Source organism: Schistocerca nitens, chromosome 4, assembly GCF_023898315.1.
Source record: "Schistocerca nitens isolate TAMUIC-IGC-003100 chromosome 4, iqSchNite1.1, whole genome shotgun sequence".
NCBI lineage: Eukaryota > Metazoa > Arthropoda > Insecta > Orthoptera > Acrididae > Schistocerca > Schistocerca nitens.
In genome coordinates this window covers 728,434,416-729,455,201 of record NC_064617.1, presented here as the reverse complement: position 1 = coordinate 729,455,201, position 1,020,786 = coordinate 728,434,416, and the positions used below count along the sequence as shown (strand labels likewise).

The window sequence follows — 1,020,786 nt, the reverse complement described above, 5'->3', positions numbered from 1 at the left end:
CGCCGGATGCTTCGCTGACTGGAGGTTGTGCCATCGCTTCCGGTATAGACAAATCCCTGTGCGCATTCGGTACCGTAGCCTAGCTCGTCAGGTGTCACAGGCAGGCTATCCACTATTCACAACGTCACCTCTCTTTTCAAACTCCTATACGTTTCTCCTTCTCCTCCTCTGTCCCTTCAATATCATCACTACCTTGCAGCTTATCCTCCTCAGTCTCTCTCTTTCCACCTTCTCCTCCACTCGTATTCCCCTTCTCTTCTACCTATATTCACCACCCCTCTTACCCATGGTCACCTCTCCCTTCTTCTCCTAAACCTCTCTCCATCTTTTTCGTCGCCCAACTCGGCCTTCACGTTCTGCTCATTCCCTCTCTCTTTCACTTCATCCTCTATTCTCTTCCACTTTTTTCTTCTCCTCCTTCATTTCCATACTCCTTCACCTTTATTCTGTTTCTTCGCTCAACTATTTCCATTTTGCTCTACATATTGGTCTCTCATTTCTCATCTTTCACACCTCATTCCTCATCTTCCTAGATCTCATCGCTCAGCTTCCTCCATACTTCCTTTTCCCCTAATCTTTCTCATTTCTTTTCTTGAACCACTTGCATTTCACTGTCTACTAAATTACACTATTTACACCAAACTATAATTCTCATTCTGCCCTCATTCATTTCCCACTTATTTCTCCTAACTTGCTCATTGCCCCCCCCCCCACCCCTATAGTGTTAGGCTTTCAGTTTTGCTATCAGATCCTGCCACAATGGGTTTTTACTAACGAATTTTGGCTTATACAAATTTTCTTATTGATTGTAAACTTTAATTTTCGTGAAAAACAGGAAATATCAATGTATGTTTTGCGGTTTTCATTACCCACTCATCGTTACAAAATTAATTAACTCCTTATGTCAGTTTCTTCAGAGATATTAATAGTTTTACGACCTTTTTTTCATAAATTTTTGCAGTTTCCCACATATTTCTGATTTTACACAACAAAAAACAAAAAACAAAACTTAAAAATCAACTTTAGTGTGGGCCTCAGCATTTACAAACAATTTAGAACAAAACGGTCTGCTATAATAAAATGTACACTACTGGCCATTAAAACTGCTACACCATGAAGATGACGTGCTACAGACGCGAAATTTAACCGACAGGAAGACAGGAAGAAGATGCTGCTTTTCAGAGCATTCGCACAAGGTTGGCGCCGGTGGCGACACTTACAACTTGCTGACATGAGGAACGTTTCCAACCGATTTCTCATACACAAACAGCAGTTGACCGGCGTTTACTGGTGAAACGTCGTTGTTATGCCTCGTGTAAGGAGGAGAAATGCGTATCATCACGTTTCCGACTTTGATAAAGGTCGGATTGTAGCCTATCGCGATTGTCGTTTATCGTATCGCGACATTGCTGCTCGCGTTCGTCGAGATCCAATGACTGTTAGCAGAATATGGAATCGGTGGGTTCAGGAAGGTAATACGGAACGCCGTGCTGCATCCCAACGGCCTCGTATCACTAGCAGTCGAGATGACAGGCATTTTATCCGCATGGCTGTAACGGATCGTGCAGCCACGTCTCGATCCCTGAATCGACAGATGGGGACGTTTGCAAGACAACAACCATCTGCACGAACAGCTCGACGACGTTTTCATGGACTATCAGCTCGGAGACCATGGCTGCAGTTACCCTTAACGCTGCATCACAGACACGAGCGCCTGCGATGGTGTTTGGCGACATCGCAGTGAACGCACATTGGAAGCGTGTATTCGTCATCGCCATACTGGCGTATCACCCGGTGTGATGGTATGGGGTGCTATTGGTTACACGTCTCGGTCACCTCTTATTCGCATTGACGGCACTTTGAACAGTGGACGTTACATTTCAGATGTGTTACGACCCGTGGCTCTACCCTTCATTCGATCCCTGCGAAACCCTACATTTCAGCAGGATAATGCACGACCGCAAGTTGCAGGTCCTGTACGGGCCTTTCTGGACACAGAAAATGTTCGACTGCTGCCCTGGCCAGCACATTCTGCAGATCTCTCACCAATTGAAAACGTCTGGTCAATGGTGGCCGAGCAACTGGCTCGTCACAATACGCCATTCACTACTCTTGATGAACTGTGGTATCGTGTTGAAGCTGCATAGCCAGCTGTACCTTTTACACGCCATCCAAGCTCTGTTTGACTCAATGCCCAGGCGTCTCAAGGCAGTTATTACGGCCAGAGGTGGTTGTTCTGGGTACTGATTTCTCAGGATCTATGGACCCAAATTGGGTTAGAATGTAATCACATGTCAGTTCTAGTGTAATATATTTGTCCAATGAACACCCGTTTATCATCTGCATTTCTTCTTGGTGTAGCAATTTTAATGGCCAGTGGTGTATTACTTCCAGAGTTATGTATACCTTCCAGAAAAAAGTTTAAAATTCGGCTGACGGACATCGACTGACTCATTTAAATTTCACGACATTAATGGTTTTAAAATAACACATATCTTTTCCTTAACAATGTACAGTAATTAAATATCAGCGCCTCAGATAAGTCCTGCAGCGTCTTCTCCTGTAAGCCGGCCGTCAGCTCGTTAGTCTCCTGCGACCAGCGCCGATCAGTCCTGTTACAAAGGAAGCATGCGACTCTGCTCTTGTCTGCTCTCACCCGGTGACATGAAACAGATAAAATAAACTCAACTGTATAGTTTAATTTACTACTTTCAACCTAATACGTTAAAGGCATAGATCAATAATAATACAAACTCACTTAAAGTCACTCAGCCCTCTAGGAACATAGTGTGCCAGAACGTTTGACACACTACACGTTACACTGTGTTCTGTCAATCTGTAACTCCTGCATCCCAACTCAATAAGTCTGCTCTTTTTACACTTTGCTTCTCCATGTTCAGATCTTCAGAGCAACATTTCCTCTTCCTCTCCCTCCCCCCCCCCTCCCTGCTTCATATCTCCTCTCCTAGACCTCAATCCACCTTTATACCTACTGTAAGTTCCCAAGCATTTATAAGCAAGATTCAATAGAGCTTTTTCCTACACTGCTTTCAACACTCGTAGCGAAAGTCGGCGCGTGTTCTCTTCAAAGACTGAATTGTGTAGTGAATGCTACAGTGGAGAAAGTGCGCTGATGTCGCCATGGCAAACTGGATGGCTCAGCCGGTTATGTGGAGTTGTCTCAATCGTGCGACTGGGTTCGCGATTTCCTGACAGCCAGGTCACCGTTCGTAGTAATTAACGGAAAATCGCCGAATAAAACAAAAGTAATATGTGGCGTTCTGCAAGGAAGTGTTATAGGCCTTCTGCTGCTCCTGATCTATGAACTATTTAGGAGACAATCTTAGCAACCCTCTTAGATTGTTTGTAGATGATGCTGTCATTTACCGTCTTATCAGACGATCAAAACAAACTGCAAAACGTTTTAGACACGATATTTGTATGGTGAAAAAAGTGACATTTGACACTAAATAAAGAAAAGTATGACGTCATTCACATTTCGGTTGCAGAATAAAACTCACAAATCTAAACTCTGTAAATTCAACTAAATATTTAACTATTACAGTTATGTATAATTTGAATAGCAATGATGAAATAGTGTTGTAGGGAAAGCGAACTAAAAACCGCGATTCATTGGCAGGACACAGTAATCATGGAGATGCGTATGTAGATGTAGAAACCTCGTCAAACACTGCACGTGCCGCAAAAAATGACGATAGAGCAGAAATGAAGATAAAACGCGTGACGGCGAAGGCAAATCAGAACAAGAGAGTGTGTCCCCGACGCAAGCTCCTGCAAGGTCGCGATCGAATATCTCGATCAGCGGAAAAGCACCGTCGCTAGTCAGCTGCTTTGGCAGCAACATCGATTATCGACTATTGCAGCTTGTAATTGCGGATAGACAGACCCCATGCAGGCAATAACTCTGCAAGTCAACGCTGAGAAACAACGGGCAGTGATCAAACAGAATGAGAAACGTTGGGCTGAATAATTCAAACACGGTAGGAAAGAGAGAAAAACTTTGTGACTCGAGAGAAATCACAAAGGGTACAACTTTGGGCCCACTCGTACTCCTTATGTATGTGAATTACCTCCTACTTAACATTCATGAATCAGATTGGTACTTCTTGGTGAAGATGGTAACGCTATACTTAATCATATTAGGGAGAAGGTAGCTAAAGAACATCTTGTTATTCAAACAATTATTAAATGATTGTCGGAAAATTGGCTCTCTCTTAATTTTCAGGTAACATACTATTTTCAGTTCTGTACATGGAACAGAAGCATACCAACAATTGTTGTATTATATGAACTTGAGGTAGTAAACAGGGTAAAATGTACCTAATCTTTGGGGTGTATATGTTGATGAAAGCTTGAAATAGAAGAAGAATGTTATTGAGTGGCTCAATGAAATAAGTTGAGCTACTTTTGCTCCTCATATAACTGCTAGTCTTGGAAACAAACGAATTAATCTTTATGCTAAATCACTACTGGAAATTGCGCTGCACTGTTGCATGTGGGTTTGCTTCAGACCATACGTGCTCTTTATGTAAATTTTTTAAATCATCTCGAGTAAACTGTGCCTCATTAATAAATAAAATGCATTTGTGTAATTGCCGATTAGTGTTTAACCAGTTGCACAACTCCAAGCGAAGGACAGGATCTCCTGGGTGTAAATGATGCACTTTTTGTTTATGGTAATGATACAGATTATTGTACTTCAGTGTATGCCGTACCTAAGATTGCGAAATGCCTAATTGTTGAGAGGTACGTCGTGTACTGGTACCCGAGTGAGCGCTCGTACTGATTATGAACGGTCGGTAGAGAACCTGTCTTCCGGAACGATCGAAATACTCCAGTAATGGTTCGTGCATTCGGATAACGTAAGCGATATTCGTTAACTGCAGCCGTAGCATTACCATCACATTTGCCATAAATAAACACCATATCGGCATAATCCTCTGTCGTAAATTTGTAAAGCATCCCTATTTCATAAATAATATACAAACTACAACAGTGACTATGTGGTTTCACTTAAATACACTATTGTTATTATGTTCTTTCACTGAACAATACAGAAAACTAACTCGTTTCAAGGTTAGGAAACGGCTGAAACAACTCACTAATGGTTGCCAACAATGACGTAAACGGTTCTACATCATTAATGTAAAGTAAAGAAATTTACTTGTGTAATAATCTTTGCTTCCCTGGAATGTTGTGGAAAACTACTGCAGATACAAGTCTGGGACATGTTTTATTAGATTCACGAGACGAATAACAACAAAATAAATGGAAATCGTGTTTTACTTTAACCTCGTACCTTTTTGCGATGGCTTCGTACTAGCGAACTTGTTAAATTTCAGGTAAAATATTTTACTAGCGGAAATGCCGTAACTAAATATTTGCAGACGTATGTTTGTATGAACTTTTCTCTTTAGTTTTATTGTTTAACAAAATATTAAAATATTTGTATATCTTCGTGAATCACTCTGTATATATTCGCTAATGAAATTCATCATAAATAATCCATCACAATTTGAGAAGAATAGATTTGTCTATAACAACGCCACCAAAAGAAAAAAGAAACTACGTGTATATCGCATTATTCAAGTTATCAGTGTTTCAGGAAGACGTTCAGTAAGCACCAACAATTCCTTTTGACATTTGCTCAATAACAAAAAATGTCTGGCTGCTAACAAATAATTTTTAAACTTAACCTAAAATCAGTTCTTCCGAGCAACTCCTTATATTCCACAGACGAATTTTTATTTAAAACTAATAACTTGTAAAAAAAGAAAAAAAGGAAAGCAGTTCCATGAGCAAGACTCACAAATAATGGGTTCATTAATGTTCAAACTTATCATACATACATGTCCTAGAAACAGGCTAATTCCAAAACATTTAGATAAAAATACCATTCGTATGATGCGTAGACCATGCAGCAGCCATACGAACGAGAATCATTTCCTTGCTATGGGGAGCATAGGCATGTACATTTATCTGCTAACTGGACGTCACAAGGAACTGGAATTAGGGTGGCCGCAGGGACACCGCCAGTGGACATTACAGTCGTGGAGAAAGATCTGGACTAATGAGTCGTGGACATTACATGCTGCTACGCGTCGCTGTGCGTGGGCAGATGATACTTGTGCGTCGCAGATCTCACAATGCGGAGCCCGTCGCTTGTCAACACGTTCGGGAAAGTAGTGGAGACAGTCTTGTTTTTATTATCTTATACGAGTGCGGAGATTCCGAGGCAAGAATGATTTCTATGGTTCTGAACGGTCCAGTCACGTTAATGTGACCATTGCGTTTTTTCCACGTTAACATACAATACCCACTCGGCAGGTAGCAGGACTAGTAGTGGATGTTATATAAAAACAAATCGGGGTGGGGGACGCGGAAAGGGTGTAGACGTTGTCGTAATGCACAAACGGAGCGATTTATTTGACAACGAAAAGGACATGATCATAGGCTCTCGGACCAAGGGTGGAAATTTTTCTGACATAGTTTGCAAACCGTTCACCTGTCTGCCGCTGTGGTTAAAGTATAACATACATGGAAAAATGGTGCTATCCAAAGTCGGCGCAGAGGCAACTATGGTGCACCACGGGCCATAGGCGATAGGTGTGAAGGATGACTGCGGAGACGTGTACGGGCGAACAGACGTTTAACTGTTAAGCGACTGGCCGCCCAGACGAACCATGTTGCTACCAACAGTGTCTGTTCTACAATCGTTTAGCGAACGTTGCCGCGTATGCGCCTCTGCAGCAGGGATATGGCGCATACATCCCTGCTTACCGGCGTTCATCGGCAACGAAGGCTAGAATTTGCACACCACTACCGCAACTGGACATCCACTGAACACTGAGTATCGACAGGTGGCCTTTTCTGACGAATCACGTTTAAACACCCTGCAACTGTCGCCAGGGTGGTCCAGGGTGGAGGAGGAAGCGTACAGTCGGGGAAATATTTTCGTGGCTTCCCTGGGCATCTCGTCGTTCTGGGAGGCACAACGCTGGAATTTGCACACCGCTACCGCAACCGGACGTCCACTGAGCACTGAGTGTCGACAGGTGGCCTTTTATGACGAATCACGTTTAAACACCCTGCAGCTGTCGCCAGGGGAGTCCAGGATGGAGGAGGAAGCTTTACGGTCTGGGGAATATTTTCGTGGATTCCCTGGGCATCTCGTCATTGTGGGAGGCACAATGGATCAACACAAGTAGGCATCTATCCTTGGGGACCATGTCCATCCACAAATGCAGTTTGTTTTTCGTCGGCACTATGGCATCTACCAGCAGGACAATGCGACGTGTCACACAGCCCACAGTGTATAGCACTGTTCGAAGAGCACCAGTATGAGTTTACCGTACTCTTCTGGCCACCAGACTCCACGGATTGAAACCTAATCGAGAATCTGTGGAACCACCTTGATAGAGCTATTTGCGCCATGGAGCCTCAACCGACAAAACTAGGCAGCTGACCACTACAGCTGAGTCAGCATGGTTCCACATCCCAGTTGGTACTTCCAGAACCTCTCTGATTCTCTTCCTACACGTCCACGCTTCAATAGGTGGTCACATTACTGTGGTTTGACAGTGTAGTGTGTTACTGAGAAGAATGTCTAAACTTCAAAGTTTCTTTCAAAGAACATAAATGTAACTGGACAGCGTAGTGTGTTATTGAGAAGAATATCTAAACTTGAACGGTTATTCCAAAGCAAGAAACAAACTAAATGACGCGTGTCTTGTCGAAGACGTCACATCCGATTTTTTTCTGCATTCTTGGTTACCATAGCAAATGACGATGCTGTCGCTGGAGTACTGACCAACATATCTGTAGTACATACAGAAACTGGCATAGCTTCAGTCCTTTCTCTACTAACAAAATAAGCGAACTTTGATCAGATTACTTATGGGAATGTAGCTGAGTAACATGTTCGGCAACCTCCATCCCTGTGGCATTTTAAACAGTTTATAGCCGAACGTTGTGAAGGGAGCTGCACACAGTGGACATTTGGAGAGAGCTGCCATTTCACACAGCGACACATAAAGCGGCACGTCTTTAATGGCTCAAAGAACACGTATCCAGCACAGTAGCTAACTGGAGGCGCGTAGTGTGGTCCAACGAGTTGCGATTTTGTTATTTTTTAAATTATTTAAGGCGGCGTCGAGTACGCTGATTACGCCTCTCACGAGAATCAAGAAGCATGGACCACCTCTATGTATCTGCTAGTATATTCAACGAAATAGGTCCGATGACTTTCTCGACTGCAATTGGAACAAATCATGTCTTCTGAGTGTTTTGATGCGGCTCGCCGCGAATTCCTCTCGTGTGCCAACGTTTTCATCTCATAGTAGCAACTGCATCCTACGTCCTTGATTATTTGCTGGATGCATTCAAATCTCTGTCTTCTTCTATAGTTTTCACCCTCAAAATCTCTCTCTCTACTACCATGGAAGTTGTTCCCTGATGCAATAACGGATGTCCTATCGTTCTGACCCTTCTTTTGCTCATTGATTTCCTTATGTTCCTTTCCTCACCGATTTTGCGTAAACCTCCTCATTCCACACCTTATACGTCCACCCAATTTTCAACATTCTTCTATAGGAACTCATCTCAAAGGATTCGATTCTCTTCTCTTCTGGTTTTCCCACAGTCTACGTCTCACTGCCATGCAGTGCTGTGCTCCAAACGTACATTCTCAGAACTTTCTTCCTCACACGTTATTCTACTGCCAAGGTAGCAGAATTCCATAACTTCGTCTACTTTGTGATCACCAGTGGTAATGTTAAGTTCCTCGCTGTTCTTATTTCTGCTACTTCTCACTTTCGCCTTTCTTCGATTTACTCTCAATACATACTCTATACTCATTAGACTGTTAATTCCATCCAACACATAATGCAATTCTTCTTCACTTTCAGTGAGGACAGAAAAGTCATCAGCCCATCCTATCATTAATATCTTTTCACACAGAATTGTAATCCCACTTTTCAACCTTTCTATTTTTCCCTCATTGCTTCTTTGATATATAGATTGAACAGTCGGGCTGAAAGACTACATCCCTGTCTTACACCCTTTTTAAACGAGCACTTCGTTCTTAGTCTTGTAGACTTATTGTTTCCTCATGGTTCTTGTACATATTGAGTATTACCTGCCTTTCCCTATAGCTTACCACTATTTGCCTCAGAATTTCGGACATCTTACACCATTGTACGCTGTCGAACGCTTCCTCCAAGTCGGCAAATCCTATGAATGTTTCTTGATTTTTCTTTGGTCTTGCTTTCGTTACCAACCACAACATCAGAATTGCCTCTCTGGTGTCTTTACCTCTCCTAAAGCCAAACTGATCATCATATAATACATTCACAACTTTCTTTTCCATTCTTCTATCTGTTATTCTTGTCAGCAAGTTGGATGCAAGAACTGTTTAGCTGATTGTTCGGTAATTCTCGCACTTGTCGGCTCTTGCAATCTTGGAAATTGTGTGCATGATGCTTTATCGAAAGTCTAATGATATATCGCCAGTCTCATACATTCTACATACCAATTTGAATAGTCGTTTTGTTGTCGATTCCCCAAATTATTTTAGAAATTTCAATGGAACATTATCTATCCCTTGTGCCTTATTTGATCTTAAGTCTTTCGAAGCTCTTTTAAATTCTAATACTGGATCCCCTGTCTCTTCTATATCGTATATCGACTGCAGTTTCTTCTTCCATCACGTCGTGAGACAAGTCTTCCCCCTCACAGGGGCATTCAACGTACTCTTTCCATCTATCCGCTCTCTCCTCTGCATGTAACACTGAAATTCTGGATGAACTCTCCTCTGCATGAAACAGTGGAATTCTTGCTGACCGCTTAATGTTACCGCCCTTGCTTTTAATTTCACCGAAGGTTGTTTTGACTTTTCTATATACACAGTCAGTCCTTCCGGCAATCATTTCTTTTTCGAATTCTTCACATTTTTCATGCAGCCATTTCGTCTTAGCTTCCTTGCACTTCCTATTTATTTCGTTCCTAACTGACTTTTATTTCACTATTCCTGAATTTCCTTGAACATTTTTGTACTTCCTTCCCTCGTCGATCATCTAAAGTATTTCATTTGTTATCCATGGTTTCTTCGCAGTTGCCTTCCTTACACCTACGGTTTTCTTTGTGGCTTCAGTGACTGCCGTCTTTAGAGATGCTCATTCCTCTTCAACTGTACTGCCTTCTGAGCTACTCATTGTCGCAGTGTCTACAGCCTCAGAGAACTTCAAGCATGCCTCTTCATTCCGTAGTACTTGTGTAACCCACTTTTTTTCCACACTCTTCCTGACTAGTGTCTTATGCTTCAGCCTACTCTTCATCACTACTGAATTGTGATCTGAATCTATATCCGCTTCTGGGAAGGCCTTACAACCCAATATCTGATTTCGGAATCTGTGCCTGAGCATGATGTAATATAATTGAAATCTTCTCGTATCCTCCGCCCGTTTCCAAGTATACCCCTTCCTCTTGTGATACTTGAACAGAGTATTCCCTATTACTAACTAATACTTATTGCAGAACTCAATTAGTCTTTCTCTTCTCTAGTTTCTACTACCAAGCCCATAATCTCCCATACCATTTCCTCTACTTCCTGCACTACAACCGCATTCCAGTTCACCGTGGCTATTACATTTTCTAGTCCCTTTACGTACTGAATTACCCCTTCAATATCCTCATATACTTTCTCAATCTCTTCGTGTTCTGCTTGTGACGTCGGCATGTATACCTGAACTATTGTTGTCGGTGTTGGTCTGCTGTCGATTTTGATGAGAACAACCGTATCACTGAACTGTTCACAGTAACACACTCTCTGTCGTACCTTCCCACTCATAACGAATTCTACTTCAGTTATACAATTGTCTCCTGCTGTTGATACTACCCTACACTCATCTGACCAGAAATTCTTGCCTTCTTTCCATTTCACTTCACTGACTCCCACTATATCTAGATTGAGTCTTACCATATCCTTTTTCAGATTTCCCTACCACTTTCAAACTTCTGACATTCCACGCCCGATTCGTACAACGTTATCCTTTCGTTGTTTATTCAATCTTTTTCTTATGGTCACCTCGCTCTTGGCAGTCCCCTCCAGGAGATCCGATTGAGGAAATCTGTTGCCGACGGAGAGATCGTCATGATCCTTTTCAGTTACAGGCCGCATGTCCTATGGATACACATTATGTGTCTTTAATGAAGTGGTTTCCATTGCCTTCTGCATCCTCATGCCACGGATCATTGCTGATTTTCGGCATTTAGGGACAGTTTTCAACCCCAAGAGCAAGAGAGTGCCCAGAACCTCTATTTGCTCTTCCGCCCTCTTGGCAAGGCAGTTCGCTGGATGAGGGTGACCTCTTATACCTGAAGTCTTCGGCTCTCCACAGTTGATGATTTTTATTCTAAATTTATGTGGTGGTGGAGTGTGAACTCTGGACCAAGGACGTTTTGATTACTTCTCGAAGATGCTACTCCTACGCCACAGGAATATACGTGTTTGTATTGACGAGGTTGCCATTATAATCTGCAGTGATTGGAAGTACGAGGGGCGTTCAATAAGTAATGCTATTATGTTTTTTGCTCAGACAGTTTCGGCTTAAAAAAGTCGGACTCTATTGTGGTAGAACGTGGAATACCCCCCTTCAGCCCCTTTAGTTTCACGAAGTTCCTATAGGAGGTGACACTTGAAGTAGCCTTCAAAATGACAAACTTACGAGCTTTCCAAGCAGGGTGCCGTCATTGAGTTTCTTTTTGCGGAGAACCAGAGCATGGCGGATATTTATAGGCGTTTGTCTACCGAGACTTGGCAGTGAACAAAAGCACGGTGAGTCGTTGGGCGTGGCGTCTGTCATCACCTCAGCAAGATCGCATAAAGCTGTCACATATCTCGCCTGCCAGTTGGCCACAACAGCTGTGACTCCTGCAATGCTAGAACGTGCGGACACTTATTCGAAGTGATCAATGGGTCACAATCAGGCACTTCGCTGGCCGTCTCTGTTGGGAGTGCTGACGCACTCGTCCACCAGTTAGGGTACTCAAAAGTGTGAGCCAACTAGGTTCCTCGCCTAACAGAAGACCAGAAAGATTACCAAAGGACTATTTGTGCTGAATTGCTCGCGCGTTACGAGGCTGATCGTGACACTTTTTTGTCGCACATCTAAACAGACGATGAAACATGGGTTCATCACTTCGAAACGGAACAAAACGGCATTCCGAAGAAAAAGTTCAAAGCCGAACTCTCAGCCGGTAAAACCATGGTGACGGTGTTCTGGGACCCTGAAGCAGTTATTCTGTTTCACGTCCTCCCTTGTGGTGCAACGATCAACTTCGAAGTGTATTGTACTACCCTCAGGAAATAGAAGAAATGACTGCAATGTGTTCGTCGAAACAAAAATGCGAACGAACTTCTCCTTCTCCATGACAACGCAAGACCTCACGCCAGTCCGCGCCCCAGAGAGGCTCTCTCGAAACGTTTGACTGTGCTTCCTCATCCACCCTACAGCACAGATCTCGCGTCTTCCGATTTGAATAATTTTGGCATAATGAAAATGCTCTCCGTGAGAAGCTGTACTTAGATGATGGTGAGGTTATTGATGCAGCAAGACGTCGGTTCCGATGTCGACCAGTAGAGTGGTACCATGCAGGCATCAGGGGCCTCCCGTAGAGTGGCGCAAGGCCATCGCATTGAACGGAGATTATGTTGAAAAATAGAGTTTTGTAGCCTAAAGAGTAGATAATAATATGACGCATTGTAAACATGAATAAATTAAATCTGTTTTCAGACAAAAATATGTTGCATTATGTACTGAACGCCCTCTCGTACATCTAATCATCGACATCTCGTACTGTCTCGTTGTATAGACGAAATATTGGCAAGGATGAAAATGAGTCTGAACAGTAGTTTGAATGCTAGTACTTTACATGCAATCAGCTTAAGAGGAAGAAGTGCGGCTCAGAAGAAAAGCATATACCCAACAGGTGACCGGTTTCACTCATCTTTCGCATGACTGCAGTACTCTCTTCGATGTAGTAAGCACAGCTAGAGTATGATGCACTGCTGCAGCGATTCCGACAAACTGAAGTTAAAATTTTCCCGGGCCTTTTGAATATCGTACGCGATTAGATTTACTTTCATTCCAACTGATCCGTAGTGAGGAGGTCCCCCAGGATGTAGAACATTACAGGAAAACAGTAATACATGACAAATATTTACAACTGAAACAAATAAGCTAATGTACCTTCCACAGGTCCCAATTGGAATGATCGTCATTTTTTTTTAATGAACGCTATATGAAAGAATCATTTTACAAACACTAATGCACTGAATTTAAAATAAAAAAGTATTTTTTTATTTATGAGGTAATAAACATGTAATAGAACTACTACAATACTTATTTACAATGAATACATTACTCCAATGAAATGGTGCGAAAGTTAGATTGTAGTTACACACACACACACTTATTTACAATGAACACATTACTGCACTGAAATTGTTAAGAAGTTGGATTGTTAGATTGTTCTTTATATATATATAGCAGTTAGTCAGTTGGTTCTACTGAGAAATTCATCAATGGAGTAGAAGGAGTTGGCCAACAATAAACCCTTTAGGCTTCTCGTAAACTGAATGTCATTGGTTGTTAAGCTTTTTATGGCTGCTGGCAAGTTATTGAAAATGGGTGTTCCTGAAAAATGCACACCTTTTTGTACAAGAGTAAGTGACTTTAAATCCTTGTGAAGATTATTCTTATTTCTAGTACTGATTCCATGAATTGAGCTGTTGGTTTGAAAAAGTGATGTATTTTAATGACAAATTTCATTAAGGAATAAATATACTGGGAAGCAGTAGTTAGTATCCGTAGTTCCCTAAACAGACTTCTGCAGGATGTTCTTGAGTTCACACCACATATAACTCTTACTGCACGTTTTTGTGCTCGGAAAACTTTAGCTTGGCTTGATGAATTACTCCAAAAAATAATCCCATATGACATTATGGAATGAAAGTAAGCATAGTATGCCAGCTTTTTCATTTTTATTCCCCTACATCTGACACAATTCGCATTGCAAATAGAGATTTGTTAAGACACTTCAGCAGTTCTGTGGTGTGCTCCTCCCAGTTGAATTTATTGTCAAGCTGTAATCCCAAGAATTTAACACTGTCCACTTCTTCTATCTGCTTGTCATCGTATGTAAGGCATATACTCGTGGGACACCCCTTACAAGTTCTGAACTGCATGTAGTGTGTTTTTTCAAAGTTTTGTGACAAAGACAAATATTTTATTAGCCGATCTTTCTAAGACTACACTTGATTTGCTATTTATTGCAATGTTTGTATCATCGGCAAACAAAAGGAACTTGGCATCTGGTAATGTTACTGAAGAAAGGTCATTGCTATACACAAGAAAAATTAAGGGCCCTAAAATGGAACCTTGTGGCACCCCAAATGTAATTAGTTCCCAATTGGATGATGTCTGACAGCTTAATACATGTTTCTTTCCTAATAACACCCTTTGTTTCCTGCCAGAGATATATGATTTGAATCTTTTTGCAGCATTTCTTGCTACACCATAATATTCTAATTCACTTAAAAGGATATTGTGTTTTACAGAGTCAAACGCCTTTGACATATCACAAAATATACCAGTTGGCTGCAGTTTTTTGTCTATTGAATTAAGCCCATTTCACTGTAAATGTAAATAGCCTTCTCAATATCAGAACCCTTTAGAAATCCGAACTGTGACTTTGGCAGTATGTTATTTAAGATAAGATGGTTATAAAGACGATTATACATTACTTTTTATAAAATTTTTGAAAATGCCTTCTTAAACAGTGGCTTAACTTCAGCATATTTCAACCACTCAGGAAATATTCCACTCATAAACGACTGGTTACATAGATAGCTTAATATGTTACTTAACTCAGAATCACATTCCTTAATTAACTCTGTTGATATTTCATCATACCCGCTAGATGTTTCTGATTTTAAAGATTTTATGATGGAAATTATTTCTGCTGGGGTAGTGAGGGTCAAATTCATATTATGGAAGTTACTTGAAATGTCTGGTCTGAGGTATTACATAGCAGAATCTGCAGTACCTGACAACCCTTTCTTTTCAGTGATAGCTATAAAATGTTTGTTGAAAAGTTCTGCAACGCTATACACACCTGTCACCAATGTATCATTCACCCTTAATGCTATTTGTTCCTCTTCATGTCTGGTTCTACCAGTCTTCTCCTTCACTATACCCCATATTGTGTTGCTGGCTAACAGGACGTGCAAACACAATTGTACGTGAGCACAAATCGTTCGTATCCTTACTATCAAACGGCTAATTCAGGGCACAGTCAAGAGGTCTCAATTGCAGGATTCCTTTCTAAAGGCTTTTATTAGCTGCATTTCATATACTTATTTAAAAATTTAAAATACTGTCACAATCTAATTATTAAGAGATATAGCCTTTCGTTAAAGATTTAACACAGGCAGTGAAGTATGAAAGTTTAAAACTGCATCTATGTCTTGAAACAGCGTAAGCTTCAGCGCGCGAATGACCCACACTGTATTCATCAATTGTGAGTACTTATCTTCCAACAAACTTTACACATAATTTCAAACCGTCACGAAACTTTTTTTCTCACTGATGCTCCTCACAAATGATGAAAGGGAAAAAATTTCATATCTTACTGTATTTTCGCTGTACCTGGAGTAAAACTACAGCATCATGCATGACGTTTGAATTTATTACGTTTTTACTATTAACTCTATTTGGAAAACATTTTTCAGATATTTGCACTTATACCACGGAATGCACCTGCAAAATTGTATTTTATTTAGTTTTTTATCTTCGTTTATTTACACACATCAATAAAAGTTTGACATTACCCTGGTTCCAAGAACTCCTGAAGAGACACGTTGACTTTGGATATTGCATCACAGACACAGACCCTTTGACTGTCAGAGATGTCATTAAACCCGCCCAGAGATGTAAACAACCATGCATGAACAGCGCCTATTAGACGGAAGTGGTCTGACAGCCGATCAGTTCCAGTCATTCCACCAGGAAGTTGGTACACGGCTCGTGTTGCCTGTAGTTCAACCATGCCTAGATGGTCAATACCGCGGTTCGACCGCGTCCGCATTGTTACTTTGTGCCAGGGAGGTCTCTCAACAAGGGAGGGGTCCAGGCGTCTCGGAGTGAACCAAAGCGATGTTGTTCGGATATGGATGAGATACAGAGAGGCAGGAACTGTCGATGATATGCCTAACACAGGCCGCCCAAGGGCTACTACTGCAGTGGATGACCGCTACCTACGGGTTATGGCTCGGAGGAATGCAGACAGCAATGCCACCATGTTGAATAATGCTTTTCGTGCAGCCACAGAACGTCGTGTTAGGACTCAAACTGTGCGCAATAGGCTGCATGATGAGCAGCTTCACTCCCGACGTCCATAGCGGGGTCCATCTTAGCAACCACGACACCATACAACGCAATACAGATGGGCCCAACATCATGCCGAATGGACTGCTAACGATTGGCATCACGTTCCCTTCACCGCTGAGTGTCGCATATGCCTTCAACCAGACAATCTTCGGAGACGAGTTTGGAGGCAATCCAGTCAGGCTGAACGCCTTACATACACTGTCAAGCGAGTATAGCAAGGTGGAGGTTTCCTGCTGTTTTGGGGTGGCGTTATGTGGGGTCGACGTACGCCGGTGGTGGTCATGGAAGGCGTCGTAACGGCTGTACGATACATGAATGCCATCCTCCGGCCGATAGTGCAACCCCATTGGCAGCATTTGGCGAGACATTCGTCTCCATGGACGACAAGACGCACCCCCATCGTGCACATCTTGTGTATGACTTCCTTCAGGATAACGACATCGCTCGACTAGAGTGGCCAGCATATTCTCCAGACATGAACCCTATCGCACATGCGTGGGGTAGATTGAAAAGGCTGTTCCTGAACGAGGGATCTACGTCGAATCGCCGTTGCGGAGTGGGACAATCTAGACCAACAGTCCCATTATGAACTTGTGGATAGTATGCCACGACGAATACAGGCATACATCAATGCAAGAGGACGTGCTATTGGGTATTAGAGGTACCGGTGTGTACAGCAATCTGGATCACCACCTCTGAAGATCTCGCTGTATGGTGGTACAACACGCAATGTGTGGTTTTCATGAGTAATAAAAAGGGCGGAAATGATGTTTACGTTGATGTCTATTCCAATTTTCTGTACAGGTTCCGGAACTCTCGGAACCTAGGTGATGCAAAACTTTTTTTGTTCAATGTATTTATTTTTTGAGTCACTGCTTTGCCTGCCTCACCATGAATTACTCTTCTGTGCCAACCTTTTCGTCTCAGAGTTGCAACCGCAACCTACTTCCTCAGTTATTAGCTGGATGTATTCAAATCCCTGTCTTTCTCTGCAGTTTTTACCCTCTACAGCTCCCTCTCGTACCATGGAAGTTATTCCTACCATCCTGTCCCTTCTCCTTGTCAGTCTTTTGCGTATATTCCTTTCCTCGACGATTCTGCGGAGAACCTACTCATTCAGTCCACCTAATTTTCAACATTCTTCCGTGACACAACATCTGAAATGCTTCGATTTTCTTCTGCTCTGATTTGTTCTGGTTTTCCCATAGTGCGTAATCACTACCATACAATACTGCACACCAACCGTACATTCTTACAAATTTCTTCCTCAAATTAAGGCTTATGTTTATTACTAGAAGACTTATCTTGGCCAGGAATGCTTTTTTTCAGCGCTGCCTTTTTACGTGCTCCTTTCTCCATTCGTAATGGATTATTTTGCTACTTAGGTTGCAGAATTCCTTAACTACGTCAACTTCGTGATACACTATTCTCATGTTAAGTTTCTCGATGTTCTCATTTCTGCTACTTCTCATTACTATCGTATTTCTTCGATCTACCTCAAACCATATTCTCTACTCATTAGACTACTCATTCCATTCAACACATTTTGTAATTCTCCGTAACTTTCACTCAGGGTAATTATTGAAATCCTTTCACCATGAATTTTAACGCTAGTCTTGATGCATTCTTGCAGTTTCGTCATTGCTTCTCCGATGTATAGATTGAACAGTAGGGGCGAAAGACTACATTACCTTTCTTACACCCTTTCTAATACAAGCACTTCGTTCTTGGTCTTCCAATGTTATTGTTCTCTCACGGTTCGTGTACATACTGTATATTACCCCTCTTTGCCTATATCTTACTACTATTTTTCGCAGAATTTCGAACTTTTTGCGCCACTGTACAATGTCGAACGTTTTTTCCACGTCTACAAATCGTATGAACGTATCTCGATTTTTCTTCAGTTTTAGTTCTGTTATCACCTGCCTCTCTCGTGCCTTTAGCTCGCCTAAATCCAAACTGTCGTCATCTAACAGATCCACAATTTTCTTTACTATTCCTCTGTATATTATACTTGTCAGCAACTTGGATGCATGAGCTGTTAAGCTGATGGTACGATAATTCTTATTCTTTCACCTGTCATCCATTACTATCTTCAGAATTGTGTGGATAATGTTTTCCCGAAAATCAGATAGTATATCGCCAGTCTCATACATTCTTCGTATTAACGTGTATAGTCATTTTGTTGCCTTTTCCCTCAATGATTTTAGAAATTCTGATGCAATATTATCTATCCATTCTGCCTTATTTGACCTAAAGTGCAAACCTCTTTTAAATTCTCTTTCTAATATTGGATCCACTATCTCTTTCCTATCGACTCCTGTTTTACAAATCCCCCTCCCCTCACCCACATGGAGGCCGTCTATGTACTCTTTCCACGTATCCGCTCTCTCCTCTGAATTTAACAGTGGAATCCACAACGCGCTGTTAGTGTTACCTTCTTGCGTTTAATTTCACTGAAGATTCCTTCCACTATTCTGTATGCTGAGTCAGTCCTTCCGTCAAACAGTTCCTGTTCCATTTCTTTATGTTTTTCATGCAACCATTCCGCCTTAGTGTCCCACCACATCCTATTTATTATGTTTCTAAATGATCGGTATTTTTGCCTTCCCGAATTTCCCTGAATATTTTTGTACATCCTTCTTTCGTCGATCAACTGAAGTATTTCGTCCGTTACCCATTGTTTCTTCGCAGTTATCTTCCTTGCGCCTATTTTTTCTTTCCAATTACTTTCATTGCTCTTTTTAGAGATGTCTATCCTTTTTCAATTGAACTGCCACTGAGCTATTCATTATCTAAATATCTATAGCCTCAGAGAACTTTAAGCATATTTCTTCATTCCTTAGTACTTCTGTATCCCAATTTTTTGCGCATTGGTTGTTCCTTTCTTAAACTTCAGCGGGAATAGTGAGATAAATATAATCAGCTCACCAAATTCGTAGAACGTTACCCTTTCGTTATTTATCCAGTCTTTTTCTCATGGTCACCTCCAACTTGACAGTCCCCTCCCAGAGGTCCCCAGAATCTTTTTTCAATTGAGAAATCATCATGACACTTTTTTAACTATGTGCCAGATGTCCTATCGATACACGTTATGTGTCTATAACGTAAACGTTTAACGAAGGCGATGTTGGCCTGGTGTATTCGACGATGCCCTTTGGCTACACTGTTTAAAGGATCCTTTTAAGAAATACCAAATTAAGATCAACTTGAAGATGCCTAAATGAGTTGAAACGCGTAGTTCAAAACTAAAAAACTAAAATTGCAACCAAGACTGTTTTTAACCAATACTTAAATTTTGTTACTCGTGGTTGACTTGTTGTGTCAACGTTGATGGTCCCAACTTCTTTAAGATCTGATGTCATGTACCGAGTCTCTCCCCAACTTCTCGAAGATCTCATGTCATGTATTGAGTTTCCCTTTTTGTTGAGTCGCATGCCATCTCGCGGAGGTCGTTCGTTCCACACCTGTGTTTAGCGTCGGAGACCAAACGTGTTCTCCGCAGCAACGTGACATCATCAGCATAGAAAAGTGACCACAGTGGTGACATGTGCAGGTCTGATGTGACGGTGTCCATCACAAGAAATAACAGTAGTGGTGATAAAGCTGAGACTTGGTGGACTTCTTCTGTCATGCGAAAGCCATTGGATGTTCCTGCAGCCGCTTGGACGTAGCTCCTCTGTTCAACGTACAGAAGCCATATCCTTTTAATGACGTACTCCGGAATGCCATGTTCTCGAAGTGTTAGGTTAGGCCATGCAGTACCTGATCGAAAGCCTTTTCGAAGTCTAGAAAAGCGAGGTGCAGTGGTTTGCGCTGTTTTTCAACCAGCAGCCGTAATATTGATGAACAGTTTGTTAGGGGACTGACGAATAGTTTTCACGTGACACATGTGCCATGTTTTACATTTTCGGTATCGCAGTAAACGACGTTTCCTGCTACACTACACTTTTTAGGTCTTTCTTTTAAGAGATTTCATTTTTCCTGCACATTCTTTTCTGAACAGTAAGGGAACCTTACGACATAAGTTTGACAGAGGACACTGAAAAACTTGAAGAAGATGAGCTCGTTCTCTATTATCGTGAAAGTGTCACCGTTGTGGTAAGTCAGCTGGGATCGCAATTATTAAAACAAAGCCGTTTTTCTTAGTCGCAGACATCTTTTCACTAACTTACTCCTCCATATGCGAAGATGTTTTGTTCACCCACACCTACATAGAGAGAAATGACCAGCATGATAAAGTAAGAGAAATCAGATATTCAGATTCAAAAGTTGGTTTTTCGCCACATACTATTCGAGAAAAGGAAAGTCTAGAAACAATCTGAAAGTCGTTCTATGTTCGCTATACCGAGCACTTAAGTGTGAATTGCAGTGTAGTCACATAGACATAGACTGTAATGTATCCCCTTAAAAGAGAATGCATGAAAAAGAAATGCTTGTATTTAATTCTCCCTATGGCTAATTGTTCAGAAGTGGGATACATCGCAGCGACAGATAGTACAATAAAAGAATGTGATCATTAGATTATCAAGGTTCATTATTTCCGACGCACCATGCTGGGCCCAAATGGCTATTGTGCGCATCTTTCAGTGCAACTGTTTCGGTAATTAATGTGCCTTATTGTAATGACAAATTTGTCATGTCAGTCTTCGTAGCCTTTTGTTGTAATGTTAAAGTCGATCAAGTGGTTACTAAGCGTGTTATTTGAAAAGAAATTCCATTGTGGAATTCATTGTTTCAGTAGACTTTTCATTGTGGAATTAATCTAGTTTATTCGAGATCTCGCTACATATAGTTGACTTTTCATTATGCAGTGTTGTTGACGTTTTCTTTATCACATCTACTAAACTGCTAAGCATTGTATTATGTTACTGGTAGTTGGGCTAAACATAGGATTAATTATTTCGCTTTCAGCACGTCACCACCTATAGCAGCATCAGCGAATACGCTCCCACTGGCATCTCACGTAACATTTCTGATTCCATTTTGGACAATTTCCCGATTTTTAACATAAAATAACTGGAATGAAGTATGTGAAATTACGTAAACCAAATCAGTATCAGCATACTAATGATTAACGTTGCTGAACAAAAATGTTTTGGAAACTGACATTACTGAGATGAAACATCGCAGTATCAATATGCGTGCTCGCGATATGAAGTCAGCCATTTTGTAGAAACAAGATTCTGCTGTTAAAGTTAACTGCTAAGTCATGACACCTCGTGTTTTACTAACAGAATGTCACACAGTGTGTAATGATTATCTGTTTGAATATCTCTCATGGGAAAAAGATTGCATAGTCTGGATACAGTAATACCTTGACTTACGCTACCCCATTTTATGCGAATCCGGAGTTACGCCCATCGTCTGTTTGAGCGCCAAGTGTCTATATTCCTTCACTCTTCCCACACAGCGTTTGGATTTTGACAGGTTCGGATGTGTTTCGTGCCCCAATCGTTTTATCCACGGAGCTGGTGGCTTCATTGATAGATTCTATGTCATTCAGCGAAGCAGAACTCATTCACTTGCATCAAACAAGAAAAGAAGGTCATTTTCTATGGAATGTAAATTTCATACTGCGTTATTAAAGACGTCGATGCAAAAATTAAAATATATGAATTTACTAAGAAGTTTGATCTACAGGAATCAACGCTCAGGACAATTACAAAAGGTAGAAAATATTCTCGAAGATGTGAAAAATGCTCCGTCTTTGAATTCAGATATCATTCGTAAACGTTATGGTACTATCGTTGAGATGTGATAAACAAGTACGAGTGAAAAATTGTCCTGTTGATGAAAACACGGTGTGCTCTCAAGCTAACCTTATTTTTGAGAGTTGCAATAGTATCGATTGGTTTAGTCAGTTGAAAAGTCGTTGTAATTGGCATAGCATCTCAGCAAGTGGAAAGGCGGCAAGGGCTGACAAAGATACTGGGTCGCTCTGTACAGAGAAACTCAAGCCAGTCTTAGAAGAAGGTGTCAATACCAACCAAACCACATACAGCGTCGATGAAACTGATCTGTTCTGGAAGATGATGTCTAGAAGAACTTTTATCGCGCGTAAAGAGAAAACCTATCCAGATTTTAAAGCCGCGAAAGATCGACTGACAGCGATGGTTGGAGCGAATGCAGCTGGGGACTGAAACTTTAAACCTTTCTTAGTCCGTCGCTCAGAAAAGCTTTAAAAAGATGGGTTGCCAGTGGTTTTGAAGTCGAATGCTTAAGTTTAGGTAACAGCTCCCCTTTTCGATGACTGGTTTGGTCATTACTTAATACCTGAAGTCCAACGTTGTTCTCAATTAAAACAAATCCCATTTAAAGTGATGCTATTAATCAACAACCCATCAGGTCATCCTAGTGTTACTCTAATTAATTTGTACCCACGTGTGAAAGTTGTATTTTTGCCACCGAATATAACAAGTTTGCTTCAGGCGATGGACCAGGGTGTCATTAAAACATTTAAAGCTTACTACACGAGACGAACGTTTACGAGTGTACGTGACACTATGAGACAAAACAACGAGCTCTCTGTTAATTAAATTGCACAAAAAGCTTTAAATGGCGTCTGGAACCCAGGTAGAATCAGCATTAGATCCTGATCAAATTGCTTAAAAAAGTGGTCGATCTATCCAGACAATTAAATTTAGAGATGGGTGGTGGTGATATTCAAGAATTGTTGGACTCACACAGTTAGGAGCTGACAATTGATGAGCTTATGGAGATACGTGAGCAAGAGCAAAACGTTGAATAGCCTGATTATTTAGACCCAAACCAACCAGAATATCAAATGATGGTTGCAAACTTGACAGAAGGCATCAGTTCAATTGAAAAAAGGGCTAAAATTTTTGCAAAACATAGACTGCAACGAAGTTCACATTTTTTCTACAAAACAGGGAGTAAAACATTTATTAGCGTGCTAGGAGGGAAGTTTGCGTGAGAAGATAAAAATATTTGACGCGTCATAATAACTTCAGATACATTCATGCAACGCATAATACTGTATTGTAATATAATTTCCTGTATTGTTGAACATTTTAGTAAGCATTTTACTTCTAAATTGCTTTGTTTTCTTTAGTCTCTGCTCCCATCTTAAAGTAACTTGTATTTATTTATAAGCAAAATTGGACCCCAAATTTTGCGATTTCATCTTACATGGTTATCGCTTGGTCCACTTACCACTTTTGTCCAGCTTATTACTGTAATTGTGTAGCATTAGTCGCAAAACATCCCAAATACCTGTTGGTAAAGTAATTTCACATCTGAGTGAATATAACTACGTATTTATCCCTATGTACCAATAACGAGTCAAGAGAATCCTTTGAGTATGGTAATGGTAATTGAAAGTCTCCTCCAAACTCTGTTGTAGGCTTTGTCTTAGTCAATCAAGAGAGCATTGTAATAAATTGATGCAGATATTAAGGTCAGCGATATGATTATTATGGGGTTCTACGTAACTCACATTGTTGTATTGAAAGTATGAGTGGCTGATTTTGGATTATCGTCTGTTTTAAAACAAAGTAAGGAGTATACCTCCCTCTTGTGACTCTCTTCTCTCACATCTTGCAGAATGTAAGCACGCCATTTTCTTCTTCTCTGTAATATTGTCATTAATTATAGGAGTAATTAACCTGAGCTACATTTTTATTTATTTGAAAATGGACCACTGTCCTTTTCTAATGATATACAAACCCTCTTCATATTTCAGTTTTTAGTAACTTTCGAAAGCGACTGGTTTGGTGACGTGTCGATTAACTGCCATCTGCACGCCATTGCATGCCCATTTGCATTTTTCATAAGTGGAGCCTTTTAATGTAAATTTCTTATCACGAAGTCCGATTACTGTTTTTCTTCGTGTAATGTACATTATTCTGTTACATTATACAGCATATTATCATGGTCCGTCTACAGCAAGCTTTTCTGCTCCCCAACTCTGCATCTGCCTACAAAGGAAAAAATGATTCCAGCAGGTAACAGAGCCTTTTTAGTCCAGTATAATGCTTCAGAATACTGAACCTTGAATCTAATAATTTATATTTTTTATTATACTCCTGTTGTGGTCGCTGTGGTGTAATCCACTTCCGAACAACTAGCTTTTGGAAGAGTTAAGCACAAGTATTTCATTCCATCCATTTTTTTTTAAAGAGATACATGACAAGACGCAGGCTCTGAGTAACTATATTTGTTAAACTAGAGGTAGTACCAGTAAGTTAATATGATGGTTTACAGACGCGTTAGCTGTGGCTCGCAAGTGACGCGAGGTATGTGTTTGTGCGAATACTTCAGCTGTCGAACTGCACTGCCGCACGGTGGTCGTTCGCGACGGGGCTCCACCACTACTGCGCCGACGGTTTGGGTACGGACTATTTTGTGCGCGCTGTACTAGGGCAGCCCTTAGTACATATAAGTACGTACTACAGTCCTGCAAAAGATGAGCTAAATCTGTGCCCCATTGGGTGTACTTTTAGCTTGTCAGACACCACAACGTGGCACTCCGTCAGAATGCTGAATGAGCAGCGAGGCGGCTGTGAGTGGGTCATCGGTTTACAGAGAGCCTCACGCAAATGTTAGCGGCTTTGTGTCAAATAAGGCAGCGCAGTGGGATGGCGCCGCCCTTGTCCGCAGCTACTCGACATCCCACCAGCGTTCACCCCTCCCTCACACTTCAGCTGCACCCAGCGTCCACCGCTCGTTTAATCGCAAGCCTGCCGTTGGGGATCTACTCTTGCCCCCTCCCCCCACAGTTTGTGTCGGCCGTTACGCAACTTCCACACATCTGACGCTCGAATGAACTCGCCAGTTTTCCATCTCATTACCCAGATTGTAAAACGGACAGTGTGGTCCTCGAATAAATGGGAAACGAGTGCGTCGACCCCGCTTTCTAGTGTCCTCGTACAGGGAAGGACTGCGAGGGGTCGATGGTCCAGCTCTCGCCTCGAGAATGGATGCCAGTTGTACGTTTATCCATCAACGTATGCGTGTGTGTGTGTGTGTGTGTGTGTGTGTGTGTGTGTGTGTGTGTGTTCACTCAGGTAGCACTGTATTGCATGTGTCCCTAAACTGTTCTTTTTTGGCTGTCAATGTTCGTTTCGCACTGTAGGGCTAGATTCAGAAGCTAAATGAATTTTATCCTTATTCTGCAGCTGTGAACGTGATCGTATTCAGTACACAGAACGCTTGAATAAATGCGCCTTCAGTCACAATGTTTTTGTGTTTTATTCAATTCTTTTCACCAAAAATACAAAATTCACAGTAGAGATGAGGACAAGAAAAGCATTAATTTACTGGCTCTTGGAAGCACCATCCCCCAAGAAAAACATAAATTCAGCAGCATACGCAGAAAATACACGTACACAGACATAAAAATTGACAGCTCATCATGCCATCCACTGCACACAAACATGCTGCATTAGGTCTATGGTACACAGAGCACACGCCTTTGGACAGAATTGAACACAGTAAGAAGTATTGTCATGAACAATGGCTGCACAGCCAAAACACTTGATAATTTCGACACAGAAATACACAATATTAAGACAGCAAATTGACACACTAAGAAAGAAGAGAAAATATTTGCCAGCATCCCGTACTTGAGCCCCATATCACAAAACGTGGGTCGGCCAGAGTGGCCGAGCTGTTCTAGGCGCTACAGTCTGGAACCGCGCGACCGCTACGGTCGCAGATTCGAATCCTGCCTCGGGCATGGATGTGTGTGATGTCCTTAGGTTAGTTAGGTTTAAGTAGTTCTAAGTTCTAGGGGACTGATGACCTCAGAAGTTACGTCCCATAGTGCTCAGAGCCATTTGAACCATTTTTTTGAACAAAACTTGGTAACCTATTAAAAAAATTTGTAACAATCAGGCATAAATTTCCAGGAACACATAAATGCTTTCAGACTCAGTTACTGCACAGCATATGCCAGGATCTAAACACGTTATTTCCAGGATAGAAAAAAAATTGAGAGTACTACAAAATGAAGCTAATGGTAAGACCATAAATCTGTTAGAACTCAGGTTTTCATATGTTTTCTGCGACTGTAAATATTTCGGCTCTGCTGCACTGGGACAAAGACGCATGAGAGCGTTGCACAAGTACTGGATATGATCTTTGTGTCTGTTTTTAATGTAATCTGTGGTGCGCTTGGTCGTCAGTTAGTTATGCAGAGTTAGGGCATTATTATTAGAGGTCGAGCACAGAAATAACGTAACTCTAGGAACTATAGGTATAAGAGTTGTAAATTGTTGTAGCTGTATTGGGAAAGTCCAGAGCTCCAAGTGGTAATAGAAAGCACTCATGCTCAAATCATTATAGGCACGAAAAGCTGGTTAAAGTCAGAGATAAGTTCAACCGAAATTTTTGCGAAGGACCTTCCAGTGTTGAGAAAGGATACGCTAAATGCAGTTGGCGGTGGCGTCTTTCTTGTTGTAAGAAGTAGTATATCTTGTAGCAAAACTGAAGTACATAATTCCTGTGAGGCGCCCGCCTAGACAGTGCGACACGGAATTAAATTGATCCTACGCTTCAATGCATTTATTTGACGGGACTGTGAGACATCGTGAGTGACTTGCCCGACTGCCAGACATTTATGTCTCCACACTTATTTAGTGGCACCTGAAGACGAAGCTTTAGGCTTTTAAACTGGTCGTGCAGTAACGAATTACTGGCAACTGTAGCGAATTTTTTATTCTATCAATCTCTCTGCTTTGTTGCTGCCCGCCTCTGGGGCAAGCTAGCCTGCACTCTGCACACAACCCAGTACAATGTTCCACTTAAGATAAATAACAAGCAGTTTGGTTTTTCAGCGTCGCTATTTTTTCCTACTCAGTGAAGAAAACTCACATTTTCTCGTAGTTTTTCTGGTCTTTTCGCTTCTCGGCGAGTCACCACTTTCTATCCCATCCTGTAACGATCTATCGGCTTCCTCTTTCTATTACCCTTTTTGTCTTGTCACTATTACTACAGTTTAAACCTACCTGTTCGTAATTTTTCGTTATTATTGCATATTTCACAAATACAAACTTTTTCTTTCTTGCAAAAGGTCCTACATTTGTCACTACCGTTTCGAACTGTTGGTTTGCAGATCAGTTATAATACCTCTTATAATATATGTATTTTAATAAATGGAATGCAAAATGTATTAAGAATGTCTGGTTCCTTGTAAGAGGGGACCTTATTGCCATAAACTCGCCAGGCTAAATAAATATAAATAAAATCATATGCTGATATCGAAATAAGCCACTTCGGTGCTACGGTCTGAAAGTCTGCGTAAATTGAGATATCTTCGTCCGTAGTAATTTTTTCCGAATTCTTTGATAAGCAGAGATCTGCTGCATATATTTTGTCGACAAATAATAGCACCAGAGGGCAGCTCACAGGAATTAATTGAATGGTTCCACTAATTGTCCTCTTAGCTGTATTTGACAGCACAATAATCTGCCCAAAATCAAACTTTTCAAGTTACATTGGTGAACAGTGCTCTTCAGCTGAGAAAACAAAAGCAGTGTAAAAGAAAGTAAGTCTGGCGTATACGTTCAATAAAAATTTTACACAAGCTCCTCGAAGAGCTTAAATTGCAGGCTATACTAGTGGATGAGACATTCCATTGTTAATTCTCAAGTGATTCCCAAATGATTTGGGATTCATTGTTATTCATTGCCAGCTATCGAGGAAGAGCATTGGTTAACAGTCGGAAGGAGTTGGGGTCAAATTTTCCTCAGGTGAACCAGAACCCGCTTTAAAGCTTCCATAAACCCGTGGGATTTGTACAATTGTTGTTTAAAATGTCGATCAAACGACTCGTTTGTTGTTCTGATTTCATCTGTTGGTATACCGACCTGAAAAGTAGTGGTAAATATAGAATCTTCATTTACATAGTTTTCAAGCAGGCAGCCTGAAAAAAATTAACTTAATTTGATTGGGAGCAATATTAGATGCAACTCTATGAACGCATCCCCAACTATGCTTGGAGGTAGAAATCTTAATCCAAATATATATTTCAGAAACTTTCCGACTTATGACTGAGGATTGGTATACTTGTAACTAAGTCAAAATTCGATTATCTTTCGATACCGTGCCTAAACTGAGTGAAAACTGCAGACTTTAATCTAAACAATAAGAAACACATTCTGGCTCGCCACTGAACTGCAGCTTCAAAACCTAAGATAAATGTTTCAGGCGTATCGAAATAATCAGCAACCAGTTGCAATAAAGGAAATTTAATTTCTTAACCGGTTTCGGGCATTTAGTGCCCTTCTTCAGAAGGTTATCTGTCGCATTATAGCTCGCATCTCGTGGTCGTGCGGTAGCGTTCTCGCTTCCCATGCCCGGGTTCCCGGGTTCGATTCCCGGCGGGGTCAGGGATTTTCTCTGCCTCGTGATGGCTGGGTGTTGTCTGCTGTCCTTAGTTAGGTTTAAGTAGTTCTAAGTTCTAGGGGACTTCTGACCACAGCAGTTGAGTCCCATAGTGCTCAGAGCCATTTGAACCATTTTTTGTCGCATTATTTGCGAGTGTCAAAAATAAGATGGATACAAATAATGGCATAGTTATAATCTTCTAAGAACAGCACTAAGTTCCGGAAACCGGTTAAGAAATTAAATTTCGTTTATTGAAGCTGCTTACTGATTATTTCGATATGTACAACTACAGTTGCTAAAGATGGGTAACGTACTGAATCTTTCAGGGTTAAAATTTTTAGTGCACAAACTATGAATACCGTTCCACTTGCATTCGTACGCTGTTACAGCTTTTTGTTAACATTAAACAAGTAGCAAATTGGACCTACCCCAAGGTAGTTTGTGTAGTCATATGAAACATGTAAACCCGATGGAAATGTTATGGTTCAAATGGTTCTGAGCACTATGGGACTTAACTTCTGAGGTCATCAGTCCCCTAGAACTTAGAACTATTTAAACCTAACTAACCTAAGGATATTCCACACATCCATGCCCCAGGCAAGATTCGAACCTGCGACCATAGCGGTTGCGCGGTTCCAGACTGTAGCGCCTAGAACCGCTCGTCCACCTCGGCTGGCAAATGTTATGGTGAAACGTAGAATGTCCCATCAGATAAAAAAATACGCATATTACTACACATAATTGGTAGCTTTTTGTCCACAAGTGCAAAATATGTAGGCCTATGAGGCAGAATCTTTCGTCTCGATTTGATAAAATATCTAAACTGTTTGACATCTCTGATGCCTCCTTTGCGAATGGGCATCTGTTTCCTTCGGTCTCTGGGGACGATAAACGAAAATTACTTTACTGGTTGTGACATCAATTCTTTCTTTTGCACTTATTCTGCATGACATATTATTCAATCAATAACCCTAGTGCTTTTATTTTTATGATGAGAGGCGTCTCCCGAATATACTATTACACTCATTTCCACAACATTCTGCAGTTCCGACACAATTCTTCTCCGTGCACTCCACGAAACGCCACCGGTCCTCATTTTACGCTGCTTTCTGTATTTAAAATTGTCCTTAATAATACAATCCACGATTTCAAAGTTTTTATGATGTCCATTCTTAAAGCTTAAAGTGACAAGAGAAACATAGACACACATAGACGCACTTCGATATCACTGTCAAGACTTAGTTCCCATTAGCGACTACTGCATTAACTCCTGACCATATACACTGAGATACCCAACGCATCACCGAACACAGCATACAGCGTTCTACCCTGTGTAGCCACATCTACAATAACTTTCGGCCGTGGCCATAGAGTCAACACGCGCAGCAATAGTTACACGCAAGGTGGGGTAGAGTAAACGTGGATCGAATTTTCTCATTTTGAGAAGACCACAAGAGCGATCTGTTCTACTTGCTGAAAGGATTCAACAGCCAAGATCGCATAAATATTTCTTCATTGAAAACAACCGATTTTGACAGACTTCGCTCTCATCTTCAGGTCGTAAAAAAATCTTTTGTTAAGTACCAGTGTGTACAGTGCTTTAGTGGCGTAGAAGCATCTGTGAGCTATATACATATGGACATGGCGATTTGCACAAGGTACTTTATAATTTTAAATATTTTAGTTTTGACTAACCTTTCATATTATGTTGATTTTTATACACATGACAATTTGGCATGAGGTCCAACGTAAGTCGAATTGTAAAGACGTAGAGAATGTGTTGTGTGCAAAATGCTGCATAATTACCACATAAAAACGTATCGACACTGTTTTCCATTGACGGTCCAACGAATGAACAACCTTGGAGTCCCATCAAGTTATTTCTTGGAAATTTTCTTTTCAAAATCCCATATAATATTGAGCCCCGATCTTCGATACGACGCTGCACAGTAACTGAGGTACGTGAATGCACTTATCTACTTCCTTTTGTGGCCACCATATTTAATTTTGTTCTTAGGTCATGGTAAGCCGCGACCAGGAACCTGTAGTTATTTTCCTCTCACGAAGTCCGATCCAGTCTCTTTCTTTAAAGATAAAATGAATGTATTTTTCCCCCAACTTATCTTTACATAGGCCACAAGGGACAGGCCGCGCATGCCTCTGAAAGAAGTGTACGTTCGCGAGTTTCACATAGGGACACGGAATGTACGTTCTCTCTGATTCTTACAGCCAGTCCGGTGCCATATTTTAGTAACTTTTGTTCCATATCTTAATCACACCGCCGCTTTACGGCGGAATTTATTACGCGATTTGTCGGAAAACTTTCTGTTTCCAAATGGCCGCGCCGGCTGGCCGAAATGTACAACAATAAACATTAGCGGAAGCAAAGGGAGAACTTACAGGTCGATCTGCAACTACATTCTCTTCCAATCGGAACTAGGGCTCAGCCTCTAATGGCCTCAACGTCCATGTCACCTAAAAACGTACACTCGTTCTTTTCCAATTGTATTTCTCAACTCTGAGCGCACTAACATTTATGGCAAAAATTCACAGATCGTAGATTTATTAATACTGAGTTAAAGCAGTGCATATGATAACGGCAGGTCATGAAATACATGAAAGGTGTTCACATTCTGTATTCCCTCTTTTACCATTTTCTGTACGATTGTTCAACTCGTTTTACCAACATTTCTTTTTGCAAGAACGTAGATCAGGCCCTGAAATTTCGAAAACGTCCCTGTTGAAAAGCATTTCAGTTTAACTCAATCGACAATGTGAAACTCAGTGTAAAATGGTGACTGAAGAAAAAGCCTCATCACAATGTAGTATCGTTACGTATTGCACCATTTTCAAAGGTTCGAGAAAATAATTACCAACACGCGCACTGAGCTAGATGAGAAAATTATAGCAGGCTGAAGGTCGCACCAGTTGGGTTCTGAACACGTAACGATATTCGCTTTGACGTCGATGTAAATTACGAATTCTCTCAGTAGAGCTCCGTCCTTAATAACTTTTATATTTTGAGTTTTTTTAAGATTAAATACGACACGGAATTAACTACACACTTCCAGCACTAACGTTTGTCTCCGGTGAATCGTAATTTTTACTTGTAGTGTTTAAATGATCGAACATCCTTCATGATATATGTTTAACTGACTTCACATACACATTAATTTAATTCTCTCGAAGTAATACTTCTCGTTATGAAGAAGAAAATCTATGGACAACAACGGAAAGAAACACCGAACTAATTCGACTAACCTTCTTTACCGTCGATTTAATTTTATCGATATTTACCTTTTAATCCATTAAGCTCAAATGATCTTCAAAGTCATTTGCTGTGTATGACAGAATTACAGAATCGTCGGTGAATGTCAATTTTTGTTTTTCATCTCCGCGAACTCCTTTTATGATATTTTTCCTTGCTCTATGTACATATTGAATAACAACTTCGTCTAATTTCCTTATCAACTGCCGCCTTCCTTTCATGTTCTTCGGCTCTTATAACTGCAATCTGGTTTCTGTATAAGATGTAGGTAATATTCGCCTTCCTGCATTTTATCCCTCTTCAATTCACGGTTACAAAGAGGGCGTTCCAGAGGACACTGACAAAAGTTTTACCTGAATCCGAAAAAGCAGGTCTGCCACTTTTCACAATAAGTTAATTCTTAGTCTCAGCATTGCCTCATGTGCTCCTGAATTTCTCCGAAACCCAAGCTATTCTTCCCCCATGTCGGCCTAAACCAGTCATTCCATTCTCTCATAATAATTCGTATTTGTAATGCGTAACCATGGCTAATCAATGTGATGATTTGATAATATTCACACCTGTCAGCACTTGTCTTCTTTGGTATTGGGATTATTACATTCTCCTGGAAGTGTGCGAATATTTCACCTATCTCATATATTCTGCGTACTACGTGGAACAGTTTTTCCGTGATTGGCTCACCTGAGGTTCTTTATAATCCTGTGGGAATACGTTTATTCAAGGTGTCTTGTTTCGATGCTTTCTATCAAAGGTTTATCGCCATATTTCATCACCTATCTAATTTCCATCTCTCGTCTTTTCCGTAACATTATCATCAATCTTCTTTCCATTTAATGGCCCTCACATACATTCTTCCACCATTCAGGTTCCTCTTCTTTGTGTAGTACTAGCTTGCCTTTAGAGCTCTTGATGTCCACACTGCCACTTTGCTTGTCTGAAGGGTTGCTATAATTTTCCTATAAGCTAGATATATCTCTCTCACAACCATGAATCATTTGCATTTCTCCACTAGCCACTCCTCGCATGCCTTCTTGCACGTCTGTCATTCTCATTTGCTACTTATGTACGCACGGTCGACTCACATTAATGTGACCACTGCCTATGTTCGACGTCAGCGGACAATAAGCACTCACAGACGGTAGGTGGCAGCACCAGCAGTGGAGGGTATATAAAGAGTGTCGGGGGACGCAGAAAACATTGCAGTCGTCGTCGTAATGCGGAAACGGGGCGATTTATCGGACGTTCGAAAGGGCATGATCATTGGCTGTCGGACCAAGGGTGGAAGCATTTCAGAAATGGCTAAGTTTTTTAAATTGTTCACACGCCACCGTAGTTAGAGTACATCGTGATAGTAAAATGGCGCTATCCAAAACTGGCTCAGAGGGAATTGTCGTGCTACGCGCCATTGATTACAGGGGTGAACGACGGCTGCAGAGTTGGGCGTGGACGAATAGACGTGCAACTGTTGAGCAACTGACCGCCCAGAAGAACCAAGGGGCTACTAACAGTTCAGCGAAGGCGCCTGGTTCATGCACCCGTGCTGACTGCTGTTCATTGGCAACGAAAGCTGGAATTTGCGCACCAATGAATGGAGACAACTGGGCTTTTCAGATGAATTACATTTTACCCTCCGTCGGACAGACGTTTATGACCCTGCAACAATGGTTGAAAGGGTCCATGCCGGAGGAGGGAGCGTTACGGTCAGGGAAATGTTTTCGTTGCAGTCCCCGGGTGATCTTGTTATTCTGCAATGCACAATGGATCAAAACAAGTGTGCATTTATCCTTGTGGACCAAGTCCACCCCAACACGCAGTTTGTTTTTCCTCGGCACGGTAGCATCTAGCAGAAGGACAATGCAGTTTGTCAAACAGCTCGCAGTGTACGTTCGTGGCTCGAAGGTCACCACAATGTGTTTATCGCAATCCCCTGACCACCAAACTCACCGGATTAAAACCCAATTGAGAATTCGTGGAACCACCTCGATTGGGCTGTTCAACCGAGAAATGTAGCACAGCTTTCCACTTCACTGGAGTCGGCGTGGCATCACATCCCTGCCGCTACCCTCCAAAACCTCACTGACACTCTTCGTTCACGTCCGTGCTTTAAAAGGTAATTATTCAAGATTTTTGCAGGTGGTCACATTTCCTCCTGATCATGATCGCATGATGAAGACAACGAAGTTTGGCAGTTCATTTCTACACTTTTTGCATTAGCGGGCATATAGGTCATAGGATGATATTGCGCGAGACGTCAGCCAGTTTCCAAACTTTATTGCCGTACTTCCGCCGCAATGGCCTTCGATAAAACGGAAAGACCGATGCCGAACGCTGCTGCAAGGCCATTACTGACCAGTTGTCTGCTTTTATTGTAATAGGCTGCGGCCATCAGAGTCCGCGGGTCACCGCCTTGAGAGATTTCTCTGTCATTGTGATTTTCCGCTGTACTTATCACCCCACTAGACATTCCCTGTCCGAGGCACAGTTTGTTTCACAAGGTAAGTGCCCTCCTCATTCCCCGTTTGTGTTTATGATGAACAACTTACGGAATAAAGTCAATTTGATTACGTCTTTACTAAACCAAATATTTGCGCTTCCGCTATACAGAACTGCTGGAAATAGACTCATCGAGAGGGAAAAAATAAAATCTCGAAGGTTCAATCTGAATGTATCATCGACGATGAAGTCATTAAAGGTAATGTGCAAGCAAAAGAAAACTTCCATATTCCTAGACTTCCAGCAAGCTTTCAACACCATTCCTCAACAGCGGGTTCTAATCAAATTTCTTGCATATGGAGTACCGTTTCAACCACGCGACTGGGTTCGTGATTTCCTGACAGAAAGGTCTCAGTTCTTAGTAACCGACAGAAAATCAATGAGTAAAAACGAGGGGTTCGCCAAGAATGGGTTATAGGTATTCTGGATATCTTAATCTATATAAACTATTTAGAAGAGAATCTGAGTTTTCCTCAGAGTTGTACCATTATCATTACCATGACTGCACTTGCGCATACGTCATATCAGGGAAACCATTGGCTTCCGCACTTATGTTTACTAGGATTATTGGATAGTCCCATTTTCCTCTACTTACCCCTTTTGTTTATAGCTGTAATAGTAAAAAACGATATAAAAAAAAATAAATGGCTCCGAGCACTATGGGACCCAACTTCTGAGGTCATCAGTCCCCTAGAACTTAGAACTACCCAAACCCAACCAACCCGAGGACATCACCCACATCCATGCCCGAGGCAGGACTCGAACCTGCGACAGTAGCGGTCGAGCGGTTCCAGACCGCAGCACCTAGAACCGCTCGGCCGTTCCGGCCGGCAAAAACGATAGAGATTATTCGAAATTGTTGTTATTGATTTTACAGGCAGCCCATATAATCTTCCGTAACCCTCACCTTATCTTTCCCATAATACTGGAAATTCTGGTAGTGGTTGGTTTACGCTAGCCATAGTTCGTTGCGAAAACGCTTTCCTACCTGGACGAATCCTTCGCCTTCCGAGATGTTATCGCCTACAAGACCTGCCATTGTGGTATCGACCCGAAGACGCAAATTAGACCTAGTTATGTGTATAGTAATATGCCGTTTACTTTGTATACACGTTCATGTAGAAAAGTTAGTAATGATGAAAAAATACATGTATGGATGAAAGGACTTGGTGTACTTGCTGAAAATGTAACTGTAACTGGAGAAATCACTTTGTACTATAATTATTAATAAAGTTTGATCCCTGACCTCTGTAACCGGGGAGCGTACATCGCGAACCGGGGGCTCAAGGATGCAACAGTTTGAAAAAATTCGAAAGCATAGTGCCGCACTGCCCGCTGAGCGCCTAGCGAGTCGGTGACGCAACCCGCCCGACTTGGCTCAGCGCTACTCGATAAGGCCGACGCACCAGCTGACCTCTGTACATTCCACACATAGATAGGTAAATGTCTTTTCTCAGTGGGATAGGTGTACACAGACATTCTGTTGCATGAATTGTTATTGACTAATTGAGTTGATTTATATCAGGTCTGTGACCAATAGGATGGATTCTTAATGCACATAAGTAGTTACGGCTCTCACCTACCAGTGAAATTAGTATCTGTTTTCAAAGAGCAAAGCAAAATAATATTAGAATGAAGAACAAAATTTTCGAGTTGTAAAGCGCCTGCCCAGTATGCAATGATTACGTGACGAATATGAGCAGTCGAGGACGCCGGAATGAAAAGAAGCAAGGAGTACATTGAACAGACTGTGCGAAAGAGAGAGTCAGGAACTCCTGATTCAGCACAGAGGCGGCGTAACGACATTTCGTTAATCGAGCAGCAGGGAGTAACTACGTCTAAGGACTATGCAAAAACGCCTTTCAGACGGCAAACCTCGCATAAAAGAACGATTTGAAGCACTGAAACTAAATATTAGCCCCGCAGAGAACGCTGACAGTCTCGGAAAACAGGATCACACTCGACCACCCGCGCAGGGAGACCACGTCATCGACCACTACATAAATCTCCCCTTCCCTGCACTCAGTGTCAGAGTCTGTTCAGTCGGTCAGCATCATTGATACCGACGGAAGGTCAGTTCCATTAGTCCCTGGATGACCTGTTGACATAATGTTTACAGCTGCTGCCAGTTTGGAGTCTACTTCCAGAATACCAGAGCCGTCCGACTGCGGTATGGCATATACAGTCCTGCAAGCTGCCATTCCCACCAGTCACAGTGATGAGTGCCTAAAGATCGGGGGCTGAGCAGTTATACTGTGGATGAAAAAGTAAATTGTTCCACTGCAAGTTGTGTGAGTTGGGAGGAGGGTGCCTGGTGTGGCCATTCCTTCGCAGTGCATATACCGCCTTACCGCTTGCGCCTTGGGACTGCCCCTTGGGCTGTCCTCCTTGTCGTAGCTGGAAATCCCGCCTTATCGCCATCATGACAACTGTCACCATGGGTACGCAGATTTCAGGGGACAAGCCTAAGCGCAACTACGCTCAACGAGAATGCTGACGCTTCGGCGGATGTCCACAGTCATACTAGATTGCGGGGACCCGCCGGCCACTGCTCTGCCCAGCACAAGGCCGCCCAACTGACGGTGGCCAACACCAGGGGCTACAACCGTAAATTCCACGACGAGCTCTGATGGCCGCTCGGCCCACTCCTGCGACGTGTACATTGCACGCTTGCTACCAGGCCGCGCTGAGGAGGAGACAATCACTGTAAGGTTCTGAGCAGTAATGTTAATTCAATGGTGTCTTATTGACGCCTTTGGCACGACTCAGGCGCTCACCACCAACTCTTCGCTCGACCGTCGCGAACCCTCCTAGGGGTTCACATCCGGCGAACCCCTGCAGATGGATTCCTAATGGTCTGTAGGAAATAAACCGTCGACACGATTGCTTCAAAGCTATGATAATTTCCCACATTACCGGTATTTGAAGGGACAGGTAGAAAAAGGAAAGAATGTTTAGAGTGAGCTGTCAACAAAGAGGTCACTGTATACAGAGCTCAAGCTCCGACTAATAAAGGAAATGGACTGTGCCTCTTCAGAGGAACCTAATTTGCGTTTGTATAAAGCGATTTGGGGAAATTACGGGAAACAAAATCAACGTAGCTGAACTAAGATCTGAACAGCTGTTCTCCCGACTGCGACTCAAGTGTCTTACAACTGTGTCACGGCACATGTTGCGATATAAAGGCTGTTGTCCTAGATACCGAATCGCTGTGTTACGTGCTTGTGGAGAAGAGCCTGGGATCTCTCAACTGGTGGCTAGCAGTGGCAGAGTACGGAATGAAGAAATAAATTGGGCATTATCGCAGCAGCGGCAGTGGCAGCGCAGGGGGAGGGGGGAGGGGGGAGGGGGGGCAGAAATACGGGCGCTCCTCCTGCCGGTCGTTGATTTCCCCTGCGGCTGCGCCAGCCGTGTTAAGCTGGTGGCCTGCAAGCGCGCGTTTAGCGGAGCGCGCGGGCGCCGTCTGTCACGCCATCCAGGTAGTTTAATTTGTGTCAACGAGGACAAACCTCCCACCCACACCCACCCCCGCCATCAGCCATTCACTCCACATCTTTCTGCTTTAGATGTATACAGTGAAAAATATGCAGCCCTAATTCTGAACTGCTCTTGTTAGGAACGGTGACGTGGGGCATGTAATATTGGAAAATTGCTCATTGCGGTAAACGTGGAGGGTAGGAGGTGTGGAGTGACATTTGATCTTTTTGAAACGTAATATGCAGAGTGTAACAAAAAGCTGTGGCCAAAATTTAAGGAAATATTTCTGACACAGAGAGGAAGAAAAGATGTTAGAAGGACGTGGGTCCGGAAACGTTTTATTTCAATGTTACAGCTCATTTTCTACAATTATTTAACACATTAATCATCTACTTTGAAACTAAGCCTCACCCATGAACACATTTGCAATAAAGTGAAGGTTGCTTTATCTTTGAGCGAACATTCGCACAAACTCTATTGCTGGGATGCGAATGTTGCCAGTAGCCAAACACAAACGGGCCGAAATCGACGAATTTTGTATTCGTGCAGTAAACTCAGCTGCTGACAGTGCATGCCTATGCTGTACATGGTAGGGACGCAGCAGGTTCTCATGTAGCATTCTCAGACAGTTATCCGGACAGAATTACTTGTTGCAGCTAAATGTCTTACACTGGCATTAGGGTTGTCGTTACCAGGACAAGAAGTTCCTCCTCCAGTTGAAGTGTTCTCTTCCTACCTGACCGCACCCTGTCACGTTCCATGATCTCTACGGCGACGATCAACTGCTCCAAACGTCCTCCTGTAGGGGCTGTGTCGTTCTGGAATATCTCCCCATACAAATGTTGAGCGCTATGGCTATTACCATTTGCTAATCCGTACAGCGCGAACAGCTCGATCCAGGTGACCCCAGGGGAGTACGGTAAACTCATGCTGGTGCTCTTCGAACCACGCTACGAGCTACGTCAAACAGTGTGACACGTTACATCGTCGCCGGCCGCTGGTGGCCGAGCGGTTCTGGCGCTACAGTCTGGAACCGCGCGGCCGCTACGGTCGCAGGTTGGAATCCTGCCTCGGGCATGGATGTGTGTGTTGTCCTTAGGTTAGTTAGGTTTAAGTAGTTCTACGTTCTAGGGGACTTATGACCTCAGCAGTTGAGTCCCATAGTGCTCAGAGCCATTTTGAACGTTACATCGTCCTCCTGGTAGATGTCATCTTGACGAGGACAAAGAAACTGGATTTGGAGATGGACATGGTCCCCAAGGACAGGCGCGTACTTGTGTTAATTCGTTACGCATTCCAGAATGAAGAGATCACCCAGGGAATACCGCTAAAACGCTTGCCATACGATAACGCTCCACCCTGGTTGCAGGATGTTTCCTTTCAGACGTTTCACGCCTTGCACACCAACTTCCATCTGTCCGATGGAGCATAAAACGTGATTCATCGGAAAACGCCACACGTCCCCACTCAGTGAACGTCCAGTTGTGCGTGATGACTGGGTGTTCTGTGATGTCCTTAGGTTAGTTAGGTTTAAGTAGTTCTAAGTTCTAGGGGACTGATGACCATAGATGTTAAGTCCCATAGTGCTCAGAGCCATTTTTCGTCCAGTTGTGGTACTGGCGTGCAAATTTCAGCCTTCGATTAACAACAGTCAGCATGACTGCATGAACCGGGCACCTGCTATGGAGACTCATAGATAGAAACGTTCGCTGGAGTTTACGACAGTCGTTATGGAGACACTGTTAGTAGCCTTCGGTTTATCTGGGCGGTCAGTTGCCCAACAATTTCACTTCTATTCGCCCGTACACATTTCATCTATGCCCCCTGGTGTACCACCGTTGCTTCGGTGCCGGTTTCGGATAGCGCCATTTTGCCATGCAAAGCGGACTTTAACAACAGCGGCACCCGAAGAGTTTACGAACTTGTCTGTTTCGGAAATGCTTCCAGCCTTGGCTAGGAAGGCAAGGATCATTCCCTTCTCGACGTCAGATAAATCGCTCCGTTTTCGTCTTACAGCAGAGGCTGCACGGCTGTTATGCCCGCCCCTCCCCCCTCCCCCGCCATCCGGCACAGTTAAATGTGACTGGATCATGTAGTAGAGCAATGAAGTTATTTGCATGTCAACGCTAGCAATGAACGGAGTGACATGTCAGCATTCTCTTCGTTCAAATGGTTAAACAAACACTGTTGGCGAACCTAAGAATTACGACTTAATGCACAAGTTATTGTGCAGTAACAAAGAGAGTATTTTGAACACATCACGTAAGAAAACATTTCATGTAGTGTTGGTACATTCTGCTTCTGTGTGGTTCTTATGACTATAATGTTATCATAAATAGAAGTAGACAATGTTCTCCTATATGGAAATGAAGCGTTTCAGGATGCTGGATGTCCATATAGAACAGTATTAGCACACAAAATGATCGAAAAGGAAAGGAGACGCCGTTAATGTGGAAATAATTGTCACGATAAAACTGGAAATACTGTCCTTCGTAAAATGTAAAACTGTGGTGACAAAGAGTACGTAACATTTTCACGAGAAACTCATTCATAGTGAAAGACATTGATATACAGTTTTTTAATTCATGTTGTAGCTGGAAGTAACAGTATGGTAAAAAAATCCCGCCGTTTCATTTTCCAACGCGAGGGAGGATGGGACAGACAGGCTTATTCGAAAGTTCCCCTGGGGTTTCAGAAGATGACTGCACAAGAACTACAAGACACACAGAAAACAAGTGCAGAGAGCATCTATCCAAGTTTTTAACTCTCATTATAAGTGCTCAATGTTGCAGAAACTACAGCATCCGGTGTTTGATAAAGAGACTAACAGAAATGCCTTGGATGTCTTGGAGGCGACAATGAGACGAGCGAATACTCGGCGTTGACGTCCGCTTCATTTGGATAAAATGGCATCAAGACAATCTCTACAATCAACCTGTTGACCACCTCGCTAAGAGGAGCCTTAACGAAGGATAGTCCTGAATGAGATTTTCACTCTGCAGCGGGGTGTGCGCTGATATGAAACTTCCTGGCAGATTAAAACTGTGTGCCCGACCGAGACTCGAACTCGGGACCTTTGCCTTTCGCGGGCAAGTGCTCTACCAACTGAGCTACCGAAGCACGACTCACGCCCGGTCCTCACAGATTTACTTCTGCCAGTATCTCGTCTCCTACCTTCCAAACTTTACAGAGGCTCTCCTGCGAACCTTGCAGAACTAGCACTCCTGAAAGAAAGGATATTGCGGAGACATGGCTTAGCCACAGCCTGGGGGATGTTTCCAGAATGAGATTTTCACTCCGCTGCAGAGTGAAAATCTCATTCTGGAAACATCCCCCAGGCTGTGGCTAAGCCATGTCTCCGCAATATCCTTTCTTTCAGGAGTGCTAGTTCTGCAAGGTTCGCAGGAGAGCTTCTGTAAAGTTTGGAAGGTAGGAGACGAGATACTGGCAGAAGTAAAGCTGTGAGGACCGGGCGTGAGTCGTGCTTCGGTAGCTCAGTTGGTAGAGCACTTGCCCGCGAAAGGCAAAGGTCCCGAGTTCGAGTCTCGGTCGGGCACACAGTTTTAATCTGCCAGGAAGTTTCAAGGATAGTCCTGCCCAACATCAATCCCTTGTATGAATTCCAGCTCGACGGTCAAGAAAGATGCTTATCACGACTGGATTTGCAAATGGCACGTATCCCAGCGCTACAAGTGCGGCCACATGTAGGCCACGGAACCGAACGTCTAGTCTCGGCCATGGTTCACCTCGGCGGAGCTTAGCAGATGTCGAGCGACCTCTCTCATTCGTATGAGACTGGGACACGGGTGGTATCCCGTCCACCTACAGCCGTTGAAAACCACCGATTCTGAACACTGTGATCATGACACAGCGGAGGTGAAGGACCTGAGCACGTCGTATTGGTGTGTACGAAGTACTCGGCCGTAGAGATAGTCTTGTACAACAAATTGGTTGAGAGGGGCTACCCCCTCATTACGAGTGTAGCTGCTTTACCTCACCGATCCCATGTATACAGATATTATTTGCTTGTGAACTATTTAAAAGACGTCGGCATCCATTTTTGACCTGTAAGTTGTATGGCTCTTGTCCTCCCATGAAACCAACCTAGTTCGAAAACTGGAATGTCTGTTCCTGTTTTCACTCTGCATTAATAACTTATCTTCCTAAACGACGCCGTCGGACAGCTTTCAGTTATAAGAGGCTGTGGATTCCCTCTCTTCTGGAACCGGCCCGGTTTGAACTCTGCGTCGCAATTTTGTGTTTCTTAATTTGTACAGCCAGTTTATCTTTGTTACTGCATACTCTTATCATTGTTCTATCGTTAACATTTCAATAATATTAACCGGACAGTGTATTAACAACTGCCGCCCGCTGTTCTTCCTTTAGTACTGTTATTTTACATGAAGAACTTAAGTTCGCACTTCGAACTCTTTTTTATGGTTCTAATGCAAATTGCAATTACTGTTGGCTGTATGGCCTTTGCTGCCCAAAGCCAAAATGAAACAATAAAAACAAGTACTCAATGTGGGCAGGGTTTGTGACTTGGCAAACGTCAGTACGAGCGTGCAGTTCGTTGACACGAACTGTCCGGAAAGCCGCGACAACTGTCCGCTTTTCAAATCTTTTCACTGGGTTTCCTTCCTGCAGGTGCTAACCAATTCTAGGGAGCACAGAACTAACACTGAAACTACAAGCAAGCGCACCCTACAGCTACATCTGAAATTATAAGAATTCTGTAAACCGTTAGCAGGTTTCCTGCAATGTCAGTGCTCATAAAGTGTCTGTATCTTCACATTACAATGTCTTCCGGAAATGCATGTCACCATCTATGATACATCATGCGTTGACGGACTAAAATGAAAATGAAATATTTCTTTTTCCCTCTGCAGGAATCACGAAATTTGCGAACGAAAGGACTGCGGACTCAGTGACATGTGGATGTTTTGATCGATCCTGGAGGCGTGGTCGGACGGCCGAGGTGGTTAAGGCCACTGTTCGCGATAAACGGCAAATCTAGATTCGAATCCCAGACTGGTACACGAGTCACAAACAGCTGAAGTCAGTCCAGATTCGTGCAATGAGAATATTTACTAAAGCTGTAACCATCAGAACAGTGTCTTTTCCTCCACACATGCATGCATGTCTGAAGGACGTTGTAATGTGTAGGTACAGACACTGTGTAAGCGCAAACACTGTAGCCATCCATAAATGTAAAACATTATAAGGTGGCGTAATAGTCTTATTTTCGTCAATGGTTCTAATTTCACTAGCACTACTTTTTTACTTTTATTTGACTTCTGTATTTATTATTAAATAAATTAACTGAATCAAAGTTTTTAATAAAACGTCATAATTTTATTTTTTATTACTAACCACATGAAATGCGTGAGTTTACAAGAAATTAAAATTTGGTACAAAACTGACAACTATCAAATATAAAGTTAAATACTTTGTTAATTCATAACATTCAACGGTATTATTGATAAAAATAAACGTTTCATTCAATAATAACGCATTTATTTATGATATTTTAATTACTTTTATGCTATTGACAAATACAAATAAAGAACATTATTTTTAAAAATTATGATTCAAAATTTATTTACTAATTATCATTTTAATTTGATAATATACAGCATTCGAATAAAGTAAAAATCCAACAACTAAAGAGATTTTAACCAGAAAATTCAGAAAAAGAAGTTATACGCTTTGCACTCAGTTACGACATGCCTTGTTGCAGTACCTGAAATCTTTCGTACTTAACGCCATTCGGAAATGTTCATGTTTTCCAAGCACATGTTCTTGAATTTTTTTCTAAGTACGTTGTGGAGCTTTAGAAGACTCATGTATGGGTACACAGATTAAAATCTTTTATTTATGATTAAAATCCACGACGACCAGTCAGTAAGACTGTCTTGTGACAACTTACGTCTCTCACGACTCTCTGAACACACATTTTGATGCCTCATTTCTTTTCTATACTACATTGTAATAACCAATTTGTATGTAAAATACAGATATTACTTCGTTATCGAGTGAATTTACTGACATCCTTTTGATAAATCAAATAATCAACACAAGTTCAACTTGCTCCGCTCTTCCAGAAAGGACAGACAGTGGATGTTGAATTTATGCCGTTTTTCTTGATTTCCGGTAGCCATTCCTATAGTTTAACGTTACCTAGTAAACAAAATACGTGCCTGATCGTCTGCGAAGGCTAGACAGCCGACCTCCAGTTTGTCTTTGGGTCGTCCAAGTCGCGCAGGCTTCCAATGGCATTGTATTTGCAGCTCTTTCTCCATTCCTTGACGACCTTATCCGGCACCAGGTCGAAGAGGAGCGGTGAGAGTCCGTCACCTTGGCGAAAGCCTGTCTTGATCTCAAAGGGTTCGGAGATTTCCCCCTTGAACTTCACCTTAGATGTCTTGTCTGTCAGTGTCTGTTTGATCAGTCGCAGTGTCTTGCCGTCCAAACCTTATTCGTGTAGAATGCTGAACAGTGACTGGCGGTCGATGGAGTCATACGCCTTCTTGAAGTCAACGAAGGCGCGTATGACTGGACTGTTCCTGAGGGCTTTGAGTTTCAGGGTAGTGTCCGGATTGAAGATTTGTTCTGCACAGGAGCGACCAGGGCGGAAGCCCGCTTGGTATTCGCCGATCTTATGTTCCACTTGGTTCCGTGTCCTTTGGAGTAGGCACACTGAGAATACGTTGTATGTGACTTGTATTAGTGAGATTCCCCTGTAATTGTTGACATCTGTGGGGTCACGCTTTTTGTGCAGAGGGTGGATCAGCGCACATTTTCAGTTGTCTGGCAACTTTTCTGACGTCCATATGTCTGTGATGATCTGTGTGAGTACTCTGAGTGAGTTTTGTCCGAGGTTTTACAGTAGTTCGGCCACTATGCCATCTTCACCAGATGTCCTGTTGTTTTTGAGGCTGAGGATGTGCCTATGGACTTCCTCTTGTGTCAGGGATAGTGAGTCTGTTTGTCTGTCTGCAAATTCTTCATCTGGGAATCTCTCTGTGGGTTCTGGGCAGCTGAGTTCTGAGAAGTACTGTGCCAGCAGTTTACAGTTCTCCTTATCCGTCAGTGCCAATTTTCCGTAGCTGAGCTATAGCTGAGGTTCGGTGGTGTGTATCCTCGGATGTTCTCTGCAAACGTCCGGTAGAAATCCCTTGCGTTGTAGTTGCGAAAGTTGTCCTCATAGAGTCTAGCTGTGTATATATTTTATATTTATTTTCTAATTTTGGTATCTGATGGCATTACAGGAATACAGACAATTAACTGTGACAGTATGACATTATTTGAATTACGTATGCTTGATAATAAGCAAACAATAGACCCATATTATTAAACATTCAGAACTGGTGATATCCAACATTATACATGTTAATTTAAACAGTAATTTGTAACACTGAAGACTATAATTATCAGTAGCCGCTGATGTGAAAGAGCATAAAGTATGTGAACACCGTAACTTTTGGTACCTTGCGGATTTGTTGGTTATTTTTCTTTCAATGCTGTTAAACGTAACGTAGATGCTTAATGTAATATAAAGCACATAAATCTAACGCGCTGTGGCACACTGCTACTCCTCTACACTCCGTGAAATTTCGCACCATGGTCGCGAGCACACCTTTTTTTGTGCGTTTTGTTTGTTGCATTTGGTCGTAGCGGACGTCACAAGACATCCATTGAAGTTCGTTGTTGATCCCTTCACTCAGTTTTTTATTACAGAGGCCAGCCAGCTCTCTGAGCGAACACGCTGAGCTGCCGTACTGACATACCTTCAGTTGTGCCGTTTTAAGGAGCTTTTGCGCATGCGCAGCTGGTGTGACGTAATTGTCTTACGGGCCAAATACATATAGATTTGATGAATAACATGTACGGTTCATGGCATGCACAGCTAGCCTTTACCACTCAACTACAAGTTAACGTCAACGCCACCAGGTGCTAGCACCCTGCAGCAGACCTTTAACTGTTCACTTGGCATAAATCCTGCTGGACGATAGCACACTCCTCATATATGCCAATTCACTCACTATATAGTAAAATTAGACCGGATATCCGTATATGTTATAGCTATATTGACAGAAAACCCTATTTAGTAGGATTTTGGATGAGCTATTGTGTATTAAGTTTTGGATTTTATTTTGCGGTAATCCATTTGAGGCTCTGAGAACCATAAAGCACACCATCGTCGATTGTGAGATTGTAGCGTTTATCGATGTTTCTGACGTCTGTTGATCTTGTGGTATGTCAGGTTTTCTGTACTATAGGTCCTCATCGAGTGTATGAACATTCGTAGAAAGCTGTCTCAGGGGTTTGATAGTTACTCAAATGTGAGACTGAAGAGTTTTTTTTTTTTTTATCCTTAGGGTTATCTTCTCAGAGCCCCGTTTATATACACTCAAGTAACAATGTTGGTAGACAGTACTACTTGAAATTTTAAACATTGTTATAGGCTGAAATCCAGCAACCTTGCGTTAACTTAATAACATAATGTACGTATAGCCACCTCGGCTGCATATGCAGCACACGCAGCCGAGGTGGTTATACGTACATTCTGTTATCAAGTACTACTTGAATTTAATCATTTCCACCAACGGCAATTTGTATTTGGAGTTGACTGTTTACTGTGCAGGAATCGGCTTTCGTGTGCAACGTCGACATGGACTCTGTTGAATCTGTTTTAAGTGCTAGCAGAAAATACAATTACTAGAAACAGTTAGCCATAAACGAACTACGGCGTCCCAGACCAGAACTGTCGACTGAGAAAGAGACGAAATCAAATAAGGGTGGCTATAACCGTACAGTTAACAAAGAAGTGTAAATAAGCGTAAGTTGTGTGAGAGCAACGTAACAATGTCTGCTTTTCAGCCCGGAAGTTAATTAACAAATGCATGTGTCATAGATATTTCTTTTGTACGAAAAAATAAAAAAGGGATGAAAACTCCCACTTACGCAAAAATCCGAAAACAAAGAATAGCAAAAACTTAAACATTATTTCGTTCTTGCCGTAAACTGTACTTAATAATGTACAAAACAACAAAATTCCACAAAACAGTTCTCCTTTTTTTCATACAAGTTATGCGTATTAATTCATTCATTCATTTCTTATAGGTCAACTTTGGGCCACGTTATTTCAACTGTCTCGCTAAGACGTGTTCCGATGTTTGCCCACTGCTCCCGCATTCGTTCTCTGTGTTGCTCCTTCTTCTCCTGGGACCATACCTTTCCTGTTTTTAGTTTTGGCTTTTCTTGAGAACCCTGCCACGCCATAAATTTCTCCTTGAGTGGAACACGCTCTAAGATGTCATCATGGGCGATCCCCACTTCTTTAAGATCTTTCTCCACCTCTGGAACAAGGCCCATTTTGTTTTCTTCTCCTTTCCTTCTGAAAGTAGGTGATCATACGATTGGTGAGTCTTCCAGGCCGCAGTGGTCTAGCGGTTCTAGGCGCTCAGTCCGGAACCGCGCGACTGCTACGGTCGCAGGTTCGAATCCTACCTCGGGCATGGATGTGTGTGATGTCCTTAGGTTAGTTAGCTTTAAGTAATTCTAAGTTCTAGGGGACTGATGACCACAGATGTTAAGTCCCATAGTGCTCAGAGCAATTTGAACCATTTTGAACAAGTCTTCCAGGCTCATTCGGGTCATATGTCCATAAAACATAATCCTTCTACGTTAGCTCATTAATCTCTCTCTGAACTGTTTCCATGGAATCAAAAAAAGTTGAAAGATCATCTGCAAAAGCGAGACAATCGATTTCAAGATTTTATTTCTTGTAACCCAGCCTGACACCATTTTTAATTCCTTGGTATTCCAGTTGCGCCACTCACGAATCACCTTCTCGTGGGCACAGTTGAAGAGCAGAGGTGACAGGCCATCTCCTTGCCTCACTCCAGTCTTTATTTCAAAAGCTTCTGATGTTTCTCCTCTAAATTTCACTTTTAATGTTGTGTTGGTTAGTGTTTGCTGGATTACCGCTTTGGTCTTCTTGTCTAGGCCAAGTTCTTCTGGAATTCTGATCAGAGTTTTACGATCAACCGAGTCGTATGCCTTTTTGAAATCAACAAAGGTCACAACAAAATTTTTATTCCTGAGCTTCAGGTACTAAAAGATGGATTTGAGGTTCATTATCTGTTCGACGCATGATCGCCCCTTCCTGAAACCTCCTTGATACTCTCCCAGATGTGGGTCTAGCTGTTCTTCTGTCCTAGTTTGCAGAGCTTTCGACAGAATCTTATAGGTTGCTGATATGAGAGAGATACCACGATAGTTACTTACATATATTCTGTCGCCTTTCTTATGAAGAGGATGAATTAGAGCAGAATTCCAGCCATGTAGGAGTCTTTCAGTTTCCCAAATCTGGCTGATAATTTCTGTTAGTTTATCTACTGCCTTATCCCCTGCATACTTCCAAAGCTCAGCTATTATAGAATCTTCCCCTGGTGCTTTGTTGTTTTTAAGCGAGTGAATAATTAGCTTCATTCTCTCTTCCGTGGGTTGTGATGAATTTGGGCGTACATATACGTAGTCGGTAAAGGAAAATGTGAAGTTAGGACGTTCACAATTCAAAAGATCTGCAAAGTAATTCGCTAATATCTGGCAGTTGTCTTCATAATTGTGAGTTAGCTTCCTGTTTGGAGCTTTGAAGTGTAGGATTGGAGGATTGTACTTGGTGAAATTGGCCTTAAAAGTTCTATAGAAGTTTCGTGTATTTATCTTCTGGAAGTCTTGTTCAATTTCTGCCAACTGCATTTTCTCAAATGTACATTTCACTTCACGTATGGTCTTTGCAGCATGTTTTCTAGCACCCAGGAAGCTAGTCTTGTTAGCTTCATTTTTCTTGGGATTCCATCTCTGCCACGCATGCTGTCTTTGCTTCACTGCTGCCTCACAATCACTTTTCCACCAAGCATGCTTCTTTGATTTCAGAAGCGGGACAGTTTCCATTGCTTTGCTGACCAGGGTTTGTTGCAATTCTTCCCAGCACTTTGGATCTAAGGATCCAAGTTTACGAGTGATTCTTGATTGGACATCAGCTTTTCCGTGTCAAATCTATGTATCTTCTTTGCCTGTGTTTTTATGGAATTTCTTGGAATTAGCTTAACATTAATCTTTGAAAGATAGTGATCTGAATCCAGATTGTCATTCCTCAGAACTTTAACATTCTGGATCTCTCCTTGTGCTTTTCGGGTGACGGCAACGTTATCAGTTTGATATTCTCGGATTTGAGCATGACCAAGTTTTTTGTTTTCTTGGCAAGTGTTTGAATGCTGTTTATTTCATGACTAGGTCAAGAGTTTTACACAATTCCACGAGTCTCTCTCGATTGCAGTTGGTTCTTTTATGTGCTGGGTAGTTTCCAAGAATGTCTTGGAGTTTTCTCTCCTTGCCCAGTTGCTCATTGAAATCTCCGACCAGGATGCTGTGTTTGTCTGGGATCTTGGATAGGAGGTCTTCTAGTTCTTCCCAAAATTCATCTGTTCCTTTCGGATCTCTCTTGTTTGCCTGGTTGGTAGACGCATGAACATTCACAATGCTGTAAACTTTGTTTGTGCTTCGGAAAGAAATAGTAGATACTCGGCTATTTGGTGAGCTCAAGTGTATGATACAATCTAGAATTTTCTTGTTGACTATGAATCCCGTGTCAAGATGAGAAATAGTTTCTACAAAGAGTTTTCCAGTTTTACCTTTACATATTCTGTAGCCCTCGGACTCAAAGGTATGTTCATCTGTGACTCTTGTTTACTGAATCGCTGCAATTAGTATCTTATGTTGCTGCAGGGTATCTGTAAGTTGTTTTAGTTTACCAGTCTTCAGAAGTGAGTTGGTATTAAAGGTGGCAAAGCAATTTGGGCGTTTGTGCTTAATCTTTGCAGGAGTCTCCGATACCTCCAAGCATGTTGGCGCAGGCTCCCGGGACTCCGAAGGCCTGCATGCGTCGTCCAAGACGACGGTGGATCGGATACCATCTGGGGTAGTATCATTTGCTGAGCTTCCCTCCATGCCTTTGTCAGCCGAAAAACTGTTTTTTGGGGTCGACGATGTTTAGAAGCGACCAAGATCCGGTCAAGGTTGTAAGCCTTGAAGCCCCCAGTAATGATCGGCTCTCCGACCCAGTTTCCCGATGGGATTGGTTACCAACCTTCCACTGGGTTGCTCAGCTTAACAGGGGAACCTCTTGTAGGTTACGTGCTGGAGTTGGAGTGAAAGAGGCTATCTGGATTCTCTTGCGGAATCCAACATATTATGGTTGCATGTAACAGGCAACGACGCGTTTCACTTCCATTGACTCGGAGTCACAAGGACTCCTCCCAGGTTGATTCCTGGGGGCAATTATGCGTATTATTATTATTATTACTGTTATTATTATTATTATTGGCAGTGGCTGTAGTTGTATAAATATGTTGACAAGCATACTCTTATACAGCGGATGCTATTAAATTCACACTCTCAAATTTATCTGAATCTCAAAATTTGTGAACACCGAGAATCTATACTCATGAGCCGCCACTTACAGGGGGACAATTATTGAACTATGTGAGAAAAGGTAAATTAGTTACAAACTACGTCGTGCACATACTTTATTCAACATGTATACGACGCTACAGATTTACAGCTTTAGGCTATGACATGTTCGATATGCCTGCCATCCTTGGTGACGATGAGGCGCAGACGAATAGCGAAATTCTGCATGGCCCACTGAGGTGTCGGAACATCGATGCTGTCGATGACCTCCTGAACGACTGTTTTCAACTCAGCAGTGGTTTTGGGGTATTGCTGCGCTCCTTGTCTTTAATATAGCCCCACAAAAAGGAGTCGCATGTGTTCAAATCCGGAGTATATGGCGGCAATCGGGGCCCATGCCACTGGCCTCTGGATACCCCAGAGGCAGAATGCGGTCCCCAAAGTGCTCCTCCAGGATTTCAAACACTCTCCTGCTTCAGTGGGTTCGAGCTCCGCCTTCCATGAACCACATCTTGTCGAAATCAAGATCACTTTGGATAATGGGCATGAATTGATCTTCCAAAACCTTCACGTACCATTTGGTACTCAGCGTGCGATCAAGGAATATCTAACCGATTGTTCTGTAAATGGACGTTGCACACCACACAGTCACCCGCTGAGGATGAAGAGACTTCTCGATCGCGAAAGGTGGTTTCTCAGTCCCCCAAATACGTCAGTTTTGCTTATTGACGAACCCATTAGAATGAAAGTGGGCTTCGGTACTAAACAAAACCATATTCACATCAAAGTCCTGTTCGTCAGTTCTGTTTACAATACTGTTGGCGAAACACAACTACTGTTCCATGGCCCTGGGGTTTAATGGCTGATAGATTTCAATTTTGTATGGGACGAGATGCAGGTCTTCAACAACAATTTGTCGCAATGTCTCCCGATGGATTCCCGCCCATTGTGCAGCTCGTCTGAGCGATTTCCTGCGGCTGGTTTGAATAATAGCGCGTGTCTTCTCGATGTTTTCAGACGTTTGCAACCTTTTTGGATGCTCGACATTGCCAACATTGTCATCACGAACACGATCCGTCCTCTCAAACTTGCGAACAAAATTCTTTATGGTTAGCACACTTGGACCGGTTGTCTTCAGCTTGAGCTCGGTCGCAAACTTCCTTTGAGCCGCAGTTGGGCTGTTATTTCTCGCATAGGAGATCTTTACAAGCTCTATACGCTCAGGCACGCCGCTGTACCGTGACGTTTTCACGTCCAAATGGCCGGCGACAACGAGGCGCGTGTGCATACGCATACTAATTCCCATCATGGCCTGCGGCCACCGTGCAGTTTGAACGTCCTAACGCAAATCATTCAGAAGTTATGACGATTTTATTTCATATAGTTCAATAACTGTGATCCTGTAGCCGCTTGGTATTGCTAAGTCCAAATCATCTGTGCACTGCAGTGAGATTGACACCTTACCAAACTACTGCACTGAACAGAAGTTCGCCGGCCGGTGTGGCCGTGCGTTTCTAGGCGCTTCAGTCTGGAACCGCGTGACCGCTACGGTCGCAGGTTCGAATCCTGCCTCGGGCATGGATGTGTGTGTGATGTCCTTAGGTTAGTTAGGTTTAATTAGTTCTAAGTTCTAGGCGACTGATGACCTCAGAAGTTAAGTCGCATAGTGCTCAGAGCCATTTGAACCATTTGAACAGAAGTTCGCTGCTCGTCTCCTCAGTTCAGTCTCTGGCCCGTTGTTTATCGTTACTGTGAAACGCTCGACTTCTGATTCAACTTGCATAAATGAAAGTATGGCTTGCTTAAAACAGCTTCCTCCATTATTGTGAAGTTGCGATACTGTGCCGATGTCAGCTATGCAGCAACAGCATTTCCAGTAACGTTCTCAACTGTTTATATTTCATATTATGTCTTTTTTTCTTATATATGTCTATTCTGACGAGCCCGGAACAAGGCTTAGTTTGTTTTGTTGTGTTTTTTAATTCAGTCTAATAATACACTTTCATAGCGTAATAGTGCATGTTTTGAAATCTTAGATCAATGCAAATAATTTTTCTTTAATTAACATGGATTTTAATACTTTCATAAACTCAAGAAAAAGAGCCAGAAAAGCGCTAAATGATTGTGAGGAAAGCTATACTTCTGAACCCCAGCTAAGTCACTCATTTGTCAGCTAAATGATATTTAAAAGATGCCAGGGTTAGCTCTAAAGTGGTTGATTTGTCAACACTGGAGTGTTATGTGGTAATTCGTTTTCTGCTGTGTTGCTCTACTCGAGTGGTACGTTGCGGGCATACAGGCACTCCCAATAAGGTGAAGTAAAGGCATCGCATTGAACGGAGGTTATGTTGAAAAACAGGGCTTGTACCCAAAAGAGTGGGGAATAATATGATGTATTGGAACCCTGAATAAAATCAGCTTGCTTTCAGGACGAATATGTGTTGCATTACTTTATTGAACATTTTTGGTAGTCCGTTACCGTAATTGTCTGTTTCAAATGTAAATAAAACACGGCTTAACGAGTCAGTAAATTTTAAGCCTTTTTTTAAATTTTCAGGTGTTTCGGAAGCTTTGCTCCACCCTCAAACAGCAGTTCGGACGTTCAGCTCCGATGCACTGCCCGTTGGAAGTCATCTGTGTAGAAGTATCTAGAATGTCTTAAGGATTTGTATTTATTCCAGTTATGGACACAATATTTTATACCAGCTAATTGATTTCGGTATGTTTCAGTCTATAATGGCCATGCTCAAAACATGAGTGCAAAAAAATTTTCAATCACATCGAGCCAACATATTATGTAAATTTGTGTTGTGTTACATTTTAACATAAAACGACGAAGGTTTTTGGTTTATTACTTTCAGACTGTACCATAATTACGTATGTTGGCTCGATGTCAAAGAAATTTCTACGCACTGAGGTCTTGAAGCTAATCATAGGACGAAATTAATTACCTGGAATAAAATATTGTGATCTTTAACTGTTGTAAATATAAAATACGTAAAATATTCTAGGTAATTTCACACAGTCGCTGTCCCAGTATCAATGCGCTTGACCATAAACGCCCGAACTACCACCAAATGATACAAAAAAAGTCCTAAACTCCTCGTAAAAACAAAAAAAGAAAAAGAAAAAAGAAACTTAGAGACTTTTTAAGTTGTGCTTTTGTTTTGTGTAGCGATCATTGTGTCCACTGTATAACAACTATATCAGAGTCTTGGATTCCATACTGGATGCAAAACATATTATAGCATGTGTGTCTTAAATAATAAAATTTAAAATAATAACAATATCTAGCTGTATGTAAGAGCGGGTGTATGGCTCCTCTCTTTCAAGGATAAATAAATCAATAAATGAAAATAATAAATAAGATAAAATGCAATCTTCAAACCCTTGCAGAGGAGCAGCGACATGACAGTGTGCTGAATCTCTTACCAATCGTGTTTTATTAACCACAGGCTACAGCATGGTAGCTATGAAGTGTTTTACGCCCCTCACAAATAGCGTGCGAGGTCTGACACAAAGCCAAAGGAGACTGATGTTGCAACGCATGTACCTGCAGAGAAATGCTCAAGCTAGTGAGCAACTGTACTACTTACAGTGGCGGAGAGAGCGGTGTCATTTGGCTGGGTACCAGCGCACATGGGAGTTCGGTGAAATGAACTGGTAGGCAAAGCCATCAAGGAAGCCTGCAGGGAACATAACATTACACAGTGTGCCATTTCTCTGCAGGCTATCGTTTCGCTGTTGAGTCGCAGATTCATGCCATTGTGGGAGGAGAGTGGCTGGCAACGACGGACAATAAGCCGTGGTTGGTGAAGCCATCTATCCAACCACTAGCCATCGCGTTCCTCATGTCGGCAGCTGCCGCAGGATGAAGTGACGATGACATGCCCTCGGAACGGGCACTGTCCCCTAAGGCTTGGCTTTTACTCCGGCGTAAGGACCCCCAGTGATCTGCATGTGGCGTGCAAATGACTGTATATAATATTAAATGAGTGTATTTTATTTTGCGACAAGCGGACAGAAGCAAATTTAGGTGGGGATCTGTCCTGTATTTTAGCTGATGGCGAGGCGAGTTTGGTCAAGCTTTTAAATTTGTGTGACGTGTCTGGACTCTGGCCCAAGCTTTTTGGCTGTTGGTTTTAGCGTGTTGCAGAGTGGTTGGCTCACCCCATTTATTACAGCGACCAGCCATCTGCAGGTGAAATGAACTATCGTCTATTAATTATTTCCACTTGTTTTCTTCTTTCTACTGTGTTTCAGAACTGACGACTATATTTTCGTTGTTTCTGTGTGTGTGTGTGTGTGTGTGTGTGTGTGTGTGTGTGTGTGTGTGTGTGTGTGTGTGTGTGTGTTTGTGTGTGTTTTGTCTATTTTAGAAGAAGGCCTTCTGGCCAAAACCTTACATATTTAGCAGTCACGTTTTTTTGCATTTCCCATTTTAACAATCACATGCTGCAGAGGGAATACTAATAAACCCGGCAAACTGCAGGGACGGATGATTACTGACTGCAAATGGAGGAAAACTGTCGTATGGACACGTGTGATATTGAGATCAACACAAGTAAAAATTCCACGAAAGTGGCCCGCCAACATGGTGTAAGCCAGAGTACCATTATGTGTATCCCGCATGACAACCACTACTACCCCCATCCCATGGAGACCACTATGAACACCTGTCGTGACGCGGGCGCGATGCAGCTGTGTACTATATTCCGGGACGATTAGTTGTCGTTGCACCGGCCGCGGTGGCCGTGCGGTTCTGGCGCTGCAGTCCGGAACCACGGAACTGCTACGGTCGCAGGTTCGAATCCTGCCTCGGGCATGGGCGTGTGTGATGTCCTTAGGTTAGTTAGGTTTAAGTAGTTCTAAGTTCCAGGGGACTTATGACCTAAGATGTTGAGTCCCATAGTGCTCAGAGCCATTTGGACCATTTTGGAGTTGTCGTTGCACACACACCGTCCAATTCCGCAAACAAGTTCATAGGACCTGTTGTCCTCCACTTTCAGTCAGGAATCCAGTTTATGTCCAGTCTATGCTTCGGTACGTGGTGCATTACAGCAGGATAATGCAAGATTACACACAGCAGTTCTCACCACAAAGGGCTTGAGGAATGTACAAAACCTCAACTGACCTGTCCAGTTCCTTGATTCGCACCCATAGAGCTGTTTGCTTCCACTCAGCATCGAAAACAGGTGTGTTCATGCCTGTGAATGTCACACCTCATACTGATGATGATGGACTTCAGTTCCGACGGGGAAGTTACCTAAATTCCCCGTTATATGATGAACACCTCGACAGAGTTTCGTCATGGTGTAGCACTCCCCATTTCCGTCAGTGTGGTTGCTTAATAATGTGAAATATCTCAATACTTTCCCAGTGTTATATAGTAATTTCCATTTCGTCTTTCTACCCCCAGCTGAAAATCATCATACTTTAATCTTACAACGCATGTCAATTCAAAAGACAGGTGACGTCATAGTGTCTTCATCTGTTCGTTTGTGAAGCCAACGACTCTACTGCCACAGCAAGGAGCCAAACACTTGAGACATCCAGCAGGCATCGGAGACTTCAGGTGTCCGACATAAAAGAGTATGGCGGTCCATTTTTCGCTCCAAACTCGCGCCCATCGGCCATAACAGTAACCATCAGCCGCCTTATCCCCACACCTCACCCCTCAACCCCCGCACTTTTCTTGGCGTTTTCTCACAAGCCCTCCAGTTCTTGACCGCTCGTGAAAACGAGAGTCTACTACAGTCCTTTTGGTTTCTGTAGTGGCATAGGTCAGGGCATTCTCTTTTCCTTGGAGTGGGAAACAGCCCCTAAAGGCGGAAGAGTCATCAATGATCAACGGTATGAGGATGCAGAAGGCAATGGAAAAACACTAGATTAAAGACACGTAACATGTATCCATAGGACACGTGGCCTGTAGTTGAAAATCTGTCATGATGATCTCTCCATTGGCAAAAGATTCCGGAATAGTCCCCCGTTCGGATCTCCGGAAGGGGACTGTCAAAGTGGAGGTGACCATGAGAAAAAGATTGAATAAACAACGAAAGAATAGCGTTCTACGAGTCGGGGCGTGGAATGTCAAAATCTTGAACGTGGTAGGGGAGCTGGAAAATGTGGAAAGGGAAACGTAAGGGCTCAATCTAGGTATAGTAGGGGTCAGTGAAATGACATGGAAAGAAGACAAGGGTTTCTGGTCAGATCAGTGTAGAGTAATATCAACAACAGCAGAAAATAGTATAGCGGGAGAAGGATTCGTTATGAATAGGAAGGTCGGGCAGAGCGTGTGTTGCTGTGAACAGTTCAGTGATAGGGTTGTTCTTATCAGAATCGACAACAAACCAACACCGACAACAATAGTTCAGGTATACATGCCAACGTCGCAAGCTGCTGATGAAGAGATAGAGAAAGTATATGAAGATATTGAATGCGTAATTCAGTGCACAAAGGGAGATGGAAATCTAACAGCCAAAGGGGACTGGTGTGTGGTTGTAGGGGAGGAAGTAGAAGAAAGGGCTACGGAAGAATATGGGCTTGGTAGTGCAATCGAGACAAGCGAAAGACTATTTGAGTTCTGCAATAAGGATCAGTTAGGGAATACTCTGTTCAAGAATCACAAGTGGAGGGGGTATACTTGGAGAAGACCGGGAGATACGGGAAGATTTCATTTAGATTACATCATGGTCACACAGAGATTCCGAAAACAGATACTGGACTGTAAGGCCTACTACCCAGGAACAGAAATAGACTTAGACCATAATTTAGTAGTGATGAAACGTAGGCTGCAATTTAAGAGATTAGTCAGAAAGAATCAATACGCAAAGGAGTGGGATACTGGAGTATTAGGGAATGACGAGATACGATTGAAGTTCTCTAAGGCTGTAGGTACAGCAATAAGGAATATCTCAGTAGGCATTAGAGTTGAAGAGAAATGGAGATCGCTAAAAAGGGAAATCACAGAAGTTGGGAAGGAAAGGATAGGTACAAAGAAGGTAACAGCGAATTAATCATGGCTAACAGAAGAAATACTTCACCTGGTCGATGAGAGAAGGAAGTACAAAACTGTTAAGGGAAATACAGGAATACAAAAATTCAAGTCACTGAGGAGTGATATAAATAGGAAGTGCAGGGAAACTAAGACGAAATGGCTGCATGAAAAATTTGAAAATATCGAAAAAGAAATAATTGTTGGAAGGACTCAACATAAGTCAAAACATCCTTCCGTGAAATTAAAAGCAAGTGTAGTAACATTAAGGATGCTACGGGAATTCCACTGTTAAATGCAGAGGAGAGAGCGGGTAGGTGGAAAGAGCTCATTGAAGACCTATGAGGCGGAAGATTCGTCTGATGTGATAGAAGAAGAAGCAGGAGTCGGTTTAGAAGAGATAGGGGATCTACATCTACATCTACATCTACATTTATACTCCGCAAGCCACCCAACGGTGTGTGGCGGAGGGCACTTTACGTGCCACTGTCATTACCTCCCTTTCCTGTTCCAGTCGCGTATGGTTCGCGGGAAGAACGACTGTCTGAAAGCCTCCGTGCGCGCTCTAATCTCTCTAATTTTACATTCGTGATCTCCTCGGGAGGTATAAGTAGGGGGAAGCAATATATTCGATACCTCATGCAGAAATGCACCCTCTCGAAACCTGGCGAGCAAGCTACACCGCGATGCAGAGCGCCTCTCTTGCAGAGTCTGCCACTTGAGTTTAATAAACATGTCCGTAACGCTATCACGGTTACCAAATAACCCTGTGACGAAACGCGCCGCTCTTCTTTGGATCTTCTCTATCTCCTCCGTCAACCCGATCCGGTACGGATCCCACACTGATGAGCAATACTCAAGTATAGGTCGAACGAGTGTTTTGTAAGCCACCTCCTTTGTTGATGGACTACATTTTCTAAGGACTCTCCCAATGAATCTCAACCTGGTACCCGCCTTACCAACAATTAATTTTATATGATCCACTTCAAATCGTTCCGCACGCATACTCCCAGATATTTTACAGAAGTAACTGCCACCAGTGTTTGTTCCGCTATCATACAATAAAGGACCCTTCTTTCTATGTATTCGCAATACATTACATTTGTCTATGTTAAGGGACAGTTGCCACTCCCTGCACCAAGTGCCTATCCGCTGCAGATCTTCCTGCATTTCGCTACAATTTTCTAATGCTGCAACTTCTCTGTATACTACAGCATCATCCGCGAAAAGCCGCATGGAACTTCCGACACTATCTACTAGGTCATTTATATATATTGTGAAAAGCAATGGTCCCATAACACTCCCCTGTGGCACGCCAGAGGTTACTTTAACGTCTGTAGACGTCTCTCCATTGATAACAACATGCTGTGTTCTGTTTGCTAAAAACTCTTCAATCCAGCCACACAGCTGGTCTGATATTCCGTAGGCTCTTACTTTGTTTATCAGGCGACAGTGCGGAACTGTATCGAACGCCTTCCGGAAGTCAAGAAAAATAGCATCTACCTGGGAGCCTGTATCTAATATTTTCTGGGTCTCATGAACAAATAAAGCGAGTTGGGTCTCACACGATCGCTGTTTCCGGAATCCATGTTGATTCCTACATAGTAGATTCTGGGTTTCCAAAAACGACATGATACTCGAGCAAAAAACATGTTCTAAAATTCTACAACAGATCGACGTCAGAGATATAGGTCTATAGTTATGCGCATCTGCTCGACGACCCTTCTTGAAGACTGGGACTACCTGTGCTCTTTTCGATCCAGTACTATAATCAGAATTAAAGAGACCTTTGGAGGACTTAATATTAAATAAGGGAGACGGGTAGATAACAATCCATCGGAATTTCTAAAATCATTGGGGAAAGTGGCAACAGAACGACTGTTCACGCTGGTGTGTCGAATGTAGGAGCATGGAAAGATACCGTCTGACTTTCGGAAAAATATCATCCACACAGTTCCGAACGCTGCACGAGCTGACAAGTGTGATAATTATCGCAGAATCAGCTTAACAGCTCGTGCATCCATTTTGCTGACAAGAATAACATACAGAAGAATGGAAAAGGAAATTGAGGATATGTTAGACGACCATCAGTTTGGCTTTAAGTAAGGTAAAGGCACCAGAGAGGCAGTTCTGACGCTACAGATAATGGAAGCATGACTAAAGAAAAATTGAGACACGTTTCATAGGTGTTGTCGACCTAGAAATAGCGTTCGACAATGTAAAATGGTGCAAGATGTTCGAAATTCTGAACAAAATAGGTGTAAGCTATAGGGAGACGTTTAATATACAATATGTACAAGAGCCAAGAGGGAAAAATAAGAGTGCACGACCAAGAACAAAGCACTCGGATTAAAAAGGGTGTAAGATAGGGATGTAGTCTTTCGCCCCTCCCGTTCAGTATGTACATCGGGTAAGCAATGATGGAAATAAAAGGTTCAGAAGTGGAATTAAAATTCAAGGTGAAAGGATATCAATGATAGATACGCTGATGACATCCCTATCCAGAGTGAAAGTGAAAAAGAATAACATGATCTGCTGAATGAAATGAGCAGTCTAATGAGAAGATGTATTGAGAGTAAACCAAAGAAAGATGTACGTATTGAGAAGGAGCAGAAATGAGAACAGCGAGGAACTTGACGTCAGGATTGATGGTCACGAAGTAGATGAAGTTAAGTAATTCTACTAGCTAGGCAACAACACAACCAGTGACGGACGGAGAAGGGAGGACATCAAAAGCAGGCTAGCACTGGAAAGAAGGGCATTCCTAGCCAAGAAAAGTCTACTTAATTTGAGGAAGAAGTATATGAGAATGTACGTTGGAGCGCTGCATTGTACGGCCATGAAAAATGGACTGTGGGAAAGGGGAACAGAAGATGATCGAAGCATCTGAGATGTAGAGCTACAGGCGAATGTTGAAAATTAGGTTGACTGATATGGTAAAGAATATGGAGGTTCTGCGCAGAATCAGAGGGGAAAGGAATATATGGAAAACACTGAGAAGGAAAAAGGGACAGGATGGTAGGATACTTGTTAAGACATCAGGTAATGACTTCAATGATACTATAGGGAGCCCCCATGAACCATGGACCTTGCCGTTGGTGGGGAGGCTTGCGTGCCTCAGCGATACAGATGGCCGTACCGTAGGTGCAACCACAACGGAGGGGTATCTGTTGAGAGGCCAGACAAACGTGTGGTTCCTGAAGAGGGGCAGCAGCCTTTTCAGTAGTTGCAGGGGCAACAGTCTGGATGATTGACTGATCTGGCCTTGCAACACTAACCAAAATGGCCTTGCTGTGCTGGTACTGCGAACGGCTGAAAGCAAGGGGAAACTACAGCCGTAATTTTTCCCGAGGGCATGTAGCTTTACTGTATGGTTAAATGATGATGGCGTCCTCTTGGGTAAAATACTCCGGAGGTAAAATAGTCCCCCATTCGGATCTCCGAGCGGGGACTACTCAAAAGGACGTCGTTATCAGGAGAAAGAAAACTGGCGTTCTACGGATCGGAGCGTGGAATGTCAGATCCCTTAATCGGGCAGGTAGGTTAGAAAATTTAAAAAGGGAAATGGATAGGATGAAGTTAGATATAGTGGGAATTAGTGAAGTTCGGTGGCAGGAGGAACAAGACTTTTGGTCAGGTGAATACAGGGTTATAAATACAAAATCAAATAGGGGTAATGCAGGAGTAGGTTTAATAATAAATAAAAAAATAGGAGTGCGGGTAAGCTACTACCAACAGCATAGTGAACGCATTATTGTGGCCAAGATAGACACGAAGCCCATGCCTACTACAGTAGTACAAGTTCATATGCCAACTAGCTCTGCAGATGATGAGGAAATTGATGAAATGTATGATGAGATAAAAGAAATTACTCAGGTAGTGAAGGGAGGCGAAAATTTAATAGTCATGGGTGACTTGAATTCGAGAGTAGGAAAAGGGAGAGAAGGAAACATAGTGGGTGAATATGGATTGGCGGAGAGAAATGAAAGAGGAAGCCGTCTGGTAGAATTTTGCACAGAGCATAACTTAATCATAGCTAACACTTGGTTCAAGAATCATAAAAGAAGGCTGTATACATGGAAGAATCCTGGAGATACTAGAAGGTATCAAATAGATTATATAACGGTAAGGCAGAGATTTAGAAACCAGGTTTTAAATTGTAAGACATATCCAGGGGCAGATGTGGACTCTGAACACAATCTATTGGTTATGAACTGTAGATTAAAACTGAAGAAACTGCAAAAAGGTGGGAATTTAAGGAGATGCGACCTGGATAAACTGAAAGAACCAGAGGTTGTACTGAGTTTCAGGGAGAGCATAAGGGAACAATTGACAGGAAGGGGGGAAAGAAATACAGTAGAAGAGGAATGGGTAGCTCTGAGGGATGAAGTAGTGAAGGCAGCAGAGGATCAAGTAGGTAAAAAGACGAGCGCTAGTAGAAATCCTTGGGTAACAGAAGAAATATTGAATTTAATTGATGAAAGGAGAACATATAAAAACGCAGTAAATGAAGCAGGCTAAAAGGAATACAAACGTCTCAAAAATGAGATCGACAGGAAGTGCAAAATGGCTAAGCAGGGATGGTTAGAGGACAAATGTAAGGATGTAGAGGCTTATCTCACTAGGGGTAAGATAGATACTGCCTACAGGAAAATTAAAGAGACCTTTGGAAAAAAGAGAGCCACTTGTATGAATATCAAGAGCTCAGATGGAAACCCAGTTCTAAGCAAAGAAGGGAAAGCAGAAAGGTGGAAGGAGTACATAGAGGGTCTATACAAGGACGATGTGCTTGAGGACAGTATTATGGAAATGGAAGAGGATGTAGATGAAGATGAAATAGGAGATACGATACTGCGTGAAGAGGACCGAAAGACCTGAGTCCAAACAAGGCCCCAGGAGTAGACAACATTCCATTAGAACTACTGAGAGCCTTGGGAGAGCCAATACTGACAAAACTCTACCATCTGGTGAGCAAGATATATGAGACAGGCGAAATACCCTCAGATTTCAAGAAGAATATAATAATTCCAATCCCAAAGAAAGCAGGTGTTGACAGATGTGAAAATTACCGAACTATCAGTTTAATAAGTCACAGTTGCAAAATACTAACGCGAATTCTTTACAGACGAATGGAAAAACTGGTAGAAGCCGACCTCGGTGAATATTAGTTTGGATTCCGCAGAAATGTTGGAACACGTGAGGCAATACTGACCCTACGACTTATCTTAGAAAATAGATTAAGGAAAGGCAAACCTACATTCCTAGCATTTGTAGAGTTAGAGAAAGGTTTTGACAATGTTGACTGGAATACTCTCTTGCAAATTCTAAAGGTGGCAGGGGTAAAATACAGGGAGCGAAAGGCTATTTACAATTTGTACAGAAACCAGATGGCAGTTATAAGAGTCGAGGGACATGAACGGGAAGCAGTGGTTGGGAAGGGAGGAGACAGGGTTGTAGCCTGTCCCCGATGTTATTCTATCTATATTGAGCAAGCAGTAAAGGAAACAATAGAAAAATTCGGAGTAGGTAGTAGCCCATGGAGAAGAAATAAAAACGTTGAGGTTCGCCGATGACATTGTAATTCTGTCAGAGACAGCTGTTGAACGGAATGGATAATGGAATGTAGTCGAATTAAGTCGGGTGATGCTGAGGGAATTCGATTAGGAAATGAGACACTTAAAGTAGTAACGGAGTTTTGCTATTTGGGGAGCAAAATAACTGATGATGGTCGAAGTAGAAAGGATATAAAATGTAGACTGGCAATGGCAAGGAAAGCGTTTCTGAAGAAGAGAAATTTGTTAACATCGAGTATAGATTTAAGTGTCAGGAAGTCGTTTCTGAAAGTATTTGTATGGAGTGTAGCCATGTGTGGAAGTGAAACATGGACGATAAATAGTTTGGACAAGAAGAGAATAGAAGCTTTCGAAATGTGGTGCTACAGAAGAATGCTGAAGATTAGATGGGTAGATCACATAACTAATGAGGAGGTATTGAATAGAATTGGGGAGAAGAGGAGTTTGTGGCACAACTTGACAAGAAGAAGGGACCGGTTGGTAGGACATGTTCTGAGGCATCAAGGGATCACAAATTTAGCATTGGATGGCAGCGTGGAGGGTAAAAATCGTAGAGGGAGACCAAGAGATGAATACACTAAGCAGATTCAGAAGGATGTAGGTTGCAGTAAGTATTGGGAGATGAAGAAGCTTGCACAGGATAGAGTAGAATGGAGAGGTGCATCAAACTAGTCTCAGGACTGAAGACAACAACAACAACAACAACAATAGGGAGCTGTAGAGGGCAAAAACTGTAGAGGAAGATAGAGATTGTAATATATCTAGCAAATAATTGAGGACGTCGGTTGCAAATGCCACTCTGAGATGACGAGGTTGTTGGTACAGGAGAGGAATTCGTGGTGGGCCGCATGAAACCAGTCAGGAGACTGATGACTCAAAAAAAGTCGCATATGAATTTGATGGTAGTAAGTGTAATGTTTGTGGCGTATACAAATCTCTTCGTTCTCTCAGAGTGTGCCGGGCCCAATAACGGTGACCTCTGCAACGAGTAGGAGGTAAGTGCATAGTTATGGGTTCCCATCCGACGATGAGCGTTATAAAATATGTATCTCACATGGCACCGTAATTCAGCTACTCGTGACTGCAATTGTAGATGATTTAAAATTGAAGAAACTGCTTCTTCCCGCATGTCTCGTCATTCCAGTACGGACCCCAGGGGTATCATTTTCAGCATACAACAGCGTCTCAGAAGTACTATTGTTCGTCACACCCTAATTCCTCTTTTCACAAAATGCAGTACTCAACGTAACTTTAATAGCACGACTAAAGGCCACCTCTAAAATAACTGAACTTTGCTTAGAAAGGAATCAAATAGATTGACACATATGTTTTCAACAACTCGCCACAGCATAATAATTATCTTGTGGTTGGGAATAATAGTGGGTGCAAGAAAAAAACCAAAATTTCCGGTTAGTCATCTTCTTCTACTCCACATAAGATTATATGCTTTAAGTAATTACATTGTATTTTTCCGCTTTTCTGCATATATCAGAAATTACCTTTGGTAAAACGATATTGTCACATAGCAGATACAGTCGCTATGTAGCCGAAGGTGTTGGTTTTGTATGAAGGCGACCATTAATTCATCATTACTGTGACTTTTTTCCCCTGACGGTAATATTCAGCTTTTAAAGGTGCACATGGGATGAGAATCTTGTAGCGCTGCAGTTCACTTTTATTCAAGAAATATTTTATCTCATGATTATCAAATTAATTTTATAAAAGACTTAGTCTTTGTACTTTGTGTGTGTGTGTGTGTGTGTGTGTGTGCAGACGCTTATTTGATGCTTTTATCACGTTTCAGAGTGGCTGATTGCTTCCCGTGCTACATATAAATGACAGCCAATCATCTGTGTGCAGTTTTTAATGTTGTATTATTGATCATTTAATTAAGGAGTATTTTCCCCCTAATTATTACTCGTGTTAAAAGCAAGGGTCTAATAAAGTTTTAGGTCTCGCACTCAGCAAAGTACACTGTGGCACGTTAGATCATTAAAACCTCGAGCTGACTGGAGGTCCCAGCACATTAGTGCTCTAAACTGCAGAGATATGCCGCGACCTTGTTGGCCAAGGCAGGGTCTGGCAAGCACAAAGACAAGCAGTGGGAATTCTCGACGTGTGCGGTCGGGCATTATCTTGCTGAAACGTAAGCCCAGGATGATTCCCCATGAAGGGCAACGAAACGAGGCGTAAGATATAACTAGACGAAGGTAGAGAACCACCCAAAGCCATCCTGAACTTAACGAACTTCCAGCATGCTGGAATAACTGTAGGTCAGCAACTTCTGTTAATCAGTACAACGAAAAACCAGTCCAAATTGGCAAATTTAAGTTTCTTCTTCACTCCATGACTAGTTTCTGGCCGGGACCAATTGTCAATTCATTGTAAAACACAGTGAAAAATGGTTTTCCCAAAAAGTAGAAACCATATCAACAATGTGTTAACGAACAATTACAGTTATCTGCATGCATCGGCTGTAACTGTTCGTTTGAATATTTTGGACATCGTTTTTACATTTTCGCAAATACCATTTTTGACTGTGCTACGATGATTTGAAAATGCGTCCCGGCCGGAAAATAGTCATCAAGTGAATAAAAGAAGTGAAATTTGCAACTTTGGACTGGTTTTTCGATGTACATCCTCAACTTGGCCCGTAGAATCTGCTGTTACGAGACTACGATTGCATCAGAATAACCTTCGTCTCTCCAGTTTGTTAACATTATTATGCAGCATGCCAAATGGACCGCAGAATTTCTAACTCTATGGTTGTATGTGGGGCTATGTTTCATCCAGAAACTTCGAGAAGGTCCCAGTCCTGGGGGGACATTTCGCCAAACTCGAAATTTTTTCCAATCTTTTCTAGTGCGAACATGTTCTTGGCACAGTTTGGTACGTAAAAAAAGGGTACTAGTTTTTCGACTTATTTGGCAGCCTCAAAGACATTTAAACCACTACCTCTTGACATATTCGCGCTTTTTTACTTAGTAGTAGTAGTAGTAGCAGTACCCTTGTCATGTAGTGTAATGCAGTCTGTCATATAAAGTAACATGATACATGATCTCATGTCGAATAACAAGACACTTGCCACCACTTCATCCAACATGGCATTTGTCATGTCGTGCAACGTGACACAAAGTGTCATTAAACTCTAGGATGCATGCATACCCATTCTGGAAACTCTAGGCCGGCCTGAGTGACCGAGCGGTTCTAGGCGCTACAGTCTGGAACTGCGCGACGGCTACGGTCGCTGGTTCGAATCCTGCCTCGGGCATGGATGTGTGTGATATCCTTAGGTTAGTTAGGTTTAAGTAGTTCTAAGTTCTAGGGGACTGATGACCTCAGAAGTTAAGTCCCATAGTGCTCAGAGCCATTTGAACCATTTTTGGAAACTCTAGGATACATGCATCCCCATTCTGGCATACTTCCCATCATTTATGCAACCTGTTTCACCCTACTTCTTATTGTAGATACATTCGTCTCTCTAGAAGCACATACATTTGTATCTATTTGTTCTTACACCCCTCGCCATACATGTAACACCGTGTGCATCTAAGAAAGCTCACTGCGCTGGAGAAGTAGGGTTAACTCGGAAAAGAGCACTAATACGTCAAGACGTTGCATGGGGGCTTAATTAAATGCAATGTAAATAATTTTAATTTTTCGTAGCTGTTTGTCCGATTACGAAGTCTCGTACCGGTTGGCCCTGACTAGTATTATTACGCAGTCTGACTGCTTAGAACAATAACAAAGAATGAAATGGAAATTTTCATTAACACAATTAATTAATTAAGTCCCCAGCAACTATAAAACCTACGAAACCAAAGCACAAGTGTAACTGTTCTGTGTGTGGAAGTATGACTCAACGTACGCATCTGGCACGGTTCTTCTTCAATAACACAAGAATTTATAAATATCATTTATACTGAATTAATTAAAGAAAATAAGAATACCATAATTACTCAAGAAAACCAGAATTACACTCTAATACAAGAACACAAGCCAGATGCTTTGTTGACTGAACCTGTAATGACGCATTATTTAAAACATGGAAATAATGAAAAATAAATCAAGTTTCGTTACCTTCATATATTGACCAAAATCACTCTCATAATTACAATATATCTCCACACCGACTCGCTATTACCACATCTCAACAAGAACCTTTCAGTATCACATCTCAGCAAGCACTCTCTACTAGCACATCTGAACACGAACTGACTACCACGAGTCCTCGACAAGCACTGCCTTCTAGCACATCTCAATAATGACAGCCCGTGGAGGCGGCGGAACAATGCTCTCTAGCGATCTCTGGCGCTGTGGCTCAGTGTAGCCACCTTTCATATGCCCTTCCTCCACGGCTAGAATTTGATGGTATTTTTGCCAGCATTGGTGGTGAAAATACCACCAAATTCGTCAAAAAAATACAGACAAAAATAAGATAATATTAATACGTAAATATCATATAACTAGATAAAATTTTGGCTTTGCACTGACCTTTCAATAACCTAATATATAAAATACAGTAAGCAATACAAATTCTTTCATACATGTGACTTTACATAATAGTTTACACAAGTATTATGTGGTTAAACAGTTCAATCAATAGCGTCAGCAATGACGAATATGTGCAAGTAAGAGTCTCATAATTTTTCACTAACAGTAATACACAAAAAATCAGTTTATACAAATATTCACATAAACGCTTTCCATAGCTCAAGAATAAGCAGTTGACAGTTCCAGCAGTAGCACCCAGCAATGGTCAACAGGTGCAAATACCAACAAGTAACATTTTTTCAATAGAAACAGTCCATCAGTGGCACCCAGTACTGTTGAATAGGTGCAGACACCAACAAGTAACACCATTTCAGTAGAAGCAGTCCATTAGTGGCACCCAGCAATGTTGAGCAGGTGCAGACATCAACAGGTGACATCTTTTCAGTAGAAGCAGTCCATCAGTGGCACCCAGCAATGTTGAGCAGGTGCAGACACCAACAAGTAACACCATTTCAGTAGAAGCAGTCCATTAGTGGCACCCAGCAATGTTGATCAGGTGCACACATCAACAGGTGACATCTTTTCAGTAGAAGCAGTCCATCAGTGGCACCCAGCAATGTTGAGCAGGTGCAGACACCAACAAGTAACACCATTTCAGTAGAAGCAGTCCATTAGTGGCACCCAGCAATGTTGATCAGGTGCACACAGCAACAGGTGACTTCATTTCAGTAGAAGCAGTCCATCAGTGGCACCAGCAATGTTGATCAGGTGCACACAGCAACAGGTGACTCCATTTCAGTAGAAGCAATCCATCAGTGGCACCCAGCAATGTTGAGCAGGTGCAGACATCAACAAGTAACACCATTTCAGTAGAAGCAGTCCATTAGTGGCACCAGCAATGTTGATCAGGTGCACACAGCAACAGGTGACTTCATTTCAGTGGAAGCAATCCATCAGTGGCACCCAGCAATGTTGAGCAGCTGCAGACATCAACAAGTAACACCATTTCAGTAGAAGCAGTCCATTAGTGGCACCAGCAATGTTGATCAGGTGCACACAGCAACAGGTGACTTCATTTCAGTAGAAGCAATCCATCAGTGGCACCAGCAATGTTGATCAGGTGCACACAGCAACAGGTGACTTCATTTCAGTAGAAGCAATCCATCAGTGGCACCCAGCAATGTTGAGTAGGTGCAGACATCAACAGGTGACATCTTTTCAGTAGAAGCAGTCCATCAGTGGCACCCAGCAATGTTGAGCAGGTACACACAGCAACAGGTGACATCTTTTCAGTAGAAACAGTCCATCAGTGGTACCCAGCAATGTTGAGTAGGTACACACAGCAACAGGTGACATCTTTTCAGTAGAAACAGTCCATCAGTGGTACCCAGCAATGTTGAGTAGGTACACACAGCAACAAGTCACATTTCTCAGCAGAAGCAGTTCCATAAAATACACTGTCACTGATCACACTGTTCATCAGAGTTTATAAGCAGAAATTATACATGTCCTAGTGACACCAATATTGTAGAAAAGGTACAAGTAACAGTCCATAATTTTTTTACAATCACTGATCACACAGTTCATCAGCAGAAATTAAACATATCCTTGTAGCACCAATCATGTAGAAAAGGTACAAGTAACAGTCCATACTATTCACCATAACTACTGAGACAGTTCAGTCATGAACAATATTTTGAATGCACATACAATTTCTTTAACAAAATATAATCAATGCTCTTACACTAAACATACAAATCATAATAAACACACAAATGATATCAGTTAATTGTCACATTAACTATTACAGTACATAATAACAGTTAACCTATAATATTTGTGGGTGTCAGTGCAAGCCACAACAAACAAGTGAAATAATATTTAGGAGATAGGTTGGGATCGCTTCTCTGGGATTATAAAAGGAAAACACACAAAACACACTCACTCATCTTTCATCCACATTAGTGCTACTGTGTAATTGAATAGTGTTAACTGTGTAAATGCAATTCTGTCAAAATTTTATGTTCATCCTGTGTATCAAGTAGTAGTGGCAGCAATGTATAACAGTCAATAATAGTTAAGTCAACGTCATAGTCATCATGTCAAGACCAATGTTTGCCAAGCCAGATCAAAATGTACGGTTGCTGAACAACTGTCAGTGTACCAAGATATGCAAATGCTTCCTCTCTCAAAAAAAAAGTATATACTGCTTGGCGATTTGACAAAGTGTGTGTGTAGGCAATCTTCTTTCTACTTGAGTGTTCTAGTCTGCCATCTTCATCCTCCTTGTTCCATATGGACCAACAAAAAAAAAAATATGCTCCTCACTTACTTTACCTCTTATCCACCAAAACTCCAATAATCATCACTTAACTTCAATAATACCTCATTTACCTTACCTCTTGTCCACAAAACTCGAATAATCATCAACTTCACATAATCTCAATACCTCAATAATACGTCTATACATATAAACCTCAGCACCAATATCATTTCACTTCCATAACAACTCTTTCCTCTAGTCAGTCTCCTCGAACAAGTACAGACAAAATCCTAGTGCAACTTCAATTCAGCATCCCATGCAATCCGAAGACACAGTGTCCACACACAACCTCTGTGTAATCCATCTGACCCAAATTTTCTACTCATTATAAATTATAAGATACATTTTGGTTCCTTGTCCATCATTAAATAAAAGAAATGCATACATGACCTCTAACAGACTTAGTTCGAATAACTCTCAGTAATTAAGTACGATTACGGAGTGTGAATGATCATAATATTTCACAGTGTGTACACCACTTCAAGAATCATAGCAGAAGCAAACATGTGGAGTATTTTTTGTGTCAAGTGGCACTTCCTATTTCAATTGCTCACGGAAAACGCAGTGTAATAACTGTCAATGGTCTAAACCTAGTTTTGGTATGTCATGTCGTTAGCTTCCTTCCTATTAGCATACATTTATACAGCTTCCATAAAACCTCAGCTCATGTGACTTCTATGACTTTCTTGTACTAATGTCGTTTATGTCGAATTACTGCAGTTCATTTTCTTATCTTAAAAATATAAGGCACTGAGCGTAAGCAAAACATGCAATAGCGAGTAAATATACCAGTAGAGAACAGAATGTCAACAAGTGGATGCAGCACAATTCTTACAACGAGGCTCTGCCAAGCGAACAATCTATAATTAATACCACAGTGTAACCTAAACTCTATGTTCGTACACAGTATATCAGCATTTCTATATACTAAATTGAAGAGTAGTTATGACAACAAAACAGAAATGTGTAAATATGCAATCCATACGCACAGCAGCAAACATGCCTTACACAATAAACAGGTCATTAGCATCACATCGACATAAGCAAATAAATGTTCATATGTAATCTTAATAAGTACACATGAAGGCGCAAGCAGATAAATCACAAAGTATAACTTACATATCTAACCACATCAGCACAATTAATCAGGTGACAATTATAATTTAAATAAATAAGCACAGCAGGCACATAATAGAAAAATATGACATCAGTGAAAAAGCATAGCAGCCAAGCGATGCATAATATATACAAATAACAACCCTGTTCATTAGTCAATCATTGTCAAAATTAGTTAATGTGCGCAAGCACGTCGCTTCACAAGTAAATTCATAGAACATGAAATTAGCACAAAGTATGAATCACGTAATCGCAAGCAGCAAATTACGTCTAAAGTACGTACCTAAGTGGAATTATGTTACCTGAAAAATAAACTCAATTAACCGTTACCTTTTTTTGCTTATTACTTTCTTCTTCGAAATGACCTTCTTCCTGAAAATTTTCTCCAAAGCAAGTCGTCTTAACGTCGGACACGCACAGAATTTACCTGAAGGTCTTAAATACTTTATACAACCGTATCCTGAAAAATACTGAACGTTAATAACATAATTTATGAAGTCCTTATAGCTTTATACAGAATTTATTCGGAGAAATTAAACTGTGTATTTATTTACGTCTGTCAGTGCATTCGCACTGAGCGCTCGATCAGCTGTAGGCGCGTGACGTAGAAAGTGATTGTTTGCGGTTAACGACTGCCTTGTGCGGCGCGCAGACTGACTGTTGCTTTGAGTATGTGCCGCCGCCAAAACACAGCGCGGTATCCTTGTACTCTCTCCATGTTTACGTAAACTGTTGGTTTCTCACAAGTAGGTCATTCCACAAAAATTTTTACGTTTGATATATGATGTATTCCTTTAGAGCGTCGTGATTTAAGAGTTTCTACTTCAACAGTGTTATCATGAATAATTTTGCGAACTCTAAATGGACCGTTATAAAGCAGAAAAAATTTGCGACACAATCCCTTTCCTTTGTGAGACAAACGATGAGACTTAATTAATACCTTCTGACCAACTGACAAAGTTTTTAAACGACCAGGACGTTTAGCTGATTTCTCTCTTCTTGCAGCCGCAGACGCAATATTTCGTAGGGCCAGGTTCACAACTTCAGAATGCCGCAGTTTTCGTGAAGGCGGAAAAGGAACGATTTCAGAAATGCGATTTGTCGGTGCTTTATTTTTTAATATCAGTGTAGGCGGTAAAGAAGTTGAATCATTAGGGAGTTCATTCAGAATATTTTGAAAAATATGAAGATACTGATCCCACGTTCTGTGATTCTGATGACAATAAAGACGACACAATTTATTGATTTCCTTCATCCATCTCTCTGAAGCATTAGATTGAGGGTGAAAAAGTGAAATGAAAATTGGTTTAATCTTCCGACGCCGTAGAGTACGAAGCCAAATTTTGGAGCGAAACTGTGATCCATTATCTGATATAACCTTATCAACATGACCAACTTCTTTAAGAAAATGTTTGATGAAAGCATTAGATACTGAACGAGCTGTTGCTTTTCGTAAAGGTGTAAAACACACATATTTTGATGTTAATTCCACTGCTACGAAAATATACGCAAAACCATTAGTAGAACGAACCACTGGACCGAACAAATCGACTGCAGCCATCTCCTTTAATTTCGCTGGAATGATAGGAAACAACGGTGCTCTGTGAGAAACTGTTGGCGGCTTAGCCTTTTGACATAATTTGCATTTGGCAAGAACAGATCGAATACGTTTTTCCATATTACTGAAGTAGCAATTTTCTCGTAATTTATGAAAGCATTTTCTGGGACCAAAATGCGCATAACTGAAATGTGTGTACCAAATCAATTTATTGACCCACTCATCAGGAATACAAACTAACCAAACAGAGTTGTCGACCGATTTCCGTTTAAAAAGAATGTCATTGCGAACTAAATAATGCTCTCTAATCGCTACGCTTTCCTTTCTCCTCCACTTCTCCTTAATGTCCTTCCAGATTGGATCCTTATTTTGCTCCTTAGCGATGTCCTGGAGCGAAGACGAAATAAAGTTCTCAAACGCAACACCTTGAATGTACATCAAACAATAATGGTTTTCCTTGCAGTCCTCTTCAGCACTTTGTTTCAAACCCATAGGTGCACGTGATAAAGCATCAGCAACAACATTTGAAGATCCCTGTATGTAAACAATACTAAAATCAAATTCCTGTAGGTACAACGCCCATCGTGACAATCTGCCGTGAGTTAATTTTGTTGACATAAGAAATTCCAGAGCTCGATGATCGGTGTAAACCTTAGTATGTCTGCCAAACAAAAATGTGCGAAATTTTGTGAAGGCCCATACAACAGCCAAAGCTTCAAGTTCCGTAATCGAATAATTCTTCTCTGATTTAGAGAGAACACGGCTTCCAAAGGCAACAGTTTTCTGTACTACAACGCCGTCTTCTTCTATCTCTTGGAATAAATGTGCACCTAGGCCTTTGTATGATGAGTCCGTCGCCAAACAAAAATCTTTAGATATATCCGGATGTGAAAGAAGTGGAGCAGCAACTAAAGCATCACGAAGTTGTTCAAATTCTGATTGAGCTTCCTCATCCCAACACCAATTAGAATTTTTTCCAGATAATTCACATAAACGAGGTGTGGCCAAATTGTCCAATCTAACAAAGCGTCTAAGAAAATTACAGACACCAAGGAAACTACGAACATCACGTTTTGTGGTAGGAACAGCATAATTACGAATAGCGTCTAGTTTCTCTGGATCAGGGAGAATACCTTCTGTAGAAATAATGTGACCGAGAAATTTCACCTGAGAACGACCAAATTCTGATTTTTCCAAGTTCACTGTCATGCCAACTCGTGCAAAAATACGTAATAATGAATCCAAAATTTTGTTGTGCTCACTCCAAGAACGTTTAGCAATAAGAATGTCGTCAACATAAGAAGTAATATTGTCACGAAGATAAACAGGTAAAATTTCATTTAAACTACGAATGAATGCTGCTGAAGATACAGTAAGTCCAAACGGTAATTTCCGAAACTGGTAACAGTTACCAAAGGCTAAAAAAGCAGTATATTTTCTACAATCAGGGTGGAGTTCTATTTGCCAAAAACTTGCGCGCATATCAATCGTGGATAAAACTTTAATTCCACGGAAATGTTGAAGAAGTTCATCTAAATTTTGTGGACGGTCAGTTTCAGGAATAATAATATTATTTATCTGTCTGGAATCCAGAACCAAACGAATTGACCCATCCTTTTTAAGAACAACGTGTAATGGGCTGGTATAAGGGCTGACTGCTGGCTCAATAATGCCCTGATCTAACATGTATTGAAGTTCATTCTTAACCTTGTCTCTGTAAGCCAAAGGAATAGCGTACGTTTTCCCGCGAAATGGTGTGTGTTCTTTTACTTTAAATAAATATTGTAAGCCTTGTATAGTTCCTGTGTGATGACTAAACACTGTAGCATGTGAAGTCAAAATGTGGTGCAGCTCTTCTCTTGCAACGTCATCTGGCACTTCAGCTTTCTTAACCTTTTCATTAATTAATTCTTCGCTATTAATTATATCCTCCATCGCGTCTCTGTATCTATTGTCATTGTCATGAATAAACACACTGTCGTCATAACGCTCAACAAAAGCATCAGAAGTAAGAAACCTTAAACATTTTGTATCTGATTCAGATCTTGCTAAACACTCGAAAAATTTCAAACATTTCGGCATTCCGGCAACAGTCAAATTCACACTTCCTTCTTTAAAGTTCAAAATTGCCTTATGTGCGTTAAGAAACTCCATACCTAAAATAATCTGTGTACTGAGTAATGGAACAATAATAAAATTAGCAGAAAATTCGTATCCTTGACAAATGAAATTTAGGTTGGTCTGTTGTTTAACTTCCACACCTTTTCCAGAAATAGCGCCTCGAATTGTAGTTTTAGAAATAGGTAACACAGGACAGGCAATAGTTCTTTTACATATATGAAAAACTGATTCACTAATGACGTTCAATGGGCTCCCAGAATCTAAAACTGCAGTGAACTTATTCTTACCCACACATACTTCAATAACAGGATGTAAAAATGCGTCTACATTATTTTCCTTTTCATCTAGCAAAATGTCTCTCATGTCTTCCAGGCGTACGTAGTGTAAAGTCGTAGTGTCATTACTTTCTGAACCGTCTATATTGCTGCCAGAAGCCGAAGCTGCTAGTCATTGTCGATTGTTTGCGTCACGTCTTTGATTATTCCCGACATTTCGCGGATCAATTTCTACTATTTCCACTTGTCTCTCTGAATTTCTGTCACGCGGAGGATGCCAATTAGGTCCTTCCTGTCTGTTAGATGCAAATTCTTGGTTGTGTCTGTTATTAAAATTTCTGTTTTCCTGTCTGTCTGCATAACTACTTCTTGTATAATTTCGACTGTCACTTCTGAAATTATTGTTAGACCTACTACCCTGGTTATTTCTGTAGTAAGAGTTTCTATTATTGTATGAATAATTTCTGTCTTGATGATACCGATTACTGTTTCCGTATGATTGATCATTCCGGTAAGAATTACCGCTATTATAATTGTCTGTGTAATCTCTGTTAGAACGTCTGTTATTGTCATAAGGCTGGTATCTATTGTCCTGTCTGTTACGTCTGTCATTCTCAAAGTTACCCAAATAACGTCCGTTCCGATCACTATCCCTTTTCTCTGAAAATGTATTGTAATTACTGCTACTGAAAAAATTACAAGAAGTCCCGTCGTCGTTGTCATACTCAAGTTCTTGTAACAAAGTCTTAAAAGTCTCAATGTCGTCTTTACATCTTCCAGCTAAAGCAATTTGTCTTATGGATTGTGGCAGCTTAGTTAAACAAATGCGAATTAATTCAGTCGGGCTATAAGGGTTGGAAAGGAACTGATTCTTTCGAATCATGTCTTCAAAATATTCCGCTGGCGTGCGGAACTCAGACTGTTTGAAATTACGCTGCATAATAAGACTGTGTTTGACTCTGTCTTGCGTGTTTTCAGACCAATATGCCGATAGAAATGCATGATAAAAATCATTCAGATTATTACAATCTCTAATGAGTGCGCGCATCCGCGTCGCCGGTTCGTTTTCTAAATATCCACACATAAATTCCAGTTTGTGACTTAGTGGCCAATTTGGTGGGAGTGCATACATAAATTGATCTAACCATGCACATGGATGTATGTCATTCTTAGAATTGCGGAAGATCTTAAATTTCCGAACAGTCAAAAAGTGTTTATAGTCAAAGTTTTCGCCTCGTGGCGACAAAGACCTACCGCGTCTGTCCCAGTTTGAATGTCGATTATTGTCAAGTTCGCGCGCCTGGCGCTCTCTTGTTGCATCCCGTAAATGAAACAAATTATTTTCTTCAAACCCCTCTGGTATCTGTGATTCTAAATCTCTTTTGCCGTCTTTTCCTACGATTTCGCCTTCAATTTGTTTGACTTGCTTTTTTAATGCCTCAAATTCCCTTTTCACGCGTTCATTAAATTTTCCCTGATTTTCAACATGCTTATTTATGTCCTGATACTCTTCGGTTTCTGCAAATGGCAATGGTGCTGTATCATCTGAATCTCTGTCCCCATGTAAACTAAGATTTGTCAATTTATCTGAAATCTCCTCAACTCTTTCCGATAAGTCACCTATTTTTTCTCTCTGTTTACCTACGTCTTCCGTAAGTGTCGCGACTCGGGTTTCAGTGTTGACACATTTGGTAGTTAACTGTTCATATTGTTGTGTTAGGTTATTTAATCTGTCATTTGGTACGGATTCCTCGATTCTCTCAAATATTTCTTCCTTATCGTGTGCACGTTGTAAATTTAACTCTGAAAATTTCTGCACTATCACGCGATCTCTTTCCTCCTGTTCTCTATCCTGTTCCCTTTGTCTAATCTCTACTGCAATTAATCTATTATTGTGAGCATTCAAAATCGGTTGTACTTCTTCTCTAATTTCTTTCTTTAATTCATCTTTCATGTTTTTGAAACATGTCCCTAGTCGTGAATCTAACCGTGTTTCCATTGTTCCCATCTCAGTTGTAATTGTTCCTATCTCTGTTTTAATTGTTCCTATCTCTGTTTTAAATTCAGATCGAAACTGCTCCATTGTTCCCATACCAGTTGTAATTGTTCCTATTTGTGATCCCTGTGAGTCTAACCGTGTTGCCAAAGTTCCTATCTCTGTTTTAATTGTTCCCATATCAGTTGTAATTGTTCCTATTTGTGATCCCAAATTTAATATTGCACCCATCAACTGCTCCATATTAAATGGTTCAAAATTCTTTTCGCCCCTAACATTTCCCGCAAAACCAGTTTCCTTCGTCATGGCTGTAAAGCTATTTGTGTTCGATACTATTTCAGAATCTTCTGTCGTTAATCTCGAATTCTGAAAACTTTCTGATTGAGAAAAATTTTGAAATGGTTCTGGACTATTTTCCCTGCTTATTAAATTGTTTTCCACTTCATTATTCATCATACTGTTCCCCTGTGTTGGCGAGTTCGCCATGTCAACAATTTCGTCATTCTGACTATCCATCATTTTTGCCTTTTTCATCGATCGCGTAATCATTTACAAAACATACAAAACTCGTCACTGTACGAAAATTACAGAGAATATAACACGTTATCACCAACAATACCATTCACACAGAATGCTTCCCTCAAACGCGATTAACGAACAATTGAAATAATTGCACTAAATCGTCAAACGCGTATACAAGGCAACAAAAATAAATAAATTTTGAAAAATACCATTAGAAGAATGCCAATTACCAAATCTACACATGCAATATAGACTACAATTACTAGACTACAAATTACTACAACAATACTACTGTCTACTATTTTTACAATCAGAAGAATTCCAAGGGACGATCCGAAGCAGCGGTCGCCACGTGCATGGGGGCTTAATTAAATGCAATGTAAATAATTTTAATTTTTCGTAGCTGTTTGTCCGATTACGAAGTCTCGTACCGGTTGGCCCTGACTAGTATTATTACGCAGTCTGACTGCTTAGAACAATAACAAAGAATGAAATGGAAATTTTCATTAACACAATTAATTAATTAAGTCCCCAGCAACTATAAAACCTACGAAACCAAAGCACAAGTGTAACTGTTCTGTGTGTGGAAGTATGACTCAACGTACGCATCTGGCACGGTTCTTCTTCAATAACACAAGAATTTATAAATATCATTTATACTGAATTAATTAAAGAAAATAAGAATACCATAATTACTCAAGAAAACCAGAATTACACTCTAATACAAGAACACAAGCCAGATGCTTTGTTGACTGAACCTGTAATGACGCATTATTTAAAACATGGAAATAATGAAAAATAAATCAAGTTTCGTTACCTTCATATATTGACCAAAATCACTCTCATAATTACAATATATCTCCACACCGACTCGCTATTACCACATCTCAACAAGAACCTTTCAGTATCACATCTCAGCAAGCACTCTCTACTAGCACATCTGAACACGAACTGACTACCACGAGTCCTCGACAAGCACTGCCTTCTAGCACATCTCAATAATGACAGCCCGTGGAGGCGGCGGAACAATGCTCTCTAGCGATCTCTGGCGCTGTGGCTCAGTGTAGCCACCTTTCAACGTTTTGATTTAAATATCTTTGAAGCTGCCAGATAAGCCGAAAACCTAATTCTCTTCGTTCCTCGACAACGGATAAAGACTACTCGATAAAAATTTTCGTTTTCACTTTATCCATTTATCTGCATTAAACGCGAAGTTTGAACCGATTCGTACAAGTTTCAACTATAGAAGGTAGCGCGTTTCAAAACCTCCCAGAAAAACGTATTCTTTTGCAGGTAAAATCCAAACAAAGCAAGAGTTTTGAAACAGTTAAAACATATCATAGACCCAGGTCCGATGCACCAGCTGACCAAATTTGAACCATCAGTCTCGCTCTAGTCCGCATTTATTTAAGACTGGTTGTTTTTGCACGTAATATCCGAACGGTTCAAAATGGTTCAAATGGCTCTGAGCACTATGCGACTTAACTTCTGAGGTCATCAGTCGCCTATAACTTAGAAATACTTAAACCTAACTAACCTAAGGACTTCACACACAACCATGCCCGAGACAGGATTCGAACCTGCGACCGTAGCGGTCGGTCGGTTCCAGACAGTAGTGCCTACAATCGCACGGCCACTCCGGCCGGCAATCCGAACGGTGCGCATGCCATTAGCAGCGCATTAATTTCAGCCCAATTAAAATCTCTTGCAAAAGGAATTAATCGATTTTCACAAAAAAAACATAACTACATTAAGACAGATGTTCAAATGGCCATACAAATGGCCGCTGGTCCAGGCTAAACCAAAAGCTTTTTACGCCACGTTCCTATCTAAAACAAGAATCGAGTACCAGTACCTCCCAAACTGCGATTCTGTGCACGGCCTTTCCAGACATATTTGTTACAGCGATTCCGCGCTGTAACTGTAATGACTGCTAGAGCTGCAATATTTCTCTTCATGCTGGCAATGTTACATCTGAAGTTTAGTGTACGCACAGACAATGATTCCAAGAAATTCGAGAGCATTTTGTAATGCATAAAAAAACCAGGTTCCAGAAGGGGCCAAGTGTAACTCTCTCGCTGCCACCCACCCACCCCACAGCATCCCCCCGTCCCCCCTTGCGGGTGTCTGTGGAGCCAGCCACGAGAAAGTTTGTTATGTATATGTGATATGTGTTTTATTCATCTCATTACGTACGATTTTCAAATCATTTGATTTGATGTACAGGAGACATGTCAAGGTTTACAAAAGAAACTTTTCTCACTTTTTTTAAGAGAAATACAATAGTATACATTATATTTTACATTTCTAAGTTACAGCTACACATGTATATAAAATAATACATGTAATACAATCCCTGTGTTCAGATTGTGAAGCTGTCCTCAATGAATTCATCGACAGAAAAATAACACTTTTCCACCTGAAGAGTAAAGAGCAACCTTTTCAGTGAACCAATCTCCATTTTAAATATATTACTGCCTTTTATTTTATTGAAAATTTTTAACCCCATATACTCTGGCGTTTGGGCATAAAGTTTTAAACGATGTGTTGGAAGTTTCAAGTTACCTCTGTGGCGAGTGCTGTAGTTGTGGTCAAAACGGAAAGTGTCTAGTGTATGTTGATTTCTATATAGGAACACCACCATCTCATATATGTAAAGTGAGGGGATAGATAGTATTTTTAAATTTTTTAACAGTGGTCGACAGGATTCCCGTTTTTTTGCAACACACATGTTTCTAATTACTTTCTTTTGTAATACTGGGAGCCTAGTGACATTTGCTGAATTTCCCCAGAAGATTATGCCATAACGAATAACTGACTCAAAGTAGCAGTGATAAACTATCTTTCTGGTATCCATGTTTGTGGCACCTAACAAAATACACATTGCAAATGCTAAGTTGTTCAGTTTATTTGCTAAGTAATCTATGTGTACCTTCCAATTTAAATTTTTGTCAAGATTTAGGCCTAAGAACTTCACATGGTTTGCTTCTGTGATATCCTGATCATTGCAAGTTATCTTTATTTCACTCCTTTCTACGTATTTAGCTTCAAATTGCATCATTTTGGTTTTAGTTACATTTAGTTTTAGTCCATTTTGATAGAACCAAGATTCAAGTTTTTCTAAAGTATTTTTGGCTTTTTCTGGAATATTTTCAGATACCTCATTTTCAATTAGAACATGTATCATCAGCTAATAAGACTGAATGAACATCAGTAGCATGTGGTAGGTCATTTACGTAAAAAATAAACAGATAGGGACCCAATACCGAACCTTGTGGGACTCCTTGGGGAACTGTTTTCCAGTCTGATGAATAATTGGTTCCATTCGAAGTTAAAATTACTCTTTGTTTCCTACCATTGGTGTGGTAACCGAGCATGCCTTATTATAGATTGCAAGCCATTTCTCACGTCAGTTTAGATGAATGCTGCACCTATTCACCTCAGAACACGAATGGAGTACACAGCATTCGTCTTCTCAGATTAAAATCGAATTCGTGACCTGACGACTGGCGTGGTATGTACTGTCGGTGATTCCTCACAGTTGGCCAGCAAGCGTCGCCTCACGGAACTGAAATGCAGATTTAATGACGGTGGGTTTAAATCGTAAATTGATCACATACGTGGTAAGGATAACGTCATCAACGGTATTCGCTGGTTTTATTCATACGCAACAGGTCTCTATGTTACAGTACACCAACTTCAGTCCCCTCTGTGACATTTGTACACTTTTCTGTAGAGCATCCTGAACAGCGGCGTACGCTAAACTGAAGCCTCTTGTGTAAGTTGGCAGTACAGTTGGTTTATGTATTGCCACCGTACATACGTGCTGCTTCTCCATAAAATTTCATATTTACCGAAATAGAAAATAATGAAGATATTTAAGCAATCAAATCAAAGTCACAAGGACCTAAGTTACCTGCAACCAGCTTTGCGAAAGAAGCGGCGACACTTTCTGCACAACTCCAACCATCATTTTGCACGAGTATGCGCAGGCGCATACTGCGCAAGCAGTGGCTGCCATGTTCGGTCGATGGGACTGGGAAGTACTTAAATCTTTGTGACTTTGATTTGATTCCGAAGATGAAGGAACCACTGCGTGGCACTCGCTTCAGAACTGTTCCAGAGATTCGACAGGCAGTAGACCGCTCCATTCGCAACATCAACAGAACAGGCTCTGCTAACGGTATACTACGCCCTCCACATCGCTGGCAACGGGTTCTACACAACGCTGGTGACAATTTTGAAGGACAGTAACAGGTGCAAATATGTAATTCTTTTGTATTGTTGTGAATAAATAGTTGCCACTATTTAAGTTCCAACTCTGGTATTACACTTGCCTCAGCGCTGTACTCGAAAGAACAGTTTCTTTTTTTTTTAAGTTTTCTCACATTTTGTAGTGTGTGGGCGCCAAAGATTGTAGTTTCACTTCTCTCTTGTTCTAAAAACGCTTCCCTTTAAGGTTACTTTCCACCATCGGTGTCAGATCCATTGGACAGAGTGGATTTACCGAAGTAGAGCGACGGTTTACACTGCTCATTTACTTAACAGGAAACAGAGCCTGATGTCAGCACGTTATTTTCCCATGACAGTAAATGCTAATTCGGTGACCGCTCCAAACAGCGTTTAGAAAAAAAAGCACTCTAATTTACTTGAGCTTCCGTAGGCATCACAGCTATTCCACTGAATCAAAAAAAAAATGGTTCAAATGGCTCTGAACACTATGGGACTCAACTGCTGTGGTCATAAGTCCCCTAGAACTTAGAACTACTTAAACCTAACTAACCCAAGGACAGCACACAACACCCAGCCATCACGAGGCAGAGAAAATCCCTGACCCCGCCGGGAATCGAACCCGGGAACCCGGGCGTGGGAAGCGAGAACGCTACCGCACGACCACGAGATGCGGGCCCACTGAATCAAAACGGTGTGTGTGTGTGTGTAGACTCGTCTAGTGGCAGATCATGTCACTACTGCAGCTCCGCCCTTACGAAAGGAATTATCGTTGGCTTTGAGTCCCTGACGTATGAACAGTTTCGTTTCATGTGTGAATGGAGTGGAAATAGATAACATGTCTAGTACAGAAAATGTCATTTTGTCATTCACTTTATAGTCATTTGCATAATATAGGTATGCACATTAATGTGGCCACAACGTATGTTCGACGTCAAGTGCAATAACAATTCTCAGACGGTAGGTGGCAGCACTAACAGTGGAGGGGCATATAACACTTGGTGGGCGGACGCGGACAACAGCGTAGCCGTTATCGTACGGCGGAAACAGCGATTTATCTGACGTCTAAAAGGGCATGATCATTGGCTTTCGGGGCAAGAGTGCAAGCATTTCAGAAACGACTAAGTTTGTAAACTGTACTTGTACCGCCGTGGTTAAAGTATATCGTGCATGGCGAAAATCGGTGGCAAGAGAACAGTGGTGACAGGGCTGAACGACGGCTGCGGAGGTGTTTACGGGCAAATAGACGGGCAGCTGTCATTCTGGAAGGCACAATGCATCAACACAATTATTGATCTATCCTGGAGTATCATATCCGCCACTATTCGCAGTCTGTCTCTCTTCGCAACGAAGGAAAGTGGCAACAGGACAATGCAACATGTGACGCGGCTCGAAGTGTACGTGCGTGCTTCGAAGAGCACCAGGGTGAATTTATCGTCCTCCCCTGATTACGAGTTCTCCGAATTTAAACCCAAACGAGAACCTGTACAACCACCTAGGCCGGGCCGTTCGCGCCATGGATCCTCAACCGAAACCCTAGCGCAGCTGGTCGCGGCACTGGAGAAAAAAAAGGTTCAAATGGCTCTGAGCACTATGGGACTTAACTGCTGAAGTCATCAGTCCCCTAGACTTAGAACTACTTAAACCTAACTAACCTAAGGACATCACACACATCCATGTCCGAGGCAGGATTCGAACCTGTGACTGTAGCGGTCGCGCGGCTCCAGACTGTAGCGCCTAGAACCGGCACTGGAGAAGGCACGGCTCCACATCCCCATGGGTACCTTCCAGGATCTCATTGTCTCTGTTCCTGCACGTCCCGCAGCGGTCTGCGCTGCAAAAGGTGCTTTTTCAAGCTTTTCATAGGTGGTCACATTAATAAGACTGGACAGTGTACAAGCACAGCATTGAAGCCACTTATCTGAAGAACTAAATTTAAGGAATTTCAATAAACTTTGAGCACTGATACATCTCCTGTTGTCATTTTTGAGTCTCTCTTTTCTTTCTTGACAGTAATTCTTTCTTCAGACTTCATCGTTATTAAAGTTACTGTGACTTAAAACATTCTGAGAAAGCCTTATTACTGAATAGTGCCACATCGTGTACCCACTGCCTAAGTAATCGCATATGTAAATGTTGTGACAGTAGTAACTACACCCATGTCCAGAAAAAAAAAAAAAAAAAAAAAAAAACAGAACACTCTGTACTACTACAGATAGGACGTTGATATTCACGGGACATATACATTAGCATGAAACTTCCTGGCAGATTAAAACTGTCTGCCGGACCGAGACTCGAATTCGGAACCTTTGCCTTTCGCGGGCAAGTGCTCTACCATCTGATCTACCCAAGCACGACTCACGGCCCGTCCTCACAGCTTTACTTCTGCCAGTACCACGTCTCCTACCTTCCGAACTTTACAGAAGCTCTCCGGCACACAGTTTTAATATGCCAGGATGTTTCATATCAGCGCGCACTCCGCTGCAGAGTGAAAATCTCATTCTATATACATTACTATGTTCTGTAGAAATGATTAGCATTTGAACCATGTCAGCCCGCGGGTTCAGGGTTGACACGAACATCGCGGTGCAACACCACCTATACGTAAAATATGTCTGCAGCTCTCGTTGTCGTTACAAACCGAAGGTAATGAACCAGTATGACTTGATCAAACGTGCACGATGCCTCGCAGACGTATGCGCGAACTGTACCGTCAAATCAGTGAGTTTAAATGAGGGTGCTTTATTGGCACGAGAGAACGTGATGTATCCATCCAGGAAACGTCTGGGATGAAGTATTTCGGCAGTGCAACGGGCGTGTGCAGAATGATTCGTGGAAGGCCGCAGAACACAAGGACGTCGCACCACCCGGTCCACACCCCGAGATGATCGACACCTCATCCGAAATGGCATTGCAGGACAAATCTGCGTTCTCCTCGGTTGTGACACAACAATGTAACAGTGGAAAACATCGTACACAATGTCCGCCCCTGGTAGCTGAGTGGTCAGTGCTACAGAATGTCAATCCTAAGGGACCGGGTTCGATTCCGGGCTGGGTCGGAGATTTTCTCCGCTCAGGGACTGGGTGCTGTGTTGTCCTAATCATCATCATTTCATTCCTATCAACGCGCAAGTCACCGAAGCGGCGTCAGATCGAAAGACTTGCACCCGGCGAATAGTCTACCCAATGGGAGGCCTCAGCCACACGACCGGTTTCGGGATCGTACTCTATCAGAGGTGACAGTCCCTCGCCTTTTATTACGTCACGGTTGCGTGCGCATCGTCCACTTCTCCGCCAATCTTTGGCGAATGTGAAGAAACATGTTTGACGGTAATGGTGTATGGAACGATGTCACTGGGGTCAGGAATAGCATCAGATAGTGTTTTCGGACGAATAAAGGTTCTGTTTGTTTAAAAATGATAGCCGCATTTTGGTTCGCCGCAGACAGGGGGAGCGCCATCACAGAGACTGCATTCGCACCAGACGTACAGCGCCAACTCAAGGCCTTATGGAGTGGGGTGCTAGTGGATACAACCACAAATCAAAGTTGGTACGTGTCCAAGGCACTGTGATCAGTGTGACATACGTGAATGACATCCTGCGGTCCGCAGGTATACCCTTTATGCACATCCCAGACGCCATTTTTCAGGAAGACAATGCACCACCACAAGTTGTTGCACGAACATGTGACTTTTTGGTGTCACAGGATGTCAGCCTTTTGCCCTGACCTGCCAGATTACCATACTTGTCGCCAGTCGAAATGTGTGAGAAATGGTGAAACGACAGTAGCAGCGCTGTGGCCCAATGCCAGCCACCACAGAAGAATTTTGGAACCAGGCGAATGCAACATGGATGGCTATATAACAGGACACCATTCGCGCCTTATACGCGTCGATGCCATCACGCATGGAACAAGATATCAGAGCCCATGACATAATGACCTTGTGCCTACTAGGCAACATGCTGAACCGAGGTGACTGAAATGCTAAGCATTTCTGCAGAACATGCTAATATACGTGTCTTGTGAATATGATCGTCCTACTTCTAGTCAATCAAGATGTTCTGTTTTTTTTCTGAACATGAGTGTATTTATAACCATTCTTTTATTAATGATAATTAATTGAAATCCTCAGCTGCCGACAGGTGTTGTTGATATACCTCGGTGGGGACAGCTGAAAATGTGTGCCCCGACTGACACTGGAACCCGGATCTTCTGCTTACATGGCAGACGCTCTATCCATCTGAGCCACCGAGGACACAGATGAATAGCACGACTGCAGGGTATCAAAAATGGTTCAAAAATGGTTCAAATGGCTCTGAGCACTATGGGACTTAACTGCTGTGGTCATCAGTCCACTAGAACTTAGAACTACTTAAACCTAACTAACCTAAGGACATCACACACATCCTGCCCGAGGCAGGATTCGAATCTGCGACCGTAGCGGTCGCGCGGTTCCAAAGTGTAGCGCCTAGAACAGCTCGGCCACTCCGGCCGTCAGGGACTTATCCCCTGCACGCTTCCCGTAAGGCCCACATTCCCAACTGTCCTCAATCTACATACGTAATGTAACTAATAGATATTTGCCCATCCACTCATTAATCGCGCACACTAAGGTGACGATTTCCGTAAGAATTCGGGCAACCTGTGCGCATAGGCACAGACAAAGGTCAATGGCCTGGTAGCCTTTAGCTACATATAGCACGGTAACTCAGCGTGTTCGGTCAGAGGGCTGCTCGCCCTATGTAATAAAAAAAACTGAGCAGAGGAAGCAACGATCAACTTAAACGGATGTTTTGTGACGTCCGCTCAGACCAAACGCAACGAACTATACCGAATAAAATGAAAAAAGAAAAAAGGGATAGAGCGTCTGCTATGTAAGCAGGAGATCCCGGGTTCGAGTCCCAGTCGGGGCACACATTTTCAGCTGTCCCCATCGAGGTATATCAACAACACCTCTCCGCAACTGAGGGTTTCAATTAATTATCATTTATTCTAGCAAAGCTGCACGGTCATCAGTGGTATCTCTTCTTTCGAGAACAGTTACTGTCTTCATACACATTCTTTTATTGTTTAATGTCTTTCTGTTGTTTTACCCGATAGTGAAGAAAGTTTCTCCAATCTACTCTGCTTTCCTGATTTTGTTTTCAAACCCCTCTCCCGTCTCATCAGGATACATATTGCTGGCAAAGAACATAGAAAATATGCTTGGAACTGGCTTTCTTTATCTACACTTCACTTGAGCTGTTTCTTTCACTTGTGTGCATTTAGGTGGATAACCTGATACTCAGTAGGTGAAGCTATACTTGGACGGTATTTGCAGCAACACTGTGATGTCGACGCACATAGGAAGCCTACCGTTGTTAGATGTATTTTTGTCCTACAGTCTTGTCAGCCTTGCGAAAACGCTATTATATTTAACGACATCCCTCGTCACACCATTACCCGAAGCCAAAGGCAAAAATTTTGTTTGAAACTTAAACTTTACCATTGACGCGACAGAAGCATTTATACAAGAGGGATGGAGTTTTCTGAAGTGACAATAGACGAAACCCTTTTCTCTCCAGCTTTCAGTTAACTTTGTGATTTCCTGTGAAGTAGTTTACGGTTTCCCAAGGCGATATAACGACATAGGTGGCTTCAGCGTTCCATTGCAGCTCCAAGATTCTCTTACCTGTTAACTCGCTAATGAGATGTGGGCCGTATTTTACAATGAGTATTTATAAACTGGCACAGTAACATTAAATAAGTTGTAGCTGACCATGAGGAATATTTGCGTCTTAATGCCATCATTAATGCAATTAGAGCCGCATACTGCGGGTGCACCAGCTCAGTAATGTGCTATCAGAGGAACTCTAAAGTGTCAATGCGTTTAGACAGAATTGTCCATTGGTTTCTCTGCTCATTAAAATTTATCAGAAAGAAGTGTTAAAGACACGGAGAAGTAAACTGTCCTCGATGAAATGGTGATAATGACGTAACATGTTGAGGAAGCGTTTTGAATGATTTGAATGAATTAAAAGCGAACTGTTTATATGATAGTGTGCGGCGAAGACCAGCACGAATTAGATGCTGAAAAATTTAGTATTAAATTGTTCTTTAAACTATCCCTGTGTAGGGGAGAGTTGCCTAAATTTCACCATTGGCTCTGGTGCATCGTGCTGCACTTGCAATAGCAATATGAGCAGCAGCTGGCATCACAGTGACACAACGAACTGTTACAAACCGGTTAATTCGAGGGCAGCTCAGAGCCAGACGTCCTGCGGTGTGCATTCCACTGACCCTTTAGGGTCAGCTATAGTTTACCATAGCCATTTGCGACTTCAGTGGTGTCAACCGAGAGGCTCATTGGAGGGTGGAGGTGGTTGTGTTTTCTGATGATAGGTGGTTCTGCCTCGGTGCCAGTAATGTCCGTGTTACGGTTAGAAGGAGGCCAGTTGAGGGCACGCAACTGACCTATCTGCTTGCCAGTTACACTGGACCTACACCTGCAGTTATGGTCTGGGAGGCGATTTCGTAGGAGCACTCTAGTGGTTACCTGACGCACCTTCTCTGCAAATTTGAACGTCAGTCTGGTGATTCGACCCATTGTGCTGCCATTCATAAACAACATTCCAGGGGGATAACATTCGTCCACATTCCGCTGTTATAATCCAACATGCTCTACATACTGTAGACATGTTTCTTTTGCCTGCTCGATTACTAGATCTGTCTCCAATCGAGAACACAATGGGACATCAACGGACGACAACTCTAGTGTCAAATGGTTCAAATGACTCTGAGCACTAGAACTTAGAACTAATTAAACCTAACTAACCTAAGGACATCAAACACATCCATGCCCGAGGCAGGATTCGAACCTGCGGCCGATGCGGTCACGCGGTTCCAGACTGTAGCGCCTAGAACCGCTCGGCCACATCGCCCGGCCTCTAGTGTAATCCACAAACAGCATAAAACGTATTTGTGCTGGCATAAGCTGCCGCCATCACACCAGGTGGCAAAGAGGTTGCGAGAAGATCGATAGTAAGCACCAGAGCAAGCGAGCTTATCAGGAGAGAGGCCCAGGACAGCCTCGCAAATAACGCGCCACCAACGCCCTCTCGGCCCACCAGTATGTAGGTCGCCGCGGCGGACCGGAGGGCCCAGTGAGTACCAGTCAGTCATCCAGTGAGTCGACGAGTCGAGTCGTCAGTCGCAGCCCAGTGGAAGTCGCAGTCGCAGTTAGCTCGGCCTCTAGCTGAGTCAGTATCTAGCGATCAGAGAAGTGTACGTAGCAGGACTTTGTACTTCAGCAGCAGTGAGGCTAACGTGGACTATTACAGAAGAGCTTGTACCACAACAACTACCTTAAGCTAAGTAGCTTTCTTATTCTTATGAATAAAGAACCCAGTTAGTACATGCATGCAGTTTGTGTTATAGAAAGAAGATACCGGCCACCAGCAACAACATCCCCTCCTTACTTCCCATGGTACAATCCTACAGTGACAACGAGACGACACGAAAGTATTGACTGACCAAGTACTACCTCCTACAAACTGACATCCGGCACCTGCACAACACAATGCAAGCACGTTTGCAAGCTTGCATTCAATGTCTTGCACCGGTTATTAATGTATTAGCATTTCACATATGTTATGGCTTATCTCATGTATACATTAACCTGTTATCTTGCAATGGTAATTATTTAAATATGTTATTTAGACAAATGTATTTCCGAAATTTCATTAGCCTTCTTTAATTATTTTGTTGCTACTTTTTTCGGTCGGTGTACGATAAGCTATTTTTTGAACCTTTTTAGGTTCATCACAGCTGTCTCATATGAAAGTAGTACCTTTCTTTCTTTCTTTCTGTAACGTGATACGAAGTACTGGCTCTGTGAGAAGATATTAGATCAAAATCTTAAATGTATTTTGTCAGTGACAGTTATATGGCGAGTCGTTTGAAACGAATTATTTTACTTAACTGCGACAGTATGGGCGGCATTACGGTTAGCATGCATCTGGCAGCTTCCAAATTAATTGTCGATTCACCAACATATTCTCACTGCACAGTTCTGGAGTTTGTATCAGACTGAGTGTGTCTTACTTTGAATAAAAGTAAGTGCCCCGAAACGCACTTTTCCCTTCCTGCAGAAACAAATATCTAACAAAACGTAATGTGTTCCACTCTCCTGAGACCGCTAAGTGTAGGCTGGATATTAAGCTGCCGCGACTTTGGTGCATACACCTGTAACTAATTTACTAATTACGGAAAAATGCTCATTGCTAAGTGACATCAGCAAAATATATCATTCGTGTTGTACAGGGTGTCCATAAAGTCCTACTACCATTTCAAAAATCACACCTTGGAGACTTTAAGTCGTCGACAGGTACACGCAAAAGAAATAATACTTGTTAGCTTTCGGAGTAATCGTTTTGCAAGCTCGAGTACAAGCACACAGAGAGGAAAACACATGTATTTAGACAAATACTGTTAGAATTTCATTTCTCTGGGCTAAATAGTTTCATAGAAAAGTACTTAGGCTAGAAAAAAACAAAAGCTATGGGAAATCGAGTTTTAAGTTTTGTTGTACTTCCATTGTCTGCAGTATAGTTGAAAGCTCAGAGCAATAGAAATGTTCTTCGGCTTACCGAGTTTATAAATTTAAAGACGAGTAGTCACACAGCAACAAGTGGGCGTGTGTCACTCTGCAAGCTGCCATTTAAACTTTACATCAGCAGTCTAATGAGTACAGAATATGGCTTGAACGTTAATCGAAGAGAGATGAAAGTAACAAGAAGTAGCAGAAATGGGAACAGGGAGGGATTTAACAACAGGATTGGTGTTCACGAAGTAGATGATGTTAAGTGTTCTACTACCAAGGCATCAAAATAACACTTGACGGACAGAGCACGTAGGACAGCAAAATCAGACTAGCACTGGCAAAAAGGACATTCCTGGCTAAGAGAAGTCTACCAATATCAAACACAGACCTTAGTTTGAGGAAGAAATTTCTGAGAATGTTCGTTTGGAGCGGTCCGTTGAATGACAGTGAAACATGGACTATGGGAACTCCGGAACGAAAGAGAAAGAAAGTATTTGAGATGTGATACTATAGACGAATGTTGAAAATTAGGTGGACAGATAAGCTAAGGAACGACGAGGTTCCTCGCGGAATCGGAGAGGAAAGGAATACACGGAAAACACTGACAAGAAGATGGGACGGGATGACACTAGGGAATAACTTCCATGTTTCTAGAGGGAACTCTAGAGAGTAAAACCATTAGAGGAAGACAGAGATTGGAACATTTCCAGCAAATAATTAAGGGCGTAGGTTTGCAAGTGCTCCTCTGAGATGGAGAGGTTGGCACAAGAGAGCAATTCGAGGCGGGTCGCGTCGCGTCATACTAGTCAGAAGACTGGGATGACTAAAAAAAAAAAAGGCTAATAGTTACAGCGTTGCAGGGGATAGTAATATCGCAGATTTTTAAAAATCCGCTTTAATGGTATCAGTTAATATTTATTATTAAACGAAGTGTTTTAAGAGCAAACGTGAGATTTGTGCCACAGCTAAGTGCAGTAGAATGGTACTAAAAGCTGACGGCACCGCAGGGTGCAACAGGGTGGAGGGTAGAAGCAGGACGGAAAGTATGTTGCCAGATTATGGCCATGCTATTCTCTCTATCATAGGTCACAAATCTGAAGGGCGGTCACTGATGCCCACTCCATCTACCCCACTACGTCACAGGAAGCAACTACAATCTGTTTTACAATGTTATACGGTCCCCCCTTAGTGCACCTTATAAATCACTGGCGACACAGTGCGTAGACACACCCAGAGGGTGTTTATTTGTCACGAAGTGTGTTGACACCACATGGAATGAGATATGAGTTACTAATCATACTAACACAACAAATGCATGACGAAAGAATCTATGTGAATCTCTGCACTCTGTTGTACACAGCTAAAGAGGAAACTGATTTTTAGTCATCCTGCACAGCAACAATAGCATTCTTCTGTGAAAGGCAACCACCTGCACGAAGAGCGCCACTCTCTGTCTATTTTACAGACAGATTATACCTCTCCAACATTTCCTCTCCATTACTCTCATGTGAGTAACTTCACTAAGCCAGTGTTTAGAGATTGGATCTATTTTCAGTTTATTACTAGGGGTAAGATAGATACTGCCTACAGGAAAATTAAAGAGACATTTGGAGAAAAGAGAACCACTTGCAAGAATATCAAGAGCTCAGAGGGAAACCTAGTTCTAAGCAAAGAAGGAAAAGCAGAAAGTTGGAAGGAGTATATAGAGGGTCTACACAAAGGCGATGTTCTTGAGGACAATATAATGGAAATGAAAGAGGATGTAGATGAAGATGAAATGGGAGATATAATACTGCGTGAAGAGTTTGACAGAGCACTGAAAGACTTATGTCGAAACAAGGCGCCGGGAGTAGACAACATTCCATTAGAACTACTGATAGCCTTGGGAGACCCAGTCCTGACAAAACTCTACCATCTGGTGAGCATGATGTATGAGACAGGCGAAATACCCTCAGACTTCAAGAAGAATATAATAATTACAGGCCGGCCGAAGTGGCCGTGCGGTTAAAGGCGCTGCAGTCTGGAACCGCAAGACCGCTACGGTCGCAGGTTCGAATCCTGCCTCGGGCATGGATGTTTGTGATGTCCTTAGGTTAGTTAGGTTTAACTAGTTCTAAGTTCTAGGGGACTAATGACCTCAGCAGTTGAGTCCCATAGTGCTCAGAGCCAATAATTACAGTCTCAAAGAAAGAAGGTGTTGTCAGACGTGAAAATTACCGAACTATCAGTTTAATAAGCCACGGCTGCCAAATATTAACAAGAATTCTTTACAGACGCATGGAAAAACTGGTAGAAGCCGACCTCGGGGAAGATCAGTTTGGATTCCGTAGAAATGTTGGAACACGTGAGGCAATAGTGACCCTACGACTTATCTTAGAAAATAGATTAAGGAAAGGCAAACCTACGTTTCTAGCATTTGTAGACTTAGAGAAAGCTTTTGACAATGTTGACTGGAATACTCTCTTTCAAATTCTGAAGTTGGCAGGGGTAAAATACAGGGACCGTAAGGCTATTTACAATTTGTACAGAAACCAGATGGCAGTTATAAGAGTCGAAGGGGCATGAAAGGGAAGCAGTGGTTGGGAAGGGAGGGTTGTAACCTATCCCCGATGTTACTCAATCTGTATATAGAGCAAGCATAAAGGAAACAAAACAAAAATTCGGAGTAGGTATTAAAATTCACGGAAAAGAAATAAAAACTTTGAGGTTCGCCGATGACACTGTAATTCTATCAGAGACAACAAAGGACCTGGAAGAGCAATTGAACGGAATGAACAGTGTCTTGAAAGGAGTATATAAGATGAACATTAACAAACCCAAAACGAGGATAATTGAATGTAGTCGAATTAAGTCTGGTGATACTGAGGGAATTAGATTAGGAAATGAGACGCTTAAAGTAGTAAATGAGTTTTGCTAGTTGGGGAGCAAAATAACTGATGACGATCGAAGTAGAGAGGATATAAAATGTAGACTGGCAATGGCAAGGAAGGCGTTTCTGAAGAAGAGAAATTCGTTAACATCGAGTATAGATTTAAGTGTCAGGAAGTCGTTTCTGAAAGTATTTGTATGGAGTGTAGCCATGTATGGAAGTGAAAGGTGTACGATAAATAGTTTAGAGAAGAAGATAATAGAATCTTTCGAAATGTGGTGCTGCAGAAGAATGCTGAAGATTAGATGGGTAGATCACATAACAAATGAGGAGGTATTGAATATAATTGGGGAGAAGAGAAATTTGTGGCACAACTTGACTAAAAGAAGTGATCGCTTGGTAGGATATATTCTAAGGCATCAAGGCATCACCAATTTAGTACTGAAGGGCAGCTTGGAGGGAAAATATCGGAGACGAAGAGATGAATACACTAAGCAGATTCAGAAGGATATAGGTTGCAGTAGGTACTGGGAGATGAAGAATCTGGCACAGGATAGAGTAGCATGAAGAGCTGCATCAAACCAGTCTCAGGACTGAAGACCACAACAACAACAAGTGAGAACGTATTTGCAGGGGGCTATTGTGTAAAGACACTCAATAACCGGAGCTGTCAATTGTCTACCAAGCTGAAGAGCCTGTCCCAAGTGCTAAATGCTGTCAATACGTATTCGACAAAGTGGATTTCATGGTTTCAGCTACCACTGGCTGGAATTCTTTCCACAGTACGAGGGGTATCAAATACATCGCCCCAGCCGCAGCCCTCCCAACATCTGAAGAGGATAAAAGTTTAAACTGTCTCCCGCTAGATCGGAAATAGATCAACTAAGTCCTAAGTGTTATCAAGCAATGCAGTACAGCAGATTACTGTTCTAGTCTTGAACATGATCAGTACCGTTCCATCAGACATAGTGACACCCAGATTGCAAGATATGCTGTGGATGTGTGGTAAGTGGCTCCACTCAGTGTGCCAGCAATTCCTGTATGGAAGATATTTATTCAGTCAATCCTCGTGATGACTGGGTGTTGCGTGATGTCCTTAGGGGACTGATAGATGTTAAGTCCATAGATGTCCATAGATGTTAAGTCCCATAGTGCTCGGAGCCATTTGAAATCAATCAATCAGTAACGCAGTTATTGGCGAGAGAAGTGCAGTAACTTTCCGGTCATTCATTAATTCACCACCAAGTTACTACAACACATTTACATGACTTTAGAATACCCTGTCAACGATTTATACAAATTAAATACTTCTCAACCATTGTTTAGAGGAACTTATTGTACACAAAAGCTCTCTAACAAATTGCAATAATTACCCATAAATAAACTGAAAATAATTCCACCGTATAAAAACGAGGTCAATGAAGCTCTTTGGGGGTATTGTCTGCCTGTAAACCGAAAAGCGAGAAGTGGCCGTGTCGAGGGTAGTAACCCTTCCCGAAATAACGCTAGAACTGCTGCACAGGGTGACAGAATTAATTTCCCCTCTATGAGTTACAACAGTGTGCGTAAATTAATGTAGATTCTGTCTGCATGCCTTCTTTGCATTCCATGTAGTGTTAAGGTTCTGCGTCGCCGATGATGCATAACCATGATTGGTATAACACAGCCTGTAATCGCTTCTTTTGATGTAATAAGGTAGATAGAGTGGGGAATCGCCTGTTCGTTTTTCAGTTTGCAGACCTATGAAGGGGGGAAGTGCATGACCACAATCTGGCTCCCTACCTTTCCTTATGCTCTTAGCCTCGGCCCCCATCCAGCCTGGTACACCCCCAGAACACAATTTATCCTTTAATACAGCTCTACTGCACTTTGACGTCGCATGCAATTTAATATTTTACCCTAATATACTTCAATTAATAATAAACAGTAATTGTATACCGTTATTACACTATTTTTAATAACACAGAAACTATTAAACTCAGAGAAACAATGAATAGGACCTTTTGGTGGTAAACTTTATGTAGTTTAATTTTGTACTGGGAAACATTTTCGCTAGAAACCGTCGTTTTCGAGTTAATGAAGAGAGAAGAGTGCCCCCACCCCCACCCCAACGCTAACACCTCACAGAGCAGGATTCTGATTATGTTGTTTATGACACCCTCTCCAATCCTTACCACCCTACAAAAATTAGCAACTGCACGATTTTTCATCAAATTTTCCTTAGTTGACTGGACTCAGCAAGAAATGCGACGCGACCACACAGCGCAACGCGCGCTCTACCAGTTCGTCTCCCTATAGTTCGCCTCCCCCTTTAAAGGGCTTGACAGATGTCGACACCTCGCCTGTCCGCCAGGCAGGAGTGTGACGGCAGCTGTAGTTCCGGTCGTTGTCACGAGATGGCAGCACGCCACAGTTGCCTTTACCCTGGCGGAATCCAACAGGTTTCAGACGTACTTCATTGTGGCTCTGTTCCAGCAAAACCAAGCGTGCGTCCTGCTGTCAGAAGATTTTTGTGTGACCTCTACCAAGAAAATACCAGCGTAAATTATGTATTAACAATACATCCCTCGGACATATCTGTGTCATAAACAAGCACAAACAGGATATAGTAAGACATTCAGAGAGATCGTCTTGTAAAACGTTTTTATTTATTACAGCCTCAGGTCACATGAGTACTATCATTGCCGATTTCAGCTAAATCCGAAGTCATCATAAGGTGCCAATAATTTTTCCATTTTATTTGCTGTTAAGCTATGTGGCTGGGGATTATATTATTTTAAGACATACAACAACCAGCCACTTTTTGTGTATTTTTATTTATACCAGTATCGTTTACGGGTTTTCACCCATCTTCAGCTGGCGTAACACATATTTCAATCTTCAGTACGTCGTTAAAACACCGACTGCAGTTTGCTGAGCAAAATTACAATTTTGTTTAGCTACTACACTTCGCAAAACATGTAACTCGCGAAGTATAGTTGCTACACCAAATTTATTTTGCATAGACCAGCTGCGCCATCCAAATTACATTCGATGTTTTAACGATGCACTGTCTGAAGATTCAAATATGCATTACGCCAACTGAAGATGGATCAAAACTCGAACACGTATTGGCATAAATAAAAATACATAAAATATGTCTGGCTGCCGTACTTGTTGAAATAATATCATTAGACGACCTGTTTAACAGAATTAAGCACACCTGTTCAGGTGCTATCATTAATCAGAGGTTAATATGTCCCGCACAATGTAAGTGGACTTATTTCCGGTCTATCATACGTAGATTACACGTATAAATCAGGATGAGTATAGTCATGAACTTGATGCATGAAAACAAGTAGCTTCAACTAACAGCTATAAAGCAATGGACGCTATTAACTTGCATAAGAAATTAATTGAGAAGTGGCCGAGCAGTAAAAATAATAAACGCGAAACACAAAAAGGAGTTCCTTGTATTGACTTACAGAGGAAGAGCATCTGACCAGATTGCTCGGTCTTTTCCTAAGGATAAAATGAAAGTAGATAATTAGCTTCGACATAAAATACGGCGTAAGACTAGTTCATAATAATTACTTCAAGTCAGATGTGTACAGGATAAAATGTGCACCTGTCCGAAAGTTTATATGGGCCAAACAGGTAGATTTTTGATGTTGACTTTAGAGAATGTGGTCACGTAGACAGTAATAACAGTTTTGATTTTCGTTTTCATATGCAGACAGGAAATGCGACACATTGATCAATATCTTGAAATCTGTCGTTATATTCCCAGAGGAGGCCATATGGATACAATGGACGAGCTTTAAGTGTTTAATGATTTAAAAAAATACCCGTAACGGTTATTAAATGAACAAAGCTATTTCCCTAACAAAAGCTTTCTCGAAGCATCTTTGCTGACCTATTATGATGTCTATCCCCCCTTTTGTTTGCTTTTTGTGTCGGCTCGCATTTGTCTATTAAACTGAAACGATTGTATTGCATTATTGGCCAGAAGACCCCCACCGTTGTGGTTGTTCGCACACCTGGTGCAGATATTTCCATTTGATGTCTTTCGTGAATGGTGCGCCGATGAAGATGGGATGTAATGATTAGGACAACACAAGTACCCACTCCCCGAGCGACGAAAATATCCGACCGGACCGGAAATAAAAACCCCGAACAGAACCGTCGACCCCGCGATTTTGAGGCAGCGACGCTAATTTGTCTCATACTGGTTTGATTTACGTTGTTTCATCATGACTGTTCAGCGTATACTTGCGACCGCCAGCTATACTGGCTTACAAAACTTAAAGGCGAAAAGCCTCACTGACAAGTAAAATAGCTCGATGAAACTTGGACCATACATAGAAAGAACTGCTACGGTATACTGCAGAAGGTAACTGAAAGAAATGCGCAATGAGACCGACACAAATGACACTTTTACACTACTGGCCATTAAAATTGCTACACCAAGAAGAAATGGTTCAAATGGCTCTGAGCACTATGGGACTCAACTGCTGAGGTCATAAGTCCCCTAGAACTTAGAACTACTTAAACCTAACTAACCTAAGGACAACACACACATCCATGCCCGAGGCAGGATTCGAACCTGCGACCGTAGCGGTCGCGCGGTTCCAGACTGAAGCGCCTAGAACCGCTCGGCCAATCCGGCCTGCTGAGCGGGTTTAATCTCTGAACAGTCACAGGGACTGTGTCTGTGATACAATATCCACAGTCAAAATCTAACTTCAAGAGTTCTGGGAACCAGGGTGAGCAGCATGGACTATCAGCTCGGAGACCATGGCTGCGGTTACCCTTGACGCTGCATCACAGACAAATGGTTCAAATGGCTCTGAGCACTATGGGACTCAACTGCTGAGGTCATAAGTCCCCTAGAACTTAGAACTACTTAAACCTAACTAACCTAAGGACAACACACACATCCATGCCCGAGGCAGGATTCGAACCTGCGACCGTAGCGGTCGCGCGGTTCCAGACTGAAGCGCCTAGAACCGCTCGGCCAATCCGGCCTGCTGAGCGGGTTTAATCTCTGAACAGTCACAGGGACTGTGTCTGTGATACAATATCCACAGTCAAAATCTAACTTCAAGAGTTCTGGGAACCAGGGTGAGCAGCATGGACTATCAGCTCGGAGACCATGGCTGCGGTTACCCTTGACGCTGCATCACAGACAAATGGTTCAAATGGCTCTGAGCACTATGGGACTCAACTGCTGAGGTCATAAGTCCCCTAGAACTTAGAACTACTTAAACCTAACTAACCTAAGGACAACACACACATCCATGCCCGAGGCAGGATTCGAACCTGCGACCGTAGCGGTCGCGCGGTTCCAGACTGTAGCGCCAGAACCGCTCGGCCACCAGCGGCCGGCAAGAAGAAATGCAGATGATAAACGGGTATTCATTGGACAAATATATTATACTAGAACTGACAGGTGATTACATTTTCCACGCAATTTGGGTGCATGGATCCTGAGAAATCAGTACCCAGAACAACCACCTCTGGCCGTAATAACGTCCTTGATACGCCTGGGCAGTGAGTCAACAGAGTTTGGATTGCGTGTACAGGTACAGCTGCCCGTGCAGCTTCAACACGATACCACAGTTCATCAAGAGTAGTGACTGACGTATTGTGACGAGCCAGTTGCTCGGCCACCATTGACCAGACGTTTCCAATTGGTGAGAGATCTGGAGAATGTGCTGGCCAGGGCAGCAGTCGAACATTTTCTGTATCCAGAAAGGCCCATACAGGATCTGCAACATGCGGTCGTGAATTATCCTGCTGAAATGTAGGGTTTCGCAGGAATCGAATGAAGGGTAGAGCCACGGGTCGTAACACACCTGAAATGTAACGTCCACTGTTCAAAGTACCGTCAATGAGAACAAGAGGTGACCGAGACGTGTAACCAATGGCACCCCATACCATCACGCCGGGTGATACGCCAGTAAGGCGATGACGAGTACACGCTTCCAATGTGCGTTCACCGCGATGTCGCCAAACACGGATGCGACCATCATGATGCTGTAACAGAACCTGGATTCATTCGAAAAAATGACCTTTTGCCATTCGTGCACCCAGGTTCGTCGTTGATTACACCATCGCAGGCGCTCCTGTCTGTGATGCGCCGGCCGAAGTGGCCGTGCGGTTGAAGGCGCTGCCGTCTGGGACCGCAAGACCGCTACGGTCGCAGGTTCGAATCCTGCCTCGGGCATGGATGTTTGTGATGTCCTTAGGTTAGTTAGGTTTAACTAGTTCTAAGTTCTAGGGGACTAATGACCTCAGCAGTTGAGTCCCATAGTGCTCAGAGCCATTTGAACCATTTGTCTGTGATGCAGCGTCAAGGGTAACCGCAGCCATGGTCTCCGAGCTGATAGTCCATGCTGCTGTTCGTGCAGATTGTTGTTGTCTTGCAAAGGTCTCCATCTGTTGACTCAAGGATCGAGACGTGGCTGCACGAGCCCTTACAGCCATGCAGATAAGATGCCTGTCATCTCGACTGCTAGTGATACGAGGCCGTTGGGATCCAGCACGGCGTTCTGCATTACCCTCCTGAACCCACCGATTCCATATTCTGCTAACAGTCATTGGATCTCGACCAGCGCGAGCAACAATGTCGCGATACGATAAACCGCAATCGCCATAGGCTACAATCCGACCTTTATCAAAGTCGGAAACGTGATGGTACACATTTCTCCTCCTTACACGAGGCATCACAACAACGTTTCATCAGGCAACGCCGGTCAACTGCTGTTTGTGTGTGAGAAATCGGTTGGAAACTTTCCTCATGTCAGCACGTTGTAGGTGTCGCCACCGGCGCCAACCTTGTGTGAATGCTCTGAAAAGCTAATCATTTACATATCACAGCATCTTCTTCCTGTCGGTTAAATTTCGCGTCTGTAGCACGTCGTCTTCGTGGTTTAGCAATTTTAATGGCCAGTGGTGTATTCAAAGACAGTAATTACACTGAACTCATCGTGATTCATGGTGGTCCCCTGGACATTACAAAGCACGGGACTTGGTTGTTAACAGGATGTGTGGTCACCAAGGCTGGCAGTGCATGCTCTGCAACATTGTCACAGGCTGGCCACGAGGTTGTTAAGGAGTTCTTGTGGTACGACGTTCCATTCCTTCACCTAAACGATTAACAACGGCTGGATGGTCGCTGGTGCTGGTATACATATCCCCAACGCATCCCACACGTACTTGATGGCATTTAACTTGGGAAAACGGGCAGGCCAGTCCATACGCCAAATATCGTCTCGTTCCAAGAGCCTCGCCACCTGCACTACTCGACGCGGTCGCGCTTTGTCATCCATAATAATGGAGTGCAGATAGACTGCAGTCCTGAAAATAAGCACATGGGGAGGGAGTACAGTATCACAATAACGCTGACGGATGTGTGCACAGAGTTCAAAGATGCAACTTATGCCTCCTCAAACCATAACACCTGTACCACCAAAACGATCATGTCCGACAACGTTCCAGGGTAGCTAGCTTGTTCCTGTCTCTCCCCATAAGTTGTTACATCCAGCATTGTCGAAGATGAGCGTTTTGGCGGTCCAGGTGTTAATAGATGGGGAAATATTGGTATAATATTTCTTGGACACACTGAGCTCCAAATCCTTGAACAGCACACTTCTGGTCAACGTTATTGTGACGTTCTACTCTTTCCCCACGTGCGTCTTTTCAGGAGTGCATTCGGCTCTGACGTAATTCCTATGAATGACATTGCGTGATCGCATCGAACAGCGCAGGTGTTGGAGCTCTTGGAACTAGAGTGTATTCGGCGAATGGACTGGCTTACCCGTTTCCGACTTAAATTTCATCGAATATGTGTGGGATGCATTGGTGCATTGGAGAGACGTATTGCAGCACTTCTGCATGCATCAATGATCGTCCAGCTGTTGTCAACTGAGCTGGTTGCGGAATGGGACGCCCCACCATAAGAGCTCCTAACCAACATTGTGGCCAGCGCGGGAACACATTACACAGCATGCATTGACGTCTGTGGCGACCACACACTCTACTAACAACCATGTCTCGCCTTTTGTAATGTCCAGGGCACATTCATACAGCGCGGTGACTGCAGTGTATTTATTGTCCTTGAATAAAAGTATCATTTCTGTTGGTCGCATTGGATATTTATTTCAGTTATCTTTTGTAATGTACTGTAATAGTACCTTATACGTATGGTCCAAGTTTCATCGAGCTATCTAGTTTGACATCACTCGCAGGTTACTTTCGTCCTTAAGTTTTGCACACCACTGTTTTACACCAAGCTCTTGCTTAGATACTAATGTTAAATCTGTCTGTAACGCCTCCTTACAGTTCACGTGTTGTGTATTGACTATTTCTTGCCTACTTTCTTCAATATATTCTCATAATTGACTACTACAAGACGTTATATCTCCTCTTAATCGAGTAGTTTCCCATTCTAAATCACAATTTAATTTTCTGTCAATAAACTTTAATTTGTAATTTACTTTTCTGGAAATAGGATCTAACTTTGCGGTATTGGCTTAGTTCAAATGGTTCTGAGCACTATTCGACTTAACTTCTGAGGTTACTAGTCGCCTAGAACGTAGAACTAATTAAACCTAACTAACCTAAGGACATCACACACACATCCATGCCCGAGGCAGGATTCGAACCTGCGACCGTAGCGGTCGCTCGGCTCCAGACTGTAGCGCCTAGAACCTCACGGCCACTCCGGCCGGCCTTTGCCGTATTAGAGCCTAAAATGTCATTTAGTACCCCACGATTATCCCTCATTTCGAACCTCAGTTCTCTGCAACTAGACTTTTTCTCACTGAATAAATACCGTGTCTAACGTGAAGCTTTCCTCTCTTCCGAATCACCATCACTACTGAAGCCTTTATTTCGTCTTTATTTTTCCCTGACTCTTTTTCACATAAATAAGACTAGTTATAGTATGATTATGCGACTGGAGAACAGTTAGTAGAAGCAGGCTCATCCATTAAGTATTAAGCACAGGGAGTGATTTGAAGTGGAACAACATCATGAAATTAATAGCAAGTAAGTCAGATGCCAGACTGAGATTCATTGGAACAATCCTCAGGAAATGTGGTCGATCAACAACGGAAGTAGCTTATGTATCTTACGGAAACCGCATTTGACTAATACTTTCTCGCCAATCTGGAATCGCTACCAGACACAACTGACAGAGGAAATAGAGAAGATGCAGACAAGGACAGCGCATTGCTCTAAAGCTTGGTAAGCGCGAAAGCGTCACGGGAATGCTCAGACAGCTCCAGTTTCAGACGCTGGAAGAGACACGTTGCGCACCACGCTGTGATTCCGAGAGCAAACGTTCATGAGAAGGTAACCAGCAGATTCGACCTCACATGGAGGCTCACCTACAATCATTCGATTCTGGAGCCAGAAAGGGTGCAAATCACGACGGTACACAAAGTACCCTATGCCACAAAACATAGGGAGGCTAGCCGAGTACAGACATAGATATAGAAAGTTTGTGTGAGACGGCACAGCTTAATGATTGGCTTCAATATACAAACGAATTTCACTGTTTATGAGATGGTACGGGCGTGAGCGAAAAAACGTTTAACTTACTGCACAGACGAATAAGTTATTGCATCCAAATGTGAAGACAACTCGTGAAACTGTTACTATAAGAGTGTACACTAAATTGTAACGTGCAACATGCTGAAGTAGTATTGTATTGCTCGTTAAGGGCAAAATTTTAACTCAGCTGTAGGGCAGTTAACAGAGAGATTTAAAGCTCCTATCGTTCTCTGATCCACTTATTGTTTACGAACAAAGGCCTATTGTACTCTAATTCCCATAATATTATGTTAAGTGGTTTCTCATGTCCCCCCTCCTCTCTGTCTTGCTGGGACAAAAAGATTATCTCCCAAGGTCACACCTCCCCCTGGGTTTCCTAGTTCTGGAAGAAAGGGTACTTTCAACCCCTACCCACATCTTTCTGATATAGTTTAATTGCCCTGTGCGTTAAATGGGGGGGGGGGGGGGGATTACAAAACTGTGGTAGGAGAGCTGTTCTCCTAAGTACAAATTGGGGGGGGGGAGGTATAAGGTGGTGCATTGTCCTGCAAGAATACAAGATGGCTGACCTGAGATACTGGCACTGGTGACAGATTTCCTGGCTTTTCCCCTGACACCGTGCACCTGAGACAAAGGATGTTTGCTCACCCTGCAGGTCAAAATCTGCTTGTAAGACAAAAGGTGCTTTCCTCTTGCCAGTCTGAACGTGTGCTTCTGAAACCGTGGACATTGTCTCCCAAATTCACTCTCAAGCCCAACCTCCATACCATTTCTGGTACAAAGGGCATCGTCTGACATGAGGAAAAGAATGTTTCCCCCATGCAGGAACAAGCCTGTCTTTTAGACAATCTGAGCTTGTTCCCTGCATGAGCACGTTTTTCGCCCAACAGGCCTTAACTTGCCTGCCAACCTACTTTCAGTTCATTTCAATTCAAATTTAATTCAGTTGCAATAAAATTGAATTTCATTTTAATTAATAGACTATTCAGATTCAAGTTAAATTCAATTCAATTTCAGTTTAATTCTAATTCAATTCAATTCTGACTGAAGTCAATTCAAAATTGGAGCCCATCTAAAGTTAAATAGATTGGTAGCCTACATGTCAAAAATGAAAAAAATTTCCCCCTCTGATGTTAAGGATTAAACAATTCCCCTCCCCCCCCCCCGCCCATGACGTCACAGTTTAAACAATTGTCAGTCAAAAGTTTGGATCTGACTTGTCCTAAGTCGTAATGTGATAGGACAAACTAGGGAAGGTATGCACTTGAGTCTTTGTTTTCACAAATGCAGTGGAAAGGGTGTTCCTGGGCCGGGCCCCCGCGGTCCCCCCACCGCTGCTGCAGAGTTCCCTAAACACCGCTCTGCCAGCTGCCTCCCTCGCACAGAGCAAGACCGCGCCACACTGTGTTGTTCTCCACAGCTACCATCAAACTGCCAGCAGACGTAAGCTCCTGACCGCCGCACAGTGCACCACTGTCGACAGGCTGGTGCTACCTGCGGGTCTCGACTGCTCTGTGTCACATCGTCAGCTAACAATGTGGACAGATGACCCTGACGTAGTGTACACTACAGCTAGTGTACCCTTACCACAGCCATCTACAATATTTTGCGCTTAAGAACTGTAAGCTATCGTACTAGGCTGTGTTCTATACCTCCTCTGCTACCGCTGCGACTGTATTCCATTCACCGCGCACGTGTCTCTGCCCACATTCACTCAGAACAGTACCGTCATGATTTCTTTCTCTGTCGTTTTGGGGCATACAAGACTGTATGAACACACACCTTCACCCTTTATTCTGTTTACGAATACAGAAGTTTTTACGTAAAACATTAAGCCAAAAATGTACAGACTTCTCACTGTTCGAAAAAAATATTGCAATATCAAGAAGTAGTCGAACGAAGTAAACGAAAGCTTTTAGGCGTTTTTCTACATCTGAAAGATGATGTCTATTCAAATTCGTGCCAGTCGCTTTAGAGTGGTGCTAGTTGTTGTTGTTGTGGTCTTCAGTCCTGAGACTGGTTTGATGCAGCTCTCCATGCTACTCTATCCTGTGCCAGATTCTTCATCTCCCAGTACCTACTGCGACCTACATCCTTCTGAATCTGCTTAGTGCATTCATCTCTTGGTCTCCCTCTACGATTTTTACCCTCCATGCTGCCCTCCAATGCTAAATTTGTGATCCCTTGATGCCTCTGAACATGTCCTACTAACCGGTCCCTTCTTTTTGTCAATTTGTGCCACAAACTCCTCTTCTCCCCAATTCTATTCAATACTTCATCATTAGTTATGTGATCTACCCATCTAATCTTCAGCATTCTTCTGTAGCACCACACTTCGAAAGCTTCTATTCTCTTCTTGTCCAAACTAGTTAACGTCCATGTTTCACTTCCATACAAATACTTTCAGAAACGACTTCCTGACACTTAAATCTATACTCGATGTTAACAAATTTCTCTTCTTCAGAACGCTTTCCTTGCCATTGCCAGTCTACATTTTATATCTTCTCTACTTCGACCATCATCAGTTATTTTGCTCCCCAAATAGCAAAACTCCTTTACTACTTTAAGTGTCTCATTTCCTAATCTAATTCCCTCAGCATCACCCGACTTAATTCGACTAAATTCCATTATCCTCGTTTTGATTTTGTTGATGTTCATCTTATATTCTCGTTTCAAGACACTGTCCATTCCGTTCAACTGCTCTTCCAAGTCCTTTGCTGTCTCTGATAGAATTACAATGTCATCGGCGAACCTCAAAGTTTTTATTTCTTCTCCCTGGATTTTAATACCTACTCCGAATTTTTCTTTTGTTTCCTTTATGCTTGCTCAATATACAGATTGAATAACACCGTGGAGAGGCTACAACCTTGTCTCACTCCCTTCCCAACCACTGCTTCCCTTTCATGCCCCTCGACTCTTATAACTGCCATCTGCTTTCTGTACAAATTGTAAATAGCCTTTCGCTCCCTGTATTTTACCCCTGCCACCTTTAGAATTTGAAAGAGAGTATTCCAGTCAACATTGTCAAAAGCTTTGTCTACGTCTACAAATGCTAGAAACGTAGGTTTGCCTTTCCTTAATCTTTCATCTAAGATAAGTCGTAAGGTCAGTATTTCTACGGAATCCGAACTGATCTTCCCCCAGGGTCGGCTTCTACCAGTTTTTCCATTCGTCTGTAAAGAATTCGTGTTAATATTTTGCAGCTGTGACTTATTAAACTGATAGTTAGGTAACTTTCACATCTCTCAACACCTGCTTTCTTTAGGATTGGAATTATTATATTCTTCCTGAAGTCTGAGGGTATCTCGCCTGTCTCATACATCTTGCTCTCCAGCCCCACTAAAATAAATGTCATGTGACTAGTGCCTCCCGTCGGTTAGACCGTTCGCCGGGTGCAAGTCTTTCGATATGACGCCTTTGGTGACTTGCGCGCCGATTAGGATGAAATGATGATGGTTAGGACAGCACAACACCGAGTCCCTGAGCGGAGAAAATCTCCGACCCAGCCGGGAATCGAACCCGGGCCCTTAGGATTGACATTCTGTCGTGCTGAGCACTCAGCTACTGGGGGCGGACAATACCCCTCCTAGGAGGATGCAAATCAGGTTTGCTTTGAATACACTCTGCAACGATCACGAGCCATTATACACACATTAATGAATTTGAACAAGTTCGTGTGACAGGGCTGCGGGAAGCTGGATGTTACTTCTGTGATACTGCGGGAAGACTTAGCAGGAATGTAGCCACTGTACGTGATCACTGACAGCGGTGGTCACGAAAATGTACGGTCGCAGGAAGATCACACGGCACGCCACGCGGCATACCAAGTAGAAAGGCGACTGTGTCCAGCGTATGGCTCCTGTTCAAATGGTTCAAATCGCTCTAAGCAATATGGGACTTAACATCTGAGGTCATCAGTCCCCTAGACTTAGAACTACTTAAACCTAAATAATCTAAGGACATCACACACATCCATACCCGAGGCAGGATTCGAACCTGCGACCGTAGCAAAAAAATGGCTCTGAGCACTATGGGACTTAACAGCTATGGTCATCAGTCCCCTAGAACTTAGAACTACTTAAACCTAACTAGCCTAAGGACATCACACAACACCCAGTCATCACGAGGCAGAGAAAATCCCTGACCCCGCCGGGAATCGAACCCGGGAACCCGGGGCGACCGTAGCAGCAGCGCGGTTTGTAATATCATAGATTAAGGGTCGACCTGCGACAGCAATCGCACAACTTGCGTGCGGGCCGCTAGACGCCGCCTAAGAGTGCATTGTGATCGCAGGCGCGCGTGTTGCGTACGGGCCCGCGAGGTGCCGCCACGAGCGCAACCGTATATAAGTGCCGACGGAGTTCGGCCAGCTCTCATTTTGTTGGCATCTCATTCCTGCCTATTCTCTTATTTACTGAGTTGCTTAACTCTTATTCGTTTATGGCTCATGTTATTGTGCTCTCTTTCAGCCATTCTGATTGTTTTGATTTACTCCCAATTGAGAAGTGCTCATTTTGGCATTTCACTTTTGCGTATTTCTCATTTTGTTAATAATATGCTCCTTAGCTTTTTACAGTTAAATTCATTAACATAGTCTGATGTAATGTTCGTTCATTTCAGCCTGTTCATATTTTGATGTTCTTTAAATACTGTAATAATTATCGGAAGCGCCGGCCGCGGTGGTCTGGCGGTTCTGGCGCTGCAGTCCGGAACCGCGGGACTGCTACGGTCGCAGGTTCGAATCCTGCCTCGGGCATGGGTGTGTGTGATGTCCTTAGGTTAGTTAGGTTTAAGTAGTTCTAAGTTCTAGGGGACTTATGACCTAAGATGTTGAGTCCCATAGTGCTCAGAGCCATTTGAACCAATTATCGGAAGCATTTTTTCCCTTAGACTTGTGTAAAGTATTCTCGATGTAGGATTTGTTCTGTGACACAGGTGTAAGGTTTTGAATATAAATTATATACGAAACTGTGCTTTAAAAGGAATTTATTTTTTCAGTTTGTACTACATCAGACGACGATTTTGTGATATGAGGGAGAAATTTGAGGGGCAAACCCATGGAAGTAGTCTTAAGTGATCCCCTTTAAAAATAAAAATTTGTGTGACACTGAAAGACGTGACACTGTAGGCACCGAAAATTTATATATATAAAATTATACGTCACAGGTTCCAGACTGAAGATGGCTCCTGTGCATTGTACTGCTTCTGCTGCAACAATTTGAGCTGCAGTTGGCACCACAGTGACACAACGAGCTGTGACAAATCTATTACTTCAAGGACAGCTCTGAGCCCGACGCCCTGCAACGTGCATTCCACTGTGTGTGACTGGATTGAGGAGTTGCTAGATAACAGAACGCAGCATGTCATCCTCAATGGAGAGAAGTCTTCCGAAGTAAAAGTGATTTCAGGTGTGCCACAGGAGAGTGTCATGGGACCGTTGCTGTTCACAATATACATAAATGACCTGGTGGATGACATCGGAAGTTCACTGAGGCTTTTTGCAGATGATGCTGTGGTGTATCGAGAGGTTGTAACAATGGAAAATTGTACTGAAATGCAGGAGGATCTGCAGCGAATTGACGCATGGTGCAGGGAATGGCATTGAATCTCGATGTAGACAACTGTAATGTGCTGCGAATAGATAGAAAGATAGATCCCTTATCATTTAGCTACAAAATAGCAGGTCAGCAACTGAAAGCAGTTAATTCCATAAATTATCTGGGAGTACGCATTAGGAGTGATTTAAAATGGAATGATCACATAAAGTTGCCCGGGTTCCCGGGTTCGATTCCTGGCGGGGTCAGGGATTTTCTCTGTCTCGTGATGGCTGGGTGTTGTGTGATGTCCTTAGGTTAGTTAGGTTTAAGTAGTTCTGAGTTCTAGGGGACTGATGACCATAGCTGTTAAGTCCCATAGTGCTCAGAGCCATTTGAACCATTTTTGAACATAAAGTTGATCGTCGGTAAAGCAGATGCCAGACTGAGATTCATTGGAAGAATCCTACGGAAATGCAATCCGAAAACAAAGGAAGTAGGTTACAGAGCCCACACAGAAGCATACCGACAATCCTTCTTTCCACGAACGATACGAGACTGGAATAGAAGGGAGAACCGATAGCGGTACTCAGGGTACCCTCCGCCACACACCGTCAGGTGGCTTGCGGAGTATGGATGTAGATGTAGATTTAGATGTAGACCCCAAACCACCGCCATTTGCGACTTCAGTGGTGTCAGGCGCTAGCTCATTGGAGGACAGGATGGAGATCTGCTGTGTTTTCAGATGAAATCTGGATCTCCCTCGGTGCCAGTGATGTCCATGTGTTGGTTAGGAGGAGGCCAGTAAAGGCATGGAACCAACCTGTCTGAGGTAGACACGCTGGGCCTACACATGGGGTTATGGTCAGGAGAGATAACGTTCGCCCTTGTACCGCTGTTGTAACCCAACATGCTCTACAAAGCATCCACATGTTGTCTTGACCTGTTATATCACCACAAACAGCTTTAACCGTCCATGCATTGACCGACCAAGTGCAATGGGCATGGAACTCCCTCCACAAACTGACATCCGTCACATGTACAAAACAATGCACGCACGTTTGCATTACTCTACATCAATTATTTTTTGGTGTTGCGATTTTTTCCATCAGTGTATTTTCACGCTGATTTAACATAATTCTACAGTCCTTAGATCCAAATTTTAAAGCAAAATTAGACAAATAGTACTACATAGATGTGGTGAAGACACAAGACAGTGCTGTATATTACCACTGTACAGACCTCAGGCATTTTTCTCTGCTTAATAACGTATTGCCGTACCTTTTACATGGAATAAAGCGTTGGTTCTTCAAGACTGTTTAGCGAGAACACAAGATTCTAATGTCTTCTCCCTGCTCAGACATGATGATGCGACAATATCACACTTCGGTTCCGCTGATGATGACTATAGAAATGAATGCGTAGTGCTGACAGAATCTCAGCAGTTCCTCTCACTGACTCAGATTCACTATAGCAATGAAACCAAATGATTTATTAGATGTAACGGAGAAGATTCTTTAAGGGTTTAAGTAGCTTTTCACAGTATGGCGTTCTCCGTAATTCACAAAACACAGCTCATTACACAGGACCACTAATTTCTCAAATTCAGTTCAATGTACATAAGCGATATACAGGGTGATTATAATTAAAGTTAAACTTTCAAACCGCTCTAGAAATAACACCATGCTCAGAAAGAAGTAAGATTGCAACGGAATATTATATGAGAAGGGGGGCAAACGTATGGCAGAAGAAAAATAATTACAAAATGTAGCAATAGATGGCGCTGTATTCATCATAATTTAATAGTGGTCAACTACAAATGACAAATGAATCATACAACAATGCCTAAGTTGTACGTTTGACGTTAAACTGTGTGCGTGAGTGTACAGGTGTGATACTGTTAGTTACGTAAGTCCATCCACTACGGCAAAGTCATATCACATCGAACGGGAAAAATCGGTTTTTAATTGTCCTGAGGCCAAAAACCGTATAAAAAGCATCGGTCAAAATAACATCGGATTATTAACCCTGTGCCGTCCGGCGACACCACAGCGGTGTCGTCTGCATAGTGTCGCTCAGTGGCCGGCGACACCACAGTGGGGTCGTGAGCATAGTATTACGCAGTGGCAGGCTACAGCACTTTAGTATCTTTTGAATTCTGTTGGTATTTTTTTAGGTAACAATAAGTTACACACGTCAACAAGTTTTTTTGTTTTTATAAGTACTTGTGCCCATGCCGGACGAAAGAGACAATAGGATTATTTACGATGAATGCGCGGACGTCTTGTCTGACGTTCCGGACGACTTGGCCGATTGAGAAGAAGACATTTGACATCAAAAAAATGAAAATGAAGCAAAATCGTAGGAAGATAGTGAAATACATCCAAGAAAAATTCGCCGAACGCTACGGTTGCCAACTGATTTGGCTGACTCAGACGAAAAAGGCAGTGCACAGTGGTCAGACTTTGATTTACCGAGGACCAATAATAAATTTGAAGGATCCCCGGGTCAAAACATATTTCCCAAAGATACACAGAGCGTCGAGGATATCGTAGAATTATATATTGGTAACAATCTATTTGAATATATTAGCAACGAAACCAACAAGTACCGAGCGAGGTGGCGCAGTGGTAAGACACTGGACTCGCATTCGGGAGGACGACGGTTCAATCCCGCGTCCGGCCATCGTGATTTAGGTTTTCCGTGATTTCCCTAAATCACTCCAGGCAAATGCTGCGATGGTTCCTCTGAAAGGGCACGGCCGACTTCCTTCCCCATCCTTCCGTAATCCGATGAGACCGATGACCACGCTGTCTGGTCTCCTTCCCCAAAAACCAACCAACCAACCAAACCAACAAGTACTACAGTCAAAATTGCATTGGAAGGAAACTGGATTTTAAAAAGGCCAAATTTGTCGACGTTACGGGAACCGAACTTAGAAAATGGGCCGGACGATGTGGCCGAGCGGCTCTAGGCGCTTCAGTCTGGAACCGCGCGACCGCTACGGTCGCAGGTTCAAATCCTGCCTCGGGCATGGATGTGTGTGATGTCCTTAGGTTAGTTAGGTTTAAGTAGTTCTAAGTTCTAGGGGACTGATGATCTCAGATGTTAAGTCCCATAGTGCTCAGAGCCATTTGAAGCATTTTAGAAAATGTTTTGGGCTTGCTATCCTTATGGGAATTGTAAGAAAAGCAAGAATCGACGATTATTGGTCAACAATTCCGTTCATAGACACACCGATATTTCGCAAAACGATGTCCCGCAACCGATTCAGACAAATATTATCATTTTTACATTTTTCCGACAGCAACGATAAACCGGATAACGCCGACTGGCTTGTCAAAGCGCAATTCGTAATTGATTATTTTTCCAAAAAGTTTAAAGAAACGTTTAATCTAAATCAAAACATCTCAGTTGATGAAAGAATGATACTGTGGCGTGGACGAATAAATTTTAAAGTTTACAATCCGTCGAAAATTACGAAATATGTCATACTTATTCGGATGCTGTGTGGTTGAATTACGGGATACATTTCCTCGTTCAAGATATATTGCGATGCTGTACAGACTTTAGAAAAAACAGTGACGGAACTACCGACACCTTGTTATGGAAAGCGGCGTCACCTCTCCATGGATAATTACTATAACAGTGTAGAACTTGCAGAGAAGTTACTTGAAAAGAAAATTCGAGATTGTGCAACGATACGGAAAAATAGAGGATTTCCGTAAAGTTAAAGCGCCCAAAAGTCAATGTGTTTGAAGCTTGTCATCAACGGTGACAAGCGGCCAGCGACAAGACAAGTAATCCGAATTAGCGCTGCCGGCGCCAAGCGAATAAATTTGTACCAGACGTGCGGAAGGCAAAGTGTTAATTTCCGCGTGACTGGCACAAAACATGGTCAATATGCTGTCCACCGTTTTCTACAACAGGTTGAAATCGACAAAAAGCAAGTTCCACAACAGATCGATTGGTTTCCGGGGTCACGTTCAGAATGTGTTGCGCAGTGCGTGCCTTCAATGCAGCTAAGCTTGAAATCGGAACACTGAACACATCTTGAGATAGCCCCACAGCCAGAAGTCACACATATTAAGATAAGGTGATCGGGACTGCCAGGATGTAGGGAAACGGCGGCTGATAATTCAGCATTTCCGAAATGGTGCTTCAGCAGATGCTTAACTGAATCTGCAACGTGCAGAGGTGCGCCATCTTGCATAAAAATGGTCCCATCCACACATCCACGCTGTTGCAGAGCTGGAATGACGTGGTTGCGCAAAAGACACTCATAGCGCTTGCCAGTGACAGTACAGGTAACAGGACCAGAAGCAACTGTCTCTTCGAAAAAATATGGTCCTATGACAAATGATGCCGTAAACCCGCACCGTATAGTGACCTTTTCAGGATGAAGTGGTACTGGTTGATTTTCGTGTGGATTTTCCGTTGCGCATACCCGACAATTCTGTGTATTGACATATCCTGTCAGATGGAAGTGGGCTCCGTCTATCCACAGAATCTTCCAAGGCCAATCATTGTCCACTTCCAAGCGAGGAATAAATTCTAAAACAAAGATCTCTCTTGCTGGAGGACAACAGGGGTAATTTTCAATGGATAGCAAAGAAGGATGTTTCGCAGAATTTTACGCACGTGCTCACGGGTATGTCCAATGTTCGGCCAGTTCTCCGTGCACTACACGTTTGCACTCCACCACTCGTCTCCTCCTGCATTGCTGTGGCCACTGCTTCCACTGACGTTTAATCAATTCGTTTCCCCCCTCTACCAGATTGCACAAAAAAAAAAAAAAACCGTTTCGAATTACCGAATCATTTTCTCCAGACCCACGGCAGTCATAGGACCAATGCCTTTTTTCAAACGCTTCCGTGTCCGGAACTTCTGCAGAGCGACGTGTGGACAGTCATCATTCTTGTAATACAGCTTTACAAGCAGAGACAGTCACGGCGAACGTCGCAGACGCGGAAGAAGGAAAAGCTGTGTACCCGGCGTGTTTATGCTAACTTCAAACGATCGTGCGCATTTACGTATTCTGACACATACAGCGACATCCATTGATCAGGTTTCACGCTATTTTTTTTCTTCTGCCGTTTCTTCTGCCGTACGTTTTCCCCTATCTCCGACAATATTCCGTTGCAATTTGACATCATTCAGACCAGTGGTGTTATTTCTACAGCGTTTTGAAAGTTTGACTTTAATTATAATCTCCGTGTATATAGACATCAAACGTTTCTAAGAGATTTCTAAACGACTTATGACGAACACCGTCAATATCACAGTTTTGTAGCCTGACAGAAGTGGTACGAAGGTCTTGTACACACGCACAGGCGCTGCAAATAGCACTAGATTCATTGATGGTGAATTTTTCAAATCTCTGTAAGTCTCGATGATTGTACTTCATCTCAACCACATACTCTTTTCAAACATACTTTTGGTTTTAACCATTGCCTGCCGTAAACTACCGACTTTTGACAGTTCGTTGATAGTTATACTTACATTAAAAAACTACTGTTATCAATACATATCTCACTCGCCAACACGATGAAAGTGAGCTCCTTGGCTTAAACAGACAAATGTATGGTACTGTCTGACGTCCGAGCTTAAACGGTATGCTGCACTAAAATGGTGAACAAGAACAGAACACTATATCCCCATAGTCTCACAATAAATGTCAAACAGATGGCTAGTGAAACGTATGCGTAGAGCACCACTTATTGCCTGTGCACAAAATCGATATATATCCAAGATGTGACAGGAAATCGTGTCTCCATATCATCCGACAAGCGTCTTCGTTTGATGGACTCTAACGTCTGCAGCAATTTTGGGGCAGCGAGGAGGATGTTTACTTTTTAACTGGTCTTCCAGCGATTTGTATCTAACTTAAACCAACTGACGTCTATATAACCGCTTTTCTAAGGTTCTAGTTCGTATCTTAGCAGAAGTAGTGTGTAAGTCTTTTACTAACAAGTGTTACAAATAGTTCTAGACATGGCAGAGTAGCCCTTTTGATATGGACAGTGAATGTCCTACATTTCAACACACTTTAACAACTGACACATACGTCAAACGTTTCCAAAGGATTTCTAAGCAATTTCCGATGCACTCCAAGGGTGCTCGTACAGAAAAAAGTGCTACAATAGTTTATAGAGTTGGTAGCGTACTAGTGGTCGTATTAATAGAGATTCAATTGCTTCCGTGGCCAGTACAGTTGTTGTTGTAGATACGCATTGTTGTGATGCATAAACAGTAATTCACAGTTACAAACATGTAAGAGAGATAGTTGTGCACAAATGTGCAGCATAACAATCTTTCTTCGCGTTTATAAATGTGAATTATTTTTATTCCATGGCGACTCACCAGTAAACCAGTATATCATACGTTTTGACGAAATCGTGAAAGCCATCTGATGATGAATTCTATAAATGGAAACCGGTAAGAAAGCTTGTGAATAAATTAACCTAAAACAAATTTTTGGTTGGTTACTGTACACCATGAGCAATGTATTTCAGCTTCCTGCACAGTTGACCCCATTCCATATCGCTGAACTCCACCTTTGTACTGTGCTGGACATCTGCTGTTTCTACTGTAACTTCGAAGTCAATCCAGGTTGCTAAACCAACATTAACAGGTTTCGATCCATTGATGGTAGCGTTGAACGGTAACATTCTAAAATGATTTATCTGCTGCGCGATGAGTGGTGTAGGCACTGGGTATAGTGGGAATTCAATGTTTGGAAACAATTCCATGTCCCGCTCAGGTGTAATGGGCAATGCATCAGAAAGCTTGTCTGTGTGCTGACTTAGTGGTATGCGTCACGGATATATTGGAAACTCGAGATTTGGAAACAGTTTTACATGGTGACTTGATTGCCACTCTAATGTGTCAGGACCTTAAGACGGAATTTGTCCGTGTGCTGGATTCATTTCTGCTGCTGCTCAGATGTATCACGCATTGTGTCGTCTATGTTAGGGGACTGTTGCGCTGAAGGCTTAATAAAAGAAAACTATAAAAAAACGTACATACACGTAAACACATAACGAATAATAATAACAAACAGTGACCAGAGAGACATGTTCAACGCTTACAATCGAGTGTGTGAGCCAGTTTTTTGTATCTGAAGGTAGTAGATCTCTAATGATGCTTCATGATGATGATCAGTCTTTCACTATGATGTACAAAGCTCAAGTGGAGGGTCCTCTTGATGGCTTGTAAGCTTGAACAGCGGGAATAAGTGGTAGGGACGAACGACAGCAGCACCATGGAAATTGGAGATAAGTAAATTGGAAATCTGGGAACATTTATGTGTGTCTTGCTCCATTGTATAATGGAACTTCTGCTTCTGCTTCACAACCCCAGCGATAGACATCCCTGGGGTTGTGAAGCAGCTGAATGGGTTGAAAATAAATAAATCGCAAGGTCCGGATGGGATTCCAGTTCGGTTTTACAGAGAGTACTCTATTGCATTGGCTCCTTACTTAGCTTGCATTTATCGCGAATCTCTTGCCAAACGTAAAGTCCCGAGCGACTGGAAAAAAGCGCAGGTGCCTGTATATAAGAAGGGTAGAAGGAAGGATCCTCAAAATTACAGACCAATATCCTTAACATCGGTTTGTTGCAGGATTCTCGAACATATTCTCAGTTCGAATATAATGAATTTCCTTGAGACAGAGAAGATGTCCATGCATCAGCACGGCTTTTGAAAGCATCGCTCCTGCGAAACGCAACTCGCCCTTTTTTCACATGATATCTTGCGAACCATGGATGAAGGGTATCAGACGGATGCCATATTCCTTGACTTCCGGAAAGCGTTTGACTCCGGGCCCCACTGCAGACACATAACTAAGGTACGAGCATATGGGATTGGTTCCCAAATATGTGAGTGGCTTGAAGACTTCTTAAGTAATAGAACCCAGTACGTTGTCCTCGATGGTGAGTGTTCATCGGAGGCGAGGGTATTATCTTGAGTGCCCCAGGGAAGTGTGGTAGGTCCGCTGTTGTTTTCTGTCTACATAAATGAACATTTGGATAGGGTGGATAGCAATGTGCGGCTGTTTGCTGATGATGCTGTGGTGTACGGGAAGGTGTCGTCGTTGAGTGACTGTAGGAGGATACAAGATGACTTGGACAGGATTTGTGATTGGTGTAAAAAATGGCAGCTAACTCTAAATATAGATCAATGTAGATTAATGCAGATGAATAGGAAAAAGAATCCCGTAATGTTTGAATACTCCATTAGTAGTGTAGCGCTTGACACAGTCACGTCGATTAAATGTTTGGGCGTAACATTGCAGAACAATATGAAGTGGGACAAGCATGTAATGGCAGTTGTGGGGAAGGCGGATAGACGTCTTCGGTTCACTGGTAGAATTTTGGGAAGACGTGGTTCATCTGTAAAGGAGACCGCTTATAAAACACTAATACGACCTATTCTTCAGTACTGCTCGAGCGTTTGGGATCCCTGTCAGGTCGGGTTGAAGGAGGACATAGAAGCAATTCAGAGGCGGGCTGCTAGATTTGGCACTGGTAGGTTTGATCATCACGCGAATTTTACGTAAATGCTTCAGGAACTCTGGTGGGAGTCTCTAGAGGAAAGGAGGCGTTCTTTTCGTGAATCGCTACTGAGAAAATTTAGAGAACCAGCATTTGAGGCTAACTGCAGTACAATTTTACTGACACCAACTTACTTTTCGCGGAAAGACCACAAAGATAAGAGAGATTAGGGCTTGTACAGAGGCATATAGGCAGTCATTTTTCCCTTGTTCTGTTTGGGAGTGGAACAGGGGAGAAGATACTAGTTGTGGTACGAGGTACCCTCCACCACGCACCGTATGGTGGATTGCGGAGTATGTATGTAGATGTAGAACTTGTCTGGAAACAGTTCTGCATCCTGCTTCAATATATTCTATATATCTAGTAACCCTGTACTTTTGGGCTGATTGGTGGTTAAAAATATGCAAGAAATGTTAGATGTCTAACGTAGAATGTGTAACACTTATACAGTGAAGTGCCAAAGATACTGGTATAGGCATGCGTGTTCAAACACAGAGATATAGAAAACAGGCAGAACACGGCGCTGCAGTCGCCAACGCCTGTATAAGAGAACAAGAGTCTGGTGGAGTTGTTAGATCGGTTACTGCTGCTACAATGGCAGATTATGAAGTTTTACGTGAGTTTGAACGTGGTGTTATAGTCGGCGCACAAGCAATGGGACACATCATCTCCGAGGTAGCGATGAAGTGAGGATTTTCCTGCACGACCATTTCACGAGCGTACCGTGAATATCAGGAATCCGGCAAAACATCAAATCTCCGACGTCGTTGCAGCCTAAAAGAGATCCTTCAGGAACGGGACCAACGACGACTGAAGAGAATCTTTCAACGTGACCGAAGTGCAACCACTCCGCAAACTGCTGCAGATTTCAGTGTGAGCCATCAACAAGTGTCAGCGTGTGAACCACTCAACAAACATCATCGATATGGGCTTTCGGAGCCGAAGGCCCTCTCATGTACCCTTGATGACTGCACGACACAAAGCTTTACGCCCGCCTGGGCCGCGCGGAGTGGCCGCGTGGTTTGAGGCGTCATGTCACGGACTGCGTGGCCCTTCCCACCCTCCCCCGGGCGTGGGTGTGTGTGCTGTTCTTAGCATAAGTTAGTTTAAGTAGTGTGTAAGTCTAGGGACCGATGACCTAAAGCAGTTTGGTCCCTTAGGTATTCACACATATTTGAACATTTTGAACATTTGAGCCTCGCCTGGGCCCATCACATCGACGTTGGACTGTTGATGATTGGAAACAAGTTGCCTAGTCGGACGAGACACGTTTCAAATTGTTTCGAGCGGATGGACGTGTACTAGTATGGAGACAACCTCTTGAATCCGTGGACCATGCATGTCAGCAGGGCACTGTTCAAGCTGGTGGAGGCTGTGTAATGGTGTGGGGCGTGTGCAGTTGGAGTGATATGGGACCCCTGATACGTCTAGATACGACTCTGACAGGCGGCACGTACGTAAGCATCCTCTCTATCACCTGCATCCATTCATGTCCATTGTGCATTCCGAGGAACTTGAGCAATTCCAGCAGGACAATGCGACATCTCACACATCCATAATTGCTACAGAGTGGCTCCAGGAACACTCTTCTGAGTTTAAACACTTCGGATGGCCCCAAACTCTCCAGACATGAACATTATTGAGCATGTCTGGGATGCCTTGCAACATTTTGTTCAGAAGAGATCTCCATCCCCTCGTGCTCTTACGGATTTATAGACAACCCTGCAGGATTCATGGCGTCAGTTCCCTCCAGCACTACTTCAGACATTAGTTGAGTCCATGCCACATCATGTTGCGGCTCTTCTGCCTGCTCGCGGGGGCCATACACGACATCAGAAAGGTGTACCAGTTTCTTTGGCTCTTTAGTGTGGTTTTAGTAAGAAATCACTTAAAAACGCAGTGCTAGGCTGGAAATTTGATTTCGTTATGTCTATAAGAAGGATGATAGGAGTTTTAACATTTTGTCTACATCGATGTCAAGTTTCCGTCGCAACAGGGTGTACTTGAGCGAAAATCAGTGTTAGTTAAAAAATAATACTGCCACTATCAAAAGAGTGTGTGGACGCTGTGGTGCAGTGAGCAGAGATTCCTTGTTTATGAATCCACTATTATAGCTAGTTGGGAACCTATAGTAATCTGTAATATGAATCTGCTGCTAGCACTTTTTCTGAATTCGCCGTGGGACCTACTGTTTGAATCTATTCAAGCTACTACCACTACGACCGCTAGTACTCTACCAACTGAGGTACATCGATCACACATCCGTATAAACGATTATAGCACATTTTCCTGTACGAGCACCTTTGCAGTTCTTCAAAAATGATTTAGAAATCTTTTGGAAACGTTCTATGTGGATGTCATTTGTTTATGCGTACTGAGATATAGGACATTCGCTGTCCAAATCAGAAGACCTACTCTGTCATGTCTAGAACTATTTGCAACATTTTTAAGTACAAGAGTTTCACACTAATTCTGATAAACTACAAACTGGACCGTGATTACTTTAGGTTGGATACGATCCGCTAGAAAAACAATTTCAAAGTAAAAATTCCTTGCTTCTGACGCAAAACGGAAAAAACCAAATTTCACCCTATCTAGACGTTAGAGTCCATTGAATGAAGATGCATGTAGGATGATGTGGAGCACACCATTTCCTCCATCACATCATTAATATACACTCCTGGAAATGGAAAAAAGAACACATTGACACCGGTGTGTCAGACCCACCATACTTGCTCCGGACACTGCGAGAGGGCTCTACAAGCAATGATCACACGCACGGCACAGCGGACACACCAGGAACCGCGGTGTTGCCCGTCGAATGGCGCTAGCTGCGCAGCATTTGTGCACCGCCGCCGTCAGTGTCAGCCAGTTTGCCGTGGCATACGGAGCTCCATCGCAGTCTTTAACACTGGTAGCATGCCGCGACAGCGTGGACGTGAACCGTATGTGCAGTTGACGGACTTTGAGCGAGGGCGTATAGTGGGCATGCGGGAGGCCGGGTGGACGTACCGCCGAATTGCTCAACACGTGGGGCGTGAGGTCTCCACAGTACATCGATGTTGTCGCCAGTGGTCGGCGGAAGGTGCACGTGCCCGTCGACCTGGGACCGGACCGCAGCGACGCACGGATGCACGCCAAGACCGTAGGATCCTACGCAGTGCCGTAGGGGACCGCACCGCCACTTCCCAGCAAATTAGGGACACTGTTGCTCCTGGGGTATCGGCGAGGACCATTCGCAACCGTCTCCATGAAGCTGGGCTACGGTCCCGCACACCGTTAGGCCGTCTTCCGCTCACGCCCCAACATCGTGCAGCCCGCCTCCAGTGGTGTCGCGACAGGCGTGAATGGAGGGACGAATGGAGACGTGTCGTCTTCAGCGATGAGAGTCGCTTCTGCCTTGGTGCCAATGATGGTCGTATGCGTGTTTGGCGCCGTGCAGGTGAGCGCCACAATCAGGACTGCATACGACCGAGGCACACAGGGCCAACACCCGGCATCATGGTGTGGGGAGCGATCTCCTACACTGGCCGTACACCACTGGTGATCGTCGAGGGGACACTGAATAGTGCACGGTACATCCAAACCGTCATCGAACCCATCGTTCTACCATTCCTAGACCGGCAAGGGAACTTGCTGTTCCAACAGGACAATGCACGTCCGCATGTATCCCGTGCCACCCAACGTGCTCTAGAAGGTGTAAGTCAACTACCCTGGCCAGCAAGATCTCCGGATCTGTCCCCCATTGAGCATGTTTGGGACTGGATGAAGCGTCGTCTCACGCGGTCTGCACGTCCAGCACGAACGCTGGTCCAACTGAGGCGCCAGGTGGAAATGGCATGGCAAGCCGTTCCACAGGACTACATCCAGCATCTCTACGATCGTCTCCATGGGAGAATAGCAGCCTGCATTGCTGCGAAAGGTGGATATACACTGTACTAGTGCCGACATTGTGCATGCTCTGTTGCCTGTGTCCATGTGCCTGTGGTTCTGTCAGTGTGATCATGTGATGTATCTGACCCCAGGAATGTGTCAATAAAGTTTCCCCTTCCTGGGACAATGAATTCACGGTGTTCTTATTTCAATTTCCAGGAGTGTATATCAAGTCGTTTAATTTCATAGCCGTAGAAATTCTATGTCCGAGACAGGAGGTGGTGAGGTTCTGTCAGCTCTATGCATACGTTTCTCTAGCCGTTTGTTTGACCTTTATGAGTGAGACAGACTTTGTGGAGATCTATTGCTCTGTTCCTTTCCTGCTTACAGTGTGACTGCAGGTCACTGTTTAAGGTCGGTCATCAAACAATGCCTCGCAATAGTCAGTTTGCACCAAGGAGCTGGCTTTCATCATATTGGCTATTGAGGTGCGTGTTGGTAACAGTGTTTTAGTTTTTTTAAGTATAACCAGTAGTGAACTGTGAAAAAAACTGTTAAAAGCAAAAGCGTATTTGTAAAACCTACGTAATCAACAAAATATTTGATCAGGTAAACATCCGTAATTGTGGAACGGATTTATAGAATAAAAACTGCTTCGTTTGCCAGTACTGACAACTGAAGCGGTTTTTATTCTAAGATACGTAGTCGAGATGAAGAAGTGTCATTCTCTGGACTTGAGAGATTTAAAAGACACATCATCTGTGAATCTGTTACTATTTGCACCACTTGCGTGTGTACAGGGTCTTCACGCTAGTTTTGTCAGCTAACAAATCCCTCAGAAATTGAATTGAAATTGTATTTAAAATAACTGAATTTGAATGTAATTGAATTTGAATGCAAACTGAAACTGAATTCAATTGTATTTGAAACTGAATTCAATTCAAATTGAAACTGAACTGAATCAAAGTGAATTAAATGGAATCAGAACTGAATTGGAATCGAACTGAATTTAAACTGCATTGGATTTGAACAGAAATTGATTTTGAACTGAGCTGAAAATAGTTCAGCAGGCAAGGTAAGAATGGTTGCATCCTGTTGGGTGAAACACATGTGTATCTAGCCAACAGGCTCAGACTGGCGTCTTTTATCAGGCAGGCCTGGACTTGCCTATGGGAAAACATTCTTTGCCTCGGGTGAGATGACGCTCCTTGTCCTAGAATAGTTGCAGGGGTGGGGGCCTGAGGTAGTGTCGTTGGGAAACAGTGCCATTTTCCCAGAACTAAATGCTCAGACTGACAACAGAAAAACATATTTTGTCTTCCAGGACAGGCTTGGACATAAAGGGTGAACAGGCATCCTCTGTCTCAGGTGAGTGATTTCAGGGTAAAGCGCAGAAAATCTAGCTACAATTTAGACTGTACCAGTATCCCAGTTGAAACATGGTGAGCTCCAGCAGGACATGCACGATCTTGAATTCCCGCAGCCCCGCCCCCTCCAATTTATACTTAGGACAACAGCTCTACTACGACACTGACATCATAGGAGAGGGGGGGAAACCCTGTTGCAAAGTTGGGTTATTTTTTAATTTCCGACCAAATTTTGTATTTCCTGCCAATTCTTGAATTTCCAGTCATTTGATACAAAGGACAATTGGCCTATGTCAGAGGAGTTGTGGAGGGGATGACAACACTCTTTGTATCAACTGTGAATCCCAGTAGGTCGGAGTGACCTTGAGAGCTAATACTATTGTGCCAGAACAACATAGGGGCGACATGAAAGACTGGTTTACTGAACAAAAGGCAGAGAACAATAGTTCTTTGTTCCAGAACAATAGGTTACTTAGAGAACAATATGGGATTAGAGGACAACAGCCCTTCTTTGTTCAACATTAGAGGAGGGGGAGAGGGTTGGCAGCACCCTTTGTTGCGCCGTAAGTGGTACGGCCTATCTTCTCATTCTGAACTCAGTCGTGGTTCATAACCACACATTCTCAACTATCCTACTAAGAGTTCCTTTCTGGGATACGTGTGTACTGTAACTGTTTTGCTTCTGCTATCGTACAGTTTCGCCCATGTCAGTTTTTGCTGTTAATTTTACTGTATACAGACTCCACAGCACGCAGAATGTCAAACACTATAATAACTTAAAAAACTCGGCCTTGATAAACATCTCTTCAGTAAGACGTCACGAGATTTTGTAACTACCACCCCTAATATCCAAAAGGGCTACAACAGCAACACGGATTCCATATCCTTGTCACTTTCCGAACCTTATCCTCCCAAAAATTTAATTTATCAGTACACAATAAAGTTTCATCTCTGAAGAGTAGTTCGAGACGCCTTGTTTATCTTGCTACTGATGGCAGTGCATCAGGCAGACTTCACATAACTGCAGTTACGGCAGACCCATAAACGAACAGCGGAACTCGCCGCGCAATTAACGAGCGGATAAGCATTCAACTTTGCTCGGAAATTCCAGCTTCTGCGAGGATCTGAACGTTAGAGGAGGGAGATAACTCGTTGCTCAGAGGCAGTGTGGGGGCTTGGGTCGAATGGCGGCTCGGTCGGTCGAGCTGCACCACCTCCACTCGTCATGAACGGAAGCCGTATAAACTTAGCCTTATTATCAGAGTTGAACCTTCAAGGACGCTAACGATGCACTCTCTCCGTCTCCCTATTCGTTTCATATTTCTCTGAACAAATAAGTGTCTGTGAGTTTTATCCTGATAATGAGTGAAATTTCTCTTTATATCTGATACGTCAATAAAAGTATATTTGACTTATCATCGGCAGACATGTCGCATTAGCTTCTCCAGGTTGTTAATCCGAACTTAAAGTGCTCTTGCCCGTATCCAGACTAATTGTCCTCAATAAGTTTTATTCTTATCCAAGAGTACTGATCCTGTTTAATTCTCTCACCACTGCAGAAATGTGTCATGCAGATGTTAGAGTCAGTTTTTGTGCAAAATTTAAACATAATGTATTGTAATTCTTGAGTTTCTCCCGGCGTATTTGATAATCAAAATATCCACGGGTGTACTGCCGGTCTACAGTGTCCAACGGGCACAATATTTCTGCGATCATACATGTCGCCATCATCAGGTGAACGTGCCGGCACGGAGATCCGTACGCTACGGCTGCTCAGAGGGAACTGGGTTCGGTCGCGGGGGCGGCCGATTTAAATACCCTCCGCCTGCGGCGCGCTCCCTCCGCTGTCCGCGCCCCGCGCCACGGTCGCGCGGTGGAACAGATTGCGACGGTGTCTGAGATGACGTCGGTGTGATGGCTCTGTCCACCGTGGTCGTCACAACTATACGTTTGCTCGATTTACTCTTGATTAACCCAATCGCTGGTTCCCAAGCCTTGCTAAGATTATAGCCACAGTCACGGTTTATGAGGTCGTCATTGGTGCGAATTTCGATGGCCTCTCTAACAACGCTGTCCCAGTATCTCGACGTCTGTACCAGAATCCTCGTGCGTTCATACTCCATAGCGTGATTTTCCGACAAACAATGTTCAGCGACCGCCAACTTGCTCGGATACATCAGTCGAGTGCGCCTCTGGTGGTCACGGCATCGATCCTCGACGGTACGCATCGTCTGACCAATATACGACTTGCCACACTGACACGGAATCTGGTACACGCCGACCTTCCTGATGTATCCGGCGGTCGCTGAACATTGTTTGTCGGAAAATCACGCTATGGAGTATGAACGCACGAGGATTCTGGTACAGACGTCGAGATACTGGGACAGCGTTGTTAGAGAGGCCATCGAAATTCGCACCAATGACGACCTCATAAACCGTGACTGTGGCTATAATCTTAGCAAGGCTTGGGAACCAGCGATTGGGTTAATCAAGAGTAAATCGAGCAAACGTATAGTTGTGACGACCACGGTGGACAGAGCCATCACACCGACGTCATCTCAGACGCCGTCGCAATCTGTTCCACCGCGCGACCGTGGCGCGGGGCGCGGACAGCGGAGGGAGCGCTCCGCGGGCGGAGGGTATTTAAATCGGCCGCCCCCGCGACCGAACCCAGTTCCCTCTGAGCAGCCGTAGCGTATGGATCTCCGTGCCGGCACGTTCACAGGAGCTCAGTCCATCAGTTCACCTGATGATGGCGACATGTATGATCGCCGAAATATTGTGCCCGTTGGACACTGTAGACCGGCAGTACACCCGTGGATATTTTGATTATAATGTATTGTAGATTCCTCGAATAAAAAACCTCGCCCGTAAGGTGGAAGAATATACACAAGCGTCTACAAGAAAGGTAGGAGGATCAACTCACAAAACTACCGTCCAGTGTCACTGATATCCAACTGTAGTATCTCTGAATATATTGTGGGCTCAAATTTAACAGAATGACCTCCTTCTCCTCGTCCTCCTACTCCCAATCAGCACAGATTAAGAAAACCTCAGCTACATAGAACACAACTCACGTTTTTCTCACATTACCTCCTGCACGCTATGGATCAAGTCAGTCAGGTCGAAGACTTCCCAAAATCCTTTGAATCGATGTCATAACAACGTTTACTAACGAAAGTACGACCACATGTGGTATCGAAAGAAATTTGTCGTTAGATTCAGTATTCAGGATTGCTCGATTGACACCAGATAGGACTGGCAGGAGTTACTGAACGTGGCAGCACGAATAGTCACAGTTTTCTTTCATTCGCGGAGAGTAATACAGAAATAACTTAAATGACAGATGGTTGAAGATAGCCGCATACTATATCAAGTAAGCCTGCGCACAAAGCTTCAAGAACCGGAATTACACGAGGAATCTACAAACCTAATACAGCCTCCTACGTATCGCTCACGTAAAGATGAGACTAGCGTAATTACAGAACGCTCAGAGGCCTTTGAGCAAATCGTTATTCCAGAAGTACCCTCCGCCAAGTGTTTTACAATGGTGTATATAACACAGTATGTACACACACTGATGAACCGAAACTTCATGATAGGCTTGTAATACCATAATCGATAGTGAGTAGTTTGTTATGTGAAGTATAAAGTGTTTCCTCTTTTCTGCTTAATATCTTTGCATTACTGTAAGGAAGTAGAGTTTAGCGAAATATGTTTTGTGGAATTATAACTGTGTGTCTAAATAATGAAACTTTATTAAAGATGTTTCTTTATGTATGAGAAACTGTAATGTAAAAACTGCTTCACACTTACGGATTTTGTATTGTATAATATAAAAGACATAGTGATTCCCCTCCGCTACGAAAGTGGTTTGGCGCGCAAAGAAAATGTGGAAGTGGCGGTCAGGCTGAGCGTGAAGCGAGAGAGCACAATACGCAGTCAGTAACCAGCAGTCGTACAGTCAACAGCGCAGGTGCCGAGTGAAGCATCCAGTAATCAATTTGAAATGGAATGGCCTCGGGTGGGATAGTGCCTGTAAAATGGTGCTCTCGCATTGCAAATGCCTCTAAAAATAATATTCACGTCGCCAAGAAGAACTAAATAGAGCATATTACTGCCAAAGGAGATACCAGGTAGCCGCCATGTGCTCGCCACCACTATTGCGCCACCACTTCACCAGATTCAAGAGGTCAGAACTGTACAACAGTATGAACCAGAGTGTTTGTGTGAATTAATTTGCAATAATAATTAAAATATTGCAAAAGTTGTGTTTAAACTTTAAGTCTGTCCAGTGCGTATAACAAAGTAGGATCCTATCCTTAACTTGATAAAGTCTGAGTGTCCTCTGCATAAAGAACTGGGTATTGGCAGATTTATTTACATGTGCCTAAAATTCAATGATAAAGTACTAATATGTTGCTAATTAAATTAATTGTTGCAAAGACAAAGAGGGGCAGTTGATGTCAAATTTATAAAAGGTTCCAATTTACTTTGGTTTGCTTCTACTTTACAAGAGCCATTGCTTTAATGTTCAGTAGCATAAAATTTGTCTGTTAAAGCTATTTGTTTCACAAGCAGTAACTAGGACACATCATATAACTGATAAAAAGTATTGATTTGCTATGACTAGCTACAGTTGGAAAGTGCCAAAGTTACAGTATTGATGAACAAAATTGAGGTTAGTTTAAAACCACTTGCTTCACCAGTGGTATTATAAAGCACTGGGTTTTGATGCTAACTGCAGTTTGACTTTAACTTGAGGTCATTCCTGAAATTTGTGGAAAATATTGCCAGTGTAAATTGTTTTAAGTGATCTTAAGTGGGGAAGTAATTCAGCTGTTATTATAATGAAAATAGGTTCTGAAATGTATGTACAGTCTGCTCATAAAAGAAGGGTCAGTTTGTGCCCCCCTCCCCCCCCCACCCCCCATTTCAATCTTTCCTATCAGGAAAACGCCAAACTGGATAGAGTTTTTCTAGCTAAAGAAATCTGAAGTATTTATGGAAAAGAGTCTATATAAAAAGCATGTGTATGGTGTCAGCTTAATGCATTTGTGATATGTATATGCGTGTTAGTTAAACCTGAACTCTTGTCAGGTGCTACTTAGTTTTGTGTTGCCTTTGGGAATTTATTTATTTATTTATTTTTTTGTGCTGAGTTAGTTAACGTTTGAGGTAATGATTATAGTTAACATGGATAAAGTCTTTCTTTCATTTCTGTGATTGCTTAACTATGCTGTTGATAACTACTGCTAGCTGTAATAGGTGTTCATTGCACTTTACAAAGGTAGTATTTATGAAAGTCTCCTTTTGCAAGAGTAAAGACAAATTTATTGAGGATAATGTTTTCACATTATTATGCCTAATTAGGCTGGCGACCGTATTTTGTTTCATTTACAAGAATTCTGTTACTGTTATTTCTTACAAAATTTTAGTCTTTCTATTACCTACCAACTACTATCATTAAGAAATTCGTGTTCGACTCCCTCTGTTTATTAGGTAACACACGGTCAAATTCAAAATTCCTCCCAGAGGGTTACACTATACGGTGCGTTTTAAACCATAATTGGTATTTATTAGCTGGCAGACGGGTTACACCTGGCTTCATTGTGACAGGTCAGAAGTTCTGTTATTGGGAAACAGTGTAGCACACGTACGCGAACGCCCCTATTAGTGTTATAGGCTGTTTAGAAGCGTCTTGGTCCACCCTTGGAACGCATTAAAGCAATGAGTTTGTGTGGTATGGTTTCTACAAGCCCTTGGCAGGTTTCCCGAGGTATCTGGTACCTGGTACCTGGTACCAGATGTCCACGCATATGTCACGCAGTTCCCGAAAATTACGTGATGGTGGTTTGTGGGCAAGACGCTGGCATCCGATAGCGTCCCAGATGTGTTACGTGTGGTACACATCAGGCGAATTTGGTGGACAAGACACCAACGTTAATTTACTATCATGCTCACTAACTATTATAGCTCGACACTGGCCTTCGCTGACAGTTGCTGGACGGTGCCATTGCAGTCAAGGAAGACCTCAAGCATGGAAGGATTCAGGTGGCCCACAATAGTGTTCACGTAGTGCTCAACTGCCATGGAAATGCAGGTGAATGTCCCTGCCACCTCCCCCCCCCCACCCCCCACCCTCTGTTCTCCACCGCCCAGAGCATGATACTGCCCCCACCATTTTGCGTCCGTGGGGCCTTCGCCTGGATAACGACTTATCCGGACACGACCATTGGCCTTGTGTAACAATAACCGACCAGGCGACACGTTTCCATTGATCCATGGTCCAATCACGATGATCCGCTGCTCACTCCAATCGCAACTGACGAAGTCTTGGAGTCCATAAGCGAAGACGTAGGGGTCGCCTCTTGCGTAGCCCCCTTTCCAACAACGTACGCTGAACTGTGTGGTCCCAAAAACGTTCAGGGTTAACTGCCAGAGGCTGCACCGTTCACCAATCCTCAGCATGTCATTCTGCAGCTCGATACCGCCTTCTGGAGTTGCTACTTTGTTACAAATAACTGCATCTCCTACGAACAGTCTTAAAGAGCTTCCGATGCCTTCTACTAGATCATTTGTAGATATTGTAAACAGTAACGCTCTCATCACATTTCCTTGTGCTACTCCGGAAATTACCTTTTCATCTGTTGATTTTGTTCTATTAAGAACGACGAGTTGATTTCTGTCTGTAAGGAAGTCTTGATCCAATCGCAAGTCTGGTCCGATAGTCGCTAAGCTTGTAATTTTTTTTTAACGCAAACTAGCAGTGCGGGACAGCGTACAACGCCTTCTTGAAGTCAAGGAACCCGGCATCAACCTGAGCTCCGTTGTCTACAGACTGTTGATCTCATGGAGGACAGGGAGTACTGTTTCGTAAGATATCTGTTTCCGGAATCCATGTTGAATTTAAAGAGATTCTCGTTCTCCAAAAACGTCTTAATTCTTGACCGTAAGACATGTTCAATAATTCTACAACTAACTGACGTCAACGATATAGGCCTATAATTACATGCATCTGTCCTACAGCCCTTCTCCCAGTCGCTAGGTGGCCCTTGTCGATCCAGCGATCTACGATGAATAGCTGACAGAAGGGGAGCGAGGAGCAAATTCGTTCGCATAATTTGTTTAAAATCTTACAGGATCGCATCTGGTACTGATGCCTTTCCACTACCAAGCGATTGTAGTTGCTTTTCTGTTCCGCGATCGGTTATCTCAATGTTTGCTATTCCGATGTTCATACGATGGATGAAGGGAGTGTCCGTGTTATGATCTTCCGCGGTGAAACAATTTAGGTTGACCGAATTCAGTATTTCGGCCTTCTCTCTGTTATCTTCCGTTTCGGTGCTACTGACAATATTTTGCTTTCAAAGTTTGCAGGCTGGGACTTCGAAATGTCCAATAAATTGCTCCTTAGGCAAAAATAATGCATTATCCCAAACTTCAGCCGATGCTATACACGTCGATCTTTTTCTGAAAGCAGATTGGTTTTATTCGTGATTCCAGTACACTATATTATTCATCACTGTTTTGGCTACAAAACCCTATTTTTCAACATAATCTCCGTTCAAGCCTTCAGCCTTATGCCACCTTACAGGGAGGACCTTTACGCCCCCCATAGTAGTACTTTAGTGGTCGACGCTGGAGCCAATGCCTTGCTGCATCAATAACGTTTCCATCACCCACGTACTGCTTTCTGCTGAGAGTATCCTTCATTGAGCCAAAAAGATGGAAAAGTTCTGTTAGGAGGCGAAGAACCCACCGGACACACACATTTGAGTACTCCAACAGGTGGACTAGTGTGTCAGCACTACCAACACTAACCTTCAGTTGAGCAGCGGGGTACTTGATTGGATCCGTCGATCACCTCGAATGAGAGTGTCCGCACGTTCCAACATCGCAGGAGTCACAACTGTGTCAGGCCGGCAGGCATGCGGAGGATCGGACAGGTTTGCGTGACCTTGTAGCGATGATGACATACGCCTCACCCAACGATTCACCATGTTCACTCCCTGATCTATGTAGACATTCTGAAAACGCCTACAAATATCTGCGATGCTGTGGTTTTCCCGCAAAAGAAAGCCAATGACACCTTTTTGCTTGAAATGCATCTACGTTACAGATGCCATTTTCAAGGTTACATGTAGCCCCGCCACCTGTCGGAACTTCATAAAACTACTAAGGCTGGAACGAGAATATTCCACGAGATCCCACAACAAATTCCACATTTTTCGACCTAAACTGCCCGAGAAAAAAATTTGTTGCATTACTTATTGGACGCCGCTCGTACTTTTCTCCAGGGTTTATTGTACTAAAAACAAAAATGACCAACTCTTAGCTAGCATTATAAATAATAAATTCGAATTCCATTTCATTTTCATTTCTTTTAGGTATCGGTGTTGAAATTCACATGCATGACTCGGTGCATTGATTATCGTTCTCCACAGCTCACATTACTCCTGATTGCTCCTAAGTTCCCACTGAGAGCATTTATTATTAGAAATGTGTTACTGGCCGCATCACAACGAGCAAGCAGTAAAGGAAACGAATGAAAAATTAGGAGAAGGAATTAAAGTTTATGGAGAAGATACAAAAACTTTCAGGTTTGCCAATGACATTGTATTTCTGTTAGAGACATCTATATCTATACTGTGCAAACCACCGTGAGGTGCATGGCAGAGGGTACGTCCAGTTGTACCAGTTATTAGCGTTTCTTTCTGTTCCATTCACGTATGAGGAATGCGAAGAATGATTGTTTGAATGCCTCTGTGCATGCAGTAATTATTCCAATCTTATCCTCACGATTTCCGTGTCAGCGATACGTAGGGGGTTGTAGTATATTCCTAGAGTAATCATTTAAAGCTGGTCATTGAAACTTTGTTAACAGACTTTCTCGGAATAATTTACGTCCGTCTTTAAGAGTCTGCCATTTCAGTTCCTTATGTATCTCTGTGACACGCTCCCATGGATTAAACAAACCTGTAACCATTCGTGCTGCCCTCTGTATATGTTCAATATCCCCTGTTGGTCCTATCTGATAAGGGTCCCACATACTTGAGAAATATTCTAAGATGGGTCGCACGAGTGATCTGTAAGCAATCTCTTTTGTAGACTGATTGCACTTCTCCAGTATTCTACCAAGAAACCGAAGTCTAACACTCGCTTTACCCATGAGTGAACCAGCAAAGGACCTGGAAGAGTAATTGAACGGAATGGACAGTGTATTGAAAGGAGAATACAAGATGAACATAAACAGAAGCAAAACAGTGGTAATGGAATAAAGTCGAATTTTATCAGGTGATGCTGAGGAAACGTGACAGTAAAAGCAGTGGAAGAGTGTTGCTGTTTCGGCAGCAGAATAACTGATACTGGCTGAAGTAGAGAGGATATAAAATGTGAACTGGCGGTGGAAAGAAGAGCGTTTCTGAAATTTGTTAGCGTCGGATGTAAATTTAAGTGTTAATAAGACTTTTCTAAGTGAACTGTTTGGCTTAGTGTTAAAGAAGAATGCCGAGGATGGGTAGTCGCCCAAAGGGTCGGGGGATTTGAGTCTGCGATATAAGGCACACTCGTTCACAATTCAAAACTCTTTTCAACTGTTTTAACTCACGCTAATTTGCCTGAATACGTTAGCGCTTTGTTACCTTCTGATGTGGAACGGGCTGTTGTTCCACTGTCGTGAAAATAATTAAAAATTTCATTAAATGCAGTGTAAAACGTGGCCTACATTCACAGTACACACATCTTGTTAATGAGATAACCGAGCGTAAAACGCGCATTCACCGGGTTGAATGTGAGCGTCCATCCACTCGAATATAGTTACAGTTTGTATGTATGGCATAAAGGCAAAGCGTGTACGTAGCGCGTGTCAGAAAAGGCTGTAGAGGCGTGGTAGACTCGCAGCAACAAATCCTGCCGCTCGTACACGAAGGTGGCACTGCTTTTTCCGACAATATCTTCAATACTGTCGACGTGTTAATTACTGACGAGCTACATAACATAGAATTACCAGATGGATTTAGCGGCGGCTGTTTTCCCACAAACTGATCCGACATGCTCAATATCTGACAAGGGGAAGGCCTCAGACACGGCCAACCCATTCGGCTCAAATTTGGCAGGTCGCTTGTGTACAACCTAAAACGAAGGAATCTAAGATACTTTGGGTCAACACCCCCGCGTTTTTGAGAAAATCACCCCCAAAGGTTATGACGAGCAACCGACTCAAAATTGGCGGGATCGATAGATAATTGTAAATAGAGCATTTTTCATCATCAGATATGGTGTCCGAAAACGCATACTTTTCCAGAAATCGAGGAAAGAAAGTTTTACAACTGCCCTGTCTGTACCCAAATGGTAAACACCTTTCGCCGACAGCACCGATAGCGCAACGGCCAAGGAAACTGGCTGGGAATCGAAGAACCCTGGGTTCGAATTTCGTAGAAACCTTGCGGGTGTCCTTTTTTTCGTTTGTATTTTTCCATATCTCAATTGGTAGGGATAAGATGGTTAATAAGATAAGTAAATCAATAAGGAATGATAATAATAAGGTAGGCAAATAAATTTCTCAAACCTCTTGGGATAGTAAACAACTAAAATGTTTCTCCAGGTCATTTTACAATGGCTCTTCCAGTCACTGTTACGTGTCCTCACTTTTCTTCGAAAAACTAGATGGATGGTACTTGTCATATAAACATTTGAAACAAATATACTCACGGCACCAAGAACATCTAATGAATGCAATCTTTCGACAGCTAAACTTGGTCTACATTTAAAAATATGTCTTCTTCGGGAATTAATTTTGATGCGTACAACGCATACGATATCATTGCCTGAAAAATCGGTGCTGAAACTTGGTTATGAATTATGCTGTGAATATTTATTGCATCCGTGCGGTTGTGCAATTCCCGCTGGGTTTCCAGAAGCACACTGCAATTCTGAAGCCTGGAAGTAAAATTTTTAACCTGGCGATAGAAATAAACATCACACGGCTGGCACACGGGTGTGCAGTTCGCCGGTATTACTTTTACTGTGCACGTCGGCTGACCCTCACCATCTATAAACATTGTGTCATATATTGTAGTATTAATTTGTCCACTCCGGGAATCCAATATTAGACAAAACTTGTTATCAGAAACGTATGGTTTTAAAACATTCTTAAGAAATGTTCTGTAAATCGCATTCGTCAGCTTCCCGGATTTGGAGCAGGTAATGTAAACATTTTTCAACTATTCGGTTAAACGATTGACCTCTTATCTAACCCGAGGACCAAATTTAATATTCGTTTCTTGTAAACACAGGAAAGCCTTAGGCAACACTTTTCCAGAGGCTGTGATGACATATTGCACCGTGTACTGTGAATGTTAGTTTGTTTTTACTACCAACTGCGACTAGGGTGCGTTTTTCTCCTTATGCGATAACGTGCGTCGAATATTCACCCGATACTCGCATCTTGTTTGATCGGTGTTGATCACGTAATCACGATTAAAACCGGTCATAAGTGACACCGTTTGCGTGCTGAAAAGAGCCACCACTTTCTGTATATCTTGTATATTTTGTACCTCCTTATGAGAGACGTATTTAGTGACGTGCCGTTGACGAATTTTATACTCCGATTTGAAATTTCTTTCCCAAGATAATGTTGCAGCAAACGTAAAGTCCTTGTTGGACGTATATTGAAGCGCTGCACCTGCAGCCCACTCCTGAAGTATTCTCGTTGTTACATTCTCGTTACGACAACGAGATTCGACAAACCGGTCGTATATCCACTTATTTATCGCCTGGTATTTGTCGTATCTTGTCCTTCCTTTAATGATATCACTTTCCCACAATTTCAAGTCCTTCTTCCTTTTCAGGGTTGTTGTTGCCCCATTCTTTTGCAGTGTTTGTAAGTTCTAATTTGGATTATTCTTGGCTAGCGCTACCGCCTTTGCTTTTACTTCAAGGGGTATAGCTCCGTAGTTCAATCGTTTAGTAACCGGTTCGTAATACTCATCGGGAACAGATGAAGCATATATTCCCAGTGACGTTGAGATTTCCAAAGTGTTAAGACCATTTTGCGATTCACTAGTCGGGATATCTTTCACTGAATCACCTTCCGCTTCGTCTTCATGGTATAGTACTTCAGTATCAACAGAAGTCATTTCGTTCGTCAGCTCCAAAAATAGCTCGACGATAACTGCTCCTATCAATCTGGAACGCCGAGAAACAGAACTGCCTGCTTCCGGTAGTACATTGATAATGCATCTGTCTTGCAACACTTTTACAAACCAAAACACAGCGGGTACCTCCCTCTTGCCATCGTCTGTGACAGGCTCCCAACTATGTTACAGCGCTAGTCGAAGGGTGTACATCCTCCATTATTCAGATTATGCACCTGAAACATATGACACAACAAACAATAACTAGTTGCAACGGCATAAACAGACGATCTAAATACTACAAACTACATACAGTACTCGTCATATGTTACTTACGGAAGAATACTGTATTCATTCACAAAACCTATTTCATTCGGCACATTAACGATGGAAAATCACTACATGTATCCGCGAGGTTAGCGGCAGCCTAATGACGGAAAACAACTGTTTGCGATTGACTTCTATAAGGTTCGTGCTGGACACCTTGACTCTTCCAGATTCCCAAGTATGATATGACGGAGAGGCAACCGGAACAACATAACTCTCCCCGCGTGCATTCTGTCCCGTGCCTCGCTGTAAACAAGCGTCGCGCGGGTGGCTATCTGTGATCCCTCGTGAGGAATTCGCAGCACACTTACTCAGAGTTGTTTTCATGTGACAAGGCTTAAAAGTTTAATACTTTACTAACTCACGGCGTTTGGGAAAATAGTTTACCTACCTTATTATTATCATTCCCAATTGATTTACTTACCTTATTAACCCTCCTATCCCTATCAATTGAGATATGGAAAAATACAAACGAAAAGAATAACATTCGCTAGGTTTCTTCGAGCCTCGAACCCGGGTTTTACGATTCCCAGCCAGTTACCTTCTTTTTTTTATCGTTGGGTTTGGTCGTTGCTGATGTCACATGACATCCGTTAAAGTTCGTTTTGTTGATCCTTCCGCTCAGTTTTTTATTACAGAGGCCAACCAGCTCTCTGACAGAACACGCTGAGCTACCCTGCCGGCGATACCTTGGCCGTTGCGCTAGCGGCGCTGTCGGCGAAAAGCGTTTACCATGTGGGTACAGAAGCGGCAGTTGTTTGTAAAAGTTTCTTACTTCGATTTCTGGAAAAGTATGCGTTTTCGGACCCCATACCTGATGATAAAAAATGCTCTATTTACAATTATCCATCGATTCCTCCAATTTTGAGTCGATTGCTTGTCATAACCGTTAGGGGTGATTTTCTCAAAAACTTGGTGGTGTTGACCCAAAATATCTTAGAGTCCCTCGTTTTAGGTTGTACACAAGCGACCTGCCAAATTGGAGCCGAATCGGTTGGCCGTGTCTGAGGCCTTCCCCTTGTGAGACCCGAAATGAATAGCAAGAGAAAAGCACCTGGGTGCGGATTATCGCCGAATTTTATTTGATACTAAAATCGGCTATGTAAAATGTAAGAAGCCTTACATATAATGACATAAGAAGCAAAAACAACTGATTTCAAAATTTATTTGTTTTTAACAATTTTCTCTTAAACGTATTAATATCAGACGATAAAGAAGATAATAATACCGCTTGTTATATGGTAACCATATTAATTTATTATGGAGCCCAAAGGTACACCAAAGGTGTAGGTGTACACCATTTCGGTAACCTTGCCTAAATACCTGAAGACGAAGCCATAAAAGGATTCAAGGTCAGTTTCAAATAGAAACAGTACTGAGTGGTAAATTAGTATGAAAATACCGTGCATGTTCCAAAACAAAACATATTATTTAGTTTTGACCAGATTAGATCATTCAGGAACTACACACATCAAAAAAAGTTTTGCATCACCCCGGTTCCCAGAACTCCTGAAGATAGGCGTTGACTGTCGCAGAAACAGTCCCTTCAACTGTTCAAAGATGTCGCTAAACCCACCCAAAGATGTAAACAACCAAGCATGAGCAATGCCTATTAGACGGAGGGGGTCCGACAGCCGATAAGTTCCAGTCATTCCACCAGGAAGGAGGTACACGGCTCGTGTTGTCTGTAGTTCAACCATGCCTACACGGTCAATACCGCGGTTCGATCGCGTTCGCATAGTTACTTTTTGCCTGGAAGGGCTCTCAACAAGGGAAGTGTCCAGGCGTCTCGGAGTGAACCAAAGCGATGTTGTTCGGATATGGAGGAGATACAGAGAGACAGAAACTATCGATGACGTGCCTCGCTCAGGCAGCCCAAGTGTTACTGCTGCAGTGGATGACCGCTACCTACGGATTATGGCTCGGAGGAACCCTGACACCAACGCCAACAGATTGAATAATGCTTTTCGTGCTGCCACAGGACGTCGTGTTACGACTCAAACTGTGCGCAATAGACTGCATGATGCGCAACTTCACTCCCGACGTCCATGGCGAGGTCAATCTTTGCAACCACGACACCATGCAGCGCGGTACAGATGGGACCAAAAACTTGCTAAATGGACCGCTCAGGATTGGCATTACGTTTTTTTCACCGATGAGTGTCGCTTATGCTTTCAACCAGACAATCGTCGGAGCCGTGTTTTGAGGCAACCCGGTCAGGCTGAATGCCCGAGACACCCTGTCCAGCGAGTGCAGCAAAGGTGATGTTCCCTGCTGTTTTTGGGTGGCATTATGTATGGTCGACGTACGCCGCTGGTGGTAATGGAAGGCGCCGTAACGGCTGTACGATACATAAATGTCATCCTCCGACTGACAGTGCAACCGTATCGGCAGCATATTGGTGAGACATTCGTCTTCATGGACGAGAATTCGCGTCCCCATCGTGCACATCTTGTGAATGGCTTCCTTCAAGATAACGACATCGCTCGACTAGAGTGACCAGTATGTTCTCCAGACATGAATCCTATCGAACATGCCTGGGATAGACTGAAAAGGGCTGTTTATGGGCGACGTGACCCACCAACCACTCTGAAGAAACTACGCTGAATTGCCGTTGAGTAGTGGGACAATCTGGAACAACAATGCCTAGATGAAATTGTGGATAGTATGCCACGACGAATACAGGCGTGCATCAATGCACGAGGACTTGCTGCTGGATATTCGAGATACCGGTGTGAACAGCAATCTGGACCACCACATCTGAAGGTTTCGCTGTATGGTGGTACAACATGGAATGTGTGGTTTTCACGAGCAATAAAAAGGGCGGAAATGATATTCATGTTGGTCTCTATTCCAATTTTTTGTACAGGTTCCGCAACTCTCTGAACCGAGATGATGCAAAACTTTTTTTGATGTGTGTAAAATTCGTTTCCTGCAGGCGGAGGGCATTATGGATTTTCATCACTTCAGACACGGCTGTAGGCACAGATAAAAACACCACAATAGGTTAAGAGACCCCCATCCTCGAACAGTGCAAACTGTATGAAGTTTGGTATTGTAATAGTGAATAATCCTTGCAATGGTGACATCGTTTTTAGTTTGTAGCAATCACAATTCTATCAGTATTGCATTAACATTTTCTGTCTACAGCGAAATCATCATTCTCGTATCCTTACAGCGAGCTGGGTAGGGTGTTCATTAACAATTTACTCCATTTTTCTCTATCTTGATATACTCCTTGTCTTGTTACTTATTCCCAGTTTTCTCCTTTAGACTACAGATCTTCCTTAATCTGATCCAGCCATTTTTTTTTCTGGGTCGTGCTATAGCTCTTTCTCCCTGTACAATACTATCCAAGTATTTTTTTGGCAGGCAGTTTCCTTTATCCTCTTCACATGTGCAAAAACCTTGAGCCGTGCAGTACTGTCTCAGAGTCATTGACTGATCAACTTGAATCACTTCTTTAATGTCTTCATTCCTAATTTTATTCTTCTAGTCTTGTACAAGGCTGATCGCAGAAACACAGCATTTCAATTTGTATGTCATACTTGGCTGGAGATACGTTTTGAACATTATCTGTTTAGCTGTCACAGGAGCTGCCTGGTCTCATGCAAGGCGCAGCACTTGGGGAAAAAGAAATAGCCCCCTTCCTTACCCTGTTCTGTGCTTCTACTTTCGACGGTTCCATCCCTTGATATGGTATTTCCCAGCTATTTGAAAGCGTTGAAGTGTTGTTAGTATCTAGGTCAATAACGCATTGAATCTGGTCATATGTTAATAAAACGCTTTGTGATCGAGACAAGAAAATGTTATATTGCTAACTGAATATTCCATTGAAACTTCCTGGCAGATTAAAACTGTGTGCCGGACTGAGACTCGAACTCGGGACCTTTGCCTTTCGCGGGCAAGTGCTCTGCCAACTGAGCTACCCAAGCACGACTCACGCTCCGTCCTCACAGCTTTACTTCCGCCAGTACCTCGTCTCCTACCTTCCAAACTTTACAGAAGCTCTCCTGCAAACCATGCAGGACTAGCTGTGCAGGAAAGCTGTGAGGACGGGGCGTGCTTGGGTAGCTCAGTTGGTAGAGCACTTGCCCGCGAAAGGCAAAGATCCTGAGTTTGTAACACTACGCTATTGTGTACGATACTTATTAAAGCCTGTACTATGGTAAGTTGACGGGCTTCACCTTATAAGAAAGGATTTTGGGGTAGATATTGACCGCGTGTACCCGAATGGAGGCAAAATCAGACTTTCACCCACTCAGTAACAACAATGATGCGTCAAGCAAGTCTGAAGTGCAACTACACGTTAGGACGGACAAGAAACGACACAGCAGATGCTACCAAATTGTTAATAATACGGTCGCCAGCCTAATTAGGCATTAACTGAGTTTCTTCCCAGTACAAGTTGATGTATGTTCATACAAAACAACACGAAATAGCACTGCATAATGTGGTAAATTTTAGAACCAGAAAATCTACTGAACTAATGATTTCACTTTCTGTACTAATGTGAACAAGCCATAAATACACAACAATACACTATAATGTTTACTACAAACTTCGTACTGTCTATTGATCTGATTAAAATCGGGCATAGGTTACCCTAGAAATAGCACTTTCGAAACATACATACAATGTCAATTTTGAAAAAGGTAAAACACTAATAAATTTTGGTTTTATATTGACTTTAACTTTGCTAGTCAAATCAGTTCAGTACACTTCAGAAATTAAATGAATAGAAAAGAAAAAGGGGGGGGGGGTGCCCTGAAACTGTTATGATCACTGTACTGGGATTTTAGTTTATCGAAATCGTTAAGCACTCAAGATTTCCAATACATGAGTTACTACTCTTTTTGTCTTATTTCTTGCTTATTTAACTATCATTATTTTTGTCTCAAATTAATTAAACTTCATTACTAAACCAATTTCAACATTATCTTCCAACTTTGCCAGACCTATATATTCATTAACAACAAAGTTCTTTAAGCATCATTCTAACATAGATAGGTCTGCAGGTAAGTATTATTAACATAAACTTTAAATCTTCATTTCGGGACACATTCGGATTGCACAACATGTGGAAAGGACCCTGTCTAGGTTAGTGATGAGGATAATTAAATGATAGGACAGTTCTGGTAAAAGTTAAGTTGTTATTGAACAGTCAGGAACAAAAGTAACACTGGTCCACACGAATACAGTACTAAAAGTTTCAACCTATTCGTGTCGATGCGGCGGTTGGCGGACGGCGAGATGGCGAGGCGCAAAGCACACATACAATCACAGCTATGGCTCTTGATGTATCGGCACTTTGCTTCTTCTTAGCGTCGCAATACTTTTCCCTTTAGTGCCTATGGAATATAGCCATGCTGTATAGTCGTCGGAAACGGCACATCCGAGGCTCAATGAAATCACGTTTTCCAGGAGAGCCTCTTCGATCCAGAGCGTGTTTTTTAGACCGATGCCCAACTCCGACTACTACTGCTGAGCCCTCTATGCCGTGCCGCGCCCGTGTGCATTTTCCTGCGCTCGCCTGCCATCCACCTTTTACCGCTCCCCTACAGACAGGGTATTCACCAAAGGTTTTACATTCCACATATCCTAATACATTGCCTATGTATGGACCAGGCGCATAAATACAACTTTAACATCGTACAACAGTTTCAACATTCCTTACATTTCCATTTTGTTATAATATTGCTTGCAATTTGACATAAACATTAATATTCACATCGAAAATTGGTTACAGTTCCTTTAACATCATGGCATGAAAAGAAAAACAAATGAAATCAGAACATCGATTACACTAATTTAACGAAAATCAGAAGAAAAAAATTATTATATGTACAGTTGTTGTTACACATGCCCCTGTTTCCAGTAAATTTCACTAAGTGCAAATTTGATGGGAACACTAATTTATATATATATATATATATATATATATATATATATATATATATATATATATATATATATATAGTAGTTCTGAATCTTTGTGTGAATTTCCCATCCAAGAAAATTTATACCACAAGCTTCCTTTCACTCACATTATATAGGTCTACACTTTTTAACATATCAAGAACATTTACTTATCATTTACTTAAGTGCCTTTGGCACAGTCCACTCTCCTATCACAACATTATTTAAATAGCAAATTACTTATTTTTACTAAATTTCTCAAAGAAATAATTTCAAAATCTGGAACACAAACATTTAACTACAAAAGCAAATGCAAATATCTATATACACTATAAGACAATTTGTTGCTGCTGGCATTGAATGGCAGTTCATTTCCTTACTTACTAATAAACACACAATAATATTTAGAAAAATCACTACATATATTTGCTGCGTGTTATTCAGATTTGGGCAGTCCATTTCGCATCATTTTACCACATCACCTGTACCACACTTACAATTCTCCATTGACTATTTATCTGCCCACATTGGTGTTTGGCAGTCCATTATATTATGACTCATATACTGCCCACTTTGATTTTTGACAGTCACATCTTTTATTTTGCTTGCAGCATTTACCCTTTCTTTTCATCCCTTTTCTCCATACATCTTTACATTTACAGTACATTTGGTAATCTGAAACTCATATAAGTACATTAGCACACTGATATTGGTACACGTGTATTTACAAAGATTAGTTACATTTGGAATAAAATAGTTTCAGTATAAAATATAGCATATTTATTGCAAATTGCTTTCTGAGTGTACTTAGGTCACTCACTCCTAGGAACATACAGTTTCAGGTCCACAACATTTCTTACACCTAAAGGTTTTTTGGATTTTGGGTAGATCAGGTAGTAAGCATTATCGTGTGGAATGTTTTGTATTATATACGGCCCATTGTAAATATATTTAAATTTGGAAATTTCATGGTTCAGTTCACTAGACTTTTTGTGGGTTTTTAAAAGAACATAATCCCCAGTTTTAAATTTCGAAACTTTCAGATTTTTATCATATCTTTTAGATCTAGATTCAGCTTTTTGCTTTGCCCTTTTTCTGACAAATTCTTTCTTTTGACTCAACCCCAAACTTATACAAGGTGGAAACTCTAGTTTTTCCTCAATTAAACTTTTACTTCTGCTGCCTAACAAAATTTCTTCCGGTGGGAATCCAGTAGATTCATGATGTAAGGTGTTCATGACATTCTCAAAATCCGATATAAATCTGCCCCAAACTCTAAGTCATGCCCCTTCCTGTTTTTTCCACAACACACCTTGGTCGACTGTGACATCGTCCCAAGATACGTTCCTGACCTGTGAACCATTTATATCTGGCGGCTTTTTCGGTTTCTGGAGTTCAAAGTCTTTACTTACTTGAACTCGTTGCAAAATAAACACTGAGTCGTCCGGTGGCTCTTTCTTTCTTTGTTCAGTCTCGACATCTGGATTTTGTTTTGAAACTTCGTCATCAATAGGTACAATATCACAATTAGCTATATTCCCATTATTTTTGCCAGTACCGAAATATTCATCTGAACTATCGTCAGAATCCGACCATTCTGGATCGCTTTCAGGTTCTAACATAAAAGCTTTTCTGAGACAGGCATTAAGTTCTCCCTCTGCATTTTCGTCAGGCTTTGATTTTAATTTAATATCCTCTTTTGGCAAAACGACCTCATTATCAGCTTTACCCACATCCACTGTTACTTCATATTTAATGTAATCCTCGTGGACTTCAATTATTTTCATGTAATCACCTGCCTCTTCCCCACGGTGCCTTTCGGTAGCAGCTTGTACTGTTGGCGGATCATGAACGGAAGTTACTTCCTCGTCTATGCTGAGGATTTCATTCTCCAATTCCTTTCTATCTTTAACCTTCGACCTATCGGCAGCACGCGTACTTTGCGCACTCGGGCCACGTCACCTTATCGACGTCCCTACTATCTCCTTTTTCACTAATTAACTTCCTTGCTTCATACTCCTTCTTAAAATCCTCCCACTCACATTGCTTGAGGCCCTTGTACAGATCGTCGATCTGCACACGCCAATTACTTACTTCCGCTAATTCATTCTCGCCTTTTACTTTATTGCAAACACTGCTAACCGCACCTCTCTGTGTATCCACAGTTTCATCTATTATTTCCTTCGCCACGGAATTACCACTCGTAATGTATTCACCAGCTCTTACGGCAATGTTCGTATCTAATGCTGCCTCATCGCTAGCGGCTTCTCTCTGAACAGCTGTTCTGCTAGGCTGGGCCGTTGCCCTCTGATGCTCCACTCGCCTGTTAACAAGTATCGCTCTGCGCGGCAAAGATGACTCATTCGCGCTCGTACCTGACGCTTGTTTCGCAACAACACGTTGCGCCGTTCCACGCCTGTCTCTAACCTGTCTCATAACTTTACTGTCAGTCCGGTAACATTTCTTAAATCGGGGCCGGTATATACTGTCCGCTTCCGTTTGGCCCGCAACGTTCGCGGAAATCAATTTCCCGCGTCGTTATTATTTTGCGCGGTGTACCCTCTACCGCGACCTGGATAACTTCCTCTTCCTCTACCTCTACCTCTCTGTATCATATTGACGCGAAACCCATCGCCGTCATTTCTCTCGTCATTATTACGGTTATTCCTGTTACTAAAATTTTGATGATTGGCACGACTTTCGCGCCAATGGTCTTCGTCTTCGACCCTTTCGAGAAACGCTTGGAAGCTGCGATGATTGCTTCCCACGTATCTCTTCGAATCTTCTGGAAGCTTTTTATATAGCTCCCGTATGATTTCCGAATCGTATCTTCTCCCTCTTAAATGCGTCAACTTCCGGTACCAATATTCGCAGAAATCTTTCAAAGAATTCCTGCCCCTGTTATCATGAAGCTTGGCCATGATAAACTCGCGCCATAAATGATCCTGTTTTTGTTCGGACCAATATTCTTCCGTAAACTTTTGCTTAAATTCTTCGAACGTCATTCGTTCGGTATTCAAATTAATTCCCCAGCGCTTAGCATCACCTGCTAAGGCGCTAATTACTACGTTTATCTTTTCCTGATCAGACAAGTGTTCAGGAAATATCCTCTCGCAATTTTTGATGAAATCTAACGGATGCCATCCGTTATGTTTCTTGGCGGGATCGAAGCGTTCCTCACCTTCTAACAGCTTCGTAAGTGGTGTGCCACTACAGACAACACCAGGTCTATCTTTAATTTTACTCTCAAGATCGAAAATTTTGCCTTGAATTTTCGAAGTATTTTGTTCACATTTTTGTACACATCCGGCAACTTTCTCACCTAAATCACTTTCAGTGTCTGAAACTGCCTTTTTCAATTGTGAGATTCCTTGTTAACATTCGTTTACGATCTCAGTTTTAAGACCGAAAACTTTTTCGTCTACTTTTGTTTCAACCAGAGGCTCTACTTTCTCTTGGATGTTGAGGATTTCAACATCAAATCTACTGTTAATTTTGTCAATTTCCCCCTGCATAGTATCCATATTCTTGTTAATTGAGTCAATTTCAAATTTCATAGTATTTACTACAGAGCTTAAATTACCCACTTTTTGTTCTACCTGTTCTATTTGCTTACTAATTTTAATTCCTTGTTCTTCAACCTGTGCTTTAAGCTGCCCAACGTGTGTTTTAAGCTGCTCGTTCTGTGTTTTGAACTGATTACTTTGTGTTTTAAGCTGCTAGTCAACGTGTGTTTTAAGCTGCTCGTTCTGTGTTTTGAGCTGATTACTTTGTGTTTTAAGCTGCTCGTCAACGTGTGTTTTAAGCTGACTAACCTGATTACTGACTTGTTTCTGAAGCTGATCATTCTGCGTTTTGAGCTGCTCTGCAACGTGTGTTTTAAGCTGATTATTCTGTCCCGCAATTTGTTTGGTTAATTGTTCAAATAAATCGTTAATGCTTAAAATTTTCACACTGTTTTGTTCTACGGAATCTGTGTGTTCCGATCCTACTTCAAAAGTTTCTTTCGGTTCTTTCTTTATCTGTGGAGAATCAAATATGTCAGTGGATTCATTCACATACCCACTATCATCTACAAAGTCACCCTCTACTTCTTCTTTTATCCCTTGCTGTGTTCGAGGCACTCTCGACATTTCAATCTGTTCGTTAACGTGTTCGTGATATTGTATGTACGCCAATTGTCTTCCGCTAACGCCATCTGTTATCTGGCTGCGTCCACTCCTGTCGTTGCCACGCGCATCTTCCATTATGCTCGGCACATCTACCGTGTCTACGCTCCCGTCCATACTGAATGCAAATTACACCCCACTCCACCGTACTTGACGTTCACTGCTATTTACTTTACTGAATTTTATTGCAATTCGTGCCACTGAACATCCACTGTTCGGTGTTCACATTAATTTGTGACCGACAACAACTGGATGTCCTGCCACCAGGAAGCCACTTGTAACACTACGCTATTGCGTACGATACTTATTAAAGCCTGTACTATGGTAATTTGACGGGCTTCACCTTATAAGAAAGGATTTTGGGGTAGATATTGACCGCGTGTACCCGAATGGAGGCAAAATCAGACTTTCACCCACTCAGTAACAACAATGATGCGTCAAGCAAGTCTGAAGTGCAACTACACGTTAGGACGGACAAGAAACGACACAGCAGATGCTACCAAATTGTTAATAATACGGTCGCCAGCCTAATTAGGCATTAACTGAGTTTCTTCCCAGTACAAGTTGATGTATGTTCATACAAAACAACACGTAATAGCACTGCATAATGCGGTAAATTTTAGAACCAGAAAATCTACTGAACTAATGATTTCACTTTCTGTACTAATGTGAACAAGCCATAAATACACAACAATACACTATAATGTTTACTACAAACTTCGTACTGTCTATTGATCTGATTAAAATCGGGCATAGGTTACCCTAGAAATAGCACTTTCGAAACATACATACAATGTCAATTTTGAAAAAGGTAAAACACTAATAAATTTTGGTTTTATATTGACTTTAACTTTGCTACTCAAATCAGTTCAGTACACTTCAGAAATTAAATGAATAGAAAAGAAAAAAGGGGGGGGGGGTGCCCTGAAACTGTTATGATCACTGTACTGGGATTTTAGTTTATCGAAATCGTTAAGCACTCAAGATTTCCAATACATGAGTTACTACTCTTTTTGTCTTATTTCTTGCTTATTTAACTATCATTATTTTTGTCTCAAATTAATTAAACTTCATTACTAAACCAATTTCAACATTATCTTCCAACTTTGCCAGACCTATATATTCATTAACAACAAAGTTCTTTAAGCATCATTCTAACATAGATAGGTCTGCAGGTAAGTATTATTAACATAAACTTTAAATCTTCATTTCGGGACACATTCGGATTGCACAACATGTGGAAAGGACCCTGTCTAGGTTAGTGATGAGGATAATTAAATGATAGGACAGTTCTGGTAAAAGTTAAGTTGTTATTGAACAGTCAGGAACAAAAGTAACACTGGTCCACACGAATACAGTACTAAAAGTTTCAACCTATTCGTGTCGATGCGGCGGTTGGCGGGCGGCGAGATTGCGAGGCGCAAAGCACACATACAATCACAGCTATGGCTCTTGATGTATCGGCACTTTGCTTCTTCTTAGCGTCGCAATACTTTTCCCTTTAGTGCCTATGGAATATAGCCATGCTGTATAGTCGTCGGAAACGGCACATCCGAGGCTCAATGAAATCACGTTTTCCAGGAGAGCCTCTTCGATCCAGAGCGTGTTTTTCAGACCGATGCCCAACTCCGACTACTACTGCTGAGCCCTCTATGCCGTGCCGCGCCCGTGTGCATTTTCCCGCGCTCGCCTGCCATCCACCTTTTACCGCTCCCCTACAGACAGCGTATTCACCAAAGGTTTTGCATTCCACATATCCTAATACATTGCCTATGTATGGACCAGGCGCATAAATACAACTTTAACATCTTACAACAGTTTCAACATTCCTTACATTTCCATTTTGTTATAATATTGCTTGCAATTTGACATAAACATTAATATTCACATCGAAAATTGGTTACAGTTCCTTTAACATCATGGCATGAAAAGAAAAAGAAATGAAATCAGAACATCGATTACACTAATTTAACGAAAATCAGAAGAAAAAATTATTATACGTACAGTTGTTGTTACAAGTTCGAGTCTCGGTTCGGCACACACTTTTAATCTGCCAGGAAGTTTCATATCAGCGCACACTCCGCTGCAGAGTGAAAATCTCATTCTGAATATTCCATTGACAGATATTTGGTATGGATTTAAGAGCAGGTGATTTAGCGAGCCGGTAAAGCTGCAAAAAAGCGCCTGAGGAACGTTTGCTTGCAGCCTTGTGAAACTGGCTGTAGTCGTCTTGGAAGACAAGTTTACACAGCGAACTAATCATTAAGATGTAGAAGAGAGGTCAACAGTTGCTCTCCAAGAATGTTGAATAACATATCATTTTCGTGGTAACAAGAATGAATGCGCCCAAGTAACCTTACGAAGAGTAGTCACAAAACATCACATAACAAGTTTCGACCTGAACTGCCCTCCACACAATGAAGATTAAACGTCTCATTGAGCTAGTGCGCGCCTCCAGTCAGCTAACTAGCAGCTTTTTTTGCACTGTTAAGCAATGACCTTTGCAAGGTACCGGACTAGAGATGTCCACTGCAAGCAGTTTTCTTCAGTTTTTTCTCGGAAACTGATCGAAAATGTAGATTCAGACACAACAGCAATTCCTGTCGCTCTTAAAATTGATTGCCACTGACAAGCATGATACTCTTCTCCAGTACATGTTGGTTAGAACCTTTCTACGATCCCTATTTTTTTTTTGTCATGTTACATGGCTGCGTAAGGTACATAATTCCTAGCAGACTCGCTCGACAGTCCGCACTGAAATACCAACAAATCAGCCAGATTCAAAAATTGAAGCTTCTGTCTGGCATCGGTTTAAATGTCGATAGTGCTGCCGTTACTTAAACCTAGTCCACATGCATCTCAACCAGTTTCCGCTAGAACGTTGCTGTAGGAATTGTGTATAATAGACACATGTACCCTACAGAAGACCATTGTTCACAGCGGTATATAAAACTGCACTTCTTCATTGGGCCAATCCACATAGCAGCTTGCCGTTAGCTAACTGGAGGCATGTAGTATGCTCTGACGAGTCACCGTTTCGCCTCTTTTCAAATGATGCAAGACGTAGAGTGCACTGACGGCCTAGTGACGAATGTAACCCTCAGCATGTGAAGGGTGTAGGTCGAAGGTGCTGTACCGGGCATGTTTTTCATACGATGACTTGGCCTGGCTTACCGTTGAAAGGCCGCTACCCAGTTTTTAGCTATAATAATGAGAAGTCAGCGTGAGTTATTGCATTAAAAGCCGCCAGCTGGTAGCCGCAAGTGTCGTAATATGTGGACCAGTATAACATACGCATAAGGGAATTGCACTCAGCAGAAAACTGCACCGCGTAGCAGTGCTGACTGTAGTAGACACGTCGATGTTACCACCTCAGGGAAAGTATCTTATTATGGGTGACGTGACTATGAGCCAGTATCTAGCGAAACAAAAGCGCCTCAGAGGAATAGAAATACGAGGGTTGTTTGGAAACTAAGGAACGATCGGTCGTGAAATGGAAAATGCAGTGAAAATCTGACGAAGCTTTGCACAGATGCGTTGGGCACTGTGTCTAGTACGCCCGTCGATCGCATCATGTCACTCTTTTCAGTTCTGAGCTCACAATGAGAGCGTAAAGATGGCTAGACATTAGCGTCTCCCGCCAAGTATGAGAGCCTGGGGAAAGATCTCGGCTGAAGCTATGCAATCCACATAACATAACTGTCAGGCGGTTCTTTCTACACGACAATTCTCGGCTGCACTCTGCGGGGCAATGAAGATGCTCCTGCAGCGTTTTCGATGGAAAGTGTTCGATCACCCACAATACAGCCTGTAATTGCCTACCCCTGAGGTTCGTCTCTGCTAAAATGAACCGCTGGCTATGAAGACAATATTTTGACACATACAACGAGCTGCTGTCCAGAGTAAAAAATTGTCGAAAAGCACTGGCGGCTGTCTTCTATAACGAGGGAAGCGAAAAATTGGTACAACGCTACGACAGATGTCTAAGTCTGAGCGGCGACTGTGTAGAGAAGTAGCTGGAAGGTGTAGCTAACCGTTGCAAATAAAACGGTTTTGATTTTCACTGTGGTTTCCATTTCGCGACCTCCTTCCGAATAGCCCTCGTATGTCTCGATTTTGAGTCAAAAGGCATTCCTTCGTCCAGCAGGACTGCCAGAATGCAAAGGACCACAGCGGGCAGTGAGACGTCTGTGCATCAGCAGCAGCAGCCATGCAGTCGAGACCAGCAGTCAGTCCCCCGCGGGACTCGGTGCCACAGCCCCGCCGACCGTCCGCCCGTGGCTGCTGCTGCCAATTTCTGAGACCGTGCCTCAGCGCTAGCCGCCGTTCGACTCCTGGCAGAGGGCAGCCCGCGCACAGCCGTTTCCACGTGCCACTGCCGTAAATGCCGCCAGCCCTCCATGCTACCAAGCGAAGCAGGACGCGGCTGATGGCACGGCCGTGGCCTACAGGACCGGCCCTTCTGTCAGCATCAGAAGGCGCCTACGCTGCATCCAGGCTGGAACCTGCGGCTCGTATGTCAGCACCAGCCAGGGACAACAGAGTGAGGCGTGTTCACCTCGCTGAGCTGTGACACGAGATGTATTCAGATTGAAGAAAGGCGCTCTTGACTGTCAGTAGTGTTTACACTGGTCCTATTAGCCTGTCATCACGACTCACTCACCTCCCTTAGTGCAGCCCCAGTTTTCATCGCAACCATGTTTATTAAAACATTCTCGGTGACCAGTTGTTGCCTATTCTTCATGATGAGTATGCTATGGACAGCCTTATCTTCCATAATGACAACAGCCATTTTCACAGACCTACAATCAGGTGAATTTACTCGGGCACCCTATCGCATCTCTGCTGCTCCGCTAAATTTATTTATTTATTTGTATAACCCGATCGTATCTCATCTACTCCGCTACATTTATTTATTTAACATGACGTGATTAGGGCCATCTTCCTCTCTGTTACATCGGAACGGGGTTTCACGCAAACATTACCCTTTTTTTACATCATAGTTTCCTAAGGAATAACCATTTCAATACTGTATGACACATATTATTAAAATGATTTGATTGTCTGAAGTGTCACTGTGAGTACATAATACTGATTACGAACTAACAACGTTAGTGCTGGCAGTACGTGTACTACTGCAGATGCTGCCAATAATAATAATACTAATAATAATAATAATAATAATGACAAAAGTTATAATAACGATAGTGGCAGATATAAAAAGAATTTATAGGTGTACAAGACAGATTTTTATCTGATATAGCAAGTTCTCCAAAAAGGAAATTTAAGGAGATGAACTCGCTAAATCTTAGTCTCGTAGCAAACGTCTGGGACTGTTTGGAACATTGCGTAAAGCGTAGTAATTTGGCAACTCTAGCGGATCTAATCTTCATCGAAGGGACAGCGCGATGTGACATAGGCCTACCTGAAGAAACTTGTGGACTCTCATCCTCGGCGATCCAATACGTTATCAGGGCTAGGGCCGTTGTTACACGGTACTAGCATGATGTATACTAGAAGTGACTGGTCCTCTTAATCTTCGGAAAGAAATAGTAAACAAAAACAGCATTGACAACGTAAAATAAAAATCTAGAACAAATTGTGGGCCTAATTAAATAAGCATACGTCAACATTATCACTTACACACAAGAGTGTCATGCGCTGAACAGAAAGACTCCAGCTATAGTCAAAAGGGAAATGAAGCAATATGAACAGAAGAGGTTCATCTGCCGTGTTTGTGGAATTAAAAACCTCATGTGCATACGAAAGGATTAAATGCTACACAAACAAAACAGGCATGTTCTCTAAATTAAGCTAATTTTAGAAGTTAGTCGTTAATCTATTTGTATTTAAAAAGTTATGAGAGAGCAACGTAAAGAAAACGCTTGTAATCACAACAGCAAGTTATGTTTACACTTTTACCAAAGAAGAAAAACCAGAAGCAATTAAGGAAACAGGAAAGGGAAGAAGCTCGGAACAGACAACCTAAACCGAACTTGTTACATCCGCTTCAAGAGCTTTGCAAATGCCACACTAGCCTCTTATATACATGTCGGTGCTTATATACCGTCACCTGAGTCGCACTACATTGTATACAGTATACGCTGCAGTGACGCCCTCAAAACTTTTTTGGTTGCCCTTTATACTTCTGTATTATCAAAAGGCTATTGCACGATAACTAAAACACACGCGCACACACACACACACACACAGGAAAATGACACACACCTAACGGTTGAACGTCTCTCCAAATTTCTATTCGCAATACACGCCGTGACGTGCACTAGAACATAAGCGTATCATAACATGTACATAAATAATCCGCTCCACAGTGTTGCATCGAATAAGATCGCGCCTGCAGATAGGCAACCTAATGAACACATTTCCAAAGCGGGCTGATGTCACGCCTTCCCAGGCGATTCGTGTCAGCGATGTCAATGAATTGCATACACATATTGACCTTTTCCGTGTCATAAAGAATATCGTAATGTGAATTAAAAACTTAGGGGGTTGCTCTATGCACATACGTGTGTTTGTTTTCTTAGTGTCTTAGGTTTGCACTCAGTTGTCTCCCTCAGGCGGCCGACTAGTGTGTCCAACAGTGACGGGCCACAATTATTGCTACTTTTGGTGGAAATGTTAAACCCACAATGTGCATGGCATCGTCCATCTTTGAACAGAGCCTTGCCGATCTACCATCAACTCGGCTTCTCTGCCTTGTTTGCATTCCAGTTCTAACATTCTGCGTGGTGTCTGTTTGTTCTATATCGTGTCCTACCACTTTCGCGCAACGACGCTCTGAGCGTGTTTTTTAGGGAATTGACTAGTTTGAACCTGGGACCTGTTGCTGGTAAGGAGACGCCAGACCACACATGACATGTAGAGTTCAGAAGAGTTCAGTGAGACTAGCGATGATATAACCAAATACTTAATGATTTCAGCGTCAGCTCCACTGCACTCCCTGTAAAAGAATCTTAACACTAACTAAATTTAGTGGAAGGGGTTCAAGGTTTCCTATTTTTAGTTAGCTGGTAAAATAACGTCGAAAAAGCAGTTAAGTTTACCATTGGAAATTTTATTCTACTCACAAAACATTGTTTATAAATTGCACTGTTGATAAAAGGAAATGTTTTAATACAGGATGGTAAAAACCAACTGCGTTCAACAAAAATGTGAACGAATATTCCCTGAATGGGTTTCCAAGTTCTACAATGGATCGAAGGATGACCTATGCCATATCACATCTATAATCTAGGCTTAAATTAAGTTTCACAAAAGAGAAAACTATCAAAATGGTCTACAGTGACCCTCAATTATCTTTAATTACTTATCTAACTTGTCGTAAATTACAGTGGCTGATGTGGCTTCTCAATAACTATATAACAGAAAAATCATCGCGTTTCAGATTTTTACTTCAAGTGGCAAATGTGAACACCATGAGCTTTAATTGACGATCGACACTAGTATTACGCAAAAAGGGGGTGTAACAGATGAGACTTCTGCAGTTCTGAGTGAAGCTTTATGCGCTGTTATGCGGCATCGCGTGCGTTCATTACCTTGTCGGTGTTTGTCAGGGGGCGGCGGACAGCACAGCTCCGCTCACCTCGCCGTCTCGGAAGCAACTCTCTCCTAACTTCTCCTTACTACAATTTACCGAAGTTGGTTTAAAAAAACTATCTGGCTGTGTTTTCATCTGACCAATCAGGGTCTCAATGTTAACCTTAAGCTCCACCTACAAAAATTCTGTCTATCCAATGAGAAACGTTATACTTTTCGTGGTGGGGCAATGTTTTTAAAGTTTGCAACTTAACAGAGATGCGAAAAAGTCTCACGCTAAAACTTGCAGCTGGTGTGGCCCTTTTAGTGTTATTGTAAGATCTATACTGTTCTCCTGGAGGGCTCTATCTTTTAACATGGGCTGGGGGGTGGTCCTGACGTAACAGTGACGCGAAAAAGTCTCACCCTAAAACTTGCGGCTGGGGTTGCCCTTTTAGTGTTATCGTAAGATCTATACTGTTCTTCTGGAGGGCTCTAGCTTTTAACATGGGCTGGGGGGGTGGTCCTAGCGGTTAGCTGGCGACGTGGGTGTCCGTCCCTTATCGTAGGGCCTTTTAGCTTAACACGGCTCTGCTCTCGGCTACTGTTCTCGTTTCTCCCCTCGGAACTGCGTCTGTCTCATGGTGGGAAGGTATGACATGCATTTAGGCATTCTTGTGTTAGTCTGTGGTATTCCATTTGCTCACTCGTTGCTCGTATTACTTTGTTTAATTTAATGTCACGATTTATTCGGAGCTATGTGACATACTACTGGATTTGCTTATCATGTCAGGGTTTTCATGGAAGGTGTTGGATTTGCCTGACACCTCACACAGTCATAATTCTCTTTTCCACTCTCGTCTGTCCCGTGACGTATTTGTTTCTCTCCTATATCTGTGAAAGTTCCAGCAAGACAAAAAGAAACGACGCGCGACGAAGGAATTGTCCTAATGGGACGGAAATCGATATATGCACATGTACAGACTAATAATTGGTTACAATTTCAGAAAGAGTAAATGATTCACTCAGGAGAAAGAGTTTCATAAATTGAACAAGTCAATAACGCGTTGGTCCACCTCTGGCCCTTATGCTGTGCCTTATATCATTCGGCTTGCCTAGAGTTGTTTGATGTCCTCTTGACGGATATCGTGCCAAATTCTGTGCAAATGGAGCATTATATCGTCAAAATCCCGAGATGGATGGAGGATCCTCCCCTCAGTTCTCCAGACGTTCTCATTTAGGGAGCGATCGGACGGCCTTGCTGGAATGTCAGCCGAGGATGGCTTGCCAAGAAGGACAACAAAACTGGTCGTAGAATGGTACCACGAATGACGACCCAAGGGACATTGCTATGAAAAATAGCACCCGAGCCCATCACCCTCCTGGTTGTCTGGCGGTATGGCGGACGAGAGTCAGGTTGGTATCCCACCGCTCTCCAGGGCATCTCCAGACACGTCTTCGGCCTGGAATCTAAATAACTGGTGTAGAATTGTCTTCAGCGACGAGTCCCGCTTCGAACTCAGTCTCGATGGTCAGCGAAGACGTATCTAGAGGCGGCCTGGACAGCGGTGGGATACCAGCCTGACTGTCAGCCACCATATGGTCCGACATCCAGGAGTGATGGTATGGTGTGACATTTCTTTTCTTAGCAGGACCCCTTTGGTTGTCATCTGCGGCACCCTCACAGCACAGCTGTACGTCGACGATATTCTATGCCCAGTTCTGTTGCCATTCATGGTAAGCCATTCTGTGATTTCATTTCAACAAGATAATGACCGTATACACACGGCGAGAGTTCCTACTACTTTTCTTCGAGGTTGCCAGATCCTTTCTTTGTCAGTAAGATCGCCATATCTCCCTACAATTAAGAACGTTTGGAGCGTTATGGTCAGGGCCCTCCAACCTGCTCGGGACTTTGATGATCTGATGTGACAATTGGACAGAAATTGTCACGATATAAATCATCAATTTTTTCTGACATTATAATCATTTGTTTATTTGTACATGTACATCACATCTAGCGATTTCCATTTCATTCGGGTAATTCCTTCGTGGTGCGACTACTTTTGTCTTAGATTTAATACATTACAACGAAATTTATTCCACGGATTAGGAACATGACAACACACAAATGATTAGAATTACCATTGGCAGTTGACTCTAAATAACGAAAAGTGTGAGGTCATCCACGTGAGCGCTAAAAGGAATTCGTTAAACTTCGGTTACACGATAAATCAGTCAAATCTAAAGGCCGTAAATTCAACTAAATACGTAGGAATTACAATTGCGAATATCTTAAACTGGAAGGAACACATAGAAAATGTTGTGCAGACGACTAACAAAAGACTGCGTTTTATTGGCAGGACAGTTAGAAAATGTAACAGATCTACTAAGGAGACTGCCTACACTACGTTTGTCCGTCCTCTTTAGAACAATGGTGCGCGATGTGGGATCCTTATCAGACAGGACTGACGGAGTACATAGAAAAAGTTCAAAGAAGGGCTGCACGTTTTGTATTATCGCGAAATAGGAGAGAGAGATTTGGGCTGGACATCATTAAAAGAAAGGCGTTTTTCGTTGCGACGGAATCTTCACATGAAGTATCAATCACCAACTTTCTCCTCTGTTCAAATGTTCAAATGGTTGTGAAATCTTATGGGACTTAACTGCTAAGGTCATCAGTCCCTAAGCTTACACACGACTTAACCTAAATTACCCTAGGGACAAACACACACACACATGCCCGAGGTAGGACTCGAACCTCCGCCGGGACCAGCCGCACAGTCTATGACTGCAGTGCCTAGACCTCTCGGCTAATCCTGCGCGGCTTTCGCCTCTGAATGCGAAAATATTTTGCTGACACCGACCTACATAGGGAGAAACAATCACCACGATAAAATCAATTAAATCAGAGCTCGACAGAAAGATATAGGTGTTCGGACATTACGCGCGCTCTACGAGATTGGAATAATAGAGAATTGTGAAGGTGGTTCGATGAACCCTCTGCCACGCACTTAAATGTGATTTACAGAGTATCCATGTAGGTGTAGATGTAGACGTACAAAACTAAACACGAACTTTGACAGTGATTATTCAGTACGAAGCAAGGCCATCACGTGCTGCAGTGACAGCCTCTAGACGTTGTGCCAAGGAATCAAAGAGGGCCTGGAAAACCCGCTCGAGAACGCACTGCTTCGTGGTTTATAGGCGAGTCTACATAATCGTTGAAATGAGTTTGCCGAAGGGTCTGAACCAACAAGGTGCCGACCGGACGTATCCCAGACGTTCGATGGCCGACTCGTCAGGTGAACGTGCAACACAGGAGAGCAGTGGTGCCCGCCATTCTTCAAAGAAGCCTTACGGATACTTCACCACATGTGGCTGGGCATTATCCTCTGAAAGGAGGCGCCCAACATCATCACACTTGGTGTTTGTCCACTATGCCGCTCCTAAATTGAGTCCGATCAATTGTGCTCAGCACGGTAGCGTCTAACAAGTACATGACCCTTCACTATAGGGCAAACTAAAGCGGGACTCTCCCAAAAACAATACATTTTACCACTGAACACACGAGTGACGGCGTTGACGCGCCCATTGCGGCCTGAAGAGTTGGTGGTTTATGGTCAATGGATGTCGACGCAATGGGATGTGTGCCACTAGTCAGCCCTCAGTACTCGGCGTCGAACCGTCGACACAGAGATGTCCACACCCATTATAGTGCTCCAACATGGAGCTTATACTGTGGACGCAGATGTTTTGTAGATTACGACCATTCATCCAGGGCTGTCTTAACACTGACCAGTCACCACTCGTCGTTGTGTACGACCCTGATTGCACACACGCGTTACTGTCGTAGCTTCGTTCCCTGTACGAGCCTCAGTGTCACGATATAAAAATCCAGTTTCCCGGAGACCAACCATTCTACTAACTCACATGCTGATATTCCGCCCTCTGAGGTCAACGACGCATACCGGCAGTTCCTTGCACGTTTCCGCTTCGTTGGACGACTCTGCACCGTCTGACGTAACAGTGACCAGTCCCGTCACACAATAGAGGGATCTGCTGATCCTACGTCTATGCCATCTCTCTGCAGTATTAATCACCCATTATCGTTCCACTGTTCTAAACATCCTCTGGTTTAGGAGTTATACAAGCCACTCCTTTGGGTGCTGCAACATTTACGAACAGTAATCTATTAGAAGGTGGTAACCAATGCTGGGCTATACAAGAATGGATAGGAAAAGGGCAGATGACATCCGGTCTGTGACGAAGGTTAAGGACATCTTAGTAGGCTCCTTGAAATGGCCGTGGGCTGGACACGTCGCGAGAAGAAAAGGCGGCAGATGGCCGAAGCTAGTACTGGAGTGGAGTTCGAGAGAGCATCAGAGGCCTAGAGGAAGACCACCGGACAGATAGGACAAAGATATCAAGAAGATCGCTGGTAGCACCTGCCAGATAACTGCCAAAGACCGTTCCACTTGGAGAGGACTGCTGAAAGCCTACCTGAATCCACGACTCGAAGAGGCCACATCATTTAATGACTGAACTAGCTGATGATGATGATGATAAACCCGCTAGTGTATTATGACTATTGCCAACAACTAAATTATTTTCACATGAGCAGAATAACTTACGATAAACCACAAAGCTGTATACACGTTGCTAGGGAACAGAAAAATAAAATGTTTCTGGAAAAGCAGATACAATAGTATTTCATGGTAAAAATCCAGTGAGAACACAAATCATACTGGCAATAAAATCATTGAAAAAATTCGGAGGTTAAATATTTAGGCTTGTGACTAAGTTCAAAAAAGGAATCTTATTCCTTTGAGAAAAGTGACCTACAGTAATTGGTAGGAGCGATTCAACGACAGTTTGATAACTAACTGAGAATACTCACAATTTTAAATATAGTTGACAGCAGCAGCGATAAATACACTTTCAGTAAATGATGTATACAGCCAATCGGTTGCACAAAGTTTACTGTAATAAGCCTTGAACACGTTTCAGTACCATTAGCGGTATCCTCTTCAGAAGGAGTAAAGTCATATAACCTGCACGCGTTAAAATTATGAGCATGCACTATGAGCTAAAATGCTCATGTGAGACAGAAGAAATCGTAGATTAAGTCCTACTTGAAAAACAGGAAGAATTACTTCACAAGTACAACTTATTATAAGAACAGACATTGAACACAGCAAGAATTACTTCACAGGTACGAGCTTATTATAAGAACAGACATTGAGTTCGGTGCCTTTTCTTATAATAAGCTGTACCTGCGGACTAATTCTTACTTTTTTCCATGGAGGAATTAATCTGTGACATCTGCTATTTTACTTGAGTGTTTTAGCTCACAGTGTATACTTATAATTTTAACGTAATTTATGTTACGTGACTTTATCCCATCTGTAGAAGGTACCCCTAGCGGAATCGAAACCTGGTCAAGGGTTACTGCAATAAACTTTATGCAACCGATTGGCTGTATACATCATTCATTGGTAATTAGGAGTGAATGGTTTTTTAATCACAAGAATGCTTCATTAAGAAAAGTACTCTCACGGTTGTATAAACATCCAGTCTATGGAAAATTCTACGTCAAAATAGAAGAGACGATGAAAACTTTCAAACGCCATTCGTAGATGGAAGTAGCTTTGACGTTGTTTTTCGAACAACTGTTTCAAGATGGAGACATTGACGGAAACTGGGTCGGCGACCGCAGTGCGAAGTATGTTCCATAGGGTATATCTGAGCGAAGTCTGAATTATTAATATGCGTAATGAATGAGTAATGAAAAGTCAAAACATTCATTAATTAAACACAAACAATCTGTCAGTAAAATAGTTTGAAGAAGCAAATCTTATATACCTTGGAATAAGGCAAAACAATTTACATAAACATTCTGCCGATGAAACAAATGTTTTTACAACCATCGTGACTTTATTCAAACTTGATATGTACACTGGTACATATTTAGTAACTTTGTATACCTGGCCGGCCGCTGTGGCAGAACGGTTCTAGGCACTTCAGTCTGGAACCACGCGACCGCTACGGTCGCAGGTTCGAATCCTGCCTCGGGCATGGATGTGTGTGATGCCCTTAGGTTAGTTAGGTTTAAGTAGTTCTAAGTTATAGGGGACTGATGACCTCAGATGTTAAGTCCCACAGTGCTCAGAGCCATTTTGTATACCTGTTTCATTTCCTGAATGAACCTATCTCGCAGAGAACTTGTTGTTTTACTTAACGAAGCACCCCCGTCCGTAAAACTATTGCAGTACGATTACTATTGAATAGATGCTAATACCAGACCTCATTAAAACACCGAAACAGTGGAACTGGAATTACTAGATATTTGGCAGACTAAATCACCAGAAAAGGGAAGAATAAGTAAAATACACTTTAAGTCGGAAATTGGAAATTTATACAAAAAAAATACATCGATTAGAACGATGGGTTTGGTGATGATCGTGAAAGTGACGGTTATGGTGACGGTGAAGATAATAATAAGGCTCTACCCACCAAAAAGAAGAATCAATGTTTGTGTTCTTCCTGCAAATAGCTCTGAGAATATTGAACAGAGTGAATAAGACTTCGATGGATGCAATGCTGCAAATATAATAAAAGTTACTACGATGGAACAGACAGTAATAAAACTTCAGATCCTAATTCCTTACTGCTGGTAAGAATAGCTGTGCCTCTCCCAAAATCGTTGTTTATAGAAAGATGCACTTTTAGTTTTTTCTGTTGGTTATACACTCATGAAGACAAATACGTGAAAAAAGTAGTGCCTGCAAGTCTTTTTATTTCTAAATATTTCCAGGGTCACAACCACCCAACGTGCGTCAGCGGTCTGTCAAAGGGCCCCTCGCTAAGTGCGAGGTCGTTACGGAGTTTTCCATTATAGCCGTAGCGTAGGGGTGGCTCTATGGGGACAGCACACGTGTCAACTCAGCGTTCCATTGGAGAGAGTGCTGAAGGCCCGTTACCGTGGAGCAGCGCCGCGAACTTTTAATAATATGTGCCAACTTGTAGCAAGGTCTGCACTGCTCCGCAAGGAGAGGACACTACAAACTAGATGTGATGGAAGTGAACGGCGAGGAGCCTCGTAGTCCGTCGACAAAATGTGTGTCAGCCGATCCGGTTACTGATGACAGACAGCTGTAGTTCTATAGGTGCGCATGCCCACCCCACAGAAATTTATGCTATACACAGCACTGTTAAATGTTTTCGACTCAACTTTTTCCTTTCAAAGATCTGCCTAAAAAACGCCTTTGGAAACACTTCTGTACGCTTCCTTATATTCCAACTTTTACCATTATGGACTTAGGTAATAACCCAGCAGTCAGCAAAGCCTTTGAGACGGAAACCGTAAGTCCTAAGATTTCCGGAGTAATATGTGCCCAAACAGAAAAAGAGAGAGGAGAGGAGGATAATATTTGGCAGGTATGTCTTCTTCAGTTTACATTTCGCAGTTGCGAATACGAACAGTCATCAGTTGTACATTGTACAAGGGAATAACGACAACGAACATTTCTACCGGACAGGGACTTGGACCCAGATTTGCCGCTTTACTCGAGCGGTCGCCTTAGCCGCTTTGGATATCCGTGCGCAACTCACGGCCAGACCCAAACTTCCATATGTCGTCGTTCTCGAGTTGCAACCTGTTTAATATAACAACAAAGGCACTGCAATATCGTATTTATCCGCCGTTACAAGGCAGCGACTCGCAATTAAGATGTCCTGCTTCCGTACGAGAATTACATACTGTGCGTACGAGTACAGGTCGTGAATTAGAAACGACGACACATGGAAAATTGGGCTTGGCGGTGAGTCGTGCACGGATAGCCGAAGCGGTTGAGGCGAGCGCTCGCGTAAAGCGAGAAACCAGATTCGTGTCCCGATCCGGCACAAATTTTCACTGTGGTCATTCCTTTATACAGCTGATGGTTGTCTGTATTCCCAACTGGGAATACATTTCACGTATTTCATAACGGCTGTAGCCACCGCAGTGCCTTTTCTGTCGGACATGCATGCATGTCTGAAGGAATCTTATATCGTTCCTCTTAACAACGCAGGCACTCCAATATCGTGTTCTTGAGTTTATAAAAGTAGTTCATTAAATAGCGTACAACGGAGCCACGTGCTGCTGTCGTGCCGACCCAGTAGTGTTCACAGGTGTTAATTGCTACAGAATCAGGTCAGTCATGGATTTCAGCGTTCGATATATTTGTTGGTTGTTTCATTTGTTTGGTCACATTTGTTTCTCTAACGCTTTTCTTCCCAAATTTATGCCGGTGAACTTTTCGGTAAAAATGTTTTCATTTTCGCTTCGTTTGAAAGGGCGCCATCTCTCCTTTCATGGTTTGCTGGAAGAAAGTGATTCGACAGCCAAATAATGGTTTCATTGATAACCTGAATAAACTTCTTAAGTTTCTCTCTTCATTATTTCTTCGGGCTACGTACATCTTTCTTTACCTTCTGAGCAACATAAATTCTGTCATTTTTATGTAAAATAATTCGGTAAAACTTAACGTTAACTGAAGTTACTCAGCCCTAAGTACAGAGCTCAATTCAAAAAACGGAGAATGTTCTCCGCTTTTGAGAAATTTCGCTAGTTTCATGCATACGATACTGGGGAATTTCCTTGCGTGAAGAACTTCTCCCAGCCTTTCACTCAAGCAGAGAATATTCTTAGGTGACGTATATTCTTCGACTAGCTTTATCCATACGAAGCTGAGAACACTGTCCGCAATACCGAGAATAAAGTACATTATCCATTTTATTCATACGACCCAATATTGTCATTGTCGAATTCCGAAACAGTCTTGTAGACGTTTCTCCTTCTTACACGAGGCTCACAAACAACAGTCAAATTCTATCTTTGAATGAGAAACCCTCTGCGTAATCTTTCTTTACGTATACAATGTAGATCGTGTTACTTCTACTTACTTGTGCACATAATGTTTGGATGCTAATCATCTGCATATCCGAGAATATGGTACAACTCATCCCCACGAGACATGCGTAGCATGCCGCCTTCATGGTGTTTTAATTGTCAGCAGTAAAAAAGAAAATAGAAAAAGTTTTTGAGAGATATTTGGCCGGTTTTAAAACGGATTTTGTGTGGCGATTCTTCACTGTGGATGAGATACGACCCCCCCCCCCCCCCCTTTTGGCACCTCGAGTGAAAGAGCAGCCAAAACAGTGATTTGCAGCCGGTGGTTCTGCACCAAAATAAGAGAAGTCTGTTTTATCTGTTTGAAACATGATGACCAGTGTTTTTTCTGGGATGCAGCAGAAATTCTTCTACTCGCTAACTTCCAGAGGGCACAATAATATCTTCCTCTGGGTAATGCATCTGCAAATAAATGTGCTTTGTCAATGGTAAAACGGCGATTTGAGAAATGAGCTGTGGGAACATGCAGGCTATCACGCAAAAATGTTACTCTCAGATTTTCGCCTATTCAGACAGGGAAAAAGACTGGAACGTATTGTGAGTTGGTTGTCAGCCAGGGCGGGTACTTTCTTGAGCTTCCAGACTTTCATTGGAAAGACTCTGGACAAACTTCAAGGATCAAATGAGGATAAATTCGATAAATATTTTTTACGTAAAAAACCATTCTGTCAATGCCAGGCCAAGAAGTTTTCTCCTAGACTCGTAAAAATTTCTGTGACTCATACAAAAAAAATAAAGAAAAGCCGAATAAACTCTACCACAATGCCTTTTTGCTAACGCTTATAAACTGTTGCAAACTGTCGAAGAAGGTGTCTTTGTGCAATGAATGAAAATATTGGTGTCACTCATCATTTCATATCTTTTTAGATAAGATACAGATAACTCGCCACTGCAGCTGTGGTGATCGCTTAATCCAGCTCGAACTGGAAGAGCGCTGGTCTATTCAGTATCAGAAACGTTCTCGTCGTCACTTTACTGTCCTACTCGCCATTAGTAGTAAATATTCGATTTCATTAGCACGTAGTGATGAAGTGACTTTTGGAACAACTGGCAGTTGCGAATAATCGGTGACGACGAAACGCACGTAGTCAACAGCGCTCCAGAAACAGTCTAAAACACAGCAAAGTAGTCGTAAACGTACACAATCAGTCGAGGATGAACACCGAAAGAGAGAAACCGTTCAACAAGCAGACACTGTATTAAATGGCACGGTACTAATGCTACAAGGCTATAAAGGAGATTTACTTAATGCCTGTTGCTCCAAGTATTGCATAAAAATGTCGGCTGCGGCCGCGATGTGCGAGCGATACAAACTACGTCCTCTGCGGACAATAATATTTTTGTTAAACATCCCCCCTCTCTTTCTCCCCATTTCGCTTATATCCCATGACTGTGGCTCACGAAGCATTCTCCAGTATAAACGCGGGGTAAACCCTTTCTATCCAATTACGACGGTCCGCCAAAGGTAGTCGCAATAACCCCACTTCTTCAGCATTAGCGCGGAAAACTTCACTTACTATCCAATGACCTCTCAAGGCATCTCCTCTAAACTAGATTCGGAGAGGGGCTAATGTCACATGGGCACGAAACCAGTCTTAGTGGGCTAGGCAATAGTAAGACACAACGCTGTTTTGTACGAGTGTGGAGGCAACGAGGACAGAGTTTATATCACAACTGTATCGTAGACCGCTATTCTTGTCGAAATAGGTCACTTATGTTTTGGGTTGGAGCATACAAACGGTCAGGTGAAACGGCCCCCACATTCTCCAGATCGCAAGTGCACTGAAATTGCATCGTACATGCGGTTAGGAACCGTCTTGTCCCACCAGAGACCATACAGAGGCCGCTGTGGAGGAGTGGAGCAACATAGCATTGGCTTATCTGAACAATTTGGTAAGGAGTATGATTGCCGCAATCAAAAGTTTCACCCGGTATGAGGAGGGCCAATTGATTCATAAACAACGTGTTATGCAAGGCAACAGTAAAAAGAAACGTCAGTGTCAAAAGTGCAGTCTTTTGTAAGGTTTTCTTTTTTTGTGTTTATTTCTTTACTTTTATTTTCTTGTGACTGTATTTGACAGAACAAAACCAGTTTTATTTCCTATTATGTCCAGCACTGACAATAAAGCACTATGCAACATTTATTTCGCGAACTGTATTTAATGGCTACATCACTGAGGTAGGCCTGTATCGTATTATTATTATTACTGTTGTTGTTATTAGTGGCCGTGGTCAGACGCAAAACATTTTCCGCCTGTATTCTTCCAATTTCCGGCGTTTCAGAAGTAATGAATCCAGCAATCAAGTGATTTTCAAACAGTAAGTGCACACATTTTAACTTAGTTGATTTTAAAAAGGGTTGCAGGGAGTGGGTAAAGTCACTAGGGAGCTTGTGATTAGTGTCTCCCCTTAATATGCTTTCTTTTCAGAGGAGTGTCAAGTAGGTCTGGCGATGTACTGATAATTGCTTCCTTCATATACACTCCTGGAAATTGAAATAAGAACACCGTAAATTCATTGTCCCAGGAAGGGGAAACTTTATTGACACATTCCTGGGGTCAGATACATTACATGATCACACTGACAGAACCACAGGCACATAGACACAGGCAACAGAGCATGCACAATGTCGGCACTAGTACAGTGTATATCCACCTTTCGCAGCAATGCAGGCTGCTATTCTCCCATGGAGACGATCGTAGAGATGCTGGATGTAGTCCTGTGGAACGGCTTGCCATGCCATTTCCACCTGGCGCCTCAGTTGGACCAGCGTTCGTGCTGGACGTGCAGACCGCGTGAGACGACGCTTCATCCAGTCCCAAACATGCTCAATGGGGGACAGATCCGGAGATCTTGCTGGCCAGGGTAGTTGACTTACACCTTCTAGAGCACGTTGGGTGGCACGGGATACATGCGGACGTGCATTGTCCTGTTGGAACAGCAAGTTCCCTTGCCGGTCTAGGAATGGTAGAACGATGGGTTCGATGACGGTTTGGATGTACCGTGCACTATTCAGTGTCCCCTCGACGATCACCAGTGGTGTACGGCCAGTGTAGGAGATCGCTCCCCACACCATGATGCCGGGTGTTGGCCCTGTGTGCCTCGGTCGTATGCAGTCCTAATTGTGGCGCTCACCTGCACGGCGCCAAACACGCATACGACCATCATTGGCACCAAGGCAGAAGCGACTCTCATCGCTGAAGACGACACGTCTCCATTCGTCCCTCCATTCACGCCTGTCGCGACACCACTGGAGGCGGGCTGCACGATGTTGGGGCGTGAGCGGAAGACGGCCTAACGGTGTGCGGGACCGTAGCCCAGCTTCATGGAGACGGTTGCGAATGGTCCTCGTCGATACCCCAGGAGCAACAGTGTCCCTAATTTGCTGGGAAGTGGCGGTGCGGTCCCCTACGGCACTGCGTAGGATCCTACGGTCTTGGCGTGCATCCGTGCGTCGCTGCGGTCCGGTCCCAGGTCGACGGGCACGTGCACCTTCCGCCGACCACTGGCGACAACATCGATCTACTGTGGAGACCTCACGCCCCACGTGTTTGAGCAATTCGGCGGTACGTCCACCCGGCCTCCCGCATGCCCACTATACGCCCTCGCGCAAAGTCCGTCAACTGCACATACGGTTCAAGTCCACGCTGTCGCGGCATGCTACCAGTGTTAAAGACTGCGATGGAGCTCCGTATGCCACGGCAAACTGGCTGACACTGACGGCGGCGGTGCACAAATGCTGCGCAGCTAGCGCCATTCGACGGCCAACACCGCGGTTCCTGGTGTGTCCGCTGTGCCGTGCGTGTGATCATTGCTTGTACAGCCCTCTCGCAGTGTCCGGAGCAAGTATGGTGGGTCTGACACACCGGTGTCAATGTGTTCTTTTTTCCATTTCCAGGAGTGTACATTATAAAAATAGCTGTATTTATGTATGTGTGCATGTATGTTCCACATCTCCTAAACAACGGGACCGACTTGAGACAAACATGGTACACATAACCATTACTGTCAGACAACAATCGCTGTTAGGGTAAGAACCACCTACCTAACATAGATCAGAAGTTATGACGTCATAAACAATGAGATGCGTGAACTGCCCCATTATGCATTAAGTCTGTTACATTTATTCTTTTGCCATTTAGACATTCCTACAGTCGAGACAACTTAAGGAAATTCCTGACACCTGGCACCGTTTTTAGGAGCTTTCAACTGCGTAGCACAAACTGCCGTAGGCGAAAACAATAACCTTGTATAAAGCTATGAAGAGGCGTTGCCAGAGAGACGTTTAGAAGATCGCATTGTAGACACGCGAAGCAGCTCCTTCCAGCGTACAGCAGCTGTTCGGGATCAGCCAACACCGAATCTACTGCACGAGTACGTATAAGATTTCGTTTCTAATGGAAAATTCATAGAATGAATACCCAAAAGGTTGTCAGAAATAAGTAGCATCAACTGTCTCATTGACTCATTAGTTTGTTGTTTAATAAAATGCCTACAAACACGAAATATCATTTATCGTTCGTAATTTTAAGAATCAGTCTCCAGAGGAACTTCTTTTTCATACCAAAGTATAGTTAGGCGCTAATGTTGTTGATGGTCGCGGGACTGAGGGGGGTAACAAGCTAATATCTGATTGTACTCAGGGGTAATGTTCTCGTAAAGGTTGGGAACCATTGCTATAGAGGGTAAAAACTGTAGAGGAAGGCAGAGATTGGAATACATCCAGTAAGTAATTGAGGATGTAGGGTACAAGTGCTACTTCGAGACGAAAAAATTGGCACAGACTAAAAAGAAGGAGTACCCTACGTTATCTAACCATCAACAAATTTTTTGACTTTTATTGAATACTAAAATCGTAGTGTTAGTGCGTAAGCATGGTGTCCTACATTCACATGACATATAATCTGTTCTTCGCTATGTGTGCAAAATTCGATAAATTTGTCAACACGCAGCACAGTTTTCAACTTGGAAAGTTCACTAATAATCAGTTTCCTATGTACTGTTTTAAATTTTATGGCGTTAAATTACATTCATATTGCATATAATACAAAAGGAATCTCTTCCTTAGATAACTAAACATATGTAGTTACTTATTATAGTAAATTGCTGGCTCTTTCTGATAACTATCTTCAGTCAAAATGTGAAATCATGCAAGTTGTTACCTAATAGATGCTGTACACACGCTCTACCATGCGTAACACAGTGTACATATCGCACATCATGTGCCGCAACATTCACAAAGTATACACACATATATTCAGCACAGCTTTCTTCACCATAACGCATCATTTTACCCACCGCATTTTTTTTTTCAGGTGGTTGTAAATAGGTCATGCTGCTCTCTCCCCGTTACAGCAATCGACAACGCATCCTTAAAATAAGTAAAGTTATTTTAAGTACAGTACATCGATACTTATAAAAACAAAAACAAAAAAATTTCTCAGCGTGTCTTCAGTTCATGTAAATTCTTAGACTTCTAGCAAAGAGCTTGTTACCTTCTCTTCCTTAGTCATGTTTCCTCAGCTATGTGTGCACTGTCGCACAGTGTTCGTCCAAGGGCACCACCAATCCACTTTCATAAATTGAAAATTTCCTCTGGGACTGCTCGAAGTGTTTTGAGTGAGACAATCAAACGTTTCTAAAATTCACCGGGAACTGATTAGTTATTGAAAGGCACCAATTCTTTCTTTCCATGTTTTGCGTTTCATGATACTTGACCCAACCATTACGACTCTCCCCATGGGAAACATTTTGTAACTGGATAGTTCTCCAAGAACACGCTGACAGGTGGCAGTTCCGTATCATATTATTATCGCGAAGCTGTGGCTAGCAGGACATTGGCTCTGTGATCCGAAGCGACATAATGCAGCCAGATTCTTCAAACCTGTGTAAAAGGATGTAAAATACACCTTTTGGCTTCTCTACCGTCTACACCTGAATGCATCGGAAACAAGGTATCGATTACGAAACAAGGCGAATCGAAGGGAAGAACGTGTCAACTTACCGCTTAAACGACAGTACTCTCTTTCACGGCTTTCTACCGTCAAAACTATTATTGCAAATTGTCACAAATAATGACAAGTTTCGATCACTTTTTGATCTTCTTCACATCTGATTAATAATCACCAGGGGTTCGACCTTTTGAACTATCTCTCTTCAAAACTGTTCAAGTACTGTTTATTGTTTTAGAGATTCTTGCATCTGCCACACAGTTAAAGTGTTCTCTTTGTCATAACTGATATTGCATCACTGTGACAGTTATGTACTGCATATTCATTTCATCTCGAATGACACTATTTCTCCCCTTATCCGCCCGGCTTGTTGCTTTTTCCTTTTTTTTTTCTTTCTTTTCCTAGACATTCTAAGTACGAGTAATAATATAATTAAACTTCCTGGCAGATTAAAACTGTGTGCCGGACCGAGCCTCGAACTCGGGACCTTTGCCTTTCGCGGACCAGGGCTCTACCATCCTTTTTTTTCATATCTTTATTGAACAAACTAACAACTAACAGTACATATACAGGGTGGTCCATTGATAGTGACCGGACCAAATATCTCACGAAATGAGCGTCAAACGAAAAAACTACAAAGAACGAAACTTGTCCGACTTGAAGGGGGAAACCACATGGCGCTATGGTTAGCCCGCTAGATGGCGCTGTCATAGGTCAAACGGATATCAATAGCGTTTTTTTTTTTTAAATTGGAACCCACATTTTTATTACATATTAGTGTAGTACGTAAAGAAATATGAATGTTTTAGCTGTACCACTTTTTCGCTTTGTGATAGATGGCGCTGTAATAGTCACAAACGTATAAGTACGTGGTATCAGGTAACATTACGCCAGTGCGGACGGTATTTGCTTCGTGATACGTTACCCGTGTTAAAATGAACCGTTTACTAATTGCGGAAAAGGTCGATATCGTGTTCATGTATGGCCGTTGTGATCAAAATGCCCAACGGGCGTGTGCTATGTATGCTGCTCGGTATCCTGGACGACATCATCCAAGTGTCCGCACCGTTCGCCGGATAGTTACGTTATTTAACGAAACTGGAAGTGTTCAGCCACATGTGAAACGTCAACCACGACCTGCAACAAATGATGATGCCTAAGTAGGTGTTTTAGCTGCTGTCGCGGCTAATCCGCACATCAGTAGTAGAAAAATTGCGCGAGAATCGGGAATCTCAAAAACGTCGGTGTTGAGAATGCTACATCAACATCTATTGCACCCGTACCATATTTCTATGCAACAGGAATTGCATGGCGACGACTTTGAACCTCGTGTACAATTCTGCTACTGGGCACAAGAGAAATTACGGGACGGTGACAGATTTTTTGCACACGTTCTATTTAGCGACGAAGCGCCATTCACCAACAGCGGTAACGTAAACCGGCATAATATGCACTATTGGGCAACGGAAAATCCATGATGGCTGGACAAGTGGAACATCAGCGACCTTGGCGCGTTAATGTATGGTGCGGCTTTATGGGAGGAAGGATAATTGGCTCCCATTTTATCGATGGCAATCTAAATGGTGCAATGTATGCTGATTTCCTCCGTAATGTTCTATCGATGTTACTACAAGATGTTTCCCTGCATGACAGAATGGCGATGTACTTCCAAATGATGGATATCCGGCACATAGCTCGCGTGCGATTGTAGCAGTATTGAATAGCATATTTCATGACAGGTGGATTGGTCGTCGAAGCACCATACCATGGCCCGCACGTTCACCGGATCTGACGTCCCTGGATTTCTATCTGTGGGGAAAGATGAAGGATATTTGCCATCGTATCCACCGACAACGCCTGACAACATGCGTCAGCTCATTGTCAATGCATGTGCGAACATTACGGAAGGCGAACTACTCGCTGTTGAGAGGAATGTCGTTACACGTATTGCCAAATGCATTGAGGTAGACGGACATCATTTTGAGCATTTATTGCATTAATGTGGTATTTACAGGTAATCACGCTGTAACAGCACGCGTTCTCAGAAATGATAAGTTCACAAAGGTACATGTATCACATTGGAACAACCGAAATAAAATGTTCAAACGTACCTACGTTCTGTATTTTAATTTAAAAAACCTACTTGTTACCAACTGTTCGTCTAAAATTGTGAGCCATATGTTTGTGTCTGTTACAGCGCCATCTATCACAAAGCGAAAAAAGTGGTCCACCTAAACCTTCATATTTCTTTATGTACTACACAAATATGTAATAAAAATGGGGGTTCCCATTTAAAAAAACCGCAGTTGATATCAGTTTGACCTATGGCAGCGACATCTAGTGGGCCAACCATAGCGCCATCTGGTTTCCCCCTTGAAGCTAGACAAGTTTCGTTCTTTGTAGTTTTTTCGTTTGACGCTTATTTCGTGAGATATTTGGCCCTGTCACGATCAATGGACCACCCTGTATATTCACAATACAGCAGTTCTTCAAGGTACCATTTAAACAAAAAATATTAGAAAAACATTAAATACAACAAAATATAACATATATTTTTTTTTTTTTTTTCGATGCGTGAGAACGTGGATAAGGGTGTTGCATCATGTGACGGGTAGGCATGGAACATCCCAACTTTGAGAGGGGTCAAGGAAGACGCTGCGGAGATAACCGGCAAGAGTTTGTCGGTAAGATGAGTTTCGGGTGAGGGTGCTATGCGCGGTACCAGAAGTCAAGGACTGTATGCGGACCACTCTGAAAGAGGTACTTTAAAGCCTGTTCTCGAAACCAGATTAGGGTACGGTGCTTAGCAAGAGGGTAGTGAAATGTCTGGGGCAACAACAGGAAATCTGGGGTTACCGCCGTTGGCGGGGCACGGAGGTAAAAGCCCACGATTCGTTGGATGAGGAGCCTTACGTTTCGTTTGAGGGGGCACGTAAGACGGCCCGAACGTAGCTGAGTTCTATTAAACAATTGGCGACGTGGCACAATAATGGAGAATTAGGTGCCACATTGAGCGGTGGATCGAAAGAAGCTGGTCGGAGGGTATCTAAGAGACTGCCTGTTAAGGACGGGACCGGCCCCCGCCAGTGCCGCAACGTGGTATGGACAAAGAGTGCAGAAGATCGTGCTCGCACGTTGACGAGTCCGAGGCCACTTCTTGCAGGAGGCAGTGTTAGAGTGTTGTAGCGGACTGAAAAGTGCCCCTGGTGACACGAAATATCCAAAGGCTGATTGGATGCGGCGGCCAAGAGGTAATGGCATTGGGAGGATCTGGGCGACGTGTACTAGTTTACGGGCGACATACATGTTGACATAGGATACACGTTGGAGTTGGTTTAAGTTACAGTGCACTTTACTGCGGACATGGTGCTGAATCGACAGCAAAAGCCGCCGGTAAGCGAGGGCAACTGTGCGATGTGTGGAGCTCGTAATTTCGATACCCAAGTAACGAAGGGTGGTACTGACTGGGAGTGGGGTCGGCACCATAGCCGGGAGGCCGCGCCCAATGTGCTTCATAGTCGATTTACGGACATTAAGAATGCTACCAGGAAGACGTCCATACTGGTGGATCCATTGGATGGCGTCATTGAGTTCCTTGGAGGAGCAGGTGAGAAAGAGGAGGTCGTCCGCATAAGCCATGCAGTGAAAGGTGTAGTCACGTAAAGTGAGACCCTGAAGTCTAGCGATAAGACCAGTGATGAGGGGCTCAAGTGCAGTGGCATATACTAAAGTAGACATAGGGCATCCTTGACGCACAGAGCGGCGTATAGGAATCGGTCCTACAAGCCTCCCATTGATTTGTACCATCGAGACCGCGGGAAATAGTAACCGGCGAATGGCATCGACAAAAAGCAATGGGAACCCCATACGTGTCGACACCATGAGGAGGAATGGGTGTCGAATGCGATCAAAGGCACTCGTGAAATCGATGGATACCAGTGCCGCACGAAGGCGACAAACCGACGCCAGCGTGATGAGGTCACGGCATTCTCCTGGGGCTGTTTGTAGGGTGGCCCCCCAACCACGTGCAGTCTGCTCTGGTGAAAGGACCGTAGGTAAGACGGTGCGTATGCGCGCTGCTAAGAGGCGTGCATAGGTTTTATAGTCTGCATTCATCAATGTAAGGGGGCGATATGCAGAGACATGACACCCACCCTTCGGCTTAGGCACAGGTAGAAGAATGCCAGTGACGAATTCAGGTGGAATTGGGAAGGACGGAGTAAAGAGTTCCTAATCATTTCCGTCCAGCGAGGAAGCATTAACGTGGTGAACGCCCGGTAAAACTCCACGGGGAGACCATCTGGTCCTGGTGATTTGTTCTTGGACCCCTTGCTGATCGCATCTACCACCTGCGGTAATGGCAGATATCATGGACGTTGACTCCGCTACGGTGAGAGTCCGATCAGGGGAAGGACGGAGATCATCAGGAATTGGCGTTGCCATGGTTCATCGTCATAAAATTGGCGATAATGTTCAGCAAAGGCAGACACCACTGCGCCTGTGTTGTGTGGTGAACACCGTCGGAGGTCGTGATGTTGGGGATGAAAAGTCGACGTCGACGACGATGGTCGGATGCGGCATGGATTGTGGATGGTGTTTCGTCGTGGAGGAGGTCCTGTCGTCGGGAATGCGCCACAACACCATGCAGACGTGCACGTTGGAGAGAGAGGAGACGAACTTTAGTACGCTGTCGTTTCCTATGGGTTTCAGGCGATGGAGGGAGCGCGTCGAGCTCACGGAGGACGGCGTAGTGAAAACTTGTGGTGTCTCGATGCCATGCTGCTGCTTCCTTGCCACATTGCATGAAGACCTTTCTGATCGCAGGTTTGGCACATTTGCCACCAATGGAACGTGGGTGTGTATTGCGGGAGGCGTCTTTCGCAAAACGCTCATGTAGTGCAATACATTGTCGGCAGTGTGGATCATTAAGGAGGGAGGTATTAAGCTTCGAGTAACCTCTTTTGCGCCATACTGACTGAGGTAGCAAAGCCAGGGAGCAAATGACGGCGCAATGGTCCGAAAATGCTAGGGGCCATCGTTCAGCTTGGGTGACTTCGTTGCCAAGGTGGGCAGAGACATAAAATCGGTAAAGTCTGCTAGCAGAATATGCTGTATAATGAGTAAAACCGGGGGTATTGCCATGAATTTTCTCCCAAACGTCCACTAGATGAAAATCTTCCATTAAGGTGAGCAGCGCCGGGCATGGCGAATAACCAGGCACTTGGTCCTGCGGATGGAGGACACAGTTGAAATCGCCTCCCATGATAAGGCGATCATAGCGTCCAGAAAACAGGGGCGCCACGTCATGTCCGAAGAAAGTGGACCGCTGCCGACCGTTCATGGAGCCAGACGGAGCGTAGATATTGATGACGCGCGTGTCGAAGATGGTAACAGCCATGCCTCTTCCACAGGGAAGGATTGTCGTGTCCTTGAGTGGGATTCCTTCGCGTATGTAGAAAGCTACTCCACGCCCTGATTGATCATATGTGGACGTGTATGAGTCGTAGCCGTATTCCGGTGGTAGTGTGGAAACGCGTACTTCCTAAAGAAGGGCGACGTCACGTCAGAGGCCCGAAGCATGTCACATAGGAGCTGCAACTTGGGTGCAGTGCCGATCATGTTGATGTTCAGTGTGGCGAACCGGTACGCTTGTTTCAGTGGTGGTGGACGCGCATCTACCATCACCAAGGGAAGTATGAGGAGGGCATCGACAGGAAGTCCCGTCCCATCTGCTGCAGTGCCTCGCTTTTGATGTTAACAGGCAGCCTCGTCCGGCGGAGACAACTCATCTGGAGGAGGGGGCGTACCTTCCTCAACGTCGTCGGCCCATGCTCCTGTGCCGTGGGTCTGTCCAATGTCCATGGGAATTGCGTCGTGGTGAGAGAGATCTGGAGCTGTCGGCGGGGAGACAGGCGTCTCAACCTGCGCACCGATCGTTACATTGTGCGTGGCGACCACCATGGTGGTCCCGTCCTGCGAAACGTCTTGTTCATCGTGAAAGCTGTCCGCGGACCTCTGCGTGGAAATGTCGGCTGGTTGGGTGTCGTCTTCATCGTCGCAGGTGGCGACACTTTGAGAGCCCGTGGGTGAACGGCGGCGGCGTTTGCGCCTACTGGGCGAGCGTTGTTTGCGCACGTGTTCTTCAGTGTCGGACGACGGCAAGGAGGAGCGTCGACCTGGTTCGAAGGCGTGGTGGGTACAATGAAATTGTCAAACAGGTGTTGTGAAGAAGTACTGGTCTCCTCAGCGTCCGGTGCGGGAGTCTGTTCGGCGGCAAGATTGTCAGGTGGGACGTCTGCACCGTCCGTAGGTGACTGGGACGGTGGGACGTGCCGATCGGATGGACTGGGTGACGGACTGGACGAAACTGTAGACGTGGCAAGAGCTGCTGCGTAAGTGACCGGTAGGGCGGTCATCACGGGTGTGACGGACGCTTCCGACAACGGGAGCTGCGCGACACGTCGTTGAATGCATTCAGACCGTAGATGACCTTCTTTCCCGCAACCGGAACAGGTCCGAGGCTGGCCGTCGTACATTATAATGTCACGGCAGCCTCCGATACGTAGATAGAAAGGCACGTGTTTCTGCAACTCGATGCGGACCTGTCTAACACTGTTTCAAACGGGATAGGTTTGAAATTGTACCCATCGTTTGGCAACATATTCAGAACGTTGCCTTAGGAACGACATCTGCAGGTAGTCCGAATGGCAGTTGGAAGATCCTTATCGTTCTTGTGCCGAGACCTGCATGATCGACGGTAACGGATCCAACGTTGCCGTCGGAATGACAGAAGCGCTGTCCTCGTTTTGCCTCTTGAAGCATCTTGTCGCACGCCGCATCGTTGATCATTTTGACGTAGACGGTACTGCTGACTATGGACAAGTGGATACCAATTAGATCCGTCGGTGGTATTTTAACTTCATCGCGAATAAATCGTTCTACCTCCAGGGCCTTGGGTCGGGCGAAGTCGGAACAAAAGTCGAAACGTAATGTCTTCTTCCAATAGTTGTGCGCCATGGTGGTCTAGAAGAAAAACAGCACGTGCAGCGGCCGAAGTAAACACAAAAACACGGTGCGCGCCTCGCCCGCAGCGCTCTGGCGCGTGACCGCCTCGCAGCACTGCCGGCGGCAGACTGTCCTGCAGGAGAGCTTCTGTGAAGTTTGGAAAGTAGGAGACGATGTACTGGTGGAAGTAAAGCTGTGAGGAGGGGGCGTGAGTCGTGCTTGGATATCTCAGATGGTAGAGCACCTGCCCGCGAAAGGCAAAGGTCCCGAGTTCGAGTTTCGGTCCAGCACACAGTTTTAATCTGCCAGGAAGTTTCATATCAGCGCACACTCCGCTGCAGAGTGAAAATTTCATTCTAGAATCATTTATACAGCTTGGATTCTTTGTTTTTCTTTTATTCTACCTGAAATCACTGGGATAGCAGGACAGAGCGGATGTGGTAATATTTGTGGAAAGGGGCCAAAATAAGTTACTGTCAGTTGCACTCAACATATAAACTTTATTTGTTAAGACACACAATCACACAAGCAAGAATAAAAAACTCAAGGTTTTAAGACCTCCTTTGATTTATTTTAGATCGGCTGAAGGCCACATCGAAAATCCGAGCCACAAGGAATTGAGGTACAGGAGTTATTTTGGAGGTTTCACTTCTTTAGAAAAATTTTTTTTATCTTCAGTATAAATACTCTGAAAGCCTTAGCTTAAATTTTTCCCATAGAACTCGGTTGAAGGCCACACATTAATCAAGAACAGTGTTACGGCTTAAGGCCGGGACATAGATTTTCGATGTTCAGTCTAAATAGGATGAAAATTCGGCCGAAGGCCGCATATCAACAAAACAACTTAACGGCTTAAGGTCTAGGAAGAAGAGCTGTCAATTTTAAAAGGCTGAAGGCATTATCTTAAAATATTTCGAGTAAAACTCGGCTGAGGGCCTCGTACTGAAGGCTCTGAGCACTACGGGACTTAACATCTATGGTCATCAGTCCCCGAGAACTTAGAACTACTTAAACCTAACTAACCTAAGGACATCACACACATCCATGCCCGAGGCAGGATTCGAACCTGCGACCGTAGCAGTCGCGCGGCTCCGGACTGAGCGCCTAGAACCGCTAGACCACCGCGGCCGGCGGCCTCGTACTAAGGAATCTTATGACTTAATGGCAAATCGAGGATTTCGAATTTTTAATTTAAGAGAGATTAAAACTCGGCTGAAGGCCACACACCATACAGAAAACAATTTTACGGGTTAAGGCCTAAAGGGACATATGAAACCCAAACAATCTCACGTCTTAAACTCCAGACAAATAAATTTCCAATTCTTAATTTAAGCTGGAAAACTCGGCTAAAGGCCACATACAAAGAAGAAAATATTTCTTAAGGCCTAAACAAACTTTTTCAACTTTTTATTTGAAAAGGCGGACAACTAGGCTAAAGGCCACATACCAACTTGAAACAAATTTACGGATTATGGCCGACACAAGGAATTTTCAATTTTAATCTTGAAAGGCTGAAACTCGGCTGAAGGCCACATACCGAACAAGAAACAATTTTTTTACGGATTAAGGCCTAAGAAGAAGCCTTTCAGTTTTAATAAGCTAAAACTCGGCTGAAGGCCACACAGAGTACTTAAGACTAAAAAGGAAATCACTACGTAAAACACAATGAGTGGCGCTCAGAGGGTTCCAAGGATCGGCCTGGAAAGGTAACTCTAACGCACGTTTAGGTGAGACAGGCAGCCAGACCGACAACCTCTTAATCGAAAGGGACGGTCCACGACCGACCGACAATCTGACCGATTTCCAACGGTCAGATCCAACTGCACAGATAATGGAAAATATCGCCCGATGAAGAGTAAACCAAGATACCAATAACTTCAAACTCGGCCTCTCCAACATCAAGGCATCAAACACCACTCAAGACAAGTTTACAAGAATACCGAAAACACGACTCACAAGTGTCATGTCACCACGGGAGGCTGCAGATTCTAGGCAACAAAACGTACGACTTGTTATCACACGCGTCTGAGGAAACAACATTCCACAAATAACGAACAAATCGTAACAGTCGAGTTTTAAGAACAGGTAACTAATTACTCAACTTGAGGATCCTGCTTCGGAAGAAAGCGAAAAGTCGCTCACACAGCTAGCGCCTACAAATGCATGCAACAGCGCGTGCCTGCCGCCAAAAGCCCCGGCTTGGCTCCTCGCTGTGGAGACTGCGTCGCTTCTCAGTTGCAACGAACCAACAAGGTGCAACGACATCCCGACTCGGAAAGTGGTGTTCGTCCTGAGGATCCAAGACGTCGTCGACTGAGACGACCGGCCGTGCAAACGACCAACGGCAGCCCATTTTCGCCGACAGCGGTCCCGGCGAATACTAACACCATACGGACCCGACTGCTGCCGGCTGCCAACTCTTCCCCGACTGATACTGGTGTCAGTGCTCAGCAGACCACATGTCGCCATCCTTCGACCAGCCGACCGACCGACCGACCGACGACCTTCCGTCTGCGTCGAGCACGGTCCCGGCGCGTACTTGCACCGTACGGACCTGCCTGCTGCTGACTACCAACTCGTCCAACCGCCGAGTAACGACGAACCCGACTCAGTCCACAACCTAAAAGCGACTGAGACTCAGAGCCGACTGACTGACATGCGACTGTCAGCCTTCCGACTGACTCCGCCGACTCACTCCACCGACTCCGTCCACCGACTCACTCTCTCCTGTCAGAGCAGAACCCGGAAATACTCGCGGTCACTCCAGAGATAGTAACACGAACCTACTATCGATAACGCTAGTGCTGCCACTCACGGACAGTGAAGATGAGGAAGGATAGTGGCGCCGGAAGACATTAACACAAACAAAAAAAAAATATTCCCGCTGTTTGAGAATGGCAGGAAGGGCAGGTCACAATCGTAAGCCAAGCACCGCTCAGTACTCATTATTCACTAACATATAGGGAACTCGTAATAGCCGCTCTTATGTAACATTTCACATTGCGCCTTTCGTAGTTCATTTGCCCACTGCACCTCTAAGGGTAGTAGTGCAAATACTGTAGCTTACAATCTGTGTCTGCTTCTTAGATACACTGATCCTAATGATATAAAAACTTGTATCTAAGAACCTCTTCACTTTGTATTTACTCCGTGGATTAGCTTGCATCGTACAGGTGTGCATTCTACATTACTTTTCAGTGAATTGTGATGATTTTGAGGTATTTGCTTGTGCATTCTTCAGCAGTTCGCAATGTCTTCACCGTATAACCGTTTCGTGGCTCGGTATGATAATTTGATCATGTGAGACAAGAAAGTGGAAACGAAACCACTTACAGCAATTTCTGTCTAAAAATTGAGGAGTTTGGGGCCACTTCGCTGTTCTCTGATGGTCTTTGCAAGATATAAATTACAAAGAGTGTGCGATAAACAATGTCTATGCCACGTTAGATTTTGCTCTTAATAAGGTCCCATATTCTTCCTGTATCTCTGAATAGGATGTGCAGAGATTTGATAGTACGATCTTGTAACTAATCTTTTTTCTTTTGTTTTAGGTAAGCCATTACGGATGAACGGCCTGAAAGCCTACTACGTCAATGAGCTGATATTCTTCCAAAAATCCGAGTGCCTCAGCAGCATTGATGGTCAGTAAGCTTCTGCCAATAGATAAGGAGAACATGGTGAACCGAAATAGTTTCAGTGCCTTCATTAGTTTAGGTATGATGATATCTAGTTCTAGTAGACTGCTAGTTGTCACTAGCTATAGAAATATACCAGACGCAGATGAGTTATCTAAATTATCAAACGCATCATCACGAACTCGGATCACACACGTATGCCGGAAGGATCTGTGTAAACGCTATCCAATCGTTTCCAGAATGAACTGAATCTTTGCAGAGGAGTCTGTTAAGAAACTTCCTGGCAGATTCGAATCGATTTCCCGACTCAGCACGGTGTATTCCGTATTCTGGTAACGTGGCGTTCGGGTATTCACGAACGTTGGGGTGGAAGCGGGGAAAATGTGAGACTTGTTGATCGCTACGGTCCGCACCAACAACGTAAGCGCCAGGCCTTGTTGTCGCCACATCCGTAGGTCTCTTGGAGATCCCGTATTCGAAGGGCACAGCGTATACGCCAGTGATGAAATCAACCAACGTATAACTTTGTGCTCTCTTAAATATTAGTTTTTGGCTAATATACGTAATATAGATCAGTGAGATGTTTCACAAGCAGCCGTTTCGAGGTATGCTCTTTCTATGGTTATTGCCCAACAGTTCAGACAGCACACCGTTACAGGGATACAGCGATGCAAAGTCCCCGCTCTCGATGCTGTTGCAGACATACAGGGGTTGGGTAAAAAATGGAAATCCCGCGAGAAATGCGTGCTTGAAAATAAATTCAAATGCTGGCCAAGCCTGCAGGTTGCACACCACGAACGCCCCCTTTGCAATATCCGCAATACACTGCAAGTGTCAGTCATAGTCAGAATGTTGTGTTGTGTACTTATGAGTGCATTACGTCGGAGCTACATGAATTCCAACGTGGGCACATCGTTGGTGCTCGAATGGTGGGTGCTTCCACAACCAAGGTAGTTCAAGTGTTTGATAATTCAAGAGGCACCGTATACAGAGAAAGCGGAAAGAGATAATCCGCTAAGTCCCGATGCGGACGAACCTGTGTGTCGAGTGATCGTGAAAGACGGTCATTGAAGAAGGGTATGACGAAAAATAAGAGGACGACGACTGCAAAAGTTCTGAATGTCACACACGCGAACCATGGCAACACTAAAACAACATGAAGGGAGCTCCATAAGCAGGATATCTCAGGAGCAGCTGGAATTCCAAAACCACTCCTCAGTGATGCAGATGCCCGTAATAAAAAAGCCCGCTGCCGACGCCTTAATACCTTGACTGTGGAGCTATGGAAAAAAGTCATTTGCTCGGATGAGTCTTGTTTCACTCTTTTTCTAACTTCTGGTCGAGTTTACGCACTAAGAATGAAGCATGGTGGGCTTTCGGTGATGCTCCGGTCAGCCTTATCGTGGTCTTCCATGGGCCCACAGTGGTGATGCTGTGTTACAAGACGGCGGGACTCCTGTTCACATAATGCTCCAGAACTGGTTCTGTGAGTACTAGGTTGAATTGTAGCATTTCTCCTGGCCACCACAGTCGCCAATGTCTATATTACTGAGTCTTTGTGTTTTACTTCGGAGAGAAGAGTGTATGGTAGCTATCCACCCCCACCATCGTTACCCGAACCTGCCACTATTTTGCAGCAATAGTGGTGTAAGTTTCCCTCGATAACCATACAGAACCTCTATTTATCCGTTCAGAGACGACTGGAAGCTGATTTGTATGCCAATGGTTTTCTACAACGTATTATACATGGTAATGTGCTGTGTTTTTGGTGTTTCCATGTATTTTCACAATCCCTGCATGTGACAGGTGTTGCATGTGAGTGCCTTGAGCGACACATTAAGGCACTAATACATTCTGTTGCAGGCATATCTCATACTTTTGTGCAGTCGAAACTTTGTTACGAAAAGGCATTTAACTACCATCATTACAACGCGATTAGGTCAAGCATGTTACCCAGTTCGTCTACCTATAATCAAAGTTGTCGAGTCCTCTAAGTGTCACTTTCATCTGGACGAAGATGCAGACCTGAATCATATCACACTTGGATACTTGATACAGCCAATTCATACGTGAATCGCCGGCCGCGGTGGTCTCGCGGTTCTAGGCGCGCAGTCCGGAACCGTGCGACTGCTACGGTCGCAGGTTCGAATCCTGCCTCGGGCATGGATGTGTGTGTTGTCCTTAGGTTAGTTAGGTTTAAGTAGTTCTAAGTTCTAGGGGACTGCTGACCACAGCAGTTGAGTCCCATAGTGCTCAGAGCCATTTGAGCCATACGTGAATCGTGCAATAGTTGTATACTCAAAAGACGTAGGTTTTCATATGTGTCATTAAAAAAGCCATTACAATTCTACTTTGTGATAAGTAATCTAGATAGAATTTATTTTCGATGCTGTCTAACCTGTAAACATGCAAGGACGAAATAAAATAAATATATTAAAAATACAGGTATATCTTCGGCAGTACACTCGAACGCACGAGATATGTTGTTCCTGTAATCGACCAACGTTGTGGTAAGTGGAAACATACTGGACGACTTTTAAGTGTACCATAAAAATAAATCATCGGGTATTAGATCAAATAAAAACCATGTCATCCTCTGTGTCTCACAGTTCCCAGCAATGTGCACTCACTATTTTAGTACAGTGCTATTCAGGTATTCGCTAAGGTTCCGGTGGAAATTGGGAAAAAGCACCATACTGTTGAAAATTAAATTAAAATCTCCCTCTGGTTCTTTTAATATACCCAGTAGTGCGACAGTAGTGAAAAATGGAAATGAGCGTTTGGCGTCATTGGCCGGGAGGCCCCTTACGGGGCAGGTCCGGCCGCCTTGGTGCATGTCTTATTACATTCGACGCCACATTGGGCTACCTGCGCGCCCGATGGGGATGAAGTGATGATGAAGGCAGCACAACACCCAGTCCCTGAGCGGAGAAAATCCCCGACCCAGCCGGGAATCGAACCTTGGCCCGTAGGACGGCAATCCGTCACGCTGACCGCTTTTATTTATTTATTTATTTTTTATCTCATTTTGTTCTATAGTGTCCGTTGAATTTGTTCGTGGCGGACGTCTGATGACACTCGTTCAGGTTGTTCGTTGATATGTTCACTCAGTTTTTTTATTTTTTTTATTTATTTATTACAGAGGGTAACTAAACCCTCTGATCGAACACGCTGAGCCATCGCGCCGGCACCACTTAGCTACCGGGGCGGACTACACGACAGCAGTGACAGAAACCTGCGAAACGAAGGGATCCATATAGTTTTCTTCTGCTCGTTACGCGAAATAGTTTTGATGAGTCTCTCTCTCCCTCATCCTGCTCAGAGCAGTGAAGGTTTTCTGTGCCTCAGATCCCATTATAGACGTATTAACTTTCCCGCTCAGGTACAATGTTACGTCACATCAATGGATACCTACCTTTCAACGACTCCACCGTCTTGTAACACCGTCCGCATTTCCGTGCAGAACGCAACGCGTTTAGGCTTGGCTGCTAATTTGAACATCTGGACAAATTCCAGTTTTTTTTTTGTACTTTACATAAAAACGTTTTCCGAAAATCATCCGTACAGTAGATTGCACTATAAGTAAACCGCAGTTATCCTACGCCAGCTGTTTCTTGGGAAACCTTTGCGGTGTCTCCATCGACGACTGCGGCTGAACACGGCGTTTCGCTGGGAACAAGCAGTCACTGAATTAGAACTGTTGCACCCAATATGACATGCAGCTCGCAAGCACTGAGCTCTAATGAAATAGTGTTAGTGTCCACATTGATACAACAGCCCTGAACATTAAATTTTCTTACTGTGAGGTACACGTATATAAACAACATCAACAGCATTTCTCGAGTTGATTATGAGAACTACGCTGATTGGCATCAAGCGTATGGACACGAAATTTCTGAAAGACGTCTGTCATTTTATACCTTTGAGGATCGCCTACACTATTTCACTGGTGAATAAAAAGTTTTACTTCTGCGCTACGTGCAGGGTAGCCTACAAAATATAGGCGGTTTACAAGTGAAATGGGGTAGTAGCTTTTTTAAAAAATGCCCTTACTTATGCTAAATGAAAAATTAACGTATTCTGTTTCATTTATATGGTCTCTTATAAAGAACTTTCTCATCCAACTGACGACCATCTCTCGAATACAGTTTTCAACCCTCTGCCAGAAGTTACTTATAACTCAGCCGACAGGCATTGCTTAATCGACTCTCCCTCTCCCCAAACCCCCCACCCCCTCTCCCATCTCTCCCTGCCTTCTTTTCTTTAATGGTAGATTTCAACTCCATGAAACTTGAGGTTTGCTAACCTCGACAAGCTCTTTCAGATACCCCCCACAAGAAAAATTATTTCGCTTTTTTGTGCTGATGGCAGGTAACACACTCCGTAACAAAGCCTAGATTTATCCGCACTTGTACGAGTATTAACAGTTGAGCCTATTCCACTTTCTTAATGGTGTGTCCATTGCTGCATTGCGTTTCTTCATTAGTTTATCAGGCTATCGCTGATGATGGAAGCCTTTTCACTTATCTTCAACCAGCAATACTTTCCGCCAATGAAGGTTACTGGGCAACAACACAGTGCTGTATTGTCCACAAATTTCGTAAATAATTCCGCGTAACTCTCAACAAATAAAACGAAACATAAATTACTTTTACCTTGCGAACCTACGTAATGTTTTCAAACTCATAATAAGTTCTTTAAAAAGTTCCTTAGATAATTTATAAGCAACTCGGCTGCACGCGCCGCTTCTTACGAAACCCAAACAACGATTTCCTGCTCACATAACCTGAAAAGGGCATCGCATGAAATTTTGGGGGCACATGAAAGTGCAGTTCATTATTCAACAGTCACTTTAATAGTTCTAAAGTCCAAATTGTGCCTGGATGGAACTATCCCGAAAAGGGCGCTCAATGTACACTGCGCAACAGAATTAAAGGATGACATTTTCCAAACCCAGAAATTGGCAACCGTTGTAACTTATAAGCTTTGAATTTTGCTCGAAGGTGCGAACAACCTTCCATTGTAATGGTGCAAAAACGTGACGCCCTATGACATCACCCTCGAGCTGGACGACGCTTCAAGCAACAAAGTGTCGACACATGCGAAAAACAAAAAGAGCACGGCTCAGAAGTTCGTGTGAGGCATAAGGTTGGTTAATAATGTCACATTGGCACCAAACTTCACCACAGTTCCGCCCACAGCCACAACGAATAACATGTCGCACGATGGGAGGGTCGCACAGCCTCCCTTACCCACATTTCAAAAAAATGGTTCAAATGGCTCTGAGCACCATGGGACTTAACATCGATGGTCATCAGTCCCCTAGAACTTAGAACTACTTGAACCTAACTAACCTAAGGACATCACACAACACCCAGCCATCACGAGGCAGAGAAAATCCCTGACCCCGCCGGGAATCGAACCCGGGAACCCGAGCGCGGGAAGCGAGAACGCTACCACACGACCACGAGCTGTGGGCCCACATTTCACTCCTTCCTTTCACGTCTCTGCGATAGAGGCTAGAGCAGCGTTGAAATCACGTGGTTTTCTTTTGAGTGGCCGAGGGAAAAATCGCAGATACACGCCACTCAAAATCGGGAAAGGAGAGAGGGGGGAGGTGGCATAAAGGGCTTCAATGAAACCACCCCTTTCCCGGGGGTTGAGTCCTACATATTTGGCGGTCGAAAACGACGGTTCGCAGTGTGATGACATACGGGTGGACTTTCTTGACAACTTTGAACGGTACTGAAACCCTCAGACGCTTCAGCCTTTCTTTAAGAACAATATGGAGCTACTTCTCCTTTAAAAACGTGATCTGACCTCTATGGAGGGCAGCAATTTTTATTATCGTGTATAGGTTGGAGCCATTAGGGGCAGTTCAAAACCATTCGACGAAACTTGAACGTGGTTCGTGACAGGAAAGAATACTTACATATTTTCATTTCCCCTATTTCGCATCCTCCTGTGGCGTGATCACGGGTTGGGTGCAACATTAAGCCTCGTCGCTGTCCTAGCGCCTGAAAGTCAGGCAACCCCTTCGACACCCTTCAGGCGCTTAGAGCAACCGCAAGGCAGAAGTCTGTCCAAGTACATTTGTAACGTGCTCAACTAAGGTGCGCGGGTGGCACCCAAGTGTCGTCTAACTGGGGTAGGGGTCTTATAGAGATCCTTTGCGTTTGATTCAGGCACATCTTAATATTGCGCCCACATCGTTATCGCGCCATAGGAGGGTGCGAAGAAGGAGGGATGGAAATGCTTAAGTACCCTCCCCTGCCACGAGCCACGTTCAAATTTCGTCGAATGATTTTGAATGGTCCCTACTGGTTCCAACCTATACACGAGAATAAAAAGTGCTGTCGCGCTGCCCTCCAAAGTGATCAGATCACGTTTAAAGGGAATGCAGCCCCGTATTGAACCTAAAGATGGGTTGAAGCGTCCGAAGGTTTCAACACCGTCAAACATTGTCAAGAACGTCTTCCCGTAGCTCGTCGCACTGCGAACTGCCGTTTTCTACCGCCAAATGTGTGGGAATCAACGCGCCAGGGGAAGGGATGGATTCATTGAAGCCCTTTATGCCAACCCTGAGCACTATGGCTCTGAGCACTATGGGACTTAACATCTGAGGTCATCAGTCCATCAGTCCCCTAGAACTCAGAACTACTTAAACCTAACTAACCTAAGGACGTCACACACATCCATGCCCGAGGCAGGATTCGAACCTGCGACCGTAGCAGTCGCGCGGTTCCAGACTGAAGCACCTAGAACCGCTCGGCCACAACGGCCAGCTCCTGAGGCCTTTTCATACCGATTCTGAGTGGCGATGTGTCTGGAATGTTTTCCTCGGCCACTCAAAAGAAAACCGCGTGATTTCAACGCTGGTCTCCATCGAAGAGGCGTCAAAAGAAGGGGAGAAACATGGATAACGAAGGCTGCGACGAGCTTCCCAGAGCGCGGCGCACGCCCACGAGCGCAATACTGTAGTGCAGTTTTGCGCGTTTGAGCAAAATTTCAAAGTTATGTGTCGCAAGGGTGGTAATTACGGGGTTTCGAACCAGTGGTCCTTTAATTCTGTTGCGCAGTGTAATTATATGTGCTCGATCAGTAGCGCACTGGCAGTGTTGATATTAATAGCAAGACGATGCCCTCGCTAGAGAAAAGGCGCGCTCAGCCTCGAAAGTTTGATGCGTAAGGCGTACGATTTAGCGATCATAACACCAAAGATAGCAGCACTTCATATAGTCTTCAAAGATCTCTTGCATACGCACAGCGAAATCTCACTTCTACAGGTCCCTGTCCGCAACGACAGCGTTAGTGTTATTTAGGACAAAGGTATCGTATGCAAAAATGTAATGTTCTATCGGCTACTGTTATTTTGGTACTGAAATGGCGGGCAGTCCCGAAATAAGCGACGTATGCTTTCCCATAAGTCGTTCCATATTTTAAAGAATGAAAGACCTAAAAATTGCACAGCAAATATTGCTTTTGATGTGCTGTTCTTACAGAACGGAGCGGTAATCAGGAGATGATACTGTTAGCCAATAAACAGGTTGTAATAACACTTGGAAAGTGAATTATTGTGCAAAGATACATTTTTTCTTAAATTTAACAATGCATATTGACATTAACATACCAAAAGTAGTTTAAATTTGAATGTCAGTGGCGTTTGTTGCATGATTCTAGTGTGAGTCGTTTACGAGATAACGTATTTTGAAAATTTTTCACAGCGGCACCTGTTTGTACCAATCAACCTGCGTAGTTGCTATGTACGATGTTCTTATGTTTGCTTACAGTATGCTTGTGTGTTCCTTGAGTGCACTGCGACTTAGTTGTCAGATAGTGTGTGATAGTCCAAGCAGTAGGTCGTAAGTGGACGATCGGATTTGTCAATGCAGAAGAAGCCGACATGCTCATGGCGTACGGAGTGTGTAGGAAGAATACAGTTCGTTCTTGTACGATGTATGTGGTAAGATATATCAGTAGACATCAACCGCTTCGGCAATTATATATCAACCCTTCTGTAAAGACAATAGGGGCTGCATCAGCTTTAAACCTGACCGCTGTGGAGGGCAGCGTGATAGCACTTTTTATTCTCGTATGTAGGCTGGTTCAAATGGTTCAAATGGCTCTGAGCACTATGGGACTCAACTGCTGAGGTCATTAGTCCCCTAGAACTTAGAACTAGTTAAACCTAACTAACCTAAGGACATCACAAACATCCATGCCCGAGGCAGGATTCGAACCTGCGACCGTAGCGGTCTTGCGGTTCCAGACTGCAGCGCCTTTAACCGCACGGCCACTTCGGCCGGCTGTAGGCTGGAACGAGCAGCGGCCGTGCAAGCGGAAGTGTAACACCGAGTCTTAGAAAGAAACAAGTGAGGGGGAAACTGATGTTCTTGCTGTTGTGACAGTTGATCCGCACGTTAGCTCCCAAAGCAATCGTACGGGGAAGTAGCATCACTCAGGCAGCTATCCTACGCATTCCCCATCGACATAAGTTCCATCCCTATCACATCTCTGTCCGTCAAGAGCTGCATGAAAACGATTCGAGAACCGTGTCGACTTCCGTACATGGGCATTACGGCTTGATACTCCAGAAGTATCATGTGTCTCGTTTACTGATGAAGCCACATTTACAAATTATGGTCAGGAAAACCCCCGAAACATACGTTGTTGATCTGTTGACAATCCCCGTTTGCTTCGTCACGTGGAACGTCAGCGTCCATGGAGTGGAAACGTGTAGCGTGGAATAGTGAACCATCAGCTCATAGGCCCGTGTTTCATAAACGGAACACTGAACGCGCACAAGTTGACTAAATAGCTCTGAGCACTATGGGACTTAACATCTATGGTCATCAGTCCGCGCACAAGTATCGCAGCCTCCTAACAGACCATCTTCTACGGATGCTGAAAGACGTTCCTCCTCTGCAGACTGGGAGGAACCTGTGGCACCAACATGGTGGCAGTCCACCTCATAGTGCACGAAGTACTACGGCATGTCTTCAAGAATTGTCCAAATCGTTGGTTTGGACGCACAGGTCCTGTACGTTTGCCCGGCCTGTTCCCCGGATTTGACGCCTGTAGATTTTTTTGTTGGTAAAGCTGAAAGACACTGTCTACAAGGGCATACCAACTACACCCGATGATATGTAACTTCTTATTACTGCAGCCTGCTCGGACATCTCCGCTGAAATGCTGGCACGTGTGCAGCAGTCGTTCCACACCACACTGAAAGCGTGTGTTGCCGCTGCCGTTGGTTATTTTGAACACAACCTGTGGTGGTCAGTTGTCTCGTTACTGGTTGAATCCACATAACTAGGGTATGCAGTTGTGTTGTTTTTTAGTGCGTGCTGGTACAGGTATTGTCCAAGTGTCGGTATGGGAACTTTTCAAAAGACGATACCTCGTAAACGACTCGCACTAGAATCCTGAAACAAACATCACTAACATCCTAATACACCTTACTTTCAGTTTGTTAATCTCAAAAGGTATTGTTCTCTTCAAGTTTCTAAGTATTATTACAATCTGTTGATTGTCAAACAATACGAACCCCTGAGTTCTAATCCATTCCGTGAAAAGCGCACATGAATAGCACTTTCCATTTCTCCCTGTATAACTAACTTAGCGGCTGCTGCTTCGCTCGGGTAGACTGTATGGTCAGCACAGATTTTTTTATTTTTCTTTAATCGAATTTTTATGCTGTTCAGAAATTATAACATCTTCTGTATTTGCCCCGCCAGTTACGGCCATAGAAGCGCGGTCTTTTCCGAATGTACTTCTGACCAAAAAGAGTCTGTTACCTGGAGTCCATAGTCTTTGTTAATCCTGCCTTTTGAGTTCTTGTGGTGAAATTGCCATAAAATTTTTCGTACCCTAACACGTATTTCTTTAGAAGTAAAAACCAGTTTTCATAGATTTAGCTCTAAATACACTAAGCAGATTCAGAAGGATGTAGGTTGCAGTAGTTACTCAGAGATGAAGAAGCTTGCACAGGATAGAGTAGCATGGAGAGCTGCATCAAACCAGTCTCTGGACTGAAGGCCACAACAACAGCTTTAAATATGTTTTAACGTAACGAAATATTTTCATAAAAATTTTCATCCCCTATTTCACCTCCTTACATACAAATTTCCATCCCCTATTTCACCTCCTTAGGACTTGAATTCCCCAAAACTGACAAGCCAAACACAAATATTCAGGGATTTAGTTTCAAAGATATTTTCGTATCGGAATATTTCCTTAAAAACTTTCATCCGTTATTTCAACCCTTAGGGGTTGAATTTCCGGAAACGCGCTCTTTTATTTCTAACCGAAATCATAGATTTCTCTTTAAAATGCTTTCATAATGAACTATTTCCATAAAACCTTTCACCGCCTAAGAAACTGAATTTCCAAAAACAATGAAATACATATTTTGTTGTTTCTAACCGAGAATTCAAATACCAAATATTCGCAGATGTAACTTTAAAAGTGATTTAGTAATTCTTTAAGAAAGATCTCTTTCAAAAAATTATCACCCATTACTTCATCCCCAAAGGGGACAAATTTCTAAAAATACTGAAACAAGAAACTTTTTTTATTTCCGGCCGACAAACCAAATACCAATTTCCATAGTTCTACCTTCAAAATTACGTTAATAACGACATATTTTCAAAAAAAGTTTTCATCTCTTATTTCACCCACTTAGGAGTAGAATTTCGAATAATCCCTTCTTAAACAACACTTACAAGGGGAGGCCACGGCCTTTGGAATGCGGATGTACTGCAAACTTCGTACACTGGTAGTACTCCATGAGGACAACAAAATGTGTAAGCAGTAGCGCGTACTTCTCAAGCGGTATTGAGAAAATCGCAAGATAATTTCGGTCGTCAAGTATATACCTGTGCGTGGCCATTGTTGCCATGACCGGCGGCAGCCGAGTGGTTAGCGTTCAAGTCCCATAATCGCTGGGTCGCTGGATCGAGTCCGCTCGTCAATTTTTTTTTTATTTCTAACACAGTCATTTTCTTTACTATTTATATTACAATTGAAGTAATGGGAAAAATACGTGTAATCGGATGAACTTTTATTAAATTTACAATGTTATTTGGCAGTCTACAAATTTTTATTATCTCAAATAATATAATATTCATAACTACCGACTAGTAAACGACCAGACGCATAAAGTGATACTGAAAATGTATGCTTGTCCGTGTCTTCAAACTTGTTCGTATTTAATCGAAAGAGAACGAGAAATTGCTTCTCCTGAAGACGCTATTAAAATAAACTCGATACTGCATGACCAATTTTCAGCGCCGATATTTAAGGAAATGCTGCGTTATGCATGGTTTGCTTCCAAATTATTGGCTGAAAGAGAGGTTTTTCAAAATGTTAGAAACAAAAAAAAAAAAAAAAACTGACGAGCGGGACTCGATCCAACGACCCAGCGATTACGGGGCTTGAACGCTAACCAGTCGGCTACCGCCGCCGCATCATGATAACAACGGCCACGCACAGGTATATATTTGACGACCGAAATTATCTTGCGATTTTCTCAATAGCGCTTGAGAAGTACGCGCTACTGCTTACACATTCTGTTGTCCTCATGGATTACTTACTATGTATGTACGAAGTCTGCAGTAAATCCGCGTTCCAAACGTCGTGGCCTCCGCTTGTTAGAGTGTGAGATCACACCATCCCCAGTTTTCAAGTTTCTGTCCTTAGCGGTTTGGGCTGGGCGATGACGAGTCAGTCAGGTCATTTCCTTTCATACAGAGGGATTTTCCGATGTCCCCGTTTGTCGAGTGAAGTCATTAAACATTTGTTGAAAGCACTAAACACTGAAATGGTGTTTACTAGTCTGCCGGAATAATCGAGGTGACCCTCCAAACTTGAGTCAGCGACGTCCTAACAACGGTGCCCGAGCTTCGGAGGTAATACGAAGTGAAAGCAATTTGGTCCGCCCCACCCCCGCTAGGTGTTGGGCGCCGCTGTCAGTCGGGACGCACGCGTATTGGTGCTCACCGGCCGGGCCGCGGGGCACGCTCGATACCTCGTGACGTCATGCGGTGCGCGCCAGGTGCGCATGCGCGGAGGCCGCGGGCAGCGGCTCCAACAAGTAGGCAGGAGGCGCGCTGCGCAGTGCGCGGCATGGAGCCGGTCGCGACGGGCTGACGACTGTGTAGCGGGAGCAGGTGACGAGCTGTGATGCAGGCCGCGCGCGCCTTCCTGCTGCGACGCTGTCCGTGCCCCTGGAGGGCGCGCGTCTCCTCCCGTAAGTCCACGACGCTGTCTCCTTCCTCTCTCCCTGTCTTCTGGGCACTCACCTGCGTGGTAGTCATTGCAGCTTCTCTCAATTTTGCACGTCCACGATGTGTTTCAAAATATTATTTATCATTCGATAAATGTTAATCACATATTATAATGATATTGTGTTCGCTTTCCACTCCGGAGAATGTCACAGGCTGCTCACAAAACAGTTCACAACAACACTGTCTACAATACTGAATCCACCTAACAATGGTGGTAGATACTCATTAACTCGTAGTGGAAACTGAAAAAAAGAAAGAAATTGACTGGTTAAACATGCTAATACAGAACAAAATTTCTATATTCTAAGAAGAACCGTGCCTGAAACGCCTTAATACGAACGTTATGACTTACTTCTGAATGATTTCTCCCAACCCTTTTAACCGAGTAGCTACTCTCAGTGTTCTACTTGTACCATATGTTTCTCGTCCCTTCGTAATCGGACAGGTTCACAACGTCCAACTCACTTTGAAAGAACCTTGGAGGCATCTTATGAAAAGTGATGTTTTCTGGCATACTCCACTGTGATGTCGACAAGAAGGCGACCTTCTTTTGACGAAAGTTCATCATATGGGTTCAATTATAGTGTACTGTTGTAACTTTCCATTTTTAAACAATAAAATAATTTTGTCTTAGTTTTCCATTCTGGACAGTGTCCTCGATTGCTCACAGAAAAGCATTTACAACTGAAAGCACCCGACAGCGGTAGTGGAAGCTTCGTACATCGTAATGGAAATGAAAAAAAGTCTATTTAAACATATTCATACAATTCAGCTGATCTTAACATTTGCAGTTACATATAAATTAAAATCTTCATATTCTAAATATCTGTTGTTAAAATCTGTTTGTCAAATGGAAGGAACTGTCAGCCCAAACCCTTCTGAAACACCTTTCGCAACCGTTACTCTTACCTAATTACCTATATTTGAATGGTATCTTCCTATCCTCTTAACGAAGTAACTACTCTTAATGTTGTACGTGTACCATATGTTTCTCGTCCGTTCGTAACCGGACAGGCTTAAACCGTCGAGGTCAAAATGAGAGGTTTTTGGAGATATTTTATTGAAAAAGGTGTTCTTTGGGGTATTCCAGTGAGATGCCGGTAAGAAAGTGAACTTTGTTTACGAGAATTCATCACATGGGTTCAAATTTTCGACTTCACATAGTGTAACGATTGCTTTCCTCCTTGCATTCCCACATGCTGCCTATAAAACTGAGCGTATAAAGTCATTTACGCCTGTGTTCACCTGATGATGCAAGTAAAACACTCCAAATAGTGTCGTGAAACTGGAAAAGTTCTTTCAGATATCTGTGTTGCAACAGCAGCTGTTTCTTCTAATGTAAAAGACTTACATTCAAGGAATTTATGAGTGAGACATTTTTTTGACAAATGAACAAAACAATTTTGTGCGTAATCAAGTCTGAAAATCTGTTATCAGCCTTTCACGGGCATTGTACTAGCCCAATGACTCGTCTCTGCATAATTTCGACCGTCTTCACCGCCGAGTGGATCTTCGTGTTTTATGCGTTACATATGTTTACAAAATATTTTATACAACACTGTTAATAAGCTGGAAGGTTCATTCATACATATAAAGAAGAATATATCCTTTCTAGCGACCAGTATTGCACGTATAGCTGTCAATCGAATAACGGCTGTTGAACATATGGACAGTATCATTTACAAATCATACGACTCAAGATGACTCGATTAACATGGAACCGTTGCAGATTTTGACTGTATTTTAAATAAAATACCTCGTAACCGTTTCCAGATAAGTAAAAGTAATTTCATATGTTTCTTACTCTTTCTTAGCCCGGTTGCCTATATATGCTGTTGAGGCCACAACGAAAAGTGTTGGAGGCACATGACTAGAAGAGATAACCTCTGTCATGTTGCGAATAGTTCAGAGACAGGAGACAGCACCGTCTTTTGCGTACGAAAACTGTCGCGCATTTTCGCGACTTGTATACTACGGAGGATTTATCACAGCTGATTAAGGAAATCTAATTAAATATTACCGCAAAATACCAGTCTGGTTTCTTTCCTGCTTCGTGTCATTCTTTTGCCCATACGCAGACATTTTCTATAGGCGATAAGTCGTTCTGGCAACAGTTGTTAACAGCCACTAGAGCCAATGAGACTCACGTTGTCAGTAATAGTGAGGAAAATCACTTAAATGCTTTGTAGACGGTTTCCCAATTCTGGGCGTATCTCATAATGTTAAAAAATTTCTGTAGTTCGCCGACAACACTATCACAGCTGCCGGTCTTCGTTTTGGATATGTCATTTACCTGCCTTTATAAATTTGTTGTCAGTAATACAATAATGCGGAAAAAATCTAGTTTAAGAAGTCCTGGACACGAAAAACCTTTCCCTTAAGTCTTTTCTTTGGGGAAATGGCTGCAAAAAGCGGTGGCATATGATACATTAGCTAACTCATATATTTTAATAACCAGCAGAGAATCAACCAGAGTTGTTAGACTGCATTAGTTAATTGGTAACTACACAATGTATTCCCGAAATAACTACCTTCTGTTCAAAAGCAGATACAGCAGTATGAAATCCTAACGAGTTCTTGGATTATGACACGGGTTTCGTCACGTGTACGCATCTTTACATGGCAGGTCAAATTTTGTCCGAAACTTTCCACAATCTTTTGAGACACAGACACGAAAAACTAAATTACTGCTCTGCCATCGACAGGAACACGTTAGTTTCGCGCATGTACGGACAACGCTCTTGGAATAGTCAGAGATACGATCTGGGAGACAACTAGCACTTGACCTAGGCTCTCGTTGTCATTGCAGAGAAGCGCCGACTCTCGTTTCCTAACTCCGGGGGGCCCCTACTACGTATGAAACAGTGAGGCTTTTCCTTTATTGGTGTTCAGCCATTTCGGATGGGCTGATGAAAGAAGGCAGGTGGATGAGAAGGGAAGCTTTATTCTTGACAGCTAATTCAGCTACAGTTGACGATTGTGTACGAGAATGACGAATAAATGTGAGCGAGAGACAGCGCAAAGCAGTCGCCACTCGAAATCTAATAAAGTATTTCGAAATCAGCACTGTAAACAGCATTCTGAAAAACATTGGCCCCTGCCAGTTCTCTTTTGCGTCACACTTCATGTAATGAGAAAATGGACTGCAATATAGGCACACACATACTCTCCCTCAGTGATGGATTTTCGCTCGAGAGGCTACAAGCGGTCTGTTGGCATCAGCTAAATATAGAAGTATCTGCATCACGAACGTAGTTCACCGGCAGTTATTCAAAATGCGTTCATCAGCGCTACGAGCGACGCTGATGAAACACTACCCAGCCAGGAGGTGCCGGACGAATCCACAGTGCGCCCACCTGTTATCCACTTCGTCGCAATGAACTTCTTCTAATCCAAGAGCGCTCTCTTAGCGCGTAAAAGGAAAACTGGAACATACGGACATGGTCTCAAATATGCGATTCACTTAAATAATGTTTGACTCGTAGATCTCAGCTGAGCCATTGTGGTTGGCGAATGTTCAGAAGCAACAAAATAAACATTGATAATGTGAAATCGAATCTTGCTGTTTCCAAATTTATGAATAAATTGCTAGACTGGATCGGCAGCACTCTCAAATTGTTGGCTAACTATGGAGTTGTCCATAGGAAGGCGTGCTTTTTAGAAAATTATGAAGAAATTTGGAACGATTTACCAAGTATTCCCTCTTGATTTGCTGAGTTCAGCTACGGTAGCATTGGAGTGAATTTTTATAGTTACGGAACACCAATATGTAAGATGTTAATCGTGAACAAAACACGTCAAGAACTTCACGAATAATTGTGGAGAGAACACGTCAAGAATTTAATGATTAATCGTGGACAAAACACGTCAAGAACTGCATGATTTATAATTGTACAACTGAGCTTGAACTTTTAGTGACACAAGCGATTTCGGTCAGAAAGAAGGCCCACCTCCTGAACGTAACAGAAAGTATGCTGACTGGAGTCCTATGAATCCTGTATAATCACAAATTATTTAGTTCTCGAAGTACATCAAAGCTCGCCAACAGCGGGCACTGAAAATAGAACAGTTCGTACATCCATATTTAAATTGGATGATGGTGGGACATCAGCTCGTATAAGTATTTTTTTTTTTTTTTGAAAATGAAACTCTTCCAGCTGTATTTAAGATTTCATATTTATTTGGTTACTAGTTTCGACGTTGCGTCTACGTCATCTGCAGGCCCGTACAATTTGATGATATCAATTGTGTGTGGCTTCTTTAATCCACTGGTTTAAACTTCACACTAGTTAACTGCCCGCCATCCACGTGGAGCACGTATTGGTCTTACCGCGGACTTCTAGTACTCAGCCTCGCACAATTGATATCATCAAAGTGCACAGGCCTGAAGATGACGTTGACGCAACGTCGAAACTAGTAGCCAAATAAATATGAAATCTTAAATACAGCTGGAGGAATTTCATTTTAAATAATAATAAAAAGAAAATAGAACAATAGATCTGAAACCTACCTAACAGCGCCGCAACGATTAGTACGTACGGAACGAAGAAGTACGTATAAAATCCGTCTTTATCTTTTAACGAAGGTAAATGCAAAGTAATGTCGGTAAGCTCGGTAAGCTAGAGAGGGAACCCTATAGTTTCTGATTACATAATTAGTAATAACATTTTGTAGCCTGTCATCTAGTTTACAAATCTAGCGCTGATACTACAAACCGTTACGAAATATAATATATATCTGTAGTAGGGGAGGCAAGAGGACATCTCAAGATTCGTTGGGGATAGTAGTGATATTGAGAAGTGCACCTGTTAAGAATACTGCTTAATACACACTCGTATGGTCCTGGAGTGTTGCTGCAGTGTTTTCAGGCATTACGTCTAGAGAATTCAGAGACGTGCAGGACCGTGGCAGGTTGGGGTAGCCCATAGGAACGAGTATCGGAGATCCACAGCGAATATAACTCGGAATTACTGGAAGAGGGACGTTGTTCTGGTCAAACCCTGCTTGTGAAATTTATGGGGCTCATATTCAGGGACGTCTGTGCAACAGTTGTACTATCTTCATTGTATATCTCATGAACTGATCCGTACACAAATGGGATAGGCTAGGGAGTGACCAATGTTGTCCCAAAATAAGTTGTTCAAGCATCATCGGTGATTGACAGAGTATAATCAACTCGTAACGGAGCTACTGATCGTAATTATAATCTTGATAGGCTGAAACTTCGCAACTGTTGAGAATTACAACCAGAAACAAAGCAGTGCTCCAGGGAAAATTTCGTTGAATGGGCATTCCTTATCCGTAACTAGTTTCACATCTAAACCCACCTCCAGACTTTGGCATTCATTTCTTGTGCGACACGCCGTGATTGAATTTGTCTCACAAGTAGCCAGTGCACACGGAAACACATTCTGTATTATGTATCATTTCAAGGAAAGAATTATTTCCCTGTATACATTTCGGAAACTACGCGGAGAGCCTTTGTTTATATGATAGTATCCATTCACAGCGGCTGTACTACTATCGTCTATAAACCTTTGTTGGCTTACTAACCTGTACGTACGTTCTATTTGTTTTGAAATAGGCGATAGTGACGGTGTTACAAAGATTACGCATTTTTCCACCAAATGTTGCTTGCACTTTCCATGTGAATCCTTTTATGCTGGAAACCTTATGCGGATTTTCAGATTTGCGAAGAAGGAAATTTCACTCTGCGAAAGAGGAGAGGACGATTTCGTACCTAGTACATTTTCTCCCTTAAATCACTCCACATCAAATTCCAGTTTATTTCGGGTGGTCTGCATCATCCCGTAAAAAGGGAATTTAAGAATTTTGTTGACACGGACTGTCTCTATAAACATTTCTAGAAATAATAATGGGAACAAGTGTACATTGTGCTGCCGTTTTTGTGCCCGAAAATGGCATGAAAGCCCGAAACTGGTTGTAAAATAAGAGCACTTCACCTAGCAGCTGTCGGTGTGTCTGTAGATTATGATTTTCATTCATTACTTGTCAGCTGTGAAGCACTATTAAGAACGACTTTCGCATCAGCTGATAAACAATTACTGATACCTCTTTTAACACTTGTAGCCGTAGCATTGGTCCTCTTTATCTATATGCTGAGTATTTGCACTTCATCACTGTTTCTTTTTCTTTCCATTCTGCCAAGTAAAAGACAATAGTAATAGAATAATTCAAAATGCACGTTTTCTTCGGTATTAAAAGTAACTGCTAACATACCAGTAACTTTTTCACGTACAGTTGCCACTTTAATGTGCGAAGCTGCTGGTTTATGATTGTTCTGATGCGGCCCGCTACGAATTCCGCTTCTGGGCCAACCTCTTCATCTCAGAGTAGAACTTGCACCCTACATCCTCAGTTATGTGTTGGATGTATTCTGATATCAGTCTTCCTCTACAGGTTTTACACTCTGCAGCTCCCTCTAGTATCATCGAAGTTGATGTCTTAGCACAAGTGCTACGCTCCTGTAGCTTCTTCTTTTCAGTAGTTTCCATATGTTCCTCTTCATACGAGCCCTGGAGCTCTGCCTACTGCTCCGCCCTCTTTGGCAAGGTCGTTGGCAGTCTTCGGTCGTCATTGCTGATGATTTTTACTCAAAATTTAAGTAATAGCTAGGTTCGAACCCAGGACATTTGATAAGTAGTCAAAGACGCTACACAACACACGCATACACACTCTTTCTATTTCTCGTTGCCTGCCGCTGTGGCCGAGCGGTTCTAGGCGCTTCAGTCCGGAACTGCGCTGCTGCTACGGTCGCAGTTCCGAATCCTGCCTCGGACATGGGTGTTAGGTTTAAGTAGTTCTAAGTCTAGGAGACTGATGACCTCAGATGTTAAGGGCCATAGTGCTTAGAGTCATCTGAACCATTTTTTCCTCGCTGGCCTTTTTGTTTTTCGTCTTTCTTCCGCGGGGGAGTGGTGAGGGGGGGGGGGGTTAAAGAAGGGGGGAGCGCGAAGTGGTTCTGTGAGTATGTCACATTACGTCCCTCAACGTTCGTCGTTGAAACCCAGACTTAGTTATTATGGTTGCATACCTCAATCGATAAAACCGGTGCCCTTATAGCGTCACTCTTGTTCGTATGTCTGTATGTCCAACTGCTAAGAACTCCTTTTATCACTAACGGGTAAAAGTATCAATTTGAAATTTATGTCACGTTCTAAAGTCTACGTTCCTTTGGTGGTGTAAAAAATGTAAGCTCCTACAGCAAAGCAGTCAGAAGATACGACCATTAATGTCACATATTTTGATACCGATAGCAAAAATCGTCAAAATTCTCAACTTCTGGGGGGAAGGGGGTTTAACTAGCTATATGCATAATTAAATCTTTATGGCGCCCTCGGTGTGCGAGTGCTACTGGCACATACACTCCTGGAAATGGAAAAAAGAACACATTGACACCGGTGTGTCAGACCCACCATACTTGCTCCGGACACTGCGAGAGGGCTGTACAAGCAATGATCACACGCACGGCACAGCGGACACACCAGGAACCGCGGTGTTGGCCGTCGAATGGCGCTAGCTGCGCAGCATTTGTGCACCGCCGCCGTCAGTGTCAGCCAGTTTGCCGTGGCATACGGAGCTCCATCGCAGTCTTTAACACTGGTAGCATGCCGCGACAGCGTGGACGTGAACCGTATGTGCAGTTGACGGACTTTGAGCGAGGGCGTATAGTGGGCATGCGGGAGGCCGGGTGGACGTACCGCCGAATTGCTCAACACGTGGGGCGTGAGGTCTCCACAGTACATCGATGTTGTTGCCAGTGGTCGGCGGAAGGTGCACGTGCCCGTCGACCTGGGACCGGACCGCAGCGACGCACGGATGCACGCCAAGACCGTAGGATCCTACGCAGTGCCGTAGGGGACCGCACCGCCACTTCCCAGCAAACTAGGGACACTGTTGCTCCTGGGGTATCGGCGAGGACCATTCGCAACCGTCTCCATGAAGCTGGGCTACGGTCCCGCACACCGTTAGGCCGTCTTCCGCTCACGCCCCAACATCGTGCAGCCCGCCTCCAGTGGTGTCGCGACAGGCGTGAATGGAGGGACGAATGGAGACGTGTCGTCTTCAGCGATGAGAGTCGCTTCTGCCTTGGTGCCAATGATGGTCGTATGCGTGTTTGGCGCCGTGCAGGTGAGCGCCACAATCAGGACTGCATACGACCGAGGCACACAGGGCCAACACCCGGCATCATGGTGTGGGGAGCGATCTCCTACACGGCCGTACACCACTGGTGATCGTCGAGGGGACACTGAATAGTGCACGGTACATCCAAACCGTCATCGAACCCACCGTTCTACCATTCCTAGACCGGCAAGGGAACTTGCTGTTCCAACAGGACAATGCACGTCCGCATGTATCCCGTGCCACCCAACGTGCTCTATAAGGTGTAAGTCAACTACCCTGGCCAGCAAGATCTCCGGATCTGTCCACCATTGAGCATGTTTGGGACTGGATGAAGCGTCGTCTCACGCGGTCTGCACGTCCAGCACGAACGCTGGTCCAACTGAGGCGCCAGGTGGAAATGGCATGGCAAGCCGTTCCACAGGACTACATCCAGCATCTCTACGATCGTCTCCATGGGAGAATAGCAGCCTGCATTGCTGCGAAAGGTGGATATACACTGTACTAGTGCCGACATTGTGCATGCTCTGTTGCCTGTGTCTATGTGCCTGTGGTTCTGTCAGTGTGATCATGTGATGTATCTGACCCCAGGAATGTGTCAATAAAGTTTCCCCTTCCTGGGACAATGAATTCACGGTGTTCTTATTTCAATTTCCAGGAGTGTATTTGAAGATGGTGTCCCGCAGCTATAAAATTTTTAAAAAGACCTTATTGTTCACCACCAAGAGCTGATAATGAATACTTCTTTGTTAGGAGCAGCTTCAGCCCTCAGAGTATTATCATGTTTCATAAGATATTTAAAACTGCTTACATTGCGATAGAAAACCAATGGCGTCCATTAGTTGTCAAGCAGTGAAATGCAAGTATATTACATTGACAATAGGTTTTATATCGCCGAGTAAGCTGATTTAAAATTCTTATAACAGTTTTCAGTCTTACTGAGCGGCAGTCATACAATAACTTTTAAACGAACGCACTGCCATTTGACTGTATTGTTCTTTATTTAATTACGAACCAGGTTTCGGACTTTTATGCCACATTCAAGTGATTGAATTTATGGCATTAACATACAGTGCTTGTTGTTCTGCAATATATGTTAATGTCGAAACTTCCTGGCAGATTAAAACTGTGTGCCCGACCGAGACTCGAACTCGGGACCTTTGCCTTTCGCGGGCAAGTAGAGCACTTGCCCGCGAAAGGCAAAGGTCCCGAGTTCGAGTCTCGGTCGGGCACACAGTTTTAATCTGCCAGGAAGTTTCATATCAGCGCACACTCCGCTGCAGAGTGAAAATCTCATTCTATGTTAATGTCGTAAACTCAATCACCTGAAAATGGCATAAAAGGCCGAAACCTTGGTTGTTATTAAACAAACAACAATACAATCAAATGGCGGTGTATTCATTTAAAAATTAAAATTGTTATGATACCTGGTAGTCGTCTGAAGAAATGAAACCGGTCGTAATAAAGAAGTATTTACACAGTTCAGTCACATGAATGTCACCACCGCCTATGTTCGATGTCAACGAGTAATAACCACTCACAGACGGCAGGTGGCACGACTATCAGTGGAGGGGTGGGGGTGGGTTGGGGGCGGAAAAACAGTGTAGCCGCTGATGCAATGCGGAAACGGAGCAATTTGTCTGATGTCCAAAACAGCATTATCATTGACCTGATCATTTCCGGAAGGGCTGAGTTTGTAAACCGTTGGGTGCCGCCGTGGTTAAAGTATACCGTGCCCGTCTAAATGGCCCTACCCAGAGCCGGTACCGAGGAAGCTGTGGTGCATCATAGTCCATAGATGACAGGGGTGAACGACTGCTGCGGAGATGTACACCCCCCCCCCCCCCCCTTCCACCGAACTCAAATAAATCCAAAAGGCATAATAGCAAGCCTAATAAAAAATACAAAAGATTAAAAATCATCTCCGAAGGGGAGGAGTAGATGTGCAATTCTTGAGCTACTGACCATCCAGATGAACCAAGGGGCTACCAACAACCGTTCAGCGAACGTTGCTGCGTATGGGCTTCCGCAGCAGGCGTCATGTTCAAGTACCCATGCTGATTGTTGTTCACCGGCGACGAAGGCCGGAATTTGTACGATAATACCATACCTGGACGTCCACTTCGTGGCGAGAGGCGGCCTTCTCAGATGAGTCAGGTTTTATGCTCGTCTGACAGATGGCCTTTTGAGTGTACGACTTGAAACGTTTGAAAGCGAACACCCTTCAACAATCGTCGGAAGGATCCAGGTCGGAGGACAGAGCGCTATGGCCTGGGGAATGCTTTCATGGCGTTCCCTGTGAGATCCTGTCATTCTGGAAGGCACAGTCGATCAGAACAAGTATGCATCTATCCCTGGAAACCATGTCCGCCATGGTTTTTGGTTTTTTGTTTTCCCTCCGCCCGATGGCATCTACCAGTAGGAGAACGGAATGCCGGCCGCGGTGGCCGTGCGGTTCTAGGCGCTTCAGTCCGGAACCGCGCGACCACTACGGTCGCATGTTCGAATCCTGCCTCTGGCATGGATGTGTGTGATGTCTTTAGGTTAGTCAGGTTTAAGTAGTTCTAAGTTCTACGGGACTGATGACCTAAGATGTTAAGTCCCATAGTGCTCAGAGCCATTTGAACCATTTTGACAATGGAATGCGTCACGCAGCTCACTGTGTGCGTACGTTGTTCGAAGACCACCACGATGAATTTACCTTATTCCCCTGGTCACCAAACTCCACGGATTTACATTCAATCGAGAATCTGTAGGACTACCTCGATCGGGCTGTACGAGTCGTGCGAGAAGCCTAGCACAGTTGGCCGTGGCGCTGGAATGGGCATAGCTCCACAACCCTGACCATACCTTCCAGAACCTCACTGACACTCTTTCTACACGTCTCGCAGCGGTCCCTGCTGCAAAAGGTAGTTATTCAGGCTTTCAACAGGTGGACAAAAATGGTTCAAATGGCTCTGAGCACTGTGGGACTTAACATCTGAAGTCATCAGTCCCCTAAACTTAGAACTACTTAAACCTAACTAACCTAAGGACATCTCACACATCCATGCCCGAGCCACGATTCGAATCTGCGACCGTAGCGATCGCGCGGTTCCACACTGTAGCGCCTAGAACCGCTCGGCCACTCTGGCCGGCGACAGGTGGACACATTAATGTGACTGCACAGTGTGTTATCAGCACTTGGCGATGAATTAAGGCTTTTTTAAATAATATTTACCAGTATTACTTTGTGCATATCGGTGAATGAATCGCGCTGTTATCAGTGTCCCTCGAATTATTAATTTTTGCTGCCCTGTTAGCTTTGTAGCACCAGTGTTCAGGTAACTTTTTGTCTCTTACAGCTTCTGCGAAACAGTTAACGCTGGTAATGTTTATGTCACGCTGTACGATAAGGCCACACCTTCCGGTAACATACTGTCTGAAACTTTCATAACGCTTCCTTCACGTCTTATCTCTGACGCACCCAAACGCAAACATAACGGCGAGGTTTCGCGGCGCTTTTGTAGATATACTGATCCCAGTCCAAGTTATAGTACATTGTTCCGAAAATAGCTCGGCACACATATGGGAGTTGGCACCGTTCCCCAGCAAGCCGCCGGCCGAAGTGGCCGTGCGGTTAAAGGCGCTGCAGTCTGGAACCGCAAGACCGCTACGGTCGCAGGTTCGAATCCTGCCTCGGGCATGGGTGTTTGTGATGTCCTTAGGTTAGTTAGGTTTAACTAGTTCTAAGTTCTAGGGGACTAATGACCTCAGCAGTTGAGTCCCATAGTGCTCAGAGCCATTTTTTGAACCAGCAAGCCACCGAATGAGGTGCGCTTCACAAACATACTTCTCCTTGTCTTTGGACATTTTTCGCTTTTTTAATTTTTGTGGTGCCTTAGTCACGAGCTGTACGTATAAACTTAACAATCCGCAGTGTATTGTCTGTCGTCTGGCAGTCAGACTGAGGCTAGTGACTACCTGCTCCACACTGCGCCTCCGAAATTAGCTCCGGAAAATTGCCCCGTGAAGGGCTTAGAAACTCTGAAGGTGTCCAGCTTCCAACAATAAAAGCGCCATCTGGTAGTCACTGCGAGCCGTCGCCGCGTCGGTACACCGGTTGAGGACACAGGGTCCGAGCAGGCTAGATCTACCCAATGTACTCAACCGATACCCGTAGAACCAACATATTCGACCTAGAACCCAAGAGATTTTATACGTTTTCCCAGCGTACTGAATACTCGATAAGTCTTGGGATATCAGACGATCGATGTTACTTGTCATGCACAATGTTTCGTCTACGCACCATCCTGACATCGTCAGGTGAGCTCACGTCGCACAAATTACACAGGTCAACGAAAAAAAAATTTTTTTAACTTTTTTTACTTTGATAGCTGAACTTCGTAGATTTTTATGAGCTGAATCCAAATCTAGCCTTAGTTTTTTGTATCACCCATAGTTTTCGAGGAATATTCTTTTTATTATATAGCATAAAAATCCTCTTCTATACGGCAACCAGGGAAATTGAAACGCTTTGTTACAACATAAGCATGGTTTGTATTTACAGTAACCTATTTAAAACAATGACGTGTTAATAGAGGTTTCACTTGTCAGCTGGAATTGGTTTGTATTTTCTTTTTCTTTTTTCTGTGAAGCTTCTTGTGTAGCTTTTTCTACGATGCGTCGTTTGCTGAACTTCTCGGTGAAGTGATCAACAGTAGTCCCCCATCATGTTGGTGTTCCAGCGGCCTTGATAGCGTTCTTCCATAATTTTAAGGTCCTGGTGAAAACGCTCTCCTTGCTCTTCACTAACATCTCCCATATTGTCTGGGAAGTAATGAAGGTTACTGTTCGAAAAGTGAACTTCTTTAACATTGTAGCTGTAATAGAAATATATTCTGGGCCTTTTTCATGTCCTAAGAACTTTGTAACTACTTGCTTGAATGATACCCATGCTTCTTTCTCATTTAAGGTCATTGTGGATTCAAAGTTAACATCAAAAATCAATTTTCTAATGTCAGGTCCGACAAAGACGCCTTCTTTTAGTTTAGCTTCTGAAAAGTGTGGAAAATTTTGACAGAGATACTTAAAACATTGTCCATCTTTAGGCAAAGTCTTTGCAAACTGTTTCATTATGCCTAACTCTATAGGTAGAGGCGGTAGGAGCACATTTTTTGGATATACAAGCTTTTTGCGTAGAATGTTCTTCTCGCCAGGTTTTAAAGACTCCCTCACAGGCCAGTTCTTTCTGCACCAGTGTTGAACCCTAGCCCTACTGTCCCATTCACACAAGAAACATGGAAATTTGGTAAAACCACCTTACTGACTAAGGAGCATGCATGTTACTTTTAGATCGCCACATATCATCCAACCATCAGCAGAATAGCCTATTTCATTCAGCACCATTTCTAGGTTTTCATAGTTTTCTTTCTTATGTACAGAATTTCCAACAGGGATACATGCATACGTGTTACCATTGTGTAATAAAACAGCCTTTAAACTAGTTTTCGATGAATCAATAAATAGCCTCCAGTCTTCCTTTTTGTATACCAAAGGCAGTCATAAGACCGGGAATGTCTGAGCAGTACACTAAATCACCTTCATGTTGAAAAAACTTGGCAAATTGCTACTCTCTCCTTCTATACATGTATATTATGGTTCCAGCTGCCAATAAGTTCTTTTCTTCTAATCTAAAGCCAAACAATTCAGCTTTTTCTTTCGTTGAGCCAAGATCCCTAACCAAATCGCTAAGCTCGGTCTGAGTAAACAACTTGGGCTCTAGACTTTCTGTATTACAATGGAATTCGTCATCATCTTATTCATCTAAATCACATTGTACATCAGAAAGTACTTCTATTGGAATAGAATTTAAATCCTCTGGTGGTTCAGGAACCGGCAAATCTATACCATGCCTTACTGGTCGGATGGCGAACGGAAGGTTGGGGTAGCTTATTACCTTCTTGTTTTTCGAATTATGACCAGTAATATCAACACTGCAAAAGTAGCAATCATCGGAATGATTTTGGACCATTTTCTCATATCTTCAAGACACACATAACATACTTTATGTGGCGCCCATGATTTATCTTGATCACCAAGTTTAGATACAAAGTATGATAGATAAACCTTTTTCAGAAAGTCTATAATGTTTCTTTGGTGTTTTTTAATCACACATTCACCACAAATATAACAAAAACTGTCAGCAGAGTTTTTACAACTACGATTAGACATTATACTGAGCACATGTACAGGATACGGGAAAGTGAGGTTAAGTTGACAGTAAACAAAACACCATCTGTTAACACAAAAAGAGAATCGTCCTTTTTTAACCAGCAAATGTTTTTCAGCAGTGTACCAACGTCATCTATATTCATTACACCTCCTTTTTAAATTATTTTAATTATATAAAAGCTGCTAAATTCTTTAAAAAATCGCTTAATTTAATAAATTTAACTGTAAAAAGTGAAGAAATTGTGGGTGATACTGTTTTTTAAGTATCATGTTTGGATTTCCCACCCTAAAAAACATAAAAATAAAGTATTTTCAGCAAAAAAGTTTTTCCATCATTGGCCTGTGTTATTAGCACGCTGGATGCGTTTCACGCCTGGATCAAGACCAGTGATCTCTCTTTAAACTGGGTGTGGAACTGCAGCTGTGTGAACGTGCCTGCCAAAGATCGTCGTATTTCGTTTCTACTTTGATGGTTGCAATGTTTGTATCTGTACAGTGTCGGTATTTTTACATTTCAATGTCCTTCAGACATGCAATGTGCAAATGCAGACATCGTAACCATCAAAGATGTACCCATGCCCCGAGAGCCCAGAACGACGATAAAATCCTTGTCCATCCCTGTGCGGGAATCACTAAATGTGCGAATGTACGGGCTGTGGACTCCGTGACGTATGGAAGCTTGGGTCGGTACTGAAAGCGTGCTCGGATAGCCGAAGTCGTTAAGGCGCCCGCTCGTGATAAGAAGCAAATCCGGGATCGAATCCCGGTCCGGCACAGATTTTAGTTTCTCACAAACAGCTGACGTCAATCCAGATTCGCAGAATGCGAACACATTTCTTGATTTCGTTTCTTCCCTGGTTACACGTCACTAGAACACAAAAGAAGTTAGAACGGTGTGCAAAACGTAAGGACGTAACTACACTACTGGCCATTAAAATTGCTACACCACAAAGATGACGTGCTACAGACGCGAAATTTAACCCACAGGAAGAACATGCTGTGATATGCAAATGATTAGCATTTCAGAACATTCACACAAGGTTGGCGCCAGTGGCGACACCTACAACGTGCTGACATGAGGAAAGTTTCCAACCGATTTCTCATACACAAACAGCAGTTGACCGGCATTGCCTGGTGAAACGTTGATGTGATGCCTCGTGTAAGGTTCTAGGCGCTACAGTCTGGAACCGCGCGACCGCTACGGTAGCAGGTTCGAATCCTGCCTCGGGCATGGATGTGTGTGATGTCCTTAGGTTAGTTAGGTTTAACTAGTTCTAAGTTCTAGGGGACTGATGACCTCAGAAGTTAAGTCCCATAGTGCTCAGAGCCATTTGAACCATCAAGCCTCGTGTAAGGAGAAATGTATACCATCACGTTTCCGACTTTACTAAAGGTCGGATTGTAGCCTATCGCGATTGCGGTTTATCGTATCGCGACATTGCTGCTCGCGTTGGTCGAGATCCAATGACTGTTAGCAGAATATGGAATCGGTGGATTCAGGAGGGTAATACGGAACGCCGTGCTGGATTCCAACGGCCTCGTATCACTAGCAGTCGAGATCACAGGCATCTTATCCGCATGGCTGTAACGGATCGTGCAGCCACGTCTCGATCCCTGAGTCAACAGATGGGGACGTTTGCATGACAACAACCATCTGCACGAACAGTTCGACGACGTTTGTAGCACCATGGACTATCAGCTCGGAGACCACGGCTGCGGTTTCCCTTGACTCTGCATCACAGACAGGAGCGCCTGCGATGGTGTACTCAACGACGAACCTGGGTGCACCTATGGCAAAACGTCATATTTTCGAATGAATCCAGTTTCTGTTTACAGCATCATGACGGTCGCATCCGTGTTTGGCGACATCGCTTTGAACGCACATTGGAAGCGTGTATTCGTCATCGCCATACAGGCATATCACCCGGCGTGATGGTATGGGGTGCCAAGGGTTACACGTCTCGGTCACGTCTTGTTCGCATTGACGGCACTTTGAACAGTGGACGTTACATTTCAGATGTGTTACGACCCATGGTTCCACCCTTCATTCGATCCCTGCGAAACCCTACATTTCAGTAGGATAATGCCCGACCGCATGTTGCAGATCCTGTATGGGCCTTTCAGGATACAGAAAATGTGCGTCTGCTGCCCTGGCCAGCACATTCTCCAGATCTCTCACCAATTGAAAACGTCTGGTCAATGGTGGCCGAGCAACTGGCTCGTCACAATACGCCAGTCACTACTCTTGATGAACTGTGGTATCGTGTTGAAGCTGTACCTGTACACGCCATCCAAGCTCTGTTTGACTCAATGCCCAGGCGTATCAAGGCCGTTATTACGGCCAGAGGTGGTTGTTCTGGTTACTGATTTCTCAAGATCTATGCACCTACATTGCGTGAAAATGTAATCACATGTCAGTTCTAGTATAATATATTTGTCCAATGAATACCTGTTTATCATCTGCATTGCTTCTTGGTGTAGCAATTTTAATGGCCAGTAGTGTAATGTTGGCACGATGCGTCATCGACAAGTAACATAGCTCGATGAAACGTGGCTCATACATAGAAAGAACTACTCCAGTATAATACAGAAGGTAACTGAAAAAAATACGCAGTGATACCAACAGAAAATACATTTTTATTGAAAGGCAATAATGCACTGAAGTCTTTGCTATCCACGATGGTCCCCTCAACATCAGACAATGCGGGACATGTCCCTTAATATGGTGTGTGATCATGGCGGACGGCAGTGCGAGCTCTGCATCTTGCTCGTTTGCTAACCACAAGGTTGGAAAGGAGTTCCGGCGGTAGGGACTTTCGTTCCTCCACCAGTGCAGCTGGCAATCGCTGGATGGTGGTTGGTGCACGTGGACGTGGAGCAGTGCGTCTCCCCACACGTTTCACACGTGCCCGCTGAGATTTACGCCGGGGCAGTGGGCAGGCCAGTCCATTCGCCGAATATCTGTTCATTCCAAGAGCTCCTCCACTTCGCTGTTCCACGAATTCGCGCATTGTCATGCATAAGAATGAGGTCACGGCCAAATGCACACACGCAAAGGGGCACATGGGGAGGGAGCAGAGCGTCACAAGAATAGCATCGACCGGCGAGTGTATCTTGTTCTATATATTTGAGGCTGTACGACCAGGTAACATTATACCTCCCCACCACTGGGCCACCAAACCGATTCTATCCGACAAAGCTGGACATTTCATCGTAATGCGAGAGATGGGGCCACGTAATTTGCACAGAACCATGTCGGTGGTCCAGGTGTTTGGTGTGCGCAGGCGTAATGTCGCTGGGGCCTACTGAATTTCCCAAGTACGTCCTCTCAAGGGTGTATTCGGCCGTTACTTCAATTTTATGTGTGAAAATGCACGACAGCATCGAAAATGCGAGGCCATGAGCTCATGGAAGGAAAAAACAGTCGGCGAATGGACTGGCCTACCCGTTGCCGTCTGGGAATGAGTTGGTGCGACGCCTTTCAGCTCGTCTACAAATACCATAGACCATTCAGCAGCTGTCAGCAGCGCTGATGGAAGAATGGAACGCACTACCACAGAACTCCTTACCGACGTTGCGGCCAGCGCGGGAACTTGTTACATACTACTACTGGTGACAAAAATTATGTATTGCTAAGCAAGCAATCATTCATTGTAAATTGTAATTAAAATGTGCAAGAGCATCTACTCAATTTCAGACGAAATACGTATTTGGCATCTGAAGTGAAAATTTGCCTTTCATCATTTCTGTTGCCACTACGTGGCACTATGATACGCATTGCCAATGCGATAATGTACTTCCGTCAGATTGATATTAGATGATGAGGACGATTATGTGGTCTTCTGACTACTACACATAGCCTTTTGCAGCAACAGAGATACATGTATAAGATACCAAATTTGTAGACATTGTGGATCCATCTGCGAATGAGTCTGGTACACTAAAACGCACCTTCACACTTCTTGCAGCGTCACACTCTCCTTCACCCACTGCAGCGCATTTTCATATATTCTCTCTTTTTGATGAATAGCAGAGAATGTACAGAGATGCGCCCTAAACGGACATAACTTGAGCTTCAGGGAAATCACAGCAAAACCTCCTATAGACGTCACGAGAGGCGAACCCGCCAGTATGAAAGGAGACGGGCATTACTGTTTGTCAGTGTTGAAGTACACGGTGTCCATAAGTAAAGCAACAAATGGGTATTTTGCAAGGTTGCATTTATTTTGCCACAAAACCGTATAAACAGGTGATAGTAAAGCAGAAACAATGTAAAGACTACAGTACGTAAGAGTGTTGTGTGATGTCCTTAGATTAGTTAGGTTTAAGTAGTTCTAAGTTCTAGGGGACTGATGACCATAGATGTTAAGTCCCATAGTGCTCAGAGCCATTTGAACAGTACGTAAACTACGGCAATATGCATAACGGTAGACAAAAATGTTCCTCGTTTTTTCCAACTTAATGGATTTGCACACACATTCCGATCACTGTTTAATGTGCTCAGTGTGGGGTGTGACCACTTCTGGCAACAACACAGGCCTGGAAAACATGGGGCATGCTGTGAATCATGCCATCAATCTCATGTTGAGGCAATAACGCCCATTCTTCCAGCAGAGCTGCTCACAACTCTTGGAGAGTGGTTGGTGGTTGCTGACATGATGCAACCCGTCCTCCTAGTGCATCCCAGATATGCTCTATGGAATTCAAATCGGGAGAGCGAGCAGTCAACCACCTGTGCTCTATGAGGTCAAGCATTACCGTCCATCAGTACGAAACCTGGGCCCACAGCGCCTCGCAACAACCGACTTGACGTCCCAAGATTTCGCCCCGATGTATGGCAGCAGCTAAACGTTACCAGTTCACCTGTAGAATTTCATGAACAGGTTTTCGTGTGGCCAACATAATCCCTCCCACTCCTCCTCAATATCAGTCTCTTTCCACAATGTTTGGGCTCATTAATAGTGTTCCACGTTTCCTCCAGAGGCGAATATATCGCGAATCGCTCTCCAGACGAAAACGGGACTCCTCTGTGAAAAGAACATCGGCCCACTCTTCTACCGTCCATGTGCCATGCTGACGACTCCCCTTTAGACGTTCCCTTCTGTGAAAACGCGCCAGAGGTGCACATACAGCAGGTCTCCGACAGTAAAGGTCACCCTAGCGAAGCTCTCTGCACACCGTTTGCCTCGATACAACACGTCCAATGAATGCTGCGGGGTCAGATGCCAGTTGCCGTGCTGTACCAAGGCGGTACAGTCGAGCCCTTACAGCCAAATAACGGTGCTCTCTCTCTCTCTCTCTCTCTCTCTCTCTCTCTCTGTGTGTGTGTGTGTGTGTGTGTGTGTGTGTGTGTGGTATCTCTCTCTCTGATGTGATACGTGGTCGTTCCTGCCCTGGCGTTCGGTATACAGTTTCGGTCTCCATAAACTGTCGCCACATCCGTGAAACAACAGAACGATCTACGTTAAGCCATCGGGCCACATGAGTTTGCGACTGTCCTGCTTCCATTCTTTCAATGGCCCTTCACTGCAGAGAGTCTAGTTGGCGTCTTCTTTGTGCCATACTGCACCGTCTGTGACTGTGTACGCAGCGATTGAGGATGTGGGACTATTCAGCAAACACTACCTTGTTTGATAGGTGTCATGATGTCATCGTGACGTGGTTGTCCGTCGACCGAAATGCCACTTTCCGTGCAAAACACGATCGTAAGGACATATGTTGACAGTTTGTATGATTATATCGTGAATTAGAGACAGGAGGGGAAATAGTGGTTTGTTGCTTTAATTTTGGACACCAGTGTAGTAACATCAGAATGGATGGGTCAGTGACTTCGAACGTGGACTAGTCGGCGGACGTCACCTGAGTAACAAATTCACCAGAAGCATTAAAACCCTTCTAAAGTTGCCCAGGTCGACTGTTAATCATGTGACTGAAGGAAGAAACAGAGCTAAAACAAGGCCAACAGACATTATGTACCGTGCAGCATTGCAGAGAATGGTTGTAAGAAAATCGCATGAAAACAGTGAAGGAGTAACTCGTGATTTCAGTACAGTCTAGGGCGTCTTGCCACGGTTCGCGCGGCTCCCTCCGTCGGAGGTTCGAGTCCTCCCTTGGGCATGGGTGTGTATGTAGTCATTAGCGTAAGTTAGTTTAAGTTAGATTAAGTAGTGCGTAAGCCTAGGGACCGATGACCTCAGCAGTTTGCTCCCATAGAACTTACCACCAATTTCCAATATTCCAAAGTGATACCAGCAGTCTAGCAAGCACAGTGACTGTGAGTCGTGAGTTAGAAAGAACGGGGCACAATAGTCGAACAGCTACTCATAAGGCACGCAATGCTGTAGTCAGTTCTAAGCTGAGGCGGTGTAAAGAGCGATGCCACTCGTTGACTGGAAACGAGTGGTCTGGAATGATGGAACACACCGTATCCTGTAGCAATCCGATGTAAGACTTTGGGTTTGGCAAATGCTTGGAAAATGTTACCTGCCATGATGTGTAGTGACGATACTGAAGTAGAGAGGACATGGTGTTAAGGTATGGGTGTTTATCGTCGACAGGGTGTGGTCCCCTAAATGCGCTTAGGAAAACGTTAAATGCGAAAGAGTATGAATACAGTTTACAGCATTGCGTACAGTAAAGGAACTGTTTGCAGACGATGGTTGTATCAGCATGACAACGCACTTAGCCGTAGGGCAGTGAATGTGAGGCAATGGTTTGTGGATAATAACATTACTGAGATGGAACACCTTTGGGATGAGTTGCAACGTCAACTTCCTTCCAGACCCCAGCGTCCAATATTATTACCTTCTCTGGTTTCAGCTCTTAAGGAAGAATGGGCCGTCATTCCTCCACTAACATTCAGACACCTCGCTGAAAGTGTTGACAGGAGTTGTGAAGTCATAAAGCCGAAGGGAGGACAGGCCCTAATTAATAGGTGTAGGTATCAAGTCAACGGCCTTGCCGCAGTGGATACACCGGTTCGCGTCAGATGACCGATGTTAAGCGCTGTCGGGCGTGGCCGGCACTTGGATGGGTAACCATCTGGGCCGCCATGCTCTGTTTCCATTTTTCGGGATGCACTCAGCCTCGTGATGCCAATTGAGGAGCTACTCGACCGAACAGTAGCGGCTCCGGTCAAAGAAAACCATCATAACGACGGGGAGAACGGTGTGCTGACCACATGCCCCTCCTATCCACATCCTCAGCTGAGAATGACATGGCCGTCGGATGGTCCCGATGGGTCACTTGTGGCCTTAAGACGGAGTGTTTTAATAGGTGTCCAGATACTTTTTATCAGATTACATCTTTTATAATCATCAGCGAATCAATATTAACTAAGCACGAACTTGAGGCTTAACACTGGACAGTAGATTGTACCTGCCTGCACGAGAAACGGCGGCACGTAGTTCGCTATTCAGAACTAACTAGACAGTTTACGTACACTCCTGGCATTACTGCGGGCACGAATGGCTGAGGACGATGCCGTGGCAGTACGGGAACAGATCCCCCATTGTGCCTTTGTCCTTTGTGGCTACCTGGAGCGCTCAGTTTCGAGAGGCATCCAACAAAGAAGGCGCCACAAAAGCCGAGGATGGCGCCCACGAAGACAATGTCGGCACCTAGGCGCGTCAACACTACCACCACCACTATCTGGCTCTCTCTCTCTTTCTCTCTCTCCCCCTCACTCTCCGCTAATATTAGCTGTTTGTCAGTCGCAGTGGCTTACCTCCTTTCTCCTCCGACTTCCTTTAGATGCCCACACCTAGCAAGTCAGTGCGATCAGCGTTCGTTTCACTTATGAACATCTGACGTTCTACGCACCTATTTGTAGAATTAATGCTCAAGGTGAAAGCATATCCGCTAATAACATTGCTATCCTCTGCAAAAGTGAAGAAGCACTATAGCACCTTTCGAATGCAAATACTGAGCACTGAATGTGAACTGAGCGTAAAGAAGACGAAACTATTGAACAGCAGCCTAAATGAGATTAATGACAATTCTAACAAAAATTGTAGACCACATAGTACAACTCCAGCCTAAGCAACCACTCATAAACGGTATGTAGCACTGTGACGATGTGCTCGAAATCTGGTTATATGTCTGTGCTGTTATGACTGTCTCCGAACCACACAATAAACAGCTACAAATGAGCGGTTTGCCTGTCCTCACTTTTATTTATTACTGTGATCAGGGTTGGAAAAAATAATTATGGGTATCAACATTTTTATTTATTATTGCGATCATTACTGGCAAAGGTTACAAAAATCAAAATTAGCCATGTACACAAGAACCTCGTTTACCCAGACCAGGTGGAAACGAATGTAATCCGAATTACCGAACGTCCGGATAATCCAGAAATCTTCTACTAAATGCAAAAATTCTAATACGATAACTATACAGACAGTAAGGTCTGATCGGTGGCGAAATGGAAACTACAGCGACAATCAGAAATGTTTTATTTGCAACAGTTAGCTTCATTTTCCAGCTACTTTCCTACATAGTCGCCGTTCCGACTTAGACATTTTTCGTAGCGTTATACCAACTTCCCAATACCCTCGTCATTGAAGACAGCCACCAGAGCTTTTCACCAGTTCTGTACACTGGTCTACAGCTCGTTGTCTGTGCCAAAATGTTATTTATATAGGTAGTGGTTCATGTGGACAGAGATGAAACTAAGGGGCAGCCAGTAAGGGGTTGTATTGTGGATGATCAAACACTTCCCACTGAAATCGCTGTAGGAGGATCTTCATTGCCCCTGCAGAGAATCGTCATGACGAAGGAAACGCATGACAGCTGTGTTATGTGGGCTGCATGACATCAAGGAAATCTCCCCAACAAGCCCTCATACTTAGGGGAGGGGGGGGGGGGAGGCGTTATTTTCTAGGAATCTTTACGCGCTCATTGTGCGCTCAGAACTGACGCGATCGACAGGCCTACTAGAGACACTGCCCAACACATCTGTGCAAAGCTTAACTGGATTTTCAGTGTGCTTCCCATTTCGCGTCCGATCGGACCTTACTTTCCGAACAGCACTCGTATGTACTACAATATACATCCCTTCCATTTTGGCATTAACAAGAAACACTTTTTTGGCACTTGAACTCTATAGTTAGGGAAGTCCACTCGCGTTTATTTACTGAAATAGTGCGCAACCTCTCTTGTTTCAAAGTTGAGTGGTGTTTGAGAACTATACGATCGCGTAGACGTTTCACTAACAGTTCAGCAGGAATTGTTTCCGGCTAACGTTCTAGGTAAACCATTAGTTTTTCTACCTGTGCCCTTGCCTCCGCATGGGGCATTATTTCTTCCCCTGAAATACGGGAACAAAAGAACACTACAGGTAGAGCTGTTTAACTCTGTGTGGAACAAGTACACACTGGCTGTAGTAACGGTAGCTGCAAGTGAGGGACTGTCGATCTCTATACTACCTGCTGCGCCAACATAACAACTGTACATATATCGTATCATACCAACTGTATACCGCATATTTTCGCGTGAAAAAAAGAAAAGGATACAAAAAGTGCATCCAGGATAATGAGGGCTGGGTAGACGAGGTTCTTGTGTACCACACATACTTCGTGACCGTTCTCACTTGTGGTTTAGAGTCATGTATCCTGTTGAAAAAATACTACTGCAGAACTTCGAGAGAGAAATAAAATTCATAAGAACCAGTGGCTGCGTTCACACATGAAGATAGACGCAAACTATTCTGAGAGAAGATAGAAGCAAACTATTCTGAGACAGAGGAAGCAGACTAGCACATACAAAAATCTACCATATCAAATATACGGTTTAATTTAATAAATAACTATCTGAGAATGTTTGTCTGGAGGACCACATTGACCAGAATTGAATTATGGACTGTGGAACTGACAAGATAAGAAATGAGGGGGTTGTCCGCAGAATCGACGAGAAATGGCATACGTGGTAAACTTTTACTAGAGGGAAAGGCAGCTGACTGATTAGAGCCAAACTGATGGAAAAAGTATGAACTACAACCTATATGAAATGGGAATGCACACAGAAATTTAGATTTTCGGTACTTCATATATCGACACCCGAAGTAGATCCCACGTTCTCAGCAAAAAAATTCTCTTTATATCATTGTAGTGAATTATTATGGGTACAGCACAAGTGTCTCATACTAATGGTCCCAACTTCCAGAGTAGTAACTCGTACGTCTAAAGACAGGGTATTATTCGGAGGCATGTTAAAAACAGAAGCACGGCGTTAGAGATAGCTGAAAGGAGATATGCCACGAATGAATCATTATTTTTATTGTCAGTATCTGGTTTGTTACTGCTGCTACTGCTAAATTTTTCTCGTGAATATGTGCTTAGTTACTGGCGTCCCAGATGTGACGATCCTCCAATGAAGATAGCTTCCGATGCATATTGACGACTTTCTTATGATGTTGCAATAAATGACATTCCTGTTTTGTTGTTGTGATTCATATCAGCATGTAAGCCATTTGTATGCCTTTTCGAGTCTTGTACCTCTTCCTACGTTTTTGCAGCTGTCTATTCAAAGCTGTATGCTCTCTCCCAGGTATTTAAGTAAATTTTCCTATGTACTCATAAGTTTTCTATGAACTGCATCTTGTCGTACTATATTTGAGAATTTGTCTTGTTTCTTTTCTCTACGTCATATATAGTTTCTCCTTTCGTTATTAGTGATTGCTAGATCATCTTCGGAAGGTAAAAAATTTTTATCCATGATTTTATACCCATATTTTCCAATCTTTATATATTTAATATCATTTTCACATTTTCTTATAACGTTTTAAAGAACTTTTTTTATGGAACTACGCTAGAAGTAGGTTGCAGTTTAAGAGATTAGTCAGTAAGAATGTAAGTAATGACGAGATACATTTGAAGTTATTTAAGGATGTAGATAGAGCAATAAAGAATAGTCCAGTAGGCAGTGCAATTGAGGAATGGACATCTCTAAAAGGGCAATCACAGAAGCTGGAAAGAAAAACATAGGTACAAAGAAGGTAACTGCAAAGAAACCATGGGTGACGATTTACTGGCGCACTGAAATCATTACTACGAGTAGTAAAGAACCTCAAGAGTTATGTTACATCTGTGTAGAAGAAGGTAAACACAAGGAATTGCGTTACAGGTGTGTTGGGTGCACTACGTGGAAGCATGCTACACTACTGGAGGGGACACCCCAAGATTGTGTCCTTGATGTCTGCTCATCCGAGGAATGGCCACTCTGAATACTGTAGAAATTTGGAAGAGAAAGGACTATGTATACCGTGCAATTGTTAAATATAGGGTTGGACAGAAATATAGAAAACCGCGAGAAATGCACGCTTCAACAAAATGCAGATGTTGCGCTGTTTTATTTGACCACGAACGGCATCTGTGCAGCGGCCTCAATACGTTGCAAGTATTAGTGGTGGTCCGAACAGTGTTCTGTGTAGTTACGAGTCCATTATCTCGCAGCTAAGTGAACGCAAATGTGGGCGAATTGTTGGCGCTCGTATGGTGGGTGCTCCCGGTAACAAGGTAGCCGAAGTGTTGGCTGTTTCAAGATTTGTACCGCATACAGGGAAAGCGCAAAAACATCGCCACGTGGACGAAATTGTGTGTTGCTACAGTCTGTAATCGCGCGACAGCTACGGCCGCAGGCTCAAATCCTGCCTCGGGCATGGATGTGTGTCATGTCCTTAGGTTAGTTAGGTTTAAGTAGTTCTAAGTTCTAGGGGACTGATGACCTCAGATGTTAAGTCCCATAGTGCTCAGAGCCATTTGAACCTCATTACTGCCAAGGATTATGTGACAATTTTGGCTGTTCAGTTCCATCCCAAGGTACAATGTTTGTTACCTAATAATGATGCTATCTTCCAAGATGACAGGGCCCTTGTTCACACAGCTCGCATCGTCCAGAACTTGTTTTGAGAGCACGAGAATGAGATGTCACATCTCCTCTGGCCAACTGTCGTCTATTTTAGAGAGAAGAGTGCGTGATCTCTGTCTACCGTCCCATCATCGATGCCTGAATACGCAGCCGGCTTTCTGGGAGAATGGTATAAGATTCGCTTGAAAACCATAGAAGACCTGTATTTATCCACTCCGAAACGACTAGAATCTGTTTTGAATGCCAACGGTTTTCTTCCATGATAAAAGTGTCTTGTGTTTGTGGTTTTTCCATAGTTTTTGTCTACCCCCTGTACTTTTCAATATTCTAGTTTCTTCACAGATATTGGCATATAACGTAAGTGGCAGTTATTTTCACCCATGTGTGTTTAATATTAGCTTCGCTTCTCAAGAGCATAATTCCCTAACCACTGCGGATAACTACTCCAGGTGGGGAAACGTGTGTAATCGCGTCCTTGTAAAATTTGCATTTCAACGTGATTGTACGTTTTTCTGCATTTAAATTTATTTAGTATGGTAAACTTAGCGAGACTGCAGCAAACTTATGTATAGTCGGTTCTAGGTTAGTTATTGTGATTGTGTCAACATGATAATTTTTGTTTTAGTACGCGCTATTCCCGCTCTTTTATTACGAAATTATCCTAACTGTGAATGTTACGAGGTAACAAACCGAAATATAATTAATATTTTCTTCGCATTTAGGCTGTATTCATACCAGCAAACAGAATTATAATTTTTTTAAATAAATATCGCCTCACGCTGTGAGGTTCTAAAAAATTCTTAAAACAGCAAGATAGAGTTGCATAGCTCATAGATCAACAGTTAATTTTAAAAAAATAATAAATGGGAGATTGGAGAAGTTGTCTTATAGCGTAACTACAGTACGTCCTGTGAAATGCCGTGAGAGCTCAAAAAAGATCTTCGCTTATTATATTTACTAACAGCTGTTGGTTAATTTTTTACATCTTAGGGAAATGTGTAAATTGTATTTATGATGTATAACGGGTACTTTGTAATTGTAATTTATATTTAACGTGAACACTGACGTGCTGTTTAATATGCGGCACCACCACCACCAACAACAATTTGATAAACTTCAGGAGTAGCTGTTTCCGCAGTGCTGAGTAGAGCGTCGTGTACTGAGCAGACTGGGGATTTTGCGAGGTCGTTCTGCATGTCAGTACGAAACCAGGATTCAGTGCTGCGGGAATCGCGCCGAATCCCTTCTCTTGCACACACAACAGCTTGCTCGGTGCTAGAGCACGAATCTCACGTACTATCTCACAACTCCGGAGCTAACCTTCTGGATGAACGACGTAGCACAGTGGCTAGATCACGAATTCGAGAAGAGCAGGATTCATATCCCGATTAAGTTTTCTGTAGTTTTCCTCAGTCAACTAAAAGGAATGCAGGGGTTGTTCTTTAAACAAGGCTACGTATATATTCCCTACCCTCGTACAGTCCGAACATGTGCTCCGTCTCTAATACGATGGGCACCGAAGCAACACGTAACTAGTAATTCCCTTCATCTATTGGAAAGGAACTTTTTTGTACAAGGTAGATCAAGACCACAGTCGTCTTGGAAGCGAGTGACAGGAAGTGGTACCGATTGTGACAACGGAGGTACTCCCGAAGTTGATCTAAAATTATTTATATATTTATTTGTTTATCTTGGCCAGATTACGGCCATAAAGCCCTCTCTTACATCTGAACTGGCTTCCTCAGGGAGTAAATATTACCATTTGTATGGTAAATTAGCAATATAGAGGGTCAGTCACGTAAGACATAACACACCTTTTATTTCGTGAACGGTTTTACACATGGAAACGAGGATTTCGCCAGCTGACAGTGAAATGTCCCCTTAGAAACATTATGAGTTACTGTGCTGGTAAACCTCTTCGTTATTTGATTTACAAACAGCTGAGCAAAACTCAACGTTCTCAGACAGCTTTCTCTTTACTTATTCTCATCATTACTAAACTGACACACAATACTTTATCACAACGCAATCTGACTTTCAATAATCCCTGCTAAAGAATGGCCCGGACTAATAACAACCTTTACCTTTCATGAATCACTTACCTCACAAAAATCTTTGGTACTCGAACGACTGCAATACAGCGAGCGCCAATACTCCCAGCTAAATAAAAGATTCTAACTACTGAAGGCACTAACTACTAATAGGCATAGTTAGCAAATGAAAGATTTTGATAGATAACAAACAATGTATTCACCTTAATAGTGATCAGAAGTCGTAATATATATATATATATATATATATATATATATATATATATATATATATATATATATCAGTTCATGACATCCAGTCTTACAAATTTTCTATCTCTGATGGACACACGTCCAGATCATCCGCTTTCAAAACTCCGCCATCTCTCTCCCCACATACACCACTGCTGGCGGCTCACCTCCAACTGCGCAACGCTACGTGCTGTTAACAGCCAACTGCCCAACACTACAATAGCGAATATTCCAGCAATGCCAACCAGCCACAGACTGCACGCAGCACAGTCAGTGATTTTCATACAGACCGCAACGTAGCGTTACCAAAATAAAAACCTAAACAGCCTACATACAGTAGCACGCTAAGGGGCACGTACTTTGGTATATAATAAAAAATTCTAACTCTTACATCGATCGAGATGTTGAAGAAAGTATGATTTTTTAAAAGGAATGAGTTACTTTTTTAACGGCTTCCGAAAGCGCTAGAAAAGACGAATACAATTATGTAATTTTTGATATTAAAAAAAAATGGCTCTGAGCACTATGGGACTCAACATCTTAGGTCAGAAGTCCCCTAGAACTTAGAACTACTTAAACCTAACTAACCTAAGGACATCACACACACCCATGCCCGAGGCAGGATTCCAACCTGCGACCGTAGCAGTCCCGCGGTTCCGGACTGCAGCGCCAGAACCGCTAGACCACCGCGGCCGGCAATTTTTGATATTGAAAAGACGAATACAGTGATGTAATTTTTGAGATTCAAACTCTTCGCAAAAGAATCCGAAAAATATTCTAAAAGCAAAGCAAGTCGGCCGAAATCGGCTCAAGTGCCATATTACGTCGTTGTATCGAGCCTATCGACTGTTTACTTGTCTGCACTGCAGAACTACCAGGAGCTGTGTTGTTTATTCGCAAATCGTTTATGCTTCAACAATTCTTGCATGCATACATGTACCGTACACCAATGAGAAGTTAGACATGCTACTTTTATACGACGAATGTCAAACAAATGCTTCCGAAATGGTAATGGAAAACTACCTGATCAAGCTGTAGTTGTTTCCACAAAAGCCTGGAAACGTACGCACATTTGAAATCGTTTTCCTAAGCTCCATCTGATGTGGCAGAAGCTAGCATATACTTTACAAGTATCATAGCTGACCCTGTATCTGCGTCGTATGGGAAATGATGTTTTATCTCAGTAGCATAGGTGTGTCTTGCTGTATTAACAACATGAGAGATATACTTGGCGGTGTTTACACCTCAGTAACCGACTCTGCCTGTATTGCTTTCCAGTTCACTGCATTTCTCGGATTCTTGTGCAGACATACAAAGCGCAACGTGGCGTTACCAACATAAAAACCTAAACAGCCTAGATACTGAAGCGCCTAGAATCGCTCGGCCACACCGGCCGGCAGTGTCTCCAACAATATCTTCTTTACCGCAAGTGAAAGTTGTACTGAGTTTGCTGCGCAGTAGACACGAATGTTTTGCTTCGTACTTGATATCGTTTAAACATTCAATGTACAAAAAAAATCTGATATTTTCGTAAGCATGTAGCACGTCCGATCCAATGCACCACCAATAACATGAAAAATTTATCTTGTAACAAGCAGTCGTCTCTCGCATAATGTGAAAACGATAACTTTTTATTGTTTATTTATTGTTTTTTTTTGTTGGAAGAAGGTGAAACAAGTGAGCTGGTTATTTTTATGGTTTGTGTCTTACTCCTAGATCGCTTGGGTAAGTTTAAAGTGTATCCTCGCGTGGTTGATTTAATCGTTTTTTTATTTCATCTTGCTTTTAATTTAACAGTCAATCACATGGTTTACGGTGGTAAGTGAAAAGTGCTGTGAAAGATTTCTGCCTCACAGTTTATCTGATCTTTTATATTGTTGCTTTTATATATAGTTTTAACAACAAGTGAATTGGCTGCGTTTTCGGTTCTAGTGATGAAATTAATTTTTCTCGCCGTCTTTTGGTCAGGAAGGAAGGAGAGGTGATATCTTACAGCCCACGACAGCTGGACAGAACTCGAATGTCCTGGACTATGTTCCAAACATCTTCGTGGAGAAAAAGCATGTTACAGCGTTGGTAGTGATCCATCTGTCGGATAGTCACATTAAGCTTGGAAAGAAGGGTTGTGCGCCAGCACCAGTGCTCGCTCAGTTTCGTCATTGTGATAATCAGTACAGAGAGAACAGTGGGCTGAAGATCACTTATCGCAGTCAGTGACATGAGAATGTTACACACTTTTACATGTGAGAGGCGGCAGTGGCAATTCGACTCCACTAAGCCCTCACTCTTAAGCCGTTGGCAGACTTCCCACAGATAACGTTGACGTGCACACAGTCGGCTGCAATATGGTGCCTATATTCACTACGCTAGCCTGTAGTTAACTCATGAGTGACTTTGTATTTCATGTTCTAGTCTTCTGCAGGCTTTAAATAATGAGACGTTATTAGTTTACATTTAGTTATAACAAATTCTAACAAGAACTACGCGTTTTAATGAACCTTCAGTGTGACGTTGCCTTAAAACGGCTTACTCTCATAACAAACGAGTTATAACGCGATAACTAAATACGATAATTCTTTTACCACCAATATGACGCTTCCCTTAGTTTCATTACAAAAAATCGTACTAATAAGGATTCGTTCTTGTGACGGTCAATGTGCTGGTGCTTAGAAACAGCGTATATTCACGAGGTGTGAGGTACAACATAAAAGCCATCGAAGCTGGCCTTCCACCAAACACTAGAAATACACTCCTGGAAATGGAAAAAAGAACACATTGACACCGGTGTGTCAGACCCACCATACTTGCTCCGAACACTGCGAGAGGGCTGTACAAGCAATGATCACACGCACGGCACAGCGGACACACCAGGAACCGCGGTGTTGGCCGTCGAATGGCGCTAGCTGCGCAGCATTTGTGCACCGCCGCCGTCAGTGTCAGCCAGTTTGCCGTGGCATACGGAGCTCCATCGCCAAGGATAAATATAAACTTGAGCTGAATAAGACCAGGAAAGACCATTGGAACAGCCATGTAGCAGCACAAACACAACTAAACATTTGGGGGGAACCATACAAAATCGTGACAGAGAAAATTAAGAGCCCACTGGTTCTGGGAACGCTGCGACAGGAGGATGGTGAGATGACTAAGGGCTGGAGACGCACAGCGGAGTTCCTGCTGAGCAAACTCCTGCCCGACGACATCGCATACACAGACACACCACAACATGCAGCTCTGAGACGCGAAGTAGGCACAGTATACACCACACCAACCGTCACCTGTCCATTTGCGCAGGAAGAAGTGGCGACAGCGATCTCAGAACTCAAAAACAAAAAGGCGCCTGGACCGGATGGTATCCACTCTGAGGTACTGAAACAAATTGCACCGCAGATCACCCCGTTTCTCACAACGTTGTTAAACGATGCATTAAGGCTGGGCCGTGTGCCTGCAGTGTGGAAGACCTCGAAGGCGGTTATCATAAAAAAGGCTCCAGACAAAGACCCATCAGACCCCAAGTCATACAGACCAATTTGCCTTATCAATACACTCGGTAAAGTACAAGAAAAACTACTCTGCAAAAGACTACAAGCACACCGAACACTACGGGGACTGACACCACACCAATACGGCTTCAGGGAAGGGAAATCTATAGACGACGCAATTAACAGAGCACTTCAAATAGTACACGACACACCCTCCAAATACACACTTGCAATTATGATAGACATCTCAGGTGCCTTCGACAACCTCTGGTGGCCGGCCTTGTTCAAGAGGCTCAGACACCTGCAGGTACCGGAGTCTCTGTATAATAGTTTCATGGACTACTGCAGAGACAGAACGGTCGTTTGGCAAATGGACAACCAGAAAGTGATTAAACGAATTACAAAAGGCTGTCCACAAGGGTCGATCTGCGGCCCCATCTTCTGGGACATAGTTATAGAACCGCTCCTACAGTTACTAGAGGAGCACATCTTGACAGATGGAGCTGTCGCTTATGCTGATGATCTACTCGTCGTAGTTTCAGCAAATAACCGTGCCCAGCTAGAAGAAAGAGCCAATGGAACACTTAGGACAATAACCCAATGGTGCACAGATAATAAATTAAAGATAGCAGGAAACAAAACAACTTATACATTGCTAAAGGGTATCCTGCGCAGGAACCCAATAGTCAAAATCGGGGACACAAACATAAAAAGACTAGCAGTCACACGCTATCTAGGAGTATACATTGATGAACGATTGAACTTCCACGAACACATGCGAATATGCACAAACAAAGCAGAAAAGATACTACACAAACTGGCTAGGCTAAATTCGGAACAATTCAGACTACCCCTGTCAGTGACACGAACATACCATTGCGCTCTCTTCGAGTCAGTACTATGCTTTGCTGCCAGTACGTGGGCCCACAGGTTAAATCTCTCAACCAACAGAACCATTGTACGTCGAGGCCAAAGAAGTGTTCTACTTCGACTAACAGGGGCATTTAACACAACATCAAATGACGCACTATGTGTCGTCATGGGAATTTTCCCCATAGATATCACCATCAGGTACCGCGCAGCAATGTACTGGCTTAGGATGGGGAGAATAGACCAGGTTCGGCAGATCACTGGTGTACCGATTGAGACAACACGCCAACTCAGAGCATGGCGAGTGGATACCTGGCAGAGCGAGTGGGCCAACAGCGATAAGGGCCGCCGTGTCTACAACTTCTTCCCTGACATCCGGGAAAGACTAAAACTAAAACATATTGATCCCAGCCGCGGTATGGTACATTTCATCACAGGACATGGCCCTTATCCCACGCACCTGTACCGCGTGAGTCTGCAGCAGACTAATAGATGCACATGCGGGGAAGAAGGTTCCCCTGAACATACTGTCTTCTTCTGCGGACAACGCACGAACATAAGACACACAGTACACATAAATCGCCTGAACACACAGAACGAACTAGATGCCATAATACGCGACCCGGAAAGGTGGACTGAACTCAACAAACTAACGGACGAAATCTCGAAGATCCAACAAATAGAATACTTGCGCAACAGACCCTACCGAAGGCAAGTCGGTCCAAACAGACGTCACGATGCCCAGGGGGATACAGATATGATTAGCACCACGAGTGATGAAGAAGAAACAGATACAGACCAGGGCACCAACTCAGATATTGAAGCGTCCAGTGCGGATGATCCATAGTGTCAAATTCAAAGAACAGAGTGGAACAACCGACAAGAGGTGCACAAGTCACACACAATCCTAAAAACAGATTGCACCGTATATATAAATAGTTAACAGCATCTCCATGTCCAATAAGAGCTTAAAGCTAGGTACCTCTACAAGGGACCTACACCTTCCGTTAAGAGGCAGCGCACAGTCTGTATGGAAGGATCTTAATTGTGGTCCCTCTCTTTTGAGCCCAACCCGACGGATACCTATGGTAGATCGGGGAAAACCACCGCTCAGGCTGTGTTGCTGGCGGGGCCGGAAGGTGCTAACTGCCACACCATGTATCATTGTAAGTCTCATTGGCTCAGTGTGAACTGTTTGTACAACCAACCTACACAGCCTATACCTCAACCTCCACTATACTAAGAACTTCTCATCTGAAGCTTAAAGTTGGGCACCTCTTCAAGGGACCCACGCCCCCCTGGTAGGAGGCGGCGCACGTCCTGGATGGAAGGATCTTAATTGTGGTTCCTCTCTTTTGAGCCCAACCCGACGGATACCTATGGTAGATCGGGGAAAACCACCGTTCAGGTCGTGTTGTCGGCGGGGCCGGGAGGTGCTCGCGCCTGATGTACTCTACTAGGAGCCTTGCAGGCTCAACACAAACCGTTAGCGTCATTACCTTATTACTTTTACCACGAGTACCCTTTCATTAGCAACTTTGAGCCAAGCACAAAATCAGTTACCTCTCTATTGTATATCGTAAATAGTTTAGCCGGCTGGACATGGAGGTCTTAGTCTTAGTTTCTAGCTTTAACGTACCCTAATCTCTTCTAGTTAAGGTAGTTTTTAGGATGGTAGATGTTAAAAGCATGGTGAGCAACGGCCAGCGTCTTGAGGGTCATTCCAAGACCCGGGCCGCCGCCCACAACCAGGTGACGGGCCATATTATACCTATAACTTCTCTATTCAGTTCTCTTCCTTCCTTCTTTCTAAATATTTAATTTCGTTTTGTTTATTAATATCTTACTTGATTTTGTATTAGTTATAAGTTTTTCTAATGCTGCACAAAAAAAAAAAAAATCAAATGGATCTAAACAAAGCCCGCCTCCACGTGGCGGGACACGGGCAACGGTGTGAGTGGGGACGGGAGCCGGTGTGGTGTTACTTTCAGTCACTGCGGACCCCGGACCCAGTCACAGCGGCTAAGTGGCAATACACGACCCACCATAAGACATTAGACGGTGGGTCATAAAATATAAGCAGCTAGTGAAAAAAAAAAAAAAAAAAAAAAAAAAAAAAAAAAAAAAAAAAAAAAAAAAAAAAAAAGTCTTTAACACTGGTAGCATGCCGCGACAGCGTGGGCGTGAACCGTATGTGCAGTTGACGGACTTTGAGCGAGGGCGTATAGTGGGCATGCGGGAGGCCGGGTGGACGTACCGCCGAATTGCTCAACACGTGGGGCGTGAGGTCTCCACAGTACATCGATGTTGTCGCCAGTGGTCGGCGGAAGGTGCACGTGCCCGTCGACCTGGGACCGGACCGCAGCGACGCACGGATGCACGCCAAGACCGTAGGATCCTACGCAGTGCCGTAGGGGACCGCACCGCCACTTCCCAGCAAATTAGGGACACTGTTGCTCCTGGGGTATCGGCGAGGACCATTCGCAACCGTCTCCATGAAGCTGGGCTACGGTCCCGCACACCGTTAGGCCGTCTTCCGCTCACGCCCCAACATCGTGCAGCCCGCCTCCAGTGGTGTCGCGACAGGCGTGAATGGAGGGACGAATGGAGACGTGTCGTCTTCAGCGATGAGAGTCGCTTCTGCCTTGGTGCCAATGATGGTCGTATGCGTGTTTGGCGCCGTGCAGGTGAGCGCCACAATCAGGACTGCATACGACCGAGGCACACAGGGCCAACACCCGGCATCATGGTGTGGGGAGCGATCTCCTACACTGGCCGTACACCACTGGTGATCGTCGAGGGGACACTGAATAGTGCACGGTACATCCAAACCGTCATCGAACCCATCGTTCTACCATTCCTAGACCGGCAAGGGAACTTGCTGTTCCAACAGGACAGTGCACGTCCGCATGTATCCCGTGCCACCCAACGTGCTCTAGAAGGTGTAAGTCAACTACCCTGGCCAGCAAGATCTCCGGATCTGTCCCCCATTGAGCATGTTTGGGACTGGATGAAGCGTCGTCTCACGCGGTCTGCACGTCCGGCACGAACGCTGGTCCAACTGAGGCGCCAGGTGGAAATGGCATGGCAAGCCGTTCCACAGGACTACATCCAGCATCTCTACGATCGTCTCCATGGGAGAATAGCAGCCTGCATTGCTGCGAAAGGTGGATATACACTGTACTAGTGCCGACATTGTGCATGCTCTGTTGCCTGTGTCTATATGCCTGTGGTTCTGTCAGTGTGATCATGTGATGTATCTGACCCCAGGAATGTGTCAATAAAGTTTCCCCTTCCTGGGACAATGAATTCACGGTGTTCTTATTTCAATTTCCAGGAGTGTACAACAGGGTGTCTGGCTCTCTGCGGGCCTCAACTTTCTGCGTGTGGCACAAGGACCATGTTTGCTTCCCAGTGGTTCTACTTCAAGTGAGACCTCGTCGAAATGTCGCAGAATTTGTTTTATGTTTCACGTGAGGAAATGGTTCCTCAACGTGAAACAGCAGGAAGTGATGCTACAAAACCCGTAGAGCGCCACATAAACTTTAGCTAACTCGTCCCGTGTGACTAGGATTTACTCTACCACCTTGATCACTAGAAGGGCTCAGCCGGTTATCGTCGTACTGAGCGATCGGTTTCACAGTCAGCATCATTCAATATAGTAACAATACATACTGCAGCCAGATTAGAAATTTCGTATGACTTTTATAATGTAATATTTTTCACAATATAGTTCTCAGGGAAAAGCTCTTTCAACGCAGCTTCTTTCGGCTTTTATACTTTACATAACAAGTTCACCTCGCCTGCTGCTTAGACAGCAGCTTTACTTCAAATGACGCAGTCATATTTCATTTCAAAGTACCTTATTATTCAGTCTCTCTCTCTCTCTCTCTCTCTCTCTCTCTCTATCTCTCTCTCACTCTCTCACTTTCACCCTCACTCTCTTGCACATTAGTTAGTTCAACTTCGCACGTGCACTTTTGTGAGAGAGAGAGAGAGTGTGTGTGTGTGTGTGTGTGTGTGTGTGTGTGTGTGTGTGTGTGTGTGAATTGTTCTACACGGAGATCCATTGTACATATTATCTTCGTGCCGCTCTTATCTGGTAGCTGACTAACAGAAATTTACAACGATGAAACGTGGGCGCACAGTCAAGAGATGTGAATCTGGAATTATTATTAAAACTTGCAATCCGCAGATTGAAAAACCCGCAGGCCTAAAATAGCTGAAAAACACAAAAACTCGGGAGAGATTTTTCTAGGCATGCTATTTGAAAATTATCTTGCATAGTTAATTAGAGTGAGAAGTGTCTTAGATCTCTTGGTGGCAAAAAGAAGTGAAGACTTTCGCGAGCGATTCAACAACCATTACTGGAATATTACCTCTGTCTAAAAATGTATTAGAATATAAAGAAAGGTAGGAGTATATTTCTGTTTAACTAGTGCAAAAAGAGAAGCAAATGTAAATTACCTGAGCAGTCAACATTAGATATTCATCTTTGTGGCTGAAAACGTGAAACACAATGGAGTAAAATTCAAGAGTATTCTACAACACTCTATGAGACGTATACGTGCCGAACAAGGTTAATAGGAAGGAAACGACCTGCCGCGCTTCAACAACCTTGGAAATACGTTTCTAAAAAAAACCGAAGGGAGCTTCAGCACAGATTTAAACGAAGCCAAAGACTTGTTGACAAACAAAAGCTGAACCAAGCCAAAACGAAATGAGCATAAAATTCTACCATCTCATCAACGAAAACTTCTAAGAATTTTGGTTGTACGTGAAACATAAGGGTGGAAGTCTTTATCCAGTGGTTCTGTGATCGCGCTGGAATCGAAAAGGAGTGTGGTTGAAATACTGAATTCAGTGTTCTGGAATTGTATCACCGAGGGAGACCTACCGTTCCTCCTTTCAATTGCCATGCGAACGTCGAAATGACAGCTACTGGGATAGGTGATATTCATATGAAATATAAACTAAAATCAATCAACTAAGAAATACAAGTAGAATGTTCCACATCTCTATACAGACTTCCTTTGAGACAGTAAAGTTGGGGTCGAAAATTAATATTTAGTCTTTTATTAGTATAAACAACACTCTTTCTGACAAAAGTTTTCCGCGCGGAGTGGCCGCGCGGATAGAGGCGCCATCACATGGATTGCGCGACCCCTCCCTCAGCAGCTTGGTCCCTTAGGAATTCACATACATTTAGAACCTTTTTTTGACAACAGTTTAAGCTTATGGCAATTGTTCAATATGAGGACCACTAGTTTCTATGTATAAATGACAGCTGCACATAAACTTTTGTCGCGGTCTCTCAAATATGAAAAATGACATGATTTCACCAGGCTGCGTTTTAAATTGCTTTCTTTACACTACTTATTTCAAACACTGTACGTTCTCAAGTGCATCTATAGTAACATATGTAGACACATGGTGGTCATTTCGTTAAAAAACATCACGTGCCATGCATGTTTGTGCATAGCACGATCGTCAGTAGTCATCTTCTGAAACATAAGGTGCATGATATGTAAAGTGCTTTCGAGAACAAAAACAGCTCGAAAGCACTTTGCATGTGATGGGCCTTATATTTTACAAGACGATCGTTAACGACCGCGCTGTGCGCAGATATGCATGACATTTCTTAACGAATTTACCGTGATGTGTCCACATCTGTTGCTATACATACACTTGAAAACGGGCAGTATATGAAACTAGTAGTGCAAGTAAAGTAATTTTCAACATAAACTGGTGGATTCACATCATTTTTTAAATTTATTGGGGCTGTGGGGCCGACCCAGAAGAAAATAATCTCTCAAATATCTTTGCCCTCTGTTGTACGATGAGACATACAACGAGAACACTGCCAACAATGTCCTCTTGAGGTCCCAACAGCTTTTCATACCCTCCTGACTTCTTGCAACAATTCCAGAAAAAACTATACATCTTCATGAATATTCTGCAATTCGCACTTAAGTTCCTGTTAGAGGGTTCATCGAACCACTTTCAACTTAAACCTCTAATGTTCCTCTCTCGAACAGCACGAGGAAACAACGAGCCCTTAATTACTGTATACTGATAATTTTTACTTAGTGACCGTCTGATAGCAACTGAATAAAACACAATTTTAGTGCCATACGCGTTTCGCCTTTATTTTCTGTAAGGCATCATCAGTGGCAGGTTGTGTGGACGATTTCCTACATATTACGCTCCTGTTGCATGTAGGAAATCGTCCACGCAACCTTCCACTGATGATGCCTTGCAGAAAATATAGGCGATACGCGTATGGCACTAAAATTTTGTTTTATTCAGTTGCTGTCAGACAGTCCATAAGTAAAAATTATCAATATACCGTAATATTACACGCAATTGAGGAAGACAGGACTACAAAAGTTGAAGATGTCAACGAGCACTGAAACCTCTGCGAGTTCTAATTTCTTCTATTTCTTTTTTTTTTTTTTCCTCCCCATGTATGTGGACAACAGCAACATATTTTCCATTCGGATGAGGTGTATCATATCCGTGACACTTTCTCCCCTATTTCGCTGTAATACAAAAAGAGCCGCTCTTCTCTGAACTTTTTCGATATGCTCTATCAATCCTATCTGATGAGGATCCCACACCGCGCAGTAGTACTCTAGAGAAGGGCGGACATGCGACTAATAATGGTGGCTGTCGAGTTCTGCATGGGACCCGTTAATTGCTGCGACCGATAGCAGCCGAGACACATCCGTAAGGCACGCAAGGTGGGGTGACGACATGCCGGGACTCGAGCGACCCCCCTACACGTACAACGGCGAAGAGAGATGGGCGCCCTGCTTCGCTGCATCGCCTATATAAGGCATATGGATAACCAAGACGTTGTCTCGACGCTTACCAAAGTTAGATTCCGGCTTGGTCAAAGGGTTTACGGCTCGTTCTATTTTTAATGTGTTGATGGAAAACTAGATTCTGACAGTTACAACACATCTTTGTGCTGGACAGCGCCTGTGTTATCTTAGCTCCCGTACCGTTACAGACGATTTGAGCACAGCAAATGTGCGATGTATTTGGAAACGCCTCCATCTCACCGAGCTCTGTTGAAATGTGCACCGACTAAGGCTTGCAAATCACTCCAGAAAAACCACCGAAGAAGCTGTACTGAATGAAAAAGAAGTAGGGAATAGATAACACTAGATCTGCGACAGGATAGGTTATACATAATCTGTTGACCAGGGTCTACAGTACAAGAACTTAAATTGGTTTTACGTTAACTTGTAGTAATTAAGGGAGATTGAGGCTTTTTGTCGATGTCGAGGCCATTACAAAGGCAGTTTTAGCTCAGGTAAAGCAGGAAGCATCCACGGCCTCTTCAGAGGAACCATCTGGGCATTTGCTAGCGCACTCGTGATTTACAGAGACCACAACAAATCTAAATCATTATGGTTGTTTACGGGTTTAATCCCCCGCCCCCACGTTGTTATCTTTACATTGATTGCCTTTCATGTAGAAGTAATACTGCCTGAGGAGGACGTTGAAAATAGTTCGTAAAGCAAATTTGGTTTCCATTGTAGCTGAAGTTGTTATATTTGCTCTAAGTTAGTCCCTGACTGTGATAGTCCTAAGATTATTGTTACAGATGCAATCACACATTGCTTACATCATTACATACGTGGATTTAATATCAAATACGCAGAGTTCCTAACTCCTTATATCAAAAACGTGACTTGAGACACGAAAAAGCAGGTCAGAAAAATCTACTAAACACCATGTCGTTGTGGATGAAAAGAGAACCTTAATTCTCCCCACATCACCTAGCGTTCCAAAGAAATGTACTGTGCCAGTGTGAAACGTCCCCTTTTAAACAATTTTACACGACTGTGCTTAAACTGACACACAATATATATATATTTTTTTTAGCGCAACGCAATCTGACTAAATAATCTCTACAAGAGAATGGCCCTGACTAACATTAACCTGTACCTTTCACAAATCACTAAATCACTTACCTCACAAAAATCTTCGTTACTCCCACTACTGCAATACAGCAAGCGCCACTACTGCTAGCTAAATAAAAGATTCAAACTATGGAAGGCACTAACTACTGATAGGGATAGTTAGCAAATGAAAGATATTAATAGAGAACAAACAATGTATTTACCTTGATATCATCATATATAAATATAGCAGTTCATGACAAATTTCAAAACTCCGCCATCTCTCTCCCCACATCCACCACTGCTGGCGGCTCACCTCCAACTGCGCAACGCTACGCGCTGTTCACAGCCAGCTGCCTAACACTACAATGGTTGAGTATTACAACAATGCAAAGCAGCCACAGACTGCACACAGCACAGCCAGTGATTTTCATACAGAGGTGGCGTTACCAAAAAAAACCTAAACAGCCTACTTACATAGCCCCCATGCTCCCCACAAAAAATTTTACAAATTGGTTTGGGCAGTGGCCAATACAGATTTGAAAAAATTTTTCATAATTACAATAACAAAGAAATCAAATGCACACACTTATTGATACAATGTTGGTCAAAAGCTAAAATTTTCTCACAGTCCATAAAGACAGTCCTGATCATTCATCACAATAACATTTCAGTGTTTTTCTCAAAGTCTGAGCAGTAGAAGAAAATGCACACGAAAGTAGTGGATTTCCATGCAGTCTTGAAGAAGTAGTGTTGTCCTTCCAACGGAAAGACAGTGCGGACTCTTGACATGCTGACAGGTAATGGGCCACAACAGAGCAAACCCACAGCGGAGTCAGTCGAAGTTTTGAAGAGTATTGGTGGGTAGGTCATCACAGAGCAGGCCCACTGTAGTCCTGGTAGAAATAATGGTACTGGTGAGTCAGCAAAGACGCAGACCCACTGTAGTCCTTGTAGAGATAATGGTACTGGTGGGCCACCAGAGGTGCAGACCCACTGCAGTCCTTGTAGAGATGGCCAGCAGCCATCTGTTGTGACTGTGCAGGTGCACAATCACCATCGAAGATTCTTGCGGAGAATATAACAAGTCCATAAACCACCACTTGTGCACGCACAGAAAATTTTTTTTTTGAAATGTCCTTAGAACCAGCAATGCTGTTATCCAGTCCCTTGCTGAATTATTAACACACGTGCAAACACTAACAGTCCCTACTTCTCACATATTGTCCATATACTATGACCAACAGAAATGTGTACAGTGAAATGTAACTTACAAGTTACTTAATTTGATGACCTGGTAACAATTACAATTTGATAACATGAGAATACAATTACAAAGGTACAAAATACATCATTAAAAACATAATAATACAGATAACATTTGTAGTACAGGCTTTACAAAAGAATCAAAATAACATATACATCAGTGTCACAGGAATTATGACATAAGTACATACATGAAAGATCAGAATAACTTTTGGAATATCAACTTCACACATGAGCATTAAAACAAAACAGAATAAATAATGTCTAAGCATATTTACAAGGTAAATAACATATTATTAATGCCAATTATATTTAAGGATAACAGTATTCCTCATCATAGTGAATGTAGCTTAGTATTAGAAAAATTCTACAACATAAGTCTTATCAGATAAACATATAAATACAGGAAAAACATAAATACACAAGGGAACACAAACACATAGTGGGATAACACAAGGAAAGGACAGGGTTTCTTTTACTGTAGTATTTTGCAAACAAAACTTTCTTTACTTCTCGGAGATCTCCCTTCGTTCCTCACTATTTCCAAAATGTCCTATCTATACCTGTTTTCTGTATTCTAACCATATTTCTTTCAAAATAATTATGGCTCATTGTACAATACTCATTTTGGCCCAAATCTTTTTTTATATACCTTGTCAATGCGTTGCTTTCAATTCATCATAGTTAGTTTCTTATATAGTCTACCCCCTCTTAAACTAACTTAAATCTACTGAGCTCAGATGCTAAACTAAGGGACGAGGCAATGCAGTAGCACAAAACAATTAACACAAACAGCAATGATCAAAAATACAAATGGCGAAGCAAGCAACATAAATTACAACTAACATAAGGCAATGAGCAGCAAACAAGAAAAATAAATCTGGCTTAGCAGAGTAACACAAATTAAAATTCAGTAGCACTATGCCTGGCAAACAGCAGCAGCAAAAAAAAAAAAAAAAAAAAAAAAAAAGCTTATCTCTAAACATGACATAGCTCAAGCAGAAAAAATATTACACTAAAAATGGCCATGTCTAATACCTATGTCACATCTTAACACTAGAGTGATGCATCACGATAACTTACTCTACCAAAAAAATGACCAAGTAGTTGAAAAGAAAATTATGTATGCAGTTCCTGTTACTAGTCCCTTCTTATTGTTCTTTCCATTCCAAGAGCTCCTTTTTCTAAGAATGTGGATCATAAAGTAATTATTTAATAGATCTGTTGACAGAAAGTGTTCACATTAGCAAATGCATTTAATGTTATTTTATGAAACCAATGCTGCAAGACAGCTCGAAACTAGATATCAAATGAAATAAGCAACTATGAAAGGCGAAGCATAAAAATATCATTCAATAGTCATGTGACATTTCATAAGTTAGTAGACATTCTCTCAACTCTCGTAGAAAGACGCTTGTCATAATCAGGTGTGCAGATGTAAAAATATTTCTCGTCATTTCATTAGGCATTTCTGTAAATATCATAAATTAAGAACTCCACAGTGTCAACATATGTTTTCAAGTTCGACCTTGTCGTTTTTGCGATGTTCTCTACAAAGGAACGTCAATAGCGAGGATAATGGCCTCCCTTTTTTTTCTACCTGTGCCGCTGAAAAGGGCTCGCAATAATGGCTTTTTCTCCAGGCGTCTGACACACCTGGCCGCTCACAACGAATTACTTCACGGTCACTTACCTTTCTTAACGAAATATTTACGACAGCAGTTTTCGCTACAGCGACAGTCTCATATAAAAATTTAATAGGTCAAGAATTTGCGTTACAAATCTGTAGAAACAAAATCGTATGAATATAACAGTGTCCAAAAAATTTTCGCCGGCATTGTGATACATTCACGCATTTACACACATTTCATAACTCTTAAAGTACGATTCTCGGTTTACAACATCCTTTTTCACCAGTCAGAGTCCCTACCTTCTATTCATTATTCATATACATATAAACACGTAATCACATTCCTTATATAGCATCATCTTAGTGATCATAAACATACCGCAACAGCATAATACACATCGTCGTCGTAAAAATAACATCATAACACCTCAGTCAAATCTCAAAATCGTTGTAGCTTCCTCCAGTAATTTCAAAACCTAAAAAAATTCTCTGCTCATGTCAAAAGTGTCATCTGCCTCAAACGTACTTTAAAATCATGATCCCATACCAAATACATCATTCAAAGCTCTCATAGTATCACAATGGTTACGAAAAAATATGAACAGTTCACAAAGTACAGACAAAATACAATTTCGTAAGTGTGAAGTTATCCAACTGTGTAATTGCGTAAACATGTGTCACTGATGTATATAAAAAAAATGTTTATCTCTTAGTTAAATGATCAGATAGCTGTGTAATTTATGTGTTAGAGAAATATGGTACCGATGTGTAAAGTTGCATAAGCAAATACCATATTAGCTAGGGTTCCTTGTGGTTGCCACACACATGGTACACAAAGTAAGCGTGTACCCCCCTGAGGATTAATGTAATTATACCCTCAGGTGTTACAGATTACAGCAATGGAATGAAATGTATCACGGAAAACCTTTGTATCATTGTACTCCAAATATCTTTAAAAATAAATGTTTTAAGTACAAAATTAATCTCTCAAATGCGTGTCCTGTAGTGCTAAATGTGCGTCTTGCTGTAAGATAATTCTGTGGAAGTGTCGTAGTTATCGTCCTCTGAAAGCTAAGTTCTGCAGAAGTCAATGTACTTACCTCACGATACACAAAATGAAATACTTTGCGAATAGATATCTTAGTTATTACGCTTATTGCCGTGATGAAGAAAGTACTGTGCTGTAACGTATTGTTGTGCTACGGAAAAGGCTGTCTCATTGTAGCTATACCAAAAAAGTTGCTACTAAAACACGTTTTACTTTCCAGAATAATGCAGAAAAACTGTGCAGATATAAAACAGAAACACTGCAAAAGCAACATTGTAAAGTGTCGCTCATTAGTAGTGTCGTGATAAAATCGTGTAGCTGTCACATAAACTAACCACTATGTCATCTGGTATCTCACTGAAAGTACTTTAAATCCAGAATGTATTTTCAAGTAAACCAAAATGTTGCATTAGAATCTCATTAGCAGTACCGGTAAATGTTCTAAGTATGTGAGCCTTATAGTCGTTACGTAATCGTGCAACAAACAAGCAAGAATGCACACACACAATAACACTGTGTCGTCTGTTCCCAATAACAATACGTCATTTACAGTAATGTGAATCACAGGATATGCAATGTTGTTATGTTTTACGTCGTGTTCCTGGAGTAAGATGTCCCTAATGTCTTCCATTTTTACGTAATTACTAGCTACGGCAGTTGCGTCGTCAGTTTCATAAGTACGTTTTGTGGCAGCCAGCGGTGTGAGTCATTGCCTATTGTCTCTTTGTTGGCGCACGTCGTTATTGGGATTTGGAGACCTAACTTCTACAAATTCACCTCCTCGAGAGGGCCCCGCTCTGTTTGAATCCCGCCAGTTCTGATGCAATTCAGGTCTGTCGTTACGATCACATCGTCTGTCGTCATGTCGGTAGATGCCATAGTTTCTTTCTTGTCGGTCACGTGGTGGAGAATTTCTCCCTGAATCGTAACTGCGCGCTGGACCGTTGCGTCTAAAGTTATTCTGTCTCCCTTGATAATAATTATTTTGGTTCCCAAATTGTCTGTTTCTCTGATTGTCTCTGTGATAGTCACTACTGCGGAGAGGTGATCTTTCCCTGTAATTATTACTACTCTGCCAACGGTTGTCATACGGGTGGTGTCTGTTAGGGTCACGATATGTGTTGTGAGAATAGCCTTGTCGTGTCCAGTTATTATTTCTTTCATCGCGGAATTGTGACAGATGTGACCTGTAATTGTTGTGCTCCTGTTTCCGCGTTCCCCGATTGTCAGTGTCAATTTCCAGTTCTTGTAACAGTTCCTGAAAAGCCTCAATGTCTTCTTTGCAACGTCCTGCTAAAATAATATGTCGTAAATGTTCAGGTAATTTGATTAAGCAAATGCGGATGAGTTCTGAGGGGCTGTATGGGTTTGACAGGTACTGATTCTTGTGCAACATGTCTTCAAAATATTTCACAAGACTGGAGAATTCAGATTGTTCGAAATGTTTCATCATTATGATGCCACGTTTTACTCGGTCTTGTGTGGCTTGAGACCAATATGCTGAGAGGAAGGCATGATAAAATTCTCCTTCACTGTGGCAATCGTGAATGACCGATCGCATTCTTACAGCTGGTTCATTCTCTAAGTAGCCACACATAAATTCTAATCTGTGTTCTAACGACCAGTTGGGAGGAAAACAATGAGAGAATTGATGGAGCCATGCTTGTGGATGAATGTCGTTGCCAGAATTCTTAAATGTTTTGAATTTACGTGTAGTAATGAACAGCTTATAGTCAAAATCATCATGTCGGCGAGTCGCATATCGGTCATTGTTAGGTCGTGTCGGCCGTTCCATCTCAAAATTCGGTGCACATTGCCAATTTCTTTCATAACTTCCGAAATGCCCTGTGTTATTATTTTGCGGCTTTTCCGTATTTCTAAGTCCCTCTTCCCGTGTTGGAGCGCGAGTGTCCTCTGAAATACGTAATTCTTGTATTACCTGTGTCAGCTGATCTTGTACTTCCCGGATTTCTCTTTGGTGTTGCGTATTAATTTGATTCAGATTTTGTTTCAGTTTCCTAATTTGTTCGCTCTCTTCTGTGTCATTAAAGACTACCGGTTTTGTGTCATTCAGATTATCATCTACCTTCGTAGATAAATTGTTTAGCTGATCCGAAAGTTCAACTACTTTCTCTGATAATGAACTAATTTCCTCCATGTGTCTTTCTGAACCAATTTTCAGAGTATCTACTGTGTCCTTTAAGTTTTATTGAGTTTTTGCAAGTTGCATAACCGAATCGGTGGATGCAACTGAGTCAAATTTAGCTTGCAAGGTCTCATGATTTTCATGAACAATAGTTTGCAGTTCTTTTATGGCTGCTTCGTGATTCTGTAATGCATTTTCATGCCGCGAAAAAATGGGTTGAAAATGCTCACAAATTTGTGTTTTTACGTCATTACAGACTTTTTGACATTTCGATTCAATGTTATGTAACTCACTAGTTAAATCTTCACGTGTTTGTTCAAGTGTGGTGTCTAACTTTTGAAGATTTTGTCCCATTGCGTCTAACTGTTGCTGTGTTTGTCTCTGGTGTTGTTCCATTGTGTCTAACTTTTTAAGATTTTGTTCCACTGTGTCTAACGTTTGAAGCTTTTGCTGTGTTTGACTCTGATTTTGTTCCATTTGTTTCTGATTTTGTTCAAGCGTTGTGTCTAACTTTTGTAGCCTTTGTCCCATTTGTTGCATTAACTGTAATAACAATGCACTGGTGTCTGAAACATGTTCCTCAGTGCTTTTCGGCAGTGAATTTGCACCGGCAACATTCACATTTTGACAAGCGGAAAATGTGTCTTGACTCATTTGAGAAAACGGTGAGGACGCAAAACCTGAATCTGCAGTATTTGCAAAATTGTGTCCTGTCATTTCGGATTCCTGAGGCGAGCTGTTGCCGACCGATCGATCGATAATGCTTCCCTCTTCACTAATTGTTTCACTGTCCACGCCATTGTTTGCCGCCCGCTCCATTTCCCTATGCACAATTACCAAATTACTACTTTGAACATCAGTTAATTCATTACTCGGTGGCGCTAACACACTGCTTTCATTTTCACTGTCATTTCTCAGTTTACTTTGGAGCCTAATATTAAGTTTTTCACACGCCATTATTGTCACAGTATTTCACACGACAACACAGAAAAACACAATTTGAAGAGCAAAAATAAGAGAACACATTAATATAACACTGAAAATAATATCTAGTTAATTGCAAGCGCAGCTGCGAAATACTTGGTGCAAATCTACATGCATGCCACAAGTGTTTTACTGTACAACAATGAAAAACTACCACTACAAAGGAAATTCTCTCTATGATTACGCGCTAGCAATAAACAAAAGCTACACTAATTACACAAACTACAAGAAAAAGTCAGAAGATTCCAGTGAGGTATCCTCGGCTAAGGGTCGACATATGAAACGTCCCCTTTTAAACAATTTTACACGACTGTGCTTAAACTGACACACAATTTTTTTTTTTAGCGCAACGCAATCTGACTTTAAATAATCTCTACAAGAGAATGGCCCTGACTAACATTAACCTGTACCTTTCACAAATCACTAAATCACTTACCTCACAAAAATCTTCGTTACTCCCACTACTGCAATACAGCAAGCGCCACTACTGCTAGCTAAATAAAAGATTCAAACTATGGAAGGCACTAACTACTGATAGGGATAGTTAGCAAATGAAAGATATTAATAGAGAACAAACAATGTATTTACCTTGATATCATCATATATAAATATAGCAGTTCATGACAAATTTCAAAACTCCGCCATCTCTCTCCCCACATCCACCACTGCTGGCGGCTCACCTCCAACTGCGCAACGCTACGCGCTGTTCACAGCCAGCTGCCTAACACTACAATGGTTGAGTATTACAACAATGCAAAGCAGCCACAGACTGCACACAGCACAGCCAGTGATTTTCATACAGAGGTGGCGTTACCAAAAAAAAACTAAACAGCCTACTTACAAGTGGTTGAGAACTGTATCCCTGCTGACTTTGAAAGGATGTGGCTGCAAAGTCAGTGCCGAAGTTCAATTTTACGTAAACAGTAACTTCCCTAATTGTCTGATTGCAAGGGCTGGTCCCATGCTGTGGTTGGTCAGTTTGTCGATCCTGACTGTTCTCGTCCTGTGAGAAACAATACTCTTCGTGCTAAAATGCTATATACACAGCTATCCTACAATGAGACGACACGGTTTTTGTTTATATATCTTACTATACTTCCAGCGGTCAATATACATTAGCATAGTTCGCATACGCCTTATTAAAGTCGTAACAGTCCTTTTCTACATCATCAGATTTCAGTACAGAAGCTGCCAAGTACATTATTCCTGATTTACTATGCAAGAAACTGTTAAACACTTCTCTCTCGGTTAGATTTCTGTACATTATGCCATACGACCCATTCTCTTTCAAATGAAGCTCTGGAGATTTACGGATAAGACCATATTCTTAAAAGCTTCTGCAACATATCTACATCTATCTACATATACATTCATACTCCGCAAGCCACCTGACGGTGTGTGGCGGAGGGTAACCTGAGTACCTCTATCGGTTCTCCCTTCTATTCCAGTCTCGTATTGTTCGTGGAAAGAAGCATTGTCGGTATGCTTCTGTGTGGGCTCTAATCTCTCTGATTTTATCCTCATGGTCTCTTCGCGAGATATACGTAGGAGGGAGCAATATCCTGCTTGACTCTTCGGTGGAGGTATGTTCTCGAAACTTTAACAAAAGCCCGTACCGAGCTACTGAGCGTCTCTCCTGCAAAGTCTTCCACTGGAGTTCATCAATCATTTCCGTAACGCTTTCGCGATTACTAAATGATCCTGTAACGAAGCGCGCTGCTCTCCGTTGGATCTTCTTTATCTCTTCTATCAACCCTATCTGGTACGGATCCCACACTGCTGAGCACACTTCTCATTACAGATAAATATGTATTCATCAAGCCACTTTATGGTGTGTACCTCTGTCATTTTTTCCTGTTGTAATCCCAAATACTGCGCGGGCAGAACGATCGTTGGTAAATTTCCTTGTGGTCCCTAAACTCTTTGATTTTATATTCACGGTCCATTTGCGAGATATACGTCGGAGGAAATAATGTACAGTATTAGTTTTAAGAATTGAATTCAAGTGGAAGCACGTGACCTCATAAACTTATATACAGAGGTCAAAATAAATGTTACGTGCTGCCGAAACTTTAATACTGGAAGCTGTGATCCAGAAATACTTTATGACATCAATACATTGGTTTCTTTGTAATGTAATTATAGAGGAAACAGTTCATGTTTCTACGGTGAGCGAACGGTATGTGCAGTCTATGGCAGCCGTATCACCTGTAAACATTGCAGTACTTCGGCTGTGTGTCATTACGACAGCTGTGTTGCTTCAGGATAGTTCGGAAAACAATAATGTACGATTAGAGGCTTCTTATAACCTCTGTAACTGGGCAGGGAATAAGACAGGTAGACATCGCAGCGAATGTCGCTGTGAGTTGAAGTGATGTCTCTAGAATCCGGAATATGATTTGAGGATCATCACAGAAGCGGCAACAGAAGAAAAACAATAGGCGTGCAGGACTGATACCTGCGTAAAACAGCTATCAGAAACCCTCAACGCAATGCTACCCGCCTACGGCGGCAGTTCCAAATGTATACAGGAGTGCAGGTGTCAACACAGACGATATGAAACAGGCTCCGTGAGGTGAGAGTATATGCCGGAACACCTCTCAAGCGTCCTCCTCTAAATTGGGTTGGGAGAGCGGCTCGTGTCGCATGGGCACCAAACCACTTTTTGTGGCCTTAGCAGCAGCAGGACACAACGCTCTTTTCTAAGGAGACAAAATACTGATATTCTTATGTGGAGACAACGAGCACAATATATACATCCTAATTGCATCCTTATCAAGGCGGCTCAGTCATGTTTTTCGGGTGGAATAATGTATGGCTGCAAGACATCCCTTGTCCCAATGCAGGGGAGGATAACGGGTGTGAAGTATGGGGACGACATCCCTGCATGTATCGTGGCTCCTTTAGGTGAACATATTGGAGCCGGGTTCATGTTGATGGACGAAACTGCACGCCCCTATCGTTAAATCTTGTGAGTGGAGCATAGAATCAGTCGGCTGGTATGGCCCCCGTATTCTTCGATCTCAGCTGCGTTGAAAATGGGCCATGCTAAAACGGGAGGTTTGCAGTCGTCCTATCCCAATGCAGACGACAAGACACCACAGAGACTTCTCTGGAGCAATCCCACACGCTTATTTGGACAACTTGGTAAGCAGTATCCCTAACCGCATTCAGAAGTATCTCCAATTATGAGAAGGGCCCATTGGTTCACAAACAATATGTTATGCAAGATGACGGTGAGAAGAAACTGTAATGCGTGCAGTGGAATCTTTTGTGAGGTTTTGTTTTTGTTCTTCTGTTCGTATTTATCAAGGGAAATGTGTTAAACTTCTTTATTTTTGTTTCCTTATGACTCTACCCAGCAGAACAAAATCACTTTTGTTTCCTATTATATCCTATATTGACAATAAATCGGTATGCAACATTTATTTTGGCCACAGTATAATAATTTATTACGACAAGATAGCCTATTTGCTGCTATATTCACATTACCGGTTTTGGCAGTGTATTACCACCTTCAGATGTGATATTAATTCACTTCGTCATGATGTATAAAAATTCAACTTATGCATTCTCTACATCATTGAATAGTATAAAATATGTCAATGAATTATACATCACGTCGTCACATGCTGAAAGACTCTTTTTCGTCTGTGAATTTCGGTAGGACGCTACTGCGTCGGCTCGCCCACTACGAACATTGTGACAGCCAAAAACCGAAAGTCGGCATCATCTTCCCCGGTGATGGATCTTCAGCTTTTCTTGGGGTGAATCCACGTGTTTCCCCTGCCTGCTTTGCTCCTTTGCCTCCGTGTCGTTGAGATGCTTTCAGCACTCGTCCCTCGTACACGACCGATTTCCTTCCCCATTCTCTAGTCCGAGCCTGTGAGCCATTTCTAATGACCTCATTTCCGTAAAGACGTTAAACTTTAATTTTCCTTCCCTGTGCCACGGGCGTCAGACCCTTTTCGTAATAAAAGAGCAGAAACAGCGCTCTTGTTTGTACTGTTAGGAGTATGCCGGAGCACCCGTCTTTAACATATTATTAGTAACTTCACGGAAAAAAATGTCACCGCAACGCAGCGAGATTAGTGAGAAAATCTGTTCCCTAACCATAATATACGAATGTGTCCCAACCGACTCTGTCACCTCATATATTTCTGAAAAGAAACCAAATATGGAAAATGAAACTGGCCAGTGATGCACTTATGTCAGGGGCTCACACAATGCATAAGTCATAAAGGTCAACGAACACCACTTTTAACGAAAAGTTAGCTCTTTTTAATGGCACATATATGTTTCTTCTACAGAAATGAAAACCGGAAGAATAATTTAGTGATAAGACGTAGTTCTATCGTCTTAAACACAATTATTAGTGGCACATAAAGGCCACATAAACTTTAGATTGCTGCCTGTCATCCACCACGGAAAACGCACTCGCAAATAATCTGTATCGTCACGTCCGATGAATCTGCGTCACCTCAGTATAGATGTTCGAAATGCCCACAGTTTGCATCAGTACACTTGTTCAGACGGTGAACAAGCGATCGTTGCACAGTTTTCAATGTTTCCACAGATGATGTTGCACACACAGTGGTAGTATGTTGTTGTAAATATCCTCTGGTCTCTTGGCGGGGAGGTGGGGGGAGGGGGAGGAGTATACACACTCTTTCACTGCATCCCAATCCCAGAGAAAGAAGTTAAAGGCAACGTCGGGGGACCGGGCTGTCCAGCACACATGACTCCCCGTCCTATTCGCTTATCTGAAAACACTGCATCCACAACTTCCCTGGAAACACGTCTGTATGATTCAGAGCATCCGTCATGCTGGAATCACATTGATAGATGCGTTTCCAATCTCACGTCCTCCATAAGAAGTGTCTTAAAGAAATGATGTATATCACCAGCCAGTTAATAGTAACTGATAAAAGTGGGAATCTACAATACGGGTACCAATGATGCCGTACCAAACGCTGACATCCCGCGCGAAGCCAGTGGGGATTTTGCACGGAGCATTAGTGCATGTTCCGCATATTCACACGACCATGATTTGTGAACGAACATTCATCCGTAGACAACGTATCACGTAGGGAGTCAAGATAAAATTGCAATCGCTGAAGTACAAAACGACAGAATTTAATGCGGGATTCAAAATCATTCCCGTACAGTTCTCGGTGGAGTACGATATCACAGATAAAATATAAGCCTATGCAAAATTCTCCACATACTACAACAGTTTATTCCAGAAACGTGTGCAATCTGTCGTACACTCACCTCAGGATTGTACGCCACAGCAGCCAGAACAGCAATTTCGTTGGCATTGCTAGTTGCTGTGTCTGTATGCTGCCGCTTTCTGGGTGCCCAGCTGCCTGTTTCCATGAGACGTGCAGATGTTGAAATGGTACGACGTGAAGAACGCCTTCGTTCAGCGTACACTACTACAGCTGTTGTTTCATTTCTGTGACATTCGCCGTAAATTAACGTCATATCTAGTTTTTCTTCTTTAATGGCGACCGGCATATCGACGAGACGACCCAAATGTCACAAGCCACACCAAAACAGGGTAAGCACTGTCCGAAACATACGCGAAACGCGTCGCAGTATATTTTCTTGTTTGACACCAACAGCAGGAGATACAAGTACACTGGACAATGTGGGTAGGATATGCACACTAATAATGTTCTGTTTACAGCTGGCGGCAGGAGAGTGCAGGTAAAATTTGCCCTGAACATTACGGCAGAAACCGAGGCACAATTTTAAGTCCAATATTTCAGAATGTATGAGGTTCATGACAGTAAAACCAAGTCTTCCATCACTAATGGTACATCAAGATTTTATTTCTGTAGAAAAAACATACATGTGGCATTTAAGAAAACGTAACCACTGTGTGAGCTCCTGACATATGTGCATCTCTGACCAATTGCAGATTTCACACATCGTTTCATTTCGGAAATTATGATAAGGCAGAGTTAGGTAGGACACCCTGTATATACAGGCATATTCGTATATATTATGATACGCACATATAGCTTCGTTTCCGTTAACGTTTGAGAAGCCTCTCAGGATTGACACACAATGTCGGAACATACTTTACCCATACATGAAGTGGCTCTCGAATGCGAAAATTCCATTTTATGAAATTTTGTTTCTGTGTGGTTGCACAGACTCAAAATCCTTAATAAAAGAAAATATGGTCTTTAGTATGGTCTAATGTAATGTAAACGATCTAATCGCTCGATTTAAATAAAGGTCGTTTACATTGTAGTATACTGAGGACGATGGTTTATTTTATACTGACAGGTTTCAGATAGATTATATAATGGTAAGACAGAGATTTAGGAACCAGGTTTTAAATTGTAAGACATTCCCAGGAGCGGAAGTGGACTCTGACCACAATCTATTGATTATGAACTGTAGATTAAAACTGAAGAAACTGAAAAAAAAAATGGTTCTGAGCACTATGGGACTTAACATCTGTGGTCATCAGTCCCCTAGAACTTAGAACTACTTAAACCTAACTAACCTAAGGACATCACACACATCCATGCCCGAGGCAGGATTCGAACCTGCGTCCGTAGCGGTCACGCGGTTCCAGACTGAAGCGCCTAGAACCGCACGAAGAAACTGCAAAAAGGTGGCAATTTAAGGAGATGGGACCTGGATAAACTGACTAAACAAGAGGTTGTACAGAATTTCAGGGAGAGCATAAGGGAACAATTGATAAGAATGGGGGAAAGAAATACAGTAGAAGAAGAATGGATAGCTTTGAGGGATGAAATAGTGAAGGCAGCAGAGCATCAAATAGGTAAAAAGACGAGGGCTAGTAGAAATACTTGGGCAACACAAGAAATATTGCATTTAATTGATGAAAGGAGAATATATAAAAATGCAGTAAATGAAGCAGGCAAAAAGGATTACAAACGTCTCAAAAATGAGATCGACAGGAAGTGCAAAATGGCTAAGCAGGGATGGCTAGAGGACAAATGTGAGGATGTAGAGGGGTAAGATAGATACTGCCTACAGGAAAATTAAGGAGACCTTTGGAGAAAAGAGAGCCACTTGTATGAATATCAAGAGCTTAGATGGAAACCCAGTTCTAAGCAAAGAAGGGAAAGCAGAAAGGTGGAAGGAGTATGTAGAGGGTCTATACAAGGGCGATGTACTTGAGGACAATATTATGGAAATGAAAGAGGATGTAGATGAAGCTGAAATAGAAGATACAATACTGCGTGAAGAGTTTGACAGAGCACTGAAAGACCTGAGTCGAAATAAGGCCCCGGGAGTAGACAACATTCCATTGGAACTACTGACGGCCTTGGGAGAGCCAGTCCTAACAAAACTCTACCGTCTGGTGAGCAAGATGAATGAGACAGGCGAAATACCCTCAGACTTCAAGAAGAATATAATAATTCCAATCCCAAAGAAAGCAGGTGTTGACAGATGTGAAAATTACCGAGCTATCAGTTTAATAAGTCACGGCTGCAAAATACTAACGCGAATTCTTTACTTTACAGACGAATGGAAAAACTGGTAGAAGCCGACCTCGGGGAAAATCAGTTTAGATTCCGTAGAAATGTTGGAACACGTGATGCAATACTGACCCTACGGCTTATCTTAGAAGCTAGATTAAGAAAAGGCAAACTTACGTTTCTAGCATTTGTAGACTTAGAGAAAGCTTTTGACAATGTTGACTGGAATACTCTCTTTCAAATTCTGAAGGTGACAGGAGTAAAATACAGGGAGCGAAAGGCTATTTACAATTTGTACAGAAACCAGATGGCAATTATAAGAGTCGAGGCACATGAAAGAGTAGCAGTGGTTGGGAAGGGAGTGAGACAGGGTTCTAGGCTCTCCCCGATGTTATTCAGTCTGTATATTGAGCAAGAAGTAAAGTAAACAAAAGAAAAATTCGGAGTAGGTATTAAAATCCATGGAGGAGAAATAAAAACTTTGAGGTTCGCCGATGACATTGTAATTCTGTCAGAGACAGCAAAGGACTTGGAAGAGCAGTTGAACGAAATGGACAGTGTCTTGAAAGGAGGATATAAGATGAACATCAACAAAAGTAAAACGAGGATAATGGAATGTAGTCGAGTTAACTCGGGTGATGCTGAGGGAATTAGATTAGGAAATGAGACACTTAAAGTAGTAAACGAGTTCTACTATTTGGGTAGCAAAATAACTGATGATGGTCCAAGTAGAGAGGATATAAAATGTAGACTGGCAATGGCAAGGAAAGCATTTCTGAAGAAGAGAAATTTGTTAACATCGAGTATAGATTTAAGTGTCAGTAAGTCGTTTCTGAAAGTATTTGTATGGAGTGTAGCCATGTATGGAAGTGAAACATGGACGATAAACAGTTTGGACAAGAAGAGAATGTTGAAGATTAGATGGGTAGATCACATAACTAATGAGGAGGTATTGAAAAAAATGGGGGAGAAGAGGAGTTTGTGGCGCAACTTGACTAGAAAAAGGGATCGGTTGGTAGGACATGTTCTGAGGCATCAAGGGATCACCAATTTAGTATTGGAGGGCTGCGTAGAGGGTAAAAATCGTAGAGGGAGACCAAGAGATGAATACACTAAGCAGATTCAGAAGGATGTAGGCTGCAGTACGTACTGGGAGATGAAGCAGCTTGTTCACTGCATGGAGAACTGCATCAAACCAGTATCAGGTCTGAAGATCACAACAACAACATCCACTTTGTGTAATAGTAATGCAATCCTGAAACATCCGGTGAAGCTTTACATATGTAAAGAAAGACAATTTTAGTCGTGTATTTTCGTGTTCAGTTCACTGGAGAGGCCTATTTACTGGTCAGGGAAAAATTCATCTGATACGTGCCTAATGAGGCACTCTGACGCTGAAATCAACCGTCAGACGACATTTTAAGGTCGTTAGAACCCACTATGTCGAACAAAACAAATACAGTGGTATGTTCAGAGGCAACTTTTATCTCGATATTCGAATTATGTTTTTGTTCCTTGTCGCGCGGGATTAGCCGAGCGGTCTTAGGCGCTGCAGTCATGGACTGTGCGGCTGGTCCCGGCGGAGGTTCGAGTCCTCCCTCGGGCATGGGTGTGTGTGTTTGTCCTTAGGATAATTTAGGTTAAGTAGTATGTAAGCTTAGGGACTGATGACCTTAGCAGTTAAGTCCCATAAGATTTGACACACGTTTTTTTGTTCCTATTTTTAATACTTCTCATTCACATGTGTTTCACTTTGAACTAAGACTGGGATTTTATATATGGTCTTGCACCATCGCTGAAAAGGGTTCTAGGTGCTGCCACACCCACCGTATTCTCCTGGACTGGCCCCTTTAATTCCTGTAGGCCGTCATCGAAGCGTTTTCCTGCAGTCTGTCGCATCCACCTCCGGGTAGCTGCCCGCAGTTCCTGGAAGTTTGCGGAAAGGTGTTCGCGCCGAGGTTTTCTCATAGTCCCGAATAGGTTGTAATTGGAAGGGGTCAAGGCAGGAGAATACTGTGGGTGTGGCAGTACTTGGAACTCCATTTCAGCAATGACAGCGGTGGATTTCCGACTTTTATGGGAACGAGTATTTTTCGTGGCGATGAACATCCTCCACACACTGCCACCCACACACGGCATGCAGTACTTACACCCTCCTTCCACAGAATCCACGTCTTTATGCGCTGTCCTTGATGATCACGCTCCATGTTGTCACCTAATGTTGTCTGCTCACCTAATGACAGCAGTTTAGACATTGGGCTGTACTGTACAGCGGTTACACTTCTACTGATTGTTTTGTCACCTACGGTTAGACCAAAGGACTGTAATGATTGGTCAAATGACGCACCGTGAATGATGAGATAAAGTAAAGTGTAAATCAATAAAGTGTAAGTGTAGTTTTCCTAAGGATAAACAAAGGTCAAGCGTTAGCAAAAGTAAAAAATGACGAATTTTTTGTCTAAAACTATTTAGAAGTGCGATAGCTCACTAATTTTCTGTATAGTCATAGTTCCGAATTCAATATTTTTCGGAGTAGGTTCCCCTTAGCATGTTGTACATTTCGCGATATCAGCGCAGTGTAATTTATTAAAACAGAGACTCGGCAATATGACCAACTGCGGTACAAAATATAAAAATATCGGTGGCTGTCCCTGCTTTTTCTGTATAAAAAAATTACAAAAATAGTTGCACCGGAGCTGTGACGACGCAACGAAGCCAAATGCTCTTCGAAGCTTTAAGTCAGGATCACTCCGTACATAGTATTCAAAATTATTAACACGACAATGAAACACGTGTACAAAGTCCACGGTGCTTTGAAATGGGGGATGTACTGGCATTCATAATCTTCAGAGCGTTACTGGCAAACGTTATGTTGCACCATAAATCCCAAGACATTTGGACAGAGCTCGGCAATCGATACTCGCGTTCGAACGGACTCGAGATTCCCCGGTAAGCCGCAGCGCTCGATACAGTATCGGTCCTGTTTGAGCATTTACGTGGGCTTGGATTCGCGCGGCGCGAGTGCAAAGGGTCCGTGAGAAATCACGAACTACTCATCAAAAAGCATAAAGTCTGACCATTTCGTGAAACTCATAAGGAAATAGCATTAAAACCACCGCTCCACAGATTGCTGTTGTATTTGAACAAATTTTCAATAAGACTTCTCACAGAATAACGCTATGTATGGATATAGTATAAGCATTTATACTGGTTTTCAAGTAAATGTAACAGGCAAAAAAGAAAACGTTGTCCATGAAAGAAAAAATTATTTAACTTATCCCAGTACAATATCTTATTTCTTTATGAGAGATTAATAATTTAGTAAGTGGGTTGCAAAACAGCATTTCAATTCCTTTTACATATTGTAATAACAGGTAAAAACATTACAGATCAGTTGGAAAACAAGATGGCTACATTCATAAAAAACAAGGGAAAACATTGGCCAAGAACTAAATACCTAACGAAATATATACTGACGTGACAGAAGCCGTGGGTTAGTGATATGCACATATACAGTTGACGGCAGTTTCGCGTACATCCAGGCATAAAAGGGCAGTGCATTGGCGCAGCTGTCGTTTGTACTCAGGTGCTTCAAGTAAAAAGGTTTCCAACCTCATTCTGGGCGCACGACGGCAATTAACAGTCTTTGAATGCGAATTGTTAGTTGGAGCTAGACGCAAGGGACATTGTGTTTCGGAAATCGTTAGGGAAATCAATATTCAGAGATCCAGCAGCGTGCCGAGAGTACCATATTTCAGGTATTAGCTCTCAGCACGCCAACGCAGTGGCCGAGACCTTCAGTTAATGGCGGTGGACAGTTGCGTTAGCGTAGCGTTGTCAGTGCTAACAGACCAACAATACTGTGTGAAATAACAGCAGAAATCAATGTAGGATGGACAACGAACGTATCCGTTTTGACAGTGCGGCGAAATTTGACGTTAATGGGCTACGCCTTTCCTGGAGTCGTGACCGTATCGGCTGGATCCTAGACGACTGGTCTGGTCAAATGAGCCCCGATTTCAGTTCATAAGAGCTGATGGTAGGGTTCGAGTGTGACGCACAGCCCACGAATCCTACACGAAATGGACTGGCTCCAATCTGGTGCACCTGAACCGATCATTCACTGGGAACGGTTATACTTGGTTACTTCAGATGCAGCTATTCATGGACTCCATGTCCAGAGACAACGATGGAATTTTTATGGATGACAATATGCCATGTCACCAGGCTGTAGTTATTCGCGATTGGTTTGGAAAACACTCTGGACATTTCGAGCGAATGGTTTGACCATCCAGATCGGCCAACGTGACTCCCATCGAACTTTTATCGGACATAATCGAGAGGTCAGTTCGTGCAGAAAATCCTGCACCGGAGACTCTTTCGCAATTATGGACGGCTACGGAGGCAGCATGACTCAATATTTCTCAAGCGGACTACCAACGACTTGTTGAGCCCATGCCACGTCGAGATGCTGCGCTATGTCGTGCAGGAGAAGACTCGACACGATATTAGCACGTATCCCATGACTTTTAACATCTCAGTGTATTGTGGGAAACTGACTGTAATTGTCGTCACGAGAATAAATTGCAGCGGAAAGAGGCGTCTTGGAGATGCTACCATCACACGACACTAGATCGGGGGACGAGTGAAAGGTCGAGAGGTGGACAGAACCATGATTGCAATTCTTTATTTATTTATTTATTAGCTGCTGTTGTTAGATGTGACCTACACCCTAGAAGATATTGTAGTCCGTGCATCACAGCTATTTTTGGTATCAAAATCCATAATGCATTAAAACGCTAAGACAGGTCGTAGAGATAGTATCAACAATAGCCAAGATTGCGAGCCAACCGAAAGTTCGAACAGAACCCGTGATTTCCTGAATTGTGACGTATACTTTTCCAACAGTTCGAGTAAGCGTCGAACACAGCCATACTTTTGGAAAACAGTGCATTTTCGCTACAAAAATTCCATTCCGCGCATTTATATGCTCACTCCATAGATATTTTTATTCGATGCCTGGTTTCGCTCTTTCGTATTTTAATTTAATTTTTACTTCTGAAACCAGCCACGACAAGAGATCGTTATTAAAGAGATCGTTATTAAACGAAAATATTAAGGTAAAGCTATAGAAGCGTCATTAAAATAATGACCATCATTGTCAGTTCTCTTAAAAAGAAAACGTGCATAGTCTGTGGCCGCAGCAAGACGCCAAAAAGTAATTTCCGAGAGTTAATCAGGTCTGATAAAAATGTCTCACCTAAGATTAAAGCGCCTGGGTTCATTAGCAGAAGAAGAGTAATTTGCTGAAAAAGTGTGATCATGCCGTTGCAGAACAAAGACCTCGGTAACCGGCACGCTCTCTGAGGGGTTTTATTTACCTTGCATCGTTTATGTTTTCGACAGGGAAATTAATGGAACGTCTCATCAGAATATCGGATATCTCCTTTCTCTGATGTTGCTTAATAAGATACGTTTCGTCCACAGCGCCCAAAGGAATAACGCCTCTTTACTTTAGTCCTTTTATTCATGTGAGAAACGGGATATTGGCTGGAGATGGGGATTTCCTTTACTTGATCTTGTCTCTCCCAGATTTTTTTATCAAGCCAGAAGAACGAAAGTCTTCCGTTCATCTCTGCTGTTATTTTGTACATTTCTTATAACACGTCTGAACAAAAAAGAGACGATTTAAAATTAATTTAGTTTTACTAAACGGTACGAATGTCTCATTTTGTTTAGGAATTGTAGTTTATACGCAGTGGTGAATTTTCATGCGTATCCGTAAAAACGATACGTACGAAACAATTCTCATTTCCTTTTACTATATAGGATATATCACTGACGTTTATTTGCAGTATGATTTTGGAACATATACTGGGTTTGAACATACTACCTCCAAGAAAACAATCTATTGATCCACTGTCAACATGGATTCAGAAAGTATCGTTCTTGCGAAACAAAACTAGCTCGTTTTTCACACGAAGTAAAGAGTGTTATCGACAGGTGGTCTCAAATTGATTCCATATTTATGTATTTTCAGAACGCCTTTGAGACCCTTCCTCTCAAGAGGCCTCTAATAAAATTAGGTGTCCATCAAGTATCGTCTCAGTTCTGCGACTGGATATTTGATTTCACAGTTCGTGGTAACTGACGGAAAGTCATCGAGTAAAACAGAAGTGATATCTGGCGTTCCCCAACCAAGTGTTGTAGGCCCTTTGCTGTTTCAGTTATCAGAAGATCAATACCAATAAAGAAATAATTTAGACAAGGTATCTGTATGATGCGAAAAGTGAAAATTGACTCCAAATAACGAAAACTGTGTAGTCATCAACAGGAGTACTAAAAGGAATCCATTAAATTTTTGTTGCGCGATAAATCACACAAATCTAAAGGCCGAAAGTTCAACTAAATACCCAGGAATTCAACTTCAATTGGAACAATCACATAGACAGAGTTGTGGGGAAGGCGGTTTATTGGCAAACTTGATAAACTTGATAGTTGCTATCAAGTCTTCGAATGAAGCCCTTGTGAAACTGTTTGAATTCTTGAACCCCAGGGAAATATGGTACTCTATGGCATTATCTCTTATTTTGAGAGATGCGTATTGGGCCTGAAGATGGCATAGTGGTATGCCGAAACTGGTCGTCGAAATAAAATAAAATAATATCTTATCTACACGGATGTTGGACAATTTCGTTAATACTGACAATTACTTAACCAGCTGATGTGCCCGGTCCATGATGGACCAACAGACTTTGGCTTAAATGTCGGTTACGTCATAAAACCGTTAACCTTTGATGTGAATTTTTGTACTTTGTCATTCTGTGGTAGGTTCATATTGACAACACCAAGTCACTGTGATGATTTTTTTTTTTTTTTTCAGAAAGTAGCTGCCTGTGTTTTACGTTTCAAGTTGCGGCAGACGTCCATGCGCTCATGCGCTATTGTTTTAGTTCGAGATGTGTGGGAAAAACTTTGCGCACCACTTCCCTTCTTCGAAACATTTTGAAAAATGTCTTGAGCTCGACGCACAATACTGAATAGGGATGTTGTTCCATTTACATTTGTGACTCAACAGTGTTCGCACACTACGGTCATGCATCCATTACTTAACGCTACCTGCTCACAGATGGCTGTTCGAATGCGCATCTGTTATTTACAGTGTTAAGTCCAGCTGGCACCGTCGTTACCGCGCTGACGTCGCTTGTAAGGCAGGTTTAGAATCAGTCTCGAAACTCTTTGGATGCACGGCGTATAACTTCTGGAACACGATCTTTATTGAACATGGCATAAATCAGCAATATGAGCACTCATAAATGGTGCTGTCACGAAACAACGGCCCTCTTTTATATTATAGTTCTCGCAGTAGTGCCTGTATACTTTAATCTCGTTATCAGAGTCTCAAAAATTTTTATCACTTGACGTCACAGTCTGTGCTCCGTTCTTAGACTTCTTTCGCACCAATTATTAGCTCTCGGGTCCGTGAGAGTCATCTGTTATTACCTTCGTTGTTTATTCCTTACAATATGTCCTCTACGCCAATTCTTCTTCATTCCGTCTTTCAGCTGTAAAATTCCCAAGAGTTCCCTCTTCCATCTTCAATACATGTACATATTAATTTCTCTGTTCATAGCATGCCACAATAAATATTACATACAATAGTATGGAAATCATGTTCCCAAACATATTACCGGGTCACAACTTTTCACGATTGGTTTGCAGAACATTCTTGAATATTCGAAAGAATGGTTTGACCAGTCACGTCAACCGACACGAATCCTATCGAAAATTTGTAGGCTGTAATATAGAGGTCAGTTTGTGCACCAAATCGTGCACCGACAACACTTTCGCAGTTATGGACGGCTACAGGGGCAGAATGGCTCAATATTCCTGCAGGGGGCTTCCAGCGACTTTATACATATACCTGCTAATATCGTGTTAGACCTCCTTTTAACCGACGTTGTGCAGCAACTAGACGTGGCATTGACTCAAAAAGTCGATGGAAGCCCCCTGCGGGAATATTGAGCCACGCCACTTCTATAGCCGTCGATAACTGTGAAAGTGTTGTCGGTACAGGATTTTGTGCGTAAACTGACCTTTATATTACATCCTATAAATTTTCGCACAACTCGCATCGTCCAGGAATGATTTTGTCGGATCTTCCTGGCTACCACAGTCACCACATCTCTGTATTATTCAGTTTTTCTGGTCTGTTTTGGAGACAATGGTGCGTGATTGTTATATACCTCTATCACTGTTGCCTGAAGTTACCACTATTTTGCAGGGATCACGGTATAAGATTTCCTTGGAAACCGTACACGATCTGCATTATTCATTCTGAGACAACTGGAAGATGTTTTGAATGCCAACGGTTTTTTCATACCGTATCAGTCATGTTAATGTGTCGTGTTTTTGGTGTTTCCATATTTTTATCCACGTCTTGTAAATACCTGTGCCCTAGATTACGATCAGGACTTCTGTAGATCAACACATCTGTAGCGTGTTTCACAATTCGTGTTACACATGTCGAGAGGTTGTAGAGGGGCTTAGTAGATCAAGTTTTACATAGAAACCCATGTCCGGAAACGTCAGAGTCGCTGTACCCAGCGCGGTCTGGGGAGTAAAGCCACGGTTCGCGTGGCCTCCCCCCGTCGGAGGTTGGGCACGAGGTGTGTGTGTTGTCCGTAGCGTAAGTTAGTTTAAGTTAGATTAAGTAGTGTGTAAGGTTAGGGACCGATGACCCTTACTACAAATTTCCAATTTCCTGTACCGGAAATGAACGAGTCGAAAGTTATAAGCGAAAACCGTTCTGATACCTCTGACACTGGAATACATATAACGATGCAGTTGTTGCTAATATTGTATGGCAGGCAACTTTGAGAGGTCGTGTGATGTACCAAAACAAGGAAAAAATGTCCAGTACACACGGGCTCTGAAATGCATAACTGAGGAATTATGAGACCTCGTTCATCTTCGCTCCGTGAAACAGGTCTCCTCTATTGAACAAGTGTTCACAGCTCTTCAGGTATGCATTTTAGAGCCCTCGTTTACTAGACATATTTGTTGTTTTGGTCCATACCTAACCTATAGCCTCAGCAACAAAAATATGTGTACATACACTTCAGTGTCTGAGGTATGAGAACGGTTTTCACTTATAACTTTCGACTCGTTCGTTTCCAGCCAGGGACCCTTACCTCAAATTGATACATTTGCCCTTATCCGTCATCCTAGAAATTTTGTAACATCATCATACATTTACAGGCGCCTATAACTTTGACGCTCTGTTACGTCACTGGATGACGTTTCCGGACAAGGGTTCCTATGTAAAACTGCATCTACTAAGTACCCTCTATAACCTCTAGAAGTGTGTAACATGAAACTCCCTATATAAAAGGGGGCCGAACTCACTCTTGATGGGAAAGCTGACGAACGTTGATCAGTACATTAGAGTACAGAGTTTACAGAATTCCGACGACGACGAAAGCTCGCAGCGTTACTTCTTTCTTTCCTTCCATAATTATGTAGCTACATATTACTGTTATCCATCAGAAACAATCGTGCTGCATGCTGCGGTTGTTTTTAATTAAACTTGTTTGCGCTCAGATCACGGGAATTCAGTTACGTCTCCAAACACATTTGATGCTGCTTCGACGTGTGACAACGTGGGTGTTCCCCTGGAGTTTATCCTGCGGCGGTGATGCGTTGCACGATAAACCCGGCGGCAATCAATAACTCGCTAGTTACTTCCCGTCCCGTCCCTATGCCAGTTATCGCGCTGATGGTGGGGAGTGGGCGGTGCAATGCCGTAATAATTACCTCATATCGGGCGCAGATTTCATTAACCTGTATACGGGCAAGTGGCTATAAGTGAAAGACTTTTCGTTCGGAAATTAGTGCAGCAAGGGAGGAAAAGCTTGTCTGTGCGAGCAGGATATTTTTTGTGATGAATAGTGAATGTTTCGTCTGTAAAGATGAAGAAAACGAAGTGTAACTTAAAATAGAACTACGTCTGGTGTCTGGCAGGCATGGTTAAGGAACGGCCCCAGTAATTAATTCGAATAGGAAATATATGCGCAGGCTGAATATCTGGAAGCATAGGATGAAAGCTGGCTCTAAATATGCAAAAGCGATCGCAATCTCTCTATTAACTAGGGTAGATTGTTTAGGATGCATATGTTATTGGATTGTTTCCGGAACACGAAGATCCGCCCACATTTCATCTGTCACCTCTTAGGAATAAAAAATATGTATGCCTTTATTGGCTTTGAACGCTTGAGTATATTAGATTTCTCCCCATATGGGCGTCAATGTCACAAAAAATCTCGTACCATCGTCCGTATGGCTTTTGATGCTGCTAGTCAGTAACTCCCAGAACAAAGATACCAATAAGCATAATTCTCCCTAAAAGTTTTATTATTTAAGCAACTAGTTTCGAAGCTTCGTTAGCATGATCTTTGGCCCCTATGTGACAAACGAAGGGAGACATCGAAACATTGCCTCACAACTGTTGCTGTCGTGCATTTGGAGTGTACACGTGGAATAAATAGTAGGCCACGGCATCCTGTTCAATATACTGTGTATATTCTATGTGAGACGGTGTTTCAACGTCTCCATTCGTCTTTCGCATATCCGCAGCACGCTTATGACGCGCCGGCCGTTGTGGCCCAGCGGTTCTAGGCGCTTCAGCCCGGAACCGCGCGACTGCTACGGTCGCAGGTTCGAATCCTGCCTCGGGCATGGATGTGTGTGATGTCCTTAGGTTTAAGTAGTTCTAAGTTCTAGGGGACTGATGACCTCAGATGTTAAGTCCGATAGTGCTCAGAGCCATGTGAACCATTTTTTGAGCTAATGAAGCGTCGATACTGGTTGCTTAAATAATAACACTTTTAGGAAACATTCAGTTCTGCGGTGTGAATCACTTCTTCTACACAGTGACAATTCGTGTCTGTGCAGACGCAATTGATTGTTTCGCACTTACGATGGGATTTTATTTGCGTTTGATGCTGGTTTCCTCTTCTCGTCCCGTTTCTTTTGCCAATGGCACCATCTCTGAGCGTCTTCAATAGCCTAGAGTCGATTTTCCACGTCTTGAATCCCTCTTCCGCCACAGACTGAATTAAATCACATTATATCTGCTTTTAAATCCGATGTTCAACTTCAGTCACCAGAAAGGAAAAAAGTATGCTACACCACACGTATAGAGAAAGAACTTTTTAACAATATATGTGCATCGGTCCATATACGAGGGGTAGTAATTATAATTATCTTTTTACGTATATGATGTTCTTCCCAAAATTGTATACTACAACTTTTACGTTTACTTTCTACTATACTGTGTATGCTCAATTAAGAAATTATCATTACTTGCTGATTTTCGCGGTATTCAATTTTGATTGTTACCAACGTAGTATTTTGCGGCGACAATGTATCATTGTGAAAACGGCGAGGTGTCAGATGAGCGGTACTCGAGGTAACGTGAGAGCGTAAATACTGCGCAGCTGCACTCAAGCGCCTGAAACAGTACGGCCCTATCTTCAGTGCTTTCCGGAGGTATTTTTCGTTGCTCTTCACCATACCTTTCACACTGATGCTAAGACTGCATCATGCCTTACAAAAGCAAATAACTTGCAATTTTCCCTTTTCTCTTTGTGTGTTTGGTGCTAAAGTCCCGCTATCACTGTTTTCCTATCTTCTACCCGCAGGACCTCGCAGAGTCTGTAGCGCACCGTGCTCTAAGAGAACATAAATATGTAATGAAATGCAAAAGCAACCATCTCTACTTGGCTGCTAATACCTAAGTCTGCGATCTGTATAGAGGACTTCGTGTAAAAACAACTGCGGGTCCTCTCGAACATTACCTTTATACACCTTTATTAAGAGAGTGCTATCTTAACATATTTCGTACTGCGTCACAGTATGAGTACACGATGCTACATATCATACTTTACAGAACATTACGCAAGAATAAAAGATGAGTGTGTGCTTAAATAATTATCAAGGTTACTACGAATAAGAAAGGAGTATGCTGAAGCAGTAAATACTTAGTTTTGCCTTTTGAATATTATTTCTTCTCAAAATAACAATTTACATCCGTCAGTGCCACTTGTACTGATAATCTGTTATTGTATTCAATATGACAATAATATCAAGAGAGCCAGTCGAGCAGTGGCGTGTAATTGCATCCGGTTTGCCAGATAGGTGACGAGAGAAGAAGTGTAGAGGAACAGGAAAAAGAATGAAAGTCGCCCAAAACATATGACGGGTGAAATTACATTAGAATGTCCCTCTGTAAGCGTTTTCTGTCCCTGCTAATAACTAGAGTGTAAATATTAACTTATTTAATCGAAACATTACAGATGGAAAGTGTTGGATGCTTCGGATGATATTCTGGCTATGATATCTCGCCCCCACTAGTGGTTCAGTCATCTAGATCAACAAGGTTTTCTCGAGTATGATGTGACTGCAACAGTGCAGTTCACGTGTCTGCGATGAGTGCAAGCAGAGCGTTGTGTCGTGTTTATTTTGGTAGTTAACTGTGACATAAAGAAGTAATGGGCGAAAAAAAGTGTCGTTAACGTCTCCCTCCGTCGGACGGATCACCTCCATCAAAATCACATTAACTAGCGAGATGACTCGGTGGTAAGGCACTGGACTCTTATTCTGAAGGACGACGATTCAGATTCAGGTCTCACTGGGTTTTCTGTCATTTCCCTAAATCGCTTAAGGTGTATGCAAGGTTGGTTCCTCTGAAAAGACATGGGCGATTTCCTTACCCAAGACGAAGTTGTGAACCTTGTTGTCGACGAAACGTCAAACCCTAATCTTCCTTACTTTTTCGTCTAGCACTGAACTCGCCAGATGTGTATACAGTATCCTCTCCGTTCTGGCAATATACTGGTAAGCCAAATTTCTTCCACCAGGACTAGAAACGGCGATTATAGATCGACTTAAGGTCGATTCACCATTAAGGAAACGGAACGTCAAAACGTTCCACAATGCATTTCAAATTGTTGTTGTTGTTGTGGTCTTCAGTCCTGAGACTGGTTTGATGCAGCTCTCCATGCTACTCTATCCTGTGCAAGCTTCTTCATCTCCCAGTACCTACTGCAACCTACATCCTTCTGAATCTGCTTAGTGTATGCATCTCTTGGTCTCCCCCTACGATTTTTACCCTCCACGCTGCCCTCCAATACTAAATTGGTGATCCCTTGATGCCTCAGAACATGTCCTACCAACCGATCCCTTCTTCTGGTCAAGTTGTGCCACAAACTCCTCTTCTCCCCAATCCTATTCAGTACCTCCTCATTAGTTATGTGATCTACCCATCTAATCTTCAGCATTCTTCTGTAGCACCACATTTCGAAAGCTTCTATTCTCTTCTTGTCCAAACTATTTATCGTCCATGTTTCACTTCCATACATGGCTACACTCCATACAAATACTTTCAGAAAAGACTTCCTGACACTTAAATCTATACTCGATGTTAACAAATTTCTCTTCTTCAGAAACGCTTTCCTTGCCATTGCCAGTCTACATTTTATATCCTCTCTACTTCGACCATCATCAGTTATTTTGCTCCCCAAATAGCAAAACTCCTTTACTACTTTAAGTGTCTCATTTCCTAATCTAATACCCTCAACATCACCCGACTTAATTCGACTACATTCCATTATCCTCGTTTTGCTTTTGTTGATGTTCATCTTATATCCTCCCTTCAAGACACCATCCATTCCATTCAACTGCTCTTCCAAGTCCTTTGCTGTCTCTGACAGAATTACAATGTCATCGGCGAACCTCAAAGTTTTTATTTCTTCTCCATGGATTTTAATACCTACTCCGAATTTTTCTTTTGTTTCCTTTACTGCTTGCTCAATATACAGATTGAATAACATCGGGGAGAGGCTACAACCCTGTCTTACTCCCTTCCCAACCACTGCTTCCCTTTCATGTCCCTCGACTCTTATAACTGCCATCTGGTTTCTGTACAAATTGTAAATAGCCTTTCGCTCCCTGTATTTTACCCCTGCCACCTTTAGAATTTGAAAGAGAGTATTCCAGTCAACATTGTCAAAAGCTTTCTCTAAGTCTACAAATGCTAGAAACGTAGGTTTGCCTTTCCTTAATCTTTCTTCTAAGATAAGTCGTAAGGTCAGTATTGCCTCACGTGTCCCAGTATTTCTACGGAATCCAAACTGATCTTCCCCGAGGTCGGCTTCTACTAGTTTTTCCATTCGTCTGTAAAGAATTCGTGTTAGTATTTTGCAGCTGTGGCTTATTAAACTGATTGTTCGGTAATTTTCACATCTGTCAACACCTGCTTTCTTTGGGATTGGAATTATTATATTCTTCTTGAAGTCTGAGGGTATTTCGCCTGTTTCATACATCTTGCTCACCAGATGGTAGAGTTTTGTCAGGACTGGCTCTCCCAAGGCCGTCAGTAGTTCCAATGGAATGTTGTCTACTCCGGGGGCCTTGTTTCGACTCAGGTCTTTCAGTGCTCTGTCAAACTCTTCACGCAGTATCGTATCTCCCATTTCATCTTCATCTACATCCTCTTCCATTTCCATAATATTGTCCTCAAGTACATCGCCCTTGTATAGACCCTCTATATACTCCTTCCACCTTTCTGCTTTCCCTTCTTTGCTTAGAACTGGGTTTCCATCTGAGCTCTTGATGTTCATACAAGTGGTTCTCTTATCTCCAAAGGTCTCTTTAATTTTCCTGTAGGCAGTATCTATCTTACCCCTAGTAAGATAAGCCTCTACATCCTTACATTTGTCCTCTAGCCATCCCTGCTTAGCCATTTTGCACTTCCTGTCGATCTCATTTTTGAGACGTTTGTATTCCCTTTTGCCTGCTTCATTTACTGCATTTTTATATTTTCTCCTTTCATCAATTAAATTCAATATTTCTTCTGTTACCCAAGGATTTCTACTAGCCCTCGTCTTTTTACCTACTTGATACTCTGCTGCCTTCACTACTTCATCCCTCAAAGCTACCCATTCTTCTTCTACTGTATTTATTTCCCCCATTCCTGTCAATTGTTCCCTTATGCTCTCCCTGAAACTCTGTACAACCTCTGGTTCTTTCAGTTTATCCAGGTCCCATCTCCTTAAATTCCCACCTTTTTGCAGTTTCTTCAGTTTTAATCTACAGGTCATAACCAATAGATTGTGGTCAGAGTCCACATCTGCCCCTGGAAATGTCTTACAATTTAAAACCTGGTTCCTAAATCTCTGTCTTACCATTATATAATCAATCTGATACCTTTTAGTATCTCCAGGGTTCTTCCATGTATACAACCTTCTATCATGATTCTTAAACCAAGTGTTAGCTATGATTAAATTGTGCTCTGTGCAAAATTCTACCAGGCGGCTTCCTCTTTCATTTCTTAGCCCCAATCCATATTCACCTACTATGTTTCCTTCTCTCCCTTTTCCTACACTGGAATTCCAGTCACCCATAACTATTAAATTTTCATCTCCCTTCACAATCTGAATAATTTCTTTTATTTCATCATACATTTCTTCAATTTCTTCGTCATCTGCAGAGCTAGTTGGCATATAAACTTGTACTACTGTAGTAGGTGTGGGCTTCGTATCTATCTTGGCCACAATAATGCGTTCACTAAGCTGTTTGTAGTAGCTTACCCGCGTTCCTATTTTCCTATTCATTATTAAACCTACTCCTGCATTACCCCTATTTGACTTTGTGTTTATAACCCTGTAGTCACCTGACCAGAAGTCTTGTTCCTCCTGCCACCGAACTTCACTAATTCCCACTATATCTAACTTTAACCTATCCATTTCCCTTTTCAAATTTTCTAACCTACCTGCCCGATTAAGGGACCTGACATTCCACGCTCCGATCCGTAGAACGCCAGTTTTCTTTCTCCTGATAACGACATCCTCTTGAGTAGTCCCCGCCCGGAGATCCGAATGGGGGACTATTTTACCTCCGGAATATTTTACCCAAGAGGACGCCATCATCATTTAATCATACAGTAAAGCTGCATGCCCTCGGGAAAAATTACGGCCGTAGTTTCCCCTTGCTTTCAGCCGTTCGCAGTACCAGCACAGCAAGGCCGTTTTGGTTATTGTTACAAGGCCAGATCAGTCAATCATCCAGACTGTTGCCCTTGCAGCTACTGAAAAGGCTGCTGCCCCTCTTCAGGAACCACACGTTTGTCTGGCCTCTCAACAGATACCCCTCCGTTATGGTTGAACCTACGGTACGGCTATCTGTATCGATGAGGCACGCAAGCCTCCCCACCAACGGCAAGGTCCATGGTTCATGGGGGGGCATTTCAAATTGTGGCATTCAAATCATTGGCCGGAACGGAACGGGGCGAGGGGAGGGGGGAGGGGAGAAATGGTGGGGGGTCGTTGTTGTCGTGTGCTCGCCTCACTTATTCGTGGTTTGATAGTGGATTTCTTGCTTGTTTATCCTCTTAGTTTTTATTTAGTTGCCTGCTTTGTTTTCGTGATTCATTTGCAAAAGTTCCAGAACGATTTGCACATTTTTCCCACGTATCTTTCACAAGTCACCCTCAACATCATCCAGACATCGTTACCGTGGTCTACTTTTTCACCTCTGCCACTTGGATTTCCTGTGTTGACCTTCTTGACAGAAACTATCCTCTGAAATTCACCCTCCATGGCGCAACCATCTTAATCGGTTACTCTTGGATTCCGATACAAGTCAGCATAATCGTATGTTATTCCAGTTCCTTGTTTTACCATATTCTCCATTGCTCTGCCTCACTAAGTGCTCGAAAAATCTTTCTTAAAATTTGCCTTTCTCATCTTTTCAGAAACTCCCCCCCCCCCCCCCCGTTATTCATTTGACTATGTAAATCAAAAAACTTTAGTAGAAATACTAGGAGTATATGGTATAAGACGTAGTGCAAGAGACTGGATCTATCATACAAGACAAACAGGAGACAATTTACAGAACTCACAAAAACGACAGGAGAGAAAATAGAGCTGAAGCGAGAATACTTCACTGTACCACCGGAACCAATTCTTGGCAATTGCTTTTCATTTTATACACAAATCACACCCCAAAGATCATTAATTATGGCAACAAAGCTACTAACGTAGGCGACACTACTGTTCATGGATAAATACACAGGAAATCTAGAAGTAAAAGCCAACTTAGAAGTAAATAATACTATTCAAATCAAACAATAGAAAATCCGGGATGGAAGGTGACAACACCACACTTAAAGCTTTCGGCCAATGTCCTTTGTCAACAATAGACACACATACGCACACACACACACACACACACACACACACACACACACATACACACGACTGCAGTCTCAGGTTTCAGTTGCCTGAGACTGCAGTCGTGTGTATGAGTTGCGCGCGCGTGTGTGTGTGTGTGTGTGTGTGTGTGTGTGTGTGTGTGTGTGTGTGTCTATTGTTGACATTGGCCGAAAGCTTTAAGTGTGAAAATCTTTTTGTTGTGCCTATCTGCAACTCAGCATCTCCGCTATATCGTCAGTAGCAACTTTCCTTCTCATAATATTAATACTATTCAAAGATTCACTGAATTAACGACTTTGTTAAAACACTTTGTCTAAATTTGAAACTAAAAAAAAAAAAAACTTCACAGTGAAGGTATCAACATTTGCATAGAAGTGTGCTTAGCAGATAACGCCAAATACACAAGTTTCTTTGAATAATAATAGATTAAAATATGAATTGTGATAAACACATTGAACATATTAGTGGGAAAAATCAGCTCAAACCAGTATGTAATTCACAGACTGCGCTACCTAAAACGCACAAATATTACGATAATGATGTACTATGCAATAATCCATTCGACAATAAGTTATGGCATAGTCTCATGGAGAGGCACTTCCAAAACAAACATTAATTGTGTTCATATTACAAACAAGCGCTATAAGAACGATAGCCAATATTAAATGGACAGAATCAAGAAGGCTACTGTTTAAAGCTCTTAAGATCCTAACACCAACTAGCGTATACCAATACGAATTCTTGTGTTGGAGAAAATTCAAATATGCTCCCGGTACTCAAGATAACAACACATCAACACAAGCACGATACGAGGAAACGGAACCTCTTCCATGAGCCTGAACACAACGCTATGAAATACAAAACAGATCTTCCACCATGCGATTCCCATTTTTTCGGCAAGCTGTACGAACATCTGGGACGAAAGAGATTTTCCAACGATGAGGACGTTTACATAGTGGTTCTCGAAGGACTCCGTGACAAAGGAGCAGATTTCCATCGTCTAGAAATTTAAACGATTGGTAGAACGTTTCCATTACATACAGAGACTTTGTGACTGTTTTGAAAAATAGCGTCATGTATCTCTTTCACTATGAAATGTAGTGCAGCATTCAGGTTTCTTCACCTGCCATAATTATGTGTAATTACTTTTTGAATCCCCCTCGTGCGACATAACCTCACTTTCACCATTTGCTACTGCGCAAAACGAAGAGACATTTGTGTGACAACAGCACCACTTGATGATGACGTCATCTTTTCCGCTCCCTGCCGTTAACGTCTAATGTGAATCGAACTATGTCCATACGCACAGCGCCTCTTAAAAATAACATGATACAATTACTAACCAACACCCAGCAGTATTGTGCGTTTCTGGCGCCTGTGATGGGTTTGCTGTGCCGCCAAAGTTTTTGACGTTGACGCACAATGGAATTCGAAATAGAACGCTCAGGATACCTAAGGCTCCCCATCACTTATCTTTCACAGTAAAGGGCAGTTATAACGATATTAACTGGGAGCAAATTTTCGTTCCAGTAACGTGAATTTTAAGTATGTTGCCGAGCTTCCAGCTGAAAACGAGGTATGTGTGTCAGCAGAGAGACGAAGTAACACCGACTTGTAAAGAAGAGTAGGCGGCATTTTAGCAAGCGTCCGCAAATACCTTCCCCTCGTTGTCACTCTTTGGTGACGCTACCTGTGCTAGGTGCCAGCCAGTCTTATAGCGCGTGACGCACAGTTGGTGCTCTGTCTCAGCTTGGAATCTTTTCCCCCGCACTTAGCTTCTGTCTTGCCCCAAGCATACATAGCAGCTCTCGTTTAAGAGGAGCGCTTTATATACCCGAGTGTTCATCCAGATTTATATTTTCCTCGGTTTCCATCTAGAACCGTGGGATGGTCCTTGAGATACGGGCAGGGCATTCTTTTCTATCATTGTTTAATCTACATCTGACTACATACTCTGCAACTCACTGTGAAATGAGTGCCAGAGCATTCCTCCCACTATACCATTTATTAATATTTCGTCCGTTTCCCTCTCGTACGGACTGCGGTAAGAATGACAGCTTAAATGCTTCTCTACGCTCTGTAGTTAGTCTAATCTCATCTTCACGGTACCTACTGGAGAGATACGTGGTGTTCTAGATTCCTCATTTCGTACTGGTTCTTGATACTTTGTATGTATGTTTCTTGGGATAGCTGGCCTTTACCTTCAAGCGTCCGCCAGTTCAAGTTTTCCGGCATTTCCGTGACACCATGCGAAGGTCAAATTAGTCTGTGATATTTCGTGCTACCCTTTCTTATATGTGTTCAATATTGTATAGTCCGAGGCTATATTCCATCTGCGTGGCTTCGATGTTGACAAGACACTAAATTTCAAAGTCCTTTTCCTTTAGTTACTTTTTTTAGTCCTTAACTATTTTTCTGGGTGTATTCCAGTCTCTGCCTTCCATTTTCACCGTCTACAACTCGCTCTGACGCCATGTAGTTGTTCCCCGATGTCTTAACAGACATCCTAACATCCTGTCCCTTCTTCTTGTCAGTGTTTTCCATATATTCCTTTCGTCGCCGATTTTGCGGAGAAACTCATCCCCACGTTATCAGCCCACCTAATTTTCAACATTCTTCTGTAGTACCACACACAAATGCTTCGATTCTCTTGTGTTCCTGTTTTCCCACGGTCCACGTTTCACAACCGTACAATGCTACGATCCAATCTTACACTCTCAGAAATTTCTTCCTCAAATTGAAGCTTTTTTTTATACTAGTAGACTTCTCTTGGCCAGGAGTTCCCTTTTTGCCAGCGCTAGTTTGCTTTTGATGTCTGTCATTGATTGTTTTGCAAAGTAGGTAATAGAATTCCTTAACTTCATGTACTTCGTGACCATCAATCCAGATTTTAAGTTTGTCACTGTTCTCATTTCAGCTACTTCTACTCTCGTCGTTTTTCGATTTACTCTCATTCATATTCTGCATTCATCAGACTGTTCATTCCATCAACAGAGCCTCTAATTCTTCCGCAGTCTCACTGAGGGTCGCAATGTCATCAGCGAATCTTATCGTTAATATCCTTTCAACTTGAATTTTATTCGACTCTTGAACCTTTCTTTTGGTTCCATCATTGTGTCTTCGATTGAACTGTATGGGCGAAAGACTAATCCCCATCTTACAACCTTTTCAATCCCAGCTCTTCGTTCTTTGATCTTCCAGTCTTATTGTTCCCTCTTGGTTCTTGTACATATTGTATATTTCCCGTCTCTCTCTATGGCTTACCCCTATTTTTCTCAGAATTTCGAGAATTTCCTTGTGAACCGGCCTATCTACACTCCTGGAAATGGAAAAAAGAACACACTGACACCGGTGTGTCAGACCAACCATACTTGCTCCGGACACTGCGAGAGGGCTGTACAAGCAATGATCACACGCACGGCACAGCGGACACACCAGGAACCGCGGTGTTGGCCGTCGAATGGCGCTAGCTGCGCAGCATTTGTGCACCGCCGCCGTCAGTGTCAGCCAGTTTGCCGTGGCATACGGAGCTCCATCGCAGTCTTTAACACTGGTAGCATGCCGCGACAGCGTGGCCGTGAACCGTATGTGCAGTTGACGGACTTTGAGCGAGGGCGTATAGTGGGCATGCGGGAGGCCGGGTGGACGTACCGCCGAATTGCTCAACACGTGGGGCGTGAGGTCTCCACAGTACATCGATGTTGTTGCCAGTGGTCGGCGGAAGGTGCACGTGCCCGTCGACCTGGGACCGGACCGCAGCGACGCACGGATGCACGCCAAGACCGTAGGATCCTACGCAGTGCCGTAGGGGACCGCACCGCCACTTCCCAGCAAATTAGGGACACTGTTGCTCCTGGGGTATCGGCGAGGACCATTCGCAACCGTCTCCATGAAGCTGGGCTACGGTCCCGCACACCGTTAGGCCGTCTTCCGCTCACGCCCCAACATCGTGCAGCCCGCCTCCAGTGGTGTCGCGACAGGCGTGAATGGAGGGACGAATGGAGACGTGTCGTCTTCAGCGATGAGAGTCGCTTCTGCCTTGGTGCCAATGATGGTCGTATGCGTGTTTGGCGCCGTGCAGGTGAGCGCCACAATCAGGACTGCATACGACCGAGGCACACAGGGCCAACACCCGGCATCATGGTGTGGGGAGCGATCTCCTACACTGGCCGTACACCACTGGTGATCGTCGAGGGGACACTGAATAGTGCACGGTACATCCAAACCGTCATCGAACCCATCGTTCTACCATTCCTAGACCGGCAAGGGAACTTGCTGTTCCAACAGGACAATGCACGTCCGCATGTATCCCGTGCCACCCAACGTGCTCTAGAAGGTGTAAGTCAACTACCCTGGCCAGCAAGATCTCCGGATCTGTCCCCCACTGAGCATGTTTGGGACTGAATGAAGCGTCGTCTCACGCGGTGTGCACGTCCAGCACGAACGCTGGTCCAACTGAGGCGCCAGGTGGAAATGGCATGGAAGCCGTTCCACAGGACTACGTCCAGCATCTCTACGATCGTCTCCATGGGAGAATAGCAGCCTGCATTGCTGCGAAAGGTGGATATACACTGTACTAGTGCCGACATTGTGCATGCTCTGTTGCCTGTGTCTATGTGCCTGTGGTTCTGTCAGTGTGATCATGTGATGTATCTGACCCCAGGAATGTGTCAATAAAGTTTCCCCTTCCTGGGACAATGAATTCACGGTGTTCTTATTTCAATTTCCAGGAGTGTATTAGAGAAAACGGTATCGAAATCTCTACAGCAGGTACTGAGACTGGCCTTCGCATGCAGACAGAGAAACGCAGCGGGGTATGTAATGTATAATATATACAGATATAGGTACAGACATGTATACCCGCGTCCGTAGTAAAGATCGCTAATGCACGCTTGTGCGATTGTGCTCAACTCGGAAGCACAGAGTTCGAATCCCCGTGGTGGAAAATTTTCACTGCAGTATTTGGACGACAATGGAGGAGAGACGGAAGCGTGAAAATCCTGGTGACCAGTATTTGCGCCAATGTCCTGGATTAATTTCCAAAACTCTCTGCAGTGTCTCATGGTGATCCGCCCGTCGGATGAGGACGTTAAGCTCGGGGTCCAACCTTTGGTGCTACTCGAGATGAGCAGGCCGTGTGCTGACATTGGGTTTCATCAAGGCCCTGACACGCCGTATCGGAGAAGTGAGGAAACTGTTCCTGAACTGAAGGTCACCACTGACAGGGACGAATATGAACACTGACCTACGAGATAAACGATGTGAGAGACAACGAAAGGAAACCCAAAAACAAAATGAGAGGATGCTTACTTCACAATTCCTACTGAGTAATCAAATTTGTCATACATGATTGTAGTTTCCTAGTGCTCTGTATCAGATGTCCATCCAAAGACGGGAAGTTATAACTATCTATCCAAAAACATAAGATTCGTTTCTTGTAAATATAAGCGAAACTGCATCAAGTTATCGATTCAAGATAGTTGCATGAAACTTATGAGGTAGCAGGTATTGACATTAGTTTATCATTCACCAAGTTTTTCATTTTCGGTTCTCGTTAATATTTCGTGGCACATATTCTGCGTCTATCTTTTGCAATTGTTTTTCAGTCTTCAGTTTAGTTTTGTATGGCGCAATTTTATCTACCATACTTTCCACAGTTTTATCGTACTTCTTATTCGACCAGCTTGGCCTTGTATAACTGTAATCTCCAATAACTTCGACTAGCCACGTCGTTTTCACAGTTTTTTCTAACAACAGAGATACAGAGTCCTTATGAAAGTTATTTCTGTGTGTTAAGTCATTGCGTATGTCACGTTTTATCAGATATTTGATATCATTTACTAAGGGGCAAACACAAAGTCTCCATGCAAATGGAGGCTTCAGTGTAGGAGCGTTACACTAGCTCTAGTGAGCGGTATAGTCATTTTTAGTAGGTCTGTGGGATTCACCCTCTCCCTTCCCTTCATCCATAAGAAGACAATACGCATTGCACTGTACAAGAATTCATCAAAGTCATCCACCGACACAGAAACACGCTTGACACTCACAAGGGAACCTCCCCAACGCACCCCCCCTCAGATTTAGTTATAATTTGGCGCAGTGGATAGGCATTGAAAAACTGAACACAGATCAATCGAGAAAACAGGAAGAAGTTGTGTGGAACTATGAAAAAAATAAGCAAAATATACAAACTGAGTAGTCCATGCGCAGCATATGCAACATCAAGGAGAATGTGAGCGCAGTAGCGCCGTGGTCCCGTGGTTAGCGTGAGCAACTGCGAAACGAGAGGTTCTTGGTTCAAGGCTTCCCTCGAGTGAAAAGTTTACTTTCTTTATTTTCGCGAAGTTATGATCTGTCCGTTCGTTCATGACGTCTCTGTTCACTGTAATAAGTTTAGTGTCTGTTTTTTGCGACCGCGCCGCAAAACCGTGCGATTAGTAGACGAAAGGACGTGCCTCTCCAATGGGAACCGAAAACATTTGATCGCAAGGTCATAGGTCAACCGATTCCTCCACAGGAAAACACGTCTGATATATTCTATACGACACTGGTGACGGCATGTGCGTCACATGACAGGAATATGTTGTCGACCCACCTAACTTGTACACTTGGCGAATGGGTAAAAAGATTCTTCTACCTTGCCCGATTTAGGTTTTCTTGTGGATGTAATAATCACTCCCAAAGAAGTGATGAAAACATAAGAGTTTGTCAAATAAACTGCAACAAATGAATGCAACAGTTTCACAGTAGCACAGTTTTCCCTGTGCTCTGTCAAAACATATGTTTCTAACGTTTTCACATTTTTCCGTGTGTAGATCGTCAAATCCTGCATATGTCCAAGCAAATCTGAACATGTCCTGGAATTTTGGAGAGCGAAGTTGATTGTGTGTGATTGCCTGATCTTTGATAATTGTCTGAAAATAAAAAATTAAACTTTTTACTCGAGGGAAGACTTGAACCAAGGACCTCTCCTTCCGCAGGTGCTCACGCTAACCACGGGACCACGCCAATCTTGTGCTCACATTATCCTTGATGTTGCCTATCTTACGCATGGACTACTCAGTTTGTATATTTTGCTTATTTTTTTCATAGTTCCACACTACTTCTTCCTGTTTTCTCGATTGATCTGTGTTCAGTTTTTCAAGGTCTATCCACTGTGCCAACTTATTACTAAATCTGAGGGGGGTGCGATGGGGAGGTTCCCTTGTCAGTAACAGGTCTGAGGAACTCTGGACTTCGCTGCTCTCTGGAGTTTCAGCGGCTGTTTACCGCTTTCCCAGCCAAGCGCCACCTTCTCTGTAGCTGGCTAGCTCGTATTTCTACCACTGCCAAAGAACTCACTGCAAACGCCAATTAAATATGAAACAGATAACAATACATAGACTACACACTCGTCATTACTATAATTATAAATTATATACGCAAATTTCCCTCAGGAATCAGGCTACTTTTAAGTGAAAACCGTATGAAAAGCCATACAGTAGTATCGACGTACCGAAAGAAAAACGCGGCTTTAATTTATAATACGCTGTGTATAGATTTTGATGTTGAGCCAGTAATTTTAGAATTTACGATTTAATTTTATACGTTAACTTGCCCATATTCCTCAAGCGTTGCTTAGTCTGTCGCTAGGTATCATGGTGATTCAGTTACCCCTACCGATGTTGTTTTATACAATCCGCAATGTTATATCAGGCCTTCAGAAACCACGCATGAGATTTTCATATTCTCTCGCTCGTTACGCACAAACTGCTAGTCCTACAGAAAAAATAAGAAGACCTTTTCTGAAGGAAATTGAGTATATCTAAATTTTGTACTGGGATACATTTTCACTGGAGGTCATGATATTCGAGTTATTCAAGGAAAAGTACAAAAGTCATCTTCAGACGCACTTCCCTCCCCATACTCTTTCCTAACCAGTTAGGATTTCTAATTATCTTCTTCGTGGCACTCGCTCCTACCACTGCACAAAAATTTGTGACTACACGAACTATTCTCGATATTCCACCTTTTCTTGTCTCTACTGATTGGGATATTACGCCGCCAACATAGTCGGATATTTCGTTAACATTATTAATTTAAACGTGCCCTTGAGGATAACGAAAGAAAAACGAGTTCTGTAAACATGACTCTAAAACTAATTACGTCTACAATTCGATCCAAATTTAAACCTTACAAGGACAGTAGATCCGTAGCCAGAAGGCCTGACGAATACAGCGATGTAACTGGATATTTTATGCTGTTAAAATTCACAAAATTGTTAGATAAAATTTACACTAGCATCAATTTTACAATTCATAAGTACTGTACTAGGCTGGTGGCGTAATAAGGCCAGTAAACGACGACCAAAACAGGTCAAATGTGGCAAATAATTCGTGCAGTCGCAAATTTTTGTTCAGTGGTAGGAGGGAGTGCCACGAAGAAGATAATTAGAAATCCTGACTGGTGGGTGCTTGAGTGCGTTACTCTTCAATAACTCTAAAACTACGGCCTCTCGCGAAAACGTATCCCAGGTACAAAATATCCTACTAAAAGATACTGTTCATTTTCGCATGTTGGATTAATAGTTTGCGCGTAGCGAGTGAGAGGATATGAATATCTCGCGCGTGGTTTTTTAAGGCGATAAATCACATTTGAGATTGCGTGAAACGACATCGGTAGGGGCAGCTGAATCACCTTGTATGAGGTACAGCCTAGCCTCCTCTGTTAGCGCATGTGAGTACGTATATGTGAATCAGAATTAGAAAATTTCACATGCAGCCAGAGATATAAATAGGGTACATGGGTGCCGAGTCACGTGCTCTGGGCATCGTTTTCGTGGGGGCGCATTATTGTGATGGCCGAAAAGAAAAAATTAGAAAGAGCAAAAGAAAAGCGAAGAGGACGGGTGAGGTATGAGGGAGAAGAAGGGGAAATTTTGAAGAGCTCTAAAACAGAAAGAGCAAAAGAAAAAGCGAAGAGGGCGGGCGAAGTAGGAGGGAGAAGAAGGGGAAGGTTTGGAGAGCTCTAAAACAGCACGTGGGTGGGAATGTGTGAAAATATATCATGTGGAGATTCATACTGGACTGTGTCAGCAATAGTTCCGTAAGCTTTGCCTCTGCCTGGCAAGGGGACGCCTTTGTCTTGTTTCTGGCAGCTCTATGCAGCCATCATCGTCATGACTTGAGAGCCAAAGCTACACAAGTGTGAAAAGTATATTTTGCGTTTCTTAAGTTTGTTTGTTACGCCAAATTATCAGCCACGAAATCTTGCGTTATCGTTGCAAGCACTTTGGACCGTGTATTTTCTATGCCTTGAATTACTGTAAGATTGTCTTGATCCCAAGAAACGAATACATAGGTTATTCAGCGATGCGTATCAAACAAAAATTTGATCTGCATCGGGTGGGGGGGGGGGGTGTAAGGAGTCGCAAAATTCGTCCATTGCGTCAATTACCTTAGTTACGTCATTGTAAACAGCTTGTACGCTGCTTACTGTTTCAAACATGCAGAAAATCACTCGACTATTTGTATAGCAGGTGTTGTCTGACAACTTCCTTAACCGTTTGTGATATGGGGGTTTCGACTTTACAAGTAAAAACGTCCACAGTAGGCACTTTGCTGTCGTACGTTGAGTCATGTTGGGTGCGGTGTACATGCTTGGCACTTGTGATGCATGGAGTGTGTCTTTTGGAGTGTGTTAGTGCTACGCATGCTGTCGGGGAAGTAGCGTGTTGTATGCGGTCGATACGATGGTAATGCGTATGACGCCGTTATCAAGGGAGTTGTTGTCGTGGCACACCTCTTTTCAGGTCACGGGGCACACCAAGCAAACAGCAACGATTACATAGAACTAAATCCCCATACCCGCTCATAGCCTTCCCGCTCTCCTAGCCTCTAAAGCGCCCTTAGAAAGCAATTTACGTACACTCTAAGCCCGGCGCAAATCACCGCGAATAAAGACCCAGAACCTTTCTCAAGAGAATATATGAATACACAATAAACACTGAAAGTAATCAGTATAATGGAGCCTCTTGAGTGGAATAACTATTACGCCCCTGTACCGTCATCAGATTATTATACAAATGTGACTGGGAGAATTGAGTGAATGCATGCAGCTCATTGTTTCCAGAGAAATTTATGCTATTCATCACTCTGTGCTACGCTCATTACGTCAGTGATGGCAAGAAATTTTCGCTCTTTTAATAAATATAAAAGCGACGACGATTCGCATGTTAATTGATCACTTTTGAAAAAGGAACTAAGTAAACGTTTCACATTCTACATCTCTCTACGACATTCATCTAAATTAACACAATTACAACTCCATTAGAAGGCAGGTAAATGACGAAAATAGAAAGACGATGCAAAACACAATGTCACCAATCCCCATAAACACAGCACAAAATACCAAGGCGTGGAAGAACTTAACAGCTTAAGGAACAACGTAAACTGCACGTAAAGAAACATAACAATACGCTCATATCTCAGATAAGAAATATTTTAAAATGACAAGCGTTTGAAGTCGTCCTTAAATTCAGTAACGCGGAAACTAAAGCAGTTCGAAGCAATGACAGGAAAGAGAAACAAATACAACTGGAAAGTATACTTTGCAATTACAACATCAATGTACAGAGAGATAGGTAGGAATTTTAGAGCACTCTCGAAGGAGATTACTGAACGCTGAGTATGGCTATTCAACGAGAAGAGCCTCTGTGTTGCTACATAATTGTGTTATTATAAACGGCTAACCTAGTTCATGGTTCATTCCCAATAAACCCAGCCGAAAGTTGCCTGTCTAACAGTTTCCAGTGTCAATAAAAATATTATTTTCAATATGTCTCGTGATTGCTGACCCAATTTAAAAATTTAAAATGCTGTCTTCATCGACTCATTAAAAGATGTAATCTTATGTTAGAGGTTTAACACCATAACCATTACATTCAGTAACTGTGTGTGTATTTTGGGCAGCGTAAACCAGTCTGCACAATCCCCAGATTATGTGATTCCCGTATTTGAGAGTGAGAGCATTAGTGCCTTGCTACAAACTTAACGTATAATCTCAATCCTTTTCGAAATTTTGCTTACTGAGATCCTTCGCAAAATGAAGAAAGGAAAGAAGTTTACCGCTTACTGCTTCTCCTGTTCATGCAGCAAAACTACCGCATCAGGCATGACGATTCAATTTAATACTTCATTGCTACTAACTCTGTTCGCAACAAATTTTGTAGACAGTATCCACTGTTATCAATGAATGCTCCTACAGAATTGTATAGTCGTGCGACGACAGATAGTTCAGGAGACACGGCGTCACAAACATTGAGATTCGTGAAAAACTAACTTTTGCTTAAAAATTGAGCTCAAAGTACTCTGACTGCACTCATCCAGTGTTTGATAATGAGAGCACTTAGCGACTTCCAACGAATTCTAAACATAACTTCAAACATTTGCTAAATTACTTCTAGCTTACATGCTTGAAGTCAGATATTTAACACGTTAATTCATGTTTAAAGTAATCAGAAGTTTAAGCCATTTTATACAAGGAAGTTCGATTCTTCAAAGAATCGGGGGCTACTGCTACACACTATGATCAAAAGTATACAGACGATTATTAGTGAACAACAATACGGGGTATGTCCGCCTTTGTGATAGCCTGAACACTGCTGGGGACACTTTCAATGTGGTGTCTGAATGTCTCTGGAAGAATGGCTGCCCATTCTCCGTTAAGAGCCGAAAACAGAGAGGTTATTTTTGGACGCTGGAGTATCGAGAGAAGTCAGTATTCTTATCCCATTGGTGTTCCATTGGATTCCGGTTGGACTCTGGGCAGGCTAGTCCATTTTAGAAATGTTCTTGTCCACAAATCATTGTCTCACGGACTCTGCTTTATGACAGTGTGCATTGTAATGCTGACACAAACAGTCATCGTCTGCGAACTGTTCCTCTGCTGTTTGATGTACAAAAGGCAATAAAATGTGTTCACGTCCTTCCGTATTTAGCGTTTTCTTAAGCGCAATAAGGCGACCACAATCTAATGACGAAAATCATCTGTATACCGTAACGCCGCCTTCTCCGCACTTCACTGTTGGTGTTACACATGATGGCAGGCGACGTTCTCCAGGCATTGGCCGAGCCCAAACCCTTCCATCAGATGGCCAAAGGCTATAACAAGATTCATTACTCAAAAGCATACGTTTCCAGTCATCTACTGTCCAGTGTCGTCGCTCGATACACCACCTCAGGAGTCGCTTAATACTGACTACGGTGTTGTGTGGCCTGTGAGGAGCTGCTCGGCCACCGTGTCCCTCTCGTTTCTCCCACGCACAGTCACTGCGCTACCTTGACTACCGGCAGCACTTTGGTACTCACGAGTGATTCCTTCTGCTGATTTCATGCTATTTTTTATAACCATGCAGCACAGTGCTCAACTATCCCTGTCCGCCACGACTGTGAGGTCTGCTTGGGCTTGGTTTAGCTTCCACATCAAAATCATAGCGCCAATAATCGACTTCTAAAGCTTTAGGGGTGTTGAAATGTATTTGATTGTTTTGTTTCTGAGTTGACAGTCATATCGAAATCACTGAGCTCACCTGACCTTCCCATTCTATTGTTACGTCTCTCTACTGACAACATACAAGTCCCCACCTCCTTTTATACTGACAGGTCTGCCTCTCTTGACATCGAACGATCAATTCCGCGTTACATAGGGGTAGCTGGCTACTTTTGGTCAGAAAGTGTACTCTGCCTGTCAGAGCAGGGAGCATCTCAATACAAGAAACCAACGATAACTATAATCAACGCTAACAGAATTGTAATTAGTTTATATATAGTATTGTATTGTATGTTAACCGGGGGTCTAGAAACGGTGGAGAGGCTTCGTCGCCGCCGCAGCCGCAGTGGTCCACAACCCCACGACGACTACCGCAGTCCACTTCACCCCTCCGCCATCCCACACCGAATCACCCTTTCAGGGTTATTGTGCGGTTCGGCCCCCGGTGGACACCCCCCCCCCCCCACACCCCGCGCAGGGAACGTCTCAGACCAGACGAGTCTAACCCCTATGTGTGTGTGGTAGAGTAATGGTGGTGAACGCGTACGAAGAGAACTTGTTTGCGCAGCAACCGCTGACATAGTGTAGCTGAGGCGGAATAAGGGGAACCAGTCCGCATTCGCCGCGGCGGATGGAAAACCGCCTAAAAACCATCTAGAGACTGGCCGGCTCACCGGACCTGGACACAAGTTCGCCGGGCGGATTCGTGCCGGGGACCAGGCGCTTCTTCCCAATTATATATAGCAGTAGTAGGAATAATACTAATGCTAATACTACTAATAATAATAATCATATAAATGTATGATCAGAAATACCAGAACACCTTGAACAATTAGACACAGAACGATCATATTAACAGGACATGTACATTAGTATTTTCAGCAGAAATAATTAGCATTTGAACCATGTCATTGATACCGCGGCGCAACATCACTACTGTAAAATGTGCCTGCGGCTCTATTGCCGCTATGGATCGACGGTAGCGGATCATTATGACTTGAGCAGTCGTGCAGGATGCCACGCAGACGCATACGCGAACGTACCGTCAAATCAGTGAGTTTGCAGAGGGCGCGTTATGGCATGACAGGACGTGATTCATCCATCCGGGAAATTACAGCACATGTGGGACGAAGTGTTTCGGCGGTGAATCGGAAGGCCGTAAAATACGGAACAGATGGGTCAGGTTGTACCACCAGACCGTCCCCCGAAGAGATCGACATCTCATCCGAATGTCACTGCAGGCCAGATCTGCGTCCTCCTCGGCTCTGGTGCATCAGTGGAACAGTTTAACTCATCGTACGTTACCAGGGGCGACAGTCCGCCGCCGTTTATTACTACATGGGTTGCGTGCGCGTCGTCCATTTCTCCGCCTACCATTGGCGAATGTGCAGAAACGTAATATAAGGCAATGGTGTATGGAACGACGTCACTGGGGGGAGAAATAGCATCACATAGTGTTTTCAGATGACACCAAGCTCTATTTGTTTGAAAACGAATGCCGCATTTTGGTTCGCTGTAGACGGTGGGGGCGGAACCACAGTCATTGCATTCGCACAAGACATTCAGCGCCAACTCAAGGTTTTGTGGTGGAGTGCTATTGGGTGTAAACGCAAAGCGTAGGTCGTGCGTCTCCCGCTCACTGTGGTCAGTACGACCTACGTGAACGACATCCTGCAACCCGTAGCTGTACCCTTTCTGCACAACACCCAGACGCCATTTTTTCAACAAGACAATGCACGATGACATGCTTCTGCACGAACATGTGCCTTCTTGGTTTCACAGGCTTTCAGCGTTTTGCCCGCCAGATTACCAGACTTGTCGCCAGTCGAAAATTTGTAGGGTATGGTGAAATGACGGGTGCAGCGCTTTGACCCAATGCCAACCGCAGCAGATGAACTTTGGAACCAAGTGAATGCAGCATGGACGTCTATACCACAGAAAGCCATTCGAGCCTCGTTGCGTCTTTGCCATTACGCATGGATCAAGTTATCGAGGCCCAGTGCCGACTCGGTGACTACTACGTAACGGGAAACATGCTGAACCGACGTAACTGAAATGCTAATAACTTCTGAAGAACATATTAATGTACGTGTCCTGTGAGTGTGAACGTCTTGTCTCTAGTCGTTCAAGGTGTTCTGTTTTTTTCTGAACAAGAGTGTATGTACGCTGCCGAGAATTAATTCATACAAGATGAATCCAAATGAAAATATATGCCTGCCGCACCGCTAATTGTTAGATACCAAATTCAGTAGCCACAAAGCCGCCAGGATACCAGCTTCCTAGTTACGAACAAATTAAACTGCCTGTAACCCTTATTCACTCCTCGTCTCTCCACACTAGTTAATTAAATCTCATTCAAAGCATATACCAACGGCCCTAAAATCCACTTCTTAATATAAAATACGAAATGAAGACGTATTAGAATAGAATAGTGGTTCAAATGGCTCTGAGCACTATGGGACTCAACTGCTCAGGTCATTAGTCCCCTAGAACTTAGAACTAGTTAAACCTAACTAACCTAAGGACATCACAAACATCCATGCCCGAGGCAGGACTCGAACCTGCGACCGTAGCGGTCTTGCGGTTCCAGACTGCAGCGCCTTTAACCGCACGGCCACTTCGGCCGGCCAATAGAATAGTGATGAATAAAATCTGTGGAAGACTACTGCCATTGTTGGACATTTGCTGTGACATCCAGGAGCAGTTAACCTGGTGTTGGAAGGAGTACTAGAGGGGGAAAACCGTAGGGCGGAAAACCTAGGATAAGCAAACCAGATTATATAGGCTCTAGACTATAATAATTATGCAGAGGTGAGAATATCAGCGTAAGATAAGAAAAGTAGAGGAACAGCATCTAACTGGGTCTGGTCCTACTGCGTCTGATAAGCGCTTGTCTTTCTCCATCCTGTGTAATGATTTGCCAACGCAGTGACAGGAAGTCTAACAGTGCAACATTCAACCCGAATCACGTCTCCACATACACATTGTCAAATGTGAACATCATACTAACAATTCCTAGCACCAACCGGATATCGAATTCCGGGCTTTTGAATTCACAGTGTGGCACCCATGCAGCCACAAACCTGTGCACGATATGGCAGCAAAGACACCAATAATTTGCAGGCGTCTCATCACGTCAGTAAGCCCAACTCGATTGATGCTAGCGACAATAACCGCAGACGGAAATACACGACCGTACAGATATTCATCATTGTCTTCTTCTCTTACAAAAGATTTCCCACTACCATGGAATTTTTTTCTCGATTTTCAGCCTTTCTGATCACTGCGGCAACGCCATCAATGTAGAGTTAGTAGTGAAGATTTAGCGATGGTGAAATTCATCTCCGTCCACATCCATATATCTCTTCCACCTTTCCCTCTATGATCAATTATACTTCTCGCTTCCAAATATGTCTAAAATTTCGCTGTTTTTATTAGTGTTTATGTCTTCTTCTTCTGGGGCCCTATAACTCGTGATGAGTCTTGGCCTCTTCAACTATCTCCTTCAATTCATCCCGGTCCCTTGCTTGCGTTCTCCAGTTCCTGTAGCCCATCTTCCGAAGGTCTTCTATGACTCTGTCCTCCCATCTCGTCTTCGGTTGACCGCGCTCTCTCCCTGTACACCTGGCTTTCCTTGTAAAATTTTTTTTTTATTTCTATATCATTCATCCGTGCCATGCGTTCAGCTCACTTCACCCTAGATGACTTCACAATTCTTCTAAGAGGCTGGTCTTTGTAGATGGTGTACACCTCATGGTTGTGTCTCCTCCTCCATCTTTCCCTTTCGCAAACTGGGCCGATGATTCTCCTGAGTATATGGATGCATTCCTATCGTACACTGCTTTAAAATCAATAAAAATATGATACATTCCCACCCCATATTCCTTTGTTTTTTCCGGAATATGTCTTAGGGTAAATATCGGGTTGACGACTTACCAGGGATAAATCCAGACTAGTACGGCCCCATTACCCTCAATATTACTGGAAGGAGTCGGTGGTATAGTATGTTACAGAGGATTTTATATCCCAGATGAAGCAGTGAGATCCCTCTATAGTTACCACATTCCATCTGTCTCCTATCTTATATATAGGGCATGTAATTCCCACTTTCTACGTTTGAGGCAGTGCTTCTTCTTCCCATATTAGATTAACCAGTTTCAGGATGTTCATTTCCAATTTAGAGCCTCCTTGCTTAAAAAATTGCTCTGGAATGTCGCCTGTTCCTGCCGTCTTGTTGTTCTGTAATTTCCTCATTACAATTCTCACCTCTTCTAAGTTGTGTGGGTTCACACTGTTATCTGGGTCTTCTTCCTCCTGTATTTCTATTGGGCTCCTTGGTACAACTGGTGATGGATTAAGGAGTTAATCAGAGAAGCGACGTCACCTCTCACAGATCTCCTTCTCTTCGCTTATAATTTCGCCATTCTCACCTTTTACTAAACTTTTTCTGACACTGAGAAGTTTTTGCGCCTTATACACATCGCTATAAAATTTCCTTGCTTCGTTTGCACTTCTCAGACGCTCCGTTTCTTCAATATTTGCCTTTATCCACTCATTCTTTTTCCTTTGATGGGTCCTTTTTTCAATACTCCGTTTTTCTTTATATTCTTCCATTATCCTCCGGATACAATGTGGTTGTGCGGCCCTTCTGTTTGCTTCATTTTTTTCGTTTGTTACTATTTAACATTCGGTATCGAACAACGAGGTTCTTTATATACGAAGACAGTAACTTGTTCCCGAAAGAACAGTTACTGTTGATGACCGTGCAGCTTTTCCCTGGAATAAATGATGACTAACTGAAAACCTCAGCTACCTACAGGTGTTGTTGATATACCTCGATGTGGACAGCTGAAAATGGTGGCTCAGATGGATAGAGCGTCTGCCATGTAAGCAGGAGATCCCGGGTTCGAGTCCCGGTCGGGGCACACATTTTCAGCTGTCCACATTGAGGTACATAAACAACACCTGTCGGCAGCTGAGGTTTTCAATTCGTCATCATTTAAACGAGGTTCTTGTTTGCCTTATGCTGTTTCCAAGTACCTCACTTGCTGCTGTCTGAACCTTTTTATCTTTTCACATTGATCTTCTTCTCCAGCGTTTGCAAGGGCCTTAATTTTTCTCTCCTGGTATCGCTCCCATGCTTCCTCTGATTCTAAAACTGTGACGTCATATTTCTGTATCTTGGGCCAGGTTCCTTTCATTGCGTTAGATATTCTTGCACTTACCCGTGCCCAAATTAGGAAGTGATCTGTGTCTGTATTTGGACCTATTAGACTCCTTACATCCAGCAAGTCTAACTCGTGCCTTGCAGCAATTAGTAGATGGTCGATCTGATTTATTGTATTTCGTTCTGGTGCTGTACATGTCCCCTTGCGTATTTTCTTGTGAGGGAATTACCACCATGTTTCTGGTTTTACTGTAGATGCCACTTATTGGTCTGAAGATACGTTCTCTTGCCACTTGGACGTTTAGGTCTCCGGCCAGTATTTTTATATCATGCCCTGAGCATTCATCATATGCTCATTCGAGATTCGTAGAAAGCTTCTTTCTCCTTATCCTCTGATTCTTCAGTTGGTGCGCGGGCATTAATTATGGAGTAATTGAAGAATTTCCCCTTTATGTGTCGACAGTCTTAGATTTACGGGGTTGAAGCCTATTACTAAGTGATTTTCTTGTTGATACTCCACAAATCCTCTCCAGAACTCATGGTTCCCTTCGGTACAACTGTAAAATATGTTTGCGTCTTTCTTTTCTAGTATTTCACTCATAGTCCATCTTACGTCTTGTAATGCTATGGCCCTCTGATTCGGTTTCATTATTTGGTCTAGCATCACTTTCAGGGTTCCTGGGCGTTAGAGTGATCTGACATTCCACGTACCTATGAATAAATCCGATTTACGCTTTATATTACTTTTCTTTCTTTTCTTACTTTTCTTGTCTCCATCGTTTGGTTGCCCGTCCTCCTTAACCTTGTCCATGCCATGTCCGCCAACCTTCATCCACCCCGCTTTTCTTTGTTGAAGTTTCGTAACAGGTGCTTTTTTTACTGAGTGCGCTGTCAACCCTACGTCCAACGTCTATCGGAGGACGCGTAACTTTTATTCAGGTTTTTCTTCCCTTTGCCTTTGGAGACCCAACTCCCAGCTGCAAGGCAGCAGTTTGCTAATTTTGGTCTGCCCCGGGTATTTTATTTCCTCGGTATGCGCCATGTCTGGTGAATACTCCCCTGTCGGCCACCTGGAGAGGCGCCCGATGGGAGACTAGCAGTGTTTATGACTTCGAGATTTTTACCGGCACATTGCAGTAGTCAATTATTGGTCAGATGAACCATCCGTCGGATATTCAACTTACAACGTCATATTCAGATTTCAGATCCTACACGCCTTTAAGACCTAGGCACAGACTTCATGCAGCAGTAACTTCATTACACATTCCCACCTGTATTAAACTGAAAGTCACAATTACATGTTACACGTTTGAGTTTCCGAAATATTGGCAGTGCAGCGCCAAATACAGGTATGATTCTTGTCTCCTCATCAGAATTTTATTTTTCTGTTAGCTACCGTTCTAGGAACTTGATTTTCATTATTCTGTCCATGTACGTGCGCATGTAAGTTCATAACCACATTATCTATCATCTTTCTGATAAAAACCGTGGTTTTTTTACGACATCGATGCAAGTTTTGCTGTCACATCCTTCCTAAAAGCGGGCATTATCTCCGTTAGCCTCTTACGCTGTTTGACTCTTATGTTTAACATCAAGTTCAGGTGTATTCTTGTATTTTTTATTTATCCTGTCTGCAAGGTGTAGTAAGTAAATTCTGCAGCTAAACGTTCACGCTTCTTTCGCTGTATATTCAGTATCACATTCGGAACGTATGAGCTGGAACAGAAGCCGTTTCACGCATTTCGTTTTAAAACACTAGCAAGCTCTCGAATAAGGTAGTCCAAGATTGTGAAATTGCCTACGATATTCTGCACAAAGTTCGTGAACAGTCAACAAACATTCGTTATACCACACAGACAAACAGCTTCTAATACCAGTCTCTTAAGACACAAAGGAATTACAGACATTGACTGCGGGCCTGCACTGATTGAAATCAATGGGGAAAGTTGAAAATTTGTTCGCCGATTCCCAGGCTAGAACTCTTACTGGAATCGGCGAAATGCTGCGAGTAATGAGGATAATAGGCAAGCGACACTACGCTAGTCGTGTGTGGATAAGCTGAGAATTTGAGATTGACCGGAGGCGTACTAGGATAGTCCGTGCAGTTACTATGCCCACTGAGTCCGAACGGCATCTGCCTAGTAATGGTGGATCTGTAATCTTACTTCGTTTCCACATTAGCCAAATAAATCAGTCCCAGATGGGTGAGGTAACTCTCCAAAAATCTGTCTTCATACTTTTCGTTTCCAACATTACGGCAGCAACAAGACTGAAGTATTTGTGATTCACTTCCATGTTCTAAGTGCGCCAGGAATGCAAAGCACCCGTTTCAGAAAGTTCGCTACGGACTTTTTGTTCATTTTAATTAAAGTAGAAAAGTCTCCAGAATGAATCAACAAGCGGAGGAGTCTTCGTGAGTCTTGGAGAGGCAGCGCCGGAAAGATCGGTTCGGCAAAGGGCAAAGTGGCGAAGTTGGGGAAGTTGTTTGCCGACGGAGTTCTAAGGTGGAGAACTGCGTGCGTCCGCAGTATAAACTCCCTGGGCGAGGAAACCGGGTGCTCACTAAATCTCTTGAGGCTATTGCTGTTAGCGCTGAGCAGGAAACAGCAGGAACGACGCCCCTTCGTGAAAGTCAACTCATTTGTGACACCACATCCTGAAGTAATGAGACTAACTTACTGAAAGAAGAGGTGACAGGAAGCATCGTAACATCTGGAGTCCTTGGTGGACTCCAGTGGATATATGGTTGAAACCACTATAAATGTTAAAAGTTTAGTGTACAGATGAGGTATTGAATGAAGAGACACGAGAAAGTGTGATGAAGAGAGAAGTCTGTGAAAAACCTGCACCAGAGGAAGGAACAGGGATATGGGACAATTACTAAAACCGTTGTATGCCCATCCTTGTAGTATATGGTTACAGGGATTTCGGCTGTACAGTGTGAAACGGAAACTGAAACACCCGCTGCCGTCGCTTTTGCATTTAATTTATTTACGCAACCAGCTTCGGAATTCTGTTACACCATCTGCAGACCACCATGTAAAAACAATGGTAACATGGACAAGCTAATAACCATTCTAATAAAAGGATGGTATGAAAATTGAGAGATCATTAATATACAAGAGAATTTACTGTAAATACACTCCTGGAAATTGAAATAAGAACACCGTGAATTCATTGTCCCAGGAAGGGGAAACTTTATTGACACATTCCTGGGGTCAGATACATCACATGATCGCACTGACAGAACCACAGGCACATAGACACAGGCAACAGAGCATGCACAATGTCGGCACTAGTACAGTGTATATCCACCTTTCGCAGCAATGCAGGCTGCTATTCTCCCATGGAGACGATGTAGAGATGCTGGATGTAGTCCTGGGGAACGGCTTGCCATGCCATTTCCACCTGGCGCCTCAGTTGGACCAGCGTTCGTGCTGGACGTGCAGACCGCGTGAGACGACGCTTCATCCAGTCCCAAACATGCTCAATGGGGGACAGATCCGGAGATCTTGCTGGCCAGGGTAGTTGACTTACACCTTCTAGAGCACGTTGGGTAGCACGGGATACATGCGGACGTGCATTGTCCTGTTGGAACAGCAAGTTCCCTTGCCGGTCTAGGAATTGTAGAACGATGGGTTCGATGACGGTTTGGATGTACCGTGCACTATTCAGTGTCCCCTCGACGATCACCAGTGGTGTACGGCCAGTGTAGGAGATCGCTCCCCACACCATGATGCCGGGTGTTGGCCCTGTGTGCCTCGGTCGTATGCAGTCCTGATTGTGGCGCTCACCTGCAACGGCGCCAAACACGCATACAACCATCATTGGCACCAAGGCTGAAGCGACTCTCATCGCTGAAGACGACACGTCTCCATTCGTCCCTCCATTCACGCCTGTCGCGACACCACTGGAGGCGGGCTGCACGATGTTGGGGCGTGAGCGGAAGACGGCCTAACGGTGTGCGGGACCGTAGCCCAGCTTCATGGAGACGGTTGCGAATGGTCCTCGCCGATACCCCAGGAGCAACAGTGTCCCTAATTTGCTGGGAAGTGGCGGTGCGGTCCCCTACGGCACTGCGTAGGATCCTACGGTCTTGGCGTGCATCCGTGCGTCGCTGCGGTCCGGTCCCAGGTCGACGGGCACGTGCACCTTCCGCCGACCACTGGCGACAACATCGATGTACTGTGGAGACCTCACGCCCCACGTGTTGAGCAATTCGGCGGTACGTCCACCCGGCCTCCCGCACGCCCACTATACGCCCTCGCTCAAAGTCCGTCAACTGCACATACGGTTCACGTCCACGCTGTCGCGGCATGCTACCAGTGTTAAAGACTGCGATGGAGCTCCGTATTCCACGGCAAACTGGCTGACACTGACGGCGGCGGTGCACAAATGCTGCGCAGCTAGCGCCATTCGACGGCCAACACCGCGGTTCCTGGTGTGTCCGCTGTGCCGTGCGTGTGATCATTGCTTGTACAGCCCTCTCGCAGTGTCCGGAGCAAGTATGGTGGGTCTGACACACCGGTGTCAATGTGTTCTTTTTTCCATTTCCAGGAGTGTATTTCTCAACATCGAAACCACACAGGATAGGGGAGAGAACTGTAGCTGTCATGTCTCCTAACTATCATGCTCTCCTGTATTTTAAATCTGAAGAAGACTTAATTCGATCGCAACCGGTTTTGCAATAAATAAAAGTATGATCTAAACTGTCCTTTGTTCATAAAAATAGGAAAAGCATTAGGATGTGTACGGGGGTATTCCGATATTTTTCCTGCGCTCCACAGGCGAACGGCGTAGAACATGGTTTAGCAAGTACCCTCCACTATGTACTGTACAGCGGTTTGCAAAGTTCAAATGTAGATGCACTTGCCGCATACGTGATACCTAAGGATAAGCCTTCACCCACATGTAATCTTGCTGAGTGTCAACTGATATTAAGTTTTTCAGAAAGAGCAAACATTCTGGATGGCTCTGATACTTTGTCTACAACAGAACGCTTCTTTTTGTCCTTTGTACCTTATTTTTGTGCAGTTAATTTATCTCTTCGTCCTGTAGACAGGTATATAATACACATTTCGTACCATAGATCCAAAGTGCGGATATCCTCGAAGATTTGGATCATATAAACACAAAGAACTATAGTGCATGTTAACAAAAAAGAGACAAGTTAATATTCATTCGTACTTAGTGAGTGAAATGCTTGTAAAAGTTGTCCGATAAGAAAAAAACTGAAACAAATTTTCATTTAAAATTTGTTACCAAACTTGTTACACAGATGTAAAAGTATGTAGTCAGGTGCAACTAGGACGGTTGACTGTGCAGCTCCACGGACGCAGGGGTTCCCCTATTTTGACGGTAGCGTCCTTCGACGCAAAGAAGAACCTGACGACGAGTACCCGCAACATTGTCCATGCCACGTTCTCCTGTAGAGCATGCAGGTCATTGCTCACCGTCTCCACCCTTGCGCGTACCGTGAAGCAGGAGACTTGAAAGTGAACCGACCTACAAATTTATTTTATGTCCAAATGTTTTTCTACAGAGAACAACGTACAATCCCCATCAGCCTTTAATAGCATGTTTGCAACGCCCTGTATATATTAGTCGACCCTACTAATGAAAGAGATTCATCAAAGGAGTAAGAGTTGGCGACAAATACGTAGATCCTTTATGCTCTTAAATTGTAGTTAATTAGGAGCTCAACTTTTACGATGAGACCAAAGTGATTCTCAGTCTTAATGTAGATACAGGTGTTGAACGAAAGTACGGCAGTACCAAAAACCTTAGCACGTTACCGTGTCTAATTACGGGGTAGGAAAACCGGTGGCATTTAAAACAGCTTCCAGTTGTCTCGTAATGGATGAATACAGATCCCGTGTGGTTTTCAGGGGAATCTTGTATCGTTATTCCAGTAAAAGAGTGGCAAGTTCAGGTAATGACGACGGAGGTGGAAAGTTATTAGGCACCCTTCTCTCCAATGTGGACCGCAAAAGCTTAATAACAATGAGATGTGGTGACCGTGGTGCCCAGCGGAGATGCGACAGTTCATACTCGCGATCACAAAACCAGTCCTGGGCGATGCGAGCTTTGTGAACAGGAGCGCTGTCTTCTTGGATCACAGCATCACCATTGGGGACCAGACTTTCTACCATGATATGGACCCGATCAATAAAAATGGTTACATATTCCTTGGCAGAAATGAGACCTTGCAGAGTAAACATGGGGCCCATGGAATAGCACGATATGGCCGCCGAAATCATCACAGAGACTGCGCCGTGTTTCACTCCTGAGACGGAAACTCGGCCAGAAGTTGGGAACAGTGTGAAAAAACTCATCTGGGCAAATGATTTTCTTCCATTTGCTCGATAGTCCAGGTTTCATGGCTTCGGCACCATATTTCGCTGTGTCGGGGACTTGCATCACTGATGTACGGTTTTCGAATTTCAGCATATCCTGCAGTTCCCAGATTATGGAGCTCGCTTCGTCCTGTTTTGGTGCTGACAGGGTTCGCGAGTGCAGCCTTAAGTTCTGCAGTGACTTCTGCAGCTGCCGACCCTTTATTTTTCGTCACAATCGCCTTCAGTGATTGTCCGTCACGATAACTCAACACACACTTTTGTCCGCGTCGTGACTTAGTGGATGATATTTTCCCGCTTTCCCTATATGCAGCATAGATCTTCAATATGATGCCTCTTGAAACAGCAGAAGACTTTGGGTACCTTGGTTACGGAAGTGCCCGATCATACGAGCACCAAGAATTTGCCCACGTTCGAATTCACTTAGCTGTGAGACATGGCTTGAAAACTGCACGGAACACTGTCCTGAACATGACTGACACTTGCAACATATTGAGGTGATTGCACGGGTGCCGTTCATGGTCAAATAGAACAGCGCGGCATGCAGGCTTATCTGTCACTGAATTTGTTCCCGTTTCTCGTGGTGTTTCCACATTGTTGGACAACATATGTAGAATAGTATTGGTTAACAACTCTCTCTCTCTCTCTCTCTCCATTGCTAGGTTGTGTCAGAGTATGTGAAAGAGGAAAACATGTCGAACCGTACCACAGACGTCAAAATACCATGAACTTCAAAATTGACCTGCAAGTAGGCCAAACATCACGGTACGCACTCGGAAATGTATGCGAACGTAAACAGATGTAACAAGACTACAGAACCGAGCGGTATGGCGCAGTGGTTAGACACTGGACTCGCATTTGGGAGGACGACGGTTCAACCCCGCGTCCGGCCATCCTGATTTAGGTTTTCCGTGATTTCGCTAAATCACTCCAGGCAAATGCCGGGATGGTTCCTCTGAAAGGGCACGGCCGACTTCCTTCCCAATCCTTCCCTAATCTGATGAGACCGATGACCACGCTGTCTGGTCTCCTTCCCCAAACCAACCAACCAAGACTACAGTACGATCACACAATGTAAAGGAAACAACTCACTGCATATCACTGACCAAACTAATGTTTACATCGATGTTACAAGGAGGTATTTTGGAAATTTGTGGTAAGGTCTTATGGGACCAAGATGCTGAGGTCATTGGTCCCTAAGCTTACACACTTCTTAATCTAACTTAAACTAACTTACCATAAGGACGACACACACACCCATGCCCGAGAGAGGACTCGAGCCTCCGACGGGGGGAGCCCCACGGACCGCGACAAGATGCCTGGACCGCGCGGCTGCCCTGCGCGGCCACGGCGGTATTCCAGCACGCTGTAAACCCTAGTATGACACGGTGCACCAATGCAACAACGGGACTCAATCGGCAATCACATGTTCGTGGTGCCTTCCTACCAGGCCGTATTCCAGGCCAGGGGTTGTATTTAACTTTAATTATCGGATAGGCGTCTGTAGTAGACGTAATGCATTTCCATAGATGACACCACAAGAGCATCTCCTATAAACACGTGTTCATATACCATATGTCAGAACGTATGCTTTGTAGGACCCACAGTCATACGACATTTTTGTCTTATTTCGATGCGATCCATCATCCCCTGAAATAGTGGATGGTTTTTTAACATCCTGTATAAAAGGCAATGTTCTGACTGACTGACTCATCATCGCCTAACTCAAAGCCCTGAGAAATTTGAAATTTGGAGAGGGTGTTGATCTCATACTGTAGTCGTCGTTTAAGAAGAGATTTTTCGAATTCCACCCCTAAGGGGATGAAACAGGAGATTGAAATTTTTTTTGAAAATATGTCGCTGCTAAGGCAAAGTTAAAACTACGAAAATTGGGATTTGGTTTCTCAGTCATAAATTTAAAAAAATAAGAGTTTGTGAATTTTTGGAAATGGTTGTAACAGAGGACGCAGTAGAGCCTGGGAGCTTTTTTTTAAATAAAACGTTGTGAAAGAAATACTAAAGCATTTTTATGAAAATTGCTGCTTGACTTCCCGGTTAGAAATAACGAAAATACGTGTTTCGTTGTTTTGAAAATTCACTTCCTAAGAATGTGAAATAGGGGAAGATAATTTTTAAAAATATATTTCGTTACATTAAAACGTTTTTAAAGCTAAATGTACGAAAACTTGTATCACGCTTCTTTATTAGAAATAAAAAAAGTTCGGGACTAAACTTTCTGTGGGAATATCAGCACAAGAACTCAAAAGGCAGGATTAATAAAAACCTCCGACTTCAGCTACCAGAATCCCATTTTGCTCAGAAGTACATTCAGAAACGACAATGTTTCAATGGCCTTAACTAGCGTGAATAGCTTAGAAGGTGTTACAATTTAATTTGCGAATAACATAAAAATCTGTGCAGACCGAACAGTCTACGTGAGCTAAGCAGCGGGAGCCGTGCCGTATTACTAATGGGACATTTGTGGACGCAGCGGTGAGGCAAGGTGCAGCTGATGGCGCGAGAAGGCTGCGAGGCTCGCAGAAAGCCGTCGGTCCCGGCACAGACGTGCCGGCAGAATTGGGGATTGGGATGCAGGCCGACTGAGCCGCCATTGATCCGCGCGGCGGGCCGCGGCTCTAAAAGCCAAAGGTCAATCAAACACGGCGTCTCCCCAGCCTGTCCTGCCGCCGCCGCCGCCGCCGCCGGCGGCGTTCCGACGTCTGCCCGCCGCCACTCGCCGCCGCGGTCACCCTCTGACCGCGCCCAGCGGCACTCCGGGCCGCGCTTCAAATATTAACGCCGACTCGCCGTTCGCCGTAAAGTTCTCCAAGCATTGTGCCGCACAAAACTACGAGTTTATTTCGGAACATTTCGGGTCACTGTGGAACGAAATCCTCTTTCTATTTCGGGCTGCCAGCCTGTAGTGAAACGAACACTAGCGACCCAGCAAAGCTTCGCAATTGCTAAATTTGAACGGGAGCTGGATTTACATTCTAATCTCCTTCCCCCCACCCTCCCCCTCTCTTCCCACGTCCTCCACCCTCTTCTCTTCGTCCATCCCCTCCTCCTCCCCTTCCTTTCTCTGTGCGTTTGACACTGTGTGCCACAACACTCTGCTGCTGAAATTTAAAAACTGTACGTTTCTCAGTCTCTGCTGTTAAAATTATTGAGTCATGCTTATCTAATAGATCTCAAACTGCTTACTTCAATAACCAATATTCTAGTTTCTTACCCGTTAACCATGATGTTCCTCAAGGGTCAACCTTGAGCCCTCTCTTGTTCATATTATATATGAATGACCTACCTAGCAATCTAATAGATCATACTACAACCTGTTACTTGTATGCAGATGATATCAGTTTAAAAGTTACAGAGCCTACGAACAATAACGTAAGTAACTCTACCTCACGCAAGGTAGATATACTTTCTGACTGGTGCAATGCCAATAGCCTGTCTATGAACATAAATAAAACACAGGAATTAAACATATCTTATAACAATAGGATCACCTTAGAGATAGTTCCTGTAAAATTTCTTGGCATTGTTTTGCAAAATAATTTAGGCTGGCAGGCACATGTGAATTATTTAACACCAAAAATTTCTAAAGGAATATTTATGCTTAAAAAATTACAAGCAACAGCAGATGAGAAAATTTTGCTTTCTGTCTATTATAGTTATTTCACTCTCATTTGATGTATGGGACAATCTTGTAGGGAAATAATTGCTACTCAGAATGCTTATTTACAGCCCAAAAAAAAGCTGTCACACTGATATGTAAAGTACCACCTAGAACTCACTGTAGAGAATTATTTATTAAACTTAGTATTATGACCTTGCCATGTATATACATATTTCAATGTCTCTTGTACATTAAAAAGAACTTGTCGAGTTTTGATCTGAATTCTGATGTACATAGTTATAACACACGACACTGTAATGATGTAAGAAAAGACTACTGTTCATATACCAACACTCTTAAACAGCTTCAAACACACATCTGTAAAGCTATTTAATAAACTACCAGAGTCAGTTAAGATTCTGGAGCTGAAAAAATTTAAGATATTTGTAAGAACTTTATTAATTCAAAATTTTTTTTATACAATGGAAGATTTCTTTGAGCATAACTTCTAACATAGATTAATTATTTGTGTATTTATTGTCATTGTTGTTCGTACATTTATTGACATTGATTATACAAACTTCACATCCCTGTAAATGTTTTGTTTTTGGGCAATAAAAATCAATCAATCAATCAGTCAATCAGTCCCCCTTTCTCCCCATCTCTCCTTGCAGCCTCATTCACACTGAACCTTCTTTACCTTTATTGTGAACGAAACTTAATTGAGAATGCGAGTCACTTAAAATGTATAGGTAAATCAACTGCGAATCATTGATGTACGGGTACAAGATATATCCTGAACTGCTCGATCTGTGAGGACAGTACCTCCAACGACAGTATATCGCATAGTTTTAATCTGTGAATCGGTAGGATTCCAAAACTTTGAACGACCCACAGTCCGTTGTAGTATTCTAATCGTAAGCCGGTAAGCCATAAAAACAATTTTCTGTTTTCTGTAAAACCAACTAAGATAACGAAACAGTACATGGTTATGTATATGATTATTGTTTGAAATTATGTGTAATTCGAAAGAACATACGTGTGAGAAATAATTTGTTTGACGGTTTAGGTGCCTTCCTATTTTACTTGAAACTGACTGCGGGAAAGAAAACCAAACTTCACATTTCCACAGCACAGCGCATCATAGCACAGAATTTCCTTTCTGACAGTCAATTTCAACAGAAAACCTGTACATTCCCGTTTGAAAAAAATGTATAGCCCGTATCCATCTCAATATTTATTGGCGTATCGTGTAAATTTGCAGGAAATCGGTCAAGAACTTTTCGAGATTTTTGGTAACAACGCTAAACATCGACTTGTCCTTATAAAATTATATATATTTGTGTGTGTGTGTGTGTGTGTGTGTACCATACAAGTTAAAAAATATATATAGCCTGCGTCTGTCCGAATATTTATTAGAGTATTAGAGTATTGTGTAAAAATAGGGTAGGGTGAGTCAGGAGGAAAGATACATGCTTTGAGGGGTGATAGTATTAATGATTCTGAACAAAAACCTTCATATGGACGTATGCCCTGTTTCCAATGGTTTCCGGGATAGAACACATTTAATATCACTTTTGTATATTTTTCTTGAATAACTCGAATACCGCACCCTCCAGTGAAAACATGTCGCAGTACAAAATTAAACTGTATTGAATTTCCTACAAAAAAGGTCCCATTCATATTTTTCTCTAGAACTAATGGTTTGTGCGAAGAGAGCGCGAGAATGTTGAGTCACTCGACGCGCATGCGCTGTAGCTTACGTAGCTTTTGTAGGCCAATTTGAGGAAGCATATTCTTCAGGTAGCAAGTTGAGACGAACAATTTGATACGGGACACTTGTGGCCTGTCAAGTAGGTAAACTAACTCAAATTGATATACATTACCCTGTGTCCATTTGAACATTTACTGGAGTATCGTGTAAAAATTTTAAGTAAATTTGTCAACAACTTTTAGAGATTTTTGGTAAAAACGTTAGACAAATCCCGGTATTGTGTGTTTACAGACTTTTCTTTTAAATTACCGTCGCTGACGTGAACGAGGGAGATGGCAGACGAATAACACTGCGACTCACGGCACATGGTCACGTGATGGTGGTAATTTTCCACAATGACGCCTTCTTGGAACAGGAAACGAGAGCGAAGCTGTTAAATTCTCGTTAGAGAAGACAGTTATTATCCTAAAAATTGACCTTGCTAGGAAGCTAAATAAGGACAAACTGCTGTGTCGTTCCTGTGGAAGGAGCATGCTTACGGCACGAACTGGGTTGGCAACCTGCGAGGAGCCAGTGCAGGGTGTATTCTGGAATCAACTGCTGAAGAAAGACGAACCGTCTTTCGGAGTGCAGAGGCCTGGCGGGTCGTACTTAAGTTTCCGTGAAGGTTTCCCAAGGCGGATCTGCGTGCCACTGACGTCACTGTCACCGCCACAAACCACGTAAATTTATGGTACAGAAAACAGTGAGGTATAGCGTTATTCAAAATTATCAGTACACTTGCTAGTGGTTGTAAAAAATATATTGAGGTTAGGTACTATATAGGGTGTTTCAGAAGTGATGGTCAATATTCAAGGATACAACGCGAATTATCATTCGAAACGAAAAAGTTAAGTAAACATGGGCTCTGAAACGCATACCTTAAGAGCTATGAGCAATTCTTCATCTTCGATACTGTGAAACAAGTCTCTTCTACTGCAAGCTCTTTGCTTTCCATATTTTGGGAAATGGCAGTATGTACCAAAACAAGAAAAAAATGTCCAGTAGACATGTATTGTGAAATGCATGCCTTAAGAGCTATGAGCACTAGTTCATCTTCGCTACGTTGAAATACAACTCTTCTAATGAACGACTGCTCATAACTTTTAATGTATGCATTTTAGAGCACATGTTTACTGGACATTTTTTCTTGTTTTGGTCCATACTACCACTTTCCAAACCATGGAAAGGAAAGAGCTTGCAGTAGAAGAGATTTGTTTCACAGTATCAAAATCAAGAATTGCTCATAGCTCTTAAGGTATGCGTTTTAGAATCCATGTGTATTCGACTTTTTTGTTTCGAACCATCATTCCTGTCATATACTTGAAACACCCTGTTTTTGTGCCATGTTGACAAACGTCCAAAGTGTGATCCATTAGTCACACGACACACGTCTATTGTCCAGTTTAGCCCACACTCGTCGTAAAGTGTCCACATCGACGTATGTCACAGCTGCCCTGATATGGCTTCGTAAGTCAGTGAAGTTGTGTCCGCACTTAGCTGCCGGCACGGTAGCTCAGCGTGTTCGCTCAGAGGGTTGCCGGCCAGAGTGGTCGAGCGGTTCTAGGCGCTACAGTCTGGAACCGCGCGACCGCTACGGTCTCAGGTTCGAATCCCGCCTCGGGCATGGATGTGTGTGATGTCCTTAGGTTAGTTAGGTTTAAGTAGTTCTAAGTTCTATGGGACTGATGACCTCAGATGTTAAGTCCCATAGTGCTCAGAGCCATTTGAACCATTTTTTGTAAGAGGGTTAGCTGGCCTCTGTAATAAAAAAACTGAGTTAATGGATCAACAATGAACTTGAACAAGCGTCATGGGAGGTCCGGCCCGAACAAATAGAATGAACAATACCGAACAAAATGAGATTAAAAAAATGGTAATATGCTTGCCTCCAACGCAGCGGGCCCGATTTCGATTCCCGGCCGGGTTGGAGATATTCTCCGCTCGTGGACTGGGTGTTGTGTTGTCCTCATAATCATTTCATCCTCATCAGCGGCACGCGAGTTGGCCAATGCGCCGTCGATTGAAATAAGACTTTCACTTGGCGGCCGAACTTCCCCGGATGGGGCCTCCCGGCCAGGAATGCCATTTCATTTTTAGTGCAGTTGTGGGGAAGTGGACGTTTGAAAACAGTGTAACCCAAAGGCAAAAGCCGCATGGTGTCTGGTCCACGGGAAGGTGGGTAGCATGCCAGCAACAGGAGATTGTCGGACAATGTACACCGTCGCAGAACCTCAGTGTCCAGGAGCTCACGAACCTCACTGTCGGGGTGCAGTGGTGCACCGTCCAGTTGAAAAACGAAATTATCACTGTCCTCTTGCAACTGCGGCATTAACTATCCAAAATGCCATGTCTGGCGCCCTGGCAGCCACGTTGCTAGAGGTAACTCTAACAATTTTTTTTTAGTTGCTGCTTCCACAAATATAACAGTTTTATACCTTACCTTAATACAAACGCGTTTTGCAATTACTTAAGTGTGTCTAGATCATTTTTAATAAACCTTTATAAATATGGAGGCAGCGACGCAGCAGTGCTTAGTATCAGCACGAAAGGCGAGGACGTGCAAACAAGACTCCATTACAAACACGTTAGCATAGGAGAATCGTACACGTACTATATCAAATGTGATGTTACTATTGTTACCCGAATACATTAGGTCCTCACAATATCTGGATGAAAACTTCTCTCCTGGATAATTTTCGAGCTCAGCTCTTAAATCGTCATACATTCATCAGGTTGGTTTTGTTTTTTATAACATAATATTTGCTTTTGCCAGTCACAATTTTTTGTTATTTTCCGCAAGGAAAGGAATGGATGGTCTCATTGACGCCCATTATGCGACCCTCTGAGGCTTTTTCGTGTCGATTCTGAGAGTCTTTTGTGTCTAAAATGTGTTCCTCTGTCACCCATAAGAAAACCGTGTGAGTCAAAAGCTGGGTGTCGCGGTTCTGACCTCCATCACAGAGACATCAAAACCAAGGGGTGAAATGCGGGTAAGAGGCTGTGGCGACCGCCTCATCCTGCAACACGTCCACAATGGCGTTCGGCAGAACTGTGGTGAAATTTTGTGTCCGTGTGACATCATTAACTCACCTTACAGCTCGTATGAACTTGTGAGGTCTGGCCTATCTTTCGTCTGGGTCGACAGCTTGCCGATTGAAGCGACGCAGACCACGAGTGTGACGTAGTAGGGCGCCACGCTTCTGCGCCATGACAGAGGAAGGTTGCAGCGCTTTTGAGCCAACATTGAAACTTCTGCGTCGCAATGAGAGACAATTACGGAGAAGTAATTCTTTAATTCTGTTGCGTAGTGTATTCTCGACTTTTCGCGTATAGTCTGCCACTGCAGAGCGCGCCGTGTGGAGTGCGCTGAAACTGGTGGAAGAAGAGGCAGCTGTTAATCTCATTCAGCGCTTGCGTGCAGCTTTAACACCTCTGTCACGCGACTAAACGTCACGTTTCAAACGGCGTACAGCTTTCGCATTACTCATAAGTAAACATCACTATCTCAAGCTGTCCACGAAGCGATATCCCAGCATCTGCCATTTGAGAGTTTTCGCTGTAAAAATGTTTCACGGATGAAAAGCTGTAATGGACGGCAGACAGGCGATCCGATTAACGCAAGTCGTGCACTGTAGAGTGGCCGAATTCGTATTCCAGTACCGCCATTCCGCTTCAACTTCCAGTGGGTTCCCTAAATTCCCTCACATTACAGGAAAAGAGTCGCGTGGGCAACGAGGCCACTGAAAACAATCTTGAGGTTCGATATCGGCAATGGTCTTTTGAAGGAAGCATCGCGGTATTCACATGAAGCGATTACAGGAATAGTCGGAAAGCTTAAATCACGATGACTGGATGGAGCTTTGAACCAAGCTCCTACCCAGCCCACTTCGGGTCATTGCGAGGATATTGAAACGGAGGCTTTCCTGATCCTTTACCATTCCTTATCGTAAGTGAATACGTACCTGTACTCTAGCCTTTTCGTAGCGCCTACACCTTTCAAACGCAGCACGTAAATTGCATTCGCGTGTTAGCCTCTTCCAGAAGCTTTTTTTTTTTTTTGTTATGATTTTAGGGCGCAAAACTGCTATGGTCATTAGCACCCGGTCTGTGACTTAGGAAAAGGTAAAAAAACCAAACTGGAAACCAGCAGTAATGGGAGCGAAACTAAAAAAAAAGGGGGAAACTAAAAACAGACGAAAAACTTAAAAAAGCACTATAGAAGCTTGCGTGAACCTGTTTGGGAGGGAATGCAGCTCTTAAGATGTATTTCGCTTGTTCTTGGGTTCTCCGCTTTGAAGTACTTATAACTGATCAAACTGAGGAGCAGGCAAGTGCACTTTAGAGAATGGAACCATCTGATCAACTCCTTTCAATGTTACCAAAACTTTACCCGCCACCATACCACAGAAAAATTCTGTTTACTGATGAGGGAAAAGGTGTTCTAAGTACGGACAACAGAAAAGTTCCTCAGTTCGACACATCCTCGGGCCATACCCGTGAATCAATTTGCACACGGTCGTGCACCTAATGAGTGAATTGTGGTCCCAGTCTAATCGCTACCTCACTGGACATTCTGCAACTACGTGAGGCACGAATACGGCCTCCGATTTAACAACTTCTGTGACTGTGGCACTGCAATGTGCACCAATCACTTTGTGGAGGTCTGTACCAAAAGAAGACTGCCGGGTAGATTGCGAGCACCTCACGCAGATGATGAGCTAACCACCATCTAACAAAGAAGGATACTGGATAAGTCTGGCAAATGTTTATCGAATAATGTAAATTTTTGCTAAACGACATAACCTTTGGTAAACGTGATTCTTACAGCGGTTTAGTTCAAACTTTTGAACATCCAATGCGCTCTTGCTTGTCGGCCGCTATCTTATGTGACCAGAGTCGCACGTTACGTAGAAGCGGATAAAGACGAGCATCTTGGCGCCTCATAAGCAGGTAGCTTGTTGGACAGGTACATAAAACTGAACTGATACGAATTCGCGGGGATTGTTTATTACTGGATAATTAATTAAAATGTTCTCGTACAAGCAAAGGACATTTTTAAGAAAGTCACGTCCTTCGCGACAAGAGGTTTTTCAGCTGTGCATTTGACCCTGACTTCATTTTTATGGAGGACAATGAGCGACCGCATCGAACAGCGTAGGTGAAGTGGCTCTTGGAACCAGAGAATATTCGTGAAACGCTTGGCCTGCTCGTTCCCCATACACTATATACACAGTTTGGTGTCAATGACTTGTAAACGAAAGTAACTTTCGCGTCATGTGTTAATGCCAAGTAACATACCTTGATGAAAATTGGACCATACATAGAAAGAATTGCTGCCGCGCGGGATTAGCCGAGCGGTCTGATGGCGTTGCAGTCATGGACTGTGCGGCTGGTCCCGGCGGAGGTTCGAGTCCTCCCTCGGGCATGGGTGTGTGTGTTTGTTCAAAATGGTTCAAATGGCTCTGAGCACTACGGGACTTAACATCTATGGTCACCAGTCCCCTAGAACTTAGAACTACTTAAACCTAACTAACCTAAGGACATCACACAACACCCAGCCATCACGAGGCAGAGAAAATCCCCGACCCCGCCGGGAATCGAACCCGGGAACCCGGGCGCGGGAAGCGAGAACGCTACTACACGACCACGAGCTGCGGGCATGTGTTTGTCCTTAGGATAATTTAGGTTAAGTAGTGTGTAAGCTTAGGGACTGATGACCTTAGCAGTTAAGTCCTATAAGATTTCACACACATTTGAACATTTTTTTGGAAGAATTGCTGCACTATAATAAGCAAGTAAGTGAAGGAAAACACAGACGAACAGAAAGGACACTTTCATTGAACTACAGTAATTAAGCTGAAGCCACCGTGATTAATGATGGTCCCCTGTATGTTATAAACGGTTGTACGTCTTCCTTAATAGGGTGTGTGATGACCACAGGGGGCAATCCATGCCCTGCAACATGCTCCCATGCTCGCCGCAAGGTTACTAAGGAGTTATTATTGTAGGGCATTCCATTTCTCCACCAGCGCAGTCTCCCAAACGCATGTCACAAGTTCTCGATGGGACACGCCAGTCTATTCGTCGAATAACTTCCTCCTTCCACGAGACCCTCCACCTGCGCCGTCCGAGGCGGTTGCGCATTGTCGTCCGTAAAAATGAAGTCAGGACCGAGTGCACCCCTCAAAAGCCTCACATGATTACAATGTCACAAGAATGGTGACTGCTGAGTGCACTGTGTTCAAACATCTGTACATCAGTTCGCTCTGCAACATTTTGCCTCTTCACAACATAGCAACATATCACATTCGACTATGCTAGACATACCTACAGGGTGTTTCAAAAATGACCGGTATATTTGAAACGGCAATAAAAACTAAACGAGCAGCGATAGAAATACACCGTTTGTTGCAATATGCTTGGGACAAAAGTACATTTTCAGGCGGACAAACTTTCGAAATTACAGTAGTTACAATTTTAAACAACAGATGGCGCTGCAAGTGATGTGAAAGATATAGAAGACAACGCAGTCTGTGGGTGCGCCATTCTGTACGTCGTCTTTCTGCTGTAAGCGTGCGCTGTTCACAACGTGCAAGTGTGCTGTAGACAACATGGTTTATTCCTTAGAACAGAGGATTTTTCTGGTGTTGGAATTCCACCGCCTAGAACACAGTGTTGTTGCAACAAGACGAAGTTTTCAACGGAGGTTTAATGTAACCAAAGGACCGAAAAGCGATACAATAAAGGATCTGTTTGAAAAATTTCAACGGACTGGGAACGTGACGGATGAACGTGCTGGAAAGGTAGGGCGACCGCATACGGCAACCACAGAGGGCAACGCGCAGCTAGTGCAGCAGGTGATCCAACAGCGGCCTCGGGTTTCCGTTCGCCGTGTTGCAGCTGCGGTCCAAATGACGCCAACGTCCACGTATCGTCTCGTGCGCCAGAGTTTACACCTCTATCCATACAAAATTCAAACGCGGCAACCCCTCAGCGCCGCTACCATTGCTGCACGAGAGACATTCGCTAACGATATAGTGCACAGGATTTATGACGGCGATATGCATGTGGGCAGCATTTGGTTTACTGACGAAGCTTATTTTTACCTGGACGGCTTCGTCAATAAACAGAACTGGTGCATAGGGGGAACCGAAAAGCCCCATGTTGCAGTCCCATCGTCCCTGCATCCTCAAAAAGTACTGGTCTGGGCCGCCATTTCTTCCAAAGGAATCATTGGCCCATTTTTCAGATCCGAAACGATTACTGCATCACGCTATCTGGACATTCTTCGTGAATTTGTGGCGGTACAGACTGCCTTAGACGACACTGCGAACACCTCGTGGTTTATGCAAGATGGTGCCCGGCCACATCGCACGGCCGACGTCTTTAATTTCCTGAATGAATATTTCGATGATCGTGTGATTGCTTTGGGCTATCCGAAACATACAGGAGGCGGCGTGGATTGGCCTCCCTATTCGCCAGACATGAACCCCTGTGACTTCTTTCTGTGGGGACACTTGAAAGACCAGGTGTACCGCCAGAATCCAGAAACAATTGAACAGCTGAAGCAGTACATCTCATCTGCATGTGAAGCCATTCCGCCAGACACGTTGTCAAAGGTTTCGGGTAATTTCATTCAGAGACTACGCCATATTATTGCTACGCATGGTGGATGTGTGGAAAATATCGTACTATAGAGTTTCCCAGACCGCAGCGCCATCTGTTGTTGAAAATTGTAACTACTGTAATTTCGAAAGTTTGTCTGCCTGAAAATGTACTGTTGTCCCAAGCATATTGCAACAAACGGTGTATTTCTATCGCTGCTCGTTTAGTTTTTATTGCCGTTTCAAATATACCGGTCATTTTTGAAACACCCTGTATATATGGCGGGAGGTGGAAACACGTTATGCACGCAGGGACATATCGAACATGACTGTTTCGGTGGTCCAGGTGTTACGGTGCAGGGAGGTATAATGTTGCATGGACGTACTGACCTTCAGATTTTTGAACATGATGTACTTATCAGTCATCATTATTGTAACACTGTTCTCCTTCGCGACAAGAGGTTTTTCAGCTGTGCATTTGACCCTGACTTCATTTTTATGGGGGACAATGAGCGACCGCATCGAACAGCGTAGGTGAAGTAGCTCTTGGAACCAGAGAATATTCGTCAAACGCTTGGCCTGCTCGTTCCCCAGACTCAATCCCATCGAGGCGTGTGGAATGCGTTGGGGAGACGCGCTGCAGCACTTGCACATGCACCAACAACCATACAACAGTTGTCAAGCGCACTGGTGTGGAATGTAGGGCCCTAACTCAAGGACTCCTTATCAATGTTGTGAGCAACATGGGAGCACATTGGAGATCATGCACTGCCGTCCGTGGTGATCACAATCCCTGCTAAGAACCAAGTACCTCCTTCTTTCAATGTCCAGGGGACCATGATGATTCTCAGTTTAATTATTGTCTTTGAATAAAAGTGTCATTTCTGCATTACTTTATCTTCTGTACTATATGTAGCAGCTCTTTGCACGTATGATCCAAGTTCAATCGAGTTGTGTTACCTGCCAGTGACACATCATGCGCAAGTTACTTTCGCCCTTGTGATAACAGAACGCATCAAAAATTTTTAGTGATGACCATCTTTTGCAGCATCAAGTCTCTTGGTAATAAGCGCTTCCTTTAATCTGTCTTGTGGAATTAGATAAACTCGTTTACGTTCCAGGTCGTAGCACCTGTAGATGTACATTAAACTGTTGACAGTCTAGGACAAGGTGACATACTACTGGCCGAGGAGATTATGAAGAGACAATTTCCCTGCACTGTGCGCTGAGGCGGAGATTGCGGTCCACGCCGGTAATTCGGGTGCAAAAGCTGTGAAGCTTCTAAATTTAGATCCGTGTGGCGTTGCGTCGACCTCCTGGAAGGAGAGGCGTGTCGGCCAAGTTCTGGGCACACGGCCGCGCTGGTGTGCGCGACAGCCACCTGGGAAGACGCCAGCGCAGTTTTTTGCCCGCCTCGTTTGCAACATTCGCCACTACCCATTGCCACCGAGCTGCGGCCGTCGCGTTGGTGTAGTAAGCTGCCCGTCCGGCGGTGTCGGGAACTTTCATTCTTACGACATAGAATCGGAAGGTAACAACGGCTTCCGGTCACAGTCGCCGCTCTCTTCGCTCCTTGGCCACAGGAGACGTGGGAGTCATGGTTACTGTACTGAAAAACAGTACTGCCACTCACTACTCTCTTGGAATATTCCACCGTAACAAACTATCGGAATAACTCAACGCAAGGGTTGCGTAACAATTACTGACGATTTATTCGAATAGCACTCTCAGTTTCTCCATACAGCAATTTCACTCAGTTTATTTGGGTGTTCAGTTCAGAAATCACAAAGTGGATCCCACAGGTTTCACTTTTGGGTCTGCTCCTATTCCTTGTATCTGTATTACCTTCCACTTAACATTCACTAACCAAAATTCGTACTTTTTGCAGACGATACTAGTGTTATACTAAACCTCATCGGAGAGAAATCAACGGAAGAGATGATAAATAATAGTTTCCAAAGAATTATTAAGGGGGCCGGACACAAAGGAGTGGCTCAACGGTTTGAGGGCGAAGTACGTCGAGAAAGACAAGGTGCAAGCGCATGCTGTAAGTAGTAAAGATTTTGATTATGTAAGTCTGCAGGCTTTCGTGGCCAGTGCTATTGAAGGTAAAATCTCGTATATTGTTAGACCGGGTTATAGTTCTTATCTGCATAAGCACGGGTCAACTCCATTTTTTAAGGAATGCGACATTGGTCTTTGACAGTGTCCAGTCATTCGTATACTCCACGAAACCCTGAACAAGATCGCAGCAGAATGCTCGAATGTCGATCGTATAGAAGAAATATGACGCCCCCTATCAACCTAGGAGATTTTACTTCATTTTAATTACGCTTTATTTCAATCAAGTGTGGTTAATCTTCAAAGTGACTGTGAGTATGGGTGATGCATATTTCCCAAGAATAGTTCTCGTGGTAAAAGAATTATAAAGTTGACATCCCTGGGAAATGTTTATGTACTCATTATCAACAAGTTAGTGGCCCGTTAATCATTTGCAGCAATTCTCATTGCAGTCTGAGCGCTTATAGCCTCAGTAATTTGCACCCAAAAGCCAAAAAAAAAAAATCATTGCATCAAGGTAAATGGAAGTGAGCGTTTGGCGTCATTGGCCGGCAGGCCCCTTGCGGGGCAGGTCCGACCGACTTGGTGAAGATCTTATTGTAATCGACGCCACATTGGGCGACCTGCGCGCCGGATGGGGATGGAATGATGATGAAGACAGCACAACACCCAGTCCATGAGCGGAGAAAATCCCCGACCCAGCCGGGAATCGAACCCGGGCCCGTAGGACGGCAATCCGTCACGCGGACCACTCAACTATCGGGGCGAACATTGCATCAAGGTGAGAGCTGTCCACGGAATTTCGACTGTGCAATATCTTCTGCGTAAAGAACGCATTGTAGAAGACGGTTCGCTACGTGCACCTGAAGTGTAAGAGACTACCTGCAACAACTGTGTGAAACGTCTGTCTGTTACATCTAGCCCATATCATCGCATCTTGAAGGACGACGAGAGGAGATGTTGCAAATTCATAAGTGTGGAAATTATATTCTTTCAAAGAACACATGCCTTATACATGAAGAACGTAAGAGTTTCCTCTATTAACAGGAGGAAAACACGGCCTCCAAGAGCTTGTCGCCAACTCGCTGTGTGTCACTGAATGCCGTGCAGCCCACTAATGTGGTTCCATAAATGCCCTCCCTCTCTCTTAACACCGACCTGCTTTACTTCAGGGCCAATAAAATCTAAGAAATTTGAAGTCGTTGCTCTTAATACCCTAGTAATGTAGTCTACGGTTTGTGGAAGGTCACTGCAACAAGGAGGAACATCGGTTCAGTGTTTTAGCATTTCAAGTACCTTTTTAAATGATGTTCCAGTACACCCTGAAGAGATTGACACAGGCCTCGGAAACCTACATATTTATAGCACATTCATCTCGTCTCTGCGGTATATAAAATGGCTCTAAGCACTTTGGGTCTTAACATCTGAGGTCATCAGTCCCCTAGACTTAGAACTACTTAAACCTAACCAACCTAAGGACATCACACACATCCATGCCCGAGGCAGGATTCGAACCTGCGACCGTAGCAGCAGCGTGGTTCCGGACTGAAGCGCCTAGAACCGCTCGGTCACAGCGGCCGGCTCTGCGGTATCTGATCAAAAGTATGCGGACCTCGGTTAGTGGACAGCAATATGGGCTCTGTCCACCCTTCTCGTTTATGACGGCCTGAAGTTTCTGGCGGCACTTTCATTGAGGTTTTTGATTATCTGTGGAGAAATGGCAGCCATTCTTCCTGAAGAGCGAAACCAGAGACAGTAGTGATGTTGGGCTCTGGCGTCTGGAGCAAAGTCGTCGTTCTGACTCATCCCAAAGGTGTTGCATTGGGTTCAGGTCGGGACTCTGTGTAAGCCAGTCTATTTAAGAAATGTTATTCACAATCTTTTACTGCTTTATGACAGGGTGCATTGTCATGACGATATAAACAGTCATCGTCTTTGAACTGTTCCTCTGTTGTTCGCAGTACATAATGCTGTGAAATGTATTCATACATTTCGCATTTAGCGTTTTCTTAAGTGCAATAAGGGGACCACACCCCAAATACGAAAAACACTCCCTACAGTAACACCACCCGATCTGTACTTCACTTTTTGCACTACACGTGATGGTAGATAACGTTCTCCAGACATACGCCAAACCCTAACCCTTCCATGGGTTGTCAAGCGGTATAGAGTGATTCACCACTCTTTCCATTCATCCACTGACCAGTGGTATCGCTCTTTACACTCCCTCAAGCATCATTCAGAACTGAGTACAGAAATGTGTGATTATGACCAGATGATCGACCATCGTACACTGTTCTCTTTAAGTCCCTACGCACAGTAACTGATGGACGATGCTGTCTGGAGCCAAGTCGATGTTGTCTTAACTCATCCCAAAGGCATTCCATTGGGTTAAGGTAGGGACTGGGTAGGCCAGTCCATTTCAGGAGTGTTATTGTCCACAACTATTGCTGATTAATTACAGGGCGTTTCGTCAAGCTGATACAAAAATCATAGTCTTCTAACTGGTCCTCTACCGTACGCAGCAAGTCGGTGACTCCTTCCTCCGATATCATGCGATTTTTTACAGTCTCCACAATGCCTGATGGTCCCTGTCTATCTGTACATAAAAGGTCTCGGTTTACGGATGGTTATTCCTTAGCGTATACATTTCGCAGTCAAATCATGAGTCGTCGACTTGGGCAGCTTTGAAAGGACTGAAATGTCGCTGATGGTCTTGTTACTCAGTTGCATCCCATGATTGGTCCGCATCGAACTCACTGAGCTCTCCTGGCCATCCCGCTGTACTACATCTACATCTACATCCATACTCCGCAAGCCACCTGACGGTGTATGGCGGAGGGTACCTTGAGTACCTCTATCGGTTCTCCCTTCTATTCCAGTCTCGTATTGTTCGTGGAAAGAAAGATTGTCGGTATGCCTCTGTGTGGGCTCTAATCTCTCTATTTTATGCTCACGGTCTCTTCGCGAGATATGCGTAGGAGGGAGCAATATACTGCTTGACTCTTCGGTGAAGGTATGTTCTCGAAACTTCAACAAAAGCCCGTACCGAGCTACCGAGCGTCTCTCTTGCAGAGTCTTCCACTGGAGTTTATCTATTATCTCCGTAATGCTTTCGCAATTACTAAATGATCCAGTAACGAAGCGTGCTGGTCTCCGTTGGATCTTCTCTATCTCTTCTACCAACCCTATCTGGTACGGATACCACACCGGTGAGCAGTATTCAAGCAGTGGACTAACAAGTGTACTGTAACCTACTTCCTTTGTTTTCGGACTGCATTTCCTTAGTATTCTTCCAATCAGTCTCAGTCTGGCATCTGCTTTCAAAATGGTTCAAATGGCTCTGAGCACTGAGGTCATCAGTCGCCTATAACTTAGAACTACTTAAACCTAACTAACCTAAGGACATCACACATATCCATGCCCGAGGCAGGATTCGAACCTGCGACCGTAGCGGTCCCGCGGTTCCAGGCTGTAGCGCCTAGAAACGCTTGGCCAATTCCGGCCGGCGGCATCTGCTTTACCGACGATTAATTTTATATGGTCATTTCATTTTAAATCACTCTTAAAGCCTACTCCCAGATAATTTATGGAATTAACTGCTTCCAGTTGCTGACCTGCTATATTGTAGCTAAATTATAAAGGATCTTTCTTTTTATGTATTCGCAGCACATTACACTTGTCTACATTGAGATTCAGTTGCCATTCCCTGCACCATGCGTCAATTCGTTGCAGATCCTCCTGCATTGCAGTACAATTTTCCATTGTTTCAACCTCTCGGTGTACTACAGCATCATCCGCAAAAAGCCTCAGTGAACTTCGATGTTATCCACAAGGTCATTTATATATATTGTGAATAGCAACGGTTTCTTCGACACTCCCCTACGGCACACCTGAAATCACTCTTACTTCGGATGACTTCTCTCCATTGAGAATGACACAAATGTTAGGTGGAATTCATGTCGGGCTGTCTCAGAGGCCAAATCATTCGCTCGAATTGTCCAGAATGTTCTTCAAACCAATCGCGAACAACTGTGGGCCGGTGACACGGTATTTTGTCATCCATAAAAATTCCATCGTGCTGTTATCAAAGACACTTGTGGCAATCGTCTGCTGCCATAGCCCATTAACGCCAAATTCGCCGCAGTGCCCAAATGGATGCATTCGTCATACTCCCACGTTGATTTATGTGTTTATTTTACGCAGTGTTGCTTGTCTGCTAGCACTGACAACTCTACACAAACTTCTCTGCTCTCGGTCGTTAAGTGAAGGCCGTCTGCCACTGTACTCTCCGTGTGAGAGGTAATGCCTGAAATTTGGTGTTCTCCACACACTCTTGACACTAAGGATCTAGGAGTATTGAATTCCCTAACGATTTCCGGTATGGAATGTCCCATGTGTCTAGATCCAGCTGCAATTCCGCCTTAAAAGTATTAATTCCCGTCATCACATGAACCACCCGAGCACAAATGACAGCTCTGCCAACGCACTGCCCGTTTATACCTTTTGTACGCGATACTACCGCCATCTACACTACTGGCCAGTAAAATTGATACACGAAGAAGAAATGCATATGATAAACGGGTATTCATTGGACAAGTATGTTATACTAGAACTGACATGTGATTACATTTTTACTCAATTTGGGTGCATAGATCCTGATAAATCAGTACCCAGAACAACCACCTCTGGCCGTAATAACGGCCTTGATACGCCTGGGCATTGAGTCAAACAGAGCTTGGATGGCGTGTACAGGTACAGCTGCCCATGCAGCTTCAACGCGATACCACAGTTCATCAAGAGTAGTGACTGGCGCATTGTTACGAGCCAGTTGCTCGGCCACCATTGACCAGACGTTTTCAGTTGGTGAGAGATCTGGAGAATGTGCTGGTCAGGGCAGCAGTCGAACATTTTCTGTGTCCAGAAAGGCCCGTACAGGACCTGCATTATCCTGCTGAAATGTAGGGTTTCGCAGGTATCGAATGAAGGGTAGAACCACGGGTCGTAATACACCTGTAATGTAACGTCCACTGTTCAATGTCCGTCAATGCGAACAAGAGGTGACCGAGAGGTGTAACCAATGTCACCCTATACCATCACGCCGGGTGATACGCCAGTATGGCGATAACGAATACACGCTTCCAATGTGCGTTAACCGCGATGTCGCCAAACGCGGATGCGACCATCATGATGCTGTAAACAAAACCTGGATTCATCCGAAAAAAATGACGTTTTGCCAATCGTGCACCCAGGTTCGTCGTTGAGTACACCATCGCAGGCGCTCCTCTCTGTGATGCATCGTCAAGGGTAACCGCAGCCATGGTCTCCGAGCTGATAGTCCATGCTGCTACAAACGTCGTAAAAACTGTTCGTGCAGATGGTTGTTGTCTTGCAAACGTCCCCATATGTTGACTCAGGGATCGAGACGTGTCTGCACGATCCGTTACAGTCATGCGGATAAGGTGCCTGTCATCTCGACTGCTAGTGATACGAGGCCGTTGGGATCCAGCACGGCGTTCCGTATTGCCCTCCTGAACCCACCGATTCCATATTCTGCTAACAGTCATTGGATCTCGACCAACGCGAGAAGCAATGTCGCGATACGATAAACTGCAATCGCGATAGGCTACAATCCGACCTTTATCAAAGTCGGAAACGTGATGGTACGCATTTCTCCTCCTTACACGAGGCATTACAACAACGTTTTACCAGGCAACTGTGTATGAGAAATCGGTTGGAAGCTTTCCTCATGTCAGCACGTTGTAGGTGTCGCCACCGGCGCCAACCTTGTGTGAATGCTCTGAAAAGCTAATCATTTGCATGTCATAGCATCTTCTTCCTGTCGGTTAAATTTCGCGTCTGTAGCACGTCATCTTCGTGGTGTAGCAGTTTTAGTGGCCAGTAGTGTATATATGTGCATATAGCTGTCCAATGACTTTTGTCACCTCAGTATGAAAGCGCGATTTATTGCAATACTGTGATAAGAGAGCCTCATAGTCTCTAACTAACTTAAAGCAATTGAGTGACGAAAGCACTTTGTCTGCAGAGCTGGAAATAGTCGCAGTTGTGCGTGTTATAAGTGTCGATGGCATTAACCTTGCCACTTCTTTTTACGTCGCTCACCACAGGCGAGTCGTTCAGTCGGTGGTCCTCATGATTTCTTTAAGGCGGCGCAATGTGGGTCGACGAGGGAGCAGGCGTGCTGATTGGCCGCCCCGTCTCCTGCCGAACGTTCCGGAGGAGCACAAGCAGAGCGCAGCCTCCTCAAATATTGATGCCGCCGTCGACAATAGTAGTTCCCTGAAACCGTCCACCGGAGAAAAGCACTTCGTCCTCGCTCTTTCCCTCTCGCTCGCCAATGGCACACACTGGAAAATGCCTAACAGGCAACTTAGCTTCAGAAAAAGAACACGTAGTATCGTAAAGGCGTCGTTGGTACAAAATTAGTTTACGATCAGTTGACAAGTTTCCTATCTAAATGTATGTGTGTGCATTTACAGAGTGTTAAGGCTGTAAGTGCAGATATTGTGATCATTGGTACCTTAATAAGTACCCATTTCAATGTGTTAGTTGTTTTTCTCCGCGTGTAACAGTCTTCCCACAAACAAGTCACATAATTTACTCCCTGATGTTTTCTGCACGGTTCTAACTGCGCCACAAAGTGGACTACGACTGCCAGTATACAGTAACCCTTTTGCATCCACGTGTCCAAACTTCAACACCTAATCTGCTTCAAAAATGGTTCAAATGGCTCTGAGCACTATGGGACTTAACATCTGAGGTCATCAGTCCCCTAGACTTAGAACTACTGTAAACCTAACTAACCTAAGGACATCACACACATCCATGCCCGAGGCAGGATTCGAACCTGCGACCGTAGCAGCAGCGCGGTTCCGGACTGAAGCGCCTAGAACCGCTCGGGCACAGTGGCCGGTGAAGTGTGGACACACCCCATATTAATGTCCACTAATAGGTATCCGATTTGTTTGATCAGATAGGCGTAAATGCCCTATGGTGGAAACTGTGTCCCCAAACGTAATAAATCAAAGAGAACGATACTAACTGCATAGTTTTGCGTGGAAACGGCAGAGATTGTTTTTACCCATAGTTACTTGACCCTCGATTGTCTACGTCAGTAGTTTCCAACCCTGACAGCACAACACAATAGAAACAACGTAGTGGTTACCACGCTCTTCTGTAACCTACTCTGTACTATTATTTTTATTGACAATCGTGAGAGCACTGGCAACCAGAAATCTTCAAATTTTGGCCAGTTCAGAATTATGGAATCCAACAACCTATTGATTTACAAACAGAAGACCTAAGTATAGCGCACATGTTTTAATTTGATCGATTTTAAATGAGGGTGCCGCTAGGTAGAGGAGTTATGCAGGAGAAGCAGGTTTTCTAACAAGACTGTACCTCAATGTGGATAGTTACCCTACTTTTGTGAGGAGATGTAGTTAGCACTCGCGACGCACTGAAAATTGCTTTTCCATTCTGTAAAGAAAAATGTTAGAAAAAAGCAATACCAAATGTCATATTGACTGAATTGTCCGTGGCTTAATAATATACCTAAAAAACACATTCCGTCTACAGGCCACAAGTGGCCCATCGGGACCATCCGACCGCCGTGTCATCCGCAGAGGAGGATGCAGAGAGGAGGGGCGTGGGGTCAGGACACTGCTCTCCCGGCCGTTATGTTGGTATTCTTGACCGAAGCCGCTACTATTCGGTCGAGTAGCTCCTCAGTTGGCATCACGAGGCTGAGTGCACCCCGAAAAATGGCAACAGCGCATGACGGCCTGGATGGTCACCCATCCAAGTGCCGACCACGCCCGACAGCACTTAACATCGGTGATCTCACGGGAACCGGTGTACCCACTGCGGCAAAGCCGTTGCCTTTAATAATATACCTACAAACAACAAATATCATGTATCATTCGACATTTTAAAAGTGAAAGTGTTGAAAGAAAATTTTCTCATTTTGGAGTAGTTTTAGTTGTTAATGTTGATTATGGGAGCGGGCTAGTGACTACTATCTCGTTGCAGTCAGGGTAATCGTCTTAGAAAAGTTGGAAAGCACTGTTCAATCTACACTCAGGTGACAAAAGTCATGCGATGGTGATATGCACGGCTACAGATGGCAGTAGTATCGGGTGCACAAGGCACAGAGGGGCAGTTAGGGAATCCGAGATCCACGGTATCAAGAATGCTCCGAGAATGCGAAATGTCAAGCATTACCTCTCACCACGGACAACGCAGTGGCCAACGGCCTTCACTTAGCGACTGTGAGCAGCTGCGTTTGTGTAGAGTTGTCAGTCCTAACAGACGAGCAACATTGCGTGAAGTAACCGCAGAAATCAAGAGTGCGGCGCAGACCCCACGAAGCCATGGACCCAAGTTGTCAACAAGGCACTGTGCAAGCTGGTGGTGGCTCCATAATGGCGTGGGATGTGTTTACGTGCAATGGAATGGGTCCTCTCGTCCAACTGAGCCAACTGAGAATTATGTTCGGCTACTGGAGACCATTTGCAGTCATTCGTGGACTTCGTGATCTCAAACAACGATGAAATTGTTATGGACGGCAATGCGCCATGTCACCGGGCCACAACTGTTCTCGATTGGTTTGAAGAACTTTCTAGACAGTTCGAGCGAATGATTTGACCGCCCAGACCGACCGACATGAATACCATCGAACATTCATGGTACATAATCTAGGGGTCAGTTCGTGCACAAAATCCTGCACTGGCAACACCTTCGCAATGAAGGACTGCTGTCGAGGCTGCAAGGTTCAGTATTTCTGCAGGGGATTTCCAATGAATTGTTGAGTCCATGCCTCTGAGTTTCTGCACTAAGGCGGGCAAAAGGAGGTCCGACACGATATTGGGAGGTGTTTCATGATCTTTGTCGTCTCACAAGGGGAGGCCGCCAATTGTGAAATTCAGATTCGATTCATACTGCGCATAATAAAAGCTCATGGCCAGAGGTGTAATGTGGCAAAGCACCAAGATGCACTTCTCAGCCGTTGTCGAGAAAATCGACAGTCAATAGAAACCGTTGCGGTGAAATACTCTCTACGAGGTATAACTTCCTATAGCGTCGTGGCGCAGCGGTAAGTGCTTGGGTTCGTAAGTCAAAGGTCGCCGGATCGAATTTCGCGCCAGGCAATTTTTTTTAGTATTTGTGTTTTTTGTAATTCATATATATATATATATATATATATATATATATATATATATATATATATATATATATATATATATATATCATGGGGTCTCTAATTCGAACGTTTGACTTACACTATACGTATTCGTTTCGGAATATCGTTTCTACGTCTTCCGTTAACTGCACGTGTAAACATTATGAAGACAATTAGTAACATTTGTGAAATACAACTTTGTTTGCAGAAAACATAATCATGTTCGAAGTCGCCAGTTTTTCCACGACAAACGACTTTCACCAACTTATTATATGCATAATTGTTGCAACTGATTGCCGGGAATTTTATATATATATATATATATATATATATATATATATATATATATATATATATAAAAGTTGCATGGCGCGAGATTCGATCCGGCGACCTTCAGATTACGAACCCGAGCGCTTACCGCTGCGCCACGACGCTGTAGGAAGTTACAAATCGTAGAGAGTATTTCACCTCAACGGTTTCTTTTAACAGTAGATTTTCTCAAGAACGGTTGAGAAGTGCATCTTGGTGCTTTGCCACATTACACCTCTGGTTATGAGCTTTTATTATGCGCAATATGAATCGAATCTGAATTTTACAATTGGCGGCCTCCCCTTGTCAGTGCCGAATGTCTTTTGTGGACGTTCGAGCCGCCCTGCTCGGTCTCTCCTTTTCAGTTGGCGTTGGCTCTGTGCGCCTCAGATTTCGTCATAATTTCGGAAACGTGCCCCATAACGAGTCTCGTAACCTGTTATATTCGACCAGAGCTACCGTGAAAGGGCAATCACGATGAAAGCTCATCGGGCGCTCTTGGCGTTGAAGGTGGTAGTTAATTATCTGCGTCCGAACTGCGAGCATTTTCCCGATGAGTAGGCAGCGCCCGTGTGAAGCGAAGCGTGCGGCTGCGAGGCTCGTCGCTCGCTCTGACTGCGGCTGTCGACCAGGACAAACCAGAGCAGACGGCGTGGGAATTGATTTCAAAGGAGCAGCGCCCCGGCCGTGTCTGTGGTGGCTATTCGTGGAGGGCGGCCCATCAAAGTTGCAGGCAGTAATCGCTTCAGGGAAGCGCTCTTCATAAGGGTAGCGCACGAGGCCGCCAGTAACGTGACGGCGTGTCGCCCACGAAGCGCGAGCGACGTTATGCCCCGCGTGGCGTGGCGTGGGAAGTTAAAACTGCTCCCCAACCCCTCGAAGCGACTCGGTGCACTCTGGGCATCGTCTGCCACAAGCAGGTGCCGTTCAATCGCCCTGCGACGAATATTGTTGTCTGTAAGAATTGCACACACACACACACACACACATATAAATACATACACTTACAGACACACACAAAAAGACAATCCTTATGTATGCTCGCAACTAACTCCCTCAATATACAAACAATCGAGACTTCCTCACGCAAAACTATGCCGTCTGCATTCTTCTCCTTAATTTGCAAAGCTGGGGGATGCAGTTTCTACCATAGGGCATTTAATTCTGTGGTCAGCTTTGGGTGAATTACGTGTCTGACATCTATTTGGCAGCTTTTAGTGTATAATTATGTTTACTTTTACGGAATATTTCGTCTGTACATCAGGAAACATACACAAGATTGGAGGGGCTTGCCTGTAATGCTCCTAACTATCTCAACGGGGGAATGATCCGGTGACGTTGGTCGCCAAAGTAGGGTCTGGCAAGCACGAAGACAAGCGGTAAAAATTCTCACCGTGTATGGGCGGCCGTTATCTTGCTGAAAAGTAAATCCAGGATGGCTTGCCATGAAGGGCAACAAAACGGGGCGTAGAATATCGAAGAGGTTGGCACAGAAGAGGAATGCGCATCAAACCAGTCAGAAGACTGATGACTCAAAAAAAAAATTAAAAAAAAGAATATCGTCGATGTACCGCTGTGCTGGAAGGGTGTCGCGGATGACAACCAAAGGGATCCTTCTATGAAAAACTGGGACGCCAGAACATCACTCCTGTTTGTCTGTCAGGTTAGCATCCAACCACTGTGTGGGGCATCTCCAGACACGTCTTCCGCCTCAACTCTGATTCGAGTAAAATTGTCTTCAGTTTATAGTCCCGCTTGGAACTGAGCACCGACGACCAGCAAAGACGTGTTTGCTGACGTCTGGGACAGTGGTGGAATACCACCCTAACTGTCGATCAAATACGGTCCGACAACCAGGAATGATGCCATTTCTTTTCATAGCAGGACCACTTTCGTTGTTATCCGCGGTACCTTTACGATACGGTGGTACGTCGACGATATCCTACGCGCTGTTTATTTGCCCTTCATGGTAAGCCATCCTGGGCTTACATTTCAGCAAGATAATGTCCACCCCAGGCACGGCGAGAGTTTCTACTACTTGTCTTCGTACTTTCCAAACCCTGCCTTGGCCAGCAACGTCGCCGGACCTCTCCCCAATTCAGACCATTTGGAGCATCGTGGGCAGAGGGACCTCCATCCAGCTCGGGATTTTGACGGCCTAACGCGCCAATTGGACAGAATTTGGCACGATATCTCTCAGGAAGACATTCAGCAATTCTTTTCAACCAATGGCAAGCCGAATAAGAGACTGCATAAGGGCCAGAGGTGAACTAACGCGTTATTGACTTGCTCAATTTTTGAAGCTCTTTCTCTTGAATAAATCATTCAATTTTTCTAAAATTGTAATCATTTGTTGGTACATACGTGCACGTCACATCTACCAAGTTCAGTCCCATTCGGACAATTCCTTCGTGGTGATTCGTATTCTTTATCTTAGAGTCTGTTATAAGAATATATGTGTGTTTCACGTCTCCTCCTAACCCACTGGAACTTATAGTCTGGAAAGAATCACTGTGGGAGTGTGAGCACCTACCCATCAAAGGGGTGGGAGGTGGGGCGGAAAAACCATTGTAGCCAACCACGCGCAAATATCAACACTTTATTCATCCAGTATTTAGAACGAGAGCACTTAGTGACCTGCAACGAACTTTATAAATAATTTCAAGCCTTTAAGAAACTTTTTCTCGCTAACACTCCCACAAAATGGTGAAAGGAGAAAATTTTATCGTTTACTACATTTTAACTGTACAGCCAGTAAAACTGCCGCATCATGCCATGACATTTTAATTTATTACATCTTTATTACTAACTCTATTCACAACACATTTCAGAGACAGTATTTAAATATACCACTGAATGACCTGCAAAATCATATCATTGTACGACACATAGTTCATAGGAAATGACGTCATAAAAATCTAACTGCATGAAACGAAATTGTAGATCGAAATGAGTTACAAATACAGGTGAAATATATATACAATTATGTGTAACACATGTTAAATATTCGTGAAATTTATGTGACATGTGCGTACTCTAGCAAAGACTTTCCTAAAGTCCTGGATCGATTTCAACCAAACTCGGTACACATACTTCCAGCTGTCTGGAAAGAAATACTGTGGGAGTAAGCACCACCTGCCTACTATTGGGATAGGGATGATAACTTGGAGAGAAAATCGAATTTTCTCATTTGAGAAATGAGAAGGACGATCTGTTTTACTTCGCTGATAACCTCGCAGTTGAGCGATCTTGGCTATGGAAAGTCTTTTACTAAGTAAAATAGAAAGTTTTTTACCAAGTAAAACAGGAACTTACGGGCGCTCAACTGCGACGTTATCATAGAAGTAAAACAGATCGCTCCTTACATTTCTCTCTTTGTTTTCAGTAAGTGGTTTCGACAGACTTTACTGTCTTCTTCTGATCTTCAAAAATTTTCTTTGCAAAACGTGTGCATTATTATCTGGAACCTTATGCCAAGTTTTCATATTAGTGGATAAAATGAAGCACATTGTGCAAAGTTTTGGCAGAAATAAAACGTTTGCAACCAAAAAGCACCTTGTGCACATGGCCACGTCTGTACATGTAGCGAGAGAAAAGGTAAGGATGTGGAGATGGACAGATAGAGGTAAAGAGGAGATAGATAGGAGGGTGGAGAAGATGGGCAGAGAAATTAGAAGGACGAGATGGACAGAGAAAGGAAAAGGGTGAAATTTATGGAGTGACTGGCGAGGGCCAGACGGACAGAGAGGGACAGGGAAGAGGAAGTGGACAAAGAGATGTGGGATGAGGAGACTGGCAAAGAGAAGAGACTGGCAAGAGAGGGAGAAGGAGACAGAGAAGGGGAGGAGGAAGAGGAGATCGACTGACAAGTACTATTTACATTTGACCTGTCATAAAATTATTCATAAAATGCTCACTGTGGTTCCTGAGCGTAGCATCATTATACTGACACTCATTTTTTAAAAGAATATACTTTTAAATATACCATCTGACTCCAACTACACAATGCAAAAAATAAATTGCAAATATCTACCGAAGCAACAGAGAAAACGCGCCTGACGCCTCCTAGGAGAGACACACTGTATATGTGATCGTGGCCAACGCCGTGAATTACGTAACCATGACGACCTTCTTCTTTAGGTAAGATGATATCTTTATACCACCTACCAAATAGGCCCTATATTATAGTTCATCTATATATTCGTCACGATTTATTATATTTTTCAGTATGTTCGTGAAAGCTACAGCAAATCAGCTCCACAGCTTATGACGATGTGCAATGCCTGATGGCTGATACACACTGAATTAAGTGATAATTTTTATTGATATGTATTATATAATATAAGTTAAAATATTAAATGTATTTTGCTATTTTTCACTTCTTATACGCAATTCTCTCTATTTTAGATCTGAAGATGGCTCACCAATCAGCTGCAACTAGCTATCAATAACGGAATTTTTGCAATCTTGACTTAGGATTTTTATCCACATAGTTTAACATAACGGATCTCCTGTGTCCCAATGAACAATGTCAAATAACAACTAATGTATCCTCCAGTTTTAGTTTGTATGGCCGGATTTTGTGTCCATGAGTCTTACTATAGTGACGCGGTGAACAGATAAGAAAAGAATATTGGGGTTTTACATCACATCGATCACGAGATAAATAGCGACAGAGCAGAAAATCGAATTTGATACGGATCGGGATAAAACCGAGCGTGCCCTTTCCTAAGAAAAGCTGTAAGCAATTTAGGGAATTCATGGAAAACCTAAGTATAGACTGCGGATAGGGATTTTCATCCGACCCTCGGATGCGAGTCAATTATCTTACCTACTGTGCAAAAAAATGGTTCAAATGGCTCTGAGCACTATGGGACTCAACTGCTGAGGTCATAAGTCCCCTAGAACTTAGAACTACTTAAACCTAACGAACCTAAGGACATCACACACATCCATGCCCGAGGCAGGATTCGAACCTGCGACCGTAGCGGTCGCGCGGTTCCAGACTGTAGCGCCAGAACCGCTCGGCCACCAGCGGCCGGCAACTACTGTGCAACCTCACTTTAAGTTCTGGATGAACAGTGAAGTTTCCACGAGTCATATAGTTTTAATTATCACTTCGAAAATTCAAGCTACCTCCATGAAACGTAGGGTTAGTGTACATATTCACCGTTCAGTGAGACACGTTTTTCCTAAACCACAGTGGACCATTTCGCTCAAAAACAGACAGAACAGGAAAAGGTGAACGAATCGACTTCAGTTCCGCGAAATACTAAGTAGGTTGCACTGGCGCGTACTTGCCCAGCACTGTGGTATGGTTCTAGTGTCAATTCGGTATTATACGTGCTGTGACAGTTACGGTAAACAGCGAATCGGACAACGACACATTTTTCAGATACTGTTTATGTGGCCTGTTTAATACATGACAGCTATCGTGCCTTGTTGTCAGGGTGAAATAGATGGGTGGCACTCCAGGAGGTATGTTTATGACATTTTTAACCGGTATAAATACGTATATCGAATTAAAACTAAATTACTGCCGTCATTATCCGAAATCGTTTGCTACAAAATTTCCTCGCCGTGGCTCCACTTTTGTAAATGGCTCACCTACTACCTTAGTAGTACGGTTAACGACTTCAAATGTATTTGCATGCACGTATTTGCACTTTTTAGTGGACGGTCATTTTTCTACCGTGCGGCAGTGCCACACGGTAAAAATGGGTTTCTCATTATTGCATTAACTGCACAAAAAATGTCATTAAGGTTTCTGTAGAAATCTTGGGGAGCTGTTCGAAATTGTGATCATAATTTTTTTTCTAAATTGATAAATAGTTTTTTTACGAGATTAAGAGTTCCCCGAGTAATATTGTTTTTTTTTCGTGAAATGTCGCAGGAGTATTCAAATTTTGTACAGAGAACTCTAGAACTGAAACATATCTATCAAGAACTCTGAAAAAAATGTATATTTGTTTCAACTTCACCGGATCCACGACATTCTGTAATAATACCCGATGCCGACATCAGTCCACATAGCTCTGATGCTTGGATATGCCATAGTCAAACCAGCTCCGTTGCCGATTGGCCGGCTATCTGAAGACGTGCACGGACCAAGGATACCCGATGTTGCCGACATTTTACACGCAAATATTCCCCTGAGAAAACTATGAACGCCAAATTCCATCCGCTTATGGCTTCGGATCATTTCATCCCGAGAGTCCACAAAGTGACAATTGGAGAACATAGATGCCACTTGAAGTAAAATATTTGCTTTTCGACCATCTCCCTGTGGATAATGCGACACCGACTCTTCTGAAAGCATTATGACACAAGAGACAAATGTGACAATGATGTATATTGATAAATGTAAAATATCGAATGAAACATTTCAATGCGGCTATTTTGACTTCTAATTCGTTATCAGTAATCTCGCAATACTTTATACCCGAAGTTTTACTCCAGTAGCAAAATTTATAATTTTTGATCCACCAAGCTGGATCCGACACTTTGAATTTTCTAATTCCAACACTGGATTCCTAATCAGCGATCCACTTCAATCCAAACAGAACAGGGTGCTGTAGGATTTTGTATCCAATTTTCTACGTCCAGGTTTGCAAGCGGTAGTAATGCGGAGGTGCAGAAATGAAATCGTCGATAAAGTTAACATCAAAATTGGAGTTCCACGAAGCAGACAATGTGAAAAAAATTCTGCAAACTGGGGACTAAAATTATTTTTGGCAAAATATGTAAGAGGACATACGAAGCAGACTACCACAAACAAAGAGGGGATTCCTCGTTTAAAGAAGTTTTCTTGTATGAAGCGTAGACTGTGTCCCCTTACAAAATCACATCATCGACATTTTAGAAATTGATGTGTCGTGCGATAGCTTCTTCATCTGAGGGAAGGGAAAGAAGTCATTGGGTGGCATGTCAGGAGAATACGGAGGATGGACAATAGTTGATAGTCCAAACAAGCGGTCAGTATGTGGGCTGTGTCCCATGCAGAATGAGGTGGAGCGTTGTCGTGGAGCAAAAACAGTCTCTTATACGGTTTCCCATGACTCTTCGGCTTTAGAGCCTCCCATAACCTCGTCAGTGGTACAATACAGAGACGATTTACCATCTACGAGAATAATCTGTTAGCACCACACCATGGCCAATGGCAGACCGTGAATCCACATGTTTGCAGTGCTTGCTTTGATGCTTCATCGGTATCATGGTGATACATCCATCACTCGATGGTGATCAAGCGGCTAAAAGAGCCATCTACATTGTCCCATCACATTAACAGGACAACCTGTCAAAAACTTGAATAACCACCTTTAGCAGCAAAAACCTTGCAGGAAGAGAGGTTCCGAAAGGTAGAGACAGAAATGTGCAGCCACGCCGATTCCAGTGCCACGGTCATATGTGTTAGCACTCTCGGTTGAGAGTTCATGGAGCGAAAAGCACACAGGTTATCGATTGGATTTAAATCCGGGGAGTTTGGTGGCCAGGGGAGTATGCTAAACTCACCTTGGTGCTCTTCGGAATACGCTGTGAGCTGTGTGACACGTTCCATTGTGCTTGTGGTACATACCATTGTCCCGATGAAAAACAAACTGCATGTAATGATGGAAATGGTCCCCAAGGATAGATGCATACTTGTGTTGAACCACTATGTCTTCCAGAATAACGAGTTCACCTAGGGAGTGCTATGGATACATTCTCCCTCCAGGTTGAAGGGCTTTTGCTTTCAGACGTTTCACGCCATACACACCAACAGCCATCTGTCGTATGAAACACCCAACGTGGTTCATCTGAGAAGGTCACCTGTCGTCACTCAGTGGACATCCAGTTGCACCTGCAGCGGACGTCCATACACAACAACTTTCTCCAAACGGTCATTGAGGAGACATTGTTGGTAGCCTCTTGGTTCATCTGGGTGGTCAGTTGCTCAACAATTGCACATCGATCCCCCGTACACATCTCCGCAGCCATTATTCACCCGTCATATGTGGCCCGTGGTGCATAGCAGCTACCTCGACGTTAGTTTTGAATAGCGTTATACTTTAAACATGGTGGCACGCAAACGGTTTAAGAACTTAGCCGCCTCGGAAATGCTTCCATCCTTGGCCCGAAAGCCAATGATGACGCCCTTTTGAATGCCAGATAAATCGCTTCATTTCCGTATTACGACAACTGCTCTGTTCTCTGCTCTCCTCTCCCCCCCCCCCCCCCCCACACGCGCGCTCTTTATATACCCTCCATTGCTTGTGCTGCCACCTATCGCCTGTGAGTAGTTATTGCATGCTGATGTAGAACATAGGGGAGGGGGTGGAGGGTCACATTACTGTGACTGGGCAGCGTAGAGCGGCCTGACGCAAAATTTACGCTGCTGCCCGGTTCAGCGAGATTTTTGAATGCATGTGAGAAGTCTCAGAATCTGACCAGGAGGAGACCTTTGTCAGGTTCAAAATATAGTGCAAAATGTTGAAAACTTTTCCGTGAGTGATTTTTAGTTTTTTCCCTGCTATCACCTTTATTGTGACACGTCTGTCTTCGAGCACCGGTGCCTCCTTTTCCCTTGCGATTTCCCTATCTTCACAGAGACCATGTCCGCCACTCCGTTCTTCATCATCGTTTCACCACACTGGAACCGTGGGCGTCACCTTGTAACCAACCCATATGAAGCTGTATTGTTGTTGTGCACTTCCAACAGTGCAAAGTGCGACGTTGTTCCCTTCAAATGCAGAAAACGAATTACCGAACGATATTCTATTTTATCAGAGGGTTGCGTCAATCTTCATTTCACTAGCGGCGTCCTGTGACACTGTGGCATAAGAATTTCAGTGTGGACGAGGTCTACAGACATATACTTGCAAACAAACAAAAAACTAATTACTTCATTTTACTTTATAGAGGTGATAACTAACACTTCCTGTAATATAACCGAAGAACAAAGAGAGATACCAGTGAAAAAGTAAGAGAGAGTAAAAGCAACTGATGTTATTCTACATCTATACGTACGTCTGTACTCCGCTTGTCACCTTGCGGTGTGTGGCGGTGTATACTTTGTGTACCAGTGTGCTAGAGTAACTTCCCCGTTTTCCTGTTCCAGTAGCGAATGGTTCGCGGGAATAACGATTTCCAGTAAACCTCCGTGTAGGTTCGAATCCCTTTAATTTTGACTTTATGATATTTCGCTATATATTCATAGGAGAAAGCAATATATTTGTTGACTGTTCTATGAACATATGCTCCCGAAATTTTAATAGGAAAGCATACCATTATGCAGAACGCCTCTACGTCTACATTTGTATCCACATACATTCTCCGCAAACCACCGTACGGTGCGTGATTCAAATGGTTCAAATGGCTCTGAGCACTATGGGACTTAACTTCTGAGGTCATCAGTCCCCTAGAACTTAGAACTACTTAAACCTAACTAACCTAAGGACATCACACACATCCGTGCCCGAGGCAGAATTTTAACCTGCGACCGTAGCAGTCGCGCGGTTCCGGACGGAAGCGCCTAGAACCACTCGGCCACCGCGGCCGGCCTATTGAGTTCCGGAAGCATCTGCATAACACAGTCTGCCTCTGAATTGCTTCGATGTCTTCCTTTAATATCGACGTGGTACGGATCCCGAACACTCGAGCACCACACAAGAACAGGTCGCACTAGCTTCCTTTTTCCCAAAATTCTCCGAATAAACGGAAGTTGACCACTCGCCTTCCCAACGACAATCCTCACATGCTCATTCCATCTCTCCTGTCTTGAAGCGTCTGTCAGTTGAGTTGGTTGAACATCTCCGTGACGCTGTCGTGCTTACTAAATGAAAATCTAGCGAAACGCCCTGCCGGTACGGATCCCATATTGACGAGCAATATTCAGGTGTTGGTGAAGCCGAGGTTTTTTAAAACTGCAATTAGTTTTATGTGGTCGTCCCACTTTAAATCGCTCCGTTCGCACACTCTTGGATATTTTGTGGAAATATCTACTTCCAGTGATTGTTCTGCAATTGTGCAATCATACAAGAAAAGTTCTTTCTGTCTATTTATGCTCATTAGATCACATTTTATTATTCTGAGGGTCAGCTGCCACGCTTGGCAGCAAGCATGAATCCTCTGCAGGTCTGCCTCCGTTTCCCTACAGCTTTCTAGCGATGTGACTTCTCAGTATAAAACGGCATCATACATAAAAAGCGTCATCGAACTTCCTACGTTGTCTACTGTGTCATTTACCTATATTGTGAAAAGTAATGGAGCTGTAACACTCCCGTGTGGTACGCCCTAAATTACTTTCACGTCTGAAGAGCTCTCTCCGTTGAGAAAAACACGCTGCATTCTGTTTACTAGATGCCCTTCAGTTCAGTCACACATTTGGTCTGATGTAGCAAAAAATGTTCAAATGTGTGTGAAATCTTATGGGACTTAACTGCTAAGGTCATCAGTCCCTAAGCTTACACACTACTTAACCTAAATTATCCTAAGGACAAACACACACACCCACGCCCGAGGGAGGACTCGAACCTCCCCCGGGACCAGCCGCACAGTCCATGACTGCAGCGCCTTAGACCGTTCGGATAATCCCGCGCGGCAGACAGGGTGTGAAAGGCGAAATACGTCAGACGTAAATATAAATAGCAATAATCAGTTGCACGTGTAAGGTTTCGTTCATCCTGCAACGAGGACGAATTAAGGAACTATTATTGGCTATGGTTTGCTACTTCATAACAATTCTTAGATCACTCGTCATAGCTTTTTTTCTGTATCCCCCTGATTCACCCACATTCAGCTTGATGTCTGCAAAAAGCGCTGAGCTCCGTTACTGCCGTTAATTTTAAAATGTTTAGAAAACTATTTTATCTTTTTTCCCGTCCGTGTCGTCAGAGAGAGATTGAGGACGAGGTGGCGCGTGCCAAGTGATGACGTAGTACCTTAGGCGCTGCTGGGAACAGCAGATGGTCGCAGGCCGCGAATGAGGCGTCGTCAGAGGTAAACGTGCAAGCAAACACCGCGAGCGTAAAACTAGCCGCTGTCTCGTAACGGGGCGCCGCTCAGAGAAAACAAACTGTTGCGGCGGCGAAAGCAAGCGCGGGGCCAGCGCCAGCCGAGCGCGGCGGCCGGCTTCGGCAACTGACCTGCCGCGCCGTGGCGTGTCTCGCTTCCATTCTGCAGCTTACGAGATTTATCGCGGACTGCTGACTGCAGAGCGTCTCCGAGATATATATATTGTTGACCTACGGACGGATGTACTACCTACTCCCGGTGTAATTCACGCTGTAACCGGTCCCCCTTTTCTTCCAGACGCAGGTACCGTTCTGAAAGTAATCGACCGTCAACAGACCCGCTGTTAACCGAGAGCCTTGGCCCACGCACCTAAACTATCTTTTTAACTTGTGGACTCTGTCCTTCTTGTGGACGTAGTACAGCGGCTCATTATATCAATAATGACAACGGAACACCACAGTCGTATTGTCAAAGTACTTGTTACTCAGACGACTAGTTTTAACGCTACATTTGTGTCATCTCCTGGTCCTACTATTAGCAAAATAAGTATTTCCAGTCATTGGCTGATGTATGATACGACCCAAACAATAACTGTGTGCCGTGGACCGCTGTTTTTCAGGAGTATACATACACTGCTGAAAGGTATTTATCACGCTAGTAGTAGGACCAGAAGATGACTCAAATGTAGCGTTGAAACTAGTCGTCTGAGTAATAAGTACTTTGACAATACGACTGTGGTGTTCCATTTCCATTACATAAACTGTCTTTGTACAGGTTCTTAGTGGAAGTTAAGTTTCAGGTTTTAACGTCATGCCGACGATAACGTCTTGTGGACGGACCTTGCAAGGTTACTTTTCGCTTGAGATCATGGTATCGGTCTTTTCACATCGATTTGACTTGCGTGGTTGTTTTTGTGATGGTTCTGAAGTGATAATGTTTGAGTGCTGAATGATCGTCAGAAACTTATGGGGGACCGGGTAGTATCGGACATATAAGCTTTCTCGAAATTATAATATTTTGGAACATTGCATTGGTACATTCTTCACAGTAAGCCGTACTATGATACGTTACTTAATAGAAATATAAAACTCAGTGTCATAAGAATATATGTTTGGTGATTTTTTATACTTTTTCCACCTGTTTGCATTTTGTTCGTTGAAATATTTCGAAGGTTCTGTCGTACATGAAATTGTAACGTGTAAAAAGTCTTTTTGTTAAATGTTTTATTTAGACCATAAATGATGATAAACATTAAACTAAAGTAAGTACAAGTTACACATCTTATTAAGGGCGGTCAAAATGTCCCCGTTCGAAGGCCACACCAACCCCTTGCCTACAAGTCGGTGTTTATACAGAGTGTACATCTACATCTACATTTATATTCCGCAAGCCACCCAACGGTGTGTGGCGGAGGGCACTTTACGTGCCACTGTCATTACCTCCCTTTCCTGTTCCAGTCACGTATGGTTCGCGGGAAGAACGACTGCCGGAAAGCCTCCGTGCGCGCTCGAATCTCTCTAATTTTACATTCGTGATCTCCTCGGGAGGTATAAGTAGGGGGAAGCAATATATTCGATACCTCATCCAGAAACCTGGACAGCAAGCTACACCGCGATGCAGAGCGCCTCTCTTGCAGAGTCTGACACTTGAGTTTGCTAAACATCTCCGTAACGCTATCACGCTTACCAGATAACCCTGTGACGAAACGCGCCGCTCTTCTTTGGATGTTCTCTATCTCCTCTGTCAACGCGACCTGGTACGGATCCCACACTGACGAGCAATACTCAAGTATAGGTCGAACCAGTGTTTTGTAAGCCACCTCCTTTGTTGATGGACTACATTTTCTAAGGACTCTCCCAATGAATCTCAACCTGGCACCCGCCTTACCAACAATTAATTTTATATGATCATTCCACTTCCAATCGTTCCGTACGCATACTCCCAGATATTTTACAGAAGTAACTGCTACCATTGTTTGTTCCGCTATTATATAATCATACAATAAAGGATCCTTTTTTCTATGTATTCACAATACATTACATTTGTCTATGTTAAGGGTCAGTTGCCACTCCCTGCACCAAGTGCCTATCCGCTGCAGATCTTCCTGCATTTCGCTGCAATTTTCTAATGCTGCAGCTTCTCTGTATACTACAGCATCATCCGCGAAAAGCCGCATGGAACTTCCGACACTATCTACTAGGTCATTTACATATATTGTGAAAAGCTATGGTCCCATAACACTCCCCCGTGGAACGCCAGAGGTTACTTTAACGTCTGTAGACGTCTCTCCATTGAGAACAACATGCTGTGTTCTGTTTGCTAAAAACTCTTCAATCCAGCCACACAGCTGGTATGATATTCCGTAGGCTCTTACTTCGTTTATCAGGCGACAATGCGGAACTGTATCGAACACCTTCCGGAAGTCGAGGAAAATGGCATCTACCTGGGAGCCTGTATTTAATATTTTCTGGGTCTCATGATCAAATAATGCGAGTTGGGTCTCATAAGTGCAGATATTTCTACTGATGACTGAGGACGGTGTACTGAACAACATTACATCAATACTTACTTCGTTTTCAGACTAATAATTTCAGCTATTACAACAGTAAGCCATTAATGATTATTTTCCCCTGAGCAATAGATCAAGTGTTGAAGTGTAGACGCGTTGATCCAAAACAGATAGTCTATACCGACGGACATAGTCCACTAAGTGCTGCAACTACGACAATGCAGAAAACATAAGATCGTTAAGTCTGTGACATGTTTGTGGGAAGACTGCTTGACGCGGGTAAAAAAAAAAAAACAACAACTAACACATTGAAGTGCGTACATATTAAGGTTCCACATAGAAAAGTAGCTACAGCTATACGTGAAGAATGGAAAAACTGGTAGAAGTCGACCTCTGGGAAGATCAGTTTGGATTCCGGCAAAATGTACGTACGCTCCAGATAATACTGACCCTACGACTTCTCTCAGAAGATAGGTTAAGGAAAGGCAAACGTACGTTTATAGTATTTGTAGACTTAGAGAAAGCTTTCGAAAATATTGACTGAAATACTCTCTTAGAAATTTTGAAGGTAGCAGGAATAAAATACAGGAAGCGAAAGTCATAAATAACAGAAACCTGATGGCATTTAAAAGAGTAAAGGGGCATGAAATGGAAGCAGTGGTTGAGAAGGGAGTGAGACAGAGTTGTAGCCTATCCCCGATATTATTCAATCTGTACATCAAGCAGGCAATAAAGGAAACCAAAGAATAATTGTGAGTAGTGTAATCTTACCCAACCACACATCACTATCACAATTTTGAAAGTTTTGAGACGAGTAGGATGTACGAAAGAAGAACTTTTTACTTATCTTGATTTCTCTTATTGTCGTTGGCTCTAATTCTTGTGTGTCTAGGGTACATTCTTGCAGCTGAAATTTTGATTTAACGGGTTCCTGCATGTGAAATAACTGTTGAAGATTTGCCTGATGCCATGAATTTCTTTTATTTTTATCCCATTCTTTTAAATCACACCGACTGTACAATTTTAACATCTATCACACCAAAAATTACACTGTTGTTGACAAGTTTAGAAAAACGTCTACTTCTATCTGAGGCATGCCCATCACTACTTACATTCTGCGGTACTAACAATTTTCCAAAGGCTTTACAAAGCAAAAGAGTCCACAATACAAAAAATGAATCATCGCTAAAAAAATACCATTATTTTGTAAATCAATTTAGAAACAAATTTAATAATTAGCCTTAGATTGTGCTATTAATAAAATGAATTTTAAGGATGCCACAAATTTTTCAACTTCAATTATTTTTAAAAGAAGAGTAATTTTAACTGTACATACAAAGCACTAACAAATTAATTTCTTTTTACGTATTTTAACCCGAAACATAACACATCGCATACAAAAACATATGAAATTCTTTTATTTTAACAGCTGAGATAATTTTCATCTGTACAAGAATAAAAAAAATACAATTTTGCGAAATGAAAGCAGCTGTCAGAAGGACAATGAGAGATTCTTTTAACGAAGTTGAAAACAATATTTTATCTGCAGATTCTAAAAATAACCCCAAAAATTTTGGTCGTACGTAAAATCTATGAACGCTACAAATAATTCAATACCTTCTCTTGCTGACAGTACGGGTAACGTAACTGATGATGATAAACAGAAGGCCGAAATTCTAAACCTAGCTTTCAAAAACTCGTTTACGGTAGAGGACTGCAGCACCATTCCCCCTTTCGATTATCGAACAACATGGTGTTTAGTGTATCTGGGATTGTAAAACAGTTAAGATCCTGAGACGCCAGGAAGGCATCTGGCCCAGACGATATCCCCGTAAGATTTTATCTTGACTATGCTACAGATATAGCACCATTCTTATCTATCATCTATCAGAGATCATTGGAACAGCGGAAAGTTCCACGGGACTGGAAGAAGGCCCAAGTCATAGAAATCTATAAAAAAGGTAGAAAATCGGATGCGCATAATTACCGTCCAATTTCACTGACATCGATTTGTTCTAGAATCATGGAACATATTTTGTGTTCAGACATAATGACATTTCTAGACGCTGAGAAGCTCGTCTGCAGAAACCAGCACGGTTTTAGGAAACAGCGGTCATGCGAGACACAGCTGGCCTTTTTGTGCATGATATACAACAGGTTCTAGATACCGGCTCCCAGGTTGATGCCATATTTCTTGACTTTCGAAAGGCGTTCGACTCAGTTCCGCACTGTCGCTTGCTCCAAAAAGTGCTCGCTTACGGTCTATCCGGTGACATATGCGGTTGGATAGAAAGTTTTCTAACAGACAGGGAGCAGTATGTCGTCCTGAAGGGGGTAACTTCAACAGAAACAAGCGTAACTTCAGGTGTGCCCCAGGGCAGCGCAATAGATCCGCTGCTTTTTACGATTTACGTAAACGATCTGGTTGATGGTACTGACAGCGGCATTAGACTGTTTGCCGATGGTGCTGTAGTCTACAGGAAAGTAGTATCACCCGAAAGTTGTGAACAAATCAATGAGGATTTGCAGAAAATAAATGTGTGGTTTATTGACTGTCTGTTATCTCTCAATATTAGTAAGTGTAACCTACTGCGTATAACAAGGCGAAAATCCCCATTAATGTGCTAGTACAAAATAAATGCCCAGTCTTTGGAAGCGGTAACATCCGTCAAGTATCTGTGTGTGACTATTCGAAATGATCTCAAATGGAATGATCAGATTACACAAGTAACGGGTAAGGCGAACTCTAGATTGCGGTTTATTAGTAGAATCCTGAAACAATGCAGTCCTTCAACAAAGGAAATAGCTTAAAATACGTTAGTTCGTCCAGTCTTAGAGTATTGTTCGTCTGTATGGGACCCTTACCAGTTGGGTCTGATTCAAGAGACTGAGAAGGTCCAAAGAAGAGCAGCCAGATTCGTGACTGGTACATTTAGCCATCGCGAGAGCGTTACAAATATCATAGAATGTTTGAAGTGGGACATATTTGCAGATAGATGGCGTGCTAAACGGAAGGGGCTGCTCACTAAATTCCGAAATCCGATCTTCACCGAGGATGTAGAGCATATATTATTACCACCAACTTTCAAATCGCGCAATGATCACCATTCAAAGATAAGGGAAATTAGAGCTCGTACTGAGGCTTTCAGACAGTCGTTTTTCCCTCGCGCGATCCGCGAGTGGAACAGAGGGGGGGAAATATGACTTTGGCGCGAATTGTGCCCTCCGCCACACACCGCTTGGTGGCTAGCGGAGTATATATGTAGATGCAGATGTAGAAATATCCTTGACTGATCGATCATACGTCTGCTGTGCAAAAGTGATTCAAAGTGTGCTCTAGAAGTAATTAGAACAATTTCTGAAAATGTCTCTGTTTCAAGTGGAATAAGTGCTCACTTACGTTCACAGTTCCCAAATAACTCCGTCCCACGATTCATATTCTCTATATCTAATTACATTTTTATGTTTTATTAACACATGTTCTACGCTTTGGCCGTTTCTTAGTATTTATTTTTGAGTTAAAGAGTTTCCTGATATCTCTTTGATTTATGGAAACCGATATATATTTCTATTACGGTTGCCAACATTCTAGAAGATATTCTTTTAGTAGCATCCTGCTGTCATTGTTCCAAAAATATAGCCGGCCGGTGTGGCCGAGCGGTTCTAGGCGCTTCAATCTGGAACCGCGCGACCGCTACGGTCGCAGGTTCGAATCCTGCCTCGGGCATGGATGTGTGTGATGTCCTTAGGTTTAAGTAGTTCTAAGTCTAGGGGATTGATGAGATCAGATGTTAAGTCCCATAGTGCTCAGAGCCATTTTTTTTGTTCCAGAAATAACGTGGCATTAACCGAAACAAACGATTCACCGGACATTATGAGGCACTGGTCGTTCTCGGATTTATAAGATATTGCGTTTCTGACGCTGTGGGTGTTCTTATTTAAGTGCAGCATTTGTTAGATTATGTTTAATTATATTTGAATGTTTATGTTAGCTTATATATACGATTCGTTCCATACATCCATAAAGAGGAGACGCTCAAGGACATAGAACATGTCATAAAACAAGAATACATAGTACATATGTATAAAAAAAAGAGATATACTTACTCGCCTTCCACTGAAGATTTGCAGAAGTCCGATTTTACGGAACAGTTACGTTACTTGATATCTGCCTGATTTGTAAAAAAGGAAGTTCCGGTACTGTGACCTTGCGGGGGAGGGGTGCTTTTTAAAATTTAGACGCCTAAAGCGTTATTTTAAAGCTTTTTTGTCAGAGGTTCCGGTATGGTGTACCGTAGCGTACGGTCACAAATTAGGCACTGCTTGCTACAATTAATAATATACACGCAACAGTTCATTTTACTGTGAAATTCGTCAATCGAGAAGCCACTAACAAATTCCTTAGTCTCCTCTTAAATTGAACTTCATTAGTTATTAAACTTTCAATGGCTGCAGGCGAGTCACTGAAAATATGGTTCTGAATGATGAAAACATTCCTGGAACAAAATAAAGTACTTAGATCTTTATAAAGTTTTCTTTTAATATTTCTAGTATCTATTCCGGTAACTGAGCTGTTGGTTTGCTAAATAGATATATAATATAAGACTAATATCATTAAGGAATGGATTCATTGTACAGGCGTCTGCACGACGCTCTTCAGTTCACACCACAATCAGTTCATAGAACACATTTTTGGTTCAAAAATGGCTCTGAGCACTATGGGACTTAACTTCTGAGGTCATCAGTCCCCTAGAACTTAGAACTACTTAAACCTAACTAATCTAAGGACATCACATACATCCATGCCCGAGGCAGGATTCGAACCTGCGACCGTAGCGGTCGCGCGGTTCCAGACTGTAGCGCCTAGAACCGCTCGGCCACTTCGGCCGGCCACATTTTTGGACTTAAACAACTTAAGCTTGATGAGTTACCCCAAAAAACGATGCTATCCACTCTGTTACGAAATATAGGTTGGTGTGTTTACAGAAGCAAACAATTAATGCAAATCAAAAAAACACTGCTGCAGGATCTTAGCTTCTAGTGGTAAAATAGTATTTAAGGAAGTCCATACACTTCTTCTTCAATGCTCTCAAAAATATGAAATTCGTGAAGTTAATAGTTTTGAGCCCTTCTGTAAATCTGCATGAGGTGGGCAAGCGTTCCATCATTCAGGAAACGTTGACGCCCCTGTCACGTGCGGATTACTGCAGTGAAGTACGGCAGGAAACACTGCTTTATCACGGCAACCGACGCACGGCTGGCTCCAGATAAGGTGCCTGACGTCCGATAACGCGCCACGGCCGGTGAGATTGTTTTGATTGTCGAGACGAGCTCGCGAACTGGAAATCAGTCCATAGTCGAGTTACTGAAATCAGACATTCGACCAAGATAGCGTGTAACACACATACATGCTTTATTAAATCAAAACGACCGTGTGACCGTAAGCCTTTTAGTTCGTAAATAAGGACCGTGGTTCTGAAGCACGAGCGAAACAAGTTTGGGGAAATACACACCTCCGATCCGACTCAACTCTTGAGTTCTGCAAATCACTATCAGTCGGAAACGGTAGACAAGCTCACTATTCACCAAAAATTAAAAAAGGACAGAATAATGATTATGACATAATACGGTTCCCAATCCACTATGGACGTGTTCACGGCATAACTAACTAGTTATTCCAACAGAGGTTCTCCTAATTTTTAATTATGCACGTGTTTACTGTTACGTGAATACCTCGCGCGTGCAAAGCGAAAACTTCGTCGCCTGACTCAAAATTAAATTGTTTTGATTTAAAGAACAACATTGCCTCCATCTGGGAATTTTCGCAGAGGTTATCCATTTCCGGTGTTTGCTTTATATCCAAGTGAATTCTCCCGAAAACCATGGTCGGAGAGAGCGGATTGAGGCTATTTTGAATTTGTTTTTTGAGTAGCATATCCCAACCACAGACATTAAGCTCTGGCTTATGCTTGTGTGTATTTCCACATGTGTGTGTATTTTAGGAGACTACAGTCGATGACTTGCTGGAAATGTACTCAATTTTTTGACTTTGTGTTTCATTACCTGTTCATGGAGACAGAGCAGACTTTTGTAGAACTTCTTATTGGAAGCCAAATTCCAGCAAGCTGCGAGTGGCACAAAGGCGTTCCCACTGTGGAACATTTGGTATGGGCTCTCCTGTGCTGAGATTCGCCTCATAACGAAGGGAAACAATTGAAAAACCTTTATTGAAAATGGAGGATGGAAATTAATTTTTACGCTGCCTGCCAAAAAAAGGCAGGGACCAAAGAAGACATGTTCGGATGTCAATGAATCTTCGTACTCGTACGCACCGTCGGCGGGTATGTAAATGATTAAGAGGTCCAATTCTCTGGGACTGACAGAACGACAACCAGCGTGCATTCGTCTTGTCCGTGTCTGGTGTTGTCACTAGGCGTTGTAAGGTTTGTAGTGGGCGTGAAGAGCGTCTGGCGATGAGTGATCAGTGTAGAAGATGCGGAGATGCCGTCTGTTCGTGTGATAGAGTATGAAAGGGGCCTCATTGTGGTCTTCATTTGGCTGGCTTCTCACATCTTACAATATTCATACACTCCTGGAAATGGAAAAGAGAACACATTGACACCGGTGTGTCAGACCCACCATACTTGCTCCGGACACTGCGAGAGGGCTGTACAAGCAATGATCACACGCACGGCACAGCGGACACACCAGGAACCGCGGTGTTGGCCGTCGAATGGCGCTAGCTGCGCAGCATTTGTGCACCGCCGCCGTCAGTGTCAGCCAGTTTGCCGTGGCATACGGAGCTCCATCGCAGTCTTTAACACTGGTAGCATGCCGCGACAGCGTGGACGTGAACCGTATGTGCAGTTGACGGACTTTGAGCGAGGGCGTATAGTGCGCATGCGGGAGGCCGGGTGGACGTACCGCCGAATTGCTCAACACGTGGGGCGTGAGGTCTCCACAGTACATCGATGTTGTCGCCAGTGGTCGGCGGAAGGTGCACGTGCCCGTCGACCTGGGACCGGACCGCAGCGACGCACGGATGCACGCCAAGACCGTAGGATCCTACGCAGTGCCGTAGGGGACCGCACCGCCACTTCCCAGCAAATTAGGGACACTGTTGCTCCTGGGGTATCGGCGAGGACCATTCGCAACCGTCTCCATGAAGCTGGGCTACGGTCCCGCACACCGTTAGGCCGTCTTCCGCTCACGCCCCAACATTTTGCAGCCCGCCTCCAGTGGTGTCGCGACAGGCGTGAATGGAGGGACGAATGGAGACGTGTCGTCTTCAGCGATGAGAGTCGCTTCTGCCTTGGTGCCAATGATGGTCGTATGCGTGTTTGGCGCCGTGCAGGTGAGCGCCACAATCAGGACTGCATACGACCGAGGCACACAGGGCCAACACCCGGCATCATGGTGTGGGGAGCGATCTCCTACACTGGCCGTACACCACTGGTGATCGTCGAGGGGACACTGAATAGTGCACGGTACACCCAAACCGTCATCGAACCCATCGTTCTATCATTCCTAGACCGGCAAGGGAACTTGCTGTTCCAACAGGACAATGCACGTCCGCATGTATCCCGTGCCACCCAACGTGCTCTAGAAGGTGTAAGTCAACTACCCTGGCCAGCAAGATCTCCGGATCTGTCCCCCATTGAGCATGTTTGGGACTGGATGAAGCGTCGTCTCACGCGGTCTGCACGTCCAGCACGAACGCTGGTCCAACTGAGGCGCCAGGTGGAAATGGCATGGCAAGCCGTTCCACAGGACTACATCCAGCATCTCTACGATCGTCTCCATGGGAGAATAGCAGCCTGCATGGCTGCGAAAGGTGGATATACACTGTACTAGTGCCGACATTGTGCATGCTCTGTTGCCTGTGTCTATGTGCCTGTGGTTCTGTCAGTGTGATCATGTGATGTATCTGACCCCAGGAATGTGTCAATAAAGTTTCCCCTTCCTGGGGCAATGAATTCACGGTGTTCTTATTTAAATTTCCAGGAGTGTATTTGTGGGCCGATATTGGGCTGCAAGGGAATGCGAGTGAAAACACACTCGTCGTCAAAGTTCCTGTCGACCACATTTGACTACCACAAAGAGGGATCGGTAACCTATGCATCAGGCACATTGTAAACCCTTCGCATCTGCGCCTGCTATCCAAGAACAAGTTACGGTGTCACCCCCCCACCATTCGTGTAGGTTGGCGTACACAACACAGACGGCTGCATTTGGAGTGGTGCCGTGATCGGGAAGAGTGGATTGCTGATGAATGGCGTCGTACTGTCTCCAGAGATGGATCACATTTCTGGACTACCCCGGATGACCATTGTCGGCGTGTGTGGCGGCGACATGGGGAGAGGTCCTCGCGCGACAGAACGGGACAGTGTTCGTCCACACATGACTCGTGTAGCTATGAACGGTCTGCCCGAAGTTGGTGTACTCCTATGGTCACGAAAATGGTTCAAATGGCTCTGAGCACTATGCGACTGAACTTCTGAGGTCATCAGTCACCTAGAACTGAGAACTAATTAAACCTAACTAACCTAAGGACATCACACACATCCATGCCCGAGGCAGGATTCGAACCTGCGACCGTAGCGGTCGCTCGGCTCCAGACTGTAGCGCCTAGAACCGCACGGCCACTCCGACCGGCTCCTATGTCACGATCTGTCCGTATTAGCACGTGCGTGGGAGCAGCTCGAACTCCGCCCCAATGCCAATATCCAGTATATCAAGGACCAGTTACAACAGTTGTGGGCCAGCTCGCTTCAGGAGAGGATACAACAGTTTGATGACAGGCTTTTCCCAAACAAATCAATGGATGCATCGAGGTCAGACATGGGGCAGCATCATGTTGCTAAGTGAGCTCATACTGCCGACCTTTACGTAATGTTTACTAAAATAACATCACCTATCCTCTCAACCAGTGGCGTTTCATTCCCTTTCCTCCTTTCCTTCTAGCTGCTTCCTTTTTCTTTTCTCAGGCGGTCTTAGGGATAATATGATCAACTGAAATAGAAAAAAATAGAAATGTGTGTGTGTGTGTGTGTGTGTGTGTGTGTGTGTGTGTGTGTGTGTGTGTGTGTGTGTGTGTGCGTGCGTATGCTCGTTAGCTGCTACCGCAGCAACTGCAACCGAGAAACCTTTAGACGCCCATATATGCAAATAATGTGACGTGTTGCGAACAATAAGTAAACGTACTAGGGTTTACCTTATGGCATACAGAGAAAGAATACGTCGTTGCCTAGAAACGTTTATTGGAACACAAATAAATGTCACTAAGGTTCATCTATATCTACATCTACGTCAATACTCCCTAAAGCACGGCATGTCAGAGAGTATTTCCACATAGCGGGGATTCTTCACATCCCATCACGCGGGAAGAACGATTGCTTAAGCGCCTCTGTGCGGGTTGTATTTACTCCAGTCTTGTCTTCGCGGCCCCTATGGGAGCAATACGTGGGGCGTTATATATTCCTATATTTGTCACTTAAAGTTGGTTCTAGAAACTTTCCAAGAAGGTTTTAAAGGCTTAGTTTCCATCTATCTTCAAATGTGTGCCAGGTTCTGTCTTCAAATGTCTTTCAGCATCTCCGTGACTCTCTCTCATTGGTCAAACGAATCTGATACCATTCGTGCGGCCCCTTTTTAATACGTCCAATACACCCGTTAATCCTAACTGGTACGGGTCCCACACAACTGAGCATTACTCTAGGACGGGATGCACGAGTGGCTTGTCGACTGTATTTTTTAGACACATTCTATTTTCCTAGTATCCTACCAATGATCGGAAGTCTTCTAATTGCTTTACCTACGACTGAAATTATGTGATCACATCTCGACACATTCAGCACTGAAGTGATGCACTAATTAGGTCGCAAGATCAACTCTGGTATACTATGTGACATGGAATTCTGCCTCTCGGAATTGTATGACAGGCCTCAGAACCTTTTATCCACTGTGAAACAAAGAAGAAAGGGAAAGAAGGATTCACTGTCTCATTGACGAGGAGTACCGCTCGGGTAGGGGAAGTAAGGGTAAGGAAATCGTCCTTTTCAGAAGTACCAACCCGACATTCGTCATAAGGGATTTACGGAAACCACGGAAAACGTAAGTCTGGGTGGCCGGATGAAGATTCAAATCATCTTCCAGAATGAGAGTTCAGTTTCTGAGACATTGCACCACTTGGTTCTTTATTCTTTCCATGTGGAAATATTGATTACACTGGATTGTCTACAGAAGTAAGAGAAGGAAAGCGGTGGGAGCAAGATCAGTACTATATAATGATTACCCGAATACCTGCCAGGGTAAAACCTTTAGAAAATGTTTTATCAAAAATTGACTTGAGAAGCTTAGTTTCATCCATGTTTATGGAATTTTACGACGTCTGTAACTTAATTTTTTGTTATGAAATAACTTTGACAGTCTCCGTCATTTTTTACTAATGTTTATTAGCACGACGTGTTTCACCTACAGCCTACCATTACCAAGTGCATTGCAGTTGTATGTACATTACTTTATTATGAAGCATGACGAGTATTAATTGATGAACATGCTAACCCGGTACAGAAAGATACATTTATTTTAATGTGCTCCTTAAATGGGTTATATGTTTAAATAATTGTGTTAGTGTATTTAGTTACTTTTTTGCTGGAAATTTGTTTGTTTCATGCACAGAGCACGGAAATAAACACATCATCTTCCCTTAACACTTTCACGTTCAGATGTTTAAATCACTTCAGAGAAATGGTTCAAATGGCTCTGAGCACTATGGGACTTAACATCTGTGGTCATCAGTCCCATACAATTACTTAAACATAACTAACCTAAGGACATCGCACACATCCATGCCTGAGGCAAGATTCGAACCTGCGACCGTAGCAGCACCGCGGTTCCGGACTGAAGCGCCTAGAACCACTCGCCCACCGTGGCAGGCCACTTCAGAGACTGTTAACTACTAAGATAATTTGTAGTTGGTGCGATGAATGGCAGCCAGCTCTAAATGTAGGAAAATGTGTTAATGCAGATGAGTAGAAAAAACGAACCCATGGTGGTCAGCACAGCATATCAGTGTGCTGCTTGGCACAGTCATGCCGTTTAAGTATTTGGGCGTAACCTTGCAAAGCGGTTCGATCCTCTTCTCTTCCGCAGGTGCAATATGCTCGCTCAAAAAACTTCAGACTTAACCTTATAGTTTATAAGAGAAAGAGTCCCGTTAGGCATTTTCAGCCAGTACAGTAGCGGCACTGAGAGTGTTGACTTCTCCATTCAGTTATCTGACATATCCCACATATGTATACTCGCCTTTCTTAAAACACAGTAAGAAACTTACTTTCTGAATATTCCTACTCCAGCACTTGGGCCAGCGTTGTGTCCTGCTCGGTCACCTTCGTAGAAGCTCCGAACTCTGACCTTATTGTTCATCGCAAGCGGATACGTCAGATCGATTAATTACTTCCCAGGAACGATTCGAGGAAGCGACAAATGACTGCGTGGCTCTAATGAGCGTTAAGGCTAGTTCCAGTTATAACGTGAGAATATCCTTTTTTCCAGTTAGAATTCCCCATGGCGTTGATGTTATTGTAACTCTGTTTACTTCAATTTATACATATGTTATTGTATTAGTTCGTGACTGATCAGTAAACGTCATTATGTAAGACGTAATTTAGTTGTGAGTGTCGTGTGTGAGGAAGAGGAGGACAGCAAAGAAACCAAAAACAATTTGGAACTTTGTGCCACAATGTAATAACAAGGCCACATTATCTGAATCTGCATATTTTTAAGAGACTAATATGTAAGCACAGTTTACCTGTGTAAAAGGAGAGGAAGATCAGAATTTAACTTCCATCGACGACGTTGTCCTTAAAGACTGGAAAATCGCTCAGATCCAAGGATGGGAAAAGAGGTCGACCGTATCTTTTTCAAAGTAAACATTTCGACATTTGCTTTAAGTGATTAAGGAAAATTTAGTTCGATTTATTTAGTTCCTTTGTTAGCCTGCATTCGAGAGGCTAATACAGGTAGTATTTCACAAAAAAATTCTCTCAGTAACTTCTGGACAAGCAGTTCTTATTCCTGATGTTACTGCTACGCCGAAAATCAACAAATTTTTGAGAGATGAGTAAGGAAGAGAGTGGTAGAATAATGAATTAATCCAAATTATGTCTAGAGTATAATCTTTAACTACACCTGCATCTGTTCTACATTGTGGTGCTCATCTACATTTTCCATTTCGTGTCGTACGTTCGCTTTGGGATTTAAGCATTATTTTAAGTCAGTCAATGACTGTTTATCAGGGACCTTCTGTAAAACTGCACTTGGGATCCTATTTATAGGAACATTGTGTGTATTCACACACTTTGTTCCGTTACTAGCGTTATGTTATCACCACAACTTCTGTATTGTCTCCGTTTACACCTACGTGGGAAAGTTTTTACAAAAGAAAAGTCGCCAACAGCCACATCTTTTCAGAAGTTATTTTATTTAGACAATTCGTTTCGACACCCCATTAATGCCATCTTCAGGCCCCAACGCACTCTACGGTCGCAGGTTCGAATCCTGCCTCTGGCATGAATGTGTGTCACGTCCTTAGGTTAGTTAGGTTTAAGTAGTTCTAAGTTCTAGGGGACTGATGACCTCAGAAGTTAAGTCCTATAGTGCTCAGAGCCATTTGAACCATTTGAATCCCTACGCACTCCATGTATACAGAATAAGATAGATCGATACATACAGAACTGGACCAATCATTGCCTGCATTCCGTGAATTTTTTGTGAAACTTATGGGTCGTTGTCAAGTGATATGCATGTATCGATCTATCTTATTCTGTATACACGGAGAGCGCAGAGGACTGAAGATGGCATTAATGAGATGCCGAAACTAGCTGTCTAAATAAAAACAACTGAAAATATACGGCTATTTTGCGACTTATCTTTGGTAAATATCTGACCATCTGCTGTTCCGTATCCACGATGGATCAACAAAGATCTGTATGGAAAGACTGTGACCCATTTTGAAATAAATGTTTCCTCTTGTCGGTTTTAGTTGCTTCCGCTTAGATGCTTCATCTTCTATCATTTCTTGATATTTGGAAACAGCTGATATATTCCAGTAGCAGTTTCCACAATGGCTCAAATTTATTCCTATTCGTCGATCTAAAAAAGGTAATTTCTTATAGTGCCAGGGAACCCCTGATTCCTTAAAAGATCGAACTTTCATGTATAAAAAACTTTCAAACGTTTGATTACTTTACATGTAAGTTAATGTGTTAAATATTTGTCAGTAAGCATGTAGGTAAGAAAAAGTTTAAAAACGGTCGAAATTATCCTTAAAGTTTGTTGGCAGTCGCTAAGTGCTCTCGTTCTGAAACATTGGATGAATACAGTCTGGGTAATTTTAAGCAAAAGCAAGGTTTTGATGCCTCTCAATGTTTATGACATATCTCCTGAACTGTGTGTCGTACAGTAATATAATTTTGCAGGTACAGTGGTATATGTCGATACTATTTTGGGACTGTGTTGCTAATAGAGTCCGTTGTACATATGTAATACTCTAAAACTTCATGTCTTATGCTGAAGTTTTATTGCATAAACAGCGAACTTAGTAAGAGATAAACTTTTTTCGTTACATCATTTTGTGCCAGGTGTCAGAGAGAAAAAGTATCACCCAGAACTACTACAGTTCTGTGAAACACTTCGTGAATGCACGTATTCAAACAAGAGGTAACCCAGCTTTATTGAATGTATAGAGTGCGATGTTGGCAGTACTGTGTACCGAACTGGACACTTTGATACAAACGCTTGTAACGTTCTCTGCTCTCATAAAGGAAGATGCCCAGATATCTTTTGACCACTTCTCCGGCGATGAGCTTTCCATGTAGTCTTATGGTTGTGTTTCTTTAGCAACTGTATCATTCGCAGCTACTGAGTTTCTTGTGATTTCACCCCTTGAGTACCAAGGAGATGGCTACGTTGCATTTCTGGCCAGTTTTGCCCTAGACATTCCTGTGAAGATGTACGAACCAGACGGCGCCTTTCTCCTACTCACTGGTCTGTAATGCGCTGTAGAAAGTGCCACCGGAAGATCCTTGTGTTAAGGGTGGCAGTTATATAGACTTTTTTCCACACCAGTTTGACGCGACTGCTAAAACCGCTCCGAATAACCGGTTTCTGAAATAACCTATTTTTAGTTTGTTTATTCCTATTATTTTCTGTAATTAACGTAGAAAGCAAATAAAAGGAAACTTAGTGCGTCCACGGTTCGCTGCTTTTCTTTTAAAGTGAAAAGTAGTTCAATACTACCTACAAAATATTACCATTATTCTCCTACTCATTCATATTTTTTGAAACTTTGTTCAAAAACCATGTTGTAATTCGGGATCATACCACTGTTAGGACATTACGAATAGTCAGGGCTAAAGAGTGAAAACTGACGTAGAAGAACATCTTCCGTGTTAATCTGTCCGTTTTCAAGGACTACTGCTGTAAACACAGAGAGCATTTCAGCTACTTTTTATTTTTGTTGTATACTATGAATGAATTATTGTTAAATTTTTATTACTGTTGCCATAATTTCCTTCTCCTCCCATGAACCATGGACCTTGCCGTTGGTGGGGATTCTTGCATGCGTCAGCGATACAAATAGCCGTACCGTAGGTGCAACCACAACGGAGGGGTAACTGTTGAGAGGCCAGACAAACATGTGGTTCCTGAAGAGGGGCAGCAACCTTTTCAGCAATGGCAGGGGCATCAGTCTGCATGACTGACTGATCTGGCCTTGTGACATTAACCAAAACGACCTTGCTGTGCTGGTACTCCGGAGTCGAAATTTTTCCCGAAGGCATGCAGCTTTACTGTATGGTTAAATGATGATGTAATCCTCTTGGGTAAAATATTCCGGAGGTGAAATAGTCCCCCATTCGGATCTCCGGGCGGGGACTATTCAGGAGGACGTCGTTATCAGCAAAAAGAAAACTGGCGTCCTACGGGTCGGAGCGTGGAATGTCAGATCCCTTAATCGGGCAGGTAGGTTAGAAAATTTAAAAAGGGAAAGGGATAGGTTAAAGCTAGATATAGAGGGAATTAGTGAAGTTCGGTGGCCGGAGGAACAAGACTTCTGGTCAGGTAAATGCAGCGATATAAATACAAAATCAAATAGGGATAATGTAGGAGAAAGTATAATAATTAATAAAAAAATAAGAGCGCGGGTAATAGTGAACGCGTTACTGTAGCAAAGATAGAAACGAAGTTCATGCCCACCTCAGTAGTACAAGTTTATATGACAACTATCTCCGCAGATGACAAAGAGATTACAGAAATGTATGATGAGATAAAAGAAATTATTCAGATAGTGAAGGGTGACGAAAATTTAATAGTCTTGGGGAACTGGAATTCGATAGTAGGAAAAGGGAGAGAGGGAAAAGTAGTAAGTGATTATGGAATGGGGGTAAGAAACGAAAGAGGAAGCCGCCTGGTAGAATTTTGCACAGAGCATAAATTAATCATAGCTAACACTTGGTTTAAGAATCATGAAAGAAGTTTGTATACGTGGATGAGGCCTAGAGACACTGGGAGGTTCCAGCTAGATTATATAAAGGTAAGACAGAGATTTAGCAACCAGGTTTTAAATTGTAAGACTTTTCAGGGGCAGATGCGGACTCTGACCACAGTGTATTGCTTATGAACTGAAGATTAAAACTGAAGAAACTGTAAAAAAGTGGGAATCTAAGGAGATAAACTGAAAGAACCAGAGCTTGTAGAGAGTTTCAGAGAGAGCATTAGGGAATGATTGACAAGAGCTGGGGAAAGAAATACAGTAGAAGAAAAATGGGTAACTGTGAGGGATGAAGTAGTGAAGGCAGCAGAGGATCAAGTAGGTAAAAAGACGAGCGCTAGTAGAAATCCTTGGGTAACAGAAGAAATACTGAATTTAACTGATGAAAGGAGAAAATATAAAAACGCAGTAAATGAAGCAGGCAAAAAGGAATACAAACGTCTCAAAAATGAGATCGACAGGAAGTGCAAAATGGCTAAGCAGGGATGGCTAGAGGACAAATGTAAGGATGTAGAGGCTTATCTCACTAGGGGTAAGATAGATACTGCCTACAGGAAAATTAAAGAGACCTTTGGAGAAAAAAGAACCACATGTACGAATATCAAGAGCTCAGATGGAAAACCAGTTCTAAGCAAAGAAGGGAAGACAGAAAGGTGGAAGGAGTATACAAGGGCGATGTACTTCAGGGCAGTATTATGGAAATAGAAGAGGACGTAGATGAAGATGAAATGGGAGATATGATACTGCGTGAAAGACCCAAGTCGAAACAAGGCCCCGGGAGTGGACAATATTCCAGTAGAACTACTGACAGCCTTCGGAGAGTCAGACCAGACAAAACTCTACCATCTGGTGAGCAAGATGTATGAGACATGCGACATACCCTCACACTTCAAGAAGAATATAATAATTCCAATCCCAAGGAAAGCAGGTGTTGACAGGTGTCACTTTAATAAGTCTCGGCAGCAAAATACTAATAAGAATTCTGTACAGACGAATGTTAAAAATGGAAGAAGCCGACCTCGGGGAAGATCAGTTTGGATTCCGTAGAAATGTTGGAACACGTGAGGCAATACTGACCCTACGACTTATCTTAGAAGAAAGATTAAGAAAAGGCAAACCTACGTTTCTAGCATTTGTAGACTTAGAGAAAGCTTTTGACAATGTTGATTGGAATACTCTCTTTCAAATTCTGAAGGCAGCAGGGGTCCAATACAGGGAGCGAAAGGCTATTTACAATTTGTACAGAAACCAGATGGCAGTTATAAGAGTCGAGGGGCAAGAAATGGAAGCAGTCGTTGGGAAGGGAGTGAGACAGGGTTGTAGCCTGTCCCCGATGTTATTCAATCTGTGTATTGAGCGAGCAGTAAAGGAAACAAAAGAAAAATTTGGAGTAGAAATTAAAATCCATGTAGAAGAAATGAAAACCGTGAGGTTTGCCAATGACATTGTTATTCTGTCAGAGACAGACCTGGAAGAGCAGTTGAGCGGAATGGACAGTGTCTTGAAAGAAGGATATCAGTTGAACATCAACAAAAGCAAAACGAGGATCATGGAACGTAGTCGAATTAAATCAGGTGATGCTAAGGGAATTAGATTAGGAAATGAGCCACTTAAAGCGGTAGATGAGTTTTGCTATCTGGTGAGGAAAATAACTGATAATGGTCGAATTAGAGAGGATATAAAATGTATACTGGCGATGGCAAGGAAAGCATTTCTGAAGAAGAGAAATTTGTTGTCATCGAGTATAGATTTAAGTGTCAGGAAGTCGTTTCTGAAAGTATTTCTATGAAGTGTAGCCATGCATGGAAGTGAAACGTGGACGATAAATAGTTTAGATAAGCAGAGAATAGAAGCTTTCGAAATGTGTTGTTACAGAAGAATGCTGAAGATTAGATGGGTAGATCATGTAACTAACGAGGAGGCAATAAATAGAATTGGGAAGAAAAGAATTTGTGGCACAACTTGCCTATAAGAAGGGATCGGTTGGTAGGACACGTTCTGAGGCATCAAGGGATCATGAGTTTAGTATTGGAGGGAAGCGCGGAGAGTAAAAATCGTAGAGGTAGACCAAGGCATGAATATACTAAACAGTTCATAAGGATGTAGGTTGCAGTAAGTACTCGGAGATGAAGAAGCTTGGACAGGATAGAGTAGCATGGAGAGCTGCATCAAACCAGTCTCTGGAGTGAATACCACAACAACAATTTCCTTCTTATTCATTATTCCGTAGAAGTAACCTTTTAGAGCAAGTCAAGCATTGTATTTCATTGCTACGCCACTTCGTAAAAATATTTGTAGACTACGGTTGGTTCCATTCTGCAGCATGACTGATGTCCGGCGCCGGCCGGTGTGGCCGACCGGTTCTAGGCGCTTCAGTCTGGAACCGCGCCACCACTACGGTCGCAGGTTCGAATCCTGCCCCGGGCATGGATGTGTGTGATGTCCTTAGGTTGGTTAGGTTTAAGTAGTTCTGAGTTCTAAGGGACTGATGATTTCAGATGTTAAGTCCCATAGTGCTCAGAACCATTTGAACCATTTTGATGTCCGGCGACGACCGGGGAAACTACCATATAAGGCCAGGTGGTGGCCAAGTCCCGCACGCTGCACCTACACGCGAACCCTAAGCCACAACACATGTCAACAGGGACATTACTGTCTCAGCAGTGCTGTTCATTCTTTTGTTCTGTGATTTTTGCTCCTTTCTGTCGGCATTGTTGTTAAAATAGCACGATGGCCTTTCCCATCCATTTTCTATAACAACACAATATTTCAAACGAATGCAAATTTTACGAATTATTCCTTTTTCGAAAAAGGTTTAATTAAAAACGAAAAATTGTAGCACTGCTGCAACGGCTAACTGACATTTCCGTTTTTTACTCGGTTTCTAGTAAAAACTAAAAACATCTGTTGTGATAGAGACCAAACAAATATCGAAAATATCGATTATTCAGAACTAAAATACCGGTATCGGTTAACTGAAATGCAACCAATACTTTTTAATTAAAACGTTCAACATACGGTTACAGAACGCAGCATGTCATTCTCAATGGAGAGAAGTCTTCCGAAGTAAGAGTGATTTCAGGTGTGCCGCACGGGAGTGTCGTAGGACCGTTGCTATTCACAATATACATAAATGACCTTGTGGATACAATTGGAAGTTCACCGAGGCTTTTTGCGGATGATGCTTTGGTATATCGAAAGGTTTTAACAATGGAAAATTGTACTGAAATGCAGGAGTATCTGCAGCGAATCAACGCATGGTGCAGGGAATGGCAATTGAATCTCAATGTAGACAAGTGTAATGTGCTGCGAATACATAGAAAGAAAGATACCTTATCATTTAGCTACAATATAGCAGGTCAGCAACTGGAAGCAGTTAATTCCATAAATTATCTGGGAGTACGCATTAGGAGTGATTTAAAATGGAATGATCATATAAAGTTGATTGTCGGTAAAGCAGATGCCAGACTGAGATTCATTGGAAGAATCCTAAGGAAATGCAATCCGAAAACAAAGGAAGTAGGTTACAGTACGCTTGTTCGCCCACTGCTTGAATACTGCTCAACAGTGTGGGATCCGTACTAGATAGGGTTGATAGAAGAGATAGAGAAGATCCAACGGAGAGCAGCGCGCTTCGTTACAGGATCATTTAGTAATCGCGAAAGCGTTACGGAGATGATAGATAAACTCCAGTGGAAGACTCTGCAGGTGAGACGCTCAGTAGCTCGGTACGGGCTTTTGTTTAAGTTTCGAGATCATATCTTCGCCGAGGAGCCAAGCAGTATATTGCTCCCTCCTACGTATATCTCGCGAAGAGACCATGAGGGTAAAATCAGAGAGATTAGAGCCCACACAGAGGCATACCGACAATCCTTCTTTTCACGAACAATACGAGACTGGAATAGAAGGGAGAACCGATAGAGGTAATCAAGGTACCTTCCGCCACACACCTTGGGTTCGTTGGGTTATTTGGGGGAAGAGACCAAACAGCGATGTCATCAGTCTCATTGGATTAGGGAAGGAGGGGGAAGGAAGTCGGCCGTGCCCTTTCAAAGGAACCATCCCGGCATTTGCCTGGAGCGATTTAGGGAAATCACGGAAAACCTAAATCAGGATAGCCGGACGCGGGATTGAACCGTCGTCCTCCCGAATGCGAGTCCAGTGTGCTAGCCACTGCGCCACCTCGCTTGGTCCGCCACACATCGTCAGGTGGCTAGCGTAGTATGGATGTAGATGGATGTAGATGTAGATGTAGATGCTGCACCAAACGGCCTAATGGAGTGAAAGATATGCAGGTATACTCGTACAGGTATCGCCGGCCGGAGTGGCCGAGCGGTTCTAAGCGCTACAGTCTGGAACCGCGCGACCGCTGCGGTCGCAGGTTCGAATCCTGCCTCGGACATGGGTGTTTGTGATGTCCTTAGGTTAGTTAGGTTTAAATAGTTCTAAGTTCTAGGGGACTGATGACCACAGCAGTTAAGTCCCATAGTGCTCAGAGCCATTTGAACCATTTTATACAGGTATCGATTATAACCGGTCTGTTTTTACCATTTCTATTGTGGACGAATTCTGCTCTCTTGACTGTCCTTTTTCTGGTCGTCTATTTTGCTACTGTGCGCAGTACTCCTCTTCAGGCAAACCATGGAAAACCTCTACCTGAAGAGCACTATAGGGATCCGAGGGGGGAGTGCTAACCAATGCGTCACCCTGTTCATACTCGCTGGCGATACGAATGGCGTCCGGCCACCGTCTTACATTGACAGTGGCAGATCCGTTAATTAATTAACATGTCGACCACATGTAGATACGAGGTGAAGGCAAAAGAAAAAGAAGAGGATTAAAAAATTTATATTTCAATGGAAAATTCGAGATCAGTATTAGACTGGGTGACCGACGTACACACAGCTGCTTCTTTCCAAAAGCTGATTTAGTATTCTGATAGTCGACCCATGTCAAAAAGCTCAGATAAACGTCCTCATCCGTCGGACGGATCACCACCAACAGTAACTAGCACCGTCAGTTCATAATGAAGTGTGGAGGAATTTGGAACTGCACTCTGAAAGCCGGTGCTCGAGCTGGACGTCAGGAGATGGTTGCAACTATTCATCCTCTTATGGCCGGGCGTTTTCTGGCGGCGTAAATCTATTGTATAAAGATTGGAACCGGCATCGTGCAGTTGTCGCACTACCACACACTGTCATATTCGACCAACAATGGCAGGAACTCAATACGGACAACACACACAATACCTTTGCCATCCGAAACAGACGGAGAACGATCACCGAATTTCCACTAACACGAGAAAAAATAATTATTACTGCAGTTCAGAAATTTTCTTACGTCAGACTTCGTAGTGCATACCAAATAATTAAGAAGTGAAATCGATACCAGCGGTCTGGCACTTCATTCATGATTCAAACTGACGGGTATTATTAGTTCATAATTTGAAGACGTCAGAGGACCTTACGTCCTACTGGACACACTGCTGCACCCCTATCGAGCCATCCGGCTGGGAACTTGCCACGACTGCCGCGCTTTACCTCTGAAAAGCCTCCACCCTGGCAGCTGGGCCTTTCTCCTCTGGAAGTCTCTTCCCTCCAGCCGCCTTCTCAGACGGGGACTCGTATCGATCTCTCGTAGGGTAGCTCTGCAAGGGTCACGCTTGGCGAAGCGAGATGTGCTGTCTTATCGATGAAAGTGTTCTTCCGACACCAGAGTCTGTAGGTGAAAAATGGACGTAGTGGAGGAGTGAAAACTAATGCACCACAAACTGACTTCCCTTGATAAACATTTTGGCTGGAAAAAGCCAACAGTTGACGTATATAATCCATTGGCAGAACTGTATTTTTGTAAGATGAGCGAATGTATTGGAAACTACACTGCAACGAGTCGGCAATGTAATTAAAACAGGACCTGCAACTGTCCAGCAGAGTGTATATACTACTCATTGCAATAATTAACGCTGCGGGTATCTGCCGAAATAGTTACAAGTATGGTAGTGCAAGGTAGATATTAGTGTGGATGTTCGGATGTAAGAGGGCGTGCGCAAAATTAATTATTCTTTTCTCGGCATCGGTTATGGTGTTACATGTCATGTATATTATTCGGTCGACTTTCCAGCTTCGATGACGCAAGTTGCAGCCCCTTGCCGCGAGACGGCTGCGAATTGTAGCACTGTGTGACGTAACTATGTCCGTGCCGAGGCATTCGAGAAAGACAGGCCGTGGCGCGTACGTCACGGAGGTAGGCCGAGCTAGCTCGCTCGCTTGCACAACTCAGCAGAAAAACTGCGTTTCTATACCTGTTTACTCGTAACTTGGTGTATACGAACGAGAATTGCATCTTCTACTAGAATCCGTAATTATGGAACCTTACTGTTACTAGTCCTACAATCATAGAAAGTGCATTGGCCTACTAATAATTTGTTACGGCTGTACTGGGGTACAATAAAATTAAAATCACTTCAAAATGATTATCTGTTGCATAAGGCACCACATGAAATCAGGACTGTTACGCAGAAGAGACTAAACCTACAAACAAGCCGTTATACTATTTATGTCGAGAAGGGAGCTTAAAGTTTGTTGTACGACTAGTAATCAGTAAGACTTCATAATACCAGATTTCAGTACAAGATATAAGTCTCGTTAGTACGTACACACTCACTTGCGAGTTAACAGGTTTAGAAACACATTTTGCCTGCTGACTTAAGCGAGCGAGCGAGCTCAGGCGTACCATCGTGACGTACGCGCCGCGGCCTGTTCTTTCTCGGGGACCTCGGACGGTGCTTGAGAAACAGCGTGCTGTAATCGAGTTTCGAATGTGAAGAGTTCGTCCACACATGGAACACCCCCTCCTTCAGCGTGACAATGCCAGAGCACACACGAGCGCTGCGACATCTGCAACAACCCGACGCCCTCGAAGACTTCACCTCAATAATGACGAAGAGGTGCAAGCACAGGTGAGGTTGTGGCTTCGTCAACAAAGCGAAACATTCTACAGTGACGGTGTCAAAAAACTGGCCTCTCATTTGGAGAAATGTGTTCGTTGCTAGGGTGGCTCTAGAAATGGAGAATAAAGATGTAGGATGTTAACAACGTTTGATTTATTTAAAAATCCTCAAGAGTTTCCCGTTAAAAAATCGGAGGCATTACTTTCCAGCACGCCCTCGTAGTAACGTTGTACCTGGCAGAGTAAGTTTTAACGTAACCGATTTGTAGAAGTCTTCTCATGAGACCAAACGCAGTTGTTTCAAGCCAGTTTTTCTACACGTGTCCTTGTCATAGCATCCCATTGACGACGGAAATTTTTACATTCCAAAGGATTTTTTCGATGAATATGGTAACATAAAGAGTGTTAGCATCTACAGAGAAAATCTTCGAAAAATTCGTAGTGAAACTAAGTTTCTTGTGGGAAGCAGGGATGTTTCCGCTCGGTTTTATTCTGTTGCCACATAAAGATCAAATAAGCAGTACCGAAATCCTGCACGTATCCTGGTTATTCTTGCAACATGTTTCATTAAACACATTCGTCATCTTGCATCATCATCAATCATTTGAGATCCACTGCTACATCAGAACCTCATCTATACATTTGCATGTTTCTCCTGCCTGTTTCTCTGCGTCATCTGCACAGATATCATTAGGTCGTCATATCTGACTTTTCTTATGTCTTCTAATTCAGCAAAGACCTTCCTTCATCGATCTACCATACATTCGGCTGGCCAGATGACCCACGCATCCCTAATTCATATCACATACAGTCGTAATTCTGTCTTCCGCTTCAGTGTATTTACTGATCCAGTATTTCCCGACATTCTTCTCTCCCTCAATTTTTGAACGTTTTTCGCATTAAATGTCCACATCTTACTGTCGTAACTGTAAATCATTTTTTGTAATAAACATCGGAAGCTTTATTTTTGAAACCTCAGCTTACATTACCAAAAGCACTTCAGGTTATCTTTACTCTTATATTGATTTTCTTGCCCATCTAATCGATATATTCTCCAATCCAAAATGCGAAGCCTCATTAAATGGTTCTGCGACTTCATTGTCAATTTGTGCTAATTTCTTCTCGGTGCGTTCGTTCCAAATTATTTTAGTCTTATTGTAATTGATTTTCAGGCCTATCTTAAAACTTAGTCCGTTACGATCTTCCATTCATTATTAACTTAATCTGCACCACAAGCAAAACTTAAGATGTTGCAGATATGGCCATTTTTTCTGCCTGGAGGTTTGCAAATTTCTCCTGCGCCCAATGTGGATAGTTTTGGTGATATGTAATCTCCTTGCCTCATCCATTGTCTGTCCTGATGAAGTCTACACATTCGCAAGCCTCATATTACAATACTCTAGTTTTGAAGAGCTCTGGAAGGCGTTAAGAATAGGCATTGCTGCATTGAAAAAGTAGTTGCTTCGGTATCTTGCCTGGATGCATGCACTGATTCAATAGGGATGGATGTCATAAAGCCGTTGTATCCTGTCCTGAGGCAGGCTGATCCACAGCTGCTGTAACAGGTGGCAGGGTACTGGCAGTGGGACGGAGTTGCCGTCCAAGCTGGTACTACATATGTCCTATCAGGGACAAATCTGACATCTTGGCTGGCTGCGAGAGTACCTCATCGTCACACGTACAGTTCATTGATAGCGGAACAAACACTGGTAGCAGTTACTTCTGTAAAATATCTGGGAGTATGCGTGCGGAACGATTTGAAGTGGAACGATCATATAAAATTAATTATTGGTAAGGCGGGTGCCAGGTTGAGATTCATTGGGAGAGTCCTTAGAAAATGTAGTCCATCAACAAAGGAGGTGGCTTACAAAACACTCGTTCGACCTATACCTGAGTATTGCTCATCAGTGTGGGATACGTACCAGGTCGGGTTGACAGAGGAGATAAAGAAGATCCAAAGAAGAGCGGCGCGTTTCGACACAGGGTTATTTGGTAAGCGTGATAGCGTTACGGAGATGTTTAGCAAACTCAAGTGGCAGACTCTGGAAGAGAGGCGATCTGCATCGTGGTGTAGCTTGCTGCCAGGTTTCGAGATGGTGCGTTTCTGGATGAGGTATCGAATATATTGCTTCCCCCTACTTATACCTCCCGAGGAGATCACGAATGTAAAATTAGAGAGATTCGAGCGCGCACGGAGGCTTTCCGGCAGTCGTTCTTCCCGCGAACCATACGCGACTGGAACAGGAAAGGGAGGTAATGACTCCGCCACACACCGTTGGGTGGCTTGTGGAGTATAAATGTTGATGTAAATGTAGAAAGAGACACGTTCCATATGTGGATGAGCATGACCCTCTTGAAAAATGGCACCACTATACTGTCGCACGAGAGGTAACACCTGACGAGGCAGGATACCCACGACGAACCGTTATCCCTGTCAGACTTCCCATAATCACTATCAGGAGCGACCCTAAGTCATACCCTCTGGCTCCCCACACCATGACGACCGCACTTTACGTCGCTGTGTCTCTGCTAAACATTAGAAGAACCGACCTCTCCTCAGCTCGCCGCCGTACTCGCTGTCAATGGACATCCGGCGGAGTGCAGCACTGCGTTTCATAGTACGACGTCATTCACCAGAAGTCCACGCTTCCCGGTTACGGCACCACTCCAAATGCAGCCGTCTGTGTTGTGGTGTTAACGCCAGCCAACGCACAGGACAGTAATTCCCTAGTCAGGCTGCTACCAGACACCAATCAATACTGCAGGATGACATCGAATGCTTCAGGGCTTGCATTCCTTGCATTACTTGTTCCCAAATGGTAGACGCATATGAGAAGGGATGTGCTTGGTGCACAACCAAGCGACCCTCCCTTGTGGTGAACGGACGCTTTCGACCGGAATCTTGACGACGAATATGCCTGCTCCCACGTTCCCGCGCAGTCCAACATGAGGTCACTCACGTTCAAGTGCCTTACATATCTGGATACTGCACGATTCGACCAGTCGGCCACATGGCGACCCACAAAGAGGTCCCAAACTCAGTGCTGATAACGGTGTGTCATGCGAGTACACGGCATCTGCGTGTCTTTCACAGCGATCACTCAACATCTGGCGCTATTTAAAACCCTTATATTGCCTACCAGGCCTGGGAAAAACACTAAATACGAACAATATTAATTCATTCTCGGGGCCATCTTACCTGTCACAGAGAAATACAACTCTAAAAATTTACATAATCGCTGATGGTGTGTTTTGTGTTGTCATTGACACTGTTGAGTCCTGTACCAGGAGAAGAAAGGGAGAGGATGTTGTTTGGTGGTCAGTATCTTCTTTCTACAGCACACCTGCACACATGCATTAACAGTGTCCTTTATTTGTAAGAATAAGAAGCTACTTATCTTAAGCTAGTCCATGTGTTGTGGTACAAGCTCCTCCTTAATAGTCCACAATAGCTAGTCCACGTTAGCTTCACTGCTGGTGATGTACGAGTCCCGTAGTCTCGTAGCCCATAATGTGAGCTGATAGACGCCAACTAGAATAGTAACTGAGCTAGTAACTGAGCTGACTGCGACTGCGACTGAATTTGAGCTAGAGACTATGACTCATTGTCTGTGACTGCAAATCCAACTGCAACTGACTGTGTGATTGTTTCTGTCTTCGACTGGGCTGACTGAAAGACTGGACCCTCCGGTCCGTGGCAGCTATCTAAATACTGGCGGCCGAGATGGCGTTGGCGGAAGGTTTCTTGCGAGTCTATCTTTGTCCGCTCTTTGCTGACTAGTGTGCTGGCTACAGCACAGTGTTTATGTGGCTGATGTCCGACCAGGTCTTCAAGCTGCTTCAATTTTTTTTTTTTTTTGTCAGGCAATGCATTTGCCATATAAGGCTTAACTTTGGATGTTTCCCGGCACATTTTCACCGCACTGGAATCAGTTCTGACCCGCACTGCGACCGCACCAACTCTACGCAAGGCGTTGTTAACCACATTTCGTTTCCATACCGAAAATGGAAAAGCAATAGATAACCATTTTTACAACAGCTGTACTGCCACAAAGTGAAATTTTCTTTCTTTCACATTTAATATTTTCGACTCAGTCACAAGAGTATTTCACAATATGTTTATCGGTTTCATTGAGAAAATGGTATTGCTGAAAATTAAAAAGCAACCATTTGTGGGCATGTGTCCTTACTCTGAAGATGGCCTCTGACTGGTCGAAAGCGGTAACGGTATTGCGAAATGCTCGTGTGACTGAGTCGAAAAAAATATAAAAATTAAAGTACCTAAGTCAGTCACTTTACCTCCGAGATAGTAAGTCATTTTTCCAAAGCATAATTTCCCAAAAGTGCTACCATTCTCTTCTCTTTGAGCAACCCTAGTATTGATAATGCACCACTAGGGATCATTGTAGCTGCCATTGCAAAAGCATGTGCAAGCCTAATCTATCATCACTGTTTATCTGTAGTATGAAGCAAATTCTTTTACTATTAGTTATTATTGTTATTGCATCGCCACCCTACTTTTTTGTTTTAAAACCAAATATTTGTTTTTGATAAATCTGTACTTGTCATTCAACTACTGTATACATACTATTTCAATCGATATATGCTTCCTTAGGTTTCATTAATTTTATATCATGTATATCAGTTCACGTATTTCATGAAAATGTACAGAGTCAGTGCGTGTACATTTAGCTGGCTAAATTCCTGTAATTGTATGTACCCCAAAGAAGTAAATAAAAAGTGCATTCATTGCAAATGACACATTGTTTACATAGTCTGGGAATCGCATATGCAATCTCTCCCTCCTGTTCTCTTGTTCCCGGAGCATGCCATTATATGCAAATGAAAGCCATAAGTTCGATTTCAGAAGTACTAACGTGGCTTTTCCGACAGCAGACGCCTTTCGCTTTTCAGCGTTGCATGTTCGGGGATCGTGTAAGTGTGAAAAAGTGAGTGGCGCGCGCTATGTAGGTCTGTGTAAGGATGCCCCACTCTCATTCGAGCACCGAAGCCAGCCTATTGATAAATTTTCGGGCCAGATTGTCTCTTTTGTTGGTCGACTGATGGTCCAAAATATCTGCTCATTAAATCACCCTGCCAGCCTGTGACGCACATCGTATAAAAACACTCCTCACTATTGACTGCGACGAAAATAAATCTCCGAAAAAAGGAGTTATCGTGAATACCGCTGATTATTTTGCCTCGCATACACAGTTCAGGACTAAAGACCAATACAGCTCAATAAACGCCTTTGCTGAATGACAAATTCGGCATTACTGGTCTGCAGCTGTTTAGCAAGCACTCTCGTTCCGAAACTGCGTATTGATACTGTGTGAAAGATTGCAACTCGAACGAAGAGCATTGTGTACGATTGGTTAGGACAATTACGTCTACTTGTTGACGAATGTAGATCCTCTCCATCTCTCCTTTCTTCAGTTTGAAAAATGCGTTTGAATTCTTTTGTTGGTCTGTGGTGTTTAGTTTTCTTATGTCCTAAGAATACTTCACATATGCACTGCGTTGTTTCTTTCTTTCTTGTAAGTTTTCATTTCTTATATTTTTCCTTGAATCTTTTGTTACTATTCCATATCCACGGGAGTTCCACTTCTTTCAAATCTTCCTTAGTCTCTTCTAATCATTTAAGCTTAGTTTTCTGATTATCTTTAACAGGCCTCTGTTGAGTCTGTTGCCCATTCTGTAAATATTCCCATAGTATTTTGTCTCTTACGTATGGAATCTCCGAACTTATTTAACAGCAGTAGAGCTGTGTCGTTTTGCTCCTGAACCAAATTCTGTTTTCTCACGTGGGCTCACTTGATTCTATAAGAATTGTGGATTCTTACTTTTTGATGTGTTATTTCAGCATGATTTTCAATCTTTTTCAGCTGCATATAGAAAGAACAGTGTTTATCGTCTCGTCAGTGATGAGATCACTGGAGATGGGGCACAATCCCTGACTGAATAAGGATGAATAACAAAGTTGCCCTTGCGCTCTTCCAGGGAAACATCCTAGCATTTGCCTTAAGCGATTTAGGGAAACCACGGAAATTGCATGAAGAGACGGGAATTTGAACCACCACCATTCCGAACGAGAATCCAGTGTGTCAACCATTGCGTCATCTCTGATGATTTTCGGCAAACAGCTGTTGACATTTCCCATTTTTAGAGTTCCGTACCTCAGTCGGTACAAACGCGAACCTAATAGGATGACTTTGTTGTCCGACTGTCTGTCTGTCTCTTTGACTATTAAGCCCCTTTCTCTCTTAAACGGGTCTATGTCATATAAATACGATCCCTTGGCGGTGTGTAAAATGTAAGCTTGTATGCTTCTAAATCAAATTTCGATATTCGCAAACTCGCTTATTGCCTACCTATGGGCTACTTCCCGTTGATATAGGATTATGAAATTTGCAAGAAACAAGGTTTAGTAGTAGACGTGAGGGAAATAAATCATAAAACTGACAGTTAGTAATTATATCACACGAAAAAAATACTTTCTTCATTTGTTATCCGACTGCATGCAGTCTGTTAAGACACCCTTTTCTCAGAATCTGGTAGACACAACGAGTTAAAATTTGTGTCACGTACTATCCACTATAAGTCTATACAAATGCTGGGATAAGCAGATGACTTGGATTTAATGAGCAGAACACGTAGACATCTACAAAGTGCATTTTCGCCTCTAAAACTGAGTGCAGAGAAGATGTGCCTGTGAATTAATGAAGGAAAGACGAAGTATATTTATAATATCCCTAAGCAACCCTTACAGCTCACAATAACCCTTGATGGAATGACATTTGAGCGAGTGGAATATTTCACCTATCTGGGCTCAAAGATGGAAGCAAATGGCACCACCTTTACTGAAATTATGGCTCGCATAAGTGTTTCTAACCGATGCTACTTTGGAATGTTGCGACATTTTAAATCCAAGCTTATATCACGAGGGACTAAGTGACGACTCTACAAAAACGCTGATACGCCCAGTACTTACGTACGGCTCAGAAACATGGACAATTACGAATCAGGGTGAAAACAAACTGAGATCACATGGAAGAAGTATATTGAGGAGGATTTTCGGACCTGTATAAGAAAATGGTATCTGGAGAAGGCTAAGAAATGACGAACTTTATGACTGCTACAAGGAGGATGATGTGGTGAAGTTCATAAAGCTGTGCAGACTGAGATGGGCTGGACATGTAATGCGACTCGATGAGACAGATCCTCCAAGGGAAGCCTGCTGCATTGAACCTGGAGGAAGAAGAGCAAGAGGACGACCTAGGTTGAGATGGAGCGACGAGGTTGGAGAGGACGCTGTCCGAGTCGGTTGCCGTTACTGGAGGTCCAGGGCGAAGTCCAGAGAGGAATGGCAGAAAATTATTGAGGAGACCAAGTCCCATGCCGGGATGCAGTGCCAATGGAAGAAGAAGTCTTGGTCCATGGTCCCTTAACGATTAAAAAATTTAAGCCTCCAAGTCAATGCAATAAAGAGATACAGGTATTTGTGTCACATATTTTGATGCTCGCAAAGTCACTCTTCAAAACTAATAGGGTACAACCCGTTGTCCTGGAATCATGAAATTCGCGAATCAAGCTAGCTTTTACAGTACATGTAAAGGTAAATATCCGAAAATTGTTACTTTTTAATTATATCACACGAAAACAATTTTTTTCGTCATAGCAAATGCGAAATTACACAAAAATTAAAACTTAAACCACAAAATTAAAACATTCTCAAAAGTCGTGGAATTGGCAGGTCCGATATCTTGCCAATACCGATAACAGGCAAAAATCTTCGAGATTCTCAATTTCCAGGGTGGAGCTACTATCTATAAACCCAATGAAGTTGCACAGAACCCTCAGAATGTGAATCCTACTTTGGTATGTGTATGCCTTTGAAATTATAAGGCACTTCCTAAGTTGGCCCCACTGTTCAATATTCGTGGTAATAATATCTGCCCTCTGTTCAGGATAGAGAAATAAGCCCTGTTGTCCCGCATTTCCATCTCTACCTGGACATTTCCTGCTACATTTATTTATTTTTCTTTTCTTTCCTTTAGATGCAAACGTCAGTTTCACTACTGAATCAGACTCAGAGTTCATTCACGCGATTGGCAAAAGAGGTGCGAGAATGTACCAAACTGTCTGAAAATAACGACGGAATGAATACAAATCCGACCTGCTTCGCAACTTTTAACATTTTTTTCCGTTGAAAAAGTGAAACTCGAGACTGAGTGACCATGGAGTTTATTGCTGTGGAGATAGAGTGGCAGGGGACGGCGACAGGAAGTGACAAAATAAAGCACGTATTTACTATCGCTTTTATGCACCCAAGCTGTGTACTGGTAGTGGCAAATTGAGACAAGTGTACTTTTTTCTATTGTTCTGTATTACAAGTTAATACTTTTGTTATTAAATTCAGAATTAATATTTGACTGTATGTGCCAAAGATACGAAAGACAACACGACGTTCTGCCTCAGCTCTCAACACAAATGTCCACCTCAGCGTAAAACAAAAATGTATGCGGGAACACTAAATTGGTTTACGGCTTCTCCATGATGATAATTGAAAACGAAGACTAAAGGTCGAAAGGATTGAGAGCTGTGACGTGGTGGGTTACATTTTGGTATCTTTATTGGTCATATGCAGCGGTTTAAAAAATTATGGCTGGTGTCGTCGATTTTGATCCACACTCAGTCCACAATACCTATCACGGAGTTTGCATATGAAGCTTGTATGTCTTTAGTTTATTTGTGTTTCGAGCAAAAAAACGCAATGACATCAGGGTTATTGATTGGACTTGGAAAATGGTAGTGGTTTAACCAAAGAGATTTCACCTCCACTGAATATCGGCTTTTTCCTCCTTTCTCTGGAATATATTTCAAAAACATCTCTCACAAAGGGAAGTGATCTGGATGTCTTTTGTGCCAGAACGTGCATGGAAAAGTAAATTATGTACTATCGTTGACCAGAAATCACTTGAGTCTCGTACTTGAAGGGTTAAGATGGTAACATCCATTTTTTTTAATAAATCTCTGTGCGTAATCTTAATGTATCCTTAGTTTCGGCTCTGAACATCTGCTATGCTGGTATTAGCAGAATAGGATATCTGCTGATTCTTCATATGCGACTCTCTGCTGCCAGCCACTTGGATAACATAATAACCCTTATGTCGCTACGTACACGTTTCCAAGTGTTACACAAGACGGCTCCATATAACATTAGGACTGCACAGGGTGTTTACAATGAAACTTTCCCTATTGTAGACAGCACCCATGAAACACGATTGATCATAGGACACTGAAACTTGGTGGAAACGTTTGTAAGGACATGCGGAAGAGAAATAACGAATAAACCATTGAAAGAAACACATTTTAATTTCCACGTGAGAGGGTAACATTTGATAATCACGTACCATGTTTATGTTCCAACTTAACAAACGTTGCTCGATGTAACAACAACAGCCATCCACGACAGCCTGAAACCGTAGTAAAGATACCATTTCACGACTGTTCGCAGCTCTTTTCCAGTAGTGGACTATGGAACGTTCAGCTGCCCTGACATAGCTCCTGCATTCCTTGATGATCGCAGATTGCGTCCAGCATTTTCAGCTATGGTAACGGAAACTACTTCAACAATTTGTGGCGCAATTGCCCGTCGGCCACTCCCAGGAGCTGTTCCCAAATCCCCAGTTAATCCGAACTTCCGAATCATGTTCTAAAACCTCGATGCCGAAACAGGACCTCTCCGTATTCGTTTAATGCATCGATACTCGCAGAGAGCACTGTTGCTGTTGATTTGATAAAACGAGCAAATCCCTGCTCGCCTTGGCCAGACCATGTTGACTGTCTGCAACTACCATGCACACTGATGGTTGCGTTTCAACTCTACATTGCCGTACCAGTACCGGCAACTAACGTACGTTACAACACTAACACTACTAATAACGTAGTGGCTCTGAGCACTATGGGACTTAACATCTATGGTCATCAGTCCCCTAGAACTTAGAACTACTTAAACCTAACTAACCTAAGGACATCACACAACACCCAGTCATCACGAGGCACAGAGAAAATCCCTGACCCCGCCAGGAATCGAACCCGGGAACCCGGGCGTGGGAAGCGAGAACGCTACCGCACGACCACGAGCTGCGGACTAATAACGTAGTTCTGCAGCACACAGTCTGAACATCATTCCATAGTTGGGTACCCACACAATAAACAGTTTTCCGCCTGCACTAACTCAAGTGGCAAAAGTGTAACCATAACCGCCCTGTAGGCTCACTTCTTCCGCTTATGTTCCTGTCCCACATCGGTACAGTTATTTAAGGATTTATCTTGCTTAATTTAACGGATGGCCGGATGCTCTTTCTGTCGCCATCCCGGTACCCCTTGGGACGGAACGCGAGCACCCCATCTGCCTGCGTGTAATTTAGTAATTGGAAAGTGAGTGAGAGTTTTCGAGACGTTCACGAATCGTGCAGCCGAGGCGGAACTTAGGTACCAGTGCGATATTCACCTGCTGGGATGGGGGAAACCCCCTAAAAACCACATCCATGTTGCCGGCACACTGTCATTAATCCACCGGGCAGTTTCGATCACCGGCCGGCGCATCTTCCCGTCCCAGAAACGGCACTTTGCCCTGCACGGCTAAGTTTACAGCTGAAAATGGGTAGTTCATTTGCTTTTAAAATTGGTTATTGATCATTCAGTACCATACCGGAAGCCCGCTCGGTTATCCGTGCGGTCTAACGCACTGCTTTCCGGGCGGGAAGGCGTGCCGGTCCCTGGCACGAATCCGCCCGGCGGATAAGTGTCAAGGTCCGGTGTGCCAGCCAGTCTGTGGATAGTTTTTAAGGCGGTTTTCCATCTGCCTCGGCGAATGCGGGCTGGTTCCCCTTATTCCGCCTCAGTTACACTATGTCGGCGATTGCTGCGCAAACACTTTCTCCACGTACGCATACACCATAATTACTCTGCCACGCATACATTGGGGTTACACTCGTTTGGTGTGAGACGTTGCCAGGGGGGTCCACTGGGGGCCGAACCGCACAATAACCCTGGTTTCGTTATGGGGTAGCGGTGGGGTGAGTGGACTGCTGTAGCCTGTTGTGAGGTTGTGTACCGCTGCGGGCTACGGCGGGGACCAAGTCTCTCCGTCGTTTATAGATCCCCAGTTCAATACAATACAATACCATACCGGAATTCCTGCGTGCACTGTTCTTACATTCATACGTGCCACCGCGTCGCTTCAGGCTGCATTTTATATTCATAATACCGTTAAGTATTCGTCACGCCACCTGCCAACTATTAGTACGCTTTTCAAAATTTGCAATGAGTGACCAATAAATTATTTTATAAGCTGCTGAAGCTGCATTCTTAAAATTTTCATCTCTTCCACGGCAACTACAAGACTAGCATTCAATACGGAAGTAATCGAATAATTTCAGGCACTTTCACCGGAGAAGTCCCAAGATAAAAACCACCGCAGTCCCCAGAAATAAAGTACCAGTCGCTCGTATTCGATGATGCCAGCCACCACTTCTTTTCATAACCATCATTTTCATCTTCCGCACTTATCAGCCTTCGCCTGCCATTCTACTCATAGAAACTGGTACAAGACCTTCCAACTGTTTGTGGGTCTTCCTATATTTCTTCGTCCTGTTTGTTTGTATTTGTATAGTTTTTTTGGTAACCTCTCGTCCTCCATCCTACTGGTGGGCTCTTTCCATTTCCTTCTGCATTCTGTTCTTTTCCTATTGAGACACTAATCCTAATTTTTCCCTTATTTCTATATTCCGCTGTCGATATTTCCTTTTGTATCCTGCTAAATCTCTGAGAAATCTCATCTAAGAAACCTGTGTTCTTAGTTTTTCTTAACGTCTCCTTTTCGCATCCATACATTTGAACTTGAAGTGTCAGTGTTTAACAAAATTTCGGAAGTACTTTCTTATTTTCCTTTGTTAGATTCCTTCAATAGTACAGTTTATTAAGTTAAATGTATCTACTTTATGCTAAGAACAATTCCTCTTCATGTGATATATCCCACCTTGAGTGTTTAAAATTTGTTGACTGCTCAAACATTTTCATCGGACTTCTTCCATCAATTTGAGAATCAAAGCTAGACCGTTGGGCTCACCTCAGGAATGTATGATGGGTGGGGAAGTATTTCCCATCCATATTTATGAAACGTTTATCTCACTGGTTGCACGGTATGTGATTTGCATTATCGTGCAAAATGAGGACACCAGTTGCAAGCATTTCAGGCCTTCTTTGACGAATTTTCGGGCGCAAAACATTTTGCAGAAACAGACTGTAGTATATGTCTAGCTACGAACGTCCCCTGGAGCAATCTGTTTACAGCTATGACTCAGTTCATGTCATACGCGGAGATCATCATCAGTTTCACCTTTGATTGTTGGCGGAGGAACTTTTACGCGAGTGGAGAGTCGGAACATTTCCATTGTCACGACTGAGACTTCAGTTCTGGCTCAGAATCTCGTATCCGGGTTTCATCAACAGGCCTTTTCAGAAACTGTGCTCCTTCTGTTGAAGCAATTCCTCCGCTTTCTACCACTCACTCAGATCATGCGGAACTCGTCTGACAGCAACTTTTCTCATCTTTAACTTTTCAGTTGTGATTCTGTAAACTGAAGTGACACACATTCTGGCCTCACATGCAATTTTCTGGCCTCATATGCAATTTTCTCATGTGTTTTTCGTCGATCTTCTCTTAAAATGTCCTTAACAATAAGCTGAAAGGTTTAGTCTGCTGCAGTTGACCTTCCACTTTTTCGGTTGTCCTCAGTGCTTACCCGACCTTCATGGAAATGGGTAGACCACCGTGATATTGTGCCACGATCCACTGCACTACTCCCACATACTTCTCTTAAAGCGCTATAAATTTCCGTTGGGTTTTTTGCACGCGGGAATTCTATTTTGATCTAGGAACGCTGATCACTACGTGTAATCAGACATGACTCTGTATCAGCTTCCATTTTAAAACTGAATTATTCACGACTCAGCCAAGCGAACCACCAAACAAATATACGACCATCAAAGCTAAAGTCTGGCTCACAACCGACATGAATTTCAACTTGATCACGTGACATTAACGGTCACTCGTGCGCAGTATGCAACACTTTTGAAATGACCCTCATATGTGACTACGTCACTTTTTATACATACTTTTCATGATTTCTATTAGATGTTTAGGGAAATCCTTTTGTCAAGTATCTATGAGCGCTTGTCTCCTTTAATATGATCAAAAACTGTGCCGTTGGTTAATCTAAGCACCCTACCCAAATAACCGTGGTTGATTGGGTCGTTAGGACAGGAGTGTAACCAGAAGCTCGCTCATAGCATTCATTTTATTTAACATACATAGAAAATTATTCATTCTAAAAACAAATACCCTACAGATTAACGTACATCTATATATATTATTCAGAACAGAAGTTTTTACTCACAAAATATCAAGTTAAAATGTTTTAACAGCAATGTAACAGTGCAATTCATAGAGACTAGCCAATATCATCAATAACGCATATCTTTCCAAAACTCAGAAAAATTCTCACAATGTCTCAACAACATTAAAACAGTTTCCCCAAATGTAATTACAGTAGACTGCCAACACAAGTATTAAAACAAAAAGCATGAAAATATCACGTAAAAATGTAAAAACGTTAGGTAAAGACTGTTCAGTCATGTTAACAAGTAATACAAAACCATTCAGAAGAATAATAACAAGTTTACGAAAAGGTAGGTTGGCTGAAAGATACACACATCAAAAAAAGTTTTGCATCACGTCGATTCCGAGATTTCCAGAACCTGTGTTGAAAATTGGAATAGAGATCAACATAAACATCATTTACGCCCTTTTTATTTCTCATGAAAACCACACATTGCATGTTGTACCATCATACAGCGAGACTTTCAGAGGTGATGGTCCAGATTGCTGTACACACCGGTACCTATAATACCCAGTAGCACGTCCTCTTGCATTGATGCATGCCTGTATTCGTCGTGGTAAACTACCCACAAGTTCATCAAGGTACTGTTGGTCGGATTTTACCACTCCTCAATGGCGATTCGGCGTAGATCCCTCAGAGGGGTTGGTCGGTAACGTCGTTCATAAACAGCCCTTTACAATCTATCCCAGGCATGTCCGATAGGGTTCATGTCTGTAGAACATGCTGGCCATCTAATCGAGCGATGTCGTTATGCTGAAGGAAGTCATTCACAAGATGTGCACGATGGGGGCGCGAATTGTCGTCCATGAAGATGAATGCCTCGCCAATATGCTGCCGATATGGTTGCACTAACGGTCGGAGGACGGCATTCACGTATCGTACTGCCGTTAAGGCGCCTTTCATGACCACCAGCGGCGTACGTCGGCCCCACATAATCCCACCCCAAAACAACAGGGAACCTCCACCTTGCTGCATTTGCTGGACAGTGTGTCTAAGGCGTTCAGCCTGACCGGGTTGCCTCCAAACACGGCTCCGACAATTGTCTGGTTCAAGGCATATGCGACACTCATCGGTGAAGAGAACGTGATGCCAATCCTGAGCGGTCCATTCGGCATGTTGTTGGGCCCATCTATACCGCGCTGCATGGTGACATGGTTGCAAAGATGGACCTCGCCATGGACGTCGGGAGTGAAGTTGCGCATAATACAGCCTATTGCGCATAGTTTGAGTCTTAACTCGACGTCCTGTGGCTGCACGACAAGCATTATTCAACATGGTGGCGTTCCTGTCAGGGTTCCTCCGAGCCATAATACGTAGGTAGCGGTCATCCACTGCAGTAGTAGCCCTTGGGCGGCCTGAGCTAGGCATGTCTCTCTGTATCTCCATGTCCGAACAACATCGCTTTGGTTCACTCCAAGACGCCTGGACACTTCCCTTGTTGAAAGCCCTTCCTGTCACAAAGTAACAATGCAGACGCGATCGCACCGCGGTATTGACCGTCTAGGCATGGTTGAATTACAGACAACACGAGCCGTGTACCTCCTTCCTGGTGGAATGACTGGAACTGATCGGCTGTCGGACTCCTCCGTATAATGGGCGCTGCTCATACATGGTTGCTTGCATCTTTGGACGGATTTAATAACATCTCTGAACAATCAAACGGACTGTCTCTGTGATACAATATCTACAGTCAACGTCTATCTTCAGGTTCTGGAATCCGGGATGATTCCAATTTTTTTTTTTAATGTGGGTAATTTGATTTGTTGGAGCTACAGCTTCCTTACGTAAGACATTTCACATATGCTGCACATCGCTTAACAAGCGGTGGGGCTAGTGATGTCCGCTTTCATTACAACATAACCCAGCTTCACAATATACCATTGAACATAATGCCGTCTGTTTCCTGAAATGTGCCTATTTTAGACACTCGTTAACGGTAGATCGTACAAATCATAGACCACAATTTTACTTGGTGCCACAAATAGAACACAAAAAATTTAGTAATACCGAACAAGACAGGCGCCGTAATATTCGTACTCCCTATAGTACCATGCAAGTCACTCTAATGTCTTAACAGTTGTTCTACCATCCTGTCCTTCTTCTTGTCAGTGTTCTCCATAAATTTCTTTCCTCGCTGATTCTCTGGAGAACCTCCTTCTTCCATACCTTATCATTTCACCACATTTTCAACATTCTTCTGTAACTGCGCATCTCAAATACGTCGATTCTTTTCTTTTCTGGCTTTCCTCCAGCCCATGTTTCACTACCATACAGTGCTGTGCTCCAAACGTACATTCTCAGTGAGTTCTTCTTCAAATTAAGACCTACGTTTGATACTAGTAGACTTCCGTTGCCCAGGAATGCTCTTTTTGCCAGTGATAGTCCGCTTTTTATATCCTACTTGCTCCGACAGTGATGAGTTATTTTGCTGCCTTGGTAGCAGAATCCCTTAACTTCATCTACTTCATGTTCATCAGTCCTGAAGTTACTGCCTTTCTCACCTTTCTCATTTCTGTTACTTCGCAGTACTTTCGTTTTTCTTCGATTTACTCTCAATCCATATTCTGCTGTTCATTCCACTCTGGAGATAATGTAATTCTTCTTAACTTTCACTCACGATAGCAATGTGATCAGCGAATCTTATCATTGATATCCTTTCACCTTGAAATTCAATTCCACTCTTGAAATTTTCTTTTATTCCTGTAATTGCTTCTTCGATGTACAGATTGAACACAGAGGCAAAAGACTACATCCTAATGTCACACACTCTTTAATCCGAGCACTTCGTTCTTCGTCGTCCACTCTTATTGTTCCCTCTTGGTTCTTGTACATGTTATATGTTACCCGTCTTTCCCTACAACTTACTTCTATTTTTCTCAAAACTTCGACCATCTCGCACCATTTTACAATGTCGAACTTTTTTCCAGATCTTGTAAATTCTTTGGTGAACGACCCTCAGAAAGATCTTAAGGAGGTGACTCATGAGGCTGATGGTCCTGTGTTCACCACAAGTCTTAGCTCCGGGCTTTTTGGGCAATGCAATGAATTCGGATTTAAGCCACTCCTGTGAAATGTTACCAGAGTCGTAGATGTCATTAAATATTGCAGTCAACCATTTTAAATTATCCTCGCAGAGCAGCTTGCGAATCTCAGCATTCACATTGTCGGGACCAGGTGATTTACCATCTTTCATTCCATTTATCGCAGCTTGTACTTCTTCCAGCAGAATTCTAGGTCCTTTTTCGCAATATATTTGAGGACGTTCTGGCCGTTTGCCATAAGAGAGTTGTTTTATGTATGTTTTGCATGTTTCTTTAAGCTCACTATTATTTTTCCTTCATTATTCACCAACCTGTTTCCTGTCCTTTTTCTGTAATTTCTACATCTACATCTACATCTACATCTACATCTACATTCATACTCCGCAAGCCACCCAACGGTGTGTGGCGGAGGGCACTTTACGTGCCACTGTCATTACCTCCCTTTCCTGTTCCAGTCGCGTATGGTTCGCGGGAAGAACGACTGTCTGAAAGCCTCCGTGCGCGCTCTAATCTCTCTAATTTTACATTCGTGATCTCCTCGGGAGGTATAAGTAGGGGGAAGCAATATACTCGATACCTCATCCAGAAACGCACCCTCTCGAAACCTGGCGAGCAAGCTACACCGCGATGCAGAGCGCCTCTCTTCCAGAGTCTGCCACTTGAGTTTGCTAAACATCTCCGTAACGCTATCACGGTTACCAAATAACCCTGTGACGAAACGCGCCGCTCTTCTTTGGATCTTCTCTATCTCCTCCGTCAACCCGATCTGGTACGGATCCCACACTGATGAGCAATACTCAAGTATAGGTCGAACGAGTGTTTTGTAAGCCACCTCCTTTGTTGATGGACTACATTTTCTAAGCACTCTCCCAATGAATCTCAACCTGGCACCCGCCTTACCAACAATTAATTTTATATGATCATTCCACTTCAAATCGTTCCGCACGCATACTCCCAGATATTTTACAGAAGTAACTGCTACCAGTGTTTGTTCCGCTATCATATAATCATACAATAAAGGATCCTTCTTTCTATGTATTCGCAATACATTACATTTGTCTATGTTAAGGGACAGTTGCCACTCCCTGCACCAAGTGCCTATCCGCTGCAGATCTTCCTGCATTTCGCTACAATTTTCTAATGCTGCAACTTCTCTGTATACTACAGCATCATCCGCGAAAAGCCGCATGGAACTTCCGACACTATCTACTAGGTCATTTATATATATTGTGAAAAGCAATGGTCCCATAACACTCCCCTGTGGCACGCCAGAGGTTATTTTAACGTCTGTAGATGTCTCTCCATTGATAACAACATCCTGTGTTCTGTTTGCTAAAAACTCTTCAGTCCAGACACACAGCTGGTCTGATATTCCGTAGGCTCTTACTTTGTTTATCAGGCGACAGTGCGGAACTGTATCGAACGCCTTCCGGAAGTCAAGAAAAATAGCATCTACCTGGGATCCTGTATCTAATATTTTCTGGGTCTCATGAACAAATAACGCGAGTTGGGTCTCACACGATCGCTGTTTCCGGAATCCATGTTGATTCCTACATAGTAGATTCTGGGTTTCCAAAAACACCATGATACTCGAGCAAAAAACATGTTCTAAAATTCTACAACAGATCGACGTCAGAGATATAGGTCTATAGTTTTGCGCATGTGCTCGACGACCCTTCTTGAAGACTGGGACTACCTGTGCTCTTTTCCAATCATTTGGAACCCTCCGTTCCTCTACAGACTTGCGGTACACGGCTGTTAGAAGGGGGGCAAGTTCTTTCGCGTACTCTGTGTAGAATCGAATTGGTATCCCGTCAGGTCCAGTGGACTTTCCTCTGTTGAGCGATTTCAGTTGCTTTTCTATTCCTTGGACACTTATTTCGATGTCAGCCATTTTTTCGTTTGTGCGAGGATTTAGAGAAGGAACTGCAGTGCGGTCTTCCTCTGTGAAACAGCTTTGGAAAAATGTGTTTAGTATTTCAGCTATACGCGTGTCATCCTCTGTTTCAATGCCATCATCATCCCGGAGTGTCTGGATATGCTGTTTCGAGCCACTTACTGATTTAACGTAAGACCAGAACTTCCTAGGATTTTCTGTCAAGTCTGTACATAGAATTTTACTTTCGAATTCACTGAACGCTTCTCGCATAGCCCTCCTTACGCTAACTTTGACATCGCTTAGCTTCTGTTTGTCTGAGAGGTTTTGGCTGCGTTTAAACTTGGAGTGAAGCTCTCTTTGCTTTCGCAGTAGTTTCCTAACTTTGTTGTTGTACCACGGTGGGTTTTTCCCGTCCCTCACAGTTTTACTCGGCACGTACCTGTCTAAAACGCATTTTACGATTGCCTTGAACTTTTTCCAGAAACACTCAACATTGTCAGTGTCGGAACAGAAATTTTCGTTTTGATCTGTTAGGTAGTCTGAAACCTGCCTTCTATTACTCTTACTAAACAGATAAACCTTCCTCCCTTTTTTTATATTCCTATTAACTTCCATATTCAGGGATGCTACAACGGCCTTATGATCACTGATTCCCTGTTCTGCACTTACGGAGTCGAAAAGTTCGGGTCTATTTGTTATCAGTAGGTCCAAGATGTTATCTCCACGAGTCGGTTCTCTGTTTAATTGCTCGAGGTAATTTTCGGATAGTGCACTCAGTATAATGTCACTCGATGCTCTGTCCCTACCACCTGTCCTAAACATCTGAGTGTCCCAGTCTATATCTGGTAAATTGAAATCTCCACCTAAGACTATAACATGCTGAGGAAATTTATGTGAAATGTATTCCAAGTTTTCTCTCAGTTGTTCTGCCACTAACGCTGCTGAGTCGGGAGGTCGGTAAAAGGAGCCAATTATTAACCCAGCTCGGTTGTTGAGTGTAACCTCCACCCATAATAATTCACAGGAACTATCCACTTCTACTTCACTACAGGATAAACTACTACTAACAGCGACGAACACTCCACCACCGGTTGCATGCAATCTATCCTTCCTAAACACCGTCTGTACCTTTGTAAAAATTTCGGCAGAATTTATCTCTGGCTTAAGCCAGCTCTCTGTACCTATAACGATTTCAGCTTCGGTGCTTTCTATCAGCGCTTGAAGTTCCGGTACTTTACCAACGCAGCTTCGACAGTTTACAATTACAATACCGATTGCTGCTTGGTCCCCGCATGTCCTGACTTTGCTCCGCACCCTTTGAGGCTGTTGCCCTTTCTGTACTTGCCCGAGGCCATCTAACCTAAAAAACCGCCCAGTCCACGCCACACAACCCCTGCTACCCGTGTAGCCGCTTGCTGCGTGTAGTGGACTCCTGACCTATCCAGCGGAACCCGAAACCCCACCACCCTATGGCGCAAGTCGAGGAATCTGCAGCCCACATGGTCGCAGAACCGTCTCAGCCTCTGATTCAGACCCTCCACTCGGCTCTGTACCAAAGGTCCGCAGTCAGTCCTGTCGACGATGCTGCAGATGGTGAGCTCTGCTTTCATCCCGCTAGCGAGACTGGCAGTCTTCACCAAATCAGATAGCCGCCGGAAGCCAGAGAGGATTTCCTGTCACTTCCCTGACTTTTCTCGGAAGAAAGTATGGGGCCCCATTTTCTCTTACCTTCCGAAACCATAATTTTGCATTACGAGCTACGAAGAAAAAATTATGCAGGTAACTGGGCGATTTTTCTGGCATGATGGGTTTTTTACGATTATAAGGTTGGCGTGGAAACTTCAGATCACTGGAGCACGGCTGAAGACGTTACTAGTTGTTGCATGCCTCCAACCACCAATCCATTGGTAGAGACTTTACCAAAATGGAATCGGTGAAATTTATTGACCCGTACGTCGAACGAAGTGGTACAGTAGATGAAACATCGGACTTGCTTTAGGCAGAATCTCGATTCAGGTAACCGTTTGCCTATCCGTATTTAGGTTTAGCTCAGTCCCAGATATATTATGACGAATGCCATATTGGTTCCCTTAAAAAGACCAATTTCCGTGCCCATTCTTGACATATCTCTCCTGTGTTCAGTCTCTACTGAACTCGTTATTTCCTTAATTCCGCCGTTCCTTTATGAGCACGCAACTACTAGGGCGTGCTGAAAATTAATGCGTCCGAATTTTTATCTGAAAACTCTTAAAGCTTTTTAAATAAAAAAGCTTTATTAATATTTTACATAATTATTCTTCATGTCTACATTTTTATTTCTCAACATAGTCTACCTGGCGACGAACAAATTTCTCCCAGTGAGAGACCACTTTGTTGATACCAGCCGGCCGGTGTGGCCGAGCGGTTCTAGGCGCTTCAGTCTGGAACCGCGCGACCGCCACGGTCGCAGGTTCGAATCCTGCCTCGGGCATGGACGTGTGTGATGTCCTTAGGTTTAAGTAGTTCTAAGTTATAGGGGACTGATGACCTCAGATGTTAAGTCCCATAGTGCTCAGAGCCATTTGAATCATTTTTGTTGATACCGTCACTGTAGAATGTTTGGATTTTTTGACGGAGCCACAACCTCACCTTTGCTTGCACCGCCTCATCACTATCAAAACGAAGTCCTCTAAGGCGTCCAGTTGTGGTAGATGTCGCAGCGCTCGAGTGATCTGGCATTTCCATGCTGAAGGAGAGGGTACACCGTGTGCAGACGAACTCTTCGAATCCGAAACTCAATTACAGCACGTTGTTTCTCACGCACTGACACAGTTACTTTACACGCCACTATACTACAAGCTTCAATTCGGAGTCCTGTAGCGGTAGAGGGCTGAAAACAAATAGACATGTAGAATAAAAACGTGGAATATTAATGACGTTTGTTTTATTTGAAAAGCTTTAAGAGGTTATACATAAATTCGGAGGCATTACTTCTTAGCACGCCCTCATATATCACCTGCGTTTATGATTAACAAACTTCATGCACCGAAGAGTGAGGGTTATTTTACTTTGTAAATCAAATGTGCAGACATTTTCCTTAATCTGCTGTGTAGCACTTGGAGGAGGGTCACATCAATACTTGCTGCTCCTTGTTCTGTTTCAAATATATAGAGAGAGGAAAATGATTGTCAGTACACTTCGTAAGCGCTCTAACGTCTCTTATCGTGGTGTAATGGTCTGCTCGCAAGGTATAAGAATCAACTGGAGTTTTGCGCTGTCTGCCCGGAATACCGCTTCTGTAAAGTCACCCGAACGGTTTTACGAATACAGCCTTTCTTCTAGCTGTTCTCATATGAGTTATTTTGTAATATCTTTTATACTTTCACATGCGCTACATTGATGAACTTGATCCCATTGATTCTGTCGACTTCTCTCGCGCGTTGTTCAGGAAAATTTTCCACCCAAACAGCTTCCCCAATTAAGAGCGCTGTTGCCACCCAACACATTTAACCACAACATGGAAAAGCCGGCCTGGGTGGCCGAAAGGTTCTAAGCGCTACGGTCTGGAACCGCGAAACCGCTACGGTCGCAGATTCGAATCCTGCCTCGGGCATGGATGTGTGTGATGTCCTTAGGTTAGTTAGGTTTAAGTGGTTCTAAGTTATAGGGGACTGATGACCACAGCAGTTAAGTCCCATAGTGCTCAGAGACATTTGAACCATTTTTGAACAACGTGGAAAAGCCTAAACTCTGATAAAGATCTCAAATAATGGAGAAATACTCCAGGATACATTGTGCTAGTTTGTGGTTTAGGACTTCCTTAACAGATGCACTGCAGTTCTCAGAAACCTGGTACAAATCTTTTGAATGCTCTTCCCTGCTACTAATATTCTGTCCCATTTCGAGTCATTACATCGCTGCAGTACTTAGGGGAAACATTTAGCAAAGAAGTTTACCATTTATTTATAATCGAATACTATTATACTCTTTTCTTGATTATGGACGTTGTATTAAATTAGCATAGATTTAAGGAGATCTTCTTGATTATGGACGTTGTATTAAATTAACATAGATTTAAGGAGATCTGGCACCTATCTTATCAAGCGGAATTGCTCTATAAGTAGTTTTAAATTTCGTTATGATCAAAGAACGATTTGTTGCTACGGGTATCCGCACTGTCACAGATCTATCCCAGAGAGCTGCTGACAACATCTGATTAATATTTCATTTGTATATACATTGGCGGTGATCTTAAAGCTCCTTCGGATATAGTGTATGGTACAACGACATTTCTGTTGGACATTCGACATTCAGTTTTCTGCACTGGGATATGTTAATCAAATATTCTTCGGAAACTCTTCGCTACAGGGACAAATGACAGTCGTTGCGTATGCGTAGTGAATTTCCCGTGGCCCCTACCAAACACACTGGGTTCCCAAGCGTATATATTTCCAGTGTTTTGTTACTGTCATCATTGTAGACTGAATTAAGTAAGTTAGAAGGCATCTTGACAATTGTCTCCATTAGCAATTCAACATTAAATTAATACCTTCACTGGCGTTTCCGTATCTTACTTTGAGAATCGTACATTTGGCTGTCAGAAAGATAAATGAAGTACAGCCTTAATGTATCATTAGTCCTGTGACTAATGCTTCCAAAACATGCGAAACATCCATCGACAAATTTTAATCCGGAATAGTTGTCCTCCGTCTTCAGTGTCTGTGACTTAGTTACTCAATGTCACCATGAGCTGATCGGAAGTTCCATCATTTTAACGCAGTTCGTATATATTTCTCTTAAACTTGGCGCTTTCTGTAAGAAAAACCCGATGGCTGTAACTCCCATACCCCTACCAGCAGTGGCGTACCAGCTACTTTTTCATGTGTATGCATAGCATGTGGCGTATGTGTGTGGGTGGTGGCGGGTTCACTGATTGTTGGGGGAAGGTGGGGTCAAGCCGGCCTATTCACTGATTTCGTCTAATGTAAAACAGACATACACTTTCAGCGAAACCATTAGGCAAACATATGTATCGATAATTGATATTAAAATGGTGAATATGAACCCAATTCTACAGGTCCTGCTCCTTAGGAACTTTCCCTCCTCCAGTTTTGAGAAAGAGATTGTATAGCTGATACGACATTAGTCGTGCTTTTCTTCGAAGCCACTTACGGACAGGCCGGCCGGTGTGGCTGAGCGGTTCTAGGCGCTTCAGTCTGGAACCGCGCGACCGCTACGGTCGCAGGTTAGAATCCTGCCTCGGGCATGGATGTGTGTGATGTCCTTAGGTTAGTTAGGTTTAAGTAGCTCTAAGTTCTAGGGGACTGATGACGTCAAATGTTAAGTCCCATAGTGCTCAGAGCCATTTGAACCATTTTTGAACTTACGGACAGTACTTCAGATATGCTATAGAACGCATTATTACCCGGCCGTCGATGAACCTGTTATTATTATTATTATTATTATTATTATCTGACACCGGACATGGCATTTAATGAAAAAAGATCATAATTTCTTTGAAAAAGAAGAAGACATTTATTTGGTTTCCTTTTAGACTCCGTTTCCGATCACAGCTTTCCTTTACACAGTTCAGGAAACAATTTGTTTCGTGATATAAGATTGATCTTTCCTGCCATATCTTGATGGAGGAGGAGTAGCTCGATGACTCCCGATTGTGTCATTGTTGATCTGGGGCAAGTTTATGTTATCGCTGAATGGCTACTAAAAGGACGCTGACGTTAGTGAAGCGCAAGAAAATTTTAAAAAACCATCATCAAAGTTGCACAGCAGTTTGTCTTTATTAACTCATGACTATTTTCGAACTTATTCAGCCCTTTTCCAAATTATCCACATAAGTCATACAACAACACCCATTACGTGTGACCGCTGCTCACGTAGCACGCGCCTCTGTGTGTGTGTGTGTGTGTGTGTGTGTGTGTGTGTGTGTCTTTTACCGACGAAGATGCCATTAACAACACCTCACTGGATTGGAACGAGGCGGTGTAATACGACTGCGAGAAGCCGGGTATCCGGATGTTCCTTCTGCGATATTGCAGAAGATTTGGCAGGAATGTATCAACTGTACATGACTGTTGGCAGTGCTGGTCATGAGAATGTACACTCGCAAGAAGACAGGAGTGTGTGTGTGTGTGTGTGTGTGTGTGTATGTGTTTGTGTGTGTGAGTCTGAGTGCAACATATTATTTACAAAATGACCGTGCTGCGCTGCCTGCAGGCAGTGAGGAAAGTTATTCCCCGTGAAGTGATCTGTCACGCCTAGACATTTGCCGCAAAGACTGAAACACCCTGGGTACATTGTGAAAATTGGGTCCTATAACAGTCTTACGCATACACCCAGTTACTTTTACCTCTAAAGATTTCTCCCTGTTGAGAATCACGTACCTTTCCAAACTACACGCTAGATACCTTAATCATTCCGTGCCTGTGCTCCGTGAGTAATCAGCTTATCGTTGACGAGACTCTCATTGAAGCACCACTGATTGTATCCTGCACCTTCAAGCATTTCTACTATCTCAATATCGTACTCTATTTAATATAGGAATAAACTGCCACAGGAAGGATGTTATTTGCTTTTTATTACTAGTTTCGCTTTGTCAACGGGAGCATATTTGGATGTTTTTGCTCTTAGTGTGTGATGATGGTGCCGAGTGTTGCTATGAAATTTGCCAGTAGACTATGAACACCTCAAAATGCACTAGCTGGCAGAGCGAAAATGATAATAAAAATGATATAATGCTTGACCTTTGAGGATTTGTCTACATTAATTCTTAACGGTCGCTGTGCCCCAGGAGACGATACTGGTATGCACTAAGTGCGTTTGAGCAGTATAGCTTGGTTGCAAAGATCTATAGGCGATAAACCACAGCATTTACTTTAAAATTTTCAGTTACAACCATTTATTGAATGACAACATGTAAATATTTTCGTACATTGGCACTTGAACAACCTAACTCCAATAAACAGTAAAAACTGACACCAAAATCCCTTAAAGAGGCGTGGGCCTCCGGCCTCCCCCATTTAATCTTTGCAATAAAAAAAGGTAATTTAAAGAAACAAGTGAACTGACAAAGAATCCTTCAGATATAACTCACAATATTCAGCTGGTCTCAATTAGTGGTAAGTGGTAGTCAAAATTTTAAAGAAACCTCTAAATGCCAAAACATCGAGTAACCAGCCACTGCTGCAATTTGTAGTAACTCCTCCATTAAATAATGTTAGACAGTGCACCAAACTAAAGCTTATACCATTAGCAAATCCATGAGATATTAAAAAGGTTTAGTTACTTAAACTGACGACGAATGGAATTTATAAAGGCTTTAAACCAAACCTTAAGACACCAGCCACTCTCCAATTTATACAGAGTACAATATTTAGTAACTTGGCCTGACCTTACAATGACCAAAAACTCAGCCTTACGCAAACAGCATTACATCAAATAATCATTAACAGAAGGAAATATTACAAAAGATAACTGGCCTTTCACACAGCCGGGTAGACAAACATCGAAGGCGGCATTGGTTCTTTGGAACCAGGCAAAAGCCAACCTTCGTAATCAGCACTCAAGTAAAATACCGTGTACCAATACCTGTGCCGAGCCCCCTTACGACATACAGTATACAAGCAGTTCTCTATAACGTAGACTGTAATACGATAAACTTACACATCATAACGAGGCAATCATTTACACCAAAATTTTCGCTCATGTGCTCCACAAGGCACGAGCACCAATATAGCAATGAAGTGATTTAGCTTTAGCAAGCATAGAAAACAGTAGTGAAACAATTTAGCACTGAAGTACGTCTCGGCAGTAATGACTTACGGGCGTAAGCTAGGTTTTCTGGAGCATTTTAACTTGAATGACATTACATTCGACCGCACATCCCACCAAAATGCTGTAGGCACAGCCTACATTGACCGCTTGAACTTGTTCAGGCTAGCAGTCAAGCCAAACAGCAGACAATCTGACACCTTAGTAACATAGTTGCCTTTACAGCAAACAGATTCTCAGCAGTTATAGAGAACCGGAGTGGCCATTAGGTCCACAGCCCTGGGCACTCCTCGCACCGCGCCCTTTCCCGGCCAGGCGCGGGTCGCTGACCTTCGCGGTGTACGTCCCTGTCTCCGGCGATAACAGCACAGCTTCCTTCTTGCTCGAGCCATGCTGGCCCAGCGAACATCACGTGTCCCGCCACACTCCAGCACAGCACTCGCTCCGAACCTTCTGGCAGCGATCGCAAGACAGCCGGCATCCGCGCTTGGGCACAGATTAAGAACTTCCCGCAACAGCCGCCCGCGACCTCACGCCGTGGGCAACCTGTCGAACCTGAGCGTCATCGACGCTGATCATCGACACATCACAAAACGGACGTATCAATATCTGGTTCCCTAACATGCTCTTCTTTCCTGACGAGTGTTTTATACACTACTGGCCATTAAAATTGCTACACCAAGAAGAAATGCAGATGATAAACGGATATTCATTGGACAAATATATTATATTAGAACTGACATGTGATTACATTTTCACGCAATTTGGGTGCATAGATCCTGAGAAATCAGTACCCAGAACAACCACCTCTGGCAGTAATTACGGCCTTGATATGTCTGGGCATTGAGTCAAACAGAGCTTGGATGGCGTGTACAGGTACAGCTGCCCATGCAGCTTCAACACGATAGCACAGTTCATCAAGAGTAGTGACTGGCGTAATGTGACGAGGCAGATGCTCGGCCACCATTGACCAGACGTTTTCAATTGGTGAGAGATCTGGAGAATATGATGTCCAGGGCAGCAGTCGAACATTTTCTGTATCCAGAAAGGCTCCTACAGGACCTGCAATATGCGGTCGTGCATTATCCTGCTGAAATGTAGGGCTTCGCAGGGACCGAATGAAGGGTAGAGCCACGGGTCGTAACACATCTGAAATGTAAAGTCCACTGTTCAAACTGCCGTCAATGCGAACAAGAGGTGACCGAGACGTGTAACCCCATACCATCACGCCGGGTGATACGCCAGTATGCCGATGACGAATACCCGCTTCCAATGTGCGTTCACCTCGATGTCGCCAAACACGGGTGCGACCATCATGATGCTGTAAACAGAACCTGGATTCATCCGAAAAAATGACGTTTTGCCATTCGTGCACCCAGGTTCGTCGTTGAGTACATCATAGCAGCCGCTCCTGTCTGAGATGGAGCGTTAAGGAGAACCGCAGCCATGGTCTCCGAGCTGATAGTCCATGCTGCTACCAACGTCGTCGAACTGTTCGTGCAGATGGTTGTTGTCTTGCAAACGTCCCCATCTGTTGACTCAGGGATCGAGACGTAGCTGGACGATCCATTACAGCCATGCGGATAAGATGCCTGTCATCTCGACTCCTAGTGATACGAGGCCGTTGGGATCCAGCACGGCGTTCCGTATTTCCCTCCTGAACCCACCGATTCCATATTCTGCTAACAGCCATTGGATCTCTACCAACGCGAGAAGCAATGTCGCGATACGACAAACCGCAATCGCCATAGGCTACAATCCGACCTTTATCAAAGTCGGTTACGTGATGGTACGCATTTCTCCTCCTTACACGAGGCATCTCAACAACGTTTCAGCAGGCAACGCCGGCCAACTGCTGTTTGTGTACGAGAAATCGGTTGGATACGTTCCTCATGTCAGCACGTTGTAGGTGTCTCCACCGGCCCCAAACTTATGTGAATGCTCTGAAAAACTAATCATTTGCATGCCACCGCATCTTCTTCCTGTCGGTTAAATTTCGCGTCTGTAGCACGTCATCTTCGTGGTGTAGCAATTTTAATGGCCAGTAATGTATTTTACCGCATGATTACAACAAAGAGAAGATCTAAATACAATGAAGAGCCAAAACACTATGGACACCGGTGTCGTCCATCTTTGGAAGGCAATACAGCAGCAATTCCGCGTGGCGTGGATTCGACGAGTCACTGGTAGGTATCCAGAGGTGCATGGCGCCAGATGTCTACGTAGAGGTCACGCAATTCCCATAAGTTACACGCCAGTGGTTTTTGGACTTGGAGCTGACACCCGACAGCGTCCCAGATGTGTTCCATTCAGATCAGGCGAATTTGCTAACCAAGACATCAGCATGAGTTCATCACGTTCGCAACAATATTAACGTAGTCCACGGCAGTCATCTAGATGAATGTTCCCAAAAAGGTAATTACTGCCCTCACCGGTCTGTGTCCATGGAGCTGTGCCTGCCCGCACCTGACCATCGACATGATTAACAAGAAACGTGATTCATCCGACCTCGCGATATCTTTCCGTTGATCTACGGCCCATTCTCCATCATCTCGTGCCAACTAAAATCGTAATTGACGATGTCGTTTAGTTAACATGGGAACACTGAGAGTTTGTCGTCTGTTGTGGTGTCGCCTGCTGGGTGGCCCGCATGTGCACTGAAACACTTGTGCCTGCACCATTATTGTCGTCAGACGTGCCACACGGCCTCCACGTTATGTGATGAGGCTTGGACGAACAACACCTTGTCCCCCACTCGTGGTATTGCGGTCCTTCAGTTAAATTCCATAGGTACTCACGACGGTAACAAGCGAACAGTCCGATACTCTTCTTTCCAGGTACTAGGCCTTGACAATCTGCCCTTTGTCAAAGTCACTTATGTCTATGGATTTCCTCATTTGTTGCCCAGATCCGTGCGCATCCGGTTACATTGGTGATAGAAAGGGAGGTTCAAGTGTTTTGGAAAGCCCTTGGGCTTGGGACCATTTGTATGACCGACAGAAGGACCGTCTTACAGTAACTGTCCTATAGTACAGGGTCAAATGTCGAATATTACACACTTACTCAGGCAAATGGAGCAAATCGGCTGGTTCCTTTTGCATTATATATGGTCTATATGTGGGCGGCTCCAGAGAGAACCCGAAAAACGTGGGTTTTGGGTACCAAAACAGAGCGGCCGATTTCAAGACGGCTATGCACAGTAAACGGCTGAAAATTTTACGATATGCACCTAAAATGCTGATCCGAGGTACAGAGGTTCAAAAGTATCCTTCTTGTACACGTAAAATCCGATATGAGGCGAAATCTAAATAACACATAACCGTAGCAAATTGCTCAAATTTTAACGGTATACCCTTTCGACATTTATGTAGAACTGGCATCTTCAAGTTTCCAAAAATATTTGTCCGATATCGATAATCACTCCAAAAAACATAGTTTCTTGGTATCAAAATCGAGCCGCAGATTTCAAGACGGCTACGCGCAGCAAACTGCTAACAGCCGTAATTCTTACGACGTATTCGTAAGATCACGATTTCGAACAACCTTGAAAATTTTCTCGATATCTTTACCCATTTCCGAGCTAGAAAGGCTCAAAGCTGCCCTACTTGTGCAAGTAAAATACGCACCTAATATCCTGTGTGAATCGAAAACGTAGTGTATAAAGTGACGCAGCACGGAGAAATATACTACAAAGTGTCTTAATTAGCATCAGAATGGTTCTGGGAACCCTATGTCGTAGTACAGAAGCACATGCAAAATTTTTCTGCACATAAGATACGGCCGAGTTTTAAAATTCGCTTCGTGTTATTTCAATTTCACATCAGTAAACTATCAAACTTTTACTGACCCATAAAATTCTTTTCATATGAGTGACATGCTCTGCTGTAGCAAGGAAAAGAAGGGAACCAGCAGCAAAAAAGCTCCTATCGGAGCACAAAAAAGACAAATATGCTTATGTTATAGAAGACCTTGTCAGGAAAGTGGGACACTAGTTCATTCTACCTTCCTCAGCATTTTTAAAAATTTTCCCGAAAATTTTGGCTTGCGACCATATCCACGCTTTTTACGCCGAGATAGAAGGAGACGATGGCGGTGGGAAAGAGGCGGAAAACTAATAAATCGTGGACGATAGTAGACATCTGTTGTGGTATAGAAAGAGCGAAGGCGACAGTGGCACTGCGAGAGAAAGAGAGGGAAGTGGAAGTGGAACAAGGCTGAGAGAGGCAGAACAGTACAAGAAAACAAGTTCAAATGGTTCTGACCACTACGAGACTTAACATCTGAGATCATCAGTCCCCTAGACTTAGAACTACTTAAACCTAACTAACCTAAGGACATCACACACATCCACACCCGAAGCAGGATTCGAACCTGCGACCGTAGCAGCAGCGCGGTTCCGGACTGAAGCGCCTAGAACCGCCCGGCCACAGCGGACGGCTAAAAAAAAGTGAAGGAGACAGTGGCATCGGTGCAGGAATAAAGAGAAAGAGAAAGTGGAAGTGGGTGAGAGCCAGTGGTAATGAGAGATATAGCCAATAACAATGACAACGAGGAGGAGAGAGATCGTGTCAGTGAGAAGAGAGAGTAGCAATGGGAAGGAATGAACGAGATAATAGCAGTAACAGAGACCAAGAGGGGTACAGTCACGTGGAGAGGAGACACTAGTAGCATAACAGAACAGAGGAGGCTGTGGCTGTGAAACAGGAGACAGTGACGACGATACAAACGGAGATGAAGCTTGTGAGGGTTGAACGTTAAAGAGAGCGCGAATATATTCGGATACCAAAAATTTTTGCGAAATTTTTTGAAGGTGCTGAGGAACGTAGAATGTGGCTACTGGTACCCTACTTTTCAGTTAGGGTCTTTTAAAACAGGAGCATATTAGCCTTTATAGTGTTCCGATAGGAGCATTTTTCCGCTGTTCGTCACTAAAACGATGCGCTACTCGTCTCTGCTTTGCCTGTATACTCATACTTTCATCAGCGCGTCACGAGCACTCAGTATACTAGACGGCTTCGATCTCGCGGTGGACACTGCTCATAATGTTTCGGCTTATCAGTGCGGGCACAAACACACCAACTCAAATATAAGTTTTCGTACAGTAACAATCACAGAATCCGTGCGTAATTACCGTGGGAATGGTATGTGTAACAGCCGGCCGCGGTGGTCTCGCGGTTCTAGGCGCTCAGTCCGGAATCGTGCGACTGCTACGGTCGCAGGTTCGAATCCTGCCTCGGGCATGGATGTGTGTGATGTCCTTAGGTTAGTTAGGTTTAAGTAGTTCTAAGTTCTAGGGGACTGATGACCACAGCTGTTAAGTCCCATAGTGCTCAGAGCCATTTGAACCAATTTTTTTTTTTTTTTTTTTTGTATGGGTAACAATAACCCAAAGTCATTTGGCACTACGCATCGTTTTAAATTTAATGTTGAAATGTTTTGAAGAGAAAAATCCTACTTAGGCCGAATAGCGCAACTTCTTTATTCACGTCCATAGTGAAAATTACTACTACTCTTCCAGTCCGTCCTTATCGCAACAAAATTTTACGGTAGCATCCCACTTCTGTTACCAGTATCATTATCACATTAGGTCCGCTATCAAAACAATTACCTCTTTTGTACTGGCTTTCCAACACCACTCTAAGTAATAACTCCTATCTTAAAATGAGTGATTATTGAACTTGTCCGCTTTTTAACTTATAGTGATTCGTCGATGGTATTTTCTTAATGAAGTGGCTGTTACAGAATGTCACAAAATGTTTCGGTTCAAGTTCGGCATAAATTCATTACTGCATAGTAAATTTCCTCGTGGACAGTTAATCTGCCTTCATGGCTAGTGCGAAGAGCAGCTTTATCGCGACGCCTGCTGCTCAGGACCATGTCCCAGTGTACAATCTAGCCACACCACCGTCTCGCACCTATTTTTTATTTCAGTCTCTAAAAGTGCTCCACAACTATTTCAACGTAACAAAATTCTGCACTATTCGTTTTTTTCTTTATCTGAATTCTCTTCACCGGTGTTCCAACAGTTCGCATTTCGCTCCCATTGCAGATGTATTGACTTAATATCTTTTCCAATCCCCTTACGTATCTGCTTCCCTCAGTTATCTTCTGCAACCTTACAAATATAGATGTTACATCTTTTCCAATTTTAATGTGTATAAATCAGCTGTTTCCTTTTTTTAATAGTACAGTAATTGATTTTTTTTCATAGAACAAATTCATTAATAGGTAGGTTGCCGTTACCGTTTATCAGTTCTTTGACGATCCTAGCTTTCCGACAGCGTGTAACATGGTCTACGAATCTTGCCTTGCGGTTGCAGAGCTTGTCCATAGTACTCTATATTATGTCTGCTTAACTGTTTAATCTCATACTCATCCCACCTTGCGTTCCATTTCCAATACTGCTCCACCCTATCACTACCATATGTACAGTCCCACACTCACAATGCTCACATTACAGTTCTTAGCACCAGGACTTACCCCTTCACCAACGCAACATTTTCAGTTGCTATGCCGCGCGGGATTAGTTGAGCGCTCTTAGGCGCTGCAGTCATGGACTGTGCGGCTGGCCCCGGCGAAGGTTCGAGTCCTCCCTCGGGCATGGGTGTGTGTGTTTTTCCTTAGGATAATTTAGGTTAAGTAGTGTGTAAGCTTAGGGACTGATGACCTTAGCAGTTAAGTCCCATAAGATTTCACACACATCTGAACATCAGTTGCTATCTTCAGGGAGAATCTAATCCCGAAGAGAAGTTCCTTGACACTTCTCATTGTATAATGAATACCAGGTGTAACTTGCCTGATTTCTTCAACATCTACAAGAACTTCCTCATTATGTCTCTGTGAGGAACAATGTACTCGGTTCAGTCACACTAGTGTGACCACGGCCTGCGTTCGGTGTCAGCTAGCAGTACCAATTCACTGGCGGTAGTTGACAGCACTAGCACTGGAGGGAATAAAAAGCGTGTCGAGGGGACACGGGAACAGTGCAGTCGTCGTAATGGAGGTTCAAATGGTTCAAATGGCTCTGAGCACTATGGGACTTAACTTCTGAGGTCATTAGCCCCCAAAACTTAGAACTACTTAAACCTAACTAACCTAATGACATCACACATATCCATGCCCGAGGCAGGATTCGAACCTACGACCGTAGCGGTCGTGCGGTTCCAGACTGTAGCGCCTAGAACGGCTCGGCCACACCGGCCGGCCGTAATGGAGGAACGATACGATTTATGTTACGTCAGAAAGTGTATTAACATTGGCTTTCGTGCCAAAGGTGGAAGAACTTCTGAAACAGTTTGTAAAGTGTTCGGGTGGCGCGGTGGTTGAAGTACACCGAGAATGGCGAAACTGCGCCGAGGCCACGGTGGTGCACCACCGGCCATAGATGTCAGAGGTGAACGAAGGCTGCGGAGATGTGTACGGGCGAATAGACGTGTGAGTGTTGAGCAACTGACCGCCCGATGAACCAACAGGATACCAACAGTGCCTCTCAACGAGTGTTCAGCGAACGTTGCTGCTTATGGGCCTCCGCAGCAGGCACCTGATTCATGCTCCCACGCTGACGGCAGTTCATTGGCGAAGAAAGGCTGCAATTTGCGCGCCAAAACCGCCGTTGGACGTTAAATTTTCTCATTTTGAGAGAACCGAAGGCGATCTGTTTAACTGTTAAAAACCATTCAGCAGCCAAGACTGCATAAAATATACTTTTACTTTAAGACAACCAGTTTCAACAAACTATGCTTTCGTCTTCAGGTCTTAAAATAGCACATTATAAAAGATTTGTCATCGCTAAAATGTTTAAAAACATAAAGCACCTTGTGCAACAGGCTATATTCATATACATACTGCTCACGGTTGCTTGTTGCATCATACAAATATGGTACACAATAGCACAACTGTTTACATATGTTGGAACTGTGCTATTTTTATTCACTTGACATCTTGTGCGCGAAATCAGCGTAAAATGAACATGTTTTACAAAAAAAAAATTTAAGACCTGAAGTCTGTTGAAACCGATTGTCGTAAATAAAAAATATTTTATGCGATCTTGACTGTTGAATGGTTTTTAGCAGTTGGATGACCACTGAATGGAACATGTGGTCTTTTCAGATGCTTCACCTTTTTGCTCCATCGGTCAGATGGCCGTTGGCGTGTGCGGCTGGAAGTGTCTGAAAGCAAATATCCTGCAACAGTCGTCGGAAGTGTTCAGGCCGGAGGAGCGAGCGCTACAGTCCGGGGAATGTTTGCGTGGCATTCCCTGGGAGGCACAGAGAATCAACACACGTGTAGGTTAGAGTCATAGCTCACATGCTCCAAAATAATGAAAATTGAGATGCCGACGTATTCTCATACAGCTTTATACAAAGAACATAATTCGCGAAACAAAAAAATGGCTCTGAGCACTATGGGACTCAACTGCTGTGGTCATAAGTCCCCTAGAACTTAGAACTACTTAAACCTAACTAACCTAAGGACATCACACAACACCAAGTCATCACGAGGCAGAGAAAATCCCTGACCCCGCCGGGAATCGAACCCGGGAACCCGGGCGCGGGAAGCGAGAACGCTACCGCACGACCACGAGCTGCGGACATTCACGAAACAATTATTCACATTTGTCACAAGATCATTGAGAAAACCGCTGTTAAACTTCATGGTTAGTTTCAAAAGTCTAATGATCCGCGGGATCTTGTGAGTTTTCTCCCGTACCTCATCTTGGCCAATCAGCGATTAGCTCACTCGGCGCCATTTTCTTTTAGTAGTAACTATTGATGCCAGTGGAGTGTGTTTTCTGTTCTGTTCAGTTATTTTGGGGAATATAATTCAATATAGTGTTTGGAATAAAACTGATTTGAGACCCAAGACATGGAAGAAAACGTTTGACCCGTTGGAGAAAGAGGAAGGCCAAGGAAACGTTCACAGCACCAGAAATGTGGAAGCCAAACGACTGAGGTTAGAATATCCTGATTCTTGTTATTGACTTGATTTGTTCCTCCACGTAAGAATGTATAGGACTCTTTCTTTGGAACTTAACAGTGAGAAATCGCAAATTCAATATTTCAAGTCCATTTTTGAAAAATAAACAGAACCTCGCAGTGTAGTTTGTTCTACAATTATAGGTACTAACCTTCAGTGCTGCCCCAGTATCCGACATGTCAACACCGTGGAGGAGCATTTAATTGCTGTTCAGTTTCTATGAACGATATCAAAAACTTTCATGATCTGCATATCGAGTCGCAACCAACATCGTCCAAACAGCTGAGTACCAAAACTCACAAGATCCAAAATGGGGATTGTCAAAACTTACATGTCCATAGCTCATTAACAAAACTCACATGATCCATAATATAAACTTAAATAATTGTAATTTCTCAATAAGCAAACATAATCTGAAATATACATAATGATTTATAGCCATTGTTCTTGCACATACTGATGTCAATATATGGAACATGCGCACGACGCATGTAAAACACGTTTTTAGTCATTTGTGAAAATTTATGTTTTTGGAGCATGTGAGTTATGCTTCTAACCTATCGAATGTATTCATCTATCCGTGAGGACCATGTCCACTCCTAATTGCAGGATGAGTTTTATCATACTCCCCTGGCCACCCAAGAGCATCTGTGGAATCACCTCGATCGGGTTGTTGCCGTTAGGGATCCTCAGCCGAGAGACCTACCGCACTGGAGTCGGCATGGCTCTACACTCCTGTCTTCCTGCACCTCTCGCAGAGGTCCGCACTGCAAAACGTGGTTATTCACTCTTATTAATGTGATAGGACAGTGTATTTACCCAGAGCCGACTATTAACCCCTAGGTAGATCAAGTTACTCCATGTATCCTATGGAACACAATTATACTAATTCCATCATCATTTCAGTCATTCACCATCACATCAAGGTAACCTTTAATTAATGGAATCAAATTATTTTGCACGTCGTAATAGTTTTATTTTCAGCTTTGTTATATTTAAAATCAGCCCTCCCCAAACGAAAATAAAAAAGCTACACGCTGTTCCACTGCATACCTCGATTACGTTTTAAACAAATCTTCACCTAACGACACCACATTAAGAGTTGTGTCTGTGAAACAGCGAAGAGCCACCGAGTTAGCTTTGACTCCAGAGGCGTTACTTTCAGGCGTGGCTAGCCCGAGCTGTGATTACTCTCCGGCGCGCGGCCGGAGTGCCCTGCAGCCATCGTCCCTACCACACCCAGAACGACAGTCAATTATTGCGTTGCCCTGGGCTTCGCGCCACTCTAATGGACAGCCCAAAGGTCAGGGTTCAGACCGGGATCATCCCTGCGGTCGTAACGGCCAAGATGAAAACGTGGAAGCCGGGCCCCTACCTGTCGTATACCTTCATTTTGGAAGGCTTTCTCTACGTTACTCTCACCTCATTCTTCGTCACCCCAAGCCCCTGGCACTGGCTTTGCTCTCCTCAGCTACGAAGCTGGCGAATGTGTCACGACGAGCGAGGATTTACGCCAGACCGGGACTCGAACCCCGAATAACTGCTTTCCGTAGGAAGTCACTTTAATTTTTAGACTGTCTGAGCATACCTTCCGGCATAACTTAAACTCTCGTTCTCACCGATTTTCCTTTTATTTTTTTCGACGATCATATACTATTCTGGGGTGAGACCACCGGAGAAACAAACAGGATGTTGCTTTCCCTACTACAACACACAGGGTGTAACGGGTGTAAGTGCAGATATTTCTATTGATGACTGAGAACGTTGTACTGAACAACATAAGAGCAGTGCTTACGCCATTTGCAGACTAATAATTATAGGTATTACAAGTCGTATGTTTTTAGCTCGGTTACTGTCTCCAAGTACGAGGGTTGGAACTTACATAGTGGCAACTATTTATTCACAACCGATACAAAAGAGTTAGATATTTGCACCTGTTATTGTCCTTCAATGTAGTCGCCAGCGTTGTGGCTAGCCGCGAAAGTCGAAAGTGCGTCAGAGCCCCAGTATGGTGAAAGTTATGGTGATTCCCCTGTACGACTGTGATGGTGTTATACTGACGCTTTACCTTCGTCCACGGCAGACCGTCGATGCACAGAATTACTGTTCGTTTTCGGAGCATCACCTGTGACCAGCTTTGCGAAAGAAGCTGCGACGCTTACTGTGAAACCCACCTATCGTTTTGCACGACAATGCGCAGGCGCATCCAGCGCAAGCTGTGGCTGCTCTGTTCGGTCGATGGGACTGGGAAGTACTGTACCATCCACCATACTCCCCGGACTTAAGTCCTTGTGACTTTGACTTGATTCCGAAGATGAAGGAACCACTTGGTGACATTCGTTTCAGAACTGTTCCAGGTATTCGACTGGCAGTAGACCGCTCCATTCGCACCATCAACAAAACAGGCTCTGCTAACGGTATACTACGCCTTCCACATAGCTGGCAACGGGTTCTACACAACGCTGGTGACTACTCTGAAGGACAGTAACAGGTGCAGACATGTAACTCTTTTGTATCGGTTGTGAATAAATAGTTGCCACTATTTAAGTTCCAACTCTCGCATATGTGGCAAGGGCATGTAATGAATGCTTAACTTCCCCAGGCAGAGGGTCAGGTGTTGAAGTATGCCGCATGGACGCAAATTAGTTAATCTATACCGACAAGCATACTCCACTTACTGCTGCAATTAAGACTGTCCAGAAAACATCAGGCAGTAAATTATGTGACGTGTTTGACGGAACGACGGAAAGAAGAAATAGCCAACACACTGATGTGCTTACCAATTAAGGTACCACATGTGAAAATTTGTTACACCTTTTATATAAATCAACTGAATTAATGCCACTGACATCAAATAAATGTTGGCAATGGGGATGGTTCTCAACGATCCTATTGTGAAGTGGAGAAGCCTTCAGTGTGACGCATTTATCCCAACAATAGATGAGGCCTACAGTTTGGCTGTTTGAGACTACCATTCTTCGAATGTCTGCCACACAATCCGAGGAGAGACGGAGAAGTTACTTGGTGCTATGTCACGCGAATATGGTGGTGTGGGGGCAGGGGGGGGGGGAGGAAAGAAAAATTAATATCCAAAAGCAGCGTGCGTAGCTGTGTCCTCTGAGCTGGGATGTTATGGTGTTGCAAAATCGTCACCTTAGACAGCTTTCCAAATAAAAAGAATAATGAAAATTACAATGTGACCGTCGTGTTATTGCTACAAATTCCATAATGAAGCTTTACTTTTGCCTGTACTTTGGCAGGCACAGGTCTAAAACAAAATTCTTAGTTTCCGAATAAGTAGTTTCTTCAGTAGTGTGCTTTATAATACGAAGGAAAACTCCAGTAGTTATGCTAATACCGTATTTAAGTTCTGCTGCAGAGCCGTGCCAAGAACTCTGACAAAAATAGTCCACAGTGTGATAAAATCCGCTGCACAACGATTTCTGTATCGGCAGCGTAACCGGGTAACGCTTTGTTAAAGCCTCGCAAGAACGAAAGCTGCGCCATTATCCAAGAAATATGAGGTCTCTGTCAGTGATCGATTTATCGAAGCACAAAGAAAGGCGGTTCCATTATGCCGCCCCTAGCCACTTCCCTTTTAATCTGCCTGTACCGACTTTTAATCTTTCGTCATCTACTCCCAACAAACGTCATTTTCTCACCCAGCAGAGTGTAATTGTCGTAACATCGTCTCTCTTTAAAGCCTGTTTTGTGGCTGTACCTACATTTAACTCGTGACCAAGCGAATCTTCACAGTTTTCCACGAAGTACTCTACTTAAATTTTCACGGCGTCTATTATCTTACGCATCCTACTTATCTGAAGTATGATTAGAAATGTAGCGCACAAAAGTTTTGTTTAGAAAATGCGTCACACTCTCCCTGAAGTCGCTAGAACACAAGGTGTTTGAACCTTCTCTTTATGACACTTTTATTGCAAACACGCATACGTCTGATTATACCTCATAGCGTCTGTTCTCTATAGTGAGGACCTGCAAATATTCTCTGCATAAAACTGATCAGACAAAAAGGGAACAGAAGCATTTGAAATGTGGTGCTACAAAAGAACGCTGAGGGCTAGATGGGCAGATCATACAACAAATGAAAAAGTCCTGAACCGTACAGGGAAGAAGCTCGAGTAACTTGACTAAAAGATCCATCAATGAAGCACGTTCTGAGGCATCAATGAACCGTCGATTTGGTAATGGAGAGAAGTGAAGTGGACGCTAAAAATTTAGAGAGAGACCTAGGCTTGACTACAAATGCAGGTTCACATTGACACAGTTATACAGAGGTGGATAGGTAGTGTGCGGAGCTGCATAGCACCAGTCTTCGCATTGAAGACCACAACAAAACTCTAATTCCAGAACAAATACGTAAATATTCCAGTTTCATATTCAAGAAATTCGAAGTTTAAAAGCTTTTTGGACAACTCTAAACATAATGCTTAAATATACGGAGTCTCATACCTACCGGGTTACGCTGAAACAGGTGATAGTGGGTCCACAACCGATTATATACAGACAGAGAAAAAAATGGTCGGAAATGCATATTTATTGTGTTATGGACATACACAGCGTACACAGCATAACAACAACGTAGTTCGTAGTAACTGCTCAAGGCGACGTTCGCGAGTCTCAGTACATGCATAGTAACCGCATATTAAGTCCTGCCACACTCTCTGAAAGATCCCTGGTGTCTGTTGTACCAGGAGAAAGGCAGATTGGACCCTAGCAAGCAAGCATAGGGGGTTTCATACACGAACGTCCTGAAGTGCGAGATCCGGCGATCGCACTGGCCATTGGACAAGGATCAGAGTAAGTGTTTTTCAGGTTCCCGTGGACGTTGACATCGAAGTGAGCTCGTGCGCAGTCGTGTCGAGACCACAGCCTTTTGCGCGCAACAAGGGACACAATCACCAAGAACTGTGGCATCACTTCTCGGAGGAACAGCAGGTAACGTGGAGCAATCAAACGGGGAGGCGGAAAATAAGGTCACATTACGTGATCTTGGACAATGCCCGCCCATACGTTGACGGAGGATCGTTGCTGATGACCGCCGATGGGGGTGACGTGCCTTCATCCAGACAAGCCTGTTGCGGTTGTTGAAGACAATATCACTGTTGAATGAGACCACATTCGTGAACTGTACGAAGTTCAACGCTACAGGACCGCAGTGGATAATCCATTGACAGAAGTAAACACTGGTATCATAATCCGTTGGTCCAATTGCTTGCACCCGTTCTTTATGATACTGTTTCCTAGTACTTCCAACTCTGTATTCTTCTAGGTGTACGTTTGACGGGCAGTTGGACTGTTCTTATTGCCGGGTGGTCGGCCACACGACCCAACGCCATCTCTACGAAGTCTGGCGTTCGGATATGTCTTTGACGGAACCTCGACCGCCTCTGTGTGACGTGAAGGATCCTGTCTCTCGTATGTTGTTATCCACAGATATAGACTTCTTCCATTTAGGATGATGCCAGTTGGGACAACGTTCTATGTACATTCGTGAAGCTTTACGGGCACTACATCCTGCCACAGCGTACATTAAATGCATATCTGCCAACTCTCGTAACGTTCCATCTTTAACTACGTGTCAATCACTGTACATAGTAACACACCTCACTACGGACACTGTCTGATGTAATGGACAACTGGCACCAGGGTTAGTGGTGTGCGTGCGGCGCAGGTTCGACTCTTGCGGTCGTCACTTGTCACTCGTGCTAAGAGCTACGCTACTGGCTATTACAATTGCTACACCAAGAAGAAATGCAGATGATAAACGGGTATTCATTGGACAAATATATTATACTAGAACTGACATGTGATTACATTTTCACGCAGTTTGGGTGCATAGATCCTGAGAAATCAGTACCCAGAACAAAAACCTCTGGCCGTAATACGCCTGGGCATTGAGTCAAATAGAGCTTGGATGACGTGTACAGGTACAGCTGCCCATGCAGCTTCAACACGATACCCCAGTTCATCAAGAGTAGTGACTGGCATATTGACCAGACGTTTTCAGGTGGTGAGAGATCTGAAGAATGTGCTGTCCAGGACTGCAGTCGAACATTTTCTGTATCCAGAAAGGCCCCTACAGGAGCGGTCGTGCATTATCCTGCTGAAATATAGGGTTTCGCAGGGATCGAATGAATGGTAGAGCCACGGGTCGTAACACATCTGAAATATAAAGTCCACTGTTCAAACTGCCGTCAATGCGAACAAGAGGTAACCGAGACGTGTAACCCCATACCATCACGCCGGGTGATACGCCAGTATGCCGATGACGAATACACGCTTCCATTGTGCGTTCACCGCGATGTCGCCAAACACGGATGCAACCATCGTGATGCTGTAAACAGAACCTGGATTCATCCGAAAAAATGACGTTTTGCCATTCCCGCAACCATGTTTGTCGTTGAGTACACCATCGCAGGCGCTCCTGTCTGTGATACACGTCAAGGGTAACCGCAGCCATGGTCTCCGAGCTGATAGTCCATGCTGCTATCAACGTTGTCGAACTGTTCGTGCAGATGGTTGTTGTCTTGCAAACGTCCCCATCTGCTGACTGAGGGATCGAGACGTGGCTGCACCATCCGTTACAGCCATGCGGATAAGATGCCTGTCATCTCGACTGCTAGTGATACGAGGCCGTTGGGATCCAGCACGGCGTTCCGTATTACCCTCCCGAACCCACCGATTCCATATTCTGCTAACAGTCATTGGATCTCGACCATCGTGAGCAGCAATGTCGCGATACGTTAAACCGCAATCGCGATAGGCTACAATCCGACCTTTATCAAAGTCGGTTACGTGATGGTACGCATTTCTCGTCCTTACACGAGGCATCACAACAACGTTTCACCAGGCAGCGCCGGTCAACTGCTGTTTGTGTATGAGAAATCGGTTGGAAACTTTCCTCATGTCAGCACGTTGTAGGTGTCGCCACCGGTGCCAACCTGATGTGAATGCTCTAAAAAGCTTATCATCTGCATATCGCAGCATCTTCTTCCTGTCGGTTAAATTTCGCGTCAGTAGCACGTCATCTTCGTGGTGTAGCAATTTTAATGGCCAGTAGTGTAATTTACGTACAATATGACCGTTGGGTGGTCGCGGGTGTGCTCTGGTTATCACCTGCTGCCTATTCCAGTCTACAACAGAGATCCGGGATCTTCGCGGGAGTGCGGCAGAAATGGAAGCGCCGTTGCAGTACATGCATTGAGACTGGCGGTCGTCCCTTTGAACAATTACTATGAGGTACGTTGTTGTTATGCTGTGTATGTCCATAACACAAATGTATGCATCATCTCAATATAATCGGTTGTGGACCCTCTAGCATCTGTTTCAATTTGACCCAAAACATTTGAGACACCCTGTATATAAGAGACAGTCAAATGAAAACGAGACAAATGGAAAAAAAGTAAGTATTTATTTCAAAAGTAATCGCCGTATCTGTCAATAAATTTATCCCACTGTGAGACAATCTGGTCAACACATTCATGGAAAAATGTTTGCGATTGCCTACGGAACCGTGACTGTACCCAGATGCCTGTCACCTATTTTCCCGAAGCAAATCGACGCCCACTACTGTCTTTCCTCAGGGCTCCAAAAATATGGAAATCGCATGGGAGAGATCAGGACTGTGTGGAGGATGTGAGCAGGTCCACATGTTGCCACACCTGTTTCGACTACGATGCAGAAATGTCGTTGGGAAGCTCTTACACATCTTCCATACATTCTCGATCTCTCCCACGCGATTTCCATGTTTTTGGAGCCATGATGAAAGACATTCGTGGCTGTCGGTTTTCGTGGGACGAAGAGGTACACACCTGGGTACAGGCATGGTTCCGTAGGCAACCGCAAACATGTTTTTACCTGAAGGCATTGACCGTCTTGTCTCACAGCGGGGTAAAAGTATTCACAGTTTTGGCGATTAGTTTTGTAATAATAAAGAGTTAACTTTTTTTTCAGTATGTTTCGTTTTCATGACGGCCCTTTGTGTTTATTTTTAATTTATGTCTGAATTTACGAGGGTTGGAACTTTAATAGTGGCAACTATTTATTTACAGCTCGTGCAAAATAGATACGTGTTTCAAAGTTTTTCTGACCTTTTTTTTTTCAGCACGCCCTACGATAACGAGGGTTTAAGTCAGGGGAGTGCAGTAGGTGGTATAGCACTTAGCAGACCCATCAGTCAAACAAATCAGTGGTCGTAGGTTGTGTTCAAAAAATGAACAGCATAGAGACATAAGTGGTGACACTTTCTGCAGGACCTGAGCATCATTTTGCAGGACAATGCTCAAGCACGTACAGTGCAAGCTGTTGCTGATTTGTTTGACTGATGGGGCTACTAAGTGCTATCCACCTACTGCACTCCCCTGACCTAAGCTCTCGTGAGTTCAACTCGATTTCTAAACTGAAGGAAACACTTCACGGCATTCGCTTCAGAACTGCTACAAATTCGTCGGGCAATAGACCGCGCCGCTCGAACTGTCAACGCAACTGGCTCTGCTAAGAGTATCCTACGACTGTCCACATCACTGGCAACGGGTTATTCACAATGCTGGTAACTACTTTGAATGTCAGAAAAACTTTGGAACACGTATATATTTTGTAAGAGCTGTAAATAAATAATTGCCACTATGAAAGTTACAACCCTCGTATTTCACCTGGCAAGGTTAGAGGCCTCAGGTCCTTGCTTACATCTAACCAGACTTCTTTAGTGAGTCAACATTATCAGTTTTACAGAACATGAGCCATATACAATAATAACAATAATAGTAATAAGATATGCAGGAAGCTTAGCAAAATTTTACTTCGATGTCTTGTTTCTCCGTGAATACGTCGCCACTTTCTCAATTTTAGCTTCTTCAGCACGCCGCCGGCCGGAGTGGTCGAGCGGTTCTAGGCGCTTCAGTCTGGATCCGCGCGACCGCTACGGTCGCTGGTTCGAGTCCTGCCTAGGGAGTCCGCAGCTCGTGGTCGTGCGGTAGCGTTCTCGCTTCCCACGCCCGGGTTCCCGGGTTCGATTCCCGCCGGGGTCAGGGATTTTCTCTATCTCGTGATGACTGGGCGTTGTGTGATGTCCTTAGGTTAGTTAGGTTTAAGTAGTTCTGAGTTCTAGGGGACTGATGACCATAGATGTTAAGTCCCATAGTGCTCAGAGCCATTTGAACCATTTTTGAACCTGCCTAGGGCATGGATGTGTGTGATGTCCTTAGGTTAGTTAGGTCTAAATAGTTCTAAGTTCTAGGGGACTGATGACCTCAGATGTTAAGTACCATAGTGCTCAGAGCCATTTGAACCTTTTTTTTTCAGCACGCCCTACGATAACACCTTAGTGAAGCTGAATAACAAGACGCACTTCCCATTCGTAGGTTTTCGCATGCATTATTGTCTCAGTTCAAAAAATGGCTCTGAGCACTATGGGACTTAACATCTATGGTCATCAGTCCCCTAGAACTTAGAGCTACTTCAACCTAACTAACCTAAGGACAGCACACAACACCCAGCCATCACGAGGCAGAGAAAATCCCTGACCCCGCCGGGAATCGAACCCGGGAACCCGGGCGTGGGAAGCGAGAACGCTACCGCACGACCACGAGATGCGGGCTACTGTCTCAGTTGTTCGTACCCGTGTCGCTCCTTGACATCCTTTAATGTCACATTCCATTATATTGTCTAGGCCTGGTTACATACCGCACTCATCTCCGTCTGCTTCCCATTACAGTCATATTTACGTCTTTCTCTCCGTTGGAGTGGGCATTCTAATATTTAATTCATTGACTAATCATGATAGTGACAAAAAATTACTTCCACTGATGTTCCACTGTTCCCATAACCCTTGCAGTTGCTGAAATGTTTGTGACCTAGCGGGTGTTACTTAGAGTGAGTTAAACACTCAGTAACACTTATCAACGAGTAAACATGACAGCAGAAGCAGTAGCGGAGGTCTCATTCTGCCTAGAATAATTCAGGCAGGACGCAGATGCTAACGGCAACGGCTACTGACATTTCGTTAGCGTCAATAATACATTGGGTTTGCGGCTCAGAGCGGGTATTTGTGAAGCAGACATAGGAAATGGCCGTTGTGTTTGGAACACTGTTCGCAGTGTGTGAATAAACACAGAGCTACACGAAGGTCCATTAGTTCGATTTACAGCGAGACCTACTTTCGCACGTGATGGTCTTTTCCATAAACACACGCGACAATAGATTCGTCATGGCGTCTCTGGGAGCGATTTTGAAAATCTATTCACAGACGTCGACTGCAATGAAGTATTGTTGATAATGAAACCATTAGCAGGGTCGTACTCTACGCGCTCGTCACATGAGAGTGTGACCAGAAGTTAGTTTCTTCCAGTAGACCGATGCACTCGAGGCTTAGTGTCGATCCTGAGATACGAATAAATGAAAAATGAAAACATCAGCTTTTTTGTTTTTCATTATATTAATCTGCAATTTCAGCGATAAAAGTAGTATAAAACAAACTGAAATTCTACCACCTTCAATTAGAGCTGCCGTAAAGTTTTTCTTTTTCATATATATATATATATATATATATATATATATATATATATATTGCGAAAACTGCAGTTGGCCATAAATAACGAAAAGTGTGAAGTCATCCACATGAGTGCTAAAAGGAATTCGTTAAACTTCGGTTACACGATAAATCAGTCCAATCTAAAGGCCGTAAATTCAACTAAATACGTAGGAATTACAATTACGAACAACTTAAATTGGAAATAACACACAGAAAATGTTGTGGGGAAGACTAACCAAAGACTGCGTTTTATTGGCAGGACACTTAGAAAATGTAACAGATCTACTAAGGAGACTGCTTGACCGTCCTCTTTTAGAATACTGTTGCGCGGTGTGGGATCCTTATCAGACAGGACTGACGGAGTGCATCAAAAAAGTTCAATGAAGGGCAGCACAATTTCTATTATCGCGAAATATGGGAGAGTGTGTCACTGAAATGATACAGAATTTTGGCTGGACATCTTTAAAAGACAGGCGTTTTTCGTTGCGACGGAATCTTTTCACGAAATTCCAATCACCAGCTTTCTCCTCCGAATGTGAAAATAGTTTGTTGACACCGACCTACGTAGAGACAAGCGATCACGACGATAACATAAGGGAAATTAGAGCTCATACGGAAATATGTAGGTGTTCGTTCTTTCCGCGCGCTATACGAGATTGGAATAACAGAGAATTGTGAAGGTGGTTCGGTGAACCTTCTGCCAAGCACTTAAATGTGATTTGCAGAGTCTCGATGTAAAATGGACGTTATTCCCTGATGTCTTCACAAATGTCCTATCATCTTGTCACTTCCTCTTGTCAATGTTGTCCATATATTTCTTTCCTCATCGATTCTGCGGAGAACCTCGTCGTTCCTTACCTTATGAGTCCATCTAATCTTGAACGTCCTTCGGCAGCGTCACATCTTAAATGCTTCTATTCTCTTCTGTTCCGGTTTCTCCGCAGTCCATGTTTCGCTACCATACAATGCTGTGCTCAAAACGTAAATTCTCATAAAGTTCTTCCGCAAATTATGACCCATGTTTGGTACTAGTGGACTTCTGTTGGCTGCTTTTGTAATCCACCTTACTCCGACCGTCATAGGATATTTTGCTGACAAGATAACAGAATTTCTTAACTTCATCTAAATCGTAACCCTCAATGCTGATGTTAAGTTTCTCGATATTCTCATTTCCGCTACTTCTTATTACTTTCGTCTTTCTTCGATTTACTCTAAATCCATATTCTGTACTCAACAAACTGTTCATTCCACTCAGCAGTGTGTAATTCTTCTTCAATTTAACTGAGAAACACGAAAACATTGTTCCTCTGTAATATCTCGCGCCTAAAAGACTGCTTTACGCAGTAATTGTCTTTCGAAAGCGATGTTAGCGTAATGTTTTAGAAGTAGGGTCAGACAAGGAAAATGGAATGTGCATTCTGATGCTTAAAGACTCAAGCACTGGACCATAAGGATTCGTCCATTCAGTATAGCAAAATATTAATATATTAGAAAGTGACAACAAATACTGGAGTGGATGTTGGGAATCTGACTCAAGAGTCTGAAGACTAAGTTATAAACAGCTCCACGTACCTCCAGAAATCGAATTCTCTGTCCCAGCACTGTTTCTTCACTCTCTCCCAGACTGCCTGAATGTTCAATTGATTTCTCCCTGTTTCGCCGACTGAATCTTCAGCCAGAAAGGATCCCTTGGCTGCTCGCATTGCTAACAGACTGCTCGAATTTTCCGTCGTATCGGCACTTGTCGTTGGCGGGCCGAATTTGCATATATACCCAGGCGCGTCTTGACAACGCTTACCACTCTTCGTGCAGGCTGAAAATGTCCTATCTTGTGGTGTTCAGCGTGTGACTTGGGAATTCCAGTCCTGTTTTCAAGTGTTCTATGTTGTGGCAGTTCCCAACGCTGGCTTCATTCTCCCCAGCGACTTGTTCAAACGTTTGGCTGCATTCCTGAGTTGTTAAGAAAGCAGTTACACAACAGTAAACCTACTTGTTTGTGACGTGAAGGCCTGTGCTTCGTTCAAGAGTCTGCAGGTGTCCGTGACAGAGGCAACCCTCTTGTTGTCTGTTGAGCTGCCCTTTCACAGCCCGACTGTGACGTGAAGGCCTGTGCTTCGTTCAAGAGTCTGCAGGTGTCCGTGACAGAGGCAACCCTCTTGTTGTCTGTTGAGCTGCCCTTTCACAGCCCGACTGTGACGTGAAGGCCTGTGCTTCGTTCAAGAGTCTGCAGGTGTCCGTGACAGAGGCAACCCTCTTGTTGTCTGTTGAGCTGCCCGTTCGCAGCCTGACTGTGACGTGAAGGCCTGTGCTTCGTTCAAGAGTCTGCAGGTGTCCGTGACAGAGGCAACCCTCTTATTGTCTGTTGAGCTGCCCATTCACAGCCCTACTGGCCCACCGGCTCGCTCGCCGTCCCATCCAGCTGCTTGTGGACACTTGCGGCTGCTTCGCAGACCCCTACCTACCTACACTGACGGATTAGTTGGGCAAACACGAGTGGATTTCCGCCATGGGCCAGTTCCCTAAGTAACTGGCGGATCTGGCTCGCCGATCTGAGGACAATCGTTCCTCACTAACGTGCAGTCCCTGCACGTCGGCTTCTGCCCTCCGATCTGCCAGCAGGGCAGGTCCGTTAGTGTGTGGCGGCAGGTCAATGGATTTCCGCGATTTATCCGCAGACCCAAGAATACAGTGCTCAACAGGCTAGAGGCCACGAGAGACGGATCTCAGGAACTACCACTGTTAATTTTATCCATTGTGTTTCAGTGTTTCGTACGCGACTGTTTTACTTTCGTAAAACGAAGAACAAACCGCCTTCAGTCACAAGTTGCGTTTATTTACTGCACTATGCATTTCGAGCCCTGGAGGTTCAACTTCGGGTGCTTTTTAGTGATTTACATCAGGTTTTTCAGTTGTTTGCAGTTTAACATTGTATGATGTCTGCTTCTGTTGTGCAGTTGGTATACACAATACACATCTTTAATTTTGCAGTACATTCTGGGATATATACATAGTCATAGAGTGGTGGTGGTTAGTGTTTAACGTCCCGTCGACAACGAGGTCATTAGAGACGGAGCGCAAGCTCGGGTTAGGGAAGGATTGGGAAGGAAATCGGCTGTGCCCTTTCAAAGGAACCATCCCGGCATTTGCGTGAAACGATTTTCGGGAAATCACGGAAAACCTAAATCAGGATGGCCGGAGACGGGATTGAACCGTCGTCCTCCCGAATGCGAGTCCAGTGTGTCATAGAGTGTGACTCATTATAGCGTTGGCTTGTGAAACTCATCCCCCCCCCCCCCTCCCACCTTTCACGTTTCTTTCGAGAGACATACACCTTTCAGAGATTATTTCTAAAAATACTGAAAATGCATCGTGCAGTAAATAAACGCAACTTGTGACTGAAGGCGGTTTGTTCTTCGTTTTACGAAATTACCATTGTGTTTCGTCGCAAGTATGTTGTATAGTGCGGCACTTTTTATGTATTTTACTTATTGCAGTACGTTCTCGCAGTTTCAAAGTAGTTTATGTCTTAGAGAGAAAGTATAGCAATGCTAGGAAGGAAACTGTGGCAGTCACCAGCTGTTTGTAAAGTACAGCAATTCAAAATACATGTAAAATAATGGACTAACACAATTACGGGTAGTAACATGTAATAATGAACATCGTAAAAGCAACATTTTATTGGCACTCATTATAGTGTTGGCTTGTGAAACTCATCCCCCCCCCCTCCCCCCTCCTCCCACCTTTCACGTTTCTTTCGAGAGACATACACCTTTCAGAGATTATTTCTAAAAATACTGAAGCTATTTTAAATCCGTCCTTGCAGATAGAACAAAATACGTATTTTTGTCACCAAACGCGTTTCGTTTTATTGGGAAAAAAGGCATCGCCAGTGGCCTGTAATGAAACATGTTTACAATCTAGCTTGTTTTCTACTTCTAAAACCAATTCGTTACAAAATATATTGATGTTGCTGATAATATATTATGTCCGATTTTCGCTCACATCGGGAAAAACCGTCTGCTTGAATGTTTTTGAGGTATTCCCTTGTTTGAGACTGTTCTTAGGTTTTATAACACCGTGGTCCGTAGTCGGAATACTGTCTATAAATGTTTCAACAATATCTTTGTACGCCCTATTTTCATACATTCTTGTTTGTGTAATGTTTATGTGTCAATTTTCACAAACAAAGTACTTGACGGTACAGCTACAAGTTCCAGACTGAAAGTCCCGCCCCACTTCTTCAGCGACTGGTATGTACATATATGCGTGTGTTTTGTGAAAGACTACATTCCACCAGCTGAACAATTTCTTCTCCTTCATCCACACCCTGTCCATTAGCAAATTCAGACGAAATACAGCTGTGTACTGCACAAGTCTCACACAACGTAGTGAAAACATGAGAAGACCCTCTTGAAACTGGCACTTTGCAGTTAGAAAATCGTCTATTGTATTCCTTACAAGCAGCAGCGTTTCAATTATAAAACTATTACAGAAATACTACACTGGGATACTCAACATCTGCAAAGACTGAAACATCCCCTTAGAAAAATTAGTGAATTACTGTGCTGATAAACCTGTACGTTATTTGATTTTCAAACAGCTGAGCAAAACAGGACGTACTCAGACATTTCTCTCTTTACTTATTCTGATCATCACTAAACTGACACACAATACTTTTAGCGCAACGCAATCTGACTTTCAATAATCCCTACAAAAGAATGGCCCGGACAAACAATAACCTATACCTTTCATGAATTACTTACCTCACAAAAATCTTCGTTACTCGAACTACTGCAATACAGCGAGCGCCAATACTGCCAGCTAAATAAAGGATTCTAACTACTGAAGGCACTAACTACTGATAGGCACAGTTAGCAAATGAGAGATTTTGGTAGAGAACAAACAATGTATTTACCTTAATAGTGTTCAAAATTCATAATATATATATATCAGTTCATGACATCCAGTCTTACAAATTTACTGTCTCTGATGGACACACGTCCAGATCATCCGCTCTCAACTCCGCCATCTCTCTCCCCACATCCACCACTGCTGGCGGCTCACCTCCAACTGCGCAACGCTACGCGCTGTTAACAGCCAACTGCCCAACACTACAGTAGCAAATTCCAACAATGCAAACCAGCCATAGACTGCACACAGCACAGTCAGTGATTTTCATACAAAGCGTTACAGTGACGTTACCAACATAAAAACCTAAACAGCCTACTTACAAGACGTTCGGCGTGCATAAATAATGGAATAGAATTGGGTGATATATCACGCAGATGAAAAATTCAGTTACGTAAACTGAAGCAAAACTTCATAACTTGAACTTCAAAATAAAAATGAAAATCGGTAAACAAACTCATAGCATTCATAATTTGGATTTGGATTAGCAGCTCTTGTATTTTCGTGTTTGCACACCCACTGAAAACAGTCACAACCAACAATACAAAATCAGTAACAGAATCATTAATCTAACTGACAAAATCTTACCAAACAAGGAAAAAGGCTACTAGAAAAAGGACCAAAACACAACATTAACACAAACATATCACACAAAACCATAGAAAACCTCATAACAGAATCAGAACACATTATAAAGGAACGAGAAAGACTGAGCACACCAAATTTTAATGCAAACTTAACAAGAGAATTAGTAGCTGCAGAAATAACACATATAATCAGAACACACATATCCACCAATATCTCTAATAATAGAACATCAGAGGAAATCACAGCCAACAAGCTAAAACAAAAATTAAAACAGAGCAACACCTCATTAATAAGAGCAGGCAAAGGGTTTACTACTGTAACTGTGGATGAAAAGGAATACATAGATAAGACACTAGGTTTTCTGGAAGACAACAACATCACTAAACTGCGCAGTGACCCAAAAGCAAGGTACCAGAAAAACATTCAACAGACACAGAGAAAACTTCAAAAATACATTCTCAAAAGGCCAGATAAAAGGGATGACCGAGAGAAATCCAAAAGCAACCACCCTAAATTCCCTACCAAAGGTTCACAAGGATAATATCCCATTAAGACCCATCATCAACTGCTTATGTGTTCCACCCTACCACCTAGCCCAACAGACATACACATAACTAAAAAAATTGTACACTTTTGATAACAACAGGAAATTGGAAAACTCAAAGGAATTAATCGACTGAATCAAGAACAAACTCATAGCAGACGGAGCAACCCTTATATCATTTGATGCCACATCAAAGTACAAGTATATTCCAATAAATGAAACAATCAGACTCACCATACAAAAAACAAACACACACGACTTCACAATATTCAGGAAACTGACAACCACAAGCACCACCATTCACAACCTATCGACCCCCCCCCCCCTGACGCGTAAGCAAGCAAACTTCAAATTCATGCTCCATAGATAAAACAGAACACCCATGAGCAAAGAAAACTACACACAAGAACTAAACACAATAAAACAAATAGCAGTAGAAAATAGTTATGATACCCAAATGGTAGACAAATTAAAGCAAAAAAACATGTAAACAGTACAGAAATGTACATACCACACACACACACACACACACACACACACACACACACACACATACAAAGATAAAATGTAAACTAAATTCAAATTTGGCATCAAATTCACTGGTGAACAAATGAGTAGTGACTGGGCTAGAATACAGGATTACAGTGTGTTTGGGTGGAGTATAAAGCGTTTTTTACGGCCAAATTTCGGAAAATATGTTTTATATTTACGTGTGCTTCACAACACCTCATCCGGATGCTGAGAAAAAAGGGATTGCCACACAAAAACGTAAAATCGAAAATATGAGCGACAAACAAAATTACGTTTAAAGCAGAAAATGGTAGGTTAACTCACAACAAAATTTCTGATCGACATCGTTTGGTTGCAGATGATAAGCTACCAGTACGAAATTATACGCAAGTGGTCCTGCAAAACCATGCAAACGGAATGTAAAACTATTAACTAACAGAAACAAATAGTTGTTTGAACTAAATATTTCCGTAATTTTGGAGTCATTTAGTAAAAATGTTCACATTACAGATTAAATGAAACAGAAACCCACTGATGATGGCACAGAGGTGCTGAAACATCTTTGGGAACTTTGAAAAAACGGTGTTTTGCATAACTGGCGGACGTTACATCCAACAAACCCATAGCAACTGGAGTACCAACACGTGAAATGAAAACTTACCTCTGTAACCAGCTGCATACACTGAGTGGTTATAATTAAAGTGCAACTACTCACGAAAGTCCAGTGTGGACTCTAGATGTCATATGGCCTCGAAACTTGGTAGATATTGTAACGCGTTAATGCGGGACCAATTTTCAAAAAAAAAAAAAATTGGTTCAAATGGCTCTGAGCACTATGGGACTTAACATCTTAGGTCATCAGTCCCCTAGAACTTAGAACTACTTAAACCTAACTAACCTAAGGACATCACACACATCCATTCCCAAGGCAGGATTCGAACCTGCGACAGTAGCAGCCCCGCGGTTCCGGACTGCACCGCCTAGAACCGCACGGCCACCGCGGCCGGCGAACCAATTTTCGCTGGGATAAAATTAGTTCCAGTTTTGGCTGCCAGGTGCAAATCTGGCGCTGTACAGTATCTCTTAGACTACTACCGTGCAAACATCGAGCAAATTGTTTAAGCGATAGTTAATAATAAAATCAACATTATATCTTTCTCACTTGTCCCCTTTCCTAATGAATTACATATGAAGCATTTCTATGCTTCTCCAGATATGCTAGTGGTGGCCAAAATTGTAACTACTTTTTTCTGCGTAAATCTGTTTCACATTAACGCATTAGAATATCTACGAAATTTCACTGCCATACGATAATTGCAGTCCACATTGGACCTGTGAGAAGCTGCACTTTATTTATAACCACCCAGTAAGTAACCAATGAACATCAGATACATGTTACTGGGCTATATCATTCGAATTAATTTATCTACCACTTCCTAAATATTCAGTACCCCTACCGAAACACTCTGTATATATAATTTCTACCGCCATCATCATCATCATCATCTGTCATTTCATATATGCTGCTAGCTAAAGACCTCCTCTTCATATTCCACACTTTGTGGTTATGCTGCTCCTGTGATTCTAATGTCTTCTGTCCACGTTTCAGTAGGCTGTACAGTAGATTGTAGTTTCTCGGAATTCAGCAAATGACTTCCATAGTCCATCTACGACCCTTTTGCCTCGCTACGTTTTCCACCTGACCCCATTACACTTTCCACACAGTCGTAAGTATGTCCAGCATTACAGTGTCTTGTTTTCCTGTCTGTTCCAGTGAACCCTAAAAGGCATCACGCCAGAGATCGTGAGAAACCCCCAGCTTTTGAATGGTTATCGAATTACAATTTCATGATTCCCATAAGTAAGCACTAGGCGTACACTCTGAATGCATGTGGTGTCTTGCCCACTCGTTACTAATAGGGTACCTACGGGATGCAGCGTTCTCGGAATGCTATACGACAGTTCAATCAAATAACATTAGTAGTTTTATTTCCAGAAAGCAAATTGACAGTACTTGACTATGGCGAATGTCGCTAGCGGGAGGCGACATGAAAACTATACAGTCTGACAGAGAAGCATTAAACACGTTGCAGACTCTGGCCGATCTAAGCGACCGTGGCTAGCAGGAGCTGCGTATACATTCACTCGCTACAGGGGCGCGCCTGGTGCGGCGCGGTCTGATTCCGCGCACCATTGGCCGCCCTTTCTTGCCCGCCATCTCTGCTCTTGCGTGGCGCCTCTTCGTTCCGGCGTTTGTGGTTACGCCAGAACAATACAAACTTTCTCTCCCAGACCCAACGGAAACTTAATTACGGAAACGCTATTTTGCTAACCAAAGGCACTCTAGGACATTTTTAATCTTCTGTCTATTTAGTTTTCTCCCCACACAAAAGAAATAAACAGAAGGGCAAAAATGAACTGTTCACAGACGTAAACTTCCAATACGTCCGAAATAAAAGCTCACAAACAGCGAAAACTTTTGTGGTACTCTGTAAACGAATACCAGCTGTAATTTTCTTTATATGTTCCACATCTACGAGAACTTCCTCGTTTCTGTGAGGAGCAATGTATGTTCCTTGACCTAATTTCGAAACCCATCCTATCAGGCCCAGCTTCTCGATAAGATTACAGACATTTTCGTTCATTAACGGTTTTATAAGTCGATTAGTGAGTTTAATGTTCGCCAGTTTCTTCTTTATTTACCAAAACTGGTTTGATGCAGCTGTCCACGCTACTCTTATCCTCGGCAACACTCTTCTTCTCCAAAACACTACAACGACCTACATCCGTTTCAACCTGCTTACTGCATTCATGTTCAGGTCTACCTCCACAGCGCTCCTCTCCAACACTTCCCCGCATTACCAAACTGACTAGTTCCCTTATGCCTCAAGATGTGTTCTGTCAACCGTCCCCTTCTTTTAACCCTTTGAGTTTCTGCCTGAAACCACATTTTTTTAATTTTTTTAAAGACCAGCGCCTTTCTCGTGAAACCATCGACTCCATAGAGAGACATCTAATGGTACACAGAGGTACTTCTACCACTGTAGTGCATTGTAACAATCACTTACAGCGTTCAAAGCAACAATCGGTGCGGAGATTGTGCTGTGTGATTGTAGGAGATTGGGCCATGCAGTTTTTTACGGTGTGCATAATATACATTGTAAATTTGAGTTTGTGCTACTGCTTTTATGATTGGTTTTTAAATGAAACGACTGGAGCACAATGTACTTTTGATAAAAATTTATTAAATTTTAGGCCAATTTTCCTTGTTATTTAAATCCATAGTTTGTTTTAGATATTATGAGTTTATGGAAGTTTGGAGAGTGTCTAGGGAAAATGCGACATTGCTTTCAAGTATATCTCAAGAATTTACAGGTGGCTGAAACCTCTATGTCTCAGTAGTTCCAAAAACAACTTCCTTAAAACAATTCATTATTTACTTTTTGCCGATTTCTTGTTGTATTCGTTGCTTATTGTGATGATAAAGGTCAATTTGTGAAAAATTTTTCTCAATTTTTTTACGTTATTTTACTCAGAGTGTTAATCACGTTGTGCCATAATTTCCTTCTCTCACCAATTCCATTGAGAACCTCCTCATTAGTTACTCGGTCTACCCATCTAACCTTTAGCATTCTTCAGTAACATCGCATTTCAAAACCTTCTATTCCTTTGTTGTCTGAACCGCTTATAGTCCCAGTTTCATTTCCTTACAAGGATGCACTCCACATTAATACCTCCAGAAAGGACTACCTAACATTTACTTTGTATTAGATGCTAACAGATTACTCTTTTTTCAGAAATGTTTTCCATTACACAGTAAATTCTCTTCACTGCACCCATAATGTCATCTAGTGCCCGAATAGTAAGTCATCTACTACTATTAGTATCTCATTTCCTAATCTAATTCCCTCAGTATCACCTGATTTAATTCGACCACTGCGTTTTACTGTTGATATTCAGTTTATAATCTTTTTGCAAGACACTATCCGTTCCGTTATAAAGTAACTAATGAAGTAAACTGAAACTTGGTGAGGTTGAAAGAAATCGTCCAATCAATTGTAAATAAAGGTTTAGTGGAACCCTTGACAAAGTTTTCGACAATTTTAAAATTGTATTCTTTAGAAGGTGTAATGAACCCTAAAATTTATATCAGTGGTTACAAAAATATTTTAAACAAAATAAAGTAACGACTGTAGCCAAAAGATTGGATGGTAAGGGTACTCACAACATCACATACTGATTAAGTACGCTGAATAAATCCAAATGGCTCTTGTCATGTGAGACACCCACCTTAAGAACACAAATAATCACAAGCCATGACTTACGTTTGCAGAACTATAGTGTTACAGGCCTCTTGTCGTCATAACAAGAGTCAACTGCTCAAATGTGCAGGCTCTAGCGCTGAGGAACGCTAGCTGCAGCGGGCGATAAATGTGTCCGCCTTCGGACGTTGAGTTCCTGTAGAACTCTTATCTTTTCAGCTCCGGTTGCAGCGTAGATAAGAACCACTTTGTCTCATTCAAGAATTGAATTATCAGCTAGCAGCTCTCGGTAGTTAATCTCATTTGTAAAATTGTGCGTCACATAACTGTAGTTGATTGTTTTTCGTAGCGGGCTGTGTCTCCTCACAAATTATTGGTGAACATCAGCATACTTCATTATTACAGGAGAAAAAGTTACAATAACATTTAACTGGAAAATTGACAGGACTACCATAGTCTAAAGAAATTCTAAATGATTTTATACTACTTTTATCTTCTTGTCTCTCTTCCCTACTTAATGCTATATGCTGCTTTTTAAGAAGTTTTGTGTGGCGAGGCTATCTTCATTTGATGGAACTTTACTTACAACCAGTAATTGAAACTGAGAGAGTAAGTGACGTCACTGACAGCATCTCATGTCGACAATCGTTCACTATTCTCCCTGACATTTTGGCGTGTTGAATGGCCTCCTAGTACTTCTTGTTTTAAAAGGTTTTTATTTCATTATATTTATTACATGGAATAAAGCGCTGCGTTTCCAAAAGACTCATCCGATGTCACAATATTCTGTGTCATATATGATAAAACGGTGGAAACTTAGGGTGGGTTTTAACTTAACTATCGAAATTAAACTTTTACGTTGGTGCCCGTTCTAAGCTGACAGTTCAAGTGTCGCTCGGGGTCATCCTGATGGAGCTAGCTCGTTCGCACGTTCGTTGTCCAATGTGTGACGACACGAGACGATGATAACACAGAACAAAACGCGTTTTGCGTTCTTTGTTTCAACAGCTGCAATTCAGTTACAGCTGTGCAGCTTGATTTTCGTCCAGAGTACAGCACTACACTTCCTACAGCTCAGAGCACCAGCAATTACAAGACACAGTCATTGACCGTCAGCACCACAAGATCCTGCAGAAGATATCAGCCTAGAGGTTGAAACATCGATCGTATAAAAGAAATACTATACAGCCAAACAGTCCAAAAGATTTTACCTGCAACGTCAAAGATCTTGTTGCCCACTAGTTGCGACAATCAGATCATTCAGAATTTGATGGCAACTTGTAATTACGATCGCTTCCGGACCACTGACGGCTCTATGGGGCCGCAAAGGCAATCTGCCACGTTCTTCTGTCACCCGCCATCATTAGACATCTACTGTCTCTCTCGCCTTCAATTACGTGATTTATTTCTGTTTTGTTTAAGTATCATTCAAGTACTATAGCGCGCGAGTTTTCTTGATTGCTCTAGCGTTATCTCCCGGTCCTGCTTACGGAAATAACTTCTGTCCTGGTACTTTTGTCACCTATTTCAGTAACCTTTTACCTTGACCAATCGTGTCAGTTTATTAATGTATTAAAGTATACAGGCGGTAAACAAAAACATGGAAACACCAAAAAGACAATGAGTACTATGTCTAATATAGCGTACAAAACTCTTTGTCAGTCGAAACAGCTTCCAGTCGTCTCGGAATGGATAAATACGATGATGGAGCTGGATGGCGATCATGCATCCTTATCTCCAAAATAGACCACAAATGTCCAATAATACTGATACATGACTACTGTGCCGGCCAGGGGAAATGTGAGAAATTCACCCTCTTGCTCACAAAACCTGTCCTGGAAGATGCGAACTATGCGAAGACAGGCTCTGTCGTCTTGAGACACAGCATCGTCATTGGAAAACATACATTGTAGCATGGGATGGACCTGATCAGCCAAAATGGTCACGTGATCCCTGGCGGTAATGTGAGCTTGCAAGAGTACCCATGGGGCCCGTGGAATATCACGATATGGCTGCCTGAATCATTACCGAACCCCAGCCATTTTTCAGTCCAGAGGCGTGAACTCGGCCCAAACTTAGACACAGTGTACAAGATTCAACCGACCAAATGACTTTCTTCCAGTACTCCAAGCTGCCGTCCCCTTATTTTTCGTCGCAATCCTCTTCAGTGACCATCCGTCATGTTCCCCCAACCCACACTTTCGTCTGCGTAGAGAAGTTTCTCCGCTTTCCATGCATAAATCTTCGACATGGTCTCTGTTGAAGCGCCAAATAGTTTGAGGTATCCTAGCTACGGAAGAACCCACCCCAGGAGCACTAACAATTCGCCTATGTTCACATTCACCCGGCATACTGCACTCACGCCTATACGGAACACTGTTCTGGTCACGAATGACACTTGCGACGTACACTGCGCAGATGCCGTTCGTGGTCAAATGCAACAGCGCAACCTGCCGGCTTGGCTGTCATCTCTATTTTTGTTCAGACATGCATTTCTCTAAGGTGTTCTCAAATTTTTGTCCAACTCCTACGGTTTTTCAATTGAGTCGGTAGTCGACTCTTATTCAAGTAGAGAGGTGCCGTCACCTTCCGTCCTTGATCTGTCATCTGGCTTGATCTACCCCACTGTGCTTGTGAAGACAAGGTCGAATCACGCCTGTATTAGATTATGTGGATGCTTTAGGCGCTGTCAGGCCAAGGGGCAGGTTATTGGATGCTCGTTTGCAAGCGGAGCATCTGGGAAACCGGTCTCACCTTTTCGCAGTAACAGAGACATTCTCCGTCACACAGCGCAAGGTGGCTAGCGGAGTATAGAGAGAGTGAGAACGCGTGTGAAACACGGAACCGACGATACTGGGCTGCTGGTCAGCGCAGCCACTTGCGATCGCAACTGGGATCAGGCCGTGGAGTGGGGCGCCACAGATCTGAGAAAAGCGACACGCGCCTTATGAATGGAGCCGGGTCAGCCATTGAGCATGCGCACGGCCACCCGAGTGGCCCTTGACCTTTGCCGGGGGTGGCGGCGGCGGCGGCGGCTCGAACTGCTGCGGCGCTGATCATTACGTGGCGCCTACCTGTGCCCCTAGGCGCGCGGCTGTCAAAAGACACCTCGACGTAAATGTTTGGCAGGAATCTTTCTCCTGTGCACTCGCATACAGTTCGAATCTCTAAATTGTAACATATCACACTTACATGTTTCTTGTATTCACCAAATAAGTTTGGCGCCAAGCAGAAGGGTAGCGGGAAGCGAATACCCTAGCACAGAAATCATTGCTAATTGCACCCTGCATTTGTCTTGTCAGAGGGCAAATTTAAATAAAGCAAAAAATTATGTTAGCAACACGATGAATAACAAATAACAATAATTTATCAAAATAATACATAGGGAAACCGGGGGCTGCTTTGCCTAGATTTTGGTTTTCCATTTTTCTATTTTTTTGTGCGATACTTAGAGAGACTCTGGTGAAAGCGGCGGAGAGCTTTTTGACTACAAAATGATGTAGGACCCAGCAACTATGCCAACCAACCCCACACCTGGGGTTCACTGACATACCCCTAGGAGCGAGTTGGCATAACCTCTTATGGATAGAAATACTTTATCAGAACAGTTAAAGTCACCACATATCGCAACAGCATGATCGGGGAACTTACTTACGATATTATGCAAGTTCTCTTCGTAGCGCTCTACCACTACAGCTCCTTCCCAGGCGGTCTATAAAAGCATTCGACTGCCATTTTTGACCGATCTTTGATGCTTAACTTAACCCAGATTAATTCAAATTCGGGATCCATTACAACGTCGTTCGATAATATCGAATTCTTTACTGTAATAAACTTGACGCCACCGTTGGGGACTAACTTACCCTTATAATAAATATTCTAATCTAAACTTGGGATATCGTTGCTATTCACTTCCGGTTTCAGTCAACTATCTGTCCTAATACTAACCTTCACTTAACGATACTAACTCTGGAACCTTTACTTGGACGCTCCTGCAGCGTACTAATGTCATATTAACCTTTTCTATATCCGACGCCGGCCGGAGTGGCCGAGCGGTTCTAGGCTCTACAGTCTGAAACCGCGTGACCGTTACGGTTGCAGGTTCGAATCCTGCCTCGGACGTGGATGTGTGTGATGTCTTTAGGTTAGTAACGTTTAAGTAGTTCTAAGTTCTAGGGGACTGATGACCTCAGAAGTTAAGTTCCATAGTGCTCAGAGCCATTTGAACCATTTTTTCTATATCCGATCTGCGAGGTCGAGCCTTCTCTTCGAAGGTTGTGGCTAATGTAAGTGCGATTTTGACACGCAATTCCTCATTGATCCCGGGGGAGGGGGAGGGGGGCGGTCAGGTGCGTGTAGTGCACAGTTGACCTATTAAGGGGAACCCTACAGTTCTCCACCCGATAGCGGAGGTCTAGAAATTCGCATCCAACACCGTTGCGGAGTCGTCTGAACCTCTGGTTTAGACCTTCCAGTCTGTTCCAAAGTGGGGAACCACGATCGTCCCTGGAAACGACGCTACAAATTAGCCTGCACCCCAAGTGCGATGCTAGTTGCTTTCACCAAATCAATGACCCACCGAAAAGAGCCGAGGATGGCCTTAGAACCCAAGTGGCAGGCGTTATTAGTGCCCACGTGTGCCACTATTTGCAGCCAGTTGCACCCAGCGTGCTCGATAGGCGCCGGCAGGTCCTCCACCGCGTCATAGACAGATCCCCTGGCAAACATACTGAGTGCACACCGGCATTATCCCCCCTCCCCCTTCCCCAGCATGCTATTACCCTTTGGGGCATAACGTTGGAGCTCCCAGTGACTAGCATACCCGCGAGGAGAATCAGCCGCTGGCCCAGCAGTAGAGGCATCCCGTACTGGCTCAGAAGTATTATCAACAATCGTAGGGCGAAGAGTGTGTTACTGTGAACAGTTCAGTGATAGAGTTGCTCCCATCAGAATTGACAGCAAACCAACCCCGACAACGATAGTTCAGGTATACATGACGACGTCGCAAGCTGAATGTGAAGAGATAGAGAAAGTATACGCGGATATTGAACGGGCAACTCAGTACGAAAAGGGAGATACGAATCGGATAATCATGGGGGACTGGAATTCGGCTGTAGGGGAAGGAGAAAGGATTACGGGAGAAAGTGGGCTTGGTATAAACAATGAGAGAAGAGAAAGATTAATTGTGTTCTGCAATAAATTTCAGCCAGTAATAGTTAATACTTTGTTCAAGAATCACAAGAGGAGGAGATATACTTGTAAAAGGCTTGGAGATACAGGAGGATTTCAGTTAGATAACATCACGGTCAGGCATAGGTTCCGAAATCAGATACTGTATTGCGAAGCATACCCAGCAGCAAATACAGAATCAGATCACAATTTAATAGTGATGAAGAGTAGACTAAAGTTTAAGAGTCTAGTCAGGAAGAATCAATCCGCAAAGAAGTGAGGTACGGAAGTACTAAAGAATGAAGAATTACGTTTGAAGTTGGCTATAGATACTGCGATAGTGAATAGCTCACTAGGCGGTCACTTGAAGGTGAACGGACAGCTCTAAAAAGGCGATCACAGACATAAGTACGGAGACGGTAACTGCGAAGAAATCATGGGTAACGGAAGAAACATTTAGTTGACGATGAAATAAAGAAGTGCACAAATGTTCAGGGAAATTCAGGAACAAAAATTCAGGCCACTTAAAAATAAAATAAATAGAATCTGCAGGGAAGCTAAGGCGAAATGGCTGCATGAAAAATGTGAAAAAATCGAAAAAGAAATGAGTGTCGGAAGGACTGACTCAGCACAACAGTCAAAACAACGTTCAATGAAATTAAAAGCAATGGTCGTAACATTAATAGTACCATAGGAATTTCACTGTTAAATGCAGAGCAGAGAGCGGATAGGTGGAAACAGTACATGGAACGCCTTTGTGAGGGGGAAGACTTGTCTCATGACGCGACAGAAGAAGAAACAGGAATCGACAGGGAAGAGATAACGGATTCAGCATTAGAATCAGAATTTAAAACAACTTTGGAAAACTTGAGATTACATAAGACAGACGGGATAGATATGATACCATCAGAATTTCTAAAAACATTGAGGAAAGTGGCAACAAAATAACAATTCACTTTGGTGTGTAGAGTGTATGAGTCCGGCGACATACCATCTGACTTTCGGAAGAAATCTTCCACACAGTTCCGAAGACTGCAAGAGCTGACAAGTGCGAGGATTATCGCGCAGTCAGCTAGACAGCTCATCCACTCAAATTACTGATGAGAATAATATACAGAAGAATGAAAAAGAAAATTGATAATGTACTAATGACGATCAGTACGGCTTTAGGAAAGATAAAGGCACGAGAGAGGCAGTTCTGACGTTGCTGTTGATAATGGAAGCAAGACTAAATAAAAAATCAACACACTTTCATAGGATTTGTCGACCAGTAAACACTTCCAACAGTGTCAAATTGTACAAGATGTTCCAGATTCTAAGAAAAATAGACGTAAGCTATAGGGAAAGACGGGTAATATATATCACGTACAAGAGCCAAGAGGGAATAATAAGACTGGAAGACCAAGAACGAAGGGATGTTGTCTTTCGCCCCTACTGTTCGATCTATACAACGAAGAGGCAACGATGGAAACAAATGAAAGGTTCAAGACTAGAATAAAAATTCAAGGTGAAAGGATCTGAATGATAAGATTCGCTGATGATATTGCTATTCTGGGTGAAACTGAAGAAGAATTACACGACTGCTGAATGGAATGAACAGTCTCTTGAGTGCAGAATATGGATTGACAGTAAATCGAAAAAAGACGAAATAATAAGAAGAAGCAGAAATGAGAACAACGAGGAACTTAACATCCGGATTGCTGGTCACGAAGTATATGAAGTTAAGGAATTCTGCTACCTAGGCAGCAAAACAACCCACGGCAGACTGAGCAAGGAGGACATGAATGGTAGACTAGCACTGGCAAAAAGGGTTTCTTGGTCTGTTAGTATCAAACAATCAAACATAGGCCTTAATTTGAGGAAACAATTTCTAAGAATGTACGTTTGGAGAACAGCATCGTATGATGATAGTGAAAGATGGACTGTGGGAAAACCGGAACAGAAGAGAATCGAAGTATTTGAGATGCGGTGCTACAGACGAATGTTGAGAATTAGGTGGACTGTTAAGGGAAGGAATAAGGAGGTTCTCCGCAGAATCGGAGAGGAAAGGAATTTATGGAAAACAGTAACAAGAAGAAGGGACAGGATGACAGAACGTCTGTTAAGAAATCAAGAAATAACTTCCATGGTACTAGAGGGAGCTGCACAGGTTAAAAACCGTAGAGGACGACAGAGAGTGGAATAAATCCAGCAAATAACTGAGGACGTAGGTTGCAAGTACTATTCTGACATGAAGAGGTTGGCACAGGAGAGGAATTTGCGATGGGCCGCATCAAACTAGTCGGAAGACTGATGATTAAAAAGCAAAAAAAAGGGCTCGTATCAGTTGCTAAGGCTTGAGGACCCAGCTACGTTGCCATTTTCCTTTTTCGACTTCCGCCCAGTGACGCACAAATCCACCACTGTCCGCCACTCACTCACGAGTGAGGACGAACTGGTCAGGTGTTGTGCATCAGAAGACAAAGTGACAACCAGGTCACCACAGGATTCGAAAGGGATAAAAGATGTCACAAGTCTGTCCACCAGCGTCCCTATGTCGCCGCAGCTTTGAGTTGAAATGGTTCAAATGGCTCTGAGCACCATGGGACTTAACTTCTTAGGTCATCAGTCCCCTGGAACTTAGAACTACTTAAACCTAACTAACCTAAGGGCAACACACACATCCATGCCCGAGGCAGGATTCGAACCTGCGACCAGAGCGATCGCGCGGTTCCAGACTGAAGCGCCTAGAACCGCTAGGCCACTCCGGCCGGCCAGCTTTGAGTATGAGCCAGCAGTCTGTCGACCATAGCCAACGTAGCTACCATCTGTTTGCGGACAGCAACCATTTGCTTGTGTCCGCTCACAACAAGGACAATCCGTAGCCATAACTCACTGCATAAGAAATTAGGTTGGAATGTACGCAGAATGCAACGAGGAGAGTAGACAAACACTAAAATATGATCTGCAGCGTTCTCACTATAGCCTGAGACCGCAAAATCCGCCAACTCTTAAAACAGATAAATATTCTTCTATTGGAAATGGATGCATCAACATCTGCCTATTGCTAGAAAATCTTCCTCCCGAAGCTACCGCAGGAAATAAATAAGGAGCATCATTCCCAGTCATATTAAATGCACAATCCATAATTTTATAGGAAGCGTAAAAAACGTATTAACGACATAGGAGACATCTCAGTCGCCGTCTTAGATTGTTTGCAGATGATTCTTTCATTTACCGTCTTGTAAAGTCATCAGATTATCGAAACGAATTGCAAAATGATTTAGATAAGATATCTGTATGGTGCGAAAAGTGGCAATTGTCCCTGAATAAGGAAATTTGTGAGTACTAAAGGAAACCCGCTAAATTTCGATTACGCGATAAGTGACACGAATCTGAAGACTGTAAATTCAACTAAATACTTAGGGATTACAATTACAAATACCCTAAATTGGAACGATCACATAGATAATGTTGTGGGTAGAGTCAACCAAAGACTGCGATTCATTGGCAGGAAACTTAGAAGGTGCAACAAGTCTACTAAAGAGACTGCTTACTCCACGCTTGTCCGCCCTATTCTGGAGTATTGCTGTGCGGTGTAGGATCCGCATCAGATGGGACTGACGGATGACATCGAAAAAGAGCAAAGAAAGGCAGCTCGTTTTGTATTATCGCGACGTAGGGGAGATAGTGCCACAGACATGATACTTGACTTGGAGTGGCAATCATTAAAACAAAGGCGTTTTTCGTTGCGACGGAATCTTCTCATGAAATTTCATCCACCAATTTTCTCCTCCGATTGCGAAAACATTCTGTTGGCACCCACCTACATAGGGGGAAATGATCATCACGATAAAATAAGAGAAATTAGGCCTCGCACAGAAAAATTTAAGTGCTCGTTTTACCCAGGCGCCGTTCGAGAGTGGAACGGTAGATTGACAGCCTGAAGATGGTTCATTGAACCCTCTGCCAGGCACTTTATTGTGAATAGCAGAGTAATCACGTAGATGTAGATGTAGAATCAAATGAAATATGTCAAAATTCTTGACGTCAGGACCGAGGTATTTAGATTATGTTCCAGAATCAGCCATGATTAAATCATTTTCCACTGCATGAAAGCGCCGTTTTAATTTTTAAATTGCACTTAACACTTTTCAAGCCAATTCACTGTCCGCCCCCGGTAGCTGAGTGATCAGGGCGACAGACTGTCAATCCACAGGGCCCGGGTTCGATTGCCAGCTGGGTCGGAGATTTTCTTCGCTCAGGGACTGGGTGTTGTGTTGTCCTAATCATAATCATTTCATCCCCATCGACGCGCAAGTCGCCGCAGTGGCGTCAAATCGAAAGTCTTGCAACAGGCGAGCGGTCTACCCGACGGGAGGCCCTCTCACAGGACATTTCATTTCAAGTCAATTCACTTAACAAAATACTTTTCGATCCAATCATGTTTTCACATAATATGATTTGAAACATTCGTTCAAATATTTTACTAAACGTAGCCATTCACGTAAGAAAATAAAATTATTAACGTGTTGTTGTCTGTAGATCAATGAGTTACTGTCTTGCCCTTAGCCCTTCTTTCCCCTGCGAACAGTGACAGTCATCGTCCTCATGAGCCTGCCTACGAGTTTCAGTTGATATCTTATCGACGTTTAATGCCGAAACATAAAACTACAAACTATCAACCTCTTTCCAGTTGTCTCCAAACGTTGTTTTCAACAGTTTATCTACATCCAGTTTCTTAGCGTCGGTAATTCTCTCGGTTTTGTTACAGGAATTTCGACTACGAGTCCGTGCATAATGTTCCGACAGGTAGAATACTGGGATGCTTCCACTCATGAATCTACTTTCTTTGTGATTACGAGGCGGTTCAAAATTATTTAATTTTTGATCACGGGTGAAGTACCTAAAACGAAATGCATCTCGTCACGTCATAACTACAGATAGTAAAAACCAAAGTATAAAAACATGCATTTTTTACAATCTTTCCCGCACGAGTAACACATCGATGCACAGAGATTACAAATTTCACTGAAAACATCAGATGTTATTACTTACTGGGTTCCTTTTCACGCTGTCTTTCAGTTTTCGCAGCTTTAATTCTCATTCTACTTCCTTTAGATCGCTCTCTTACGGCCATATAGCCCTCCATGATGATCGAAAGTGCACAGTCATTAAATCAACACCACACTGTGGGCTGTAAGATGACAATAGCGGAAACAGCAAGAAAAAAAGAGTTTCCTGAACCGCGGTGTACATAATACGATTAATGTTTTTCAACACTAAATTAGTATGGGAAAGAATACGAAATGGCTCGAGCGGACACAACAGTGCTGAAGAGCCCACCACAATTGTTCTGAACACGCATCAAACTGAATTTTGACCTCGGCTGTGTTTAATACGTTTTGAAACAATGCTCCTCAAATATGCAGACACCAGTGCACTGATGTAAACTATATGCTGAGTACCGACACGAGATTTAAACATGGAGATGTGACGTGGCGCTTCTGACGGCGGAAAATTGCATTAGGAATCCGTCTCAAATAAGGATACAGAGCAATTCGCTAAACACAAGTCTCACAATAAAATAGACAAATACAGCTCACTTTTCGCAGAAGCACGTGAAAAAGGACTGAACTAAATTACCCTGTATAAGCCAACCGCTGCTGCTGTTGCTGGCGCAGCCGCTACAGGCGGGTCCACTCACCTCCGTCTCTGCTCGCAACGGTTGCCGTCCAGCCAGCCAACAGAGTGGAAAAGATTTTCAAATAGATTTAGCTCAGTGTTTTAAATCAGTCATGAATGTAGGAGTTGGGCGCTTGTTTATTTGAACACATGGGTTCAATTCCCTCACAATTTTACTTTAGTTTTACCAAGCTGAATCATTTTCGCCTTGCCATATCCAGTTTTTCCCCTGTTTGACCATTCTGAAAATGCGAATCTCGTTGCCATTATTTACGACAATCTTCACAGGGTACTGGCGGGCACGATGCTTCACCAGAACAAAGTCATGGTATTGAGCGTCATTGGGAGGCCTTTAGGATTGCGGGAGTTTCGTTGTTGGTCTTGTTCGATGTGACCTTTTAGCAACTTTTTGAGGTTTTCCAGGGTTCGTGGAAACTGTCGAATGAGAACCGTCACCATCGTCTTGGCAGGAGGTTGAGGGGGAAAGCTCTTCGCCATGGAGAGGTTCTTCAGCCTCTGAACTGTCATTAACAAAGGCCAAGCAGTCGTCAATTGTGGCGTGGGTAACGTATGACACGCCGTCAGCAGAAACCTTAGAAAAAAATTCAAATTGGCGTTTTCTGGAAAGTTTTTTGTTGTTAGACTTTTCAACCATGATTATGTTGTCCTTCTTGACTCTACATGGCTTTTTCCTTCTTACTGGTCCGTTCAGCCATAATTGTATCTTCGATGGGACTGTCAGTAAACCTTTCTTTTCGGCCACGGTTGGATTACTGTCGTGGCAAGGCTTAGCAGAAAGGGTGAATTCCTTCTGGGGTATTCATGTGTTACAGAAAATGTTTGTTTTTTAATGAATATAAATGGAGGAGTTAGTTGGCATAGGTATAGTACGAGTTTTCATAGTTATACCAACTGATCCCATACCCATGCCAACAAGCCCCGAGGGGATATCCAAAACGAAGTGGATACCACGTAACTCTAAATATCAGAAACAAAATATTATGACACACGCATGCAATAATAGTTAACCACTCTTTCGAAAAGCGCTGTCAGTAGCGCCTCAGTTCGATCTACAAGTTCACCAGAACAAAAATAAATAAATAAATAAATTACTCACCTGTCAGAAAAACGATGAATCAGACGTCCTGCCTTCGTGACGCTTCCAAGCAGAATGAGGTTACGGTGGGTGGGGTACCTTTACACACACTCCTCACTAGCACAAGGACACCGCCCTAGCTACATAGTGGCAGGAAATAGGAGCTGAGTGCTAAAAAGCCCCTTATGCCAATTAACTTTGGTCTTCCCTACACAAGTAAATACTGAACTTCATTTTGGTGAATAGGTGTGAAGCTAGTGTACAAATTCTGAACACTGGCCTAAATTTATCTCAGAGAGCTGTGGCTAATTGTAGCTCAGTCTTGACTGCTCTCAGTGACAGGCTCAGTTGATAGATAAACACTCCGACACTCGACGATAGTTGCGCAATTTAACGATGCTTGGTGGTAACAGCAACTGGAGCTGCCTGCGTGAAGCGGTGCAGCAGCTTAAATCTGCGGTCGACGGGAAGACGTTCATCTGCGAAGTATTTGATGGATGAAGGAAGTAGTCCCTGGTAACAGCGTCCTCTGTGGCGTCAGACACAACCGTCTGCGTATGGATCGGATGATCTGTAAGTTGTGTGACGGAGGCATAATGTGTTCGCTATCTATGTGGCGACTGACCATAACTCTGTGGCGCCATGCTGGAGTCCACATGGTACAGCTGCTGACGGTGGACTCAGTAATGTTACTGCTGCACGACTTTCAGCGTCCTGATCATTGACCTAGCTGACCAACCACATACTCCATTGTAACTTTGCCTGTCAAAGAGTCACTCATTTCAAATGAAACCAGAGGAATGTCTCCATCTTGTGCCCTATCTGCAGGAAAATATGATTTCGGGTCTCATTCTTCATCTCATTCTTACCCTTACTTGTGAGGGATTCTAAACTGTTTAAGAAACTGAGGAGATGGACAGAACTAACAATACACAATGAAAAACGTTATTCTAAACTGATTAATAAACTAAGGAGGTGGACAGAACTAATAATACACAATGAAAAAGGTTGTCATCAAACTATTCTCGTATTAAAACAAGAGACTTTCACATTGCCGAAAATAATCTTGACAAAAGCACAATTACATCTAAGGCTACACGATAGACAACGATAAGCAAAACTCTGACGCTTAAAGAAACTTCAGTTTTTAGTGAATTAATGAACAAGAAATGATTATGGAGCGGTGAACAGCACGCCGTTCCTCTAGCAGCTAAATTTAACCTCCACGCTACATATTCTGCTGGAGAAAAGCAGAGAACAGAGCAATTACAGAACTTTAAAATTTGTTCGAAACAACCATGAGGAATGGTTGCCCACGTATTTGCTGTAGCCTGGGGCACATAGGCTCCACGGCATACAAGTGTTAACTGGGTTGCCCGCTCGATAGGCGTTACGTGGCAAGATGACTTAACGGCTAAAGCCGTAGTTTCGGCAAGGGAAGGGCGGAAGCAAAGCATTGCTTTATGTCTTTCCGGTTGCCGAGTGTTTATGTGGGACGTCGACTGGAAAGTCAATCGGCGGGTTGACTGCAAAGAAGAAGTAACACGAGAATGGATCTGTCAGCAGAATTCGAACGCGATTCAGTGTCACCTGAGAAACAAATTTGTCAGTGACATTTCAACCCTTCTAAAGTTTATATTGCTACCGTGACTTTTATTTTTAATATGACTATGAAAACGGGTTACTGTATCAATCACCCAACGATGGAATGGAATGAATTATACCGTCTAAAGCTGCCCACGTTGACTGTTGGTAATGTGACTGAAGTGGAAACAAGAAGGAACAAACCAAGACCGTCACATACTGACGGGCAAGGTCCGTTGAACATTGCGGACAGAGCTTTTAAAAAAACGCACGAACTCAGTGGAACTGATCACTCATGAGTTCCAAAGTGCTGCCACAAGTCCAGCTAGCACAATGGCTGTACGTAAGGAGTTAGAAACAATGGGGTACAGCGGTCGAGGTGCTCCTCGTAAGCCGCACGTTTCTGCAGTCAGTGCTAAGCGACGCTTTAGGGAGTGTAAGGAGCGGCACCACTGCACAGTGGATGACTGAAACCGAGTGATTTGGCGTGATGAATCACGCTATTCTCTGTGGCAGTCCCACGGAAGGATCTGGGTTTGTCGAATGCCTGACATTACGTGTAGTGCCAGTAGTGAAGTTGTGTTACGATATGGGTGTTTTTCCGGTGGATAGGGATTGGTCCCCTTATTGTGCTTAAGAAAACACTAAATGCAGGCGAATATTTACAGTAGAGGAAAGGTCGAAGACCATGACAGTTCACCCTGTTATAAAGCAGCATCCCTGAGGCATTTATTGAATACAGTAACATTCCATAAATGGACTGGCCTGTACAGAGTCCCCGCTTAAAACCAACGGAACACCATTAGGAGGAGTTACAGCGTTTACTTAGCTCCAATCTTCTTTGATGGCGACTCTTGGGGAGGAACGAACTGCCGTTCTCCCACAGACATTCAGACGTCTCACAGAAAGTGACCTCAGCAGAGTTCACGCCATCATAAAGGCGAACGGTGGACACGGCCCACATTACTAACAACTAGTAGGTGTTCCGACACTTTTGATCTCAAAATGTATTTACTCATTACTGAGTAACGAATGTGCCACGAGAAAAGAAGTATCGTTACCATGTGAAATGTTCGTGTCCGGCTCGGACCACGTCCGTAGGTTTCGTATTCCTCTAGTTCGTTACCCTCAACGGACTCTGAGTGACAGAATCTCATATTGGAGATGTAAGATGGGGTCGCTAAGTTGAGCCTTTTTCTTGAATATATTTGAGCCGAGCGTATAAATAATTATAATATCACGGACGTTAAAACTGTAATGGTATCTAAGCGATGACTTACGAAACTGGTTGCAGTAATTTGACTTAGGTACGTGTTATGTTGTTGCAATACCTCCATCTGTATGGAGTTCCGAGAAAAAACTTCGTTGTTGTGGATGAATGTAGAACGTATCTGCCGTCAATGCTAAACACAGTCCCTCGAGATCGAATCTACTGTAGCTGAATATAACTTCCTTTTAAAAATTGGCTCACTGCTAGACATACTGCAGATTAACTGCATTCTATAAACAAATCCACGCTATTAGGTGAAAGGACGGCAATACTTGATAACCTGTTGCTGTACTGAGGAAATCCAGAAAACATAATTCTTCACTGATATGTTGAAAAGCTAAAACATGTAGAATGGAAAGAACAAGTTCAGAGTAGCTGATTTTCGAAAACGCAACATTTAGGTCCGTATCTTCTCCACTGACACAGTAGTAGCAAAGTACCAAGTTTATATTTCTTCCCCTTTATTCTCCATAATAAGTAATTTGCCCTGTAACTGTCAACAAACTACAATGAAAAAATGAATCTGTAAAAAAGAAAATACGTGCCCTCATTGAATGTATTATTACACATGTACAACAAGAAGTAAATCACCTTTTTTTTGCATGAACAAATCACTGACAGAGGTCAAGGAAGCAGTAATTCGCAAAAAAAAGTGGAATTGATTGTGGACTGAATGCGACGTTTTTGGGTTGCTAATCAGGCATTACACCACTTGCCTACTACGACAGGTACTAAAATGCTGCTTTAAATACTTATGAGTCCTAGTGTATTATGCATTAAATGAACAACTTTAATGATTCTTCTAAGCCAGGTACTAAAATAGTCCAACGGTTGTTTGGTACTAAAAACGTGGCTTTTCTATTCAATCTTGCGCTTGCAGAACAACAAGGATTCTGTACGCTGGAACTAATTGTAAATAACTCCATCGCCATTTCAGATGTATAATATTAGCGCCAATGACGATATCAAGTGCCTATTATACTTTTTGTAGTAAAATGAAATCAAAACAAACAACTAGCTGCATCCAGCTGGTACACATGTAACAAAATATCGCTGTTTACCACCTGAAGATGAGATTATAAACTCTCGAAACGCGCCGTGGGAGAAAATAAAAAGTGACTGACACAAACAAATTGTTTTATTTGAACTTTTATGGCAAATATTTAGAAAACGTTCGCACACTTTCACAGGGATATCGCTAAACACAGACAGTTGAGGTACACGTATTTCGTCCCGGGAGTAAAGGGATGGCAATAGGGAGGGCATCCCTTAAATTAACCATGCCGTATCCAATAATAATCATGATAACCCCGGGTAGATGCGGGACAAAGGCAGGAGAAGGAGAAGATGAAGAAGAATAATGGATAATGTAAGAGCTGAAACCGGTCTACGGCAGCACCGCACGTACTACTCTAGCCACAGTAGACACAGGTAAAAATACGACTTGAGACGTCGGGCCAATCAGCGTCGATATAATCATTGCTCCTTCCCCTCCCCCCACTCTCTCTCTCTCACTCTCTCTCTCTCTGCCTATGTAGACAGGAACTGAATGTCTCCGACATCTATTAGTTCGATCTACCAACTTTCAGTTAAATTTGTTACAATAAGTAAACACCGTCTGCATCACAACTTTTTATTTACCGACCGTCGGTTTCAATCTGCGCTGCAGATTATCTTCAGGCCTAGATTGGAACAAGAAGGCAATAACATTAATAATTTTACAGAAGTGTGATGTTGCGAACGCTTGTCTCATGGTTAGCTTAAATGTTACAAAATAGTATGAAAGCAAACATACCTGGCGCCACAAGCTCAGTTTGTCAGAATTTTGCCATAATTATTAATCTGTTAATGAAGTAAATATTGATGTAATGCTGTTCAATACACTGTCCTCTCTCATCCCTAGAAATATCCCATGAATTCTGTGCAAACACCGGAAAAATGTTATTTTGACGACTTGATCGAAACAACTACCCACGGGACAGCGTACTTGGACCAATGTTCCGTCTCGCGTGCCAGTTTCGAACGTCTAAAATGAGAAGGGCTACAGTCTGGTTGGATTCCGGTTGTAGCGTGAATTCTATTTGGAATCAGCGAGGCTAAGCGACCAAGTCCTCATCGAATATTTACAAAACGGCATACGTCTCTCGGGCTTCCACAGAGGAATAGTAGCACCTGTCATTAGTAGAACCTTTCGAGAGAACCGTAAGCACGTTAACAGCACCATTCAAGTGTGAACGATAGAACACTAGATCGATGAGTTGGTAGTTCTTCCATGCAGCTGACTTTTCACTCTCGCGGCGAGTATAATTTAGTAAACACAGTGTGAACTTTTTGTTCTTGTTTCAAGATCATAAATCTTCTGTCCTCTTTGATTCGTCAGCCACGTGTTATTTTGCTATGAAGGTAGCAAAATGGTTCAAATGGTTCTGAGCACTATGGGACTTAACATCTGTGGTCATCAGTCCCCTAGAACTTAGAACTACTTAAACCTAACTAACCTAAGGACATCACACACATACATGCCCGAGGCAGGATTCGAACCTGCGACCGTAGCAGTCGCGCGGTTCCGGACTGCGCGCCTAGAACCGCTCGACCACCGCGGCCGGCTATGAAGGTAGCAGAATTCCTTAATACCGTCTACTTCATGGTCACTAGTTTTGATATTAAGTTGATCGCTCTTTTCATTTACACAGGATATTCTGTTCCTCATTACTTTCATCTTTCGGTGGTTATTGTTAATGCATATCCTGTGTCTTCTGCTCCTCATTACTTTCGTCTTTCGTCAGTTTATTCTTAATCCATATTCTGTACTCGTTAGACTGTTTATTTCACTTAACAGGTGCATGGGGGCTTAATTAATATATAATGAAAATAATTTTAATTTTTTGTTTTTAGTAACTGTCTGTTCGGTTACGAAGTCTCGTAACGGTTGGCCCTGACTATTTTTGTACGCAATCTGACTGCATAGCAACAACAACAAAGAATGAAATGGAAATTTTCATTAACACAATTAGTTAATTAAGTCCCCAGCAACTATAAAACCTACGAAACCAAAGCACAAGTGTAACTGTTCTGTGTGTGGAAGTATGACTCAACGTACGCATCTGGCACGGTTCTTCTTCAATAACACAATAAATTTTAAATATCATTTATACTGAATTAATTAAAGAAAATAAAAATACCATAATTACTCAAGAAACTAGAATTACACTCTAATACAAGAACACAAGCCAGATGCTTTGTTGACTGAACGTGTAATGACGCATTATTTAAAACATGGAAATAATGAAAAATAAATCAAGTTTCGTTACCTTCATATATTGACCAAAATCACTCTAATCATTACCATATATCTCCACACCGACTCGCTATTACCACATCTCAACAAGAACTTTTCAGTATCACATCTCAGCAAGCACTCCCTACTAGCACATCTGAACACGAACTGACTACTACGAGTCCTCGACAAGCACTCCCACTACGACATCTCAATAATCACTGCCAGTGGAGGCGGCGGAACAATGCTCTCTAGCGATCTCTGGCGCTGTGGCTCAGTGTAGCCACCTTTCACAGGAACTGTGATATTCTTCACTTTCACCCAGAATAACAATGTCATCAGCGAAACTTGATATTCGTTCACCTTTAATTTTAATTCTACTCTTGATAACTTCTTTTATTTCCGTCATTGCTTCTTTCACGTGTAGATTAAACAGTAGGGGTCAAAGACTACATTCCTGTCTTAAACTCTTTGAAATCCAAGCACCTTCTTCCTGGACTTCCATTCTTACTGATCCGTGTTGGCTCTTATTATATGTTGTTGTAGGTTAGGTTAGGTTAGTGGTGTTTAACGTCCCGTCGACAACGAGGTCATTAGAGGCGGAGCGCAAGCTCGGGTTAGGGAAGGATGGGGAAGGAAATCGGCCGTGCCCTTTCAAAGGAACCATCCCGGCATTTGCCTGAAACGATTTAGGGAAATCACGGAAAACCTAAATCAGGATGGCCGGAGACGGGATTGAACCGTCGTCCTCTCGAATGCGAGTCCAGTGTGCTAACCACTGCACCACCTCGCTCGGTATATGTTGTTGTATATTGACGTACTTTTCCTAATGCTTGCTCATATTTTTCTCAGAATATCGAACATCTTGCACCATTTTACAGTGTCAAACTTATGTAGATCAACAAAAAACAAGGAACGTAGCTTCATCTTTTAAAGTCTTACTTTCATTACAAAAGAAAGGAAGGAAGATTGGGTTTAACGTCCCGTTGACATAGAGATTATTAGAAATGGTTCAATTGGCTCTGAGCACTATGGGACTTAACTTCTGAGGTCATCAGTCCCCTAGAACTTAGAACTTCTTAAACCTAACTAACCTAAGGACATCACACACATCCACGCCCGAGGCAAAATTCGAACCTGTGACCGTAGCGGTCACGCGGCTCGAGACTGTAGCGCCTAGAACCGCACGGCCACCCCGGACGGCAGGTTATTAGAGACGAAGCACAAACTCGGATTATGTCAAGTAAGGGGAAGGAAATCGGCCGTGCCCTTACAACGGAAACATCCCGGCAATGGCCTGGAGTGATTTAGGGAACTCACGGAAAACCTAAATCTGTCTGCCCGACGCGGGTTTGAACCGTCGCCCTCCCGAATGCGAGTCCAGTGTGCTATCCACGGGGCCACCAAACGACAATGGTGCATTTACCTTTCCGAAAGCCAAACTGATCGTCATTTAGCAGCTCTTCGATGTTCTTTTCCATTCTTCCGTGTATTATTCTTGTAAGAGGTTGACTGTACGATAATTTTCGCACTGACCTTAGGGATTATATGGGTGATATTTTTCCGAAAGTCTAGTGTTAAACAGTGACGGGACTTCCGGAAGATTAGTCACAAAAATAGAAAAAAGAGCACGGCGCCGTCCTTTTTTCACGTATTTTTTCGTTGTCAGACTTCAGAGTCGCATTAACTGCCAAGGAATAGTTCCGAGTCCCGACCAAGGATCGAAGCTCTCAACGTTATGAGTCTTTATATGTCAGTTATTCTGCCCAGCCATCAGGACACTGACAGTTATTTTTACTTTATTTAGAATGCACAAAAGAAACTTGCGATTCTCTACACCACAGCGACGGCTTTTGATGGAAGTGGCAGTCCTTCAGTAGTAACCAGCTTTCTGGTAATAGTTGTCACCCGTAGCGGAGGTGAGAGTTAATACCTTAATAACGTCCACGATCTGCTGCGAGCCGACAATTGTTTTCCTGCGCTCCTAATCGATCTCGGACTGGTTACGACTGGCGCGCGTCGAGTGTTATCGATCTCACGCTGTAGCGTCTGGCGAGAACGGATCGACACCGGATCGTAACCGTTTGCTTGTTTCAGACACAGCGCGTATGTGAGCTCCCTCTGTTCGCGCCACAGGTTAAGCAGCAATTGCGGTCCTCCGCTTGTTGTTCACGCAACTGCTAAGAGCTACTGGACACGCGATCGTTTTCTATCACCACCTTGCTCACGGAGCTTTTGAAAGAGAGCGACGTGTCCTTCCGTGATGAATCGCGGAAGATGTTACTGAAAGTAACATTGCTGCCCAGTACAGCTACATCAGCTACATTACGCAACACCCGAGGAATGACTTGCACCTAATATTCCCTGTTACTTGTTGTATACACTGAGGCGACGAAAGTCAAGGAACAGCGATATGCGGTAGTATCGCGTAAACAAGATATAAAAAATGGCTCTGGGCATTTTGGGACTTAACTGCCGAGGTCACCAGTCCCCTAGAACTTAGAACTACTTAAACCTAACTAACCTAAGGACAGCACACATATCCAAGCCCGAGGCAGGATTCGAACCTGCGACCGTAGCGGCCGCGCGGCTCCAGACTGTAGCACCTAGAACCGCTCCAGCACTCCGGCCGCCAAGATATAAAAGGGCACTGCATTGGCCCAGCTGTCATTCATGTTAAAAGGTTTCTGACGTCATTATGGCCATACGACGGAAATTAACAGTCTTTGAACGCGGAATGGTAGTTTGAACTAGAAGGTTGAGATATTTCATTTCGTAAATCGTTAAGGAATTCAGTACTCCGAGATCCACAGTGTCAAATGTGTGCCGAGAATACCACATTTCAGGCTTTATCTCTCCTCAGAGACAACGCAGTGGTTGACGGTCTTCACTTAACAACCGAGAGCAGCGGCGCTTGCGTAGCGTTGAAAGAGCTAACAGACAAGCAACACTGCGTGAAATAATAGCAGAAATCAATGTGGGACTTATCCGTAAGGACAATGCAGCTAAATCTCGTGATAATGGGCTAGAGCAGCAGACGACCAACACGATATCGCCTGCAGCGCCTCTCCTGGACTCGTGACCATATCGGTTGGATCCTAGGCAACTGGGAAATCACGACCTGGTCAGATGATTTCAGTTGGTAAGAGGTGATCATAATTTCGAGTGTGGCGCAGTCCCCACGAATCCACGGACCCAGGTATCAACAAGGTACTGTGCAAGCTGGTAGTGGCTCCACAATGGTCTAGGCTGTGTTTACAGGGAATGGACGGGGTCCTCTGGTCCAACTGAACCGATGATTGTCCATTTTCAATCATTCACGGATTTCATGTTCCCAAACAACGATGGAATTTTTATGGGTGGCAATCCGCCATGTCACCGGGCCACAATTGTTCACGATTGGTTTGAACAACGTTCTTAACACTTCCTGGCAGTTTAAAACTGTGTGCTGGACCGAGACTCGAACTCGGTATCTATGCCTTTCGCGGGCAAGTGCTCTACCAACTGAGCTACCCAAGCACGACTCACGCCCCGTCCTCACAGCTTTACTTCTGCCAGTATCTCGTCTCCTACCTTCCAAACTTTACAGAAGCTCTCCTGCGAACCATGCAGAACTAGCACTCCTGAAAGAAAGGATATAGCGGAGACGTGGCTTAGCCACAGCCTGGGGGATGTTTCCAGAATGAGATTTTCACACTGCAGCGGAGTGTGCGCTGATATGAAACATCCTGGCAGATTAAAACTGTGTGCCGGACCGAGACTCGAACTCGGGACCTGTCTTTCGCGGGCAAGTTCGTTGTTGATCTGTTAACCCAGGTTTTTTATTACATAGGGCACGTTAACCTCTGACCGAACACACTGAGCTACCGTGCCGGCAACAGAGCGTCGCTACCCAAGCACGACTCACGCCCCGTCCTCACAGCTTTACTTCTGCCAGTACCTCGTCTCCTACCTTCCAAACTTTACAGAAGCTCTCCTGCGAACCATGCAGAACCAGCACTCCGATCTGCTGCATTACACCGGTCAAAAGGAGGTCCGACACGATGTTATGAGGTACCGCCTGACCTTTGTCACCTCAGTGTATTTTGCAATGTCTGTCGCTTCCTACAGGTTTTAGCCTCTACATCCCCAAGTAGCAGGAAAAATATTCTTCATTTCTTAACACACGTTCAGTCATTCTGTTCCCTATTCTTGTCCGTGTTTTCCACGGAGTCCTTCCCTCGCCGATTCTGCGGAGAAACTCCTCATTCCTTAACTTATCAGCCACCTAACTTTAACATTCTTCTGTAGCAAGACATCTCAAACACTTTCATTCTTTTCTGTTCCGGTTTTCCCACAGTCCATGAGTCACTACCATATAATAATGTGCTTTAAACGTAATTTTTAGAAACTTCTTCCTCAAATTGAGGCCGATGTTCGATACTAGTAGACTTTATGCGGCCAGGAATGCCATCTTTGCCTGTGTTAGTCCGTTTTTTATGTCGTCCTTGCTTCGTCTGTCATATGTTATTTGGTCGGCCGCGGTGGTCTAGCGGTTCTAGGCGCTCAGTCCGGAACCGCGCGACTGCTACGGTCGCAGGTTCGAATCCTGCCTCGGGCATGGATGTGTGTGATGTCCTTAGGTTAGTTAGGTTTAAGTAGTTCTAAGTTCTAGGGGACTGATGATCACAGATGTTAAGTCCCATAGTGCTCAGAGCCATTTTGTTTTCATATGTTATTTATCTTTCTTTAGATCCACCACTTCGTGATCCTCTTTCCTGCTACTCCTCATTCTTCGGTTTACTCTCAGTCCATAACGTGTGATCATTAGACCGTTCATTCCATTCCACAGCGCGTGCAATTCTCCCTCACTTTCGCTGAGGGTAGAAATGTCATCAACGAGTCTTATGATTGGTATCCCTGCACCGTGAATTTTAATCCCACTGCTGAACCTTACTGTCACTGTTTCTGCGATGTATACAGGGTGTATCATAATTAATGAGGTAAATGCGTACAGTTGAAAGTATACACGATACTACAAGCAAAAAAGTCTCAGTAAACACAGGGTCGAAAATGCTTATCTTAAGAGCTACAAGCAATTTTTCATCTTCTATACTGTGAAACGAATCTCTTCTACTGCAAGTTCTTTGCTTTCCATATTTTGGGAAGTGGTAGTATGGACCAAAATAAGAAAAAAATGTCCAGCAAACATGTGCTCTAAAACACATACCTTAAAAGTTACGAGCATTTGATCATTAGAAGAGTTGTGTTTCAAAGTAGTAAAGATGAAGAAGTGCTCATAGCTCTTACGGAATGCATTTGAGAGCACATGGCTGGCTCTAAGCACTACGAGACTTAATATCTGAGGTCATCAGTCCCCTAGACTTAGAACTACTTAAACCTAACTAACCTAAGGACATCCATGCCCGAGGCAGGATTCGAACCTGCGACCGTAGCGGCAGCGTGGTTCCGGACTGAAGCGCCTAGAACCGCTCGGCCACAGCGGCTGGCTTAGAGCACATGTTTACTGGACTTTTTTTTCCTTGTTTTGGTCCATACTATCAGTTCCCAAAATATGTAAAGCAAAGATCTTGCAGTAGAAGAGATTTGTTTCACAGTATCGAAGATGAAAAATTGCTCGTAGCCCTTAATGTATGCATTTTCTACTCTATGTTTACTGAGACTTTTTTTCCTTCTAGTATCGTGCACATTCAAGTGTATGCGTTTACGTCATTAATTATGATACACCCTGAAGATAGAACAATAAGGACGAAAGATTACATACCTGCCTTGTGGCTTTTCAAATCTAAGTGCTTCTTTTCGTTCCGTTATTTTGTATACAGGCTGATTCAGAATTACTATTACACAGACATAGGCGTTGTGAGGGGGGAGTTCGGGTCAGTAATATTTGGTAATAAACCCACGTCCAGAAATGCGCCATATGGAAAATAAATGACTTTGAAAGAACGTCAAAAGATATACTCAGCCAACTCACATCTACTGCAGCTACAGCATGAGCTCGAAGTTGCGATCACCTGTTTCGTTACACAAAGTGTACCTGCGAACAGTGTTCATATACACATGGTTGAAAAGTCCTAAAATGCCCTGAATGATGTCCGCTCCAACCATTACCTGGGCAAGGAGATCGCGCTGTGGCTCCACAGGAGTCTCGTAAACCGTATTCTTCAAGTAGTCCCACACGAAAAAGTCCAGAGGTGTTAAATCGGACGATCGTGGTGACCAATTAATTGGTTCATCGCGACCTATCCACTTGTCTCCGAATGTTTGCTAAACGTGCTGAGGGACGTAGCGAGAAAAGCAGGCTATCTCGTCATCATGCTGAAATCACATCGTCCAACGGATATACGGCCACATGCTCCAAATGCTGCGCTAGTACGTCTTGCAGGAAGCCCAAATAGGAGTGAGCTGTTGGACGGGGTGATAGAACACACGAGCCAATCAGACAACAATATACACTCCTGGAAATGGAAAAAAGAACACATTGACACCGGTGTGTCAGACCCACCATACTTGCTCCGGACACTGCGAGAGGGCTGTACAAGCAATGATCACACGCACGGCACAGCGGACACACCAGGAACCGCGGTGTTGGCCGTCGAATGGCGCTAGCTGCGCAGCATTTGTGCACCGCCGCCGTCAGTGTCAGCCAGTTTGCCGTGGCATACGGAGCTCCATCGCAGTCTTTAACACTGGTAGCATGCCGCGACAGCGTGGACGTGAACCGTATGTGCAGTTGACGGACTGAGCGAGGGCGTATAGTGGGCATGCGGGAGGCCGGGTGGACGTACCGCCGAATTGCTCAACACGTGGGGCGTGAGGTCTCCACAGTACATCGATGTTGTCGCCAGTGGTCGGCGGAAGGTGCACGTGCCCGTCGACCTGGGACCGGACCGCAGCGGCGCACGGATGCACGCCAAGACCGTAGGATCCTACGCAGTGTCGTAGGGGACCGCACCGCCACTTCCCAGCAAATTAGGGACACTGTTGCTCCTGGGGTATCGGCGAGGACCATTCGCAACCGTCTCCATCAAGCTGGGCTACGGTCCCGCACACCGTTAGGCCGTCTTCCGCTCACGCCCCAACATCGTGCAGCCCGCCTCCAGTGGTGTCGCGACAGGCGTGAATGGAGGGACGAATGGAGACGTGTCGTCTTCAGCGATGAGAGTCGCTTCTGCCTTGGTGCCAGTGATGGTCGTATGCGTGTTTGGCGCCGTGCAGGTGAGCGCCACAATCAGGACTGCATACGACCGAGGCACACAGGGCCAACACCCGGCATCATGGTGTGGGGAGCGATCTCCTACACTGGCCGTACACCACTGGTGATCGTCGAGGGGTACATCCAAACCGTCATCGAACCCATCGTTCTACCATTCCTAGACCGGCAAGGGAACTTGCTGTTCCAACAGGACAATGCACGTCCGCATGTATCCCGTGCCACCCAACGTGCTCTAGAAGGTGTAAGTCAACTACCCTGGCCAGCAAGATCTCCGGATCTGTCCCCCATTGAGCATGTTTGGGACTGGATGAAGCGTCGTCTCACGCGGTCTGCACGTCCAGCACGAACGCTGGTCCAACTGAGGCGCCAGGTGGAAATGGCATGGCAAGCCGTTCCACAGGACTACATCCAGCATCTCTACGATCGTCTCCATGGGAGAATAGCAGCCTGCATTGCTGCGAAAGGTGGATATACACTGTACTAGTGCCGACATTGTGCATGCTCTGTTGCCTGTGTCTATGTGCCTGTGGTTCTGTCAGTGTGATCATGTGATGTATCTGACCCCAGGAATGTGTCAATAAAGTTTCCCCTTCCTGGGACAATGAATTCACGGTGTTCTTATTTCAATTTCCAGGAGTGTATAATACCAGTCCACAGAGTAATACCGAAACGAAAATTAAATCCTCGGGGATGTGTTCCATGAGGGTTTTCCTCATCACAAATGTGGCTGTTACTACGTTTGTGCAGATCTTCCTTTGTGAAATGCGTTTGATGTGTGAAAAGATTGATCCAAGCGAAGTCTGGAACGTCGAAACAACACTTTAGGAACCATGCGCAGTAATGGGCACTTGACGCAGCACTAGCTGGACCGCGTGCCTGTACCCTGTGGAGGCGGTAGGGTGAAGCTGCCGTGCACGGACAACTCGCCAGATCAGTGACCCACAATCATGTAAGTGGTCCACTGAGAACAGCGGGCAAATTGAGCAGTGGCCATTGTAGTGGTAAACTTATGCGAGAATTTTGAATGTTTTTTACGCTACCTTTGGCTATAACACATCTTCCTGTGAGTTATGTCACAAACACAGTATCTCAATTAAGTACATCACCTACAAGGTAGCTTCTTCATTTATTTTTTATTTTTTACGTGCAACACGAAATCAGCCACAGGTAATAGTTACGTAGAGGAACCCCTTCATTTTTTTTTTTTTTTGTTTCATGTACACAGCTGTTGTTGTTGTCGTCGTTGTGGCAGAGCAGTAATTTAGTTTTTCGAGTCTGTCTCTCACAAGAGTGTGGAAAGTTTCGGACAAAATTTGACCTTCCATGTAAAGATACCTATAGGTGACGAAATCCGTGTCATAATCCGAGAACTCGTCAGGATCTCATACTGCTGTATCTGCTTTTGAATAGAAGGTAGTTATCTCGGGAATACGTTGTTGTGTTGTTGTGGTCTTCAGTCGAGTGACTGGTTTGATGCAGCACCCCATGCTACTCTATCCTGTACAAGCTTCTTCATCTCCCAGTACCTACTGCAACCTACATCCTTCTGAATCTGCTTAGTGTATTCATCTCTTGGTCTCCCTCTACGATTTTTACCCTCCACACTGCCCTACAATACTAAATTGGCGATCCCTTGATGCCTCAGAACATGACCTACCAACCGATCCCTTCTTCTAGTCAAATTGTGCCACAAATTTCTCTTCTCCCCAATTCTATTCAATACCTCCTAATTAGTTATGCGATCTACCCATCTAATCTTCAGCATTCTTCGGTAGCACCACATTTCGAAAGCTTCTATTCTCTTCTTATTGCTTGCTCAGTATACAGATTGAAATACATTGAGGATATGCTACAAGCCTGTCTCACTCTCTTCCCAACCACTGCTTCCCTTTCATGCCCCTCGACTCTTATAACTGCCATCTGGTTTCTGTACAAATTGTAAATAGCCTTTTGCTCCCTGTGTTTTACCCCTGCCACCTTCAGAATTTGAAAAAGAGTATTCCAGTCAACATTGTCAAAAACTTTCCCCAAGTCTACAAATGCTAGAAACGTAGGTTTGCCTTTCCTTAATCTTGCTTCTAAGATAGGTCGTAGTCCGCAGCTCGTGGTCTCGCGGTAGCGTTCTCGCTTCCCGAGCACGGGGTCCCAGGTTCGATTCCCGGCGGGGTCAGGGATTTTTCCTGCCTCGAGATGACTGGGTGTTGTTGTGTCGTCATCATCATCATCATTCATCCCCATTACGGTCGGAGGAAGGCAATGGCAAACCACCTCCACTAAGACCTTGCCTAGTAAGGCGGCGCGTGTTTCCCGCGTCGCTCCCCTACGCTCTGTAAAGAAGTATGGGACTCATCATCATCATCAAGATAAGTCGTAGGGTTAGTATTGCCTCACGTGCTCCAATATCTCTACGGAATCTGAACTGATCTTCTCCGAGGTCGGCTTCTAGCAGTTTTTCCATTCGTCTGTAAAGAATTCGCGTTAGTATTTTGCAGCTGTGGCTTATTAAACTGATAGTTCGGTAATTTTCACACCTGTCAACACTTGCTTTCTTTGGGATTGGAATTATTATATTCTTCTTGAAGTCTGAGGGTATTTCGCCTGTCTCATACATCTTGCTCACCAGATGGTAGAGTTTTTTCAGGGCTGGCTCTCCCAAGGCTATCAGTAGTTCTAATGGAATGTTGTCTACTCCCGGGGCCTTGTTTCGACTTAGGTCTTTCAGTGCTCTGTCAAACTCATCACGAAGTATCATATCTCCCATTTCATCTTCATCTACATCTTCTTCCATTTCCATAATATTGTCATCAAGTGCATCGCCCTTGTATAGACCCTCTATATACTCCTTCCACCTCTCTGCTTTCCCTTCTGTACACAGTATGCATCAAAATATACAGAGTCTTGTCCATGATCTAATATACAGCCTCTTGACAGTATTTAACCACATTTTTGAAGACTGTGGATTTCAAACAGAAAACTTGCAAATAAATGCATGATCATTATGTTTATATCATGTTATAGAAACTTGGGTCAAGCAATATTGCATTAACGTCCTGTACACTGAAAATATCAATGTACCTGCGAAAGGTAACATTGATTCCTTACTCGAATTAATCTTCGCAATTAAACGCTGTGTACTTCGTCACCATTTTTCCTCACGTAGAATGGAATGTGTAGATAGTAGAATTACGAGTAACAAACAGTGTATGTATGCCCCAGTAAACATATAATGTTCAGTCTGTTTCCTTACAAGTCACAGTATAACCCTGCTTAAGAGACATCACAATGGCGTCCAGTCTAAGGCTCAAACGAAGGAAGTACCCTTGTGGAATCAAATTATTTTCACAATGTCTTTGCGCCAGACACTGGTCTGGGATACGTCCGCGGAACCTGCGACGTTGTTGGTACTCGTCGACGGGTTCCGGTCGATCAGTTGGAGGACTTCCACCTCCACGTCAACAATGTGGCGCGTCTGGCCCTGTTAGCCTTGTAGGTGCCCGTCTCCCGAAGCCGTTTCTCCAGTCACGCAAAAATGGCCTGCAATGGACAGGCACGACCCGGAAACTGTTCGTGATACAGGCGTTGTGCTAAGCGATCATTTCGTCCACTTTCACTGATGATGATCAACATGTCAGTGGTCTCGGAATCAGTGGCAGCTGACGGACATGCGCCTCAGTTCATCGGGTTGTTCCTTGATGACACGTGACATGACTCCACAAAAGAAATCACGTGACAAGAGATATCGACCGCTGTGAGTGTATTGCCTCCCGTCGTTCATAGTCGGTTAATTTATAAGCAGTGCATTTCCGGACATGGATTTATTACCAAATATTGCAGTCCTAGATCCCCTTTACGAGAACTATAACTGCGTAATAGGAATTTTGAATCACCCTGTATTTACTATTATCCGTTCATTTTCCGATCGTAAATTCTTTGTACCACTGTGCACGTCAGGATATTGGTCAGTTGTCCTGGACAGCGGACTAATAATCCGAAACCTAAGCCACAAAAAATAAATAATTAATGAAACACGCGGCAACAATATATATTTATATGCAAACGACAGCAAAATTAAAATGGTGAAGCATGTCCCCCAAGTCAATTTTCTGAATGAGTGACAAATTGTGCCCCAGGTAACCTCAACTGCCGTACATCTCTGCTTGTAACGACAGACATCAGATAAGCGCTGGTGATGAACACGGGCGGTGTCGCCGTGTTACAGGTGGCTGGCCGGGTAACCACCCTCTCTGTGTCCATCCCCCCGGCGACGCCTGTCTGGGCGGCGTCAATGGCCGGCGTTGATGACGTTTGGCGCCGCCCTATCGATCCTTCCCACTCGCCCCCGCCCTGTCGCTACACACGCCCTTTCCTAGGCACTCCCTTGTCAACAACGATGTTTGCGATACACGCATTAGCTGACAAATCCGAGTCTCGCACCCGCCATAGCGGGAATTAAAACTGGCAAGGTCTAGCCGAGTTCAGTTACGAAGTAGTTGACGCTGTTATTTCGTAGAGCAAGTGAAGCAAGCGCTAACAGAAAAGATGTTCAGTAGCGAATATTACCATTAGCTGTTGCAACAATAAGAAATGATATGGCAGATTGCATGGAGCTGCGAGTGGTGAGGTGCTGAACTTAACATACTCAGAAAACAGAAAAAAAATTACAACATATTTTATTTTTTTATTTTTAAGGTTGAATAACAAGTTCTCTATATTTGTTCTATTGATTTTCGTTTATTTCTAACTAGTTTACGGTGTATTGGGTCATCTTTAGGAAACAACCAACTAGCTTCTGAAAGAGACGCTACTAGTTAGGTAACCAACACTATAAGCAAAGATACAATCCACTTGCTCAGGGTGTTGTACATCAAACTTGATTCTTAACGTTGAAATTACACTTTACACAATGGACAGTGTTAACTGCAATAAATAATTAAACAACACAATATTACAGGTTAAACGGTTATAAAGCTAATGTTTGTGACGTCTTGATACTGGCTGAGAAACTTTAAAACTGACCACTCTTCATTTATGTTGAGTAACAAATATGTTTTTAACATGGTAAACTAAGCTTTAGGCAATGGGCAGTATTATTCAACATTTATTCGCCTCAATGGAATTCAGCAACGTTGGCAATAATGAAAAATTAAATCCCGAAAGAGATAATATTTCAGTTAACACAGAATTATTTCGCCTCCCTCCAAAATTAACATAATAAGAATCAAGATAAAGATATTAATAAATCACACAATCAGAACTACGCTTCTAGTTCTTCTTTTGAACATTTAAAGAAAATTTAAAAATTTCGCGCTTATGAGTTCTTAAACCCCAGAAACAACGAAAGAATCAATTTTAACAGAATTTATTGGTTTCGCAAGAGCTTTTGTTTATTCATTAGATGAATTAATAGGCAATAAAAGCATTAACAGTATTAAATGACAGATCAAGGAGCTGGAAACTAATATATCTGGTTAATTATCAGGCGTTGACATCGGGTGACCAGCTTGAGCTTAGCCTAGACACTCCTCTATTGCTTCATTAAGCCAGATTAGGCACTCTAAAATACACACAGGATGAAAATTAAAATCACATAGCCACAAGGTGACAACAGCTGAAATGAATTACATATCGCACGCTATAAAATATCAGCTGGCCGTTGTGGCCGAGCTGTTCTATGCGCTTCAGTCCGGAACCACGCTGCTGCTACGGTCGCAGGTTCGAATCCTACCTCGAGCATGGATGTACGTAATGTCCTTAGGTTAGTTAGGTTTAAGTAGTTCTAAGTCTAGGGGACTGACGACCTCAGATGTTAAGTCCCATAGTGCTTAGAGCCATTTGAACTATTTTTTATAAAATCTCAGAGGCGCTTTCAGGCTTTAACTCTGATCAACAAGGCTCTACGCTGATGACCAAAAAAATTATGACCGCCTGCTTAATAGCTTGTTTGTCCGCCTTTGGGACGAAATGCGCCACTGATTCTGTGAATCAGGGATCCGACAGTTTGTTGGTATGTTTGTGGAGGTATGTGGCATTAAATGTCTGCGAACAGAGCATGCAATTCACGTAAATAACGGGAAGCTGATTTGCGTACGTGGTGATGGCGCCCGATAGCGATCCAGATGGGTTCCATATGATTTACATCAGGCGAATTTGGTCACGGGGATATCAACATGAGTGCACTCTAATGCTACTCAAACCACCGTAGCACGGTTCTGGGTCCGAGACACGGGCAATTATACTGCTGAAGGATGATTTCACTGTCGGGGAAGCCATCAAGCATGCAGACACTTAAATCTATACTCGATGTTAACAAATTTCTCTTCTTCAGAAACGCTTTCCTTGCCATTGCCAGTCTACATTTTATATCCTCTCTACTTCGACTATCATCAGTTATTTAGCTCCCCAAGTACCAAAACTCATCTACTACTTTAACTGTCTCATTTCCTAACCTAATTCACCTGATTTAATTCGACTACATTCCATTATCCTCGTTTTGCTTTTGCTGATGTTCATCTTATGTTCTCCTTTCAAGACACTGTCCATTTTGTTCAACTGCTCTTCCATGTCCTATCCTGTCTCTGACAGAATTACAATGTCATCGGCAAACCTCAAGTTTTTTATTTCTGCTCCATGGATTCTAATTCCTACTCCAAATTTTTCATTCGTTTCCTTTACTGTTTGCTCAATACCTCGGGGATAGTCTACAATCCTGTCTCACTCCCTTCCCAACCACTGCTTCCCTTTCATGCCCCTCGACTCTTATAAATGCCATCTGGTTTCTGTACAAATTGTAAATAGCCTTTCGCTCCCTGTATTTGATCCCTGCCACCTTCAGAATTTGAAAGAGAGTATTCCAGCCCCCCCCCCCCCATGAGATCACAATGTATCCTACTTTACGGAGCAGACAAGCCTCTGACCCCACGTTCTGTGAAGAGTCGTGGACATCGAATCATTTAGCTCCTAGTGGCAGTTCCACTGTACTTCTACCTCTTTCCATAGGTGCTCACGACAGTAGCACGTGAACATTCGACCAACTTCGCCGTTTTCGAGAGACTCGTTCACAGGCTCTGCGTAATAGAAATCAGCCCATATATTCGCAAGGGTGATCTGACGTCCGTGTCTGCTCCCCGTACATACGTTAGTACGTCACGTGCCCACAAGGCTACCAGGCGGCATCCAACGTCGCGGCGGGCAGTGGTCATAATTTTTTGACTTATCAGTGTATATTTCGGCTCTGTAATCTTGAATTTAAAAAAAATTGTGACAATTTAAAACAAGAGCCTTTAAAAGGGAACAAACAATCCACAAAAATTAATCTTTCGTGGTTGTTTTAACACTTGGCCCTTTAAAAAGGAAACATAATTTCAAAATAGATAATTGCACCAAATATTAAGACTTTCAGTTAGCCAAAGTACTGTTTTTTGCAAGTGGTTTAAGGGTAACTCGGGCATGTTCTTGTAATTCGGTTTGCTGATCTATAACGAGGAGTAACACAAATATGACTGTCACTAGTGGAAGGTGTACAGCATTATACGCGAGAACCCAAATTAAATTTCTATAACAAAGCCTCGCGCAAAGAGTAGAGGCTATCGCGAATCACAGCCAGTACTTTAGTCACACGTAACGAAGCCAGTTCTTGGCTGTGTAGTAAATACTAGTATGCAGGAGGAGCCGCAATTCTTCGAACGTTGTAGTCATATATTTCACAGTTAAGGCTCACCAAACATAACGAACAGGACCTCAGTCCTTGGTGAGCAACCCTAGGTGCCATGCCAAACAGCAATCAAAAGTCACTAATAGTCATAGAATTGAGAACATCCCAAATGTGTACCAACGGCAATTTATCTTTTCTTATTGTGTTAGCAATATTGATTTGGCTATTCTCGTCAGATTCAACTGCTAGCCAACGGCGACGACGGTAGTTAATCCGACGCCGCAAGCAGAAGATGAATATATAGAGAAAGTATATGAGGACGTTGAACGGATAATTGAGTATGTTACGGGACGTGAAAATCTATAATTATGGGTGACTGGAACGCGGTTTTATGGGAAGGAAAAGAAGTAACCGAGTTCTGCAATAAATTTCAAATGTTAATAACGAATACCCTTTTCAAGAATCACAAGACGAGGAACTATGCTTGTAAAATATCCGACGACATGTGAAATTCCAGCTGTATTACTTATTAGTCAGACAGAGTTTTCGAAAACAGATATTGGATTGTACCCAGGAGCACATATAGGCTGAGATCACAATTTAGTAATGATGAAGAGTAGACTGAAGTTTAAGAGAATAATACGGAAGAATCAGTGTGGAAGGAAGTGGGATGCTGAATTACTGAGGGACGATTAAGCTCGCTAAGGATATGGATACTGCGGTAAAGAATACCAGAGTATGCAGTTCAGTTGAAGAGGAATGAAGAGTTATAAAAAGTGCAATCACAGATGTTGGACAGACAAACTTAGCTACAACGAAGGCAACTCCGAAGAAAACTTGGGTAATACTTCAACTGATCGACGATAGAATGAGGTACAGAAATTCTCAAGGAAAGACAAGAATATGGTAATTTAACCGTGGAAATGAAATAAATGGAAGTTCAGGGACGCTAAGGCTAAATAGCTGCAGGAAATCGAAAAAGAAATGATCGTCGGTAGGACTGACGCAGCATGTATAAAAGTCAAAACAACCCCCGGTGAAACTGAAAGCAATCATGCATGGTAACGTTAAGAGCGCAACGGGAATTTCGCTATTAAATGCATAGGATGGGTGAAAAGAGTACATTGAAAGTCTGTATGAGGTTAACGACTTATCTGACGATATGAAAGACGTAGGAGACCCAGTATTAGAGGCAGAATTTAAAAGGGCTTTGGAAGACTTGAGATCAAATTAGGTTCTGACATTGTGTTTGGTAATGGAAGGAAAACTGATGAAAAATCGAGACACTCTGAAAGGATTTGGCGACCTAGAAAAAGCGTTCGACAGTGTAAAATGGTGCAGTACATTTGAAGTTCTGAGAAAAACTGCAGTGAGCTATAGGGATAGACGGGTAATATACAGTATGTAGAAGAACCAAGAAAAAACAATAACATTGGATGACCAGGAACGAAGTGCTCAGATTAAAATGGGTGTAAGACAAGGACATAGCCTTCCGACCTCACTGACAAGATAACGAATGAGGGGGATCTCCGTAGAATGTGCGAGGAAATAATACATGGAAAACACTGACAAGAAGAAGGGACAGGATGATAAGACATGTGTTAATACTTCAGGAAACAACAAGCATTGTAGAGGAGGGAGCAGTTGTTGTTGTGGCCTTCAGTCCAGAGACTGGTTTGATGCAGCTCTCCATGCTACTCTATCGAGTGCAAGCTTCTTCATGTACAAGTACCTACTCCAACCTACATCCTCCTGAATCTGCTTAGCATATTCATCTCTTGGTCTTCTCCTACGATTTTTACCCCACATGCTGCCCTCGAATACTAAATGGGTGATCCCTTGATGCCTCAGAACATGTCCTACCAACCGGTCCCTGCTTCTAGTCAAGTTGTACCACAAATTCCTCTTCTCCCCAATTCTATTCAGTACCTCCTCATTAGTTACGTGATCTACCCATCTAATCTTCAGCATTCCTCTGTAGCACCACATTTCGAAAGCTTCTATTCTCTTCTTCTCCAGACTATTTATCGTTCATGTTTCACTTCCATACATGGTTACGCTCCATACAAATACTTTCACAAAAGACTTTCAGAAAATACTTCCTGATACTTAAATCTATACGCGATGTTAACAAACTTCTCTTCTTCAAAAACGCTTTCCTTGCCATTGCCAGTTTACATTTTATATCCTCTCTACTTCGACTATCATCAGTTATTTAGCTCCCCAGGTACCAAAACTCATCTACTACTTTAACTGTCTCATTTCCTAACCTAATTCACCTGATTTAATTCGACTACATTCCATTATCCTCGTTTTGCTTTTGCTGATGTTCATCTTATGTTCTCCTTTCAAGACACTGTCCATTTTGTTCAACTGCTCTTCCATGTCCTATCCTGTCTCTGACAGAATTACAATGTCATCGGCAAACCTCAAGTTTTTTATTTCTGCTCCATGGATTCTAATTCCTACTCCAAATTTTTCATTCGTTTCCTTTACTGTTTGCTCAATACCTCGGGGATAGTCTACAATCCTGTCTCATTCCCTTCCCAACCACTGCTTCCCTTTCATGCCCCTCGACTCTTATAAATGCCATCTGGTTTCTGTACAAATTGTAAATAGCCTTTCGCTCCCTGTATTTGATCCCTGCCACCTTCAGAATTTGAAAGAGAGTATTCCAGTCAATATTGTCAAAAGCTTTCTCTAAGCTTTTCCTTAACGTATTTTCTAAGATAAGTCGAAATGATCTTCCCCGAGGTCGGCTTCTACCAGTTTTTCCATTCGTCTGTAAAGAATTCGTGTCTGTATTTTGCAGCCGTGACTTATTAAGCTGATAGTTCGGTAAATTTCACACCTGTCAACACCTGCTTTCTTTGGGATTGGAATTATTATATTCTTCATGAAGTCTGAGGGTATTTCGCCTGTCTCATACATCTTGCTCACCAGATGTCATGTCATGGCTGGCTCTCCCAAGGCTCTCAGTAGTTATAATGGAATGTTGCCTGCTCCTGGGGCCTTTTTTCGACTTAGATCCTTCAGTGCTCTGTCAAACGCTTCACTCAGTATCATATCTCCTATTTCATCCTCATCTGAGTCACTTTTATCTCCATAATATTGCCCTCGAGTACATTCCCCTTGTATTGACCCTCTATATACTCTTTCCACCTTTCTGCTATAGAAGGCAAAAATGTAGGAGAAGACAGAGATTGGAATACATCCAACAAATAATTGAGGGCGTAGGGTGGAAGTGCTACTCTGAGATGAAGAGGTTGTCGTAGGTGGAGGGCTGCATCAAACTACTCCAAACACTGATTACTCAAACAAGCATATGCGACTTGGTAGGGATCCCAGATACTTAAGCAGTAGTCAAGAACGGGTCGCACTAGTATTCTTTATGCGATTTCCTTCACAGCTGGACCACACTTTCCTAAAACTTTCCAATAATCCGAAGTCGACCATTCACCTTCCCCATTACAATCCTTCTGCGCTCGTACCATTTCATATCGCTTTGCAACGTTACGTCTAGATGTTCAGTATACCTGATTGTGTCAAGTAGTACACTTTTTATGCTTCATTAGAACGTTAATGGGCTGTTTCTCCTACTCATTAGCATGTCCTTATGTTTCTCTACATTTAGAGCTATCTGTCATTCAACTAGAAATGTTTTCAAAGTCATCTTGTATCCTTCTACTGTCACTCAACGATGCCACCTCCCCATACGCCACAGCATCATCAGTAAATAGCCGTAGATTGCTGCTCGTCCTGTCCGTCAGATCATTCATGTGCATAGTTAATAATAGCGCTCCTGTCACATATTCTGGGGCACCTCTTGTCTCTGATGAACACTCGCCGTAGAGGACAACGTACTGGGTCCCATTACTCAAGCTACTCACATGCCTGGGAATCTATTCCGTATGATCGTACGTTCGTTAACAGTCTGCAGAAGGGCACCATGTAAAACGCTTTTCGGAAATCTGGAAATTTTGAATTTTCTAGTTGCTCAAGGAAATTCATTGTATTCGAACTGATAATATATTCAAGAATTATGTAGAAAACCGATGTTAAGGATATTAGTCCGTAACTTTGCGCGTCAGTTCTTTTGCTCTTCTTCAGGAGTCACCTGCGCTTTTTTCCAGTGACTTGCGACTATATGATCGATGACAGTGAACCCAAGACGTCGGATTGTTGCTCCTGTGTGGTCTGCCAATGTGACCCTCAAGGAGAGGGTGCGCCATGTGTTGAAGAACTCTTCGAATTCGCAACTCTGTTAAAGCACACACTATTTCTCAGGCGCCCGGCATAGTTACGTTACACATCACCATGTTACATGCTGCAATACAGAGTTCTCTAGCAGCAGAGCGCTGCCAATGTGTAAACGTGAAGAATAAAAATGTAGAATGTTAATAACATTTGTTTTATTTAGAAAGCTTTAAGAGTTTTCACATAAATTTGTAGACATAACTTTTCAGCCCGCCCTCGTAAATTGAAACCTTACAAATTGAGGGAAAATTGGAAATTTATGATAAGGACTATGGGACCAAACAGCTGAGGTCATCGGTCCCTAGGCTTACACACTAATTGAACTAACTTAAACTAACTTAAGCTAAGGACAACACACATACCCATGCCGCAAGACGCCTCAGACCGCACGGCTACCATGCGCGGCAAAATTGAGGGTAGTGCATCGACTGACCAATACTGTGGCTCAACGTCAATACTGTCAGAACACAGAACTACGCGAGGATAGTTCATATCATAAAAATTCTGTCATAGATAAAGTAGCGAACAGTAGCCGGGGATCGTGACCAAATAGAATAAGAACATCGAAATACGTTACAATTGCCCTCTTATGCGTTTTACGGAACGTGTGATAATTACCCCTAGTAGCTGATAGTCAAGTACCAAAACACTTGCCGGCCGGGGTGGCCGAGCGGTTCTAGGCGCTGCAGTTTGGAACCGCGCGACCGCTACGGTCGCAGGTTCGAATCCTGCCTCGGGCATGGACGTGTGTGATGTCCTTAGGTTAGTTAGGTTTAAGTAGTTCTAAGTTCTAGGGGACTGATGACCTCAGAAGTTAAGTCCCATAGTGCTCAGAGCCATTTGAACCAACCAAAACACTTCTTAACGAAGACGGGAGCATTCGACGTTGCTGTTTGTCTGTAACTCTGCATTTCTGTCCTTCGCCGCGGGTAGTTATAGAACACAAGGCAAGCTAATTGCACACTAGCTAGGTCTGGATTTTCTGTGTTTAAGTTGGTGGCGCACAATGATGGTCATCAAAGGTCTATACACAAATTTAATGGCAACTGTAGTAATGACGGTACAGTGTAATTACCCTTCGTATTCAAGTTTTCCCAGTTGGCCGCAACGAAGTGGAAGCACCGCCTCGCCACCATTCGTCAGGCAACTCGCACAGCACAACAACTGTGTATGTAGTGGAGTTGCTAGGCGGTCCTGTGGCTTATGGAGGCAGCGGAAAGCGCTCTCCGAGGATAAATTACATTGATGGCTGTCTTTTCTTAGACCTCTAAATTCGTCCTCTTGTATACCCACAATTCAACAAGATGAATCTACCTCCATCAGTTTGTTAAAGAATATGTAAAAACTGCTGCTCGTGGTCTCGCGGTAGCGTTCTCGCTTCCCGAGCACGGGGTCCCGGGTTCGATTCCCGGCGGGGTCAGGGATTTTTCCTGCCTCGAGATGACCGGGTGTTGTTGTGTCGTCTTCATCATCATCATTCATCCCCATTACGGTCGGAGGAAGGCAATGGCAAACCACCTCCACTAGGACCTTGCCTAGTAAGGCGGCGCGGGTCTCCCGCATCGTTCCCCTACGCTCCGTCACGGAGTATGGGACTTCATCATCACGTGTATAAAATTGTAGTGTTTAAAGGGGATAACAAGCAACAGTTCTTTATGTGACAAGGGTCACATTTGTACCGTTTCCTCGTTAACGGTCCATGAAGGTTTTGACGCTAGTGATGTTCAGGATACGGTGTTCAAACTGCCGTCTGATGAATACTGATTTAGAGATGTGGGTCAATAAGTCGTCCGTTTACATTAATAGACACTGGTATCTGCATGCTAATGATTATCTGACGCGCTCCAAACAAATAGTGACTGCAGCTTCAGGCAAAGAGCCAACCAGCTTTTGTGGAGTGTCTGTCGCGTTTCTATACACCAAACTCTTCCTCTCCCTCCACGAGAAAAAAGCCATAGGAGAGAGGTCGCGAGAAAGTGATGGCCCCGGTACTCCCTCCACCCTGCCCCTCTCCCCCAACCCTACATCGAACAACTGGAGGAAACATTGTCCAAACGTTCTCTGACACCAACAGCAAAGTGTGGTGGGGCACCGTTATGTTGGAACCATAACCGTTGCCTGACTGCCAGCGGGACATTCTGAGACATTTCCGGTAGTACTTCACAGAGAAAGATGCAGAAATTTCCGCCAACGAGCGTTTGAGGCAGAAGATCGGATGGTCGTGAATATTGCCAGGTTGTGCTACACAAACTTTGTCAGGCAAATACGAGTTTTTTATTACAGTATTATATTTTTTCGCCTGTCGCAGCTATTTAGCTGATTACATTGTTGTGAATTGTAAACAAGAAAATTAGCAGTATCTGTCGTAAGAAGTTTGAAATCATTTATTACAGCAAATAGGTTTCAGTCACTGTGTGACCGTCTTCAGTGAAAATATTAAACTCTTGAATACCCACATAATACAAGCACATATTACAGCTTCAATGTGGTGTCAATACAGAAGAATTACAGCTTCAATATGGCGTCATTACAGAAGATTATAGCAACATATGAACAAAGTTTGAGTTCAAAATTTGTTCGTTAGCTGCTGTTCTTCTGTATGACGCCATGTTAAATTTGTAATGTGTGTTTTCATTACATGAGTTTTGAAGACTTTAATATTCGCACTGAAGATGACCACAAAGTTATTGAAATCGATTTGCTGCAATAAACGATTTCAAATCTCTTACGACCGATAACGCCAATTTACTTGTTTACAATACTAATATCGCGGTGGGTTGAGCACTTGGTCCCAATGGAATCCAACTTCTTGTTGTGAATTAATATAAACGGAAGCATTTTCAGCAGCATCTCTGAAACAGTATTCATCACACAGCAGTCTGAACAGCGTCTCTCAACGTCACCGGCGCCCAGGTCTTCATTGACCCCTAACGGGGTATGGTTTCACCTGTGAAATTTTTATCTCGCCTAGACACAAAAACTGTGTGTAGTTTTTCTACATCCTTCTGCTACCATTCAGTTAGAACAAGACAATGAAAAGTGCAAAACTGCGAAAGGAATTTGGCATGGTGAATCCCTTTTCCAAAACTATTTTTTTTTCAACCTTGAAGGAAATTGCTAAATCATTAACCTGATATGAACGCAGGCCTAGCTTGTATCGAAAGCATCTTCTGTTTGCAGAGGAAGTTGTTGTGTTCGCTTCGGATGCAAAAGACCTACAGAATGGATGAAGGATCTGAACAGAGTAAGTATGACACACCTGAAAGTTACTTTCTGCGTGAACATTATAATGTAGGGGAGAATGTTGTTCTTGGTGGGGAGTGTACCTAGGGCACATGAAGTTTCCTGGTCGTTGTTTCAATCTAGTGTCCGACTTTAGAGTCACATAAAGAAACGCGCACTGGAGACCGCCAGGAGCAGTTCCCGCATCTTATGCTGCGTCTGCCGGCCGGTGTGGCCGAGCGGTTCTAGGCGCTACGGTCTGGAACCGCGCTACCGCTACGGTCGCAGGTTCGAATCCTGCCTCGGGCATGGATGTGTGTGATATCCTTAGGTAAGTTAGGTTTAAGTAGTTCTATGTTCTAGGGGACTGATGACCTCAGATGTTAAATCCCATAGTGCTCAGAGCCATTTTTATGCTGCGTCGTTTGAGGCGAGGCATGAGGTTGTGTTTTGTGGGGGGTTTGTAAATATTACGAGTCCTACATATTTAAGTGGTGTATAATAATATACTGAAGCTGCTTTGAGGATACTGTTAATTCTTCAGTTACAGAGTTTTACGCGAGTAAAATTCTGTATGTTTATAAAACTAATACATATAGTGTGGAAGGTTAAGCCTACTTCGTCCATCGCGCAACACCTTGTAACTTGAAACGGATGGTCATGTAACATGTGATATCTGCAAAAGAACTGATTTTTTTAATGTCCTAACAATTTTCTCTGTATATGAAGTTACAACATACTGACGGTGGATAGGATCAGCAACCTGGATTATTAAATCTTTATTTTCCTTCAATATCCGCCACAGTTGCGATAACAGTCATTTCTTTGTGGTGACTCGTTTCGGACCATCACGTCAGTTTTCAAACCATGGCCTGCTAAAGACTTAATGTGTTAACAAAGGCAAAAATTGTGGTGTCACCACCAGACACCACACTTGCTAGGTGGTAGCCTTTAAATCGGCCGCGGTCCATTAGTATACGTCGGACCCGCGTGTCGCCACTGTCAGTGATCGCAGACCGAGCGCCGCCACACGGCAGGTCTAGAGAGACGTCCTTGCTCTCGCCCCAGTTGTACAGCCGACGTTCATAGCAGTGGTTCACTGACAAATTACGCTCTCATTTGCCGAGACGATAGTTAGCATAGCCTTCAGCTACGTCATTTGCTACGACCTAGCAAGGCGCCATTACCAGTTTATATTGAGCTTCTTATTACTGTACCGTCAGACCGATGTTCTACAGTTATGGATTAAAGTTAAGTATTACATCAACTACGTACTTTATTTGCTACTAAAAATTCCCTTAACTGTTCCAGACCTCACGCCAGTCTGCGTGTAATTAAACGCGTGCATTTCGGCCTCCTCTAGCAACACGGTGTTGGCTCTTCTGTCAACACTACAAAAATTACAGTGTATTTCCTTAATTTTACATACAAGTTGAACGTTACATAAAGCATTAAAAAGTTTCATCTATGCAAGAGATGTTTTACACAGCATAGATGTAAATACAATCACCCAGTTCCCACCAATGTACACGTGGATAAGCAAATACTGATTACTCATCACCAGTAATAATCACATAGAAATAAACTGATAAACTTCGTATGAGCTTGTAGTGTTATTTCTTTCCAGTCAAACGCAGAAAAACTGAAATGCTGCTCCATCTTGATCGCCTCACAACTTCCGTAGAGGTCGCTAGGAGAGATATGAGATAGCCTCATATTAATTAAAACATTACTTTCACTTTTAATCATGGAAACCGGATAATTTTAACAGCATAGATCTTCATTACAACTGTTAAAATTAATTGCACTGATTTACTTTTTTTTACACATACAATTGTGACACGTCAGGCATTAAAATAAAACTAAAGAAGCGCCACTATACAGCATGCCCGAAACGAACGCCTGTCAGTCATGACCGACATAACAAGCTACAGTTATAGTTTTTCTTTTTAAATTTTATTGAAGTAATCATTAACCATAAATTGTTAAGGCTGACACACTTCAGTAATAACATTCCATACGTTCAATAGCCGGTTGGTCTTTGCGTTATATAGGGTAATTCAGAAGGTTACGCACAGATAAACGGAGTTGATAGAGGAGTCAAAATACGGCTCTAGAATAGCAGCTTTTGGCCTTATACGTTAACTTGAGCTAGTGAAAGCGAGTGAGCGATAGTGACATACAAACTCTTCCAAATGTGTACCACTTAACATGCACCGTCAGATATGATGCACTCTTTTCTATGCTAGTATGTAACGCAGACAATGCCACATGTTCCAGTAGTTAAACAGGAAGGAGAAATCCACCTGCGCTTTTTTTATTTGTAGGTGAATATGAAATGCCTCGTATACGTGACACCAGTTCCCAACGAAAAACCACTTCTCGCCAAGAGCCAAGGTACTCGCAGCGTCTGATGACGTTCGTCCGATGCCTGGTGTACTTAGTAGAGTGTGCCACAATTTTGGACAAAGATGGATTTGCACACTTTTATGTGCTAGTTCGTGGCGTACTCAATCACCCGATACTACAGAGTGTTACAAAAAGGTACGGCCAAACTTTCAGGAAACATTCCTCACACACAAATAAAGAAAAGATGTTATGTGGATATGTGTCCGGAAACGCTTAATTTCCATGTTAGAACTCATTTTAGTTTCGTCCACCTACGCTCAATGGAGCACGTTATCATGATTTCATACGGGATACTCTACCTGTGCTGCTAGAACATGTGCCTTTACAAGTACGACACAACATGTGGTTCATGCACGATGGAGCTCCTGCACATTTCAGTCGAAGTGTTCGTACGCTTCTCAACAACGGATTCGGTGACCGATGGATTGGTAGAGGCGGACCAATTGCTTGGCCTCCACGCTCTCCTGACCTCAACCCTCTTTCATTTATGGGGGCATTTGAAATCTCTTGTCTACGCAACCCCGGTACCAAATGTAGAGACTCTGCGTGCTCGTATTGTGGACGGCTGTGATACAACACGCCATTCTCCAGGGCTGCATCAGCGCATCAGGGATTCCATGCGACGGAGGGTGGATGCATGTATCCTCGCTAACGGAGGACCTTTTGAACATTTCCTGTAACAAAGTGTTTGGAGTCACGCTGGTACGTTCTGTTGCTGTGTGTTTCCATTCCATGATTAATGTGATTTGAAGAGAAGTAATAAAATGAGTTCTAACATGGAAAGTAAGCGTTTCCGGACACATATCCACATAACATATTTTCTTTCTTTGTGTGTGAGGAATGTTACCTGAAATTTTGGCCGTACCTTTTTGTAACACCCTGTATACAGGATGATTCAAAAGGTTGCGCACAAATTGATGGAGTTGATAACGGAGTCGAAATAAAACCTGTATTGAATGTGGCAGTTAACATTTTGAACACCATCTGCAGTGTACAGCTTTGTTCAGTAAGCAGTTTATTATCTACGCTGAAGGTAAGGTGCATGGGCATTGATGGTTCTTGTTGTTGCTGACTCCAAAGCTTTCACTGACCTAGGGTTACTTGTAAGACCATAAGTTCCTATTCCATAGTTGTTGGAATTATTCTCCCCTATCACCTCCTTCAATTTGTGTGAAACCTTTTGAGTCACACTGTAAATCTCATATATTTTTTAACTGCTCTTGAGAATCCTTGTTCTGTCAGCTGCAAAACCCGTAGTTATTGACAGAGATCACTTCACAGCATGCCAGAAAGAGATTTGACTTATTTCATCTACACGAGGTTCAAAGAGTCGACCTAAGAAACTGTGAGTAAATCTTCCTTGATTTGGCGTCTATAATAGGCATTCTCGGCCTCACGAAGACAACAGGGGAGTTATCTAAAGTAGCAGTGGCGGCTCGGGTTTCGCAGGCCCGCGTTAACGACCGGAAGGTGGGTATTCTGCCCAGTTGTCACTATAGCATTGGCATCAATCGGTGCCTTAGGCCAGGGTTGCCCACGGTGTGCAAAACTTCACGCCTACACAATGCTCTGCACACGTGTGGGCCGACGCTCGACATGTCTCCGCTCTGCTCAGGACGTCTCGGCTTTCCTCGTTGCTCCTCGGTATGGCGCAACATTTCATTTAGCGGTGCCCTGCGACACTTTCTGCCAGCATTTGGTGGGGCTTACCTTGGTCGGCACGGCCTTCTTCAGTCTGACAGAACTGTGAGGTAAAGCCTGTTTACTCTTCGCTGTTTTTCCTTGGAGTAAAAGAATATCGGAAGTCCAGTAGCTGTATGCGTAAAAAGAGGCACTCCAGCATCTATCGTCGCAATCGTTTCAAAATGAATAAGAAGCGGAGAGGAGAAGAATGAAAACTCTCAATATCTGCTCATACTACGTAGCTGAGAAATCAAAAGGTACAAGTTTCCTATAAAACGGCATTACTGCAGAGGTAATATAAAGCTTTAGTTGATGATGAAGGAGCTAAAACTCATAACGTTCAACAACGATTTGTACAGGCTACTCTGTAAATCATGAAGCATGGAACACGTGATGGAATTCATAGTGCGAACAGTAAATTTTTTGAAGTCGCACACGTTCCAACATCGTTATTAGCAAAAATTTGCAATGAAATTGAACGAAGAATATGCAGACGTTAAATATTATTACAAAGTACGTTGCTTAGGACAAAGGAAATGCCTGGTACATGTTTTCGATCTAAGACCCGCTACAGTTGAATTTATGAAGAAAAAAGTAAAGCAAGAACAAAAATTACAAAATCCGGAATGGGTTACAGACCTCGAATTTTAAATAGAGTTGACTGCAAATTGCCTCAGTAAGACAGTGCAAGGTTAGAAGCAAATTATTTCTGATTTCATGTCGAAAGTGGATGCACTTAAAGAGAAAGGCGCATAGTAAAAGGGATAACCACTGACAAGGAACGCAGTCCATTTCTCTAAGCCAAGAAAACGAGAATTTTGAACAATCCTTTGTGGCGTTGAAAGAATTACAGGAATAGCTTTCTATACGTTTGAAGACACTGCCAGTCTTACATCTGTTTATGAGCTGTTTTCGAGACCGTTTTCCATTTCAGATGAAAGCACCCTTGCGGATCTACAGATTGTAGTAGTTGATCTGCACTCTGATTCCAGTTTAAAAGACAAATTCTGTTAAGTTAAAATTGTCTAGGAGCTCTACATCGTTTTCCTCGGTAAGAGTTTCATGTCTCCATGATGCGGTTACATATCACTGTTTCGATGAAGGTGAGTGTGTTAAGGTTTTTTTCGATTATGAAACCAAAAGAGTCAGGACTATATTGCACCCTGAGTGACGAAAATCTGCGGAACTGTCTGCGTCTGTCTGTATGCCGACAGTTTGAGCCAGATATAAACTGTATTATATTTTCAGTGCGCTAAATTAAACCATATAATACTAAAAATTTATTTTATTTGTGGTCTATGTTACTGAGAAATATGAAACAAAGCCACATTCCGCATGTAGCATTTTCGTAGTTTCGCCACCTTTCCCTCTTCCTGCTCAGGCAGCGTGGCGTGGTAGAGGAACTGTGCGCAAGAGAAATTCCCACGCGTTCTCAAGTACCGCATCCGAATCCTTGGCCGTCCCTGCCTTTGGAAGAGGACGAGACACACTTGGCAGGCCAAGGTCATTCGTTGTCCGTAGTGTGAAGGAGCCTTTCCAGTTCATCTACAACTAATCTGGGGCATCTGATGCTCATACCTGGAGTTATCCGCGATCCTTATTTTTAGATAACAGATGTTCGTTTCCCTTTGTCGATCGCTGTGTTTATTGTTTCAACCCGACTGATTTAGTCTTCTTGAATCCATCATGGACTCGGGAGAAGGGCTGATCAAACAATATGTAGAGCAAAAACTAAACAACAGGCGTATTTCAATCACTTCTTATTTATTTTTCTTTAAGCTACCAGTTTCGGCACTTCATTGGTGCCATCCCCAGGTCCGGAATCCAGATTTATTTCGTGGGTCCTCTTGTATCGCACCAAGCTTCGTGGTACATCCGTTCACTGTGCATAGGGGCCTGAGGATGGCAACAGCACCGAAATAGGTAGCTTAAAAAAACTGATAGAAATACGGCTGTTGTTTAATTTTTGACCTGCATAATCACCGGTTTAGGGCAGTGTCCCCCATCCTCAGATCTGTTTATATAGCTTTCTGTACTATGGCTTAATGGAAAAGAAGACACGTCTTAAAAGATTTGTTTGTCAATCTAGGAAACCCCCTGAACGGAACCTTTTGAGTCACCTTGTATTACAGAGAGCGACGCGAACTGGTCGGGTCTGTGTCCATCCGCTGCGTTGTCGGTCACGGTTAGCAGGCCCATCTACGGCTGTTGGGCCGTGACGCGGCGGCGCGCACGCTGCATGCTAATTCGCAGAGCTTTAGACCAGCGGCCGGCGAGTCGCCGCTGCACCCAGCGGTACGTTCGCCGCTGCTATTCTCAGGCCGATGACTCCATTGCGTCGTCCCAGCCACGTCTGCACAGACACGGGAATACCTATGAGCCAAACTCTGTTTCCCCAGTCGCCACCTAGTTGCCAGGTTAAAATTATGTGTCGTACAACAGCGCTTACTGCTACAGAGTTCCCCCGCAAAGTACGTGATTACTCTGCTGTGCACAATAAAGTTCCTGGCAGAGGGTTCAATGAACCACCTTCAAGTACGAGCCCTGATATCTCTTATTTTTCGTGATGATCATTTCTCCCTGTGTAGGTGGGGGCCAACAGAATGTTTTCGCAATCGGAGGGAATATCCCGTCGCAACGAAAAACACCTTTGTTTTAATGATTGCCATTCCAATTCAGGTATCATGTCTGTGGCACTATCTCCCCTATTTCGCGATAATACAAAACGAGCTGCCCTTCTTTGTACTGCCGGCCGCGGTGGTCTCACGGTTCTAGGCGCGCAGTCCGGAACCGTGCGACTGCTACGGTCGCAGGTTCGAATCCTGCCTCGGGCATGGATGTGTGTGATGTCCTTAGGTTAGTTAGGTTTAAGTAGTTCTAAGTTCTAGGGGACTGATAACCACAGCAGTTGAGTCCCATAGTGCTCAGAGCCATTTAAACCATTTTTTTTTCTTCTTTGTACTTTTTCAATGTCATCCGTCAATCCCAACTGACGTGGATCTCACACCGCACAGAAATACTCCAGAATAGGGCGGACAAGCGTAGTAGACCTGTTACACCTTCTGAAGCCTTCTGCCAATGAATCGCACTTTGGCTTGCATACATATATTCCAAACAGGCGCTGAGCCAAATAGGCGGCAGGGCAAGGGGACGCGGGAACGGGGTCAGAACTCCCTAAAAGCGTTTACATTTTTTAGAAATTTTAAACATCTGATTGGCTGTGATACAGCAACCATACGCTATTTAATCCCAGGGCGTATATACAGCCACTTCAGTTGCACAAATTTTTTTGTCAATGGCCACCGTTTCGATTGCTCTAGGGCAATCTTCATCAGAATAGAAAGTTACATGGAATACGTGTAATCACACCACGGTCTAAAACATAATTTATTAATTTCCGAGTGTTCTAGATAAATTCAGAAATAGAAATAAGTTTAAGAGACTAGTCAGGAAGAATCAATGCGCAAATAAGTGGCACACGAGGTACTTAGGAATGACGAGACATTCTTGAGGTTCTCTGAAGCTATAGACACCGCGATTATGAATAGCTCAGTAGGTACTGCAGTTGAAGAGGATTGGACATCTATAAAAAGGGCAATCACAAAATCTGGAAAGAGGAAAATAGGTACAAAGAACGTAACTGCGAATAAACCGAACGAAATATCGATCGACGAAAGAAGAAAGTACAAATATTTTCAGAGAAATTTAGGCATACAGAATTACATGTCACTTAGGTATGAAATAAACAGGAATTGCAGGGGAGCTAAGACTAAATGGCTGCGTGAAAAATGCGAAGAAATCGAAAAAGAAATGGCTATCGGAGGGACTGACTCAGTATGCTGAAAAGTCAAAACAGCCATAAGTGAAATTAGAAGCAAAAGCGGTAACAGTATGAGTGCAAATGGCAATTCCACTGTTAGATGCGGAGGAGAGAGCGGATAGGTGGGAAGACTTCATTGAAGACGTCTATGAAGGGGTGGATTTTTCTGATGTGAATGAAGAATAAGCTGGTGTCAATTTAGAAGAGATAGGCGATCCAATTTTAGAATCAGAATTTACAAGAGCTTTAGAAGACTTAAGATCAAATAAGGCAGAAGGGATACATAAAATTCCATCGAAATTTCTAAAATCATTGGAGGAAGTTGCAACAAAACAGCTACCCACGTTGGTGCATCGAATGTATGAGTCTGAAGATGTACCATCAGACTTTCAGAAAAATATCATCCATCAATTCCGAAGATAGCATCAGCTGACAATTGCGAGAATTATCGTATGCACTGTAAATGTGTATCGACCGAAACTAGTCATCCAATGAAAAATAAAATATTTGCAACTTGGACTGCTTTTTCATTCTATTGATTAACAGAAGTTGCAGACCCAAGCTACTCCAGCATGCTGGAAGTTCGTGTTACGTGCAGGTACACTATGTGATCAAAGGTATCTGGACACCTGGCTGAAAATGACTTACATGTTCATGGTGCCTTCCATCGGTAATGCTGGAATTCAGTACGGTGTTGGCCCACCCTTAGCCTTTATGACAGCTTCCACTCTCGCTGGCATACGTTCAATCAGGTGCTGGAAGGTTTTTTGGGGAATGGCAGCCCATTCTTCACGGAGTGCTGCACTGAGGAGAGGTATCGATGTCGGTGGTGAGGCCTGGCACGAAGTCGGCGTTCCAAAACATCCCAAAGGTGTCCTATAGGATTTAGGTCAGGACTCTGTGCAGGACAGTCCATTACAGGGATGTTATTGTCGTGTAACCACTCCGCCACAGGTCGTGCATTATGAACAGGTGCTCGATCGTGTTGAAAGATGCAGACGCCATCCCCGAATTGCTCTTCGACAGTGGGAAGCAAGAAGGTGCTTAAAACATTAATGTAGGCTTGTGCTGTGATAGTACCACGCAAAACAACAAGGGGTGCTAGCCCCCTCCATGAAAAACACGACCATACCATAGTAACACAGCCTCCGAATTTTACTATTGGCACTACACACGCTGGCAGATGATGATCACTGCAGTTGCCATACCCACACCCTGCCTTCGGATCGCCACATTGTGTACCGTGATTAGTCACTCCACACAACGTTTTTCCACTGTTCAGTCGTCCATTGTTTACACTCCTTACACCAAGTGAGGCGTCGTTTGCCTGGCCTGGCGTGATGTGTGGCTTATGAGCTGCCGCTCGACCATGAAATCCAAGTTTTCTAACCTGCAGCCTAATTGTCATAGTATTTGCAGTAGATCCTGATGCAGTTTGGAATTCCAGTGTGATGGTCTGGATAGATGTCTGCCGATTACACATTACAAACCTCTTCAAATGTCGGCGGTCTCTATCAGTCAAGAGACGAGGTCGGCCTGTACGCTTTTGTGCTGTACGTGTCCCTTCACGTTTCGACTTCACTATCACATCGGAAACAGTGGACCTAGGAATGTTTAGCAGTGTGGAAATCTCGCGTACAGACGTATGACACAAGTGACACCCAATCACCTGACCACGTTCGAAGTCCGTGAGTCCCGCGGAGCGCCCCATTCTGCTCTCTCACGATGTGTAATGACTACTGAGGTCGCTGATATGGACTACCTAATATGAAAACGTATGTTTTTGGGTATGTCTGGGTACTTTTGATCACATAGTGTATATACATTTTAAAAACACATCGCAGAATGGTGAAATTATTCTAAGAAAAAAGCACTTTCACTTAAAATCTGAGGGATCTGCACTGGGAGAGAAGTATGTTGGGAGGAGAGAGTACGTTCCATAGGGTTGAGGGGTAAGGGTACAAAAGATAGGAGACTGTTTGGTAGGAAAACAATAGAAATGAAGGTAGATGTTGGGGTTGATTATGGGAAGACAAGGTGGGAAAGACAAAGATGTGGAAGATTTTGGTGTGTGGGTAGAGTGGCTGTAACCAGAAGAAAGGGTTGGGGATGGATGGAGTGGAAAAGAGAGAAGGAGCCCTGATGTGGAGTGGGACAGGTAGGGAAGATTTCGTGAGACGGATAAATATCGGAGAGGATCTCGTTGTCTGGGAGAGGGAGCTGGTTGAAGTTAAATTGGGATAGGATATGGAGCATGTTTAAGGGTAAAGATGGAGGGCCGTCTTTGTAAAGGCAGCATGCCAGGGATAGTGATCAGAGGGGAGACAATGGGATTATTGGTATCTAGTTTGCGGATAGCAGAGGAGACGCAAAGGTTTTCGATTTGGTAAGGGGGGGTGGGAATTTGATGAGATGATAGAGGATCTATGTAGGAGAAGATGAAGGGATGCGCAAGGCGAGACGGAGTACATGGCGTTGGAGGATTTGAGGGGACTTATAAACCAAAGGTTTATAGGTCCACCTAACATTTGCGTTGCAGAGGATGGTTCATTTCATTGTAGGTGTGGAGAATAGTGGAGGGGTGTAATCACGAAATTCTACCAGACAGTAATTCTAGTTAGACTGTTGCGTGATCCGGTTGTATTAGGGGCATTTTTTGGTATGCCGAGGGGATGAAAAATAGAAATATAGAAGTCTTCTCTTCACGTCTCCTTTGTTCGAGAAGGAGGAGCGGTATTTTCACGGAGTCGTCTGGAGGAGAGGACTCATAACTATTCTAGAAGAGTATGAGGATCTTAAAGGTTGATAACGCTATAAAAATGTAAATGGAGAAGTCCCAGTAGTGCAGAGGATCTGTACGGCTTTGCCACCACCTCGTCGTTCTCCGTACGCGCGCTAGATAGCGTACAGGCGCACACAGGAGCCCCCTGACGTTAGCGCCTCTGGCGGCGACTGGCTGCAACTCGCAGCGCAGCCGAAATACTAGTGCCATCTGTAGTCAGTTGTCACGTGCTGGCTCGGTGCCCGTCGCAACGCTACGCTACAAAAGCGTAAAGTCGCATGAGTTTTAGCGTGCGATCGGTGCGTGTGACGCCACCCGGTGCGTGCGAGCTGCAGCAATGTGCGATTGGCGACGGCTGCCGCCGACGCTGCTGCGAATCTGCAGCCGGGGCGGCCGCTGGTGGAGGCAGACGTTTCGGCCGACGCCGCTCACGGGTTCGTATTCACCCAGAGTCCAGTACGCCGCTGGAGGCGTTGTGTTGATTCGCCGTCATTGTGCCGTATATCGACGCCGGAACCGGTTTGACCTCTGCATGCGAAACAAAGCTTATTAGTGCGCGTTATGTAACGGCATCACTGTCAAAGGATGTGCATCGCAAGTCGCAAACAGTTTGCAGTTTTATCCTGCTCGTATTATTTACGAGATAAAATATATTAATTGTGGCGATTTGTTTCGAACTTGTCATTCAACGCGCCTTTCTTGTTCGGTGGAGGCCACTGTTGCATCCGTGCTTTCATTCCTCTTCAGGATGTCACTATGCTTCCACCGAACATTTTGTGGATTTTGCAGTGTTTAATACTTGGGTGACACCGGGTGTAATACACTACGGACATTTCACTTTGTCACCTGTTTATAGCCCGGCGGAGGACGCGCAAATCTGTTTCAGACACACATTTTCCTCCAGACAAGAACTGCAACTTAAAAACTGACCTGAGTAATATGTGATAAATCACAGAACAACCTACCTACCGTACCGTGAATCTATGTGGAATATGAGATATCGTTTACTCTCGTGATATGCTTAAATTCGCTTCCTCGCTGCACTTTTACGGTTTCAATTAGCAATGAAGGGACATACGAGAATACAAATGAAAATCGCAGTTTAAAAGGTCAGAGAGTATCTTAGCACAGTATTCGCTGCTGCTTCATTCCTTCTGAAATGTTAAAATTACTGAAAGAATGAGCAGTGTAATGTCCGTCAACATGACCTGGGTCAAAAGGTTTTCCCTTTGGTAGCACCTGAAGTATCGACGTAGCCCTCTATAGCGTCCTACTCTTGCACGAAAGAAAGGATCTTTTGAATAATGATGAAGGACTGTGCCGGCGCTTTTTAAGCGTTCCAGAGGTATTTACCTCAGTCGGTAAAAACGGAACCCTTATAGAATGACTCTGCTGTCCATCTCTCTGCCTGTCCGTCCGACTTTTAAACATCCTTTTCCTCAGGAACGGGTAGATGTATGAACTCCAAATTTATGTTACATACTATGGCCTATGCTCCTTTGGTGCTATAACAAACGTCAGATTCTGAGTCAACGCAGTCAAAAAATACGGCCATTTATATCACGTATTTTGATACTTGTCTAGAAATTCGGCAAAAAGCAAGGTTTCACTGTCCAAGTAAAGGAAAAAATCCAAAAATTGTAAATTATTTAATTACATTACACAAAAAATTGCCATTTGTTATGAGACTGTCTCTCTCTCTCTCTCTCCCTCTCCCTGTCAAGACCCCTTTCTCTCGGAAATAGGTTGACGTATCAATTCGAAATTTATGTCACATACTGAGGTCTATGGTCCTCTGGTGCTATAAGAAAGTTAAGCTTCTAAATCAATGTACTCGAAGGTTACGGCCATTTATGTTACATATTTTGATATTCGCAAATTCTCTCTTCAAAACCTATTGGGTACTTCCGGTTGGTATAGAATCATGGAATTCAGCAAGAAACAACGTTTCACAGTACAGGTAAAGGGGAAAAAGTCCGAAAATTGTTGATTTGTAATTGTATCACACGAAAAATAATTCTTTTGTCATTTGATCTCCAACTTGAAACTGAAACTTTCTCGGTAGCCCTGGAATCCTTGAGACCGATATATTGCCAGTATCAATGTTGATAACAGCCAAAAATCGTAGAGGTTCTGCATTACCGGAATGGATGGTCTGTCTACTTACGTAACTTGAGTCCGTACGGAACCCTCAGTGCGGGAGTCCAGCTCGCACCTGGCAAGTTTTTACGATGCGTGGTACTTGTAGCGTCCACAGCGAACTGTTTGCGGGCTGATCTTTCCTCGTAGGCATACTTTTTGCTGTAACGTGTAGGATCTGTATCGCTGTTGATGCGTGGCGATATTTTCTCACTGCAACTACAGTCACTGAAGAAAAAAAAATACAGTAAAACATTGCACGTTGTTATTATGCGACATGTAAACTTGTGTAACACTTGTAACCTTCACGTGTTTGCCTTAGTTGTACTATTCCTACATTCAGCGAACCGCAATGAATCTAGTTGAGTTGGCAAGATTCCAACATCCGCCCTTCTGGAATCAATATTAGAAGAAACAGACGCGCGAAGTAGCACGGGACAAACGGCAATGTTACTGGATTCGGTCACTTTGCCCATGCAGAGCTGCATTTATAACGAGCGTCTCGTAAAGGTAACCATTCAGTGCCTCAAAAACTAAGTAGCATCAGGACCTCGAGAGAGACAAATGTTGGTGCCGAGCTTTTATCGTAAACCATAAATTTTAATAATCCGCTGCACATCTTTCACGCTATTCACACGTGAATTATGCTTTAGAAAGCAGACTACCCGATGGATAAATGCGCTTGTTTGATTTGCTTAGCGCAAGTGAACATTGTTCAGAATCCCTTTCCAAAAACTTGATATTTTCATAGCTATTTCAAAATGTATTCATTATTATCCTTTCTCATTATCTATCTTTCCTCTTTCTCGAAATATAACGAAAAACATGAATACAGTACCACAAACAAATTCTACAGATACTGCGGAGGGTTAGTACAGAAATGAGTCATATTTGAGTACACGTGAATTCAAGAACCTGCCGCGTATATAAAGTGCTGATGTTTAAGACAATTAAAATAATTTTTTGTTGGACAACACCGTCTCTCCAATGAAGAGTATCTTCACAGGAAATCTTAAACATAACGTCTGAAATTATTTTATAGTTAGAATTAGCACTATAATTCTATAGTCTTTCATAACCTTAAGCCTTTTCGTTGTATTGCACTTAAAATAAATTTAGTGTACGTCTTTGATTTCTTTCCACATCCCAAAGACCACACTCCGCAGAATCCATGGACTACGACTAATATTAAGTAATGCGATGTTGTACAACGAGCATGTAAGGACTGTAGTGGGGAAGGCGAATGGTCGACTTAGGTTTTCTGGGAGAGTTTTAGGAAAATGTGGTAAAGGGGACAGCACGTAGAACACTAGTGTGACTCATTCTTGAGCACTGCTCTAGCGTTTGGGATCCCCACCAGGTCAGATTAAAGAAAGACATATAAGCAGTTCAGAAGCGGCCTGCTAGAAGTGCTACCGGTAAGTTTGAACAACACGCAGATTCCATGGAGATGCTTCGGGAATTCAAATGAGAATCACTGGAGGAATGTCGAATTTCCTTCCGAAGAGCATTATTGAGAAAATTTAGAGTACTGGCATTTGAGGCTGACTGCAGAACGATTCTACTGCCGCCAACGTACATTTCGTGTAAGGATAACGAAGGTAAGGTCAGAGAGATTAAGGCTTATACGGAAGCATATGGACAGTTGTTCTTTCCTCACCCTGTTTGAGAGTAGAACAAAAAAGGAAATGACTATTAATGATACAGTTCATCTTCCGCCATGCACCATACGGTAGCTTGCACAGTGTGCATGTAGTTGCAAAAGGTAAAAGTCCGCTAGGCAAGCCTTTCGGGTCCCACCGACCGCCGTGTCATCCTCTGCCAATGGTGTCATTGGGTGTGGTATGGAACGACACGCGGTCAGTGCGCCGCTCTCCCGATCGTTGTCGGGTTCTCGACCTTGATCTGCCAAATACATCCTCAGTTGGCCTCAAGAGGCTGAGTCCACCCCATACCAGTCCTCTCACCACAGAAAAATCCCTGGCAATACCGGGAATGGAACCCAGGTCCTTTGCTTGGCAGTCAACCACGCTGATCAGTCATGCGGATATAGTAGTAAAGACATAATAATTTATAATGCCATGTTTGTTGCTGACATTTTACTGTGGTGGCAGCGAAAACGGAGTAAGCGATAAACTGTTTTCCTTTCTTCATTTTGTGTGGGCTGTCAGTGAGAGAAAGTCTCGTAAAGTTTTGAAACAATACTGTAAGTAAAGTTTTCTTCTGCAAGTCACTACATACCCTCATTCTCAGATACTGGACGAAACTTTGTGAACTGCACGACATGAGCTACACTGTCTCAAGTGATTCAGCTGCCCCTACCGATATTGTTTTATGCAACCCGAAATTTTATATGTGGCCTCCAAAAGTCAACTGCGAAATTTTCATATTCTCTCGTTTGCTACTCGTAGACTATTAGTCCTACAGAACAAAATGAACAGAACCTTTTTGTAGAATTGTAATGTAATTCAATTTTTACTGGGATACATTTTCGCTGGTGACATAGTCTTCGATTTATTCATGAAAAACGTACTAAAATGACCTTCAAATCTACTCATCGCTGACGTGAGCATTTCTAGTATATTGGTAGTGGCACTTCCTCCTGACACTGTGCAAAAATTTCCGACTACACGAACTGTTCCGATATTCGACCTTTTTTGGTCTCTATTGAGTCGCCTATTTCATTAACATTATTAATTTAAACATTCCCGTGAAGGTAAAAAAGAAAAGCGACTTTAGTAAGCGTTACGCTAAAACTAATTATGTTGACAATTCGATCAAATCTTAACCCTTAGCGCAGTAGTTTCACAGTCAGAAGCCTTACGAGTACGACATTGTAATTATTTTATGCTGTTAAAATTCACAATAATTTACACCAACATCGGTTTTACACTTTGTAAGTGTTCCACTTAGTCGGTGGTGTAATGAGACCAGTCAATGAAGGCCGGAAATAACTCGCCCAGTCGTAAACTTTTGTGCGGTGGTAGGAGCGAGTACCATGAACCGCATACTAGAAATACTGACTGATGGGGGCTGAGTGTAGGAGTGGGAATGATTTTGAAGGTCACTTTTATACGTTTTTCTTGGATAGAAAAAAATCGAAAACTACGGCGTCTAGCGAAAACGTATCCTCCTTTCTGTATAGCCAATAGCTTGCGCCTGACGCGCAAGAGAATATAAAAATCTCGCGCGCGGTCTTTGGAGGCTACATATAACATTGCGTGTTGCATCAAACGACATCGGTAGGGGCAGCTGGTTCACTCTATATGCACAGATTCTAACTTATCTAACTGTGTTAAACTTTTAGCATAAAATTATTCCACTTAATGAGTGCATTCTGGTAGCATTTACACTTTAAGTTTGGCCGCTGTATGAAATATAGAAAATCAAATTTTTGTTGCCACTGGAAGCTTTTCGATAGGCAACCTGAAACTGGGACTGGGTACCATGAACTGAGTTAGCTATTCAGTAATATAGATCATGTAGTCTACGTTAGTTTTTTGTTCACATACATTTCATTCCCTGTCCCGAAAGGAGAAGAGGGCTGTTCCAGTAATGACTTTCCATCCAAGTACCAAAGGAGCTGTGAGTGGTACCCCAGCTAGAACTATTTGGGAGGCGATTACCAGTTCAAGAATTTGGCTTACAACCAAGGAAATCCTCCCGAAAAGCTAGGTCAGAACCAGGGGCAGAAATATCCACGTCATAGCTTGTTGACGGCTGTGCCCGTCATTCTAGCGCAATACTCAGGACTGCTGTTGCTGGTGTACCTATCATTGTTAAGTTAATGACAACGTAAAAGCAAAGAAGAACTGTTATTGCAATAACACCTTTTTTACATTTTTCTACATGACCTATTATTTTGGACTGACATAAAATACAAATAAAAGGAAAAAAGAATTTTAAAAAAATTCATTTTTTAATCTCATCAGTTCATTATATAACAGTCCATATAGTAAAATTTTATACAATTAAATCATATCTCAGATTAGAAACAGTCTGGGTTGCAAACTTATTTATTTCAATAACGCATTCCACGCTTTTGAGGCATCATCTGACTGTTTATAAATCAATACATTAAGAACAAAGTGGAGGGAAGGGCAAGGTCCTTCTACAACTACGCTGATAAGTGAACTGAAATATATACTAGAACTTACAAGATAGACGGATAACGCCTCAGAAGGGTGGAACGCGTTATTGAAATAAATAAGTTCGCAACCTAGACTGGTATTAAATCTGAAACAACACCAAACGGTTGTTGTACCAACCGGTAAGAATGGAATGAAATGAATCAAATAATAAGCCTGAAACGCTATATTACAGGCTTTTAATTCAAAAACTGCTCTTAAATGCAATTTTTTGTGTTGTTGTTGTTCTTGCTGTTGGTGTGATCTTCAGTCCAGCCCGAGGACTGGTTTGAAGCATCTCTCCACGCTGTGCTGCCCTGTGCAAGCCTCTTCATCTTCCAGTAACTACTGCAACCCACGTCCATTTGAACCTGGCTACTGTATTTATCTCTCCACCTCACTTTTAAATCCCACCCAATCACCCACCCACCCACCCACACACACACACACACACACACACACACAACTTCCCTCCAATACTAAACTGACCGATGTTCAAGTTCTGCCACAAATTTCTTTCCTCACCGTTTCTAATTAGAAGCTCATTATTTATGCGATCTACCCTTCTAATCTTCAGCATTCTTCTGTAGCATCACTTTTCGAATGCCTCTATTTTCTTCTTGTACGAACTGATTATTGTCCACGTTTCACTTCTGTACAATGCTACACTCCAGACGAATGCCTTCCGAAAAGATTTGCTAACATTTAAATTTACATTAGGTGTTAACAAATTTCTGTTCTTCAGAATCGTTATTGCCAATCTACATTTCATGCCCTCTCTACATCAGCCGTCCGCAGTTAATTTGCTGCCCAAATATCAAAATTCGTCTGCTACTTTTAGTACCTCATTTCCCAATCCAGTTCCCTCAATATCACCTGATTAAATTCGACTGCATTCCATTAACCTACTTTTGCTTTTGTTGATGTTCGTCTTAAATGCTCCTTTCAAGACTCTGTCCATTCCGTTCAAGTTCACTTCCACAATTGCAATGTCATCTGTACATCTCATAGCTTTTACTTCTTCTTCTTCTTGAACATTAATTCCTTTTCCAAATTTTTCTTTGTTTTCCTTTACTGGTTGCTCAATTTACCGATTGAATAACATCGGGGATAGGCTACAACCCTGCCTCGCTCCCTTCTCAACCAGTGCTCTCCTTTCGTGCCCCTCGATCCTTAATAACTGTCTTCTGGTTTCTGCACAAGTTTTATATGGCCTTTTACTCTCTGTGTTTTATCCCTGCTAGATTCAGAATATCAAAGAAAGCATTCCAGTCAAGCTTTCTCTAAGCCTAAAAAAACTATAAACGTAGGTTTTCCTTTCATTAACGTATCTTCTAAGATAAGTATGGGGTCAGTACCGCGTCACGCATTCCAACGTTTATTTGGCTTAACTATGACAAAATTTCCCCTATATTGACCGCACCACGACTTCTGCCTGGGGATGTACACAAGCTAAATAGGACCTTGTTGCTTTGTATACGTTCAATAGCCACTGTTAGACCTATTTGGCTTGGTCCTCTCACACTTCAGCAGTATTCTAGGATAGATGGCACGAGTTTATTCTAAGAAATCTGAAACTTCCCCTTTGCATGTAAAGAAAGACTGTGCTGGTAAACTTCTACTTTATTTGTTACTGAAACAGCCGAGTAAAACTGAACGTACTCAAGACAGTTTTCTCTGTACTTATTCTGCTCATTTCTAAACTGACACACAATATTTTAGCGCAACGCAATCTGACTTTTAATAATCCCTACAAAAGAATAGCCCTGACTAACAGTAACCTACACCCTTCATGAATCACTTACCTCACAAAAATCTTCGTTACTCGAACTAATGCAGTACAGCGAGCGCCAATACTGCCAGCTAAATAAAAGATTCTGACTAATAAAGGCACTAACTACTGATAGACATATAGTTAGCAAATGAAAGATTTTGATAGAGAACAAACAATGTATTTACCTTAATAGTATTCAAAAGTCATTATATATAAATTCGTGACATCCATTTCGACAAATTTCCTTTTTCTGATGGACACACGTCCAGATCGTCCGCTCAAATTAACATCTCAAAACTCTGGCATCTCTCTCCCGACATCCATCGCTGCTGGCGGCTAACCTCCAACAGCCCAACGCTATGCGCTGTTCACATCCAACTGCCCAACACGACACCATCGAATATTCCAACAGTGAGTCCAACCAGCCACAGACTGCACACAGCGCAGTCAGCGATTTCAATACAGAGCGCTACGTGGCGTCACCAACATAAAAACCTAAACAGCCTACTTGCAAATCTCCTTTGTACTATAGACTGCATGACACCTGTAACCTTATATTATCATTCCACAGAACTGACAGATTCCAATTGTGAGTCATTGGTATAAAAGTGATCGAACATTTATACACCAGGTGCAGAACCTAAAGGTGAAAATAACTTTCGCATGATGTGTCACAGCTCTGTAAGGTAGCTCGATGAAACTTGTATCGTACATAGAAAGAACTGCTACAGAGAAGTACCGCACGTAGCTAAAATAAATACGCAATGAGACAAACACAAATAACACTAATTCAAAGATAATAATTACACTAAAGTCATTACGATTTATGATTGTTCTCTGGACATTACAGTAGGCGGAACATGATTCTTAATAGGGTGTGCAGTCACCACGGAGGCAGCGCATGCTCTGCAACGTGAACCCATGCTGGCTATGAGATTGTTAAGGAGTTCTCGTGGTAGGGCGTTTCATTCCTCGACTAGCGGAGTTAACTCCTGGACGGTCGTTGGTGCACACTGACTTGCCGCAATACGTCCCCCCAAGCATCCCACACGTGCTCGGCGGTATTTGAGTCGGGGGAACGGACAGGCCAGTCCATTCGCCCAATATCCTCTCGTTCCAAGAGCTGCTCACCTGCGCTGTCCGATGCGGTCCCTCCACATCATCCACAAAAATAATGTCTGGGCGGAGTACACCTATGAGAAGATGCAGTTGGGGAGGGAATACAGTGTCAGAAAAATGTTGACCGGTGAGTGTGCCCTATTCAAAGATCTAGAGGACCTGTCGCCCATCTAACATTATGTCCTCCCCCCTCTCCACGCATAACACCTGGATCACCAAAACGATCATGTTCGACAATGTTCCTGAGTGCATTGCGTATCCCAACCTCTCCCATATAATGGTACGTCCAGATCACTAAGACTAAATCTGCTCTCATCCGAGAAGAGCATGCGACCCGACACCTCGTTGGTCCCGTTTCTATGCCCTTGGCACCACCACAGACGGTGCCGCAGACTTGCGAGTGTCAACGGAACACAACATACGGGTCGTCGGGCAAAGACACCAGCTGCAAGCAGTCACCGTGTCACTGTGGAGCGTGAGATTGCGTGCCTTCTATTCCAGTTAAACGCAGTCCCTTCTTCCCTGGTGCACAATGTAGTGGTCGTTTGCTGCTGTAGTTGAGCGTGCCTGTGGTTCTCAACGCTCTCGGTGCACGTAAAATAATGCTGTGAGCAAGACCCGACTTCCTGGACTACATTCGTCACACTGTCTTTTTTTCACGTTCCCAATCATTGTTTCCCGTGTGACATCATCCAGATGTGGTCTGCGGGACAGCTGTAATAAAAAAGCACCAGCACAGTGCACCGTAACTGCTCGCTGATTGACACACGCTGTCTTTTCCCATTCCTTCAGCTGCCTCGTGTTGCAGAAACAGCTCCATATGGCGCTATAGTCACGCTGACCTCAAGCTTTGTGATGTCTGTGGATGACTGGACCACCCGGAGACCTTTGGCAACATCCTTCCGACTAGAGACAGGACGTACATATTCTCTGTACATTAGTATGCTCTGCATTTGAACTATGTCAGCCCGCGGGTTCTAGGTCAACACTGATATCGCGGTGCAGCACCACCTACTGGTAAGATATGCCTGCGGCTTTCGTTGTTGCTATAAATGAATCAGTGTGACTCGAGCAAACGTGCAGGATGCCTCGCAGACGTATGCGTGAACCGTACCGTCAAATCAGTGAGTCTGGAAGAGGGCGCATCATTGGCATGAGACAATATGATGAATCCGTACGGGAACTTGCTGCTAGAGTCTGACGAATTATCTCGGCAGTGCAACGGCTGTGTCCAGCCCGTAGAACACGAGAACAGGGGTCATGTCGTACCATCCTGACCACCCCCAGAGAAGATCGACAACTCATCCGAGTGGCATTGCAGGACTGGCGTCCTCCTCGGCTCTGGCGCATCAGTGGAACAGTGCAATACTTCGTACACTATCAGTGGTGACATTCCGTCGCCCTTTATTACGGCACGGGTTATGTGCGCGTCGTCCACTCCTCCGCCTACCTTTGACGAACGTGCAGAAGCGTGCTAGACGTAAATGGTGTAAGGAACGACGTCACTGGGAACAGGAATGCTATCAGATAGTGTTTTCGGACGAATGCAGATTCTGCTTGTTTGAAAATGAAGGCCGCATATTGGTTCGCCGCAGGCAGGGGGAACAGCATCACCTGACATGTCCTGTGAATATGAACGTCCTATCTCTAGTCATTCTAGGTATTCTGTTTTTTTTCTGAACACGAGTCTTCTTGTCCTTCAGTTTTGAGGAGCAGTGTATACGAAGGACGTACAGTAAGTAATGCAACACTTTTTTTTCTGAAAGCACGCTCGTTTTATTCAAGATTCCAGAATACCATATTATTCCATACTCTTTTCGCTACAGAACTCTCTTTTTCAACAACATCTCTGTTCGATGGGACGACCTTGCGCCACCTTACTGGAAGGGCATGTAGACCCGCACGGTACCATTATATTGGTGGGAGCCAACGTCTTGCTGCATGAATAACTTCCCCGTCATCCACATACTACTTCTCGAGGAGTACATCCTTCATTGGGCCAAGCTCTTTATGATCTTCTGTTAGGCAGCGAGGAAAATGGCTCTGAGGTCATCAGTCCCCTAGAACTTAGAACTACTTAAACGAAACCAACCTAAGGACATCACTCACATCCATGCCCGAGGCAGGATTCGAACCTGCGACCGTAGCGGTCGCGCGGTTCCTGACCGAAGCGCCTAGAACCGCTCGGCCACAACGGCAGCGGCACCGAGGAACCCAGCAGGCACACACTTTTGAGCATCCCAGCTGGTGGACGAGTTTGTCAGCACTACCAGCATAGACGTCCAGTTGTGCAGCGAAGGGTTTAATTGTGACCCGTCGATCACCTCGAATGAGAGTGTCCGCACGTTCCAGCACTGCGCGTGTGACAGCTGCGTGCGGCCGGGCGGCACGCGGGAAACCGCGAAGGTTCGTGCGACCTTATTGTGATTATGACAGCGCCTTGCTCATCTACTCACCGTGCTTTTGTTCACTGCCAGGTCTCCGTAGACATTCTACAAGCGCCTATGAATATCTGCGATGCTCTGCTTTTCTGCCAAAAGAAACTGACAGCTGTCTTCTTGGAACGCACCTCCTTTACAGGCGCCACTTTGAAGGCTACAGCGCCGCCTCCCATCGCAACCTCGTGAAACTGTAGGGGCTAAAGCGGGAATATTCCACGCTCTCCCACAACAAATTCCGCATTTTTTTCAACCTACACTGCGCGAGAAGAAAGTGTTGCATTACTTATTGAACGTCCCTCGTATATCGCGAAACGTAGTGGTTTGTAAACCGACGCTCATAGATTTCTGCCGCCGCCGAATGTTAGGATAAAGTAACGCAGGAAATGGCGTTCCAAAAAGCAGCCGATAGCAGGTCCACCGCCGCACGTTATGACCCATGGCGTCCTGCCGGTGTTATCACAGCGCCAGCTGTTACTCGCACCCAGCTACAGCTTGCGCCGCGACGCCACAGCGAAATAGAGCGAGCGCATTCGTGTAACGGAGCTCCGCTGTTTCCCTAGCTGCTATCTATTTCAGGTCCGCGGCGATGCTGTCATCCTGTTGGCACGGCACGGTTCGTGGTGGCCGTTCCAAATCGCCCATTGCAATGCGCGTGGCGCGGGAGAAATTCCGCTATCTTGCCGTTTCCACTCGCAGCGGCCGATAGCTGCTTCCGTCTCTCGCAATGACGATTCCTCAAATCAGGTGTGCTTCGCTCGTCGCGGGAACTAAAGCTTGTCTGTTGACCGGATACACTGAGGGGACAAAAGTCATCGGATACCTCCTAAATATCGTGTCGGACCCCCTTTTGCCCTGCGTAATGCAACAACTGCATATTACGGGCTTTCGAATTAATAAAACTGAAATTATGTGTGATGTGGTGGCCCTCAACTACACACCCTAAATATTAAAAGTTTTGGCTAGTTTCGTTATCTAGGGGCTGGGATACGTAGTTGCCGCATGACAAGCCAAATACTGCAGAGTGTACAGTATACAATATGAATACACACATGAATCGAATGGTCGAAGATTCCTATCATTCGGCAATTGCGAATTAATATAGAAATTGATAAATGAAAGACTGCAATTAAATAAAATCTGCAGGTACTATTTTAACGACTTTAAATGATAAGTACGATAGCAGAAGAACTTTTGAGGATGCCGTATGTTTCTGCAAAACACTTATTGGTGTGGATGGTCCAGCAATTAAATAATATACAAGTTGAAAAACAGGGTAACAATAGATTCCTACTGCACGTAATTAGTTATGAACAACAACATAGCTAGCGAGATATTAACTTCTAAACGCACACTACGTCTTCACTGCAGAAGCCACGGAAATCACACAAGAGCACAAGTCGGCACTCCGAAACACTTCTATCTTCCGCGACCACGCGCAAATTGCTCCACTGTCCAAGTCTTTCCCGCGACTGTGCGTCCGTCGCGCCATTCTATCCAAGACTCCACGTGTCCTGTGCGACTCTCTCTCGCGTCGCCCTGATCAGAACTCCGTCGTGTCCTCTCTGGAAACGATTGTCCTCCCCAACCTCCATACGTCTCTCTTAGTAACGAGCGCTGTGATTGGCTAGAGCGCTCCCTCCATGTCTCCAAGCCAACGTGCACTCACAAACATATTGAAACACATGCGAAATACTGGATTTACATTTAAATAACTTGAACTTAAACAAATATTCGTACTGCTGGACCATAAACATGCTCTAACACACATTATTAAATACATAAACAAATTAAATAATTATCAAAGGAATAGCAACAAAAGGTAGGCCAGTAGCCTAATGTCTCTGTCATTTCTAAAACACAGTAAATATTTAACCAATTTCTTCATGAATAGTATATATCGGATATATCCAAAGACACAGATGAATAAATATACACTCCTGGAAATGGAAAAAAGAACACATTGACACCGGTGTGTCAGACCCACCATACTTGCTCCGGACACTGCGAGAGGGCTGTACAAGCAATGATCACACGCACGGCACAGCGGACACACCAGGAACCGCGGTGTTGGCCCTCGAATGGCGCTAGCTGCGCAGCATTTGTGCACCGCCGCCGTCAGTGTCAGCCAGTTTGCCGTGGCATACGGAGCTCCATCGCAGTCTTTAACACTGGTAGCATGCCGCGACAGCGTGGACGTGAACCGTATGTGCAGTTGACGGACTTTGAGCGAGGGCGTATAGTGGGCATGCGGGAGGCCGGGTGGACGTACCGCCGAATTGCTCAACACGTGGGGCGTGAGGTCTCCAGAGTACATCGATGTTGTCGCCAGTGGTCGGCGGAAGGTGTACGTGCCCGTCGACCTGGGACCGGACCGCAGCGACGCACGGATGCACGCCAAGACCGTAGGATCCTACGCAGTGCCGTAGGGGACCGCACCGCCACTTCCCAGCAAATTAGGGACACTGTTGCTCCTGGGGTATCGGCGAGGACCATTCGCAACCGTCTCCATGAAGCTGGGCTACGGTCCCGCACACCGTTAGGCCGTCTTCCGCTCACGCCCCAACATCGTGCAGCCCGCCTCCAGTGGTGTCGCGACAGGCGTGAATGGAGGGACGAATGGAGACGTGTCGTCTTCAGCGATGAGAGTCGCTTCTGCCTTGGTGCCAATGATGGTCGTATGCGTGTTTGGCGCCGTGCAGGTGAGCGCCACAATCAGGACTGCATACGACCGAGGCACACAGGGCCAACACCCGGCATCATGGTGTGGGGAGCGATCTCCTACACTGACCGTACACCACTGGTGATCGTCGAGAAGACACTGAATAGTGCACGGTACATCCAAACCGTCATCGAACCCATCGTTCTACCATTCCTAGACCGGCAAGGGAACTTGCTGTTCCAACAGGACAATGCACGTCCGCATGTATCCCGTGCCACCCAACGAGCTCTAGAAGGTGTAAGTCAACTACCCTGGCCAGCAAGATCTCCGGATCTGTCCCCCATTGAGCATGTTTGGGACTGGATGAAGCGTCGTCTCACGCGGTCTGCACGTCCAGCACGAACGCTGGTCCAACTGAGGCGCCAGGTGGAAATGGCATGGCAAGCCGTTCCACAGGACTACATCCAGCATCTCTACGATCGTCTCCATGGGAGAATAGCAGCCTGCATTGCTGCGAAAGGTGGATATACACTGTACTAGTGCCGACATTGTGCATGCTCTGTTGCCTGTGTCTATGTGCCTGTGGTTCTGTCAGTGTGATCATGTGATGTATCTGACCCCAGGAATGTGTCAATAAAGTTTCCCCTTCCTGGGACAATGAATTCACGGTGTTCTTATTTCAATTTCCAGGAGTGTATTTATAAGCGTGCTGCTACCGGTTTTTCGTGTAACTGTGGAGTACTTATGGCCTGACGCGATCGATAGTAATCTGCCACTAGGCCGCGTGGGATTAGCTGAGCGGTCTGAGGCGCTGCAGTCATGGATTGTGCGGCTGGTCCCGGCGGAGGTTCGAGTCCTCCCTCGGGCATGGGTGTGTGTGTTTGTCCTTAGGATAATTTAGGTTAATTAGTGTGTAAGCTTAGGGACTGATAACCTTAGCAGTTAAGTCTCATAGGATTTCACACACATTTGAACATTTTTTGAATCTGCCACTTTGACCTCCAATAACTCATGTACTATTAAAGTTACATGCCTGTAATTCATACCAATTTAGGTTTACACTGATAGCTTTCTAAATACATGTAGATCGTCGAAATCGGATGAACCGTTTAAATTTTTGAAATTCGTTGCTGTGTGTTACTTGTATAATTTATCGTCAGATACTAAACTTTGAACTAATAAAGATATTGAAAATCTGATTACACCATCAGAATCGTCGTGCAAATAATGGTAATGTACATGTTTCTTTTTGAGGTATCATGATTGATCTGGCTACTATTAATTTCTATACGAACTGTGAAATGTCTGCCATTAAGGTGTCACAAAGTCCGCCATCTTTGGCACTCCCAACGTGTCTCCGTCATCGACACAGCGTCACAGCGGAATTCGCAGCCACGCAGCTGGACCATGTGCTGGAGCTACCCCTCTTGTCAGGCACCACGTGTTTGCTGCCGGGCCCCGGCTTGCCGAGCGGCCCGTGCGGCCACACCAACTACGAACTTAGAATATTTCCAGGGCGCCTCAACTTGCACGTTACCTCAAAAGTCATTGGAAGCCCTCTGCATAAATAATGAGCCACGCTGCCTCTATAGCCGTCCACAGTTACGAAACTGTTGCCGGTGCAGGATTTTGTGCACGAACTGACCCCACGATTGTGTCCCATAAATATTCGATGGGCTTCATGTCGGGCGCTCTTGGTGACAAAACGATTTCCTCGAACTGTCCACAATTTTCTTCAAACCAATGGCGAACAGTTGTGTCCCAGTAACATGGCGTGTTATCATCCACAAAAAAATCCGTTGTTCTTTGGGAACAATACATCTGTGAATGGCTGCAAATGGTCTCCATGTAGCCGAATGTCCAGAGGAGACAATACATGGCATGTAAGAACAGCCCACACCATTGTGGAGCCACCAGCTCTTACCAATTGTAATGGGGACCCATCCGACCAGGCCACGGTTTTCCAGTCGTCTAGGGCCCAACCGATATGGTTACGAGTCCAGGAGAAGCGCTGCAGGCGATGTGCTGTTACCAAAGGCACTCGCGTCGGTCATCTGGTGCCATAGCCTATTAACGACAAATTTCGCCGCACTGTCATAGCGGATACGTTCGTTGTACATCCCATATTGATTTCTGCGGTTATTTCAAGCAGTGTTGCTTGTCGTTAGCACTGACAACTCTACGCAAAAGCCGCTGGTCCCGGTTGTTAAGTTTAGGCCGTCGGCAACTGCGTAGTCCATGCGGATCTCGGAAAATTAAATTTCCTAACGAATCTGAAATGGAATGTCCCATGCGTGTAGCTCCAACTTCCATTCCGCGTTCAAAGTCTGTTACTTCGCGTCTTACGGCCATAATCACGCCGGATACCTTTTCACATGAATCACCCGAATACAAGTGACAGCTTCGCCAATGCATTGCCCTCTTATATTGTGTACGCCATATTACCGCCAACTGTATATGTACACCTCGCTATCCAGTGACTCAAAAGTCACCTCGGCGTATATCTGAAGGACAGATGTTCAAATGGCTCTGAGCATTATGGGACTTAACATCTGGGGTCATCAGTCCCCTAGAACTTAGAACTACTTAAACCTAACTAACCTAAGGACATCAAACACATCCATGCCCGAGGCAGGATTCGAACCTGCGACCGTAGCAGTCGCACGGTTCCGGACAAAGTGCCTAGAACCGCTCAGCCACCGCGGCCGGCAGGAGACTAGCAATTAGCAATTGTTTTTGCGGGTGACGCTTTAGCGAACGGAAAACTGGCGTCGTTCAGTGAGTGTGTGTTGTGTTGAATGGAAATTTGCTCTAAGTGTGGAAGAATGTAAGTTAATGCAGGAACCGTGTAATGTTCGAATGTAGACTTTGTCGTGTGCAGTTTGACACGGTCACCTCTATTTAAATTTCACAGCGACATGAAATGGACCGAGCACATAAGGTCGATTGTAGGGTAGGCGGTGGTCTATTTCTGTTTATTGACAGAATTGTAGGAAGGTGTAGCTTATCTATAAAGGAGACAGTAAAACACTTTACGACCCGTTCTTGAGAGTACTGCTCGAGTGTTTGGCACCCGCAAAGGCATCTAAGGAATTCCGAGTCGTGTAGCTATGTTTCTCGTAGGTTTGATCAACATACGAATGCTGCGTGAACTCAAATGCGAATCCCTGGAGGAAAGATTTTCGAGAAATTGTATTGAGTAAGCAGAACGATCCTGTTTCCACCAACATACGAGGTGTGGCTACAAAATGAATGGTCTATTGCTGTGAAAATTTTATTTCAAAAACATAAGTATATAGTTATTATCAGGCTTAATATACCCCTCTAGGCCACGCGATTTTTCCATTGCTGAAAACGGCGCGGTAAGTCTTCCGCTGTGAGCTCCTTGATGAAGCGTGTCAATTTTTCTTTCGCAGCTTCAGCGAACTGAAGTCTTGTTCCATGTAATGCAGATTTGATCTTGAGGAATAGATAAAAGTCCATAGGTGCTAGATCAGGCGAATAGGAAATTGGTGGAAAGGTCTTATGGGACCAAACTGCAGAGGTCATCGGCCCCTAAGCCTACACACTACTTAATCTAGCTTAAACTAAGTTACGCTATGGACACCCACACCCGTGCCCGAGGGAGGACTCGAACGTTCGCCGGGGGCAGCCGCGCGGACCGTGACAAGATGCCTAGACCGCGCGGCTCCGGCCAATAAGGTGCGTCGCCAGTAACCTCTTCTTAGCAGACATTGCGGTATGAGCCGGTGAGTTGTCTTGATGCAGAAGCCATGACTTGTTCTTCCTCATTTCGGGTCGTTTTTTTTTCCTTATTTGCACACGTATTTGAGCAAGAACCTCAAGCGAGTAATGTTGATTAATAGTTAACCTTCTGGAACCTAATGAACGTACACAGTTCTGTGAATACCAAAAAAAAAATCACCGTCGCTTTCAATCTTGATTATCCCATTTGAGCTTTCTTTCGCTTTCGGTAAAGATGGACGATTCCAGTGCATGCATTGGCTTTTGGTTTCTGGATCATAAGCGAAAAACCTACATTCGTGACATGCTGTCACTCTTTCAAAAAATTTGTGATCATTCTCAGTGACAATGATCCAGTAGAAACATTTTTATGAGCTTCTTTTTCTTCACTCGTGAGAATTTTCGGTACCAGTTTGGGACACACATTTTTCACATTACGTAGGTTAAGTAAAATTTGCCTTGCGCATTCTTTGTCGATTCCTACAGTTTCAGCAATCGATCGAATATTCAATCGACGTTCGGATCGAATCACATTACCGATTTTTTTTATATTTGCATTCGTTTTTTTATGTTGAAGGGGTCCCTTTCGTGAGTCATCTTCAGTGTCTTCTCGGCCATCTTGGAACCGCCTAAACCACTCAAAACTTGGCGTACGTGATTCATTTCTATTAGTAAAAAATTTGAAAATTTGTGGTAAGTTCCTATGGGACCAAACTGCTGTCATCGGTCCCTAGGCTTACACAGTGCTTATTCTAACTTAAACTAACGTACGAGGGAGGACTCCAACCTCTCACGGGAGGAGCAGCGCGAACCGTGGCAAGTCGCCCAAGACCTCGTGGCTACTCCGCCAGCAGTTCTTTTAGTAAAAGATAGGTTTGAGCTGAAGTTTTTCCAAGTTTCATGTGAAACTTCTCGGCAGTTAATTGCTCTATTATTACGTTCATCATTTTTCCGGCAAATCGAAATAGCTGTTACACAAACAAAAGCCACGGCCACAGTGATTTGTCTACAGACATCAGAGGTGCCTCGTTCGACTGAGAAGACTTCACCCTTCACAGCTGTTGGTCGTTCGCCTTTGGCACATGTGTACTTACTCCCTGACAGAATCACTCCCGTGATTTTATAGCCCCAGCTCTTACACCCGGGTTCGATTCCCGACCGGATTGGGGATTTTCTCTGCCTGGGGACTGGGTGTTTGTGTTGTCCTCATCATTTCATCGTCATCATCATTAGTGACGGTGGCGAGATTGAACTGTGTAAAAATTGGAGTGTGTAAACATTGGGACTTTGTACGGGCGCTGATGACAGCGTTGTTGAGCGCCCCACAAACTAAACATGATCATCAAACACCCCTTACATCTCGCGTTAGTACCGTGAAGACAAGTTAAGAGAAATCAGGCTTCGTAAGGAGGCATACGGATAGTCGTATTTCCCTCGCTCCATTTTCAACTGTAACGGTAATTGTGGTACAAGGTACCCTCCGCCATGCATCTTACAGTGGCTTTCGGAGTAAACGCCTAGATGTGAATGCATACGTACATGGGAAGATTAACTGGCGAACGCAAGGCTTATAGGACTAAATATCCCGTAGGCGACACTATCATCAGAGATGGAGCGTACTGTTGCTGCTCCGTTTTGTTTACTATTCGTAATTTTTAATGTGGCAGCAGCACTGAACTCACAACACACATACCCTCAGACACTTGCATACGTAACATTGGCACATGTAAAATTTACACAATAGCGAACACAGAGTTAGTTCTATTATAAGATTATCAGAATATTTATGTTGTTTCTTGAGGTGCTGTTTATTATTTGGCTGCACGCTAATGAAGTTTGTTGAGTAAGTATTCACAAATAGTTCCTGCAAGTAAATGTTACCCCCCAGGGGCTCAGCATTCATTTGCTGGGTACGGGCTTGGCGACCCCGGGGTTCCTGAGCTGGGGACTGGTAAGCGCCGCCAGTCCCCTGTCACCGTAAGCTCTGGGCATACTTCAGCGACCACCGTGCGGCGCGGCGGTGGAACGTTGTGTGTCTCAGGGAATCTTGGCTTGACCGTCCGGATCGCGAGGATGGAATAAACCTCTATAAAAAAAAACCTCAATCTCAAGGTGTGCTGCGCGCCGATGAGATGCATGGCTGTTGAGGTGGAACAGTCGTTAGCGGGCAACCTCTGGGGAACCTGCCGCACCTCAGTTGTATAAGGCTTACCTAGGCACGCGGGGCTCTGTCTAGGTGGACTTCTAGTTCCCTAGCTGCTCGTGGGATCGAGATGGAACCCTCGAACTTTTCTTCTCCTCCTCCCAGCGGAAAGGGTGGGCCGCTGGTAGGTTCTAACACCCAATCTAACAAGAGGGCTCGTGTAGCCAGTCCTCCTGATTTCGGTACTAGTAACAGAACGCATGCTGCTTCCCAGAATGTGTTTCTCATAATTAAAAGAAAGGATGGGAGTTTTGAAAAAGTTTCGCCATTTTATATACAGAAGGGCTTAGAGGGTATTGCTGGCACGTTAAAGTCTGTAAAGCGCTTGCGCAATGGCACCTTGCTGGTTGAAACATCTAGCTTCCAGCAAGTTCAGAACCTTCAGAAGGCACAATTTCTTGGGGAGTTTGCGATAGAGACTGAATTTCACAACACCTTGAACTACAGCAAGGGTGTTGTGACTTGCAGAGATCTCGTTGACATTCCCCAAGACGAACTGAAGGCTGAATGGTCCCGGGAAGGAATTGTCGACGTGCAACACGTTATGAAACGGGTGGATGGTGCTCTCATGAAATCTGACTCGTTTATCCTTACGTTTAACAGCACCAAATTGCCCGAGCATGTGAAGGCAGGTTTCCTACGTCTCAGTGTACGGCCTTATTACCCCAACCCCATGCGGTGTTTTAAATGCCAACGCTTTGGACACACTACTCTCGGCTGTAAAGGGGAAGCCACTTGCGGGAACTGTGGTAAAGCCGCCCATGAGGGAGTTGGTTGCTCCTCTCCTCCCAAGTGTGTCAACTGCTCTGGGGATCACCCTGTGTGGAGTAGGGAATGTAGAGTTTTCCTTGAGGAACGGAAGATCCAGGAACTTAAAACCACCAAACGCATCCCATACGGTGAGGCAAAGAAAATTTACAAGTCCCTGCAGCCGCCCACGTTCGCTGCTTCCTTTTCTTCCGTTCTGAAACAGCCGGTCTTGAAAACTGAGGCCGCTACACAAACGGAGGTTGCTACTGTCAGCACTAGCACCTGCGTTTGTCAATGTACGTGTGCTGCTGCTGTTCCTGTGAAGCCTGCTGCTCCTCCCCGGCCTTCTGACCAGGCCGTGGTAGCTAACGTCATGGAACTTCCTGCCCCTTCCCAGGTCCAGTCTTGTGCAATGCCCAGCGCTGCTACACCCCCTACTGCTTCTGAGGTTTTGGCTCCACTGCCACCTCAGGCCAGAAAATCGAAGCCCAAACCAAAGGTGAAGACTCGACCGCTAAAGGAGACTGAAGTTCTACAGTCTGCTGATGTTGATGTCATTCTTTCTGACGTCTCTCTCGACTCCTCTTCAGAGGCGATGGAGGTTGATGTCAGACTGGGGCAATCATCTCGCCCCAAAACTGAGCCTCCACCTGTTGTGGGCTCTCCTCCCCGACAGAAAGTGAGACTGAAGGTCCTCCCACCCTGATCGATGGCTCCCATTATACAGTGGAACATGAATGGATTCCGGGCACATGTGGAGGAACTGCACCTCCTAGCACGGCAACGCCCCCTGTGCTTGTGTTTACAGGAAACACATCTAAAACCATCTGATGCTCCTGTACTCAGGGGCTATACGTTGTATCGCAAAGATGACCTCACTGGAGACAGAGCCAAAGGCGGAGTCGCCGTGTTTGTCAATAATGACCACCACTCCTCTGCTCTCCCCCTGGATACTGACCTGCAAGCAGTTGCAGTTGAAATTCATTCCCGTCGAAGGCTTACCGTTCGCTCCCTTTATTTACCCCCTCTGGATGCAATGACCGTAGACGCTCTCACAGATCTTATCGACCAACTCTCCCGCCCCTTTCTCCTCCTGGGAGACTTCAATGCCCATCATGTGCTGTGGGGCTCCACTTCTCTTTGCACTCGAGGTCGAATTTTGGAGAGCCTCCTAACATCTCAAGTGTTGTGCATCCTCAACACAGGTACTCCAACTCATTTCTCTGCCGCTACTGGGTCATTCTCAGCCATTGACCTATCTTTCTGCTCTCCCGCCCTCACCGACTCTGTTCACTGGGAGGTCATTGACGACCTTCATTCCAGCGATCACTTCCCCATCCGCATTCATCTCCTGGATGGTGTATTGCTGGAGCAGGGGCCGCCATCGTGGATGATTGGCAGGGCTAACTGGCCTCTGTTCACTCGATTGGCTGTCTTTGAACGCCACAACAGCGTACAGGAATGGGTGGATCACATCACACTTGTGATCCATCATGCTGCTGACCTGTCCATACCACAGTCTTCTGGCCCTCCTAAGCGGCGCATTGTGCCTTGGTGGACGGATGAGTGCCGTTCAGCCATCCGGGACAGGCGTGCGGCTCTTCGCCGATTTAAATGCCGCCCAACAGCAGTCAATCTTACCGCCTTTCGCATCGCGAGAGCCAGGGCACGCCGTGTCATTAAAGAGAGCAAGAAAAGGTCATGGCAGGAGTTCCTGGACTCTATCAACCGTTCCACTTGTTCCACAAAAGTATGGGAAGCCATCCGGAGGATTTCCGGTAAACGCAGCCGTCTACCAATAGCTGCAGTCCTGAACCAGGGATGCCTCCAAACAACACCCAGAGCCATTGCTCAGACGCTGGCAGAGCATTTTGCACAAAGTACTGCCACTGCAAACCAGGATCCAGCATTTCGTCGCTACCGTGCGACTGTCGAACGAGCGAAGTTGGACTTTCGGTCGAACAGTTCTGAGGCCTACAACTCCCCTTTCTCCATGTGGGAACTTGAATCGGCACTTACTGCGACTTCTGACACTGCACCAGGTTACGACCGCATCCGGTACTCCATGCTTCGCCATCTGCCAGCGGCGTCAAAGGAAATCCTCCTCGAATGTTTTAATCTCATATGGCAGACAGGAGTGCTCCCCACCTCGTGGAGGGAGGCAATCCTCATCCCTCTCCTCAAACCAGGAAAGGAGCGCACATGTCCCAGTAGTTATCGTAGTATCGCCTTGACAAGCTGTGTCGGAAAGACCCTGGAACGGATGGTTAACCGTCGTCTGGTCTGGCTGCTAGAGACCAGACAGCTCCTTAGCCCCTTTCAGTGTGGATTCCGAAAATTTCGTTCCACAGTCGACAACCCGAACCTCCTCGAGGCGGCTATTCAGCAGGCTTCCCTCCGTCGGCATCACTGTATCGGTATCTTCTTTGATATCAGTAAGGCATATGATACTACTTGGAGACACTGTATTCTTGCACAACTGCATCAATGGGGCTTTCGTGGCCGCCTCCCCATTTTCATTCGGTCTTTCCTGTCTCAGCGGTTTTTTCGGACCCGCGTTGGTAACACACTGTCTGATCGCTTTGAGCAAGAGAACGGTGTCCCCCAGGGCAGTGTTTTAAGCGTTACTCTCTTTGCCATAGCAATCAACAGTATAACGTCTACAGTGAGGAGTCCAGTACAGTGCTCCTTGTTTGTGGACGACTTTGCTGTTTTCTGTTCCTCCTCTAGTGTTGCATCCGCGAGCCGTCAATTGCAACTAACAGTGCGGCGGTTTGAGGAGTGGGCTGCAAAGACGGGTTTTAGGTTTTCTGCCGATAAGTGTGTTTGTGTTCATTTTAATCGTTCTCGTCGTCTTTTTACGTTGCCTGCCTTGCATATGGGGGATACTGTCCTACATTTTGGAGGCACAGTGCGGTTTCTGGGCCTAATTTTTGACTCCAAGTTGTCATGGTTGCCACACCTACGCGACTTGAAAGCCAGAACGCTGAAGGCACTGAACATCCTCAAGTGCCTCAGCCACAGGTCTTGGGGAGCGGACAGGGCGCGTCTCCTTCAGTTTTATCGAGCTTTCGTGCGCTCACGGCTGGACTATGGGTGCACAGTATATGGGTCAGCGAGGCCGTCTTATTTGCGGATCCTTGACGCTGTTCACCATGCTGGGATTCGACTGGCCACGGGTGCTTATCGGACCAGTCCCGTACCTAGCCTCTGTGCTGAGGCTGGTGAACCGCCACTTACCATCCGGCGGCAGCTCCTGCTGGTGCGCCAAGCTTGTAAGTTTCTTGCAGCTCCCAGCTCGCCTTCTCACCGTCTTGTTGCCCATCCACCTCTGGACCGCCTTTTTTCCCGCCGTCCCCGGGCTACGTTGCCGTTTGGGATACGAGTGCAACGTGTGCTTGAGTCCCTCGGTGTGGAGTCTGTACAACCCCAAATCCTGGGTTTTAACCGCCTGCCACCCTGGTTACTGAAGAGGCCACGTGTGATTTTCGATTTATTGCAGTACAAGAGAGATTGCACTCCCGCCACCGTTTTTAATGCAGCATTTTCTGCTATTTTATCTGAGCACCACGACTATGTAGCTGTTTTTACGGATGGGTCGAAACAAGGGGATTCCGTTGGTTGCTCAGTTGTTTTTCCGGATCGTGTCCTCAAGGTCCGACTGCCTCAGACTTTTACTGTCTTTGATGCAGAATTGTCTGCGATCTTGCGGGCGCTGGAGCAGATGAGACGTTCTTCCTCTCCTAAATTTCTTGTCTGTTCCGATTCACTCAGTGCCCTTCAATCATTGCACCATTTGTATCCGGCAGATAAAGTAGTCCAGACCATCCAGGATGCCCTCCTCCGACTACAGCGACTGGGGAAGGTTGTAGCTTTCTGCTGGGTCCCGGGGCATGTCGGCATTGCTGGGAATGAAAGGGCAGATCTCGCAGCCAAGGAGGCGTGTCTTGATCCACACGTATCTCAGTGTGCTATCCCCTTGCACGCACTCACCTCGCTGATGAGCTCCCGAGTCAAGTGTCGGTGGGAGGATGAGTGGCTGGAAGTGACTGACAATAAGCTCCGTATAGTCAAGCCCACAACGCGTGTGTGGTGTACTTCCTTTCAGCCCCATCGACGGGACGAGGTTCTCCTCACTCGGCTTCGAATAGGCCACAGCCCTATGACGCATGGCTTCCTGCTCCGGCGAGAAGACCCTCCATTGTGTGGTGCTTGCGGCGTCCAGGTCACTGTGCGCCACGTTTTATTGGATTGCGTTTTATTTTCTGACCAGCGGGCCGCGGCTGACTTGCCAGCGGACCTGCCAACTCTTTTAGGCAACACTCGGACGAATGTGGTTAAAGTTTTAAAGTTCTGTGCCATGTCAAATGTTTTTACAAAGATTTTAGGGAGAGGATTTTAATTTGCTCACTGTGTGACAAGCTCGCCCATATTTTATGTAAGTGGCCAGCCAATGACAATTTCCTGTGTCATTCTTGTTGCTATGTTTTCCCTTTCCTTAGGTTTTACATTCTTATGTAGTATTTTCCCTCTTTTTCTGCTTTCTTTGAGTGTTTTTTCAGTTTTCTTAGGTCTCTCCACATTCGTTTCTTTTCATGTGGGTCAGGGCGCTGATGACCTCGATGTTGAGCGCCCATAAACCCCAACACACACACACACACGCAAGTAAATTTTATAATGTTAAATGTTGTTAATATGCTTACTGCTGGTTAATAATGTATATCATTAACTTTATTTTTTTTTTTCATTCTTTGCATTTTTCATTCTCTTTATATTATTGGCTGAGAAATGACTGCACCATAATTCTCCTCTGCCGTCAGATCTGCCACAAGTCAGCTACTCGTGATTGTATCATTCAGTCACTTCCATATACGCACTCGATATAGCAAGCGAACAGCCAACCAGCTTCGCCGCTTTCCAGATACTCCTTTTCACGCGCCGGGCCATAACAGTCCGCCCCTGTAAATGTCTCTTACCCTTATCCAGTGGATTTCCCCATTTTCACCCCGTATCGTCTAAAAAATGATTCCCCATTCCTCTTCGCTCCTTTATATATATCTTCCTTACCGCGTCACGTGACCACAACGCAACCAGGCGACATTCAGTCTCGCGGTGAGCAGTGGTCACAATGTTTTCGCTCATTCATCCAAGCATTGTGAAGAAATAATGGCAAAAATTACTACCTGAAAACAAAAAATATTAATGCATAGGAAATTAAATTTTAAATAGAGTTTCTTTTTCATGGAACTCTATCCAACATGGCGAACATGGCTAAAAAAACCGCGAAGTTGCGCAAAACGATTGTCTTAAACAAATAAAACAACCCATAGCGCCGATCAAAAATATTAAATGCGAGAGTTGCATGGCTTAAAAAGATCTATCTGTTAAAAGTTGGGTTCTCTGTAACCGTTAACTTTCACGTTCCCATACTATCTATGTACCTTAATTATAGCCCACGGCATGTCAAAGAAATACTTGTTTGAAAAATTGAGAAATATTAATTATTTGTTGAAATAAATTAATTTAAAAAAAAGGCACTCTCGATAATTGGCTGGATCTTCTCAGCGGATGGCCCTTCAATAACGCTTTTAGGCTTAATTGCTTCGCAAAGAGTTTTGCTACCATATTATTCGATAATTTTTACAGTTTTATTAATTGTAATTGTAAGTATCAAAAACTGACGTTAAAAAACTTGCACTTTCCTTGGCCGTGTTTATTTTATGATAATACCTTTTAAATGAAGAAATTGCTGACGTTTTTCACGAAAAAAAAAGAATTCCACGACTTTCCAGAGCCGAGATAACTTTAAAAATGTCTAGTGGACGCAATTAACATTTTACTTCGATGCGCTTGATGGAGGTTAGTGTTTCATTGACTTTTAGTACTATAATTATTACCAAGTGAGGCCAAAGTGTAGAGTGCGTCAGATGGCGCGAGCGACGGCTGTGGGAGGGAGTGGGGGGAGGGGCCGGGGGGGGGGGGGGGGGGGGGGTAGCAGAGACCGGCGTATGCTCGTTCTCTGAAAACTGATTCTAAACGGCCCACGCTTGCATACTCTTCGATATCTCGGGATGACGCACAAAAATCATTTTTTACTTACTGTGGGGTATGTCGGCTTCGGGACCACATACAAAAATCCTACTCTGGGGCAGCTTGAGGAGATAAACAAGAATGTTACTGTAATTTTCACCTTTAATTTACATTTACAGTCTTTAGATGTATAAAATATATGTAAAATATTTAAAATTTGATTTCCCACAAGCTCATAGGTTTTGTTTTCAGGTAATAATTTTTGCAAATTTAAAATCAGGCCGTCACAGAATGCCTGGACTACATCATTAATGCTTTTTAGCTCCTGCAACGAGTATTTCTGTATCTTCGTGAAATCTAAGTAATGGTAAACTCTACCGTGGACACGTCACAAATGTCTGTGTATTGTGTTTCAAGGTAGCGCTGCTGACGTCAATGCTACAAGCATTTGTTTATTATGAAACACAGGCATTTTCCAAAATTCGTGATCTGGTACAGCTGTGAGGGAACAATTAATACCACTTCACGAAGCGTTGGAGTCGTTGCGCATCTGCTGATTTCGCGTTTGTTGAAAAATGTAACGTTTGAATGACGCTCACAGATGCAACTGTAAGTTTCAGTACTAATGCAGAGATGAAGATAAGTATGCAGTAAAGACTAATGTGAAGAACTGCATCAAACGCACCTTCGGACAGAAGACAACAACTTGATAGAACAAAAGTGCACGCCCTCAGTGCTGTAGAACGGTGCTATGGCATTGATCGCCACTTCTTTCCGTTGCGCGTGACGTGAAAGACAACGCTGACCTGCACTGTGAGTTGGTCGTTGCGCAGACATTGCTGGCGGACCGAGACCCACAGACTCTCTAGTTCAGGTCAGGGACGGTCAACAGTCAACCGCGCGTGCTCTCGCTGCAGATTTCTGCACATCCGCCGCCTCACAGCGATGAAGAGAAACAGAGGTTGGACGAGAACATGAAAACACCGCGTGTTTTGAACCTGCGTGTTTCGAACATAAATCCAAATGGTAGCCAAGCTTGTGGGTTGCGCTGTCGTATTTGACCACCAACGGCACCTGTGCAATGTTCTCAATGCTTTGTGTAAGTCGTGATCAGAGGAGTGTTCTATGTAGTTGTGATCGCATTATGTCGTAGCTGAGTGAATTCGAAAGTGAGCAAATTGTTGGTGTTCGTATGATGGGTGCTTCCTTAATCAAGGCAGCCGAAACGTTTGGTGTTTAAGAGGGGCCGTATCGAAGATTTATGCTGCATACAGGAAAACCGGAAAAACATGATTCGCTAAGTCACAGCGCGGACGAATGTGTGTGTTGAGTGACAGTGACAGACGGTCGTTAAAGAGGACTGTGACAAAAAGTAAGAGGAAGACAGTTGCAGAAGTCACTGCAAAACTGAATGTCGCACTCGCGAACCACCCTGTCAGCTCCACAACACGAAGGAACCTCCACAAGCAGTGAATTGCGGGGCGATATAGAATTCCAAAAACCACTCATCAGTAATGCAAATGCCCGTGACAGGAAAACGTAGTTCCGAAGAAGCCGTGTAACGTGAACTATGGAGCAATGGAAGAAAGTTTTGTTTTACACTGTTTCCAACTTCTGGTCTAGTTTACATCCTCAGAGTGAAACATGACGGAGCTTCGGTGATGATTCGGGCAGCCATGTCGTGCGGGGTATTGCAGTTGGCCCTCCACGGAAACGTATTGTACATAAACTGGCGAAAGGACCAATGTAGCCTGACTATACTCTTCTGTCCTAGTCTTTATCCCGTCGTAAAAGGTCCGTTATTTTTTCAAGACTTGGCAAATTTTATTTTAACTTTGTGGCCGATACTCTACTTGTCGCACCAGTAAGCGATACACCATTTTTTTTTTTATTTCGTTAGTTTGAGGGGGAATGTCAGCGAGAAAAAGGTTGGTAAAGGTTTGAAATTATATGTTAAATCTGTTGCACGTTACTAAGTGCACTACTCTCAAATACTGTAAGAATATAACTGGCTATTTGCGTGACGCAGCCTCAAAAGATATACAGGGTGACTCGCGTAAGACGTAACACCCCCTTTATTCAGGGGGCGATTGCACGTATCGACATGCGGTTTTCGGCGAATCATAGCTGACTATGGGGCACATACGTTGGTACATACACAATAATCACAACGTTTATATTGACCTAGATAATGAGGCAAGTACGCGTTTTTTAAATGGGGCGCTATACATTTTTTACCATCATTCGAACGCTCTGGAAAAGACGCGTATAGTGATGTAACGCATGTTGCTATTGTGATTCAAACTTTGCTTAAAAGAGGGCGAATGAGCATTTACCTACGTAGCGTAGGCCGTGCATGCTGCATAGAGCACGGCAACTCGGCCTGTGGTTCGCGCGAGGCGTGTTTACGGTCTGCAGCCGCTTCCGACCGCCTCGACCTTCAATCGTACAATATTTCCCAGCCTCTTTTAAGCGAAGTTTGAATCACAATAGCAACATGCGTTACATCACTATACGCGTCTTTTCCATGGCGTTCAATGATGGTAAAATAAGTACGGCGTCCAATTTAAAAATCATGTACTTGCCTCATTATCTCGGTCAATATAAACGTTGTAATTATTGTGCATATACCAAAGTATGTGCCCCATAGTCGGCTATGATTCGCCGAACACCGCTTGTCGATACGTGCAATCGCCAACGGAATAATGGTGGTGTTACGTCTTACGCGACTCACCCTGTATATACATATAATACTTGTTCAAAATGGTTCAAATGGCTCTGAGCACTATGGGACTCAACTCCTGAGGTCATTAGTCCCCTAGAACTTAGAACTAGTTAAACCTAACTAACCTAAGGACATCACACACATCCATGCCCGAGGCAGGATTCGAACCTGCGACCGTAGCGGTCTCGCGGTTCCAGACTGCAGCGCCAGAACCGCGCGGCCACTTCGGCCGGCTATAATACTTGTCACATTGTGTTAAGCGTTCAACATAAGGTTATACATTTTAATGAGTAGATTATAAGAGAGATTTAAATTTTTAAATTCGGTCAAGAATGAGGCGAAATATCGAAAATCAAATTTTTATTGTCCCTGAAGCTGTTAGATAGGCAACCTGCAACTCTAATTATGAACCATGGATCAGGATACACGTTTATTAATGTAGATTGTTCACAGGACGAGAGACGAATTTATCTCTTGTTTCACATTACTGTCTCTAGATTTCGTCTGTCATCCGTCCTACTGGAATGAGGTCTAATGGCCTTGGCGACCAATGCGCGTCACCGGTGCGGTCGATCCATCGATCAGGACTGTTGGATTTACATTATGTGTTACCTGCCGGTTATAGCGTGTAGGGACTCCGTGTTTCTAAAGGAATTGCCTCCGTGTTGTCGTTTCAGGAACCTTTTCCAATAACACTGTCAACTCATTTTTTAGTAAGTCTCCTTATGTAAACGTCGTAACAAGTTTCGGCTAGCCAATTGCCCACGACGTGGCATTACACGTTTTCTGAGAAGCTATGTTCATATGTGTTCCGCAGACTGCGAGTTCCAAGAGATGTTTCATCATCGTGCACGATTAAAAAGGAAAAAGGAACATCATTTCTGTTGGCTACCACACATTTTCCGCAATGTTTAGTAAGCTGCTGGAAATGTCAGTGAATATCTTATTTTGAATTAATGGAACACTGATGTCAAATGTCGTTGGATATATGCAGCTGGGCAGCTGTGTACTACTACCATTATAACTATCCTCCCCCCCACCCCCGCCCCCTACCCCGACCTTTCTACCGACTGCATCACCCCATATCCATGTCCTTTTTGTCCAGAAACCATATGGGATGGCGCAGAGGTTAGCGCAAAGGTTCAACATTTGTTCAAGTTATCATAATTCTGTTCTGCCGATGTGCAAAGAGGCGAATTTGGATGGAAGGCCTAAGTAATTTTGGAGAAATTACAAACGTGAGATTTTTTTAATACCAAATCTGCTGCTATCTTACACCGAATTTCATTATGACTCATCCAAATAGCGAAATATAGTAGAGAAGGATAGAACACAGTGTTGCAAAGCCATGACGCTCGTAAAATAACGTCACAGAGAAAATTTAGCTTTCTACTCTTCCTTTGTACTTCACTTGCATCTAACGATCGTTACTTTGAAGGAAAAAAGGGAGAAACATGTTTTACAAACCAAGAAAAACTAAATCTACTTCTTTACGAGAAAAACAGGGGGAACATGAAGCCAACTGTAGAGGCGTACGTACGTAGGGATCCTGACGTATGGTGTCAAACAAAAATGGTGATTCAGTGACTTTAAAGCAGCCCGTAGACGATCAGACTTATTTCTCAAAATTCGCTCTTTGGTCATAGTTTAGCTGATAAACACAGGGGTCGTAGTGTGTGTCGAAATATGTGTCTAAATACAACATAAATAAAGCTAATCAATATCATGTGAGAGTGTGGGAAATCATTTGGTCATGACAAAAAATATCTTGAGACGCTGAACTGGACCCGGACCATTAAAACCCCAAGCGCCCGGCCACCGTCCCACATAATAACGTCCTTCCTCGTGTACGAGGATATCTACAATGGACTAATTTTTCAATTCAAGGGAACTATAAGATGGGGGCCTGAAACGGTAAATGATTTTTTTTGTCAAGTTTTCTGAGGATTCCGTCTAGCCCAGAATGGATCCTGCGCCATGACTTTTTTCTTTTTTTTTCGAAAACATGATCTTAGCGACACGACCCCTTTTACAGAACTTACTGCCGAATGGCCTTCGCCTAGCACGTCAAAGCTCGTAGGAACTGGTGGGCCACAGCGACTGCCCTCTCGTTAGCTGATCGTATCGTTAGTTGGACGAGACACTTCCTTGTCATAGCACCAGCTTCTGGTCATTTTCACTTCTATTTCTTGTCCAAGCAGAACTTGTGCTGCAATTATCTGATCGCTGATCGGAATTTAAACCACAATTTCTCTTTCCCTCGTGAAGTAATGAATGGCCAAAATTGCTTTATCGTAGTTTTAGTTCGGTTAACAATACGAACAATGCGGGGTATCCAGATGAAACCTCTCTTATTTCCAAATGCAATTGAAAAACAACTATTAGGCGCAGATACTTACCGTTTGCAGGATCATTTGAAGGAATTCAAAACAGTTTTTTTCTAACCGTTTCTTTCTGTTTCGTTTCAGTTGCTTAACAGTCACCAGAAATCACTACACCTCAAGAAAAAGCCCAATGCACGGTGTGGTATGTGTAAATGAAATCACCCGTTGCTGACCAATGAAATTTCCTACGTGAAATTGTTCAAGCATGACCAGATAAACGATTGCTGTTACTGTTTGCTCGATGAAGGAAAAGAGATCCACCTATGCTGTCTTTCCTCAGTGCATACCACACACTCTCCTTATCTCTGTCTGACATGTTCCCGAAAACTGTGGGGGCTTTCCGAAACCCAAATGCGAAAGTTATGCCAACTAACCTATCGACATGTGTGGAAGGTTGCTTATTCAGAGAAAAAACGACATTTCCTGGGTAGTTGGATTTATGCCCGGTCCGGTCCAACATCTCAACAGCAAATTCGTGACGAAGGTACTGGTCGTTTCTCTTTAATGATCGCACTATTTGAACTTTGTACGCGTTCAGGTGATCGCGTTTATTCAGCACCTAGTGAATTGTTGAGGGAGCGATGTTTATATCTTATGGTGTTCAGCGAAATGACTTAGATGTGCTTCTTTGGAAGGTCTCTCTAATCTCCTCTAACGTTTCATCACCTCTACCATTTCTGTCAGAACATATTGTTTACGCTTCCAGTGAGTAGAAACTTGTCGTATCAAGCCTTAATCGTCTTAACGTTTAAAGCCTCATTTACCATTTCACGCCGGAAATTTCTTTGGAAAGCAGTGGGTAACAGCGCTCCCTCTAGAGGTGTAGTTATTACTGATAATTATTTGTCACCTCAAGAAACGAAAGGAATCGAGTAGAAAAAAATCTACATAAAAGATTTTGAGTTGCTTTACATGTCGCTGCAAACCATCAATTATCTGTGTCTACGTCTACATCTACATCTACATAGATACTCCGCAAGCCACAGTACGGTGCGTGGAGGAGGGTACCCTATACCACTACTAAGCATTTGCTTTCTTGTTCCACTCGCAAATAGAGCGAGAGAAAAACGACTGTCTATATGCCTCCGTATACTCTAATTTCTCGTATCTTATCTTCGTAATCCTTAGTCGCTATGTGTGTTGGTGGCAGTAGAATTGTTCGGCACTCAGCCTCAAAACGCGGTTCTCTAAATTTTATCAATAGTGTTTCTCGAGAAGAAAGTCGCCTTACCTCTAGGGATTCCCATTTGAGTTCCGGAAGCATTTCCATAACACATACGTGTCGTTCGAACTTACTGGTAACAAATCTAACAGCCCGTCTCTGAATTGCTTCGATGTCTTCCTTCAATATGACCTGGTACGGATCCCAAACACTCGAGCAGTACACAAAAGTACGTCGCACCAGCATCCTATATGTGGTCTCCTTTACCGGTGAACGACTCTTTCCTAAACTTCTCCGAATAAACGGAAGCTGACCATTCACCTTCCTTACCACAGTTCTCACTTTGCAACGTTACGCCCAGATATTTAAACGACTTGACTGTGTCACGCAGGACACTAGTAATACTGTATCCAAACATCACAGATTTGATCTTCCTACTCATCCGCATTAACTTACATTTTTTTCACATTTAGAGCTAGCTGCCATTCATCACACCAACTAGAAATTTTGTCTAAGTTGTCTTGAATCTTCCTACAGTCACTCAACTTCGTTACCTTACTGTATACCACGGCAACGTTAGCAAACAACCGCAGATTGCTGCCCACCCATTTCTCCAAATCATTTATGTATACAGAGAACAACACCGGTCCTATCACACTTCCCTGGGGCACTGCTGACGATACCCTTGTCTCTGATGAACACTCGCCGTCAATGACAACATAAGTATTCGAGCCACTCACACATCTGTGAACTTATTCCATATGCTCGCATCTTCGTTAACAGCCTGCAATGGGGCACCGTGTCAAATTCTTTCCGGAAGACTTTCATAGTTTTATTTAACTGCATTTGTAAACCAAAGAGCTTTCATGTGCACACACTCTATATCTCTCATAGAGTACGTACCAAACAGCGACGTTTTGCCTCACAAAAGTTTAACGCTTTCTGAGACTGCATGGATCTATTCAAGAAAAGCGTCTACGCCTGTCTCTTTTGATAAACCACTATTTGCCGTGTGGGGCGGCGGATAGAATTTTATCAATTTTATGTTGTTTATATAAAAGTTAGGTTTGTAGAATGTTAAACCAGTTCCTATTATTTAGAATGTTATTTATGCTGTCTTTCGCCGTTCTCAACACTGGCTCTCTAACTACAATATTGGCAACCAGAAAGTGATTAGCAAAACGTGAAGCCTGTAATTAGAATTCCTAGTGCCCACTTCATCTGAGAATACACTTATAGTTACAGCTTATTGCTCTGATGAACGAGGAGATTGTCTGGGATTTATAATCAAAAAACGGTCGTGAAAAAAAAACGTTCTGTATTCTGAAAGTCACAGATGAAAACAAAAGAATCCACACAATCTAACTAACAGAGCAGTTCAGAGTCTAATGCGCTGATGCAACTATAAATGTCCAAATTAAATGTTTAAATGAATGCTCGCCATAATTTGATGATTAGGTTCATCAAACGCCACGCTAAATAATGGTAGAATGTTTGTCCCGCGGCGGCACGTGAAAATACGACATACGCAAACTGAAGATCGATAGTTAAAGTCATCCCAGAATTAACACTTATTTCGAGTAACTTAATACGGCATCCGAGGCTGTTTGTAGCAATGATACCGACGCGATGCGACTCCCGACACAGATGACGTGCTATTCAGCGTCTGGAGAGAACTGGGGCCTTGCCTTCTCGCGCAGCGTTCTTATATACACTCCTGGAAATTGAAATAAGAACACCGTGAATTCATTGTCCCAGGAAGGGGAAACTTTATTGACACATTCCTGGGGTCAGATACATCACATGATCACACTGACAGAACCACAGGCACATAGACATAGGCAACAGAGCATGCACAATGTCGGCACTAGTACAGTGTATATCCACCTTTCGCAGCAATGCAGGCTGCTATTCTCCCATGGAGACGATCGTAGAGATGCTGGATGTAGTCCTGTGGAACGGCTTGCCATGCCATTTCCACCTGGCGCCTCAGTTGGACCAGCGTTCGTGCTGGACGTGCAGACCGCGTGAGACGACGCTTCATCCAGTCCCAAACATGCTCAATGGGGGGCAGATCCGGAGATCTTGCTGGCCAGGGTAGTTGACTTACACCTTCTAGAGCACGTTGGGTGGCACGGGATACATGCGGACGTGCATTGTCCTGTTGGAACAGCAAGTTCCCTTGCCGGTCTAGGAATGGTAGAACTATGGGTTCGATGACGGTTTGGATGTACCGTGCACTATTCAGTGTCCCCTCGACGATCACCAGTGATGTACGGCCAGTGTAGGAGATCGCTCCCCACACCATGATGCCGGGTGTTGGCCCTGTGTGCCTCGGTCGTATGCAGTCCTGATTGTGGCGCTCACCTGCACGGCGCCAAACACGCATACGACCATCATTGGCACCAAGGCAGAAGCGACTCTCATCGCTGAAGACGACACGTCTCCATTCGTCCCTCCATTCACGCCTGTCGCGACACCACTGGAGGCGGGCTGCACGATGTTGGGGCGTGAGCGGAAGACGGCCTAACGGTGTGCGGGACCGTAGCCCAGCTTCATGGAGACGGTTGCGAATGGTCCTCGCCGATACCCCAGGAGCAACAGTGTCCCTAATTTGCTGGGAAGTGGCGGTGCGGTCCCCTACGGCACTGCGTAGGATCCTACGGTCTTGGCGTGCATCCGTGCGTCGCTGCGGTCCGGTCCCAGGTCGACGGGCACATGCACCTTCCGCCGACCACTGGCGACAACATCGATGTACTGTGGAGACCTCACGCCCCACGTGTTGAGCAATTCGGCGGTACGTCCACCCGGCCTCCCGCATGCCCACTATACGCCCTCGCTCAAAGTCCGTCAACTGCACATACGGTTCACGTCCACGCTGTCGCGGCATGCTACCAGTGTTAAAGACTGCGATGGAGCTCCGTATGCCACGGCAAACTGGCTGACACTGACGGCGGCGGTGCACAAATGCTGCGCAGCTAGCGCCATTCGACGGCCAACACCGCGGTTCCTGGTGTGTCCGCTGTGCCGTGCGTGTGATCATTGCTTGTACAGCCCTCTCGCAGTGTCCGGAGCAAGTATGGTGGGTCTGACACACCGGTGTCAATGTGTTCCTTTTTCCATTTCCAGGAGTGTATAAAGCCGCGGTGCGGACGGCTAAGGGAACGCCTGATCAAATCGGCTCTCCCGACTAGCCGCTGGGCTAGTAATGCAACACATTAGGTTACCGAATAAATCATAGCTTCTTTTGCTGATGGCCAATGAAGCTCTCAATTTAAATGTGCATTCAGCACACAGGTAAGTAATCATAATAAAATTTTGATGTGGCTAAGTTAAATATTTTGGGCGAGAGAATTAATTTAATTACACTGCACGTAGTAGACGAGCTCTGAACTGGCCCTTTGGAGATACGCTATCGCTATAGTTTTATAGGTATTCAAATGAAACTTCTCACATCTTCATAGTTATAGCGGATCTCCAACCTGCTTAAATATAAACATCTTAGCCTTATTTATTAGCCTACTTAATCTATCTTGCTTCCTTTAGTTTTAAGACGAAAACCAGAAAATCATGAATTTCCACTAAAATTTTAATTTGTGAAATCCAAAGTACTGTTTTTATTAAATTATTATGAAAGATGAATCTAAATATAAATTTTTAACTTTCTAGCTCTTTTTTGTTGCGCCAATGATTTTTACAGAAAAACGTCCAAATTTCGAAAATGGCTAAAGTTATCGAACTGATATTCAACACACATTAATTTAGTATTACCCCTGACATGCTAGAAATGTTTTAGGTTATTTGCTTGATTTTTAAAGTATTGCGCAACATTTATGACGTCAGAGCTAGTTACAGCGGACTGGCTGGCACACAATGGAAAGACTGCTGTGAATTTACTACGGCGTGAGTAGGCTGCTTCCCTACAGCCGCTTCTCGTCATATGTGTAAATTGAGTCTTCATAATACGTGTAAAATTTGGTGTTCATAAATTTTCTAATGTGGAAGATTATCTGGTGTATTGTAGGAAGTCAAGACTACTTCAGGAGGAGGTCCAGAAGATACTGCAACACAAACACAGATTAATAGTAATTTATAAAAGCTTGAATGTGGAAGATACTCTGGAAACAATTATTGCCCTCACAGACGACATGTGTCTGATGCTGTCGCTGATACTTACAACATTTAGCACTTCGTTTACTGCAGAATGAAAGTTTCAAATGGCTTGGTTCAAATGGCTCTGAGCACTATGGGACTTAACTTCTAAGGTCATCAGCCCCTGGAACTTAGAACTACTTACACCTAACTAACCTAAGGACATCACACACATCCATGCCCGAGGCAGGATTCGAACCTGCGACCGTAGCGGTGTCGCGGTTCCAGACTGTAGCGCCTATAACCGCGCGGCCACCTCGGCCGGCTTTCACATCAGAGTACAGTTGTCTATAACGTGATGTAGAGTTCTGAATAACTGTTCTATTATCACGCAGCCGGATCTGTGCTAAGACGATTATCACAAGTGGTCGCTGATTACATAAAGACTGGGGGCTGAGCGGCATTGCGCTCAGACGTAAATAACTCTCCGGTTGCGGCGGCGTAAGGAAACACTTGGGGGCGTGTGTACACCCACGTAGATGCGTGGTGCCGTCGTGAGGTACCAGCTTTTGCACGAAACCTCGTTCTGCGGGCGACACCATAGATTATACAAGTTCATAATAAATTTTACTGCTGTCAACGAGTGGCGTTCATTATCGTATTTTGATTGATTATATCCCTTTAACTTTTGACTGCTTTCTGTCGCAACTTGTGGCTACTGCTCGTGCGCAGTTACGTCACATAGCGCGCTCGTTTATGTTCAAGATCAAACGCAATGGATCTGATAAGCTGTGCAGGATATATCGTAATTAATACGCAGAACTGTCACGGGAGAAAGTATGCGAGTACAGGAGGAAACGCGTTCCGGTTAACTCGTTTGGGAGATAATTCAGCGTGAAATATTGCCCTAGTCCGTATATACATATTTGAAATGTAACCTTTTCTATTAATTCTCCTTCAAACTGAGCTCGAATTGCATCTGCGGCCTACTTTGGCAAGAAATACGGTACTGCTTCAGCACGTTACATGTTACAATTTACGAGGGACGTTCAGTAAGTAATGTTACACATGTTCAAATAACTTACGGGTTTGCTGCGGGGTGACGTCGTCGACCACGGCCGATATTTCGACAGGAGCACACCCTGCCATTCTCGAGGCACAACTGCAAGGAGGAAGCAATGTGCAAGGGAATTTAAAACCTCGGTTCACAGAGGAAGATACCACACACAGAACAAGTAACCGCAGAGTCAACACTCAACCAAAGAAACCAACATCGGAAATATCGATAGTGACCATTAATCAACAGGTGAGGTAGCACTAATTCTGTCCCTCTGTTTTTTGATGAGAGAGAGCCGGATTCCAAGCAGCATTTAAACAAAATCCACCATCTCTGTTTACAAGGTTGCTTGATAGTTTGATTTCAATAGCTTCCTTAATAACACTATCCCAATAGCTGGACGTGCAAACCAGAATCTCCGTGTTGTTGTATTTCATAGGATGACCGGTGTCAAGGCAATGTTCAGCAATAGCGGATTTGCTCGGCTGTTGTAAGCGTATGTGACGCTTATGTTCAATACACCGGTCTTCCACAGTCCTGATTTTCTGACCAATATATGACATGCCACAACTGCAAGGAATACCATAGACACCTTCCCTTGCACATTGCTTCCTCCTTGCAGTTGTGGCTTCAGAATGGCAGGGTGTGCTCCTGTCGAAATATCGGTGGTGGTCGACGACGTCACCCGGCAGCAAACCCGTAAGTTATTTGAACATTCAATTCGCAGGGAAAAGTTAAGGTCTCACAATGTTACACATGTTTTTCTGAAAGCACATTGTTTTTATTCAGGATTCCAGTATACTATGTTATTTCCTTCTCTTTTGGCTACAAAACCCTATTTTTCAACATATTTCCGGTCATTGCGACGGTCATCAGTGGGAGTGCCTGTGGAGCTATCGTCGTACCGCATCAGTAATCTTCCCGCGGAGTGCATCTTCCGTTGGACCAAACAGATGGAAGTCGGAAGGTGTAAGATTCGGGGTGAAGGGTAGATGAGGAATAACAGTCCAAAGGCTTTTTTGTGACTTCCTCTCTGGTGCACAGACTTGGGTGAGGCCTTGCGTTGTCATAAAGAAGGAAAAGTTTGTTTGCATTTTTATGGCGACGAACTCGTAGAAGTCGTTTTGCCAGTTTCCTGAGAGTTGCACAGTACATTTCGGAGTTGATCGCTGCACCGTGAGAGAGTACATAAAACAGAATAACCCCTTCAGTGTTCCAGAAGACCATCCCCGTGACTTTGCCGGTTGAGGATGCGGCTTTGAACTTTTTCTTCGGAGGAGAGGTTGCGTGGCGCCACTCCATGGTCTGCTAATTTGTTTCCCGGTCGAACTGATGAACCAATGCTTCATCGCCTGTGACGATATTCGACAAAAAATTGTCACGATCAGCCTCGTAACGCGCAAGCAATTCTGCACGGATGGTCCTCCGATGCTCTTTATGGCGAGGAACGCAGCGGGCTCGCATACGCCTTTGAGTATCCCTGCTGGCGAACGAGTGGGTCAGCACTAGCGACGGAGACGTCTAGTTGAGCAGCGAAATGCCTGACTGTGATCCGTCGATCTCCTCGAATGAGTGTCTGCACGTTCCGACATTGCAGCAGTCGTAGCTGCGAGGGGCCGGCCGGCACGCCAGGGATCGGACAGGTTTGCGCGACCTTGTTGCGATGATGTCAGACGCTTCGCCCAACGAAATTACCGTGATTGTTCACTACCATGTCTCCGTACACATTCTGCAAGCGCCTATTAGTATCTGCGATGCTCTGGTTTTCCAGATCCTCCGAATCGTTATGGCGTTGGATGCAGTCCTCAATTAGAAGCTAAAAAGTGCTGGTGTCTCACTTTGCACGTACCACATTCCCCGATAACGGGTCGTGTGTGAAATTTGAGCCCAGTGATTCACAAAGTTTACATTTCAAACATGTTCCCACTAAACAGGATAACATTTCATTCAGGAGCCTAAGACGACTCGTAGCCACGCATTCACGGTTCTTTCGCTAAAGATTCGATTGCTGACAGGCATTTACTGGAAATACTTTTTATTTCTAAGCTCACACCCAGAGAAATCATTACATGGATTTGGTTAGGAACTGAGTCCACGTGGTTGTGCAGGTACGTTACATCCAGGTTACGCCACTCGCTTGGGATTTGATGGCGCAGTTTCGACAAATTGCCAGGATACTGATATCGGTGTTTTACCCACTGTTCCAATTTGTAGCGCAGATTTTCTATGGGATCCAACTCGCTGATTTTTCAGGCCAGTCAAAATATGTCAGGGTGGGGGAGAATTCTGGAAACCAGTCACATTTTCTTAAATCCCGAGGAACTTTGCTGCTGACATCTTTACATATCCGTGTGGGTAATGGCTCACCTCCCACGACGTGACTAACTCCAACTGCTCATTGTATGCCGTTCCCGTCGCACTGTTCTCTCGATTACAAGTTGGACCGCCCCTTCTTTCACTGCATGCAGTAATTACTGTCCTCTTGGGAAGCAATTTTGATTAACGAGCCATGAAACGTGTCTCCGCTCCCTCTCAGACAGGATCTATTTCCGACCACACAATGTCGTCCGCGTTGTGACTTAGCGGATGACGTTCTTCCACTTTCGCTGTATGCGCTATAAATTTTCTATAAGTTCCCTTTTGAAACTCCAAATACTTCAGCTCTCTTGGTTACGGAAGCACTCATCATACGAATAGCAACAATTTGCCCACGTTCAAGTTCAGTTAGCTCTGACATAATGCAGTACAAGTACACAGAGCTCCGTTCCGACCACGGCTGACAGTTGGTTGGTTGGTCTGGTGAGAAAGGGACTAAACCACAGGGTCATCAGTCCGACCGACAGCTGCAACGTGTGAAGGACATTGCACAAGTGCCGTTCATGGTCAAGTTTCAAGTAAAACAGCGCAACCTGCAGACTCGGCTAGCATCTGCCTTTAAGTTCAGGCATGCGTTTGTCGCGGTTTTTCCATGTTTCTGTCCAGCCCCTACGAATTTGACGTATAGGATTAACTGCGATTCCTATTATGTATACTGATTGCTGAGGGGCCGAAAGTAGTAAATATGGTACAAAAACTACGCAACCAACACAATTAGATTTTATCACTGCAGCCATATATCCCACAGAAGAATAAATTAGTTAAGTTAACAGCGCACGGCAGTTAGATAATAGGCGTCCATAGAAAACTTTTATGAAATAAGTGGGGCTACAACACACAAAACGATCACTAGTAACACAAGCAGTGAGAAAAAAGTTCGATGAGCGGGCCGATGTCTCAGCGGGAAAGAATGTTAAAAATGCTGGGGAGCCGCAGGAAGCTATTAACATACTAATGTGAAACGAATTCGTTTCCGACGACCGTAGTGTGTACAAACATCCGCATCACAGTGCAACTTCCGCAACTCATTGAGGTCTACAACATCATTTCGGCCGTTCTGCGTTAGGTGGCAGAAGCGGCAAGTGGTTGTGCAGGTGGTAGCTCGTATTAGTCGACCACGATATTATTGCACCTGACAGTGAGCCTGCTTCGGTGGGCATATCGTCAGTTTTTATCGTGATATGTGACGAGGACACGGTGTACCACTCGATAATATATGTGCAACTATGTCCTGAAAGTATTCCTAGGGTGTTGTGTTTTCCCTTGTCATCACTGTACTTCTTTACGGTAACGTCCCCTCATGTTTCTGTTAACGGACACGGGAGGCCAAGTGCGATAATATCGTGCTCGGGCAGTTTCATACAATGAGCTTAGGCATTTGTAAACATGACGCCATCAGAATATTAGTCGATTTATGATTACATCCTGACACTGGCTCTCGCTTTCTGGCTCTTGCCAAAGGAAATTCTATCGAGCGTATCCAAACAGGGAATTGGCAGACCCCGAATTGTGTGTTATTGTAATGCACTCATAGGCGCGTCCACGAAGAGGATCTATTCTCGATTGAATATAACGACTTACGAACACAATTCTCGTCACCTGCGGCAAGTTTTCACTATCTACTTTAACATCAAAAAATCTGCGGCTGAGGCTCATAAAGAGCTTGGTAAGACCTTTGGCGAGGCACCTATCGGTGAAAGAACGTGCAGAGAATGGTTTCAACGCTTCAAGAACGATGATTTTGACGTCGAAGAATTTTGGAAATTTGCGGTAAGGTGTTAAGGGTCCAAACTGCTGAGGTCATCGGTCCATAAGCTTATACACTACTTAATCTAACTTAAACTAACTTACTCTAATGACGACAAACACCCCCGTGCCTGAGGCAGGACTCGAAACTCCGGCGGGAGGAGCCTCGCGGACCGTGACAAGACGCCTGAGACATCGCGGCTACCCCGCGCAGCTGACGTCTAAGACCGGTATGGTGGTGGAAGAGAGATGGTTTTCGAATCTGATGAAAGAAGCGGAAACAGTCACAGGAGGTCGCTATAGAAAACAGCTGATGAGTTTGAGCCGAGTACTGAAAGACAAACGGCCACATTGCAGTGACAGACATGAGAAGGTCATTTTGCAGCATGACATTGCTCGACCCCGTGTCACAAAACCCGTCGAAACGTACTAGGAAATGTTGAAGCAGAAACCCCTACCACAGTCACCGTATTCTCTAGACATTGCTCCCTCTGACTAGCACCTTCTTCGACCAATGGCACACGGCCTTGTTGACCACCACTTCCGGTCATATCAACAAGCGCAAAATTGGATCGATTCCGCCACGGGATTCGTGTGCTACACGAAAGACAGGAAAAAAGTAGTGGCCAGCGATGGCCATCACTTTGAATTGTAACCTTTTTGTAAGTTTTTCACAATAAAGCCTCGGACTTCGAGGAAAAAATGATGGAAGCAATGTTGAAGACCTAACAATTTGCGAGAAATTATGACGGACACACATTCTGTCTTGCTGAAATTTTACGGAAAAGATGCTAGGAACGAAAATATGTTTACGACTGTTTCAAATTACTTTTGTAGAGAAAAAATAAGGAAGCTTAGAGGTAGACGACGAGCATTAGACAGGTAACACATGCTCAAGTTGGTGGAGAATGGAGAAAGAAATCGGCCTTGTCCTTCTGAATGAAGTTTCCCGACTTTTGGCGTAAATATTTTCGGGAAACATAGCAAAAACTAAAATTTGGAGGAGCCAGACAGGGGTTTCAACCGTCGTCCTCACAAATGCAAGTCTTGAGTACGACGTCAATTGCTAGTTGCTAGGTTGCCGTGTTATTGCGCAGGCGCAAGAGCGATTTAAATTATCTAGCCAGATTCTCCTTTTGGCATTTAAAACTTTGTGGAAATAACATTGACAAACACACCGCTAGCTTCAATTACAAAAGTGAGGGTTATCAGAGTAGGGAGCACCTGAAGCGAAACGTGTCGCTTGAGGCTTCCGGTTAACTGTAGCTTGACGAGCGGAAGCAGCCGTAACGTTACACGCTGAATCTTAAAGGGGATATGGTCCTCTGTGAGAGACAGTGTGTGACACTAGCTCTCGCTTTCTGGCTCTTGCCAAAGGAAATTCTATTCAGAGTATCCAAATAGGGAATCAGCAGTGACCCCGAATTGTGTGTTATTGTAGTGCACTCATAGACGTGTACATGAAGAGGATCTATTGAGCATAAGAATTTAGCCACCACAAAATGAGCCGACAGATGGAAATGGAAGGAAGATCATGGCTTAGTTCAACTGATATGAATTGAATGGTTGTGATGGAGATGAAATCAATGAAGGCGCTATAACGTGAAATGGTATATCGACATAATGCTCAGAAATGCTGAACTCAAATATAATGAATTTGTTATAGCTAATGAAAGTGTATGCCATATTGGGATCGAACGCGGATATTGTGCTTTTGTCGGCAGACTTCTTGATGATTAGCCTATATGAGCACGCTTCAAGGCATGTTTCAAAACTCAATTCCACTGATGTACCTACAAATGTCTCCCGAACACTGTTACTAGCGGTTATCTCATGAGGTAAGTGAGAAATTGGAGAACCTACAACAACTGCGAAATTCTGCGATCGCTGGATAAAAGGCAACAAGAATACATGCTACAGCAACTATAGGATATTAAAGGGTGAATGAAGATTAAGAATTAACGTTCCGTCAATGGCGAAGATGCGGAGACAAAGCACAAAGACGTACATTACAGTATGGCAATGGAAACAGGCCGGATGCCTTTCGACAAAATCATCATGTCATTTGCCTTTTATTGATTTAAGAAGACAACGATGTGACTCCCCTGTGGGGAATATTGTGCCTGGGACATCTGGGGGTACAAACACTGGATAGAACTATACGAAGATGATAAAAGATCACAACTAGACGCATGCCTCATGAGTGTAGCTCGAATTTGATATCAGTGAAGGGAACGCAATAAATTAGCAACGTGATTTATCAGAATATGCCCTTGAGCCAAAATATGATGACCACCGCACACCGCGAATCTGAATGCCTGCTGGCGTGACGCGCAAGGAAAGTGCATAAGGGGTGAAGTGACGAATGAGTAATCATTCTAGCGACAGTACGGGCTACAAATGGAGAAATCCACGGACGTAAGTGACTTTCAGAAAGGGCCGACGTCTGGGAACGAGCATCCCGGTAACGGCGGAAGGTGGTCACAGTTCGTGTGCTACAGTCCAGGGCGTTCATTGGAAGGTTTTTGAAACCACGAATACGTGACGAGGTGCTGGACCTCCACACATCGCAGAACGTGAGAGTCGGAGGCTAGACTGCTCTTTAAAGAACGATAGGTGACCATCTGCTACAGTCTTGAGCTCAGAGTTACAGTGCCGGTGCAGACACCTTTTGGAGCACGCCGTTCAGTGCTCTTCGTCGTATATGATGCTCCGCAGCAGACAATCCATGCATGTTACCATGTTGACCCAACGACATCGTCACTTACGGTTTCAATGAGCACGGGATCCTCGAGGCTAGACCGTGGGTCAATGAAAACGTGTCGCCTGGTCGGATGAGTCACGTTTCGTGTTAAGACCGGGTCAATGGTCGAGCGTCGAGCGAACGTCTGCGCGAAACATGCACCGCGTCAGCGGTGGGGCAGTATTGTGCTATGGGGGACAGTGTTGTGCTATGGATCAAAAATGGCTCTGAGCACTATGGGATTTAACTTCTGAGGTCATCAGTCCCCTAGAACTTAGAACTACTTAAACCTAACCAACCTAAGGACGTCACACACATCCATGCCCGAGGCAGGATTCGAACCTGCGACCGCAGCGGTCGCGCGGTTCCAAACTGTAGCGCCTAGAATCGCTCGGCCACCCCGGCTGGTGACGTCGGATCCCATAGGACCAGTGGCAGTAATCGAAGGCACCTAGACAGATGTGGACTACGTGAACATTACTGCGGACCACCTACATCCCTTCATGCTCGATATCTTCCCCGACGGCTATGGCATCTTCCATCAGGATAACTCTCCGTGTCACAAGGGCATAGTTGTGCTACAGTGATTCGAAGGGCTTGATAGTCAAGTTGATGTCTTGCCCATCTGATCTGAACCCTATGGAACACACCTGAGACACCATCGGGCACAGACTGCCCGCCACAAAACGCCGGCCCGTAATTTGTGGGAATTGCGTGAACTACACGTACGGATGAGTTGCCACCTTCCTCTCGAAACCTACCAACGACTTCGAATCTGTGCCACGCAGAATTGCTGTTGTATTGCAGACAGTAGGTGGACCAGTACGCTATTAGGCAAGTACTTACGAAACTCTCTATTTCGAAATCTCTGTAGCTTTAATAGTCTTATCATTGCATAAAAATATATCTTCGCCGTGCAAGCAAACTCCATCCTTGGCACATGAGCATATTTTCAGTCATTTGTATTTCTCCGCATTTACGCTGGTCATCTGCAGAGTAGACGCAAATAACAATGTCTACTTTACATTTTGTGACTCCACTATTTAATTTTTCAGTGCTCTCCATGTACTTCACTGTAATTGCTGCTCTTGTTGATTTCCTGTTTGAGGTGTAAGTTTGTATTTTGCACAGAGCCCAACCAGAAAAATATTTGGTGGGTCTCAGGTCTGCCTTCTATCGGTACTGTCCATTGGATAAAGCTTTTCCTTACGACTGTTTGGTGGTTACACAATAAGACCCGTGCTCTGTTTGCTTTATTCCTCTCTATTTCGCGAGCTACTCTGCGTCTGATATCTGGTGGTTGGAAACTTTTTGGATAGGTGTTGCACTCAGACATCAATTAACAATCCTGATAGCCACATTTAAAAGCGATGTCTATTTGTTTTGAGTGACAACACGCCTCCCATACTGGTGCCGCATATTCTCCAGTTGCAAAACAGGGTCCCACTGTAAATCGAATAATTTCTGGGCGCCCATCACGTGCTGATACAGTCAATTTATGTACACTCCGCTGTAGAGTGAAAATTTCACTCTATAAACATCCCCCAGGCTGTGGCTAAGCCATGTCTCCACAATATCCTTTCTTCCATGAGTGCTACTTCTGCAAGGTTCGCAGGATAGCTTCTGTGAAGTTTGGAAGGTAGGAGACCAGGTACTGGCGGAATTAAAGCTGTGAGGACGGGGCGTGGGTCGTGCTTGGGTAGCTCAGTCGGTAGAGCACTTGCCCGCAAAAGGCAAAGGTCCCGAGTTCGAGTCTCGGTCCGGCACACAGTTTTAATCTGCCAGGAAGTTTCAATTTATGTACAGTGTTGTTTCTTGAACATATTTTTCCTTTAAGATACAGTGTTTATTAAATGACAGCGCACGGTATCGGCTCACTTCCGATTATTTTAGACTGGTGCTATGGTCTAGTCTAACACCTTTCAATTCTATTTCCGTCTTGTGGCTTGTCTGTTATGTATGTCGGACACACATGTGTGTATCCTGCAATATATAGCAGATGCTTTTCCTCATAGCAGTTCCTAAGGATTTCCAAAGCCATTTTCAGTTTTCTTCCATTCTCTCCAAATGTTTTTTTGTGAGCAGTAATGACGGTGTAGTCTGCGTATATGAATCTTTTAATTTCTGGCTGCTGTGGCTGGTCATTTCTGTACATTTGTACAGAACAGAGGAAAGAACGCTCCTTTGTGCAAAACCACTTTTTGGTTTCTCATATACTTCTCTTCCCCCTTGGAGGAATACGCAGAACCTTGAATTCTGCAGTAGGACACTAGCTGCTTAGTTATAGTGTGGAATAACGAATGATACTGAAATGTAATTTTATAGCTACCGACTAAATTTCACTCTAGGAGAGCGTATTCAGGAAAGGTTACTGCGAAGCCATGCAAGTGCAATTGCTCTCCGAGACAGAGTTATTATCGGTCACTCCGGAACGCTCGTCAGTCGACATTTGTAACTGAAATATCTCAACAACCTTAACCTACATAAATGCCTCGGAAAAAGCTCCGAGGGAAGCTTTTTAAAAACGTGCAGTGTTTACTGATGACACAACGGTACTAATAAAGGACCCAAGTAACAACTGAACAGGCCCAGCCCTCTTTCACGGTAACTCGTAATGTTATAAATACAACTTCGAACAAATAGACACGACCCGCTGATATCAGCTGTGGACACTAAAGACGACACATTAAATGAAACAGTGTGTAAAATCCCTTGTGGTTCAGTTGAATATCAAGATAAAATGAGAGGAACTTATCACGAACATCTCTTGGAAGAACCTGTGTAGTAACTTGAAGACCAGGAATTCCAAAGTGCTGCCCGATTTATATTGCTACTGTTTATTCAGCACGAGAGCGACGGCGTCATGGTGAACTCAGCAAACATTACAGCAAAGGCATCGTACTCCATGAAAAGTTAATTCAGGTTCCGGGAACTTGTCACCAGAGACGCCAGAAGAACTTATTAGTGCCTTCTGAATAGGACGAACGTGTAAAAGTTCTACCCGTTATTTGCGTGCGAACGGTTACGCATTGTAATCTTACCCTCCCACACATCACCATTAAAATTCTCTTAGTCTCTTCATTATTTTCAAAACCTTCGAGAGGTGTAAGATATACAAAAGAAAAACTTTTTAATTATCTTCATTTTCTCTTCTTGTTGGCTCCAAGTCTTGCGTCTAGGGGTACATTCTTTGCTGCTGAAATTTTGATTTAACTTTGTGGGTTCCTGAGGACTAAATAACTGATGAATATTTCCCTGTATATTTCTTGAATTTTATTCTTTGTCACATTATTAAATATCACACCGTTTTCACAATTTCCACTTAATATTCCAAATCACATTGTTAGTGTCGATCATATAAATACGTCTGTCTCCATCAGAGGCATGCCCACTACTACTACATTCTGCGGTACTCACAATATTCCAAAGAGTTTACAGAGCAACGGAGTCTACATACTTTCTTGACAAAAGATGAATCTTCGCTAAAATATATCATCATTTTGTAAATGATTCCAGAAATAAATTTTGTAATTATCGTCAGATTATGCAATTAATAATATGAATTTTAAGTATAGCTGAAATCTGGTATTTTCAAATATTTTTTAAAAGAAGAAATGAACATTCGAGCACCGCAATGGAATCTTATGAACGAGACATGTTCATTAAAAATGGACCATATCAAAAGAAGAATCTGTTACGGATGGAGAGAAGCGATCTCAAATATAATTATTATATCTAAAAGTGTTTGAAATATTTTTAAAATGATAATTGTCTGGAATGCAATAAAGATAACAATAATTAGATAATTACTTTCGACTGAAAATATCAACCCTCTTCAGGTGCGTTTTGGCGAAAAATTAGTGTTAACCAAATGTGAAACGGATAAAAAACAGTATCCAAACAGTAGGAAGGATTGCCATCAAAATATATAAAATGAACATTCGAGCACCACAATGTAATCTTATGAACGAAGTATGTTCATTAAAAATGGACCACATCAAAAGAAGAGCAATAACGTGCTTTGCTGTGTTCCTTCGAATAGATCGCTATCAGCATTGAGCTGCTTGCACATCCGTACATTGTACCGGTGTTGATTCACAAGTTACTACACGTAACGATGCAGTACATGGATTTTTATCTTATACTTGTGTGCATTTACCTCCAGCATGTTTTAGAAGCACTTCGTTGCTCTTCTGTTGGCATGGTCTGTTTCTAATGAACTTATCTCGTTCATGAGATTCCACTGTGGTACACAACTGTTTTATATCTTTTCGATGGGAATGCTTCCTACTATTCAGATCCTGTTTTTATTCAAAAAATGGTTCAAATGGCTCTGAGCACTATGGGACTTAACATCTATGGTCATCAGTCCCCTAGAACTTAGGGCTACTTAAACCTAACTAACCTAAGGACATCACACAACACCCAATCATCACGAGGCAGAGAAGTGTTTTATTCCTTACCAAACTGGATCTTAGGATGGTTTATTTTTTTCAGCGGAAGCTAGTTATCTAATTATTGCAATCTCACTGTGATCTACACAATTTTTCTAATTTTTTATGAATAAAAAACATTATATTCACTAACAATTTCGATCACACAGATCATCATTAGGTCCAAAAAACGTAAGTCAATGTGCATATTGTAGGTTATACTATTTGAGTGAATCTTTTTATAATTATATCCAATACAAAATCATATGACATCGTAACTGTAACGATGTAAGGGTGTCCGCCACAAATGTGAAACGAAATGGTTCGTATAAAGATGCCGCTCTCTGAACACACACATACAAATCAAGCAATATAGCTGCATAGTGCAAATTACTGGTATGGCTTAATACAAAACTTTTTATTCAGGCAGTAGCTTATCTTGATGCTCATAACGTTCTCCGTGTGTTTTAAATCAAGTCGTCAATGGAAACCGCTCTCTTTATTTTTTTAAGCAGCGTATGCGCCATGTCTGTCTCCTATTTTAAAAGCCTAACTATATTAACGTCTTGCGATATTGCAAAACAATTATTTTTATATGTTGTATGTGCAATGGTTGAAGAACGCGTGTAAATATTATTGCTGTGACGATGGTACCCCAACCATTGTGGAACGGCGAAAATCAAGTTACACTGAAATAGAGGGGGGGGGATACTGATGCAGTCGTAGGTTTTCTACGTTCTCTGCGCTAGGCATTCAGTTCAGATGACCTGCGGCGTCTGTCCATTAGCTCAGAATCTTGAGTAGTTGTAATTGTAGCTTACCAAGCTTGTCTCCGTCTTTTAGAGAATCCTGTCCGCCTCATGCAAATAATGTGTACTTTGTGTTCCTCAACATGTTTCACCATCGCTACGCCTTCTTCAGTAGCTTGCTTTTCTATTTATTTTCATAATACGTGGTAAAAAATAAGGACAGAAACCGTGTCGATAAAGAAACTTCTTTTGATGAGTATAAATTAAACTCTATTTGCATAAGGTGTTCTCAGTTTCCATAAATATTTTACTCTGCCGTTTTATGCGTTTTTAAGAGTAAATGGGAAGAACGGAGGAAGATAATGGTTTAATATCTCGTCGACGACGAAGTCATTAGAGAAGGATCACACATTCGAATTGGAGTCGGATATGAATGTGAAATTGGCTGTGTCCTTTTCAGGGATACCGTCCCGACATTTCTATTCAGAGAATCACAAAAACCACTGAAAAACTAGTTATAGATGCATGGACGATAATCTGAACCGCCTTCGTCCCAAATGCCAGCGGTGAGTGAATCGGCCAGTTTTATTAAATTGCTCCAGCACTCCTCAGCAGCGATGCAGGGAGAAATTTGCAGATTAACTCCTAGTTAGCCGTTTACAGTTTCTTTAAAGCAAGATTGCTCCAGACGATATGACTGTATGACGTGGAGAAATTCCAGTTCCCGCTCGGATCTTCAGGTAACAAGACATACCATATGAGTTTCCTCTCAGCAGCACCTGTCTTCATCACTTAGGTTGTTTATTACGAAACTCGCTGTTGACTAACCGGAATCGCTCTTACTTGTCGCACGTGAGTCATTTCACAACAGGCTACTAATTATTGCTAACAGTCTCCCCGTTCGAGTTCCTTAGCGTCAAGAGTAGGAACACTAAGTCAGAACTCACTTCGTTGTTGTCACTGCGTTAAAGACTTGCGTCAACAACCTTTTGCCCCACTCTCAGACATCACTAAGGAGTAAAGGACGAGGGAAAGCGAATGATATAGAACCAGCTCAAGGATTACATCGTCTCTGCTGTACCCGCTTCCGGCTTGAAAGTACTGTGATGATGATGATGATTATACGGTGATGCTGATAACGATGCTGATTTTGGGGCACTCTACGGCTTGGTTATCAGCACCTGTGCTGAACATGTATGTGTGTATTTTATATAAAGACCAAAAAGGTCTTTTTTTAAAGTCAGTGTTGTAAGTGGTTTGACGCAGCCCGCTGCAATCTCTCAGAGCAGCACGTAACACACAACGTTCTCAATTATTATTTTATACATTCCAATCTTTATCTTCTCCTCTACGATTCCCTCTAGGGCAACGGAAATTATTCTCTGATGAAAGAAATCCTGTTATACTATCCCTAGTCCTATAGTGTTTTCCATATATTCCTGTCTTCGTCGTTCTGCAGAGAGCCTCATCGTTTCGCAGCATGTCACCTAGTTTTCAGTATCCTTCTGAAACGCCACACCGCAGACGCTTCGATTCTCTTATTTCCCCGTCTACGCAACCCGTAATTCGCTTCCAAAGAATTCTGCGCACCTCCCGAACACTCAGAGCAATGCCTCTCTCTAGCTAAAGCATGTCCTTGATACTAGTAGACTTAATCTAGCGAGTAACGCTCTCTTTAGCAGTACTAGTTTGCTTCCCAGGTCCTCCTGTCTTTGCCCGTCAAGCGTCGGCTTTAATGCCGTGCATAATAAGGTTTCCAGCAGCGCTGTGCGCGCCTTCCATTCGAAGAAGCTTCAAGTGTTTTACTGAAAGCCCGCTAATTAAAAGTTCTGTGCTATGACTAAACCTAATGTTTTAGGTTATGCAAGTAGCTACATTCAAGCAAAGACGTCTCTATTCAGAAAAAAGGGACCGCGAATCTTGTATGCACAAAATGGAGGTTGCTACGTAAGGGACCGTCGCAACATAGAACATGCTGAAAATGAGACCTGCTAACTAATTTTCAGAGGTTTTATTCTTCAGCGATTCTCTGAGTATTCTTTTACAGTTCTACTAGATGAGTGTAGGGCATTGTATTAGTCCATCTCCTCCTTCCCACGCTCTCTATCCATCTCCTCCTGACCTGTCTATTTGCTACCTCCCCTCTTTCTGTCCATCAGTTCCTCCCTCCACTCCCTGACCATCTGCTCCTTCCCCCTCTCTCACCCCCTCAAAGTCCGTAGCCTCCTCCTCCTCATTGTCCTCCTCCTACACCCCTCTCTGTCGATCTCATCTTCCCTCTCCATCCAACTCCTCCTACTCTACCTCTCTCCGTCCCACCTCTCTGTTAGTATCCTTCCCAATCCCCCCACCCACCCACCCTCTCTGTCCATCTCATCCTGTTTCTCTGCTACGTACTCCTACTCCCCATTTCTGTCTTCTTCTCCTCCCCTCTCTTACATTGCATCTCCTCCTCCCACCTTTATCTCAGTCTCCTTCTCATTCCTTTCTCTCTCTATCTCCTCCTCCACTCACTCTCTGTCGATCTCCATTTCTCCTTCCATTTCCTCCTTGCTCTCTCTGTTCATCTTCTCCTCCCCCATATCTATGTCCATTTCCTCCTTCCCCAACTGTCCATCTTTTGCTACCCCCTTCTCTAAGATATCACCTCCATTTCGATAGCATGTTTCTGGTTTTTACTCTCACAGTATTTCTGTCCAGACACTACGTTAGTTTGAAATCGATCCAGGGATTAAAGAAGGGTTTTTTATCAGCAACTTTGCCTGCATACGCTCGTGTCACATGTATTTCACATACATTTAACACTGTTTTCATCTGCATATGTAGCGAATTTCGCCCTGCGGTTTCGTTTTCACGAAGCTCGATCTCCAGAACAATGGGTAGTAAAATACCACTTTCTGTGGTATATTTGAATACTGTCTGCGAAGTGAGTTGTGAAAAGAGTAGTAAAGAATAATAAATTAAAACGTCAGCATGATGCGGCAGTATTTCTTCCATGTCATTGTTTATGACGTCATATCTCTTGAACTCTTTGTCGTACAGTTATATATTTTTGCAGGTGCATACAGTGGTATATATAAATACTGTCTGCAAAATGAGTTGCTAATAGAGTTGTAGTAAAGAATAATAAATTAAAAGGTCGTGCCTGATGTGAGGTAAGACCCTCCTAAACCCTGTATGAACAGTGAAAATGTAGTAAGCGGCTGTTCCCATACAGTAGATGATATGTGCACCATACTCGGTTGAAATCGATCCAGCGCTTTAGGACAAGATGTGGAACATACATACTTAAATACATACATCCACTTTTATAATATGTATGGATTTAGCAGCCACGGTCTTCGTGACTAAGTAATAGCAAGATCTTTGTACATCTCAGTCTAGTATGCCGGAAGCAGTAAAAAGTTTCTTGAGCCCTCCCGGAAGGTCTGTTCCCAGAACTGTTTCCTTAATCGTACTGGTGACGCACAACGCATTTGTTTTGGCTCTCCCGAAGAAATTAGTTAAGCGCGTCTATGACACATCTGCTCTGACTAACCAAGCCACCACAAATTCTCTTCTGTGTACTTAACGTCCCTACGACTTCCCGCGTAAGGGAAAAACTGTTGTTTACTTCCGTAGGGTCCGTTTCCTCCTTAAATTCTATTTGAAACAATATGAATTAATACAAGACAATTCCTGATAATGCAACCAGCAGCGGGTTTTTTTAAATTTTCTTAAACTTAATGACATTTAGTTTACTGGCAGACATAAACGTTGCCTACTGAAGGAACTGGTGACACTCTAAGGCGCTGCAGTCATGGACTGTGCGGCTGGTCCCGGGGGAGGCTCGAGTCCTGCCTCTGGCATGGGTGTGTGTGTTTGTCCTTAGGATAATTTAGGTTAAGTCGTGTGCCAGCTTAGGGACTGATGAGCTTAGCAGTTAAGTCCCATCAGATTTCACACACATTTGAACACATTTGAAATGGTGACAGTAATTTACAACGACTCTGATAATTGATACCTTTGTACGTATCCAGCTACTCCTCGTCACCGCTTACGCCAAACTTTATAGTATATGCAATGATTGGCCAGAAGTAAAAGCGACAGAAGTAAGAGCTCCAGATGGCCAAGCATTTCCAAAGAAAAGGTAGCATTTTTGTGGCGGTTCGAGCGAAAGACTTCACAAAGGAAATCAGAGGCTCACGGGGTCTAGTCCGTATGCGGGAAGCTTTCTTTTCTTATTTCTTCTTTTTTCACTTTTTACGTTACTTATACTGCAAATAAACCGAAAGATGTTGAATATATCGTACTTATTAATATTATCATTAAAGGCACGAAAGGCAAAATTAAAGGAAAATTTGGGACTGCATATAAATTTTCAGGAAGGAACTGTAAGTGATACATTAGAACATCGTATTACAAAAGTGGATCCTTTTTGTTATCTTACAGTTCATGATTTTGACGTGCAGGAGTGATATTCATCGTAAAATGCGGGGAACCTACTGTTCGCGTGCAGCTGCGGTGGATTTCCTGGACGCTTTAATTACAATCCCTTCTTGGAAAGTTATTTGCAGAGTCGTCGATCACTCTAAAAAATGGCTCTGAGCAGTATGGAACTTAACATCTGAGGTTATCAGTCCCCTAGAACTTAGAACTACTTAAACCTAATTAACCTAAGGACATCACACACATTCATGCCCGAGGCAGGATTCGAACCTGCGACCGTAGCAGTCGCGCGGTTCCGGACTGAAGCGCCTAGAACCGCTCGGCCACAGCGGCCGGCTCGTCGTTCACTCTGTAAGCACAATCATTTCTGGGAATTTATTCCCAAACAAAATTTTCTTTTGTCTTTCCTTTTCATGCTTTTTATGAAGATATTAATAAACACAATATATTGAGTATTATTTTGGTTTATTTGCTGTGTAACTAAAGTAAACATTGAAAATTAAAAAGAGAAAAAAGTTTCCGCATATGGACTCGACCCAAAGACCCTCGGATTATTGTTCCGAATTCATTCGGTTGCCGCAAGCACTGCCTGGGAACGAAGCCAACGTAAGTGGATGATGCCTGCTCCGACCCGTGCCGGAAATTCCATTCTTTTCTAAACGATTAGCCACCTGGAACGCCCACGTCTATCACTTTCGTTCCCGGCAGACCCCTGCATTTTCCATAAATCTGAACAATCTCTTTACAAGTAATGTGATAAGAACGTCCATTACTAACCGCTGTTACAGTTAATGAAAGAAATGCTGACCATCACTGGAACATGAGACACGGATCGTTCAGTGCAACGCATATCTCACTTGTCCCATAGCTGATAAAATAGTGGCAATGTTTTTCATAGTCATATTAGCCATAGAGTTTTAAAGACATCAGCACTGTTTCTGTTTCTTTCTTTTCCAAGAAGAACTGCGCTACTTTGTGATTCCAGCATATCGGTTCTCTATGGGACTTAACATCTGTGGTCATCAGTCCCCTAGAACTTAGAACTACTTAAACCTAACTAACCTAAGGACATCACACACATCCATGCCCGAGGCAGGATTCGAATCTGCGACTGTAGCGGTCACGCGGTTCCGGACTGAGCGCCTATATCGATTCTCAATTAGACAAATACAGCTATTTAATGAACGGCGGAAAAATGGTTCAAATGGTTCAAATGGCTCTGAGCACTATGGGACTCAACTGCTGTGGTCATAAGTCCCCTAGAACTTAGAACTACTTAAACCTAACTAACCTAAGGACAGCACACAACACCCAGCCATCACGAGGCAGAGAAAATCCCTGACCCCGCCGGGAATCGAACCCGGGAACCCGGGCGTGGGAAGCGAGAACGCTACCGCACGACCACGAGATGCGGGCTAGGAAAAATGCTCCTATCGGAGCACAAGAAAGGTGAATATGCTCTTGTTTAAAACTCTCTGACAAAAGTGCGGTACCAGCAGCCTCGTTCTACTTCTCTCAGCACCTTTAAAATTTTTCCCAAAAATTTTGGCATGCGAACATATTTGCGCTCTTTTTGACATGCACCTCACCTCTCGCTTCCTCAAGCTCCCCTAACTGTAACTCACTCTCACTCACTAGCCCGCCGCCCATACCCGTCACTTGCGAATTCTCATTCACTCATTCAGCCCAACTCATTATCATTATCTCTTTTGGCCGCTCTAACTGTCACTGTCCCCTGTCACACAGCCACAGTTTCCTTCGTTCTGTCCGACTTCTACTGTCTTTCCTCACTGTCACTGTCTTCATCTTGCTCTCTCCTACTGCTACTGTCTCATTCATTCCTTCCCACTGCTGTTGTCTCTTCTCACTGTCACTATCTCTCTCTTCCTCGTTGTCATTACCATAGACTCTGTCTCTTGTTATCACTGGCTCGCACCCACTTCCCGTTTTTTCTGCTCTGTATTTCTCTCCTTCTGACACTGTCTCCTTCACTCTTTTCCTAGCACTGTTCTGTCACTGCCAAGTATGTTCCACTGCCACTATGTCCCTCTCTACCTCTCACACTGCCATTTTCTCCTTCACTCTTTCTATACCACAACCATTGTACCATCTTTCAGCATTTATTACGTTTCCGTCTCTTTGTAATTGCCACTGTCATCTCTTAGCATGAAAAAGCGCGAATATGTTCGCATTTCAAAATTTTTGGGAAAATTTTTAAAAATGCTGAGGAAGGTAGAATGAGGCAGCTGGAACGCCACTTTTCAGTCGGAACCTTATAAAGAGGATCTTATTTGCCTTTTTTGTGCTCCGATAGGAGCCTTTTTTGTTGGTTCACTTATTTTTCCTGCCACAGCAGGGCATGTCACTTATTGATCAGTAAAATTTTAACAGTTTACTTCTGTGAAACTGGAGTAACGCAAAACTAATTTTACACCCCAGACAGGATTTTTCACGCGCTTCAGTACTACAAAATTGGGTCACAGAACACTTCTGATGTTAACGGAGACACTTTACAGCGTATTTCTCCGAGCTTTCTCACTTTATAAACTACGTTTTCGTCTCACACCGGATTTTACGTGCGTATTTTACGTGTACAAGTAGGGTAACTTTGAGCCTCCGTATCTCGGAAACGCATAAAGATACCAGGAAAATTTTGAAGACTGTTCGAGATCGGAATCAGGAATATATCGCAAAAATTACAGCCATTTACTGTGCAAATCGGTCTTGGAATTGGCAGCTCGGATTTGGTACCCAAAATACCAAGTTTTTGGAGTTTATCTGGGCAATGGATAAAGATTTTAGATTTTTGATAACAGGAAGATGGCGCTTCTTGATATATACCTATTACCATTGTAATTTTGGCGATATGCTGCGGTTAGTTATTTAGATATCCCCTGCTGACGGCAAAAAATATTGCAAAAAACGCTTTATTCGGGTTTTCTCAGGAACCGCCCACGAACTAAATGGTGCCTCCATAAGCCCATTAAGGCACACTATAGACCACATAGAATGCAAAAAGAAAAACAACCGATTTGCTCTATTTTCCTTAGCGGCAGGATGTGCGTAACATTCAAAGTTTCATTTGTACTATAGCATGGTTACAGTAAGACGACCCTTCTATTGGGTACCGATTTAATTGACCTGAGAAGAAATTACGGAGAAAAAGTGCATTTAAATTTGATCATTTTTCTCAGGTTTCTGTGGCGATTTGAATCAAATACTCTCAGAAGATTATTTCGACTGAAATAAGATACGAATTCATGCCGGAGTTCCAGAGTCTGCTAAGCTTCAAACACATTTTACATCTATGAAATCAAGAGACTTCTCAAATGCATCAGTGTCAGCATTAACTGCGTCCACTCCTTCCTCTCACGTCCAGGCAGTTGCAAAATCTATTCTACATTCATTCCGGATGTCGAGCCAGGAAGTTCTGGGCGCTACGTCAGTCAGCCGTCACACATGAACTGCACATCAATCCTGATTCAGAATCCGCTTTTGCTCCCTAAATTATCCTCATGGCTGTTATAACATCCTACGTGTCTTACCGAGAACTGTTACTCTAGCGCAGAACACATACTTGCATAGTTCCCCCTTTTTAAAGAAAGTATGTTTAGCTTGATGTGTTAAGATTTAAATTGGACGCCTTATAAAATTGGGAGCTTATTTCAAGCAGAAAGATGTAAGTTTTCGATATAACGTTTAAGCACAGATAAGCAGTCTACCCTACCTGCTGGTTCTGTACTAGACGTTTCAGCCACTGGTACGCTTGATAACGTGTTACCCAGACTACCGTCAGTTATTGCAGAAGTGTTTGAAACTGTAGAAATAGTACCTACATCATCTGCATCAAATTCGTCTCAAAATCCTTCTTACTATAAAAAACCAACCAAACATGAGTAAATAAAACGCCTATGATATTCAAATGTGTGCATAAACTGATTTCATCACGTTGCAAATTTTCAGTAGTAATCCTGCATGTCCACTGTCAGCGGAAATAGTTTGTATTATTACAGCGGTCAACATTTTTGAGGAAATTTATGTAACAATATTATCTGCAGTGTCCATTCTTAATCAGAAGCATTCCATAGCATGTAATTAGTGTGAATCCACGACGATCTATTCACCTGCATCTACGGCACGGAAAATACTAACTGTAGGCCCTAACTATCCTTACAAATGATTATGTTAGCAATTTGATACTTTATAATGTAGAAAATGTTACTGTGAATTGAACTCATCGTGGTTTATATCACAAGATATCAGACGAGTAAATCCACAGATGACAGATGCTACCTGAACATAAAACCGGCTCTGAAGACGATTGCCTCAAACGCCATCGCAAAATATTCATAGCATTACTCATTCTTCGCTAATTCTCAAGCCTAATGACTTGGGAACATAAAATTGGTATTCGTCAGACATTATTGTGAATCTATTAATACCAATACAATATACTCTTTGTACTAAACAAATATGTAAATATCATTTAAAACAAGTGTTACATATATTACCAGTTTGATGTGAACGCTGGGATGGTTTCACGGAAAGAACATTGGCGATTTCGTTCTCCATCCTTCCTGAATAAGAGCTTGTGCTCCATCTCTAATGACATTTCGGTTGATGGGACTTGTAACCGTAATCTTCCTTCCTTCGGACAGAACAAGGATAGGGAAGAGAGTTGTCAGTGTCCTATTCAAAGAGCCAGCCCTTAATTCAAAGGTAAGCCGCGTAAAACCAAAATCTGGACAGCCAGATTCAGATGTGAACTCTGCGTCTCCCGAATGCGAGTCCATGGCCTTAAGCTGGTGGTTCCAGAACACACCCCCAAATACCAAGTGGCTTGCGGAGTGTTAATGTAGATGTATTGATGTAGAAGCTATGCGCCATCTCGCTTGGTAGGCTCCAGTTGATCTTACCTTGTTCCTGGTTATCAGTGTTTTCGCAGCTCCTAAAATCAAACGTAGTTAGTCACCATATCCGACAACGCACTGCTTTAGAGTTTTTTTCGTTATCGTGACGATCGACAGACAACAAACATTGAAAAAAAAAAACATCAGCAGATGTTGAATTGTACGGAGAGGACAGAAACAGTCTGGGATGCTTGTAAGAATGTTTCAGGGTAGTTTATGCTGAGAAATAAAAGAAAATCGATGCGCTGCGCCCTTTCAAAGCTAATTAGCATTGAAAGCCAATCAGGCTGTTGCCCGCACAATTTCAAGCGGCCCGCCAAGCCGGTGTCGCGAAATGTGTTCCTCGTTTGGTTTCCTAAAAGCGGATAGAAGAGCGATACAAAAACTGCACGTGGGACGATAGTAAGGATCGAACCCGAGGCAAAGACTGAGCAATCTCTTGCGCTGTCATCTACGCTATGAGAACAACTGACACTAACAGAATCTGTCGCGTCAGTTGGATTTGCGCTCGCATGGGCCTGATTGGCTAAATTCGATGCCAGTTAACTCAGAAACGGCGCAACGTATCGAATTTTTTTCTTAAAAAGTTATTTCTCAACACAACCTACCCTGCAACACCCTTACAAGCTTTTCACACTATTTTTGACCACCGACAAGCAGGTCGTTAGGAAATGTTCTCTGGAGTATTTCGTTACTCGTATAAAATTTTTGACGCGAAGTGCGACCGTTTGTACGTCCTAAGGAGACCAGTGACTTTTTGTATCGGAGAAGATTATAAAAGTCAGTGAGTCGGTCACATATAATTTATTAAAAGTGAATAATGGTTTCGGCTTTGCAGCCATCATCAGACATAAAAATTTACCCGCTTCACGTAGGCGCGTAGTTTAAAAATTTATGCTTTAACAAAAACAGTTTTCTAGAGCGTTATAAATTATTTATTTTTTATTCCTGTAACCGGTTTCACTTGGGCAGTTGATGACAGGTTCTCACAGTGGCTCCGTCAACAGGCTCCTCACGTCTTCTAAGCCTCTGGTCTGAAGATGGCCACGTAGACGGAAACCAGTTACCGTAAACAAAAGTAAATAATTTATTACCATCTTGACTAAATGTTTTTATAATGTAAATTTGGATATTTGTCTAACTGTACTAGTACACTATCCCCAAATGACTATCTTTTCGATGTGAACTTGAAACTCATCCTCGTCGACATCGAAGTCTCTGCGTCACGGTATCGGAGATCAGTCAACATCCGCGAAGTGCCACCGGAAGTTTGCAGAGGTCGATTCGTTTCTGTATTATGTGCTTTTCACAGGCAACTTAAGAATATATTGAGACACATCTCACTTTGAAATGAGTGACTTCAGTTCCGTATAGTGATTCGTCAAAGCTAGCTGTATCTGGCGCAGTAGCTTAAGTCACCGGTAGTTGAAACGGAGAAAGAGTTCTCGTGAACCGCTCGAGTGGAAGAAATTTGCCACACCAAAGCTTGAAAGTGAAAGAGAGTAATGACGTAACACTCTTGATTGCCAGACCGTCTCCCATTCTCTTGGGCTACGTCCCAAATCCGTGCGCACAATCTTTTGGAAGGAGACACGTTCTCTCTCTCTCTCTGTCTCTCTCTCTCTCTCTCTCTCTCTCTCTCTCTCTCTTTGTCATCAAATCATAGATCTGCCACACTGTCTATCCGCTTTACAGAGCGGGCAAGCTTCCTAACTCCACATTGAGGCATGGACGTCCAACAGCTTGTCACCTACCCGTTGTTTCAACGATACAACTCTCACCTAACCGCAAAGAAATGAGTATTGAGCACGGAGGAAGAACAACATTTCCGACAGGCGGCTGAGTCCTCTCCATGGGATATCGCAACCAACTTTGCTAAACGACATTTACAGTTCATCACTATCATTTAACTACACTCTGCACGCACACATCACACGGAACAGTTTCATTTAAGACAAAACACTCTGTATTATATGGTGCCCAAAGGGTGTGAATATACCTAGAATACGTAACTATCTACAATGCCGTATATCTTTTCCTTTTTCAGTAACTTTTTTTTAAGTCGCAAGAAACATCCTTAGGTGTACATCAGTTGCTACTGAGAGCTTTTATTAATTCTCACTGTTGACGAAGAGATGGCAGTAGTTACACTAGAGCATCTTAGCGGACAGCGACACAAGACCCATTTAACAGTAAAAATATTAGGCTTTCAGATCCGCGTGTCGCTTCGGAGTGGAGTGAAGAAAACCTCGAAGGGACTTCGATGGGATGGCTAGCCCCACCCAACACATTCACAGCACATCGCTCCTTCCGATAACCATTTGTTTCAGTCCAAGCAAGCACGTCCACTCTGAACAACACTTGACATGTCTTAATGATCTAGAAATCTGACCCAATGAGGCATCACCTCAAAAGACTGTTTTTGTCTTCTTTTTTTAAAAAAATTACGGAATCCATTTGCTACCCGCACTGTACGAAACGATTGTAGCTGCCGAAGGAGGCCACTTTTAGTAAATTATCTTATACCATTCTATTAAACATCGTTTATACTGTCCAACAAACAGCGAGAATTAAGTCAAATACAGAATATACTCTCCAACAACAGTACTGGCGGAAGCAAGCAGGAAGCTTAAGGAAAACAGTAGCAGAGCACGGCACCGGCCACCTCAGAACGTGGAACCGCGACTATTAACCGCTCGCCGGGTTGACGCAACCAAACCGGCGATAAGCCTGCTCGACCAGCCAGCCTACCCGTTGTGGGCGGGGGAGGGTGGGGGGAGTCACCGCTGCACCGAACTCGAGGCTCTCGCAAGGTGACGCAGCACTAACACATGGAATCGTTCACTACTTACCGTGACGTAGCCTAGCCAAATAGAACCGTACATTTGCTGTTTCAGCTAACAGAGATACTTTCCGGGTTCACACATTCTTGGCCAATACGTACAGTGAAACCAAGGCCTAAATGTTCTGTTTTTCAATTATATTCTACTCTACTGCAGTGTCAACTCTACATTCCCTGTTGGCACAACGGATTCGCTCTTCCTCCGCCTCCTCGCTTTTCCTCTTGTTGTTGTTGTTGTTGTTGTTGTGGTCTTCAGTCCGAAGACTGGTTCCGTACAGCTCTCCATGCTACTCTATCCTGTCAAAGCGACTTCATCTCCGATAACTAATGCAACTTACATCCTTCTCAATCTGCTTACTGACTTCGTCTCTTGCTCTCCTTAACGATTTTTACCCTCCAACTTCCCTAAATACTTAACTGGTGGTCCGTTAATGTCTCACAATATGTTCCATCAACAGGTTGTCCCACAAATTCCTTTTTTCGCCAATTCTATTCAGTAACTCCTCATTTGTTGCATGATCTATCCATCTAACTTTCAGCATTCCTCTGTAGCACCACATTTCAAACGCTTCCATTCTCCTCTTGTCTAAACTGTTTATCGTGCATGTTTCACTTCCATAGATGGCTACACTCCACAGAAATATTTTCAGATGAGACTTCCTAACACTTAAATTTGTATTCTATGTTAACAAATATCTCTTCTTCAGAAACGCTTTTCTTACCATAGGCAGTCTACATTTTACATCCTCTCTACTTTAGCCATCATCAGTTATTTTGCTACCCAAATACCAAAACTCATCTACTATTTTAAATCTCTCGTTTCCTAATTTAATTCCCTCAGCATTGCCCGATTTAATTGATTACATTCCATTATCTTTGTTTTGCTTTTGTTGTTGTTCATCTTATATCCTCATTTCAAGACACTGCCCATTTCGTTCAATTGCTCTTTCATGTCCTTTGCTGTCTCTGACAGAATTACAGTGTCTCTTTGAACTGTAATTCCTACTCCAAATTTTTCTTTGATTTCCTTTACAGTTTGCTCAAAGTACAGAATGAATAATATCAGAGATAGGTTACAACGCTGTCTCACACCCTTCTCAACCACTGCTCCCCTTTCATGCCTCTCGACTCTTATAACTGCCATCTGGTTTCTGTACAAATTGTAAACAGCCTTTCGGTCCCTGTATTTTATTCCTACCACCTCCAGAATTTCAAAGAATGTATTTCAGTCAACATTGTCAAAAGCCTTCTCCAAGCCTATAGATGCTATAAACATAGGATTAGCTTTCCTTAGCCTGTCTTCTAAGAGAAATTGTAGGTTCAGTATTGTCTCGTGTGTTCCTACACTGAATCCAAACTGATCTTCCCCGAGATGGGCTTCTACCAGTTTTCCACTCTTCTGTAAAGAATTCGTATTAGAATTTTGCAACCATAACTAATATTCACACCTGTCAGCACCTGCTTCCTTTGGAGCTGGAATTATTAAGTTCTTCGTGGAGAACAGCAGATGGAATAGTTTTGCCATAGCTGACTCTCGTCAGGCTATCAGTACTTCTGATGGGATGTCGTATACTCCCTGGAGACTTAGATCTTTCAGTGCTCCGTCAAATTCCTCTCGCTGCATCATATCCCCCACTTCATCTTCATCTACGTCCTCTTCCATTTCTATAAGACTGCCTTCAGGTTCATCTCCCTTGTTTAGACTCTCCATATACTCACTCCACTTTTAAGCTTTCCCTTTTTTGCTTAGTATTGGTTTTCTATCTGAGCTCTTGATATTCATTACTGTTATTTTTCATTATTGCCTTTCCAACCACGTCTTAAATTTGTATCACTTTCGGCTCCATAGTGGTCCGTGAAACCTGTTCGCCGCACACTAGAATTATGAAGCAACTTTTAAAGAACAGCTGGCTAGCAATTCAGTAACACCGCTAGTCAACTTTTCAGTCACTACCTACTAGAAACGGAAAGTTGTGCTGATCACAAATGGTTCAAATGGCTCTGAGCACTATGCGACTCAACTTCTGAGGTCATCAGTCGCCTAGAACTTAGAACTAATTAAACCTAACTAACCTAAGAACATCACACACATCCATGCCCGAGGCAGGATTCGAACCTGCGACCGTAGCGGTCGCTCGGTTCCAGACTGCAGCGCCTAGAACCGCACGGCTACTCCGGCCGGCTGCTGATCACATGTGGCTACGAATATCACAACTAGCATACGCGTGGTTTGGTGGTCTATGTTACGACGTTTTGTGCACGTGTGGATGAACAAACCAGCAAACCATACTTGAAGTTACAGGAGGCGTTATTTTGTATGTGTATTTTGACTCTTGGTCATTGACAAGATCACTGTGGATTTATTCGCAGCTACCAAGTAGCGCAGTATAAAGCATTTATTCTAATGAAACAGCCCAAGCAGAAATGGTTCATTGAATTTATCTAGCTTGATTTCTTCAGATGAACTACAGTTTATTTCTTAAAACCTTGAGAATGAAAAAAGAATTAAAAAACTAAAACACGACTGATGCCATTATCTTTCTGTTACACGACAATTTCGCTGGATTTAGGCTATAATGCTAACTCATGTTTTCCATATCAATACTCAGAAGTCCACTGTTCACCTCTCCAAATCACCCCGAAAAAAAATCTTGATAAACTTATAATACCAAACGGCTAATGCAAAATGCATGACAGAATTGCTTCTTGTTTGTGAGATATAATTTTCTGTCGACATTTTGCACCACTTTACTCCCTGTTAATATCTCATATAATGGCTCCGAGTAGGGGATTTGAGTGGTGTAAATAATTTCCCGTCCAGCCGAGTGAAAGGCCCGGATTTTTAAAAAGCAATAGCTTTACATAGACATCAAGGAAATACAATTAAAACGCCCTCCCGATGCCTTCAAACTTCGATTAATTTGACTGGTAGAGACTCAAAATTTGTCGATTACATTTTACCTTGTCGAATAAGTGTGTAAACTATCGAATGATCACCTCTTTGTACGCATTTCCGGCGTTACCGCTTCACTTCCAAATCGTTCCGGATGGTTACTCCCAGATGCCTGACAACTGCGAGACTGATTCCAGTGACAGGGTAAGCGTTGGCGTAAGCAAACAGTACCAGTGATGTTGGGTCTCATCGCCTGTTTACGCACAATACATTATACCAGTTTATGGCATGTTGGTCAGATGCACCTTTTCCTGCGCTGAGCAACGATTTTCTCATGACGCGACAGGCGTGGTAAAACTTCGTCGTCCTTCCCTGAATAGTAGCGAACGTAATCACATTTCTCTGAGGCCTGCCGACTGCCTTTCGCTTCTCACACAGAAGGACTGAGCTCTGTTTGAAGCAGAAAATTTTGCTAACGGAAATCATTCCAGCTACTAAAATATTTCTTTATTACGCTTTAAAAACACTACGAATGAGTTTTAGCCTGAAGGCTCATACTGAATTATCCTCGCCACAGTGATTTACAAGTAACACGCTAATCACATTTAATAGCGCGTAAGCCATTCATATATTTTGTGATGGAAACACTTGAAGATGTCTCTGTGGTCTGAAAATGTCAGATAGTGTATGTAAAAAGTAACTAAGATATGCCATATGCACGTCTTTCGTTTACTAGGAGGCAGTATGAAACTGTATTGTAGGCCCTTTGGCCAGAAGAAACGTCGCATCATCTACGCATTCACTGCTTACAGTTGTAGAGACTACTCGAGTGAAGCGACATTTCGAGCGTGTATCCGTTCGCCGTTGGTGTTTGCAAACAGCCAACGAGTCTAAGGAAAGGAGACGAGAATTTAGCGCCCCGTCGGCGATGAGGTCATTTGAGACGAATTACAAGATATGATAGCAGAACGTTGAGATTTTGCCTTAAGTGTTTTAGGATAACCACTGAAATCGTAAATCGAATGCGAGTCCAATATTCCTAATTCGGTGGCTTACGAGTAAGCGAATCGTCCATAATCTGTCAACACGATGGCTGCCTCAATAGACACCCTCACGCACATCTGCCGGGAACCTGTCAAAATGTCTTAATCGCAAGAATTGTGTCCCTAGGCACCGCTCATACCCATCATCAAAATCTGGCTCGTGATTTGTTTACTGCTGGCATCTAGCGACTACTTTCGCAACAAGTCTAGACTTCCTGATAAGCGTCGCGCGGTGTTACCGCAGCGTGTTATCGCTTCCTAAGCTAACCGCAACACTGCCCTTTCAGTAATCACCCCATGCTATCCCACATAGAAAACAACTATATGATCGATTCAGCACACGGATGTCCAAGACGTTTTTTAATTGATAATTTCATTCCCCTCCACGTCGAATTTGGGGCGAGCTGGCAGCAACCATTTTACTGACACAGTGTACCCCTAAGATTTGTCGATGTATGCTAGAGTCAGCGAAAATAAATACTGTTCGTCACGTCAATCATGCGAGGCCCTTTGTCGAAGGAAAGCTTCGAATTGTTTCCCGTTACGAACGAAAATATTTTAAAGCGAAATTCTGCGTGACCATTCGACAGAGCGGTCCCAAATTAGTCTAGCGCGATATCCGTTTTAATGATATGTTTTAACATGGAGTATTAAACCATGAGGAATAACCAGTACTTCAGCAGCGTGTGAGCAGCGCTGCTGCATGGCGAAAGCAGTCAGCGAGAGTTAAGGCGCTAACCAGTCGCTACTACACTACTGGCCATTAAAATTGCTGCACCGCGAAGATGACGTGCTACAGACGCGAAATTAAACCTACAGGAAGAAGATACTGTGATATACAAATGATTAGCTTTCCAGAGCATTCACACAAGGTTGGCGCCGGTGGCGACACCTACAATGTGCTGACATAAGGAACGTTTCCAACCGATTTCTCATACACAAACAGCAGTTGACCGGCGTTGCCTGGTGAAACGTTGTTGTGATGCCTCGTGTAAGGAGGAGAAATGCGTACCATCACGTTTCCGACTTTGATAAAGGTCGGATTGTAGCCTATCGCGATTGCGGTTTATCGTATCGCGACATTGTTGCTCGCGTTGGTCGAGATCCAATGACTGTTAGCAGAATATGGAATCGGTGGGTTCAGGAGGGTAATACGGATTGCCGTGCTGGATCCCAACGGCCTCGTATCACTAGCAGTCGAGATGATAGGCATCTTATCCGCATGGCTGTAACGGATCGTGCAGCCACGTATCGATCCCTGAGTCAACAGATGGGGACGTTTGCAAGACAACAACCATCTGGACGAACAGTTCGACAACGTTTGCAGCAGCATGGACTATCAGCTCGGAGACCATGGCTGCGGTTACCCTTGACGCTGCATCACAGACAGGAGCGCCTGCGATGGTGTACTCAACGACGCACCTGGGTGCACGAATGGCAAAACGTCATTTTTTCGGATGAATCCAGGTTCTGTTTACAACATCATGATGGTCGCATCCGTGTTTGGCGACATCGCGGTGAACGCACATTGGTAGCGTGTATTCGTCATCGCCATACTGGCGTATCACCCGGCGTGATGCTACGGGTTGCCATTGGTTACACGTCTCGGTCACCTCTTGTTCGCATTGACTGCACTTTGAACAGTGGACGTTACATTTCAGGTGTGTTACGACCCGTGGCTCTACCCTTCATTCGATCCCTACGAAACCCTACATTTCAGCAGGATAATGCACGACCGCATGTTGCAGGTCCTGTACGGCCCTTTCTGGATACAGAAAATGTTCGACTGCTGCCCTGGCCATCACATTCTCCAGATCTCTCACCAACTGAAAACGTCTGGTCAATGGTGGCCGAGCAACTGGCTCGTCACAATACGCCAGTCACTACTCTTGATGAACTGTGGTATCGTGTTGAAGCTGCATGGGCCGCTGTACCTGTACACGCCATCCAAGCTAAGTTTGACTCAATGCCCAGGCGTATCAAGGCCATTATTACGGCAATTGGTGGTTGTTCTGTGTAGTGATTTCTCAGGATCTATGCACCCAAATTGCATGAAAATGTAATCACATGTCAGTTCTAGTGTAATATATTTGTCCAATGAATACCTGTTTATCATCTGCATCATAGCAATTTTAGTGGCCAGTAGTGTAGTTGTTCTTCGTGGTTTAATGTCCCTGTTAATACACATCGATAAAACCGATACCGCACTAGTCTAATTTGGGAGAAAATATACGATTGTCTCTCTTAAGAATAGCCATTTGTATACCACGTAGCCCGCGCAAGCCTTCCTCTGTAGTTTTATGTTTCCCGCATATATTAATATGCGTATATGTCACTCCTTGCCTTTGACAGTTCCTGCTATGTTGGGGTGCTGGTATAGTTCCTCAAGCTCTTGGTTGTATCTGATCCTCCATTCCCCTGTATCTACATCCAGAGATCTTCCGAAGCACTCCTCTCAAAAACGAGGAACTTATGGAAGTCCTGTTTCCAGATTATGTCTCACAGCCATATAGAACACAGATGGCCTCGAAAAGTCCTGGATTTCACACTTACAGGAAGGTGACACCCAGGGAGACCCAAGAAGCGTTGGAGGGATGGCCTCCATGAAGATTTAAACCAAGTGTCAATAGATGTGAACGGATGGCGGATAGCAGCAATGGACAGAATACAGTGGAGGAGGAAACTTGTAGATGCGTGCGGTCCACTGGGCCTGATCACATAGTAGTAGTAGTAGTAGCAATATGTCACTGCTATCCAAGGGAGAATTCCACGTACGAGGGTCGTTCAATAAGTAATGACCCTCATATTTTTTTAAAAAGCTATTAATATGCATAGACAAACGTCGTTGACGGTGCTTCACATTTGATGTTTGTTCTGTGCGCCGATGAAGTTTCGAACCGTTCTGACAGATGGCAGAGCCGTAGTACAGCACCAAAGTGGCGTCTACACACGACTCACGTTACAAGCAGCGTGCTGTTATTTAATTCGCGTGTGCATGAAAAGAAACCGTGGTGAACATCCATAAACGTTTCTGTGCAGTGTATGGCGATGCTGCGGTTGGTAGTAGTACAGTGGGGCGATGGTTAAAGAAAGTTACAGCCTCAGGGAATGCAGAAACAGATCAACCGCGCTCGGGACGTCCTGTCCCACTGCTCCAGACATGCTGAATCGTGCGATGCCATTATTTGTGTCGACCGGCGCATCAAAACTCGACATGGCTCTACGGTTGTCGGTCGGCAGTGGAAGTGCGTGTGGAGTGATCGAGACTCTCGGATATTCAAAAAGGTGCTCACGATGGGTTCCACGAATGCTCACAGCGGACCACAAGATTCAGAGAAAGGCCATTTCATGTGAATTGTTGCGAGCGTTTTGAGACCGACGGAGAGCCCTTCTGTCACGGATTGTTACGGTGAACGGAAGCTGGGTGCACCACTTTGCGCCGGAAACATAAAGGCAGTGCATGGAGTGACATCATCCTCATTCACCACAGAAGAAGAAATTCAAGACAACCCCTTCTGCTGGAAATGTGATGGTGACAGTCTTCTGGGATTCTGATGGCGTCATTCTCGTGGATGTGATTCCAAGAAGGTCAACCATCAGTTCAGAGGTATACGTGAAGACTCAGAATAAACTCAATAACCGTTTCCGGCGTGTTCGATCAGACAAGAATCCAGCAAAAATCTTGCTCCAACACGATAATGCACTCCCACACACAAGTCTGAGAACCCGTGAACTCGTCGCCAAATTGGGTTGGCCATCATTGCCTCATCCGGCCTACAGTCCAGACCTGGCACCCTCTGACTATCATCTCTTTGGGCCGCTTAAAGATTCGCTGTGGGGAACACACTTTGAAGATGACGAGAGTGTCAGCCATGCCGTGAAAACATAGCTACGCCTAAGACAAGAGCTTTTACCAGCAGGGAATGCATGCTCTTCCACAACGTTGGCGCCCGGCCATAGAACGTAATGGAGTCTACGTACAAAAATAGGACATGGACGAGGCATGTTGATGTATATTGTCACCAAATTCTGACTCCTAACAATAAATATGTTCTGATAAAAAAAAATGTGGGGCATTACCTATTGGACGACCGTCGTACAATCAAACCTCGACCGAGCTGTGCCGCCATCTGCGTCCGTGTTCCTCCTGGTTCCGCTCCGATAACGTCGCATGGCTGTCTGTAGTCAGAGTCAGGTGTTACAGTCAAACAGGTAACAAGCGCAATGCGCCTCTAGCAAAGACTACACCTATATGATATTGATCTATGAGGAGATGGACCGCAGTGCTGCTGAGGTCCGAAGGCTCTATTCACAACGTTTTCCAACGCGACTTCTACCTTCTGCGCATGTTTTTAGACGTACAGAGATGTGTTTAAGAACCAAAGGAGCTTTCCAGGTACAACATGTCGTGGAAAGACCAAACAGCGACGCACCCGATGTTGCTCGGCATGTTGTTGAGTATTCTGGAGCATATCCCGTGCACGGTAAGCATAAAGGAGGAGATTAGTGTTTAACGTCCCGTAGACAACGACGTCATTAGAGACGGAATACAAGCTCGGACTAGGGAAGGATGGGGAAGTAAGTCGGCCGTGCCCTTTCAAAGGAACCATCTTGACATTTGCCTGAAGAGATTTAGGGAAATCACGGAAAACCTAAATCAGGAAGACCGGACTCGGGTTTGAATCATCGTCCTCCCGAATGCGAGTCCACTGAGCTAACCACTGCACCACCTCGCTCGGTGGTAAGCGTAGCTGAAATAAAAAGAAAGCGTGCGTACGATATAGTATAAACGGAGGTGTTATCGTGCTATTGCTTTGAGGTTGCAGTATTATTTGTACCTACAATAATAGTAATACTACTGTCATTATTATTAATATTATGAAAGTCACTAGATCTCGCCCAATAATATCTATTTCTCATCGTAATTAGGACAAAGGAAAGAGCTGCAGATGGACCTGGGGGTACCGAGGTCTTAGATAAAAAGGATTTTGGAGGAACGAAAATGGCATCCTTTTAAGTTGCACCTACCAACAGCTATGCGGATACGATTTCCAAAATGGGCTATCGTTTTCCAGATGTCTCGTACATAAAGTAGCGGTAAATTTGGATATCATCAGACAGATCTTCGCGAATGACGCCACTGTTAATAGACACAACCTACATTACTTTGGGATGGTAAACTATGGTACGGCATTCTAGGAGACCACATCACCGGACCAGTTTACTTGGCTCCCAGACTAATTGGTCGGCTGTATTTGCAAGTCCTACAGAATGATCTGAATCTTGGGCAAATCCTAGAAGACATTCCGCTTCAGTTAGCTGTGAGGTACTGGTCTCAGCACGATGGTGCATCACCACATTATTGTAGAGGGAATGTCTCAACATTGTGTACCGCAAACGGTGGATAAGTCGTGGTCGTTGCATTCGATGGTCAGCGAGACCGCATGATATAACGCCCTTTGATTTTTTCTTATGTGATTATATCAAAGCCAGGGTTTACGAAACAGAACCGGAAAATCCAAATGAATGTTAACAGAACAAATACGTCGTGCTTGCGCTCCAGTATTTGCAGAAATGTTAGGAGGTATCCATGCTAATATCGAGAGGCGCATCATCAAGGCTGACATTCATTTGAACAATGAATAATGCAATTATAAAGATCTGTCAGTCTGCAAGATAGATTTAAAGGAACATCATTTATGATATTATATTCATTGTTCTTCATTGCAATCAAAGATATGATAGCATTTATGTAATACTGCCGAATTTGAAGCACGAATTGCTGCATTATGTGTTGTTAATAAATTACCTGTTGTACGTTGATATGCCTTGAAACAGATAATTAATATGCTTTGGCTCTTGTGCATATCGTTTTGATCAGGGACCACCATTCTTCTACACAGACACGTTCCTCGAGCCCAGGAATCGATCCTGGCACCCCACCTACAGCAAGAAATTTTTCTTGCAACGAGCTATAGGACCAGTTATAACTGTAAAGTGTTTGTTTTCAAGCGCTGGTCTTACGCTTGGCAGGGTCTCCTCTCTGTTGGTGTGGAGTCCCCTTTACTGTTCTGCTTAGGCAAACCTTTCGGAGTCTGTGGTATCCCGCATTAACTAACGTCAACGGAGGACGGCGTGCGTGGGCCTCCTGGTGTATACATACACATAGGGTGTTCAGAAAAGTATTCCATGTGTTGAGAGGTGATAGTATGGACCAAAACAAGGAAAAAAAAACCGTGTGCGCATGGGCTCTCTTCTCCCAAATCCTCTTCTCCCAATGCAGGTCCTTATGCTGTTTCTTACAAGAATGTCACCTTTTCTACGACGTGTTTTTAAATCTATATATACAGTATTTTTGTTGTTTTTTATCTTTTAGTCCTCTGATTTTAATTTTAAAAAATTGGTCAGGTGCGAGTACGACTCGGGCTCTGAGGGTTCCTTATAAACTTAATTACGCACACGGACAGTTCATCCATACCGGGAATCGAGAATGTCGGCCATTTTTGATTGTTATCGACACTGGTATTGGCAACATATCGCTCCCAGGAACGCCAAGACCTTCGAGAATGTTCTGATTTTAAGTCTGCAGTCGAATAACAAGTGATAAAACAAACATTTTTTCATGTGTAATAATTATCAATTTTCTAATTTTTTTCCTTTACTTATACCACGAAACCTTGCTTCTCGACAGACATCATGATTCTATGTCAACAATTTTAATCAGTGAGTTTGTATCAAAATATGAGACATAAATGGCTCTGTCTTTGGATTGCATTGACTTAGAAGCTTACATTTAGTACAGCGCCAAGGAACTAAAGACCTTAGTATGTGACGTAACTTTCCACTTGATGCGTCTACACGTTCCTGAGAAAAAGTAGTCTTAACAGACAGACAAAGTCGAATAACAAATGACAAAAAATGTTTTTCCTCTGATGCAATTACAAATTTGAAATTTTCGGATTGTTTCTCTTTTCTTGTAATGTGAAACCTTGATTCTTGCCAAATTTTATGAATCTAGACCAACAGGAAGTACCGTATAGGTTTTGATGAGTGAGTCTGTGAGTGTCAAAATATGTAACATAAATTATTTGTTGTGCTATAGAACCCTAAAAACAGAAAAGTAAGAGTCTTAATGTTTCTGCATAAACGCCAAAAAAAACCATCCCTTTTATAGTTTTTAAAACTATCTGTAAACCTTTCACCGTTTCATAGTATTTGTTTTCGCCTTTGATATATATAATTTTTAATGCTCGTGGCTGAAGAGCGGAATTGTGTATCGCTGAAGACCCCTTGCCCCCCCCCCCTTTTTTTCTCGCTAAAAAGCTAGAAACAGGTAACGCATTAATGGTGTACATCTCAGAAATAGCTAGTGTTATACAAATATCTACAGTATAACCTCCCTATCTCCGACCAAACCAAGTAGCGTGGTAGTTATGACAATGGACTTCTGTTTGGAAGGACTGGAGCTATACCCCTTGTTCCGTCATCCTAATTTAAGTTCTGTCGAATACCGAGGCGCCTTCTTACATAGACCAGGGCTGCTTCCTTCTTCCATTCATTTCCGTCTGAGCTAATGTTCCGTTTTTAATGACAACGAAGGCATCGAGGCGGTAACCACTAATCTTCTTTCCTTCTCTTGTGCTATATTAATGAACATTGCACGCATTGTATAAAAAGTGCAACTGCAAACAATATTACAATACCTACAACATCGCAGTTCACTAAAAAGAACTAAAGAAAAGAAAAAGTTATATTTCTTCCCTAAAAATGAATCACGTGTTTTGTGCACTTGTTTCTGTGAATGAAAAAGTCGCAATAAACTGCGGAAACATAAAGCATCTGAACCGAGGCGTATGTAGTCACTGAAGCAGTGCTGCACAATACTGTCACTCACAAACTAGCGGAGCTACAACTGGCCTACATCATCTATACATAGCGAACATGGAGCGTGGGTGCACAGATGATGCTGTTAGCGCTCGGTTACCCGAAAAGTGTTCCGCAAAACACTAGTGTTCACACTCAGTTTTACGTCTTCAGGAGATTTTTGTTTCACGTTTTCTATATCGCCATATGTCAAGGACGCCCACACTACAGTTTGCAGAGGGCGGAAGGGCGGGTGCTTTGCCCGGGGGTATGAGGTACTTGTAATATTTTGGAAGACAAATGGCGACTTCTAAACAGCTATAAAAAAAGTTACAGTTCCGAACATACTGAAAACTTGCATTATACCAGCTTTTAAATCGTTATCTTGAAAGAAATACAGCCTATTATATTTTTCCTCTCCCTGTGAGATAGGTGATCCCCCCCTCCACTTGTCCGCGTGTATCGACGCCCTTGTCTCGTGCCCCTTTTCATTCCAGGCTACAGGAAAAAGTCACAGGATGCCAGACCTGGTGAGTTGGATTAGTGCGTAACTACTGCATCGTGCACGCTACAAATTACACTCAGTCCGATGGTTACTGCTGCTGCCACGGTAATGATATGTTGATGCGTTTCTACATTAGTGCTTAGAGGCCGTAGAATACGCACCGAAACTATTCTTTGTAACAGCAAAAAAAAAAAAAAAAAAAACGGAAAAAAAGGGAGAGAGAATGAGAAACACTTTTGGTCATCCGGTAATACTGCTAAAGCAACTGTTTCTTCCCAAGTGATAGGGGCTACGCAAGCGCTCAACACCAGAGAAAGTTTAGAAAACTCGGAATTTATGTAGGAGTATGTTCAAGCTACTGAGTACATCACAAAAGAGAATCCAAACAGATGCTTTTAGCTCAACATTCCGTAAAATTCATACAGGAGTGGCCCACAAAGCTCGGCTTAAACTCATTGTTAAATGTGTGAGGAGATCAATTTCTGCATCCACATTTACATCTACATCTACATTCTGCAAACCGCCGTGAGGTGCATGGCAAAGCGTTCGTCCCATTGCACCAGTTATTAGGGTTTCTTCCTGTTCCATACGCGTATGGAGCGTGCGAAGAATGACTGAATGCCTCTGTTCGTGCAGTAATTATTCTAATCTTATCCCCACAATCCCTATGTGGACGATATGTAGGGGCTGTAGTATATCCCTAGAGTAATCATTTAAACCCGGTTCTTGAAACTTTGTTAATAGACTTTCTCGGGATTGTTTACGTCTGTATTCCATCAAAAGTCTGCCATTTCAGGTCCTTCAGTATCTATGTGACACTCTCCAACGGATTAAACAAACCTGTCACCATTCGTGTTGCCCTTCACTGTATACTTTCATTATCCCCTGTTTGTCCTATCTTGTATGGGTCCTACACATTTGAGCATATTCTAGGATGGGTCGCACGACTCATTTGTAAGTCTACCACCTGCTTTACCCACGACTGAATCTACACTACTGGCCATTAAAATTGCTACACCAAGAAGAAATGCAAATGATAAACGGGTATTCATTGGACAAATATGTTATACTAGAACTGACATGTGATTACATTTTCACGCAATTTGGGTGTATAGATCCTGAGAAATCACTACCCAGAACAACCACCTCTGGCCGTAATAACGGCCTTGATACGCTTGGGCATTGCGTCAAACAGAGCTTGGATGGCATGCACAGGTACAGCTGCCCATGCAGCTTCAACACGATACCACAGTGCCTGGCGTATTGTGACGAGCCAGTTGCTCGGCCACCATTGACCAGACGTTTTCAATTGGAGAGAGATCTGGAGAATGTGTTGGCCAGGGCAGCAGTCGAACATTTTCTGTATCCAGAAACACCCGTACAGGACCTGCAACATGCGGTCGTGCATTATCCTGCTGAAATGTAGGGTTTCGCAGGGATCGAATGAAGGGTAGAGCCACGGGTCGTAACACATCTGAAATGTAACGTCCACTGTTCAAAGTGCCGTCAATGCGAACAAGAGCTGACCGAGACGTGTAACCAATGGCACCCCGTAGCATCACGCCGGGTGATACGCCAGTATGGCGATGACGAATACACGCTTAACCTAACCTAACCTATCTCGACTAACGCGAGCAACAATGTCGCGATACGATAAACCGCAATCGCGATAGGCTACAATCCGACCTTTATCGAAGTCGGAAACGTGATGGTACACATTTCTCCTCCTTACACGAGGCATCACAACAACGTTTCACCAGGCAACGCCGGTCAACTGCTGTTTGTGTATGAGAAATCGGTTGGAAACGTTGCTCATGTCAGCACGTTGTAGGTGTCGCCACCGGCGCCAGCCTTTTGTGAATGCTCTGAAAAGCTAATCATTCGCATATCACAGCATCGTCTTCCTGTTGGTTACATTTCGCGTATGTAGCACGTTATCTTCGTGGTGTAGCAATTTTAATGGACAGTAGTGTATGTGATCATTCCATTTCATATCCCTACACATATTTCACCCCCAGATATTTGTATGAGTTGGCCAGCTCCAACAGTGACTCATTGATGTTATAGTCATAGGATACTACATTTTTTCGTTTTTTGAAGTGCAAAATTTTACATTTATGAACATTTAGAGCAAGTTGTCACTCTCTGTACCATGTTGAAATCTTATCAAGATCTGACTGAATATTTATGCAGCTTCTCTCAGATAGTACTTCATGACAGATAACTGCATCATGTGCAAGAAGCCTGATTTTACTATTGATATTGTCTGCAAGGTCATCAATACACAACATGAACAACAAGGGTCCCAACACACTTCCCTGGGGCACACCCGAAGTTAATTCAACATCTGATGATGACTCTCCATCCAAGGTAACACGCTGTGTCCTCCCTACCATAAAGTCCTCAATGCAGTCACAAATTTCATTTGATATCCCATATGATCATACTTTTAAGAGTAAACGTAGGTGCGGTACTGAGTCAAATGCTTTTCGGAAATGAAGAAACACTGCATGTATCTGGTTGCCAGCTGTTGCTCAACGCCACTGACACTAATCTTATTTCACTCATCTCTTCAGTGGTGCGAGTATTAAACTTGGAGCAGTTCTCCTGGGTTTTCCTTTGTCAAGGAAGATTTGAAAACGGAATTAAGTATTTCAGCTTTTGTTCTGGTACCCTCAATTTCAGTTCTTGTCTCATTCGCCAGGGACTGGCCACCAACTTTGGTGCCACAAACGGCCTTTACATACGACCAGATGTCCTGCCAAATTTCCCAGCGGCTTCCTGTGATTCTATTGTCAGAATATTATGTTGCTTTTTGCAGATGCCACACGAAATCAGTTACCTTCATTCCAACTTCAATTCCTTTTCTTCTACACTGTTCCTAAATTTCCAATATTTTTTATTCTTTTCCTGGGATATGCTGTTGTTGTATCTTCCTTGTGACTGTATTTCTCTAGACACGATTTTTTTCTCCACAGTTATCCTAAATTTCCTACTTTATTCCTAAACGAGCTACTTTCCGTATTTTGTGTGTTAGATATTGTTTCTATTCGTAACCTAAAGAAAGAATGGAACACTCATAACCTATCATAATTCCAAAAAGATCATCCTCCGCTTACCGATTATCTCCGATATTATCCACATAATTTCGTAGATTTCCCCTTTACTTCACATTTTCAATTCGCGTTTTATCGATATTGCAGTCGACATTTTCGTTCGGTTCAAATTTCTAGTATAGTTCATCTACTAACAATTCTTGACAATATCTCTCGTGCATCTTATCATTCTGTGTGATATTTCGCATCTTCTCCTGCCTGTCAACAATTTTGGCCCGCGAATTTGTGTTGAAATAATGGCTGTACGTAGTGCCAGCATCGTCGATGTATGGCGTAGAGCTCAGTCCTCGTCGGTCTAATTAGAAAGCTGCTGGTCGATTAGTACGACTGCTGTGGCGACTAGGTTCTGACTCACCGCAGTCGTAACACGGGTGCTAAGCTGTGCGTCCTGGACTTCTCCACACACCAGCGCTGCTGTGCTCAATCGACGCCACCTATGTGGCGGTGGCTCAGTGTAACCCGAGGGTCTTGTAGGGGCGGCCGTCATGTGACCTTGAGCACTGATTCTCAACGGACGTCGGTGGAAGCTGCCCCGGCCGAAAGCACATCCAGTCTGCCCGCATTCGCCCCCTCCCCCTCAACCCCACCACGCCGATCTCAGGGAAGCGCGTTTCCTCGTAAGACGTAAGACTCTGGCCCGCAAGAGCTTATCAGTCAGGGACAGGTGACGTCAGCTACACCAGCCTACAAAGAAGAAAATTATTGTCTCAAACGGAATTTGTACCCTGTCTCATTAAACAGGCAGACTTACAAATTCAGAGCCATTTTGAAAAAATATGAAACTTTTTATCTGTCTAAATCGCAAATCATGATACGACCGATTTCGATTGCTGTACCAACCATATTCAGGTCATAAAATTATCGTTATCGGGTGTAACTCGTCACATATTGTACAATTAAGCACGGAGTCCTTAATGAATCCGTATCTAAGAACTGGAAAGTTGCATAGGGCACACCAATACACAAGAAAGGAAACAAGTAATCCACTGAAATATTGACTGACAAGGTTTTGGTACTTATACTGCGTTCGAACTTTATGAAGTACTTCCAAGAAAACGACCTATTGACACATAGTCAGCGCTTATTCAGGAATCATGGTTCTTGTGAAACACAACTGACCCTTTATTCACGCAACGTACTGAGCACCATCGACAAGGGATATCAAGTTGATTCCATATTACTAGATTTCCAGGAGGCTTTTGACGCCGTTCCTCAGAAGCCGAATCTAATCAAATTGCGGCTTATGCATATTCTTTCAGTCGTGTGACTGCGATCGTGATTTCCTATTAGCAAGGACACAGTTCGTAGTAGCTGACGGGAAACCATCAAGTGAAACAGAAGTGATAAAGTTTTGTATTTCTTGACGCAATAACTTTTTGTGAGACAATCATATAGGTGTCGGAGACAAGTTTGATAACGGACGACATGTGTTCACGAAATGCCGCTTTTAGCATCTGAAGATAGACATTGTGGCCAAAACCAGTTGTGATTGTAAAGTGAATCATCGTCTCCTTAAACGGTATGTAGTTTTTCCAAAAACAGAAGCCGTATCTGACGTTCCAGAAGGAAGTGTTATAGGCCTTCTGCTATTTGTAATCTATATAAACGATTTGGGAGACAATGTGGGTGAGGGGTGGGGTTAATTATTACACACTTTTGCATGTGAGGTGTGTTCTAAAAAGTTATGGCCAATTTTCATTTTTGGAAACAATTTTATTAATGCGTCTACGTCAGAGCTATCCTCTTCAAAATAGTCCCCATTGTGTATTAAACTCGTGCGCTACTACTTTTTCCAATCCTCAAAACATCAGTAGAGCTCGGTCATTGGAATAGCTTTCGGCTCTCTCAGTAGTGCGTTTTTAATCTCGTCTGCGCTTGTAAAGCGATGGCCGTTAAAGATTTTCATTATTTTTGGTAACCGAAAAAGATCACATCTTTCGGGTACTATTTTTGACCAAACATTCACCAACGCGGAACGAAGTATAATTAGGTGCGTTATCGTGATGCAAAAGCCATGATTTGTTTCACCACAAGACTGACATTTTCTTTCGGATTGCTTATAATTATTATTCTTTATTGGTCGCAAGAAATCATAGTGAACTATGCTGTTAAAACTGAGGAACACAATGAGCACAATCTTGACCTCTAACCACACTTGTAGAGCTTTTTTCGGTCTTGTCCTATCAACTGGAAAAGCTATAGTTACTTATGACAGAGATCAGTTTACAGTACGTAAAAAAAAAAAAAAAAAAAAAAAAAAGGAGGCTTGATCCAACTGTATAGGGGACAAAGAATCGACCAGCGATACTGTCTGTGATTTTCATGTCGTTTGAGGACTAGGACAGGCGTACATGAGGTAGATTGCGAAGTTACGTCAAGCGGTAGGTAGCGGCTAGGGTTTCGTAAGCCGGCGTTAAAGACCGGAAGTTGGACGTTCTGTACAGGTACCACACCTGTACGACGCCCCAGGCAGAGGACAAGCCACTGGTCGCTCGGCAGGCCAAGGTTAGTCGCCTTCCGTAATGTGAAAGAGTCTTTCCAAGGCATCCCCAAGTAATTCGGTGCATTTCATACTGAAATAATGCTTTTTGTAATCAAAACTGAGCGTACTTATCAGCGATTCTTATTTCTAGAAAGCAGGCTTTGTTTTCCGTACCCGCACGGATAGCTGTCCGTGTTAAGGCCCATCTGCCAGGATGGGGAGATGCGCCCACCACAGATCGAATCCTGCCGGCGGATTAATGACGAGGGCCGGTGTGCCGCTCTGCGTGGCGTAGTTTTTAGGCAGCTTCTCGGACCAAACTGCTGCCCGAATCAGATTGGTTCTCAGCCAAATCCGTAAACTTCAACTATCGTTAACAGCTTCTTAATGGTGTAATTTTCCTGCTTAGTAACAAAAAATATTTCGACAGACAGTAATAATATGTGCTTAATTTAATTGAAGCTGGTGAAATCGGCCTTGAGCTAATAAGGGGACGTACCTACTTGCCATTACTGAGTTCCTCCATATTTATGGTTTATACAGGGGCATGGCCAGAAATAAAAGTGACAGAAGTGGCAGATTCAGGTGGCCAGGCGCTAAGGGGAAAAAAAAGAAAAAAAAAAAAAACAGCATTTTGCCGAGGGTTTACAAGAGATATCTGAATGTGCGAACATTGGCAGTGAACCCTAAATAACGAAAAGTGTGAGGTCATCCACAGGAGTGCTAAAAGGAATTCGTTAAACTTCGGTTACACGATAAATCAGAATAATCCAAAAGCCGTAAATTCAACTAAATATCATGGTATTACAATTACGAACAACTTAAGTTGGAAGGAACACACAGAAAACATCGTGGGGAAGGCTAACCAAAGACTGCAGTTTATTGGCAGGACACTTAGAAAATGTAACAGATCTACTAAGGAGTCTGCCTACACTACGCTTGTCCGTCCTCTTCTAGAATACCGCTGCGCGGTGTGGGATCCTTGCCAGATAGGACTGACGGAGTACATCGAAAAAGATCAAAGTATTATCGCGAAATATGGGAGAGAGTGTCACAGAAATGATACAGGATTTGGGCAGGACATCATTAAAAGAAAGGCGTTTTTCGTTGCGACGGAATCTTCTCACGAAATTCCAATCACCAATTTTCTTCTCTGAATGCGAAAATATTTTGTTGACACCGACCTACTTAGGGAGAAACGATCACCACGATAGAATAAGAGAAATAAGAGCTCGTATGGAAAGGTTGTATACATGGAAGAATCCTGGAGATACTAGAAGGTATCAGATAGATTATATAATGGTTAGACAGAGATTTAGGAACCAGGTTCTACATTGTAAGTCATTTCCAGGGGCAGATGTGGACCCTGACCACAATCTATTGGTTATGAAAAGTAAATTAAAATTGAAGAAACTGCAAAAAGGTGGGAATTTAAGGAGATGGGACCTGGATAAACTGACAAAACCAGAGATTGTACAGAGTTTCAGGGAGAGCATAAGGGAACAATTGACAGGAATGGGGGAAAGAAATACAGTAGAAGAAGAATGGGTAGCTCTGAGGGATGAAGTAGTGAAGGCAGCAGAGGATCAAGTAGGTAAAAAGACGAGGGCTAGTAGAAATCCTTGGGTAACAGAAGAAATATTGAATTTAATTGATGAAAGGAGAAAATATAAAAACGCAGTTAATGAAGCAGGCAAAAAGGAATACAAACGTCTCAAAAATGAGATCGACAGAAAGTGCAAAATGGCTAAGCAGGGATGGCTAGAGGACAAATGTAAGGATGTAGAGGCTTATCTCACTAGGGCTAAGATAGATAATGCCTACAGCAAAATTACAGAGACCTTTGGAGAAAAGAGAGCCACTTGTATGAATATCAAGAGCCCAGTTCTAAGCAAAGAAGGGAAAGCAGAAAGGTGGAAGGAGTATATAGAGGGTCTATACAAGGGCGATGTACTTGAGGACAATATTATGGAAATGGAAGAGGATGTAGATGAAGATGAAATGTGAGGTACGATACTGCGTGAAGACTTTGACAGAGCACTGAAGGACATGAGTCGAAACAAGGCCCCGGGAGTAGACAACATTCCATTGGAACTATTGACAGCCTTGGGAGAGCCAGTCCTGACAAAACTCTACCATCTGGTGAGCAAGATGTATGAGACAGGTGAAATACCCTCAGACTTCAAGAAGAATATAATAATTCCAATCCCAAAGAAAGCAGGTGTTGACAGATGTGAAAATTGCCGAACTATCAGTTTAATAAGTCACAGCTGCAAAATACTAACGCGAATTCTTTACATACGAATGGAAAAACTGACAGAAGCCGACCTCGGGGAAGATCAGTTTGGATTCAGTAGAAATGTTGGGACACGTGAGGCAATACTGACCCTACGACTTATCTTAGAAGATAGTTTAAGAAGAGGCAAACCTACGTTTCTAGCATTTGTAGACTTAGAGAAAGCTTTTGGCAATGTTGACTGGAATACTCTCTTTCAAATTCTAAAGGTGGCAGGGGTAAAATACAGGGAGCTAAAGGCTATTTACCATTTGTACAGAAACCAGATGGCAGTTATAAGAGTCGAAGGACATGAAAGGGAAGCAGTGGTTGGGAAGGTTTGTAGCCTCCCCCAGATGTTATTCAATCTGTATCTTGAGCAAGCAGTAAAGGAAACAAAAGAAAAATTCGGAGTAGGTATTAAAATCCATGGAGAAGATATAAAAACTTTAAGTTTCGCCGATGACATTGTAATTCTGTCAGAGACAGCAAAGGACTTGGAAGAGCAGTTGAACGGAATGGACAGTGTCTTGAAAGGAGGATATAAGATGAACATCAACAAAAGTAAAACGATGATAATGCAATGTAGTCGAATTAAATCGGGTGATGCTGAGGGAATTAGATTAGGAAATGAGGCACTTAAAGTAGTAAATGAGTTTTGCTATTTGGGGAGCAAAATAACTGGTGATGGTCGAAGTAGGGAGGATATCAAATGTAGACTGGCAATGGCAAGGAAAGCGTTTCTGAAGAAGAGAAATTTGTTAACATCGAGTATAGATTAAAGTGTCAGGAAGTCGTTTCTGAAAGTATTTGTATGGAGTGTAGCCATGTATGAAAGTGAAACGTGGACGATAAATAGTTTGGACAAGAAGAGAATAGAAACTTTCGAAATGTGGTGCTACAGAAGAATTATGAAGATTAGATCACATAACTAATGAGGAGGTATTGAATAGAATTCGGGAGAGGAGGAGTTTGTGGCAAAACTTGACAAGAAGAAGGGTCCGGTTGGTAGGACATGTTCTGAGGCATCAAGGGATCACAAATTTAGCATTGGAGGGCAGCGTGGAGGGTAAAAATCTTAGAGGGAGACCAAGAGATGAATACACTAAGCAGATTCAGAAGGATGTAGGTTGCAGTAGGTACTGGGAGATGAAGAAGCTTGCACAGGATAGAGTAGCATGGAGAGCTGCATCAAACCAGTCTCAGGACTGAAGACGACAACAACAACAACAACAACACTGAAAGATATAGGTGTTCGTTCTTTCCGCGCGCTATACGAGATTGGAATAATAGAGAATTGTGAAGGTGGTTCGATGAACCCTCTGCCAGGCACTTAAATGTGATTTGCAGAGTATCGATGTATATGTAGATGTAGATGTAGGGTAGGGTGAGGTGTTAGCTTTTTATGTTAACATAGTTTAAGGCAACGGATATCGCAGCGGGAAGAATGCAGGACGGTAATCTGAGGGGCGTGAGGTCGAGTTCCTATTGAAAACTTCTTTTTATTTTCAATTTTTACGTTACTTACAATGCAAAGAAACTGAAATAATGCTCAATATATTGTACGCCCTGCAAACGCTTCCTGAAAATTTATTTGCAGTCCCAAGTTTTCGTTCACCTTTCCTTTTCATGTCTTTTATGAAAATATTAATAAACACAATATGTGAAGCACTGTTCGGTTTATTTACACTATACGTAACGTAAAAATTGAAAATAGAAAGAAGTTTCCTCATAGACACTCGACCTCACGACCCTCAGATTACCATTCCGTGATCTTTCCGCTGCGCCAACCACTGCCTGGAAACTACCTAACATAAATGGCTTATGTCTTGCCTGACCCGCGGCAAGACTGCTGAAACTCCCGCTTCTGTGACTTTCATTCTTGGCAATACCGTTAATTTGGACGAAAAAGGTGACGGCGAGTAGGCGCGGTCTCCTTATAAGTACAGATGGCCGCCAACATCGGGGCCAGAGGAGTAAGTAGTGCAGCCACCGCGGGCTTAGCCGGTGTGAGAGGAGAAGTGTTTTATTATTTTTCTTCCACTACTGACAACCTATGGACATGCCCGTCTCGTACCAGTCGGCTGCCATGGAATAAAGTTTGAAACAGAACTAACATGTATTCACGAATACACATTACAGAGATGGTCATCTTCAAATGTGGTACTTACTTGTAGCAAAGAACATTATCGTAATGGAACACAATAAGTAAAAGAAACATGATATTCAAAACATTTACGGCCATGTCTCATCTTGCATAATGCATTTTAATATATGTACAAATCTATTAAGCATAAATCTATTAATCATCTGCTCACAGAGACAACATTACAACACTTTATCAGGTAATTACAGTGTCACAACTTTGATGTCGCCGCATCCTGAAACAGAGTCGACACGAAGCGTTCCGAATGGTGCCGACTTTTAAAAATCGGTAGTAGGGGGCCGACGGCCAACTTACCACGCCCTTACTATACATAGGCTGTTGGGCGCTCATAACATACTGTGTTAAGTAGGTTACCAATTAATAATAAGATCAGTACCCATGCGACACAAGGTATCGCTCCACAATGTCAAAATTGGCTCTTGTGCAGAAAGATTTGAAGATCGCTGTGCTAGGCGTATACCGACCTGGTACCCAAATTGGGCCTCAGTTACACGACTCGCAAACATTTAGAAAACTTTCGCACACTTTCACATGAATCGCACTACACGAAGACAGTTAAGGTACGCGCATTCACACAAAGAAAAACTGATGTAGAAAAATTAACAAACCAGCAAGAGCAATTGACATAAATAGAAACTTTCATAGAGGAAGGAGACCTTGAAAAAGCAACAGACCAAATAGAAGACCACCTAAAAAATTCATTGATACAAATAATCCCCAAAACAAGGACGGCAAAAAGATGGTTCGATGCTGAATGCTACAGCAAAAGAAACACTGTTCTAAGAACGCTCCACAGACTAAGAAACCAGCGTGACGAGGAAACATACAAACTGTGCGCAAAAGAGAGGAGAATCTACAAAAAACTAATAGAAGAGAAGAAAAAAGAATACATAGAAAGAGAGGCAAAAAGAGAAGCGGATGAAGCAGAGAAAGACCCATACATAGCAGCAAGAGCAAGAAAAACGGCTCATACACCACATATAGACCTGAAGGAATGGGAAGACCACTTCAGTAAGATACTGAACAAACGATGAATCAAAACACCCCCAAAGAAAGAGAAACAACATCAAACTAAGGAAAAAGACAATATATGGGAACCTATAAATGAAGAAGACGTGAAAGAAGTAATAAAAGCACTGAAGAACAAGAAAGCAGCAGGACCCGAAATATATATAATGAACATATAAAAGACGCAAAAGAGGCCCTCCAACACATATGGACCAAACTATTTAACAAATGCCTGGAACTTGGAAGAATTCCGACACAATGGAGACACTCGACAATAAAAGTTCTCTACAAAGGTAGAGGAGACCCAATGGACCCAAACAAGTACAGAGGCATAGCCCTGGAAAATACTCAGTTCAAGATGTTTTCAAAGATAATAACACAAAAAATCCAAGCCTCTGTGGACAGTCATCTCCCAGAACGACAAATGGGTTTCAGATCTGGAAGATCAACACTTACGGCAGTCAGGCTTCTTCTAAACAACATCGACGAAGCGCTACAAAAGAAACAAATGTTTCACACAGTGTTCATAGACTTTACCAAAGCCTTTGACCTATTGGAAAGAGATCTCATAGTCCGAAAACTGGAAAACACAATGGGAGAAGATAGCGTATGGGCAAGAATAATCAAGTCAATCCTCGAATACAACTTAATCACAATATCAGACAACCTCTCTTTTTCGAACCCCATTCTGCAATCGAACGGAGTCTTACAGGGTGACCAAATGAGCCCTTTGCTGTACATTCTTGCTACTGAAAAGTACTCCGAATTGGAGAAAATGAAGAAGATGTGCATGTATATGCATACGCTGACGACATAGCCGTAGGTTCAACAGATATACAGAAGCTGCAGAGAATCACTGAGAAAATAGACAGATGGTGCAGTGAACACAAACTACACATAAACATAACAAAGACAGAAATGATAATTTTCAGAAAAGGAGGCAAAACACCCAAGAATGCGGAAATCAGCATCAGAGGACAAAAAATAAAAATCTCATCAGACTTGAAATACCTAGGAGTGACATTGCAACCAACAGCCAAATGCTTCACAAAACATACAACAGAACGTGCAGCCCAAGCAATAATAGCAATACAGGACATCAAAAACATCCGCCTACTCAGTCTAGAAACAGCCATGAAATTATTCAACACAAAAATCTTGCCAATCCTGGCCTATGGGATGGAGGTTATATGGGACCACCTGACAGAAAAAAATCTAGAAACACTAGAAAAGGTAAAATCGACCTATCTAAAAAGAGCACTAGGTTTCTCAAAGACAACAAGATCTAGACTAGTGTACCTGCTAGCGAGAGAGACATTCCTAATTGAAGACATCAGACTTCGATATATGATGCCACACACCAGGGCTTCCAGAAAGCAACTGAATATCATGGAGGACAAACGAGAAAAAATATGGTCGGAATTCTATGGCACCGAAGCAATGACGAACCGCTCACGGACAGCACCAAACTTCGAACAGCGACATGTCGTAATTAGACTTTCTATTTACGGCTTTCATCATCTAATTTGCAAAAACAAAACTTATCATGACCCAACCACAACGTGTGTATGTGAACTGTGTAACGAAGCCTGTGAACGATATCACATAGAACTGTGCTGTAAAAGAGTGAAATCGATAAATGAATATGCAAAAATGTAAAATGTAAATATAAAATCTTAAGCAAAGTAACTGTATATGGCTATTTGGCTGCAATTTTATTAAATAAAATAATGGGGTGTCCACAGGAAGGGCGACGGGCAACCCGTTAAATTAACTTACCAAATCCGCTCATAACCCTGCCGACCCTGCGCAGATGCCGGGCGTGACACAAGAGGAAGAAGAAGACTGTATTTTCCGTCTGTCTATCGCTGTTTTTTTCTTTATAATTTCAAACTTACAGATTTCACGCAGTGTCGCCCATTTTTGGATCTGTTCGCACAGCTTCCTTCTGCGATGGCGTAATGGAAACGAAGAAAGGATACATTCTTAAAAAGTTTTCTTTAACTGTTTCCCTTTCATAAATTATGTTTCTCAGTTTAGGAAATCCTCTGTAACGTTTTATGTTTATTCCTCTGGAACGTTTTATGTTTACTCCTCTGGAACGTTTTAGTATAAATTATTTCAAGATTGTATTTTTAAATCCATTTGAACATGTAGAGGATACTCATTAATACTATGGGCTTTTTGCACCATTCAGATTTCTTTTAAAAATTTTGATACGAAGCGGTAGCATACAAGTTTGAATTTAATATATGACAGTGAAATTCATAGTGACTGTGTAACTATGAGAAGGGGTATGTTATAAAGCGTCTGTATTGTTTTTTGATAGAACCCAGTTGTCATTTATTTTTTTATTGTTTAACTGATATGAAGATGGGAGGTACTTCCAAAAAACCGATCAGTATGAAACAACAACAAAGAAACAATTACCGGCAATTACTGATGTACTAAAATAAGGCATATCACGCAGCTAGCCTGAGTTAACGTTTACAAGGATAAGCACCACTCTCAGTCGCAAAAATACACTCCGGGAAATGGAAAAAAGAACACATTGACACCGGTGTGTCAGACCCACCATACTTGCTCCGGACACTGCGAGAGGGCTGTACAAGCAATGATCACACGCACGGCACAGCGGACACACCAGGAACCGCGGTGTTGGCCGTCGAATGGCGCTAGCTGCGCAGCATTTGTGCACCACCGCCGTCAGTGTTAGCCAGTTTGCCGTGGCATACGGAGTTCCATCGCAGTCTTTAACACTGGTAGCATGCCGCGACAGCGTGGACGTGAACCGTATGTGCAGTTGACGGACTTTGAGCGAGGGCGTATAGTGGGCATGCGGGAGGCCGGGTGGACGTACCGCCGAATTGCTCAACACGTGGGGCGTGAGGTCTCCACAGTACATCGATGTTGTCGCCAGTGGTCGGCGGAAGGTGCACGTGCCCGTCGACCTGGGACCGGACCGCAGCGACGCACGGATGCACGCCAAGACCGTAGGATCCGACGCAGTGCCGTAGGGGACCGCACCGCCACTTCCCAGCAAATTAGGGACACTGTTGCTTCTGGGGTATCGGCGAGGACCATTCGCAACCGTCTCCATGAAGCTGGGCTACGGTCCCGCACACCGTTAGGCCGTCTTCCGCTCACGCCCCAACATCGTGCAGCCCGCCTCCAGTGGTGTCGCGATAGGCGTGAATGGAGGGACGAATGGAGACGTGTCGTCTTCAGCGATGAGAGTCGCTTCTGCCTTGGTGCCAATGATGGTCGTATGCGTGTTTGGCGCCGTGCAGGTGAGCGCCACAATCAGGACTGCATACGACCGAGGCACACAGGGCCAACACCCGGCATCATGGTGTGGGGAGCGGTCTCCTACACTGGCCGTACACCACTGGTGATCGTCGAGGGGACACTGAATAGTGCACGGTACATCCAAACCGTCATCGAACCCATAGTTCTACCATTCCTAGACCGGCAAGGGAACTTGCTGTTCCAACAGGACAATGCACGTCCGCATGTATCCCGTGCCACCCAACGTGCTCTACAAGGTGTAAGTCAACTACCCTGGCCAGCATGATCTCCGGATCTGCCCCCCATTGAGCATGTTTGGGACTGGATGAAGCGTCGTCTCACGCGGTCTGCACGTCCAGCACGAACGCTGGTCCAACTGAGGCGCCAGGTGGAAATGGCATGGCAAGCCGTTCCACAGGACTACATCCAGCATCTCTACGATCGTCTCCATGGGAGAATAGCAGCCTGCATTGCTGCGAAAGGTGGATATACACTGTACTAGTGCCGACATTGTGCATGCTCTGTTGCCTGTGTCTATGTGCCTGTGGTTCTGTCAGTGTGATCATGTGATGTATCTGACCCCAGAAATGTGTCAATAAAGTTTCCCCTTCCTGGGACAATGAATTCACGGTGTTCTTATTTCAATTTCCAGGAGTGTACTCTCTTCTTGTGTATTGTCATGGACGATCCTGTGGTCACATCTTCAAGCACAGCAAATTTTCAACTGCATTTTATTGTTGCAATCACGGCACTGCGAGAATTAAATAACTTATTTAATAAAACAGAAATTAAATCTTCCGTAGATTAAAACTGTATATCGCACTATAGTTTAGGTGTCTGCAAATATAAAGGAAAACACATTGGTTGTTTTTAGGATTCCGTACCTCAGTACATAAAAACGGAACCATTACACAATCACTTTGTTGTCCGTCTGTCTGACTGTTAAAAAACTTTTTCTCAGGGGCAGATAGACCTATTAAGTTGGAATTGATGTCACATACTAAGGTCTACGGTCCCATGGCTGTGTAATAAATGTAAGCTTCTAAGTCATTGAAGTTAAAATATAGAACCATTTATGTCTTATTTTGATACTCGCAAACAAACTTATTAAAACCTGTAGGGTACTTACTGCTGGGCTAGAGTCATGAAATTTGGCAAGAAATGATATTTAACAACACAAGTAAAAGAAAAAAACCTGGAAGACGTTAACTTGTAATTATGTAACACAACAAAAATATTTTTTAAAAACATTCTCGAAAGTTTGGAATCCCCAGGACCGATATCTTGCCAGTATCCATGTCGATAACTGGCAAAAATCGTCGGGATTCTCGATTCCTGAGATGCACAAACTGTCTGTGTACCAAATTATAGAGGATGTAAGGAACTCCCAGAGCGGGAGTCCTTCCCACATCTGACCAATTTTTATTTAGCGGGCCACAAAAAAGCTACAAATGACATTAACACATGTCTGATTGTACTATCGCACGTTGTAATTTGTATCTTTCAGGCATACCAAGAAAGCTTGTTCGCGGTGTAGCTATCTTCAAAAAGGTGGTATCCTGCATAATACGATGTGGCAATGCGTTCTGATGTTCAGGTTTACTTAAGGATGTAATTACTGGACAGCTCGAAGAGACCAAAACTTTTTTGCGCCAGATCTCGGCTAGGCATTGAAGACTACAATGTGTACTATGCTCTTTCCTGTCAGTCCTTCAGTGAATCTGTCATCAACTAGGTTTCAGAGCTACTGTGCTTTACTAGGCATGGTCCCGCTGGACGTAGTATGCCGTTGCCTTCCTCCGACTTTTGAACTGACTTACCCAGCTTATCGTAGGGTGACCAACAGTTAAACGTGGGCTACGAATCTCGGTTCAGTTCGGCATTTTTCATACAAACAAACATTGGCAGAGGTCAAAGAAGTGATAAGTGGCAGTTAAAAATCGTAGTAATGAACCAGGATCGTACCAGAGGCCTTTTGGATCAATAATCTTGCACTTTACCTTTTTTTTATTGTTCGTTGCATTTGTTCGGAGCGGGTGCCCATGGTACTCTCTCAAATTCATCTTCTTTTTTTTTTTTTTTTACAAAGGGGGACTAACTCTCTGACCGAATGCGCTGAGCTACCGTGCCGGCTACCACTGAGCTACCGATCCACTGTATGTGAAAAAAACACCATGAAAAAAATCTACTTCGGCATAGCCACAATACCTCTTCCTGGTTAGCGGCTGTGCGTAATTTTGATAAATATTTATAGTTTTTTTTTTCAAAGTAGCATTTTATTAGTCTAGTATAATACCCCAGCGCCCAGTGAAACGCAGTTACACCCGGCAGTGAGGGGGTGTACCCCCCTCCCCCTCCCCTCCCCCTCACACACTAAAACGTCGGATCAAAACGACATGTTGCCAGGTCGCACGACTTGTCAGTAGATCCCATCGATGAATGGCTGATCGCCCACATTTCCAAAGCGATCCGGTAAATTGTTGGCGACGATTTGTCGACGAGTATGAATATGACTGACTGGAAGCGCCCCGATTGTCTACAGTATTAGATTTCGCATCGATCAGCGTTTTGAAGCTATTTCTACAGAAGCAGAATTTCATAAAAACGTAACAATGGTCGCAATGTTCACAATTCCTGCTGATGATTTTGGAATCAGTAATATCAAGAAAAAAAATTTTTAAGTAAAAAGGGGTTTTAAACACCAGGTAATTTGCGTCTCCAGTTTTTATAAGTATCACTCGACATTTACAGATGAAATATCACGGCTGCTAAACGTACCCCCCCCCCCCCCTTTTCTTTTAACCACAGCAGGCTCAATGGGGTGTGAAATACTGGTTGAAATTGCTTGGTAAATCGCCCTTGTACGACGGGGTAGACGAGAAATATTGTTTGCAGAAGATATTGCTGCCGAATTGCCAGCAATATATTGTTGTGTATAAGGTCGTTTGGTGTATGCATGATAAAGCAAAAATTAGACAGCTGCTTTGTTCTCCAGTTCCGAGAAGCAACATAAGGAACAAAGGCATGTTGGGCGTACTCCATTTCCTGTATGAAGATGGTATGTATTCTTCCGGTCACGTCCGAAAGAACAGATACCACTAGTGATCTTGCAGCTCTCGCAGAATGAAATTACAATGAAATCCAGACCAGTAGCTGCTTACAGGCGTTGATAAATATCAGCTTTCATTGTAATTTCATCCAGGTCATTTGTTCCAAAAGGACATGTCCGCCCAGCGATACCCGTCGCTTGATCTGGTTTACAGGAGCGCTTCAAACCCTCAGCCACTTACACGGTGCACTAGTTAAGACAGTAGGTTCGTATTCGTGAGAATGGTATTTTTATACGAGTGGTTTCATTTTGTCATGGTTATCGTAAATCACTTCATAGGAATACCAAGACGCCTTCCGACTCCTTTCCCTGTTATTGACCACTATTGTTCTCCACCTGTAATGATCTCTGTTGATTAATTTTTGCTCTCTTTCTCATCCTTACTGATATCGTAATACGGTCACCGGTATCATTAACGATGAAGAAACACGATATTTTCGCGTGTATTGTAAAAATGACTTTCTATTAAAAGTAACACTTTGAAATATGAGGGAATCGTTTGTAACAGGTTTCAGGAATTCCGGAACATCAAAACGACATTAGCATTTGTGAAGAAAAATAAAAGAAAAAACGTTTTAATGCTACTGTAGCAGAATCAAAGCTTTATCCCTTTAATATTGGCAACTGAAGCTTTGCAATGCAATTCTTGGGTTTAAGAACAAAGAATTATGGAATTCCAAGCTCAGTCTTTGCGCTGATACAGAAATATTGGGATAAAAGTTGTGTGCTTTGAAAGACCTGGAGAAGGAAGGTATGTTGGTTTCTAACATCTGAAATAGTGTTCCTGACTGATAGAATTAACTGAAGAAACTAGCGTCTGCTGTTCTTTTCTCATTCGGGTCTGCATTTTCACGCGAGCATTCATTTTCATGCATAAACCCTATCGAGTGTAAATTGAGAATTCATCTTACTGATGAGGACGTGGAATCGTGCTTAAATTAAAAACAACCACATACAGAACTGACTTAAGCAAACTATTCACGGAAAGCAACACCATTGTCCACATTTGTGTTTACATTGTCATGATACATTTTATGGATGCCTTAAAATTTAATTTTATCAATAAGTAATGTCGCTATTAAGTTTGATTTCAAGTTTTATCCAATGTATCTTTAGTTTAACTAACTATTAAGTTAGTTTTAGGGAGCTTTGTAGAGTGAAGGGAGGTGTAGTTCGAGTACTGAGAAAGGTATGTTGAGACGTTTTCCACGTACAGGGAGCAATGAACGAAAGGAGGTAGACGAACAAGTATACAAGCTGGAAGGAGCCGACATCAGATTGACGTTTTTAGAAAAACACAGCTTAGGAGAGCCAAAATTAAGTTAATGACAATACATCTGTCTGTACAATTAAAATTTAAGAAAACCTGGCTCCAAAAGAAATTTCAATAGTTGTGCTATTGATATGTGGCTCTGTTGCCTAACGAGTTTGCCGATCGCTGCAGTAGGTTATTCTTAAAACCATTACACATTTATAACGACTTATTCCAACTGTAATATTCGTATTTAAAACAATGTCACAAAGTTTAGAATAATGAAAAGATTTGTCTGTTTCTCTTATTCCATTTTTGGAATCCAACTGTCTCACGAAAACGGAAACTAAAAGCTGACGTAACGTGCGCAATTTCAGCGATTTCATAGATTCTGCTTTTGTTCTGTACTACCTGAATCACCTTCTAAAACTAGAATTTGCTGCGTTTCCCTCATCACTACCTGCTTACTTCACACGTGCAGATACATCTACTTTCGACTCAAAAACGTTTGTGCGACATTCGCTTCGTATTTCGGACTAGCGATAACCCCGATAGTGATCAACACGACTCAATTATTTCTTCTGTAGCAGGCCTTCACACATTCAAACATCGGAATGTCCTCTTTAATTTTCCACTAACCGAAAAGCAGCTGCTGTTCCAGAAAGTTGCATGCGGGTATATAAACGGTGACTTGCTGCACGTTCATGGATTGCCTGCATGTGCGAATTTTTCAGTCATTATTCTCTCTAGATTCCCCCTATTCTACGAAATCTCTTCATTGCTCTATATTCGTATTTCCAGTCTTTGTTTCGCTATGGAACTTCCCCGCTCGCTGTTAGTCCCGTGGTCGGATAACCTAGTTCTGTATACATATATATTCCCTCAACCTGAATCCTCTTCTTGAAACGGTTTGCTAAGGATGTCTTAAGACACTTAATCTGTCTATCTATCATTCCTTCAGTTCGTACTTTACTGTTCACTAAACTTAACATTAAATTAATTTATGCCTTCCTTGCTTTTTCCTTCTCATGTGACGTTAAAACATTCGTTCGCTTTCCTGTATAATGTTGCATAGCAGTAATTCAAAACAATTTTACAACGGACACAAATTATATTACTGACCGTCCGCATACATAATATTGCCACATACTCAATGCCTGGGAAAAAAAAGAGGATGAAATGAAATGAAACTTCACAGGTTGAGAGGGTAAGTGATGTTATTTCGGTGATTACAAATATGGTCAAATTTGCTATGGACTTGGCAGTATGAGTCCACGTATCAGTATGATGTTGTGCTCCCTCTGACCTGAATGCGAGCACTTACTCGGTTGTGAAGGGTATCATAAGTCGTCGCGTTCTCTTGTGCGGCAAGCTGCCTCACAAATGTCGTTAATTAGTCCCCGATACACTGGGGCTGGCACTGGGACGAAATTGACGTCCGAGCTGGTCCCACGCACGTCCCACTGGAAACAGATCTGGGTAGCTTTTTGTCTGCGGGAGTACCTCAATAATACGCAGACAGTTCATAGAGACACGCGCCATGTGTGGAGTAGCCTTGTCCTATTGAAAAATGACATCACGGTACTGTCGCCTGAGAGATGACACGTGAGGAGTCACGATGCCCGTGACGCACCATTGCGTCCTCGGAGTTACCTCAATTAGTACCAGCTGTGAACTGAAATCGTACCTGATGGCTTCCCACCCCATGACGCCAGACAAGACGCTACCGTGCTAACCAAAGTATTGAATGAATGGCACCTCTCCCCGGGTCGCCGCCATACTGATGATGATCATCCTGGGTAGTGCAGAACCGCTGATCGTCGCTGAACACGACGTGACGCCATTAATCAGCAATCCATACTTCCCAGTCGCGGCAAAAATCCAAATGCAGCCGTTTCCTAGTCCGGCTGTTTCTAGTCTCCGAGCAGTGGTGCGAGATGACACAGAATGTTTCAGGGAGTCCATTACTTGTTGTCAGATGGCAGGCGCAGATGTGAAGGATCCAAGATGTGCTCGGTGCGCAATACGGTGATCCTCCCATGTGGTGACTAGACGTTGTCGACCGGAACCTTGTCAGCGAGAATGTATCCCCTTACGTTCCCATACAGTCTCACATCGGGACACTGCCACGTCTGAATGCCTCACGAATCTGAATATTGCTCGATTCGACCAGCTGGCCAAATGGAGAAGACTGAAGGGCCAAAGAAACTGGTACACCTATCTAATATCGTGTAGGGCCCCCGTGAGCACGGATAACTGCCGCAACACGACGTGGCATGGACTTGACTAATGTCTGAAGTAGTGCTGGAGGGAACTCACACCATGAGTCCTGCAGGGCTGTCCATAAATCCGTAAGAGTACGAGGGAGTGGAGATCTCTTCTGAACAGCACGTTGCAAGGCATCTCAAATATGCTCGATAATGTTCATGTCTGGGGAGTTTGGTGGGCAGCAGAAACGTTTAAACTCAGAGCGTTCCTGGAGCCACACTGTAGCAATTCTGGACGAGTTGGGTGTGGCATTGTCCTGTTGGAGTTTCCCAAGTCCGTCGGAATGTACAATGGACGTGAATGGATGCAAGTGATCAGATAGGATGCTTACGTACGTGTCACCTGTCAGTCGTATCTAGACGTATCAAGGGTCCCAGTATCACTCCAACTGCACACGCCCCACAGCATTACAGAGCCTCCACCAGCTTTACCAATCCCCTGCTAACATGCAGAGTCAACGGATTCATGAGGTTGTCTCTCCATACCCGTACACGTCCATCCGCTCGCTACAATTTCAAACGAGACTCGTCCGAACAAGTCAAATGTCGGTGTTGACGGGCGCAGGCAAGGCGTTGAGCTTTGTGTCGTGCAGTCATCAAGGTAGACGAGTGGGCCTTCGGCTCCGAAACCCCTATCGATGATGTTTCGTTGAATGGTTCACACGCTGACACTTGTTGGTGGCCCAGCATTGAAATCTGCAGTAATTTGCGGAAGGGTTGCATTTCTGTCACGTTGAACGATTCTCTTCAGTTGTCATTGGTCCCGTTCTTGCAGGATCTTTTTCTGAGCGCAGCGATGTCGGAGGTTTGATGTTTTACCGGATTCATGATATTCGCGGTACGCTCGTGAAACGGTTGTACGGGAAAATTCCCACTTCAACGCTACCTCGGAGATGCCGTGTCCCAATGCCCGTAGGCCGACTATAATACCACGTTCAAACTCACTTAAACCTTGATAACCTGCCATTGTAGCACCAGTAACCGAGCTAACAACTGCGCCGTAGTGTCCCTGTTTACGTATGTCTGTATTTCAATACGCATATCTTTACCCGTAGTCGGCCCTGTGGCCGAGCGGCTCTAGGCGCTTCAGTACGGAATCGCGCTTCTGCTACGGTCGCAGGTTCGAATCCTGCCTCGGGCATGGATGTGTGTGATGTCTTTAGGTCAGTTAGGTTTAAATAGTTCTAAGTCTAGGGGACTGATGACCTCAGGTGTCAAGTCCCATAGTGCTTAGAGCCATTTGAACTATTTGAAGAAATAGACAAGATCCACCGAAGACGGGGCGGTTTCGTCTCAGGATCGTGTTAGTCGGCGCGAGAGCTTTACAGAAGTGCTCGACAAACTCAAGCGGCAGACGTTACAAGCGAGGCATTGTGCATCACAGAGACCTTTGCTAGTGGAATTCCGGGAGAATGCGTTCCGGTAAGAGTCGGACAACGTACTACCTCCTCCCACGCAGTGGCGTAAATAACCGCCCCGCAGACCCCACAATGCGGGGTGGGGAGAGTTAGGGGGTTATAGGGAATCTCTTCTTATAGTCAGTTTATACATGGAAACTCATTAAGGAGAAGCGTGCCAGAAAACATTTCGCACCCTTCTTGTTTAACGTTTACGAGAATGCTACAGCATGTAGCGGCCGGCACAATGCACAGTCTGCAGATTCCACCGGCATAGTTTTCCACTCAAGCCATGGGCGGTACGGCAGGTAGCGTTCTGGAATGCACTACCCACACCAGGTATTTCCTTTCGTTGGCGTTGACAACAATGGACTCCCCTACTAACATTCCCTGAAGTTCTTTGTACGTTTGTGATAGACGCCGTGTAATAGTGCAAGTACGCTGAGCTGACAAAAGTAGTGGGATAGCGATATGCACGTATAGAGAAGGCGGTAAAAAGGGCAGTGCGTTGACGGAGCTGCCATTTGTACTCGGGGATTCATGTGAAAAGGTGATTATGGCCGCACGACGGGAACTAACAGACTTTGAACGCGGAATCGTAGTTGGAACTTCCGCAATTATGGACGGATATACAGGCAGAATGGATCAATATTTCTGCAGTGGGCTTCCAACGACTTGTTGAGTCCGTGCCACGTCAAGTTGCTGCACTAAGGCGGGCAAAAGGATGTCCGACACGATATTAGGAGGTATCCCATGACTTTCGTCACCTCGATGTGAACTGTTATTAGAAAGTGACTCAGACATCACAATTGTATACTTCAGTAATCTGTGTAATGAAGCTTATTTCCTCTTCATCTAAGCTACGCTTACGGTCATATAAAACGTATTGCTATTTTTTTTCTTATTTGAGTTTCTTTTAAATTTTGCATTAAGTTAAAACGACAATGTCTAGGAAAAAGATCTTATTTAAGTGGTGCTCAAAAGCGAAATTGAAAAGACTGCCGAGAAGAAGAAGTTGAAAATAAAATGAAGACTCCAGCGATCAGCTTCATGCCCAGGGCAGATATGTACTAAAATTAATAATTAAAGTGGAGCCGGCCGGTGTGGCCGAGCGGTTCTAGGCGCTTCAGTCTGGAACCGCGCGACCGCTACGGTCGCAGGTTAGAATCCTGCCTCGGGCATGGATGTGTGTGATGTCCTTAGGTTAGTTAGGTTTAAGTAGTTCTAAGTTCTAGGGGACTGATGACCTCACATGTTAAGTCCCATAGTGCTCAGAGCCATTTTTTTAAGTGGAACTGGAGAAAAAAATGACGATGTAAAAGTTGAAACTATGAACCAACACAGTTGCAAAAACGAGACGCGGGAAGTTTCTGACAGTTTGCAAGTTCATAGAGGACACGCTACCATCTTCTAAAAGGAACCAAGAGTAAATTTTGGTGACGCACAATTTGAAAACGGACCACTAGCAATAGACGCAAGACGCAGACTCTCCAGCAACAGATTGTTCTTCTCAACTTGAAAGTTAATGAGCAAAATGCATCTTTTAGCACTGATAGAGGATTATTCCAAGGTAAACTGAAGAGACTAAACTAAAAATTATAAATAGCAGATCACGCAAGCCTCACGGGCCTTTCCTTAGAGAAAGTAGGATCAAAAGATAGTTTAGCTGCAATTATCCTTATGATAATACAACAGGCCAGAAAATTCATATATTTTACTTTTAATCTGAATTGTGATGTGTGAGTGCCTAATGTTATCATATTTGTTCTTTAGTTAACAAAACCCCCAAAACTTATTTGCAGCGGGGCTCCCAAAACCTTAGTTACGCCAATGCGGTACCACATATCTCGCGAAATGACCACAACGAGAAAGTCCGAGATATTAGAGCTAATTGGGAAGTTTACCCACATTCTTCTCTCGCGCCATTCGCGAATGGTCCCAGAAGTACCCTCCGCCACAAACCGTAAGATGGTTGGTTGGTTGGTTGGTTTGGGGAAGGAGACCAGACAGCGTGGTCATCGGTCTCATCGGATTAGGGAAGGATTGGGAAGGAAGTCGGCCGTGCCCTTTCAGAGGAACCATCCCGGCATTTGCCTGGAGTGATTTAGGGAAATCACGGAAAACCTAAATCAGGATGGCCGGACGCGGGATTGAACCGTCGTCCTCCCGAATGCGGGTCCAGTGTCTAACCACTGCGCCACCCCGCTCACCGTAAGATGACTTGCGGAGTATATAGATGTAGATGCACTTTTGAAAATGTAAATAATGTTTTCTTCAAAATTAGTTACTGGTTCTCTGCAAATGGACTGTCAATGAATTTAGGTAAAATTCAGCACCACGTAAGACCTGACCACACAGTTGAAATAATGGGCTGGTCCCGGCGGAGGTTCGAGTCCTCCCTCGGGCATGGGTGTGTGTGTTTGTCCTTAGGATAATTTAGGTTAAGTAGTGTGTAAGCTTAGGGACTGATGACCTTAGCAGTTAAGTCCCATAAGATTTCACACACATTTGAACATTTGAAGAAATAATGCACAAGTGAAAATTAGGAAAGGAAACTGAATATTGCGTTCCTGTGTGTTCACTTTCTAAGGATGATGTTGTCAGTGACCTATGTAATGCAGGTTGGAATGGCATTGGGTTGGTGAAAGTGGTACCTTCTGCTGTTTGTCGTTGACAGCATATTGTAAAGCCCTTTAATTGAGTTTTAGTCACTTGGTGGTCAATTAATGAATGACCAAAAAATTACTGCACTTATCTCATCATTAATTGTGTTGCTGGTAGAATGCATAAATATTTTCCATTCAGGATTGTTTGTCACTTGCAGTGTGGGCTGCACTGGGTGGAGCTACTTACCACACATCCGCAGTATATCTTCCAAGATGGGTGTGAATATGTCCGATGGAACGGGACCGATCACGTTCAGAAGTTGAACAACAGACTACTGTAATGCATTGCTTGTCTTATGTTGAAATGTCTGATGTTCTGTAACACTTAGGTAAACTACTTCTGTTCCAGAGGGGGAAAATTTAAGCGTCTGAGGCTCTTCAGATTTCGGGAGAGCTGAGGCTGGAGTGATGCATTTGATACCCCCATTGCGAGCTAACATCCCAAAGATTTTCGGACTCACATGCGGTTCCTCTTCGTCGAAAGGTCTTGGCTCAAACTCGTCTAGGGGTTGAACTGCTCGTGTCGCATTACACGCCCTAAATTAGACACTTGTGACCCTTTGGTTAAATTTTCTGGCTGATGGCAAGTTTGCGAAATGCAAAGTTAATATAACATATAATAACAGTAATAATAATATCGGGAACTCAATTAACGGCCCATAAATGATGTAGGCCCCACAGTTGCGATTTGGTTATAATAATGTTTATTCAGAAAGCAAACTAGTAGCGAAAGTGGTCGTATTTAGGGTTGCTGTTACACTCGAGCGCATATCTACTTGACACAGTTCTATCATTCACAGTATCATCACGAAACGCAAGTCCGAGACTCCACCTCGATATTTTAGACGAAAAGTTAAATGTTCACACCAGACACGCGGGTGATCACCGCTCAGAGACTAAATCCCGCGATACCACACAACGTGAAATTTTCTAAGCCGTTTCACCTCCTAGCTGTCTAAAGACCGATTGTCCGCTTTCGCGTCTCAATCTGAACTGTACCCTTCGGTGTCTCCAGACGAACTGTCCGCTTTCGCGTCTGCACCAGCACTGTCCCTCTGCCCGTCCCCCCCGGCCGCGCTACCCGCGCGCCGAACATACTCGCTCAACTGACTAGTGCAGTTCCCTTTCCTGAAGCTGTCCGTCTGATCGGCTACAGCTTATTCTACATTGTTTTACTTTTTAACATATTTAAATAATCCAAGCTTGACCACTTTCACGTACTAAATAAAGTAACAATAATAATCATTACATAATAAACGTTAAATTCTTTTACATAAAACCAATACAATTTCCTTCTTAGCTTTGAATGTCATGGCCAGTAGCCTTGCACCAATGTGCATTCTGATAAATAAATAAAGAACAAATGTAACTATTATGCACTAAACTTTACAACAAATATCTATTACCTAATGATTCAGTAAGGTGTCATACTGTCATCGTTCAATGTGTTTTGTGTGGAGGAAATGACGATCTGTTGCTTAACTGAAACAGTGATAATTTAAATTTACTAATCTTTTAAACAAATAAAGTTTCAGAGTTGATATTTACAACATCTGTCATTTTAATGATGCGCTTATATATGAAATGTCGATCATTAAGATCGACCAAAACGTTCAGATTTTAGCATTCAGGTCTTTGTTACAAAACTCGCTAATTTCACTTTAACAGTAAATCCTAAAGTATTATAGATATGATCAATATTATAGATATGATATTAAAGTTTTATTGGAATCACAGTGAAATTTTATGAAGTATGGTAGGTTAAAATTACTGTGACTTCATTCCCTGCACTACTACAGAATTAAATAGTTTTCATAAATGCTTCACTTTATGGCCGATCTTAGGTCCCCCATAATTAAAACTGCTACGTCTCCCTGGCCACGCCTTCTACTGGGTTTCCCTATGACGTAAGTTCTCATCCGTCTCACTCGCACACTACGGCACTTGGGCCTCAATAGACAAGACGGCTGTGAGTTTCCCCATCGCGTGGTGAATCTGTGCCCTTTGTGGCACACGGTCCTGCACGACAGGGTTCGTTTCACAATTCCTGTAGGCTGACTCTTTCGGCCATATATTTAAATCAGAGCGCAATGTTCGTTAACTTGCATCGAGTTGTGAAAAGTATCGCAGTCATTAATAGTGGAGACAATAAAATCGAAATTGTCTAATACATATTGGCAGCATGTTACGCTCTTCAGTGTACTAGACATTTTGCCAGCTCCAGCTATTCAACTTTTTTACATAGTAGGTCATGCAAAAACTGCAAATAAATACTCAATAAACCGAAAACATCTCTGCTATATGAAACTTCCTGACAGATTAAAACTGTGTGCCGCACCGAGACTTGAACTCGGGAGCTTCGCCTTTCGCGGGCAAGTGCTCTACCAGGACGGGTCGTGAGTCGTGCTTGGGTAGCTCAGTTGGTAGAGCACTTGCCCGCGAAAGGCAAAGCTCCCGAGTTCGAGTCTCGGTCCGGCACACAGTTTTAATCTGTCAGGAAGTTTCATATCAGCGCACACTCCGCTGCAGAGTGAAATTCTCATTCTGGAAATCTCTGCTATATGACCACAAGATAAGTGAAGTTATTTTATCTTCCCACATAAGAGAACTGGAAGGAATCTGCTGGAGAGGCACAGTCTGTCTGTAAACTGACAAGTGAACAGCGCTCGAGGTGGGGCAAGTTGCCTTTCCCGGAAGAACACTACACTTGCCGTACTGGACGACTAATGAACGACTTACCTTCTGGCATTGCAGAACTGTGCTGAGATTTACGTAGATTCTGTCCTTATTCGTTTCTTACTTTAGTGTTATCAGTGACTTATATTCGCTTTCCGTGTAATATTAAGATATTTTGTGCAAAATAAACACTCTTCAGGCATGTCTGCGCACTCTGTCGCCAGTGATTCTGAAACGTCCCCTTAGAAGAATTATACATGACTGTGCTTAAACTGACACACAATATTTTTAGCGCAACGCAATCTGACTTTCAAAAATCCCTACAAAAAAATGGCCCTGACTAACATTAACCTATACATTTCACAAATCGCTTACCTCACAAAAATCTTGGTTACTCGAACTACCGCCACTACTGCCAACTAAATAAGAGATTCAAACTACGGAAGGCACTAACTACTGATAGGGATAGTTAGCAAATGAAAGATTTTAATAGAGAACAAACAATGTATTTACCTTAATATCATCAAAAGTCATAATATATATAGCAGTTCATGACATCCAGTCTTACAAATTTCAAAATTCCGCCATTTCTCTCCCCACATCCACCACTGCTGGCGGCTCACCTCCAACTGCCCAACGCTACGCGCTGTTAACATCCAGCTGCCCAACACTACAATGGCAGACAACAATGCAAACTAGCCACAGACTGCACACAGCACAGCCAGTGATTTTCATACAGAGCGCTACGTGGCGTTACCAATAAGAAAACCTAAACAGCCTATTTACATAGCCCCCATGCTCCCCACAAAAAATTTTACAAATTGTTTTGGGCAGTGGCCAACACAGATTTGAAAAAATTTTTCATAATTACAATAACAAAGAAATCAAATGCACACACTTATCGATACAATGTTGGTCAATCGCTAAAATTTTCTCACAGTCCATAAAGATAGTCCTGATCGTTCATCACAGTAAAATAGCAGTGTTTTTCTCAAAATCTGAGCAGTAAAAGAAAATGCACATGGAAGTAGTGGATTTCCATGCAGTCTTGAAGAAGTAGCGGTGTCCTTCCAACGGAAAGACAGTGCTGACTCTCGACATGCAGACAGGTAATGGGTCACAACAGAACAAACCCACAGCAGAATCATTCGAAGTTTTGAAGAATATTGGTAGGCAGGTCATCACAAAGTAGACCCACTGTAGTCCTGGTAGAGATTACGGTATTGGTGGGCCACCAGCGGTGCAGACCCACTGTAGTCCTGGTGGAGATTGTGGTATTGGTGGGCCACCAGAGGTGCAGACCCACTGCAGTCCTTGTAGAAATAATGGTATTGGTGGATCATCAAAGGTGCAGACCCACTGTAGTCCTTGTAGAGATGGCCAGCAGCCATCTGTTGTGACTGTGCAGATGCACAATCACCATTGAAGAGTCTTGCTGATAATATAGCAAGTCCATAACCACCACTTGTGCACTCACAAAGTTTTTGGAATTGTCCTTAAAACCAGCAATGCTGTTAACGAGTCCCTTGCTGAATTATTAACACACGTGGAAGCACTAACAGTCCCAACTTCTCACATATTGTGCATATACTATGACCAACAGAAATGTGTGCAGTGAAATGTAACTTACAAGTTACTTAATTTGATGAACTGGTGTCAATTACAATTATAAATTTACAACATAAGAATACAATTACAAAGGTGCAAAATACATTCAAGAACATAACAATACAGATAACATTTGTAGTAAAACAGGCTTTACAAAAGAATAGAAATAAACAGATACATCAGTGTTACAGGAATTATGACATAAGTGAATATATAAAATAAAGGGAATAGTTTTCGAAATATTAATTTCACACATGAGCATTAAAACAAAACAGAATAAATAATGTCTAAACATCTTTACAAAGTAAATAACATGGTATTAGAAAAATTCTACAACATAACTCTCAACAGCTAAACACATAAAGACAGGAAAAACACAAATACACAAGAGTACACAAACACAAAGCAGAATAACACAAGAGGAAAGGGCAGGGTTTGTTTTCAGTGTAACATTTGGTACTGCAGTCCAACCCGACACTTCATTCAATAGATTTTTTGTCTTATTTCAACATTTGTTTCCACCAAAAAATTCTATCCAATCATGCTTTCTGTATTTATATGTTCACATATTTCTTACGTCATTATTTATTTTCCATTATCTTACCTCATCATTTATTTCCAAGAAAATCCTACCTAAACCTGTTGTCCCTAAACCCTACTTTTTTGTTCATATCCACTTTCAAAATACTTTTTTGGCCAAACCATTTTCTTATAGCTTCTCAATGCATTTCTTCCAATTCATCATAGTTAGTTCCTTATATAGTCTACTCCCTCTTAAACTAACTTAAATCTACTGAGCTCAGATGCATAAACTAAGGGACGAGGCAATGCAGCAGCACAAAACAATTAATACAAACAGCAATGACAAAAAAATGCAAATTGGCAAAGCTAGCAGCAGTAAATCTAAATTTGAAGATCAAATGCAACATTATCACTAATATGAGCCAATGTGCAGCAATACGAAAAATAAATCATTAGTTAAACTGGCTTCACAGAGTAATACAAAGTGAAATTTAGTAGCACTATGCCTCGAAGGAGCAGCAGCAGCAAATGCAATAACTTATACCTAAACATGACAAAGCTCAAGCAGAAAAAATAGTACACTAAAGACAACAACGCAGATAAGGGAAATGTCTGTTCACATCTTAATATCTATGTCATTAAAGTGGTGCACCACAAGAAGTTATTCTACCAAAAATATTACCAAGTAATTGAAGTAATTACTTACCAAGTAATTGAAGTAATTACCAAGTAGTTGAAAAGAAAATTATGTATGCAGTAACTGTTATTAATCCCTTTCCGAAAATTATGTATGCAGTAACTGTTATTAATCCCTTTCCAAGTGCTCCTTTTTCGAAGAATGTGGATCATAAAATAATTATTTAATAGATCTGTTGACAGAAAGTTTTCACATTAGCAAATGCATTTAATTTTATTTTATAAAACCAATGTTGTAACACAGCTGGAAAACAGATATCAAATGAGATAAGCAACTATGTACAAAGCGTAAAAATATCGTTCAATAGTCATGTGACATTTCATAAGTTAGTAGAAATTCTCTCAACTCTCGTAGAAAGACGCTTGTCATAATCAGGTGTGCAGATGTAAGTATGTTTCCAAGTAATGAGCGTGTCGTATTTGCGATGCTTTCTACAAAGGAATGTCAATAGCGAGGATAATGGCCTCCTTTTTTCTTTTTTTCTTTTTGTTTCACCTAATGGCTTTCTTTTCTCAGATGACTACCTCTCAGCTGGGCGCCCAAAACGCATTACGTCAAGGTCACTTACCTTTCTCACTGAAATATTTACGACAGCAGTTTCCGCTACAGTGGCAGTCTCATATAAAAAAATTCCACAGGTTGAGAATTTGTGTTACGAATGTGTAGAAAATAAAATCCTATAAATATAACAGTGTCCAAAAAATTTTCGCCAGCATAGTGATACCTTCACGCATTTACATACATTTCATAACTCTTAAAGTACGATTCTTGGTTTCCAACAACCTTTTTCTCAAACCAGAGTCCCTAACCACTACTCATTATTCCTTACCTTATTACACATATATATAGACGTCAACACTTCTTCAATATTTCATCATAATAAACATTCCTCAACAACATAATACACATCGTCGTTGTAATAATAACATCATAACACCTCAGTCAAATCTCAAAAACGTCGTAGCTTTCTGCAATAATTTCAAACCCTAAAAAATATTCTCTGCTCACCGGTTGTCATACGGATGGTGTCTGTTTTGGTCACGATTTGTGTTGTGAGAATAGCCTTGTCGTGTCCAGTTATTATTTCTTTCGTCGCGGAATTGTGACGGATGTGACCTGTAATTGTTGTGCTCCTGTTTTCGCGTTCCACGATTGTCAGTGTCAATTTCCAGTTCTTGTAACAGTCCCTGAAAAGCTTCAATGTCATCTTTGCAACGTCCTGCTAAAATAACATGTCGTAAATGTTCAGGCAATTTGATTAAGCAAATGCGGATGAGTTCTGAAGGGCTGTATGGGTTTGAAAGATATTGATTCTTATGCAACATGTCTTCAAAATATGTGACAAGACTGGAAAATTCAGATTGTTCAAAGTGTTTCATCATCATGATGCTATGTTTTACTCGGTCTTGTGTAGCTTGAGACCAATATGCTGAGAGGAAGGCATGATAAAATTCTCCTTCACTGTGACAATCGTGAATGACCGATCGCATTCTTACAGCTGGTTCATTCTCTAAATAGCCGCACATTTTAAATTCTAATCTGTGCTCTAATGACCAGTTGGGAGGAAAACAATGAGAGTATTGATGGAGCCACGCTTGTGGATGAATGTCGTTGTCGGAATTCTTAAATGTTTTGAATTTACGTGTAGTGATAAACAGCTTATAGCCAAAATCATCATGTCGGCGAGTCGCATGTCGGTCATTGTTACGTCGTTTCGGCGGTTCCTTTTCAAAATTCGGTGCACCTTGCCAATTTTTTTCATAATTTCCGAAATGCGCTGTGTTATTATTTTGTGGCTGTTCCGTATTTCTATGTCCCTCTTTCTGTATTGGGGCGCGAGTGTCCTCTGAAATACGTAATTCTTGTATTACCTGTGTCAGCTGATCTTGTACTTCCCGGATTTCTCTTTGGTGTTGCGTCTTAATTTGATTCTGATTTTGCTTGAATTTCCTAATTTGTTCGCACTCTTCTGTGTCATTAAAGACTACTGGTTTTGTGTCATTCAGATTATCATCTACCTTCGTAGATAAATTATTTAGCTGATCCGAAAGTTCAACTACTTTCTCTGATAATGAACTAATTTCCTCCATGTGTCTTTCTGAACCAATTTTCAGAGTATCTACTGTGTCCTTTAAGTTTTCCTGAGTTTTTGCAAGTTGCGTAACCAAATCAGTAGATGCAACTGAGTCAGTTTTAGCTTGCAAGGTCTCATGATTTTCGTGAACAATAGTTTGCAGTTCTTTTATGGCTGCTTCGTGATTCTGTGATGCATTTTCATGCCGCGAAAAAATAGGTTGAAAATGCTCACAAATCTGTGTTGTTACGTCATTACAGACTTTTTGACATTTCGATTCAATGTTATGTAACTCAGTAGTTAAATCTTCACGTGTTTGTTCAAGCATGGTGTCTCCATTGTGTCTAACTTTTGAAGCTTTTGCTGTGTTTGTCTCTGATTTTGTTCCATTGTGTCTAACTTTTGAAGATTTTGTTCCATTGTGTCTAACTGTTGCTGTGTTTGTCTCTGGTGTTGCTCCATTGTGTCTAACTCCTGAAGATTTTGTTCCATTGTGTCTAACTTTTGAAGCTTTTGTCCCATTTGTTGCATTAATTGTAATAACAATGCACTGGTGTCTGAAACATGATCCTCAGTGCTATTCGACAATGAATTTGCACTGGCAACATTCACATTTTGAAAAGCAGACAATGTGTCTTGACTTATTTGAGAAAACGGTGAGGACCCAAAACCTGTATCTACAGTATTTGCGAGATTGTGTCCTGTCATTTCGGATTCCTGAGGCGAGCTATTGCCGACCGATCGATCGATAATGCTTCCCTGTTCACTAATTGTTTCACTGTCTACGCCATTATTTGCCGCCCGCTCCATTTGCCTATGCACAATTACCAAATTATTAGTTTGAACATTAGTTAATTCATTACACGGTGGCGCTAACACACTGCTTTCGTCTTCACTGTCATTTCTCAGTTTACTTTGGAGCCTAGTATTACGTTTTTCACACGCCATTATTGTCACAGTATTTCACACGACAACACAGAAAAGCACAATTTGAAGAGCAAAATAATAAAACACATTAACGTAGCACTGAGAATAATATCTCGTTAATTGCAAGCGCAGCTGCGAAATACTTGCTGCAAATCTACATACATGCCACAACTGTTTTACTGTACAACAATGAGAAACTACAACTACAAAGGAAATTCTCATTAATTACACAAACTACAAGAAAAAAATCAGAAGATTCCAGTGAGGTATCGTCGGCTAAGGGTCGACATATGAAACGTCCCCTTAGAAGAATTATACATGACTGTGCTTAAACTGACACACAATATTTTTAGCGCAACGCAATCTGACTTTCAAAAATCCCTACAAAAAAATGGCCCTGACTAACATTAACCTATACGTTTCACAAATCTCTTACCTCACAAAAATCTTGGTTACTCGAACTACTGCAATACAGCAAGCGCCACTACTGCCAGCTAAATAAACGATTCAAACTACGGAAGGCACTAACTACTGATAGGGATAGTTAGCAAATGAAAGATTTTAATAGAGAACAAACAATGTATTTACCTTAATATCATCAAAAGTCATAATATATATAGCAGTTCATGACATCCAATCTTACAAATTTCAAAATTCCGCCATTTCTCTCCCCACATCCACCACTGCTGGCGGCTCACCTCCAACTGCCCAACGCTATGCGCTGTTAACATCCAGCTGCCCAACACTACAATGGCAGACAAGAATGCAAACTAGCCACAGACTGCACACAGCACAGCCAGTGATTTTCATACAGAGCGCTACGTGGCGTTACCAGTAAGAAAACCTAAACAGCCTACTTACAATTCATAAGGCATGCTGTGCAGGGTCCGTGGAACGCCTCGTAGTTGCTTCTTGTGATGTAGCAGGGTAGACGAAGTGGGAAATCAGCTGTTTGCAGACCTTCGTAAAGGGACGCAGTCCAGCTACCTAACTTCCCTCGCGCTACTGGCCGACCCATCTCCCCTCTTCCCCCTGCTACACCCCAGAATACAACTTGTCGACTAATACGGCTCTGCTACACGTACATGTAGTACACACATTTAATACTTGTTTCTAACTCACTTCATTTTAAAATAAAACATTAATTTTATACCGTTAAAAAGTGTTTTTAATAATCTGGGATTTTTACCATCCCCTGCAACGCGGAAACTGTTAATCCTAGAGGAAAAATGAATAGTATCTTTTTCGTAGGAAATAATGTAGTTAAGTTTTGTACTGCGAAACATTTACGATAGGAGCCGCGGTTTCCGTTATTTGAGAAAAACATGAAAAAGCGACCATTTAAACGCCCCGCACCTTCCCCATCCTGTCCCCCCCCCCCCCTCCCCCCTCGGCCAATGCCCACTCCCATTAGCACGGTACAGAAATTTATTTGCGCCTGCACGATTTTAAGTTTCGTTCGTTGACTGGAGTGAAGAACCTAGGAATGTGCTACAACGCCGCGTTTCGCTCGCGTAGGGACCACAAAGACAACATTAGAATAATTACAGCGCGCCCAGAGGCTACTAACAAGGGAACCTCCCCATCGCACCCCCCTCAGATTTAGTTATACGTTGGCACAGTGGATAGGCCTTGAAAAACTGAGCACAGATCAATCGAGAAAACAGGAAGAAGTTGTGTGGAACTATGGAAAAAATAAGCAAAATATACAAACTGAGTAGTCCATGCGTAACATAGGCAACATCAAGATTGGTGTGAGCTCAGGAGCGCCGTTATCCCGTGGTTAGCGTGAGCAGCTGCGGAGCAAGAGGTCCTTGGTTCAAGTCATCCCTCGAGTGAAAAGTTTACATTCTTTATTTTCGCAAAGTTATGATCTGTCCGTTCGTTCGTTGACGTCTCTGTTCACTGTAGTAAGTTTAGTGTCTGTGTTTTGCGACTGCACCGCAAAACGGTGCGATTAGTAGACGAAAGGACGTGCCTCTGCAATGGGAACCGAAAACATTTGATCGCAAGGTCATAGGTCAACCGATTCCTCCACAGGAAAACACGTCTGATATATTCTATACGGCACTGGTGACGGCATGTGCGTCACATGACAGAAATATGTTGTCGACACACCTAACTTGTACACTTGGCGAATGGGTAAAAAGATTCTTCTACTTTGCCCGATTTAGGTTTTCTTGTGGATATGATAATCACTCCCAAAAAAGTGATGAAAACATAAGAGTTTGTCACAAACTGCAACAAATGAATGCAACAGTTTCACAGTCGCGCAGTTTTCCCTGTGCTCTGTCAACACATGTTTTTAACGTTTTCAAATTTTTCCGTGTGTAGACCGTCAATTCCAACTTTTCACTCGAGGGAAGACTTGAATCAAGGACCTCTTGTAATCACCAACCCTACAAGTTATTATTGTCAGTTGTGTTGCCGACCGGGGTGGCCGAGCGGTTCTAGGAGCTACAGTCTGGAACCGCGCGACCGCTACGGTCGCAGGTTCGATTCCTACCTCGGGCATGGGTGTGTGTGATGTCCTTAGGTTAGTTAGGTTTAAGTAAGTCTAAGTTCTAGGGGACTGATGACCTCAGAAGTTAAGTCCCATAGTGCTCAGAGCCATTTGAACCATCACTTGAGTTATCGCGTTTTTGACTGTTGTTGACATGTGACGGGGTCTGCTAGACCGCGCCTCGTGACCTACGAACCTTCTTTCGTCAGTTCAGTACAAAATGTGTTAGCAAGAATGTGACAATTTTACACACCCTAAGTTCGATGAAATTTTTAGTCAGTGGATGGAAAATGATGTCAATGATACAGAACAAGAAGTAGACAAAGAAGACAACGATTTTTCAGTAGCCAGTGATCAAATTTCTGCTAGCGAACAAGAGAAACGTTCAGAGGAAGAACTTCAGGGCAATGATGATGAGGACCTTTCTGTTTCTCCAACAAAATACTTGATGTTAGTTAACATTAAATGTGTTTTGGGTGGTGGCAAGGAAAGATGTAGATCTCAGTACTGAATATTAATTTTGCAGCCTTTCTTTTTCTAGCTATCGAGTTCAGTTTTTATATGCAAGTTTAAACCCCGGAAATTAGTTTTATGCGAAAATTTGCTTTCTACAGAGATACTATAATTTTTCAGAACGTAAAATTTAGTTATCTAACAATTCGTTTTGTGTACTACTGAAAAAGCTTAACAGAAGAATGTGATTTTTGCTTGATACAAAAATAAAATACTGTTGACTTTATTTAGTGCAATAAAATCAACAAGGAGTATTTAAACATCACTTATATAATTGTAACCATAAATGTTATATAACATAAATTAAATTTTTAAAGTGATTTACTTACAGCTTAAATCTTGATTTAAAGATAGGACTCTCAGAGTCCACACCTCGTAGTACACGTTACAGAAAAGTCACCTCGTGAGTTATGGGTTAATACTTGGCACCGTAGTAAGTGCACTTGCCATGTACGTAACAGTGATTTGCTGAGTATACTTGTAGAAGCAGACCCACTCCAACGAGGACATAGCTAGACGAAACATAACTACACAACCATCCTTAATAAACAGACTCATTCAGACAGCCACATTGCCACACAGTGGCGATTCGTCACATGTCATTCATCGATGTTTGAGCGATCAGCAATCCATAACTAACTACGAATTTCACAAACACACTGACACATCGCGCGAACGGACAACGAGTTACTGCGATCCGTTATTCGTTTGGGAGGGGGGGGGGTCTTCATATGTCATAATCATATCTGACATATTATTTAATAAATATGGAAACCAGTCCTAATTCATAATTGAAGGTTACAGATATAAAAAGTGTCGGATCATTGACGAACTATGGTGAATACGCAATTCCTCAAGCAGGGGACTTTACGGATGATTTTCACGTTTTGTAGTTGGATATTGCTGAAGTGCACGGTACCGTTGGGTGATGATTCCTGCCTAACGAGTTCACTGCGGAGCAGACTAATATTTAGAAAGGGAAGTTCTTGGTAGAAACGGGATGGGAGTGGCGCAAGTTCATTGAGTATAAAGGAGTGATGGTGATTACGAGTCCGCCATTATTTTCTGTTCTCAACATGGCAACAAGACACACTGTGGTCTTAAAATATGTATAATACGCAGTATTGCAATAGCGCAGTGATGCTGTCAAAGTACAGTGTAATTGTAACAAGTCCAGCTTCAGCGAAATTCCAGAACTGTCAAGTAGGACAACATACCACTGCACTTTGCTCGACGATATTAAAAAGCAAAGATGATACCGGAAACTTGACTTTATTTACTGTCAGCATTTCCGTTGTAGTTTCTGATTTCTGAATAGCGAATACAGTTTAATTCTGATAATGTTACATGCTTCATAGCCTGCTTGTAACAACTATGAGAGTTGGGACGCACAATTAACACCTCTGATTGTCCGCGTTTAGTTTTATGTTGAGATCGGAAGTGTTATGAATGTTAAACTCAAACGGAAGAGCGCAGTTATCGGGTATTTCTTGTTTTAAGGGAAATGCAGAGGACAAACTGGCTGATACAGCTTCCTGATGGACCAATCCCAGAGTTTACATTCGGCTGGAAGAAGTTACGCAGATGAAGTGACAATTGAACTACGGATATTCAGTTAGTTTACGTTAGTTCACACACTAGAAACACAAAAGGAATGCAACTCGTAGAAGTTTTTGAATGTCACTGTCATTACATAGTCACGGATTAAGAAAGAGACCTTTGTCTTTTACGTAGGCCCTAAATATACGTTAAATGTGGATTCATAATGATAAACACACCTCATTAATTCCATTCTACTGTTCGATGTCGCACAGAAAATAAAATACCGGTAGTTCCTTCACTTTGCTCTTCCATGTTCACACATAAAAACTACCGTACGAACAGATAAAATGGATAACTAGAAAGAAACCGTAGGTGTGACCTGTGCTTTCTCCCTATTAAATAGAGGTGTATGCTGCTACAGTGCAATTTAGTTACATTTGATTCTTAAAAGCCAAATTTTTGTTGGAATCTCATGGGGGTGTTTACATTAGTGACCAATGCAATTGCAATTAGCCACAAATAAAAAGAAAAAGGGGGGGGGGCAACTGAGATTTATAAATTATAGAGTGCAGCAATCAGGCGTTCTTTTTAGATGTTATTATGCGAATCCGGATTTCGGCTAGTAGCTAGCCGTTCTCAATGCGCTGTTTTTTTAATCTCAATGCATGTAAGTCCCTGTTGTTCGGGCATCAGTCTCAGTCCTTCGAATACTGAGATATACTGAGACGAATATTGAAGCTGTCATTAAGTCTTGGTGCATTTGAGTTATTATGAAGACTTATTAAATGATACTAGTGAGAGAAATACTTAAGCATCAGATAACCACTACAAGAAGGCTACAGGTAAAGTAAGAGAATACCCCTCATACCATGAAATCTTTGTGTTGGTGGCAGACTGATCTGAAGTGTAGCTCGCGGTCTAGTTTAGAGTGGAATGTAGACAGAGTAAGACTACAGTATGACAGGGCTCCTTGTCCTATGAAATCTTTGTTGTGGTGGCAAACTGGCCTGATGTGTACACTGAAGTCTAGTGTAGACTGTCAATTTGTTTACGTGTTCACATATGTAATCAGTGTGAATGTGCCGTCAAGATGGTGGTATCGAATTTATCCATAGTGTGGTTATCAAACACACACATTTTTGTTATAAAAACTAAAACCGCAAAGTAAATTTAAAAAAGAACTGAAGTTAAAGACAAATCTCTTAAGAGTATTTTGGTTCACATCACATGCTACACACAAGCAATACATCATCTATGTAAGATGAAACTGTTATTCAGTTTAGGATGCCTGCAGCAGACAAAATCATCGGAAATCAACCTCAGATATTCCAATGTAAATGTTTTTGTGTTCAGGTCATGTATGCCTTTAGTTTTTATTGTTTTTTACTAATCATTTGTAATTATTACAGAATGAATAAATCAGTAGACAACAAAGAATACCTGTTACAGAAAATGGATACCGGTAATGTCATTGACAGTCATATTTGGATTTTTCTCTTTTTCTAGATGAAGATGTGGAGACGACTTCGGGCATCACGGAGGAAGTGGAAGGAGGTCTAGTGGAGCACCGAATTATATTTGTGAACCGTCCACAACCAAGCAAATACTGCAGTAATCACATCTCCACCGCCAAATACAACATGCTCTCTTTTGTACCAAGCTTCCTTTTTGAGCAGTTTCGCCGTTATTCCAACATCTTCTTTCTCTTCATCGCACTGTTGCAGGTTTGTTAAAAAATGTATGCAAGTTATTATTTTTCCACTCACTCTTGAGCTGATTTTTTTAGTATAAGCAGCTGATTACACCAGTAGGCCTACGTCAGTTGCTCAAAATACTTTGTTTATAACTTAATGATTTTCTACCATTTATATTGAATTGTGTCTGATTTGTGTATTTATCCCATTTTCTGGTAAAAATAACAGAAAACATAAATATTAAAGCTGCTTTTATGATGAAATTATTTGTGGTGTGTAGGCTGATGTGCAACAGAAGAGACAGTAGTTCTTCATAATGAAGTAGTGTCAATATTGGGAGTGCATATGCTATGCTTTCATAGGCACACCAGAATTTTATGATGATGAAATGAAGTGACATTGTGTATTAGGAAGATGAGGGACATAATCATCATGCAGGATAAGAGGCAGAAAAATTAATATTACTTACTTCCACTAAAGGGTGGGATTGGAGGCAGGGCAATGTTATGGGTAGAATTGTTAAAAAGGAAACAGTTAGAAAAGAAATAACAACAAGTGATCAAGAGAGAGGAAGGAAAAGCACTGCAGAGAAAAGTAAGAGAATGAATGTAGAAAGTGAAAGCAAAAAGAGACAGAGACAGAAGTAAATGAAGAAAATTAGAGAAGGGAAGACTGAGATAGAATGTAAACTGATTGAGGATGCAGTATGAGTAGGTACTGAAGCTCTAGTTTTGATGAGACACAGTCTGTGCCATTCATATTTGCATTCTAGAAGAGTTAGTGCTGTGGGGCAAATAAAGAAGACCAACTCATCAGATTGATCAGCATGTATGTTGCTGATGCAGTTAGTGCAAAACTGCACAAGAGCAGTTGCTGCAGGAAAAAAAATTAGTGTAGCTGATGTGTTTATTAATCCAGTAGGTGAACACTCCCAATACTAGCTCTTTTCTGAATTTCCTAGATTAGTATTGCCCTTAAAACATATCTTTCAATCCCGCAATCCTGGCCTCAACCTCCTTTATTCCCTGTCCCCATGTCTTTATTTATTTATTTGTTTTATGTCCATACAACAAAAAGTTTTCAGACATTGTCAGGAAAATTTAGATTACATTACACATATACAGTAAAATATTTACAGTCTTTCATAACAACATATGAATCAGACACACGTCTGTACACATTATTTTTCAAAAGAGCACTACAAGTAGATTCCTCTATAGTGTAACACAATTTAGCTTATATTTACAATAGTACAGTACCCATAATACAGTGTATAATTACATTCTTTCATACCACTGATAGATCGGAGACATTGTCTATATAGGCCTACACTGTTTTCCAAGCTGGCACTACAACTTAAAGTCCTCTATAGACTAACAGCACTTCTCTATTAATAATTGCTTCAGTCTACTCTTTAGCATATTTAGATTTACTTTCTTGAATTCACAGGGTAGTGCATTGTAGAAAATTGCTCCCATTCTGTGTCAGCTGTGGTCCATTGCCTTTTTGTTGGTCACAATTCTATGAAAATTTTCCCTTCCCCGTGTATCATAGTTGTGTACATTACTGTTTCTCATATTAAATTCAGGATTTTGTTTCACAAACATGACTGTCTGCAGTATAAACATGGAGTACACCGTAAGAATTTTATATCTTCTAAAGATGTCTCTGCAAGGCTCTCTCTTCTTTACCTTGGCTGCTATTCTTACTGCCTTTTTTTTGTAATCTAAAAAGTCTATCTATATGAACTGCTGATGCCCCAGCCCATATCTCAATACCATACTGAAGGTGCGGATGAATTAATCCAAAATATATTTGCCTTAAAGTATCATGGTCCGAGAAGGCTGATATCCATTTCAGTAGATACACATTTCTACTGATTTTCTTGCAAATATTATCTACATGTTCTTTCCATGATAAGTGTTCATCAACAACGATGCCCAAAAATTTATGTGAATTTGCATATGCAAGACCCAATGGGGATGTAAATATAGTATCATTTATGGCAGCATTATAACTGTGGATGAACTTCATTATTACCGTTTTGTCTTTATTTACAAGAAGCTTGTTTGCTGTAAAGTATGTGGACAGAGTATTGAAACTGATCTCGGTACTGTTAGCTGCAGACTGCATATCAGTGCCACAGCTGATAAAGGATATGTCATCAGCATAGCTTATGACCATCCAATTTTGGGGTTCAAATAAGTTATTTACATATACAAGGAACAGAAAATGCCCTAGTATGCTTCCTTGAGGCACACCACATTGAAGTGTCCTGAAGTTTGATTTTGTTGTTAGGAGCTGCTCATTATTTTGATAAGTTACCTTTACACACTGTTTCCTGTCTTTCAAATAGGAGGTAAGTAGATTCAAGGCTAGTCCTCTCAACCCATACTCTTCTAGCTTACACAGAAGAATTGTATGATTCACAATATCAAAGGCTTTACTCATATCTAAGAAAGTGCCTATTACCTTGTCACTTTTGTCCAGTTTATTTAATATTTCATGTATAAAAGATGCTACTGCTGTTGTAGTATATCTCCCTTTTCTAAATCCATGTTGTAGGTTGTTTAACAGATTGTGTTTGGTGAAATATGATTCAACTTGATTTAGTATTACTCTCTCTAACAATTTGCCTAGTTCTGAGGTTAATGATATTGTCCTGTAGTTTTTAATCCCTTTTTATGCACTGGTATAATTTCAGTAATTTTCAAAAGGTCAGGAAACTCCATTTCTGAGGGAAGTATTTATCAAGTGAGTCAGGGGTTTCACTAATTCATCCCTGCATTCCTTTAGCAGTTTAGGTGAAATGTCATCCCAGCCACAAGACATTTTTGATCAAAGTGCTGATATGATTGCTAGGACGTCCCTCTCAGTAATGTCGTGGATATAAGAGGACTGGCTAGATTTTCCAAGACTAAAATGTTTGGCTTGACATCAACTTCATTTGTACCAACTGTACTGAACTTTTATACTAATTTCTCACTCACTTCTTTTGGGTCATTTATTTCTTCGCCATTTTCTTTTAATGTTATGTTGCTGTGTTCATAGGAATTCTGTTTCCCACTTTCTTTATGCATTATTTTCCAGGCAGTTTTACTGATACAGCTAGAGTTCCTTATTTCAGAGGTATATTTCTGTGCTTTTAGGTTAGTCAAGGACTATCTGTATGTTTTTCTGAGCAGTTTATATTTTGTTGAGAAATATTGTAGTTTAGTATCTCTAAAAAGTATATAGCAATCTTTCATTTTGTCCCTCATTTCAATAATTTGAGAAGGGAGATTCTCGGCTTTATGGTTTACAGCTTTATTTACTTTTTTAACTAAAGGACAGGTTTCATTTAAAGTGTTACTGAATAACTTATAGAAATATTCCCATTTTTCATTCACTTCAGTTGCATTGTACACTGGTTCCCATTTCTCATTCCCTAGTGCCATCTTAAGTTTAGAATAATTAAATTTTCTTTTATATACAACTGTATCACTTTCAGTTACATCTATGTTCCCTACATCAATTTCCATAGTAAGGACTCTGTGATCACAAATGTAGTTTTCTAACATTCTTACATTTGTGAGAACATGGTCAATACATGTCTTCGTATTTGCAGTGACTCTTCATTCCACTAATCTTGGTAAAAGTGCACTTATGTATCGGTGGGTAAAAGTTCACTTATGTATCGGTGGCTTTTCCATTGTGAGCCGGCCGAAGTGGTCGAGTGGTTCTAGGCACTTCAGTCTGGAACCGTGTGACCGCTACGGTCGCAGGTTCGAATCCTGCCTCGGGCATGGATGTTCGTGATGTCCTTAGGTTTAAGCAGTTCTAAGTTCTAGGGGACTGATGACCTCAGATGTTAAGTCCCATAGTGCTCAGAGCCATTTTTTTTCCATTGTGTGTTGCTGTTTGTAGCAGTTTGCATGATGATTCTGGGGAAGTTGAATAACAGTTCATGATTGAGGTGTAGGTAGCCAATGATATTCTCATCGGTAATTTCCTAGGGTTCGTTAATCAAGTTCCCCCCTGCGGGTCCGGGGATTAGAATAGGCCCGAGGTATTCCTGCCTGTCGTAAGAGGCGACTAAAAGGAGTCCCTCCCCCTCAAGGGGGTAGTTAGCGCCTGCGTCCGGAGACGGACGGTTCCACGACCTCTATTTGCGGTCATTTTGCTTTTTCACTTCTCGTTTCTTCCTTCCTTTGGTTGGTTCCTTTCTTTGCTCTTCTCCACCTCACTGTCTTCCTTACACTTTCCCCTGCAAAATCTCCTTGCCCTCTCATTGCCTTCTTCTCATTGCCTTCTTCTCCTTGCCTTCTCATTGCCTTCTTCTCATTGCCTTCTTCTCCTTGCCTTCTCATTGCCTTCTTCTCCTTGCCTTCTCTGGTCTCCGCCTCGGCGTTTGAGACAGTCTGTCCTCTCTCTCTCCCTCTCTCCCTCTCTCTCTCCTTTTTCCTCTTCTTCCTTCCTCCCTGTGCGTGCCTGAAGGCCGACCCACGCGTTCGCACACGTAGCCGGTGACGGGGTAACGCGTAATTCCCCGCCCTGGGTAGACATGTAAGGCACGCGCGTACCCCCTGGTAAAGGCCAGGCCCGGGGAGGGGTGATTGCCTGAGCTGATACCTTCTGACCATGCCGATTGGTCCCTCCGTCTGTTTCTCGGGAGGTGTGACCTGAGGTGTAAACATTCACCTAAGGCGGGAGTGCCCTCTGAGAGGGTCCCCACAAGGAAGGAGCGCGCCATCGGAGACGCTGGCAATCATGGGGGATTCCTCCGCAATGGATTCCACTCCATCTCTCTCGACTTCTGCCCAAAAACGGAAACGTGACCAGCTACCAGTGACAAAAGTACTACCGCCTGCCCCACAGTTCCTCGTCGTTTCTCGATCTGAGGACGGAAAGGATTTTTCCTCTGTCAACCCTTTCGTTATCCAGAAGGGCGTAGATGCCATAGCCGGATCTGTCAAATCTTGTACCAGGTTGCGTAACGGTACCTTATTACTCGAAACTGAGAGCGCCTTTCAGGCACAAAAACTGCTTCGGGCCACACTCCTGTACACGTTCCCGGTCCGGGTGGAGGCTCGTCTCGGGGTGTGGTCTATACTAGATCCCTCGACGGCTTGACTGACGAGGAGATTCAATCTTTCCTCACTGAGCAGGGCGTGATGGCTGTCCATAGGGTCATGAAAAAGGTCAACAATGCCCTTGTACCGGCCCGGACACTTTTCTTGACCTTTGATAGTGTTAAGCTGCCATCGCGCATCAAGGCGGGCTACGAGGTTATTTCTGTTCGCCCCTATGTCCCGACACCTACGTGCTGCTACCAGTGTCAGCGTTTCAATCACACTCGACAGTCTTGTTCCAATGCGGCTAAATGTGTCACTTGTGGCAGGGATGCCCATGAGGGTGACTGTCCACCTCCGTCTTCTCGTTGTGTGAACTGTCAGGGTGACCATGTCGCATCCTGCCGCGACTGTCCTGTCTATAAGGAAGAACGCTGTATCCAAGAAATTCGGGTCAAAGAGAAAGTGTCTACCTCGACTGCTCGCAAGCTTTTGGCTAGTAGGAAGCCCACGCTGCTCCCAGCGGGGAAATACAGTACTGTCCTCGCCTCTCCTCGGACTACCAGGGAGGTGGCAACCCAGACATGCGATCTGACCTTCAGCACCACGGTCGTCCGTTCGGCCAGTGCTAAGATCGCGCGGTCGACGTCTCCTCTTCCTCCCATCACCCCACAGGCACCAGCCCCTTCATCAGCTTCTGCTAAGACGAAGACCCAGAAGTCAGATGCACGGGCCTTCAAGAAGGAACCGTCCCGTGCAGACTTCCTACGTACCTCGACCTCCCAGCCTTCGACCGGTACTTCCACCAAACGACCTTCCAAGAAGGCAAATAGGAAGCACAGTTCTCCTTCTCCGCCACGGCGCATTTCTTCTCCTGCGCCACCCAGCGGTTGCCGCCCCAGGCCGTCATCCGTTTCGCCTGGCCGCACCGCTGGTAGCCGAACATCTGGCCGTTCACCGGCGGAGGAAGCTCCCCCTCCCGGCCATCTTTCCAAGATGGCCGATGAACCTATAGACCCAATGGACGATGACTGTCCGCCTACTGATAGCGGCGGCAGTGCTCGCTCGAAGCCAGGCCCTCAGCGGCCTTCGAGGTGACCCCTTCTTTCATCTTCCTTTTTCTTTTCTTACAATGGCACTTATTCACTGGAATATTCGCAGCATTCGCTCCAACCGAGAGGACTTGAAGTTGCTGCTCCGCTTGCACCGTCCGCTCGTCGTCGCCCTCCAGGAAACGAAGCTACGCCCTTGCGATCAAATTGCCTTGGCACACTACACCTCTGTGCGTTTTGACCTACCCCCTGTGGTAGGTATCCCAGCTCATGGAGGGGTTATGTTGCTGGTCCGGGATGATATTTACTACGATCCCATCACGTTGCACACCGGCCTGCAGGCAGTTGCCATCCGCATTACTCTCCCCACTTTTACATTTTCCATTTGTACCGTTTACACTCCATCGTCGTCTGCCGTTACCAGGGCAAACATGATGCAACTTATTGCTCAGCTACCTGCACCAATTTTGTTAACTGGAGACTTCAATGCCCACCATCCCCTTTGGGGCTCTCCAGCATCCTGCCCAAGGGGCTCCCTGTTAGCAGACCTTTTCAACCAGCTCAATCTTGTCTGCCTCAATACTGGCGCCCCTACTTTTCTTTTGGACACATCTCACACCTATTCCCATTTAGACCTCTCTATATGTACTCCCCAACTTGCACGCCGGTTCGAGTGGTATGCACTTTCTGATACATATTCGAGCGACCACTTCCCGTGTGTTATCCATCTCCTGCAGCATACCCCCTCTCCGTGCTCATCTAGTTGGAACATCTCCAAAGCAGACTGGGGGCTCTTCTCTTCCAGGGCGACCTTTCAGGATCAAACATTCACAAGCTGCGATAGTCAGGTCGCACACCTCACGGACGTCATTCTCACTGCTGCTGAATATTCCATCCCTCACCCTACTTCTTCTCCACGTCGCGTACCGGTCCCCTGGTGGACCGCGGCATGTAGAGACGCTTTACGTGCTCGTCGACGTGCTTTACGCACCTTTAAACACCAGCCTACAGTGGCGAATTGTATCAATTATAAGCGATTACGTGCACAGTGTCGTCGTATTATTAAAGAAAGCAAGAAAGCCAGCTGGGCTGCTTTCACAAGCACCTTCAACAGTTTTACTCCTTCTTCTGTTGTCTGGGGTAGCCTGCGCCGGCTATCTGGCACTAAGGTCCACTCACCAGTTTCTGGCTTGACGGTCGCGAATGACGTCCTTGTGGCCCCTGAGGCTGTCTCCAATGCCTTCGGCCGCTTTTTTGCAGAGGTTTCGAGCTCCGCTCATTACCACCCTGCCTTCCTCCCCCGCAAACAGGCAGAGGAGGCTAGGCCACCTAACTTCCGCTCCTCGCATCGTGAAAGTTATAATGCCCCATTCACCATGCGGGAACTCGAAAACGCACTTGGCCGATCACGGTCCTCCGCTCCAGGGCCTGATTCTATTCATATTCAGATGCTGAAGAACCTTTCTCCTGCGGGTAAAGATTTTCTTCTTCGTACTTACAATCACATCTGGATTGAGGGACATGTTCCCGCATGCTGGCGTGAGTCTATTGTTGTCCCGATTCCTAAGCCAGGGAAGGACAAGCACTTGCCTTCCAGTTATCGACCCATCTCGCTTACCAGCTGTGTCTGTAAAGTGATGGAGCGAATGGTTAACTCTCGATTGGTTTGGCTGCTCGAGTCTCGACGCCTACTTACCAATGTACAATGTGGATTTCGTAGGCGCCGCTCTGCTGTTGACCGTCTGGTTACCTTGTCGACCTTCGTTATGAATAACTTCTTGCGGAAGCGCCCGACCGCGGCTGTGTTCTTTGATTTGGAGAAGGCTTACGACACCTGTTGGAGGGCGGGCATTCTCCGCACCATGCATACATGGGGCCTTCGCGCTCGCCTCCCTCTTTTTATTCGTTCCTTTTTTAATGGATCGACAGTTCAGGGTACGTGTGGGTTCTGTCCTGTCAGACACCTTTCGCCAGGAGAATGGGGTGCCACAGGGCTCAGTTTTGAGCGTCGCTCTCTTCGCCATAGCGATCAATCCAATAATGGATTGCCTCCCAGCTGATGTATCAGGCTCCCTTTTCGTGGACGATTTTACCATCTATTGCAGCGCGCAGTGTACGTGTCTCCTGGAGCGCTGTCTTCAGCGTTCTCTTGTCCGTCTTTACTCCTGGAGTGTCGCCAATGGCTTCCGTTTTTCTGCCGAGAAGACGGTCTGTATTAACTTCTGGTGCTACAAAGAGTTTCTCCCACCGTCCTTAAGACTCAGTCCCGTTGCTCTCCCATTCGTGGAGACAACAAAATTTTTAGGTCTTACATTTGACAGGAAACTTAGTTGGTCTCCACATGTGTCATATTTGGCTGCCCGTTGTACCCGTTCTCTAAATGTCCTCTGTGTTCTCAGTGGTATGTCGTGGGGAGCGGATCGAACCGTCCTACTTCGCCTATATCGGTCGATCGTCCGCTCCAAGCTGGATTATGGGAGCTTCGTATACTCCTCTGCACGGCCATCCATCTTACGCCGCCTCAACTCCATACAACATCGGGGTTTACGACTTGCGATCGGAGCGTTTTATACTAGTCCCGTCGAGAGTCTTCATGCTGACGCTGGTGAGTTGCCACTCACCTACCGGCGCGATATACTGCTTTGTCGGTATGCCTGTCGGCTACTGGCAATGCCCGACCACCCGTCTTATCGTTCCTTTTTTGATGACTCTCTCGACAGTCAATACGGGTTGTATGTCTCTGCCCTGCTACCCCCTGGAGTTCGCTTTCGTCGTCTCCTTCAACACCTTAATTTTTCACTCCCTGCAACCTTTCGAGTGGGCGAGAGCCACACGCCACCTTGGCTCCAGGCTCAGGTTCGCGTCCACCTTGACCTCTGCTCGCTCCCGAAGGAGGTTACCCCCGGTTCGGTCTACCACTCCCGTTTTGTCGAACTTCGTTCGAAGTTCATTAATATGACCTTCATTTATACAGATGGCTCTAAGACCAATGACGGGGTCGGGTGTTCTTTTATTGTCGGGGCACAAAGTTTCAAATACCGGCTCCATGGCCATTGTTCGGTCTTCACAGCTGAGCTCTTTGCCCTCTACCAGGCTGTTCTTTACATCTGCCGCCACCGACATTCTGGATATATCATCTGCTCCGATTCCCTGAGCACTATCCAGAGCCTCAGTGATCCGTACCCGGTTCACCCTTTCATGCACCGGATCCAACGCTCTCTTCAGCAGCTGGTGGACGTCGGTTCTCCGGTTAGCTTTATGTGGGTTCCTGGCCATGTCGGTATCCCCGGGAACGAAGCTGCAGATGCCGCGGCCAAGGCTGCGGTCCTCCAGCCTCGGACAGCTTCTTGTTGTGTCCCTTCGTCAGATTGTAGCAGGGTAATTTGTCGGCGCATTTTATCGTTGTGGCATGCCGATTGGGCTGCACTTACAGACAAGAAGTTTCGGGCCTTAAAACCTCTTCCCGTGGCTTGGACGTCCTCCTCACGCCCTTCTCGGCGGGAGGAGGTAGTTTTGGCCCGGTTACGAATTGGACACTGCCGGTTCAGCCATCGCCATCTGCTGACGGCTGCGCCGGCGTCGTTCTGCCCATGTGGGCAATTGCTGACGGTCCGCCACATTTTAACGTCGTGTCTGGATTTTAACACCCTGCGTCTTGATCTTGGCCTGCCCTGTACTGTAGAAGCCTTTTTAGCGGATGACCCACGAGCAGCTGCTCGCGTTCTTCATTTTATCAATTTGACAACCCTCTCAAAGGACATTTGATTATGCTGTTTTCTTTTTTAATCCTATGCCTGTCAGTCTGTCTTTTATCGTGTTTTCCGTTTCGTTGCTGTTTTAAACTTGTGACTCGCGGTGCATTCCTAACGTAGTCTGGGCGCTAATGACCGTTGAAGTTGTGCGCCCCCCAAAAAAAAAAAAAAAAAAAAAAAAAAAAAAAATTAATCAAGTTAGCTGGTATTCTGTTGTATAAGGTTAGAATGTAACCACATCATTGGAATTTTTGGCAAAATCAGAAATAAGATGTGCAAGTAGGTTATTATAGTGACGAATGTGTATGTCGGGCTACACTGAACACCAATCTATTACAGTAATCTCATTTTCGTTGTAAGATCCTTTGGGTTTGCCAATTCAAAAGCAAATGATCACATTCCAGTCAGATCAGTCTGTCACCACAACCATGTTTTTTGCTTTCACATTTATTGGCTTCACCATTCACAACCAAATTATCACATTACAACCTAACCTACACTCTGGCTTCCCTAGGTCAGTCTGTCACCTCACCTTGTTTTTTCCAGTCATCAAAGAATTATGAAAATCAGTACACAAACTTAAAATTCATAATAACCAGATCAGTAAATGCTGTTCCGGCTCTCTCCTAATCGATAACAGTTGTAATCAATCCATAGCTTCTGCCAAAAGAAATCATTAAATTCAGCAATTCTCATTGGCTATCATACGATTGTCTATGACCAATCTCAGTGAATTACCAACATATGCACATGACGCAAGAGCTGCCATTGTTGTAAATAAACTTTACCCCATTAACCTATGTCCTCTCTGCAGCAGTCTCCGGTCTCCGTCCTCCTCTGTGGTACCCTTCCCTCTTTCGGTGTGTTATTCTACCCACAATCCTGTGTGTGTGTGTGTGTGTGTGTGTGTGTGTGTGTGTGTGTGTGTGTGTGTGTGTGTGTGTGTGTGTAAAATTTGGTTTTGTATGTATCATTACAGCTGCTTGACATCACAAGACTGGAATCTTTAATATGGAATGCAGACTGCCAAGAGTACAGAGTCTTCCATAAGAGACTCCAGTGAGTACTAAACAGAATAGTGCTTTTGCACAAGACAGAATGCTGGTTTTGTAGCTTATTCGAAACATTTTACAATAAAGAGATAGTAAATACAGGGAAAGTATATGACTTTATTGTAGGTTCAGACATGGACTTTAAGTAAGAAGAGTACTGGGCGGAGCTGGATATCAGGAAAACAGTGCGCAAAAGAAACAAAAGCCAAATTAAGTTATACAAAATCAAATAATTATTGAACACATTAGGGTCAATTTGTGAAGGAGACTGTGAAGATACCAGGCAGATGAAAAATAAATGAGAAACATAATGAAAATGTCTCAAAACGAAAATTCACTGGAGAAAACTATAAAATTTGTAGAGAGGCAGAATGGCTGGCCAGTATTTACCTCCAGGGGATCAAATTCCAGTACTATCAATACACACATTTGAAAGTGAATAAACTGTTTCTAGCATATGGAATTACTAAATCCTTCCTCATGGAGGAAAGAAAGAGAGGCTAGGAAAGTTTAGAAAGGAAGAATAGATCCCTCAGATCGGAGATGTGTTTCTCCTCGTCCTCACATGTTGGTCCCTTTTATCCTATTCTTTATTTGCCGTTGACCACAAGCTGTAGAATAGGCTCTCTCAGTGACAGCATGTTACAGTTACAATCAAAATATTAATATTAATGTTCTCATTACATGTACAAATTAAATTAATGATAATAAAAAGTTGTGCAGCTTTTAAATCAGAATCTTCAGTATCAATTTCAGCACTGGATGTATCAAAGAATTCTCTCATACTGTAGAATGGATTGTCAACTAACAAACTGAAATTGTTTAAAGGTGTGATAAAATCAGAATATGACAGTTCATTAAAAAAACTTCAGACAGTTCACTTTGCAAGATTTTCCTGTGTTTATCAGTCTGTGACTGGGAATGTCGATATTCAGTCTGTCTATGGCGCCCTGTTGCCATTTATTATCGTCCACTTCTCCGCTTATCTTTGACAGATGTGCAGAAACATTCTAGGCAGCAATGGTGTATGGAATGATGTCATTGGGGACAGGAATGTCATCAGATAGCAGATAGCATCCAGGTTCTGTTTGTTTGAAAATGATGGTCGCATTTTGGTTCGCCGCAGACATCACAGTGACTGCATTTGAACAAGACATATAGTGCCAGCTCAAAATATTATGATGTGGGCTGCTATTGGGTACAACCAAAACTCACAGTTGGTACACATCCAGGGCACTGTGACCAGTGTGACCTACGTAAATGACATCCTGTGGCCCATAGCCATATCCTTTCTGCACAACACCAGACACTGTTTTTCAGTAAGACAATGCACAACTCCATATGAACACATGCCTTCTTGGCATCTGAGGCTATCAGCCTTTTGCCCTGGCCAGCTAGCTCACCAGACTTGCCGCCAATCAAAAATGTGTGGAATATGGTGAAATGACTGGTGCAGTGCTGTGACCCAGTGCCAACCACCACAGATGAACTTTTGAAAAAGGTGAATGCAGTATGGATGCCTATACCACAGGACACCATTCATGCCTTATATGCATCAATGTCATCACACATAGAACAATTTATTAGGGCTCACGGTATACCCTATGCCTTCTAGGCTACACAACACATGATGAACTGAGATGACTGAAATGCTAATCATTTCTGCAGAACATACTAATGTACATATCCTGTGAATATGAACATCCTATCTCTAGTCATTCAAGGTGTTCTGTTTGTTCTGAAATTAGTGTGTTTGTTGCATCTCGTATGTAACTTTCACGTGGTACTTTTTTCAACTTGTATGAGCTCCGCTTTGTAACACATTTTATTTCTATGGTAATCATTGTAAACCAGACCCCCTGCTCACCCCTCAGTTATCCTCACATTTATATATTCGATACAGGATGAGCGTGCTTTTTCTAATTTCTGTTAATTCTTTTGTATACAAAGTTAAGTTTTGTATTTTTATGTTTACCTGAAGAACTAACCTTTATTAATGGGGAACAAGAGTACCATAAGTCATTATAGTTATTTTAAAAAAATCATCAAAATCATTTTCATCTTTTCAGATTTTCCTGTTTGACATTCGTATACAGAGTCCTAATTTGTGTTCTTTAACTTGTCAATAAATAACATAATGTGCACCTCTTTCTGCCCTCGTGCCCATGTCACATTAAATTCATTGGAATAAATTATTTGGTTATGATAAAATGTAAAAGTAATGGATCATGATCTACGAAAGCTACTTAGGCGAGGCTAGCAACATATTCATCTCTAAGTAAATTAACTGTAATATTATCTAGGCATCCATCATTACGAGTAGGATATCTGGCATCCAGTGCTGTGGAGGTCGAATGCCCATCAGAGGAGGTGGACGTAGATGTCTGTTAGGGGGCACAACATCTATGCAGCTCTGTGCTAGCTTGGTGGATGTGCCACTCTCTCACTCCTCATAAATATGATGGCCAATAGTGTTCCACATAGCAAGTATATAGGCGGCCGCCCAATTCACAGCTCGTCAATTCAGTGCTTGTGCGTGATATCATTGGATCTATCACCAAGCGATGTGGTGCAGTGGTTAACACACTGGACTCGCATTCAGGAGGACGACAGTTCAATCCCATGTCCGGCCATCCTGATTTAGGTTTTCCGTGATTTCCCTAAATCGCTTCAGGCAAATGCCAGGATCGTTCCTTTTGAAAGGGCACAGCCGATTTCCATCCCCATCCTACCCAAATCCAATGAGACCGATGACCTTGCTGTTTGGTCTCTTCCCCCAAATCAACCCAACCCATTGGATCTATCATTGCCATACAAAGACTGCTTGATAACTACCTTGCTTGTCACCCAGTTACTCTCTTTTGTCAAGTCTCGAATTTATGTCTCCGCTGCTTCGGGCCTTGTCGTCGTCATTGTGGTGAAGGCTTAGCTTATTGCCTCATTGTCATCTGTGTTGTATGTTCTTGTTGTCATCTGTTGTTTGTCTGCACTCTATCTATCACGTTTTGCTTGCCTACCATTGGTTTGTGTTCCTCTTCCACCTGTTTCTCCATTTGTTAAGGAGCTCTAATGTGCGTACCAATATCCAGCTGTGTGCAAATGTAGCAGGATGTTTGTTGCTGCATTGCAAGTTTAAAGATCTTAAATATTGTGTTTGAGTGACCTTTCCTTCCTTTCTAATTGTCTATGACCTATCCTTCTTTCCTCCCTGAGGAAGGAACTAATAATTTCAAAAGTGTGAACTACTGACAGTATTTACACAAAGGAAAATGCTATATGTGTTACATGTAGGAAAATGGTATCATGAAGATGGGAATAACCAGAAAGTGGGATGAAGCCATAACAGAAACAAGAAAATCAAAATCAAAGAGAAAGTAATTATATGAACCTGATATATTCTTTCTGTGTATGCATACTGTGATGTGTACCGTAGCAGAATATGAGCAATAGTCTGAGTAGAAAAATGTCAGCAAATTAACATAATTTGTCTATTATCATTGAAAGACATAGTTAAACATATTTATTTTAATGAGAATGGAAACTGAAGAGACTGTTCAGCTGATTAAATTCCTTCTGTGTGTAAAAAATAATGTGTTTGATGCTTTATCAGTTCCTGACAAAAAGTAGAATTAACATTCAGTAAATCTTTTAATGCAGAGTAGTTGTAACTCATGATTTATAAATATTTTACGGGAACTAACATGATATTTTTCAACAGCAAATTCCTGATGTGTCTCCTACTGGACGGTATACCACATTGGTGCCTCTAGTGTTCATCCTTAGTGTATCAGCTATAAAGGAGATTATTGAAGATGTTGTAAGTATGAGAGCTGTCATATTTTGGAGGTTTTTGTGCATCACCGACAACTGATTATCTTCCTTTAACAAAGCATCTACAGTAAGAATATAGAAAAACACATAAGTGAATACTTAAATTTTAATAGTTTTAAGCATCATGAAAAAGAAACATTTATTTCTGATAACCAGTTTTGGTCTGAAGATTGTTTAACTGAAACTGGCCACCAGGAGTATCAAGATTATTATTACTTAAATTTTACATTTCTGAATCACAAGTTTCCTGAAGAACTAATGAAAAGGGATCTAAGGACAAAAGATGTATTATGTGGAACCCATGATTGGTAGATCTAGTGGGTTGAAGGAGGAAATGTAAACAGAAAAACAGAGGTGACAAGTCAGATTTCTAATAATGGGCTGAACATTAATAGTGGCCGCATGAAAGAGATTCAGTTAACAGAAGGCATCAGATTTAGTACACATTCATACATAAAAGAGAGCTGACCATAATGGTTACACATTACAGTAATTTTTGTTGTTATGCTAATTAATTAATTAATTTATTCATTCATCGTATTCCATAGATTATATCAAGAACAGACAAGCAACACATATAAACTTATTTTGTAGAAGAACCATAAGGGTCCAAAGCACAGACACAAAATGTCAATTGTGCTCTGTACTGTAGGCCTGCATGGAAATGAACATCAGAGACATATGTGCAGATCAACATTCTTTCACTTTTTTGTGTGAAATGTTGCTGTATTTCAGTCTGCCATTCTCAGTCAATTCATCTCATTAGTACAGTTATTTTGTCCGTCTGTGATATGAGATGAAATTTCTTTCATAACACCACACTGCTGACATAACTCTCTTATGAGACAATGAAAGAGAAATTGTAGCTCTCAAATAGCGTTTAACTGAAGCCCTCACAGAACCTGATTGACAGTTAAATATTTACAAAATAAGCTATTTTCAAGAATGACATCTTGAAAGACCAAACTGAAACATGTGAACATGTAAATCAGTTTATATATCTATGCAACAGATAATGTTAAAGAAGAAATTACAATTAGAATTCAGAAAGCAAACAAAAGGTATTTATTACACATGTCAAATGTCTTAAAGAGCAGAAAATCTCTAGGGAAGGAAAACAGTAACAAAATAGGCATCTATATGTCTAATTCTGGGTGGGGCAGAGCGACTTCCATGTTTGAATTTGGCACCCTGAACTGACGTTTGCTCTGGGAAGAATGGGGGCAGGCAAATTCTAAAAGGCATGGTGAAAGTTATAACTCCACCTGGATTAGTTAGCATCGTGGAGTGGATGAAGACGGATGCATAATTTTTGGAGTGGTGAAGATAACTGTGAATCTGAAGAAAGTACATAGATCTGATATGTTTAAAGAAGTTGTCTTTACGGTAAAGATAAAAGTTAGAAGAATTAAGTGGACTGGTCATGTAATGAAGTTGCAAGTGACACCTCCACTCCCTAACTTGTAACTGCTGTTTAAGAGAATTAAAAAAATGATATCATCAGCATGTGAGTAGGGAATACTTTGTCCATTGACAGGTGAAGTGCAGATAGAGAAGGTTGTTTCTCTTTAGCATCTGTGTTGAAAAAGATATGATGAGATGCAAAACAGGAATATAAACTACCACAGAATTTATTAGCAGAAATGTGATTTGAAGGATATGGTAATTCTTTGATTGAAAGTATCACTCATATGTTAAGGATCCTCTGATATTGTTAATGATGGCTCAATAGACTTTCCAGATTGGGCCACCTAAGTATGACATTTGGAGTGTGTGAAAGCTGCATATTAAAATTTCTTCCCTTCTACTTCTCAGAGGCTCCCCATCATGGTTGCATGTTTAGTATCTTGAAGACCTTTGAAGGAAGCAGATCTTTCAGAGACTAAGATTGATTTCTGGATTGAAACTTTCATTCGAAAGATTATATACCATCATAATACACAGGGTGTTTTGAAAAGATTCATCGGATTTCAGTAGACTATGTTTTCTACATGAATGAAGATAGAAAGAGGGGGTGGATTTTAACTAACACATACAACTACAAAGTTTTTATCTTCAAAAGAATTGCTTGCTTTTACAAAGGTATATGTTTTACATGCATGCACATATGATTTGGGTATTTCTGACAGTTGTGTTTAGAATAAAAGTTGTTATTTACCTTACACAGGTGTTCAATGTGCCATCCACTAGATGCACAATAAACATCCAAATGTGTTCCGGCTCATTCCATATTTTTATGAGCATGTGTGGAGTTCCTATGCAGCAACACAGTTCACCTAATCTTATTGAAAAAGGGGAGGAGCACCAAGACCGGGCCTTTCATAAATGCCCACAAATGATGTCATATAATATAATCAGCTGACCTTAGAGGCCAATGGGGGATTTTGGGATCCATACACCCATTACGACAAACCCATTATCAAGGCATCTCATTTGTTCTCATGTAATTGTGTGGTGAAAGAGCAATTAATGTAGCTGCACTGGGAAGATCATTTCTGGCAACCATATGAACTGGCAATTGACAGTTGGTGCTGAGGTAAACTTTTAATTTTTCTGTGTAAGTTCATATTCTCCCCAACTGTCAACCTCTGTTTAAGTAGAAGATATAGTCTTTAGATGTCAGCTGGATCTCTATGAAGCACCCTCTATTAAAAAGATGTATTAACAACCTTCTATGCTGTCTATATACTTGCATTACATTTTATACTTTATTCGTGTTCCAGACTAGTAGATTTTAGAGTTATAGTTGGCTCCAGAAGTGATTTAATTTGGTTTTTGAAGTTTACTGGTGTTTAACTGCAGTTGTTTACTAGAGTCAATGTGCAGGTGTATGATCACAAATCCAGAAGTCTCAGGTTCAGTCTTCAATTGTTGGATTGGGGTTTACTTTGGCAGTTAGTGCAAATTACACTTCTGTCATTGCTTTGAGAATGTGATAAAATCAAGTTGCATCTTGGTTTGCATTTGACTTTCAACTGTAGATTCCAGTGTAAGCACATGTTGAGCCTGTCTGCAAGTAAGATTAAGGGAAAGTCATATAATTGGGTCCAGTTGGACCTTGTGTAGTAAAACACTGTATTGTTAGCTCTATGTTTCTTGTTATTTTTTATTGCTGAAGAAGTTGAGCACAATTTACATTTTAGATAGTACTTTTAATTACTTATTAAAAAAATAACATCATTTGTTGAGCACCTGTCTAATACAGCTTATACAGTTTGCCATTAAGTAATCTTTCTTCAGAGAACATAAATATAATGCAGATCAATATCATTACTTATGCTATAGCAATATATTTACAAAAGAAATGGACAAGAAGTTGCATGAAGCAGCTGACTATATTATCAAGAAAATGTAACTTATGAATTACTAAATTAATAGTATTTATGTGTTAGGATAATTTATTTTTGTTGATTGTCATTAGAATCTCAGCAAGGACTACACTTACTAACATCCATGATATTCTGTACCCATGTTGCTACCTCCCACCAGAATAGAAATAATCCTTCTGTTTTTCTCAAATTATCTATTTTATCCTGCTTGCCTAGTTCTGTTTCCTATGCTTTCAATATATCCATCCTCTGACAGCAATCCTCCATGTTTTCCTTTTGTATCTTCCAGTCATAGTTGTCACACATTAAAGGGCAGATCCAACTAACATAAGAGGTAATTGCAGACGCAAATGTCTCAAAGAATGGAATAGTTGGTATGGTATGTGGCTTTGATGTTATGGGGCCTTACTAAATCTGTTGTGTCAAATGACTACTTTAAGTGTCTCAGTTTAATGAAACCACAATCTCAGTGCCAACTGCTGTGCTCAATATGTCGGTGACAAGGATGACAGTCAACTAGTATGTGTTAATTTTTATCAGTTACCATGACTGGATACATTGCACAACAATAGTGTAGTGACCATAACATTCAGAACCAGCCCCATCGTGGAGTACAGAGACCAGCATCCCACCTCTGCTACTAGCAAGTCATAAGGTTGATACTATTGTGAGTGCAGTAATCTTACCACTGGATACTTGAAGCAAGGAAAATATTAATCTGAGATAATCATTCACAGAACTCTGGTAATATGGTTGTATCAAAATGCAGATATCTTTATGCAGTCATGAAAATTCTGTTAAGGCTGCTGATGACATCCTCGTATGTACAATGGGATGAAATTCAACCTTGATAAGTGTGGCAACAAACTCATATTTGTGAGAAGTATAGTCCAATTTGTCTCATGCAGGAAGATTATTTGACATCATGGTTGGTCAACCATATGGAGTGTCCCAGGAGGAATGCTCAGTATCTAAGGATATGAGAGGTACAATCATTTGAAGAAAAAAAAAAAAACTGCATATGGACATATGCCTTTTTCTGAATTGTTTTGGAGATAGAACACATTTCATTGACGTCATTATTAGTTGTAGCTGTGTTATTCAGGACATTGTCTGGTTTACACTTGTATAAAGTCAATAAATATTACATTTTACAAAGTATCAATTAAAAAATACAAATTTTTAAAATGTTCATATCTAAGCATTATCATACACATCACATTAGAGCTGTTGTACAGTTCACAATACATGTTCAAATATCCCACTGTCAACTGCACTCGTGGGAGAACATGTTGTATTGCTTGTGGGAGTGTCTCTGCATGTTCTCTAATGAGGGCAGCAGCATTCATGATTGACCAAGCAGTTCATCTGTCATATCCCCTTTTGTTTGTACACCTCAGACTTTATCCAATCCCATAGATAAATATCTAGTGGTATAAGGTCTGGCTATCTTGGTGGCCAGTTAATTGTAATATTACAACCAATCCAGCAATTAGGATGAGACACATTCATGCACACCACAAGCCCAAAAACAAATGTCCATAAAATGTGTTCCATCTCTTAAACTATTCGGAATATAGCTTACTTCCATATGAAGTTTTTTTCTTCAAATGATTTTTCATGTCATATCCTTGAATACTGGTCGTTCCTCCTGCAGCACCCTGTACATCAGACAGGAATGTTAAACTAGGTGACCCCATTAATGCTATCTGCATTGAATGGACAACATCCCAGCACTCAAGTTACCCCCTCATTTACTCATCAACTACAGCACAACACTACACGTTTGACTTACTCTTCAGTGATCAACACAATCTACACTGAACAGAAATAAAAGACATGACACTCAGACTTCTCAAATGCTAGTGTGCACAAAGAAAGAAATTCATTCCAATTACTGTTTATGAATCAGTTTAGATTTTATCAGTGAGCTTCTTGTTTTCATTTTCCATGTTAGAAAGTGTTTTCAGTTTTCTCATGTCCATAATGTTAAAGATGTAATATTGTTTACAGATAATGTCAACAAAACATATTTAGCAGTTCCAATAAAATTGTGTATATTATTCATGGTTTCACAATTACTTTCATTAACACACAACTAGTCGTACTGAACTAATATTCAAACAATGGAAACAGTAAGATAAGCACCCCCTGTATGCTTGAAATGTTGGGTGGTAAACAGGCACACAAACAATGTTGATTTTCTTGCTAAGTTTTTGAATAATGTCCTTTTCATCCAACACACACACACACACACACACACACACACACACACAGCTTTATTGTCCAGGTGCTGTGGATTGATTTGAGTGAGTAGTGGAATTGGCATGAGTGAGTAAGAGGAAGGAACGGTTAATTACAAGTTCAGTTACCAACTGCAGAGGCAGGGCGACGACTCCAGCGAGCGACCAAATGGTGTAAATTGACCTGAAGATGACCCCATCGCGGGTTGAAACCGGTTGGCAGCAAAATAAATAATGTGATTGTGACTGTCATTTTGAATAATTGATTATAAGTAAATTAATTGCTGTTTTTCTCTATACAACTATGTTGTTTAAAAATTTATACAAGTTCAGTCTTTTTCTATATGCATGTGTACTGACCAGTGCTTCATCTGTAGGGCAAGTGACTGTCTATTTTTTCCATTGTCTGTATTCCATTTAGGGCTTTCCAATAACATATTAATGAACTTGTACTCAGTTACACTTTATCTGCCTTCTTATGTTACGCTTTATCTGTCTTCTTATCAGAAGTTATTCTTCAATCAATCTTTATTCAGATGTCCTCTGTACAGTTGTATGTTATCAGTTATCTGGCACTTTTCTCTGATGTTTCTTTTATTTTCTTATTTCTTTTTAAGTTTGCTTTTATCTTTCTGTCTTTTGTTTTTCTTTTCCCCTGTACCTCTTATATGGGTATAATCTTTTTGTTCTGTCTCTCTTGTTCACCATACTAATTTGAGTATAGCAGTTAGCAAATTCGTCATTCAATTAGAGAAAAAGTTAATATTCTCCATAATATTGCATTATTTATCACTACAGTTTTGAAATGCATGTCTACAAGGCCACATATTACTTCTGTAAAAATTTAGTCTGTAATTAGTTCTATGACTGTTACATCAAATAAACATTTCTTCCTTGAGATGTTACATTTACTTCCTTCATTGTTAAGAGAAATCAATGTGTAATACAAAATCCTCTATCCAAACAAAAGAAATTGCATTAGGCAGCTTCATACAAAAGCTTTTTTTGTACCTATCTTCATAACATTTCTTAAATTAAGAAACATGGTGTTATCATAAAGACACTTGTCCTAACTGATTATTCCTCTTTCCACCATCCAGAAAAGGCATCATGCAGACAATGAAATCAATCATCGTGATGTTGAAGTGTTAAGAGATGGTCACTGGCTTTGGATACAGTGGCGAAATGTAGTGGTGGGAGATATTGTTAAAGTACACAACAATCAGTTTTTTCCAGCAGACCTCATTATCCTATCATCAAGGTAAAAAGCTTTAGTGTGTAGTATAATTTCTTAGCTTTATGACTTCATTATTTTCTTTCTGTAAAGCTGGTTTATCTGGTGATATAGCTGTTGTAAAATTTATCAAAATGTGATTGAAAAACAAACAAAAAAAAAAACAAAAAAATGAAGTGTGTGTATGAGGATCACAAGGCAATATTTATTGCCCAGTGATGGATGTCAAACAGCTAATTATGATTTACATTACTATAGAGATTGTAAAAGAAGAGGAACAGTGTCAGTTGTTATTTATTTGTATTTTCTACTAGCAATCACTTTTTTTTTTTTTGAGTGAACATATTTCAGTGAGTTTGGAACACGTTCTGCCCAAGGCACTTATGCATACACAAAATTGTTACTTATAAATAAATTGTGGTAATCTAAATTAACATAGCACTCTGTTTTTTATTCGCTGCTGGAGTACCTGTTGGGATACTTGCAGGGAAGACAGGAAAGGAGGGGGGGGGGGGCAGTGATTGGCCAGAAATTGATGTCTAATGATGTCTGCTGCTGGTGTGGTTATTATATCTGACACCACAGCCTTTGTGGGATATAGAGTTCTGCATCAGTTATTATGTTGCAAAAATACACTTTTTCACGTGAAACTTCGTCATTTACAATTTTGGCATCTTAAAATGTCCTTTTTCATCCTTGGTACACTGGCGGAGCTGTTGTGTAACATTACACTATTGTACTATTTATTTTGTTACTATTTTCTGATGCAATTCACTGCAAAAAATTTTCTATGTACGTACAAACACTGGTCTGTTCATTGTCTTGTTCTTCAATAGGTTTTCTCTTCTCATTTCAACTCTTTCATCTACTGACATAGTGCTGTTGCTGTGCAGTGCAATTGGGAACTATTTTGATTTTCAGTCATACAGCGAAAAAGGGGCACACACTATCAATAATCAACAAGGCCATTGATAGATTCAAACTATCGATATGCCAGTAGCACTAACAGCTATCGCCAATTCCTACTTTAGTGAAGACCAACTATTGCACATTGTTGGACTTATTTGAACTCGGCTGTTGTTCTGTTGATCAGTTCAGTTGTTACTTCCAGTTGAATCTAATTTAAGTACTGGCGTTTATTGCCTTTGTGCTGTGTGTTGTTGTGACAGTTTCTAATTATGGATAAGCTAGCAGCAAGACAGAAAAGGTAAATCTGTTTTGAATCACCCACTAGTATTATGGTAAGTTAAAAATACGTATGCACTACTATAGTAGCCTAATTACTTATCCATAGCAGGTTAATATTAGCACTTGAATCATTATTTGAGACTGGTAGAACTGTAGGGTTGCAATATTTTAGTATTTCGCAGGGCAGTGGAACGGTAAACACCATTACAAACAACATTAAATTAAAATTGGTGCATAAAAACATACTTGGACTTACCTATGTTGCCCAAATGGTGATGGTTGCAGTCCATTAAAAAATTTGCTCAAAATTCTATCATTAATATTCCAAATTGCAAAATATTGCCCAATCTGGTCACCCATGCAGTGCTCAGTTATGAAAACCAATTCTGATATGGGACAGTGAGGAGGGGTTTGTGGAGAGTGAAAGGGGTATATGATGACAGCATTCATGTGTAAAAGATTTTTTTCAGCGGACTGCTTCTATTCATCTGAGCCAACTGTGGCTCCAAAATCTATATAAGCTCTTTTAATATTATTATAACTGAAACCAAGAATTCCATGTGTAATTAAATATTAAATTATGCACTATCAAATGTTTCTCCAAATTCTCCCCTGACCAGGCTAGCTTTGCGCATTGAGGTGTTGAGCGAGCAATCCCTGTACTCAGGAGATGAGATGGTTTGAATCCATCTGCCAGCACCCTTGAAAATGGTGTTCTGTGGTTTCTCATTTCTGATATAGGCAGATGCCATGGTTGGTTCCTTACTATAGGTCACAGCCAATTCCTTCTGAATTCCTTTCTTTCCTGACAGCCTGAAATTCCCTCAGAGATGCAGTCTCTCTGCTTAAGTGAAAAGAGCTGGGTCAAAGGTGAGCTGAACATCTCTTCAGATACTACTGGCACTAAAAGCCATATTTACATTGGAAGGTAGTTAGCAATCGTCATTGTGTACTATGTATCTGTGCATGAATATGGCTCACTTGTGGAATGGCGATATATCATGTCTTCAAGTTTTACTACAAGAACAATGTTCTACTGTGAAATATCTTATTTGGAATATCCTTGGATAGTGAGTCCAACCATCACAACTCGTAAGATATCTGTAAACAACTATCATATAAATGACAATGTATTTTGTACATCATAGAGGAGTTTATTAGCATCACAGATCTTATAACAAGATTCTCGTGCATAAATACAGACTCATTTATGAGGTCCCATACATTAGCAGTCTAACTGAAATCAATGTTATGATCCCAAAACTGTAATTCAGAAATTGAAGAATGTTAATCATGTGTAGGATACTTAATAAAATTTGAGAATGAGTTGAGGAACATAGGATGCTTTGATGTGCTGAAGTACTTTTGACTTGCTTTCAGATAAGTCATAAATTTAAGTATAAGACTGTAGTAGGAGAAAGAAAACTACTGTCAACCTGATTAACTTTATTCAAGGCAGCTTTAAAATTCTTCTGCTCTGTGATAGCAAATCTTGTAATAGAAGACACAGCTGTGTTCATGACCAAAGAGGCAATATATTATAAATTTAATTCATTCAGCACCAGAGTGAAGTTAATAGAAATTACGCATTTCATATTTATATATATGGTATATCACCTAAAACTTGCACCACAAATAAGGAAAGTACTATTGATATATGGTTTTCACAGAATGGATTGTTAGTCAGAGGCTCATATTGTTAGCCAATAAACAGACTGTGGTAATATTTAGAAAGTGCCTTTTTTTTTTTGCAAACATACACTTTTTAAAAGGAACAATGCCTATTGATATTAACAGACTGTAAGTAGGGTAAATTAGAATGTCAGTAGTGTTTGTTGTGGGATTCTAGTGAGAGTCATTTACAAGGTGGTATATTTTGAAACGTTCCCACACTGACACTTGTACAATACTTGTGGTAGCACACTCCAAAGAACAACACAAGTGCATGCACTAATTATGGGGATTCTGACCAGTAATGAGACAATTGGCAATCACAGGCTGTGTTCAAAACGACCACCGGCAGTGGCAATACACGCTTACACTCTGGTACTGAACGACTGCTGCACAAATGCTAGCATTTCAGCGGAGTTTCCAAGCAGGCAGCAGTAATATGTTGTTGCATATCATTGGGTGTAGTTGGTATATCATTGTAGACTGCATCTTTCGTCCTCCTCCACTGAAAATGTCTACAGGTGTGAAATGTGGTGACCAGGTCCTCCAAGGTACATGTCCTTTGTGTCCAATCCAGTGATTTGGAAACAATTTGTGAAGACATGCTGTAGTACTTTATGCATTGTGGGCTGGATAGCCACATGTTGATACCACAGGTTCCTCCTAGTCTGTAGAGGAATGTCTTCTAGCATCTGTGGAAGATGGTCTGTTAGGAGGCTGCGATACTTGTGTGTGTTCAGTGTTCTGTCTGTGAAAAACAGACCTGTGAGCTGATGGTTCACTATTCACATCCCATGTTTAAACGCCATCGATGCTGGCATTCCACCTGACAAAACCAATCGGGATTGTCAACAGACCAATAGTGCATGTTTTGGCAGTTTACCATAGTTACCCGAGTCTAAGACACCTCCATTTTTTAAGAGGTTCCGTGATAAAAATTTATTTTTTAACATTTTCTGGCTGATCAATATTACAAACTTTTATGGATGTAAGGTTCTGCTGAAAAAGCTAACAATGCATCAGTTCCAAACTTATCTCATTTATTCATTTTGATAATACAAGGATAAATAAAATAATTAAAAAGAAACATCAAAAAGAAATGGTTTACATTAATTTTTATCTTCACTGCCAATCTGTTTACCTTTGTCTTCATATCACTATCTTTAATCATCATCGTCTTCAACTAATAGAACAACTATGAAGCTTACATCTTCATTGCCATAAATGTTTGACGATTTCTTCTGAATATGTTGTGATTTCTGAGGTTGTGGTGACAGTGGGACCTGAGAACACAGCTCTTTTTTTTCCTGAACACACAGTGGATTTTACTTCTCTATTGCAGTGAGAATGTTGCATGCTTCCAAAATATTGTCTGCCCACTGCCCTCTCAAAATTGTCTGTGTAGATCCAGCAGCTGACACACTCCATGTTGTGAGCATCGATGACATTGCTACACAAAAGTCGTAAGTTCACCACTGGCCCCAGTCTAGTCTTTTGCTGCCTGTTCATCATGCCCCTTGTAGTTCCCAGCCAAGATGATGTCACTGTTCCCCCTCCAACCCTTCCCATCCCCACAACTGTGCTTGAGCAGTAGAAAAACACACATGGAAATATCTTCTAGAGTGCAGGTCATATGCATCATCCCCCCTGCGGGTTCGGGGGTTAGAATAGGCCCGCGGTATTCCTGCCTGTCGTAAGAGGCGACTAAAAGGAGTCTCACATGTTTCGGCCTTATGTGATGGTCCCCTCTCGGGTTTGACCTCCATCTTTCTAAATTATTCCGAAGAGCGAGCCAATTGGGGAAGGGCGCCTTACATGGTGCACTGTATCCGTCGTGCAATTAGACCTTTAGCCGGCTTTCTCGTCGTTGCAATGATGTCCCGCTCGTTTTCGATCTCTTGGGCGATTACCACGCTGCACTCTGCAGTGTTTCTTTTAACTGCGACGACGACGTTGGACATTTTGCACCTAAGATCCAGCACGGTAGCCAGTCCGTTGTGGTGGGGCCGCCATGTACCCTCTTGGTTGTAGCCCCCTGACAACACAGGGATCGCTCTACTGATGCCTGCGCCGTTAACTCCCCACGTATGCCAAGGAGTAGATGCCCATCTCCCTGGGGCATCGGGACTCCCGGCAATGGCCATCCTGCCAGGTGGCTATTGCTGCGGCTGGGTGGCGCCCGTGGGGAGGGCCCTTGGTCGGAGTAGGTGGCATCAGGGCGGATGACCCGCAATGAAGCGTGGTACATCATCTCTCGCTGGCGGCCAGCCGCCAGCAGTCTCTAAGCGTTCTCGGGCTCAATTTAATGCTGAAAAGTACAATCCAAAAACGTTCCCCTCTCTGGCCACGCCGTGGGAGGAACTTAAATCTCAGGATGGCAGTAGCAAATATTCGCCCCGATTCTTAGTTTGTACGAGAGCTGATGGGGAGTCTTTTCTCTCCACAAAGCCTCAGTTCTTCGTCGAGCATTTAGAGGACAAGTTTGGGGAGGTGGAGGGTTTGTCAAAAATGCGCTCTGGATCGGTCCTGATACAAACGGCATCCTCTGCCCAGTCACGGCGGTTACTTGCTTGTGACAAGTTGGGGGATGTTGCTGTTACGATCACACCGCATAAGAGTTTAAATATGGTCCAGGGTGTTATTTTCCATAGGGACCTCCTTTTGCAGTCTGATGACGAGCTGCGCGCCAACCTCGAACGACGAGGTGTTCATTTCGTCCGGCGCGTTCATCGGGGTCCGAGGGACAATCAGGTTGCTACCGGTGCCTTCATCTTGGCCTTCGAGGGTGATACGTTACCGGAAAAGGTCAAGGTGATGGTCTACCGATGTGACGTCAAGCCCTATATCCCTCCCCCGATGCGGTGCTTCAAGTGCTGGAAGTTCGGCCATATGTCTTCCCGCTGCACTTCCAGCCTCACATGTCGAGATTGCGGACGCCCATCTCATCCCGATACTCCATGTGCTCCGCCTCCTATCTGTGTTAACTGCGGAGAACACCATTCCCCCTGCTCGCCGGACTGTCGGATCTTCCAGAAGGAAAGGAAGATAATGGAATATAAGACCCTGGACCGCCTGACCTACACCGAGGCACGGCGGAAGTTTGAAAGGCTACATCCTGTGCCCATGCCGTCCACCTATGCTGCTGCTGCAACACCTGTTCGAACTTCTTCAGTGTCGTCCCCAACAGTTCGAACTCAGCTCTGTCAGCCATCACCGGCCCCCTCGGTTGTGGGGGGCACTTCACTCCCTGTTGCTCCTGCTCCATCTACTTCAGGAGCAACACCACCCCAACCACCGGGGACATCTGTTCCCCCTTCACAGCCGGAGAAGCGTGGGCCTTCTTCGGCTCCTCTCGCCCGGAAGGGGTCCCTTGGGGCCCTCCCATCCCAGGCTTTGCCCAGTGCCAAAGCGGACACTCGCCAGTCTGCCAAAAAACCACCGGTCGCTGGTCGTAGGGCATCGCGGTCGTCTTCAGTCCCTGAGACTGACCCAGTGACGCCCTCCCAGCCAGAACCACCAAAGGCACAGCGAGCAAAGCAGTCAAAGAAAAAGGCTCCCAAGAATCCTGAAATTGCGGTGGCACCTGTCCCACCGCAACCTTCTCCCTCTGCGTCCGAAGATGACGTGGAGATTCTGGCGTCCGCTGAGGACCTCGATCTCGGCGGTCCCTCAGACGCCATGAATGGCACTAGCGCGGGTGCTCAGTCGGAGGCAGCAGGTGATCCGGCGGCGTAATCTGCCTTCCCAGTCCCGTCACGCCTTTCCCAGCCATGGACAACACCATCCTCCAGTGGAACTGCAGCGGTTTCTTCCACCATCTAGCTGAGCTCCGCCAACTTATCAGCCTTCACCCTTTCTTCTGCATTGCTCTCCAGGAAACTTGGTTTCCAGCAATGCGAACCCCCGCCCTCCGTGGCTATCGGGGTTACTATAAGAACCGAGCAGCTTATGAAAGGGTGTCTGGTGGCGTCTGCATATATGTCCTTCACACTCTGCACAGCGAGTCTGTCCCTCTCCAGACGCCTTTAGAGGCTGTCGCTGTACGCGTGTGGACGCCACAGGCTGTTACCGTCTGCAGCCTTTACATTCCACCGGATGGTGATGTCTCGCAGCATGCCCTGGCTGCACTAGTCGCCCAATTGCCGCCACCTTTCTTGCTCTTGGGCGACTTCAACGCCCATAACCCTCTGTGGGGTGGGTCAGTGGCAACAGGTCGAGGCACCATCGTTGAGCGTTTATTGTCGCAGCTCGATCTCTCGCTGTTAAATGATGGTGCCTTCACACACTTCAGTGTGGCGCATGGCACCTACTCCGCCATTGACCTTTCACTCTGTAGCCATAGCCTCTTACCGTCTGTCCAATGGAGTGTGCATGACGACCTGTGTGGTAGTGACCACTTTCCGATCTTTTTGTCACTACCACAGCGCCACTCTTCTGGGCGCCCTAGCAGATGGGCTATGAATAAGGCTGACTGGGACTTGTTCTCCTCCACTGCCGCTTTTGAGCCTCTCCCTACTGATGACATTGATGCGGTGGTTCAATCGGTCACCACTGGCATCGTTACTGCCGCCGAATCTGCCATTCCCCGTTCTTCTGGGTCCCCTCGGCGGAAGGCTGTGCCTTGGTGGTCGCCTGCGATCGCTGAAGCGATTAAAGATCGCCGGCGGGCGCTCCAGCGTCACAAGCGACATCCCTCCATAGACCACCTTATCGCCTTCAAACGGCTGCGTGCGCGGGCCCGCCTCCTTATCCGCCAAAGCAAGAAGGAGTGCTGGGAGCGGTATGTGTCCACCATTGGCCTCCATGTCACTACATCGCAGGTCTGGGCCAAGATTCGACGCGTCTACGGCTATCGGCCACCTGTCAAGGTCCCTGCGCTCTCACTGAATGGAGCAGTTTGTACTGACTCCGACGTCATTGCAAATCGATTAGCAGAGCATTTTGCTATGAGTTCCGCTTCTGCGAATTACCCACAGGCCTTCCGCTCCATTAAAGAACGGATGGAACGTCAGAGCCTTTCGTTTCGCACCAACCACCTAGAATCTTACAATGCTCCATTTAGTGAGTGGGAATTTCGCAGTGCCCTAGCTGCTTGCCCTGATACCGCTCCTGGGCCAGATGGCATCCACTGTCAGATGCTGAAACACCTTTCAGTGGACTGCCAGCGGCGCCTTCTCGATCTTTACAACCGTCTTTGGGTCGAGGGGGAGTTTCCGTCGCAATGGCGGGAAGGCATTGTCCTCCCCGTTTTGAAGCCTGGAAAGAACCCTCTGGAGGTGGACAGCTACCGTCCCATTAGCCTCACCAACGTTCTTTGCAAGTTGCTTGAACGGATGGTGAGCCGGCGCTTGAATTGGGTACTGGAGTCTCGGGGTCTTCTGGCTCCGTCTCAGGGTGGGTTCCGTAAAGGCCGCTCCGCCACCGACAATCTGGTGAGCCTGGAGTCGGCCATCCGTACTGCCTTTGCCCGCCGTCAGCACCTGGTCGCTGTCTTTTTCGACATGCGGAAGGCGTACGATACGACATGGCGTCATCACATCCTTTCTACGCTTCATGGATGGGGTCTTCGTGGTCCTCTGCCGATTTTTATCCGCAATTTCCTGTCGTGTCGTACCTTCCGCGTGCAAGTCGCTGCCTCGTATAGTTCCACCCACGTCCTGGAGAACGGTGTGCCACAGGGTTCTGTTTTAAGTGTCTGTCTGTTTTTAATAGCCATTAACGGGCTTGCTGCGGCTGTGGGAACTTCTGTCTCCGCTTCCCTGTATGCTGACGACTTCTGCCTTTACTACAGCTCTACTGGCATTGCAGCTGTTGAACGTCGGCTACAGGGCGCAATCCGTAAGGCGCAGTCTTGGGCTGTAGCGCATGGGTTTCAGTTTTCGGCAGCCAAGACCTGCGTTATGCATTTCTGCCGGCGCCGAACAGTCCATCCTGAGCCGCGGCTTTATCTAGCCGACGAACTGCTTGCTGTGGTGGAGACCCACAGGTTTTTGGGGGTGGTTTTCGATGCCCGGTTGACTTGGCTGCCTCATATCCGGCAGCTCAAACAGGCGTGTTGGCGGCATCTCAATGCTCTGCGCTGTTTGAGCCACACCCGCTGGGGCGCCGACCGCTCTACCCTGTTACGGCTCTACCAGGCGTTAATCCAGTCCCGCCTGGATTATGGGTGCCTGGCTTATGGCTCAGCATCCCCATCTGCGTTACGGGTGTTGGACCCAATTCTCCACAGCGGGATACGCCTTGCCACTGGTGCTTTCCGCACCAGCCCTGTGGACAGCGTACTAGTTGAGGCAGGTGTACCTCCACTGCGGTTCCGACGCCAACGTTTGCTGGCCGCTTATGCTGCCCATGTTCTAAGCTCGCCCGGGCATCCTAACTATCGTCTCCTGTTCCCACGATCGGTCGTCCGTCTGCCAGAACGTCGGCCCCGCTCTGGTTGTACAATGGCGGTCCGCGTCAAAGAGCTTCTCTCTGGGCTTCAGGTTTTCACTGTTCCACCTCCTTTCCGGGCTACTTTGCATACACCCCCATGGTGTGTTCGTCGCCCTTGCCTTCGGCTCGACTTGGCACAGTGCCCGAAGGATTCAGTCCCTCCAGAGGCCTTCCGCCGCCGCTTTCATTCCATCCTGGCCACGTATCAGGGATCTGGCATTGTTTACACCGACGGCTCGATGGTTGCTGGTCGAGTCGGTTATGCGCTCACTCTAGGGGACCATTCCGAACAACATTCCTTGCCGGCTGGCTGCAGCGTTTACACTGCGGAGCTGGTCGCCATCTTTCGAGCCCTAGAGTATATCCGTTCCTGCTCAGGTGAGTCCTTCGTTATCTGTAGCGATTCCCTGAGCAGTTTACGAGCTCTCGACCAGTGTTTTCCTCGTTCCCGTCTGGTGATGGCTATCCATGAGTCCCTGCATACTCTTGCGCGTTGCGGCCGCTCTGCAGTCTTCGTGTGGACCCCAGGCCATGTTGGGATCCCCGGGAATGAGAATGTTGACCGTCTGGCGAAAGAGGCCACGAGGACGTCATCTCTTGATGTTGGCCTCCCAGAGACTGATTTGCGGGCAGTCTTCCGCCGCAAAATTTTGGCGCTATGGGCCGATGAATGGCGCGAACTGACGACGCACAATAAACTACGTGCTGTGAAGGAGACGACGGCTGTGTGGCGGTCATCCCTGCGAGCCACTCGCAGGGACTCAGTAGTTCTTTGCCGGCTCCGCATTGGCCACTCCCGGCTGACACACGGTTACTTACTGCGCCGGGAAGACCCTCCTCTATGTCGCTGTGGGGCGGCTTTGACGGTGGCCCACATTTTGATGGCCTGCCCCCTTTTAGCTGTGGTCAGGCAGACATTTCGGCTGCCTGATGCGCTCCCTGCCCTTTTAACAGACGACTCCGCAATGGCTGACTTAGTTTTACGTTTTATTCGGGCAGGGGGCTTTTATCATTTAATCTGAGTGTTTCTATTTTCTGTTATTGTTTTGTGTTGATTCTGGCCTTTGGCCTATGCTTTTAAACTGATTTTTTAACGTGTTTCTCAGTGGTTGGCTTTTCCTTTTTTTTTATTTCTATGGTCGGCCAACCACCGTCACACTCTGTGTGATTTTAGTTCGTTTTGTCTTGTCTTTGTCTCAGTTTCTCTTGTTTTGTATCGTCTGTGTTCTATTCTGTTCCTCGTTTTTCTTCTCTGTGGGTGTTCTTTGTCTTTGGAAAAAGGGACCGATGACCGTAGCAGTCTGGTCCCTTTGATCCCCCAACCCAACCAACCATATGCATCAACATCAACTAATGCATAAATAGAATGTTGGCACTATCTCCACAATGGGTCTTTCCATTGTAATTTATTCTTGCAATAAAAATTGCAGTTGGTTTAATGGAGTTTACTTCATTTATTAGACATTTAACTATGTATCAGTTTTCTTTTTCATTTCCCCTGATTCTTACCATTTTGTTCTAAAGCAGTTTAACAAACTAGTGACATTTTCCCCCAATATTCTTATAGATGAACAGCCACTGAATTTCTCATTTGCAACCCACTTGGGAAATCTTTACAGTTTCTTGTAACCAAATAAAATATTGACTTGGTTTCAGAATCAAGTAATGGTTTTTGAAGGACAAGATTTTCAGCTCTGAATGTTAGTGTTACTTAAAAGGCAGCATAAATGTATGTGTATGTTTCCCATACATTTGTGAGAATTTTTATTGCAAATCTGTTCAAATACAACAGAAGTTTGTAAGTTGATTGAATTTAATGCTATTCCCTCCTCCGTTTCACAAAACTGTCAATTTTTAAGCAGAGCATTAGAATGTTGTAATGACTATTGGCTAGTTCATAGTTTCTTGCATATCCCTTGCACTAGAGCCTTCAACAAAGTGAGTCAGTTGCTACGTGATTCTATGAGCAAGGTCAATACTGTATCAAGCACTTGGGCAAGGCAGGCAATCTCAAGCCTGTGCAAATGAAAGCATTTGCTGTGCCGTGCCCTTCTGAATTCTTCAAAATAAATTTGCTGCATCAAACCAGTCTCTGGACTGAAGACCACAACAACATAAAACCACAATAGCCAAAACATAATTTTTAAGTGTAAGATGAGCTCTGTATTAATCTATTAAACAATGTAAAAACATTGACTTCATTAGTTTAATCTGTGAATATAAGGCGACCTTGTATTTTTCATATGACGAATTTGGGAAGAACCCTTGTCTTATACTCGGCTATGGTACCTGGTAATGATTGGTAAATGTAGCTTCATAACTAAACAAGCTACATGATACATGTGGAGTATCCTGTTATAATACTTATGTACAGCAGTTGACACAATTCACATAATCGTTTCCAAGCAGCTTTTGATGGAGAGAGATGGGATATGAATGGAACCTATGTTGAAGGAGAATGCATAGTACTCTTGCCTGACTCATGCCACTTCTTCATGTGACTGCATCGGAGCTAAAGTGTGGGTCAGTTGCAACAGCAGTAAGAACATTAATTTCCCCATCCTCTATCATCAGTTGTTTCATTTTTTTACATTTTCTAGGTGCTTCACTACCAGTTTCACACAAATGGTTGATGAGGTTGATAAATGATTGCCCAGATGGTAGATGTCTATTAGGATATCTTGCTGCATACACTGCACAAGAACTGGACTGTCACACACTGACTGACTAGCAAATCACAGTGCACTCAAGGAACACACAAGCACACTGTAATCAAACATAACAACATTGTACGTAGCAATTGTAGAAGGTTGAATGAAACAAACAAGTGTCAATGTGGAAACTTTTCAAAATACGATGCGTCGTAAATGACTCGCCCTAGAATCCTGCAACAAACACTACTGACATTTTAATTTACCATACTTTTAGTCTGTTAACGTCAATAGGCAATGTTCCATTAAAAAAAAAGTGTGTCTGTACAAAAATACGCTTTCTAAGTATTATCACAATCTATTTATTGGCTGACAATATGAGCCGCTGACTATCAATGCATTCTGTGGAAACCACACAGCAATAGCACTTCCCATTTTCACAATATTTTGGTGCAAGTTTTAGGTGATTCACCCTGTGTGTGTGTGTGAGTGGGGTGGGGAGGGGGGGGGAGGGGGTGTTATATGTGGTCACATGCAAGTGTCCAAACGAACACAGAGTTTACAATTTTATTTTTACACCTTTTTAAGAAAAGCTTTTCTTGCTTAATTTTATAGACCAAATACTGTTTCTATGAAGGCCTCCCAAAAGAAAATTATGTACATAAAATTTAAAAAAAAAATTGTTGTCAGAATAAAAAGAAAAATATGAGCCTTTTTAAGATCCTCTTTAACGAGTGCCTCCCCCCCCCCCTCCTTCCCTTTCTATGACTAAATCCTGGCTATGTCCTTGCTTAGTACATTGGAAAATATACATACTAGCTTTTTTGTAACAGAACAGTCCAGGAACAGAAATTTTTCTGCACTCTAAGTCTTTGCCAGAAGAGTCATATACACTCCTGGAAATTGAAATAAGAACACCGTGAATTCATTGTCCCAGGAAGGGGAAACTTTATTGACACATTCCTGGGGTCAGATACATCACATGATCACACTGACAGAACCACAGGCACATACACTCCTGGAAATGGAAAAAAGAACACATTGACACCGGTGTGTCAGACCCACCATACTTGCTCCGGACACTGCGAGAGGGCTGTACAAGCAATGATCACACGCACGGCACAGCGGACACACCAGGAACCGCGGTGTTGGCCGTCGAATGGCGCTAGCTGCGCAGCATTTGTGCACCGCCGCCGTCAGTGTCAGCCAGTTTGCCGTGGCATACGGAGCTCCATCGCAGTCTTTAACACTGGTAGCATGCCGCGACAGCGTGGACGTGAACCGTATGTGCAGTTGACGGACTATGAGCGAGGGCGTATAGTGGGCATGCGGGAGGCCGGGTGGACGTACCGCCGAATTGCTCAACACGTGGGGCGTGAGGTCTGCACAGTACATCGATGTTGTCGCCAGTGGTCGGCGGAAGGTGCACGTGCCCGTCGACCTGGGACCGGACCGCAGCGACGCACGGATGCACGCCAAGACCGTAGGATCCTACGCAGTGCCGTAGGGGACCGCACCGCCACTTCCCAGCAAATTAGGGACACTGTTGCTCCTGGGGTATCGGCGAGGACCATTCGCAACCGTCTCCATGAAGCTGGGCTACGGTCCCGCACACCGTTAGGCCGTCTTCCGCTCACGCCCCAACATCGTGCAGCCCGCCTCCAGTGGTGTCGCGACAGGCGTGAATGGAGGGACGAATGGAGACGTGTCATCTTCAGCGATGAGAGTCGCTTCTGCCTTGGTGCCAATGATGGTCGTATGCGTGTTTGGCGCCGTGCAGGTGAGCGCCACAATCAGGACTGCATACGACCGAGGCACACAGGGCCAACACCTGGCATCATGGTGTGGGGAGCGATCTCTTACACTGGCCGTACACCACTGGTGATCGTCGAGGGGACACTGAATAGTGCACGGTACATCCAAACTGTCATTGAACCCATCGTTCTACCATTCCTAGACCGGCAAGGGAACTTGCTGTTCCAACAGGACAATGCACGTCCGCATGTATCCCGTGCCACCCAACGTGCTCTAGAAGGTGTATGTCAACTACCCTGGCCAGCAAGATCTCCGGATCTGTCCCCCATTGAGCATGTTTGGGACTGGATGAAGCGTCGTCTCACGCGGTCTGCACGTCCAGCACGAACGCTGGTCCAACTGAGGCGCCAGGTGGAAATGGCATGGCAAGCCGTTCCACAGGACTACATCCAGCATCTCTACGATCGTCTCCATGGGAGAATAGCAGCCTGCATTGCTGCGAAAGGTGGATATACACTGTACTAGTGCCGACATTGTGCATGCTCTGTTGCCTGTGTCTATGTGCCTGTGGTTCTGTCAGTGTGATCATGTGATGTATCTGACCCCAGGAATGTGTCAATAAAGTTTCCCCTTCCTGGGACAATGAATTCACGGTGTTCTTATTTCAATTTCCAGGAGTGTAGACACAGGCAACAGAGCATCCACAATGTCGGCACTAGTACAGTGTATATCCACCTTTCGCAGCAATGCAGGCTGCTATTCTCCCATGGAGACGATCGTAGAGATGCTGGATGTAGTCCTGTGGAATGGCTTGCCATGCCATTTCCACCTGGCGCCTCAGTTGGACCAGCGTTCGTGCTGGACGTGCAGACCGCGTGAGACGACGCTTCATCCAGTCCCAAACATGCTCAATGGGGGACAGATCCGGAGATCTTGCTGGCCAGGGTAGTTGACATACACCTTCTAGAGCACGTTGGGTGGCACGGGATACATGCGGACGTGCATTGTCCTGTTGGAACAGCAAGTTCCCTTGCCGGTCTAGGAATGGTAGAACGATGGGTTCAATGACAGTTTGGATGTACCGTGCACTATTCAGTGTCCCCTCGACGATCACCAGTGGTGTACGGCCAGTGTAGGAGATCGCTCCCCACACCATGATGCCGGGTGTTGGCCCTGTGTGCCTCGGTCGTATGCAGTCCTGATTGTGGCGCTCACCTGCACGGCGCCAAACATGCATACGACCATCATTGGCACCAAGGCAGAAGCGACTCTCATCGCTGAAGACGACACGTCTCCATTCGTCCCTCCATTCACACCTGTCGCGACACCACTGGAGGCGGGCTGCACGATGTTGGGGCCTGAGCGGAAGATGGCCTAACGGTGTGCGGGACCGTAGCCCAGCTTCATGGAGACGGTTGCGAATGGTCCTCGCCGATACCCCAGGAGCAACAGTGTCCCTAATTTGCTGGGAAGTGGCGGTGCGGTCCCCTACGGCACTGTGTAGGATCCTACGGTCTTGGCGTGCATCCGTGCGTCGCTGCGGTCCGGTCCCAGGTCGACGGGCACGTGCACCTTCCGCCGACCACTGGCGACAACATCGATGTACTGTGGAGACCTCACGCCCCACGTGTTGAGCAATTCGGCGGTACGTCCACCCGGCCTCCCGCATGCCCACTATACGCCCTCGCTCAAAGTCCGTCAACTGCACATACGGTTCACGTCCACGATGTCGCGGCATGCTACCAGTGTTAAAGACTGCGATGGAGCTCCGTATGCCACGGCAAACTGGCTGACACTGACGGCGGCGGTGCACAAATGCTGCGCAGCTAGTGCCATTCGACGGCCAACACCGCGGTTCCTGGTGTGTCCGCTGTGCCGTGCGTGTGATCATTGCTTGTACAGCCCTCTCGCAGTGTCCGGAGCAAGTATGGTGGGTCTGACACACCGGTGTCAATGTGTTCTTTTTTCCATTTCCAGGAGTGTATTTTATTGAAATGAAAAGCAGATCATTGTGTTACATGTTTACCGCATGACAAAGAGTATTAACGGAGTTGTTAGTTTGCTCCCAGCATAATCACCATTGACAAATTGTTGCCAGCTGTCATTTAGGTTTCAGGAAGAAAAGTGGATTTACAGCAGTGACAACAGCAAAAACTTTACATAGGAAAGAATATAGATGAAAAATAGATCTGTCTTAAATGTGCAGTGCTTGACGTTAAAACTTCATCACCAAGAAGGTGGCATGAACAAAATGCTTGAATGTATATGCAAACAATTAGCATTTCAGTGCCATCAGGTATAATGCCATCAAAATTTTGTAGATGTTGAAAGATTACTCATTGACTTGCTCATTCAGAAATGCATTTAAACATCGGTTGTTTGTGAGAGGATAATGTTATGCCTTATGTAATGTCTATCAGCCTGCATCAGAATTCAGTAACATTTAAATGAACACAAAATCCCCAATATTGGCAATATTTTACAAAAAAACCTTATCTGGAAACCTGGCAGAAAATCCAAAGAGATTCTGGTCGTATGTAAAGTATGTTTTTGGCAAGACACGGTCAGTGCCTTCTCTGCGCAGTACCAATGGAAGTACTATCGATGACAGTGCTGCTAAAGCAGATCTACTAAACACAGCCTTCTGAAATCCTTCACTGAAGAAGACAAAGCAAATATTCCAGAATTCGAATCAAGAACAGCTGCCAACATGATAACATAGAAGTAGATATCCTCGGAGTAGTGAAGCAACTTAAATCAGTTAATAGAAGCAAGTCTTCCAGTCAAAACTGTATACCAGTTAGGTTCCTTTCAGGGTATGCTGATGCAATATTTCTGTACCTAGCAATCATATACAACCTCTTGATCAGCGAAAGATCTACACCCAAAGACTGGAAAGTTGCACACGTCAAACCAATATTCAAGAAAGGCAATATGAGGAATCCACTAAATTACAGGCCCATATCATTATTGTCAATATGAAGCAGGTTTTTCTAACATACATTGTGTTTGAAAATTATGAATTACCTGAAAATAATGGTCTATTGACACACAGCCAACACGGATTTAGAAAACATTGTTCTTCTGAATCACTGTTTACTCACACAAAGTGCTGAGTGCTGTTGATGAGGGATTTCAAGTTGATTCCACATTTCTGTACTTTGAGCAGGCATTTGACACTACATCTCACAAGTGGCTTATAATCAAATTGCATGTTTGTGGAATATCATCTCAGTTATGCAACTAGATACATGATTTCTTGTCAGAAAGGTCACAGTTCATAGTAATTGACGGAAAGTCATCGAGTAAAACAGAAGTGATTTCTGGGAATCCCCAAGATAGTGTTATAGGGCTGCTGCTGTTCCTTATCTATATAAGTGATTTAGGAGACAATATGAGCAGCCATCTTAGGTTGTTTGCAGATGAAGCTGTCGTTAATCATCTAGCAAAGTCATGAGAGGATCAAAACAAATTGCAAGATGATTTAGAAAAGATGTCTGTACAGTGCAAAAATTGGCATTTGACCCTAAATAATGAAAACTGTGATGTCATCGTCAAGAGTGCTAAATGGAATCTGTTAAACTTAAGTTACATGATAAGTCAATCAAATCTAAAGGCTGTAAATTCAGCTCAATAGAAAATGTTGTGGAGAAGGCAAACCAGACTGTGTTTTATTGGCAGAACATTTAGTAGATGCAACAGATCTACTAAAGAGACTGCCTAGTACTATGCTTGTCCATTCTCTCTTGGAGTACTGCTGCGCGATGTGAAATCCTTACCAGATAGGATTAAAGGAGTACATCGAGACAGTGCAAAGAAGAATGGTACATTTTGTTTTATCAAGAACTGGGGGAGAGAGAGTCTCAGACATGAGACAGGATTTGGGATGAACATCATTGAAACAAAGGTGTTTCTCATTGCGGCAGGATCTTCTCACAAAATTTCAATCACCAACTTTCTCCTCCGAACGCGAAAACATTGTGTCAATGCCAGCCTACACAGGGAGAAACAAACATCACAATAAAATAAGGGAAATCATAGCTTGCACAGAAAAATATAGGTGTTCATTATTTCCATGCACTGTTCAAATGTGGAATGAAAGAGAATTATTGCGAAGGTGGTTCGATGAACCTTCTGCCAGGCACTTAAGTGTGATTTGCAGGGTAGCTATGTGGATGTATATGTAGCTAGTGAAATGAGGGTCATACTTAATGCTGTGAAGGATCACGACGGCCCCATGTGACCAGATCCAAGGGTCTGATATATTGTTGATTCAGCTGTGTAGGATCATACAGCCATATCGCATAACTTGAGTCAGGTATTGGCTTGCTTGCAGCTAGACAACTACCACGCAGATGGTGCTATAGGATCAGCACCGCAACTGTTGTTGCAGCTTCCTTGACATAGCAGCAAATAGAAGCATGCCAGTGGTGGTGTGCCCAACGATAACACTGGATGCAGGCATGGCACTGTGTTATCTTCTCAGACAAGTTCTGGTTGTGCATACAGCATCACGTTGGGCATGTCTTTATGTGGAGGCTCTGGGGAAAACAAACATTGCCACATTACTTTCATCACTATTGTACTGGATAACCACATCTGGTTCACATAACTAGTAATTTGGAAATCAGCCATTACATTTCTGATATATTAAGGCTGGTGGCTTTGCTCTATCTTCTAGGTCTGTGTGACATTATGACCACCTGTTAAATAGCCTGTTGGTTTCACTTTTCAAACACAGTACAACAGAGATTCTGCTTGGCATGGATTCTAAGGTGGTTTACAGAAATGCAGCTGGCACCTTAAGTATGTACCAATGGGTGCAAGTCAGGCACATTTGCTGGCCAAGACACTGATGTGAGTTCACTAGAACACCCTTCAAACCACTGTAGCATGATTCTGACTTTGCAGTACGGACAGTTATCCTGTTGGAAGATGCCATCACCGTAGGGGAGACTTCAAGCATGAAGCGATGCAAATGGTCCGCAATAATGTTCACATGATTCACTGCTGTCACCAACAGCCTTGGTGCAGTGGTACCACCAGTTCCTGTCAGATCACCGAAGCGCTGTCGGGCTGGGCTAGCACTTGGATGGGTGACCATCTGGTGTGTGCTCGACCCTTGTGAGACAAACTGAGGAGTTACTTGATCAAGAAGTAGCGGCTCCAGTTTCGTAAACTGTCATATGGCCAGGAGAGCAGTGTGCTGACCACAAGCCCCTCCAGATCTGCACCCAGTGATGCCTGTGGACTGAGGATGACACAGTGGCCAGTTGGTGCCATTGGCCCTTCATGGCCTGTTAGAGTTCACTGCTGTCATGGTGCCTTTGAGTACTACAATAGGTTCCATAGAAGCCCAACTCAGTGTACCTCATAGCATAATTATTCTGTCAGTGGCCTGCACCTGTGGCATGATGCGTGTTTCAAGCAGCCATTTGCCTGGATGACAGTGTGTAAGGACCCAACCATCGACCTGATGTAACAATAGATGTGATTCATTCAACAGGCAACACATTTCTATTGATCCACGGTGAAAACTCAGTGATATTGTGCCCACTACAATCATAAATGATGATGTCGTCATGTTGACCCAGGAACACATAGTAGTTGTGTGATGTGGAGCTCCATGTTCAACAATGGCCTTTGAACAGGGTGCTCTAAAACATATGTGCCTGTACCAGTATTGCTCTCTCTCATCAGATCTACTCATAAGGCCTACTCTTTATTTCACCATCCTTCAACCACTTTCCATAGGTGCTTATGACCATAGTACTTCACCAGGTGACCAACTTCACCATTTCAGAAATTCTTGTTTCCAGCCATAGTGCCACAACAATGTGCCCTTTTGTCAAAACCACTTATGTCAGTGGATGTTTCCCATTTGCAGCCTGTATCTTCGCCATAACAGCTACCCAATCATATCTGTTCCACTCACATTCTTTCCTTTCCGCATCACATGCCCACACCAGCACCAGGAGGCATTCAGTCTTACAGTGGACAGTGGTCATAATGTTTTGGCTCATCAGTATCTTGCAAAACGACATGTCGCCCATGCTGTCCTCACTTTCTTCAGTACTGAGGATATTGAATTGTTGCCTTGACCAGCACATTGTACAGATCTCTTGTCTACCGGAAACATTTGGTCATGGGTTTGTTAACAGTCTGGCTCTCCGCCACTCACCAGCCACTACAGTTTATGAATTCTGGCATAGCTGTGAAGCAGCATGGAATAATGCATGTATTTGTCATCTAAGCTCAGTTCAATTGAATGACAGGCTGGGTTAGAACTGCTGTTATTGCCAGAGTTGGCAGCTCTGTATGCTTTCAAAGAGTCAAAAAATTTAATGATTTAATCTTCCAATACTGGTAAATGCAAAATAAGTAAAATTTCATCACTTGCTATCTTTCCTTTTCAATATTACATACATATTTCTTGCTAACAACTTCTTCATTTTCTTTCATGTTTTCAGGTTTACAAATTAAATAAATGGAATTTTGAGACTTGGTAGCATGTTTCAGAATTTCGAGCAATGCATTATTTTCTAACACTGAAGTTAATATTCGCTGCATCACAGTTCTAATTGAAACATTTGCATGTTTGAAAATGTTGACATTGTATTGGCATTAAATATTGGTTTGTTGATCGTTGAATTGAGTTTTACATCCTACTGGGTTATGTAATTGGACACTTCATGTGCAGAAGCATTTGGGAAAAAAAACACAGAGATGCTAATATATTTTGTAGAGATTCAGTTAGATTTCCAAAGTTAAGTGTCAGATTTTACTATTTTGAACTGAAAGTAGAATTCAGCTGTGTAAGGCTGAGTTGTTGTTGTTGTTGTTGTTAACTTACACATGTAGCCTTTTAGGGTCTTTAAATTTACATTGTATAAATTTCTGACTCTTTAAAGTATCAAATTTCCATATGTAAAAGAGTTTCAAATGTCTGATTACTTCGCAGATGATTTAGTGTGTTAAATATTTGACATCAAGCACGTAATGATAAAAGTTTGGAAAAGGTTTGAAATTATGTTTAGAGTTTATTGGAAGTCACTAAATGTTCTCATTATGAAACACTTGATGAATATAGTCTGGGTAATTTGTGTTCAGTTCTAAGCAAAAGACAGTTTCTCACACATTTCAGTTTTTATGACGCCATATCTCCTGAAGTAACTGTCAAACAATGATTTAATTTTGCAGACATGTTCAGTGGTATATGTGGATACTGTCTGTAAGGTGTGTTGTTCGTAGAGTCAGTAGTAAATAAGTATTAAACTGTAATTTGATGCTGAATTTTTATTGCATGAATAGCGAAAATGTATTAAACGATAAAATTATTCCTTTTATCATTTTATGGGGAGTGTCAGCAAGAAAAAGTTTCATAAAGGGTTGAAAATTTGTATCAAGTTTGTTGAATTCACCCTGAGTGCTCTCTTTCTCAAATACTGGGTGAATAAAGTACAGGTATTCACGTGCCGTCTGTTATGCTGTCTCAAGATAAACGGAGAGTTTCTAACTGTATTACTTGTCTTATTGTGTTAAACTTTCAACATAAAATTAAATGAGTAGATTATGACAACATTTCAGGTCTTTAAATCTGTCAATAATTGTGCAAAATACTAAAAATCAAATTTTTGTTGACCACAGAAGCCTTTAGATAGGTAACCTGCAACAGCTTCTGGGCTCCAGAATAGTCACTTAATAATACACTGAGGTGACAAAAGTCATAGGATATCTCTTAACATTGTGATGGACCTCCTTTTGCTTGGATTAGTGCAGCAACACTGTTTGGTAAGGACTCAGCAACTTGGAAATCCCCTTCGAAACATTGAGCCATGCTACCTTTATAATTGTCTGTAATTGTGAAAGTGTTGCTGGTGCTCAATTTTACGCACAAACTGACCTCTCAATTATGTGGTGTAAATATTAGGTGGGATTAATGTCAGGGGATCTGGGTGGCCAAATAGTTCACTTGATTTGCCCACGATGTTCTTAAAACCAGTCACAAACTGTTGTGGCGCTGGTGACATGGCACATTGTCTTTCATAAAAATTCTACATCTACATCTACACCCATACTCCGCAAGCCAGCTGACGGTATGTGGTGGAGGGTACCTTGAGTACCTCTATCGGTTCTCCCTTATATTCCAGTCTCGTATTGTTCGTGGAAAGAAGGATTGTCGGTATGCCTCTGTGTGGGCTCTAATCTCTCCGATTTTATACGTAGGAGGGAGCAATATACTGCTTGACTCCTCGGTGAAGGTATGTTCTCAAAACTTCAACAAAAGCCCGTACCAAGCTACTGAGCGTCTCTCCTGCAGAGTCTTCCACTGTAGTTTATCTATCACCTCCGTAACGCTTTTGCAATTACTAATTGATCCTGTAATGAAGCGCGCTGCTCTCCATTGGATCTTCTCTATCTCCTCTATCAACCCCATCTGGTATGGATCCCACTGCCGAGCAGTATTCAAGCAGTGGGCGAACAAGCGTACTGTAACCTACTTCCTTTGTTTTCGGATTGCATTTCCTTAGGATTCTTCCAATGAATCTCAGTCTGGCATCTGCTTTACCGACGATCAACTTTATATGATCATTCCATTTTAAATTACTCCTAATGCGTACTCCCAGATAATTTATGGAATTAACTGCTTTCAGTTGTTGACCTGCTATATTGTAGCTAAATGATAAGGGATCTTTCTTTCTATGTATTCGCAGCACATTACACTTGTGTACATTGAGATTCAATTGCCATTCCCTGCACCATGTGTCAATTCGCTGCAGATCCTCCTGCATTTCAGTACAATTTTCCATTGTTACAACCTCTCGATATACCACAGCATCATCTGCAAAAAGCCTCAGTGAACTCCCGATGTCATCCACAAGGTCATTTATGTATATTGTGAATAGCAACGGTCCTATGACACTCCCCTGCGGCACACCTGAAATTACTCTTACTTCGGAAGACTTTTCTCCATTGAGAATGACATGCTGCGTTCTGTTATCTAGGAACTCTTCAATCCAATCACACAATTGGTCTGATAGTCCATATGCTCTTACTTTGTTCATCAAACGACTGTGGGGAACTGTATCGAACGCCTTGCAGAAGTCAAGAAACACGGCATCTACCTGGGAGCCCGTGTCTATGGCCCTCTGAGTCTCGTCGACTCCATGATTGTTTTGGAATATGAAGTCCATGAATGGCTGCAAATGTTCTCCAAGTAGCTGAACATAACCATTTCCAGGCAGTGGTTGGTTCACACCACACCGTACCACTATGAATCCACAACCAGCTTGCACAGTGCCTTGTTGACAATTTGGGTCAATGGCTTCATGGGTCTGCACCGCACTCGAACCCTACCATCAGTTCTTACCAACTCTTCAGTTATGCCAATGGTAATGGCAAGGAAATCGTTTCTGAAGAAGAGAAATTTGTTAACATCTAGTATAGATTTAAGTGTCAGGAAGTCGTTTCTGAAAGTATTTGTATGGAGTGTAGCCATGTATGGAAGTGAAACATGGACGATAACCAGTTTGGACAAGAAGAGAATAGAAGCTTTCAAAATGTGGTGCTACAGAAGAATGCTGAAGATAAGGTGGGTAGATCACGTAACTAATGAGGAGGTATTGAATAGGATTGGGGAGAAGAGAAGTTTGTGGCACAACTTGACTAGAAGAAGGGATCGGTTGGTAGGACATGTTTTGAGGCATCAAGGGATCACAAATTTAGCATTGGAGGGCAGCGTGGAGGGTAAAAATCGTAGAGGGAGACCAAGAGATCAATACACTAAGCAGATTCAGAAGGATGTAGGTTGCAGTAGGTACTGGGAGATGAAGAAGCTTGCACAGGATAGAGTAGCATGGAGAGCTGCATCAAACCAGTCTCAGGACTGAAGACCACAACAACAACAACAACAACAACAACAACAACAGTTATGCCAAAGTATCCCAGCTGTCTAGGGCCCAACCGATATGGTCACAAGTCCAGGAGAGACGCTGCAGGTGATGATGTGCCGTTAGAAAAGCCTCTCGCGTCAGTCTTCTGCTGTTGTAGCCCATTAACATCCAACTGTGCTTCACTGTACTAATGGATACATTCGTCATTCATCCCACATTGATTTCTGCAATTATGTAACGCAGTGTTGCTTTTCTATTAGCACTGACAACTCTGCACAAACACCGCTGCTTTCAGTCGTAAAGTGAAGGCTGTCGGTCACGGTATTGTCCGTGTTGAGAGGTAATGCCTGAAATTTGGTATCCTCAGCACCCTGTTGACGCTGTAGATCTCAGAATATTCAATTACCTAACAATTTCCATAATTGGATGTTCCACGCATCTAGCCCAACTAGCATTTTGCGTTCAAAGTCTATTAATTCCCATCATGTGGCTATTATCACGTCAGAAACCTTTTCACATGAGTCATCTGACTATAAATGACAGCTCTGCCAGTGCACTGCCCTTTTGTATCTTATGTACACAATACTAGTGCAATATGTATTTGTAAATGTCGCTATCCCATGACTTTTGTCACCTCATTGTATACTTATGAAGAAAGTAATGTTGCAGTAGGTGGATGTATTGCAGTAGGTGGATGTATTACTGACCATGATCTATTACGTCTGTCAGTCTGTTATGAACTGTAGGTGTAGATATGCCAATCAATATTGACCATAATGTTGTTTAGATGAGAAGTGTTGAAGTTCTTCTAATCTTTTTTTGCTAACACTCATTAATTTATTTTACTCTTACTCACCACTTAAGAAGACCCATCCCCAACATCCATTTTTAAAGAAGAAACTAAAATGGTCTATGGTTACATGGCTAATGTTAGGGAAGAGAAGCTCAAACTAGAAAGAAATTTTCACTCGGCAATGGAGTGTGTGCTGATGAAACTTCCTGGCAGATTAAAACTATGTGCTGGACTGAGAATCAACTCGGGACCTTTGCCTTTCGCAGCCAAGTGCTCTACCAACTGAGCTACCCAAGCATGACTCACTGAGAATTAGGAGATTAGGTACTGGCGGAAGTAAAGTTGTGAGGACGGGTTGTGAATCATGCTCAGGTAGCTCAGTTTGTAGAGAACTTGCCGGCAAAAGGCAAAGACCCTAAGATCGAGGCTTGGTACAGCACACAGTTTTAATCTGCCAGGAAGGTTCAGATGCTCACAGTGTTTGGAATTAATGAAAGCTGTTATGAGGGTCAGGCAGTGCCATATGACACACTGTATCTGAATGCAAGAAACTTTGAAAAGACAAACTTATTCTGGCTAAAAGAGTAGCCTGTGGAAAATATGTTGAAAGTTGAAGGAAGCATTGCATATTGTAAAATAAGAGCAATCTCATACTCAGACACAAGATATAATTCTTGACCAACATAGTTTAAAATTTATGATCCCAGTAAATAAACTGAGATCCAAATTCCATTCAAAAGAGAACATACAATACATCTGCATGGTTTAGGGCTCTCTGGTTTCCACTGGGATATTACCACACCCACAGATGTGATAAAAGTTGTTTCTAACTTCTCCAATTTTAGAAATGTGGATTGTTATTTGATATCTATTCACATAGCTGAAAAAACAATACACCTTATTTGTAGACCATTCATCAGGACTTGATAAGTGATCAGAATACTGAGTGTTTTTCTAGTCATGGAAAATTTCTAAAGTAACCCAGTGTTAATTAACAAGATGGGTAACTCCCAATCCTCTCTCTAATATTTCTGTGTGTTCTTTCCATCAACTGTGCTATTATTTTGAAAACCATAATCTTCCCTCAAATTGTTATTGAACACTGGACTGCATTTGAAAACAAGAACAAAGTATAAGGGGTGACCAAAACATTTCCATTAGATGGCTATGTAAGGGGTGACCAAAAGGTTTCCGTTATATGGCTGTACAGTCCAGAATCAGTACGCCAATCAGGCAAAATCACTGTTAGCATTGAGGCCATCATCCCACTGACACACTAGGTTGAACATTGCCTTTAGTAAAACACTGTATCCTGCAGAGTGAAGAAATCCATAACTGGCTGCTGCATACCCATGTCCTACAGCAATCGTCGACCTTTCAAGGTCTTTTTTTTTTATGGGACTAAAGCTGTGATGAGAGATCAGGACTTTAGGGCAGGTGCTGGAGTGTCTCCCACTTGAGTTGATGTAACTTCTGTGTTTATGACATTTGCAATATGAGGACATGTCATACAATATCATGAAGCAGCGTCACCCCTTGTTGCACCCTTCCACTATGGTGGTTTTTGACAGACGTGATTCCCCATACACATTCTTCATTCTTGATGGATGTCTGCCAGTGTTTGTCCTTTGACAGCCAAGGAAAGAATAATAGCATGCAGATCCTTTCTGGACACTTTTGGTGATAATGTTGCCACATTTCCGGATTTACTGCACACTCTTTGGAAAGACATGAATTCCACACAAATTCCTTGGCTTCATGTCAGGGCTCATGTACTCACATCAGAGTCATGCTATGTTGCATATATGCTACAGCAATGCCCTCAAACAGAAACGTTTAGAGTGTCCCGTATATCTCTAGTGTTTTGTGATTGAAGTAAAGCCTTTCAACCGAGCGAGGTGGCGCAGTGGTTAGCACACTGGACTCGCATTCGGGAGGACGACGGTTCAATCCCGTCTCCATGATTTCCCTAAATCGTTTCAGGCAAAATGCCGGGATGGTTCCTTTGAAAGGGCACGGCCGATTTCCTTCCAAATCCTTCCCTAACCCGAGCTTGCGCTCCGTCTCTAATGATCTCGTTGTCGACGGGACGTTAAACACTAACCACCACCAAAGCCTTTCACTGTATCCCTTGCAATATACTGTTTGAAATTCTTGAATAGTATGAGATAATTAACGCATCCTTAGCTGTGATTTGATAATATTCAAGCAACATGAGACAATTTGCCTCAGATGAAAACAGGCACTGTTCTGTAAGGGAAGTGAAGACAGGTTTGGTACTGGGTTCAGTCCTGGGACTATTATTCTTCATAGTAGCTATCACTAAATTGGTCAGTCATGTTAGGCTTCAGTCAGTTATCTGTTATGCAGATGATACAAAACTGTTTAATGCATGTGGCAATGCTATAGAGCTGCACTGTGCTATGCAGGAATTTCTGGACTATCTATTAAATTGGTTTGCATCTAATAAACCACTTTGCAGACCTGTAAATCACAGCACCTTGTGTTTTGATTAACTGTGGACATAGGAGGCTAATAATTAAAAATTTTAGGAACTGGAGTGGGAGGAGAACATCAAGAGTGTCCTATATAATGTGAAAACTGGTAGATTTAGTCAGTGATATGTATTTAAGGATGGCTTAATTCAGTTTCTTACAGTTTGTTATTGTATGACACTTTGGTCATGTCACAGACATTCTAGAAATACAGAAGAAGGTAGGGTAAGATGATCTAAATAAAATTTGTTTGTATCTTTTAAAGAAAAGTAATAGCTGATAGAAAAAAATTGTGTATGGAAATTGTTTCAAAATGACATTAATTTTTTGACTAAAAATCTTATATGATATGGCTGCTCCAAAATATGATACACATGTGATATGCTTATGTACACTGTAAAACAAGATTGACGTCTTAAAAATGATGTAGAGAACCAAAAAGTAATACACGTGTATAACTGCGATTTTTCTGTTGGAGATAGTTCCGGGATATTTAAGGCACGAAATGCGTGTCAGTGTGTACTACAAAATGTTCTTTATTTTTTTTTTCTATTTTTAACAATAAAATGTCAACCAGCAATAGATATGAGCTGTTTACAGTCACTTAATACATTGACATTAATACAAAAATAGGATACACACAAAAGAGAATCTCTCTCTCTCTCTCTCTCTTTTCTTTCCTTTCCTCCCCCCCCCCCCCCCCCAAATGTCAACAAGATCTTTAAAGCATCGCTCCTGCAAAATGCAACTCGCCCTTTATTCAGATGATATCCTGCGAACCATGGATGAAGGGTATCAGACGGATGCCATATTCCTTGACTTCTGGAAAGCGTTTGACTCGGTGCCCCACTGCAGACTCCTAACTAAGGTACGAGCATATGGGATTGGTTCCCAAGTATGTGAGTGACTCAAAGACTTCTTAAGTAATAGAACCCAGTACATTTTCCTCGATGGTGGATAGCAATGTGCTGCTGTTTGCTGATGATGCTGTGGTGTACGAGAAGGTGTCATCGTTGAGTGAGTGACTGTAGGAGGATACAGGATGACTTGGACAGGATTTGTGATTGGTGTAAAGAATGACAGCTAACTCTAAATATAGATAATGTAAATTAATGCAGATGAATAAGAAAAAGAATCATGTAATGTTTGAATACTCCATTAGTAGTGTAGCGCTTGACACAGTCACGTCGATTAAATATTTGGACGTAACATTGCAGAGCGATATGAAGTGGGACAATCATGTAATGGCAGTTGTGGGGAAGGCGGATGGTCGTCTTCGGTTCATTGGTAGAATTTTGGGAAGATGTGGTTCATCTGTAAAGGAGACCACTTATAAAACACTAATATGACCTATTCTTGAGTACTGCTCGAGCGTTTGGGATCCCTATCAGGTCGGATTGAGGGAGGACATAGAAGCAATTCATAGGCGGGCTGCTAGATTTGTTACTGGTAGGTTTGATCATCACGCGAGTGTTACGGAAATGCTTCAGGAACTTGGGTGGGAGTCTCTAGAAAAAAGGAGGTGTTCTTTTCGTGAATCGCTACTGAGGAAATTTAGAGAACCAGCATTTGAGGCTGACTGCAGTACATTTTTACTGCCGCCAACTTACATTTCGCGGAAAGACCACAAAGATAAGATAAGAGAGATTAGGGCTCGTACAGAGGCATATAGACAGTCATTTTTCCCTCATTCTGTTTCGGAGTGGAACAGGGAGAGAAGATGCTAGTTGTGGTAGGATGTACCCTTCGCCATGCACTGTATGGTGGATTGCGGAGTATGTATGTAGATGTAGATGGAGAAATACATAGGAGATTCCTCGTCTGATATTTCCCACCCCAATAACAATATGAGGAACTGTCAATTTCCCAATTTCAGCACTCGTGTTAATAAGAGAAATGTCTTTTTTATTTAATTTAAAAATTATTTTTCCTTTTCCGCATACTCTAGTGCCAGAACTCCTAGGTCATTTTCCAATACTTTTGTTTAGTGCAGAGGTATCTGTAGCTGTGTGAATTCCTCTTTAATCTTTGAAATTTAGCCGAGGTATATCATCCTTCAACTGCATGTGCTGGATCAGTCATTACAATGGGATGTGGTGTGGATTCTTCAAAGGGATCAAAATCATGCAGGCTGTTGTCACTTCTCCAAGAGATGTCAGAATCTGACCGGTCCCCTCAGTTTCCTTTCTCTTTCGTGTAATTGCCACAGCTTTGGTCACAGGCATAGCTTTCTAACTCTTCTGCTCTTGACCTACTCCATTTTTGTTTGCAGGATGTTCTTTTTCAGCATGAGTTTGCTGTGTTCTCCAGAGGTTATTACCTACGACAACTAGTCCTGGTCACAGGTTTGCCTTTATTATTATTATTCTATGAATTGGTAAATTCTCAAAGCTGTCTGAAGATTCACTTATGTGAACAGAGATTAATTGCTTCCAGAGCCATTAGCTTCAGTTCACCTCCATCACTGTAAGACAACATGGCATCATTTTCAGAAATGTTGTGACCCAGGTCAGTGACATTTATGGATCATTCAATGTTGTTTTGTCTTTTATATTATATCTCTGAACTTCTTCGGAATCCAGTTGATGAACAGAATACTGTGACCTATCGTAGGGTCAGATTCCTGTGTTGTTGATGTGCAAAATTATGTCTTTAGGCTTCAAAGTGTCTGGCCATACTTTTCAGACAGAATTCACAAATTCTACTTTAGACAGTGTTCTCTAATTTTTTTCTTTGCCACTGTACTCATTCTTTGCTTTTTCATTTACTATGGGCTCTAAATGACTAGTGTGACCATCCTTTCTTTTACAGTATCACAGAAATGACTAAACTAGCTTGAAAAAATGGCTGATACCATGAAAATGTGCCAGGTAAATCATTTCCAGGAGCTCCATAGGGGTTTCCCCTCAAATACAATTTGAAAACGTAGTACAGTCTATATTCTCTGATAGACTGATGTCAACAGTAACAAGAGATATTGCAGTGTGAGCTGCTCCAAGCAAAAGACATGGTGTCTGTGTTGGTACTGCACAATTTTCACTGAGATAAACTGATGCTGCAGTGTTCCTCTTCAACACTTCAGTGTAGAAATTGTCACAGAATCAACTAAGAAAAAAGTCTGTGTGATTCACATGTTTATTTACACAAAGGCTGACTTTCAAAATTTCCTTTGTGTGAGACTGTGTGTGCCAGATACGTTTGCCAATTCAAAATTCTAGATTCTAATATTTGCTGTTTATGTCCATTCTGCATAACCTTCCATTGATTGAGTTGGTACTCATGTGTACCAGAATATATTGTTATATTTTGAACATTTGCAAGTCCTACAATAAACTCGTACTGTTTTTGTCAACTGTAGACCTGAACTGAAATTTTGCTTTCTAGTAGACCTCATACAGATACTATCATTCCTAATTTTGTTGTTTAATTACATGAGAAATAAGTATTTTTGAGAATTTGCATAAGTTACCATTGTCATGCGCTTAAGCTATTTCATAGTAAATTGGTGTTTGTGAATTACTTACTATATACTATAGCACATATATCCCCCCCCCACATGAACCATGGACGTTGCAATTGGTGGAGAGGCTTGCATGCCTCAGCAATACAGATAGCTGTAGCGTAGGTGCAACCACAACAGAGAGGTATATGTTGAGAGGCCAGACAGACCTGTGGTTCCTGAAGAGGGGCAGCAGCCTTTTCAGTACTTGCAGAGGCAGCAGTCTGGATGATTGACTGGTCTGGCCTTGTAACACTAACCAAAACGGCCTTGCTATGCTGGTACTGCAAACTGCTGAAAGCAAGGGGAAACAACAGCCATAATTTTTCCCGAGGGCATGCAGCTTTACTGTATGGTTAAATGATGATGGCGTCCTCTTGGGTAAAATATTCCATATGTAAAATAGTCCCCCATTCGGATCTCCGGGCGAGGACTACTCAGGAGGATGTTATCAGGAGAAAGAAAACTGGCGTTCTATGGATCGGAGCATGGAATGTCATATCCCTTAATCGGGCAGGTAGGTTAGAAAATTTAAAAAGGGAAATGGATAGGTTAATGTTAGATATAGTGGTACTTAGTGAAGTTCAGTGGCAGGAGGAAGAAGACTTCTGGTCAGGTGAATATAGGTTTATAAATACAAAATCAAATAGGGGTAATGCAGGAGTAGGTTTAATAATGAATAAAAAAATAGGAGCATGGGTAAGCTAACTACAAACAGCATAGTGAACGCATTGTTGTAGCAGAGATAGACATGAAGCCCACCCCCACCACAGTAGTACAAATTTATATGCCACCTAGCTCCGCAGATGACGAAGAGATTGATGAAATGTATGATGAGATAAAAGAAATTATTCAGATAGTGAAGGGAGATGAAAATTTAATAGTCATGGGTGACTGGAGTTCGATAGTAGGAAAAGGAAGAGAAGGAAAAGTAGTAGATGAATATGGAATGGGGGTAAGGAATGGAAGAGGAAGCCGCCTGGTAGAATTTTGCACAGAGCATAACTTAATCATAGCTAACACTTGGTTCAAGAATCATGAAAAAGGTTTGTATACATGGAAGAGGCCTGGAGATACTGGAAGGTTTCAGATAGATTATATAATGGTAAGACAGAGATTTAGGAACCAGGTTTTAAATTGTAAGACATTTCCAGGGGCAGATGTGGACTCTGACCACAATCTATTGGTTATGAACTGTAGATTAAAACTGAAGAAGCTGCAAAAAAGTGGGAATTTAAGGAGATGGGACCTAGATCAACTGACAGAACCAGGGGTTGTAGAGAGTTTCAGGGAGAGCATTAGGGAATGCTTGACAAGAAGGGTGGGGGTGGGGGAAGAAATACAGTAGAAGAAGAATGGGTAGCTTTGAGAGATGATATAGTGAAGGCAGCAGAGGATCAAGTAGGTGAAATGATGAGGGCTAGTAGAAATCCTTGGGTAACAGAAGAGATATTGAATTTAATTGCTGAAAGGAGAAAATTTAACAATGCAGTAAATTAAGCAGGCAAAAAGGAATACAAACACCTCAGAAACGAGATTGGCAGCAAGTGGAAAATGGCTATGCAGGGATGGCTAGAGGACAAATGTAAGGATGTAGAGGCATATATCACTAGGAGTAAGATAGATACTGCCTACAGGAAAATTAAAGAGACTTTTGGAGAAAAGAGAACCACTTGTATTAATATCAAGAGCTCAGATGGAATCCAAGTTCTAAGCAAAGAAGGGAAAGCAGAAATGTGGAAGGAGTATATAGATGGTTTATACAAGGGCAATGTACTTGAGAGCAATATTATGGGAAAGGAAGAAGACGTAGATGAAGATGAAATGGGAGGTATGATATTCCTTGAAGAGTGACAGAGCACTGAAAGACCTAAGTCGAAACAAGGCCCTGGGAGTGACAACATTCCATTAGAACTACTGATAGCCTTGGGAGAGCCAGCCCTGACAAAACTCTACCATCTGGAGAGCAAGATGTATGAGACAGGCAAAATACCCTCAGACTTCAAGAAGAATATAATAATTCCAACCCCAAAGAAAGCAGGTATTGACAGATGTGAAAAATACTAAACTATCAGTTTAATAAGTCACAGCTGCAAAATACTAACGCAAATTCTTTATAGACTATTGGAAAACTGGTAGAAGCCGACCTCGGGGAAGATCAGTTTGGATTCCGTAGAAATGTTGTGACACGTGAGGCAATACTGACCCTACGACTTATCTTAGAAGATAGACTAAGGAAAGGAAAACCTACATTTATAGCATTTGTAGACTTAAAGAAAGCTTTTGACAATGTTGACTGGAATACTCTCTTTCAAATTCTGAAGGTGGCAGGTGTAAAATACAGGGTGCAAAAGGCTATTTACAATTTGTATAGAAACCAGATGGCAGTTATAAGAGTCGAGGGACATGAAAGGGAAGCAGTGGTTGGGAAGGGAGTGAGACTGGGTTGTAGCCTATCCCCGATGTTATTCAATCTGTATATTGAGCAAGCAGTAAAGGAAACAAAAGAAAAGTTCGGAGTAGGAAATAAATTCCATGGAGAAGAAAAAAAAACTTTGAGGTTAACCGATGACATTGTAATTCTGTCGGAGACAGCAAAGGACCAGGAAGAGCAGTTGAACGGAGTGGACAGTGTCTTGAGAGGAGTATATAAGATGAACATCAACAAAAGCAAAATGAGGATCAGGGAATGTAGTTGAATTAAATCGGGTGATGCCGAGGGAATTAGATTAGTAAATGAGACACTTAAAGTTGTAAATGAGTTTTGCTATTTGGGGAGCAAAATAACTGGTGATGGTCGAAGAGGAGAGAGGATATGAAATGTAGACTGGTATTAGCAAGGAAAGTGTTTCCGAAGAAGAGAAATTTGTTAACGTCGAGTATAGATTTAAGTGTCCAGAAGTCATTTCTGAAAATATTGGTATGGATTGTAGCCATGTATGGAGTGAAACATGGACGATAAATAGTTTAGACAAGAAGAGAATAGAAGCTTTCAAAATGTGGTGCTACAGAAGAATGCTGAAGATTAGATGGGTAGATCACATAACTAATGAGGAGGCATTGAACAGAATTGGGGAGAAGATAAATTTGTGGCACAACTTGACTAGAAGAACGGATCGATTGGCAGGACATGTTCTGAGGCATCAAGGGATCACCAATTTAGTATTGGAGGGCAGCGTGGAGGGTAAAAATCATAGAGGGAGACCAAGAGATGAATACACTAAGCAGATTCAGAAGGATGTAGGTTGCAGTAGTTACACGGAGATGAAGAAGATTGCACAGGATGGAGTAGCATGGAGAGCTGCATCAGACCAGTCTCTGGACTGAAGACCACAACAACAATATATTGTTTTACAGCTAGTTTTCACTTTAAAGGGGAATGTATATTATGTACAGTTATTGTAAATTAATTCTATTATCGAGTTTGAGAGTGACTACAACCTCAAAAAGTTTTAGGAAACCATTACGTTTTACCACAAGTATTTCTGTTGCCTTAATAGAAATCTTGTTTTGTGCACTAACTGCTTCAGTTCCTAAAGTGAATTAGTAATATTTTTAGCTCAGCTGATTAAGAGATAATTAATAGGTTTAGTTTAAAGTTATTTGTTCACTGCCCTGTAAAATGTTGCACCAGCCACAGTACAGCCCCTCTGTGAATGTTGTTCTCAAATACAGGGCTGACGTTTGTAAGTATCGGAAACTGCCCTGACTAATGTCAAACAATGGGCAGCTGCTGGGAATCGGTGTATTGCAAGAGCTACCAAGTTTGCTCGCATGGTGTAATGATAACCCGGGCAGTAGTGACCGACTCCATGCTTTACTCCATACGATTAAAACCATCAGCTGCATGTGAAAATTGTAATTTGGGGGACACAATCGAACATCAGTTTGAGTGCCCAAAATTTGTCAAGATATGGCCCACAGCAAGGGACATGATTTGACTGATCAATAGAACGGAGATATGCAATGCACAGGTTTGTAACGCAATGATACCTGAATGAAAACCGTTTCCCAGAGCAAAGTGACATGCAAAAATGTGGATCATGCCACACACAATTCATATAATTTTTGGATCACAGCTTACAGTACTTGGCAAACTCATGGGATGAATATGAGAAAGTAACTCATCATCCTAAATACAGGTTTACATATGTGAATTTTTGCAAGATTCCAGTTATAAAGGGAAGGAAAAAAAAGACTGAAATGTGAAAGTGTTGTTTTCTGTTATTACATGAAATTGTCAAATGCTAAGTAAATATCTTCAAGAAAATAGAGGATAATAGCTTCACATGCAAGATGTTGTGGATTTGAATCTCACCAGGTGCAGTAGAAATTTTTATTTTTAGATCTTTACCGAAATGACTTTGATCATTATTTTTATTCAGTTAATTGGTTTAAATGTAATTTTTATTTCCATCCTTTTGCCACACAATTTTAATCAACTTATGAACTTTTTCCATGTCTCATTTTTTCTTTATATCACTCTTTTTCCAATCAGAAATTTTGTGAACATCAATTTAATTATATTTATCTATTATAATATTCAGTTATTTGAAAATTGCGATCTGTCAGTTAAAAGACAAAAGACAAAATAATCTATTAATATTGACTGTGGAATGGTGTGAAAAATGTGTTTTTTGTTACAAGATGTACAGTTTTTTATTATCTTGGTTGGGGAGTCAATGTCAGATGTAGAAGTAATTTCTGGTGTGCAACAGAGAAATGTATTGGGACCCTTGCTGTTCGTATTATATGTTAATGACCTTAGATAATATTGGTAGTAACCTCAGACTTTTTGCAGATGATGCAATTATCTAGCATTAAGTACTGTCTGGAAGAAACTGTACAATTATTCTCAGATCTCGATAAGTTTCCAAAATGATGCAAAGAATGTAAACTTGTTTTAGTTGTTAAGGAATGTAAATTGTGCACATCACAAAACAAAAAAACATAGTATCCTGTGACTAAAGTATCAGTGAGTCAAAGTTGGAAACAGTCACCCGATACAAATACCTAGGTGTAGCTCTTTTTAGGGGTATGAAATGGAATGATCACATTTTGGAAGCTTGTGGTAAGTTCCTATGGGAGCAAACTGCTAAGGTCATTGGTCCCTAGTCTTACACACTACTTAATCTAACATAAACTAACTTACACTAAGGACAACACGCACACCCATCCCCAAGGCAGGACTCGAACCTCCGACAGGGGGAGAAAATGATCAAAATGATCACTTAGGCTGAGTCATGGGCAAAGCAGTGGTAGACTCTGGTTTATTGGCAGAATACTGGAAACATGCAATCAGTCTACAAAGGAGATTGCTTACCAACCACTTGTGTGACCTGTCCTAAAATTTTACTCAAGTGTGTGGGACCCATACCAGATAGGACTAAAAGGGACATTGAATGTACACAGAGAAAGGCAGCACAAATGGTCACTGGTTTGTTTGATCCATGGGAGTGAGTCACAGAGATTTCAAAGAAACTGAATTGACTGACTCTTGAAGATAGGTGTGAACTATCCTGAGAAAGCTACTTACAAAATTTCAGGAACGAGCTTTAAATGATGATCCTAGAAAAATATGCTGCAACCCTCTATGCATCCATAGAGATTGGGACAACATGATTAATTTCATTGCAGCATGCACGGAGGCATTTAAACAATAATTCTCCTCACACTCCATATGTGAATGAAACAGGAAAAATCCCTAGTAACTGGTACATGTGGCGAACACTATGCCATGCACTTCACAGTGATTTCTACAGTATAGATGTAGATGTAGAGCTACAGCACAAAAACTGCTGAATTATTGGCAACAGTGGCAATAAACAAATATTTCAGTGCGTAGAACTTATGATCAAACAAAATTTGGTGTATCACTTTTATGAATCACCAGTGTCACTTATGGAACGAAGCAACCATGTGCTATTGGCATTAGTTTTTAAGAATGTGTGTATAAAAGTAGTCTTTTTCTTGTAAGAATCCTTTTGAAAAAAAGGCATAGTTTTCTTTAATGAAGATGCTTATTTCACAGTATATGGTCAATGGCAGAAAGGAAATTACTCAAATTTGTGTCACTTTAATTACAGTGAACCACAAGCAATTTGCTACATTGAAACTTCAAACCTGGATGGAGAAACTAACTTGAAAATCAGACAGGCACTGCCTGACACAGCGCACCTTTTGGAAACAAAAGATTTGACACAATTCACTGGAACACTGGAATGTGAGCTCCCAAATCGTCATTTATACGAGTTCACAGGAATCTTGAAAGAAACAAACAAACAGTATGTGGTGTTTCCTTTTCCTATCTATGTAACAGTGCTGTATGAAATAATATTAGAAGGACCTAGAATATTGACAGAAATTACCTATCAATATTTAATGCAATAGTTATTTTGTTTCGTAAGATATTTGAAGGAGCCATTCTCAGTTATGTTACAGCTCATTTATTAATCACAAAATTTTAGTAGCATTATTATTGTCTGATAGCTGCACCTAGTGGTTAAAGTTGTATTACATTATTATTTCAGTTGCATGTAGTTTTTACAGCTAATTCTGTCACTTTATGTGTACCTGAAAGACAATAATTCGAGAGAAGGAAAGTTGCTACTCAGCATATAGCAGAGATGCAGAGCTGCGATAGGCACAATAAAAAGATTCACACAATTATAGCTTTTGGCCATTAAGGCCTTTGTAAGCAATAGACACACACACACACACACACACACACACACACACACACACACACACAAGCGCAACTTGCACACACATCTACAGTCTCAGAGAGCTGAAACTACACTGCGAGCAGCAGCACAAGTGCATGATGGGATTGATGACTGGGTGGGAGTAAGGAGGAGGCTGACAAAGGACTTAATGGCCGAAAGCTATGATTGTGTGAATCTTTTTATTGTGCCTATCATGGCTCAGCATCTCTGCTATATGGTGAATAGCAACTTTCCTTCTCTCGTATTGTTGCATTCCATCCTGGATTTTCCATTGTTTGGAAGACAAGAATTGTTATATTTTGTGTGTTACACTTTTCTTAACATCTGCTGCTTCAATAAACTCCCTTACAGATATTAACAGCAATATATCTGATAATTACATTCTCTCTCTCTCTCTCTCTCTCTCTCTCTCTCTCTCTCTCACACACACACACACACACACACACACACACACACACACACACACTAATCCTTTTATGCCTTCTGTGTTTAGTTTTCATAGGGAGATTTGCAAGTTCACTTGGCTAAGAAAAAAATATATTTATATCACAGCTCAGTATGAAAAATGTGGATATACTGATAGTATAATTTTGCAGGACATTACCACTGGGACCTGACCAGCTTTTACTTAGAGGTGCAATGCTGCGCAATACCAGCTGGATATTTGGCCTTGTGGTATATACTGGTCATGAGACCAAACTCATGAAGAATTCTACCTCAGCTCCACTGAAACGTTCTACTGTTGATAAGCTCACAAACACACAGATACTGATGTTGTTCTTCATACTTATTGTTCTGTGTCTGCTATCTGCTATATTTAATGAAATATGGACTAAGGAACATGCAAGAACAGACTGGTATATTGGTATTGATGGTAATATTTAACATCAACTTACAATATGTTCTTTTTAACATATAATTAAATTAAATTAGAAAAACAACAGCATGAAATGGATAGACTTTACTCACTGTATTGAGTGGCAGACAAGCACATTGTAAAGAATACTGTTAAATATTATAAGCTATTGAACAAATTTCGGCTTTTGTTCATGGATTACAAGTTTTGTATATATATATATATATATATATATATATATATATATATATATATATATATATATATATAACAGAGGGAAACATTCCACGTGGAAAAAATGATACTTTTACAAATGTCTGCTTGTGTCTGTGTATATGCGGATGGATATGTGTGTGTGTGTGTGTGTGCGAGTGTATACCCGTCCTTTTTTCCCCCTAAGGTAAGTCTTTCCGCTCCCGGGATTGGAATGACTCCTTACCCTCTCCCTTAAAACCCACTTCCTTTCATCTTTCCCTCTCCTTCCCTCTTTCCTGACGAAGCAACCGTTTGTTGCGAAAGCTAGAATTTTGTGTGCATGTTTGTGTTTGTTTGTGTGTCTATCGACCTGCCAGCGCTTTTGTTTGGTAAGTCTCATCACTTTCTTGTGTGTGTGTGTGTGTGTGTGTGTGTGTGTGTGTGTGTGTGTGTGTTATATCTGAAGGAGGACTTTCTCTAATGCCTTAAAACATAATTATTAGGGTAATTAGGATATTGAGAAGGTACAAGCACAGATGCTGCAGAGCTGGATCGTTACACACAAGTGTTAACCCCAGAAAATTTCGAGCTACCGTTTCTATTCAGTTTCACTGGTGGAGACTAAGTACGATGTGGTCACACTAGGAGAAGACAGTAATGTGTGTAAATGGAAGATTTCATGCCAGGTGCTTTTCCACAGCTGATTAGTTCCAGTAGAATTGTGTGCTTGGTTACAGTGTCCAGCATCAGGTCTATAATGTGTGAGGTGCATTAGAACTTGCTTTTAAGGTTCTCCTTTTTGTATGTCTCTTCAGTTATTGAGCTAGATATAACAGTGGCCTTTACAGTCTCGTATACCACATCTCCCAGCAGTCTTAACCCTTTCGTGGTTGATGGGTCATATATGTCCCACTAACTTTGAGTGCCAGTTCGAGTGTCGGGCTATATGTTACCCAGCTCTGCACAGTGCTGCCATCTAGGGACGACTGTACTGAACCTGAGAAAATCGGGACTGCACTGCAAAGGCAGGAGTGCTAGTTCTGCAAGGTTCGCAGAAGAGCTTCTGTAAAGTTTGGAAGGTAGGAGACGAGATACTGGCAGAAGTAACGCTGTGGGGATGGGGCGCGAGTCGTGCTTGGGTAGCTTAGTTGGTAGAGCACTTGCCCGCAAAAGGCAACGGTCCCGAGTTCGAGTCTCGGTCTGGCACACAGTTTTAATCTGCCAGGAAGTTTCATATCAGCGCAGACTCCGCTGCAGAGTGAAAATCTCATTCTGAGAACAAAAGTTGTTTGCACTGCTTGTGGTGTACCACTTTGTGCCACACCATGTTTTTCAAAGTTTCATGGAATGTAAAGTTTTGTAAGTATTGGTCATGTATCATGAAAACTGAAATGTAATGAATATTTTTTACACTGGCTCTACACAAATAAAAAGATTACATGCATGTATAATTTGTAGTTACTTTATTCTCCACAAAATCCAGTTTATGGCTAAAAAAAATAAAATTACAAAATCAGTCAGCAGAAAAGGTATCTCGTGTTGGTTCATGGGACATATGTGCCCCACTTCCTGTTGTGAAAAAATGGAGAACTTAAAAAATATTTTGGTGGTGAAAATATAATAATGGGACTGAAAAGAAAATGTTATCACCTTAATATTTTAAAAAATCTGTAAAAAATGAATTTTATCCATGAAAGGGGTAATCCGACATTACTGGTAGACTGTTCTACATATCCTCTGAATTTGGATTCATTCGTGCCGTTCTTTCTAGATGCTGTTATTGTCCCAAACATCAGTGTCTGCCTCTATTCTGAGATAGTGAGTTTCTAATACATTTGATACTCGAAAAGGTAATCAGCTTTTTATTGTGTTGTAAATTTTACTCTAAAGTAGGACAAGAAGCAACCTTGATGAATAGTGTGTGTAGGCACTCAAAGGCAAAGTTGTTTGCTAAACAAATTGCTGCTAGTAACATGATATGGCTTCAAGGAAGAATGCAGATTAACAATGGCAGTTACCGAGTTTCTCCATCAAGTATTCAGCGTCCACACCTTGATGCATGGATTAGTACACAGTCTGTCATGAATCATTTGTAATATATCAATATCTAACAGTACATTCCTTTTATTTGTATAAATAACATTTTTTGTAAAATCAAAAGGGGATAGGCAAGTGCAGATATGTTCATGACCACAACAGTACAACTAAGGGCAATTACTTCAGATGTAGAACTAAATAAGAATAACAGATATGCTTTAATATTTTCACACTTTTACCTTCATGAAAATTACAGTCATTAGTCAGAATGTAAAATGTCAAATATTAAGCTATGTAAACATTTTTCTAGCATTCTGTATGAACAGACCAAAGTGGCACATTACAATGGTTATAAAATATCTGATTCATTATCATGTGATTAATGAAATAATTTTGTAGTGTAGCATTTATTTTTAACTGCTCTCAACAGTTCACATTTGAACATTCTGAATCCTTGATGCTACTAACTACTATACACTGACTCGTCTGTTAAAAAGATGTTTTAAGAGTATTTGATAGGCATAATCTGTGCAGAATATGATGTCTGTGAATTGAAGCTCTGTGTGTGATGCTTCAGGACTTTACTGCTTGCCAGGATTAGATACGAGCTGTACATGTGCTGTTCACCAGAGTTAATATTGAGTAAATTATTACTGTTGCTGTTTTTCCCTCCTTCCATTTATGTGCCCTTAGCCTCACACTGTTAGAAGTGCATATCCATCTTCTTGCATTATGGTTTTTGTTCTGTCATCCTTATCATCTCACTTTATTGGTATTCCTTTTGGTTTTAGTTTCTTGTAGATGTTCCTATATTTTGAAATAAGTAAGCAACAAATTTATTTAGTTGGGTTATTGTGACGTTTAATATTAAGTTGTACTAGAGAATGCTCGTGACATTAAACAAAGTTTGTATTGTATTTATCATTTTGTTTTCTTACTTTGTAACACAATATGTTTTCATTTTCAGAAATGATTAATCTCAACTTCGGGTATAATCTTCTGACATTCATAATATTGTACAACAACCTGATACCAATATCCTTACAAGTTTCTCTTGAGGTTGTTCGTTTTGTACAGGTCAGTACTTTAATGTGCATGGTGTAAATACAGTGTCATTTTTGTAATTTACGTGAGTTCACTTTTTCATCAAAAGGGAGGTGACACTTCATATTTTCTGTATAGCAGCCTTCAGAAATTGGTAACTGTTTTGCTCTAATAATTCACTGAAGGTCTAAATTTCTCATTGATTTTGTAATATTTCGAATAACGTAGGATCTTGTAACAGCAAAAATAAATTTTTTTGAAAATATAATGTAATTGGATAGATAAAAAGTCTACTCCCCAAGCAGTGGTAGGAGAACAAAACATAAAAGGTATTACAGTTTGCAAGCTTTTGGGGCCAGTGGCACCTCCTTCTGACGGAAGGTTTAAAGGGTAAGGGAGAGGGGTGAAGGAAAAGGACTGGTGAGGCTTATGGAAAGGGGTAGAGTTCAAAAAAGTCACCCAGAACTTAGGATATGGGGAGACTTACCAGACTGGATGAGAAGGAAAGATGATTCTTATGGACTGCACTGAACGAGATTTGGAAACCTGAGAGCTTAAAAGTGGAAGATAGATAATACGCAAGACAGAGATTACTGCTAAAACATTATGCATGACTTAATAAGAGCAAAAATCTAAATGCGTTGTATGTGATAGAGGTGAGAGGGTGCCAACAAAAAATAATAGACAAGTTTAGAAAATGAAAGATGTAGAAAACTAAAAGGGAGTGAAGAAAGGAATAGTTACTTTGAAGAACTGCAGAGACAGAAGAAATTAACATAAATTAAGGCCAGTTGGTTGGTGAGAACTGAGGATGTGCTGAAGCACCAGTTCCCATCTGTGGAGTTTTGAGAAACTGGTGTCCAGGAGAAGAATCCAGATGGCACATGTAGTGAAATAGGCTCTGAGGTCATGACTGTCATGTTGTAGAGCATGCTGTGCAACGGGTTATTGTTTGTTGCCGGTATACACTCTCTCCCTATGCACATTTATCCTAACTGATAACTTAGTGGTAGTCATGCCGATGTAAGAGACCGAACAATGTTTACATAACAGCTGATTTGTGGCGTGTCATATCACAGGTGGCTCTCCTTTTGATAGTGTATGTTTCGCCAGTTACAGGTCTTGTATAGGTGGTGGTAGGAGGGTTCATAGGGCAAATTTTGCAATAGGGATGATCACAAATGGGGTAAGAAGCGTATTTTTCTTCTCGTGCCTGTAGCACGAATCCTAGGCCTAATTTCACGCGTGCAAGTCGTAAGCAAGCAGTAAGTTAAACTTATACGTATACGTGCCCAGTTGGTATAAATATAATATAAGTGTTGTTACATTAGTGGAAGTGTTAAAGAAGATTAAACAGGGCAAGAAGTTTATTTTCCTTCTCGCGCCTATAGCATGGCTTTTAGGCTTAATTTCATGCGCGCTTATCGTAAGTAAACAGTGACTTAAACTTATATGTAATCATCAGCTTTTTATTCAGTACTCTTTCAATTTATTTATATCTGCCTGAATAGTTTCTAGGATCCTCTGTTTACGTTTTAGTCTGTACTTAAATCAGTTTATACGATTTCGTTTTTACCATGAGTGAGAAGTGTGTGACATGCTGTAGGATTGTTAGTTCCAGGGTGTGGTGTGATGGGTGCTGTGGTTTCTTTCATTGGGGCGAATGTAGTGGTGTGGGAAATGGGGAAACTGGTATTGTACGATCTGCATTAGAGATAGGAAAATACTGGAACAGGAAGGGAAAATTGCAGCTCTTCAAGCTGACTTAGACAAAGCAAGGGAGGATCTGGACAGGTTAAAGAGGGAGAAGGGTGAACAGAGGTGTGAAGTGGCAACAGATAATAGGGGGAGCAGCAAAGGAGAGCATCAGACAGCTTTGTCATAAATCTTGAAAATATATTTGACCTGTTGCCTCAGTCAGAATCGGATGAGCCTTGTGTAGCTGAAGCTATAGAAAGGGCACAAGAAGCTCTCAAGGACTTGGAAAAGGTAGGGAAATTTGTAAAGAGAAAGAAAGTTCTGTTGTTAGGTAGCTCCCATGGTAGAGGTGTTGGCCAACTACTGCAGGAAAATCTAGGTCCAGATTACCAGGTCACAAACTTTTTCAAGCCTAGTGCAGATCTGGGTCAGGTAACAGAGGATGTAGGTTCTTTATGCAAGGATTTCACAAAGTAGGATGCTGTGGTTATAGTAGGTGGTCCGGGAAATAGCGTTGACAAAGACTCTGAATATTCCATAGAGTGACCTCGTGAAGATAGCATAAGCAATGACGCATACGAGTGTGGGATTTGTGTCTATGTTGAGACGCCATGATCGGCCTCATTTCAACTCTTCCGTCGGGAGGGTGAACTTGGAGTGGGAGTGGCTGCGTAGGACATAGGGTCCCATATTGGTTTGATTCCTGTGTATGCTATCGATAGGTGGGACTACACTAGGCATGGCCTGCACCTCAATAGGAAAGGGAAGGGAAAACTGTCTGGGTTGATTGCAGAAAACTTAAGGGGGGACACTGTCACAAGTGGTAAAATACCAGTGGTCACAGGTGTCAGAGGGATGCCTTTTTTAGGACAGGGAAGGGGGAAAGAAAACGAGTTTTAAGAGAGATTGGCAGATACACTCTGTTTGAGAAAACAGATAAACAGGAGTCAGATTTTAGCATACAGCCTCCATTTAAACAATGTTTAACAGAAAGTAGTCAGAACTGCCAGTTCATCTTCGCCAAAGCAGTTATAATACCATTAGCATACAGTATCAGGTACCTTTATTATATCAGAACATTCCGGGACTCAGAAATAAAGTTGATGAGCTACTCATTTGTATTAATGAAGTGAACTCATCTAACCAAATTGACATAATCTGCCTCTCTGAACATCAAGTGATCACTGGTATAGATATGTTAGACATTTCAGGATTTAAGCTAGCTTCCTACTTCTGCAGAGTAGATATGGATTTATTAAAAACTGCCATAAATTCAAGAACATTGACATTAATAAATTCTGTTTAGAGCAGCATCTAGAAGCATGTGCAACAGAATTTGAGTTCCATAACAGATCCAATATAATAGTAACTATTTACCGAGCACCTGCAGGAAATTATAATCTATTCATAAATCATCTAGAAGCTCTTTTGGGTTTTTTAAGAGGGAAAAACAAAGAAAGTTTGATTGCTGATGACTTTTAATACAGATTTTCTAATGCAATCTTCCAGTAAACATTTACAGCAGTTAGTAATGTTGTCTTTCAATCTAACTCACACTGTAAACTTTCCAACTAGGATCACTAAATCCTCAAGGGCAGCCATTGATAACATTTTATAGACAAAACAAAGGAACAAAATCAATCATAAAACCTGTAATAAATGGACTATCAGATCATGACATGCAGCTCCTTGTTTTAGATGTAAATTCTAAGCAGATTATCAAGACTGCTAAATCTGAGTACAGGAGAGTAGTCAATCAACCAAAAATTGAGTGCTTTGGAAAACTGCTCAAAGATATGAACTGGAAAGATGTTTATAGTGCTCATGACATGAATGAAAAATATAACACATTCATGAACAATGTCAGTACCATGTTTGAAAACTGTTTTCCTCTAAAAGTTACTCAAATTAAACGGAAGTCTGTAATAAAACCATGGATTACACAAGGAATAAAGATTTCCTGTAAGACAAAAAGGAAAATGTATCTTTCGACCAAGAATAGCTCCAATGCTGATGATTTAGCTAAATACAAGGAATACTGTAAAATATTAAAAAAAGTAATTCAGACATCTAAACAGATGCTCTACGAGAAGAAGATAGCAATGTAAGAGAACAAAATAAAAACAGTATGGGATATAGTGAAAGAGGAGACTGGTAGAACCAGAAAGGAACAGGAGCAAATAGCATTAAGGGTAGATGATACGTTAGTAACTGATGGGCATAGTGTGGCAAATCTATTTAACAAGTACTTTATATCCATTACTGATAGAATGGGATTGTCAGGATCACTAAATAATGCCCTTGAATATCTGAAACTAGCCTTTACAAATAGCTTCAGGTACATGAATATGTCACGCACTTCACCAAAAGAAATAACTTCCATAATAAAATCTTTAAAAACAAAGCATTCTAGTGGTTACGATGAAATATCAACAAAGTTAATTAAGGCATGTGCTTGTGAGTTTAGTACAATTCTAAGTTACTTGTGTAACTAGTCAATTTTAACTGGGACATTTCCTGACTGGCTAAAATATGCAGATGTTAAGCCTTTATTCAAGAAAGGGGATAAAGAGATACCATCAAACTACAGACCTATTTCACTTTTGCCAGCATTCTCAAAAATTTTAGAAAAAGTAATGTACAGGCAGCTTCTCAACCATCTGACCACAAATAACATATTATCAAGAACACAGTTTGGATTTCTGAAGGGTTCTGATATCAAGAAGGCTTTTTACACCTACAGTGAAAATGTACTTAATTCAGTAAATAACAAATTACAAGCAGCAGGTAATTTCTGTGATTTGTCAAAGGCATTTGATTGTGTGAACCACAACATCCTTTTAAATAAATTAGAATTCTATGGTGTCACGGGCAGTGCTGCAAAATGGTTCAAGTCATACCTTGTTAACAGGAAACAAAGGGTGTTAGTGCAAGGGACTAGTGAATTAAGTCATCATCAGAACGGGAAGAAATTACATGTGGTGTCCCACAAGGACCCATCTTAGGGCCATTGCTTTTTCTTGTGTACATTAATGATCTCTCATCAGTTACACTGCCAGAAGCAGAGTTCATTTTGTTTGCAGATGACACAAGTATTGCAATAAATATTATGTCGAGTGTAGTTCTAGAAAGATCTGCTAATGATATTTTCATGGATATTAATAAATGGTTTAAACCCAACTCACTGACATTAAACTTCGAAAAGACTCACTATATGCAATTCAGAACCTGTAAGAGGTTTCCACTCACCATATGCATAAAGTATGAAGAAGAGCAAAGAGGTTGACAGTCTTAAATTCCTGGGATTATAACTTGATAATAAATTCAGTTGGGAGGAGCACACCACAGAACTGCAGAAACGCCTTAACAAATCTGTATTTGCAATTCGAGTGTTAGCTGACATAGGTGACATAAAAATGAAAAAGCTTGCATACTTTGCCTACTTTCATTCCATAATGTCATATGGTATAATATTTTGGGGTAACTCTTCAAGTCAAACAAAAGTTTTTAGAGTCCAAAAGCGTGTAATACATATTATTTGTGGAGTAAATTCACGGACGTCCTGTAGAAACCTCTTCAAAGAACTGGGTGTACTAACTACTGCCTCTCAGTATATTTACTCCTTAATGAAATTTGTCCTAAATAATATATCTCTTTTTTCCAACAAACAGCTCAGTTCATACATACAATACCAGGAACAAAAATGATCTGCACATGGGCTTAAAAGCACTTACTTCAGTTAAAAAAGGGATCCACTACTCAGGAACACTCATCTTCAATAATTTGCCAGCAAATATAAAAAATTTAGCTACAAATAAAGATCAGTTTAAAAGGAGCCTGAAAGACTTACTAGTGACCAACTCCTTCTACTCCATTGACGAATTTTTTAATAGAAACAAATGATGTATTGTATATATTCATACTATTAATATTGTTATGTCGGCTTAAAAAAAAAAAAAAAAAAATATTGACATGTTCCACATCCCAAGGATCTCCTCAGCGCAGATCTATGGAACAAATAACTAATCTACTAATCTAATCTAATCTCTAATCACAAGGATAGAAGCCATAGGGTGCAGAAGGAGCATAGGGTCTGACAAGGATATTGTAGAGATTGGGAGGATAGTGAATAGCTATTCTAGGTGTGATGGACAAAATCTTGGCCAGAATAGATTGTAGGAAGTCATAGAAATGTCAAAGTAGCTGATCAATTTTTTCAAGATCAGGATAAAAATAATGTATTAATCAGCTACTTCAACAAGGCAACGACTTCCTAAAATCATGTCCCTGAAAAGAGATCCATTGTGTCAGAGATTTTACTCACCACACCTAGAATAGCTTTTCGTTCTCCCACCAGTCTTCACAGTAACCATATCAGACCCTACGCTCCTTCTGCACCCATCTCCCTACCCTATGGCTCCTACCCCTGTAACCATTCCTGCTGCAAGATTTGCCCTTTGCACCCTCCCATCACCACATATACCAGCCCTGTAACTAGTAAAACATATGCTATCAAAGGGAGAGCCACCTGTGACATGTCATATCATGTACCAGCTGTTATGTAAACACTGTTCAGCCTTTTATATAGGCATGACTACCACCAAGTTATCGGTTAGGATGATGGACATAGGGAGAGGGTGTATACTGGCAACATACAATATCCTGTTGCAGAATGTGCTCTACAACATGACAGTCATGATCTCAGTGCCTGTTTCACCATATGTGCTATCTGAATTCTTTCCCAAACACCTGTTTCTCAGAACTCCGCAGTGGGAACTTGCTCTACAGCATGTACTTGAATGTCTCCGACCGCCTGGCCTTAATTTACATCAATTTCTTTGGTCTCAGCATTTATTCACAGTAACTGTTCCTTTCTTCACTCCCTTTTAGTTTTCTATATCTTTCATTTTCTGATCTGTCTGTTTTTTCCATTCCACCTCCAATCTCTATCACAAAGAATGCATTTAGCTTTTCACTCTTATTAACTCATGCACAATGTTTTAGCAGTAATCTCTCCCTTGCATTTTGCTTGTCTTTCACCTTTAAGCTCTCCGGTTTTCAAAACTCGTACAGTACAGTACCCAGCAAACAGTCTTTCATTCTCATTCCATCTGGTAAGTGTACCCTGATCCAGGGTTCTGGGTGCCTTTTCTGAACTCTGCTGCCGTTCTTAAACCTTACCAGTCCTTTTCCTTCATCTCTTTTCCTTACCCTCCAACTCTTCTGCCAGAAGAAGGAGCCACTGACTCTGAAAGATTATAAACTGTAATACCTTTTATACGTGTTTTCTCTTGTTGCCACCTGGTTAGTAGATTTTTTTTGTCTATCCAGGTACATTATACATCGGCTGGAACTTAAATAGTGGCAACACTGCTGTGGAGACACTATGCAGTGTAATCTACTATTGTCGCTGATAGCACACGTTGTTGACATACCTACCTTACTTACGAGCAAATGGACTCGTCCGTCCCACGTCACTGGCATGTGCACAATTGAGGGAAACACAGTCACTTGTGAGCGAGCAGTCTAACGTAACGGTGTCACTGTGTTTTTGAAACAGGGACAACAGAGTTGGATCAAGATTGAATGTGCCAGAGGTTGTACAGCATGACAGTGTCATCAAGGTCTTCAAGAGGCATGCGGGGAATCGGCATTGCTGTACACAACAGTGGCACATTGGGTAAAAGCCTTCAACGAAGGTCAGAAAACTGTGGCAGACATGTGTTGGGCAGGTTGTCCTAACGTCTTTGAAGAAGTGCATGCTGTTGCCGCATTATTGTACAGTGATCGACGCCATATGATTTGTGAGCTCACCCATAAAACAGGGTTAGCGCATATGACTGTGCTTCACATCCTGAAGGACACCTCATGATGGGTTCATCACAAATTGATGGAAATGCAAAAATGGATGCATTACGACGCTGCTCAGACGCACTTGGAGTGCTATGAGTGCAAAGTAGAGGCTTTCTTATGCCATATCGTAACACTGGATGAGACATGGTCCACATTGTACAAGTCAAAACTGAAACGCCAGTCCAACAAATGGCGTCATTACGAGTCACCGTGAGAGTCGTAAGTGTGTCAGAGCCCCAGTATGGTGAAAGTTATGGTGATTTTCGTGTACGATTGTGATGGTGTTATCCTGACACGTTACATTCTTCCACGGCAGACTATCAGCGCACAGTATTATTGTTCATTTTTGGAGCATCACCTGTGACCAGCTTTGCGAAAGAAGCGGCGACACTTTCTGCGCAACCCACCCATCATTTTGCATGACAATGCATGGGCGCATACAGTGCAAGCTGTGGCTGCTCTTTTTGGTCAATGGGACTGTGAAGTACTGTACCATCCACCATACTCCCCGGACTTAAGTCCTTGTGACTTTGATTTGATTCTGAAGATGAGGGAACCACTTTGTGGCATTCGCTTCAGAACTGTTCCAGAGATTCAACCGGCAGTAGACCACTCCATTTGCACTATCAACAGAACAGGCTCTGCTAACGGTATACTATGCCTTCCACATCACTGGCAACAGTTACTACACAATGCTGATGACTACTTTGAAGGACAGTAATAGGTGCAAACATGTAACTCTTTTGTATCGGTTGTGAATAAATAGTTACCACTATTTAAGTTCCAACCATCGTATTTAGGATTTTGTAGATACGTTATTATCCCTTTGAAGCTATATTAATGTAAAGGAAGAAACATGTACAAGTAACGAAACAAAGACAAGGCTACCAGCAATATGAGACAGTATTGGCCAAACCTTGTGGTTTTAAAAATGTGAATGCTGTTATTGGAATCTGGGGAGAACTGAAGAGCTAAGGGAAGAAAGTTGTGGAAAGTAGGCAATGTAGAAATAAATGTGAATGTCTCTTTGGATAACAATGGAACATTATACAATTTTGCCTCCTCTGTAAGATGTTACAGAGCATATAGGCCCCTTCATGGTTTCATTTCATTTTTGACAAGAACAAGTGCATTAGCATCCACACAGTCATACATATTAATTATTTAATAAACAAACGTTGATGCTTTTAGACTCACTTACTCACTCAGTACAATTTGTAATGGATTTGAGTTAAATTGCTGTTATTTGCACTAACCAGACAACCAAATAACTACCTGGTAACATGTTGAATCTTCAAGTTTTGTGCTTTGTATAAAAACAAAAAGTAACAGTCTAAATCACAGTTTATTTTCAATATACTAGAGGTAACTGTTTTTGATTGTAATAACCATCAGATCAGGATTCTGAAATACAGTGATATAAAAGTGGGTCATCGTAGCAGATGTGGCCTACTATTAGCAACATTTAGTTATAAGCACCTTAGGGGAAAAAAAGAAGAATAATTATTAAAACCACAAATAATAAAAGTATGTGGTAGTATATAAGAAGCAGCATATTATAAATGAAGATCTAAAAGCATCAATGAACAAGCTGTCAAGGTACCCAGAGAAGTCTGAAAAGGGAATTAAGATGCATTGAGAAGAAATAAGATTTGCTGATGACATTTTAATTTTGTCTGAGACAGCAACAAATTTGGAGGGTAGGTTGAGCAGAACAGATTGTTACATTAGTTTTTTGCAGGTATGCCTCACAGTGGCAGTGGAACAAAATTTCTGAAATGACAACATTTTCTACCTTTGGCAATAATTACAGTCAAAGGTGAAAACATATTTTCATTTCAACAGTAAACTTGAAAGAGAGGTCATAAGATGAATATCAACAGAAGTAAAACAAAAGTGATGAAATGTAGTTGGATGAAAGAGATGATGCTAATGAAATTGGGTTAGGAAATGAGACATTGAAAGTAGAAGATGTGCTCTGCTATTTTTGGAGCAAAATAACTGATGATTGCAGAAGTAAACAGGATTAAAAATGCAGTCTTGCAATGGCAAGAAAATTTTTGTGAGAAAGACAGATATTTTAACTAATGTAAATTTAAGTGTTAGTAAATCTTTTCTGGAAGTATGTCTTCATTTTAACTTTGTATGGAAGTGAAAAGTAGACAGTAAGCTGTACAGACAAGAAGAAAATAGAAGCAATTGAAATGTGATGTGACAAGAGAATGCTGAACATTAATTGGGTAGATTAGATGACTAATGAAATTTTAATGAATTAAACAGAGGAGAAAATAAATTTGTGGCACAACTTGACTAAATGTAGAAATCTGTTTACATGTACATACTGAGACATCAAGAAAAAGATAATTCGATGATGGAGGAAAGTGTGGGAGGCTAAAATTGAAGTGGGAAACCAAGACTTGATTCTTGTAAGCCAGTTCAAATGGATATTCGTTAAAAAAGTTCTGGAGGGATGAAGAGGCTCGCACAGTATAGTGTAGTGTAGATAGCTGCATCAAACTGGTCATTTTCTTGAATGTCAGCACAACAAATTAATTGTTATGGAACATATCTTACAGTAGATGTGTCTGTGCCCCATTGCATTAAATGTCTCTGGAGGTATTACATGTCATTTTGCTTTAATTTTCATCTTTTGTACTAGCTAGAAAATAACGTGTTCACCACACCATACTAAACCATGCAAATGCCCAAACACAATCACTAAAAGAAATTACATACTTTCTTCATCAACAGTTGTTGAACAATAGAGTGCTACTAACACTCTTTCTTGCAGTGATGAAAACTTACCCAAAAGGAACATAAAATTGAAAAGCCTCTTAAAAATAACTATTTACATCCTTCAGATAAACAGGAATTAATACATTAATGTTCTTAAGTACTGCAATATTCTTCCCTATGTTTGCTCTTCTTCAACAGCTCACTCAGTTGGAAGAAACTATAAAGATCCTCACAGAACCAACAACATTCTTCATAATCCACTTTCATACAACCCTTAATTTAATAGCTTAGTATAAATGATGTGCAGTTGTATCCGAACTTGCCATGTAGCCATGAGGTTTCATTACTACAATCTTTAGTGTCACAGAACTACAAATAAATAAACCTATCCTTGATGTGTTAGTTAGGTTCGATTATTTCCATTGTGTTGCTTTTTGTGACAGATTTTTCCATGGGCAGGATATAAAAGTGTGTGTTAATCATCTTACAGTGCAGAAAGCTAGTACCATGAAATATCTCATTTATATTGTAAGAATTTATATTGTAAAAGAACATGAAGGGATGAGGCCATTCCTGCCCCACTGGCAGAAAGCATATTGATTGTATATTTTTCTATTGTGGGCAAAGGATAGAAGTAATGAACAGTTCCTAATAATTTGTGTTATGTATGATGTTACGGACAAAATCAATATCAACTCTGAGCATAAGGCGTAGTTGGTTATGATTGTTCACATGATGGAAACACTGGACTGCTGATTGCCTCAGTTCTCTTTTTTGGTGATAAAGTGTAACATATATAACAGTTCTCATCCTCCTTCCATTTGCATCAATGGCAGCAGTACAGATAATTATGATCTGTATAAGAATAAGTAACTTTATCTCCATAATTCATTTGAGAATAATCCTCAACAAATGACATTGCAGGAGACTTCCAACTGTACTAACTGAGCATCATTCTTGAAGAATATTGCTATATTTTTTGTTATTGTATCTTATAGAGTTGTATTAATTCCATCTTAAAGTATATCAAGTAACTCTTAACGAGCAATGCCAAGTTAGGTGGCTATTATAGCAAGTAGCTTGGTTTTTCATCTTGATGTTTAACCATAGTAGTCACTAATAATAGGAAAATAATCAATTTACTAAAAAAATATCATGTGGCATTTGTCTTCCAGTCTCCTTAAGAAAAAAAAAACAAAAAATATTTAAAAAATAAAAAATTTAAAAAATAAATAAATAAAAAACACAAAAAATAAAAAAGTTGTTATTTTAACTTAAGTATGTTGTTAAATTAACTTAATTATGTCATGTATTGGAAAATTTGACTCGTTCCACATCATTACAAAATATTGCATTCATGATCCATGGAACTAGTATTAATCTAATCTAATCTAATCTAATCTGATGTGCTGTGAGATTGATTGAATGTTAATGAATGTCCAGCATTTACCTTAGATTACCACACTCCCACTTCGCAAGAACAACCCATGTTCAACTGTCAGATCTGATCTTATGAAATGCCTGAGTTAGTAAAATATGTTGCAAATAATAATAATTAATTTAAAAATAAAGAGTAGTGTGATCTTTGGTTTATCTGGCATATGATGGTCTTGAATATCTGTTGTGTATTCATCCAGCTGAAGATCAAAGAGCAGTTGAAGATCATTATCTTCTAGGAAAGCCAAAGATCACACATCCGCGTTGGGGATAAGATGCTGATTAAGTCGTTCTATCGCACACCAGACTCGCCTCCTGATATGACCAAAAACTTTAGAGAAAACCTCAGTTTGCTTGTTAATAAGTTCCCTAATTGTACTGTAATCATTTGTGGAGACTTCAGTCATCCAACAGTTAATTGGGAAAATTACAGTTGGTGAGCATACAAAACATCCTGTGAAACATTTCTAAATACCTTCTCTGAAAACTACCTAGAACAGGTAGTTTAGAACATCACTAATGATAGAAATATATTAGATACAATGGCAACAAATAGACCTGACCTTTTTGAGGACACCCACATTGAAACTGTTATCAGTGACCATGACACAGTTGTGTCAACAATGATTACCAAAGTACAAAGGACAACTAAAACCAGTAAAGATGTATGTTTATTCAGTAAACAAGAATAAGTAACAGAGTCTATCGGAATGAGGAGCTTGAAACTTTCAGCACATGACAGGAGCATGTAGAGGAACTATGGCTCAAGTTTAAAAGAATAGTTGATCTTGCACTGGATTTATATTACTCATTAGAACTCTTCATAATGGAAGATGCTGCCAAGTGGTGTATAGTTACTGTAAAGAAACTTCTAAAGAAAGAGAGACTACTGCTTAATAGGTCTCAAACAAAGCATAGGTCTGTAGATAAAGAGATGCTAAATGGAACGCATTTAACCATCAAGCAAGCACTGCACGAAACCTTGAATGACTGCAATAGAAGAATACTGTCAAATGATCTTTTACAAAATCCAAAGAAATTCTGGTTGCATGTAAAGGCAAGGCAGTTAGTGTCCAGTCACTCAAGAATGAGACAGGGACTGAAACTGATGGTAGCAAAGCAAAATCTGAAATGCGTAAGTCCGCTTTCAAATGTACCTTTACAAAGGAAAATCCAGGAGAATTGCCCCAGTTTAATTTTCGTACCACTGAAAATATGAGTAAAATAAATGTTAGTGTCAGTGGCATTGGGAAACACCTGAAATCATTAAAATTGAACAAAGCTCCAGGGCCCAATGGAATTCCTATCAGATTCTATACTGAATTTGTGACTAAGTTAACCTTGCTGTTAACTATAATCTGTCGTGGATCCCTCAAACAAAAAACCATGCCCGGTAATTGGAAGAAAGTACAGGTCACACCTGTTCACAAGAAGGGTGATAGAAGTAATGCACAAAGCTACCGTCCAATATCCTTGACATCCATTTGTTGTAGGCTCTCAGAACATATTCTGAGCTCAAACATAATGACATATCTCAAACAGATTGGCTTCCTCCATGACAACCAGAATGGATTCTGAGAGCCTCAATCATGCGAAACTGAACCCGCACTTTTTTCACTGATATACTGAAAGCTTTGGTTCAAGACAGCCAAGTAGATACAATATTTCTTGATTTCAGAGAAACATTCAACTCAGTACCACAGCTATGTTTATTCTCAAAAGTGTGATCAGATGGGCTATCGAATGAAATTTGTGACTGGATTGATTTTTTGGCAGGGAGGATGCAGAACTTATCTTGGATAGAGAGTCAATATCAGATGAAGAAGTAAGTTTCGGTGTGCCGCACGGAAGTGTGTTGGGACCCTTACTGTCCATGTTTTATATTAATGACCTTGCGGACAATATTAATAGTAACCTCAGATTTTCTGCAGGTGGTGCAGTTATTTTCATAAAGTACTGTTTGAAAGAAGCTGTGCAAATATTCAGTCAGATCTCGAGAAGTTTTGAAATTGGAGAAAAGATTGGCGACTTACTTTAATTGTTCAGAAATGTAAAATTGTGCACATCACAGAATGGAATAACATAGCATCCTTTGACTATAATGTCAGTGAGTCACAGCTGGAATTGGCCAACTCCTACTTTGTAGGGATATGAAAAGGAATGCTCACATAGGCTCAGTCATTGGTAAAGCAAGTGGTAGACTTTGGTTTATTGGTAGAATACTGAGAAAATGCAATCATTCTACAAAGGAGATTGCTCACAAATCACTCGCGTGACCCATTCTGGAATATTAATCAAGTTTGGGGATTCATACCAAGTAGGGCTAACAGGGGATAGTGAACTATACAGAGAAGGGCAGAATGAATTGTCACAGGTTTGTTTGGCCCATGGGGGAGTGTCACTGAGATGCTGAAGAAACTGAACTGGCAGCCTCTTAAAGATGGATGTAAACTGTCTCAAGAAAGCCTACTTAAAAAGTTTCAAGAACCATCTTTAAATGATGACTCTAGAGATGTACTACAACTCCTGTTTATCACTCACATACAGATTGTGGAGACAAGATTAATTACAGCACACATAGGTGCATTTCATGCTGTTATTCTTCCTGCACTCCATAGGTGAATGGAATGGGAAGAAACGCGAATGACTGGTGTAACAGAACGTACTCTCATCAATGCATTTCACAGTGATTTGCAGAGTATACATGTAGATGTAGGTGTAGTTCTTCTACAAGGAGGAGACGCAGCACCAAGTAAATAATCTGGACAAATTACGTAGCAGGAAAGAGCATCTTCTGGCCTCCCTTGTCTCTCTGTACTGTATCTGTGAGTTGCCACTTGCCAGTGCACATGTCAGAGAAAAGGCAAGAAATAATGATGATGCAGGGCGGGAACCCCGTTTGCGGTTGGGTCTCAAACCCACACCAGAGTTGAACAATAGGGCAGTTGAACAGTGGACCGGCACAACAGGAGCAAGGCAAGAGCAATCTAGGCTACAGCAAAGTATGACAAACTTTTGATTCAGTCCTGTCGACAGATCAAGTATGAGCCAAATGCAGATTGAGACCAGAGAGGAAAACCAATATCAAAAGCAAAATCGTTGGCAAGTAGTACAGTGGAAATAGTAATGAACACTATCAGACGAAGTGCACAACTGACTGAGCGGTCGATGTGTGGTGGTATTTATGCCAGCTGCGAGGGACACTATTGGCCAGTATATTCACGGAGCGAGATGGTGGCACACTCCAGGCAAGTCCAGCACTGCAGTGACATTGCCCTCTATAGGCCATTGAGATCCATTTTTTCTGGCAGGCATTCAACTTCTGCACATCCCAATACCAGACTGCAGAGATGCCAAGACAACCATGTATCCATTCTTTCATGAAGGTCATCCCATCACATCAAAATTTCAGCTGCCAACTAGATCATGCCACTCACCTGAATGCCTAAAGACAATTCAAAAAAAGTAGTACAGTTACCAACATGGCAATAATCTCCTCCTCAATTTACCTAGCAACAGTATTGCAAGTGACAATACCAAGACATTAATAATTGCACTGTATTTTTGCACTTATGTATTACAGACTTGAAAACTCAAGAAAAAGTTTGTAATTTTTTCTCTGAGAGGAAAGAATCACATTTAAAATGAATGACATTTAGAAATCAGCATTTCTTTAAGTGGTCCATCTGATCAGGAAACATAAGCAGATACATATTGTTTTGAAACCTAACAAATATTGTGTCTTATGCATTTGTTCTCTACTGTTTTGGTGTACTGTTGGTTAAGATGGCGGCGTGTGTAGATATCCGCGATTTTACTCCAAAAATAAGTTACAGTGGAGCCGTTAAAAATTCGTGTGTAAGGTGCAAAAGTGAATTATTAAAGTATAATGAGCGTATTGCTAGTTTACAATGTGTAATCAGCAGTCTAAGAATAGAAATCGACAGCCTGAAGTCCGAAAATATGGAACTGAAGTCCAAGCGAAACATGGATCCATTGCTTCAAGACAGACAGAAGGACAAAAACTTTCGCCAGAACATGGCTACATTGGTGCAAAATGACGCTGATAAATCATCAGAATGGAAGGTAGTACACAACAAGCGTCAAACAATTGGCACTAAAACTTCGTCTACGGCAAATGTTTCGAGGTTCGAGAATGTAAACAATTTTGATGTACTTTGTTCTAGTAATAGTCTCACTGAAAGTGAAAACAATCGTAAGAAGAGTGTACCGATAAACTATCGGAAAAAGGTTAGGTTTGATCTTCCAAAGCCACAACGTTCAGTTAACAGCAATGAAAGAGGCAGTGGTGTGATCCAGTCTGCTGTGAGTGAAACATCAACAAATCGTTTTCACATTTTCGCTGATAGTCATGGTAGAGGCATGGCTGATATAGTGAAAAGCAGTTTTAATGCTGCCGATGTTTGTGGAATTGTGAAGCCAGGTGCTAAACTTCAAGAAGTTGTAGCGGGGTGTGATCCTGAAAAAGTAAAAAACGAGTGTGTGATCTTAATAGGTGGCTCAAACAACGTTGCCTGCAATGAAGGGAATGATGCCATAAACCTGAGTTGGTTGCAGAAATATTTAATAACCACTTTTTGAGAGTAGCTGAGAAGACAGGCTGTAATGGTTCTATGGAAGAATCATTGTCCCTCCTACAGGAAGAAAATATCGGCGCTTCATCAGTCTAAGGTATTTGTTGTGAACATTCCACAGAGACATGACTTAATTCCACAGTCCTGTGTAAATGAGGCTATCTCACAAACGAACTCTAAGTTAGCAAAGTTGTGTAAGCATTTTAAAAATACTTGTGTTGTAGATGTAAGCAGTTTTGGACGAGAATTATTTACAAGACACGGTATGCACCTGAACAGATCAGGAGAAAAAGCATTAGGTACCCTCTTAAAAACAAAAATATTGGAAGAAGTCCACAAATGTACCCCAAAGTTGGAACCAATCGCACTTGAATGGCTCCAACCATCAAGTCAGACTCGGTTTCAAACTCAAATGTTTCAGGAAATTGTTAGTAATGAACGTACTGTGTCTGTAGCTACAGATAATTTTTTAGGCAAAAGTTTAGATCTATCTCTAATTCCAAAGAAATGACGATTTTTCACCAAAATGTGGGAGGACTTGGTAATAAAGTAGATGACATTACTGTTCTGTTAGAGGAACCACAAGGAATAAAAGATACTGATGCGTTATGTTTTAGTGAACATCATGTGAAAGATATTGAAAGGTTACAGCTAAGTGGTTACTGTCAGGCAGCGCATTACTCTAGAACCATCATGGAAATAGGTGGAGTTGTAATTTATGTAAAAAACAACATATCTTACAATGCATTAGATTTAAAGAGCCATTGTATAGAGCAACAAATTGAAGTATGTGGTGTTGAGATTACTGTAAATGACTTCACGGCTGTAGTGTTAGCAGTGTATAGATCTCCCTCGGGGAATTTGAATGTGTTTCTTAAGCACTTAGATTCTTTATTATCCATACTGTACTCAAAGTCCAAGTACTTGATAATTACTGGTGACTTTAATGTTGATTTCCTAAATGAGAGCAATAGTAAAGCTGATTTAGTACATTTAATGGAGTCTTATAATCTGATGGCAATAGTAGATTTCCCAACTAGGGTTACTGTTAACAGTAAAAGTCTGATAGATAATATATTTATAGATAAGTCTAAATGCAATGAGATCAATGTACATCCAATCCTTGGCCTTTCTGATCATGGTGGTCAATTGCTTAGGCTCAATTACATCAGTGTGTGCAACAGTTCCAAGCATTCTTGGAAATCTTTTAGGATAATAAATGAACAGGGCCTTAAAAAATTCAATGATAGCCTAAAAGAGATAGACTGGAGCCGAGTTTATAGGGAAACAGATGTAAACAAAAAGTACAATTCATTTTTAAAGGAATTCATGTCTGTATTTCAGTCCATCTTTCCCAAAAAAGTAGTTAGAAATAGTCATATAGGCAATGCCAAGAAGTCTTGGATCACTACAGGGATAATAACATCTTGTAGAACAAAGAGGATGTTATACAGTTCTCTCAGGACTTGTAATGATCCAAAGAAACGACAACACTACAAACTTTACTGTAGCATTCTCAAGAAGGTTATAAATAAATCTAAAAGTATGTGCATAAAATCAGAAATTGAAAGCTCAGAAAATAAAATTAAAACTATATGGAATGTAATAAAGAGGGAAACTGGCAGGACAACAAGGAACATGTCTCAGGTAGAGATTAAAACAGGGGACAGTATCATAAAGAAACCTGAGTTGGTTGCAGAAATATTTAATAACCACTTTTTGAGAGCAGCTGAGAAGACAGGCTGTAATGGTTCTATGGAAGAATCATTGTCCCTCCTACAGAAAGCTATTAGCAACAGAATCCCACAGTTATCCTTATCTCCAGTTACTGTAAGCGAAGTCATAAGAGTAATTAGATCATTAAAAAATAAAAATTCTGCTGGTGTGGACAATATTTCTAGTAAAATACTGAAACACTGTTATAAATTTGTTAGTCCCATCTTATGCAACATATACAATGCATCCCTACAAGATGGGATTGTCCCTGACAGACTTAAGTTGGCTGTAGTGATTCCTCTCTTTAAAAAAGGGGATAAAAGCATTGTTACAAACTATCGCCCAATATCCCTATTAACTACCTTCTCGAAAATTCTAGAAAAACTCATGCACAGGAGGATTGTCGACCATCTCAACCTCCACAGTATCTTAAGCAAAATCAGTTTGGTTTTCGTGCCGGTCTTTGTACTGAACAGGCAATATTCTCTTTCAGCAACCAAGTTTTGGAAGCCATTAACAAAAAAATGTCTCCAGTGGGTATTTTTTGTGATCTTACGAAAGCCTTTGACTGTGTAAACCACAAAATTCTTTGGAAAAAGGCAGAACACTATGGTTTAGGTGGTACTGTTGGCTTGTGGCTACAATCATATCTACAGGATCGGAAGCAGACTGTAATGCTAAATGGCTCTTCTGGAGAACCTGTGTCGTCTGAATGGGGCACGATAACGTGTGGTGTGCCTCAAGGCTCCGTTTTGGGCCCACTGCTTTTCCTCATCTTTATTAATGATCTTCCTCTTTGTTCTGAGACAAACAGCAAATTTACCCTGTTTGCCGATGATACCACAATTCTAATTGACGATTTGATTGATCATGATCTTGAAAAACTACAAATACTGTTTTTAATGACATCTTAAATTGGTTCTCCTCAAATGGTCTCTCACTCAACGCAGATAAAACTCATTATATGAGGTTCCACACATCACAAAGTAATCCCGATGAAATTGACATAAAATGTAGAGATCAACCAATACAGAAAGTTGAAGACACAAAATTCCTGGGTGCTCACATAGACAGTAAATGTAATTGGTCAGTTCACATTCTTCATCTATGTAAAAAACTTAGCTCGGCAACATTTGCATTACGGGTAATTTCTTCAGTGGCTGAAGTTGACACTATTAAGGTTGCCTACTTTGGCTACTTCCACTCATTGATGTCATATGCTATCATATTCTGGGGGAACCAACCACTTGCAAAAAAAGTTTTCACCATCCAAAAAAAAGCAATCAGAATAATGTGTGGGGTCCATCAAAGACACTCTTGCAGGCACTTGTTTCGGAAGATAGGTATCCTAACAACTGCCTCACAGTATATTTTTTCCTTGCTGACCTTTGTGTGCAAAAATTATTCCATCTACCAAGACAACAGTAAATTACATGTTTATAACACCAGAAACAAAAACAATCTACATTTAGAAATGAAACGTCTCACTCTGGTACAAAAAGGAGTTTACTACTCCAGCATTAAGCTGTTCAATGCTCTACCACTACATATCAAATGTGTTCATACAGAACTGCCAAAATTTAAACAAGTTCTCAAAGATTACCTGACAGAGAAATCTTATTATACTGTGGATGAATACCTGAAAGAAAATGTATACCATCACTAAACTTATTGTGTCTAGAAGTAGTTCAATTGATTTTATTGTGCATTTGGGCATTAGCACACTTTCTGTAACAACAGATTGGCTGTACATGTATTTACTCTTGTAGGCCTAATATCTGATTTAACTTTGTGCTCTTATCTTTAACCTTTATTTTAAACTCCTTTTTCTGTCAAATGGTTGTTATGTTATTTAGCTGACATTGTATCTGTTACTGTATTTATAGTATGTCTTACTTAAACTATGTACAATTTGCCATTGAATTGCCCTTGTATTTATTGTAAGTTTAAATTGAAACCTGTACAATTTGACACGTTCCATATCCTTGTGATTGACTCACTAACTGGTTCTACGGAACAAGAAATAAATAAATGTTATAATTCCCCCCCCCCCCCCCCCCCCAGAATAGTTTATCATTCTTAAAATTGTGTGCTCAGTAAATGCAGTCGATCACCTTTTGATACAAACTATTAATTTTTCAGGCTATTTTTATTAATATGGATATTGATATGTACCACGAAGAAAGTGATACACCAGCTATGGCAAGGACATCAAATCTGAATGAAGAGCTAGGACAGGTAAAGATTTTTTTGTGCATTACTGATTTAAGATGCAGTATGATTAAAGGTTGTGAACAATTTTCTGGTATATCTTGTCACATTGTAATGTCTATTAACACATGTCTAAAATAATACCAACTCACTGATGAGGTCAGCTCTTTGGCTGCTTGATAGCCAAAATCCTGAAAATTCTTATAGGAGAAAGTCTATCTTTTTATTCTCTGTTCTATATACAAATCTTGTTTGAATGCTGTAGTTGTGAATAAATGTCACACATTCTTGAGATGATGATATTATGTTTGCAATTTAGGTGAAGTATATATTCTCAGATAAGACTGGCACACTTACAAGAAATATAATGGATTTCAAGAAGTGCTCCATAGCTGAACAAATTTATACTTTAGCAGATAATCCAAATGACACACAGTTAGTGAAGGTAAGTGAAACTGGCTATTTTTTTAAATAAAGATTGTTTTCTCACTTACACACACACACACACACACACACACACACACACTGGAATTGTGTTTGTCATTTTAGCAAAATGCTGGAAAATGTGGGTAAACATTGGAGCTCCAGTGATACATTGTGTTTATAACTTCTTTTTTTCATTATTTTAAACACATACTATTGATCATCTTCATTCAGTTCATTCATTCCTACCAAAAGGTGGCATTGTGATGAGCATTTTTATGGGTAACATGTGATTTGCTAGCAGTTTTGCCCCTCAACATTGGAATATCTCACTTTGACTCATGCAGAGACATTTAGTAGTAATTAGAGGTCTAGGATGTTGCAATAATTCATCAATTAGGACTAATTTCTGGAAGAAAAATTAGCTCTTTGTTTATATGAATGTTGGCAGAGCTATGTTGAACCAGGGTCATTATGGCACTGCAGAAGCTTCCCATAACCCAGTCTTGTATTGCTGTTCATACTCCTGTTCTGTCCAGGTCATTTTTAGGGTTTTGTATCTGAAGTGGTAAAAATGAAACCCTTTGTCTGTCTGTCTGTAAAAAAACCGTTCTTATCAGGAACAGGTAGACATATCAAGTTGAGATTTATGCCATATACTGAGGTCCACGGTGCCTTGTCAGTGTATAAAATTGAAGCTTTAATGTCAGTGCAATCAAAGTTTTCCAGTACAACTAAAGGAAGAAATCCAAAAATTGTTAATTTGTAACTATATCATGCAAAAAAAAAATTGTTTGTCATTTGCTATCCGATTGTCTGTGTGTCTTTTGAGACCCCTTTTTCACATGAATGGGTAGAAGTATCAAGTTGAAATTCATGTCACATACTTAGGTCTGAGGTCCCTTGGTGGTGTAATAAATGTAAGCTTCAAAGTAAATCCAGTCAAAAGATACAGCCATTTATGTCAATATTCTGAAAGGATAGTTGCTACTCACCATATAGCAGAGATACTGAGTCACATACAGGCACAACAGAAAGACTGTCAAACAAGTAAGCTTTTGCCTTAAACGGCCTTCATCCTCTGCTACAGAGTGAAAATTCATCCTGGATAATCTAAGTTGTTAACCAAGCCATTCTTGCTTCTTCCATTATGGGCACTTTCCCTTTGTCAGCAAAATCATGGCACATGCTCCTTATGTTCTCTGTAACCTAAGTCTAATACTTGGTTTCACATTATTTGTGAGCTGGTCTTCTGCATTTAGTTTTCTCCATAGCACCCGGCCCACAGCTTTCCCTTTATTGCTATCTGTCAGCAAGTCTCTCTTTCTTTCATTTGATTTTGCTTCCAACCTAGTATTAACATAAATCCTATGAGTTTCCTGCAACCTACTTTGCTTTGCAGGTGACAAAAGGTTTATGCTGTATTCCACATTACACATCAAACTGTTTGACAACTGAAATGTCACTTGTGTTGTCAGAATTTTCTTCTCAGCTTTTTTACTTACTACCATTTACGAATTCCCATCATCTCTCTCCTTGTCAACCTATCTAATTCAAAATACGTATTTCTAATTGTGCCTGAAGGCTTCTTCCTTTGTTTTATGATTCCATTATATATATTTTTACAGCTCCATGGAAGAACCTAATCAAATACTTTCCTAACTTCCCAACTATAGTCATCCCAGTGAAACACCAAACTATACCCTAACATGTTATACCCAGACTGCATAACTTACACCAACATCCACAATTACTACACATGTTGCTGATGTTTTGATGACGGGAAAGCAGTAATGTGCACTTTAATTAGAATAAGGAACTACTGAACACTTAATAAGAAACAATGAGTATCTTGAGATGAGGAGTACGACGAAATATTAATGCGCAATGGTCAGAAGGTGGAAGTAAGAAGTATTCAGGTATTCACTTAAAACAAATTTCATTTTACAGAAAACATGGAATAAAAAAACTGACTTCTTTAATGTTCTTAACACTTATATTAAATGTACACAATTAGAAAAATTATGGAAACATATATTAGTGACAAACTTTTGATTGTAGCAGTAAACAACTAAGTCATAATTTTTTTATTTGCATGAGTATGTAGTGATACTTCCATTCTGTCAAATTACTATCAGTTTTGATACCAAGTACCTCCATCAGGCCATACCCCTGGTGTGCAGTCATCTCTCTCTCTTACTCAAGTAGGTATGTCAAACAATGGAAAATCCAGAATGGAATGTAACAGTATTCTGAAAAGGGTAGTTGCTACTCACCATATAGTGGAGATGCTGAGTCACAGACAGGCACAACAAAAAGACTGTCACAAAATAAGCTTTCGGCCAACAAGGCCTTCGTCAAAAATAGAAGACACACACACACACACACACACACACAGTCTGAGCTGCCAGAGACTGTGTCGTGTGTGTGTGTGTGTGTGTGTGTGTGTGTGTGTGTGTGTGTGTGTGTGTGTGTGTGTGTGTGTGTGTGTTGTCTATTTTTGATAAAGGTTTTGTTGGCCAAAATCTAATTTTGTGACAGTCTTTTTGTGGTGCCTATCTACAACTCAGCATCTGTGCTGTATGGTGAATAGCAATTATTCTATTGTTACGAGGGTGGTTTGAAAAGTTCTCGGAATCACCAGAGGGGTCAGCGCTAGCGCAATGAATTGTTCATGTTATATTCATTGGACTGTTGCCTGTAAACATGTGCCATGTCAGTGCTCTTGGAAGAGAACTGTGCCAGGCACATGGCTCTGTTGTTGTTCCCACACAGTGATTTGTGCAGATAGAAAAAATGGAGATTCAAGCAGTGATTAAGTACTTCATAAAGAAAGGTATGAAAGCATTCATGCCAATTTCCAGAATATACTGGAGGACTCTGCTTCTTCATATTCAGCTGTTGCCAAGTGAACAAATGAATTTAAATTTGGTCGGGAGAGCTTAGATGATGATCCACACAGTGGTCGGCCATGATGTGTCACTACTCCAGGAATCATTTCAAAAGTGCGCAAAACGGTCATGGAGGATCGTCGATTGAAAGTTTGTGAAATTGCTCACGCTTGCCAGATGTCATCTGAAAGGGTGTATCACAATTTAACTGAAGAATTAGAAATGAGAAAATTCTCTGCAAGATGGGTGCTGCGACTCTTGATGTTGGATCAAAAACGCATAAGAATGGACATACCCGAACAACGTTGGCCCATTTTAGAAGAAACTAACAAGACTTTTTTGCGCCGGTTTGTAACCACAGATGAAACTTGGGTGCACTACTATACCGCAGAGACAAAACAACAGTCAAAGCAGTGCAAACATGCTTATTCTCCATCACCAATGAAAGCAAAGACAATTCCTTTGGTGCGAAAGGTCATGGCATCAGTGTTCTGGGATGCGAAGGGGATTCTGTTTGTGGATTATCTCCCCACTGACCAAACAATACTATGCTAACCTCCTGGACAAATTGCAACAAAAGATACGTGAAAAAAGGTCAGGTTCAGCAAGGAAGAAAGTCATCTTCCGTCAAGACAATGCACACCCACAGACATGTGCCATCACCATGGCAAAATTACACAAACTAAGGTATGAATTGTTGCCACACCCGCCTTATTCGCTTGATATGGCTCCGTCAGACTTCCATCTCTTACCAAAACTGAAAATTTTTCTTGGTGGACAAAGATTCACTTCAGATGAAGAATTGATAGCCGGAGTTGACAACTATTTTGCAGGCCTGGAGGAAACTCATTTTTGAGATGGGATCAAGGCACTGGAACATCTTTGGACCAAGTGCATTAATTTACAAGGAGAATACATTGAAAAATAAAAGAGTTTCAGTGAAGTAAGTACTTTCTTTCTATTTCGTTCCGAGAACTTTTCAAACCATCCTCCCCCCCCCCTGCGGGTTCGGGGGTTAGAATAGGCCCGCGGTATTCCTGCCTGTCGTAAGAGGCGACTAAAAGGAGTCTCAAATGTTTCGGCCTAATGTGATGGTCCCCTCTCGGGTTTGACCTCCATTTTTCTAAATTATTCCGAAGAGCGAGCCAATTGGGGAAGGGCGCCTTACATGGTGCACTGTATCCGTCGTGCATTGAGACCTTTTTAGCCAGCTTTTTCGTCGTTGCAATGGTGTCCCACTCGTTTTCCATCTCTTGGGCGAGGATACATCCCTGGGTGTGATTACCACGCTGCACTCTGCAGTGTTGCTTTTAACTGTGACGACGACCTTGGACATTTTTACACCTAAGATCCAGCACGGTAGCCAGTCCATTGTGGTGGGGCCGCCATGTACCCTGTTGGTTGTAGCCCCCTGACAACACAGGGATCGCTCTACTGATACCTGCACCGTTAACTCCCCATGTATGCCAAGGAGTAGATGCCCATCTCCCTGGGGCATCAGGACTCCCGGCAATGGCCATCCTGCCAGGTGGCTATTGCTGCGGCTGGGTGGCGCCCGTGGGGAGGGCCCTTGGTCAGAGTAGGTGGCATCAGGGCGGATGACCCGCAATGAAGCGTGGTACATCATCTCTCGCTGGCGGCCAGCCACCAGCAGTCTCTAGGCATTCGAGGACTCATTTTAAAGCTAACGTTTATGACCCCAAATCGTTCCCCTCCCTGGCCACACCATGGGAGGGACGAAAGGCAATGAATGACAGTGACGTGTATTCGCCCAGGTATCTCGTCTGTACCAGAGCTGATGGTGACTTGTTTTTATCCGTGAAGCCTCAGTTCTTTGTAGAGCATTTAGAGGACAAGTTTGGGGAGGTGGAGGGCTTGTCCAAAATGCGCTCTGGGTCAGTTTTGATAAAAACGGCATCCTCTGCCCAGTCACGCAGGTTACTTGCTTGTGACAAGTTGGGGGATGTTAATGTTACCACCACCCCACATAAGAGTTTAAATATGGTCCAGGGTATTATTTTCCATCGGGACCTACTTTTGCAGTCTGATGACGAGCTGCACGCCAATTTAGAGCACCGAGGTGTACATTTCATCCGGCGCGTTCATCGGGGTCCGAGGGACAATCAGGTAGCTACCGGTGCCTTCATCCTGGCCTTCGAAGGTGATACATTACCAGAGAAGGTCAAGGTGATGGTCTACCGATGTGACGTCAAACCCTATATCCCTCCCCCGATGCGGTGCTTTAAGTGCTAGAAGTTCGGTCACATGTCCTCTCGCTGTACTTCTAGCCTCACATGTCGAGATTGTGGACGCCCATCTCATCCCGATACTCCATGTGCTCCGCCTCCCGTCTGTGTCAACTGTGGAGAGCCTCATTCCCCTTGCTCGCCGGACTGCAGTATCTTACAGAAAGAACGCAAAATCATGGAATATAAGACCCTGGACCGACTGACCTACACTGAGGCTAAGCGGAAATTTGAACGGCTATATCCCGTGCGCATGATGTCATCTTATGCCTCCACTGTCACTCCTGCTCCAGCTCCTTCAACTGCAAGACATACAGTCAGCTCTCAGAGTCAGAGGACCTCACCTGCCCCCTTGACGATGGGGGCCCCTTCTCTCGCTGTTGCTCCCACACCATATACCTCAGGAGCAGCACCCACTAAACCACTGGGGACACCAGTCCCCACTTCTAAGCCGGAGAAGCGTAAATCTTTTTCGGCTTCTCTCGCTCGGAAGGGATCTCTTGGGTCACTCCCTTCCCAGGTTCCTGCCAGCGGCACAGCAGACACCAACCAGTGGCTGAAGAAGCCACAGGTCGCTGGTCGACAGGCTTCGCGATCCTCTTCGGTCCTGGAGACTGACTCCAATAAGCCCTCTCAACAACGGCAACCAAAGGAACAGCGAGAGAAAACGACTTTGAAGACCCGTAAGACCAAGACACCTGTGGTGGCACCTACTCCACCGCTACCTAAAAGCTCTGCGTCTGAGGATGAGGTGGAGATCTTTGCATCCGCTGAGGACCTCGATCTCGCCGGTCCCTCAGACGCAATGGATAGCACTTGCACGGGTGCTCCATCGGAGGCAGCAGGTGACCCAGCGGCGTAATCTGCCTTCCCAGTCCTGTCACACCTTTCTCCGCCAAGGACAATACCATCCTCCAGTGGAACTGCAGCGGTTTCTTCCACCATCTAGCTGAGCTCCGCCAACTTATCAGCCTTCACCCTTTCTTCTGCATTGCTCTTCAGGAAACTTGGTTTCCAGCAATGCGAACCCCCGCCCTCCGTGGCTATCGGGGTTATTATAAGAACCGGGCAGCATATGAAAGGGTGTCTGGTGGCGTCTGCCTCTATGTCCTTCACACTCTGCACAGCGAGTCTGTCCCTCTCCAAACACCTTTAGCGGCTGTCGCTGTTCGGGTGTGGACGCCACAGGCTGTTACCGTCTGCAGTCTTTACCTTCCACCGGATGGTGATGTCTCGCAGCATGTCCTGGCTGCACTGATAGCCCAATTGCCGCCACCTTTCTTGCTATTGGGCGACTTCAACGCCCATAACCCTCTGTGGGGTGGGTCAGTGGCAACAGGTCGAGGCGCCACCGTTGAGCATTTATTGGCGCAGCTCGATCTCTCGATTTTAAATGATGGTGCCTTCACACACTTCAGTGTGGCGCATGGCACATACTCCGCCATTGACCTTCCAATCTGTCGCCCTAGCCTCTTACCGTCTGTCCAATGGAGTGTGCATGACGACCTGTGTGGTAGTGACCACTTTCCGATCTTTCTGTCACTACCACAGTGTCACTCTTCTGGGCGCCCTAGCAGATGGGCTATGAATAAGGCTGACTGGGACTTGTTCTCCTCCACTGCCGCTATTGAGCCTCTCTCTAATGATGACATTGATGCGGTGGTTCAATCGGTCACCACAGGCATCGTTACTGCCGCCGAATCTGCCATTCCCCGTTCCTCTGGGTCCCCTCGGTGGCGGACTGTGCCTTGGTGGTCGCCTGAGATCGCTGCAGCGATTAAAGATCGCCGGCGGGCGCTACAGCGTCACAAGCGACATCCCTGCATTGAACACATCATCACCTTCAAACGGCTGTGTGCGCAGACCTGCCGCCTTATCCGCCAAAGCAAGCAGGAGTGCTGGGAGCGGTATGTGTCCACCATTGGACTCCATGTCTCTCCATCGCAGGTCTGGGCCAAGATCCGATGCCTCTATGGCTATCGGACCCCTGTCAGCGTCCCTGCGCTCTCACTGAATGGAGCAGTTTGTACAGACTCCAACGAAATTGCCAACAGCTTGGCAGAGCATTTTGCTCTTAGTTCCGCTTCTTCCAATTACCCACTGGCCTTCCGCTCCATTAAAGAGCGGATGGAACGTCGGAGCCTTTTGTTTCGCTCCCACCACCCAGAATCTTACAATGCTCCATTCAGTGAGTGGGAATTTCGCAGTGCCCTAGCCGCTTGCCCTGATACCGCTCCTGGGCCAGATCGCATCCACTGTCAGATGCTGAAACACCTTTCAGTGGACTGCCAGCGGCGCCTCCTCGATCTTTACAACCGTCTTTGGGTCGAGGGGGAGTTTCCGTCGCAATGGTGGGAAAGCATTGTCATCCCCGTTTTGAAACCTGGAAAGAGCCCTCTGGAGGTGGACAGATACCGTCCCATTAGCCTCACCAACGTTCTTTGCAAGTTGCTTGAACGGATGGTGAGCCGGCGCTTGAATTGGGTACTGGAGTCTCGGGGCCTTTTGGCTCCGTCTCAGGGTGGGTTCCGTAAAGGCCGCTCCGCCACCGACAATCTGGTGAGCCTGTAGTCGGGCATCCGTACTGCCTTTGCCCGCCGTCAGCACCTGGTCGCTGTCTTTTTCGACATGCGGAAGGCGTATGATACGACATGGCGTCATCACATCCTTTCTACGCTTCATGGATGGGGTCTTCGGGGACCTCTGCCGCTTTTTATCCGCAATTTTCTGTCGTATCATACCTTCCGCGTGCAAGTCGCGGCCTCATATAGTTCCTCCCACGTCCAGGAGAACGGTGTGCCACAGGGTTCTGTTTTAAGTGTCTGCCTGTTTTTAATAGCCATTAACGGGCTCGCTGCGGCCGTGGGCAATTCTGTCTCCGCTTCCCTGTATGCTGACGACTTCTGCCTTTACTATAGCTCTATTGGCATTGCAGCTGCTGAACGTCAGCTACAGGGCGCAATCCGCAAGGCGCAGGCTTGGGCTGTAGCGCGTGGTTTTCAGTTTTCGGCTGCCAAGACCCGCGTTATGCATTTCTGCCGGTGCCGAACGGTCCATCCTGCGCCGTGGCTTTATCTTGACGGCGAACTTCTTGCTGTGGTGGAGACCCACAGGTTTTTGGGTGTACTTTTTGATGCCCAGTTGACTTGGGTGCCTCATATTCGGCAGCTTAAACAGGCGTGTTGGCGGCATCTCAATGCTCTGCGATGCTTGAGCCACACCAGCTGGGGCGCCGACCGATCTACCTTGTTATGGCTCTACCAGTCCCGTCTGGATTATGGGAGCCTGGCTTATGGCTCTGCTTCCCCACCTGCGTTGCGGGTACTGGACCCAATACTACACAGCGGGATACGACTTGCCACTGGTGCCTTCTGCACCAGCCCTGTGGACAGCGTACTAGTGGAGGCAGGTGTCCCTCCCCTGCGATTACAGCGCGAACATTTGCTGGCCGCTTATGCTGCCCATGTTTTTAGCTTTCCCGGGCATCCAAACTATCGTCTCTTGTTCCCGCAATCGGTCGTCCATCTGCCAGAACGTCGGCCCTGGTCTGGTTGTACGATCGCGGTCCACGTCAAAGAGCTCCTCTCTGGGCTTAGGGTTTTCACTGTTCCACCTCCTTTCCGGGCCACTTTGCGTACTCCCCCATGGTGTGTTCCTCGCCCTTGCCTTCAGCTCGACTTGGCACTGGGCCCAAAGGACTCCGTCTCTCCAGAGGCCTTCCGCCGCCGCTTTTATTCCATCCTGGCCATGTATCAGGGCTCTGGCATTGTTTACACTGACGGTTCGATGGTTGCTGGTCGTGTCGGGTATGCGCTAACTCTAGGGGACCATTCCGAACAACGTTCCTTGCAGGATGGCTGCAGCATTTACACTGCTGAGCTGGTTGCCATCTTTCGTGGCCTAGAGTATATCCGCTCCTTCTCAGGTGAGTCCTTCGTTATCTGTAGCGATTCCCTGAGCGGTTTACGAGCTCTCGACCAGTGTTTCCCTCATTCTCGTTTGGTGCTGGCTATCCATGAGTCCCTGCATACTCTTGCCCGTTGCGGCCGCTCTGTGGTCTTTGTGTGGACCCCCGGTCATGTCGGTATCCCGGGCAATGAACGTGTTGACCACCTGGCCAAACAGGCCACCAGTGAACCCACTCTAGACATTGGCCTTCCGGAGACTGATTTGAGGGCGGTCTTACGCCGCAAAGTTATCTCGCTCTGGGACGCTGAATGGCGCGGTAACAAACTCCGTGCCGTCAAGGAGACGACGACTGTGTCACACTCCTCCTTGCGCGTCTCTCGCAAGGAGTCTGTCGTCCTATGCCGACTGCGCATTGGGCACACACGGATGACCCACGGCTACTTATTGCGCCATGAGGACCCACCTCTATGTCGCTGCGGCTCCATTTTATCTGTGGTCCACATTTTCTTGGAGTGTCCGCTTTTAGCTGTGCTCAGGCAGACGTTCGCACTGCCTGACATGCTCCCTGCCCTTTTAACTGATGACCCTGCTATGGCTGGCTTAGTTTTACGTTTTATTCGGGCAGGGGGTTTTTATCATTTAATCTGAGTGTTTCTGTTTTTTAGTGTTGATTCTGGCTTTTGGCCTCCGATTTTAAACTGAGTTTTTAATGTGTTCTCGGTGGTTGGCTTTTCCTTTTTTTTTTTATCTCTATGCTCGGCCAACCACCGTCACACTCTGCGTGATTTTAATTTGTTTTGTCTGATCTCTGTCGGCGTATTTCTTGTCCTGTGTCGTCTGACGTCTTTCCTGCTGTTCGTTTTTATTCTCTTTGGGTGGTTTTAATTTTTTGGACAAAGGGACTGATGACCGTTGCAGTCTGGTCCCTTTAATCCCACAAACCAACCAAACAAACAAACCATCCTCATATATTCCAGGTAGGTATGTCATATACTTCATGTCAGGGGATGACCTGATAATGGCACTTGCTTCTGAAATCAGTAGTCATTTCACAGAATAGAAGTATGACTACAGACTAAAGCAGATAAACCCTAGATGTAGCCAGAGACTCAAATACAGACAAAAACTAAACAAAGCCAAAATTAGCATCTGGAGGGCCACACTTGAAGTGTTCAGTGAATTCGAAAGTAAAATTTTATCTACTGACTTGACAGAAAATCGTAAGTTTTTGTCTTATGTTAAATCGGTAAATGGATCGAAGCCATCTATCCAGGCACTCTGTGACGATAATGGCACTGAAACAGAGAATGACACAGAAAAGCCAAAATACTAATTGCCTTTCTACAAGACTGTTTCACAGAGGAAGAGGGCACTGTAATTTCCTTTTCCAAATTGTCTCACAAATGACTAAATAACAGATATCAAAATAAGTGATCAAGGGATGGAAAAGCAATTGAAATCACTCAACAAACTGAAGGCCACTGGATCTGATGGTATAACAGACCAATTCTGTGAAACAACTTGCCTGTCTTGTACCAGCTGAGATCATAGGTATCTGGAGGAACAGAGCTTTCTTGATGATTGGTAAAAAGCACGTGCCATTCCCATTTTCAAGAAGAGTCATTGAACTGATGCACAAAATTATAGGCCCATTCTCTGAAGTCAGTCTGTGGTAGAACTTTGAAACATGTTTGAAGCTCGTGTCTTATGACATTTCTGGAGACTGAAAATCTCATCTGTAGGAATCAACATGGGTTCTGAAAATGCTCATGGAAAACTCGGCTCATTCTGTTCACCTACAAAGCCAAGAAAGCAGTAGATACAGGTACCCAGGTAGATGCCATTTTCATTGACATCTGTGAGGCATTCAGTACACTTCTACACTGCTACCTCAAAAAAAAAAAAAAAAAACAAGTGTACAGAATGTCAGAGCAACTGCGTGACTGGGATGAAGAGTTTCTAGCAAACATAACAAAGTGTGTCATTCCGAATGAAGAGGTGTCTTCAGATGAAAAGTAACTTCAGTCATGCCCCAAGGGAATGTTATAGAACCATTATTTTCTAAATGTACATAAATGACCTAATAGATAACGTTGGAAGTCCCATGAGATTTTTCATGGATATTGTTGTATGCAGAGACATCGCAACACTAGAAAATTGTAGCAAGATGCAGGAAGACCTGCAGAGGATCCAGGCTTGGTGCAGGGAATGGTAGCTGATCCTCAACATAAACAGATGTAACATATATGTGTACACATGGGCAGAAATACTCTTTATTGTACAATAACATGATTGCAGAACAGTCACTCAAAGCAGCTACTCCCATAAAATATCTCAGAATTTGGTGGCTATGGGTTGATTTGAAATGCAACAATCACAAAAATTAGTCAAATTCCAGTCTGAAATGTATTGGAAAAATCCCCAGGAAATGTAGTCCATTAATAAAGCAACTAGCTTACAAAACAGTTATTTGACCAGTACTTGAATATTGCTCATCAGTCTTGTATCTGTACCAGATAGGACTGATAGAGGAAATGGAGAATATCCAAAAAATAGCAGCATATATATATTTTTTTCTACAGGTTCATTTAATAAGTGCAAAATCATCACAAAGATGCTCATCCAACTCCTGTGGCAGACACTGCAGGAGAGGTGTTCTGCATCACAGTGTGATTTGCTGTTAAAGTTACGGGTGTGTATGTTCCATGAAGAGTCAGTCAGTATATTGCTTCGTCCTATGTATATCTCGTGAAAAGACCATTAAGATAAAATTAGAGAGATTTGAATCCACATGGTGGCTTACTAGCAGTTGTTCTTCCAACAAACCATTCGTGACTGGAACGGGAAAAGGAGGAAGCGGCACTTGGGTGCAAAATACCCTCTGCCACAAACCGTTAGATGGCTTGCAGAATGTATATGTAGATAAGGATACATAATTTTTATGAAAGCTATTTTTACTTTTACTTTTGTGATTGAATTCTGATTAATCAAAAATAATACTGAATGTTCCAAATTTACAATGAGCCACTTGATATAACACCAAAAAGTGAGGCAAATACTGGTCTGGCACCTTGTTTATACCATAGTTACAAATTTCACTGTCAAACCACTAGGGGGAATAAAATGAAACGGGACGATTTTCACTAAATGTCATTAAACATTTACTGTCTCAAATGTAAACTCCATGACATCTAAGGTTTGTAAACCAAAAGAGGCCAAATAGTTGTGCCTTATCTCATATACGTATTTAGGCAAGCGATGGAATTATTGTTACGGCTTGTCAAATGAAATATCATCCATTCCAAAATTATATATAGATGTATTTCTTCAGTTCACCAGAAAGTATAAGTCCCATAGTAAAAGATATAGGCTTCAGGTGAGAAGAGTGAGGTGTCCTCTGGCCAAATCTCTTGATGCATATCTTCCTGTAGTACTCAAATGTGGAATTAGGCATTGTCTTGGAGAAGTATGCTTCCATCACACAGTAGCCCCATCCCAACTGTTGGATTGTGCTTCCTTTAAGTGTGCACATTCATTTATTCACACATCAGGTTCTGTAAATCCCATTTGCATGCAGAAGCTGAAGGTAAAGCACCTTTTGTAAAGTATACTAGCAGCTACATTGAAAAAAAAATACTGCTTATTGCTTATTTATTCTGTTGTGGCTTTCAACTATTACTTCATACTAAACAATTATGTAACTTCACCTATTTCGTAGACCACTACAGCTGCCTATGTACTGGAAAAGCTAATGAAGCATATTAAATATGAGGGTGTGCTGAAAAATAATGCCTCCAAATTTTTTATGTGAAAACTCTTAAAACTTTTTAAATAAAACAAATGTTATTGACATTCTAAAAACTTATTCTTCATTTCTATATATTTGCAGCCCTCTTGTGCTAGAGGGTTCTAAGTTTTGGTGTCAAACATGATGGTGTATAATGTAACTATGTCAGTGTGTGAGAAACAGCGTTCTGTTATGAAGTTTCAAACACAAAGAGTTCATTCACACATTTAGCAGTGTCTCCATCAGCATGAAAATGCCAGTCCACACACAAGTGCTTCAACTCCTGCAACAATCCTACACTTTGGGTTCATTTTCATCAATCATGCTCCATACAGTCCCGACTTGACCCTATCCAGTTTTCTTGTTACGAAAACTTAAAGGACACCTTCAGCATGCCCTCATTTTTTGTTAACAAGAAACTATATCCCTGAGTCCAGATATCCTGCTAAATTGTTGTATCGGAGGAGTGGCTAATATGGCACTGTTCCACTTATTTATGAACTTCAGTGAGTTTTTAATTTATTGTCTTATGTTTATTGATGACCTGTTGCTTTTGCATTGGAATATTAAATTCCATTCAGAAGCTGAGATGGGGTGCCTATTCTATGTGGAAGTTACTTTTTAATTCTAGTATTGTGGTATGATGTGGATAGTTCATCCTAAATACACTTGATATGAGGGCATGCTGGAAAGTAATGTCTCTGAAAGTTTTATGTGAAAACTTGTAAAGCTTTGTAAATAAAACAAATTTATTAACATTCGGCACCATATTCTTCATATCTACATATTAATTTTTCATGTCATGGAAAAGCCAGCATGAATTAATGACAAAATTATAAAAAGGATAGATTTATAACAATACAAACAATACAAAATTATTTAATTGGATAGATTTTAAAAAATCTACTCACACATATAAAAGATGGTTGAAGTTGGCAAGCTTTTGGAGCTAGGGGCTCCTTCTTAAGGCAGAAGGACTGAAGGGGACAGAAGAGGTGTGAGGGAAAAGGACTGGAGAGGTCCAGGAAAAGGGGTGGATTTCAGGAAGTCACCCAGAACCACAGATCAGGGGAGACTTACCAAATGGGATAAGAAGGAAAGACTGATTGTTGGGGACTACATCAGGCAAGATTTGGAAATGTGAGAGCTTAAAGGTGGAAGACAGGGTAATATGCAGATGGAGGTTACTGCTGAAACATCATGCATGAATTAATAAGAATGAAAAGCTAAGTGCCTTGTACATAACAGAGCTGGGAGGGGGTGAAAAATAGACGGGTAAGACAATAAAACATGTAGAAAACTAAAACGGAGTGAAGCGAAGAATAGTTCCAGTGAAGAAATGTTGAGACAGAAGAAATTAACGTAAATTAAGGCCAGGTGGGTACAAAGACTCCCCTCATACATAAAAAATACCAACCAATTCCTAGATCGTCTGAGATCCATGCCCGTCCCACTCCCGCCACACACCTTGCTTGTCGCCATTGATGCCGCCTCTCTCTATACCAACATCCTGCATGTACATGGTCTGTCTGTTGCTGAACATTTCCTCAGTCAGTGCCCACCTGATTCGAAACCTATGACATCCTTCCTACTCACCTTAAACAACTGTACATTCACAAACAACTACTTCATCTTTGAGGGGCAAACATACAAACAGATAAGGGTTACAACCATGGGAACCAGGATGGCTCCTTCCTTTGCCAACCTTTTCATACGTCACTTGGAGGGGGCTTTCCTGGGATCCATAAGTCTTCAGCCCCTGGTTTGGGTTAGATACATTGATTATATCTTTACCATATGGACTGATGGTGAAGCTGACCTGCTAAAATTCCTGGAATATTTGAATACCTTCTCCCAATTAAATTTCACATGGTCCTATTCCAAATCCCTTGCCACCAAATCCCTTGCCACTTTCCTCAGTCTTGATCTAGTCCTCAGTGAAGGCCAACTACACACTTCTGTCCACATTAAACCTATCAACAAACAACAGTACTTACATTTTGACAGTTGCCATCCTTTCCATGTCAAATGTTCCTTCCCACACAGCCTTGGCATTTCAGGCAAACGTATTTTTTGGGATGCAGACTCTTTACAGCAGTACACCACCATTCTCATCTCAGCCTTCACTGCACATAATTACCTCACCAGCCTAATTAAAAAGCAGGTATCCAGGGCCATCACATCCAATCCTGGTACCTCTGATCCCTCCAAAAAACAACTTCAGAGCACACCATTGGTGACTCAGTATTATCCTGGTCTGGAATGTGTTAATCAGCTACGTCAACAGGGCCATGACTTCCTAAAATCATGCCCTGAAATGAGATCCATTCTGTCTGAATTTTTGCCCACCACACCTAGAATAACTTTCTGTTGCCCTCCCAATCTCTGCAATAGGCTTCTCAGACCCTATGCTCCTTCTGCACCCAGTTCCCTACCCTGTGACCATCCCCCTGCAAGACTTGCCCTATGTGCCCTCCTACCACCACCACCTATAAAAGCCCTGTTACTGGTAAAACATAATATCAAAGGCATAGCCAACGGCGAAATGACATATCATATACCAGTTGTTACGTAAACACTATTCGGCCTTCTACATTGGCATGACTACCACCAAATTATCAATGGGCATAAGCAGAGGGTGTATATTGGCAACTCGCAATATCCTGTTAAGAGCAGTCTTTACTACATGACATTCATGACCTCAGCACCTGTTTCACCACATGTGCCATCCTTTTCCTTTACCCCTCTTCCTTCTCCTTCTGCCTGAAGAAGGAGCCACTGGCTCCGAAAGCTTGCCAATTACAACTGTCTTTTATGTGTGTGTTCTGTCGCCAATTGAAAAGGATAGATTTCTACTCACTGTATAGTGGAGATGTTGAGTCCTCTCTCTCTCTCTCTCTCTCTCTGTGTGTGTGTGTGTGTGTGTGTGTGTGTGTGTGTGTGTCAGAAGACCTTCTGGCTGGAAGCTTACATGTTTAGTAGCATTGGTTTTGCATGTCTGCGACTCCATATTTCCACTATTTGGTGCTACCAATATATGCTTTTCATAATTTTGTATTTATTTCTCATTATAGTCACTCTGACGACAAACATATTCCTCCCAATGAGAGAGGAGTTTGTTGATACTGTCACTGTAGAAGTTCTGCTTTGTTGATGGAGCCACAACTGCAGCTTTGTTTGCACCACTTTAGCATTATCAAAGTGAAGTCCTTGAAAGTGTTCTTTATGTTTTGGAAACATGAAAATCGAATAGAGCCAAGTCAGGACTTTATGGAGGGTTATTGACGACAGTGAACGCAATGCATCAGATTGTTGCACTGTTCATGTGTCGTATAGCATAGTAATGCTGAAGGAGAAAATGTTCCATGTGTGGATGAACTCTTCAAGTTTGAAACTCGATTGTAGCATGCTTTTTGTCACACACTGACTAATTATGTTACACATCAACATGTACATGCTGCAATTTCAAGTGTTCTAACAGCAGTGAACTTCAGTTATGCAGAAATAAGATGTAGAGTGTTAGTAATGTCTATGTATTTAAAAAGCTGCAAGAGTTTTCACATAAAAAATTTGGAGGTATTACTTTTCAGCTCACCTTTGTATTTAGCCACAAATATCTTTAGGAAGTAAATGTGTTGGCATATGTTGTGTATCAGCCCCTAGATTCTTGAGGAGGCTTCTTAAACTTGTGCAGTTATCAACTTGTAATATTCTTATTACATGCTTCTGTAGAATAAATACTTTTTGATCTTTGGTGCTTTACCCCAGATGATTATGCCATAGGACCAGTACGGAGTGAAAAATAAGCCTGCAACCCCATGTTCAGGTCAACATACTGAGGGAGATTTTTGATTGCAGTCAAGATGACCTGAGCTTAACTTATGCACAAGCTGTTGCAACCTCAGTTTGTTACCCATCTGAAAGTCTAGGAACATTGCACATAGCTCTTGTATAGTGTATACCCACAGATCTCTAGTTCCGATATCTACAAGTCATTCTTTTTTGATTGGAATTAGTTAACATAATTCTTTGTAAATTTAAGGATGAAGCTATTTGCTAGAAACCAGTTGTAAGTATTTTCTATTATTTTCATGGCCATTGGACCCTTTGCTTGTTTCTTGTGTAATCAATAAACATCTGGATTTTTTTGAAGAGTCCTCAAATATCCCTGGTAAATATTTCATGTAGGTCAAGAACAGGGCTGGGCCACCATATTTAATGATTTCCCAATCCATATATAATGTTATCATTAATTAATGTGACACACTATTTCTTTATTGATATGACATGACTCCATCCAAGCAGTGAGAATGTCTTTAATGGCATAACATTCTGCCTCCCCAAGTAGAATTTTGTTACCTGCACAGTCAGCACCCTTGGTAAGGTCACAGAAAAAACCAATACACTAATATTTCTTCAAATTGAAAATTTGTGCTGGACCGCGGTTCGGACCCGGTTCTCCTGCATACGAGGCAGATGTGCTGATAGCTATGCCGTCTGGACACTGGTCACCACAACTGCACAGATTACCCTCGCACACCTTCCATCAGTGCCAAATTCTCAACTTACACCCCACACTACTGATGTAATACCCCTGCTCATTAGCCTCATTACTCATGGCATCTTGCCAGTTACTATAAGAGTTCGAGCTTGGAGTGCATCTACACAGAAGGAATCATTGGCCGTTATCAACTTTATTGTACCTGTATGTATGTAATACTTCTTGTTTGGTTCTAATGGAATGGATTTTGCAAGATCATATACTAATTTTTCTGTATACACACTTTTGTGGAAGCCAAACTGAGCTGCTGGTAAAGGATTTTTGTCAGAAAGGTTGTTCAGTTCCCTGCTATGAGCTACCTTCTCAAAAAATTTTGCAAATACAGGAAGGAGGGATAATCAGTCTATAATTGGGAGTTTGCCTGCTTATTACCATATTTATAAATGGGTATTACTACTGTATGTTTAATCATTTTAGGAAATAAATCTCAGTGTGGCATTAGTAGGGATACTGGAGTTACCTGATGTTAGGATTAAAAATGAATGCACCCATTGCTAATCTTATTTAAGCTCCAAAGTGGTGATTTCATTTAATGGAAACTTTGGACCAAATATTGAACTTTTTTGTTAATTTGAATAAACTGCATTCTTCTATTTTACATAGTAAGTCTTGATTATGCTACTTCCCCACTCTGTATTGCAACTTTCAAGCAATGTGTACATATTCATACTAATTACTGTAGTTCTTTAATTATGTTCATATATGTGATACTAGCTTTCATTTTTGTTGTTACGTAGTTTTTGTTGTGTAGTAAGGACAATTATGAATGTTTATGCTCCTGTGGCACATGTCATTGTTCCTTAATGTGTTTTCTGCTTTATATTCTTTTCAGAATTTGCAGTCTGGTCATCCTTCAGCTCTCTACCTTAGAGAATTCCTTATTCTTATGTCTGTTTGTCATACAGTCATTCCGGAGAGGAGTAAGGATACAATTATATATAATGCTGCCTCACCAGGTTTGTTTTTTATTTTATTGGAATTTATAGATACAATTAAATAAACACTCTTTAATGACAGCATGAAACAAAATCTTGCTCTCTGAATTGTGCTGTACTGGTAGTTAAACTGTTCCTAGAAATGCTGATGAAGGCAACACACAACCTGAGACTCATAGTTGGACTCAACAGTGTTAAAGGTGTTGCAATACTAATACCCATACTTGAAATTGAGAATTTATCTTCTATATCTGACCATCATAACTCTGTTTCTTTTTTTTAAAAAAAAAGAAAAAAAAGAAAAGGGAAAAAAAAGCTTGCTTGTTAACTTTTACTTACAAAACCAGAAATCATGACCATCATACACTTAATTCATTACAAAAATGTCACATTGAATAAAATTACATATATAAAAATATTTAAACGTGCACAGTGGATGCAACATCACCAGAAGTGCAGAAACATGTGTCCACAATCATAATAGTGAACACCAGATTTGATACATGTTGTTGTGGTCTTCAGTCCGAAGACTGGTTTAATGCAGCCATCCATGCTAATCTATCCTGTGCAAGCCTCATCATCTTCAAATAACTACTACAACCTTCATCCATTTGAAACCGACAACTGTTGGTCTCTGTTTACAAATCTTATCCCCCACATTTCTCTCCATTACCAAATTGACAATTCCTTGATGCTTTCAGATGTGTTCTAACAATCAATCCCTTCTTTTCATCAAATTGTGCCATAAATTTCTTTTTCCACAGTTTGATTTGATACCATCATTAGTTACTCAGTGTACCCGTGTATCTTCGGTATTCTTCTATTGCATCACATTTCAAAAGCTTCTATTTTCTTCTTGTCTGTTTCACTTCCGTACAAGACACCATAACATAAATGTTAACTCCACCCACAGGCCCTCACAGGCACATTGGTATTGACTGACTGCCATGTCATCCTTAACAAACAGTGTTGTTGGATGAGGTACGGAGGGTACAAAAATAACTTCAGAAAAGACTTCATAACACATTTATAGCCATTGTTAACAAATTCCTCTTTTTAAGATTTTTTTTTTTTTTTTTTTTTTCATGCTATAGCCAGTCTACATTTTATACCCTCTCTACTTTGGATATCGACAGTCATTTTACTGCCCAAATAGCAAAACTCATCTACTATTATAGTGTCTTGTTTCCTAATCTGAGTCTCTCAGTGTCACCTGATTTAATTTCCCTTGCCCTCTTAGCATTTATTTGCTGGGTACACACTTGGCAACCCAGAGGTTCCAGTGCCGCTGGTCCTCTGTCACAGTAAGCTCTGGGCATGCTTCAGCGACCTCCATGCAATGCGACAGTGGAATGTTGTGTGTCAGAAGGAATGGGGATCTTGGCTTGACCAGCCGGATTGCGAGGATGGTAAAATCTTCTGTAAATACCCCTTCGGTCTCAAAGTGTGCTGTTCACTGAAGAGATTCATGGCTGTTAAGGTGCAACAGTTGTTAGTGGGCAACCTCTGGGGTACCTGTCACACCTCCATTCTATAGGGCATACTCAGGCACATGGGGCTCTGTCTGAGTGTCTCATGGGGTGAGATGGGACCCTTACAATCTTCTTCTTCTCTTCCCAGTGTGATGGATGTACTGTCTGGGAGTACTCATACCCATTCATCCAAATGAATGAGGGAGGCTAGCTCTCCTAATAATCAGTTGGTCTTCAGTAATAGTGTTTGAGGAGTCATAAATCAAAATGTGTTTTTGGTGATCAAGAGGAAGGAAGGGTATTTGAAAAAGTGACCCCCTCTTATTTCCCTAAAGGTTTAGAAGAGTTGGTAGCACCTTAGTCTATTAAATGGTTGCATAAGGGTTCCTTGTTGGTCAAAATTAATCAGTCAAAGCAGATGGAACTGCTCAGGAAGTCACAAAAATTGGGTAATTGTAACATCATTTTTGGGATGTATGTCAGAGGAATGCACTGAGCCTGTGCAGTCCGCCTGGGACCGCAGCCATGGCTGCCGGATGAGCCTTGACTCACGCTGCCAGTCAGCCGTTGGAGTCACACCAAGGCCCTCCAGGCCAAGCAGTGTGCAACCAGGACCCAAATCCAGCAAAGTGCCCTTATGGCTCGGCTTCTCGTTGACTCGCACACCCGCCAGGCATCATACTGTTCCTGGGTGCCGAACAAAGTCTCTGTCGCCCATTTGCAAGCAGTTTTTTACTTCACACAGTATTTACTGACACTGTACTTCACCTCTGGTGCTATATTTAAATATCTGATGGCTGTAGCATCAGAAACAAAACAGTTACTTAAATATCCTCCATTGCTTGTAATTGTTAATTCGACTTACTGTCACGTGCATGTGAAATAACTCTGTATTTCATGATGCAATGAAACAGTTAGTTTTATTAAAGGTTGCCATACTAATTATCAAGTTTTTGTAATACTTTATGGAGAAATGGCAAGTACTTAAAGTTTGTATTGACACACATGTATGTTAGGTGGTTATATGATGGCAGAGCTGTTCTCACGTCGTATGAACTTTATCTTTTTCTCACCAGGTACACCTTTCCCAAGGCAAAGTCTGGCTTCAGAGTGGCTTATTTGGTAGACATTTTGTTACAGATCAGTATCTACAACCTGTGTAAAATTTTGTCATGCAATGCTATCCCTCAGTTTCTTCAGACAAGCGTCAGTTCCCTCCTCCAGCTTCTGGGAAACTTCTTTTTTGTCTTCTACATCTTTCCTAGTCCTTGCCATTGGAAGCACCTTTGCTGTTCAATAAATAATAAACAACAACAACAACACATGATTAAGGGGCTAGTCGCTATGCCAAACTGTCTGCCTGGGTGTGCATTAGTTGGCCACAAAGGAGTGGATGTTAGGGACACTTTGTGGCTGTCACCTGCAGTTCTCGGAACAACCGATGCAGGCTCATTAACTCGGCACACACGTTTTGAGTTTTCCTACAGTTTTTATGTGACAGCAAGTTCTAATTAGTTACAGTATGGCGAAGGAGTGAACCAACGGCCAGATCAAATCGAAAAACTTATAAAACTGTAACGCAAAGGACCTTGTTTGTGAAAAATGACCCATGAACATTACACAAAGAAGAATATAAAAAACACAGAGATTACAACAGAGAGATTGCTGAAACATTTCTAGACAATATTCCAACTGTGGACAAAAGTTAAATAAAAAAATTTGAGATCAGGTTTCATAAAAGAACTCATAAACATGTAGGCTATAGAAAGAAGCAGAAAAAGGAAATAATGAAGTGTGTAAACCAATAAAAAGTTGTTTGTACCACACTCATGATAGTATTATGCATCATTTTGGATTACGAGTCATTTTTCTTTACAAAGGATCAAGAATGCCCTGTTCCCAGTGCATAAAACCTTCACAATTCTCAAAGGTGTGCAGATGATTCAGAATGCAAATCTGCTTGTGTGCAACCATTTATTCCTCCCTTCCCAGCACTGTCTGTTTCCCTGTTGCACCGAGCATTGTTAATGCCTGGGCTAGGCCAGTTACCCGAACGAGCCATGGGCCTCAATAGCACATCACAACTCATGCACACAGTTCTCATGACAGTTGAGCTTGACTACCCTCAGTGTGGGCAACGGAACGGAACGGTCGGCCACAGGTGAGTTCAGGCAGGTAAATGGGGTGCGATGCAAGGCTCTAGTGTACACTTACCTTAACTCAAGCACAGGTGTTCTCATGTGCTGTGATATCGAGGACACAGATGTAGCTGAGCTGAAACAAGAATGGGCATCAGAGGAGATAGTGGATGCGGTGCAAATGACACATAGGAATAATGGAGAAATTGAGAAGACCACCACCTTCATTGTCATCTTTAATTGTCCAATGCTGCCCGAACGTATTATAGCAGCTTTCCTGTGACTTAACAGTTAGGCATTACAAACTTAACCCTATGCAGTGTTATAAATGCCAGAATTTTGGTCATACAATGATGAGTTGCGGAGGTGAAGCGATCTGTGGGAAGTGTGGAAAGGCAGCTCATCTGGGAGCCACCCAGTTTGGAGCCGAGACTGCCCTGTGTTTACTGAGGAACACAAAAGTCATAAAATAAAATAACCAAGCAGATTCCCTATGCTGAAGCCAAAAAAAAGAATGTAAGGTGACTAAAACTGTCTTAGCCACTTCATATGCTTCCATAGAGCAGAAATCTAGTCCCAAGGTGGACACTTCGAAGCAGACAAGGACCATCATATCACGATCCACCACAAACATCTGTACTTACAACAGTACATGCCAAAGCAAAGTGAGTAAAGACATAGCAATCCAGGTGTCTATGACAGAAGAGACCATCAACATTTTCACAGTGAGCATTGAGAAGGCACACTAAAAGCAAAGTACCTATCAACGACCCCCTTTCCTGACCATTATCAAAGGACAGGGAGCAGGGAAAGGGTCATAAAATTCGGGTCAAAAGCTATCTGATGGTCCAACAGATGTCATTCTGGCACATCTGATTGAGGAGGAGGTTAGATGCCTTGCCACCAAATGCACCTCATGGAGTTGGATGCCTCATCAATAGACCCAGGCATCCCCTCCCAGGCACAGAGACAGGGGTAAGTTAAAACCACACCACTGAAATGGCTCCCATACTACAGTGGAACATGAATGAGTTCAGGACTCATGTGGACGAACTGAGACTCCTAGCACAGGCACGCCCCCTATCCTTGTGTCTACAAGAAACACATTTTCAAGATACCAACAGCCCTGTGCTACAGGTCCTCTGCTCCCCTACTGGCTACTGATCTGCAAGCAGTTGCAGTTGAAATTCATTTGTGTTGGAAGATCACTGTTTGCTCGCTGTATTTACCTCTGCAAGATGCAATAGACTCTGGGGCTCTCGCAGATCTTATGGAATACTCCCTCAACCATTTCCCCTTCTGTCTTGTGGAGCTTGACCTCTTCTTGCCCTCATGGTCGGGTTGTGGAGAGCCTCATGACATCTCACGAGCTGTACATCCTCAACACAAGTACTTCCACTCATTTCTGAACTGCTACTGGCTCATTTCTCTGCTCATACTACTCTGCCATTGACCTCTCTTTCTGCTTCCCAGCCCTCACAAACTCTATTCGGTGGAAATCATTGACAACCTTCATTCCTGTGACCATTTCCCACTGTGGATCTTCCTACTGGATGGAGCTTTCATGAACAGAAGCCATCAAAATGGATGGTCAGCATGGCTACCTGGATTCTGTTCAGTCAGCTGGCTGTGTTTGGACACTGTGACAGTGTCCAGTAATGTGTGGACCACATTATATGAGTGATCCAGATGCCACTGACTTATCCAGTTGAAAGTTCTCTGTCATCGTAGGAAGCAACCTGGACTGGTGAATGCTGCTCAGCAATCTGGACAGGTGTGTGTCTCTCTGGCAGTTTAAGTACCAGCCAACAGCAAACAAGCTCACAGCATTTCGGGCTGCAAGAGCCATGGCTCGACACGTAATTAAAGAGAGCAAGAAAAGGTCATGGCAAGTGTTCCTGGACTCCATTACCATTTCACCGAGCGAGGTGGCGCAGTGGTTAGACACTGGACTCGCATTCGGGAGGACGACGGTTCAATCCCGCATCCGGCCATCCTGATTTAGGTTTTCCGTGATTTCCCTAAATCACTCCAGGCAAATGCCGGGATGGTTCCTCTGAAAGGGCACGGCCGACTTCCTTCCCCATCCTTCCCTAATTCGATGAGACCGATGACCACGCTGTCTGGTCTCCTTCCCCAAACAACCAACCAACCATTACCATTTCACTTGTTCCACTAAAGTATGAGAAGCTGTCAGGAGGATTTCCATAAAACTCAGTTGTTTACCAATAGTAGTAGTGATGAAACAGGAAACACCTGGAGACATCACTCAGATGAAGGCAGAGCATTTTCCAAAGACTGCAGCGAGTACCGGCCAGGATCCAGCATTTCGCTAGTACTGTGCGACTGTAGAGAGGGGTAAGTTGAACTTCAGATCCAACAGTTCTGAGTTCTAAAATTACCTTTCCTTCATGTGGGAGCTGGAATCGACACTGTCTGAGGCTTGTGGTACTGAACCTGATCATGAGCCAATCTGGTACTGCATTCTTCGACGTTTGCCTAAAGCATCAAAGGAAGTCCCCAAATGTTTAATTTGTTATGGCAGAAAGGAAGAGGAAATTTTGATCCATTTCCTCAAATCAGGAAAGGACTGCAGGGGTCCCAGTAGGTACCAGAGTATTGCCTTAATGAACTGTGTCAGAAAGACCCTAAAGTGAATGTTTAGTTGCCATCTAGTCTGGTTGTTAGAGACCAGGCAATTTCTTAGCTGCTCTCTGTGTGAATTCCAGAGACATCTGTCCACTGTCAATGAACTGATCCTGCTAGAGATGGGTATTCAGAAGCCTTTCCTACATAAATGTCACTGTCTCAGTATCTTCTATGAGATGAGTAATGCATAGACACTACTAGAGCAATTTCATCAGTGGGGCTTTCAGTGCCACCTCCCAATCTTCATATGGTCCTTTCTGTCTAAGCAATTTCTTAGGCCCCGTGTTGATGACATGCTGTTGGATCATTTTGAGCAGGAGAATGGCAGTCCTCCGGGCAATGTTTTAAGTGGTAGTCTCTTTGCTACAGCCATAAACAATATCGTGTCTTCATTGAGGAGTTTTGTACTGTGCTCCATATTTGTGGACAATTTTGGACAATTTGTGGACAAATTTTGTTCCTCCTCCAGTGTTGCCACAGTGACTCGCCAATTGCAACATATGGTGCAGAGATTAGAGGAATGGACTGTAAAGACAGGTTTTCATTTATCTGTGGATAAATGTGTCCTTGTCATATGTTTAATTTATTTCACTTGCATATGAGGGGCACCCTTCTAAGTTTTAAAGACTCAGTGAGGTTTGTGGGCCTCATTCTTTACTCCAAATTGACATGATTGGCATGCCTGAGAGATCTGAAAGCCAGGTTCTTAAAGGCACTGAATATCATAAAGTGCCTTAGCCACAGGCTTGGGGAGTGGGCAGGGTGCATCTGATCTATTGTAGTTGTGGAGGAATTTCATGCATTCGCGGCTGTACTATGGATGCATAGTATATGGATCAATGAGGCCTTCTTATCTGAAGATCATTTAACTGTCTACCATGAAGGGATTAGGCTGGCCACGGGTGGTTATAGAACCACCCCCCTATCCAGTCTCTGTGCTGAGGCTGCTGAATTGCCACTTACAGTCTGATGGCAACTTCTCATGGTGTGTCAGGCATGTAAGTTCCTTGCAGCTCCGAATTTGCTGGTATACAATAATGTTGCTTGTCCACCTCTGAAATGCCATTTCTCCAGTCGTTCATGAGCAACAAGGCCATTGGGGATCTGCGTGCAGCATGTGCTAGAGTCAGGCAGTGTGGAGCAAGTACAATCTCAAATCCAAGTTTTGAACCATGTACCACCATGGTTACTGCAAGGCCCAGGGTAATTTTAGATTTAGTGCAGTACAGAAGAGGTTGCATTCCTCCATATGTTTTTCATACATTATTCAAGAACATTTTAACTGAGCACCACAGCTCTACAGTTGTCTTTATGGATGAGTCAAAACAGGGGTACTCCGTTGCTTGCTCTCTTGTTTTTCTTGATTGTGTCATTGGATCTGACTGCCTCAGGACTTTACTTTCTTCACTGTGGAATTATATGTGATCTTATTGAGCGAGGTTTCACAGTGGTTAGCACACTGCACTTGCATTCGACAGGCTGGCAGTTCAGACTCTCGTCTGACCGTAGGTTTTGCGCAAAGTCCGTAAACCAGCTCAGGCAAATGCCAGGATTGTTCTGTGAAAGGTTACAGCTGATTTCCTTCCCTATCCTTTCCTCAGCCGAGCTTGTGCTTTGTCTCTAATGACCATGTTGCCAACAGGACATTAAACACTAATCCCCTCCTCCTATATGCAATCTTGTGGACACTGGAGCAGATGAAACATGATTCCAATACTAAATTCATTGTCTATTCTGATTCTATGAGTGCCCTTTGCTCTCTGCAAAACTCTTACCCAGCAGATAAAGTAATCCAGAACGTCCAGGGCACCCTTCTCCATCTGCAACAACTGGAGATGGAGGTGTCTTTCTGCTGGGTGCCAGGGCACATGGGTATTGTGGAGAACAAAAGGATAGATGTAGCAGCCAAGGAGGCGAGTCGCAATCCTCAGTTAGTTCAATGTGCCATCCCTCTGCATGCTATCATCTCACTGTTGAGATATGGAGTCTTGCATCGATAGGAAGATGAGTGACTTGAAGTGGCAGACAATAAGCTCCATATAATAAAGCACACAACGTGTTCTTGACATACGTCTTTCCAGCCACGCTGACAGGACAAGAGCATCCTTACTCATCTTTGCATAGGCACAACCTTGTGTACATAGCTTCTTTCTACAGCAAGGAGGAACCTTTTGCTTGTTTATTAGACTGTGTCTTATTTTCAAATTGGGGGTAATGGCAGATTTGCCAACAGACCTGGGTGACTTTCCAGTGAATGTGGTTAGAGTTTTGTGAGTGTCCAGCATTTTTACCCAAGATTTTGGCGAGATGCTCATAACGTGTTAACAGTGCGACTGGCTCACCCATGTTTTTCATAAGTGGTCAGCTGGTCACATTTGCATATGCCGTTGTTTAAGCCCCTCTGTAGTTTAATGTTATCTTCTAACTTCTTTCCAAGACACAGTCCATTCTGTTCAACTGCATTTCCAATTCCTGCTTCCCTTTCATGTTCTTCCACTTGTATAACTGCAGTCTTGTTTCTGTACAACTTTTTGTTTGCATTATTTTATCATTGCTACCTTCATAATTTTGAAGAGTGTATTGCAGTCAACACTGTCAAAAGCTCTCTCTAAATCCACAAAAACTGTAAATGTAGGTTTGCCTTTCTTTAACCTAACTTGTAAGTTAAGTTGTAGGGTCAGTATTGCTTTGTATATTCCTAAATTTCTCCAGAAGCCTTTTTGGCTCATTAACATTTGTGGTCCCAAAAAGGTAGTCAAATTAAAATATCTTGTAATAATAATTGTTTAAAAATGTCAGCTCCCAAACTGAAAAATGAAATTTTTAAGAAATGGTTTATTTTTACAACTGTCCAGTTTCAGTCAGTTACTTGTTTTAAAAAACAGTTAGTTTAGATTTATTTCAACATGAATTTCTTGTTACATTTAAGGTTAACTATTAGCGACAAGAGTTCAAGTCACACTGGCTCCAAGCAGCCACTGGTGCTTACTTTCAGCTGTCTTGATTCTCCTCTCTCTCTCTCTCTCTCTCTCTCTCTCTCTCTCTCTCTCTCTCTCTTTTTACACCTTGAATGTATGATCAAAGAGGACAGTACATGGCATTATGGTTTTCAGGGATCTAAAAGAACAGGGGCAACAAGTCCCTCTGTTTTGCAGCAGCAATCTTTCTGCTGCTTCACATATAGTAAACCTGAAATAGTTTCATTGGGCTGAAATGTGTTGATGTTGTGTGTTTCTGAGGTCATCCAATATTTCTGTTCAAAACCTCAACTTCCTCCCAAAAATCCAGTGGAGAGTAGTTTTCTTTAAATTGGAAAATCCCTGGTTTGCCGATGTCAATCATCATGGCACAAATTTTGTGAAATTTAATCTTTTGCCCAAATGTTTATGTCTGTTTCTTAGCTAGATTGGAAGTTGCTGCTTTCAGATATTGAAAATCTTCCTTGGGCATCCTCAGTAAATGGAAAAGTTTCTTCACTTAGGCCTTTTCTGCCAGCCTCCACTAGTCCGCTGGAGTAATCTCCCACTATTACAAGGCAATAGGATATCAGGTACAATGTATTATTCTTGTTCTGTGCTGAGCAGATATCATAAAACAAAAGCAAAGTCTCCTTTTTAATGTGTTTTCTGGAATGCTTAGAAGTCTAACAAACAAGACAAGATTCCTGAAACACTTTGTGAACTCATGTACAGGTGTCATACACCTAACACCACTATCATTGTTACATATATGGATACTGAAGTTGAACACCCAAACTTGCTACAAATAGAACACAACTTTAGTAGATCTTTGGTGTTGGAAGAACATTCTGCAAATCATTAATTGTTAAACAAAAGTCTTATTCGTCTTTGAGCAGCTGAGACTCAAGTTCAGCGTAAGCGAACATACAGAGGCATTATATCATGTTGTTTGGATATCCATACATCACATATTACAAGTCTCAATGTGAGGCATTTTGAAATAGACATTAAATTTTCTTGCGTATATACTTCTGTATGTATTATCTCTACAACTCTGCAAATCATTCCTTTCATTTTCATTTTTGTAAAGTTGGTGCACTTTAGCTATAGATTTCAGATTTCCTTATCAGTCTCTTCCTATCACAATGAATGTTACACAGAGGAAATCACTTTGTATTATCATAGTATTAACCAATAAACTTTGTCTTTCCTGTGCCATGTTTTTGTCTTTGGTTAATACATGGAGAAGATTTACAGGCTTCATTTTCTAACATTTCTGTTTCGTGAGATTTGTCACTATAATAATGAACATCATCAGATGTTTCATGATGAATGTCAAATGTTTGTGTAATTGGGTCTCCTATGGCAGCAGATAAACATTTCCTTTACATTTCAAATACATCACAAAATGCTTTAGTACAAACCTTTACTGGAACACCATTCACATCCTTTATGCAATATGTATATGATTACTTTTTTTTAGTTTTCACTGTCAAAACCTGCACAGTTTCTATAAACTTTGTTGCATGTTTTGCCATACACAAGACCACAAAATGTTTTTGTAAATTATAGTTTTCTTGTTTATAAAACTCAGTAAAGATATTGTATATCTAAAAACAAAGATGATGTGACTTACCGAACGAAAGCGCTGGCAGGTCGATAGACTCACAAACAAACACAAACACACACACAAAATTCAAGCTTTCGCAACAAACTGTTGCCTCATCAGGAAAGAGGGACGGAGAGGAAAAGACGAAAGGATGTGGGTTTTAAGGGAGAGGGTAAGGAGTCATTCCAATCCCGGGAGCGGAAAGACTTACCTTAGGGGGAAAAAAGGATGGGTATACACTCGCGCGCGCACACACACACACATATCCATCCACACATATCCATCCACACATATCCATCCACACATATACAGACACAAGCAGACATCTCACAAGCAGACATATTTAAAGATGTCCTCTAGCCATTTTTGCTATAAACGAATAAAATAAATACAGGAACTACATTACAAGTGGCACATACACACAAAAAAATGTTATGTGACTTTGATATGTTTCTTCCATGTTAATGAGATGCCTGAGTTTGTTTTCTGGACACCAGCTCATCTATTCATGACTGAATCTTCTTTAGCGTATCAATGGTGATTCTGGATTCCAGCAATTACTTTGTTTGGTTTTGATTGCTGTCAATGCAGAGAAATCCTGCCCACACAAATAAGTAGAAGGTAATGGAAGAAAGCGTGTAATGGTAGTGTCACTTAGGTCAGTGTACTCTTTGCATGCATCGGAAACCACAAATTGACATGTTTACAATTTTGATTTTCAGTGAACTGTCAATGGACATTTCCAAAAGACTTTCCTTCAGTTTTACAGGAACATCAGAGAAATTGATGATGGCGGTACAGAACGAATTTGTAATCCATTCTTATGTATTTACATCTATCTTAATTTCTGAAAAGTATTTTAAAGACTGTTACCTGAGTTTTTGTGGGTGGAATTAGATTATTTCCAAAAGTCCATCAGCAATACTAATTTCATTTAGTTCACCATGTTTGGACAAAGTATTCCCTTTTTTTTAGTTCAAAATAAAACTTTCTTATAAAACCAGTTTACTTTCTCATGTGTATTAAGAATATTTGTGTCAAAACCTTGGAGCTCAAGATTGAGCTTGTTATATTTGTTGACTATATCTGTCAAATAAGCTAATTGGCAAATCCACTCTTCATCCTTGAAATGCTTCTCCAAATCAGATTCCAATTATGTAAGGAAACAATTTTACCTCATTTTTTAGTAAAAAGATGAGTCAGTCCACATCTTTATGATAGCCAATGCTCATCGGTATGCAAAAACAATTGAGCATGTAGCTCTCATTTCCTCGCCCACTTTTTTGAAAAGGTGAAGCACAGTACATATGAATTTATCAGGTTGATTACTTTTTTGGAGGGTTTTTTTCCGCTACCAAATTTTCTGCATATAATTCAAAATTTTCATATTACTTTGGGGTTAATTTTGTGAATACGAACAATAAGATCACTTTTTTACCTGTCAATCAAGCAGCACCATCTGTGGACAAACTAACACACCAGTCCTATGACAAATTTAATTTTAATCTTGTACAGTTATCAAGGATTTTACAAATGTCCTCTCTCATTGTATAACTGGTTATTGTTTACAGCCTAGAATTTCATCAGCAATAGCACCTTTTTAAAGTAAAAATGTGTCTATATACAGGGTGTTCAACACTTTTAGAAGTTTTAGAGTGGACTTAGTAGGTCAAGTTTAACCCATGTCTGGAAACATCATCCAATGACACTACTGAGGGTCAAAGTTACATGTGCCGGCACCTGTGAATGTATGTAATTCAATGATGATGTTACAGAGTTTCATGGATGATCGAGAAGGATAAGTGTATCAATTTGAGGTAAGGAGCCCTGTACCAGAAATGAACCAGTCAAAAGTTATAAGCAAAAACCGTTCTGATACCTCTGACAGTGGAACATACGTACCAGTACTGATGTTGCTAAGATTGTAGGGTAGGCAACATTCAGAGGGGCTAAAACAAGAAAAAATGTCTTGTAAACATGGGTTCCAAAATACATACTTAAGAGCTATGAGCTCTTGTTCAATAGATGACTTGTGTTTCACACTGGTGAATAAGAACAATTGCTCATAGCTCCTCAGGTATGCATTTTAGAGCTGATGTTTACTAGACATTTTTTATTGTCGTGGTCCATACTACCACCTCTGAAAGTTGCATACCCTACATTCTTAGCAAAAACAGTACCGGTACATGTATTCCATTGTCAGAGGTATCAGAATGATTTCACTTGTAACTTTTGACTCGTTTATTTCCAAACCGGGGTCCCTTACCTTAAATTGCTACATTTGTCCATCTCCATCATCATAAAAGTTTGTAACATCATCATGGAATCATCCTGAGTGTACATACATTTACAGGCGCCGGCACCTATAACTTTGATATTTTGTAGTGTCATTGGCCACTGTTTCCGGATGTGAGTCCCTATGTAAAACTTGATCTACTAAATACCCTCTACTATCTCTACAAGTGTGTAACATGAATTATGAAACACTATGTCTATGTAGCTCAGCATCGTCTGACATCCCCACCATTTCTTTTGTCCACTTTAATATTTTCTTCTATTTGGCCAACAGTATCTTGTGCCATGTCATGAACTCTATGCACTACACTTCTGTCAGAATTCGAAATTATTTTGATTACTCTATTAGCAACCTTTTCAGTAGTTGCAGGGGGCAGCAGTCTGGATGATTGACTGATCGGGCCTTGTAACATTAAACAAAACGGCCTTGCTGTGCTGGTACTGGAGCGGCTGAAAACAAGGGGAAACTACAGCTGTAATTTTTTCTGAGGGCATGTAGCTTTACTATATGGTTAAATGATGATGGCGTCAACTTGGATAAAATATTCTGGAGGTAAAATAGTCCTCCATTCAGAGCTTCAGGCGGGGACTATTCAGGAGGACATTGTTATCAGGAGAAACAAAACAGGCATTACACAGATAGAAGTGTGGAATGTCAGGTACCTTAATCGAGCAGGCAGGTTAGAAAATTTAAAAAGGGAAATGGATAGGTTAAAGTTAGATACAGTGGGAATTAGTGAAGTTCAGTGCCAAGAGGAACAAGACTTCTGGTCAGGTCAATGCAGGGTTATAAATACAAACACAAATAGAGGTAATGCAGGAGTAGGTTTAATAATGAATAAAAAAATAGGAGCACGGGTAAGTTACTATGAACAGCATTGTTACACATTATTGTAGCCAAGATAGACATGAAGCCCATGCCTACCACAGTCGTACAAGTTTATATGTCAGCTTGCTCTGCAGATGATAAAGAGATTGAAGAAATGTATGATGAGATAAAAGACATTATTCAGATAGTGAAGGGAGACAAAAATTTAATAGTCATGGGGGACTGGAATTCAATAGTAGGAAAAGGAAGAAAAGGAAAAGTAGTAGGTGAATATGGAATGGGGGTAAGGAATGAAAGAGGAAGCCACCTGGTAGAATTTTGCACAGAGCATAACTTAATGATAGCTAACAATTGGTTTAAGAATCATGAAAGAAGGTTGTACATGTGGAAGAGGGCTGGAGACACTGGAAGGCTAGTAGGAATCCTTAGGTAACAGAAGAGATATTGAATTTATTGATTAAAGGAGAAAATATAAAAATGCAGTAAATGAAGCGGGCAAAAAGGAATACAAATGTCTCAAAAATGAGATCGACAGGAAGTGCAACATGTCTAAGCAGGGATGATTAGTGGGCAAATGCAAGGGTGTAGAAGCATGTATCACTAGCGGTAAGAGAGAAACTGCCTACAGGAAAATCAGAGAGACCTTTGGAGAAAGGAGAACAATCTATATGAATATCAAGAGCTCAGATGGAAAACCAGTTCTAAGCAAAGAAGGGAAAGCAGAAAGGTGGAAGGAGTATACAGAGGGTCTATACAAAGGCGACGTACTTGAGGGCATTATTATGGAAATGGAAGATGAATATGAAATGGGAGATATGATACTGCGCAAAGAATTTGACAGAGCACTGAAAGACCAAAATCAAAACAAGGCCTCAGGAGTAGACAACATTCCATTAGAACTATTGGTAGCCTTGGGAGAGCCAGCCCTGACAAATCTACCATCTGGTAAGCAAGATGTATGAGACTGGCAAAATAATGTCAGACTTCAAGAAGAATATAATAATTCCAATCCCAAAGAAAGAAGGTGTTGACAGGTGTGAAAGTTATTGAACTATCAGTTTAACAAGTCACGACTGCAAAATACTAACAAGAATTCTTTACAGATGAATGGAAGAACTGGTAGAAGCTGACCTCGGGGAAGATGAGTTTGGATTCCGTAGAAATGTTGGACCACACGAGATAATACTGACCCTACGACTTATCTTAGAAAATATATTAAGGAAAGGCAAACCTATGTTTCTAGCATTTGTAGACTTAGAGAGAGCTTTTGACAATGTTGACTGGAATACTTTCTCACAAAGTCTGAATGTGGCAGGGGTCAAATACAGGGAGGGAAAGGCTATTTACAATTTGTATGGAAACCAGATGGCAGTTATAAGAATCAAGTAGCATGAAAGGGAAGTAGGGTTGAGAAGGGAGTGAGATACGGCTGTAGCCTCTCTGTGATGTTATTCAATCTGTATACTGAGCAAGCAGTAAAGGAAACAAAAGAAAAATATTGAGTAGGAACTAAAATCCATGGAGAAGAAATAAAAACGTTGAGGTTTGCCGACGACATTGTAATTCTGTCAGAGACAGCAGAGGACCTGGAAGAGCAGTTGAAGGAATGGACAATGTAAAAGGACGTGGAAGAGCAGTTGACCGGAATGGACAGTGTCTTGAAAGGAGGATATAAGATGAACATCAACAAAAGCAAAACAAGGATAATGGAATGTTCTCGAATTAAACCAGGTGATGCTGAGGGAATTAGATTAGGAAATGAGACACTTAAAGTGGTAGATGAGTTTTGCTATTTGGGGAGCAAAATAACTCATGATGGCCAAAGTAGAGAGGATATAAAATGTAGACTGCAGTGGCAAGAAAAGCGTTTCTGAAGAAGAGAAATTTGCTAACATTGAGTGTAAATTTAAGTGTCAGGAAGTCCTTTCTGAAAGTATTTGTATGGAGTGTACCCTTGCATGGAAGTGAAATGTGGACGATAAATAGTTTAGACAAGAGGAGAATAGAAGCTTTCAAAATGTGGTACTACTGAAGAATGCTGAAGATTAGATGGGTAGATCATGTAACTAATGAGGAGGTATTGAACAGAATTGGGGAGAAGAGGAATTTGTGGCAGAACTTGGCTAGAAGAAGGGATAGGTTGGTAGGACATGTTCTGAGGCATCAAGGGATCACCAATTTAGTATTGGAGGGCAGCATGGAGGGTAAAACTCGTAGAGGGCGGCCAGGAGATGAATACACTAAGCAGATTCAGAAGGTTGTAGGTTGCAGTAGTTACATGGAGATGAAGAAGCTTGCACAGGATAGAGTAGCATGAAGAGTTGTATCAGACCATTCTCTGGAATGAAGACCACAACAACAACAACTCTAGCAGAATTTTTGTGTAACATTTTATCTGATACATCAAAGAACCAGGAATGATAAGACATTCAACTGCCATATAAAGTGATATACTTTTTGAAATAGCAACGCTAACTGATATAATGTCTCCAGTGCCACCATTGTTGATTTTGTAAAATTGTGTATTTTGTTTCCAGTTTTATCTACATTTTCTACTTTGCATCTGAAAAGTTTGAATGACTTGTCTTTATAATTGCCATGATCGGTTACCAAGTGTCTGTGAAGTATGGATGGTTTCATAGAATTATTCAACAGAGTTTGGTTCAAAATAATTCTGAGGGGAAGAGGTGGATCACAGATATAAGATACAAATCCATATTTAATGTAAGATTCACTGTAATATTAGATTTTATGTTTCTTGGGTTATTTGTCTTACTTGTAGATGGCTCAACTTCAACAGTATTTTCACCTATGTCCCCTGCTGGAAAATGCCTTATCACACTTTTCACTGGCAGTGGTTCAATACTACTACTACTACTACTACTACTACTACTACTACTACTATCACTTATTTCATTGGTTTTATGTTTTGCTCTTACAAAGAATTTATCCATCTGCCAACAAATATTAAAATATGTAGTCTACTACCACAATAATAAAAAGAAATTTAACAGTGTTAATCTGAAAATCAGTTTACACATATAAAGAATGAGATGTGTGGCTCTGAGTAAAGAAAACATAAACTATGTGATCAAAAGTATGCGGACACTCCCAAAAACATATGTTTTTTATGTTAGGGCGCATTTTTGTGCCACCTACTGCCAGGTACCAGGTACTGCCAGCGACCTCAGTACCCATTAGACATCATGAAAGACCAGAATGGGGCGCTCCATGGAACTCATGGACTCCGAATGTGGTCAGGTGATTGGGTGTCACTTGTGTCATACGTCTATACGCAAGATTTCTACACTCCTAAACACCCCTAGGTCCACTGTTTCTGGTGTGATAGTGAAGTGGAAATATGAAGGGACACGTACAGTACAAAAGCGTACAGGCTGACCTCGTCTCTCGACTTACAGAGACCACCGACAGTTGCAGAGGGTCATAATGTGTAATAGGCAGACATTTATCCAGACCATCACACAGGAATTCCAAACTGCATCAGGATCCACTGCAAGTACTATGACAGGTAGGCAGGAGGTGAGAAAACATGGATTTCATGTTCAAGCAGCTGCTCATAACCCACACGTTACACCAGTAAATGCCAAACAACCCTCACTTGGTGTAAGGAGCATAAACATTGGATGACTGAACATTGGAAAAACATTGTTTGGAGTGACGAATCACGGTACACAATGTGGCTATCCGATGGCAATGTTTGGGTATGGCAAATACCCATTGATCGTCATTTGCCAGCGTGTGTAGTGCTAGTAGTAAAATTCGGAGGCAGTGGTGTTATGGTGTGGTCATGTTTTTCATGGAAGGGGCCTGCACCCCTTTTTGTTTCGCGTGGCATTATCACAGCACAGGCCTACATTGATGTTTTAAGCACCTTCTTGCTTCCCACTGTTGAAGAGCAATTCGGGGATGGCTATTGCATCTTTAAACATGATCGAGCACCTGTTCATAATACTCAGCCTGTGGCAGAGTGGTTACATGACAATAACATCCCTGTAATAGGCTGGCCTACACAGAGTCCTGACCTAAATCCTATAGAACACCTTTGGGATGTTTTGGAACGCCGACTTCATGACAGGCCTCAACGACCGACATCGACACCTCTCCTCAGTGCAGCACAGCATGAAGAATTGGCTGCCATTGCCCAAGAAACCTTCCAGCACCTGATTGAATGTATGCCTGCTAGGGTGGAAGCTGTCATCAAGGCTAAGGGTGGGCCAACACCATATTGAATTCCAGCATTACCAATGGAGGGCACCACGCACATGTAAGTCATTTTCAGCAAGGTGTCCACATACCTTTGATCACACAGTGTACCTGCACATAACACGAACTTCCAGCATGCTGGAGTAGCTTGAGTCTGTAACTTCTGTTAATTAATAGAATGAAAAAGCAGTCCCAGTTGCAAATATTTTATTTTTCATTGGATGACTAGTTTCGAGTCGAGACCCATTTTCAAATTAACATAACAAAATCGAAAGTGGAATTTCGGAATATCTCAAAAAATGCATAATGTACATTTACAGTGCACACAGATGACTGTAAATGTACATATACATTTTTTGATATCTTCGGAAACGCCATTTCAACTTTGTTATGTTGATTTGAAAATGGGTCTTGGCCTGAAACTAGTCATCAAATAAAAAATAAAATATTTACAACTTGGAATGTATTTTCATTATATTTTCTGCACATAAGTCACAAAACTGTTCTGAGTACTGAAAGTTAATAAATCAGTCAGTAACATATGTTAGCAGACACTGTTATTGTTATTTGTGTTTGGAACAAACAATACAATGATTACTGAGATCGGCTGTAAGATAACATTGTTGGATAGACCAGTAGAATAAGCAAAGTGGATTCTTGGATAGAGGGCAATTAAAATTTCCCCGTCTAAAATATTTTTTGTTATTTGTGATTATTCAGGAAACATAATATACTGACTCTATGCATATTTCAAATTTTGTATATTCCCTAAAAAGCCTTTGTGTACCCATGAGGATATGCTTGCCCATGTTTAATATCACTGCTCTAGACAATTGATTTGTGAAGAGAGGGCATTAAAAATGTTACAGTCACTGAAATGAATCCGTTTCTGTGCAATACTCAGGGCTGCACCCTCACAGTGGACATCTTGTATAATGACTGTGACACTCTATACAGCTGAAAAAGGAGCCTTTTTCTCCATTATATAACACATCATGGAAAATACATGAAGGGGAGTCAAATGAAAATCTTAAATATTTTTTAATTTTTTATGGAATAAAATTGGAACACAAGTGTATAATTTTATGACATTGTCTCCCTGTCATTCAAAACAAGTTCTCCAGTGTGTACAAAGTACACGGATTCCGCTGAAAAAAAATTCTGTTGGTTGTGTGTTCAATCACTTATGCACCGTCTGCTGCACCTCTCCATCGGAATGAAATTTCTTTCCTCACATTGCCTCTCTGAAACATCCAAACATGGAAATCACTCAGTGTGAGATCTTGTGAGTATGGCATTTGTGACACAGTATCAAAGTTCAGATCATCAATGGCTGCAAGTGTTGCACAAGTAGTATGAGGCTGAGCAATATCAAGTTGCAAAATGACACCTGTAGTCAGAAGTGTACATTGCTTTGATCTTATTATAGATTTTTAACACATTGAAATATGATACCTTTGTGATGGTGTTTCCCCTAGTTGTGTAGTGTTCAAAGACAATGCTTTGTGCATCCCAAAAGAATGTCAGCAAACTCCTCTCTCCAGATGACTGTTTCCAGAACTCCTTATGTTTTGGTGATGAGGACTGGCACCATTCCTTGCTTGCTCTCTTTGTTTAGGATTGGTGGTACTGTTGGTTGGGTGGGGGAGGGGGGGGGGGGGGGATCAGACAATGATGTCATCGGTCCCATCAGATTAGGAAGGCAAGTTGGCCATGCCCTTTCAAGGGAACCATCCCAGCATTTGCATGAAACAATTTAGGGAAATGATGAAAAAACCAAACCAGGATGGCCAGACGTGGGTTTGAACCTTCATCCTCCCAAATGCAAGTCCAGTGTGCTAACCACTGCCCCACCTTGCTCGGTGGTGGTAGTGTACCCAGGTTTCATTTCCTGTAATGATTCCCATTAAGAAACCATCACCTTCCGGTTCAGTTTCTTCGCAGGTGTCAATGCGTCGCATTTTCGGTTCTGAAGTGAGCAATCGTGGCAGACACTTTGCAAAACTTAAGCACTCCATGAATGATATAATGTGCTGAGCCTTGACTAGTATTCAGATTTGTGGCTATTTCATCTGCTGTCACATGGCAATTTTCCATCACAATGGCTTCAACTGCTGCAGTAGTTTGGTGTCGCAACGTAGTATGTCTGACTTGGTGCTAAATGTCTGTCACAGAAGTCACGCCATTTCCAAACTTACTACTCCACTCATACATTTGCTGCAGAAATGGACATGCATCACCATATGAGACCTTCATTTGCCCATGGATTTCAATAGGTTTCATATCTTCATTGCTTAGAAAACTTAACAGAACACTGTTCCTCTTTGGCGTGTGTCACAAGCAGGGTAGTCATTTTTGAACTGGTATTGTCGCCTCATTTTGTTTTCTTTTTTTGTAGTATGCTGCTGCCTGTAGGGCATTCCTTACATCACTAGTAATGGTACTGTAAACTTACGGACCAGTGGCATGAAATTTTAATTTTTAATTACATTTTTAAAGTTTTTCATTTGTGTCCCCTACTGTATTCTGCAGTAAATGCGAGAATTATAAGTTTCTTAAAAATTTGCTACACGTGGTTCTATGGAAAGCTATACTCATGATTCTCATCACTCATTTCTATGCATGTAGCACTTTCCTAGCCAGTGGAGCAATGAACAATAGCTGTCAAGTTTAGGCTCATTCTGTGCACCTGAGGTGTCATCCATTTTCTGACCACCATTGAGCATTCAGTAGTGTTCTGAGCAGTCTGCTGTGAATTTCATAGCCTGTGTGAGCATTAAACATGATCATAGCAAATTATTTAGTGAAGTTTTGTTCCATTTGCTGCAAGTTGTCATGGCTGATGATGGTGGTAAATGACAAATTCTGCATAAACAAGCAAAAGACTCAATTTTGCAGGATTGACACATTCTTCAAGCACAAATGATCTGTATGTACATACTGAAAGTGTCGCTTGCAACTGGCACCACTGCTGTCCTCTCTGTGCCTTGACCTGTGCAGGCTGCCATCGTTCATAAATTGGACTTTAGTTGGTATTTCTGCACCTAGTGGCTACCTTTGTTCTGCTCAAATGACTGAACTTTCAGTTTGCTCCAGCCAACCTCAGACTTGCTTGTCACCTCCTGTAGTAGTACCAGGGATAACCAGAGGAAGCACACTACTTGGAAATTCAAACTTATCGCTAATTAATCAGAAATTCTGACCAGCTCAAACTTCACAGATTAACCACAGAGGTATTTGTCACACAACTTCTGGAAGTACAGTGAGCAGTCACATATTTGATATCTTTAATTGGTGAAAGGTAAAGAAATGATCAGAATGAAGACCAAGCATTTCTGTAGTGAGCACTGAAAATGGCAAGATGCAGTAAATACTATGATGGCAAATCCTCAGATGGAATGGAAATGTCTGTGTGAGGTGGTGATAAGGAGCAACAGACACACAACAAGCTGTTAGCAGCTAAGCCATAGAATAAAACATCTTCCCCTTATAGTGTTCTTAACCACAGGTAACATATATTTCTCTTATTTTTTGTGTTACTTCTTTTTTTCTTCCAGATGAGAGGGCTCTTGTTCGTGGTGCCTGCCTTTTTGGCTATGTTTTTGACACCAGGACACCACATCATGTAGAAATAATTGCTTTGGGAACAAGAGAGCGATATGAAATTCTGAATGTCTTGGAATTTACAAGCAGTAGGAAAAGAATGTCAGTCATTACAAGGAATTCAGCTGGTGAAATAAAGTTATATTGTAAAGGTGCAGACACTGTGATATATGAAAGGTAAATATTTATAAATGTAGCATCTCATCTTCCATTCTATATATTTCTATAAGACTGTTAACTAACTGATCTGAGTTTGTTTAAGGTTATCTCCAGATGGGCAACAGTTCCGTGAGGCAACTCTCAGACACCTGGAAGAATTTGCTACTGAAGGGCTTAGAACATTGTGTTGCGCAGTTGCCAACATATCAGAAGAGGCCTATGAGGTAAAAGTTATAATGACAGTGAGATAATAGTGGTATTAAATGAAGTTTTTATTACTTTTGTAATTGGTCAGAAGCAGATAAAATTATTAAACTTACTATGGCCTTTCAGGAAAGTTTTCCAAAATTTTTAGACTAATATGTGAAATTTCAATTTGCTAAATTTTTTTCTGGCACACCACCCAGAATTTACAGAAGCTGGTGAGTTACTGTAGTTATTACCTTTCTCTAGGATAGTGGTGACAGTGTTGGCATGTATAGTAATTCCATCGTCATTACTCAACTAACCATATTGTAGTTGCAGGAACTAAACTTTGTGACACTGCAAGGTACAGCTGCATTCAAGTCCAGTGTGGCTTATATTGTTATTTAAACTTGAACACACGAAATATCTTCTTGGTCAGGAGCCATGACTTGCTGTTAATGTTCTTACAATCAGTGTAGGAGAAGAGTGTGTGTAATATGAAAGATAATGGAGCCTACTTTCAAGATAGGGCAAAGATGGAGGATGTGACATGGAGTTGAGGGTCATTCAAATCTTTGCTCATTACCAGAAGAAGAAATGTTGAACTATGTGTTAATGAGCTTCATTGATATGCTACAAAGCAGCTGGTTTTTGTTACCAGGAGCAGTATATAGTCCTGCCACTTTCTTTGGAAACTTGACAAATGTTGTCTCAAAATTGTGGAAAACTACCAGAAAAAATTATTTTTTGTGTAATATTTCATTGTAAAAGCTGCCAGAATAGCCAGATATAAACAACAGTGTACTATATTTTTACATCCAGTTTTGTTACCAAGTATCGGTCTGAATGTCCATTGGTGTATGTACGAGGGGTAGTCATAATGTTTTAATTGTCACATCAAAAAAATAAATTACATTACTAATTTTTGGTTTGCTTTCTGGTACACTCAACAGCAAAAAAACTGGGCCACTGTAGACAAAAGACAGCAAAATCAGACCATTTGGCAACAGCAGCACAAAAACCAGGCCAGGGCATGACATCAGACAGAGAAAGTGGGTCATTGATTGAGGAATTGTGACATTTCCAACACTCACTTTGTCTTTACCCTTGCCTTGTGTGCTAAGGATTGCCTACCTTACAACACAGATTATAGACCAGACTGAATCATGGTGACAGCATCTGGATAACAACAAATATGGGGCACAGAGGCTATAAAAGTTTTAAGAATGTGCTTATGATGGCTCACTATCTTCCGTTCAAGGTTAACTAAAAATGAAAGATCAATTTTACCATCTAGGTCTTCTTCTTCTTCTTCTTCTTCTTCTTCTTCTTCTTCTAAAATTGCTCATATTTGTCTTTTGAAAGATGAAATGCTAAGATTGTACTTTTTTACAATGACGGTAAAAGCCTCAAAATTACTTTCAATGATCATATGGATCCAAGTGTACAAGCAAACTTCTGACATCGGTCTCTTGTGGCATAATGGTTAGAGGAGTGGAATCGTAATCTGAAGGTGCAAAATTCAGAGCTATATGTTCCCATTATTTTTATTTCTTTTTTATTCACTAGAAAGAAAAAGACAGCAGAATTTCAGACGAAGTTTAACGAAATTATGAAATCAAATGTGAGAATGAAGAAATATTGTGTATCAACTTCGCTAAAATTCATATATTTTTCTTCAGGCAGCTACAGTTGGGAGATTTATGGTGTCTTATGTCAGACAAAATACTCAACCACAAAAGCAATTTTTGGAGAGCTATTCTCAAAAGATAGGTCCTAACATGAAATCATTACTAGTTCAGTGTAAGAAATGTTACAAATTTGTACTGCTACACATAATAGTTATTATCCCTAAGCATTTAGAGACAGTGGTTACATTTTCCCAATAAATGAATGGTAGAATATTTCAATCAACAGTAAATGAGTAAGGCTGTTACAGGTACTTGTGCACCTAGAAACAGCTGTTCAAGCTCTCACGAAGGGACAGTTTTAGAAAATTAGTAAAATAACATTACTGGATACCTACTTGTCAGAAAATATTAACTGTAATATATGAAGTTTGTTGTGGACTTCTAGAACTAAATTATGCACACAATTCAAAGCTCTACAGAGGAGTTTGAACTCAGATGTTCACATCTCAGCTAATGAGGTAAATGCAAGTAATGAGGTTTTAGTTCAGTATTGTTCATCAAATACAAACCAAACATCATGAGAGAGAATGAAAACAGTAAAAATTGTGATTCACTTTATCTTCCTGTTGCTGGTCTAGTTAAGCAAAACCTTGCATCACAAACCACTGTAATACACCTACGATTTTCATCCATCATATGTGCCAAACTATTATTTCTCTTTCCATTCCCAAAGCTAAAATGCCTGCATAGGGTCCAGTGCAATGTTGATGCTGTGAAATGCAGTTCCAGAAACCCTTCTTGGCAAAAAGGTCATAAATTTCATCAAGGAGTTTGTAATATTACGCAGATTTTCGTTGTATCTGATTGATATCTTGGATGTGAATTCTGGGACAATACATATTATGTGGATTCCCCTGTGATTATTGGAAACGAAATAAAATAATCTTATGGCAGACTAACTGCCCCTAAAAGAAAAAACCAGAAGGGAAAACAAGGAAGAAGATCGCGAAATGACTGCCAACCATTTGATGAACTCCTCATGGCAACACTAGCACAGGCCACAGAGCACTGGAAAAAGTTGGGAGAGGCCTTTGAGCAATCATGGGACACTAATTACTAGTAACAAACAAAAAAAAATAAATATGTACAAACCAACAAACATACCACTGGATGTCATTACTCATGTCCTAGGTTAAACTCAAATCGTTCACCACCAGTTAACTGTATTATGCTCAAGATGCTGATTATGGGTGGATAACAACCAAGGTGTTGTCAAAGAGGTTTATGGCTTTTTAACAGATGTAGAATACTGACCTGATGTTTATTTATCGCTTTTGTCATGCTGATGATGTTGAAGGTGTTTAAATCAGTTTTCTTGGACCACATGGCCTATTCTCCAATGTGAACCTAGCTGCAGCCACATAGGATTAAACATTCACCTGCAGTACATCTACAACTACACGGATACTCTGCATGGTTTATTGAACTGCCTTCACAATAATTCTCTATTATTTCAATCTCAAACTACGCACGGAAAAAACGAACACCTATATCTTTCCGTGTTAGCTCTGATTTCCCAATATATGTGCATTTGGAGGAGAAAGTTGCTGATTGAAATTTTGTGAGAAGATTGCGCCGCAGCGAAAAATGCCATTGTTTTAATGGTGTCCACCCCAAATCCTGTATCATGCCAGTGACACTGCCTCCCCTATTTTGCAATAATACAAAATGTGCTGCTCTTATTTGAACTTTCTCCATGTACTCCATTAATCCTATCTGGTAAGGATCCCAGACTGTACAGCTGTACTCCAAAACGAGATGGACAAGTGTAGTGTAGTAGATCTGTTACATTTTCTAACTGTTCTGCCAATAAAATGCAGTCTTTCGTTTGACTTCTACACAACATTTTCTATGTTTTCTTTCCAATTCAAGTTGTTCATAATTGTAATTCCTAGGTCTTTAGTTGAATTTACAGCCTTTAGATTTGACTGATTTATTGTGTAACCAAAGTTTAACATATTCCGCTAACACATATGGATGACCTCAAACTTTTCTTTATTTAGGGTCAATTGCCAATTTTCACACCATACAGATATCTTTTCTGAATCGTTTTGCAATTTGTTTTGGTCATCTGATGACTACTAGATGATAAATGACAGCATCATTTGCAAGCAACCTAAGATGGCTGCTCAGATTATCTCCTAAATCATTAATATAGATGAGGAACAGCAGAGGGTCTATAACACTACCTTCGGGAATGCCACAGATCCCTCATGTTTTACTTGATGACTTTCCATCAGTTACTATGAACTGTGACCTCTCTGACAGGAAATGATGAATCGAGTCACATAACTAAGACGATATTCCATAAGCAAGCAATTTCGTCACAAGGTGCTTGTGTAGTACAATGTCAAAAGCCTTCTGGAAATCTAGAGATATGGAATCAATTTGAAATCTCTTGTCAATAGCACTCAACACTTCATGCGAATAAAGAGCTAGTTGTGTTTCACAAGAACGATGTTTTCTAAATCCTTGTTGACTGTGTGTCAATAAACTGTTCTGTTCAAGGTAATTCATTATGTTCAAACACAATATATGTTCCAAAAACCTACTTCATGTCGACATTAATGATACAGGCCTGTAATTTAGTGGCTTATGCCTACTACTACCTTTCTTGAATATTTATGTGATCTGTGCAACTTTCCAATCTTTGGGTACAGATCTTTTGTCAAGCGAGCAGTTGTATACAATTGTTAAGTATGGAACTATTGCATCAGCATACTCTGAAAGGAACCTAACTGGTATACAGTCTGGACCGGAAGACTTGCTTTTATTGAGTGATTTAAGTTGCTGCGCTACTCTGAGGATATCAACTTCTAAGTTACTCATGTTGGCAGCTGTTCTTGATTTGAATTCCGGGATATTTACTTTGTCTTCTTTGGTGAAGGAATTTTGGAAGGCTGTGTTTAGTAACAGTATGCAGAGGCTTGTCTCACTAGGGGTAAGATAGATACTGCCTACAGGAAAATTAAAGAGACCTTTGGAGAGAAGAGAACCACTTGTATGAATATCAAGAGCTCAGATGGCAACCCAGTTCTAAGCAAAGAAGGGAAGGCAGAAAGGTAGAAGGAGTATATAGAGGGTTTATACAAGGGCGATGTACTTGAGGACAGTATTATGGAAATGGAAGAGGATGTAGATGAAGATGAAATGGGAGATAAGATACTGCGTGAAGAGTTTGACAGAGCACTGAAAGACCTGAGTCGAAACAAGGCCCCGGGAGTAGACAACATTCCATTAGAACTACTGATGGCCTTGGGAGAGCCAGTCATCACAAAACTCTACCATCTGGTGAGCAAGATGTATGAGACAGGCGAAATACCCACAGACTTCAAGAAGAATATAATAATTCCAATCCCAAAGAAAGCAGGTGTTGACAGATGTGAAAGTTACTGAACTATCAGTTTAATAAGTCACAGCTGCAAAATACTAACGCGAATTCTTTACAGACGAATGGAAAAACTGGTAGAAGCGGACCTTGGGGAAGATCAGTTTGGATTCCGTAGAAATGTTGGAACACGTGAGGCAATACTAACCTTACGACTTATCTTAGAAGAAAGATTAAGAAAAGGCAAACCTACATTTCTAGCATTTGTAGACTTAGACAAAGCTTTTGACAACATTAACTGGAATACTCTCTTCCAAATTCTGAAGGTGGCAGGGGTAAAATACAGGGAGCGAAAGGCTATTTACAATTTGTACAGAAACCAGATGGCAGTTATAAGAGTCGAGGGGCATGAAATGGAAGCAGTGGTTGGGAAAGGAGTGAGACAGGGTTGTAGCCTCTCCCCGATGTTATTCAATCTGTATATTGAGCAAGCAGTAAAGGAAACAAAAGAAAAATTCGGAGTAGGTATTAAAATTCATGGAGAAGAAGTAAAAACTTTGAGGTTCGCCGATGACATTGTAATTCTGTCAAAGACAGCAAAGGACTTGGAAGAGCAGTTGAACGGAATGGACAGTGTCTTGAAAGGAGGATATAAGATGAACATCAACAAAAGCAAAACGAGGATAATTGAATGTAGTCAAATTAAATCGGGTGATGCTGAGGGGATTAGATTAGGAAATGAGACACTTAAAGTAGTAAAGGAGTTTTGCTATTTGGGGAGCAAAATAACTGATGATGGTCGAAGTAGAGAGGATATAAAATGTAGACTGGCAATGGCAAGGAAATCGTTTCTGAAGAAGAGAAATTTGTTAACATTGAGTATAGATTTAAGTGTCAGGAAGTCGTTTTTGAAAGTATTTGTATGGAGTGTAGCCATGTATGGAAGTGAAACATGGACGGTAACCAGTTTGGACAAGAAGAGAATAGAAGCTTTCGAAATGTGGTGCTACAGAAAAATGCTGAAGATAAGGTGGGTAGATCACGTAACTAATGAGGAGGTATTGAATAGGATTGGGGAGAAGAGAAGTTTGTGGCACAACTTGACTAGAAGAAGGGATCGGTTGGTAGGGCATGTTTTAAGGCATCAAGGGATCACAAATTTAGCATTGGAGGGCAGCGTGGAGGGTAAAAATCGTAGAGGGAGACCAAGAGATCAATACACTAAGCAGATTCAGAAGGATGTAGGTTGCAGTAGGTACTGGGAGATGAAGAAGCTTGCACAGGATAGAGTAGCATGGAGAGCTGCATCAAACCAGTCTCAGAACTGAAGACCACAACAACAACAACAATGCAGGTAAATTGACTTGTTCATTCACATGTGTCATATATCTAGCACATTTATGAGTTTTAGGTATCCTGGATCCACACAACAGTGATTAAGTGGCAGTAACATTTATTTTCAAAAGCTAAATAAATTCACCTTAAAGATGACTATGAGAATGGAAGTTGCCTATGTATTGGGAACTATGGATTAAATATCCACCCCTGCGATGGTTCAAATTTCAGACTATCAAGGGTGCAACCGTAGACCCGCACTGTGGACCCAATAAATGCATGGTCTTCAGGAGAAACCAACAACAGCATGGCATGCATTACATATATGTTTGATGTAGATATTTCCAGTACATGATTCTTTTTTTGTTGTTTCAGAATCAATATTCAGTACAGTGGTTCATATCCTTGAAATTGCCATTCGACCATTAGGCAAAATAATCATTCACTGTGTTTTGTAGTCATCATTATTACTCTCTAAGTATGCAGAAAAACAACACAAACATTGAACGAAAATCGCCAAGACTTGGAATATGTGCAAACCAGTAATCTCTGTCTTACTTTCTTAGTTCCATCTGCAACAGGAGCCTTGCCGAACAGACTTTTTCTCTTTATTTAGACATATACATCTTAAAGAAACTGGCCTCAGATATGTGCCTGCTATAAATGCCAACTAATTGCATATAAGAACTTTACAGTGCAGCTATCAATTATTTTTTTAAAATTCAAGCAAGTCTCTTAAGAACTAGTTCACACTTTAGGGACACACACACAGATGATGTGGATGAACACAAATTCAAGACAAAATTGTCAATTTCATGTGCAGGATTCAAATCCATGATCTCTGAAAAAGTGTCGTGGTGTTTTTGCCCACTCACCTTCACAAGCCAGAGCCACATTGACCTAAAGTACCAAGAATTTTTGAATAGGTCTTCCTCAGTATGACACATCTGTGACTCATTTTGACGGAAATATGTTTACTTCCACTCCAGGCATCAGTATACAAATGGCAAGCAGAAATCATATTTGCAGGTTTTGTAATTGCTCACTAAGAGCATTCAGTTAAAGAAAGAATCATCACTGTGATTGCAGATGGCACGTTTTCAGCTAGAGATGCTAGCAGGAGGTATGGTGTGCCAGACTAGAGGCACTACCAACAGGGTTCCTGTCTCAGACAGGGAGAGACTGAGAAGGCACCAGGAGGACAGAGAGCTTGTGCATAAGAGCTGACAGTTTCCCTTCCTAAACATGAAGCAGTTGCAGCAAGAGACCAACTTCCTTCGCTACAGTGTCAAAAGTTCGCCAGAGGCTGAGAACAACTGATCTGCGTGCACAAAGATATACTGTGAAACAGGAACTCAGAGAGAAAAATGTCTTATACCAGCTGGCATCTTTGTAGCTCCCTCTGAACATGGCAAGAGAAAAATGTAATTTTTACTGATGAGAAGGCGTTTTTGGTGAGCAATGTTGGTCCAAGAATGACTGCTTGTGTCTGTATATGTGTGGATGGATATGTGTGGATGGATATGTGTGTGTGTGAGTGTATACCCGTCCTTTTTTCCCCCTAAGGTAAGTCTTTCCGCTCCCGGGATTGGAATGACTCCTTACCCTCTCCCTTAAAACCCACATCCTTTCGTCTTTCCCTCTCCTTCCCTCTTTCCTGATGAGGCAACAGTTTGTTGCGAAAGCTTGAATTTTGTGTGTATGTTTGTGTTTGTTTGTGTGTCTATCGACCTGCCAGCACTTTCGTTCGGTAAGTCACATCATCTGTGTTTTTAGATATATTTTTCCCACGTAAAAATCTCTGCTACCTGTTGATATCAATCCAATGGAGAACAACTGAGCTGAAGTAGTATGAAAACTGAGTCCTTGAATCCTGGGAGGAAGTTGTCTCTCCTGGCAGTTACGTCTGTCTCCTCATAGTTTCCATGCCAAGACACATGATTAAAGTTAAAAATAATGGGCGATTCTGGAGATGATAGAGAACTGAAAACATTTTAATTTTCTTTACTTGTTCTTTTGCCCAATTTTGTGGCATTGAGAGCATGTGGAAAATCAGTTGACAATGGGAAAGTATCGAAAATTAGATAATAAAGTGTGAGTTAGTTTTCCTTTAAGTTATCCTTCCCAATCGAAATAAATTCTTTTTAAATATATTTTTTGTGTATTACATATCTATTTCAATTGCTCTCTGCCTACATACTTAAAATAATAAATTGTGAGTGAGTTTTTAAGGCTATTTTCTGGTATTTCAAACCCATCCCTGTTGCCATCTATTCTACGTCCTGCATCCTGCCAAAAATATGTAAAAGATTTCTTGTAATATTTATTTACCTTTAATTTTTCCTTCCACTTGTTTCTGTCATTCTAACGAGCTACTGGTTGAGGTTGACAGGCAAGTTAGATGCTTTCATTTATATACAGCCATCAGTGATGGGAGTCCACTTTCAGCAGTTGTCCTGAACTTGATGTGATGGTTTCCTATGACATCATCTGATGTTTTCAGTGAGTGAATTACTTGAGCTTCAATGTAGAGAACTATTTTTGGGGGCATGGGAGTCTGGACAAGCGTACAGGCCCATCAATGTGATAAGTAGGCAAATAAACTGTAACTACAGCATCAAAAAGCGAAAATGCATGGATCTTAAAAAATTCAGAGACTACTGAGAACTCATAAAATCGATGAGTCATTGTTCTCACTCATAAAGAGTGGTCTTAGCGGCCAAATAGATGCAGATTTATTTCGGTAGTATACGAATTTATCGAAACAGACATTTGGGACCCACAGGGATTTGTCAAGTTCATTTTAGATATAGAAAGACTACAAGAATAAGTTCTGTTTCTGTGTGTAGGCATTGAATTTCATAGCCAAAATGCAACATCTGAAGGCGAGTGTTGAGATTTAGTGCAGAAATGCTTGACTTGATGGAGGGAACTTTGGGTGATCAGCAGTTTTGTTCTTCAACTTATAGCATGTGGAGACAAAAGATGATGATGTGACTAAGCAAAGGCAGCTCTGGAGAGCAAATAACTAGCTGTGAGAGTTAATGGCTGTTATAAACTATGTTATTTTGTTTGACTTGCTTTTTTTGTTGTGCTGATATTTTTGATGACATTACAGGATGGAGGTTGAGGGTTAAGCAATGTATATTTCTATTTCATTTTATGATTTTCCAATGACTTTTTCATGTTTGCCCATGCTGATGTCACTTGTCTGTTCTAACAGTTACTCCTTGATGATTCCCATGGGCTAGAAAAGTTAATATCATATCATCAGGCAATAATGTAAGAAAAAACAGCACTGGCTGTGAAGCATTACTTTGCAAATGTCCCCCATGCTCTAGATAAACTTCTTATTGTTATTTCTGTCTCTTTCTGTCATAAGTGTACTACAAACTGAACTGTTTGTTCATAAGAACATTTTCACTTTTATGAACATAGTATCAGCAATGATTTGTAATCATTATGAGTAGATGTACTTTGCGTTATTCCGATTATTACAGACTGAATGACAATTTTACTTTAGAATGACTCATTAAAGACTATACTGTCAGTGTACTGTGTTCATTTTTACACTCCCTACTTTAATGTCTTATATGCCTTTGTAGCACGCTTTCCCAGTAATTACACAGATTGTGCTTTGTTTCTTTGCACAATTCACTTGAAATATTTAAGGCTGTAAACAACTCATAGCTAAAAGAATTACTCTGTGGATGTTTGTGTTTTGCAATCAATGCTTTGTTATTTTCTTCTCATTGGCATTCCTCCATTTTGAGGGTAGTGCCAATGACAGTGTTCTCAAGAAATGGTTGTTAAGTCTATAAAGGTCAAAGGATGCATAGGGTACACGTAATGCTTATGGTAAAACCATTGTAGATGTTTAAAAAAAGTGAATCACTTATAAAGGAGCTTTCCAGCTTGCAGTATACTTAATAAAGACAGCTATTAATTTTTGACTCTCAGCTTGTAGTCAGTGCATCTGAGTGTTAATTGTCTCTACTCTCTAGGCCCTAATTGTAGTTACAGAAATGAGATAAAAGTCATTAGTTAATACTGTTGATATTTCGGCCTTGGGTCATCTCACCAGCACATCTTTGAGATGCGAGCTACATTCTGTACTCCAAGCCCACTCAGGGAAAACATTGGTCATGCAAATGTTTTACACTGAAGAGCCTAACAGGATGTAGGGGCCCCATGAGCATGCAGAAATGCTGCAATATGACGTGCCATGGACACGACTATGCCCGAAGTAGTGTTGGAGGAAACTGACACCAGGAATCCTGCAGGGCTATCCATAAATCCTTAAGAGTACTAGGGGGTGGAGATCTTGTCTGAAAGGCACGTAACAAGGCATCCCAGATATTCTCAATAACGTTCTTGTCCGGAGAGAGTGGCGGCCAGCGGAAGTTTTTAAACTCTGTTACTGGAACCACTCTATAGCAATTCTGGAGATGTGGGGTGTCACATTGTCCTGCTGGAATTGCCCAAGTCTCTCAGAATGCACAGTGGACATGAATTGATGAAGGTGATCAGACAAGATGCTTACATACTTGTCACTTGTCAAAGTCATATCCAAACGTATCAGGGGTTCCATAATACTCCAACTGCACCAGCCCCACACCATTACAGAGCCTCCACTAGCGTGAACAGCCCCTGCTGACATGCAGGGTCCATGGACTGATGAGGTTGTCTCTATACCTGTACACGTCCATCCACTTGATACAATTTGAAATGAGACTCATCCACCCAGGCACCACGTTTCCAGTCATCAACAGTCCAATGTCGGCATTGACGGGCTCCTGCCAGGGGTAAAACTTTGGGTTATGCAGTCGTCAAGGGTACATGAGCGGGCCTTCATCTCAAGAAGCCCATATCGATGATGTTTTGTTGAATGGTTCACACGCTGACACTTGCTGATGCCCCAACATTGAAAAGTGCAGCAATTTGCAGAAGGTATGCACTTCTGTCATGCTGAATGATTCTCTTCAGTCATCATTGGTCCCGTTCTTGCAGGATCTTTTTCCGTCTTCAGCAGTGTTGGAGATTTGATGTTTTACCAGATAGAATGATATTCACGGTACACTCGTGAAATGGTCGTACAGGAAAATCCCTACTTCATCGCTACCTCACAGATGTTGTGTCCCTTTGCATGTGCGCCGACATAACACCATGTTCAAACTCGCATAAATCTGAACAAACTGCCGTTGTAGCAGCAGTAACCGATCTAACAATTGCGCCAGACACTTGTTGTCTTATATAGGTATTGCCGACCACAGTGCCGTATTCTGCCTGTTTACATACCTCTGTATTTGAATATACATGCTTGTACTAGTTTCTTTGGCACTTCCTGTGTTTCTGTGGCTACTAAAATTGGCAATGTTGTATATCACACTTGACAACTCTGTGATTGTCAGGTTCTTCCTGGAGGGCACAGAATTATCCTGCTAAATTCATTGGATATTTTCTTGCCAGGTGTAATGTGTGACATCTGGTTATCATATGTATGGTTTTGAACACAAGGAGGTAGTTCCACAGAAAAATAAAATGCTCTCATATTTTACACTACAGGTTATCTTTGCTAGCTATCACTATAGCAGTGACAAAGTATGGAACACAGCACTGGCTTGCTAGTATAGTGGTAATGTGAATGTTGTCTGAAGCAGTGGCAGTATAAGCTGTAGGTTCAAAGCTTGCAGGAAGATTATTATTTGGCATCCACATTCTTTAAAATGTCAGACTAAAAAAAGGTAAGGATATCTTAAGAAAACCTCTGCAATGTAAGTCTTGTAACCTGTATTCAGTATGTTTTAGATCTGGAGGTGAAAATCTTATGAAATTCCTGAATTACACACTTGTTAATACCAGCTTTTTTTCTGCTTCAGCTGACAATCTTTAAATTTTTTTGTGTGTGCATTATATGATTAGATGCTGAGTAGCACTGAACAATTTGTTAAGTAGGTATAAAACTTAATCTGGTCTTTAGCAGACTGAGACCTTGCCGTGGTAGTGATAAACAACAGTTTCAGACCAGACCAGGTGGAATGTAAATTACGTTCTGGGACATAATCTAATGTTGTATTATGTAAACAGTGTTCTTTGTTTCATCTAAATCCTCTGACAGAGTGATCTAGCTGAAAAGCTTAATGGTAGATAAACAAAATCATTCCCTATGAACATGCATAATGTTTGGCATGTCTTGAACCACTCAAAACACATGGAGGCTATTGTAAAGATAGAATACTGCCTTCGAGGTAGGTGCTGGGAACATCAGCATGTCTCCTCAACTCATCAACTCTTGTGTAACTGGAAAATTGTGGGTCTCATAAATATAACATAAGGGAATGACAAATTGATATTGAGACTAGCAACCCCACAGTTGGAATCACCATGGAAGAACTTGACAGTCATTAAGAAGGTGAAAGATGCTAAAACAACAGTTTTAGATAATATGAGAATGAAACAGATTAAACATTTAGGCACCAAATGAAGTTTATTGCAGCAGATGTTTTTTATGTTGTTTATTCGTCCCTAAATGATGAAAGAACTCCTAATATGCGTCATAGATGGTTTCTTACTTTTACAACTTCTGGTCATTGTCACAAGCTTCAATGCAGTCCCGGTGCAGTAAGATATGCAGACTCACTACACGAGACATTTATGCCATTACGGGAAAAATATATCAGCAGACCTGAATCAACTCCCAAAACCTGAGCATTACTGAAATAATTTAGTCAAAGATCACCACCTTCACCTTGACCTACAAGACAAGGATAAAAATGGTATCATGCAATACTACTATCGGCTCTTTGCCTGCTCCCTTCTTTCGGGAGGACGACGGTTCCATCCCGCGTCCGGCCATTCTGATTTAGGTTTTCCGTGATTTCCCTAAATCGCTCCAGGCAAATGCCGGGATGGTTCCTTTGAAAGGGCACGGCCGACTTCCTCCCCCGTCCTTCCCTAATCCGATGAGACCGATGACCTCGCTGTCTGGTCTCCTTCCCCAAACAACCCGACCCCAACCAGCTTCCTTACATTAGGATAAGTTCCAATGATTTCATGTTCAGTTCTGACTTTTGTAAATAGCTCTCCAAAACTTGCTTTTGTGGTTGGGTATTTTCTCTGTCACGAGGCACCATAACTTTCGTGACTTTAGCTACTTGGAAAATATTTGACTTTTAGTGAAACCAACAATCAGTATTTCATTACTCACACACTCAGTTTCATAATTTGGATAATTATTGTCCAAAATTTCACAATCTTTCTCTTTCTAGTGAATTCATACACTCGTTGAAAAAACAAATGGAAAATATATTTACTCTGCACCATCAGATTATGACTCCACTCCACTGTCCATTATGCCACAAAAGAGACAGACATGAGAAGTTTGCTTGAACTCTTGAGTCTATATGCTCATTATAGGTAATTTTATGAGTTTTTTCTTCAGTCTAAAACATGCAAAATTATCATTTCAAAAGACAAATATGAGTGATCTGAGAAGAAAACTTGTTGGTAAAATTTGTCTTACATTCTTAGTTAATCCTGAGCGGTAGATAGTGAGCCTTTATAAATGCATTTGTAAAACTTTTATAGCCTTTGTGCCTCATATTTGTTGATATACAGATGCTGTCACTGGAATTCAAACATTGTCAGGGCCATGGGCTGTTTCGTAAAGTAAGCATTCCTTAGCATGTGGGGCATGGGTGAATACAGAGTGAGCATTAGATATCTCACAGTTCTTCAATCAATGACCCACTTCCTTTGTCTGATGTCACACCCCAGCCTGGTTTTTGTACTGCTGCTGTCAAATGGTGTGATTTTTCTGCCTTTTGTCTACAATGGGTTAGTTTTTTTGCTGTTAAGTGTACCAGCAAACAAACAGCCCTTCTTCCCAACTGTCCAAAATCCATCCCACTTTCCTTCTTGACAAAGCTAGGAAGAGATTTTTCTTCTTTTAATGTGTCTGTCGTCTATACTGTAATTCACCTCCTGTCCCAAGCTGCCTGAGTTGGCGGTCATGTGAGCGTGAGTTGTGCTTGCTTGTATGAATGAATGGTGTGTGTTTATCTTTTTCTGATGAAGGATGTGGCTGAAAGGTTATACATTGTAAGTGTCTTTTAATTGTGCCTGTCTGCAACTTAGTTTCTTATCTTTATAGTAAGTAGCAATCTGTATTTTCCTACATTATTTATATTCATACCTAGAGTTTCCATTGTTTGATTCCTTTTATAAATTGTATATTTAATTTCAGGAATGGAAAAACACTTATCATAAAGCAAGCACTTCAATGCAGTATCGGGAGAGGAAATTAGAAGATGCAGCAAATTTAATAGAAAATAACCTAACACTTCTGGGAGCAACTGCTATAGAAGACAAATTACAAGATCAGGTAAAATCTGTAAATAGTGGTGTCTTGAATCAAAAAAACTGTTCTGGGCTCAACAGTACCAACTTAAAACTTACTCAAAAGTTTTTTCTTAGGTGCCTGAAACAATAGCAGCCCTCATTAAAGCTGATATACGTGTTTGGGTATTGACAGGGGATAAACAAGAAACTGCTATTAATATTGGCTATTCATGTAAGCTAATAGTTCATGGAACACCACTACTGATACTGAATGAAGATAGCCTTGATGTAAGTTTATATGATTTTTAAAGTTTTTAGTACTACTGTTACTTATTGGAATTTAAGCAAATTTGTGAATTTCTATAATACTTTATTTTTTGTTGAAAGCTATTTATCATTTCTTTTAGAGTACACGAGAAACAATAGCACGCCATAGTTCAGAATTTGGTGACCAGTTGGGCAAATCAAATGATGTTGCTCTTGTTATTGATGGGAAAACTCTAAAATATGCCCTCAGTTGTGATGTCAGAAGGGATTTTCTTGACCTCTGTATCAGTTGCAATGTGGTTATCTGCTGCCGTGTCTCCCCAATGCAGAAGGCTGAGGTTCGTAATGATAATAGCAGGAAAGATTAAGTTGTTGTAAAAGATTAATTCCAAGAAACTGATTTTTGACAAAGGATATTGTAGTACTCTAATTTATTAACAATTGTTTTAGCTCTTTCACCTGTACTTTACAAATTCGAACATTGTCATTTTAACCCAGTATAATTTAATTAAAAATCAATCTTTATTTCTGTCAGGTTGTGGAACTTGTTACATCACATACGAAAAGTATTACACTGGCTATAGGAGATGGTGCAAATGATGTTGCTATGATCCAAAAAGCTCATGTTGGAGTTGGAATCTCAGGAGTTGAAGGTCTTCAAGCAGCATGCGCATCTGATTATTCGATAGCACAGGTTAGTTTCATTACCTTTTTAAAATTTGGATCACTTTCTTACACTACTTTGCCTTTTACCTATTCCTATTTTTCAGCTTGTAACCATCTCTCCACTCTCCCCCTGTTGTCACCCACCCACACACTCTACCTCACGGCAACACCCATGCATGCGTGCACGCGCGCGCGCGCGCGCGCGCGCACACACACACACACACACACACACACACACACACACACACACACACACATTCTTCATTGAAGCTGTGACATACCCAGTTACAATGAAAATGTGTGTCTAATCAATCATTCATTCACTTTTGAAGAAAATAATGTGTAAAGTTTGTAACAATAAAAGTTGTCAAGTGTGAAATGTCAAAATAGCATTTAGTAAGAAATACACAATATGTTTAATGATTTTACATTGCTCACTGATAAAAGTAAGAAAAGAGGTTCGTAAATGTTACCTCTTTTGTTATGAGATTCCAAAAATGTCTGTGTTCGTAAAACCAGTAATTGGCACTGGTGTGTGTTTTTATAAATATAATGATAGTGAGATAAGAAAGAAGCATAACATTTGTGCATATGGGATGGTTGTGGCAGAAGGGAGACTTAGAATACATTAATAAAATGGAATGTTATGGAATAAAGATAAAAAACCTTATTAATTTAAGAAGTATACGAGTGTGCTGAAAATCAATGCCTCTGAATTTTGTATTTGAAAACTCCTAAAGCTTATTAAATAAAACAAACATGATTATTCTTCACCTCTCCATATTTATTTCTCAACATAGTCACCCTGGGAACAAACACATTTTTCATAGCAGGAAGCTAATTTGTTGATACCTTCACTACAGAATTTGACTTCATTGACAGAGCCACACACTCAGATTTGCTAACACCACTTACAATTTCAGTACTATCAGAGTGAAGTCCCCAAAGGTGTTCTTTACTTTTTGGAAACAGATGAAAATCAGATGGGGCCAAGTTGGAAATGTATGAAGAATGATCAATGACAGTGATGTCAGATGTCACAGCATTCGTGTGGTCTTGCATTGCCATGCTGAAGGAGAGGGTGCCCCACATGTGGACGAGCTCTTTGAATTCAATTACAGAACACTGTTACCCATACACCGAAATAGTTACATTACACACCGCCGAGTTACATGTTACAATGAGGAGGCTTCTAGCGACAGAGGGCTGCAAATATGTATAAATGAAGAATAAAGGTGCAGAATGTTAATAACATGTGTTGTATTTGAAGCTTTAAGAGTTTTCACATTAAAAATTTGGATGTATTATTTTTCAGCAAGCCCTTGTAAGGAATCAGAAATCTTGAAATCACAAATAGTGAAGTTATGAATGCCAGATCAGTAGATAACAATAATAGAATCTGGAAATGTATGAGGGATAGTCATAACATTTTAATTACTGTATAAAAAGTAAAGTTAGATAATTAATTTTTTATTTGTTTGTTTGCAGGCATATGTCTGCAGTCCTGGTACACAATGAAATTCCTGTGTCACAGTTCTGTTGCTTGTTGCTAGAGGACTCCGTACAAAATGGCATGACCCACTGATAAAGTGGAAATGGTCTGTACTGTTTTGTATTGACTCCTCTAGAACAAGCAGCAGTACTGTGGCACAGGAATTACAATATATACTGGGATAGCAGACATGTACTTGCAAACAAACAATAAATTAATTATGTAACTTTATTTTTTTCAAGCTCATAATTATCAGTGGCCCCATATAGGTACTTGCTAAGAAACTATGGCTCAGGGATTTCAGTGTGTTCTAGTACTGCAGGCACGAAGTTGTAAACAAACATATTCCAGAAAGAATTTTCCACTCTGTATTGGAGACCCCAATGGTATGAAAACTGTGTGCATAAACTGCATTTGTAAACAACACAACTAATAAAAGTGCAGTACAATACAGCACAGGTACCCAGATATCTGTTGTGCATTTTCAATAAGTTAAGGCACACAACCCGTGTAAATCTACCAAAAATCACACTATGGTGATATCTGTTTGACCCGTAGTAGATATTTGAGTCATGTAGGAAGTTTCTAAAACAGCTTCACTTCAGTCAAAGATGCTGGGGTGAGTACGCTAGCCACATCAGGTTGCGCCAAGAGAAAACATCTCAGCAGTAAAAGACATTGTTACATAGAATTATCATATAGCTGTGAAAGAGTTAGTCATGACATGTATCACCAAATAGCTGCTTATTATTTTTATTTACGTTTACAGCAGATTGTTTCAGCTTAATTTCTATTTCAAGTACGTCTAGATTGATGTGACGTCCATATTACATCATTAGTGGACTGTTTTGTAACTGTCACTGCTTTAATAAGATTGTAAATTTTGTCAAGATGTTGAAATTAAATGTTAATTATGATAGTGCCACTTTGTAAACCTATAGCATCATAAGAGTGGAACTGTCATACTGCTGTCATGTCATAATTAACATTTAATTTCAACATCTTGACAACATTTACATCGTATTAATGCAGGGACAGTTACAAAGCAGTCCACTAACAATGCAATATGGATGTCAGATCAGTCTAGACCTACTTGAATATGGTAATTAAGCCAAAAATAGTCTGTTGTAAATGTAAATAAAGATTACTTATTATAAGCGGCTATTTGGTGTATCTACCCTAACAATCATGTCGTTAAGAGACATATATTACGCCGCTGGCCCTAAAGATGAAAAATTTGTTTTCATCATTCAGATGATACTTCACTTTATTTTACAACTATTAGTAATAAACAGTGAACTATTTCATTATTACAAGAACATACACATTCAAAAATTATCTTATGAAATGTGCTATAGTAACTGTTATAAAATTATGCACATGTAAGAAATATTTCAATAAACTGATGTTATGATTGATGAAAGTCATCTATAATCTAACATCAAACATTGCCTTGATTTCTTTTCCTCTGCTAGTCACGTTTGTAAGAATTACATATGCAAAAGTTTAGGTGTGAATACAATCTGCTCCTTAGTCAAACCATTTTCGTGTGGTTTAGGTGCTTTAAATATGCTTGTGCTACTCCCTATATTAGCACTATGAAGCACTATGCTCTCTTGTCATGGCCAATCTCATACTAGGCACGAAGGGCTGTACAAACTGCTTTCATAAGTGATTCTTCATGTGTGAAAAAAACAAGTAACTTCAACATTTTTTTAAAATGCTTGTAGTGTATCTTAGCAGCTAAAATTTTTACAGTGAATGCTTTCATTGTATTCTTCCTGTATAAAATATTTCAGGATGGGTTTTGATGTGTCAGTTTAGACCACTCCCTTGTTAGCTGAGCACCAAGTGAACTGGAAATTCAGTCAACGTCTTTCATCTATGATATCTTTCCTCATATAATTCGGAGACTTCTGTCCGCATGTATGCCTGCATAGACATGTTTTGTAGTCATCGCTGTATGTTTATTTGAGGGGGAAAAGCCACAAAATATTCCCTTTGTTTGGTACAGGCAGCTTGTTTGCAGGTAGTAAAACATTAATTTTAGTGTATTTATAGTTTCATAATACACATAATTACTTTGAAAAACTCCCATCACATTATTTTTAATTCTTTTATTTCTGAACTGTAGGCGTAGATGTGAAGGTTTTGCTGTATAGGGTCACTAGTTTTTGATTGGTTAATTGACTGATCAGTAAGGAAGTCACCTATTGCATTGAGTACTTGCAAGAGTAATTGACATTGTGGATTGTTCTTCAAAACTTGAGTTTAGTTTAACTGCCTGGTAATGGCTTTACCAATTTTTTATACAAAAATTAAGAGCTGGCTGCAGGAATGTTTGTATTTGTACAAATATTTTCTTGCACTGCTGACTTCTGATACTTGTATTTGTCAACTGCTAGGGAAGTTTGTAAAGTAGAATGTTAATTACACTAACTTTAGAACTGTCAATAACTTTTTCAAAAGTTTTACTGTTTCCGTGTTTGACATGTACATTTTTGTGTTTGATCAGTGGTACTGTGTTAAAGGCTGCAAGATTTTATTTTGTCAGTTACTGGCTGCTTTATTTTTAAAAATCTTGGTGAAAGTTATAAGCATGGTGTTCTATTGGTTGTTAGGCTGGTGATACAAAAGATGAAGCATTTAGGACTTCTTTATGTACTTGCAGAGCTGAGATCAGCAAAAAAAAATTTGTTTGATTTTTATGTACTATATGACACTGTGAGGAATTGTGTATAAATTAGCATGTTACATAGAGCGATCACTGTTATGGTGTGCAGATTTAGTAATGATTACAAAATTTATTGTTGTTCATCTAGTTAATTGTAAAAGTAATGTAACATTAACAGAATGCTGAAACATACAAGCAGTCTTTTCATGGTAATTAACACAAATTATTGTTTGCAGTTTCGATTTCTTCTGAAGCTGCTTTTTGTTCATGGAGCATGGAACTACAATCGAATGTGCAAATTAATATTGTACAGCTTTTACAAAAACATATGCCTTTACGTAATTGAACTGTGGTTTGCAATATATTCAGGGTGGTCAGGACAAATCCTGTTTGAGCGTTGGTCTATTGGATTATACAATGTGGTAAGTGTACTTGTTTGATATTTAGTTCTGTTCTGAAATTTCTAACAAGAACTGTTGATATTTTTGAAACTTAGTATCTATTTTCATCATGTACAGGTCAGCTATGTTGTTTATTTACTTTGCCATCAAGAAATGATGTTCAAGATATGAATACAAAGCACAAATTTCAAAGCAGTTTCGTGCATGTCAGGAAGGGCCACTTCATGTGATAGTACAGTTTTTATTTATTCATTTATTAGAATTTTATTTATATATCATCCTATCATTCCAAAAATTTTGTGCAAGCAGATGCACAGCATTCAGCATTTTATAGCAAATCACAACAATACATAATGATCAAGAGGGAAAAGGTGAATCCATTACAAATACAGTAATTTTAAGTGATATTGTGTGTTACGGGCCAGAATAGTTGACAGAACAGTGGTTATGAAGAATCAGTTCCTTGGCCATCATGGAATCATAAGTGAATGGTAACAGCAAGATATTTGTTCAGCTGAGTTCATACAGCTGAAGCAGACAGTGTCCCTGTGTCAGACAATGATCACAAGTGGCAGTTCTTGCTCAGCCCAGCTCACAGCAGGGCCTCAGCAGTCTTGCAGCTACATCAGGCCTGTGGACATCAGACACACAGCAGTAGCAGTCTCGTGGGCATACTGTTAGGCAGGAATGCAGGGTCAGCCTACAGCTCACAATGGATTAGATGCAGGAGGCACCCCACAGTGGTCTGCAAACTGAAGACCCCTTGGAAGCTCCAGGGAGTTGGTTACTGTCAGCTAAAAGCAGGCTACATCTGGAAGACACCAGTGCAGGCCCTGGCAGCATCAGTTTTTGGCACAGCTCATAGACCAGCAGTTAGCGGAGGCAGTGGGTAGTTTCAGATGAGGTGGTGACACACATTGGGGTGACAGCTGGAATGGAGGCATTCAGTTGATGACAGATACTGCACGGTTGGAGCAGCGATTACATACATGGGCTTATCCAGTGCTGTTATGAAAAGATGCCACTTCTCATCATGTACAGAGCCTAGACAGCAAGTGTCAGGGCCCAGTGTGTGGTAATCGTGCTCACCAGGGCAGAAGCTTTCACCATGCTGGCACAGCAGTTTTCAGCACCACACATCAGAATTACGCAATCAGGAAGCTGGTCCACCTACCCAAGGGTTCTGAAGTCCACTGGGTGTTGTTATAATGCTCCTCTTCCCTTCAGAAGAACTGCTCCATCAGATCACAGACTGCTATTAACTTCGCAGATTGCTTAAACATTACATTTTAACTTTTCCATGTCTACCCATTTATGTACACTTTTTGTCCCAATGCATCTTATACCGATCTAGTCCAGTTCACAAGGTCCAATTACCAGTGTGCTTAATGACTATTTATTTTCTAAGGATGGTGTGGAGTTCAGAAGAATGGGCAGTTCTCTGTCATTGATAGATGTTTGCTACACAAACCAGAATTTGTGCAAGATGGTACTTGAAGTGGAGATGTCAGTCACCACAATTTTGTGCTGGAACCTACTGTGGTACAGCTTTATGTATAGAAATATTATCTGTGCGCTATTACATCCCTCCTACACTATTGTAAACTTGTCCACGGGACTGAGTAGCTCAAGATCCATAGTATTGTTCAGGAAAGTCAAGTTTTTATTTATTTTGGTTTATTTACATGTCAAGTTCTGTAGGACCAAATTGAGGAGTAAATCTCCAAGGTCATGAAACGTGTCAGTACATGAAATTACAACATAAAAGTAATAACAGATAAAAATAAAATGTTTATGAACCTGAAAAAAGTCAATCCATAATTTTAAGTAAAAACAATCAACAATACAACGAGAATGAGCTTACTTTCTCAAGGAACTCCTCAACAGAATAGGAGTGACCTATGAGGAAACTCCTCAGTTTCGACTTGACAGTGCATAGATTACTGCTAAGATTTCTGAATTTGCATGGTAGCTTATTGAAAATGGATGCAGCAGTATATGGCACACCTTTCTGCAGAAGAGTTACGAAAGTCCAATCCAAATGCATGTTTGATTTCTGCTGAGTATTAACTGAGTGAAAGCTGCTTATTCTTGGGAATAAGCTAATACTGTTAACAAGAAATGACAGTAAGGAATATATATATTGAGAGGCCAATGTCAAAATACCCAGACTTGTGAACAGGGGTCGACAAAAGGTTCATGGACTTACAACACTTATTGCCCAAACAGCCTGTTTCTGAGCCAAAAATATCCTTGTGGAATGGGAAGAGTTACCCCAGAATATAATACCATATGACATAAGCGAATGAAAATTGACAAAGCAGACTAATTTTTGTGTCGAACAATCACTCACGTCAGATACTGTTCGAATAGTAAAAATGACAGCATTATGTCTTTGAACAAGATCATGAACATGGGCTTTCCACGACAGTTTACTATCTATCTGAACACCTAGAAATTTGAACTGTTTAGTTTCACTTATCATATGTCCAGTCTGTGAAATTAAAATGTCAGGTTTTGTTGACTTGTGTGTTAGAAACTGTAAAAACCGAGTCTTACTGTGATTTAGCATTAGTAAACAGAAATATTTTAGAGTTACCCGTAATACTAGAGGGCATATTATTTATATAAATAAGGGACAGGAGTGGCCCCTGCACTGATTCCTGGGGCACTCCCCACTTGACCATACCCCACTCAGACCCCACATCACAGTTATTCTCAACATAGTGTATAATGACATTTTGCTGTCTGTTACTAAAGTAAGAGGTGAACCAGTTGTGAGCTACTCCCCGTATTCCGCAATGGTCCAACTTCTGGAGCAATATTTTGTAATCAACACAATCAAACACCTTAGTTAAATAAAAAAATATGCTTAGCATTTGAAACCTTTTGTTTAACCCATCCAGTACCTCACAGAGAAAAGAGAATATGGCATTCTCAGTCGTTAAGTGACTTCTAAAGCCGAGCTGTACATTTGATAGCAAATCGTGATATAAAATGATCAATTATCCATACATACACAGCCTTCTCCATTACTTTAGCAAACACTGATGGCATAGAAATAGGTCTAAAATTGTCTACATTGTCACTTTCTCCCTTTTTATAAAGTGGCTTTACAACTGAGTACTTTAATCAATCAGGAAACTGAACATTCCTAAAGGAAAAATTACAAATATGGCTAAGTATTGGGCTAACATGTGCAGTACAGTATTTTAATATTCTGCTAGGCACTCCATCGGAACCATGACAGTCCTTAGTCTTCACTGATTTAATTATTGACTCAATGTCCCCCTTATCTGTATCACAGAGGAATATTTCAGACATTGATCTCGGAAAGGCTTTTGCCAAGGGAGTTATATGATTCCCTGTAGAAGCTAAATTTCTATTTAATTCACCAGCAATGCTCAGAAAGTGATTGTTAAATACTGTACATATATCTGATTTATCAGTAACAGAAATATTTTTACTGTTAACTGACTTTATATCGTCGACCTTGTGCTGCTGACCAGACACTTCCTTCACAACTGACCATATGATTTTAATTTTGTCCTGTGAATTAGCTTTTCTATTTGCATACCACATACTCTTTGCTTTCCTAATAACATTTTTAAGCACCTTACAATACTGTTTGTAATGGGCTACTGCAACTTGATTGCGACTACTTCTAACATTTTGATATAAATCCCGCTTTGTTCTACATGATATCCTTATCCCACTAGTCATCCACCCAGGCTACCTATTACTGCTAGTACCCCATTTAGAACATTCTAATGGAAAGCAACTCTCAAAGAGCATGAGAAATGTGTTAAGGAAAGCATTATATTTGTCATCTATGTTATCAGTACTATAAACATCCTGCCACTCTTGTTCCTTGACAAGATTTAAAAATCTCTCTATTGCTGTTGAATTAACTTTCCTACATAGTTTATAATTACATGTGACATTTGTTTGAGTACAAAAGCCTTTTAGTCTTAAAATTTATGCATCATGGTTTGAAAGGCCATTCATGCTTTTACTAACAGAATGCCCATCTAGTAATGAAGAATGAATAAAAATATTGTCTATGGCTGTGCTACTGTTTCCCTGCACCCTAGTTGGAAAAAACACAGTCTGCATCAGATCATATGAATTTAGGAGATCTACCAACATCCTTTTTCTTGCACCATCGTACACAAAATTTATACTGCAGTCACCCCATGTAACTAATTTCTGGTACTTCCTACAAAGCGAATCAAGAGCCCTCTCTTGCTTGAGCAGAAATGCTCTGAAGTCAGAATTAGGGGACCTATAAACAACAACAATTAGAAGTTTAGTTTCACTAAATTCACTGCCCCTGTACGACATTCAAATATCTGTTCAGTGCAGTGCTGCGATAGGTCTATCAACTCGAATTGAATACTGTTTTTTACGTACATAGCTACTCCCCCACCCTACAAGGAACTCCTTGAAAAACAGCAAGCTAATCTGTATCCTGGAAAGGAAGCCTCTGAATTGTCAAATTATTTAAGTGGTGCTTCAACATACCAATAATTTCAGAGTCAACATTTGTAAGCAGTTCGCTAACTTTATCTCTAATACATCTTATATTTTGATTAAATGTGCTAATTCCTTCTCTACTTGGAAACATGACATCCTCTGAAGGTGAGCCCTTATTTAGAGGGACTTCCTTTAAGCAGATATACCTATCAGCTGACTTCAGTCTAAATAAGGTGAACCTCTAACGCCAACTACTACAGGAATTTTTCCATGAGTGATCCCACCATCCTCTACACTGTCACCTATCAGCTTTGCCAGCCTCCCCTTCCCGTACCTATTGAGGTGCAGGCCATGCCTAGTGAAGCCTGATCTGCTGATAGACCCAACTGGCATCATTGAAATGTGACCCATGCCCTGTGCCATCAGCACCCTCTCCAGCCCCATGTTAACATGCCTAACAGCCGCATTAAGATGATCTGATCATGACACTGAAACTGCTGCACGAAATGCACTTTAGTGCCACCAGTTTGAGTAGCTGTCTTTACCAGGTCACCACCTACATCATATTCCCCGTCCCTATCAAGACTGTTCCCTTCTCCACCCACTATCACTAACTGATCCTCCTTTGTAAAATTTAGCCAGTAGTATCTCCAAAGGTTTGTCAGTGGAGTACTTCCGCAGGATGTCAAGTTAGAATTGTACCCCCTTGTGATGGTTTCCAGTACCCAAAAAGTTGACCCCAAATGTTACACATTGTGCCATTTATTAATTAGATTAGTGATTCTCCTGGAAAACCTGGAATTCTCAGGGAGCTACATTTTACTTAGAAAAATCAGGGAAATCTCAAGAAATTTCAGTAATTTCATAAAATCTCAGGGAATTCTGTGTTTTTAGCCTAAGCGTTATTGAGCTTTAAAAACCACAAATTTTAAAATACTTACTATTTCAAAGTTTGTTAATTACATGAATATTATTGCACACAAATTATTGATATTTAAAAACTGTGATTAAATTGCTGCTTGTGGCTGGTATATACACTCCTGGAAATGGAAAAAAGAACACATTGACACCGGTGTGTCAGACCCACCATACTTGCTCCGGACACTGCGAGAGGGCTGTACAAGCAATGATCACAGGCACGGCACAGCGGACACACCAGGAACCGCGGTGTTGGCCGTCGAATGGCGCTAGCTGCGCAACATTTGTGCACCGCCGCCGTCAGTGTCAGACAGTTTGCCGTGGCATACGGAGCTCCATCGCAGTCTTTAACACTGGTAGCATGCCGCGACAACGTGGACGTGAACCGTATGTGCAGTTGACAGACTTTGAGCGAGGGCGTATAGTGGGCATGCGGGAGGCCGGGTGGACGTACCGCCGAATTGCTCAACACGTGGGGCGTGAGGTCTCCACAGTACATCGATGTTGTCGCCAGTGGTCGGCGGAAGGTGCACGTGCCCGTCGACCTGGGACCGTACCGCAGCGACGCACGGATGCACGCCAAGACCGTAGGATCCTACGCAGTGCCGTAGGGGACCGCACCGCCACTTCCCAGCAAATTAGGGACACTGTTGCTCCTGGGGTATCGGCGAGGACCATTCGCAACCGTCTCCATGAAGCTGGGCTACGGTCCCGCACACCGTTAGGCCGTCTTCCGCTCACGCCCCTACATCGTGCAGCCCGCCTCCAGTGGTGTCGCGACAGGCGTGAATGGAGGGACGAATGGAGACGTGTCGTCTTCAGCGATGAGAGTCGCTTCTGCCTTGGTGCCAATGATGGTCGTATGCGTGTTTGGCGCCGTGCAGGTGAGCGCCACAATCAGGACTGCATACGACCGAGGCACACAGGGCCAACACCCGGCATCATGGTGTGGGGAGCGATCTCCTACACTGGCCGTACACCACTGGTGATCATCGAGGGGACACTGAATAGTGCACGGTACATCCAAACCGTCATCAAACCCATCGTTCTACCATTCCTAGACCGGCAAGGGAACTTGCTGTTCCAACAGGACAGTGCACGTCCGCATGTATCCCGTGCCACCCAACGTGCTCTAGAAGGTGTAAGTCAACTACCCTGGCCAGCAAGATCTCCGGATCTGTCCCCCATTGAGCAAGTTTGGGACTGGATGAAGCGTCGTCTCACGCGGTCTGCACGTCCAGCACGAACGCTGGTCCACCTGAGGCGCCAGGTGGAAATGGCATGGCAAGCCGTTCCACAGGACTACATCCAGCATCTCTACGATCGTCTCCATGGGAGAATAGCAGCCTGCATTGCTGCGAAAGGTGGATATACACTGTACTAGTTCCGACATTGTGCATGCTCAGTTGCCTGTGTCTATGTGCCTGTGGTTCTGTCAGTGTGATCATGTGATGTATCTGACCCCAGGAATGTGTCAATAAAGTTTCCCCTTCCTGGGACAATGAATTCACGGTGTTCTTATTTCAATTTCCAGGAGTGTAGCTCAGCAGAGAGGAAAGAAAAGTTGTTATTGTTGTATGCTGCCCCACCCCCTCTTACTCCCCTCCACACGTCCCTACTCCCCTTCACAATTAATTTGTCAGGAGCTTCTTGATGCCATCTTCATCCTTACACCTGAGATTCTTGGGAATTTTCTTTTTTCCGAGTTTGAGTAGCCACCTTGCTAATATACCCTATCTTGCAACATAACTGTTCTGCGCCCGCAAGTCGCCCCTGCTTGTAACAGAGTGCAGTAACCACTATTGTATTGTATGCAGTGTATATCCAGTGTGGACCTGTCTTCTGGAAATTTAGTTGAGATGCGAGGATGTTCCACAGGAATCCTTCTACTCGTGTCCCTCCTAAAAATAATTGCATTTTACATGTGCCTTTGGCAGTGTATATTACCCAGGACGAGCAATCATGACTTGTTCTCAGCAGCACTGTCACAATTTGTCATCTGACTTCAGTACATGGTTTTCCCCTCATTGCATAACTAGTTATATTTTCTAGGTCTTGACTTGCACAAACTTTCCCACGGCCCTCCTGCTTTACACAGTATCAGTGAATAATATAGCACTTGCAGTAGGTGTCTGTACCTATCACTGGGAAATGAGCTATCACATGTGGGCACACTGACACCAACTGACATGAGGTGTTATAACAGAGATAGTGTTTTTCTTCTCCAGCACTACAATGAACTCTAACATAGCTGGCAGCTCCACCCATGCCTGACGTAAATCAGCCAGAAATTATCTTGGTGGCAACAAGCTGTCATAATGCAGACATCCCCTATGCTATCGGCAAGTGTTGCAACAGCCTTTTCATAGCCAACTGTTGGTACCCAAAGAGTCTAACCAGTGCTGTATTATAGTTAAATCCTATTTTAGAGAACTGGTGGTCATTCTCACATAATCCATCATCTCTTCTGTTAACCCCCACAGTATTCTGATATTATTCAATACTCCTTGTTCCAGGTTCACTTATTGAGTTCATCTACACACTTACATTTACATACATACTCCGTGAGCCACCACATGGCGCGTGGCGGAAGGTAGTCTGTACTAATCATTTCATTTTATGTTCCACTCACAAATAGAGTGAGGGAAAAATGTCTTACTGCCTCTGTACGAGTCCTAATCTAATTTTTGTCATCCTTTTGTGAAATGTTCATTGGCAGTGGTAGAATCATTCTGCAGTCAGCCTCAAATGCCAGTTCTCTCAATTTTCTCAGAAGTGCTTCTCGAAAAGAACATCACCTTCACTTTAGTGATTGCCATTTGCGTTCCCTAGACATCTCCATAATACTTGTATGCCGTTCAAACCTACCAGTAACAAATCCAACAGTCCACCCCTGAATTGCTTTGATATATACCTTTAATCAGATCTGTTGTGGGTATCAAACAATCAAACAGTACTCAGCAGTGAGTCATTTACAGATGAGCCACTCTTTCCTGAATTTGTCCCAATAACCCAAGGTTGACTATTTGCCTTCCCTACTACAATCCTAACATGCTAATAATATTTCATATCGCTTTGCAATGTTGTGCCTAGATATTTAATTGACATGACTGTGCCAAGCAGCACACAGCTAATACTATACTCAAACATTATAGATTTATTTTTCCTACTTATCTGCATTAACTTACATTTTTCTACATTTAAAGCTAGCTGCCATTCATGACATTCATGAAATTTTGTCTAAGCCATCTTGTGTCCTCATACAGTCATTCAATGACAACACTCTTGCATACACCACAGCGTCATCAGCAAACAGCTGCAGACTGCTACTTACCCTGTTCCCAAGGTTGTTTACTTTTGTAGAAAATAACAGTGGTCCTATCACACTTACTTAGGGCACTCCTGACGATACCCTTGTCCCTGATGAACACTTGCCCTCAAGGTCAACATACTGGGTTCTGTTACTTAAGAACTCTTCAAGCCACTCAGATACTTGGATACCTGTTCCATAAGCTTGTACCTTTGTTAACAGTCCGCTGTGTGGCATGGTGTCAAATGCCTTACAGAAATGTAGGAATATGGACTTGCTTGTTGACCTTCATCCATGGTTCACAGGATCTCATGTGAGAAAAGGGTAAGGTTAGTTTCGCACGAGTGATGCTTCCTAAACCATGCTGATATATAGACAGAAGCTTTCCCTCTCAAGGAGATGTATTATATTTGAGCTGAGATAATGTTCAAGGATTCTGCAGCAAATTGATTTTAAAGACATTGGTCTGTAATTTTGCGGGTCCATTCTTTTACTCTTATTGTACATAAGTCACCTGCACTTTTTTCCAGTCACTTGGAACTTTTTGCTGGGTGAGAGATTCACAATAAATTTAAGCTAAGCATGGAGCCAAATGCTGTAGAATAGTCTTTGTAAAACCATGTTGGGATTTCATGAGGACCTGGCAACATATTTGCTTTCAAATTGTTCAAAGGTTTCTCTACACCAGTGATGCTTATTACCATGTCATCCATACAGGAGGCTTTGTGATGGTCAAATGATGGTATGTTTATTTGATTCTCCTGTGTGAACGATTTCTTAAATGAAAATTTAGAACTTCAGCATTACTTTTGCTACATAGTACTGCCACACCAGACTGGTTAACAAGTGACTGGATAGAAACCTTAGCCCCACCTAGCAATTTTACATAGGAGCAGGATTTTCTATGGTCCTCAGCAAGATCTGTTTGCCAAGGTATGACGGTGGTAGTTGTTGTAAGCTTCGTGCATCAATTTTTTAACAGATGTATGCATGCTGATTGAACCTACCGGTAACAAATCCAGCAGCATTCCTCTGAATTGCTTCGATGTCTTCCTTCAGTCCAACCTGGTGGGGACCCCAAACACTGGAAAAGAACTCAAGAAAGGGTTGCACAAGCATTCTATATGCCGTTCCTTTTGTGGATGAGCTACACTTTCCAAAAATTCTCCCAATAAAATGAAGCCATGCATTCGCATTTCCTATTACCAGCGTGACATGCTCATTTCATTTCATATCACACTGAAATGTTACGCCTAGATATTTACCTAACCCTACTAATGCTGTATTCGAACATTACAGGTTTGTTTTTCCTGCTCATCTGCATTAACTTCCATTTTTCTACATTTAGAGCTAGCTGCCATTCATGACACCAACTGGAAATTCTGTCTAAGTCATCTTGTATACTCCTGTGGTCACTCAGTGACGACACCTTCCCATACACAACATCGTCATCAGCAAACAACCTCAAACTGCTGCCCACCCTGTCCATTAGATCGTATATGTAAATAGAGAATAACAGCTGTCCTTTCACATATTCCTTGCGGCTCTCCTGACTATACCATTGTCTCTGATGAACACTCACCATTGATGACAACATACTAGTTTCTGTTACTTGAAAAGTCTTCGAACCACTCACATATCTGGAAACCTAAACCGTATGGTCAGACCATCATGATCAGACTGCAGTGGGGCAGCATGTTGAATGCTTTCCAGAAATCTATAAATATGGAATGTGGCTGTTGCCCTCCATCCATGGTTTGTAAGACATCATGTGAGAAAAGGGCAAGCTGAGTTTCACACGAGTGATGCTTTCTAAATTAATGCCGATTTGTGGACTAAAGCTTTTCTGTCTCAAGGAAATGTATCATATTCGAACTCAGAATGTGTCCAAGAATTCTGAAGCAACCATGTGTTAAGGACACTGGTCTGTAATAATGCAGGTCTGTACTTTTATGTTTCCTACATACAGGAGTCACCTTCATTTTTTTCCAGTCGCTCGAGACTTTGCTCTGGGCAAGAGATTTGTGACAAATTCAGGCTAACTAAGGAGCCTATGCCACAGAGTACACTCTGCAAAATCAAACTGGGATTCCATTTGTGTGCCATTCTGTCAGGGTTCTGGTACCTTCCACCTCTCTCTCTCTCTCTCTCTCTCTCTCTCTCTCTCTCTCTCTCTCTCTGCACCTTACGCCATAGAGCCCCTAGATGTCATCAGCTTCTGCTGTTCCAAATATTTGTTACGGGATGGCAGGAGCAGGTGTCGAGTAGGCATCTGAATCGGCGTGGTCAAGTAAATGAGAAGTTGGTTAATTTTCAAAAAAGAACCCAAAGGATTTGTTAAAAGGTATACATTTGAGTCACCTAAGGAAGAAATCACTGTCTGAAGACATGGCCACTAAGACCAAAATGTATAGGACAGCTTGGGAGAGAGGGAAAGGAATCTCTTAGCTGGTCAGGCACCAGCGAGCAAGAGTGTTTAGTGTCTCTGTTCCATTCCTTATATGCCCCCGTACGAGGCACCACATGACCCTTTCGTGCTTCCCCATTGGCCTAGGAGGATGGACAAAGTCCACTGAAGGCATCCCCTGTTCAGCAATCTGTGCTGTGAGAAAAATTAAAGGGTCAGCACTATGTGCTGAAGGTGTGGGAGGCTGTGGGCGGCTTGCCCAGCATCCAAGCTTGCAACAAATAACTAAAAAACCTCAATAAATTTTTTTTGAAAAAATCTGCTGCGTCCTCCCTCTTCATGTGGGTGGTCCCTGCACAGATGTTTTTCAACATTGTACATCATGCATGCATCCATCCCCACCTCCATTGCTTTAATGTGCTTGGCACCAAGTCCATGGCTTGCTGCAATTGATCCCTAAGTGCTCGCACAAGAGATGCATCACCAGGTACTTTCCTTCTATCCCTCTTAACACACCCTTCTTCCTGCTTTCAGGGTGTGAGAAAGCTTCATGCAGCCTTCACACCTTGTTTCTTACTCGCGTTGCATTACAAGTTAATCTCTGTGTCTACTGGTGACTGATCGAGACAATGTCATCCTGCCTGGTGAAAAACACCTCTCCCTTCAGTGGTTATTCCTGCAAGGTGATCATCACCTTCACAGCTGTGGATGTGCAGCACCACTAGTTGTGTGATGCACCTTGCAGTCATCCTCACTGGTTGTGTCAGATGGAGGAAGGAAGCTGTAATCACTTTTCCCTTCTTGACATCAGTCTGTCATATAAAAATGCCCATATCTAACACGCTGTGTACATTCAAAAAAATGAATAACCTCAGTTTCCATCATGTGACTTTTTTTGCAAACACTACATGACCATGGCAGTCAGTTCAGATAAACTGCTCAAATCACCTTCAAAATAATGATTAACTTATGACAAAATGAAATCTACACCCACATTGCCAACTTGAAAACCAATATCTCAAAAGTACCACAACACAGTCCTTCATTTGTGTAACGTTCACATATCTTCATTACCATGTTTCATGAAACAACAGACACCCAGTAAAACACCAAAAATCTTAATATTTTATCACTTCCATGGCCTTAACGCATATAGCAATGTATGTGTAACTTGTGAGGTTGTGGCCAATCTTTTCTTCTTAATGTCCGCTAACCCCTTTCAGGGAATGGCGCTGGTGCTGGCAGTAACGAATCTGGCACGCCCCAGGAAGGACATTTACATCTGACATGTATGACGGTTGTATACGTCAGAAGCTGCAGTTTAACCATCACTCACAATGTCATCTCAGTAACCTGATTTGGACCCTGAATTACTTCTTTTTCCCCTTTGGTGTTTTGCAGCCATATGCAATATTGTTCAGTGATAGGCATGTACTTTCATGATCATTTTTATTTTATTTTAAGCTGCAACATGTTATGGAAATAAAGCATAGTGCCTAAGCACTTTCCCTATCATTTGAGGTACGTGCTCCATTCTTCCATTCGCTTGTGGCTAAAATAGGCTTCTCCTCAGCTTATGAACATGTAGGAAATGGCACAACTGCTTCATCTATTCCAGTATAAAATTGGTGCTCTAATTTGTGATTAACATTTGGGAACACTGAATTTTAGTAATTAATTATTCATACTGGCCTGTGCTTCTGTGTCATCTTGCTGATTCATGATAGTTATCATTCCCATGTAATGTGAGAAATAAACTATTGTAGTCAGAACATAGTAGTTCCCTGCTGGTGTCTGGAAAAAGTTCCTAAAATGTTCATTCCATTAATTTAAAAAGGTTTACTGGCTTCAGGCAACTTATCCATTGGAATACGTTGATGGCTCAACTCCACCCTCTGCGTGTGTGGCACACTGTACGTAACATATTGCCCTACATCTTGTTTGTGCATATGTCACCCGTGGTTCTGTGCCCCGTTGACCATATTGTATGTGACCATGTGCTTGTTTCAAGACTTCTTCTCTCAGTGTGACTGGCACCACAACATGCAGACCAAGCCTTACTGTCTTGCACAACACACCATTTTGTACAACAAACTGTGACTGCACTGCAAATTGTTTTCACATCTTGTCAGCAGCTTGTACTTTCTGCCACTTCACAACGGTATTACCTAATGTCTGTAATACACCAATCGTCCTACTGACACCATCTGTATTACCGTGATATCTCCCATGTTTATGGACTACTTTTAAGTTGAACTCGCTCAGTTCCAGTGCCCAGTACCAATAACTATTTCAGTGCTGCGTGTTCTGTTATTACCTTAAACTTTTTCCCATACAAATAGCAGTGTAAGTATGTCATGCCAAGTTGAGGTTCAGAATTTCCTTTTCTGTGATAGAATAGCTCCCCTATACTTTGTTTGATTGTTGTTTGTTTGATTGTTGTGACACATATGTGACCAGATATTCCTTCCCCTCTGACAGTTGACTCAAAACACAACCCATTGCGTGATTGCTAGCATCATCTGATAATGTGGAGTCCTCTTCATTGATCAGGAAGACCAACACTGGATTAGTTGTCAGTAATTCCTTCAGTTTCCAAAATACAGTTTCATATTCCAATTTCCAATGGAACTTTGCGCATTTTTTCAACAAGTGTGTGAGACAACATACTATCCCCACAAATCCTGGGAAAAATTTCCTATAATAATTCACTAATACTAAAATTGTCTTTCATGTCTGAGGCTTTGGAAAACTTCATACTCTTTTCACCAATCTAGGGTCCATATTCCCTTGTGACTAATTTTATGTCCAAAATAATATACTTCCTGCAGTGTAAAGTGATATTTTTCCGTGCTGTACTGTGTGTAACCTCTTAAATACCTCCCTCAGTTCTCACACATGTTCTTCCATATCTTTCGCAAACACAGTAATATCATCTAGATACATCATACACTGTTCTGGTTTTAATCACCTCAACAGGTTGAAACGTGGCTGGTGCAGTCTTTAACTGATACTTGTAGTGTCCCTGAGGAACCTAAATGCTGTTTTCAGTTGGTCCTTTGGTGCTACTGCTAGCTGATAATACCCACTCTGTAAATCTCTCGTGGAAAAATACCCTTGTAGCTCCATGTTGTCTAGGTTGCTGTTGTATTCGGGATTGGATATGCATGTGTAACCATACGACTGTTAAGGTACCAGTAGTTGCAGCAAAACTGATGCTTCTTTGTTCTGTCTGAGCTCTTTTATGGCACTATTACCGTTGGCACAGCCCACGAGTGGGTGCTTTCTTCAAGGATACTGTAGTGTACTTGCTTGTTATTGAATCCCTCCACCACCAGTTATAGGCAATGGGCACTTTATATGGCTTACAACACACAGGTGGCTCATTCCCAGTAGGGATTCTGTCTTGCATTACTGGTTGTGAGTAAAGATCTATGAGAATTAAACAAGCCCTCTGATTCTAACAACTACTACTTGTTACATTTATCTTCTCGTGTAATAGAGTTACACTGGCTGTTTGATTATGGCAAGGGTTCGTTCATCCTGTCAAAATCATATTCATTTAAAACATCTAAATTGGCAACTAGCAACCCGTTAGACAAATCCACACCATCAGTCTGAAAATTATCAATACCATTTCGCACTACTCACTCATTGTCTATATGTTACATATGTGCTCAATACTCCTGTGTGCAAAACATCATGATTTATCTAACTCATCATTTTTCCCCGTGGCTTAACTGCACTTAACGAATGTTTATTCAGCACTTGCACATAAAAGAGGGCGGAGAGAACTGCCTCTGGCCAGAACACATACGGTATATATACAGCTACAGAACATTCCAGTACAGTGATTCTTGCCATTTGTGGATACTTCTAGAATGTACTCAAACCGAATATAGAAATCAAAATGTTTCAGTTCAGGTGAGTATCATAGCCACTATACTACGGCAACTGCGCTACTCAGCATCTTCTACGACATTGCTCCCTCCTTAAGAGACCAGCATCTAGGTGTTATGTCCTCCAAGTCCAGGAACGAGTCATCGGTCCTGCATACTCCAACTCCCAATGACTGATGTTCGCCCTAGCCGTGATCTTCTTAGAACTTCCCTTGCCACTACGTTCTTCAGTACCTTTCTGCTTGTTGCCTGTCACTGGAGCTTCGAATTTACTCTGGGTTGCAGGGTCCCTATAGGAATTCGTTCGAAGGACGTGGACCGTATCTCTGATCTTTCATTGTCTTGTGTTGGGGTCGAAATTTTCAACTTCATAAGCAACATCAGTAACTGTCTTACAACCTTATAAGGTCCAAAGTAGCGCCTGAGGAGCTTCTCAGAGAGACCAACCTTGTGAACAGGAGTGAAGATCCACACAAGGTCACCAGGCTGGTAGACAACAGGGCGGTGGCTCGTGTCATACCTTCGGCGATCGTTTTCTTGAGCCTGCAGCATGCGGAGTCAAGCTAACTGCCGAGCTTCCTCAGTTCTGGTTAACACCTGGCCAATGTAGTCGTCGTCCACGTCATCAGGATGTAATGGAAACACAGTGTCCATCATCGTCGTCGCCTCATGCCCATGCACCAGGAAAAGTGGCATAAAACCTGTGGTGTCTTGTTTGCCAGTGTTGTAGGCAAATGTTATGAAAGGTAGCACCTCATTCCAGTTGCTCTGCCCAACACTGATGAACATTGATAGCATATTGGCCAAGGTCTTATTAAGGTGTTCAGTAAGCCCGTTAGTGTGCGGATGGTAGGCAGTTGTCAAGGTGATGAGTAATGTTGCACCGACAGTTTATCTCTGTCACAAGATTTGATTGAAAAACTTTCCCTCGATCCGTAATTAACAACCTTGGGGCACCGTGGTTTAATACAATGTCTTCTATGATGAATTTGGCTACCTCGAATGCTTCGGCTGTTTTCACACTTTTGCAATGGCATAGCGCGTCAGGTAATCAGTGCAAACAATAATCCATCTATTGCCACTAGCAGACATTGGAAATCATCCGAGGAGTTCAATCCCAACACGCTGGAAAGGCGTTTCGGCTGGTGGAATTGGTACGAGTCGGCCAGATGGTTTCTGAGGAATTGCCTTTCTCCTCTGGCAGTCTCGACAGTGCGACACATAGTGACAAAAACTTCTAAATAAATCCGGCCAGAAAAATCTCTTGCGGATCCTATCATATGTCTTAATAAATCCTAAATGTCCGGCCTCAGGTGTGTCATGGAATTTCTGTAGAATATCTAAGCGCTTGTGTTAGGAATCACTGGCAACCACCTCTTTCCAAACAGATCAAAGTTTTGCTTGCAAAGTAATCCATTAACTATCTTAAATTGTCCTTTCACATCCTCTGACCGATTTAAGGCAAGCATAATTTGAGATACCTTGGTGTCCTCCTTCTGCTCAGCTGAGAGATCCTGGAGTGCAGTGAGACAGTCACTATCTTATTCAAAGTCTTGATGGTCTTGCACAAGGTTTCTTGAGAGACAGTCGGCATCTTGGTGTTTTCTTCCACTTTTGTACACTATGGTAATGTCATACTCTGAAGATGTAGTGCCCACCTGGCGAGTTGTCCTGTTGGATTCTTAAGAACTATAAACCAACAAAGTGATTGATGGTCTGTAACAACAGTGAATAGCCTTCCATAGAGATACTGTCGAAATCTGCACATGGCTCAGATCACAGCAAGACATTCTCTTTCTGTAGTTGAGTAGATTCTCTCGGCTTTTGTAAGTGTCCTAGAAGCATAGGCTATAACCTTCTCTTTTCCATCCGAATGAGTAGATTCTCTCAGCTTTTGTAAATGTCCTAGAAGCATAGGCTATAACCTTCTCTTTTCCATCCGAAATCTGCACCAGAACAGCACTGATCCCATACCCACTGGCATCTGTGTGCAGTTCTGTAGGTGCTCTCTCATCATACAGACCAAGTTCAGGGTCAGTCGTCAGAGTTTTTCGCAGCACATCGAAAGAATCCTGTTGAGCACCACCCCAGATAAATTAACATCAACTTTTAACAACTCTTAGAGTGGCCTGGCTTTAATACAAAAGTCATTGATAAAACGACGGTAATAAGAACACAATCTGAGGAAGCTTCTCACATATCTATACTTTTAGGAATAGGAAATTTCGTTATAGCCCTCACCTTTTCTGGGTCTGGCCGCACACCTTCCTTTGACACAAGGTGCCTAAGTATTTTGATTTCCATTGCTCCAAAGAGACACTTTCTTGGATTAAGTTTCAGTCCGACTTGTTGGAGACACTTAAGAATGGCCCTTAGTCTTTTTATGTGTTCATCAAATGTCTCTGAGAACACTATAATGTCATCTAAATAACAAAGACACATTGTCCACTGCAGGTGCCTTAGAAGATTATCCATTGTTCAAAAGTTACTGGTACATTACACAAACCAAATGGCATTACCTTAAACTCATACAGGTCCTCAGGGGTGATGAATGCAGTTTTCTCACGATCAGCCTGATGTACTTCAATCTGCCAATATCCCGAGTACATGCCCATGGTTGAGAAAAAATTAGCCCCCTTCAGAAAATCTAGCGTATTGTGAATTCGTGGAAGAGGGTAAACGTCCTTTTTAGTTATCTTGTTAAGCTTCCTGTAATCAACACAAAAGCACCATCTGCCATCCTTCTTCCTGACGAGAACCACTGGTGATAACCATGGGCTCTGCGAAGGCTGAATGATGTCATTCTTCATCATTTTCTCTACCTCGTCACGAATTATTCGATGTTCCATTGCTGACACACGGTATGCTCTCTGGCTTATTGGTTGATGGTCTCCAGTTCTAATCCGGTGCTTCACCATCGATTTGTCTAATTTGCTCTTCACCTGTGTATTGAAGCATTCAGAGAACTCTTGAAGAATGACAAGTAGCTTCTTCTGTTGTTCCTTAGTGAGATCTGGTGATAGTCGAGTTAGAAGATCTTGTCTTGTACTGGTAGTGTTAATTTCGCCCACAGACTCGGCATGGGAGCTTTCTATGATGCTCAGCTGTTCTGCAATTAATGGCTTAGCATTTGGTATGCACATGCGTCTTGGAAGGATTGCGGTTCCTGGCAACAGTTAACTATCCACAGTTCACCGAATCCGTTCTGAAACGAGATGACAGAGGCTGGGTTGACCAAGTTATTCTTCAGTGGTATGCTTCTCCTACATTTCACTACAAGATCCATGGGTTGATGCATGGCATGACACGTGACAGTTACCCTTCTACCACTGACTGCAGGAATGATCATTCATCCAGCACACATAGCCTCCACACACTCGGATGCGCATCTTCCTCTCCACAGTATCTCATCTCGTCTAGCATAATCTTTGAGCGACCACAATCTATAACTGCTTGAGAAGCTTTCAAAAAGTCCCATCTGAGAAAGATGTCATGACTACACTCTTGTAAGACGATGAATTCTAAGGGCTGTGTATGGCCACTTATACCCACACGAATGACACATCTTCCTGTAGGTTTTACATATTTCCCATTAACCACCTTCAGCAGAGATGTTTTGTTGTCGACAAATACGGTTTTCTGAAACTGGTGATGGTACTTCTCTGAAATGACTCAATATGATGCTCCAGAGTCCACAAGAGCTTGGGCTTGTTGGCCATCCATGAGGATATCGACATAGTTTCCTATCATTTTTGTAGTGATTGACGGCGGAGGATTTTTCTCTTCGGCGGCCTCACCTCCAAGGAAGGTTGCACCCTTTAGTTTTCCAGGTTGTGGCGGCTAGATGATCATCTGGAGCTTCTAAACGGCGATGGAGGCTTTGATCGGTGTGTTGGGGAGCGTCCTCTCCAGCGGCTAGGTTGCGGCAATGGTGACCTACATCATCCTGCACCCACATCATCTTGTTCATCTTCGTTGTCCCGGAGTTGGCGTCGGCTAAGATTGGTCTGCTGTCTTCTGGCATGGATGTCATCAAATATCCGCTGCCTTTCTCGACAATAGCACACCACATGTCTCAGTCATCCGCAGTGGACTGGTTGATTATCCTGGGCCCTCCAGACATCAGTCTTCCTTGGTGCCCAAACAGGTTCCTCATGCGGCATTAAAGGAACATAACTTCGCCTGGGTCTCAACTTTTTTACCGTTTTAAAGGGAAATGAAGGACGAGAGATTGGGTTCAATGTCTGTTTCAGTTCCTCCCTTGACTTCTTGAAGCATCTCGTTGTTTTGCTCGCTGTGCAATCCAAGTGCCTTCTGAACTTCCTTTCTCACTATCTGATGAAGAACACTTGTGAAATCACTTTCTTCCTCCATCACAGACATCGATACGATGTTTGGAAGACGTTCAAACTTCTTGCATGTAATTCTTTTTTGATTCATTGTCTCAATATACTGGTACCATTTTATGAAGTCGTCTGCTGTCGAAACCTCTTTCAGGAGTAGGACTTGATATATGTCCTCAGCAACACCCTTCTTGAGATGTGCAACCTTATCTTCGTCCTTCATTCGTGGATCCACTATTTTACACAGCTCCAAGAAGTCTTGAATGTAGGATGCTGTCTTTTCTCCTGGATGCTGTGCCCTGCACTTTAATTTATCTTCAGCCTTGCACTTCTGTCATTGTGTGTCGCCGAAATACTTATGCAGTTCTGCCTGGAAAACTTCCCAGCTTGTGAACTTCTCCTTGTTTTTCTCATACCATTGCTTGGCAGTGCCCTCCAAGTACAAAAATCCATTAGCCAAACACACAGTGTCATCCCATTTGTTAAATTTGGCTATATGCTCATATTCCTTCAGCCACTTGTTTGGATCTTGGCCATCGTCACCAGAAAACCCGGAAGGATGTCTCATGTGGTGGCACACAGTTGCTGTCATCGTGACATCTTCTTCTTCTTCTTCTGTCTCCAGTTGATTGCGATTTGTTGAATATGGCTCGAACTCGGGTTTCTCACCACATAAACGGTGGCTCTGTCATAGCCTGATGGAAGCCACTGTGTTGTCGATAATGTGCGGTACCACAAGTTCCAATACCCAGCGCCTCCACCAGAATAATGTCATGTAGAGGAAGGTGTAAGTAGATGAATGACCCACTAACTTAGCTTAACAAAGGTTTATTCAGCACTTGCACATACAAGAGTGCGGAGCGAACTGCCTCCGGCCAGAACACATACGGTATATACAGGATGTTTCAAAAAGGTACGGCCAAACTTTCAGGAAACATTCCTCACACACAAAGAAAGAAAATATGTTATGTGGACATGTGTCCGGAAACGCTTACTTTCCATGTTAGAGCTCATTTTATTATTTCTCTTCAAATCACATTAATCATGGAATGGAAACACACAGCAACAGAATGTACCAGTGTGACTTCAAACACTTTGTTACAGGAAATGTTCAAAATGTCCTCCGTTAGCGAGGATACATGCATCCATCCTCCGTCGCATGGAATCCCTGATGTGCTGATGCAGCCCTGGAAAATGGCGTATTGTATCACAGCCGTCCACAATACGAGCACGAAGAGTCTCTACATTTGGTACCGGGGTTGCGTAGACAAGAACTTTCAAATGCCCCCATAAATGAAAGTCAAGAGGGTTGAGGTCAGGAGAGCGTGGAGGCCATGGAATTGGTCCGCCTCTACCAATCCATCGGTCACCGAATCTGTTGTTGAGAAGGGTACGAACACTTTGACTGAAATGTGCAGGAGCTCCATCGTGCATGAACCACATGTTTTGTCGTACTTTTAAAGGCACATGTTCTAGCAGCACAGGTAGAGTATCCCGTATGAAATCGTGATAACGTGCTCCATTGAGCGTAGGTGGAAGAACATACTGACGGAACTAAAATGAGCTCTAACATGGAAATTAAGCGTTTCCGGACACATGTCCACATAACATCTTTTCTTTATTTGTGTGTGAGAAATGTTTCCTGAAAGTTTGGCCATACCTTTTTGTAACACCCTGTATACAGCTACAGAACATTCCAGTACAATGATTCTTGCCATTTGTGGATACTTCTAGAATGTACTCGAAGTGAATATAGAAATTAATATGTTTCAGTTCAGGTGAGGTTTAAACTCCCTCCATGCAACAACCAAGTATCATAGCCACTATACTACGGCAACTGCACTACTCGGCTTCTTCCGCGAAGGTCAGTTTTAATGTGATGCTTGTAAAGGGTATCTAACACCAAGATCGTGCAGTAACCTCCATGTATACGAAGCATACATTCCCAGAATTATTTTGCTCACACTTGAAAACTTAATATTGCTGAAACCAGTGAAAGCATGTCATTACCCCTAACTCTGCATGGAGGGTTTAACTGTACATCTGTGTCTAATAAAATCTAGTTTTAGCTACTGCCCGTTACGCCAATTAAGCAAAATTCTGCCTTATGTTTCTATAGCATTAAAATTTTCTAGGAACACCAGGGGCTCCCACTGCCATTTAACAGTTGGCTGTTTCCCTTATGACACTTGAAGTCCCTTGGAAATTCCACCCACCCTTTCGTTGACACATCATGTGGTATTTCCCATAAAAATACAGCTAATGCACATTGCGCTGTATCTTGCAGGATCTTGTTTGTGTTGTCACTGACAGCTAACTCACAGATATTGACAGTGAGTTTTCTTAGCCTGCCCACAAAATTTACAATGGATTCACCCTGCTTCCATGATACACCATTTAATTGCCTATGATAGTACCTACAACTGTTCTGTCTTTTATATAATTGTATCAAATCTCTCTCCAGCATCTCATATATTTATGCATTTCCCAGATCCTTGTGGTACATAATTTAAGTTTTTGTGTCTCCTGCTAAACATTATTAGGCCATTTGTAACAATTGTTCATCCGTCCAATCACCAAGCTTTGCAGGTGTCAGCAGATTATCCACAAACACTAAAATATCCTCCCCCACCTTACCCATAAAAGAATCAACTAGGCTAACAGTAGTAGTATCTAGAGCAAGTACTCAAAAACTGAATGGGCTCTGTCCTCCTTCATAGCACCTAACTACCTGTACAATTCTGTATTATCTGCTCTCATTTGTGCTACCTGATCTAGAAAAACTGAAATCCTTCCTGAGTGGTAACCATATGTCCCTGTGATTCACTCATTTTGAAGCTGCAGTCTAACATACTAGGACAAACAGAATAGAATAATCATGAAAACACTTTATCTTTAACAACTCTTGATAAAACTCAATTTCTCCACCTGAGTGCTAACCACGCACAGTCATTGCACTTGTGGTGTAATGCCCATATGTTCTGTATGTGAAGCACAGCACGGATGATGATTACCTTACAAGACACATACCAGCATAAATTTTTCTTGTATTACCCCTGAACGTTCAAATGAGTCCATCAATCTAATTGGCCTGACATTCTGCGATACTTGAAGGCAGCACAGCCAAAAAGTATAGTTTATTTTCTCTCACCCCTCTACGCTGGTGTTGATGTATACTGACCCATGACTTTGATTGATGTCACTGGTCATTCTTCACACCAGGTTATTAGGCTAATGTCGGTTGACTGGACTGCAGGTATTAAGAACCAGTTCTTCGGCTGTGTTGAATCATAAATGCAGTGGCAACAGCAACATATTTGTTCAGCAAAACTCATATATCTGTAGCAGACAGTGGCCCAGTGGTGTGCAATAACCCTAGGTGGTACTGCTTGCCCAGCTCAGCACCTAACGAATGCAAGGACACTGGGCTGAAAAGACGGCCACAGCAAAGGAGTGGTGTCAGCATCTCAGCAGATGCACGGTTACGTCAGGCCTACAGATATCAAGAACTTAGCGGCAGCAATCTTGCGGGTATACCAGCTATGCCATTAGGTGTGACTACTGCAGCCAGTCACAAGCTTAGAGTGGGTTAGGAGCGGAGGCCACCCCATTTTGCCATCTGTGAATCGAAGTACACCTCAGAAGTTCCCAGAACTTAGTTCATGTCAGCCATCAGAGGCCCCAGGTGGAAGGTGCTATTTCAGTCCCCAGCAGCATCAGTTCTAGGTGCAACCTATAGACCAGAGGCTACTGAAGGAGGAGGCTAGTTTTAAAAGAGACTGGATGACCCACATTGGATAAAAGACTGGTGACAACAGATAATGCAAGGCTGGGCCTGAATTTATATGGTCTTGCCAGTATTGTTATGAAAAGGTGCCATCTTATATGGACCTCAAGCAGCAAGAGCCAGAGCCCAGAGTTTGATAACTTCACTGGCTATTGTGCTAGAGTGGAAGCTTTCACTATGGCAGACCAGCACTTTTCTGTATTATGCAGGCAGCAAGCTGGCCCATCTGCCCATGGATTGTGAAGTTCACTTGGAAGTTTTTGGCATAACATGACATTATCTTATTGTTGTTAGGTGCTTCGATAAGGAAAAGATTAAGCAGTACATAGATGCAGCACTATCGCCTGATATGAAGTCCATGGTATCATATAAAATCTCACCTTGGGAACACAAACTCAGTTACATTTACAGGTCAAAATTTCTTATAAAGTCCATGATAATTATATAAAATGCATTTTGTGATTTGAGGACAGTAATAATGCCAGCGGGAAATTGTACTGGTGGCCTCCTTGCCATTATTTGCCATTATGTTTCTTCCCATTGTCCTTTCCGTATGTTATAAGCCTTCACTTTACCGTTAGAGATGAGGTCAAATGCACTGATGTGGTGGATAAGCAATTGTCCACCATTGGGTATTGGACCCTTTGTGAGGAAGTCGACATACTCGTTTTGTTGGAGTCATTGACGCAATGGTATACGAAGAAAACTTCCAGACCTTCCATGCCATTGTAACTCAATCACTGTTTTGACCTAGCATCGTTATTTTAGCTAAATAAGTTTTTTGTGACTAGTGAGCAGTAAAATGAATAAAATGATTGCTCATTGAAAACTGGTAGCCACCCTTCAACTCCGCCAGCTTCAACACTTTAGAAAAACTTCTGCAGACATGGCACCTTAACTACAAGTCCATGTAGTCCAGTAGCTGACAATACTAACCACAGAAATGCGAACTGACCACAGAAATGCATGTTGTTTCTTAGAGACTAGTTGTGAAGGAAATGTGACTTTTCTTCTTGGATCCCTGAGAAAATGGTTGACTGACCAAAGTGGCACTACTTTTTGTGACCAACCTAACTGTATATTTGTAGCAAGTTCTGGAAGAACCACTCTGTGATGTTAAGTTTCCACACTCTGGGGACTTTTTATTGTCAACTTCACCTTGCAAGGGTGTTCCTGCACTTGAAGGCAGTTTTTATAAAACATGGTTTGAAAATAAATTACTATCTTGACAGTAGTCTGTAACTTATTGGTGCTGTTAAGTATCAACTAACAAAATGGAGAAAAAATACTTGTATTCATGGGAAATTATTTTATCATCTTCTCTCAGTAACTCTTGAAACACACACAAAATTAATATTCAGATTTTGGCACTCACTAATTTAATAAAGATTTCTTTTTTTAAACCTCATCGTCCGCTCTTACTTAATTCTATGCAATTGTGGAATACAACTTTCATATCACCAGTCACTTGAGCGTGTAACACCACAATGCATCTCCTGTATAACAAATCAGAACACTTGAAAATTGTGTACCATGAGACAAGTCACACATATAACAGGATGCTTTAAATGAATTAAGGATGGAATAATGACAATATGGAAAGGATAAATTGCTGCTCACCGTATAAAGGAAGCATTGGATTTAAGCCTATTCTATATGGTGAGCGACAATGTGTCGTTTCCAAATTGTTATTATGCTGTAAATGAAATTTTTCCATTCCCTATAATTATGATTTTTCCTTGTACTTTATTTAAAAAAGTATTTCATATTCTTATTATTGTTATTGTGCCATTGTTAACTATTAAAATAACTTCTGAAGTATAAACATTGAATTAGTTGTTCACAGCAGCTCCACCACTTGCACTGGGTCTGTTTGACAAAGTCTGTTCTGCTGAGACAATGCTGAAGTATCCTGCTCTGTACAAACCATCTCAAAATGCTGATCTGTTCAATGTTAGAGTTTTCTGGGTATGGATCCTCAATGCTCTCGTACACTCAGTACTGCTGTACTGGCTACCATTATTTGCTCTGCAGAAAGATGTTATATGGGCCAATGGACGAGAAGGTGGTTATCTGCTTCTAGGAAATATTGTGTATACGGTATGGAAAAAAAACTAATTTATTTGTTTAATTTATAGTTGTAGTTTATAGTAGAACAACTACTTTCTTGTTGCCCTGTCAATTTTCGTAGATTTACTGATAATTTTAAGTATTGATGTTTGTGTGTCTAATAAATTAAGTAATTAACATTTTTATGGTTACCTGTCATGATCATTCAGCACAGGAGGTGCTGGTCTTCTTTTAGAAACCAATTTATTTGCCAAGCCTGCTATGTTAACAAAATTGATTACTAGTTCCGGCAATATGCATTGCCATCCTCAGATCTTAAAAGGAAAAGATATCAAGGTTACAAGCTTACAATAGAAAAATTAAAAAGCAAATTTAGTAGGGCATACCCAAAGAGCATGTTGACTCAATGACAAAAATTACATAACCATAAAACCAGTCAGTAGCAGTTAACATCATACAATGCTTACACTAGTCTGTCACTTACGGATTATGCAGTATGCTGTAAAATAACAACTCTCATAAAATTCTGCTCATATGATTGGATAAAACCCAAAGTCAACATACAAGAAGGAATGCCTCTAATAAGTAATTTTTAAAAAAATAAAAGCGTGCCATAGGAAAGATGTGGCATTACAATGACATGCCAGGAGTTCTCTCATAATGTATGTACAACTTCGAGTAAGCGTAGCACGAAAAAGATCGAAACAAGCTAGATCCAGGTGCTTCAAGGTATAATGCCATGCTGGCCGCGACAGAGTAACTGATGCATGGCTTTATACCATGAAGCAGCAGGATGTGGCACATTTCTATCTTTTTCATGCCACACTTACTTGAAGTTGTACATACTTAATGATAGAACACCAGGCATGTCATCAAAATGCCTCATCTCTTTTTAGTTATTAGAAGTATTCATTATTAAGTTCAGTGTCACTTTTTTAACTATTAAATTTGCCTATTATTTTATTTCACCTAGAAAATATGGAATTTCTGTCATCATCTTAGGTGTTATTTTGGTAGCTGAACTGTGTATAGGGTTTTTGTTTCAAGCTTGTATCATTAACTGATACTGTTGTATAAACACGCTCCTGTTATGGGGTCAAGTAAAAGGCTAGAGTAGTTAAGGTACTGGACTTTAAGAGAAACAGGGTTCAATTGTGTGTCTGGCCCCCAAGTCATTTAGAATAATTTGATTCTTCATCCTAATCCAATTTAAACCAGTGCTGGTTCTCTAATGACCTTTATAGCAATCATTCAGCCTTATTTCCTGTTTCACTCAGAAAAATGATAAACCTTTAAATATCATAAAAACTGTTAAACTTATTTGTTCAAAAGTTGCTTTTGGATGAATGTAGGAAACTGAGGAACATAGTTTTCTATCTGATCTTCAAATAAACCTTGTCTTTCAGTGTTTGAAAATTAAATTAATTGATGATATTGCATTTAATTGTTACTTCTAACTCTTCATGTACTTAGAATATTTTATGTTGTATAAATGTGTATTTAAACTATGGGAAGTCCAGAATGTAATAACAACAATATGAAAAGGACAGATTGCTATTACACACACACACACACACACACACACACACACACACACACACTGACCACTGTGTCTGACTGCAACAAGACCTCTTTTCATCCAAAAGTTTAGATATGCAGCAGTAATTTGTGGTGAATGGCAATCTCTCCTTTACATATGAGTGTGCATTTGCAATATAGGCTCCAAATCAAATTTCTTTAAAGACTAAGAATGCCTTTAATTTGACCCCAGAGAGTTCCTTGCTTAAGAATATATATTAAGAATGAGTCAAAAATGCTTCTATTTGTTGTAGCAGTGCTTCTAGAAACTTACGCAACCAAGACCAGATACATAATGTTATCGACTGTTACAAGCTGTCAGATTATATATAGTCAAGAATAAAAAACCCTTGTAGGATCACTGAACACCATAAAAACAAAAGCAGAATGTATACTGGTTTATTGCACACTTACCAATCATGTGGAAGGAACAAAGAGAACTGAACAAATGTGAACTGAGTCAGACATATCACACTTTTCTCTCTCAGTGTTTGTCTTTAGTTATCTAATTGCATCACCACTTAGACACCCCTCTCCCTGCCCCCCTCTCACCCTGTAGGGTGGAGCTTCAGGGTAAAGGGGAATTTGTAATGCAGCACTTGTCCAGCCTTGGGACAAATCGGCAATGGATCCTGTGAAACCTGCGCTCCCGGGATTGGAATGACTCCTTACCCTCTCCCTTAAAACCCACATCCTTTCGTCTTTCCCTCTCCTTCCCTCTTTCCTGATGAAGCAACAGTTTGTTGCGAAAGCTTGAATTTTGTGTGTATGTTTGTTTGTGTTTGTTTGTGTGTCTGTCGACCTGCCAGCACTTTCATTTGGTAAGTCACATCATCTTTGTATATATATATATATATATATATATATATATATATATATATATATATATATATATATACACTCCTGGAAATTGAAATAAGAACACCGTGAATTCATTGTCCCAGGAAGGGGAAACTTTATTGACACATTTCTGGGGTCAGATACATCACATGATCACACTGACAGAACCACAGGCACATAGACACAGGCAACAGAGCATGCACAATGTCGGCACTAGTACAGTGTATATCCACCTTTCGCAGCAATGCAGGCTGCTATTCTCCCATGGAGACGATCGTAGAGATGCTGGATGTAGTCCTGTGGAACGGCTTGCCATGCCATTTCCACCTGGCGCCTCAGTTGGACCAGCGTTCGTGCTGGACATGCAGACCGCGTGAGACGACGCTTCATCCAGTCCCAAACATGCTCAATGGGGGACAGATCCGGAGATCTTGCTGGCCAGGGTAGTTGACATACACCTTCTAGAGCACGTTGGGTGGCATGGGATACATGCGGACGTGCATTGTCCTGTTGGAACAGCAAGTTCCCTTGCCAGTCTAGGAATGGTAGAACGATGGGTTCGATGACGGTTTGGATGTACCGTGCACTATTCAGTGTCCCCTCGACGATCACCAGTGGTGTACGGCCAGTGTAGGAGATCGCTCCCCACACCATGATGCCGGGTGTTGGCCCTGTGTGCCTCGGTCGTATGCAGTCCTGATTGTGGCGCTCACCTGCACGGCGCCAAACACGCATACGACCATCATTGGCACCAAGGCAGAAGCGACTCTCATCGCTGAAGACGACACGTCTCCATTCGTCCCTCCATTCACGCCTGTCGCGACACCACTGGAGGCGGGCTGCACGATGTTGGGGCGTGAGCAGAAGACGGCCTAACGGTGTGCGGGACCGTAGCCCAGCTTCATGGAGACGGTTGCGAATGGTCCTCGCCGATACCCCAGGAGCAACAGTGTCCCTAATTTGCTGGGAAGTGGCGGTGCGGTCCCCTACGGCACTGCGTAGGATCCTACGGTCTTGGCGTGCATCCGTGCGTCGCTGCGGTCCGGTCCCAGGTCGACGGGCACGTGCACCTTCCGCCGACCACTGGCGACAACATCGATGTACTGTGGAGACCTCACGCCCCACGTGTTGAGCAATTCGGCGGTACGTCCACCCGGCCTCCCGCATGCCCACTATACGCCCTCGCTCAAAGTCCGTCAACTGCACATACGGTTCACGTCCACGCTGTCGCGGCATGCTACCAGTGTTAAAGACTGCGATGGAGCTCCGTATGCCACGGCAAACTGGCTGACACTGACGGCGGTGGTGCACAAATGCTGCGCAGCTAGCGCCATTCGACGGCCAACACCGCGGTTCCTGGTGTGTCCGCTGTGCCGTGCGTGTGATCATTGCTTGTACAGCCCTCTCGCAGTGTCCGGAGCAAGTATGGTGGGTCTGACACACCGGTGTCAATGTGTTCTTTTTTCCATTTCCAGGAGTGTGTGTGTGTGTGTGTGTGTGTGTGTGTGTGTGTGTATGAGCTGCATTTCGTGCTTGGGGGTGGGGGTTCTAGTTTTAATGAAGACCTGTTTTGCTGAAAGCTTTGTTTGGCAGTCTTTTTGTTGTGCATATCTGCGACTCAGCATCTCTGCTATACGATGAGTAGCTACTATCATTTTCATAATAAAATCAAAGAATTTTGTTTACAAGTCAGTTCTGAGTAAAACTACTTAATATAACAATTTGACTCAGCCTTTTTTAAATTAGGAACCCTCCTCTTAATTTTGTTTTGCTAATTTTACCTTCAGTGAACATTAATAATGTATAATATCAAAAAGATAATTTACTCAAGAAAACTGTAAAATTACAAAGAGGCTAAATAGCTGACCAGTACTTGTCTCCAGGAGACGAAATTCAAGTGCTATTAGTTGATACATTTAAAAGTAGAGAAAACTATTCATAGACTTGTGAACTGTGTTTCCTGCTTAGTGAGGAAAGTTAAGTGGCTTTTGGAAGTTTGAGAGTTAGGGGTTGTTCACTCAGCTTGCATGTTGAGATGGGTGTGCCAGAAGGGGAAATCAGACTGACTTGTAATGTGACTGCTTCTGATGAAATTATTACATGATATATTTGTATTTTATTATGGCATCACCTGATATAAAATACGTTCTTTGTTTCAGTATGTCGTAGTGACAGTATGTTTGAAGGCTGGCTTGGTCACAAATGCATGGACGTGGCTCACTCATCTTGCAATCTGGGGCTCAATTGCCATGTGGTTTATCTTTGTTGCTGTGTACAGGTTTGTATATCTGGTGGAATATATACACTAGTTTTAATAAAAGGCATAATGGAAGTAATTACATGTACACTAGTTTTAATAAAAGGCATAATGGAAGTAATTGTATGGGACAATCCTAGATTTGTCCCTCACTGAGATTGTAACCTGGAGCAGCTACCAAGGAATATTTAGCTGTGTGGAACAAGGAATATTTAGCTGTGTGGAAGTAGACAGCAAACCATTAAGGCCTTTTAGTGCACCCGGAAAGACAGACATATTAACAAAAAGTATGTTGGAAAAATTTGATTTACATGAACGTCTCTCATAACAGTCCCAATCATGCCATGTATATTTATGTGATCCCTGCAGTAAGGTAATTATCAACCCTTGAAACAAAGAAAGGAAGAGAAGCTGCATAGCTGTTTCATTATGTGTGACATTAGAGTAATAAGAAGACATCATATGACCATGATCCAAACATCTGGACTGAACACAGATATATATCTCTCTCTCTCTCTCTCTCTCTCTCTCTCGTTCTCTCTCTCTCCTCCCCCCTCTACCCCCCTCTATCTCTCTCCATCTCCTTCCGCTGTTGTATAGATGTGAAAGCTGCTGAAAGATTATACTGTGAAGATAATTGTGAAAATAGAAAATTTAGAACATAGAAGCGTAAAGCTTGATGTCAGAAAGCCAGAGATAAGAAACGACCACAGAAAGGTGGCATCACAAACACCTGGAACAAATTTATCAGTTATGGAACACGATATGGGTACTACAGGGATGAGGATATAAAATCTCCACTTACCAAAAAATAGCTATATGTTCTCCAGTTTCATTTGTGATGATGATATTTCATACATTAGTGTACATTCTTTCCTCGTAGCCTCTTAAACTCTGTTGAGATCCATGAATGTTTCAGATATCATTCTTACATGATTAAAATAACTTTTGGAGTAGTGGGCCAAAATTATGTCATTGAGTGCCCAAGATGACATCTTCTCTTTAACCCATCAGGAATTCAAGCATTTTTGTCCTTTTCTTTTGTACGTATTTCAGTCAGACAAGCCTGAACTCCTTTACTACAAATGTAACTGCCGCAATTTCATTTCAGAGTTAAAAACAGTGCTTTGGTACTCACTAAATGTCAAAACTGAAGTATTCACTGATGCCACTGTATAGAAAGCCATTTATGAAAACTGTTTTGCAACACTGGTTTCAAGAAATAAACTTCACATCTCAGTTTATTCATGTAACCTAGGCTTTAAGGGGAGAATTTCCATCCACAGAACACATATCCAATAAGCCAACATTTGGAAAGAAGTACGATATCTAATGAATGGAGTGGCTAACAAAATCTTAATTCTGAATGCTGTTGACCTTTCAATTGGTGCCTGTTTGGTCATATCCTGTGTTGTGCAATAAAATGTCCCAGGTATAGTTGTCGTGTTGTATATTAAATAGTTAGCACTTCTTTCCCCAATCACCTAGCAGTTTCTCCACAATTATTAGTCCTCAATGTGTGAAGCTTATAAGGTTAGAGTTATTTGTGGAATATTTACAGGAAGACATGTTACTTACAGAAATGCTCATTTCTCAACTTACGTAGCAGATTTCTATTTAGAATTTCAATTTCATCAGTTGTCAAGAAATATGCAACAATATATTAATGATAATGACAAAAGGAATTTCCAACATTTTGCTGCATTGGGGCATTGAAATAACACATTGGTGATAGGTGAAACTTTGGGGATTCAAATGCAGATTTCCCATTTTATGCAAGCAGTCACTTTAAACACTTCAACTATTTAAGTACATCTCCTGTTCGACCCTTATCGCCATATGTCGCACATTACTGAGTAGTGTCCCCTGCCCATGTCCAAAAGAACAGATACCATACCTATATAACACATGTACCTGATGGCACATTGATCTTTCAGTGCAGATGCACAATGATGTGACCTCTAATGGGAATACAATAGGGCTTCGAGCAGAGAGGAATAATAAAAGGGACACTTCTCAGTAGTGTGTGACATATGGAGATTTGGGTTGAATGGGAGACTGCTCAGACAGCCAAAGAGCATAAGGTGACCGCTCACATGGAGTGGGAAATCCGGGGTCAAATCCCAGTCCATCACAAATTTTCATCTACTGCCATTAAGCTGTTTCTCATAAAGAGTGTGTGTGTGTGTGTGTGTGTGTGTGTGTGTGTGTGTGTGTGTGTGTGTGTGTGTGTGTGTTCGAATCCCAGTCCATCACAAATTTTATTGTATCGACATTAAGCAAGCTGTTTCTCATCGAGGATCAACACGATGGTGTCTGTTCTTAAAGATGTGCATGTTGTCTGAAAGAACAGACACAGTACCTGTATTAATAACCAGTCATTGTCATATCTAATGTGGTTGTACTTGTGGAAAAGCTTCTCATTGGACATACGGAATTTTCAAAAAGTCTCTCCGCAGTGCTGTACAGTTGTTAGCCGCACATGCCATAGGATTGTTCGCCTGCGTGGTTTACTTCCCTTCAAGTGGACTCTCCCAACACTCCACTGTTTCGTTTATCTCAGCCAGCGACAGTAGTATCGTTGGTGTGTGTCATTATGTGTTGACGTGAACGTTAAAGTTTAGCTCCTTTGTTCGTTTGTTTCGTTTTTGTCACTGTCAAAATGCTAACCATTCAAAAATGTCTTTAGTTGAACAAGTGCTCAAAGCTGGCAGTAAATACACAGTTTCAGTTCATCAAACATTTAATTCAGTTTTCCCAGAGACAACACTTCCACATTGCAATACTGGGCGAGATTTGATTAACAAATTTCGAAGTACGGGTTCAGTGACAGATGCGCCGAGAAGCGGTCATCCTAGCGTTTTGTCTGAGGATAAACTACTCGATATTTCTGATATAATGTCCATGAGTCTGACCAAGTCAGTAAGAAAACTTGCCCAGGAAATTGATGTTAGTGTCGTAATGGCCTACACAGCTGTAAGGAAAAAATTAGAACTTATCCCATACAAAGTGACAGTCGTGCAAGAACTGAAAAATACTGATCATGGCAAGAGACTGCATTATTGTCAATGGTTCAAAAATTTTGTTCAACAAAATGGAAGGGATATTCTTAATGAAACATTTTTCACTGATGAGGCGTGGTTTCATTTATCCGGGTACATGAACTCGCAAAATTCTTGTATGTGGTGTACTGCAAATTCATTGTGTATTCATGAGGAACCACTTCATTCTGTGAAAATAGGAGTTGGGATTGCAATTTCTAGACGTTGGATTGTGGGTCCCATATTTTTCAACAAAACAATAAACGTACAACAATACTGCAGTGATATTCTGTACCCATTCATAGGAGAACTTGTGTTAAATGAAATACTGAACGGTTATTTTCAACAAGATGGTGCAACTGCGCATACAGCTCATGTTTCAATGTCACTGCTTGCTGATGTTTTTGGTGATTGCATAATTTCACAGGGACTTTGACGTCCACGATCGCCTGACCTAACACCACCTGACTTTTTCTTCTGGGGTGCAGCGAAAGCAACTGTCTATAAAAACCTTCCAAAATCCATCGATGTATTGAAAACTGCAATATCCACTTTCACTGCTTATGTTACAGAAGAAATGTTACAGCTTGTGTTTGGAAACATGATTAGACAGAATTGAATTCTGTATTCAACAACAGGGGGGACACTTTCAACATTTAACATGAAAATTTGTAAGTAAAAATGAATATTCAATAAATTAATAACTTGTATTTCACTGAGTTTCATTTTGGTATATTCACTGCGGCATATGGCACGTGTGGCTTACAATTATATGGGAATGCGGAGAGACTTTTTGAACGCCCCATATTTAGGTTTGCATTTTGTGCAGTTACAGCATCATACTGAATATACAGGTGCTAATATTGTCATTCATTCCACAGTAATTTTTGGCCTGTCATCCCTGTTGGAGCTGTTATGCTGGGAATGGATCGAATGATGTGTACTTCACCTGTTTTTTGGCTTGGACTCATTCTCATCCCATTTAGTACGCTGATAGCAGATGTGTCCTACAAGGTGTAAGTGTTAGCTACAGTGTATATTAAAGATTGTGTGTTGTCCTTAATTACTGATAGTTTTGTAAAGATCATGTGAAATAATTCTCAAAGTATGAGGCAGAATTGCTGATCAGTACTTTCATACTTCGGGAGGAGAAATGGATTTTTATTTTTCATCTCCTTTTCCTCCTAGTTCTTATTTGTGCTGTTCATTCCGCATCCTCTAATCCATCTTTACATCTCACTCTGTTCTCATTACCTCTCACTAATTTACTTTCTTTGACATCTTACTCTCTCTGGTACCTCCCTCTTCATCTTTGTAGCCCATCAATCATCATACTCACAAAACATGAGACCCTCTCATCCTGCAATCTGAGTGACCTGCCCTTTATTTTTGACCTTCCTAAACATATCCATCTCTCTTTTCCAAGGAAGTAACTTATCATTGTGAAAGCAGCAATATCCTAGTGTTTTATATTATTATATGTGTCTATCAGCAGTGTTAAAAATTTCACCCCCCTGAAGGTAAGTACTGGCCAGCAATGCTGTTTTATAATTTTATAGTTTTCTTTTGTGAATTTTACATTTGGTATGTAAAATAATTCCCATCTTGAAGGAATTCGCAGTGTGAGTTGGTAAGTACAAATCATAATTGGTTGTTAGCATACTTTATAGAAATAGCCTTCAGTGGCTGATCCTGTCAATTAATATATAATTTGACTCACTCCTGATCCTTGAAAGTTCTCCTTCGTGGTAGAATATGAGGGGTGTGTGTGTGTGTGTGTGTGTGTGTGTGTGTGTGTGTGTAAATAAGTAAATGAGTATGAGAGGTGTTGATGTTGTTGTTGTTTTTGTCATAGTACTCAGGCTAAAGACTGGTTTGAGGCAAGGTTTCCACATTAGTATATCCTGTGTAAGCATCTTCATCTCTGCATAAGTGAGGTGGCACAGTGGTTAGCACTCTAGACTCACATTCGGGAGGATGAAGGTTTAAATACCCATCTGGCCATCCAGATTTAAGTTTTCCATCATTTCCCTAAATCACTCCAGGCAAATGCAGTTGGTTCCTGTGAAAAGAGCGCAGTCAATTTCCTTCCCCATACTTTCATAATCTGAGCTTGTGCTCCCCCTCTAAAGATCTCACAGTCAATGAGATGTTAAACTACAATCTTCTTTCCTAATTTCCTTCCTTCTCTACATAACTATGGTAACCTGCATCCACGTGAAACTGTGTAATGTCCTCAATCTTGGTCTCCCTCTACAATTTTTACATCCCACACCTCTTTCCATTATCAACTTGACAATTCCTTGATGCCTTAGGAAAGGTCTTATCTATCATTCCTTCTTTTAGTCAAGTTGTGCCATAAATTTCTTTTCTCCCCCATTCAATTCAGTAGCTGTTTATTAGTTATCTGATCCACACATCTAATCTCCAGCTTTCTTCAGTGGCTCCAAATTTCAAAAGCTTCTGTTCTCTTCTTGTCTGAAATGTATATTGTCCAGATTTCACTTCTTTATGAGGTTACATTCCAGGTAAATACTCAGTTTTACAGGACTGCTTTTCATACTATTGCTTGTCTGTATTTTACATCCTCTTTTTAATCTGGCCATCACCCATTACTTCGCCACCCAAGTGACAGAATACATGTACAATCTTTAGTGTCTCATTTCGTAATGTAATTCCTCAACATCATCTGACTTAATTTTACTACAATCCATTACCTTTGTTTTACTTCTGTTGTTACTCATCATATAACTTTTCAAGACACTATCCGTTCTGTTCAACCGATCTTCCAACTGCTGGCAGAATTATAATGTCTTCTGCAAACCGTAATGTTTTCATTTTTTCTTTCTGAACTTTAATTCTCTTTACAAATTTCCCCTTGATGTTCTTTACTGTTTATTCAGTGTACTTATTGAATAACGTGGAGGGAAGACAACAATCATGTGTTACTCTCTTCTCAATTATTACCTCTTTTGTGTCCTTTGACTCTTTTAAATTCCAGTCTGGTTCCCATACAGGTTGTCTATAACCTTTTGTTCTCTGTATTTTATCCTTACTGCCTTCGGAGTTTCAGAAGGTAGCTCAATGAACATTGTCAAAAACTTTCTCTAAATCTACAAATTCTATTATTTTAGGTTTGGTTTTCCCCAATTTGTCTTGTGAGATATGTCATAGTGTCTGTATTGTCCTGCATGTTCTTATATTTCCCTGTAACCCAAACCGAACTCCCTAAGAGGTGGTGTATGATGCAAAAAAGTGTGGTAGCATATATTTTTGTATTGAATATGTAAAGAGCCTCCAACTTCAAATTTGGTATTGTTAAATTCACTCCACTCTGTCCACTAATCGTAGAATGATTTGCTATTTACGTAATGGCTTTTAAACAAACATTCTAAATCGTAATCACAAAGAAAGTCCAAAATGGTATATAATCAACACAAATGTAAACAAAAAAAAAAAAAAAACCTACGTATGAGATACTGAGTCGATAGCAATTAGGGCAGGATGAATACATATCATGTAAAATTTCTGCAGATTGTAAATTATGACCATCAACAACCTTTCGGAGCCTGAGGTTATTTATAATCACTTAAAGCCACTCTGTGACAAAATAGTCTACCAAAAGAGAGGAACAATCACTGACAGGCTTAATGAAATACATGAGTATATGAACCCATGGCAGTTCCCATTACAATATTTGTCACTTGCAAAGCTGTCTTGTGTCATGAGTGAGTATTGATTCAAGTTTGGAAAGTGGGAGAGAGGTCCTGGGGGAGGAAAAGTTGTGCGGTCAGGTCACGAGTTGTAATTGGGCAGTTCAATAAGTAGAGTATTTGTGCGCAAAAGGCATAAATGATATGGTGGGCAGCAATCTGTGGTTGTTTGTTGATGATGTTGTGGTGTATGGTAAGGTGTCAAAGTAGAGTGAATGTAGGAAGATACAAGGTGACGTAGACAAAATTTCCAACTTTTTCCAAAGCTGTTTCACAGAGGAAGACCGCACTGCAGTTCCTTCTCTAAATCCTCACACAAACGAAAAAATGGCTGACATCGAAATAAGTGTCCAAGGAATAGAAAAGCAACTGGAATCAGTCAACAGAGGAAAGTCCACTGGACCTGACGGGATACCAATTCGATTCTACACAGAGTACGTGAAAGAACTTGCCCCCCTTCTAACAGCCATGTACCACAAGTCTCTAGAGTAGCGGAAGGTTCCAAATGATTGGAAAAGAGCACAGGTAGTCCCAGTCTTCAAGAAGGGTCGTCGAGCAGATGCGCAAAACTATAGACCTATATCTCTGACATCGATCTGTTGTAGAATTTTAGAACATGTTTTTTGCTCGAGTATCATGTCGTTTTTGGAAACCCAGAATCTACTCTGTAGGAATCAACATGGATTCTGGAAACAGCGATCGTGTGAGACCCAACTCGCTTTATTTGTTCATGAGACCCAGAAAATATTAGATACAGGCTCCCAGGTAGATGCTATTTTACTTGACTTCTGGAAGGCGTTCGTTACAGTTCCGCACTGTCGCCTGACAAACAAAGTAAGAGCCTATGGAATATCAGACCAGCTGTGTGGCTGGATTGAAGAATTTTTAGCAAACAGAACACAGCATGTTATCAATGGAGAGACGTTAAAGTAACCTCTGGCGTACCACAGGGGAGTGTTATGGGACCATTACTTTTCACAATATATATTAATGACCTAGCAGATAGTGTCGGAAGTTCCATGCGGCTTTTTGCGGATTATGCTTTAGTATACAGAGAAGTTGCAGCATTAGAAAATTGTAGCGAAATGCAGGAAGATCTGCAGCGGATAGGCACTTGGTGCAGGGAGTGGCAACTGACCCTTAATATAGACAAATGTAATGTATTGCGAATAGATAGAAAGAAGGATCCTTTATTGTATGATTACAAGATAGCAGAACAAACACTGGTAGCAGTTACTTCTGTAAAATATCTGGGAGTATGCGTGCGGAACGATTTGAAGTGGAATGATCATATAAAATTAATTGTTGGTAAGGCGGGTACCAGGTTGAGATTCATTGGGAGAATTCTTAGAAAATGTTGTCCATCAACAAAGGAGGTGGCTTACAAAACACTCGTTCGACCTATACTTGAGTATTGCTCATCAGTGTGGGATCCGTACCAGATCGGGTTGACGGAAGAGATAGAGAAGATCCAAAGAAGAGCGGCGTGTTTCGTCACAGGGTTATTTGGTAACCGTTATAGTGTTACGGAGATGTTTAGCAAACTCAAGTGGCAGACTCTGCAGGAGAGGCGCTCTGCATAGCGGTGTAGCTTGCTAGCCAGGTTTCGAGAGTGTGCGTTTCTGGATGAGGTATCGAAAATATTGCTTCCCCCTACTTATACCTCCCGAGGAGATCACGAACGTAAAATTAGAGAGATTCGAGCGCGCACGGAGGCTTTCCGGCAGTCGTTCTTCCCGCGAACCATACGCGACTGGAACAGAAAAGGGAGGTAATGACAGTGGTACGTAAAGTGCCCTCCGCCACACACTGTTGGGTGGCTTGCGGAGTATAAATGTAGATGTAGATGTAGATGTGATTAATGGCAGCTAGCTCTAGACAAATGTGTAAAAATGTAAGTTAATGTCGGCGAGTGGGAAGATCAAACCTGTAATGTTCAGATACTGTATTACTAGAGTCCTGCTTGACACAGTGAAGTTGTTAAAATATCTGGGCATAACATTGCAAAGTGATAACGAGCAGGTGAGAACTGTGTTAGGGAAGGCAAATGGTCGATTTTGGTTTATTGGGAGAATTTTAGGAAACAGTGGTTCACCTGTTAAGGAGACTGTGTACAGGATGCTGGTGCAACCTATTCTTGAATTCTGCTTGAGTGTCTAGGATCCTTACCAGGTCAGATTGAAGGAAGACATCGAAGCAGTTCAGAGGCAGGTAGCTATCTTTGTTACTATTAGGTTCGAACAACACTTAAGTGTTATGGAGATGCTTCAGGAACTCGAGTGTGAAACCCTGGAGGGAAAGTGATGCTCTTTTTTAGAAACACTATTGAGAAAATTTAGAGAACCAGCATTTGAAGCTGACTGCCTAACTGCTCTGCTGCTGCCAACATACATTGCACATACGGACCATGAAGATAGGATACAAAAAATTAGGGCTCATGTGGAGGGATGTATACAGTTGTATTTCCCTTGCCATATTTGTGAGTGACTGGAACAGGAAAGGAAATGACTAGTAGTGGTACAGGGTACCGCATGGAACTTCCGACACTATCTGCTAGGTCATTAATATATATTGTGAAAAGTAATGGTCCCATAACACTCCCCTGTGGCACGCCAGAGGTTACTTTAACGTCTCTCCATTGATAACAACATGCTGTGTTCTGTTTGCTAAAAATTCTTCAATCCAGCCACACAGCTGGTCTGCCAGTGTATGGTGGCCTGCGAAGTATCTATGTAGACGTAGATGTAGAAAGGTCCTTGAGTCCTTGTCCAGCACTTAGTTTTAATCTTCCAGGGAGTTTCAGTTCCAGTGTTATTTTTTATTAACGTTACGTCTGTTTCATATTAGTCTTGCAGTGGAATTCTGATTGGCATTGAGACAGATTACTTATAAGTTTGTTTTGTTGCATATCCTTTGTTGTTGTATAGCTGATCTACTATGGCGATGAATCTGGAGAGGTGTTAAAATCATATTTGTCTTCATGTTATTGCATCTGTTTTGTTAGCACATGGTTGTTGTTGTTGTTGTTGTTGTTGTTGTTGTTTTGGTCTTCAGTCCTGAGACTGGTTTGATGCAGCTCTCCATGCTACTCTATCCTGTACAAGCTGCTTCATCTCCCAGTACCTACTGCAACCTACATCCTTCTGAATCTGCTTAGTGTATTCATCTCTTGGTCTCCCTCTACGATTTTTACCCTCCACGCTGCCCTCCAATACTAATTTGTGATCCCTTGATGCCTCAAAACATGTCCTACCAACCGATCCCTTCTTCTAGTCAAGTTGTGCCACAAACTTCTCTTCTCCCCAATCCTATTCAATACCTCCTCATTAGTTACGTGATCTACCCACCTTATCTTCAGCATTCTTCTGTAGCACCACATTTTGAAAGCTTCTATTCTCTTCTTGTCCAAACTGGTTATCGTCCATGTTTCACTTCCATACATGGCTACACTCCATACAAATACTTTCAGAAACGACTTCCTGACACTTAAATCTATACTCGATGTTAACAGATTTCTCTTCTTCAGAAACGATTTCCTTGCCATTGCCAATCTACATTTTATATCCTCTCTACTTCGACCATCATCAGTTATTTTACTCCCTAAATAGCAAAACTCCTTTACTACTTTAAGTGTCTCATTTCCTAATCTAATCCCCTCAGCATCACCCGATTTAATTTGACTACATTCCATTATCCTCTTTTTGCTTCTGTTGATGTTCATCTTATATCCTCCTTTCAAAACACTATCCATTCCATTAAACTGCTCTTCCCAGTCCTTTGCTGTCTCTGACAGAATTACAATGTCATCGGCGAACCTCACAGTTTTTACTTCTTCTCCATGAATTTTAATACCTACTCCGAATTTTTCTTTTGTTTCCTTTACTGCTTGCTCAATATACAGATTGAATAACATCGGGGAGAGGTTACAACCCTGTCTCACTCCTTTCCCAACCACTGCTTCCCTTTCATGCCCCTCGACTCTTATAACTGCCATCTGGTTTCTGTACAAATTGTAAATAGCCTTTTGCTCCCTGTATTTTACCCCTGCCACCTTCAGAATTTGAAAGAGAGTATTCCAAATAACGTTGTCAAAAGCTTTCTCTAAGTCTACAAATACTAGAAATGTAGGTTTGCCTTTTCTTAATCTTTCTTCTAAGATAAGTCGTAAGGTTAGTATTGCCTCACGTGTTCCAACATTTCTACGGAATCCAAACTGATCTTCCCCGAGGTCCGCTTCTACCAGTTTTTCCATTCGTCTGTAAAGAATTCACGTTAGTATTTTGCAGCTGTGGCTTATTAAACTGATAGTTTGGTAATTTTCACATCTGTCAACACCTGCTTTCTTTGGGATTGGAATTATTATATTCTTCTTGAAGTCTGTGGGTATTTCGCCTGTCTCATACATCTTGCTCACCAGATGGTAGAGTTTTGTCATGACTGGTTCTCCCAAGGCCATCAGTAGTTCTAATGGAATGTTGTCTACTCCCAGGGCCTTGTTTCGACTCAGGTCTTTCAGTGCTCTGTCAAACTCTTCACGCAGTATCTTATCTCCCATTTCATCTTCATCTACATCCTCTTCCATTTCCATAATATTGTCCTCAAGTACATTGCCCTTGTATAAACCCTCTATATACTCCTTCCACCTTTCTGCCTTCCCTTCTTTGCTTAGAACTGGGTTTCCATCTGAGCTCTTGATGTTCATACAAGTGGTTCTCTTCTCTCCAAAGGTCTCTTTAATTTTCCTGTAGGCAGTATCTATCTTACCCCTAGTGAGACAAGCCTCTACATCCTTACATTTGTCCTCTAGCCATCCCTGCTTAGCTATTTTGCACTTCCTGTCGATCTCATTTTTGAGACGTTTGTATTCCTTTTTGCCTGCTTCATTTACTGCATTTTTATATTTTCTCCTTTCGTCAATTAAATTCAATATTTCTTCTGTTACCCAAGGATTTCTATTAGCCCTCATCTTTTTACCTACTTTATCCTCTGCTGCCTTCACTACTTCATCCCTCAGAGCTACCCATTCTTCATCTACTGTATTTCTTTCCCCCATTCCTGTCAATTGTTCCCTCATGCTCTTCCTGAAACTATCTACAACCTCTGGTTTTTTCAGTTTATCCAGGTCCCATCTCCTTAAATTCCCACCTTTTTGCAGTTTCTTCAGTTTCAATCTGCAGTTCATGGTATCTGCAGCACATGGTATCCACTGATTTTTCTCATAAAATGAATTAAGTTGTTCTTTTATGTGTATGAATGGGCACTACAATACTGTGGTCTAGATCAAAGGTGACCATGTAATTGCTGAACATGTTACTGAATATGTGACCAAGCTCAGTGGCTGCTTCACAGCCCATACTGTCTGGATTCTCACATCCCACCTTCACACTAACACACTCCCCTTCCCATCAAACTCTACTTCTATGCCACAATCCTGGAATCCACCCTCCCAACCTCTCAAAAAATCAGTTATTTGTTTTATTATTTCTTTCTTTTCCCCTTACTTTAGTTTTTGTAGCCATACCATTCTCTCAGTGGTCTCATGTCCATTCTATTCTATCTTATCATCAAATCCCCACTCCCTATATCACCATATGCAACACATTATTACAGCATATGCTTTCTTCTGGAGTGGCCAGTTCCAAAATATAATGGATGAATTCTTTGAAATTGGGAGTGAACCTAGTGAAAAATTTATGTTTTGAGTGAATTCAAAATTCATTCTCAAATAACAACAGTTATTGAATCAGTCCTCAAAATGACGGTGTCGATGTTAGTCTTGGTTTAGCACACAGTTTCAGCACTTCACATGCGTCTAATTAATTTTGCTTGTTTATTATTTATATGTTACATATTAATATAGTTTTATGCTTCACTTCACTTAAACTTAAAAGAAACCATGTAATGAATTTCTATGACACTTATTAAACAGAAAGATAAATTATCTATTATTCTCACTTTCTTACAAATTCGGAAACTTCTTTACAGCATCCATTCGACAGCATTTAAATCACTTACAGAAGCTGCAAGGGAAAGTGAAATCAGGAAAACAGACCCAGGAAATGTTATAATGAGGGAAACAAGGCACTCGTGAGTAGTAGAAAATATCCATTTCTTAGTTTACATGTGCAGAACATCACTTTGCATACTGTGTTCTGAAGTTGCCTTTTGAGAATAAAAAAATTAAAAATTAACAAAATTTGTAGCTTTGTCTTTGGAAGTTGTCTTCAAAAATAATGATGTTAAACATTATTTGATACCTTTTTTTTTGTTTACAACCATGTGTTTTTAATGCAGTGCACCAGTGATGTTCTGTTATTGACAGTTATTACTGCAGTAATACAGAGAGAGATATTTATTTGTTTTCAGCTACTGGTATAGTAAACCAAATAGTAAACGCAATTGATGTGATTGCCTTTTACGCTACAGTGGGCTCTTCAGATATGCATGACTGAATGAAGTGCTACAAAATGCTTTTTGGCTGTAGTTTACAAATAACTTATTCATTGACTATAAAGCTTAGTGTATTTTTAAAAAATAAAAATATATATGAAAAATATTGATATTTGATTATTATTCAGATGTATATTAATACTTTGCATCTTTGTCCATGATGGCATTTAATAACTTATTATATCCTAATTAAAATATTTAGGATTTTTAGTCAAACATCAGCTTACAATTTTTATAACAGTTGTTTCTTGTAACTATCAGTCAGGATCTTAATAGTTGATGGTAGATCACAACATGCACCTGAGTAGATAATTACAGGAAAAGTGGATCACTTTTTCACTTAATCGTGAAACAGTGAGAAATGAAGAGAATACAAGTAAATCTAAAAAGGTGCAGTCTATCAGTGTGTTCTATACACTGCTCATAATGTCATTTATATTGTGATAACTGGTGATTTACCTTCCTGTGATATTTATTGAAGCATGTTCTTCAGTATATTACCATGTTCCTTACCAAAAGTTTTTTATTTGTTATATGTGGGCTGCATGCATTTTTCAATAGAAGTAATTATATTTTACAATATAAGTGTGCAGTGTAATGTGTGTAAATAATATTTATAACACTGTATATATGTAGTACTTAAAGAGTGGTATAAAAGCAAACTTATTTTTTCTGCTCATGTTGACAACTTGCAATGGTTGCATTGTCAACTATGCATTAATTATTTATGAGTTTGTTTTTCTTATATTCTTAAGCATGACTGTATCACATTGATTAATTTTATTCCAAAATGCTTCATAAACAGCAAGGCAAGAAACACTTCCTAACAGTAGTATAGTGATTATATACTCAGAAATAGAAAATGTAATGGGTAGATAAGAAACATCCTCTTCAGTAGAACAGCATTGTGACTAATGCTACTAACCTTTCACAGCAACAGAACTTCAGTAATCCATTATATATTGAGCTTACAGCTGCACTTGAGTGATTAATAGATCATTTTATTGCTCATTTATTTGTCACCAGTCTTTTCTGTGCATTTACAGTGATGAAACTCCCTCTTTGAATATAAGGTACCGATGCTAATGTAAGAAGGTCAGGTCATTTTCAAGCATAATTCCACAGAATTTACCATAAACCACATTTTTATAAATGTTTGAAAATATAATGTAATTGGATAGATAAAAAATCTCCTCTCCAAGCTGTGGCAGGAGAATGCACATATAAGGGTACTGAAATCTGCAAACTTTTGGAGCCAATAGCTTTTTTCTCCTTACAGATGAGTTGAAGGGGAAGGAAGAGGGGTAAAGGTAAAGAACTGGTGAAGTTTAGGACATGCGGATTTCAGAAAAAGTCAACCAGAACTGCAGGTCAGGCGAGATTTACCAGACAGGATGAGAAGGAAATATTTCTTTTCCCTTCCCATCCGCTCCAGTAAATCTCCCCTTACCCAGAGACTTTCCTTCTCATCCTCTCCAGTAAGTCTCTTGAAGTTCTTGGCAATTTTTCCAAACTCTCCCAATTTCCTGGATCTCACCAGTCCTTTTCCTTTGTCCCTCTTCCTTCCCGTTCAACCCTTCTGCCAGAAGAAGAAGCCACTGGCTCCAAAAGCTTGCAAATATCAATACCTTTATGTATGTGTTCTCCTGCTACTGCTTGGTGAGTAGATTTTTTTTTAATCTTTCCGATTACATTATACTTCCACAAATTGATTATTTTTTGTTTAATATTTTCTTATAAATGTGTGTACAAATATCTATTTAGGGAAGTGTAGTCCAAAAGATAACTTCAGATGAATAATGGCAGATGAAACATCTGTGTAATTGAGGGGAGGGGAGTCATTCAACTATACACCATGTTCTGTAATTCCTCCAGATTCCAAGTCACTACATAAAAACTAAGGTATACTTCACCCATAAAAAGAAATAAAAATGTGCTTGAAGAATCTATTTTAGACTTCCTGCAGGAGCAAAGGTAAAACTCACTATATTGTTCAGCTGCAAAGTGAGCCTAGTTAGGATAGTGAAGGTTTGGTCATCTTTATGGTCGTTAAATCATAAAATGTAGATTTTTTAGGAACCTAAGGGAAGTTGATTTTTTGTGTAGGTTACAGTCATGCATGCCCTGGTCAGGTTGCAGGGGCACCAGACTCTCTTGGTGGGGCCCAAAGATGAAACATTAGAGATGGAAGTATGTGATTCAGGACTTTGATCCCCAAAGCAGTCAGGAAAGAAACATGCTGCAACTAGCTGGATGCCAGTGTCTGTGACTTGGAATCTACAGTCTTCAGTGGCAGCCAGTGGACAACATTTGAATCTTCTCCCATGGCTCCTATAGGCTACATGCAGCTATTGCATAAGGGCAGATTATTAACAGCTCACACTTCACAGGAACGAACAGCCTCCACTGAAGCTACGATCTTACTTGGCACGTAGGGCACAATGAGCTCTGTTTGAACCACATAATAGTTAAGGAAATTATTAAATTGGCAAGGCAGCCTGTACAGTATAGTTGAGGTGATGAGTCATCAGTAAGCAAATAAACAAGATTCTGAATGCTGCTAAGCTCTTGAACACGTCCTCCTTCAGATTTAACAGAACACATATACACACTGAGTACAGATGCACAGCTACATAGACCCCTTAGCTGCAGTTTAATTGCACAATATTATCAACCTTGTTTATGTGCCTGTCAACAACTCAGTGCATAAATTATATCATCAATTGGTACCAAGACTCCTTTCAGTGTTTGTATTTCATCAAAAATTTTCCATTATCTAACTCATTAAAGGATTATATAATGTACACTCCTGGAAATGGAAAAAAGAACACATTGACACCGGTGTGTCAGACCCACCATACTTGCTCCGGACACTGCGAGAGGGCTGTACAAGCAATGATCACACGCACGGCACAGCGGACACACCAGGAACCGCGGTGTTGGCCGTCGAATGGCGCTAGCTGCGCAGCATTTGTGCACCGCCGCCGTCAGTGTCAGACAGTTTGCCGTGGCATACGGAGCTCCATCGCAGTCTTTAACACTGGTAGCATGCCGCGACAGCGTGGACGTGAACCGTATGTGCAGTTGACGGACTTTGAGCGAGGGCGTATAGTGGGCATGCGGGAGGCCGGGTGGACGTACCGCCGAATTGCTCAACACGTGGGGCGTGAGGTCTCCACAGTACATCGATGTTGTCGCCAGTGGTCGGCGGAAGGTGCACGTGCCCGTCGACCTGGGACCGGACCGCAGCGACGCACGGATGCACGCCAAGACCGTAGGATCCTACGCAGTGCCGTAGGGGACCGCACCGCCACTTCCCAGCAAATTAGGGACACTGTTGCTCCTGGGGTATCGGCGAGGACCATTCGCAACCGTCTCCATGAAGCTGGGCTACGGTCCCGCACACCGTTAGGCCGTCTTCCGCTCACGCCCCTACATCGTGCAGCCCGCCTCCAGTGGTGTCGCGACAGGCGTGAATGGAGGGACGAATGGAGACGTGTCGTCTTCAGCGATGAGAGTCGCTTCTGCCTTGGTGCCAATGATGGTCGTATGCGTGTTTGGCGCCGTGCAGGTGAGCGCCACAATCAGGACTGCATACGACCGAGGCACACAGGGCCAACACCCGGCATCATGGTGTGGGGAGCGATCTCCTACACTGGCCGTACACCACTGGTGATCGTCGAGGGGACACTGAATAGTGCACGGTACATCCAAACCGTCATCGAACCCATCGTTCTACCATTCCTAGACCGGCAAGGGAACTTGCTGTTCCAACAGGACAATGCACGTCCGCATGTATCCCGTGCCACCCAACGTGCTCTAGAAGGTGTAAGTCAACTACCCTGGCCAGCAAGATCTCCGGATCTGTCCCCCATTGAGCATGTTTGGGACTGGATGAAGCGTCGTGTCACGCGGTCTGCACGTCCAGCACGAACGCTGGTCCAACTGAGGCGCCAGGTGGAAATGGCATGGCAAGCCGTTCCACAGGACTACATCCAGCATCTCTACGATCGTCTCCATGGGAGAATAGCAGCCTGCATTGCTGCGAAAGGTGGATATACACTGTACTAGTGCCGACATTGTGCATGCTCTGTTGCCTGTGTCTATGTGCCTGTGGTTCTGTCAGTGTGATCATGTGATGTATCTGACCCCAGGAATGTGTCAATAAAGTTTCCCCTTCCTGGGACAATGAATTCACGGTGTTCTTATTTCAATTTCCAGGAGTGTAAAAAATCTACTCACCAAGCAGTGGCAGGGGAACACACACATAAAAGGGTTTAACTTTTATAAGCCAATTTAATAAGCTTTCAGAGCCAATGGCTCCTTCTTCTGACAGAAGAGTTGAAGGGGAAGGAAGAGAAGTGAAGGAAAAGGACTGGAGAGGTTTAGGGAAAGGGGTACAGGTCAGAGAAATTAATCAATTATTGAAAATATAATTTGTATTATTATTAATAATAATTGATTGTATTTCATATATTCAGGAAATATCTCTCTCTCTCTCTCTCTCTCTCTCTCTCTCTCTCTCTCTGTGTGTGTGTGTGTGTGTGTGTGTGTGTGTGTGTGTGTGGTTATATTGCAAGATTTCCAGTCTTAATACTTAAAGAAGTAATAATGCATCTTCCTCATATATGTTTTACAAATAATAAACTAATATTCATTTCTGGTTTATATAGATCCCAAGATAAAATAAGGGTAAGGCAACCACTCACATATAGTGGATCGATGCCTGGGGTACAATAACACATAACAGGAAACAGCATTTTACCTAGCTTTTGAGCACAAACACTTTCTTTCAGCAATAGTACACACACACACACAAATGCACACACCTGTGCCCATGGGAAAAAGAGCTAGTGCTTGCTGTTTTCTGATATGTGTTACTGTGCTACAAGCATAACTACAGGATGAGTTGTTGCCTTTTCCTTATTTTATGTACTGCTCCATCCAGAAATTTCCATTATTGTTATGTAGATGTGTGTTTACAATGGAACATGCTTTCTATCATAGTCTTCCTTTTTCCAAAAAATAACATAGAATAAAATAATAACAACAACAATAATAATAACAATAACAATAATAATGGGCACACACCTTATAAGTCAGGAACAGATTGTTGTAATTAACAAAATTATAAAATCTTAATTCAGTTTGCACTATTTATATAAGTTGGTTGTGGAAGAATTGGCAATCTCAGTTTGTACAGTTTGTCAAGTTTTATTTTCTCTGCCTGATGTAAACAGACCTAAACATGCAATGACAGCATTAATGTAAATTTCATACAGAAAGTGGCATTAGTACAAATTTCATACAGAAAGTGGGGAAAAAAGCTACTACTGCAGTTGAGAATGTCGTCACTGTTAGACATTGTAGACATTCTGTTAAAGAGTCACATAAGCTCTCCTAAGTAAAATGTAAACATAAAATACTGTGATGTTTTAAAAGCCACAGATTTTCTGTAAATTAGGAGCTTCATCAGGTAACACGAATGAGGAAGATAATATCACTGCAGGGTGCACACAAATGTTGAAGTGGCAAAAATGAAAAGAATTTGAGTAATATTTTCATATCCATCCTTTCTCACATCCTGAAGAAAGAAGATTTCCTTTTTTTCTTCCTATGATGGGATATATATATATATATATATATATATATATATATATATATATATATATAGACACACACACACACACAAATGTGTGGATGGATATGTGTGTGTGTGCAAGTGTATACCTGTCCTTTTTTCCCCCTAAGGTAAGTCTTTCCGCTCCCGGGATTGGAATGACTCCTTACCCTCTCCCTTAAAACCCACATCCTTTCGTCTTTCCCTCTCCTTCCCATATATATATATATATATATATATATATATATATATATATATATATATATATATAAACTGAACAATCCATTGCCCTCACCCACCTAATCCTTCACCTACACATCAACTCAGCCAATGAACACACCCGTCAACTCCTATCCTTAATAAAAGTCCTCAACTTTCCTCTCCCACATCCACACCAGCTATTCAGAGCATCCTCCTACAGGCCAACCGCAAATTAGAACAGCATGCCACCCTTCACCTCAAAAAACTATCCAATCTCCTGGTTTCCCACCTCCGGAAAGGCAACTCACTCACCCTTCACAACCTTTCCAGCAAACCTCAACCACCTCTCATTGCACACAAACCCAGTCTCTCCCATCTACTCAGTCTCCCACTTCCAGCTCCACTCCCTCCAAAACCTCAAAATTCCAATCAACACAATCTGGCACCACAACACCCTAATTCAGTAGTTAATCTTTCCTCCAAACCTCTCTCCCAATCTGAAACCTCTGTCCTATCCAAAGGCCTCACCTTCAGCCCCACTCCCAGATTCAACCAAACAGCCCTCGTCAAAGATTTACTGTCCTACACTCGTACTCTCTGCTGGAAGTATCACTTTGCCACGAAGAAAAATGATCCTAATCCTACCCCTAATGATCCAACTCCCCAAGACACTATCCAAATTGAACCCTGCCTGGAACAGTTCCGTCCTCCGTCACAGCGGTACCCACCTCCTCTTCCTCAAAATCACCCTCTCCAAACCTTCCAGGAATTTCTGACTTCCAGCCTTGCCTCTCAATCCTTCTTAAAAAACCTTAATCCTACTCCCAACATCACCACTGCTGAAGCCCAGGCTATCCATGATCTGAAGGCTGACCGGTCCATCGTCATTCTTCCGGCAGACAAGGGTTCCACGACCGTGGTACTTGATCGTCGGGAGTATGTGGCTGAGGGACTGCGTCAGCTTTCAGACAACACCACATACAAAGTTTGCCAAGGTAATCCCATTCCTGATGTCCAGGCGGAGCTTCAAGGAATCCTCAGAACCTTAGGCCCCCTACAAAACCTTTCACCTGACTCCATCAACCTCCTGACCCCACTGACACCCCGCACCCCTACCTTCTACCTTCTTCCTAAAATTCACAAACCCAATCATCCCGGCCGCCCCATTGTAGCTGGTTACCAAGCCCCCACAGAACGTATCTCTGCCTACGTAGATCAACAACTTCAACCCATTACGTGCAGTCTCCCATCCTTCATCAAAGACACCAACCACTTTCTCGAACGCCTGGAATCCTTACCCAATCCGTTACCCCCAGAAACCATCCTTGTAACCATTGGTGCCACTTCCTTACACACAAATATCCCGCACGTCCAGGGCCTCGCTGCGATGGAGCACTTCCTTTCACGCCGATCACCTGCCACCCTACCTAAATCCTCTTTCCTCATTACCTCATTCATCCTGACCCACAACTTCTTCACTTTTGAAGGCCAGACATACCAACAATCAAAGGGAACAGCCATGGGTACCAGGATGGCCCCTTCGTACGCCAACCTATTCATGGGTCGCTTAGAGGAGGCCTTCTTGGTTACCCAGGCCTGCCAACCCAAAGTTTGGTACAGATTTATTGATGACATCTTCATGATCTGGACTCACAGTGAAGAAGAACTCCAGAATTTCCTCTCCATCCTCAACTCCTTTGGTTCCATCAGATTCACCTGGTCCTACTCCAAATCCCATGCCACTTTCCTTGATGTTGACCTCCACCTGTCCAATGGCCAGCTTCACATGTCCGTCCACATCAAACCCACCAACAAGCAACAGTACCTCCATTACGACAGCTGCCACCCATTCCACATCAAACGGTCCCTTCCCTACAGCCTAGGTCTTCGTGGCAAACGAATCTGCTCCAGTCCGGAATCCCTGAAGCATTACACCAACAACCTGACAACAGCTTTCGCATCCCGCAACTACCCTCCCGACCTGGTAGAGAAACAAATAACCAGAGCCACTTCCTCATCCTCTCAAACCCAGAACCTCCCACAGAAGAACCACAGAAGTGCCCCACTTGTGACAGGATACTTTTCGGGACTGGATCAGATTCTGAATGTGGCTCTCCAGCAGGGATACGACTTCCTCAAATCCTGCCCTGAAATGAGATCCATCCTTCATGAAATCCTCCCCACTCCACCAAGAGTGTCTTTCCGCCATCCACCTAACCTTCGTAACCTCTTAGTTCATCCCTATGAAATCCCCAAACCACCTTCCCTACCCTCTGGCTCCTACCCTTGTAACCGCCCCCGGTGTAAAACCTGTCCCATGCACCCTCCCACCACCACCTACTCCAGTCCTGTAACCTGGAAGGTGTACACGATCAAAGGCAGAGCCACGTGTGAAAGCACCCACGTGATCTACCAACTGACCTGCCTACACTGTGACGCATTCTATGTGGGAATGACCAGCAACAAACTGTCCATTTGCATGAATGGACACAGGCAGACAGTGTTTGTTGGTAATGAGGATCACCCTGTGGCTAAACATGCCTTGGTGCACGGCCAGCACATCTTGGCACAGTGTTACACTGTCCGGGTTATCTGGATACTTCCCAGTAACACCAAACTATCCGAACTCCGGAGATGGGAACTTGCTCTTCAATATATCCTCTCTTCCCGTTATCCACCAGGCCTCAATCTCTGCTAATTTCAAGTTGCCGCCACTCACACCTCACCTGTCATTCAACATCATCTTTGCCTCTGCACTTCTGCCTCGACTGACATCTCTGCCAAAACTCTTTGTCTTTAAATATGTCTGCTTGTGTCTGTATATGTGTGGATGGATATGTGTGTGTGTGCGAGTGTATACCCGTCCTTTTTTCCCCCTAAGGTAAGTCTTTCCGCTCGCGGGATTGGAATGACTCCTTACCCTCTCCCTTAAAACCCACATCCTTTCGTCTTTCCCTCTCCTTCCCTCTTTCCTGATGAGGCAACAGTTTGTTGCGAAAGCTTGAATTTTGTGTGTATGTTTGTGTTTGTTTGTGTGTCTGTCGACCTGCCAGCACTTTCATTTGGTAAGTCACATCATCTGAAACATTCCACGTGGAAAAAATATATATCTAAAAAGAAAGATGATGAGACTTACCAAACAAAAGCGCTGGCAGGTCGATAGACACACAAACAAACAAACACAAATATACACACAAAATTCAAGCTTTCGCAACAAACTGTTGCCTCATCAGGAAAGAGGGAAGGAGAGGGAAAGACGAAAGGATGTGGGTTTTAAGGGAGAGGGTAAGGAGTCATTCCAATCCCGGGAGCGGAAAGACTTACCTTAGGGGGAAAAAAGGACAGGTATACACTCGCACACACACACATATCCATCCACACATACAGATGTGTGGACTGTATGTGTGGATGGATGTGTGTGTGTGTGCGAGTGTATACCTGTCCTTTTTTCCCCCTAAGGTAAGTCTTTCCGCTCCCGGGATTGGAATGACTCCTTACCCTCTCCCTTAAAACCCACATCCTTTCGTCTTTCCCTCTCCTTCCCTCTTTCCTGATGAGGCAACAGTTTGTTGCGAAAGCTTGAATTTTGTGTGTATATTTGTGTTTGTTTGTTTGTGTGTGTATCGACCTGCCAGCGCTTTTGTTTGGTAAGTCTCATCATCTTTCTTTTTATATATATATATATATATATATATATATATATATGATTATAATAGAGGGAAACTTTCCACATAGGAAAAATATATCCAAAAACAAAGATGATGTGACTTACCAAATGAAAGTGCTGGCAGGTCGACAGACACACAAACATACACACAAAATTCAAGCTTTCGCAACAAACTGTTGCCTCATCAGGAAAGAGGGAAGGAGAGGGAAAGACGAAAGGATGTGGGTTTTAAGGGAGAGGGTAAGGAGTCATTCCAATCCTGGGAGCGGAAAGACTTCCCTTAGGGGGAAAAAAGGACGTGTATACACTCGCACACACACACACATATCCATCCACACATATACAGACACAAGCAGACATATTTAAAGACCAACCTGTGGGGAGCGGCTAAAAATGATCAGTGATGTGCGAAAAACTGAAGTGGAAATAAAGTGAAAGTTATTAGAACTAGCCGAAATGGTTGTTTAATACGTGAAAGCAGCTGTAATTGAAGTAGAAACGGTGGATTTTATAGCAGCGGTGGTGTTGAAAGCAGAAAATAAGATTTTTTTGGTTATGGTTTGGAAGTGGGTTACGTGTTATTGAGTATATATAGGCGGGATAAAATTGTATAGTAGATTACGGTAAAAAGGGGAAGGTGAATACAAAGTGAGACTACTGGTAAAAACAGAAAGAGAAAATAAGACGACAGGAAAGATTTCGAAATGCAACAGCGACAATAACAAACGTAATTGTTGGGTTCAGATTAATGATATGATTATAATAGAGGGAAACATTCCACGTAGGAAAAATATATCCAAAAACAAAGATCATGTGACTTACCAAATGAAAGTGCTGGCAGGTCGACAGACACACAAACAAACACAAACACACACACAAAATTCAAGCTTTCGCAACAAACTGTTGCCTCATCAGGAAAGAGGGAAGGAGAGGGAAAGACGAAAGGATGTGGGTTTTAAGGGAGAGGGTAAGGAGTCATTCCAATCCCGGGAGCGGAAAGACTTACCTTAGGGGGAAAAAAGGACGGGTATACACTCGCGCACACACACACATATCCATCCACACATATACAGACACAAGCAGACATATATTTGGTAAGTCACATCATCTTTGTTTTTGGATATATATAAAAACAAAGATGATGTGACTTACCAAATGAAAGTGCTGGCGGGTCGACAGACACACAAACAAACACAAACATACACACAAAATTCAAGCTTTCGCAACAAACTGTTGCCTCTTCAGGAAAGAGGGAAGGAGAGGGAAAGATGAAAGGATGTGGGTTTTAAGGGAGAAGGTAAGGAGTCATTCCAATCCCGGGAGCGGAAAGACTTACCTTAGGGGGAAAAACGGACGGGTATACACTCGCGCGCGCGCGCGCACACACACACACACACACACACACACACACACACACACATATCCATCCACACATATACAGACACAAGCAGACATATTTAAAGATATTTAAAGTATTGATTCCATGAATTGCGCTGTTGGTTTGAAAAAGTGATATATTTTTAATGACAAATTTCATTAAGGAATAAATATATTGGGAAGCAGTAGTTAGTATCCCTAGTTCCCTAAACAGGCTTCTGCAGGATGTTCTTGAGTTCACACCACATATAACTCTTACTGCACGTTTTTGTGCCCAGAAAACTTTAGCTTGGCTTGATGAATTACCCCAAAAAATAATCCCATATGACATTATGGAATGAAAGTAAGCATGGTATGCCAGCTTTTTCATTTTTATATCCCCTATGTCTGACAAAATTCAAATTGCAAACAGAGATTTGTTAAGACGCTTCAGCAGTTCTGTAGTGTGCTCCTCCCAGTTGCATTTATTATCAAGCTGTAATCCCAAGAATTTAACACTGTCCACTTCTTCTATCTTCTTGTCATCGTATGTTAGACATATACTCTTGGGACACCCCTTACAAGTTCTGAACTGCATGTAGTGTGTTTTTTCAAAGTTTAGTGACAAAGAATTGGCTAGGAACCAGTGATTAATGTTCACAAATATTTTATTGGTTGATCTTTCTAAGACTACACTTGATTTGCTATTTATTGCAATGTTTGTATCATTAGCAAACAAAACAAACTTGTCATTTGGTAATGTTACTGATGAAAGGTCATTGATATACACAATGGAACCTTGTGGGACCCCCACATGTAATTAGTTCCCAGTTGGATGATGCCTGGTAGCTTGATACATGTCTCTTTTCTAATAACACCCTTTGTTTCCTGCTAGAGATATAAGATTTGAACCATTTTGCAGCATTTCCTCTTACACTATAATATTCTAGTTTACTTAAAAGGATATTGTGATTTACACAGTCAAATGCCTTTGACAGATCACAAAATATACCAATTGCCTGCAATTTTTTGTCTAATGAATTAAGCACATTTTCACTGTAAGTGTAGATAGCCTTCTCAATATCAGAACCTTTTAGAAATCCAAACTGTGACTTTGACAGTATGTTATTTGAGATAAGATGGTTATAAAGACGACTGTACATTACTTTTTCGAAAATTTTTGAGAATGCTGGCAACAGTGAAATTGGACGGAAATTTGATGCTATTTCTGTATCTCCCTTCTTAAACAGTGGCTTAACTTCAGCATATTTCAGCCATTCAGGAAATATTCCACTGATAAACAACTGGTTACACAGATAGCTTAATATGTTACTTAGTTCAGAATCACATTCTTTAATTAACTTTGTTGATATTTCGTCATACCCACTAGATGTTTTTGATTTTAAAGATTTTATGATGGACATTATTTCTGTTGGGGTAGTGATGGTCAAATTCATATTATGGAAGTTACTTGAAATGTCTGGTCTAAGGTAATCCATAGCAGCATCTACCTTTCTTTACGAAGTACTTAATCACTGCTCGAATCTTGATTTTTTTCCATCTTCGCAAATCACTATGCGGGAACAACAACAGAGCCACATCTCTCTTCCAAGAGCATTGACATGGCATGTGTTTACAGCCAAGAATCCAATGAATATCACATGAACAACTCATCGTGCTAGTGCTGACCTCTCATGGTGATTCTTAGAATTTTTCAAACAACCCTCATAGCACAGTGATATGAGAGTTGTGCACAGGACTTTACCAGATGACAATACCTGGTTTTGTTTTTACAGTGAGAGGTTCCAGCTGAGATCTACAGCCATCTTCAGATTGGCGTTGTACCTTGAGAAACATTGTAACACAGATATAATAAAAGATGACAACTACTCTCTTTTTACAGCCTGACAATTGTGGCATATTTCACAACTTAACATTGAAACAACACAGTCAAAGAACTTGTGCATGGAAAGTGTAATCAGTCATTCCATTCACTTAAGGCAATCAGACGTATTCCTGAAATCAATAGGACTTTGCTAGGAGAAAACCTTCAACTTAGATTTGAAAAACAGCAGTATTTCACAAAATGGCTTCAAACCTTGTTGTGCAATCCCATTGAAAATATCTATTGCAGCGTACTGCATACTCTCATGTATCAGTAGATGCAGTGAAATGATGCTGTAAGAATTTCTAGTTCATGTGAATTATACAATATTATGAAAAGAATAGTTGCTATTCACCATATAGCGGAGATGCTGTATCGCAGATAGGCACAACAAAAAGAATGTCACAAAATAAGCTTTCAGCCAACAAGGCCTTTGTCAAATATAGATCACACACACACACAACTGGCATATCTGGCAGCTGAAGCCACACTGTAGCAGCAGCACATGATGGGAGAGGCAACCGTGTGTGGGTAAGGAGGTGGCTCATGCACGTTAGAGGGAGGGATAGCAGTGTAGGGGTGGGTTTGGTGAAGAGCTTATGGGGAGTGTGCAGGGACTAGGTGTAGAGAGGGTAGGGCAATTAGGTGCAGTCGGGAGGTTAGATGGAGAGCAGGGGAGAGGTGGCGGTGGAGTGGGGGGGGGGGGGGGGTGGAGATAGTGGAAAGGATAACAGGGAAGGGGCTAGATGGCTAAGGACAAAGGCTAATGAAGGTTGAGGCCAGGAGGGTAACGGGAATGTTGGTTATATTGCAAGGAGAGTTCGCACCTGTGCAATTCAGAAACTGGTGTTGGGGGTAAGGATCCATATGGCACAGGCTGTGAAGCAGTCATTGAAATGAAGAATGTCATGTTGGGCGGTGTGCTGAGTAACAGAATGGTCCTCTTGTTTCTTGGCCACAGTTTGTTGGTCGTTGCAGTTTAGCTTATAGATCACATGACTGGTTTCACAGGTAGCCCTGCCTTTGATGGGGTAGGAGATGCTCATGACCGGACTGGAGCAGCTGGTGGTAGGAGGGATGTGAGCCACGAGGAGGGGTTGGGAGCCGGGGTTGTGCAGGGATGGACGAGAATATTGTGTAGGTTCGGTGGATGACTGAATACCACTGTTGGAGGAGCGAGAAGGATAGTGGGCAGGACATTTCTCATTTCAGAACACAACAAGAGGTAGTTGAAACCCTGGCAGAGAATGCAATTCAATTGCTCCAGCCCTGGGTGGTACAGAGTTACGAGGGGAATGCTCTTCTATGGCCAGACGGTGAGACTTTGGGAGGTGGTGGGAGACTGGAAAGAAAAGACACAGGAGATTTGTTTTCATACGAGGTTTGGAGGATAATTACGGTCTTTGAAGGCCCCAGTGAGACCCTCGTTATGTGACAACCACAGGTGACTAGGCTGTATGGATTGGGTGACAGCTGTCGAAGTGGAGGTATTGCTGGTGATGAGTAGGTTTTTGTTGTGCCTATCTGCGACTCACTCTATGGTGAGTAACAGTTATCCTTTTCATAATTTTGTTACATTCTGTCCTGGATTTTCCATTGTTTGAGTATTGTCAATTAATGTGATGTGTGACTGGTGGCCTCCTTTTGAAAAATATTCTTCCTTTGTGAAGTGAATTTCCCAAAATATTACTACCTATGTCACCAAAAGAAAGGGTGTGAAATAACGGAACGTTTAGTTCATTTCTTACTCATTGACCCAGACTTTTTCCTCTACATGATCATACCGCGATTGTAAGTGGGTTGCATATTTTGGAACAGCATTGTGTGCCAAAAACTAGTTGTGCTATGTTACATTACAACTAGCTGACATACCCAGTGTCATTTATGTTGCCAGTTCTCTTTTAGGAAAAAAAAATGAACTGTGTTTGTAGTGAAGTAACGAAAAAATTCCATTTCCATGTATTTGTAAAAACACCTTTGAAATTATGAAGCAGCTGTACAAATAAATATGAATAATGTACAAATGTATGAGTACAGTATTCAAATTAAGAGAAGTGATACCAGCCAGTTTCTGTATGCTGGACGCAGCTGTGTCTCACATCTACAATGTGGTTTTGTAAACATCTCTGTGCCAATGCCTCTTCATGGCTCTACAGAAAGCCATCATTTTTGTCTACAACCAATTGCGCTTCACAATTAACATGTACAAGGAGTTTCATGTAGTTGACTTGATGTTCTTAGTACTAAAAAATAAATGTATTAAAACTTCATAAATAATGTGGCATCTTTTTCACGTATCTCATTGTTTATGACATCATATCTTTTGAACTAATGTCATACAATGATATATTTGTGTAGGTACTCAGTGGTACACATGAATACTGTCATCAAAATGTGTTGCAAATAAAATTAGTAACAAAAAAGTAATAAATTTAAATGTCATGCATGATGCTGCAGGTCCCCCCCCCCCCCCCCCCCCCCCTCAGCATTTGATGTCATATCTCCTGATCTATGCATCATAAAATGATATGATTTTATAGGTACATTCAGTGGCATTTGTGGATACTGTCTGCAAAATGTGTTATCAATGGATTTAGTAGAGAAGAAGTAATAAATTTAAGTCATGCACAGTGTGACAGTTTTTCACGCACGCATCTCATTGTTGATGACATCATATCTCCTGAACTATATGTGGTACCATGATATACTTTTGAAACTTTATTTAGCGGCACATGAAAATACTGCCTGTGAAATTTATTGCAAATACAGTCATTAAAACAGAAGTAATACATTTAAACTTCTTGCATGATGTGGCAGTTTTTCACGCATCTTGTTGTTTATGATATTATATCTCCTGAGCTATGATAGGTAGGTGATTCTTACCTGTGCAGCGATTGTTGCCCGACATTAAGGGATGTGTGTACCAAGTTTGGTTGAAATCGGTCCAGTGGTTTAGGAGGAGATGCAGAACACAAACAATGTATAAGTTTTACTTCATTCGAGAATATTGTTTGTTGTACTACTAGATTCCTAGAAAGAATCGACAATAATTATACTTTTATTAGCCAAAAACCAAGCAGCTTTTAAGTCACCTGCTACAACTGAAGGCAGATCATTAATGCATCATGAGGAAAAGAAGTAATCCTAGTATGGAATTCTGAGGAGCATCAAATGTAACAGTGACTCAGTTGGAAGCTGGAATGCTTGCTATGTGACACTGCCTAAAACAATTTTCTGCTTCCTGCTGCTTGTAAAGCAACTAAACCTTCAATTAGACCCATCATTCCATAATGTTATAACTTATTTAGAATATACTAACAACTTGCCCTGGCTTCACATGGGTAGCACTAAGTACCTTCTACCACCTGAACAATAGTAAGTTAGACTGCATGACAAAAAACAAAAGAAAAAAAAAAAAGAAAAGAAAATGAAGCACTCAAAACGGGAGGAGGAAATGAAATGAAACTTCACAGACTGAGAGGGTATGTGATGTTATTACAAAATTGAGTAAAATTTATGAAGAACTTCACAGTATATGCTCACTCACCGATGTGACATTAGACGCCATCTAGTCTGGATGCATGCACTGATTCAGTTGGGAAGGTTGTCATAATGCTGTTGTATGTTCTTCTGAGGCAAGCAGGCCCTCAACTTTTGTAACTGGTCCTTAGTATGTTGGGTATAGCCACTGGGACAGAGTTCACATCCAATTTGGTCCCACCTGAGCTATGATAGGTAGGTGATTCTTACCTGTGCAGCGATTGTTGCCCGTCATTAAGGGATGTGTGTACCAAGTTTGGTTGAAATCGGTCCAGTGGTTTAGGAGGAGATGCAGAACACAAACAATGTATAAGTTTTACTTCATTCGAGAATATTGTTTGTTGTACTACTAGATTCCTAGAAAGAATCGACAATAATTATACTTTTACTAGCCCAAAACCAAGCAACTTTTAAGTCACCTGCTACAACTGAAGGCAGATCATTAATGCATCATGAGGAAAAGAAGTAATCCTAGTATGGAATTCTGAGGAGCATCAAATGTAACAGTGACTCAGTTGGAAGCTGGAATGCTTGCTATGTGACACTGCCTAAAACAATTTTCTGCTTCCTGCTGCTTGTAAAGCAACTAAACCTTCAATTAGACCCATCATTCCATAATGTTATAACTTATTTAGAATATACTAACAACTTGCCCTGGCTTCACATGGGTAGCACTAAGTACCTTCTACCACCTGAACAATAGTAAGTTAGACTGCATGACAAAAAACAAAAGAAAAAAAAAAAAAGAAAAGAAAATGAAGCACTCAAAACGGGAGGAGGAAATGAAATGAAACTTCACAGACTGAGAGGGTATGTGATGTTATTACAAAATTGAGTAAAATTTATGAAGAACTTCACAGTATATGCTCACTCACTGATGTGACATTAGACGCCATCTAGTCTGGATGCATGCACTGATTCAGTTGGGAAGGTTGTCATAATGCTGTTGTATGCTCTTCTGAGGCAAGCAGACCCTCAACTTTTGTAACTGGTCCTTAGTATGTTGGATATAGGCACTGGGACAGAGTTCACATCCAATTTGGTCCCACTTATGTTCTGTCAGGGACAGATCTGGGGACCTTCTTGGCCATGAGAGTACCTCAAAATTCTGATGACAGTTGAAAGAGAGACATGCTATGCTATGCATATATGTTGAGAAATGGCTCTAATGTACCACCACATGAGAGGTAACATATGAAAATACAAAATATCCATAACATGCTGTTGTGGCATTAGAGTCCCCTCAGTTACTATTAGCTGTGACCTGAAGTCATACCTGATGGCTCCCCACACCGTGATGCCAGGAGTAGCACCACTGTGCCTCTCCTGGCACCAGGTTGCCAACATGCGACAATGGTCAGCTGGGGTAGTGCAGAACTGCCATTCATCTCTCAGTACAATGTTATGTCTTTAGTCAGTAGTCCATACTTCCCAGTCACTGCACCACTCCAAACACAGCTATTTGTGTAGTGGTATTAATGGCAGCCTGCACGTGGGATAGTAATTCCCTAGTCTGGTTGCTCCTAGTCTCTGACTAACCAGTAAACCCCCAGTTCTTTAAAGAATCAAACTCCCTTGTATAGAATAGCTTCATGTGTCTGGTTACATTACAAGTGATTTAAGGTGTTCAACGTTTGACATTAAGCATGTAAGTGAAAAGAAGATTGTTGGCAGTCGGTAAGTGCTCCCATTCTCAAATACTGGATGAATAATTCTTGGTGTTTGTGTGCCATCAGTTATGCTGCCCCACGACAAATACACAGTTTCTAACTGTAATACTTATCTTATTGCATCAAACTTTTAACACAGTGAGTAGATTATATTAGCATTTTAAATTGTTTAATTCGGTCAATAATTACACAAAATATTGAAAATCAGATTTTTATTCCCTCTGGGTGCCATTAAATAAGTGACTTTCTAGTATAGTCACATAGTAATATATATGGCATATGACACAGAATGTTTGGGGGAGTCCATTACTTGTTCACAGATGGCAGGTGCAGTGAAGGAAGATCAATGTGCATGATGCACAACACAGTGATGCTCTCTTGTGGTGGTCAGGTGTGGTTGATCAGAACCTTTATGATAAGTATGCCTGACCTCACATTCCCATACAGTCCAGTGTCAGGGCACTGTCACATCCAAATGCTGTACAAATGTGGATATTGCATCATTTGACCAGCTGGCCAATTGGTGACCCACAGTGAGGTCCCTTTCACACCCTGTCAAGGGCTAATAACATAGGCACATACGTGTATGTGACGTCTCTGTGTCCTTCACTGATAACTCGGCATCTGACACTGTTCACACCACTTATATACCCTATCAGGCCTAATAACGACACTAAACATGAACAACACTAATGCATTCTGGTGGCTGTTCTACCTGCCAGAGAGAAGTACAACTCTTAATCATTTATATACTATCCAAAGCTGTGTACATGTACAGAGTTACATTGATATGTGATGCAGTCCTCTGAGTGCTTCACTGTTTTTGTTGGGCAGTGTATAGACACAAACCTTCCTCACGAATCGATCTGTCCAGTAGTGAAATTCATATCAAAACCTCTATTGGAGTTCCTGAGATTAGCCTTCAGATAAAGAGAGAAAAATAGGGCAAGTGACTTTAATTTAGCATTATGTCTATGGTCTACATAGTCAAAACCTTTGATTAAAAAGATACCCAATTTCACTGGATTTTTGCCTGATCAGTAGAAGAGTCATTGCTAAAGCCAAACTATGAAGTTATCAATGATCCATGTGTGAAGGTAAATGGGACTAAACTTTTGGAACAGTTTTAGCCTGTAGCTATCGCCTCCTGTTTTCCTCTTTCTATTGTAGAGGTCACTTGACTGAATATTTAAGACTGTCCGCAGAAAGGCCTGCTGACAATGCACTGTCAATGCAAAAAATTGCATCGTTGTGCTTGAATAATTACTGTTGCCTGATCTCTTGTCATGTATCTACCTAAAATACTTTTTTTCGTATAAACAGTACTACTACCATTGTCATTGTCCGTGGGGTGTTATGTATTCAAAGGCATGTTCATATCAGAATTTTTTCATCAATCATCCTTCCTGATTCAGTTTGTGTATTTTCAGTGATTAAACTTATTCTATAAAAATTTGTATCTGTTCTGTTAAAATATTTAATTTCTATCCATCTAATTCAGTGCACTTATGGCAACCTGTATCTCCAGACTAAAAACCATGTACTGTTCTTATAGTTTAGAAAGTATACTGTATATCATATTTTAGGAATTCTGTAGTATTAATTTTGTTAGCTGTGTTTTATGATATATCTAACATGATTAATATTGAGAGGAATAACATAAGAGAGGGCTTCATTACAATGTAATGAAAGTTACTGAGATAGAATACAAATAATTTTCCCAAGAGACTTTGGAGTTACTGAGACACTTTATTTTAAAAATTTTGTCTTTTTTATTGAAATTTCTGTCTGTTGTTAACAGCATGTACAGTTTTTAAACTATCTGAAATTTGCATATGAGTGCTTTTTAGTGGAATGGTGTGCATGAGCATTAGAGTATTATAGATAGTCATTGCTTTTTGGAACACTACAGGAGGACAGGTGAGATTCTTGTGTACATAATTCACTTCATGCCCACCATTTACTAAAACTCTTTGTTGTATAACAAGTCAGATTTTTTGTTGTACAATATTGCAATGACAAGATACACTACTGTTTCTTTTTTGTCTTTTTATTTTGTATTTGTATGTGAGTCATCTCCTTACTTTTGGTTAACCAATTCCTACCCTACTTTTATTTTTCAGTTAAGATGTGTCTAAACAAACATGGATAATTGATCTATTACAGAAAGATAAAACAAACTGTATATATTTCTTTTTTAATCTGTTTGACAGAGAACGCTATTCACTACTTATATCTTTAGTTCAATTTTGAAAGAATTTTTTTAACACATTAAACATTTTAATGTAAATAATCTTCTGTGAAATGAAAACCTATAAGACTCATACATTATGCATTAGCCTTTCACAATTAAATTTGATAACCTAATGTTCATCCTCAATCATTTTTACCATTAATCTTTTGCATGTTATCTTCCTTGCAGATCATGGAGTTATGATTCTGCCATGATGTGCAATGACAGCAAGGCTGTTGTAATCACTACACATTATAGACACAAAATTGATACCAACAGAAACTTTTTGAAAGGATATTTTCTTTACATTTGTTGAACTGATACCTGATCCCAAAGGCATCACACATCACAGGAAAAAATAAGTAAGGGTGTTGGGGGGCTGGGAAGGGGGTAGGGTAGGGGGTGGGGTTGACAGATACATCAGTTACAATCAAATCATAAAAATCAGTTGGGAAAGAAAGAATGGAAATGCAAAGAGAATGGTAACATGACCAACCTTATGCCCGTATGACATTCGTTCTGATATGGTTTGTGAGCAATTACCCTCTTCTGTCTTTACTTGACAACTCCTCATTCCTGTATTTCTCATAAAGAAGGAAGCTGAATTCTAAAAGGTCAATAATATTCATTACTTCCTATAAAGTTCTTATTGCTTTTAATAAATACGTCCATTACTGACTTGTTACAAGAAATGAACAAATATTGTTAAATTAAATTGTGGTACTACTGTGGTTTACATATGTGGGCATGAAAATCAGTTTCAATGTCAGTTCTCAAGAAATTAAAGTGCTTTCATTTCGTCTACATCTACATACATACTCCACCAGCCGGCACATAGCGGAGGGTACATTTTACCACAACTAACCATCCCTTTCCCTGTTCCACTCACAAATAGAGCAAGGGAAAATGACTGCTTATGTTCCTCTGCATGAGCCCTAATTTCCCTTATCTTCCCTTCTCAATTCTTAAGTGATATGTAACTCAGTGGCAGTAGAATCATTCTACAGTTAGCCAAGAATGCCAGTTCTCTAAACTTTCTCAATAGTGTTTCACAAAAAATAACATCATTTTCCCTCCAGGGATTCCCATTTGAATTCACGAAGCATATCCATAATACTTGTGTCATGACTGAACTTACCGGTAACAAATCTAGCAACATACCTCTGAATTACTTTGATGTGACCTGCTGAGGATCCGAAACATTCGAGCATTAGTCAGGGATGGGTCCCACTAGTGTTATATGTGCTCTCCATTGTAGATGAGCTGCACTGCCCTAAAATTCTCCCAAGAAATCAACGGTGACCATTTGCTTTTCCTATTAGTGACCTTACAAACTAGTTTCATTTCATATTATTTTGCAACATTACATCTAGATATTTAATTGATGTGAGTGTGTCAGGTAGCACACCACTAATACATTTGAACATTACAGGATTGTTTTTCCTACTGATCTGTATTAATTTAAATTTTTCTACATTTAGAGCAAGCTGCCATTCACCATACCAAATAGAAAATCTGGCTAAGTCATCCTGTGTCCTCCCACAGTTGCTAAAGGACTACACTTTCTCATTTGCTTCAGCTTCATCAGCAAACAGTGACAGATTACTGTTCGCCAAATCTGTCAGGTCATTTATGTATACAGAGACCAAGAGCAGCCCCTTCCCTGGGCACTCCTGATGATACCCTTGCCTCTGATGAAAACTTGTCATCCATCATAATGACATGGATTCTATTACTTAAGAAGTCTTAAAACCACCTACATATCTAGGAACCTTTTCCATGTGCTCAAGACTTAATTAACAATCTGCAGCAGGACATATGTAAACATCTCATATGCAAGTTTAATAGTAGTTGTCATAGACCTGTGTGACTTATTGCCTAGGCTTAGCTTCTGATTAAGAAATGTGAAGATAACACATTAGAAAAATTTAATACTTAAAATTATAACGATGCTGAGGGAAGAAACAGTTGGAATGCATGTCACATGTGATGAAGGCTGATAAAAAAAAACTGTTAAAGCAAGGTAGCAATCACTTATTATTCTTCTTCAAATTACCAAGCAACATGACTGAGTGATAGAGACACTAGACTCATATTCAGTAGAAGGACGGTCAAATGCTTATCAAATTTTCTGTGATTTTCTAAATACTTTCAACTTGATGCTGGGACAATTCCTCTGAATAGTCCACTGTCTGTTTTCTTTCCCCTTCTTGTCCAATCTCAGCTTGTGCTCCATCTCATTAATTACCTCAGCAGTATATTAAAGTGTAATTTTCGTCTATTCTTTGCTGTGAAATGAAATTTCAAACCACACACAAAATGATATTCAGTGGAGAGTTTTAGAATTATTGCTGAGACATTGCTGTATGCTGTGTTCTTCCAGGTCAACAAGTCACTGACTTAACTCCTAGAGACTTTGTTTAGTTTATTGTGTTCTGTTCGTGTTCATTTGATGACCCATCTGATGAACAGTCAGGCTGGGAAAGAAATGGTATTTGTTATGCTGTGAATAAGACTTAGACAATGTCACATGTGAGGTCTCCTGGCATGTACAATTTTCAGCTAACTTACAAGAATGTCTTTGCCTTGAAAATGGCAAGATGTTCTCCTGTCAGAGTGTTGGTGGTTGTTGATGACATCACCTGGCTGCATTCTCATAAGTTATTTGAACAAGACTTGGACATTTTGGAAAAACTGACCAAGTGTTTTGTTGTGTAATCAAATACCAAGTTTATGCTGAAGGGTGTCTAATTTAAGATTACACAGCATTGTTAAGGTGCTGTTTAATGCCGGTGGCAGCAGAAGCTCTATTTTGCTAGTCACACCTACTAGCTCTTTTTCATTTGGTCCAACAGTCACAAAATTCACTTTATAACATTCTGCTGAACCCAGTCTAAGAATATACTGCCATTACCTTAAGCTTGTGAAGACACAATATGTGAGCTGTCCACTTACTGATGTAATATGTGAGCTTTCTGCATTCTTACGTCTGTATTGATACACAGATTGTATCCCAAAATGATAACGTTCTAACACACACCTTGAAATGTCATAGTTCACAAATGACAGAGTTGTTGTGCAGTGTCAGCTGGATATCTGTGGCAATTTTAACTGTTATAAATTGCAAATACTCCCCACACAAGCTGCTATCTCACTATAATTTTGTTAGTTGAAGTAGTACTATTCCCTGCTTTATTTTTGTATGTCCAGTTCGTATGTTGCCAGAAGTGTGAAAGCCTTCTGTGGATATGAACCATTTATAGCAAATTATAATGATTTAATATTGTGCAGAATATAATATGCCTCATGAATCTGTGTCAATGCTGAGCATCATTCATCTCTTACAGTTAAACTGAAGGCCACTGACATGTAATGTCCAGGAGTTCATAGAGTCACTCCCCACATTTTTAGCATACCTGGATTCATATGTGAATTGTGATGCTCAGGTTTAAATTTTCAAAATTTCACTTTCTTTACAAAACTGATGAGTGTGAAAATGGCTAATTTATCTTGGAGTGCACTGTTATAGACTCATTATACATTGTCATAGCCTGTGTGTAATCATCACTTCTCACTTGCCACTTATCCACTGAGTGATTTTTTTTACTTGTTTCATATTTTCCAGTTTTTACTAAGGTGATCTATCATTACTTTTTCCATAGCACCTGCTTCCCTGTTTTTTATCGAAACATGACATTCCACTAGTTTCTGCCATTTTCCACACAATATCTTGACTTTTAAGTCTTCACCAGGTACTATTGTACTTCAACAGTATGTAGTATGTAATTATATCCTGAAGCTTCTACTACCACAGGAAATATTAATTTTAGGATAGTAATCATGCTGTGGTTTTCACAATTAAAGTTTCTGATCTGTCTGATACTGAAAGTTTACAGTCAGTATGTATTACCAGTTTTGACTCATGGCAGTGACATGAAAATTTAATGTGAAATCGATTCAAAAATTGTGTGTTTCATAGTAAAGATTGGGGAGAGGTATGTTTGGAGTTACTTGAGTATACAGGAAAATAAACAAACGGATCAAGCAACAGATTGGATTGGAAGATGTAATTAAAAATGCACTACAAATGAAACTGAGTTGGGCAGGACATGTAGCCACACGAATGGATTGTCAATAGACTGCAGTAGAACTTTGCTGGTTCTGATATAAAGAGGATAGACAATATTGGAAAGTGTGCCAGAGTGACATCAATGTACATTGCTGACGACCATAATGCTTCGAGGAGTCTGGAGGAAGTCTTTATCCAGCAGTAGGTGTCAAATGGCAGATGATGATGATGATGATGATGAATGGTGCTGAACCTGGAAAGTTTTAGTATGTGCCACAGCTGGTATAAATCTGATGGTACTTGATTTAATGGGGCACAGCATTTTAGACAGCTTGAGTGATCAGTTACCTAAAGCATTTAGTATGACTCAAATTTATAATCTTTTATAAATAACTTTTTAATAACAATATATAAATCATAGATTGCTACACACCATGTAGAGGAGGTGTTGAGCCTTCAGTCGGGGCCCCAGTGCTCAGAGACAAGTGCGCACACGCACGTGTATGTCCACACCTGGAGACACCGGCGTTTGTGTGTGTGTGTGTGTGTGTGTGTGTGTGTGTGTGTGTGTGTATGTTCTATTTTGGAAGGAAGACTTTTCAGCCCAAAAACCTGCAGTCAACATTGTGGCTGTCTGTGACTCAAAGCCTCATCTACATGGTGCAGCAGTTCTCCCTTTCAATCCCTTTCATATTGTTGTTATTCCATCTTGGACTTTCTGTTGTTTAACTTCTTCATAATTCTGCCAGATTTGCAATTTTCATTACATTTATTTTTCTGTCACCAGTTTCTGTTCTGTTGTCAGTTTTAAGAGTGATTCACTTTCAACCAATACTTTTATAAAATCAGACTATCAGCTTGACAATTAACAACATATCAAAATGACAGTGGAAAAGTAAATATAAAAAACTTGCAACTTTGATGTAATTATTGAAATATCATTCATACAATTATTGAAACTGCTGAGCACAAAATACAAAAATCTATCAAATTTTGTATGTCATTAAGTTCATCTCATAATGGTAATCAGGAATGCTCTACTGTGACAACAAGACAGAGTTTAGTTTGGTTTCAGGTCTCATTACCTTCTCATGCGTTATAACTTAACTCTCTTGTGCCTTATCTACAATAATGTTATTCCCCTTCCTAAATATATTCAACGAAGCTGTTTCCTATAAGAATGCCTAACATTTGACTCCACTGCAAGATCCGTTCCATACTCTTTGTCAAAACATGGAGTTTCCTCACAATACTACTTTTGCAGCAGTATTACAGATACATCTGTATGTCTTATCACTCGATTTTTGCCTAAGAGCTTATATGTTATAGCATACTACATTCGAAAAATAACCATGAGGGAACATTTTATATATTTGTGCTTTTCTCCCACAACAGATTTTTGTAAAATAATTCAGCAGAATTTAATTGCAACACAGTCAGACCATGGACCTTCCTTTAATAATTTGTATTCAGTGTTGTTTAAATTTCTTGCATATGCTTTTCCACTTTGCTTCTGTGTATTGCCTGTTGTCATTTCTAAAAACTTACTACACCGACTTCCAGTTTGTTTTTTTGTATTTTCTACTTTCATTGTAGTACATTTATAGTTTTGCAAAATTTTCAACTATTTTCTTACTCATTCTTAAATTTTGTTTTCTTTATTTTCTTTTGTTCGTAATACATTAAAGAATGATTTTTGATTTTACATAATTGTAACCTCCTCATTATTTTTATCTTAATTTTGTCATTTCATAGAATTAGTCTCATTTGCTTTATTTTTATGAATTTCTGGCTGTTCCTCTTCATCAGTTGGTTATAATCTTGATTGAAACATGTGGAATGGTATTTAGTTCTTAAATCTTTGTTGAACCAGATGTGAGGCACTGACAGCTTTCCATGTTTCCTAGTACTTGTCAAGCATAACTTCTCTTGGGAACCCAGTCATGGGTCTGTTATGGTCATATGTTGACAGGATGCTATGATCACATCCATCAGTGATCACTTTAATGTGACACAGTTCAGATGACCATATCATTTAATTACAGCATACTATAAAAATGTTTTATGGAATACTTGGCTGTGATGCAGGCTATGGAGAGCTCATTGTAAACATAGATACAGAATGTGTCACACATCTATGATTCACCAGAGGATTGCTGTCCACTGAAGAGAGGAATTTGAATTAAAATTAGTGTCACAAAACTTTAATTTTCCACCAATGTTCACACCTGTGATTGTGGAAAGCTCATGTCATTCAAGAATTAGTTGAGATTTCTTATTCATAAAAGTTGTCATTTTGACAAACTTTTGCTATGCATGTTGAGACAATTCAAGAAAGTCATGTTAACTGCTATTTCTTCTAATCATAAAAAATGGAAAATGGCTGTAAATTGCAGTAGTTTATATAGCTGCTGTGAAAATAGCCACAACAAGAGACTTGAAAAAGACTTCACAGGTATTTGTCTGATGTAAAATTTTGATAGCATTTCTGTACCAATTAATCAAACAGAATATCAGAGTAGCCTACCTGCATCGATTGTAACTTTGCTGTAGTAAATACAAAGCAAGAAGAATAAATAGGCAGTAAAAGGTACACAAAGTGTGCATTATATGTATTTGGAAAGAAATAAAGAAAGCAGTTTTGTATTGGATATTAATAGTCTGCTCTTAGGCTGGATTTTCAGAAAAATAAAAATAAAATACTGTTTAATGATTTATTGTTGATGAGCTGAAGTGTCAATGGGATAGAGTGGGACAGCATATGAGACACTACAAATTGGAAATTAGAATATGAACTAGAGTTCAGTAGAGACGTATAACAAATTGAGTGATTGTCTGCCGTGTACTTAGTGACAAGCAATCAACACTTAAAATGAGTGAACCCTTATAGAACATTGCTTCAGAATGGCATTCATGCCAGTATGAAGGAACTCATGTAATCCTTGAGAACATGAATTGTGGTAGCATTTTTGTATACATAATAGTGCATAATTTTTAAATATGTTTGAACATCTTGCATAGTAAATATCCAAACTTCGGAGCAACTGAGAATCATAATTTTCAACACAAACATTACACTTTAAGGCAATTACAGATATACTGTAATCAAAGAATAGGAAACTGAACAGCATATACTTTGTAAGTTAAATTTTACTGTCTTCAGAGGCTTAGAAAAATGTAGGGACACCGGTAGAATCATATGTCACTCAAACAGTACTAAACATATCAGACCTGAAACAAAACACTCTGTGACCAAAACCCTCCGTAGCTGTTTATTCCAAAGATGTCATCCATGTAATTAATAATGTGTGGGCTTCCTTCTGCTGTTGTTATAACTTTCAACAACCAAAGAAGGCCTTTCATTATATTCTGGTACACTGAAGGTGGCATTTACTTCCATTCTACATTACGGGCAGTGTATGGTTGTTGCCAAGATTTTGTACAGATACATGCAACACAAACCAGCATCCTAGCTAAGCTCAACAATGCCCAGTTGCAGTCTGATCAGCACTTTGAATAGACCAGTCCAGCAAATCCACATACAAACGATAATGCATTGACCTTCGCTATTTGGACAGTACCATTATTTTCATGGCACAGGAAAGTATTTTGTTTCAAATTGTTACTATGGTTGAGATGAATGCTCCTCTCCAAATTGTTCCCATTAACACCTGCATTCATTTGGCCATTGACCAAAACTGGTGGCCTGAGCCCCAGACCATTGCAATGAATTTTTCTGTCAGGACCACACACTAATGTACTAAATACCTCCCCTCCCTCTCTGTTCCCCCCACCCCCAAAACGCACACACACAAAAGAGCTATGTCACATCACTCCGTACTATTACTACAATTGTCAGTGTTGACATATGATTATTAGGTGATTTTCCACATCCACCTAGGCAAATACTTGGCTGTTTCGCAAGTCCTGACTCGGATACATGATCTGCAAACTCTTTGAAAAATGATGTCACATTTGACCGTGCAAATACACTAAATACGTAGTAATAATAATAATAATAATAATAATATCCTGTATATGGGCATAGTTGGTTCTCAGTGAAATTTGTATCAGTCCCAAACTGGCACTGGCTGGATAATGGGCACTGGAAAGGAAAGATTCATTCTTTAGATCAGTGGCTTTTAGGTAACAGAATTAGGAGGAAAACATAGTACTTTCACATTTCAGTTAATCATTCTGTTATTGATGTCTGAATGTGAGCTAGAATGGAAGTTCTCTGTTGCGGATGACAAGAACAACATAAAACTGATTTGGATAGTTTGCTGCAGAGTGAATTGGCCTTTGTCAGTTAATTTTCTGGACCGACCAGAATCATTATTATGCTTCTGTGGCATTTTCTCTTTAAATATCATTGCTAATAATGAACCTTGACACGTAGGATTCATGTGAAATATCTGTCACAGACTGACGAATTTGGGTTTTCTACAGTTGTGTATAATTTCAGCTTAATCAAGTTTACCTGAAATATACTTGGGGACATAATCTTATTGTATTCAGAGGGTATCTGAGTAATTTTTAACATTGTAATCCACAATTTCTCACTCTTGTTTTGGTAGTTGAATAATAGGCACTCCTTTCGTAGCTCCTATAGGCTCAAAAAGAAAAACAGTCTAAAGGAATTATTTAAAATGAGAATGTAAAGAAAAACTGTTGCAAATTACTTGATGTCAAAGTGAAAAGTACTAAAAATAGTACCTTCTGACATGAGATGTTCTTAGGCAGGTTCAAGAGCAGATGTATGGAATATTACATTAATTTTTGATGTTATGTGTTTCACAAACTTATTTCACAATAGTGAAAGTAATTCTCAAATTAGTGTGTTACGTAAATTTACTTTTAGAAACGGAAAGGACGTGTGTAATTAGTTGAAGTTAATGTGTATGCACCAAGTATTTATTTTAGATTTTCTTTATTACATGTCTCCAGTACAACTTGCTTCCAGTTTTAATATCATACTGAAGACACCCATTTCCTTTTCTCATCATTGTTAAATATGAAAGGTGCAAATTTTCTTTTGTTGCAATTTTAGAATCATTCTAAGGACAGACTTTTCCTCTTTTCATCATTGTTCAGTACAAAAGTTACAAATTTCCTTTCTTTGCTTTACAAAGAAAAATATGAGAAATACACTACTGGCCATTAAAATTGCTACACCATGAAGATGACGTGCTACAGATGCGAAATTTAACCGACAGGAAGAAGATGCTGTGATATACAAATAATTAGCTTTTCAGAGCATTCACACAAAGTTGGCGCCGGTGGTGACACCTACAACCTGCTGACATGAGGAAAGTTTCCAGCTGATTTCTCATACACAAACAGCAGTTGACCGGCGTTGCCTGATGAAATGTTGTTGTGATGCCTCGTGTAAGGAGGAGAAATGTGTACCATCACGTTTCCGACTTTGATAAAGGTCAGATTGTAGCCTATCGCGATTGCGGTTTATCGTATCGCGACACTGCTGCTTGCATTGGTTGAGATCCAATTACTGCTAGCAGAATATAGTATCAGTGGGTTCAGGAGGGTAATACGGAATGCCTTGCTGGATCCCGACGGCCTCGTATCACTAGCAGTCGAGATGACAGGCATCTTATCCGCATGGCTGTAACAGATCGTGCAGCCACGTCTCGATCCTTGAGTCAACAGATGGGGACATTTGCAAGACAACAACCATCTGCACGAACAGTTCGACGACATTTGCAGCAGCATGGACTATCAGCTCGGAGACCATGGCTGCAGTTACCCTTGACGCTGCATCACAGACAGGAACGCCTGCGATGGTGCACTCAACGACGAACCTGGGTGCACGAACAGCAAAACGTCATTTTTTCGGATGAATCCAGGTTCTTTTTACAGCATCATGATGGTCGCATCCGTGTTTGGCGACATCGCAGTGAACACACATTGGAAGCGTGTATTCGTCATCGTCATACTGGCATATCACCTGACATGATGGTATGGGGTGCCATTGGTTACACATCTCGGTCACCTCTTGTTCGCATTGACGGCACTTTGGACAGTGGATGTTACATTTTAGATGTGTTACGACCCGTGGCCCTACTCTTCATTTGATCCGTGCAAAACCCTACATTTCAGCAGGATAATGCACGACCGCATGTTGCAGGTCTTGTACGGGCCTTTCTGGATACAGAAAATGTGCGTCTGCTGCCCTGGCCAGCACATTCTCCAGACCTCTCACCAGTTGAAAACGTCTGTTCAATGGTGGCCGAGCAACTGGCTCGTCACAATACGGCAGTCACTACTCTTGATGAACTGTGGTATCATGTTGAAGCTGCATGGGCAGCTGTACCTGTGCACGCCATCCAAGCTCTCTTTGACTCAATGCCCAGGCGTATCAAGGCCGTTATTACGGCCATAGGTGGTTGTTCTGGGTACTGATTTCTCAGATTCTATGCACCAAAATTGCGTGAAAATTTAATCACAAGTCAGTTCTAGTATAATATATTTGTCCAATGAATACCCGTGTATCATCTGCATTTCTTCTTGGTGTAGCAATTTTAATGGCCAGTAGTGTATGTATTTGCAGTAAGCATATAACACAGAAAAGTGATAAAAGGGAGAGATACATTCATTACTGCTGTAGGTGTGCACATCAACGTTAAATCATTCTACAAATTCCAGAAATCTTGTGTATAGTATCACTTTTCTTCTGTGTAATTCTGTGTACAATACACTGTTTACACTTGCACATCAGAGATCACCAAAAGTATTTTATCCTGAAGTTGTTAACAAAGACTCTACCTTTTTCTGTACAAATACATTTATTTCATAGACTGTACACTGAAAACAGACATTATTAAATGATAGATTTGAATGTGTGCATATTATAGCAGTTGTAGACACATTTGTATATTCCTTATGCACATATTCCAAGTTAGTAAATAAATTCAAATAAGTACCATTACCCTTTAAATTATGACTTAATTTTGTCATTGCTTTGTACAAAGCTTTTATTCTGTCCACATTTATGTATTAGTTTCTGTACTTAGTGGCTCTTATAAAAATATTATTGTGTAGTTATTTTAAAAGTTGTAAGTTACTCTTAAAACATTTGAGTTTAATTTTAAAATACAGTTACTTTCCTGGTTAATTCCTTTACATTTGTTTGCTCATCAAATTCAAGTGAGTGCTCATCATACAATACAGCTCTCTCCTTACCCACAAACTCTTTAGAATGGACGTGGCTGCTCCAGCATGCACACTATCAAAGAGACCTGCATTCAGTCTAATATTACAATTTGAGTCCACGGTGATGACATAACTATTATTTCTAACAAAAATTCCATATGCATTAAAAAGAATCATGATTTTTAACATCCTTTATTTAGTTGTCACTGGTTATTTGACTTTACGTATGTATTGTAGTTACTAATAATTCTATGTTTTCCTGACACCCAAACCTTGTCTTTGTTATTCTATTGATGGTGTTCTTTCTCTTTGTTTCTTTCCCTTCTCATCAATTTCTTCAGACCGTTGCATGCAATTGGACAGCTGTCGAGATGTAAGTACTACTAAATGACACCTTAAAAATAATATGACTTGTACTGCATGCTGCCCTTCTGCTAAAATATTTTGTAGTCATTAATTCATGCTGTTTCACATAATTTTTGTTGGACAGTTTGTAGGTACAATAGTTTATTTCATTGTGTAATGCATCATGTAGTGTAATAAAGTTGTTACCATAATATTTTGATTTGCAAGTTACGTGGCATGGCACAGATGAAGATCGCATCACATCACCACTCTGTTGCTCTCATCACAGGAACCAATGCAGATTCTACACACGGTTTGTACGAAAACTATAAAATAGATTAAATCATAGGGGAACAAAAGTTATATCTTAGAACATCATATTATGCAAATATAATTTGGTAATAAAACATTTTTTTAATGATAAGACAATTGACTGTGTCCTTGTGCATAATATTCAGTTAGATAGGTAAATACACTTTTTCTCAGTAGATCCATAGTGAGAAGATCATGAAGGATGTAGAAATATGTAATACACATTGCCTTACAAAAGAAAACAAGAAGCACTCAGAAGCGAAGGAAGAAATAAAATAAAACTTCATAGGCTGCGAGAGTATGTGATGTTATTTCAGTGATTGTTGTATCGAATCAGATTACAATGACTTTGGTGGTATGAGCTCACTTACCAGTATGACTCTGCACCAGCTCTGGCCTGGATGCATGCCCTGATTTGGGTAGGAAGGCTGTCACAGTACTGTTGTATTCCTTCCAGAGGCAAGCTGGCCCACAACTTTCATTACTGGCCCTTGAAATTCTGGATACTGATACAGGACAGAGTTAAAGTCCAAAGTGGCCTCACACATGTTCTATCGATGACAGATCTAAGGATATATTTGGCCATGGGAGTATGTCAACATCAGGCAGACAGTTCATAGAAACACCTGCCACATGCATTGTTCTGTTGAAAACTGGCATCACCATACCTTTCCATGAGAGGTCCACAAGAGGACATATAAGGGGTATTCAGATGAAAACTGAACACCCACCATGAAATGGTTTCATTCAAAATTATTCACCACACACATTAAGACATTTATTCCACTGGAAGACGAGACAATTAATTCGTGTTTAATAGAATGTGGTTGGCCACAACCACATCCAGTCTTGCACTTCCTTGTCCAACTGAAATAAATGTCCATGCATGTCTTCCTTCAAGTAACCAAGTATGTGAAAGTCACAATGTGACAGATGTGGGCTGTTCAAAGGATGTTGCTATGTTTCCCAACCAAATCACTGAAGCATAGCCTTCATCTGATTGGTTGTGTGGGGGCAGGCATTATCATGTAACAGGATGATTCTGTCTGACAGCATTCCAGGACATTTTGACTTTAAGGTGCATCACAGTTTCTGCAAATGTCTTCATAGTGCTGTGCATTGATTGTGGTTCCACACTTGAGGAACTTAACAGACAGAGGGCCCCTTCAGTTGACGGAGTAGGTCATCATGACCTTACTGGAACTTGCATGAATAGCTCTGGAGTTCTTTGATGGGGGAGATGTGGGATGTTTCCACTGTTGGCTTTGCCATTTGCCCTCAGGTTGTCACACTGCTGTTGGACAGGATCATCCTGTTGCACAGTAACACCTGCCCCCACACTGCCAATTGGATGAAGGTTAGGAAACATTACAATATCCTTTGTACAGCCTGAATTTTTCACTGCATGATTGTCACATCTTCGATGACCTGGAGAAAGACATGCATGGACATCGCTTTGAGATGGATAAGGAAATGAAAGAGTGGGTGTGGTTGTGGAATTATCAGCAGCTGACCTCGTTCTGTGCATCTAGTCTCCCAGTGGGATAAATGTCTTAACACATGTGGTGATGACTTTTGCATGGAACCATTCCTCGCTCGTGTTGTGGAAGGTGTTCAGTTTTCATTTGACTGCCCCTCTTAGAATGTCCGTTATATACTGCTGTGACATCAGAGTTTCCTCAATCACTACCAGCTGTGACCTGAAGACATACTCAATGGATCTTCACATCATGACACCAAAATAACTACTACTGTGCCTCCACAAAACATTGGAGGAATGGAACCTCTGCCCAGGTTGCTGCCATACTTACCAGCAACATTCATCTGGTGTAGTGCAGAACTGTGATTCATCAGTGAACACAATGGGATGTCATTCATCAGCAGTCCATGCATTTTGGTCATGGTGCCAGTCCAAATGCAGCTGTTTCTGTTGTGGAGTTATTAGCAGCCTATGCAAGAGACATTAATTCCCTAGACTGTCTGCTGTTACTCTCCAACAAATGGTGTGGGATGACACAGAATGTTGGAGGGAATCCCTTTCTTGTTCTTGGATAGCAGGCACAGATGAAAAAGGGTTATGATGTGCTTAGTGCACAATGCAACAATCACCCCGTGTAGTGGTCAAGCATGGTTGACCGCAACATTGATGACCAAGTATATCTGCCCTCACATTCCGCCGGCTGGAGTGGCCGTGCGGTTCTAGGCGTTACAGTCTGGAGCCGAGCGACCGCTACGGTCGCAGGTTCGAATCCTGCCTCAGGCATGGATGTGTGTGATGTCCTTAGGTTAGTTAGGTTTAATTAGTTCTAAGTTCTAGGTGACTGATGACCTCAGAAGTTAAGTCGCATAGTGCTCAGAGCCATTTGAACCAACCCTCACATTCCCATGCAGTATAGCATTGGGCCACTGTCACATCCAAATGCAGTACAGATCTGAATTTTGCACTATTCGACCAGATGGCCAAATGGAAACCCATAATGACGTCTCTTTTAAACTCTGTCACATTAGCTGTATCACATTAGTATGCAGCATCTCCATGTCCTTCACAGTAATCCCACAACATTTGATGCTGTTCACACACCTTATACACCCTACCAGACCTGGTAATAACACTAATACACTCTGGTGCCCATTCCACCTGTCACAGAGAATTTCATTTCTAATCACTTTTATTCCCATCTTGATGTGTAAATGTACAAAGTTACATTGACATCTTGCTATGTTCTCTGGGTGCTTTACTTTTTCTGTCAGGCAGTGATACTTACAGAAAAAGAGATGTACTGATGTTCCTTCCACATATTATAAGCGAAATGGTCCTCAGTGGTGTGAAAGAAGTCAAAACTCCAAAACATATTTTGATGAAACTTTAATACCAAACTTGACACACACATAAAAACGTATACATAGTGAACCAGAACTCCATCAACAAACTTTTAGAGGCTGTTTAGGGATACCTTTGAGTATTTTTGTGTTAGTGGCCCTTGATCTCCAGCAGCTAGTTGCAGAGTTATTGCATACTGATTGGTTTCTTGCCCCAGTTAGCTTTGATCTGTACTGCACAGAAAATAGTACACAACAGTACACATGTCAACAGTATGCACTGTGTGTGTGTACCTTATTTTCATTTGCTCACAGTACCTGCTGTTGACAATAGTAATGCCCTCTTTAACTTTTTGCCTTACCACAGCAACTACAGCCTTATCACAGTACTGCCTCCGGGTTGTTGCAATACTCTGTGTTGTGTGTTGGTCATTTTGGTTATTGCATATTACATGCTTTGTCACCATTGTAAAGGTTTTCACAGAAAACAAGGGTGATTGTGGTAATAAAACTGAATAAATCTTACTTGTATTATTACCATGTAATGAGCCACTGGAGGCCATGGGTTTCTTATACCAAAATACTCAGGAGGTATCCCAGAACTACCTTTGAAAATTTGTCAGCGGAGTCTGTTTCAACCTGTATACATAAAAGTGCATATTGTAGTCACCCATCATCAAACAGAAAGCAATTTACAGCACACACTCACACAGACTGCATTATTAAATTACAGACATGCAAACGTGTGTTTGATAGGTGACACTGATTATCAAGCACATGTTTAATGGAACATTCCATGAACATTTTTTAAAAAGATTAACTTAACATAGAGAAATTATCATGGAAAATCATAAAAAGTTATCTGAGGGGGGATGTGGAAATTATTCCAGAGTTATCAAAAATAGAAGAACACAGCAAAGATCATCTGCAACTTGTTTTTTATTGGATGTTCCAGTACTTACTTCACTAATATCTTCTGTGATGCAGTAGTTGTCAACACCATATTCAATTGTGAAAAAAGAGAAACTAATCTTAAACCTTTATGCTGAACCATTGATGTCTCAGCAGATGACCAGCAATTCCTCTGTTTTCTTACTGTGACAGATCCAGTATGACCTGGAAATGTAGTTGAGATTAGGGACACTAACCATAAAGCTATGATCTCTGTACTTTAAATGTGGAAATTTCTCTCTCTTTCTCTAAAAACTTGCAGACTTAGGTGTTGATGTATTTTGCACAGTTTCACTCCTCATAGTCCCAAAGGACAACTTTCTGGATGATGTAGGAGACATCAATTAAGTATGTATTCCACTAAAGCAAACAGTAAGAACATTTTGTTAAGTAGATAATCCAACATCTCACTTATGCTTGTTCTGTGGCCTCTGAAGTCCTTACTCTTGTTTTGAGAAATGTTTCATCTGTAATGAGTTAAAATGAAAGTAACTTTCAGTGAAACTGATATGCACAGCTATGGCACGTACATTATAAAAGTAAATGCTGTAGGAAAGTTCTTGTAGAATGTAAATACTTTTGGATTAAATGCCCCTACATTGTGCTGATTGGACTAACAGTACCAATGCTGCCAAAAAATAGCATTCACACAGTGTAGTTGGCACCATGTAGGGGCATAGGTAGGTGTGTGTGTGTGTGTGTGTGTGTGTGTGTGTGTGTGTGTGTGTGTGTGTGTGTGTGTGTGTGTACACTTAAGCTCGCCAAAGGATAGTTCTATAAGTTAGAAAGTTTTCTTTCTTTAGTGTATGCCTGTCGTCAACTCAATGCTTCTGCTTTTCGGTGAATCATCTTCAATCCAAAAGTATTTACATTATAAAAGTAATCTTCATACAGACTGGCTCTCATTGCCTCAGATTCAGAATGAAGTCTGTATTTTGAAGATGAAGCTTTTCTTTATAGTCTGAAGGAAGGAAACTTACTGTTTAACATCCCATCAACATCCAGGTCATTAGAGACAAAGCATAAGCTAAGAACGTCTCAAGGATGAAGGAGGAAATTGGCCATGCCCTTTCAAAGGAACCAACGTGGAGTGACAGGAAAATCATGGAAAACCTAAATGTGTATGGCCACAGATGTAAATTTGAACCATCATCCTGAATGCGAGTCCATTTTACTAACAACTACACCACCTCACTTGGTCTCAACTGTACGCTCATATACATAAGGCCAAAAATTACAACTCCACACAAATTAAAAATATCATTAAAAGACTCCCTCATTGATCAGCCCTATAATTCTAGCGTTCTGTGACTGTTCATTCTGTAGAAGTTAATTTAACTATCTAATAGAACTCCTCTCTTCAAACAATGGAAAAACAATATTTGATAAGGAAACCTGCTACTCGCCATATAGCGGAGATGCTGAGTCGCGATAGGCTCAACAAAAAGATTCACACAATTATAGCTTTTGGCCATTAAGGCCTTTGTCAGTAATAGACACACACACACACACACACACACACACAAACGCAACTTCCACATACGTCTGCAGGGGTAAGTAGTGGAAAGGAGAGAAAGAAAAAGAAATTAAAAGACTGGGTGTGGTGGAGAAATGATGGCTGTGTAGTGCTGGAATGGGAACAGGGAGGGGGCTGGATGGGTGAGGACGTGACTAACGAAGGTTGAGGCCAGGAGGGTTCCGGGAACTTAGGATGTATTGCAGGGAAAGTTCCCACCTGTGCAATTCAGAAAAGCTGGTGTTGGAGGGAAAGATCCATATGGCACAGGCTGTGAAGCAGTCATTGAGATGAGGGATATCATGTTTGGCAGCATGTTCAGCAACAGGGTGGTCCACTTGTTTTCTGGCCACAATTAGTCAGTGGCCATTCATGCGGACAGACAGCTTGTTTGTTGTCATGCCTACATAGAATGCAGCACAGTGGTTGCAGCTTAGCTTGTAAATCACATGACTGGTTTCACAGGTAGCCATGCCTTTGACGGGATAGGTGATGTTAGTGACCGGACTGGAGAATATGGTGGTAGGAGGATGTATGGGACAGGTCCTGTATCAAGGTCTATTTACAGGGGTATGAGCCATGAGGTAAGGGATTGGGAGCAGGGGTTGTGTAAGGATGGACGAGTATATTGTGGGCTGTAACCAAGTAAATGAAACGTTGGCAGTGAAAGATAATATTATGCAAAGAGAAACAGGTACTGGTGATGGCCTAATAAGCTAATACTAGTTACCATCGAGCAAATAGCACAAAAATACAACATAATTTGTTTTCTTCTCACTTTTAAACATATGATTTCTCTACTAAGGGGTGAAGGAAGAATCAATAACCCGTACTTACCATCAGGTACCAGAAACACTGGTTTCAGAACCAGTGCATGAAAAAAGAGGAATAGAAGAGGAAAAAGGATTATTGAAGAACTGAGTAGAAAAGTCATCCAGGTACCCAGGACAATAGATACTTATATTTATTTCTAGCGACTTCTGCATGTGCTGATGAGATACCTGCATCACATTCAAAAATTACTTTCTAAAATGTCAGATTTATTTATTTTTTACAATGGCTGTGAATTCCCTGACATCAAGTGTATTAGATAAAGATTTACTACCTATGTGAAAATTTATGACAGGACTCAAATTCGAAAATCCCGCTTACTGTGAGCGGTCATTTTAAACGCTTCAGCTGTCCTCCATGCACATTCCCTGACCAACCCAAACCTCCACATGTCACACTGTCTACATCCTTACATTGTAATCTACTAACTTCATCACCTAATGCTCAACCTCCCTCTTGGAGGAATCCAAGGAATGTTGCATGCAGTATGTGATGAACTTAGTGGTGTGCAGTATAATGATGACAGCATGACATATAAAGATCTGGGTAGGTCCAGGGAGCATGGGTAGATAGCCAAAGTAGTTGAAGGGAACCGCTCTCGATAAGCAGGACATCCAGGCACAAATTTTTATACATTTCTGCTCTGTAGTAAATCTTTACCAGGTCAAGCAAAGTCAATTAATTAATTTCAGAGTACTTCTGTTGTCTGTCTTTAATTAATAGTGAGAGAGAAAAAGTATTTCTGCTGAAAAATTAATATATTTTCATCTACTTTTATCAAGCACTAGATGTGCCAGTCTAAGAGCAAGTGCATCTAAAATTGATGGCGTTCTGAGTATTCAGCAGTAGCTAAAAGATGTGAGTATGGATACCATACAAAAAAAAGAAAGGAAAACAACAGGGAAGTCAACCTTTGTGGTAAATTGAAGCTTAAGGCAGGATTAGAATATATATATAGGGTGTTTCTGTAAGAGAATGCAAAAATGTAACGGGACATAGAAAATGCTCCACTGAACAATTTGAGGTATGGAGGTAGAGAAGCCAGCTTAAGGAGATACAGAAGTAAATGTGTCTACTGCTCTGTGTAGCATTAGTGTTTTCCAGCTCATTTACAACTAACATGCATACAAATTTACATGTACTGTACTGTTTATTTACATTACATTCCTTATTTCCTGTGAGGAAACAAGGAGGCGAACCTGATTACTAGGAAGTCATGATGCAGGTTTTGTTTATTTGTCTATCAGATTGCTCTGTTGTATCATATTTACATTGTCACATGACAGAACATGCTATGGATCAACAACAGGCCCATTTGATTACTCAGGGGTATTCAGAGATATACCATACAATGTGATGGAGCAGTACTGTTACAGTTTCACAGAACTCACAGACATGGACCTTGTGTATGTGGGAGTACATTGCAATGCTCTCGCTACTGAAAGGCTGTACAGAGAACGATGTCCTAACAGGCATCATCTATCGTGATGAGTGTTTATTATTCTTGATTGACAAATGTGGAAGTTTAGTTCATTGGAAAGAAGAAATGAGTGATCTGGCAACATGAGGATTATTTGCACACTCGATTTTGAAGAGTATGTGCTGGAATGTGTTTCAGTGTACCCCACTATAAGTACTCATCGTATTGCATATGAAATGGGTGCTGCACATACTAGCATGTTGTGAGTATTCCATGAACAGCAATTACATACATATCACACACAATGTTTCCATGCCATGCTTATAACTGACTCTACACCAAGGGTCACATTGTGTCAGTGGTTGCTCCAACAATGGATTGATCAGCCAGATTTCCTCCAAATCATGCTGTTTATTCACAAGCCCTCATTTGATCATGATGGTATTTTGAACAGCAGGAATAGCCATGCGTGGGATGAGGAAACCCTCAAGCTGTAGTAGAGTCACACCATCAAGTACATTTTGTTGTCAATATCTGGGCCAGCATTGTAGGCAACAATCTCATTGTTCCATATCTTCTACCTGGTCATTTGAATGGCCACCAGTACTTGAGATTCATGCAAAGAGTTCTACCTGAGTTGTTGGAGAATGTACCCGTGACTGTTTGTGAGAGGATGTGGATACAATATGATGGTGCACTGCCTCACTTCATTGGTGGATGTCCACAACCATCTCAGTGCTGTATTTCCTGGTCACTGGATTGGAAGGAGAGATCCTATTCCATGGCCAGCAAGGTCACCTGACCTGAATCCCCATGATTATTTCCTATGGGGATATCTAAAATCACTTGTGTATGAGACTGCAGTGGATATGGAGATGGAATTAGTTGCCAGAATTGTAGCTGCCTGTGATGTGATTTGAAACACAGCAAGGATATTTGTCAGGGTGCGTCAGAATATTGTTTACTGATTTCATGCTTGCATTGAGGTTGATGGCCATCAGTTTCAGCACATTTTGTATGATTACAGTACAAATGGTCCGTTCACTGTGTCAGCAATAGTATTCGCAGTTACCTGTAATTAATTGGGACTAGGGAACCATGATGATGAGATGCATATTACGGCAGTTTTGAGCATGTGGTGAAACATTCTAGTGTTCTATTGCTGGCTCGACGGTAGCTTGTAGTGCGGAGGTGGTTGCAGCTATATGGTAGTAAAAATTCATTGAAACGTTGACTTTCAAATTGCCGTCTGCTATCTGTAGTCATCTCTCATGGAATGCCAATCCTGGAAAACCAAGTGTGCATTAGCACCCTCACAACTGATTCAGCAGATATTGTCCTGTATTGTGACAACTTCTGGCCACCTATTAAAATGATTGATGATCATTAACAAGTAACATTGTCCTGCAGAGCATGGTAGCAGCCCTATGATGTCCATACGTATGTGCAAAAATCTTACCAATGATGCCAGAAAGTGAGCAGTAGGTGCAAAGACATGCCTGCCAATCTTATTAATGCTGGCATGTCAGGCATGCACATGCCCATGTGTGATGATCTTTTTGCACTCCAGTTCACATGATTTTGGTGGAGACTAATGTAGCTGTGGCTTGGACCCCAGGATGTAGTGTAACATTAGATTTTCGGGCTTAACACATTCCACTATTATCTTCTTTGACTGAAGAAAGATGTTTGTGGGAGTTAACAACATATTTCAGTAGTTATTAAGTAGTGGACTGCATACTGTGCACACATTTTTTTGACTTCTGTGCATATGTGAAGGGAAAAATGTGAGCACAGTGCATTAACAGGATGCAATGACAAGTGACTGGTTTTACTTGCAATGGAGAAGTTGTTTACACTTTGCCATTGTGGCTTGAGGGTGCTGTGGACCTCAGATGAGAAGAGGTCTGGATGACAATGGTTTCACACCAGAGAAAAAGAAGCTTGTTAAAATAATCACGGACTTAGTTAATGACTCACCAACTGTATATCATACGATGGAGTATCATATAAAGACTAGCTAAAAGCACATTGTAATAAGTGATCTATTCACTCAGTGCTGTAATGAGTTATGAGAATAGTTGAATACAGAAGATTTCCTTAAATTGTGGTTACGTGACTTCATAATGAGTTCCTAGAGAGTAGTAGCTCTCTTACAGCCCTTGATCCTCTTGATAAAGTTTAGTGGTCAAATTAGTGGCACTGCTTATCAGGACCACAGAAACAAGAAAATACATGAAGGCAACCATCGAGATTGAATAGGGTAACTTTTATTGCAAACAGCATCAGGGTGGTAGGTCCATGCATGAAGTTGTTTGCAGCAGTTCTACCATGGGAATCCTCTATTTAAACACCTCAGAGATGTGCTGGTTAAGCAGTGCTAAGTTAAGCAGTGCATTGCTTCATGACAATATTGTTCTGGTATGTAGGGTTGCTGCTTCCTTTCCACTATGTCACACCAAATTCCATCTGGTACATTTGGGACTGACACACATCTGAACTGCAACACTGTTTATTGTTCTTGTATTACACAGTGCAAGAGAGGATCTTCTTGTTTCAAAGCTAGCCCTGCCCAATTATTGGAGTTTAAACTGGTGCAGTTCTGTGACAAGCAACCTGCAACCACATTGTCCCTCCTGCTATGTGATGCCCATCAGTTGTGAACTATGTGATATACTCAACCTGCCTGCACTGATGTGGTGAACTGAGATCCTGAAAAATGGCTGCTAGCAGCACATGGTCCATAAAAATTGCAAAATGCCTCTCTTCATTGGATAAGTGGAAATACTTGATCACTAAGTAAATAGCAAGCAACTCATAGTCAATAACACTCCATTTTTGCTACTGTTGAGTCAGGTTCCTAAAGAAAAAAGACTGCAGCTGCCATTTACCATCTAATTTTTGTTTGCAAAGCTGCTCCTACTTTCGTATGGCTTACATCTATCATAACAAAGAGGCGTTCAATCTTGATTGTCACTGCAGCATTGCCTGTGACAGATATTTCTTTAGGTCATGGAAAGCTGCTTCAGCCCCTGGAGTCCACAGTACTTTATGATTTCCTGTAGCATTTCTGCTGGTGAGTAACGCTGTGAGTTGGTCTTGGATGGCAGCTAGTTTAAGCAAGTGATGTTACTAACAGTTCAGTATACCTAGGATCTGCTTAGACCCTCTTGGGCAGCAGTGACAGGTCTGCCATGGAGACCAAGTATCCCAGGAATTTAACCTAACATTCTCCCACAGCAGTCTTTGCTTCATTAATAATTTTGCCATATTCTTGTAGGTGGCAGAAAATCTGTCATAGGTGTGTAACATGCTGTTCTGTTGAAGTAGAGAATACAATAATGTCATCTATATAGCAAAAATACAAATGGTAATTTTCCAAGAGATTTGTAATTGTAAAGCAATAAAAAACATTGTGGACATGGTCCGCAGCTCGTGGTCTTGCGATAGTGTTCTCGCATCCCGTGCACGGGGTCCTGGGTTCGATTCCCGGCGTGGTCAGGGATTTTTCCTGCCTCAAGATGACTGGGTGTTGTGTCGTCTTCAGGGGATGCTTAACATTTCCATGCTGCATGTATCTTGTGTATTTTCATCTATCATTCTGTTTTGTGGTGAATTAATAGTTGTGAATGGTGATCGTGTGTCAAGCTGTAAGTGCTGTTCCATCGTGATCCCAGCTTCTGGTGCTTGCATCAAAAAATCCCTTATTCGTGATGATACATTCACGCTGTTTTCCTTGCTTTTGTTTTTTCAGGATATCACTGTGGGAACTTGTCCTTTATATCTCATCACATAAAATAATAACTTTTATTGTGCTAGCATAGGATAGAACAAAAATGAGAGTAGACAACTATCAACAACTTTCACTATACTGACTGCAGCAAAGATATTTTTGTAACCAGCAATGAGTTTGTTCACTTATTGCAGCAAAGTGGATTAATAATGGTACTGCACCCATTTGATTAAGTTGAAAAATTATCTTGTTGTCAATATCAAAACTATCTTTGTAGGATCTAATTCAGTGGCATTTGCCTATTTGTAAAACAATATTGGTTATGAAAAATATTGACTGATTTTACACAATTTTCGAAACTTGTCACTACACTTGTATTATTACTTTCAACACAATTATACTTGTCAAAAATGGACATTGGAGACATGATATGAATTAGTGAACATTGGAGATAATTACCAAATTATAATAAAAGTTCCAAATATCTATTCAATTTTTGCTTCTAACTAATGACTTTAATCAAATGTATATCCAGTTTGCTGGAGATTGGATCCAATAACAGATCTTATAAATATTAAGCATATTTGTGAAGCTCTCTAAAAATAACGCCTCCCATGGGTTTCTGTTAATTTGCTTGGGATCGTTACCAATTTTAAATGATTGGACAGGTGATAAATTGTTCAGTGGAAATGAACAGATCGTAGATATGTTTTACAGTGTAAGAATTTTGCAGACAGTCTGAATGAGGTACAGAGAGAAAACTGCCAAAAAGGTTACACAGACTGAACAGTGAAATGTAACAACCTGTAACTATTCCGACTGCTGTTGTCTACTCCTGCTGAATAACTATTTTTCCCCTTTATATTTCAGTTGTATCTGTCTGTCTGTTTGTATACACCATACATTCGAAATTGACAAGTTACTGTACGTACACAATATCTCATTATTATTTTATTCAGGTGATGGTTTTCAATCCACTGGCTACAGTTTGTTGAAAACCGTGTTCATTAAGAGTAACTGATAATTGAAATTATTACTGCATCGTGTATTGTTCAAAATAAGAAAGAGCTACTAAGAAGATTTGAGATTATTGATACTGCTCATTAGAAAGCCTTTATTTTATTTCTTCTGAAGACCAATTTCAGTTTTCCGAAAACTAATTCACTTAAAAGCTATCTTCAATTGAAGATTGGTTACATTCAAATTTACTTTTGCCAATTGAACCACTGTACTTGCTACATTCCAAGATTAAATATTAACACTTTCATTGCACTAATTTTTCTGGAATGAAGACATTCTTCATAGTTCACTTAAGCTACTAATGGAGAATATGTATAAATGAACGTAATTTCAAATATGGCAGTTGCTTTTAAATCAGTAATTCACAGCAGAGGAATACTAAATAACTCTGTAACATTTTTTATTTTCACCAACCATATTTCAGTTAAAGCAAGTGCTTGTTGAAACTGCTCAAATAAATTTTCATGCTGCAGTTTTATGAATAAATATGTAATTTTCAAAACCCTAAAATATCCACATGCCAATATTTATATACTTTGGTCCACCAAAAAAATCTGCTGTCTACTACTGGAAAGCTTATGGTTAACATCTCTGCAGGAGTCATTCGTTTCGGTAACATTATTTAGTCTCATATGTTGTATATGTGTGAACTTTGGAAAAAGTCTAGTTTGCACCTATTCATCCACTGTACAACACTTCATGGTTACGGTCAGCTTACACTGTGGTGTTAATTTATCTCTGTCTATCACTACAATTCTTTTCAGCAGTATCTGTTAGCATGAAACCATTGAGTATGATTGTGCACCAACTACAGGAAAGACTGCAAAAGGGTGTATGTTAGTGTATAGAGAATCTCTGCAAGTTTTAAGTGCACCATTCAAATGTTAAATGTTGCTTTCATTTATGCTATAACAAATGTTAATACTTAATTCTAACTCTTTGCACGTGTGTCCAAACGTATTATGGTTGATATCAATGACAACATTCGTGACTGTTCCTAGTACTTGTGAGAACTATATGGCATTGGGTGTGCAGTCACATAATCTTTTATTTAATCCTAAAATAAAAAAGGAGCACATCAATTTAGGGCCTGTGATAAATCTTTTTTCCATGGTATCCACCTTCCTAGTTGGTAGGCCTGGACATTACCTATTTTGCCATAGTGTAGAGGAAGACAATCTCACTGAATTTCTTGTAAACCCATCAATAGTATCATCAATTGAAGCTTCTGCCTACCATCTGGTATAAATCATCACGATTTAATCACATTTAGTGAGTTCAAATACGAAAAATACATTAATGCCCTGATTCATGCCATGATATGACTGCTAGCATCACATTTTGCAACTACAATACTGGAGGAGCTATGAGTGGAAACTTGGGAATATTATATATTGAGTGTTGTATTCTTGCTGTTATCTCTCTTGTGGCTGTCATATTCTGAAACCCTGGAGATGCTTATTAATTACTTTGTTCAAAGAGCTTGTACTTAAAAATATCATTCTTTTATGCTTATATCAAAGACATGGCAAACAAAATCACAGTGTAGAGCCAGTCTTTTTTATGCACACCATTGTGGATTGCATAGAAAATGAGTCAGTATGTACTGATAGCATCTACCCCATACTGGTCATTGCAGAATGATGTATAATGTACTGCAAAACTGTATATGGTGATTTGTCCACATCCTGCACTCATAACTGAATCAAGGCACATGAGAATAACTTTAGTGACTCATATCTCTACCATGAGAGCAAAATAGGGAGTTCAGGATGTAAAAAATTGCTGATGTGTTAACCCGAATGGAGGTTTGTAGACATGGTACAAAGACTAGCAAATTTTCATTGAGGACCGTAAAGCTTATCAAAGTTTGTGTCCAGTTTAGAGAATGAATGATGTATGGGGAGGAGAAGACAATAGTTTTGCAACATAACTGTTGTTGAATTAAAATATAAGTGAAATATCTCATCGTTTCTGGACATATAGAAAAAGGTAAATATATATTTTGCATATGTTGCAGTGTATTTTAATATATATCAGGGCGCTTGCATGGCTTATGTGAAACTGCATGTTACAATAATTTCATTTTATTAAAAAAAAATTGAAATGGGTTAAGATTAGACCTTCGTAATGCGTAGAAAACATTGCAACCCACATTTTCAGACTGACGGAAACAGCAAGGCTCCTGAAGAATGTGAGAAGTGTATTTTCATTCAACCGACGCTCTGCCACCAGGGTAAATATGGAAGTGGAACTCTCTCGTAAGTATCGGAGCTACTGATTACTGGAATTCTTGATTGTACATTATTGTTGTGATATAATTCAGTTTTTCTTCTGATTAACTAAGAGACATTGTAACAGTTGATAAAAAAGTTCCAAATAGCAGGGGAATGAAATGTCGATGCTTAACATTTTGTGTGTGTGTGTGTGTGTGTGTGTGTGTGTGTGTGTGTTTTATTCGTTAACTGTTTGCTGACATTCAAGTTGCTATATACAGCCATTTTAATCTGTTAATTGTGCCCAATCAGATCATTTTAATAGTTTGGTTTTTCTCATCAATGTGCTGCTAATTAGATGAAGTAAAAATACGGAGGGGCTTCTGTCCATTCATATATTCTCAATACTAAAAAACATAAGATGTAACACTGTAATGTACATACCTTAACTTTATTAAGATCTGCTATTGTAGTCATAATAAGAACACTGACAAAGGCTATTTACAATAGACATGCACTGCTTTTCAGTATCAGTACAGTAATTTTTTGTTCTTTGCTTAATGTATTCTTATGCAGCTGTTCACTAGTTGATGTTTTATTCACACTTCAGCACCAATTGTATTTTTATGTATTGTTAACAAAAATATTCAAGTAACTTATTTCAGCTAAGATGTAGAAATGTCACTGATAACATAGAAGCAAGTTGCTGTTGTGCAGCAAAGTTCTTGAATTCAGTCTTCACAAACCTAATATCACAGCTGAAAGCAAGGGGAAACTACGGCCGTAATTTTTCCCGAGGGCATGCAGCTTTACTGTATGATTAAATGATGATGGCGTCCTCTTGGGTAAAATATTCCGGAGGTAAAATAGTCCCCCATTCGGATCTCCGGGCGGGGACTACTCAAGAGGATGTCGTTATCAGGAGAAAGAAAGCAGGCGTTCTACGGATCGGAGCGTGGAATGTCAGACCCCTTAATCGGGCAGGTAGGTTAGAAAATTTGAAAAGGGAAATGGATAGGTTAAAGTTAGATATAGTGGGAATTAGTGAAGTTCGGTGGCAGGAGGAACAAGACTTCTGGTCAGGTGACTACAGGGTTATAAACACAAAGTCAAATAGGGGTAATGCAGGAGTAGGTTTAATAATGAATAGGAAAATAGGAACGCGGGTAAGCTACTACAAACAGCTTAGTGAACGCATTATTGTGGCCCAGATAGATACGAAGCCCACACCTACTACAGTAGTACAAGTTTATATGCCAACTAGCTCTGCAGATGACGAAGAACTTGTAGAAATGTATGATGAAATAAAAGAAATTATTCAGAAAGTGAAGGGAGACGAAAATTTAATAGTCATGGGTGACTGGAATTCGTCAGTAGGAAAAGGGAGAGAAGGAAACATAGTAGGTGAATATGGATTGGGGCTAAGAAATGAAAGAGGAAGCCGCCTAGTAGAATTTTGCACAGAGCACAACTTAATCATAGCTAACACTTGGTTTAAGAATCATGATAGAAGGTTGTATACATGGAAGAACCCTGGAGATACTAAAAGGTATCAGATAGATTATATAATGGTAAGACAGAGATTTAGGAACCAGGTTTTAAATTGTAAGGCATTTCCAGGGGCAGATGTGGACTCTGACCACAATCTATTGGTTATGACCTGTAGATTAAAACTGAAGAAACTGCAAAAAGGTGGGAATTTAAGGAGATGGGACCTGGATAAACTGAAAGAACCAGAGGTTGTAGAGAGTTTCAGGGAGAGCATAAGGGAACAATTGACAGGAATGGGGGAAAGAAATACAGTAGAAGAAGAATGGGTCGCTTTGAGGGATGAAGTAGTGAAGGCAGCAGAGGATCAAGTAGGTAAAAAGACGAGGGCTAGTAGAAATCCTTGGGTAACAGAAGAAATATTGAATTTAATTGATGAAAGGAGAAAATATAAAAATGCAGTAAATGAAGCAGGCAAAAAGGAATACAAACGTCTCAAAAATGAGATCGTCAGGAAGTGAAAAATGGCTAAGCAGGGATGGCTAGAGGACAAATGTAAGGATGTAGAGGCTTATCTCACTGGGGGTAAGATAGATACTGCCTACAGGAAAATTAAAGAGACCTTTGGAGATAAGAGAACCACTTGTATGAACATCAAGAGCTCAGATGGAAACCCAGTTCTAAGCAAAGAAGGGAAAGCAGAGAGGTGGAAGGAGTATATAGAGGGTCTATACAAGGGCAATGTACTTGAGGACAATATTATGGAAATGGAAGAGGATGTAGATGAAGATGAAATGGGAGATACGATACTGCGTGAAGACTTTGACAGAGCACTGAAAGACCTGAGTCGAAACAAGGCCCCCGGAGTAGACAACATTCCATTGGAACTACTGACGGCCTTGGGAGAGCCAGTCCTGACAAAACTCTACCATCTGGTGAGCAAGATATATGAAACAGGCGAAATACCCTCAGACTTCAAGAAGAATATAATAATTCCAATCCCAAAGAAAGCAGGTGTTGACAGATGTGAGAATTGCCGAACAATCAGTTTAATAAGCCACAGCTGCAAAATACTGACACGAATTCTGTACAGACGAATGGAAAAAACTAGTAGAAGCCGACCTCGGGGAAGATCAGTTTGGATTCCGTAGAAATACTGGAACACATGAGGCAATACTGACCTTACGACTTATCTTAGAAGAAAGATTAAGGGAAGGCAAACCTACGTTTCTAGCATTTGTAGACTTAGAGAAAGCTTTTGACAATGTTGACTGGAATACTCTCTTTCTTATTCTAAAGGTGGCAGGGGTAAAATACAGGGAGCGAAAGGCTATTTACAATTTGTACAGAAACCAGATGGCAGTTATAAGAGTCGAGGGACATGAAAGGGAAGCAGTGGTTGCGAAGGGAGTAAGACAGGGTTGTAGCCTCTCCCCGATGTTCTTCAATCTGTATATTGAGCAAGCAGTAAAGGAAACAAAAGAAAAATTCGGAGTAGGTATTAAAATCCATGGAGAAGAAATAAAAACTTTAAGGTTCGCCGATGACATTGTAATTCTGTCAGAGACAGCAAAGGACTTGGAAGAGCAGTTGAACGGAATGGATGGTGTCTTGAAGGGAGGATATAAGATGAACATCAACAAAAGCAAAACGAGGATAATGGAATGTAGTCGAATTAAGTCGGGTGATGTTGAGGGTATTAGATTAGGAAATGAGACACTTAAAGTAGTAAAGGAGTTTTGCTATTTGGGGAGCAAAATAACTGATGATGGTTGAAGTAGAGAGGATATAAAATGTAGACTGGCAATGGCAAGGAAAGCGTTTCTGAAGAAGAGAAATTTGTTAACATCGAGTATAGATTTAAGTGTCAGGAAGTCTTTTCTGAAAGTATTTGTATGGAGTGTAGCCATGTATGGAAGTGAAACATGGACGATAAATAGTTTGGACAGGATGAGAATAGAAGCTTTCGAAATGTGGTGCTACAGAAGAATGCTGAAGATGATCACATAACTAATGAGGAGGTACTGAATAGGATTGGGGAGAAGAGGAGTTTGTGGCACAACTTGACCAGAAGAAGGGATCGGTTGGTAGGACATGTTCTGAGGCATCAAGGGATCACCAATTTAGTATTGTAGGGCAGCGTGGAGGGTAAAAATCGTAGGGGGAGACCAAGAGATGCATACACTAAGCAGATTCAGAAGGATGTAGGTTGCAGTAGGTACTGGGAGATGAAGAAGCTTGCACAGGATAGAGTAGCATGGAGGGCTGCATCAAACCAGTCTCAGGACTGAAGACCACAACAACAACAACAAACCTAATATCACAACATTTTTGTGGTTACCCTCCTGTTTTAAACACACCGTAAGCCATAATTAATGCTGCTATCAAAAGTTTAAATATGATACGTATTTCCTGCAAGGCAGATAGTTATCACAACACAAATAATCTGATTTGTTTTCTGTTCTGTGTAGAGCATTTGTTTTGCTGGGAGATGATACTTTTCATAGGATTCCTTCCTAGGCTTGTTATTAAATTACTTAGTGTGATGTAGAAAATTAATTTAAAATGTTACTCCAGAACTCTGCTGTTCCTCCATTGGTAACAAATTGTGATTTAAATGTTCACATAGGCATACAGAAATTTGATGGTAACCTGTGACATGTCTGTTTGTCACAATTGTTTCCTTAGATCCTGTACACTCTCTTGCTGAGAGAGAGAAGGGGAAGGGTTTTTTACTCATTCATGTGCATCGTACCTCACTACAGACAATCTGATTCTAGGTAGTCACAGTTCAGCATGCCCTTTCACAACTCTGCTTCAAGAAAAAGAAATTGTGAGCATGTTTACTGTAAACAGGGCTTGTATAGATTTAATACTGGTTGGTCAGAACCTATATTCTACACCATAAGTTGATTGAAACACAGTTTGACCCAGATATGAAGCAGCAGCAATTAATCTGGATCTTACACTCATTCAACAAAAATGAAACAGGCAACAGGTCTGGCACAAAGATTAGTGTGCAGTTTCTTCCGTGTTAGCAAATTATCTTACTCACATTTCAAGTTAGGACACTAACTGGAGATTATTGTGTTGAAGTGCAATTTTCAGGGTCCTTCAAAAATGACCAGGAAAAGGGGCCAAAGGTTGCACTGCAAAGCGTTTTGTTCACAACATTACCAAACTTAGGTCAATCACCACACTCATTTTGTGAGCTAGAATGTCCCAAATTCACACACTTCCACATCCAGTTTACAGGCCAAATCTCTCTCCTGTAAATTATTTCTGTTCGAAAAGCACACAATATCATTTATGGGCATTGTTTCACTTCCCAGAGTGACTGTTTCTGCCTATGAAATACTCCTGGTAAAACCTTTCTGAGGAGACATGCATTGGAGTGGTTAAAAAAGAAAAAAACGAAAGAAAGTGACTTGAGGTGACGTAGCAATGCATACAACTTGAAGCAAGATACTTTGAGGAGATCCACGGGTTATTTTTCAAGAAAGGAAGGATTCACTTTAGTTTACCCAACCTTTCAAAGTGACATAATTTTCAAATGACTCCAATAATTTCTTTGGGAATACATTTCTTTCTCAATTTCCATCTCCAAACCCCCCCCCCCCCCTTTGCAGTGAAAGTTATTTTATTTTTATGCTAGTTAATCGCTTCTTACCTCACAGACTTCAAGCTTAAACGTTATTGACTGCTGACAGATTGCTGATGAAAATGTTTATAGGTGTTATGCTGCAGTTTCCATTCATTGAATCTCTGTTGATTTGACAAACATGTAGCATTCAAGTATATAACTTTTTTAGATGATTGTGAGGAAGAGAAGGTATTGATTGGCAACTTCTAATTTCTTTTTTCAGTTGCAAGCTATTAACATAAGACAGTGCTAGTGCATTACAGCGCAAGGAAGTATGTATTACATTTTCATTCTTAGTGTTGCACAGTGTGTGCTATGTTAATTAGCAGTCTAGCAGAAAAAGTATCGCTCAAAACATTCAACTTTATAATTTTTTTTACCTACAGGAAAAGCTGTTGTTGTGGTGGTCTTCAGTCCTGAGACTGGTTTGATGCAGCTCTCCATGCTACTCTATCCTGTGCAAGCTTCTTCATCTCCCAGTACCTACTGCAGCCTACGTCCTTCTGAATCTGCTTAGTGTATTCATCTCTTGATCTCCCTCTACGATTTTTTACCCTCCACGCTGCCTTCCAATACTAAATTGGTGATCCCTCGATGTCTCGGAACATGTCCTACCAACCATTCCCTTCTTCTAGTCAAGTTGTGCCACAAGCTCCTCTTCTCCCCAATTCTATTCAATATCTCCTCATTAGTTATGTGATCTACCCATCTAATCTTCAGCATTCTTCTGTAGCACCACATTTCGAAAGCTTCTATTCTCTTTTTGTCTAAACTATTTATCGTCCACGTTTCACTTCCATACATGGCTACACTCCATACAAATACTTTCAGAAACGACTTCCGGACATTTAAATCTATACTCGATGTTAACAAATTTCTCTTCTTCAGAAACGATTTCCTTGCCATTGCCAGTCTACATTTTATATCCTCTCTACTTCGACCATCATCATTTATTTTGCTCCCCAAATAGCAAAACTCCTTTACTACTTTAAGTGTCTCATTTCCTAATCTAATTCCCTCAGCATCACCCGACTTAATTCGACTACATTCCATTATCCTCGTTTTGCTTTTGTTGATGTTCATCTTATACCCTCCTTTCAAAACACTGTCCATTCCGTTCAACTGCTCTTCCAAGTCCTTTGCTGTCTCTGACAGAATTACAATGTTATTGGCGAACCTCAAAGCTTTTATTTCTTCTCCATGGATTTTAATACCTACTCCAAACTTTTCTTTTGTTTCCTTCACTGCTTGTTCAATATACAGATTGAATAACATTGGGGATAGGCTACAACCCTGTCTCACTCCCTTCCCAACCACTGCTTCCCTTTCATACCCCTCGACTCTAATAACTGCCATCTGCTATCTGTACAAATTGTAAATAGCCTTTCGCTCACTGTATTTTACCCCTGCCACCTTCAGAATTTGAAAGAGAATATTCCAATCAAAATTATCAAAAGCTTTCTCTAAGTCTACAAATGCTAGAAACGTAGGTTTGCCTTTCCTTAATCTTTCTTCTAAGACAAGTCGTAGGGTCAGTATTGCCTCACGTGTTCCAACATTTCTACGGAATCCAAACTGATCTTCCGCAAGGTCAGCTTCTACCAGTTTTTCCATTCGTATGTAAAGAATTCACGTTAGTATTTTGCAGCTGTGACTTATTAAACTGATAGTTCGGTAATTTTCACATCTGTCAACACCTACTTTCTTTGGGATTGAAAAAGTTATTCTGCGGTATTTTGCAGCAATTGGTGCAGTCTGAAGAAAATTTTCAATGTGAAAAAAAGATCAGTATCTGAGTAAACTTTAAACTGTAGATTGGTTGGGGGCCATATTTAAAGAGAATTCATGGAATCTGACTTTCAAACATAAATTTTAATGGCCTAAAAGTATACTAATGTTTTTCCATGTTCACATGTTCAAAGCACTTGCAGCTGCATATGATTACAGAATTTCACTACTTGATGCTTGTTGAATGAAAGCTAAGAACAGTGTTTATTTGGGCATCAAGCAATCATGCAGACTGCTTGTTATTTTTTACAGTATATTTCCAAAAACATAAAATGATTACTCCACATGAAGCACATAATCTAAAAGGTCAGAAAATTAATTTTGCAAAGAAGTTATTACTTTCTGTAAAAATAAATGCTGCTGGCATCTAAGTAAATACAGTGTTCATTTGTCCTTGCTGGTTGAGGACAATTTACACTGTACAATTTGTACAATTTATTTTTCTAGTGGATTTGATGCAATAATTCTTCTGCGTATACAAATCCTGAACAAATGATCAGCCATCTCAAGTTGCACATCACTACAAAATGACTGAAATATTCTGCATTGCCTTCTCATATTTTTATTAAAATTAGGGAAAAACTAGCATAACAAATATTTCTTATTATTGCAAGTAATAACTTTTATTGAGTTGCTCTATGGAAAGCAAGTGAACCACTTTTTGGAATGAAACAGGGAACCAATAATTAGCTAGACATTATGTGGCATCCATCATAAATTTTGTTTGCCTAAAAATAATGACACGCTCATGATGCTAAAATCATAAATAACAACTGGCTTTTCCTGCATACTTTTGCATAAAATAGAGCAGACAAGAAAATTTTTGATCATGGAAGTACACAACATCTGCATAAAAATGTAGAAGCAGTCTTCAAACAAAAAGGAACTGTAGTTGTTATTGCAGAATGAAGTCATAATGTGATGGTAATAAACATATAACTTTGCGTGTGAAATTCATTGTTGAACTATGAACTCAGATATTATGATTTGCAAGTTTACATTTGAAAGATTTAAAGAAGCAAAAACAAGAAAGAAAAATTGGTATTTGAGTTTCAAAAAGTGTTGTAGATTTAAAAGATAATACTTGATAGATAATATGTAACAGAAAATGCACATGTGGTGGGAAAAGTTATCATCCGGAGTACATATTATCATTACATTTCTCCACAAACATTAAGACAAATGACAATAACAAGTCATTGTGACAGCAGATGAAAAGACTAGAATGAAAACGCTGTCTCGGAAGTGATGAATTACATAACATAAAACAAATAAAATGAATGAGCTGTGAATGTATAGTTCCTGTCACACATGCAACACCCAAAAAATTTCCGTGCTGTGTCAAATAATACTGCATAGCTCTTTTTCATGAGGCTTTTGTATAATCTTTGTTGTAGCCTTGTTACTCCTCAAGGAAGAAGCAAAACAGCACAGATAATTTACACCAAGAGTGTTCATGGGCAGATTCTGAATCACTTGCAACATTTCTATGCATTATGAAAAGAAAATCACTTGATGACAGTGAAGCAAAAATTAAAGAATCAAAATGTAAATGTTGTAGAAAAATTCTTGTAGAATGTAAATACTTTTGGATTAAGGGAGACCACTCACCAACTCACTAAGTTGTCAATAAGCTCACACAAGAAGAAAGAAAACTTGCTTGCTTTTGGAGTAATCCTTTTTACATATAGAATGGTTAAATGGTGTAAAGTCTAGGATGGAATAACAACACTGTGAAAAGGATAGACTGTTACTTACCACATAGAAAATACATTGAGTCAGTGAAAGGCACAATGAGAAAGATTGCTAAACATTTAAGCTTTCAGACAAAAAAGTCCTCCTTCCAAAATATAAAAGAAAAGCACAACTCACCCACATACTTGGTCATGGTCTTAAGGCACTCAGAGACAATGGCCATGTGTGCATGAGTGTCATGTTTGTTTGAATGTGTTTTCAGTTTCTGAAGGAGGATGTTTTTGTCTGAAAGTTTAAATGTTTAGTAGTCTTTTTCATTGTGCCTGTCTGCCTCACATCATCTCCTATGTGTTGAGTAGCAGTCTATCCTTACCAATTGTTGAATATAATAGAGGGAAACATTCCACGTGGGAAAAATATATCTAAAAACAAAGATGATGTGACTTACCGAACGAAAGTGCTGGCAGGTCGATAGACACACAAACAAACACAAACATACACACGAAATTCAAGCTTTCGCAACAAACGGTTGCTTCATCAGGAAAGAGGGAAGGAGAGGGAAAGACGAAAGGATGTGGGTTTTAAGGGAGAGGGTAAGGAGTCATTCCAATCCCGGGAGTGGAAAGAAAGACTTACCTTAGGGGGAAAAAAGGACAGGTATACACTCGCGCGCGCACACACACACATATCCGTCCACACATACACAGACACAAGCTGACATTTTTGGCCTTTACAAATGTCTGCTTGTGTCTGTGTAGGTGCGGATGGATATGTGTGTGTGTGTGCGAGTGTATACCTGTCCTTTTTTCCCCCTAAGGTAAGTCTTTCCCCTCCCGGGATTGGAATGACTCCTTACCCTCTCCCTTAAAACCCACATCCTTTCGTCTTTCCCTCTCCTTCCCTCTTTCCTGATGAAGCAACCGTTTGTTGCAAAAGCTTGAATTTCGTGTATATGTTTGTGTTTGTTTGTGTGTCTATCCTCCTGCCAGCACTTTCATTCGGTAAGTCTTACCATTTGTTGTTTTTTCGAGTGATTGTATTCACATAGAAATATGGGGTAAATCAGAACAAAAATAGTTTAGAAATACGAAATTTCTTCTGACTGTGTGATGTATCAGTAAGGAATAGTTTCTCTATGTTTAATATTTTAGTATTTTTTATTCTTTATGCAACATACTTTAAAAATCAATGTTACATTGAAAATTTATAAGAAGATATTGTCACATAGTTCACTGGTAATAAATTCAGTTCTTTTGTTGGCAGATGGCTTTGCATTTTCTCAAGAAGAAGGTGGTGCTGTCACACAATCAGAAGTTATTCGTGCTTACAACACCAACTTACCAAAACCGGGTGGCATGTAAAATATAAGACATTTTTATTACAATCCTGCATGTGCAAATGTGATGACATTTGGACTAGTTACTGCAGGATTTAATTTGCAAACTATTGCAGCTATTGTATTCTATGAATGCTGGTATTAGTATGCATCAGAGATTTCACAAATGGTGTTTGTGGTGTATGTCTGTGCGTTTGCTGTACAGTCAATTTCATATTATGTAAAGTACATTTTTAGTTTTTATTTTCAAACCAGTTCAGTGTTTCATACTGAATGGATCTCAGTTGAAGAAAGGAAACAGGGTACATTATGCTTTACGTAACTGATCTGGAAACATTATATTTCTTTATTATGAGTATATTCAACAAAATTAATTAAGTCTTAAGTGAGTACTTACTGTAGATACCAACAGTATTCAGCTTTCAAATAACAAAATCATCAGTGGTAAGTGCATCACTGTTCAGATAAAGTATAAATCTGACAATGAGGTCACTATTTCTAACTGTGACACTATTTTCACATTGAGTGTTCTTCCTTCAGTCATCAGTACCTCCAGTTCTACTGTTCCTTCTGAAAAAGGTATTTTGATAGAAAATGGTGTTGCTAAAGTCAATATCTGCTTGTCAGATACATTACTAATGTTGTAAGTTGTCACTATTTCATTTTCTATTAATAATTTAATCCAGAGAGTCTTAGCATGTGTGGGGATTTTTTTTTTTTTTAAATAGTCATTTTTAATAGTCACCTTCTTTTTTATAATACATGGACATACATTTTTGTTACTACATTTTGACATCAAAAACCATCAGTTCAGTGTGATTTAGAATAAGTTGTAGACTTTGCCTCATTCAGTTATGTTAAATTATGTGTAACCAGTATAAACCTTTAAACAGAGACTGAGTTGAAGTTATAAATATTAAATCACTGGTGAATAACAGTGAAAGTACCATATACTCATTTTCCAGCAGTAGTCAGTCAGAAACAGTGTTATCAACCTGTTTCACTCACAACATTATAGAATTTCAAAATATAATGAGAGTAAATTTTAAAACAAACTAAGGTTATCCAAACATTCTTTTTTACTAGTACTCGGAATCAGGAGTTTGTTTCTATTGGTTTCATCCAGTATTGTAAGAGTAAGAATTTATGCTGTTTATAATACATATTAATTGTGCATACAGAGGTGTAATGGTTCTTATGTGCTTGTATCAGCCTTTGTATTTTATATATTCAGGTGTTTTTAAAGTGTTGTGCCAGATACAAAGTTACTGACAGCAAAAATTGAAAGAAAGACATTTCCCCTCCACCCTCTCTGCTACAAATGCAGTTTTATTGTTATTTGAAACCGTGTTACTAATCAAGAATCAGTAACTTGTGAGTGAATGTGGCAGCACGTCCATCGTGAATGTGGTAAATAGATTCAAAGAAAAATTTTGTTAACTATACTATATATGAATGCATTCTGAATGTTCATATTTTCACTTTCGTAAATTATATTTAAAATAAAAAGTAAATTTTGCTATTTTAAGTGTTTGTGTTGCAGAGTATATGCAATAATATCCAAGAAACTAATAAGCCTGTCATGACATATTGCCCATAGCAAGTATGTTGTTCACTTCTTGTTTTTTATCTGTGAAAGTCATCATTATAAATCTATGAGTGTAACACTGCACTGTGCAAACACAATATACATTTCAATGGAGCTACACAATTTTATTGGTAACATCATTTTGCAATTGAAACGAAGAATCATCCCAGATATACCTGTAATGGTAAGTTATACACAAGGACAATTCACTGTTTCAAATTTTATCATACTTTCCTTAGCGGAACAGAGTGCTGTTATACCACGTCAAAGGCAATAACAAATTTATAGCTCATCTTACTACCCAGCACCCCACTTTGAAAAAAAAATCTTCCATGTTGAAAACTTTGCTTCATTACAGAGACATCAAAATAACATCTGCTTCCACATAATGTGTCATTAAGTATTATAGTGTTTTCAAAATTTTATAACCATGTCTGTCTTGCAGTAACAGTGAGTGATGTAGCAATGAAATTTTATGATGCAGCCAACTGTTGTTAACTTCCTCCATTGATACTGTCACAGAGATCTGTCAACATCCGTCATAAGAGATATTTGCACATACCATGGATAAAACCCCAAGGTGAACACAAAAATGGCAAGCTCTATTTACATTGAAGATGGCTTTATAGCTCTAGGCCAAAATATTATTTTTTGTTGTTGCTGTTGTCTTTATGAAGCTCTCCCCACTAGTCTATCTTGTTCAAGTCTCTTCATTGCTGGATAACAACTCCACCTTACATCCATCTGACTTGTTTAGTGTACTAAAGCTTTGGCCTACTTCTACTATTTTTACCCCTTAACACTTCGCTCTATTACCAAATTAACTCTTCCATGATGCCTCAGAATGTGTCAACTGGACCCTTTTTTTAGTCAAATTTTGCCATAATGTTTTGTTTTCTCCTCAGTTTGATTCAGTACCTCTTCATTAGATGTCCAATCTACCCATCTAATCTTCAGCATCCTTCTGTAACATCACTTTTCAAACACTTCTGTTCTCTGCTTGTTTGTATTGAATATCATTCACTACTCTATAAGACTACATCATAGACAAATAATTTCGGAAAAGATTTCGTAACACTTAAATGTATATTAGAATAGCAGCCCGCTTTGGCATCACACAGATATAGTAAACAACACACAACTTGCCTTGCGTAGTGTTAATAAATTTTGTACATAAACCTTCATCGTAAATCAGTCTATTATTGATGAAAACAGTGTCAGTATCCTGAGATACATATAGGCAGAAAAAACATGGTGGAGAACTATAATTCATCATAGTTCAGCCAATATTCAGTGGAGCATTTATAAATTGTGTGCACAAATCTTTCTCATGAATCAGTTATCAATTAGTGAAAACCATATCAAAATCCCTAAGGTAGTTCCTGAAACTAGCTGTCACATACAGACAGAAAAACACAGTGGGGTACTTTAAATTGTATATATGTACCATTGTTACAAATTTCTATTTTTCAGAAAAACTTTACTTGCTCTTTCAAGTCTGCATTTTATGTCCTCATCTACTACTTTCAGTGCCTGAACTTCTAATCCCATCTCTCACTATCACCTGATTTAATTTGACTACATTTTATTATCTGTTTTTTACTTTTGTTGACGTTCATTTTGTAACCTATTTTCATGACACCATCAGTTCCTTGTAACTGATCTTTCAAGTCCTTTGTTAAGTCTGACAGAATTACACTGTCAACAGCAAAACATCAAGTTCTTATTTCCTCCCTGTGAACTTTAACTTCCCTTTCCAAATCTCTCCTTGGTTTCCTTACTTAATGCTGGATAAACAAGTTGAATAACATCAGGAATAGGCTATGGATCCCTCTAAATCCCTTCTCAACTAGTGCTTCCCTTTCATATCCTTTGACTTATAACTGCAGTGTGATTTCTGTACAAGTTCTAGATAATCTTTTGCTCCTTGTGCTGCATTCGTGCTACATTCTGACTTTCAAAGAGTGTATTCTAGTCAACAATATTGATAGCTTTCTCTAAATCGCGTATACTATAAATGTATGTTTGTTTTTCTTTGTTGTATCTTTTAAGATATGTAGTATGGTCGATACTGCCTTGTGTGACCCTACATTTCTCCAGAATCCAAATTGATCTCCCACAAGTTTGCTTCTAGAACTTTTTACATTATTTTGTAAATAATCTGTGTTATTATTTTGTAACTGTAACAAATGAAAGTGATGGTGACATAATATTCACATCTGACAGCACATGCCTTGTTTTAGACTGGGATTGTTTCTGTAGTTCTTGACGTCTGAATATTTTTCAACTATATATCAAGCACTTGTAATTGACCTAAATAATACTACTGTATTAACCCCCTACTCATCAATGTTAGTAGTGCTGGTGAGTTGGATCTAGGAATTTTGCATTTAGATGCTGTAAGTTATGTTTTGTGTTTCTACAAATAGCCAAATCATACCTTCCTCTTTACCATATAATGGCTGTCCTAAATTGCGTAAGATTTATATATCATCAAAAGCAATTGTGATGCATTGCTTTTTTGTATACATCCTTTTTGAAGGCTACATGGCCAGAACAGAAATTTTCTTTCAGTTATGAGTTTGTCCTGAAAGATGACAGTTATGGGAATTCATTGCTTGTGGCTGTTCATTCTTAAGTACTCCTGTATTCTTAGTATAAATGTCAATTTAGTATACCCAGTATTGTTATTGCTGACTGAAATGCAATGGTTTCTAATGGATCAGTTCGTGCCATGATCATGTTAAAAGGTAACATGAAGCTCTTTTGGAGCATGCTGCTCTCTACATAACTTTCTGAAGTGTCTTCATGCATAACAGAAGGGAGTAAGTTACGATTTGTATGGTATAGAGGACCTTGTAATAGGCATTGGCATGAAATATGATTTTGCTTTTGGATTATTATAGTCATCTTTTCTAGGAACCGAACTGTCAGAAAGGTAACTGTTAAACAACTTCATTATTTCAGAAAATGCCGCTATAAGATTTGATGTGCTACAAGTGTTTTATCAATTAATTTTGGTGCTAACAGTAACCTGTAAAATACCCTGGTCTTGCAGGTGAGGTATGAACCAATAAACACAAAAGCATTTGCAAGCAATTAATATGTAAATTATGTTTCCTGTTTTTGACAACTAATCTCAGAATGAGGTATCTCCTTGAATCTGTCATCATCATCCCCACCTCCACCTTTTTCCCCTTTTTTTGTAATGATGGTCTTTTTTAGCTACCATTCATTTTATAATATTTTGATACCTTGCAGTATTTGTTAAGAGTTATACTACTGGAAGTTAACTGGGAGAAATATGAAGTCAAATACTATAGTTTTGAGGGGAGCAATGGCAATGCTTCCCCCATGTGGAAATCAGTCAGGCAGATGATGACTTGAACCTCAAACCAGAATTAACAGATTCTACTTTTAAGAGTAGTTTGGGACAAAAGATTTTATCATATCTTACATGTGAATCAGCATAATATGAACTGAATGAACTATTCAAAACTGCTTTCTTTCTCCAAGATTTTAACATTTTCATTCATTAGAACCCAATTAAGACTTGCATACTCATGCAGTTGTCATAAAACAGCTGATACAAGGAAACTAATCGGTGAAGAGGAATAACACACTCCACACTCTTAGAGTTCAGCTGTTGACTAAACCAAATACTTTTCTTTAAGAAGAGTATCAAAAACATTTGACTCTCCACAAACTCAACAAGAGAACAATTAATATGCCAGTAGTTGAAAGATTAATTAAATGTGATTCATTTTTTAATTGCCACAAGGAAATTTGTCTCACTTCACCTGCTAATATGATTGTTTTAATTCAGTGGCCTATGTATTTATTGTTCTTTGATGTTATATTAAGACTGTGCAGCAAAATAATATTGTTGTAATTTTAAGTGTTGTAGATGGGTATGCTTAATTCTTCCTACATGTGGCACGAGAAGTGTATGTCTCAGAATTGTCAATTACATTAAAACGCAATGTTTCCTTACAGTATGTAGCTTATGTACAAATTTACATCTATGTATATGTTAATACTTTTGAGTGTTGCTCGTGAACTTTAACTCGCCTTACAATTGTACATAAGTGTATATTTGTGGAAATAAGTTTTGTCATGTGTGTGATTGCACTGTAATTTTGTGCATCATCAGAAATATACATTGGAGCCCTGTGTCAATAGTTTTGTGTTCTATAATGTACTATTTACAAACTGTCATCAGTCACCAAGCTATATTATCTCTCTTATGTACCTGCTGCAGGTTACATTTGTCCTTTAATATGCCTCTACAATCTTGTTTTGGAGGAACTTGTAGATCCTAAATTATCTCCTAGAGTTGGCATATTGTCCTTGCATAGTATGGTTACTGCTGCCGTCTGAACTGTCAGATGTATACACACATTCCACAGTCCTGAAATTTAGTGTACTTTCGATGCAAGATGATTAAATTACAACTTAGTACAAATGTCCTTCTTACAACTTCCATGTATTTGAATATTACAAGTATATTTAAATAATACAGTTTCTAATTTCTCATTGTTAAATGCTTATGTGTGTTGTGGTTCTTCAAAATAAATTAAAGTAGCTAAAGATTTATCTGAACATTGCTATGAAGGCAAATATCACGCTTTAACAAGAATCTCTGTAACATCCAAAAAAAGATATATCAGTGCTCACCTGAACAGAAATTCCAATTCAGGTCCTTTTTGCGAATGTCAATTCTCCTCCTCCTCTGCTTCCCCCTCTCCTTTTGCTCCATTTTAATTCATTTATCTGTACTTAGTTATCATTTATCTGCTCTTTAGTTATTGGTTTATCTCAATTTTTCTCTGTTTACAGGCTTTCCATATCTGTAGCTTCTAACTGGCTTATATAAACTTCTTTTTATCTGTGATTAGTTATTTTTCCAGTGTATTGCATTCCTCGCATCTCTGTTCAGTAAAAGACATAGAAGTTTTAGTATGTCTGATATTACAAGTTGCCAGATTCTCATTTTCATTTAGAACTTCAAGAATTCCTTTTACTTTTTGGATCATAGCGTTGCACTTCAGAGAACACAAGGTTGAAACTTATGAAATTGTGTAAATATATGGGTAACTCTAATATATGGGCTACAATACTGGAAAAAGTGCTAAATATATACTTTCAAGTTCTCATAGACCATAGAATTCCATAATGAGGACAGACTGAAAATTCATAATATTGTCCCTCAGAATTAAATGAAGCAAGTTCCCATTCAGTGTTTTGTTTATCAACATCACATCAGTTACAGATGTTCTTGAAGTGTTACAAAAGTAATACAAAAAATACTGACATCATGATGTTTCCCTGTTAGGTAACACTGAATATAACCAAGCTTTTCATACAAAGATGTTCTACTTTTCCTCTTAACAAGAATGAATATTGTTAGTGGGTGCCTGTTGACATACCTCTCGCATACTGTTCGATGTATTTTGTCACAGTTCTGCACTACCTGGAATGTGAACATGAACATGATTTTTGCAACCTGTTAATTGAAAGTGTCATACTTTTGTTACTATTTCAATGTGCTTAGTAACACCTGACATTTTAAAAGTAATTTTGTATTAAAAGCAAGTCCAACCACTACAAATAAAATAGAGGGATATCAGGAATGTTGTACATCATGCTCTGTTAATCATATCTGATTTGCCTTTCTTAATCATATTTTTATTTAACATACACTTCACTCAGTAGACCTCATCCCCTCCTCCTGTACTGTATCTTACATACTCTCCCACAGAAAAGAAACAGGCGATGAGAGATCAGTAGGAAACATACTTTTAAATATATGACATGGATACAGTATTGTTACTATTTTTTCGTGCAGTATTGATGAACACATATTTGAAACCTTTTTGCTATATATTTTTAATGCCTCATTTTGTGGATACAGTTACATTTAGTAAATTATAGTTGTGTTTGATATTGTTCTTAAGAGTTTGTATGTGTGTGCATGTTGGCGGGTGGGCGTGCACTTGTGTGAGCATGCTTGTGTGAGCACACACGTGCATTTCCTCCAAGGAAAAATGAGCAATTGCCTACTTTCATACTTATTTAATTTTATGTTAGGCCAGAACTGACTTCTTAAGTACTGGCGCAGTGATTGTATAATAAATGATATATTTTACTGTTCATTTAAAATGTAAGTAATTTTAGTAAGTTAAATATTACTGAAAAATGTAAAATTGGAATGGGTATATCCCTGACTGAAATGTCTTCTACTCCATGTAAGAACCACATTACATTTAGCATTTATATATAATCACCAGACAGTTGTGCTCTACTGTTTCGCACATTTTACTCTGCACTAACCTATTTTATCGGAGGTCGCGTGCATGTCAGAAACTACTGTACTAGAACCTGTGAGGATAATGACTCTGATAAAACAACTGTAATGATTTATATTTTCTGTGTATAGTGATAACATAATAGAATGTTACAAAGTTGTTAAATAGTAAGCTCTAAGAACATTATTTTGTAAATAAAAGGGAGCATGCAAGGCATATTTTATTGTCCTATGTATACATAACAATATTTTTATGGGGACATAACTTTTAATGTTTTCCATTTGTAAATTTCAACATACTGATATACAGATAAAAATTACTTATAAATGTTTGTAAATTTATTTATTCTTTGGAAAAAATGTGTAAGCAAATATGAGTGAAGCAAATTAAATTTCATGATAAACCAAAAAGTGATTATTGTTGCATAATGTATCACACTTTAGATTTGTTAAGATAATCATTTGTAGTGGCTCTGCAAAAGTAATGCACTTGCGGTAAGTGAATTATCTCATACTTAACAGTAATTAGCATTGAAAAAAGGTAGTATCTGAATTATAGCCTTTTATTAAACAAATAGAAAATCCATCTTTTGACTGGAAAGACGTACAGTAAATTGTTTTTGTTATTATGTGACCACTATTGCTTCTCGCACAGATATGCTTGACCAGCTTGAACATCAGATCTTTCATACTGTCACACAGTAACCACAACCAAGTCCATGAATGAATACAACATTAAACACTGAAAACATGTTTATTATGGACACCATTGTGCAGATGGAACAAAACTGTCTTATGCAAGGAGAGTTCTGCTGTTTTTCAAGCATCATGTATTCCAGAAAATGCAAACATTACATACAAAATTTAGAGAATCTTCTAGAAATGATAAATAGTTATAAGGGAAACTCCCCATCATACACCCTTCTGGTTTAATGGTAAAATGGCCCAGTGTATAGCGTGTCAAAAACTGAACACATCAAGAATGAAAACAGGAAGGTGTTCTGAACTGTAAAAAAAAAAAGCAAAATAGAAACATTGAACGGTCCAAGCTCAAGATGTGCAACCTCGAGCGAGTTGCAAGAACCCTGGCATCATGGTTTTGTGATCACAGTTTGGACGGTGAAGCAGAAGGTCCATGTTCAAATCTTCCTCATGTCCATTTTTTTCCACAAAAAATGAACTTTCTATCACTGACATGTATATTCTCCTTCCGTAATCTTGGCAATTGTCATACTGTACATTGGTTATAGAAGATGAGTCATGTGGGAAGAGTATAGTAAAGTCACAAGTAAATATGATGAATAGTGAGAGCAGATGAGAGGCTAATAGAGCTCTCACAGAAACGAAATCAACAAATAAACGGGTGTGAACATTGTTACAACAAAGGAATTCAAGAGCCAAAACTTCCAAAATGAAACACAAGAGTCATAACATGTGGCAGTTGCGTAGAACTAATAGGAGTTACGTACATGTGGAGGTCCCTTCCTTGTTGTAAATGGGCATTACACCACAACACACACAAATTTGAATATAGTGAACATACACGACAGTGTCCCGATGGTGATCTGATTTGAACCAGTGACCAAGAGCACAGAAGCCAGCGAAGCTAATCTCAACACCACATTGCATGTGGCACAATTTGCAGCATTACTCCTTGTCCTGGAGAAACAGTGTCCCAGTGCTTCAGAAGTTCTCTTTGGAGTTGACAACAGCACCCTATACATGGATTTTGTCAGTTGTCCTTTGTATGGCAGTGCTGTAGGATCTTTGCATTCAGGTCATGTTTTCACATTCTCTTCACTATGATGAGCATTGGAGGTAGCCCCTCCCATTGAAACTTTGTGATCATGTAGCGACCTTCAAGCCCCACCTTCCGTTTATGCCTTAGGACTATTGTAAGGATATGGACAACATCGATGATTGTCTCTGTGCTTTTGTCTTCTTGATGAAAGGACATAATCGTCAACTTTGTATGTGATGTCCAACAAGCAACAAAGAATACAATGGGGCCACAAGTAGTGTTTTAGTAACTTTTCTGATAGTCCTACTTTACATGCTAGGCTGTATCTCCCTGGCCAGTGTTTGGCATTATAGTGTTCTGAGTCCTCCTACTGATAGTCCAGAGAGTGTAATGCAAGCCAGCTGTCTTGCTTCTTCGGTCTTGTTGATGAAGTGTTTCACATAGGAATCCTGAGTATTGTATGCTTGAAACACGAAGAGTGTATCCATTGTTGTTTTAGCCTCGTGACCTTGGAGCAAAAAGAACACTGTGAAACCTGTAGTGTCTTTCTTCTGTGTTATACGCGAATGTCATTGTATCCAAAGCACTCTGTTCAACATAAATGTACATCATTATTTAATTGGATAGCAAAAAAATCTATTCACCAAGCAGCAGCAGAATACACACATAAAAGACTTTTGTGATTTGCAAGCTTTCAGAGCCAGTGGCTCCTTCTTCAGGCAGAAGGGTTGAGGGGGAAGGAAGAAAGGTGAAGGAAAAGGACTGGAGAGGGCTAAGAAAAGGGGTAGATTTCGGGAAAGTCACCCAGAACCATGGGTCAGGGGAGATTTATCGTATGGGATGAGAAGGAAAGTAAAAAAATGTTAACAAAGAGGACAACGCCCAAAGTTATATCAAACCATATGCTCACATTGACGAAGTACTATCAACAGTAATAGACACTTCTCAGAGGATAACCAAGAAAGATTACATTGTGATCTGTGGTGGTTCAAATTATGTTGCACACAACAAAGGTTTACGTGCTGCCACTGTGTTAAGAACAGCTCTAAACCACCCGAAGTGTAGTAATGTAATTGTAATTGATATTCCACACAGGCATGACTTAATACCATCCTTGTATGTAAACAAGACAGTAATAACTACAAATAGACATTATGCAGAAATCTGCAGCAATTTTGCAAATGAAACTTCCTGGCAGATTAAAACTGTGTGCCCGACCGAGACTCGAACTCGGGACCTTTGCCTTTCGCGGGCAAGTGCTCTACCATCTGAGCCACCGAAGCACGACTCTCGCCCAGTACTCACAGCTTTACTTCTTCCAGTATCTCGTCTCCTACCTTCCAAACTTTACAGAAGCACTCCTACGAACCTTGCAGAACTAGCACTCCTGAAAGAAAGGGTGCTGTTGAGACATGGCTTAGCCACAGCCTGGGGGATGTTTCCAGAATGATATTTTCACTCTGCAGCGGAGTGTGCGCCATTATGAAACTTCCTGGCAGATTAAACCTGTGTGCCCGACCGAGACTCGAACTCGGGACCTTTCCATTTCGCGGGCAAGTGCTCTACCATCTGAGCCACCGAAGCACGACTCAAGCCCGGTACTCACAGCTTTACTTCTGCCAGTATCTCGTCTCCTACCTTCCAAACTTTACAGAAGCTCTCCTGCGAACCTTGCAGAACTAGTACTTCTGAAAGAAAGGGTACTGTTGATACGTGGCTTAGCCACAGCCTGGGGGATGTTTCCAGAATGAGATTTTCACTCTGCAGCGAAGTGTGCACCATTATGAAACTTCCTGGCAGATTAAAACTGTGAGCCAGACCGAGACTCGAACTCGGGACCTTTGTGCAAGTGCTCTACCATCTGAGCCACCGAAGCACGACTCACGCCCGGTACTCACAGCTTTACTTCTGCCAGTAGTCCCGAGTTCGAGTCTCGGTCGGGCGCACAGTTTTAATCTGCCAGGAAGTTTCATAATGGCGCACACTCCGCTGCAGAGTGAAAATCTCATTCTGCAAACATCCCCCAGGCTGTGGCTAAGCCACGTCTCAACAGTACCCTTTCTTTCAGGAGTTCTAGTTCTGCAAGGTTTGCAGGAGAGCTTCTGTAAAGTTTGGAAGGTAGGAGACGAGATACTGGCAGAAGTAAAGCTGTGAGTACCGGGCGTGAGTCGTGCTTCGGTGGCTCAGATGGTAGAGCACTTGCCCGCGAAAGGCAAAGGTCCCGAGTTCGAGTCTCGGTCAGGCACACAGTTTTAATCTGCCAGGAAGTTTCATAATGGCGCACACTCCGCTGCAGAGTGAAAATCTCATTCTGGAATTTTGCAAATATTCATAGGATTGAAGTTCACATTTTTGGTAGAGAACTTTACACCACTCATTGCCCTCAACTCAACTGGCATTGGGAAAATCATGTAGTGACTATAATTTGACATAATGGCAAATGCAGAGAACAACATGAACCCAGGACAATCAGATTTGAATGAAGAGTGTACCACTACACAAGATAATTGTAGGACTGACTACAAGCATACTACTGATTGGTGGAAAAAAAGGGAAAAGAGCTGCTTCCCAATGTATCAGTGTGGAAACAGACCAAATTGGAGAAATGGGCAGTTAAAAATATCTTGCCCAGACTTTCAATTGAAACTTTTTTTTGTTTTGAGAAAACAATGTAACTGCCTTCCTAAACCAAAACTGGCAATTTATTATCAAAACATTCAAGGCCTCTGCACTAAGGTCAATGAACTTATCATTAATATCCATGAGTCACGATGTATAGATTATGCCCATGTTCTGTGCTTTAGTGGGCACCACATTAATACTGGTATAGAAAAACTTGTGGTAAATAACTATTAATTAGCAACATCATTTTTTAGGAAGTGTAAAGAAAGAGGTGGTGTTGCAATGTATGTTAAAAATAGTGTCACCTGTAGAGCAGTTGATGTGCAGAATTATTGTTTAGAACAACATTTGGAAGGGTGTGCCACAGACTAACTCCCATATATCAGAAGTTACAGTGTACAGAGCATCTTCAGGGAACTTAAGTCTCTTTTTGAAGAAGTTACATGCCCTCCTAAGATACTTATTCAGGCATGAAAGAGATGTGACAGTGCTTGGGTAGTTCAAGGTAAACTTTCTAACAAATACTAGAGACAGGTCAGACCTAGAAAATCTGATGTCCACATATCTTGCTTTTGTAGTTAGCTTCCCTACCAGAATAACTTCATGTACAAGTACACTGATCAATAATATATTTATAGACCAGACAAAAATGGGGAATATAACTACCAGGCAAGTCCTGAATGGTCTCTCTGACAGTGATGGAGAAAGACTTAGTATAAATACTGCACATATGAATGATAGTGGCCTCAATTGGAAAATAGCTAGGACAAGTAATGATGAAATTATCCAGACTTTTAAATCACATCTCCAAGCCATTGACTGGAGTCCTGCGTATAACTTAGAAAATGCCAGTTCCAAGTACAATCTTTCCAGTAATGAAGTGGCACTGATATTTGAAAGTAACTTCCCTAAAAAAATATGTACAAGACCAAAACCACAAAACATACCAAAAGCCCAGGATAACGACTGGTATTAAGGTTTCATGCAAAAGGAAACGAGAGCTGTATATCATCACAAAAAATTCAAACAGCAACAACCAGCTAAATCACTATAAAAAATACTGTAAAATGCTAAGTAAAGTTATTCAAGAGACAAAAAGTTTGTATCTGTGCTCCAAAGTTAATAAATCTAGTAATAGAATCAAAAAAATATGGGAAGTGTTAAGGATTGAGACTGGTGCAGATTGCCCCAGTAGGTCCTAAATATTGTTCTCAGTAATGAAGGTAGACAAGCACAAAATCAAGAGATTGTATCAAAAAATTTTAATGAGTACTTTCTAAGTGTCGCTGAGAAAACAAGACACAATGGCTCCTTAGAAGTGACCTTAAAAATACTAAAAGGTCATTTCCCAAATTCCATAGAGCAGATAGTATAGCCTGTAACAGTGCAAGAAGTATTAAAAAAAATATTTCTTCAAAAAGCAAAAATTCAACAGATGTTGATAATATCTCCAGTAAATTGATAAAAGCCTGCTGCAATCAGTTCAGTGATGTCCTAGCTCATATATTCAAAGCCTCAATGAAATAGGGTATCTTCCGTGGCATGATGAAGTATGCTATTGTAAAGCCCCTCTATAAAAAAAATGGCGATGCCTCAGATGTTACAAACTATTGTTCTATCTTGCTTTTGACTACATTTTCTACTGTCCTCAGAAAATTAATATACACATCAAAAAAGTTTTGCATCATCCCGGTTCCCAGAACTCCTTAAGATAAATGTTGACTGTTGGTATTGTATCAAAGAAACAGCACTTTGACTGTTCAGAGATGTCACTAAACCCGCCCAAAGATGTAAACAACCATGAATGAGCGAGCAGCACCTATTAGACAGAGGGGATCCAACAGCTGATCAGTTCCAGTCATCCCACCAGGAAGGAGGTACATGGCTCGGATTGTCTGTAGTTCAACCTTACCTAGACAGCCAGTACTGCAGTTCGATTGCATCTGCATTGTTACTTTGTGCCAGGAAGGGCTCTCAACAAGGGAAGTGTCCAGGCATCTTGGAGTGAACCAAAGCGATGTTGTTTGGACATGGAGGAGGTACAGAGAGACAGGAACTGTCGACAACGTGCCTCGCTCAGGCCACCCAAGGGCTACTACTGCAGTGGATGACCACTACCTACGGATTATGACTCAGAGGAACCCTGACAGCAATGCCACCATGTTGAATAATGCTTTTCGTGCAGCCACAGGATGTCATGTTACGACTCAAACTATGCACAATAGGCTTCACTCCCTACGTCCATGGTGAGGGCCACCTTTGCAACCACAACAGCATGCAGCGCAGTACAGAAGGGCCCAACAACATGCTGAATGGACCGCTCAGGATTGGGATCGTGTTCTCTGCAACGATGAGTGTCGCATATGCCTTCAACCAGACAGTCATCTGATACGTGTTTGGAGGCAATCTGGTCAGGCTGAACGCCTTAGACACACTGTCCAGTGAGTGCAGCAAGGTGGAGGTTCCCTGCTGTTTTGGGGTGGCATTATGTGGGGCCGACATACACCAATGGTGGTCATGGAAGGCATCGTAATGGCTGTACGATTCATGAATGCCATCCTCCGACCGATAGTGCAACCATATTGGCAGCATATTGGTGAGACATTCATCTTCGTGGACAACAATTTGCACCCCCATCATGCACATCTTGTGAATGACTTCCTTCAGGAAAACATTGCTCGACCAGAGTGGCCATCATTTTTCTCCAGACATGAACACTATCGAACATGCCTGGGAGAGATTGAAATGAGCTGTTTATGGAAAATGCGACCCACCAACCACTCTGAAGGATCTACACCAAATTGCCGTTGAGAGTGGGACAATCTGGACCAACAATGCCTTGATGAACTTATGGATAGTATGCCACGACAAATGCAGGCAAGCGTCAATGCAAGAGGACGTGCTTCTGGGTATTAGAGGTACTGGTGTGCAGCAATCTGGACCACCACCTCTGAAGGTCTCACTGTATGATGGTACAACATGTAATGTGTGGTTTTCATGAGCAATAAAAAGGGCGGAAATGATGTTTATGTTGATCTCTGTTCCAATTTTCTGCACAGGTTCCAGAACTCATGGAACCAGGTTGATGTGTGTATCTGCCAGTATAGTCAGTTGCCTAGAAAACTTTGCAGTGATTAGTAAAAACCAGTTTGGATTCAGAGAAGATATCTCCAGGACCAAACCTACAATTTCATTTACCAATAACTTTTTCTAATGCCTTGACAAGAAGATATTAACTGTGGGCATATTTTGTGATCTGTCTAAGGCCTTCAACTGTGTCAGTCATAGAATACTTACAGAGGAAGCATACAACTATAGACTCTGAGGACAAATGGACAACTGGCTTAAATCCTATCTACAGGGCAGACAACAGAAAATAGTGTTGGGTGGTAACAATACACAGGTAGGAGGGGTACAGTCCAACTGGTGAACAGTAAATTATGGAGTTCCATAAGGTTCTGTCCTTGGGCCCCTGCTATTTCTCATATATATCAATGATTACCTTTGTCCTTGAACAAAGCAAGCAACTTTACAATATATGCAAATGACACAGGTATTGCGATAGACAATAAGACATCTCTTGACCTAGAATTAAATGCCAACCAGTTACTTGAGGACGTTCTGAATTTGTTCACAGTACATTTCTCTATCAATAAACCCCAGCAAAATCAATTACATTCATTTCCATCCTGGTCACAAAAGCTCACAGGAGATAAATATTGAACAAGAGAGCCAGCAAATACAGATGTTTGAAATTCTTGGGCATACATACAGATAACAGGCTTAACTGTGAAAAGGCTTATTTCAGCAACATTAGCCATCCTGATAATCGCCAAAATTGGAGACATCAATGCCTCAAAATCTGCTTACTTTGGCTACTTCCATTCACTTATGTGTTATGGTATAATCTTCTGGGGCAATTCACCACGTCAAAAAAAGTCTTTACAAGTCAGAGAATGTTGTTGTTGTTGTGGTCTTCAGTCCTGAGACTGGTTTGATGCAGCTCTCCATGCTACTCTATCCTGTGCAAGCTTCTTCATCTCCCAGTACCTACTGCAACCTACATCCTTCTGAATCTGCTTAGTGTATTCATCTCTTGGTCTCCCCCTACGATTTTTACCCTCCACGCTGCCCTCCAATACTAAATTGGTGATCCCTTGATGCCTCAGAACATGTCCTACCAACCGATCCCTTCTTCTGGTCAAGTTGTGCCACAAACTCCTCTTCTCCCCAATCCTATTCAGTACCTCCTCATTAGTTATGTGATCTACCCATCTAATCTTCAGCATTCTTCTGTAGCACCACATTTCGAAAGCTTCTATTCTCTTCTTGTCCAAACTATTTATCGTCCATGTTTCACTTCCATACATGGCTACACTCCATACAAATACTTTCAGAAATGCCTTCCTGACACTTAAATCTATACTCGATGTTAACAAATTTCTCTTCTTCAGAAACGCTTTCCTTGCCATTGCCAGTCTACATTTTATATCCTCTCTACTTCGACCATCATCAGTTATTTTGCTCCCCAAATAGCAAAACTCCTTTACTACTTTAAGTGTCTCATTTCCTAATCTAATACCCTCAACATCACCCGACTTAATTCGACTACATTCCATTATCCTCGTTTTGCTTTTGTTGATGTTCATCTTATATCCTCCCTTCAAGACACCATCCATTCCGTTCAACTGCTCTTCCAAGTCCTTTGCTGTCTCTGACAGACTTAGAATGTCATTGGCGAACCTCAAAGTTTTTATTTCTTCTCCATGGATTTTAATACCTACTCCGAATTTTTCTTTTGTTTCCTTTACTGCTTGCTCAATATACAGATTGAATAACATCGGGGAGAGGCTACAACCCTGTCTTACTTCCTTCCCAACCACTGCTTCCCTTTCATGCCCCTCGACTCTTATAACTGCCATCTGGTTTCTGTACAAATTGTAAATAGCCTTTCGCTCCCTGTATTTTACCCCTGCCACCTTTAGAATTTGAAAGAGAGTATTCCAGTCAACATTGTCAAAAGCTTTCTCTATGTCCACAAATGCTAGAAACGTAGGTTTGCCTTTCTTTAATCTTTCTTTGCCTGAATTTTGCGTGAAGTGCCTCCAAGAACCTCATGTTGCAACCTTTTTAAGTAAATAGGAATACTAACCACTACTTCATATCATCTTATTTGCATCAAGACATTCATGCTTCACAATCTATCTCAATATGAAACAAAGGAAAGCCGGGTGGAATGGCCGAGCGGTTCTAGGAGCTTCAGTCTGGAACCGTGCAACCACTACGGTCGCAAGTTCAAATCCTGCCTCTGGCATGGATGTGTGTGATGTCCTTAGGTTAGTTAGGTTTAAGTAGTTCTAAGTTCTAGGGGACTGATGACCTCAGAAGTTAAGTCCCATAGTGCTAAGAGCAATTTGAACCATTTTTGAAGCAAAGGAAACATTCCATCATCATAACACAAGAATGAAATGTGACATACACTATAACCTGAAAAATTTGTCTCTGGTGCAATAAGATGTAAAATACGCAAGCACAAAAATCTTCAAGTAATATTAAGTGTCCATTGGGTAATAATTTTTGTTTTATTATGATTTGAGATGGTAGGAAAAGGATAGGGTAAGGACAGGCTTGGGATAGGTGAAAAGGATCAGTGGGCTGTTGTGGGACACACTACGTCTGACTCCTCCCCCTCGGCCAATCCGGCATGGGTGACCCTGCTGGTTGCTAAGCTACTGCCACCATAGCTCTCAGGATCCAGAGCACACAAACCTCCTCACCCGCATGGACAGTGCTACTGTAAGGCGGTGTCCCCTGAGGAAAACACATCTCAAGTCACAATGAAGGGTAGGAGGGGACTCTTAGGCATAGGGAAGCCAGCTGCCCTAGGGGAGTAAACCCTTAAAAGAAATTTGGTCAAGTCTGGAGGCTCTTAGGTGGTAGCCCCACCACCAGACTAGGGAGCTGTGGGCCAATCACCGGCACTCCCAAAAACAAATGATTAAAGAAACAGCAGAAAAGAACAGCCAGACGAACTCAAATATGACGACCTTTGGCTTGAAAAGGACACTGAAAATAGGTTTCTGGAATATTAGAATACTAAGACAAACCAGCAGACTGAAACAGGTTACAAAGGAGATGACGAGTTACAGGTTGGACATTCTCGGATTTTGTGAGGTGAGATAGCTAGATTTTGGAGAAATCCAAACACAAGATGGATACACCTTTTTATACTCTGGACCTGCTGGAGAGGATGCAGAGCACAGAAATGGAGTTGGACTTTTGTTAACCAAAGGAGCAAAAAAGAGCCTCATGGAATGGAAACCGGTTTCAGAAAGATTAGTGACAGCAAGTTTTAAGACAAACATTCGAAATGTCACAATCATCCAATGCTATTCTCCTATAGAAACCTCAGATACTGAACAGAAAAAAAGAGTTTTACCTCTCCTTAAGTGACACCATTAAAAGTACCAGTAAGAGAGACATCATTATTGTGGAACACCTAAATACAAAAGTCGGAAAGGACAATGAAGGCCTAAAGCATGTAAACGGAGTTCATGGTATTGGAGAAATGAATGAAAATGGGGATATGTTTTCAAATTTCTGTGCCAGTCATGATTTGGTGATTGGAAGTACATTATTCCCACACAAGAATTGCCATAAGTTTATGTGGGTATCCCCTGATCACAGAATGGAAAACCAAATTGATCATATAGCGCTAAGCAAAACATTTAGAAGGTTGCTGATGAGTGTGAGAAATAAATGTGGGGCTGATGTTGGCAGTGATCACCACCTTGTTGTTGCAAATTTTAGACTAAAAGTCATGGCTACAAATAGAAAGTTCGAACAATGGAACAAAAAATATGATGTGGGAAAACTTAGAATAACAGCAAAACAAGAAACTTTCTGTACTGAGCTAAGGAACTGCTATGAGGCACTCCTAGAAGCACAGGAAAATGATGAAAATTGTGTTGATGATACATGTACTCAGATTAAGGATGTCTATTGCAATGTAAGCAAACAGGTCCTTGGCTTTAAAAACCATTTGAAGAAAGATTGGATGTCTGAGTGTGCATGGAATTTGATCAGCTGTAGGAAGGAGATTAAGGCAAAATTAAATATGAGTACAACAAGACAGCAGAAGACTCGAATGCAAGCTGAGTATGCAGCTACTGACTCTCAAATAAAGAGAAGTGTGAGGAATGATAAGAGAAAGTGGATAGATGAGCAAACTCTGAGAGCAGAGACAGCCGCAGCAAGGGGTGATGCAAAAGAACTGTACGGCATCACTAGAATATTCTCCAAATAAGGTTTCAACAAGAACAGACCTGTGAAAAGCAAGGAGGGTTGACTGTTGATGACAGAAGAAGACCAACTTAGAAGGTGGAGAGAACATTTTTCTGAAGTCTTAAACAGACAGAAACTTGAAGAGAGGGAGAGGCAATGGAATTTTCCAGATGCCAGTGACAGATTCAATGTAAACACTGAAAGACTGAAATTAAAATAGCTCTCAAACAGATAAAGAATGGGAAGGCTCCAGGAATGGATAATATTGCACCTGAGGTGCTAAAAGCAGACATTGACACCACATTCATTGTTTGAGAAGATATGGTCAGAAGAGAAAATACAAAAGGATTGGGAAGAAGGGCTGATTATTAAGTTGCCAAAGAAAGGGGATACTACCAAATGTAATAACTGGCGAGGCTTCACCCTCCTATCTCTACCAAGTAAAGTACTCTGTAGATTGATGCTAAATCGTATCAAGGAGTCATCGAGGCACGACTGAGGAACGAGCAAGGTGCATTTAGAGAGCACAGAAATTGTGTTGATCTCATCAACACACTGTGTATAATACTTGAGCAGAGTGCAGAATGGCAGAACACACTCTACCTTACATTTATTGATTTTGAAAAGACATTTGACTCTCTTCATAAGAGAGTTATGTGGCATACCTTGGAAGAATATGGAATACCATCAAAGATAATAAATATTATTAAAGCCATGTATGATGGAAAAGAATGTACGGTGCTACCCAATGGGAAACTTACTGAACCCATCCAAACAAATGCTGGAGTGAGGCAGGGATGTATTCTGTCACCTACCTTGTTCTTGTTGGTACTGAACAGCATAATGAAAAGAACTGTTGATGATAGGAGAAGAGGTATTCAGTGGGGAATGCAAGATAGGCTTGAAGACCTTGACTTTGCTGTCTGCTCTCACAAAGATTGCATGAGATGGAAGAAAAGTTGGAAAGAGGAAGCAGAAACTTCAGAAAACTAAGGAAATGAGAATGCGATCTGAAAAACAAGCGGAGCTAATAGTGTATGGAAAGGAATTGGAACAAATAGACTCTTTGTATATCTAGGAAGTACCGTCTGTAAATATGGAAGGGCTAGGAGGGTGTAAAGAGTCGGATACTGAAGGCAAATGGAGCCTTTGTACAACTGTACCTGTCTGGCATAATAAGAACATCTCAAGACGAACCAAGCTGTACTTGTTCAATAGCAACATAAAGTCAGTCCTCCGATATAGTTGTGAAACATGGAAGGTAACAAACATGACTGTAAACCAGCTGTAAGTCTTCTTAAACCGGTGTCTTCGGCAAATTATAAATGTGATGTGGCCACATGTAATATCAAGAATTGAGGGAGATGACAAACCAGCGACCAATTCGTGAACAAATAAAGGAAAGAAAATGGAGGTGGATTGGTCACACAATACACAAACAACAAGGAGCTGTTGAAAAGGCAGCACTGGATTGGAACCCACAAGGAGACACGTAGACGTGGGCACCCGAAAAAGACATGGAAAAGACTGGTGGAAGAAGAAGCTCTGAAAGCTGGTAAAACATGGAGTGAAGTGAAATGTTTGGCTGTCAACAGAACCAGATGGAAGGTCTTTACTGCTGCCCTATGATCCAAAAGGAAATAAGTCAAGTAAGTCATGGGGTAATAATTTACTATTTAAAAGTAAGCTAAAGGAGTTCTTGATTGAAAAAAAGTTTTCTATGCCCTAGAAGAATTCTGTAGCAGAGGTGGCTAAAATTGTTTAGCATGTATTATTGTGTATTCCTTATTCAATATATCTCATTGCTTTAATTTGATTAACTGGTGAGCTGTAAGTCAAGAAGATGGTCACTTTTAGTCTGTGAAAAATTGTTTAGATAAGAACTGAAAATTATATCTTAACCTCTGCTTGTGAGTGTAATTAGAACTTACAGATTATGTTACATTATTATTATTTTCAGTTGTGTTCTTAATCTTTGTTTATTGTCCTGATGGAAACAAATGTAGTAATGAATTAAATGTTTTGACTCATTCCACATCCATGCATTACCATGCAAAAAAGGATCAATGGAATACATATTGCAATAGATAAATCGCATCTTTCCGAGAGGCCTGCAAAGATGTGTGCAACACATTAGTGGACACTTTAAATGCTCTCAACTTGTTCTGGGTCATAGTAGCCTGCAATTCCAATTTACAGAGCTTCAAAATATTGTGTTGAAGTTGTAATCGTAAGTCTGTGTCTGGTATCCAAATGTCAAGTTGATCTCCTGTAGTTGTATCTTTAGCTAGACAGTTGGCAAATTCATTTCCTGGAATGCCTATGTGCTCAGTGTCCACATGAAGGTCATTGTCTTTCCAGAGCTGTAGAGGTCAACCAGTAGGTCCTGGACATTGTCAACCAAAAGATTTTTGGGATAGTACAGGGTTATGCCTTTTAAGGAACTTATGGAATTGCTACAGATCAGAAAGTTCATCATGGTCTGGGATTTAATGTACTGCAAAGCCTGAAATATGGCAACCAACTATGCTGTGAATACACTACAGGCACTCGGCAGCGAGTGCTTCTCATATCCCATTGCATGTTCAAAAGGATAACTGACCTAGTCATTGACTTTTCATCCATCCGTATTGATGCATTCCAAATTAGAATAATCATAGAGGATCAAAAGAAACAGGTGTCAGAGAAGGGTAGGATCAGCATCCCACTTGGGGCCACAAAAGAGTTCCATCCATATCACAGGACAGGTTACAGATCACGGTGGGTGTCAAGAGGGAGCTCTAGGAACATGGACTAAAAGAGGCTGTTGGAAATCCTTCAACAGAATATCGAGTCAGAACCCAGCTGGTCTACCCAGTTTTGGGCAGTGCGCAAACAGTCTGAACTGTTGGTCTTGGAACAGAGTTGAGTGACATGGATGTGTAAGTATCTGATAGATAGTGTCTGCATAACTTTCCAGAAGCTGCTGTCATCTCACCTGCAGTGGTGGGACACCAGCTTCCACCAGGAGCCTGTCAACAGGGCTCATACAGAAGGCCCCCCATTGTCAACTGCTTGCTAGTGTGGTTAACAGGGTCCAGCAAGCTTCATACAGATGGTGCTGCCAACTCGTAGGCAACACATCCAATGTCCACGCAGGACTAAATCAGCGCTTTGTAATGTCCCAAAAAAACAGTGTGGTCTGTGCCCCATGGGGAGTGACTAAGAATGCAGAGAGCATTCAGCTTCTTCATGGAAGTTTTCTTGAGCTGGTGGACATGTGACAGCAAAGTTAGCTTGTTGTCAAATAAAATACCTAAGAATTGAAAAGTTTCAATGACTTCAAGTAACAGGTCGCCAAGATAAATTTCTGGGTGCGGGTGCACAGTCTGGAGTCAGCAAAAATGCATAACTCATGATTTTGCAGGAGAAAATTGATAGCCGTGTTCATGGCCCAGTCGTGGATGCTCCAGACAGCCTCCCGAAGTTGTCAAATGTTGGCAATGTGCAAAAGTATTGCACACTGTGGATTCCAAATGAACCAGTCGATCTGTGGTGGACCAGAAAGCCTGAAAGCCACTTTGGAATCATGATATATGCTCTCCAGCTTGAAGGCACTAACAAAAATGGTGGTTGATCATTCGCTCGAACAGCTTACACAGCCCATTAGTTGACCTGTAGTTAGTTAATAAATGTGGGTCCTTTCCCGGTTTCAGGGCAGGAATAATAAAGGAATAATAAAGGAAATACTTCCTCCTGCCAAAAGCAATTAAAAAGCTCGAGATATGTTTCATGCTGTCAGCATGAAGATGTTTGAACATTTGGTTGTGGATTTTGTTGGGTCCAGGGGCTTTATGTCAACACACTGCCAAAGTGCTGTGAAGCTCCCATTCACTAAAAGGGACAATATGGTAGAGAGCCACGTCTATGGAAAAATAGCAGGTGGCACTCAAAAAGGTGTTTCTGGGTCAGGAAATGAGAATGGTAATTTGTACAAGCAGATACTCCAGCAAAGTGTGCTGCTAAACATTTGGGAAGTACCACAGAATCAGTGCAGATGTTACCATTGACAAAGATGCCAGGAACTACCAGGGGTGGTGGATGGCTGCAAATGTGGTGGAGTTTAGTCCTGGCTTGGAATGATGGGGTGTGGGATCACATAGTTGAGATGTATTGCTCCCAACACTCTTGCTTCCTTTTCTTTATTAAAAACTGTGCTTTCACCCAGAGTCTGTCGAATGCTATTAAATTATGCATAGAGGGATGGCACTTTTGCCACTGAAGCACCCTGTGGCATTCCCTGATACCTGTGGCTATATCTATATCCATGGCACCAGCTGTCACATGGATGAGCCGGAGGAGTAGGCTATTGTTGCTGCTGCAGCACCAGTGATAGTATCAACAGTATCCTGTACGAATTTTTCAATATCCATTACACGACTGGCTGCAATCAGCTTTTTGAAGTGATCAATGTGGAGAGTGTTCCAAATGTCTGTGAGTGGAGAGGAAGAGAACAATAGGAAAATGGTCACTGTTACAAAGACTGCCATGGTTGCGCCACTGGGTCAGGGTTAAGATACAGATACTCGGGCTGCAAACTGCAAAATCAATAGCAGAAAATGTTCTGTGGACCACACTGAAATGGGTTGCAACTCAAGTGCTGAGTAGGCGGACATCCCTCTCTGAAAGCAGGAATTCTAGTTCTTAGTCTCCATGAGACATAGTGTCACCGTCTCACAGAGGATTATAGGCATTAAAGTCAATCAACAAGAGGAAGGGGTAAAATAGCTGTCCAGTAACTTGAACAGCTCATGATAATGGAAAGGTCCATCTGGAGGTAGATAAACATTACATATTGTCATCTGAACTGACATGGCCACGACCTCTAGTGCAGTGAGAGGGACATCTGGTCGCTGAACATATCAGGGCGTATGAGAGTACAGACCCCACAGGACATTCTCTCAACATTAATGCAATTGGTACAGTAGGGTTTGTAGTTTTCCAGAGCAGGGAGATAAATAGCCATTAAATGACAGAGTTCAGTCAAATGGCGATAGTGGCCATTACAGTTCTATTGAAAGAGCATTGATGTCAGGCCTGAGAAAGTGGCAAATTGAAAATATGGATGTGATTACTTTCCTACCAAGTCGTGATCCACCTGACTGCGTGATCCATCGTCCATATGCATAGGCTCAACTTCTGCAGGGCTGGGGAGTGGAATATCTGAAGCTTCAGAAAGTAGTTTACCTTTCTGCTTATCCTTCTGAGACTTCAATTTCTGTGAAGTTTTCCCCATTTTATCTTCTGGGAATGAAGAGGACCATACTTTTCTTCATCCCACAGCCTGAGGGGTTGAATCTTGACAGGTGTCGTCATCCCTGACACCAGAGAGTGACTGGGCATCTCTGGCCACAAATGGCGTGCAAACCACCAATGGTATAGGTGTAGGGGATGAGAGAGCTGACATTCCCTCCCCCCAAATGTAGGGCAGGCCACAGAATATAACTATGGCCTGTAGGTGTCATGCGAGACATTGTCATCTCCTTTCTCTGCAGAAGCATACAATTTATCCAGCATGGCTACAGTGGAAACATACTAGCATGTTGTCCTCCAACTGGATATTCTTCTGCAGAGCATTATATCTGGCAGAGCATCATTTTATGGCTGTGACTTAAATCCTAGTCTCCCATAAACTGCTGTATCTCTTCTTTTACAGTATGGTATATGAGAGAGCTGAGTTCATGATGGTGTTCCACAACTGTCATAGAGACCAAATGTGGGAGTTGCTCAAACCTCTTTCATCTGACTCTTTTCTGTTGTATTTCCACTATGCTCTGGCACAACTTGATAAATTCCTCAGTTGTTGTGACATCATTTACCAGAAGAGCTTGGTACATATCTTTAGTGATTCTATTCATCAAGAGTGAGATTTTGTTGGCTTCTGCCATATTCAGATACACAATGTGGAAAAGAGCCAAAACATCCTGTCATTTCTGTATGATCCGTGGTGCTATATTTCAGTTGAACATCTGCTAAGCGGACTTACTGCTGATTATCATCAAACATTTTCTTCAGTGCAACTTGGATTTTGTACCAGCTATCTAGCTTCTCTTTGTTGTTCTCAAACTACTCTTGAGCTGTGGCATCCAAGTAAAAGTACACATATGCCAAACACATCATGTCATCCCACCTGACAATTCAGCTATTTTGTCAGGTACTGACCTGCATCACCAGAAAATACTGTGAATCCTAGATGTGCAGCTGGCTTACTGCTGTTTCAGAATCCACTGGTCTCCATAATATATGGACATTTGGGAACAATGCCCTGCTTGTATTCCAGTTTCTGCCTGTATAAGTGATGGCTTTTACATTGCCTAATTGGAGCTTTGATTATGTAGATGTTTTTGGCATCTCCCTCAAACAGTGTCACATCATACCCACAATCAAGTCCAAATCTGAAAATATGGTCATCAGTAAAGTACAACACTTAGCACTGAAAACATGTTTATTACAGTCTCCAATGTATTCATAAATGCTTGTATTTATATAGACTTCCATTATCCCTGGATGTGTAAACATTACAAACGTAAGAAATTTCAATAATGTTCTAGAAATGTTCGATACTAAGTAACAAGCATTTGCTGGTCGTCAGATTTGAAATGGCAATCTGCAGCATATCAGTCAGCAATGCTAACCACTACTTCACCTTGCAGCATCACAGCTACACAGGTACTAGTTGCTATTCCATTGTGTAATGTAAAATGATACATTATCACATTAACCTGAAGAGCTCTCAGTAGTCTAATAACACAGATACTGCAACATTGTTTAACAATAGCATTTCAAGTGCAAGGAATTTTACATTGAAGTATCAATAACAAAAAAATCCCATAAGCAAACAGTGTATGCTGTAAAGACACTTCTCCAAGGATTGTTAGTTGGCAAAACGTATAGAGAGTTTTTGTGGAATTTGGAATAATCCTCGAGCTGGCGTACAAAGTGCGCCAGTCACAAATGACACTGTCTTGTACTGTTCCACTGTTGTTTTCCATTTGAGGGCCCATACTTATTCCTGCATTATTGCATCAACTAACACAGCGATAAGTTGTGTTGTTATACATCCAAGTGAGCAGCAGTAACATAAAGTAAACAGCAAGCTGCACGAGAAAAAATTTACAATTTGTGCAAGGAAAGACCTAGATTACAAGCTAGCAGCACAATCCCATAATGAGGCAGCTGTCTATGAAATAATTAGTAATCAAATGAGCAGTTGGTTGGGCCCTGAAGCATCTGTGCTGTTAAGTGCTTGGAGATGCTCATTAGTGTGGGGTAACACTTGTATGTAGCAAAAGAGTGATATAATGAAAGTTTATTTTATTATTCTTTAATTAAACAGTGTTTTAGCTCATATAATGTAAATTTATTTTACCATTGTTGAATTAAACTAAGATTAAACTGTGATTTTGCTCGTTCATCTTTACCTGGGTGACATAAAGACAGTTATTCTTTTACGAAGTGCACCACACGCCCACTCGTGTTATGAAAAACAGCATGTCTGCTCAAGGTTTAAGACAGGGATACTGCTAGATTGTGGGTATAAGATGAGCTGTGAGGCTTGATCAAGTGAGTCAGTTGCTAAGAGCAATTTTCCTGAAGGAAAAATTGTCCACTTAAAGTCTAGGTCCACCACAAATTTTAAACTGACATCAAGTATCACTTTAGGACACTTCTCCTTCACAGTGAAACATTCACTCACAAAACATTGATTGTATTTTTCACTAACTATTATCAGAAACCAGAGTGAAATGGGATTGCTAAGCTTCCCACAAAATCTGAATTAATTTTCACAGATAAGGTTCACCTCCCCCTTGGCAGTTTCATAGCTGACAGCCTTAATGTAAGTGAAAGTAAATTATTGACAATTCATTGTGTCAAAACCACAATGGTAGGTGTAGCATCTAATGTAGAAGCAGCGGTCATATAGTAATGTCATTTTGAGGTTTTCACAGTGCAACAGATGGATAGTAAAGGTTCTTTCATCTGAGTTGATGATTCAGTTTTTTTGTACAATATCACAATTATGAAATCTGTCATAAAGAAGCCATCAGAAAAAAGGAATGGAGGTTTTAATTTAACCAAGGCTTGGGTTCTGGTAAGTTATTTATTAAGATTTTGCTTACCATCTCACTTGCCAGAAACAAAAGTTGATGAGGGCATGTGCATCGAAGGAAATAATGGTGTAAGCCCTGGAAAACAAGTGTACATTAAAGGGTGATGATGTCTCTGGGAGTCATACATGCTTAGAAATATGGCTGTGACACCGATAGTTCCTCGCAGTTTAGTTGTAGTCCACATAGCATTTAGAGATGATGACTAGGTCAGTCACCAAATACTGTATTTATTATGTATAATTCTTGACTCCAGATTGCAAACAATTAGCTCTAATTACTCATTACTGCAAGAGTATTCTACAGATTGCCACAACTAAAGCTGCTGCAATATGTTTAGGTATCTGGCTGTGAAAATATTTGCATGTAATGGCAAAGAACAAATAGTTGTCACTGTCTTTCTAGCATAAACTGTTCTCTTGAAAGCACAGGTATTCATCGCAAATGTGTCTCTTTCAAAGCTGACTCAGTACACATATGCACTGAAAATCTCCGCAATGTCACCATCCACAACTGACCAAAATTGTGGTCCGCATATGCATTTCCTGTATCATGGAGGCTACGATTGTCTGCAGCTATGAGGGTCATTTGATGAGCCTTTAGAAAAAGCTAGGAAAACAAATTATTTTGGAATCTTTTTGTTTTTCGACACAATTCCATTTTTAGTCTATAGATTTTTCCAGTCACTGACAGCCAAAAGGAAGGATTATTTATTCTGTTTATTTATTTTATGTTCCTTAGCTCCAGGTACTGAGTGAATTTCAAGGATAGGGGGTATGTCAAATTGTACATAGTTTAGATGTAACTTATATCAATACAGTAAGAGATCCAACTAACAGGAAGTTGTGTTACACTGAGGAAGGATCAATAATGAACACTGGTAGCAAAGTTAAGCTAAGTATTACAATCAATAAATAAATACATGAATACCAAAACTCAAATTTTTGGATGTCAATGATAGTTCTCAAAATAAAATCAATTAAAAGTATTTGTAAAACGGTTATAAATTAGTGGTGACATTCACTTTTCTCTCAAAGATTCATCTACCATATAAAAAGATTTCTCCATTAGGTACTCTTTCAGAATTCGTTTGAATTTTATCAGTTGTTTATGAAGACATTTGATATGCAGTGTGAGTGCATTAAACAACTTAATGCTGGAGAAATAAACTCCTTTTAGAACCAGATTTAGGCTTTTCAATTCAAGTAAAAACTGTTTTTGGTTCTTGTGTTGTAGTCATGATATTCGCTGTTGTCTTTGCACAGAGAAAAGTTATTACAGACAAAAGTAAAAAATCAAAACATATACTATGATCCCCATCTTTTGAAAGAAGTACACATAAGAGTGTCTATTATGGACACCGCTCATTATTCTGATAGCTTTCTTACGCACAGTGAAATTTCTTTTGCGAGAGGTTGGTTCCCTCAGAGTATAATAGCAATGACATTAATGAATGAACGTAGCCACAGAAGCAGTAATTTGTAGTGTAAATATTGCTGAGCTAAGTCTTTTAAAAAGATGGAGAATATGGATTGGCCAATTACATTTGCTGTCTATATATCCAGCCAAGAATTTTGTATCCTCAACTTTTTGTATTGGTTGATCTCTACATTTTATATTAATTTCTTCAAGGTTTCTTCCTGGTGTATGGAACCTTATGTAACAGTTTTTATCTGCACTGCGTGAGACACCATTCAATGAAAATCAATTTGAAATTACAGAAAAAAGTTGTTCGTAGTTTGTTCAAGATCATTGTCGGACAATTCATCAATGAGAAGTTTAGTATTAACTGCAAAAAGATTAAATTTACTCTTTGTACTGGAACAAAGAGGGAGTTTATTCATGAAAATAAGAAATAGCTGCGGACCTAAAATGGAGTCTTGTCCCACACTCAGATGAGGTAGGTTCTCTGAATAAGCCATTCAGCTTATAGTTTGCTTTTAGTCCTTTATGTATGACTGAAGGCATGAACTAGTGTTACCACTAAACCTTTATATTCTGCCTTTTGTTATTATTATTATTATACAAATTTGGCCGTTAAAGACCGTGAAAACAGTTATTTCTTGCGCTTCTGGGAAGTCTTCTTTCTCTCAGTCCACACTTCTTTCATTCTTGCGCTGAAGGCGGCTTTTCTCTCTTCAGACCATTTAGTTCCACAAGTCTTCTTAATTTTCACACCGAAACCCGTGAATGAACTCAGTTTTTTTCTAAAAAGGTTTCTGTTAAATATTGTTTCATGATCTATGTCCATTTCTTTTAGATCTCTTTCTGTGTTGATAAACCAGAAATTTTTATTTTCTAGATTTGCGATGTACGAAAATATTTGTTTTGTAAGCCTATTCGGGTTCATCCTCATGATGTGAGCATAAAAGGAGCATCTTCTTTTTCTAATTTCGTCTGTAATTTTGCTGCACTTCGTATACACTTCTTTGTTGCTTTTTAGTCTGTATACAGGCTTGCCTTGATCATCTGTTATTTTCCTGTGTCCAAGAATTGTCCTCACAATTCTTCTTTCACAATTTTCTATCTGTTCTGCGTATGTAAAATTTGCCAGTGTTTCTGATGCATATAGTATCTGCGGTCTAATGACAGTCTGGTAGTGTCTGAGTTTAATGTTTTTGGATATACATTTTTTTGAATACATTTGTCTGCAGTAGTGAGTTGCTGTCTCTAGTTTTTGTATTCTAGCCCTGCAGGCTGGATGACCTTTTGCCACAGGCTGAATTAGTTCACCAAGATATTTAAAACGTTTAGATACCTGTATTTTCCCGTATTTCGTAGTTATTTTCTTTGGTGGATTTTTGATATTTGTAATGATTTCTGTCTTTTCAAATGAAATTTGCAAGCCTGCTTTTCCAGCAGTTTCTTTAAGTAATTCTATTTGTTTTATTGTGTCTCTTTGTGTGTAAGCTAAACAGGCGAGATCGTCAGCGAAGGCAAAACAGTTGGTTTCAATGGCTTTGTAGCACTTCCCTCCAGTTTGGACTTTCTCAACTCCATGTTTTTGTGTGAGTTTTCTCCATTCTGCTATGAATTTATCCAGAACACAGTTGAAGAGTACCGGGGACAGCGCATCTCCTTGTCTGACGCCGGTTTTGACCTCGAAATGCCGTGAAATTTCTCCTTGGAATTTTACTTTTGATGTTGTATTTGTTAATGTTTCTTTGATTATGGTGATTGTTGTTTCATCTATTTCATATTCTCGAAGTGTTTTGATGAGTGTGTCCCTATCGATTGAGTCATAAGCTTTTTTGAAATCAATGAATGTTATGAAATATTTCTTGCTCCTTGTAGATAAATAGTTCATTGTTGTTTTGAGGTTAAAAATTTGTTCGGCGCAGGATCTTCCTGGTCTGAAGCCAGCTTGATATTCTCCAAGTGATACACGATTGAGCAGGGCTTTTGATAGAATTTTGTATGGGACTGGGAGAAGTGATATTCCACGATAGTTGTTAACATCCCTTTTGTCACCTTTTTTAAACAAAGGGTGAATTAGGGCAGTTTTCCAGTGACTTGGGATTTTCTTGGTTTCCCATACTTGTTCAAGTTCTTTGTGTAGCGCTTCTACTGATGTTTCTCCCCCAAGCTTGAGCATTTCTGGTGTAATTGTGTCTTCTCCACATGCTTTCCTGTTTTTGAGATTTTTGATTATGTTTGTGATTTCCTCTCATGTCGGAGGTGTTGAATGCGTTGGTAATGTTTCTGGTTGCGTAAAACTGAGAGTCTGGATGGGTGTTTGGCAGTTTAGGAGTGTCTCAAAATATTCAGCCAGGATTTCACAGTTTTCAGTATTGTTGGTGGCGAGAGTCTTATTATTTCTCATAAGGTTTAGGCAAGGAGACTGGTATCCTCGTAGTTTCTGGTTGAATGTTTTGTACCAAGCTGCCGTGTTGCATTTCTTGAAATTCTCTTTGATTGAGTCCAGTTGTTGTTTTTCATATTGTCTCTTGGTGTTGCAAATAGTTTTCGAGGCATTCTTTCTGGCTTGCTTAAATTCATCAAAGTTGTTTTCAGTTTTATGTGAGTTCCACTTTTTCCAGGCTTTAAGTTTTTCATGCAGAACTTCATTACAGTTGCTGTCCCACCACGGGTGTCTCGGTTTGCTCTTTTTTGGAAAGGTTGTTTCTGTTGCCTCAATCAAGTTGTTCTGAAATTCTTGGAGGTTTTGTGAAGGGGAGAATGTCTTTAGTTTTTTTCTGAAAATCCTTGAGGTTAGAGTTGGACTTAAGATTGTAATTTCTCAGGGTTGTAAGATCAAAATTTATTTTATTTCTGTTTTTATATTCACCATTTCTGCTTTTCTGTTTGTTTTTTGGGATCAGTTTAGTTTTTATTTTTGTGAGATAGTGATCGGAGTCGAGGTTTAGAGATTTTCAGACACGTGTGTTCAATATTTCTTTTTCACATTTGGAGGAGATGGCAACGTGATCTATTTGAAATTCTCCGATACTCTTTATCGGAGATACCCAGGTTTTTTGTTTTCTGGGAAGATGTTTAAAATGTGTTGACATTAGCTTGAGTTTAAACTGCTTACAGAGCATAATTAACCTTTCTCCATTTTTGTTGGTTCGTTTGTGTGCGGGAAAGTTGCCGACAATATCGCGGAATTTCTTTTCTTTTCCAATCTGAGTGTTAAAATCTCCTAGAAGTATTTTTGCATTGTTTTCTGGGATTTCTGATATATGATCCTTAAGGTTTTCCCAGAATTCATCTGTTTCTTCCCTATTTTTAGCATTATTTTTGTCATTTGTGGGAGCGTGAACATTGATTAATGCGTATTTTTTATTTGCACATCGAAAAGTGAGGAAAGATGTTCTCGATGATGTTGACCAAAAATGTTCGACAGAGTTCAGAATTTTTGTGTTTACAGCAAAAGCTGTGCCAAGCTGAGGGCATTTCTTCATTACAATTTTTCCAGGTTTTCCTTTAAATATTCTGAATTTGTTTGATTCAAATGTGTTTTCATCAGTGAAGCGAGTTTCTTGTAGCGCCACAATTTGTCTGTCTTCCGTGTGTAACTGGTCTGTAAGGTGCTTAAGTTTTCCCACTTTGAGAAGGGAGTTTATGTTGAGAGTTGCTATGTTGAAGATTTTTCTGGGTTTAATCTTGTTGGATTTGCATGGTGTTGCAGACTCCCCAGAATCCATGGGTCTGCTTGCGTCGTTGCCGACGGTGGGTTGGCCACCTGGGGTAGTTTCGTTATTGAAAGACATTTCCATCATGCGTTAAGATTGTAACTGTTGAAATTCTTCAAAGTTGGGGAGATTACTTGCGTAACCTACCAGTAATATGACTAACGTTGTTAGCGTTAGAAGGTTTTCTTGAAACAGCCGCCTCTAACATGAGGAACAGACGCTGCCCACAAGCCGCCCAATCTGGGTACAGACGCTTGCAGTTATAGATTTTTGGTTCCTCCGCTCTCTCAGCCATTGGGAGTTAAAAATTCCTCATCCGCTTATGAGACCGTTGACCGGTTTTCACCCGTAACCCTAGGCAGGGGCCCTCACAGGGTGCTACCATCCGGAGCCAGATGGACCCAGGTTTTTTTACGAGGTTGTTACTCCTCCCCCTCCTCCTCCCTCATCACTTGTAAGATGAGGATCCGGGCTTGGGACCAGCAATGGCGGAGTTATTCTGCCTTTTTCAAAATAATTTGATGGTTTACAGAATCGAAAGCTTTCAACAGACCACAAAAAAATACCTATTGGAAACTTTTTTTTTTAATGGCTTACAAAACTTGATTGTTAAAAGAGAATGTTGGTTGTTCAGTATAAAAACCAGCATAAAATCCAAACTGACTATTGCTGAGAATATTCTGGCAGGTGAAATGATCGGCAATCAATCTGCGTGAGTTTTTCAAGAACTTTTGAAAAGTTAGTTACAAGGAAGAGAGTTTGTGACATTATTTGTATCACCTTTTTTTAAATGAGAGGTATCACAACAGCCAATTTTAGCCTATCAGGGACAATTCTTTCTTGGAGAGATGTACTGAATATGTTGCAGAAGACTGGACTTAAATATTTATAACTATGTTTCAGTATTTTACTAGAAATCTTGTCCATACCAATGAACTCTTTTATTTTTTAATGACTTAATAATTGTTTCAGTCTTGTTTAATATAACAGAAGGTAAAGATGTCTGTGGGGTTTTATTGCTAGTAGCTTTCTGTAGAAGACCCATTGCTTCGACCACAGATCCTGCCTTCTCTGCTCTGTCAAAAAATGTTTGTTTAATATTTCTGCAATAATTCTGGGTTTCTTTATAAAATCATCACCTTGTTTAATTTCTGTCTGTGTCATGTTTTCAGTTTTTCTGCCAGTCTCCCCTCTTCATTATATTCCAAATTGTGTTTATTTTGTTTGCTGGTTTATCAATTTCAGTTTTTATGCACATGTTCTTAGATTTATGTATTACCTTCTTTAGAGTAGTACAGTAAAGTTTGTAGCGCTGCTGTTTCTTTGGGTCATGACAAGTTTTGAGAGAACTATACAGCACCCTATTTGTTCTGCAGGATGTTTTTATTCGTGCAGTGAGGCATGTCTTCTTGTCAGTGGTTACATGGCTGTTTCTACTTAGGCTTTTTGGGAAAAGTAGCTTCAAAGAGAGTTATGAATGCATTTAAAAATGTATTATACTTCGTATTTACATCTGTTTCACTGTAAACTGGACTCCGGTCTACCTCTTGCTGTCTGCAGTTGAAATTTTTAAGGGTCTCATCATTCAACACCTTAAAAGATTTCCAAGAATGCTCAGAGCTGTTGCACAGATTGGTGTCAGTAAGTGTAAGTAATTGACCATCATGATCAGAAAGGTCATTTACAGTTGAACATTCACTGATACTGTTGACTCTTGACTTATTTATAAATATACTGTCAATCAGAGTTTGACAATTATTAGTAACCCAAGTCAGAAAATCTACCCCTGGCATCAGGTCAAAAGACTCAACTAAATGTTCTAAATCTACTTTATTATTGCTCCCATTTAGAAAATTTACATTAAAATCACCTGTAATTATTAAACTCTTGGACTTTGAACACAGTTGGGATAAAAGAGAATCTAGTTGCCTCAGGCACACATTCATGTTACCTGTTGAAGCTCTGTTAAGTACGAACACTTTAACTGGCGAGTAATTTATAGTAATCTCTATTCCAGATATTTGAATGTGTTGTTCCATACACTGGTTCTACAGGTCTGGTTCTCTGTAAGATATGTTATTCTTAACAATACATTACCACACCACCTTTCTCCAAGATAGTTCTAAAGTAATGTGTTGCGAGACATTAACACCTCAACTGCAACATTTTAACCTCTCTCATATGGTGTTCACTAAAACATAATATATCAGCATCTTTTATCCCTTGTGGATCCTCAAAGAGAACAGAAATTTCATTTACATTACTTGCAAGTTCCTTTATAGTTTGGTGAAAACTGTCATAGCTTTGTTATTTGCTGAAAATGTATTCTTTCACCTAAAAAAGTATATGGGGGTTTTTAAGCAATAGGCTCATGGTTAACAGTTCCACAGATATTTTGAGCTTGAAAATTGGTCTTATGAGATTGTTGGAGCCATTTGAGGGGGAAAGGTCCCAAGTCTGGAGCTATTTTGGTGTCTACTTCCATAACTGCTTCATTTAAAAGAGTACCCAATGCTTTTTTTCTGATACATTAAGGTACATCCCATCATTGGTAAACAACTCCCTACTAAAATTACTTTTGATGATTTAAAGTTTGTTTTGGAGATAGCCTCCTCATTCACACTGGACCTCAGGATCAAGTTGTCTCTCTCTGCAATGTTCACAACAAATATCATGGCATGATGCAGAGTTGAAATTATCTCTTTGAATGTTTGTATAACATTTCAGAAGCTCTTCAAAATAGGCATCTTAAAATGATGACCTCCCTGTTTGATGTGAATTATTGTCCACTGAGCAATTTTTTCGAGTTTAGAAATAAAGAAAAACACTGGGGCCAAAACCAGTGATACCATGAATGCTGCAATAATTAAAACTTTAATTCCATAATTTTGGCTATTGAAACTGTGCAAATGTCCACCTGTGCATTGTCATGATGTAAAAGGATCTTTTTATTATCACATGAGAACTTTTTACTTGAATTATTCGCTCAGCCGATACAATAATGAGGCATAATACTCTCCAGTTATTTTTCATCCATTTTTCAAGTAATCAATGTAGATGATTCTGTGTGCATCCCAGAAAACCATGAACTTGCTGATCAATTTCACTGTCTTCGCCTTCTTCGTAGCCCATTTGCCTTCAAAAACCCAATATTTTGATCGTTCCTTAGTCTCTAGAGTGTAATAGTGTATCCATGTTGCGACCAAATTTATGTATCAACACAGAAACCCAACAGGATTTCAGCCTCAGTGCTAATCACATGGTTGCGTTTATTCTACACTCAGAGCCAACTTGCCAAGATTCTTTTCACCCAAAATTTCTTGTGAAAAATTGAAAACTATTTACCTTGCAATGGGCCTGAGGCCTTAACTATTTCATGCAGCTTGACTTGTCAATCACTCAAAACCATTTCTGGGGTGGACACTTCCACCAATTATCTCTAATGCTGTTCATTTTTTGTGACCATGTTTAAACTCATTTTCCCAACTGTAATCACATGGCCCATTCACATTTACGTGACCACCACCTATGCTATTGTCAATGTGTAATAACCACTCACAGATGGTAGGTGGCAGCACTAGCAGTGGATGGTACATAAAGGTTGTTGGGTGGGGGGTGGGGGGGGGGGGGGCTACGAAAACAATGTAGTCATTCTTGTACTGCATAAACAGAGCTATTTACCTGATGTTCAAGAGCGCATGATCATTGGCTTTCAGGCCTAAGGTGGGAGAATTTCTGAAATGGCTAAGTTTATAAACTATTTGTGTGCCACCACAGTTGAAGTATACTGTGCCTGGCAAAATGGCGCTATCCAAAACTGGCACCAAGGCAATTCTGGTCCATCATAGGCCATAGATGACAGGACTGAATGATGGCTGCGGAGACATGTACAGGCAAATATATGTGTAACTGTTGAGCAAGTGATTTCCCAATGAACCAAGGGACCACGAACAGTATCTCGTCAATGACCATTCAGCGAACATTGCTGCATATGGGCCTCTGCAGCAGGCACCTGGTTCATACACCCATGCTATCTGCTGTTCATCAGTGACAAAGGCTGCAATTTTCATACCAGTGCCACAACTGGATGTCCACTGAGTGGCGACAGGTGACCTTTTTTGATGAATTAAGATTTATGCACCATTGGACGGATGGCTGTTGGCGTGTACAGCATGAAACGGTGAAAGAAGAGGGGTACACACCAGAAGAGGGAGTGTCTGGGGAATGTTTTTGTGGCATCCCCTGGCTGATCTTGCCATTCTGGATGGCACACTGGATCAACACAATTATGCATACGAGGGGGGACCCAAAAATAACCAGAATTTCTTTCTTGAAAGCATATACTTTATTGTTTTCAAATACAACCTTAATCTCCTTCGAAGTACTCTCCATTAGCATTAATACACTTGTCCAAACGTTCATTCCAGTGTTCAAAGCACCTTTTAAATTTATCCTCTTTGATACCTGCCAGCACTTTCATGACATTGCATTTTACATCTTCCACATCCGCAAAACGTTTCCCTCTTAACTCTATTTTCATCCTCGGGAATAGCAAGAAGTCCGAGGATGCTAAATCCGGCGAATAGGGCGCATGGGTCAAGGTAGTCTTCTTCGTTGGGGCCAAAAACTGGCAAACGCTGAGAGCCGTGTGCGCAGGAGCATTGTAGTGATGCAGGAACCACACGCCAGAATCCCACAAAGCCGGGCGTTTTTGGGACAAACTTCTACGAAGCCATTTCAAAACCTCCATATAGAATTGTTGGTATACTGTCTGGTTTTTAGGGACAAATTCAGAGTGTACAATCCCTTTGATGTCAAAAAAAAAAAACAGATCAATATTGTTTTCACATTCGATTTCACTTATCGAGCTTTTTATGGTCGAGGTGACTTCCATTGTGATGACTGTTCTTTACTTTCTGGATCGTACCCATAGCACCATGACTCATCACCTGTAATAATTTTGTTGAAAAAATGTGGATCATCTTTGAACATATCCTTCATTTCGAGACAGGCTTGAACGCGACGATTCCTTTGATCTCCAGTAAGAAGCTTTGGCACGAATTTTGCTGCCACTCTTTGCATCCCCAAATTGATGGATGGTCAAGCTGCGCTGAATTGAGCTTCGCTTCACTTCGCTTCAAGCAGTTGAAGGTCGACCGGAATGGGACTGATCTTCAACCACCATTTCTCCCTTTTTAAATCAAGAAAACCATTCGTACACTTGCGTTTTACTAAGAGTATGGTCTTTGTAGGCTGTCTGAATCATCGCAATAGTTTCTGCTGCGTTCTTGCTGAGCAAGAAACAAAACTTCACTGCTGAACATTGTTCGTAAGAACTGGCCATTTCCTCATGTCATGTCTGCACTGTACGCACACTCAAAGAACTGCCAAAGAAACCACACTTCTCACTGTTGGGTGATGCCGCTTGGCAGAATGACTCAGCAGAGCTCCTACTACAACCCTCTGGTGGCGCAACCTGCTACTACAAGTACACGATGTGCAGCATTACGATTCCAGCTACTTTTGGGTCCCCGTGTTTACCATACTCTCCTGGCCTCCAAACTCCCCAAGTTTATACCCAGTCAAGAATCTACTGGACCATTTCTGCCAGGCTGTACACACTGTGGATCCTCAGCTAAGAAACCTAGCACAGCTGGCCACGGCACTGGAATTGGTATAGCTCCATGTCCTTGTCAGTATCTTCCAGAACCAGCCAATGGCCTCGCCGCAGTGGTAACACTGGTTGCTGTCAGATCACCAAAGTTGAACACTGCCAGGCTGAGCCAGCTCTTGGATGGGTGACCACCCAGTCTGCCGAGTGCTGTTGGCAAGCAGGGTGCACTCAGCCCTTGTGAGGTAAACTGAGGAGCTACTTGATTAAGAAGTAGTGGCTCTGGTCTTGTAAACTGATATACAGCCGAGAGAGCGGTGATCTGACCACATGCTCCTCCATATCCACATCCAGTGACATCTGTGGGCTGAGGATGACATGGTGGCAAATCAGTACTGTTGGGCCTTCGTGGCCTGTACGGGCGAAGTTTAGTTCGTATCTTCCAGAACCTCACTGACTGTCTTCCTGCACATCTCGCAGCAGTCTGCACTGTAAAAGGTGGTTATTCAGGCTTTTGACAAGTGGTTACAGTAATGTGTCTGGGCTGTGTAGTTCCAAATACAGAACCAGATGTGTTGTGAACATCCAGCTTGTCATTGATCTCTTTTGGTGTTATTCCTTTTAAATAGAAATGCTTAATCACTGCTCAAAGCTCAATTTTTCCCCTGCTGTGAAATAAATGTGAGCTCATTGCTTTACTCGACTAGGACAATGAAATTGCTTGATGAATATGGCTGTAACTTTATGTACACTCTAGGGACAGATGATGCTTACTACCAGTAAACCATTTTGATATGACAAGCACCATCTCTTGGATATTCTAAGGGCTTACTGAATGACCCTCATATGAACAAAATTGCGGTTTACCCTACCAACTATTTTTCTCACAACATCCAGAGAATCGTTTTGTTACCATTTGAATGTCTAAAACTTCCTGGTTACATTTACTGATATGTAGTTGATATCTTTAAATATTAATTTAAAATCAGAGTTGTCAGTTCTTCTGGAAAAATATAATTAAGTCTGGAAAAAAATGTGCTTGTGATACTGATCATTACCACCATCCAGCTGGAAGTAAATGCAAAACTGTTTCATCTCCCAATCCCACATTTCTACCTCAGCAGTAACAGTCCCAGCATTCTAAAGCTTTAGATGGCAAGAAGCGATGTGGAGCTGGTTTGCAAACTTCCCACCTCTCTCCCATAGGTTGGCTTACTTGGTAAGCACAGCCGATCTTCTCCTCTGGATAGCCAGCCATGTCAATCTCTAAAAACTTCTTCTCCAAAGAATAATGCTGGTTAAGGGAATTTATCAGACTCTCTCTCTACTCCTGAAATAATTTGGTACTTGAAGAATACTTTTAGTTCAGTCGTGGTATATTTCAACTTTCACAAAAAACAAATTTACCACTTCTCTTATTAATATTCGAACTCGTGCGAGTCAACCAAGACATCTAACATTAGACTTTATTAGGATAAATTTACAGCAGGGATGGTTTAATAACAACCAGAAAATATGAACATGTCTGGCTTCTAGCAAGTCCAATACATGAATTACTTAAAAGTCTAATCTCATTTCTTCATTTGTCCTTAAGAATCATCACAGTCACTAAACCAGCAAAGACTAGCACAGGCTTTTCTCTACACATACACTGAACCTCTATAGATCATATAGCAGGTACTTGTCGGCCGCCATTCGGCCGCTGCATCCACATTTTGTGCGGGACTGTTTTTAGACCTGCACACACAAACATGCAATGCGCAGTAGGTCGGATTCATCTGTCTCACACTTCTATTTAAAATATCATGAGTTTGAGATGGAGGAAGGCCAAGTGGTTCTAGAATTTACACAGAAATTCTCGAAGCACTACAGCATCAGCATTCACAACAGCAATATTAGTCAAGAAACTACTGATAGCACTTCATCTGTAACTTAAATGATATATGAACCAACATTTTCTCAATTGATTGATAATTATTGATAAATAAAGTTTTTTAACTACACATTGTAGCTGTATTGTTATTGTTGTAGAGATTCAGTGAACTTGCACACATTTTCAGAAACAATGGCTACTACAATCACATGTTGAGATTGCCAGTATTTCACATCTCCATAAATAATTCCCACATTATTTTTAGCCAGCTACATTCCAAATCAACTGAAGTAATTCTAAGAAACAGTTTAATGCAAAGTTTTTTCTACTCAACTGTCACAACTGCTTCTTCCGTAGGACTTCAGTTGTATCTTTCTTGGTTACATCACTATATTCTGTAATTAACTCTCACCAAGAAATTAAATTTAAAAAAAAATAATAATAAATTTGTAGTTCTATAAATGTCATTGGTTTGCCCATACTGGTTATCCAGAATATTATGATCACCTTTCTCCATTGGATGGGTATGCCTGTCATATCCTTGACCTACAAGGCAGTATTTGAGGTATATAATAACAGGTGCCAAAGATACAAAGAAATAATTTAGATGACTGTTCAATGGGAAATGCTAGCGATTTTGAAACAGAGCGGTGTGTGTGAGATGAATGACCTAATAGCTGCAAACAAGTAAAATCAAAACAGGAAGTCCTGTCAGATGCTCAGATGTTGCCATCATTAGCATATATGGAAAGTTGACATATGGTAGTGCAATCACTAATCGAAAACAAGATATTGGAAATCTGCAGCTCATCAAGTTATATGAACATGGAAGATTTACCTGCTCCATAAACAAAAATAAACAGCAATCAGTTGTAGCAGTGACCTACAATGCTGTGAAGCACACAAGAGTTTTGAAACACATCAGTCACTGCATATTATTAGAATTTGGGAGTGGAGACCAGATATTCATGTGAGGATTCATTGTTCTTTACAAGAACCCATTGCTTGACATATGCACTTACGGAATTAAGAAACAGTTCTTACACTATGAAAAGTATTCAACAGGAACTCCTAAGACCAGCAGTTACAGAACGTAGAAAAGAAAAATAAAACTTAATGATTATCTGAGTAGTATTACAAATAACTAACTTCCCTAAATGTCTAATATCTTCTTCACAGTCAATGACCTTTAATAATTATTATTTTTATTTGGCAGTATTCTGTTCTGGAGACATCTTTCTAAGTTCCAGATAAAATGCAGCTTTTCTTAAATAGACTAATGTATCTTGAAACAATACTTTAAAATTCTTGGTGGAATACAAGTAGTGAATGAATAAAGACAAACACTACTCTATGGTGGATACACTGAATTATGAATGTACACACAAACAACAATGGTGAAATAGGGGCTTGGCTTATATATAAACTTGCATTCTCTTTCAGAGCACACAGATACACACTAAACAACAATATGTGAGGACAGTCTCATGTATGTATGCACTGAAGTGATTTTTATGCTGAGTTATATCTGTTTGCTAGTTAACTGTTCCATAGACCAAATTCACAACAAACATTATGACGGGAACATGTCAACAAAACAGACATAGAACACTTAAATGCAACTAACAAAAATAATATTTATGTAGCTACAATTTGGTCATTTGCAGCCTAATTACCTCTACTCAAGAATTTATCTATCATATATAATGAATTGTTAAAGACAGATATCTTTAATCTATATTTGAAAACACCTCTGCTGTCACTCTGACATATTATTTCCATGGGCAGATTGTCAAAGAATTTTAAAGCTGCATATTTCACTCCTTCCCATGCCAAAGTATAACACATTTCATACTTTGAGGCTGTGGTTAACATTCCCAGCTTTCTTTCTTTTGTGCTATGTATACTTTTTGTCTAAGTGAGGACTTACCCCAGAGTAATATCCCATAAAACATCTATTTAGGAAAATATATTAATTCACTGATTTCTGTATCCCCAAATTACAGAATTTTTCATATGGCAGAAGTACCCAAGCCTGGATTTTTTTTAGCAGGCCTGCTATATGTTTTTTCATCAATTTGCACATGCAAGAGGTTTCTGCCCTGTTTAGTACTTCTTGTTGGTATACTTTGTTAATAGGAGGTGGGATATTTTTGATAGTAGAAAACTGGATAAACTGCAGTTTTTTTCCCTCCTTTCAAAGCATAACACTAGCCCATTTGTGTAAAACCATTCAGTAACTTTCACGAAAACATCATTTACTATTTTCTCTGTTGATGCTTCTTTGCTCAGCTTCATAACAATGTTTGTAACATCTGCAAAAGGACTAATTCTACCTCCTAATTCAAATAAAATGGAAGATCATTAACATAAAGCAAGACCCCTGTGGGGTTCCCATTGTAATTTCTCTCCATGCACATGATGTGACATCCCTCTTTGTATTACTCAAACAACCTAGGGTCAATTTCTGCAGATTATTTTTTATACAAACTAAACCAGACATTTGCTGTGCTGCATATTCCACAAAAACTTAACTTCTCTAATAGAATATTGTGACTGACACAATGAAATGCCTTCTCTAAGTTGCAGAAGACCACAGTAGTGTGTATTTTTATGTTTAAATATTTTATTATATGCTTGATAAATGTATAACTAGCTGACTCAATTGAATGGCTCTTTTGAAATCCAAACTGTGATTGGCTACGTATCCCACTACTACACATCTGGGTGATAATATTGAAGACATTACCTTCTCAAAAACATTGGAAAATGACGTAAGGAGTGACTATGGGAGGTAGTTATTGACACCTGTGGAGTCACCCTTTTTATAGAGAGACCTAACAATGGTATATTTCAATCTTTCTGGGTAAACACCCTAAGTTAATGATGCATTACGTGAATAACTAAGAACGTCGTATGTTATAGGGCAACACATTTCTAGTGTCTTATCAGAGATATGATCCACCCCATATGATCTTTGGCTTTATAGAGTCATGATGATCTTCCTTCTTTCATAATTGAGATATATTTTTATTTTACTAAATGTTAGAGAACATTTAGTGAAATAAAAATCTTTTGCTTCTTCAGCATACTGTTTCCCTCTCTCTTCTGAGCTGCTGCACCAAATTTCTCACCTATTTTTAAAAAGTTGCTGCACATGAACTTCCTTTTACAATGCTCATTCCTTTTAACAGAAATTATTTGATCTTCTACAACTTCATTCCCTATCTCTCTTTTAACAATATTCTAGTAGGCAAGTTCTGGTAGAAAGTAGGTGCATTAAGAAAAAAGGAGAACACTCACCAAAAAGCAGAAACATTGGGGCATCAGAGACTCGTCAGCACGCCCCCCACCACCACCACCACACAGAAGTGTACATATGTGTGTGTTTGGGAGGGAGGGGGGGGGGGGGAGGCGGCGGCCCTCTAGCACAAAAAAGGATTCATTCTGAAAGCCAAAAAGTTTTTGTTCTCTTTGTGTATGCCTGTAGATGACAATGTTTCTGCTTTTCAGTGAGTGGTCGCCTTTTTTACGAAAGTATTAACAATATTCCACATTTATTTCTTATGTGATTTGCCAATTTCAGATAAAATGTGCATACTCCTGGATGTTTTACAATTTTTATTAACATGTTACAGTACAGTTTACAATACGAAAGCAATGCTGGATTGTTACTTGTTATGTCTACTTTTTGCGACTCCTTTCTTTGTTGTGAAGAGATTTTTATTTATACCTATAATGATCTAAGGTTTCTTTAGTGATCTGCCACTATTACATTTAATTATTGTGTTTGGCAAACTGGTTGCAAAAATGGATACAATCTCATTAAGAAGTGCATGGAATTCTGAGTTAGCATTAGGCTCATTGTAAACTCATGCCAGTCAACATTTTTTAAGCTTTCTTTTCAGTTCTTATGGAGTATTGCCCTAAATCAGTCTCACTGTTTTCTTAGAGCATCTCCAAACTGTAATTTATATAATGTGACTAACTGTGCATCATGATCCAATAGTCCCTTTACCACCAGATAGGCTCGTCTCTCTCTAACTTCTGCTTGTTGAATGAATAAGTCTATAGATATTATGTATTGGTTTAGGAAGATATGTGGAACATACACACATGTGGTGTGTGTGTGTGTGTGTGTGTGTGTGTGTGTGTGTGTGTGTGTGTGTGTGTGTGTGTGTAAGCATGCGCATGCAATTCACATCTCTTCCTAAACCATTGAACCGATTTCAACCAAACGTGGTACGTGTATCCCTTACTGTTTGGCAACAATCACTGTCTGGGTAAGAACCACCTACCTATCATAGTTTAGGACATAAACAAAGAGATATGTGAAAAACTGCTGCATCATGTATGATATTTAAATTTATTACTTCTGTGCTACAAACACTATTCACAACAAATTTCACAGAAAGTATCCATACATGCAGCTAAATGTGCCTACAAAATTATATCATGGAACCATACATAGTTCCGGAGATATGATGTCATAAACACTGATATACATAATAAATTGCCACATTTTACATGATGTTAAATTTATTACTTCTTTGCTGCTAACTCTATTCACAATATATTTTGCATACGCTATCCATATATGCCACTGAATGTAATTATAAAAATATATCATTGTATGACACATAGTTCAAGAGATATGACATCATAAACACTGAGATGCATGAAAAAGTGCCACATCATGCAATAAGTTTTAATACACTTATTCTTTACCATTAAGATGCTCCTCCAGTCAAGTCAACTTAAGGAAGTCCTTGACTCACAGTTCATTTTTTGTCTCCATTTCTAATAAAAACTGGCAAAATGAACAAAAAGGCAATGACGGGTTTGTCAGCTAGTTATCTATAAGGGTACTACCATCTTAGCAACTTGGGTAGGGTAATTTATGACTAATACCAAATTATAAGTGGGTAAAAGCACCTTTCTATCATTTTTCCTGTCAGATTCATTCAATCCTCACAAATTAATAATCTCTTCCTTCTGTCCAACCCATAGCACAAAAATTCCTCAATTTTTTTTCATGGAAATTTCCTAACTACTCATTGGAAACCTGTATACTGCAACAATCACAAATAAGACATTTCCCAATACTAACTCACTAGTATATCCTTCTATATACTGATTATACAGAATTTACTTATATTTAAATTTTTGTACTGATATCCATTTTTTTTCTGAATGTTATAAGTCTTCCTCTATCCATGTTGGATCTACATCTACATCTATACTTTGCAAACCACCATGACATTCATGGCAGAGTGTATGTCTCATTGTACCAGTTATTAGGGTTTTTTCCTGTTCCATTCATATATGGAGCGTTTGAAGAATGATTGTTTGAATGCCTCTGTACATGCAGTAATTATTCTAATCTTATCCTCAAGATCCCTATGTGAGCAATATGTAGGAGGTTGTAGTGTACACCTAGAGTAATCATTTAAAGCCATTTCTTGAAACTTTGTTAATAGACTTTCTTGGGATAGATTATGTCTGTCTTCAAGAGTCTGACAGCTCAGTTCTTCAGTATTTCTGTGACACTCTCCCACAGACTAAACCAACTTGTGATCATTCATGCTGTCTTTTTCTCTATGTATTCAATATCCCCTTAAGTCCTATTTGGTATAGATCTCTCATACTTTAGCAATATTGTAGAACCAGTCACACACATTATTTGTAAGCAATCTCCTTTGTAGACTGATTGCACGTCCCCAGTATTCTACCAATAAACTGAAGTCTACTAACTGCTTTACCCATGTCTGAACCTACATGTTCATTCCATTTCATATCCTACAAAGAGTCACACCCAGATATTTGTAAGAGTTGGCCAATTCCAACAGTGACTGATATCATAGTCAGAGGATACTACATTTTTTTCATTTTGTGAAGTGCAAAATTTTACATTTCTGAACATTTACAGCAAGTTTCCAATCTCTGCATGGATATGCAGCTAATTTATAACCATTTATTTATTTATTCTTGTCACAGCATGAAATTTTGGTGTAGTAGATACATACATACACAAACATAATAATGTTTATAAACTAACTGCTAATTTAGAAAAATATTAAGACCAGACCTGTGTCTACTTAGGCATGCATTAAAAGAATGTTTAAAACCGAAATAAAGACAAAGGTGGTAATCTAAGTAACTTTATCCCAGTATTTGGCAATTACAGCGGCTTCAGAGCTTGCAAACATCAAGTAATTAATGCCACATGTTGTAGGACACATTGTACAGTGGTATAAATCTTTTCTTCTCATCCCATCCAGTAAGTCTCCCCTGAACAGCAGTTCTGCATGATTTTTCTGAATTCTACCTTTTTCCTAAATCTGGCCAGTCTTCTTCCTTTCCCTTCGTCCCTCCCCTTCAACCCTTCTGCCAAAAGAAGGAGCCACTGTCTCCGAAAGCTTCCAGACTTAAATGCGTGTTTTCCTGCCACTGCTTGGTGAGTAGATTTTTTATCTATCCAATTATAAAATATGAATATAATAGAGGGAAACATTCCATGTGGGAAAAATATATCTAAAAACAAAGATGATGTGACTTACCGAACGAAAGTGCTGGCAGGTCGATAGACACACAAACAAACACAAACATACACACGAAATTCAAGCTTTCGCAACAAATGGTTGCTTCATCAGGAAAGAGGGAAGGAGAGGGAAAGACGAAAGGACGTGGGTTTTAAGGGAGAGGGTAAGGAGTCATTCCAATCCCGGGAGCAGAAAGACTGCCCTTAGCGGGAAAAAAGGACAGGTATACACTCGCACACACACACATATCCATCCGCACATACACAGACACAAGCAGACATTTGTAAAGGCAAAGAGTTTGATTAAATAGCTGGGCTATGTTGATCCTGTGGTGAACTTGGGTTGGTAGACAATGATGTGCACAAAGTTTATGTGGTTGTGTCGCCGCCAAAACACGTTAAAGGGTGGAGCAATTCGACAAAATTTCGAAAAAACTGCGTGTAAATGTATTAAAAGGAGTGTTTTTGTGGTGGCAGATTGTGAAAATGAGGCTAACAATTGTCTGACTAAGAAATAATGACTTTAAAACCTGTGGGAAGCGGCTGAAAAAGATCAGTGATGTGGGAAAAAAGGAAATGGAAAAATAGCAAAAAAAAGCTAAAGTTATTAGAACTAGCCGAAATGGCTGTTTAATAGCTGAAAGGAACTGTTTGTGAACTGGAAATGGTGGATTTTGTAGCAGCGATAGTGTTGAAAGCAGAGAAAAATTCTTTGGTTATGGTTTGGAAGTGGGTTACGTATTATTGAGTATATATAGGCGGGATAAAATTGTATGGTAGATTCGGTAAACAGGAGGATGTGAATACAAAGTGAAACTACTTGCAAAAACAGAAAGAGAAAATAAGATGTCAGGAAAGATTTCGAAATGCAACAGTGACAATAACAAACGTAATTGTTGGGTTCAAATTGATGATATGAATATAATAGAGGGAAACATTCCACGAGGGAAAAATATATCTAAAAACAAAGATGATGTGACTTACCGAACGAAAGTGCTGGCAGGTCGATAGACACACAAACAAACACAAACATACATACGAAATTCAAGCTTTCGCAACAAACGGTTGCTTCATCAGGAAAGAGGGAAGGAGAGGGAAAGACGAAAGGATGTGGGTTTTAAGGGAGAGGGTAAGGAGTCATTCCAATCCCGGGAGCGGAAAGACTTCCCTTAGGGGGAAAAAAGGACAGGTATACACTCGCGCACACACACATATCCATCCGCACATACACAGACACAAGCAGACATTTGTAAAGGCAAAGAGTTTTTAGATACAATTATAACATATTTTAAAAAAAAAAACAATTATTTTCATTGGTATAAGTACTCCATAGTTTGTTGAACTAAAGGGCTGATGATGCATGTGTGTGAATGTAAAACTCTCATTCCACATCATTAAGATTTATCACACAAATGATCCATGGATCATGAAACTAACCCTGTTTCTACAAATTGTCTTTTTTCCATTGCAACCCCAGTTCTGGGCCTATTTAGAATGTCCCATATTGGCCATTCTTCAGTGAAACTAGCAGCAAGATTTTCCGATGGTGTCATCCAGTAGTATTCAGATCTCATAGTCCACATAGATAATCGAGAACTTGCTGCCAGACAGTGTTGTCTGTTGCCCTCATGAAACATTTCCTGGATGTTAGTCAGGAAGGAGAAGGATGACCATGAGGGGAAATTCCAGCTAATTGGTGTAGGCTTCATATATCCAACAATTAGTCTACACAACTCATTAAGAGCAATATTCACGTGTGTAGCCTGGGCAGAATTATATCAGACAGGGCTAGCAAATTCACTTGTAGTCTTACACAAAAGTAAAGCCGCATTTTTAATTGTTTTAGCCGCGACACTCCAGGATGTTTCCATAATTTTGTGCAAGATGTTGCTTCTTCCAGATACTTTTTGTTTTATGTTCAGACAATGCTGCTTAAAAGTCAACATATGCTCAAGAGTGACTCCAAGATATTTGGGCTGGAAACTGTGTTCAGTTGCGCTCCTCACAAAGTCACTTGAAGCTTCCTGAGGACATATATTTCCTCAGATGGGTTGCATACACTTGTGTTAGCAATGCATTTGGATTTGGTTTTAACTGGTTCTTACATTAGTATTTATGTAATTTCCCCCAAAGCAGTGTTAAGATTCAGCTGCATCTATTCAATGGTCCCACTCTGGGAACAGAGGGCAAGATCATCATCATAGATGAAACTTCATAAGTAAGTTATTAGACAGGGGATGACTTTTGATATGAATATTAAATAAAAGAGGAGCCATAATATTTCCCTGTAGTAACACATTATTCTGCACCTTTCAGCAACTGCGCTGATCTTGAAATTATATGAAAACCCTTCTGCTTTGAAGGAGATCTTGAATTATTCAATGTAAGATGGTAATCTTTAGTTATTCCATACATTTTGTGCAGGAGCATTTGATGGTTGATTACAGTGTATGCTGTTGTTAGATCAATAAATGTTACCCCAATGATGTTTCTTGTCTCAAACACATCTCCAATGGGCCAGGTTAGATTTAATACTGTGCTGTATATTCCTTATCTGGTTTAAATCCAGCTTGCTTTGGAGTTAAGAGGGGTCTGACTCCTTCTAAGTGTCTATTATGGAACATTCATTGAAAGGTCTTGTAGATGTGACTCCGGTCATCAACTTAATTGTAACCATTGTGTACGTGTGACTATCCAAAACTTCAGTGATGTCATTTAAATACCTGGGCATAACACTGCAAGGCAAGATGAAATGGAACAAACATGTGAGAACTGTGATAGGCAAGGAATGATCGACTTCAGTTTATTGGGAGAATTTTTGAAAAGTGTGGTTCACATGTAAAGGAGACTGAATTTAGGACACTGGTGCAACATCTTTTTAAGTACTGCTCAAGTGTTTGGGATCCATACCAGGTGAGGCTGAAGAAAGATATCGAAGCAATTCAGAGGCGGGCTGCTAGATTAGTTACCGGTAGGTTCAAACAACATGTAAGTGTTATGGATGCTTCAGGAACTCAAATAGGAATCCCTGGAGGGAAGGCAATATTCTTTTCAAGGAACACTATTGAGAAAATTTACAGAACTGGCATTTGAAGCTGACTGTCAAAAGATTGTACTGCTGCCAACATATATTGCACATAAGGACTGCGAGGATAAGATATGAGAAACTAGGGCTCATACGGAAGTGTGTAGACAGTCATTTTTCCCTCACTCTATTTGCGAGTGGAACAGGGGAGGGACTAGTAGTGGTACATGGTACCCTCTGCCATGCACTGTACGGTGGCTTGCGGAGTATGTGTAGGTGTAGGTGTAGATGCAGATGTAATACTGTACTTCACCATACAGTGAATGGATATCTTTATACATTCCCTTACCTGACTCTAAAAGTTATTTTTTGTGTTTATTTTCCACATACTTCAGGAAGTGGATGTGGATGTTGATGTAGGTTTCAAGTAATTTGGGTCTAGAATATAAAAAAAAAAATGTTTTTAATCATATTTACAGAATAGTATGACTGGTACACAATAAACACCACAACCAGTTAACACAAAACATCAACAATATTCTCAAGAAAACAAAAGATAAAAATAATGACCAGTCCCCACTTGCATAGTACAGGAGAGCTGATGATCAGATGATAAATGCAGTACATAACATTATTATGATAAATGTAGTACACAATTTTATTATACTGTCCAGTAGTGTTAATGTTACCTCATGTAAAAAACCTGAATAATCACCTTTGTAGTGTTGGCTGTTGTGAGATGTGCAGGATGAGAGTCAGTAGGTTCCGGAAGCTAGCAACAGGAGTGTGGGGCCATGCCAACTCTAGCACTGTGGCAATGTGGCCAGCTACACTAGGTTTCTTGGTAGAGGATCCACGGCACAAACAGCCTGATTGAGTTAGTCCCACATATTATCGATTTGGTTCAAATCTGGGAAGTTTGGTGGCTATGGTAGTATGGTAAACTGAACCTGGTGCTCTTCAAGCCATGTACGTACACTGCTATTTGTGTGACATGTTGCATTGTCCTGCTGATAGATGCCATCATGGGAAGGAAAAACAAACTGCATGTAGGGGTGGACATGGACCCCTCCAGCTGCGGTGGTCGAGCGGTTCTAGGCGCTACAGTCTGGAACTGGGCGACCGCTACGGTCACAGGTTCGAATCCTGCCTCGGGCATGGATGTGTGTGATGTCCTTAGGCTAGTTAGGTTTAAGTACTTCTAAGTTCTAGGGGACTCATGACCTCAGAAGTTAAGTCCCATAGTGCTCAAAGCCATTTGACATGGACCCCAAGGATATAAGCATACTTGTGTTGATCCTTTATGCCATCCATAATGACAAGATCACCCAGGGGATGCCACACAAACATTTCTCAGACCATAATGCTCCCTCCTCCAGTGGTAAAATGAAATTTTCTGAGGTGTAAAAACAAACACGGTTCAGTTGTGTCTTGGTCACAAAACTAAGTTATTTTTAAATGATCACTATTTTTGTCACTTTTTGTATGAGTGTAGTATTGATTACATAAGTTATCAACAATTATATTTTCCTCAAACACAAACACTAATGTAACTACATAAGGTTCTATGGCTGATGTCATGATGATTCAAATTCTTCTGGGCATTGTACCACATCAGTGGCTCCTATTAAACTGTTCCAGAAGCTGTTATGGCAAGCCATGACAAAGGTGTCATCATATTTGATGCAGTGGCCATTTCTGGGAGCAGTCTCAACTAAAGCATCAAATTTGATGTCACCTGTGTTATGGCCCACACTAACAGCTTCAGTGACAGTAAAATTAAACAAGCAATTGAAATGAAAAATCACGTTCTTAATAGAGATGGCATCCTACAGCTCAGTGCAGTGTGAAATCCACTGCTCTCAAGGTCAAAGCGGGCACGGTCTCAATGTATGCCCATATAAGGTGATAGCATGAACACCAGTGATGTCAGCCAACAGCTGGAGTATATAAAGGTGTACAAACAACCCATCAGCACTCACTCTACTCGATAAGCCAAGGAGCACTTGGCCAGAAGTTCATGAAATTTTAACCACTTGCTAGCTTCATTAGCATCCTGCTTCCTTGCTTGCTGGTGGGCTTATTTGGTGGGTGCATGATTGCTACTTCCCCTGGCATTCATATGTGGCATCATGGGAAACCTATGCAAAATCACAGTGACGGAATGGCTGGTCAAGCATTTGCCATTTCAATATTTGCAGGCTGAGGCTGGTCTGAGGTGGGAGTTGCGATGTCCACTTCCAGCGCTTCATTGCAAGCTGGGGACCACAGCTGGTGCCACTAGAGAGGGGGGAGGGGGGGGGGGCATGCCAACAGCTGCATTGAAGGTCCCTCGGGCAGCTGGTTGTGTAAAGGTCTTCTGATTCTATAAAAGGAAACAGCCTACAAGCACTGACTATATGCATGTGAGAGCAGTGCAGTCTGATTTGATTTTTATTGCATGTTGTTTTTCCATGTGAACATTTCATCTTAAACAAAAGATTGCCGAGCTGCTCTGTGACTATGCCTGGCACCCATGATTGTTTCCCAGATTTGTACACCGAAATGAGCACCAGATCAATATGTTCAAAAGATTTTTGTCGCACTGTTGTCGAAGGTTGGCTCATAGATGCAGTGGCTTTAAAATTGACATTAATGTTTGGTGCAGCTTCCATGTAGTTTCTCCTCTGGAGACTGTGCATCACATGGAGGGGCTCTGTACTGAGAAAGAAAGAGCAATGAAGCATTGCCTTTATTGTACTGTTGAATGCTTTTCATGTGTGACTTAAAAGTATGTATGATTCTTTCAGCGAATCTGTTAGTCTCAGGATGAAACTGTGTGGTCCTGAAGTGTGAAACGTCTTTAATTTTACAAAATAGTTTAAATTCTTGAGAAGAAAGTTGAGTGCTGTTGCCACTGATAATAGATTTCAGCAATGCTTCAATAGAGATGCGTACAGACAAAGCAAGAATAGTCTTTGTTGAAGATATCAGTGATATTTGTATCACAAATGGAAATCTGGAGAAAGCATCAATGAGGATGGGCCAGTAGCTTCAAAGAAATGGTCTGGCAAAATCAGTATGCAGACATGACTAGTGTTCTGATGCCTGTGTCCAAGGAAAATATTGTTGAGACAGTGCTGACTGGTATTTTTTGACATAAGCGACGTCTGGCCAACATCATTTCATTGTTTGCATCAATATTCTCCAGCAGCAAAGCTCACTGGCAATGTGTTTGTTACGAATATGTCCCAATGGCATTGCTGTATCATCTGTAGTACTCTAAATTTAAGCACCTAGAGAATAGCTGCTTGTGTCTTGCCTGATCCTGAATGTGCCAGAATGATACCTTTGTGCACAGTAAGTGCATGCCTCATATTCCATTAAGATTTAATCTCCAGTTGATTAAGTAATGTCTTATCAATAAGCCACTTCATTTTAATATACTGTTTGATCTATGACAAAACAGGATCTTTAGGCACAAGTTCAGATATCTATTGAAAAAGAAACATCAGTTTAGGAGTGAAACTTTTTGTCTTGCCCTATTGGCAAATGGGAAAGCAAATCTGCATTCACACATTGTGCTGTGGACCTGAATATCATTTCATAGCCATAATTCAATAGAAGTAGCATCCAGCATTCCAAACACTGAGGTGCCCCTGTAGGAACAATATTGTTTGGTCAAAATACAGCCACTAAAGGTTTGTGATCGGTGAGAAGAATGAATTTATGTCCTTAGATATAATCATGAAATATCTTGACAAATAAATGCAAGAACCACCTCCTTGATCTGACTGTAATTTCTTTGTGACACTGTCAAGGTCTTTGAAGTGAATGCAATTACTGGTATTTCGAGACCATGATGTCGAATGTGACAGAATGGTGCCTATGCCATAGTCTGAAGCATCCACAGCAGTTGTGAACATTTTGCTGAGATCATAAGCCATAAGATATTTAACATCAAGCACACTTTTTTTTAATTTGTTAAATGTGCATTGATATTCAGTGTTCGAGTTCCAAGTAGTAACTTTACATAACAACCCATGCAGTGATTCACTGATGGAAATTGCTTGAGGGTGAAAATTTTGATAATAATTTATTTGTCCTAATGCAGAACGCAACTGTTTGATGTCCTTGGAAGCCAGGAGGTTTTTAATGACATCCTTATGTCGCAGCATCGACTTGATGCTGTATGCAGACAGTATGTGGCCCAAGTATTTTGATTCCCATTGAAGTCCAGGAAGCTCATATCTTTGTTACATTTCAGATTTTCTGCTTGTAGAATTTTGAAAACAGAATCCAAATTCTGTAAGAATTCCTGTGGGTTTGTGCCTGAGACAGTTATCTCAACAAGGTAGTTATGTCAACAATCAAAGCTTTTGAATTGATTCTTTGAAATAATGCTGAGACAAACTCGGTGCTCTGGCTATTCCAATGGGCAACCTTTTATAATGGTAGACCAAATGGAGTATTTATCAACATAAACTTCTGTGTGTCTTCACCCAAAGGAATTTATAGATATGCTTCTTGAAGATCCAGCCTGGCAAAGTGAACACCACCAGCTGATTTCAACATCAGTTCTTCTATCTTGGGAATAGAATATGAATCAATAATAGATTGAGCATTAATCACTAGTTCAAAATACCCACAGATCCAAAGTGAGCCATTCAGTTTCCGTACAACTATGATCATCATTGGCCATTGGCTACAGCTATGGCTTCGATAACTTTATTCTGTTGAAGACAGTCAAGCTCCTGCTCTACTTCATCTGTCAACACAAAAGGAATGTAGTGTGCTTTGCAAAATTTTGGCACCACTTTCAGCTTCAGTGTAATGTGTGCTTTGTAACCTTTGATACTGCTTGTTGCTTCAGAAAATATATTTTTGCAACAGCTAATTTAATTTTCCATTCGGAATGTCAGTTTGAATTTGAATCATGATTTCATCAATGCCAAAGCCCAAATAAGTAAAAAGAATTAGTCCTAATAAATTCATTGTATTACTTGAATTTACAACTATGAATGTAGCCAGTTTCATAAATTGTTTATACATAACATATGTTGAAAATTGTCCCTTCACTGGAATCTTCTGAACACTGTGACTGGGCAGCGAACTTTGAAACTCCTAACTTTTGATATGCCTGCAGATTAATGACTGAAACTGACAACCCTGTGTCAATTGGAAAATTGATTGGCACTTTGTTAACTCGAAGAGTTAGTGACAATGACTTGTTATTGCCAGAAAAAGATAGCATTCATATTATGTTTCAGCCATGTAAGTTTTTGAATTTGCACATCTTCATTATGAACAGTAACTGACTTTTTTATTTTTAACCATGGCATTACATTTGAGTGTCTAGTGTTTTTGCTCAACACAACCTTATGCCGTCTTTTTTCAGTAATTACAGCATGCATTGTGACAGAAAAATCATCTCCTTTTTGTAGTTTATGCCACAGCGTGAACAAGTTTGTAACTGAGAATTTTTAAACTTCTTTTCCAATTATTTCAGCAGAGCAACATGCAAACCCTGTGTTTTTTGGATCTGGTCTTGCAGGTGCTTGGCCATGTCAGCTGGTTACGTGTAATGAATACATAGGCATTGCACATTATTGCTTCAGCAGACGTGTTTGTTTGTATGCCCAAATCAATCGCAAGCAATCTTGTAAAGATGTGTTTGTAAGACTAAGCAGGTTCTTTAATTTACTGTTAGGTTAGTGCATAATAAACATATGATGAATTAGTGAGTCTCCATAAGATTCTTACATTGATCATTTTCACAATGAAGTTTACTGTCTAGCAGCAGTAGCATGAACTTGTGAATCAATTTATTTCACAAGCATTTCTTTAAAGCCAGAATATGAGAGAGTCACTGGTTCACAAGTAGTTTACAATTTCTGAAGAAGCTGAAATATTGTAATCTGCTTATGATAATAAAAATGGTTTTCATTCCCTATTAGCTGATATCTGATGCATGAAGTAACACTGCTCCAGGTGCTGGAAACAATTGTTCCAGGACTCAACGTTTTGATTTAATGGTAGAAAGTGTGGTAGCAGCATCTTTAATTGCAGTGGATGGTGTTTGTTGGCTGTCATTCTTGCTTTCTCAAGACGGGCCAAGCATGCCACCATGAGCTCCTGGGTCTGACAGTTGTTCAAGTAAATTTAGTGTGGGCTGAAGGAGGAATTCCAGTTGGGTCATGTCTGAAAAAATATTCTCAAAACAGTTTATGTAATTCAAAAAAATCTTCCTGGAAATGGAATGGATTAGCAGTACTGTAACATAATAATCACAGAGTAAAGCCATCCAGCATTGCCACAAAAATCAATGAAAATATTTATTCATTCTAAGGAACAAGAAAAAGAAAAATTTGGCCCACTTAGTTTTTCTTTCTGTTTTTCTCCAATTATGTTTCTTTCACTCCCTGCCTACTGTTGATGAGAAAGCTGTGGGCCTTCACTGATGAAATTCCTTATCAACAATATCAAATTTTTCCATGGTACCAAAAATGTTAACTGGTGAAAATTGTTATCAGTTTTTAAAGCTTTTTCTCATTGCCAGAATCTCCTATACTTCTTTAAAGGTGGCTGGTTGCCCATTTGCTAATTAAAATTTGTTTGACAGGGTGGCACTAAAACAGAAATGCAGTAACACAATAAGACATAAGAAATAACATTTCTTAAGAGTAGCTGTGTTACAAAATGGTACTTTTCTTTGGCTCAATTTGATGCATGACACTCAATGTCCTAAACCTAATACAATGAAATCTAGATAATTTTTGCTTACTCTGGCAGTCTGTGATGATATCACTACAGCTGAAAGTAGTGATTGAAAACATTCTTGATAGTCCAATTATTCCATGAGTAGTGACTGTTAAGTCTGAAGATATTCTTCGGAGTACTGTACCGAGCTGGCCGCTGGCATTGAACTAGAGCTGCCTAACTGTTGGTTCGGAACTGTCTGAATGTCCATGGTGCATCATTTTTTGGTGGTTGTTGGCAAAGGATTTCAGTGGAAGGAGTCCACCAGTGCAAAGTGTTTGACAGTGCTCCCTATAGCTTCTGTCCACACTATCAGTGGATGTATATGAGATGCTGAAGGAAGTGGTGAGGAAGCAGGAAGAGATCCAGGTTTCTGAGTGCCATCTGGAGGCTAATGCACGCAACTGAGAAACACCAGGCGACTGGTTATGCCTGTTTGGTGGTGGCCTCTTGCAGTATTTGTCGTGTACCCTTAAGCCTGGCACACAGCAAATGTGTATTTGACAATGTAAATTTCATCAATGCACTGTCGATGGCTAGAACAGTTTTCACAGCATGATGAGTATCAAATGCATCACCCCAGCCTCAACTCTCCCAACATTTGAAGAGGCCTAGAGGTTTAAATTGACTCCCTCTGTAACAAAAGTAAGCCACCTAACTTTTATGGAACTTCAGATATTTCAACTATGTCTAACAATGCATTACAGCAGATCATTGTGCTAGATATAAACATGATCAGTTCCATTCCATCAGACATATTTACACTAACCTTGCAAGATAAACTTTATAAGTGTGATAATTGGCTCCACTTAGTGCAGCTCATTCTACAAGTGCCAGCAATTCCTGAGTGGAAGTTATTTATGCAGTCTGCAGTTAATTGTGAGAGAAGTGCAGGAACTATCTGGTGATTCATTATTTCATTACCAAGTGACTACAACACAGTTTACATGGCCTTACAATGCACTATCAAAGGCTGAAAGCAGCAAATGTCACATTTACCAATATAATCTCTTTTCCATCAACACTACATAGTTCACTGACAACATCACACTTACAAATTAACTTCTTCTCAGCAATTGTTTATAGGAACATATTTTATATAGAAGCTCCTTTAATAACTGCAAATAAGTTCTCAATTTATAAACTGAAAATAGCTTCATCATATAAACATAAGCCCAGTGAAACTATTTTGTCTACTCCCATAAGAGAATTGGACATGAAATGCTAGGGAAGCATAGTCTGTCTTTAAAATGAAGAGAGAGCAGCACTCATGACAGGAGTAGTCAGCTTTCCTGGAAAATATTACAACTGCCTTAGAGGATGATTAAGAACCAATTATCAACTAGCAGTGGAGAACAGTGTGGAGAGTAGAATCTGTCCATTTGCTTTTCTGTATTAGTGTTAGTATTATTAGTAATTCATATATGTACTCCATGTAGTGTTAACACATTTTGTCTCAAATAACCCCCCTCTCTTTGGGAAACACCTTTAAGTTTCCTCTTGTGACATAGTGGGGTAAAGAGGATGGGGAATCACCTGCTCACTCTTCAGTTTGCAGACTTTTGAAGGCAGGAAGTGCATGACCACAATCTGGCAACCTGACTTTCCTCAAAGCATCTACCCTTCAGCACCTCCAGAAAACAATTTATCCCTTAAAATGGTTCTGCTGCACTTAGATGTGGTACACACATTTCATATTTCTTCTTAATCCACTTTATTTAATAATAAACATTCATTTTATAACAGTACAACTCTGTTTTTAATAACTGCAATTTTTCTGTCTCCTGCGACATGGGAAATGTTAGTCCTAGAGAAAAATGAATCAGTCATTTAATGTAGTTGAATTTTGCACTGAGAATCACTTTGACTTGAAGCCATGATTTTTGAATTATTCCAGAAGCACAAAAGAAGTTACATTAAATTCCCCCACCCACTCAGATGCTCACATCCGCAGTAAGGATTTTTAGAATGTTGTTCATGGCACTCCCTTCTATGAATTTCTTCCCTTATTTCACACTGTTTGGCTTCACTCACTGTGCTAATGACCATCTGCTTAATAACATGTTGATCCACCTTTTGAATGGAATACAGCAGCAATTCCATGTAGCATGAATTTAATAAATCCTTGGTAGGTTTTTGGAGGTATACAGCATCAAATGTCTATCTCAGGTGACATAATTCCCATACATTATGGACCAGTTGTTTGTGGATGTGGAGCTGGCTCCCAATAGCATCCCACTTGTCTTTCAATGGGTTCAGATCAGACAAATTTGGTGGCCAAGACATCAACATGAGTTCCTCAAAACTACTGTAGCATGATTCTGGCACTGTGGCATGAAGAGTTATTCTGCTGAAAGATGCCATCAATGTTGGGGAAGAAATCCAGCATGAAGGGATGCAGTTGGTCCACAATAATGTTCACAGCTTTCATGATGCCTTTGACTATGTCCCATGGAAGCCCAGGTGCATGTCTTTCATAGCATAATACTGCCCCCATCAAGCTGCATCCACTGCGCATTGCAGGTTTTGAGAAGCCATTTCCTGGATGACAGCATATTCCGAGATAACCAACACCCTAACATAACAAGAAACATGATTCATATGACCATGTGACATATTTCCATTGATTCACAGTCCAGTCTCAATGATCCCTTGGCCTGCAATCGTAATTTATGGTGTCATTTGGTCAACATGTTAACTCACATACCACAGTGGTCATCTGCAGCAAAGCAGCATGTTCAATAATGTGCACTGAATGGTGTTCTCTGAAACACTTCTACCAGCAGCAGCACTGTACTCTGTTATTATATTTGCCACAGATCACCGCCTATCCTACTTTACAGAGCAGGCAAGTGTCCAACATCTATGTTCTGTGATGAGGTGTGGACATCTGGCATCTTGTCGCCTACTTCTGATTTTATCATCCTTCAGCTTTCCATAGATTCTCACAAGAGTAGTATAGAAACAGTCAATCAGCTTTGTCAGTTCTGAAGCAATTGTTTGCATGTTCCAGGCCATAACAATCTGCCCTTTGTTGAAGTTATTTATGTCAGTGGTTCCTACCCATATTGTCACTAGAATGATTCACCATTTGCCTCCTTCACAACAATTCTTTATTATTCCACTCTCAAACAGAGAGCTGACAATACAAACACCTTCATCTTCCCACCTGATTTCCCTTATTTTATTATGATGATCATTCCTCACTATGTAGATCAGTATCGACAAAGTAATTTCACATCCAGAGGAGAAAATTAGTGTTTGAAATTTCATGAAAACATCCCCCACAACAAGAAAAACCTGTGTTTTAATTATGTCCACCCCAAATCCTGTATCACGTCCATGCCACTCTCTCCCCCATTTCTCGATAAAACACAGTGAACTTTGTTGATGTACTCTGTTAATCCTATCTGGTAAGGATCCCACACCGAGCAGCAGTATTCCAGAGGAGGATGGACAAGTGTAATGTGTGGGCAGTTTCTTTAGTAGATCTCTTGCATCTTTTAAGTGTTCTGCCAATAAAATGCATCCTTTGGTTCACCTTCACCACATCTTCTATGTGTTCTTTCCAATTTAAGTTATTTGTAACTGTAATTCCTAAGTTGTTGTTGTTGTTGTGATCTTCAGTCCGGAGACTGGTTTGATGCAGCTCTCCATGCTACTCTATCCTGTGCAAGCTTCTTCATCTCCCAGTACCTACTGCAACCTACATCCTTCTGAATCTGCTTAATGTATTCATCTCTTGGTCTCCCTCTACAATTTTTACCCTCTATGCTGTCCACCGATGCTAAATTGGTGATCCCTTGATGCCTCAGAACATGTCCTACCACCCGATCCCTTCTTCTAGTCAAGTTGTGCCACAAATTTCTCTTCTCCCCAGTTCTGTTCAATACCCTCTCATTAGTTTAATGTTCTACCCATCTAATCTTCAGCATTCTTCTGTAGCACCACATTTTGAAAGTTTCTATTCTTTTCTTGTCAAAACTGTTTGTCTTGTCTATGTTTCACTTCCATACATGGCTGCACTCCACACAATTATTTTCAGAAATGACTTCCTGACATTTAAATCTATACTCTATGTTAACAAATTTCTCTTCTTCAGAAATGCTTTCCTTGCCATTGCCAGTCTACATTTTATATCCTCCCTACTTCGACCATCATCAGTTATTTTGCTCCCCAAATAGCAAAACTCATTTACAACTTTAAGTGTCTCATTTACTAATCTAATTCCCTCAGATCACCTGATTTATTTCGACTACATTCCATTATCCTCGTTTTGCTTTTGTTGATGTTCATCTTATATCCTCCTTTCAAGACACCGTCCACTCCATTCAACTGCTCTTCCAGGTCCTTTGCTGTCTCTGACAGAATTATAATGTCATCAGTGAACCTCAAAGATTTTATTTCTTCTCCATGGATTTTAATTCCTACTCCAAATTTTTCTTTTGTTTCCTTTACTGTTTGCTCAATATACAGATTGAACAACATCGGGGATAGGCTACAACCCTGTCTCACTCCATTCCCAACCACTGCTTTCCTTTCATGCCCCTCGACTCTTATAACTGCCATCTGGTTTCTGTACAAATTGTAAATTGCCTTTCGCTCCCTGTATTTTACACCTGCCACCTTCAGGATTTGAAAGAGAATATTCAGTCAACATTGTCAAAAGCTTTCTCTAAGTCTACAAATGCTAGAAACTTAGGTTTGCCTTTCCTTAATCTATCTTCTAAGATAAGTCGTAGGGTCAGTATTGCCTCACGTGTCCCAACATTTCTACGGAATCCAAACTGATCTTCCCCGAGGTCGGATTCTATCAGTTTTTCCATTCGCCTGTAAAGAATTCGTGTTAGTATTTTGCAGCCATGACTTATTAAACTGATAGTTTGGTAAATTTCATATCTGTCAACACCTGCTTTCTTTGGGATTGAAATTATTGTATTCTTCTTGAAGTCTGAGGGTATTTCGCCTGTCTCATACATGTTGCTCACCACATGGTAGATTTTTGTCAGGGCTGGCTCTCTCAAGGCTATCAGTAGTTTTAATGGAATGTTGTCTACTCTCGGGGCCTTGTTTCCACTTAGGTCTTTCAGTGCTCTGTCAAACTCTTCACGCAGTATCATATCTCCCATTTCATCTTCATCTACATGCTCTTCCATTTCCATAATATTGTCCTCAAGTACATCGCCTTGTATAGACCCACTATATACTCCTTCCACCTTTCTGCTAAGTATTTTGTTGAATTTATGGCATTTGGATTTGATTGGTTTATCATGTCACCGAAGTTTGACAGACTCCTTTTAGCACTCATGTGGATGAGGGTCAGTTGCCAATTTTTGCACCATACAGATATCTCAAGTAAATCATTTTGCAATTAGTTCTGATCTTCCAATGACTTTACTAGACTATAAATGACAGCATCATCTGCAAAAAAACCTAATACAGCTGCTCAGGCTGTTGCTAAACCATTCATACAGATAAGGAACAACAGAGGGCCTATAACGCTGCCTTGGGGAATGCCAGAAATCACTTCTGTTTCACTTGATGACTTTCTGTCAATTACTGTGAACTGTGACCTCCCTGACATAAAATCAAAAATCCAGTCACATAACTGAGATGATATTCCATAAGCACGCAATTTGATTATGAACCACTTGTGAGAAATGGTCTCAAAAGCCTTGTGGAAATCTAGAAATGCAGAATCAATTTGAAATAGCTTGTCAATAGCACTCAGTACTTCATGTGAGTAAAGAGATAGTTATGTTTCACAAGAAAGATATTTTCTAAATCCATGTTGACTATGTGTCACTAGACCATTCTCTTTCAGGTAATTCATTGTGTTCGAACACAACACATGTTCCAAAATCCTGCTGCACATCAACGTTAATGACATGGGCCTGCAATTTAGTAGATTGCTCCTATTGCCTTTTTTGGAAATTGGTGTGATCTGTGCAATTTTCCAGTCTTTGGGTACAGATCTTTCATCGAGTGAGTGGTTGAATATGATTCACCCACATTCTCAACGTATTGTCCCACACTACATTCGTAGTGTCCCTGCCCATTATACTCATTACTCTCGGCGCGTTGCCAATTCCCGTAAGAGTTCGGGCACTGTTTGTGCATTCGCACAGAAGAAGAAGATGGTCAAGTGGCCGGTGAGCCTTAACTACATATTTACATTAAGAATGTGGGTTTCGCAGGAGGCGTGCCAGAGATAAATCCCTGCCGTCGCGCTATCCTCTGTGTCCTCGGTGGCTCAGATGGATAGAGCGTCTGCCATGTAAGCAGGAGATCCCGGGTTCGAGTCACAGTCAAGGCACACATTTTCATCTGTCCCCGTTGACATATGTCAATGCCTGTAAGCAGCTAAAGGTGTTCATTTCATTGTAATTTCATTCTAACGAGCTGCTTGGTCACCAATGGTATCTGTTCTTTCGGACATGTCCGAAGAACAGATACCATCTTCGTATAAATATAGTTAAGGCTCACCAGCCACTTGACCATCTTCTTCTTCTGTGCGAATGCACAAACAGTGCCCGAACTCTTACGGGAATCGGCAACGTGCCGTGAGTAATGAGTATAATGGGCGGGGGCACTACGAATGTAGTGCGGGACAATACATTGAGAATGTGGGTTTCACGGGAGGCGTGCCAGAGATAAATCCCTGCCGTCGCGCTATCCTCTGTGTCCTCGGTGGCTCAGATGGATAGAGCATCTGCCATGTAAGCAGGAGATCCTGGGTTCGAGTCCCGGTTGAGGCACACATTTTCATCTGTCCCCATTGACATATGTCAATGTCTGTAAGCAGCTAAGGGTGTTCATTTCATTGTAATTTCGTTCTAACGAGCTGCTTGGTTACCGATGGTATCTGTTCTTTCAGACATGTCCGAAAGAACAGATACCATCTTAGTAAATATATACTAAAGGCTCATCGGCCACTTGACCATCTTCTTCTTCTGTGTGAATGCACAAACAGTGCCCTAACTACATTTACATCTACATCTACATCCATACTCCGCAAGCCACCTGACGGTGGGTGGCGGAGAGTACCCTGAGTAACTCTATCGGTTCTCCCTTCTATTCCAGTCTCATATTGTTCGTGGAAAGAAGGATTGTCGGTATGCTTCTGTGTGGGCTCTAATCTCTCTGATTTTATCCTCATGGTCTCTTCGTGAGATATATGTAGGAGGGAGCAATATACTGCTTGACTCTTCGGTATGTTCTCGAAACTTTAACAAAAGCCCGTACCGAGCTACTGAGCGTCTCTCCTGCAGAGTCTTCCACTGGAGTTTATCTATCATCTCCGTAATGCTTTCACAATTACTAAATGATCCTGTAACGAAGCACGCTGCTCTCCGTTGGATCTTCTCTATCTCTTCTATCTACCCTATCTGGTACGGATCCCACACTGCTGAGCAGTATTCAAGCAGTGGGCAAACAAGCGTACTGTAACCTACTTCCTTTGTTTTCAGATTGCATTTCCTTAGGATTCTTCCAATGAATCTCAGTCTGGCATCTACTTTACCGACGATCAACTTTATATGATCATTCCATTTTAAATCACTCCTAATGCGTACTCCCAGATAATTTATGGAATTAACTGCTTCCAGTTGCTGACCTGCTATTTTGTAGCTAAATGATAAGGGATCTATCTTTCTATGTATTCGCAGCACATTACACTTGTCTACATTGAGATTCAATTGCCATTCCCTGCACCATGCATCAATTTGCTGCAGATCCTCCTGCATTTCAGTACAATTTTCCATTGTTACAACCTCTCGATACACCACAGCATCATCTGCAAAAAGCCTCAGTGAACTTCCGATGTCATCCACCAGGTCATTTATGTATATTGTGAATAGCAACGGTCCTGTGACACTCCCCTGCGGCACACCTGAAATCACTCTTACTTCGGAAGACTTCTCTCCATTGAGAATGACATACTGCGTTCTGTTATCTAGGAACTCCTAAATCCAATCACACAATTGGTCTGATAGTCCATATGCTCTTACTTTGTTCATTAAACGACTGTGGGGAACTGTATCAAACGCCTTGCGGAAGTCAAGAAACACGGCATCTACCTGTGAACCCGTGTCTATGGCCCTCTGAGTCTCGTGGACGAATAACGCGAGCCGGGTTTCACATGACTGTCTTTTTTGAAACCCATGCTGATTCCTACAGTGTAGATTTCTAGTCTCCAGAAAAGTCATTATACTCGAACATAATACGTGTTCCAAAATTCTACAACTGATCGACATTAGAGATATAGGTATATAGTTTTGCACATCTGTTCGAAGTCCCTTCTTGAAAACGGGGATGACCTGTGCCCTTTTCCAATCCTTTGGAACGCTACACTCTTCTAGAGACCTATGGTACACCGCTGCAAGAAGGGGGGCAAGTTCCTTCGCGTACTCTGTGTAAAATTGAACTGGTATCCCATCAGGTCCAGCGGCCTTTCCTCTTTAGAGCGATTTTAATTGTTTCTCTATCCCTCTGTCATCTATTTCGATATCTACCATTTTGCTATCTGTGCGACAATCTAGAGAAGGAACTACAGTGCAGTCTTCCTCTGTGAAACAGCTTTGGAAAAAGACATTTAGTATTTTGGCCTCTAGTCTGTCATCCTCTGTTTCAGTACCATTTTGGTCACAGAGTGTCTGGACATTTTGTTTTGATCCACCTACCATTTTGACATAAGACCAAAATTTCTTAGGATTTTCTGCCAAGTCAGTACATAGAACTTTACTTTCGAATTCATTGAACGCCTCTCGCATAGCCCTCCTCACACTACATTTTGCTTCGCGTAATTTTTGTTTGTCTGCAAGGCTTTGACTATGTTTATGTTTGCTGTGAAGTTCCCTTTGCTTCCGCAGCAGTTTTCTAACTCAGTTGTCATACCACGGTGGCTCTTTTCCATCTCTTACGATCTTGCTTGGCACATACTCATCTAACGCATATTGTACGATGGTTTTGAACCTTGTCCACTGATCCTCAACACTATCTGTACTTGAGACAAAACTTTTGTGTTGAGCCATCAGGTACTCTGTAATCTGCTTTTTGTCAGTTTTGCTAAACAGAAAAATCTTCCTACCTTTTTTAATATTTCTATTTACGGCTGAAGTCATCGATGCCGTGACTGCTTTATGATCACTGATTCCCTGTTCTGCATTAACTGTTTCAAATAGTTCAGGTCTGTTTGTCACCAGAAGGTCTAATATGTTATTGCCACAAGTTGGTTCTCTGTTGAACTGCTCAAGGTAGTTTTCAGATAAAGCACTTTAAAAAAATTTCACTGGATTCTTTGTCCCTGCCACCCGTTATGAACGTTTGAGCCTCCCAGTCTATATCCGACAAATTAAAATCTCCACCCAGAACTATAACATGGTGGGGAAATCTACTCGAAATATTTTCCAAATTATCCTTCAGGTGCTCAGCCACAACAGCTGCTGAGCCAGGGGACCTATAGAGACATCCAATTACCATGTCTGAGCCTGCTTTAACCGTGACCTTCACCCAAGTCATTTCACATTTCGGATCTCCGTCTATTTCCTTCGATACTATTGCACTTCTTATCACTATAAACATGCCTCCCCCTTCACTGTCCAGCCTGTCTCTGCGGTATAACTCTTACGGGAATCAGCAACGCACCGCGAGTAATGAGTATAATGGGCGGGGGCACTACGAATGTAGTGCGGGACAAAACGTTGAGAATGTGGGTTTCGCAGGAGGCATGCCAGAGATAAATCCCTGCAGTCGCACTATCCTCTGTGTCCTCAGTGGCTCAGATGGATAGAGTGTCTGCCATGTAAGCAGGAGATCCTGAGTTCGAGTCCCGGTCGGGGCACACATTTTCATCTGTCCCCGTTGACGTATGTCAACGCTTGTAAGTAGCTAAGGGTGTTCATTTCATTGTAATTTCATTCTAACGAGCTGCTTGGTCACCGATGGTATCTGTTCTTTTGGACATGTCCGAACGAACAGATACCGTCTTAGTAAATATCTAAAATAATCAATTTTTGACTTACAGACTACCCTCTTGAATTCAGATTTGATAAATACTATATCCTGTTCATTATTAACATTTGACAAAATGAACTTCATGTCATGGACTGAGAGGCCATTGACTACTGATTTTGCAATATAATTTTGTTTATTTGATCTTTGAACAAATATATTATCAATCCTGTGAGCAATTAGCTACCCTAGTCGGTAAGTTTAAAGTAGAAATTAAGCTGAATAATAGTGTTGCTGAGTGTAATAAATTCTTACTGGGAGAGTTCTTAAGAAAATCTCCACTAAAGCAACCACTATTAAAAAAACAGGCCAGTAGAGATTCAAGGTGATTTATGAATAGATTAAAGTTACCTGCAGATGCTTGGTATACACTTTCTATTAAGAAGGATTTGTTATGAAATTCTGCTTCTGTCACACACGCTTCCGTATGTGTATTAGGCAAAATTTATAAATGTCTGTCTATGTTCTTAAATGTTTGACAATTTCTTATAATTGTGGCAATTCCTCCTTTTTCCATTTCTGCTCTTCAAAGTGAGATGCTAACTTAAAAATCTTGTAACATTTATCACATCTAAACCAGTGCTCAAACAATGTTCAGAGAGGCAGATTATGTCAACTGGGTTTGATGACTCTAATTTGTCAACACAGATAAGTAGCACATTAATTTTAAATCTTAGTCCTTGAATATTTTGATGTAGTAAATACAGCTGGATTTCACCTTGACTGAGTTAAAACTGGGTGGAAATAAAATTTCTGCTGATTGCTGAGAATTTTTAACCAGCAGCTGTTAGTGCTGATGCAATATGCCAGAATTATGTTGTTTACTTTTTTTCTCAAAGAGAAGGTTTGTTCAAACTAAAACCTCTCAAAACTTGATTTTTTTCTGTCCACCCAACCCTAAAAAAGACACTGTTGTGAACCTCTTAAATACTGGTACTTTATCACTCATGCAAGTGTCCCCTCTCCCCCCTTAAATAATTAACTACTTAAAACAGTTTCATAATAGACAACTGTTATTCAAACAGCATGTAGATCTGGTTATTTTCATTTAGTCATTGTATTATTTGAATATGTATTTCTGAACTGTCTCCCAAGTAAAAAGACTGTTTCTGTGATACTGTTTCGGAACATATAACCCTTTAAGTCTGAAAATGGTGTAGTGCAGGCAATATATCACGGCAGTTGCAGCAAGCGTAAACAAACGAACAAACGAGAACTTTGACAACCTGAGGGGAGAGAAGCAGAGTGGAAGAACTGGAATGTCCTCCCTGTCGCAGTGCTGGCAATCTACATCCGTCTTTTGTGCTCCTGCTGAAGAAGAATTGACATAATGATCATAGGAATCACCAGTTGTTTCTGATGTGATGAGGATTGTACTTGAACCCTGTCAAGGACCAGGATTAGTCATGTCATACCTTTGAAAATAAGAAAAGAAAACAATAAGCAATATACAACACTTAGCAAAGTGGAGTACACAAAATATTGGTTAACAATGACAAAGTGATTGTTCACTTCAGGTGGTAGTGTTGTAAATATGATATTTCATCTTACACAACCATAGCTCAAAACACCTCCCACCTAAAACTATCACATTAAAGTGTCTGAATAATAATCATTTGTTGTTTGGATTTTATAATCCTTTAGCCTCTTTATTATAAATTTGTTTTCATTTTAACTATAATGTAAATGTTACTGAATATAATCAGAATATTTGGCATCAGCTAGAACACAAGTAAATCTCCTGGAAGAAATAGCCAGCAGAATTAACCTAAGAATTTCTGCAGAAAAAACAAAATTTTTAATAAACATTAAGGATGCTCCAAAATTCCTGAAAACATATATCAACCAAATAGAGAGGGTAAAAAAATTCAAATATCTAGGGGAGATAACCCAAGAACATGCTTTGGAAAAATCTGCAATAGCGGAAAGATTGCATAAACTGGGGAGAGCATATGGTATCACCAAAGGCCTCCACAATAAAAGATGGAAAAATAATGCATTATAACAAAGTAGTGAAGCCAGAATGCCTATATGCAGTCAAATGCCTGGCATTTCAGTACAATTTAGATAAATTAGAAGTACTAGAAAGGTGAATATAAGGAAAATATTAGGACCACAAAACACAGCAGAAGATTGGAAATTACACAGTAATGCTGAAATATCCCAAAATATATGAAGTGTTTCAAACGTAATGAGAAAAAGAAGAGTCATGTTTTCTGGACATTTATTTCGAATGCAAGACAGTAGATTAACTAATAAGATTTTCAAATATTTGTGGGATAAGAAGCTCACAACAAGCTGGGTCAATGAAGTAAAAAAGAATTTAGAAATAAACAATAAAAAACAGAAGACATAAACAACAGAGAAGCCTTTGGGAAAAAGTATTCGAAAAGGAAGGTTTCCAAGGGAGGGTGGCAAAAAAGACTGGTTCAAAATGGTCTGAAGACAGAAAGAAGAAACATAGTGAACAGAAGAAAGCATACTGGAAGAAAAGAAAAAAATAAATAATGAAGAACTGGGACTGGAGCGTGGCCTACTCGCAGCAGAAAAATCAGGATATTGATATTTCCACGTCTAGCAGGAGCTCATAGCAGTATGCATTTACAAAATACACATTCTATAAATAAAATATAGTGGGGCAGGCTTACAGCTGGTTCACAAAAAGAAACTTAATCTTGGTCTTAAAAACTCATATTAATAATTAGACAGAATTTCTGGCTAGTGCTTACCTTCAGGGAGCAAATGTTTAGTGCTGACAATAGATACACACAAAAGTAAAGGTGACAACACTCTAGTAGCTTCTAAAAAGGGAGGGTAGGTTACTCAGACTCCATGAAGAGATTGAGCTGTACTGACGTGGATGACTGCAGATGGGTTTCTCTCGTTACCACAGATGGGACTTTTAAATCTTAGAGAGCAATTGCCGATGCATTTGTAGCAAAGTGCCACAATGTTCTGAACTCTTAGAAAGCAGTAATACTAGGTACAAAAGGCTGTTTAAAATCCAAAAATGACAACAGCAAGATTTTTGGGGTAAATCTAAGTGTATATCAAAAGAATAGGCTAATGGGAAATGAAGGTGGTGTATCTGTTGTAGTAGACAAGAAACTCAAATCCACCAAGATAGAAACAACTGTAGGCATGGTTTTTTGGCAGTATCAGTACTGAGGGTGGGCATAAATTAATAAAAGGATCTTTTTATTGACAACATGAATGGACACAGGTTTTATTGACCCTTGAGAGAGAGTCTTGGGACTGCTGTAAAACCTCAACTTGCAGACACTGACATAAACTACCATACAATAGCTTACTTATGAAGTTTCAAAAACCAGTGTTATGTGGGAAATCTATGACTGTCTTGCACTCCCTATGTTTATTACTCCTGTGGTGACCACATGGACAAGATTTCACTCATTACAGCATGCACATAGACAATTATGCTAGCATTCTTTCTGCACTGCATATATGAAAGGAATGTGAAGAAATACTAGCATTTGGCACAACAGAAAGTCCCCTCTGTTATGCACTTAACAGTGGTTTTCAGAGTATAAAAGATCTATGAAAAAAGTAATGTGACTGACAACACTGCAAGCAACCTGGAAACACTGTGTTGTTCTACTTGCGTAGACTGATGTGTTCATCCCTTCCAGATGTTCAGTCTGAGTTTCAGATTCATACAGCCATCATGTGATTTTTGAGAGCACCATCAGTGAAGTTGTATTTTTGTTGGGTGTAACGGAAACGGAACAGTTGAATTTAGAGCAACGTTATGCACTCAAGTTTTGTGTTAAACTTGGGGGACCCATGAGTGTGACCTTTGAAAAGTAGAAACAGTACTATGGGGAACATTCCTCATCAAGAGTGCAGGTTTTGCATTGGCACAAATCATTTTTGGAAGGCCGAGATCACGTTAAAGATGAATCTCGCTCAGCGAGATCTTCAGCTTCAAAAACCAATGAAAATGTCAAATGTGTTTGGTCTTATGACATCAGATTGATGTTTAACAACAAGGATGATGGGTGACCTGTTAAACTTAAAGACTCACTGCACATCAAATTTTGACTGAAGATGCTGCATCATGATAATGCCTTGTGTCACAAATCCACTTCCATCACAGAATTTTTGACCTCAAAAGGCATTTTTGTTGTTCCACAGCTTCCCTATTCACATGATCTGGGACGTTGTGATTTTTTTTCTTTTCCTGAAATTGAAAAATGTCTTAAAAGGACATTCTGGGCCTATGGAGAACATTCAAAAGAATGCAACTGACATGTTAAAGGGCCTACCAATTGAAGCCTTTTAGCAGTGCTACCAAGAGGGTAAAAATGGTTGCCCCAAAAGGAACTACTCTGAAGGGGATAATATTGTTGTTTTAAAAAATAAAAACTTTGCTAAAAGGTATACAACTTTGCTTCCACCATTTTTCCCCAACATTTGAGGCTTTAATGAAACAAATTGGTTACACATGTATCATTCAAAGTATTTTCCATTACTGGCCACTACTTTCTCCCATCTTTCGGGCAGTGTATGAATACCGCGTTGAAAAAATTGTTCATCTTTTGAAGCGATCCATGAATCGATCCAATTCGTGACTTCTTCATGTGATCGGAAGTGTTGGTCAGCCAGGCCATGCACCATTGACCTAAACAGGTGACAGTCAGAGGGAGCAATGCCTGGATAATACAGTGAGTGGGGTAGGACTTCCCATTTTAACGTTTCCAAGTATGTTTTGACCTCTTTTGCAACATGGGGTCGAGCACTGTCATGCCTCTCACTGTATTGCAACCATTTGTCTTTTAATGCTCTGCTAGATGCATTAATTGCATTTGATAATGAGCACCTGTGGTTTGTTTCACTTGGTTTTAACACCTCATAGTACACGACGCCGAGCTGGTCCCACCAAATGCAGAGCATGATCTTGGAGGCTTGAATATTCGGTTTGGCTGTCGACATGGAAGCATGGCCAGGATGTCCCCATGATTTTTTGCATTTAGGGCTATCATAATGCACCCATTTTCCATTCCCGGTCACAATTTTGCCTCTGAAGCAGCTGTTCACAAACACACAAACACCGTTCAACGTCTCTTGGTTTCAGCTCACACGGAACCCAAGTTCCTTCTTTCTGAATCATTCCCATAGCCTTGACACATTTTGAAATGGCTTGCTGTGTCACTCCCACTAATTGTGCCAATTATTACTGAGTTTGACGTGAGTCTTCACTCGGCAATGTCTCCAATTCTGCATCTTCAAAAACTCTCTCTCTTCCACCACTATGCCAGTCTATGATATTAAAATCACTGTTCTTGAAGCATTGAAACCACTCACAACATGTTCTTTCACTAATAGCGTCCTTACCATACATACCTGAGAGCATTTGATGAGTCTCAGCCGCTGTTTTCTTCATATTGAAACAAAACAGTAACACCTCCCACATGTGATGAGAATGACACTCGTCGGCTGACATTTTTGATCGAGAACAACTTTATGATGCAGACACAAATCAACTAACATTTGAATGAGGTTATGTTGACCGAGGTCCAAGCTAGCTGCCTGACGTCTGCGATCTGTTTCTTTCCACCACTACTTACCGTTGTCACCACCTATCAGCAAACGGCGGAAGCAAAGTTGTACACCTTGTAAATAAAAAATCAGTATCATTACTTTTCTCACAGATTTAGATATACAAATTTCAGTTAACACTAATGTTCATATTTAATACCTTTTTATCTCTACCAGTATGTAGGTATCTGACAGTATTTTGGGCAAAGTTACATCACTTTTGATTTGAAGTACTGCATAAAAACAGCTGCTCACGTCAGTAGTATAAGGGGAAGAGCAATACCATTTCTGAAAGTACTTCCTTGTGTTGGTCAAACGTGATTGTTAGTTTACATGAGAGATTTTGCCTATAATGGCTGCTTCTGCTGATTCATATTCTACGTCCACCCTCCACCCCATTGCCTGCCTCATCCCTCCAACTCTTACAACTTCTTCACTTCAAATTACGTTACTCAGGCCTCCTTACTTTGGTACAAAGTCCCAATTCACACTGTTCTCTCAACAGTCTTCCACTTTTCCATCCTGCTTCACCACCACCCCCTACACTCTTCAGTTCTCCCTTCACTCCCTGCATTATCACATGCAACTCCTTACTGCCCAGCTTGCATCATGATTTACCTTTGTCCGGTACCATACACCTCTCTTATTCCCCTGCTGTTTCTCCTGTTCCCAGCCCCTGGATTCACATTTTGGAGGACAGAAATTCAGATCCCTGCCTGGATGTCCAGATTTAGGGTTTCTATGTATGATGTAACACATCTTATATAGGTATGTGTAATACATCACAGTCACGTTGGATTCGTTACTGCCTCAATGAATGTTACTTTTAATAAATCTTACAAATTATGGTCTTTCTAAATTGTTCTTGTGGGATGGCTAATCTGTCGCACAGCCATGTATGAACTTCTTCTTATGAACTTTGTTCCTTGGCATGGTGGTGGTGTAAGAAAGTATTAACTATTCCAAGCTAGTAAGGAATTCAACTCTTCCATAAAAACTCTTCTATATTTTAACTCTTCAATTCAGTAATGGACAGTAATAGACTGATCCCAGTCAAGTAGCTCCAAAAAGCTTTACAAATAAATGTCAACATAACACATACATTGTCCGACTGTCAACTCACAAATCAATGTTAGAAGCTCATGATTCTGTCCTTCATTTGTTCCAGCCCCCGTTGGCATTGTCCTATTACTCCTAGGAGCTCAGGACACCATCGAGCCTTCACCCCAAAGCATAAATGGGCCTGTACAGCAAGTGACTGCTTCTACTTTACACCATGGCTTGTCACTGCCCTTTGCTGTTACTGCTCATACGCCATCTACACAAAACCACAGGTTGGAGAGTGCACAATGAATGCTTCCCACTTACATACTACTTAATAAGTTATTAAATGTCACAATCATCCTTTCTGTCCTGAAAGCTCATAATGGAAAAGCGTATTCCTAAGAACACCATGTTACACTACACACGATTTCCCTACTTTATAAAATCGAATGCTACAATGATTCCTTTTGTAAAAGATCATGGCTACTTTGCTTAACCAATGGGAGACTATCCTCCATCTGCAGTGACATAGTCATCCACAGAATATTCAGCCCTAATATTTTTTACTATTTTCCTTTTTCCTAGCCTAGTCTAACTGTTCCATTTACCCCACCTTTCTCTGACCACTGCCTTGACCATTCAAGAGTATGTCTCACCCCAGTCAATCCAGAGTCCAGGGCAATGTAGGTACCTGTGTGTTCTGAATAAAAATGTAAGTTCATACGCCAATCTGCTTTGTTCCAGTTCTCATTAAACTGTCTGTAGACAGTCCAAATGTTTCAATATAGGGGGCAGCATAAGAAGCACTTTTTTGGGTATATTTCTTTCTGATCTTAGATGAGAAGCTAAAGAATGTACAGTCTTGTGCTAAGGAAGCAAGAGATAGGATGTTGAAACTTCCTGGCAGATTAAAACTGTGTGCCCGACCGAGACTCGAACTCGGGACCTTTGCCTTTCGCGGGCAAGTGCTCTACCAACTGAGCTACCGAAGCACGACTCACGCCCGGTACTCACAGCTTTACTTCTGCCAGTACCTCGTCTCCTACCTTCCAAACTTTACAGAAGCTCTCCTGCGAACCAAGCAGAACTAGCACTCCTGAAAGAAAGGATATAGCGGAGACATGGCTTAGCCACAGCCTGGGGGATGTTTCCAGAATGAGGTTTTCACTCTGCAGCGGAGTGTGCGCTGATATGAAACTTCCTGGCAGATTAAAACTGTGTGCCCGACCGAGACTCGAACTCGGGACCTTTGCCTTTCGCGGGCAAGTGCTCTACCAACTGAGCTACCGAAGCACGACTCACGCCCGGTACTCACAGCTTTACTTCTGCCAGTACCTCGTCTCCTACCTTCCAAACTTTACAGAAGCTCTCCTGCGAACCAAGCAGAACTAGCACTCCTGAAAGAAAGGATATAGCGGAGACATGGCTTAGCCACAGCCTGGGGGATGTTTCCAGAATGAGGTTTTCACTCTGCAGCGGAGTGTGCGCTGATATGAAACTTCCTGGCAGATTAAAACTGTGTGCCCGACCGAGACTCGAACTCGGGACCTTTGCCTTTCGCGGGCAAGTGCTCTACCAACTGAGCTACCGAAGCACGACTCACGCCCGGTACTCACAGCTTTACTTCTGCCAGTACCTCGTCTCCTACCTTCCAAGTTTCATATCAGCGCACACTCCGCTGCAGAGTGAAAACCTCATTCTGGAGATAGGATGTTGTTATGGGTGGCTGGTATCCTCTTTCTACAACACAAATGCACCTGTATATTAATACAGTTCTTTATTTACATGAACTGTAAGTTTTACTTAACTGGAATAGAATCCACGTGTTGCGGTACAAGCTCTTCAGTAATAGTCCTCCTGTAGACAATAATGATAATGTTGCTATTACAAACTTTAGTCTCACTGTTAGTCTCAATCTGGTCGCAATGCACTGTCATAGCCAGAGGGAGCCAGTGAGTCAGTGACAGTGAGTTAGTGACTGAGGCCCTCCGGTCAGCAGCAGCGATCTAAATACTTGCTGGCAAGAGGACGTTGGTGACGTGTTACTTGTTGGTGTATCTTTGACCTCTCTCCTGACAGGCATGCTTGATCCAGCACCTACTATCGACCTTTGCTGACAGGTGTGGTGGCAACACCTTATGCCAGCATATTCCTTCCCCTCGAAATGCTGCACCATTGTCTTGTAGGGAGGATGCAAACAACAATGTGGCAATGCAGGACCCTAGATGCAGACATGAGCCAAGACTGTGGAGGACGGCATACTCCTGACTGTAGCTGTTTGGCTCGCAAGGCAATAGGAACATCCTCCTGAAAACTGCTGCCAGGGCACACGTTCAGCCCTGAGGGCGTGTCCTGGGGCGATGATGGTGATGGCGGGTCCATGTCCATTGGGTCAGCAAGCAGGGACAGTGGGGGCATGGATGCATCATCCATCCGCTCCTCCTGGGGCTCCCTGGTGGCACCAGTGGGCAACTGCGAAGGCCACGCAGTCTCGTGAGGCCATGAATCTGGGGGAAGAAAAGCTGCAGAATCATGGGGAAAATTATACACACTAATTTAGTTCTGGTGGCAGCACTGCAAACCATCAGGACCTGCAATCAATTACATAAAACAGCCAATGCATTCCTGGATCACACCTCTTTCCCAGAGGCCACAGTTGCCATAAACCCTGAAAAGAACCAGATCGCGTGGCGCAAAGTGATACTTGTGGATCATTGGCAGTGTCGGATGCTGTGGTGAGTGTAGCAAGTGCAGCAGCACCTGATGGTGGCGACCATGCAGAAATTCTGCTGGTGAAGGCCCATCTTGTGGGTGGGAGCAATAGGAGGTGATAAAGGATTGCAGCGCCTGTTCCCACGTGTGAGTGAGATGAAGCTTGGCCATCTGTTGTTTGATAGTGTATACGAAGTGTTCTGCTTCTCGGTTGGACCTAGGGGTGAAATGGAACAGTTGTAAGGTGACGAATACCATTTCATCCACAAAACTGTTCAAAACCACATGAAGTGAAATGTGGTCCATTGCCTGACACAAGTACTTCTAGCAAATCTTCTATGCAAAATACTAAAAGAGTCTACCACAATGAACCAACGAGTGTTCCAAAATGGTCCTGCAAAGTCAACGTGCACTCGTTGCCATCGTGATTGAGTCTTAGGTGAAGCTGAGAATGTCTGTGGCAGAGTAGATTGGTTTTCTACACATGCGCGACACTGTGCCATCAGCTGTTCAGTGTGAGCATCCACGCTCTGCCAAGTACAGTGCTGGTGCGCTAACTTTTTACTATGAACAATTCCCCAATGTCCTTGGTGGAGCGATCATAACACGATCTTTTCCAACACTCTGGGAATTAGCACACACAATTGTCCACTGTCATTTTGAACTAGATTCACACCCTGTTGAACTGAAAGGTTATGCTGATGTACAAAATATTGGTGCACAACTGCATTCTGGATACTGTTCAGTGAGCGAGGCCACAAAGTGCGAATGTAATGCAACAGAATCATCAGATCGGGGTCTACTTCCATGGCCTGTGCAATTTTTCTGTAGTGCAAGGGAAAAGATTCCAGCAATTCAGAGTCCTGCACATCAATCTGGCAACAAGATGTGACAGATGCATCAGAATCAGAGTCTGGGCCAATCGGAAAGTGAGATAGGGCATATGCATTGCCATACTTTGCCAGAGGTCTGTACACAATTTCATACTGATCTTGTGAAAGCACTGAAGCCCAACATCGTAATTTTTTAGCAGTGCATGTAGGAACTGGCTCTGACGGATGAAATAAGGACTGCAAAGGCTTGCGATCTGTCACTAAAAAGAACTTGCAACCATAAAAATACTGATGGAATTTGGTCACATTGTACACAATACTGAGAGCCTCTTTTTTAATTTGTGAATAACTGCATGAGTTTGAGTTAACAACTTTGAGGCAAAAGCAATGGGTCTGTGTTGTGCACCAGTTCCATGCGAAAGCACAGCACCGATTCAGTAGGAAGAAGCGTCAACTTGCAAAACTACTTGCTTGGCAGGGTCAAAATACACTAAACATCTGTCAGTAAGCAAAGCATTTTTGAGTTTCTGAAATGCATCATGACAGTCTCTGGTCCACACGAAAGGTACATTTTTGCAACGCAATGGAGCCACGATATGAGCGGCATTCAGTAAGAACCGAATGTAGTACGTAATCTTGCCTAGTACTGACTGCAGTTCAGACACATTGTGAGGAACAGGTAGGTCATGGATTGCAAGCAAATTAGATTGGAGTGATGCACACCCTGACTGTTTATCACATGACCTAAGTACTGTTATTCAGTTTGAAAAAAGTCACACTTTTCTAGGTGACACTTGAGTCCTGCTTCTGACAACACTCGAAAAAGAGTACGCAAATTGGCAATGTGTTCCTCTGGTGTATGACCTGAGATGACAATATCATCAAGGTAGTTTGAACAAAATGGCACTTTTGCAGTCAGCTGTTCCAAGCAGTGTTGAAAAATGGTGGGTGCAGAAGCACTGCCAAAGGGCAAACGCAAATACTAGAACAGTCCCAAGTGTGTATTTACCACAAATACTTTCTGTGAGTCTTCATCCAATGGAATTTGCAAGTAGGCATCATGCAAATCTATCTTTGAAAAGTAACGTCCTGCACCAAGCCTGTCCATGAGTTCCTCAGGGTGAGATAACAGATAAGTGTCAACTACTGTCTGTGGGTTGATTGTAAACTTGAAGTCAACACAAATGCGAATATGACCAGAAGGCTTAGGCAGCAAAATAAGAGGACTGCCCATCAACTAGCTTGGATGGGAGCTATTACACCATTCTCTTGCAATTCTTTCACTTCACTGGCTACTTCATCTATTAAAGCAATTGGAAAAGGATGGGCCCGGAAAAACTTAGGCTGTGCATTGTCTTTCAATGTGACATGCACTATAAAGTTATTAGCTTTTCCCATTCCTTCTGAAAATAGTTCAGGAAATTCTTTAAGCAAGCTAGCTAGCTAGCTACACTGTGTTTTGGGTCAAAAGCCGAGACTGAAAGTACATTGTCTTAGATGCTAAGTCCAAACAAATTGAAGGCATCTAGACCGAATATGTTGCCACTGTCTTTTGATTTCAACACAGTAAAATTCACTGTCCTAGTGAGAGATTTGTAAGTGGCAGGCCAACTACACTGTCCAAGTTCTGTAATTTCTAGTCCATTATAAGCAGTGAAGTGCTTGATAGATTTTGAAAGGGGTGGTGAGCCTAACTGTTCATATATGGCACGATTAAGCAAAGTTACTGAGGCACCTGTGTCTAACTAAAAGTTCATACAGCAGCCAGCAATTCATGAGACAAGTAGTTTGTTAGGATGTCATTCCATGGCACTAGGACAAGAAGAAGGCACAACTTTAATCTTATTTTTGCCACAGCCTGTTGTAGATTTTGAAAATACAGCAGTCACTGAATGTGCATGAGCCTGTTTTTCCTGGGAGTGGGCAAAATTGGTGGTTTTGTGCTGTTGCAAGCAAACTGCTTGGGCATGGCCTTTTTTTCCACACATGTAACATGTTGCATTATGTGATGGGCAGTCCTGTCTTTTATGGCGAGCAAAATGTCTAGGGCACGCATGGCTGTGTATGCACTTATTATTGTGGCTGCTGGGGGCGGTCACGAGCAAGGGGCAGCTCATCTCGACAAATCGGGACCTGGTCAAACCTGTCAGCTACTATGGCACCCGAATCACATTGCTCTATGATTTGCAATACTTAGGGAAGTGATGGATCAGAGTACTTTAAGATCTGTTCCCATATTCTACTATTTGGGACATTGTGAATTGTTGTGAATTGTGGTTTATTAGTCTCATAACGTACATAATCTAAATCATTTGATTTAGGTACAGGAGACACGTCAAAATTTTGTTAAAGTTTTACCATACACATACAACACCCGATTTTAACAAATGGTACCATAACAATAATACGATATAAAAAATACACATACAGTAAAAAACTAACAATTAATTACAACAACTGATTTTAACAAATTGTATCATAATAATAATACAATTTCGTTACACATACAATAAAAGACTAACAATTAATTACCCCTTGCTCAAATTATCATGTCATCCTCTATGAATTCTTCTACTGAATAGTAGCATTTATCCCACAGAATCTGCTGTAGCCTTATTTTTAGACTCTCTGGCTTCATATTAAATATATTTTTGCCCATTAGCTTGTTATATATTGTCATCCCCATATACTGTGGAGTTCATGCATATAATTTCAAATGGTGTGTGGGTAACATAAATTTTTTTTTATTTCTTGTGTTGTACATGTGGTTAAAATGATTTTCCTCAAATAATTTTTGTCTGCTGTGTACAAAGATTATAATTTCATAAATGTATATGGAGGGAAATGTTAGGATTTGCAGGTTCCGAAATAATGGGCGACAAGATTCTGTTTGTTGTGCACTACACATGTATCTTATATTTTCTTTTGCAGTTTCAGTATTCGAGATACACTACTTGAATTTCCCTAAAAAATGATACCATACCTAATGACAGATTCAAAATAACTATGATATGCTATTTTTTGTGTACTCATGTCTGTAGAGTTTGCTAGTATTTGCATTGCAAATGTAAAGCTGGTTAGTTTATTTGATAGGAACTCAATATGTGTACACCAGTTTAAGTTGTTGTCCACATTTAGTCCTAGGAATTTGACTGTGTTAACTTCTTCCATAGGATGATTGTGATGATGTATTTCAAATGTTTGGTTTTGAAATGAACCGTACTGGTTTTTGCAATGTTCAGTTTCAAGCCATTTAACTGGAACCAGTTTTCTAGAGTACCCATTGTGCTCACAATGGAGCTCTGAATTTTTTCTGCATCATCTTCAATTAAAACAGAAGGGTCATCTGCAAATAGAACTGATGGGGAATTTATATTTATGGGCAAGTCATTTACATAGAATAGGAACAGGATTGGCCCCAAAATGGAGCCTTGAGGCACACCTTGTGATACTGTACTCCATTTAGAATAATAATTCACTGCATTTGATGTGACACTTACCCTTTGCATTCTGCTGTGCAAGTATGATGTGAGCCATTTCAGAGCTTTGTCCTTAATCCCATATTTGTTTAATTTGTAGATAAGCAAGTCATGGTTCACCGAGTCAAATGCTTTTGAAAGATAGCAGAAGATACCTGCGACTTTACTCCTCTGATCCAATGCATATCTTCTCAATAAAGTTATTTACTGCATCCAGTGTGTTTTTTTCCTTGGAATCCAAATTGGTTACTTACAATAATATCATTTTTTATGATACAATTTTTGATCCGATTTGCAGCTACTTTCTCTAACACGTTTGACAGGATTTGGAGAATAGAAATAGGGCGATAGTTTCCCATATCTTCCCTCGACCCTTTCTTGAACAGAGGTCTCACTTCGGCATATTTTAACACATCAGGAAAGCACCCCTGTTCAAAAGATTGGTTGATTATTTTAGCTAGCGGGGGTGCTAATATGTCAGATACTGCTTTAATCACTTTACTTGGTGCCCCATCCCATCCAGCAGAATTTTTATTTTTTGATGACAATATAACATTTTTCACATCCTTTATTGTGACTTTTTTAAAATCTGTGAGATACTCAGCTTCTTGGTAGAGTCCAAAGGGATTTACTTTACTCTGATATCCTGCTACATCAACTTCTGACTTTGCTACATTTATGAAGAATTCATTTAAACACTCTGATATTTGAGCTGGGTTTACAACAACATTATCATCTACTTTAATCTTAGTTATTTCATTACTACTGACTTTAACATTGAATGTTATCGCATCGCCTATCATTAAATCGTTGTAAAAGTTGCCAGAACTGCACTTAAATTTACACTTCCTAGGCATGCCCATTAATTCTGTGTACCACTGGCAGTACATCTGTTCTGGCTCTTTCTGCAAGCAAAAGAACTGATAACTAGCTGCAGTTGTTTGACTTGCTAGTCACAGTGTTTAGTTAATACAGTGATTATTAGGTCATAGTTGAGTTCGTCGGGATTGTTGGGCTGGTTGTTTGGTTGAATGGTTGTCAGCCACAACCTGTCGTAGATTTTGAAAATACAGCAGTCACTGAATGTGCTTGAGCCTGTTTTTCCCTGGAAGTGGGCAAAATTGTTGGTTTTGTGCTGTTGCAAGCAAACCAAGCAAACTGCTTGGGCATGGCCTTTTTTTCCATACATGTAACACATTGCATTATGTGACGGGCAGTCCTGTCTCTTATGGCGAGCAAAATGTCTAGGGCAAGCACAGCTGTGTATGCACTTATTGTTGTGGCTGCTGGGGGCGGTCGCGAGCAAGGGGCACCTCGTCTCAACAAATCAGGACCTGGTCAAACCTATCGGCTACTATGGCACCCGAATCGCATTGCTCTATGATTTGCAATACTTAGGGAACTGATGGATCAGAGTACTTTAAGATCTGTTCCCATATTCTACTATTTGGGACATTGAATGTTATCGCATTGCCTATCATTGAATCGTTGTACAAGTTGCCAGAACTGCACTTAAATTTACACTTCCTAGGCATGCCCATTAATTCTGTGTACCACTGGCAGTACATCTGTTCTGGCTCTTTCTGCAAGCAAAAGAACTGGTATCTAGCTGCAGCTATTTGACTTGCTCGTCACAGTGTTTAGTTAATACAGTGATTATTAGGTCATAGTTGAGTTCGTCGGGATTGTTGGGCTGGTTGGTTGGTTGAATGGTTCTGAGTTGTGTGGCCAATGCAGCTTGTGCAGCCAGTAGTTGTACCGTTGTCAGTAAGGTATCAATTTGTCAGCTCTGAAACTGAAAAGCTTATGCTATATCCATCACACTGGCTGTCTGTGGCTGAGGTGCAGGGGCAGGGGGTGGAGGAGGCAGGGAATTCATGGTTTACAGAAATACATTATATCAAAAAGCAAGTAAAGCCTCTAAAAAGAGAAATTTGATTAGTTAAGTGGCTCCCCACTGGGAATACATGCAAGAACACAACAACAAATTAGCAAACACTTGAACACGATCACCCCTGCAAGCTAAAACACAAGAGAAGCAAGCAAAATATTTGCCCAAATTAATCAACTTCAATTGCCACTGAATTATCCTTGTCGCCATTGTAGTGTCCTCGTCACCACTGTAGAGGCTTGTGCTAAGAAGCAAGGGAGAGGATGTTGTTATGGGTGGCCGGCATCATCTTTCTACAACACAAATGCACACATGTATTAATATGGTTCTTTATTTACATGAACTGTAAGTTTTACTTAACTGGAATAGAGTCCACATGTTGTGGTACAAGCTCTTCAGTAATAGCCCTCTTGCAGTCAATATCGATAATGTTGCTATTACAAACTTTAGTCTCGCTGCTAGTCTTGATCTGGTCACTATGCACTGTCGTAGCCTGAGAGAGCCAGTGGGTCAGTGACAGTGAGATAGTGACTGAGGCCCTTCAGTCAGCCACGGCAACCTAAATACTTGCTGTTGAGAGGGCATTGGCGGCGTGTTGCTTGTGTATGTCTTTGGCCTCTCTCCTAATACGCATGCATGATCCAGCACCTACTATCGATCTTTGCGCTGTATCTTTGAGGACGGTGTACTGGTGATGGCTTACGCCAGCACAAAGAAAGGCTAATCTACATTTGTATACGTCAAAAGAGCTTTTACAACGTTGACTGGAATACACTCTTTGAAATTTTGAAGGTAGGAATGGTGAAATACAGGGAGTGAAAGATTATATACAACTTTTATGGAAACCAGACATCAGCAGGGGCATAAATGGGAAACAGTGATTGAGAAGGGAGTCAGATAGTGTTGTAGCTTATCTCTGATGTTACTTAACCTATACACTGAGCAAGCAGTATAGAAAGCAAAAGAAAAACTTGGACAAGGAATTAAAGTTCAGGGAGAAGAAAGAAAAACTTTGAGGTTTTCCAGAAACATTGTAATTCTGGCAGAGAATCAAAGGACTTGGAACTGCATCTGAATTAAATCAGGCAATCCTGAGAGAATTATATTAGGAAATGAGATGTCTTTAAGTAATAGATGAGTTTTGCTATTTGGACAGCAAAATAACTGATGATGAATGAAGCAGAGAGGATATAAAATGTAGACTGCCAATAACAAGAAAAGCTTTTCTGATGAAATTTGTTAACATCCAATATAGATTTAAGAGCTGGGAACTCTTTTTTGAAGATATTTGTCTGGAGTGTAGCCTTGCATGGTAGAGAAATTTGGGCAACTTGCAGTTCTGACAAGAAGAGAATAGTAGCCTTTCACATGTGGTGCTATAGAACACTGATGACTGGGTGGGTAGATCATGTAACTAACAAGCAAGTACTGTACGGAAATGGAGAGAAAAGAAATTGTGGTAAACCTTGACTAAAAGAAGTGATTTATTGATAGCACACATTCTGGGACATCAAAGAATTGTCAATGTAGTACTAGAGAGAAGTGTGGAGGGGGTTAGGGGAGGTAAAATTTGTAGAGTGATACCAAGAGACAAATATAGTAAGGAGTTTCAAATGTATATAGGTTGCGGTAGTTGTAGAGCCTTGCACAGGATACAATAGCATGGAGAGTTGCATCAAACCAGTCTTTGGAATGAAGACCACAACAACATGCACAAATATAATTAAGCAGTGTAGTAATAGTTAACACACTGTACAGATTAAGCTTCTATGGTATGATTGTCCATGTCAATGTATTTCTTGACTCACACCACACTGCTGGAAGTTCTCCTTTTTGATGGAAACTACAGAACATGATGAATGAATAAAAAATAATAAAATTTATCTTATTCTTTCACATAATTTTGAGTTTGTGTCTGTTGGAGTTTGACAGCTAAGCAGTCACAGAAATATGTGCTTTTTTGAAGTCATGAGATATGATTTCTATTGCTTTGTTATGCAACTGTGAGGAATCATTTTGGGCTTTATCTTTTTTTGCATATTCCCTCCTTTTCTGAAATTATGATTTAAGCTTACTTTTTAACCAATCCGTTAAGTAAGTTAGGTCTTCAAGTGACTACATACCTTTGTTGTTTCTATCCCTAAAAAACAGGTGAATTAATGTACACATACTTTCGTAGTACGGCAGGCACGAAGAGGCGATTAGGTGGTGGTAACAGGCATGGTAGAGTGGAAGGAAGGATAGTCTTTCTGGGACATGTTGTTATGCATTAATGTAAATTGAAATAGCTGTGCTATTGATCTTGCAATTAATGGGATGAATGTAGAAGGAGAGCAGTTTATATGTTTTTATATGTTTTATAAATATCTTTATTTATTAGTCACTCAGCATGTTTACCATGCAGTTGGCTTCATCAAAATACATTTTACATATTCACGAAAGTATAGTTGTTACAAATTTTTACCTTATACATTAAATATTATGCATATATATACATACATCTTTTTAGTAGTTAGTAATTTTTACATTTTACACGCATCATCATTTTAAATATACACATAAATACACAAACTTCTAACTAATCAGAAGATCTCAGTAATAATCATTATATACTTTACATTCAAGAATTAATTATACAGTTTTACATATTTAGTTAATGATAAGTTACCTTATTTCATTGTTTATACATTCCTTCCAAATTACTTCCAAGATATTCTTCGGTTGAGTATATGCTTTATTTTTAAACCATGTATCTAATACCTCATTTAATTTAAATAGGGTGAGGGTTTTGACTGACTGTGGCAGTTTATTGTATAACTTTATACATAGGTGTATATCAAGCATGCAATTGATTCTGATGCTGAGCAAATGTAAATTCATTCTCTGTTTAAATTGTTGTATATTTTCTTTTACGTATATTAAGCAGTTATACATATAGAGACTAGGGAGGGTCATTGTGTTTAATAGGATGAAGTGCTCCTTACGGGCTTCTCTTGGACCCAATCCTTGTATACATCAAATTGCTTTTTTTGCCAATTGAATACACAGTTTGTACCTGTTGACTTACCCTATGTTGACTAACCCAATAACAGATTTAGTGAGATGACCAGCTGTTCTAGAAATTTACAATTATTGTGCCAGACAGGCAGATTAAAGATTGGTGCTCCAAGGATAAGCCTTTTTTAATTATTTCTTGAATGGATTTGTTAGATGTGAACCATTCATTCCTCCAATTGGCAATACTCTATTAATTTGTGTATTTATGCTATATCACTTTAAAGAGAAAGTGACAACTGCAGTCTCACACCCATTTTGCAAACAAACTGTTACAAATGCATCCTATAAGACTCTGACTGAACAGCCTCAAAATCCAACCATTTAACTTCCCCAACACGCTCATGCTACCATTGATTCTTATCATGAAGTAGCTGTTCCTGGGCACATGTTGCTGTGGCTCAGTCTGGTTAAATGGAAAAGAAAGAAAAGAGAAAGTAGATGTTTCTAACATGAATGAGAACTGGATATATGTCCTAATCTCCTCCTCCCCTCTGTCTCAGTCCAGCTCCTCCTGCCGGTCTTGTCCATCAGCTCCTCCCCCTTTTCTGTCGATCTCCTTCTTTTCATTTTTTATGTCTATTTGCTCACATTCCTCTGTCCATCTCCTATTTCCCCCTTTCCTTCACCTTGAGCCTTGTTTATTGTTATTGCAAATTCAGATTCTGTACTAGTTATAATCATAAGCCGATAAGCCATAGATACAACATTCCTGTTTGCTAACACTATGTTATATACGTTAAAAATATATCACTTATAAGTGTCCATAAGTTTATTATGGTAACGTTATTTTAAAGCAAATTGGTTGAGTACTTTTTGAGATTTTTGGTAACAATGTTTCCCCTTTATATGTTACATGTATATCTGCACATTACATATATTGAAAATATTGGTTACGAATGTCTCAATATTTTTGGCAAAACATTTCCACCTTACATATTACATATTTATTTATACATTATATAATAAAACAATAGGTATATAAAATGTGCATATTTGAATACAACATCATGCCAAAATTTCAAAGCAGTCAGTAAAGAACTTATAGAGATTTAAGATCTTGAACAAACAAACATTTACATTCTTAAATAGATTTTCCCTATAATTATTACTTATATCTTATATGTGGCACTCCATTAGGTATATAAAAACATGTGCAGATTCAAATGCAATGTTGTTTCAAAATTTAAAAGCAGTCAGTGACAAACTTTCAGAGGTTTAAGATTTTGAACAAACGAACATGAGGTTTCATTAACTTATCCCCTTTATTATATTTATATATTTAGATACCATACGGTGCTGCTGCAGTAGGTATATAAAAACATGTTCATATTTGAATGCAACACTGTGTCAAAATTTCAAAGAAATCTGTGAAGAACTTCCAAAGATGTACAATTTTGAACAAACAAACATTTACATTTTTATTTATATAGATATGAACAAACAAATAAACCAACCAATAATGAACACAATAAAGTATATGTCACCAAAAGTGCACGCCATAAACCGACAACAGAATTGTCCATACAACACTAATATTTGTCACAGTACATTACATCAAACAACAATACAAACAATATAATTATGCATTCTGGTAGCCATTCATTAAAAACTATTTAACTGATTTTTAATAAACAATCCCCTTGGTCTAAGGGTAGTATCTTTAATTAGAAATCAAAACATCCTTGGTCCCACGTTCGAACCATGCCACCACTTAAATTTTGATAATAATCAGCAATGGTGGCTGAAGACTTCTAACATAAGAAGTCACCCTCATTTTGCCAATGGCCTTGTAAACAAGGGCAGATAAGCGGATAGAGGTTCAGGGCACTCTCTTGGCCTTGGGGTGGGAAACTGCCCCTAAAGGCGGAAGAATCAGCAATAATCAATGGCATGAGGATGCCGAAGGCAATGGAAATCACCACATAAAAGACACACAATCTGCATCCACAGGACATGTGGCCTGTAATTGAAAGGGTGTCATGATGATCTCTCCATTTGAAAAAGAGTCTCGAATAGTCCCCCAGTTGGATCTCTGGGAGGAGCCTGCCAAGAGGAGCTGACCATGAGAAAAGATTGAATAACCAACAAAAGGATAACATTATATGAGTCGGGCCATGGAATGCTAGAAACTTGAATGTGGTAGGGAAGCTAGAAAATCTGAAAAGGGAAATGCAAAGGCTCAATTTAAATATAGTGGAATGGAAAGATGACAAGGATTTCTGGTCAGATGAGTATAGGGCAATATCAACAGCAGCAGGAAATGGTATAATGGAACAGAATTCATTATGAATAGAAAGGCATGACAGAGAGTGTGTTACTGTAAATATTTTAGTGGTAGGGTTGTTCTCATCAGAATCGACATCAAACTAACACTGACAACAATAGTTCAGGTATACATGCCCATGTCGCAAGCTGAAGTTGAAGAGACGCACAAAGTATATGAGAATACTGAACAGGTAATGCAGTACATAAAGGGAGATGAAAATCTTGTAGTCGTGGGGGACTAGTTGTGGTTGTACGGGAAGAAATAGAAGAAAGAGTTACAGGAGAATATGGACTTGGTATTAGGAATGAGAGAGGAGAAAGACTAATTGAGTTCTGTAATAAATTTCAGCTAGTAACAGTGAATACTCTGTTCAAGAATCACAAGAGGAGGAGGTAAACTTGGAAAAGGCCGGGAGATATGGGAAGATTTCAGTTAGATTACCTCATTATCAGAAAGATATTCCAAAATCAGATACTGTATTGTAACGTGTACCCAGGAACAGATATAGACTCATATCACAATGTAGTAATAATGAAGAGTAGGCTGAAGTTTAAGAGATTAGCCATGAAGAATCAATTTGCGAAGAAGTGGGATATGGAATTACTAAGGAATGAAGAGATGCACTTGAAGTTCTCTGAGGCCGTAGATACTGCAATGAATAGCTCAGTAGGCAGTATAGTTGAAGAGGAATGGACATTTCTAAAAAGGGCAATCACAGAAGTTGGAAAGAAAAACATAGATACAAAGAAGGTAACTGCAAAGAAACCATGTGTAACAGGAAAAATACTTCAGTTGATCGATGAAAGAAGACAGTACAAAAATGTTCAGTGAAATTCTGGGAAACAGACATACAAGTTGCTTAGGAATGAAATAAATAGGAATTTCAGGGAAACTAAGATGAAATGGATGCATGAAAAATGTGAAGTTATCAAAAAAGAAATGATTGTCGGAAGGACCAACTCAGCTTCTAGGAAAGTCAAAACAACCTTCAGTGAAATTAAAAGCAAGGGTGGCAACATTAAGAGTGCAATGAGAATTCCACTGTTAAATGCAGAGGAGAGAGCAGATAGATGGAAACAGTAAATTGAAGGCCTCTACGAGGGGGAAGATTTGTTTGATGTGTTAGAATAAGAAACAGGAGTCAATTTAGAAGAGATAGGGGATCTAGTATTAGAATCCGAATTTAAAAGAGCTTTGGAAGAGTTAAGATCAAGTAAGACAGAAGACATAGATAACATTCTGTCAGAATTTCTAAAATTATTGGGGGAAGTGACAACCAAATGACTATTCATGTTGGTGTGTAGAATGTATGGGTCTGGCGATATACCGTCTGACTTTCAGAAAAATATCATCCACACAATTCAAAAACTGCACGATCTGACAAGTGAGAGAATTATCGCACAATGAGCTGAACAGCTAATGCCTCCAAGTTGCTGACAAGAATAATATACAGAACAGAAAAGAAAATTGAGGATGTGTTAGATGAATTATCAGTTTGGCTTTAGGAAAGGTAAAGGCACCAGACAGGCAATTCTGACGTTGTGGTTGATAATGGAAGCAAGACTAGAGAAAAATAGAGCAGTATTCATACATTTTTCTGGCCTGAAACAAGCATTTGACAATGTCACATTGTGCATGATGTTTGAAATTCTGAGGAAAATAGGGGTAAGCTTTGGGGAGAGACATGTAATATACTACATATACAAGAGCCAAGAGGAATAATAAGAGTGGAAGAGCAAGGGCAAAGTGCACAGATTAGATTAGATTAGATTAGATTAATACTAGTTCCATGGATCATGAATACGATATTTCGTAATGATGTGGAACGAGTCGAATTTTCCAATACATGACATAATTAGGTTAATTTAACAACATACTTAAGTTAATATAACAACTTTATTTTTTTTGTGTTTTTTGTTTTTCTTTATTTTTTATTTTTATTTTTTTAATATTTTTTTCTTTTTTTCTTAATTTATATCTAAAAATTCCTCTATGGAGTAGAAGGAGTTGTCATTCAGAAATTCTTTTAATTTCTTCTTAAATACTTGTTGGTTATCTGTCAGACTTTTGATACTATTTGGTAAGTGACCAAAGACTTTAGTGCCAGTATAATTCACCCCTTTCTGTGCCAAAGTTAGATTTAATCTTGAATAGTGAAGATCATCCTTTCTCCTAGTATTGTAGTTATGCACATTGCTATTACTTTTGAATTGGGTTTGGTTGTTAATAACAAATTTCATAAGAGAGTATATATACTGAGAAGCTACTGTGAATATCCCTAGATCCTTAAATAAATGTCTGCAGGATGATCTTGGGTGGACTCCAGCTATTATTCTGATTACACGCTTTTGTGCAATAAATACTTTATTCCTCAGTGATGAATTACCCCAAAATATGATGCCATATGAAAGCAATGAGTGAAAATAGGCGTAGTAAGCTAATTTACTAAGATGTTTATCACCAAAATTTGCAATGACCCTTATTGCATAAGTAGCTGAACTCAAACGTTTCAGCAGATCATCAATGTGTTTCTTCCAATTTAATCTCTCATCAATGGACACACCTAAAAATTTGGAATATTCTACCTTAGCTATATGCTTCTGATTAAGGTCTATATTTATTAATGGCGTCATACCATTCACTGTACGGAACTGTATGTACTGTGTCTTATCAAAATTCAGTGAGAGTCCGTTTACAAGGAACCACTTAGTAATTTTCTGAAAGACAGTATTGACAATTTCATCAGTTAATTCTTGTTTGTCAGGTGTGATTACTATACTTGTATCATCAGCAAAGAGAACTAACTTTGCCTCTTCATGAATATAGAATGGCAAGTCATTAATATATAATAAGAACAACAAAGGACCCAAGACTGACCCTTGTGGAACCCCATTCTTGATAGTTCCCCAGTTTGAGGAATGTGCTGATCTTTGCATGTTACGAGAACTACTTATTTCAACTTTCTGCACTCTTCCAGTTAGGTACGAATTAAACCATTTGTGCACTGTCCCACTCATGCCACAATACTTGAGCTTGTCTAGCACAATTTCATGATTTACACAATCAAAAGCCTTTGAGAGATCACAAAAAATCCCAATGGGTGGTATTCGGTTATTCAGATCATTCAAAATTTTACTGGTGAAAGCATATATGGCATTTTCTGTTGAAAAACCTTTCTGAAAACCAAACTGACATTTTGTTAGTACTTCATTTTTACAGATATGTGAAGCTACTCTTGAATACATTACTTTCTCAAAAATTTTGGATAAAGCTGTTAGAAGGGAGATTGGACGGTAATTGTTGACATCAGATCTATCCCCCTTTTTATGCAAAGGTATAACAATAGCATATTTCAGTCTATCAGGGAAAATGCCCTGTTCCAGAGAGCTATTACACAGGTGGCTGAGAATCTTACTTATCTGTTGAGAACAAGCTTTTAGTATTTTGCTGGAAATGCCATCAATTCCATGTGAGTTTTTGCTTTTAAGCAAGTTTATTATTTTCCTAATTTCAAAGGGAGAAGTGGGTGAGATTTCAATTGTATCAAATTGCATAGGTATGGCCTCTTCCATTAACAGCCTAGCATCTTCTAATGAACACCTGGATCCTACTATATCCACAACATTTAGAAAATGATTATTAAAAATATTTTCAACTTCTGACTTTTTGTTCGTAAAGTTTTCATTCAATTTGATGGTAATACTGTCTTCCTCTGCTCTTGGTTGACCTGTTTCTCTTTTAATAATATTCCAAATTGTTTTAATTTTATTATCAGAGTTGCTGATTTCAGACATGATACACATACTCCTGGATTTTTTAATAACTTTTCTTAATATAACACAGTAGTTTTTATAATTTTTGATAGTTTCTGGGTCACTACTCTTTCTTGCTGTCAGATACATTTCCCTTTTGCGGTTACAAGATATTTTTATACCCTTAGTAAGCCATGGTTTCTTACAAGGTTTCTTACGAGTATATTTAACTATTTTCTTGGGGAAGCAGTTTTCAAATGCATTTACAAAAATGTCATGAAATAAATTATATTTTAAATTGGCATCAGGTTCACGGTACACCTCATCCCAGTCTAACTGCTGTAGGCTTTCCCTGAAATTTGCAATTGTTAAATCGTTGACTGAACGTACCACTTTGGAGGACTGTTTAGTATTGCTGAATGGAGCTATGTCATATATTGTAACTAGCTGTGCACCATGATCAGAAAGACCATTCTCAACAGGCTGAGCATTTATCTGGTTAAACTTATCTTGGTCTATAAAGAAGTTATCTATCAGTGAGCTGCTATCCTTTACCACCCGAGTAGGAAAATCAATAACGGGTGTCAAATTGAAAGAACCAAGTAATACTTCAAGGTCATTTTTCCTATTACCCTCTTTCAGAGAATCTACATTGAAGTCCCCACAAATAATAATTTGCTTCCCCCTGTCTGACAGATAGCACAACAAGGAGTCCAAATTTTTCAGAAATAGATGAAAATTTCCTGATGGGGACCTATATACAGTTACAATTATAAATGTGCCTTTATTTAATTTAAGCTCACAGGCACATGCTTCTATATGTTTCTCTACACAAAACTTTTTTGTTTCTATACTTTTTGCACAATGATAACTTTTGACATATATGGCAACTCCTCCTTTCTCCATATTTTCTCTCATTACATGTGCAGAGAGCTTATATCCACTTACATTTACCTTATCCATATCAGTAACAATGTGATGCTCAGACAGGCATAGTATATCTATTTCATTCTCAGCTTCTAAATCTTCTAAACAAACCAGAAGCTCATCTACTTTATTCTTTAAACTCCCAATATTTTGATGAAATATACTTACATTATTTTTAATTATACCTTTATGAGAACCTTTCCTTATTCTAACATTTGCAGTACTCTCCTGTCTGAGTTTCTCATTGTGCTTAGGCCTAGTTCCTATACCAGTGGTCACACGGTGTTCAGAGAGGCAGATTATGTCAACTGGGTTGGGTGACTTTAATTCATCAATGCAATTACCTAGGACTGAGCTACAACTTGGTGGAAATACAATTTCTGGTGATTGGTGAAAATTTATAATTGATAGCTGTGATTGGTGATCCAATGTGCCAGAATTGTGCTGTTTAATTTCTTTCCTAAACTGAAGATTTGTTTCAATCCTGACCTCTCGTAGAACTTGACATCTTTCTGTCTTACCTATCCTAAAAAAGGTGCTGCTCCAACACCTGTAACCACTGGTATTTTACCATTCATGGCAGTGCCTCCCCCCCTTAAATTTCCTGCTATTACCCCAGCCAGTTTCCCCTTCCCTTTCCTGTTGAGATGTAGGCCGTGCCTGGTATAGTCCCACCTACTGAGATAATCAACAGGAACCACACCAATATGAGCCCCCGCACCCGACCCAAGCAGCCGTTCCAACTCCAAATTAACTCTCCCAACAGAAGAGTCCAAATGAGGCCGGTCATGACGTCTCAGGACAGATACAAATTCAACATTGGTGTGTCTCGATGCCGACGCAATCTTTACCAGGTCACACTCTATACTGTACCCAGGATCTCTGTCAATGCTGTTCCCTGGCCCTCCCACAATAACCACGGTGTCTTCCCTGGTAAATCCTTTACAGAGTGAACCTAAATCCTCTGTCACCTGATCCAGACTAGCACTTGGTTTGAAAAAATTTGTGACCTGGTATTCTGGTCCTAATTCCTCCTGCAGAAGTTGGCCTACACCTCTGGCATGAGAACTGCCTAACAACAAAACTTTCTTCCTTTTCGATAACTTTCCTACATTCTTTTTCAATTTCCTATTGAAAGTTTGTTGTGTCCTGTCTACACCTACCTCTGCTTGAGGCTCATCAGTTTCTAACTGAAGCAACAGGTCAAACTTATTTTTGACATTCACCACAAAACTGTCAGACTTAGTTCTAGGCCTGTTCCTTCTGCTACCTGTTGCCACTTCCCACCTCTCTTTGCCCTTCTCCCTCCTTAACCTGTCCAGATCCAGATTAAAAAGGGTATAAGACAAGGTCATAGTCTTTTTCCCCTCTTGTTCAATTTATACATCAAAGATGCAATGATGGAAATAAAAGAAAGGTTCAAGAGTGGAATTAAAATTCAAGGTGAAAGGATATCAATGATATGATTTGCTGATGACATTGCTAACCTCAGTGAAAGTGAAGAAGAATTACATGACCTGCTGAATGTAATCAACAGTATAATGAGTACAGAATATGGATTGAGAGTAAGTCAAAGTAAGATGGAAGTAATGAAAAGAAGCAGAAAAGAGAGCAGTGAGAAACTTCACATCAGGATTGATAGTTGTGAAGTAGATGAAATTAAGGAACTCTGCTTCTTAGGAAGGAAAATAACCAATGACGGGTGGAGCAATAAGGCCTCTTCTTGGGATTATCAAATTTCTGTAGGCGTTTCATAACCTGTTATGCAAATATAGCACATCCAATGACACAGCTACTGAAAACAATTGGTCAACAAAGGGCACAAAGGCAATGGAAGACCTTAAAACTGCCCCACCCACAGCTCCAGTGTTAGCCTATCCAGATTTCAGCAAGCCCTTCATTCCTTCAACAGATGCTTAAAATTTTGCTGTTGGTAGGATTTTGTGTCAAAAAATTGAAGGCCATGAACACACAATATCATCTGCTATCAGATTAAACAAAGCAGAATGCAATTATAATACAACAGAGAAGGAGCTTTGTGCTTTGGTTTTTGGTATAAGACATTAGACATGTTTTTTGACAGGAAGAGAATTCTCTGTGATTAAAGACCATGCCATGCTTAAATGGCTGTTGAGCTAGAAGTACCCAAGTTCCAGACTAACAAGGTGGGACTTGAGACTGAGTGAGTTTCAGTTTAAAGTTACTCATCGATCTGGCAAACTACATGTAAATGCTGACACAATGAGCTGGAAGGAGTGTGTTTGTGTTACAATAAGTTGCAATGCAGAGTTAAAAAGGAGGATCCACAATGCAAAATATGGAAAAATGATCAACGTTTAGTTGAAATAGATGGACTGCTGTACAAAATTACTAGTGAAGGAAACAGCCTAATCATTCTGGAAAGCATGAGAGAGCAAATCATGACAGGACAACACGATTCTTTATTATCTGGACACTGTGGTAAAAAAGCAACAAACATTAAAATAGATGAGGTATATTGGTGGCCAAGATGTAAAGTTGCCTTTTTTGAGTTTGTTTCACAATGTGATATCGTGCAGCAGACATAATAATTTGGGAAAACTAAGGCACCATTACAAGAACTGCCAGAGACTAGTGAACCATTCAAAAGAGTAGGACTTGATGTCATTGGACCTTTGCCTAAGACCAAAGATGGGAATAAATACATATTGACCATGTTAGATCATTTCTCCAGATGTATTCCCATGATACCAGTACCTGATCAGAGTGCTGAGACTGTGGTTAAGGTTTTCATAAAGAAGCAGATTCTCAAGTTTGGATCACTGACCAAGGATCAAATTTCATGAGTGAATTGCTTAAATGCAAAAATGTACAATATGTGGTAGAAGAATGCATTCACCCTTGGACTTTGCACAATCGACCACTGGAATCAGCAATGAATACCTACAGGAATTAGTGCGCAAGCCAAAGGAGGCATGGAAGGGAGTGATATTGTGGAATCATCCGTCTTTTCTGCAGCAAGTGAAGCAACACGATTGCCAAGCAGTTGCACCACAGTATCGAGTTGGAGATCTTGTCTGCCTGAGCAATGTATTTCTGAAAAGGAATCAGAACAAAAAGTTCAAGAAGTTTTGGAAAGAACTGTATCCAATCTTGGAGTAGTAGTTGCCAGTCACTCTTAAGCTCCAACTGCCTCATCGTTCAATTGTCATTCAGGTCAATTGTGTAAAGCCCTTTCTGGGGAGACTTCTGTTAGCATCGCAAGATGATGATGAGGACCAACCAAGAAGCTGACCAGCTGTTCCTAAACCCAGGACGCGAGCAGCATGAAGTTGCAGTCCAAACTTCGAGCCGAGGCATTGCCATGACCCACACATGCCTACAATCTTCATAGACATGTGTAGTGGGGGTGAGTGTAAAGCTTGTTTTTATTTTTCAGCCAAGTGCATACGTGAATGTGTTGTACAAATGCAGAATTACATTAAGTGCGCAAGTGCAACTAAATCTTATTCCACAGGTTACCACAAGAGATGCATTTGTATTATATCCACTGTTTAACTCTAGTGTTTAGAACTAATTTACCATGTTTACTGTAATTCTAATTTTTACTATGACAATGTGTTCCATTAATGCTATAGTAGTAGTACCACAGAGAACAAGTGTTTTCTTTGAACCATGATCAGACATGGTTGTTTCTACAAATAATGCTAAGCTTCTACTTAAATACAATCTGAGTTAGATTCAACAACAATTCACTTCTGCTAAGAAGCAAATTTATTTGATATATTCAATCAAAGATAATGGCATTGTTTTGGAAATGGCAATGTCTTGGTATAACAACTGGATTACTGCCAAAAGTAAGGTAGGATCCACATTTGTTAACTATGAAACAGAGATTAACTGTTTCTTAGACGTTCTGCCACACAAAAAATTGATTAGGCGCAAATGTGCCTGGTTTGATTTTGACAGAACTATCCTTCATACTATATTTGGTACTTTAACAAGCAGAGATCTATTGAAAGTCAAAGACAAAATTTTAGCCCTTGAACAACCAGTCCCTAGACATAATTGTATTAAGGAATATATAAGGAACCATTACTAATCACACAGTTTTTATTTAACAAATTGTAAAGCGATTTGTTACACATTTCAACATGATTCCTGGTGTGATGAATGCAACCATCCACAAACTATTTGAAGACTCCTGTAAGTACTCACATTTAAACACTGTCCTTTTAAGAATAACTGACAGTCTATTCAATGTTACAATTGATGCTCTTAATTTAAGAACAGCTCTAGAAATGATTGTGTTGTGACTCACCGATCTTTCAAAGTGTTGCCGCGCAGTTACATGCGTCCTCTACATGCAGCGCTGTCTGCCAGCCATGTGCCATGCAGCAGCAGCGACACCTAAGCGGCCAGCCAGCCAGCGGCCGCTAGACTTGGACTCAGTTATGATTTGACTGATAAAGTGTGCACACATCTTACTCTGTTTACTTGATCTGTGACTTACATGTATTGCATCTTCCTTGAAATATATTTGTTCAACTTAAAGTTATTACAATTGGTGACAAGGTAGTGATTTTTCTTTTCCATTGTTAACCCACATGTTCCCATGGCTACTTTAGAGCAACTATTGCAAGGTCTCATAGAACAGTAAACGCTTCTCACAAATGCGATTCGTGATTTCGTCACGGCATCAAATGTGGTGCGTCTCTCATCGTTGTCTCTACCAACTTTACCTCCTTACGACGAGACGGCGGAAGACTGGTCTGATTACGAAAAATGTCTTCGACAGCACTTCTTGGCATTTCATGTCGCAGACGAACAAACATGTAAGTCTCTGTTCCTTTCATGGATTTCACCTCAAATGTATCGGTTGTTGTCGCAATTGGCTCCTTTGAAAGATCCTACATCTTTGTCCTTTGCTGAAATGTGCTCACTTCTGTCCATCTATTTTCAAAAGCAAACACATGTGGTAGCCTCTCGTGTTGCCTTTTATCATTGTCAAAAACAACCGAATCAATCATATCGCGCTTGGGCTGCTGAGCTTCATGGCCTCAGTAGAAAGTGTCAATTTGTTACTGAAGTTCACAAAGAATCCTACGCCGATTCCATGGTACGGGATGCTATTATCCGATAGGCGCCCAACAAAGAAGTTAGGCAACGTGCCCTTCAGTTGGCAAATCCGACTCTAGATGAAGTCCTATCCATCGCTCATTCTTTTGAAATTTCTCACGCCACTGGAGCGCAAATAGAGGCATGGAGCGACGACGGGGAAATACAACCTCTGTGCGATGTTGACAAAGCATGTGGCGTGTCCCCGCCAGCCGACGTGGCCACAGTATGCTCCCAAGCACAGCCTCGGCCTAACCGTAAACAAACCTCTAAGAAACTGCAGCAAAGCCCACAGCAACTTCCTTCATGCCCGCGGTGTTTTACGAAACATTCACGAGAAGATTGTCCACAACATTGGGCCGTGTGTCACAAATGCAAAAAAAAAGGTCATGTGTCATCCGTTTGCAAATCTGACCGCGTTCATGATGCTTATGAACATGACGCTGATTCTGTGTTGTCTGTCAATTGTACTACTTCCCTTTCAGGGAAGTTATTCCTCACTGTCCAAATACTTGGTCAAGATGTTTGTATGCAGGTGGATACTGGTTCTGCTGCCACTATCATCAGTTCTCAGACGTATCTTTGCTTGGGTTCTCCAATCCTGTCACCTGTCACTAGGCAATTACGGACTTACAATAAACAGAAGATTTCTCTCTTGGGACAATTTGATGCTGAGGTATCTTACAAATCTGTCGTTCGCACTGTTCCTACATTTGTGGTCGACCATAGTAATGCGGAGAATCTTTTTGGTTTTGATGCCTTTAGCGTTTTTGGGTTCTCCATAGATGACTCTGTCAATATCGTCTCTGATGCCATTCCTTATGCTCAATTGGATTCCTTGTCGACGACATTTTTGTCCCTTTTTTCTCCTGGGTTAGGCCGTGCAAACGACTTTGAAGCTCATATCATGCTCAAACCCACTGCTCGGCCTAAGTTTTTCGGGCTCGGCCCATTCCTATGGACTTGATGATCAGGTCAAACGGGAGCTGGATCACTTCCAGTGAGTGGTCCTCTCCTGTCATTGTCATTGCTAAGCCAAATGGTGATATTCGTCTCTGTGGCGATTTCAAAGCCACTGTAAATGCTCAATGCCTTATCAACAGCCGGCCGGAGTGGCCAAGCGGTTCTAGGCGCTTCAGTCTGGAACCGCGCGACCACTACGGTCGCAGGTTCAAATCCTGCCTCAGGCATGGATGTGTGTGATGTCCTTAGGTTAGTTAGGTTTAAGTAGTTCTAAGTTCTACGGGACTGGTGACCTCAGATGTTAAGTCCCACAGTGCTCAGAGCCATTTGAACCATTTTGAACCTTATCGACACTTACCCTATGCCTCAACCTGAAGAATTGTTCACTAAACTTGCTGGAGGCCAGTATTTTTCTAAACTTGACCTGTCAGAAGCTTATGATCAACTTCCTCTCAATGCTGCTTCCCGGCAGTTTCTGGTCCTTAACACGCCTTTCAGCCTCTATCAATACCAACTATTGCCATTCGGGGTTGCCAGCGCCCCTGCTTTCTTTCAATGATTCTTGGAACAATTATTGCTCACTGTCCCTGGGTGTATAAATTACCAGGACGACATTGTTGTCACTGGCTCCACCACTGATGAACATCTTCAAAATCTCTGCATACATTTTCATGTGTTACAGACTGCCGGTCTTAAGTGTAATCTTCAGAAATCAAAATTTTTTCAGGCATCTACCATGTACTTGGGGTTTCAACTCTCTCGGGATGGTATTCGTCCGCTTCATCAAACTGTCGCTGCGATCGATGCCCTTCCTCGCCCTACATCTGTTAAGGAACTGCAGGCCTTCTTGGGGAAAATAGCTTACTATCACAAGTTTTTACCGTCTGCTGCTTTGGTGGCTCAGCCGTTGCATCACCTGTTGCATAAAAACATGCCTTTTCACTGGTCCACATCATGCGATGTGGCTTTCCAGAAATTGAAGACTATGCTGAAACAGGCCCCGTGCCTAGCTACTTATCGACCTGGCCAACATCTTGTTCTTGCCATGGACGCCTCTCAATACAGGGTCGGTGCAGTCCTTGCACACCATTTTTCTGACAGTTCTGAACAACCCAATGCTTATGCCTCCAAAACACTCACGGATGCCCAACAAAAGTATTCTCAAATTGAAAAAGAAGCTTTGGCCATTATTTATGCTCTTCATAAGTTAGGTGTTTTTCTCTATGGATCCAAATTTCATCTTGTTACGGATTACAAACCACTTGTTTCCTTGTTTCATCCATCAATGTCACTTCCCGACAAGGCTGCACACTGCCTCCAGCGTTGGGATCTTTACTTGTCTCATTTAAATTATGAGATTCATTTCCGGCCGATGGCTCAACATGCGAATGCTGATGCACTGTCTCGCCTTCCCATGGGTCCTGATCTGGCATTCGATAGGGACGAACTTTTGTTTTTCCACTTGGATGTTGCCAAGCAGTGGGTTGTGGACGGGTTCCCCATCACCGGAGACCAGCTGGCGGCTGCTATGGGTTCTGACCCTATCCTCTCCCGGGTTTTATGCTGTATTTAGAAGGGTTGGCCAGATTGTCCGTCCACTAAGACTTCTGATCCGTTGCGAAACTACTACGCTTTGCGTTACCGCATCACGGCTAGGGATAGTGTTATCCTTCTTTCCACCGAAAATGCTTCACCGCGTGTTGTGGTACCTGCGTCTTTGCGTGCTTCAGTCTGGCGCCTCCTTCACCAAGGGCACTGGGGTGTCTCTCGCACAAAATCTCTGCCGCGCTGTCATCGACTCTGAAATCGCACACATGGTCGCTGCCTGCGGCCCTTGTGCGTCACAGGCCGCCGCCCCGAAGTCATCTTTGTCACCGTGGCCTTCGCCTGAGAAGCCCTGGGAGTGTATTCATGCTGACTTCACAGGACGTTTTTTAGGTACTTATTGGCTTCTCATTATTGACACCTACTCTAACTTTCCTTTCATTGTCCGTTGCACGTCGCCTACCACTGCGGCAACCACCAATGCTCTAGCTCGCATTTTCTCTTTGGAAGGCCTTCCCTCTACTCTTGTTACTGATAATGGTCCACAATTTGCCTCTTCTGATTTTGCGGATTTTTGTGCCCGTCACGGCGTCATGCATGTCACAGCCACTCCGTTCCATCCACAGTCAAACGGTGAGGCTGAACGACTGGTCCGCACATTTAAGGCTCAGATGAGGAAACTCCTGACTTCTTCTGCTGATGATGCGCTTCTCCAATTTCTGGCTTCTTACCGTTTCACCCCCATGGGCGACCACAGCCCGGCTGAGCTTTTACATGGCCGACAGCCCCGCACGCTACTTCATCTTCTGCGGCCTCCTACCTCACAGCCGCGGGTGCCTTCCCTTGGCCGGTTCACCGCCGATGACCTCGTATGGGTACGGGGATATGGCAGGCGGCCAAAATGGAGTCCTGGCCGCATCTTACGACACCTTGGCCAATGCCTGTATGAAATCCAGACGGACACGGGAGTTGCAGTGCGTCATTCGGACCAGCTTCGGCCTCGTGTGCCAGCAATGCCTGTTCCGGATGCCACTACACCACCTTCGGCTCTACCTGACGCTCGGGATACTGGAATCTCTCATTACTCACAACGCAGTCCTCTCACCATCATATCAGTGCCAGCACAAGAACTGACTCCACCAGGAGACATGCCCATGCAGGAATCAGATGACCATCATCTCTCGGAGCAACTCTACTCACCTCCTTCTCCTACAGACGCAGACACATCACCCATGTCTCCTGTTATAACAACCGAACTTGGCCGCAACGGGCAGATTGGTGCATGGGGCCTCAGCAGATTCGACCCCCACGTCTCCTGTCATCTCGACCCATTATCATCGGGGACACTTCCGTCTGTACGGGAAGCCTCCTCCTCGAGACTTTACGGCCAGTCAAACTACACCTATGGACGTTAGCAATCTACAGGCCACCTCCATCAAGACCTGTGCAAAAAATTCAAAGGGGGAAAAGTGTTGTGACTCACCGATCTTTCAAAGTGCCACCGCGCAGTTACGCGCGTCCTCTACATGCGGCGCTGTCTGCCAGCCATGCAGCAGCAGCGACACCTAAGCGGCCAGACAGCCAGCAGCCACTAGACTTGGACTCAGTTTTGATTTGACTGATAAAGTGTACACACATCTTACTCTGTTTACTTGATCTGTGACTTTCATGTATTGCGTCTTCCTTGAAATATATTTGTTCAACTTGAAGTTATTACAGATTGCTTAAGCAGTGTATTATTGCAGCCACACCAATTCTTACAGTTATTACCATCGATTTAATGTTAGATGCAACATCTACTATGATTTACTCTGTTAATTCTTACAATTTATATTTTTACTGCAAGTTAACTATGTCATTTTCTCTGATGATTGAAGATGAATTAAATATTACTGAAACTATACCCATTTCTACTCCAAAGCGTAATTTTGAAATGTATAAAATTTTTACTTATCTTGCCATGTGGCAACAACCAGGCCTTCACGTCAAGTGTCAGCTAAAGGATTATTTACTAACCACTAATGATTGAAGGAATTTTTCTTTTCTAAATGAATATGATCTGTATATATGTGAACGTAGTCATAAGTTAATTTGCCCAGAATCGGCAGTATTTTTAGATAGTAGAATGTATAGCTGTGAGAAAGCATTGTCTATGAGTAATCCTCCAAGAGATGACTGACCTAGGAAGTTAATGCAACTGTCTCAGCCATTTCCTAAATAATGTTCTGAAGGTACAATTTACTCTTTCAATTCGACTTTTGATGTCACATTTAGATGTAAAATTTCTGATACACCCGCTCAACCTTTCACACCCAAATTAAATGGTAGTGGATTAATTTTAAATGCCACCCACTATGATTTACCATGTGATCTGTTCGATATGCCTTACACATGCAAAACATTCCCTGTCCAGTTTTCCCAAAGATAATGGTTTAATTACGGATATCCAAGAAAATACAATGACTACCAACAATGATTTAAATATGTTTCAAGCAGCAAAGAGGATTAAGTCTTTTGGATCTTCAAGTAATGTTGATCCATGCTTAATTATGAGTATTGTAGTCTAACTTTTATTAATTTGTCTTGTGTCTACAGCATATGTCATATACCAAGTTCTGATTTTAAAAGCCCACTTGTCACTATCAAACCAAGCTGTGTCTGCAATGAGATAAACTTTGCAGTGCCTTCTGTTGCCACAACTGGCAAAAAAGATTCATGGTGCCCGGGAGGGAGGGGGGGGGGGGCAGGCTGTTGTTATGTAACTGTCAGAGGCTTGGACGCAGCCGCCATATGCAAGTACGAGTGTGAGCTGGCATTATCATGGAATGCTGACGAACTGTGATATCAACATATGCCAGCTGCAAGCACCTCCACAAACACAGTAGTTGCATTGTATTGCTGGCGTTGTTTCAACACAGAATTTTCAATAGTTGTGATCTTTCATTGTTCCCATACATTAACTGTTGCCTGTTATTTAGGTATGATTTAATCAAATCAAGTGCTTTGTCTGCAATACCATAATATTCTATTTTTTTTTAACAATTATCTCATGTGATACTGATCAAATGCATTGCTTAAGTCTATGAGTGTTGCACAGGTTTCCTTTCAAAAGCAATGTGGATTTCAGTTATTAGGCTTTCAATAGCTTTTATACTTGATTGATTAGTTCTAAATCCAAACTGGCTGTCATTAAGTACTTTATTGTCCTCAAAATACATGTAAATCTGTGTGTGGGAGCAGCTCTCTATGATTTTGGCCAGTATAAGGACAATTGATACTGGTCTATTGTTATCTGGTATTTCTCTGTCACCCTTTCTGTATATTGGGAGTGTAACCGTAATTTTAAGTCAATCAGGGGAAGTTCCATCATCAAGGATTTTATTTGCACGGTAGAGTAGAGAGGAGTTCTAATTTCCTTAATTATAGCCTTTATTACAAAGTTACTGAATCCATTGTAGTCTTCTGTTCTGGAGTTGTTCAGCCTTTTTACGGAATTATTTATTTCTGTAGCAGTTCTTCTACTCCGATTAAATCTTTTATTTTTTTTATTCTGTGATTGCAAAAGACAAGCTTCCGCATCAGCTAAATCTTCACTTTTTGGTACATGGGTATTTACTGAATTTATCTCACCTGACCGTTTTGACGCCATTTGTTTTCGTGTTTGTTTTAGATTCCGGAAAACCTTTTAGCAGTTAAGTTCGTCACTGATTACTTGGACTCAACTTACTGAGACAATACGGACAGAAAAAATGATTTGTGACCCTTGTGTACTTGAGGAACTGTCTTATTTGCAACGCTGAGAGTATTCTATGACATGGCATCATATAATTTTATAATATGCTGTGGTGTTCCGTATAAAATAATGATCCTCGACCCCATTCTAGGGTATCTGCATCCACGACTAATACTGCTATCATGATTATGTATATTTAACGCCGGGAACAATATTGACCTCATTTAATTTCCCGCCATTCGTATGCATGAAATAAAGACATTGCTGAGATGTAATGTTCAGAGATATGGATCCACGGCAGTGATCTCCATACTGAGATCACTGATCCAAGGCAATTATCTTGGCGACTGAAAACTCAGCCATTGTAGTGTTATTGCCGAGTAGGTTACGGTAGTGTTGTCAAGCATGTATTCCAGCTGATTCCAGTTCCCACCAGAACTGCAATGTCTGAAGTTTGAAGAAACATTTGTCGCGAAAGATATATCATAATTCATGAATCACGGTGATGTATCGATATTAAATACAATGTATATCACTATAATACAGACTGCTATTAAAGTCTATTAATTAATTCGCAGCGGAATAGCAGAAAAGCATTGTGTGGTTTGAGTATTTCCAAATAAGAGAAACATAAAAGTTCTTCAGTAGTTAGGATACAGACACTGGATGCGAATTTGCAAAGTAAAATCCTAATTCAGATTTTTTTAAGTGGCGCTGAACAACCCAGTTGATTTAATCAAATGCTCTACCTCTGTCGTAAACTGTTCCAGAAAGAGTTCAAAAATTAATTGCATAGCAACCATGTATTTCTGCTATCAATTTTTTTAACGGAGTTAAGTGCATATCGAAGTAAATTTTCTCTATTTCATACCTTCTTATCGATCATGCTATTTTCCTTTAGTAACTGCTGAGGTGGAAGTAATTTATGACGTCACTGTTGATAAGACAAATTTATCAGCTTTATTCGATGTTTTTCCCCGACTGTTGATCTCCGCTGACTACATCACTAATTCACTAGATATATTTTCGGTACTGTGCTATGCGTATATAATTTGATGAAGGCTTGAGTTTAGAATTTAACAGTGTCTTACTCGCTCAAAAACTTTCACGTGTTAATATTTTCAATTTGGCGCTCCAATGTGCATATCCGCAATGTGATTTTCACCTGTTTCCCCAACAGGTCCTCTATCGATAGAATGCTGTAACTATCTCTTCCACTGAGCAAAAAGTACCAGCAGAGTTGTTGCCAGTGAAGGATGCCTTCTGCCGCTACAGCGAAGTTAGAAAAACAAGCCTCTACGGAGGCTGTTGATCCTATTAAACAAGTGATTATAGTAGTTGAACATAAAATAAGAAACCTAGAAAAACGGAAGGTATGTGGATTTCAGATATTATTGGTATAGTTTATGTAATAAATTAAATCATTTAAAAATGACATTTCAAGGGGCGCAACGGCAGCCATGTCTAGTTTTACCATGTGCTCTAAACTGAGTAGCCGAAGTTAAAGCAACGTATACTCAGCGTTAGAATTGGCATATATGTACAGACGTATTGTTGTTGCATTTGACAGTCGTAGTATAACTTACTGTTTGTTATATCGCTACGTAAACGGGCTGTTAGGAGTGAAGCAATGTGGAAGAGCTCAGATCTGTAAACGATGTTTGAATAAATAGCTCGTGTCCAGTAAGGAAAAGGATAGTATTTTAAATACTTTATTTTGCAGTAATGCTAGCCAAGTTTGAAGGCTGATTTGTTGCTTGCTTATACCTTCCTAACTTTTAACAAAGCACATTAACTAACCTCTCGTCTTTTCGATAAAGTAGGGTTAAGGGATCAATCTTCAGGGGGAAAAATTAAGTTTTGTTTTGTACGACTAGCTTTATATTGACGCATTTGACAGCGTAAATTCACTACGCGCACGCTAGAAATCTTGTAAGATCTCTAAATACAAGTAGTATACATCTCAACAGAAATGTTGGTTACCCTAAGAAGAGAGGGTGTCTACTTGAAACTGGAATACGCAAGGGTGACTAAACCAAAAGTATCACCATTTTGAGATAACAAGGACTAAAATAAATAGAATGCAGTCATAAAGCTGTTTGTGGCACAGTTTGTGTTGTGATTCTGTTAAAGGTAGCTGGCCTTGCCTTCTCTCAATGTGAAATTTTTCACTCAGCCAAAACAGGCGAATTTCCGTTTTAACGTAGCGTTAAAATGATAAAACAGCGAGTTGTCAGACGTTTACAAAAGAAAGTAAATATTGTCTGAAAAAGATCCTCTGCAGCTACCATCACTAATCACACTTCAGCATGGTTTTCCCTTTCTCTCAGGTACCTCATTCACATTTTTTGGCAAAGTTTGGATGGAAAATATTAGTTCTGTTGTTGATCATCGGAGTTGCATGTGTTCTGGTGGTGGTCCTTTTATCTGCAGAGATATTCTAATAGCAAAGGATATTTTGTGCATGTAGATTATTAGTGTAATGGGTGTATTATGTATGTTCCCTCATCCTGTCTGTGAGAAATCAAAATTGAGATACTTACTTTCCCCATGGCTTATCCATACAGTAGTTAGTAAAACACTTTTAATATACTGTTTAAGCCACTATTCAACTCAATATCATAAAGGAATGGGACTGTTAAGTAGAAATGAAAATGTACTCTTTTTATTTTAAAGTAATATACTGTTCAAGTATGAGAATTGCTCATTTTCTCTATGGTGCCAAACTTTTTTCAGAAACAAAATATTGGATTTTGTGTGTCATGTCTCATTACTTCAGGTTACATCTGTTGGTTGTATTTTCTTTCTATTTAACTGAAAATTCTCTTTGCTTTCCTGCGGGAGTTAAGTTTCAGTGACAAGAAATAGAGACTTAGATTTACAGATATTGTAGTTCTGTTAGAGATGGCAAAAATTGTGGTGTCACCGCTAGACACCACACTTGCTAGGTGGTAACTTAAATCGGCCGCGGTCCTGTAGTACATGTCGGACCCGCGTGTCGCCACTGTGTAATCGCAATCCTAGCGCCACCACATGGCAGGTCACAAGACACGGACTAGACCTCGCCCAGTTGTACGGACGACATAGCTTGCGACAAGACGTACGAAGCTTTCCTCTCATTTGCCGAGAGACAGATAGAATAGCCTTCAGCTTAGTCCATAGCTACTACCTAGCAAGGCGCCATTTGTATCAGTGCTTATAGCTTACTAAAATTCAAGAGAGATGTATTCCAACAAGAGAATAAAAGTTAAGTAACATCTACGTACTTTTCTTCTTATTCATTGATAAGTCTCATGTTCCAGAACTTCAAGCCCGTCTGCGTTAGTTTAGCGTGCACCTAGCTACCTCATTGTGTCTATGCTGTAGGAGCTAGACACAACAAAAATCTTCGAAGAGCAGTTGAAAAGAATGGATAACATACTCTAAAAGAGATGATGATGATGATGATGATGATGATGATGATGATGAACATCAGCAAAAGTAAAACAACGATAATGGAATGTTCTTGAATTAAATCAGGTGTCCTGAGTTAAGTAAGTTAAGACAGCTAAAAGTAGTGGCAATTTTGATACTTCGGCAGCAAACTTAATGGAGGCTGGAGTAGGGAGAATATAAAAGGCATCCTGGCAGTAGTAAGAAAAAGTATCTAACCAAGGTGTTGATTATTTTGCAGATGGTTATAGTGTGCTACTATTGCTTAATACTAAAATTAGTATTTCATCAATATACGTGCAGAAGAACTCAATTCGTCTGTTTTCATGCATTTTGTTATCTGAAGCAGATGTTACAACCCAATCCACATAAATTCAACCAGATATATGGACGCCACAAAATCTAATGTACTTATGTATACATGTAAGATCTCAAAAATATTCCATTTTTTCTGAAAAGTAATTTTCATTTGTGTATTTAAGAACAGTGGTTGATATTTCAATTTGGAGAAAGAATAAGTGTTTGAGATACAAAATTAAGGACATTTATACTACGTAAAAGAACTTATGTGAGAAGTGCAGAGTTGCACTATGGTTTGGACTCCATGTTGAACTGCCCTAGTCAGGTGACTTCAGTATACCACCTGTAATAGGACCATGAATGTGTGTTCAAACCACCCTTCAAATTGATGGAAGCTTAACAAAAGCTGTGGTATTGCAGTAACAAACCATGAAATCTGGACTTTTCTTCAAATACCACCTGTGTAGCTTACAATAAATCAAATTAATGTCAAATTTTATAGCTTAAAACTAACAAGGTATTTAAGTTATAAGGTACCTGAAATGTAAACTGCATGTATTACTTGAGTTAACACAATCTGTATTTTTGTTAGCTTTATAACCATTCTTTTTGACACAGGATATGAATAAATAAAATAAAAAGGCTGTCCAAACAATCAAGTAAGTTGTGGGAAAGCAGAGTTCTATGATAGCTTTCATTCATAGTTTTCCTCTGAAGATGTGATAATTCTAATCTTAGGTCATTGTATACTCCTCCAGAAGACATCCAGGTCTCGTCCTTTCTTAGCATACAATCAACTAGCATGTCTAACATTTTGAGGTTTAGGTAAAGATTTTTAAAAATATTGTGGATCATTTTTTATCACGAATGCTAACTTTGAACTTCTTAAATTGGCGGTCCTTCACAAGAATTGAAACAAGCTGATGACTTTGAGAACTGGGGTTATCAGTTGCAGCAATTGAACCAATTCGACTTCAATGATGCTCCATTCTTATGAGAAGATGTGTGTTTAGAAATTGTTTCTATACTTGGATTGCCACTCAAGGAGTGTGGCTTAGGTCCATATTACACTGTAAAAGTCAGATATTTTTATAAAATCTTTGACAGTGCACTGCGATACTTTTCACACCTTTTATAAGTGTTAGTGTGGGCCCTAGCTTGTATAAAAATTATCAAAGAATCTTGACAGTATAATATAGACGTTATTTGCAGACATAGGATGATTTCTTAATTACTAATTTTTCTTCCTAAACATGGGCAGTCCAACATTCAGGTGGTTATTCAGTTTGACAGTCTTTTACTTGTGGATTAAATGCATCAGTAGTGCCGTTATATTTCCTTGAAAATCTGCAGAGCAGAGGTGGGAACTGTATAAATACTAAATTGTCACATGCAACATTACTGATGCTTACATAGATTAAAATTTAGTTAGACAAGTACTTAACAAATATAGAGGCCATGAGCAAAGATTGTGCTGAGTATTACAGGTGAATATCCGTTAATAGAATAATATGCCTTGCCTTTGGTTTTAAAAATCCCATCTTTTTTATAGAACTTTAATGTGAAGAAAAATTTCTGAAAATCGAAAACCACGCATTGGGATTTCTTTGGAATGTCCAGTGTAGATGTATCTGAATTATTCTCCCACTGTATTAATGTGTTTTTTTGTTTTTTACAGAGAAAAATAGAATCCTATCGTGAAGAAGAGAAAAATGGTAAAGTCTTAAACAGTGACCAGCTGAATGCTGTGTCAAAATTTAATGAAGTACAGCAGACTCTAGAATTTGCACGTGAATTAAACAAACAGTTCCAAGGTATTGCTGCAGATGCTGCTAAGCAGCAAAAGAAATTGGCTCGGAAGGAAGCATTAGAGAGGGCACAGCAGGAACATGCAAAAGTTAAAGAAATTCTTCTGGTCCAGGTAAGAAAACAAATGGTCACATTATTGTTCATAAAACTGAGGTGATAATTCTGTGTTCAACTTGTGTATTCTATAGGACATGGTGTGATTCACTACAAAATATTTCTTTGCTTGGCGTGCTTATATATATATATATATATATATATATATATATATATATATATATATATATATATATATATGACTTACCAAACAAAAGCGCTGGCAGGTCGATAGACACACAAACAAACACAAATATACACACAAAATTCAAGCTTTCGCAACAAACTGTTGCCTCATCAGGAAAGAGGGAAGGAGAGGGAAAGACGAAAGGATGTGGGTTTTAAGGGAGAGGGTAAGGAGTCATTCCAATCCCGGGAGCGGAAAGACTTACCTTAGGGGGAAAAAAGGACAGGTATACACTCGCGCACACACACACATATCCATCCACACATACAGACACAAGCAGACATATATGATATGTCTGCTTGTGTCTGTATGTGTGGATGGATTGGAATGACTCCTTAGCATCTCCCTTAAAACCCACATCCTTTCGTCTTTCCATCTCCTTCCCTCTTTCCTGATGAGGCAACAGTTTGTTGCGAAAGCTAGAATTTTGTGTGTATGTTTGTGTTTGTGTGTCTGTCGACCTGCCAGCACTTTCATTTGGTAAGTCACATCATCTTTGTTTTTAGATATATTTTTCCTACGTGGAATGTTTCCCTCCATTATAATCATAAAACTATCAAGAAATGTGCTCAGAAATAAGATTTAGGGCAGATTGTATAGAGAAGTTTAATCTACACAGAAATTGATTGCAGATGAAGATGAACCTGGAAATTTGTGTTGTATAAACATAATCTCAGATCATTAATTGCCAAGACGTAAGGTCATCTGTCACTGCAACAGTTCTTGAAGGCAACTTGTAATTAATACTACATTCAGATTTTTATAGGCAATAAAGCAGGGATGGCCACGATTTCGACTCGTGGGTTGTGCTTGGGCAGGAGGGCCAAAGCACTCTGCCTCGGCCGTACATTTCCCCCACTGCCACACTACACTGTCTTGAACAGGAAGGGGGGAATACTGTGAACGTGCCGCATTTAAATGGCAATAAGTTGGTTCTGCAAGTGGCTTTTTTTATATTTCACATTTCTCAACAATAAAGATCACAAACAAAACAAATTTTCAGCATTATTTAGTTATTTTTGGTGTGCTGTAGATACAGTTATCTGGTACAAACTGTTGGCATACATACGCAGATAACTCAGTTTTGCTCTCAAATTGCCATATATTTGCACTTTTGCAACCTTATTATGGATACCTGAAAACTATATCATAGGAAAGCAATGTAAAAGTTCTGAGCAGTTTAAACATAAAAAGATTTTTGTCATTAAAACTGAAATTGTCCTGCAGGTCAGTCAGTTACATCTGCATATGCACAGGGGCACTTTAAATTGAAACTGCATTTTTAATGCATCATCCTCATTGAATAGTGTTTTTTACACCACCAAATGTTAAATCAACAAATCATTCCTGCTATGTGCCTTACCGTGAACATACTTTGCAGTAATATATGAAGTCTCCATGCTCTTTGTTCAGTTCCATTTAAAACTGTTGCAATTGACTGTGGAATAATTGTGTGTGTGTGTGTGTGTGTGTGTGTGTGTGTGTGTGTGTGTGTGTGTGTGTGTCAGAAATTTTACTATTTGTACCACTAATTTCTTCACATGCTCTCTGTCTGCAAGTTTAGCACAAAGTGCTTCGTAATGGACACGATGAATCCTGTCTTTTGATCATTAAGTTTTTGCTCTTTTACTGTCAACTAAATCTTTAAATTCTTCTTGCATGCTATCCTAATGTTTCATAGCAATTATGCAGTACCTGTCACTTAAGTGAATTGAGAATGCTCATCCCTCTCTTCTGTCATTCCCACTTGTTTCAAATAATTGTGACGATAGATCACCAGACTACCTCCTTTAGTGCAATCAGCTTGCCAACATCCTTCATACCAGGAACAAATGGCAGAGGGTAAACAGCACTGACACCATGACTGCTGAATGGTGTGCTGACTGAAAAATGCCGCAGCTCAGTGCTGAATGAAATATCCTGCTGCCATTCTGGGTAGTTCTGAGAAAAGCAGAGTGACAGACTGGGCCTTGGGATGCCTGTGCCCCCCCCCTCCCACGCACGCGCACGCACACACACACACACACACACACACACACGACATGCCTGGCCAAGCCAGCACTAAAGTAAGGAAGGGAAATTAGAAATATGTGAAGTGAAAAGTTAAGTACAGGGAGTTCAAAAGCAGCCAAACATGATTGAAAAAGTCTTAAAATAATATTCTCTATGCTCAAATAACAATAAGTGCACAATTCGTGATCAGTTTTAACTACAAAAATGTGCTTAAGCTGCTGTGACAATTGTGTGTATATTGATGAATAAAACTATTAGTAGGCATAAGTCAGTTCCTAATTATGAGGTGGTTGTGTTTTGCAGTACTGTCCAGGATTCTTGGTGTTCAATCTCAAGTCATTTCTCGGAAAGGCTGAATTGTTTCAGTTTAGGATTAAACTAAACATACACAAATAATCGAAACATACTCAAAATTAGATATTTTCAAACCTGTTATTTTGTTTGTAAATTTATCTGTGTTCTGTGCATATTTACTGTAGGCCTGTTTATTTCTTAAGTAGTCTGTTATGTTGGTCTGCTTCTGAGAGGAGTTTAAATTTTTCGTGCGACATTTTGAATTCTTCCTACAGCAATAATGTCATTGTATTCTGGCTCGTATACTCTGAGAGTATACATTACAATGTATTGCAGTGACTGACAGGGTCACTATCATCATCTTTGTTTTGTTGCGAAGCTGTGGTCGCAAGTTCAATGTCACTTGTACTGGAAGCCATGTTCCCGTGCATCAATCTTCATCCACTAATTCAAGTTTTCTTAATTGACATCTTCAAACCAATTTTAACCCATTGCCAGGTTTATTGTTTGTGCAGTTGCTTCATCATCACTAACACCTTGAAAATCACTTTTTTCTGTATCGCAGAAGAATTTTCCTGCATGTTCGAACTAGTTGGTGTGGCTTGACTTCCTGTGTATGGAATCTAGAATTGTCATTCTTCCAGAATGTCACCAAATCTTCAACTAGCACTCCCAGTAGACCAGCCTGGTTGCACCATTTTACTGATGGATTTATGCCTTGGTCCAATGGCTGTAAAAAGGCAGTCACATTAGGAGGTAAAAACTTGGTTAAGATGAGACCATCATGGGATAAGAGAATCCTGGTGCTGGGATGTGAAGGGGTGTTATCAAGCAATGGAACAGCCTTCTTTGCCAATATGTTCTCTTCTACAAAACACCAAACTTGTGGTACAAAATCTATGTGGAATCAGTCTTTGAAAATTACACTGTCTATCCTTGCTCCATTTTCACTGTAAGAATGCACAGGGAGAGCCTTAGCTGCAATAGCCTTCAATGCTCGGGGATTTTTTTTCTTTACCAATCACTAGAAGTTTCACTTTGTCCTTCTCGGAAGCATTAGCAGTGCTCAAAATTTCAATTCCCTCTTTAGATGATTTACATCTAGGAATGCTAACCATGCTCTTAAAAGCAATGGTTCTGGTTGGTAGACATTTCCAATACAGACCACTTTCATCTTCATTCTCTTCTTCCAAAAATTTTGGAAACTCTTCCCCCCTGTGGGTCCGGGGGTTAGAATAGGCCCAAGGTATTCCTGCCTGTCATACAAGGCAACTGAAAGGAGTTTTACACGTTTCAGCCTTTGTGTTGATCCTCTGCAGGGTTTGACCTCCATTCTTCAAAATTTTCCCGAAGAGCGAGCCAATTGGGGAAGGGCACCTTACAATGTGCATGGTGTCCATTGTGCATTGAGATCTTTAGCCCACTTTCTTGTTGTCGGATCGCAGTCATGCCCATTCTCTATCTCTTGGGCGCGGACACCTTCCTGGGTGTGTTTTCCACCATGCACTATAGATTTCTGCATCGACGAGGACCCTTGACTTCTTTGCACCTGATATCCAGCACGGTAGCCAGTCCGTAGTGGTGGGGCCACCATGTACCCCGTTGGTTGTAGCCCCCTGACCAAACAGGGATTGCTCTGCTGATGCCTGTGCCGTTAACTCCCCATGTATGCCAAAAGTGGTAGGTACCCATCCCCCTGGGGCATCGGGACTTCCGGCAATGGCCATCCTGCCAGGTGGCCTTTGCTGTGGCTGGGTGGCACCTGGGGAGGCCCTTGGTCGGAGTGGGTGGCATCAGGGCAGATCACACGCGATGAAGTGTAGTCCATCTCTTGCTGGTGGTGAAACACAAGCAGTCTCTAAGTGATCAGAAGCTCAATTCAACGCACAGAAGTACAACCCCAAATCGTTCTCCTCCCTGGCCACACCGTGGGAGGAACGTCAGGCTAAGGATGGCAGCGGATCTTACTTGCCCTGGTACCTTGTATGTTAGAGAGCTGATGGGGAATCTTTCATGATGATGAAGCATCAGTTTTTTGTTGAGCATTTAGAGGACAAGTTTGGGGAGGTGGAGGGTTGTCCAAAATGAGATCTGGGTCAGTCTTTATCAAAACAGCATCCTCTGCCCAGTCATGGGAGTTACTCACTCGTGACAATGTGGGGGATGTTTCTGTAACCATTATGCTCCATAAATATGGTTCAGGGTATCATATTTCACAGAGACATTGTTTTGCAGTCCGACAACGAGCTGCGTGCCAATTTAGAGCAGTGAGGTGTAAATTTCGTCCGGCGTGTCCGCCAGGGTCCGAAGGGTAATCAGGTTGCCACCAGTGCCTTCATCTTGGCCTTAGAGGGTGCAACATTACCCAAGAAGGTCAAGGTGATGGTCTACCGCTGTGATGTAAAGCCCTTTATCCCTCCCCTGATGTGGTGCTTGAAATGCTGGAAGTTCGGCTATATGTCTTCCCGCTGTACTTCCAGCATCACAGGCCGAGATTGTGGACGCTCATCACATCCCAATACTCCATGTGCCCTGCCTCCCATCTGTGCCAACTGTGGAGAGCACCATTTTCCTTGCTCGCCCCACTGCAGGATTCTCCACAAAGAAAGGAAAATCATGGAGTAAAAGACCTTGGACTGACTGACCTACACTGAGGCTAAGAGAAAATTTGAATGCCTGCATCCTGTGCGTATGACATCGTCTTATGCCGCCGCTCCAACAGTTCTGACACCATCAGCTCCGCCAACCCAGGTCACCTCTGAGCCGGAAGACTACACCTGCCCACTTGATGGTTGGGGGGGGGGGGGCGGCATTTCCCTCCCTGTTGTTCCTGCACCACCTACTTCGTGAGCAGCAACCTCCCTCCCCCCCCTCCCCCCCATCAGGGAGGGACGTCCGTCCCCACTTCTAAGCTGTCGAAGCGTAAGTCTTCTTCGGCTTCTCTTGCTGGGAAGGGGTCTCTTGGGTCACACCCTTCCCAGGTTTTTTCTAGTGGGAAAGATGACACTTGCCAGTGGCTGAAGAGCCCAAAAGCAGCTGGTCGTAAGGCTTCACGCTCATCCTCAATCCAGGAGACTGAATCAGTGAAATCCTCCCAGCCAGGGAAACCCAAGGAGCAGCAAGATAAATCCAAAAAAAACCTAAGACCAAGGAAATTGCGATGGCACCCACACCATTACCGCTACCTACAAGCTCTGCAGCTGAGGATGGGGTGGAGATTTTGGCGTCCGCTGAGGACCTAGATCTCGCCAAACCCTCAGACACAATGGATATAGACGGCTCGGGCAATAAATTGGTGGCAGCAGGTGACTGAGGTGTAAACTGCCTCAGTGTTCCATACCTTCCCAGTCTCACGATGTTATCCTCCCGTGGAACTGCGGCGGTTTTCTCCACCGTGTGGCTGAGCTATGGCAACTGTTAAACTTTACACCTGCTATCTGCATTGCCTCCAGGAAACCTGGTTCCCAGCAATGCAGACGCCTGCCCTCCACGGCTATAAAGGATATTACAGGAACCATAGCAACTATAAGAAATTATAATAGTGTGTCAGGTGGAGTTTGCGTTTGTCCTGAACTTGGTCTGTAGTGAACATGTCCCTTCAAACCCCTCTTGATGCTGCGGCCGTCAGAATAAGGATAAGGATGACACAGGCAATAACTGTCTGCAATGTATATCTTCCTCCTGATGGTGCAGTACCCCTGAATATATTAGCTGCACTGATTGATCAACTCCCTAAACGTTTCCTACTTCTGGCAGATTTTAATGCCTATAACCCCTTGTGGGGTGGTACCATGCTTACTGGCAGAGGCAGAGATGTCGCAATTCGACCTCTGCCTCTTAAATACAGGGGCCGCCACACATTTCAGTGTGGCTCATGGTAGTTAATCGGTCATCGATTAATCAATTTACAGCCCAGGACTTCTCCCATCTATCCACTGGAGAGCACATGACGACCTGTGTGGTAGAGACCACTGCCCCAGCGTCAGGCACACAGACGCCTACCCAGATGGGCTTTGAACAAGGCAGACAAGGGAACTTTTACCTCTGCTGAGTCTGCTGAATCTCCCCGACACAGTAACATCGATGTGATGGTTGAGCAGGTGACCAGCTAAATTGTTTCTGCAGCAGAAAATGCAATCCCTCGCTCTTTAGGATGCCCCCGATGAAAGGCAGTCCCATGGTGGCCACCGGAAGTCGCTGAAGCAATTGAGGAGCGTCAGAGTTCTACAGTGGCATAAGCGGCACCCTTCCCTGGAGCACCTCTTAGCCTTTAAACGGCTCCATGCCTGTGTTCGCTACCTTATCACACAACGGAAGGAGGAGTGTTGGGAGAGACACGTCTCCACTATTGGGTGCCACACGTCATCTTCCCAAGTCTGGGCAAAGATCAAACGTCTTTTCGGGTACCAGGCCCCAACAGCTGTCCCTGGTGTTACCATAAATGGCGAGTTATGTACCGACGCAAACGCTATTGCTTAGCACTTTGCTCAAGCCTCTGCGTCGGAGAATTACACCCCCCCCCCTCCCCCCCAGCCTTTCGCACACTCAAACGGCGCCTGTAAGGGAATGTCCTCTCATTCACTACACGCTGCAGTGAATCCTGTAACGCCCCATTTACAGAGTGGGAGCTCCTCAGTGCCCTTGCACATTGCCCCGACACAGCTCCTGGGACTAAAAGCGAGATCTTCTCCAACTGGCTCTGGTGTGATGGCAGGAGAGCACCATCTTTCCAGTGCTCAAACCCAGTCGAAACCTGCTTGATGTGGACAGCTATCAGTGCATTAGCCTCACAAATGTTCTTTGTAAGCTGCTGGAACATATGGTATGTCGGCAGTTGGGTTGGGTCGGGTCCTGGAGTCACGTGGCTTGCTGGCTCCATGTCAGGGCGGCTTCCGCCAGGGTCGTTCTACCACAGATAATCTTGTGTCCATTGAGTCTGCCACATGAACAGCCCTTTCCAGACAGCAACATCTGGTTGCCATCTTTTTTGATTCACAAAAAGCATATGACACGACCTGGTGACATCATATCCTTGCCAAATTGTATGAGTGGGGTCTCTGGGGCATGCTCCCGATTTTTGTCCAAAACTTTGTGTCACTCCATACTTTCTGTGTCCAAGTTGGTGACTCTCATAATTCCATCCATATCCAGGAGAACTGAGTCCCGCAGGGCTCTGTATTGAGTCTCTCTCTATTTTTAGTGGCCATTAACGGTCTAGCAGCAGCTGTCGAGCCCTCCGTCTCACCTTCTTTGTGTGCAGACAACTTCTGCATTTCATACTGCTGTTCCAGTACTGTTGTTGCTGAGAGGCACCTCCAAGGAGCCACCCACAAGGTGCAGTCATGGGCTCTAGCCCACAGCTTCCAGTTTTCAGCCACAGTCATGTGTCATGCAACTTCTGTTCGCATCGTACCGTTCATCCGGAACCCGCACTTCACCTTAATGACGATCCACTCACTGTAGTGGAGACATATCAATTCCTAGGACTGGTTTTCGACGCTCGATTGACTTGGCTCCCTCATCTTCGTCAGCTTAAGCAGAAGTGCTGGCATCACCTCAATGCCCTCCATTGCCTGAGCAACAACAATTGGGGTGCAGATTGCTGTACGCTGCTGCAGCTCTACAGAGCCCTTGCCCAACCCCAAATTGACTGTGGAAGTGTGGTTTATGGTTTCGCAGTGCCTTCAGCATTGCATTTACTCAACCCTGTTCACCACTGTTGGGTCCGATTAGCGACAGGAGCTCTTAGGACGAGTCCGGTGACCAGCGTACTGGTGGAGGCTGGTGTCCCTCCCCTGCAGATCAGACATGTGCAACTACTCGCCAGTTACGCAGCACACATTCATAGTTCCCCTGCGCATCCGAATTAGTTTCCTTTTCTCGCCCGCAGCAGTCCACCTACTGCATCGGCGACCCAGATCGGGGCTGACAATTGCGGTTCGCGTGCAGTCCCTTCTCTCTGAACTGGAGTCCTTCCCTTTACCACCTCTTATTGCAGTCTGTTCACGTACTCCTCCAGGGTGTACGCCCTGACTGCAGCATCGTCTGGACATTTTTCATGGCTCTAAGGACTGTTAACCCCACCTCTGTCGCTTCCTCTAGATTCTTGATGTGTTCCAGGGCTCTGAAGTGGTTTATACCAATGGCTCAATGGCTGATGGTCACTTAGGCTTCGCATATGTTCATGGAGGACGTATTGACGAGTTGGCTGCAGTGTTTTCCCTGCAGAGCTGGTGGCCGTATCTCGTGCTCTTGAGTACATCCGCTCATGCCCTGGCAAGTCATTTCTCCTGTGTACTGACTCATTGAGCAGCCTACAAGCTATCAGTGCTACCTTCACCACCCTTTGGTAGCGTCCATACAGGAGTCCATCTATGCCCTGGAACAGTATCGTCGTTTCATGGTATTTGTGTGGACCCCAGGACACATCGGAATCCCCGGCAACGAACTTCCCGACAGGCTGGCCAAACAGGCGACACGGAAACCTTTTCTGGAGATAGGCATCTCTGAAGCTGACCTGCGTTCTGTCTTACACCGCAGGGTTTTCCGGCTTTGGGAGATGGAATGGCATAACAGGACGCACAACAAACTGCATGTCATTAAGGAGACTACTAATGTGTGGAAGTCTTCCATGCAGGCCTCTCGCAGGGAATCAGCTGTCCTCTGCTGGCTCCGCATTGGCCATACGTGGCTAACGCATGGTTACCTACTCCGTCGTGAGGACCCACCTCAGTGTCGCTGTGGCTCCCAAATGACAGTCGTCCACCTCTTGATGAACTGCCCACTTTTGGCTGCTCTGTTTCAGACTGTTAACTTTCCCAGCTCCCTGCCTTCGGTGTTGGGTGGCAATGCCTCCACAGCGGCTTAAGTTGTACGTTATATCCTTGAGATTGGGTTTTATACTCCTGTGTAGGTTTTAGCGCTTGTCCTTTGTCCCTCTGTGTTGTCCACCCTAGTGCTTTTAGGATGGAGGTTTTAATGTGTTGCAGAGTGGCTGGCTTTCCCTTTTTATTTCAGTGGTTGGCCAGCCACTGCAATCTGCATTCATGTTTTACTGTCTTCCGTTTCTAGCATCTCTCTGTTTTCTTGTCCTCTTTTGTTCCTTTTAGTGTTCGTTGCCTTCCCTTCGTTCTTGTGGCTGTTCCTTTCTTTCCATTTTGTGTTGTGTGTTTTGTCCATTTTATTCTCACACTTGTGGCATTGTTTTATTAGGAACAAGGGACTGATGACCTCGTAGTTTGGTCCCTTCTCCCGCCTTTAAACCAACCAACCAATTGGAAACCCTTCCCAGAAGAAATTAGCTACCACAAAATTTGAACTAAGCTGCTTTCCTTGCACAGTAAGTTCCTGAATCCCATGATGATGTTTGAATCTGATTAGCCATCCAGATGAGGCCCCATAGAACCATAGAGCTTCATGGGGGAAAAAAATTTAGCTCTTTTTGCCACACATCGTGTCTGAAATAGTGATACCTTCTGCTTGTTTTTGGCAGCATCTAGGCCGTCAAATTTAGATCTCCTCATGCTGTTGCGTGCAGGTGGTCCAGAATTAGAATTGCATTTCCTGACAACATGCTTATTCTTTTTAATGTCCCGGACAGTCTTCATTCCAGTGCCAATATTAGCACTTGGTTTTGCAGTTGTTAGGGGACCGATGACCATAGATGTTAAGTCCCATAGTGCTCAGAGCCATTTGCAGTTGTTTTCCCCTTCTCAAATCTTCCAATTAATTCTAAATTTTGTTTTAATGTTAACGAGTTTCTTTCGTTTTGCCATCATATCTCTTAGAAATTTCTTTTGACTTGCTTCAGTGACACATGCCGATTACCATCAGAAAATTAGTTTTGTTAGAGATTGGTGTTAAGACATCCTATGAAACGTTGTTAAATCCCTTCTCAGAAAACTACCTAGAACAGATAGTTAGAAAACATCAGTCATGATGGAAATATGTTGGATCTAATGGCAACAAATAGGCCTGACCTCTTTGATGATGTCCACATCAAACCTGGTATCAGTGACCATTATGCAGTTGTGGCAATGATGACTTCCAGAGTACAGCAAAAACAAGCAGAAAGATGTGTGTTCAGTAAACCAGATAAAAAAAAAAATCAATAGTGTCTTAACTTTCAGCATAGGGCTCTAACATGTACACACACTATTGCTAAAGTTTAAAAGAACTGTTGACTGTGTAGTGGATATATATGCACCCAGCAGAACAGTTCATAATGGAAGGGAACATCCGTGGTATAGTCACTAGACATTGAGATTGCTGTGTAATAGGTATAAAACAAAGCATAGGGCTAAAAAGAGGGGGGGGGGGGGGATGTGGTAAATGAAATGTGTGGGGCTGTCAAGAGAGCAACGCATGATTCCTTCAATGACTATTGTAGCAGAGTATTGTCAAATGATATTTCAGAAAAACCAGATAAATTCTGGTCATGTGTAAAGGCTGTTAGAGGCACCAAAGTTAGTGTCCAGTCCATAGTGAATGACACTGGAACTGAAATTGAGGGTAGCAAAGCAAAAGCTGAAATACATAACTCAGTTTTCAGATGTTTCTTTACAAAGGAACAGGAGAATTGCTCTAATTTAATCCTCTTACCATTGAAAAGATGAATGAAATAAGTGTTGGTGTCAATGGTGTTGAGAAACAGCTGAAATTGTTAAAATTGAAGAAATCTCCAGGGCCTGCTGAAATGCCTATCAGGTTAACCTGCCATCCAATATCCTTCACTTTGATTTGTTTTAGAACCTTGGAACATATTCTGAGCTCAAACATAATGAGGTATCTTGAACAGAATGACCTCCTCAGTGCCAATTGGCATACTGAAAGCTTAGGATCAAGACAAGTCAGGAAGATGCAGTAGTTCTTGCTTTCTGAAAATCATGCGACTCAATGTCCAGTGTATCTTGGATGGAGTAATCGTCAGATGTAGAAGTAACTTTTGGTTTGCCCCACAGAAGTGTATTGTGACCCTTATTGTTCCTGCTGTAATTTAATGACATAATGGACAACATTAATAGTAACATGAGGCTTTTTGCAGATGATGCAGTTGCCTAGAATAAAGTACTATCTGAAAGCAGCTGTATAAATATTAAGTCAGATCTTGATTAGATTTCGAAGTTGGCAACTTGCTTTAAATGTTCAGAAATGTAAAATTGTGCATTTCACAGCAAAAACATAGCATCCTATGACTATAATATCAGTGAGTCATTGTTGGAATCAGCAAACGTGTACAGACAGCTGGGATATGACAAGGAATGATCACATAAGCTCAGTCTTGGGTAAAGCAGGTGGGGGAGTGAAATCACTCTACAAAGTAGAGTGCTTACAATTACTTGTGTGTCCGCAGCTCGTGGTCGTGCGGTAGCGTTCTCGCTTCCCACGCCCGGGTTCCCGCGTTCGATTCCTGGCGGGGTCAGGGATTTTCTCTGCCTTGTGATGACTGGGTGTTGTGCTGTCCTTAGGTTAGTTAGGTTTAAGTAGTTCTAAGTTCTAGGGGACTGATGACCATAGATGTTAACTCCCATAGTGCTCAGAGCCATTTGAACCATTTGAATTACTTGTGTGACCAGTTCTAGAATATTGCTAAAGTATGAGACCTGTACCAAATAAGACTAACAAGGGGTTTTGAAAGTGGATAGAAAAGGGCAACATGAATAGTGACAGGTTTCTTTGATCCATGGGAGTGTATACAGAGATAGTGAAGGAACTGATCTGGAAGACTCTTAAAAAGATAGACATAAACTATCCCGAGAAATTCTGTTAATGATGTTTCAAGATTTGGCTTTAAATGATGACTCTAAACATGTACTACAATCCCCTACATATTGCTCACATAGCAATCAAGAGGATAAGATTAGAATTATGGCACACAGAGAGGCATTCAAACAATTGTTCTTCCTGCACTCCATAACTGAATGGAACGATGGTATGCAGAGTGTAGATGTAGATGAGTAGGCTGGACTATAACAAGGGAAACAGTACTCTGTTGTCATGTGGGGCAGTTCTTTAGACGGTGGAAATGGCACTTCTTGTCTGATGGTGGGTTATTACTGTTTGCTAGAGAAAAATATTGCATCTCTCTCTCTCTCTCTCTCTCTCTCTCTCTCTCTCACTCACTCATTAAGCACAAATTCTCACTTTCTCTCCTTAAGCACAAATAGTCCTCAAACTGGATAATCTGTGCACGAATAATTGGGAGAACACGGTGGTTACAGCCTTTTAATTGTGCGAGCATCCACTGTACTTACGTTCATGCATGAGGCACTCTAATCTTTTGTAAAATTTGTATTTCACATCAAGAACGTCTTTGGTCTTGGGAAGTGAGTCTGACACTGCAGGTTTAACAGAATCCTGGCTTGGGTGTTGCTTATCAGCTTGTAGAGGTTATTGTTTGTTCAAAATATGCAATGTATTGGTGTCACAGTTTTCTTGCACTACATTCTCATCATCTTCATTTCCATTGTCCTCTAGGAGAACAATATTTTTTATTGAAGTTAGTAATCTCCTTTTTTACTATGTGAATAAAATGCATACTTCAATAATACCCCTTAACTCATGAGGTGACATTTTGTAACTTATACTAAGACTTGTTTAAACAGAGATTCAAGGTGCAAATTATTTGAAATTTTTAATTAAAATTATATAACATTTATTTTTACAATTATTTAAGTGTTGTTTAAATACGTCGTGTTGATTTTACTGCACTGAATAAAACCTGCATATTGTACTTTTTGTCTCACAAAATCACTTTTTTCCATATAAAACAAAATTCCAGGATTAAACTTGCACTTCCTCATTAGATTCAAAAGGAAACTGCAAATTTGATATTCAATGCTGGATAGACATTTTTTTGTTACTGCCATCCAGAATATATTGGATTTTCACTTGCTTATTTTATTGGAGGAAAAGAAGGGTCCCCACTACAATTGTTCTGAAGTTCTTCTGAATGATCCTCTGCTGGCAGAACTGTGATCACTGGCTATTGTATTGGTATATTTCTTGATCTGTGTTACCTACATCTTCCTCCATCCACTAACAGTTTCATTAAACTAAGGATCATTAAAACTGACACCTTCCTGAGATTTGATTGTGCACTATTCTGAAGAAAACATGTATGTAGATCATGAGGTGGGTCTATTACAGCGAGAAAAGATACACTGAACCTTGTTCAGTTGTTGCAAGTTTAGTGTTTACAACACAGTGGATACCAGAACTGGCTCAGTTTTTATACCAAGGTTAAATTGCCCTGCAATCAGCAGTGTTTGTACTGTTGGCCCTTAGTAATTCTAAATTTTACTTCTAGGTTAAGAGTGGGTGTTAACACTGCGAAAGTATTATACATACAAAAATTTAGGTTAAACACTGTTTTAAGATTAAGTAACAACTATTTGTGAATGAGACGAGATGTACTGGTCTCTTATGCAGCACTCCATAGGAATTACACAGAATACTTCATGAGATCTACAATATGGCACAGTGGTTAGCACACTGGACTCTCATTCGGGAGGATGATGGTTCAAACCCACCTCCGGCGCGTTTTCCCTAAATCCCTACAGCCAAATGCTGGGATGGTTCCTTTGAAAGGGCATGGCCAACTTCCTTCCCTAATGTGATGGGACTGATGGCCTCGCTGTTTAGTCCCCTGCCCCAAATCAACCAACCAACCAACCAATCTCTAGTATGAGTAATATTTGGAGCTTTCAGTGCCAATTTAGACTCCAGACAAAATGTTTTATGAAGTGAAACATGACAGTTGTATGGTGACATCAGGATTGTTACTGATTTTATGTCCTAGAACACCCACCTTATATTATGTAGATAAAAATGTGGTTGTGTTAGGAAATAAAGGCATGAAAATTCATTTTTGGAAGTGCAATATTATGAAAAGGACCGACTGCCAAACATGTAAGCCTTTGGACAGAAGGACTTCTTCCAGAATGGCTGTGTACCTGTCTACAACTCAGCAACTGTGATATATAGTGAGTAACAATCTATCGTTTTCATAATATGGTCATTATTTTGTCCTGGATTTTTCCATTGTTTCATTTTTAGAAGGAAATATTTTGTATTGTAATTTCTGTACATTGAATATGACAAGAATGAAATTGCTGGTGGTGAATTCTGTGCACCATTGTTTGTGATACAATATTTGCTGCTGCTTTTCTGGCACTGTCCATTTGCTGTAGTCATTTTTTAAATATCGTCTAACTGTGGAAGTTGTTTCTAAACAACCTTGTTCCAATAAGTAGAATCGTTGTGAAGTTTTCTTCTTTGTAAGATGCACAGGTCTTGCTGTGAGGAAGTAGCGTGTCGGATTGAGATTCATTGAAATAGTTCTGACAATGCATCTGTGAAAGAGAGAACTTCAAAAAGTCCTTGTCTGACAGGCCATTGAGCAATATTCAGTTTGGGTTTCTTAACACCTTAGCTTTCCACATAAAATACAGAAGTTTGTTCAGCACGAATCTGTGAAGCAAAAGCATATGCTTCTTGTTGAGAGATAAGTCACTCATAGAAAGGCGATATGCCAACAATTAAGCAGAAATGTCTATATTTTGTAGAAGGAACAATAATACTAAAAGGCTAGACCCCTGCCAACACAGAGAAGGTGTTGGGTGACACAGGCACTTTAAGAAGGTAGATATAATTAGCTATCACACAAAGTTCATAAGATGTAAGCAAAAAAAATGCACATGTCCACGCATACATAACTCTCACACGTGGCCAGTCATCTCGTTGCTTGATTATCTAGGAATAATAGTGATGATGTTATGTTGTCAGTATAGTTCATACACATACATTTTCTCAATATATCAAGCTTTCATAATTATTTTTCTTGCGTGCCTTAATTTGGTGTTAGCACATCCTGTCAAACTTAAAGAATATTTGTTATCTGTATGGTAAGTACTTGTCATTGTAATCAGTTCATTGAATTCTTTGCAGTATAGATGTATCACACACATTATTCTTTTGTGCTCAGTACAAAAGTTGAAAAAACTCTGTTAAATTGTATTTGAAACTGCCTATACTTAAGGCAGATATATGTAATGCATCAGAAAGAGACGTGCTGTAGTTATTTTATATAATGTTCATCACATAACACCCAAAACTTTTGCCCTAGGATGTACTGCAGAGTATGGGGCAAGATACTGTTCGGGAAGATTTTTTGGCTGGTAGAAATGGTGCAGCACAGCTGACTGAAGAAGATTTAAAGTATCTGGATGACTTATATGTTGAGGTTTCTCCAAAGCATGGAGGGGAAGAAGGCACACCATCATTCCAGGTATGAATCAGGCTCATCTTTTGTCTTTCCATTTTTCTCTCTCTTTGTAAATTTGATAATTCTCTTCTGCATCCACAGGACCAAGTGAATCTTTCTGCCGAACACCTACTAGCTATTGTTGAAGGGAAACCAAAAGAGCTTGTTGGGACGACATGTGCAAAACTGAAAGAAATTGTAACAACCATAGTCAGTTGTGGATATTTTGACCAGTCTGTGGAAGAAGCTGTAGAAGAGACTGCAGGAGAGGTGAGTATATCTACCTTTACAGACTCATCCCTCCCCTGTCATTCTCTCCATCTAAAGCTGTAAAACATCTTCCTTGTTGATACCACAGCAGTATTATCTTTGATGTGCATTTATAAGCTTTCCTATGCATGTGCAATAATTGTATTTTACTGAACGTAGTGCTCTTGTCACTTTCATTGCAGGATTGTTGAGGTTGTGTGTGTATTCTATACCATAAATGTTCATAACACATTGCTGTCAATCTGGTCCACTCATTTAGTATATTCAGAACACTAGCATGCCAGTTACCCTCCAAAGGTCACAGAAGTTAGGGCATTGTTTGGTTTAGTTTGAATATGAAATGTTCCCTTCTCACAATACAGTTAGCTTAATCTATACCTCATTGGAGTGAAGTGGCACTGTGCTTAAACAAGAATGGTTAATGGTTTGTTAAATCTGGAGATTGGAAAGAGTCTAACTTTTTTTTAAATTATAATTCTATTGTAACTCGGACAACATATTTGTGACACAGGTGCAGATGCACTGCTGATCTCTGAGTAGTTCTTAAAACAGTAAGCAAAAATCCAGTGCATCAACCATTTTTGGCAGACTATCCTATACCCGGGCCGCTGAAACATTGCACTTAACGTTTGCGTATGAAGTTGGCAGCATAACAGAGTAACAAGTGAAGAACGCTAGGCGTTCAGCGTAGGGCGCCAGCCAATCACAGCGCAGTGAGCACTGCTGTTACTCACGTGCTGTGACGTCAAAGTTCCCGTGTTGCCGGCTTTGTTTGGTGAATGTGTATACAACGTGAATTGTATGTTGTTTACCGCGTGTTTTCGTTGTACTGTGTGCTATATCGTTGTGACTTTTGTTACGTTGTGAGTGTACATACTTGGAAAATGCCACCGAAAAGACTTCGTTCACCTAGTGACAATCCTTTGCGTCGAGGGGTGCCGCTAAACAGCCAGGCACTGGAGTTGCTACGCAGAACTCGTGAGTTTTACGAGCAGGAGAAAAACTACGTAAGCATTCATGGACAGCCATCAATTCCTGCCGACAAAGTGGTGGAACGTACGTCGAAAATTCTTGGTATTAGTGCAAGAACCGTAGTAAGGGAGTATTACTACAAAACTTGGAAGATAGTGAAGTGAGCCGTAACGATTCCGAGCTGTCTGGATCAAATAATACATTTTTATCAACCCCAGGAAAGAAGAAAAAGCGGCCTAGTCCTATCACAGATTCAGATTCTTTCCAGACTGATGCAATTCGTAGGCATGTTTATGCTTACTACAGCAGAAAAGAGTATCCGACTGTAGCTAAGTTATTAATCTCTTTAAAAGAAAGTGAACTCTTCAGGGGTGGTAAAACATTACTAAAAATTGTGCTAAAAATATGGGTTTCCGTTACAAAACGCTAGACGGACGCAAAGTACTGTTAGAGAGGGCACATATTGTTACCGTTCGTAGCATTTTCTTGCACAAAATTGTGGACAGACATTCATTCCATAATTTAGCTAGACAAAATGTGGGTTAATACCGGGGAAGCTGTCAGTAAATGTTGGACGGATAACACACCCAGCAGTAGCGGCCATCAGCCGACGGGAAGAGGAGCTAGATTAATTGTGGTCCATGCAGGCTCCTCCAGTGGTTTTGTTCCTGACGCACTTTTAGTTTTTAGATCAAAAAAGACTGGTGATTACCATGAAGATATGGATCACACACGATTTGTTGAGTGGTTCAGGAACCTTTTAAAACAATTTCCTGTCCCTACAACAATTGTAATGGACAATGCTCCATATCATTCGGTGATACAGAACAAAGCCCCAACCACAAATGATCGGAAAGAAGTTATGGTGCAGTGGTTACAGGCTCGAAATATTGCAGCGGATATGAGTATGACAAAGGTTCTGTTATATTCTCTTGTTAAAGAAAATAAGCCTACGACACCTACATAAGTAGTAGACGAAATTGCCAAGGAGCAGGGTCATACTGTAATAAGGCTGCCACCATATCACTGCCATTTCAGCCCTATTGAGTTAATATGGAGTGATGTAAAAATGTATGTAAGGAACAACAAGAAGTCCTTTACAATAACAGAGGTGGAAAAGCTGTTGCGTGAAGCTCTTGTGACTGTGGATGCAGCCTCATGGAGAAAAAAAGTAGAGCACGTCGAGAAGCTTATACGAGCAGCACAGACAATAGAAGGCATTATCAGTGGCCATGAACAATTAATGATTTGTCTTGCTGATGACGACGATGAAGACTGTTTTGGCGATGAATCGGACAACAGTGACGATGGCGAGCTGGATGGAATTGCGCCATTATTGCTGTAAATTGATGAGTGAAAAATTACTAATATTGGTTATTTATTGCAGTCTCGGTTATTATTTATTTTGTAAACTACGTACATTATTGATTTTAAAGTACCAGTCATCAGATGCTTGTTTATTGTATTTCTTTGCTCCGTTATCGAAAGGGTGCGCATTGTTGTGCTTTTACATGCATTATTATACGGTTGTTTACTTCCTGTCATTGTAGTACAACTAAAAACGAGTTTTTAATATACACTGTAATTGCTCAATCGCTTGCATTTACGAGACGGGACGGGAAACTGTATCGTCTGCTGTGTGTATAGAGGCTGCTGTTGCAACATCACTATTACAGTATAGCCAACCTAACTAGACAAAAAGCGAACTGTCAAGTGCAATGTTTCGCCGGCGGGGGTATAGAGTCATTTTTATGGAAATGTGAACAGAGTTAATAAGGCTGCCACATGAGGGTCTGATAGTGATAACTTTCTTATTTCTACACAGGCTTATTGCAGATAATGGTATTTGAAATCCATGTGGTTCTAGGGGATGATGCAATAATTGCTGCATCAGTGATTTGTAAGTGATGAGGAATGTTTAGTTAGTGATTTCGTAGTGAACTGCAAAACAAGCAACTGTAAAAACTGAACAAACTGCTGGAAAGGGTTAGAATATTGAGAAGGTATTACTAAGTGTCACTATGATCACACCTTCATTCAGGCTTTGATAAAATACACCTACTACTTGCAATCACAGATAATACTCATTCAGTAAGATGTACAAACAAAGTTTTGCTTGTATTAAGTGTCCAAACAATGTAGATAATGCTTAGAAATGGTAGGCGTTATATTATTTTGATGTACAATAACACCTCTATACTTTTTCGTTTCTTCATTTCTCTTGTACCACAACTTGTATCCCAGTATAATTCTTGCAGATGTGAAAGAAATGTTAAAAACCCTTTAAGATAAAATTAAGCGATGGTATACTTTCATTCGTGCAGTATATACATAGACAAGAAATAAAAATTATGGGACCTCTCCAATGTTTTTCCCATCACCTACCTGCTGCCAATCACCTCACCTGTATGACCTCTGTTGCCTCTCAGATGTGTGTATGGGTACTGCCGTGAAGTGTATAATTTAATATTAATTTCTTACCCGCATTTCACTGATGGAAATGTAGGAAAGTAGTTGCAAGTATATTTGTGATGCAGCACTGTTCACAATTATAAAAAGATTCTTTCAATTGTAGAATGTTGCACCTGAAGGAGAGGTCCCTACGAATGCAGTTGCTGAAGAAACGGCAGCAGCAGTGGCTGTTGAAGAGCCTGCTGTATACCCAGTACCTGAACAGCCAGCAGTTTGTCCTGATGAAACCGCGCCAACATTCCCAGCAGGTACTTTATTTATAAAGATTTGTTTTATTCTTTTACTGTATTTTTCAGCACTGGCTCCTGTAAATGGTATCATAATAGGTTTCAACGTCTTAGCAAGTCGTAATCAGAAGATTTGAACACGATATGTAGTAATTCATCAGTTGTACTATGAGTTACATATTAACTTAAATGGTCTGACACCTTTCTAAATGATGAAACTGGTCATGATGCCATTTGTGTGACCTCAGGCTGAAAGTGCAATAAAAGAATTTTGCTAATGGGTTGTCAATGTGTTTCACTAACACCATATTCTTAGTCTGTATAAGCTTGTTATATTACTATTTTGTTCAGAAGTCAAAACATACTATGTGCGTAGTGAACAATACATCAGAACAAAGTGTTCTGATGGTCAGTTGTAATAATAATACAGACTGAATGAAATTTCTGAATCACGTGTTTAAAGGTCACATCATCTGCTACATGAAATTTTAATACTAAACATGACAGCACTATGAAACTCGTACTTCTGTCTGTATCGTTGTATTACATAGTAGAATTTTTAAACCAGTAGAAGAAATACTCATTACTGCCATGACTGAAGATACTCGTAACTTTTATGCTGGTTAGCTTTTCTGTGATATTCTGGAACCAGCGCTCTGGAGAAGGCTGGAATAGATAAGATCAATGAAGCTGACTAAACTAACTTCAAGGTAAAACCTCTTCGCAGCACATGAAATGATGGAAAACTGTTATCCAAAATGATTTGTTTGGAGGTGTAAAAAGATCATTGAGTTTTAAAAACCTAAAAAAAAGTTTCTGCTATTAATGAATGGACCAAATGTGTATTTAAAACTTTTGAATGACTTTAACAAGGAACTAAAAGAATCCTTAGGTTGTTAGCAATTGCTACAAACTGGGATCTGCAGTTTGCATTACAACATGACACTTTCAGAACAGGCATTTCCAAAACTAATTGGAGAATTGTCATTTTTTAGGGTGCTATTAATTATTTTGTGATTCGCCTGTACATAGGTCACAATACCAAGTGTACCGGTATAAAATGAGCATTTTTTTGTGAAAATGAAACACTAATGTTGAATTGAAAAGTAAAAACATTTTATTCAAAGTACTGACCATTGCTTTCTATACATTTTGACCACCTTTCTGGCAATTTGTGGACACCACACAAATAAAAATGGTCTTTTTAAGCAAACCAATCAGACACCCAATTTTCGACTTCTTCATAGGAATCGAAGTGTTCCTCAGCCAATGCGTGTCCCATTGATGAAAGCAAATGGTAGTTGGAAGGGGCCAAGTCTGGTGAATACAGTGGGTGGGGTAGCAGCTCCCAGCCAAGTGTTTTGATTGTATCCTCAACCAGTTTTGCTTTGTGTGCAGGTGCATTGTCATGTAAAAAAAAAAAAATACTTTGCCATGTCTTCTGGCCCATTCTGGTCTTTTTTCGATCAATACATAGTTCAAATTGATCATTTGTTGTCTGTAGCGATTAGTACTCAGTGTCACCGGGTTTTAGAAGCTCATAATACACCACACCTTTCTGATCCCACCAAACACAGAGCATTGTCTTCTTACCAAATCGATCTGGTTTTGCAGTCGGTGTTGATGGTTGTCCAGGATTAACCCATGATTTTTCCCGTTTAGGATTTTTAAAATAAATCCATTTTTCATCGCCAGTAACAATTCGATGCAAAATTGATTTTCTTTCATGTCTTTGAAGCAAAATTTGACAAATGGTTTTTCGGTTTTCCAGCTGTCTTTCATTCAGTTCATGTGGCACCCATTTTCGACACTTCCGGATCTTTCCCATAGCTTTCAAACAGTCAGAGATTGTTTTTTATGCAACATTTAGCATTGCTGTCATTTGCTTCTGACTCAAAGTATCATCTTCATCCAATATTGCTTGCAGTTCGGCGTATTCGAACTTTTTTTGTGGTCTTCCACGTTCTTCATTTCTTACATCAGTCATTATTTCTGAAACCATCTTTTGCTTCTGATAGAGCATGATCACCATATGCCTTGACAAGCATTCATGCGACTCTGCAGCACTTTTTTTCAAATGACAACAAGAAATTAATGCTTTCCCCAAATCATCACTTTCTGGCACAAAATTCAACATTAACACGATGAAAACATATGATGTTTGTTCCATGACTTGACGTATACTAAATATATTTGACAGATGTCATACCAACCAAACAAAAAAAAAATTAAGGCTCTTTAACAACAAATGTTCCCTATCGACACATTTGTATCTTAATGCTCATTTCATACCGGTACACCTGGTACAATGAGATAACTGGATCTTCTTATTCGTCTTTTTGTGGAACAAGATGGGTCAAAAAAGCCAATGTGCAGTTGAAAAAGCTTTGGTAATTCTTGTTCATACCTGAACTTATGTTACTGAGATAAATAGAAAACAATTCCTCAGTCACCAAGTTTGAGAGTTGTTTCTGAAGCTGTAAGTGACAAATTGCTATCACCAAAACTGACATTGTGCAGTTAAACAGCACGTTTGTTGGAACCATTTTTACTTGATATTCAGAATGATGTCCCGATGGCTCCATTTCTGTGTGATGTACATAACCTTATTAACATTTTGACGCAGTGAATTGTGAAACTAGATGCCTAAAAGCAAAAAATAATCTTTAGTGAAAATCGACTTAAAGTATGTAAAAGTGTACTTACAGCAATATAATTCAATCTGTATTTTGCTGCAAGAAGCCCACTGGAAAAATTAAGAATTTATCTGAAGAGGAAATATTGTTGCTAAAAGAAAACATGTGAATATGCATTTGTAGCATAGTAGAGAAGTTGCAAGAAAGAGCACTGCCCAAATACAACTTAATACATAAGATTTCCTGTTTGAATCCAGAAGTTAAATTAAATCAGGAAGTAGCTCAAAGAAGATTGACAGTGTCTTGAAATTTTGATATCAAACGGAAGAATGTATGGTTCAAAGGCAGACAGTGTTAATTGTGAATTTGTGGAGAGGAAAATGAAGACGAAATATTACTAAAGAAATGAAAATTGTCTTCATAAATTCTGTATTAATATAATCAAATTATCTTCAAAGCTATGCCTATATCACATGCAGCCAAAGTCTTGCTGAGGACACTCAACAGAAGGCTATATGGAAATAAGAATTGCATAATAGATGAACAATTTGGTTTCAGTCGAGGAGTGGGAACTAGATGCCATTGGGCTACTGAGAGTGATAGGGGAGAGGTACATGGAGAAGAAAAGGAAGGCGTATGTTGTGTTCATTGATCTTCAGAAAGCTTTTGATTGTGTCAGATGGGACAAACTTATGGAAATCCTAAGGAAACATGGAGTTGACTGGAGGTATAGGCAGCTAATTAGAAATTTATATTGGAACCAGAGAGCAAGAGTAAGAATAGGTCGTGTGATTATTGAAGAAATTGAACTGGGAAGAGGTGTAAGACAAGGTTGTTGTTTATCACCAACACTGTTTAGTATATATCTGGAGGAAATTATTAGTGAAAGTTTTGATGGAAGGAGAGGCGTTTGTACAGGGGGTTGGAGAGTGGAGTGTGTAAGATTTGCAGATGACATGGTTGTGATGGCAGAGAGTGCAAGAGAGATGGAACAAATGTTAGATGATCCAAACACAAAATTAGAATAATATGGAATGAAGATTAGCAAGAAGAAAACGAAAAGCATGGTAACTGGAGGAAAGGGGAGAGAATGTCGCATGAAAATAGGGGAAGAGGAAATAGAGCAAGTGAATAACTTAAATTACTTGAAGTGTGATAATGGATATGTATTGCTCAACAGAAATTAGGAAAAGGCAAAAGGATTAAAGAGGAAACAGAAATTACTTTGTGGACCACTACACACAGATCTGAGTAAAAGACTTGCCAAATGTTACATCAGGAACTTTGCACTATATGGTGCAGAGACCTGGACATTGAGGAAGGAAGATGAAAGAAGATTGGAGGCACTAGAGATGTGGATATGGAGAAGAATGGAAAAAGTGAAATGGGAAGACCAAGTAAGGAATGAAGTAGTATTAAAAAGAGTTGGAGAAGAAAGAAACATGCTGAGTCATCAGCAAGAGGTAAAGATACTGGATTGGACATTGTCCGAGGAGGGACTGTTTATTGAAGGAAGGAATAGAAGGAATGGTGGAGGGAAAAAGGGGAAGAGGAAAAAGAAGATATCAAATGCTGGACAATATCAAAGGAGGCAAATATTCAGAAATCAAAAGAATGGCTATGGCCAGACAAAAGTGGAAGACACTTAACCCATGACAAGATCTGCCGTAAGGCAGAATACCATACATACATACATGCCCAAATTTCCAAGGTTTTATTCAATTTTAATAATCTCGCATAGAAATGCTTATGTTGAGCTAGGCTCTTCTGTAAACTCTGAAATTATAGTTGAAAATCAAACAGAAAACTCTTCATTGCTCTAAGATACGTATGATACCCTCCAGGACACAAATGGGCTTGACAGTTTGAGCATCGACAAAAGTCACACTGTTTTTGCAACACACATTCATTTTACAAAGGCAGACAATATGAAACATAAGGCGAAGAAAGATGAACGAGAAAAGGAGACAAAATTGTTGAACAAATTAAAGCAAGGTGAAATCAAAGAATTAAAAACATAAAGAGCATGTATGTTCAGTGAAGTCTCTAAGATTTTGGCAGAAATAGAAAATTTAAAGAAAAGATTTATTCATTTTTATCATGACAAATTTCCACAGTCTGTTCCTGTAATCAATAAGTTGCAATGTATATGTATCTGTAAAAACAGAATTTGCAATTTTTTATTTTTTATTGCCTGTTAATTAAAATACAGTATTTAACAACTTTTTAAAAAGTAAGTTATGTATGTGATTTATACTACTAAAGAAATAACTTGTAATTAATTATGCATATTCTAATAATTGTCAATACAGTGAAACCTCTTTATAATGTTCCTCCATATAATGTTTTCCTCTGTTACATCTGTTTTTTCGGTCCCGACTAAAAGCCCATATAAACAATGTTAAATTTTCCACTTTACTGTGTTTCCTCCATGTGATGCTCATATTTTTGGAACCCTGGTCAGTTATTTACCTCTTTATAACGTTTAAGTGACTGGATGTAGACGCATCGTTTTCCGTTCTGTGGATCCGCAGTTTGCACTGGCTCGGAAAGCCTGCGCTCAGCGTGTTTCATATGTCAGCGGCAGAACCTGGTCGCGTTACATGTGACACACGTTCTGCTTGCAATCTTTTTGGTGCCATTTACTTTCACCCATCCACCTACTGGGCCTCATGTTTTAATTACAAAAACTAATCATTTGATACATTGATCATTTGCAATGAATATCATATTACAGTATTGTGAAAGTTTAAAATGTCATCTATGGCACCATTTGTCAAAGCTGATTAGTGGTATCCCGATCCTCAGTAATGCCCTATAATTATTATTTGGAAGCCTTCCTCTTTATCGTGTTTTCCTCTATACAGTGTTCAGAATTTGAGGTCCCTTGAAAAACGTTATATAGAGGTTTCACTGTATAAAGTTTTGGTAATGGGTTGTTTTAGTCTCAAATTTAACATGGAACAAAATTTGCCCTTAAAAAGGCTGCAAAAACTGTGGATTTGAAAATGTATCACTGGACAACTTGCCTGGAAGACCCTCATCTGCTTTGGCCCAATAAAGGCACTTCTGCATAAAATCTCTCAGGTTGCCTTCAACGTTTGGGTTTTGTTGTTTTGTTGTGTCTACGTGCTTTCATGTCACTTATTCTGGATGAACTACCCCTGGATTGAGGGAATGATAACATTCGACTGTATTTGTTGCGTGTCAGTGGTACGCAAGATGATCCAGGAAACATATTGTCTGTAAGACAATCACAGGAAACGATGCAACTTTCTGTATCAATTAAGAAGTGTCAGGTGACTGACCGTATCCACTTGTTGAAATCTGTTTTTTCTTTGTTGCTTATGATGTAAGAATTCAGTGTTAGAGGATTTTAAAGTAACAGTGAATATATATATTTATATGGCAGAGTGAAGCTAAAAGATTTTCTATTAAATACATCTTGTTTTATCGTAGGAGCCCAGCCAACATTCGCACCTTCACAGACCCAGCCAGCTCGGGTTATTAATGAAGTGATTGGTTCAGTTGGTGGTACTTTCAATTTCTTGCAAGTAAGTCTTTCATAAATATATAAGAAGCTAGAGAATTTATTGAGTAAGCAATTGGACTACATGTGATAAGGCATAGCAATTTGCCTTTACAGTTGGTTTTTCATTACCATTAAAGTTCCATGCTTTCAAGACAAGAACTGTGAGACTCATTTTATGAATATTGAATAAAATTGCTAAATTTTGCATGCATATTGATTTCATTTGCCACATTTTTGTGAATATTCATTGGAAAATAAGGGTAGACATACTTGTGTTCAGTATCTTAGCACTATTAGGGTTTCCACTTGTTAGGGTAAATGAACTACTTGAGCATAATTTTCAGTATTAATTTTTTGCTACTGCAGTCAGCATTTGTAACACAGTTGAGTGTGGTTTGTCGAGTTGGACATTCCAAGCAGCATCAAGCCTGTTAAATGGCGATTATCATTACTTCCTTTTTGTGATGGATGGAATTTACCTCTAGAAAGCAAACATTGTTGTTTGCTTGCACAGAGTGAATTATGCCTACCCAGAGGTGTAAGACTCATGTAGTGAGTAAGCAAAAACATCATTAATTTTCCCTGAGAAATAGTGTTACCAATGGATGTTTACAGCATATATCACCATGATGATGATGATGATGATGATGATGATGATGATGATGATGATGATATTCAAACTTTTTTTTCTTATTTTATGTTTACTTGCATACTTAAATCAGTTTTGTCAGAGTATTGTTCTTCAGTTATTCCACAACCTTGTCCCTTTCTCTACTATACAGAGTTATTACAAATGATTGAAGCGATTTCACAGCTCTACAATAACTTTATTATTTGAGATATTTTCAAAATGCTTTGCACACACATACAAAAACTCAAAACGTTTTTTTAGGCATTCACAAATGTTCGATATGTGCCCCTTTAGTGATTCGGCAGACATCAAGCCGATAATCAAATTCCTTCCACACTCGGCGCAGCATGTCCCCATCAATGAGTTCGAAAGCATCGTTGATGCGAGCTCGCAGTTCTGGCACGTTTCTTGGTAGAGGAGGTTTAAACACTGAATCTTTCACATAACCCCACAGAAAGAAATCGCATGGGGTTAAGTCGGGAGAGCGTGGAGGCCATGACATGAATTGCTGATCATGATCTCCACCACGACCGATCCGTCGGTTTTCCAATCTCCTGTTTAAGAAATGCCGAACATCATGATGGAAGTGCGGTGGAGCACCATCCTGTTGAAAGATGAAGTCGGCGCTGTCGGTCTCCAGTTGTGGGCATGAGCCATTTTTCCGCGGGCTACACGTGAAACTTGCCCGCACGCGTTCAACCGTTTCTTCGCTCACTGCAGGCCGACCCGTTGATTTCCCCTTACAGAGGCATCCAGAAGCTTTAAACTGCGCATACCATCGCCGAATGGAGTTAGCAGTTGGTGGATCTTTGTTGAACTTCGTCCTGAAGTGTCGTTGCACTGTTATGACTGACTGATGTGAGTGCATTTCAAGCACGACATACGCTTTCTCGGCTCCTGTCGCCATTTTGTCTCACTGCGCTCTCGAGCGCTCTGATGACAGAAACCTGAAGTGCGGCTTCAGCCGAACAAAACTTTAAGAGTTTTTCTACGTATCTGTAGTGTGTCGTGACCATATGTCAATGAATGGAGCTACAGTGAATTTATGAAATCGCTTCAATCATTAGTAATAGCCCTGTGCATACATGGCTTCCCTTTCATCATTTCCCTAATGTAGCTAGATGGTGCCCTGTCTCTATAATTGTGATTTCTTGTGGCTTCTCTCAAAAATACATTTCTGCATACAGAAATGTTTCCATGTATTGTGCTTTAAAACCAGATATTCTAAAACTTCGATGATGCATAAATGTCCTTACTTTCCACTATACAAGAACTCTTAGCTTCATGTAGCCCCTCTTGCAGTATCAGGGTTTTGCTGTGCCACATAGTGCAACATTTATTTTGTCACATGTTCTGAATAATTGTCAGCTCCTGTTAATGGTTTTTCATTTAGTCACATATAACACCAGAATATATGCCACTGCCAGTCAATATTTCATGATTTAATTTGCCCACATTTTGTTTCAGGAAATCATTAAATGTGTTGTTATTACATGAGAGTTAAATGTGAGATATTGCAGCATTCTGAAAACTTTTACTATGCAGTATTTGTATGGCAAAACATGTCAATAACAGTAAACTTTGGTAGTTCAGTGAAGGGTTCCCAGCTGTCATAGGTTTTGATGTGACAAATCTCACTAGTCACTCATTGCTGTTGATATTGTAATAGCAATTTAGACACAATTTGCTGGGCACACTGTTGCAATATTAAAGATGAATTTATGTTTATATGTCTTCCAAAACCTGTATTTTTAATCCAAATGCCAAATGAAGCAATACTACTGACAGATATTGTTAGATTTCATGCTTTTTTCTGCTACAGAAATAGTTGTTTTTGCCTTCATGAAAGGTACGGCAGTAGATATCTTTTTAATTTTTTTCTTGTACAACTAATATATTAATAGCCAAAAGAGGCATTTCTCATGGCCAGAAAAAATTTTGATGTTGGCATTACAGTTTCCAGGAAATACAACACCTTGGGCAAAACAAACATGACGTTTATCTTACCATAATATAATAAAAAAATGCACTTCCAGAATGGGAATTATTTTCTGGACAGTAAACCACAAGATGAATTAGTTGTGGCTGAAAGCAACAAATCTAATTCTGAAAATGTAAGAGTTGTTTCTAGTTATGGACTTACTATAGCCATTTTATAATGGATAAAATAAAAATGTGACGAGTTCAAAAACACGGATTTCAAGGCAACAGCTATTTGAAACAGATAACATAATGTACGTCAAACAGCAATAAGTGAATTTGCTTTTGTAATAAGTTACTCATCTCGGCTTGAGCCAACTTTTTTATAAATTATAATGGAAAGTTGTGTGAAAGAAAAACATTTACAGTTTAGAAGGTTTTCTCAGCTTCTTGTCTACATTCTATGTAGAAACCGAAAGCAAAGTGTGTAAGATAGAAGTGTAAAGAATGATTAGGCAGCTGTTTCATATGGTGATAGTGTGACTCAAGACCAATTTATCGGTGAACATGTTGGAAGGAATTCTGTTAGCCAAACTACTTAAATTTACAGCTGAAAGCCCTTTCAAATGTTAGAAAATTGATAGAAAGTTATTTCAATTGATAGAAAAGTTATTTCAATTTAATACTTCATATTTGGTTGTTAAAGGACAACTTTTCTCAAAGCAGTGTTAGTTAAAAGGAATTTTAATGATATACTTAAAGATTTCTCCAGGACCAATGGAAAAATTAGATAAAACAATATTTTGCTGAATCTTCTCCTTTTTACCCATCAGATTGCAGAGCATCATTCAGGGGAAATGAATTTCATCCTTTTCACACAATGTTCAAAATTCTGTAGGTCAATGTAACCTGTGTGTCTAAATTTTTTTTAGACTTTCATAAAGTTTTGGATTCAGTTCCCCACTGGCACATACTCTGATAATTTCATCAGATACATAGATGTCGTACATCATTGTTAAATTTCAGTAATTTTATTAAAGAATTATCTTACAGGTTGCACAGCAAGTACAATAGTCCAGGTCACACAGGAATTCCTCACCCATTTTGTCTGTGAACTGATAAATGATGATTAATTTACTTAACTTAAGAATTACTAATGGAAATTCATTCCATGTATATTGCTGTTTGTGCTTCATATTTGAATAGTTTGAGTGCAGCCAGTTTGAGAAGGTTCAACACTGGGAAATAGCATGGGAAAATGGAAGGAGGGAGAAAGAATGTGTCTATTTTGAAAACCTTAGTGGAAATTTTCACCCACCAGAAAATTGTTCCACCATTAGTAGGTGGTATACATAGCATTGTACTATAATGTTCAATTTAGGTGACTAATTTCCTCATTAGTTACAATTACTGACTATTACTTCTCACCTTTTTAACATAGTGGTAACTACCAAAAAAGCTACTACTTGTGATTCTGCAGTAGCTGCTAGAAATAGTCAATATAATATGCAAATTCATAAATAAAACTCTCCTCTGATTCATGTGACATACATTTTTGCTGTCAAATACTCTCTCTCCCTATTGACCTTTTTTCAGAAGGAACACTACAATAATAGCTTAACTTCGGTCTCAGTTTAACATGTTGTATTGTAAGCTTGAGAAACAACAGAATAAACAGTTTCTGGCAGGTCTCTAAATGTCTTTGTCCACTGTAATATCAGCATTTGTCATGGTGTGCCCTTCACTCGACAGCATACCCCGCTTCCCCAAGCCAGGACATCGAGGCATATAACAGATGCTGTGCCCACTAGGTACCGCAACTCACGGTAAACTTTCATTGCGCTACCCTGCCTAGAGGATGCTCTATGTCCACCTGTATCGATTCACATGCACAGTCTATCAAGAAAACTCTAAACAGTTCATTATTGTAAACTACTTAATTAATAAATATGATTTCAACTCTGTTCTCTTTGGTTTGTCAGTAGGCATTTAGTAATGCATCACTTCACCAAAGAGACAAGGTATGCTCACATACACAAAATTTTAGTGTGTCCTGAGAGTAATGTCACCATGTCTCTGTTTTATAATCTGGGTTTTGTATATACTATGTTTTAAATTCAAGTTTGATGTAATTGTTCAAAAACACTCTTCTATATAGCAAAATAATTTATTCTGTGTCACATGTTGTCATGTCAATGGCGTGCTGTGGCTGAATTTAACAGATGTATGATCATCTCCAGGAATCTGAACTGGATACGCCAGACATCTCAGCTATTCTGACAGGAGCAGCAGCACAGCAACATAGCACACCACCACCACCACAGCCAGCAGCTGTTCCAGTTCCTGTTCCTGTTGCAGTTGCACCAATACCATCACAAACATTTACAAACCAGAATTTTGCAGCTGTTACAACAGCGCCTGGTCAACCTCAGGTAACTTTGTCAACACTAATTGTAAAGAACTGTCTGTTTATGCTTTGCATTATAGTTACTTTTTACTTAACCTGTTTAGTGTAATATTTCATTTAAAGTCCTATATTTTATGCAGTGTGTGAAATATTGCATGCCACCATTACACTCTGATAGTGTTGGGTTCATGTAACAAACAAGTTTTCAAGTTTATGGTAGGATAACATTCCCATGAACCAACCTTCTTTGCCGTTCATCCATTGCATACATGCAAAAATTATTGCATCGTACAGAACTTAATAAAACAGGGTGACTAACTTCAGTGGAAGTTAAACCGTATGCTTGATTCAGTAGTAATATACTCTTTAAACTCATAGTGCTCATACTTCACGATTCTCTGTAACTTATGTTACTTCCGACAGTTTTGAAAAATTGTTAGGTCTTAATTTTCCACTAGCTTTCTCTGCAGCAGTATGGATAAGTCTACCATTGTTCCTTCTCTTCACATTCCACTACTCTCAGTAATGGACGTAATTAAAAAGAACTGCAGTAAATATACTGAAGGGGAACTTGTAGACTTGAATGTTAGTTCTTTGCTATGTGGTTCCCCGTTTAAGAGTGTCAGTCAATTAATAAATTCAGTTATAGGATACAGTGTTGAATGTTGATTATGAATTCTTGACATGTCGTGTGTGCTCGTCAAAGGGCAGAACCTCCTCACAGGCAAATCCATAATCACATTAACCTCCCTTTTGACACATCAAAGATAATTACCTCCTTATTCTGCCTTTTTCACAGTTCGTCTTAGTTCCTGTTTTGCTGTCCAGGTTCAAAGGCTGTAGATAACATCACATTTCGTATGAAAGTTGTATCTACACGGTTTTGTTTGGGAGACATGGTCATGGTATTTTTTCAAATAGCGCCCCCATTTATTTTCCTCGCAATATAAATTCAGAACATGTACATTCATCTCTTCGGTCTTCAAAGCAAAACACACCACCATTTTGAAACAATTGCTCTATAGTAAATGTGGACTTCCAGAATACCACACCTGCAAGAGATAAGGTGATAAGCTGCAAGAGATTACTATATTCTTAAATGTATGATTTTAAATGACCCCAATCTCCTGATGAAAGTTTTAGATTTCACATTTCTTTAGTAAAAGATGATGTGGTATCAGCTTGTATTGTAAAGGAGTATAGCATCAAAAAAGATCAAAGCATTTAGCTTCTTGAAACTGCTTCTAGGCACACAAGTATAGACATAACCCAGATATTATGCACTGGTCTTTTTTCCTAGTGTCCACACTGTAACAACTTTTTCTTAGTGGGTGTAAATACTCAAAACAAGTGTTCCTTCAGGATGAAGAACCATAAGGAAATGCTAAACAACCCAAAGAAGAAAAAACACCACAAAAGAATTATCTCAATGAGATGGAAATTGGTAGATGTGATATACATATACTCACACAAATAATTAAAATTTCAGAAAAATAGAATGCTTCATGAGAGAGAGAGAGAGAGAGAGAGAGAGAGAGAGAGAGAGAGAGAGAGCAAATCAATAACACATTGATCCACATGTGGCCCTTATGCAAGCAGCTATTCAGCTCGGCATTGAGTGATAATTATTGGATGTCCTCCTGAGGGTTGCTCTTCTTGTCATTGTCATCTTAGGTCTGAAGGCTGGTTTGATGCATCTCTCCATGCTACTCTATTGTCTGCACCTCATCATCTCCAAATAACTACCGCAATCTTCTGAATCTGCTTCCTGTATTTACTTCTTGGTCTCCCTCTAAGATTTTTAAGTCTCCCCCCCCCCCCTCCCCCCTCACTTCAGTGCTAAATGGTGATCCCTTGATATCTCGGTATGTGTTCCATGAACCGATCCCTTCTTATGGGAAAGTTCGGTCATATTTCTCCTCTCCCCTTTCTCTTCTATTCGTGGCTATACTCCAGATAAATACTTTCAGAAGAGACTTCCTAACTCTAAAATCTATATTCAATGTTAACAAATTTTTCTTCAGAAATTCTTATCTTGCAATTGTCAGTCAACATTTTATATCCTCTCTGTATGGCCATCATCAGTTATTTTGCTGCCCAAATGCCAAAACTAGTCTACTTTGTATCTTGTTCCGTACTCTAATTTCCTTAGCATCACCTGATTTAATTAAACTGCATTCCATTATTGTTGGTTCACTTTAATAGATCTAATATCATCCTTTCAAGACACTGTCCATTCTTTTAAATTGCTCTTCAAAGTCTTCTACTGCAGCTCTCCATGTCATTCGCAAACCTCAAAGTTTTTATTTCTTGTGCCTGAACTCTTTTAATCCCTACGACAAATTTTTCTTTTCTTTCTTTTACTGCTTGTTCAGTGTGCAGATTGAATAGTATTGATAGTCTACAAACCTGCCTCACTCCTTTTTCAACTTCTGCTTCCCTTTCAAACCTCTCGAATCCAAACTGACTTTGCCAAAGCTCAGCTTCTATCAGTTTTCCAGTCTTCTTCTGTAAAAAATTCGTGTTCGAATTTTGCAGCCATTACTTATTAAACTGATAGTTCAGTAATTTTTGCATCTGTCAGGAACTGCATTCTTTGGAATTAAAATTATCACATTCTTCTTAAAGTCTGATCATATTTCACCTGTCTCTTACATTTTGCACACCCAATGGAAGCATACTGTCATGGCTGGTTCCCCCAAGGCTATCAGTAATTCCGACCCAATGTAGTCCACCGCTTTGACTTAGATCTTTCAGAACTCTGCCAAATTCTTCTCACAGTATCATATGTCCATCTAAGTCTTCTTCCATTTCTGTAATATTGGCCTCAAGTACATCTCTCTTGTATAGACCCTTCTATGTACTTCCACTTTCAGCTTTCACTTCATCACTTAGGACTGGGTTCCCAGTTGAGCTCTTGATATTCATGCAACAGCTTCTCCTCTCCCCACAGGCCTCTTTAATTTTCCTGTAGGCGGTATCTATCTTTCCCCTAGTGAAATGCACATCTAAATCCTTAAATTTGCTCTCTAGCCATTCCTGCTTAGTCATTTTGCACTTCCTGTCAGTCCCACTTTTTTAAATGTTTTCATTCCCTTTTTTCTGCTTCATTTGCTGCAGTTTTAAATTTTCTCCTTTCATCAATTAAATTCAATATCTCTTGTGTTAGCCAAGGATTCCTACTAGGCCTTGTCTTTTTACCTATTTGATCCTCTGCTGCCTTCACTATTTCGTTTCTTAAAGCTACCCATTCATCCTCTACTGTACTCCTTTTCCCTGTTCTATCAGTCATTGCACAATACTCCCTCTGCAGCTGCCAACCACCTCTGGATCTTTCAACTTACCCTGCTCCCATCTCTTTAAAAAAAAAAAATTGGGAAAAGGTAGGAAATTAAATTTAGACCACTCATCAGAAAAGGATGGTGTATCTGGCAGAATTTTCGGCGCATTTTCTTTGTCAGCCGTTCACTATTTGTTGTTTGAAGTTTAGTAATTTCCATTTTTAGTGCACTGATGATAAACCATAGACTGGATGCTCATTCACTTAGTTTAAATATTTCGTTCCTACAATTCGCACGATTTCTTTTTACTGGAAATATTTACATTTTTTCCAAGGAGATGCACGACATACTTTTGCGATGGCTGCCATATTGTTGTCGGCAGTGCTTCAAATGTTTTCAAGTGGAGAGAGGCGACAATCTTGAAGACTAACAGTAGAAACTCTTGTCATGGCAGGTGAGCATAATCTTGCTGAAATGTAACCCCAGGATGGTTTGTCATGAAGTGCAACAAAATATTGTCAACGTACTGCTGTGCTACAAGTGTACCGCGTATAAAAAAGGTGCCCTGCTGTTAAAAGAAATGGAACCCCAGAACATCATTCCTAGTATTTGGGCTGTATGGCAGGTGACAGTCAGGTTCTTGTCCCATTGTTTCTGGGGAACTCCAGACATGGTCAAAGAGTTTCATTTTGAAGATGTACCCTCCATGAAGGCAATTTCACTACAATCGATAAGATTCCATGTGAAAGACGTGTCTGGTTACTCCCTGGACAGCAGTGGGATACCAACCCACCTGCTGTCCACCATATGGCCTAACAACTAGGAATGAGTCTGGTATTCATTTCACAGCAAGACTTCTGGTTGTCACCCATGGCACCCTTACAGCACAGTGATATGTCATAGATATTGTGTGTCCTGTTCTGTTGACCTACATGGCAAGGCATGTTTTGTTTCCGTTCATGGCAAGGCATCCTGGGCTTACAATGCAACAAGATAATGCCCACCCACACAAGGAGGGAGTTTCTACTGCTCGTTTTCATGCTTCCCAAATCCTACCTCTTCTAACAAGATCGCAGGAGCTCTCCACACCTGAGAATGTTTGCAGTATTATGGGCTGCAGCCTCCAGCCATCTTAGAATTTTGGCAATCTAACATGCCAACTGGACATAATTTGGCATGATATCCCCAGCCTCCCCCCCCCCCACCCCCCCCACCCCCCCACCCCCCACCCCCCCACAAATGAGCCACAGACCTTGTGTTGTGGTCAGTGGTGCAGCTTGTGTGTCTCAGCAATACAGATAGCTGCACCATAGGTGCAACCAGAGGCCAGACAAACGTGTGATTCCTGAAGAGGGGCAGCAGCCTTTTCAGTAGCTTCAGGGGCAACAGTCAGGATGATCGACTGATCTGGCATTGTAACACCAACCAAAGCAGCCTTCTCGTGCTGGTGTTGCAAACAGCTGAAAGCAAGGGGAAACTACAGCCAAAATTTTTTCCCAAAGGCATACATCTCTACTGTATGGCTAGATGATGATGATGATGATGATGATGATGATGATTGTGTCGGGTAAAATATTCCGGGGGTAAAGTAGTACCTCATTCAGAACTCAAAGTGGTTGCCACTTAGGAGGATGCCGTCAGGAGAAATGAAACTGAGGTGCTACAGATTGGAGTGAGCAATGTGAGATCCCTTAATTGAGCAGGTACATTAGAAAACTTAAAAAGGGAAATGGAGATGTTGAAGTTGGATGTAGTGGCAATTAGTGAAGTGAAGCGACAAAAAGAACAGGACTTCTTGTCAGGTGAATGCAGGGTTATAAGTACAAAATCAAATAGGGGTAATGCAGGTGAGTTTAGTAATAAAAACTGCAGGTAAGTTACTATGAGAAGCACAAAGAACATATTATTGTAGTCAAGATAGACCCCAAGCCCATGCCTACTCCAGTAGTAAAAGTTTATATGCCAGCTAGCTCTGGAGATGAAGGGACTGAAAAACTGTATGATGAGATCGGAGAAACTATTCAGACAGTTAAAGGAGATGAAAATTTGTGATGGGGGACTGGAATTCTATAGTAGAATGGAGGGGAAAAAATTGGGGAGTATGGACTCGGGGAAAGAGATAGAAGAGGAAGCCACCTGGTAGAATTTTGCACAGTACATAATTAAATGAATCATAAAAGGAAGTTGTGCACATATGAGACCTGGAAACACTGGATGGTTTTAGATTGATTATATAACAGTAAGACAGATTTAGGAACCAGATTTTAAATTTTAAGACATTTCCAGGCACATTGGAGGGCAGTGTGGAGGGTAAAAATCATAGAGGGTGACCAAGAGAAGAATACACTAAGCAGATTCAGAAGGACGTAGGTTGCAGTAAGTACTGAGAGATGCAGAAGCTTGCACAGGATAGAGTAGCATGGAGAGCTGCATCAAACCAGTCTCAGGACTGAAGACCACAACAACAATAATGTGGACTGACCACAATGTCTTGTTCTGTTAGGCCTCAAACAACTGCTACAAAAGAAAGAAAGTGCTTATTGTAAGTGACAGTCATGGCAGAAACTGTAAGAGTACACACAAGGCAAATTAGGTAAAACATTCAGTGTGCAAAGTATTATAAAACCTGGTGTGCCAATTAAGGAAGCTGTGAAACATGTGGACAAATTTACTGATAACTTCTCTGTTAATGACATTAATCATTACTGGTGGCACAAATGATGCTGAAAACCTCAGGAAAATTTCAAAAGAAATGATAGATTTGTTGAAATATATACTTAAACTTGTCCACAAAACGAATGTAAATAATTCATCAAATACTGATTAGACATGGCGCACAAGGTCTAAATGGAAAAAATACATCTGTAAATTGCATTATGTTAGAAAAATAACACTGCCATAGGTATAGGTATATGTAGGAAGAGAGCATCTGTGAATTTTGAGATTGATCGCCTGAAAAGAAATGTTAACACGTGGTTTACATCTAACCAAACAAGGAAAGATTCGCACTTGTAATAGGCTGGCTTCTTTCATACACATGTCGAAAACTGAAAAACCAAATACCGAGACACGGAAAAGCATACGCAAATGGACAATCAGGTAAAAAGTGCCAGTCTCGGAGTGAAAGTGCCACCCACGAAAAACCGTTATGGACCAGTATATAACAAAAAATAAGATCAAAGAAAGTCACAACAAAACACTTGTTGTTGTTGTTGTGGTCTTCAGTCCTGACACTGGTTTGATGCAGCTCTCCATGCTAATCTATCCTGTGCAAGCTCCATCTCCCAGTACCTACTGCAACCTACATCCTTCTGAATCTGCTTAGTGTATTCATCTCTTGGTCTCCCTCTACGATTTTTACCCTCCACGCTGCCCTCCAATGCTAAATTTGTGATCCCTTGATGCCTCAGAACATGTCCTACCAACCGGTCCCTTCTTCTTGTCAAGTTGTGCCACAAACTCCTCTTCTCCCCAATCCTATTCAATACCTTCTCATCAGTTACGTGATCTATCCACCTAATCTTAAACATTTTTCTGTAGCACCACATTTTGAAAGCTTCTATTCTCTTCTTGTCCAAACTATTGATTGTTCATGTTTCATTTCCATACATGGCTACACTCCATACAAATACTTTCAGAAACGACTTCCGGACATTTAAATCTATACTCGATGTTAACAATTTTCTCTTCTTCAGAAATGGTTTCCTTGCCATTGCCAGTCTACATTTTATATCCTCCCCACTTCGACCATCATCAGTTATTTTGCTCCCCAAATAGCAAAACTCCTTTACTACTTTAAGTGTCTCGTTTACTAAACTAATTCCCTCAGCATCACCCGACTTAGACTACATTCCATTATCCTCGTTTTGCTTTTGTTGATGTTCATCTTATATCCTCCTTTCAAGACTGTCCATTCCATTCAACTGCTTTTCCAAGTCCTTTGCTGTCTCTGACAGAATTACAATGTCATTGGCGAACCTCAAAGTTTTTATTTCTTCTCCCTGGATTTTAATACCTACTCCAAATTTTTCTTCTGTTTCCTTTACTGCTTGCTCAATATACAGATTGAATAACAACTGGGAGAGGCTACAACCCTGTCTCACTCCCTTCCCAACCACTGCTTCCCTTTCATGTCCCTCGACTCTTATAACTGCCATCTGGTTTCTGTACAAATTGTAAATAGCCTTTCGCTCCCTGTATTTTACCCCTGCCACCTTCAGAATTTGAAAGAGCGTATTCCAGTCAACATTGTCAAACGCTTTCTCCAAGTCTACAAATGCTAGAAACGTAGGTTTGCCTTTCCTTAATCTAGCTTGTAAGATAAGTCGTAGGGTCAGTATTGCCTCACGTGTTCCAATATTTCTACGGAATACAAACTCATCTTCCCTGAGGTCGGCTTCTACCAATTTTTCCATTCGTCTGTAAAGAATTCGCGTTAGTATTTTGCAGCTGTGGCTTATTAAACTGATAGTTCAGTAATTTTCACATCTGTCAACACCTGCTTTCTTTGGGATTGGAATTACTATATTCTTCTTGAAGTCTGAGGGTATTTCACCTGTCTCATACATCTTGCTCACCACATTGTAGAGTTTTGTCAGGACTGGCTCTCCCAAGGTTGTCAGTAGTTCTAATGGAATGTTGTCTACTCAAGGGGCCTTGTTTCGACTTAGGTCTTTCAGTGCTCTGTCAAACTCTTCACACAGTATCGTATCTCCCATTTCATCTTCATCTACATCCTCTTCCATTTCCATAATATTGTCCTCAAGTACATCGCCCTTGTATAGACCCTCTATATACTCCTTCCACTTTTCTGCTTTCCCCTCTTTGCTTAGAACTGGGTTTCCATCTGAGCTCTTGATATTCATACAAGTGGTTCTCTTTTCTCCAAAGGTCTCTTTAATTTTCCTATAGGCAGTATCTATCTTAGCCCTAGTGAGACAAGCCTCTACATCCTTAAATTTGTCCTCCAGCCATGCCTGCTTAGCCATTTTGCACTTCCTGTCGATCTCATTTTTGAGACGTTTGTATTCCTTTTTGCCTGCTTCATTTACTGCATTTTTATATTTTCTCCTTTCATCAATTAAATTCAATATTTCTTCTGCTACCCAAGGATTTCTACTAGGCCTCGTCTTTTTACCTACTTGATCCTCTGCTGCCTTCACTACTTCATCCCTCAGAGCTGCCCATTCATCTTTTACTGTATTTCTTTCCCCCCATTCCTGTCAATTGTTCCCTTATGCTGTCCCTGAAACTCTGTACAACCTCTGGTTTAGTCAGTTTATCCAGGTCCCATCTCCTTAAATTCCCACCTTTTTGCAATTTCTTCAGTTTTAATCTACAGTTCATAACCAATAGATTGTGGTCAGAGTCCACATCTGCCCCTGGAAATGTCCTACAATTTAAAACCTGGTTCCTAAATCTCTGTTTTACCATTACGTAATCTATCTGAAACCAGTCAGTATCTCCAGGCTTCTTCCATGTATACAACCTTCTTTTATGATTCTTGAACCAAGTGTTAGCTATGATTAAGTTATGCTCTGTGCAAAATTCTACCAGACGGCTTCCTCTTTCATTTCTTAGCCCCAATCCATATTCACCTACTATGTTTCTTTCTCTCCCTTTTCCTACTGTCGAATTCCAGTCACCCATGGCTATTAAATTTTTGTCTCCCTTCACTATCTGAATAATTTCTTTTATCTCATCACACTTTTCTTCAATTTCTTTGTCATCTGCAGAGCTAGTTGGCATATAAACTTGTACTGCTGTAGTAGGCATGCGCTTCGTGTCTATCTTGTCCACTATAATACGTTCACTATGCTGTTCGTAGTAGCTAACCCGCACTCCTATTTTTTTATTCTTTATTAAACCTACTCCTGCATTACCCCTATTTGATTTTGTATTTATAACCCTGTATTCACCTGACCAAAAGTCTTGTTCCTCCTGCCACCGAACTTCACTAATTCCCACTATATCTAACTTTAACCTATCCATTTCCCTTTTTAAATTTTCTAACCTACCTGCCCAATTAAGGGATCTGACATTCCACGCTCCGATCCGTAGAATGCCAGTTTTCTTTCTCCTGATAACGTCCTCCTGAGTAGTCCCTGCCCGGAGATCCGAATGGGGGACTATTTTACCTCCGTAATATTTTACCCAAGAGGACGCCATCATTATTTAACCATACAGTAAAGCTGCATGGCCTCGGGAAAAATTATGGCTGTAGGTTCCCCTTGCTTTCAGCCATTCGCAGTACCACAACAGCAAGGCTGTTTTGGTTAATGTTACAAGGCCAGATCAGTCAATCATCCAGACTGTTGCCCTTGCAACTACTGAAAAGGCTGCTGCCCCTCTTCAGGAACCACATGTTTGTCTGGCCTCTCAACAGATACCCCTCCGTTGTGGTTGCATCTACGGTACGGCCATCTGTATCGCTGAGGCATGCAAGCCTCCCCACCAACAGCAAGGTCCATGGTTCATGGGGGAGGACAAAACACTTACTAGGTTAAATTTCAAGCCATCAAATGCAGCAGCAACAAGGCAGTCGTTAATGGACAGACGGATGAAAAAGGACAGAGGAAAAACCAGAAATTGGGAAAATTTCGACAGAAGAAAGGCAGAAACCCACATACGGTGAACCAGCAAGACACATCAAACACCATGAATGCCATCTCTGAAAAAATGAGGATTTTATCCCCACTAAGTACACTAGCTCAAATTGTGAGGTAAGTAGTAGAGCAAGAAATGATTTACTCCCTGTACCTAATTTTAATTTACTCCATCAAAATGTTCAACCACTCTCGAAGACACTAAATGAGATAGAAATAATGTTAAATGACCTAAATGATATTTCTGTACTATGCTGTGCAGAACACTGTCTCAAGATATGTTAGAGCATTCATACATCAAGCAAGCATGTTTTGGAGGAAAATATCGAGTAATGGGGTACCTGTGTATGTGTTAGAGAAAATATTGAATTAAAATAGTGTAACTTAATACCGTAAACTATCTTTTTCAAAAGACATAAAAGTCTCAGTAGCTGTACTACCAAGGCAAAACAGTTATTATTTGTGTATACAGGTCATCAGATGGAGACAGTGTTTTACAATCACATGTACGAACTGTGGAGAGAAATTCACCCTCCCAAGAAAAACTTTACAAACAGCCGTATTGTATTGAATGAAAAATACGTACCAGCCGATGTCCCCTGGCCATAATGGACTGACAGAGAGAATTATATGTGGTGACTTTAATATTGATTTCTGGAAATACAATAAATTCTGAGATGGCATTATAGATATACTACAATTGAAAAACTACATTGCAAAAGTAACTGAACCATCTTCAAGAACACCAACCTCTGCATCTAATGTTGATCAGATCTTCATAAATACATGCAAATATTCTTATAACATAAGAATTGCAAACACAGTTCTTAGTGATAACAGTGCTCAAAGTCTTGCAATGAATTCTCCAGGACACTAAATTCGCAGTAGAATATGACACGCTGTAAGGAATTTCAGAAAAAAATGAGGAATATTTTTGTTCTGTCCTAAAGTGTGAAAGTTGGAAAGATGTATATGACTGTAATCGTACCAATGAGAAATAAAAGTTTATGGCTACATTCAAACATTTATTTTTATTTACTTTTTTTAAGTGGATTTTCCCAAGAAAATAACTACATTTAATTCTCATATCAAAATAAAAGGAGATTTTATTATAACTCCAAGCAAAATACTAAACCTGACTTACTACAAATTTCAAAAGAATACTAACAAGTTACTTCAAAAGCAAAGAAACTAGAAAATGATGAAATATTGTGCAATGCCAAGAATAAAACTAAAGCAACCTGGCAATTTATAAGGAAAGAAATGGGCCCCAGGCCAGTTAATCACAGTAATGTATAGCTGATAATGAATAAAACTTAACTGCCCCAAACATGTGGGTAGTGCTTTCAACAATTATTTCTCTAATCTAGCACAGCAGTTAACAGATACACACCTTGACAAACAGCCAGCCAGTCACTCGGATCAAAAAATTTATCCAAACCCAATATTCGTGTATCCGGCAACACCTGAGGAACTGTCAAGAATCATAAAAGAATTATCTAATAAATATTCAGTGGGTGTTGACGAGATCTGGTGCTATTATCAAAGTTAGTGCAACATTTGTTGTGGAACCACTATCAGACATAGTAAATTCAACTGTTGAGAGTAGTGTGTTTCCAAATAATCTAAAAACTGCAAAAGTAACACCTTTGCATAAGAAGGGCACAAAGTGATACTGCTGCTAATTATTCGTCAGTTTCAGTATTGTCATGCTTTAGCAAAATTATGGAAAAAATGTTCCTTAGAAGATTAAGTTTTCTTGAATAAAGAGTCTGATAAGTGACTCCCAGCATAGGTTCAGAGCTGGAAAGTTAACTCAGACAGCAAAATTTGCCTTCTTGATTGAAGTATTAAAAGCAGTGGATGATAAAAAAAAAAAATGTATCTGGGATATTTCTGGATCCAAGTAAAGCCTGCAATGTTATTGATCATAGCATTCCCTTGCATAAATTAAGTAATTATGGAATTATAGGCCAGTCTGGAAGGTGGCTCCAGTTGTACCTCAGTAATAATCGACAGCAGATTATATAAATAAAACACAAAGATTGTGAAACACACACAATTTCTAGTTTTTACACTGATGAGGAAAAATAAAGTATGGAGTCCCACAAGGGTCAGTTCTGGGACCTGTCCTATTTCTGCTGTACCATTGTAGTGTACAGTCACTGCTCATGTACCGAATAATTTTTTGGGGAATTGCACAAATTCTACAAAAACATTTAAAATGCCGAAATGCAGGGTGTTATAAAAGCTAAATGCAAGAATTCCTATAGACCCTTTTGTGAAACTATCAAAACATTGCCACTGCCTTGCTTGTATATATACGAAATACTAATATCCACAAAATGGAGCATCTTGCAGGAAAATCTCTTCAGACCAGCTACGATACAGACATACGTATGAAACTAGGCAGAAGATAAACCTACACATGAACACAATAAATATAGGAAGGAAAAAGAGGAGTGTACCATACTGGAGCTATGTTACATTACCATTTGCCTTCTTATCTACAATGCATGCCAACATTAAATGCATTTAAAATAAAAGTCCTTGCTTGACCACTGGTTCTATTTTTTTGTCTGAATTTATGGAACATCATAATAAGTATACCTCATTTACCAAATTTTACTAATTGTCTATTCATAACATAGTCTAAGTCGTGCTTACCATGTCATCTGCTATTATCACATGTAGAAGCAATGTGTACATAAACATAAATTATTATGCATTTTGATTATGTCAACAATGTAGTCAAAATTACTACTGTATTGTAAATAAACTAAGTTTACCACTATACTATACCACATGTACAAACAGTGTACTAAAATGTTCTTGGGCAAATAAACATTATAGGGAGAGCCTCCAAGCCGCTTGGTATTTAGATGAACATGTCAAATGGACAGAACCTGCCGCAATATCCCTCATGATCTATCATGTCAGTTGGACAGAATCCGCCACAATATTCATCAGGAGGACATCCAACAACTCGTATTAATCAATGCCAAACCAAATAATACTAAACACCTTTTTCCAAAGCTGTTTCACATAGCAAGACCGCACTGCAATTCCTGCTCTAAATCCACAGCACGAACAAAAAATGGTTGACATCGAAATAAGTCTCCAAGGAATAGGAAAGCAATTGAAATCACTCAACAGAAGAAAGTCCACTGGACCTGACGGGATACCAATTCGATTCTACACAGAGTACGCGAAAGACCTTGCCCCCCCCCCCCCCCCCCCCCTTCTAACAGCCATGTACCGCAAGTCTCTAGAGAAACAGAAGGTTCCAAATGATTGGAAAAGAGCACAGGTAGTTCGTTTTCAAGAAGGGTTGTCGAGCAGATGCGCAAAACTATAGGCCTATATCTCTGACATCGATCTGTTGTAGAATTTTAGAACATGTTTTTTGCTCGCGTATCATGTCATTTCTCCGCAGTAGATTCCGGAAACAGCGATCGTGAGAGGCCCAACTTCTTTGTTCATGAGACCCAGAAAATATTAGATACAGGCTCCCAGGTAGATGCCATTTTCCTTGACTTCAGGAAGGCGTTCGATACAGTTCCACACTGTCGCCTGATACACAAAGTAAGAGCCTACGGAATATCAGACCAGCTGTGTCGCTGGATTGAAGAGTTTTTAGCAAACAGAACACAGCATGTTGTTCTCAATGGAGAGACATCTATGGATGTTAAAGTAACCTCTGGCGTGCCACAGGGGGGTGTTATGGGACCCTTGCTTTTCACAATATATGTAAATGGCCTAGTAGATAGTGTCGGAAGTTTCATGCGGCTTTTCGCGGATGATCCTGCAGTATACAGAGAAGCTGCAGCATTAGAAAACTGCAGCACAATGCAGGAAGATCTGCAGCGGATAGGCACTTGGTCCAGGGAGTGGCAACTGACCCTTAACATAGACAAATGTAATGTAATGCGAATACATAGAAAGGATCCTTTATTGTATGATTATATGATAGCGGAACAAACACTGGTTGCAGTTACTTCCATAAAATATCTGGGAGTATGCGTACAGAATGATTTGAAGTGGAAAGATTATATAAAATTAATTGTTGTTAAGGCGGGTGCCATGTTGAGATTCATTGGGAGAGTCCTTAGAAAATATAGTCCATCAACAAAGGAGGTGGCTTACAAAACACTCGTTCGACCTATACTTGAGAATTGCTCATCAGTGTGTGATCCGGGTAGGGTTGACAGAGGAGATAGAGAAGATTCAAAGAAGAGCGGCACGTTTTGTCACAGGGTTATTTGGTAAGCGTGATAGTGTTATGGAGATGTTTAGCAAACTAAAGTGGCAGACTCTGCAAGAGAGGCGCTCTGCGTTGCAGTGTAGCTTGCTGTCCAGGTTTAGAGAGAGTGCGTTTCTGGATGAGGTATCAAATATGTTGCTTCCGCATACTTATACCTCCCAAGGAGATCACGAATGTAAAATCAGAGATATTCGAGCGCGCGCGGAGGCTTTCCGGCAGTTGTTCTTCCCGCAAACCATACGCGACTGGAACAGGAAAGGGAGGTAATGACAGTGGCACGTAAAGTGCCCTCTGCCACACACTGTTGGGTGGCTTACATAGTATAAATGTAGATGTAGATGAATAACTGCTTGCATAAGGGCCAGAAGTGGCCTAATGAATCATTGAGTTGCTCAATTATTTGTGAATCCCTTTCTATGGAAAAAATCATAATCATTTGTTTGTCTGTATGTGTACATCACATCTAGAGTGTTCCATCCCATTTCGATAATTCCTTCATGGTGCGTCACTTTTTAGTCTTAGAATGTATATTCCGACCTTGAAGCTGGAGCTTATGAATTTTGTAGGTAGACTTTTGTGAGATACTTTGCATCCGACTTAGAGCATCTGTCAGTTCAGGTTTTTCAGCCTCTTCGTGGCAGTCTCCTGCGAGGGCGTTGTCTGTACGTGAAAAGATTGTTGTTTGAAATGCAGGCAATAAAAGATACAGATCCAAAAGAACTGCCATGGCAACGAATTACTTGTTAGTTGACATCTGTCACAGGCTAACACTTAGACAGCAGGTGACTTAACAAGTGCCGTTACTTAGGTAAAAAATGATGCTGCGGCCCTCAGACACAATGGTTGTCGATCGCACAGGTACTCATCTGGTGACGGCAGGTGACCCTGAGGTGTAGACTGCCTCATTGAGTGTTTCATGCCTTCCCAGTCTTGAGATCACATAATCCTCCAGTGTAATTGCGGCGGTTTTCTTCACCACCTATCTGGATTTTGCGTCATGTTCTGAACTTGGTATGTAGTGAACCTGTGCCCCTTCAGACCCCTCTCGAAGCTGTGACTGTCAGAATAAGGACGATGTAGGAAATAACTGTATATCTTCTTCCAGATGGTGCAGTACCCCTGAATGTGTTAGCTGCACTGATTGATCAACTCCGTAAACGTTTTCTACTTCTGGGAGATTTTAATGCCATAACCCCTCGTGGGGTGGCTACAGGCTTACTGGCCAAGATAGGGAGGTCGAAAATTTACTGTCACAGCTCGACCTCTGCCTCTTAAATACAGGGGCCCCCACACGTTTCAGTGTGGCACATGGCACATATTTGGCCATTGATCACTCAGTTAACAGTCTTAGCCTTCTTCCATCTATCCACTGGGAGAACATGACAACCTATGTAGTAGTGATCACTTCCCCAACTTCCTGTCACTGCCCCGGCGTCAGGCCCATGGACGCCTGCCCAGATGGGATTTAAACAAGGCGAACTGGGAGACTTTCACCTCTGCTGTCACCATTGAGTCTCCCTTAATCGGGAACATCTATGCGATGGTTGAGCAAGTGACTACAACAATCCTTTCTGTGGCAGAAAATGTAATCCCTCGCTCTTTAGAGTGCCCCTGACGAAAGGCAGTCCCCTGGTGGTCACCGGAAGTTGTGGAAGCAATTGGAGTGTCGGCGAGCTCTACAGCGGCGTAAGCAGCATTCCCTGGAGCACCTCTTAGCCTTTAAACGGCTCCATGCCTATGTTCGCTACCTTACCAAACAACGGAAGGAGGAGTGTTGGGAGAGACACGTCTCCACTATTGGGTGCCACACGTCATCTTCCCAAGTCTGGGCAAAGATCAAACGTCTTTTCGGGTACCAGGCCCCAACAGCTGTCCCTGGTGTTACCATAAATGGCGAGTTATGTACCGACGCAAACGCGATTGCTTAGCACTTTGCTCAAGCCTCTGCGTCGGAGAATTACCCCTCCTCCCCCCCCCTCCCCCCAGCCTTTCGCACACTCAAACGGCGCCTTTAAGGGAATGTCCTCTTATTCACTACACGCTGCAGTGAATCCTGTAACGCCCCATTTACAGAGTGGGAGCTCCTCAGTGCCCTTGCACATTGCCCCGACACAGCTCCTGGGCCAGATCGGATTGACAGTCAGATAATTAAACATCTTTCATCTGACTACAAGCGACATCTCATCATCTTCAACTGGATCTGCTGCGATGGTGACTTTTCATCGCAGTGGCTGAAGAGCACAAACATTCCGGTGCTCAAACCCAGTCAAAACCTGCTTGATGTGGATAGCTACAAGCCCATCAACCTCAGCAACTTTCTTTGCAAGCTGCTGGAACGTATGGTGTGTTGGCAGTTGGGTAGGGTGCTGGAGTTAGGTGGCCTACTGGCTCCATGTCAGGGTAGCTTCCGCCAAGGTTGCTTTACCACTGAAAATATTGTGTCCCTCGAGTCTGCCATCCGAATAGCCTTTTCCAGGCACCAACATCTGGTTGCCATCTTTTTTGATTTAGAAAAAGCATATGACATGACATCGTGACATCATATCCTTGCCACATCGTATGGGTGGGGTCTCCGGGGCACACTCCTGATTTTTATCCAAAACTTCATTTCTGACGGCGTCTCACCGTTTGTTCAGAACCAGAACTTTACGTTAATGACAATCCACTCACTGTAGTGTAGACATAGCAATTCCTAGGACTGGTTTTTGATGCTCGATTGACTTGGCTCCCTCATCTTCGTCAGCTTAAGCAGAACTGCTGGCAGCACCTCAATGCCATCTGCTGCCTGAGCAACACCCTGCAGCTCTACAGAGCCCTTGTTCAATCCCACCTTGACTATGGGAGCCTGGCTTAAGATTCGGCGGCAACCTCAGGGTTATGTTTACTTCACCCAATGCACCACTGTGGCGTTTGCCTAGCGACGGGAGCTTTTAGGACAAGTCTGGTGACCAGTGTCCTGGCAGAGGCCGGAGTCCCTCTCCATTGAAGGTTAGGCATGCACAACTGCTCACCAGTTACATTGCACATGCTCATAGTTCTCCTGCGCACCCAAATTACAATTACCATTTCCTTTTCCCAACCATGGCAGTTTCTCCCCTGCATCGGTGGCCAAAGTCTGGGCTTAAGATTGCGGTTCACGGCCGGTCCTTTCTGTCTGAACTGGAGGCTTTCCTGTTACCACCTCTCCTCAAGCTCCATTCACGTACACCTCGGCCACAGATTCTTCTAGACCTTTCACATGGCCCTAAGGACTCCGTTAACCCTGCAGCTATCTGCTACCACTGCCTCTCGATTCTCGATATGTACGGAGTACATGAAATGGTTTACATGGACAGCTCGATGGCTGATGTCACGTAGGCTTTGCATATGTTCATGGAGGACATATTGAACACCACTCCTTGCCAGATGGCTGCATGTTTTCACTGCAGAGCTGGCGGCCATATCTTATGCTCTTGAGCACATCCGCTCATGCCCTGGCGAGTCATTTCTCATGTGTTCTGACTCCTTGAGCAGCCTACAAGCTGTCGACTAGTGTTACTCTCGCCATCCCCCGGTTCTGGAGTCCATCTATGCCCTGGAATGGTACAGTTGTTTAGTGGTCTTTGTGTGGACCCCAGGACACTTCGGAATCCCAGGCAACAAACTCGCTGACAGGCTGGCCAAACAGGCTATGTAGAAACTGCTTCTGGAGATGGGCATCTAAATGGATTCAGAGGGAGTGCAATGTTTGACCAGGATGTTGCAGTGAATGTCTAAATAGAGAGGACATGTGAAATTTGAGTGTGCAAATTAGTTAAAATATTCTAAGATTCACCAACAGTTCAATCTCATATTGAATCTGCACCTTGAAAATAGTCATTGTATCAAAGCAAGGAGCTAAATTTATTTTATATTTCATTCGGCAAACCCAAATGAATGGGGACAGGAGAACACAAACATGTAAAAGGTATTACAGCATGCAGACTTTTGGAGCTATAATGTATTAGCTTTCATATGTGTGCTCTCCTGCTGTCACTTGGTGAACAGATTTTTTGTCTATCAAATTACATTATATTTTCAAAAACTGATTACTTTTGTTGATATATTAGCCAGAATGAACATTTGAAATAGTGAGGTAAATAATTTTGCTTGACTGACTGAGATTCAGTAATTTAGAATGTCTGAAGATGACATTTTTGCCATTGTCTGTAGAAAGTAATCGTTTTAACAATTGAAATTTCAGTTTTAAGGCCATTATTGAGGGATGTGGTGCAAATGAGTGATCTTCAACACTTGTCAAACTTTAAAAAAGCCACCGAAATATATACATAATCATCGTATCTGAGCATTATTTCTGTAAGACGATAGCAAGATTAAACAATCGTTTAATGAGGCTGTGTATATTGTGAAAAAGTATGACGCGCTAAAGTATGGTTGTAGAACACCACTTGATAATTGCCCCATGGTCAAAATTGCAATTGTGAAACCAAATAGTCAATAGTGAAAGCTATGTTTTTTAAAAGATAGTGAGATAATATTTGTAGGAACAAGTAGTCTTCAAAGTTACCATCCATTAGTTGTGAAACTTTGGTTTCAGCAGTGTGTTTTCTTGCTCTTTTTAACTGTATTAGCTTGTGGTATAAACAAACTCGTGTGGGAAAGTGAATTTCTCCAACTTATGCCTATTGGTGACAGGCTTTTTACATGCTGCACCACGTGTCACATCACCAAAAATTAAAAGAAAGCAGAAGCATCACCATATAAAAGTCAGATTTTTTCATGCTAATTGCTTCACAGCTGTCAACAAATCATGTACCAGATAGAAATCTTGACTGTAGAAACAAATAAAACCAGGAACTGTTAATTTAATGTCAAACTAGTTCTCAATTAGGAATTCATTGAACTGATTTTACACACAATGAAAATCTTCATCTGAGTTTCTGTGGTCATTCAAAGATCCAGTGGAACATTTTTCATAAACACATGCAAAATCTACTGTCTGATGCTCTGTACAGTGTACCAAAGAATAACTTAGTTACTCAACCAGTGTGGCTCTATAAGTGTACAATATTCACCTATTGGTTTTTTACTGTAATTACTGCATTTCCTTCTGCTCTGCTGTTGCACTGATTTTGATAAAGTGGATGATGTCATCCCCCCCCCCCTACTTTCCTTGGTATTCTTGCTTTCAAAGCATGAGGAATTTAAAATTGTATAGCAGTCAATAATGTTTTAACCCTCATGTTTTCCCCAGTTTCCCATGTTTAATTTCATAATGAAAGTAATAGTTACATTTTTTGTCACAGGTTGTTTTTCAGGCACCAGCAGAAATGACACAAGCACACATCCCTGGTTTTGCTTCGACAACTCCAAATCCACCTCCTCCAATACCAATGCCTCCCTCTCATCAGACACAACCTGTTGTGCCAAGTCAGCCATCTGCGCAGTTCGCAGCAGCAGCAGCCACAGTTCAGCAACAACAGATAATGTCTGCAACATTTGTGTCACAGGCCAAACCGCAGCAACAGCCACCGGCCTTTGTACCAGCTCAGCAACAGAAGCAGGATATTTCACCTGCAGTAAGTCAAAAATTAATACAATGTAATAATAATTAAGACTAATTAAGACACACATAACCTAGTGGAAAATACCAATAAGAGCTTAAAATTGTTGGTGTAACGGAAACACACCAAAATATTTCCTTGGAAGGGTAGTCTGAAATAAAACTGACAAGTTAGAAACAGCATTATTCAAACTTAAAAGTTCTCACATAACACTTTATTCCTTTTAAACATGTGTAGTGGCAGAAGATGCACTGTGCTCTACTGTATAGTTAATGTGAACATTGAACACAAAATGCAAGACTCAGAATTAGTCCTGGCCCAGCAGTCAGTTTCAATATTAGGGAGTTTCAAAATTGCACACTCTGCTGCAGAGTGGAAGAGTCGTACTGGACACTTAATGAAAGCTCCCCTGTGGGAGCTTGGATATGCTTTGTGAGTAAACAACAGTTCAATTAAATTCAGTTATACCCATGGAAGACTCCTTTCACATTCAGAAAAAGTGGGGGAGTGGAGATCACATGGAGCCACTTTGAGTTGCGTAGTGGATAAACATCATACTGCTCATTTAGACTGTTATTTGAGTAGGTATCTTGATGCCACTCAAGCACACATTTTTGAACTCCCGAATTATTCCGAGCAGCCTATAAAGCCATACTGAGATATATAAAATTGTGGTTGCTAATTGCATGTGGTTTTAAATTTACAGTGATGAGAATGTACATAATCTTACTCATGTCCTACTTGTTTTTACATGGATGTGCTGCAAAAAGGTTCAGTGCATAGATACTGAAAATATTTCACAGTATCACACCACCACTTGCTTCAACTGTAAAATCTCTTGCAACCAGTAGTCATGCATGGAGGTGGGAACACAATTTTTGCTATTGGTTACTACTTGAAATATACAAGGAATGTTAGCACACTCATTTGTTTCTGACTGTTTATTTCTTTTGTAACTTGCTGCAAAAGACCACTATGCAGACATTGAAATCATCATGAGTGCACTAACATGAAAATTTATGCTCTATATTTGGAAGAAAACACAGGCAGCACACAAGTGAATTGTACAGACAGGTACAGCAGGACACCAGTGGCTGTCATGTCGTGGGATAAACTGTCTGTTGCTACTGCACATCTTCACACTGCCCTCTTCATCCAATAAAGCAGGCTTCACTTACTGGTCCTAATGGGCCATGTATTACAGACTAGCCACATTGTCTTCATCTGCCAATTGAGTAATTCAGATGTGAAATGGGGTCAGCACACCACTCTCCTGACTGTTGTTGGTTTGCCGGCCTTCAGAACTATTACTTCTCACTCAAGTAGCTCCTCAGTGGGCCCCATTACACTGAGTACATCTAATTTGTCCTCACACAAAGGAAAAATCCCTGCCATTACCAGGAATTGACCCCGGGCCCCCCACACAGACTTGATGCTGCTGATCACATAGCTATGGACAATTTTCTGATGCTTACTGGTTGAGTCCATTGTTGTTGTTGTTGTTGTTGTTGTTGTTGTTGTGGTCTTCAGTCCTGAGACTGGTTTGATGCAGCTCTCCATGCTACTCTATCCTGTGCAAGCTTCTTCATCTCCCAGTACCTACTGCAACCTACAGCCTTCTGAATCTGCTTAGTGTATTCATCTCTTGGTCTCCCTCTACGATTTTTACCCTCCACGCTGCCCTCCAATGCTAAATTTGTGATCCCTTGATGCCTCAAAACATGTCCTACCAACCGATCCCTTCTTCTAGTCAAGTTGTGCCACAAACTTCTTCTCCCCAATCCTATTCAATACCTCCTCATTAGTTATGTGATCTACCCACCTTATCTTCAGCATTCTTCTGTAGCACCACATTTCAAAAGCTTCTATTCTCTTCTTGTCCAAACTATTTATCGTCCATGTTTCACTTCCATACATGGCTACACTCCATACAAATACTTTCAGAAATGACTTCCTGACACTTAAATCTATACTCGATGTTAACAAATTTCTCTTCTTCAGAAACGATTTCCTTGCCATTGTTATTGATGATGATAAAAAACCCATGTGCTGCCTTATCTGTTGACGTAATTATTTACAAACATTAGTGCTAATTAAGTTGACTGTTTTGAACAGTGCAGTTTTCTTAGTAATTTTAATTGCGTGATACAGTAGTATGTTCTCTAAAGCCTGTTTTTGTCCCTGTTTCACCTCCTAATTCTGGCCTCAAAGCATGCAAATATGAAGTAAGTTGCTGTTTGAAATCCAAAAAGTCAGGAAGCTGAACTTTTCAGGATTTCTCTAGCATTAGGAAACAGTTTGTTATGGATAGAAACATACATCAAACACAGCGTAACACCCGTACAGCTAAAATCTCCAAGAATTAAATAGTACGAGCACAGTGCCTTACCAAACATGGTTCTACTGGAGGTGGTTGCTCTTGCCTTTATTTAACATATAAATTTACTTATCCTGACCGTTATAGTGGGATGTATGATTTTATGTGGACTCTGAAGTACGGTGAATGCTAAAACATTTCTGCTATTATATTTTGTCTAAAAGGAAAAATCTAAATAGTTACTGCTTGACACTCTGCACACAGAAAATTAAAGGAAACTCGCTCAAGTGCATTTTCAGAAGATCAGCCAACTGGTTCTTTCCATCTGTAGGTTTCAACATATTGCTCTTCTTCTGTGTGACAAAGCCATGAATGGGGCTGGATGTTTACACCTAAGGAAACATAAGTCATGTAATGGGGCTGTTTGCCACTTGGCACTCAAGATTACATATTTACATTTGTATAAATTACTTTTGTATGGGTTGTTCAGTGTTGAAGTTTAATTTTAAAATTCTATATATTATTGAAAGAAAATATTGCATAGAACAGATCCTCATCTTATGACATAGTGGAAATAACTGCTTGTTCTCCACATAATCATAAGTCTATTAAGATATCAGTTCTGCAAAAGTAGTCACTAAGAATAGTTCAGTATGTAGTCAATCCCTTACAGGTAGTGGTGCCTGAACAGCAGCCCATTCCTGACACTAAGACTGCTGCTCAGGGCAACACTTCTGAATGGCAGCAAGTTGAAACGACAACTCCATCTGGTGACTGGGGAAATACAGAGAACCAAGCTGCTGGTGACTGGGGCACTCCAGAAAATGCAGTAGCAGCTGATGATTGGAAAGGTACTGACAATGCTGGTTCAGGGGATGAGTGGCAGCATGTAAGCAGCCAAGGAGACTGGAGTAACCAGACTTCTGAAGAATGGAGTACTGCAGGCCAAACAGATAGTAAGTAACAATTGATGCTTATACACATTTCCTTGACTTCATTTCTTTTGGTGAGGGCAGAAGTGTTGTCAATTATAGAATGGCCACGACTGTTTGTGGAACAGCCATTATTGATAGTGTTGCAAAATATTGTTCTCCTAACTCTGTATTTCAATGCTATTCTGTGCCTAATTTAGTAATCAGTGTTTCTAAACTTCTGATTAATAAGTTTATTAATAGTTATTAATAATAAGTAATAAATTTGTCAGTCGGTAATAAGTAGAATTTTTGATCAGTTTGATTCATACTAAATTTTCTACTCTTAAAAATCTGAACAATCTGGTGAAACTCAGTAGTTTGTGACTGTGTGAAATCCTTTTTCTGTAGAATTTGCATTTACATATGTAATACTGATATGAGGTACAGTTAAATAAGAAAATGTTCTTAACTGCCCAATTCTGTCAGATGTATATGTAACTTTAATTAGGGTTATAAGGTCATTATGTTCACAATATCTATAAATGATCCGGCGAATGTGGGGCTGTAAACTCAGTGGGGCTGTTTGTAGGTGGTGTTACAGCATACGGGAGTCAAAACTCCAAAAAAATTGAACCAAAATGGAGAAAGTCTTGCAGAAATTGGACTGTTCATGCAAAGACTTAAAATTGCCCTCAATATATATATAAAGATATAGTGCACAAATAGTGGAAAAGACCCAGAGTTGCTAAATTAAATGACTGGTGTTCAGTGACGCTACAAAAAAGCATTCAGTACAGAACTGTTGTAAACCTGGTCGACCAGCTAGCTACAGACACCAGGGCTAGACTGTGTTCTGTTAGTTGGCTTCTGCATTGTGAAGTTGTAAATCCTACTGCAATCAGTCATATGATGATGGTGATAGTTTTCTTACAGCAGCAAGTCCATGAAGAAGATTGTGGAATATGAAGTCAGTGCTCCTGGTAGACAGCGATCACATTTGATTCCAGACAACACTATAGCCATAGTGAAGCCATCATGGAGAAAATTCACTGCAGTGTACTAAGTGACATTGTCAAAATTGTTAGGATTAGTTGTAGAACAAATTCCTATTTCACGAAGTGTATGCTAGATTACTAGTGGGTTTCTCTGCCAGCTGATGATGAGAAACAGTGAGTGATGACTTGTATATTGTGATCTTTGATTTGGCAGGTATTTTCAAATTTCTAACTATGTCAGACACACGATAATAAAATCCTGAACAATTTTCTATTCTCTCTCAAATTTCACCCTTGTTACCTTTCGTGGTTAATTTACTTCATAAATGGTTGAAAGCATGTACTTCCTTACCTATTTTGATTCCACTTGAGGATTTCACTTCCTTACCTATTTTGTTACAACTTAAATCTTTCATTTTCCCCTCCTGATTTTCGTTACTTCATTTCTTGTTAAGCTTATTTGGTTCTACAGTTACTCGGTTGCATGCATTTAATTGTTCTTCCCATTTCTTCCCAAATCATCAAATCTGTATGTGCTCTGATTTTAATATCAGCTGCTGTTGACCCATAGTGAACTTCCTTGTTAAACCCCCTTCTCCATTCTAAGCCATTCAGATTTTTTGCCATCTATTATAAAACAATTCAGGCATATTTTATACGTGTTTCTCATTTGTATTTCCATTTTATTCAGACCTTGCCGTATCTTTTCCCTTCTAATAGTGTCATAGGCTTTTTTTTATATCTACGATGTCTCCCAAATTTTTCTTTTTCACAACCTGTCTGGGTGTAAATATGGCATCTATAGTTGATTTTTCAGGTTGAAATCCTTGCTATTCTTTTAGTTGTGGTTGTTATATTACTCCTGATTTTCTGTAAAATTCTTTCCATAAACCTTTGTGCAGTGGCACAGTTGTTCTTTTCCTCTGTAATTCTCACAGAACACTTTATTAACCCTTTATTACCCTTCTTAAAGGTAGGTACAATGATTTGCTTTATCTAGTCATCAGAAATCTTTCCATACGATTGTACTATACTCATTCTATACAGCCACTGAATTCAGGTAGATCATGCAGCTTTAATCATTTCCACAGTGGTGTCATCTACTTCAGGAGCTTTGCCATTTTTCATTTCTAATACAGCTTTCTCTACATCCAGATTATCTGTATATCATCTTCTATTTCCTCTGTGATGGTGATACTTCATATCCTCCTATCTCACCATATGTATTTATTTCATCTTGTTCTTCACATAGTTATTGGAAGTTCTAGTTACTGTGAGTGTTCAGTGTCAGTTCAGTTTTTTAGTAGTGCAGTGCATACTCAAAACCATTATTGGGCATGGCTAGCAGCTGATTTACCTACCACACCCCACAATGAGCAAAATCATATCCTGCCCGTGTTGACAGTCTGCACCATGTTTAAGTGTTCAGAAGTGGAGCTGACAGTTGATGTGGCAGTGCTGTAGTGACATGTGACGGGTGTCAAATATATATCTAGTCAGCATGCAAATGCATAAAAAGAATTTATTTTCTAGAACAGTTTTAGGCACTTAGTGCCCTTCAAAAGGTTGTAACTACTTAACTATTTGCAGATGTTAACAATAACCACATGACCACAGCAATATGCTGCATTTATCTTATTGTTGACATTGGCAAATAATGCCTAAAACCAGTTAAGAAATTAAATTTCTTCTGTGAAACTAGTTGCTGATTATATACAACTACAGTTGCTCAGTATGGATAAAATACTATATCAGATACTTCATTTTAATTGGGCTTCCTACCAAAAAACATTAGTCCACAATCAAATTGAAATGATGTGGGTAGCTGCTTGTTGCAGCATAATGCAAGTCCCATGCAAAAGTTGTGGCAATAGCATACATGAAATGTAACTCCTCCATTAACATAAATAGTAAAAATTTCCCTTTCACATCTTTGAATTCCTCAAAGAAGTGCTTCGTGGTCTGTTCTGAACAGTGGCGGGTACAGAAAAACCTCAAGGAGGGGGTGCTAAAGATATCTTCAGCAACCTTTACTTATATCATAATAAAAAATGTCACATGCAAATAATCAGTTGTTCACTTTTTATCACTTCCAAGTTATTGTGACAATTGTAGCTTTCAAATTGACTACCTGGCAGCGACTCTGCTTCCCTTCTCTATATGCCTCTGTTGTTTTGAGAACATTTGCTGCCAGAATGTTTGGGAGTGTGAACAAATACCTACTGTGAAAGCGACAAGCCAACCTGTACCTTATGATGAGTAAAATAAGGGCGAGTTTCCAATGATATCATCTGGCAATTAGTATGTGTGTGGAACTTCTATTGTCGATTCCGTTCGTTTCTCGTGCATTCGGTAGAGGGCCTATATAGTAACAATGCGTTTTAGTTATCTTCTCGAAAGTCACTATTACTGGAGATATATGCATCAGTAGTAACTGTTAAGTTATTAGTAAAAATATTGTTAGGTCTCGTAACAACTACTTCTGAATGTAAGCTAGTTTCCTATTCAGCAAATAGTCCATATTTATAATGCTACATATTGAAGGTTCTCTGTACAAGAAGTCAGTAGAATATTCGCAACTGTTCTCGAGCAAATGCCAAACAGAATAACGTATTGAGATTACTAAAACGGCTGCGACTTTTCTCATAGGCATGTGTTAGCTATCTGTGTCAAACAGAAACGTATAAAATACAATGACACAGATGCGTGTGTGCTACATAGGAAAGCTGCTGCCCCCCCCCCCCCCCCCCCCAGGTCCACAACTCACAACTCACAACTCTCTCTCTCTCTCTCTCTCTCTCTCTCTCTCTCTCTCTCTCTCTCTCTCTCTCGTGAATATATGCATGGCAAATACAGGACCCTGAGATACTGCAGCTCTTTCCTTTCCGAGCTGCATAGCTTCCCTTTCCACATCCCTCCCTGTCCTCAATCTCCACTCCCACCCCTTCGCTTCCCATTTTCCCTCTCTCTGGGAGTATGTTTAGCACCTATGTACGATGACAGCTTGTAAATGTGACGTGGTTTCTCTGTGTTTTCCTTGATTCCTGTCTTTACCACCTTCTCCGCTGTGGCGTTGAAGAATTCTTCTGTTCTTTCCTTTTCATTTTCCTCCATTTCTCTTTCTTTCCTCCCTGTGCATGTCTGAAGGCTGACCCATGCATTCCTGCACCCATCTGGTGATGGTAACGCGTAATTCCCCACCCCGGGTAGACAAGTAGGACATGTACATACCCCTGGTAAAGACCAGGCCCAGGGAGGGGTGATTAGCCAAACTGGTACCTTCTGAATGTGGCGATCAGTCCCTCCGTTCATTTCTCAGGAAGCATGACTTGAGGTGTGGACAATCACCTAAGGCAGGAGTGCCCTCAGAGAGCTCCCCCACTTAGGAGCGTGCCATTGGAGATACCAGTAATCATGGGGGCTACCTTCACAATGGTTCCTACAACTTCTGCCCACAAGAGAAAGCTACACGAGTCTCAGCCACAGAAAATTCTCCCCTTAGTGCCAAAGTTGGCAGTTGTTTCTCGGCCTGACGATGGTCAAGACTTCTCAACAGTAAACCCTTTCATTATTCAGAAAGGTGTCGATGCAATTGCAGGTCCTGTAAAGTCTTGTTCCCAGTTACGAAATGACACCTGGTAGAAACACAGTGCCCTCCAGGCATAAAAATTGCTTCAAACCACGCTGCTGCAAACCTTCCCTGTCCAGATGGAAGTTAAACTCATCACACGGGGTGGTTCATACCCGATCACTTGACTGATTATCAAATGAGGACATTCAAAATTACCTGTCTGATCAGGGAGTAACGGCCGTACATCGAGTGATGAAAAGGATTGAAAAGGAATTGTTACTGACATGCACTCTCTTCTTGACATTTGACAGTTAACTGCCATCGAATGTTAAAGTGAGATCTAAGATAATTTTAGCTCGCACTAGTATCCCCAACCCTGCACATTGCTATCGGTGTCAGAGGTTCAATCATACCAGACACTTGTGTTCCAATACAGCTCAATGAGTTACCTGTGGCAGGGATGCCCATGAGGGTGGTTGTCCACCCTATCCCCTCGCTGCATCAACTGTATGGATGACTACGCTGCTTCCTCTAGAGATTGTCCTATTTTTAAAGATGAATGAATTATTCAGGAAATCAAAGTGAAGGAAAAGGTGTCTACCTTTGCTGCTTGTAAGTTATTCACGAGTAGAAAGCCCACTGTTCTCCCAGAGGGTAAATACAGCACTTTCCTCACCTCTCCTCGACCTACTGAGGAGGTAATCATGCAGACTTGCAATCTCACCTCTAGTGCCACAGTCGTCAGATCGGCCAGCCCAAAGATCGCCTGTTCCACCTCCCCACTATCACCTGCTCACTCTAAGGCTCAACCTTCATTGGCTCCTGCTAAATCACGGGCCCCAGAATCAGACACCCAGACATACAAAACAAGAGCCTACTCGTGAAGAATTTTTACGTACCCAGAGCTTGCAATCCTCCACTCCTTCATCTCAATGTCCTACTTCCAAGAAGGCTCAAACGAAACACAGTTCTTCTCCTCCTCCACCATGGCGGCTCTTGTACTACATCACCCAGCACTAGCCACTCTTGGCAGTCTTCAGTGTCGCCAAGACACACCGCTGGGGCAGATCAACCAGCTGATCACTGGTGGCAGGAGCTGCCGCCAAACAACCTATGCATCAGCCTCTTCTGCCTCTGACTGAATGCCATTCCATGCCGTCGGCCACCGGCTCTCAGTGGTCACTGAGTTGACTGCCTCCATGGTAAGATTTTTCCTTTTTCATCCACCCTATGTCAATTATCCATTAGAATATCTATGGAATTCACTCTTGATTGGAATGAACTGTCGATCCTCTTACGATCGTACTCCCCCGTCATCTTCTGTCTTCAGGAAACAAAGCTACGTCCCCAAGATCGCTTTGTCTTCTCTCATTTCCAATCGGTTCGATTTGATCTCCCCTCAGTTACTGGCACACAGGGGACTTAAGATTCTCCTCCATGATACTATCTATTATCACCCAATCCACTTACATCATTCCTTCCAACCTGTTGCTGTACGTCTCTCCCTTTCTGGATTCACCTTCTCTCATTGTACCATATACATTCCATTGTCCACACCAATGGCAAAAACAGATCTCCTTCATCTGTTTGGTTAGCTCCCACCGTCCTATTTGCTGGTTGGGGACTACAACGCCCACCCGCGGCGCGCATCCTCATATGTATCTGCCACTGGTTCTGATGAAGAAATAAACTAGTGCAAAAGTAGTTGCACGAACTCAAACCACGTTCTTTTCTATGCGATATCACACACTACATAAGTGCAGGTGATTATGCGTGTGGAAGATGATGCCAAAATGTAGTACTAATTTGTACTGCCATGTGCACAGTAAACAAATTATTCTTATTGTTGTTATTATTATTATTATTATTATTATAAGAAGCAATCAAAGAGAAACAAGCCGGAGGCATGATTACAGAAACTAGTACCTGTATGTGTATTGACCCTGGCTGTTGAAACTTGCCCCACTGTGACACAAGGCGGTGAATGGCTGTCTTATTAAATTCCTGGGGTTGCAGTGTGAACCAGTTCCGCATGTACAGCTGGACATCGTCATCCGAGGTGATCGTTTGCCCCCTAGAGCCTTTTTAAGGGGACGAAAAATCGGAGAGAAGTCTGGACTGTGTGGAGGGTGGCCAAGAAACCCCCCCCTCAATTTGAATTTCTGCAGGAGTGCCTTGACTGTGTTGGCCATATGAGGCTTTGCATTGTTATGGAGCAGAATGACTCCATGAGTGAGATTGCCTGATTGTTTTGATTTGATCGCTTGGTGAAGGGTGGTCAAGGTTTGCAAGTAACACTGGGCATTCACTATTGTCCCATGCTGCAGGAAGTGAATCAGAAGGGGCCAATCTTGGTCAAAGAACGACATCAACATAACCTTCCCTGCACTCATGTGGACAATGACGTCCAGCTGTACGTGTGGAACTGGTTCACATGGCAGCCCCAGGAATTTTATGAGGAAGCCATTCACGCCTTGTCACACCGTCTCAACTGCCAGGGTCAATACTTCTAACACACAGGTACTGGTTCCTGTAATTACACCTCCAGCTCATTTCTTTCTGAATGCTCCTTAAATTATTATTATTATTATTATTATTATTATGAAACATTAGTTTCTTGTGTCTAATCCTCTTCTTTAGGCTACAAAACTTTCATTTGTAGATTTGGTTAGTTCTTAGTGAATTTGTTACTCCTAATAAAAATGAACTCAAAATGTAGACTCACTACAGTTTTACATATTCTGTATAATACTTTCTTCCCTTCCTTGAGACTTTCCTATTATATTAAAAATTGAGTTATGTCTTGCAGATTACGCAACTCAAAGTGGGCGTAATTATGGTGGCCGTGGTGGTAGAGGTGGCAGAGGAGGCGGTGGAAGGGGTTCATCCAATGGTTACTCAGGAAGAGGCCGTGGTGGAAGTGGTTACCAAAATGGCAGAGGTGGTGGCAGTTCAGGTGGTGGCGGTATGTATTTACAAGCATATTAAAGTCTCCTGAATGTTTGATTTTGCCTGACAACTTTCCATTGTTCAATCATTCTGAATGAATGGTTCATCCTTCTAAAAATGATCCAAGCTTAAATTGTAGTGATTTATAGAGTGCCGTTTCCTTGAATTCAGAATATGGCATTATAAAAACACACATTCAACAATGAGGAAGATTAGTTACGAAGGTAAGGCCTAAGTTGAGGAACCAAAAATGAATCTATGAAGTTGTACTGGTGAGTGATAAATGGTTGACACAAACTTGGAAGGGAATCACTTTTTAACTAGCACAAGCTGCGGGAACTGTTTAGGAACTTGTGCGTCTATCTCAACCATGCAAGAACAGTTTGAAGATTTTCATCATATCGGGCAAAAGTAGAGGAAATGCTAGTCAATTTGTGTGAAACAGCAACCAGCCACAAAATTGATGTTTAGATAATTCCCATCGCTAGTTTTTAAGTGATACAGTTCTTCTGATTGTTTTAGCATGTAGCACACTTTTAAACCAAAATGGTTACTTATTTGACTTAGGTGATATGACAAGGAAATCGTATATAGGTACGATATTCCACAAACTGATTAATTATCCACAAAATACAATAAAAATTTGTTTTACTGTTTACCAGAAGCACAATAATAAATTAAAACAGAAATGACAATAAGTAATAACAAGACTTGATGAATAAACACAAACTGTTTTACAAATTTGCCCTTGCTAAACTTAGGTAGGCTGAGGGCAGTTATCAGGGTTGGAGCAATAGTAGGGGAAATAATTCAATTGTAGTGTTTGTGTGCACATCATTCAGAGCACTTCATGTTGGTGTAAATTTTACTACTGAGTGGCAGGAGCACGTGTTAGTGATCAGGCAGCACCTCGGTATTGTCTCTCTGTTAGATTTCACTCTATTCCCTTCATGCTTTAGGAATACAATTTTAACAAGAAGGAAAAGTTGAATTAATTCAATAAAGGAAAATTTTGATGTTCATTTTTTGGGAGGTAATTTGGAGAGAGTGAGTGAGTGAGTGAGTGTGTCGCTGTTGGTTGGATACACAGCATCTCACCAGACGCACCCAAACCTGAGTAGCCACTTAGCTGCTGGTGGTGGTGAAATCTTGGGTTCATTAAGTGCACCCAGAATTGTAGTGTGCCAGAAACAAAATGCACAGCACAAGAAATAAGGTTAGGGTTCCTACAAGCTATAAACTTCCTGCAAAACTGATGTCCCATTGTTCACTTTTGAAATACCTTGCCAATAGTTCATTATAAATTTTTGTTCAGTGGTTCACCTATATTGGACTAAAGTTTGTGATAAAGGTTCTAAATAAAAAGGAAGCTTACTGTTACTCACAAAATGAAGCTTCCAAACTAAATATATAGTGACACTACAGTGAAATAATCAATTTTTACACTGTTCTGTTCACATATGCGCCACTAAAATATATTGCTTGAAGCTTATTTCCTGCTTTTTGATTGTCTCCCTAGACAGCAACAGTTGGCCCCAACTTGTCATCTGTTGATTAATGAAAGGAAAACTGTCGCCAACCGTTTTTAGACACCAAACTTGGAGTAGGCAGCTAAGTGTTATATACATTATGTGATGAAAAGTATATGGACACTGGCTGAAAATGACTTAAAAGTTCGTGGACTCCATCGGTAATGCTGGAATTCGGTATGGTGCTGGCCTTGTTGTCTCTGTGCAGGCCAACCCATTACAGGTATGTTAGTGTGGTGTAACCACTCCGCCACAGGCCGTGCATTATGAACAGGTGCTCAATCGTGTTGAAAGATAAAATTGCCACCCCAGTGAGAAGTAAGAAGGTGCTTAAAACATCAGTGTAGGCCTGTGCTGTGATATGTTGTTGTTGTTGTGGTCTTCAGTCCTGAGACTGGTTTGATGCAGCTCTCCATGCTACTCTATCCTGTGCAAGCTTCTTCATCTCCCAGTACCTACTGCAACCTACATCCTTCTGAATCTGCTTGGTGTATTCATCTCTTGGTCTCCCTCTACGATTTTTACCCTCCACGCTGCCCTCCGATACTAAATTGGTGATCCCTTGATGCCTCAGAACATGTCCTACCAACCGATCCCTTCTTCTGGTCAAGTTGTGCCACAAACTCCTCTTCTCCCCAATCCTATTCAGTACCTCCTCATTAGTTATGTGATCTACCCATCTAATCTTCAGCATTATTCTGTAGCACCACATTTCGAAAGCTTCTATTCTCTTCTTGTCCAAACTGGTTATCGTCCATGTTTCACTTCCATACATGGCTACACTCCATACAAATACTTTCAGAAATGACTTCCTGACACTTAAATCTATACTCGATGTTAACAAATTTCTATTCTTCAGAAACGATTTCCTTGCCATTGCCAGTCTACATTTTATATCATCTCTACTTCGACCATCATCAGTTATTTTGCTCCCCAAATAGCAAAACTCCTTTACTACTTTAAGTGTCTCATTTCCTAATCTAATACCCTCAACATCACCCGACTTAATTCGACTACATTCCATTATCCTCGTTTTGCTTTTGTTGATGTTCATCTTATATCCTCCTTTCAAGACACTGTCCATTCTATTCAACTGCCCTTCCAAGTCCTTTGCTGTCTCTGACAGAATTACAATGTCATCGGCAAACCTCCAAAGTTTTTATTACTTCTCCATGGATTTTAATACCTACTCTGAATTTTTCTTTTGTTTCCTTTACTGCTTGCTCAATATACAGATTGAATAACATCGGGGAGAGGCTACAACCCTGTCTCACTCCCTTCCCAACCACTGCTTCCCTTTTATGTCCCTAGACTCTTATAACTGCCATCTGGTTTCTGTACAAATTGTAAATAGCCTTTCGCTCCCTCTATTTTACCCCTGCCACCTTTAGAATTTGATAGTGCCTTGCAAAATGTGGTGCAAGCCCCCTTCGTGAAAAACACGATCACATCATAACACCACCGCTTTCGAATTTTACTGTTGGCATTACACACGGTGGCAGATGACGTTCACCGGGATTTTGCTGTACCCACACTCTGTCATTGGATTTGCCACATTGTGTACTGTGATTAGTCACTCCACACATTTTTCCACTGTTAAATCTTCCAGTGTTTACACTCCTTACACAAAGCGAGGCAGCGTTTGGCACTTACCAACATGTGTGGCATATCAGCAACCGCTAGACTGTGAAATCGAAGTTTTCTCACCTCCTGCCCAACAGTCGTAGTACTTGTAGTGGATCCCGATGTGCTTTGGAATTATTGTGTGATGGTCTGGATAGATGTCTGCCTATTACACATTACTACCCTCTTCAACTGTCAGCAGTATCTGTCAGTCAACAGACAAGGTTGGCCTGTATGCTTTTGTGCTGTACGTGCCCCTTCACATTTCCACTTCACTATAGCATAGGAAACAGTGGACCTAAGGATGTTCAGGAGGGCAGAAATCTCTCATACAGACGTATGACACAAGTGACACCCTATCACCTGACCACGTTTGAAGTCCGCGAGTTCTTCGGAGTGCCCCATTCTGCTCTCGCAATGTCTAATGACTACTGAGGTCGCAGTAGGTGGCAGCACAATGTACCTAATATGAAAAAAGTTTGTTTTTGACGGTAGCTGGATACTTTTGATCACATAGTGTAAGTGCAGACATACTCCACTAACACCATAGGTGGCCTTATTGTGAAATGAGTAAAGTGCTGAAAGATTTAAAAGGGATCATTGCAAGAGAGGACTTCCATTAGTTTTGTCTGACAATGGAGCAAATGTGAAAGTTTGAAATTGTAGTATGAAGTGTAACCTCTTCATAAGTTATGGGGGAGATTTGAAAGTATAAAAGTGACTGGCTCACACGTGATCACATGGGCTTTGTCTTATGCATCATTGCAATACTGTTTTCAAGTTGATAAAAAGTCTGGATTTGACACCAGGTTCTACGAGAATCAATAATAAAGCTGTCAGAGGAACTGCTTATACCTCACTCCTTACTTATCCATGCGTGCAGGTACACTTTTCTTTTTTACGCGTAAAAATTTAAAAGCGATCACTGACACATCACACACCAGAAGCTATGCACCCAAGCTGAAGATGTAGGCTGCTTTAGAACTTTGAAGTTATCCTACTGTCAAAATGGCTTCATGAGAAACATTCCAAAAGGCAGAAATTTATTCAGAGACAAGGTCGAAGAAATTGCTCTGAAACTAGGGAGTTGAAGATTTGATTTCAGCCCATCAAATGGCTGGCAGGTTGGTTTGGGGAAACGGATAAGGACACAATAACAACTGACCATGATATCAAGCAGTAAGTAAAGTATTCAACATTGGAAGAAATTACCACCATTAAAAATTTTTAAAACACTTTTCACCTACTGTTTTATTTGCAATGCATTGATGACTCTTGAAATTTGTATGTTTCTTATTTTGGATGCCAAGAGATGGATGCAACAGGAAGAAATGTCATTCTCATTGACAGATGCCTTGTGTGTCCAAAGGTAGTAATGTTCGTATTCATTCTTGCTGTTGTTTCTAACCAATACCAACCAGATAATGACAACTGTCAGTTGTTTATGCTGACAAGGATAAAGTGAACTTCACTTCTCAATTACTACTTTTACCATAAAAATAATGGACAGTCATTAAGGTTTCATTCATTTTGTGTGTCATTTAGTTGAAAGAAAATTGAGCATAAACAATTCAGTCTTCTTTCTGGATGCTGTATTTAAACAGTCACCAGTTAATTTTCTACGTGACTTAAAAGTAAATGCCTATTGAGTTAATGAAATCTGTATGGCACTAAAATACAGAGAGTATCAAAAAGAATCATCCAATTTGGAATGTCTGTATTTCTGAAACTAATAAACATATACAATGATTTTGTTTTTTGATGAATGGGAAACTGTTTTTCGCGCGCCGGAAACTGTTTTTCGCGCGCCGGAAACTGTTTTTCGCGCGCCGGAAACTGTTTTTCGCGCGCCGGAAACTGTTTTTCGCGCGCCGGAAACTGTTTTTCGCGCGCCGGAAACTGTTTTTCGCGCGCCGGAAACTGTTTTTCGCGCGCCGGAAACTGTTTTTCGCGCGCCGGAAACTGTTTTTCGCGCGCCGGAAACTGTTTTTCGCGCGCCGGAAACTGTTTTTCGCGCGCCGGAAACTGTTTTTCGCGCGCCGGAAACTGTTTTTCGCGCGCCGGAAACTGTTTTTCGCGCGCCGGAAACTGTTTTTCGCGCGCCGGAAACTGTTTTTCGCGCGCCGGAAACTGTTTTTCGCGCGCCGGAAACTGTTTTTCGCGCGCCGGAAACTGTTTTTCGCGCGCCGGAAACTGTTTTTCGCGCGCCGGAAACTGTTTTTCGCGCGCCGGAAACTGTTTTTCGCGCGCCGGAAACTGTTTTTCGCGCGCCGGAAACTGTTTTTCGCGCGCCGGAAACTGTTTTTCGCGCGCCGGAAACTGTTTTTCGCGCGCCGGAAACTGTTTTTCGCGCGCCGGAAACTGTTTTTCGCGCGCCGGAAACTGTTTTTCGCGCGCCGGAAACTGTTTTTCGCGCGCCGGAAACTGTTTTTCGCGCGCCGGAAACTGTTTTTCGCGCGCCGGAAACTGTTTTTCGCGCGCCGGAAACTGTTTTTCGCGCGCCGGAAACTGTTTTTCGCGCGCCGGAAACTGTTTTTCGCGCGCCGGAAACTGTTTTTCGCGCGCCGGAAACTGTTTTTCGCGCGCCGGAAACTGTTTTTCGCGCGCCGGAAACTGTTTTTCGCGCGCCTTTCATAGATGTTCAATACACCCCGCCACCCCTTGAGATGCACGGCATATGTCATTGGGGCATTCATATTGTTCCCGCACTGCAGTGAGCATGTCTTGAGTTACAGCTTCAACTGCTCTTACGCAGTGCCTCAGTTCATACACTGTTGTAACTGTTGGTAACAGAGGCACATAAACAGTATTTTATAAATCCCCATAAGAAATAATCACATACAGTTGGGTCAGGTGACCTTGGAGGCTAGTAATGTAAGGCTGAATCATTTGGTCCAGTAGAACTAACCTGTTGTTCAGTAAACCATTGATATAAAAATTTCTGCACTTCCAGAAGCCAGGGTGGCGGTGTTCCATCCTGTTGGTAAATGAAGTCATTCGAATCAGTCTCCAACTGCGCGAAAAGAAAGTTCTCAAGCATATCGACATATGTGCTTCCTGTATAAGTGTTCTCAGCAAAGAAAATGGATCATACACATTTTCTCATGAAACTGCACAAAACATACTAAATTTTAGTGTCCCTCTTATGTTGCAGAACTTCTTATGGTTGTTCCATGCCCCATATTCTCACATTGACAGTTCACCTTTCCATTTAAATGGAATGTCACCTCATCGCTAAACACTGAGCATAGAGGACAACTGTCATCCTCCACCTTGTCAAGAACGAAATTACAGAACTACACACGTGGTTATCACCTTCACCATTTTGTGTGATTTCATGTGTAAACATTGATGCAACACACACCAGACGGACATTGGGGCATGTTGAGCTGTACAGCAAAAAGATTTCTTGCAGACTACATATTTTCTACGCATGCCTATCCATTGTTTGGCATATCTTGTATTTCACAAGTAGTGATCTGTCCTTGATGGGATGCTATATTTTAACCTTCCTAGAACAGAGCACATGTTTGTAGTAAGACGATGCTATTATGGATGCGTGACACCAAAATGAACGTTATGCTACACGTTAGATTTAATACGAAATAGGACGTTTGGAGAAGCCAACAAAAGAGGAATGGTAGGAACAACAGGGTGTATACATGGAAAAGGAAAAAAAAATTCCCAGATATCCCATTTAAAAAATATAATTTTCCCGGGTGAAAATACACTTTCTCTGTGCTAAGTGACAGAAGGTTTTCCGTAGATTTTTTCCCCTCAGAACTATAAAACTTATCAATCCTTTGAATGGTTAACGTTTTATACAATGGCATAGAACTTCCTGGGGAAAAAAGACTGGGAGAGAAGTTTTCAAAAGACTTTTGATGTGCAGCAACATATACACTGCATATTTTCATATTACCTAAGTATAAATTCGTATTGCACCAAACACAGCACATTAATTCGCGGAGCATTGAAATAAATTGCAATGTCCTTTTATAAGCAAGTCGTATGTCATGCCACGTGACCTCGCCAGCCGATGACAGCAGATATTCAGAGCATAGGACACATGTTATAGTAAGCTAATGGCAAGATCACTGTTACATAGTGCGAACACACAGAGGAAAAGATAATGGTTTACATTAATGTACATACTTACAATCCCAGTTTTAACCTCGGAATGGCCCAAAAAGCCATCTCCCCCCTGAATTTCAAACAACTATGCATGATGTCACTTTCTCTAGATAGAACTACTCCAGGAGGTAACCAATCCTCCGCCGCTAACAGCAGCGCAATCAGGCCTAAGGATTCTGGAGAGCCTGAAGCACCATGTCGTTCAAGAAATTCAAAATCCTCTAAACTGAAGAAAAACAACGTACATTTCTTTGGAACCCTAAATATTAACTCGCTCTTGAAGCCGGGAAAACTGAAGCAGCTCACCAAAGTCTTGAAGGTATATAAAATCCAAATATGTGCGCTGCAGGAAACCAGATTTACAGATGAAGATTTAATGGATTATGAAGGATACAGGATATTTAAAGGAAAGAAAGGCTGGAACCCATGTGGAAGAGGCCTTCCCCACCTTGGAACAGGCTTCATCGTGAAATCTAACTGGGTAAACTCAATAACCGACTTCGTCACCTAATGAACGCTTGTCTTTTCTCACATTCCGTGCCCTAAATAAAACCTATACACTTATTGCCACGCACCCATCAACAATGACAATAAGAAAAACCCTCAGAAAGTAGATACATATTGGGAATCTCTAGACCACGAACTTTCTAAAATCCCAACATCAAATGTGAAAATACTGTTTGGGGACTTCAATGCACAAATAGGCCAAGAAAAAAATACAAAAAAACAGTAGGAAACTACCCGGCTCACAAAAGGACAAACAGAAATGGAGAAAGATTAATAGAACTATGCAAGGGTCATAACTTAAAATTGTCTACAAATTTCAAAAAACCTCCTAAGAAACAGAAAACATGGAAATCACCAAACACAAGTATTGGAGAGTTCCAGATAGATCACATAGCCATCACACACTATAATCAAAAAGAAATAATGAATGTGAGAGTTCAGAAAGGGGCAAACATTGTAACTGACCACTACTTATCGACAATCAAATTAAATTTCATACCACAAAGAAAGAAACAAATACAAAACAGGAAAACTCAAAAGATAGACGCAAACATCTTGAAAGAGAAAAGAGAATAATTCTGTCAAAACATAGTTATATGTTCGGATAAATGGGAAGATATAAAAGAAGGAATAGTAAGATCTGCTCAAGAAGTCGCAAAAATGAAAAAGAGAAAGAAACACAAATGGTGGGATGAGATATGTGAGGAAGCAATAGAACAAAGGATGAAGGCATGGAAGAAATGGCACTCAACCAAAAGTGATAAGGACTACCTGGAGTTCAAACAGCAAAGATCTTCTACAGCAAAATTCATTAGATCAGTAAAAAGACTATTTGAAAAGAACCAACTTATTCAAATGGATAAAGATTTTAAGAGAAACAATAACAGATCCTTTTACAGCACATTCAGACAGAAACTACAAAAATATGTAGCACCAAATCTGTGTTTTAAAGATACCAGTGGAAAACTGGCAATGAATAATGAAGAAAATTGTGAAATATTAGCAAAATATTTTGAACAACTCCTCAACTGTCAGGAACCTATTGAAAAATTACCAGCCAACACCCCAAACACAGTAAACAATAATTCTGAACCCCCATGCCTCATAGAAATCAGAGAAATCATTAAAAACCTTAAGAACAATAAAGCACCAGGGGAAGACATGATAATTGCAGAAATGTGGAAAAGTGTGGATAATACAACTCAAGAAAAACTACTGGGAATAATCAATGAGATTTGGAGAACGGAACGTATACCGGAAGAATGGAAAACTGCATTAATCCACCCCATCTTCAAGAAAGGGGATAAAACCGATGCAAATAACTACAGAGGGATATCTTTACTTCCGGTAACGTATAAAATTCTATCTAAGGCCCTACAAAACAGATTGGAGAAACAACTTGATCAAGAAATTGGTGAATACCAAGCAGGCTTTAGGAAGGGAAGATCTTGTGTGGAGCAAATTTTAAACTTGAAGTTAATTATTAAATATAGACGATTAAGAGGAAAAGACATCTTTATCACGTTTGTTGGCTTCAAGAAGGCGTACGACTCCGTTGACAGAACAACCTTGGTTAACATCCTTAGGGAGTTTGGAGCAGACAAGAAAACAGTCGCAATCGTCAAAGAAACACTTACGGATACCTATGTAAAAGTAAAGTTCCGTGGTGAGGTATCCAGACCATTCAAAATCAGAACAGGATTAAGACAAGGAGATGGGTTGTCACCTACCCTATTCAACTGTGTGTTAGAAAAAGTTATTAGAGAGTGGAGGAAGAAAACGACTGAAGAAGGAATACAAAAAATCAGATTAGGAAGAATAAAGGATGGATTAGAAGTAGATTGCCTCGCTTTTGCTGATGACTTAGCGATTCTGGCAGGAAGTTTGGAAGAAGCAGTCAAACAGATCAATATTCTGAATGAAACAGCAGAAAAAGCAGGACTGAAAATGTCCTTTGAAAAGACAGAGTACCTAACCAATGTAAAAGAGGCACCGAACAATATGATTACAAAGTATGGCCAGATAAAGAAGGTTTCTAATTTCAAATATTTAGGGGAAATCATCCAGCCCAATGCTTCAGATAAAGAAGGAAATAAAACAAGAACAAGAAAAATGGAAATGGCATTCCAGCTAACAAAGAATGTGTACAACAAGAAGTCGGTATCAATTAACGCAAAAATAAGGCACTACAACACGGTGATTAAGCCAGAGTGTCTGTATGCATCTGAATGTTTAGCAATGAACACTAACAAGGAAATGGAAGCTATAGCAAAAAAGGAGCGAAAAATCATTAGAAGAGTACTTGGGCCGAGGTTTGAGAATGGGACTTGGAAGCTTAGAAGTAATAGAGAAGTGTATGACAAAATTGAGAAAGTGGGAGATACTATGAGGAAGAGAAGAGTAAGCTTTTACGCCCATTTGAAAAGAATGAATGATGAAAGGCTGACAAAGAAAATATTCATGTTTTTTGACAAGAACCCCAGAACCCAAATTACCTGGTTCAAAGAAGTCAAAGCAGACTTAGAGGAGATGGGTATAGGAGAAGATGATATAACCAACAGAGACTTAATGAGAGACAAAATTCAACATTTTAAAGGATTTGAAATGAAGAAGAGAAGAACTGGAGGAACAGTGTGGACAGAAGACCGAAGGGAACAGCACAGAGAGAGGATGAAGACATATTGGCAGAAGAGAAAAGAGGCCAAAATCGGAATTAAAAAAAATAGTATAGCTACAAGAGAAGCTGAGCTTCCACATGTAATATTGATCTTTTTTGTATGTTTTATACTTTAAGATACATCACACAAATGTGCCAGTAAACTTAAAATAATGACATAAATGACGGGTCTTCTGGGCTCGAAACTCTTGTAAGTGGGTGGTCCTCAATGTGTTCAGTTTCAAACGCTCTGCGATTTAAGAAATTCATCCCACTTTCTCCCTCGTAACATAACTAATCTTGCGTTTGAAAATAACGCTTTTCGAACCACTGTTCGCAATACTATCCCAAAACTGTTAGAAATAGGTTCGATTTAGCAGTTGCCAGATAGTGCCAGAAAACAGGCATTATTGCGCGTGCGCAGCTGCAGTGGTGTAGGAAGCCCACATGTTCATATGTATAAAGCATTAAGAGAGCTTACATTATGCCATAAAAGAAAAAGGGTATCGGAGGATACTCAAAGAGCATCGAAATTTGGTAAACCATACTAAAATGCATAATTCGGCTTGAAGTGCACATTGGTTTTTTCCACATTCACAATGAAGTAGGTACCATCTGATATTAAGATTTTCAGTGTGGTTTTTGAGATGTAAATTTTCTTGGATTACCAGTACTGTACTGTCTCATTTGGTTCTTCATTATGGCATAATGCTATACATGGCAGAAGATGAAAACGCACTTTAAATTCAGCGAACAGTTGGAAGTAGCCAATACTATGGAATGTAAAACTTAGTTTCAAATAAAATGATTGCCTCAGCAGAAAGATCAATAAAGTCAAATTTCTTTAGCAAACTGACAGAAATAACTTCATTGTTCTGCAAGGTGATTAATGCTTGACTGCTAATAACTTGGAAATAAAATCAGAAAACTGGAACTAATACATTTTTGCCCTCCATAGTTATGTGAATGTATTTTAATTCACTTGATCGCTCCCAGCCAGAGAGATCCATTTTGTCTTCATTTGACGTGGGAGCTGTAAACGAAGAGGAATCAGCGAAATCACTTAACACAAACACAGGTCACGTGGAGACTAACCCTCTCCCCACTACAACTCGGACAACTCTGCGCATGCAAGGATGTGGCAGCTAGGACACACGAGAAAAATTTTGTTCATTATCATCTGGCTGCTTGCTGCTACTGCCGATACAGCTAACAGCCACACTTAAAGTAGTGGGAAGTGGGAACATACTGCTCACACGCGAGTCAACTGCGCATGAGCCCGTTGGCAATTCGTCAAATGAACCTAATGTAAACAGTTGTAGTGTCATGCTCATAGAAACCAGTGTATTGTTGCGAAGTATTACATAGTCTTTGACATATTTTTGCTGTTTGCAGACACTTGTGCATGCATGGTGTTTTGTTGTTGTAAATTATGCATTTCTTTTGCCACTAAAGTTTTAAATTGTTTCCTCTCGTTTATATTTTATTGCTGCATCATTCTCCAGTAGCTGGATACAGTAACATTATTTGCTAGAGAATCAATTCTTACCAGTCAAAATTACAAAAATTTAACTGAAAGCTAAACCAAAGGAAAAATTCCTGGGTATTTCCCGGTTTTCTCCCGGATTGAAAAAATTCCATGTTGTCTCGGGTAATATACACCCTGGACAATACCAGACCTGCAATGCAATTTTGTAACGACTTGTCATCTCCTATTGTGACGACGTTTCCTGCTTTTCTTCTTTGTTGATTGTCCTCTGTGTTGGCGTACTGGTTGAAACATGGGTTGTGGAAGTGCAACTACTGTCTACTGTAAATGATGTAGCCGACATGCACAGTTGCGTTTCAGTCTTTTACATTCATTGTTCACAACCCCACAATATTACACAGTTATATGGCCAGTGCTCTATTGTTTAACTTTTGATAAGCCTCATATATAGGTTGCAGGCAAACATCCACATATTGCTACAATAGTTTACTATTGAACATCTACAAGCAGTAAAAACCTAACCATAAAGTTCACAGTTCCTGAAGAATAGAAAGGCACGTATGGAGCAGACAGTCTTTGTCTTACGGCACGGCCTAATTGTGTAACACTTATTTCACAGTTAAGTTGAAGCATTGTTGTTCCAACCAACACAGGTTTCCCATCTGAAACTCGGCCATGGACTGATTGTCTCCTTCCAGGAAAGGGGCCCTTATATATCCTCACAGTACTGAAACTACACATTGTTCGAAGTTAATATTACAGAAATTACGATTAAAACTTAACTCATTAAATTAACTGAATACATCCAATTCCGTCTTTTTAACAGTTCCTTCTACTGCAAGGGTAAAGCCGAATTTTGTTTAAATCCTTAAATTAACATATATAGTTTTGCAAACAATACTTTTGACAAAACTAAGTACTTGGGAATTAATTTAAGGCTGGCTTTGCTAACATGTTTTCGAATAGAGATGAATAGATACTTTAAGATTACTAGCATTTAGTCTTCCAAACATTTACAATAATTACAGAATTTATATTTGTTTATAAGTCAACAATAGAATTTAAGTTGTGAAACAATTACTGATTTCACCCTATAACAAAAGATATTAACTAGGCATAATCAAAATTATTCAGAAAACAAACTGCATACCTAAAACTAAGCACAAAATTAGATCTTGTTATATTCCTTAAAACTGAGAGCCAACCTTTCTCTTTTTTGAAAATACAGATTATATTCACATATGTTAATGGTAATTAGTTAAAAGTGAAAAAACGAATTTAAGGAGGCAGGTGGCAAAACAAGAGGGGAAGTAAAAATATCCTAGCTTTCTTTCACACTATGGCAACTCAAACCATCATACTTGAACTTGCCTGCCACTCCACCCTCTGACTGTAAGCTGTTAGATTGGTAGCATCATAAAACACATGCAGCACTGTTTTGGGACAGGTTGGAGAGGGAATCATCTAAAAACATATTTTCCACTAAAGCAGAGCTGTTCAGTGCAATTAGCTGTTCGTTTCTGGACAGTGAAAGCGTACAGTGGCATGGAGTGCCATCAGTCCACTCACAGCTTACAGCGTAAACCATTAGTAAAGAGATCCATTGCACAAAAATGTTAATCCCATGCTATGATCAAATTGCATAAGCCAGCACCTGTCTGTTGTTGCAGCATGCTGTGTAACATCCCAAATAATATGATTATGAAAAATCTACAGCATAGAGATAAATCCTGTCCAGTTTGATCTGTTGTGGCATGCTTGCAGTTGATTTTATGTTTCCACTTAAGACTGTTCTCTACTGCTAGAGCTTGTTGTAACATTGGCCTCTCCAGTCATGTGAGAACATAACATATGCGTAGCACAAATTTACTTCTATTATTTTTTATTGTTCAGTTATGTTTTCACATGTGTTGGTATGTGTTAAATAGTTCCTACGGCATTTTGTACTTCCTTAAAAAATTGTGATATAAAATTGATAGCATGGTATATAAAATGATTTGCATTGAAATTTGGAAAACTTTTCTCATCCTCCCCTTCTGTGTCCTTAATGCTAGGTTACGGCTATCGAAACAGTGAAGGAGGCAGCAATTACTACCAGAATGGGTACCAGCAAAGAGAGAACTTCAGCGGTGGTGGTAACTATGCTGGTGGTTACAAGAGAGGAGGGCGTGGAGGACCAGGTGGTCCCAGAGGAGCAGGTAAGGCATTTTAAAGTGTTAAATTAGTCAAATGAAAATCATTCATCTTGTTTGTGGCAGATTCTAAGTAAAACTTTTGGGGTGGGGGGGGGGGGTTGAGCATAATGGATAAATATACTGTGAACTGTAGCAGCCATCTCTCAACTATTAGGGAAAGTTGGTAATTTAGCAAGAGGCTTTGAGATGGAACTGTTGAATCCTGACATGGTGTGCTGTGTTATCATAGCATATGAGGGCTGTTCAAAAAGTAAGGTGACTTTTCAAATTCCACAGGCAAAAACAGATGTTCACTGTTCCAAGTGTACAGCATACTTAGTTTGTTTCTGACAGGTTGAAAGGTTAGACGTGTTTTTATGTGCTCAGCAATTTGATTATTATAAAAATGGAGCAAAGAATTTGCATCAAATTTTGTGTGAAAAATGGAACAAAGTGCTCTAACATACTTGAAATGTTGACCGTGACATATGGTGAGTCCGCTCTAAGTAAAAAAAAAAAAGTGGTACAAGCTCTTCCAAGATGGCCTAGAAGATGCCAATGACGAACCTCTCTCTGGATACCAAAGCACATCAACAGATCATATGGTTGAAGCTGAGAAGAAAATTGTTTTGGAAAATCGTCACATTACCGTAAGAGAAGTTGCCGACGATGATTGCATATCTGTCGGCTCGTGTCATGCAATTTTTTCAGGTGCTTCGGTTACGAGATGTGTGTCAGTGTAGTTTGTTCCAAAACTTCTCAATTTTTATGAGAACAACTGTCGCATGTGCATCACTTGGGAGCTCTTGATGATGTCAATGATAATCCTGATTTGCTCAAAAGGGTCATAACTGGTGATGAAACATGGATTTACGGTTGACGTCGAAACCAAAGCCCAATCGTCCCAATGGAAGCATCCCGAAGAACAAAGACCGAAAAAAGCACACAGAGTTCAATCAAATGTCAGGCTTTTGCTCACTGGTTTTTTAATTACCATTCCGTAGTGCATCATGAGTTTTTGCCTCAAGGTCATATGGTCAATAAGGAGTTTACCTTGATGTTATGTGCAGTTTGTGAGAAGCAATACACAAAAAACAAATGGAATTGTGGAAAAAAAAAAAATCATGGCTTTTGCATCATAACAATGCACCTGCTCATTCATTGTTGCTTGTGAGAGATCTTTTGGCCAAAGAGAACACAATTGTGCCTCAGCCACCATATTCATAGGATTTGGCCCTGCAGCTTTTGCCTGTTCCCAAAACTGAAGAGACCAATGAAAGGATGAAGATTTTCAATGATTGAGGAAATAAAAAACTGCATCGTGGGAAGTACTCAAGGCTGTACCGAAAAAATACTTATGAGAAGTGCTTCAAGGCTTGGAAGAAGCATTGGCAAAAGTGTTGTTGTATCTGAGGGGATTACTTTGAAGGGGACAACATGAATATTGATGAATGAATATTTTTTTCATGAAATAGTCACCTTAATTTTTGAACACACCTCGTATGTTTCATTTGGTGCTACATCAGTTATTGAAATGAATGTTAGAACAGTTCTGGAAGGCAGACCAATGGGAAGAATTGGGGAGGCTGCTGTCCATGCTTCTTCGGTTCGTGTGTGTGTGTGTGTGTGTGTGTGTGTGTGTGTGTGTGTGTGTGTGTGTGTGTGTGTGTGTGTGTGTGTGTGTGAGAGAGAGAGAGAGAGAGAGAGTTAGTTAGTTAGTTAGTTAGTTAGTTTTCAATAATATTATTTTCAAAATACATTACGTTCTCACTATGATTCAATTTTATCCAATGATGTTTCATTCATTTTTATGTTTACAACTCATTAAAATTTGTTTTTTGTACCATCACTGGGGTCAGTACGGCCCCAGCTTAAACTATTTGTTTTTCAATGTAACATCTACGAAAATAGAATCAAGCAGCTGTTATACAAAACACCTACAACAATAAAAATTACTGCCCACTAATTTTTGTACCCATTGTTAGGGTTTTTTGCTTTGGTCATTGTTGTACCCTTTCTTGTACCACTGGGGTAATATGAATGTTGTGTACTGCTAGTACTGATGTCTGTTTTACTCATCTTTGCAGTGATGCACAAGTAGCTAAAATGAAAGTGTTTCCATTCCTTGTCTAATGTATTTTCATTTGCTGTGGTAGCTATTAGTGTAAGAGTTAAAAGTTGAAAACTGATTTTTTGTTATTACTGAAACAAAGTAGTTGTTTAGCTCTTCTAATTTTTCTCTGCTAGTGCATTAAAAATGTTCTCTCTTTATATTTAATAAGAAAGCACTATGTTTTTACAGGCCAGAGGGGTGGACCTGGAAACCGTGGTGGCAACAATCCTAGAGGTGGTCGAGGTGGCAACTTTCCCCGTGGTGGTGGCAACAAGCAGTAACAGAAAATGCTTCTGTCTCACATTATGCCATCAGTCCTTGTTATGGCGTTATTATATGTACAGTTGAAGATGTGATCCTGTTGAGTGTGTGCTTTAACTGTATACAAGGAACAATGAGTTTATCTGTCTGTTGTGTGGAAAAAGACAACAGATCTCAAGTGACATTTTTGTTCCATGCTTTTTTAAAGGTAAAAAAACTGCAAGATGTAATGTGCAATGACTAAGCAAGTAATCATACTGCATACTTCTTGAAGACTGTGCTAGATTCAAGCATTTTATTATTTGTGCAAATATAATGATCCCTATAGTTGTTGCAGAACTCTAGGGTGTGTTTGTAATTTACAGTTGCAGTACGTCTTGCCAGTTTTGAAAGTTTTGGGTACACAAATTGAAAGAACCACACAATTACAGACAGGTATAAAAGTATTATAGTTGTCAGAAGGCAGTTTTCACTGGACAACAACTGATATGATAATTCTTAAAAATAATTTTATAATAAAATGCCAAAAAAAGAGTACACATGTATTAAAAAATGAATAACTAAAAAATACAGAAATTTATTTCATAGGCACTTAAGAGAACCTGCCTGAATTTTTGTTGACTGGGTCAGAGCACTCCTGTATTTATTTTGTGCCTTATTTTTGCTGTTCAGTAATGTTTTCTGTTTGACTGGTCTCAGAAAACAATTTAATTACAGACTTTTTAATCAACTTTTGTTTATTTAAAATTATTCATGATTTAATAGTGAACTGAAATAAAACACAACTTTGTTAAAGGAGAGTTGTGCTTTAGGCCATCGTGTTACCATATATGGAAGTCAGAACAAAAATATTTAATATCTTCATCACAAAATATTGCAGTCAATATGCAGGGTTACCGTATTTTCCAGATCCAATGCCACAAAGCAGTGCTTCAAAAACTAAATATATGTATAATTGAAGTATGCACCAAAGTTGAAGAACTTCAGTCTTTATTATGCTATTAGATAATAGTTTGAAGAAAAATTACTGCCCACAGTAAGCAGGGTTGAGTAGTAAATCGATACACTAGTTGTTAAACATTTAAAATCTTCAAAACACTTTTAGTTTTTAGAGGTTCACACAACACTGAAAGGTTACATCGTGATATTTTATGGCAACCCATTTGCAAGAGTTAAATTTGAACAGCTCACTATAAATAAAGACTATAGATATCCTTTTTGGAGAACATACATCATTCTTGACAATACTGGGTGTGTTCCTGCTGCATTTTAATAAAACACAATGAAAACCCTAGCAGTACAGTGAGCTAATTTGTTTTATCAAATCATCTCTTACAATATTTTAGCAAAATTGTGTAAAAGAGAGAAACCTCCCTCAGCATTGCTTTGTGTGAAGCCACTTATGGTTGAGCAGAAATGTTAAGACATCAATCAAGATAAATTCATAAGGAAATATTATTTTGTCCTGTTCCACTGCTAGCCATAGTGCAAATGCTTTGATATGCATACTGCACTGACACAAAAACAGGATGTGAAAACTGTTCATTCCTTTTTCCCCATCCTCTCAACAGTTGATGCTGCAGAGCTATCATTGCAGAAAAGGCTGGAATTACTGTACACTTCAACTTTGGATGACCCTTCTTAAAAATATTTCTTTTCCTTCGCAGTAATGAAACTTTTTGCCTCCAGTATGTGAGGCAGATCACATAGCATGTTCATTAAGGATGTGACTAATATTATTTGGGGTATGCCATATGCTCTTGCCACTTGACACTGTCCTGATGACTTATGTAACTGCACACTTTTAAATTGTGGCATGATTGGATGTCGCTGTTGCCTTTTCTGATCGTGGGGTGTTCAGTGTCGGGTGTGAGGCTCTGAGGGGCGTGTTACAGTAGATTTGGTGATGGGAGTTATTCTGTTCATTTTGATTTTGATGTATTCTTTATTTTGTTCCAGGCTGTGGTCATAGAAGTTTCAATGGATAGTACCAAGGAAATTAATGCACACATTTAAATTTAGCTTTCTCTGTGAGTAAAGATGAATTTTGGTTTACTACAGCAAGGCTATAAATGCAGAACAAAATTTTCACTCGGTAGCAGAGTACGCGCTGATATGAAACTTTCTGGCAAATTAAAACTGTGTGCCTGATTGACACTCTAATTCGGAACCTTTGCCTTTTGCAGGCAAGTGCTCTACAAACTGAGCTACCCAAGCATGACTCAAGACTCCTCCTCCCAGCTTCACAGGCAGAGCACTTGCTCGCAAAAGGCAAAGGTCCCGACTTAGTCTCGGTCCGGCACACAGTTTTAATCTGCCAGGAAGTTCCAGGCTATAAATGGTATTATTTTCATTGGGATGCTTTGCTATACTAGTTTTCCATATTCAGTGAGACATCTAGTGAAGATGACCCTTTATAAGGCTGCTGGGGAACATATTGCTGCAAGGCAGTGGTGTGCGTCATGCACATGCACAAAAACTTCTATGTGACAAAATGCAGTCTGCTGTCACTGTGACCTGACTATCAACTTAACCTCAGAATTTGATGTCATGACTTCTGACTTTATGTAGGCACTTATAAATAGAGAAAAGAAATGAGCATGACTCAAATTCTCAAAGCTTTTCTCAAAAAGTGTGTGCTATGAAACTGGAGACAATGAACATGCTTATTATGTCTTGTGGCACACTGATATTTTGATACATTTTGCAACTGAGAAATTTAATGAAATGTCAATATGCAAGCTGACAGTCTAAAATACAATATAATGTATACAAAAAATTACTCTGCTGCAAGTAATTTGTGTGGTGTGAAAACTCAATAGTTCTACTACATAGCCTGATCTCTTCAGTGGGCTTAAGGTTGGTAGTGTTGGCGGCTGCTGATGCGTAGATTTGGTAACTGGTGTCTACGTCAAGACTCCTTATGGTACAGGCAAGTGTTTAGACTGGCGCAGTCTAAATGTATCTATATGGATACTCTGCAAATCACATTTAAGTACCTGGTAGAGGGTTTCAAACCACCTTCACAATTCTCTATTATTCCAATCTCGTGTAGCCAACACCTGTATCTTTCTGTATGAGCTCTGATTTCCCTTATTTTATCATAATGATCATTTATCCCTTTGTGAGTTGATGTCAAGAAAATATTTTCGCATTTGGAGGAGAAAGTTGGTGATTGGAATTTCGTGAGAAGATTCTGCCGCAACGAAAAACACCTTTGTTGTAATGATGTCCATTCCAAATCCTGTATCATTTCAGTGACACTCTCTCTCCCCTATTTCGCGATAATACAAAACGTGCTGCCCTTCTTTGAACTTTCTCGATGTACTCCATCAATCCTATCTGGTAAGGATCCCACACTGTGCAAGAGTATTCTAAAAGAGGATGGACAAATGTAGGGTAGGCAGTCTCCTTAGTAGATTGTTATATTCCCCAAGTGTCCTGCCAATAAATGCAGTCTTTGGTTAGCCTTCCCTGCAACATTTTCTGTGCATTTCTTCCAATTTGTTGTTTGTAATTGTAATTCCTAGTTATTTAGTTGAATTTACAGGCTATAGATTGGGCTGATTCACCGTGTAACCTAAGTTTAATGGATTCCTTTTAGCACTGATGCAGATGATCCCACACTTTTCATTATTTAGGGTCGATTGCCAATTTTCGCACCATACAGATATCTTTTCTAAATCGTTTTTACTAGTCGATAAACAACAACATTATCTGCAAACAACCTCAGAGGGCTGCTCAGATTGTCTCCCAAATCGTTTAGATAGACGAGGAACAGAAAACGCCTATAATACTACCTTGGGAAATGCCGGAAATCGTCTTTTTTTTTTTTACACCCTGTGACTTTGTCAGTTACTACAAACTGTGATCTCTCTGATAGGAAATCCTGAATCCAGTCACATAACTGAGATGATATTCCATAGGCACGCAATTTCATATAGTTGCTTGTGTGGTACAGTGTCAAAAGCCTTCCGGAAAGCCAGAAATACGGAATCAATTTGAAATCCTTTTGTTAATAACACTCATTACTTTGTGCGATTAAAGAGCTGATTGTGTTTCACAAGAATGTTGTCTTATAAATCCATGTTGGCTGTGTGTCAATAGAATTGTTTTCTTCTAGGTAATACATAACATTTGAATACAATGTATGTTCAGAATCCTGCTGCATATCAACTTTAATGATATGGGCCTGTAATTTAGTGGATTACTACTACTGCCTTTCTTGAATATTGGTGTTACCTGTGCAGCTTTCCAGTCTTTAGGTACGGCTCTTCCGTTGAGCAAACAGTTGTATATGACTGTTAGGTATGGAGCTATTGCATCAGCATACTCGGAAAGGAACCTAATTGGTATACAGTATGGGCCAAAAGACTTGCTTTTATTAAGTGATTTAAGTTGCTTCACTACTCCGAGGATATGTACTTATACGTTACTTTGATTCGAATTTTGGAATATGTACTACTTCGTCTTCTGTGGAGGCATTTCGGAAGGTTGCGTTTAGGAACTCTGCTTTGTCAGCACTGCCTTTGATAGTATCTCCATTGCTATCGTGCAGAGAGGGTATTGATTGTGTCTTGCCACTAGCATACTTCACATACAACCAGTATCTCGTTGGATTTTCTGCATGGTTTCAACACAGTTTCGTTGTGAAAGCTATTATAAGCATCTCACATTGAAGTACATTCTAAATTTCGAGCTTCTGTAAAAGATTGCCAATCTTGGAGATTTTGCGTCTGTTTGAATTTGGCATGTTCTTTACATTATGTCTGCAACAGTGTACAGACTCATTTTGTGTAACAAGGAGGATCAGCTCCGTCATTTAATTTATTTTGTATAAATCTCTCAATTGCTGCCGATACTATTATTCTGAATTCAACCCACATCTGGTCTACACTTACATTGTTAATTTTAAGAGTGGAGATTATTTCAGGAAGGAGTGAAGTGAATTTTTATCTGCGTTTCTGAATAGGTATATTTTTCGGGGATTTGGGGACTGCAATATTAAATCCCGCTACAACAACCCTGTGTTAACTAATCCCTGTATCCGTTTTGATGCTAGTTATTAATTCAGGATTATTTGTTGCAAAGAGATTAAATGTGTTTTCCCGACCATTTACTATTTGTGCTGGTTCATGAACTAACTGCTCGAAATAATTTTCAGAGCAATTTCAGTTGATGTTTTTATGCGTACCTCTGGAATTAGAAATGTATTTCTGCCAACGTATCAAGGGTAGATTAGTCACCACCAACTATATTTTGTACGAGTCAGGTACGTGTTTGAAATCACTCAAGTTTTCTTTGAACCTTTCAGCAATTGTATCATCTGAATTGGGAGGTCAGTAAAAGGATAAAATTATTATTTTACTCTGGTTGCCAACAATGACCTCTGCCCATACTAACTCCACTTAAATTTCACAACAAGATAAACTACTAACAGAAATGAACACGCCATCACCAACCGTGTTTAGCTATCCTTTCGGAACACCTTTAGGTTTTTCGCAAAAACTTTGGCTGAACTAACATCTGGCTTTAGCCAGCTTTCAATGCCTTTAACAATTTGAGCATCAGTGCTTTCTATTAGCGCTTGGAGCCCTGGTACTTCCCCAACACAGCTGCAACAATTTACAACTGTTGTACTGATGGGTCCTGTATCTACGTTCTTCCTACGTTTGGCCTGCACCTTTTGTAACTGAAGCCCTTTTTGTGTACTGCTACACATGTAGCCACCTCCAGCGTGTAGTGGACTCCTGACATATTCGGCGGAATTAAAAACCCAACCACCCTATGGAGCAAGTCGAGGAATCTGCAGCCTACATTGCTGCAGAACCAGCTGAGCCTCTGATTCAGACCCTGCACTCGGCCCTGTACCAGAGGTCTACAATTGGTCCTGTAGACTATGCTAAAAATAGTCAGCTCTGCTTTCATCTTGCAAACAAGACTGGCAGTCTTGACCACTTCTTTAGCCGCTCGAAACCAGAGAGAATCTCTTCAGATTCAAAAGGGACTAACATGAGACGCCAACTGTAGTTGGCTGCACCCTGTGCTCTTCATGGCATCCAGAAGAACCCGTTCCACATCTGCAATGACTCATCCCGGTATGTACACGGAGTGCACTTGGCTCTCTTCCCCTTCTTGGCAGCCATGTCCCTAAGGGGGCCCCATAATACACCTAACATTGGAGCTCCCAACTATTAATAATACCACCCTCTGTGATTGCCCAGATCTTGCAGGCTGAGAGTTTTCCTCTGAAACGGGACAGGAGACAGTATATGGTTGAGCAACATATAATTATTTGGAGACAAGGTCTGAGAAATTTGAAAGTAAGGGAATTTCCCGTATTGTGTGGGTGCTATCAATGGAAAGCTTGTGATAATTTTTGCCCCTGTCCATTGTGGCTCCCTGTTCTGTAATCACATTTTGTTTCTCCATTGTGTTGCTTACTATTGCCAATGCTAACCGATATTGGCTCCTATGAAAAGGAAGATGACAAGAAAAATATAGGGCATCATTTCAGTTCAGAAGTGGCACTTTATTTCCAACTTCTTGCGAACTGCTCAATTTTGAAATTGTTTATCCAGATGTTTTTGTAGGGGATGAGGAATTAAGATTGAGAGCAAACATGATGAAACCTTACTACCGACCAGCTGTAAATCGACAATGACAAAGCACTTTTCAGTTACCCTCTTCTGTTGAGCTCATAGGATGTGTAAAAATGCCTGTGTTATGAAGTGAAGGAGTTTGCATTTTTTATATGCCAGTTACTGTAAAGCCTGATATAGTAATTGTAACTTGTCCACAAACCCTACTTACGGATGTTTTCCTGGAGAGTAGCAACAACATCTATGACATAGATAAAAATAAGCCATCGCCATCTACAAAACTTACACCAGTTGCTAGGGATGGTGATTGTGAAAATACAGGTTTTCTGTGTGAGATTCATATATGAACTATTTCAGAAGTCCCATAGGGATGATAGTGTGGCAGATCAGGTTACTAAGTTCATGGGACAAAGTAATCCAGTGAATTGTTAAGCTTTTACAGATGGCACTGTAATGGAGTCACATACTCAACTACATGTGTACTGCCTCTACATCAGCATAAGGCAGTAGTGATCAGTGAGACATTTGTGTTTCAAGCAAGATTTTAGGAAACATCAGTAAATGTAACAGTGCGACAGAGTGGCAAAAAGGGCAATTTCGTTTAGCTGTGCCCATGGTCATATAGTGTTTAGCAGCAGACTGTTCAGCCTGTATACAAGCAGCGGCATGGCCACAAAGCATATCAGAATTGTGGTTGGAATAAGATCCTGGCTGAGAGGGACCAGAGACTCATTTTGTGGCTTGTGAATCCAAATTGCTTCCAAACTCAATACGAATTGCTGCACGCAGTGAATGAAGGTCCACCCGACCTGTTAAAAAGAGAACATTGTGACAGGAACTGCTTGCAATGAACATTTGGAGTTGGTCACCTTGCAAGAGGCTATTGTTCATGCTGACATAAAGACAACATCAAAGTTCGCTGGGCTGGTAGAGTGTGACTGGTTTCGAGATCACTCCACAACCCCACTGCATCTTGACTGGCCTGCAAAACCATCTGACTTGAGCCCTGTAGAAAATCTGTGTGACACGCTGGGATGAAACTGCACAATCAGATCCTCAGCAAGTGGCTTAACCTGGATGCAATGTATCCACACAACTTTGTGGACTCACATTCGTGACCGAAGCCAGGTGGTTATAAAGTCCAAGGGCGGAATTACACTGGTTTAAATGATACTTGTAATGATATATCTAATGGTGACAAATTTTTTGTCCATTAAAATAGCTATTTCTGGTTGTATAAAGGCTGATGTAATTGTAGTACACACTGCATTCACTCTGATTTATAAGCAATGTTATTCTTTCTTCATCTCTGGAGAAATTCTTCAATCTCCTTCAAAACCCTGTTGTTTACATTTTGATTTTTATTCAGTGCTAGCTACATCAAAAATAAAAGAAAATTTGATCACCATCTCCACTACTTTTTCAACTTGAAGTGTCACGGTACTACACGTTGCAGCTGGACTACTCTCAACAGTGTAGCTGCACGGCCGACGCAACCCATCTGTTACCAGGACACTGCTAAGAAAACAATCCTGATACTTTCCAATGGGACAGTAGACTGTATCAGCTGCTGTAGCCACACGACAGGAATCGCACATTTACTATTTTCCTGGCTGTCTGGCTTATTCAGACTTCAATGTCTGTGACCCCACCACCACCACCACCACCACCACCTGTCATAACTTAGTAATTCAGGTAAAATTAAATCTATACGGGCAATAGCCACAAGAGAAAATGTGATTTCAGTTAAGGAATGTGAGAACTACTTACTGAAGAACACTGCCAAGACATTAATGATTGCAACAAGTAGCCAGTGCTTTTAGCATCAATGCCTTGACTGGCTTGGAAGCTCGACATGGACCATTGAAGGGATAAAGCAACAGAATACATGCAAGAAGCAAATGCAACATACAGGCAGATCACAATAACTTCATGCTCTGCCAGAGAAATTAAGAATGTAATTAACATCCTCAAAGACCAATAACCCTGAGTTGGTATCTCAAGTACTAAAAATACTGGTCGTCACATATCTGTAATGTTTTCATTAAAATACACAATGCACAGATATAGTGGGGCTATTTCCAGATATACTGAAATATGCTATTGTTAGACATCTTCACAAGAAAAGTGGTGGTTCAGACAACAATTACTGAGCAGTCACAAGACTTACCACCACCTGAAAGTTACTGGAAAAGAATAGGTATGCTAGATCAATGACACACCTCTTCCAAAATAAAATACATAGTCAGTCTCAATCTGGACTTCAAAATGGTTTCTCAACAGAATATGCTGTTCAATTGAAAAATCAAATTCAAACTGGTATGCCTGTGACTTGTACAAGCATTTCATTGCACAGCTCACAATATTATGCAATCGGAGACCCTGCTAGTAAATGGTTTTCATCCTGTCAAAATAGGGATGCAATGTGTTGCAAGAAGAACCTTAAGAATTGTACACACTGAAAAGGCACCTCCTGAGTGGTGAACAAGTCACTACAGGTGTATGACGGGGATCAATATTGGAGTCACTCTTGTTACGTATAAATGATCGGTCATATGTCCAAGAAGCATAAATAGTTCCCTGTGCTAACAGTGCAAGAAGCTTAATGGAGTAACTTAACCCTTGAAAAGATAACTAATATTTTCTTGAAATTTTCCAAACATAAAATATACAGTCAACCAGTTGCATAATTTTAAAGTAAAAACATTGATGAAGTTTCACTGCCACTAAGGGTACCTTCTTTAGAAGGAAAGTCAGATAAATTACGTAACATTAAAAGAAGATGCCATTAGTGGTGCTGAAAGATGGTCATGGTTTTTTTTCCCATTGAACTTGTTCAGCTGGTTGGTTGTATACTTTATATATTGAAAATTTATTTACAGTTGTTGCCGTCAGCCATGTTTAAAATTGAGATTTTCTTGAAAATTAATAGCCATTTCTCTTTAAATAATGTCACTGAATTTATATAAAAAACAATATATATAATTACCACTGCCCAATGCCTGACACATAATTAGAAATAATGCATGAGGATAAATCAATGAAAAAGAACATTCTGCATATTCTTATACTGATAAGAACTTGAACTGGAAGTCACATCTAAGTTATGTTAAGGATAACATCAAAGAAGCTGCCTTACTTTTCCTTATTTCATTCACTAATGTCTTATATGATCATGTTCTGGGGTAACTTGTCTCTGAGAAAAAAAAGTGATGTTCACTATAAGTAGCATGCAAATAACATGAACCTATGTAAGGCTGTGAAGAAAAACTTTTTATTTAACTTTGTGAGAACAGGATGAAATCAAGAACAATAAATTTTTAACAAATTTGGAAGTGCTATAAAAACAAAAACAGAGTAATAATGATGTCACTCTACTCCCTTCAAAGCACATTATTTTGATTCACTGTGCGTTTATTGTCTCTTATTGAGGCAATTCCTGCACAGAAGAGTGGAGCTCCTGGGCTATATAGGTACCTGTATGTGATTCTTAGACCAGCTCGAGAGCACCCTTCTGGCACCTGTAACACTTGCATCTTCTCTCCCGGAGGTGTCCAACCTCCTGAAGGTGGTATGGCAATTCTATGTCCTGGTCTGTTTTTCTGCCCTCCTTGTGGAAACAGTGGTGTGTCTTCTGATTTCTTCATCAGTCACTAAAATGTGGGCAGCCTTCACTCCTAGCGAGACACACTGTGCCTTGCTGTTCACATATATTTCCAACAAATGTTCGCCCCCTCGCCAATACTCTGTATGCCCCTGAATAAGGCAGCTGTAGTGGTAGTCAAATGGTGTCTGTCCTCGGCATGACATATGAACATATGCAGAGCTCCTTATGCACGAACATTTTGCCATTTCCATGTTGTGATCCCAGTGGGGGCCGGAGTTTAGATATCTGTTCCTGTAGTAGTTGTAAGACTTGGAAGTTCCACAGCTGTCGACTGTCCTTGTGCTGTGAGGAACTCTACTGGTACTTACAAGATCTCTCCATGGACCTTTTCTGGTGTAGATGCTTTTAAATTTGGTTTGTAAGCAGTTCAAAATCCCAGTAGTACCACCGGCAAGGGTGTGGCCCAACTGGCTGTAGGGCCATCAACACAGCCTTTAATGTCTGGTGGCACAGCTCGACCATTCCATTACTGGCCAGGTGATCGGTGGTTGTGTGATGGTGTCAGAATCCACATAGTCCTGACATCTCCGACAATATTGTCGACTTGAACTGGCGTCCCTGGTCCGCTGTCACATGCAAAGGGCAATCTAGTCTCACTATCCATTTGAACAGAGATACCTGTACTACTGTGTCTACTGAAACGTTCATTAGCAGTCCTTCTTTGGTCCATCTTGTATATCAGTCTACTGCTGTCAGGAGATACCGAAAACATTCTGATGGCGGCAGCGGTCCCACAATGTATGCAAACAGTTCTGTCATTCGCGAGAAATCTCTTATCAGTTTGTGAACATGCCACCGGACCTGAATCTGTGTTCCTGCTTGTCGTACTTGCTTAAACTGTAGCCCTGTAGAGATGTCGTGTCTTTTCCAATTGTCATGTGTTTGGACCCATGCCAGCTGGTTGTAATCAATAGTTTGTGCTATGGCTTCCACACTTAACAAGAAAGCAGCAACTACCTCCTCCTCTCTACTAATGTGATGCTCCTCAGGTCTGTTGCAAATGGGGCTATAAATTCCAATTACCCACACTGTCATGAGGAAATACCATGTGATTTGCACAAAAAGAATCCTAAGGGCCATCAGTGTGTCCATGTTTTGTTGGAGGCCTGGCTCCAATCACCTGTTGACTGACAACAACTACTACAGCTAATTGTGCTTGTGAAACTGGATGTGCCAACAACTTTGTGTTCCTCAAACTGGATTTACTTGTTCAAAGGCTTTTTTAATCTCAGGGGACCATTTCAGGGAATGTCTACCCGTCGTGTCTGCCCACTGGAGCTACTGTCAATGGTGGCTGTATCTCGACCGTACCTGGTAAATTCTGTCTGTAGAAACTGACTACTCCTTTTAATGTGGTGATAATCTGTGGGAAGCAGTATTTTCCCTATGAGGGCTATTTTGTCCTTCAGAGGGTATACTGACCCAGAACTGTTAAGTGTCTCCATCAAAGTGTACATTTTGCTTCATTGGCAACAACTCCATGTCTCTTTATGCACTTGAATACAGCATTGAGGTGTTTTTCATCTGACTTGGAAAATACTAAAATGTCATCTAAGTTCACAAAAAAAAAAAAAAAAAAAAAAAAAAAAACACTTTAATCCACACAGTACCTCATCAAAAATGTGTTGCCACGTCTGTGTTGCATTTTTAGGCCTAAACGCATTCCCATGTACTTGAACAAAGAGAAGGTTTTATTACTGCTGTCTCCTGAATGTCATCATCTGCAATGCAATCAATCATACTGAACATTGTCATCCTTGCCATTACATTGGTAAAGTCTCCGGTATTAGGTACAAAATCAACACTGTGCAGGCATGAAGTCCCTTAAAATTTCCACAAGACCTCCAAGTACTGTCTTTTTTTTTTTTTTTTCTTCCCTAAATGCAACAGCAAGAGCCACAGTCTGTCAGACCTGCTTATAACGCTGTTCTACAACAAGTCTTCGAATTCTGCTTTCACTGTCACAAAATGAGACGGGGCTAACCACCTTGGGCATTGCAAAACTGGCTGACCTAGTATCGTTCAATTGTGGTGCATCGTGTTGTGTACTACTTGCTGTATAGGTGATACTTCAGTGCTGTTCCCACCTGCTGCTGCTGCTGATGATGATGATGATGATAACCTCACGTGGGTTACTGCTGGCATAGCGTTTCATCCCAATATGCCCCTGACCACTTCATTGCCTTTGTGAACTTGTGTGGTGCTAACGTTGATTTTCATTCTGATGTGTAAAGAAAATCAGCACCTAGTATGGAATGGGATACTTCTGCTATAACAATGGCCCACTCACAGCTCTGCCAGAAACCCAAGCTGACTTTCAGTGTACATTTACCAAGAGTGGTTAATTGGTAATTTATTGGCTGCTGTAAAGCCTGCTTGCTGGGAATTTCCTGTCACTGTAGAGCTTCCTACTGGCAGTATACAAACATCCAATCCAGAGTCTGTAAAACAGTAATGGTCTGAACTCACATCTGTGAAGTACATTCTATGGGACAGAATAGATAAGTAAAATAGGTTATTGACCATGTTCAGCTCCTTTCCTTGCTCTTTCCCTAGCTGCATAGTACTGTGCACCTCATGGTTCCGTCACAAAATCGCTAGTGGAACCAGCATATCTGCTGCCAAAAACTATTCTGGTTCATCTCATTTCCATTCCTAGTGTCTCGCTTGGTTGAGCCCTTCCGTTGCTCGAAACAACTTAACACCTGTTTCTGTTGTGACGATCTTCTTTTGCAGTTCAAGCAGCTGTAGATTCCTATGTGACTGTTCGCTTCTATGTATAGCTGCTGCCTCTTGTTTTTCATTCGTCAGCAACAAGTTCGATGCTCACTGTCTCTGAATTGCTGAGTGTTGCACAGACTTCTTCTGCTAATATTAACAGTGCAGTAATATCGTCTATTTCACTTGTAACAACTGCTTCTGGTAGCTGTGTTAACCATATATGCCTCATGGTTATGCCTGGTAAATCTGTGGCTCCTACAATGCCATGCAAGTGCCACCAATACTCTGAGGGGGTTCTGTTGCCGATTTGCTCTAGAGTAACACTTGCTGGATCCTGTGATCCAGCAGATTACACATGCTGTCAATTAATGCTTTCTTCAAGCATGAGTGTTAAATCTGCACTGATAGCAGCCACTCTGGCTCACAATGCTGCTGCAAATTTTGTGTGCTTCCCCCCCCCCCCCCCCCCCCCTTGAATATCATTTCCAGCATCACAAAGCCAGTTTATCTGTGAGGAACTGTGGTGTCCCTGCCTTCGTCTGTGATAGCACATTGCATCCCATTTTGTGATCAGATTGGTTGCTGGACTTATTTGCTCTGACATCACTAACTCGAGGTTTGCGATTTGCCTCTGCAGATTGTCCCAAAGGCTGCCAACTGCACTCTCCACTCTCTTCTCATTGCATCGTTACCTGAGATACTGCCCGATTTTGCGTGTCCATTTGCACAAACTTTAGCTGTATTTGCACTGTGAAAATATAAAGATGCACATTTAGCTCTATTTGTTTGGAGGGTTACCAACTTGTAGCAATATTCGCTATGATACTGTGAAAATAACATGAACCAACATCAGGCTATAAAGAAAAACTCTTTATTCAACTTTCTGACAACGGAATGAAATAAAGGATAATAAATTCTTAACAATCATGGAAGCATTATCAAAACAGAGTAATAATAATGTGACTCTACTCCCTCCAAAGCACACCACTTTGACTCATTGTGCATTTATTTTCCCTGATTGTGGCAACTCCTACAGGTTCCACAGAAGCATGTAACAAGGACATGTAGTAACTACTACAGAACCTCTTGTAGACAGCTCTTAAAATATTTAGACATACTGAGAACAGTCTCACAGTATATTTACTCTCTTATGAAGTACTGTCAAGACTCTCAGTTTGAAAACAACAATAAAAGTCTAGAATAGGGTCAGTGGCGCACATGTGTGTTTTGTGCAGGAAAGTTGTCAGCACTTGCCATGAGATATGATGGGAGCAAAAGAAGCTGTGTCAGCTGTTTGTTACGCACCCAATCAGAGAGCAGACATGTTTCAAAGTAATACATTCGGGGTAAAGGGTGGAACACTGCTGTAAACGAGGTATATAAATTTAATTGCTCCCTGTTTAGTCACAGCTATTTACAGTTTGCTAGTATCTGCAAACTAAGGACAGTGAAATATTTCTCTGCTTGAGCACACTGAATAAGTGGATCAATCTTTTTCAATTAAATCATGGGAGAAGGTAGGCAGATCAATATTTATTAACATATTGAACATGCAACTCTATTATGAATAAAAACTGATCCACCTACCTTCTCCCATAATTTAATTAAACATTGACGCACTTACTCAGTGGGCTCGCATAGTCATTTCAGTACCACATTTGATACATTTTCATGCTTCTGCAATTAATCCGACACTTACTAATGGATGATGGAACCGTGAAGAACTAAATCACTTAAATCTGCCCATTTCATAGAACTCACTCCCATAATCACAAAATATTTCTCTCGAAACACACCACAAAAAACAGTAAACAAGGCAATGGTTTCAATTATGCTGCTAGAAATACATTGCCTCTGTTCTCGCCTCTCACTGCAGGGTTGCCACAAGTTTCCCCAAGCAAAATTCTCTCAATTTCTCTGATTTACGGACAAGTTTTAGCTGTTTTCCCTGATATATTTTGAGATCTCAAGGGTATGTTAAGACGTAAGTTGACAATCTGTATTTGCAGCTACAATACAAGAAGCAATAGTGCAAACGAGGATATACCTGATAAAAACTTGCAAGCAGATGGCATTTCCTGATGTGAGCAAAAATTGTAAGTACTAACATCAACATCTTTTGTAATTGTTTCATTAAGACCACTGATGTTATTTTACTTCAATAAAATGAAACACATTTAGTGAGAAAAACTTGAATTTCTTGGGAGTCGCAGTAAGTCCTTAAGAAATAACCTCAGACAAAAGTAGACCTCTTAAAAGAAGCGTATAAGGCGGAGAAGAATTGCGTAAACCAACATTGTAGGTGACCACCAATAAAATGTTGGTTTTTTATTGCCGGTTATTACCCACTGTGTTATATCAACTATTTTACAGGTATTTTGTGATTTTTCTTTCAAGAAATATGTGAGTATGAAGTGTACAAACCACCTATGACTGACACAATTTTCTTCTTATTATTGCCCATATTTTCTAACATATAAACTACTTTTTAAGCACCAAAATGTACTAGAAGAAATAAAAGCCTATAAAACGCCACACTGAACAATGTACTTGTGGTGAGACAGTCGCAATCCCTTAAATTCTTCGCCCATGGCCTCTGGCCTGCTGACGAGCACTGTGGTCCTAGGTCTATGGATAAACTATGGAAATCCACAGCATTACAAAACACACACACACACACACAGAGAGAGAGAGAGAGAGAGAGAGAGAGAGAGAGAGAGAGAGAGAGACCTGGCCTGCGGGCACACTGATGAGACTAGATCAGATGGGCAGTGCCTGCACATAAGTGGGAACTGAATGTCTTCAGATTAGCAGGCCCAATCCATTAGATGTAACCACAGAAATGACCTGCGGTTTTGGCCCGTTGTGAAGTCCACTCGTGTGGCCAGCTATTCATGAGCCACAGACAGCATGTTTATGAAATGAGACCACGGTGATCAATCCATGCAACAGATAACTTGGTCAAATATTTTGAGGATCAATAATAATGATAGGTAACAAATCACCATAAAGATGATTGCTGAGCCACAGACAGACACATAGAAAAGACAATCACACTCTCGTAATTAAAATTTCAGCCTTAGCGTTTGTCAGAAAATGAGAGCATGTGCACACACACACACACACACATGACCTGCATCTCCGGCCGCTGCATCTCAAGTCTCTGAGAATCAGATCCAAACAAACCATTCCTCACACCTCCCTGCCTCGCATCAGCAGCTGCTAGGCTAACAGCAAGAAGTGGTGGCAGCACTGAGTGCAACTTGAGGGGAGGGGTAGGAAGGGGAGAAGCAGTAGTAATGAGGGAGTAGGGAAGCAGTGCATTTACACATTTGCATCCAGCCAGTGATGACGCATGACACCTCAGTAAATAAACCATTTCATCTACTGAGACAAAAACAAGATTTTTCCAGTGTGGTTTCTTCCCTCCCTAATATTTTCCCGGTGTTTCAAATTCCCTGATTTCCAGAATCTGTGGCAACCCTGCACTGGTTTTGTCAACGAATCATGCCACTGGCAACACAAAACTAATGCACTGCCAACCTATGAGCAGTAGATAAGTACAGCCATGACTGCTGCTGGCCCTGATCTAGACTTTAGGCAAAACAGCACCATTAAATCTTAAGAGGCACAGAAAGTAGTGGAGTATTCTGCCATAAAAATCTTTGATCACTTACCCTGTGATGGAGACAATAAAAGGAACATAAAACACAAACAGAAATTATAAATCAATGTATGCATACAGTAAAGAAAAATGGGGGTTGGGGTAGGGGACAAAGAGACTCGACATAGATAATCATTAGTTAAGTATTCATTTAAAAGGCTTCAATCATATAAACGAGCACATTGCCAAATTTTTCACTGAGAAAGCTGTAAAAATGACTCATTCAACATCGTAGCTAGAGGTCACAATTACAATCCCACAATGAATACAAATAATAAATGTTTAACAGTTGAGTCGTCTTCTGAAAGAAAACCGGATTCACAGTTGTTAGAATATTTTTAGGAAAGGTTTAACTTCTCATTCACTGTTTGCCGTAGATAAACTTTTTTGTTGTTTGTACAGTTAATTCTTAATGAACAATGTGACGGAGTCACCAATTATGAATCTGTACTGTAGTCATTTTCAACTAAACTTGATCAATGGGATTGATTTATAGTTTCCATCTGACCATCGTGGGTGGAAAAACCAATCTATTCATTTATATACATATTTAATTCAATTACTGTTGTGTTAAGTCCTAGTTTTGCTTGGAATGTTGCTGTCAGAGATGACAAATACACACGTAATGTCTTCCCAGTTATCTTTCATTCGTACTCCTTTCAATTACCTGATGAAGTTTTAGTCTGTTACTTAATAAACTGGTGAGCAAAACTTAAGGATGGAAATAACTTTTGCATTATGTGTCACTGCCACATAAACAGAGCTTGATTGATGCAACTTGGATCTGCTACAGTATAGTACATACAATAACAAAAATAAATATGCAATGAGACAAATGGATTTTTATTCAAAGAAAGTAATTACACTGAAGTTACTGTGATTTATGAAGGCACAGTGGACATTATGGAAGATTGGACATGGTTCTTAATAGTGTAAGATCACCAAGGGTGGAAATGCATGCTCTGCAACCTGCTGACCTGCAAGAGTTGTATAGCTTTCTTGTGACACCGCGTTCCATTCCTCCAGCAATGCGGATGACAACCACTGGATGGTCTAAGGTGCTTGTGGACATAATGCAACGTCTCCCCACATGTGCTTGATGGGATTTAAGCCGGAACAGGCAGACCAATCCATTCACTGAATATCTTCTCATTACAGGCGCTCCACCTGCACAGTTTTGATGTGCTCACGCATTGCCATCAAAAATAAATAAATAAATAAATAATCAAGGCTGAATGCACCCTTGAAATGATGCACACAAGGAATGAGTAAAGTGTCACAATGACACTGAGGGATGAGTGTCCTGTGTTCAAAGATTGGGAGGTCAGTGTGCCCATACAACGTTATGCTTACTCACACCTGGACCACCACAACGATCATGTTCACCAATTCTGGACATACCTTCGTATGCGAGAAATGGGAACATGTAACATGCCTATGAACATTGTTGATTGTTTTGGTGGGCCAGGTGTTATGATGTGGGGAGTCATAATGTTGCATGGGTGTACTACAATCTTTGAACATGGTATGCTCACAGGTCAATGTTTTTTGTGACACTATACTACTTCCTCGTGTCCAATTTTCCTGGCATGCACCCAGCCCTTTCTTAACTTCTGTGGATGACAATGTGTGACCACATTGAATAGTCCTGGTAGAGAAGCTCTTGGGATGAGAGGTTTGGGCTGCCCATTCCCTGACTTAAATCCCACTGACCACATATTGGATGTGTTGGGGAGATTTATTGCATCACGTCCACATGCACCAACAGCCATCCAGCAGTTGCCACTCGCAATGTTACAAACCATGTCCCACGTGACTTAAGCGTAATTGTCTTTGAATAAAAGTGTAATTTCTGATTGTCTCATTGTTTTTTTCTTTTGGTTATATTCTGTACTATAATGTACCAGTTCTTCCTATGTATGGTCCAGGTTTCATAGAGCTATATTACTTGGCACTGATACATCATGTGAAAATTATTTTAGTTATTGAAGTTTTGCCTTGTTTTTGTATGCACCCCACACTGGTCACGAGCACTTCCCTATGTACCACTAAAAAGCACTGTATACATAACATTACAGTGGGGATCCTGAGTCAAATGATTGCTAATCAAATAATCTTTTGGCCAAAAGGTCTTCTAAAACAGACAACTACACACACACAAAAGATACAGTCCTGGGCCGCCAAGGCCAAACACTCTGACCTCAGCACCAGGAGACAGTGGTGTGTGTGTGTGTGTGGGGGGGGGGGGGGGGGGGGTCATTATTCCATCACAGATTTTCCATTGCATGCTATATAAATTATACTTATGTTCTTGTCTTTAAATATAACCAAACATAGAATAAGCAATACCACAAATATTCTGTTGTGGATTAGTACTTTCTTCTGCTGACCCCTTCATTTATGTGATTACATGTTCTATCTACTGAGGTGCATCTATTCAATTTGTATGACTTCCAAATAATAATCTGTTATGCGTACCACATCTGTAGGAGTACCTTTTGTTCTTCCCGCTTACTGCTTCTACTATGTCTGTAGTGGCTTAGTAGCTCCATCTTTTGGGAACATTTACCATAAAAAGGACAAATGACAACATTTGGAAACACAGTGACTGGCCAGAAAATGCTCTGGTTACACACATTAGCCATGCAAGCAACATTTTACTGGAAACATTATGGTGTCGACCATGCCATCCATGTATGGTGAGATCAAGTGAGGGATGACATATCAATTACACTCGTGTCATGAACACAAGGCTTCATCCACAGTTTCTGCTAACGCTCAGAGAATTCCACCATTTTCACGAGTGTGAGGAGCATTCTTAGTGGCTTGCTTTATCTAATGCTCAGTTGCATAGTTGAGATTATGGTCAAAATGGTTACCATTCCCATAACAGTCAGTACACAATCTTCTTTGCAAAGATCTTTTTCCAGAGAACCTAAATTGCAGGTGACAACACCAAGACCAACAATTAGCTTAAAAATAAGTTCACCAGACAAAATATTACTCATGTCCTTTAAACAGCATGGTTATCAATTTTGAGTGCTGTAGAATGTGTAGAACTTGAATCAGTTGCTAATGAAATAATTCATCAATGACAAATGTCACGACAGTGATGTGGTGTTTATATACCAGTCAGTTCTATCCTAACCAAAAGTGACAGGAAGTGAGCAGCATCACACCTTGCCGGTGACAAATAGTTTCATATCTAACAGGGATTGCTGCACTGTCACTGAATGCACATCCAAATCAACAAGTTTCCAAGTGAACATTGTGAAGGGAGCTGCTTGTAATGGACATTTTGAGTCTGGTACCTAGAAAAACGCCATAGCTCACAGTGCCACATAAAGTTGACCATCTTCAACAAGCCAAATAACACAGTATCTGACGAGAGACATGTAGTGCAGTTCAACAAGTCGTAATTTTACCTCTTTCCTACATGATTAATATACTTCGGATGTTCCCATCTCCCAAGCTGAAAACAAGTTCAATTCAGTCTCACGAGACTACATGAGCAAATCTTGATAAACAATAACATGTAGAGAAATTTAAATAGAAAATGTAATAGTGACATCAAATCCAAATACTTGCAAAGTCTGGAAGTAACACGAAATACTTGCAGTGTGAAATACTTGCAGTGTGAAATACTTGCAGTGTGAAATACTTGCAGTGTGAAATACTTGCAGTGTGAAATACTTGCAGTGTGAAATACTTACAGTGTGAAATACTTACAGTGCCAATCAAAAAGTGACATAGGCTTCATATAATTCTGAGGCACTTTCCTAGCTCACAACTATAGTCAAGATCGATGCTTTCAATTCCAACTACTCTCTACTGAATGCCACATTCAATTGTACTGTGTGTCTAATAGGAATAGCGGATTCGGTTTGCAACATAGAATTAATTATACATTCGCCAGTTTTTAAAAGAAAAAAATATTGAAACAGTTCATCTTGTGTTACACTGTAAGCTGGATACTTTGAGGTTGTGTCCTGTTCTCACAATTCTGTAGATAAATTACTTACGTCATATGCACATTCGTTCTACTTCGCAACACACCCTGTTTCACAGTGACACATCTAAAA

The 1,020,786-nt window shown here is 41.8% G+C and overlaps 2 protein-coding genes and 1 non-coding gene across 8 annotated transcripts; 2 read left to right on the top strand and 1 right to left on the bottom strand.

The window, feature by feature from the left end:
* The first annotated feature begins 189,819 nt into the window (after nt 1–189,819).
* On the top strand, nt 189,820–821,412 carry LOC126252907 (probable phospholipid-transporting ATPase IA). 5 transcript variants are annotated; one of them, XM_049953883.1, is made up of 25 exons: nt 189,820–189,943; nt 569,290–569,507; nt 584,103–584,201; nt 590,888–591,048; nt 627,485–627,682; nt 628,720–628,997; nt 632,179–632,288; nt 652,433–652,528; nt 652,821–652,946; nt 671,151–671,274; nt 692,987–693,209; nt 693,295–693,415; nt 707,977–708,114; nt 708,207–708,359; nt 708,479–708,676; nt 708,874–709,032; nt 713,407–713,592; nt 738,548–738,811; nt 743,359–743,477; nt 747,379–747,513; nt 756,196–756,297; nt 788,413–788,444; nt 788,645–788,729; nt 803,183–803,280; nt 813,113–821,412. In XM_049953883.1, the coding sequence occupies exons 1-25, from the start codon at nt 189,877–189,879 to the stop codon at nt 813,208–813,210; spliced, it is 3,588 nt and encodes a 1,195-aa protein (XP_049809840.1). In that variant the 5' UTR covers nt 189,820–189,876; the 3' UTR covers nt 813,211–821,412. The 5 variants fall into 5 exon arrangements, 4 of the variants coding, with proteins under 4 accessions (XP_049809840.1, XP_049809839.1, XP_049809841.1 ...); XM_049953882.1 differs by lacking the exon at nt 189,820–189,943 and adding an exon at nt 455,024–455,191; XR_007545867.1 differs by lacking the exons at nt 189,820–189,943; nt 788,413–788,444; nt 813,113–821,412 and adding an exon at nt 455,024–455,191.
* Trnaa-cgc (transfer RNA alanine (anticodon CGC)) lies at nt 422,438–422,510 on the bottom strand. Its single transcript has one exon. It is a non-coding gene; the product is annotated as a tRNA-Ala (tRNA).
* Nucleotides 821,413–917,868: 96,456 nt separating the features above from the next.
* Nucleotides 917,869–1,000,780, top strand: LOC126252901 (caprin homolog). 2 transcript variants are annotated; one of them, XM_049953876.1, is made up of 12 exons: nt 917,869–918,039; nt 922,077–922,319; nt 937,921–938,082; nt 938,161–938,328; nt 941,876–942,020; nt 948,095–948,189; nt 952,959–953,150; nt 972,765–972,833; nt 975,809–976,091; nt 983,425–983,580; nt 997,557–997,700; nt 999,979–1,000,780. In XM_049953876.1, the coding sequence occupies exons 1-12, from the start codon at nt 917,923–917,925 to the stop codon at nt 1,000,068–1,000,070; spliced, it is 1,866 nt and encodes a 621-aa protein (XP_049809833.1). In that variant the 5' UTR covers nt 917,869–917,922; the 3' UTR covers nt 1,000,071–1,000,780. The 2 variants fall into 2 exon arrangements, with proteins under 2 accessions (XP_049809833.1, XP_049809832.1); XM_049953875.1 differs by having other exon boundaries at nt 917,871–918,039; nt 972,561–972,833.
* Nucleotides 1,000,781–1,020,786: the final 20,006 nt, after the last annotated feature.

Coding starts and splice junctions, on each gene's coding strand:
- LOC126252907 (XM_049953882.1), top strand. CDS start 455,095: ATGTGCGATTGGCGACGGCTGCCGCCGACGCTGCTGCGAATCTGCAGC. Junction 652,529..652,820: donor TGAATGAAGAGCTAGGACAG/GTAAAGATTTTT, acceptor TTTGCAATTTAG/GTGAAGTATATATTCTCAGA. Junction 693,416..707,976: donor TATCAGAAGAGGCCTATGAG/GTAAAAGTTATA, acceptor ATTTAATTTCAG/GAATGGAAAAACACTTATCA.
- LOC126252901 (XM_049953875.1), top strand. CDS start 917,923: ATGCCTTCTGCCGCTACAGCGAAGTTAGAAAAACAAGCCTCTACGGAG. Junction 953,151..972,560: donor CAGCGCCTGGTCAACCTCAG/GTAACTTTGTCA, acceptor TTTTTGTCACAG/GTTGTTTTTCAGGCACCAGC. Junction 976,092..983,424: donor TACTGCAGGCCAAACAGATA/GTAAGTAACAAT, acceptor TATGTCTTGCAG/ATTACGCAACTCAAAGTGGG.